At 35.9% G+C, this 1,092,869-nt stretch overlaps 3 protein-coding genes and 2 pseudogenes across 16 annotated transcripts; 3 read left to right on the top strand and 2 right to left on the bottom strand.

The window, feature by feature from the left end:
- Nucleotides 1-206,557: 206,557 nt before the first annotated feature.
- On the bottom strand, nucleotides 206,558-207,679 carry LOC101053878 (eukaryotic translation initiation factor 3 subunit F pseudogene; annotated as a pseudogene).
- A 42,035-nt stretch (nucleotides 207,680-249,714) lies between these two features.
- LOC101035917 (heat shock protein HSP 90-alpha-like) lies at nucleotides 249,715-258,299 on the top strand (annotated as a pseudogene).
- A 179,260-nt stretch (nucleotides 258,300-437,559) lies between these two features.
- Nucleotides 437,560-551,611, top strand: TMPRSS15 (transmembrane serine protease 15). Its single transcript, XM_003934328.2, has 25 exons — nucleotides 437,560-437,704; nucleotides 441,047-441,177; nucleotides 441,543-441,610; nucleotides 448,585-448,736; nucleotides 453,565-453,600; nucleotides 459,658-459,789; nucleotides 466,099-466,207; nucleotides 469,558-469,664; nucleotides 476,476-476,616; nucleotides 477,278-477,427; nucleotides 485,740-485,845; nucleotides 486,139-486,289; nucleotides 488,234-488,369; nucleotides 496,670-496,759; nucleotides 497,432-497,557; nucleotides 499,867-500,007; nucleotides 510,369-510,479; nucleotides 512,506-512,638; nucleotides 527,964-528,059; nucleotides 530,857-530,906; nucleotides 531,046-531,220; nucleotides 543,445-543,626; nucleotides 545,100-545,195; nucleotides 548,486-548,625; nucleotides 551,456-551,611. Exons 1-25 carry the CDS (start codon nucleotides 437,560-437,562, stop codon nucleotides 551,609-551,611), a joined length of 3,060 nt encoding a protein of 1,019 aa, XP_003934377.1.
- A 2,016-nt stretch (nucleotides 551,612-553,627) lies between these two features.
- On the bottom strand, nucleotides 553,628-924,776 carry CHODL (chondrolectin). Of its 14 annotated transcripts, none has more exons than XM_074389471.1 (14): nucleotides 924,700-924,776; nucleotides 919,207-919,264; nucleotides 798,570-798,618; nucleotides 753,964-754,153; nucleotides 711,166-711,217; nucleotides 658,154-658,230; nucleotides 591,221-593,013; nucleotides 582,022-582,093; nucleotides 579,357-579,476; nucleotides 566,780-567,089; nucleotides 566,471-566,628; nucleotides 562,985-563,071; nucleotides 560,466-560,568; nucleotides 553,628-555,813 (listed from the first exon to the last, which is right to left on the bottom strand). In XM_074389471.1, exons 10-14 carry the CDS (start codon nucleotides 567,043-567,045, stop codon nucleotides 555,729-555,731), a joined length of 699 nt encoding a protein of 232 aa, XP_074245572.1. In that variant the 5' UTR covers nucleotides 567,046-567,089; nucleotides 579,357-579,476; nucleotides 582,022-582,093; nucleotides 591,221-593,013; nucleotides 658,154-658,230; nucleotides 711,166-711,217; nucleotides 753,964-754,153; nucleotides 798,570-798,618; nucleotides 919,207-919,264; nucleotides 924,700-924,776; the 3' UTR covers nucleotides 553,628-555,728. The 14 variants fall into 14 exon arrangements, with proteins under 14 accessions (XP_074245572.1, XP_074245568.1, XP_074245564.1 ...); XM_074389467.1 differs by lacking the exons at nucleotides 798,570-798,618; nucleotides 924,700-924,776 and adding an exon at nucleotides 924,501-924,635 and having other exon boundaries at nucleotides 591,221-591,341; nucleotides 592,966-593,013; XM_074389463.1 differs by lacking the exons at nucleotides 798,570-798,618; nucleotides 924,700-924,776 and adding an exon at nucleotides 924,501-924,635 and having other exon boundaries at nucleotides 591,221-592,634; nucleotides 592,966-593,013.
- A 156-nt stretch (nucleotides 924,777-924,932) lies between these two features.
- Nucleotides 924,933-955,385, top strand: C18H21orf91 (chromosome 18 C21orf91 homolog). The gene is made up of 5 exons (XM_003934326.3): nucleotides 924,933-925,027; nucleotides 925,958-926,091; nucleotides 948,402-948,938; nucleotides 950,252-950,314; nucleotides 950,727-955,385. The coding sequence occupies exons 2-5, from the start codon at nucleotides 925,965-925,967 to the stop codon at nucleotides 950,891-950,893; spliced, it is 894 nt and encodes a 297-aa protein (XP_003934375.1). The 5' UTR covers nucleotides 924,933-925,027; nucleotides 925,958-925,964; the 3' UTR covers nucleotides 950,894-955,385.
- The last annotated feature ends 137,484 nt before the right edge of the window (nucleotides 955,386-1,092,869 follow it).

Here is a 1,092,869-nt window from a genome sequence, read left to right on the forward strand (position 1 = left end):
AAATGTAAGTGCTGATATGTTCTCATTGTAAAATGCAAACTCTTTCCTCTTCCTTCAAAGGCAAATGGATGCATGACTGATCAAAGTTGTTGAGAAGACAGAGAAGTTATGTAAGGATAACTGTGGGCAATAAACCCTTCCTTAATTTCTTTCTGACCCAGAAATTACAAATATTCCTTCGAGTGTGCAGTGCTACTTTCCATAACTCTACAGAGCATTCAAAAGAACTTACTTATTTTTTAAAGTTGCCAGTAGAAATATTACTAAAACTTGTCCTTCAATGTTAAATAAGTGAATAAGTGATATCAAGAAGAAAAAAAAAAATATTCGAGTCATATAAAACTGTGGCATGAGCATTTCAGACATTAATAGTTATATAAATATTATACTTACAACCAACATAATTTAGTGTTCTCATAAACACTTTTGGAGATTTGTATCATTTATTTATCATAAGAATTTTAAATGGGAGGTGCTATTGTTATCTTAATATTGCAAATGAGGAAACTGAGTCAGAGAGACTAGTAAACTGTGGAATTCATATTAAAATCTAGATGTCTGACTATGGATACTGCAACGTTCACCATAATCCTTTCGCAGTATATATTTTCATTTTTTAATAATAAAAAGAGTTAATTTACTGACAACCTAAATCCTTCTGTGAAGTCATTTTAAGAAAAACATATTCTTCCCATTCATACGACGCTTTTAGGTGTACAGTTTTTAAAGTTATTTTCGTCCAGTGATGTAAAGGTGAGTCCATGAAAAAGGATCAGACAGCCACATGGCCTTAACAGCTACAAGTGAGAAATGACTTAACTCTGTTGATGGAGTATTAAGAATGAACACAGCATAGGCATCCCCAAGATAAGCAGAGTGTACATTTCAACCGGGTGTTAACTCTGGTCAAACACGTACACATCTCACATATCATCAATTTACTTTACGTAGTAAAAATAATTTGTCTGGTATGTTTCAACACAAGCTTTTGTAAGACTTTCTTTGTAATAGTCTTAGCAAATATCAGGCAGAGGAAATAAGAGACAGAAAGTTCATGAGAAAAAAACTAAGAGATCAGGTAGTTTTAATTGAGTACAACTTCAGTATGAAATGGCAGCGTAATGTAGCTGCTAAGCGTGGTGTGGAACTGCAGCAGGAAATGGAGACGAGATCAAGCGCAAGCAATGACCATGTCAGCAGCTTCTGAAATATTGTATTCAAGCCTCAATATTGTATATTACAACAGCATACAGACATGTAAACTATGTAGTGAAGAATTCAGAAATGTTATGCCAAAGGAGAGCATGTATTCAACTGCATGAGAATCAAAGTTTAACCTCCCAAGTGCTTTTCACACTTAATCTTTACTACGATTTTTTCAAGGTGGGCTTTATTCTCTCATTTACCAAAAATAAGCATTCTTTCCTCATTTTGCTGATTATAAAACTGGGTTTTAAAAAGACGAGATAATTTTATGAGAGACTTATTAATAACAATAGTAGTAAATTAGTGACAACAGTAGTAATAATACCCACTATTATTTATCACTGAATGCTATGTGAGTCGCTAAGTGTTGCACATATTTTAGTTTATTGCATTCTCACCATAATCCCCAGAGAATGTTACTAATTAATAGAGAAGCCTGAGCATCAAATCTCCTGCTTTAACAGTGAAGCTTATAGCCACTTTGCTTAAATTAAAAATGGATGCTTTGCCAGGTAAGAAGAAGAGTTCTGCGATTTACTTGCTGTTCAATTCTTTTCTTGTTTGCGCCTTGGTTTCTTCCTCTGGAAAGTGGAGGCAATGGCTATGTTGAAATTCGGTTATAAAAATTATTCATCGTCTTCATGTTACTTATCACTTTTCTCTCCTGATGATTCTGCCTGTCCTTGTTTAGTATGGCATTTTCTTTCCTAAATGTATTTTAGTGGTATTTATGAGGTATTTTTCCCATCTTACTCTATTGTTCTACTAACCTGCTATTGATATCTTGTTTCATAAACCTCGATGTTTTCCAATTTTCTTCAAAATGTAAAATTGTTATCAGGGTTTCATTCCATTTTCTATTTTACTTCCCTGAAAATGCTCTTTTCAAATATCTTATGTATTTTGTTTTTCGTATCACACTCTGAGATTTTAAATAAGGCCTACTTTCCTCCCTATTGATTTAATGTATTGAGTCTTTTTTGCCTATACCAGGCATTTCCTTAAAAATAGTGTAAGTTACTTGAATGCTGAAGATTCAGCTTACAGTCATCTCCCATTTCCTTGACTTCCCACTGACATTTCCCTCCTACGAATTCCTTCCCTCCACTTGAACGACCTCCCCCATTTCAGAGCCAAACCATGGATAATGCCATTACTTGAAATTAGAAGCTACTGAAATCATTAGTTTATACATTTGATTCTCTGACAAGTACCTCTACTTCTGGCTTGTTTTCACACTCCCTTGACAGCTGTAGTTGGACACTGTAAATGATCCAGTCCACTGTTGAATTGAACTCTTCTTTACCACTCTGCATACTTATCCATTTTCTACAGTTCTCTCCTCATTAAGTAAATCCTATTTATTAATTCAGTTGTTTTCATGCCAAAAGTCCAAACATTATCCTTCCCCCATTGGCATTTAATGTTACTCAAAAGCTCTGAATCTTGTGAAAACCTAGAAATGTCTCCATCATTTGAACTTCCCAATACCTCATACTTCAACTCATATTGCTTTTCTATTTTCTTTCTATATTGCAGCCATTCTAAGATTAATTATATGTCCTTGTAAAATATGCTTAACTCATTGTCTTTACATACATATATCTCAATCTAGATTGACTACTTTCTCTTCCTCTTAAAAACTATTAATTGAAGCTTATGTCTTATATCCCGTGATAGGCATGTGAAGCACATCAATGAACAAAAAATATAAAACTCTTACCTCACAGAACTTATATCTCAGTAGCGTAAGTACAATAATTATGACATTAATCAATTATATCATGTTTTAGAAGGTAATAAGTACAATAAGAAAAGAGAAAAGTAGGATAAGTTAAAGGAAACAAGAGTACTAGGTGGTCTTAGGTTATAATTTAAAAATAGGTGGAGTTAGCAATGAGAATATTTGGAAGGAAAACATTCCAGCAGATAAAACAGGCAGAGCAAACATCATAAGGCTAATATTGATTCTTCTTTCCTTAGCTAAAATAATTTCCTTGGCTAAGAGATCAATCAGCTCCTAGACTAGGTAAAATATGATTTGCTATTTTTTTTTAATTTTATCAAGCACTTTGCCTACAGTAAGACACTTCACACACTTAATTACTCTGTGGCTCTCAGCCTCCTAATCTGTGTTGACAGCTCTTATATATGTTCTTCTGGAAGCAAGAAAGAGGAGGAGATGAAAAGGACTGTGAAGAGTATGTCTCAACTCACTCATTAGAGCATCTCTCAAGTGCTGCCAGATGGCCTGATGCCAGATGACCATTTACATATCATTGCCTTGAGCTAGTAATATGGTTATGCCTGGATGCAAGGAAGGTTGAGAAAAATAATATTTATTATGGATGACCATATACCTAACTAAAACTGTTATAACAATGGAAGAAGATGAGTACAGCTATCAGAGAGCAAATAAGACTTTCAAACAGAATTTCAGAGAAAAAATGATAGATTGAGAATTATAATAATCTAAAGGTGATTTTTAAAATTTCCATTACACAAAAAAGTCTCTCAATCAGTAGAAGAGAACATAAAAGTGGGGGGAGAAAAAGCAAGTAGCAGTTATATGGTACACCATCTTATATATAAACATATATAGAATCTGTTTTGTAAAACATAATCAAAATTTCCAAAATTCCTTCTTTTGATGATGATTGACTTTGGACACAAATTCTACTTAAAACAACCCAGTTTATTAAACAACTTAAGATGGAACTTTGGATTGTACCTTGGGATATTTTTTCTCAATATCATAAAGACTTGAGAATTTCAGACCTAAGAAAAGCATTCCTTCTCAATCTCCCTATCAATCACCACTGGGTGGGAACACATTTCCTGCCATAGTTAAATACACAAAATATAATTGACAATATTTCTAATGCTCACTGAGTACCAGACATTGTTCTAATTACCTTAATATATCTATCCGTTTAATTGTTACAACAACTCTGCCAGGTAAGAATTAGTATTATTTTTATTTTAAAGACAAATGAGACCAAAGATTGTCAGTAACTTGGGTAAAGACACACAGTAAACAAGCCAGGATTTGAATCTAAGACATCTGGATCTATAATAGTAGATCTATTATTATATTCTGAATATAAACACATATATATATTCACAAAAACACACTTGCATACACATATACATGTAAACACACATGCATATATATGCACTATGAATATACTCATGCCAAAACTTATTTTATTTGATTTGCCTGATTATTTATTTATGAATGAATATAAGGTGTATCCTATATTTGTAGGCACAAATATATTATATGAAGATACATTTCTTGTTTTTAATGATTTAGAAATGTGATAGTAATAATTTCATCAAGTAAAATTCATATCAGAGTTTCACTTAGAGGTTGAGGCAATTAAGGATTTTAAAAATTATATCTAAAACAATTCCAAATAATTTATGTTTCTTATGGCTAAGTATGTTTAAGTAATTTATTCCTGCAGTGTGGTCATGTTACTAATTGTTTAAAAATGTGAGAACAATTTTAATACATACTTATTTTTTAAAAATGACAACATTTAAATTTATATTGTGTACAGAAGTCTGGATCGATCCTGCCATGGTTCACAGTTGACACTCAATGTATAAATGAATGAATGAATGAATGAATGAATGAGCTATGACTACTATAAAATTGTAAAGAATTGGTCATGTGAATACTGAGAAAACAGCTGACAGATATCTTCTACTTCATGTCAATAAACTTTATTAACATATAACCTTATAAAATGTATTTTTAATCACATTAGTTTTAAAATGTTAGATTTTAAATTAAATTTGTTAATATTAATATGTATCTCATCTTCGTACTTAATTCCTGTTCTTTGGAAGAAGCTGTAAGAGTCACCTTGAAAGTTTTATGTGAAGCAAAAAGCTCTTTACTTGGCGATGTAAGGTTATTACCTTTTTCACCAAGATTTATCCTAATTATATCTTTTAACTGGGTATTTCAATAGGGTGTTGCAGGAATGTACAGTTGTATAAACTTAACTCATTAAGGACTTCATTAATTAATTTGTCATTCAAGACTTTTCAGATATCTTTCTCTTTTCTTTAAACATTCTAAAACATCTGAAATGGAAAAAAAAAAAAAGAACATAAAAAAGAGAGCAAAACCTAAAAGTGAAGACGTAAGATTGCATATTTTGTCACTGAGTGGACAGCTACATCATCATAAGAACTTTGGAAGCAAGATATGTAGTTATACAAGAACAAGTCTTCATTGCTCCCTATAATTTCTGTGTATCTGTTTTCTTTTTATCTTTCTTTAAATTTTTCTGGTTGGGAAACAATATACTGTTATGGAAAGAACATTGTTCATGTAGGCACATTAACATTAGTATGAATCTCAGCTCCATGGTTTCCTCAAGAGATTAGAGTAATATATTCAATGGATATAGTTTTGTGCTTTCTCTGGAGTTTAAAACATCAAGTCTATGAAGATGCTGACATTCTAATATGACAACTTGACAATAATACCAAAAAAGACAAAATAGTTTAAATATACAAAAAATGAACAATACATTTGATAAAAGTGTTAAGTCAAAAATTTCTGATGGGATTTATGAAAGGAAATATACAGCACCTTGTGGGAAAATAAAATACTATCATCAAGTTAGTCCAGCATCCAGGGAAGAGTTCTGTGAGGAAGCTTAGGTATTTTAAGGTTTACAGGGAGCATATCATTTAAAAAAAGTTCCATGCACGGGATATAGTATATGAGCAAATTGCAAGGTAAAGTGAGAGTATGACATATTGAAGAAACTGGAAGGTTCACAGTCTAATGAAGAATGTAGGGAGGGCAATGGTTGGAAGACTGTGATGATACAGGTTAATATGGAGGACCTTGTAAATCCACATGGAAGAGTGTGTGCTTTTATATTAAAGGAAAGGGTAAATAAAATTTTAAAGAGTGTAATGATATATTACTACCTCATTTTTGGATGAAGACCTTTCCTGCATATGGAATAAGTTAATGAAGAGGGCAAGATTACAAGCAGTTAAGCCAGATAGAAAGGTGCTTATCTCAGTGAGAGATGATGTTAGTTTGCTCTGGAATTGAGAAAGGTGAACAGATTCTGGGAATGTTTACAAATCAAATTCTGGAATACATGTCAAATGAGTGCATGGAAGTAGAAATTTCTGCCTTGGCTAACTAACCGGATGGAAGAGAGTGTTGTAATATAACAATTTCAGTTTCTTACCAACCTATCTCACATTATGTATATTTACCAATTTCACATAAATGCTGCTTTCACATAGCTTTTACAAATAACTTAAAATTCACCACCTGCAATCAAGACACACATACACACACATAGTTAAAAAAGTAAAAGAAAACACCAACTGCAATTTTTTTCAGCTAGTGAAGTGAAGCAATTACTTTGTTTGGTGGATAGGTGTGCCCATATAGTGATCATTCTTAGCCCTTAAAGATCAATATCCCATTATTTTCCAGCAGTCATGTATCTTTCCATTTTTTTCTTTCTGCTATTTTCACTATGACTGCTTTATAATCTCCATGGAATTTCCAAGTCTTCTATCTCTTCCTTCACTTTTGGTCTATTTACAAATTATTGATACCAATTTATTTCTTATCTAGCCTAATATGTGGCCCGTCATTTCACACATTGCTCCTGTCTTTAAGGTGCTGGAATGACAGTTACTTTGTTATCTCAGAAGTTTTTGCTTTTTGTTTGTTTGTTTTTAGTTGTGCTGTAGTTAGGGTACCTCACATGTTCATCACCCCAGCATCTACAAAGACTCACCTGGAACTTAACAAAACAGGCAGGGTTAAGTTCTTCAACCATGTACACAGAGAAAGATTGTCCTCTCCTTGTGTGAATGAACCAGACAGAGCTTCAATTATAGGAAATTATTCAGATAATGAGAATGAGCAATTCAAACAACTTTGCACTGTAAAAATCTGTTTTCCAATCTCTAGCTTAGAACTTAATATGTAGTTTCTCTTTTTAAACTGATATTAACCCCGTTTTTAAAATGCACCCCCTTTCTAACATACATTTATTCCTTAATTATATCATAGACATCTGTGAAAAAGTAGTAGAAAATGAATGCAAATATTTTGTAAATAATCTACAAAATTGATAATTATAGTTTCATCAATATAGGAATTCGTTGTAATACTATATCATAATTCTGATATTTAATTTAATCTTTGTTACTTTATTTCCTCCTCTGTCAGTTTCTAGGGTGCTTGGTGGTCATTGTCCTCCCGCTGGCATTTTTTTAATGCATTGTCCCTGCCCCTGCTTTCCTACTTCGATATATGAAGAAATTGAGAAATGAAAGCAAAATGACTTTTCCTAGGTATACAGGCAGTTAGTTCTTGAAGCTAAGCCAGAAAATAAAAAACAGTCTTTATATCTGCAGCCCAGTACAATTTTCATGAAAGTGATACAGATATTAGAAATTATATTTAAACTGCTTATAATTTATATACTCAGTACTTACCATATAGGTAGAAGACTGTAATATGAAGCCCAGTGGAATAAACATGGTTCACATTTATGGACAAGTTAATACTGCAGCTTGTTTAAATACTTACTATAAAACATAGAATTATTTCACCTTTGTATGGATTATGTGTTTTCTCAAATATTCAAACTTAAAGTAAAAAAAAAACTAAATTAAATATTAAACACGGGAGAGGTAACAGCATCTGCACTAATTTCAATCAGAACACACTGGGAAGAAAATAAAGTCATAGCCTTTCTGCTTTTGATGTATTAAGATTTGGAAGGTGACAAATTATTTTATCATCACTTAATATGCTATACAGCAAGATGTAGACATTCTCTCCCAAAGCATCCAATGGTCTGTTAGCTCTTAAGGAGACATATCCCTTCACAATCTACTTGAATATAAACAAAATACATCATCTTCAACACTTGGAAATTTTTCCTCAACTTTTTAAACTCACATGTGCATTTATGTATTCAACATATACTGTCATAACTTAGGGCAGTAAAATAAATAATTATAAGTAATTTCATTAAGTAATAAGGAAATACATTTTAAATTAACAAAAAGAACTCAAATTATCAGCATTCCTTTTATTTGATATAACTGAATCATCTATTAGAAAGTAAGATCTGAAAGTATGTAATATGTAGAGTGTAAGCATTCCAGTGGCAGTTTCCATAACTGAAATATACGTTACTCTAGGGCTCATGCCAACATTTGCTTTAATTTGATCAGTTTAATCAAATCAAATAGTGTTATAATCCTCAAGAGGGGAACTGCTATTCTTAAGATAAACTCCATTAGAAATACTTGAAATATGAGTATTTTTATAGTGTATATTAAGAGCTGCTTGAAAATGTAGTGTAAAAAAACGGAAGTGATCATCCAGTGATCACCAGAAATGCTCTATTTTAAGGTTTAAATGTATTTAAATGTATTTTAATCAGAAAAATAACAAGAAAGTAAGCCATGTAAATAACCAGACAAGGTAATAAATGTATTAGAGAATCACATAAACTGAGGTAGAGCACTTTATGAAGATCAAAATAAGAATGTGTCTATGTGGGACACATTTGCTTTTGATGATATTACATGTGTCTTTAAACACACTGACATCCCTATTATTTAGAATAATAATTTCTCAATTTCCATTTAGTGCTTCAGATTCAGCCTTTCATTTATTCTGTGAGCATTTGCTGAACACCTGCTATTTGCACATCACTGTGTTAAACACATGCCATTTGCTACCTGGCATCCTTATTCATCTTGCACATCTATGTGAGGTTCAATTTTTTCAAGTAGACGTCTATTCTAATTTGATGGTAGACTCTGTGAGGGTGACCTGAAGTGAAGATTGAGTTGAGCATGAAGGAGGTCATGGGAGCTGTGTTCCAGAAATAATTTAAGAATGCTCCACTGGTTAGTCTGTCAAATATCAGGCTATGGAGAGTAGTTAAGATATTTTAATTCAAATATCAGGAGTTTAGGACAAATCACCAGGATTGAAAACTCAGATGTATAGATAGTTAGATTTTAACTTACAGGGATAAAGCATTGAATTCAATCAACTTCTAATCTGGCAATCAGCACTAAACAAATAAACAAACAAATAAATAAATCATAACAAAACTAACACTGATAATAATCTTTGACTCTCTAAAATGAGTTCCCATATTATTTATCATCCAAATCAGAGGTGTCATAATGAATTTATTTTTATGTTTATCATCTGCTTAATTGCAAGGTAAGTACTTAAATAGAAATTCCATTTGACCCAGCAATCCCATTACTGGATATATATCCAAAGGATTATAAATCGTTCTACTATAAGAACACATGCAGACGAATGTTCATTGCAGCACAGTTTACAATAGCAAAGACCTGGAACTAACCCAAATGCCCATCGATGATGGTCAGGGAAAATGTGGCTCATATACACCATGGAATATTATGCAGCCATCAAAAATGATGAGTTCGTGTCCTTTGTAGGGACATGGATGAACCTGAAAGCCATCATTCTCAGCAAACCGACACAAGAGCAGAAAATCAAACACCCCATTTTCTCACTCATAGGCGGATGTTGAACAATGAGAACACATGGACACAGGGAAAGGGAAGCATCACACACTGGGGTCTGTGAGGGGAAATAGGGGAGGGACAGAGGGGGTGGGGAGTTGGGAAGAGATAGCATGGGGAGAAATGCCAGATACAGGTGAAGGGGAGGAAGGCAGCAAATCACACTGCCACATGTGTACCTATGCAACAATCTTGCATGTTCTTCACATGTACCCCCAAATCTAAAATGCAATAAAATATATATATATATATGTAAACATATATATACACAAATATTTTTAAATTATATGTCTTTTAAATTTATAAAAGTATACATATTTTTAATATATATATATACATAAGATATAAAGTCTTTACATAGAAAAATGTATGTTAGCTTTGAAGCTTTTCTTTCCATGGTCCCTATTTTAATTAGCAGATTATTGCAGCTTCTTTAGATGCAATAATGAATTACAGTGTTTCATACTGTCTTCTTAAAGGTATTAACAAGGCTGCTTTTTACCACAGGTCGTTTTCCATCAAAACTTGTATTAGTATTACCAAAAGAAAAGCAATATTACCTTCTAACAATGAACTTCTTAACTATATTTAGAATAGCATTCAAAATAATATTAGATATTTTCTCACAGAAACATACACTAATACGTTGACCAATTTTACTAATGTCACAAATTGTACTTAAAATCAAATGACTTTTGGCACTGACTTAACTTATATTATCCTTGAAGTCTTCAAAAGCACTGATGTAAACTGCATATTCTTTGCAAATTTCTTTTGTTATTTGAGCTAACATATTTAAAAATATTAATAATGTACCTTCAACATGTACACAAGAAACCTTGGAATTTAAAATAAGCCAAATTAATTTTTTAAATATTAAGTTTTCTCTTCAAAAAAAACTTCATCTTCACTGTGTTAGGTAACCATAAAGCTAGCAGTGGCAGGTAAATTACACTATCAACTTTGCCTGTAGTTTGTTCAATATAACTAAAAACTCTAAAAAAAACTCCTGATTCTTCCTCACTAGATCTGTATCTTATGACTGTTGTGTCTCATTATGACCCTTATGGGGGAATATAAATGGCAATACACATTTTTTGCAAGTTATATTTTTCCTATCAACTTTCGTGGAAAATGTAAATTCAGTTAATTTTTTATTATGAATTTTTGGGAGGAAGACCACAGAAATGAAGTGCTGTTCTCATTGTATCATAGTAAGTATAAATACAGTCAGTGTTAATTATTACTGTTGATATCATCTTTGCTCACCTGGCAAAGACAGTGCTTATCGGATTTCTTCAACATAAACTTACTCTACCTCAGCCCTGCCCCTGCCTTTCTAAGTGGTAATCCTTGAAAAGAAATCACTTTATACAACCCACACTTAAGGAATGAGGAGTTATGCTCCATTTCTTTAAGGACTGAGTAATGCCATGAATTGTTTTTCATGCTTTTACAAGACAGATTCGTGTATTTTCTCTACTTTATTTATTCAGTAGTTTACATTATCATGAACTCGTAAGTACTTATTTTATCCTTTGTTACAATCCAGTACTGATTTATTTCATTCCTTATATCATTCCAGCTTTGGTAATTGACAACTCTTTCAGTTTGCCCTGTTTTCTTTTGTCTTTCCCTTCTTATTGTGCACTTTCTTCTTCTTCTTCTTCTTCTTCTTCTTCTTCTTCTTCTTCTTCTTCTTCTTCTTCTTCTTCTTCTTCTTCTTCTTCTTCTTCTTTGGCCAAGACTTCTACTTTTTTTTCTGGCACTAAAATATTTTTCAGTCTTATCTTGTATATCCTTCGCCCTGTCCTAGAATCAGTCATTTCTCCAAAAATGTCTGTGTCCTTTAATTGGAGAGTGACATTAGAAACTAAGATCCAAGCACTAGATGCACTGTTCTGGTGTGGCATTGCTCCAAGGTCCTCTCAGCCGACAGAGCCAGACATTGTGTTGATTCCAACCCTTACATTTACACATTTTTGTGAATGTAATTATTAGTATCTATATTGAGCTAAACATGAGTTCCCAGTAATGATCTCAACTCTAATCTATCACCACATAAATCATTCTGTCATATTCCCTTGCTTGCTTGTAACTTCACACTGAAAAATATTTTAGTGCCAGAAAAAAAAGTGGAAGTCTTGGCCAAAAAAGAGGAAGAAGAAGAAGAAGGAGGAGGCGGAGGAGGAGGAGGAGGAGGAGGAGGAGGAGGAGGAGGAGGAGGATGAGGAGAAGGAGAAGGAGAAGGAGAAGGAGAAGGAGAAGGAGAAGAAGTGTGGAGACATGATTCCCTTGATTGCCTGCATTTACCTAATTGTTCAGTTTTGGAGTATATGTGTAGCAGTTTCATAATCGTTAGCCTGTACCCACGTGGGGAACAATGTTTCCTAATAGAGTTTAGTGCTTATGTGCAGTTCTTTTGCATTTAGTTTTACAGACTCCATTCATTTCCAAGTTACCTAAGTCAGTATCTTTTTCCTAATCTTTAATGAGATTATACTTTATACTTTCTTAATAGAGTAAGAATATTTTGTCACAATGATACATTTTAGAAGACAATTTCGTGGAGTTTTTTTGTACAAATATAAACAGTCTTAGCATACTATCCAGGAACTATGCTCCTAAGTATTTGCACAGCTGATTTGAATGCTTATGTGTACACACACAAAATCTCAACACAAATATTTATAGCAGTTTTATTTAAAACCAACAAAGAATGAAAAACTATCAACTTTTGTCCAGAGCACTGACACTTGACAATGTGTACTTAAAAAGGCCAAACTTGAAAATATTTACTTTCTTCTCCATAATTGAAATTTTCTTCTGCATTTTGTCTGTATGTTGATTTTATGTTCTGAATGTCAAGAAACAGTATTTAATGTGAAACACTGCCACAGAACAGTGAAATATATTAAATACAGATCTACACCACAGAGTGACAGTCCTACAGGAAACATATTCCCACAGCTTTCAGACTGAACAGTAGGCTGCTCAGACTGTTTTCTAGGAGAGTTTTTTGTATTTTATTGTTTTCATTTTGCATATTTCATCTATAATATTCTATTTTTTCCTGCTGATCGTCCTTGGACTGCTGGCCTGGTGGTTCCCTTCTTCTCTGTATCATGCTGTCAACAGCATGGACTGTGGACCTGTGGATGGTAGATCAGGTGACTGGCAGAGGCAGCAGGTGATGGTAGAAATATTTGTTTCTACCATCATCTGAGATAGTAAGAAGTCAACAGTCCCTGACGATTGGATTCTGAGTGCAATTCTTTATATCAGTAGGCACCTCTATGCTATCCTTGAAAACGAGGTGTAGTTACTCAGTAATAATAAAGTTGTCAAGAGTGATTGTCTTCCAGAGTTAACCAAGTTAAAATAAGAACTCTATTCACTGCACATGTGACTCACGTGCAATTAAATGATATCATGGCAGAAGCTCGAAGCACTAAGTAAATGTTACCAAACCCAATGCAGAAACTGAAAGCACTAAGTAAAGGATATCAGTCCCAGACTGATATGTTTTTATACAATTACTAACAATAATTTGTTAGAAATTTAAAACATACACACACACACAACATAGGAATATCAAGTGATGGACTCTCTGGACAATGAGTGTACATGCAATTGTTGCATTAAAAAATTTACACATCTGGGCATTTTATATAAATACAGTGGCTTTCTAAGAAAAATAGATCATGATGTAGTGAAGTCACTTTTACCTCCTGATCACCTTGGTGGGTTAGGCTGCTCACTTTTTAGAAGTGTTTTGTTCTTAGCACAAACATACGAAGTTGAATATCTCGAGACAGTCAGGGTAAAGAGCAGATAAAGGAGGGAAATGAAGGAGGACCAGCACTCTTGGTGTGTCTGGAAAGAGGTGTGGTCAAATCCATGATGTCTTGGTGGCCAGAGATCAGTATTAAAGAACAAAAACTTCTTAAATATATTTCTAAGATGTTTGTGTTACCATACCATACAATTTCAGTTTTAGTTGTCCCCTCCACACAAAACCAGTAATTTCCTACTTTCAAGATAGTTTTATGAAGGCATTTCTTTCGTGTTATGTGTGCTTATCTTTTGTGAAACCAGAATGATCTTGAGTTTCATGTAGGATATTGCCACTGAGAGAGCAATATTGCCACTGTTGTTACAGAGGTCTGGAATGTAGAAGAGGCCACAAGAATAAAGAATGTTAGATCACTTAAGGGACAGCTCTTGTGAGTTGGGTTCCACAATGGTTAATGTACGTAAGTACCAGCTGTGAGGCTTTAGAAAAGCAAGGTGGGGGACAGGGATAGGAAGAACATGAACAGGCTTACTGGTTAAAAGGTAATCTGAGCATATTGGTGAGAGTCCACTTTTCAGCTTCCCAATGTAATAGTGGGACATAACTAATTCCAAAAGAACTTCTTGCTTTGGCAAAAGAATACAGTTCTCTTAGTCCATTTTGAATTGCTATTAAGGAATACTTGAGGGTGGGTGGTTTATAAAGAAAATAGAGGCTGGGAATTGCTCCAGAGCTGCACATGAGCCTGCTGTCTAGTTACAGATCTCAGAAGGAAGCTCCCAAACAGAAATCCAAGGTGCAGTGGTATGCTGGTAAACTGACTTTGACCAAAAAAAAGAAAAAAAGAAAAAGAAAAGAAAAGAAAAAAAAGGGGAAAGGAAGGCTATTTTGTTTGCCATATTTGCCAATTTCCATGTGTAAATACTACCACAATGGTGGACCTCAGATATTAACATCACTGAACCACAAGTTAGGAAGAGATCCACCCAACCCTGAGTTGGCATAAGGTGGATCTACCACATTCCCTAGAAGATGCTAAATGTACATGAATTTACCTTCATTCTAGAATGAGTAAAGACTGAGAAACATGCCTCAAGAACAGGGGGGGGAAATGACATTTTTACTACTTCCATGAGTAAAGCAAAGATATTTATGAAACTTCTGAAATTATATGCAAGCCTGGCTTTGTTTCTTGGTTCAGTTTACTACTCCCTTTGGGAGCTAATGGGATGATCCTGGCTCACTGCAATTTCTGCCTCGTGGGTTCAAGCGATTCTCCTGCCTCAGCCTCCCAAATAGCTGGGATTACAGATGCACACCACCATGCTCAGCTAATTTTGTGTTTTTAGTACAGACCGGGTTTCACCATGTTAGCCAAGCCAGTCTCGAACTCCTGACCTCAGGTGATCCACGAGCATCGGCCTCCCAAGGTGCTGAGATTGCAGGTGTGAGCCACTGCGCCTGGCAGGGAGTCACATTCTTAAACAAAATTAGTGTTGTTAATTGCTTTTGGAGAAAATGTGAACAAATCATCTTTTTGTTCAACAAATATTTATAATCCATTATATGCCAGCCACTGCTCTAAGTGTTGGCCATAGGGTTTACCTTCTGGTTGGGAGAGATAGGTTCCAATGAACATAATGTAATACGTTAAAATCAGTTAACTGTTATGAAAAAAATAAAGCATGAGACATAAAAAAAAGAAAGAAAGAAAGAAAGAAAGAAAGCGGGTTTCTTTGGTTCAGGGTTCTGCAGAGAAGATGCTGAAGTAGGGTCCCAGCTTCTTGGCTTCTTGTGAGGACCTTTGGTCTGCATCAAAACTTGAAGGAAAAGATCAAAGGGAAGCAGGCATTTGAGAAGAGGGATAAAATAAGCTCATTTTATAATAACCCACTCTTAGTTGAGCTAATCCATTCCCCCTGAGAATTCAGTCCCACAAGAGCAAGAACTCACTCACTACCACATGAACAGCCATTCGTGAGAGATCTGTCTCCACGACCCACCCACTTCCTACTAGGCTCCACTTCCCAACACCACCACACTGGGGATTAAATTTCAATGAGACTTGGTAGAGACCAGCAAACCACACCTGAACCACAGTAACAGCTAATGTCATTTCTTTATTAGTTGCACTGTAACTTACACTACTAACATGACATACACATCTGTCCTGTCCCCATTGCCCTGATCATTAAAGGAGTCCTTACTGCTATAAAATGGTTCGATCTTCACAGCAGATGGAGTTATTATGAAGATGAGTGATTCTCAATCTTGACAGTGAATGACTATCACTTTGGAAGGTTATAAAACACATTATGACTAGCACCTTTCCACGCTCATACCCACATTCACATTTTCTTCATTGGAACACAAGACCTAGACATTAATGTTAAAATAAAACAAAATCTTCCAAATGACTTAATGTAAACCCACCGTTAAATAGTGATCCTCAAATTTTAGCTTGGATCATTATCATATGGAATAACTTTATAAACACGGATCATTAGGTCCCACTTCTAGAATTTCTGACTTAGTATGTCTAGGGTAGGGCCTAAGAATCTGCATTTCTGGCAAATTTCTAGGAAATGTTAATGCTGTTAGTCTAGATATCATATTTTGAGAAGTACTGATCTAAATTAGTGCTTCAAATTGTAATATGATTACAAATCACCTGGGATCTTGTTAATATGCAAATTTTAAGCCATAAATTTGGGCTGAGAACTAATATTTTTCATTTTCAACGAATTCAATGTAGTTAAATAGGTTATATGAATGTTAATGGTCTATTTTAATAAACATTGAGGTAGATACAACATCACTAAAAGCCAACAGTAAAAGAATACTAGAAACCATTTTTAAAGCTGAATGCTTCTGTTAGTCTAGAGAATAACAATACCAGCACTATATTAGTGTAAGACTTCAAAAAAGAAAGTGATTTTGTGTTTGAGAAAGTTTAAGAATAATAAAGTCAAACTACATTATTTACTGCAATATTTCTCAGAAGTTTTAATGCATATTGCAAAAACCGTATTAGAAATGTAATATGAAAAGTTGTAAAACTTTTTTCATCTGGAAAATGTTTTGACTAAAACTCTTGTTAATACTGAACCAGACTCTGAATTACATGGAATCCAATTTGAGAAACATTACTGTAGTGTTTTTACCCGACTGATTCATGCAGAGCAGGTTTCTATGACTAAGCAGAAAGGTGTGTTTTTATTTTCTTTTCTGCACATTTAAAGAAGATGATTAGTTTTGATAGCACTGAGAAAGAAAGAATAATATAACTTTCAAGGGAGAATAACCTTTACCAATATACTTCTTAGAGCTTGGGCTTTTTATCTTTATTTTTATATTCCTGACATTTATTACAATTTCATAAAGTAACTAAAATAATGTAGAGTGAATGATTAAATCACTATGTATATGAATTGCAGTGTTTGAAGGCCAGTTAACTAGGTAATTAATTTGGCAGCAACTTATAACTTCAAAATCTCTAAAACGCTCATTGTTAATCTGTGAGTGATACTACCAGTGTAAGTGAAGCTTATACTGAGGGGAAGAAGGAAAGTAGAATTAACACATGGCTATGGAATTACACAAGCAAAGCTTTAGACTTAACACAAACACAGTTCAATACATTAGTATTTAAAAGAATGTCTAGGAGTTGTCAAGCTCTTTCTATCACTAGAACTACTTTTTATTAATTAACATGCATAAAACAAAAAGAGCATAAAATGGAATTCAAATTTCAAACATTTTATCTACAATTATTTAGAAATAATATATTAAATATAATATAGTTTCATGAAGTTATATAACATTACTAGTATTTCATCCTTTCCTCTGATGAATTAGTTACATAGTATCATATAGAGCACAGAGTATGGAATTTTTGGTGTAGCGTATTATATATTCATTCTTTGCTAATAAAAGTCAACTGTCCTTTTACTTACAATTTGCATTAACACCTCATCAATATAAATGAAAATAATTTATTAAAATATTTCTGAGTAGAAACTTGATAAAAACTGTCACTTTTATTTATAGCAATAAAAATTTGGAATTCAGCATATATAGAAGACACAATTGTAAAAACAACAGAGATTGGATAACAGAAATAATGAATAAAATAAATTACCCTTTCAAATTTGTGAATTAAAAAATTAATATCTCTTTGTATTTCCTAAAATTATGAGTTTTGTTGTCTTGTACAAAATATATTTAAATTGTCATGCTATAGCTTGTATTAGAATGGATAGACAAAAATCTATATAATTACAGATAGAATGGCATTAATATGCAACAGTGATTATCCCTTTGAAGATGACATATTATCCAAGTCTTTTCCATTAGATAATTAATGCAAAATACAGAAAAATATATATTTATCAGTGTACATAAAACACATTTGCATATATTTTAATGAGGATATATTTAAAAGCTTTTTCTCAATGTAAATATTATCTTCAAAGGTTACAACTTGTTTTAACAGAATTTGAATGCTTCAAAATATGTCTAAAAAATAGTTTAGCCATGAAGTGGGGAATGGAGAATGCCCTGAATATAGGCTATTAGCATCTCAGTATGTTGCCTATTATACTAATATGTACACCCTTCAGAAACCTAAAGAAAGAAGAAAATTGCTTTCTGCAAATTGGACACTGTAAGCACACACAAAGCATATAATTAATACAAAGATTGAAGGGTGTATTCATTAGGCATTTTTGTACTATAATAAAAAGGATTAGTCTTGCTTATAGAGATATTAAAAGAAAAGTAAGTTTAATGTAACCTTTTGTAGAAAAAAATGAAACACTAACATTTAGAATAAATGAAATCACAGTTTTTGGTTTTTACATTTAAAATATATGTAGTAACTGACTTTAAAGAAATTCTTTATCAAATTATTAACAAATTCCTTAGAATAATAGAGTAATAATATAAAAGTCTCTTTCACAACTTTTATTGTATTTTAAGTCTTTTCTTTTCTCATCATAAAGATTTATGTTTTCTTCCTAAAGATTATTTTGTGTCTGTGTTGAACTGGCATTTGCCCTAATCTACCTGCTAACCTGGTATGTGTCAATGAGTGTCTTAAAACATTTGCTCTGCTAAGAGAATAGAAAAATCATATATTATTGTGTACATCTAAACAGATGATAATGATATGAATATGCTTTCATTCCTCTCCCAGCCATCCAAACTAAATCCTACAATAGTTTGTGGCAGACATTGCTACTCTTTAATTGCTACTTTTCAAGGCAAACAGAGAATATACTTCTGCTCACATTTTATTAGTTTAAGCAAATTTCCAAATCGGGACTCACTTTAAAGTAGATTGTTTAAAAACTCAGTATTTGATTTTTTTTGTGCTTCCTGAACTTGGCTTAATTGCCATAAAATATTAAAATGAATGTTGTTTCTTTCCTCCTCCTCTAAATACACTGTGGTTTGATTGAAATTGCACTGAATGAAAAAACATTCATTTGAGGATAAATATCAACTGTATGATACTTAAACTTTCAATCCAGGTGCATGACATCATTTATCTAGGTATCTTATAATGTACCTTATATAATGATTTATGCATTTTCTGTATGATCTTGTGTATACTTTGGTAGATTTATTACTGAGTAAATTTGTTGCTATTGAATCTTTTTTTTTTTTTTTTTTTTTTTTTTTTGAGACGGAGTTTCGCTCTTGTTACCCAGGCTGGAGTGCAATGACGCGATCTCGGCTCACCGCAACCTCCGCCTCTTGGGTTCAAGCAATTCTCCTGCCTCAGCCTCCCGAGCTGGGATTACAGGCAGGCGCCACCATGCCCAGCTAATTTTTGTATTTTTAGTAGAGACGGGGTTTCACCATGTTGACCAGGATGGTCTCGATCTCTTGACCTTGTGATCCACCTGCCTCGGCCTCTCAAAGTGCTGGGATTACAGGCATGAGCCACCGCGCCCGGCCCTTAATCTTTGTTTTTAAAAGCATTTTCTCAATTTCTGTTGCTCATATATAAAAACAAAATTGTTATTGAGCTTGTACTTAAGGACCTTGGTAAATTCACTTATTAATTCTAACAAACAGTATAAGTATGAATTTTAGATTTTAGATTTATTCCATGTTATAATCATGAGATCTTCAAGTTTTTCTTGTAAATCTTTTTTACTTGTTTTCTCGTGCTTCATTTTGGCCTGAGAAGAATGGAAAAATAGTGTTATCCCTTTAAATTAGGAGTCCATCTTTGAAAAGGGATAGTAGAAGTAGTGAGAAGAGCTCTGACCTGGAAATTATGGTTCAGCTATAGCCCAAAACAGCTGTATTACATCACAGGGCAGCTGTACCATATTGGGGAAGTGATTTCAGCTTCATACTTATCACCTTTCTTTTACATGTAAAACAAAATTTAAAAAGATTCCTCAGTTTTTCTTAGCAATAGTATTCTATTCTTTTAAACTATAACTGGTCCTTATAGGATTTTAAATTTTACTTCTATAAAATATCTTAATGTTGCATTAGAAGAAGTATAAACTGAAAATCTAACTTCAAGGGGCTGTGTATCTCCCGAAGACATGAGGAATAAAATAATCTGAAAAGGGCATATTAAACTAAATTATCCTGAAATATTTATTTGTATGCAAGTTAAAGCTACTCACATAGGTCAGGCAAAATATTTTTATATTAAAAATGTTTCAGTAGATAATATTTTTTCTATTCTTAGTAATATTAACTTCTCTTTTAATTTTTTTTACACATGTACATATAATGATGTTTTGAATCCATGGATACAGGCTTTAGAGTCAAGTTCAGTTTCCTTGAAATAGTGAAACCTAAATGGACAGCACTTAATGAAAATGAGACTGACTGTACCACCCCATTCCACACACCATATGTCCTAGCCTCTGCCAAGATGTAATTCAAATCAGTGACCTAGAAATAAAAGACTACATATCCCATTACCAATCAATCCCCTGAGCCATTCAGTCTCTACTCAGTAATATTTTAATAAATCATTTTCATTTATATTGATGAGCTGTTAATGCAAATTGTAAGTAAAAGGACAGTTGACTTTTATTAGCAAAGACATGAATATATAATATGCTACACCAAAAATTCCATGCTCTGTGCTCTATATGATACTATATAAATCATTCACCAGAGGAAAACATGAAATACTAGTAATTAACATTGATTATACACAATCAAGAAAAGTCAAAGGTAACAGAGGTAATTAATGAAAAATACAATTTTCTCAACTAAACCACCAGAATGTAACAATAAATATTCCCAATTTCCTGACAGCAAGCACTCATCAAAAAGATTTTGGAATCTTCCTTCTTTGGAATTTAGGAAAAAACTAATGTGTTTCCTAAACATTTATGATTTTTAAAAAATGAGTTTCATTTATAAGTCAGTAACAGAATTTTTGTCAAGAGTTTGTTAATATTAGTTGTTATATACTGGGAAGGTTTTTCAAAGGGAGAGTAAAATTCTGACAAAACATCTTTATGTATATCAACAGTTTTATATCACTGATGCCAACATTTAGACAATCTTTTAAAGTTTAGAACAAGTAATTGGCAGTTGGAGTGTGAGAAATAATTGGAGATGTTCAGAAAAGTTTTTACTCTATGTATAGTATTTTTTTTTTTTTTTTTTTTTTTTTGAGACGGAGTTTCACTCTTGTTACCCAGGCTGGAGTGCAATGGCGCGATCTTGGCTCACCGCAACCTCCGCCTCCTGGGTTCAGGCAATTCTCCTGCCTCAGCCTCCTGAGTAGCTGGGATTACAGGCACGCGCCACCATGCCCGGCTAATTTTTTGTATTTTTAGTAGAGACGGGGTTTCACCATGTTGACCGGGATGGTCTCGATCTCTTGACCTCGTGATCCACCCACCTCGGCCTCCCAAAGTGCTGGGATTACAGGCTTGAGCCACTGCGCCCGGCCTATGTATAGTATTTTAAAACCTAACATTCTTTGAAAAAACATTCTACATAAATATATTTTCTGGGTTGTTTTCTGTCTCCTCTTCCATACTAAGACTAACAGGAGCCTCTGATATTTTTCACATGGTAGGCTATTAAATTGGAAGAGACATGAACTAAAGATTACTTGATGTTAACTGGATATAATTAAAGGAATAATTAAACTGCTCACAATTTCTATCTTTAAATGCCCATCAATGTGCACATACAAATAGAAAAATATGCACAAACACACAAGTGGCACTAGAAAGCAAGTATTAGAATTGAAAGAATCACTAAATTTGGAAGGAGTTTGTAAAAACCAGAATATCAGTAAGACTGGCAAAAGAAACATATTTCTGTCTAATGAAAGCTGATCCACATAAAGTACCATATTTCTTTAGGTTTAAGATTTTATTAACTGCAAAATGTCCTATTGTTTATCATTTGATTTCTTGATTTTTATGATCATCAAGAAAGAAAATATATTTGCTGTTTAAATAAATAAAATTAGTGCTTTGATTGTAAGACCCAATCCAAATTCAAACACGGTAAAATATGAGAATACATGTGGCTTCAAACTAATGAAGTATGGTAATATGTAAACATATGAAGAACGGAAATCAATAGGTTATTACCACCGCACAACTAGAAGAGAGGAAAGCTACTTTGGTATGATAAAGGGCACTGGAAAAGAAACTCAAATAAAAATACTTTTTAAAATTTGTAATACCTACATATGATTACCTAACATTAGATCCCAGCTGATGCTTTAAATTGAACTCAGCCTTAATACAGTAGTCAGTGAGCCAAACATAGAAAATATAAAATAAGACTATTTGTCAACAGATGGGTCCCATCAGCCTGGGCCATTACAGGAAAAGAGCAAGGAACTTATCAAGAAGTCCTTGTCCTGAACTAGTCTGGCCCATTAAATTTCCATTTGCCTCTGTGCACTAATGTAATTAGAATTCTTCCAGTATGTATTGTATTCATAAGGACATTGTAAAAAGGTTTCTGCTAGCTTCTTTGCAAAGCCTCACTTTAACAGATGTGTCCTGGAACCATTGGTGTAGGCATCAAGCAGGACAATATTTGGAAGACCGGAGGCAGTTTCGCATCCTGCAGAGAAATGTTTGTTGAGTTCTGCGAATATAAAAGCATCAAGAATTATATATGTCAACTTGACCTCTGATTATTCATCTGACATATAATTCTGCTAGCACCCTCACCTCTGAAGGGAATTTTCAAAGCTGCCAGCCATTCTACTGTTATTCACAACTGCCACTGGCAAGGGTAATGGGGAGGCTACCTGCTCAGCCTGCTGTGGAGTGCGAAGTTAGCTGCGTGGATGCAGCTGTCTTCAGTACAACAGAGAGGAAACTGGAAAACTTCATTTGACCTTAGGCCTATCCAACGTCTGATTCAGTTTAACAAAAAACACTTCATAGGAAATAAATGCACATAGGTAATTTATAAACCTAATACTTGTATCCCAGTGGACTCATTCTCAACTGGTTAGAACCTAAGGAAAGGGAGAGTAATTAGCACCATTATAACACTCATAGAAACCAATTAGCACTCAGTTAAGTCACCTTAATATGGTTTTGTAATTGTTGTAATAGTTCTAGAGTCAAATTGAATCTCTAAATCAAGCAATTCAATATTTGTTAGTGGACAAATATATTTTTTAGAAACAATTTTACTAGCAGATGATTAATGAAGGGATTTCACTCTTTTCTCCAAAAGATGAAGTAAATGTTAAGAATTAAATGGCACGAATGTTAAAAACTAAATAACATTCATGTTAGTCTTCTTTATTCCAAACAGGTTTTTTTCAGCTAAACATTGCAAAATTATTTTAATTGTTCTTTTACTCATTCATTTCCAGTAAAAAAGATAAAATCACTTTAATGCATTATTACTTGAATCTTGGGGGAAGAAAACAGTCTGAATATTTTCTAGTAAATCCTTAAGCACAGAGAATGATATGTTTATTTCCACTCATGGCCAGTGGCTTCATTTGAAAGTGCTATTAAATATAGTTCCTGTCTGCTATTTTTCTCCAGGCTCTATATTCATTCTTTATCTTGAGTATTAACTGAAAAGCAAAAATGTGATTTTTTTTTTCCAGTAGACGAATACGGGAGAGAATAAATAAAGTGTGTTTGCAGGAATGGATACAAAGATGACAGAAAAGATAGGATTGCCAGATAAAACATAGGATAACCAGTTAAGTTTGAATTTCAGATAAATGACAAAACATACATTGGTATAATTATGTTCCAAATTTTGCATAGGATGTATTATGCTAACAATATTTTTTCATTAGAAATTCAAAAATTCAAAAATTTAAATTTAACTGAGTATTCTGTATTTCTATTTGCCTTTTTTTTTTTTTTTTTTTAGGTGGAGTTTCACTCTTGTTGCCCAGGCTGGAGAGCAGTGTTGCAATCTCAGCCCACTGCAACCTCCACCTTCTGGATTTAAGCTATTCTCTTGCCTCATCCTCCTGAATAGCTGCGATTACAGGTGCCCACCACCACACCCGGCTTCTTTTTTATTTTTAGTAGAGACAGGATTTCAACATATTGGCCAGGCTGATCTTGAACTCCTGACCTCAGGGGATCTGCCTGCCTCAGCCTTCCAAAGCTATTACAGGAGCAAGCCACAGCACCTAGCCTTATTTGGTAATTTTTTTGGCTGTACAGAACAGTAAACTGAAAGATTATTTATGATGGAATTCCTAAGGTTGGGTTTCCTTCAAGGTGCTTATATGTTCTCTTCATTTGCAAGCCTCTTATTCTTGGATTTGTAATATTAGAAATAATTCATTGTACCAGAGTAATTTTTGTTCACATCTGCAACATGATAAGATTGAGAAATAAAACAAATAAGATATTAATTTTATTTTGAATAGTTAAATCCACGTCTCCTGTATATCATGGGCTTTCTCTCTATAAATCAATGTTATCCCAATGTAAACTGGGATGATAAAAGACTCTCCAAAACTCCTCTGGATATTCCCAAACTTTTGTGTTTGTACTTCAGGCCTTTTAAACAACTTACCTATTTTAGTTCTATCACACCTTGTTTTTACAAGAAAAATTATTTGAGCAATGGATATCATAAATTTTATTAATTTAATTGAAAATGCATAGTGTCACAATGGATCCAATGCACTACACAATGCATAATGTTTGACCAGCCAGCCGGCTCACTTCTGGCCTAGTATTGAATTTCTTTTCAACAGATGCCAACCCAGTATCACTGTGGTGTTTTTTCATTTTTTGTTGTTGTTGTTTGTTTCTTTCTTTGTTTTAACTAGACTGGTTTATTCTTCTTTCCTATGTTTCCTTCAGTAATTATTGGATTATTTTAATAAAACTTTATCTCTAATTATTCTCCAGGAGGAAAAGCAATCCATAGTTTTCTAAATTCGATACACAAAGTTTTTACTCAAGTGATGTGTGAGAAAATAATGCAAAACATTTATTCGTGATACCCGAGACTCAACTAACTCGTGGTTAAAAAAAAAAAAAAACACCTTTTGCTACTTTTCCCTCTTATGGAACTGAGAGGAAGAGGAATATGAGAAATGGGAGGAAGAAAAAGAGGTGCTCTCTTTGTGATTTTAAAATAGTTAGAAAAGAAACATGTAATCTTCAGGAAACTTTCACATGATTGTATTTTCAATGGAGTGGTAATGGAAAGTCCATAGCAAAATCTAAAAATACAAGACTGTATATAGTTTATAAAGCCCAATCCTGAAAATGTTTTCATTTGTATTTTTTTCACTTCCGATGTTTTATTTTGCAGGATTTCAGTGGCAAGTCTAAACACAACACAAAATCTGCTCACCAATTCCTGGCACTGCACTGTCTGTGATTATCTCTAGCATGTAAGTCTGTTACCCTGAAGGCCCAAGTGCCTCAGTGTTAACATTTGGAAGTGGGCTGCCATACCAAACAAGAACAAATATGCACGGGGAAGCAGCCAGTTAGGCATACAGAACATTCTGCAGTGATGATCTATGCAGACATATTAACCAAACCTGACAAGCCTAAAAACTTGGTTAGTAGCTGGGTTACTTTGAAGTTGAACCTCTGCATATGCTTGATTAACCAGGCAATATGATTTTTCATGAATTTCATATAGATTTCAATTCTAATGCATTACATACAATTTGGCATTTATAGTGATGTGTTCACATGACATCTCAAGTGAAAGTATTATACCACAGATAATTAGCAGAATTGTAATTAGAGATTCCAAGGTTTTAAAGGTTATCAAACAAATGTTCGCTTACTTAGGGATATGCACTGGTCAAGAGAAATCTATTTCACATGCTCTAAGGCAATGTTTCTCATTCTGGCACTGTTGACATTTGGGGCAGGTTAACACTTGTTATAGCTTGTCCTGTACATCACAGGATGTTAAGCAATATCTCTGGTTTCTACCCAATAATGCCAGCAGAAACACTCCCATGGTCTCATGCAAGTGTGACAACCAAAAATATCCCCAGTCATTGCTAAACGTTCCCAACAGTGGGGAACAAAATTGCCCCAGGTTAATAATCTCTGGTCTAGAAAATGAGCAAAATAAAATTATTTATTTTATTTGAAACTTTCTAATATACTTTATTTTTTCGGTAAGTTTTAGGTTCCCAACAAAGTTGAGCTGAAGTTATAAAGATTTCTTGCTATCACTGGAGAGGTATCTCATACATTGTTATAGTTGATGAGCCTACATTGACATTATCACATGAGCAGTTTAAATTAGGGTTCACACTTAGTGTTGTATAATTCTATGGATTTTAACAAATGCATAAGGACAGTGTCCATCAATATGGCATAATACATAGTTTCACTTCCCTAACAATACTTTTGTGTTCCGCCTATTTATCTCTTCCTTCCCCTAAACCCTTGGAAACTACTGATCCTTTTACTGTCTCCATAATTTTTTCTTTTCTAGAATGTAAAATAGTTGGAATCATACAGTATGTTCCCTTTGCAAATTGACTCCTTTTACTTAGTAATATGTGTTTGAGTTTCCTCCATGTCTTCCTATAATTTGACAACTCAATTCTTTTTAGCACTGAATAAAGTTTCATTGAATAGCTGAACTCCAATGTATCCACTCACTGATGAAGGACACCTTAGTTGCTTCCAAGTTTTACAATTATGAATGAAGATGCTATAAACATTTGTGAAGTTTTTGTATGAACATGCTTTCAACTCATCTGGGTAAATAACAAGCTGTGTAATTGCTGGAACATATGGGAAGAGTATGTTTAATTCTATAATAAATTACACATCTGCCTTTCAAAGTGTCTGTACCATTTTGTGTTTGTACCAGGAATGAAGAGCTTCTGTAGCTCCACATTCTTACCAACAATTGGTATTGTTAATGTTTTGCATTTTCAACATTTTAACAGCTTTACAGGGTTATCTTATCATTTTTTTCAGTGTGAAATTCCTTAATGACATATGATGTGTAGTATCTTTTCATGTGCTTATTTGCATTTTGTATATCTTCTTTGGCAAGGTGTCTGCTCAAATCTTTTGTCCTCTTTTTAGTTGTGTTGTTCATTTTCTTATGAGTTTATGAGTTCCTTGTATATTTTGGATACCAATAGTTTACCAAATGCTTTTTTTGCAAGTATTTTCCCTTCGTTTGTGGCTTGTCTTCTTATTTTCTTGACAACATCTTTAGTAGAGGAGGTTTTTAATTTTAATGAAGTCCAGCTTCTCAATTCTTTCTTTCATGACTTATGTCTTTCTTGTTGTATTGAAAAGTCTTCAGTATACTCAAGTATATGTTGGCTTCCTCTTATATGATGTTTTAGGAGTTTTGTATTGTTGTATCTTACTTTGAGACCTGTGATTCATTTGACTTAATTTTTGTGGAGGATGTAAGGCCTGTGTCTAGATATATATATATATTTTTTTTTGGTCTGGTTGTTTCAGCACTATTTGTTGAAAAGACTATCTTAGCTGCATTGTGTTGTCTTTGGTTTTCGGTCAAACATAAATAGACTATATATACATGGGTCTATTTGCAGATTTTCCATCCTTTTTGACTAAACTATTTCTTTCACTAATACCATATTGTCTTGATTACTACAGCTTTACAGTAAGTTGTAAGCGGGTGGTATTTATTCTCTTTCATGTTGTGCTGGCTATTTGGAGTTTCCTGTCTCTCAGTATAAACTTTAGAATAGTTTGTTGATATTCACAAAACAATACTTACTAGGATTTTGATTGAGATTACATAGAATCTGTAGATTAGGTTTGGAAAAACTGATATCTTGACACTATGGAAGCCTCCTATTCTTAAACAGGGAATAGCTTTTCATTGAGCTACTTCCTTGATTTTTTCTCATCAGTTTTGCAATTACATAAATTTATTAGAATTATACCTAAGTATATATTTACAACTAATCTAAGTCTATTTTGACCTAACACCATACCTCTTCATAAGTAATACGAGTAGCTTTTAGTAAAAAAAAAATCGTAATTGCACCATTCCTTGTGTCAGAACTTAGCGATGCTTAACGATTTCTAAGATCACTCATTTTTCACTGGCATTTATTTTATTTATACATAAGCATACGTAATTGATCATGTTGTTATTATTATTTTGAACAAACTGTTATCTGTTGGATCAATTAAGAATAAGAAAATAAAGGTACTAATTTTACCTTCACTTACTCCTTCTCTGAGGAACTTCTTTTCTTTACATAGATCTACTTTACTGCTTTATATTATATCCTTCTATTTGAAGAACTTCTTTCAAGATTTCTTGCAAGGCCATGTCTATTGGTCACAGATTCCCTCAATTGTGTTTGTCTGAGAAAGTTTTTATTTTCAAACAATAATTTTGCAGGGTACAAATCTTGAGATTGGTGGTTCTCTACTCTCAATACTTTCAATATTTCAATCAACTATCCTTTTGTTTGCCTAGATTCTGAGGAAATGTCAGACACATAATTTATGATTTTGCTACTCTTTTGGTGTAACTCCGCATACCCTCCCCAGACTTCTTTAAATATTTTTTTTATCTTTGATTTTCTACAATTTGAATAAAATACACAGTCATATTTTCCTTTTTAATTTTTTGCATTGTTCTACTTGGTGTTCTCTGAGTTTCTAGGATCTGTGGTTTGATGTCTGTAATTTAGGAAAATTCTTAGTCATTATTGCCCAGTATTGCTTCTGTTTCTCTCTTTTCCTTCTGGTTTTCACTTTACACCTATGTTACATCACTTGTCCATTGACATCTCAAGCTCAGAGATTGCAGTCTACTAATAAGCCTATTAAAGCCATTCTTTGTTTGTGTTACAATGTTTTGGTTTCTGGCATTTATTTCGGATTCTTTTTTAGAATTCCCATCTCTCAGCCAACATTGCACACCTACTTTTGTATGTGGTTTATTGTGTCCATTAAAGTCCTTAGTATATTAGAAATAATTGCTTTAAATTCCTAAGCTGATAATTTTAGCATTCTTCCCAAATCTGAATCTAGTTCTGATGTTTACTCTATCTCTTTATGGTTCTTGTCTTTTAATATACCTTGTAATGTTTCTATTGATAGCTGATATGATGCACTGGGGAAAAGGAACTGCAATAAATAGGCCTTTAGCAATGTTGTGGTAACGTTAAGGGGGGAATGGGAAGCATCCTATAGTCCTATAATTTGGTTTCAACTTTTTAATAAGCCTGTGTCTTTGGACTATGAACTTTACATGTGATTCTCAGCATCCTCCTCCACCCACTGTTACTGAAGCAGGATGACTGCAGAGAGCTGGAATTGGATATTTCTCTTCCCTCAGGTCAGTTAGGCTTTTTTTTAAAAAAATGCAATAATTTAGGCCGAGGTAAAAGACTGTCTTGAGGGTGGATCTTGTTAGAAAGAAAATAGTTCTCTGGCATATTTTAGTGTTTTCATTACCATTCTTCCTACAGGAAGGGAGTTTTCTCTGGTATTTACTGCAACAACATGAGCACCTTGAGGTAAAATTCACACAAATTTGCAAGTCCCCTATGAATGGGTGCCCCTGGAGCATTTAAGTCTCAAACCTGTTCATACTGAGCCTCCAGCAACTTCTCAATTACAGTTTAGGATTTTCTACCCTGGTACTGTTTTGCATCGAAGTTTCTGCTCCAGTGAGTCACAATTATGCTCCAGTAAGTCGTGATTCTCTGCATTCACCTGTTTGTCTCTGCAATTTTGGTGGCAGTGGTTTGCTATATTACCTCACTTCCTTGACAGATGCAAGAAGAGTTGTTGATTTTTTAGTGAGTTCCGCTTTTTACTTATTAGGGCAGATTGGAAACTTTCAAGCTCTTTACATGCCAGACTGGAAACTAGAAGTTAAGTTTACAATTATTTTTGTATTCATTTATATGTTTTATAATATAAATTTCTCCTTCCTTCTTTTGCATGATACCATCTATATGAAGCACTAATTAAACTCATTATAATGTCTGTCACTTTATCTACTCATAGGCCAGAAATATAGTTTTCTGCACTATTTCAAGGAAAATCACTTTTTTCTTGTAATAGAATTAAGATTTGTTTACTGACATTCCAAATATTTCAAATTACTATACTTTACAAACATTAGTTAACATATACACATACTGTGAAGAAAATATATGTTATTAAAGTATTTTGTAGCAACGTGAAATGCTATAAGAGTAGGTGCATTACTCAGCATGGAATCTATGTATGCCATTTTGTTTAAAAAATAAATAGTTATAGAATTATGCAATGCTTTCCAGAGTTGAATTCTAATTGTGTTACTGAATTGTAGTAACAGCCAGAAAATATGATAGGACATATTTCAGTAAGTATGAATGAATATACAAGTTAGTTTAAATGATATTTAACAAACAAAATGCAGACTAAAGCAACCTAAATATTTTAATGTATAAAAGGGTATAATTAGAATTTGACTAAATGCTTATTTGCTTACCCTTTTTTCCCAATTATATTCATGATTTTAGGGTCTGAAGTCCATTTATAGGTATTCACAGCAAAAAATATATAGGTTATCTATGATGAGAAAATTACAGTTGTTTTCAAGTAAATTTTGTGTTGCCTTTCTTTTTCACAAACTTATGAAAAAAGGAACATTTTTCCTGTAAAGGCATGTCAGTCAATAAATTATTTTTGTCTAGATTAAAACTTTATAAAGTTGGAATTTCTGTTTTTTAAAGTTTTTCTCCAAAAAGTTTTAAAAAGTAATTTAATTAATAATTATTCAAAAGCCTCTGTTTAAAATAATTTTTCTATATTTTCTTATAAAAAATCTCAGAGAATCCTTTACCCATAGATGTTTAAAAGAAAATTAAAAGAATAAATGAAGAAAACACTGATTAGAACTCACTTCAGAAATTCCTGACAGACCAAACATTAAAATAAAATGAGAGTTTAAAATGACTAATCTTTTTATTTTTACAAGGGTATTTAGAGTGTCATCTAAATCTGCTCTAGGCTAAATGATGAGAACATATGAACACACAGAGGGGAAAAACACACTGGGGCCTGTGGGAAGGTGAAGGGTAGGAAGAGTAAGAGGCTCAGGAAAACAAACTAATGGGTACTAGGCTGGGTAATGGCATCAGCTGTACAAACAACCCACATGACACAAGTTCACCTATATAATAAACTTGGAACAAGTACCCATGAACCTAAAATAAAAGTTAAAATAAAAAGTAAAAATAAGTACAAATAAAACAAATGTGCAATGCTAAAAGTATAAACATTTAAAAAAAAATCTGCTCCAGAATAAAATGGTTGATGCTTATAAATGGTTAATACAGTTATGTATTCAGCCAAATATATACTGCTCTAATAGCTTTAAATAACTGGAAACCATCATTTTCAGCAAACTGACACAAGAAGAGAAAACGAAACACTGAATGTTCTCACTCATTAGTGGGTGCTGAACAATGAGAACACATGGACACAGTGGGGGAACATCACACAACCGAGTTTGGGAGTGAGGGGCTAGGGGAGGAATATTAGAGGGTAGGGGGATTGGGGAGGGATAGCATTAGGAGAAATACCTAATGTAGATGATGGGTGATGATTGCAGTAAACCACCACTATGGCACATGTATACCTATGTAACAAACCTGTATGATCCACACATGTACCCCAGAACTTAAAGTACAATAAATAATTTTTTTAAAAAAGTAAGTAAATGTATTTTTATAAAGTAAAATTCTGAAAATGTCTGTGATTCCGTATGTTAGACTAATAACCACATATCCATTGCCAAGATGTCTTTAGTGTAGCTTATAAATATATATGCAGCAGTTTTCACAGTCCTTACTTTATGAACCCTTTCTTATAAAATGTCAGAACCATATTTAAGTCACCTAAAAATGGTGACATATGTTCTCTGTGGAGCTTTAAAATACAAGATGTTAATTTTTTATGTAAGGCACTAATATATAGGCACAAAAGCAAAATAACAGTTGTTCACTTTTGCCCAATGCAGCTATATGAGGGAGTATTGGCTCGATGGGCTGAATAGCAGGCTAAAGAATTGAAGAGTGTGCCGGGCGTGGTGGCTCAAGCCTGTAATCCCAGCACTTTGGGAGGCCGAGGCGGGTGGATCACGAGGTCAAGAGAACGAGACCATCCTGGTCAACATGGTGAAACCCCACCTCTACTAAAAATACAAAAAATCAGCTGAGCATGATGGCACGTGCCTGTAATCCCAGCTACTCAGGAGGCTGAGGCAGGAGAATTGCCTGAACCCAGGAGGCAGAGGTTGCGGTGAGCTGAGATCGCGCCATTGCACTCCAGCCTGGGTAACAAGAGCGAAACTCCATCTGAAAAAAAAAAAAGAAAAAAAAAAAAAAAAAAGTGGTGGTCAATGGCTTAGCAATACAGCTAGATGGGAAGGCAATGGAACCTGGACCTATTAAAGATATGGGGCATGGCTTTATTGAACTTGGAGTGGCACATTAGAGCAGGACATTTTCATGCCATCAGAACAGCCTCCTTCCAGGTTTGGAAGGTAATTCAAATTGATAAGCAGATATCTTCATGTGCTTCTTTGAAGTGACTACCTAGATCCATGAAACGAGTGCATATGGGGGTATTGCAGCAATGCTGAGATGGTCTGAATCTATATGTGCTCTTCTTGCACCCTCTAAGCACCAAATGTCAATAAGAACTGTTACATTCATCAGCCAGAGAGTCAGACACTGCAGATAACTGTGGAATAGATTTCCTAGTGGGGATGCCCTGAACATAGCTGGCAAGTAAAACTGATGATGGCAAGTAACATAGCTGGCAAGTAAGCCGACTGCTGGTGTCCCTGGGAGGTTACATATGGGTCTTGACAGGAATAAACATTGATTCCACACTGGACTTTGCTTACCTATTGGATGATGAAAATGCTCGGAGTGCAATTTAAAAAAATAAAAGAGAGAGAGAACTGAGAACATTACAGGAATTTGGGTAGCCAGTGGCCAATAATCATTTCTTCAGACTAAGCAACATATAGGTCAGCCAATAATGTAAGTAATAGACAAAGTAATATTTTTCTCAGAGTAATAGTTTGATAGAGAAATAATATGAGCAATTAGAACATTAGTTGTCTAAAACAAGGGGGTGTCAAAGCAAAAAGGGCTGGCTTACACACCTTCACAAGTGCAAGTCCAGACTCAACATGAGTTGATGAGGAGAAGAGGAAGTAGGGAAGAGTACAGAAGAATGCTGGTATAGCTGTGCAATTCCTGTCAAGGGAAAAGTATGATGATATAATGATTGTACTTTGTTTCTTTCTTTTGCATATTACCTCGCCATGGCATTGCAGTAGAGAAAGAGTTTAATTCATTTCAGTTCTGGTCTATGTCCATGAACTGGAGTTATCACTTAAATCATTCTCTCAGAATGATTGGAAGTTAGGTTTAATAATTTGGTGGGCATGGGGCTCAGGATTGGGTGCTGCTGATTGATTGGGGATGAAATCATAGGGATGTGGAAAATGGTCCTCGTGTGCTAGGTCCACTTCTGAGTGGGACCACAGGATCAGCTGAGTCATGAGTCATAAGTCATGCTGAGGTTAGCCTCAAAAAATTTATGTTAGGTTCCATAATAGTGATGTTATCTACAGGAGCAATTGGGAAAGTCATACATCTTGTGACCTCTGGCCACATACCCCACGAGCAGTAAGAAATTACAAAAACTATGCCCATCTCTGACCTCTGGCCACATAATTCCTGAGCAGAAAAAGATTGCAGAAACAATGCCTACCTCTTGGTACAGTTTAGACTACTCCCATAATCCTATTCTGTGGCCTTTCATTAATCTTACAAAGGCAGTTTTAGTCCCCAATCAAGGAAAGGATCAGCTATAGTGATGGATTACTGTCATCCTTGCTTACAAATTAAACTACAAAAAAAAATTTCTCTCAAAGGTAGATTTGCCTATGCCCAAGAATGGCCAACAATAGCTTGGAGGTTGGAAGCAAGATGGACTTAACTACGTAAAAGGAAAACAAATATTGGGGCCCCAAATCACTAAACTAAAGGAAAGTCAAACTGGCAACTGTTTAGGGCAAACCTGCCTCCCATTCTATTCAAACTTTCCGTTCTGCTCGCTGAGATGAATGCGTATCTTATTGCCCTCTTTGGAGAGGCTCCTCTGAAACTCAAAAGAATGCAAGCATTTGTCTCTGATATACCTATGACCTAGGAGCCCCTCCTCACTTTGAGTTGCTCGACTTTGTTTCAGTTGTCCCACCTTTCTGGACCTAACCAGTGTTCATCTTACATATATTGATTGATGTCTCAAGTCTCCCTAAAATGTATAAAACCAAATCTTCCTCTGACTACCTTGGGCACATGTCATCAGGATCCCCCGAGGCTGTGTCTCAGGTGTGCGTCCTCAACCTTGGCAACCTTGTTTCTAAATTAACAGAAAACCGTCTCAGATATTCGGGGTTCACAACTATGTCAGATTTTGTGCTGTAATGAATTTGCAAAGGCAGTTGCAATTGCTGAGTAAGTGTAATAGTTTAAGAAAGTATAAGACTAATTTCCAGAGCGGTTGAACCATTTTACAATCTGGCCATCCACGTATGAAGCATGAAGTTCTACATCCTCAACAACATTTGCTAATATCTATCTATCTATATGTCTGTCTATCTATCTATCTATCATCTATCTATTTGTCTTTGTTTCTTTATTTTAATCATCTTAATTGGTAGGTAGTGTTATTACTTCATTTAATTTGAATTTCCTACTAGGTAGTGATGTCGAATAACCCTTCACGTGTTGTTGATTTGTCCTATGTCTTAGTCCATTTGTGCTTCTACAAGAAAAATGTTTAAAATGGGTAATTTATACATATCAGACGTTGTTTCTTATAGTTCTGGAGGCTGGAAGTCCAAGATAGAGACACTGACATTGGTGTTTGATGAGGGCTGCTCTCTGCTTCCAAGATGGTACTTTGTAGCTGTGTTCTCACATGGTAGAAAGAATGGGAGGACAAGAGGGTGTTCCCTTTAATCTTGAGCCCTTTTATAAGGGTGCTAATCCCATTTATGAGGGCAATGTTTTAATGACTTAATCACCTCCCAAAGATAACATCTTTTTCTGCTGTTGTACTAGGTATTGAGTTTCAACATCAGTTTCAAAAAGGGCAGCGTTACTCAAATCATAGGATTTGTCCTCTGCGTTCTAAAAATGTATGCCCTTCTCACATACAAAATACATTCATTTCAACCCAACAGCCTCAAGAAGTCTTAACTTGTTCTAGCATAAACTTTAAAGTCTAAGCTGACTTTAAAGTCAAAGTCAACTTTAAAGTCATGGCAGAAAGGAAGGAAGGGTAACTGAGCCCTTTTATATGAATGTGAATCTCATTCATGAGGGCAGAATCATTATGCCTTAATCACTTCCCAAAGGCCACATTTTTAATAATGTTATATCAGTCTTAAAGTTTCAACAGGAATTTTGGGGGGAACACTATTATTTGAATAATAGAACTATTCCTGTATCTATTTTGATGAAGTGTTTAAATCCTTTGTCTGATTTCTAAGTGGATTGCTTTCTGATCATAGACAAAGGGGACATAAGTTTGTTTGCCATCAGGGATTTTGTCTCTGCCTCAAAGAATAGATATTCTGGATTATTATAATAAGGCAAAATTTGTTAATATTAAACATTACCATAAGAGAAAAAAAGTCAATCTCATTGGCTTTACATAGTAGAATTTGTTTTTTATTTATATAAAATGAGTGTCTCTGATTGATGTGTAACCTTAAAAAGAAACTTTCTTAAAAAAAAAACAAGAAACGTTGAACTTATGATTTTGCTATTTCTATAGATACCCTCAAAATTTGCATGTTTTTCTGCATGAATTGTATAGAAAAGAGAAAACATGGAGAATGATTCACAGAAATTTTAATGGTCTAGGCCTGGAGCTGACATACACCCTCTGCCCATATCCCCCACTGGCAAAAATTCAGTGACACAGCCAACTACAAAGGAACTTAAAGATGTAGTTCAGATATGTGCACAAGACAAAGATTTTGTGTGAACTCAAAGAAACCTCTGCCACGTTCCCTCTTTTCCAATTATTTATGCTAACCTTCTCATACCTAGAGGACTTCAGCAATTATCACTAACACAGAGGACCCAACATCTTATCAAACAGTCTATTATTCTAGGTAATCCTCAGTTCTCTCCATTAACATACAATATTAATGAACCATGGTCCTTTGAGCTCTATGTCAAGTTTTATCTTCTCTCAATAAATATACAAAACTAATTTGAGAACAGGATACCTGTCCCCAAAGAATGGGAAGAGAAGAAAGCATATAGTAATCAGCGATTCAGAGAAATCTTAACATCCTGGGAAGCCAATATGGAAAAGTTTCTCAGCCCTGCAAAGTCCTGTAACTAACCCAGTTTTTACTCTCTGGGAAACACTACCTGGTCCCTTGTTTTCAGACACCCTCGTACAGTTTCCTCTTTGGCTACTCATCTCATATTTGCACATGTGTTTAGAGTTGCAGAGATGCCCCTTTGGATGGTATAACAGTCACATCCTCTTTTACATTTTGACAAATTTAGAAAGAAAAAGATATTTTAAGCCTAAAGAGTGAAATGTTTATTATCTAGCATACATTGTTTTGATGGGAGCGTTATTCTCTATACATTTATTCTTCTGATCTGTATTATTTTGTTTAATTTAATGTGCTAATAACTATACCTAAAGGTCTTCCTAGTATTTATTCCATCCTTGGAGTAAAAAATATCATCTGCTTTAAGACACTATTATTTTATGTACTACTAAGGGAAAAACCCCTGCCTTATGCTTTCTTATAACTTATTTTATATTTCTTGAAAAAAATATGTTTGACTTATTTAGATACAAATTTACATGAAACATAATACCTGTCCATAATTTTAAAAATGTGAGAAAAGTAGATTGGTTAAATTATTCCTGAGACTCATTCAAAATTACAACCTGACTCTTCTGAATTTCAACTCAGAGTTTATCATCTCCGTGTTCCTTCATACAATATTGGTCTCTGTGTCATCAAAAGTGTGGGTGACATAGCATGTTTTAAGAATGCTCAAATCATGTCTTCTGCAGATTCAAGCCACAGAACATAACCTGAAAGTTTGTATGTTTATAAATAGGTAGCAATAGCCATTTCACTGTTGCCATAAGGCCAGTTTAAATTAATGGATGCATCCTAATTCTAGAAATAATAAAACAGTGAATCTGCATTTTGGCCTTGGTCAACATTGAAGTCCTTCATTTTATTACTTTTGTGTTCCCATGTATCTTTTTTTCTGAAGAGAAGATTTTCTGTGTTTTTCTGAAACCAGAGGATAAGGCAGATCTCCACAGATCTGAGATTCTCTTTTTCTTGAAATAGCTTTCTGATCTTAAAAAATAAACACCAAGGCCGGGTGCAGTGGCTCAAGCCTGTAATCCCAGCACTTTGGGAGGCTGAGGCTGGTGGATCACAAGGTCAAGAGATCGAGACCAACCTGGCCAACATGGTGAAACCCTGTCTCTACTGAAAATACAAAAATTAGCCAGGCATTTGGCACGTATCTGTAGTCCCAGCTACTCAGTAGGCTGAAGTGGAAGAATTGGTTGAACCCGGGAGGTGGAGGTTGCAGTGAGCCGAGACTGCACCACTGCACTCCAGCCTGACAACAGAGCAAGACTCCGTCTCAAAAATAAATAAATAAATAAATAAACAGCAACAATACACACATTGTATATCAATCTCTTTCATTATTCACTCGCTCCAGAGCTAAAGGCTCAGTAATTATGTAGCATTTTGCTGCGGCCTAAGAGGTTTTTCACATTTTTGGTATCTAATATTAGTTTGCAGTCACTCGCCAGTTGGATGAGATTCTCACATTCTTATCATTTAGGTATGTATCTGCACATTTTTAATGGCAGGATCTTACTTCAAGGAACATAGTTCTAACTCAGTTAAGGATTCACATACACTAGCTGCCACTTAGTGGTTTTATGCTGATTTAGACAAGTCTTCTGCAAGTGATGATTCAAGGCCATTTGGGATCTTCATCTTTACCATTCATCTTTCAAATTAATTATTATTAATTCATTAACATGGTAAAATAAAAAAGATACTAGCAATCAAATGAGAAGTATTTCAAAGATATAGGCCTAGTAAAAATGTTCTTTTTATTCACTGAACTAGAACTCAAACATAAAGTCAGCCACACTTAATTGCATGGAAGACTGGAAAATACAGTTTAAATACATGTTGAGGATAAAGAAGAAATATATTTGACAAATAATACTATCCAACCTAAAAATCATCTGACATTAGGATACACAGAAAAAGAAACTGCCAAAAGAATAAAAAGAAAGTTATTTAGCCACACATGGCTCTACTATTTTGTTTGTTTCTACTGGAAATAAATGGAAAATTTTAACTAAAAATTATTTGTATTTAAAATTATACATTATAATTAATAAACAATTTAACTCTCAGGTCAAATTTTGGATTTTTCTAATTTTATAGAATTATTTTATATTCATAAAATAGAATAGCATGATATATTTATCATCTGACATCCTTAGATGCAAAATAATTAGACAATGAGTATAAAAAAAATAGCCGTACCATCTAGTAGCATATGTCCTGCAATTTTTATGATACTAAAACCTGAACTTTAGCTTTCAGAACTACTTTTTCCTTGGCAGTAAATCCCTTTAGCAAGTATCATCTTCTACAATATTTTGGAGCAGACTTCAGTTCCAGTCCAGCTGAGTACATAACTATAAGAACGGGAAAGTTGGAACCCCACTTATTTGAAAAGCCTCTTTTTTCCCAAGCGGCTTTCTCTGAAGCTCCTAAAAACTTTCAAACATCTGCAAACCAGTAACATATACTATGATTCCAGAGAATTTGGGGCCCTACCTGAGTGTAGAAAAAGAGAGAAAGCTTGGAACATTGCAAGCCTACAGGACCACTATATATTTTTTTTTATAGATGCTATTTTTATTAATAACAATGACAGTATTGTAACAATAATGAGAATAATGTTTTCATTATTTTTTCCCTATCTTTGAATCTATACTCAGTTTGAAGGATTTTGGGGGGAATATTTTTAATGTTACATTGAATAACACATACATAACAAAAATATGCATATATAATTTTCACTGAGAAAATTTACACTATACATATAAATATGTGGATTTAAATGTATATGTTTCTTCTATAAAAGAGTAATATTTCTTTGCCCCTTTATTATTTGTTATTGTAAATTGCTTCTATGAATGATGACTAATGTTTAGGAGGAAATGTATAGTACAACTTATTATAACAATTAGTACTAAAAAGTCTTTAGCAAATGGATATTTTCTGTTTAAGCATTTAGTTTTGTTCAATGAATAGCCTTTTGCTGGCCACCCTGGAAATAAACATGTCATTATAAGGTAACCAATATATTTTCAGGATTATGGAATATAACGCTGGCTTAAATTTATAATTGTTATACCTTAAACTTACACTTTATTTTATCTAAAATGACATGAATGTCTCTTCTTCATGACTATTGGAATTCCAAAAATTGGTGATGTTAAGATATCTAAGTCTTTCATTTTGCATATATTTTTATTTTTTTTTAAAGTTAAATGAGAATGTGGTTCAACTTATAATAATATTTTGGCATCAGTGTGTTCTTGGCAAGAAAAAGATAAAAGTAGGTTATGGAATAAAGTGATATCAAAATATAGCTAAAAATAATTTACTGGCATGCAAACATATTTCTTATACTGTCAGAAATATTTTTTTCCTCCCACCCTCATTCCCTAATCACTTCTTCAGAAATGCCTAACAGTTTCTTTGACAAGAACGTAGGAACTGACTTAATACATTTTGTTTTGGGAATAGAAGTAACTAGTCAAAAGAGGGTTAGGATTTAAGATTAATTTTGCAGAGGAGGAAGAAAAATATTAAGTAATTGTACTATTCAACCACAGGAGTTTAACAAAAATAAGTAAAACTTAACAAATTTCTTAAAAGAAATAATGAGTTGATTTTTCTAATCTTTTTTCATTCTGCTCATCATTGAGTCATGGGATTCATGTAAATGGTTACAGAGTGCATGACTTTTTCATTTCTGCATCAGTTAAGGCAAAACTATTCAGAGGGGTAATAAAAAATAAGAAGCAAGAGTACAGGCCCTACATTAACAGTGAACTCATTGAAATCTTAGAATAACCTCAACACTGAACTCATTGAAGTTTGAGAATAACCTCAACATTCTAAGTTTTCTAATGTAAAAAAAAATGTGTTTTAATAGGTTTGTCATGAAAATAAAATAAAATAATACATGGAGCTTAGATCTGTGCCTGCCAAATGACAGTTAACACATGGTCACTACAGTAAACAAACACAATCCAAAACAAATCACATCCTAATGCCTTGAGAAACAGACCTTCACAATTCATTCATGTGAAATACATTGTGAACCATTTAGAATTCTGTGAATCTACAATGATAGCTTTGATTATAGAACAATAAAATCACACGGGTTCAGTAAAATAGCTCCTAAAACTATTTTAATGTTGAATAAACAATAAAAAAATAGATTTAGACAAAACTGCTTCACGAAAATGTTTACATCTGTCCTATATAATGTAATGGTAGAAATCTCCAATATTACTGAAATATAGGATTGACCCTCTGGTTTTTAGGATCTATTATTGCGCAGATGGTAAAATACTGAGTAAATAGCAGCTTAGTAACGTATTTGTAGTCTCACCGAAAATTCTTACTTAGAACACTTTTAAACATGCATATGTCATTCTCACGATGATTATGTTGTTTATAACCATGACTGTGGTTATAAACATAACTTTAGAAATTATCAAAGACCAAGTACTTTGTTAATTGATCATGTATTGCCAGTTATAGGTATTATTCTTCAAGTGTGAATAACTGAATAAATTATTTAATTTTGTTATTAATTTCTGAGCTTATTACCATGATATGATTTCACTATTGTTATTGGCACTTTACGCATGTTGACATGGAAGTGTTTTTACCAGCATCATAGAATTATTAAGTGACAGAGGATTAAATGGATTAAATGCCACATCTATTGGAGTTTAAAGCTAAGCTGTTTTGCTGTTGTTGTTGTTGTTGTTGTTGTTGTTGTTGTTTGACAGGGTTTCCCTCTGTCACTCAGGCTGGAGTGCAGTGGTGTGATCACAGTTCACAGCAGCTTTGAGTTCCTGGGCTGAAGCATCCTCCTACTTTGGTCTTCCAAGTAGCTGAGACTACAGGCATATGCCACCACACCCAGCTGATTTTTATACTTTTTGTAGGAACTATGTTGCCCAGGCTGGTTTAGAACTCTTGGGCTCAAGTGATCCATCTGCCTTTCAGCCCCCCACAGTACTGAGAAATCCTTCTCCCAATATTTACAGAATATTTCTTGCTTGATTTAGGATAGGCTAAGCTTCTTTAATGTAAAAACAAAATAATTATAATAATAATAATAGGCTTATAAAAGATAAACATTTCTCTGTCTCATGTAAGTTCAGAGGTAGTCCATGTTCCAGAGTGAGCTTTGTGAAGTTGTACATAAATCTAGATTTCTCCTTATGTGTTATCCTACCATTTCCTTGCTGTTGTCTTCATTCAGATGGTCAAGTCTGAATCACATGTCTGTGCTTTTTTGTTCCAGCCTGTGAGAAAGTGAAGAAATTGCTTCTAACATATTCTATCTCTCTACTGTTGATCAAAGTATAGCCACATGGTCACATTGTCCTTTTATAGCTATGAGTCAATAGTTTTGAGAAACATGTAGTCATTTTTGGGTAATGGCAAAGACAATTTTCTGGAAAGGACACATTTGTAGAATCCCCAGATTTCCAGTGAAAAATACAATTGGTATTATACAATGTTGGTATGGAAATATATCTCTGAAACTCAGGGAATTCATTAGGAACTTTCTAGTACAGTATAAGTATGTCCAGGTATAAAATATAGTAGCTGATTATATGAACCTCATGCAGGCAAGACCTAAAAGTATTCTAGTTGTTTGAAAATTTTTCAGGTTATATCATCAGTAAAAGCACAGTGGAAAGCTAAGGGATTGGTAAAGGACAAAAAAACATAAAACGAGCAATAAACACACTACAAATACCAAGTATAGTTAGTTTCATGACAAGGTCAATAAATGAAAGCTGGGCTGAGTGCAGTGGCTCATGCCTGTAATCTCAGCACTTTGGGAGGCCGAGGCAGGTGGATCACGAAGTCAAGAGATCTAGACCATCCTGGTCAACATAGTGAAACCCCTTCTCTACCAAAAATACAAAAATTAGCTGGGCATGGTGGTGCGTGCCTGTAATCCCAGCTACGCAGGAGGCTGAGGCAGGAGAATTGCCTGAACCCAGGAGGCAGAGATTGCGGTGAGCTGAGATCACGCCATTGCACTCCAGCCTGGGTAACAAGAGCGAAACTCCATCTCAATAAATAAATAAATAAATAAATAAATAAATAAATAAATAAATAAAAATGAAAGCTATAGAATTAACCCATACTCTTTCAATTACATGTTCTCTCTCTCTCTCTCTCTCTCTCTCTCTCTGTGTGTGTGTGTGTGTGTGTGTGTGTGTGTGTGTGCCTGTATATGTATAAATTTCTCTGGAATTTCATATGTGGCATGTTAGTAGTACAATATGTAACTTAATATTCCATTCTTTAGTTACAAGATAGACTGAGATAGTAGAGAAATAAACACTTCTCAAACTGGTTTTAATGACAAATTATTCCTTTATTTAGAGAAGGAGGTAAACACTCATCATTTTAAATATGGTCATATTATCTTAGATTGGAGACTACAGCTATTGTTTGTTTATAGTTGACAGTTTAGAAAAAAAAAAACTTGTGTTTGTGGAGGGACTCCAATTGGCCTATAGATGCAAAGTATTGTGGAAATAAGGACTATGTTACCTCACTGTTTCCAAAGTTCCGGCAGCATGCTCTCATGCAAATTTATTTAGAAGGCCAATATATTTTCCAGTGTCTCTCAAAACTTTTCTGTGACATAACTTTTGCTAAGCATGTATTTATGCCTGAGAATTGAAAAGTGGAAATGAGCATAGGGGATGCAGAATGCTTCTGCTTTTTCTGTTGAAATCATTGGTGCTGCTGACATTTGTGTTTGTCAGTGTGAGCTTTAACTTAGGTCTCATTAAATTTTACCTTCAAAGACTAGATTTTATCTTCAAAGGTGTTAAGTGCTAGAGTTTCTGCATCTATTTTGCTGATATGAATACTAAGGATGGTCTGTGAGGCCATAGTTGATGATTGCCGCTTCTTGGTCATGGCAGATGTAGAAGACTCACAGCAGACTGGGTCTGTGAGTTTTGGGTTTTGGGAATTCTCAAAGCTTATTTTGGATGCTGTTTCTTCTGACATAACAATTGCGTGTATCACAACATCTAATTGGCTTAAATTAATTTCTGTTTTAACTATCTAGCTCTGTTGTGCTACCATCTTTAGTTTTTCATTATTAATTCTTAAAGTTATAACCTGCAGTATATTCTAGTCTCCTTTTCAGCATTCTAGGGAACATTCATTTTGTATTTCAAACCATATATCAGGTAAACTTCATGTAGGTATCTTCAACTTGTCAATGTTTTCTGATATTAACTAGAGTATAATCGACAGTAGTGCACATGAAGGTCAATTATTTTAAAATAAAACAAAAATCTTGTGGCTTAAGTTAAATATTCTTACATGAAACGTCTTTGTAAATGGTGTTAAATGTTTTGAGAGAGAGAGAGAGTTAACAATTTTCCAGATACCAGGCATAGAATTTAAAAAATAAATACCTGGCTGGGTGCAGTGTCTCACACATGTAATTCCAGCACTTTGGGAGACCAAGGCAGGTGGATCATGAGGTCAGGTGTTTGAGACCAACCTGGCCAAAATGGTGAAACCCTGTCTCTACTGAAAATACAGAAATTAACTGGGCATGGTGGTCATGCCTGTAATTCCAGCTATCCAGGATGCTGAGGCAGAAGAATTGCTTGAACCCAGGAGACAGAGGTGGCAGTGAGCTGAGATTGCACTACTGTATGTCAGACTGGGTGACAGAGAAGGACTTTGTCTCAATCAATCAATACCTGTATAATATAGAAAAAGTATACACAAAAATATAGTTTATAAAAATAATTTTTTTAAATAGAAAAATAATAAATCATAGATGACAAGGTGTTTTAGTTATAGAGTTATTTAATAAATGACTCAGGTCTGAATAATGAGTTATTGCAACTAACTTCCCAAAGTAATGAATGCTTGATGATCCAATCCTGATATAAAAGCTTCTCTTTGATAGACATATTTTTGGATTTATTTTCACCAGATTCTGTTATTTTAGCCCTGACTGCTAAGTAACAGATAGAACATGTGCTGAGATATGTTGTCAGAAAACAGATTTTATCACATTTGTAAGGTGGTTTTCATGTTAATTTCCATTCTGAAACTGAGGAATTAATTTATTTGATATATTTTGATTACTTTTTGACAACTGAGCATTTTTTTTAGCTCTTTTGGGATATTCATCTGGATGTTTGGTTATATAGCAAAATAATTAAAACTTTTTTCTAAATAACTGTCAAACATACTAACTTTTAAATATTGATTTAATGTCAGCAGTTTCAAAATAATGCAGTAGAAGGTATGCTAAAGTTGCCTTATTCATGAAATGATATTCCTTCAATTTCACCTAAACATCTACACAATTTTTACAATCTAAATCCATTTTTATTACACTTCCAAGGTCTTGTTCATACATTCACAGATAGCCATTAAACTGCTGATTGTTTCTGGTTATGTGCTAGAGACAAAATATCAATTAAATGTAAATATATGTAATGCTACATTTTAAAACATATGACATTTTCATAAAAATTTGAATGAAATATAATATTAATAAACTAAACATAACTTCAAATTTAGAGCCCCAAAATTTGCAGAAGAAAAATAGAAAAAAATAAATGATAAAATAAAGACCAGAAATAATTGAAGTAGAAAATGGAGATTTAAAACAAGATATAAATAAAACACTGGTTTACCTATTGCTTTCCTCTTTCCAAAAAAACAAAACAATACAAAATAAAAACAATAAAGATACCTGAAAAACAAAACAAAAACTATTGCAAGATTAGTAAACAGATAAGATAGAAGTCAGCAGTAATATTAAGAATAAAAACAGGGTCATAATTAGAGGAAAGCATAATTTATAAAGTAAGTAAATGTTCTTTTAAAATATATGTCAGTAAAAACCATGAAATTATTTCTTTGAAAAAATTAAATTTATGCTGATTCATTATTGTAAATGACATTATAGGATAACTTAGGTAAGAAAAATTGTAGGCTGACTTCACTCATAGACAGAGACACAAAAGTTCAAACTGAACAGCATACAGTTATTGCTTTTGAAAATACAATTAAAATCAACTTTATGCCGGGCACGGTGGCTCACGCCTGTAATCCCAGCACTTTGGGAGGCCGAGGCAGGTGGATCACGAGGTCAGGAGATCGAGACCATCCTGGTTAACACGGTGAAACCCCGTCTCTACTAAAAACACAAAAAATTAGCTGGGCATAGTGGTGCGTGCCTGTAATCCCAGCTACTCAGGAGGCTGAGGCAGAAGAATTGCCTGAACCCAGGAGGCGGAGGTTGCGGTGAGCCGAGATCGCGCCATTGCACTCCAGCCTGGGTGACAAGAGCGAAACTCCGTCTCAAAAAAAAAAAAAAAAAAAAAAAATCAACTTTATTCACTTCCACAAAAAAACCCTGTTAATATTTTAATTTCATGTTAGGACTCTCTATTTGTTTATTTGTTATTTCTTTAAATAAGATTTTATGATTATCTTCATTGAAAAAAATACACATTTTATTTATTCTACAAATTGTAGGTTTTCCCTTTTTGTTGTCAAGGGATAAGTTGTATCACTTAGAAAATCTTATTGTTAAATACGGTAAAGCTATAGATCTGTGTACAATGTGAATATAATTATAAATCAGTCACTTTGTACTGGTTTTTATTATCATATGTCTTATTGATATATCTACAATTTTATAGTTTCTTAGATTTTCCAGATATATAATTGTATTATTAGAAATAAAAGTTTATTTTTTATCTATCAATACTGATTATGACTTTATTCCAATTCCAACTTTATATTTTTAGAAACACGTCAATATTGCATAATAATGCTGACTATAGGAGAGAGATCCAAGATGGCTGATCACTAACAGCTCGGGATTGTAGCTCCCACTGAAAGCGCAAAGAATGAGAGGACGCCACACCTTCACATGAATTCTTGTTGCTCACGCACCAGGAGATTCCCAGCGGAGGAGCCCCAAGGGTCGCCAGCGCGACTCTTGTGACCGGCGAGGCGGTTTTGCCGGCGCCTTGGAGCGACGGTTCTTGGTGCAGAGTCGGAAAAGCACCACCAATCTTAACGCCGCTGATTTGGTCGGTGCAGTGGGTTGCTCAGATTTCGGCGCTGAGAATCAGTAAGTTGGACGTCCACTCAGAAACCTAATTACAAAGACAGTGAATTCAAAGACCACAGATGGATAAATTTATAACGAAGGGAGGAAAGCGACCAAAAAAGGCTGAGAATGCCCAAGATCAGAACGCCTCTCCCTCAGCAGGGGATCACAGTTCCTCATCAGCAACGGAACAAGGCTTGATGGAGAACGAGTGTGTTCCAATTACAGAAGCAGGCTTCAAAATGTGGATAATGAGAAACTTCTGTGAATTAAAAGAACTTGTTTTAACCCAATCTAAAGCAACTAAGAACTTTGAAAAAAGATTTGACGAAATGTTAACAAGAATACACAATTTAGAGAGGAATATAAGTGAATTGATGGAGCTGAAAAACACAATAGGAGAACTTCGTGAAGTATGCACAAGTTTTAACAGCCGAATTGATCAAGCAGAAGAAAGGATATCAGAGGTCGAAGACCAACTCAATGAAATAAAACAAGAAGACAAGATTAGAGAAAAAAGGATACAAAGGAACGAGCAAAGTCTCCAAGAAATATGGGACTATGTGAAAAGACCTAATCTACGCTTGATAGGTGTACCTGAATGTGACGAAGAGAATGAATCCAAGCTGGAAAATACGCTTCAGGACATTATTCAGGAAAATTTTCCCAGCCTAGTAAGGCAGGATAATATTCAACTCCAGGTAATACAGAGAACACCACAGAGATATTCCTCAAGAAGAGCAACTCCAAGGCACATAATCGTCAGATTCACCAGGGTTGAAATGAAGGAGAAAATACTAAGGGCAGCCAGAGAGAAAGGTCAGGTTACCCACAAAGGGAAGCCTATCAGACTTACAGCAGATCTCTCAGCAGAAACCCTACAAGCCAGAAGAGAGTGGGGGCCAATATTCAACATCCTTAAAGAAAAGAACTTTCAACCCAGAATTTCACATCCAGCCAAACTAAGCTTCACATGTGAAGGAAAAATAAAGTTTTTTGTGAATAAGCAAGCACTCAGAGATTTCATCACCACCAGGCCTGCTTTACAAGAGCTTCTGAAAGAACCACTACACATATGAAAGGAACAAACAGTATCAGCCTTTCTAAAAAAATTATCAAAAAGAGCATCAATATAATGAAGAATTTACATCAACTAATGGACAAAATAGCCAGCTAATGGCAGTATTAAACTCACATATATTATTATTAATTCTAAATTTAAATTGACTAAATCCCCCAATCCAAAGACAGGCAATTTGAATAAAAAACTAAAACCCATCAGTATGCTGCATCCAGATCCATCTCACATTCGAGGATACACAAAGACTCCAAACAAGGGATGGAGAAGGATTTACCAACCAAACAGAGAGCTAAAATAAATAAATAAAAAGCAGAAGTTACAATTAAGCAACAAAGATCAAAAGAAGCAAAGAAGGACATTATATAATGATAAAAGGATCAATGCAACAACAAGAAGAGCTAAAGATCCTAAATATATACGCACCCAATACAGGAATACGCAGACATACAAAACTTATAAAGAGACTTAGACTCCCACATAATAATAGTGGGAGACTTCAACACTAATATTAGACAGATCAATGAGACAGAAAATTAACAACGATATTCAGGACTTGAACTCAGATCTGGAACAAGTAAATGTAATTAACATTTATAGAACTCTGCACTTTAAATATAGAAAATATACACTCTTATCAGTACCACATCATATCAACTTAGAAGTTTAAAAGAAATCTTGGTTGGCTCCTTGCTTGCTATTCTCTTCCCTCATTTTCTTTCATGTCTCCATTATTAAGGACAATTATAGGCATACCCATATTTAGACTGCATTCTAGCCCGGGCAATAAAGCAATACCCCCATCCTCTCTCCTTCTTCCTCTTTCTCTTTCTTCCTCTTCTTTATTCTTTAAAAAAAAAAAAAAAAAGATTTACAACTCAGATATTCGAACAATCTAAGGCAGGGTCAGCAAACGTCTCCTGTGAAGGACAAGAGAGTAAATACTTTAGGCTTTGCAGGCCACACAAACTCTGTTGTAACTACGTAACTCTGCCCCAGTGTGGCAAAAAGGCTGTTCCTGCAAAAATAAAAAATAAATAAATAAAAAAAAAAAATGCTGACTATAAATCTCTTATTCCTTAAATATTTTTAAAATTTAAGATATTTACTCCATCTTTTGGAAAATTATGTTCATTATATTTAAGTAGATTTTGTCTCTGTGATATTTAGTGTTTTAGTTGAAATGGCTGCTATATTACATAAACTTGCTTTGCATCTGTTGGCAATATTTTAAGATTTTTTTCTGTAATTCAATTATATTATCAGTTACACTAAATATTTTCTCTTTTTAAGCCACATTGGCAGTACTGGAATAAACAGTCCGAGTGTTTCTGGGTATTGTTCTTTTGAAAGCCTATTGATTTCTATTTTTGACAAATTATAAATAATTTTTTCTCTAATTTTATAAATGAGATTATTTTACGGTATTTAAAGTTATGTTTAAAATGTTATGGTGTTGAATGAAAAGATGAATTTAGATGATTATCATATTTTCTCACTGGAGTATAGATATAGACAAATACAGAGATCCACGGATATAGATATGAAATTACAATATAGATAATAAAATTGGGCTCTGAATCCATCTATTCCAAGTACCCCTTTAAAAGTTAGATCTTTATTTATAAGTAGAGATTATGCTGGAATTCTCAAAGTTACTTTTGGAAAACTTGAGAGGGAAAGGCATTAAGCACCTCTTTGGAATCTTCACATTTCTGCTTTGTTCCTGTTCCAGGTGTCCTGTCTGTGGCCGCAGTCATTGCCTCCATCTCCCACTGCTGTTCTCTAAAGCCAGGTGGTAACAGTGGGACTGCATATCTCCCAGCGGTGTCTTCAGTAAGCTAATGTACAAGTGTATTTGCTGTATTCTCTGTTGATATAAAGGTCAACACTTTTTCTCCACATCGTGTGCTACAAAGTCCACAACTAACCCCTAGGAAATAGAAAATACCTTGTATTGGCAATGTCTTAAATCAGTTTTGTTCAAAGAACTCTCTAAGAATAGATATTAGGAGAAATCCACAGATTCTTGATTTCTGCATTATTATTGAACTAAGAGAAACTTAGCTAGCTCTACCTTTCTTTATAACATTCCCAGAAGGCTTCACTTACACATCCGAAGACTCTACCATTTTTCCACCAATGTCAAAATCCTAGGACATTGATTTAGTTTCAAGGTAAATTTTTTTCCTACACATGTATCTAGAAAGGCCTGCAATATTGAAAAACAAACAAACAAACAAACAAACAAACAAACAAAAAAACTTAGGCCTGAAATATAAGTGAAAATATAAGTGAGAAAAGTTTTAGTTACAGTGGCAAAATAAACAGCTATCCAATCCCTTATTCCACATGGGGAATACAGTCCATAATCAATTTTATTCTCTTACTGCCTTTGGCTTGGTTGTTCTGATCTAGTAATGAAGAAATGGCAATAGGAGCGTTTATTTCTTTACTGCATCTGTCTTGTAACCCACAATGGCTTTTTCCTGATTAGAAGTGGTTCTATAAACAGATAATTTCATTCAAGGGAGAAACTTGTGTGCTTGACAGAAATTGCCAATTATTTCTTTCATTTCAGAATTCTGAATGATATTTACTAAATTTAAAACAATTCCAGTGCTGTTTTGTAGATGTTAACTTTTGGCATTTATCTAAGCTTTCTTTTAGATAATTGAAGGATGCAAAGTATTGTTCCTGGGTATGTCTGTGAATGTGTTGCCAAAGAAGATTAACATGTGAGTCAGAGGGCTGGGCAAGGCAGACCCACCCTCTAATCTGGGTGGGTACCATCTAATCATCTGCCACACTGGTTAGAATAAAGCAGGAAGAAGAATGTGGAAGACTGGCTGAGTCTTCCAGACTTAATCTTTCTCTGGTGCCAAATGCTTTCTGCCCTTGAACATCAGACTCCAAGTTCTTTGGGTTTTGGACTCTTACACTTACACCAATGATTTGCCAGAAGTTGTGGGCCTTTCAGCCATAGACTAAAGGCTGCACTTTCAGTTTTTCTAGTTTTGAGGTACTGGGACTTGGACTGGCTTCCTTGCTCCTCAGCTTGCAGACAGCCTATTGTGGGACTTCACCTTCTGTTTGTGGGAGTCAACACTCCTTAATAAACTTCCTTTCACATATAAACTTACCCTATTAATCCTGTCCCTCTAGAGTACTCTGATGAATACAATTATCAAACTAGTTAATATTTCCAGTACCTCATGGAGTTAACATTTGTGAATGTGTGTGTGTGTGTGTGTGTGTGTATGTACGTACCACTTTAAAAACTTGTTGTAGGGAACCAGCCCGCGCACCACCCATGGTTACCTCGAGTTTGGTGGTGACAAAGGATTGAGAAAAAGACAGATTAAGAGTGAAAGTGGGACCAGGGGCCCATCACTTATTACCGGTGGCAGTGAAGGCCCTGAACTCTAATTTCTCACACTGTGTATTGGTTACAATCACTTTGATCTACAGGGTAGGGGTGGAGTGATGGTGGGGAGTTGGTGGCGTGATGGTGGAGTGAATCAGTGAGCTGGAACTAGTGAATCATTCTAAAGATTGATAACAGTGTCAGTTTGGGAGTTTCACAAAGTAAGAACACGTGGTTCCCTTTAGCCTATTGCCTATGTGCAGCTGGTGGAACATAGGCTTTACAAGGAGCCTACCAGTCTGGTTATGTCTCAGTGCTACAAAGGGGTTTTAAGTCCTTAAGCACAATGTTTATGAGCCTAGGTCACCCTGCACCAGAACATGGGGTATGGAGTGGCCTTCCTCCCCAGAAGACTCCTACAGCCTTCCACAGTTGTTTCTGATTTCTTTTATACATACAACGAGTTTATGTAGGCACACGTAAACCCTTTCTCCATTGCTGCTTTCCCATACTTGTAAGTATACAGTACAGTATTACTAACTATAGTCAAGCTTAGCCATGCCCATATGCAACATTGGAATACTAACTCTAGATGTTTCATAAATAGTACATAAAATAATGTGTTTTAAAGCATTTAATATAATAACAACAAGGGAACAATTAAAATCCATGGGCCTTCTTTGCTATCTAATATTTTGGTGTCTCTGGGAATTAGTGTTCTTTAAACATTTGCTCAATAGTTACTTAGAGAGTAGGGTAAAGGCTGCGTAGAAAGAGAGAAAAAGCAAGGCTACTGATGACATACCTTAACTTTCATACTTATCAAGTGCTCATAACATTTTCCATCTGTGCACTGTATACCTTTTGAAAACTTTTCTGAGAAAATAGTTTTCTCCACTGAGTTAGTTTCTTAGATATGTTAGCACCCACTGATATTCCAGAAGCATCAAGATTATGATTTTTTCCTTTCAGAGAAAACTATGTGAGCAAAGCAATTATAATGAAAAACTCATCACATTCAAGAAAGCATGCATAGAAATGGTTTAGCAGAATTGAATGTTTTTAGTGAAGTTATAAGGAGAAGTAACAAAAATTATAAATACATAGCCAAGGTCAGTTAATGAAAACATTTTGGAGGCCAAATTTATGAGATTAAATTTTATCTTTAAGAAACAAGAAACCATTGCAAGTGTCTGTGGGTGAATGTTGAAGGGAAGTTGGAATGGAATCATAAGGTATTTCAGAAAGATTACTTCAAAAGAAAGGATGACAGATGGAAACCAGTGTAAACAATTAACAAGACACAACCATGGCATGACTTTCTTGTTATTGGCATTTAAAAAATACAATCACATGATATCAGTACAATGTAGAGTTACAAATTTATACTAGAAGAAAAATGAGAAGTTAAGGGTCCTTGATAGTGACAAAGCAAAAGGAGAAAAAAGATGTGTGGGCCAGGTGCAGTGGCTCAGACCTGTGATCCCAGCAGTTTTGGGAGGCCAAGCTGGGAGGCTCATTTAGTCCCAAGAGTTCTAGATCAGCCTGGACAGCATAGTGAGACCTCATCTTTACTTTTAAAAAAAGGGATGAGGGAAGAAAAGATGGATGTAGGAGTCTTTATGAGGAATAATACATGTTAACGGCCCCCTTTTTGGAGAGAAGTGAAGGGAATCAAGGAAACAAATGTAAGAATTTTACCAGTATTGTGGTAGAATTAATGTGTAATTTCTTACCAGGAAGAAATCTAAACACAAGCTTGGTTTAAGGCATAACATGATGAGTACAGTTTGCAGTGTTAGAAAATTAATGTCAAAAATAAAAAGGCTTAAAATGATATAATTAGTCTAAATCATAAGAGAACAGAAGAGTAAAATAAAAAGCAACTAAACAAAGACATGTAGTTGACAAAGAGAAGGAATAGAGTTTCAGAAAGAATATTTGTGTAAGTGGAAGTCAAGGTAGGGTATTATTATTGAATATTAAAACAAGTAAATTTGAGATATAAAGGCATTAAAACCACACATAATACATGAAAAGAAAAAATAATTGTATCTATATAAACATTTATTTCAAAAACAGTAATATTACTTTTTCATGCCTTATGTTGATTGTTACTGGGTAGATGATGCATAACTAGAAGTTATATGAACTATTTATGCTGTTTATTACCTCATTGTGTAGCAGCAGTGAGCTTTTATTTCCCTATTGGATGTAAATGAAGAGATGCATCCATCCAAATATAGCAGAACTAGAATGGAATGTATCCCTGGTGAACGAAGTTCTGTAATACATACTCAGCCTGAGAGTACACATATATTTTGTTCTATGCTACACAAATGTGTGCATTTTTTAGCTTATAAGACTTTTCCGAAGCACAGTAATATTAAACAGCTTAAAAGTTGAACACTTTTATTAATTTCATATCACATAAAAATACTACCGAACATGGGAGGTGTTTGATTTCTAATAAGTTATATGATAAAATTTATTTTCTTTATTTAACTACAACAAAAAAATTATTAAAAGGTACATTTTGAAGACCACAGTACAATGTGCATTTGTCAAAAAGAAATTTCTGTAAACAGTGCTATTTTAAAATGTAACTTACCCTTTATTTCTACAGTAGAAAGTATATCAGTTGAAAAGGAGCTGCAGAGTGTTATCAGTTATTCAATATGTACCATCATTTTTTTTGTATCATAATCTTATGATCTATATTTCTACATCATTTTGATTAAGCAATATATACAAACCAGCTTTCTACTCTGGTGACCAAAATTGCCTCAGTTAATATTCATTTAATAAATGACAAATACGTTATTTTGGGTAGTATTAAGCACAAACAGAATGTCTGTGTCTAACAAGAAGGAAATGTCATGCAAGACATTAGTTAAACATAAAGATGGCTGAGCTGACAAATAAAGGAAGGTAATGCAACCCAGAAATTAGCAACTGTTGGAAGTCTCCACTTCCATAAACTGCAAGGACATACCAGGGCCTGGAGCCTAGAATCACCAGGTAGAGGCTAGAGTCAGAGACTTTGCCAGAAATGCCTCCTAGGACAGAACAGAAGGGAGAGAAGTAGCCGGGCTTCTTGGAATCACCTGCTCACCAATCCCCAGCCAGTGTTTGCCATAGGCATAACCCAGAGAAAAGCGATGTGGCATGGGAGACAGATAAAGAAAACTTTAAGCATTCAGGCCCCTGAGACACCTAGCAGAGAACAGGATGGTAGAGGAATAAACATGGAGGACATATAAAAAATATGAACACTTGAAAATTTGACCAGCAACTCAAAGTCCTAACCTTGATTAGGGAGTGGGAATCCAGAAGAATGACAAAACACATGCACGTTATGATAATATGAAATGGCTTCAACTCTTTAGCTGCTACGTATACATTGTAGTATGTGGTTAATACAAAAAATGAGTTATCTTAAAAATAATAAAATATAATTTATCCTTCTTTTTATATAATACAGTATATTAATTTATTATCTTTTATTCCATTTTAACTTGAACTTTTCAAGAAGGATTCTGAAATGGGGGAAGGACTATTTGTCCTCATTTAAAGCCTTTGGAGCAGATTTAGTGGCTACTTTTTGTCATTTGCTAGTTTTGTGACTTTTAGCCAATCAATTATGCCTCTGAGCTTTATTTTCCCTACAACAACAGTTACTGCATGTAATATCTCACAAAAGTATTGAGAACTCAAAAATGAGCTGGAGTTCACTTTAGAAACTACAAATTCTCTTTCCTTATAAAACATAGCTTTTATTATTTTAATTCTCATCAAATTATAGGTGTAAAATTTATACTTCTTTTAGATCTTTATTACAATTTTAACAGACCTATTTTTTCTAGTTGTTATTGTAAGACATTTTGCTTTAATGTGAAACTAAAAATTGAATTCAAGTTATAACTGCCTAAAGCAAAATAATTATTTATGAAAGTGGGTGTGAATTTGTCTTCAAGGAAAAATCATCAGGTTTAGTTTTATGAGTATACATATGTATATCAAGGTGTGTGTGTATGTGTCTGTGTGAGAGAGTAAGTGTGCACTTTTGTGTGTGACAGAAATTTGGTTTAGCCTTGATCCAAGATATAAGACATTTTAAATTCATCCAGTGCTATTAAAGAATTGTACTTTAAATCAGTTTGATTTTATCAAGGCAATTTATTTTGTCCTCATACAAATGTAGGGATGATTTACAATGAGTGTCTTTATCTCGTAAAATAACTAAATGAGTTTTCTGCTTCAAAAGTACTTAAATCATACCAAGTCCTGCCACTTATGCAACAATTTATGCTTTCAGTAATACAAACACAAGCATAATATCAAAATCTGTTATTTTTGGTATCTTTTTCACATGCTCATTGTTTATAACTCAGTTTAATCTAATTACTCTTTGTTGTATTTTCTAAACTCAGTGTTGTATTTATTACCGAAGGTCTTTTCTGCATTACTATTATCATTAATCACTTGTGAATTACTTGGCTTCTTATGCATTTTTATAGCCTCCATTACAATTGCTGTCTGGCCTATCCTCAGAGGTAGCTAAGCCAAGTGATTTCAATTTAGTGTAGCTTTCTCAGCAAAAGATTTCAAAACTCTATCAGCTCTTTTTTCATGAGAAAAATAATCTTGTGTATTTTTCACTGGATAACAATCATAGAACATTTTTTTGACTAATAGTAAAAGATGAAATTCAATAAAAATCACCAAAAAAAAATAAGGAAGCTGTAGAAGTTTGAAATTTTTTCAACATTAAGAAATACACCTTTTGATCACAATTATTTGTGGCTTTAGGCGTGGCAGGGCTGTCACATTTGCCTTTTTATTTTTAGCTTCTGACAGTGACATGTCTTACAAAATGTGAGTAGACCTCAGGTGTCAGAATGCAAAAACAGTTACGTCAATGAGGCATGAGCAGTTGCTGACAAGTGTTAGAAAGAAACAGTGGTGATTCTCTCAAGTTCAAATAGAATATTTTGGAAAATATAACTGCAGCAATGTAACAGCCATACTGAGGCATCTTTGTAACTCATGCTATTTCCATACATTTTGATCTTTAATCACAAAGTAATAAAATCTTTGGGTTATAGGTCAGGTTTTTTTTTGTTGTTGTTTTTTGTTTTTGTTTTTTTTTTGAGACGGAGTTTCGCTCTTGTTACCCAGGCTGGAGTGCAATACTATCTCCGCTCACCGCAACCTCCGCCTCCTGGGTTCAGACAATTCTCCTGCCTCAGCCTCCTGAGTAGCTGGGGTTAGAGGCATGCACCACCATGCCCAGCTAATTTTTGTATTTTTAGTAGAGACGGGGTTTCACCATGTTGACCAGGATGGTCTCGATCTCTTGACCTCGTGATCCACCCTCCCAAAGTGTTGGGATTACAGGCGTGAGCCACCGCGCCCGGCCATAGGTCAGGTTTTTAAGGAAAATCTTCTCCAGGTTTCTTAATATTGTGATAAAAATTTAGAGACACTGGTTCTGAAGCTAATGAGCCCTAGGTATGAAGTTTACTTGCCCAAACGCTGAGCAAGCACCAGTAGAGAGTCATGGGCATTTTCCAGAAGCTTCTGCTTGTCCTCCTGAGAATCAATCACTTTGTCTGCACATAGTTGGTTATCAGAGAAGTTTTCTTCCAGCTTTCCTGAAGGCCAACAGATATTTCTTCAACCATTTCTTCTCCAGTTCGTTTGCTGGTTGTATAATGTTAAGTCCCAACTATAATAACTTCATTTTTCTTGAAGTAACTAGAGCTATTTGTTTTTCTGAAATAAACATGAGACAAAATGTCTTCTTTATGTCTGAATCTGTAGCCCAAAAATTCCTGAGAGCAGAATATTGATTTAGATGTACTAAATTTGTAATTAGAATATTTTAAATGGAAAATATATGTTGAGTCACTTTGGGGTCAAAATGTTGGATTTACATTTTTATTTATGAAGTCTGAAATGACATATTCATACAACAAACAAAATACAAATATCCGATAGTGTATGCTGATAGTGAATTCAATTTTCTGATTGAATTAAGTGTTTATAATATGCTATTGAACTTACATACATACCTATGTACACACATAGGAACACTAAATTTTATTTAATAATGAACACAAACTAACATAGTTACAACTTTTTTCATTTATTTACTTATTTAGATATCAAAATGGTTCTTTTTGTAAAGTATTTGTTTCTTTTTCATCTAAAGAAAGAGATATAGACAGGTTAAGTGACTTATCTAAGTTAACACATCCTGTGAAGGATCAGAGGCAGAAATTAAGCCTACTTAAATGTTGGGAAAAGCAACAAAGGAGAAAGGACTTACAGAGTGCCTGCATAAGTTGGTTATGGGTGACACATGAACAAGGAACAACAAAGTGCAGAAGCCCGCAGGAAGCCTCTGAGGAGGAAGGCCTCTCCATGCCTCATGTTCTGGTGCAGGGTGATCTAGGCTCTGTTACCATAAACATTGTGTTCAAGCACGTAAAACCTCTTCATAGCACTATAATATAGCCAGACTTGTAGGCTCCTTGTAAGTCCTGGGTTCCATCAGCTGCACATAGATAATAAACTGAAGATAACCACATGTTCTTGTTTTGTAAAACTCCCAAACCACCTCTGTTATCAACCCATGGGATGACACCAGTTCCAGCTCACTTATTCACCTCAGGCTCCTGATTCATTCCATCACTCCACCCCTACCCTATAGATCAAAGTAATTGTAATCAATAAATAGTGTGGATGATCAGAGCTTGACACCTTCACTGCCTCCTCCAGATTAATAAGTGATGGTTCCCTGGTCCCGCTGTCTCTCTTAATCTGTCTTTTTCTCATTCGTTTGTCACCCCTGAACTCAGGGTACTCTTGGGTGATGTAGGACTGGCTCCCTGCATTCTGGCACCCAATATGTGGGGCTCATGGATTACCTACACTTAAACTTATATAAAATGCTCTGACCTAGTATGTTATGACTCCGTATAATCAGTTTAATGATGAAGAGTTTTTTCCAAAATCTAGTGATTTAGATATAGAGTCTGTGTCTGATATTTACATTATCACATTTTATACTAATAACAATCTTAAGATTAAAAAATTGGCATTTACTTCATGTTTGTCATATATTTGACCATTTGTATGACTTCTTTTGAGAAATGGCTATTTTGATTCTTCACCCATTTTTAAATCAGATTATTACTTTTTGGCCATTGAGTTGAGCTCCTTGTATGTTCTGGATATTAATCTCTTGTTGAATAAATAGTTGCAACCTCATTTTGCAGGTTGTGTCTTCACTCTATTGATTGCTTTTTCTCTATATAGGAGATTTTTAGGTTGAAATAATCCCATTTTTAAATTTCTGCTAGTGTTGCTTGTCCTCTGAGATCTTCCTTATAAAATATTTCCCCCAAAACAATGTCTGGAACCTTTCCCCTGTTTTCTTCTAGTAGTTTCATGGTTTCCAATTTTACATTGAGGTCTTTAATCTATTTTTAGTTGACTTTTTGTATATGGTGAGAGGTAGGGGTGTCTAGTTTCATCCTTCTGCACATGGATGTCCAGTTTCCCAGCAGTATTTATTGAAGAGGGTGCCCCTTCTCCAATGTATGATCTTGGAGATTTTGATGAAAATCAATTGATTGTAAACACATGGATTTATTTCTGGTTTCTCTATTCTGTTTCATTGGTCTATGTGTCTGTTTTTATGCCAATCTCATGCTGTCTTGGTTATTACAGGTTTGTAGTATATTTTGAAGTCAGATAGTGTGATGCCTCCAGCTTTGCTCTTTTTGGTCAGGATTGTTTTGGCTCTTTAGTTTCTGAGTGTGGGTGTGTGTGGGTGTGTGGCTCTATACAAATTTTAGAATTCTTTTTTTATATTTTTGTAAAGAATGTCACTGGAAATGCAAGCCAAAACCAACTGAGATATCATCCAATCCCATTTAGTATGGCAAATATAAAAAGACAAAAATTATTGTGCAATTGCTGTCAAGGGTGTAGAGAAAGGGCCACTTTTATATACTGTTGGTGGAAATGTAAATTAGTAAGCTGTTATAAAAAAGTGTGGATATTCATCAGAAAACTAAAAATAGAACTACTATATGATGTAGCAAATCCCAGTACTGAGTATATATCCAAAGGAAAGGACATAAGTATGTTGAGGAGATACCTGCATTTTCGTGTTTATTGCAGCACTATTCATAATAGGCAAGACATGTAATAAACCTGTGTCCATCAGAGGATACTTGAGTAAAGAAAATGTGCTATACACACTTTGGAATACTATTCAGCCTCAAAAGGATAAAATCTTGTCATTAATAGCAACATGGATGGAACTGGAGGACATTAAGTAAAATAACCGGACTCAGAAAGATAAAAATATGTTCTCATTCACATGGGGAAGCTAAAATAGTTGATTTCACACAAGTAGTAGGTAGAATAGTGGTTACTAGAGACTGAGAAGGGTAGAGGGGTAGGGGAGATAAAGAAAAGTTATTTAACAGATACAAAATTTAACTGGAGAGGAAGAATAAGTTCTAGTGTTCTATATCACTGTAGGGTGGCTATAGTTAACAATCATTTGTTGTGTAGTTCTTTATTGCTAGAAGAAAGGATTTTGAATGTTCCCAGCACAGATAAATAATCACTTTGAGGTGGATATGCTAATTACTATGATTTTATTATTACACATTGTATACACTATATATTATATGTATTGGAATATCATACTATGTCCTATAAATGCACACAATTATTATGCATCATTTAATGATAATTTTTAATTTTAAAAAATAATAATAATATTTAAAAATAATAATTTTAGGCCAAAAAATGAAATAGAAATGTGTTTTTATCAATTGGTGAAGAAAAGGAGCATCAGCAAAGAAAATAATCAAGAAAACCCCTTAACCTCAAAAAAGAGCAAGAATAGAATTCTGACTGAAGTTGTTATACATGAGAAGCTGAATTAAAATTTTGTTTTGGAAAATAGACAAATATTATGCATACTCTTCTTTGGAAATGTGCATTTTAACATTTTCTGTTACATATTTTGAAAAGAGGAAGATTGACCTTAAAATATGTAGGGGGTTAGGATGCATAGATTCGTGGGTAAATTGCAAGTCCATAGCAAATTTCGCTGCTTGTATTCCTTTTTTTCATGGCATTCATAGACATAAAACAATGTGAGGAAGGAAGGGATAAGAATAAGTGGAAGCATTTTGAAAGGAAAGGCATTATCACAGTATCACAGGTGGGGCTTTTAAAAAGGATCCCGGGTTGTCTTTGATGAGGTCATGGCTTGATGAATAGTTTCAGCTACTATTGGACTAATCATGGTAGAAATGGGGGATAGAAGCATCATCTATTAGATATTTATGAGCTTTCTTTAAAGATTACTTAGTGATGTCTCCCTAACCTTCTTTGATGCTTTGAATAACAAGATAATTACAGACACCTGATCCTTGCAACAGGAAATCTATGTCCCATAATATATACAGGGCAATACACATGGAGATAGTCATAGACAAACTCAACTGCTGTCATTTTTTATTGTGAATAATGCAACGACACATTCTTCAGTGCTACATTTCCTTAAGATTTAAATTTATATAACATTAATTAGTTTTATGTTTTGAGAACTGAAATTTAATAGAGGAAAGAAAATGGTGCTATTAGTAAAAATAAAGCACAATTATTTTAAACAATTTAATCAACATTATTTTAAGCAACTTAACATATATTTTTTCTGGTGTAATAAATGCTGTGCCAAAAATAAAATCTAAAGACTTCTAGATTTTTACTTTATCTGGAAAAAATAAAATAAGCCAGGGGATAACGTTTTATAATATTTCAAAGGTTTGATTTTTTTACAGTCACATTTTTATAATCAACTTAAACTTTTGTTATATTTTTAGGATAATTCAAGCACACAGTAACAATAACCTTGCCCCATACATGTATATATACTATAAATGCATGATGTATTACATTTATATATGACTGCATGTTACAAATGCATGTAAACTATACACGTACTTACAGAGAGAAAAAAAATTTCAAAATTTTTTTTTAAAAAAAACAAGAAATTTATCCAAGGTGCACTTTGTACTATTCTGAAGTTCAATTTGTCAGTTTTCAAGGTTCAAGGTCTTAATTTCAGAACAGTGGAGAAAACAACTGCCACAGCTAGAGAAACTAATATTTGCAGAAATAAATTTAGTTTTAAAATGACCACTTAGTACAACACAATTAGGATGCCATCCTCCTGGTTAAGCAATAAGCTAAGAACTCAATTGCTGTGTAGTTTAAATGAAACGTAATCAACAGATCCAAAGATTAGTAGATTGTAAATACAGCCACAAAGTTTCCCTGCTCCACTAGTTTTCCTTGCATTGTGACTGGCAGCTTCTGTCATCAAGGGTGCAGTCCATTTCCCCACTGACTTTCAGTGTCACCATGTGATTTATCCTGGACAACTGAAAAGTTGCAAATGGAGCACAGCTAGAGACTTGAGAAGTGCTTTCACTCTGAAGTTCACTCTCTTACTGTGTTTGTAACCCTGTGATCATGTGAATGTTGCGTACCAGCCTGCCAGATGATAAGCCATTACGTAGAGAGGGGCCTAGTCAATGGCATTCTCAGACAAGGCCTTCATAAACCAGATTGCCTCAGCCACCAACCATGTAGCTTACCACAGACACAGGAGCCAAAAGAGCCAACAACTGAGCCCAACTCAGACTGCCAGTCTGCAGAATCGTGGGCTGAATCAAGGGCTGCTGTTAAAAGACACAAAATTCTGGAGTTGTTATGTAGGAAATTTAACTGACAGAAAGGCTAAAGATAAACAATGGCTTGAAGTAAATCACATTTAAGCTACTTGGGTAATACATTACAGGGCATCTTCCTAAGACATTTTGTAAAGGCTGAAGCTGCTGTGGTATTATATACAGGCAAATTTTGCAGATAACAATACACACATATCACTGGAAACTACCAGGATAGTAACTTGTAGTGGGTCTTCACAAGAACTTTTATAGAAACTGAATTCACTACAGAATTATACACTAGCAAAATTTGAAGAAATAGATTTAGATATAGATACACATGAGTACAGATGTGTGCATACACAAATAAAACAAATAAATAAAACTGAAAGCTACCAGAACAATACCTTTTAGTGGGTCATAACAAGAACTTCCATAAAAGCTGAAGTCACTGCAGTAGTTCCTACAGGCAAGTTTATATTTTGTCGACCTGTGTTTCAAAACCTAGATTTTGATTTATATGAAAAATAAGTGTGACACAATGAATTTCAATAGAGTTAACATTAATTGACATTAATTATATGTCAATTTACATTACTCAGGGAAACTCCTTCAGTGTATAGTTCATATGTACATATATGTTTATACATGTGTATATAATTATGTCTCTATCTGTATCTGCAAAATTTCATGTGATAACAAACTTGTATCAATGCTTCTAATATGAAGATAAAAGATAAAAAAGCTTCTAATCAAAATCTAAGAAATGTGTTCTCAAACTTTTTTTACAATTCCTGCTTTTTATATTTCCTTCTAGGCTTGCCTATACTCATTTCACTTTTGTCTCACCTGAGCTTTTCAGATAATAATTTTATTTCAGAGAGAGATTGAAGTCTATTCTCTACAAACTTTGAAACAAAATTATATTGTTAAATTTAGGAAATATGATATACAATAAAGAGGAAGATGATAGAATTGTTTTGGAGGATTTTGCCTAGGCTACTCTCTTATTAATGTGACTCATATATTAAATTGATAAGAACTGATAACAAGAGTAATTTTCACCAAATAAACCCGAGGAAGCACAAGAAATGTTAAAAAAAAAATTCTGTAAAAGACATAATACTTGGTGGACAATACAGTTTAAATAGCAAGAAATGAATATTGCTATATAAGTACTACTATCAAATAAATTGTGCAACATTTCTTTTAAATTAACATTAGCAATCTATAAATAGTAAAGCAATCTCTTGACTTGGGACCAAACTTTTATCTTGCATCCACACAAAAATTTGTTTCTGGAGTCCTAGGAAATTGCCCTAATTAAGTGTATTTGTGAGTAAAATTAGGCTGTGTAAATGAACTAAACATTTAACTATAAGCAAATACAGCATATAACTTATATAAGAAAATACTAGATCCTTTAATATTAAGATCTAACCTTTTATTAATATTTGTAGGCTTATATTTGATTTCTAAGAGTGCTACATTTTTGAATCAATATGTATAACATTGAAGACAAAGTTTTGCTATATTTTGTAATAATTAATATTTCAAAAATATTAAAAGTATAGTGTAGGCAGGACTTACAGAATGGTTGAATAACAACAGCGGCCCTTTTTTTTTTTTTTTTAGAGCCTTTTAAATGGTGAACATTTTAAAACACAATAATTTAAAGTCTGGAAATTGTCCAAAGGGCATATAGCAAATGGCAAAACATTCCATCAAGGAAATCTACTAAATCTCAGTAAGCGCAGCAGCCAGGTAGGGCATTTGTGTCATAACCCGCTGAGTTACTGCACTGCCCTCTCCCCGCAGCTTCATGTTTTATTCCTGGCGGAGCAGGTTGCCTGCTTTTCTCGTGCTCTATTACCAAGCACACGTTGCAGAAGCTCTATTCTAGGCAGGTGTGGTATAGACGACCAGCTATCCCTTTTTCCATTCAGCTCCCACTCTTGGAGACGAAGCCGGCCCCAGGTGTGGCAAGCTGAGAATACTGGGGGCCCGATCATCCCACCCCATCTTTTTCAAAGACACCGATTTCATATCATGAGGGGCAAGCCAAGAAGACCAGGGGCTGCTACTTCTCACAAACACAGCCACAATTTCTATCTAGTTTGTTTCCGCTGCCTATAACAAAGTACCTGAGACTGAGTAATTCATAAACAAAAGAAATTTATTTTTCACTGGTCTTGAGGCCGGGAAGTCCCACATCAGGGTGCCAGCAGGTTGGGTGTCTGGTGAGGGCCGCTCTCTGCTTCCAAGCTGATGCTTTGAACATTGCAATCTCCCAAGAGACACACACTGTGCCCTCAAGTGTCAGAAGGGAAGGAAGAGGGAAACTTGTCCCCTCAGCCCCTTTTATAAAGCTCTAATCCATTCGTGACGGTGGAGCCACCATGGCCTCATCGCCTCCTAAAGATTCTACCTCTTAACACTGTTGCACTGGGGAGTAAGTTTCAACATGAATTTTGGAGAGGAACATTTCTCATTCAAACATTCAGTCACTATGCAAACACTGCCCTCTAATGGAGTAGGGATGCGACTGGAAAAGGCAGGTGTTTACCCTGGGCCCCGCTGAGTGCCATGTAAGTTCTGACCAGAGAGAGGTCAGGACTTCAAGATAATGAGCTCTTCAGCTTTGTTTGAGGGGACTGGCTTTATTTAGAACAAAGAATGAAGGAGCTCATCTAAGGGCATTGTCAAAAGTAATAAATATCTTGGTGGAAAGCAATTAAGAATAAAGTCGCATTTCAGTGATACTAGTAAAACAGCAGAACATCCAGAAGTTTAGAAGAGAAAATCAGGCAAAAGGACAGCTAAGAACTGTCCTGAGATGAGAGACAACCCTGAGAATTGAGAAGGCTGTGCACATGAGCTGGTTTGCACCAACACAGAAGTGATCAGAGTGGGATAGGGGAAAGATTTAAAGCATTCTTCAGGTTGCACACTGACCCATCAATACAGGGGGAGGCTCACTGACACAAGGACTTTAAACACAACTTCTGATCAAAGGATGATTGAAAAATAAGCTATTCAGAACCAGAGGTAACTCCAAAAAATCAAAAATAAAACTACCCACATCCATGGCTGTGGATGCTATGTACCTGCTCAAGGCTGCAACACTTATGAAGCAATTGGTGAGGAGATCTCAAAGGTAGTAGTCCTTGGCTAAGACCGAAAAAAAGTAAATTCCCCAAATAATGATAGCAGCATCCAATCCACATTTATAGTTGGCAAGAAGGGGTTCAAATCTAATTAGGTAAGGAGAATACAGGACAATCTTTAAATAGTAAGCACATTTTACTGATAAAGGTGTAAACAGGCTAAAGATAAAAACAAGCAAAACTTAACTCAAAATTATACAACTAAATGTAAGAATGATACTTATAAAACTCTTAGAATAAAGCATAGTAGTTTCATATGTTTAAACTCCAAAAAACTCAAGTGACAAAAAAGTAGATCAATGGGGATACATCAGAATGTAAATTTTTTGTGCTGCCAACAAAATCATCAAGAAAGTGAAAAGCCAACCTCCAGAATAGAAGGAAATATTTGCAAATCATATATCAGATAAGGGACTGTATTTAGAATTATAAGTATCTCTTATAATTTAATAATATGAAGACAAATAACCCAACATAAAAATGAACAAAGGGTTTCAAATAAACATTTCTCTAAAGAAGATATGTGGATTGCCAATAAGCACATGGACAGTCTCAACATAATTTGTCAGTAAAGAAATGCAAATCAAAACCACGAGGAGATACTACTTCAAAACCACTAAGAGGGTGTATTAGTCAGGGTTCTCCAGAGGGACAGAACTAATGGGATAGATGTATACATGAAAGGGAGTTTATTAAGGAGAATTGACTCACATCATCACAAGGTGAAGTCCCGCAATAGGCCATCTGCAAGCTGAGGAGGTAGGAAGCCATCGGTGGCTCAGTCCAAGTCTGAAAGTCAACAGGGCAGGCTTCAGTCTGTGGCCAAAGACCCGAGAGCCCCAACAAACCACTGGTATAACTCCAAGAGTCCGAAAGCCAAATAACCTGCAGTCTGATGTCCGAGGACAAGAAACATCCAATACAAGAGAAACATGAAAGCCCAAACACTTAGCAAGCCAGCTTACCATGTAAGTTCTGGCCAGAGAACTTCTTCCCACCTTCTTCCACTTTCCTTGTTCTAGCTGTGCTGGCAGCTGATCGGATGGTGCCCACTGATGCTGAGGGTGGGTCTTCTTCTTCCAGTTCACCTACTCAATGATAATCTCTGCAACACACTCCCAGACACAGCCAGAAACAATACTTTACCAGCCATCTATGCATCCTTCAATCCAGTCAAGCTGACACCTAATTTTAACCGTCAGAGATGGCTGTAATAAAGTGTCAGAAAGCAGGTATGGCCAAGATTGTGGAGAAATTAGTGAACTCTCCCACATTGCTAGTGGGAGTGTAAAATAGTCCCGCCACTTTGGAAAACAGCTTGTCAATTCTATTTCTAGGTATACATATCAGAGAAATGAAAATTCACATTCATACAAAAACTTCTACATGGATGTTTATAGTATCCTGCTTCATAATAAATAAGAAGTAGAAACAATTCAAGTTTCCATCAGCCAGTGAATGGTAGTTTAAATGTGGTATATCTATACAATGGAAGAGTATTTCACAACAAAAAGGAATGAAGTACTGATACATTTCACAGCATGGATGAATTGTGAAAACAATATACTAAGTGAGAAAAGCAACTCGGAGAAGACAGCATACTTCTCTTTATATGGTATTTCCAAATAGGCAAATCTATAGAGAGAGAAGGTAATGAGTAAAAGGTTTCTTTTGAAGAAATGAATATCTACTAAAATTAGGCTGTGGTATGGTTGTACAACTCTGGGAATATGCCAAAAAAAATCGAATTGTATGTTTTGTGTGTCAGTTGTAGAGTATGTAACTTATATCTCAATAATGCCCTGAAAAAACTATAGCTATTATTATTAATATTTTAATGAGAAAGTGAATACTGCTTTAATTATTTTAAGGAAATTAAGTGTATTGTCTTCCCATTTTGGTAAATTAAATTTCTTCCATCAAGACAATTTCCAAAATAAACTATACCTAATCGAGCAGCTCTCAAGTCAGTTTCTTAATACTAAAATGTTCATGAAAATACTGACTAAATAAAAGCTCAATGTTTAAGAAAACACAAAAAGACAAAGAGAAAAAGACTGAGAAACAAGTGACTGTCATGAACTTTAAGGAAACTACATTTTTCTTAAGACATAAGGGTTTGCAATGAAATAAAATATAACATAGAATTGACCTTATAAAATATAGTCTAAATAAATAAAAACAAGAAGGTACACTGTATGTTTTCCACCAGTGATGACAACTTCCACAAAAGAGATCATCAGGAGGTCTGTGTACTGTTTGGTGTAGGGATCAGGATGAAAGCAGCCCAGGCTGAACAGATTGGCAATAGCACTGTTTTCTAGGACAGCACCTTCATAAAAGGAACACACTCTATGAAGGAGAAGGGATAAGAAATGTTACTGCCAAGACAATGTAGGAAATATTGTTTTTAAATTATTCAGATAATGTAGAGCATTAAAGAAACTGGACACACTCTGTGGCTCAAACCTGTACCCACATCTCAGTACTTTGGGATGCTGAGGCAGGAGGATTGCTTGAGGCCAGGAGTTCAAGACCAGCCTGTGCAAGATCCTGTCTCTACCAAAAAAAAAAAAAAAATATTTAATTATCCAGGCATGGTGGTGCATACCTGCAGTCTAAGTTACTTGGGAGGCTGAGGTGAGAAGTTCAAGGTTATAGAGGGCTATGATCATGCAACTACCCTCCAAAGAAAGACTGTCTTAAAAATAAAAATAACTAGTTTGAGAGGTGGTAGAGAAGGCCAAGAAGACAAACAGACTCACGAAATAATGGAAGCCTAATAGAAACTGAACATCGAATGAGAGGTTTTCATTACTTCTTTCTCATAAACTGTGTAGCGGAACTGCAGATGCAGTACTGCACGGATAGGCAAGGTGACAACCTACATATGTTCAGAAAGAATCGCTTTTTTATGTTACACTCAAGGTAGGGCAGAAAAGAGGGGAGAATGACACAACAAAAGTAAAATATTTCAGACAAAGGGAGAAGAAAATAACAGTAGCAGAGGATCCAATGAAAGATCAAAATATATGGGGCCATAAAATATTTAAAATTTTCAATAAATGTAAATACACAACTGGATTGTTGGCCAGAAACATGAGCTTTATTGTGTCTCTGGTGTCTTTCTTCTCTTCAGTGTTGAATCATCACAGAGCACTGTTGCAACCAACAGAGGATACTTTTAAAACTAGTCCTCAAATCTACATATTTTTTCATCTCTCATTCACTGGCTCAAACTGTTATTGGTGGAATGCATCTATACGTGTCTCCAGCAACCTCAGTGCTTGCCTCCTCAGTAGAAAGAATTAGACCCAGGGGCATCAGGCAGAAAAAGAAGAGGGAGGTAAGTTTTAGATCCAGAGTGAAAGTTTGGCTGGAGGAGTGATAGCAGAGGGTGGGGAGTTTGGGGAGGGGTAACATGAGGAAAAATACCTAACGTAGGTGAAGCGGGGATGGAGGCAGCAAACCACCATGGCATGTGTGTACCTATATAACAAGCCTGCAAGATCTGCACATGTACCCCAGAACTTAAAGTATAATTTAAAAAAAGAAAGAAAAAAAAAAACTTTGAGAGTGGGAATAAAAAGAAAGGTACACTTGGAAGAAGGCCAGCCTGACCTCTTCTTGGAGGACAAGCACCACATTTGACTTTGGACATAGGGTTTTTTATGTTGGCCTACTTCCGGCATCTTCTGTCCCTTTTCCCATGATTCTTCCCTTGGGGTGACCTTCCCAAATGTGCAATGGCCCACTGGCATTTTGGAGGTGAGTCTGCTCAGTGTGCTTACTGGAGTTCATGCATGCTCACCTGAAGCTTTACGTGGAAACTTCTTCCCTTTACTTGCAGCATGTCCCTGGAGGGCTGTATACCAGTTAAATGCTGCCATTTTCCCTTTTAATGAACATGTTTGAGCCCATTCAGCCAACTTATGAGATCCTTATCAGGAAGCTGCTGATACCAGCTTCAGGTGTTTCTTATTTGTAGAATAGAGACTGCCTTTCCTTGGTGCTGGCTGTGACCAATTACTATTTTAGAGAGACAGTTAGCAACTACCTGACCATCACCTGATGGTCACCTGACTTTCCTGGCGGGGTTTGGTTGGAGCCCTCTCCTGCCCTGATCATTTACAACTAGCTACCTCCTGTAACGAACTGAAATTCTGCCATTTTCCAGAATTGCAAATGTGCACATTTCTTAGTCTCTCTAAGTCTTAGTTCACTTAGATGTAAATGATGATTACAAGTATCTCTTCATAGAAATAACTTGTTCCCATGGAGTTTGGGGGAGGATTAGGTGGAACAGGTGGAACGCTAATGATAAATCAATTAACACAGTACATGGCATATAAATAAGAATTTTATTAAGATTCAAATATCATCCATAAAATACATATAAAAATGTCCTTGCCTTTTTACATAGTTCAGAAAAAGATTCCAGAAATACCATTTGACCCAGCAATCCCAGTACTGGGATATTTCCAAAGGAATATACATCATTCTACTAACAATACGTATACACATGCATGTTTATTGCAGCACTATTTACAGTAGCAAATACATGGAACCGACTCAAATGCCCATCAATGATAAAGAAAATGTGGTACATATACACCATGGAAATCTGTGCAGCCATAAAAAGGAATGAGATCACGTCCTTCTCAGGAACATGGATGAAGCTGGAAGCCATCATTTTCAGCAACTAACACAAGAGCAGACAACCAAACACCACATGGTCTCACTCAAAAGTGGGAGTTGAACAAGGAGAACACATGAACACACACACCAGGGTTTGCTGGGGGCTGGGAGGTGAGGGGAGGGAACTTACAGGACAAGTCAATAGGTGCAGCAAATGACCATGGCACATGTTTGTCTATGTAACAAACCTGCACATTCTGCACATGAAATACATATATTTCTAGTTTAAATTAATGTAACTTCTAGTTTAAATCAATGAATGTGTTGTTTGGATCTTTTTTACATATAGTTCTAAAGGAAAAAATGACAAATTGATAAAATATTTGGCTAAAGCAACTCATTCATTGATCTCAATGAAATACAGAAAAGAAGCATGAGAAACTGGCCTTGTACCACCATATAGCTGAAAACAGGACTTTTAAATTTTGTTTTAGCTCTTCTGGCCTCCTCCACTGTGAGACATGACTGTAAGCCTGCGTTTAATTCCATCGGATCAATAGGTAAATGTGAGATGAACATTTGACTGTAAGCCTGTGTTTAATTCCATCGGATCAATAGGTAAATGTGAGATGAACATTCATATGTATATCTCCATAATAAGATATATTGGCCTGAGATTCCTCTTGTTTTCAGCAATATTAAAACCAAGTATAATGCAAAACAAGAAAGTATACATGGTAAAAATACTAAAATTATTTATGATTCAGCACTTCAATTTTATTGAAAGTTACCAATGCTTTGAATGATGCATGCAAATTTGTGGGCAAAAATACATTGAACTACTTAAACATACTATGAAAATGCAAAAGACATAACATCGTTCAGTCTTTTAACAATTAATAATATGTTGCTTAAAGAATTCAATGTAAGTAATTGTATTTACATTTTGAAAAGAAGATGTATTGCTTTTATAGTACTGGAAAAAGAAATGTCTTATTAAAATTAAAAAAAAAAACTGTTAACGAAAAGAGAAGGTAGAAAACACAAAGCTACAAAGGTAACAAGAACAAAATAAACACATTAAAATTATAACCATCAGCATTTTTACCTCCCGAATAAAGTCCTAAACTTCAATTGGGGTTAAAAAAGGAAATATTAATCTCTGAATTTTATGACAGGTGTGCCTAAATCAAATTACTAATAGACAAACACAAGGAAATAAATATTAAATTGGTCATTCTAATTGAGAAGAAACAGCAAATAAACATTTCCTTTAAACAGCAAAATCTGTAAACTATAAACATGCAAATGAAATAAAATATGAATCTTTGAATTCTTGAGGCATACTTGAGTAATAGCTACAAAGTCCATTTTCATTTTTGAAATAAAAGCAAACATATATTAAATTCTCATTTTTGTGTAATTAGAAATTGGAGCTGGAAGTACGTCTGCAGCTATATTTCCATATTGTTATATAAAGATGCAATACAGCAAATAATAAAAATAGACCAAAAATTTATATTAGAATTGAATTGATAGACTTACTAACCTCTACCTATGAAGAACGTTTTGGTAACTACTACTTGGTGTTCTCTCTCTCTCTCTCTCTCTCTCTCTCTCTCTCTCTCTCTCTCACACACACACACACACACACACATACACACTTATAATTTATGATGCAATCAGATAGAGCAGGATACGACAAAAGTCGGAATAGGGTGTTTGTAGGCACAGACTTCTTTATTATCGAGAATCAAAGAAAATAGAAAGAAATAGAAAAAGGGAGGAAAGCAGAGGACGATGTGGCCAGTTCCTCTGAGTGACACTGCATGAGGGGAAGTGTGTTAGAGGCAGAAAGAGATTCAAGGCCAATTGATGGATGAGAGCCATGGAGAATGAGAGGAAGAGGGTCACAGCATTTGTGAAGTACTGTACTTTGAGTTTCAAGAGATATAAGAACATTAGAATTATTTTAAATTATTTTTGATTAATGGATAATTCTTTTTGAATGTTGAAATAGGGCCACGTGTGGCTGGGAATTTCTTCTGGCTATATTTTCTGAGGTTATTCAGATTTTTGTGCTCACCTGCACTGGTTGAAATCCTATGTTTCTGCCTGGACTTTAGCAGAGAGCACACTTTTAACAGAACTGTCAGCCCATTGGAATTAACTGAGAAAGTGGAAGAGGCATCCTGACCCAGGCTGACAGGTTTGAGAAGAAGTCACATGCTGGAGGGGCATGGCAGTCACATTGCTGAGTGGGATTGCAATTTTTGAGAAAATGAACATTTCAGGATTGGGTGATACATGTGTTAGAAAAAAGATAAAGTTAAGGAGTAAAGGTAGTTTCAGTAAAGATTTTGAGGAGCCAAAAAAAAATCTCCCCTATGGATGAATTTACTAACTGAAAAAAATTACCTCTCATTTTGCCTCAAAGAAATTGCAATTACTTATAAAATTAGAATCATTTCTAAAAGTTTAGTAGAAGCTGGTGAGAGATATTATGGGATTTGTTAAAAAATAAATTTTAAGATATATTTTATTGGGAGCAGCAGCTCTTCATTTGCTGTCTAGGCATTCTTAAAAATTAAATATAAAGTATTTATAACATATAAATAGAAGTCAATATATTTAATTGTGTATACAAACATAGGATAAGAAAGAAGCTCATAAATATGACAAGAATGCCAGAAGCTAAGAGGAAAAATATGTGGATTTGGTAAGTTAATGGAAAATTAACAGGGAATTTTAATGAAAAATTAATTAAAAAATAAACATGTAAGATGATGAAATGTAAAAATAAATTAGACTGCATGTAAATATAGCTATAGGTATAGATACTAATAATTTTCTATCAAATTGTCAAATATAAATAAAAATATATATTTAATTTATATGTACCTGTCTGCATATTTGTTCATCTATTATTGATTTGTATATTGCTGATCTTTTCTGAAGTAAAATTTAGTAATTTGGAATGTGGCTGGGAGATTACATGTTTTTTCTGTTTTCATGCCTTCTGCAAGAAATTTTAGAAATTTCTGTTCATATTTAGCCTTTGCAGCTGTGTGTGTGTGTGTGTGTGTGTGTGTGTGTGTGTGTGTGTGTGTAATAAAATGGAAATCTTCTGAAGAACCTGTATAAAATTTTAGTATAATCCCAGAAACCTTGTAATATTCTCAGCTGAATTTGTTCATAAAACATTTTCCTAACTCTTTAAATTCTGAAATAAAATGAAGAAAAATGTGAAGCGTATTAACTGTAGGATTAGCTGCATGAGCACTGGTGTGGGAGCATGGCACATTGAGGACCACACAAGGCTGATTCTGTGGAATGTGCTACAGATTACATAAGGAGAAAATTACAAGTGGGTAATGTAGGTTCAAAATATGAATAATTTGAATAATTCTTGTAATAAAATGCCCACTGCTATGCCTGAGTAGATGATTAAAAAAATATAGCACTCAAAAGTAAAGATGTATATTTAATATTCTTTAATTTTGAGGGGCCCCAAAATGTAACATCTAGGTTTGCATAGTAGAAATATATGTATAGTCTACTACTTAAAACTAAAAGCAATGCATATTAATCTATGAATTCTATGCCACAGGCAATAAAACTCTACTCTTAGCACCATTTACACAGCTCTAGTTGCTAATGAGGTACTCCTTTGTCCTGTGTGTCATAGCTTCTTCATCTACAGTGACATTGACACTTTCTTGCCAACTGGGACATGGGCATCTCATGTGAAGTACCCCAGGGAATTAGGAGGTACATCATCATCTCACTGTGATCTCTTAATCTATAGCTAATACCTAGATGCCATAATGAAAGCAGACTTTAGGACTTACTTTTATGTTGTTCTTGGGTTCCTACAGACTAGCCAACAGATACTAAAAGTATGAGAAAAATATATAGCTATTGCAATATAAATTCATTTATCACAAAATTATCTCTTTGTAGGGAGAAACCCATTTATTCATATTTGCCCTCTTAACTGTACTGCAACCACTCGTTAAATAAGTCTTTAGGTTTGAATGTTTACTTGGTGTGGAAATATTACTTTGCTGGGCTGTTTTTCACGGATAGATAATAGATTTTTGATCTGTTATGAGACCTAATTTAGTTAGATTTAATTTCAATTATATACAACATATAAATTCAAATTAACAGTGGGAAAAAAATGGACAAAAGTTTATCTTTTTCTTATAAATATAAATGAAAAGGTAGACATTGTGGAGGTAAACTACCTCAGGACCCTTTGTCTTATTGTTCTACATTCTTAGATAATGCCTCATAACACAAAACTATAGCAAATTCCAGGAGAAAATAACAGAGAAAGACAATCTTTTATTTCTTTTTCTTAAAGCGCACTCTATAGACATCTGACAGACCTTGCGATCTTCCTGCCTCAGTCTGCCAAAGTGCTGGGATTCCAAGCGTGAGCCACCATGCCCGGCCCTATTTAGTTTTAAAAACAGTAACTCTTTCTTACAGAGAAGCCAGTGGTTTCATACATTAAAAACACCGATTATAAAGAAGAGAAAATAGGGATAGGGAGTCAGAAAAATTGTCACATAAAGTCAAAACTCAGAAAAGAACAGAGGATGAGAACCTCCACACTTATATTCAAATTGGAATAGGTAATATGCTATAACTCAAAGAACACTGTAACAATGGATGGGAAGCCTAAGGTACAGTTAGAAATCTATCAACTCTTTACACAACACTGTGTAATGAAATTTGACTTAGTTTCCATACTTGTAAAAGGAGGAAGATGCCAGAGTCACAGGCTATGTACTTAGCAGAAATGTATTTAGTGAAAACACGTGTTGATTTGCAGACTAAAGAAGATTCATGTAAATGAATTTCACAAAATAAATATCCTTATGCATTCACTCTCCATAACCTGATTTTCTGTGTACTGTATTACAGATTTTCTGTCTCTTTTCAAGTTTTAAGCTCATAACTAAATATGAGATCAACTACTGAGTGATATGTCCTGCTTGAAAAGCATTACTCAATAGCAATGCTGGAGATTCAGTTAAATAACATAATTTTTTCAGTGCAAACAGAGCCAAAGAAACAAACAAAACGAACCAAGCCATAAAACAGCTTCAGGGATCTGATGCCAGATTTTGAGATAATTTATTAGACTAGTCATAGAATTGGATAGTAAAGTATGTGAGCTATTTAAGTAACAGTGTATTATATTATTTACCTTACTTCTTAAAAATTAAAACATATTGAATAAAATTAATAGTATTTCAATAGGAAGAGGTTTTGTTATGCTTGTGGTTCAGAGCATTTTCAAGTGATCAATTTCAATGAACAACAAGGGTTAAGAGTAAATTATTTCCCGGGCTAAAGTGTCCATTTATTTACAAATAAATTTTTCTATTAGTTCAGCTAGAAACTCAACTTTTCTATCAATAGCAGGAAGAAAATCAGATTGCTTCCAAGAACAGCTTCCCCTTCTAAAGAAACATTAATCTTCAAAACCTGATTATAAAGTTTCCTTTGTTTAGGGCTTGATTCTATTCTCAGATATGGAGATGATTCCCAGTTCTGTGCCTTGGAAGTCAGTTACGGTAACTGCATTTCAAATGCAGCCGAGTGATTTTCCACAGGATTAAGATGTGTGTGTTTGTGAGAAAAATAAATTTTGAGTTTCCATGGCTATAAAAGATGTGAAACAGTTAAGCTTTGAGTACTATCATAGCAAAGTTTTTCAAAAACACTTGATGTTTTGTCAATATTGATTCAAGCTTCTCAATGTCACTGAAGTAAAAATAATAAAGTTCTGCTGCTGCAGAGACATGTAGGAAAAAAAAGTTTGATTGATTCTTTCATTATCCAATGACAGCTATTATAAAGCAGAGAATAAAAATGGCAATTATATGGTTGGTCTAAAGAGAAAATATGTGAGACTGTATGTGAATTTTTTGAATGACGACAACAATCTAAATATGAAAAAATGAAAGAAAATCTTCAAAACCTGAGCTATATAACTCCAAGGATTAGAATATTACACCTATTTTTAAAAGCATAAAAAACAATATATAACTCCTTTTTCTGTATATTTAAGTGCTACATCTGAGTTTAGTATGCAATAAAGATGTGGAATCATTTTACAAGTTTAATTTAAAAATAATTAATGGTAGAATGAATTTGACTAAAGTTTTAAAATTTATAAAGAAATTTTACATTTTTAAATTCATTAGAAATATGTAAGAATTATGCTGTGATTGCTCCATGTTTCTATTTCCCATTTTTCATACATAGAAATCAAAAAGTGGAAATTGCTTCTCTGAGTGGGGTCTGGTTTTTATATGGGTCCACAATGAGATAATCACTTTAAAATTGTCAGTCAATAAAGAGGTAAGATAAAAGGCTATTCTCAATTCCTATACTTATTTCTGTGAGCACCACTAACAAAGTGTGTTCACGTCAGCAAAGTCTACAAATGTGGTTTTGAATTGCACTGCTCTAGAATTTGCCTCTGTGACAACTATTCTTTGCAATCTCCTTGAAACTGAGTTGGATATCACTTTCTGTTTTGCATAGTGTTCATGGTCATATTTTCTTGTTGGTAAAATAAGAGGTAAAAATATTGCCTTACCTACCGCCACTAACAAATACAGACAAATTAAAGATACATTAAAATGTCCACTAATATTAAGAAAGATGAAGGAAGAATATAACCTTAAGAAATAAAAACATACTGATAAATGATTAATAAACAAAACTAAGCTTGTATAAAAATTATCTAAGTTAAATAGAAAATTGGGATCCATCACAGTTGACATAATAAGTTGCCTGTTACAGTCATTTGAACTTTTAATGTTGATATTCACTTTCAAGTAAGTCTGGCTATATAAAGGAAGAGAAAGATGAGGTGATAAGAGAGAGTAAATGAATTGTATGATTTGTTGTTGATGCATTTTTCCTTTTCTCTTTACTAGATGGAAAAAACTAGAACGTTAAGTGATTATAGAATAAAAACAGATAAGGGAGTGAGATTGAACACTTAGTAGAAATAAAACATATTTACAGATTCTGGAGAAAGAAAAAGACTGGGATCCAGAAAAAAAAAAAATGAATGAGTTGATTTTTGGTAAAAGGAAGGATGTTGAGGAATATTAAGTTTACCCACCCCCATGGCTCCTTTGTGGACGTTACTTTTAGTTTGTAATTAGTGGTAGGCGGGTAACAGCTGTCTACTTGGTATATTTATGAGTTATGTGCATATGTAAATCATCTGTGTATTAATAAGAATCACCTGTCAAAGAACAAATAAATGTGTGAATGAATCTCTGCCTGGTGCCTTCAGTCCTGGAAAGCTGTAAACCCTGCAGGCTCTCAGGCTGTTGGTCCCCAGGATGGATCCACTCTGCTGGCTATATGGGCATCTGCCTCTCAATACCTTCAGCCTGCTTGGGTGGGAGTCTCCTGACAGAACTGGTTCTCGGTAGAAGGAAATGCCATCTATTGTGAAGAAAAAGAGAATTGGGAATTCATGACCTTAATAATAAATAAATTGAATAATTAACAGTTTAGATTTGTTACCATTGAAGTTTAATTATCTTGAGTTTATATTTTTTCACTTTTATTTATTTTTTTCCTCTCAGAAATGCCTTGAGAATTTACCCATGTACTTTGTATCAAGCATGTTTGTATAAATTATGTTACCTACTCTGGAAAAACTGATTTAACTGCTGAATAATCTCATAAAGCTCAAGTCAAGATTTTTCATTTAAGTTCATTGTCAATAATGCAAATCTTAACAACTATCTAATATATTAAGAGTAATTTATTTTTGCTATCTTTTATGGTACTCTCTATAAAATTAGTGATTTGAACCAGCAGTAATGGCATTTTATGCCTCAAATAGTAGCAATGTCAAATTTACGTACTTTAGGGTAAATATTGCAAGATAAGTTAAATTATTATAAGATATTAGTAATATGAGTTATTCTTAGCTAACTAGAGCTGGAGTGATTAATTTCTTGACTCTAGCAGCCCTGAAAAAATTTTAGATAAATACTCAAGGAAGAAAAAATTGAGTACTCATCTGAATAAACTAGATAATGGTGCATTATTTCAGAAAATGTCTCCCTTGTTCTGTTTTATTTTCTATAAACAACTTAAGAGTAACATATTATATATATATATGTATATATATATATACACACACACATAGACACACATATATAATAAGCATAAAGTTTCTAACTAATAAGAAGCACTGAGATAGTGTCATCTAGCACAACCCTTGAATTGGTTTGGTTTCTAATGGCAGTACCTCTGGTCTCCATTCCCTTATTCTGGGAAAGATTTCCATTCTGAACAGCAGCTTTGCCATGCTTATTGACATGGCTTTGCCCTCATTTTGTCTTTTCTCATTATCACAAGGTGGCTGCAGGAGTTCTAGGCATCGCCTTCAGACAAGGCAGAAGCTGGCCATCTCCACAATACCTGTTATGTGGATGGGCAATTTAAAAAAGTTTCTAATCATTCACAACAAATTCCCTCTTTCTGCACGTTAATCAGAACTGAGTCACATGCTGACTGTGTAAAGCAGTGGTAGTGATTGGAGAATAGGCATCTTTACAAAGAAAACTATCCACCTTATATTACATGAAGTTCCATATTGATAATTCAAGTAACATCTTCTATTTTAATAAGCAAGCCAAATATATACAATAAAAACGAGATAAATTGTTTCTCTTACACACACAATAATATTCAGGATTTTTTTTAGGAGAGAGGATGTAGTCTGCTATATGCTAATGGTTCTCAAACTGGTTCCTAGACCAACAGCATCATTATTATCTGGGAACTTGTTATGAACACACATTCTCAGATCTTACATAGACCTAATATACAAGAAGCTCTGGAGCAGAGCCTAATAATCTGTGATTTACTAATTTTGTGGATGATTCTGATGCACACCAATGATTTCGAAATATTATTCCATGTCATCACTTACTAACAGAAGCAGATGGATACTTCGCCTATTTCAAAACATGGTGGTCAAAGTCATTATTGTCATCTCAACTAGTTGGCGGAAAGGCAACCAGTCTGGAGAAGCATAAGAGGAAAGTTCTCTAGACCTCACCTGGAAATCGGTACATGTAAATTCTATTTATTTTTCATTGGCTAAAGTTCAGTCACATGGCCACACACCGTCGTAAAGTAAGATGGGAAATTGCTGTGTGTGAAACATGACAGAATGAGTGTGAAGAAGAATGTCATGTTTTGGTTAGAAATTAACAGTTGCTTTTACAACCTGCTTCTCTCCATACTGAATTTTTTTCACATTCTACTGTGTCTTACACCATCCTGTTAAAAGATTTTCACATGCACTAATTTTGCTTATAATATTTGTAGAGATTCTTCAATTTTGTCATTTGATTTGGGCTGTTTAATTACTATGCAAACTCTGGATTCCATCTCAAATCTTGTTTCCTCAGGAAATCAACTAGATTATATTCTCTTATTGCATATGCCTATGGTACCATGTTGCTTTCTGCATAATTAATAGGTATCATGATTTCTTCTCTACTTGAAGGCAAGGTCCAGGTCTGATTTTATTCATCTGATATTAATACATCTAATATTAATACATCTAATATGATGCTTGAACATAATAGAAGCTCTATAAATTGCTTCTGAATAATAAAATATTTTTAATATATATAATTGTATATGTGTTTGAATAAATACATATGTATTTGAATTAGAATTGGCTACACAAGACATATGTGAAAATGTTTAGATGGGGAGTTCTTTTCATAAAAATTAAAAATATTGACAATTTTTGCTCATATCCAAAGAAAAATATAAAATATAAATGCAGGCAATGCTAATTTTCATTTTGAATCCTTTTTTATTTTAAAACATATTATCATTACTTTAAATTTTCTCTTTATTAGCAATTCTCTCTTTTTCTTTCATGACCAAAAATGCAACTGTGCTTCAAAACCCAGCACCTCTCTTTCAATTTGCAGCCCCTGTTGAGACTAAGGATAACTGAAAACAAGTTTGCCTTAGAAAAGAATATTGAATCCTGATGTGCAGCCTAGAAAAGTGAAGGCATTTATTGCTAAGGCATGGAAGCTGATTTAGAGTTTGAGATAATAATTTATACCATCTCTTTAGAATTTTTTACACCCCATTTCTGAGCTTCCTTTTCTTTGACTCTTAATATTTATAAAAATAAAATGAATGATGTCTAACAATCTCATGTCCTTTTGTATCTGATTGAAAATTTGAGTTCTTTTTGATGTACAACAATGTATCTGAATGTTCAACTGCAATTCTTGAATACAAAGAAGTTGGAACACAGTAACACTTGTTATAATCATCACATATAATGAAAGTATACACTTTAAAAAAGGTCAGCAGTGTAGAGGACTCTGCTGTTTGTCAAGCATCAATGGCACTTTGACTTTTTGCCTCATTTCATAACAAAAATTGTACATGGATTCCAAATTATTGGGTATGAGTTTCCTATCAAGATGATGTGCCAACTAATTAACCCGTCCTCACTGTAATTTTAAACCTATCATCTTTGGGTTTTTTGCTAACCTTCACAGGTTTATGTAGAAATGTCAACTCATATTTATGTTCTAACAAAAGGTGCTAGAAAAAAGTTATGACACTATCAGTAGTTTCATTAGTTTCTTTTTCTGTTAGCAAAACTTTCCAAAGAAGTGTGAATTAATGTTTACAGAAACCAAAAATATTAACCACATGAAATAGACAGTTTTATGATATTGCCTACCTGCTCATGCATCAAACCAATGAAAAGCAATTTATAATTTTCTAGCTATGTTATATCTTAGTCACAGAAACCAAATGTTTGTGCTACACTGAAAATGGCTACTGGATTCATAATTTTGGTCACAGCTTATGCCACAATGATCGATAGGTAAAATTGGATTTTTACTGTGAAAGTTTCAATCTGTTTAGATCAAGTGAGTGAAATAAATATATCAATCAATTAAGGTTTGAGTAACTGTAACTTTACACTGTAGCTCTGTGTTGATACTCTGCAGTGATAGTCTGAACTTAAAGGGGGTATATTTGTTTCCATATAATTCTATTTTCTATGCTTGTATGAATATAGAATATTCTGATAGAATCTCTAGGGGAAAGAAGTATTCCAGGAAATACCAAGGGGTACATTTTGCCAGATGACATTATGCTAGGCTAGCAAAAGGTAAATTTCCTTGAACAGAAAGCAACTTATTGTCTCAAGTGTTTTGTCAAACTATTTAAATTACATTTGATGTTTCCCAAGTGAATCATACCTTCACACATTTGATTGTTGTATTTTAAAACATTAGCACTGTTTCTACATTTTTTGTTTTGCTGTTCAATTTATTTTTAAGACATTTCAGTTACTCATATGAATATAATACACTTTGTTACTTTCATTGTCACACTTTTTTTTTGTTCTCTTGGGATTGTGTGTTGGTGGAGTGGGTGCGGAATGATGAATACATTTATGTGTAAAGATGGCATTTATTTTTGGATGCTGCCAAAAATTACGGAAATAAAAAGCAGACTGTGCATGTCAAAAAATGTATAACATATGTAGAATCTGGATAAAACTATGTAAATTTGTTGTGTGAATAACATTTTAAAAGCCTGAATAATTTCCAAAGTCATGTAGGATAAAGAACAGTGTGTGTGTACATATATGAGTGTGTGGGGGGGTAGGTGTGGCTGCATGTCCATGTGAGTCTACAAAATAACATCATCTAATAATTTATTTGTCACTTTCAGTCTGCACATATACGTTAAGCAGACCTGGAACATCTTAATTATATTTGATATGATAAATATAAAAGTAAACTATATTAATATAAACATTGGTTGTTAATGCCAAATTAGCTTTATCTTGTTCCTGTTACAGATGTTTTTATACTTTATCACTTAATTTACAATAGATCTTCAATTCCAAATAGGAGACTACATAATAAAGTTATGTAGTCGCTTGGGAACACCACAAAATGATCTTCCTTTACAGACCTAAGAGGAACAATCATCTTCAGCTTTCCCCTGGACCTCATGCATGTGATTTGAAGATAATATATTGCATATTTACTTAGGAGGTTGAAACATCTCTGGGCTTGGAAATATATATTGTTTTTACATTGAAAACAATAGACAATATATCGGATTAGTTAAGTGTCAGTGATCACAATGGGACAGCCTATTCAGAGATTTCAATACAAATATTAGAAAAAGTGTCACATAATTTTCGTTAATATATTTTATTTAGTATATCTCTTTTTAAATAATACTTCTTCCCTGATACTTAAAAAAAGAGGTGCTGTTATCTACTGTCAAGATAAAGAGGCATATCTCATATGTCAGAATTTGCCACTCTTTTTTTTTTTTTTTTTTCACCATTAGAAGCCATCTACTGTTACATGTAGCAAAACCTTCAAGCTTGCTAACATGCCTCTGGGCTTCTTCCAAAAAACAATTTATATTGGCTGGCAAGGTCATTAAGGAAACTGGTCAAAATGCAGGTGGGAAATGCAACCCTGTTGGGTAGAGTCTTAATGCATCCATTTATCAGGAAATCAAGGTCATATCATGATGTGGAGTATTAAACTTAGATTTTCCAAGCATTTCATGGTGATTGCCAACTTGGGAGATGACATAAAATGTGTTAGAAATGTAAGTCTGCAGGCATATTTATTAAAAGTATGTCTATATGAGTAAATATACTAATGATATATGAGTTTACTTCAAAAAATATGTGAAGCAAAATATTTTTTCTGCAAAATAATACTGCAGCATGTTGTATTCTCATGGCACATTAAATAAGGTTTTTATTCACTCTTGATTTCTAATGTTCTAATCTTCCCTTGGCAAATTGAGAAAACATCATGATCTAGCTAACCTATCCCTAAAGTGATAAAGTTATACAATATGCCTTTTATAATGACTTTCTAGTAGAAAAGAAACCACACACACACACACACACACACACACACACACACAAATACAAATTACACACACTGTGTCTTCAAGAAGTCTGGATATTATGATGGCAACCTTGTCTTTCCTTTCACTTTACTCAGAAACGCCTTTCCAGAATGCCTGCAGGAATGCTTCAGGCCTTTTGAAAGCATATGCTCAGGAAGGTTGTATTATGTAGAAACAATATCCCTTTTGTTGAATGGGCAGCCATGACCAAATCAAGTTTCTAAGGTTAGTGTTAGATCTCTAGAAAATAAGAAAGCATAATGAATATCTCTTATAATTATTCTTCCTTCTGTCTTTTTATATTTTTTCATCAATACCCTGCTCATGTGCATATTACTGTTATACCTTGTTTACTTGCAGGTCTCTCTAATAATAACCCACTCAGGCCAGTCTCTCCCTTAGGCATCAGGGCTCTGACTTTTCTGGTCTTTCTGCTCTCTATTCTTTCTCCCATACCACTGTGAAAGGAAGAAAAGAAGGGAGGGAAGGAGGGAGGAAAAAAGGAAGAGAGGGAAGGAAGGAGGGAGGGAGGGAGAGAGGAAGGAAATGAGGGAGAGGGAAAGGAGAGAGGGAGGGAGGAAGGACTTAGGTAAGTATATTTTAAGTCCATGCCCTTAACATGCCAGTTATTGCTAATAACAGTCTTCATCCCCCGAAAGTGATGTATACTGATTCAGATAAAAATTTTCAAGTCCAAAGTAATATGAAGTTTTCACTTCTAAATTTGTATCATTAAGAGATACAGATTTTTAGATAACAGATTTATGGTATAACAGATTTATAGTATAACAGATTTATAGTATAACAGATACAGATTTATAGATAACTTTCTGAGGTTTAGGTATTTTAGTAAAAAGGTGAGGGAATGTCTTTGAATTGTGATATCACAAAAATCACAATCAAGATGAATATTCTTTGACTAAAACTAATAAAATGTAAAAATGGAATCTCAGGCAGAAGAAATAGTGCTTAACAAGACATAGAGGCATTCAGTTGCCTGAGATGATTGGGAGAAGGTCAGCGTTAGGGAAGTTGGAAAGGAAGACTAGTGGTGTGCTATGTCGGCTTGGTCACTTTTCGAAGCCATCATCAAGATTGAATTAGACATGTGCCAGGTTTATTACAGCAAATACATGTGAATGATGAAAGAGTTAAGAAACAGGAACAGGTGTGGGGAGACTTCAGCCATCTTCAAAAGGAGAGAAGGAGAGGAGGAAGATTGAACAGGAAGAGCCTCAGATCGCAGCTTGGTTCTGAAAAAGAGAGCCAGACTGAAGGAGTGTTCTCAATCAAAGATTTTATGTTTTGAGCAGTTTTGCATGAGGATTCCTACAAACTGAGGTTACAAAAACTCTACAAACTAATCTCAACATGCATATATTTAATCTGAAATCAGGTTACCCATACAATGGAAGGCTCTGGTCTTGCTATTGACTGTAATCATCATTCTCCAAGTATTTTTGCCCATATGATTTTGCTCATCTTACTTCTTACAGTTGGAATGCTGCTTATATTGAAGGGATAATATGATTCTATATCTTTTATAAAGTATTTTTGGATTTCTCCAAAATTATTAGAATTTAACACATCTACCTCTACATATAAGTAGCATTTTTCTTATGCTTTTGTGTGGCATACATACAAATTTGCACATACATAATTTTTACTAAATTTTAGCCTTCTTTCTTGAAATTATTTCTGACACTGAAAAATAGTAAATGCGTAAGAAATATGTTAGGTTACTTGTCATAAGCTATATATAATATAAAATACCCACCTTTTAATGAAAAATTACAGACCAAGTAGTATTGATTAATGGTCCAAAATGACTCAAAAAATACTATTTTAAATATTCTAGCAGTTGCTCTTTTTGAAATTTCTGCTGCAACAATTGCTAGGTTGGAGTAATTGATCGGTAAAAGTGTAATTCATGAAAGATGATTTCGTTAACTCAGATTTCAGTGAAATTATGTCTGTGAAAAGGAAATTTAGAGTGAACAAAGGGTTGGGAAATACTTGGATGATCTCTGACTTTTCCAAGTATTTTTGCAGAACTGAAGACTGAAGTGTATGAAGCTCAAAGCTGTGACTGATGACAATGATCCTAAACTAGAAAGTATTAAAAGATAGAGAAACTAATATTGACTGAAATAGAAACATATATAAAACAAAATAAAACAAATAAAAGAAATCATAAATAATGAAGAAAAAATAAGATATTTCATGAAAAAGATTAACCATCAGATAATGAGATCTGATATGTTTTAGATGTAATTGGATACTTGGATCAAGAGACTAAGAGAATAAACATACCTGAATTTTGATAAAGATTACATAAAGGACTTCTTGCAAAGATTTAACATCATCTCACATGGGACGCCACAAACTGAGTATAGGTGATGTGTGTTTTATTGGACAGTTTGATGTGGACTACTCAGCTGATGAGCTAGGTATTTGACAAAAACAGCACTGCTGTACCCTTTAGAAACTAATTTTTGAAGATCCAAAACTTAAAAATTAAGCAGAAAATTCATTATTTTACCTTTGCTTTAATATCATGGACTTGTGACTGGTTTTTCTTTCCTATTCAAGGCAGTTTGATATGAATTATTTTGCTTTTAAAGGAACAAGAAAACTGATGTTTACATGGAGTGTATTATGAAAATATGGAAAAATTATGTTTGTAAAATGTTCTGTGATTCAATTTATTTAACAAAGCAAGAAGTATAACATTTGATCTCCTAAAATTAGCAACCTGTGTTAACATCCTAATAGAATATGCTTAGCGTTTTCATCAGATATCCAATCTGGTCCTAATGCCCTCTCAGTATTATAATCAGGAGCACAGGAAACCAGGTGTATCCCAATATGTCGTGCTCTATCCCCTTCTCACCTCTGGTAAAAAAAGGGAGGCATTTAATAATTGAGCCTCTCATATTATGGGACACATATTTGGTTACTTTGCTTTCATTTTTAACAGTCTTATTGGGATTTAATTTACATATATAAAATCCCTCCATTTAAAGCATAAAATGCAATAGTTTTTACTATATTTACAAAGTCATATAATCATTAACATGAACTAATGTTTAAATATTTTCATCACCCACCAAAATAAACATTGCATTCACTAGAAATTACTCCCTTTTATGCTCCCCACTTCTCGCACCACTCCGACTAGCCCCAATCCTAGGCAACCACTAGTCTACTTTCTGCCTTTGTAGTTTTGCCTGTTGTGTACGTTTTATCTGAATAGGAATTACATAATATCTTTAGACAGTTGTTTCAATTTAATGGGAATCAATGCTTTGTGCTTAGGTTGCTCATATTTGATATTTGTGCAACAGGACTTTCCAATTCTATTCTCATGTACTTTTTCTTAAAATAGAGTTAATATTATTTGTATAATACATATTACATAAATTGATGTATTTTACCCTAGTAGTTTTCTAGTATGAGGCTTTGGGTTTAAACTATTTTAGTAAATATCTCTTTAATAGTCAATGGGGAAAAATAGATGTTTTGAAGTCATTATCTGCATTAAAAAAATTCAAAAAATAAAATTACTCATTGTTCTCTACTAACTAAAGATCATAAATTCATGTGAATCTTCCTAGACCCAACCTATCAGTTCCTAGTTGTTTTTCTCAGTTAAGGACGGGTACTGGCCATGACATGGCTGAATAGATAGGCACCTGAGAGAAGCAAGTTTGAAAACAATACTGTCTGGAAAAGAGGAATGAGAATGGACTAGGGGAATGCACCAAAAGCAGGCAGATCTTGGTGTATGCTCTCATCGCCCACCAAAGAGTATCTACTGCATGGAGACATCAAAAACCAAATAGAAATAATGGCACATTAAAAGTACACCACTCAGCATTTGTCCTCGGCCACCCTATTTTCCTATAATAAGCCCTTGGTGGCTGGTAGGGAGGTGATGAGAGACCTTATTAGCATGTGCTTCCTCTTATGTGCATCTTCTTACATCAAGATTGATAAAATTATTCTCACTGCTGAATATCCGACCTATTCAGTATTAGAGACTGCCCCAGCTCTCAACATGGTTTCATTCTTTGGAGAGACCATCCCTTGAAGTCTAGTTGATTACATAAGACCCCTTTCATCCTAAAAGGCAATAATTCATCTTTTTGAGACTCATACACGCATTGCACATGGCTTTGCCTCTTCTGCCCATGATGCCTCTGCTAGGGCTTTCTAGGTGGCTGGGATTCTGTAAAACTTCTTTTTGGACCAAAGGATCCTTTTGTAGCTAATAATTTTGACATTGGATGCATTAAAAAAATGAAACAATCATAACCAATGTATCTGTATCTCTACATATCACCCAGAAGTTTGTGGCCTGATCCTTAGAATGTGGAATCACTTTTTAACCAGGATGTCAGCCTGGAGATGGCACTCTGTAGAGCTGCCAATCTGTCCTCTGGAATGTATAAATGATGTTGTGTCCCTAATAGAGAAAATGCAAAACAAAAGAAGGAGTGAAAGTAGGATCAACAGCACTCATTGTCATTCTTGCCCCTTTAAAGAAGTACAGGCCTCCTAATCTTGCAATTTTAGTTTCTGAAGGGTTAAAAGTCATGGTCGCTGTGTGGGGTGGATTGTATGTGAGAGGCGCTATGACTGACCATCCATAAAATCAGAATATTTCTTGTTCTAAAACTGTAACTGCAATCTAGCAATTTTGGGCCTCATGTATACCAAAAATATCAAACCAAAAAAAGGAGTGACTAGGTTCTCAGTAGTAATTATTACATGGAGCCAAAGTAGTTGCAACATACTGAGGGGCTAGAAGCAGCAGACCTGAACATGAGATCCTCACTGCAGTGCTTCATAGTGTGTCCACACCTGGTGACAGCAGCAAAGAGCAAATGCAGTCCCAGGTATTATAAGCAGGGCTTAGGTACACGCAAGGTGTTCAGAACTGCTGGTCAAGGATCTGGGAAACACAGAATGGATGGTAGAGAAATAGAATGATATATATTCATTATGGCATCAGAATCAGCCAGAACAACACAGATTGTAGCAGGTTTCACTAAAGCTTTCGTTTTATGGCTTTTGTAGAAATTGTGGCAGTCACTCTGAAGTAACAGTGTGCTTGGTGTAGGACATATATAGCTTAAAATGAACAAGGAGTGAGTTGTAAAGTTGCTCACCCATATCTGCTGAGAACACTTCTGGATTTACTTGTAACTTTTGTATGCAGTTCCCTGCATGCCAACAGCTTCCTACATTAATTACCTGTGTATCTCTACTCCTCTGCCTGAGGACTTTCTCAAGCATGACAAAACCACACTTTGCCATACTCAAGTGCAAGCTGAAATTGTGATTTTGTTCAATCTCCTGGGGTTAATAGTTAAACAATGAAATACAAGAGTCAGAAGGAAACATCCAGCCTCCCCAGTTTCTTAAGAAAACATTCCAATGTGGGTCACATAGTTTGCAAAAGGCTCGCAGCATGAGTGAGCCCAAGTTGCTCTTAACATTGCTATTAGTTGATGAATCTCTTATTACTTCCCCTTTTTCAGTTATCACAATCTTACTGTGCCTCACTTGTACTTCCTAACAATATCTACCACATAAACTACCTGATCAAGTGTTACTTCGGTGCCTGCTTTGTGATCAGAATTCAAATGCGGGCTCTATATCAGTTTGAAATTATTTATACAATTTGATTTATCATTTTGATGGAGTAACTTTTAAGATAATCATCTTTTAAGAGTAGATTTTAATGAAGCTTTTGTCATTAATATTCTTATTTCAAGCCCCAAAGCTAAAATATTTGTCAGAGACTGGGAACTTGAATGGCTCTAGATCTCAATGCAGAAGACTGATTTTTATTATTTCAGTTAGTAAGTGTGATAAAATAATAATTTTTCTTCTCCTAAAGATGTCTATGTTCTATTCCCAGACACCTGTGACTAAGTTATATTACATAATAAAGGGAATTAAGGTAGCAGCCACAAGGCAAGAAATGCAAGCCACCACTAGAAGCTGGAAAAGGCAATTGTGTACTCTAGATACTACACATTCCCTCATAAGGCATAACTTCTTCTTGAGTCTGTTATGGGCTGAATAGCGTTCCTCTGAAGTTTCATATATTGAAGTTCTAACGGCCAGCACCTCAGAATATGTATTTGGGAATACAGCTTTTAAATAGATAATTAACTTAAAATGAGGTCATTAGTGTGGACCCTATTTTATTATGAGGAATTTGGGAAGAGACACATATGTGTGCAGCGTGAACATGAAGGCAGCCATCTGTAAGTCAAGGAGAGAGGCTTTAGAATAAACCAACCCTGCTCACACCTTGATCTCAGACTGTTAGCCTCCAGAACTATGAAAAAATTAATAATTTCTGTTTTGTAATCCATCTAATTATTTTGTTATGGCAGTCCTGGCAAACTAATCACATTTTAAATATAATGATATATTGGTGCTTTTCCATTGCAATATTATGTTTTTGTAACTTATCACAACAGAATTATTTTTTACATTTTTATCAGACCTCTGAGAAGTAGAAACAAGAAGGTTGAATTTTTAGTAGAATGTATAGAATTAAAAATAGTTATACTTTTATAATAAACCCTTCTTTGAATACTTGTATAAAATCGAATACTGCTTAGAAATCTGTTAATGTACTGGAAGTTTGGAAGCTATTGATTTACTAAAAATATTTGCTCTTTCTTTGTCTCTATTTGGAGAGCAGTGATGATACAAAGCACCTTTCTCATAAAAAAAAGTAGCACAACTGTTCACAATTTTTCTAAGAAGCAAGATATCATTCCGGCAGCTATTTTCCTTCTGAATTTTATATTTTATTTTCAACCACATCTACAGCCTCAAGAAAATGGTATTGAATGTTAAATCTCAAAGTATGAACAATTGGCACATCCATATATCAGTAATTTCATAATGTCTTCTGGAAAGTAATCTGGCTGATTTGTATGTTTTAACTATTTGAATCTTCTAAAACTCAATAAACTGTTTAGAATAACTTGTGATTAAGCAACTATATCTGTGATGAATCTGGAATATACTTGTAATTTAACCCTGAAAGTAACTGATTGCTTTAACGTTTCAACTTACGTAGACAAAATTAAGATATACACATAGTTTTTATGTTATACACATACACACACACAGAGGCATGCATATGCATATATATTCAGGTTCATATAAATAATTTCTAGGTTAGTTGACTAACAAGACTTTTTGTTTCTAAAAACTATATCTCATTATTCTCAGTTATGTGCTCTTAAAGATGGAGATTCAGATTTTGAAGACAGTGATATGTATCTAACATGCCCAATTACCAAGACTAATCAGGTAATCCACACACAATTTTATCTTGGCCTTTTATCATTCCTTTAAAACTTATTCTGGCTGGAAGGGATGGCAGTGGCCATCTTCACCTGCCCCTGGGTGAAAATTTGGGGCGAACTGCATGGCTAATAGAGAGCAGAGAAATTATGAGAAATTTTAACAGGATTGTTAAGTGGCCACATAAGCTTAAAGCCCTGATTTATTCATAATTTTAATCAATAATAATACTCCTAATGAAAGAATAACAGCCATTTGTTAAACTAATTTTATGTGCCTGGCTCTATGTTAGATGATTTAATGATTATCTTATTAAATCTTCCTGTAACTCATTGAGGTATGGGCGATTATTCTCTGACTGACAGGAGATAATACAGGCATATAGATTTTAAGTTACTTGCCCAAATTTACAGAGAAAAAGTAGCAGATCTGGATTCAAATCCAGGAGTATGATCTGAGCCAGCACAAGCACCTGCTACCAACCTCCTACTAATCCTCAATCTTACCATTTATCCACTTTGTCTTTTCTTCAGAAAAGTGCGGAAAGATTGGAATGAATTAATTTAAAAAGACTGATACACAATGCACTAATACATCAAAAAGACTAAAATATAGATGGCATTAATAGTTGTCTTCTGTTTAATCTGTAATTATGTAACTGCTGTAAATATGAGATTAGAATAGTGAAGTAGTTTAAATTCTGAATTCAGTTTGAGTGGCCTCACTGATATAAGTGCTCAAGCCATTGATAATTATAGTACTCACCATTGTGTTAAAAAAAAAAATTCACACAATTTATAAGTTTGAAAAGAAGACTTTATTTGACGTAAACTTTTACCACCCACAAGGTGGCCCTCCTGACAGGTTGGGAGGTGTGGTCTTCAGCTGTCAGCAGACAATTTGAAGGAGGAGGTACTGGGGAGGTAGCGTTATGCTAAATGGATTGGCTAAACATATATATTCAACAGGTTATAGGAGGAGATATGAATATTCATGAAGGTGGTCCTAATACATGTGTACTGAATCAACATAGAGGTTACATAAGACCCACGTTCACCCTGGGGTGGAGACTTAACATTTAAAGGTATATACAATTAGCCCCTATGCATGCAAAAGGTCTTCTCAGGACACAAGGATGCTCAAGTGCACAGCCTCTGGAAACTGGCCAGAATCAGTCCATAGTTAGTGGTCTTATCACGAGAAAGTGAGTGCTATCAGTCTCTTGTCCAATGAAAGCTGTAGTTACAGCTTGCAGAACAAGGGCTGGAGGTCTATGTCTGGTGGTGGCTGGGCTGCAAATTATTTTAATACTACTTGTCTTAGGCCAGTGCTTACTGAGCTGCTAGAGAAAAACAAAACAAAACACAATCTTTATGGCAGTTAGTACCTAGTTCATTCTTTAAGTGTCAGGGTGTGTGATTTTACCCACGCCTGGCATGGTCTTAGGTCTTATTTATAATGTGGCATCTTATTGCCACAAAGAGTCCGTTCTGTCAGTGTCACGATCTCAGTTTTAGCATGAACGCCGGTCAGTGTCTGGAAAAGGGAGTGGAGTGGTTATAATGAAAATGAGGCCTGTCTGACCCTCCATCTCATCATGGCTAGGAATTTAGTTTTCAAGGTTTCCCAGGGATCCTCTTGACCAAGAGGGGGTCTATTTATTCATTTGCAAGGCTTGGGGTTTTATTTTGTTTATAATTGCAACCATAATAATGAAAAAAATAGGGTGGAGGAAGAAAAAGAATATATAAATTTATCATAGGGCAGGCCTGTTTGTATTTTTATACTATTTATATGTTTTGTTTTGTTTTCCATTTTTGCAAGAGCCCCTTGAAACTTGTATTATTATTATCCTATCCCTTTTACAGATGAAGAAACTAAGTGATTAAGTATTAAGTCAGCTGCACAAAATGTTATAATAATATGTTCACCTTAACTTGAAACCATTGTGTTTCAAGTTAAGGTGAACATATTATTATAACATTTAAACCAATTGAGGTTGGTTTCATATTCAAACCAACCTCAGTCAACTTTCTTTACTATAGTTGAGAATGAATGATTAGTGGCTATGTAGCTAATATCAGAAAAGGGTTTATTCCAATATGGAAGACTACCTGCAAGCAACGTGAACACGTGTGTCTAGTTTCTTCGCAGGGTCGCAGGGTCTTCCAGTTCCCCTCCCTTTCTTCCTTCTCCTGATGGAATGCCTTGACAGCTCTGTGACCCAGCCAGCTTTAGATTTTTCCTGGTAGGCTTCAGATAAAACCAAGATCTCAAACATTCCCAGGCACTGCTAAGTTATCTAGGTTTTTTCCCAAAGGACTGAAAGAAACTGGCCTTGGCCCTGAGCCAAATTCCTTAAAGTTTCCTAAAAATACCATAACTGAACTTCCCCCATTATAGATATATTTAGTTAGGTAGAAGGTGCTTTTCTCTTGCTACCTTTTAGGAGGATTGTTGCAGCACTCTGTGGTAAATGCTTTGGGCTGGTCAACCAGCTGTTTTCTGTTTCTTTGGAATCTCAGACACCCTCATCTTGATATGGTTTGGAGCACTTCTTTGTAGGCTCTTTTCTGCTGCCACTCATGAGATTATTCCAGACAAAATACTCCCCCATCCTTGCTCTGACATCTGGTTCACACTGAAATCTCTAGACCATACTCATTTATAGAGGACATCAGCAAACAAGTCCAACAAAAAATCATGGATAGTACCTTCCACACACCATGGTTAGGAAGTTCAGCTAAAATACAAAGCAGATGGACAAAACTGATATAGGACAATATTTTTCCTTCGGAAAATTCTTACCTTCCAAGATGATTTAAGTCAAAAAGAAACAAGCAGAAGAAGATCCTCATCACTCCAAAGCCTTCAATTTGTAGTGGAGCCTGGGCCCTATAGACACTGAAAAGCTTTTTATTTCAAATGCAATTTATGACTGCATACCAGTGGAATTCCAACATAGCACCTCTCTGATTGTCCTTGCAATTATAAGCAGTAGAGGCTCCTCCTTGATGCAGTAGCTGGAAACCCAGCCAGTGGCAATGCATAGCCACAGTGTGCCCACAAGAGAAGTCAGGCTAGACAGCAGAAACAAGACAGAATTCTGCTCCCATCTCCACAACCACCACCTCTTTCCCTCAGAGACACGTGTAACATGTGTCACCAAAGTGAAAGGGAAGACAGACAGATATATGGATACGATGGCCATGCAGGTACAGGTTATGATATGACATTTCACTTTTTTTTTTTTTTTAGCAGAATTTTCCTTTAAAAGTTGTTAGTCATTCGGATATTCAACTTCAACAGTTTGCCTTCATGACAGATTCCCTTATTTTGGAAATACTTTCAAAATGGAATCTTTTATAACAGAAAAATCATAAAATAACTTCATATATTTCCTGGGGGAATAAAACAAAAAACAAAACTGGCATCATTGTACATGTAAATGCAGATGCTGAAAACTAAAATATTATCTTTTTATTATTAATTGTTTATAAGTTTAGCAAGCCTTTGCCTTTGAGAAATATTATTTTTACTCACATAAGGGAAAAGTCAGGACTGGTTTCTTGTTCAACTACCACGGGCAGCAGCAGTTGGGTGAATTAATGTTGCTTGTGTAAGCTGTGTAGAAAAATATGTAGCACAGTAAACATGCTACAAGGCTTGTTAATGTGTGTGTGGAAAATGTTTAAAGAAACCTCCAGACCATCACCAAATGTGCTGTGACTGAGGAAGGATGAGGTTCTGGAGCAAAACAACCAATTCATCCAGAAACAGTCTGAAGTTAGGGTGAGTATAAGCTAAAGAAGTACAAAACCTTTTATCTACAGTAAAATTTCCTTTACATTAAATTGTGCACCCCAAACTCTGTGCTGAGTTGCTTGCATACCTCAGAGTACACCCAGACACAACATATGTACATGTCTGAGGTAGCGTTTCCCCTAAGTGAGGGCAGAGAGCTTGTAGTGGCAGGAATCAGAGCTCAACAACTGTTATTATGCTATTAAATTAATGATTATATAGATTTATAAAGATAAGATAAAGTTTTATAAATTACGTGTCTCTTTCAAGCAAGAGCACTAAGCTGAACATTGAACTAATATATACACACACCATATAAATAATATGTTGCATAATATATGTAACATATACAAATAATGTACATATATAAGGAGAGAGAGAAAAAGAGAAATAATGAAGCCCACAGAAAATACCAGCATGGAGATTAACCTCCCTATCCCCCTTGTGGAAAGCTCCAGATTTTATTTTGCCTCATTTCTCTCAGAGAGAATTTATAAAATGACCATTTAAGTTTACAACACAGAGTCAGGAAGCCCAGCAAACAAGGAGCACAGGAATGGGGTTAGGGATTCCAGAACAGTCCACAAACACAGCTTACATCTTTCATCCAGGGGAACAAAACCAAACAAATTCAAACTCTCCAAAAAAAAAAAAAAAAAAAAAAAAAAGTCAAACACAATGAAAGACAATTTGAAAAAAAAAAGATTTAAAGAATTATCTATTTTTCCCTTAGTTTAATTAAAAAAAAAAAAACAAACCTAGGCCTTCTGAGAAAAACAAGATAATTTCTCCAGATACAAAAATAGAGGTGGATGGAACTCAGAAAGACAACATAATTAAGATTTACCACATTCACATTTGTAGGGAAAGTAAAATATGTGGTGCAGAAAATAAGTTTAAAATTGTTCTCAGTTTATAGGGGGAAAAATGGAGGAATATAGTTGATTTAGAAAAAAAAAAAAAACATGAGAGAGAGGAAGAATAGAGACCTAAATTGGAACAGCTCACAACTTTTATTATGCCTCTTTGAAATGTAAGAAAGACATAAATTTGAAATTCTAATTTTTTCTTGCAAATAGCTTCCAAATGCCAATATTTGTTTTTTAGAATGTTTTAATATGCAAATCATAGTGAGAAAAATGCCTTTAATTTGTTTGAGAACAGGTTCTAAGCAAATCATGAAACAGATGAGGCAATATTAAGTATTGTTTTCGATTATTATTGTTACTTGCTACTAACTATTGTTTGGCCCAAAGCTGCCTCCATACATAGTAAATTATTACCTAACTTAATGTGTAAACAAACTGCAACCTAATCTGAGAGTGTATACTCCTGTAACAAGTAGCCTTGTCTCAGCCACTCTTGATAGTCAAACCTTCAGCCAATCATAGGCTGACAGCTACAACTTGTCCAAGCAAAGCAAAAGCTAAACTGAACACAATCAGGCTATTTCTGTAGGTCATTTCCATTTCTCTTTCTATAAATACGCGTGAACTCCTTGAGGAACAGAGCTCTCTGAACTGCTTTTCATCCTGAGTGCTACACTGTTCCTGAATCACTTTTTTTCTGCTCAAATAAACTCTGTTAAATTTAACTTGTCTTGAGTTTTTCCGTTAAGACTATTAATTAATTTTGGAGGTTAAAATGTTTTTATGCTGGGAGAAAGCAGAGAAGGGCGGACGAATAGATGCCTCCAGCAACTGTTTGCATTGTAGACACACCAAATTGAACAATTATCCACCCAAAAAACACCTTCATAAACTCCAAAAATCAGGTTAGTGATCACAGTAGCTGGTTTTAACACCATATTAAGAAAAGAGGCAGCGAAGAAGATAGGAAAGACAATCTCAAACTGCTTACAACACCCCTCACCAGGTCCCCAGCGATAGGTGCATGGCACAGAAAGAGAATCTGGGCACTTAGGGGAGAGAAAGAGCAGTGATTGTGGGACTTGGCATTGGAACTCAGGGCTGCCCTGCCACAGTGGAAAGCAGCGTGAAGCAGAACTCATCAAGTGCCATCGGTGGGAGCATGTAGCCCAGCCTTTGCCAGAGGCAAATCACCCATCCCAGTCCTTGAAAACTGATTTCCAGCAAGTCCTGCCAATACTGGTTAATGAGCTCTGGGATCCTAAATGAACTTGAAAGGCTGACTGTGCCACAGGGACCACACTTCCTGGGTGAGTCTTGGTGCTGTGCTACACTCAGAGCTAGTGGACTTGTGGTATATGTGACATTATGAGATGCCAGCCAGGGTGGCTAAGGGAGAAATTGTACCACCCCTCCCAGCCCCAAACAGCACAGCTGACAGCTCTGGGAGACTCCTTCCCTCTGTACGAGGAGAGGGGAGAGAACAATAAAGAAGAGATTTTCTTACAATTTAGATACCAGCTCAGCCACAGAAGAATAGGGCACCAGGCAGAGTCATGAGTCCCCCATTACATGCCCTAAATCCCAGATGGCATTTCTAAACACTCCTTGGGCCAGAAGGATAGCCACTCCCTTAAAGGGAAAGATCCTATCCCGGCAGGATTCATCACCTGCCAATTAAGTAGCCCTTGGGTCCTGAACAATCAGCAGTGACAGTCAGGCAGTGTGCACCGCAGGCCCTTGGGTGAGACTCAGGCTGTGCTGGTTTCAGGTGTGATGCCGTGCATTTTCAGCTGTGGTGGCTCCTTCTGCTTTCAGAAAGGGGAAAGAAGAGTAAAGAGGATCTTGTCTTGCAGCTTGGGTACCAACTTGACCACAGTGTCGTAGAAAACAAGCAGGCTCCTGCAGTCCCCGATTCTAAGCCTTGGCTCCTGGATGACATTTCTGGATCTTCCCTGGGCCACAGAGAAGTCCACTTTCCTGAAGGGACAGACTCAGGATTAGCAGCATCTACTGCAAGCTGACTTAAGAGTCTTTGGGCCTTAAGGGAACATTGGCAGCAGCCAGGCAGTACTCACTGTAGGCCCAGGGCAGTGCTGGCCACAGCGTGAGGCTCCACTGCCTAAGGAAACATGAGGAAAGAGTGGAAAGGACTTTGTCTTGTGTCTTGAGTACCAGCTCGCTGACAGTAGACTAGAGCACCGGGATTCCAAAGGTTTCTAACTTGAAGCCTTGACTCTCAGTTGGCATCTATAGGTTCATCTTTAACCAGGGGGAATTCACTGCCCCGACAGTAAGGAAACAAGCCTGGGTGGATTCACCACCTGCTGATTGTAGAGACCTTGGTCTTTGAGTAAACATTAGCAGTAGCCAGGCAGTGGTCACTGTGGGCCTTAGGCAAGACCCAGCGTTGTGCTGGCTTTGGGTCTGACCTAGCACAGTCCCAGAGGTAGCAGCCACGGGTGTGTTTGTGTTACCCGACTCACAGCTCTAGGCAGCTCATCACAGAAAAAGAGACTCTGTTTGGAGAAAAGTTAGGGAAGAGAACAAAAGTTTCTGCCTGATAATCAAGGAAGTCTCCTGGGTCTTACACAAGACCATCAAGGCAAGACCTCTTTGCGTCTGTGAGAGCCACAATGCTACCAGGTTTGGGGTGCCTCCTAATGCAGATATGGCTGCAGTGACCAAAGATGTATATCATAATCATCAAGTCCCTTTGGATATGTGAAAAGTCTTCCCAAAAAGAACAGCTAAAACAAGCCCAGACTGAAAAAAAATAAAATTAAATTAAATAAATACCTAACTCTTCAAGACCTACAAATATTTAACTCTTCAACACCAAAAAACATTCAGAACCATCAAGATCATCCATGGCAACTCTTACCGGAGCCTATGGCAATGCTGAGGATTTCCCTCCCCCGCCCCTTCCAAATGAACTTACCAAATGAACTAAATAAGGCACCAGTAACCAATCCCGAAGATAAAGAAATATATACCCTTTCATATAGATAATTCAACATAGATGTTTTAAGGAAGCTCAAAGAAATTCAGGATAACACTGGGAAGAAATTCACAATTCCATCAGATACATTTTACAAAGAGATTGAAATTTTTTAAAAATCAAACAAATTTCAGGAGCTGAAAAATGCAATTGGCATACTAACCGATGCATCAGAGTCTCTTAACAGGAGAATTTATCAAGCAGAAGAAATACTGAGCTCGAAGACAGGCTATTTGAAATTACACAGAGGAAGCAAAAGACAAAAGGATGCACACCTGCAAGATCTCGATAATAACCTCAAAAGGGCAAACCTGAGAGTTATCACCTTTAAAGACAGAGTGATCAGGGAAGAAAGTAGAAATGAGACAAGAACAGAGAACTTCCTGAACCTAGAGAAAGATATCAACATTTCACTAAAAGATGTTTATAGAATGCCAAGCATATTTAATCCAAATAAGATTACTTCAAGACGTTTAATAATCAAACTCCCAAAGGTCAAGGATAAAGAAAGGATCCTAAGCAGCAGGAGAAAAGAAACAAGTAACATACAAAAAACTCCAATATGTCTGGCAGCAGACTTCTCAGTGGAAAGCTGACAGCCCAGGAGAGAGTGGTAGACATATTGAAGTGCTGACAAAAAAATTCTTTAATCCTAGAATGTTGTATCCCATAAAAATATCCTTCAAACATCAAGGAGAAATAAAGAATTTTCAGGACAAACAAAAGCTGAGGGATTTCATCCATGCTAGACTTTGATTATAAGAAATACTAAAAGGAGTCCTTTAATATGAAAGAATAAAGGTATTAACAAGCAATGAGAAATTGTTTGAAGGTAGAAAACTCATGAGTAATTGTAAGAACATAGAATATTATTAAATAGTAATTGTAGTATGTAAACTACTCATATCTTGAGTAGAAAGACTAAAAGATATACTGATGAAAAGCAATAATTACAACTTTCAAAACATAATTATTGAGATTCAAACCATAATAAATATCTCCCAGCAAAAAAAAAAAGCCTAGAACATGATGCAATCAATGCTGAATTTAGCCCAAAATTTAAAGAACTAATACCAATCCTACTCAGACTACTCTGAAAAGTAGAGAAAGAGGGAGTACCTCCAAATTCATTCTGCAAGACCGGTGTTAACTTGATACCAAAAACAGAAAAAGACACATCACCAAAAGAAAACTACAGGCCAGTATTCTTGATAAACACTAATGCAAAATTTTTCAACAAAATACTAACAGACCAAATTCAATGACAGATTAACATGATCATTCATCATAACCAAGTGGGATTTATCCCAGGGATGCAAGGATAGTTCAACATATGCAAATAAATTAACATGATACATCATATCAACAGAATGAAGGAAAAAACCGTATGATCATTGAAATTGATGCTGAAAAAGCATTTGACAAAATTCAACATCCAGTTATGATAAAAAAAAAAAAACTCCTGAAATCTTGCTATAGAAAGAGTATACCTTTCCACAAGCTATGTATGACAGACCCACAGCTAGTTTTATACTAAATGGGGAAAAACTGAAAGCCTTTCCTCTAAGATCTGGGACAACATGAGAATGCCATTTTCACCACTGTTATTCAACATAGACCTGGAAATACTAGCTAGAGCAACAACACAACATAAATAAAGGTTATCCAAATTAGAAAGGAAGAAGTCAAATTATCTTTGTTTGCAAATGATATGAGCTTTTATTTGAAAACATCTGACTCCACAAGAAAAATATTAGAGCTAAAAATAAATTCAGTAAAGTTGCAGGATACAAAACCAACAGGCAAAAATCAGTAGCATTTATATGCCTGCCAGAAATTATCTGAAAAAGAAATCAAGAAAGTAATCCCATTTACAATAGTTACAAATAAAATAAAATACCCAGGAATTAACCAAAGAAGTGAAAGGTCTCTATAAGGAGAAGTATAAAACTTTGATGAAAGAAATCGAAGAGAATACAAAATAAATGGAGATAGTCCATGTATGTGAATTAGAAGAATTATTCTGTTAAAATGTGCATACTACCCAAAGCAATCTACATATTCAAAGCAATGCCTATCAAAACACCAATGGTATTTTTCACAGTAATAGAGAAAAACAGTCCTAAATTTTATATGAAACCAGAAAAGACCCAGAATGGTCAAAGCTATCTTAAATGAAAAGAACAAAACTGAAGGAATCACATTACATGACTTCCAATTATACTACAAATCTCTAGTAACCAAAACAATATGTCACTAGCATACAAAGAGATACATAGACCAATGAAACAGAATGCAGAACTGAGAAATGAATCCATGCATCTACAGTGCACTCATTTTTGACAAAGGTGCAGTTGGGGTGCTCTACAGTCTTGATATGTGGATGCATTCACCAACAAGGAAGCTCTTCAAACCCTATAGTTTATAGATCTTTATGGAGGCTTCCATAAAAATCTCAGGTAGCAAGATCGTTTATTATAAGCATAGGCAAGATCATTTATTAACTCAATCTCTTGCCTCTCTTCCCTCCCTGATCGATGGGGGTTAGACTGAAAGTTCTAAGCTTCTCTAATCATAATTTAGTTATTCTTTTGACCAGCTCTCTTCTGAAGCTATCTAAGACTCCACCAGAAATCAGTAGTTTAGGATAAGTGATGCTCTTTTCACCCAGGAAATTCCAGGGGTGTATTAGTCCGTTCTCCCACTGCCATAAAAAAAAATACCTGAGATCGGATAGTTTATTAAGAAAAGAGGTTTAATTGGTTTATGGCTTTGCAGGCTATGAAGGAAGCATGATGTTGGCATTGCTTAGCTTCTGGGAGGCCTCAGGAAGTTTCCAATTGTGGTGGAAGTTGAAGAGGACCAGGAACATTACATGGAGAAAGTGGGAGCAAGAGAAAGGAGAGAGGTGCCACACCCTTTTAAATGATCAGATCTTGTGAGAACTCACTCTCTATTTTAAGGACACTACCAAGGAAAAGTTTTTCATGAATGGTAGCAAGCCATTCATGAGAAATTTGCTCCTATGATCCAATCACCTTTCCCAGATCCCACCTCCTATATTGGAGATTACAATTCAACATGAGATTTGGGTGGGGACACAGATCCTGACCACATCAAGGGGATTTAGGAGCTCTGTGTAAGGTATTCCTCTCACCCTCATTACTCAGGAAACTATAAGAGTTTTAGCAGCTCTGTGTCAGGAACCTGAACAAAAACTACATATGATTTTTTTTCTTATTGTGTTGCACCTCCACATCAGATGAAAGGCAATAAAAGCATTCAACTGAAGTAATTTACATATTCCAACATATTTTCATCTAGAAGATGATCTTTCAGAGATTATTTTTAAACAATAGAGCTGATATATTTTCTTTAGAATATTTCTGTATAAAAACATAATTCTCAGAGACCTGCACAGAGACTGGGATGTGTCCACTGCATGGAAATTATGAACATGATACTCCATCCATATTTCTTGGGCTGTTTATTTTTCCTACTGATTTGTGAAAACTGCAATGCAATAACATTAGCATTAACGATTGAAAATGCCCAAGTTATTTCACTGGAACCTGTATTAGTCTGTTTTTACACTGCTACAGACACTACCTGAGGCTTGGTTATTTATAAAGAAAGGAGATTTAGTTGACTCACAGTGATACAATCATGGTGGAAGATGGATGCGAAGCAATGCAGGTCTCACATGGCAGCAAGTGAGAGAAGGCGAGCACGGGGAAGTTTCAGACACTTATCAAACAATCAGATTTTGTGAGAAATCACTATCATGAGAACAGCAAGAGAGAAATCTGGCCCCATGATTCAATAACCTCCCACCAGGTCACTCCCTTGACTTGTGGGGATTACAATTCAAGATGAGATTTGAGTAGGGACACAGAGCCAAACCATATCAGAGTTTGATACACATTTTTAAAAAGAAAAATATATTTTCTTTACAAATTAATAGTTTAATCCTGGATTAAAAGAAAAAAATTTAATTAATTTGTAAATTTTCTTTACAAATTAATCTTTTAATCCTGGATTAAAAGAAAACTATTTAAAAACATTTGGGAAAATAGACTATCAACCTCTTTAAATATCCATTGCCTGAAAGCCTAAAAATTCATAGATTACAGAGAATGCTTCTCATTGCTTTGGTTTACACAGGCCTAGCCCATGGTAAGTATTAAATAATTGTTGAATGAAATATAATGTTGATTGAATTAATTAATGGATATCTCACTAGCCACATTCTCTTTCTTCTCATTACCTCTCTCTCTCCAGAGGAACAAAACATTGTTGGAAAAATAGGAAGACACATAAAAACTTTATAAATTACAAATTCATGATCTCTAATTTAAATTTGATTTTTGTTGTGGGTCATTGATATTTTGATTAATCTCTCATTGTCCCACTTAAATTCTCATTTCTTCTCATGCCATAATCTTCACCCTCATTACGCTGAGGTCATTTCCTAGTTTATTGAGAAAAGATTGAGATAATCTCTCATTAAATAGCTCATTAACTCTCATAATATTTTCCTTGATATATAAGTAACCTTTACTATCTCTTTTATTCCTACCTACTATGAGTGAGAGAGAGAAAACACTCTCCAAATAAATACATAATTTTCTCTATTTCAGTAAGAAACTGATTTTTTTCCTCTCTTTCCAAACACATTTTACTTCCCCATTACTGTGTTTACAACTCTAGTACTTTTTTCCCTTTTATTTTACAAAGACAAATAAGTTAACAGTAATTATTTACTGTTCCAGTGTTTTAAACTGGAATAGTAATCAATGTTTCTGTACTTTCTGTTACTTTTTTCTTTGAAATGTCACTCTTTTCTCATAATCTTGCATTAGAATGATAGCAATGATATAAAAAGAAATAGATCTACCACAATGTTAATTTCTAGAAAAGGAGTCATTAGCAAACCAGAGATTTTCTGGAGTTTCTTAGAAAATACAGGAAGAAGTAGCAATGGAATAAATGAGAAATTGCAATCTACACCATGGGTTAGAGGGGAAATTGCAATCTACACCATGCATAGGAGAAGCTACTGTGCATATTATAGGTGTTTCCTGGCTGATGTTTTTAGAGAACTATTTTGAAGAACATGAGTGTTTAGTTTCTTCTAATGGAGGCACTAAAAAGACAAAACAGTTTGTACTGGTCTGTGCCCAAGCTTGCTATTTCAAGGGAAAGATAACTAGTATCTTTAAATGTTTTATAACCTATGTTTGAACTTGACGTTTCGAGGTAGGTCCTATGCAGCGGGCTTGCACTCAAGGTATGAAGTCTTTAAGACTGGAATTGTCTCATGAAAGGCTTGGGAACATTAAGAAAAAAGGTTCACTCATCTTGCCCCCCTTTTATTGCAATAAAATACACACAACATAAAATTTATCATCTTCACCATTTTAAGTGTACAGTTGATGATATTTAAATAAATTTATAAAGTTGTACAACCATCGTATATCTCCAGAACTCTTTTTATGTTGTAAAACTGAAATTCTACACTGACTAAATAATAATCATCCATTCCCAATGACCCCAATTCAGCCACTGGCAACCACTATTCTGCTTTCTGGCTCTATAATTTTGAATACTTTACATATCTCCTAAATAATACACTCTATCTTTTGTGTGTGTGTGTGTGTGATTAACTTACTTCACTTAGTACAATGTCCCTAAGGATAATCCATGTTGTAGCATAGGTAAAGTTTCCTTCTCTTTTAACACTGAATAACATCACATTGTATTCATATACCCATTTTGCTTGTCCAGTCATTTATCAATGATCACTTGGGTTGCATCCATGTTTTAGCCATTGTGAATAATGTGGCTATCAACGTAGATGTCCATTCCTGAACTTCAAAATTTACAGCAGACTCTTAACAGGTTGACAGCATTATTCTTTCTTCCTCTCTCAGTGTTAGAAAATCAGACTGGAATTTCTAGGCACCAATGGCACATTAGACTCCAGAGGATGGTAAAAGTGAAACATAAAGAAACAAAAAAATAATCATGGGCACAATTTGTAACATTAAACAATAATTTCTAGGAATTGTGTTCAACTGTCAGTACTTTTTACATTATCCCAAGTGATTCTAATGTTCACTTGGGGTTCAGACCCACTGATTTAGGTGATTCAGTGGTTTCACCTGTAGTTTCAGTGGGAGAACTTGACACATGCATTTCTCTGCAGGAGCACTGTGCAAGACTGCCCATCTTTTTGGAGTTAGATTTCAGTAAAGTGGCCAAATGTTTTCTACAGAGTGGTACAATACAAGGTGCAGGAAAGTAGTAGTTCAGCATTTGCACTGAAACAAATTATCTGTTACATTCATTTTCAAAGAATGTAACAGTTTTCAACTGGACAATGAAAAAAGTAAGAACCACTGAGACCTAAGTAAAACTTTCTCATTATGAAGAAGGTATCCTGCACTCACAGGAAATTGTGTGAATAATTTAAGTGAGATTACATAGCTACTCATCATTGTTCTGGACACACTTTGACATGTCCTAACCACCCAAATCCATCTTTTATAAATGTAAGACCTGTTCATTATTCTCTATAAGGCATATTTCTTGTTTCTTTCTCAAACCTGTAATTTTTTTGCTTAAATTATCACAAAATCTTTGGAGATATTTTTTGTTTTTTTTGTTTGTTTGTTTTTTTGTTTTTTTTAAATTAACATGACAAACTGCCATTTCAGAGATGTATTCTCTAAGATTTTCTCAGGAGAGGCTTGTTATGGAACAGATACTGAGGGAGACTATGGAACATCTATATTTTGGGTGATTCTGTAGAAAACTGTGCAATAGAGAAAATGTGAGTGACAATGAAAAAGTTCAGCAAACTACAGGGGATGTTGACTCTGAAACTTTTAGTCGCCACTAGGTTTAAGTCACAAGTTGAAATGTGTGTTGTGGCTGGGCATTAGCCCTGAGTACAAAGCCCCTTTTAGAATCTAGAAATTTTTCTTACAGAATGCTTTTGTCAAGTAAGAATACATTTGGCAGAACATAACAGAAGTTTCAAATAACACTGGCTTTAAAACAGGAGAATTCTCTTTCTCATAGCTTACCAAGAAATCTCGAGATAAGCATATGATGACAGTCACTCAGGAGCTCACTGATGTTAGGGTCACACTCTCTTCAGCTATGTTGGTGGTTTCAAGAAGGCTTCTGGACCTCCAGGCAGTAAAATGGAGAAAGAAAAATGATGTGGTAGGAATTTCCTTGAAAAATGTTGTACCTCATTATATGTATAGGAATTTCCTTGAAAAATGTTGTACCTTATTATTAAATAAGACAGCGGAGTTTGAGAACAGAATTAGAACACTAGTTTGTTGTATGGAATATAGAATAAAGAAACATAATCTTAATTTGATTTCTATCAGAGTGGACATTAATAATCAGTGGTTATAATACAGACTTCATAATAAAGGATGCAAGGCTTCTAGCTCCACCTTAAGGCACAGGAAAAAAACAAATCCAGGTGAACTAAATACTTAAATGTGAAAGGTAAATTACAAAACTTAGAGGACAATAAAAAATGTCTTCACAATTTTGAAACAGCAGATGATTTCCCAAAAGAAACAAGCACACAAAATATAAAGAAATACATCGATAAATCTATCAACATTAAAATTGCAAATTTCTGTTGCAAATTAAAATTGCATGTATCATAAAAAGAGTAAAAATACAGTCGTTCCCCCTTGATATCCATGGGAAATTTTTTGCAGGACGTGCTTTCCCATTCCCCCTGCAGATATTACAATTTGTGGATGCTCAACTCAATTATATGAAATGTACATATAGCCTATTATGCATTCTCCTGTAAACTTTAAATTATCCCTAGGTTAACTTGCAATACCTAATACAATGCCTACATATAATTTCACTTACAAGAGCCCAACACAGTATTTAGTGTGTGACAAATTCAAGTTTTGCTCTCTGAAATTTTGCAAAATTGTATTTGAGTATTTTGTATCTGCAATTGATTGAATTCATGAATGCAGAACCCAGGGATATGAAAGGCTAAATGTACCATTAGTAAATCAGGATAAACTATATTAATCAAATAACTGATGAAACATTAATATCTACATTATATAAATATTTTAAAAACTCATACACATTTTTAAAAGATAATAAAAAGACAACCAGAGAGGAAAAGAGGCATGCATCATGAACTGAGACCCCATGGAAGAGACAGGAATAGTCTATAAACTTTTGACACTAGTAATACCCAGAAAAAATACAATCTAAAATTAAAATTAAGTGTCATTTTTAAGTCGTCGATGTTGGCAAAAAACTAGAAGTTAGATCATGGAAACTGTGAAGGAGGTAATGAAGGAATCGATCTGTTGCTCACTGCTGGTTCATGTGAAAGTGGAGCATTTCACTTTAGAGGAACTTTGATGTACCTAAAGACTTAGCTCAATAAAGAGTGAAGGAAATAGGGAAGTGACGAAGGAAAAGAGGAAAGCAATGTATAGCAGCACTGAAACCTCCCAGGAAATATTACTGTTTGCTTGGTGAAGTAAATTTTCCCTGGAGAAGTTTTATGAACCCGCTACACTGAAGAAAAGACTATTAAGAGAGACAAAGTGTGAGAAATGTGTTCTTTTAAGGCTTGTCACCTGTCTTTTCTTGGTCAAAAGGCATCTCAGTCTGTAATAAATCTGGAACACTTCAGAGCAGCAGAAAGGCCCCTCAGACACTGGACGATCAAGTTGGATTACTCCCAAAACCTCTAGCTGAAGTAACTACCAAATAGAGCACAATGGAAGTTTTTGGAGATGAGATGATGACTGAGGTACATAATCTAGGAGTTATGTGCAAAGAAACTCTACTTAGAAACAGCTGGGGTTAAAAACAAAACCAAACAAAAACCCCTTCACACCCCTTAAATGAGTGTCAAAAGTAGACAGAACATAAAATGCAGACAAAAAGAGAAAACTGTAGTTACAGACATCAACCTGAAGAAATTTGTCACAAAACCAATGTTGGACCAAACAACCAAATCACAAAACATTGCATACAACATTACTATATTTAAGTATAAAGTTCAAAATTGCTAAAGTATAAATATATCTAAATAAAAATTTCTAATATAAATAGGTTTTCATTCATGGAATGAGAAAAGTAGCTACAAATGAAAAATGTCCTACAAGGAGTTTCTGAGATACTAGGAATCTACCACTTAAGATATATAGTGAATATTTGAGTGTGTATTATATTATTAGTTATACTAATTATACAGTTTATAAATAATTCATTTATATAAAAACCTCACAAAACCAAACACATTACATAGTTATCTAGAATAGTCAGTGAAGTGATTCAGGTTGCTTATATTTAAATAATGCTTTATTAGTTTGACATGCAATCATGTTAGAAAAATAATTATTTAACCAAAAACTAGACAATTACAATGTTTTTCTTCATTTTTTTTTTTTTGTATTACCTTGAACTCTAAATAAACATAATTCTAATTCTTTGGAGAACATCAAAAAGCAATAATAAGAGTACTCTGGTTACTTTTTGATTGTTTAGACTTTTGGAAATAGCTTGACCCTCCAAATACACTTAGGAACTAATATTTTGTTTTACCAATAAACTCTTCAGATATCATATTTGAGATGAGTTACATTGCTATCATCTCTTTGCCAGTAAAACAAATATAATTGCATAATCCAAATTGAATAGTTGGAAAATATACAAAAAGAGTAATTTGGATTAGCTTATTTGAGAATAAAATAGAATTCTATTTCTATTTTTTTCATTTAAGTTTCTCGGTTATACATTTCACCTACTACTGGACACGTTGATAATAATTGGGATAAGACAAGCAGAATGCTTTTAGACAGATAGTAATTGATTTGACAAACCATTTAAAGTATGACAGCTCTATTAAAGTTGCTATTTTAAATAAAATAATTGACAAATATATTTAAGACACTCTTCCTGTCATGTGAAAATCTCATAAAATTAAATAAGACATTAAATGATAGAACAATAAAAGAAATGGTAACATCATTTACACTATAGGTCACTATGTTCCATAGATACTAAGTATAAAGTGTGAACAAGTCTTGATTCACAGAGTAGAGGCAAATCATGCAATACTTTGCAATTTCCCCTATTAATTCTATGTGGGTGAATTTATATTTATCTTTAAAGATCAAATAAATAATATACAGGTTAATTCTGATACATAGTTCATGTTTAATAAGCATATTCCTTACATTAAATAAAATATTATAAAATGAAACGGTAAACAACAGTGCATAATTACAAACCAAATTAATCCTTTTCTATTTCTTCAAAGCATTAGACTTATGTTTATTTAGATTTCAAGTTAATTTTTGAAACCTAAGAAAATCGTGGCAATCTACAAGTTTGATAAGTTAATACATAAATAAATTAATTAAATATGCTACACTACTAAAACTTTTTAAATTAAGGGAATGCATAAGAAATTTAAATCTATCAAAACAAATGACAAGTCAAATCTAATTTGTTTCACTTTTATACCTTCGTCTTCTGTTAGTCACAGCATAGCATTTTTGTTGATGTAGCTCACATATCCATATATTTAAAAAGAAATAAAGTATTAAAAACAGAAAAACAAAATTTATTTTTCATACTACTTACTTTCAGCTATATGTGGTAAAGGAAATTGATATTATACAGTTATACATGAAGGTCACTACCTCAAATGGACATTTGATAGTTGTCAAATTTCATGTTACTCTTATTTACAATGATATTTTCATCTTTACTTATGCATTCAAAGACTTTTATTCAGTTACCATCATACTTTGTAAGCAGCATAAATTTTATCTGCCTCTTTCTAGCCATCTCAAAAGAACAATCTAGGAAAAAGTAGTTTTTTCCAAGTAACTACCGATTCAAAATCATCTCTTACACAGTCATCCCTTTGCTGACCTAATTGCTCCTCCAAACTTCCATAATGCAGAAATTTTAGTGCTGACTCTCATTATAAAAAATAATGACCAAAGGTAGTGTGTGTACTACAATTTTTTCAGCTATAAATCCAAGTAGTATTTCTACCGGAATATGATACAGTGTATGAAGAAGTCATCATAAGTAATTAGCTAAAACTAAAATAAAAACTCTTTATTAAAAATGATTCTATGTTTGCTGAAAGCAAGCAAAAAAAAAAAAAAAAAGCTTAACGTGTAGAATGGGTGTTTTTTGTTGTTGTTGTTGTTGAAATAATAGCAAGAGAGAAAAGACATTTTAAGGCAGATTCCTCAAACTTCATCCTACTGAGAAAGCTTGGATTTCTTTCTTTTTCTATCCTAGTGATGTTTTCTTAAAGAACACAAATAGACAGCCCTTACATGATTTATCCTTCCAAGCAGAAAATATCTTGCCATTTTATTTCACTGTTTACGTGCAGCTGTTTTTGGCATTGTAATGAAGTGACAAGGATGAAGGTATGCAACACTGCACAGTATGAATTCAGCAATGGAGATGAGTATTTGTTCAACTTTTTATTCGCAATCTGCATTCATGTGCTAATGGATTTTTCCTCTTATTAATAGCTATATGGAAATTCTTCTGTGAAAAGGTCTAGGAAACACTTTATAATCAGACGTTTCAAGATATAAATTATATGCAGAGATCTTAATTATATTTTACCTCAATTTTAATTTAATTTCACCATTAATACATCCAACTGGTTAAATATCTAAAATAAAAAGGCATGCACTGAAAAGTCAGCCACTCATTTCTGTGCACAACAGCACGTTTTCCCAACATTGACAACGCTCCCACCATAGCACATCCAATAGAACACTGTGTCTTAGGATTTTTTTTTGTTTTGTATTATCTTTATGTTATTTTTCTAACTTTTTCAGTTCAGTAGGCTATTTGTTTGCTATTGTTATTTGATTACCAATAAGACTATTAAATTTTGTTAATTTGAGCTGTATCCTCTATGTATTGTGTTTATTTCTGATGTTTCTAAAAGTCTGAAACCTTAATTAATATTGCCTTTCAGACCACAGAATTGCTTAGAAAACATTTTGAAATTTCTGTAAACAAGAAGTGTTTTAATTGTGTATTTTGTTATAAATTTCTAACTGTATGCACTGTAATGAGAAAATATTTTCCATGCTACTTCTACCTTTTAATGTTATTTAGGACTTCTTTATAATCTACTACATAAGAACACACCACACAAAATCTATCAATACATAGATAGATGTTAAATAAATAGATACAGATGTCTAATACATTTATTATTAAGATTGCATCATTGCAAGTGTATTTCCTCAGTTTGACATTTATTTTTATTATGTGTATCAGTCACTATATCCAATAAAAACAGTAACATATTCTCTCTTCTATAACCCCTCTTCCACTCTTTTGCTGACAATTTTAGTTACTAATATTAGGCTTTGCATGTTCACCTACATAATGTGAAATATCCTAAATTTTTATTACTCTGTTTAACTCTGTTTTCAGGGATTGAACATTTCTATATTTATAAAATTTAGTAACAATAGAATTAAGTAAACAATGTAAACGGAGAAAATCTAAATATATATGCTAGGGACTTTTAAATTTTAAAGTTTTAAAAATAGCAACGAAACTTCAGTTTGCATTTTAAAACTACTTTTCTCTTTGACTATATGTAGATTGTATCTTTATATATTTTTTAAATATCTATACCATTATATAATGACAGTTTATGTACCTGATCCTGCAGTTGAGATGTTCTCATATACTGATTTCTTAGTGGTTCGATGAATATTGGAACCCTCACGTGGATCTTGATGTATCGTCTCCAGAATAGGGTACTTCCAACTGTTTCACTTCCATTTATCCCAAGAACTGATGCAATTTCTTATTTTATTTTATTTTTTCCCAAGAAATAACAGTAGACTTTCATTCTGGGCACTGAAGCACCTTCTATTTTGTGACTGTAAAACACTCTCACCTGCCTTTGTCAAAATACAATTATTTCTACTGGATTTTGTCGTTGATGAGCAGCAGTGTAGCTTCAGGTGCAGTGACTGTCAGGACTAAAATCAGTGGGCTCTGTCTCTTTGCAGTCTTTCTTCCTTCTCTTTCTTCCTAATGACTTCATTGAGGTATATCCTACAAGCATTTAATTTTACAAGTAAGAGTTTAAACTGTCCACATTGCATGAGAAAATAGTTTTTGAGCTTTTAATAATGGCATAAATATTTCTTTTTCACTTAGTGTGCTAAGATTTTTCTGAAAATATACTAAGGATCAAAATAACTCCTAATTTTGAGTCAGTAACCTAAATATGACATTTTATTTAGTTTGCTTAACTCACAGAACAAATAAACCTTATTTTACAGACTGTATGTGTCTTGGAGGTACATTTTGAAACACATTCATAATATTCCAAATATATACTGCTTGTTCACATTTATAGCTGTCCCTTTGTAGAAGAGAGATCGATAATCATCACATTGAGATTTTAAAAGAGAAAGATAAAGAGCAAAACCCAGGAAACCTCACACTAACAAGTAATTGGAAATAGAATTTGAATGTTTTCCAAACAGACTATTGTAGCTTTTCTTATATACAGCAAAGACTTTCGTTAAGTGGGTTCCTTGGTAATAAATTGTATATTTACTAGGGCTTTGTTTGCAGTGTCCCTATGAGATGATACATCAAGTTCAAAGACATCAATAACAGTGACTTTAATATCCAGGAAAATACTGACGCAGCTGTTTGTTTTCTAGCAGTGCCAGTGACTCATAAATAAAAAAGTAAGGCAAGCATACCTTGGGCAAAGTGGCTATATTACCCTCTCTATGGCTCTAATACCAGTAAATCAGTTCCTGACTTCAGATTTCTTAAAAATTTTCTCTGCTAGTTCCAGACAATGTTCAAGCCTGAAACAATAACACCAGCAACAACTTTATTTACCATATAGGTGATATTTCCAAGTTGAAAGCAGTTACTAAGAATTCTTATAGTATTGAATAATGTAAGAGTTTTTAAATGTTATTATTTTTAAAAATGTTTTCTCCAATTCTCAATTGAAAGAGCCAGCCAGTTAGAAATTCAATCAAGGAAAATAAGCCTTAAAATCACAGAGATGAATGATATTTTGAATTTAATCAGTCACTTATCAAAAAAGTCAGCATTTTTGTGTATTTGTCTTTACAAAATTTCCATTATATTTATAGAGGTGGAATTTATTGCCCCATGGGAAAAAAAAGACAATTTTTTAAGTGGTCATGGAGTTGTAAATTAAGTCTGAACAATAAAAGTCTCAACTCTCAACCTAGAGCTATATTAAGGATATACTATTATATTTTTAAGTAAGTGAAACATATTCCTCATGTCCAACTTAACTCAAGGTCACCTAACTATGCCAAAGTTCTAGAAGAAACGTATCCCTTTGTTAGTTTTACAGAAATTTCTCCCCACCCCATCAAGTACTCATACTATGTCCTCCATCCAAGAGTATATTTCTCAGCTATCTTCTTAAGTTTGCATGGCTTTTGAAAATTTCTCCCTTTTAATTTCAACTCACTTTTACTCTTTGCTTCTAAAAAAATAATATAAAAACACTTTGTATTAGTCATTATTTTATTATTAATTTTTCAGGAAAAACAAATAAATTGCCTCCATAAATTTGTCCTTAATTTTAAAAAACAGTAACTTTCCATGACTGCTTTTGTTAATAAAACAGCATATAAAAAGAGAAATTTGTTTTCCAGACTAACTTAGCTTTCTGCACCATTTTGTCTCTTTATGCTGTCCATAGTGAGATGTACTCTGTTTTTTTGTTTTTCTAGTCAGTATTTCTTTCTCTATAGATTAAATGATTGAATATGGATTTATAGCTTAATGTGCAAATTATTTCCACATTTCCAATCTTCCAAAGATATTTTTAATGAGATGCTTTAGTGCTTGCTTGTGAAGTGCAGCTATCTTATAGCACTTGGGTGTGGAGATGCTTTTACAGTAATCATGAAATCAAAACCCATAGAAGCTACATCATCTGCCTGCATAGCAGTACCTTTTTCTTATCACTGTTCTTGTAGTCATGCATTACACCCTACAAAGATCTTGAAAATCATCACGAATAAAATCATTGTGATTGTGAAGATCAGTCTTAGTGTAACATACATTATGTTGGCATCGAATACCTAATTTTAAATTTCTCTAAACATTTATTGTGAGACAGTGCCTTGTGTTTAATGGTATCTTTCATTTCATTTGTAACAATATGTGATACGATACAAGGAAGCATATCTGTGTATATTTTCTAAGGAGAGTCAGAATTGATGAGATTATTGTGTTAGAGAGGAGAAGCTATTTAATGTATTATAAATTCCATAATTTCATCTGTCTGATTCTCTTTCTCTTTCTTAATATTCCTCAATGAAGGAATATTAAAAATTTCCTTTCACCCCCTGGATCTGAGTGTTCCGTATCAGTCACATTACTGGCAGATTTTTTACTGTTTTAAAACACTGAAGCTCTAGGAGCACTGTATCTAAACAGAAAAATCAAGAAACACTGAATCTTCATCTATTTCTGTTCAAAAAAAATTCTGTTATCAAATGTCCTTTTTCTTGGAAGCTTAATATAAAGACATCAATATGCACAGCTGTCACTTCATAACTTTCATATTTTTTATGTACAAAATCAAAGCGATTCATCTACAGGCACATTTCAGAAAGTAGCCATAGAAGATAAATCTACCCACATAGATATTAAAAAAAAAGATAAGCCTTTCATTGTTAGATTTTCAACAAAAAGACAGATTATAAATCTACCATTATATTTAAGCTTTTTCAATATTCAGACATCAAATTTGACATTATACTATATTTTACAATGATGAGTGTCTAGGGCATTTCTTACATAATAGATAACTTCAAACCTCTGTCTTTTAATATTTAATTGAATTGACTATTCTGAGAATTCATTTCCATCCATATTTATCTATCAATGTCAGTTTCTAACGTAGAATTGTCTTAAAATAGTAATACCAAAAATTTAATTTGTTGTTAATATGTGTCCCATGCATTTCTCATTGAATCTTCAATTCCATATAATCTGAATGTGGATATTATTATACCCATTTCATGCATAGAGAAACACACTCAGAAAAGCAATGTAAATTGCCAATGTCTTGTAATTTAAAAATAGAAACATCACGTTTTGGCTCAGGTCTATTTGACATTATAAGTTCTAATATTTCCTGATTAATTAAAAAATGGACGATTAATCCAGTAAAAATACAAATATTAGTTAGTTAATGTGCACATATTTTAATAATGCATATGAAATCAGTTACTCATATTGTTGCCCACCTAATATTTTAAATAAAATCCAAAAATGTTTCCGTGTTCTACAAGATCCCGCCAGTCTTCTTTCTTAGTTTAATCTACTCTCGCTCTTCTTGCCCTCTGCATTTAAAACACACATTTATCTTGGAGTTCCTTAATATTCTGTGTTCTTTGCTCTTTCACAGACTCTTTCCTAGAAGTAGAACAGCTTTTCCTTTCTCACTCACTCTTTGCCTAGTTATTTCTTACTCATTATTCAGTTTTTACTCAAACATCTCCCTGCCTAAAATATCTCTGTGTCTCAGATTACATCATCTGATGTATATATGATCACAATGGAAAGTTTTCTCCACAATTTTCACAGGTGATAATTACATGCTTATTAGTGTAATTATTCTTCTGAATTTTGTTTGTTACTTAACTGTCGTTTTCTTGTGGGCATAATGTGAGTCGATGCTGTTTCATTATTGTATTCTAAATGCATAGCATTGTTTCTAAAACATAGTAGATAATCAATTATTGATGAGTGAATGCATGAATAAATAACTCAAATTCCAACTGTTTTTGGAGACACCCCCTTTCACATGGACTAGTAGTAATATTAGTCTTTTCAGGGAGTTTATTTTCAAAATATTATTTAAAATCCCTAGAGGACTTAGGTATGAACAGATATTGAGATAAATTGTGAGGCTGGACTCTTAAATGTCTAGTTTCAACAATACTTGAAAGAAAAAATATATCAATGTTATTTGTTTGAACTTTCGCTAGACATCCACCCCCATATTCTCAGTTCTACCCGTGGAAATGATAGTGTGCCATTAATACTTCCATATCTGGTAGAATAAGGAAATAGGTACCTATCTATCTATGATAATGATTACTTTTCTTTGAAAATACAGCAAATCACTTCAAAGGAAAAAAAAAAAGAATTCCTCTCTCTCTCTCTGTTATTGTCTATAAGTAGAGCAGCCAACATAATGAAACCTCATACATTATGTTTCATGATAAATAAACTTTGAAGAATGTAAAGCTGTTGCATCATGATGTGAGCCGAGGGAACATTCAGAAGACAAGTACATAGCCTTGGGAATTTAAATATGATAACAAAGGATTGGAAGATAAAAATAGAGAGAATAGCCCAGGAAATAGAATGAAAAAACAGAAAGGTGGAAAATTGGCTAGAAAACATTTTGGGCTTAATAATTACGAACAAATAAAGGTACCAAAACAAATTAAAACATAGGGCTAATGATACTGGTACAAAGAGTAGAAAAAACAGAGGGCTAATGTTATACATTAGCAAGAAAGTTTTTCTGAAGTGAAAGATACTAGTATCTACCTTTAAAGAACCCACATGGTGCTTATAATGATAAAACATAAAAGTATATTTTTGTAAACATTATTAACATCCAAGATAAAAAGCTAACCAAAGTTATGAAAACTTTCAAACAAAAACAAAGAAACAAAAAATTTTGTGAAAAACAAAGATTTAAAAATGAAAATATGATGAGATTTAATACAAGATCAAAAGGTGGATGCAAGAAAGCAGAACCTTCAAAATTCTGAATGACATGGTTACCAGAGCATCAATTGAAATCTAGCCAAACTCTAATAAATACAAAGTTGCAAAAACATATTCAGATATTTAAATTATGAAAAGGGAAAAAAGGGTTCTAAAGAAGCTACTGGAAAAGAGGGTAGGCTTTAATCAAAATGAGAAAGGAAAAACAAAAAACAGAAAGAACACATGGAATCCAGGAAATAAGGTGTCTAACCAGAAAGAAGGCAGAGACAGTCTTTAGAATAATGGCAACGACAAAAAAGAAATCCCAGATGACCATTGTATGTCCTGACCACAAAGCAAACAACCTAGACTGGATGGAGGACTGTAGAAAGTATACCACCAGAATGGAAATGACATGGTTCATTTGTGCTGTTTTTTAAAAACACAACAACACAAATTGAGAGGTGATTCAGATTTCTGGTGGAGCATTGAGACAAATTTGTGATAAAAACATAAAATAATATTTTTTTAAAAAAGTTATTAACTACAACATAAAATAAAGGAAAATTGTTCATATTGCAATAGAGACTTTAGCCTTGGAAATTATTGACATTGTCACATAATAGAAGCTCCAAATATTGATAGAATCAAAAAGTGACATAATTCTACTAGGAGGATGGGCAAGAAAGAGCAAACATTTTTAAGGTAGGTTATTGTATGTTAGAGCTAAATCTTCAACTGAGAAACCTCAATACAGAAATCTAATACAGATAATTCAACACTGATTATTAAAAACACTGGACAACTGAACTCCTCATCCAAATGAAACTGATATTGTTTCTGTTATTGTTAGGAATTTGGCCTTGGTTGTCTAGAAGCCAAAGGTGAAAATAAGTTTAGTAAAAACAACAGCTCAAGAGATCTAGAGAAGAACAGATTAGGCAATTTTTAATTTATATGGCATTAATTTTCTTCACATTACAAAATTATTTCTGAAGCCTGCACTAAATTATATAAATAAAAAACTTTAATTATGTTTACATTAACACGGCTTTGTAGCTGCCAGAGTATAAAGAAAGGCTTGCTTATCGAGAAGAAAATAAATCATATAAATAAATCTGATATAAAATATTATTACAAGGTGAATAATCATCATCTGCTCCTTAACTTATTTCATGTTTATTTCGACAGAGAATTCCTTTCATTTCTATTTTACCATAAAAATACTTAGAGAAAATCATGATCTATATAGCCTACTGTATTTGTAGATGGGTATTCATAACATTGAAGAGACTATGCAAATGTTCATACGACTTCCAAGAAACTCACTTTGATATTCTAATTTTTAAATAAATATGTAAGATAAGTAAACCCTATTTATGTAAGATAAGTAAATCCTTAAATAGAAAAGAAAATTCCTAACCTCTTATAAGTGGCTGATACTTATTAGAGCAATTATGAATAATATTTATTTTAAAATAAGTTAGTTTAAACTTCATGTCATTATGAAATCCTCTATATAACTGTTTAGTATAACTAATATCACAAAAATGTGTTTTTAAAAGACTTGTGACAAAAATAAATTTGTATACTTCTATCTTCACAGAACCAAACCCAGAGGATATATATCTATTCTAAAATAATTCTATAATAAAAGTCATGATTAGATAATAAAAGTATTGATTTAAAGTTGTTATTAATTGGTCTACCAATGGACATAATGAGATACTCATCTACTGCAATGCAAGCTATATTTTATTTTTCGTTGCAATAATTTTCTGGGTGTCACAAAATGAGTTAATTCTAAATATTAATGGACATTAAAATAAAAAGACATGGCAGTATCATAGGAAAGAAAATTAATAAAATTCTTTTCCAATAAAATCCTAAAATATACATTTTGTTTAGAAAAAAATATAGAAAATTATTATTAATTTTTAATATCAGGCTGAATGTAAACATATTCCTGTACAAGTCATTTAAGTCTAAAAATGTATGATGTAAAGTAATATTTAGGCTCACGCCTGTAATCCCAGCAATTTGGGAGGCCGAGGCGGGTGGATCACGAGGTCAAGAGATCGAGACCATCCTGGTCAACATGATAAAACCCCGTCTCTACTAAAAATACAAAAAATTAGCTGGGCCTGGTGGCACGTGCCTGTAATCCCAGCTACTCAGGAGGCTGAGGCAGGAGAATTGCCTGAACCCAGGAGGCAGAGGTTGTGGTGAGCCGAGATCACACCATTGCACTCCAGCCTGGGCAACAAGAGCGAAACTCCATCTCAAAAAAAAAAAAAAAGTAATATTTAAAGAAATAGCTCTAAATATTCTTTTTAAAATCCCATTTATTAATATTATAACTTTTTGTTATTCATCTATCTTTGTTTCAATATAAAATATATATATGATAAACATATTATACACACACACACACACACACACACGCACACACATACACTTGGCCTGTATTTTAGGCAATTTTTGAATGTTATGACTGCTTTTAAAAGTCAAGTGACTTTGGCTTTTGGATTTTAAAGGCATTCTACATCTGATTTCCACTGAATATTTGCTTTTTAAAAGTGCCCATTATTTGGTTGTTTTTAATGAGATAGAAGTTGATAGTCTTTTTCCCCCTCTCTTTTACTGTTAGACAGCATATCTAATTAGATATTGATAATCCACACTCAACCCAGTCATTCTCTGTCAGCATTCAGTATTTTAAATATTTTCTGAAGTATTTCCAGAAAACTTTTTGTCCTTGAAAATTCCTGTGCTGTGTACTGTGAATTAGCTATGCAAAAACCCTTCATGACCATGTCTTTCTTCCTAAATTCAAAAGCAAGAATGGCCATAATTAACAAACCAAAAGACTAATAGATGTTGGTGTGGATGCGGTAAAAAGGGAACACTATTATGCTTCTAGTGGGGATATAAACTAGCACAACTACTATGGAAAACAGTATTCAGACTTCTTAAAGAACTAAAAGTAGATCTACTATTTGATCCAGCAATCCCACTACTGAGTATCTACCCAGAGGAAAAGAAGTCATTGTATGAAAAAGACACTTGCACACGCCTTTTCATAGCAGCACAATTTGCAATTGCAACTATATGGAATCAGCCAAAATGCCCATCAGCCAATGAGAGGAGAAAGAAAATGTGATATATATATATATATATATATATATATATATATATATATATATATATATATATCAATACTCAGGTCGAAGAGGTCACTTTTGAATTTGAGCACACACACTGTCTGTCAGTCATAGAGAAATGGTGGCTACACAAAAAAGTTCCCCTGGACTTAACAATGCTTTTCAGAATGTGATTGCAATTGTCAACCACATTAAAGTACATGTTCTTGTCTGTTTGCACAGCTCTGTGAGATGGACATAGAGCACACACATCTTCTCTCGCACGTAGAAGTGAAATGGCTTTCTAAAGGTAGATCAGTGGCCACAGTTTCTGAGTTATGAGAGGTGCTCTACAGATTTCTTTTAGAAAAAACAGTTACAACTGGCAGCATATTTCAGTGACACAGAATCGGTGGCAAAGCTTGCTTATCTGTGTGGCTTGCTCAGTGAACTCAGTCACTTCAGAAGAGAATGACAACTGTGTTCAAGTCAGCAGATAAAATGGTTGCATTCAAAACCAAATTGGAATTATGCGGGCTATGAGAGAACCTTGGGATTTTTGACATTTTCAAACAGCAGAGATTTTGAGAGACTGAGCCACAGGCTCTTTCTCTCAGCTGGTGCATGATCACCTCTCTCAGCTTGCAAAAGAGTTTGAGCTTCCCAGAATCAAAGACCCAGGAACTGGGAAGGAATTAATCTGCTACTCATTTGTAAATTAGTCAGGTGAATTATCTTTATTGGTTGTAGGAGAGGAGTAAGTTGTATTATTCTTTCATTACATATTACAATGTAACAATAATAAACACAAGGTGCACGATAAATGTTATGTGCTTGAATCATCCTGAAACCATCTGACCTCACTCCACTGCAGCCTGCTGAAAAATTGCATTCTACAAAATCAGTTCCTGTTTTTGCAGTTCCTGGTGCCAAAAAGGTTGGAGACCGCTGCTTTACAGAATGCCAAATGAGAGAACTAGAGAAAATAGTACAGGCCTGGACGTGTTACGTAAAATGAGTAAATCTTAATCTGTTTAAGCTGGTTTTTTGTTGGGCTTTCTAGAATTTGCAGTAGACAGTAGTAACTTACATAGATGGTTCTTCATCCCAGTCAGTGCTTTTTTTTTTTTTAATTTCTTTTTGATTGTTTTTTGTTTGTTTTGGTCATGTCTTTAGTATCAAGACTGATGAGGAACAATATGACATTGACGGGTTGATCAGCCCTACAGTTAGAAAGTACTAAGCTTTACCTGTTTCCTTCTTAGGCCAATCTCTAACTCACCACTGATAAAAGACGTCTTTCTTCTTATCCTTCCAGAAGTAACACTTAAGACTATTCAAAATACGTTGCTTCTGTTGGTCTTACAAGTTTGGCTAGGCACAACGTAACTGTGAACTTTAGAGAGGAAAAGAGTGGCAGCTAGTATTTGCAAATGATCAACTATGTGTTAAACACAACTTGAAAATTTAGACTATAAGGCTTCACATTTTTTTAATACTTAGGAATTTATCTTATACTGTGGCTCCCAAATAGGGGGTATATAAATGTATAACAACACTCCAGTCCAGATATTAGTCTAATGGGTTATGGATTTCAAATTAGGCCAATGTCAATTCAGAAAATTTGAAGACTTGTTTAAATACAATTCTATGATTTCAAGAGTTTACGGCAAGAATCTTGATGTGAGCCAAAGGACCAAGCTAAAAGAATTATGCTACTGGAACTAATTTACCATCAAGATGAAGCATTAAAAGCCAGCAGGGATTATTGAGGAGCTTGTTTTATTTAAGAGATTCTACATTAAACCTACTGAGAAAATACTAATCTTTAGCTTAAAGCTTGGTTACATGCTGGAAAGAAACAGCATAGTTGGACTTTTAAATCCAAGAACAGGTAATAATTTAAGATTGTCAAACAAAGTGCCATTCAGGTTATATCACTCACTTACATTTGTGAACAGGAAGACTGAGTCTGTTCAGTGGATGAGTGATTTTAATTCTAGTCTTTTAGGAAAGTAGAGCCTTAGGTTCAGAAATATAAGAATACATAATTTTTTCTCCAAGAATAATTTAATAACTTTTTATTTACTTCCCTGATTTTAAGATTTTGTTCTAGATTCTCTTCAAATAATCCCCAGGTTAAACCTTTATATGTGTCTCCTACGATTGCCATATATAATTTATTTAGGCCAAATTATTCTCTACATCATATATAAAGTTGTCTGACACAAAAAATATGTTTGCATTTATTTAATTATTTATTTATTTGTTTGTTTTGTGACGTAGTCTCACCCTGTTGCCCAGGCTGGAGTGCAGTGACATGACTTTGGCTCACTACAACCTCCATCCTCTGAATTTAGGCAATTGTCCTGCCTCAGCCTCCCTAGTAGCTGGGATTTCAGGTGTGTACTACCACTCCTGGCTAATTTTTATACTTTTAGTAGAGATGGGGTTTTGTCATGTTGGCCAGGCTGGTCTCAAACTCCTGACCTCAAGTGATCTGCCCGCCTCAGCTTCCTAAAGTGCTGGAGTTACAGGTATGAGCCACTGCAACCAGCCCTTTGTTTATTATCATTATTTTTTACATCCTTCTCTCCTCTTGACTAATGTAACATCTTGGTGTAAAACTAGCTAGCACCATGTTTAGTCATTACTTCCACTGAATTTTAAAAACACCTACAATTTGGTAATTATTATGAATGTTAACACATTGTATTTTTAAATTTATTTTTTATTTATGTATTTCTTTATTGCTGATTTGGAGTCTCATCCTGTCACCCAGATGAAGTGCAGCAGCACAATCTCAGCTCATTGCAACCTCCGCCTCCGGGGTTCAAGCAATTTTCCTGCCTCAGCCTCCTGGTAACTGGGATTACAGTTGCATGTCACCACACCCAGCTAATGGGGTTTCACCATGTTGGTCAGGCTGGTCTTGAACTCCTGACTTTGTGATATTCCTGCCTCAGCCTCCCAAAGTGCTGGGATTACAGACATGAGCCACCGTGTCCAGCCAACACATTGCATTTTTATACTTCTCCATAAAATTCAACAACTCATAAGTTTTAAGTTTTCTATGTATAATAAATTATAATCTTTTATTGATTAAATCATTAATTAAATTATTAATTAAAATTATAACCTTTAAATAATTTCCAAATATAGTCTTTGTGTGATATTTGAGGCACTCTGCCATTGTTCCCTAGATTCAGCATTATTATCTTTGTAGCCTATATGATTTGCTTTCTTCTTAAAATGAAAAACAATCAGTGTGACTATTTATGTATTTAAATCTCACGTTTTCTCTTAGAATATTCTCTTTAATGAGAAGTGATAGAGTATTATGTTTGGCTATGTCCATTCATGTTTATTAAAATTAGTTTACCCATTGATTCACTTTATTTCTATGTATGTATCGGGGATTAAATGTACATACATCATAAATCAGAAGCAAAAGACCAAGAAAATTTCTTGAAGTGATTGTTAGTATTATTTTACCATGCTTTTTATCAAGGCCAGTTTTTTGAAATTATTTTTAAGGAGGAAAACTATCATTACACATATAATGGCATATGTCAGAAAATACTTAGAAATATTTTATATGTTTTGATATATTTCTTCCTTCTTTCTCTTTCCCATTCTATTTTTTCTACTTTATTCTGCAACAATCAAAGAAAGCTGCATTTTAGATATGAGTCCTTTTTTAAAAGTAAATAAAGACCATATGTACTTTAAAAATGCTTAGAGAGGAGACTGCCCAAGATAGCCAGCTAGCAGCAGCTAGTATGCCTTGCTGTCATGGAGAAAAATAGAAAGGGGAAGGGAATATAGCAGCCTCAACTGAAGCATCCTTATAAACACATGAGATTCATCAAGAAAGTAACTTAGCTTACAGAGAATGGAGAGAGGCGAGGCAGGACAACTGCCCACCTGGGCGTGACATGGAACCAGGGGAGCTCTCCTGCCCAGGAAGTGGTGCGTGAGTAAGCAACCCTGGGGCTCACACTCCTCCCACGGATCTTTTCAACCCTCCGGTCAGGCAATCCTCTTATGAACACACTCTACCAGGGCCTGTGGTCTGACACACAGTGTTATGTGGAGTCTATTTGTTTGTTAAAGTTTAGTCAGCACTATAATAATGATATAATATTTTCTTAAAATAGGTTCATTTCTTAACACAATACAGATGTCTTAAGATAGGTCACATCCTATATGTCAAATATTTAAGTTCACATGCTGATGTTTGGCACAACAATTGACACATTTTTTAATGACTGAATCAGAAAGCAGAATTTCTATTATTTTCTTTGAATTCTCACTTTGTCAAGAAAAAGGAAGATCAGAATGTCTTGCATACTTGAACTTAATGACTCACTGGCCAAAGACATGCTTTTAGTTCCATCAGGTCAATTTTTTTAAGTGACCAATTAAAATAAAAATAATAAACTTATACTGAAGAAAGTATAAGTTATACTTAATTTGTATCGTTTACCTTTGCATCTAATGTAAATCAATGCTCTAAGCTTTATGTTTCTGATTAAAATATCATGTGGCAGATGGCAGGAAGAGAAGACTGAGCTTTTGCCTTAAGCAATGACATCACTAAGTGGAAAAGCAGATTTAGGGGAAGGGAAGAAGATCACGGTTTTAATTAAATTTTCTCATGGGTTTAGTTGGTTCACTTTGAGATGCCTACTAATCATCAAAGCTTGGATGTTGAACTGGCACACAAGGGGCTGGAATTCAGAAGGGAGAAATACTGGATGGATATATTTGGGAATGGTTGACAGAGATTGTATATAAAGCTGTAAGACTGGTTGGGTCATTGAGTGTATGAGACTACCTAGAAGAGAGAAAGGACAAAGGCTCAATCCTAACCATAACCTTAATGCTAGACCCAACTTCTAACTACTGAAAGTTTAGAGGTTGGAGGAAGTGGGTGAATCAGGATTACCAGCAAGGCAGCAGGGAAGCTGAGAAAGCGCGTTGGAGTCTTGCAAGCCAAGTGAAGGGAGTTCATTCAAGTTGAACGTATTTTATGAGTGCTGCCGAATGTATATTAATGTGGAACTGAGAAGGAAAAGGAAGAGCTAATTTAGCAAAATGAAGGTGTAGACGTTGCCATGTACTGGTGGAAGTGAGAGTTAAGTTGAGCAAATTCAAGAGAGAATGAAATAATGGTAGAGAATGCATAATTTACAGGAAGTCGTGTTGCCAAGGGGACCAAACAAGGAATGCATGGTGAGAAAAGCAGGGTAAGAGAAAAGAGTTTTTTAAGACAGAAAAATAACCACCCTTACATTGCATGTTGTTGGAATTGATCATTGTAAAGTAAAATAAGTTATGATAAAGTAGAAAGTGGAAAAAATTCTAAAATGTCAAAAATAATATTACTGACAATTTTCAACTATTTTGCAGATCAACTTATTTTGTTTTATTTTTTAAGACTCTTAATCTGGATTTAAAAAATATTTTTAAAGAACTATTCTTTTCTCTTAAATAAATAATGTACTTCAAATTGTTCCAACCACGTTCTTCACAAGCTATTGTCTCCTTTTTATTTAGTTTGGTCCTTTGTAAACAAAGCTATTTAGAGCATTTTCAGTCCTTTCACAGCCTCATCAAAGTGTCTCTTTTGACTCTCCTATACAAAGACTCTGTAGCAGTGCTATTACTGTGATATAAACTTTAATTATCTCTATTGACATATTCGAACCTACTAACAACAGAAAAAGAATAGGTAAAATAAACTGTGGAAACATACTTTTCATTGGGATGAAGACCACATTAATATAGTTTTCCCAAACTCCTCATCGGTTTTAAATGCTGGTTTTAAATTATGGTTTGAATTAGAAAACACCCACTAACTTTGAAGTAAATAAAAGCTTAGAAAAAGTCCTGCTAACTTTATTTATTTCAAAGAAAATAATACAAATGTTTTGTAGATAAAAGCACTTAATATTTCTCTTAAATGGATTTCAATCTTTTACATTTTTACTCTCTAATATAATAACTAATATCTTTAATGCACTTGGTATACTATTGACTACTTCTGTGAAACAGCTAAGCTGTTTGCACATATTTTCTATAAAATTCTATGAACTTAGCTTATACAAAAAGTATTCATTTGGTTCTTATTAAATAGTAGTGATTGAGGTACATGCAAGGGATATCAGTTGGCCATCGTTGTTTCAATGGTGTCATTGTATACCATTGCATTCAAAACAATTGTGTTTTGTAAGGTGTCATGTGGCAATAGAAATAAATAGTTTTGCCCACATATGGCATATTTCTTTTGATTATTAATTTAAAATTTTACTTTGTTAATAGCTGAGGGAACAGTAATGCTAATGTCCTCATGAAGAGGGCAGAAGTAGAAGAGAAATAAAGTAAACCAGATTAGAGAAATGTTATCAAATTGGAAAAAATATTTTCAAGGTAGAGGTTCAAGTACTCTTGGAAAGTTAGTGGATGCCACTATTGGTATCTCAATGGTGCTAACCTATTATTATCTTCTTCTTGAGAAAAACTGGGGAAAATGAACCCCACATGCATTTACAAAGAATGTTTTATGATTTAAACAATGAAGCTGTATTTTTAAATTAAGGTAATAGTAGCTTACCCTTTAAGTTGTTATAAGGCTATAACAACTATGAATAAAGACAAATTTTTAATCGTTAGAAACCAGGACAAAAGATAAGTGGAACAATATTTCTGCCTTCTACTTCACGAGTCATAAATTAAGGAACAGATTCTAAGTAAAAATAAGAAACTTACTAAATAATGAATAATGGGAAAAATAAGAGGCCATTTAAAAATGGCTGTAAGTTTTTGGAAAGTGTCTAGTGGAAAAAAGTGGAATGTTTAAAAAAAATAGCTTGCAAATGATTTTACACAAAAGACAAAGTAGTATTTAAAGTGCTATATAATTTAGAATAGTTAGCAGATTATTTGGTCTAAAAAATGTTATGCCATATTTTTAAAAGTCAAAGCATGAATTAAACTTGCAATGCTGTTTATCAGGTTTAATACTGATGAAAATTAATTCAATTCAGACACATTTGTTTTTTAAATTAATTTTGAGAAATTTTATGACGAATAAATTAATTTTTCTGCTAAAATTTTTATGCTTCTGTAAGATTGAGAATTTTCAAAACAATGCTAAGTAGACAAAATAGGAAATACAGTCTCATAAATTATTTTGCTTATCAATGATTCATTGGTCTCTGCACCATAACTTATTATTAGTTGTTACTGGAGAAATTATTACTTTCATAAAGTTATTGAAACAGAAAATGTATGAAAATGTGTTTATGCTTATAAATGCTCAGTGAATGGTCAAGTTTTATAACATTGGTTTCCATTGCTGAACACTTGTTTTTATACAGTGTCTTTGCCAGATGCCTTTGGCATATGCTAAATATCCTAGTAATTTAGTCAAAGAATACTGTAAAATCAAAACTGTTGAACTATTTGGTCTTTAAAAGTAGGAGCAAAATATTGTCAACTATAATTTGAAATAAATTGGCCAGGCGCGATGGCTCACGCCTGTAAGCCCAGCATTTTGGGAGGCCGAGGCAGGTGGATCGTGAGGTCAAGTGGTCGAGACCATCTGGCCAACACGGTGAAACCCTTTCTCTACTAAAAATAACAAAAATTAGCCGGGTATTTGGCACAAGCCTGTAGTCCCAGCTACTCGGGAGGCTGAGGCGGAAGAATCCCTTGAACCAGGGAGGCAGAGGTTGCGGTGAGCAGACAGTGCACCACTGTGCTCCAGTCTGGCTACAGAGCAAGACTCTGTCTCAAAAAAAAAAAAAAAAAAAAAAAAAAATTGGTGTAGGTCTTCTGCTTAAGGAGAATAAGAACAAGAATAGTAGAAAATTAACATTTCAATAATTAGTAAAATGTGTCAAAATGGAAATTCACTTTTGTTTAAAAGGCTGTGGCTCTCTTTCCCAGGCTGGAAAATTTTGTTAAAGAGGCTGTGGCTCTCTTTCCCAGGCTGGAGTGCAGTAGCATAATTATAGCTCACTATAATCTCAAACTCCTGGGCTCAAACGATTCTTCCACCTCACACTCCCAAGGAAATTTATATTCTTTCACAAAAAGATTAGCAGAATGAAACATTTCTCATTTACTATTTAAGTGAAATAAATCCAGTAATTAAGAAACAGATGTGTAAGCAAATTTTTTAAATGTTGTATTATCTGGAGTTCTCCTGAGAAACAGAATCAATGAGATGTGCATATATGTAGAAACATATCTTAAGGAAATGGCTCATGCAGTTGTGGAGGCTGGCAAGTCTAAAATCTGCAGGATAGGCTGACACCTGGAGACTCTGGGAAGAGCCCATGTTACCATTCACACCTGCAGGTTGTCTCCTGGCAGAACTAATTCTTGCTCAATGCAGGTCAGCCTTGTTTTCTATTCAGACCTTCAATTGGTTGGATGGGGCCCCACAGGCATTATGGAGGGCAATCTTCTTTACTCAAAGTCCACCAACATAAATGCTAATCTCATCAAAAACATCCCCACAAAATAACCAGATCACCTATCTATATACCGCCATCCAGCCAAATTGACATGTAAAATTAACCATCACATACGTGATATGAAAGCAATCCTAGAAATTAGATTTTACCAGAATAATGTTAAGGTCAGCTTGGTATGTGAAAATTAACTGTTACTTTAAAACAGAATTCACAAGAGTACTTCATGAGGGGGGGAGGAAATCAGAAAGAATTCTGAGGTTAAATCAAAACCTTATTGGTGAATTATACTCCTTTAAAAAAATCTATATATGGGCCACAGCTTTCTGATGAAGAAAATCTGAAAAAAATTTGTTGGAGACTCAAATGTCATTAATTATGGGTCCTTAAAATTGCCCAAGTCCTTCTCTTAGTCTACTTGATACGCTCTCTTTTCAGCAACATTTTCAAAGTAATTCCTTCTTAAGATGCCATCCTACCCTTCAGTCTTACTTCTAGTCACAGAGAAAATTAGTGCTATCTAATAAAAATCCCTTGATTTTTTTATGCAGATCAAAATTGGATCTAATATACACCCTCCTGATACTGCTTTTATATTTCTTGTAATAATGAGATTACTCTCCTTCTATCAGAAACCAGGTTCCACAGGTGCCTCCTGGGCAGCATTGCCTTTTACCTTTGCAAAGATCTCATGTAAAATTCGGTTGCTTTTCCTGAATTGCCCCTTTCAGACTGTTTTCTTTCCATCTATACTGAAATATGTTTATGATTCTCATATGCTTATGAATATAACCTACCTTGAATGTACATCTTATAGCCATGGACATATCATTTTTTGCCCAATTGTATCTTCAAACTACTTGAAAAAATTTTACGGTTATTTTCTTCACTTTCTCCCATCCATCTTATTTCACTATAGTCGGCTTTCCATCTCCCTGTGGACATATTCACTGATCTGTTCCGAAGACACCTAAAAATCAGCTGTATTGGACTGAATAAATGAAGTAACTTTCCTACAAAATCCATTGAATCATTCATCCTTATCTCATGTTCTCTAACTCCAATCAAGGCATCACTAGTTACCAGAGTTAATACCCCAGTTTCAACCTGAAGTCCTTCTTTTTTCTTATCCTTAAGTCTATTTGGTTGGTACATCTGATTGATTCTGCCTGTTAATTATGTCTGTCTAAATCCCCACTGTCACTACTCTCATGTATTGTTCTTGCCTGGGCTATTGAATAACTTCCTGGCTGACCTCACAATCTAATGGAGATTAATCTGTTATTGAGAAAAAAAAATGAACAGTATTCCCTTCAAATTCTTTCCTCCCAATACTTTTCTAAGAGATTCTTTAGGTGCAGAAGAAAGTTTATGCAATGAAATTATCTATTCTGAGACCTTCAGACCACCCTTTACCTTCATTCTTATTTATAAGGTAAACTATTTAAAATCAATATAGGGTCTTATGTAGTGTTTCTTAAAATAGCAGAAGATATTTACAAGTTTTTCTGGGCATGATAACTTTATGCTTTCAATTATCTGCTTCTCAACTTTAGAAATGGAGTCAGTTAAAGAAAGCTTAAATATTTGCCAAGGTCAATTCTGGACTAAGCAGTTCCAGAACTGACAAGTAGTTGCAGACTAAGCAAATGGTTAAACTTCTGGTTTCTAATTTTGAATTCATTCTTCATGTTCGTGTTTGCTTATAAAATCATTTTGTTCTTAATATTTTTAAATGGGCACCCTGAGTGCCTCTTTGATGATTTATTATAAAACATTCAGAAAATCTGGAACTTTGGATTGTGAATGTTTATGCCCTATTTTATACATAGTTGGCACAAGGGGTCCAATTTTACAATATTTCAGTTTTCATCCATCTTTTAGTAAGAGTGATTATCATTAATGGGGAAAATACTAAATACATCAAATGTAGCGCTAAAGTAAATACACACACACACACACACACACACACACACACACACTACCATTACATATGGTTCAAATAGCCTTTTATCATTTTATCCACCTGCAGATTATTTCTGTTTCATCTTCTCATCCTTACCCTGGGGATTTCCATATCATGCAAGTCTACTTTCAGTTCCAGAAGTATCCACAGCTCTATTTTACCTTTAGGCTTTTGTTTATGCTGTTTTTTCAGCCTTGAACTTTCTGCCTTTTCTTCATGTGATTAAGCTTCCATCAAGTCTCTGCCTCTTACAATTTCTCTTCAGCAGCAGAAGTTAAACGTTTTTCCTTTGTTCCCATAGTTCCTATATATTGGCTATCACTATGCTGGTTGCACCGATTTTAATTTCTTATTTGCTGGCAGTTCCATCTGATGGCAAGTGCCATTAGAACAGCACCTTTGTCTTTTTTCTTCATCTTACAATTTTCAGTACCTAGCACAAGGCCTGACACTGAACAACACCTCTTGAATAACTGCAACACAATTTTATGATGGGAAATATGAGAGAGAAGAGGTCAGTGGTGAACTAACCAGTGGAATATGATTTACTTTATATGATAATATATTTTTCTTTATCTAATAGACAGTATATTTTATTTTATTTGATACTCATGAAAAATCCAGTGCGTTGATACATTTCCATGCTTCTTGGTACTTTCTTTTTCTCCCCTGTCAAGGATCCAATAAGGTCAATTCATTTAAAATTCAATTTATGAGGTTCCTAATCTCCATATGCTCAGTTATGCAGTGAAATATGCTTTGTTTGCTTTGCATAGACACCCTCACAGATTTATGTTTCTAAAAAATACCCAAACAACAAATTTTAGCATTTTAATATTAATGTAGAAGGGTAGATAATACAATTTTAAATATTAAGATATTTACTATGTATTCGGTGCCTCTAAATATAATGTTCTTGTACCTCGTAAGTTTGTAGAAAAAAGGAAAATAAATATAAATGTTTTCCAGAAAATACATATCTTTGTGTCTGAATACCTTATTCAGGAAATGGCCTAGATTTTCTGATGTTTAAATTCATTATAAAACAAAAATAGTATAAAGGACTTGTTATGAATATTAACATGCAAGTTAAACTGCTGACTCAGAGCAGTAGTCAGATAATATCTTGTAGAGTACATCAAAAGGAATCCAATGATCTTTTAGTGAACTATGAAATGGGAATGAAAATTTGCCACTAAATTTGAATCTAATTAGAATATTATTTAATTCTGCAAATACCCATTGAGCATCTTCCTTGTATGATTTCTTAAGCTTGAAAAACACAGGTTTGGGCAAAAGTCTAATCCATATCCTTACCTTTACCTCTATATGAAATATTGATTATTTGCTACCTAAGCAATTGCACAGATTATTTCTCCTATTGCACAAATGTAACATTGAGAATAAAACATAAGTAAATGTACAGATTTAAAACTTACATGTGTACCCATGCTTTTGCCCCAGTATCATTCCCCCGTATTGTTATTATACCAAACTTTAAACAATGCCATTTTAATGCTCAGCTGAACAGTCTTACTAACTCAATCTTGAATATTTTCAATTAATACCAACTCTATTAAACAGTTCTACACTTAAAATGTTGCATCACCTGACAAACTGCATTCCATCTGGTTTTTAAAATAGGAGTAATGGAAAATGCCAGTCCACACTGCTTCTATCCAAGCAATTCATTGATTTCTTTCATCTTCAGCTAATTTTCCTAACCTGACGTGGGCCCATGTCAAAAGATTGTCCTTTCATTTTCCCAAGTAATTCCTGTTGAAAGTAAAGCTGTTTTCCGCATATAGCATCCCTAGTAAATCAATTAAGGCAAGAAGTGACATGCCATCTGCACCTTATGTGTGAAGGACATTAATCAGGACAGACCTCCCAGTTGGGCACATCTTTAGTGTGTAGCTACCTAGAACAAAAGCAGTGCCATGGATCAGTAGAGGTCATCAGCATCATCACGGGAAGATGTAAGTATGCCAGACATCCTGCATTAGGCTGGTCTGTAGGGATTTCTGTTCACCACTGGTGTCTGTTTTTACTATCCTAAATATCCATCCACAAAAAAAAGTTTATGTTTGAACTTGTACATGATAAGTTTCTTGAAGTTTCAGCTAACCAAAAAATAAATTTGAAAAATAATGAGAATGGAAATATAGAAAGGAAAGTAATTTCACACTGCAAAAAAGAAAAAGTATAGCAACAAAGTGAACTTATAAAAAGCTGATAATGAAGACTTTGTTTCCAGGAAGCTGGGTAGGTATTCTGAAAAAAAAAAAAAAAAAAAAAAAAAAAAAAAAAAAAAAAACTCCTGGCATGGGCTGATGACATTTCTAAAATAATATTTAGTGCTATGCATGTCCATCTTAGCACTGCTTTGGCTGCATTATGTAAATTTCCTATGTTGTACTTTAATTTTTTAATTCAGTTCAGTTTTTTAATTTCCCTCAAGGTATTTCTCTCTGACCCGTAGATTATTTCAAAGTATATATTTTTTATTTCCAAGGGTTTAGATTTTTCTGTTTTCTTTCTGTGATTTGTTTCTATTTTGATCTCCCAGTGGTCATATGACACTCTATAATTTTAATTCTTTTAAAAATTAAATTCTTTTAATTTTCTTTTAAACTTAACAATTTCTGTCAGATCTTTTTGTTTGAGCATAGAATGGTGTAGTTGCTCAGAATATGTTGGTATATGCTTACAGGCATTTAGAAAAAATATGCATTCTCTCGTTTTGTGTTGAAGATTTTGATAAATATCAGATCCTGTTGCTTAAAGATACTACTGAAGTTTTTTATAGCCTTCCTAATTTTTGTCTCAATTACTCAAATGTTGAGAAAGGGATATTGACCTCTCCAATTGTAGTTGTAGATTTGTCTATTTTACTTTTTAGTTGTATCAGTTTTAGCTTCATATATATTGTTTCTTCTATTGTATCTCCTATTTATGTTTTATTTTTATTAATTCATTTTTTTGAGATAGAGTCTTGCTCTGTCACCCAGGCTGAAGTGCAACAGCGTAATCTCAGTCCACTGCAACCTCCACCTCCCTGGTTCAGGTGATTCTCCTGCCTCAGCCTCCCAAGTAGCTTGGATTACAGGCACCCACCACCATAACTAGCTATTTTTTGTATTTTTAGTAGAGACAGGTTTTACCATGTTGGCCAGGCTAACCTCAAACTCCTGACCTTAGGTGATCCTCCTGCCTCAGCCTCCCTAAGTACTGGCATCACAGTTAGGTGCCATCGAGTGCCTATTATATCTTCTGTTTCTTTGCTGAGACTTTGTATGTTTTCACTTGTTTCAATTATATATATATATATATATATATATATATATATATATATGTATATATATAAAATTACTCTTTAATATGGTTTGGCTATGTCCCCACCTAAATCTTATCTTTAATTATAGCTCTCATAATACTGCTTTAAAATCTTTGTCAGATGATTGTAACATCTGAGCACTAAGCTCTTAGAACTGAATGCTTGTAAGAATGCTCTGGTCATTTCTTGAATGCTTTGTCACTTAGAAATTTCTTCTGTCAGATACCCTAAATCATCTCTCTCAAGCTCAAAGTTCCATAGATCTCGAAGTCAGAGGCAAAATGTCATAAGTCTCTTTGCTAAAGAATAGCAAGAGTGATCTTTGCTCCAGTTTCCAATAAGTTCCTCATCTCCATCTGAGACAACTTCAGCTTGGGCTTCATTGTTCATAACACTATCATCATTTTGTCCAAAACAATTCAACAAATATGTAGGAAGTTCCAAACTTTCCTACATATTCCTGTCTTCTTCTGAGCCCTCCAAACTGTTTCAACACCTGCCTGTTACCTAGTTCCAAAGTCACTTCTACATTTTTGCATGTCTTTATAGTGGCACCCCATTCTCCATTGTGCCAATTTACTGTGTTAGTCTGTTTTCACACTGCTATGAAGAAATACCCAAGACTAGGTAATTTATGAAGGAAAGATATTTAGTTGATTCACAGTTCCACATTGCTGGGGAAGCCTCAGGAAATTTACAATCAAGGCAGAAGACAAAAAAGCAGCAGGCACCTTCTTCATAGGGCATCAGGACAGAATGAGTGCATGCAGGGGAAATGCAAGACACTTACTAAACCATTATATCTCATAAGCCTCACTCATTATCACAAATACAGAACCAAGGGAAACCACCCCTATGATCCAATTACCTCCACCTCGTCCCACCCTTGACACCTGGGTATTATGGGGATTATAATGCAAGATAAAATTTTGGCATTGAGTGAATGTTAATAATGTCTGTTTTCCCTATTATCTCAGTGATTTGACAAACCATATCACTGCCTTTTGCTGCCAGGAAGGACTAGAAATCCAGGCTTGCCGCATGGTCTCTCTTGACACTGCTAAGCTGTGACTTCCTATTCAGTCTGTTATGTCACCATCCCAGAAGGACAGGCCAGGGTGCCTTATTTCTGCCTGGTGAGAGTGTAAGGTTTGGTTCCCGACTAGGTATTCACTGGTGCATTGGGAACAGGGGCTATTTCTTTCCTCAAACACTGTGGTGAGTAGGTAAGTAGAGTGATTTTTGTATGAAAACGTTCTGACTTGCTTGGATTTCCCTTTCTGGCCATTTGGCTAAACAGATCAATTTTTCTTGAAGCTCTCTGTTTTTGTTCTGAATCCCTTTGCCTTGCTGGGTGAGTTACCAGTCCAGTTTACCCACGCCAATTATGAGCTATACATGGCAAAATAAAATCCCCCAGAGATCTCACTTCTGGGTCATTACTTGGTTTTTGTTTTTGTTTATTTGTTTTAATCTTTTAGAGTATTCTGTTCATTTGACATGTAGTAGCCAGGATTTTTAGTTGGACTTAATAGTAGAAATAGGGAAAAATATTTCGTCTCCATTTTTGTAAGGCACAATCACAGTGATTTTTTTTATTTTAGTGTCATGATGTAGTAAAATTCGGCTTTGAAATGGACAGTGCAACCACTTTTAATGTTTGTTAATAATAATCGTAAGAAAGACAATGAAGCAGATTTGTCTTTCCTGATAACGTATCAAAAACAGCTCCTGGAAAGTTGAACAGTTTAATATAGCATACTATTGAAATGGCACTGACTTCAATTCATTATCAAATACAATGTATGCATTAATGTCATGTAAAATGAATTATAAAGTATAATGTAATGATATAAAATAATTGTCACTCAGATAATATTGTGAAACAAATGGAAAGAGACCTGAGATCAATTCCATTTCTGGATTGAATAAAAACCTCTAAAAGAAAAAGAAGGAGTAATTTAAAATGATAATCTATATCCAGACATTGTATGTTCATAACCAGATCCCAGTGATTTTGGATGGCTAGAAAGAAGTGGCTACATCCGTATATCTTAAGGGAAAACAAACCTTGAACATTAACATTTCAAGTCCATAAGCAGGATATGACAATATATCATTTTTAATAAAAAGAAACGTTTGGATTATCAGTCATGTTATTATTGAGGCATTTTTAAGTCCATCAGGATATAGAATTAGGGCAAAAGCTACCTTTTCAGGAAAATGTCAAAGTTCTTGTAGTAAGTGCATTTTTTACTTACTTACTTCTTAGAATATTTTTAACATGATAAAAGAAAAATTATAGTTTACTAACAGTGCATTTCACATACTTTTATTTAAGAATATTTGAGTCCAAGACATATTTTTACTTTTGTTCTAGTAGTAATTATTCTGAATCACATATTGAATATATAACACTGATGTACTTTTAAACTTATTTCTTTACAGAAATAAAAGTAATAACCAATAAATCAGAGCATAGTTATAAATTAATTTTATATCAGCTTAAGCCATTGGGTATTTTTTTCTCAGATAAATGCTAGAGAATTTTTAAAAATAAATGACAAGCAGCTTTTAAACTGAAACATATAAAGAAAATAGTTTTTAATACAAATAGGGTTGATAAACTGGAATAATTCAATTACAGTTGTGCCACACTCATCATTTATATTAACAATAATGAATGCTGAAATAGCAAGAAAGAAAAAATGTCATCGTTATTTTAACAGTACATTGAAGGTAAACAGAACTTACAGAAAGTTTGAATTTTGGTTTCTGAATACTGATGCAGTACTGATTTGTTTTTAGGAGTAGTAAGGACAAAAGAAAACAAATTTTTTTTCTTTGAAGCACCTAACTACAAAGTCTTTTATAAGATATAAATATTTGTGAAAAAAATGATATAAGAAAGGACAGTTTTTCAGACACTATTTATGGAAAAATATTTCATTTTATATAATTTTATGTTATAATTAATATAAATATAAGGACTTTTTAAAAACAAAATTATTTTTTATATTTTTTTCAATCTCAATTTTTCTTCATTATCATAAAACTCTGACTCTTTGGTGTTTTTCTTCAAAATTCATAATTCCACTGAAATAAATTTGAGTTAGTGAGAGGATAGATATTTCATTTGAATTTTAGGTACACCATGTAATTAATCATTCTAACATTTTTATTTATTCAAAAATATTGATGTCTCTAAAAGTTAACAAACCGTGAAATTGAAGGCATTTAGAGATTCAGTAACACTTCAGAAAATTCTTCTGAAATATGGGTTTATCGGAATCACTGATTGAAATAAGCATGACTGTGTATAGATTTATTTCTATTAATCAAAAAATCATTTGATGCTTCAAGATACAAGGCATAGATTTTTGGTAACTTGCATCTGACAATCTTATGTGTATATAAAATAAGAATACAAATCTTAGATATTGATGTTACTACTAAAATCTGTGGATATTTTCACTTGTTTTTGTCACATGATTTTTGGCAGAGAGAATGTTTAAGTGCAGGCACCCTACCCAGATTCTATTCTTTTTATTTTACCTTTAATAAATTTAATTAATTAATGTTTTAGACATGGGATCTTCTTATGTTGCCGAGGTTGGGCTTGAACATCTGCTTCCAAGTGGTCCTTCTTCCTTAGCCTCCCTACTAGCTGGCACTACAGGCATTTCCTTTTCCTTCTACACAGTCTCCATGAATCATCATATTACTAGCTATGGCTCCAGCTATCATTAATTTCCTGATGACTCACAGTTCTTTAGCACTTTCATAGATTTCTCATAGACTCAGAGCTGCACTTTCAGCTAGCTACAAGAGACTTCCTCTTGGATTCCCTAGGTACATCAAACTTTTGTCCAAATACAATAATCACATTAAAAACACCTATTCACTTCTTCTCATTAATATATTAATATTATTCTTCTCATATAACTGTCTTGCTGTTCCTCCTGTCTTAGCAATCACCAGATACACAGTTGGCTCTTGAACAACACAGTTTTGAGCTGTGTGGGTCTGGCTATACATGGATTTTCTTCTGCCTTTGCCACCCCAAGATGGCAAGACCCGCCCTCCTATTTGTCCTCCTCATCAGCTTACATAATGTGAAGATGACAAGGATGAAGACCTTCATGAAGAGTCACTTTTACTTAATGAAGAGTAAATAAATTTCTCTTCTGTCTGATTTTCTCAATAACTTTTTTCTCTAGCTTACTTTATTGTAAAAATACAGCATATAGCACATATAACATACAACCCACACCACTGGCTCAAGTCCTGGCTCCACCACTTACCGGTCACATGACCTTAGGCAATGTACTAAGCCTTTCTGTAATTCATTTTTGTCATATAATATGAGGTAATAGGGATACATGTATTACCTACATCTTAGCATTTAATGAATATTAATAACATTATATCATTTTATTTAGAACAGTGTCATATGTATGTTAGCTATCAGCTATTAGCACTATTCTTTCTTGCCCTGGTAAGTACAATAGCCTCATACTCCTGTCTGTTGATATATTCTTATCTTTTGATACTCCACCATTTAAAATCAATCTTTATCAGATGATCACTTCACTTTTCCATTTAAAGTACTTCTATGGCATTCATCTAGGATAAAGTTACCTGAGAAGTCTACAATTTTGTGGATGAGCTAGCTAATGAATGTTTATTAGAAGACTCCAGTTAGTCCTTGGATCTTCCGAGAAATTGACTTTGAGGTGAAGATTAATGTGTAATGGGTTCATTAGGAATTGCTCTTGGGATCAGCACCATTAAGGGAAGGAACAGAAATTGAAAACAAAGAAGTTTAGCCATGCCAGTCAAAAAGAGGCCTCAGCTGATCTTACTCTGAAGCTAAAAAAAGCTTTGGTTTCTCATGCCAACTGAGGAGAGGAAGAGAATTTATATTCTCATGTCAGTGAATTGAAGGATGCCGGACATGACCTCTGTTATTGTCACGAAATATTGTAGACATTAGTTCTTCACATGAAGCATTATGTTTTTGTCCCCTGATGCAAAGATAAATTGCTTCTAGACAAACAGCTCTTCCTGGTATATTTCAAAAGATAGGGAATTATTTCATCGTCTCCTCCCACCTCACTTTTAAGGACGAACAAGAAGATATTCATCTGTCGGCAAGTTCCTGGTACATAATGTGATTCTCATTTTGGGTGTCCTACATGTATTGTTTACATACAAGATACTTGAAAAATGTTCATTAAATATTTTACTTTATAAATGAGAAAATTGATGGTTAAAATTAATCTTTGTCAGAAATATTATGAAACTTGCACATATTCTCATAACAGTGCAACATATAAAGGATGTAGGAAAAATCATGTGTTTTTCCTTTATTTTTGTAACATACATAAATGATCATTTATGAAAAGAAACATTTAAGCTTTCCAACTGAAACTTTCTAAAGTTTGTCATAGATTTAAAAAGTAATACTGCATTACTAGCCAGAAAAGCCCCCTCTCTTTCAGGATAAGAATCACCCAGTATTTTTTTTTACCCCAGGAAAAACAAAGGAAACATATCAATTTCAAATGTCATAGTTAAATGGTATCCTGCCCTACAAATATTGGTTTCTTTTTTACTCAGTATATCCACTTAGATATATAGAAGTAGCTACAAAACTTGCATGTTTTCAGTAGCAGTTCTTTTCCCTGCAGCCTTGCCTACATCAGTAATTTTTTTGACTTTTTAATAATAACCATTCTGACTGGTGCTACATGGCATCACACTGTTGTTTTGATTTGCATTTCTCTGATAATTAGTGACGATGACCACTTTTTAACATGTTTGTTGGCCATGTGTAAGTCTTATTTGAAGAAATTTCTGTTCAAAAGTCCTTTGCCCAATTTCAATGGGGTTACCTTTTGCTTGCTGTTTTTTTAAAGTTCCTTATAGATTCTAAATATTAGACTTTTGTCTAATATTCCCGCTCTTGGTGGGAATGTAAATTAGTTCACACTGGGAAGTCGTTTGGAGATTTCTCAAAGAATTTAAAGCAGAGCTACCATTTAACCCAGCAATCCCATTACTCAGTATATAGCCAGAGGAAAACTATTCATTATACCAAAAAGACACATGCATTCAAATATTCATTATTATGCTAGTCACAATAGTAAAGACATGGAATCAACCTAGGTGCCCATCAGTGATATTGGAGGAAGAAAATATGATACATGTTCACAATAGAATACTATAATGTGCAGCCATAAAAAAGAATAAAATCATGTCTTTTGTAGCAACATGGATGGAGCTAGAGGCAATAATCTTAAGTGAATTCACACAGAAACAGAAAACCATATACTTTATGTTCTGACTTGTAAGTGGGAGCTAAATTTTGAACACACATGGACATAGAGATGGGAATCACAGAAAACGAAGACTACTAGAGAGGAAAGGGAGAGGGACATGGGTTGAAAACTACTGATGAGTACTGTGCTCACTAGCTGGGTGATGTGATTTGTACCCCAAACCTCAGCATCTCATAATATGCTGTTGTAAGAAAGCTGTCAGTTGGGTAGACCGCAAAATTTTTCTCCCATTCTGTAGATTGCCTGTTCACTCTGATGATAGTTTCTCTTGCCATGCAGAAGCTCTTTAGTTTAATTAGATCCCATTTGTCCATTTTGGCTTTTGTTGCAATTCCTTTTGGCATTTTCATCAGGAAGTCTTTGCCCATGCCTAGGTCCTGAATGGTATTTCTTCTAGAGTTTTCTTCTAGGATTTTTTTTTATGGTTTTGGGTTTTACATTTAAATCTTTAATTCATCTTAAGTTAGTTTTTGTATAAGGTGTAAGCAAGGGGTCCAGTTTCTGTTTTTTGTATATAACTAGCCAGTTTTTCCAGCACCATTTGTTGGATAGGAAATCCTTTCCCCATTGCTTGTTTTTGTCAAGTTTGTTGAAGATAAGATGGTTGTACATGTGTGGTGTTACTTCTGATGTCTCTATTCTGTTCCATTGATTTATATGTCTGTTTTGGTATCAGTACTATGCTCTTTTGGAAACTGTGGCCTTTAGTATAGTTTGAAGTTAGGTAGTGTGATGCCTCCAGCTTTGCTGTAATATCCAGAATCTATAAGGAACTTCAACAAATTTGCAAGAAAAAAACAAACAACCCCATCAAAAAGTGGGCAAAGTATATGAACAGACACTTCTCAAAATAAGATATTTTTGCGGCCAATAGACATATGAAAAAAAGTTCAACATCACTAATCGTTAGAAAAATAAACAACCAATGGGAAAGTGTTCATAAACTCCTGTGTTAGCTAGCAGGCTTCTGAATGTATCGCTGTGGTCCACAGCGAAGGTTGGGGAAGGTAGCAAGGAGATGCTGTATCAGCTACTACAGCCTGAAAACAAAGTTGGTGTCTCTTTGGACTTTAAAATTGTTCCTATGCAGCTTATTTTATTTTTGTTTAATCAAAATAAACAAGAGGGTTTTTCCATGGCAAAAAAAAAAAAAAAGAAAAGAAAAATAAACATCAAAACCACAGTGAAATACAACATCATGTCAGTCAGAATGGTGATTGTTAAAAAGTCAAGAAACAACAGATGCTGGTGAGGCTGTGGAGAAATAGGAATGCTTTACACTGTTGGTGGGAATTTAAATTAGTTCAACCATGTGGAAGACAGTGTGTCCACTCCCCAAGGATCTAGAACCAGAAATAGCATTTGATCCAGCATTACCATTACTGAGTATATACCCAAAGGAATATAAATCATTCTACTATAAAGACACATGCACACGTATGTTTATTGCAGCACTGTTCACAATAAAAAAGACATGGAACTAACCTAAATGCCCATCAATGATAGACTGGATAAAGAAAATGTAATACATATACATCATAGAATACTATGCAGCCATAAAAAGAAATGATATCAAGTCCTTTGCAGGGACATAGATGAAGCTGGAAGCCATCATCCTCAGCAAATTAACAAGGAACAGAAAGCCAAAGACTGCATGTTCTCACTCATAAGTGGGAGCTGAACAATGAGAACACCTGGCGGGGGGGACAACATACAACAAGGCCTGTTGGGGGATTGGGGGTAAGGAGGAAACTTAGAAGATGGGTCAGTAGGTATAACAAACCATAATGGCACACGTAAACCTGTGTAACAAACCTCCACATTCTGCATATGTATCCTGCAACTTAAAGTAAAATAAAAAATATAATATAATAAAAATTTAAAAAGAAACCAGCACATGTGCCACTGTATCTGAAATAAAAGTATAAATTTTTTTTAAAAGAAGGTTTTCAGTGCAGACACATTATCCAAATACAGTATATGCTCTATAAACATTTGGCATATAAATGGAACTCCTGCTCAGTGAGGGAACTTGTTGACAATTAAGAATTAGAAATCACCATTGAATCTAAGTAATTTGCATAAATTCATTTTTTTCTCCTTAAGAGTATTTCAACTTAGCTTCTACTTCCTTTTGCTTTTTTTCTTAGTGTATTATATTGTAACTTCTATTGGTTTCAAAAGAAAAACCAATGGAAATCTCTATCTTAAAAGTAACAACTAAAATGCTTTTGAGAGGAACATTTTTTGATGTTTAATTATTGAATCAAATAATGACTAAAAGTTCCAAACAGCAAACATATGAAGAGGCTGTGTCTTCAAGAAGATGCTTGTTTTTTATGTATGAAACTTCAATGTCATGTGGTTGGAAGGAATGTTTTACATGGAGTCAAGGTTGGAGGTTGGGAAGGCTACAAGTGTAATGTATCACTTGTAATAATATCACAGTTGTATTACTTCGGATTGACCAGAGAAGCAGTGCCAATAGAAAACATACGTATAGATAAGAGATTTATTTTAAGGAAATGGCTCATTTGATTATGAAGTGTGGAAAATCCAAAACAGGCAGGGTGGCCAGCAGACTAGAGACCCAGAGAAGAGCCAATGTTGCAGTTCAAGGAAAAAGGTAGTTCTGCTGCAGAATACCCTCTTGCTCGGGAGAAGTCAGTCTTATGCTCTATTCATTATAGATTGGATGAGGCCTCACCACATCATGAAGGGTATCTGCTTTACTCAAAGCCCACAAGTTTAAATGATTATCACATCAAAAAATCTTAGGAACACTAAGACAAATATTTGTTTACATATGGGAGAACCATGGCCTGAACAAGTTGATACATCAAATTAACCACCACACTGGTAAAGTATGTTAACATAAGCATTCCTACTTTATTTTGAGAATAATTGGCTGGCTTTTGCAAGCAAGAAGGTATTAAGATTTGCTTTTCAGAAACGTCTTGTTGGTAGTAGCAATGAAGGCCAGAGGCTAAAAAGAAGTCAGATGCCAATTAAAGTATTGCTTTAATTCAAGGAAAAAGCAACAAGAAACTGAATTAGGGTTGATGGAGGAGCAAAGGAGAGAGATACTCACCTGACTACATAGAAAAACAGGGTGAATTTTTATATTAGGGAGATAAGAAATTGGGAAGAATTTGATGCTCTGTATTGAGTAACTAAAGAGAAAGTCGTTCTCATAAAGATAACTAAGAGAAAAAGGTTTTGTGACACATTATGAGCTCAGTGTGATTAATATTTAAATCACAGTAATTCATTTTTCATATGGTCTAATTCAAGAGAAAGATGAAAAGGGAAAATTTGACCAGGGCAAGCCAGGTGGTTGGGTATAATGCCTAGAAATAAAAACTAATCACTAAAAATTAGCCATTTATAATGTGTAGACAACTTATATTCCTCTCTACAGATTAAAATAAACTAATTAGAGCAATTTTTCATCCATTCTTCATGAACTGAAAGGATCTTTGTTCTGATCTTTCAAAAGATAATACAGTCTAGCCTTTAAAGCTGTCTAAAATACAGTTGAGAGTTATTTTTAGTCAACACATTAGACACATTGCTGTAGTCTGCATTTCTCGTCAAAGAATATGAATAGGCAGTAAATTCAAAGCACAAAAACTGCCATGAAAGAGAAGACTAACAAGGAAGAATTGTCACTTACTTTAAAATCCACATGTTTTGTTTTAAATGGAGTTAAAAGTATTTGAATTGGGCAATAAAATCCATCTCTTTAATGCTACCTTTTTCAAAAACACTTTTCTGTTTGGCCATACATTTCTTCTTATTCCAGTGTGTATACTTAACACAAATAAATAAATACAAGATGCAGTAAGCATTTGAAATGAACTCATTCTGAAATTTCTATTTTGTAAGGCACCTAAAATTATTTTTAACAATACCTGCTAGTGAAATGTAAGATGATATTACATCAAGATTATATAATTCTTTAAAATTCAATTTTTGAACATTTTGGAAACTTTAATTTTTACCAGCACAATTCAAGCAACAATGACAGGGAACTGAGAAGTTTGGGTTGGTTATCTGACTTGCTTAGATTAAAATAAATAATTATGTTCAGTAATTAATGATAGTACCATTTATCAGTGTATCACATGTGGTCACGTAAAATGCAATGGTCAAGGAGGAAAATACTTTGAGAGACTAAGTGTCTAAGGCCATTAAAACCCATGTAAAGTATATCAACCCCAGTTTTCTCACTATACAGCTGTGCTCTTGCTTTGCTTTCTCTACAAAGAAATCTTACCAAAGATCGCCTTGTACCTGAGACAATAGAACAAGGTTATGAATTTCTACTATCATCTTAGCTACATATCACAGATCCCTGCAGGTGGCACTGACTGGTGACGAGCCTCATTGCCTCTGGCCCAGCCCTACTGGATTGCAGTTACTCTGGAGAAGCTAAATAAGGTGATCCGGACTTGTGGTGAACCCCACTCTGTGTGGAGCTGGAGGGAATCCAAGAATGAATTCTCAGTTTGATTGTTCTGAGATACAGTCATTGAGATACAACATGGCACTATTAAGACTCATCCCACCGAGAGCAAGCAGTTATGCTTGCTGTCAATCTTCGGTGGGCACAGTAACACTTCCAGCCATGTTTTCCCTCCTTACTTTGCTGCATTGTTTTCTTCCTAGGATTATGCTTCCCAATAAAGTTTTAACACATAAGCTTTGCTGCAGGATCTTTTTTAAACGGATCTTGAGAAAGACAAAGAGGCTAAGTAATTCAAGTCCCCTGATCGTGAGATATTTGCTCATAATATTACAGGTAGCTTGGAGCTGCACTCCAATGTTGAAAACAGGGCAGCCCATAAATGCGCTGCTCATATAATTTTGATGCTCCTTAGCCTTAGATGGAATGGAAACCAAACCCATCTCTTAGAATGTCAGATTTTAACATAAGTTGAATTCACAATTTCCTCAAGTCTCATGTAAAATTTAGGCTATTGATTCAGGAAACAGAGAAAAATGGAATATTTGTGTCTAAAAATAATAAAAAGAGGTACAGATCATAGAACCCACCACCTGCAGTGAGAGTCTCTTGCCAGATGAAGTAGCCTATTCTCTTAGTTTAGGAAGGCTGTCCCTCATTTTCTTTAACGATCCATAGTAATTTCACAAGTCCAGATTGAGGGGCTTTTTTTTCTTCGAAGAGGAGCCAGAATGTAAAAAATTTTGTGACCCATGTGAATACTTTTCAAAATCATCTCGCAACTTAGCTCCCATAGGATTATTGTTTGCTCCACCACTGGAATAAAACCACCCTACAAATAAGGAGTTCGGTGCAGGTGATGGAAACATGAACTGAGTCATGGAAAGGGAAATGAGAAACACTTTCAAGAGGTTGGAAGACACCCCAAATAATTCAAATTATTTCGTTTCTGAATACCTATTTGTTAATTCAAATTTTATGTTAGTTGATCTAGATTAGAGAACAATGTTCAAAATAATCCTAAGTATAAAATTCTATCTATAAACAATATATGTAGGCATACCCACACATAAGCACCGTCAGTAAAATAGTAGACACTTATTTCTATCTAGTATGCAAGCATTAAAAATGCTGTGTTGATACCTGTTTATGGTTTCTATGATGTGCTTTATTTCTTAATATATGTAATAATATATGTATACTTTTTCATAATATGCTAATGTTTTATTTCTAGATGTTCTTTTCAATGCTTTTACTTTAATGTTTTTATAGAATAACCAATGAGTGATTCTGGAAAGTTGCATTCTATGGTTGACAAATTATTTATATATCCTATTGTTTTTAGCAAAGAAATACTCACTCTACAGGTACTGAGATATGGTGAATGCAGGGCAAATTTTATTAAATGGAAAATATTTTTAATTATTTCTTTTTGTGTTGAAATGGATAGATAGTTGCTGTCTTTTGCCTTTATGCAGATAAACTTTCTTCAGTAAATATGAATGTATTGCCTAATTTAGATACTGCAAACTTATAGGGCTTTTGCAATTTCATTTCAATCTGTTACAGAATATAAATTTGTCCTATTAAAAATAAGAGCTCTTTCAAAATAAGCCCTCTTACAAGAAAATATATTACAAAGCCATTTATAGGACTTCAGAATAAATCCTTTATACACTTTGAGCTCCCTTTGCATAATTTGTCCAGATTCTCCCATGCTTTTATAAAGGGGAAATTTTTCAATGCCTTTTTGTTTGCAATTTTTGTTTTCAATAATTGGTATTTATTTGCTAAAAGTTTCAAAAGCTCAATGTTTGAAGTGTTCTATTTAATTTTCTAATTTGTTTACAGACTTCCAAATAATGTTTAAAAAAAATGATAAATATGAATGAATTTATCTAGAAGTTCAATAATGTTGTAGTATTATTCGCAGAGTACCATTCACTTTCTCAAACATAATCTAAGAGTATATATTGCCATGCTAAAGGCTTCTTTTTTGTATTAATTATCAACTTTGTCACAAAAATACTGTAATTTATTTAGCTTCATCATGTATGTAAGCATGTATATACATACACATGAATGAATGATGTTTGTACAAAATCAATTTAAAATTATTAAGAATATTATTTGAATTATTTGATTCTTAATCCAGTATAGATTATCTCACCTTTACAAACACTAAATTTTGTTTTTGCACTATAAATCGAGGAACAATTCAATTTAATTTTTAGCACTGTGGTAGACTTACAGTATAATTTACAAAATATTAAAGGTTGTACTGTTGACTTTACAGACTTTCTAAATTTACTGTGATTCTATGAATTGGCTATTTTATTGTAATTAACACAACTGATTTCCTCTTTTATTCATCCGATGACACTGCATGAAAACATTATATCATTTAACTATTTGTGAATGCTTCTTTTGAGCTTAATGAAGCCACCACATTAACCAATATTTATTAATGTTTATATATGCTTCAGAAAAACTTTGCATAAAAATAGTTGAAAATTAGTAAATTGTCTATATAGGTAAACCTGATTCTTCTAATACAATGTATAAAAGTATTTTTAGCAACTACATGTTTCAAATAATCTCTTTGGGTGTAAATTTTATTTCCTTTTTTTTTTCTTCCTTTTCTATTTTCTTCTTCTTCTTCTTGTGTTGTTGTTTCTTGGCCTATTCAGGTTTTTAATAGAATCTTGAACTAAATTTGTCAGATAATCAAGTGTGTTGTCCAAGGAGACCCTAGATAAACCTTAAAAAATGAGTTCTCGGTCATGATGAAAAGGCTTATCAGGCATGACTTGTTACACCAGCTCCTTTTTGGAGTTTAAGCACAACTGATAAACATTAAGTTAAAAATAGAGGTCATGAGACTGACAAAACATTCTTTGTGTCAATAAGATAGCTTATTGTAAACAAAGCCTAAGCCATGTTTTTGTAAGCCTAAGCTATGTAATTGTAAGGCCGTGCAAGGTAGGGGCTCAAACCATAAAATAAAAGCCTTACAAACCATAAAGGCTTACAAACCATAAAATCTTATTGAACAGTTTTTTTTTTTAATTATACACCTGGTGTAATGCGGCTTACATTCCAACGTGAGTCTGGTATAGCATCACATGACAGAGGACAGACCCTCCTTTCCTTAACTAAAGCATTCCTTTTTACTGACTTCAAGTCTTTAGAAAAAGCTTAACATTTTTAACCAACTGCAAACCTAAAAATTTTTAAAACACCTTATGACTTACAAATCCCTGCTTTGAGATATCCCACCTTTTCAGGCCAAACCAATGTCCAACTTCCATGTATTGACTTAAGATTTCAAATGCAATTTCTGTCTCCCTAAAATGTATAAAACCAAACTACAACCCAAATGCCTTGGGTGCACTTTCTCAGGACCTATTGAGACTGGGTTCCTGAGCTATGATCACTCATATTGGTTCATAATAAAGTGCTTTAAAATATTAAAATATATATATATATATGAGCAAATAAACATATGTATGTTCACATTTGATGAAGCATCTTCCCTTATAAATAACTCATTTTTCCTAGACTTGCAGGTATTCTCAAATACATATTTTAAAATACATTGAAATATAGTTTTTTAAACTTTGAGTCTGTAGATAATTCCCCTTTCTCATTAATAACACTGTCATTGTATCATTGTTCTTCCATCCTTCCTCTCTCCATTTCTTCTTGTGCTCTTTTTCCCTTTCTCCCTTTTTCATTTTTCTTTCTCTCTTCAACAAGTTTACCAAATTATAATCTATATTTATCATCTCATTCAGAAAAATGCTGGATAACATTTATTATTTTATTTTACAATTTGTACATTTTTAGATTTAATTGTGAAAATGGTTTTACTTTTTAATTTAGAATTTATTTGCTTATTGTCTAGCTCCTTGTACTGAATATTTATTATATTTTTAGAAGTTTTAGCACATATGTGCTGAATGACAAACAGCATGCTAGGTGCTGCAGAGGTCACAGATTTTTAATGCTTAACTACAGATTTTCAAGTAGATGCTGCTGCTTTTTCTGCAGATTCATGTCTTCTTACTGTCATTTACTTAAATGACATGACTATAGCTGACTATTGGTGAATATTGTATGCAAGGTCTATGTTTACTCTTGTCCTGAGAATTAGAAAAATCAGTACTTAATGTTTTCTTAGATATGCACTATTCAGCATCTTACTATCAAGTTATTTCATTGCAAAATAAAAATGTATCTATAACAATAAAATAAATACCTGCAGATTTCCACTCTGCAATAAATCATAAATCCATTGTAGCAAAATTGCTCACATTACTTTCTATGAGGTGCTCCACAAGACTGTTCAGACACTCTTCTCTGCTGATACATACATTGGAGATTTCCCGTATTTCCGGCTGATCCTGCTTATGGGCAGACTGGTCACTTGTAACTATGCCATGTTACAGCAGGCTGGACCATCAAGTGGCTGACAGAGGTAGCAATATCCAATAAGCCTCCCAGACCACCCAAGTATCAAAAAAGGTCTCATTTTCTGTTCTGTTTTTTTGGTTGTTGTTGTTGGTGGTGGTGGTGGTGGTGGTGGTGGTTTGTTTTTAAACTGTGAGCATAATTTATCAGTTATGCCCTTCATGCTATTCTTGACAGGAAGGTGTTAGTTTCTTGGCATCTGGGAAGTTATTACTGTAGTTATTTCAAATCTATCAACCTGTTAGTAAAGTGTTTCACACAGCACTGGTCAAAATCATAATAGACGTTGGACACAATGGAACCTCAATAACCTACTAATGTTCTGAATGTTTCATTAAATAAGCACATTTAAGTTATTGCTGTCAAGTTATTTTGTCAGGTTATTTAACGTTTATTCACAATACTATTTTTAAAATCGGAAATAGGCATGTCAGAAGGAGACCAGGATGAGGGGTGTAAACAATAATTGTTTTGAGATATCCAGACTGTGTAGTCATCCTAGTAGTAAAAGAGGAAAATAAAAACTGTGGTTAAAGCCTGCCTTTCAGCCAGGTGCAGAATGATACCTTTACCTTCTTCATGTATTTCTGTATATTGCCTTATGAACTACTTTATGGTGCATAGCTTTTTATAATTCAGTTTCCTCTTTTGCCATGTTTTTTGTCCACTATTTCATCTAGGTAGATATGTTTTGGTAGAGGTTAATTTTATTTTATCCAACCCATTGTTTAGAGAAGACTGAAATGAGAATTGATGTCATTCAGATATTCTGCAACCTGGGATAATCCCTAAACAGATGGATGAGAATTTTAGTTGTTCTGTGTTTGAGTTAAAAACATTTCTTGCTATTCAAATGAGAGTTCCATATACGTATATGTAGAAGTAATTTATATGGTATTGGATAGTCAAACAGATGGACTTTAGCATATTTGTTATATTTATCACTGAAGCTTCTGATATCTTCTATTTGGGTAATTTCCAACTTATGAGACTTGGGGAGTGGGAAGTAAGCAAATTGCCACTTAAGAAATAAAAAATATTAGAAGTTTGCCTTGCCAGGCTTCCTTATAGCTAAGGAGCCTGTACAGATTATAGGCTTCATCAATCAGATGCACTGATAGATTTTATAACAGTACTCAGTAATTGAAAGAAACTGGAAAAATAAAGATTTCTCATTCACATGAATGGTCACTGCAGCAAACTGTATTTCCTGATGAGTAGTGGCCAGTGCCAATTCTGTGGTGGAGGATGCTGGAGTGTCTAACATTCAACGTTAGCAGCAGATGTATCCTGTATCCTCCAGTTCTGTACTATACTTTTGTCATAATCCTCCCCTGGAATTTCTTCATGTCTGAGTCTCTGGCCCATCAAGCTATAAGTGATATATTCAGGTTATTTCAGCACACTTCTTTCCTTTTTACAATTGATTCCTGTTGCATCTAACTAAGAATCCAGACACGATATACTCCAGTAGTTATTCTTAGAAATATGACACATGAATGTATGAAGACTTTGTCTATAATTCACCAACAGTATTACAAAGTCTTTTTTTCCTTAGATAACTGTTTTATAATGTTTTTGTCTCATTATAGGCTCAAATTAAAAAGAAGTATCTCACTAGAGTAAGTTATCTCTTCAAACACAATCTTTTAAATTCTGGGTAGAGCCGTCACCAGCCTTTCCATCGGCAAGGAATCATAAAAATAAAAGAAGCAATGGTGATTTTTATGGTAAGTTGTCCTTAAGAATCTATGATCAGGAATTTTACTTTGCACATCACAAAAAATTTTTCTTAAAATATAACCTAGAAATTATTTATTCTCCCAAAAGTTTCACACTTGAGCCACTATTACAAATTCCACAACTCCCTCAGACTGATTTTGCCTTTTCATGGAGCATCTATGTTCTATCTCTTCTATGTTCTAGAATATACCAGGTGTTATAGAACAGTTTTAGAGCAGGTGCTTCTGATGACATGGCACATGGATTTCCTTGGGAACTGTCGTTTTCATTTCCATGTAAAAATATATGGTGAACAAAACCTTTGTACCTTTATGTAGCTCATTCTGAGTACTGCTGACACCTGTGTTTTCTTGGTACAGCTAACAAAATATGTCTAGCTTGAGAAAACAGTGACTAACAAAAAAGAGGGATTGGTTTGTGGACCGTAATCGCTGGAATCAGTTTGATCTGCAAGTTACCATGAACCCAATTACATTTTCCCTTTATGTCTAAGGCAATTACAGAAGGTTTTCTTTTTTCTTTCTTTCTTTCTTTTTTTTTTTTTTTTTTTTTTTTTTTTCGAGATGGAGTCTTGCTCTGTAATCAGGCTGGAGTGCAGTGGTGCGATCTCGGCTCACTGCAACCTCTGCCTCCTGCGTTCAAGCGATTCTCTTGCTTCAGCCTTCCAAGTAGCTGGGACTACAGGCATGCACCACCACAACTGGCTAATATTTTTGTATTTTCAGTAGAGATGGGGTTTCACCATGTTGGCCAGGATGGTCTCGATCTCTTGACCTCGTGATCCACCCGTCTCAGCCTCCCAAAGTGCTGGGATTACAGGAATGAGCCACTGTACCCAGCCCAGTTTTCTTAATTCCTTGCAGAGACAGAGAAACCTACTAAAAACAAATTTTGAATATTGGTGAAGTTATAAGATGTATTGTTGATGGATTTTCCTCAGCTTCCCCAACTGCTCAGATTCGTTCATAAAATTATCGGATAATCCATCCGTTATAGAAAATGTAAACATCTCACAAATAACCAGCATCTGTTAGAAGAGATAGCCCTATACCCAAGATGAGAAATTAATGATAAAATGTGTTATTTTTTGTTCCATTCATGAGGTTGATTTAAAATAAGTGGCAAATCACATTCAGATATGCATATATGTATCCTTTTATTTGACTATTCTGACTCCAGTGATTAGTGTTTGCTAAACAGATTCTCTGTGCATTCCATGCTGGTTTTTCTACTCTGCATAATGTTCACAAGATTTCAGGACAAATGTCATTTTCAGATATTTTTGGATTAGAATTGATTAGAGCATTAGTACCTTTATAAATGAATTACCTTTCGACTATGGCCAGTTTGATGGCATCAATTTGTGTGACATTTGCAAAGCAAATCTGTCATTAACCTTCCGGTCCAGTCTACTGTATTAGGCAACCTGTAATAACCCTTTGCAAACATAAAATGTAGTAATGGATTTATTAAAAGCTAGAAGCCATATTTAGAGAGGCGAGTTGCATATGAATATGAAAATCAATTTAAATCAGGTGACACTAAATTTGATGTTTTGATGCCTGTATATACAGCAACTATTTAGTATTCACTGTTCCTATCGCACTAGGAATGTTGCGTCATGTGTCTCTGTGGGTACAGGCCTAAAAGGGGAAAGTAAAGTAGATAAGAAAATTTGAGAGCTTTAACTTGCAAAATTAATGCTGCTGGTGTATAAAAACCCAGTGGGTCAAAATGAGAAATGAGAAGGAGCAAAATAATTTAAATTTGGTTATGTGACTGTAGATACATGTGCATATTTTCAAATATTTATCTCTTAGTGTATTAGAAAGGATTCCTATAAGTTAATTTGACAGGATCCTGTTGTTTTGCAACTATTGCACATTAACTTTTAATATTTCCATAGTCTCCATATATTTAACTTTCTTCATAAATCTACTTTAGAATATTTTAATTTTTCATTAAATCTTCAATATAAATACTTCAAGTACCCATCAATGAGGGACTGGATAAATAATATGTGGCACATATACACCATGGAATACTATGTAGCCATAAAATAGAATGAGTTCATGTCCTTTGCAGGAACATGGATGAAGCTGGAAACTATCATTCTCAGCAAACTAACACAGGAACAGAAAACAAACACCACGTGTTCTTACTCATAAGTGGGAGTTGAATAATGAAAATACATGAACATAGGGAGGGGAACATCACACACTGGGGCCTGTTGGGGGTTGGGGGCCAAGCAGAAGGAGAGCATTAGGACAAATACCTGATGCATGCAGGGCTTAAAACCCAAGTCCTGTGTTGATGGGTGCAGTAAACCACCATGGCATGTGTTTATCTATGTAACAAACCTGCACTTTCTGCACATGTATCCCAGAACTTAAAATATAATTTAAAAAATAATAATTTTTTAAAAAAGAATGAAAGAGATGTAGGGGAACATATTTAAAGAAAATACAAAATTTAGAAACAAGTATAGTATAGTTGATGCTCTGATGCACTGCCCAGGTCTGCCTCAGGACTGAAAGATTTGCCTTCGGCTGCCAGGGATGCTAGCAGCTGACAGCCTCCACTGCCAGACAGCTCTGGAAAGTGCTGCCTGGCTGAAGGCCAGATTCCCTTTTTGGGGGCAGCCCATATCTAATGATGAGTGGATATAGTGGGATTGTGAAAGCCCAGCCGCCTTGGCCACAAAGTGCAAGTTTCATTGTACTCAACAGGCTGGCTGAAGGCTTTGCTGAGTTTTCGTCACAGCCCACCTTTCCTCTTTCCCAATCCTGCTTCCTTTTCTTTTATGAAACAAATTGATTTATTTAACTCAAAAAAATGGCTTACATTTAGAAGTGTTTCTTGGTGTAAGATTCACTAACAATCTGCATTAAGTTCTAATTCCGAGACCCTACCAAATCTTTGTGTGTCTGTGTCAGGGGCTGGGGGGGAGCAGGGTAGAAAATAATGTGACCTTGACTCTGCATATTTAAGAAGATCCCTGGAAAATTGTATGTACCCTGATGAAACACAAATCATTTGTAGCACGTGAAGCAGAAGAGAGGACTATACTTAAAGTACATCAGATATTCTGGGAAGCTTCTTACTTTAACATTCATCTACATATTCATTCATTTATTGATATTTATTATTCAGGTATTTATGTACTACCTATTTCATCTATCATTACTGTTTTGAATGAGGTCGTGCTTTACTTTTGGGTTTAGTGTAAATAACAAACCAAACAAAGCCATGTTCTGTACTCACCAAAGGGATGAATACCTTGACACAGATATGATAACTGATGAGATTTTGTATCTCCTATTTTTGAAGAGATGAGAGGATCTTCACCTATATGATTTATGGTAGCCCCAAGTGTGGAGAGGAACATAAAATTATTATATGAAAACTATAAACAAGGAAGTCAGAGTGAGAATATATAACCAAAGAAGAGAGAAAAATATTTGAGCTAGTCCAAAGACAGCTAAGTAGAGTTGATAATTAATATTCCAAAAAAAAGACAAAACCAAAACAAAAAAAACTAAATAGCAAAAATAAAAACAGTTGAAAATTATTTGGTTCTCCTCTGATTCTGAAACTTGAAGAAGGTGAGCAGGATGCAATATTAATTGCTAAGCTGGCTTGAAGCAGGTCCACACATGAGCAGCCTGGTTTATTTAATCTCAAACATTTTCCAATTTTTCTACCATTAATTTTGTATTATTTAATAATACAAAAAATAAAGCAATACATCTGTTTGTAATATCTGTAATATTTGACTCTACAAGGGTATTTTTAAAGTGTGGAGGAAAGGACTCAGTGAATGCCCATATACCACCAAAACAGAATTAGTTCTATAGCTGAGATGAATATTCCACATATTTTTGTTTCTTTAATTATCTTGAAAAAGTGTTAAGAACAACATCTTTTTCTGCGCCTCTGAAAAGAACATAAACTAATGAGCATATAAACAAGAAAAATACTTTTTTAAAATATTCAATTTGGATGCATTTGTCAGTCATCTAAATACATTTTTTAAACTGAGGATCAAAAACAGCAAAAATATCAATGGTCATAAAAATTATTTTCCTAAGTCAATTGAATGTTATCTTACATATATGTGAATATTCTTAAAAATTAAAGAGAAACCTACGTATATGGATGATACGATTTCACCTCAACAACAACAAAAATTGACTTCCTTTGTAAATTTAAGTGGTTTAAAGACTCTTGAGATAGAGATATTCCAAGATGGAGATATATAACAACAAAAAGCCATACTACTTACTGCCAGTGAGTGGTAAAATCAGTGAGAACGTATGACAAAGCACTCCAGAATTATATTATACATAAACGGTTTAAGAGAATTTATTTCCTGTGCCTGTACTTATGCAACAATCTTGCATGTTCTTCACATGTACCCCCAAACCTAAAATGCAATTTTAAAAAGAGAGAATTTATTTCATGTGAATTGTTTATAATTTCTAAATACCTATTTTTTTTTAAATGGAAGGTTTTAGTTTGTCCTCTGACTTGCCAAACTGATCGGCATTTGTTTCTTTTCCAAGAAATCCACCACTGTCATTTCATTTTGGCTTACAAAAATAACCATTCTGAATGTATACCTTATTCATAGCTTTGAATTCTTTCTTACCTTTTAAGAAATAGTTTTGTGAAAATTCCTCACTTGACAATTTTATTGTTTGAATATAACTGTTTTCTTATGACGTTGACAGGCTGGTAAAGAAATCTCTATGAGGTGAAAATCATTAAGTACCCTGACTTAAAAAAAATTAATCATGTAATAGAGATATTTGAATTTTTCTAACTGATCCAATCTTGCTAGTAGTACATTATAATATTTTTATCAAATAAGAAGGTAGGGGAAATATTAGCTTCAAGGATAAAATTTTGATGAAACAGGTAACAAAAAATATTTTGGTAAGTATTTGAAAGCTGGCTTTGATTTATAAGCAAATGACTAGGGTGCAGTTGAATATTACTATCAGTTCAGTATATCACTGCTAAACTGAACAAACAAAACAGAAAAAAGACAAAGACTTTATTCATTACTAACAATTACCATCTTCAAGTATTATGTTTCGTGAAAATGTGCAACTGCTATATTTTAAATTATCAATTTTTCTTAAAAGATATACTTCTATTTGAGAGGGAAAGAAGGGAAATAAAACATCTGCAAGTATTAAAGTTAATGAAGTATGCTGTTACTGGTTTTATTCATAAAATGCTTTAAAAATCTTTTTTCTTGGAATTCGGTTCTGGCAAGGTGCTCCAAGAAATATAGTTCCTATAGTCAAATAAGTTTGGGCTACACCACATGTTTCTTACTGAATACTTAAGGAGTATTTCTGTGTTTTAAAGAAAGTAAGTCCTGTACTAAAGAAAATTATTTGTGTGTAACCCAGTGAGACACAATTTTATTTGAAACAAAACTTTGTTTTTAAATATTCCTGACATCACTAAACTAGTTTATGAAATATTCATTTATAAAGCCAGATGTACAATATTTTGCACATGATTGACATTTTCTAAATAGCAACTCATACTTATCCTACAACAATGAAAGCAAATGTTAGTTTGTGGCATCTATAATTAAATAAAGAAAAAGCAACATTATTTTTCCTGACTGGTTTAAAATATTAATATGTGAAATTATTTTCATAACACATCTTCCTGGGATACTTGAAGTATAACGTATAAAGAGGCCTAAAAGCTTGAAAAATCAAGATATAGAAGCAGCCTCTTGCAAAGATGAAGTATTTCGTGAAGACGAAGCCTCCCGATTTGGCTCAGCTGGAATGCTGCCTTCCACAGGAAATACTGAAATGATGTGATTAAGTGGAACAAAATTCATTGGCTACTGTGAATTTCATAAGAGTTAAATAAGAAATCCCATCCTGCTTTTCAGATTGCTCATTGGTATTTCACGTTATACTCTTAGAAGAAAACTTTAACTTAAAAAACTGGTGGGTTTTCACCACTTCCATGAAAACTGAGTGTATGTAACATATAATCAATGGATTATTGGGGATAAAATCTGGAGTTGAAAAAAAAAATTTATCAGATTTCAGTGAAAGAGAATTTATCTAAAAGTCATTTAAATGACTGCCTGAGTTTGCCTGTCAGTGATAGAAGAGCAAAGGTAGAGTGAAAATTGAGATATTTAGTTTCGTTATAAGAGAACTTTATAACTTCTTGGATTACGAGGGCTAAAATAACTTTAAGAGTTTACCCTTACTATCATTTCTCCTTTGCTTTTATTTTTGTTTTCCCTTTTGTTTCTGGTATTGTACCCTGCAAAGAGTTGAGACTCTGTCAGCGGAGTTGAATTAGGGATCTCAGAAGCAGGAGCATGATTCTATGAAAACAGTCCTTTAGAAATGTCAGTTTTATTAGGGCAAGCCTATTTCCAAGTAATAGACCTAGCACCTAAAATTCAGGAGTGCCACATAGCAAATAGATGAGAGAAAATAAAATCGCAGTAGATTAAGATTTATAGGCAAATAATTTTCTACCTGATTTGTGTTGTATTTTCTCGAGCTGGAGTATTTTCTGTATATTTGCAGGTAATTTCAGCTACAGATTTATGTCTTCATCTAATTTAAACGTATGCCTTCATAAAATGTCCACTTACTTTATCTTCCTATAAATACTCCCAACTTCTTTATGAAGGAGTGGGTAAAAAAAATAACATTTTTTTTCCATAAAATCTATGTCTATTTAAGAGTACTACCATCCAGAGAAAGCAAAATAGTTCATAATAAGATCATGGAGATAAAGTTCAATCAATAACTGACCATGAGGATAAACAACACATGGAGATTACAATTTGAGATGAGATTCAGGTGAGGACACAAAGCCAAACCATTCAATCTATTTTTGCATCTCGTTTCCAATTCGTCTCTTTGTAACCTATCTTTATGCCAATCCATTTCATAGATATTTTACCAGGCATGTTAAGATCAGGTAACACATTTCATTGTTCTTTTCTCTTTTTTACATTTTTTCTCTTTGGATTATTTGAAGCTGTATGGGGCAATTAAAATAGTTCTGAACCATGCATGGGTCCAGAGATTAGGATCTGAGTAGGTTCTGCCCCTCCTCCAGACTTTTTACTTGTCTGAGTAAAATAGAGAATACAGGTCTGAAGCTGAAGGTACTATAGACTTCCACCACCTCTGATACCTCAGGGCCCTTATACAACTGTGCACTGGCCAAGTATTCATGCTGGGGATGTTTTATTTAGAGGAATATTTTCTGATGTATGTTAACAATCCATGAAAAAGCATGGATATTCAGAAAATTTGAAAGGTAGGAATTCTTACATAAATCTGTCTGTCTTTGACTCCAACTGCACATAAACACACATATATACACACACATGCACAACATACACATATATACACACACATGCACACACATGTGCACACTCACAAATGCAGGTTGAAAAAATTCATAGAAATAAAACAAAGAATTAAACCCTTAGTTTTTAATCATTTCTTAGCATTTTCAGCTCACCATATTAAAAGTTAACATTTCAAATTCAGTTTAGAGATAATTTTAATATGCAGTTTTCATTTTCAGTGGAATCCAAAGATTTTCCATTGGTTTTATATGATGAACTTAAGAAACACTCTTGATTAAACTCAAATATGCCTGCCGAATACATGGTGTTCTTGCATCCACTTTCATCATTGTCTTACTGATTACATATCTGAAGAGAAGGCAAGCCCATCTAGCCATTTGGAGACAGTTTAAAATAGTATTTATAATAATAATAATAATAATGACTATGATGTGTTTAGCATTTATTGTGTACTCTATACTGGGTAATATTTGAAACATTGTACATATTTAATTTATTTCATCCACAGAGGCCTAAAGTATAAGTATTCTCATTTTAACAATGAAGAAAGAAACTAAGGGAAAAAGATGTAAGATAATTTGCATGCAACCACACAGCTATACTTCATATAATTTAGGACAGCATCTTGGTATTCAGACAATCTGCCGTCACATCTCTTGTCCGTGGAAGAATGAATTGGGAGTTAGTCATAATCAAAAGTGCAGCAAATGCATTAAGCATAAATTTTTGAAATGAAATAAAATAGATATTGTTGTGTGCCTATTTGCAACCTGCTAGTGAAGGTGATTCCAATATGGAAAAAGAGAGCAAAGTTGAAAGGAATCTACCATCGATTCTGTTGAACTATGGGGCTTTCAAGCTTCAGTTTGTTCAGATGGTTGCTTCTGTGGTGGCAGCAAAAAGCTTAGATTGTACAGCTTTAGTTGGCAGAAATGGCTGTAAAATGCATCATTGTATTCAAACTGGCCTTTTACAATAATAAGCATTTAGTGTTTATAAATGTCATAAACTCAAAGTTTGAAAAAATGAAACAGTGTTAAAAGGCTATAACCAAAAATAAGTACATGTCTTTCTCAGGCCAACACTTCTCCAAAGGCAAATATTTTTGATACTTTATCTGTTCCTACTGTAATGTAACTTCAATTGTTTAAAAACCACCTCTTAAGTAAGTGACTCAATACTACCTATTATGCACTTTCCATTACAGTACCTAGAAATTTAACTCTGCTACACACCCCACTTTTCTCTGTTCTTTTTCCCTAGTAACCATCTATTCATTCATTGATTCATTTATTCAAAGGGATTCATTATTGACCACCTACTCTCTACCCGACATTTTCTAGGACCTAAGATTAGTGTCATGGAAATACATTTATAACAGGAACAGGCATGCAATGATAATCAAATTAATAAGTCAAGTAATGATATATGCTAAAGGAAAAATAAAGTAGGGTAAGATAACAGAGAGTAACAGGGTGGTTGTTTAGGCACGGCCTCACATTTGAACAGAGCGTTTGTGAAATGAGAGTGTATGTGGAGATCGGGAGAAAGTATACTACCAGAAGGAGCAAAAGTTTGACATTTTTAAGGCAGGAGTGCACTTGGCATTTTCTAGAAATGGCGAAGGAACCAGGATATTCAGGTCTACACAAGAGGACAAGTCATAGCGCACAGTGTTAGAGAGATACTAGAGACAAGATTGCTTCAGGCTTTGGAGGGCTCTCAGTACTGCAAGGCAAGCACACAGTCTGTTTATCCTGTGATGACTCCCAGCCCTTCCTAACAGTCATACTACATGATCTTGTTTCCTGCTTTACTAGAAAATTGAAATCAATCAGCAGTTTCTTTCACATACTTTCTTCCCACTTGCTGCTATAGCAGATGAAATTTCCTCGGTTGTACATAAAGTAAATCCTTCATTGAGTACTAATTCTTTCTTTCTCTTTCAGGGCACTTCCCTAGCAACTCTTCTCTTTCTGTCATAAATCAGAAATTTTTGCTCTATATTGGATTATTCCCATAAACATCCAAATAAGCTGTTACTTCTTCTACTTTAAAAGTGGAAACAATACCAACTACAGTAATACCTGCTGATTCTATTTCTTCTTCTAGCTACTGACCCAGCCCTTGCTTTCTTTGTAGTAACACTCTTTGGAATATTATGCATTAGTACATTTTCACACTGCTATAAAGAAATATCCAAAGCCCAGTGCAGTGGCTCACATCTGTAATTCCAGCACTTTGAGAAGCCAACTGGGCAAATCATTTGAGATCAGGAGTTTGAGAAAACCTGGCCAACATGGTGAAACCATGTCTCTACAAAAATACAAAAATTAGGGCTGGGCACAGTGGCTCACGCCTGTAATCCCAGTACTTTGGGAGGCCGAGGCAGGTGGATCACAAGGTCAAGAGATCGAGATCATCCTGGTCAACATGGTGAAACCCCGTCTCTATTAAAAATACAAAAAATCAGCTGGGCATGGTGACGCATGTCTATAATGCCAGCTACTCAGGAGGCTGAGGCAGGAGAGTTGCCTGAACCCAGGAGGCGGAGGTTGTAGTGAGCCTAGATCGTGCCGTTGCACTCCAGCCTGGGTAACAAGAGCGAAACTCCATCTAAAAAAAAAAAAAATGCAAAAATTAGTCAGGCCTGGTGGTGGGCACCTGTAATCCTAGCTACTCAGGAGGCTGAGGCAGGAAAATTACTTGAACTAGGGAGACAGGGAAACAGACTGCAATCTAGCCTGGGTGACAAAGAGAGACTCTGTCTCAAAAAAAAGGTGGGGGGCGAGAGCAGGGGAGGGGAGAGAAGGGGAAGAGGAGAGGGGAGAAGAATACCCAAGACTGGGTAATTTACAATAGAAAGAGTTTAATTGACTCAGTTCCACATGGCTGGGAGACCTCAGGAAACTTACAATCTGAGCACAGACCAAGGTGGTTCTGTGACACTGAGTGAGTTCTCATGACATATGATAACCACCATATTATAGTGTTTTATGGTGTTTGACAGTTCCTTTTTCACATGCTCTCTCTCCTTCTGCCTTATGAAAAAGGTGCCTGTTTCCCTTTCCACCATGATTGTAAGTAGTATTATATTATAGGTTATTAAGTACTATATATCTTATTATATTATAGGTTATTAAGTAGTCTTAACTCACTTATATATTATATATAGGAATATATCCCCCTAGAAAGGACACGAACTCATCGTTTATTATGGCTGCATAGTATTCCATGGTGTATATGTGCCACATTTTCCCTGTCCAGTCTACTATTGATAGGCATTTGGGTTGGTTCCAAGTCTTTTCTATTGTAAACAGCATTGCAATGAACATTCGTGTGCATGTGTCCTTTAAAAGGTTGTTCACTACCTGACAAATTATCTTAACACATTTGAGGAAAATATCTATGTATGTGTGTGTGCATGTATGTGTGTGAATTTCTGTGTGTTGGTGTGTGTGTCTATTTCTGCATTCTGTTCCCTTCGTTTTATCAATCTGTCTGTATGTCTGCCAATAACACACTGTCTTGATGAGTACATCTTCAAAGTAAATCTTGGAATCACGTAATGTATGTCTACCAAACGTGTTTTTTATTTTTTCAAGATAGTTTTGGCCAATTTAGATGCTTTACATTTTGTTTGAACTTCAAAATTCCCTTTACAAGTTTTTTTAAATGTTACTGAGATTTTGACTGAATCCTGTTGAAATTAGAGAGCAAATTATTAAAAATTGATGTCTTAATACTTAGTGACCCAATCAGTGGACAAAGTCAATAAAATGATTCATATCTGTAATATCTCTCAGCAATATTTTCAGTTTTTAGTAAACACATTCTAAACATATTTTGAAAGAAAAACAAAATGCTTCATATTTTTAAAGCTGTTGTAAATGGTAATTTCTTAAAAATTATCTTTTCTCACTGTCTCTACTATATACAAATAAAATTAAGTAATTAGATTTTGCATTCTATTTTTTTATCCCATGAATTGGCTAAATTTACTATTTGTTCTAGTAGTATTTTTGAGTATGAATGAAGCCAGTTATATTTCTTTCTTTCCAGTCTGTATGCTATTTCTCTTTACTTATTTTATTGTATTTACTAAAAACTTCAAAACAATGTCGAATTAAAGTGGTGAAAATAACCAAGTTATTTTCTTTTCCTCAACCATGTAGAGATATCAATTAATGTTTCAAATTAAAGATACAACTAACAATAGGTTTCTGTAGATGTTTTTATCAATTTGAGGTATTTCCTTTCTGTTTGTAGTTTATATTTTCTTATGATATGGTGTTGAATTTTTTATTTTTCTGCATATATTTATATAAATTATATGTTTTTGTTTTGTTTTGCCTATATTCTCTTTAATATGAATCAAATTGTAAAATGTGGACTATACCTACCAGCCAAAGATCAAGATAAGGTTAATTAAGAATCAGATGAGTACAAAATTTTCTATTTGGGATATTAAAGATATTTCCAAATAACTCATGAGTTGTGGGTATAAAAAAGAACATTAGAATATAATTTAATATGTAATCGTTAGGAAAATACTAAAATTTAATATATAATTATTAAGAAAATACTAAATATCAAAACTTGTAAAGGGTTGGAGGCAGAGCCAAACTGTATCAATTTACAATATTAATTATTAGGTTGGTGCTAAAGTAATGCATTTTTTTGCCATTGAAGTTAACAGCAAATACCACAATTACTTTTGCACCAACCTAATATTTACAAATAAGCACAGCAAGAAAAGTTTTTGTACAGAGCTATGTAAAGAATTGGCTAGGAAATATTCTTGGAATAATACTTTAGCAATTCTTAGTAAAGTGGAGCAATTCCACTTATTCATATTTGGTTGAGATAAATTTATGCATATGTATTCTGTTAAAAGCACAATATAATTCGTAGTGTCATTATATACACTAGTAAGATACTGGGACATCCCAATATTCATCAAGACTAGAATGAAGACATTTTTGCTGTATTGAAACAGTAGAGTAATATTCAGAACCGAAAATGAATTAAATACAGCTATACAAAGTAATGAGGTGAAAATAACAGAATATATATAATATAATTCAACTTACATACAATTTAAAGTCACGCCATACCTAACAATGAGTGCCTCAGAAAAGGTGCATGAGTGAAAAACAGAAAAAAATCAGAATGATTAAAGGAAAAATAGGGACAGTGTTTAAACTTGGTAAAGAGGAAGAATATATTATCAGAGAAAGGGACTGACATCAAGGTAAGGTGTCTCTCAATTTGGAAGAGGAATCCCTTGGTGATCATTTTATTCTTATTAACAACACTTAAGGTTTTATATAGATCTGCGTGTGTGTGTGTGTGTGTGTGTGTGTGTGTGTGTGTGTGGTGTTTACTATCATTATAGACTTGGCCAAGTTAAAGTAATCACTTTTCAAAAGAGTTAGGATCAGATAATGCTTAATTTTCGTAGCACTTTTGGTTTTCCATTGTTCAAATATATGCTGCAGAATTAAATTATACTCTGTGTTCTCTTAATGAAGATAGGGCAAAGAAACTCAATCATATATTGATTTTTTTTTTTCTTTGTATTTCTTTGATCTTCCTATTGGCAGGACTTGGAACTAACAGCTTTAGGGATGAAAGAACACAATTTGGCAAATGTAGCACTTATTCAAATATCATAGATTTGGAGTTCAAAACTGAACTCACACATATCAAGGTTCAAGTTCCATTTGTTTTGTTGTTGTTGTTGTTGTTTGTTTTTTGTTTTTTTAATATATATTTTATTGCATTTTAGGTTTTGGGGTACATGTGAAGAACATGCAAGATTGTTGTATAGGTACATACATGGCAATGTGGTTTGTTGCCTTCCTCCCCATCACCTATATCTGTCATTTGTCCCCACATTATCCCTCCCCAACTCCCCACCCCTAGCCGAATTTCTGCTTCAAGAGACGAGGCTTATTTTTGCTAAGATTTCAAAAGCATTTAACACATTCTGTGTGAAAAATATTTTTGTGCTTGAGTTAGTAAATACTCAAATATTGAGAAAATTACTCAATAATTAATAAGTACTCAAATAATGAGAAAATAAAAGTATTCTCCACTTTTAAAGTATCCAATGCATCTCTCATATTGCTAAGGGCGTGTGATCTAATTAAAGCCCATAGTCCGTTGCCTATAGGTTAATTAAGACCACTGGCATTGGAGGAAGATAAAAATGGACATCTTAGATTGCAGTTTTCATTTCTAAGCTCTAACTTCCAAATCATCAAATAGTAAAAGAATATAATATATATCTCAAACGTATTGAGATACGTTTGAGCTATATTGTCTTCCAAACACAAAAGAAAAGCATCTTGTAATTTAATATTCAACATAAATATTCAATTGTTGAGGCAATTGAACAAAAAAGTAACTTCTCAATTTGAAATTAAAATTAATAAGCAATTCAATATAAAAATAATAATTTTAAGTCATTCTGAATGCTGTATAACAAAAAAGAAATTCAAAATTTCCACTCTTTTCCCATGGAAAACCATGTAGTTCTTTCTAATAGTTACGTTTATTTCTCCAGTATGCTCACCCATGCTTTACAGTGTTTTCAATACACACATTTTAATATACTTCTAAAAGGCTTTGAACAATGACTTTTATGCTCATAAACCTAAGATATTGAGTTCTTATTAATACCACTTAGATGTATCTGTAAGGTACTTACTAAAAGAAATCATTCAGTCGGGTGCCGTGGCTCGTGCCTGTAACCCCAACACTTTGGAGGCTAAGGCGGACGAATCATGAGGTCAGGAAAGACCACCCTGGCTTAACTGTGAAGCTCCATCTCTACTGAAAATACAAAAAATTAGCCGGGCGTGGTGTCACGCGCTTGTAGTCCAGCTACTCGGGAGGCTGAGGCAGGAGAATCGTGTGAACCCGGAAGGAGGTGGTTGTGCCACTGCACTCCAGCCTAGGTGACAGAGCAAGACTCCGTCTTAAAAAAAAAAAAAAAGAAAAAAAAAAAAAAAAAAAAAAAGGGAAACTGAACAGCAGCTCAAAACTAAAAATTCAATTTCTAAAACCTTAAGATGGAAAACTGATTCAGGGTAAATGCTTTAAAGCATAAAATCTCAGCAAGTTAAGATGTAGAAAAATTAATATTCTTGAAACCTGGGGACCTGACCCAGGAAAAAGCCAGATAGCTACAAGACATGGAGTCAAATTTGATATCAAATGTTAATAATGTAAAGTTGAATGAGTCTGTTAATCAACAAACATTTAGTGGTTGTCTCCTAGTGCAATGGATTATGTTAAATTTTAGGAATTCTAAGAACAAAACAAACCTTGCCCTCAAAAGAATGATGGATTTTGTTTTGGTAAATAATGTCCCTTATTCACAATATAAAAACTAATAGAACTAATAACAACTAATATGCAGAGTGATTTAAAAATATAAATTAAAGTTCTAACTCATTCTGAGCTAGAGGGTTAACAACAAAACTATTGGCCTCAAAGTAGAAGTATAATGGTGTCCACAGAAAAGACATGAAAATTATTAACCACTGCTGCTAAGAGTATCTACAAAGGACAAGAAGGTAGAAGAAAAAGTAACCAGGAATGGGTCATGAAGAGAGAAGGGGAAACATTTGGGAACATGACAGATGATAAGCCTGAAAATACAGGTCCAAAACACAAAGGCTTTGTTTGAAATATTACAGGCTTTTATGTTTATTTGGAAACCAATATGGAATTCCTGGGTACATTAATGTAAGGAGAGAAAATGATTCAATTATGATATTAAAGAGACCACTCTGTCAGCAATAAGGGTAACAGGTTTCTATTTAGGAAGACTCTAAGATGAACAAAACATTTACATGTGTTCCCAGCAAGAAATAATGCAGTCTTCAAATACGATGGAAATATACACATTTTAAAATAAATTTTGAAGGCAAAACCATTAAGATCTAATAAAAAATTTTATGTGGGGAAAGAGAGAATATAAAGTGAAGGATGATTTCAGGTTTCTAGCTTACTTGTTAAGAAAGTTAATCAAATATTCCCCAACACTGCCCCCTTCTCATTTTAAAATGTGGTCCCATATAGGAATTCACTCAGTGAAGTATATAATTTGATAGAATAGGAAAATTACAACTTACAGCCAAATAGATGCAGCATATTCTGTGATTCACAGAGAAACATTGTTAAAGTTATTAGCATTTTACTGGCCTTGCTGGTATTCAGAATAATGTGCTGTCAATGAGAAGAGACCCAAATATTCTAGAGTTGCATTATTTGTGATATAAATTAAAATAGTAGCACATATTATGACCTTATTGTGTGCCATAAACTATTCTGATCTCTTTACATCTGTTAACATATCTAATTCTCTACACACATCACTACTAGATAAGTACTGTTATCTTCTCCAGTTGACACATGAAGCAACTAAGACATAATAAAATTACAAAGTCTTCCAAGAGCACGTGACCATTACCAGATTTCAAGTCTAGCCAACCAGGGCTCCAGTGTTTTTTCCTTGTTCTTCATATGCAGTTCCTTTGTTTGATTTGCATATATATATAATACAGACACACACACACACACACACACACACACACACACACACACACACACATATATTTGTCTAAGAGAATTTTAATGAGCAAAAGTGATAAATCCACAACAATAAAGATAGTAAGGAATTTCATGACTCCTGAACTATCAGCAATAGCTTTAAATTTCTTTTTCATTTCAGTTTATTGATTAATTTTTTGTTCAGTAGATAAATGTAGCTTAAATATCATCAGACAAATACTGCATTAATCTCACTTATATATGAAAGTAGAACTCATAGAAGCAGAGAGTAGAAAAGTGGTTACCAGAGACTGGGGATGTGGAGAGTGGAGAATTCAGAAGATTTTGATCAAAGGTTACAAAAGTTATTTATCTATTTATTTATTTGTTTATTTATGAGACAAAGTCTCACTCTGTCACACAGGCTGGGGTGCTGTGATGTGATATTGGCTCACTGCAGCCTTGGCCTTTCTGTTTCAAGCAATTCTTGTGCCACAGCCTCCCAAGTAGCAGGGATTATAGGTGTGCACCACCATGCACAGTGAATTTTTATATTTTTAGTAGAGATACGGTTTTGTCACATTGTCCAGGCTGCTCTTGAATTCCTGGCCTCCTGTGATCCTGCCTTGACCTTCCAAAGGGCTGAGATTATAGGCTTGAGCCACCGTGCCTGGCCAAAGGACACAAAATTTAAATTAGAGAGGAAGTTCACAAGATCTATTGTGCAACGTGATAACTATAGTTAATAGTAATGTATTATATATTTAAATATTGCTCATAATAGATCGCAAATGTTCTCATTACAAAAATAAAATGATAGTTATGTCAGATACTAAATATGCTAGCTAGCTAGATTTGAGCATCTATAATATAAACATGTATCAATACACACATATTTATGTATATACATACACCATAACTATATAAAAAATTTTATTTTTCAACTAAAAAATATTTTAAAAGTATAATAGGACAATTTATAGCTAAACATCTTTTCCCACTGTAAGTGGCAAGGAAAGGTAGAAAAGACCACTTGTGTTTAAGGAAGTACATTTGAAAAAATTGGAAAAGTCAATAATTGCTAGATGTTACAAAAGTATCCAAATATAAGTGAATTTCACACCATGGAAAGCTGTTTTCCACTAGGTGACAAAGTGGTTCTGCAATGGTTATATTTGTAGAATATATCAAAATTCAGCAGCAATTGACAACACTAGGGAGTCTAGAATATTTCTTTTTGCTTTTGCAACAGAGGAATCACAAATTGCATGTATTTTATCTAATTTGAGGTGAATTCTTGCAGACTTGAGACAGCAGTCTTAGAATGTTTGCAGATTTATTCCAATTATATTTCTTCCCTGCAGTAGGAAGATGTCTTGAAAAATAGACAGTAGCATCATGTTGGAAAATGTGATAATTGTTTAAAGAAGCTTAGAAATTTGATTTTTTTTTACCTTGTATTGTTGAGAATAGCCCTGAAAAAGCCATGTGCCTGAATTTTCAATCTTCAGAAATCATTATTCAGTTTTCAGTAGTACTTTTAAAGTAAGAAAGTGTTACTAAACCCCTCTCCTTCACTTCTCAGAAAATATAATGCAAACTTCTTATGTGACCTAATTTTATTACTGAAAAGAGATAAGTTTTAATCCACCTCTTAGAGGGATGGAAATATTGATATGATGCAAAAGATAGAAACGTAGTGGAGAAATATGACAGCCACAGGGAAAAGCTGTCACTGGGCCATTTGTGTGTCCAATGAACCCAATGCTCTTGAATTGAAGTCAGTGTCTTAATTCAGCAGCATGTGGCAATTCAGCCTCTAAGAAGGTAGATTCTGAATTCTATCTGATAAAAATAAACCCAGATGTTGGCTACACTGTTCTTGAAAAAAAAAAATATGGTTTTAGGAATCATTGCCATATTAAGTAGATTTGTGAAATTCCAGCTTGGAAGTATCAAAGTTATATCAATTTCACTTAGCAGAGTGAAAGCCTGGAGAAGCCTAGCCTAATAAACAGACAATATAATTTCATGTTTATAACTTCTAGAAAGATATTTGAGATCTGTGACAACACATGTTTAGCAAAAATCACAATTACTTTTGCACCAACCTAATATATAGATTGTCTTAATAAATATCAAGTGTTTTTTAAAAGTCCATTTTGCCATTTTTGAGGTCTTCATAGAGTGTGAGAACTACTAGCTGCAAAATATTATTAATTTCTTGCTCTCCTTAATATATAAAAGAGATGTGGTTTTTTCATATCATCAGTGGCAACTGGATAAAACATTAAACACTGTTTAGGTATTCTTTTTCTAGGATATATATAATTCTACATGCTAAATCACAATAAACTTTGTTTATAATTCATTGAGTCAAGAAACATTGTGATAGGTTTGCCTGTGTCCCCACACAAATTCTCATCTTCAATTGTGGCTCCCATAATCCCCACGTGTCATGGGTGGGTTCCCATGAACTCTAATTGAATCATGAGGGCAGTTACCCCCATGTGGTTCTCACGATAGTGAGTTCTCACAAGATCTGATGGTTTAATAAGGGACTTCCCACCCTTTGCTCGGCACTTCCGTCTCCTGCTGTCTTCTGACATAGGATATGTTTACTTCCCCTTCCATGATTGTAAGTATCCTGAGGCCTCCAACACCATGCAGAACTGTGAGTCAATTAAACCTCTTTTCTTAATTGCCCAGTCTCGGGTCTGTTTTTTTGTTTTTGTTTTTGTTTTTGTTTTTTAGCAGTGTGAGAATGGACTAATACACATTCCTTGAAAACTCTGTCTTCCTCCACCTCCACATTCACATGTTTTGTTTCTCAAAATCTGTGTTTATCAAAGAATGATACCATTTTGGAGCAAGAGATAATAAAGAGAACAACATTAGAGGATGCCTTTAGAGTGACTGTTGGCAAAACTGTCGTGAAATTTTTGGTAAAATAATATCTCAAAGAAATAGAAATCAGTAGCCTTCTTTAGACATTCTTTTTGTAAGAAGGTTCTGTTTTCTTACAAAATAAAGCAATATAATCTGCCTTTAACTAAAAAGAATGACTTCATTGTTCAATGGAATTTTAACAAATAAATCTTATTTATTATAGAAGACTGTGCACAATAATGTAAAATTATAATAAAATAAAAACTTCTACAATGGTAATCAAGTAAAAAAGATGATTTTAATCCACCAAATAATAAATAAATTACAAAATGGAATACAGATGTCATTAAAGTATCACTAAAAGTTCTATGAATGTCTCAAGAAGGAACAATAGCTCTTGGGGTCTTTTTCAAGGTAATATTTGTATTGAATTTGCTCTTGAAAATTCAGGGAAAAGCATTCCAGGACAAGGCGATAAATTAAAACAGAGGTTTGTATATCAGAAAAAGAAAGACAAGAGGTCTTTAAACTTTGCTCATTTATCACAGTGGATATGTGTTTATCACATAAGGAATGTGAAGGGAATGTTGATATCAGAGAGTTAGTAACAGTATGAAGAATTTTAAATTCACAAGAAATGAAAAGTCATTGTATGTATGTTTATATGTGCACATATGTGTGTATGCTGAGTGGTGAAGATGTTTAATAGAGGTGATAACATTAAGAAGTACCAAGCATTAATTTGGTAAATATATAGATCAAATTAGATGAGAGGTAACAGACTAGAACATATCAAGGAAGCTATTGCATAATAATAGTTATAAAAATAACAATAAAGTTGGCAAAGAAAAAAATGGAAAAAGAGTCATAATGGACATGGAGAGACAGAGGACAAGGCACATGTTTGGTGAAAAGAGAATAGTCAAGTACAGCTCAAATATTATTTTTAAATTTGACATTAAGTCATTTATCACTTTTCTACAAATACAAAGCTTTTAAACATATGACTGTAGGCACATGAAGAGAAATCCATATGTACAATGAAGCTTAGAATAATACTGTCTATAAGATTTCTTTATTAGTTATATTTATTCTCCATTACTGACATTAAGTTTTCACTAAAGCATTAGAATTAACTATCATACATATACATGACTACTAGAGACAATTAGACAAAAAAATTCCCCAATGATTTTAGTCATACTCACTGTTTCCAATTTAAAAATCATCACAGGTCAAACTATATGGAAATAGTCAACCTTCCCCACCAAGTCAGCACTAGCATTAGAATCAGAAAATTGGCATCACCTAATGGATAGGGTCAATGGCTGCTGTAGCAGCAAATTTAACACTTATATTCAAACTCTAGATGTCAATGGTGCAAAAATATCATTGACCAAGCTTTCCTCTTTTACAAATTAGATAACTGATAGTTTTTTTTTTTTTTAATCACTATTCTTTGACTGCCTTACATAACAAGTTCAATGACCTAAGTTCTGACCTTCCAATTCAGACACACTGGGAAGGAAGATACAAACACACACAACAGTTTCCAGACATAAAATTCACTTTCACCTTAAATTAACAGGATATGGAGGACATTAACAAGTATGTGACCCTGAGATAATGATTTGATATCACTTATCCTGTGCTTGATGAAAATATATTAGGGGACAGCTAGAATGTCTTAACAACCTTCGAGGAAATAAAGAGAAGGTTCTCAGGGAAGAGTATTTCAACCTAGTGTTGAAAAGCAATTTGAGGTTAATTGCCTGATCTTGAGACATGAATACTAGTTCTTCAGTCTCCAGGGCAGAAGTTGAATCTTAATGGAGAAGGAATATTACTCCAGAAGGAAGTATAATGACTGTCCTTTGTGAGTCTGTGATTGCAGAAGCAATGATCTGTTAAATGATGCATAATCCTCCAGAGAACTCTCTGATCCAGAACTTAGTAATGAAATTTAGATCAGGGACAGAACCATCTAAGTTCCCTCCTATGCTAACATTTCTAATGCTCAGGGAAGATACAGAAACAGGTGGTCTTCAAACTGAAGAAATTCTCATAATGAATGACTACAATCGCCACAAGGACATGATAAAATGGGCTTAGTAGAAGCAAGTATCCACAAAGTGCTTTCAGGTTTATAGTTGACCCTTGAACAACATGGGTGAACATGCTGACCTCCACACCATCAAAAATATGCATATAATTTTTAAGTCCTCCCAAACTTAACTAATAGCCTATCATTGGCCAGAAGCCTTACCTACATATAAACAGCATATTAACACATATCTTACATGTTATATATATTGTACACTGTATTCTTATAATAATCTAGAGAAAAGAAAATGTTATTAAGACAATCATAAGGGAGAGAAAATGTACTTACTGTTCACTATATGAAAGTGAATCATCTTAAAGATATCCTCATTTACGATTACCCTAAAAAGGAGGGGAAAAGACGAATTTGTCTTTGTGCTTCAGGGGTGGCAGAGGAAATGAAATGGGACCCGTGCAATTCAAACCTGTGTTCTTCAAGCATCTACTGTATATTTATATGTATTGAAATTATTCATATTTTCTATATATGTTAAATATATTTAATTGATCCAATGGGAGCAGAAGCCAGTGACATTTGGGATACCTAGGAGATATTGTATAATTGCACACTACGTAACACTTAATAAACTTTAAGAAAATTTCATTTTAATGCACTCCTCCTAATGTGCATTTAAGTTTTGCTTAAATTTATTTTTATATACCTAATTAAAGATATTCTCAGATTCTATGGGCCAAAGAAGTGTAACACTTCAATATTTCTTGAGCACAGGATCATCTTTATTGCCAAATTGTGAGATAAATGAAGTTGAATTCCCCACACAGCTACAGTTTACTATTCATAAGTATCTCAACAATCATTTGAAACAATGATGTGTGACATTGGTTATATATGTGACAGCATCCTTCATTCTTTAATTCTCTTATAGCTAAATAATCAAAATTCATCATTTGATTAAAAAATGACAGGAGGTATCCATCTTTATACATTATGTGTTTTCATATGCAGAAAATTATTTAATTTTCTCTCTTAAGTGAAAATTTTTTTATTATGATCCATGAAAGGTTCTATATGTGCTGTATTATAAACTATATGTATTATAACATTAAAAAATTTTGAGTTAAATATATTCAATTTTTTAATATAATTTAGATTTTGAACAAAATAATTTTAATATAAATATATTAACTAATTCTTTCTTACTTTTATGTTTATGAGAAACTAGCATTCCACTGATATTTATGACTTCTCAGCTAACTGTATTTATTATTAGTTTTGATTTATTTTTGATCCAGTGACTTCCTTCTTCTACACATACCTCTAAATGCTTCACATACAACTCACTTTTGATTCTAAGGAAATAACTCTGTACCATGTTAGGCAATATTGGTATTTCAGCATTTCTCAAATTTGAGTCATAAATATTTGAAAGGGTATTAAAGGTTTGATATTTAGAAGGAAATTATGCTGTATTTGAGTTAAACCTAGTTAATATTTATTTACAAATATTTCAAGAAGGTTTAATTTGCTGATATGTATTTTGATTCTTAAAGACAGAATAAATTATGAATAATTGTGCAAAATATTTGAGGAATTCTGTCTTTACAGAGCCTCTTGCAGAATGGTTAGCCACTAAACATACTATATGAAATGATACATGATTGCAGTACTCATTTTATTTATTTATTTATTTATTTATTTATTTATTCCTGCAAATAACATTACTATCATAGAAGCTAAGATAGGCCTTTTGGAATATCTTCTCAGGGTTTTTTGTGTAACTGAAACTCATGGCTCCATCTGGACCTGCCAACCCTGCTTCTGTGGCCACACTAAGAAGCGATTCTGCCAAGAGGACAGCATACACCTCCTCTGATTTCATCTCTGCCCCAACCAATCAGCAGCAAGCACCTGTTACCTGGCCACTCCTGCCTCTTTTGCCAAATTGACCTTGAGAAACCCCTAACCTGTGAGCCTTGAATGCTATCCTTTGTGTCTGAACTCCATTTCTCACATGGTGTGGCTGACCCTGTGTCTATTTTACTCTTTCTCTACTATTCTTTTTTTAATTCAGCAGACAAAAAGTACTCCTTGGGCAGTTACATTTCTGCAAGCCCTTTTGTAATAGCATTAGTGCATAAGGATGGAGCCCTCATGACCTAAACACTTTCCGTTAGGTACCACCTTCCAACACTGTTGCACTGGAGATTAAGTATCCACATTCAAACCATAGCAGTATGTGTCTAGATTCATTTTCCTTTTTTTGCATGAGGATGCCTGGTTGTTCCAACACTATTCTTTTCTTCTTTCTATTGTTTTGTACAGGAAAGTGGTCTTGACCCAGATCCCAAGAGAGGGTTCTTGTATCTCATCTCGTGCAAGAAAGAAATCAGTTGAGTCAACAGTGCAATGCAAAAGCAAGTTTATTAAGAAGTAAAGTGGTGAAAGTATAGCTACTTCATAGACAGAGTAGGGCATTCCCAAAATAAGAGAAGGAACGCAGCCACTTTAAGTACAATACCTGTTTATGTATCAGATAAAAAATGATCATGGGGAGATGTACTCAGCTACAAGGGTTTGTGATAAAGTATTAACTTTCTTAATTACTATATTTTACAAGAATTGATATTATTATCTTTAAATCAAAATTAGGAATACTTCTATTCTCAAGATATTGAGATATGTGGACACTCTGTGTAGTAAACATTATCAATCTGCTCCCTTAACTGTAAACATCTAGAGGCTAGGAATATCTAGCTTTCTGGGAATGCAGCCCAGCAAGTCTCAGCCTCATTTCCTAGCCCTCACTCAAGATGAAGTCACCAGAGCGACTTCAAACATTTCTGACAATTTTACCTTTTCTCTTTTTCTAAGATCAGTTAACTCAATTTATGTGAGTTTATTCCAGGATTCTCCATTTTGTTGCATTAATCTTTTGTCTATTTTCCACCAATACCACATTGTCTTATTTACTGTATCTTTATTATTACTTATAAGTTTGAATAATATTTTTCAGTACTTATCGTGAGACAGACAGTATAACAGGAGTTTGTGTTAATACTGGAGGCAAAATAAGACAAGCACTTTGAACTCATGGATATAAACATTCAGTAGGGAAAATAGATATTAATTAATAAATCTTAGAAGTGAAGTAAAAAACAAACTCACTTTGAAGAAGTGCTACCAAAAGGTTGTGGGAGCAGGAGAAGGGGAAAATCACATAATTAAAATTTTTGAGTTAGTTATTATCAACCAGAGAGCAAAATGAAGAATATTTTAATAATGTATATGAGAATGATGTGGATAAGATTAGAAATAATTTATAGACAGCGCACATTCAGGCTTTGTGTAGGAGGAAGCAGGACATAATTGAGGAACATCTGGAAAACTTGTGCAATCAAACAGGCTGCAGAGGGCAAGGTGAGCTTGAACACAAAATTTAGTTGTTGAAGTAGACAGTGACCAGAGCATGGGAACTCTGTATTCAATTTAAGAACTGTTATATTTATATTAAAAACTTTTTATACTTATACTAAGAATCAGTGGTAAGCTACTTTTAAGTTTTAAGCAAGGTATGCGCAGGGGGAAGAGGTGAACTTGAACATATTGTTCCCTTTTAAAATATCTCTATGATAATCTTTCAAAGGAGTGCTTGAATGTGAGGGCAAGGAGAGATGCTGCGAAAGAGCTAAGAGGTTACTGTAGTAGTTCAGATGGGAGATGATGACAGTGTATAGAACAGAATGGTGGTGAAAAAAGGAAAGTGGGTAGATCAAAAACATGGTAAGAAGGCCAACCAGATTTGCAAAGAATTGGGTATGGTCTTGAGGGAGAATGTAGGGTAAAGTGGATTCCAGATATTTGATTCAGACTGTTTAAATTGTGGTGGCATTATATACGAACTTTGGGACCACCAGGAGGAGGGTAAAGCTTACAAAGTACGTATAATGGTTGTGATTTCTGTCATCATAAATTTGAGAAAAATCTTAAGAAATTTAAGGATTCCAAACTCTCTTAAATTTGGCACTTTGTAAATAGAGGAACAAAGAAATGAAAACAAAATACTGGGAGGCTGAGGTGAGCGGATCACCTGAAGCCAGGAGTTTGAGACCAGACTTGTCACGGTGAAACCCCATCTCTACTGAAAGTATAAAAATTAGCCAGGCATCATGACAGGCATCTGTAATCCCGGCTACTTTCACTTTAAAACCCTTTTCTCTAAATAGCAGGAGATATAAGCAGTCAGCATGTCATTGTTCTTATGACTTACAACTTTCGTCACCATAAAGAAATTGTTTTATTTCTAAGGTAGTATTTGAAAAATCTCAGGCAAGAACTCTGACTCAGGTAATTTGCCCAGTCCACACTTTTAAATTAATCAAGTGTGATATGATATTCTCTCATTAGCCTTGGTTAGATCATGGACTAAGGGATACATTTACTTACATTTCAAGGAGCTTTTTCCAGAGGCAGTAGCATTGGGGGTCCATTAATTTGAATTAGAGGCCATTGCAGAGAAGAGGGGTGAAAATGTTTCCCTCAAAGTCATTAGAATAGATATTTACAGTGTCTATCTTTTTCTAATGTTCCAGAGAATTGGGTAAAATTATGTTGACCCAGGTTGTCACACACCAAATATTTGTCTGGGTTTATTGTGACCTTCTCTTTCAAAGTACATATCATCTTAAAATAATACCTTAATAGTTCTTTCAAATTCTAAGATACAACTTATGTGCACTCCATGAACTAGTTTGCTCAGTGTTCAAATAAAACCCACAATATCTTCCTTTACCTTTTAAGTTCCCTTTGATGATATGTCCCCTTTCTGACAATATCCAAAGCAGTAGTTATGGCATCATTTCCTGCCAAAGCCTCCTGTCTGCCAGAATTGTAGCTGCTGAAGTCTTTTAACAGTATTGCCAGAACTTCCCACGGTCTGTGTAGAGTTTGCAGTATCTGTCACATCAAGTCACGTCTACCACCTCGGGCAAAGCTGCTTCACACCAAAGCTGATAATGCTCATTAGTCTCAATATCTAATGATGGAGAAGTGAGAATTATTCTTATTAGTGGAGCACTAGAAGAACTTTATGTTTGACCTTAGCAGATAGAGAAAGAGGGCATGGGAAATTAAGCAAGTACCAGGAAAGGCAAACTGCAAACCAGTGGAGTCAGTGGCCTAATTAGTTAGTCTTTATGAGACAAGAACAGACCACTTTAACCTTTATCCTAGAATACAAAAGAAAAAAAAAAGCCCTTCTCATTAAAGAAAATGTAACATTGCAATTGGAACGGACTAAGGTTACAAAATGGAACTTGATATCCCAGAGTAAAGTCCCTATTATTGTGGCACTTGTCTGGGTGAACAGGGGCATCACCTTGGGCTAACACTGTCATTTACTCATTAAAATCAGGTGACATAGAGTGCCTAAATACACAAAGTTCTTAATGAATGGTCTCCACTCAGTGATAAATTAGAAGAAGCAAGAAAGAAAAAGAGAAAGAGGAAGAAGGAGAAGGAGAAAGAATAAGAATCGTCAAAGGTCACACAAACGCAACTGGCAGAACACACAGATCACTAACACGTAAGAAAAAGCAACAGCCCAAAAGAGTAGGACCAGGATAATTAAACAAAGAACTAACTCAGGAGATATCAGGAAAGTAATGCATTTAGAGAACAGAAGAAAGCTTAAATAATCAAAGTATAATTGCTGGTCGGTAGCTCATGCCTGTAATCCTAATACTTTGGGTGCCCGAGGCGGGTGGATTGCCTGAGTTCAGTAGTTACAGCTCAGCCTGGGTATCATGGTGAAACCCTATCTCTACTAATTATAAAAAATTACTGGGCGTGGTGGTGCCAGCCTGTCCAGGAGGCTGAGGCAGAAGAATTGCTTGAACTTGGGAGGCAGAGGTTGCAGTGAGCCAACATCATGCCACTGAACTTCAGCCTGGGTGACACAGTGAGACCCTGTCTCAAACAAACAAACAAAAACATAATTGCTGAGGGCAAAAGCTCAATGCAGTAGTGGGACATAGGAAATCTATAATGTAGAACAATCACTGAAAGCTGATAAAAGAGTGAAATTTTAACAGAAAGGCAGATCAATACAAGGAATTTAACATAAATTTCTCTTTAAAAAGAAAAATTGAGAAAAAAATGCAAGACAATAAATAAAGATGAGTTACTAAATTGTTCCTGACCTCAAGAAGAGATTAGTTTTCAAATTAGAAGCTCTAACAAAGTACCAGCAGGTGAAAAATGACTTCATACCTAGAAATATCACTGTGAAAGTTTGAAATAAAGATAAATATAATATTATTATATTTATGGATATAATAACTTCTATTATGATACAGATCATAAAGAATAATCTGATTAACATCATAATCCTTATCTGAAAATGAGATATTAGAAGAAAATTGTTACTGACTTATAAGTTACATGGTAAAGTAATTTTCATCCTGCAATTTTATATGCACTGAAAGAAAGAGTAAATTTAATTTAGCACATTTTCTGAAATGAAAAATTTAAGAAATCCATAGATTCAACAAAATTCCAATCAAAATATAAGCAGATTGTTAATAAACATTTGCAAGCTAAGTCTAAACTTCGTATGAAAATGCAAAGTTGAAGAACACACAGTGCATGATGTCAAGGCTTACGACAAATCTACAGTAATCAAAGAAACCTGATATTGGCTTAAAGATAGAAAATAGCTCAATTGCACAGAATAGTGGCCAGAAATAAATTTAACACATATAGGGTTAATTAATTTTTTTAAATGATACTGATTGAATTGTAAAATGATACAACCACTTGGAAGGTAGGAAAGTTTTGTTTTAAGAAATTAAATATATCACTATTGTATGCCCCAGAAACTTCACCCCTACGTATTCTCCAAAAAGTAACGAAGGTTTGTATCCACAGAAGAATTTTAACGTGAACGCTTATTGCAGTTTCACTTATAATAATCAAAAACTGGAAATATGTAAAATGTAAAACCACAAGAGAATGGATAAATAAAGGAGCTGTATCTATGTAACAGAGTAATACTTAGCAAGAAAAAAAGAAGAAAACAGAGTAATTAGGTTATTTGAAATAAGGCAGATTTTAAAAGTACATAATGTATGATTTTATTTATACAGAATTCTTGAAAATACACACTAATTCATAATGACAGAAAGCAGAGCAATTGCTAGGGAGAGCAATTAACCAATCCCTGGATGCAGGGAGTGGAGGGGGCTTGAAGGGCTGGGGGATATTACAAACGGAAGGGACACAAGGAAACTTTGGGGGATGAGGGATACGATCATTCTCATGACTGTACTGATTATTTCATAGCTTTATACATATGCTAAAGCTTAGCAAATTTTACACTTTAAATATGTGAGATTTTAAATAGCTTGTCTTTTAAAAAGCATAAAACCTTTTTTAAAAGCTTTTTAAAAACCTGACAATTCAAAGTACAGCTAGAATATGGAAGAAGCAGAGCTCTCTGATGACTGGTAGGAAGGTAAAATAATATGGAAAACCATTATGCTCTCTATAAATTTAAGCATACATCTACGCTATGCAAAAAAATAAAATATTTATCTCCCATGCACTTTGTCAGAAAAAAATTAATTGGATATATATTCCATGAAAACAAAAAGTAATGACAAAGCATAGAAGAAATAGAGTCCAAATGACTATTTGACTTTGTTTAAGAAATGACAAATATAGCTGGCCACGGCCTGTAATCCCAGCACTTTGGGAAGCTGAGGTGGGCAGATCACAAGGTCAAGAGATCAAGACCATCCTGGCCAACATGGTGAAATGCTGTCTCTATTAAAAATACAAAAGTTAACTGGGCGTGGTGGTGCACGCTTGTAGTCCCAGCTACTCTGGAGGCTGAGACAGAGGAATTGCTTGAACTAGGGAGGTGGAGGTTGCAGTGAGCCAAGATCGTGCCACTGCACTCCAGCCTGGCAATGGAGCCAGACTCTGTCTCAAAAAAAAAAAAAAAAAAAAAAAAAAAAGAAAGAAAAAGAAAAAAGAAAAGAAAAGAAAGAAATGACAAACATAAAGCAAACTAACTGAGATATTTTGTAACTGCTAATACATAGACTGAGAAAGTAGAAAGTATATTCAGGACTCTATGACTTCAGAAAGGAATTGCATTTCCATAACCCTAATAAGTTAAATGTTGATTTTTATTTTATTCTCAAATACTATCTCACAAAGCACAAATACTTAAAATTAACACAGAAAATAGGTATTAATTACTTTTCAGTGTAGAATAATGTCATAAATGATGGAAAATGGATGGCAGTTGTAGAAAGAATGTGAGAATCGTAGCCAAGTTTGCTCATCTAACAAAATGAAAAATTGTAATGTTGTGCAGAAAATAAAAAATATGTATATTTATATATAGTCTGAAGAAAAGAAATGGAGAAAAGATATAGTTTAATTGGATTTAGTTTCTGATACTTCCCAACAGGCATATAGAATATATTATTCAAAGAAAATATACAAAAAAAACTAAATCTGAAGCAATTATATTAAAGATATTGTGACAACAAAAAGCTGAATCGCTGAATTTGTTAGTAGCTAGGAGCAGGAGCAGAGAATCACTTTAGTATGAGTGTGTCTCTCAGTGTGTAGATTTTTTTTTTACAGAGAGTGTTTTATTTATGCACATTTCTATATTGTAAAATATAATTTAAAATGTTAGGATATAATTTACCATCAATGGATTTCAGCATTAAATAAACATGGCAGCAAGATAATGCAATTGCCACATTAACTTAGCAGATGTGCATGAATTTGCTTGAACTCCGGATAAGCAAAATCCAGGTTTATCCAAGAGCCTTTATTACACACACCTGGGAAAAGAGAGATGGACTTTCTTCCTAAGCCTTCTAATTTCTTTGCATGCCTTGAACGTTGGTACTGCTGATAAAACTGTGACTTTGTTCAACTATTTGGTACCATTTATTAGCTCTTTATTTTATGCCAACATATTCCCATTTATATTCTTTATATTTCATTTCATCCCCAAAGCAAAGCTCTACATACTTCCAGTGCAGAAATCAAGGCCAATATTTGCTTATTTTTCTAACAAGTAGTATATATCCTTGCAAATAAAAGACAATAGCCACCTATGGAATGTGATAGTGAAATCCAGAGAACTAGGGAAAAAATGCACTTACAGAATCATTTACATTTTCTGGCTTGTTATTCAAAGAATGAAGCATAATTTTCATAGGAAAGAACTAGGAAGCTTTCAGCATTCCTGCAATCCATTCTTGCTTCATTTAATTCTTCACTAAGAAAAAAATAAAAATAGACAGAATACAATGAAGAGAGGAAAGGAAGAGGAGAGAATTTTAAGAGAGGAGGTGAAGTGGGAAGAGAGTAGCTAAGGCACAAGAAAGCAGAAGTGAACGGTGTCAAGAGATTTGGAGAAATGGGTTATATCAGCACCCATTCAACACTGATCTCTCCCTCTGGAAACATCGTTATGACGTACTTAACCACACGGAAGAGTTCTATCATCCCCCAGACTTGATTTTTGCTTTATTCCTACATGCCTTATTTAACCACATTATAACTTTTGTTTAATGGCAATTTTTAGAATTGTAAGACAGAAATACCGTGCAAAATTCTGTGAGATAGTAGTACCACAACAAGGCCAACATAAACCTTCATTTTAGAGACAGGAGTGGTTTGAAATACCACAAGGAAACCAAGGATCACAGGAAAGTCAACAGTGGCCTTCAGAGTCAGTGAGGGAGAGGTGCAGTCATGAATAAAAGCAACTTTGGAGACTTTTTTTTTTTCTTTCATCTCCTCCCCTCCAATTTCTGACAATGGAAACATATATATATTATATCTGGCCATTTATGCTGCCTGTGGAGCTCTAATGACTGCTCTGCTTAGGTGTCCCAGTGAGCTGGAGGTAGAAAATAATGACTGTCGGGCAGAAGATGTCATTCAGAAGGTCAAAGAGTGCAGCTTGCAAGGATTCTGCATAGGAGTAAAATGCCATCCAGTCTAGCTGCTGAGGTGCATTTAATCTGGCACCAAAGTAATTTGTCTCTAAGCAGCTTCTGCTGAAGTAAAGAAGTGCACATTACAGTACTCATGACTGAGACAGGTTCAAAGTGTCACTGATCAAATTGCAGCAACAAACTTCCCATGAATTCCCAGCTCTTGAAATCGGAACTACAGACTATGAATGGCAGGTTCATTCTATTTGTTTTGCTTTAACAAAATCACAAACAACCGTAAAATATATTAATGTATTATCTTCCAGGTTCATACATCATGTTATTAAAATGGCAAGGTTTACAACAGTTAAAATTCTTCAAAGTGAATTAGATGAATTCTTCATCTAAGTGAAGACATGAACAATGAACAAATCAGAATGAGTGGGTTATACACACTGATTGCCTTACGGATATTGGTATCCTTTTCTATTAACTATATCTAATAGAAATCTACTATGTCTTAATTTGTTTTCTGTTTCTAGAACTGAATACTCAAGATGGAGTAACTTAAAATGAAAAAAAAAATACGTTTTATACAGTTCTAGATGCTAGGAAGTCCGAGATCGAGGGACTGTATCTGAGGAGAACCTTCTTACTAATGGTGACTCTGCAGAGTCCCTTGGTGGTGTAGGGCATTACATGGCAAGAACAGCTCATAAGAGATGGCCAAGGTTGCTTACCTGTTTTCATGATAACTAACCCACCTCCTCAATACCCAGTAATCCATGAATAAATTAACCCATTTATGAGAGCAGAGCCCTCAAGACTCATTGCCACCTAAACGTTCCATCTCTCAACACTGCCACACTGCGGTCCAATTTATAACACATGAACTTTGGGGAACAAATTCAAGACAGCATAATATAAAACAGGTTTCTTTGTTTAGTTGACTTAGATGAGAATTCACAAATCTACTGTCATGAAATATTGATCGTTAGCTTATGCACATCTAATATGAGGTATTGATTTCCTTTTAAGATATGAGAACATTACTCTCTCAAGGGCAAAAATAAAAAGCCTCATCCACATATTATTTGCTGCCTTTAGTTACATAAAAAAAATGGTTCTCTTATCTACTTCTTAGCCTCTAGCTGCCATTTGCACACACAAATAATTGTTGTTTACATCTGTTACAGTTAGGGCAGTCAGTGGGCAAGCTTAAAAATGAAGAGTAAATAGATAAAAGAATTGGCTGCACTTCTGTCTATTTGAGTAGGAGTAATGCCCTTAATAGCATCCTTTCTAAATAATGTTAGTAAAGTTGAAGAGAGAAAAATTGTGATTAACTAGTGGGTTTTTTCTGAAAATGTTTGTATATATACTAGTTTTATTGATTTCAGTGATTGAAAGGCACTACATCTCTCTTGTAAAATCAGAACTAAAATTATTTGGAAATGTATATTATAATAATACTAGAAATAAAAATAAAAGGATACAATTTGTGACATTTATTAAGTGCACACATTACTAAGTGTTTTACTTTTATTAACATTTAATTCTATCAACGATCTTCCAAGATACATACAATTATTAGACACATTTATAGATGAAAAACATCAGGCTTATAAAAACCTAAGAATAAATAACTTGCCAAAGACACCTCTGCTGTGACTACTGAGCCAGACTATTTAATTCTGCAGTTAACTTCCCTTAGCAGTAATCTTAAGTCTATTACAATATTGCTACAGAGATGACACCTCTAACCCTTTGTTAAGCCTGTTATATATTATTTCATCTTTTATAATTTATATGTTGTCATAAATTAACATATCAATAAAGAAAATAGACATGTGATTTGTCAATCTAGATAAAATATTGTGGCAATATAGCAGATTGATATATCTCTATTTCAATACATCAAGTCAAAGCCTACCATTTCAATGAGCATATAAAAATTCCAATAATGTATGAATGCCTAATAATTCATTTAAATTAAGTCCCATAGATGAGTATATAGGCTGTTTTTGATTTTTTGCCTTTTATATGTGATGATTTATTTATTTAAAAAGACTACATGCATATATATATATATATATATATTTGTGCACTTGTGGTTTAATTATTAATTGATAAGCCACACAAGTTTTCCCAGGTTGCAATACTAGCATCCATTTTCATTTGAATATTTCAAAATGTGGTACATTCTATGTTCTATAACTAATATTTCCCATGAATAACTACTATGTGATGATTTCTTCAGTTTCTTTAGCTCAAATTATATCCTTTTATGATGGTTATGAACTAAATTGTGTCCCTCTCAAAATTCATAAGTTGAAGTCCTAACCCACAACATGACTGTTTTTGGAAATTGGGACTTTAAAGATTTAATTAAGTTTAAATGAGTTGATAAGGGGTTGGCCCTCATCCAATAGGACGAGTGTCCTTACCAGAAAAAGAAAAAAAACAAACAAACAAACAGACATCAGGGTATGTACACAGAGAAAGGCCAAGTGAGGACACAGTGAGAAGGTGGCCACCTGCAAGTCAGGGAGGAAGCCCTTACTCAGAAGCCAACCCTGCCACCACCTTGACCTTGGACTTCCAACCTCCAGAACTGTAAGGCAATACATTTACGTTGTCTAAGCTACACAGTCTAGGTTATTCCGTGACGGCAACCTTAAACAAAGAATATAAGTGGCTTAGGTGCTTTCTGATAAATGCTCATATATTTAATATGTCTCATATTTCCCTGTTTCTTTTCCAGAAGGTGATCTCATATACTGGCAAATGAGAAATAAGAGCTTACATGATTTGTTTCCTGCAAGAAAATGATGGGGCCTCATGATCTGCTGTCTTTCTGGCTTTGACTATGAGTGGTCGATTGAATCCGTTTCTTGCCCTGGTGACTGCTGAGGTTCAGTAGCTGCCTGTCCTCATTTGGGGATATTGCTAATTGCCTAAAATTTCACAGTCTAGAGTGGACAAAGAACCTTCCCTTTCAGTGTTGTCTGTATCTCCAAGTCTCCTGATAATGATATGTGGGAACTTCTATTTCCTACATTTGGTTGAATTATACCTGCTACTGCAGGCTACTGTTTCAAATCACCTGTTCTCTGATGCTCTTTTATTTCTTCTGGGCTATATTTTCTGAGTAGTGTGATCTATTCCTAAGGAATCTGGTTACCAATTCTGATTGCCTTGTTTCTCCTTGCAAATATAGCAGTTTCTAGCACACCTGTACCTTTCAGTTTTTACTTACTGCTGGGCTAGAGTAAGACACAGTTGTGTATCTCCCCTTTTTTCTTCTTCTCTCATGTTCTTGTCACTTATTCTGAGCAGAAAGGAGAAGATTTTGCAATTCTTTCTATGTGCCTGAAGCAGCCCTATACCATTTTCTATATTCTTTTTATGTTATGGCTTACAGTAAAATTTTACAATTCTGTCTTGCAGAACTTTTTCTTGATGAGAGCTAAAAGATTTTATTAGAACATACTACTTTTCTGCCTTAAAAAACGGCCTGACTTTAAGGATTATTGTTGTCGATGATGACACAGGCCCAAGGGAAAAAAAAAAAAAATTAAAAACCCTTAATGTGTGTGTTAAAGATTGGTTAAACCCTCATTTCTTTTTGCATTCTTACTGCATTCTTACTACCCTGAAGCAAGTAAATTAGTCTAGAGGAATAGAGAAAGGAAAGAGTATGAAAATATACACTAATACAGAGCAAAGCACATTTTAGATTGTCTAAACACGCTGTCTTTACACACACATGAATTTCTCAACATTGACTTTATAACTGTGAATGAATAAGCATGTTCAACATTCTTAGGGAGATTTTAATCTATTAGAAAGCACTGAGAAGATTTTTTTAATCCACTCAAAAACACATAATTGAAATTTTTATAAGTGCCAAAAGGAGAAGTGAGGCACACCATAAGAATGAACAAAAGGGTTATCTTCCTTAAAGAAATGAAACCTAGACTGAATATCAAAGAGGCAGTAACAATTGCAAAGGCTTCAGGGAGAGTGAGAAATTGGGGGGGCTAAATAATAGCATGCTTCAGGAAGGAGCATGACCGTTGGAAGAGATGAGGGGACGAGAGCAGCGATAATGCATAAAAGAGGAAATAGCATCCCAGTTAACTCTGAAGCAAGAGGTAGGACTTTTCTAGAAGAGTTAATGTGGGGCCAGTTAATACAATCATGTGAGCATCTTCACAGTGCTGAGATTATAGGCTTGAGCCACTAAGACTGCTGATGACATTTTTAATTTGAGAGTGGATATACAAGAAGAGTCGCAGGTTTTAAGAGAGAGATGATGTTCGGGAGTTTACTTTTGGTAATTAACTTTTTCTGATAATTAAGTTTTCAACTGAATTATTATTTCCAATATTTAGATTGTCATTTCACAATTAATATAACCAGGGCAACTTTGTTATCTTAACAAAAGAACCTCACTTCTAAAGTACTGACATTTTGAAAGAGTACACTTCTAGAATTTTCTTTCAAAAATATCAGTGAATGAATTTGTATATTACTTCCCTCCTACTGTTATAATAGACTTCAACTTTGATATGCAAGATCTTTAGCATTTTTTATTTCCTCTACAAGAAAACCTACGTGAGGCTAATTAACATTTTTTAAAAATATGTTCATTTGGGTTCTAAATTTGTATCAGTTTCAACATAATGATGTCCATAATAAGATATGGTTTTCTGGGAGTTTCTATAAAATTGTACAAAGCTGAAATTTAGCAGTCTCAGAAAAAGAAAGAGCCTACATATAATTACATTTAAGTTTGCATATTATATTTAATTATTTTAATAAGTTGTCTTGACTTTTATTTCTAAGAACTACAGTCTTACACATTCTGTGGTCAAATACACACACACACACACACACACACACACACACGGATAATAAAATAAGAAAACTAGAGCTATATATTTTAAATGATATGGAATGTTTCATTTATTGAGCAGTGAGGAAAGAATGTAATGATACTTTGTTAGCCTGAAAATTATAAATGATATTGATGCTGGGATGTAAGCTAGGATGTGATGCTAAAAATATCATCTATTTTATTCTGAGTAATAGTTTGCATTTCACTCTCTTCATTTTCAAGTCCTTTCCTCTTCTTGCACTCCTATCATATGGGTTGAATATTATTTGAAATGTTTGGAGCCAGAAGTGTTTTGAATTTGGGAAGATTTACATATATATAATGAGATATCTTAAGAAAGAAACCCAAGTCTAACACAAAATTCATTTATATTTCATACACACTGATACATATAGCCTAAAGGCAATTTTATATAGTAGCTTAAATAACTTTGTACAAATGAAGTTTCCACTGCCTGTTTACTGTGCCTGGTCATATGAGGTTAGGGATAGAATTTTCCACCTGTGGTATCACGTTGATGCTCAGAAAATTTTGTAATTTGGAGCATTTCAAATTATAAATTTCCAGATTAGTGATGCTCAACCTGTAGCTAGTATCAATTCAGTTTTCTCTGTTCTTATTCACTGTTTACCCTACTTTATCTTTCTTTGAGTAATTAATGGAAAAAGTTAAACACAAACAAGGTAATATGTCAAAATAGATACTAAAAATGGATTATCAAATCATCTTTTAAAAAAATGGAACGTGGAAAGTGTAAAGAAAATGTTGAGAAGAAATTATATTTAAAAACAGAAAACATAGCAAACAACAGACTCTAAAATAGTTCCAATACAGAAAAAAAAAAATGCAGAATAAAATACTTTTAAAATAATTTTTAAAGGTATGGATGACCTAGTAAGACAGAAAAATCATCAGCCTGGCATAAGACAGACTCCAGAGAGATAGGCAGTTACTGGTGCCAGAGGCTGCCCTGAGGGTGTGAGCATTACCCAGTGATTGGATGCTTTGTTTCAGTGGCCTTGTGGGGACAGGAAACAGAGCCTCAGGCCCTTGCATCAAGCCAAGGCCCTCGAGTGCTAAAACTTCAGGGTAAATAAGTCCTTCATACAAAGAGAAATGGCAGAGAAACTTGTCTCTTCTAGCTATTGTTCTCCTATGGAAAGAGGAGAAAAAAAAATGTCTCCTTAGAACTCTCCAAAGAAGACACTTTTAGAAACACCCTGGTCCATACAGAACTTAATTACATTCCCACTTGTTCTGATAGCCCAAAAGCTAATTAATTTTCAGCAGTCAGCAATTTCAAGCATCATTATCCAAGTAAAGAATATTTTCAAAAAGCTGTCTGTGAAAGGAAAATAAATCTTGGGACCCCAAAACCACTAAGCTGAAGGGAAAACTTAGAACCGCTGAGGACTGCTTAGGGCAGACCTGCCTCCTATTCTATCCAAAGTCATCCCTCCGCTCGCTGAGATAAATATATATCTGATTACTTCTTTTGGAAAGACTAATCAAAAACTCAAAAGAATGCAATTATTTGTCCCTTTTCTACCTATGACCTGGAAGACCCCTCCCCACTTCAAGTTGTCTGACATTTTCGGACTGAACCAATGTACATCTTACATATATTGATTGATGTCTTATGTCTCCCTAAAATGTATAATCCAGGTGTGTCCCAACCACCTTGAGCACCTGTTATCAGAAGTCCTGAGGCCATGTCACTGGCACACACCCTTAACTTTGGCAAAGTAAACTTCCCAAATTGACTTAGACCTGTTTCAGATATTTGGGGTTCACATTTCAATTAATTAGTGAATTGTGATATGTTGGTAGCATGCCATTAAGATAGTAAATATTTTCAGGCAAGATGCCCAACATCACATTGATTTAATATGTCTAATACCATATAGCTACTAATATGATGTAATAGGAAGTGTTACAGAATCTTTGGGGTGTCACTTTGACAGTCAGAAACCTCTGTGGCCAGTGGCACCTTTGTACAAGTTTTGCTTGGGCCTACTGGGCTCACTTGGCCTGGCCGGCTGCACTCAGCTCACATTACTGGCCTGGATCCTATGCCTCCAAGGACGAGCACAGTGGTGAGGGTGTGGGAGCAAGTGAGCATGAGGTCTGGACACTGCATACAGCCAAGCATGCTGGCTGCAGTAGCATGGGCATCGGCTCCCTGCAAGGCTTTGGCTGGACTAGGCATAGGGCAAGGAGCTTCCACGGTTGGCACTGGGGAATGCAGTGACATCCGGAAATTTGGAGATACCTGGAAGTTTGGAGATGCCTTGGAGCCCCAAGGAGTGTATCACAGCCCTGGCTCAGGGAGCTCCTAAGTCTGCGCTCCTCAAAGGGCCACAGCTCTTCTCTCCTTCTTGTCACCTGCAACATGGTGACTGAGGGGCATATTTCAGCCCTATTTGCGTTACAGCTCTTTTAGCCCTGCCATTCAGCAGGTCCTGCATTCTTGTCCTGTGCCCAGGAAGAATGAGGCACATGGACAAGAGGAGGGTAAGCAAGGTGAAAAGGAAATTTACTGAGTGATAGAACAGCTCAGGGGAGACTCACAGTAGGTGGCTTTTCTCTGTAGCTGGGGTGTCCTGATGAGTGTTCAACTCTCATCAGAAAGGAGACATGAGTGGGCAGCTTCTCTCAGCAGTTGGTCGTCCTCTCTCTTTTTGAGTCTGGCTGAGTCTGGGGGTCTTTATAGGCTTCAAAGGAGAGGAAATATGTGCTGATGGGTTCATGAGTGGTTCATATGTGGGCTCAGAAAAAGTACTATAAGTTCTCACTCTGGTCCATAGGGCTGGCAGCCCAATCCCTAGGCTTCACGCCTTCTCAGCTTGAAGATGGGGCTTCACCCGGGACCTACCCATTTCCACGCAGGAGCTTGTGTGCCTCCTACTGCAGCTCATGGCACCCAGGCTGGTCATGCTTAGAGGTGCCTGCAGGAGATCACTGGGCTGCCCTCAGTCCCTATCCAGCCTCCCTCCTGTGCTTGTTGGCCCCCAAAGATGGGACATTAGCATAATTCCCAAGGATGGGTGTGCAAAGTGGGAAGAACACAGCATGAAGTCAGACCCCTGAGAAACCCAGCACTTAAAGGGAAGTAAGAGAAACGTGGACTGAGAAATGAGAAAGGCTTAGCTAAACAGTTCTATTAGTAATTAAGAATATCAAATAGATCCAAGGGGAGGAATTTTCAGATGTTTCCAGCAATTAAACAAGACTCAGAGAGTGCCACAGAATTTTTTAACAAGAAATTAATTCATGATCATAAAAGAAGGAATCTCCATGGAATCCTGGCATGTGAGTAGGTAAAATAAACTGAAAGTAAGTGAAAGATAAGCAAATAGCAAATAGTGATAGGGTATGTAAAAATTTTGTACAAAATAATTGTGTTCTAAAGAAGAGATGTTTTTGACCTACCTTGCATTCTATGTAAGTAAAGATAGAGGACTCTTATTTAGAGGACAGAATTCTAGCAAATCAATTTTTTCACTCCTGAGATATGTGTGAAACTTTGGGTGACAGCAAGGAAAACAAATTCTAATGAATATTAAATGGACTTTGATATTTTTATTCCAATCATTTATTTTGTGTCTCATTTTAGCCTTAACAACTGGTTTGGAACAAGCAAATATATTTCAGTAGTTCTATTTATAATCACAGTAAAATATGCAAGAGTAGTAAAATGTGAGTGTATATAATAGTTATAAAAATGTTTGTGTATTTGAATATCATATTTGTTGAGTATTTTGCAATTGTCATATATTTAATAGGACTATACAGTAATAATTTTAATTATATTTCAATCTCTATGTATGCCTGTTTGTCCCTTGGTAATATATTTTTTCATAATACAATTTTTAATAAATCTGTTTTATAACACCTATTCAAATGGAGTTTTATGTTCTTGCTTTGCTATGTGGTAGTTCATCAGAGAAAAGTGGCTCCATTTAAAGTTGCACAGTATGTCACAGATTTAGAAAGCGTCCTATTAGACATGCTATGTGATTTTCAATGGATAAACATGGAAAATATTTGAGTAGTGATGATGAAGTTCAGGTTATTTTCCATGTTTTGTGCCCTAAGAACTTGTTTGAACAATGGGGATTTCTATGTTAGAAAAGATTAATTTTTCAGCACAGAGGCTTGAGGGCAGTGTTTTCTTACACAAATCCACTTTTTTTTACAAAGCTGAGAAATTCATCCCCTGGAATATTTTAGGTTAGCCTGGGTGCATATGCCAATAAATAGCTGAAAACATCAAGAACTACAGAAAGGGACTCAGGGGAAAATGTTAAATATATTCACTTGAACATACAAATAACAATTCCAAACAAAGTACAATTGACCTATTCTTCACTCAAGAAGTGACTTATATATAGCTTATTAAGGAACAAATTATTGCTTTCCCTGCTATTTAATCATCCAGCTGGTTTCACATTCTGGGTTTCCTAAGCACAGACAGCTCAATAGGATCTATATGTATTTGGGCCTCTGGCAAATGATAGAGTAATAAAAGGTAAAATATTTTTCAAGGTATGACTATTTTAAGAAATATGTTTCTTATTACTGGATAAAAATATATTTATTACAGATTATCTAGAAAATGTTGTGCAGCAAGGAAGAAAATTAAAATCATCTGGAGCCTTATGCCCCCAGCTAAAGGTAAACGTCCTTACAATGAATGATATTTTATTAGGTTGACATCAAATTATTTAAACTTTTTCCTCCATTAAAACGTTTTTCTTATGTTATCCATATGTAGTAAATATCTGTCTATGAGACATATGCAAGTTTTTTAAATCTATCATAAAATAATTTACAATGTTGTAATCTGATTTGTCACTACTTTTAGCTTTAAAGAAAATATTTCGAATGTTCACTATAGTAAAATATGTTGAAGTGAATATTAGTTTGTATTTTATTTGAACTCAATAATACTGATAGTGAACTAGATGCTGTTATATTAGTAAATGGCAGACACCAAGGTTAGTTTTTTTTAATGTTTTAGCATGCCCTGTGACTGTCAGTTACAGATGTCAATTTGAGTGAATAAAATTTTCCCTCAAACACTGTGAGGGTTTCAGCAACCTCTCATTGGATATTACCTTACTCTTTGACTACATGATTTTCTACTCATTCTGAACACATAGCAAGAGTGAAATTTTGCTCTAAATATTTAACAGTAACAGTAGAATGCTCTGTTTTTAGTTATTAGTAAACCTATAAGAATCCAGTCTTCTGTACTAGAAAATGGTATGACTCGGTCAGATCATTCACAAATATGATTCAAAGCAGACTTCACACAATGGAAGGGACATAGGTACATTTTTTCTCAAAATTATGGCTTAAGTACCCATTCTTTCAAGATCAGAAAATATCAAATCACCTTGTAGATAGAAGTTTCAGCTGGAAATACCATAATTCACATTGAATGAATTTAATACTTCTTAGGGTCTATCCTACTCACAAGTTTATATTCATTGTGGGGATTTTGCCTATCTCCACTCCTTCCTCCCAAATATCCAAAAAGAACATACCCATGCACTATATGTGATGTACTAAAAATTTATTGTTTATCTGAAATTCAAATTTTACTGTGTCTTGAGTTTTATCTGGCAATCTTCTACCTAACCCAAAATGAGAGAGTTTAAAAGATGGTTTCTCAAAGAAGTTAATATTTAAAGAAAAAAAATGAAAGGAATAGGGGTGGCTGAAGTGAAAAAAACAGTTTATGTAAGAAATCATTGCATTTTTCTGTAACTGAAATACACTCTTTCTAAATGTAACATCTATTGGGAGGCAAGAATGAAGTAGAAAATGGCAAGAGATGAATCAAAATCTAGCATGTAAGAAGGAATTTTAAGGAAGAATGAGTACAAGAGTAAGCAAGTTTGAAGAGATAGAGAGAAGAGAGAGAAATAGAGATAGATACCTAGAGATAGAGCCACTGTTTCTTAATGGTCATCTGGAAAGCATATGGTTTGCAAGAAGCAAGAGTCAGCTGTTTTGTACTGGGCCTCCTAAGAATTTTGGATTCATATTTTTATCTCCTTAGGGGATAAATAAAGAATAATGGAGACTTACATCACCTCAAAATGATGTTTCAGCTACCTAATTATTTATATCAATGAAATAGACTCAGTTGACTGAAATGTATATTCAGGTAAAAAAAAAAGTATTTGTATATTGTATAGGAACTAGGCTAAGAAGATGGGCTAGCCTTCTGACAGCCCATTTCAGAATATCAAATAGATCAAAGACTGAAAAGTGGAATTCTGTTAAAAAAAAATGTGGGGGTAGTATTAGTACATTGTGCAAGGAATATATAAGGTATGGGTATGGTTTGAAATAGAATGCAAATATTTTATTGATTTGTGATTTAGAACAAGTGGGTATGTTTTTGAAGATATGAAGGTGTGGGAACACAATGCTACTGTTTTTTATTAAAATGATTTTGGCAATCCTAGATTCTTTCATTGAATCTACATTGAATAGCACGTGCCATTTTTCAAAGAGCCTTGTAACAAAGAGTTGTTTACATACAGAAAGGCATTCCTTGCAGCATGATCAGATTTTCTCCTGTAACTGTCTATATATCATTCTTCCCATAATCTATTCTTAGCTAGTTCCTGTGTAAGCTAGATTTTAACTTACATAAAAAAGCAGAAGTACAAGTGACAATAAGGCATATGCTTACTTGGTTTATGTATTTTTTTACATTGCATTTTTGGTACTTTTTCCCGATTAAGGAAAGACAAAGTCATTTATAGCCTAGTGGTTTGCGTTTTGTAAACTCTCAAGCATATTAACACTGGAAATGCTCAGACCGTAAGTGTTGGTGTCATTCTTGTGTCAATATTATTTCTAGTAAGCCAGCTTTGCATGGCAAAAGAAAACAAATCTTATACTTGTTAAAACAAATCAGCAGAACTTATTAAGCTTCTGTTTGTGGCAGAACACTCTACATGGTTAAGAAAGTACTATGAAACATGAGAAAAGTAAACTAAATAACTCCGCGAAACATCCCAATTTCTAGCACTTTTATGAACTTGGTTCTATCCTTGCAATTATTCATTAAATTAGACAAACAACATAAATTTTTAATGGAAATTATAGGAAAAGACACAGCTGATACTAAATGGGAAGTGTTTGAACTTTTAGGAGTGAATATTGTTCTGACCGTCAAATCTATTGCAAATTCAAAATCTACCGACTGATATAATTTGAGAATCAGACAGATGGAGATTAAATACCAGCTTCTTTATTAATGAAATAATATAGACCATGACTTAAAGATGAGGCATATTGAGCTTCCAAATGAACTTCCCTGACCCTCAACCTAAATTTTGTTCATTCTCTGGGCAACAAGATAATCTGGACTCCTTAAGTATCCCCACATTGCAATAAAAGAAAACAGTGTTTAAAGCACAATCCATAATTGTGCAATTTTCCAAAAGTTTTCAAGGAAAGACTGGCTGACCCAGTGAGTAGCTTGTGAACAGAGGATAGAAATATTCTTCTAGTACCGTTCCCTCCTGGAGAGTAGATGACAATGGCATGCTCAACTCCTCCAAGAGAAGAAAAAAGTTTGCTGTTCACATCTGTAACTTTATAGGCAAGTAGAAGGCTCTATGATTCTCTAAAATTGTGAGGGTTTACCAGAGTTTCACTATTATCCCATTATATATTTAATCGCTGCTTACATACTACTTTCTGCCTCAAAGCCAGTAACAGTACTTGTTAATCAGGGGAGAAATTTTTCACTTTGGCACATTGAAATTGTTCCTTTCAAACTATTTTACTAATTTGAAGAAACAAAAATAGAATAACCCATTTTATTAAAAAAGAAAACATGTTCCCATGCTTCCCATGGATTTTTAGGCGACAGATCTTGTTCTCTCTCTATTCTTTTTCTCTTTATTCATTGATCATTTACTAATTCAAAGCCAGAGGACTGAATGGTATAGAGATCTCTTCCAAAGTATACTAGAAGATGGCATGACATCTATTCATAGTCCTTGATTCTGCTCATTTTCTAAGCAGAATATACTCTGCCCAGCAGATATTTTAGCAAGAGTATCATTCCCAATTCTGGAGACCTGTACGAAAATACAAAGAACCTGAAGTTTGGTTGAGTTATAAAACTCCAGGTGGCCCAGCCTATGAAATAGAAAACAGAATAGTGCACAATGTTGGATAAGTTTATCCTTCTTTAAACTGTTTCCTGTTTTCCCAATAGCTTCATATGGTTTGTCCCTTAAAGACATAGGTTTTCATAGATTTAAAGAAAAATACAACTAAAATTTCCATGCACTTTTATACCACACAAATTGCATTCCTCTAAGCAGCTTTCCGCCAAAAGGAATGCATTTCGTTCCTTAGTGATAAATTTCTACTCCACTGCCTTCAGCTAACATTAGGGATGCTCTTTCTAAATTGGATACGGGGCTTAGCTATCAGAATCCCCAGATGTACCAAATCCTTAAAAAATGATGAGAACTTGGGAAGAGGTGGCAGGACCTCTTTCTTTGACTGGCTAATTACTCTGGCTTCTAAATTCCGGAAAATGCCAAGCTTCTTACATTCTGCTAACTTAACTTTTCTCCCCAATCATCATCCTCCAGCAGTTTGCCATGTTTTTAGATGTTTGGGAATGTCTTTGCTTTCTAGGAGTTATTAGTATTGTTTCTAATAATCATATAAGGTCTATTTTATTTTGTACAATCATATTTTCAGCTTATAAGAGTCAGTGAGCACATCAAGAACAGGATTAAAACATAACTAAGCAACTTACTACCTTCCATTTCTGCTGATGGTCTATTTATGCCAAACTATTTCTATAACTTTGATGAAAGTAAGTCTTTATAAGCTCTGAAAAAGTATGTTTGTTCAGAATAATATGTCCACAAAAATTCTCTGTATGCTTGTATTTTTCCAAACACGATTAAGTATAAATAAATTCAAACTAAAATAAATTATGTTATCAATATATAGTGACTTCCCTAGTTTCTCCTATTTATAATTTATTCCCTACATGTACTTCAGACAATGGCCCCTAAAATCAGAATAGGAGGTCGTTAATAATTGTTGAGCTAAACAAATAACAGCTCTCTGTTTTTTGCCTATATTCCTCTTTAATATTTAATCCCTAATACATGCTTATCTGTTGTCTCTACCTGAAACAAAATTCATGATTCCCATATTTTTTATGACCGTTCATAATTTTGACTATCTTTTTCTTGTCTTACTGGGCTGGCACTTTGCTGCCCCATCCAAATGAGGTTGCTCTAAGGAAGAGGAGAATGATGACTCTAGGTGGGCAGCATTCAAGGTCTGCCTTATGCATCATCTTCTATTGTAAATAAGGGATAGAAATTTCTGACTCATTAAAAGAATATGAAAATTATTTAAGCAAAAAGTCTTAATTCCCTATGTATATAAAAACATTTTAAATTTGTAAGTATTTACTCATTATATGATTTATCTCAGATATTTGCAAGGGGCAAATGCTGGTTGCAATAAAAGCCTAAAAACTTATATCACTAAATTGAATTGGTTTGGAATTTTAGGATTTACTTATTGATCCAACGATTATTTATTGTCTATATATGCTAGGCCCCGAAGACATAGCATTGGCCAAAATAGAAAATAATCTTTCCACTTGTTGATATGATTGTCTAGAAAGTTATTCTCACACTATCTGTCAAATGATCTTTGTTTCTCTGAAAATGTTTTACAATTCAACATAAATTCTTAAGTGTGCCTAGTTCAGTATCTGGATGCTATTAAATCATATGAATCTTAAACAACTTTTCTCAGATCCACAGACATATTTTATGTTTTAAATAGTTAGCAAGAAAAATTAGCATATTCCAAAATTACCCTGTTATTGTAGATAACAATTATAGATAATTAGTCCTCTGTGCTATTGATTCTTATGTTTATACCGATTAATCAACCTTGCTTATCCCACCTCCCCACCCTTCTACAATCTTGTGAATATCATTCTACTCTCTACCTCTATGAGATGGACTTCTTTAGCTCCCACGTCTGAGTCAGAACGTGTGATGTCTCTCTGTGCTTGGCTTATTTTACTTTATACATAATGACCTCTAGTTCTATCCATGTTACTGCAAATGACAGGATTCAATTCTTTTTTTATGGCTAAATACTATTCAACAGTATACACACACACACACACACACACACACACACACAGAGAGAGAGAGAGAGAGAGAGAGAGAAAGAAAGAGAGAGAATTATATAAATGTTATATAAAACTATTTATACTATAAAAGTTATAGTATGACTTTTTTATTTACCAGTTAGTTGACAGATACTTAGGTTGATTCCTATCTTGGTTATTGTGAATAGAGCTTCATAAAATATGGGTATTACTTTGATACACTGATTTATTTTCCTTTGGGTAAATACATAGTAATGTAATTGCTGGATTATATGGTAATTCTATTTTCAGTTTTTTGAAAACCTCACACACTGTATTTCATAAAGGCGGCACTAATTTACACTCCACCAATAGCCTATAAGAGTTCCTTGTTCTCTGCATCCTTGCCAGCATTTGCTATTTTTTGTTTTTGATAGTAGCCATTCTAACTGGGATGAGATGTTGGCTTATTGTAGTTTTGATCTGCATTTCCTTGATCATTAGTAATACTGAACATGACAGTTTAGACTTGGCCATCCTAAATGTTGGAACTTGGTTTACAGTACATCTCTGAGTATAAATCCAGTGAACTTCCTATGACATCCTATACTTCCAAGTTTATCTTTATGATTACATTTTATATCTCCTCCCAACATGTATTGCCTGGAACCATTTTTGTGGTATCAGTTTAATATCTCCTTTTTCATTTATAATTCTACCTTTTTAGGTCTTCTCTCTCTTTTTCTTGGTTAGTCAAGCTAGTATTTTATTTATCTTGTTTATCTTTTAAAAAAACAATTTTTGTTTCATGGATGGTTTACAGTTTTTTTAGTCTCATTTTATTCAGTTTCACTCCAATTTTTATTATTTCTTTTCTTCTACTAATTTGTAGTTTGGGTTGAGAGCAGTGGTTGTCACCTATATTCACAGTGCTTTGGGAGGCCAAGGGCAATGGATCACTTGAGGGCCAGCCTGGACCACAGAGGGAGACCCAGTCAATAAAAAATAACTAAGCTAAATCAAAATTTAAATTTAAAAAATTAATAATTTTGAATTCAATTATTTACTTTTGGTTTGCTTTAATAGCTTCTTGAGGTGGCTCATAATCAGGTTATTTGAAATATTTCTCCTCTTTTTGATGTATGTCTTTATTGCTACAAACTTCATTCTTAGCACTGCCTTCACTCTACTCCCTAGGTTTGGGTATTTGTGCTTCTATTTATATTTGTTCAAAAGAATTTTAAATTTCTTTTAAATTTTTTTAGTGAACCAATGGTTACTCAGGAGCATGTTGCTTAATTTCCATGTGTTTGTACAGTTTCCTAAGTTCTAATTGGTATTGATTTCTAATTTCATTCTATTATGATCTGAGAAGTTGTTTGATATGATGATAATTTATTTAAATTTGTGGAGATTTGCTATTTGGCCCATAGACCGCATGCTTGCATGCTAATGGAGATGGCAATGGGCAGAGCAGAACTGTTTTCAAGCCCCCAGGTGGTATTCCTGTGCACTGCCGCAGGAGGGTGAAGGTGGGACTGGCCAGTCTTCAGGCCTCCTGATTGTGCGAGCCGGTTCTGGCAGCAACAGGCCAGGGTAGTTGAATTTTGAGGCCCCAGACAACATGCAAGAGTGCCCATGGTAGTAGGTTGAGTGTTGTCTGCAGGACCCCAAATGGTACGCACCGTGCCAGTGCTGTCAGGCAGGACTGGAGTATCCTTAAACCCCAAAATGGTTTCTGGACAGGTTGACCCCTGGGCCCCCTGAAGACACATGCAGATGAGCTGTGGCCCTGTCTCTTGGAGTAGGAGGTTAGTGTTAACTATGACAGTGGCCCTGGGCGGGGTCTCTCAGACTCTGTGGATCACATGCTTTGGCTCCCTTTGTCTTGTACCAGGGGCAGAAGCCTTAATATGATGCATGCACTTTCCCCAGGCTGTAGGACACTGCACAGGCTAGAGTGCTAGGGACCTGGCAATACTGACTGCTTCAGTCTGTGTCCTGATGCTGCAGACCTCTTGGGTGGATCTAGGGAGATGTCAGCAGGGGTCTTAAGGGAAGTGAAAAAACAGCAGCTATTGGGTGCCAGGGGAGGGAAGGGTATAGTCTGGTAGCTGATAGGCTCTCAAAATGATACCCTGCTGCAGTTGCTTGGATCTTGCATGGGGTTGCGAGGGGATTGTTTGGAATCCAGTATGAACTCCCACTTTGGAACAATGCCATCATGTGGACTCCATGCAGCTCCCTATACTGGTCTCAGGGCCTGAAAGGGCCAAGGGGCTTCTCTCCTTGCAGATAGCAGTTGTTTGTGGTGGAAATGAGGACCGCAGGTGATCTCTCATTTACCTTTTTCTTACACTGGGAAGTTTCCCCTGGCTGCCAGCCCATCTTGATCAGTGAACTTCTTGGCTTCTCTCTGCTTCTGTGTGTATTTCAGAGGTTTCCTGTGATTTCTCTCCTGAATTCCACTGTTTTCTCTCAGACGCTCTGTTCAACATGTGATATTTATTTGCTCTTTTGGTCCCTCTTAATGGAGAAGGCAAGTGTCAGATTCCTCTAGCAAGCCATGGTCAAGCCCCAAAGTCATCTCTTTGATATTAATATAAACTTTATGTCAAATCACATGCATCTGAAACAGAGATTCTGAACCTCAGTGCAACTGACATTTTTGGGCCACTTCTATGTTGTAAAAGCTGCCACTTGAATTTTAGGATGTTCAGCAGCACTATGGTCTCTGCTCACTAGATGCCCGTAGCAGTGCCTTTCTGTTTTATCATGACCCAGATTCTCTCCAGACATTGCCAAATGTCTCCTAAGAAATTTTCCTGGGAGAAAATCATTGTTTTTGAGAACCACTGATCTAGAAAGTAGAGCTTTGTCATATGAATCAAGGAACTTAGAGTAAAAAATATGATACAACTCTGCCAAAAGGAGGTTACTTACGTAATTTATGCTATTAATTTCAGGTTACTGAAAGTGAGAGCCAGTATGTCTTATTTCCTGGCACTGCTTTAAAAAGTATTGTAAAGGCTTAAAGGGATTATTGATTTTAATTCTTGCTGCCCTTAATTTACATCTTTGAGGGTTGTGGCTATTTATGAAGTGATACACTAAATAAAAACTAACGTTCTAAAAATTTGAAGCAGGATTGTGTTTCAGGGTAAAAACTAATAATTGGCAGTGTTAATTATTTTATACTATAAATTGAACTACCTATTGAAAAAAGGAATAAATTATGTATAATTTCACAAAACGTAAATCAAGAGACCTAAACAAAAATAGTACCTATTTTAATAAGCATTTGATTGTTCAGTGGATTTGTTTTTCTATTTGGATGTGTAAATTTTCTCTGCCTCAAGTTTTCTGCCCAGAACCCTCCAAACAGCCATATCCTTACGCTTTTTCAGTTACTTGTCATTCTTCCCTGTGGGAGAAGGTATGACTTCCATGATTACTAGGAAGAAATTCAGTCTGAGTATATCAGCCCCTTCTCTCTTCACTCTTCTGGTGATCTTCCTACTGTCAAGTATAGACTTTCTTCCCCGCACTGCAAAATCTATACAGTACTCCAGTAGAGTTGTGATTATCTAGCTTTGCTAGTGATTAGCTGAATATGTACCTAGTTTAGAGATGACATATTTATAGTTCCACATTTGTATCCAGAAAAAAAGCCAGAATTTTCACTTCCACCTGGCCGGAACCTGTGGTTGTGTTTTAACATGAGTTACTGAAAACATAGTGCTCTTACGTTGAGTTTTAAGTTTTCATCCAAAAAGAAGCTACTTGATGAGAAATATTCTATGCATTTTTCTTAATTTAAGGAGAGGAAACAAGATTACATATGGCAAATAAATTAAAATAACATTTTCTGTCACTATATCTTTGAAGGAATTGAAATAGCATTTTTCAAATAAGAATATGGTAATGTATGCTGCCATTTTAAGTGAAATTTTGCTTTAAGTGAAGGAATTTGTATATCAGCAATTATGAACCACACTGCTTTTTTTAACTGTATATTTTTCATATAAATAAATTATTATTTGCTAGAAAAATGGAAAATACGATTTTTAATTCCATTGTTTTGGCTACTATACTCAAATACAAGTTTGTATTTCTTAATATTATAAAGTCACTTTATGCAGTTTGCATTTAACCTTGTCTTTCAACATTTCCTTTCTGATAATAATAACAATAATAATAAAAATAATCTGAACAATTTTCATGTATAAATTAATAATATTGATAATAATAAAAGAAACTATAGAACATTTACAATGTGCCTGTCAGAATTCCATTTACTAGTCATCTAATTGTTCATTTAATATTTGCACTAGCCTTATGAAGTATTATTGTTTTACCCACAAGAAAACAGAAGTACTAAGAAAACTTCATAATGTAAACCCAGAATTATAAGGAAATGTGTCTCTAATACCAAATTGAAATACGCATTGTCAAAACAAGATGGCAATGTGTTTAACTGTCTGCTGCCCACACAGGTAAAATATAAACATTTCCATATGCATTTTAACAAAAGCATTACTACAGTGAGCAGGAGACACTGGAGTCCTTCCATCCAGAGGAGCAAGCTACTTGATGCAGGACATCTAACTCAATACAGATTCAGCGTCGATTTCGACTCTTAATGAGGTAAAAATGTAACCACCTAATGGGTTCTTTTTGCCCACTGCCCAGACAGAGCCAATTTATCAAGATGGGGAATTGCAACAAAGAGTTTGATATAAGTAGAGCCCGCTAAATTAGAGACCAGAGTTTTATTACTACTTAAATCCACCTCTTAAAAAATTTGGAGGCTAGGGCTTTCCAAGGATAGTTTAGTCAGCAGTAGCCTAGGGAATGGGTGCTGATCGGTTGGGGATGCAATATTAGGGATGTGGAAAATAGTCCTAGTGTGCTGAATCCACTTCTGAGTGGGGGCTACAAAGGAGTCATTGTTCTCTGTGGGGCCATCGGTCTTCAGAAAAGCAAAAGTCAGAGAAGACATCTCAAAAGGCCAATTTTAGGTTATACCATAGAAATGTTAGTTACGGGAGTAATTGGGGAATTTGCAAATTTTGTGATCTCTGGAATAACGGCTGGTAATTACTTTTTTTTTTCTTTTTTCTTTTTTTTTTGAGACAGAGTCTCACTCTATCACCAGGCTGGAGTGCTGTGGTGCTATCCCAGCTCACTGCAACTTCTGTTTTCCGGTTTCAAGCAATTCTCCTTCCTCAGCCTCCCAAGTAGCTGGGACAACAGGTACGCACCACCACGCCCGGCTAATTTGTTGTACTTTTAGTAGAGATGGGGTTTCACCATGTTGGCCAGGATGGTCTCGATCTCTTGACCTTGTGATCTGCCCACCTCGGCCTCCCAAAGTGTAATCCCAAAGTGCTGGGATTACAGGTGTGAGCCACCGCGACCAGCCAGGAGGTAATCACTTAACTATGTCTACATCTTAGAGGAATTTAGGCCCCTCTCATTCTCCCAACCTAGTGTCTTTTCATTGGTTTTACAAAGGTGGGTTACTTTTTGAATGAGATTTTATCACTTAAACAATAAACTAAATTTTCCCAAAATTAACTTGGCCTATGCTCAGGAACAACTAAGGGTAGTTTGAAGATTAAAGAAAAGATGGAGTTGGTTAGGCCAGATCTCTTTAACTGTCAGTTTAAAAGTTACCTTTCTTACTTATGTATTAAGTGAAAGCATTAAACAAGGACTTTGCTTTGGAACATACCTGGCTCAAATTTACATTTCACCCACATTGCTCTACCTTTACTAATTTAAAGAAAATTGCTGGCATAAAGATCCCAGTCTAGTGATAATAAAGATTTCAATTTTTGCATGCATTCACAAGCAGTAACTAACTGAAAATAGTACATTTTAAAATCTATTTATGTTGGTAAATACATGATTTCATTGAAAACCAAAAAATAATTTACAACTGAAACAAGCTGGAATTTTATGTAAAACATAGATGCTAGCTCTCTTTCTCTCTACAATGTGAATATTTCCAATATAACTTAACCTTTTCTTTCTAAATGAAAAGTTATGAAAATGCCCATTTTAATACCTACTAGCATAGCATTAGGTTAAAATTAAATTGAGAAATGGATTGCACTATGATCCAGAAATTACATATTACAGTATTTATTTATATGCACTGTCAAACTAATTCAAATGTGTATTTATACCATAGTGATGTTGAGATAAAATTAAACAGTCTTTCAAATTATTTCTAGCAATATTAATTTATTCTGTTTTCCCCTGTTTATCTTTTTTGGCAACATAAAGAAACAGAAGATATCCCAAATACAAAAGAGAGTGTTTGAGTAATCATTTAAGAAAAAAATTTTCCTATTAAATGAAGAATAAGTTTGATTTAATCAAGTTCATAATTACTTTATCACAAACCATCAGAAGAATTGTTGAGAACATTTATTGGTAACTAAATTTTTCCTATAAATATATTTCTTAAAATCATATTTAGCAAAGAGACACTTTGGTTTGATAATAGATCGTATAAACTCCCTTCATATTTATTAGGTCAGAAATGTGCTGTTGTCATGTAAGATATCATTAGCAGGTGTCATGCAGCGTTCAAAGTATTTTCATGTAGTGTGTGTGTGTATGTCTGTGTAAGAGAGATTAATGGAAAGCAATCGTGTAAGACAGGCATTATTCTATTATTATCTAAATACCAGGCAAATTAAATAATTCCCCGAAGTAAAATGATTGCTAAATGACTGACATCTAAAGCTTAATGTATCAAGTTTCACAGGGTATCTGTGTTTAAAGCAACTCACAGGACTTCATGGATATTTAACAAGTAAATTATGTAATTAGACAACTGTAAGCACAACCAAATTCAGACTGGCCTTCTCAATGCTGATTTTGATATAACACTTCTTAGGTGAACATAACCGATATTGAATCTCTCCCTTATTTTGTCCCTTTTTTAGTGTGTCACTCCCCTCTTAAATCACTAATGCTGATGCACAAAGCAGTGCTACATAATATATGAGAATGGTCAGGCATGGGCAGAGTCCTACTGACATTCCGAAAATTCAAGAGTAAATATCTGGAAATGTGGGTATTACACATTTGATTTGTGTTACACACGCCATGTATTTTGTTTTGTTTAGTGGTTTTGGACATAAGTATTAAATAATTCAGAAAGGTTTGTGTCCCTTTTCAGAACCTAGACCTGCCCTGCACTTTAGTTTATGTAGAGATTTAATAGGCCTTTCATGCCATGCTAGAATTCATTGACCTCCACAGAGCAGCAAAGGAAAGACTCAGCACTCAGAAAAAAAATGTTGGTACCCCAACTGGGTGTCCGACAATTCAATTTAACTCTGACATTACCTACCCAGAATGAAAGCAGGCTCCATGGGGTTAGGGCTCAACTTCACAGACCGGTTAGTCAAAGTTAGAAGTGCGGGCTACCTGGAGGCCTATCAAGAGTCAATGTCAAGACTCCAATTGCAAACACTGGTCTCCAGGTTACACACACTTCCCTCTAACTTTACTACAAATCAGGGGTTCCCACAACCTCCCCCCTGCCCTTTGTGTTTGATAATTTGCTAGAATGACTTACAGAACTCAGGAAATGATTTTACTTGCTAATAATGGTTTATTATAAGGGATACAACTCAGGAAGAGCCAAATGGAATCAATGCCTAGGGTGAGGTGGTGGGGAGGGGAAGAGGTGCCAGCTTCCATACCCTCTTTGAGCACACTGCCTTCCAAGGATCTCAATGTGTTCACCCACCTGGAAACTCTCCAGTCCTCATCATTTAGGAATTTTTATGAGCTTCCACAATGTAAACGTGATTGATTAAATCATTGATCACTGGTGGTTGAACTCAATCCAGCCTTGCTCATTTCTCTCAGGTTGAGTGAGTGCAGCTGAAAGTTCCAAACTTCTAACAGAGGCTTGGTCTTTCTGGAAACTTAGCTGCTAGATGAGTGCTGTAACAGAAACCAGAAATAAAGACCAAATCTATTTTTATGATACCACAATTATAAAAATTAATTTGCCTGCTTTTTAAAATTTTTAATGTGACTGCTAGATAACATAAAATTCCAGATGTGTATAACATTTTATGTGTATTTGATGGCACTGCCCTAGATCTTCTAAAGATTTGTTTTCAGGCACATGTCCTGTTAATTTCTATGGTTTTATTCCTTCCAAGTGATAGCTATACACATACTATCTTAGAAGAAAGGAAAAACATTCATTTCCATTTTGAAAATATAATTTCATGTAATATTACACTAGTCATATTATATTGCCTAAAATGTTAATAGATGGATTCAAGGCACAAAGTTAAAATACACATTCACTATGTGAGTTCTGAAACCTCCTGATGGACTAAAAATATTACATAAATTAGTACTGATAATTACTCTCCAAAGGGCAATGTCAGAATGATAGATGGATAATTCTGAGTATTGAGTGTTCTCTGTCAAGCATAGAAGAATGAATTAGATCAATACACCCAGAGTGCTTTTTGATGTACCTAATGTTTTCATCAATATTTTTCTCTGAGCTTTTCCTTCTCTCTTGGTTTCCTTTTTGTGACAATCATTCAAATATATAACTCTCCATATTTGCTGATTGTTAAAGTAATTTTAGAATAATCTTCATCAAAAAGGAATTAAAAAGTAATAACATCATAAATTAGCATCATATTTAAGCTACAATCGTTATCCACAATCTTTTTTTTCTTTCTATTCAACTGATCTTTGCCTTTTAAACAAAGTACAAATAAAATATTGACCATATCAAGTATGTCTTAATCCTTGCTTTTCATATACTTATCAGTGAGTACTTTCAATCAATATTTCCTGAGTATCACTCAACTTTTTATGGAAGACAAATGATCTTTTACTTCTGAACAAAATTATGATACCAATTAATTTATAACAACTAAAATATGGATTACAGGTCTCCTTCTGGCTGGGAGAGGATAGGTCAGAGAAAGTGAAAATTGACTCCTCTTCCTAATGGCTGCAGGATAATGCCTGGTCTCTTAAACTAAGAAATATAGTCCAGAAGTTAAGCCCAACATACAACATATTAAAGAGGCAATAATTTAGTCCAAGAGTTACAATGACAAATATGAATTATTTATCTAGATGAAAAACCAATTCCAGATAAATAATCCACCAGAAAATCAACAAGAAGAAAGATTGGCATCATTCCATAGCATATCTTTGAGTTGGTAATGGGTTTCAGAATTCTCTGTATTACATAGTTTTATGGGGGGAGTTGATATAATGTGACATACTGAATAGACGGTTAAGAAAACTTAAGTGGTATAGACAGTCTTTTATTAACAGCAGATCAGAGATACAAGGATGAAGAAAGCAAAGGAGAAAGAAGTTCACAGAGTACTAGGAGGGCTGGATGCAGAGTACAATAGACTGAATGTTTATGTTCCTCCAAAATGCCTGTGTTAAAGTCTTAACTCTGAAGGTGATGCTATTAGGAGGTGGTCCTTTGGCGAGTAATTAGTTCATAAGGGCAGAGCTTTTCTGAATGGGATTTTAGTGCCCTTATGAAAGATACGCCCTAGAGTTGCCTTGCCTCAGTCACCATGAGAGGATTCAGCAAGAAACTGCCCTCTGCAACTCAGAAGAGAGCCTTTCTTAGAATTAAACCATAATGGGACTCTCATCTGAGACTTCTGGCTTCCAGAACTATGAGAAATAAATTCTCAGTGTTTATATGCCACCCAGTCTATGATAATTTTTTATAGCAGCCTGACTGGACTAAGACGTGAGAGAAATTATTAGCAAGTGCATAAGGGGAAGAAAAAATAATTTAAAATATTTAAGGGAGTATGAGAAAATTGTCTCTATTAATACTATAGTTTTTACATAGTTCTTTAACAAATACCAATTTATTCATTCAAATCATGTTTATTGAGCATGTATTATTGTCTCTTAACACCCTACTCTTCTCACTGTTAGGAAAAAAAAAATAATTGGGAGGTAATTCTTCTCTGGGAACATATAGTCTTATTGACTTACATTCAAAGAAATCTCTATGTGTGCTCAGTTGTTAATTGCTCACTTCCCTTGAGTAATTACTTATTTCAGTTTCCTTATGTGGTTGATTTAATGTCATGAAGTATTTGCTTGCCTACAGCTGCTTTAAAAAATACACACAGTTGCACCAAATGAGGCCACGTCTCAGGGCACTAATATGACAGTCCTTGTACACTTCTGACTTTGGTACTTGATTGTTTTCACCCAACTAATTGATTTTAAGTTGACAACAACAATATTTAAGTTTACTTTTTGCAAATTGTGAAAATTTGTTTAGCTTGGCAATGAGTTAAACATGTGAGGGTATGTTGCCTATTTTTCAGGATAGGTTATTTCTTCCTTCCTTCCTTCCTTCCTTTCTTCTTTTCTTCTGTTCTCTTTTTTATTTTTAAAGTCTTATTCCATTCAGTCGGTTAGTAAAATCAATGTAGCTCTGTAATGATAAAAGGAGTCACAGAAATGGCTTAAGTTAATAAGCAAATGTAGTTCATTGATTGGAAGATGTAGTTCCTTTAGAAAATGACAAATATGTTTCCAATTTGGAGTGGTTTTTTACATAAAGTGCTAGATTTCAAAGATCAGCATCAGATTTTTAAAAATTTTTTCTTGGCCGGGCACGGTGGCTCAAGCCTGTAATCCCAGCACTTTGGGAGGCCAAGGCGGGTGGATCACGAGGTCAAGAGATCGAGACCATCCTGGTCAACAAGGTGAAACCCCATCTCTACTAAAAATACAAAAAATTAGCCAGGCAGGGTGGTGCATGCCTGTGATCCCAGCTACTCAGGAGGCTGAGGCAGGAGAACTGCCTGAACCCAGGAGGCGGAGGTTGCGGTGAGCCGAGATCGTGCCATTGCACTCCAGCCTGGGTAACAAGAGCGAAACTCCACCTCAAGAAAAAAAAATTTTTTCTTCTGAAATTAGATTATCATTAATGTTATCCAAAACTTCAGCTATATAGTACTCTGCTAAATTTTTCTCTCTCTCTCTTTTTTTTTTTTTAACTTACAAAGGGTAGGCTATGTTTATTAGAATCACAGGCAGTTGACTGTCTCAGTGTGACTCAAGATCACAAAAAACCCATTTCTCCTTCACTTCTGAGTCCTGGGGTTGAGACCGAGACCAGCAAGTATACTGCCCGGGGCCCATTCACAGGTTTACAAGTTTCTCATTGAGGGCAATCTGTGACTGTGTGAGGTTGGCCAGGTAGGTCACCATCAGCAGGTCAATGATGTTGCTGTTGAGCATGGTCTCAAAGTCATCAGGAACTATTTTGGGTACTTGGTTAACCAGGCTCATCAGGAATCGGCCCACAGTATTGTCAACTGACACCTTTCCAGACAGTACAACCTCTGCATATGGCAACACCGTGCTCAAGGCATCCTGGATGTGAGCTGATGCCCCTCCAACTTGCTGCAAGTCACTTGAGAGTCCAATCACTCGGTTGGGGCTAAAGTAGGTCTTCATGATTAGGTCAACTACAATTCGTTCAGTGTCATAGTATGCATATTTCACTGTCAGAGGTGTGAACATCACTCCCATGGTCCTCCCGGGGACGCCCATTAAAGTGCTGACATAGGCTTTGATGCTCATGCGGCCGCTCTGGAGAATTGTGTCCACAGTGAGGTGGATGGGTTTGGGGGCCTCCCGGCTGTGGTACTCATGGATCAGCACAGAGTGCTCTGTGATGTCATGGCCTGTAGCGTACCAGCCCAGGATGAGCTCATTTGGAGAAACTTTTTTATGTAGTTCATACATGTTCTTAGCAAATTCCATGTCAACAGCCACTTCATCTTCTGACTCATTGTGCGGCACTGAAAAGCAATTGGTGACCTCCACCGAGTGTTTGTCGACCGTTCCCAGCAGGATCCCGATAACTCGGGCAGCACCCTCGTTGCGTCGCTCGTAGCTGTCCACAATGGAGGCCAAATGACTGGGTGCAGCCTGAGCACGCGGCCGCCGGGGAAGGGCCCTGAGAGAGCGGGACCAGGCAGAGCGAGCGCTGGGGTCTGCGCTGAGGCCGAGGTCTGGCCAGGAGCGGCAGTGTCTGAGGATGAAGCTGGAGTTCCAGCGGAAGGCGGAGCTGGTGCTGGCGTTGGCACTGGGGCTGGGACTGAGGTTGGGGCCGAGACTGGGGCCACCGCCGGGGTCGCAGCTGGCGTGGCAGCAGGAGCACCTGCTGATACGGCCGGCGTGGCCACCTTGTCTAGAAAGAAACTAAATTTCTCTCTCTCTTTCTCTCTCTCTCTCTCTCTCTCTCTCTCTCTCTGTGTGTGTGTGTGTGTGTGTGTGTGTCTCAGAAACACGTGCATGCACACCCAGACACACACAACAATACATACCCATACATACAGAGAAACCCTTTAGGAAATTCTATTTCATTCTTTAAGTACTGAAAAACTAAATGATTTATGAACTCACTTTTTGAAAACTGTATTTTTCCTTTGGGCATCTATGATGATGGAAAACATTTTCAAGATGATTTTTTTTTAGATTAAAGTCTAAGATTGTTGACAAAATGTGGGAGATTTTAAAGTCATTTTCAGACGTGTCAGGCTCAACTCTTTTTATATAAAATTGCTGTATGTATAAATTCATTTGACTATTTGAAAGAGCATTTTCTTTAAATATTGTATGCTACTCTAGATAAATAGAAACACTCTTTTGCCCGATTTGATCTTTTGGAGAATATTCTCTATGGCCCAATTGATTTCTCAAGGTCTTTTCTTTTTCAGAAGAATATGTCAGCTCTCAAGTGTCCAGTAGTTCTTTTTATCTGATGTGGCCTCTTTAAAAGCCACAAGCATGTCTGGGTTATCAGATCTCTTTTAAAATGCTGCCATTCATCTGTTCAATTTAATGCTTGCTCAGAAGGGAGTTGCTGCATCGACTAAGGGCTATGCCACACTGCAGCTTGGAAAATGAGAAATGAAAGAAAGGCAAGCCCAAACTAAGTATACTATTAACTCTGCCTAAGACTGTGATACATCAATAGAGCATTAGATCTAATCATGTTTTATACAGTTAGTCAACCACAGAAAAGAATAATCAGAGATATTTATTCAGAAAGAAACATTGTTCAGTCTTTTAAGCATCTGCTATTCCTTTCTCCCTTGAAAATGATGTGTAGTGATTAGTTTTTATCTGAACAGGCATTTTCTCCTTCTTAAAAATTAAAACATGCTCTATTTTGAAGAGCAGAAATCAAGAAGAAAGATACAGCTTTTGTCTGTACAATGCTGACAGGGTGCTTATAAACAATATAAATAGACTAAGGCCATTATTACTGGAAGATAATATTTTTTGTGATATATATATATATATAGACTGAGGATGAATTAAAATGTGGTCCCTTTTCAATGTTCTATTGAACGAACGTACTTTGTACTCATTAGTACATAGTTGGTTCTCAGGGAAGTAAAGCTTGATTTTAATTTACAGTCACTTAGTAATCTTCTATTGGTGCTCTGTTTGTATTAGAAAGTTATTCAACTTTCTTAAAAGAGGAGTTACCCAAATTAAGAATTTTTTGAAAATAAAGGAAAGAAAAGGTAAACAAAGGAAGAAAAGAAAAAAGGAAGGAAGGAAGAAAAAGAAAGAAAGAAGCCTAAAGTCTAATTTGTGCTGAGAAATAGCAAATAATAGTAGATTGATCATAGGAGCATTCTCCCAAGTCTAAGTGATTGCTTTGCTGTTGGGGGGAAGACAATCTGTGTTAAGTCATTTCTTTTGGACCACATTGTATTATAGTAGGAACCTGAAGAAATAATACTGATGTCCACAGATTGTCATAAAGATTGTGTATGTGTGTGTGTGTGTGTGTGTGTGTGTGTGTGTAGTTTATGCAGCAATTTCAACTATTGTTTCCAGATAATATAAGAGTAGCATGAGCTGAGGAGAGTGAGTTTTTTTCTCACAAAAATAGCCTAATCTAAGGATAATATTTTTATAGTTCTCAGAAATAATCAATAGATATAATGTTATCCACTTTAAGCTTTTAAGTCATTTTTTAACACGCGTTACTACCTCTATGCAAATAAATTTTTAAAAACTCATATAATACTTTGAAACTGACAGTCTTAGAACACAATTGCAACCCCTCCTTTCCTGTTTGAAATGATAGAAATTATAAAAACACTATAGAAAACTGTTTAATATATAGTTAATTTTTTATCACCATCTTTAATACATAATTGATTTCTCATCTCAGTCTTTAAATTCGTTGTTTCCCATGGTCTTCATAATCTTGACAGATGCTAAAATTCATATGATAAAATAGAACACCAATTTTCTTTAAAAACAAATGCAGAAACTAAACTCTTCCAATGCTGGACACTATATAATAGTTTCTGAAAACCACAGGCGAATTTTTCGTAAAAACAAATGTTGACATATTTAACAACACATTTTCATGATTTCAATTCATTTCAATATGGTGGATGTGTGTTTGTAACAAAGCTATAACACGTTAAATGAATATATAAAAAAGAGTCAGGAAAAGATTAATAATTTTGTTTAACTTACTATGATTTTTCAGGGTTATGTTTAACCTCTATTTCCTCCTTAATATTATCATAAACACCTTTTCCCAAATTCTTTGTGTGTTTGAAACATTGTATATACCATTTTTATTATTATATTAAAGAGAAATTATTGAGATAAAATGTCTTGAGATTAAAATTTACAAATTTTGATTTAAGAAAACCACCATGTAACCAAAACTCCTATCAAGATATAGAAAAAACTTCAATCACCCCAAAGAGTTTCCTTTTGCCCTCTTTCAATCAGTCCCTATCATCTATAATCAGTGTTCATATTTGTAGCATCATAAAATTATTTTGTCTTTCCTTAAACTTTATTTAAATTGGAAATGAACATATAGATTTTTTTAGGGGATGAGAAGGAAGATTGAAACTGACTTCCTTTCCTGGGACAGTTTTACTGACCATGACTGGCATCAGTAATACTTTTACAAGTTGGCTGATGTAAGTTGGCTTTGCTATAGTGACTTAATTGGGGTGACTCTTATACAAATATATATTATCCTTATTCTGGAGCCACTGGGGCAGAAGCTTATGTGCTTCTGACATCAAGGGCATAAAAAACCAAAAGGGAAAACATAAAAGTCATCTTAATAACATAAATTGAAACTGGCACATTGTCTTTTTGGACTTCCTTTGTTGGCTCAAATAGGTCAAACCTGATATTATGGTTTGAATATTTATTCCTTCCAGAACCTATGTTTAAATTAAATTGCCACTGTAATAGTATTAGCAGATGGGCCTATTTAGAGATGATTAAGCAACAAAGATTCTGTCCTCATGGATGTGTTTAATATCTTTCAAAAAGGGCTTTTGGGAGAGGATTCCCTCTTGCCTTTCCACCTTGACTCATGAGATGATGAAGAGGCCATCAGTAGATGACTACCCTTCAGTCTTAAATGTGACAGCCTCCAGCACTGCAAGAAATAAATTTCTGTTCATTATGTATTATCATGTCTCAGGTATTCTGCTATAGCAGCACAAAATGCACTACGACAATTGAGGACTCAAATTTTAAGAGTGGGAAATATATATCACATCCATACTAGGAAAAACTACAGTCACACAGAAAAAGATACAAGCAGCAAACAAAATATAAAACCAAGTTAGTTACTTCTAAGATACAATGAGAGTACAAGTATTGGCTAAATACTCCCATTCTAAGAGGGAGAAATCAGCCAAACAAACCTCATGCAAGTCCAAACCCAGCAGGGCAGTCATTAAATCTTAAAGCTCCAAAATAATCTCCTTTGACTACGTGTCTCACATCCAAGCAACACTGATGCAATGGGTGGGCTCCCAGAGCCTTGGGCAACTCCACCCCTGTGGCTCCACAGGGTGCAGCCCCCTAGGCCACTTTCACCAGGGGACATTGAATGCCTGTGTCTTTTCCAGGTGCATGGTGCAAGCTGTTGGTGGATCTACTCTTCTATGTAATCCATTATAAACTGAAATTATCATAAATAAAAAAATGCACTTAATATATGTAACCTACTGAACATCATAGTTTAGTGTGGCCTACCTTAAACATTCTCAGAAAACTTACATTAATATAAGTAAGTTGGGCACATTCAACTCTCCCAAAGCCTATTTTATAATAAAATGTTCAATATCTCATGCAACTTACTGTATACTGCATTGAAAGTGAAACACAAAATCATTATATGGGAAATTAAAATACAGTTTCTACTGAATGCTTATTGGTTTTGCACCATGATAAAGTTAAAAAATTATAAGTTGAGTCATCAAAATTTGGAGACTAGCTTGCTCTATCTCTGTGTAGAGAGGATGCTCTGGTACCTTCAAATAAAGGAATTGGTATATTAAAAAGATCAAAAAGAACCCCCCCATATTTTAAAAACTTGAAAATTTGAGATTACGAAATAATTATATCATGCAGATATCTGTTTGTGTTAAAAGGGACTGGAAAAAGTTCAATGTGCATGTTATTATCTCCTAATAGGAATGGAGTCAATGCTAGTCCATGGCTTGACTGTATCTCACCTGATGGAAAAGATAGTAGAGGATATTGATTAGAAGTAGAGCTTGAGGGAGTGACATGTACAGTGTAATGGATTAAGTTTAATGACAAAACTTACTACTAGTCAATAGAAGGTTTAACCTTATAGCCACATCAGTTAGACATTATTGTCCAAAACAATTTAAAGTAGATTAAATGATTTATTGAATAAACATAAATGTCTGGAAGAAGATAAACATTAGCTTCCTTCTGATGCAGAATTATTTTCAGAATCCTGAACACATTTCTGCATTTTTAGCTTTCATACAGCATAAAGTAAAATCAATTAATTAACTCATATGCTAAATTGTACCTAAATTTTAATTTTAGGATAATATATATTGCAAACGACGCATTCATTTGAAAAGTATTATTTTAAAATTTGTCCCACAAGTAGTTTGTGGCATATTTTCTTGAAAAGCCAGACATTTGATTAAAATATTTCAAAAAAGTATTTTGAATATTGAGGCACAAAAAGAAAATGATATCAAGTAAGGTTATTGTTCCTCTATAAACATATTAGGTGCAAATAATTCAAGCGAAGATTTTTTATATTTAGAATGTCTCAAGTTTTTTTTAATTGATAAAGTTTATGCTTTTCTCCAAACACTACCAAAATGTAGATACAAGCAGGAAGATGTGTAGATAAAAGCAGGAAACACAACAAATGCATTTAAATTTTAAATGAATTATTATAGAACTGTCATGAACTTAATCTTATTTGTACTAATATGTTATACCTTTGTAGCAAACAAAATTTACATTAATTCAAAGTTCAGCTTTACATCAGCCTCAAGTTGGGCAAAATCATCTAACAAAAAGCCTATTTATAATGAAATGTTGAATATCTAATTTAACCTTTGAATACTATATTGAAAGAGAAACACAAAATGGTTATATGAGTATTCAAAATGCAGTTCCTACCAAATGAATATTGCTTCAGTACAGTTCAGCTTTCAGAGTTCAGTTTTCAAGATCAACTTCTTATTTCCATTTACTTAAAAATTTTTGACCCTTCCCTAAGCTTTAGACCGAGTAAGAACATTATTAGCATTATTTCTCAATTTTTCAAATTAAGGAATATTGCCAATGAAAAGGAAGCCAATGAAAAATTTTAGAAATACTAAAACATCTTTATAATTCTTTATCACTAGCTTATTCGCCTAACTCTCTTCTTACGAGGGCCTGGAAGCCTCTCCCAGCAGATCCTAAAAACTAAGCTAAAAATTAAAATTTGCTTCACTGCCTTCAATTTCCATTTGCTTTTTCTGTAGAATATATAAATGTATTAATGTGTACTATAGATCAGATATAGTGCTAAGTATCAACTAACTACCCACTATATTAGGTCAGGGTTGGGTAGGAGGAAACATAGAGAGAGATTATTTTAAAAACATTCTTGTACTTAGGACTTCATTAGACATTTTTTAAAAGTCTTCTTTCATCTTAGTCTTCACTTGCAAGTGATTTTACCTGATATAGAATCCTTGAACATTTTCTATTTCTAGTTTAAGAGAAACCTCTAGTTTATTTTAACATCTAACTTATTGACGTATCTGGAGACTAGTGGATATAAATTATTTTATCTCTGCTAAAAAATGAATGATTGAGATGAAATGAGAAATGTGTATTCTGTTTCACCATGGAACTGGTTATGTGCAAGTTATGGCTTTATTTTGTCAAATCTAGCCGGTAGAAGAAATAAAGGGTATTACCTGTAATAAAGTAAACATTCTTCATGAATAACTAAAGATTTCTATCAAAATAGACAAATTTGTAACCATATAACAAAACTTTAATTTTGTAGCTACTGTAATACTTATTTTCAATAGTTAAATTGGTTTTACCATTTTTGTCAGTGCAATAAAAATCAGGAAATGTTCTTATTAAAAGATTATGAATATTTTATGAAACATTTTTATCTAAAATATGTTAAGATGTAGACTATATCTTGATTATGAAAAACTGTAGATCATATAATGATTAAAGCCATAAAACCTTTAACAGTTTCTACAAAGTAAATTATGAAGTAGAAAAAATGCATTCTTAAAAACAGAATGGAAATAGCTGTTTAAAATGTTGTTTACTGATATTCTATTTCTTGAAAAGGTAGATAATTTGGAAGCATAGAAGAGATACCATAGCAGAAGAGTCACTAGTTTATAATTTACCAGAAGATGAGCAGAAACAGAGATGAGCATGGGTTTGGGTTAATCTTTCTCCAGGCAGCAAAGACCTGTTGCAGAACTTTGCTGTTTCTGGGACCTATTCAAGACTAATTGCTCTTTGAGCCACTTGGTACATGGATTAGAATAGCACACCTGCACCAATATTTGCCTCTCAAACTTAAAGAGGCCCTGTAGGCACTGTGCCTCTCTCTTGGTTTGTGAGGCAACTAAATGCAACAACTCACCTTACACCTCAGAAAGAGTATCTTAGCTGAATCCCTTGAAATTTCACTGAAATAGAAGGCCTCCGAATTTTGGTCAGATTTATTTTCCACCCTTGGGATCACATATTTCTTACTGATAAGTCTAGAGAAGTTGTTTCTTGTTCACTAGGTTCAGTCAATCAACATACTGATCATCAACGTAATAGACCAGTGTGACATCTTGTGAAAGGGAAAGACAAGTTCACTGTGGACTAAAATATAGCACAGGGCTGAAGAGTCAATATTCTCCTGAGGTATGAAAATAAAGGTGTATTGTGATTTTTCAAACTGAATGTAAACAGCTTCTAGTAGACTGTACTAACAGGTATAGAGGAAAAACCATGTATTATATCAATAACTGCATACCATATACCAGGGTACATGTTAATTACTCAAGCAATGAAACCATATCTGTTTTAATAGCTGTAATTGGCCTCACCACATGATTAAAGCTTATGATAATTCACTGTCATTCTCGAAGATCTATATGTTTTCTGCACAAGTCAAATAGTCAGTCAAATGCGCACATGGTGGGTATCAGAAACCCTGCATTCTTCAGGTATTTCATGGTGACTATAATCTCTGTACTCCTCCCGTGCACACAATATTGATTTTGGTTTACTATTTCCCTAAGTGTACGCAGTTTTAGTGGTTTCCATTTGGCCTTTCCCAACATAATAATTCTTGCTTTACAGGTCAGAGAACCAATGTAGGAATTATGCTAGTTGCTGAGTGTGTATAATCCAATTATTTATTCCTGAACTGGGAAAATAACCATAGGATGGGTTTAGGATCCACTGGACCAATTATAAAATGTACCTTGGCTATACCTCCATTATTCAACTGATGTATAAGCCCCTATTCTGATGTATCACATAAATATTTCAGGTCTCCTGGAATTAGTTCAGTTCCAATGGTAGGTACTCATTACTTGTTTTTCTCCCAATGCAAAATCACAAGACTATATGTCCCTTTTGGAAAGGATGGGGAAAGATTAAAGATATAAATTTTTGGTAGTATAGTGAAGTCCTTCCACAAGGGGTCCTGGCCTCCCTTTCATTCAAGGAGTTCCGCATCAGTAAATTGATTCCATTCTTGGAATTGATAGAGGTGCACTCTGTTTTTATGATTCAATTTAGACTTCTATTTCTTGACCTAGAACTCTTTCTTTAACTTACACACATCAGGTAAGAATTTAGCATACTGTCTATCTATTCTAGCTATAGGGACACCAAGATCAATTAGTCAGTGCCATCGGCATCTGTGAGTTAGACTGTTTGTAAGTACTGCTTTTACTCAGCTGTTCATTATGGTATCACTTTTCACCTTGACTTTGACCCTTACCTGTCTGGAATACAATTATCCCCATTGCATTTAGGTTTTCCAATTAAGTAACAACAGTCCTCACTCTATTTTCTGACCTACAAAAATGGAGTGACCACAGAGCTCTTCCAGGATAATGGGACTCCCCTAACAAATTTTTTTTTTATACTCATGGAGAAATGTGTGTCTTCTGGAATCTCTGGCATAGGTGAGCAGATTTCGCATGATACATCTACTCTGATATTCCAGACTTCCTAAGCCTTTGGATCCCCTTACAGTACACCAAAGTGGTTTAAATTTTCCATTTCAATTGCAGTGCAGACCACCTTTTGTTTCAATCAATAAACTAAACTGTTAGATCTTTTTCTAATTCCTCATACTGCAATATTAAATGAAGGATCTCTGCTTAGCAGGCCTGTATCAGTAAATTTAGCCAGATCCAACTTTATGTTCCCTTTGCCACTATCCCACACCCTTAATATTGATTTCTCACATATTCCCAGGGCTTCTGTGTATAAATTGAAAAAAATCATGTAGTTCTTTTGAAGTGTAGCATATCTACTTACAGAGTACACTTTAACCGCAGCTTTCTGCTGGAAATTCCAGCTTTCTGCTGGAAACATTAAAGCTTCTTCAGTCAATAGAGGTTCAATCCCAAATGATGGTGAAAGGGACACTTCTAAAATTCAGTAAAATTTAATACTACAATTCTCTTTTCTTCATTATAATATTTTCAGATGACCCATTCAAATTTTGAGGATCCCATTTCTTCCTTAATCTTTTCTCTTAAGATCTTCACCATATTGGGTGAGACTCACCCACCTTAGGGAGGATATACACTTCACTTAAAGTCTACAGATCATCAATGTTAATCTCACCAGAGAGCAACATTCAGACTGGTGTATCTAGACTGGTGTTTAACAGAAGTGGATGCCACAGCCTAGGCAAGTTGACATACTAATATTAACCATCATCACGTATGAAATACTCAGAATGGGTGTCTGTTTTTATTTTTTGTTTTGCTGTATTTTTAATATTTAAGAAAGTTTATAATTTTGCCTAGAAATTGCATGAATGATTTTATGATTGTAAAATATCCTTTTTCTTCTATTCTTATTTAAAACACCATGAATATGAAATTGTGTAGTTTTCCTTTCCCCTTTCCAAGATACTATCATCCATATTTAATAGATATCAATAACTTTCAAGTGTTTTTCATTGTTTCCCTAAATAGACTTGATATTTACTATTTGATTTGTTAGCTTTAAATAATACCCTTTGACATCTAGCAATTACAATGAGGTAATCAGAAAACTAATTTTATTTTTTATCTTCTTATCAAAGCCATCTGTTCCCATTTTGTGTTAGATGAATTATTTCCATATTGTCAGAGCATATACAATTTATAATCTATTCTGTCAACTTTACCCTTTCCTTTATTTATTTGTTAGATAGCAATTACTCCTTTCTACCTGGGGTTCATACTCTTACAATATTATCAAGGAGGCTTCCACAAACAATATTCATGAAGTTTCTTGTATGTTCATAATGTGTTTTGTTTTTAAACTTCAAGAGTACCTCCCTTGTCTGACTCTTTCTTTCCTAAATTATCATAGGAAATGATAATTTTTTTTTCTACACTCTATTTTCTGGGTAGAATTTGGTTGTGGCTGTGACTATTTTACATTATAAAGTGATAACTATGTAAGTTATTATACAAACTAGAAGTGGTTTGGGAGTGAAATGGGTCAATATCATGGTATAAAAATTTACCAGGATTATGGGCATAAAATCTGACTGTCTTGCACCAACTGTGATAAATGGAGTTTTGTCCTGAGACCAGCGTGAAATGCATTATTTTACATTGTCCCTAGAAAAGTTGATAACTACCTGGGGAAATGAGAGAGGACATGAGAGAAGTCCAAAAGTGAATAAAATAATTAAAAAGTTCTGCAGATAATAGCTTTTACTAAATGCTTCAAATATAGTCTATAACAGAAAGTGCAGTCAAAACCTCAGAATTTTCCTGAGTAGAGAAAAGGAGCTTGGAGTATTTAAGCCTCTACATACATCTTTCAATGTTTAAGAGCTGTTAACAGGAGAATAAAAGTTCTAAGACAATTCTCCAATTGTGTAGACAATTCTGATTCTGGCTACTTGTGCATAATATATAGTACATAATGCTAGAGATGCAGGTGCTTACTATGGGGAATAGAATCACATGGGGACTTTATGAAAACAAATGTTTAAGGAATCTGATAGGATAGGAGTGACACACTAACAGCATACTACAATGTAGGGTAGACTTACGAATATGATTTGACCATGTCCCCACCCAAATCTCATCTTGAATTTTAGCTCCCATAATTCTCATGCATTGTCGGAGGGACTCAGTGGTAGATAATTGAATCCTGGGAACAGTTTCCCCTATCTGGTTCTCCTGGTAGTGAATAAGTCTCACGAAATCTGATTTATAAGGGATTTTCCCTTTCGCTTGCCTCTCATTCTCTCTTGTCTGCCACCATGTAAGACATGCCTTTAGCCTTCCCCATGATTATGAGGCCTCCCCAGCCACCTGTAAGTGTGCATCCCTTAAACCTCTTCTTTTTTATATAGTACCCAGTTTTAGCATGAAAACCGACTAATACACTTACTGTCAATCTCTAATATTCAAATTGTGGCTAGTTACAATTTCTAAGGGGAAAAATTATAAGAAAAGTGTTAGTATCAGGAAAAAATACCCCATCACTGGTTAGTCCAAAGGCCTTAGTTGATATTTTTAATATTACACCTCTTTAATCTATTCTTGTATACCTCTTGTATACAAGCACGTGCAGGCATGTTTTAAGTTAAGGGTTCCATTTTGTCTTTAAATATATTTACATTTGCTCCAGGACAAAATTGCTTAAAAGACTATAATTTTTTCTCGTTGAATAGCCATGGAAATACTGGAAAAAATACTTTCACACCAACCTTAATATTTAGATCTCCTTTTATTTTTCTCAGAAAGGTTTTTACGATTTCAGTAAACAAAATGACCTGTTTCTGGATTTTTTATTCTGTTCCATTATCTATGCATCCAGTTGTAAACCTCAGCCATACTGCCTCAATGACTGTGCCTAAAAGGACTATAAAGTGAGTCTTGAAAAAAAAGGTGCTGCTCATCTGATTTTGTTCTTCTTCCTAATAATCATTTTGTATATAATACGTCCTTTGGATTTCTATATAACATTTAGAATTAGCTTAACAATTTCTACAAAGAAATCTGCTATATTGCATTGAATGTATAGGTCAATTTGGAGAGAGTTAATATTATAACAAAATTAAATCTTCCAATCTATAATCACATTATATGTAGCAATATATTAGGTTGGTGCAAAAGTAGTTGCAGTTTTTGCATTACTTTTAATGGGAAAAACTGTAATTACTTTCACACCCACCTTAATATTTAGATCTCCTTTTATTTTTCTCAGAAAAAAATTTTGAAGATTTCAGTAAACAAGTATGGCATACATTATGCTAAGTTTATTCTTGTGTTCATGTTTTTAATATCATTACTAATTGTATGTGTTGTAACATAAATTTTTATCCTTCTCATATTGCATTGGCAAGAATGTTGATGCAATATTGAATTTCAGTGGTTAGACTGGACATCTCTGCTTTGTTCTAGAACTTAAAAGGAAACAACTCTTTTTCTCATCCAGGGACAGCTTCATGCACTGTGTCTTGTACAACCACACAAGATTTCATGCTCATTTCATGCCTTGATTTAATGCTCTCTTTAAAATTTTTTAAATAATTTTACCTCTGTGTTTTATAAGTGCTGTATGATGGGACACTTGAGTACTTGTGTGAACAGAGATGTCTATGATATACATGTTCAGTTTCTTAGTGTTCTATTCACATGCAGCATTTGTGATGCCTCATGAGCACAGAATTCTGGTGGACCCACAATGCATGAGACTTCAGCAAGACTCTTGATTACAAGGAAAGCATTTTACATATATAAATGAGTGAGCAGGGTTGACAACTCCAAGAGGCCAAACTTTCCATTCAAAGCCAAAACTTAATTCAATTGCAAACAAGCTGTGACTTTTCAGTAAACACAACCAAGGAACCCTATTATATAACTTATTTTCTCTGTCACTTTACTGTATTAATAACTACCTATTCTGAAAGTGACACAGAAGGGAAGGAAAAGGAAGAAGGACCAATAGTTCATTTTCCTTTTGGTCTTCTTTATTACTTATTCTATTTTTGTTGTTGTTTTTTACTTTGTCAATCTTTTGATTTATTATTCTTGTGTTTTATTTTATTTATACTGGTAATCAACTGTAACTATTTCTATGGTTGTTTTAGCTTTCATAATATGTATTCTTGTGTTATTAGTTTATTTTAACATAATACTGTAACATATAAATAAACAATATAAGTAGTGTTTTATGTCCTAAAAACTGTTTCAGAAAAGAAAAGATAACTTCTACATTGGTAATCATTATTTGATTGTGTGTATCTAGTTTCCATCTGATATCAGCTTCCTTGCTTAAAAACTGTAATATTTCATCAAGTTAACTTTAGTTAGTGATAAATTCCTCTAACTTTTCTTGTTTGGAAAAGTGTCAGTTTTACTATGATTTGTTGTAGATATTTTACTTTATATAAAATTCTAGATTGACAGTTATTTTTCCTTCCTGCTTTAAAGATACTCTGTTGTCTACTGCCTAGCATAGTTTCCTTCTTATATTCTTTGTCTTTTCTTTTTTGTCTTTCGTTTGTTTGTTACTTTGTTTTAGAGAAAGGGTCTCAATCAGGCTGAAGCACAGTGTCATGAACACAGCTCACTTCTTGAGCTGTCAGACACAAACCACCCTCCCACCTCAGCCTCAACTTCCTGAGCAACCAGGACTACAAGCACACACCATGATGCCTGGCTAACATTTTTTTTTTTTTTTGTAAGGACGGGGAATCACTATATTCCCCAGAATGGTCTCAAACACCTGGGGTCAAGCGATTCTCCTGTCTGGGCCTCCCAAAGTGGTACAATTACAGGCATGAGCCACCACACCCAGTCCTTGCATACTTTCTAATGAGAAATCTGTAAACATAGTGATATTTGATTTTCTGTACATCATTACTATATGTTCATCCATGGCATGTGTGGTTTACATTGTGCAACAGATTGAAGCAGATAAAAGCCATTGTCTGTGCATTATACTTCTTTCTGATACAGGCTCTGCAATTTTCCAGCCAAACTCACCTTTCTGAACTTCTGTCTCTATCTCCTCATATCAAGGAGATTGTCATGCTGTGCTTTGGATACCTCTCTCTGCATCAAGTTCAAGAAAATCCCTTCAGACAGAAAGTCAGAGAACTCACAACAATTCTCTCTCTTCTCTTAGAGATCATAGTTCTGTGCTGCTTATAGTAAAATATTGGACAATGTATTAAATCTACATTTTATCATGTTTCCTAGTATTTTAAGGCAGGCAGACAAGTTCACATCTAGTTATTTTACCATAGTTAGAGACTAGATTTTTACTTTAATACACTTACTATTGTGGCATTTTAGAGTTCTAGGTTTATTTATTTATTTTAATTTTTAGCTTCTCCTCCTTCCTCTTCTGCACCCTGAACTGCTGTTTGTCTACTCTTCCACCAATGCATTGTTCCAGCTCAGCTTTGAACATGTCTGTTCCTACTCTGTATGATGCCATCTTTCTCGGGGAGCACATTTTATTAGGTGATTTCTAAGTTCCCTTCCCTCCTTGTCTCTTTGTATCATAACAATGCAACACTTTGCCTGTTATGGATTCAATTGTGTGCCATCAGCAAAATTCATATGTTGGGAGTCATAATCACCAGTACCTCAGAATGTAACCTTATTTGGATATAGGGTCTTACAGAGCTAATCAAGTTAAAATGAGATCATAAGGTGTGTCCTGATTTAATCTGACTGGTGTCTTTATAAAAATGGGAAACTTGGAGAAACACACACACAGACACATACACCAACACACACATATCTCCATGTGAAGAAGTACAGGGTGAAGATGGCCATCAAAAAGCCAAGAAATCAGCCTGAAACAGGTGCTCCCTCAGAGCCCTCAGAAGAAATCAACACTGCTGAGACCTGATCTTAGACATCTAGCATCCAGAACAGTGAGGCAATGAATTTCCATTGCTTAAACTATTCAGGTTGTGATACTGTGTTATGACAGTCTTAGCACACTAATACATCCCCCTATATATTTTAGAAGAGAAGCTGGAAAATTCAAAACTTAACTACCATCATTTTTTTTCCTAAACATATTACTGCAAAATATATGAAAATTTTCACAACATAAAGCTTTACAGTGGATGTAGGTCAACCCACACACATTCATGAATGTGTACATGTGCACACACAATGAAAACTTTGGGCATTACCTTATAAATTTCAGAAGTTTCCCACTTTAATATTCAACTCTTTGACTAGTTTTCTCATGTGAATATGCAACTAAATGTTATTGTATAAAAACACCCCACGCTGATTGCTCTCAATTTAAATGTGTGATTGCTAATCTCAGAGCAGTTGATCTTTATCATTACTTAGAAGTTAAACTACATGTTTCAATAAATTTTTCATTCCATTCGCCTACAAAGCTATTTTAAACTTCCTTCTTTGTCCACAAATATTCAGAAATACCACAGTTATCTTTACATGTAATGATATCAATTCCTATGTTGCTGAGAAAATTGGTTCATTCAAAAAAGAACTTCAGGATCCACTACCACATCTACCCAGCTGCCTGAAACCATGCCCAGCTCCTTGCTTGCTTGTTCATACAAGCTAACAATTCATTTCCATTTAATGTGCACTACATCCCTTCGCTTTACCTCTGCAAAATTTGGCTTTGATATTTTGATCCTCTAACACATATTCAAATTTTTCCTCTCTCCTGGATCTCACCATCAGTACATAAATATGTCATTAGATCTGCATCCTATGAGAAAAGCTCTCTTAATTCCAATTCTGCTTTCATCTACTGCCTCATTTTTTTTTCACTTGTTTGATTGATTGGTTTTTGTTAACTTCTCTCTACAAGAGCATGCCTTAGAATACTAAAAGTAGTTTATACTAATTTTTTTACTTTTTTTTTTTTGCATCTTCAGCCCACCTCATCAATCTTTCATTAGAATACTAAAAGTAGTTTATACTAATTTTTTTACTTTTTTTTTTTTTTTTTTTTTTTTTTTTTTTTGCATCTTCAGCCCACCTCATCAATCTTTCATTGTAACACTTTGGTATTCCTTTTTTCAATTTACCAATTAGTTTCCCATTGCTAAATCTAACAATTAATACCTAAACTTTAAGCTGATCAACCAATAGCATATAACATATTTAAATATCCCCTTGCTTTTTGGAAGAATGGCTTTGTTTGGATTCCAGTCATCTATTTTTGCCTAGTTTTTCCCTACCCCTCTGACATCTTTCCAGTCTTATATACTTGTTTATCCTAATTACCTGACTTTTTGGTGTAGGATACTACAGAATTCCTTCTTTGATATTCTTCTTTCCTTTATCTATCTTTTTGATCTCACATCACTACATGGCTTTAATTACTATCTATATGCCAATCCTTGGCAGACTGATGCACAGAGTGTGTAGTACAGATCTCCCTGCTGAGCTTCTAGCATGTGTATCCAAATTGTATTAATATATAATGTCATAAGATGAAGGAATATAAATAGCAGCTTTTTCTAAATATCATACTGTACTAGTTTATAATATTATTTGTATATAGATTTACACAAATTTATAACTCATTTATCCATGTTTTATATGCAACCCAGCATGAATTTTATAGATGTCACTGAGTTTGTGAGTTGGGGTTGTGCTATCAAAATTTTAGGACTCCTATTTTTATTTCTAATTTATCTTTTTTATTATCTACTAGATTTCATAAGAATAAGAAGATTTAAATTTTCTAGTTTATAATATTATTTGTATATGCATTTAAATAAACTTATAACTCATTTAACTATATTTTATATGTAACCCAGCATGAATTTTTTAGATGTCATTGAATTTGTGAATAGGGGTTGGGCTATCCAAATTTTAGGACTCCTATTTTTATTTTGTGTTTCTCCTTCTTTGCTACCTAGTAGACTTCATAAGAATAAGAAGATATACATGTTCTTAACATAGAGATACACTTTTTCCATCTTCTCTAAGACTGAATTATTGTTCAAGACTAACTAGAAGAAATCATGAATAAGCACCCTCCTTAAATATGGCTATATCTAGAATGGATCTTAGAGAGAAACAGACTTATCTTTCTTGAAGTCATTCTGACTGAGTAGAAAACTGAGCTTGGCCATAATTGTGCATTAACATGGAAAAAATACCAAGTCAAGTCTCAAGAAAATAGGTTCCCTGTTCTATTACTAATAGTGTTAGTAAATCAAACACATATTTATGTAATGGGAATTCTGTCTAAATTATTTTGTTTATATGTAGTAGACTCACACACGTATTTTTTTATGGATGCTACATATACACATGTGTTAAATAAGTAAATCCTGTAGAGAGAGAGAATGACTGCATGATTTTTCTTGCCAAAATAGGAAAGATGGATTAGGATATGAAAAGTCAAAAATGACCACGATGTTGAGACAAAATATATATGAAAAAAATTATGAAATTAACTCTCGTAACACTATCATGATAATTTAAAAATAATGCATATTAATACATGTTGATATGAAAACTGTCTCATCGTCAAACAATTGTCTAATTTGTGTAATTATATCAACCAGAGTTGAAAATTCTGACTGTTAAAATGCCTATATCACATAGAAACAATAAAGCAATTTTAATTTTATAAATTAAACTGAATCACCCATGAAATAGGCTGTAAAATTCTCCTATAATGCTCAAAAGTGCTGTGTGGGCCAAAAATAATAATTTCTGTTTCATGAGAAAAGCTTAGTGACTGTACTGTAACACAAAGCTGTTTCTGTCATGTTAAAGAATTGTAAGCATTTTAGGACTGAAAAGATGTTGCCAGCCTATACCTGTTTTATAAATAGTGAGAAATAGTGGTCTTTTGATAATATTTACAGCATTATACTGAGAGATTGAAAACAGGTTCATTACCTACAACTTGCATTAAGAAAGAACCTGTCTACATTTGATTTTATTCAAGTTCCTAGCAACATACCCAAAATATAACAGTAAATTAATGCATAAAATACATTTATACTCTGCCTAAAACAAAATTAATTTTCCAGAGCATTCATGGCATTCTGAAAAGATTTGACTTACCAGTGTTACATTTTCGGAAGATGACAGGTTATGTCACAGAAAAAAGGACAAAATTAGAAAAAAAATCACTTCTATTTTAAGAGATAAAATTACAATAAAATTGCGATTTTCTTTTTGTTGTAAATCCACTGGGTGTTGCATAAATAGCTCACTAATTAGTTTTAAACTGTGTATTCAAATGAATAGCTGTTACTCCTATATGTTAACAGTTGTCTCTTGAAATAATTACTATTTAGATTTGTAAAGTATTCATTAAATGTCTGCCAAATTACTTAAAAATCATAATAGACATTTAATGGGTACTTTAAAACCAAAATAGAAATTACATTTGATTATAAGTAACTGTAGGTTTATAAAGCTATCATTATATGTCTATTAAGACCATTTAACTTAAGTGTTACATAATTAGAAAAGAGTCAGGATTTTAATTGCACATTTGCAAACTGCTAACTTCCTTTGCTAAATATTCATTTAATCCACTGCAGAAAAGTCTGAGTGAGGTATAAATATTTCATCTTTTTTTCTTAATCAATTGTCACACTATATTCTGTGGGACTAAATGATCTAACAAATGTACATCACGTTGATAATGATGCCATATGTAAAAAAATAAGAGATTTGTTTTTGATTATGTATTTTCAAACATAGGAGACATTTAACTTCTTCTTCTCTCCCCTCAAATAAGTCCTCTTGGTGGGCTAAGAGATATTCTCTTCCCCGTCTTTCAGATTACTGACTCATATTGTTGCTATGACCAAATAGCTGAGATAGAAAATAATTAGTGCCACATTATGATTCAGTGCTTCCTGTCTTGCTTTTTGAAAGTACATCCCAAGTTGCCAATAAAAAAGCATAATTTCCCATTAATTACCTTGCTAAGCAGTTGCTTGTTATCACAGAAGTTAAGTGGGGATTAAAAGGAAGGCTAAATTGCACTTTTATTTCTTGAAGTGTCAACTAGTCTTGAAGTCAAGATCAGTGTACAAAATTTAAACAGAAGAAAGATTGCAATTTGGTTGCACGTTTAGTTCCATAGCTAAATAAAGTATCTCAGACAGCAGGCTCTTAGAGGTACTAAAGCTCCTTTCACAAAGGTATCCACTTTGAGTTCTTCGGTATATCTCCATTAGACACCTGAGGTTGCCTCTTGTAAACCTGAGCAAGAAAACATTCTGCTGAGAGGAACTTTATTTATACATCATTTCTTCTCTAAATGTTTCTTCTTCCTGGAAACATTTGCATTTAAACAAGCTTTTGATTTCTTTGGAATCCATCTGCCTACACTTACCCTATTTTTTACCCCAGAATAAACATCACCTGTGAAATATGTTGTAAACACTGCTGCTGCTTTTTCTTTCTTAATTATATATATATATATATATCTCCATTTAAAATGATGGTACAGATACAGCTTGGCCCATTTAATGTGAGGCATGGCACTAGGATCTTTGGATGGTCTCTCCATGGATTCCTAGTCATTGAAGAAACGACTAAGACAGTGGCATTTATAACCCACTTAGTATCTTTGAATCCATTTCTGGGAGAACTAACAAAGATGACGTGAGCTTAGGCCAAACATACTACAGACATAAATTATTTTTAATCCACTGAATTTTTTCCATCCCCTCAGAATTTTCTAAATCTAAGATATACCAAGTCTCAACAAGTCCCCAGTTTTGGTGGGGAGGGGAATATCTTCTAATTTAAATCATGACAAACAAGGTAAAACTTTCAGGACCAGCTCACTACTTACCTTTAGCCTCAACCTATGGCTGGGGTTAGTTTTAGGGCCATGTTTCACTAGTTCTATTTACCTTTGTGTGTATAAGACTTGGTGAAAAATACCATGTTTTGTGTTCAAAGGGAGATACTTTCCACAGGGCAACGAATTCATTGTAAATTTTTTTTAACTGGGAAATTTTATAATAAAAATACAGATTTCTTTTGATTTGTTCAATAAAGGAAGATTAAGCAACCGTCAACTGTGGGAAAGAAGTTGAGTGGATTTGAAATTTGTCTGTTTTCCATCACGCAAGGCGGAGTAGCATAGTTGCATCATCCCCTATTATTTCTTCTGTGAGAATGAGGCTCCAAGTTGCCATTTGTAATAACCCTTGCACTATAATTTTCTTAAACACAGCCCATTTCACTTATTTATATTGCTTGTTCCTCCTCTAGAGGTTTCTCTTATTTTTGACAAATGCTTTAGGTGATTATCTCCTGGTTCTATGTACAGAAGCAAAGATACCCTTATGGACTGGACTTACCATGAAGAAAAAGAAACATAATTTTCCTTTCACTTTCCAAAGAAGGGGCCCTAACAATCATCCTCAGTTTCAGTAAAATTTTCAACCATAAGATGTTTTTGCATTCTCCCTTTTTTCTTGAAGACATCCTGGAAATTATGTAAGCTTCAGTCTTCACAGAATCTGGACCCACCACTGGCTGTGTGATAATTACATTCCAAAAACAGTCATTGGCAGAATGGAGTCAAATTTCTCAGACAGCTTGTTTTTTGCTTGCTTTTTAATTCCCAAGGAGGCAGTCTTTGCTAAGTCTTATATATAAAAGACAAGATGTTTCCATGGAAAAAAAATTGAAGAAAAGCAAAATAGAGGTATCGTTTGCCTACAGGACAAATTGCTTTTTGCTGCAGGCAAAAAAAAAGGTTAGTGCTAAAATCTTTGTCAATAGCAAGTCACAAATACGGTCTTATGGAAATCAAGCATTAGATGTGTAAATAAATGTGTAATTCTGATGAATCCTAAACGGATACCCTCTGCTTCCACTTTTACTTAACTCATTAAGATTAATTTTTGTGGATATGGTTTGATGGGCAAGGGTATTTAAAGTATAGGTTAGCATTTTTTTAAGGTACAGGAGGGAATGAGCAAGTTAAGATATCTATATGAAACCAGATAGCATTTTTCTGACCAATAAGTTTTAGAAATGATTTCTTAACAGTTACTAATATTCCCTCTTACAATAAGTCAAATATATTTATTCCTTTTCAGTAGTACATTGATGTTCTTGGGAAAAAAAAAACAAGAAAGGAGGAACTGAAGATGAGATTTGTTTTTTATTAAGTACTTTTTAACTTTTAAAATTATAGTCTACAGAGAGAAGTACTGAAAAGTATATAGCCTGTTAACTTATCATGAGGGTAACACATCCATGTAACTACTATGCTGTCTGCAAATGAAACATTACCATCTGCTAGATGCCCCCTTCCTTCTCCATTTGATTTACCCCTACGGTTGCCCACAGCAGCCACTATCCTGACTTGTGTTGATTTGTCAACTCTATCCTACTATGGTTGATTTGCCTGTTTATCAAAATTCAATATAAAATTATGTATTTGTTTGGGTATGAGTGCAACATGTGTGTACTTTCTTGTAATTTTGGTACACATATGAACATTATTGTAAACAATATGTATGCTATATATTAAGTTGTATGCACACCAAGAACTTTATTTAACAATTTATAGTGTGCAAATTTGTTCAAATTTGGTGGATAATTTGGATAATTACAGGCAAGCTTTCCAAAAACATGTGCCAGTTTATACTCCAAATAATAGTGTTACAAGAATTCTAGCTGTTCTACATTCTAGCCTCCACCTGGTATTGTCGATTTCCTTTGTTTGTATTTCCATTACTATTATTTATTTTTATTTTAGCTATTCCACTGAAGATATAGCAGTACTATATTGCATTTCCATAATTACTAATAAAACTAAGTACATGAGCATGTTTATTGGCCATTTGAATATTGTATATAGTAATATGACTATTAAGCTTTTTCAAGTTATTTTGAAATAATTTTAATTTTAACAAAATTCAAAGACTGTACAGAACAGAGACTCTCCAAGTACCTTTCCCTCAACTTTCACTAATACTAACATCTTATATAATCATGATATATTTATTAACATTTTTTAAATTACCATTGATACAATGATGTTAACAAAACCAGACTTTACTCAAATGTCACCAGCTTTTCCACTAATGAATACTGAATGGTCTATTCAATGAACCATTAATTATACATTCTGTGTGGTTGATGGAAACATACTATTCCTTGTTGTGCATGAGTTCTGAATACTATTCCCTGCAACCTGTCAGGTATTTTCCTTTCCTCCTTGATCCCAGCCTTGAGTTGAGTAGTTTTCTCGTGATCGGTACTTTCCTGAGTAATACAGGGTGACTCTGCAGATCTCCAGTATTCATTCTCCATCTCCCTTTCTCTCTCTTCTCTACTGTACTCAGCACTATGAACTATAGGGGTTATAGTCTCTCTGGTATCTTAGCTCTGAGACCCAAACTCAAGACATCCTCTAAGTTTTATCTTAGATTTTTACTCTTTGCAATGGTCTGGAAACTCTATCAAGGCAGGAATGTAGAATAATCATAAGCTTCCATTCATTTGTTTCCCATCTCTCAAGATCACGGTGCTAAGTTTGCTACTGCCCAGTCTCTTGAAAACTCTTTTATGATATATTTTGTATATTGATTTAGGGCTGGAGAATAAATCCATTTCCTGTTACTCTATCTTGGATAGAAGCAGAATGCCATTATCTCTTTACAGAGATTAGCTTTATTACTGTAATATTTAATTTTGTGACTATTTTCAAATATCACAATTCACTTTTCCCTGAAAAATGACAATTTAAATATCATAGTTTTTTCTGAATAAATTAAAGATTAGTGAAGAAAAATCACAAGTAGACTACTGATTATCACTAGTTAGCTGTGTTATATGTTAAGAATAGGTTACCATCAGAATATGGAGGAGCGTGTTTTTGGTCATGCTAATCTTCTGGAAAGGCTTTAGTAAGATTTTGAAGACTATTTAGAAAGAAATCAGACAAAGAAAAGAGAGCAATAAATTAAGTTGCAAAAATAGCCTGTAGGATTCATACCCACTTTCAATCAGAGGCCATTGCGAGTGATTTAATAGACCTGCAATGATAAATATCCAAAAAGTACTAATAGAAAAGCAACAGATATGTAAATCAGCTTATTAAGATAGTCACTAGAGGAGATAAATTTAATGTTGGCAAGAGGGGATATGTACATTAAAATTCCCATTCAATTCCCTACCTCTCCATGTAGAATTTATCTGATTAATCGACTATGTCTGACAAGTACCTTTGAACTATTGTCACTGAAATAACTTTCTATACAACTTATATATATATATATATATATATATATATATATATATATATATATATATATATAACATTTCCCAGAAAAGTGTCATTTAGATGTAGAAAAAGTCTCTTTAGACATCCTTAATAATATACAACAGTCTGCATTTTTGGTGCATATTGGAGGAAAAGATTGGCATAAATAGACACTTTTTCCATTTTAATGCCTCTGGGTTTGCACCTCATTGAATCTCTGTGAATTAACCGCTTTGAGTCTTTAAAAACAAAATGAGCAGGAGATTGTGATGTATTAGTGGTTTTACTAAAAACTAAAATTTAAATAGACAAACAAAATCTTAGAATTTCCCCTAAAAATCTTTCTGCTGTCTTCCAGTAATGAAATTACTGTATTTTAAATTGCTTACAGTACATTTTGAACCCTATGGGCTACAATTTTGTAGTCTATAAGTGGACATTGATTGCACTACTTAGAAATCATTTTTCAGTAGAGTGGTCTAGTGTTATTCATCATAATCTCAGATTTTATAGCTTCCTAAGAGATAGTCCCGGGTTAAGAACATGACTTCTGATAGTTATATCTGAATTGACACAGAAAGACTAGAAATTTACTACTCCTATGAATTGTGCAATACATTTTTTTTCACATATCAACCCCATTCTTTAATACTACAACTTATCCATCAAAACCAGTTCATCAGAAGAAAAATAAATTTTGCAAAAAATAAAGTAGATTTATTATTCATTTGCTGAATGTATTTATATTTCTTTAAAGGAAAGCAACAGAATGTTTATTTTGAAAATAAGCCTAAATCCCACTCCTTAATAGTGATAATTGATGTTAAAGCTGTACTGTGTGTGTTTTGGGAGTACTGATGTTTTCCTATTCTTTACACCTTTGTAACATTTAAAAATCTATATTATAGCCATGGGAAATATTATGACTAACTGAAACATAATGGTGAAAGAAAGAACAATAAACTATGTAGAAAAGATTAGATAGTTTTCTGAACCACAGAATTAATAGTTATCAAGAAGTTATTAAATTGTCACATTGCATGACAATCTCAAAACATCTCATATACCCCATGAATATATGGAAGTACTGTGTACCCACAAACATTTAAAAAATTTAAATGTAAATTTAAAAACTATTAAATAATTCAGGAAAAATTTTATGAAAGGAATGACAACCATGCCAGCCCTTAAAATAAATTTTTGTTACATACTCTTTGTGATTTTCTATATTCTGTCATTATGGTTCTCAGGGTCTACTTTTTCAGACAAAATTATGGTTTTGAGCTTTTAAACTACAAATACAAACCTCCATATAAATTGCTTAAAAAGAGACCCCTAGTCAAACATATCCTACTGTGCTAGTCACCTTCATTGGCACAAAATCCTAAATCTCAGTCTCTGGTGATAAATATTTATTTATTATGTTACCTAAGAAATTCTGTCTTGTTTTTCTCTATCCTTCAGGCTGTCAACTGTGGGTCTCTTTCATTTAACTTCTTATTCTGGGACAAAAGCTATAGAAGCAACTCCTAGGAACTAGAACAAAAGGAGTCATTGTCAAATCAGACTCATAAAAAATGGAGTGATCTTTGTAAGCACCAAGTTTTCCCAACAGTCTTAAGGTTTATAGACAATCATCTTACTCAAATGAACAAGAGAGAGTCATGAACTAGAACAGGACTTGGACAGTGGCTTTAATACTAGGGTTTTAAAAAAGAGAGAGTGAAAAAAAAAACTAGGGATTTTTAAAAAGACAATCATGGGTACATCGTAGGTATATATATTTATGGGGTACATGAGATATTCTGATACATGCAAGAAATGTGTAATAATCATATTAGGATGAATGGGGCATCCATCACCACAAGCATGTATCATTTTGTTACAAACATTCTAATTACATTATTTTAATTATTCAAAAAATGTACAATAAATTGTTGTTGACTGTAGTCATCCTGTTCTGCTATGAAATACGAGATCTTACTCATTTCATCTAACTGTATTTTTGTATGTAACCATTCCCACTGTCCTCTCTCCAACAATGATTCCCAGCCTTTGATAACCATAATTTTACTCTCTATCTCTATGGATCCAAAAGCTTTAATTTTTAGCTCTAACAAGTGAATGTGAATATGTGAAGTTTGTCTTTCTGTGCCTAGCTTATTTCACTTAACATAATGACCTCCAGTTCTATCCATGTTGTTGCAAATGACAGGATCTCATTCATTTTCATGGCTAAATGATATACCATTCTGTACACATACCACATTTTCTTTGCCATTCGTCTGCATATGGGCACTTAGGCTGCTTTTAATTCTTGCCTGTTGTGAAAAGTCTTGCAACAAACATGGGAGTTCAGGTTTGCAGGGAGTGCTTGGCACCTTGTCGAGATATATTTTCTTTATTTGTGGTGTTTACCTAGCAGTGGGATTGCTGGATCACATGATAGTTCTATTTTTAGTTTTTTAAAGAACCTCCATACTGTTCTTCATGGTCACTGTACTGATTTACTTCCCACCAGCTGTGTAAGAGTTTCCTTTTCTCCACATCCTCGCCAGTATTTGTTATTGTCTGTCTTCTGGATAAAGACCATTTTAGCTTGGTGAGATGGTATCTCATTGTAGTTTTGATTAGCATTTTCTCTCATGATCAATTATGTCGAGCACCTTTTCATATGCCTGTTTGCCATTTGCATATTTTCTTTTCAGAAATGTCTATTCAGATCTTTTGCTCATTTGAAAATCAGATTATTAGCTTTTTCCTATTGAGTTGTTTGAGCTTCTTATAGATTCTGGTTATTAATACCTTGTCAGATTGGTAGTATACAAATGTTTTCTCCCATTCTGTTGTTGCCTCTTCACTTTGTTGATTGTTTCTTTTCACTGTGCTGAAGGTTTTTCACTTGGTGTGACCTCATTTGTTGAAGTTTACTTTGGTTGCCTATACTTGAGGGGTATTACTCAACAAATCTTTGCCCAGAACAACACTCTGGAGAGTTTATCCAATATTTCCTTTCAGCTGTTTATAGTTTGAAGTCTTACATTTAAGACTTTAATGCATTTAGATTTGATTTTTGGTGTATGCTGAGAGATAGGTAACTAGTTTTATTCTTTTTAATATGGGTGCATGGTTTTCCCAGCACTATTTTTTGAAGAGACTGTCCTTTCTCCAGTGCATGTTCTTGGCACCTTTGTTAAAAAGGAGTCCACTGTAGATGCATAAATTTATTTCTGGGTTCTCTGTTCTGTTCCACTGGTCTCTCTGTCTGTTTCTTGTTGGTATCACGCTGTTTTCATTACGATAGCCCTGTAGTAGAATTCGAAGTCAGGTATGTGATTCTCCCAGTTTTTTTTTTCTTTTTGCTTGGGATGGCTTTGGTTATTCAGGGTCTTTTGTGGTTCCATACTACTTTTGGAATTTTTAAAATTTCTGTGAAGAATGCCATGCACATTTTGATAGGGATTGTATTGAATCTGCAGATTGCTTTGAATAGTGTGGACATTTTAACAATATTGATTCTTCCAATTCGTAACATGGAATATATTTTTGTTTTTGGTGTCCTCTTCAATCTCTGGAATTAATGTTATATAGTTTTTATTGTTGAGCTCTTTCACTTCTTTAGTTAAGTTCTAGGCATTTAATTTTATTTGTAGCTATTGTAAGTGGGATTACTTTCTTGATTTGTTGTTCAGATTGTTCAGTTTATAAAGAAATGCTACAATTTCTATATGTTAACTATGTATCCTTCAAATTTAGCTAATGTGTTTGTCAGTTCTAATAGTGTTTTGGTGGAATGCTCAGGTTTTTCTAAATGTAAGATTATATCATCTGCAAATGAGGATAATTTGACTTCTTCCTTTCCATTTGGATGCTGCTTATTTCTTACCTTTGTGTGATTGTTCTAGCTAGGACTTTCAATGCTATATTTGATAGTAGTGGTGAATGTGGGCGTTCTTGTCATGTTTTAGAACTTAGAGAAAGGGCTTTCAGTTGTTTCCTGTTCAGTCTGATACTAACTGTGGCTCTGCCATATATGGCTTTTATTATTTTGAAGTATTCTTTTTCTATACCTATATTTTGAGGGGTTTTATCATGAAGAATGTTGAATTTTATGAAATGCCTTTTCAGCATCAATTGAAATAATCACGTGGTTTTTGTTTTCCATTCTGTTAAATTATGTATTATACTGATTGATTTGCATATGATGAACCATAATTGCATCCCTGGGATAAATCTCACTTGGTCATAATAAATGATTTATAACTTCTTTTGAATTCAGTTTAGTAGTATTTTCTTGAGAATTTTTGCATCAATGTTCTTTTTTTTTTTTTAATGTGTCTTTGTCTGGTTTGAATATTGGGGTAATATTGGCCCTTGTGGAATTTGTTTGGAAGTGTTCCCTCCTCCTTCATTTTTTGGAGCAGTTTGAGTAGAATTGATATTAGCTCTTTAAATGTTTGATAAAACTCACCAGTGATGAAATCAAGTCTTGAACTTCTCTTTGCTGAAAAACTTTTTCTGATAGCTTTGATATTGTTAATGTTGATTTTTTTTTCTTTTACTTCTTCATGGTTCAATCATGGTAGGCTTTATGCATTTAGAAATTTATCCATTTCTTCTACATTTTCTTATTTTTTTGACATATAGTTGCTTACAGTATTCTCTATGATCATTTAAATTTCTGCAAGAAACTGATCAGGTTTGTTTTTCATGTACACACTAAACCAGTCATTATGATGACAGGTTTTGCAAAAGAGAAAAAGGTTTATTCACACTGCATCTCAATGAGCAGATGGAGAACAGCTTTCAAATCCACATTTTTGAAGATAGGGCTTAGGGATATTTGTGGGTTAGAGAAGTGGGGTGGCCTAATGCATGGGGAAAGGTGATTGGCAGTGGGAAAAAATGAAGTAATTGGTTATCTACATAAGTACAATAAGGGCTCCTGACTCTCATTGGGACACATATTCAGAAAATGGCAGCATTAGCATAAGATGAGGTGGCGTTTTTGGCCCTCTGAAATCAAAAGACCATCTCCTGTGCATTTGTGCAGGCCCGGCTGAATTGTCTCAAATGGTTTAAACTGAACAGGAGCTGCCCCAAGCTTCTGAAAAAGCATCTTAAGCTACTGTTACCATGGTGACACATATGTCAGAAATATTATCTATAAGGAAGCCATGAAGCTTAAATTATAACATTTAGTGGTGTGGCTTTTAGCTATATAGGAAATAATAATAACAATAACAAAAGACTAGTGACCAAAGCAAGCAAGCCAGGTTAAGTTTGGTGGACCTAATCAGATTAACCTCTAGTTTCAGTTTTATCAGTTCTTTCTTCCTGCAGTGACATAGACTTCCTAGAACTGAGTATTATTTGGAGTCTCTGAGTAAGGTTTATGTGTCTCCACACAAAGGAATCAATTGTGTTTAAGTAATGAACCAGCTCTATTTTATACCATAAGAGTTGTAGAGCTTACAAATCATTCTCTAAAAAGGGATATCTCATAGGTCCACAGATTCAGAGTTTACTTACCATTAATACTCTTTTGGACAGAAATAACATTCTAAAGACAGTGTAGATACATTGTCCTTGCAAATATTAGTCTAGTTACCCAGATATCACATTAATAGAGATTGTATGGGTCACCTGATATTTTCCTCTTTTCTTGTGGTGTCAACTACTTCTTCCTCTCTACAAAAAGAGAAGAAAATGGATTAATGGCCAGATTATTTATTTATTTATTTATTCATTCATTCATTTATTCAGAGTTTTGCCCTTGTTGCCCAGGCTTGAGTGCAATGGAGTGATCTTGGCTCACTGCAACCTCCGTTTCCTGAGTTCAAGTGATTCTCCTGCCACAACTTCCCAAATAGCTGAGATTACTGATACCCACCATTTTTAGTAGACACAGGGTTTCATCATGTTGGCCAGGCTGGCCTTGAACTCCTCATCTCAGGTGATCTGCCTGCCTCGGCCTCCCAAAGTGCTGGGATTACAGGCATGAACCACTGAACCTGACCAAAAGGTCAGATTTTCTTAGCTCCTCTCTACCAGGCATTTTGACATTCCATTCTTATGATGTAAAAGAGAAGAAGATAAAATATAACTCTGTACTATTTCATTAATTTGTCTCTCTTTTTGCCCATACTACTATATCTTGATTACTCTTACTGTGTTTCAAGCCTGATTTTCTACTATAGTTTCTTTACATCTCTGTACAATTTTAAAACTAAGTTTTTTAATTTTTAACTTTCCACCACACCTTCCCCCCCCACAGCCCCCCCAAAAATCCTCCAGTGTTTGAATTTGGGATTTCATTGATTCTAAAGATCAATTAGGAAATATTGACATTTTCATAATATCTAGTCTTCTGAGACTATGACACATATCTCTATTTATTTTTACTGTCCAGTTTTCTCAAGAGTATTTTAGTTTTTAATGTAGAAGTTCATCCTTAGTTCCTAGATTCCACTTTGTGGTTTCAGGTGACTGTTCTAATGCTAACCATTACAATAGCATTCCAGCTTTCAGGAAGGAAGAAATTAGAAAAAGAAAAAAGCTTACGCCTTCATAGAATTTGCTTGTGCAATATTTGTTTGAGACCTATTGGCCAGAAATTACAGGCCAACAGCCATATATAAAGGAAATGAAGAAGTGCAGTCTATTCAGATAAGCACTTTCATGGGCATTACAGATGTTTATTAAAATAGAATGGATGTGTGAAATGACTGGTTGTCTCAGTAAAAAATTAAATGAATACATTGATTAAAATTTCTGTAACCTACTCAAATAAGAAACTTTATGTTGGGTATAATTTTCAAAATGTTGTGAAATATGAAAATATTTGTAATTTAAAATGTTATATAGTAGCCATTTCTTTTGCATAGAATAACAAAAATTTGTCACTTACTGATAGTGTCTTAATCATCACCCTTCTTCAAATTTAAAATTCTGCTAAAGAGGTTTATTCATTTAAATTAGAAATCAGTAAGATCATTTAAAAGAAATATTATCTCCATTATTCTAGAAATTAACACAATCCCAAGGCAGAAAAACAATTATTACAAACAAATATTTGATGGTTGGATGTTTCCAAATTGCACTGTGCTAAACTCATTTATTAGGAGATCTTATTTGCAGAGCATGGTATGTATATTCTGTTTTTTCAATCCTATCATTTCCTAGATAACTTCACATTACATGCCACAGAAATACAAGCCATTATAGACTTTAATTGCATGTATTTTATAACCGCTTCCAACATAAGGGTAAAAAGATTAATCACTTTTGCACTTATTGAACATACGAGGACCTTTTAAAGATTTCAATCTTGTTCATGATCCTAAAAGGTTCATTTGAATGCACAGAAGTACATTTTGATTGACTGCCTTCCCCACTGTTTCAGTGGTCAAACTAAAAGCCAGGACATTTATCAATAAGAAGAAAAACTCCCTAGGAATACTATACACCTGGGAGTAACATCATGAATAAAACTAGTTGCAGTTGAAAGACCTTTGTATTAGTTAAAATGAGAAATATCCTATATTAAATTAGGCAAATATCAATCTTTCCCAAAAGATACAGCTACATATATATTTAGAAACCAAAATTAGGAGAGCATTAAAGGATGCACTGTGCCCTTAAGATGCCCATGTGTCAAAGTACAAAAGGTTTGCTCTATCAAAAGTTGAACTGAGTAGTAAGCAGAACTATTGGTAGATTTTTAAAATCTTCTCTGTGCTCAATTCTCTGCTTGTATCTGTGACCCCTGGTTACCTTCTGTTTTTGCAATTTGGCTTTATTCTGGAACATTATTTTCTGTACTGCTTAAAGTATTTTCAGTTGCTCTGGAGGAAAATCGTATTACTAAATGCATTGTCTGCTCATGATGCACTTTCCAGAATTTTAGTCAAAGCTCGACACCTGATCTTAGACTCTTTTCATTTAAAATAGACTCCAGGATTTCATTTCTGTTTTGTTCAGTTATGTCAAACCATACTTATTTTCAGGCTGCTAAATGGAAGAGCTGGAATTAGTTTACAGTACTGAGTGATCTATGGATGGGAAATGTCATCCTGTGACTAGAGTAAGCAATCCAATATGAAGGGTGCCACATTTGAAGATGAGATTAGTGCACCATAGCCCGAAGTCCTAGCTCTCTGGGTCATACAGCCACTCTAGTCCTGCTTTTAAATACTTGTCCTTTTTACATGAAAATCTCAATGTGTCTAGCATTGTTGTTCCAGATTGTTGCCTTGCCTGAAACAAAAGAACAACAAAAAAACCACAAGTAGCACCATGAATTATCCGGTTTCATCCCCAATAAAGGTATGATTTAACCCATGGATCAAATATCAAAATCTCTTATTATAAAAGTAGACAATGGAACAGTTCCCTTAAAGGAGGAAGGTAAATTTTAAGTGATGAGAGAAAGAAGAGATATTAATCATTAATAATATGATTTGATAAACATTATTAATCTATCAAATTAATATTAAGAGATATTGATTATTAAAAATATGATTTTATAGTTCTTTGACATGTCAGCAAATTATCATTTGATAATGATTAAGCAAATGATTTTGTAGTCACTGATGGTGCTAGTCCAAATTGTGAACATAATCTCCTTATTTCCGGCTTCATTTTCTCATGCTCATGCTCTTACAAATTTTGATGAAGAAATCTCTGAGACTATATACCCTGATATCAACTTCATAAACAAGCAAACTCTCCCCATACTCTGAAGTGACCCTCTTTTCTACAGATACAGACTTTGATATCATGATGGACAGCATTATTTGACAGTCTTCATGGCCATTTATTCAATTTGTATTGTTGGAAGCTGTAACACACAGTTTCTGATTTCAACTTACCTTCATTGAAAAAGTAATTAATGAATGTCCCTACAGTTGTCCATATATGACGGCAGACCCTCTGTATGAAGAAAACATTCACAACAGAATCTTATCTAATAATGCTAGAAAATGTTTTGGTTAGGATTTTTAATAATTGGAGGGTCCACCCATCCAACTACAAAATTATTTCCACAGGCCAATCAGTAACTAGTGCAGCACTTGAATTTTCTTTTTCAATTCCTATGTAACTTAACTTCTGAAATGTCTGTTCCTTGAGTCATGGACTCGGGTTTCATAAACTGTCTCAAAGTCATGGACCCGACCATATGTCTGCCATTGCAGAATTTTTTTTAAATATATGAGCCATTTTGAAAAAAAAAAATCTGTATCACACAGGCTCAATCTTGCCATTTTCCTATAGACGCACAACTGATGCATTTTTGCAACAGCACATTACCACCTGCCACAACTATTCAGGGTTTAAATGGTGACAACTGTCTTAATGATTTATTACATTTCTGTCTAGCCCACATGTGTGTTCTCTAAATGCAACTTTCACTGCATCCTTGAGGGGAAAAAAATGGTTATTCAAAATATATACAGTTGTTTTGCATTGCATAGAAACCCTGTATAGGTCACCAGCCAACCCAGAGTTATGCCTCCTTCACAGCTGGACTGCTATAAGGACATCCTTATACCAGCCATAAACACTAAAAGTGAATGAGAACATAAAGACAAGTGCTCCCATTAAAGGATTACACTGAGTACATATTGCTCTGGAAAGCATGTTAAGATCGCTTTAAGAGGTATGCAAGTGGAAGATTATTTAGAATTTATTGTGATCCAGGAATTCTATTGTGTACAATATGAATAAATAGACATCATACATTTATACAAATAGGTGCCCTGTCAGTTTGGATATGCTGCCTCTTGGAAAAATAAATTATTCATTACTGCATTCTCAGAATAATTTTAAAAATCAGCAATATTCAAAATAATTTTTTCTACAGTTTATAGGAACCAGAGATAGAAAATTGCCAGACTAACAGGCAAAATGGTTTTTATTTAAGTTGCTTTTATGAACAAGTATCACTGTATTTTTCTGTCCTTATTTTGAACATAACAACTTCAATTTTATGCCAGCTTATAAACAAATATACTCAATTGTAAATTTGTGTACTTGTCAGAATTTTTCTAAATGAATAGTGACAACTATATTTCAACATCTATTGCTATTATGGATTTTCCTTTTCTAGTGTTATATAATCTCTGACCTTTAATGAAAACTGCGTGTTGCTATCCTCACAAATATCTGCCACATGTTATTCATTATGCATTTTTCTACTTCCACGTCAAACCTAGCAACGAATAGGCTTATATCCTATCACTTTGTTCATAGTCATAAAGTATTGCTGAACAATATATGGAGTTTTAGATAGCAATAATAAAATATTTAGCAAGGCAAAGTTCGCATCTTTAGCTTTTCTCGTTCAACAGTCTGAGGAGGCACTGTTTAAGTCACTTGGCTTTGTTTTAGGCAGAAATTCAATCAAAGAAATATGATGATGAAGAAAGCAGGAGTGATTCAAATCATGAGAGCAGCCTGATCTGCCATTGCTGACTTTGACGGTGGGAAAAGGTGGCTGCTATGGTTGGAATGTGTTCCCCCAAAAGATGTGTATTCAAAACTTCATACCCAATGCAAGTGTTGAAAGGGGAGATCTTTAAGAGAAGTCTAGGTTGAGGAGTCCCACCTTTATAGAAAGATTAATGCTTTCACTGCAGCAGTGTTCCTTATCATGGTAGTGGGTTTCTTACAGAAGCAGGAGTGTGGCCCTGCTTTCTCTCCCTTTGTTCCCCTTGGCTTGCCCTCCTGCCCTCAGACAATGCAACAAGGAGGCCCTCACCGGATGCTGGTCCCTTGATCGTGGACTTCCCAGGCTCCAGAACTGTGAGCCAATGAATTTCCGTTAAAATGGATCTCTGTTCAGTTATCCAGTCTGTAGTATTCTATTAGAGCAACACAAAATGGACTGAGACAGAAAATTGGGACTGGAGAGTGAGTGTTACTGTAACAAATCCCTGAAAATGTGGAAGCAGCTTTGGATCAGGGTGATGGGTTGAGACTGAAAGAATTTGAAGGGCACACAAAAAAAAAGCCCAGATCGTCATAGAAGAAGCACTAAGGGCAATTCTGGTGGCGGCTCAGAAGAGAACTGTAGGGAAAGTCTGGCCCTTCTAAGACACGATTTAAATGGTCATGACCAAAATATTGGTAGAAAAATAGACAGTAAAGGCCATTTTGATAAGGGCTCAGAAGAAAATAAGGGAGAAGGTATTAGAAACCGGAGAAAGCGCCATTCTTGTTATATGTTTGCAAAGAGCTTAGCTGAATTGTATCAGTGTACTACGGCTTTATGAAAGACAGCATTTTAGAGTGATAAACTAAGATATTTGGCAGAAGAAATAGCTAAGCAGCAAAGCATTCAGGATGCTGTGTGGTTTTTAATTGCATATAGTAATGTGTGAAAAAAATGATTTAAAGACAGAATTTATAACTAGAAGGAAAACAGAATTCAGGCTTCTGAAACATTCTCAGCCTGGCTATATGGTAGAGATTGAAGAAGCATTTTCAGGAGGAAAAATCAAGGGTGTGGCCAAGTGATCATTTGATAAGGAGATTGGGATGAAACAAATGAAGCCGGAGGGCATTCATCAGTATAATAAAAGAATGATCCCAAAGTCACTTAGAAGAGTACATATACTGTTCCTCCAATCACAGGCCCACAGTACCAAGGCCTGGGGGAAGAAAACATGTCACAATAGAGGCATAGGGTGACTCAGGGAAGCTCAGCATTTGCTGTCTTGCATTTCCTCAAGTGTCTGCTTCATGCATTTCTATGCAGTGCTCCTCAGCTGCCTTAGCAGGGGCCCAAGCAGGACCAGGAGCAGCTCAACCTGCTGCTCTGGATGGTACAAAGTGGAAACTTTGTTGGAGTCTTTGTGGAGCTACTTTTGCAGGTGCATAGAATGCAAAAGTTCTGAGTGCCTGACTTCCTCCACCTGGACTTCAAAGAATGTTGAGAACCATCTGAGACTGAGGCAGGAACTTGTCTCAGAGGCAGAACCACCAAAGAGTGCCCGGCAATGCGGAGCAGAACCATGAGGCTGGAGCCACGTTATAAAGTTCTCACCAGGGCAACGCCTAGTGGAGCCACAGGAGCAAGGCCACCATAGAATCCCTAGCACTGTAGAGCCACCAGCATGCAACATCAGCCTGAGGGAGATACAGGGAGGTGACTCTAAGTCATGAAAACTACTGCATGGTCTAAGCCCAGCAATACTGTAGGTACTGGGCTGTCCACAGCCTTAGGTTCCCCAGCTCTGCCTCAGTGTGTTCAGGAGGCAGCACACAGAATGGAAGATTATTCTGGAGTCTTAAGATTTAATGTTGTCTGTTCTGTTGGGTTCTGGACATAATTGAAACCTGTTATTCTTTTCTTCAGACATCGTCCTCCCTTTGGAATAAATACATCTATCCTATGCATGTCCCACCACTGTATTTTGGAAGTAGATAACTTGCTTTGATTTCACAGGCTCACAGCTGGAGGGTACTGGGTTCCCTCATGATGAATCTGTATCTGATTTAGATGAGAATCTGGAGTTTGGACTTTGGAATAAATATATTTACCATGTGAGATAAATATGAATTTGGAGGTCCAGAAGCAAAATGCAGTGGTTTGAATGTGTCCCCCAAAAAGCATGTGTCAGACATTTAATTCCAATGCAAAAATGTTGGAAGGTGGACTTTTTAGCAGTGATAAAACCTTGAGGGCTATGCCCTCATGAATAGATTAATACTGTTATCGTGAAACTGTGTTTATTATCGTGGAAGTGAGTTCCTTATAAAAGAATGAGATTTACTTTCTCTCCTCTTTCTTATGCCCTCTCTGTGCCTTTTTGACATGAGGTGATACAACATGAAAGTTCTCACCAGATGCCAGCCCCTTGATCCTGAACTTCCTAGCCTCCAGAACTGTCAATTATAAATGACCCAGTCTGTAAGTCTGTTAGAGCAGCACAAAGTGAACAAAGTAGCCAAGAGGCTTATAATGAGGATGATCTCTAGAAGCTGAGATGAACAAGCAAAAAAGAAACTGACACCTGAGCATAGCCCTGCAGTCATCTTGACTTTAGCTTTGTGAGACTCTAAGCAGAGACCCATGGAGCCATTGTTATTCTCGACCCCCTGCCCATGGAGATTATACATTAAAAATACATTTTGTTTTAATTCATTAAATTTGTGGTAATTTGTTATAGTGGCACTACAAAGTACGACATACCAACTTTTACTCTTTAAAGTTAGTGATGAGCTAGGACTTACTTGTGCAGATGTCTAGCTTTAGTTATCTCTAATGTTTATTAAGTTGTTACATTTGAAAATGCATCTCTGAAATAGCTGATTTGAAATAGCTGGTCACGGTGACTCACGTCTGTAATCCCAGCACTTTAGATCATGAGATCAGGAGTTCAAAACCAGCCTGGCCAATATGGTGAAACCCGGTCTCTACTAAAAATACCAAACAAAAAACAAACAAACAAAAAAACAATTAACTGGCACCTATAATCCCACCTACTCGGAAGGGTGAGGCAGAGACTGGCTTGAACCTGGCAGGCAGAGGTTGCAGTGAGCTGAGATTGCCCCACTGCACTCCAGCCTAAGTGACAAAAAAGAAAAAAAAAAGCATCATTAATTTTAGTTGAAGAAGTCTGAATCTATATGTAATAAGAGTTTAATATAGTTTATTATATAATTAGATTAAATTAAGTTTATGGATAAGTTTTATTAATATAATATAATTTATTGCTACCATAGCAAGTTACCACAAAGTTAGTGGCTTAAAACAGTGCAAAGTTATCATTGCACATTTATATGGGTCAGAGATCTGACATAGTCTCAATGGGTTAAAATTAAGGTGTTAGCAGACTCATGTTCTTTTCTAGGGGTTCTAGAGGATAACCCACCTCCTTGCCTTTTTCAGCTTCTAAAGGTTACCAAATTTGCTTTGTTCATGACTTCTACCATCTTCAAAGCCAGAAACATAATATCCCTCTGATCATTATTTTATAGTCACATTTCCCTCTGATCAGAGTTGGGACTCATGTAATTACATAGAGATCACCCAGATAATTCAGAATCATCTTCCCATCTCAAAGTCTGCATCTTTTATACAATAAAATATAAAATTATTATGCATTAAAGATAAGCTAATAATTTTCCTTGTTTTTTCCCCAAAGAAAAAGAGTCCTTTGCAATATATGCCTAAAAGTCTGTTCTGATTCACATTCTTATATCACCATAGCCTTATTGTAAGCCCCACCCTGACTGCATCATTTCAGTCCATGCCAATATACTGCTTTCATGTATTTAGTATTCTTATTTCACCATCAGTTTATTAATTAAACAAAGGTCCTTTTATATGTTGACAAAAATAGTCAAACTCTGTAGAATATTTGAAGAGGTTTATTCTAAGCCAAATATGAGTGACCATGGCCCATGACACAGCCCTCAGGAGATCCCAAGAACATGTGCTCAAGTTGGTCTGGGTGCAGCTTGGTTTGATAAATTTTAAGGAGACATGAGACTTCAATCATATACATTTAAGAAGTACGATAACTTGATCCAGAAAGGCAGGACTTCTCAAAGCGGGGGGCTTCCAGCTTATAGGTAGACTTAAAAATGTTCTGGTTGAAAATTGATTGAGTTTCTCTAAAGACCTGGGATCAACAGCAAGGAATGTCTGGGTGAAGATAAGAGGTTGTGGAGAAAAAATTTCTTATTTGCAGTGGAAGCCATCAGATAACAGGCTTCAGAGAGAACAGGTTGTAAAATGTTTCTTATTAGACTTAAAGTCTATGTTGATGTTAAGTCTGTAGACACATAATGAAGTATGTCCAACACCCACTTCCCATCATGGCCTGAAACAGTCTCTCCAGTTGACCTGACTGAGGAGGAAGTCTATTCATATGATTGCGGGGGGTGTAGAATTTTATTTTCGGTTTACATATATATAATCTTAATTGATAATGTTCATTCAGAGACTTTGTAGTCCTGACAACCATTGAAAAAGGTTACTGAAATAATTGCCTTGTATGTAATACCTTTGCCAATATTTCAGGAATTGTTTTCTATGTACAAAGGCCCACAGACCTGTTTATTTCAGAAACCAAAATTCCTACTGTTTATGGCTCTGTGTGTTCTGCTCAGTTTTCTCTGTTGCACTTAGGAATCTAAGTAAAAACAGATTCCCCGTTAAGACATAAATTTTTATTCCCTAAGGTTAAACAACATTTTAGGCTGCAAGAAACTGAAACTGATTGATATTTTTTCCTGTTTTTGGTTGTCTGCACTATTGTGTGGGTATGTGTGAGTGCACACACACAAACATACACATTCTCTCTCTCTCTCTCTCTCTCTCTCTCTCACACACACACACACACACACACACACACACAGAAATATCTTTCCATTGACTTTTGCATATCTCTTTTTACTTTATGCCTTCAGGAAACCTGGTGAGTACCTATACTATCCTGTATTGCTCCATTGCTCCTGGCCTCCATTCTATTCTATGCATTGATTGGTATTGTTGAGAGTACACAGTAAAGAATTCAGGAAAAAAAAATTTGGTTTTCTTTATCTCTACAGAAAACAAAAAACAATTCCAGTATGTGTGTACGAAATAAAGATTCCACTGTGATAATCTTGAGCTCAATAATGTTTAATATTTTTTGGTTTCTAGAATATTTTCTGAAAATTACTGCTGATCATAATTAATCATGAGGTCTAGTACATTTTTCTTCATTGACGTGCTATGTTTAAAATAATTTTTAGAGGCAAAAAAATGTTTAAGTGAAAAATATACAATGTTTTGATGGAGTTTCTAACAACCTCATGCTCCATTTATAAATTACACTAAGTATTTTTAAAAAATTAATTAAAAGAAAAGCAGAAACTATCCCACTCCTCGTGGCTGAAAATCACCAGTTTATATTTGAAAATAATTGTAGATCAGAGTGGTGCTCCGTTTTCTTTTTTAGAGAATGATTGGGTATGGTTAATTTGATATAACTACTACTTCCAATGGAATAGGCATTGCCTTGCATGTATTCCAACTCTATATTAAAATGATAACACAAAATACTTTCCGTATTTAAAATGTAGTGGGGTGCTTAAAATTGGATTAAGGCTATTTAACTCCCAAAGTTTTACTAATAATTTTATTTATGAAAGAAGTAAAAAACAAAAAAAAAAAGAGTGTTAAATGATGAGTCATCAATGCAAGCTCTGTGCTCCCAAAGTCTGTTATTAGAGTGGACTGTACAATTATTTAAAAAGAAAGTTGGAGTCATTGTGACTACACAAAGCATTGTATATCATAATATTAGTGTATTATTATAACAATCAAATCCTTTATGTGATAAAACATCTTTAATAATGCAGACATTCCTCATTGAACATAGCTAGTGCATATGTTCAATATAATAATATGCCTTATAATTTTTAATGCTACTAATTATAACATACATTAATTATAATTAAATTTATAAATACTATTAGAACATCTATGTAATGTATTTTCCCTATATTTTAATCATTAATGTAGTGTTTGTGGTTACTCTCACAGAAAATGTCCTGAGTAAGAAATACGATAATGAGCAGAACAGTGTCTGCTTTCTTGGACTTTAAGGATTAATTTTCATTGCTTCCAAGCACAAAGTCTGATTGCATGGTTTTTGTAATGATTCAAAGAAGGATATCAGTGAGATGGTAGAGAAGAAAATATAGTCAAGGTTGAATATTTCTGACCAAGATGGAGGGAACTAGACAAGATTTATCTTCCTGACTGAAACAACCACACATGTGGACAAATAGATCATACACCATTTTTTAAGGGAGATTCCAATTTATACTACAATGAGATACAAAGGCACACACAAATTAGAATGGTTAAAATTAAAATAGCTGACCCTACCAAGCATTGAGGATGTAGAGAAACTGTAACTTTATTACACTGCTGATGGAATGCAAAATGGCAAAACAATTTTGGAAAACATTTTGGCATGTTCTTTAAAAGTTAAATATGTATCTACTATGTGATCCAGCTCTTCAGCATTTACCCAACATAGATAAAAACACATACTCTACAAAGACATGTACATAGACATTTATAGCAATATCGTCTGTAAGAACCCAAAGTAGAAGCAATGATGTGCCTATAAACAGAAAATAATGAACTATTGTAATACATCACTGTATTACTCTATATGGATCTCAAATAATTACTATGAGTGAAGGAAGATAGACAAAGAGTACACGCCGTTTTACTTCAATTATGTAAATTTCTAGAAAATGTAAACTAATTTATAGTGATAGAAAACTGATCAAATTTCTTGGGATTAAGGGTTGAGTGGAATGGGGATAGGAAAATGGGATTACTTAGTGGCACAAAGAAACTTTTGCAGATGACATATAAGATTTATTATCACAGTGCTGATATCTGTCAAATATCTTCTTGTTAACACTTTACATATATGCAGTTTGTTGTATGTCAATTGCACCCCAACCAAGCCGATAAAAGATATAATAGTGAAAGATGGCTAGATGTCTCACCTAGTAAGCAAGATGCTTCCATATAATTTTGAACGAAATGCCAGCTGTAAAAGTATTTGTTGTCTATAGTAAAAGCACATTTTTTTTGCTGTAGGAAAATAAGCTTTGTGTATATGATGTTGTGATTTTCCATTGACTGTTTTATGGTATTACACAAATTTTTTAAATTGTCAGTGAGCTATGAGTAAGAAGCACTTAAAACAGGCCCTCATTTCTATGGCTGTAATTCTCTAGTGAATGGTGATAGCAGCAAAGTATATTAAAGTGCTTTATTTTAAAGTCAGTTATATTTTAGTGGTGAGTAAGGGGCACCTTTACAGAGTCTATAGGGCCCTTTAGAATTATTTTAGTTTAGAGTTTCCATCTAATGAATTTAATTTATTATGCCAAGGAGACGTTGGGAATTGGCTATTTCTATACAACTGGACGTAACTTGAAAATTCATGGGGTTTTTTTGAGTTCACAGAGAGAATTAACTAACTATATCATTTTGGAAAGTATTTCTGACATTCTAATAAAAATATTTGAATAGATTCCTTTAATTTCCAATTTTAAAAAACACACAAGTGCATAGTTTATTTCATATAATGAAATATAAGTACCTATGTATAATGTAAAATAGCTTACAGCTCAATAACATTGCTTTCAGATCAAAGAGATTTCTCTGAAGTATTGTATTTCCAAGGCCTGATTTTTACAAAGTTGTGTTGATAATTATTATCACAAAAAAATGTCATCTTCTCAGTTATAAATTAGCAGAAACATTAGGGTAGAACGTAGACTGCATATATTTAGATGTTCACTGCTCTGAGGAAGAGAACAAAAAAAAAACTAACCACAAAGTAGCATATTTGAGTCCCCTTAAAGTTTCTAGCATTGAGACATAATTACATTTTTACTTTAATTTATAACATAAAAGTATTTTAGTAGATTATATATATATGTAAAGTTCACTCTAATTCTTAATAAATTTTATTACACTCAAAACTATTTTTGAAGGAAGAAATAAATATCATTTGTTTTACAACTATTTCTGAAGTAGATCTAGCTCTAGTTATGAAAATTGTTTCTCTAATTGAGTATTTTATTTACATTAAATAAATATCCACTATTCTGAGGGCTTTTTGTTGCCTAATGTATGTCTTCTTCTAAATCTAAAATGTTCTTATATGTCTATTATGATGATGTTAATATTATGTGGGGACTCTCCATAGTGCTCTGTTACTCCACTCATGGAGTTATGAGTGAGCTCTTCATTGTGTTCATAAAAATTATTTTCTCTTTTTTATCAATTATTTGGTAACTGTAACCTTCCACTTCCTTTACTCCACACTCATGAAAACACTAAATAAATGTTAACAATTACAATTGCATGACATTACTACTTAGGAAGTTTTTTTATTTATACTTTTATTTTAGAGACAGGGGATACATGTGCAGGTTTGTTACATGAGTATATTGCACCCAGATAGTGAACATAGCGCCTGACAGGTATTTTCAACCCAATCCCCCCTCTATCCTTCCCCGCCTAGTAGTGCATAGTATTGATTGTTTCCATCTTTGTGTTCTTGTGCGCTCAATGTTTAGCACCTACTGTGAGAACATGTAGTATTCAGTTTTTTGTTTCTGTGTGAATTCATTTAGGATTACAGCCTCCAGCTCCATCCATGTTGCTGCAAAAGATATGATTTCATCTCTTTTTAATGGCTGCATAGTATTCCACAGTGTATCCTACCACATTTTCTTTATCCAATCTATTGATGGGTACCTAGGTTGATTCCATGTCTTTGCTATTGCGAATAGTGCAGCACCGCAGAAAGCAGTTTGGAGATTTCTCAAAGAACATACAATAGTTACCATTCAACCCAGCAATTTCATTACAGGGTATATACCTAAAAGAATATAGATCATGATGCCAAAAAGACACATTCAGTCCTATGTTCATCACTACATTTTTTATGAGCAGCAAATTGCCTTCACTGAAAAGTAAGAGAATTTCTGATTTCTCCTTCCCAATGTTTGTTCCTTAACTGAAGTCTACTGTAATTGACAAAAAAAAAGGCTAATCAATATTAAAGCAATATAAAAGTTTAACGATAGTACTTTCTATTTCCTAAGAATTCTTAATGTATTTCCAAGTTGTGTTGTCTATTCTTTTTAGCCTACACTAAACCCTCAAGTTCTAGAGCTGGAATAGGTAATAGATGAGTAGAGATTACCAGTACAGCATCTTGAGACAGATACTGTAGCCACAGTGACTTTTATGTCTGTGAAGAGCAAGTGATTGTTTATGTGATACTAAATTCTCTATATAAGAGCTACTGACAAGCCTACACTTGGTTTATACTCTGTATGCAAGGGATGAACATGCACTGGTTAATGGTCTTTCAATTCCTTTATTGTTATAACCTATGAATTGTATACCGCAATTCTATCATCTGGAAATGTATCCTAGTCTCTGAAATATTATGAGTTTAGTATTCAGTGTGAAACAATGGAAGGTACTGTGTGAGTACAGATGACTAGAAAGTCAAAGACCTCATGGGGATTCAGTCACTAAAAAAGAATAACTAATTCTCGAGGGTAGCCACAACTCTTTCCAAGATAGTAGAGAACATTTATCAACCCACATTCACATTTTTGAAAATGAAGTAAAATTTTCAGGACACAGAGGAGGCAATGATGTCTGCTTGGAAGTTGCACTTTAGCAAATTTGAATGAATCAAATGCTTTAAAATTTTTTAACTTTAGTATTGGGTATAAATTAAATATTTTACTTGGTTAATATAAAAATATTCTCTAGTACCCACATAGTAGCATTTTAAAGCATGAAATCCTCTCCTGTTATAAACAATATAATTTGTATTTGAAATTCTGTTACACTGAGTCAGGTTAGAATTTGAAGTATAGAATTCCACACAGTCTTACTGGTAGTAATTAACCCATCCAAGTGTTCAAAGGAATTTTAATCAGCTTCAATTTTAATAAAATTAGTTCTGATTGAAATTTTTATCTGAGGAGATCTTTGAAAAGTAAACTATTTTCTCTGGCAACTTTCATATTATATAACCATATGTATTTCATTTTATGGCTTTCTTTTATTTATCAAATTATCTTCTGATATTAAAAATTATTTTGCCATTTTCTTTTCATTTTAAAATGTTTCACCTGAAAATAATTTATTAATATGAAAATATTGCCAAAAAGTATTTTTTATGTTTAAACTCAGCACAAAATTGATAGTGCTATAAAAGCATGTCCATTTCATGTTATACTATGAAGGATTCTTCTGATAGATTCAATATAATTTTTAGATCATTTTATGATGTTTACTTTCCATCATTCTAAATGTTTAAAGTCTGGTGTAAACCGTAATCTGGCAACAGATTTATGGGAACACTTTTAGATACATTTTCCATTTCTCTGAATAACAATTCACTTGGCTTTGCAATAGATCAAGTTTTGACATTAAAATGTGGAAGCGATCTTGCATGTCATGGCAATGCATTGCACTTATCAAAGTCTGTACATTGGAAGATGCACTTCACTTTTTTTAAAGCGGTAAACTCCCTTGATTCCTGTTTTAAAGTATGTAATTACAAATGAAGTATACACATAATGCTTAATAAATTTGAAAATTTAGTAAGTCAATAGCAATATTATTTCAACATCACAGAAAAACAGGATTGGGTAGATCTTAAATTTGTAGTCCAAATATCCTTCTAATAACTAAACTCTGTACCATCCCCACTAAACCTCCATCTGAGATGTGCCTAGTCACTTCCAGCTCTGGTGATGTCCATGAGTCTTCATGCTATCATTTCATCCCAGGACATTCTTTCTTCAACCACTAAGTCTAGTTCTAATTTATAGGGACATAAAAAAAAAAATCAAATCAAAATACAGTTTCTCTTCCACAGAAATGTTCTTCAAATACTTGGAAAGCAACTCTTTGTCCATTCTAGTAAAATGCTCCAGTACCTTTTGTTTTTATTGTAAATTTGCTGTATTTGAAATTCTCTTCCATTAAGCTTCCTTTTCCTTTTAACCCATTTACTTTAGATGTCTTTGAACCTATTACATCCATTACTGAGAGTAGTTCTCTATGGGGAGTCTAACCCACAGCAATTCGAGGTAGATGATCACCTCTCATAATATGAATGTCATGCTTCCTCTGTTATCACAGAATAAGATCACATTCAGCCTATGTAATGTGCTGAATGGCAATTACAATTGCACATTTTAATTTGTTAGTTCATCGTAGTTTAATGAGACCAACTATGCTGCCTAATAAAATCCTTATGTCTTTCACATATGATGACAGAAGCCCATATTCTTACATCATGAAACTGTGTGATTGGCATTAAAAATTCAAGTAAAGCAACAAATAGTTTTGTTATTCATGGAGATTAGTCAGTAACAAAACTGGAGAAGTTATGCACTTAAAATTAATTTGTGAATTAATCCTTGGATTCAGAAAATATATTTTAATGTTAAGAATATAGACTCTGGAGGCAACCTGAAGAATCTCTTGATTCAGCTTTATCATCTATAAAAAGGGAATATGGTACTATCTAACTTGAAAAATGGTTCAAGTGTTAAAGAGATAATTTTATGAATGTTTTTCACATAATGACTGGCATAGTAAGCACTGAAATAGATGTCACTCCTGATAAAGATAATGGCAATGATGAAGTTTGGTGGATCTAAGGATCTCATGCTCATCATCTAAAGTTATTTTTCCTATATTAAAAGCTGAATTGCAGCACTACAATGTATATTGTCAAAAGGGAGGGAAGAATATGCCTTTCGAACAAGTTTCAAGAGCTTACATCTGGTGAAAAATAGACTAAATAAGCAGATTAGAAATTAACATGAAAGCTCTATACAATGCATATTTTTAAAAAGCATGAAACATTATTGCCGTTTTATTTGGGATTATCTGGAGAAATCAGAGTGGGCTCAAGAGAAAATACAGGATTTGAAGTCAAGCCAGAAGATGAATTTTCTTTCAGGCAAATCAGAAAATCAAAGGACCTGGGATCTTGATTGTCCTGGGAAAACAACTATAATTGCACAGGACTATGAGAAAGTGTGGTATTGCCAGAGTGAGGAAGAGTGAAGCATAAACTGTGAGGGAAGGAGGGGAGGAGAAGAGACTCAGTGGAGATTCCACGAAGGGCTTCAAGCCATGTACATGTTTTAAATGTTTATCCTACACCCAAAAGGAAATTATTGGAATAAACGGGGCAATTCCAAAACCATGTTAATGGCATGATCATGTTCTTCGGTTTGAGAGGCTAGTACGACAGGCATAGAACAGGGGTGATTGATTGGGCAAGCATGTGCCTGAGGGGAGGGAAAACAATAAGAAATAAGAGGAACAATTCAATTGGGAAAAAATAAGAATATCATGCAGAAAAGAAATTAGCATGTAAAGGACAGGCAGGGGAATACTAAGCAACATAATATTTTTTGAATGTTTCATGGAATCTTAGAACCAGGGATTTAGTGCAAAAATGGAGGTTCTTGTTCTTGGCTTTTGAAAGACAGTAGATTTTGGTTCAATTTTCTGGAATAGGCAATGTAAAAGGTTGTCTTAGTCTGTTTTGTGCTATTATAGCAGAATACTACAGATTGGGTGGTATATAAAGAAATAAAGTACACCTTTCTTTCTCATGATTCTGGAGGCTGGGAAGTTCAAGATCAGGGTATTAGCATCTTATAAGGGCCTTCTTGCTGTGTCTTCATAAGGTGGAAGACAGTTGGAGAACTCAGTCTTGTGAGCCTTTTTAATGGCAAGGTTGATTCATTCGTGAAAGCAGAGCCCTCAAGACCTTAAATGCCTCCCATTAGGCCCCACCTCCCAACACTACTGCACTGCTAATGAATCCAACACATGAATGGAGGCATGCTGGAGGCATGGAAGGAGGCATGCTAAGGTGTTAGTACAGATAAATCTATCAATGGAGGGAAAAAATAACTAAATTTTTGCCTTACATATTCGATTTTTCTGTAAAAATAGAAGCGAAATAACCTGGAAAATGTAAGGAAAAAAAGTGAATTTTGGGAAGCATATTCAGACCACAGCAGAAGGTACATAAAAATCAAAAGAAGTTGGCAATTGTTAGATTCAGATTAATAGATTTTAAATTGTTTAAAATTTAAACAGATTAAAAAGATTAATATATTTTAAATTAATAAAGGATAAGACAGATTTTTAGAAAACTTCTAATAAACGGGAATCTTGGACACAAGTATTAATAAAATTGCCCAGATAGGATATGAAGAATGAGGAAAGACCTAAGTCTGAGCCTTGTGAGATGTCAGTAATCATGGGATGCTTTGATGCATGTGTTTGCATGTAGAGGGGAAAATGCCAATAGTTAGATTGAAGGACATGAAATTGAGCCAAATTTCCAGAGAGAGGGCAAGGGCAAAATTCCAAGTTAAGTAAGTAGATTGAATTTGGAAAACAGGATTTTTTTTTCTTTTTTTCTTTTTTTTTAACATTTGCAGAAGGGAGGCATGCTAAGGTGTTGGTACAGTTAAATGCATTAATGGAGGAAAAGGAATTCAACTAATTTTTTGCCTTATAGTTTTGATTTTCCCATAAGTAGAAAAGCAGAGTAATCTAGTAAATACGAAGGAAAAAATGAAATTATAAGCTTTAGGAACACAGAAGTTGTGAAATAGTTGGCAAAGCTAAAGGGACAGGAAGTAGTTGTGAATTAGTTGGTGAGGCTAAACTGATAGGAAACTTTCCAGAAACATGTAACAGGATGACCCAGAAATGTTGAAGACTTAGGGAAGGTCAAAATCCTTATGTATCACATATCCAAGATAACAGAGCTGTCTCAAATAACATTTAGCTATTTGGTTGTGAGGTTAAAGAAAACAGACCATGTTGCTGGGTGGTGGTGGGGAGGTGGGTGAAGTGTGCATTTAAGAAAATGTTTCTTGAACCATAAAAATGAAACCAAATTGGTAAGCTCTTGAGGCACATGGGGACCTAGTCTTAAAGTTTAAAAGAATTTTATTTTTGAGACAGAGGGACCAGAACTACATACTACATTGGCAAGTCAGTATTTGGGCATGTAAATCATGGTCTTCTCTTCACCAGAGTCTGCGTCTACATTTATGTCTTCTCATACACGAATCATCACCACTACTATGCCCCTTTTTCTCTTTTTCTTCCTTCTTTTTCTTTTCTTTTCTTTTTCTTTTTTTTTTTTTTTTTTTTTTTTTTTTTTTTTTTTTTTGAGACAAGGTCTTGCTCTGCCACATGCACTGGAGTGCAGTGGTGTAATCATAGCTCATTGTTACCTCTGGCCTCAAACACTCCTCCAGCCTCAGCCTCCAAAAAGGCTGGGACTACAGGCATGACCGACTGCACCCAGCCTCTTTGCCTTTCCTCTAGTTTCCTGCTATAAAATGAAGTCACACCTCTCCGTTCCTACATCTAACCAAAAGATCCCAGCCTTAAAAGCACAACTATTTCCTCTGCATGAAACTTTTCTCATGTATTTCAACATTGATCTGATCCTTTATTTGAAATGCTATTGCATATAAAATCAACACTCATATTTTAGTTGTTAGCTGTTCTCATTTTTTAATGATTGCTACTCTTGAAGCATAATTCAAGGCCTAAATTTTGTCCTATTTTTTATCCCTCAGGGTTCTTTGACAATAATTGTTATATATGGGCAAAATAATAATGTATTTATTTTATATGCCCAACTAAACATAATCAATGTTTTCCTGAGTGTTGTAGGCAAGGGATCCGTGAACTTTTTCTTACATGACAAGATAGTAAATATTTTCAACTTTTCAGGCAAATTTCTCCATTGCAACTGCTGGAATCAATGTTGTAGTGTAGAAGGAACCATAGAAAATAGAGAAATAAAGAGGCATGGCCGGGTGCAGTGACTCACGCCTGTCATCCCAGAATATTGGGAGGCTGAGGTGGAGCTCGAGATCAGCCTGGCTAACAGGGTGAAACCCCGTGTCTACTAAAAATACAAATAATTAGCCTGGCATGGTTGTGGGTGCCTGTAATCCCAGCTACTCTGGAAGCTGAGGCAGAATTGCTTGAACCTGGGAAGCACAGGTTGCAGTGGGCTGAGATTGTGCCATTGTACTCCAGCTTGGGCAACAAGAGCAAAACTCTCTCTCAAAAAAAAAAAAAAAACTAAAAAAAAAATTAAAAAAAATGAAGAAGGATGACTGTGTTTCAATAAAACATTATTTATGGACACAGAAACTTGCATATCAGGTAATTTTTATATGTCAAGAAATATTATTATTCAGAGCTCTTGTTTTTGTCCCAAAACATGCTCCTTTAGACTTATTTAAAATCAAAAAGAAAAATGACATTAATTTCTATGTACAGAGAGTTTTCATCATGGAAAAACATGAGGAGCTAATATCTGAATATTTAACTTCATTAAAGAAGTGGTGTACTCAGAGGATCCTCCTCTAAGGATTTTCCATAAGATGTTGCAGCAAAACAACATTTTGAAAGTTAGTAGGAAAAAAGTAGTCAAACAAGGCTTAGAACTCTTCACTGAACTGACAGAAGATAAAAAGAACTACAAAAAGTTATATGAACAGTTCTCTAGAAACACAAAACTGGAAATACCCAAAGACTCTCAAAATCAGAAGCAGCTTTCAGAGACGTTAAGATACTGAAATGGGCAAAGTTTCCTTACCCCCCTGGCAGGGCATGTGATAAGGGTGTGGCTTGCTTCTTCGGTGCCCCACTGCTGAAAACCACTAGCGGGGGCAGGCAGATGGGCAGGTAGGGGCGTGTGGGATCCGACCCCAGGGCAGCATCTAGGGGTGAATGTTCACAGCTCCTGAAGCCCCGCTGGGCGTGTGTTTTAGTTTGGGGGTGTGTTTTAGTTTTGTCGTCTGTAGGTAGCTTGTGTGGATCAGCTCAGTCTGACCCTCTGCCTTATTGCAAGGGCAGCGGGCTTTCTGTATCCCAGGATTCTTGCCTTGGTGTATCAGAAAAATTAGATTACACGTCTGCTTGGAGCATAAGTGCAAGGTTTTATTGAATGGTGGAAGTAGCTCTCAGCAGATGGATGGGGAGCCAGGAGTATGGAGTGGGAAAATGGTTTTCCCCTGGAGTCCGATCGCTTGGTGGCCAGATTCCCCTGGGCATCCGCGTTGTTCTGCCAGTGGATGGCCTGCTGCCATCTGCTGTTGCCTGCCGGTGTATTCTTCCACTCCTCTCCACGTCCAGCCACTTGTGTGCTCTTCTGACAGTTTTTTCTCTCAGCCTCCAGCCGCTTGTGTCTGTGGCTTCCAAAGTCTTGGGGATTTTATAGGCACAGGATGGGGACATAGCCAGCCAAGGTGGTCTTGGAAACTACAATATTTGGGCATGAAAACAGAAATGGCTGTCCTTACCTAGGTTCGTGGGCACAGGCCTGGGGGTGGAGCCCTAGCCAGGGATTACACACAACGCGCTCTACCCAGCACTTCCAGGCTCACCACCAATATCTGCTTCTGGTGATGAAATGGTTTCTCTCAAGGACTATTGCACCAAAATGAGGGAAAGCTAGAAACACATTATATCACAGGGGAGACCAAGGACTGGTAGCTCACTCATGCAGCCTTTGTGGAACGTCTTTGGAAGTTTGGCTTAGAACCAATCTATGTGATTGAGCCAGCTGATGAGTACCGTGTCCAACAGCTGAAGGAATCTGAAGGGAGGGCTTTAGCGTCAGTCACCAAAAAAGGCTTGAAACTTCCAAATTATGAAGAAGAGAAAAACCAACAGAGAAGAAAACGAAGTTTGGGAATATCTGCAAAATCATGAAAGATATATATTGGAGAAAAAAATCAAAAAGGTAGTTGTGCAAAGCAATTGTTGACGTCCCCATGCTGTATTGCCACAAGCATGTATGGCTGGACAGCAAACATGGAAGGAATCACCAAAGTTCAAGCCCTAGGAGATAATTCAATGATGGGTTACATGGCAGCAAAGAAACACCTGGAGCTCAATACTGGCCACTCTGCTACAGAGACCTTGAGGGAAACGGCAGAGGCTGACAAGAACTAGTCTGTGAAGGATCTGATCATCTTGGTTTTTTTTGTTTGTTTGTTTTTTGAGATGGATTCTTGGTCTGTCGCCCAGGTTGGAGTGCAATGGCGCAGTCTCGGCTCACTGCAACCTCCACCTCGATGGTTTCGAACTCCTGACCTCGTGACTCACCTGCCTTGGCTTCCCAAAGTGCTGGGATTACAGGCATGAGCCACTGCATCCAGCCCATCTTGCTTTTATGAAGCTGCACGCCTATGATCTGGATCCAGTCTGGAAGATCTCCCAGACACATATTAACAAGATCTACAGGATAATCACACTGAACCTGAGTATTGATTAATATGATCCTACTGCTGATGATACCATTGCTGCTGTAACTGAAGAAATGTTACCTCTCAAAGGAGATGATTGACACATCCTGCATGGAAGAAGTAGACTAAGCACTAGCTGAGGAATGACTTGTACATGTATTCAATGCCCTATCTTTATTCCTTCTGATCATATATTTTCAAGGAATTTTTTCTTGGTTTTTATTAACATCTAAAGAGTCTGAATGACATGACAATAACTATTACAAGGGGAAGATAAAATTTACTTCTAAGTGATGTTGTGATCCTTTAGGCACTCAAGCAGAGCTGGTATGCTTTCCTAGTTTCTCATTGGCTTATTTTAACAGATTTAGGTAATGTGTGTTGCAAGATGTATGTAACCCAACATTAACTTTGTGGTCTAAAGTGTTTAGCTATCAAGTGGGATTCCTTAGCAGACCAGATCTTTTGCCACTGAAGTGTTCGGAGACACACCTTGGTGTTTAGAAGAAAATTATTTTTATGTCTTCTAAGATCTACTTTTTCAACTTTGCATCTGCTGTAGTTGCCAACTCTGCACATGCTAGTACTCTAGAGATACGTTAAACTGGAGCATTAAACTCTCCACAGGGCTTGGTTTCCAAAGAAAAGTATTATTGGAAGAACAAAATTATAAGCTTACCTAGGCATATAGTAAAGCTCTTCAAAAATAACTCAGAGAGAGCTTGTAAATTGAAATATAGTGCCTGAATCATGTTCGGCTTTAGAAGGTTTAACAAATACAGATAAGTTAAAAGGAAATTTATTCTTATTTTGATTTTTTCCAACCATAGAAAAATGTGTAAAATATTCTTGGTATATACAAATAAAGTGGCAGGTAATACAAAAAGTGTGGCAGGTGAGATTTCACCTGTGGGCCATAGTTCAATGATTCTTGCTATAGACCAAAATTATTAACATACGAAGGTTTAAAGTCAGCTAAGCAATGCATTCTTACATGTGTTAGAGCTCTTCTTTTTATCTGAAATTTTAAAGCTAGAAAGTGGCTTCAAGAATTTTCAGTCTTTGTTTTATGAGGCAGTGTAGCATGTATGTTCACATGCATGAGCCTTGAAGGATTCATTATAAGTTTTGCTATTCATGATGACCTGGGGCTTGCCATGTAATACCTCAAGTCTCAATATCCTTAACAACAACTAACTATCTCTTAGGGTTTTTTGAGCGTTCAGTATATCAGTAATACATTGTTTTGGTTAGAAGAGTGCCTGGCACAAAATAAAATTAAAAAAAAAAAACAATATTAGATTTTTGAACACTTGCTACTACTAAATTTTTTCCAGAAGATTTCACCAAAGTTGTTTAGAATTAAGTGTCTTTCATCACCTATTTAGGTGACAGGACTAATTTAAAAAAAAAAAAAAAAAAAATAACATATGTATTTCTCTTCATTCCTCAATGAGAATGAATTTTTGAGTTTAGTTCTTCATGAAATATTTAGTTTTGATAAGATATAAGATATCTTTGACTTAAATGTACTCTAGAAAAATACAGTTTGTCTTGCCTTGGTTTATCTTGAGATATGCTCCTCATTGTACACAAAAGTCCTATATTTAGTAAATTCATTTCAGGCAGGAAAGAGTAGAAATATATTTGCTCTGGTTGGAAAAATAAAAAATGGAAGAACTTGAATGTTTAATGTTCAATAAATAAGACCATAACAATACTTCCAAACAATGCATTATTAAATATTTATTTCTCCTTGATGCTTATTGTAGAGACCAAAGTAATTAAATGTTTTAAAACCTCTTTTAAGTCATTCTTATTAATTAAGCTAAGAAAGGAGCTGCCTCAAGTTCTTTGTATTACAAAGTGATAGATGATAGATAGGTAGCTAGATAGATAGATAGATAGATAGATAGATAGATAGATAGATAGATAGAAGATGGATAGATAGACAGTTTTTTTTTTAAAGATACCATACTTGTGATCTTAGATTTAAGTAGTTGACAAAGTTAACCTTGTGACTGACAATGTTAATGTGCATTCTATATTTCTTGAAATCTTATATCTGGAAAAAGATAACTCTTTTTAAAATATTTAAATCTGTTATAAGTAAAAGGAAAACAAAACAGTTACAGGAATTATGTTATGTTTAATGTGATACTGAGTTACGTCACTGACTATGTATCTACCATTGAATAATGAAATGTTAAGAATACTGTCAAGAAACTTGGCATATAAAAATTTTGATATAAACTACTCAAGAAATAAGCACAAATGATGTTTATTCAGTGATTCCAAAATATACAAACAAGAAGTGTCGGATACAGTAATCTTAAATTCAAGAAGTGGGAAAAAATATGCTCAAGTCTGTAGTTGATTCTGTATAAATAAATCAAATTTCTATGAATAATTGTATAGGCAGATCAATTCGTGTAGCATAAAATATAAAGGCACAGTTTGATAGGTTTGTATCTATTTTATAAAACACTCTTCTGGCTAGATATGTGCAGTTATTCACTTTTAAAATCATCTATAATAATAGATATATATCTCTTTCTGAAGAAAGGTATATGACCTAGGACTGACTTCAACATAGATGAACAAAGATAAAAGAAACCTGATGGCTATTAAACAGTCAAAACCATTATTTTACCAATAAAGAAAAAGAGATATTCAATAATAAATCAACATGTCTTGCCTTTGGTAGCTGGTGAATGTCAGAGTTAGGACTGCAGCCCAGATCTCATGACTTCACACATGTAAACTTATTTTAAAGAACATTTTGCTTTCAGCTGATAAATGTGTTACATGATCTAAGCACTTTGGGAGGCCATGGTGGATGGATCATGAGGTCAGGAGTTCAAAACCAGCTGGGCCAAGAGGGTGAAATCCTGTCTCTGCTAAAAAATACGAAAATTAGCTGGGCATGGTGGCATGTGCCTGTAATCCCAGCTACTCAGGAGGCTGACGCAGGAGAATCACTTGAACCTGGGGGGCAGGGACTTCAGTGAACCAAGATCATGACACTGCACTACAGCATGGGCAACACAGCAAGACTCCATCTCAAAAAATAAAAAGAAAGAAAGAAAGAAAGAAAAGAAAAAAGAAAAGAAAAGAAAAGAAAAGAAATTATTAAAATGTCTACATCACACTGTGAAATATTTTAGAGAGGCCAGAGCATGGCAGAATTGGAAGAAGAAATGATATCCACAGTTGGGCCCCTGGTTACTATAAACCAGTAGTAAGAAAGAAGAGAGATTTTTATGGTAACAAATTTTAAAATGCAAGAAAATTTATCATACAGTAATTAACAATGAACTTGTTTCAAAGATTGTGTCCACACTTTAAAAAAGTTATCATATTAAAATGTGAATAAATGGATAATCTGGAAATGGTTCACAGAAAGGCATCTTATTTGCATAGGTTTCAAAAATACTACCATCAAAATCACTGAGATAATCATTTCCAGTTCCACCACAATCATTACGAATGTTAATACAGAAAGAGATCTAATGATCTCTGCATTTAATATGGATGACAGGATTTGATAAGATCAATAGCTACTGAAAAATCACTTGTCTCCACCTTTAATTGTCTGTGCTTACTTGATTTCAGTATTAGGATTAGCCCTAAACAATTTTCAGAGGGTCATATTTTTAACCAAATTAATGTTAAAGAACAAGTTAGAAATGCTTTCAACTAAAGCAGAGATTCAAGCAAAACTTTCATAGGGAATTAGTTAAAACAGAAACTTATATTTGGTGTGAGTTCACATGAGTTACCCACAAAGAGGCAACAGGATGTGGTTGTCGTGTGCCAAGGGACCTAGAAATGTTACATAATCTGGCTAAAAAACATTTTTCTGTCAGCTGCTGAGTGATAATGAGCTTCTGTAGCTTCATGTTAAACACTAGTTTCAAGTCTTATTCTGTAACCTTTGAAAAAAAGAACTTAAGAGCAGCTTTTATTTGTCATAGGTTTGGGAAGCGGAGAATATTTTTGTTACTCTATTCTGAAAATTGTTTCGTGTTCCTGGTAGTAGAGAGGGCAGATACAGATGTAAAAACTCCTGTATGGAAGAGCATAGGCAAAAATCAAAAAGGTTCTGATATTCAAATGATCGAAAATGATAGTCAGGCTGAGGTCAGTGCTGTTATGAGATCAGATTAGGAAATGCAGCTACTGTTTTAGAGTAACAAAGGTGATAAAATAGAGCCAAGTCACACATGGCATTTCAGTAAATGCATGTGCTCATGTGAACACCAGATCTCAAGTACAAATTATAGAGGTTGCATGAGTCCATCCGTAAGAGTGACTGATAAAATACCCTGAAAGATATGTTCATTTCCTGATCCCCAGAACCTGTGAATGTGACCTAATTCGGGAATAATGGGGGTTTTGTAAATGCAATTAAATTAAGGATCTCTGGATGATCAGCCTGATCATCCACTAAATCCAAGTATCCGTATAAAATACACAGAAAGAGAGACACAGAGACACACTGAGAGATAAGAAAAAGACTATGTGAAGACAGAGGTAGAGAGTGGAGTTTTGCAGCTAGAAGCCAAAGACCATCTTGTGAAAGGAAAATAAATCTCTGGACCCCAAAATCATTAAGCCAAAGGGAAAAGTCAAGCTGGGAACTGTTAGGCAAACCTGCCTCCCATTTTATTCCTAAATAAGATAGGTACAAAGATGAAAAATGGGGAGAAATAAATAGCTACCAAGATGAAAAGTTCTTCACAATTTGTTCACAAGGAAATTCCCTGTGGGCCTCAAGATCTTTACCCAAAACAGTTCTGTTGAGTTTCACCCAGCAATATAAATTGATAGCTTATTTTCATAGGTGCAGGACAAAGGACAGAACTCAAAGTCATCCCTCTGTTCACCTGAGAAAAGTGCATTTTTGACTAATTCTTCTGCCCTATTGTTTATGTAAAAATGCAGATTCACTGAGCCAGACTAAAGCATAAATTATTATTTCTCTACCCCTCTCTCACATGTAAATTGTGTATCCAGTGAAAGATTGATCAAAGATCCCCAAAAATGTAATATTTCGTGCCTTATGTTCCTATGACATGAAAGCTCCCTGCTTTGACTGGTCCCACATTTCCAGACCAAACCAATGTACATCTGACACTTATTGACTGGTTTCTCATATCTCCCTGGAATGTACAAAGCTAAGCTGTACCCCGGCCACCCTGGGCACATGTCATCAGTACCTCCTGAGGCTGTGTCACAGGTGTGCCCTTAACTTGGGCAAAATGACTTTTCTAAATTGATGGAGACCAGCCCCAGATACTTTTGGGTTCTGCCAAAGTGGATTATTGTGAAGTGGCACATTCTGGACTTCCTCAGTCCGAAATGATCATCTTGCCTAGATTATGTGGACCACGAATAAAATAAGCAAGTATATAAACATGCACACATTTGCTACCACAGTTTATAAGATTGTTATTATTATTAACTAGTTATGATGGAAAACCTAAGGTTAGTTACAATGATTTCTTGATTATCCAAGGTTACAATGGTATTTAAAGGTATAGGCGATATTCAGACTAGCACTTGTATGAACAAAGCTTGCCTTCTGAATCATTCCACTGTTGCCATGTAACCTAGTCTCACATTTACATAGCTCATTATGATACCAGAAGTAATGAATCTGGTGGAAAAAGTCATTTACATTTTCATTGTGCTCTTATCATATTTAGCTTTCATTTATTGCCTTATGCACTCAACTATAATTTCTGTTGTTAGAAGGTTTAAATGCCAGCAACCAGATAAGTGATAAACAAGTTGGCATAAGATTATCATTTCCTCCATAAAGATATTCCTTAAAAATATTCCCTAGATGTTTAGGCAGCAGATGGTATCTAATAAGTTATACTCCAGTCTCAGTCATGAGTGAGCGATGATTAAATTTTAAATCAAATCATGTTCTCAGAAGTATCTTTATATCTCGTTTTATTTGTTAATTGCACTCTGAATGGTTCAAGTCTTAGAAGTAATCAATGCAATTCCATGTGTCTTTCCATTTAGTAAGAAATGTTCATTTACAAGCTTTTACAGATAATCAATAAGACAGAGAATTATAAAATTATGTTTACTATTTCATTTAACAACACGAAATATATTGAGCTCTTAATATGTGTCAACCTCTGAAGCAAGTTAAAGGATAAATAATACGTGATTCTTCCTGCAATAAACCCTTAATCAAGTAAGATTGCCTGAACTATAAGACTGTTTCTACGGCCTTCAGAACTTGAAGGACAAAGATGTACAAGGTAGAGAATACAATACATTTTGGGGGTAGATTAGAGATTGATCTTGAGAGGTAAGTAGGAATTACTAGACAGACAAAGCAAAGGTAGATATTTAATGCACAGACAATTCCAAAGCCAGATAAGAAATAGAATAGATACATTTGAACACAAGCAAATTTTTCTTCTAAGCAAGCACAATCTAACATTATTTGCACATTTACCATAAGGTGAGGATGTGGACATACTAGAACTCTTATACACTATTGATGGGGATTGTAAAATACTACAACCACTTTGTCAAACACTCAACAATTGCTTGAAAAATTAAACCTACACCTACAATATGATCTATCCATTCATCTCCATAGTATTTATCTAAGAGAATTAACAGCATATGAGAAGACTAAAACTTCAGCACAAAGATTTACAGTGGATCTATTTGTAATGACCTAAAACTGGAAACATTCAGATGTCCATCAGCAGGTAAATGGATAAATGAATTGTGGAATATTCATTCAATGGGATACTACTCAACAATAAAAGGAATTATCTATCAATTCACATGTCAACATGGATACATTTAAATAAATATACTAAGTCAAGGAAATCAGAAAAAGCTACATAGTGTATGTTTCCATTTATATAAAATTACAGACCATCCCCAACTTACAGTATGATTTTGACTTCCAATTTTTTGACTTCACAATGGTGTGAAAGTAATACGCATCAGTAGAGACTCTACTTCAATTTTTCAATTTGAATTTTCTCTTGGGCTAGCAATTGGCTCTATGACACTTCTCTGATGGTTAGCAGTGACAGCAAGCTGCAGCTCCCAGTAAGCCTCATGCTCATAAAGGTAAACAACTGATGCTCTACAGTGTACTGTGTTGCCAGATAATTTTTCCCAGCTGTAGGCTAATGTAAGTGTTCAGAATATGTTTACTGTAGGTTAGACTAAGCTGTGATGTTCAGTAAGTTAGAGGTCTTAAATGCATTTTTGACTTAGGATATTTTCAACTTACCACGGTTGATTGCGATGTAACCTTATTATAAGTGTGGAGTCATCTATATAGGAAATTGAAATTGATTTACTTTGACAGAAAATATATCACCATGTGCCTGAGAATGATATAAGGGCTGGTAAAATGGATTACAAAGAATCTTTAGAGGTGATAGATATGTTCTTTATCTTGATTGTGGGGATGAATTCATGGGCATGTACCTTTTTCAGAGGTAACCCAATTTTACATTTTAAATATGGGTGGTTAATTGTATGTGAATAGTACCTCAATAAAGCTATCAAAATAGATAATCAAAAGTTGACAGAATTAAAATAAGAAATAGACAAATCTAGGATCCTAAGGACTGAAAAAAGTACCTCCGTAACTGAAAGAAAAATCAGACAATTGGTAATGTTACAGAATACTTTGAACAGTATGCCTCACAAAATGCTACTAATTGACATGCATATAACAATGCAAACAACTGTGGCAAAATGCACGCTTATTTAATTCCAAAGGAATTGTTACATCAAAAAAAATGAATGAGGTTAATAAGGTAAGTAAACATATTTTATATGACTCAAGTAATACAATGTGTGGTGCCTATGATAGAATTAAGACAAAATGAATAACAAAATAACTAGAAAATTAAAATTATTTTGAAGTTAAATAGCACACTTCTAAATTTCTCTAAGGTCAAAGAAAATATCTTAATGGAAACTATAAGATGTTTTTACTTAAATGATGAGAAAATAATACAAGGAACAACTTGTACCATGCAGTTTAATTAAAATTTGCTAGGAACATCGCAGCTCTAAATTTATGTATTAGAAAAGAAGAAGAGCTGAAGATCATTGACCTCAGCATTTATCTACAAAATAAAGTAAAAATAGCTAAGTCGATAGGAAAAAAAATTAGGACGCTAAATGTGCCTTTTAGTGGGGGCATTTAGCCCATTTACATGCAAGGTTAATATTGATTGTGTTGATTTGATCCTGTCATTGTGTTGTTAGCTAGTAATTATGCTGGCTTGTTTGTGTGGTTGCTTTATAGTGTCACTGGTCTGTGTGTTGAAGTCTGTTTTTTTATTAGCCACTAGCAGTCTTTCCTTTCTGCATTTAGTTCTCCCGCCAAGAACTCTTATAAAACAGTTCTGGTGGTACAAACTCCCTGAGCACTTGCTTATCTGAAAAGGATCTTATTTCTCCTGGCTTAAAAAGCTTAATTTGGCTGGATATGAAATTCTTGGTTGAAGATATTTTTCCTTAAGAATATTCAATATAAGCCTTCAATCTCTTCTGATATGCAAGGTTTCAGCTGACAGGTCCACTAGTGGGGTTCCCATTGCAGGTGACCTGCTGTTTCTCTCTAGCTGTCTTTAACATTCTTTTGTTTTTTTAATCTTGAAAAATCTGATTATTACAGGTCTTCAAGAAAGTCTTCTTGTATAGACCCTTGCAGGAGTTGTATGCATTTCTTCAATATGACTGTTGGCCTTCATGACAAGGTTGGGGAAATTTTCATGGATAATATTCTGAAATAACTTATATATTTTACTTTTTTTTTAATTTTTGAGTAGTATGTATTTAAATAGTGCTATGAATATATAATTATTAAATGAAATCAATTTTGCTGTGCTAAAGTCCATTTCAGGATTATTTGTCTAAATATGCAGCAGAATAAAAATATGAAAGTTATGAGAAAGAATTATAGTTATATAGACAAAAATATGAATATTAAGTCTAACATGGACAGATATTTTGGAGGCAGAAAGTAAAATAGCTGAGAAAGCAATTATAAATTAAATGGTATTAGAAACCTTGCAAAGGATAAAAAAGTAAAGATCTAACTTCACAGAGCAAATATAATGCTTATTTTTTTTCACATTTCTGTACCATCCCCTAGCATAATATTGAGCATATAGCAAAACTATGCTCTACTTTTTTATTATTTCCAAGGGTTATGTTAATGATTATTCTAAAAATGAAAAGCAAATTTTAATCAAAGTATACATTCTTGCCTATTATCTAATTTTGAATCCTTAAATTGTTCTCATTTATCACAATTAAGACTTAAACCCAATGTAGTCTTTGATATAAAACTAAATAAATATTTGATAGCAGATACTAGCAATTATTAAATATATTTCAATGATTAATAATATATAGCATCTTCTTCATAAAGTCTTTGAAATCATTGACCTAGCTTTTAAGTATTTATTTTAAACATAGGTTTACATTGTGAAATATATGTTCAGAGGAATAAAGTGTACATTTCTATTACTTTTGATAAGAAATATCAATTGCCACTTTAATCCTCATATTTCTAAGTCTCAACACTTTAGTTCAAGTTCTTTTGTGTTTGAAATAGCAGTGTATTCACAGATCAATTACTCTCATTCAGAAATCCTGCCGCTAAATACCCTTAGAGAAATAAGCACTATAGGATTTTAGGACCAAAGGCAACAGGATTATATAGAAAACATGAAAGATATGAAATAGCTAAAATGCAAAGAATTTTCAAACATTAAAATCTCCGTGTAACAAAGATGACAAGGGATTACACACACACACACACATACACACACACACACACACACACGTTTGAGAAGAGTCTAATTCAGTTTCACTTTAAGTAGTCGTTGGCAGATCATATTTTCTAAAGATCCTTGCAATACTTCCCATTCAGTAAGATGACTTAAAACATTTTCAAAGATTGCCACAACTCTATTAACAGATACAGCTACTTCCATTGCCCTTAAATTGTGTTTGTGGCTTGCTCTTGATCAAAAGAATGAAGGGCAGAAGTAGCAATAAGTGACTTTCAAACCTGGATCATAAAGGTGATCAGTTTCCACCTGGTTCACTAGAACACTAACACTGGAGTCCAGAATTGCCACATAGAAATCTAATGGCCCTAGGGTCACAGTAATGAGAGGAAGTTCAGGTCACAGGGAGAGATCATATGTCAGGGTTCATACCTCAAGTGTGGCTGAGATTGAGGCTAAGGGAAAGCAATACCCACAACACATCTGAGCAAATATTCCTTCAGATAATTCTAGCTCCAAGCAGCCAAGCTTACTCAGGTTTTAAGTCTCCAAAACTAAATCTCCAGCCATTTTGGAACAGAGACAAGCTATTTTCATTGTACTGATTACAGACCTCAGAACTGATGATTAAATGAAGGTTGTTTTAAACCACTTAGTGTTGGAATATTCTGATATGTGACAACAGTTACTAAAACAAATAAACAAAAAGTGAATGAATTAATATAATTATATTTGAAAATCAGCCATGAGATTCTGTCACTCAACTCCAGCTATTTTCAGATGAGTCAATACAATTTTAATAGCATCATAGCATGATAATTACTCTTTGCCATGACTATTTATATGACTTCATGATACCAATCAGCTCTCAGTGAAAAGTTCACAAATTTAAATTGTTTGTAAAGGGCAATTTGGAAATAATATTGAAAATTTAAAAACTGAATATGAGGGAGAATGAAATTATCCTTTAGATGGAAAACATTTTTTTTCTTAGTGTTAGCTTCATACAAGGAATGACTTCTTTAATCCCAGAGATATACAATTCAAATATCCGATCTTTTAAGCTAGATAAATATATGTTAATATAATTTGTTTTCTAAAAAAGAGAAAATGTCATTGGCTAGAGTCACAGAGTGAAAAAAAATAAAAATAAAATATGTCTGAAATAGTGAGGGAAGGATTTGCAAGTTCAGTTTGTATGGAATGATCTAGACATTTTACCTACGCAATAATTTATTCACCAAACTAAAGTCATTTATTTTTGTGATGAGCACTAAAAAATTACTTTAATATATACCAAAATTATGTATTTTGGATCATTTATAATGTTTTCCAAATGTGACTTACATATTTGAAAAAATAGCATGCAATCAAATGTGTCGTATTTAATGAAGGAGCCTACTGCTTTTGTTTTCAATAAGCTAGATATATACATATATGTACACACACACTCAACATCCGCAATAAAGGAAATGGTAAAAATGGGAATAAACCTCCAAGGATAATTACATATATCCCAATCTAGTTTTTTTTTTTTCCATGTAGAGATACATACATAAGGTTGCCAATTTTCCAAGTTTAAAAGAATTCTTAAATCAACACTTCAGTATGAAATAGCCTGATCATTTGTTTTAATTGTGGCTCAGTTCATTAAAATCATTATTTTGGTTTACAGCGTGATTCATTGGGTATGAGATCAAACATGGCCACTAAATGACACAATAGCACAACAGCAAAAAGACAGAAAAATCAGCATGGTTTAAAGAAGCTTGGTTTGGTACCTTCATATTAGTACCTTGAAGTGGTTTTTCATATGTGAAAAAGGAAAAATTTCTCCATTTCATCTAAGTATAGAAAACTACTAGAGAATTAGTCATCAATATCAAAATGCAAATGTGGTTAATCCATGAAAACTGACTCAATGAAAATTATTAATGATAGTGGAAAGAAGGCAGAGCCCAGATGAACTGTTGTTATGTGTCAGTTAAGGTGAGGATACCAGGTGATAAGAAGAAAGGCTATCATTGCCTAGCCATTTAAGGTTATTTTCAGCAAAAGAAAGTTGCAGACCCCAGGGCAGTAATGAAATCCTTGTGCATACTGAATGCCTGTAATGCTTCATATATCTGTTAGATATTTATAGAATGTTGGTTCTATACCCAAGGTCATTTCATTGTTATGCTTCTTCTAACTGTATATGTGTTTGGAGTGAATTTACAAGATTTATGAGAAAATCTATTAAAAGAAATATGAAGTTCTGTACAGAAAGTGAAGAAAATTAGATTTCATAACCTCTGCATCTTAGGAGGTTGTAAATATCTATTAAGGAGGTTCCTATGTGCATTCTATATCAACTTCCATGAAGTTTTGATTTGCTGTTGTTTGTTTTTTGCTCCAAGACCAATAATCTGAATGTGTGAAAAACCAGGGTATATTGTTTCACCTCTAACAAGAAAGGGACTTGGAAGTCATCATTCATATATATATATATATATATGTATATATATATACATATATATATGTATATATATATATGGAGAGAGAGAGAGAGAAAGAGAGAGAGAGAGCAATTAAAAAAAATCAGTGAGTTTTCTTGCATGCATCAGACAATTGGGATGCTTTGGATCTGCAAAAACAGATGAATACAAAGAAACAAACCTCAGTTCAGGTTACCCAGAAGGGGCCCTGACAGAATTATAAACGGGGACATTTCAATAGTAGTTAATAAATTGTTGGAGGCTCACTGTGGACTAGCTTGAGAATAATAAACTGCTGGGGACTGCAATCTTAGAAGAACCCCCACAACTTCACGGGTTTGATCTCCAGGAAAGGTACCAGGTTCTCATGGTGGAGAACTAAGAAAACTCAACTTGTGTCTTTGGCAGGGGAGTGGAAAGAAGTGACCACTTTGAATTAGACCTAGGCATACTCCAGAAAAATGGATTATTTTCTACTGAAAATGAACTTGCCAGTGACTTACCTCACATAGGCAGAAAAGCAATTATCCAGTTCCAGCACTCTCCGCTTTCTTATCTCACCTAAGTTTGGAGGAGGGGAGAGAGGTAAGAGATGCCTGTAAGGGACATGGCTCTGGGATGCAGAACCACGAAAGACTAAGATTTTATGTTAAGATTATAAAACACCCCTCCTACCCTGCTCCTTATTCTCGCAATAACAGAGCTTCAAGTGCCATTAAAAAAAAGGAAATCTCGGCCGGGCGCGGTGGCTCAAGCTTGTAATCCCAGCACTTTGGGAGGCCGAGGCGGGTGGATCACGAGGTCGAGAGATCGAGACCATCCCGGTCAACATGGTGAAACCCCGTCTCTACTAAAAATACAAAAAATTAGCTGGGCATGGTGGCATGTGCCTGTAATCCCAGCTACTCAGGAGGCTGAGGCAGGAGAATTGCCTGAACCCGGGAGGCGGAGGTTGCGGTGAGCCGAGATCGCGCCATTGCACTCCAGCCTGGGTAACGAGAGCGAAACTCCGTCTCAAAAAAAAAAAAAAAAAAAAAAAAAAAGGAAATCTTAAAGAAACAAAAAACAAAGAAGAGAGACAAGTAAGGTAAGAATACTAGAGGAATTTGAAGGCCTTGTCACCCATGGCTAGAGCAAATATTAAATACAATTCAAGTCCTAGAAAGATGAACATAAAACCTCACACTTGATAAAAGAAAAACTTCAGCCAAATTAAATTTAAAGGAATTTAACTGAGTTATGAAACATTTGTGAATCAGGCAAACTTCTGAGCGAGAATAGGTTCTGAGACTCCAGCACAGCCACGTGATTTATCGACAGAAAAAGGCAAGTGAGGTACAGAAAAAGTAAGTGAGGTACAGAAACAGCTGGATTGGTTACAGCTCAGCGTTGGACTTACTTGAACTGTTGGCTACATTTGATTGGCAAAAACTTGGTGATCAGCACAAGTATAGGCTATGGTCTGTTTACACCTCCACCTGTTAAAAACACAATATATAAAGAAAACTTTAGGCAGAACATAAAATATGTAAGGAGGTAGTTTTAGGTTAAACTTGATTAAACACACTAACGGCCTATCCACCTCATTTTCTATAATTTAATATATCGTGCTATGCTTTCAACAACAACAAAAATGATAAGTCATGTGAAAAGGCAGGAAAACAGTCTGAAAAGAAAAAGCAAGTTTCAAAAGCAGATATCAGAATTTTTACAGTGACTTTAAAATAACTATGATTGATATGCTAAGAGCTCTAATGAAAAAGGTAGACAACATACAATTACATATGTATAATATAAGCAGAAAGATAAAACTATAAAAGTGTCGATAGAAATTCTTAAAATTTAAAACACTGTAACAGAAATTAAGAATGATTTGGATATGCACATCAATAAACTGGCTGAGGAAAGAATTGGTGATCTTAAATATACATCAGTAGAAACTTTTCAAGTTTTCTCTTTTATTTCTATTTTTAAAAATGACGAAAACGCAATTTCCAAGAACTTCTGGACAAATCCAAAAGTTGTAACATATGCACAATTGGAATGCCAAGAAGAGAAAAATAAAAGAAGAGAAAAATTATTTGAAGAAAGAGTGGCAGAGAACACTACAAAACTGGTGGCAATTAAGAAACCATAGATCCAGGAAGCGCGTAAGCCACTTCCTTTTTATATTTACAAAAAAAAAAAAAAAATTTAAAACAAGACATAAGATAAATAACAAAAAATGACACCCATGCATAGCAAAGTCAAGCTTCAGAAAGAAAAAGACAAAAAAGGAAATTTAAAAAAAAAAAAAAAAAAAAGGAATACCTTACCTAGGAAGGAAAAAAGAAGGAGAAACGTTACAGCAGAGTTCTTGACGGAAGTTATGTCAGCAAGAAGAGTGTGGAGTGGATTATATCAAGAGTAGAAAGAGACAAAGAAAATACCAGAATTCTGTATCCCACAAAACTATCCTTGAAAAGTTATCAACAAATAAGTACTTGCTCAAACAAAAGCTAAGGGAATTTATTACTAGAGACCACCCTTGCAGAAAACGTTAAAATATTTCTTCAGGAAGAAGAAATATGGTACGTCAGAAAATCATATCTACATAAAAATAGGAAAGTCAGTGGAAAAGAAATAAGTGAAAGTAAAATAAAAATTTTCATATTCCAAATGAACCTAATAGGCATGGATTTTTGAACAAATATTAACAATTTATTATTTATTACATATGGATAAGAGAAATAAAGGACAACAATTTTTTAAGGGATAGGAGAAGGAAAGTGGAAATACTCTGTAAGTTACCTGAACAACCAGTAAGGAGATATAGGGTTATTTTTAAATGCACTTGAATTAGTTGTATGTTGCAAACTTTAAAATAATCATTTTTTAAAGTATAATTAATAGACTAAGAGAGCAAGTAAAATAAAACAATTCAAATTTCAATAAAAACCAGAGAAGATATAAAAAGAGAAGAAGAGATAAAAAAAGAAACAAATAATGTTCAAGAAATTTTAAAAAGCTACAAACATAATAGATATTGATTAAAATATATTAATAAATCACGTTAAATGTGAACGATTTAAATATATCAGTTAACATACGGAAATTTTGAGTGCAGGGGAAAAAATTCATCTATGTGTTCCCTACAGGAAACCAATTTTAAATGTAAAGACATAGATAGGCTAAAAATAAAGGAGATGAAGAAAAGATATGGATGCTATCACTAATCAAGAGTGTGGGAGCAGCTTTATTCATTTCAGACAAAGCAGAGCAGAACAAGGAAAATCATCACAGATAGAGGGACATTACATAATGATAATGATAAAAGGTTTAATTCTCCAAAAAGACATTAACAAATCTTGAAGTATTCACTTACAAATTGAGTGTCAAAATATAAAAACTGATAACTACAAGGAGAAATATACATATCTGTTATTACAGATAGAGATTTCAACCCCTATTTCCGTAGCTGATAGACCAAGAAGACAATGAGCAAAAATATAGTTAACCCCTAAACAGCATTATCAATCAACTTGATCCAACTGACATTAATAGAATACTCATTCCAATAGCAAAATGTACATTCTTCTCAACTTCACAGGGAATAGTCTGCAAGATAGAGAACATTCTTGGCCATTGAACATACATGCATAAAATTAAAATAACAGTAATCATTAAAAAATATGTTCTCAAACACAAGGACTTTAAAAATAGCAAACTTATAGTAGGAAAATTTCAAAATACTTGGAGATTGAGGAATATACATCTAACTAACTCAAGAATCATAAAAAATAAGAATGTTATGAACCATTCTAAAATATTTTTGAAAAGTGGGGTGAGGGCAACTTATATTTAAATCCCATCACATCACAGGCTCTCCAGGTGCACTTTGCATGGGTTCTCTCATTTAATTCACTACCGACCACAACAGGCCCTCAGTGAATATTTCTGGATCTAGGTATTAATGAATAATATATCTCACAGCAATTTAGGGAGAAAGTGTTGAGAAATCCAAGATGTTTGCTTCTGAATCTAAAAAATTTTCTTTGCAATCTGCTGTTAAATTATGAATTCTGCAAGTTAGGCCATTAAATAACTTAGTATGAAAGTATTGTCTATTAGCAATATATTGGTTTTATATTAGTTATAAACTATTGGCTATAAAACCCTACAGTTAGAGGAGTTTCTGCACATTTCTCAAAATAGTTGCTAATGTTATTATAAATGAGCTTTATGTAACTTTGAATTCATTAGTCTACTATTTAAAATATGTTTGTGCTCTTATCAATCTTTTTTATCAAAGTGATTTTATATGAAATGTTCTTGACTTACATTGTATTTTGGTATGTTGATAAAAAAATACATAATATAAAACTTTAAAAATCTGAACAGTTGAAGAACAGTAAACATGTTAATTTTCTCTATTTTCTTATGCTGCAAATTTCATCTGAAATTTTATTTCCATTGTCTAAATCTTAAAACAAAAACAAGTATATTGTAAAATTTCAGAATATAAGGAATAGAAAAACATCTTTTATACTTCTAGAAAGGGTTACAATTGTGTCAAGCAAACAGGAACAAAATTCAGTAGAATTATATTTTCCAATATCTAAACCACTTTCTAGAAAACATAGATTAATAACTTTAATACTCTAAAGAAACAGGTTTTTAAAATAAATCTAGATATTTAATCCAGGCAACGGTTCATTAAATTTATTTCCCATGAATTATTTCTTGGGAGGAGGGTTAAAGCTATCTACTAGGGCTTAAGATAGGAAAGAAAAACCTAAGACCGATGAAAGAATGAACATCAGACATCAGTATCAGTCCCAGGATGACAGTAATGCAGCAAGTTTGGAACCAAGCACTGGTGAGCCCTTCCCACCTTACACAATACACAAAATCAATCCCAGACACATAATGTAAAGATAAAACATCAAAGTTTCTACATAATTTTGTAGGACATTGACTTTCTGTTATTGGTTGGCAATTATTTCTTAAATAGGATAAAGATGTACCAATCAAAGAGTAAATGATAAAAACAAACAGTATTAAAATAAAGAAATAAAGATTCATAATTTAAGAATGGCATAATTGAGAGAAACTATAATCTAAGAAATAGAAGTAATCACTTCGAATGCATTGAAATAAATTTGTATAAATAAATTATTATCAATCAATAATAATTGTGGCAGAAGCCCAATTAAAAATATGAATAAGAAATTTAGATAGGCACCTTATTAAAAGATTAATACAAACACCCAGACATAGAAAATGTGTTCAAACTCCTTATTAAGCTAAGAAATATAAATTAAACCAAAGTAAGATGCCGCAACTTATCTACAGAATATCTAAAACTTAAGGCTTAAAATGCTATATACTGCTAGCGAAGTAGAGCCCTAAAAATTTGCATGCAATATTGGGAATAGTGCACCCTGTACCTCCACAGTGGTAACCTGTTTGACAGTACTGTTAAAACTGGACTTACGATGTTTACAGCAATATTTATTTTGGACAAATTCATTCTTGGCCAACAAGTGGCCTCGCATTGTATTTGAAAATTAGGGCTGATTACAGTCATCTAAATTTCTCTTGGTTAAAGCCATTGAGGGAGTTTTTATGGCAGATGAAATAGATTCCAGAAATGGCAAACATAGTGATGTAAGCTAGCATACTTTAATACAGTTAAATATAACCAAGGGTATTAAAATTTCTATCAGCAAATCAACTTGGCCATCTCCTGTCTGTCTCATACACAGAATGTTTTTGACCTGCACATCTTCCTCCTTTTTGGCGGTGGCACAGTGAGTGTCAGGTTTTATTCAGTTGTAAAATACATTCTCTATCCTCATGTGCCAGTTTGGTTCTAAGAAAACAAACATATATTAACATCGTAAATCTTACGCAAGGCCATTTTACATACACACTTTAAATCTTAGATTCCCAAGAGGTGATTTAGAAGATGCTGTTGTGCCAACCTGATATTCCTCAGTTCTTACCATTTCAGATCATCTCAGCCCTACTTTAAATTCTCACTGAGTTATTACTTCAGGCACCAGAGCCTGCCATGCCTGTGTATGGGGCAAGCTGAAAATGTTACAGAATTAACACCCCCTCAACAGCGGCCCTTGAGGAAGGCCCACAGAAGGTGGTAAATAAATAGAAAATGTGTCCCCAAGGAAAAAAAAAATCTCTGACTCCTGTGTTGTATAATATCTCTCAAGTTTTACCAGTAGAATTAATTTTCAGTTGCCCACAGTGGGTAAATTCCTTGATAATATATTATTTAGTGTCTTCGTTTCTTTCTTTTCTCAATTGGTCTTTCTGTAGCAATGTTTCCTGAGATTGCCTGCCAAATAATTTAATTGCTCTTAAATTCTTGTCTTAGAGACTGTGTAGAACAAAAACTAAGACAGAGGTAGTTTTTATATAAAGATGCTAATTTTTTTTATGAATCCTCAACTTGTGGTATTATATAAAGGTGTTGCATGCACTCTTTGGTGGCTGAGATATTACATCTTTTTGATGATTAAAGGGAAGTGTTTTATTTTCTTGATTGTTGCTGGTGAAGGAATTTGCTGCTCTGTGTAATAGGTGCTGCTTTCCGGAATCCAGACATGTGGTAGAGTTGGGGATTGCCTTATAAGAACGAAGAAGGCCAACTTGATTTTTCAATAACAGAGAGAACATAACTCAAGAAGACAATAGTGGTTAGATTATTTTCATTTCCTGTAACTTTATGTTGCTTAAGGCCATGATGCAGAAGCAAGTAATTTGTTTCATTAAATATGTAAACATGCTCCATGTCTTCCGTTTTATTTCCCTGTGGTTCTTGTAGCCATTAAGGTGAAAAATAAGAATTCAGAGAAATTTATATGTTGTGATTTTCTTACTTGTTTTAAATTCCTTTAAATATTGCCTTCATATCTTGAGAGTTATATGAGTTGTATAAGTTGTTTTTTAAAATTACTGCTTTATTTTGCTGTTTTCTCTGAGACATAAGAGATGGTTATGTCTCTTACTGGTAATGGGAATAGATAACTTCCAATGAAAAATTAAAACACTTTAAAAAAAATTGTACCTATAAATACCAGCTCCTGTAGGCAATTCTACAAGAGGAAATGACATATAAGCATTTGAAAATATTCATGTCAATTTGCCCTGGAAGATGGAATGAATCTCATTAGAAGAGGCCAAAAGCTGTTCTCATTGACATAACCATCTTATCAGGTTCCCCATTGTGAAATTGGTAGAGCATCTGAAATCAGAATCTTGAACAATTTGTATGAACACTAGGAAGCCATTGCTTCCTAGTATGACTTATCATTCCTCTTTTTCTTATGTGAGATATAGAACATAAAAACAAGATAGTGAAGAAGAATCTAAGAGGCAAACAAGTGAATACCTGATGTTCATCACAGATTTATCTGCATTTAGCATAGTTTGACTGAATAAAGTTGAGACACTTCAAAGGACGGATTATAACTTTTTTTATTTATACCATTTTTTTGTAAATAAAATGGACTCAGAGGGCAAGTAAAAATATATATTTATATAGATTGCTCCCTAGACTGCAAAACCAGCCAGTATGTTTCTTTCAAGATTTCATTAGTAATTCTCTTTGTACTTACATTTAGTCCACATATCTTGGAATTATTACCATATTGGTACAGAAAATTCTTGCTCGTAGTATGGGAAAACAGTATCACTTCAGAAAACATTTTAAACTTATCTCAGCAAAGACCTTATGTGGAGGCAAAAGTGACTCCATCTTAGATGCTAATCCACCATGTTGACTTCTGAATAACATCACTTCTGGGAATGCCCTCTGCTTCCAACTTTGTTTACTGTCCTTAGTCTAAACATGTACTAATTAAATCCTGCCCTCAGATCTGAACAATCTTGAAGTTCTTGCACAAATTATAGACCATTATGTACATAGCATTCTTGCATGTTTAGGAAGTTGCCTTCAATTGTCTCTACAGAGCATATATGCCCTTTTCCTATGGAAAACAAGCTCTGGGTCTGAGAAGTAATGGTGCAGATATCTACTGGCCTTGCTATCTAAGACCACACTTCTGTCCATAGTTTCCCAAATAAATTGCTTTTTACCAGCAAAGCAGATTTTTCTCCGCTGCTTTTGGTTTCTTGGTTCCTTCTGTGTTTGGAGCTCTGTTTGCATTCATGACTTTTCCACAAAACCCCTTGGAAGGATGGTCCTGGTTTAGAATACATGTAATAAATTGAACCAAGGATTTATGATCTGTGGCACCCTGGAAAATATCTCCTAAATGATACAATTCTCTTGGCTGACACATAGAAAGGTTTTATAGTTTAAACATACCTTGCTGTGCATGGAATTCTGCAGACTTCATTAGAGACCTTAATTATGCTGCACCAGAGGGATATGTCCAACATGAGAAGCAAGATGTAGAATTTTTTTGCCAATATCCAGACATCTCATTGCTTTCCCTCAACTTCTTAATTGCCTACTTCTTTGATATTATTTAATGATGCTTAATTCACACTGGAACAAATCTCTGATTTGCATAAGTCTGATAGGATATTATAATTCTATGTATTAGCCCAGACTGGCGATGGAATTGGGATTTTTTATTAGATATAAATACCACAATGGCTGAAGTGATTTGGGACAAAATTAAAAGGACATGAAATATATTAAGATTTCATGCTTCCTACTGAAGAGGCAAATTATTTTGTCATTTTTTTCTTTTTAATAATTTCCAACAAGTTTATCATTTCTAATCTAGCAGAAGGTCAGGATGCAGAGATGTAGAATGATCCATGAACTAATTTTCTAAATCATTTTGAAGACAAACTGAAATCTAAAACTTCAGAAGGTCTTGTAACTTGTTGGAGAGATGGCTCTCTGTCTTTGGGATTATATTGCTGCATAAAGCAGAACTCTGACAACTGCCTAAGATATCTCTAAATGTGTCTGGATCACTAAAAATAATATATCAGGACAAACGAGACTACTGGTCTCCTCTTCAGGACTCAACAAAGCAAGTGTGCTTAACAGAAACTACCATACCTATCAGGAACTACTAAACGTTTAAAACAAAGCAAAACAGGCAGGCCTAGAAAAGTATCTGGTAGCCTAGATGTACAAGTGGTGAGTGAATAGACAGAACTGAAGAGATAAGTTGTCACAGTTCATACTTCACTTCAGGTCACTGGCTTGGATGTGGCTCATGATTCTGCTCTTTGACCACAGAGCAAAATAACAGCGAACTGAGCGCAGGACCAGCTGAGCCAAAAATGAGCCTCATTCACTTTCTCACCTTCAGAAAGGTTGAAAGAAAGCCCTTTTGACAGGATGACTCCAATGCATTGCTGCACACATAAATATTTTGCATTAAATGTGGCTGTTAACATTGTGAGAGTTTTCTGGAGTATTTTTTTAAGTAAAAAATTCATGTTAACATTCCAAGACAACCATGCTAGATGTTATAATTCTAACATTTAGATAGTTGTGTGGCTAACATTTCAACTCATTTTTATGAATTTTTAGATGCTATTTATGTTATATGCTAATGCCTATCTAATCGAAATTTAATAGGCAACAACAGACAAAAATCCATGCTGCTTCAAGACAACAGAAGTTTGAAAAGTGCCTTCAATTTTTTACTTTATGTGCCTGGAGAGATGGTTTCAGGTCACTATTGGTGTATCTCAGCAGTAGCATACTGTCCTTCTGTGTAATGAGAAAGTTAAAAAAAAATAGCATACAGACCTAAAAACTGTGTGCTAATAATAAGTAAAATTTTATGCTAACAACAAAAAATCAGTAAAAAGTAAAAATAAATTAAGGCTCTTTTTAATATGATAATACATGTGTTCTGAAATTTTAATATAGCATTTCTTTGATAATCTCTTCTGTCTGTTGTTTCTCTGTATCTGCTTCTACTGGATGCAGAGGTATAGAAAGTACATACAAGAAGGTTTTATACTTTTTGTATTAATCCTCTAATTTTATTTGGTATTTCTTATTTTTATATTTTTCTGTTTTCTTAGTGATTTTACCAATTTTATCCTCCAATTTTTTTATTTTAAGCTATGTTTCAAATTACTATTAAAATGGTTTTCTCATTTTCTAAGCCTTTTATTCCTTCATAAGAGCTCAGCTGACACAACGAATCAGATCACTAAATCAAACTCACGCAAAACAGATACCTTTACCGGTAATTTCAAGGATGCTAAGTATCAAGAGGCATAGATAGCACAAAAAGTCTTGCTTCTTAGGTTTTTCTGTTTGGCATCAGACACGCTTTTTTTGGCTCTGAATAATAGGTAACATTTATAAGTGAGATTGAATTTATAAGTGAGGGACATTCTGCTAGTAGTGTTCTATGGGCAATAATTCTCCTCCCAAGAAATATCACTAGTCTTTCCACCACAAGGTGTAGTCACCTACGTGCTTGTAAGGAAATTAGACTGGATCCCTTAACTTCTTTCTTTCTGTCAGAGTGATCCCCAATCCCAAGAGTCAGGAAAGAAATAGATTCTAGGCCAACTGCTTTCTCCCCTTAGTATAATAATTAGCTATCTCAGTAGACATAGGTGTTTATTTCTCTTACTCTCTTCACTAACTATGCTTTCTTTAGATATGTTTTTACAGGTTAATTTATTATTACAGGCAATCATTGGTTTTCTAATGCTAATGATTAATTCAAATTTAAGACTCTTAACATCTTTATACTTTGACTGGTTGTTGGTAGAGAGGCTAGTATACTGGGAAGCTAGATTCTATCTGGGGATAGTTCCACTTCTTTGGAGAAATATCTAACTTTCAGAATCTGTAGAATTTTGTGTGTGTCCTCTTATGCCCAATCTACCATATTTTATTGGACTCTGCAAAACATATTATGATGGTTTTGGACATTAGCATTCTACAAATATCAGAAGCAATTACCCAATAAGTAAAAATTATTGTGCCATAGTAAAAATCATTGTGCCATTATATTATAGTAAAACTTATTATTGAGGTGAATCTAGTGGTGATCAACTCTTTTTGTTTGTGAAACTTAATAAAATTAAATAGTAATTCCATGTAAGAAGTAAAAGTCTGAAATGTCAGTAAGCTTCATGATGATGCCTGTACTCTTTCAGAGAGTATACTATTATCTCATCATGTGCCCCAAATGCAAATAAACTGAAATGCTTTTGAAGAAATATTCATGCTCTCATACAGTCACTGAAATGTGAATCGATTATTTTTTTAGAGGAAACAGCATCTAAACTGAGGAAAATCAAGTGACCCTGGAGCAAATAAAATGTTGTTTTAACAGAGTTTCAGGAAGGAAAAAATAACATGTGAGAAAGCCATAGCAAATGGAACTATGAAAAATTTTCATGGAAAAAAAGACATTCTGGCATGGCTGTTATTCTGGGAGGAAAGGAAAGTGGTGTGCAAAGATAGTTTTCTTCAGGATATGGTATACCACTTACAGATTTTGGATATTTTAAAAAATCAATAGAAGATAATAACAAAAATGTGACATTATCAAAATCACCTTTATTAAAATGTCATTCTAGCTCTTCTGGAGGAAAGAATTGGAAGTAACCAATTGTAGCACAACAGGACAGAGGCAAAAGTAGATTCCACTTACATGATAACTAAACATTTGGTATGGGTTTAAAATACAGTTTTGGCTTAAAATTCCAAGAACTTCACCCAACATTGAGACACATACTTCACCATGAGATTTGGAGGGGATAGATGTCATTCAGTGAAAGTTACTGGTATTTGGAGATAATAAAAGACACTAAAACAGAAGAGAAGATAGATATTCCCACACATTTACTGTAAGTGAAAAAAGAATTTACAATAATCCCTTTACAAAATAATGCACAGTTATTAAAATGAATTTAGAGTTTTCATGTTCTGATATGGGAAGACTATATTCAAATATTTCCAAAGAAATGTAATTTGAGACTATACAGCAAATATATCCAATGATCATGTAGAACAGCTTAAAAAATCTATTTTGTACCACCAAATCTTTAAAAATAATAAAATACATTTCTTCTTTAAGTTAGAACATTGAACATTGTCACTGAACTCATAATTCTGTATGAAATAAAACCATGGACCAAACTGTTTTGTTCACTGATATCACTGAGTTTTCATATTTGGAGATACAATGTGTAGTCACATTTTCCTATCTTTGTTATTGCAAACAAGTCTTTATATTCTTAAATTGATAATTAGAGGAGAAAGATTGTCTTAAAAATCTATGGCTAACCCAAAGATTGGTAAGTATTTTTCCTAATAGAAGAAGTAGTAATTTATTTTAAGTTTTATGTAATTGTCCAAAGTTCTTCAACATATTGAAATATTATGATTTACTTCTAAAGTCTATAATGAGTCCTAAGAGTTGCTTGGCATATAGAAACACATCTCTCTAAACCCAGCTATTTACTTGAAATAAAGAAAATGAATCATATAACTTTCTTATCTAGTACTTACAAGAATTCATTCTCTTTTAAAGGTCAAACTCCTGTAAGCATGTTGGTTTCTGGTCAATATGTTTCTCTCTTTAAAGTAGAAAGGACAGGAAGACTACCAGAAATGAGCAGACCAGTACGAATCCCAGCTGTGATGTGAATGTGTTCTGACTGAAAAACAAAGACCACAGAAGCTGAGCTAATTTTTCTCATTCAAGACCTGCTGTTTAGATAGCATCTGGCCCTTAACACTCCAATACTGTATATCTGCAATCTGGTAATAAACACATTAGCTATTCAATTATAACTCTTAAGGTGAAACAAAATTTAGTAAGCTACCATCCAAAGTTTGGATACCTTGAAACACAGTTTTTAAGTCTCTTTCTTTTATTTTAAAGGTAATTTTTTTAAAATGTCAGAGAGTTTGGGCCATATCTAAATACCACTAATAATATGAATGGGAATTATTTTCCATTTCATTCAAAGGGGAAGACTTACTTAATGTAAATATAGAATAGTGCATGTTTGAACTCCAAAAAACAAGTCAAAGTATAACTAGGAATGAACAAGTCTTAAACAGAAACGTTCAGGTCACTTTCAGAAAATATGTATTTCTTAAGCATTGGATACTCAACTGTGAGAAAGAAGTATGGAAAGATGTCATATATCCTTCAATACATATTGTGCTTTAATTATTTGTTTGTACTCAGTAATCATAAATTCATGATTGTTTGAATTGCTCTATTTCAGGATGCTTGAGTCTGCTATAAATGTAATCTCAACAAAGTCTTATTTATTGCTTTTCTGATATGTTCTATTTATTTGGGGTACTCATTAAATTCTCAAAACAAAATTGCCAGATATAGGTGACAGGGGGATGGAGGCAGCAAACCACATTGCCATGTATGTACCTATGCAACAATCCTGCATGTTTTGCACATATATCGCAGAACCTAAAGTGCAATAAAATATATATTAAAATAAATAAATAAAAATATAAAAAGCTGTATCAAGAGAAATGGGCTTTTCTGGTTCTTCAATACTTTATTTTGCAGTATGGTTGAAAGGCAAAAAAAGTAGGCAATCAATATCTAGCAATGTACTTTTTCAGAAATCAGAAGAGAAGAATTAATTTGTTATAATTGGTAAGCAATAAAATATAAGCACCATCTCTATAGCAAACCCTAAATCAATGTTCATGTCACTGCTGTCATTGTATATCTTGAATTCAGGCTCAAAATTAAATATTTGTAGATTTTTTTGTTAGATTTTGTTATGTTGTCCCTTAGGGAAGTTTAAAAATAATTGTCATTGGTATTTAATTTTAGTAAAAGGCTCTGTATTTCCACCACTTGTGGGATTATATATCTCAAACATAATATGTCTTTGATTTTTTTGAGAAAATCTGTCAAATAACTATGCTTAAATGGGAGAACCATTTAGGTTATTTAACTAAATTGTGTATAGATTAGATAAGAAAACAAAGTGCAGTTCAAGGACGAAACTTTTAAAGAAACAAAATGCATTTCTTAACATGAGAATGTTAAATAAACAGTTCAAATAATTCTTTACTTATTTGACTTATTACTCAAGTAAGCTTTGTACCTAGTGATGAATCCATTGACACCAAGTATATTTAATTGTTTTGATATAAAACGTCATTATATGGTCAACAATATAATCTACTTCCAAATGTAAATTATAGCAATTAAACAAATTAGGCAAGTTTATTTAAAGCAGACACTCTCAGAACTTTTATTGAAGTTTGTTATAAACCTGTGAGATAGGCAAATAAGAATATTTTTCTTCCCATCAAGACACCTTAACATTATGTGATTTCAATGTTAGTGAAGAAGAATTTTAGATTCTGACATGTACTGTATATAAGAAACTATCTCTTCATTGTCTCTTGAACATATCATATACATTTCAGACTCTAAGATCCTATTTATATTCTTCTTCTGTCTTTTCTTGTTCTGCCTATATTTGAACTACATTCCAAGTTGGCCAAAATTGGCATAAAGCCTTAATATTAAAATATGCATTAAAATGTTTTTAAAGACCTGTGGAATAGAAATAACAATTTAGCCAGCTGAATATAAAAGAACACCTTGGAATCCTTTAATACTTGAACTTCAAACATTGTATTTCTATGATAATGATTGCATTTTAATACAACTTCATCTGCAATAAGCTTTCTTAGAATTTATGCTAATCTGTTCCGATATAGCATTTGTGAAATCTTAGAATGAAAATAAAATGATACTTTCTCTATTATTAATGTAGCATAAAACCTTTTAGGGGCTAAATAATTATACAAGGACTAAGAGAAAGCCTGAAAAAATAAGGTCATAAAATGTAAATCTTGGAATGTAGGTCTGAAATTATCCAGACCTAGATAATCTAGTTAATCTCACTTCCTAGTGAGGTCTGGAAGGGTCAAGTATCTTAATCTGACTTGGTAACAATTTCACTACAGATAAAACATGCATCAGGTACTTTTGAAATGATTATTTGAGCAGTTTTGAGTTAGTGTTGTTATCACAACATGAGGTCAAATTTAGGATGAATGTTAACATAATAATGTTATTTATGTGGCATGGCTAGATCAGAAGAGCAGTGCAGATGAAGATGCAATTTTAACATGGTTTAATATCCTTTCTCTCTTACAAAATGATATTTTTGCAGTACTATAATAATCTGCCTTTCATGAAACTTCACCACTATATGAGAAACTTAAAAGTCTTGTACATATCTCTGACAAGGTAGCAATTTAGTATCATAGTAAATCCGCAAAGGCAGAAGATTGAATAGGGGAAGAAATGAGAAGGTCTAAAAGAGTCACAATGTTGGAGAATCTGACTCACCATGAAGCCGACTTACTGTACTAAAAGGAAGGGGGTCTAAGCAAATCCTTCCTAGCATATGCTGACATGATGACATGCCTTATTTCATGCTCCATTGAGAGAGAATTCAAGAGTTCAGCTTTAATGTTCATTGTCACTTTCGTCTCTCCTGCTGATATTAAAGCCTTCATTTCCGTGTGTAAATGCACTGCAGGATGCAAAGTCATATTCTGTGGGTCATATTCTCTCCTGTCATTATTTGGCCTCTAAAATGGGTGCACAGTTTTGCTCTGCAAGCTCATTTCTACATTCCATACTTCAAAAAATGGTTTTAAGTTGGCAGTTAAAATGTGCAAAATGACTTCTCCCAAATGGAAATACTGTACATCAGCAAAGTATCACAGATATAATGAATAAAGTTTCTGTAATGAGAACTGTGACACAGGTAAAAGAACATTATCAAAACATGGGATCAGATACAAGGTCAACAGTTCCATAGCTCTTTACCTTTGGAAAGCAATGCTTCTTTTTCCAGATTTATTATCTCCAAATTACAAATAGTAATGCCTCTCCTGAAGAATTATTGTAAGGATTATAAATAATGAATGCAAAGCCTTTTATAAATAACACATGGTAGTTTCAACTAAAGAGATTCTAACAGGTTTATAAATTAGGGTTCAATCAGAAAGACAAAATAAGTCTGTATAGAATAGTATAGAATAATGGATTTATAATGGTGATTAGACTCAACAATTGTGATAACTACTGAAAAATTCTATGAAATTCCACTGATGAACCTAAGGTTGGGAACACTAGGTGTCTAGTGAGAGACAGAAAAGAAAAACTGAAACACATGAGCACAAACTAGAATTCACAAGGTCAAGTTAGACTTTTAACTACTCTATCTTTACACTGAAGCTCTCTAATGCAGGTAGCAACAGCGCCTAGTGCCTCACTCTTGCCATTAGATAATATCAGCTGCTGTTTTCCTTCTGTCTCTGCAACTCATGCAAGTGTTTCTCTTGTGTCCAAATCTAACCCAGAACCATGTATGGAAAAGCGTACCAATAAATATAGTTCAGCAGGGTGCAGTGGGGCACCCCTGCAATCCCAGCACTGTGGGAGGCCTAGATGAGCAGTTCACTTGAGTTTGAGATTTCAAGACCAGACTGGACAACATGGTGAAAAACTCATCTCTATGAAAAATTCAAATACTAGCCACGTATGGTGCCACATGCCTGTAGTTCCAGCTACTCAGGAGGTTGAAGTGGGAGGACCGCTTGAGCCCAGCGGATGAGGACTGCATTGAGCTGAGCTCACACCACTGCACTCCAGCCTGGGGAACAGAGTGAGACTCTCTCTCTTTCTCTCTCTACGTGTGTGTGTGTGTGTGTGTGTGTGTGTGTGTGTGTGTGTGTGTGTTTCCAGCATAGCTAAGTTGACACAGTATAAAGTTACTGCAATAGCATAGGCTGTGCTATTCTGTGATAACCTCTCCCAAACCTCAGAGGCTTAAATAAACCAGTGTTTATTTCTTATGAAAATCATATGTTCATAGTGACTCTAGGGTAGCTTCATCCCATATAGTGATTTATCCTAAACTCAGCTGGATGGAGCAGCCTTTAATTGGACCTTGCAGTGGCAAGAAGAAGAAAAAAATAATTAATGTCAAACAATCTACTTGCATATAAAGCTTTTGTGCAGAGGTGATATGTAATATTCTTGATCTCTATTTACTGGCCAAAGCAAGCTACAGGCCAAGTCCCATGTAAGCAGAGTAATGAAAAAAATAACATGTAAGATGAAGAGCATAAAAATAATTAAGGAAATTTAGTTTTTCTACTTAAACTGCATAGAATCATTAAGAGAATAATAGCCTTGTGCCACCAGTTCAAATTTAACAAGCCCCTAATGGGTTATTTGAATTATTGAGTTATTTATAAGTCACACATATATTGTAAACTTTATATTTCTCATTCACTTGACTTTGATTTTTTTTGACAGAATGTATGTTTTAAGAAAGCAATTACCAGATCTATTTATTTAGTCCTGAACTTTCTTCTCAAAATCAATTCAACACTTTTATTTGAAACGATGTTTGTTTTCCACAGTAAGGGAAATAACTTTTAGATGACTTTGAAATTAATCAATATCAATATGCATGGTATCAATATATGTAATTTATAATAGTTTTATTGTTACCATCTCTTTAAGAAATATTATTGTGTATATTATATAGCAGATTGTGTGCTAGGTGCTGGGAATATGAAGAAGAAATAAAATATGTTCTGATTTCAGAGAACCAATAACATAATAAGCAAGAGAAATCAGAAATGTAAAATGTGAATAAATGTAAATCAACTTGGTTACTATTATAATAAAATTCTATACAAGAATATTGAAGGAATAACTTCATATGGAGTAATCAAAAAAAGCTGATGCTCAAAATTTGAGACTTATAATTTTCTAAAATGTTATTTTATATATATTTCATAATTTTAAAAGAATGTTAATGACTCCCTTTATCAGCATCATACTAGCCCCCTAAGTGAACAGATCATTGCATTCAGAAAGAACATCTCAGTCTTGGGTAACTAAAAGTGGTAACCTCCTAAGCTCTTACCATCTGAACTAATCGTTTTACAAAAGCAGAAAACACAAATTTTGTTTTGATTTTTTTATTGCATGTCTCTAAATATATACAAGCCTTCATCATGTTTCCAATGACCTTCAAATCTCTAGTTCTGACCTACTTTTTTTCGTCTTTTCGTTCAGTTCATGGCATGGAATAAAAGCCCATCAATATCCTTCTTGGGACATAGAATTTCTATGTACATCATCACTTAACAGGTGCTGATTTTCTGTCATCATTAAGCCAAATATCCTAAGCAAGCACTTGAACTTCCTAAAGTTACTCTTATTAGATCCAGGCAGGTAGATATAAAATGATTTTAAATAGTTTTTGTAATTTGTGTATTAAAATGAAATTCTAGTAGATCACAGTATCAGGAGATTCTGTATAATTTCTATGCTTATCTGTCCCACAGTTACTGAATTTGATCTATATAATTTATTAATTTACAAGGAAATTTCATTGATATTGTATTATACTGTTTTAAAAATATAAAAGAAAAATTCAATCGATAGATTCAAATTGCTCAAAACACTTTCCGTACTTTCAAATATATTCAAAAGTAATTGTCAAAGATTTCAATGCCGGATATAAGTTTGGATTTCATCAAAATAGATTGAACATTGTTATCACTTATTTCCTAAATACAACAGCAAGCATATGTTTGAGGAACAGTGGGTTTTTTTTCAGGAATATATAATGGTTATGGCAAGAGTGAGTAACATAAAAAATTATGCACATATATATATATATATATATATATATATATATATACAACACAAACACACAAATATTTAAGGTTTTTAATGGTGTGCTTACTGAAGATATATTTTTTTCGAATATTATTTTATGTTTATTATTTTTCCAGGAGTTTCTTGAATTAGTCCTAGAGGGGCCATCACTGTGTTCTAGTGATAAAATAATGGACTCTAATTAAAGATAATTCTATGATTATCATTTGAATAGCAAGAGTGAGAAACATCAAAAAAATCTTGATTTCACTTAACTATTTGTTCGATTTCCCTTATGCTTTATTTTCTGTGAAAATAGTCGATGAATAACATTTGTTTACTGTATTTGGAAAGAAATTCTTTACTTAGTTTTCTTACATGGAATACAAAGTAAAAATACAACATAAATATTCTGGAAAAAATTACACTTTAAAATGGGATATAAAGTCCAAGAAATATAAGCACAACAGACTGCATATATTTCAGTGATGCACGTTTTTTAACTATAATTAATTTGCTCAGATCTCCTTTTTAAGCTCATAAATTACATGCAAAAACCCAAACAGTATTTGATTTACATATCTGGAATCCACAAAGCAATAAAAAAGACAGTATTTAAGTGCCTGCATTTCTAATATAACTTAGTTCTTAAAATAATCTGCTTCGTTTTTACAAGAGACAAAAGCTTTTTGGAAAATCCATGATTATGGCACCCACATGCATTGCTTTTGTGCTGCTGTGGGTGTAGGTCTGAAAAGCACTCAGCAAACAGATGGCTAACCCTATGAATGGCATTATTCATGTTAAACAGAATGGCTTTCTGATGATCATAATGTAGCACCTGCTCTGGCGTTGCTCTTCTAAGGAAAAAGGAAGAGTGGGATTTACTGAGTTTGTCAATTGTAGTATCAGGTTTATGCTCGCTGACAGCTTTAAAAGAAAGGAAATTGCTAACCAGTTAACAACTCATTTTATAATGCCCATCATAAAGCAGGAATTAAATTTAATTTGACAGGTTATGAGGTTATGCATACATATTTGTTTATATCAATGAAAAGAAGAATTTTATGCATATGTTGCCAGACCTTAGGAAATAATTTTTTTCTCTAATGCACTAAATAACAAAACTGAATCAATCGCTACTGAAATTTTAGATGCAGAAAGGTCACATATTATAATTTTCAATTTTATCCCTATACACTTGTTACCAGTTTTCAAATTTTATTCCAAATATCTATTATACTATTTCACCACTTATACTGAATAATTATTTTATGAGTCAAAATTTCTCATAAAAATACTCATCAGAGTAAATGATTTTTCCCTCTGCTTGTTATATAACTGCATTTCTGCTGCATCTTTTCAATTTACAATAAACTTCCCCAATGAAATGTAAACCTATTTACTCAGAATCCATTATCAGTGTTCATAAAATATAATCCATCTCCCCCAAGGTTTTACTTTTCTACACTAATTGATGCTTATTCTGTTAGCATATTTTCACAGTTAACTTTATCCAGTTCTTTATTTGTTATAAGTTTCCTGGCTACTCTATCAATCCTTACTATTTCTCAGATACACAGCTGCACCGTCACGACCAATAATACAATAGAAGGAAGAACTGCCCTCAAGGACTTTGAAACTGCCACTGTCACCAAAGGCTAAGTATATGGATATTGTATTTGATGCATATGCTTATTTAAGTAAACCGAAGGCCACCCATAATGAGAATAAATGGATTTCATTTTTGCTATACTTTGTTATTAATGCAACATTTCATGATGTCTTATCCAGATAATATGGTATTCACTGAGTTTATAAGGGTATTTAATTAGGTGTCTATTTACAGTTTTATGCTTGGACTTCAGGACTTCATAGGGATATTTTAAACTAAATTTCAATGTATTATATACATAGATAAACTATTAGAATGAGAAATACACTTTCAGTAAAAGTAGAATTTACTTTCTTTTTTTTTTTTTTTTTTTTTTTGAGACGGAGTTTCGCCCTTGTTACCCAGGCTGGAGTGCAATGGCGCGATCTCAGCTCACCGCAACCTCCGCCTCCTGGGCTCAGGCAATTCTCCTGCCTCAGCCTCCTGAGTAGCTGGGATTACAGGCACGCGCCACCATGCCCAGCTAATTTTTTGCACTTTTAGTAGAGACGGGGTTTCACCATGTTGACCAGGATGGTCTCGATCTCTCGACCTCGTGATCCACCCGCCTCGGCCTCCCAAAGTGCTGGGATTACAGGCTTGAGCCACCGCGCCCGGCAGAATTTACTTTCTTTAATATCAATTATAAACTTTTTTTTTTTTTTTTTTTTTTTTTTTTTTTTTTTTTTTTTGAGACTGAGTTTCGCTCTTGTTACCCAGGCTGGAGTGCAATGGCGCGATCTCGGCTCACCGCACCCTCCGCCTCCTGGGCTCAGGCAATTCTCCTGCCTCAGCCTCCTGAGTAGCTGGGATTACAGGCACGCGCCACCACGCCCAGCTAGTTTTTTGTATTTTTAGTAGAGACGGGGTTTCACCATGTTGACCAGGATGGTATCGATCTCTTGACCTCCTGATCCACCCGCCTCGGCCTCCCAAAGTGCTGGGATTACAGGCTTGAGCCACCGCGCCCGGCCAATTATAAACTTTTAAACATTATGCCTAAAATAAACAAAACAAACCATTAAATATATATACTTGTCTACCATGGAAGAAACAAATACCATAATACTTTCACATTTTAAGAACCTGAGAAAGTAGAAGGTGAGTCATTCACAGTCCAAGCAAGTGATTAACCTACTTGTGATTAAATATGAATGTAGAAAATGCTGGAAGTAGTTTAAATGTATTTGAAGTTCTTTATCTCTCTCCCTTCAAAAAACTGAACTTTCAGTGTCATTTATATGTAGTACATAAAATAATTTTCAACCTAGCTTAAGTGCAATTTTCTTAAAAAATTAGTTTCATTTTAAATATAATAAATTTAGAGGAGTTAGAAATAACATAAAGTATTAATATACGTTAATTTAGGATGGTGAGATGGATAGCCTCTATTACGGGCAAAGGGATACGTTTACCTTAACATTAAAAAAATAAAAATAAAAGATTGGCTGGGCGCAGTGGCTCACACCTGTAATCCCAGCACTTTGGGAGGCTGAGGCAGGTGGATTACAAGGTCAGGAGATCAAGACTATCCTGGCCAACATGGTGAAATCCTGTCTCTACTAAAAATACAAAAATTAGCCTGCCATGGTGGCAGGTGCCTGTAATCCCAGCTACTGGGGAGGTTGAGACAGGAGAATCGCTTGAATCAGGGAGATGGAGGTTGCAGTGAGGCAAGATCTCACCACTGCACTCCAGCCTGGTGACAGAGTGATAGTCCATCTCAAAAATAAATAAATAAAAGATTGATGGTTATAAAATACAAGAACTAAGAAAGTAATGAGTACTGTGTTGACAGAATCTATAAAAGTCTTAAGTCAGACAAATCAATAATTTATTTTGCCGTCTTTAATATGTGTGACTTGATATGTTTCTAGATAACTGAGGTTCCGTAGTTCTCACTCTAGCTCCCTGTATAGATAAAAGATACTGTGTAAATACACATCTCTATTCAGTTAAGAAAGTTTTACTCTTAACAGGATTGAAATGACCTCAAAATAAAATCACTATGGTTTGTAATTGATTGCAGCCTCCTTATAACCAATTTGACTAATATAACAAGCTCTGCTCTAAGGAATAACATAGCATTTTAAAGTTTTCATACTACATTTCTGTGCAATGGAACATTGTTTCCCAAGAAAAATTTTGACCTACCCTGTGGATCATTTTAAGACACATTTCTGTGTTACCACATTTTATTTGGTTCTATCCTAATTGAAGATTTAAAATTTCATTAGAAATTGCCAGTCCTAACCTCTCTTAAATTAATTACCAAAGCACATGGATCTGCCTTTAATTGCCAATACTGGGAAATAATATAATTTAAAATTTCCTCAAGAATGTCAAGCATTGCCAAGATGCTAAAAAATTTGCATCTTCCAAGTACAGGATGACACTCCTTAAAATGCCATGCTTCAAATGAGTAAACTGTTGTTAAGAATGGATATCTTGCTAATTTCAGTCTAATACCTTGGAAACCAGACATCTGTATGTATACGGTGTGTATAGTGACTACTACTTCTAATTGTTTTACTGTTTAGAAAGATTTTCGATCCATTCTCATACTCAGCAGAGTTGTTTCCCATGCTTATGCTCTTCATTAATATTTACGTTGAATGTTTCTGTTCTCTGGAAATGAGCAGCTTTCTCAAATTAATTCCAATCTTTACTTTCCCTTAGAGACATCTAGCCTATTCATACAAGTAAAATGTTTCACACCTCAAATACATTGGTATGGGTCACTCTTGAAGTGCCTAGAGTATTCCAAGTTCAGTTGACTTATTTTTTTAAATTATTAGTTTAATTTAGATTCAAATAATTTTACATCTAAAACTACCAGAAATAATCTTCATTGGATTGGTTCTTGGCCATTTGTCTCTAACTAAAGTTATTGAGTGTATTTTTATCTTTTTAAAAAATTGATTGTTTCAATCAGCTTGGGCTGTTACAACAAAATACTGTAGACTGGGTGGTTTAAACAACAGAGATTTATTTTCTCACAGTTCTGAAGGCTGGAAGTCTGATATCAGGTAGCCATCACGGTTGGGTTCTGGTTAGGGCTCTCTTTCTGGCTTGGAGATGACATCCTTCTCACTGTGTCCTCAAATGGCAGAGGGAGAGCCAGGCATACTGGTTTTTTCTCTTATTTTTTTCTCTTACTGTGAGGGCCCCATTTTCATGACCTCATCTAAATCTAATATTCTCCCAAAGGCCCCATCTCCAAATACCATCAGACTGGGAGATTGGGCTCAACATACGAATATGGAGGGGTCAGAGGGACACAATTCAATCTATTGCATTAATTGTGCAAGTAAAACTTTAAAGGTATTATAAAATGCTTTCTCAATGTTCAAGTATGTGACAGCTGCTCCATTTCTTTCCTCCACTAATTCTGTGATTATATTTAAATCTGTCAAGTGAATATGGAATGATTAATTATTTAAACCTCATGCTATTAATTATGCCTGTAAGTTCTTAATATTGGTAACATTCATTTTATAATATAAGTATGCAGTATGCAGGGAAATTTACAAAAATATATTTTATGCTATTGTTTTCCTTAATCCCTGTGTTTATAATTCTTTACTCTTCTGTTATTTTATTGATTACTTCTTTCTCAGCAGGTTCAGAAGTTTCCTCTATTAATAATTATGTTAGTTAGCTATTACACTTACCCAGTTAGCAGAAGTATTGACCCATTTGCTTAAAATACAGAATATTTAATGTTCCTAAAGGATTTATATTTTAGTTTTAATGTATCTGTACCTATTAGAATAAGAGCCACCCACATAGTCCCACATACTTATTGTTCTTTCAAATGTAATTCTATTTTGTCTAACCTTCTGCATTTCTGCTGCTACAACCCTAGTAGAGAGATCATCGCTGTCTTTTCCTTAAACTACAGCAATTGTTCTTGACCTGACATCGTTTCTCATTGCTTCATTCCAATTAATTCTCTGCAAAACGTTTGGAATGATTAAGCAAAGCTAAATACAGCAAAGCAAATCAAACAAGAAAATATAAACTGGATCAAGTAAATGGCCTACAAATAGTACTTTCTTGACTTCACTCTGCTTTTCGAGTCCTGCAAGACCTACCTGTGAACATGTCTTAGTCCTCACTTTGAGCTACTCTGTCCACACCCATAGTCACTACATTCCAGATATAATCCATGTGATTGTCATTACATGTGCTTTTCCTTCTACTTACAGTACACTGGCAGAAGTCTTATTTTGCAAATTTTAACTCTTGAGGCTTGGGTCTCAGCCTCTTGACAGGCGTATAGCATTGTGGTAAAAGTACGGGCACTGGCACTGGACAATCTTCACTCTAATCTCTCTCAAACTTTCACTAGCAGTGTGGTCCTAGGCAGGTGACCTCATCTTTGTATTGCATTTTCTTCACCTGTAAATATTGAGGTAATATCACCTTTCTCATAGATTTGTGTGCTGAACTAAATGACTTAATGTATATACAACATTTAGAAGAGTATGTGGCATATTTTAAGCTCCAAATAAACGTTACTTATTAGAGTTTTATCTCAATTTAATGTCCACAACTATTATAATAACAATGATAAAATAATAATGATTGTTACTAATTTTATTAGTAGTTTATAATAATAGCTAATTCTTCAAAAAGTCTAAATTACAGATAATGTCCTCTCAAATTAGGTTATTTCTCATAGTGTTTATTATGACATCCTAGTTGCTATCTTTTTATGACATTAAAATCTTAATTACATATGTATTTTTCTGTTATGTGTATATATGCCAAAAGGTCACCAAAATAGAAGGTTTAGGCAAACAGATACTATGTCTTTTTGTTCATCATTATATAATTAGCACCTCTACCTGCTTAGAAAGGAGATCAATAACTATTTTTGAATCAATTAATAATATCGATACAATTGAATTCTATTAAGCAACTGAGTGGGGTATGCTTTTATGCTTTCCTTGGGAGTAGGAAATTCCCAAGATGACAGAGAAGGCAATTTATAAGCCTAACAGCAGTAGCTACAAGGAACAGTTTGGCAGGCAGCTTTTAGCTGTAGTGGACCTTTCAGACAAGACAACAACAAGCAGATTAAGTGGAAAAAAATCTAATGGCAACACTGGTGAGTGAATGAGTTGGTATTGTAGGCATCTGTCAATAGATAGTAGGTAAAATTCAGGCAACTTGTAAGTAGATGGCACCTATTAATAATTAGTGTAGATATCTGATCATTCGAGCTGTGGTTGCTGGGTTAGGTATAGCACTCACAACAAGGAATTGGAGGTTTTTGTAATAAAAGATAAAATACTCTGGACATGGTGGCTCATGTTTGGAATCCCGGCATTTTGAGAGGATGAAGTGGGACAATCACTTGAGGCCAGATGATTGAGACTTGTCTGGGCCACATGGCAAGACTCAGTCTTTAAAAAAAATATAGCCAAGTGTGATGGCACGCTCCTGATGCACCTGTAGTCCTATCTACTCAGAAAGAAGGCGGAGGTGAGAGCATGACTGGAGCCTGGAAGTTTCAGGCTGCAGTAAGCTATAATCACACCACTGCACTCTGGCCTGGGTGACAGAGTGAAACTCTGTCTCTAAAAAAAAGGCAAAATAGCACATAGCCTAAAATATATTGTGCTGATGGTATAATGCTGACCAACACAATGACGGGACTAAGATTCCTTAAATAAGAAATTAAACAAAAATTGTTTTTACCTTTAATATTCTTATGTTCACATTGAAGCATAGCTAAGAAAACTTTTTAATACATCAAACCTATGCTAGACACATTGAAAAGAAAAGTAGACAAACATTTTTTTTCTAAAATGAATGAAGTTACATTTAATGTGTATTTTACATGATGATTTCATTGTGCTTTACTTTGTCTTTGATTTTCTCACTTCACTTAAATCGTTGCAGCAATTTTTCTTTCCTCTGCCTCCTCTGCCAAACAGCTGATCTTATTTGAACTAAAAATGCAGCTGTCTTAATCAATCTTTCATGTTACATATGGTTTTTAAAAATAAATTTACAAGTACAAAAACTCATAACATTATTCAGCTCATGAGCTAATTCAAGATCTATTTGTCATGATGTAATTGTTTCCATTCCTATGCAAATTTTGCTTTGTTCTTTGTATTGACATTTTCTTCCATTTCACAGTTGGCAGAATTAAAACATAGACTAAAACATTATAAGTAAACTTTCATTATAAAGCTCATATTATCCTAATTATAACCATTAATATAATTCATTCACAAACAACTACTAATGCCATCACTGGTTATGTCACATGTTGATCTTTTCAATTTATATATCTTCCTTGGGATTTTTTGTTTTCACATCTCAGAATAGTAAAAGTCATGCAGAAATATCTCAAAGCCTCTGTGAATTAAGCCACATTACCTATAAGCCACTAAACACTAAAGTTAAAAATTATTAAGCTATTACTTGACATGATTTTTTTCTTGTGCTTGAAAATTATTTTGGAAGCTAGAATACTTTGTGCTTTTGATTAAAAGAAAATGTTTATCATTGTTTTTATATTATAGCCACATGTGTGGGTAGGGAGAAATGAAATTACTTTCTAGAGTCAGTTAATTATATTTGATATTTCTGAGAAATTGCTATCAAAACAATACGTCTAAATGGAAAATAATTACAATTGCACGTTTTCAACCTACCAACACTATTGGATTTGTGAAGAAAAACATTCTTTGAGTATGTTCTTATTTTCAAACTTTTAAACAAATCAAATGATGTCCTTTTACTAGTATCATGGTTCTCTTATCTCTGAATGCATCAAATATATCCTTAATGCATATGAAATTAGTATTAACCTTGTCTCCACCACATATAATTTTATAAAGACTGATATTCCTATCTGTCGACTAATTGCACCAATAAACTTCACTACAAGGACATAATTAATAGGCCATAATATTTAAGAAGGTGACATTTCTCACGTGTTTTGAACTCTTGACTTAGAATTTGAAAAGAAGAAGTTACTGATACCAGGATTTTAATCTAGAATAGTATTCATTTGGCAGTTAACGGAAACAGCTTTTTTTCCCTTAACAGCAATAAAACAGAAAGGACTAATTACCCCTTTTTATAGGTGCAATTGGAACTTAAAACTCTAGAGACAGTGTGAGCAATAAACCACTGCTGGAGTCTATTTCACCATCTGCACCTTAAAGTTACAGCTACCAAATCAACAAACAAACAAAAGACTCAATTATGCTAAATATATTATTCTAAGGTTGTAAATGGCTTATTGGCATTCTCTGGTGGCTCTAAGTAATTAAAACAAATTTTTCCTTAATAAATACAATTTTCAGTTTGTGTATACTTTGAGAAAATTAGAAATTTTAAACTAATGTAAACACATCATAAATTTATTTTAGAATTTTTTAAGAATAATTTTTTAAATATCCACATTTCACTTCCTTTTTAAAGAACATTTACTTTAATTGAGTAACTAAAATTGTCTCTTATAAAATCTGAACATTTGGAGTGTTTTCTTAGTAAATACAATGAAGCGCTGTCTTTAAAATAGAGACCAAATATGATTAAAAGTGTATTTATGCCTTGAGACACTCCCACTATTTTCAAGCAAGATAGTTTTAAATACATCTGTGAACATTAGCATGAATCTTTAAAAATGCATTTTCACATGAAGCAAATATAGAAAACATAGACTTGAGAGAAAAAGCAGGTGTAATTAGGTTCTTTGTTTACCAATATAAATCTATGCACACATAGTATAGATTTTTTAAAATAAGTCAAATACTAAAATGTAATATGCTGTTTAATAATGATAGATATTATATATAATCACATTCAATCTAAAGACCCACAAGTCTTCAAAACCTAACCTTTGAACAGAGTCCAAAATACAGCTTTTTTCTAATTAAGTCGGGAAATTCTAAAATAAAATTATGCAAGAGGATAGGGTGTGTGAGTCTGAACAAATACTTTAAATAATTCATTTTAAATTTTAAATCAATATGATATGCTTCTCAGAGTTTTAATAGAGCATCTTTTTATATTTCAAATCTCCTTTTTTCCAGACTTCTCCGCAATTTTGAAAATTATCGTAAATTTATCATTTTAAAAAGTAACCATGTTACAAAATGCTCAGAAAATCCCTTCTCCACACTCTTTCAAATATAAAAAGTCAATCATGTATCATTCAGAAAAAGTAGTCTTACCTATATTTCACTCATGTGAAATTAGATGTCATGCATTTATTGGGAATCAAGATATTCCTTTTCCATGCATGAAAAAATAATCACCACCGTATATATGTGCAGCATTCACCCTTGCTGAAGGAATGAGTAGGCCACCATTTTTCAAACTGCGTGGTCCCGCCAATGAAAGGAAAGTCGATTATTAGTTAAGTTCTCTCTGATTTGTTAAAGACTTGATTTATTATATGGCCTCTTTGACTAAGTTTTCAGTTAGGAATCGTTTTTCTCTCCTCACTGAAAAGAATATAAATAAAAGCCCTACTGTTTCTGCTATGCCATTAAATATTAGAGATGAGCAGTGAAGGAATCAATGTTCAGAAAGATCAGGAAGTAGAATAGAAAGAGGAAGGAAGGAAGGGTAGGATGAGTACAAAGAAAAGAAAATACAAACCTTGCTAATAACCAGGCAATGTTGACTAAGTCACAAAACACATTGCACTGAACAACATGTGGCCACTGTGAGAGCAGAGTGTCCTGAGATAGGAATAAAATTATAAATAAAAAAGACACATGTATATACTTGAGTGTCTGGTTGGTTGGTTGGTTAGTTGTCTAGTTTATTAGTTTGCTAATGAAAATGCCTTTGGGCACACACTACCTTTTATTCTTTTGTTGTTGTTGTTGTTGTTGTTGTTGTTGTTGTTGTTGTTGTTTTTGAGATGAAGTCTCCTTCTGTTGCCCAGGCTAGAGCTCGGTGGTGCGATCTCGGCTCACTGCAACCGCCACCTCCCACCTCCCGAGTAGCTGTGATTACAGGGGCATGCCACCACGCCCGGATAATTTTTGTATTTTTAGTTAACACAGAGTTTCAGCATGTTGGCCAGGCTGACCTTGAACTCTTGGCTTCAAGTGATATACCTGCCTCGACCTCCTAAAGTGCTGGGATTACAGGTGTTAGCCACAGTGCCTGGCCAGAACACACTATCTTATAAGCAGGTAAGGCTTCTTGTACCCTCCAATATATTCGAATGTCTTTAGACATTCAGTAATCTGAGGTATTTCATACCAACTGAGCTTTCAAAAGTAGAATCAATCATTTAACATTTTTACAAGCCATGTTTTAATATTTGGGAAAAATACAAAAGCCTGTCAAAACGTATTGAACCTACAGTGAATTGTTAATTTTCAAATGCAGAAACCTAAGTCTAGTTAGTTACGTCATTATTTGGAACACTCAAATTAGACTGAGCATTCAATATCAATATCTCTTTAAACACTTCAAGGAAGGCTTGATTTGAGCTCCTGTTATCTATGGTTTCTGGGTGTAACTTCACAATAATAAAAACACTTGATTCTATTAAATTTTTCTTTGTTGCATTCTATTTATAATTTTGATGAAAAGAATGGAAAAGCTTAAATCTCTGCTTCTGTTAGAACCACCTTGCAACTGCTTCATTTTTTACCTAGTTACTCAAAATTGATGTTCAGAGAGTGATTTTTATTTAACCAGTAAATTGTTTTTAAAAAGGTCTTTTTTGGTCCAGCCATGTCTGAAAATTGCAATGAAAAGATAACAAGCAAAGTTCAGAAATAAAATTTGTACCTGTTTTTTAAATTAAATCATGTATTTTTCTATCAAAATCTTATGCTTATATTATTTGAAAATATATGTCACATTTTACTAAAAGACTTCTATAAAATCAAGAATAATATTATAACCACAGTCTCTATCTATAGAAACAGCTACTTTGAAACATTTTAGCTGTTTTTTCTTAAACCTTATTTTCATATTATATGCTTAGACTGCCAATTTAAAAAATCTCAAAAAGACGGGCCAGGCGCGGTGGCTCAAGCCTGTAATCCCAGCACTTTGGGAGGCTGAGGCGGGTGGATCACAAGGTCAAGAGATCGAGACCATCCTGGTCAACATGGTGAAACCCCGTCTCTACTAAAAATACAAAAAATTAGTTGGGCATGGTGGCGCGTGCCTGTAATCCCAGCTACTCAGGAGGCTGAGGCAGGAGAATTGCCTGAACCCAGGAGGCGGAGGTTGTGGTGAGCCAAGATCGTGCCATTGCACTCCAGCCTGGGTAACAAGAGCGAAACTCCGTCTCAACAACAACAACAACAAAAAAAATCTCAAAAAGAACACAATTTCATTTTAACTGACCCCCCAATAGCTCCAGTAAGCCATTAAAGAAGTTTGAGCAAATTGGAAATAGGATGATAATAATAAAGAAACAGCGACATCAACAATAATTTGAAGCTAGAAACTGGGTAGATGAGAAAATACTGACTTACCAAAGCAGGCAAATGTGAAAAGCCAAGTGACTCACCTCTGCACCCAGAAGAAACTCAGGCACTAAAAGAACCAGTATTTCTGCAGATATGGGTGCTGATAAGGCTGAAAAAAATATTATTGATTGAAAGCCTGAAAAAGCACAAATAGAAATTTAAAATGTAATAATGGGAATTGTTAATCAAGAAAATTTAGAAATATATTTAAGAGATCATGTTACTTTAAAAAGGCTCTTGACATTTTATTATATAACAGGCGTAGTACAAATGAGACAAAGCCCCTGATTTCATGAAATTAGAAAAGAAGCAACAAAAAGCAATGTAGTTGGGGCATGGAGAGAAAGGAAAGGTTTACAATTACAGGGAGATATTTTCATCTGGGGCAGAGCTCAAGAAAATAAAACAGTATCTCTCACCAAAAATAGTAATTGAAAATTGAAGAGAAAACTAAAAAATAAGCAGAAGAGAAATCTATAGGTATATCTATATATATACTGAAGGAAAGAAAAGATAGACAGCAAGGGAAATTTTTAATGGGAAAAAATATCAACTTAACAACAGAATCAATAGAAAAAAATAAAACTGAGACTTCTATAAAGGAAAAAGCAAGAATATGTAACCAGAATGATTATTTTTAACAATACTAGAAGCTGGCAATGAAATAATGTTTTACATGATTTTCAATCTGGAACAGCTTACACATCCCAAAAAGTCTATTAAGGGAAAGGGCAAAGTGCAGACATTTTTAGGCATTATAAGTCAGGAGAATCTTTGCTTCTTAAGCACCCTTTCTCAGAAAAATTCTGAAAGTTATGCTTCACCAAAATAAGAGAGAAAACGAAGACAGACAAATACATAATAGCCAAGAAATGGTCATCCAACAGAGAAGAAACGCAAAAGAACTTCAAAATAAATGGGAAAGAGAAGTCCCAGAATAAGAGCAGTATGGCCAGCCTAGAGAACAGCCAGCTCAGTCTGCAACATAATGATCAGATACTTCAAGGAAAAAAAAAAAAAAAAAAAAAAAAAAAAAAAAAAACATGAAGGAAAGAAGACAAAATGGAGCCAATGGTACCTTATAGATTTATTTACTATATAAATTTTGTACACTAAATTATGTACAGTATCAAAAGGGCTAGCCATTTCAGAGTTCCATGAGAAAGTCTGAAAGTGATTTAGTGATAAGAAAATAGAAATTAACCAAACAAATAAGCAAAATTGGGAAAACAAAAGCAATAAATAAGAATGGAAGTACTAGCTTTTATTGAGACACAGTTTTTACGCCACTATTTATATCTATCAGCTTACTGCATCTTATGCTTTATTGGCACATGATAAATTGTCCTATGATTAGGACTATTTTTGGTTCAAGTAACAGAAACTTCACTAAAACCTAAGCAGAAAAAGAAATATATTAAAAGGGCAGTGTCGTGTTTTAGAAAACGTCATTCAGGACCTCAGGAACACAACTGGAAACCTAGGTCTTTGGGGAAATAAGGAGGTCATCCTAGTCTTCCTTCGGCATGTCTCTGTGGGTTGTTCCATCCCTCTCAATCTACTTCTTTACACATTAGAACAAGGCAGGCAAAAACACATAAGATGTAGATATTTCAGTGCAACTCTACCCTCCAAATAATTGTATCTCACTAATTCTAAGTTTTAAATTCCTTTGAAAGGATCTTCATCTTCAGCTGGGAGCCAATAGGATGACCAGAGGGATGTACTGCCCAAAAGGAAAAAATAATTGGCTCAGGTTTATCTCCCTAAACCAATAATCAATAACCTCTACAATTATCAGTTCATGCAATAGCAATTTAAGTAAGGTGGGTTCTCTGAAAATTACGGAGTGCAACATTATGTAAAAGGGTCAGGAAAAGAAGTTAATGAGTGACATGGTTATACGGTTTAATAAGTTCTAAAGAAGTTAATGAGTGACATGGTTATATGGTTTAATAAGATCTACTATTTGGTGTTTAAATATATACTTTCTTTTTTCAAATTGCAAAAGAGAACAATTTTTCCAAATGTCAAACTTCAACCATCTGGCATATAATCACAAATAATATAAAACCATAACAATTGTTGGTGGTTAGCTGTGACTTACAGAAACAATGCCATGACGCCACTATTCCATCACTTTAGCCTGTTTGAGTGCTATTCATTTCTCTTCTATTTTATCTTTATATCTGTATTAATCAAAGCTCTTTCTTAATTAAATGATGGAAACGTAACTCAAATTTGAACTCACATCACAACTAACCGAAAATTCAGGGAAGAATGGCTTAGAAAGCAAATAATATCCTCAGCAATGTCTTTCATTATGTTTTAGATCTACTGATTTCATAAACAGAATTCTCATCACATATCATAGTAAAAATAGTCACTGGAAACACCATATATGTACTCCACTGTCTTGCCATCTCCAGTGAAAAAATTGTTCCTCTCTTCTGATTACACCAGATAAAATCATGAGACCGAATTTGTTTGGTCTGTCCTAAGTTGTATGCCTTCCTATGATCACCTATGTGGTCAGTGCAACCTCAACACATGGACTGGCCATAAAGGACTTGGAAATCCCCAAAAGGAATAGCTGCATTTTGTAACAGCAGAAAGGATTGCTATTTGGAGATGGTAGAGAGACATCCACCTACAATCACAAAAGCTGGCACTCTTTTGTGGAGGAGACAAAATACAGTCTTATCTCTTTGATGCAGCTAGTGCTGACATATGGGCCTCTGCTTCAGTCTCTTGGCTTAATATTCAAATCTATTCTAATTTTGCTTTAATTCTGCATGTCATGCACTATATGAGCAATTTAAAATGTCCAAAGCCCCTAAAAGGGAGATGTCAAAATACTGTAAATTGCTCGCTAGTGTAATGTTAAGCTTAACTGTTCAACTAGTACAGTCGGAGAGCTGATTAGATCAATGGAAATAATGGGCATCAAGTGGTTACTTTCTTCCTGTGAGTGAAGGTATTTCCATTATGGCTGATTTGACTGATCCAGGTTGTAGATATTGAAAGTATTTTGTGTGTCTCACTGGGTATACTTCCTGATCACGAAAATGAGAGAGATGTATAGAGTTTCAGGATGATGTCATTGAGAAGATGAGAATGGAATCAGTTCAGTAAGTGTTGACTTTATAAGAGCTACGATATTTTATCTAGAGAGGCAAGACAGTAAAACAATATAATGCACAATATAATCCAGTCGACTGGGTACACGTAGTAGTGAAAGCTTTGTATTTTTGAATCTTTGTATTTTTTCCCTCAGTATAAAGGGAAGCAAAATCATCACGTGTGAGAATTTCAAGTAGGGTTGGAGGTTTGAAGAGAATGGGCAAGGAAATGAAGTGACTGTCTGGTAGACTGGGAGAATGACTGGACCAGGGAAATGCTGGACTGTGGCTGGGAGCCACTGTAATCCACTTTAGGTAAATGGCATGAAAGTAATAGGATGCCAGACTGCCTTGTTTAGGGTTTTTCTCCAGCCATATACAACTATATAGAAATGAAGTGTCAGATTTTGTGCATGAAGCAAAATAAAAGAAGGGATTCAAAGAAAGGTATAAATGATTCAGCTGTGGTATTTAAGGATGAACCATGGGGTTTGACTTTTGTGAGAAGGGCATAGGAAACAAACTCAATGAAAATGTGCCAGGATAATTGAACATTAGATTCTGTGGAGAATCTGGGTATTTTAGGAAATGTTCTGGAAAGATAGAGGGTGCTGCTTAGAGAGTTAAAGTAAAGGTGATCTTGGGGTAGGGAAAGAGTTGCCATTATTGCTGACAGCAAGACTTAAGTCCGTATAAGAAATGGGAACAGGGCCAGGCACAGTGGCTCAAGCCTGTAATCCCAGCACTTTGGAAGGCTGAGGCAGGTGGATCATGAGGTCAAGAGACTGAGACCATCCTGGCCAACATGGTGAAATCCCATCTCTACTAAAAATACAAAAATTAGCTGGATATGGTGGCACGTGCCTGTAATTCCAGCTACTCCGGAGGCTGAGGCAGGAGAATTGCTTGGGAGTTGGAGGTTGCAGTGAGTCCAGATCGTGTCACTGTACTCCAGCCTCATGACAGAGCAAGACTCTGTCTCAAAAAATAAATAAATAAATAAAAGAAAGAAAGAAAGAAAAAGAAAATAAATGGGAATAGACTGAAAGACTGATCCAAAATTTAGATCAAGATCACTGGAGAAAAAAATATCAAGATAGTGAGAGTCCATCTGAGCTGAAGGATCGTTGTTAATGGACATATAAGACAGAAATGGTAACAGCAGTGTTACTGAGTAGCTGGTAGTGACTAGGTACAAAAATTTTCAAGGCTTAGAACATGTTTTTGAGTTGGGAAAGGGGGATTACTAGGTATTGGGAAGATGACTGCAAGAGGGAAGACTTTGGCTGGAATAGTCAGGTGACCTGAGATTCAAAACATGAGGAAAAGAGAAAGGTCTGAACTTACAATAAAGACCAGTAACTTTTTTCTTCCTCTCTGAGTCCTACAGTATTAAGAACGTAAGATAAAAAAAATTAGCATTTGAGGGCATTGATACAGAAGCATTTTCAGCAGAGCCAAGACTCACTTTGAACAAAAGGGTAAGCTTTGGGAGGCCAAGGCGGGTGGATCACAGGGTCAAGAGATCGAGACCATCCTGGTCAACATGGTGAAACCCCAACTCTACCAAAAATACAAAAACTAGCTGGGCTTGGTGGCACACGCCTATGGTCCCAGCTACTCGGGAGGCTGAGGTAGGAGAATTGCTTGAACCCAGGAGGCGGAGGTTGTAGTGAGCCTAGATCGTGCTGTTGCACTCCAGCCTGGGCCACAGGAGTGAAACTCTGTCAGAAAAAAAAAATAATAATAAAATAAAGGTTAAGTAGGTACTTAATGTAATGTGCATGTGATTATTATTTTGAAACACTGAGCCTTTGGAATGATGTCTTCATTTAAGATAGTTTTTGCATTTCATAAGGAAAGAGAAATTATTTTAATGGAGTAGATGCCAAATCTATCAGAATGAAAAAGAAATGTAGGTGTCCATATCTAAGCTTATAAAAACATCTCTTTGTAACAATGCGCTTTGACATTTTTGATATATGAATTGCTCATGAGTCATTCATCAACTGTCTTTAACTAAGAAATTCAAAAAGGAATTGAACAAACAGCAGAGAATAGAAATAAAACCTCACATTCTTTCCTCAGTCATTTGCAGTGGGTGGTAAGTGTAGGAATAAAATTCAAATGTTTATTTATGACATGTTAGCTCTGGATGTCAACTTATGATTATCATGCTTTCATGTTAGGAGATTCAAAATATATCTTAATCATGTAATTGCTCACTTTTGATCCTACTGCTGAATACAGTTTCCTGAAAATCAATAGTAATCACCATTACTCTTTCTCTAGTTTTCAGTGCATACATTACTTCCTTGAAACAAACATCTCTACGACCTCTTTGTCACATTGATGAATGGTGTTAAAAGGAAGAATAATGTATTTAATAAATCCCAATATTCAGTGAGATAGAGTTCTTTATAAATTAGTGTTAGTAGAATTACTTGGCTATCTTATATTTGTCTAGTAAAACTTAAACAATAGTTGTTTAGCAATACATTTAACAATTTAATTCTTTATTTTCATGTACAGATTACTGAACCAAACTACGATTTGCTTCTCCTAAAAACAGGCATGTTTTTCTTTAAATAAAATGATACCATAGGACATTGACACATAACTCTCTTTCCTTTAGACTAAGTGCTAAGTGACCCATATAACCATCTCAAAATTTCTTAAACAACTTGCTGTAAAAAGTAGATAAATAATAGTCTTGTGCATTAGCCTTGCAGAGGTTATGTTAGAGTTGAAGCAAGTTAGAATTGAAAAAATAAAGACTATAATAGCTGCTGCATGATTATAAATGGAGGGCAGTGCCTGTCTGTCTTGGAAGCTGAACCAATCAATCTGAGAGTCTTTGAAATTATGAATGTTGTTTCTTTCAGTGCGATCCTCAGCACTTTTTCAGGTTTTAGCACTGACATTTCTGCCTCACAATTATTTAGCTATAATTCTTATTTCAATAAATCTAGATAATTTATTTTATAAATAAACCCACAGATAAAATGACATTGAAGTTTATTTGTAGTTATTCTCAGTCATAGTGAGAGGGAGCCTCTTTTTATTTTATTTTATTTTTTTTTTTAGCAAACCTACATGAGATAAATTTGACAATTACATACCGAGTGTCAGTTTTTGTCAGGTCACTGGATGTAGCACATATTCATGCCTTAAGAGAGCTTTCTATCTTGGAGATGGGAAACATATAAAGGAGATTTCTGCCTCAGAGGCTCCAATGTCATTCATCTGTATATGTGTAAATCACTTGGTGCCTTTTATGTACATATTTAACTAATCTCTCATCCTAGGTCCCTGTGAGCAAGATGATTTTTGTTTCTTCTGTTTATTCAACCACACTTGGAACTACGTCTTGTGCACAAAACAGTAATGATTTGCCTTACAAATAGTTCCCTTTATATTTGAATAAAGGCATGGCAGTACAGTTTGGATTCCCCAAGAAGCGCACTGTGACGTAAAGGTAACACAGAGAGCCCCTATTGGAGAAATGTTTAGGATTAACACCTGCAGAAGAAAATGGTAGGCACGATTACGTGGTGGGGAAGCGTTGAGCTGTGATACTGTTCCAATGAAGTACTCAGATTTCTCTACAAGGAGCTCTTGTGCTCAGATGACACTTCAAAGTTGTCTGCATTTGGAATAAGGAGGTTGGATGTACATATCCCCATTCTGATCAGCCACTGACGCAGGTAACAGGGAATGGGCATGCCTTAGGCAAGGCTTTGCTTTCAGATAAAGCTGGGCTAAAATTTGAAGGACATATGAGGACTAGTTTATTCTTTCCTGGGACTCCAGGTGGTGCCTCACAGGATCTTGCATGAGTGAATCAAGTGAACGATGTATATCACGGGTTCATCATGCCTTTAGCATGTTGACAGATATGCAAAGTGTTATGGAGAATCAATGAAAAGAAAAATAATGTATGAATGAAAATATTAAGAAAGGTTTCATGGAGTCATTTTTACTTTTTACTTGAGCCTTTCTTAAAAAAACATTTAAGAGACAGGGTCTTCTTCTGTCTCCCAGGCTGTAGTGCAGTGGTGTGATCATAGCTCACCACAGTCTGAAACTCTTGGGCTCAAGTGATACTTCTGTTTCAGCCTTCTGAGTAGCTGGCATTACAGGTACTGGCCACTGAGTCCAGTTTACTTGAGATACACATTGAATAACAGGCATGAATACAGTGGATGCATATTACAGAGAGAATTTCTGCTTAAGTTAGGAGAGGTTGACTTCCCCATGCCTGGCAAAGGCCCTGTATTCTAATTTTGTTCTGGGACCCACAATTTATTAGCCTTTCCTGGTCTCATCTAGTATGCTAGACAGTCCCTCTTAGTTGTGACAGAGATCCCTGGAAAAGTGTTGTATAGTACAGCCTGACTTTCACCAGGGACTTACCACCCAGAGGGCTGGGCTGTGGAGCATTTCTCCTTGCGGTAATCCTTCCTGGAGAGGATGTCACCACCATGATTCCACCAGCATCCATAGGCAACCAGTGGCCTCGACATCATTTGGAGACTCCTTGTGACCCAATGGCTGCAGGTCATAAGTGATATCTTTGTCCAGATACTTTCCTGGCCCTAATCCCTAAGTGGTTTGTACCTCTGAGTCCTTATGGTATCCTCCAGCATCACAGCCTCATTCTGCTGCTTAGAGATAACAGTGATATCAATTTATGTGGATGCACATGCTGTTATTTTACCAATAATAAACTATTGCCCTTCAATTTTTACTGAATAGCAAATATACCTTCCATTCTTGGTCAAGTTTATTATAGCTGGTTTATTTGCCCAAGCTCTGCATATTCTTCTCCACCAGCTGCATTTCCAGTACATCTCTGTAGAGAAATGAGGTAAACAAAGCTCATTCATCTCTGACCCTTTTGTTTTGAATAGGATTTCCTCATGTTCAGTTTTTGGTGGTTGAGCTGCCTTCCTTATCTGGCTGGAGGACCTGCTGCTGGTCCTTGAGTGTGACAAGGCTGGTTCTGCAGTTTCCCTGGAATCCGTGTTGGGTGGATCCATAAAGGCGGGTTACCACATTAAACATTAAATTCCCTGAAAGCAGAAACGGTTTGTTTACCATTGAATCACCGGGGCCCAGAATAATGCAATGATGACCACTGGTGTTAAACAGGTGGTAAATAAATGGTAGAATTATAAGTTAATTATGGAATGAATTAAGCTTGAAATGAGTCAAGTTCTCAATTTGAACATGTTTCATGGGCAATAAGGAAATGCAGATCTGAGCTTGGTGGGAGATTAGTCACAGAGATTCACATTTGCAGAATATCCTGTGATCCATCTGATAATGGTTTGATGAGACAAAAGGGTTAGTTAAAATTATAGCATAAAATAAAGTCTAGGAGCAGCTGTATGCTCAGGTCTATATATGAGCTTGATTGTAATAAGCATCAGTATCTGATATTTTTTTACACTGTGCTCCTACCTCTTCATACATGTTTCTTTCCTTTTATCAGTAATGTTACTGATTACTGTTATACATATATGTATTGATTCTGCTCATTATCTCCTATCATTCTGGGATAAAGTAGGATAATAAATAAAACAAATGTAGAGAAAACTGAAATAATCATTGACTGATATGGTAGAAGAACTAGGATTAGATCAAAACAGGGAAAGGCAAGTTTCCAAAAGCAGAGTAGACAGATACTGCAGGGACATCCATGAATGGGAACTCAGAGGAGAGCATGGGGTTTTATCTTAGGAGTCATTAGTCACTAGGAGAGCAGCCTTAGTGCACTGGTTCAGGTCAGTCATGGCAATGAGGTAGAATTAAGCTATTCTGGGACAAAAAGCTTGCAGCAAGTGTATGTTTGAACTGACCATCCTGTGTAAGTGTATTAAAGTTTTCTAAATTTGTCCAGATGAGAAGCATGTTTGATCCTGTACTGCAGGTGGAGCTGAGCATATGAGCAAGGGTAAAGTGATAAAAGCAGACATACCAGGAGCAAAAGCCAAAGAATTTAATTTGTGACTCTGGTCTCCCTGTGAAAAAGTTTCCCTTTCTACTCATAGCAAATGGACTTTTACATTCACTGCAGAGAACTATCTTCATACACAATGTAAATGTTACAAATTCATTGAAAATATAATCCAAAGAACATGTCCTCTTCATGTAAAGTTGACAATGTGACCTCAAAGTCCTTTCAGTGCCTTTAAAAGGAGACATTTTCTGGCAAGTTTCCATTTCTGGTTTCATTTAAAATGCTTGTTTTCTTTATCAAGATTCTTGTTCATGTCAGTACATGATTTTGATGATTTGGTCTCTCTTAATTTGTGGCCATGATGATCAGTCTGTTGTCATTCATGGATGTTTTTCCTTTATTCATTAAGTACTTACGTCTTTAAATTGTAGACATATTATTTTCATTATAGAAAATATAATTTATTCATAAGTTAAACTTTTAGTAGAAAAATAGTCCAATAATAAGTTATATGATGATGGTGTCTAAAATTGTGCTCCCAAAAATGTAGTTCCTACAGCAAATGGTCTTTTGCTAAGAGTTTGTTTTGTAAGTAATATGGAAGCATGTGAGAGAATAGGAGACAGGTAAAGCAGGATCAGCAAAAAAAGGTACATTAGTGAGCCAGGAACCACTGCATAGCAGTTAGTGAAGCTACCCTAATGGTTTTTTTAATTGCCTAGTACAGTTAATTAACTTCCAAAGTATATTATGGGATGTAAAAAATTTTATTTTTTAATATTTTTTCTTAAAAATTTGGTATATATATGTAAAAATAAAAATGAAATATTTATTCCTCCCCAATTACACAAATTTATATTGGAAATTTTACAACTTTTTAGTTTATTAGACTTATTGAATTTTGTTTATGGAAAATTTTTTGCCTTATCCCAAATTTGCTTATAAATTTTAGTTCATAATGCATCATGTACATTCTCAATGTATCAAAGTTTTTATATTCTTTTGAGGCCTACCTAGTTCAAATTACACTGACGACTGTGTTACTCATCTCTGCTTATCCAAGTTATATGGAATCTGTGAGATAGGAAAAAAATTTAAACATAATAATTGGAATCTGAAAATGTTGGGTTCAAATCTTAGGACTACCATTATCCCTGTCATTGAAGGAATTTAAAATTTTGAATTAAAATCATGTAAAATGTCTGGCACCATAGATTTTTTAAAAATTATTATATAGATTCCATAAACTGATAAATAATGTTCAACATCTGTATGTTACATGGAAGATAATAGCTTACTTTTAAAAACATGTCATTTCAGGTCCATAGAATTGATGTCCCCAAAAAGGGAAGGAAGGAAGGAAGGATGGAAGTTCAGCCAGGAGGAAAAAAAGATTAAAGAAAGGCAAAAAGAAAGAAAGAAATGATGGAATGAAAGTAATAAAGAAAAAGAAGAGGTAAAAATGAATGGAATTTGAGAAGCAGTGAAGAAGCAGGATATTTTTTAAACTATTCTCTGTCTATGCTAACTTCACCTTTGCTTTGTGATGCTAGGACTAAAATCTGGCAGCCCACATTTCTACACTGCCAGGAGAAAGTGGTACTGAGAGACTAAGGCTGGAGGAGGAAGTGACTTGCTCCTTCCTCTTTAATTCCTGTAGGCTTGCTTACATTCTCTGGCTCCTGCAGGTTTCACCATAGCAGTGTTCTTTGCCTGGGCAGCATTTCCTCCCTGTGGTTGCAACTAAATCCAGGTTACAGTTTTTCCAACATTTGCTAAACAGCCTCATCATACATAACCACTCACACCAGCACCCACTCCTCCAAGGTCTGTGTTTCTTTTTCTCGGGCCCCTGCTCCAAGATTCTAAATTTCAGTAATTCCAACATCTTCCTTCTGTTCTTCTAGCCATAGGAAATAATGGTCGATTCCTTCATTTGGTGCTTTTAGTTTTACTCTGCATTTTTTAATAAGCCAATTAACAAATTTATACATGGTTAATAATTGTTTACATTAAATTCTATTGGTAAAGTAACTGATGAGATTTTTGTTTTCTGAGTTGACTCAGACTGATAAAGGGAAATAGATGAGAAAAAAGATAATACTTATTTACAGCATAATATATGCCAAGCACTTTGCTAAGTACTTCAGATAAATATTTTATTTTAAATTGCATATGTATTATGTAAAAAGAAATACATCTGGGAAGCATAGCAGCTGAATTATTTGCCCAAGTCATGTAGCCTGTATGTGAAAAAGCACAACTTTTCACCGTGGACTTTTTATAAAATAAAATGTTCAATTTTTAAAATGTAAATATTAACTTATTATAACATTATCTTGCAACTATGCATGTTTAATAAATTTTTTAATAATAACATACTATAAAATGGCTGTTATTTATTGCCAGGAATTTATTTTTAGTGTTTTACATATGTATTTATTTAATCCTTAGACTTTAATGAATCTTCGTTTATGTTACATTCTTTAGATTTTATTTATATTTACAGTTATTTCTGGCACTGTGGAAGATGTGATACAATGATGAATCAATTGTGGCACCAGTAGTAGGAGGCATTCAGATGAGAAATTATGAATAAGTTTTTTTTTTTTAATTTTTATTTTGTTGAGACAAAGTCTCACTGTGTAACCCAGGCTGGAGTGCAGTGGTGTGAACACGGCTCACTGCATCCTCCGCTTCCTGGGCTCAGATAATCCTCCCACCTCAGCCTCCCAAGTAGCTGGGACCACAGGCATGCACCAAATGTGGCTATTTTTTTAATATATTTTGTAGTGAGAAGGTCTTGCCATTTGTTCAGGCTGGTTCTGAACTCCTAGGCTCAAGCGATCCTTCTGCTTTGGCCTCCCAAAGTGTTGCAATTACAGGTGGGAGCCACCAGGCCCAGATCATGAATAAATTCTTAATATTAAAGAACTTATTAAAGTAGTAGAAAACTGGTATATATTAAACTTCAGTGATCATTTTTAAGAAAGAATGTGAAGCTAAATATAGGAGATAATTTTTAAAAGGTGGCAAAAATCCTGAACAAGCTATTGCTTTAAAATGTATTTTCTTACTCATTATATGATCTATTCAATGAGGTCAACTGTGTCAGGCCCCAAATTCAGGAGATTTCAGTATGACTTTGTATGGGAAGATTTTTACTTTGGTAGTTTTAATTGCCAGCCCATTCTTCATTCTTTCCTGTATCACTGTCCTCTTCCATGTAGTTGGAATCTACAAAGGAATCTACTTCCCTGACTCTTGACTTTGGACTCGGTGATTTGGTTTGTCCAATTGACACAACCAAGGGCTTACAGCATTAGGCCTGTTCTCTTTATTCACTGTGAGGCACTTGAAGAAGAATCAACTTGCTGAGCTCAGTAAGTGGATAATTGAGTCTGTCCAACTGAGGTCAGAAGAACTGCCCTCACTGATTGACAGGTGCTTGAGAGGAAAACAATGTTTATTCTTAAATGTCACTGAGATTCTGTAATTATTTACAACATAGCAACAGTTGACTGATACAGATGCATAAGGTACAGTTTGTGCCCTCCTGTGAATAATGTTGAAGTGGTACAATTATATAAATTTATGTGATACTATTTGATTATGACACTAAGGCAAGTATTTTAAAAGTACTTTCTGAACACACATGTGAAAATGCAAACACAGGTTGTCTCCAGCATTGTAATTGCATACTTGTCATGTGTATATGCATTTAAGAATGATTGTTGTAACTGCATGCTTGTCATGTGTACATCTATACATTTAAGAATGATTGTTCGTAACTGATAATATTGGGGCTCCCAAAAATGGAGAAAAAAATATGAAAATGTAGTGTGACCTAATAACAACAGAGACCTGTACAGAGCTTGCTAGTTACCTACCCAGCATTCATCCTCATATTCTTCCCATATAAAGTCAAAGCAAATTTTAAGGTAAACCAAGCGGCAAGATGACAGAACACGTGAGCCTTGTTGTTGTCAGGTAACCTAGATTCTAATTAATGAAAGATAAAGAGAAGGGCTATATTCAACTTTCAGGAAGCTTCCTTTAAGAAAGCCGTTTCCAGTAATGTACCCTTTTAATTAAAGATTTTCCCTACCTGTTGAATTGAAAGAGCAGATTTGATCCAGGCTTCAGTAGCCATTTTGGAATATGATATGACTTGATAATAGATATAAGAATCAATAATGATGCAATAGAAAACAGAAGAATGTTGGACCCTTTGATAGGGAGGAAGGCCTAAAACTTCTACCTCTGGATTTCTTATGTGTGTTTCAATCACTCTTATTTTGAGATTGTAAATATTTTCTGAATAGTCCTAGAGGCTATTCCTAAAAGACTGTAACACAGATGAAATTATTTCTGAAAATAAATGTAGGGATATAAAACAATATTTATTTCTTATTTTAACTCCCAAGGTCATCTATAAAAGTTCTTTTCTATTGTTGGTAGTCAGAACCATGAAATTCCCTAACTTCCCTCTTTGTACCTTTTGTAGCACTTCTGAACCTGCTAATGCAAATAATCTTTCATCTCCTTTTTTCCCGCTGATGTTGTCCATCAGAGAGGCTCTCAAATACTCATTTATTGAAATAAGGCATATTTATTACTGATAACATTTTATTATGTCACATAATACATGTCTCCATCCTTTGAGCAAAGTTGAATACTTAAAGAATGAATATCAAATGACAACATTTTTCAAATGATCAACTTGATGTTTAAACTATTATACAATCTAAAACTTTGACATCCTTTGCAAAGATATTTTATCATTATTATCACCATTATCTATTTCTTTAAGAGATTCTCATTTATTAAAAATTAAAATTTGTATCACTGAGTTGAGAGCTAACATTTGTTTTGATAAATGTCAGGGCTGGACCAAATTTCCAACTCTATAACTCTTAGAGACAACTCTACCTATACATGTGAAAAATTAAAAAAGAAGAAATATTACTGAGATTTGATTGGAAATGCATTCCTTTCAGGAAGAAGTAGGACAATGACCACTATTGACTAAGAATTCACTTGTTTACCTCATTATTATTTCTGTTTATCCCTTACATCCTCTCTTATTGATTAGGAATATTTATGGGCCTCAACTAAGAAGTAAAACATAGTTATTTGTGATTACTGCCTTAAATATTATTGAAGAGATAATCACCTCTCATTACTTCATTACCTGTAGAGAACTTCTCTTTGTGTCTTAAAAATAACTTATAAAATTATTTTTTATTGTTTAAGTTTTAGCATTTGTGCTTATCCATTCTTTTTAGTTTACTTTGTATATGATGTGAGGTACAGGCCAAAGTTCATTAAATTGCTATACCACCGTTGTTGTCATGAGTCTCCTATTTCCACTGAATTAATTTTATTCCTTTTTTTATATTTGTTTTTCTTTATTTCTTCTAAAAAAAAAAAAAAAAAAAAACAGACAGGACGTGCAGGTTTGTTACGTAGGTATACATGTACCATGGTGGTTTGTTGCACCTATTGACCTAGTCTCCTCCCCTAATCCCCTAGTCCCCAACAGGCCCTGGTGTGTGTTGTTCCCCATTCTGTGTCCCTGTGTTCTCATTGTTCAACTCCCACTCATGAATAAGAACATGCAGTGTTTGGTTTTCTGTTCTTGTGTTAGTCTGCTGAGAATGATGGCCTCCAGCTTCACCCATGTCCCAGCAAAGGACATAAATTCATTCCTTTTTTTGGCTGCATAGTATTCCATGGTATACATGTATCACATTTTCTTGATTCAGTCTGTCATTGATGGGCATTTGGGTTGATTCCATTTCTTTGCTATTGTGAATAGTGCTGCAAAAAACATACAGGTTCATGTGTCTTTATAGACGAATGATCTATATTCCTTTGGGTATGTACCCAGTAATGAGATTGCTGGATCAAATAGTATTTCTGGTTCTAGATCCTTGACTTTGAAAATCAGTTGTTCATCTCTCTCTCTCTCTCTCTCTCTCTCTCTCTCTCTCCCCCTCTCTCTCTCTCTCTCTCTCTCTCTCTCTCTATATATATATATATATATATATATATATATATATATATGTATACACACACATATACACACACACACATATATATGTATACACACACACATATACACACACACACATATATATAGATACACACACACACATACACACACACACACCCACACACATATATATATATATATATATATATATATATATATATATATATATATAAAATCTGGTTGTTAAAATTAAATTTAAGAGAAAAATGCCGGTTTGGCCGGACTTGATGATAGCTAAAATAAGAGACTGCAGCAGACAGAATCTGTTTCCTCAAAATTCATATGTTAAAACTCTAATCCCAATGTGGAGGTATTTGGAGGTGGGGCCCTTGGGAGGTGATTCAGTCATGAGAGGGGAGTCCTCATCAATGGGATTAAAACTTTTTATAAGAGGCTGGAGAGCTAGTTAGCTCTCATTCTGCCATATGATGATAGAACAAGAAGTCAGTTTTCTACAAACCAAGAAGTAAGCCCTCATCAGACACTAGATCTTCCAGCATCCTGATTTCAGACTTCCCAGACACTAGAATGAGAGAAATAAATTTTTGCTTAAGCCACTGCCATAGCAGTCCAAACTAGCTAAGACAGAAATAAACTGAATAAATCACAATCCTATTAAAAAGTTATTTATGTGCTTATCCTGTACATTTCTACATTTTAACATTGAGTTTATAATGGCTTCTCTCTTAAATAAGAGAGACATTATGGTTTTATACAATGAATATAATAATTCTTTAGTATCTCCTCCAGGCAATAGTGTTGTTTTATATATATTTTTAATTACTAAAGATGATAATATTTATAACTGTATATTGGTTTATTGCAATCCAGACTGGCAAATTCGTATCAGTTATTTGCTGGTGAGTGGAAGTAGCATGATAACATTTTCACTTCCTGTAATTTATTGTTCATCTAGAAATATTCATTGTCCACGATTAAGTTATTGTCACCCATCCACCAATAAAGCACATTCCTTTCCAGACACATAGAAGAAATTTGTTGGATTTAGCATTTTACTCTTAATTAATTTATGAAATACTGTATAGAAAACTAGACAAAACCATATCAAAATAGAAATTTAGTTGATAACCTGCTTCTATTAGAAGATGTTCCACAAATATCTCACAAAAATATATATGTGGGTGTATAATTTAGATGATGCTACTAAGTTTCTCATTGTTCATTTGGGAAGGTAAGTGAGTGAATCATCTTTAAGTCCTTTATAAAAACAATGGAGAACTGTTGGTGGACCTCTAGGGAAAAAAAATATTGGAAATAATTCTTTTGGCTGTCAACTATTTAAAATACAGATAAATGCCCTCTCACGACCTTTATTAACTCTTATCTCAAAAACAACTACAGTTTGAGTGAATAAAATATTTAAATTATAGGAAAATGTATTTGCAGAATGTGATGATTACTTTTTCTGTCAACATGACTGGGATCCAGAGTGCCCAAATATTTGTTCAAGCATGATTCTAGTTGTGGGGTGAGGGTGATTCTAGACGAGATTAACATTTGAATTGGACAAATAGGACAGATTGTCTTTTCTGAGGTGAGTGAGCATTATTCAAACAGTTGAATGTCTGAATAGAGCAAAAAAGCTGTAGAATAATCCTGAGAGATTAACTATTGGTTCTGTCCAATAGTTAATGTTTAGAAATTTTTTTAACCATTCCAGTTTGTTCATCAATGTTTATAAACCAGTCAAGAATTGCTAAGATATTAAGTCAAATAAGCGCAATATGCTGGGATAAGTATATGGATTCAGTGGCCATCCCCTTATAAGTTAAAGGATTCAACTAAATTATATGAATGTATCAAAATGTAATCATTTATGTAACTACAGTAGGCTCAGATAATTATTTGTGAATAGCCCTAGTTACTGTTGCAAATGCAAGCAATTATACCCTCTAACTATAAATGTGAATTATGGAAAGTGACTAGTGGAATAAATCCCTCAAAGTTTCTTTGATCTTAGAAATCTTTAAGTCTTAGAGATTTATTGAGCAGGAATTGAGACCATGCTGAAGCCTGTAAGTACAAATATTGTGTCAAAGTAGCCTAGTACCAAGGCTTCTCACAGGCACCGACCCTTTGCCCAACACCCACTGCACTCTGTCCTTTCCTCGGAATGATGTAAAGCAATACTCAGTCTCTTTATTGTCCTGATCTATGGATTAAGTAACTCCCAGAAAGAACTCATTTGATCTTTTGTTAAAGTCTAAGTGCTGCTGTGATTGGTATTATATAACTACTTATGGGAATGGAGCATTATCTCTCGTATTGTGAAGCTGTGCCATCTCTTACCCTATTAACTGTTGTAAAAGTCTGATGAAATCCTGAGTGTATTATCACTAAAAAGTCCCTTAGCTTTTAGATTCCTTTCTATACATTTCCTAGGTGATATACAGGTTTAAATGACTCTATTTCCTATTCATCACATTTTTAAGGACTGCAAATGTAACCTGGGTTGACTGGGGGTGGAAACAAGAGGGAGCAATTTTAAGAGGACTTTTTTTCGCTTCTACTTCAAGTTGTGTGATTATTCCACAGCGATTTGTAAAGAAGGTAAGGGCTGAAAGTAGAAAAGTTTGGGCAGAAAAATAAACTGTCACTAAAGTAGCTCTTAAAAAACAAAGATTTTTAAAACTGTTGCTCTTCTTTCTAGATTCTGCCATGATCAGTTTCATCAAGAATTTCAAAAAATTAAAATTTCATGTGAACTTGACTTTATGTTTATACACGTTGTTCAAAACTTTAGTAAAGACATTAATAAAGACATATGTTTTGATTATACTTTCATAAATTCACCTGCCTTTGGAGTGCTATGATAAACATTATTTTTAAAAGTAATCTTAGGAAAAATACTTGACAATTAGTTATCTTCCACAGTTTACTTGTTGAATATATTCTAGTTGACTTAATGTTTTTAATTGAAATGATAAAATTTGTCATTACCCTCGCCATGATGTTAGGATTTGTCATATTTGTTTTCTTCAGATATTCCTCATTCACTCCTAATGTACTTAGAGGGCAGGAACCACGTCGTCCTGTTTGAGATGTAATACTGCATGTGACACTATATAGTACTGGACTCTCAGCAGTGCTATTTTATGGTGGAAATTCAAATTATGACAGCAATGAAAATTGTCACATAAAAATGGTAGGCATTCCAAGAGCAGCTGACAAAGTACTGTCTGTCAGCATTTGCCAAATCATATACTGTTGGCTTTATTAATAGAATTTTAAAAAATCTTTTCAGTGTTGACCTCTGGCAGTGGCTGTCACTGTTTTATTTTCCATCTTTTTATTAGAGAGTATACTCTGCACTTCAACAAACAATGGTACAAATAGTTGTGGATCAAAGTAGCTGAAGGGGAATAAACTAGTATTTTAAATTAGTTTAACCTTTTACAAATATTTTTAAATGCCCAGCTCATAGAGGAGTTGACCTTTGTCATTATCCAAGGACTTCCAGTTGTTTGAAGATTTAGCTCCTTAATAAAATTAATGATGGGTTATGCAGTGAGAGAAAAAAATATTATGTGGGTTTGCATTGGGTGAATTAGGGCTAACTGTAATTCTTTGTATATCACACATACACCGATGTTTTATAAAATGAAGCTGCATACATAATTTCCAGACAATAAACCTGTATATCTTTGTTTTAAAACAACATTAATGGACCAACTTCTTACGCCAAGGACAAAGAGCAACAACAACAAAAAAGAAAAGATAAGCAAAAAGAAAATTATTCTGTATTTACTCAGTTTTTATCTAAAACAAAATGGGTTCAAGACCTATTAGTTGCTGGAGCCGTTCCATATGACTCCTGTTTTTTTTCTCAAGTAGCAAAGCTTTCAGAAAATAGCTGTGCGGTTTTCAGAGCAGCCACACACACATAAAACTTGAATGCTGAAACTGACTCAGCTAAGGAATCTGATCACTGTTCTCAAGAGCATATTAGGGATAATAGAACTCTAGTTTTGATTTGTCTCATATTCCAATTCTCTTTAAAAAGACTCACACATGCTGTTTTTAATACTGCAAAGAGACAAGGAGAAAAAAAAAAGTCAGAATTTAATGAACACATCAACCAAGGATTTTGTTTTTGAATCAGAGAGAAAAGCTGTGCTACTAATGAAAATTACAAAAGTGTTGACTGATTTGTTTTTGTTGTAAACAAATTGTGGAGTTAACAGAAAGGTTAATAGGAAAGAAACCACTTTCAGGTGGTGATTACTCACCATCATATCATAAGATTACAAATGATTGTTCTTTGAAAGCAGACAGCAATCAGTCAGTAGAAAATTATGTGCCTGTAGTGAATGATTCTCAATTGTACTTTTAAGCTTTAAAGGCTAAAAATAATGAACATTATTCCTTGGATTAACAAGGCTTGTAATGAAGTTTACAAAGTGGAAAGTAAAAGGAAGGCAGATTAATTTTCTCCCTACAGAAACTCCCTCACAAAAGGTTAAAGTTTTTATAATATTAAAATACATGATGATGATGTAAAATATTTTGTTTTAGTTTCCCATTAAATATATGTATTTTCCTAAATGTAGTAGTTTTTCTAAAATTTAAAAAATTGTACATCCAAATATATCAAATATATATGTGAGTTGAAACAAGAACTTACAAATGAACATTTTTAAACTTAATTGTTTCCAATGAGACCTGTGCCATCTCATAGCGAAAAAAATAATTAGCCTACGACAGAGTACTTTTTGTACCCTTTCCTGTGATCCTAGTTGAGTTAAATAGCACTGATAGTTCTACAAGAAGTCTTAATTCAATGTCTCAATTAGTGAGCTTTCTTGATTACCTTTCTTGATTACCGAGATTGTATACTCATGTATTCAAGTGAAACTGGTTTATTGCTTGTTTTTTCCTGTTTTTGCCTATTGATTTTCATATTCCTATGATATTATATTGAGTAGGTTTAATTTTGGTGAATTTAAAATTTAATACATTAAAAACTAATTTTAATAGATTTTAATTTAAATTGAATTTAGTAAATTTGAAATTGAATTAATTAGACAAAACAAGCAAAGCATAATCATTCCCACTGAAATTATTTATTCAAAAGGACCCTTATCTTTTAATAAGAAAAGAACCAGTTTAGACAACATGTAAATATTCAAGAGTTTCAGATAAAAAGAAAGAAAAATATATGGCATAAAAACTATTATATTATCTCCCCCATAGCTGGAAATTAATATCCTGTTGTATAAAATGTACTAATTTAAATATATTTAAAGTACACACTTTCAGCTTGATATAATGAAGAACATAATATTCTATTTAGATTCATAGAGTATGAGTAAGAATTTGAGCCCCTTTCATTTTTAATGACTCCTTTGATCAAACTGTTCCGTTTATGTTAACAAAATAAAGAAAAATTTACTTCTTTATTATGGTTCTGTTAGCAAATATTAAGCCAATTTTAATAACATGAATCTTCATTTAACTGAAGATTTAAACACAATTTAAATACATTTATCCAAATTCTAAACTACTGCTTTGCTCAACTTGAAAAAAAGCAAAAAAGCAAAAAAAACTTGAAATTATTTTGACAGTTTTTTTTCAGTATTTTTAGGGTGTATACTATGAAACAAAAATAGTCAATTAGAAAGCTATATCAAAGATAACTGGGATTTTTGCAAGACTATTTTTCTTAAAATAGTTTCCATTAAATTAAAATCATCTAAGTGCTCATTGAATGATTTTCTATGCTTTGCAGAAAGATTGAACATGCTTCCTTCTGAATGCTTGACAACCCTATTGAGATTCGTTCATCTGTGCCACAGATATATTAACAATGATAATTTCCGTGACTAGTTGTAGGTAATAATCAATGATAAACTGTTCATTAAACCAGTTGGAATATTCTATGTGATAGAAAATGATTAATGAGTCCTACAGAAAAATTATAGTAGATATTGGATACCCCAGGTTTCCGCTGTGGATAGTAATTCAAATATCAGGTATTATGTGTGATATCAAATTTTTTGAAATATATATATGTCCTTTAAAAGGAGCCATGACAGACACAACTGTGTAAAATACAAAAGAAGATGAAGAACAGGTGAGTCAGTCTTCCAGGTTGCAGATGAATAAAATTTCTATTATAACAATTATAGTAACATGATTAATACTGTTTGTCCTTACATGCATTCAAGATTCAACAGAAACCTTCATTGCTGGGGTAACATGATAGTATCCTCTAGTGATAACCATTATGTTCTGATACATCTGCATGCTTCTTTCAGGAACAAGGGCACATAATTAAAAATAAGATTACCATAAAATGCAGGAAACTTTCCTGTGTGTTTACAACTTCTGTCTGCTCAACCCACTGCAGACATGAATAGGGCAGGCTTAGAAAAAAGCCAATTTTTCCACATAGAGATCAAATTCTGAACTTGGTTTTAGAAAGCTCTTTAAACAAATATGACAGCATTCAATAGGCTATCAGAAGCTTGAATGTAATAAAGTAACAGACAAGATCACAGAGTAGCATATATATAAATGAGTGCAGTTGTTTTTAATTCTTACATTTTTTTTTTCTTTTTAAAAATCTACATCCCAGAGTGGCATATCTACCGTGAATCAATGAGGCATAGCTAAATTTCAGGATTTCCCGGGGAGAGAGATGGTTTGGGTAATGAACTATAAAAGTATATATAATTGAGCTATTGTCAGTATGCAGTGTTTTAGCATAATGCATAATGCAGAAATTATCATTGTGCCACAGGTAAAAGGAAATATTCTTTTCAGTACATAGGCAGTAAAAATTTGACTGTCCAAATTTGCAGACAATAAAAGTTAGCTATTTTTTTCTTTTGCTTTTTTTTCTTCAGTCCAAAATGTCAGGAGATGAAAGAATTTTTTTTTAATGTGAAGAGCAAAAGAACAAGAGCAGTAGAAATTGTAAATGGCCAATCCAGCTAACATTCTGATAATAGAAGTCAGTAGTCAACAATCAACATAGAAAAAAATCTTACAGTCTACTTAATTCAGAAAATCTCAGTTCATTCTAGAACTTGTGTTTGATTGAGGATGAGAAGTGGTTCAGCCAATTTTTCAGAGGTTTAGGAGGTCTAGAAGTACTTCTGAGCAAAATTCTAGATACCCTAACTAAGGGACCCTAACTAGGTACCTACACTAGAGTGTGAATCAGATATTTCATTTTCATTTATAGCGTATAACTTATCTGCTATTGACATTGATATCTGAAGCAGCTCATGCACTGCATTCAAATGTAGTGTTTTCAGGTAGATTGGTATAGCTTTTAGTAGTAATAATGTATGATTGCATTAATCAACAGAGTTCAGTGCTATGTGGAAATTATTCTCCTCTAAAGATAATCTACTCTTTCTAGGAAACAAAAAGAATAAGTATACTTCTATGGATTGAAAACATTAGAAAACACATGGAAAAAAAAATTCTACTCTAAATGGAAGTATAAGTTTTCCCAGATCTTCACTATGTGTTGTGATATATTGTGACAGGGTAACAAAACGATTTTCGCATGGACTCATAATGCTCTCGGAATCACTGCCCCTTGGTTTCTGACTATGGATGACTCAATCAGTTTCCTGCATCTTTCTGAATAATTTATATTTCAGTATCCCTGCTTTTCTTTCTGCAGAGTTGATTCTATCAGAACTTTTCTAGTCTATCAGACACATTTGTGGATGTGTGAAACTCCATGTGAAAAAAGTTCAAATCTTCCTGATGAAGTGCCTGAGTCCCATTTGTATAGGAACATTGTCAAAATAAATATGTGGTTTCCATGGTGTATATGTGCCACATTTTCTTTATCCAGTCTATCCTTGATGGGCATTTGGGTTAGTTCTAAGTATTTGCTATTGTAAACAGTGCCACAATGAACATACATGTGCATGTCTCTTTATAATCCCATAAAAAAAGGATGAGTTCATGTCCTTTGCAGCACATGGATGAATCTGGAAACCATCATTCTCAGCCAAGTAACACAAGAACAGAAAAGCAAACACCACATGTTCTCACTCATAAGTGGGTGTTGAACAATGAGAACACATAGACACAGGGAGGGGAACATCACACACTGGGGTCTGTTGAGGGGTGGGGGGCTAGGGGAGTGATTGTATGGGGTGAGGACGTTCGGGAGAGATAACACTAGGAGAAACACCTAATGTAGGTAAAGTGGGGATGGAGGCAGCAAACCACCATGGCATGTGTATACCCATGTAACAATCCTGCAAGATCTGCACAGATACCCCAGAACTTAAAGTATAATTTTAAAAAACAAATAAATAAATGTTTGAGTTACTTCAAATATTCATTGGTAATTAATGAGGACTATGGCTTCCAAAAAGGCACAGAGAATCTTTAAGAAGGTAGGAGAATATGAGTTCAGAATAAGCAAGAGTTATAATGTTACCTCTGATTTCATCAAAATACATTTCTTTGAGTGTTTATATTAATATTTTCCCTTGTTGTACCTTTACTAAGTTTTAACTGAGAAGAATAAAGTTAGTCTATAACTAAACATTTTTAGAAATTTCCTTAAAAAAGTAAAATTATATCTGGAAATATTTTGTAACTTCACCAATTTAATTCCAAATGATGATAATCAGATGAGACACTATTAATAATTTGTGATATTATAGATTATTCTTCTTCTAATTCAAGAGAGATGAGGTTGGATAAAAATTCTGAAAGATTTTTAGCACTAAGAGAAAGATGTTTTTCTTTGGCTGAGGGAGTAGAGAAGGCAGAAATCAGTAATACTGAATTTTATAGCCCACATTAAAAACCTTCCTTAACCTTTCTGTGGCACTAGCATTATCAGCTATCTCCAATTATTTGGAACACTCTTCTTGATTTCCATGTCATAGCAGATTTTGGTTTTCCTCCTACATTTTAAACTCTCTTATAACTGCTTAAAAAATGTTTATGTTTTTCAAGTTTCTATGTTTACCCTCTTTATTATTCTTTACACACAATTAATCTCAGCACAAGTCTCAAACACACAACATTCTACCTGACCTTTATGTAGAATTTAAGGACAAATGTCTATGTTGGATCATTTTAAAGAGCTTCAGAAAATAGCCTCTTTACCTCACATGGATTTATAAAATTCTTAAAATCAAAATGTTCAAAAGTCAATTCATTATTTTTTCCACCACATTTTACAATATATGCTCCTACATCAGAAAGACATTTCTAAAGTTTGAATTCTGACTGTTAGGGAAGTGGAAGCTTAGGCAAACCAGAGTGACACCATTTTAAAATCAACTCTATCTTAAAACTAGCAAGGCAAATTGCTTCCACATTCCTTTGACAACTCATGCTCATAAGACTTTTATAGTTGAGGAAACAGTCCAAAGATACCTACAAGGATGGAACCCTACAACAAAAGAAAGTCCAGATGTCCCAACATCCATAACAATATATGCTTTCAAAATAATTACAGTTATGTTTGATATACTTACACACTAAACTGTCAAGGATAATCTTTAAATCAATAGAATAATAAATTTTGTCATGCTGTCTACTCATCCTTGTACAATTACAGTTTAGTTTAGTCTTTATGTAGACAAGACCCAACATTAGAAAAACAAACAAACAAAAACCAAAGACAATGTGTTCCTCCACTTGCTTTCTGAGGATGCCATACTCTGTAACAGAGTAGCTTTCAATGAACTATCTTTTCTGACTGCTCTCTGTGATTGAACTTGAATTCCTTCCTGCATGAGATCCGAGAACTGTCTCTTGAAGTCTGGGCTAAGACCATTTTTCCAGTAACAATTCTGTTATACATGTTCTTAAATTTCTTTTACTACAGATTCCTCTGTGCTACAAATTTTTATCTATACTACTGGGAAGATAATGCCTATTTTATATCACTGTTTAAATCGGAGACCACATTTTGAATAAATAAAAATTCAGATTCAATAAATAGTCATTAATATTAACAGTATTAATACTGTTATTATTAGGAGCAGGTTCCCAAATCCACTCATATATATTAACAGAAATTCTATGTTGTTATAGACTCTTCCAAAATCTTATCATAACCAGTCTCTCATGAAACAGTATATGGACTCTCTCTGTTGACATATTCCTTATTAAAGATTAATAAAAATCAAGGTTTCAGGTCTTTATTTGGTTTTTATAAACATATAAATAATATTTAAAGCCATTTATTAGGGAAGAGGGTATAAATGTAGAAGAAAATACTGTGTTTGTGCCATTTAAGACTCTAGTATCTGATCTCAGCAGACTTAGCCTTCCAGCATCATTTCTTCTACAAATGCCAAGAGTTTTTTGTTTTTTGTTTTTTTTTTCTTTTTATCAGTGAACTCAAAATGCTTAGAATTCACTATTCAATGTAAAGGTGCCATAGGACATATAATACTTTCTTAATTATTGTTCATCGATGGGCAGATTTTTGCAAACCTACCCCCAAAGTCTGAGGAAGCTGAAAAATACAAGTAAAAGGCTGACATAGCCAGTTTCTCAGGAAAAAAAAAATTAACAGGGACTTATGAACAGAAGTCATGTCTATATCTGGCAGCAGATAAGACAAGATGGGGATCTCCATGCCATTATCCCACCCAAGACCCAGGGCTTATGTTCCATATGTAAAGGTACACATGATTCAGAAGGAGTATGTGTGACCACTAAATTACAGTAATATCAAGACTGTCTGACTTACAAGAATTATCGTAAACACCTGCTCTGACACAAGAAACAACTGATAAACTGGACATCTTAGAAGGCTTCCCAGAACTGGGGTTAATAAAAAGTCAAAAAGGCTGATTAACGCCCAAGATGGAGTTACTTTAGTTTCCACACTACAATGTTAAATATTTGTTTACATGTATTTACATCTGTCAGACAGTGAGTTCCTTGCTTACAAGAATCATGTATTTTCACCAGGGCAACTTCAAAACCTTAGTACAATTCCTGGCACAACGACTATTCTAAACTAAGGTCTGTGAAGCATCTTTTTTCTCTACATCAACAATTTATAGTCAAAAATTTCTTTTGTGGCGTTCAATAGATTTTGTTCAATTTGTTAAATCTGTAATAATTTAGATGATGTGCTAAGGAGAGCAGCAATATGAATTTTAAAAAAACAAATCTCCTTTTTATACTTTGACATGTTTTGAGGTGAAAAAGAATATATCCTTCAGGACTAATTCAAAAAGTGTCAAAAGACATGGAAGAAACAATTGTATAATCATCTAGTAACTTTCATGACAAAGTAGATGAATTAATCAGAGCCAGACTTCTTTTGTAAATTATTATTGTATGAGATTTTAATGCTCAAAAAATATAATTAAGATTAAAAACTACTATGAAAATAGTGCATAAATAACATGAAATAAAGTATAAAAAATGTAATATTCTTTTGTATCAGCAGATTGCCTACTGAATGCTTTACCTTAAAAACTATTTATGCAAAATCAATACTTAACACATTAATGAAATAAAATTTATGTGAGTAGTACTAAAAATCAATAATAAGTTATTACGCTAAGATCAGTGACCAAAAAAGAGATAGATACATTAAGTAAGGTTCTCCCTAATGCTGTATATAATTTCGGTAATTGTTTGGAATATCTAATTCAAAATTGTTAATAGACAGTATAAATAAAACACATCCTAATCAGAATCAATCTATTATAATATATTACCACTCTTTTCATTTGTTATCTCTATTTCTAAAAATGGTGCTATCTTTTATTTTATTTACAGATGTTTAATGTGTATAGGAAATTGTACAAAGTGATAGTGTAGATGTTATGTTTCAAAAACCACATTATGTTTTTGGGAGTTACAAAAGCTATACAAAAAGAAATATATATATGCATATATATATATACACACACATATAATATATATTTATATATATCATATATATGTTTAATATATATGATATATATGTATCATATATTTTTTTAATATATATATGATTTTTAACATGTATGTCATATCTATTCACATATATATGTAAAATCGGTTTCAACGCATTGGAGAGTTGCAAAAGCTACATGGCCCTGAAGGGGAAGGGAAGCATATTCCCAGAAACAAGAGAATTCCATGGATGTAAGACCAATGTACTTCTAGATTCTCCACATTAGGGTATTTGTCAATCCCAAAGCTATGGAGTAAAGAATAGGAAGCTGAACAGATATATTTAAAAATTTATAGTGTTTGACAAACAAAAACTGAAGCTAAGGATATACCAAGAATGATGGTCTCTGGTAATTAACATACACTTTCAATTGTGCATGAAGATGTGATCCCTTGGGGCAAGTTGAACTGGGTATAAATCAACAAACACAAGTAAAGGCAAGATTAAAACCTGGTGATATACCCTCCAACTAAATGGTAGACTCAAACAAAACAACTCATTGTGGAGAAAAATATTATTTTTTAGGGTATAAAACTACATTTATAGTTTTTCATACAAAATATCTGTCATTCAGTTTTAAAAAATAAGTAAATAAAAGAAGGTAAGAATTAATCAAAAACACTGCAAAAATATTGGCAATATAAACATATCTATAGAAAATCCATATACTGAAGTTATTTTTACAGACTTTAAAATAACTATATGTATGTGCAAGAAAGTAATATGAACATGGTGAGTTTTGAAAGAGAAATGCAAACTTTAAAGATAACATAATGGAAATTCTCCAATGAAAAATAAAACAAGTGAGCTTTAATAACTCATAGCTGGGTTTCAACATATTTGATAGAATTTAAAAGAATTATAAACTTGCCAATAAAGTAAGTGAAAATCTCCAGATAAAGAATAGAAATAGAAGGAAAAGTATATAAAATACACATAAAACAGTGAAGGGGTTTAACATATGAGTAACTGAAGTTGCAAAAAGAAAAAAGAATAAATGGAACAGAAGTAATATAAGGAGAAAATGGTAAAGACTCTCAAAACTAGTAAAAGATGTGAAGTCACAGTTTTCACAAGCAATTACAATTCAAAGCAAGTAACTATGAAAAAAGTCTCAAATGAACATAACAATTCCTAGCATGTTATAACATTATTGCTGAAAATGAAAGAGAAACATATTGAAAGTTTTCAAAGCAAAAATGTGTATTATATCTAAAAATTAAAATTATAGGTTAAAGTTAAATTGACCACTATGTTGTCAAAAAAATACTTAACTAAAGACAGAAAATAAAAATTTTAAAGAAGAAAAAAAACAAATGACCATTGAAAAATATCTTCAAAGGGCTTAGATAAAAAAAAATGTTGACAACCTAGAGTTATATGTTTAATGAAAATAATAAAGATCAAAGACAGTTGTATTTGGCAGGTAATAACTGAAATAAGTAGTCAGCAGAATCCCCACAATAAACGAAATGCTAAAGCAAATTCTTCAAGTAGAAGAAACCATTTCAGTGATTAGTATGGTCAACCTCGGACTGTCTGAGATCTTTGTCTGAACACATGAAAAGGTGTGCAATCTCATTGAAGATCGCGTGTGAATTAAAAATACAATTAGATACCAATGTACACACAAAAGAAGAACTAAAATGTAAGCCCTCAAAGTTGCACCCAATATAAATGCTTGCATATGTTTACAAAACACATATAAAATGTATTTATTGCATTTTATTCATAATGGCTTCAAACTGAAAACAAGTTAAACATTCATGAACAGTTAATGTGGCAATCACAATGAACCAGTTACCGTTCTATGCAAATACAGGCAAATTGCACAAACAAAATGTAATGCTAAACAAACCAGAGATGAATAATCTGTATTATTTCATTCCATTTACATAAAGTAATAAAAAAAAAACTGGTATGTGGTGATAGTTCAGGAGCGTGGTTATTATTAAGGAAGGGAGCAGGTAGTAACCCACCCTTGGAGTCGGGGTGTTGATCAAAATCTTCAGACCTGAGCAGTGATCCAAAAGGCAACTTCATTTTTGAAATTTTATCAAAACGTAACTATGATTTGTTAGCTTTTTTTGTGTCTATTTGATTCCTCAGCAAAAAAAAATTTGATATGATTCCACCTTCTACAGTAGGAACTTCTTGTCTCTAACTTCCCTACTAAGTATAGGAATTAGGTAAAGTGAATTTTGTGAATTAATGACCAGAAACAAGAAAAGAATACAGTACAGTTTGTCTGAAGCACTTTGTTGGCAACGTATGACAGGAGTCCAGTCCTTTTCATTTAAATAATACCAATGTTTTCTTTAATAAAATGTGTGGAAAAGGTCAACTTTAATCAAAATTTCAGGATTTACTGAGAAAATTTAGATAATTATTCCATTACACAAAAAATAACTCAGTTTCTCTCTTTGAGATTACTGCATAGCACTTAAAACATGAAGGACTGTAAGGATTCTGTGTATAGGCACATTGATAAATCCTACATTCACTAGTAATTTCAAACATTGTTTTTCAATCCACATAAATTATGTCAGTTACTAAGACTGCCTAGTAAATTTTCCTGATCATTCTTTTTGTTTGCAATGCTTAAAACATAAAAAGGAGATAATCTATAAAAGAGGTGAAAATAAAATATATCTTTGATTTGGAGAATTTTAGGAGTCATTCATTTTGGGAAATATGATCCAATATTTTTTACTAGAACAAAAATTATTAATTTTCTTAAATTTGCATTATTAGCACATTTTATACTATTTATAAAGGCATTTATACAATGAAATGATGCCACTATTTTTGTTTATTAAATGCAAATCATTTTAGATATGGGTTGTACACATACTAAATGTTAATTAATTTTGGTGAATGGAGAAATGCAATAGTGAGATGAAATTTACATATTCGGGCTTGGAAGTGTCACCTTTTACCCAAATGCCTTCATACTCAGTGGTAAAATATAAATAATTTTATAAGTACTGGTAGCTATTATTCAGGACACAATCAATACTCTATGAATACAGTGACTCTGATATCAAAGAAGACTTTAATGCAGAGATAGGACATGTTCTTTGGTTACATGATTGTATGTTATAATTTTTAAAGTTTTTCCAAAAATAATTCCAAAACATTTTAATCAAAATTTCACTGGAGCTTTCAAATACTTTGACTTTTCATTTTAAAATTATATGAAATAATACCTGTAAAATTAATTAAATGCTATAAAAGAAAAGTAATATGGGAATGGTTAGCAGAAGATAAAGCCGCGATTATACACATTACTACACTAACAGAAACCAGAGAAGAGAGTTAAGGTCCTAAAGCAGGCACATAAGGGAATCAGGAGTGCCATGAGGATCTTATTTAAAATCCACTATAAAGAGATTCTTTACTAAGGAAAATTGCCGTCAGAGACCAGGCACCGTGGCTCATGCCTGTAATCCTAGCACTTTGGGAGGCTTATGTGGGAGAATTGTTGAGACTAAGAGTTTGAGACAAGCCTGGAAAATATGTCAAGAACTCATCTCTACAAAAAATAAAAATTAGCTGGACTTGGTGGTACATGCCTGTAAGTCCCAGGTACTCAAGAAGCTGAGGTAGGAGGATCACTTGAACCTGGAAGGTTGAGGACACAGTGAGCTGAGATCAATTGCACTGCTGCACTCCAGTGTAGGCAACAGAACAAGACATTGATTCAAAAGAAAAATAAAGAAAAAAATTGTCATTAGAACAATGATTATCCATTTAAAAAAATATCCTAACTCACATTATGTGTAAAACATTTCAGATACTAAAATGTTAAATATAAAAAAGTAGTAAAAAGTATATCACATATTATTCACATTGTTAGGGAAGATATAACACGTAACATGGTAACCAAAAAAATAATTACCATATAGAAATTAAACATTTTATCAGGGAAAGAGGAAAGGAAAATTAACTAAAACATCAGATTGTGTTTGATTACAGCTCTCTTAAGAACTGAACTTAATATTCTTTGTGTAGCTAAAGAAAATGAAAGACAAAACTTTTCTTAAACATCAAGTTAAAAATATATATATGCATGGTATCAAAGTAGAAGTTCAGGTTACTCACCAAAGAAGAAATGGGAGGTTCACTATGTTTAAAAAAAAAAGCATTTAATTTTTTTAAGGTTTATAAATCCTCTAAAAATCTGCTACACATATTTAGATGAAAAGAATCAACAGAAGAAGGAAGTTGTGAGGAAGGAAGAGACATGAAAATTAGAAAAAGAAGAGAAGAAAGAAAAGAAAAGATCAAAGATATGAAAACTGTTATTCTTACCTGTGAATGAAGATACAAAATATTTTTGAGTTTTTATAAACATAAATGAACTTTTTAAAACATTCTCCATGCTCAATAGCATAGGAATAAGCTCTTCTCTGGATATTTGGGATAACTGACTGGCAAACTATCTGTTCTTGTGTCTTGTTTCCTGCCAAGTTTTAAAGGTCTTTTTCCTACGGCTATAATTATATCAAGTTTCTATCTCTTTTCCAGCTAATTTTTTCAATCTAAATATCAAATATGTTATTTTTATCTATCTTTCTAATTTAAAGAACAATACTTGGTAGTTTTGTCCCAAATTTTAAAGTTACATCTATAGCTGAGAAAATTTCTCTCTCATTAATAAGGATGCATTCTTGAGATTTCTGCATTTTCTTATTTAATGAAAACAGATATTTTTCTGTTATAATACTTTTTAAAATTACTGGTTACAAGTCTTATTAAGTCTATATTTAACTTATTAGTTCATAGTTTGTTTAGTACTGTTTATGGCATCATTATTATCGCCAGGCTAAGGGTCTGCATATGTATTAACCCATCATGTCATGAACAGCTTCATGAGAATGAAATATTATTATTACGAATTTACAAATCAGAACACTAATCTACATAGGTAAAATAACTTGCCCAAAGTTACACAGGGTCAACTAAAGAATGATGAGGTTCATAAATTTGAAAAGGAAAGCTTGGGTTTGCAGCCTGAACGGTGGCAAACATGCTGGGGAGCACAGGACCATCCAGAATCTGAAAACAGACACTTCGAGTGTGAAAAGAATAAGACAAGAATTTATGCTGAATGGGGTGACCAAATATACATACTCTATAAGCTATAGGAGGAGTCATGAATATTTAAGACAAGGAGAAATGCGCATGTGCAGTTGAGTTTCATGGCGCTCTACTGCTGCCAAGTTCAAAGAACAGCACTGTTAGCATTATCCAAGGGTCGAGTTTTTGGTCCGCTGATGTCAAAAGGTGAAGAGAACACGAACACTCTCGCCGTGCATCTTTCATGGTCAGTGGTATCTTACAAGGAAGAAGGTTGGTTGGTTGGTTGGTTATAACCACAAAAGGAAGAGACAGCATCAGATGTTTGGTTGATATCAGAAATGGAGCCAGTCTCTCAAAAGCGCTGGTTCCTTTTTCGCCGTTAGGGAAGAAAGCCAATAGTGGGTAGTGAGGGAGGAGCTGCAAGGAGCTAAGTCGATCATTCCCATCCTGTCATGGTCAACAACTCAGTTTTGGAATTTTCTCTGGGGTTTCCTTGGCAAAGAGAGGGACTGTTCTGTTACAGCATTTAGGATTTAATTTTTATTTCTCAAAGCTAATAGAAAATAATTACTTGATCTAGGGAAAATTAGGTCCAAAGCCCAAGCTTATAATTATTTTGTATTACTTTATCTTTAATATCATCTGCTTTTCTAATTATTTTTATATGTCAGTCATCATGAATAATTACATGAATATCATGTTATTTTTGTGTTGCAATGATTTTTTGTTTTATTTTAAATTTAAAGACAATTATGCATGCCTATGGATGAAGGAATTGAGAAGTTCAAAATAGCTTATGATGAAAAGTGTCTGTGGTTGACCGCATCCGCTAACCATTAGGCCTATTCTTAGGGGGTAATTATTATAAGAGTTTCTTTTCTGTTTCTTCTAGTGGTTACATACATTGCTACTTCTTTTTGTTTTTGTTGTTCAGCAGTTTGTTTTTAATGTTTTTTATTTTTAACTATGGTAACATAATAATTTTATAGATTTATGAATGATATGTAATGTTTTAAGGACCTACAATGTGTAATGATCAGATCAGGGTATCTGGGGTATTCATCACTTTAAGGCTTTAGTGTTTTTTTATGTTAGAAGCATTCCAATTTAACTCTTCTAGTTATTTTAAAATACACAATACATTGTTGTTAACTATAGACACTCGATTACGCTACTGAATACTAGCTCTTGTTCACCTATCTGATTATTTTTGTACCTATTAACTAACTCCAGTTTATCACTCCACTCCCTATTTCCTTCCCAACCCTGTCAGTCATTATTCCACTATCTAGCTCCATGAATTCATTTTTTTGTTTGTTTTAGTTCTCACATATGAGGAAGAATCTGCAATATTTGTGTCTCTGTACCTGATTTATTTCACCTAATGTCATATCCTCCAATTCCATTCATGCTGTGGCAAACGATAGAATTTCATTCTTTTTTGTGGTGGAAAAATATTTCATTGTATAAAATTCATCTATATACACCACATTTTCTTTAGCCATTAATTTGTTGATAGACACTGATGTTGATTCTGCATCTTGGCTATTGTGAAGAGTGTTACAATAAACATAGCATGAGAGTGCATGTATCTCTTCAATATACTGGGTTTTCGTTTTGTTGTTGTTGTTGTTTGTTTTTTGAGACAAAATTTTGCTCTTGTTGCCCAGGCTGAAGTACAATGGCAGGATCTCAGCTCATTGCAACCTGTGCCTCCCAGGTTCAAGCAGTCCTCCCACCTCAGCCTCCTGAGCAGCTGGGATTACAGGCACCCACAATCATGCCCGTCTAAGTTTTTGTATTTTTAGTAGAGGCGAGTTTTGAGCATGTTGGCCAGGCTGGTCTGTATGGAACTCCCAGCCTCAGGTGATCCATCCACCTCGGCCTCCAAAAGTGCTGGGATTACGGGCCTGAGCCACCATGCCCAGGGGATAGACTGTTTGTTGTTGTTGTTGTTTGTTTGTTTTTCTAAATGTATACCCAACAGTGGGATTGGATCTATAGTAGCTCTAGTTTTTTGTTTTTTGTTTTTTGTTTTTTTGTTTTTTTGTAGGAACCTCTATATTATTCTCCACTTCAAATATGCTCTGTGACCTCCTAGCAAAATTGGAACTGGCTCACTTTTAAAATTCTTACTTTCCATTTAATATTAATTGTTACATTGTTATTTTTATTGAGATAGCATAGATATGATATATATGCATCCTCTATTTTTGCTCTATTAACTATCAAAACATTCTGAATTTTTTTCATTTTTCAAGCCATATATGATTGTGTATGTGTGCATGTGTGAGTGTGTGTGCATACAAAAGAGCAGGACACAGTTCACCTTTTAAAATATTATCCAGTACATTAGGCAGTAATTCCTAAGAAATTAGTGCCATTATTTTGTTCTAGGCATTAACATTTACACAATAATTTGAGCTCATTATTGACTACCTTGTCAATTTTATACCCAATGAACTAAACTATTAAATGTCCTTTGGTGAATAATTTGTATTGTGAAATTATTCATTCCCATTAGTATTAAAAATTATTTTAAACTACTGCAGGGATCATTTAAATGTTATACATCTTTTGAATGATGTAACATTTGAAATGCGGTACTTAATATATCTATTGTGCTCAGTATATATATATATATGGTTATATATTTTATAAATTATAAAATTATTAATTTTAAAATAATACCTACCATTGTGTATCAGATTTATTATTTACATGAAAGCTTTATTATTGTTCATGTTTTCAAAATTAAAATGTGTAATCTAATAATGGAATCTATGTATTTTGAATCACAAATATACACCAAAGAAGATGCAAATACAAGTGCACCATGATGAGAATTTCACTTCGGCAATAATTTTAGATACTGAGGAAAATATCATAAAAACATTATTAAAGAATAACATTTATCCTCTGGTTGTAGTTTTTTAAAAAGCTGCCGAATATTCATTGTAAAGCAGTGAGAAAAGTTGACAATATTCTTATGGTTAAATTAAAATAAGGATGCATTAATGCTTAAAGCTTTCCAGAGAAATGCAATTGTTAGCAATATGTATATTCTTGCCAAGATGCGGATGGTGTGAATCATCTTGTGTAATGACTAATATATTGCTTTGGCAGACAGACATTATCCAGTCTAAAAGTGGAAGCACTGAAGTCCTTGGCAGTGACAGCTGTGTTTTCTTATAGAATACTTTGGGGTTGGGAGGTATGATTCAGACAATAAGAAACAGACCTAATAAACGCTAGGATCCTTTTCTTGATGACAAAAGGCTTACCGATTTTGTAGAATAAAGCTCAACTCAAAAATGTATTTTTGAAGTATGCACTACTCCACTTGTTTAAACATGTTTACATAAAATACTAATAAAAGCACATGTTGGTAACAGTAAAGACTTAACCTAATGCCACCGATTTTGTCCTTTGTCGAAACTTCAATCCGTCATGAAGCCATTACATTGCATTTACAACTAGCATATGAAGTATGAAAAAGGTAACATACAAATGACAGGCTAAAGGACAAGTTCAATGTTTTGGAAAATTGCAGTTTTGTAGGGGGGGAGGTGGGGGGTATACATATATAATGTGTAAATTGTATCTCAGTTCTATGGTAAGTTAGTGATGGCCTTTGCAGATGGGGCAGGTGACACAGATTTGAAGCTTTTTTAGAGATGGGAAAAAATATTTTCAGTTTAAAGTAAATGACATTGTAAATTATTTCTGCCATATCTATATATTAATATTTTAAAAGCTGAGAAATTTTATGAAGACACCAGTAAAAATATAAACTGAAAATATATATTGATTTCAAATCAAATATTATAAGCATTATAATATTAAAATATTTTAAAGAATATTTATAATATTTAATTTAATATATTTAATATTTTAAAAAATCTTAGAATATATAAGACCATGAGTTTCATGTGACTCAGAATGGAAAGCTTTTCCTATATGTTGATATTCTTTTTCAACACTATTCCAAAACTGAATGCAACTCAGCATTTTTCTTGTGATATTAATTTGCTTTGGTGAGAGACCAACAACAACAACAACAACACACACACACACACACACACACACACAATAAGTTTAAGGTTAACAAAGATAGTTTAATATTATTCACTCTTAGAGAATCTGTCTGGGCATTTGGTTTATTCAATGGGGTTTCAGATACATTTTGCTGACTTCACTCTTACAAATAATTATATGAAATTGAAATGCAACCCAGGATTTTAAAAGGTTTAAATTTTGAATAACCAAGGCAGAGATAATTTTTACTGGTTCTCATTTTGCTAGGAGGTCAGAGAGCAAATAGCAAGGACAACTTTATAACCGATTTGGTAGTGTGCCTAAGATGATTTATTAAATAATTTAAATTTTTCTATCATGAGAAAATATTCTTGTGGCAGGTATCATTAACTGGGAATATTTCCAGGTGGCCTTATATGACTTGAGGACCTTGGAGAAAAGAGTACTGGTGCATATTAGACCTTGAGGACAATGGATTTAATTAAGCTTCAAGTAAAAATGGCCTCAATTGAAGTGCAAGCCGCACTAAGTGAAATCAGACTTAAAAGTTCCAGAGACAAACACTCAAGCTCATGAAGGGTAATGCAAAATATACTTCTCCAAGAAACTTTTGAAAATATAAAATGATAAATTCCTAGGATCGTTTGCAGATGTAAGCTTTGCACGTACCTTCCCTTGGAGATAGCAGCAAATTACAACAGTGTTAGATGCACCTCCCTCTCCTGGCAAGGTTTAGTATTAGAAGAAGTGGCTTTCCTGTCTGATTTTTCATCTTGGTGCTTTCAGGAAGTCTATCTGTTACTTTCATTGGGAGAGTTAGGAACAGTTTATCAGTGGCTGGCACAGACATATACGTCATGATTTATAGGGTTCTGGTGCTTTAGAGTCTCCTATATTGAGCTCATGTTTGGAACTGCCAAGAATCAAATATAGTCATTTGTTTTTCAATGATAAACTGATATAGCCATTTGTTTTTCATTCCATTTTGCTGCTTCGATTCAGATTTCAGCACTCCAATAAGTAGAGTCTGACAACTATGACAAGTGTTTCAGGTATTTTTTAACGTACACTAGAGTGCATCACTGTGTCCCGTAAGGAGAACAATGGCTTTTAGTGTCATCTTTTTGCATTTACTTTGACTGTCACATTAATGATGGAACATAAAAGCTTAATACATTATCCCACTTTACAGTCTCACCTTATTTTAAAAAATGCATAATGAAACCTTATTTTGCCTATTTTGTGGTAACTAAACTTAAACAGCCAAGAAAATTTAGTGCACTTCAGTTTAATCCTCTCATCAAAAATATTATAACAAGCAGTGCTTGATCAATTACTTACCACTTGACCTTGAAGTACTAATTATCAAACTCTTTAGTGTCACTTGTGAGAGTGATGAGGCTTTGCCACTCATTCTTTAACAATTCGCATTACCATAATATTTTTATGAACTAAATAACAATAGAGGCTATTATTTCACTGATTTATGTGATTTTTAGATAGATAGATAGATAGATAGATAGATAGATAGATAGATAGATAATTTGGTATATTAAAATCTATGACTCAGATATAAAAATAACTGTAAGATTCTGACCTTTTCTTTCACTGTAAGCAACTCCGTTTGTCACAACTTAGTTTTAAATACTGTTAGTTTTATAAAAAATATCTTTAAAAGGTTTTCTTCAGCAATTTTTAAAATATCATAATTTTTGGTTAATTTTTAGAACTAGAAGAATGTGGAAATAAAATTTTCAAGAATATTCCTCTTAATATTTTCATAAGGTACAGCACCCAGCCAGTTACAAGAGTACTTAGGAGTATTGCTGAAAAAAACATATTGGATTCTTAAGTTTTCAAACATTTGTAAATAACAATCTAGGCATCAGATGGTTTTCAATTTGCTCTTTCCTTATTTCATCAATTCGGTGAGTGATCATGAAATTTCCACTAATTTTCCATATGTTAAAAATAACTTTATAATTGCTACTTTCCTTCCTCCATGACACTCTCTCCACCCAGAAGCACCAACTCTCTCTTAATCCTTACAGATGAAATTCTCCTTAAATTTGTACATCTATGTGTATATGTGCCTCAGTGCTGTATCTCAGTGGTGTGTTTTTGTTTGTCTTTACAGTAGTCTAAAAGGATAAGAGCCTTGGTCTGCCTATTTTTCTTTTTCTTTTCTTTTCTGAAGAAAATGGATTTCTTCGCTTTAATCGTATTATGCCTATGTGTGGTGGTTGCTTAGAGGAAGGATTTAAATGTGGACAGTTTGCTTGAAAATGGGGTGAAGCTAAAGGGCACTCAATTTGTTGAGTGTCTTAAAGTTATTGTTACTAGAATGCACTTTAATTTTTATTTAGATTGTGCATTCATTTAAATAGCTTAAAAAAACATTTGGAGGCAAACTGAGTGTTTATTATTCCTTTGAGGCTAGCTTTAAAACTTCCTCCAAAGCTGCCCCTCAGCATCTTTACTGCTTCGTCATAAAAGAGATTCGGACTGTGGGCTAACAGTGATTGTACTGACCTGTGAGTCTCACTTACTCCCCTTTCAGGGGCTAGAGAAAATCTTTCTGCCCTGGCCTTAGAGGGAAAGACCTGGCAGTTTCCCGACATTGATTACTCCAGGGACAGCCCGACCCTCACTGTTCTGAAAGACACTGCATTGCCCTAAGCCGTTTTTATCTTTGTCATATGCAACATGACCCCTGTTAAAATGTGGCAGCTTTAATATCGATCTTCTCCTTATGGATTTAGTTCTGTTCATGTCAGATGTAGATTTAAAAATTTATATATACCGAACATACCGAATAACTAACACCACGACTAGATTCTAAGTATATAAAAATGCTTACAAGACCTTAATAAAGAGTAGCTGCCTTCAGTTTAGTCTTAGCTCTGCCATTCAAGTCTTGCTTCCTGAATACATTGTAGATATAGAGCGAACAAATCTGAGTTTGCCTTGAAAAAGGTACTGAAAGATTTGACCAAGAAATTCTCCACTGTGTGTCTGATGGTCCGTGAGTGCCCTCCACAGGGTACTATGCAGACTTTTTCCTCTACATTGTTGTCTCTGTTTAATTTTCCTGAGTGTTCTGTCTTGGATCATTTCTGTATTAGAGAAAATTCATAAAGGCTTGAAAAGAAATTAAATTCCTTGATCTAATTTGGTGAATTTAGTGAATCATTTAAGTTAGGAAGCAAAATGTCAATACTAGCCTAACCCTCACTCCCCCTGTACATCATCCTGCTGCATTCAATTGCTTGATAAGAAGCTTCTGAAAAAAAAAATACTATTTGGTTCTTAAACAACAGATAATGGATTTTTAATAGTTTTTTTTTTTTTGGCCGTTCTTTCTGTAGGAAATTGAATTAAGGGCACACATGTTGGCAATTACTCTTGTTACTTCGTGGTGTTTGTTTGAAACTAGTACTTAAGGAATCTACAGCAATATTTATACTTCTCTAGATGATTTGTTCTGAGCACCTTGCTTAAATTCCTCATGAAACAAAGGGGCTTCCTCCTTACTCTTTCAAGGGATATCACAGGATAGAATTTAACCAAGGGATAGCAAAGATTCCACTATGTCCATATTCACTTATTTTGAAACTGATAAATTGAAGTAGACAAGAAATCATTACTAGAATAAGTCAAATAAATAAATAACACCCACAACAGAGAAAAATTTCTCTGTAACAAATAGTTATTTCTCTGTCCGTTCTTTAGAGTCAGTCCTGGAGAAAGTGAGCTGAGAGATACATCAGGGAAACCGAAACAAAGAGAACCCAATATTTTGATCAAAATGGCTTTCTCAAAATAATCACAGAGAGTGTATTGTCATTTTAAGAATGGATGCTGAAAAGTTAAAACCTTATTCCTTTAAATGTGAAAGAAAATGAAAGCTTCCTAGCAACACAAGCACTGGGCTGACATGCCATGTAAAACACAAGGCAGGCCAGGAGAGCTCTGCTGTCAATGGCTGAGCCTGAACACACCTGCGGACCAGCAATGCGGAGGATTCTGACGCCCAGCGTTGCTCCCTGAGTCCTTGATGAAGTCTGCGTTTTTATGACTGCAGCCACAAATGACACACTAGGGCCCGGAAGAAGAGGAACACTTGTTTCACTCTATTCCCATTGGCTAAAACACCCTCCACACACACACACGGTCTACTTGATTTTGAAGCATATTTAGTTATCCATAAATTCAGTTTCCTAACTATAAAAAGGACCAGGTCAAAAACAGTAAGAAGGCTGATCAATGGAAGACAAAACTGAACTCTGCCATGAATAGTATGTATGCCATTAGAAGTATCTTCCAAAAGATAACTTAAGAATTGTGTGTTTTAGCTGATTTCACAATGGCTGCTGGAATCAGTCTATAAATTGATTTTAAGAAATTTGAGGAGGATAACTGTGTCCCATAAGTATTTGTAGTATAAGACAGCACATTTCTGAGCTATAGGGGCCAAGACTTTTTCTGTTTTCAACTACCCCACCTGAAACAGATGTCTTTCAAGGATACTGTAGTGGGGAAGAGAAGTCTGGAGGATATTACAGGATAACCTGTAAGAATTAAAACTGGTAAACCTGGAGATTGCTTAACACCACCTCTGCCCACCAGCTATTGACTAAAACTCAGCCAGATGTACCCACCCCATCATGGCTGCAGGGGGTTAGGGAGTGAGCTGGTAAATTTCTTATTTATTTTTGTGTGCCCCGGAGGAGGGAACAGTATGGTGACTATGTAACATGTTCCCTGTCATATTTCTTCTACAGGATAAATGTCTAAGCAAAATCTAAGCACATTGCTTTTACTTTGGGCCACTTTTCCTAATATTACATAAATCATCATTGCTTCCTTTTTAAAATACTCATTTACATTTTTCTCTCAACATTTTATAACATTGGCACTTAACATTTTACAATGACCATCTTTTCTTCTTCTTTTTATTTTAAAACCCTTTATAAAATAGGTCTTATTTTCTGAAGTCATTTCCAAAGAAACAAAGCTTTGAGGAAACATACTAAAGTTCAATGTGGGATACTTTGCTTTTTTAGACAGGAGAGTTAAAAAGAAGCCCTTTAAGGTACTTAACTGAAAATTGAATACTTAGACATTTATCCCAATTTTATAATAATGAGATAAAGCAAAAGAAATCCTTGTTAGTTTAATAGAAAAATCATCACCAGAGAGAATTCTGTTGGCTTTGAGCTTTGCAGCAAGGCATGTTTATTGCTTGATTAAATATTAATATGATTAGAAGTCATGCTCTTTGGTAAAATCCCATTAGTAATACACAGTGAAGTAAAAAACACTCAACTTCAGCATTTTTTTTTGTAATACGTTTAAAAATATATGACTAAGAGCTGAGAAACAAAAACTTGAGCTTACTTGCATGGAGAATCCACAGACTAGATTCTGCCATGATCCAGTAACACCAGAGTCAAGGGTACATTTAATACACCAGAGATAAAAAGAGTTTCATTCTCCTGACAATCTAGACTGTACAAAACCATTTTCAAACCTAAGTACATCAAATTGCAGTTAAGTAAGTACATGTCTCTGCATTAACTCATCAACAATTACGACTGTACAGACTAATTAGGTAAAGTTGAATTTCACTCTATCATAAACTGGTGACTAAATGGTAAGAAGGAAAAGCTAAAGACCTGGCTCTATTAATAACTCATCACGTGAACACAGATAAGTGACTGAGGTTCTTGATACCTCCAATTTCTCTATGCTTAAGTTCAGTATGATACTTACCCTGAACCTGAGAATTTTAGTACAATTTTAATAAAGACTATGCCACTCGAAATGGGTGAAGGTTCAGGTAGGAAATACGGAAAAAATCAGTACTCACTGCACAAATGGTGTGAAGGCTGTTTGTCTGTGATGTCATTGATATTTTCCATGAATACCAAAATACAAACTTAGCAACACTAAATTATTATTAAGGCTGTGGTAAGCAATTAAGAGCTAAGTGGGAATGGTAGGTTACTTTCTGTCTCAGTATTCATACAGTGCAGGCATTGTATGAATGGAGAATTTCTCAAATCGATATTTAAGTTGCTGTTGTAAAAAATGTCACTAATCTATATTACATTTAGGTAACTTTTATTTTATGACATTTTCTACTTGAATATTCACCCTTTGCATTTGAATTTCTTTCTGAGGAATTTCTCCTAATGTCATTTGGTTTCTTATTGTTGCTGTTTGGTTGGGGTTTTTTTCTTGTTTTTTCTTTCTTTCTTTTTTCTTTTTTTTTTTTTTTTTTTGAGAGATGGTCTCACTCTGCTGCTTAGGCTGAAGTGCAGTGGTGCAATTGTGACTGACTGCAGCCCCAAACGCTTTAGCCCCAGTGATTCCTTGGCCTCAGCCTTCCAAGTAGCTAAGACTGCAGGCACGTGCCACCATGATGGCTAATTTTTTAAGTTTTATTTTTAGTAGAGACAAAGTCTCACTTAGTTGCCCAGGATGATCTCGAACTCTTGAGCTCAAGAAACCTTTGCACCTTGGTCTCCCAAAGTGCTGGGATTATGCAACCATGCCAGTCCTCTTAAAAAAAAAAAAAATTGTCCTGATGTCTTAATTTGATTGGAAATATCACTTGTGTTTTTGAATCAAATGAGTATAGATGAAATTCGGATGGTGGTGTTACTTAGGCTGTTAATAAGATAAAATTCCATTACTAGTGCTCCCACAAGTAAGAATCTGGGGATTGAAATTAACAAGATAGGTCTTTATGTTAAAACAAGATCTAATTCAATTAAAATTGATACTTTTTTCTAAATTGCATAAGGGAATACTGCATTTTATACGGAAACTCTGCATCACACATACATCCCATTGGAATGATTCATATCACATCTTTTAACATGCTGCTTATGACTCAAAGGGGGCTTATGACTCCGTAAAGGAGCTGATTGGCAGTACTTAAGACCTCTTGCTTACATGTATCATAACACAGGCATCTACTGTGCAAATTTCTCCACAAACCCAGCATTTATGTGTGAACTACACGCATCCTGAACTGATGAAAACAGGGTATTTGTTGCACTTGGTTTCCAGGGAAACGACACTTTGCAGGATCCCCACTTATGCTGTTCCATGCGAAGCTGCCTCAGAATCGCCTTCAAAGAGCCCTTGTCTCCATCTGTGAGCTGAAGGGAAAGTGCCGTAATGGCAGCTGCTAATGAGCTGACTTGCCTCCATCAGGGCAGGTCTAAATTTACTTCCACTGTCCCCCTAGGGAACTGTCAACCAGGAATATGAGTGAGAGCAGAAGAAATGATTGCCCCTTCCCAGGAGCATGGCACTCTCTCTAACATACTTGCTAATTTGATAGTTACAATAAAGGATGGATAGTTACGGAGGGAGGGGGAAATCTGTGTAAATTTGCTGGTACTGCAATGTCGGCTAAGCGTTTGCTTCGTAACTTTTTCAGTGGCAGCTTCTCCCTGACATACTCTCTGCAGGTGGCCATGACTCTTTGTTTTGTCCACTGTGCTTGCTCCTAATTGCAGTTCCATGCAATGTACCTCTTCTGAGACTTGGTGCTCCCTTGCTCCCAATCTGCAATTGACAATGAAGAATTTTCACAGAGGCTACTGGAAATGTGAAAACATATTTTGAGATCCATGATTAAAGATGATTCTTTCTCTGGCAGTATTTATGAGTCATCCACCGCCATGAGTGTTAATGGCAGGTGCCCTCTGTTCACTGGGTCACACATTGAGTTCTCACTGCAAAACAGAGCCGCAAGTAAGTTAGGCTGAGAAGGCCAGATTCTGAGGACAATTAGATAAATTCTGCTGAGACTGAAGCAAATTAGTGAATGAGCATATGTTTCTGGATTCGTATTTTGGGGATTGTTATAATCCACTCGCCGGTATTTTTCAAAATAATGTAAGGAAAGAGCAATAGAATTTTAACTAATAAGACTCTAAAACAGGAAGCATTGTGCACTCACTGACTGAGCTTCCAGAAGGTGGAACAATTGGCGTCCCTTGAATTGTCCCCTCATTTATATCTATGCTAGGATTTCCTAACTGAACTTGCTGTCTTACCGAAGAAGGCATCATGTAGTTGGCTATGGCTGATACTATTCAATTAAGAGAAAATCATGGTGACGTATCATTCAGGCTTCCAGAATTAATTCGCTTCTTAAGGAAACCTTGAAGGTGGAAGAAGAGTATATTACATGACAGAAAATCATAAAGGGTAGGTGGGAGATAACACGGGGTTCTGTGTGTGTCTATGTGTGTGTGTGCACCTGCACAATTGCATACGGAATGTTTAGGTGCAGTAAGCTGCCATAGTAAAATCATAACAACAAATACATTTTTTACAATATAACTGATAATAATCCTGGCAGCATAGCCAGACTGCAGTTTACAGACATGGAAGCAGATAGGAATATATCTGACAGACTAGAAAGCGAATGAAATGACAATCCCTAAATTATAATTAAAAACGAAAAAAAAGATCTTGTGAAGGCAAAAACAGAAATCATTTGTGGAGACAGGAAAAAGTATTCCAATGAGCGGTATTCTTGCTTCTCCTCTTCCAAACTTTATGTTCCTTTTATGTTCCTTCCATTGCCAGTGTCACAGTTAAGAAGATATTACAAGTTCTCCTTAAAAGAGGGATAAAAGAAGCCCAATGAGGCACATGATTGAGGGCCTTTTGATGATAGGTGAATCACTGATGGCTTTTAGAAGAATGAAAGCTCATGCCATGAAGCGAAGTTCCTTCTGTGGAAAACCATATAAGAACTTACTACTCTTTCTCCAAGTGTATAAGATACAGGATACACATGAACGGAATTTTGAAGAAGCAGGGAATTTGACCTCCATGAGAATTGTTGTATAGATATTCGTCACACATTTTTCAGCAGACGATGAGCAACAGAGATCATCTTTTCTCAGCACATCACTCTTCTCTCTACTATGTTTTTTGTCAAACGTGCTTAGTTTTCTAGACAGAAAATTTGCTTGCCCCTCCTCTGACCCCTTAGGGGATCTTTTCCTTGCTTCTTATTTGAATCTTTCCTTTCTATATAGTTTTATTTCCACCCAAGAGTGTACAATATTGGGAGAAATCGATCATGTGCTTATTGATCCAACTGCCCAAAAGGAAGATAAGTAAACAAACAAATAATGTATCTCTACTGAGTGCTCCAAAGGAACCAGAAATGTTATTCTTAGTCAAATCCTCACCAAAAGGAGAATGTGGACAAACAGATGCACAGATGTGTGTCTGAGTGCCACGGAAAATTGTAGCTTCCTTAAGAATTACTGATTAAATATTTGCCGTTAAACAAATTTGCACTCAGAAAATTCTACCATAAGAATACCTACCTATCCTATGTATCTATTATTCTCCAAAATGCTATCAGAGTTAAATTGGGCAATTACAGTATACTCCAAGGAAGAATACCTAGGGAATTTGTTTAAGAGCAAACTACCCCTGCATGTATATACATGTTTATATACACCCTTGTTTGTTTCTACCCAAAAATTGAAATTTTGGGGTAGGAAAATTTTATTCACTGTTAATATCTGGAGAGATAGGTGCCAAAGGAAAAATTGAGAATGAGAATGTAAGAGGAAAGAAAATGGAGAGTATTATGGCATTAAAAATAATAACATCCAGTAAATAGCTCCATCTATACAAATGACTATTTTCTGTAAGTGCCTACATTCATTTACATTTGTGTCTTTGAATAATAAAGTTTGGTTTTATTGTAGAAATGACTACATTTCAGTGGTAAGCAAAAATACCTCAGCAAGGAATACAACCATTTGTATTCATTTAGACATTAATTTGGGAATATTGGTAGAGAAAAATACATAGTTTTTTAAAAAACATTTTGCTGCTTGTTTTTCTGACATCTAGACTAGATTATACTTATGGGTTTTTTATTTATTGAGAATATACTGTCAAGTTAATTATTAAAATTCAATTTATTCAGATTTCTATAGCTGCTTATAATTTTAAAGTTAGTATATAAGTCACTGTTGCTTTTGTTGAGGTTGATTTTACTCATTGTTCATTGTTCATGGTTTTTGAAAGTACAGATCTTATGATGAAGCCTTTTACAATCTTAGTCATTTAGTCATTGTTTATATGATACAAAAAACAATATTCTATTTCCAGCCAATTTCCTTTTTGTTAAAATTTCATAGGTACTTAAAGGTTTTGGGGTTGCCTTATCACTCTATGTCTGATTTTTGCTTATTCTCCTGTTGAATTAATTTATTTTTTATTTTTTTATTTTTCTTTAGGTGCATACTGTATCTGGCATTTCTCCCCATGTTATCCCTCCCCACCATCCCCTCCCTTCCCACCCCCTGTTGTCTCTCCCCCACCCCCCTAGCTGTCCCCTGTGTGTGACGCTCCCCTCCCTGAGTCCACGTGGTCTCCTTGTTCAACACTCACCTATGGGTGAGAACACATGATGCTTGGCTTTCTGTTCTTGGGTTAGTTTGCTGAGAATGATGGTTTCCAGATCCATCCAAGTCCCTACAAAGGACATGAACTCATCGTTTTTTATGGCTTCGTAGCATACCATGGTGTATATGTACCACATTTTCTTTGTCCAGTCTATCATTGATGGGCATTTGGATATTTTATTATTGTTGAAATTATATTTAATCTAAGATTAGAAAATGTATTTCCTAACTGAAGCATGGGTTCGCCTAAATTTTTTTTCACCATATCATTTACTTAGGGGGTTAAAATGTGAGAGGTATAACTTAGAGGAATATTAAAAATGAATGGAACATTAACCTAATTTTAAAATCTCTAAAGATCAGTAAATGAGTGTCAAGATACAGTTACTCTTTAATGGCAATAATAAGACTAAACACCAAGCTTTTTCAGTTCTAGTTTAGCACTATTTCAAATACATGACTCCATAGCACATAAATGATATCATAACAGAATAAAATTGTATTAGCATCATGATAACAAAGTCCATATCAGGGGTGGGCCTAAAGAATCTGGTTCCAAAATGATCTCCTTTGATTCCATGTCTCATATACAGGGCACACTAATGCAAGAGGTGGCCCCCAACTCCTTGGGCAGCTCTGCCAGTGTGGCTTTCCAGGGTACAGCTCCCCTCCAGGCTGCTTTCACAGGCTGATGTTGAATGTCAGTGGCTTTTCTAGGCATACGGTGCAAACTGTTGGTGAATATAACATTCTGGGGTCTGGAAGACAGTGGCCTTCTTCTCACAACTCCACTAGTTAGTGCCCAGTGGGGACTCTGTGTGGGGGCTCCTACCCCACTTTTCCCTTCCACACTGCCCTAGCAGAGGTACTTCATGAGGGCTCCACTCCCACAACAAATTTCTGCCTGGATGTCCGGGCATTTCCATACATCCTTTGAAATCTAGGCAGAGGCTCTCAAACCTCAATTTTTTACTTCTGTGCAGCCATGGGCCTAATACCACGTGGAAGCTGCCAGGACTTGGGCTCTGAAGCAATGACTTGAGCTTTACATTGGCCCTTTTTAGCAATGGCTGGAACAGCTGGGACACAGGGCACTAAGTCTCAAGTCTGCACAGCAGAGAGCCCTAGACCTATGCTACAAAACCATTTTTCTTTCTAGGCCTCCGGGCCTATAATGGAAGGGGCTGCTGTAAAGACCTCTGACAAGCACTAGAGACAATTTTCCCATTGCCTTGGAAATCAACATTTGGTTCCTCATTATTTATGCAAATTTCTGTAACTGCCTCAAGTTTCTCTTCAGAAAATGGGCTTTTCTTTTCTATTGCATCATCAGGCTGCAAATTTTCTGAACTTTTATGCTGTGGTTCCCTTTCAAACATAAGTTCCAATTCCAAGCCATATCTTTGTGAATGAATAAAACTGAATGCTTTTAAGATCACCCAAGTCCCCCTTTGAACACTTTGCTGCTTAGAAATTTCTTGTGCTACATACTCTAAATCATCTCTTAAGTTCAAAGTTCCACAAATCTCTAGTTCAGGGCAAAACGTTGCCAGTCTCTTTGCTAAAACATAACAAGAATCACCTTTGCTCCAGTTCCCAGTAAGTTCCTTATCTCCATCTGAGGCCACTTCAGCCTAGACTTCATTGTCCATATCACTATCAACATTTTGGTCAAAAACATTCAAAAATCCCCAGGAATTTTCAAAATTTTCCACATCTTCTTGAAGGCCTCAGAAAATGTACAATCATGGCAGAATGCACTTCTCCACAGAGTGGCAGGAGAGAGAATGAGTGTGAGCAGGTGAAATGCCAGATGCTTATAAAACCATCAGATCTTGTGAGACTCATTATCATAAGAGCAGCATAGAGGAAACTGCCCCCATGATCCAGTTACCCCACCCGGTTCTCCCCTTGACCTGTTGGGCTTATTACAATTTAAGGTGAGTTTTGGGTGGGCACACAGACCCAAACCACTTCACACCTTTGCTCAATCTAATACTTTTCATTGGCTATGCTTTCAGAGCACAATTCCAGAGTTACATTTGTCCTTCTCGGGACATATAATGGCAATTAATAAGTGTCTGCAACTACAAGTCTATTCCTGAGATCATTGGATTGTCTTTTTCTCAGCTAGATCATAAGTTTTATAAACAAATAGAAATTTTTTTTTTTTGCCAGCCACTGTTGATTTGCATTGAGCTCAGAGTCAAAACACATGTAAAGCTTTCTTATTCCTTTGATTTTTGCACTTGAGTGCATGGAGTTTTTCATTTATCACTATTAAATTCTACCTTACTAAATTCATCTTATGATAGATACGTCAAAATACTTTTTAGAACCGGATGATGAATGCTAGATCTAGATTCCAAAGGACCATGGTCTCCTGAAAAAAGCTCATTTGGCATTAACTTTAGGGTTTTGTCTGTCAGTGTGAACAGGCATTCAAATTAAGCTGCAAGGATGGCCAGGATCCCTCTCATACTACTTATGTATTTTTTTTTCCCTAGCAATTATCAAGTTGTGTGTGTGTGTGTGTGTGTGTGTGTGTGTGTGTGTGTAACACACATCCTACCCATTCTTTTTTCATGTCTTCCACTGTCAGAGAGAGTAAAAACATGTGTCTTACTCATACTTGCATGTCTGGAACTATTTATTTTAAAAGTGACTTATAAATTATTGATCCAAAAAAAGTATTCGTTTAATGACTTAAAAAATGTATTTTGAGCTTTGACTCTGAATTGGAAACTATGTCATGTGCTTAATATATAAATGAGAGTAAGTTACTGAATTGGAGATCAGGAATTCATAGTTCTAGTGAAATGGAAAGCACATGAAGCATTTTAAACCATACAATAGTGCAATTATAGTAATGAGCAAAGCATATGAGTCAAATGTTAAATTGAATGGAAATAATCCCATCTTCCCATCTTTGCAATTATATTTAGTCCTGAATTCCTAGAATAGCAAAGGATGGCACAAGATACAGAAGCAATCTATCAATCACTTTTCTACTTTTTACCTTGTTCCTGATAAATAACTCTCCGTTCAAAGAGGGATTTCCAATGTATCATATTACATTGCATTAATATTTATTATATAATTATATTTATTATATTAATCACTTTCTATTATACTAATTGTATTGTAGTGTAGTAATTGTATTACAGTATATTAATTATATTATATATCATTAATATTTGGAGATAAAATGAACCTAGATAAGAGTATGGAAGGAAAGAGATTCAAAATAGGTCTAGGTGCTTTGGTAAGAATGACAGTAAGAAAGAAGGAGGAATAAAGAATAATCCCCATGTGTCTAGTTTCATTGACTAATGGTAATTCCAAGCACAGTTTTGAATCTAGTGTGGCAATTAGTTAAAATGAAGCATACATTAAAATACGCTAAACTCTCAATATGGTAATTGGGATGAATGAACCCCTCAGTAGGTCACCACTGGTCTTGAAATGCCTGCTACATTTCTTCTGATCTGCCTTGCATTTTCACTTTCTATGAATGAAGTGGCATGGAAAAAGTTTAAGAAAAAACTTCATAGAAGATTTAGACACAATAAATAAAAATAATTACCACTCTCCCAAATATCACAAAATAAATCTTTCTGAAAAGAAAAATCAATAGCCTCTCCATATACCAATGGTGAATTATCTAAAAAAAATTCAAGAAAACAATCCCACTTATAATACCTACCAAAAAAGCCCCACAAAACAAAAGCAAAAACTAGGAATACATTTAACTAAGGAGGTGACATGTGTCTACCATGGAAACTATAAAATATAGAGGAAAGAAACTGAGGAATACACAATAATGGAACGACATCTCATGTTCATGAACTGAAAGAAGTAATATTGTTAAAATGTTCATATGATCCAAAATGATCTACAGATTTAATACAATTCCTATCAAAAATGCCAGCGACATACATTCTTTATATGAATTATTTTTAATTCCTATATTTGTATGAAACCACAGAAGACCCAAATAGTCAAAGTAATATCGAGCAAAAAGAAAAAAAAGAAAGGAAAAAAAAAGAAAGCTGGAGGCATCACACTACCTGACTTCAGTAAAAGATACTCCAAAACTATAATAACCAAAACAAAATGGTACTGGCATAAAAAAAGGCACATGGACCAATGAAACACAATAGACATCCCCAAAATAAATCCACAAACGTACAGCCAACTGATTTTCACCAAAGGTGCCAAGTATATACAATGGGGACAGGAGAGCTTACTCAATAAACAGTGCTGTAAAAACTGGGTATCCACAGGCAAAAGAACGAAATTCAACACTCATCTCTCACTTATACAAAAATTAACTCAAAATACATTAAAGACCTAACTACAACACCTAAAACCAAAAAAGAAAAATAAAACGGGGGAAATTTTTAATGACATTAGTCTAGGCCAGGACTTTTTGGAGAAAACCTCAAAAGCATGAGCAACTAAAGGAAATACAGACAAATGAGATTACATCAATTTATAAATTGCACAGCAAAGGAAACAATCAACAGATCAAAGAGACAACCTATGGAGTGGAAGAAAACATTTCCAAAACATAGATCTTGTAAGGGGTTAATATCTAAAATATATAAGGAATTCAAACAACAACAAATAACTCAATTAAGAAACAATCAAAAGATCTGAACACGCATTTCTTGAAAGAAGACATACAAATGGCCAACACATATGTGAAAAAAAATGCTAACATCACTAATCATCTGAACATTGTAAGTGAAAACTATGAGACATCACCTCACTCAAGTTAGAATGGCTACCATTAAAGCGTCAAATGTTAAGTGTGCACAAAGATGCTAAGAAAATAGAACTTTCACACACTGCTGGTGGGGGTGGAAATTAGTACAGCCATTGTGGAAAACAGCTTAAATTTCCCTTAAAAAATTAAAAGTAAAACTACTGTATAATTCAGCAATCTCACTACTGGGTATATATTCAAATTAGATGAAATTAGTATGTCAAAGAGATATCTGCACTCCAAAGTTTATTTCAGCACTGTTCGTAAACAGGAGATCAGAGCAGGGTAGTCGGTAGCTAGACAGGCAGCTGTCGGGGCCGAAAGCACACAGATAAGGAGTGTCTAGAAAAAATGCTAGATGAATGAAAGGCTAGGCCCTTCATCCTCAGTCCTTCTATCTTCTCTGACACTTTGTCTTTCAATTATTCTCTTTATTTTAGACCTTTCATTTCTCTTCCTTCTTTTTCTTCTTTGGCTAAGAGCATTCCATTCTGTATCCTAAATACTATCATACGGTATTTTCTAAATATTACGACACAAGATTTAATCCTAATAGTGAACACTTTAATCCTAATTTCCTATTTGATTTCGTTTTACTGCCTCTACTCTCAAACAGTTATTTACCTGTTTCTCCACTTCAAACCCACCAGCATCTGACTTGTTTCCCCCAGCACTTTGATAAAATGATAATTTCCAATACGGCCTTCGCCTGCTCCTACTTAACTCCATGATATTTTTCCTACCCCCTTGTCCCATTTTTGGAATTTTATTTCAGGGAATCCCTTATTATTTGTCTCTGGTGAATTCATATTTCTTTCCCATACACATCTAAGATAATTATTTTGAAAATTTCAGTGGTGACCATTTTTTCTCTAACATAAAATGTGGATCAACTCATGTTTTGGGCTCTTAATTCCTTTTTTCCCATTTTCTCTTTCACTCAGAAATTTACCTCCTCTTTCTGGTTAAATTAACATTTTAAAATATAACTATTTAAATCTATACTGACAATCTAACTTTTTTCTACTTTGCATGTCTAAAGAGAATCATTATATTTAAACAAATGAAAGACATCTTAAAATATCTAAAAGTGAACGGAATTTTCTGTGTCTTTTCTCTTTGGTACAAATCTACTTCCTCTTCATGCTCTCTAGGCTGAAATTCTCACGACCACTTCTTATCTCCCTGGCCTTTTCCTGCAATCAAAATCCATCCTGTTTCCAGTTTCTAACTGACTTCTATTTTAGTCCTTCCCTTTCCATATCTATCACCACTATCCTAATTAAGGTTCATACCTCTCAAGTTTGTTCTATGAAATAGATTCTTCACAGACCTTCTCTCACTAAAGTTTCTGCTGGTACAAATCTGTCCAGCAAATAGGTTAATCACTTTAAACACTGCTCTTTGATCATGTCACACAGCTGATTTAAATACTTTTGATGAAATCCAGGCAACTCAGACTGGAGTTCAAAATCACACACAATCTGTTTTTGACATATTTTTCTGGATTTCTCCAATTATTTCTCCTTACCTCTTCTCCAGCCAGATTTAAATATGGACTGCCACCATATGTGTCTGGAACATCAGGATCTCCGAGGCTTTTCTTATACTACGATGCCCTCACCACCTATCTGAATTCTGCTCAAATGTAAAGACCACATTAAAATTTCATCTTTTGCATAGACCACTTTCAGTTTATTGCAACTCACAGTGATCTCCTAAATTCTGTACAAATAATGCTCAGTGTATTTTTCACATAAAACTGTGCTATGTGCATTATTTTGGCATATGCATCACATTCACTTAATTCTATTTTTTTGTTTGTTTTACATCAAAGAATGTGGATTACTTTTCTGTTTTAACCATTTGATTTTTAGTTCATAGTAATGACAGCAAGGGTTTTTTAAATGATTATTATTGACAAAATGCAATTACTATTAACAAACATAATAATTACTATCAACAAAACATAATAATTAACTTATATTTTCTCCTCCAAAATGTGTATGTTATATGTATACATAATACATTATTTAATGGTGAATAATTCCACTGTATAGAAAAAAAATTTGTCCCCATTTTTGCACCTGTGTGTGCACATACACAAATGCATATTACACCCTAGCTCCTCTGTGATTTAGATAAGCCATGACATTCTGCACTTCGATTTCTTCCCTTTTAAACTGGTGATTATACTACCTGTCTCCCTTCTCACTGTGGATGTGTAAGCATGAATTTATACTGTATTATGAATATAAATTGCACACGTGTAAATACATCATAGCCCTTCAAAAAGATGTTTATGTGCCCAGCTTATTATTAACATTACTATTTTATATTGAGATGTGCAGAATCCTTCCTTACAATGAGTATATAAGATAATTTATCTGAGCAAAGATATGGAATGCCATAAATATGTTTTCCTTTATGTGTATTTTTTTCCCTGCATGTACATCTCAAAGACTAGTCAAATTGGTTTGATGGAAATGGCAGTTTCAGTGCTCAGAGTTTGTAAACTATATGATAAATAATATTAACTTTAATGAATTTATTATTTTTTAGATCATTTCATATGCAGTCCAAATTTGCCACGTCGACCCCCTAGGTATTAAGTCTTCAGTATTTATCAGTGCTATAAGTTGGTTTGTAAAGAGCAGTAGTGCCCTCTAGTGGCAACTTTTTCAGCTGCTGTTTACATTTTAATTAGTTTCACAGTTTTGACTCTTACTGTTCTGAAATATTTTCTAGTGAAATTCATCACAAATTATAAGGAGTTTCAATTCCTTTTTCTACATTGTCTATTCTTAGGAAAATATATCAACGCATAGAGATGCATTAATTTAATTATTTTTAGGGATTTAACAATCAGGTATTTTCATGCAAGAATTAAGTCTCAAAAATATTTCATAAGCAGGTGTTGAACAATGAGAACACATGGACAAAGGGAGGGGAGCATCACACACTGGGGTATGTTGGGGGTTGGGGGGCTAGGGGACGGATAGCAGGGGGTGGGGAGATTGGGAAGGGATAACATTAAGAAAAATACCTAATACAGGTGATGGGGGGATGGATGCAGCAAACCACCATGGCGTGTGTATACCTATGTAACAATCCTGCACGATCTGCACATGTACCCCAGAACTTACAGTATAATTTTTTAAAATATATATATATTTCTGACAGCTTTCCACCCAAAGCAATTCCATGGCATTGCCAAATATGATTAGAAATACAATATACATATTAATATATGAGACAATTTGTTTAAAGAAATCCATTTTTTTATGAAATTGTTTAATATAAAATGTCTAAGGAGTTCATAAGTAATAAGAACAGCCTGGTAATAAACCCAAATATTTACCACCTATTACTTAGTTTCTAATACATAAAGATGTTCAAATAATAATTATCTACTAGGGGCTTATTTATATACATAGGAAAATGAGCCAAGGTCTACTTGCAGTTTAATTCAGTTAAATAAATGTTTATCAAATATCAATTAGTGCTGGATAGTAAAGATACAGTAAAAAATATGCTATACTCACAAAAATCATTTCTCTAGAAATTGTTTTATCAAAAAAATCCCATACATTTATAATATCTTTGGACATTAATCATCTTTCCACTTAATGAGGAAGGCAGCTAGAGTATAGAAAAGTTAAAACGTGAGTAATTACATTTTGAATATCAGGACCAAAACCCTGCTAAGCACTCAGCACTTCAATCATAGCATACCTGTCAACATCTGTGATGTTCTAAACTTCATGGTGTTTATGAAGACATAAATACATATACGTTAATTGAAAATACAACAAATAATTTTATAAGAATTAAGATTTTTAGAATTTCCAGGGCATACCTATAATTATAAGATCATATGATACAAATGTATGTTTTCATTAACTCCTCGGTTATAAGAGTTGTCAACATGTACTTTATTATTCTAGATCATTTTCATTCACTCCTCAGTTATAATAAGAGTTGTTAAGATGTACTTATGCTAGACACATTTTGCTAACACATTCAGGCTGCAGAGTTAGTTAAAGTAGTCTCCATGAAATGAGTTTTAATGTTCAGTTTAGCTAAGTGTCTTCCATTGGCCACTTCAGATCCTCTCTCCACCTTTCCCAGCCTTGCTCTGACGTGTATATCCTATCAAGGTGGTTTTTCTTGCCCTGAGTTGAATTAGGGAAGAGAAGAATTGAATCTCTAGTCTGTTTTCCTCTGGGGCTTTGCTGTTCCCTCTCCATCAAAACTGGCCGCTTCTAGAAGGCAACCCTCTCCACAAAGCCTTCTCTGTCTCTGGGTTCACATGACTGCTTTCTGTCCTCACCGTCTGGGGTCTAGCCTTGCTAAGAGCACTGTTAGGAACTAAATTGTAACTCCTCTAAGTTCCTATTTTAAAAGCTCTATTGCCCCAGTGTATTCAAATATGGCTGTATTTGGAGATAGGGTCTTTAAAGTGGTAATTACGTGAAAAGGGGGCTGTTATTATGGGCCTAATCCAATCTGACGTGTCTTTGTACAACAGCAAAAACTGCAATTACTTTCACACCAACCTCACAAAAAGAGAAGACAAGGGCATATATGTGCAAAGAGAAAAGGTTATGTGAGGTCACAGTGAACAGGTGGCCATCTACAACCCGGGAGGAGGCCTCAGGAGAAACAAAACTCTGTCAGCACCTTGGTCTTAGACTTCAAGCTTCCAGAACTGTGGGAAAATTAATTCCTGTTGTTGAAGCTACATAGTCTGTGAGGTTTGGTTTTGACAGCCCTAGCAAGCAGCCTCATCACACACCACTTTAGCTCTCCTGACCTCACCTTTCTCTTGAATTTCCCAGTTTGAATGTGCCTTATAGTTCCTAACGGATTCACCCTTTCATGTATGCGTTAGTCCTGGTTTTATAAAGTTTATGGCAATGATAGTGTATTAGTTTCCTGGGCTGCCATAACAAATTACCACAAGCTAGATAGCCTAAAACAACCTAAATTTCTCTTCTCACAGATTTGGTAACCAGAGCTCCTAAAACCAGATGTCAGGAGGGTCCCTACTCCCCCTGAGGGCTGTAGGAAAGAATGCTTTTTTGCCTCGTCCAGATTCTGATGGCTCCAGGTGTTCCTGAGGCTGCATTGCCCACGCTTCTGCTTCCATCGTCAAGCAGCCTTCCTCTTACATCTTCTCCCTTGCTCTTATTTTCTTACGATATTTGCCACTGGATTGAGGGCCCACTCTAGTTAATCAGGATTTTTTCCTTCAAGATGTTTACTTAATCACATCTGCAAAGATCCTTTTTCTAAAAAGAAAAAGTCACATTTGAGTGTTTCATGTAAAAGTATCTCTTGAAGGACCACCACTCAGCCTACTAATGATAGAAAAATAATCCTCAAAGGGATTTAATACCTTCTTGCCTGATGTCTTCTATTCAATGTAGCATTTCTCTCTCTCTCTCTCTCTCTCTCTCTCTCTCTCTCTCTCTCTCCTCTCAATCAACAGTAAAATGATCATAATTAGAATGTATAGAATGTATAGGGTCCTATTTAATACAGAAGTAGAGATTGGTGGTATAACTTGCCTTCCTAACTAAACATAAGGCACATGAGTACTTGGGGCATATAAAAATGTTAACTACATAAATTAGAACACATAAAATATGTATTTATATATGTGGACAGCCACATATGTGGACAACCATGGAAGTCAATAATTTATTGACAAGACATAAAAAGCAGTGATTTTTTTCTTTTTTATTTTATTTAATAAGTGAAATTGGTAATAGTATGAACATGGACCATCTTAACATGTATGTAGGGAACAGTTATTTAAAAAGAACATTTTGTTGACTTATTCAGAGTATTTTTTATACTTACATGCAAGACATTTCTTTATCCAAAGAAAGACAAAGAGAAATGGTTAAGAATCAATATTATGAATCACATAGTAACAACAATTAAAATTAGAAGGTTATTTAATGCAATTCTTCATTTTACACATAAGAAATCCAAGTCTATATTTACCAAATCAAGGCATAGGTTTTCTATTCCAATTCCACACCACATATGAACTCTTTCATGTTAACTGTATTCTTTCTTTCTTTATTCTTCTTTTTCTTTGTCAGTTGGGAAAGAGAACATTTGTAACTACTCTTTTTGTATAAAAATTTACAGTGTCTAAAGGGACAGATAAAAACACACAAGGAACAAATTGATCTCTAAAACTGTAGCTGGTCAATTATGGCCAGAGAAATATAACCCTAGGTAGTTTTCTTCTGGTATTCCTTTAAAAATTTCATTTCCCTCTGAGGACTTACAGTCTAAAACTTCTCCAAAGTTTTTGAGTAACATAATGTTGTGACGACACTCTTTTACCACCTGATGATAGCCCTTAATGAAACCACTGTGTACCAATGAACAGTTAGTAAAAGTTAGGGAGCCACAATGTCCACAACAGAATAACTGTATAACATTCCTGTTTTATTTTTATTACTGCTTTGTCTATATTATTATGCCCAACTTAAACTTCCTTTATTCTTTAAATAGGGAATAAAGAGAAGGTTTGTCATTCTCTAACCTTTGAAACATTTAATTTATATGAGATGTGAGAACACATTATCTTTTGGTCAGACATAATCTTTTACATTAAAATTATTTTGAAGACAGTACACTTGACAGCATGTGAGGAATGCTAATGTTCACTATTGCTTCCTGACTTTCTGGCAATGCCTAATTAAAGTAGTCCTGCAATTAAACTCTCCGTTATGAATTTTAAGACCCCTTTGAAAGATAGTAAACTTTATAGTTGTCCTTACAAAAAGTAAGATTTAAGATACTTTTTTAAAAAAATTTATGCGTCCCCTGAACTTGTCCTTCCTCCCCAGAAGAATGAGACTCCAACACTAAACCAGTTTGATGTCTGATGCTTCAAGAAATGATCAGGCAGAAAGAAAAACAGGTTTAAAAAAAATCAAAGCATTTCCTCTTAGGAGGTGGTTAATATTTGGCTTATATATGATTCATACACAGATTCAGACATATCTGTTACATTCATATTCATCAAAATGCCTGCTGAAAGCTGACACAAATATTGAACACTTCTTGAGTATTTCAGCAGGAGGCTGCAATCCATGTCAGACACTGCAGTGCAGTGATTTTTTATGCTGTGACTTGTGGCTCTCTAGGAAGATGCCAGACACCATATGGTGGTAGAGTCATTAAATTCTTCCCAACTGGACATGTAAGTTAACTTCATGTCCAATTCGTTATTTACAAAGAAATATGTCTGCTTAAGGAATTATGAATCACACTTGACAATACAAGGACCTTTATATACAATTATTTGTTTAGTAACAGTAATCAATGCCATGTTTAGTATCAAAACCAAATATATGTGGACAGTCATGGAAGTCACCCATATAATGTCAAGCCAAGGGTGTAAAAACCAATATACCTTTATTTTTGTTGCTTAATAAGCAAAATTGGCCATGACAGGAGCATAGAACATTTATTTCTGTTTGGTGAAATGAAAATAAGTTGATTTTAGTATCTAAAGATTCCACACAAAATCTAAATATATTCTACCTTCTCCTCATTGTGCTGTGAAGCCAATACAAATTACTGGTTTAAAAAAAATGTAGCTTTAGATATTTGTAAAGCTCAGATTAAATACATTCACAAAATGCCACTATAGCCTGCAAGGACTCCACAACAGGCCTTCTGCCTTTTCACCAATACTGCCTGACACTGACTGTATGTGTTTCATTGCATTCCAACTCTCCAATCAAAATTAATATTTTTTATCCCACGCAGCACTTTGTATAAGTCACTGATAAAGAACATATACCTGGAAATAATTTGTGTTTGTATATTTCCAAGTGTCAGTTAAATCCGTCTTTGCACCGCTGTCCTATGCCTAGCTCACTAAGCCTTCAGTATATTTCACTGAATTGCTGGTAAATCTAACCATGATGAACCCTATGATTTGCTTTTATCTGAACACTGCCCATAAGCAATGCTGAGATCTTGGGCAACTAACTCATTCTTTTTAGACCAAACTCCTGATCAGCAAAATTATGATGATGATGACTGATTGGTTAATTGATTGGTTTTGGAGACATAGTCTTACTATGTTGCCCAGGTGGGTCTCAAACTCCTGTTCTCAAGTGATCCTCTTGTGCTGGCCTTCCAAAATCCTGGGATTAACCACACCCAGCCAGCAAAATTAAATGTTTTAACCAAAACTATAATTCTATGGCTCCAAGTTTAGAACACCAAATGAATATGTAAAGGAATAATCTTAATTTCATGTTAAATAGAATCATGGTCTTTGGAAAAGTATTCAAGACTAAGAAAGACATATTTTGTCTTCAAAGCAACAGAGAAAATCTGTATCTTTAACATGGATACTTAAAATCAGAGGCCCAGGGATTATTCTAACTAGCAGCTATATATGCACTAGTTAGCACCACACTGATGGGCTAATTGGTTTGGGAAAGAAAGATTTGATCATTACTGCCAAATGCATATGATATATAATGACTGGTGAAACAAACCTAGTGTGTGCTTTCTTCCCACTGTTTAGCTGTAGTTATTAGTGGCTGCCTACCTCTCCGCCTCCAGCAACATTGATGTCTCTAGAGCTCCTGAACCCATTTACTTTCCATTCACTGCTTGCCTTACTGCCTGAAGCTGTATTAATAGATCCCAGAAGAATTTGTTCCCATCAATTACAGCAGAAGTTGTAGTCACTATTCTGTGACACATCAGCACGACTGTGAGCAAACAAACAAACAAAAAAAAAGTCAGCTCATGAGTCATTGCAATTAAGATACTGAGATATAAAAAGAGAAGAAAAATAAAAGGTGCTTCTACTTTGCAAGATGAATTACTTGATATCTAAGATGTTGCTAGACCCAGAGTATAATAACACTCCTGGAATGATAAATGCACTTAGGGTTAGTTAAACTTTCTTAATGAGACCAAATGGTTAGAATAAAAGGAGGTACCACATTGGAGAACAAGACTAATTATTTCAAATCCTTAATTGTGACTCCCTTGAGCTTTAGTCTTAGAAGGTTAGTTTTCCTCCTAGGAATCTCTTGTTAAATGTTTATTCATGCTACTAGAAATTAGGAAAAATGAAAAATACCAGGAACAGATAAGCATTGTGGTGTTCCTAATATTTGAATAATAGTTCTAGAAGTGAAAAATAATATTCTTCTAAATTTTTTATTATGATAATTACTTCTAACTTACATGGACCCACAACATTTTAAAGGCAAATGAAACCCTAAAGATCACACAACTACTTCATTGCATTCATGAGAACACTCAAATGCCTTACTGTGAGACTCAAAGTAACTGAGCATAAAAGTGACAATAGAAAACTATGCAAATGTTTATTGTTCTTTCTTTCAAATTTTTGTATGTTTGATAATTTTTTAATAAACATTACAAAAGAAAAAAGATTGCTGAGGTTGCGCTCTCTGTGTGTTGTGCCCACATTTTATTTTAATAACCTGATTTTGCAAGAAATCACGTGAGATACTTAGTTGATAATGGAACAAAGTATTTTATACTTGGAACATATTGAAAATCTAGGGCATGCAGCTAACTACAGGAGGACATTTTGATAGGAAGATGATATGAGCTATATTGATTTTATAGGCAGCTTAGAGGAAGAGGCCCACAGCTGGTGAATGTCTCAAATAGATGGACCTTCAATCCCACATCTTGATCTTCAGACTTTTACAGCTCACTAAAATCCAACATTTTTTTAAATCTATGAATCAAGTAATAACCTATATTTCTTTGGATACCATTTTTGCTGTCCAGATCGGTGCCCAAATTATATCCCATAGAACACTAACTCCAAAGGCTGAGGAGAGTGAAAAGAAGGGTTCTTAGTTAAACACTGAAAAATAAATCCTTTTGGAATGCATAATGCCTATTGCATACTAAAGATTTTGGGAGATCCTGGGACTCCAATTTAACTTTATTTAACTCAAGATTCTGAAGCTTGTTTCAGCACACATGTCAACCTCCTACAGCAGGCTCTTCCATGGAATATCAGTTGAGGATAGATTACTTCATTTTAGCATTTCTAATGTACATACTTTTTTAAACTTTCAATGTAAGATCTGTAAAATTAGAGTACATCCTACAGTCTGGGTATGGTGCCTGTCAATCACAGTCATTCAGGGAGTAAGCACACTATTGCCGTGGATCTGTGAACCCATTCAAAGCTGTTTATATTATCATTTTAATTGAGTTACATGTATTATTGGTATGACACAAGTTACATTTAACTGCTATTGAATATAGCCTCAGAAGGACCTAAGTACATTTCAGAAATGAAGTAAAAAGTTTATGTGCATACAAGAAGTCATAGAAAGACAGCAGCAATGTGTAGGTGATATTAATGGGAAAAAAACACTGCTGGAGGAATTCAGAATCTTCCTATGCAGATGGTAAATATGAAGAGTTTTAGAAATGTTAATCTATTTTTAATTAATCTTAAAATTTCTATTAATATATATAAAATTAAAATTCTGAGTATAAAGAAAAGGAAAGATAACATTTTAACTCCCGTTTCAGAGGCTGCTTCCATTGCATGTTGGTATAGATGGTGATATTCTCACTCTCAGAGAATTTATGCTCTAAGTTTATGGTTGATACACCCAAGAGAATTATGATAAAAATACCAAGTTGCATATTTTCAATGGCTACATGATATAATGTTCTAAATAAGTGTGAGGGCAGAAAGATACATGGGACAGAATGAGATACAAGAGGCATGGAAGAGTCGGTAACAGTGTCAGGGAACATCATTTAGTTAGATCAGTTCTCATGTCACTTTCTCAGGGAGCCTCCTATCACTCAACTTAAAGTAGACTCCAGGTCACTTTCTATCCCATACTCAGTTTTAAGTTCTTAAATAGCATAGAAGCATTATTTTATACTTTCTTGCTAAGGTATTTAGAATGCAAGATCTATGAAAGAATAGACTTTGCATGGTTTGTTCAAAACTCTCTCCAGCTCCTAGCACTTAATAGGTATCTGGCTCATAGTAGGTGCTTAAAAAGAATGTATAGAATGAACAAATGACTCTGAATCTAAGAAAAAGAGTGACTGGAATAGAAATAAAAAGAAATTAGTGAATGAGACATTTTTAAATATTTGTTTATAGGGCTTGATAAAGGGGATCTGAAAACTGCAAAAGCCAGATGAAAGAAACATAAATTACTTGCAAGGTTTGGTAAAGGAATCTGAAAAATGCAGAAGTGAGATGAAAGAAATACCCAGAGTCCTAAACATAGATGGTTTAGAAAATAATGTGAGAACATCCACACCGTGAGCCTCTCTGGATAGGTAAGTAATGAATTAGCTCAATGTTATATTTCCCAAATGTGTGGTAAGTGGGAAATAGTCATAATAGATCAAGTATGCAATGGTAGATATGGCGCTGAATTTCAGATGGGAACAGATCTTTTGATTAATTAAAACACATTATTTTATGCTAGCTATTGGCTAGGTCTTGTACACAGATACAGTGACTAAGAGATGCTCTGATTCTGAGAAATTCATCAGGGAAGAGACAGACAAGCATGTACATGAGATGAGTAAGACTGATTCATACGAACTCAACAAAACACTGATGGCGAATTTTCGGATAGATATAAGAGGCCTCCTGGAAGACAACATGCTCTGTGTATAGAAAAACAGAAAGATGGCCTTTGGTAGACAGCCATCATTCAGACGTGTCTTTCCTGGATTTATTACAGTAGAAGAAGATGGGAAGGTAGCAAGTAAAAACTGAAAGAAGTCACTAGAGTGCTGTAAGACACTGAAGCCCATGTACCACACAGAGGACAGGAGGATATTTGTATCAACTTCTTTTCTTACACAGTTAAGCATCAGTGGAAGCTTGTGAAGGAAATGGCAATGATCAGGAAACACTTCACTGTGGGACAGAAGTCAGAACAGACAGCAGGCTTTGTAATAGCTCCTTCTTTTAATTCCATCCTAGCCATCCCTTGAGTCCACTAGGGTAGGGATCCCCAGGAACCCCAGGATCCCTACTCCAGTGATAGGGCCACAGATCAGTATCTGTGCATGGCCTGACAGGAACTGGACTGCATGGCAGGAACTGAGCAGCAGGCAAGGGAGCATTCCCACCTAAGCTCTGCCTCCTGTCAGATCAGCGGCAGCATTAGATTTTCATAGGAGAATGAGCTCTACTGTGAACTGTGCATGCGAGAGATCTAGGTTGTACACCCTTTAAGAATTTAACTAATGCCTGATGATCTGAGGTGTAACTATTTCATCCCCAATCATTCCCCACCCCTACCCACTTTGTCCTTGGAAAACAATGTCCTCCACGAAACCTGTCCCTGGTGCCAAAAATGTTGACCACCACACTAGAGTCTCTAGTTCAGTGATCCTTCCTTTTAATGGTCTTTTGTTCCCAAAATGTCCCTTCTCAAGTTAAATTACATACTCAACATCATAACCCTTGAAGTACCCCGGATTCCTTTCTGTTCTTGCTTTATTGCCCTTAATATGGTTTGGCTGTGTCTCCACCCAAATCTCAGCTTGAATTGTAATAATCACCAGGTGTCAAGGGCAGGTGGAATTAATTGAACCATGGAGGCAGTTTCCTCCATACTGTTCTCATAGTACTGAATAAATTTTATGAGATCTGATGGTTTTATAAATGGGAGTTCCCCTACACAAGCTCTCTTGCCTACCTCCATGTAAAATGTGACTTTGCTCCTTATTTGCCCTTATTTGCCCTCACCATGACCATGAGGCCTCTCTAGCCATGTGGAACTGTGAGTCAGTTAACCCTTTTTTCTCTATAGATTACCCATGCTCAGGTATGCTTTATTAGCAACATGAGAACAGAACTCTTTGGGACAACCGTAATGATGGTTAAGTTCAGCACTACAGCAACTTCTGTGTCTACTTCATATCTGCATCTATGTAGCAAAGTAAAGGTGAATAAAAGCAAAAATTTCACTAACTGCTTTCACTATAAATTAACAGCAATAGATTTCAAGCAAATCTTTAATGCTAGCAGACATCACATCACATATTGTTGATATGTTCACTCCTCCACATTCTTAATATTATTTCATACTTTCTCTCTTCTGGCCTCCAGTATCACCCTCCTACCTTTGTTCCGTTCGCTGATTGTGCTTGCAATTTCACTGAGAAAACTGAAGCAATCTGGAAAGAGCTTCCATATAACCAATCATAATACCTATCCACTCATAAATCTGCATTCACTTCCCTGCCTTCCCACTTCTTAGAGACAGATCTCATCTTCGCTTGCCAACTTAGGGATATAACACCAGAATTTTTTCTTTCTGCTTTCTCCTACATAGTCAATATTTCACACTCTAGTTATTCTGATTCAGATACAAACATGCTGATCATGTCTCTGATTTTAAACATTCCCCACTGTTAGCTGACTTATTTGCTACCCCTTACAGTAGAACTCTGCAAAAACATTGTCTCTATTTATTGTTTTTAAGTCCTCTTCTCACAATCTCTCTTAAATAAACAAGACTGAGCCCATGATTTTACTGAAACTGTCCTTGATACTATTCCTAACAACTTTCACATTGCCAAAAGCAATAACACATTTGTGCTTCCTATTCTACTTGAATAATCATCAGGATTTCACTCCGCTGAGCCTTCATCAGCACAGTTTTCTCTCTGGATTTGTAAGATACAACATTCTCTTGGTTTTCCTCCTACTTCACTGATTGCTACTCCTTAGTATCTTTTTGTTTTCTCCTCTTTGTCTCAATCTATCAATTTTGAATGCCCCAGGTTCTTATGATGAACCTCAGGGTCTTATATAATCTGTCAAGCTAATGCTCTCTGTCATCATCTCCTATTATTCTCCCCTTAACTGGCCCACACCAGCAACTCCCAGTCCCCTTGCTATGACTTAAACTCATCAGGCAGGCTTTCAACTTAGTGTCTTTTCTGCAGATGTTACCTCTGCCAGAAATGCATCCCTGTATCATTTCATAAATTCTTTATCAAATCATCTTTTTTGCTTAAGTTTTACATTTTCAATGTAGTCAATTATAATACCCTATTAAATACTTGTAACCTTCTCAGCACTCTTCAAATGCCCCTGATTTTCTTTACTATGATTTATTCTTCCTTTATTTCCTAAACTGGCAGCTCCAATATTTTATGATCTGTACTTACTTATTGTTTAGTATTTATCTTCTCCTTCCCATTATAATTTACCTATCAACGTAAAACATTGTTTTACTATTTTGTTGACCAGTATTTCCAATACATCTAGTGATGTGTTAATACACAATAAGAATTGACTAAATATATTCTGGAAAAATAATAAAGGAAGAAGAAAACTGATAGAAAAAGTCCCGTAGTCAAGTAAGGAGGGAATAGCTTCAGGCACATAAGTGGAAAGACATTTTTATTGATAACAATGGAAGAACAAATATAAGTGTAATTGTGGCTACAGATGGTAGTCTTCACATTTTAATATAAATTGATAGCTCTTTTTAACCTAATCTTGTTTTATTCCAGGTGAAGCAGTTGAGCAAGAACATCAGCTAAAAATGAAAGTTGAAGCATCATGGAAAACAACTCTGAAGACATTGTGAATAATTAAAATTGCCACTGGGGAAATAGGAAAAAAAAAAAAGAAGTTCACCAGTTAGCAAATTCTTTCTCAGAACCTCTGAGGAAACTGCAGAAGATATATGTCAACTATACCAGTTCAAAGGACTCTTCTATATCTTCCCTTCTGAAAGCAGCCACCCTGTTGTAGCAGAGAGAAGGGAGACAGTTTTTATTAATCAATACTCAGAGCTCTGATGTTTTCATGTTGTGAAAATCAAAGGGTGTGGATGCTCTAATGAAAATGGTGGAAATGACGCAGAGGATCACACTGTTGTCAAAGGAAATCTGCGCTAGATTAAGGGGCAAATGACAGCTAGAAAGGCAAAGAGATTGTATTTAGAAAGCAAGATATTGAAATTTGAGATAATGAGTATAAGAGCCCTAGATAAAGGAGATTGGCCCAGCCTAGGAATATTTTAGAAGCAGAGTGAAACTGAAGTGAAAGTTTATGATTTCAAGAGTTAGGCTGATAGAGTATTCGGTGGGTCCTATTTATGTATATTGAAATAATCCAATACAAATTTAGAAAAGAAGAAATAGAAGAATCAATGACTGGTATCCAAGTGTGACAGTCCTCAATCTGTCTGGAGAAATGATCACTATATTATGACAACAAATACCCACAGGAAGTGATATTATTATTATTATTGAGCGTGAGCTTCAAGAGATTGTGCAAAATGTTGCATGGAAGTGTTTGAAAATAGAAATAGGAGACTAGCAAAAAAAATGCAGAAATTGATTTGGTCCCTTCATTGAAGATGGGATAGGAAAATGAGTAGCCACAATAAAAAGATTTAAGGGAAATGCCATTTTCAGGATACATTTGGAGTTCAAGTAATACACAACAGTTCAGAAAACCCTCTATGGAAATGTGGAAGAAATGAAAGTATCTTGTTTTTATATTGACTTTTGTTTTTATATTTATCAGAAAATTGTTTCCAGGAAATATTATAGGAATGATTGGGAAGGATGTTATCAATGGAAGGCTAAGTGTGGGAAAGAATGCAGTGCATTATAAAGTAACATTCAGTCAAGGCCATTGGTGACTTGCTTGCATTTTGTTTGTTACCAGAGAGCAAGAAGATAGAAACATGTTCTTCTATGAATCATGGAACAAAGAGGGATCTCAGAAGACATGTAATAACTCAACTTCTTTTAATAACTACCCAGTGTCACTTTGGGCAAGTTACTTATCCTCCTTAAACTTCAATTTTCAAGCTTTTAAAATAATGATAATACCCCACAGAGTTTCTGTGCAGAAAAAATAAGAAAATCTAAGTTAGTATTTTTCCTGGAACAAAATAAGAGTTCATTATATGTTAGCCTGTAACATTTAACACTATAATACTACTAGCAATAGTTTAAAAACTTGAGTCCAAATCTAGAATTAAGTAGCTTCCCCAGGAATTTCTTTAAAATATTTAAGGAGGAAATAACACAGATATACACAATTTCCAAATGTTTTGAATGACTCAGAGTCACAAAAGTTCCTGAAACTATCATGATCTTGAGATCAATGTCTGAAAAGTTATGAGACAAAAGGAAAGTTATGGATCTGTCTTATATACAAAATATTACTAAATTAGGCACAAGAATATTTATAAATGATATAGTTTGGCTGTGTTCCCACCCAAATCTCACCCAGAATTGTAATAATCTCCACATGTAAAAGACAGGGCCAGTTGGAAATAATTGAATCATGGTGGTAGTCTCCACACATACTGTTATTGTGGAAGTGAATAAGTCTCACAAAATCTCATAATTTTATGAATGGGAGTTTCCCTGCACAAGCTTCTTGCCTGCCACCATATAGGACGTGACTTTGCTCCTCATTCACCTTCCACCGTGATTGGGAGGCCTCGCCAGCTATGTGGAACTGTGAGTTAATTAAACCTCTTTCCTTTATAACTTACCCAGTCTTTATAACTTACTCTCACTCTTTATTATCAGAGTGAGAACAGACTAACACAATGAAGAATTACAGTAAATTATGACAAAATATGGTTTATTCCAGGAATTCAAGAGATGATTCATAAGTCAATGTTATTCGCCATGTCAACAGAATAAAGAAGATAAACTATATCATTATTTTGACAGATGCTGAAAAGTCATTTCAAAAAATTTATAACCATTAATGATTAGAAACAACCAAAACAAACAAAAAGATTGCTTAGCAAAAAATGAATAGTGTGAAATTTCTCTAACCTGATAAAAGCTATCTACCAAATGCTGATGATTAATATTACAGTAGATATTAAGAGTATTTCCTGATGATATCAAGAATAAAAAAATAATATTTACTATCACCTCCTCTATTCTACATTGCACTGTCTTAGCTAGTATAATAAGGACAAAAAATACAAAATGATTGAAATAAAGAGGAAACAAAACTATCATTATTCACAGATTAAATTATTTGCATACATAGGATATCTATTAATTTAACAATTTATTGGATACAAGTAAATATGTAAAAATAAATTGTATTGATTTTGTTCACCAATTGTAAAGACATTAAAGTAAAATTTTAAAAGATACTCTTTATAATAGCAACAGACATCAAAAAGATCATAAATAGTTTTAACAAAATACATATAAGAACTATATTAAAACACTGTAACACAAATAACACATATGAAGGACTTAAGTTACTCAATGGATTGAAACAACCAATATCAGAAAGGTGACAGTTTTCCCCAATCTGATTTTCTAGATCTCTTATTCATGAGGAAAATGATATTTTGATTATAAAATTTGTGATTTAATGCAAGAAGTTGAGGACAGTTAAAGTAACCTTAAAGAAAAAAAAGATAAAAATAGAAAGAAAGTACAGTGGCAGATATTTGATAAGCCTGTAGTAATTAGGACAATTTACCAATGGTGCTAAATAATTATGGTAGAAATAGAGAGTGAGAACAGAATATAGAGCACAGAAACAGATTCGCCCATATATAATCACCTTATATAAGATAATGAATTATTTATTAAAAGCTAATTCTTTTTAATAAATGGTACTGTGTCAAATGGAAATCCAATTAGAAAAACATTATGTCCTGATATATACATATATGTGTGTGTGTGTGTGTGTGTGTGTGTGTGTATGTAAATATATGAGTCTGCATATAAAAAATAGAAGGTATAAAAAAGAATGGTTGAATTAATTAATAAATAAACAAATACTTTTTTTAGTGAGAAGGAAAAGATCAAGGTTAGAAGGAGACTTGTAGCCTATTTCTCCCTTTAATGGGGACACTTGAAAAAAAAATAAATTAAATCATTTTACAATTATGCCACTAAACAAATACACTGGCAAAAATATTGCTTAAACATTTTATGTTAAAATTAAGCCAGAACGTGTCCTAATACAAGAGATAAAAGACATTGAGGAAGTAGCATTGACAATCATGGACCTCTTTATGCTTTTATTTTGCTATGACTGTATCCTCTGAATTATGAGTAAATTCAATACTAGAATTAAAAATATACACACATCGTCTGACTTGACATTTATCGTAGGAAAAGAATTCTTAGTTCACCAGAAAGCAAACGCCTCCTGGGAATAAGTGAATACATTGTGGTATGGTTATAATGGGATACTCTAAAGAATGAAAATGAATAAGCTACAGCTATGTAACAACATGGATAAATATCACAAAGATAACTTTTTTGGGGGAAAAAGGGGGCACCTAGTAAGGTATTCTGTATGATTCCCATCATATAAAATCAAAAATAAGGATTACTAGACAAGATTAGTTAATCTATTGTGTAGGTGTTGGCATATTGGTTATCCATAAGTCTCAGTTACTGGAAGTAGACACGAGAAGTTTCTGTGATGCTGGTAGTATTTTCTCTATTTGATTCTGGTTACACTGGCGTAGTAGCCTTGTGAAAATTCATGAAGGTATGCATGATGATTTGTGCTTTTTTTGTAGGAGTCCCATACTTTAAAAATATATTTAAAAGTCTAGAAAAGTGAGATGAGTTGTCAACTATCACACAATTATTTCAAGGAAAAATGTTGAAATAATATCCAAGTATTTTTCTAGCATTTTTTATTACCTGTACAGATATGAATAACACACACAGGCATATTAAACAAATACACAAATTTCTAAACAAGACTTGTATTTGTAACTTTCTAAAAAATTTTGATAGGTTTGCCAACAAAAATATTGTGCTTTATAAATTAAAAGGGAAGAAATTAAAGAGGACACCTTTACAGATTCACCCTGGGTCTCAAAAACATCATGGAGTAGCAAATGTTAAAACCAAAACTCATGTTGTAACCAAAGGACTAAATCACAAGCAGTTGCTGAACTTCAGAGTACAATTTATTTCAGCTAAGAAATAGCTCAGGGTGTAGAGACCCTAACTGCTGCTTGGAAAAATAATAAATGGCCATAGCAAGAAAAGGGTACCTATGTCTTTTCCCTGCTTGAAAATCACATTTTATCTGAACTCCAGTGTGCTTTGATCAAAATTAAAAGAGACAAAGGAAAATATACATTAGAAATTCTTTTTAAGAATTGAAAAGGATATTTTACAAGTAAAATGGTAGGGAATGTGGAAATTCCAAGTAAGAATTCTAATGAGGTAAAATTGGAATTTCCATGAATTTCCATAAAAGAAAATTTCCATAAATTTATGGAATTTACATAAATCGAATTGAATAACATAGATACTAATAGTATTCTACTAATCACAGCTGTTTGGAAAGAATGAGCCTTGTATCTGGAGCCCAAGACTTTAAAAATACTCTAAAAGTATGGAAAAAAGAGACAAAGTTATTAAAATAATCTTGTTTAACTGACTCTCAGTAAGGAAATGGTTATATATTAATAGATTCAAGAGCACTAGGATAAAGTAAGTTAGGAAGAGAAAATAACCTAGATAAGTTAGATAAGATAAAATAAGTTAGAAAGAAGGTATTTAAGTTGAATTGAGATTATTCTATACTAACATGAGGAAAAAAGCACATCAAGAAATATATAATTTAAACAAGCTTCATTTGAAACTTAAAAAAAATCACACAAAATATTTTCCTTAATATGTGAAATTATGTCATTTCTCCTATGTATACATCCTAGCCAAAATAGCAATTGCAAAAAATATTGAAGGAATATAAAATTAAATAAAATTAGGAGAAAACTAATTTTTATTGGTACATATTGTTTTACATATTTACGAGGTACATGTGATATTTTGTTACATGCATAGAATATGCAATGAGCAGTTGAGGCATTTGAGGTAACCATCACTTAGAGTATTTATCATTTGTATATTTGTTAAAAAATTCAAGACTTCCAGCAACTTTAAAATACATAATGTTTTGTTGTTAACTATAGTCACCCTACTCGACTTACTAGAGAAAACTAATAATTTTAAGATTATATGCTGGACCTAAAAATAGAAATCCCATTTGACCCAGCAATCCCATTACTGGGTATATATCCAAAGGATTATAAATCATTCTACTACAAGGACACGTGCACACGAATGTTCATTGCAGCACTGTTTACAATAGCAAAGACCTGGAACCAACCCAAATGCCCAACGATGATAGACTGGATAGGGAAAATGTGGTACATATACACCATGGAATATTACGCAGCCATCAAAAACGATGAGTTCATGTCCTTTGTAGGGACATGGATGAACCTGTAAACCATCATTCTCAGCAAACTGACACAAGAGCAGAAAATCAAACACCGTATATTCTCACTCATAGGCGGGTGTTGAACAATGAGAACACATGGACACAGGGAGGGGAGCACTACACACTGGGGTCTGTTGGGGGAAAATGGGGGAGGGGCGGGGGGTGGGGAGGTGGGAAGAGATAGCATGGGGAGAAATGACAGATACAGGTGAGGGGACGGAAGGCAGCAAACCACACTGCTATGTGTGTACCTATGCAACAATCTTGCATGTCCATCACATGTACCCCAAAACCTAAAATGCAATAAAAAAAAGTTAAAAAAAAGATTATATGCTTATTTGAATGTATTTTAAGACATACTATTTATAGAAGTAAAAAAAATACTGATTTAAAGATATAAAGTTTTTGCAAGATTTAATTCATAGGAGTTTCATCAAAATTGGGGTTCACTGTAGCCTTGTAGTATAGTTTGAAGTCCGGTAGTGTGATGCCTCCCAGCAATCCCATTACTGGGTATATATCCAAAGGATTATAAATCATTCTACTACAAGGACACGTGCACACGAATGTTCATTGCAGCACTGTTTACAATAGCAAAGACCTGGAACCAACCCAAATGCCCAACGATGATAGACTGGATAGGGAAAATGTGGTACATATACACCATGGAATATTATGCAGCCATCAAAAACAATGAGTTCACGTCCTTTATAGGGACATGGATGAACCTGGAAACCATCATTCTCAGCAAACTGACACAAGAGCAGAAAATCAAACACCGTATATTCTCGCTCATAGGCGGGTGTTGAACAATGAGAACACATGGACACAGGGAGGGGAGCACTACACACTGGGGTCTGTTGGGGGGAAATGGGGGAGGGGCGGGGGGGTGGGAAGAGATAGCATGGGGAGAAATGACAGATACAGGTGAGGGGACGGAAGGCAGCAAAGCACACTGCCATGTGTGTACCTATGCAACAATCTTGCATGTTCATCACATGTACCCCAAAACCTAAAATGCAATAAAAAAAAAAGAAAAAAAAAATTGGGGTTCAAATTGGATAATGTTCCTATGTTTTCTTTATCAAACTTATTTATATTATGATTTAAGTTGGTTAATATCATGAGCAAAAAATGAGAAAAGTGAAGCAATACAATAAATATGTCTCGAAAAATCAGAAGTGAAGATATATATAAATAATTGAAACAATGACTACCATAGATAAAATTACATCAGTGCAATGTAATTGTTGAAATAAAGCAAACGAAAAAAAATCGTAAGGCAAAAATTATTACTACTCAATCATATCTGAAGAAAGATGCTTTCCTGAATCAATGAAACAAATATTTCCTCAGAATTTGTGTTTATATTTTCCTTCTATTTTCATTGTTTTTGTTTATATAAATTAGTATTAATTCCCTCAGAATGTAAATTTGCCTTGTGGTTGTAAAACTTTGAAATAGACTTTTAAACCAATAATGTTTTTAATGTTTTATCTACCTATTATTGTTATACAAAGATTAGGAGAGATTGTTTTCGGTTAAAATAGGAGAAAGGAGTAAAATTTAATTGAGATAAGAGAGAGTTTTACTAATAGAGCTGCACATGTGGCTGAAAATATGTAGATGATTAGGACTTGGAATTTTTGTTTATCTCGAGATAAAAAATATTTATTTTCTAATCCATCTTCTGTAGTTTTTATTTTTGTCATTGATAATTTGCGTACAAAGTTTAACAGGCAATGCCCTGTGCCCCTGATATCAAGTATGCATCAGCAAGAGATACATCACATAGCAGCATAAATTGTTTTACAACTGAAAATTATTTGTAACGTAATAAATCACATGTTTACATTTTTATTTATTGGGAAAAACAAATTATACGTAGCACCTCTATAACCTACTGAATAATAATAATAATAATGTGGGTTGGGGTCTTTTCATACATTGTTCTATTTTATCCTGACAACGATCAACTGAAACAGTCAAAAGCAGTAATTTGCAAATGAGCAAACAGAAGCTCAGAAGAGTCAGGAAAATAGATGAAATCAGCTGACTAGTGATGAAATGAGGGAAGAACTCTTAGGTATGGTACTTTATAAAATGGAAAACAAAGTTTCAGAGAAGTTAAATAACTTTTCAGATGCCACAGTTGCCAAATGGCAGAACCAGGATAGAAATCCTTATAATCTGAGCCTGGATCTCATTGTATCGGGCATTACTCTGTGCTTTCTCCCACTGTAAACCTCTGGTTTCAAGTTAGATTCCAAGGCCACAGTATTTCAGACTTGTTTGAGTTCTATTAATGGGGTTATCAATGACTCAGAATGTTAATCAGAACAAGTTGTTCCCTCTTGCTCTTTCATTATGCTATCTTCTTAATTAATGTCGGTCTCCTTTTAAGAACAGTGACTAGTTAGGCAGCCTCAAACGACCCTTAGTAATACAACAAGAACCACACGAAGATGGGACAAGAGTTAATATCTTTTATCTTGTTCACTTGCTTTGAGATTAGTATTAATGAAGCAGAGTCATGAATTTAAATTCCCTTTGAGTTACACAGACTTTTTTTAGATTTGATAACTACCTACTGCTTTCTTAGATTTAAGGTAGTCATTTTCTCTGACAAATAAGTAATGCAGGTCACCAGGGAGGCCAGGTGAAAGCATATACGTGAGTCTGCATCATCATAAGTACCCTGGCAAAAGGACTCAAAGTCCATCCACTTAGAACATCCAGTCGTTTCATCTTAACTTACAAACTAAACTTGCTGGTTCTGGTAGAATTTGATGCTGGTTTAAATAAAGAACACCTTCGTAGATACCTTCAAATACTGGTGCACGTACAGTCCACATGACATCATCTCATGGGCTGTGTAGATTATAGAAAGGCTACTAAAATCTCCTGGAGTCTATATTGTAAGAGAGTCTTTACTAACCTAGAGCACCACCTAAGAGAAGTGACCAAGATGTTTAAAAACCCATACATGAATGAGACTAAGAGGTTTCCCAGGATGAGAGAATTCAGACACTAAAACCAGCATAATACTATGCAAACTGGGATAGTTGGCCATTGTATTATTAGAACAGATTATTTGAAAGAATTGGAGAAATTTAATGTGGTGTTATTTTGGGAAAGTTAACTGTGGCTGTATACATTTGCTAATGCTGCCATGACAAAATGCCACAGACTGGTTGGCTTAAGCTTATTTTCTCATGGTTGGGAGGCTAGAATTCTGAGATCAAGGTGTCAAAACAGGGGTCTCCAATCTTTTGGCTTTCCTGGGCCACACTGGAAGAATTGTCATAGGCTGTACATAAGATACACTAACACTAGCAATAACTGATGAGCTAAAAAAAATGTGTAAAAATCTTATAATGTTTTAAGAAAGTTTATAAATTTGTGTTGGGCATCATTCAAAGTCATCTTGGGCTGCATGTGGAACAAGCTTGGTGTCAAAAGGTTTGGCTCCTTCTAAGGGCTCTCTCCTCTGCTTTCAGATGCATAGCTTCTCACTGTGTTGTCACATGGTCATCTTTCATGTGTTCACTCTATTCCCGTGTGTCCAAGTTTCCTTTTACAAGGGCATCAGAATACTTTGACTCAATCACTACTTTAAACACCTCATCTCTAAATACAGTCACATTCTGAGGTACTGGGGTTGAGGACTTCAACATATAAAATTTGGAGGACATAATTCAGGCTGTAATTGAAATTTTCAATAGATTCCCATTGAAACTAGATTCCCATTTTTGATAGGTTTAAAATATTTTTCTTTAGTCCTCAAAAACCAGAACTGACTATGAGAGAAAATTGCCATGATGCATTTGTATCTCAGAACTGTCCTATTGACTATGATGCTCGGTTAGATAGTAAACAAATTTTAATCACCAGTGAGCTGACAATCTTTCACAGAGAAAAGTTTGGCTTGATTATTAATGCTATCATTTTCTAAGCTTTGGTGAATCCTGAATATACCACATTTGATATTGAAATTAGTATATATGCATTTGTTTATGAATGTATGTATTTGTATACATATCTGTGTAGGTTCCAATTATATAAGAACTTGCAACTTTAAGGACCATGGACATATGAAAGCATTATACACAAAGAAATCTTAGCATATGATTAAATCTTCACATATGATATATACAATTTGAGCATTCCAAATCCAATAATCCAAAATCTGAAACTTTCTGACTGGGAATATAACCATCAAACCACTGGAGCATTTCCAGTTTCAGATTTTCAGATTTGGGATGCTCAATCAATAAGTATAATACAAATATTTTAAAATCCAAAATAAATCTGAAATATGAAAGAGTTCTGTTTTCAAGCATTTTGGATAAGGAATATTCCACCTGTATATCTATGAGAGTCTGGAGGGTATTGAAAGGGGAAAATGGAAAGTTTATAGTAGAGAAGTGGAGAAACATGGTCAAAACTATCTTAATCAAATAGTTAAGTTAATCTCACCATTAATTTTATGTTGATGAATCAAATTAATCTCACCATTAATTTTATGTTGACATTGTGTGTTCCCTGATACAATGTGAGAAGATTGCTTCACCTCTGACATGTTCTTTCTGAGAAGATAAAACCTCAATCTAACCATGAGGAAAACGTCAGACAAATCCAGGTCAGATGACAAGGAAACAGGGAAGACTGAGAAACTCTCACAGACCAGAGGAGACTGGAAAGACATGACAGCTAAATGCCATGTGGTTCTCTGTATCAGGTTCTGAAAAAGATGATGTTTGTGGAAAAACTGGTGAAATCCAGTCAAAGTCTGGAGTTCACATAAAGTAATCCACCATTGTTGAAATCTGAGTTTTGATGAATACAACAGGGTACTTCAAGGTGATAACAAAGGGTGAAATTGGAAGAGGGATACAACAGAACTTTCTGTATTACTCTATTTCTGTAAGTATAAATTAATTCCAAAATAAAAAGTTGTCTTAAACAATCTGTTACCCTAGAGGCTAGAATAGAGAAGGATTAAAATTAAAGCAAGGAACAAACAGCATAACCAAGATGGAAGATAACCAAATTAGGTAGGGATGGTGTAGTTGGAGAGAGGAAAACAACTCATTGGAGATTTAAGTACTAAAATGGAAACATGCTTTAAAGAATAATTTCCAAAGCCTGTATTAATGTTTCTAGCTACCGCTTCATGTAGTCAAGGTAGACTGACTTTACTCTGAGATAAAATATCATTAGCCTTTCCATAATAAAGATTAAGAGATTTCAACATCTTGTACACACACAGCTTCATTTACGGACCCAAGGTAGGATTCATTTATTCTTTTATGAGTTCTGTTCTTCATAGATAACTTTACAGATTTAAATGATCATTATTTACTTTTGCCACTCCAAACCCCTTTCCTATTGGAATTAAGGAATCCTTCCTAATTGTGGGTGATAACCACATTTTCAAACATGAGACTGGAATCTAAATCTATTTCTACATCTGAAAATGGGCATGTAACTTGGATCTCAGCTAAATGGCCTAAAACATTACTAGAGAAAGAGCAATTAATTCAGGAAGGAATTAACGAGCAACATATAGTATATAATCTTTAATCAGACTTGTCAGTAAGTGAAAATAAACTTTACATTTACTCTACATTTGCACTTTGATAAATGCCATCCTGGAGCTCCTAGAAACCAAGTGCCATGAGTAAAGCCAGCCTGGAAGAGAAAAGATCTAAGCCCAGCTGTGAATGCATCACTTGAGTTTCTTAATAAGACCCTATATGACCTGACATGACTTACTTTTCTACTCCTTTCCTGTTCAAGCCAGTTTCAGTTAAATGTCCATGTTTGTTACTTGCAACCAAAAGCCCTAAAGGAGAAATGATATCTTATAATAATGAACTCTATCATTTTTATGAACTTTCTATCTATAAATTTGATGCCCTTTGATGCCTTCTAATTGTTATTTCAGGTCACAGGAAAAATGCAGAACAGCCTAGAGTTTAGGGAAAATTCTGAAAGGTATGATTGGAGACCTCACTCTAATTCATATTCAGCCGCTGGGAGTGAATCAAAATTGGGATAACACAGCAATTCTCAAACATTAAAGTACTTCATAATGTTCTGAGGAGCTTGTTAATCATCTGCAGGCTCCACTGCCAGTTTCAAATTCAGTAAATTTGGTTTGGATTTATCCTGAAAATTTGGATTTCTAACAAGTTCTCATAGATGACACTTCAAGAGCCACTGGCCAAGGTATATCATACTAAACTTTTCCTCTCATTATTCTGCAAGTCAGACACGGGCTTTTCAGAAACACTTTTTGCTGTTTTAGGGAAGACATAGGGTAATAGAGTTTCCCTTTTCTGCTCTTTTTTCTTCCAGTGTTAAACATTGTAATGGGAGAGTGTGGTAGTGAGAGTTAGCACAGCCTTACTGGAATTTTTTAAAAGAGAGAGAGAGAGAGAGAGAGAGAGAGAGAGAGAGAATTGCAAAGTACCCACTCACTGCACTGACCAGCCCTGAGATTGACTTCTTTCTTAATATAACAAGCAAATCAAAGCTTTATTATCATGTAACCATTAGTCAAGTACTTTGCTTTTACTGTCCCTAGAAATGCTTATAAATGGTTTAACTGACATAGAAAGCATTTTTCTTGTAAGTTATTTTAATGCAGCAATTTTGTTTTGTTTTGTTTTGTTTTTTTGAGACTGAGTCTAGCTCTGTCATCCAGGCTGGAGTGCAGTGGCATGATCTTAGCTCACTGCAACCTCCGCCTCCCAGGTTCAAGCAATTCTCCTGCCTCGGCCTCCCAAGCAGCTGGGGTTACAGGCACTGCCACCACGCTCAGCTCATTTTTATATTTTTAGTAGAGATGGGTTTTCACCGCGTTGGCCAGGCTGATCTCGAATTCCTGACCTCGTGAACCACCTGCCTCGGCCTCCCAAAGTGCTGTGATTACAAGCGTGAGCCACCGCGCCTGGGCAGCAATGTTTTGTCAGCCACCGCGCCTGGGCAACAAGAGTTGTGGTGACATAAATATACGGAAATCCACCTATCTACATGGATATATAAGACATATATAGATATATGAAGAGTTTCTTAAACACAGAGATGCTCAATAAATGTTTGCTGATTTTCACAGTGGTTTCACTTTAGCATAAAATAGTTTGTTTCAAACACCAAAAAGTTTTCATGTATTTTTTTATTTCTCTTGCTAAACAGATTGCAAAAAATACCCACAAAGCTTGTCTCTTTTTAATATTACAGTTCATTTTCCATTTAGAGAAATAGTTCTCTTGCACAATAATTGAAATACATTTTTCTACTACAAATCTAAAAACAGTTCAATAAGGGAAAAAATCTGGGGTTGCAATTTGAAGTCATAAAATAATGCATGCTGAAAATATAGAGTAAATGTGTCTTTTCTTGTCAAGAAATATTTATGAATCCCACTTAGAAGGACATCATTTCTCAGGATATTCTAAAGCCCTAAGTCAGCTATTTAACAGAGAAGAATACTAAGAAATATGATTCAGATAAAATAGTTTTATGGCATATAATTTTTTTCATACATAATTTCTTAATGCTGTTAGAATGTTCCTATAATTCAGACTCACAAATATTATGTCAAATACTTCTTTGGCTCTTGGAATGCAGTAAAATACAATTCTCATTAATACTTAACTTACCATATTCAGCATCACCCAGCAATTAATGTAGCATTTCTTTATTTCTGTCAATAAAATTAAATCTTACATTTAATAAATGTAGATAAGGACATAATTTTATGTGAGAAAATAAATTCTGTACAAAGTCCAAAAGTGATCTCGTTAAAGAAAAAGTAAAGTTCAAAGCACTACATACAAGCTTTAAGCCAAAGTAATTGCTCCCTTGTTTGTACTACGTGGGCTTTGTCTTGAAATTATAGCACATGCTAGTCAGAACTAATGAAGCAAGCTGAAAGGGCAGTTTTCAGCCAAACAACCTATTATCATTTATTCAAAATTAACAGAAAATAGTCAGCATTCTTTCTGAAATCTCCTTTTATTTCTCTCTTTTTTTCAAATGACTGGGAGGAAAATAATATTTTAAATCAAAGAAAAAAATGTGTTTTTTTAATTGCATTTTAGGTTTTGGGGTACATGTGAAGAACATGCAAGATTGTTGCATAGGTACACACATGGCAGTGTGGTTTGCTGCCTTCTGTCCCCTCACCTGTATCTGTCATTTCTCCCCATGCTATCTCTTCCCGCCTCCCCACCCCCCCGTCCCTCCCCCATTTCCCCCCAACGGACCCCAGTGTGTAGTGCTCCCCTCCCTGTGTCCATGTGTTCTCATTGTTCAACACCCGCCTATGAGTGAGAATATACGGTGTTTGATTTTCCACGAATGTTCATTGCAGCACTGTTTACAATAGCAAAGACCTGGAACTAAACCAAATGCCCAACGATGATAGACTGGATAGGGAAAATGTGGTACATATACACCATGGAATATTATGCAGCCATCAAAAACGATGACTTCACATCCTTTGTAGGGACATGGATTAACCTGGAAACCATCATTCTCAGAAAAAAAAAAATGTTTTTGAGACAAAGTCTTGCTCTGTCATCCAGGCTGGAGTGCAGTGGCACTGTCTTGGCTCACTGCAGCCTCAGCTACCTGGGTTCAAGTGATTCAAACCCAAATTTATGAAAGTCCCAGCTGACTCCCAGGGAGGTGGGACTACAGGACCATGCTGCCACACCTGATTAATTTTTGTATTTTTAATAGAGATGGGATTTCACCATGTTGCCCAAGCTGGTCTCAAATGTGTGGATTCAAGTGATCCTCCCACCTCGGTCTCCCAAAGTGTGAGCCACCATTGCCTGCCTTCTTTTTTACTTCTTTATGTTTCATAACATCTAACATTGTAAAGATAGACTTTTGTTAACTCAATCTTTATATCAATTTTTAAAGCTGATAGAATAGGAATCCATTCTGAAAAGGAGTAATTTGGGATTGACATTAATACATGACTGAAGTCAAATAAAAAACCTAATCTCTCTATTGGATCGATACATTATTTCATAATAATTTATGGCCTCTATTGGAAAAAGAAAAACAATGTGTTTAGGTCCCCCCTCTCCTAGAAATAATGTTACAATTGTAAGTGTCAGTATGATGGAAAATACTGAAATGGAAGCAGTCTATATTATTGCCTCACATCTTCCTAGACCACATACCTGTATAGTCTCATCTAACTCAAATGAAGTAAATTTCTTTGGGGAAGCTGCTAAATTCATCATGAGACTAATTATCTGAGACTGAGCTCTTTTACCTCTGCTTGAGCTCCATGGCCATTGCCCTCTACACAGAAAATAAAGACAGTTTTGTATAGCCTGAGTCAGAGTAGTATAATCTGACTCCCTCTTCCATGGAGTAAATAATTGGAAGGGAGAAAAATAATTGGAAGGGAGATCTTAAGAGTACCAGAACCCAATAAAATCTTTTGTTTGTTCTGATCTTCTCAACTTTTGGCTTTTAGCTCTTACTAGCTTTTTTGAAGAACTCCCTCTGTTGATCTTAACAGCCAGCTTGTACTTCATATACTGTATTCATATACAAAAATAGAAAAATTTAGACTGGGCATGGTGGCTCACACCTGTAATCCCAGCATATTGGGAGACCAACGTGGGTGGATCACCTGAGGTCAGGAGTTTGAGACCAGCCTGACCAAGATAATGAACCCCATCTCTATTAAAAATACAAAATTAGCTGGTTGTGGTAGCGCATGCCTGTAATCCCCCTACTTGGGAAGCTGAGACAGGAAAATTGCTTGAACCCAGGAGGCAGAGGTTGCAATGAGCGAATACTGCACCATTCCACTTCAGCCTGAGCAATAAAAGCGAAACTTCATCTCAGAAAAAAAAAAGTAAAGAAAAATGTATATATATATTTTTAATATCTCTGCCTACTTACCTACCTCTGTATCTATGTATCTCTCTGACTATTGAGTGTGTGGAAATACACATACACATATAGATGGATATGTGACATATGGGATATATGAATATACACATACAGAGATATATAGATATATAAAAAACATATATGGATATGTATGCAACTTTATATTATGAAAAGGATGACAATATAGTGAAGAACTGACCCTTTGAAAGTAAGAAGTCCATGACCACATCAAATAACTTGATGATCAGCAGCTTCTGGTCTTTGTTTAATACCATCTCTCTATTTAATACCATCTGCAATCAATCACATACCAATGAAACGGACCAAGACAGGACAAATCCTTGGTGGCAAAGTAGTTGAAAAAGTTAAGATCAAGTAGATAGTAAATTATATCAATAAAGTGAATTTTCCTGTTCATTTAATGAGAAAAACTGCATTAACAAGGAGACTATAACAATTTATTTTTTTAAAATCCTCTTACTTAATGATTCATTACAGTATGCAGGCAAAAATGTAAAAGAGAAAAATTAGAAATTGATAGTTCTAGGATGTGAATGAGTGGTATAATCAGTTGCACAACCAATTTTATTTTCTCTTTTAGAAAAAATAACTTATAGGTCCGATTCCCTAAAGCTGTTATAAGAATTCTTAAACACAGATTTTATTCAAAATATTTATGTGAAGAATAACAGATAACCTTGTGAATGATTAAAACAATACACATCTACTTATAATGGGTAAAACAAAAAGAAAGGTAGTAAGTAAAACATTATAGGATTGTTCCAAGAAAGGGCAAAGCTGGAGCTGTTGCTTGCTCATTCATACATTATGAGGTTCTGTTTTGATCTATCTAGCATGCTTTTCCCGATTGTAATCAATACAGCTGACTGGGCTTGGTCATGGTTATGAATATAACCTACAGATTTCATGAATATAACCTGCAGATTTCATTAATAAATGTAAGGAAACATTTCAGGTTTCTAATAACCAAATGCACATTTTATAAAATAATGTTCTGCTAACTAAATTTTAAAATAAACCATATGGTTTGGCCAATGACCTCCCTTGTTTTTTATACAGATACTTATTAAAAGGCAAGGAGAAACTTGTACTTTGATAAATCCACCCCAGCATAAAGAGCTTCTGATTTTTATGTTCCTCAGAAACTCAGCTTTAGATAAGGGTGCTTTGTTATTGCATTTAACTCATTTATTACCTTTCTCTCCCCTGAGATTTCCAACATTGAACTAGGATCGTAGCTTGAACAGATTTCTTATCCTAGTCCTTTAAAGTGATTCTAATAGAATTTATTTGGATGCAAACAATAACATCCGTCTTGTAGTAGTTATCACTGTAATCACATGTCTTGTTAAATGAATCTTATCAATCTTACATGCTATTATTGTGTCTTCTTATTGGAATGACTACCTACGGTTCACATTTTCAACAAGATCATTGATACATTAAATAATTATACTGCAGATTTTCTTATAGCCCTAACTCCAAATATTTCCATTCACTGATCTTAGTATCTATGAAATTCTTTTTTTCTTTCCCCACTGATTTGCTGTACTTAAAATTTTAATGTATTATTTCTATTGCATCTCTGGACATATATTTCCTTTCTAATTCTGCTCTCTTTCATGCCTTCATTTTTTTTGCTTTCTTTGGACGTGTGCCATTCATTTAGATTTATCAAGCACTTTATTTATTGTAGTGATTTCTGAAATTATTTTGAGCTAGTTATTTGAATATCATAAAGCTAATACAAACTTAGTCAACTAAATGAAATATATACTTTTAGCTTTAAATTCTTGGTCAACTAAATGAAATATATATATTTATATATATATATATATATATATATATAAATTCTTTTAGCTTTAAATTCTTACCCTTACTGTGTATTCTGTACTTTCAGAAATATCACTCAAATAATTGGCTACCCGAGTTAAGCCCCACATGCTAAAAGGGATAAATTCATTTTTAGAACACATGTTTATTTAATTTCACACTAGTTTTGCTAAGGTATGAAATACGCACTATGAGACTTATTTATTACTTCTACCTCCAGCCTCTTTTATCATAGAAAAAAACATTTTTTGGTAATATGAAAATAAAATCACAGGTAGTCATTCATAAAGGGGTATGTTTTTCTGATGCAACAATTATCTCTTAATGTTTACATAATATAAATTTTCCATCTTGATTTTCTTATTTCTTCGTGTAGTGAGATCTTCTTCTAAAGCAACTTCTGACTGAAGCAATTTCATCTTGAGAAAAAAAATTGATTATTCTGTCTCTCCCTCAGATTTTTATTTTAATTTCCATTTAGTCAGTTTACTTGAGCCAACTGTTACACAAAAAGGCGATGTCCACACTGTCTTGCTCCTCACCCTCACCTCATCAGGCCAACCAGTTAATGTTGATTCGTTGATTCTCTTCATGTTACTAGCTGTGGTGAATTCTCCTGCATTTTCTTCCCCAACCTGTGCCCAAGTCTCAAAACCCTTTTTTAGTTTCTACCTGGCAGAGAAAGGCAGCAAAGATCTACTGGAGCAAACAACTATTTGCATTGATTTTGTATATGGGCATGCAGAATTTTCACACTCCAAGTGATTTTTCCATTTCAGTGGCTGGCTGAAAATGTCTTGATAAAGAGTATTAAGTTTTCAAAGGATTATTTGTGTGACTGTATAAGATAGTTGCCTATCCCACTTACTCATTCATTAAGGTATCCTTATTTCTGTACTGTAGGTTTGCCAGATTGAGCAAACATTACTTAGCCCTGAGGAACCAGAAAAAAAAAAACACACACACATTACGCAGTTTTGTTTTGTTTTGTTTTTTCAAAATCTAAAGACTGAGAAGACAACAATCCCTGCAGGAATTAAAATGATAAACAGTTACAGATTTAGATCATTAACTTTTATTTGGTTGTAAAATCTATATACTAAACACAACAGCTAAGATAAGCAAGAGATGGCTGGCTGAGTATGGGAACAATAATGCATCTAACACAATAGCAACATATATACATGCTATTGATAAAAAAAATTCGTAGCTATGAAATTATGAATCTGCAAATAGGACATTCCTTTTGTTGTTGTTGTTACCAAAACCAGCCTACTTTCTTTTTGGAGACATCTTACAACCTTAATACAGTTCTATTGAAACCCCAAATTTCTGCCTTTGGCAAGAAAAAATGAGTCCTGTCTCTGCCAGTTCACTTTAGAGTTTGTTTCACTGTAAAAAATGGTGTTTCAGTGACGTCTTTCATTCATCAACTATCATGAGTAATAGAGATGTAAGAAGTATTGAAAAAATTTTCCTAATTTTTACATGTCTTGTGATTTTTCTATTTCTAGATAAATCTTTTTAGAGATACAAAAATCAGTTCCTTAGAAAATCATCCTGTGGGTACTTTTTCCACTAAGTGAAAAATATCTTAATGGAAAAATTTCATCATATATAAATTTAAAGTTTTTTAATACTACATTTTGAGGCTCTCTGACATTCTTTTCTGAAACGTTCAATTTTCAGAATAAGATTATACTCCCTCTCTATCTCCTGTTCTTTCATATTTCCTTTCCTCTCTAATGGCAAAATAAAATGAAGTTTATCTATTGCTAACTGCAACAAAGGAAAGAAAACAACAAAGGAAAATAAAGAGTCTTGTGCAACTCTATTGATATATATACATGAAATCCATGGGTTGACCTTGGCAACATAATTTTGAAAAATACATTGTAAAACTTTCAGATATTCTTATACTGCTTGTTTTATACACACTGACCATTATCCAGAGTATCAGAGGGGGAAATAAATCAGCATTTGCTTAGAATTCATTTATTTTCAGTTGGGGTAGGAGTTCTTTGTGTCATTTAGACCTAGGTATACAGTATAATAGCATAGAAATTTGTAGTTCATAGATACTTTGTGCAATATTCTTGAAAGTTTGCAAGGATGGGGAGGCTCCTAAAAAGTATACTAATTTGTTTTTTACATTAATAGGCAATAAGAGGAGGCCAAGTATGTGGAATGTAATAGTATGCAAGAAAAAAAAACAGATTCGAAGCCCGAAAGAAAAGTTGGAAAGAGTTGAGGGAAGTAGAGATTTCTTACTGTGAACGTCTTAGTAACACCTTCATTAAAAGAGAACAAAGTCTACTCACCAAGTAATCCTAACTTGCTCCAATATTCATTCCTCTACAGTATTCAAGGCTCTAGTAGATTTGTTCACCTGAAAATGTACTAAAACACTAGGCTACCTTTCCTTTGTTTTAGACCAAAGTAAATAAGAATGTAAAAAAACACATGGGACAATTTACCAAATTTAACAAAAGTTAACATATCTATTACTATTTCTGCTTTTAAGGTAATTGAGAAAATTCAGACTCATTTTACTTATTGGAAACATGAAAAAGATAGAGCTATTTTTAACTTTAATAAAGGTACAAGACTGCTTGCAGAGATCGGCTACAATAATAAGACAGTTATTTTTATGGCCAACAGAAACAGAGTGAATTACTTACTGCATATTTGTATTGTCTTCCCTGCAAGATTACAAAACAGTTGACAGGGGGATCCCCAAAATAACTTTGCTTCTTAATTATATTAACTCCCCACTAAAATCTATCATAATATGTGACTCTTGCACTGTATACTTTCTTCCTGATTTAAATCAAAATTTGAACAATTGTAATGAATATTATAATAATAGTTTATAAGAGGAGCAAGGCAATATAAACCAGTAGGAAACTATGTGACGATTTACTACAAAGGTTCTAAAATTGTGCCAATCATTTCAAAACCTAAATATAAAATTTAATATTTTTATATCTTAAACAGGATATATCAATAATTTATTCAGGTAATTTTTTATGGCAAAAACAAATGTTGCCTGAAGGCCAAGGGCAGTAAACTGAACCTCAGGAATATTCTAAAATTTAAGGTATTAGATTGTATAATTAAATTTAGATAAGGAACTATAAACCATAACTTTCTAAAGCCCAAAGCTTAAATTTAGGCATTCAAACACTTAAGAAGGAAGTGATCTCCTTCCTTTATGACAAACATTTATTTACATCCAAAAGAATTCTATAGTACACATGCCCTCTTCCTGCCTCCAAACTGTAATTGAAAAATAAAGAGAAACTGCTGGCGGTGCAGCTGTAGCTAGGGTTGCATACATTAGCCAGGTGGACATAAGAGCCAAGGCTTTCAACAGCCAGCTGCAACTCCTTTTTCCTCTGGCATTTATGTTAAAGCATGTGATTTTCTACTTTATATACATGCAAATTTTATTAGCACCAGAATGATTTCTCTTCCATTCAGAGGAAGTCATAACTTACAACTATGCCCGAGTCCTCCACATTTCATTTCACTTTTCTAAACTGAAAGTTATTACCAGAACATATTTTTGAAACCTAACAGGGTGCAACTTGCCCTGTGAAAGTAGAATTACATATGGTACCATCTGGAGGTTTGATAGAGGGTAAATTAAAAGGCAGGGGACAAAGTATATACCCAAAGTACAATTACTCATTTATTGCTAAATGAAATAAATGAAACACTGGGTGTGGGTAAATAAAACAATTTTTCTCCTTTGAAGTTGTTCTTCTATTGTGTTTTTGAAGTTGTGGCTTATTTCTCAATTTGTAAATCAAACATAAGACTTATAAATGTATATAATAAAAAAGTTGTTAGAAATAATTGATGAAGCAGATAAAAAATAGGCAAACTTTTTGTTGATTTTGTTTGTTTGTTTGTTTGTTTGTTTGAAAACTGGATGCTTTCCTGGATTGCTCTCTTCTGTTTATGCACCAAAAATTAGTCTCCATAGAGGCTTAAGGAGGCTAAGCCAGTAAAACATTACAGATAATGAATAAACAGGAGAAGTATCTTCTTCAGTAACCAGCAATTGCACGTCAATTATATACCAACCTGAACTGGCTGATGTGTCACCATAATTGAAATAAAGAGTTGTCTATTTCGCCAGTGTGATACTATAGCGGGAGAATAGAGGAAAAGCTGTAGGACTGAGGCTAAATCATCCACTGATGTCATGACGGGACCCTGTTTCTTGTCCAAAAAAGAGTGGGTTGAAATAGGGAAGGTTCATTGTGCTTGTAAGCCTTCTAAATTTCTAAGGATCTAAAAACAAAAATAAGATGTCAAAAATTGTAATCCCTTTGAATATAGAAACCTAAGGTTTTTAATGACAAGCACCCATCAGCACCCATTTGAAATTAAGTGAGTTACCCATTACAACGTAAGAAGTTCCTTTTCCATTATAAAGAGGTTTAGCACAACTTCATTTCTCCCAAGGAAGTTGGGGTAGTGGTACCTGTCTCCAAAACACTTTATGGCCTAATTAAATATGAAAGCCTCAAATATTTTAGGGCTGACACCATTCACATATTCTCTTTAATTTTTTGTGTCTAACTCTGTATGAAAATTACTACTGTGGTAATAACAGACCACATATGTTAAGACATTCAGTAAACACTATGCTCAGCAAGTTACATATAATTATTTCAACTCTTTCAACAATCTACCAAATAGTTACAGTTACTGTGCATTTCACAATGAGGAAATTGAGGCTTAGATGGATCAAGTGATTTACTTAAGGTCAAATAGTAAGGGGCAAAGAACAAATTCAAATGTCTGTCTGTCTGATAACAGAGCCCACTTTCTTAAACCTAATGCTATATTGCCTAAATATTATGGAATTCACTAGAGAAAATTTTAATTTGGGAATTAACTGCTGAATTCAGGCTCTCTCTGCATCTTATTTTCTAGAACAGTGTATCTTACCTAAAAAGGGAGTTACCCATCATTTGAAATAATTACTCATAACTTTGTAAAGAGGAGCATATAAATTTCTGAAAATCTTTATTGAGTTTGAACATATATATCAAAAATAATACATTTACTCCAAGTGTATGCTTTACTTTTATAGTTAGTAGTAGCACTACTTATGTATTATCTGTGATTTACATTAATGAATAATATACAGCTTTAATTAACAATTCTAACTGGTTCCATAGTAAGAGTCTTGCTAAGTATTTGTACTCTTTCCCCATGCTATTTTTATATTATCTTAATTTAGTAGTTTGAGGATCATACTGATATTTAGGAAAGTAGATAGCCCTCTTCAGATTTAGTCTCAAATTCCCTCTAAAACTTGTAGTTCAATTGAAATGTCCTGAATATTGAGAAATGTAACTGGCAAAATAAGTGGGCTTTGTATATATGTGTTTAATTAAAGTGAATTTTAAATAACATCATTTAATAGCTAAGTTATGAACCTATGTGAGTAATTATTTCATTTCTTAGATAAAAACAAATTTGCCTAAGTAGTTGTTCAGTGAAACTCTGACATTAGATAATCATTCTATTTTAGGATTTGTAAATGAAGGCTGATGTTCTAAGGAATCTCCTAGAGGAGAAAGTTAATCCCTGAATCCCCTGTAAATATTTTACTCACTACTTAAATTCCTTCCTTGTGGGCACCTTAAAATTATCTATTAAATAATTCTGTATTATCTGTTCAAAAAGTAATTGCAGTAATTTCATTTCTTTGAAGAAAAATAATTATTTGACTTTTCTAATTAAAGGATTTACTTCCCATGTTAATTATATTCATATAATTTTACTCAAGAAATTTATTTTACTTTATATAATTTGCAAGAGCATTGGTTTAGTCATCTTAGTAATCTACAAGTTGCCAGAATTTAATTATTCTAAAGAAATCAAATCAAATGTTATCTAGATTGCTATACAATACTATCCAAGGAGATACATTTTCACTCCCATTTCCTTTAGGATTTGGTTTCATCCTCTCAATTGTTAAAATTAGTTATAATTGCTTGTTATCCGTTCTCTTCAAAAAGTTTTATGGAGTTAAATAATTACACATATTTCCCCCAAACTTGCTGTTGTCACTGTTCATATCTAACCTAAGGTATCTATTAGATTTCCTTCCTGAGGAACTCAAGGAGGTCTCCTCCCTGAGAAGAGGACTGAAGGGTAAATAGACATTTTCCTTGCAAAGAACAAATGTTCAAAATCTCTGCAAAAAGATAACATTCAAAAGTAAAATTTGCTCAATGAGGCCAGGCACAGTGGCTCACACTTATAATCCCAGCACTTTGGGAGGCTGAGGCGGGCAGATCACAAGTCAAGAGATTGAGACCATCTGGCCAACATAGTGAAACCTCATCTCTACTAAAAATACAAAAATTAGCTGGACCTGGTGTCACATGCCTGTAGTCTCAGCTACTCAGAAGGCTGATGCAGGAGAATCACTTGAACCTAAGAGACCGAGGTTGCAGTAAGCCAAGATCATGCCACTGTACTCCAGCCTGGTGACACAGCGAGACTGTGTCTCAAAACAAAACAAACAAAAAAAAAAGATAAATGCACAGTTCCAATATCTAGGGAGCTTATTAACAGGGATTTAGAAACTGAAACCCTGAAATTTCTGGCAAGTAGAGGTCACGACTTCACCAGCTTAAATATTTTCTAACTGCAGATATAGATTTCATGTAACTGTAATATTGATGAAGAAATACATAGAACCTATCTAATGCCTTTCCATAAAGGACTATGATTATGTGATTCCATTGATCAGAACATTAAAGTTAATCCATCTCCTATGCCCCTAAGGAAAGCTATGTATTTCCATACTATATTAGTCCATTCTCATGCTGCTAATAAAAACATTCCCAAGACTGGATAGTTTTTAAAGGAAAGAGGTTTAATTGACTCACAGTTCCACATGGCTTGAGAGGCATCATGAAACTTACAATCATGGCTGAAGGGGAAGCAAACACATCCTTCTTCACACGGTGGCAGGAGTGAAGGAAGGAAAAAAACCCTTATAAAACTATTAAATTTCATGAGAACTCACTATCATAAGAACAGCATGAGGGTAACTGCCCCCATGATTCAGTTACTTCCCACCAGGTCCCTCCCATGACACACGGGGATTATGGGAACCACAATTCAAGATGAGATTTGGATGGGGACACAGCCAAACTATACTACATACAGTGCTAATTAAATTTGTGTGGCAACTTGTCTTGATTAAGGGATACCAGCTATTTAATAAAACATTATTTGGGGGTGTGTCTGTGGGGATGTTTCTGGAATAGATTAGCTTTTGAATCAGTAGACTGAGTAAAGAAGATCTGCCCTTGCCAATGAGAACAGGCATTATCCAATCTGCGAAGTCCCAGATAGCACAAAAAGGCAGAGGAAGGGGAAATTCATTTTCTCCTTCTTCTGCTCTTGGACACTGGAGCTTGTGATCCTCCAGCCTGCAGATTCTGGGGACTTATACTAGTAGCCCCTCCCCACTCAGACTCTTGGATTTGTGCTGGGACTAAGAGTTACACCATTAGCTCCTCTGGTTCTGAGGCCTTTGTATTCAAACTGAATTATTCCACTGGCTTTCCTGCTTTTCCAGTTTGCTCACTGGCTTATCACGGGACTTCTTGGCCTTTGTATTTGCTTGATCCAATCTCATCATGAATTTCCTTTCATATATCTGTGTATGTATCCTATTGGCTCTGTTTCTCTGAAGAACCCTGACTAATACACATATTAAAATGGCTTCAGGGGCAAAAGAAAATATCTCTTTCTATTTGAGGAACGTAGTTGAAATCCTTACGGAAGGGAAGAATTCAACAGTGTGCAAAAGTATATCACATTAGCAAGGGAAAATGATGAACTCAACCTCTAGGCATTTTTCCTAGAAAATCATTTTCAAAATGTCTACACTTCAAATTAGAGATTACATTACAAGTATGCATATCCTCTGTGGAGCTTTATAAATTGAGTTTCTTATATGATATTGTCTACATCGTTGTAAACTTAAAGTTTAAATTTTCTAGTATTTAATTTCCAATATTCACATATCTGTCCTTCGACAACTAGAGCTCAAGAAACCTAAGTAAAGATAACTATGAATTTGCTTTTTACCCTTAGCCCCTGGCAACTATCTTATCCTCTGTTTCCATGAGTTTGACTCTTACAGATACTTCATATAGGTGGAATATTGCAGAATTTGTCCTTCTGGGCAAATAGGTCCTTCAAGTTCATCCATGTTATCTCAAATGGCAGGATTTCCTTCTCTTTTGAATTGTACTCATATTATACACATATATATCAGATTTTCTTTATCAAATCACCTGTGATGGACACGTGTTGTTTTATACCTTAGCCATTGTGAATAATGCTGCAATGAAAATGGGAGTGCCAATATCTCTTAGAGATCTTCATTTCAATAATTTTAGATATTTATCCAAAAGTGGGATTGCTGAATCATACAGTAGTTCTATTTTTAATATTTGAGGAAGCTGCATAAAGTGCAAAATAAGCTTATCTCTAAATTTTTAGCCTTGATGGCCTTTAGATGTGAACTGCATCATTGGCTCTCCCCTGGGTCTCCAGGCTGCCAGCCTACCCTGCAGATTTTGTATTTGCCAGCTTTTATAACCATGCAAGCCAATTCCTTAAAATAAATATCTTTCCGTATGTGTGTGTGTATACACATGTGCATGCATGTGCACACACACATACCATTTGTTCTGTTTCTCTGGTGAACACTAACACATTAGAAAAGCAGAGATATGGGGTGGAGATCAATATCTGGAGACACTTAATGGAAATATAACCAGATTTATTTTGTGTGATTTTTGAGAGATCCAGATGCCTGGATTTAAATTAGAGGCTGGTAGTTTTCAACTTAGAGAGAAGACAACAAAATTGACACACCAATACAAAAAATATATATATATTTGAAAGGGATTGACAGGTGAGATTGCAAAATTTTAAAATGTGGGTTGTTTATAAAGTTAGTGAGGCAGTTGTTCAAAGGTATAGTTTCAGTTGTACTAGATGAGTAAGCTCTAGAAATATGCTGTATAACATAGTCCCTATAGTTAAAATACAGTATTGTGCACTTCAAAGTTTGTTAAGTTGGTAGATATTAAGTTACATGTTCATACTACAGAAACAATGAAAGGGACACAAGGAAGCTTTGGGGGATGTTGGATATGTCTATTACTTTGATTTTGGTGATGGTATGACAGACATTTGCCTTCATTCAAACTCATTAAACTGTACATTAAATATGTGCAGTTTTCTATATCAATTATAAATTGAAGCTGTTAATAAATACGCAAAATGATTTATATTGGCTCATATTGAAATTGTCATCAGTTTATCTTTATCCATATTCTTAATCAATAATGTGACATTCAAGGTCAAAATATTATATTGAATGCTTTTTTTCCTAGAGACAGGTTCTCTCTCTATCACCCAGGCTGGAGTGTACTGATGCTGTCACAGCTCACATTATCCTCGGCATCCCATCCAGGGCTCAGGTGATTTTCCCACCTCAGCCTCGCAAGCAGTTGGGACAAGAGGTGCCACCACCATGCCCAGCTATTATTTTTTATGTTTTGCAGAGTCATGGTTTCACCATGTTGTGTAGGCTGGTCTGGAGCTCTTGGGCTAAAGACATCAGCCCACCTTGGCTTCTCAAAATACTGGAATTATAGGTGTGAGCTGCCACACCCAGCCTAATCTTACTATTACATTATGTTTGTTTTGTGTATTTGCTATGTGTGTATATACTTTGAGTTGTAAGTAAAAAGTAACTTGAGAATGTTATTTTTATTCCTTAAACCTGTGTGCTAATTTCAACAAACCATGCTTACGAAATTGTAGACTCAGGGAATCCCTAGGTCCTGAACATGCCTTAAATATGTTACTAACATATTCAACCTCTATGTACTTACAGGTGCCATCACAATAAAATAAGCTCGCCTGCCACTAGTATCTCCCCAAGAACGCAAGGTGGCAGACACTTTCTCAGCCCTGCATTGATTTCCAAAAAATTCAGGGGTAGCTATTGATCTCAAATAAAATCTTAATGAATCTTTTTTTGAATTGAACCACGTCAACTGGAAGCAAGAATCACAATGAGAAAATAAAATTGCAACTAGGAGAATCGTTCTCTTATACATGCCATGACTTTGTACCTTGACATTGATTGACAGTCATCATTGGCTCTAAACTCACTGAGTTGAAGATGTGTAATATCATCTGTTTTCATCTTGGATGCCATAAGAAAACTGAACCTTTTCCACCAGGAGAGTATAGAAAATGGAGCAGAAAAGGAGAGAAAAAGTAAATTTAATAACAAGTGAAACACGTTAGCTGTCCAAAGAAGCATAAGCTCTGCTCCAGATACATTTCATAATTGCAGAAAATTGTAGAAAGACAATCCAGGGCTCATGTAAGCACACGGGGCTTTTCTACTCTTCTATAATGCTGTCCCCAAAGCAGCTTAAGCACCTCAATCTTTCATGTTGCTGAAACCAAGATTTATCCCTCCTGAGAAGTAAATTGGCTTTCATTTTCAGGGTCTGTAAATTTTTAAATGCCTTTATTTGTAGTTTTGCACAAAATTGTGACTGGTTTTTATACTTAATTAACAACTCTTAAAAAATTAAGTGGCAGACAAATCTATGATGAACTCACTAAAATAAAAACAGACATTTAATTCAGTAGCTTTTTGACAGTTTTTTATTTTTTGCTGAACTGTTTACAGTAAAAATAATTCCATAACCATAAAATAATAGCGACATTTGGCACATGATGCCATTGTACCCTTTTCATGTTTTTGATGGGATTTTTATTAAGAAATGAGTTTTTACATATGTCCAAACTTTCAGGGAACTGAAAAACTGTGTTATCATAAAATCCTTAATAAAATGTCACATCTGAAATAAAAACGGAAAATTCAGTGTTTTCTTTAAAAAAAAAAAAAGATAGGACAGTTGGGCCAGGTGCGGTTCCTCACGCCTATAATTCCAGCACTTTTGGAGGCCAAGGAAGGTGGACCACAGGTCAAGAGAACGAGACCATCCTGGTCAACATGGTGAAACCCTGTCTCTACTGAAAAAAAAAAAAAAAAATACAAAAATTAGCTGGGCATGGTGGCACAAACCTGTAGTCCCAGATACTCTGGAGGCTGAGGCAGGATAATTGCTTGAACCCAGCAGGTGGAGGTTGTGGTGAGCCGAGATCGCGCCATTGCACTCCAGCTTGGGTAACAAGAGAGAAACTCCGTCTCAAAAAATAAAAAATAGGCCGGGCGCGGTGGCTCAAGCCTGTAATCCCAGCACTTTGGGAGGCCGAGGAGGGTGGATCACGAGGTCAAGAGATCGAGACCATCGTGGTCAACATGGTGAAACCCCGTCTCTACTAAAAATACAAAAAATTAGCTGGGCATGGTGGCACATGCCTGTAATCCCAGCTACTCAGGAGGCTGAGGCAGGAGAATTGCCTGAACCCAGGAGGCGGAGGTTGCAGTGAGCCGAGATCGCGCCATTGCACTCCAGCCTGGGTAACAACAGCCTCCGTCTCAAAAAATAAAATAAAATAAAATAAAATAAAATAAAATAAAAAATAAAAAGGACAATCTCTTGCAGAAATTTGGTAGAACATTGCATTGTAATGTTGGACCAGTGATTGTGAATTATCTTGAAATGAGTAGAATAAGAATAATCAGCCAGTTTTTAATGAGTATCACACACAACTGAAGAATATATTATGTATGTCCAAATATTAGAAGGCCTCTCTGGCTTTGTTATTGTTGACGGTGAATATATAAATCAAATCTTTATATTCAAAGCTTGTATTTACCTCTGCTTCACCTGACAGATGTAATAACTTTAGTATTTTATTTGAAAAGGCTAGAATTTATATATACACATGGCAATTGAACCCCTGAGGCTGACACCAGGGCATTCCAGGAGAATACTGACATTTAAGACTGTCTTGGATTTTTTCCCCAAAGAAGGAGCCTTTAAGTGGGTCATGGCCCACAGGTATTGAACTGCTTCCCTTGCTGACAGCTATTTACCAGAGCACAGTCCAGTAAAAGAAGAGGATTAAGAAGCTCCAATTGATGAGAAAATAGCATTCAAAGTTGAAACTTCCCTCTACTCACAGAACTCAGCTTTCAAAAATCTTTTAGCAAAACCATTGTCAAGGGATGGCATAATCACAGAATAGAGTAAGAAGATTTACAATTCTTAAGCAGAAAAAAATGCATTGAGTTTTCACCTTATAAGGGCTCATAGGAAATAGCCATGTGAAACTGAATCACAGGAAGTAGTCATTGATCCTTTCAAACTATGGCAAAAGGTTTTAGAAGAAAATACATCTTTCAATTAGGCAACCCCAGAAGAAATATATACTAGAAAAAAATGTGAAATAATGAAATGCATATTCTATTTCATTTGGAATAATTCCTACAAGCAATAAAAATATAAAGTTAAGATTATTTTTACTAACCTGAAAACTAATGTGCCTTGTATATAAGAGAATGCAAAAAAAAAAAAGTGTATATTGAATGAGCTATATGCTGCGGCCATTTATTTCCCTCGACTTTGCATTCAATTAATTGCTTCTATTAAGTTGAATATAAAATACGTAAGTGACAGCTGAGGGATGGAAACTTGAAGAGCAGATGTTTTAATGAAAAACTAGGTTTAATCTCATAAATGTTATATATGTTTTCTTTGTATCTTCTTTTTCCCATGTTTTCTTCCATTTTATATGGATTTATGGGTGTCTGTGAGTGTGTGTGTGTGTGCGTGTGTGTGTGTGTGTGTGTGTGTGTGTCTGAGGGAAAGATCCATGCGTTTACTGAGTTGCCTCAAAAAAAGAACATTTCCTATTAGGGCCTAATGAAATGATCTGAGAGTGATTCAAGGATTACTGTGAAGAGCTGAAAATTTTTCCTTGCCAAGATACTCACAATTTTGACACTTTGGTTTCAAAAATGAAATGTTGACAAAGGGCTAATATCCAGAATCTAAGGAATGTTAATTCTTAAGTTACACAATTTAAAAAAGAGAATAGGAAGACATTCTCTTTTCCTAGTTGTTAGGAGAACACATACTAGTGGTTCAGAAGTCAGAAGTCACATGTACCACCTTGACATGCAACCTCAACTCTGGGATCCTCCCTATCTATGAAATCAATTTAAGATCACCATCTCACAGCTTACTATATGCATTAAATAGGATTGAATATGTGCAACGTGCATTTTTGTAAATTGTCAAATTCTGTATTTTATATAGCAATTCTATATTTTATATAACACTACACTTTTAAAAGCTCTGGGAATAAGATCATGACTCATTTAAGAAATATTAAACTTCTCCTTTTCTATTCCCAAGTGAAGGAACAGAGTGAGCAACAGCTTTTCTTGGGTGTGGACTTTAGGTCAGAAAAGCAAATTGTGTCCATATATTTTGATTAGTAGAACATCTATCTCTTATTTACTAATTGGATTCATGTAACTCTCCAATATAAACAGCATAATTGTCTGATTTATTTTAAGACCTAGTTTGTCTGTTTCAAAAACAAGATATACCAGACTTTATCTCAAAATATCAGGCAACTTTCAAATCATTGAAAGAAATAATTTATCATTATTTTTACTGTATTGTTATATTTGCTTACTAAGCCTAACAGAAAAGCAGTATATAACAGCTCATCAAAGCAATAGTCCTTGATGTTTCTAAGTTAAAACTGTGAAACAAATACACAAATTATAGTTTCTGAGATTTGAATATTAGAGTAGGACCACAGTAAAATTTGATACTTAAAATTATATAAAGGTATCACATAATAATACTGTTTCCATGATAGGCCATAGACTAATAAACTCAAGTTTCATACACTCTACACTTAAAATATTTCTATTTTTAAAACTCCAACTAAATAAAAGGAAAGAACTAAAATGTACTGCTTTTTCAAAACATGATATGCATCTTTATAGTGTGTTTCATCTATTGTTTGATTTAATTATTATAAAAGCCCCATAAGGAATATCTTATAATTATTTCCACTTTAATAAAGGTAGAAGAAATGTGACAGAAAGTTTCCTTAGCTAGCCAAACTTCCCAAAGCTTATGAGTATTAAATACATTTGGCTATAAACTAAAGAAATCTCACTCCAGAGTCTGCATTCTTAGTGACTCTTCTTTAGCAAATTGTATTGATTTGTAACATCAATTAGACATAATGTCATAATCCATTTTTTGATTCATAGCCAGTATTCTCAACACATTCTCAGGGAATCAAATGCATGTAGATCACTTTGGTGACTTTATTTAAAAAAAAAAATTAAAAAGGCAGTTTCAACAAACATAGAAGTGTAGCTATCTCTTCAACATACTGATTTAATTTCCTGTGGATATATGTTCAGTGGTATTATTGGATCATATGGTAGCTATATTTTTAATTTTTTTAAGAACCTTTATATTATTGTTTATAATTTGCATCCTCACCAAGAGTATATAAGAATTCTCATTCTCCACATCCTCAACAGCATTTACTTTTTATCTTTTTGATAATAAACTTTCTAACAAGGGTGAAGTGATATCTCATTGTGGTTTTGATTTACATTTCTCTAATGATATTAGTCTGTTCTTATGCTGCTACTAAAAACATACCTGATATTAGGTAATTTATGGAAAAAAAAAAGGTTTAATGGACTCACAGTTTACATGACTGGGGAGGCCTCATGATCATGGCAGAAACCAAAGAAAGAGCAAAATCACATCTTACATGGCAACAGGCAAGAGAGAAGTACAGAAGAGCCCCTATAAAATCATCAGATCTCATGAGAACTCACTTACTGTCAAGGGAAGACCATGGAGGTAACTGACCTCATTATTCAACTACTTCCCAAACACATGGGGATTATGGGAATTATAGTTCAAGATGAGATTTAGGTGAGGACACAGCCAAACCATATCATTTAGTGATGTTGACCATTTTTTAAATATACTTTTGCTGTTCATTTGTATTTTTTATTTTTTGAGTCAGAGTCTCATTGTGTTACCTAGGCTGGAGTGCAATGGTGCAGTCTCAGCTCACTGCAGCCTCTGCCTCCTGGTTCAAGCAATTATCCTGCCTCATCCTCCCAAGTAGTGGGGATTACAGGTGCCTGCCACCACACCCAGCTAATTTTTGTATATTTAGTAGAGATGGGGTTTCACCATATTGGCCATGCTGGTCTCAAATTCCTGGCTTCATGATCCCCCCCACACTTGACCTCCCAAAGTGCTGAGATAACAGGCATGATCCACTGTACCCAGCCCATTTTTTTTTTTTTTTTTTTTTTCTGGGGATGATGCAGAACCTTTTCTGGAATGGGAGTCTTATGACCTACTATCGATCAAGGTAGGCAGAGGACTTCTGTGAGGCCAGCTCTTACACCAAAAGTCAGGGAAAGGTACAGTAATATTTTCATGTTTTTTGTTTTGCTTTGTTTTGTTTTTTTTAAGAAGAGGAAGAAAGAGAAAGAGGAAGGAGGAGAGAGGATGGGGGTATTGCTTTATTGCCCGAGCTAGAATGCAGTCTAAATATGGGTATGCCTATAATTGTCCTTAATAATGGAGACATGAAAGAAAATGAGGGAAGAGAATAGCAAACAAGGAGCCAACCAAGATTTCTTTTAAACTTCTAAGTTGATATGATGTGGTACTGATAAGAGTGTATATTTTCTATATTTAAAGTGCAGAGTTCTATAAATGTTAATTACATTTACTTGTTCCAGATCTGAGTTCAAGTCCTGAATATCGTTGTTAATTTTCTGTCTCATTGATCTGTCTAATATTAATGTTGAAGTCTCCCACTATTATTATGTGGGAGTCTAAGTCTCTTTATAAGTCTTGTATGTCTGCGTATTCCTGTATTGGGTGCGTATATATTTAGGATCTTTAGCTCTTCTTGTTGTTGCATTGATCCTTTTATCATTATATAATGTCCTTCTTTGCTTCTTTTGATCTTTGTTGCTTAATTGTAACTTCTGCTTTTTATTTATTTATTTTAGCTCTCTATTTGGTTGGTAAATCTTTCTCCATCCCTTGTTTGGAGTCTTTGTGTATCCTCGAATGTGAGATGGATCTGGATGCAGCATACTGATGGGTTTTAGTTTTTTATTCAAATTGCCTGTCTTTGGATTAGGGGATTTAGTCAATTTAAATTTAGAATTAATAATAATATATGTGAGTTTAATACTGCCATTAGCTGGCTATTTTGTCCATTAGTTGATGTAAATTCTTCATTATATTGATGCTCTTTTTGATAATTTTTTTAGAAAGGCTGATACTGTTTGTTCCTTTCATATGTGTAGTGGTTCTTTCAGAAGCTCTTGTAAAGCAGGCCTGGTGGTGATGAAATCTCTGAGTGCTTGCTTATTCACAAAAAACTTTATTTTTCCTTCACATGTGAAGCTTAGTTTGGCTGGATGTGAAATTCTGGGTTGAAAGTTCTTTTCTTTAAGGATGTTGAATATTGGCCCCCACTCTCTTCTGGCTTGTAGGGTTTCTGCTGAGAGATCGCTGTAAGTCTGATAGGCTTCCCTTTGTGGGTAACCTGACCTTTCTCTCTGGCTGCCCTTAGTATTTTCTCCTTCATTTCAACCCTGGTGAATCTGACGATTATGTGCCTTGGAGTTGCTCTTCTTGAGAAATATCTCTGTGGTGTTCTCTGTATTACCTGGAGTTGAATATTATCCTGCCTTACTAGGCTGGGAAAATTTTCCTGAATAATGTCCTGAAGCGTATTTTCCAGCTTGGATTCATTCTCTTCGTCACATTCAGGTACACCTATCAAGCGTAGATTAGGTCTTTTCACATAGTCCCATATTTCTTGGAGACTTTGCTCGTTCCTTTGTATCCTTTTTTCTCTAATCTTGTCTTCTTGTTTTATTTCATTGAGTTGGTCTTCGACCTCTGATATCCTTTCTTCTGCTTGATCAATTCGGCTGTTAAAACTTGTGCATACTTCACGAAGTTCTCCTATTGTGTTTTTCAGCTCCATCAATTCACTTATATTCCTCTCTAAATTGTGTATTCTTGTTAACATTTCGTCAAATCTTTTTTCAAAGTTCTTAGTTGCTTTAGATTGGGTTAAAACAAGTTCTTTTAATTCACAGAAGTTTCTCATTATCCACATTTTGAAGCCTGCTTCTGTAATTGGAACACACTCGTTCTCCATCAAGCCTTGTTCCGTTGCTGATGAGGAACTGTGATCCCCCGCTGAGGGAGAGGCGTTCTGATCTTGGGCATTCTCAGCCTTTTTTGGCTGTTTTCCTCCCTTCGTTATAAATTTATCCATCTGTGATCTTTGAATTCACCGTCTTTGTAATTAGGTTTCTGAGTGGACGTCCAATTTACTGATTCTCAGCGCCGAAATCTGAGCAACCCACTGCACCGACCAAATCAGCGGCGTTAAGATTAATGGTGCTTTTCCGACTCTGCACCAAGAACCCTCGCTCCAAGGCGCCGACAAAACCGCCTCGCCGGTCACGAGAGTCGCGCTGGCGACCCGTGGGGCTCCTCCGCTGGGAATCTCCTGGTACGTGAGCAACAAGAATTCATGTGAAGGTATGGCGTCCTCTCATTCTTTGCGCTTTCAGTGGGAGCTACAATCCCGAGCTGTTAGTGATCAGCCATCTTGGATCTCTCTCCCATTTTCATGTCTTCTTTTGAGAAATGTCTATTCAGATATTCTTCCCATGTTTTAATTATTATTTGTTGTTTTACTATGTTTTGAATTTTTTATATATTCTGTATATTAACCCCCAGACAGTTGCACAGATTGCAAATATTTTATCCTATTCTGTAAGTTTTGTCTTCACTCTACTGATTATTTCCTTTACTGTCCAGAAGCTTTGTAGTTTAAAGAAATCTCATTTGTCTATATTTGGTTTTGTTGCCCATGTTTTTGGGATTTTTATCCAAAAAAAAAAATTGTGTAAACCAATGTCATGGAACTTCCCCCAATGTTTTCCTCTAGTAGTTTTTTTAGTTTTTTGTCTTACTTTGAGGTCTTCAATTCATTTTCAGCTGATTTTGTAAGTGTTGAGAGATAGAAGTCTAATTTCATTCTTTGGCATGTGGATTCAGCTTTTCCAGAGCAATTTTTTGAAGAGACTGTCTTTTTCCTTAATGTGTGTTCTCTGTGCCTGTTGAAAATCAGTGGGTTGTAAATGCATTTCTGGGTTCTGTATTCTGTTCTGTTGATCTATGTATGTGTTTTTATGCCAGTACCATGTTTATTTGGTTATTATAGCTTTGTAGCATATTTTAAAGTCAGGTGGTATGTGGCTTCCAGATTTGATCTTTTTTCTTGGAATTGCTTTGATTATTTGAAGTCTTTTGTATTTCCATGTAAATTTAACAGTTGTTGTTGTTGCTGCTGCTGTTTTGTTTTTTAATTTCTGTGAAGAACTTCCTTGGTATTTTGATTGGGATTCCATTGAATCATATTGCTTTGGATAGTATTTTTATTTTTACAGTATTAATTATTCCAATTTATGAACATGGACTATCTTTTGATTTCTGTCTTCTTCAATTTCTTTCATTAGCATTTTTGTATACAGCTCTTTTGGGTAAATTCATTTCTTGGTATTTTATATTATTTGTAGCTATTATAAATGGGATTGCCTTCTTAATTTTTTTCAGATTATTTGCTGCTAGCATATATAAATGGTACTAATTTTTGAATGTTGATTTTGTATCCTACAACTTTATTGAATTTGCTTATCACTTCTAACAGTCTTTTGGTTGAGTATTAAGGTTTTTCTAAGTGGTTAAGAAGATGACGTGGTTTGAAAGCGGGGCTAATTTGACTTCTTCCTTTCCAATTTGGATGTCCTTTATTTCTTTCTCTTGCCTGATGGCTCTGGCCAGGAATTCCAGTATTATTATGAATACAAGTGAAGAGAGTTGGCATCCTTGTCTTGCTGCAGATTTTAGAGGAAAGAGTTTCAGTATGTCCTTGTGCAGCATTATGCTAGCTGTGGTTTTGATATATATGCCCTTTATGACTTTGAGGCATATTCTTCTTTACTCAGTTTATTGATGGACTTTATCATAATGTTGGATTTTACCAAATACTTTTTAGCATCTAATAAAATGATCCCATTTATTTTCTTCATTTTGTTAACGTAATGTATCTGGTTTATTGATTTGTGTCTGTTGAAACATTGTGGCATCCCTTAGATGAATCCCACTTGATCATAGCGAATGATCTTTTTGATGTGCTATGGCTTTCAGTTAGCTAGTATTTAGCAGCAGTATTCATGATAGTGAATATATGGGATCAATCTAAGCACCCATCAATTCAATAATAAATTTTTTTAAATATAGGATAGACTGGGCATGGCAGCTCATACCTACAATCCCAGTACTTTGGGAGGCTGAAGTTGGTGGATCACTTGAGTTCAGGAGTTTGAGACCAACCCGACCAACATGCTGAAACCTCATCTCTACTAAAAATACAAAAATTAGCCAAGCATGGTGGTACATGCCTGTAATCCCAGCTACTGGGGAGGCTGAGGCAGGAGAAGCACTTGAACCCAAGAGGCAGAAGTTGTAGTGAGCGGAGATCAGGCCACTGCACTCCAGTCTGGGCAACAGAACTAACTCCCTCTGGAAAAAAAAAATGTGGTATATATCAATGCATGAATGTATTTTTTTAATTGGTATATATATGCAATAAAATACTAATCAGCCAAATAAAATGAAATTCTGTCATTTCTGACAACATAGGTGAACCTAAAAGACATATGTTAAGTGAAATAAGCCTAGCATAGAAAGACAAACATTTGATGCAAAAGTAATTAGTTTTTGCCATTAAAATTCTAGCCACTCTTAATGGCAAAAATTGCAACTACTTTTGAACCAAGCTAATTTTATTATCCAACTCGTGGAATTTCAAAAGTTTATCTTAGGGAGGTAGAAAGTAGAATAGTGATTATCATAGTTAATAATAATAATGTATTGTATAGTATTTCAAAATAACTAAAAAAGAAAGTTTTAAACATTCTCACCAAAAAGAAATAACAAGTGTTTGAGGTGGATATGCTTACTCTACTCATTTGCTCACAATCTGCACATGCATCAAAACATCACACTAGAACCCATAAATATGTACAGCTATTATGTGTTAAAACAAAATAAAACTACAAAAATGTAGTTTCTTGGATCACCCAGAGCCAACTAAATCCCTGGTGGTGGAGTGTGGAAATATACATTTTTAAAAAAACATATAATTTTAACAAAATTCCCAGATGATTAACAAATACCTAAAATTTTAAAAACACTGTATGCTTTTCAAATAGAACCATGTCTGCATTCTCAGTTCCTGAAACTTATTGTAGGCATACTCAGTAACATTTTAAGTGAAATAAAACAATAGAATAAATCAGTGTGTAAATGAATCATTTATTCAATAATCAATAATAAAAGCAAACATATTTAGCACAGTAGACACTCCAAGCATGTATTTTAAATTAAACCAACCTGACTTACTTCTTCCCTGTCTTGTTTTACTTTGACACGTCCATCACAATGACACTCTGGTACCCAGTCTCAGCATTTATAAAATAGACATGCGAAAGAGTTTGGTTAAAAAGCACATTCAATTGCTTTGAAAAACAAAATAAAAATACTCTGTGGACCTATATGAGAAGCACCACATTATATGTTTTAAGAGTGAAACACAGAGGAAAAAATATACATTTTCTATTTTAAAGATAAAAATACTGTAATTTTAACTGCTTTCTCAAGCAGTTGGTTTCCCATCTTCTTTTAATTTCTCTAATAAACTTAAAACTGAATTTACATATACAACTAAGAATCTGAATACAAAAAATTAAACAAACTCAAATAACTCTACATAGTATGTCCCCTGTAAAAAATGAATAGTGCATTTTTCCACAACATCAGATTTTTGTGTCTTTTGAATATAAATGTTGAATTTATATTGTTACGTTGCAATGATCACTACAGAAGTCCACATATCTAAGGTTATCTGTAGTTCACCCTAAAAATGATTTGGTCAATTGCATGTTAGAGATTGTGTGAGGCTGAGGAAGGTCTCCAGCAGGAAATCCAAACTTGGAAGATCAACCATGGAGAAACTTTCTCTAGATAAAGCATTTGAATATCAAAAATGATTATGGTTGTGTCCAGGTGGTGACAATTGTCAGTTTTATCCTATTTAAGCAGACCAGAGCCTGGGCATGAAAGCATTCTTTTACTAAACTATAAACTTAATTTTTGAAACCCTTTTGAAGTTTTACGTTAAGTTGCCCTATTCTAGTGGCTATTCTTTATTAACTGTTACTTAAATGTTGTGGCCTTACATTGTGGAATATAGTGCGAAAGAAGGAACAGCTCCTCTTGCTGAGGCCAGGGTTGATGGTAAGAGTGGCTATTAACATTAAGGTAAAATCCGCCAGTAGAGAGGGAAACTCAGGGGACAAGTTGAGATTCTCCCTCCATTTCCAAAGAAAACCCCTGATTTTTATTTTAGAAAGGACAGTCGTTGCCTTATATATTCCAGTCATGCTTTATTTTTATTTTATTTATTTTTATTTTTGTTTTAAACGTTTATTTTAGGTTCAGGAGTACATGTGCAAGTTTGTCATGTAGGTAAATTGCATGCCACGGGAGTTTGGTGAAAAGATTATCCTGTCACCCAGGTAATGAGCATACTACACAATAGGTGATTTTTCAATCCCCTTCTTCCTTCTACCTTCCACCCTCAAGTAGGCCTTGGTGTCTGTTGTTCTCTCCTTTGTGTCCATGTGTATAACGTTTAGCTCCCACTTATAAGTGGGAACATGAGGTATTTGATTTTCTGTTCCTGCATTAGTTTGTTTAAGATAAGGATCTCCAGCTCCATCCATGTTGCTGCAAAGGACACGATCTCATTATTTCATGCGGCTATGTAGTATGCCATGGTTTACATGTCACCACATTTTCTTTATCCAGTCTTCCATTGATGATCATTTGGTTTGATTCCATATCTTTGCTATTGTGAATGGTGCTGCTGGGTGTTTCTGGGGTAATAGGATGCTGCAACCCTTGGCAAATTCAGGCAGAAGTATGACTACTAGACTGTAAGCTCCAGCAGGTGTGGCTTTTCTGGTTATAAGGGGCAGGGAGTGTGGTGTGAGTGCATTCAACCATTCTACCATCCAGATGTTTCTAGGGATAACAGGAGGCTGTGCCTGCCAGCCAAGTTCAAACAGAAGCAGGACCACTTGGCCACCAGCCCTAGCAGGAATTGCCTGCCTTACTACCAGTGTCAGGAGTGGGTTGAGTTGCCTGCTTTGTTGTCCAGGTGCTTCCCAGCACAAGAAGCGGCATCCTCTGGCTGAGTTCACACAAAAGTGGTATTGCTGGCTGGAAGTTCTAGAAAGCATTGCCTGCTTGCCTGTGGGTGTCAGAGGGTGGGGTTGCCAGCTCTGCCATTCAGGTGTTTCCTGGAACAAGAGGAGGCTGCAGCCACCAGCTGAGTTCCTACAGAAGTGGGACTATTGGACCAGTAGCTGGCACTGAGCCTTGTCTGGCAAGGTGTGGTGGAATGGAGCAATCGTTTTGTTCTCAGACACCACCACTGGGGCTATGGCACAAGTGCTGGTCCGCTCCAGGGCACAAGGCTTGTAGAGGTCCCCTTGGAATCAAGAGTTGCCCTGGCAAAACGTCCAGGTGCTTTCTGCCTCAGGCTAGGAGTGCAGTGGGGAGCCATGGGGGTTCCAAGAGGGTTCTCTCATTCCCAGTTTTACACAGGTCCCTTTGGAGAGTATGAGTGTACCAAGGGGCTCTCACTCATTCAGTTTCCTGTGTTGGGGAAGTTCTCCTGGCTCCACGATGACCCCAGACAGGCTGGTGCCAGCTTCAGTCCTCTCTGCTCTCTGTGTCGCCTGCTGCCTTGATTGATCCCAGAGTGGTTTCTCAGACGATCTGCCTGCAGAGTCAGTGTTCAGCAGCCCTTCTTCTCCTTGTGAGAGAAGCACAAATGAGCTGCTTCTGTTCTGCCATCTTTTATTTATTTTATTTTTTCTTTTTGTAGCTTCCCCTGCCATTTCCTCATTTCCTGTTTCTCTACACTATTTAATTGGGGCCAGTTTGCCAATTTCTTTGTAATTTGTAAATATACACAAGCAAAGTGACCATGTATTCATGGTCACTTTGGGGGGTTAGGGAGGAAAAGGGGGATCTATGAGGTCAGTATGTTTGAACTTAATTCTTATTAACATATATGCAATCACCTGTTCTCCTTAATCTATTCAATAACCACTTCCTAATACCTTGTGGTAATTAACTATGTATGGTACCCAGAGCTGATTTTTTCAGGCTAAACAGAATGGATACATCAGAAGCATGTTTAAATATACTTCATTTCGAAACTTATTTTATTCTTTCAGAACACTATGTTAACCCTATAATAAAATCATCATAATAAAAGTTTAGTAAACAATTTTATTTAAGCTTGGAAGAAATTTCCGCAGAATATCTGTATAACAAAATAAACAGAGTAATATCTGAACTCTGATCAACTAGCTGGATATCCTTGAGAGAGCCAGATAGCTGTCCCAAATTCACGGGAATAAGAAATGTGATATTCATGGTAGCGATGTTTTGGCCTTGTGTGATGCAAGGGAGTTTTCTCTCCTAAGAACATCTAGGGAGTTGTGTGTCATTAAGGAAAACCTATCATTGAATACTTTGAATAGTTTATTTTAAAATATAAATAATTACGTTATACATTTGAAGTAAAAGTTTGCAAGAGTGAATGAAAAATATATGTAAGGAGAAAAAAGTACAGAAAACGTTTGTTTGGTTTACATAAATAGTAATGTGGTGCCAGAATGTTTTATTACTTATGGTAGATAATCTGCTAGCAAATACATCAAGCGCAACCATGCCAAAAGCTTATAATGAGAAAAGTGGGATAAACATCATTCTTAAAAAACAACCGTAGAGTGAGCAGATAAAATACAGGAGTAATTCTTTTAATAAAATCAGTCAAAATGAGACCCAGGGTAACTAAGAAAAGATGATTCATTGATGTTAAAATAAAACAGTATTATTGGAAAGATAGGAATTTTAACAACACAAAGGACAGTTACAGTAAAGTAAATATGAAAGAAGAGGAGGAATGAGTAGGAGACTATGTTAAGCTAAGAAACAACTATGAGGATCAGAGATTTTTAAAAAATAATGTGTCCTTCCCTGGGCAAGGTGGCTCCTGCCTGTAATCTCAGCACTTTGAGAGGCCTAGATAGGTGAATCACTTGAGGTCAGGAGTTCAAGGCCAGCATGGCAAACATGGTGAAACCCCGTCTCTACTAAAAATGCAAAAATGAGCCGAGCATGGTGGAGCATGCCTGTAGTCTCAAGGACTCAGGAGGCTGAGGCGGGAGGATTGCTTGAACCTGGGGGGGCAGAGGTTGCAGCGAGCCGAGATCCCACCACTGCATTCCGGTCTGGGCATCAGAGTGACACTCCTACTCAATAAGTAAATAAATAAATAAATAAATAACAATATAATAATGTGTCCTAAAGTTGACAATTTTATTTTCTTTGAGACGGAGTCTCACTCTGTCACCCAGGCCAGAATGCAGTGGTGTGCTCTTGGCTCACTGCAACCTCTGTCTCCCAGGTTCAAGCAATTCCTATGCCTTAGCCTCCCAAATAGCTGGGACTACAGGTGCACATTACTCAGCATGGTTGATTTTTGGATTTTTTTTTAGTAGAGACAAGATTTCACCATGTTGGCCAGGTTGGTATTGAACTCCTGACCTCAGGTGATCCTCCTGCTTTGGCCTCCCAAAGTGCCAGGATTACAGGCATGAGCCACCATGCCCAGCACAACTTTCATAAACCTACTTTTTTTACAGGAATTTCTTGATAATTCAATTGTTCAAATAGCTCATCTAAACCATTGCTGGTAGTCAGTAGGTAGATCATTCTGTAACATCGAAGTAATTACTATACTTTAAGCAGAAAAAGTCCAACAATTATATTATTAAATATCACTATATTACACTAATTTTCTTTCAAATCAGACCATCAAAGAATGTGATAAAAGATATTACAACGAATGTTAATTATATAAATAGGCATGATAAGAATTTATTTATATGAATAGGTCACAACAATAATTTAGCAAACCATTTGTTAAATATACAGTTATTTAAAAATACATAAAAATCCATGAATATTTTCTAATTATTTTTAAAATTGAGTGGCTTATAATACTTAATTTTCAAACTTTGAAAATGGGAGCTATGTATAGCATGGGATAATATATATGAAAGATAAGTGATATGATCCTACAGTTCATCCTGATCATCACATATGACCAGGACTCTGCTACACATTTCATAAATCATGCACACCGATTTATGAAATGGTCAGGGAAGGAGGTTCTAGGATTTATGATCTCAAAGCTTTCTTCTTTCAGGTTACATAGTCTCTTTGTATTGATGCTAATGAAAATACACATCACTACAGTTTTATTTTGTGTAAGTTCCACATAGGTGAAATGTGTCTACATCTTTCCCTGAGAATTTTGCCTAGTAATCTATGGTACTGTGCAATTATAAAACTTATCCGCAACAACCCCACAACCTTTACAACTTTCCGTTGTGGAAACATTTTGTGCCTTTGAAGTCATTATCTAAGATCTCTGCTTTCTGTTCTCAAGTGATTTCTAGCTTCGGATAAATCTCTCTGAACTGGGTTACATTGCTATCTACTAAAAATATTTTACATTTCAATAAGAGCTTTAAAGATGATATCTAGTCTCTCTTTGTGCTATAATTTTCTGCCTCTAAATCTAACTCGTCCTTTTTTTCATTCATAAATCCAATTTAATTTATACCTCTCCTTCCCATTATTGATTCTCGTCACTTTCATCGCAATGCTTTTGTAAGTTCTACTGTCTAGTGTCTAGAGATAACACCCCCACATTCAAAACCCTATTTCTCTTAAGCATGATGACGAACGCTATTGGAATTATAAAAATATTGCAGTAAGTGCAAAAGTTCTGTGCAACATATTTTATATTCTGATGAATAGAATAGTTAAATGTTTTATATTTTCAAAAACTCATTCATTACTTTTATAATTCGTTCAAAACTTCATTATATATACTTAGAAAAGATCACTTCAAGTAAAGAATAAAAACTGCTTAAAAATAAGTTATTCTGCTTTGTTATCATCAACTAAACTGTATTCTTGCTGAATATCTCTGGATAAATTTTTTAAACTCTGTGCTACACTTTTTCCATCAATTATACAATCATAGAAATTCTTACTTTTAACATGGAGGTATTGGCAGAATTAATTGAAATTTTTTAATAAAATGAACTACTTCAATGCAAAGTGTTATAACAAAAAAGATCATTTTCCATGGGTAAGATTGTTAAAGCAAATGCAGAGATGAATATGTGGAAACCTCAAATGGCCAGCAGTAATTTCTGAGGATCATTTGGGAGATTTTATCTGGAACTGACTACAAAGAGAGAACTGACTTTTAGAGTCGATTGTTTTCTACATTGTTTAACCATAAGAAAGAAGATTTATAAGAAATAATTCAGCACCCAGATTAATTAAAACATTGCAAAAAAATTTTGTAGACTACCGGGCTTCGTGATTTTAAGAAAAACAAGTGAATGTTCTACAACATTAAGCATTAAAGCATTATTCTGTAATTATTTGAAATCATTAAATCTAGTTCTGTGTTCAAAGGGAAATTTCAACTTTCATTAAATGATGGCCTCAAAAAGACACATATATTGATGTACAGCCATGTCTAACACAAATGTTTTCTGATTCATAATTTTCACAATAAATAAGTCCATACATGCATATATACTTTGCACATAATTAAATCAGATTGTGATTTGTTATCAGATATTTGTTGCTGCAGATTTTCCTACTGTGATGAGGACGAGGTGTAGCTTATGGTGCTGGCAGTTACTCTTAATTGTGAAATGTTGAAGAGGTATTTGTGATAGAAAGTGTAAAGTACCATACAAATATGAAAAACTATTAATTATTGTTACTTAGCCATTTTTAAAAAGATGTCTTTTAGTTTTACCATTCTCTGGTATAAGAGATGATATAGAAAGAAATTAGTAATGTTTAGCTTTTTTAAAAAAAACTGTATTTTTAAATATTTTTATCTGAAGAAAGTGAAACAAAATGTTGTATTTAAATACAAGGTAGAGGTTATTGCTTCCTCCAAGGACTTCTTTCCTCAAGGAACATTGAGGATGACAAAAATTTAGAAAAGATAATATCTATTTTTAAAGTACTTACAAATAAATCATAAGTACATATTAATGACTCAATTTGTCAAATCAAATTATAATCATATAAGGCTAGATAACATGTATAATGTTTAATTTATGAGCAATAGATCTAAGTTTTTAGATATATTTATTTAAAAGTAACTAATAGTGCCTTTTAATAATCTTTCACCCAAATATGTAATTTTTATTCAAATATTTCTAAAACATTGGATGGATTAAGATGTTCATCCAATGATATAGCTAATATATATCTCCTGTTCAGAAAAAGTAAGAGATTAATAGAAAAGAATAATTTAGAAAGTTTACAAAGCAGTGAAGTTCCTGTATGGTAGTAATTCAATATATAAATATTGCTCTCTAAATAGTTGTGCAAATACACCAGATTTATGACTGTTTATGTAGATAATTTTTAAAATCACTACTCTGGATATGGGTCTTCTTCTGTTAAGTTCTCAAAGATAAATGAGTAATAAATTGCCTAGAAAAAGAGCATCTTAAAACCAAAGATAGATAAAGACACAAAAATGGAATACCTAGCTCTCTGACTCTAAGATATGTAATACGTATACACGTATTTAAATAGTAATAATAACATAAAATATTTATGTAGGTTTATGCTTATGTGTGTACATATATGTTTGTGTATATATGTGCATGTACCTCTGTTTGTAGAGTTAGAGATTAGCTGTAGATATGAGTATACATGCAATGTAGATGTAGATGTAGACAGAGATTATGGTTAATCCTCCCTTTATTGAAGTAGCTGGATGTGCAAACACTTATGTGCTATCTTCTTAGAAGGTTGATACTAGCCAAAATAAAATATTTGAAGCCATTTCACATGAAAGAAAAAACGAAGGATAGGTAAATTTCATCTTGTTCTATAGAGGAATAGTATAGTAAATGAATCCATGTGGAAGAACTCCTTACCCCTTTATTGGACCTGCCAAATTGGCAATGATGGCTTTGCAGAGTAAATAGTGAGTATCCAATTGTCAGATCACTTATTTAAAAAAAAAAAAAACAAAACTGGACCAGTTTCAGAAACTGAAGCACAGATATTTTTCAGCTTTCCAAAATAAGAAAAATGTTGATTACAATGTATCTGCAAAACTCCAAAAGAAATTTCTCATTATATAACATTTTATGAAAATGTCTAAAGTTAATAGTAACTAGAAGGTACCTTTGAACATAAATGGTCCTTATCAAAATCTGAAATGACTATATTTTATATCCTCAAACTATGTTATTTTCATTTTATTTCTTTCTTTTTTTTTTTTTTTTTTTTTTTTTTGTGCCTGAGCTAGAATTCTGAATCTTACACTTACTTGCTAAGTGACAGTACATAAGTTAATTAACTATTCTACTCCTTGGTATTTTGCATAAAAAGTAGATAACAGCCAGGCGCAGTGACTCACGCCTGTAATCCCAGCACTTTGGGAGGCCGAAGCGCGTGGATCACGAAGTCAAGAGATCTAGACCATCCTGGTCAACATGGTGAAACCCCGTCTCTACTACAAATACAAAAAAATCAGCTGGGCATCCTGGTGCATGCCTGTAATCCCAGCTACATAAAAAAAAAAAAGTAGATAATAAAAATTTCTACCTTATAAAATACGTGAGGACTAAGTGAGTTATTATCTGCACAGTACAACTACTTACGGTGTCTGTCACTGTGAGTGTATGTTGCATGTAGTTGTTGAATAAGGGTTTGTAAAATTAAGTAACTGTGGGCCCTTGAAGCTGGAAAAGGAAGACATCAATACAGAGAGAGGCATGCAGACTGTGAAACACTTTTTACAAATACTTGCGAAGGAAATTAATAAGTGAATAAAAAGATATTTTATTAAAATATTGTTACTAATTATAGCCCAGAGCCTGGCACAGAGCCTAAAATCAATGGTAATATTTTTCTCTTTGTCTTTTGCCACCAAATAATGTATTTTTCTTGTTGTATTGCATTTAGGTTATTAAGAGTTTTTTACACCAAGACTGCATGAAGCCCAGAATACTGATACATCTGAATTACCAAAATATCCAAGAAAAATGTGTAGAGTATATTTAGGAATTTTTTTAAAACAGTTTTTTTTTCCCAAATGTGGATAAGGCAAAAGAATTTTCAACTAAGTTATTATTCACAACATCTGAAGCTTTGATGAGTTCTTGTTTCTACACAGGTAGTTAAATTATTTATCTACACAGCTACATAAACAGTTGTTAGAGTTTGAGGAAAAATTTATGATTCATTCATATATCATATCATATAAGGCGATCACAGAAATGGACACAACCCATAAGAAACTGAAAGAACCATTATTTCTCCAGCAATAGAAATATTTTTAATTGACTTACAGAAACCTTTTCCTCAATGAAGAATTACAATAGGAAACTTCTTTTCACTAATCTCTTAGGTGATTATTAATTATTGTTATTACTTAACTATTTAAAATTCTGTGAAATCTTTTTTTAGAATTGTTTAAAGGTAAGACAGCAAATAACATTTGACAACCTACTATTCATAATTTTAAGTTCAAATTTGACTGTGAAGTCCCTATAATAGTCAGGTTTGCTGATTGTAACAAAACATTGATAGCTAATCAATGTAAATGAAAATTTCCATAAGAATAGTTTTCTGTTGGCATACAACTACTCTACCACAATTTCCACAATTTCCTTGAAGACATTTTGATGTTGACCCTCTTTACTATCAGATACTATTCTGCATCATATTATTCATCCATTGATAAAGATTCTTCTTTTCTTTAAGTCTCTGGCATCTTGAATTAATATGCATATATTAATTCATATGTATTCATATATATTCATATAATTATTATATACATTCATACATATGAATTCACAAATATGTGAATAGTCATATTCATATATAATACAAGTATATGAATTAATGTATATATGAATACATATACTCTTAATTCTTGTTTAATTTCTTCATTCTTTCTACTGCTGTATTCACATCAAATGACATATACCTTAGTAGTTGTCGTACTTTCTTCTAGTCTCTTTGCCTTGTTGCAGATCCCTAGCTCTTTTTTAACCACCAGTTTATAGCTCATAACTTTTTACCCAGAATAATGAATAATGCATCATTTCCACAGTCCCTTTTCCCTCTGCTCCTTTTGTCAGTTCTTTATATGAATCTGCAGAATTGGCATTACTTTGCTCTGATCTGAATTAAACCTATCAAGGACTTGCTTATTTTTTGCTTCTTATTTTAAGCAAAACAACGTGATGGCTTTTATGAATCAAAAGACTAATGAGCCCATCTGTCATATTTTTGCAAGAATGCCACAGTGAATCACTTTTTCTGACTTTAACTGGCACTGGGAAATTACTACATGTAAATAGACTCACTGAGATGTCAAAACAAGAATGTTGCAAAAAGGAATGGCCGTACACTTTCTCCACAATGCTTGGCTGGGCTGAGAGCTTTACTAGACAACTGGGAGCAGTCAGGGCACTAGAGTTTAAGCAAGATGTTCAGATTTGAACACAGTGAAAAAGGAGCACTGAGAATCTGGAAAATAGAATCTTCTCTCAAGTTATCAGAGGAAACGATGTCAGGAGATTATTATTGAGGTAAATGTAAGCCAAAAGAATAAATGTAAGACCTCAGGTAACACTATAAACCTACTGATAAAAAACACTTATAACATTTGTTTTCAAGGGAAAAGAAAATGCCTTTTCTTTCGAGACCTTGTGAAAGCATTCTCTTTCAGTTAAGGAAATTTAGGAAAATTATTGATGCCAGGCTGAAACTTCTCTTTCTTTAAATAAAGCATACTTGAATGTCTCCTTTACGTTTTGCTTTGTGATCATACTTCAGTTAATTTTTCAAAGAGGAAAAAAATGAAAATAAAGATAAGGATGACACTGAACATTACTAAGTGATTATAATGTCCTTGGCATTGTGCTAATCACTTTGAGCTACAATATGCTAATATCAGGGAATATTTTATCTTATAAAGAATCAATATTTTCTCAATTTTCTAGAGATGCATATCAATTGAGTGTATTATTAGGGAAGCAGAACAACTGAACAACACGAAATAACATTTATTTTAGAGATTGAACTCTCCACAATTATGAGAGAATACACAAAAGCGAAGAACAAAAAGGATATGGTTATAAGATCAGAGAAGGGTCACTAACAAGGAATCAAGGACAATAGACAGCAAAATCTATAGCAGGCTGCTGCCTCTGCATTTGGGAGTAGGCAGGCAGTTGGTGGAGCAGGCAATTGTCAATGAAATCTGAACTTAGAGAAATCAAAAACAAAACGTGTGAGAAGCCATGAGAGTAAACTATCAGTCATATTTGCCAGTCTCTGCTTTTCTCGTTGTTTATAAATCCACATCTAGCTTTCAGTAACCGGCCTTTGGTGAACTGCAGAGGAAGCTAAGGCCCTTCACGTTGGTATTGCATATAAGCTCGACCTAAGACTTAAAGAACCTGAAAGAAACCTATGCTGGCTGAGCCCCATGCGAATGAGATGAGCCAGTAGATGAGCAAGAACATTTGAGACCTACAGTAATTCTGCAGCCCTGGCACCATCTTCCTGGTTTCTTGACTACTATTTCCCAACCACCTGCAGAACCTCACAAATTTCTCATATGGCCAAACTAGCCCAGAACTATACAGAAAAAAGTATATGAAAAACAAAATCAGAATTCAGCTAAATTGACACATGCAAAACTATTGAATTTAGTGTTACGATCCAGACTATCTGAATTTATTTTCTGAAAATGGCACTTACTGACTTTGATACCTTAGGTATTTATTTAAATGCTTTGTGCCTCAGTTTCCACATCTCATAAATGGGAATAGTTGTAGCATCTGCCACTCTGCTACTGTTTAACATCACTGGGTTATTTTAAGAATAAGTAAATGCATGTAAAGTTCCTAGACTTACACAAAGCACATAGTAAATGATCATTAATAGCAAGTAACTATCATTATGTTTCAACTGATTTTATCCTATTTTTTTAAATTATACTTTAAGTTCTGGACTACATGAGCACAAAATGCAAGTTTGTTAGATAAATATACAAATACCATGGTGGTTTGCTACCCCCATCAACCTGTCATCTACATTAGGTATTTCTCCTAATAATATCCCTCCCTGGGTCCCCACCCCTCAACAGGCCCCAGTGTGTGATGTTCCCCTCCCTGTGTCCATGTGTTCTCATTGTTCATCTCCCACTTATGAGTGAGAATATGCAGTGTTTAGTTTTCTGTTCCTGTGTTAGTTTGCTGAGAATAATGGTTTCTAGCTTCATCCATGTCCCTGAAAGGGAGATGAACTCATCCTTTTTTATGGCTACCTAGAATTCCATGGTGTATATGTGCCACATTTTCTTTATCCAGTCTATCATTGATGGGCATTTGGGTTGGTTCCAAGTCTTTCCTACTGTGAACAGTGCTGCAATACAAATACATGTGCATGTGTCTTTATAGTAAAATGATTTATAATCCATTGGGTATATACACAGTAATGGGATTGCTGGGTCAAATGGTATTTCTGAATTTAGATCCTTGAAGAATCACCACACTGTCTTCCACAATGGCTGAGCTAATTTACACTCCCGCCAACAGTGTAAAAGTGTTACTATTTCTCCACATCCTCTCCAGCATCTATTGTTTCTTGAATTTTTAATGACTGCCATTCTGAATGACATGAGATGTCATCTCATTGTGGTTTTGATTCTCTAATGACCAGTGATGACGAGCTTTTTTTTCATATGTTTGTTGGCCACATAAATGTCTTCTTTATGGGAACCTGGGACAGAGGTTGCAGTGAACCAAGATCACGCCACTGCACTCCAGCCTGGGTGACAGAGCCAGACACAGTCTGAAAACCAACCTTTGGTTTTTTCTTGTAAATTTGTTTAAGTTCCTTGTAGATTCTGGATATTAGCCCTTAGTCAGATGACTAGATTGTAAAGATATTCTCCCATTCTGTAGGTTACCTGTCCACTCTGCTAATAGTTTATTTTGCTGTGCAGGATCTGTTTAGTTTAATTAGATCCCATTTGACAATTTTGGCTTTTGTTGCCATTGCTTTTGGTGTTTTAGTCATGAAGTCTTTGTCCATGGTTATGTCCTGAGTGGTATTGCCTGGGTTTTCTTCCATAGTTTTGATGGTTTTAGGTCTTAATCTTATGTCTTTCATTTATCTTGAGTTAATTTTTGAATAACATGTAAGGAAGGAGTCCAATTTCAATGTTATGCATGTAGCTAGCAAGTTTTCCCAACACCATCTATTAAATAGGAAATCCTTTCCCTATTGCTTGTTTTTGTCAGGTTTGTCAGTGATCAGATGGTTGTAGATAAGTGGTGTTATTTCAGAGGACTATTCCATTCCATTGGTCTAGATATCTGTTTTGGTACCAGTACCATGCTGTTTTGGTTACCATAGCCTTATAGTATAGTTTGAAGTCAGGTAGTGTGATGCCTCCAGCTTTGTTCTTTTTGCTTAGGATTGTCTTGGCTATATGGGCTCTTTATGGTTCCATATGAAATTTGATCAAGTGGAAGAAATGATATCAGAGATTGAAGTTCATTTTATCCTAATTTCAAAATAAAATCATGGAGTGACGTTTGGGAATCTGTTACTCAATGTACGTGCATCTTCAGCCAGAGGTAAAGCACATTGTGATTTTTAAAAAAAATCATAATAAGGCAAAGTATCAAGACACTAAAGGCTTCACCTTCCCTTTATTTTTCATTAAGAGTAATACTTGCTTTCAGGGCTGGTTGTAGTGGCTTATGCCTGTAATCCCAACACTTTGGGAGGCCATGGTAGGTGGATCACCTCAGGACAGGAATTCCAGACCAACCTGGCCAACATGCTAAAACCCTGTCTTTACTAAAAATAAAAAAAAAAAATTAACCAGACATCATGGCACATACCTGTAATCCAAGGTACTCAGGAGGCTGAGGCAGGAGAATCACTTGAACCTGGGACAGAGGTTGCAGTGAACCAAGATCACACCACTGCACTCCAGCCTGGGTGACAGAGCCAGACACAGTCTGAAAAAGAACAATGAAGAAAGAGTAATACTTGCTTTCTGTCCTTTGCCTGAAGACAGAAACTCTAGTAGTTTTAGCTGTCTCATGCCCAAAGCTGTCATTGTAATTTACAGTGGACATAACCAAAGGGGTGTATCAATAATCATTTTCTCTCAGAGCAGTGAAGGTTGAAGTTATATAAGATAATAAAATCTACTTAAAGTCTCCATGAGGCTTAATCCATTATCTTTCTGAGAGAACTTTTATATCAGAAAAATCCTATTCATGTCTTACACAAAGGAGCAAAACATTCCATAAATAGATTAAGGAGGAGAGCATTCAAAAGACAAAGTACAGTCCTCAAACAAAGAAATAGATATTAAATGTCAAAAATTTTCTTTAATGAAACCATATAGTTGTCTTACAAAAATATATACTGATCTTTGGTATTCCTAAATTAAAACACTGGTTACAACTTTATTAATGAACCCTAAGAAAGAAAAAAGTGTTAACTGACCAGGGATAGAAACATCTCGTCTCAAAGGACTTTTCTTTCTTAAGATTTTCCTTAAGTATTAGGTAACTATTATTCCTATAATATTGATGAGAAAATGAAGTTCAGGGAAATAAGTAAAAACTATCCACAGTGTTATACCTAGTAATAAGATCCCAAGGTTTTAGCTCAAAAAATCAGACCCAGAACCAGTACTTTTATCCTCTCTACAAACTGCCTTCCCTTTACAATCAGAATAGAGTACTGAAAATTGTGACCAAGATCTGGAAACACTAAATCTAAAATTCTTACATAATATTGGAAGATTGAGAGTCCATTTGAAATGTCTAATATGCTGCATATATTTACATCATTGCAAGTCACTTAGTGCTTCTTGATATTAGTGGTGTAGTGTTTAGTAATATAGTCCTCCGAAGTCATGTATGTAAAATAACAGCTGCAAAGGAGAATATCTTAGTTTCCTCAAGCTCACCTTTTGAAACTCTGTGCTTTTAGAAATTAAATGTCCATATAAGATACCCAGAGTTCTTAAAATGGAGATCTTTATCTAATAATTCTAGAGTGATTCTGAATTTTTAACAAGCTTCAGGATAATATTTAGGAATGATGTTTTAAGTGTTAAAGCCATACGCTTTTGAAATCCTCTTAAGATACTTCTTAGGGATGAGATAGAGAAAGCCTCCACACCAGAAAACCATCTGACTCTATGTAGCTGTGATATATAGAGTGCAGTGACACTGCTTTTCTGACTAGACCCAAAGTGACATCTACATTGTGAATTTCACAGGCAGTATTATCCTCAGTGCCAAAGCCAGGCCATGCTATTTGAAAAACTCTCTTAAAGGAAGTTAACAGGAAGTCCAAGATAAAAAGCTGCTTTGATCCAGCAGCAAAATCAAGTGCTTTTGTTATCTTTTGCATCTATTAACCCAGTATGACAACAATAAAAATGATAATTATCATTTTTATTTATCAAGTCAAAGGCAAATTACTAATTGTTTTAGGTAATATGCAGGTTTTACTAAATCAAAGGTATGGCTAGTGATTAATTTGACCTTCAGTACAATTCGAGAGTTTTTATTATACGTTCCAAATGTTGAAGATCTTTCCCTAGTCACATAGAAATAGAAAATTCAATAGACTTCATGTTCTATTCAACCAAAGTACCACCTAGCTGCCTAATAAGGAAATAATAAAAAGAAGGGGATTTCAGCAAATATAAATAATGGTGACTTTAGCTATGCCGCTGAGATTTACTCGAATCATAGATTCAAAGGATGTTAAAGCTAGCTAACATTGTTTATCCAAAGCATTCATTGTATAGATGTAGAAGCTAGCATTGGAGGAATTCAAAAATCATTCAAGGTAACATTATTAGAAAAATATGAAGAAAAGTTAAAATATTTGATGTCTAGTCTAGTGCTGAGGAAATTACAGCCCTCCTTTTCCTATACGTATTTTTAATATTACCATATCACTCAAGGTAGGCTACATTATGCTATGTTTAAGAAACGATTTTCAGGTCCCAGTAGCAAACAAAAACAAATGTCATTTTCTTGTCCACATTTTGTGTCCATTTTTGATTAGCTGTTACTCTCCTTCACATATCTTCACTTTGCAAGCCACAATGACAGAACAATTGTCTCTGGGAAATTACTTTTCTCATGGCAGAAGAGGGAAAAAGACATAACCAATCACATGCTGATTTGCTTGCATTGACATTTCGTTATCCAAAAACAGTCACATACCAGGGCAGGATGTATTTCCCTACAGGAAGGAGGACTACAAGTGGCATGGCTAAGGTTGATGCCAGTGGAGCAGAGAAGGATGCTTTTCTACCAGGATGGCATCAGAGTAAAATAAAATATAGAGGTGGATCTCTATAGTTAAAATTTGAGGGAGGAAAGCAAGAATTGCAATTTGGGGCATACACACAGACCAGGTGGTCTTTGGTATGCCCAAAGGAAAAACAGAAAGTTAGAGTTTTTATAAAAAGAGACAATGTCACATATTGCTTATCAAGAAAGTTCATTGTCACTAGTAAAGTTTTGAGGAGCTGGCAAGTTTTGATTGGTCAGTAACAGCGATGAGTAAGACTGTCTTTGGAGTTGCATAGGTTGTTTCCGCAGCTGTTAGATAAAACTGGATTCAGGTTACAGTGGGCTGTTTCTGCCAGGCTTGCGGAGAATTACATTCTCAGAACAATTTCACATGCACTGAGTGCTTTTTCCCCCTGGCTCCTCAACTCTGATTTAGTTAGGTATGACAAGAGTGATCTAATTTGTATGGTCAACTTTTACAGCAGTATGGATAACATTTTTTTAAATTAGGCAATCCCATAATTGCAAATAGCATGAACTCTGTGGTTTTTGCATAGATCAAGCATGTATAGCATGCTCTGAATCAACAGGCATTGTAACAAACAGGTGCCCATTTTTCTTCTCCGGTGATTCCAATTTTAACAGTGTTTTGTAGCAGACATTTGTCAATATGACTTTTAAATATTTAAACCACAGTATTCTCTCCTGTGAACTAAAAACACAACTATAAATAGCAGCTATCCTGTTTAATACATTGTAAAGCAAAATAATACATAGATCAAATCAAAGAGATGAATGGGCAGGATTACAGGGTAAAAGATGATTGGAGGTGTAACATTTTCCCTGTATAAGGAAGAGACCACATATAAAGATCAATCCCTAAGTACAGAAAGGTTGACCCAAGTTTAAGGTTGTGGCCTATCCGGCTGATGTATAGAGGTAGATAACACCATTCCCACAAAGATATGGCCACTGTCACTTCTACATATGTAACTATAAAATTGTTAGTATTCCACATTACTGGCTGCAGAATGACATTTTCTTTCCACTTAACCACCACTACAACAGACAAAAATGTTAAGAGATACAGAAAGACCATAGACACTTTTTTAAATAAGATACTTAACTCTCTCACCTCTAATCCACAGAAGTCAAGGTATCACTTAGACACTGTACTTTGGGTATTGTCTTCAAGCTAGTAGCAAGCATTAAAGCAACTAATGGGTGAAATGAAACCAGAGGAGAGAGCCGTTTGGAAGAGACAGAGAGCTTTCATTTCTTTTGTTCTAATTTGTCATGGCTGAAAGAACAAATGAGCAATACATTTAGCTACCTTTTAGCTGAAGAAAGAGACCAGGATTAAAGTGATTGCTTTTCTTAAATTGTTAGGCAAGCTCAACTTCTCCCAATAGGAAAGACTTCTACATTTTTTCTTGAACAAATTCCTTGTGAAATGGATATAGCATTTCTGGCAATGATATTCCAAGTATGTGTGTGCGTGTGTGAATATATATGTGCTTGTTTGTGTATGAATGTGTACGTGTGGGTGTGTGATTTTGCGTGTGTTTATATGTGTGCAGGCCACCCTTTTGACTGACACATTGCTGCCTCTGATAACAGCATTCTCCTAATTATTTTTCTAATATGGATCAATTCACACTGAGCAAGATTAGTTCTGGGCAATCTATCTGGATCATTTCACTGAAGAGTTAATTTTATTTTCTAGATCAAAAACATCTTGCAGATACAGACTTCTGAGGGGCTTAGGCTCTATTTTTATCACAGGGTTATTGAGAGTCTGAATTTAATTAAATTGTGAACACACCAAATCTTGTTGCGCATAGATACTAACTTATGTAGTAGGAGTCTTAAAATGTTTCAAAACATATCTTCTTAATTTTCTTTGTAGTATCTTGACATAGAAAAGAATGCATTAAGTATTTTAATTGCATATTTTAAAAAGATTGCTGAGTTTTAGGACCTGTTGCTGTCATCTTTGTTTATTCTTTATCTCCAGAAATCTCCGTCTGGCTATAACTGCACCTGCTTGTTTGGCAGAATGTTTCATATGAGAGGGAGAGACAATCATAGGATTATGTAAAGTTCTGGAATGGTTAATTGTTGCTTTCTTACTCTCACAAAGTACAGACTTCTGGTTCAACTTGTAAAAGCATGGTTTTTTTGTGTCTGAGAAAAGGTAATAGATAATTTAAAATAGAAGTGCCAAATAAACAAAAATTAGGTTACACATACTCCAAAATCTTGAAGTTACCTTTCTAAGGCCTTCTATGTAAAAATTGGCTGAAATGTTACAATCAACATTATTTTTTTTTCTTGTCAAAGCTGGATCGACACTTGAGCAGAGTTAAAATTACTATCTTATACATAAAAATTAATTGTATTATTACTCAAAATGTAAGTTGACATGCTTAACTTACCATTATCTTTAAGAAGAGAGTTGATTGACATGGTTTATTTCAAAATCTGATATGTGTAAACTTTACTTTAGAATCAATGAAGTAAAGAGCATAGAAAATGTGTCATCAATAGATAAGTACATCTAAAGTGTGAGTAGGGAATAAAATGTATGTAGTCTTGAATGAATGAGTTTATCATGCTCAATAGCAAAAGATAAGAAACTCAAAAGTCATTTGAATAATTTAAACTCATAAACATGACAACTAATTTTTAAACTTCTTTACCATATGTTGTAAATAGTTTGTGAATTTATCAAAGAGTTTCACATTTTAGCTAATTATTAGAATTTCAAAAATTAACCAATATCATCCTCACTCTGTAATGGTATGGATAAGGCACAAGGAGGCAATGTCTTCAAAAGAAATTACAAACCAGGGAGACAGAACACTGGGCTCTAAAAACAATGCCTTATGACAGTAGTAAGTCTGCAAATGTCAACTGTTCAAAAGATACATAAGGATAATATTAACTTTAATCTAGGATAGTCTGAAAAATTGAAGGTTCAATGTGATATCTCCAGCTTTGCTCTTTTTTCTCAAGATCTCTTTGACTACTCTGGGTTTTTGGTGGTTCCAAATGAAATTTAGGATTTTTTTCTCTATTTCTGTTAAAACACCATTAGGATTTTGTTGAACATGGCGTTTTACCTGTAGATCAATTTGTCTAATGTTTATATTTCAACAATATTGAGTCTTCCAATCCATAGAAAGGCATGTATTTTTTCATTTATTTGTATATCCTTTCATTTCCTTCATCAATGTGTTATAGTTTTCATTGTGTAGTTTTCCCCATGCTTAAGTTTATTTCTAAGTATTGAATGAGTCTTATGCTATTGTAAATGGAACTGTTTTTTAATTTATTTTTAGAATGGTTCCTTGTTAATGTTTTGAAACACAACTAGTTTTTGTACATTAATTTTATATCCTGCATATTTACTCAGTTTGTTTATTAGTTCTAACATTTTGTGTAGGTGGAGTTTTAGGATACTCTAGGCATAAAATGATGCCATCTACAAACAGAGAACATGTCATTCTTTTCCTTTACAACTTAGTTTCTTTTTCTTTCTCTTACCTAATTGCTCTGGCTAAGACTTCCAGGACTTTCCAGAATGAAAGTGGTAGAAACTACAGTAATTAAAACAGTGCAGTACTAGCATAAAGACAGATATATAAAATGGAACAAAATAAAGAGACCAGAAATAAATCCATACAAATATGGTCAATTCATCTTTAGCAACAGTACCAAGGATACACATGGGAAAAGAAGGGTAATCTCTTCAAAAAAATAGAACTGAGAAAACTAGATACTACCCACAAGAGAACAAAAATAAATCTCTACCTTACACCATTCACAAAAATCGAACCAGAATTGACCGAAGTCTTAAACATAAGATCTGAACTGTAAAACTTCTAGAAGAAAACACAGGGGAATACCTTCTTGGCACTGGTATTGCCAAAGATTTCTTGAATTTGACACTAAAAGCATAGAACATAAAAGCAAAAAATAGAGAAATGGGACTATGTCAAACCAAAAAACTCTTGTGCAACAAAGAAAACAACAGATTGAAAGGCAATGTATAGAAAAGGAGGAAATCTTTGCAAAACATACATCTGATAAAGGGTACATTTCAAAAATAGGTAAGGAACTCATCCAAATCAACAGCAAAAAGACAAGAAACCTGAATTTAAAAATGGGCAGGTACCCTGATAAACACTTCTCCAAAGAAGACGCAGAAATGGCCAGCAAGTATATACAAAAAGTTCAAAATGTCTAATCAATAGGGAAATACAAATTGAAACTACAATGAATGACATCACCTCATAACTTTTGGGTGTCTACTATCAAAAAAAGAAACAAAAGATAAGTGCTGGCAACAAGGTAGAAAAATTGGAACCATTATATGGTGTTAGTAGGATTGTAAAATGGTGCAACAGCTATGGAAAATAATATGGAAGTTCCTGAAAAAATTAAAAATAAAACTACCATATGATCCCAGAAATCCCACTTCTGGTTATATATCCCAAGAAATTGAAATCAGGGTCACAAAGAGATATCTGTATCTGCCCCACGTTTACTGCAACATTATTCACAATAGCCAAGATATAAAAACAACCTAAGTGTTCTTTGACACATAAATGGATAAAGAGCATTTGATATATACATTCAGTGGATTATCATTCAGCCTTAGAAGGAAAGGAAATTCTGCTATTTGCAACAACATGGATGAACCTGGAAGACATTATGCTAAGTGAAATAATCCACTCACACGAGAAAAAAATAATGCATGATTCTAATTATGTGAGGTATCTACAACACTTGAACTCATACAAGCAGACAATACAATAATAATTGCCAAGGTCTAGAGAGTTTGGAAAATGAAGAATTCAATAGGTATAAAATTGTAATTGTGCAAGATAAATAAGTTATAGAGATTTGCTGTATAGCAGAGTGCCTAGAGTTAACAATATGACATTGTATATGTCAAAATTTGGTAAGAAAGAGTTGAAAGCTCATGTTATGTTCCTACCAGACACTCACTCCCACACACACCCAAGCAAAGGGACACAAAGAAACATTGGGAGGTGTTGGGCATGTGTATTCCTTGATTACGGTGATAATTTTACATTGTTGGCATTTGTCTGAACTCACCAAATTGTATACATTAAATATGTCCAGTGACTTGTTTCTTAATAAAGCTGTTAACAATGGACTATAAATATTTTAAGTTGTAAGAATTTTTAAAAATTAAAAGAAACAAAAAACAGAAATAATATCTTAACATTCTAATGGCAGCCTATTCAGTTTCTATGCATTTCTTAACTCTATATGTATTTCTGTGCTGAAATAATTACTAGAAGGTAAAATGTCATTAAAATATTATAAAGAATTACTACTATCATGTAAACAACTAATCACTTTCTAAACAAATACTTTTAAATATTTTTTAACTGCATTATATACCTGTCTCTACAAAAACTAAAAAAGATGGCTGGGATTCGTGGCATGTGCTTGTGGTCCCAGCTACTCAGGAGGCTGAAGTGGGAAGATAACTTGAGACCAGGAAGTTGTGGCTGCAGTGAGCTGTGATCATACCACTGCACTGCAGTCTGGGGGACAGACTAAGACCCTGTCTTAAAAAAAAAAAAAAAAAAAGAAAGAAAGAAAGAGGGCCGGGTACGGTGGCTCACGCCTGTAATCCCAGCACTTTGGGAGGTCAAGACGGGTAGATCACAAGGTCAGGAGTCAAAGATCAGCCTGATAAAGATGGTGAAATCTTGTCTCTACTAAAAATACAAAAAAAAAAAAAAGAAAGAAAGAAAGAAAAGAAAAGAAAAGAAAAGAAAAGAAAAGAAAGAAAAGAAAGAAAGAAAGAAAGAAAGAAAGAAAGAAAGAAAGAAAGAAAGAAAGAAAGAAAGAAAAAGAAAGAAAGAAAGAAAGACAGAAAGAAAGAAAGAAAGAAAGAAAGAAAGAAAGAAAGAAAGAAAGAAAGAAAGAAAGAAAGAAAGAAAGAAAAAAGTTTGTTGGGTGTGGTGGCAGGCACCTGTAATCCCAGTTACTTGGGAGGCTGAGGCAGAGAATTGCTTGAACCCGGGAGGTGGAGGTTGCAGTAAGCCGAGATCGCTCCACTGCACTCCAGCTTGGGCAATAGAACAAGACTCTGTCTCTGAAAAAGAAAAAGAAAAGAAAATATGCATTATAAATTACACTTAAATTTCTAATTCAAACTCATAGTTATAATTTTATTGTGAAAGCAACCTACACATGATCACATCTAAACTGAAGGAAGATTGAAAACTTAGGGCAGGTAGCTTGTGGCCCACAGGTAAGACTCAGGAAGTTTCACCACTAAAAAGAGAAAGGGATGAATTAATATATAGAGAGAATGATCTCCACCACAATTATATTAATTTAAAATGTATCTTAATTTTGCACAACATATCCAAGGCTCTAATGTAAGGAATTTAACTGAGCATGTTACTATGCTGCTAAATCCCTACACCTAACCAACTTTACAAAACTCATGCTTCTGTCATTGACTTCAACTGTCCTAAAAAAAAAATGACTTAATAATAAAACCTTCCTGGTTATTGTGCGTTATTTTATTTTTAATTTTATTTTATTTTTATTTCAATGGTCCCAACTCAGCAGGAGCAGGAGCAGCAATAGGATTACCAGACACATTAATCAAACACATAATTCTGGGTACAGTACAACATTATTTAAGCAGAATCACACTACGTACCTGGTCGCCTTTTTCTCAAAACTGACATTGTTAAAAATAAAGAAGCAGCAAAGACGCTGTGTATTTACCCAGTGCAAAATATTACCCAGTGAATTTATTTGGATGGTGGCTAAAAAGACATAATCAGAAACATGAAATGCAGATTTTTACTTGGGAATTTAGAGGTCCAGACCAGGTCAGGAACTTTTAGTTTCTTAATTCGCTGATCTCTTAGTTGGATTTTATCTTTGTTTGTTCAGTTGGAAAAGAAAACAGGACAAGCTTCATGGGATTGTGTTAAGACAGTGAGAACACAGAAAGCTGATGTCGAAAATTTATTCTGTGGAAAAAGTAAAGATTGGTATAACACTTTGGTGATGATAGCAGGACAGTTAGATACAAGAGTACTGAGAAAATCTGACAAGTAGGCTCACTCTCTTTCAATATCAATAATCTTTTGACCTCTGGGCACTAAAGTTATTAAAGTTAAAAAATAACACAGTGAGAAGATAAATCTTGCTGGGGCTACAGTTGTGGCTGGCACAACAATAGAAAATCATGGTGTTGTGAATTGGTTAGGATTCTGGGTACATAGGAGGTTTCTTCGAAAATGACCTAAACCAGCAGCTGATAGGGAAGAACATGCTATTATTTTTTTCAAAGCTTCCTATTAACCAACTAGGATGTTATAAAAACTGTGGTAATCCCTGTGAGGAAAAACCTATCTTTCCCAGCCTTGTCCATTTTTCTTTCCTGAAATTCAGGTCTATTTTTGAATACTGCCATGAATAGAGTTCTTTCCTTCGGAAGAGTTCAATGCTATGCAGTTCAGCATGTTCTGGTATAATGCCTTTTATGCAAAAGTTTCATAATCCACTTTACAGACAAAAGTAGATTAGGGAAATATGCTCGGTGAGAGTGACTTTCATATGGCAAGGTAAAAAAGCCACATGCGGAGCGGGAACAGAGGATGAAGAGAGAGGAAGCAGAATTTGCATTAGCAAAGGGGAAGTAAATATGGTTTCACTGTAGTCAGAGAAGAGGAGGATGAAAAGGAATTGCAAAGAGAATGAAAGGTCATTGGACGAGATGAAGGAAAAGATCTTAAGAAAATGTTTTAAAAGAAAGTCTCACATAGGTGATTTTTAGGTGAATATCTGAAATAAATCTCAGGAGAAAAAGACTTTCTAATGTAAAGAGACATAAATCATACTTTCCTTTGGAAGGAACCATAAAAATCATGAAGTCATAAAATTTTAGAAATGAAAGTGATTTTAAGATCAGTAACTTTGTTCTCTAAAGTAGAAAACTGAAGCTCAAAGAAAGTTTTAGCGAAATGTCCAAGAATACCTGTAAGTGTCAATGGTTATATACACAGCTGGGTTTTCTGTCAACATGTGTAGTGATACTTTTACATCATACCATCCTTTTAAATGGCAAATACACTTTTTAGCAATTAAAATATTTCAAACAGAATATTCTATGTATCAAACTTACGGGCTTCCTTTACTATTAACCTAGAAGTAGCAGAGGAATACAATTTCTGTTTAATGGGATTGTAAACAATGCAAGAGATTATTATTAATTTAAGGCATTTTTAGTTTGTGCATTCTGTTTCCTTGTATCCTTCTGTAAAGTAATAATCAGCTAAATACGAGATTTGGTAGTTTTTTTAATAGTGTAGATAAAATAACTAATGATATTGTCCATGCACACATTTTTAGAGCCAGTGAGCTTATTATAACATCTAAATTAATATTTAGGTATTATTCTGGCTAGATAAAGTTGATATAGTTCTTAGGTTGAATAAAATTGGTATAGTCATTAGCTCTTAGGTAAAAAATTACATTGGTTGGACTTTTGAATAAAATTTAAGTGGAGCTTAATCTTAAAACCTCCTTCTCTAGAAAATAATTCAATTGTACAAACTGGTTACTAACCAGTCAAAAATATCACAAAAACCCATCAACAGGAAAACAGACAAACAAAAAAACAAACAGAAAAACAAAGTTGAGGCATAAACTCCGTCCAATAGCAAAAATAGTAAGGGATTCAACATGGCTCTTTTTATTATTCATGTACAAACTCTCTTTTCCTCATCAATATTGCTGAAAAGAAACTCAAACAATTTTTAATTTTATTAATATTTTGCAGTCTGTAGAAAAACAGATCAAACTATTAAGTAGGCAACTTGAAATTTAAAAAGAGAAAATATCTCAAGATTAGCAACCCCTAGAGTCAGTGACTTACAAGATCCCAGTGGAGATGGGAGGAGCACTTAGGAGCTTGTCATTTCTTAATGCTACTCAGTAATTGGTAGAGAATAGTATGTAGCACAGTAGCATCCCACACACATTCGCAAGTACAATAAACCTCACATGAGTACAAAGGAAACTTTGTACAGGATATTTAACAAAATTGCAGAAAAGAGACAGAAACATGGGCCAACAAAAGAAGGCTGTATTTAGCCTCGTATGAATTTATACTCCTGCCTCAAAGCCTTTCTCTAACCACTTAAATAACCGAAAAAAATACATTTCCAGTTTAATTTCTTCAAAACTGTAGTTCATAGAAATGTAAGGACATTAACCCATTCTATGAGAAAACAATGAAAAATAACCCAGGCAAGATTATGAGAAGCATGAACCAAATGGAAAGAAATAGTGTGGAAGACATGTGAATATACCTAAGAAGGAAAGACAAAGGAAGGAAGGGAAGAGGGTGTGAGGAAGGAAGGGAGGGAGGGAGGGAGGGAGGGGCGGATGGGAGGGAGGGAGAGAGGGAAGCAGGATAGGAAATATTTCCAAAAACTGATTTTGGAAGCAAATTCAAAGAAAAATTTTCAGCAGTACTATTTATGACTTTTAAAACTTAATAAACGAATCAAATGCAATAACCCAGTGATAAAATCCAGAATTGGATTAAAAAAGAAAGATTATAATTATGAAAATCACTCACAACTTAAATCAACAGCATTACATAAATAATCTGTAAATTAGAGATGGCAGAGAACAGAAATACACGGTTGAACATTGCATATAATTGAAATATATGAGTGATACACAGATATTGAAATAATTAGAAAAATATGTATACAGATAAATGACTAAGAGAATTCATCCTAAGGAAAATTGGACCCTAACTCCATTAAGACGTCTAGTAAATTGAACAACAAAAACAAAACAAAAAAGATTTCAAGGAAACAAAAACTGAAAAAGGCACGTCACATTCTAGGAAAGCTTAATTCAGAATAACAGTGCCATTTTACTCTCTTTTGAACTTCACATATGAAAACAGTTCTGTAAGCATTCAGGCAGATGTAAAACATGTCACATACAAAAGTAGGAAAAACAGTTAGCATCAAATATTGGAACAATTATGCTCAGTGCCAGAAAAAAAATAACGCTATTTAAAAAACCTTCAGAATTTCAAGAAAGAAAAAAACTTGTCACTTTGCTTACCCTTGCATTTAATCTTCAACAGATTAGCAGTCAAATATAAAAGAAAAGAGGAAGATTTCTCACATATAAATGAACTAAGCAAATATAGAATCCATCAGCTCTTTTAAACACAGGTTAAGAAAAAAAGAACTTATTGATGATGACACACCCTCACTCAAAATTGAATTGATTTTTATAACTCTTTTATTTTATAAGCATGAAAGAGGACTAGTTCAATAGTCAATGCCAGAGAATAGCACCACATTTTTATATCCAGCCAAATTTTTCTTCAAGGGTCAAAACAACAAACAACAATATCCAGTAAGCAAATCTCTTAGATTATAGCACTTAAGATTTCTCAGAGACCCAGACATTTCATAATATTTAAAGGTACAACTTCTCTTTTGTGCCTAGTAAGATGTTTATTAAAAAGAACTCAGAATGTGTATGAATAAAGATTACCACTCCTTTAAAAATAAAAAATATAAAGAATTTGCTAACTAGATCTCAGAATAATGTGCTAAAATTATATAGAAAGTCAAAGAAATAATTACCAGTTTTGGAGAAAAGCAAATGTGTATTTCTTAAGCTCCTATCAACTTTGAACCATCAATCCTGTGAGTGTTCACTAATATTTTGGGGGGAAAAAATAAGGTTTCTGAAATCTCCAGAAGTACTTTTGACAAAGAATACATATTTTCTTATTTTATATTCGTTTTTAAAATGTAACTGTATTAATGATATTTATCTGATTACAACCCAGCCACACAACGTGGAAGCTGTTTGAGTTTTCTCATCTTGTGTTGAACAGTGAATGAAATTTCACAAAAATGTTCATGGCCTTAATCTTTAGGGATTCTGCAATTACTACTGCTACTTCATACAGTCAGAGTATAAAACCACATATTTGTTGAAAAAATGAACACTATATATTGTGTGCCATGGTCGTTAACTCTCTGGTCTAGTCAAAAACTAAGGCACTGGCTATGCTTACTCCACACTCAGCTATCTTCAAGCCTTTTTAACTTCATTATTTACCCTACCAGAATATGTCATTTTCATTACCAAAATGATACCCAAACATTTTCTCACTGAAATTTTCACTAAGAGTTTGAAATCTGGAGACAACAGATGCTGGAGAGGATGTGGAGAAAAAGGAACACTTTTACACTGTTGGTGGGAGTGTAAATTAGTACAACTATTGTGGAAGACAGTGTGGCCATTCCTCAAGGGTTTAGAAATAGAAATTCCATTTGACCCAGCAATCCCATTACTGGGTATATATCCAAAGGATTATAAATCGTTCTATTACAAAGATACATGCACACATATGCTCATTGCGGCACTGTTTACAATAACAAAGAGAGAAGGAAGGAAGGAAGGAAGGAAGGAAGGAAGGAAGGAAGGAAGGAAGGAAGGAAGGAAGGAAGGGAGAGAGAGAGAGAAAGAGAGGGCAAAAGAAAAGAAAGAACGAAAGAAAGAAAGAGAGGGAGGGAGGGAGGAAGGGAAGAAAAAAGAAAGAGAAAGGAAGAAAGAAAGAAAGAAAAGAAAGAAAAAGAAAAAAGAGGGAGGGAAGAAAGAAAGGAAGGAAGGAAGGAAGAAAGATAGAGAAAGAAAAGAAAGAAAGAAAGAAAAGAAAGAAAGAAAGAAAGAGGAGAAAGAAAGAAAAGTTATCTGGACATGATGGCACACACCTTTAGCCCAAGCCCCATCTACTCAGGAGGCTGAGGAAGGAGGATTGTTTGAGCCACAGAAGCAGAGGTGGCAATAAACCAGGATCATGCCACTGCACGCCACCCTGAGTAACAGAATGAGATCTTGTCTGAAAAAAAAAAAAAGAAAGAAAGAAAGAAAAAGAAAAAGTTTAGTGCATAAAGTTTATTTGAATTTTAATGATTACTTGATAAGATGAAAATTATTAATAATATCACAGGGACTTCAATCTTATGTCTCCCCTTTAAATTTTGACTTAGAAAAAATGCAGAAGATTAACTCACATGTCCTAGTCATCTAACTGTAAACGTTTATGGGTTCATTAATGTATTGCAAATACTTTAACAGAAGTAATGCAATATAAATACTCCTTGTTGTTCTATTTCTATATTAATCAACACCATTTCTGCTCAGAAATAACCACCATACTGGATTTTCTATTTATCACTTCCAGGTACACTTTTATTATACGCAATTGCATTACTAAGCAAATTATTTTCTTTTTGATTTTAAGTTGTGAAACATCACATATATCCCTTTCAACATGTTTGTTTTCATAGTTTTGTTTTATTATTTCCAATTTAGTACATACAGCTCTAGTTCATGCAATTTAAACTTGTGTGTAACATTTTATTCTACAAAAATATGACACTTCACTTTTTCATTTTCCTATTAATGAACATTTAAGTTTTCCCTATATTTTGTGGGTCCTAAAATTGTATTAAAATGAATATTGTCTCATTGTCTACTTGAATATTGTCTCATTGTCTACTTGTCCCAGATTTAACTGGAAAGGGAATTTGGGAGTCCAGTTATATGTGTGTATTTAGTTTTTCTAGATATTAACCAAATTGCTATTCAACATGATTATTTGAATCTTCACTCAGACAAGCAATAAATGGCACTACTAAGTATTGCTAAGGCTTTTTTTTTTTTTTTTTTTTTTTTTTTGAGACGGAGTTTCGCTCTCGTTACCCAGGCTGGAGTGCAATGGCGCGATCTCGGCTCACCGCAACCTCCGCCTCCTGGGTTCAGGCAATTCTCCTGCCTCAGCCTCCTGAGTAGCTGGGATTACAGGCACGCACCACCATGCCCAGCTATTTTTTTTGTATTTTTAGTAGAGACGGGGTTTCACCACGTTGACCAGGATGGTCTCGATCTCTTGACCTTGTGATCCACCCGCCTCGGCCTCCCAAAGTGCTGGAATTACAGGCTTGAGCCACCGCGCCCGGTCTGCTAAGGCTTTTAATGTTGGCTAATATGTCTGAGGTCACTAATATTTTGTTTATATTTTAATTAGAATTCCACAATAACTACTAACATTGACCACCTGTAGACATATGTGTGCTCCTGTTTTCTTTCTTTTTTGTTTGGTTTTGCACTTTCTGTCAATTGCCTGCTACTTGTCTTTTATGCATTAGTCAATTGAAATTCTCCTTAACTTCTGAATAGTGCTTTTTATTTGTAAGCCATAGCAACCATTGTAAGGATTCTACACTCACAGACCCTCTCATGCATCTCGCACACTCAAGTCAACTTCCCTGGATGTTCTACTCACACAGAGTAACTCAAAGTGCCAGATGAAGTCCCGGAAGCATTCAACCAGTGAGCATGAATTTTTGGCAAATAAATATTCCACTCTATTTCCCCTTAAATGGGATAGCTCTGACACCTGTTCCCACCGTCTCACGCAGGTTCCAAGCAGAATTACGTTCCAGATGCCTATGGTGGTAACTGGCTGGATCACACTTGATCTTCATTGGCTTTATCCCCCTCCACTTTTCACTTCCTAGTTCCTCTCATGAAGCTTCCCTGGACTGCCTCCAAAATAAATGTAAGTAACTCATACCAAAATTTTTGCCTCAATTCAGTTCTGTAGTAGCCAAACTAAAACATACACAGTTTGAAAAATAGTTTAAAGAAAAAAAAACACCAAGTCTGTGGCTCAGGGTTTTGCTTTTTAGATAAGTTCTGTTATTTAAAAAGAAAAGTCAATGTTATTACTGGCTAAATTTATTAATGTTCATGATTTTTCCTTTTATTTCTGAATCATTTTCTAAAAACTCCTTCGAAACATTATCATTACAAAGACATTCTTCTATACTTTCTACTAAAAATTTCCTGTGCATTTTATATGAGCTTAATCCACCTGGAATTTGTTTCTTCATGGTGTGAGATGAAGATTGATTGTTCTTCATCGGAAGATGGAGAACAAATCAATGCAGCACTATGTATTGAATTGCCATTCTTTTCTAACCTATTATTAGTGTTCTATGTTTTTGAAATATGAAGTTTCCATATGCGAATCACACTTATGAGCACTTAATTCCACTGAGGCCGTTTTCTTTTCTGGGACAGATACAACACTCTCTTTATATTACAGCTTTGTAATGAGCATTGTTACCTGATAGGGCAAGTCTGTTTTATTTTAAGAACTTTTTAAAAAATTTCAAGTCATATTCATTGATTTTTCACATTTACCTGTTTGTTTAATTTTAGTCCATCCTTCATAAATTATTGCTTTATTTTAAAAAACTATTCTTTCACTATTTATTTGATACTAAATATAATCATTTAAAACATTATTTGAGGAGAATTTATGATCTGAAAGTAAAAGTTTTGTTTTTGAAACTAAACGCCTTATTTTGGGCTTTCAATCTAATATTTTATCCATTAATCCATGCTATGCTTGAAGCAGACATGTGAACTCACTTGCTACCTTCTGCTTTCCTTCTTTAAAGTTAAAAGAAACATAAAGTTCTATATGATATTCTAAAAGAGGTTTGCTTCTGCATTAGCTATATATAATAGTCCCCTAGAATATAATTGAATATATTCCCCTAGCTATTGTAATTGTCCCCTAGAATATAAATGAAATAAACTTCTCCTAATTCCGTAAGTGGTATCTCTGATTTCATGTATATTTTACAGCATTTAATAATAAGTACTAAGTCAATTAGCTAAAAATATAAATATTTGCAATCAATAATTTCATTGATTTAATAATTCATTCAATTAAAAATTTCATTTATTTACTCATAATTCTATTTTTTATCAGCAAGAATTTGCATGCAACTGCAATTTTCTTCTTTCATTGGTCAAGAAGAAGAAAAGCAGCTACTGCTCATCTTAGCCCATTGTAATATGCCACAATTTCAGTGTGTTAGGGATTTCTAATCTAAAACTTTCTTACCTCCTGCCAGTTTTATTTACCAGAAAAAAGGCACATTGGTTTACTTCAGAATAGGTTTGGTTTTATTCGGTTTTAATTTTTGCATTTTAAAATTCCTGGATTCATTACTCATGGTGTGAATAATTCCAGTGATGCACTGTAATTTAATTATCAGAGAACAACTTTGGTTCTCCCATAAAGCGTAAGTCTACAACTGTAATTATGATTACCTTAACCTGTTCTCTGGTTCTAATTGGCATATTTAAAGAGATAAAGTCCAGGGCAAGTGAGCAATGTCTGCCCTACCCAGAATGTTTTCTTAGAATAGAAACACTTATTTTATTCCTCTTATGACAGGTACTCCCATTCATTAACTTCACATAGGTGTCATAACAAAGTGTGCAACACTGTTGATTGTTTCCATAAGGAATATATGTATATGTATATATACACAGAGAGAGGAGATATATGTTAGACTTTATATACACCTGTACCTAAAAGTTATTTTTAGAATATCTATAACCACATACAAGAAAAATATCTTAAAAGTAATCTGAGTCAGAAGGTAAAAGGTTGATCTGTTAGGAACTCCATGAATATCAAATGCATGTGCCCAGTGACTAATTTGTCTGTCATGAATTTCACATTTTTCTTAATAGTTCTCAAAATGATAAAGTGTATTTTTTGTTTACAACATGAATTTAATTTTGTTCACCTTGGCAAATGTCCTGTTCAGGTAGTTAACATTTACAACTCTAGACATCTTTACTCATTTATACCTTCTTAAAGATTAACCACCCTTTTAATGATACTTAATGTATAGAGACATAACTTTGCCAAAGGGACATACACAACTCACTTACACTGACTGTAGTGAGTATAGGCAGGTGGTTTTTGCTTTACACATCTTTAAAAATTTGAGAGATTTTGCTCTTCAGGTGGTAGAGTTATTCATATTCTTTTTAAGTTCTTAAATTAGCAAGCCTTCAAAACCAAAAATGGAGTTGAAAAGAAGTGCATCTTCTACGCACCATTCTCTTAGCTCCTATGAAATCATGTTTGCAGCTCTCTTTGCCATATTGATAGTGCTCTGTGCTGGATTAATTGCAGTGTCCTGGCTGACAATCAAGGAATCACAACAAGGTAAGTCACATGGAGTTGGCTCATAAAGGTGCTCTCAATTGAATATACACACCTAAATTTCAGTTATCCTATAAGTCTATTTTATTCATTGCTGTGGCTGCATGACAAGATATTTCTGTTGCATTCACATACTTCTCTGTAGTTCCCTTCAGAGAATATTAGAAGAATTAATTGGTACATAATTTGAAAAAAACTTAACCCAAAATTCAAGCATGAGACTAAGTATTTTTTAAAAATAAATAGTTAAAGAAATCCCTTTGTTTCAACATATAATCAAGTAGATTTCATGATCTCTGATTTTGTTCTGATATAATTTAAATCACAAATATATTAATTTTGACTATATAAGTACGTAAACATGCAAAGTTAACAAAAATATTGTTTATTTCTATAGAATAAGACCTTAATTCTCTTATCAGTCTAACCATTTTAATTCTACTAATGTAAAAGAACCTGTATATAAATGTAGACTTAAATAAGATCACAAACTGTCTTAGTAGCAACTTTGATAAACAGAAAAAAACATAAGACATGATAACTCTTATTTAGAGCTCACTTTGTACCAACAGCTTTTAAAAGACCTTGAAATGTATTGTATAGCTACAGTGTATCAGTGGTTATTGCTATGCTCGTTTCACAGTTGGGGAATCTGAGAAAGAGACTAGAAGTAACTTGCTTAAGTTGGGCAGCAGAAGTAAGATTCGAAATTAGACAACCCAGATCTAGAACTTATAGTCTATCTTACCAATTACTCATTTATAGGGCAAATTTAAAAAATTGAAAGCATAGCAATAACCTAAATACTAAGAGTTTTTCTCAGACAATTTTTTACATTTTTAAATTGATGAACTACATATGGACATGTAAATTCTTTCTAAAAATTCACAGGATAAGGTCTTTCACATGTGAGTGATTTTAGTTTCACCAATTAAATTCTCAACTGTTGGGTTAGCTATTTTATTCTAGTATGTTGATAAGTTTAAATTAGAATGTAATGCATATGCTGTAGTTTTATAAAATACTATTAGTATAATTCTCAGTCTATTTAAAACCTATAGCCATACACAAGGGTTATATTTTTTAATAACTGTGTGTATATTTTATATAATTATACAAACTACTAAATGATAACACAGATTGACTTAAACTATTAAAAAATCGCTGTTTTGGTGTTATTGAATTGCTGTGAATAACTTGAAGGATCTATAAGTATTTGAAAGTCCATTGGAATCCCTGATATTCAATAAACATACAAAGGTTAGTTATTTTACAAGTGTAATAGAAAATAAACATTTATAAGTGGTAATAAATTTAACAGCTAACAACTAAATATAAAAAGAGATTCGAGTTAATGCCTTACCAATACATCAAAGATCATAATGTATACCACCTTTTTTTGTTTTAAACTGTTATTTTAGATTCAGGGGATGCATATGTAGGTTTGTTATGTGGGTATATTGCATGTGTTGAGGTTTGGGGTGTGAATGATCCCATTATCCAGGTACTGAGCATAGTACCCAGAAGTTAGTTTGTCAACACTTGCCCCTCTCACCTTCCCCTTCTGGTAGTCCCGTGTCTATTGTTACCATCTTAATGTCTATGAGTACCTGCTATTTAGCTCCCACTTATACTTGAGAACATGTAGTATATGTTTTTTCTGTTCCTGCATTAATTTCCTTAGGATAATGGCCTCTAGCTACATCCATGTTGCTGCAAGAGACACGATTTCATTCTTTTTTATGGCTGCATCTTATTCCACGATGTATATGTACCACATTTAATTTATCCAATAAACCATTGATGGATACCTAGGCTGATTTCATTACTTTGCTATTATAAACAGTGCTGTAATAAATGTCTGAGTGCATGTGTCTTTTTGGTAGAATGACTTATTTTCTTTTGGATGTATACCCAGTAATGGGATTGCTGGGTCAAATAGTATTTCTGTTTGAAGTTCTTTGAGAAATCTCCAAACTGCTTTGCACAGTGGCTGAACTAATTTACATTTCTATCAACAGTGTATAAGTGTCTTGTTTCTCTGCAGCCTTGCCAACATCTGTTGTTTTTTCACTTTTTGGTAATAGCCATTCTGACCAGTATGAGACAGTATCTCATTGTGGTTTTGATTTACATTTCTCTGGTGATTAGTGGTGATGAGTATTTTTTTCAAATAGTTTTTGGGCACTTGTATGTCTTTTTTTAAGAAGTGTTCGTTCATGTCTTTTGCCCATTTTTTAACGGGTTTATTTTTTGCCTGTTCAATTGTTTAAGTTCCTTGTAGATTCTGGATATTAGACGTTTGTCAGATGCATAGTTTGCAAGTATTTCCTCCCATTTCATAGGTTGTATGTTTACTTTCTTGATAGCTTTTTGCTGTACAGACAATCTTTAGTTTAACTAGATACCACTTGTCAATTTTCGGTTTTGTTGAACCTGCTTTTGAGAATTTAATCCTAAATTATCAGCCAAGAATAATTTCCAGAGTAATGTTTCCTATGTTTTCCCCTTGGATTGTTAGAGTAAGGTCTTAATTTAAACCTTTAATTTATCTTCAGTTAATTTTTGTATGTGGTGAAAGGTAGGGGTCCAGTTTCATTCTTCTGCATATGGCTAACCAGATATACTAGCACTGTTTACTGAGTAGAGTCTTTTCCCCAGTGTTCATTTTTGTCAACGTTGTCAAAGACTAGATGGCTGTAGGTGTGTTCCCTAGTGAGATAATCTATTTTCCACAGCATTCTAAATAACGTCTTCAACAAGGACAGTCACCAGCTAATGGCACAAGGTCATGCATGCCAGTTTTATAATTATTAGAATCAAAGAAGTAGCTTCAAAGTCATGTTTCAAAGTAACAAAAACACTGGAACTTCACAGCAATTCATATGTCAAAACCCAGTGGTGTCCCTGGATGCTAGGTGTTCCAGAAGTATCTGAAATCAACTACAAAACTTTTAATGGTTCGCTTCTCACCATATTTCCCTGAGTCACTTCCCATAATTAGTGAGAGTTGATCAGTCCATGTATCTTCCAACAGGAATCTCAATAACAATAATAATGAAAACTTGGAAGCTTGGAGTGAGGGTTAGACTTCAAAGAAAAGAAAAGAAAAAAATATATATTGAAAGAATGGAAAAAAGTTTAGTTTCCCATCTTTTAAAACAATCAGACAGGTGGGGAAAGAAAGCAGCTGGTTTTGAAACATGAAACTACAAAGAAAAAGTAAGAACTACAGAGCTAACACATCAAGCAATAGCTTTACTTCTAAGTTTTGACAGAATGTGCACATTTTTCTTCTACTCATAATCCGAAATCTTAGTGTTTTTTTCTTATTAATTTATCCAGGTGCAGCACTTGGACAAAGTCATGAAGCCAGAGGGACATTTAAAATAACATCCGGAGTTACATATAATCCTAATTTGCAAGACAAACTCTCAGTGGATTTCAAAGTTCTTGCTTTTGACCTTCAGCAAATGGTAGGAGACTGTCTCTCTTCCTGTTTTAAAATTTTATTACCTAGTTTAACTAACTACTTGCCATAAGATACCATTTTCTCACTCTGAAACAACTAGAAAACCACACTGCCATGTGTGTACCTATGCAACAATCTTGCATGTTCTTCACATGTACCCCAAAACCTAAAATGCAATTTAAAAAAAGACCAAAAATAAATAAATAAATAAATATAATATGCCCAAGATACTTAAATGTATATGCCCCATTACTATGGAGAAAATTGCTCCAATTCTAAGCAGAACTAAAGATTACTTTATATAAATTTTGAAGAAAAGTTAAAATCTTAAATTTAGCATATTTATTCAATCTTTTATTTTTTTTCTAGATAGATGAGATCTTTCTATCAAGCAGTCTGAAGAATGAATATAAGTACTCAAGAGTTTTACAATTTGAGTGAGTACAGCTCAAGAATTTTCTACTGACAGAAAATTATTGATCTTTTTCCTAATATTTGTAAAATAGCATCATTAGATATAGGAATAGAGGAATATTTAAATTTTTCAACTTTTTTGAGCATTAAGCAAAGTGGCACAGCATAAACTTTTATCTTATTAGCAAATAATAATAACTTCTGATATTTCATCTTATGTTAATATGTTTCTCTCTCCTGACAATAAAATCCAGCAGAGACCCAAGGAGAGGGCTGAGGTTAAATGTATGCAGATGCAGATATAGCATGTGATTTGTGAGAAACATTTGGTAAAAGCTTGATCATGAATTAAAAGTAATATTGTATCACCCTGCTTCATTATGCTATAAATACCAAGAGAGAAGACATTCATTCAGTGTTACATGCCCAGACAGCATAAGACTGCTTAAAGCAAAGTAGGTGCTCAATAAACTAATGAATCTTAGATTAAGAATGTAATGATGTAATTCCAGTATGAATATTTAAATCCATAATACATGGAAATTATCATAAGAACACAATACAAAATCAATTTTCTAAACAATTAGCTTTTGTATTTCTCCAAGAAAAATTGATCTGTGTGTTGTTGTTGTTGTGTACATGAAGGAGAGTTTGACAATCTTGCTGACATTTCTCTGAACCTAAAGTTTTCTAAACTACAAACTCCCAAAGGACTTTTAGAGTAGAGATACACATCAGCAGGAAAGTTAGGAAAATATATATATATAATAGAAAGAAAAATATAAATTTATAAAATTAAGTTAAAAATGAAAAAGACAAAGGGAGAGGGTTCCAAGGGAAAAAAAAGTAAAAGACTGATCAAGACCTAGGGTATCTGAAAAAAGGAAGAGAGCAAAGCCTTCATAATAATTCACATTTAAAAAGCACAGAAGACAATATTCCAGCTGCTTTGGGAAAACACAGATCCTATGACAAGCTGGCAAAAAGGAAACTCACCAGTTGAGTATTTCAGGCCAAGACTTTTGTGACTTAAATAAGATGTATTTTCTGATTAGTTCCTCACAAAATGACTGTGAGGGAGACACAATTATTTTGACTTTTATAAATATGACACCAAGGCTTGAAATGTCTCAAGTCACACAGCTAGCAGGTGTTGGGGAATGTATTTGAATGGAGTTTGGTTGTTCTGATTCAGCATATGTTCTTCCTCCATACGACAATGTTAAAGTAGCAGAGCCCAAAGAATATAACAACCTTTCCATTGCATCTTGGGTCCACTCATCTATGGCGAAAAGCAAACCCAACCTGTAGGGAGGTTTTAGACTTCTATCCAGAAGTCTATAAAGGGCTTTTCTATCACTTAGATTGTAATACTGTTAGAATTTAGTAGAAAGAGATTAATACTGCTTAAATTTGATTTTCTCATATAATGTAGCTAACAAAAAATAGGAATCTTTTTTCGATATTGCTGTGGATATCCTACAAACAGCCTAATGAATAATCATGATTATTACCATATTTTGTTTACTACTATATAACTTTAGGTACTAGAAAATGCTTTATTATCACCAAGTTATTTCTTTGTTTTGACTCTCACCTATGGATCCAGGTTATAGTTACTAGTTTTTTAGAGAATAAGACTCTCCATCTTCAGATCCGTCTTTCAAATACCTAAAGACTTTTTCTAGTGCTATATCCTAAATGCAGGTGTGCTTCATGGCTCTGTCACCAAAGCACATTCTGGCCTTATTTTTCTTTTCCCCTACTCACCACAAGCTTCTGCTTTAGTCCTACCATGTCATCTGTACATCCTCAAAACCATCCTGCTTTCTCTTTTTTATCCTGGTGGGAGGTGATTGGATCATGCAGGCAGTTTCCCACATGTTGTTCTCATGATAGTGGATGAGTTCTCATGCAGTTTCCCCCACTCTTTCTTTCTTTCCCTCTTTCTTTCTTTCTTTCCTTATTTATATATATCATTCTTTATTCCATTGCATATTTCTGACATCTTAATCCAAGTAGCTGCCCCTACACCCATCTGCTGTCCTCATTCCTACCTATAGTACATAGTCCCATCCCTCTGTTTCCAGAGTATATAACCTCTTATAGCCTCTTTCATCAGTCTGATATCAGAACTAAAAGGAGAAACATGAACATGCAGGAAAGGTAAATCATTTTATCTTTTTCAAAATAATAATAATAATGTGTACTTAGTCTTTATTGTGTGAGTATAAAGCTACACAGGCAAGTTTTATTTTTTGTTGGTTCACTTGAAGCTCTTTTTCTGCTTTGAGGTGAATTAAACAAATTTCTCTTTTCCAGTTTTGCAGCGGGTTAAGTCTGGAGATCTGCAGTAAAGCATCAAGTCAGATTTATTTCAAAAAGGCTTTAGCATCCTTCAAGGAGAGGTATGCTAGGTGCCTGCCTCTCTTGAATTGGGCTCTGCCTAGTGAAATCCATACAGAAAGCACAAAGTCCATTGCAGAGTTTATCAAAATAGTTTTGCTAATGGAATCCTTTGTTTCTACGTGTCTACAACATGCTGGATAACTTCACTTACGTTAGGCTGGGAACATTTGATGAATATGAACTTTTATATATAGGGCTGGTGGGCTATCAAAATCCCAAAGTTTTCTTTGATATTCAGTAAGTAATCTCTTATTTCTCTAGATGGCAAAATCACCACCTTTGAAACCGTAAAATTTTTGAGCTTAGGCATTGTTTGTTTCTCCTTCTTTATAGCTACCTAGGAGGCTAGTATAGTGTCCAAACCTTGACAAACATTTTTAAATGACTGTCAAATAATGTATTTCATCAGTGTAGAGATACTTCCCTCTGGTGGTAGCTGAGCTACTATTAAATCAGAAGTGAGTTTTTAAAAAATGCAATGCAAAAGAATTTCATGAAGATGTCTGTTGATAAACTGAACATTGTTATTTTGGGAGACCTAGAAGAGGAGGATAGAAAAAGGAATTCAGGAGCAGGAGAGAGAGTAACAGTGGAACATTTAGGATTACTTTACCTTAAATAATCACCTACAAACAGACGCATTCCACTCATAGGAAAAAGTAGCAGGCTAATTATTAATGTTATAAATTATTTTAATTTAAAAATCTGATAAAATCAGAAAACAGAAATAACTGAGTTCTCGCCTAACAATACCCACATCAACTGTATATATATATATATATATATATATATATATATATATATATACACACATATATATACATATATATGTATATATAGACTTTAAAATACCTATTTACATTTTTGTTAAAGATTCTAATTAAACATTAAACTCACACAACATGTGTGTATATAATCAAATTCTAGCACTCAGAATTCTAGAGTTAGTCATTAAACAATTTTATCTTACTTTCACAATATTTAATGCCGACCTCTGCCACTTACTAACTTTTATGATTGTGGGGTGTGTGTCTGTGTGTGTGTGTGTGTGTGTGTGTGTGTCTACTCTTTAGGGTAGGCAAATTGTTTGGTCTATTTGGGGAAAATTTCAGTCATCAGACTTTGTGGAAAGTACTTGCACTCAGAACATTTAGCATTTGATTTTAATAAAGAACTATTTACCCTCTGTGGCAACATGTAGTTTCTTCTGCCCTTTGAGCACAGATAAGCCACAAGTTAGGAAAGGAAAGACTTTTGTTTACTCAGCAAGCCTAGGGGTTACCAATATCATTAAGGAAAATATGAAATAAATATTTTGCTCTGTTACACTCAGGCTTCCCGTACAATAGTAATATTTATCTGCTTTAGAAAAAGGCTGTTATTTTACTAGGACTAGTACTTGAAATGAAAATGGTCATTTTTTTTTAACCTAAATGAAGAATTCTCATTTCATTACTAAACAACTAAAATAACAGCTTCTGCTTTCTTATGAGGTGAATCACAAATGATTATTGTGACTTTTTAAAATTTCTACTGTATCTCTCTCATCTCAACATTTCCACTAAAAAGAAAATAGATTTTAAAGGCTACAACATTATGTGGATATAGGATATGCAACTCCTATCCTTGCTAAGTATAAATTATTAAATGTGATGCATAATTCACAACTAAGAGAACACACCTTTCAAAGAAAAATGTTTTATGCCTGAGTATGAACTAATCCAGTTACTTTCAACTCAGTGAAGCAAAATTCCAGATTTGTCTTTTATTTGCCTAAAATACCATACTTCTTTTACTCCATAACTCAAACAAAATGAATGCAAGTGTTCAGTCAAATTAAACCTGTTAAATTACATAAAATAAAACACAGATTTAATCAGAATTTAAATTTTCTAGTCTGCAACCAAAGATAAAATGAAGGTGTGGGACAGAAAAAATAATGGATATTGTTCACTTTGACTTCATTTTAACCATATTCAAACCTGTTTATTTAGCTATGTTGGAAAGTGAGGTTGATTAGGAAGACATAGTGTAAAAAAGAGCAAAGGAGTAAGAGGAAAAGAAGAAAGAAGAAGAGGAGAAGGAAAAAAAAGACAATAATCAATCTTTTGAAAGTATTGAAGGAATAAAATACCTTTTCCTTCCCAAAAACATCCAACCAGCTATTTTGTATACAAAGTTCTGCTAACTATGCAACAGAATAAAATGCCTGGACATGCCTTTAGGGTAAATGTGCTGTAGTCTCTTACCTGCTGACAAATAGTTCATAAAAGAGTTGATAAAAGTGTTGTTGAGTGTGAGGGGGATGGGAATTATATGAAAACATATTATGGAAGCAGATTCCCTAGGTTTCTTTTCTATCTCTTACGCTAATAAGCTGTATAACCCTAGGCAAAGTTACCTACATTACTCTAAGCTCAGGGTCCTCATGGCTAAAATGAAAATATTGGCCGATATCAGGTTCAAAAACAGACTCATTACCTTTCTCTGGAGCTTCTGTTCGTATAGATATGGGGTAGAGCCTGACAGTTGTATGCTTGTTAGAATTTTCAAAATTCCCATTAGCAGAATGCATGACTAAAAGTGCCTTAAAAATGTTTGTTACCTGGCATCACAAGAAATCTAGAGGCTTTAAAGGAGATTAATTTCAGTAGTATAATGACAATGATATAGTCAAGACTTTGGATACTTTCCTTCTCCCACTATGCTCTTTGCCTTGTCAACAATGGCCTGCCTCATGGACTCAAGGTACACGAGGCAGTTTCAGTAAGCTATGTAAACCTAATGCTGTTCAACAATGAAGAGTAGTAATCAACTGTGAGCTGTTCTTTTATAAGATATAAAAAAGTTTCCAGAAGTTTCTATTAGTCTTTTGTTTAGATTCTGTTGATCAGGTCTAAGTCATATACCCATGAATAAAATCATGTTTGGTTGTTTGGTATAAACAATGGTTAAAGAAGATGTCAACTTTCCTAAGAAAATGAGGCTTATTCTGCAGTAAAATTGAGGTTAATCAGCCAGCACAAGTGTAGCAGAGTAGATGAAAGTAGTGTCTGTGGCAAAATTTATCATTACCAAGAACAACAGTGATTTCATGTATATTTCTCCAAACAGTAAAATTAGAATAAGTTTGGAAAACCCTAAACTAAATAGTTACTAGGAAACCTTCTTGTTTACAAGATTTAGTTACTATAATTCAAGAAAATGATTAGAAAGTTAAACCTTCTAACATTTTAAATAATTTATTTAATACATGTGAATTACAAAAATATTATATCAAAAAATATATCTTGTTATTTTGAAAATGAGAGACCAGCTACCTAGAAAGGAATCACTGTGAAACCAAATAGTGCCATGAACACTAAGAAGAAATATACTCCACCTAGTGGAGCTGCTGATCTATTGTTATCTGTTGGAACTATTCCGATTCTATATCCAGTCATAAATGAAAACAAGAAGATTTACTGTAGGTTCTAGCAGGATAGATAGATGCACAGATAAATAAAGAACTCTACTGTACTTGATAAAACCCTTCAAGAAGCTCATAAACTTACATCCATCACAAGAATGTATAACTCTCATAATTCGAAAGCAATAAACATATCATGCAGAATTTAGTTTTCCCTAGTCTGTCTATAGAGGAACCAAGTATACCCTGAGTTCCCAGAGCTTATTGAGGAATACAGAATAAATATAAGAGCTAGAGTTTGTTTCCCGGTTGGTCACACTCTAAAATGATAGCATTTGCCAAATAGAAATGTAAGCAGGAGTGCCAAAAAATCTCCCAAGTATCCCTATTCACCAAAAATTTATTCATTTTTCTCTTTCTTTACACAGAAAAAAAGTTCCCTTTTAAAGTGCCTGGTACAGAGAAAGGGATAAAATGAAGGGGGAATATGATTAAGGCTATATGGTTGAACTTTAATGCAATGTTTGCAGATCATGTAGGCAAAACAATCCCAACTCATGGACCTGAGAGTGAATATCTTGTGAGTCCCTAATAGACCCATATATCCCTGTTTTCTTTCTATTCCTTGAAATCAGGGCATATTTTAATATTTTATATTAAGCAAAATAGATAAGTAAAGGTAGATATAGATTACTTGCTACAAGCTTGCTATCAGGTCTTTTAAAACTATGTAGAAAAACTTTTCCTTGAAACCAGTAAAACTACCTTAGATTTCCCCTAACTTAGAAATCACCCATGAAAAATTACAAATCCATACCCTTCATTCCTCCAAACAGTAAAATCAGAGTAAGTGCCAAGATATCACATGATTTTAACACAAGGGTCTCAGGAACATACTAGCCTGGGGATGAGTGCGCTAACGTGGAACTCAGAAAACTCAGATTTCAATTTTGCATCTACTTTGGAGTTTGTCTTCTCAAAAAAAGCATCTAGTCTTTCAATTCATTTTTTCTTTCACTCATGAAATAAAGATAATATTTGAAATAACCTACCTTACACAGGTATAATGAGAATTAGCAAGATAACTCAAGAGAATTTCAAAGACATTTAACATGAATTGAGCACAAATCAGTTGAAGATGGCTGACGTTTTCCCCTTATGTCATCTTTTGCTTTGCAGAAATGGCAGCGTTATAGTCATATTTGACCTTTTCTTTGCCCAGTCGGTGTCAGATGAAAATGTAAAAGAAGAACTGATTCAAGGCATTGAAGCAAACAAATCCAGCCAACTGGTCACTTTCCATATTGATTTGAACAGCATTGATATCCTAGGTATCTGTGAACATTATTTTATTTCTTTGAATCATTAAGCTATGAAATTAAAATTCTATCAATATACCAGGGAAGAAGTGGAATCATGCTTGACCTTAGGAACATGTCTTATTGCCTGAGGTGACACATTTGAATGAGAAAAGTAAAATATGAAGAAACCACATTTGAAGAAACTTATCAATGAGAAAAAGTTTACAAAATATCAAGGAGATTCTGAAAGTGTTGGCATGCATAAAAGTTTGGGGGTCTTATGCATTCTTTGCACTGGTTCAGCACACCCTGACTTTTCAGGAACTCTCTTTAGATAGTATTAGATTGCAAAATCGTGTGGCAAGGTCCAATCTCTAATTGAGAAGCTAAAAAAAGAAGGAAAAAGTATGGTCAATGAGTTTGATCCCTTCTTGTTATCTATTTATAAAAGTTAAATCTTTATTTTTAAAATGATAGATAATTTTAACATAAGTATAAACCATAAAAAAAGAAATATGGGACGTCAAAAACAACAACAGAAAAATATGTTTATAAATTCTTAGATTGTTCCAAATTTTCCATTTTAATTATCCACCATTCAACTCAATTCAACAAACACTTACCGTGCGCTTATTTCAGTTGAGGAAAGTAGTAATTTGCTAAGGTCATCCAGATTCAATCCCTTATCCATAAACCTTGGGACCAAATGCATTCTGGAATTCAGAAATGGATTTTAGAAGGTTAGCCAATACATAATTATCTACACTGAGAGGAATAAAGAGAAACTCTAAATAGCCTAACTATTCAACTAGTTGAACTAGTTGTGCTACAAAATGAGATCGGTTTCTGTTTGCCTCTAAATTAAATACATAAAACATGCAGTTTTGTTTATTTTGTTTTTATTTTCTGATAGTAAATATGAGATCTCCAGTTGCATCTCTTCAGAGCATTGTTTCATCAAGCATAGTTTCCTCTTTCATTCAGTCTCTTGCAACATCTTACAGCTCCTGTTCTTGAGCAGAAAATCAAACACTGCATGTTCTCACTCATAGGTGGGTGTTGAACAATGAGAACACATGGACACAGGGAGGGGAGCACTACACACTGGGGTCCGTTGGGGGGAAATGGGGGAGGGACGGGGGGTGGGGAGGTGGGAAGAGATAGCATGGGGAGAAATGACAGATACAGGTGAGGGGACGGAAGGCAGCAAAGCACACTGCCATGTGTGTACCTATGCAACAATCTTGCATGTTCTTCACATGTACCCCCAAACCTAAAATGCAATAAAAAAAAGATGGTTAATTCTTAGTCCTTCTCTACTGATGGTTTGGACTCATGTCATACCTGCTGGAGCAGAGACTGTCTATTTTGAATTTTTGATTCAGATGAGCTGAAAACTACTGGCTATTACTAGCTAAAACAGGTGGTTTACCTATCAACATTTTTACTCTCTACATTAATCCTCTTATGTTATGTCATTACTAATTCCAAATTAGGGAGAAGACCAAAATATAGACACTTTGGTAAATTGCCTAAAATCACACAGCCATTTAGATTTAGGCATTTTGATCCATGTGGTCTGATCTTAATGTCTGTGCTCTTAACCTTTATACTAACTTGTTTGTAAATTTTTATCTTTGAACAATGTTGACTGATTTTCTTCATAGTCATTTTTTATTTCTTGGCATGAAAAAATTAATATTTTCATTTTTTATTTTTTTAACTTTTATTTTAAGTTCAGGGTACAAGTGCATGATTGTTACATAGGTAAACTTGTGTCATGGGTGTTTATTGTACAGATTATTTTATCACCCAGTTGATAAGCCTAGTACCCATTAGTTATTTCTCCTGATCCTCTGCTTCCTCCCACACACCTCCCCCATCTTCCAATAGACCACAAAGTTGTCATCTTATTATCTTTATTTGCATGTGCATTTGTTTCTGGTGGTCTGTCTAGATAAGCGAATTGAAAGATATGCTGAAATCTCTTTTCATGATTTCCTATATTTGGATTCTCTAGGGGAATAGAGTTTGTGATTTTTTAAAAGTATGTTTATCCAATTAAATCATATTCTTTGAGTTAATTTAGAATTAGTATCACAAGTATAATAAAATGTATTACAACATCAGCCCAAGAATATTCTCAACATGCAGAAGTTATATTTAATTTGTTGAATTGTGTAAAAAAAAATTTTAAACACAGTACCAAGCTTAATTGTAGGTATTTCAGTTTAATATCCATTTGTATCATGTCAATTTTTGAATTTATAAAATTTTAAAATTAGTTAAGAATTTCATAGAGATCTTGAATTTTTGTATAATATGCTGTCAAATATAATAAAATTAAACCATATTCTCTAAGAAAAGCTACAAAAATTTTATTTTACATTATTCATCAATACTCTACTGTGTATTTTACAAAACTTCAACAGGTTTTGTAGAACCAACACAATTCAAAAATGATGAAATGCTGAAATAAAACACCTAGTTAGTAGAAGAGAATATACTTCTTAGCCCACCTATCATCCATATAGTTTTGAATAAAAACATTCACCGCATGATGGTTTTTCATGAGATATGTTTGATTTCCTTTATATCTTGCATAGATAGGCGAGCCTATACTTTTAAAACTGTTAAACATGTTAAAGTTTGAAGAAAATTGCCAGCTTTTGTCTTTTTTAAAATTATATTTTAAGTTCTGGGGTACGTATGAGGAACCTGCAGGATTGTTGCATATGTACACACATGCCATGGTGGTTTCCTACCTCCATACCCCTGTCACCTACATCAGGCATTTCTCCCAATGCTAACCCCTCCCAACACTCCCCATCCCTCACTATCCCTCACCTAGCCCCCTACCCCCAACACACCCCAGTGTGTGATGCTCCCCTCCCTGTGTCCGTGTGTTCTCCTTGTTCAACATCCACCTATGAGTGAGACTATGCGGTGTTTGATTTTCTGTTCCTGTGTCAGTTTGCTGAAAACAATGGTTTCCAGATTCATCCATGTCCCTGCAAAGGACAGGAACTCATCCTTTTTTATAGCTGCATAGTATTCCATGGCATATATGTGCCACATTTTCTTTATCCAGTCAATCATTGGTGGGCATTTGGGTTGCTTCCAGGTCTTTGCTATTGTAAACAGTGCTGCAATGAACATATATGTGCATGTATCTTTATAATCAACACAGTCTGGTACTGGTACCAAAACAGAGATCTAGACCAATGGAACAGCTTTTGTCTTTTATGTGAAAAGCACTTTTTACTTATAGACTACTTAGTTCCAAGGAAATATTAACTATGTGAAAGATTGTTTTGCAATTGTTCTTTTCATATGTTTTAGTATAAAACAAGTGGTTTTAGATATGACAAGACGTGGTGCATAATGTCATGCATAATGTCATATTAGTTGGCTAAAATGTAAATTATAATATATAACTATGATTAATAAATAGATATATTTCTTAAATATATACAAAGTAAGCAAATTTTTGCATAAACAAATTGTATACAGAGAATATGCAGACTCTGGAAATTTATCAAATGCATTATAACCAAATAATGAATAGGAAGATTTAGCGTGGGAGGGAAGATCAGATGCCCTTTGAATGAATATTCGAGTTGTACTCAATGTTTTGCAATGCATTTATGGAATAAGCCCATGTGTCAAATCAACTTTACTTTATTCTAGCATCTTTGGATAATTTTTCTACAGTAAGCCCTGCAACAACTTCAGGTCAGTGTTTATGGCACTTTTAAAAATATAACTTTAGTCTTCATATCAAATTGTAAGAAGCTTATATTTGGTTAAAAAGAACAGTTCATCATACTACAATGTTCCTAATGCCTCACCACTTATGCCAGTGATACACATTTCCAATTTCAATGGTACTTCATATTTTAAACTTTATATACATATATATGAGAGATGTATTGTGTGTGTGTGTGTGTGTGTGTGTAACATCTCCATATTGTGTGTGAGTGTGTGTGTGTGTGTGTGTGTGTGTGTGTGTGTGTAACATCTCCATAAACAGCTCTCCAATCATGGTGCTCTGGTGATAAAGCCATGGCAACTGTGAGGTCACTAAGGGTCAGACGAAGAAAGATGGCTTCCAGTAGACATTGCACTTTGGAAGGGAAAATCAGGCTTAATGTTAACTACTCTATTCTAACACTTTCTTCACCCCTATGTTTTTGTAAAACTACAATTACATAATTTCATGGTTATAAAACTATGAAGATGTTACTTTTGATATAATAATTATGACCATTTTTATAATATTTGAAGTCTTATTTTTTAAGACATCCTCTTTAGCCAGGTACTACATTTTACAAACATTACCTATTTCAATTATCAGAATGATTTTGCAGAGAGGTGGTGATATTTTTCCATTTGAAAGAATAAATTAAGTAATAAGTAACATTCCCAGGGTCACACAGCTATTAAGTGTCAAACTCAGAAATCAAAAATATTTCCTTCTGATTCCAAAGCCCATAGTCTAAGCATATCCCATGTTTCTCTTTCAAATAGCATCAAATTCTCCTGCAACATATGAAATTAATGAATCCTCATATTTAGTTATTGATCATTGAATCACCTTTTCTTCTTTAGCTAGAAAATAAAAGATGAGTTAAAAATCTAAACACCTCTACTCTACAACTCTAAAGATAATCAAAAACATAAAAGATTTATTCTTAAATCCAAATATAAATGACATATTTCTAAATGAATAGACACTAATAATTCATAATAACTTTAAAATTATTAGGTTAAATATTATATAGAATGAATATACAATAAATTTCTGGTAATTAGTTTTAAATATATAATTATTATTTTAATATAATTTATCTTTTAGACAAGCTAATAACCAGCAGTCATCTGGCAACTCCAGGTAAGTTTTAATAATATTATTACTGTCTTTGAAAGAAAGTTTTCACTTACATTTTATTTTAGGCCCCTGAGAAGTCTCTGATGTCTTAGCAATTAATATTGCATGTATTTTATAGATAAGAAACCAGGAGCATAAAAGTGCAGTTTTAGTTCAAGATTTCACCAAAGTAAACAACATATTGAGGCCTAATGCCTGAGTTGTCAGAGTTCACTCCTATCCTCTGTTAATAACTAACAGAACTGTCATTATCTACTGAAAAGAATGTCACTAATAGGATCAAAAGGTTTTCCACCAAGGAAGCAGATTTTATCAGATATTAGGGACTTTCTGTCCTTTTATTATTCTCTCTGCATACATATTGGGCATGCTTTCTTTCTGTTGTTAACATGGTACTGGTGGCCAAAGAATTACCAAAGTGGCCTTAGATTCATTCATTCAATAATTTTTTTAAGTATCTACTTTATGCAAACTCTCAGTAGGTATCTTTGGTGTGCCAATTTCTCTGTATTTCTAGGAATTGTCCGCTGTGCTTCTGTCTTTCAATCAACTAAAATACCTTCTCTGGTCCTGACTTAATCTTCATATAGAATGTCCTGGGTGTGTCCCTAATCCCTTGAAGTAAATTCAATAAAGGCAATAATGTAGATCTTCAATCAGCTCCCAACAACACCACTACTGTGCTACATTATTAAAATTTACATCAAATATTATATACATAGAAAACACTTGTAAAATTATAAATGCCATTTTTAGTAGGGATAAATAATTCTTGAATAAAAATTGTTGGTGTAATATTTGAAAAGCAAAGCAATACATGAATCAATCAAAATGCTTTAGGAAACAAGCCATCACAACTCTAAAACCCATAGAGATCTATTATGATAGCATAAGTCTGTCTGCAGCTGTATTTAGGTTACCTCTAAACAGCACAACATGTTGAAAATTTTAAAAAACCTGCCAGTGAGTCCACATTCTCGTCTCCAATGTGGAAAAATATTTACAGCCTCTCAAATCCCCTTTCAACGCACTTTGAACAAACGCTTTTGGGATTGATAACGGCTAATTCCTTTGGTCTGAAAGTAAGCTGAAAAAGTAAGCTAAATATATTTTGAAAAATGCGTTCCTAAAACCTTGAAAGCCAGTAACAAGTACCCAAATTAATGCCTATTTTCTATTTGTTTATTGGTTCATTGAGTGATTCATCTAACACAAAGCCATTAAGGTCTTCTTAGTTGTATAAAATGTCCTAATAGTAATATGTAGAATGAATTAGGTGAAAAGAATGTTTTAAATAAAGCAAGAAAGCACTGGACTTAAAAGAAGGTTTTCTCCCTTACTATTCTGAAGACATATCTGTTAAAAATATAAAGAATTGGCTGAAACATCTGCCCAATTTCCTCTGGATAAAAAAGGAAATGATGAATGAGGGGTCAGAGAGCATGGGAAAGTATGCCACCCATATTTTTCTCTCCTGGTAAGTGAAGCAGAAACTTTTCTACATTTAAACTACAGAAATGGGGGTCAGTGTACACTTAGCCCTGTCTTTCACATTTTGTATAAGTAATCGATAGTCAAAATAAAGATCAAAAAGCAACATAAATTCTCAATCACTAAAAAGACATGGTTGAATTCATGCATTACCTAATTTCATCAATCAATCTACATGTATTTGGCAAGCTATCTAGCCTATTTGAACTTTATTATTTGAAAAATAGATTAAAATATATTTCTTAGAGGATGATCATGAAAATTGAAAGAGAGATAATACAGATATCACTGTACCATGGTCAACATGGTGACTCCCACAAAGAAAGAGTAGAAGGAACACCACCAATATTAGATCCCTACTCTTTCCCCCTTCTGAGTTTGATGAAACAGAATCAAATAAAAAAACCATTTGGATTCTTTATTTAAAAAACTCATAAAAACCCTGAATTTAAAACAAGATTATTATACTTGGTAATGTTCATTTTTATCTAAACTTTCATTTCACCAAAAAACAACTTTGTTTCTAAATGTTTCCTGTTATCAGAGACTGTATTGGATTACCTTAATCCTCAAAGCATTATTATGAGGTAAGTGAGTGGTGAAATATCATATTCTTTTTCTTTTTAGTGAATCCATGTACTACATGATTGCCCAATCATTCATCCCATTTATTCCTCTCATACAGCAAGATACTATATATTTATAGAGGAGAACGAGGCAATTAAATGTGAAAACTGCATTTTCCAAGCAGTAATTTATTATGAATATGCCTTCCAGGGATGTTAAGTTTATTCTCATTTTTATATGCCTGAAAGACAGAGTTTGAGAAAAATCAACAAATGCATGCATCATATACCTGGTATTAGTACTGTTATAAATTCTGTCAAAGAGAATTTTTGTGTGATAATGGTACAAATTCCATTAGGATTATGCGCTATACCATTCAACAGCTTTTGCTGACAATTACCTCAAAGTTTTACTAACCCGTTTAGAACATTAGAGAAGAAGGACTGGAACGGAGGTGACATGACACAGATTAATTTTTGGATCACGACAGAGTGCCTAGAGAGGGTGTTTTGGGCAACTGCTCCCATGTTTGAGGGATTTCTAGACTACAGCTTGTTCTAGTCCTTTTTTACTTACTGTGTAGGCAATAGCTGTAGAAAATAAAAAGTTTCACTATCATGGCCTTTCTCAATCTCATAAAAATGTATCCTTGCTACAATTCCACTGTGTGGAAGGGTTTGGGGATTGAAGAAAAAGAATAATTGGTTGATTTAGTGAAAAACATGAAAATCGGCCAAAACAACCTAAGGTAGAATTAAGTTCCTCAATTTAATTGCTTCAAGACTGAGATGCAGAGATTTTATCTGACACCAAATGTATTGTGACTTTAGGAATTATTCTTTTTCTGCACTTGAGAAAACAACATTTATATTGCTAAACACTCTCCTCTAATTTAAGGCATTCCTACTGACATGGTATCAAGACTACTAAAGAATCTTTCTACCATAATTTCAATTGGATTGAAAATCCATAGTCTTGCTTAAAATACATTTAAAAAATAACCCTAAATTTGTTCTATCACAGTAAATGAGAATTTCTGTAAGATGATACCTATTTTCCAATATAGTGTGGTGAAATAAAACTTTTCTCTAAAGGCAAACATTCATGGATGAAGATTCTGCTTCTACTGAGTAAGCTATCAGGATCTTGGGCTTAATTTGTCTTAAACAGTTTTGGGCACCAAGTACTATTATCCCTTTTCAAATAGTAGGGAAAATAAAATATATGATTTCCAAACCATGGTTTCGATTTATCATATTGTATATAACATCTCTTTCAAATTATTTGGAAGGCAAAAAATAATGGATTTTATTATTTTTACCCTCCACAATGCCTAACACAGAGCCCGTATTCAATAGGCACAGGAGAGTCCTAGTGCCAAATCACTGGAAATTGTTTTGACATTGGATCACTCTGAAGTAATCACCTTTGAGTGTATACTGAATTTTTCATGCTACAACTACAAATGTATAATTAAAGCCTTCTATCTGCTGAATTCCAAGTAATGCTAATTTACTGGTGTGTTTTCATCATATGTCAAAAGTTAGTGCCCTGAAGGTAAAATGCCACATAGATTACAGAAAACAAGTGCATTTTCCCCACTGAAGTTAATAATGCCTGATATTAATGAAATTTGAATAGTTTTGCAATTTGGCATAGACTTCTTAGAATAAAAGAAATACTAGTACAAAAATTAGGGAATAAAATGCAAAGCAAGTAATACTCAAGTCAAAAAACTCTAGTTTGAGAGGGCAAACCCATTTAAATTAAACTGGCATCTGGCTGGGTTTAACAGCTGATGTTTTAATTGATGGTTTTGTTAGAAAGTTTAATCATGTATATTCATTTAGAAAATGAAAGAGAGTGAGAGAGAAGACTCAGTAAAAAAAATTGACTAAAATTTTTAAATGGACTACCACTGTTAAAAATTACATTCATATTTTCTGTATTTGTTTTAATATGGGAAACTTCTGTTCCTCATGGACCAAGTCAGGTGAAGAGTGTTTATGAAACAGCCTGGAGAGATACAGAGTGCAACTTAAGATTCCAACTTTAATATTCCAACTTAAAGTCAAAATACTTCAAACTAGACTCAGTTTCTAATCTCACAATTTGTTCATCTCATAAACAGTATTGAGACTAATGGCCATAGTAACAGAATTGGTCTCTCCAGTCATTCAACTGCCAGTTCCTTAGCATTCCATTCTCCACCTCCACTAATCTTGTTCAGAAGCACATGTAGTTACTGAAGATCATCAATTTTACCTGTAAGTAGCAGTTGAGCCCATGTTCCATCTCCTCTGCCGTTGTGAGAGTTCTAGCCCTCATCAACTTTCACATGGACCATTGAAACAGCTTCTCGAATGGTGTTATTCACGTGAGGTTTTACATGGTCCAACAATTGCCTTTATGAAACATGGACTAGTCATATCACACATATATGTAAAAATCTTTCAATGCCATTGCCTATTGAAAAATATTCCTAACACTTAACAAAGATAAAAAGGTCCCCTAGAATCTAGTACCAGACTCCATTCTTACTGTGCCTTCCATAAACATTTGTCTAGTTTAGTGAGACTCATCTGTTTCCCATAAATTCATTTGCTCCTGACATATCACTAAATACATTCCATACAGCTTTCCTCTCTCCTCCTGGTGCATTTCTAGGCATTCTTCAAAAATAATTTAAATATGACCACTTCTATAACGATGTTTATAATTCTTGCCTTAGAAGGAAACTAACTGCTTAAACTTTGGTGCTCCTATAGCACTTTTTAAATATCTCTCTTAAAAAAAAAATTGTAAATAAACCAGTTTCTCCACTAAACTTCAAGCTTCATGAGAAGTATATGCAATTGGGTTTAGTAAATAATACTTTTAGTAAATAATACTTTTATTATTATTTATTGTTTTCCTGCATAGGAGTACTCTGTCATTTGAGAATGGCTCTGATCTTTACTCTGTCCTATAATTTTAGATGGGTATTCCATGAATTTCCCATTGGTTTATATTCATTTTAATTACAGCCAGTTAAAAATATCTAATTTAGTTCTATGTATACTCAGCAAAAATCTATAAATGTTTTTAATTAAGAATTAATTTAGTAGATTCACTGACATGAGCATATTTATTTTGCTAATTAATTTTATAGAGCAGAAAGAGAATTACAGATTTTTATATTTTTAAAACCCAGCAGATGGCAGTACAGTTCCGGCTTTAAGATTAAGAATGATAACCAAAAAGGAAAAATAATGCTGTTGAGTTAAAGATTTCCAAAACTTTGCACCATCACTATTACTGTATTCAGAGGCAAAAATATTCAGATTTCCACATTGGCCTGAAAAATAAAATAAAAAGTCTTTATCTTGTGGGCATGGATATGTCTTATTTTCAGAATTGCTCTTACATTTTCCAAGTTAATTTCTAGAAGTAAAATGTGTTTCTTGGTGCATCTAGACTTCAGTTTATGAAAGTGGGCAAGTAAAAGTCAAGACAGGCTGAGAGGGGAAAATTGTTCAGATTCCCTCCAGAAGATCGCATGAAACCCTGAAGGGGTATGTTTAAAGTGTACCCCCTAAGAATCTCTGACCCAAAGGAAAAAGAGATAGAATAACCATTAGATTTCTCATTGTTTAATGTCACAATGTACTGGAAATTTTTAAGTATTTTATTTTACTTTAAAATGACTTTGGTTGGTAAATTTACTCTACAAAATAGAAACGCTGACTTAAGCCACTATATTTTCAAATAATAAGCTTATAAGTAAATTAAGTGGCTGCTAGATGCTGCAGATGATGTCATAAACTTTCCAAAATTGCCCCACATGAAATTTCAAAATTTAAAACAGTCTAATTTTACAAATGATTGATCTTAAAATGAAATAAATATTTCTATGGCAATTAAAGAATATAAGTAAGAACCCCAATGGCAAAAAGCGTATTAAATGTTTTAACACTGTGTATATCTCATCAACTGGAAATTAATTTCAGTCATTTTTTAAAGGAAATGTCTCAATAGAGTGTCCGTCTGGTTCAAGACCTTGTGCTGATGCTCTAACATGTATAGCAGCTGATTTATTTTGTGATGGAGAATTAAACTGTCCAGATGGTTCTGATGAAGACACTAAAACATGTGGTAAGTTTACACCCCATTCTCTCCCCTTCTGTTTTATCCTCCCTCACTGTAGACACACAAACACACGCATGCACACACACACACACACACACACTCACACACTAATCTCGGAGACCTGAAACTACTGAAGAACAGTATAATATAATACAAAATCTAAAAATAATTGTATTAATATTTTCCTAAACTTAATAAATAATACTAAACATATTGATTAATTAAACAGAAAATTTTGTTGAATTTCTTTTGATCACTACAGAAAGGAAGATGTGATGTCTGTCATAAATGTGGGGATGGGTGTTGCTAAATTTTTGTCTCCTCTGATATACATTCTCATTTCTTTTCATGTTTTTTCACTATCATATCAGTCTTTTCCTTTCAACATTTTAACAGTACCTAACTCAATGAGAACCAGCTTGAAAATCTGATTGTTGCTCTTATTTGCCTCTTGTAGTTCTATAAATAATGGAAACAAGATATGAATAAGAAATTAATGCCCCATAAGTAAAACATCTGTGTTTCACTTGTATATTTTGGCATCTTTTTTTAGTGTCAATGACAATAATGTTATTTTACTATTATTATTATTATTATTATTATTATTATTATTATTTGACACTTAAGTAGCACTTACTGTATACCAAGCATAGCTCTAGTTGATTTAAACATATTTACTCTTTGCCTTATTTCTTCCTTTTAAAGCTGGATTCCACTTAGAAAAGTTTACTAGAAAGCAATATCTAAATAGGCAGTTTATTTTTGTATGTAACACATTGAAGAAGATTTCCACATAGAACTACTATAGTTCTCCTTTATTTGAGGTTTCCAGTTTCAGCTACCCATTGTCAACCACAGGCGACAATAGTAAATGGAAAATTCCAGAAATAAACAATGTACAAGTATAAAATTGAACGTCATTCTGAGTATCAGTATAATTGTTCTATTTTATTAGTCATTATTGTTGTTAATCTCCTATGCTGCCTAATTTCTAAGTCAAACCTTATCATAAGTGTGTATGTATAGGAAAAAACATGGTAGATACAGGGTTCACTATTACCCATGGTTCAGACATCCACTGGAGTTCTTAGACTATATCCCCTGTGGATAAGGGGAGACTGCTGTATTTGGATAAGTCTAACCTATATTTTTTTATTTAACAGAAAGCATTAATTGCACATTTTTTGGTATGGCTTATAATCAGTTTTAAAACTGACCCTAAGTACAATTAGTGCCCAAAGTGTGTTGAAGACTGTAGTTACTATTTGCTAAACGTTTCCATTATTTGGTACACTTTTCTAATCTTGCTTGATATTAATGGAAGATGAGCATTCCAATAATGACCAAAGTTTTAAAACGACCTCTCTACTTAGTACGTACTTTAAAAGCCAGGCAGTTGGTCTGTTTCCCAGTAACTACTCACAAAAGGCAACTCTACTATAGAGACTTCCACTAAGCAATCTCTTTCAAATGTTCTTGGATAAAATTCAGACCTTTAAAGTTTAACTACATGCTTTGAAGTTCACTCAGAACATATTGGAAGAAAGTGCAGTCTACAGAATATTTTTTAATCTATTTTGTATAACCAAGTTACTCAAAGATGAAGAAAGCAGTGTTCTTGTTTTGCTATGCTTTTCAGGCATTTTCTAAAATCTTTTCAGGGACAATATGATACAAGTGTGCCATCATGAGGCAACAAAGGTGATGTTGATTTCTGTTTCAAAAATAATAGTGTACGTCAACTTAGACACATGGCTTTAAGCCAATAAAACGACGATCTAGATCCTTAAATAGAGGAAAAGGCATAACTAACAAAATATATGATCAAATATTTGAAAAATATACTGCACCTATTATTTTGTTATTACTGTCTGGAGTTCATAATGTTCATGATAAACTAGTATCAGTACATATAAAAAAGACCCATAGGAGTGTCATGTATGATAGTTTATCCTAAAATATGTTTTAATGCTATGAATTAATGAATTATTTTTTCTGAGCCATTCTAAATTCAAGAGATGAGCCTCAATATTAGAATGGAAGTAATCATCTCAATTTGCTTTAAAAAAATATAGTCAAACTGCATTTTTACACGAGTATGTGAAGATTTTGTTTGTTTGTTTATTGAACCTTAGTAGTTACCAGCCTTTCCTGTCACAAACACTCTCAACCCTGCACACTGTCATTTTCCATTTTCTTGATTCCCTTTTTTGTTGTTTAAAGAAAGTATTGTGTCTATTTTGATAAATAAATTCAAATTATGTGTAGGATAAAATTGTTTAAATCAGTCTTTTTTATCAAGAGAGATTTCAAGATTACCAGTTGTTTTATTCATTTTAAGTTGCTTCATTCATCGATGATGGTGAGCCCACAAGCCTAGAGAATTTCAGCACCAACTCCAACTTCCAGCAGCATTATTTCCACCTGAAAGCCCCCATCCATCAATCTGTATTCACAGAAAAATTTACAAAATTAATTTAAGATAATTTTTTTAATATGTAGTTGACCTTTCTCTCTCATTGATTCACACACATTTTGCTCCAACTGTAAGCTCTGATTCCGGTTTGTGTTATTAATGTTGTCTTCCTCATGCAGCTTCCCTTTTAGTCTTTAATTATTTAGGTTTGCACACTTGCAGCTGACTATAGCTGAACCAAGATTTCTTTAAATTGTTTTTCTCTTCTGATTAGAATTATATCAGCAGGAAAGTTCACTTTTTAGCTGAACTGTAAGAAGGAAAGATGCTGATTCACAGCATTTAAGCCAATGCTTAACTCTTTGGAAGTTGGCAAGGGTTCTCATAGTTTGTATGTCTCACGTGTATATGCATAATAGAGCTTGGTGGGTGAGCGTAGATCATGTTTGATTTATATATCCTGGAGATTTCAACGACGTAAGCAAAGACATAATTAGTGAATACTGAGCCAGCAGAGGGAGCTCTTAGTGGGTCCTAAGTGCATACCCTTATTAATTCCATCCCATTTCAGGCAACGTTTCTGATAGTGCAATAGAACGGCTGATATTATTTGACAGGCTCATTTATCTTCTACTTAGAATTTTTTTTCTGATGCTGCACTAGAAAGCACTGCACAGTCTAAAAAGTCATAATCCTAACACCCAGCAGTTCTACTCATCCACAACTGTGTTATTTTTTCCTACAAACCTATCCTGCTTCATGGTCATTTGTACTATTAGGTTCTCCAGAAACATGGTGAAATTAAATTTTAAAAATGTATGAGAAAGCGCCTTACACAAGCCTCTATCTTGAAATGATAATATTTTGGCATTCTGAACTTTACTATTAGAAATAATTCAATACTATCACAATTTTATTCTAAATACCTTTTGAAATAGTCTCTATATTTACTTGTATGCAGAAATTGACTAGAGCCTAACTAGAGCAGAATTTGACCTGTAGAGTATCCATTCCCACTAAAACTTAGTACCACGATAGAAAACAGGACAGGAAAATTGATCATATTTTTTAGGACATGCTAAATAATATAATAAACAATCTTAACAATTTAAGTCAGTAACAGTTTGTTTATCACCCATATCATGGTGAAAGAAAGATGGCAAAGGGCTGTGCTCTATGTAGGCGTTCAGGATGCCTGCTCCTTACTTGCCACTGTGTCCCCAGAGTCCTCCACTGGATCCTTTACAACCAGTTGACTGACAAAGGAAGAATGTCACAGATAAATTTGGAAACCATATTTGGAAACAGACACAGTGACTTTTACAATCGTTCATTGGCCAACTCAGTCACATGACCTCATCTGACTGCAAGGGATTTGGGGAAGTGTAGTTCAGTCATGTGCTCAGGAAAGAACTGAAACAGGATTTTTCAAACATAGAACCGTCTTTGAAACTGGTGACATAACTCAGCTTTTTGGAAAATTATGACTCATGTTGTGCAGCACAAAGCTGTTGATACCTTTCCCAAAAAAATGTGTAGTGAATAGATGGGAATCATGACTAAACTTTTATCATCTTTACGAACAGGTTTTACAAATTCTTAACAGGATCTTGTTTTTTTTTTCTCTCTCTCTCTCTCTCTCTCTCTCTCTCTCTCTCTCTCTCTCTCGTCCTCTTGTTTATTCTGGAATATTATTGCAAATGTGATCTATATTTTAAATTTAAGAACATTGAAAAAGATGGAAGTCTCTTAAAATTTTTCTATTTCTTCTTTATTCATGCTTTTCCCTCCTGCTTTTTAGTTCAAAGTGTGAGTGATGTCATCATGATAGTGATAGATATATAAATATATTGTAATATTAGGCAATATACCACAGTATGCGGTTGAATGAGACTGCCTGGCTTTAAATTGTTGCTGGTAAGCTAGGAGGCCTTATGGTAGTTATTTAACCCAAATATGCCTCAGTTTTCCTTATAACGTCACAGAGTTGTTATGCAAATTACACTTACACATATAAAATAGCTTTAGAAAATGACTGGCACATAGTAAACACTCCGTAAATATTAGCAGTTGTATTTTAGCACTGATAGGATTGAGCACTCTACCTCACTGGTCCTTAAGTAGAACTTAAATATGAACTTTACAGTAGCAGCAGACTTTACCACACGTCCTACAACTTGGAGTTCATGTTGTTTCTTGGCCAACTGTGATTTAAAAGCTTTATAGATCACATCAAATACAAGCAAATACCATTTTGGTTTTTATGGTCTTTGAATCTAAGGCATTAATTGCCCTACTTTTTTGGCAACTAGAAAAGTTTTGCAACTAGAAAAGTATTTAGCAAGTCATTAAAAAGTCACATATTTTACTACTTATCTTCAAATCATTAAAAATTAGCCTTAATTTTCTTTGTTTGTTGCAGTCATTATTATACATAAGGCAATTAAATTAACTCAACAAACCACAATTTTTCTTTTTTTTTTTTTAGTGATCTATGCTGCATTGTTCAGAATTTAATCTTTGCTTCTTGAATTATTATCTTCTGTTATCTTTGTTCTTTTTCCTGTTCTTTATTTCTTCATTCTTTTCTTCTTCTAGGAATCAGGTTGTCAAATCATAAGCTAGCAATGAATTCCTAGGCCGTTGTTTTTAAGCAGACTTTCGATAATAAACTTAACTTATCAAAGTAAATGTTTGCCCATTTTTAAAAAATATGCCAAAAATAGCAAAAATCCAATAAAAACATGAAATTTTTATTAAGGTTTCTATCTGCTGTCTAGTTTGTAATATTTTTATTTTTATATGCATAAAATATTTTGTCATAAAATAGCTTGTATTACGTAATTTGATAGAATCACTTTATAATTTTACAATGAGCTTTTTCATAGCTCAATCTTTAGAAGTAGCTTACTCTAAACACTCAGATTCCTAAAATGACATTTTGACATATTTCTTTGATTTTTCTATCCTCCATTAATGCTTCTCCATATGAAGAGTTTATAATATGCAGAGATAAAGAACACATTGTAGGGATCATAATTTTAGAATATTATGTCAACATAGCCAAGTAACTAACCAGGAGGAAAATGATGTAAGAAAGACTAAAAATTGTGAAAATCAAGGTGGTTTTTTGCATATAAAAAAAAAACAATAATCTTTAAGTAATAGTTCTTGGTTCATGCCTTCAAGAAGATTTTAATCTAATTTGAATGAATTCATATATAAATTAAAGGCAACTAATAATGCATGATATTAAGGAGAGGTTCATGAAATAAATCTACTATAAAACTTAAAGAGGAAAATGAGTAATTATGGAAAGCAAAAGGCAGAATCAGGAATATTGTATGAAAATATTGAAAATATTGAGCTAGCTATTCCCAAAGGAGTAACTCCTTTAAAACCTCTTTAAAAACTTTAAAATATGGGCTAACAGATTTGTTGGATGGAATTCTGCACAGGCCACTAGTACTATCATTTTTCTGGCCTTATTCTAATCATTTTCAAAAAACAAAGTACTTTGTACATATATTTGAAATTCACCTAGCTCCAATTTAATTATAAAAATAAGACAAAAAATGACTAGTTATCTGTCTAAACTGGCAGTTTTCAAGTCAGATATATTTATTTCCTTGCAAATATGGAAGAATACACTTAAAGTGCAGCTTAGAGAAGGGTTTTAGAAAGACAATGCTTTTCTAAGGTACTCTATGATAGGATGTGTATGAGTATTTGAAAAAGGCTAATAAGTTTTAAATGTGAAATCTTATGATCATCTGGTCAATTCAGTTTTATAAAATAGCGTTGTAAAGATTCTGCCATGAGTGTTCTGTGAAATGTCTTGCTGCCAGTTTGAATCCCAAGATTGTTTTTGTGTAACATTAATTGGCATTGTTTTGCAGCCACAGCTTGTGATGGAAGATTTTTGTTAACTGAATCATCTGGGTCTTTCCAGGCTACTCATTATCCAAAACCTTCTGAAGCAAGTGTTATTTGCCAGTGGATCATACGGTAATAAACGATCTTATATTTTCTGTTCTTAAGTCATAAAGTATTTCTCTGATGCAACGTGTTACTGCTTTTTCAGTAGTTTTTTTAAAGAATCATTGTTTTCATTAACTATGAAGCAAAGACCTCCAAACTGACAGACTATACAAAAATTATCATTTTTTAACCTTTTAGAAAGGTATTCCATGTTATGAACAATACCATCTAATAAATTGGGTCATCTCATTGGGTTCTGAAGGAAGTTTCTCTTTCTGTAGCTGACATTCATCATGTGCTGGCAGGCAAACAACACACACTGTAAATCATGACAAGTGGAATTTCACATCACCTGCATTTGTCTGTAAAATATTTTCTTTCTCATTTTGCCACTTACTGTGTGGAAATCTCTAAAACATGATTCAGTTACAGCAGATAAGAGCAGGGAACAGCCTCTATATATGTCTTTTTTCCTATATCTTGAAGGACATTTGGATCAGTCAATATATATTTCACCTCCATATTCTTAACTCAATTAATCAATCCAATCATGAAGATAATCAAAATAATCAGGCTGCTGACAGCTGACCTACCCTAATGTTTACCTAAGCATTTTCACAGACAACGCCTTACGTTCCTTCCAGATGTTCCAAGGAGAAAAAGAATTTGTGCTCACATAAATATGAGATCCTGAAATAAATTTATTAAAACTATTAAAAATGTTACTTCTTATAGCCTTAAATATGTTAACATGCAATGTAAGTCTCCAATAAAAACTTGCTTGTTAAACTGCTGAATATTTCCCCAACAGAATATGCAGAATAAGTACTCCATAGAATTCACTATGAAAAATTACATTCTAGTTAGTTCATTTCATTTCTCTTAATAGCTAAATGGGATTATGTTTTACCAGTCTGATTGATAATATGTAATTTTAATCATTCTAATGACTCACTAGAAAACTAGGGCAATAAATATAATAGCTGATTAAATAAAGTTCAAAAGTAGAGCCTCGGTTTCTTGCCAAACAGTATGAAATGACCCCAAAAATAATCATCACTGTAGACATATTTCAGAAAAGAGATGTGAGAAAGAGACTGTTCTATACACACTTACTTGGCATTGTTCAAGGAAAGAATCTCTCTCTTTTTTTCATTTCTATTTGGAGTGCAGCCCCATGTGAGATATGTGATATAACTAAAAACACAATTTGCATTGTTTCATGCTCTAGGCTACATGTTATTGGTATATCAAAAATAAGACTATGAATTAAAAATGACAGTTCTAAGTAATTCTTGCCAGTTGAAAAATTAACCAAGGTGGAGAACATTGTTTCCACCCTACATTTGTATGTTTAGAGAACAGCCTCTATATGTCTTTTTTGCTTTATCTTGAATGACTTCTGAATCAGTCCATATATATTTCACTTCCACATTTCATGTCCACATATATATAAACATATAAATGTAAGGTGAAAACAATATTCTCAACAATATATATAAAACCTATATACAAATATTTTATTCTCCTAATTGTGTGTGTGCGTGCGCACACATGCACAAACACACACCCCATCACATCGAACTTACAAGAAGCATTTATAAATGTCTATTAGCGTTGCTCATTAAGAAAATAAAATGTTAACTTTATCACTTATTTGAAATGTCAATAGAAAGCTGTAGAAAATCTTAATGTCTTTCACTGAAAATGGAAATAACTTATAAATGTAACTAATCTGCATAATAGTTCTGTACTTGGGTACAGAACCATTTTTTATGCAATCTTGGCCTTAGAAACTAAATCTCTAAGTATTACCAGCCCTTGTAATCCTTTCCTGGGTCCATTTGCAGATGATCAAGCCAACCTCATGCCTAAGGAGGTTTAAACATTTTCACCTATACGCACTTTTATTTCTTTCAGCCATCTCCCTTTCTGAGGAGCTCAGAGGAACTTTGTACTTACAAAGCACTTGAAGGAGTTATTTACACTTCTTTTTATAACACTTTAGTAAGACAGTGGAGTTGTAAATAGAGGTTTCAGTAAGTCTCCCCTCTCTGACACTATTATCTGAAAATAAAAATAAGTTTAAATATCAAATTTAAATTTTCTGGTGAACCTGTCACACTTTTCCTTCCATGCTTTTTTAATGGCAGCTGTATAATTATTTTTTATATCAATAAGAATGCACTAGTTTCTACAAAGTATTAGATAATACAGGGATAATATAGGGATGAATGAATTGATCCCTGTCCTTGAGTCATATAAATTCTGTTAGAAAAGACATTTACGTATGTAAAGAACAATTATAGAATATAATAGCTGTCACCTTGATGGTATGAAAAATGTACATGAATTGTAAAACTTAATATAGTTAAAATATTTATATTACCCAAAGTGATGTATAGATCAGATGCAAGCCCCGTAAAATACCAATGGCATTTTTTATAGAAATAGAAAAAAAATCCAAAAATTCACCTGGAGCCACAACAAAACCCAAGTAGCCAAAACAAACTTGAAAAAAGAAAAATACCTGGGGGCTCACACTGATTTCAAAACATATTACAGAGCTATGGTAATCAAAACTGTAACATACTGACAGACATAGAATAGAAAGCCACAATAAAGCCTCACATATATGATCAAATGATCTTCCATGAGGGTACTAAGAGAACATAAAGGGGAAAGGATAATCCTTTCCACAAATGATTTTGGGAAGACCTGAAGTGGTACAGCTGCTATGGAGAACAGTATGCAGTTTCCTTAAAAAATTAAAAATAGAATTCCCATATGATGCAACATTCCCAATTTTGAATATTTAACTCAATGAAATATCTGTACTCTCATGTTCATTTCAGCATTATTTACAGTAACCAAAAGGTAAAAAGAACCTGAATGTCAATCTTCAGATGATTGAAGAAAATGTGATATATATGTGAATATTATTCAGCCATAAAAACGGAAATCTTGTATATGATACAACATAAAAGAACCTTGAGAATATTATGCTAAGTGAAATAAGCCAGTCACAGAGAGATATATACTACATGTCTTCATTTACAGGAAGCATAGAAAGTACTTAAACTCATGGAAATGAAAGTAGAATGGTGGTTGCCAGGGACTGGGAGGACTAAGCAATGGAGAGTTGTCATTCACTAATACAGATTTCAGTCTTGCAAGTTAAAAAGTTCTAGAGATCTGCTGTACATCATTGTGTTCATAATTGGCAATAATGCACTGTACACTTAAAAATTTAAGAGGGTAGATATCATATTATGTGGTGGTACTCACCACAAGAAACCACATACAAATTCTAGGATGCATTAAGAAATATGACAACTGCTAAAAACGTGATGATCTATTTTTTGCTTTTCATTTAGTGTAAATCAAGGACTTTCTATTGAACTGAGCATTGATCATTTTAACACATATTATACAGATATATTAAATATTTATGAAGGCGTAGGATCAAGCAAGATTTTGAGAGGTAAGTTGAAACAAATATATAATTACTTATGAAAATGAAATTATGTGGGTAACTTTCTGGAGTAATGTGTTTTCCCTTTGATTTTGAAGTGAATATTGACTTGAAACTTACAAAACTAAAAAAAAAAAGAAAACAGAATTGTTTCTCATTATAAAAATTAGAAAATTAGTACTCTGTCATCTTCATAATAAAACAGTTACATTTTAACAATGTGGTCTTCTAATTAGTATCTTAAAAATTATGTGAAAATTGTCAAAGAATTATAATTATATATCTGGTTACCATACATTGTTTAAATGTTAGTCCCAATTAACCAAATTTGGGCAATCCCTGAAAATTACTATTCTGTTTGTCTCTGACATTGCATAGGTTATAAATTCACAGAGGTGCTGTCATTTTTTATGTGCACCCTGCTTCTCAGTCTCCTGCAGGCTAATACTGATAAAGCGTCTGAAACATTGTCTAGCCCAAGAGGTAGGCTCAGTAAATGGTAGCTGTGGATGGATGGTATTGTAACTACATAACCATTTATCATTATACACGGACAGAGCTAGAAGCTGAAAAGAGGGCAGGGGATGTCCTAGTAATATACATCTGCCCATGCCGCTTTGTTCCACCTGGCCCCAAAGTGCACAGACGTATTCACAGTAGCCAGTGGAATTAGGGGCAAAATTCCAGGAGGAAATAAAATGAGGATGAATTACAGAATATGGAAATAAAGTAAAGGGAATAACTATTTTTCTCGTATGTTGGAGAAATAGTTAAGTGTTGAGCTAAGATAAGGTTGGTGACACCTGTGATTAAATTTTATGTATTAACTATTTATTTTAAGAACTTTGCCTTTCAAATTGTATTTGTGGGTAATGAAAAGTGAATCCTATTTAATGATTTGAGAAATATTTAAGCATATACTAACAATATCTCATTTTTATTAGGTATTGATGTGTGGTACTCTGCTGAATAATCAATGTGCATTTTCTTATTTAATATTTTCAACAAATCTGCAAAATATGTTTTACAGAAGAGTAAAATGAGGTCTAATATGTTAAATTACCATAAGTTCACAATTATGTAAGTGTTGGAGGCAGAAATTAAACTCAAATTCTCCTACTTGAAACACAATACAATTATTCTTTGTGCTTTAAAAGCCCAAGTACAAATATCATAATGAGTAGATATAAAACATGTGAACTCATGGTAAGTCACATTTGATCTTAAAAAATGGGCCAACTATTTCACAATCTATTTCTGTAGCTGATAAATGCGGTTTCCTAAAATTATGATCAACATAAATATTTACATAAGTGGACAAATAGGCTACTTCATATAAATATTTCCGAGGACTAATGTGGCATTAATAAACTTTAGCATATATTTTTTACTTGCACTGTGTAAAGGAGTGTTGTCAGCACTTTGAGTTCATTCAATAAACGATCTCTCAAACCCATTATGTAGGTGTTATTAATAATGTCTACAGAAGATAAAATCTAAATTTTTAGAGGTTGGGGGTAAATAAGTGGTAGGCACAAGATAGTCTCATTTTTCAAATACTATAATTTATCTAAATACTATTTTCAGATGTTTAGAGTGTCAGCAATTTGTGAATAAATTTTAAAATAATTAGGCATAGTGATGTGACTAATGCACAATTAATTTAAAAAAATGTAATAAGAAACTGAATATCCAAGCAGAAAACATCTATGAATGTGTAGTTACAGCATAATAGGTAGTTGCAGGCTGGGCGCGGTGGCTCAAACCTGTAATCCCACCACTTTGGGAGGCTGAGGCGGGTGGATCACGAGGTCAAGAAATCGAGACCATCATGGTCAACATGGTGAAACCCTGTCTCTATTAAAAATACAAAAAAATTAGGTGGGCATGGTTGCACGTGCCTGTAATCCCAGCTACTCAGGAGGCTGAGGCAGGAGAATTGCCTGAACCCAGGAGGCGGGGGTTGCAGTGAGCCGAGATCGTGCCATTGCACTGCAGCCTGGGTAACAAGAGCGAAACTCCATCTCAAAATAATAATAATAATAGGTAGTTGTTTAATTTTAAGGTATTTGAAATAAAAATTTATTTTGAAGTTTTAAAAATTAAATATTTTAATTATAATCTAAAATATCAGAAAATGCATTGGGTGTTAAATTTTAAAATTAAAAATTCTAACTTTTTCTAAGAAAACTAATAATATCTTACCTTTGGCATCTAGCACGAAATCTGATGTATTGTAAAAATTCAAAGTTTGTTTATCTGAATTAACATCAATTGGTATATATTTTTATCACATGGTATTGTAATATATAATCAATGGAGACAAGCAGTATTTACTATAACTGTAAAGTTAATTTGTATGAAAATAATGCTGATACTTTTATTCTCAAGTCACAAGATCATCTTTCTCCAGATGTTTTAGCAATTTCTTTATGTGAAACAGGGTTACAAGATTTGCTTTCATTAAGTTCCAATTCAAAATTTATAATCTCAAATACTGTTATTATTTGTACAACATTGGAAAAATATAAATATTTTACTTAGGGCAAGTTGATTGTATAGAGACAATATAAGGAAATACAAGCATCTATTATCATAAAATACTTGTTACATATCTGATTGGATAAATCAGCATAAAAAAAATCTAGAGGTATGTTTCCAGTCATTTTAATCTATAGTTGTGATGTGAGAGTTCTCTAACTGCTAAAAAGTATCAGAGAAATATAGACATTACATAAAGTGATAGTGCAGTAGTCTTCAAATAATTATGAAAATTGAAGTAAATCAAAATAGAGTGCAGGGAAAGTTATTTCAAAAGTGTTTTCTTTAAGTTGCAGTGATGAAAGTGTAATATTAAATTCAATAGTCATAATAATTATTAATACTTCATATGAAAGGGGTAGAAGATGGTGAGTGAGCTTACTTAATTTAGTGTTCAGAAAAATCTATAAAAGTTTGTATGCATCTTCAAGGAAAGACAGCAAAACTGCCTGGGTTAGCACACTGAAAACGGTTTCAAAATGCTTAGCCTAGGAATTGTGTTTCTGAGTGCATAGCTGTTATGCCATTCTTTATATCTCAAGTGCTTAGCTGGTACTCCATTGCCACAGGTCTGCTGACAATATATTTCCAATACTGTAGCGTTACACTGTGTATGGCCATGCTTATACTGAGGCACACACTAGTGTGCATAGCTATAGTCAAAGTTACATAATAAACAGTGTGTATTCCTGAATTCTCAACTTATCCTACAACAAAAATAATCACATTGCATATATGGAATTAATATATGCAAATATTATTCAAGGTAAAGCATTTTCAAAAAATTTTGTGACTTTATTAGGATACTTTCATGTATACTCAGAAGCACCCTTACACTCACTTCTGTGGAAAAGTTTATTTTAGCAAGCACTAGCTTTGCATAAGTCATCCCTTCCAGAAGTTCTCAAAGATTCCCCAATCATACTGGCTGGCAAAATTAAAGATTCCTTCCTGAGTACTCCCATAGCATTTTCCCTCATATAATTATTTTATTGCTATTCTTATTTATTTATTTATTTATTTTATTTTTTGAGAAATAGTTTTGCTCTTATTGCCTAGGCTGGTATGAAATGGCATGACCTCGGCTCACTGCAACCTCCGCCTCCTGGGTTCAAGCGACTCTCCTGCTTCAGCCTCCAGAAGTAGCTGAGATTACAGGCACCTGCCACCATGCCCAGCTAATTTTTTTTTTGTATTTTTAGTAGAGATGGGGTTTCACCATGTTGGCCAGGCTGGTCTTGAACTCCTGACCTCAGATGATCCACTCGCCTCAGCCTCCCCAAGTGCTGGAATTGCAGGTGTGAGCCACTGCACCTGGCCTATGGTTATTTTTGTTAACTCACTAATATGAATTCTTCTAACAGAGGAAACTGGTTATTTCTTTTCTATGTCATCAGCACTTGGCCCCATACTAAATTTATAGTGAGCACTCACTAAGATGTGTTGACTATATTAGAAATTCTTTTTATAATAAAGATGGTACTCTAGTTGCAGCATTTTCACTCTTATAAATTGGGTAATATAAGTAGTTTGAACTAGATCTGTTCAATCATACTGTGTAGAAAGTTGGTCTTCCCTGTCCATTGCCCTTTTTCCAGATTCTCCACATCTTTATCATACTTTTTCTTTTCTTCTTTCACAAACCTATTCACCAGAACCTTTGCTGTTAGTAGAGAAATGGTGAGTTAATTCACATTTAAGTGACTGCTTGATAAGTCGGTATAAATTGCCATCCATAAAAGTTTTAGATTTTAGTAGAAAATGTTAGACTTTCTTAAGGAATTAATGTCAAGAAGTTATTATATCTGTTATGATATATTAGGGGAAAAGTCATCCTTTAAAAGATATTAGGTAATTGGTTTTTTTCTCTCAACAGAAACCCTGTCGCTTTTATGTAGCCAAATTCTATTACTCTGTTTACACATATCTTGACATCTGCCCTCAAATATGGATTAAAAATCTCCTATGCTTTGGCACAATGACAGAGGTACAGAAAACACTAAATTATAATCTCATCCTTTTCAAGGTTTACAGCCTAGTTGGTGAGATAGAGAAGCAAAAGATAGAATTCATTGAACATTTAGTATTACCAGTCACTGTCTTACATGGGAATTACTTTTACTCCTTATCACAAATCTTTATGGAAAAAACATTGTAACACTACAGAAGAAACTGAGGCACAGAGAAGTCTGTGGAACCAGAACTCAATCAAATACGGATGCTGGGGCCCCTGCTCTTAACCACTACCCTCTGTTACTCCCTGGATCTGTAAGATATGTGGCTTTCACTGGATCTATGGTCCTGGGACTCTTACTAAGCAAGGAGACTTTAAGAATACCTGATGAAAGTTTTATTAAATCTCTACGGAAACATATTCTACACTGTTTTAGGGGATTTGTCTGAAGCAAGTTAATGGAACTCAAGGTAAGCTCCTGGACTCTTTTTTCTTTTGAGAAACAGTCTTGCTCTGTTGCCAGGCTGGAGTTCAGTGATGCGATCTCAGCTCACTACAACTTCCACCTCCTGGGTTCAAGCATTTCTCCTGTCTCAGCCTCCCAAGTAGCTGAAACTATAGGCACCCAACACCACGCCCAGCTAATTTTTGTATTTTTTTATTGCATTTTAGGTTTTGGGGTACATGTGATGAACATGCAAGATTGTTGCATAGGTACACAGATGGCAGTGTGGTTTGCTGCCTTCCGTAGAGACAAGGTTTCACCAAGTCAGCCAGATTGGTCTCGATCTCTTGACCTTGTGATCTGCCCACCTCAGCCTCCCAAGCTCCTGGATGTTTAGACTAGTGTAGTTCTATTAGATAACGTAAGAATTCAACACACTATGAAATCCAACACACTAATGGGGTATTGAACCACCAGCCATATTCAAAGCCAGCCAGAAGTCATTGTCCAGGAGAATTCCATTGCCATGGCGTAAAAAGCAAAATAGAGGCAGATAGGTTTAAAGCTAAGTTTCAGGACTGTTCACATCCCTTACGTGACTAACACTTATGAACTCCAAATGTTTTCAGTATGAAAAGTATTTAAATTACACAATTATGCATGCTGGCATGGCAACAGTTTAAATAATTTATATAGATCTTCATGAAAAAACATTGAATGCATGACGCATGTTTGGCGTGAAAACATTAAGATGTGAATTAATGCTTGTTCATGATGTCCTTTCTATTAGATTATACCGAAATTACATTGCATGTATCACAATGTTTCCTGATTACTACATAATCACAGGATATCCAATAGTTCATAAAAGTGTCTCTTTTCAGAACTCAATAAATTACTGTGGTTCATTTTCTCCTATCTGCAAGTAGGATGTTTTTTATAGACCTGAATCTGATGCCCTGTTCAGATTGTCAAACTAAAATGCTAAAGCATTATTTCTTAACACTTTTATTTTATTATCACCTCCACTAAGAAACCTTTTAAGGCCTTGTTATTTTCCAACTGCTTCTTGTGAAAGTCTAATATTTCATATACACTATATTCTGTGTATCTGTTCATGGACTCTGGGTGTATCTGAGCTTTACACATTTAAAAATTAAAACTGTTTTTCTCCCGTAAAAAACAGTTTTTACCCCCCCTAGAGGCAAGATCACCCTATTTGAAAATGTATGTACTATACATTTTTATAAAACAAATGTTATATAACAATGATTTAGTAAAGCATCTTTTGAAAGCTTTTTATAACCTAGGTACTATACTAACGCTTGACAATCAAGAATGAAAAAAAAAAAAATCCCCTAAGTAGCATATACTCAAGACAGAAAAATGTTGCAATCAATATAAAATGCTGTAGAAGCAATCTTAAGTCACCTAGTATTATTTTGAGGTCTTATAATTACAAGCATAAAGAACCAAAGAACACTCTTTTTTTTTTCTATTACTTTTATCCAGATTAAGCCCCTCTGAGTGTGACACAATATATACCTGACAAAGCTAAGCTGACTTTAAGTTTTAAAACTGCGTCACTGGTGTTTCGTAGACAAACTTTCTCAGTAAATGAATGCATCTTTTCTATGTATATATAGTGTATAAAGCTGATAATTAAAAATACCTTTTTTATCAAACCATAAATATGTATAATAAGTTGAGATTTTCTAATGTTTGAGAGAACAGATATTTCAATAAAAATAAACATAAGACTAATGCTTTTAGCTAAGTGGTATCAGATAGATATTTGGATAGATCAATAGATGGATGGATGGACAGCTAGATGAATAGATTGAAATATAGATATAACAGTTATTTATTTTATTTTGTAGCTTCTCTTTGGGACACTAATCCTGGCACAATAAGAATTTTTTCCAACCAAGTTACTGCCACCTTTCTTATAGAATCTGATGAAAGTTATTATATTGGCTTTAATGCAACATATACAGCATTTAATAGCACTGAGCTTAATAGTAAGTATTATTTATTTTTTAGCTTTTTAATTTTTAGATGCTTTAATGTTATAATGAAATTTTAAACATACCAGAATCTAAAATTTTCATGGTGTAAGTTTTTAAGTGAGTATTTTTATATGCATCTTTCTCTTCTTAGAACTTAAAGAGAAATGAGAAATTAGAAAATGGTTTACATTTTTCAAAGGAATCAAGTAACCAATTTGAGAAAACTTAAGAAACCAATATAAAATCAAATTAAAAATTTATTTGCTGCAAGCATTGCAAGTTATAAAATACTAACATTAAACTAACTCAGAGAAAATTCTACATAAACTTAATTTGAATCAAGGTATTAAAGTTAGTAACAGGAGGGAGAAAAATATGGGACAAAATTTATGTGGGTGAACCAGTGGAGACAAGATGTAAAACTTAAAGGACAAGAAACTTACATTTGCTAATACGATGATGGAATATAAGAATCATGTTAATTTAACACAGCAACAAAAAGCTGTTTTTATAAAATGAAGTAGAATGCAAGAATTAAGATTAATTTTAAAAAGTAATGATTTTGTGTATGTCACTCAAGTATAAACTGTATAAGATTAGATTATTTTCAATACAGTCTAATACAACTGCTCATATTGCAGACTAAATTTGTTTTCTTGTTTTTCATTCACAGATTATGAGAAAATTAATTGTAACTTTGAGGATGGCTTTTGTTTCTGGATCCAGGATCTAAATGATGATAATGAATGGGAAAGGATTCGGGGAAGCACCTTTCCTCCTTTTACTGGACCCAATTTTGACCACACTTTTGGCAATGTGTCAGGTATAATTCACATTTAATTTATAAATCAAAAGGATTTAAATTCATAAATCAAAAGGAAAAAGATATGTGTTGTTCTGCAATTTAAAGTGAGCAGTATTAAATGCAAAAGTCTTTTTAGATTTTTTTTAAATTATGAATTAAGTAAATAAAAAATGGTAACCAAGCAGTCAAGTAAAAGCGTGTTTCAAGAAATATGTTGGTTTACCGTGTATATTCACAAAATGTTGAAAAGTACATAGAGGCCATTAGAGACAAGACTAGGTTGTTATCCTAGACTAGGCACTTATTAACTAAGTAGACTTGTGTGAGGCAATTAACTTTTCTGAAATTTGGTCTATTTTGTCTTAATTTCATTTTCTGACTGTATGTACATTGCTAGTGCACAGAAATAAAATGGATTTTTGTATATTGATCTTATACCCAGCAGCAGCCTTGCTGAATTTGTTTGTTAGCTCTGATGTTCCTTTAAAGAATTACTTAGCATTTCCAACATACGAGATTGCATAATCGTGAAACAAAGATAGATTTGCTTCTTCTTGGAAGCCCTGTGGAAGGCATGGTAATAGGATAGAGTTGTGATTTGTAAGTACATTTTTTTATCTGAATGAGATATTAGAAATAGATGCCACATGGAAATACTAGAGACATATTGCTGAGAAACCAGAAATCATGGTGAAATATTAGAAGGTAAAGAACTTGTAGTAGGAAGATCAGTCATGAAATTATTGGAAAACATATTCATAATACCAAATATAATCACTGAAATGAGAGTTACAAACCTTAGAAGGAAAGTGTAAAGACAATTACAAAAGAAAACAGAGTGACAATTTGTGCATTTATGCAATTTTCTTAGGCAAAATTCATCCTATAATATGACTTGCTGATAGATTACTGATGAGAATACTATTCTATTCAAACAAATAAATTAAAAGCCAACTCTAACCACCTGTGGTTCTAGGCATTAAAGATACAGGTCACATACAATCACTTCTATAAAGTCTGTCCAAAAACCTCCAAATTCAAATCTTTTTTTCCCTTAAATATTCTAAGTACCTCTTCTGTTTTTCCTATCACATAGAATTATATTTACTCACTTGTTTCTTTTTACGACAGTATTCTTTTCAGAAACAAAAACCTAGTCTCTTTTATCTTTGAATTTCTAGGACATGTATTTTCACACTGCAATAAAGAAATACCCAAGACTGGATAATTTATAAAGAAAAGAGGTTTAATTGACTGACAGTTATGCATGGCTGGGGAGGTCTCAGGAAACTTGCAATCATGATGGGAGGCAATACAGACATGTCTTACATGGCAGCAGGCAAGAGACAGTGAGTGTGTGTAGGAAGAAACACCAAACATATATAAAACCATCAGATCTTATGGGAACTCATCATCACAAGAACAGCATTGGAGAAATTGCTCCCATAATCCCATGACTCCCACCAGGTCCCACCCTCAACACATGGGGATTATGGAGATTACAATTGGAGATGAGACTTGGGTAGGGACACAGAGCCAAACCATATCAGACATTCTCAGTGCATGAATCTAATTAACATGCAAAACTATTTTTGAACAAGCAAATAAATATCTACAACTTGGAAGCAAGTTATTTCTGAAAGAGTTACTGACTGAATAAAATAGTTTCTAATGTAAATAAAAACTCTAAGCACATTAGCATTGTAATTTGTTATTAATGGCCACTTCTATTACAGAGATGAATATTCTTGTTTTCAGGACCTGAAAAGTAAGTGGTTAATTTAATATCAATTGTCAGTGACATTTAGTTAAAGGATGACTATTCCTACTTCTTTAGACAATGGCATCCCTAGAATATCAAAATATGGTTCATCACACTATTTTAACTTAATAAAAATAGTTTTAACTTAATATTTTAACTTAATAAAAATAGTAAAGTGACTACTTTTAATCTATTTTAGAGTCATCAGTAAAAACTCCTTCAAATTTATTATTTTGTTCTTTTATTTAAGGAGTGTTTATTGAGCTCCAGGCCTTATTCAAGTCATTCAGAATATATCTGTGAACAAAATAAACCAGATTTTCTGCTGTCACGAAACACAAATTCTAACAAGAAAAAAAAACAGAAAAAAGTAATTAATTGTTGCTTGGTGTGTTAAATGTGAATAAGTACTTTGGGAAAATGTGAAGGTGTGTAAGAGGGTGGGGAGGGCAGGGGCTAAGACATTATTGCAAGTTAAAAGAGGATGATCAGTAAGTCTCATGGAAAAAGTGATTCTCAAATCAAAACTTGAAGAAATTGAAAGAATTAGCCACACAGATTATTCCATGCAGAAGGAACATGAATGTTGGAAGACAGTTTGTGGGATGGCAAGAGTATTGAAAAGAGACTGGTGGATGGCCATTGCCTAACCAGAGAAGAGGTCATGAGACTCGGATCAGTGGGAGTGAGGTCATAAGAAAAGGTCAGATTCTGGATATATTTTTTAACTGAAACCGACAGGATCCAGCTAAATGAGACACCAGTGTGAGCCTTCGCATAAAAAATGTGCTCTATGTAAATGACCAATCCCATAAGACAAAAATGTTTAGTATTGAAGATGATATGAATACTCTTATACATAATTCATCTTCTTTGAAGAAGTTATTTCCCAGAGCCTGATTCTCCATGGAAAAATGACTAATTGCACAGCTGAAAACGAACCCCTATGTGATAATCACCCCAAGCCTCTGAAGGGGTCTGGCCTAAAATAGTCAAATAATCTAATCTTTGTTTTTCTCTTTACCATAATAAAATAGTTTCTACTAGGAAAAGAGTGGTTAGAGGAAAGTGCAAAAAGCATTTATATCTGTTGACTGTGACAGATACCTTTTATGTAGTTGAAATCTTTGATGTTCAAATTATCATTTTTCTACTTTTATGTCATCCTAATAAGAGATAAAATAACTCCACTGATATTTGAAGAGTATAAGTACATTACAGAAGAAAATGGTTTTAGATTGCCAACAGATTAAATAACTAGGGAAATAAGATGAAACTGACCAAAGTGAAACAGGTTGAATGTCACGTGGAGGTTTTAAATAGTTGGGTCTAAAATGAGGTCTCAGGAGAAAGTGGAGTAGCAGGAGTTATTTAAAATTAGACAAGTCATATAATAAGGACAGATAATTAATAGGTCCTCTTCAACTCTCATACCTGTGATTTCATAATCTACCAGTCATTCCTCTCCAAAGGGCATTTTTATTCTAGCCTGCTTTTTTATGTGTCAGAACATCCTATCTCTGAAATACAAGAGAATTAAATTTCTCTTGATGTTCCCCTTACCCAGGCAAGTTTGCTGTTTGTGTTTTGTTCTTTGCCTTTACTTTAAGTGACAAGAAAGACTAAATGAAACAGATAAACTTTGAATTAATACTGCCTTAGATAAGACCACCTAAGTCTTACCTTTCTAGTCCCCCCGAAGAACTCTCCCTGGTGGAGCAATGGCTTCTAAATCTCTGCAGCGTCGGCAGTCAGGGTTTCTCTGTACCTCATAGAAGCAAAGGGAATTGGTGGAGAAGGTGGTGTGGAAGCAGGGCAGCATCTTGAGGTGCTCAGAAGTGGCCCATTTGTTCCAAAGTCTCAGGAAAAATGAGGTTGGTAATATGGACACAGCTCAAAGAAATTGCAGTTGTTTGCATTCCTGTAGGAAGTAGTATAGTTTAGTACGTAGTAAAAACCATTAAAATATAGACCCTGGAGTCTCAGCCAGTTTTAAATCTCAGCCCTGCCATTTAGGCAAGTTTTCTAACTTCTCTTTCTGCCTCAGTTCCCTTGTCTGGAAAGTGGGGTTGATGACAACAGGACCTACCATTAGAGGCATGTAATAAACATTAAATTGATTGCTATGTTTAGAAAAAACTCAGAGAAATGCCTGGCACATAGGAAGTGCTACATAAACGTTAGTTATTAAAACTACTTTCTTTTCATGCCACAAAAGTATTCAAGAGACATAAATTGGCTATGGTACTGTTCTAAGTCAGATGCTGGGGAGGAAAATAGTTGCTCTGCTCAACTTTCAAAATTATATTAGTTCTTTTAGATATCCTTATTTAATTTAGCATATAACCTTTTCCTGAAATAAGTGTAACTCTAATGTTTTAAAAGTAATATTTTCTTGTCTTTCCTGTGATGTGAGTTTTACAAACAAATATTACTATCTAAAATTGATAGAATCTAGCTGAATTTGGACCATGTATCAATCTCATCTTTCAATAATATTTACTATGTTCAGTTAATTTTACATATGTACTAACAAATCATGAAACAATTTATGTCAGCCTTTTTCCTTCTTGAGAGGGATCTCCAGGTTCTCAGGAAATTCTACCATCTCTCCAGTTTCTGCCATCTTTATATCAGCATCAGTACCAGCTCAGAAGTTTTGCTTTTTATTTGGGATGTTGGGTGGAGAGAGGTTAGGTTCAATTCATGAAGAAATAAGCAGGAAAAAGTGATAGAAAGAAGTTTTAAGAAAAAACTAATAGTTGAAAAAAGAGATTCATTGTATGCTTAAGATAACAAAATGTGGTCAATTTCCTGGGATTTATTTGTTTATTTATTTAGAGACAGAATCACTCTGTCTCGCAGGCTGGAGTACAGTGGCACAATAATAGTTCACTATAGCTTCAAACTCCTGAATTCAAGAAATACTGCCACCTCAGCCTGGGATCACAGTTGCATACTACCACACCCAGCAATTTTTTTTTTTTTTCTGTAGAGATGGTCCCGCGCTATGTTGTCAAACTCCTGGCTTCAAGTGATCTTTCTGCCCTGGACTCCCAAATTGCTGAAATTACAGAAGTGAGACACTATGGCTGGCCAATATCCTGGGTTTTAAGCTGACCGGGATTCATTCTAAGAGCTCTAGAAGACATTTCAAGAATGTTGAAAGATTTTAAAAGAAATTTTTTTCACCATATAAATTCCCATGTGGTTATGAGAAATATCTCTTTAATTATTTCTTTTTTTGTAGAAATTTAATAAATTTAAAAGCAGAGCAAGTCTGTAACAAAAATGTATTCAACAACAGACATCTAATTCATACCGAGACAAAAAACATGAATGAGGTATCTTTTCTTTTTCCCAAAAGTTCTAGCAAGTTTAAAAAGTCACATACAAACATAAATGAAACATACAACAGGCTGGGTGCTGTGGCTCATGCCTGTAATTCCAAGATTCTGAGAGGCCAAGGCAGGCAGATCACCTGAGATCAGGAGTTTGAGACCAGCCTGGCTAACATGGCGAAACCATCTCTAATAAAAATACAAAACTTAGCCAGCCATGATAGGTTGAGCCTGTAGTCCTAGCTACTCAGGAGGCTGAGGCAGAAGATCACTTGAACCCACAGGAGGCAGAGGTTGCAGTGAACCAAGACTGTGCCACTGCACTCCAGCCTGAATGACAGTAAAACTCCATCTCAAAAGAAGAAAAAGAATTATATATTACACAACAATATACCGAATGACACCAAAGAAGTACAACGTGCAACTGCAAATAATCGCTTTTAATTGGGAGGCTTTCTGAAGGAGATGACAATTTGATTTAAATGACCTCAAAAATTTGGTAGGATTTCAACAAGGTACACTTGAAAGAGGCAGTGGAAAGACATAAAAGTAAGTGAAAAAGAAGACCCAAAGTGTCAAAAAATTTCTAGATGTTTGGAAATATTAAAATTATCTAATTTTCCAGAAGTGCTATATGTAAATACATAAATTACAAGTGCAATGGCTGGAAAATGTCATTAAGGTCATAAGAGGGGGGTCTCAAATATCAGACTCTATTTGTATTTGGTTTAATAAGAAATAAAGAAATAATAAAAGATCTTGAATAATGGGCCAATTTGGTTGTGCATAAGAAAGCATTATTGATCAATGGTGTAAGAGATGATTCCCATGAAGAGTCAGAGACCTAGAAGTGAGCTGCCCTTGGAAGTAGTGACAATGATGGTCAGTCTTCAGTAAAAGTTCCATATGTTGGAAACTATTCCATGTTACTACTCTGCCCCCGGTGAGATAATCCAACAGACATGCTGTGTGAATGGGAGTTTCCGTACTTTAAATGGAAGCAAACTGAATGTACAACTTATTGACAGCTTCTCAAATTAAAAGGCAAACTGAAACTGTACCTTATTAAAATTATTTAGGGAAAAAAATGATAGATCATCTTGAGAAAATTTAAGAGAGATATAATAGTGGCCTTTAAACTTTTGTAGAGCTAACAAATATTTCATATTGTAAATAGTCCTACAAAGCAAAATTAGATATAATAGGTGCATATAAGCTTTTTTAAAAAAAGGAAAATAATTTTCTAATCATGTTGAAATGGAATGGGCTACCTTGGAATCCAATAATTTCTTCTGCATCTGACAAGTGATCTCTTTAGGCAAAATGTCATAGATGAAATTTAAGGACAATTAGTGGTTAGACTAAGTACATTTTTATGTAACTACAAATCTCTACTCTTAAACTTTAGCATTTAATAAAGGATTTTATTTATCTTCGAATTTGTTAACTAAAGAATTTAGCTGATATCACAAAATAGTAATTTAATGTTATATATATTTTACTATATTAAATAATATTGTGTATGATATTTACTCTAGGAAAAATTTATAAGGTACTATATTCTACATAATTAATCATGTTTTACCTGATCACTGACCAAAAAAAACTCATAGTGTCATATTTTGATCATGCTGAAAACTCCAAATATATCATTGCTTAATAAGTGAAAAACAGATTCAAAATCTTTCAAATTATTTGTAACTATTGACTGTGAACATAGCCAAACATAAATAGGAGATAACGTGTGTTTTTATAATTGTAGCTAATTAGGAGTATTTCTGAATAGACTAACCATTTGAGTATTTATTCATGATATTCAGTAGTATTTTAATTATTTCTTCCCCAACTATGTTCTAAGTAATCAAAAGTAAGGTAAATTCAAAAGGGATTTGGAGTTACACATTTAGAGAGTAGATTCTGGGACCTCTTTTCTATATCTAAGCCACTCTTCTCCATTCAGTTATATAATTAGAACGCTAACAAAATAGCTAAGATATGTAATCATGAAATATTACAGCATTATATAAAATAGGAGTAATGTGTTGATAATATAAAATGTTAAACACATTATTATTTTACAGTTTGTCATCTAAAGCAAAGAATGTGTACATATTACATTTATTAAGCCCCTTGTCCATAATTCCACCTTGATAGAACACTCAATGATTTTTCCTTCATTGGTCTAAATATGCATTGATACATCTACAGGCAGTTCCACTAGCTTCTTTCCTTTATGCCTTGTTCTTACTTTGCATCTCATAAATGAATGAGTTTAAAGCTTATATGCCACATTGCCTACATTTTTCTGTTGGAAAGTACAAGGGAGAAGGTGCTTGATTTAAAGTAAACACTAAATTTCAGCATTTCATAAAAAATTGCATTCCAATCAAATTAGATTAACTCAATAACGTATTTGCTTTATGTAATATTTTGTTGCATGATTCTTGCTTCCTGTCATAATATGTGAGCAGCAAACTAAGAATAAAATAAATTCCCCTTAGACAATGTTCAAGATGTCCTTATCCCAACAGCTCTTAACAAACTTCAAATGACTAAAATCACTGGTTGGAATAATGAATTTTAGACCAGAAAGCACTTTATGCAGTGGCTTGTGCTATTTTTAAAGCTTTTGTATGGATTAGCATGCTTCCTGCTCCTCGGTGATGTGATTAGTTATCATTCAAAGGAATAAAGGAAGATAAGACTTTTAAAATAAGGCAAGTTTTTATTTGGAGATATGAAGTGTTCAGTGAAACATAAAACTGAAAGTCTTAGAAACTTTTAAATTCGCCTTCAAATTTATATTTAAATATGTGTGTATGTTCTGAGTTAGCCCACCAGCATGTCTAAATATCCTCATTTACTGATTGTCTCTAAAGATGTGAATTAATCAAAATGTCTAGTAAATAAGAATGAAGTCAGGAATTGAACTAGATAATTTAGTGACTCATAATAAGTCAGAATTTTATATATCCTTGGTGACTCCACTTCAAGGCTCTTGTTTAATAAAGTGGGAGGCCCAGTGTTAAGCTATTTTTGTCAATAACAATCTGTTATGGCAAAACGCTGCTTTTTGAGCTCCAGTCTAGTGTCCTGACCCCTATATCAAAATATGTTTCCTTATCCTTTCATCTTAAAGTTTTCCTTTCCTGCTTACAAAGTCTACATGTCACACAATGAAAATTCAAAACTTAAGTGAAATAAAACTTCTTCGGTTATTTTTATAGGATTTTACATTTCTACCCCAACTGGACCAGGAGGGAGACAAGAACAAGTGGGACTTTTAAGCCTCCCTTTGGACCCCACTTTAGGACCAGCTTGCCTTAGTTTCTGGTATGTTGTAGACACCTGTTTAAATCCTGTCTTATTTAATGGGTAACATTGCCTTGCTAAGGCCACCAGGCTCATATTTCACTAAAATGTTGGCTAAAGTTTTAATGCAATACTATTACTTTCCCAATTGACAAGCAATAAAACATTGATAGACTCCCCTCCGCATCCCCAGCAACTTCAAAACCCAGAAGGAAAAGGGTGTTTCAAAGAAAGAAAAGAATTTATAAAAGCTCTGAAATTGACTTATTCCAGTGTAGTAGGAATTCAAACATTTTTGCTTGTTTCCAAACTAGGTATTACATGTATGGTGAAAACGTCTATAAATTAAGCATTAATATCAGCAATGACCAAAATATGGAGAAGACAATCTTCCAAAAGGAAGGAAATTATGGAGAAAATTGGAATTATGGACAAGTAACACTTAATGAAACAGTTAAATTTAAGGTTTGCAAAGCACTTTGTCATTTAAATTTGTATACTTTTTGTGATAATACAATTATATTTAGAATGCAGTGAAAAAAAAAATTTGTTTTCTGAAGATAATCAACTCACTTTCTCTACTTGCCCAATCTACTTCGTATCTTATCTTTGAGCATTTTTTCATTTATTTATTAGCTTATTAAAAACCATTATTGAGGAACAATGTACTAATGAAAATACAGCTTATAGTGGTCCATAAAATATATTGAAGCCTTTTAGAGTATTTCAGCTTCCTTCAGCAACTTTCCAGCATAGACCAACCATCTATATCTACGTCCTCTGCCTACCTACAATTTCCAGCTCTTCACAAATACCACCTAGGCCAGCCCTGCCCTTTTCTATGTCTATGCTTATCAGCATCCACCCACTCTGCCCAAGTCTGATTTAATCTCCACATATTTCCTTTAGAAACAAAGTCTATGAGCTGTATCATTGGGAAGTCTCTGATCATTTATTTCACATTAAGGTGAACTAATTTTTCCAATAACACTTTAATGTGTTCTCTTCCTGAGGGTCTTTGCAATTAAAATATAGCATAATAGAGGCTACTAGTTTGACCAAATTAATAATGTTTTAAATGGGTAATTTCAAACAAGAGAGTATCACTTTCGGACGATGTATATTTGGAGAGACACTGCCATCATCAAAGGCTTCAGATTTTCCCCATGACTTGGTATAAGGTAGGCAATAATTAATGATTCTCAACTGTGTGCCTCCCATCTTTCTTTCTTTTCTTCTCTTCCTTTTCCCTTCTTCCTTCTGATTTGATCCTTTTATAGGACATTTCCTCTCCAATTTTGTTTTCTGGTAATTTTAAAAAGGGCAATGGAAAATGGAATGGCCAGGGAACAAAGAAAAAGCAAAAGTGAGGAAGTCAGTATTGCAGTGACCAAACTTGGCTACACTCACTGAGCACCTTTTCTAAAGTAATATAATTGGATCCATTTTCTCACAGCTCATCAGGTGCTGCAAGAGTGTCAGCTTCTACAAATATGTGCACTTCGGCTTTGCCATTTTGTTGTGAAATCATGAGCAGGTCACCATAGTCTCCTTGAAATGTAATTAGGTCATATGTGTAAGGAAGAAAATAATACTTGGAATACTGTCTGGCATGAAGGAGGTGGAATGAATAAACAAAGGAGTGAATAAATGAGTGTTTAAAATTAAATAAGATAAATGTATATATACCATGTGCCTAGCATAGCAATTAGCATATAGCAGACATTCAATATATATCTTTCTTCTCCTACATAGCACAGGGCCAGGAAAGTACAGCTAAAATACCCACTGTCCCTGAGAACCTAATATGTTACCTCTGACCTCTGGACCTTTCTTCAAAGAGTCTGGTTCTGTGTCCTCTGGGTGTCATCTTTACAAAATATTCCATATCAATACCCTGGGTGAACTGTGACCAGTAACAGCTGGCCCTCAATTATCGTTTTACACTCATGCTTTTCTCTTGTCCCCTCCATCTTCATGTAAATTATCTAATCTGTGTGTTTTCTCTTCAGCCTTGTATGCTCTTAGAAGGCAGAAAGCCACCTGAATGTTTAATATTGCACAAAGAAGAAATTTGGGAGAAAATTGCTTTCTCCTGCCAGATAATATGTATGCACGACAGATTACAATGGAGTATGACAATATCATAAGAAAGGCAGAGACAGACAGAGAGGCAGAAACTGTGACAAGATTGCCTAAATCAGAAGGAAGACACTATTGGAAATTTAGCCAGCATGAATACATAACAAAAGTGTTGCGTTCAGCAGAAGGATTTAAAAAGCATGATCTGTCAATGTAGTTAGAGGTGACAATATTGATTCTCTAGAGGACATTGGGCCCACAAGAAGAATCAAGTCAGAGAAGATTAGAATGGAATCAAATCATTTCATATGCATCTCTGAATTGCAGGTTGCTTTCAATGCTTTTAAAAACAAGATCCTGAGTGATATAGCATTGGATGACATTAGCCTAACATACGGGATTTGCAATGAGAGTCTTTATCCAGAACCAACTTTGGTCCCAACTCCTCCACCAGAACTTCCCAGTGAGTAATCTTCATGTGTAATTTGTCTTATTAAACAATTAATGTCAAGTGTGGAGGCTTACAGCTATAATTCCAGCACTTTGGGAGGTGGAAGCAGGAGGATTGCCTGAAGCCGTAAGTTTGAGACCAGCCTGAGGAATATAGCAAGACTCTGACTCTACAAAACAAAACAAACAAACAAAAATTAGCTGGACATAGTGGCAAATGCCTACAGTCCCAGCTATTAGAGAGGCTGAGGCAGGAGGGAGGGCCTGTTGAACCTGACAGATTCTGTTGTGAGCTGTGATCATACCACTGCACTCCAGCCTGGGCAACAGTAAGACTCTGTCTCTAGAAAACACACACACACACACACACACACACACACACACACACACACACACACAATAATAATAATTATTTTCAGGTAAATCTTTCTTTGGCTTATTTTCATTATCTCAACGTACTGTTATTCTTTTTCCTGAAAATCAAGGACTTTAAAACATAAGCCAAATGGAGGCTAGCAGAATATTACATATTACACATAAATCCACAATGAAAATCACTCAATACTTTGTTTTGGAGCATATTACGATCATTTTAGTATCTTTTTATTTCTGAATGTAATAAAAGTGCTGATTTACATTTTGTTTTCACTGGAACACAAACAAATGTTGCCTTGGCCATGTGGCATGGTCTGTAGTCTCTGGGGAGGGAGCCTTGAGGTTTCTGTGGCCTTTTTATTGAGTAATTTGAAGAGTTTATTTAAGTCTGAAACCCACTGTTTCAGTCTTAACTAAGTCTATTTTTAAATAATCTAATAGCAATGACCAATCAAGCCTGGACTTTGAACATACATATCCATATCACTCAAAATATTTTTGTCCTAAATAGTACCTGTATTAGTCAGAGTTCTCTAGAGGGACAGAACTAATAGGATAGATGTATATATGAAAGGGAATTTTTAAGGAATATTGACTAATATGATCACAGGTGAAGTCCCACAACAGGCCATCTGCAAACTGAGGAGCAAAAAAGCCAGTCCAAGTCCCAAAACCTCTAAAGTAGGGAAGGTGATCATGCAGCCTTCAGTCTGTGGCCTGAGAGCCTCTGACAACCACTGGTATAAGTCCAAGAGCCCAAAAGCTGAAGAACATGGAGTCCAATGTTTGAGAGCAGGAAGCACCCAGCATGGGGAAAAGATGAAGCCTGGAAAACTCAGCAAGTATAGTCCTTCCACATTCTTCTGCCTGCTTTTATTCTAGCTATGTTAGCAGCTCATTAAATGGTGCCTATCTAGACTGAGAAAAGGATCTGCCTTTCTCAGTCCACAGATTCAAATGTTAATCTCCTTTGGCAACACCCTCACATACACACCCAGGAATAATACTTTCCATCCTTCAATCCAGTCAAGTTGGCACTCAATATTAACTATCACAGTACCTTTGTAAAGCTTTGGAATATGTTCCCTTCATAGAGCCACTCATGCTATTGCTGAGAAGTGATCACAATTTGCAATGTCGTATAAGATCTTTTTACTCAAAAGAACCAAATAGAATCTATGTCTACTTATGCTCTTAAATCAAATTGGAAGCATGACATTTCTTAACAAAACCCATTACCATTCAAATTATCCATGTCAAAGAAGATACTCACTTCATACTATTTTCAGGTTAGGAGTTTGACAGAAAAATGAAGAAAAAGAAAAATACCTATGATAAATAATAAACACCTGTTTACTTTCTATAGGGATTTTTTTCACTGCACTGTTGTATTTATGCAAAAAGCAATGCCTTTGTCTTTGGATTGTGGTTGTTGGAAGCTGATTTAGCTCTACAGCTTGGCTTGGGTTAAAACCCATGTATGTCTTGTTTTGTCATGGATCTGATCCCACAAACACAGTACTTTTTCCATTTCTCATTTTCTTCCAAGCACACTTAATACTTCTACCAAATTTACATCAGCAAATCAGTTTGGAGAGCCTATCCAAATTTGGTTTACTTCTAAACTATGTATTTTTCTGCTTCTAATCTTCAAGTAAACAAAAAAAAGGCAGACTTGTCAGATGAGTGGCTTTAACAACGAAAAGACTCTAACAATCATGGGAATTTGAGAACATGAAACAAATGAGTTCCCATTAGGTTGAAGATAGTTATATTGTCATATTGGTCCCAGGTCAGCATATTGAATGAGTACTTATGTTCCACCAAAAGACTGGTTAACTTTTACCATCTTGTGTGTTAACATGTTTAGATGTTTAGCTGAGTGATGTATAAATTATTCAATACTTAAACATTCACTGAAATTTTATAAATATCTGCCATCTGTAAAACACTGCAGATGAAATGTAAGATGCAGTAATAACTATTAATACATGAAAACATCATATGAATAAATATTTATAGCAATGTATAATTATGTGCCCCTAAAAGTAATATACAAGAGAAGTGAGTGATAGAGGACTTTGGAGAAAAAAAATGTGAGCAGAGGGCTTTAAGGAAGTGTGCAGATAAAAAAATGAAATGATACTTATAAAATTGAAGCAAAAGCAGGAAAATACCATACATTCTTATGTAATAATATTGGTCATAAAATTGCGGCAAGATGTGAGTTCCTTCACAGCAAACTCTAGGTCTAATTTACCTTTGCTTTCCCAGTGTATGATTGATACCTAACATCACATAAATTGGTGATAAGTAAGTACTATTAGAAATAGACTAAACTTCTCTTTCCTTCTTTCTCTCTCTATTTATCTCTCTCTCTCTGTCTCTCTTTCTCTCTCTCTGTCTCTCTCTATTTTGGATGTACTCTCATTTTGGTGACATGAAATTTGTGCTAAACAAAATTTTGGCACCAAAACTAAAGCTTGGAAATGATGGTAGGGATGGATTTAGATCGTATCTATCTATATGATCCTTATAGTCTTCATATTTATATTCCAGTCTGAAAAAGGTAACACCTTGATGTCAAGAGAGTTTGGTGTTCCTGTCTTTTAACAATAGGGTATAATGAAAAAATAACTCCTCTGATTTGAAAATATAAACTTCCGAATCTACCCAGAGTTTATTTGTTCCAGTTTCCAAATGGTTCACTTCAAGATATTTTTCGCAGCAGAAAATGTTAATTACCATCAAATGTATTCTGAACAATTTCATTCTAATATCATTTGCAATTGGTTCAGTGAAATTCTTATTTGAGCAGAGCTTTTTTGGTTCCAGATCACTGACTTGTTTAAGCAGAAATAAAAGGAAACTATGGCTGACTGGCTAACAGCCTTTCTTTGGGTTTATGTAGAGCATTTAAAGAAGAAAACAATCCCAGACCAGTGACTGAATAATAAAGCTCAGTTTCCTCCCTCTTTCCTAGGGACCCACATTGTGCCTAGTTTGAGGAAATGTATGTTCATTTTTCATAACCACAGAGATTCTTCCATTTAATGACTTTAATAACTTCCTGCTGCATCAATTCTACAATTGTTACTCTGTGACGTTGATATAAATGAATTTAAATGTGGGGATTGCACTGGGTACACTTTAAGAGAGTAAACATTCCATTACACGACTATTATGCCAATTTGCAAACCAATTTTGATGATTCATGAAAAGATACCTACTGAATAGAAATGGGCATATACAAAATGAAATCCACATTTTAGGCCCCTGGCTTATTTCTGGGGATGTTAAAACTAATTAAAAACAAGCAACAACAATAAAAAAACTAACTATATATTAGATATTTCAATATTCACTCTTTATTTTCATAGTTTTTCTTTATTTTGTCATTTCTAAAGCTATTTTCTACTTCCAAATGTAAATTAAAGGTAATTTTGCATGGCCACGTCCAGTACCTCATGCCTGTAGTCCCAGCAGTTTGGGAGGCCGAGTGGGCAAGATCAGTTCAAGCCAAAAATTTAAGATTAGCCTTGAAAACATGGCAAAACCCCACCTCTCTTTAAAAAAAAAAAAAGTTAATTTGGAAAGTTCTGTAGATGTGACCTTATACTTAGAGCTAAATAATCTAAGTTCAGTTCTTCATGTAGATTTGACTCAATCAGTACCTGCCTACCTCTCTTGAAATTGATGGTCATATTCAGCAGATGAAAAACAATAGCCACTTTAATTAATTTTCAATAATTTTGAAAATTAGCCACATTTTACATATTCAAACATCAATCAATAGGAGGTATTATTTCTCAAGCTACGTCTATTAATTCTATCACATAAAGTATCAATCAAGAATTATTTTTCCCATGCTCTCATTTCTTGTTTTGCCATGAATATATTTAATTGGAATCCTCTTATTGTAAGTGAAAGCTAGGCTCTTCTCCTTTCCACTCCACAGTAAGCACCTCTGCATTAACACATGTTTCATGGACATCTGAAGCTTAAGCATGAACTAAAAATGACATGCATCAAGAAAAACATCTATTCCTGACAACCACTTTGCCAAGTACTGCATGCAATTTACACAGTATGTGCAGTGAAAATCCCTATTGGTATAGTAAAAAATTTATCAAAACACAAGTGTTTGAGAGAATAGCTCCCATAAAAAGAAACATGAAGGAATTCAGCACTATAAATGAATAGAATTCCCTGTATCAGACAGGCTATTTTATTTTCTTCTCATTGTCTGGGTAAGGATGTTTTACCTAAGGACACAGCATGACTGTGATATCTGGAATTACATTTCATGAATCTTTGGTTTCTCTATTAGAAGTACATGCCACATCCCCACTAGAGCAACACCATTAAAGTAAATTGTGTTATCACATTTAGAATGACTTAAAGTGTGTTTACCAATTCTTTACAATCATGTATATTCAGAGAGTAACTGATCTATTTTATCAGGCCAAGGATCAGAGATGTCTTACTGCTCAGTTTATTAGATAAGAAATCATAATTTAAATGTATTTCAAAAAGTGCTTAAGTATTTTAAAGGGATACATTTTCCAAGACTTGTATTTAGTAGAAAAATCCTAAGAAAACTGCCTGCCCTGACAGGCTTAACAATTACACTCGACAACATTTGAGTTCTTGTTATGTGCTCATTAACATTCTACCTACTCATCTTTAAGTATAGCACAGTAAGCGTTCAATTATGTGAAAATCCAATGCATCCTCCAAATGTCAGCTATTTACTATATCAAGAATATAAGGTTTTACATTTTTTCATGTTTCTTGAGGATAAAATAAGACTAATGGTGAAAAACAAAAATATGAAAACATTTTTTAAAAAACTCAACATTGGCCACTGCTAAATCTGTGAAATAGGAAGTTAATTTTTCCCAGTCTTACATCTGCAGTGTAATATTTGTCTCTGCAGTTAGTTACACATTCCCTCCTTCATTGGTCTCATTAAGGATTAAAAGAAGCATTTCATAGCAATGTAGGATTATTAAAATTAAATGTGCCGTGTGTGTGTAGAGGTTATAGGACTGTGGTGGATCCTTCTGCAGAAATCTTTGTAAATTAGTCATGATTTCCTGTGGAGAACTTGCCCTTATTCTCCATTGTTGTTCTTTCTTTGGTACACATGCCTTCCTCACCACCCCGTGCGCACTCTCTTCTTCCTTCTAGGTTTACCCATCCTTGACCTTACCTGTCAGTGTATTCATCCTCTGCCCTCCTTTTTAAATGTACATATCAGGTGCCACTTATTGACACTCAATTTAAACCCTGTCTATGGCAGCGTGAACCAGTTGGTAGAAATTATTCAAAGTTTAATCGACCCAATGGGAGACAGTAATGGGATAAGCTTGAGATTAACCATGATGAGGTTTTGACTTTGACACTAGGTGGATGTATATGGCATTAACAAGCAAGCGAATTTCTGTAATCATTAGATTTTCCATTTAAAACTGAAAATATAAAAGTAATTACCTCATCCACAAGGTTGCCTTGAAAACCAGTACTAAGTATGCCAGGCAATGCATAGGAACATTTCTTAAATTAGCTCTAATTTTACAACAATCCAAAATACCCTTAATATATATCTAGTAGTCTCCAAAAGACAGCCAACTCAGAGCCACAATTTTAATCCAGCAACTCCAACAAATCCTCCCCTTATACACTGTGTTCTCTCCCCATATGCAATAACGTGCATGGAAACGCTTTTCAAACAGCAAGGTTTGTTAAAATATTTTATTACTTTGAAGAGTTTATCTAAGTCTAGACAAACCTAACCCTGTAAGGCATGTAAAACAAGACCATGCCCTATCTATTTACAGAACAGGGCAGGTTGGCAAGGATACTGTATGGAGTCAGAGTAATTGCCTTCTCTGGCCCGTCATATACATCATGAAACTCAAATTTAAGGAATGTGTTACATACAAATTTTGAACATGCACATAAATTTCAGGTGATTTATATAAATAAGGCAGATGATATATAAAAAAGAGATTAAGGAAGAAGATATGGCTATAGGCAATGTTGTAAATGTAGAGACACTTGATTATCCCTCCCATAATCTGATTTCTAGTTTGTTGGGAGTAAATAATCCCAGTATTATGTGCATTTAATATAGAAAAGAATATATTTATTCCAGTTGTCTGCATTCTTCAAATCAGGTTACTTTTTTTCTTCTGGTCTTATTTTAAAACATAATAATGGTAACAAGAATTAGATACAATTAGAACATTTAAAATAGTTTATTTTTTACATTACTTTAGAATTTGTTTCGAATAAATCAGAAGATAAATATTAAGTATGTTAAGAATTTTATGAAGTTAATCTACCTACTTAAAGTGTTATACTCTGAGCTGGAAGATCCATGCTCTATTGTTTTAATAAATTTGCCTTAATAAGTTACCTGCCTCAACTTGGGCTTCTGCACAATGTTGGTTACCAGACTGGTCCAGGGCATTTGTGATGCAAATAAGGTTTCATGTTATCTCCCTTTCCTTACTATCAATATGCAGAATGATGAAGCTTCCCCTTAAGACTACCAAAAAAATAAATAAATAAAAGGGAAAATCAAGAATTACAGAATTAAATGATTTACTAGCCTTTCTCATTAGAGAGTGATAAATGTTGAATTTGTTTTGTTATAAGTAAACTTTTTTTCTACAGTAGGAATTTGACACTTTATTTTATAAAACCTATTTATAAAAGATATTTGACCAAAAAAATGTTCCTTTGTACAAATAATTTTGGAGAAGTGCTGCACACTATCATGCTTTCTCGAAGATTCACAAGGGCCATAAGAATATTAAAAATATTTTGAGAAATTCTTATCTTTTTTTAAAAAAATTTTATTTTAATTTTTAAATTCAGAAGTACAAGTGCAGGTTTGTTACATAGGTAAACTTGTGTCATGGAGGCTGGTTGTACAGAATATTTTATCACCCAGGTATTAAGCCTAGTACCCATTTGTTATTTTTCCTGATCCCCTCCTTCCTACCACTCTCCACCCTCTGAAAAGCCCCAGTGTGTATTGTTCCCCTGTATGTGTCCATGTGTTCACATCATTTAGCTTTCACTTATAAGTAAGAATTTGCCAAATTTGATTTTCTGTTCCTGTATTAGTTTGCTAAGGATAATGGTCTCCAATTTCATCCATGTTCCTGCAAATGTCTTTATTTTTATGACTGCATAGCTTTCCATGATATATATGTACCACCTTTTCTTTATCCAGTCTATCATTGATGGGCATTTATGTTGATTCAATGTCTTTGCTATTTTGAACAGTGAACAAACATGTGCATGTGTCTTTATAATAGAACGATTTCTATTCCTTTGGGTACATAGCCAGTAGTGGAATTGTTGGGTCAAATGGTATTTCTGTATTTAGTTCTTTTAGAAATTGCCACACTGTCTTCCACATAGTTTAACCAATTTACATCCCCACCAACAGTGTATAAATGTTCTTTTTTCCCCACAAACTCACCAAAATTTGTTATTTTTGACTTTTTAATAATAGCCATTCTGACTGGTGTCAGATGATACCTTTTGCAAATTATGCATCTGACAAAGGTCCAACATCCAGCTTCTATAAAAAAATTTCCAACTTAAATTTCCAACAAAAAGAAAAAATAACCCCATAAAAAGTGGGCAAAGGACGTGAACACTTTTCAAAAGATAACATAGATGCAGCTAACAATTAGATTTAAAAAAATCTCAGCATCACTGATCATTAGAGTTATTATCTATTTAACTGTATTTTTCTTTTATTCAAACTGCAACATTTACCCTTACATGACTCTAAAATTTACTTGTCAAAATTTGTATTCTAAGAAATGTAATTGAAAATTCGCTGGCATATAGTATTATGTCTCTGAAATAAACATTGTGTTGCTAATGATTTCCCATTGCTTTCCCTTTCAGCGGATTGTGGAGGACCTTTTGAACTGTGGGAGCCAAATACAACATTCAGTTCTATGAACTTCCCAAACAACTACCCTAATCAGGCATTCTGTGAGTCATTTCTTTTCCAAGTCATTAGAAACAAATGTACATATCAAATTTAGATCTCTTCTTGACACAGCAGAGATTAAAAATTTGTCAAACATAGGTATACCTATCATGTCTACCTAAAAGCTTGCTTAATATAACAACAAAATAACAATAATTGCTAAATATATATAGCATTTATTTCATGCCAGGCACTTTGTTAATGCTCAATATACATTATTTCATTCATTTCCCACAATAATTTCTTGAAGCAGGTATCATTATTATAATTCCAAATTTAGAATTTGAATAACAACAGTGAGAGAACCAGTGTTACTCCAGACACCACTTTGTTTTAAGAATTGTTATTATTATTATCATCCTTTAAGTTCTGGGGTACATGTGCAGAACGTGCAGGTTTGTTACATAGGTACACACATGCCATAGTGGTTGGCTGCATCCATCACAGGATTTTATTATTTCTTACGACTGCATAATATTTCATTGTGCAAAGATACCATATTCTCCCTCCCTCTTCATCTATTTATGGACACTTATGTTGATTCCATTATTTTCAAGAAATGGAAAAAAGTTGTTTTCTTTTCTTGGAAAATTATTTAAAATCCTCAAGAGAGTGAAGCTGTTAAAAGAAATCAGAAGTGTGTTCCAAATTAAATGTTACTTCTTCCTTTTAAGGTGTTTGGATATTAAATGCACAAAAAGAAAAAAATATACAACTTCATTTTCAAGAATTTGACTTAGAAAATATTAATGATGTAGTTGAAATAAGAGATGGTGAAGAAACCGATTCCTTGTTCTTAGGTAAGTTTGAAATATGAATAACGTAAATGTTGTATAGCTCAAGATAGTTGTACTTAGGGAAAATTAATATTTTTTTGAGACAGAGTCCTCTCTGTCACAAGCTGGAGTGCAATAGCTCAATATCTGCTCACTGCAACTTCCACCTCCCAGGTTCAATTAATTCTCCTCCCTCAGCCTCTTGAGTAGCTGAAATTACAGGCATGCGCCATCACACCTGGCTAATTTTTGTATTTCTAGTAAAGATAGGGTTTCACCATGTTGGCCAGGCTGGTCTCAAACTCCTGACCTTAGGTGATCCACCCGCCTTGGCCTCCCAAAGTGTTGGGATTATAGGCATGAGCCACCGCACCCAGCCAGAAGGAGCATTTCTTAATAAATGTAATCCTTCTTTTACAACTTGCAAAATGAAAATACAATAAGAGAGTGACATGAGTTTACGTAGAGCTTCCAATATAGGGCATATTTAAAACAGTGACAACATAATCATTTTTGAGCATTCTTCACAAAGCAGGACTAATTATTTTTACTTTTTAAATTCATTTTTAATTTTCATGGGTAAATACATGTATATATTTATGGGATATGTGAGATATTTTGATATAGGCCTACAATGCATAATAATCACATCAGTGTAAATAGGGTATCAACACCACAAGCATTTTTCCTGTCTTTGTATTACAATCCAATTATACTCATTTAGTTATTTTTAAATGTGCACTAAGTTATTATTGACTGTAATCACCCTGTTGTGCTATCAAATACTAGATCTTATGCATTCTGTCTAACTATATTTTGTATCCAGTGATCATCCTCACTCCCACACCCTTCCCAGTACCCTTTCCAGCCTCTTATAACCATCATTCTACTCTCTAGCTCCATGAGTTCAGCTATTTTGGACTAATATTTTTGAGCCATAAGTTCTACTAGACAATAATAATTGACTCCCACAAGCACTACACATTGGAGACTAGAAGCTAAGGATGTCCATTTTGTAGTTCTCTATACATTACGTGTACATCACATGTATTCTGTAGATCCCGGAATACATGCTGACACACTAAAAAGCTATCAGTCAAACATAGTGGCTAATACATTACTTAACTGCCACTAATTTTTAAGAAAAAAGATGTCTTTTGATAAGTCACACATTGAATTAAAATGCTCAAATGATCAATTTTGATAAATGAAATGATACAAATAAAAAATGTTTTATTTAACGGTACTTTGAACTTATATCCATCATTCATTGTAAAATCTGATCCGATAGATATGCAATCAGGATACAATCACATGAATGCTGCAACTAATCAATGAAGACTCCAGAGAAAATTTTCTAGAACAAATGAAGGGGCAGTGTGGTGGGGAGGCTTTCCCAACCTTTTCATCAGTCAGCCCTTATATGGAATTCTGCAGCAAAATCTCACAAAGTTCTAGAGTGTGAGCTTGCTGGTGGAGAATTTTGGGAGCCACCCATAAAGTAAGCAATGAAAAATGTGGCTGGCAAGAGCTGGCAAGAGCCGAAGAATCTGAAATTTGTTTTTGTCTATACACATAAAAAAATTTTAAACAGTTTTCTTATTTTAAGTCAAATTATTTTTCTAATAAAAATTTCAGACTTCTTGTCATCTAGAAAATGTATAAATTCACATGTTAATATTTAAACAATCATTGAAAAGTAAATAAGAATTCCAGAAAGATCTCTGAGTTAATAGTTTAAAATTTGTAGGCAGGAAGGTCTTTTGAAACAGAATCATTTGTAAGGCTTTCAATATGTAAAACTTTCTTTAATGAATTTTTTTTTAATTAACTGAAGTATAGTAAAGAATGTTTTATTGTTTATGAAATCCCCAAAGCCAAGGAATTCAGCAGAAAACGTTTAAAAGTCACCATGTAGTTTATGTAGTTTATAATTCCATACACAAAAAAATACTGATTACATTTGGTCAAAAAGTTAGTAAAGGTGACTATAAACTCCATTGCTTTATAGAGTTCTTTATAAGTAGTCAATCATTTATTTGGGATAACATGAACTTTGAACAGCAGTGTTACTAAGCCAGGTATAAGTAATTCATCATTAAATTATAGAGCTATAGAAACCTCAATATCAAAAAAAGTAAGGAGAGGTTGACTTTGTTGAAGCAGTGTTCAAAATGTAAAAGAACGTGTGCATTCATTTACTGTGGCTGCTATATGAACAAGCCATGTGGCATGTAGCCTTACATCCAGCAGGTGGAACTGAGAACAGGGGTGCATTTCCTTCTAGACCCACAGGATCATCTCACTTATTCTCTCATTTTCTTTTGGAACAGCTGTGTACACGGGGCCTGGTCCAGTAAAGGATGTGTTCTCTACCACTAATAGAATGACTGTGTTTCTCATCACTAACAATGTGTTGGCAAGAGGAGGGTTTAAAGCAAACTTCACTACTGGTTATCACTTGGGGATTCCAGGTAAGAGCCCATAAGTCACACATTGCATAGTAACTTTTGGAGCAAAACAGCAAAGGTATACAGAATTTCAAGGCCAAAATCATATTTTAATGCCTTCTTCTGTGACACTCAGTCTTCCTCATCTTAATGAAGATCATCTTTCTTCTTTTATATCTATATTACCACTACCCGAGTTTGTTCAAAGTAGGAAGCCACTTTGTTATTAGCAGAAGTTTTTTAGCAGACCTACTTGCACTTCTCTGATGTGTAAAGAGTGTTGAATTTTGTGCACTGAAGAGGGACATGTTCAATGTTAAAAGTAGAATACTTGACCCTCTAAGGAAGAAAGGCTGTCATGTTTCCCATGTCAAGAACATTTTAAGAGAACAAAGAAGGAAACAGGCAAGAGAGCTGTTGGCATGTCAGCAACATTCAATTAAGTAATTAACATCATTAACTTTGAAGACAACCAGAGTAAAGCACTGCAGTGTAGAAATTTAATGCTATTTGCTGGCGTGCCCAACCCTCTGACCCTGGCGGTTTTTTTTATTATATCCATAACATAATCAACAGGAGCAAACAAAATAGTGCTATATTCGTCATGGATATATACATATATTCATATATCCAGTATATAAAGGTTTGCATTCAACAATCTACAGAGCATTTTTTTATAACTTGCTACTTCACCTGGACTATGACTTAGCTGGTAGAACTGCCCCACAACTCAGTGGTTCTTTCCAGGTGCAAACATGTCAGAAAAACAGAATATATGCTACTTCCTACATCTCTCCTTCCCTTCCATATAAATATTTGTAATATTGATGTCTTTCACTTGAATATCTAGAGAAGAGGTAGAGTTGGATAGTTGATCTTCATCTGGCCTGTTATCTAATACCAAATCTAGCTACTATTAGGTTGTGTTTATCTTTATTCCTCCACATACAGTTGACCAGGACTTTTGATTCTCTCCCAGAAAACTGTCCGCTTTAATCTTTATGACAAATAATTAAGTGGTCTGCCCTCTAGCCCTGAAAATGAATCACGATTGTTATTATCCATGCTACTTAGGTAGAAGTAAGTAGTAGCTCAATCAATTAATCTGGATTTTGTGACTGATTTTAGAAGCCAGTCTTTTTACTTACAAGCAACAGTGACATGGATCAATAAAAAATAATTAATTAGGAAATACCTTGATATCTACATAAAATTATAATTTATCTTATAATAGAGTACCTTAAAAAGAAGAAATACAGAAAATGGCATGATTTTGTTAGGTAAAGAAGAAAATACATTAAGATGAAAATAGCAGTAGATACGTATGTACGTACGTGTGTGTGTGTGTGTATGTGTGTGTGTGGTGAGAATTTAACTTAGGAGAAAATTTGATCATTGCCTTGGAAAATATTAATCAAGATAATTTTGAAAATGTCGTTTTGAATTGAATCACTGATTTTGTTTCTTGAGAATTTTGTTGCTGCTGATTATACTATAACCATGTTTGTTTGCCAATTATTTTATCTGCTATTTCAGTTTCCTTCTCTTCGTAATGTACCTGTTATTTTAATTTAATTTAACATTTGAGTTATAAAGTATAGATGGGTGATGGACATAGATGAGGACATTTTGGTAGCTAATGTTAGCACTTTTAAGATAAAACAGGCTTTGGTTGTGTAACGTTTGAAAAAAGCTAAATCTCTCCTATTGTTACATAGAAAGTAAATTACTTTAATATCTAAAATTATGACCCTAATTTTTTTAATTATTATATAATTTTTGGCTCCCGTTAGAATAGTCTTTGCTCAGTACTGGCTCCCACAAGTGACATTACAATAAAGTCTCCTCTCAAGAAATTTGGAAAAAAATGGCCACCTTTGACCAGAGCAATTTTCTTGAAACTCTACCATAATCAAAGCTTTCCGATTTGATTAGAGGCCTTTGTTAGTAGTGTGAACTACCTAGTTTTTTGGTCTGTTGCATAACTATTCAAAACCTCTTGTGCAGAACACCACAAAATTTGTGTTGCACAACATTTCCACAAAAATTGATGATGGAAACCATGATAAAGAATGAAAAAACAATAAGTAAAGAGGATGGAAACATATGAGAACCTGTAATGGGTAGGAAAAAAAACCAACCCCAATTTGGAAACAATAAACATTCCTGAAATTGAAAAAATAAAAGCAGATCAGAACTAATAGTGAAAGATACAATGAAATAAAAAATTGTATGCTTTCCAAATCTGACTAAAATTACCTGAAAAATCATGAAGTCTCAGTGCATTCAACAAAAAAATTCATAAGCAGGAATCAGTGTTATAACATTTTCTGTGTGAAGTTTTAAATCTAAAGAGGGAAATTTTTCTGAAAATTCCTAGTAGAATAAATATAATTATTTTTGTAGATGTTGTAAATAAGATCAGCTTTATATTTCTCTCAGTTATGAACATTAAAACAATGAAGTGATGTTACTCATGTTTTAAGGAGAAAATGGCACAACTGAAAAATATACAAGGGTCAATAACTTGTGTATTTAAATGCAGCAAAATTTAGGCTGGGCAAGGTGGCTCATGCCTGTAATCTTCACTTTGGGAGGCTGGGGAGGATGGATCATGAGGTCAGGAGTTCGAGACCAGCCTGGCCAATATGGTAAAACCCTCTCTCTACTAAAAATGCAAAAATTAGCTGGTCGTGGTGACACTCGCCTGTAGTCCCAGCTACTCAGGAGGCTAAAGCAGGAGATTTGCTTGAACCTGGGAGGTGGAGGTTGCAGTTAGCCAAGATCATACCACTGCACTCCAGCCTGAGCAACAGAGTGAGATGCTATCTGCAAATAAATTTAAAAAAAAATACACAAATAAATGCAGTAAAATTATGTGCTCCCTTTTGCAAAATATCATAAAATAGAGCAAGTAAGTCCCCAATACCTAGTACCTATTCTACTGGAAGCCATCCTAAATTTTTTTCAAAAAATATGTCATGGAAATTTTTGAAAGAAATATTATACTTTTAAAGAAATTAAGATACATACTAAAATCTCAAGTAATTGAGATTTTATAAAATACTATGCTCTAACAGATAAGGGATTAGATTTATTGATGTATCCAAACAATTGAAATAATTATAGGTGATTTGGTTTGGCTCTGTGTCCCCACCCGGATCTCACCTTGAATTGTAATAATCCCCATGTGTTGTGGAAGGGACCCAGTGGGAGGTCATTGAATCATGGGGGTGGATTTTTCTTGCACTGTTCTCATAATAGTGAATAAGTCTCACGAGATCTGACGGTTTTGTAAAAAGGAGTTCCCTTGCACATGCTCTCTCTTGCCTGCTGCCATGTAAGATGTGCCTTTCTCCTCTTTCACCTTCTGACATGATTATGAGGCTTCCTCAGCCATGTGGAACAGTGAGTCCATTAAATCTCTTTTTTTCATATAAATTATGTAGTCTTGGGCATGTCTTTATTAGCAGCATGAGAACAGACTAACACAATAGGGCATTCCACCATCGGCAAAAGTGAATGCATCTTGAAATAAAATTTCAAAGAAAAAGTAGGTCTTTAAACTCTTATTTTAAATTGAAAATGAGAAGGGAGTAAATACTTGAAAAGAGGCAAACTAGTTCTCAAAAGGAAGACAGGGACAAATCTTTTTCATCAAAAAGTTATAGTTACAGTTTGTTTTTTAAAGTTGTGTTTTATGGATTCATAATAATTGAGCATATTTATGGATATATGTAATATTTTAATACAAGCATACAGTTTGCAATCATCCAATTTGGGAAACTGAAATATTCCTCACCTCAGACATTTATCATTTCTAAGTGTTAGGAACATTCCAAATTGTCTTCCCTAGTTATTTTGAAATGTACCATAAATTATTAACTAGTCATTTCATTGTGTTACCAAACACTAGATTTTATTACTTCTATGTAACTCTGTTTTGGTATCCATCAAAACCCTACTTTATCTTCCCTTTCCACTACCCTGCTCAGCCTCTGGTGACCACCATTGTATTTACTATCTTCATGAGATCAATTAATTTATCTCCCACATCTGAATAAAAACATGCTACGTTTGTCTTTCTGTGCCTGGCTATTTCACTAATCTAATGTCCTCCAATTTCATCCATGTTGTTGCAAATGACAGGATTTCATTACTTATTATGACCACATAATATTCCAATGCACAAAGATACCATTTTCTGTCTCTCTCTTCACCTGTTGATGGACTCTTAGGTTGATTCCATAAGCTGGCTATCAAGAATAGTATTATAATAAACATAGGTGAGCAGATAGCTCTTCGATATGCTGATTTTCTCTCTTTTGGATAAATAACCAGCAGTGGGATTCCTGAATTATATGGTAGTTATATTTTTAGCTTTTATATCTTTTAGTTCAAGAAACTTCATACTGGTTTTCATAATGCCTGTACTAGTTTACATTTCTACCAATGGTGTACAAATGTTCCCCTTTCTCTGCAACCTTGCCAACATTTATTATTTGTCTCAACATTTGAGGTAAATTATTTGTCTCAGATTCTTACAATGAAACAAACACAACATCAACGATTTTGAAAAATATTACAAGCAGTTTTGATTCAAGATCAAACTCAAAAACAGAGCACAGTCTATTTCTCTCAACACAGAAGAGACACCAAGTTTATGGTGAATAGACTATATTTCTTTGGCCTGTAGCTAGATTTCATTTACTACTTTTACATTAGCATGTAAGTTCTAAAGTTATTTTTAAGGAAAAAGTCCCTTGTTTGAAGCTAGCATGGAGTCTTCCATGCCCATCACTGCGTGATGAATACATGGAGAGTGTGGTTTCACATTTCTCCTAGACATAGGACAGATGTTGCTGGGAAGTGAGTAGTGGAATGACTGAGCTGTCATCAGTACTATCTGCTTCTGTTGAGGTTTTTTATACCCAAATACTGAAAAGAAATTACAGAAATGGGGACTTGGCTGTGGAGGATAATCAAGGTGGTAATGGAAAGCAAGGCTAGACACACATACTGGCACTCTACTTTGATGGTCATTTTAGAAAAAGGTATAAATGAGCATCAAAAATTGTTTTGGCTTAATTTATCTTCTGAAGATATTTTAGGGACACCTTCCAAGGCATTCAGTTGAAATTTAACATAATTGTATAGTGTATTTTTGTATCCTCTTTTCTTTGGACTATGTTCCTAACATTTCTATTTCTGTTGTAATAAAGTATATGTAATATAGATTAATCAAGTTCTGTCTCCTAAAAATGTCCCCTTATTGCTCTTTTCTGATACTCAGAGTCTTAGCATGGAATTCAATAGTGCTTGTCAGGCAACTGTGGAAGTGGCAGCTGATTACATTTAGGGGTTTTGAGCCCTCCTCAAATTTTTTGGCATGTGCCTTAGAGATCAATTTAGTTCCATTTTAAACCAAGCATATGTTGACTAAATGAGGCAGGGCTACTGGAGACTTCATAAAAAGGAGATGGGGAAATTCAGTTCTCAGCAATATTTCCTTTTCTCTCTCTCGCTGTGAGCATAAAACTATCAGAAATAAGATTTCAGAGTCCAGAGAGAGTTAAACGGTTACATTAAAGACTGCTTAATGAAGCTGAACTATTGTATATTGCAAAGAATCAAAATCTAGTTTATGCTTGTAAAGAAAATTTTGAAAAAGCTTATTTACTTTTCTCACTGTTTAAAATTTCTATTCAGGTCAGTGGCAATAGATCAATTTTCCCCATTTAGCATTTTTTCACCCAGTTCATTCAGCTTATAGAAACAAGCTATTTTTTTTCCTCAATTCATAGAATATAACCCTAACAGCTTCAGCTAGAGCACAAAAAATGAATTACATTTTTCATATATTTATGTTATTATTTAAATTTAATTCAGATGTTTGTTTCCATTCAACTCGTATGTGATTTTCCAACTAAATTTTGCCTATGTAAGTTAGTAAAAGGGTAACATCAGAAAATTTATCTATGATTAAGCTATTATCACTGAGAACTCTAGTGTATGTCTATAAACCCAGCTACTCTGGAGGCTGAGACAGGAGAATTGCCTGACCTTGGGGTGTGGAGTTTGCAGCGAGCTGAGATCGCACCATTTTTATACATAGTGATTTCAATAAGCTATGAAAAAAGTAATAATTAGAAATAAAGAGTGGTGACTAACATCTGTAAGTATGTTAAATGTTTGATCATGGACAATTAGTAATTAGTGTTGTCAAATTCTTAAATAAAGTATAGTAAAATATATATTTAAGACAGAATATATGAACACAAACACTTCTGTCCACATTTAAGACTTCCTCTTTTCTAAAGGAAAATTAATGCCAGAAAGATGAAATATATAGTCAGTCAAAGTATTAATGCTGTCTTTAGAATCTGTAATTATCTCTGTCCATTTGTTATCTCACTAATCTGATTTAAAATTATGTTTGTGAAACAAATTGATAATTATATTTATAAGAATCTCCCTAATAGCATTATATTTTGAGATATGTAAACAACTTTTCTCATGGTATGAATGTTTGTAGAAACAACCAGCCATGGCTTTCTAAAAATATTTTCATAATGGGGTAACTTTGATTTGGGTTGAAAAAATACAGAATTCCTCAAAGTTTAGAGTACACAAATAGCTGCAATTATTGTTGTAAGATCCTAATAGGAAAGGATTAGGTAGTTTTCTTGTTTATTTGGTTATTTGTAGGAAGAAGCAGCACAAGTAGCACATAGATTAAGAACATTAACTTTAAAACTATCAATGAAAGGCTGGACACAGTGGCTCAAGCCTTTAATCCCAGCACTTTGGGAGGCCAAGGCAGGCAGATCACCTGAGGTCAAGACCAGGTTAACCAACATGGAGAAACTCCATCTCTACTAAAAATAAAAAATTAGCCAGGTGTGGTGGTACATGCCTGTAATCCCAGCTACTCTGGAGGCTGAGGCAAGAGAATTGCTTGAACCTGGGAGGCAGAGGTTGCAGTGAGCCAGGGTTGCATCATTGCACTCCAGCCTAGGTAACAAGAGTGAAACTCCATCTCAAAAAAAAAAAAAAATCAGTGAAAAAGATTACTTTTTTACTGTTACTGTTTTTGCTGTTAAAAATATTATCTATTGAGTAGTCTCTGTACATATATAAATATTTGTACACTTCACTATTTTTTAAAATTTGTTGTCCTGACACAGCTAAGACAAAAGTGGTATTTAGTCCTATTGACAGTCAAAGAAACTGAGCTTCAGAAACACTAATTTCCTTGCCCAAGGTCAAAGAAATATTAAAAGAAATGAATAAATTGCACCTCCAACCAAGGCCATATGACTTCAGGGCCTATATCTTAACCACTATTCAGATTTAACTTAGTAAATTGTATCTTCATAATTCATAAAATTGATTCTTTTTTCAAATCACTAGGATTGCCATCAGCCAGTTATCTTAAATTTTAAACTTAATTTGAAATCATAGTTTTAAAAAGTGCTTTGTATTACATCAACTCTATTATTAAGCTTCATACTTCTTTTGAAGCATATTGATCCTTTGACATACATTAATTTACTTTATGTTTTAAAAATATCTACTTATTCCCTGCTTTGTGCCAGACATTTTGCTAAGCCCTGGTGGCAAAACATGGCTTTCTGGGTATTACAGCTAGCATATCGTATATTCAGTTTATAGAATGTCTGAGCTCAATGACAATATAAATAAAACAAAAGGTTCATTTGTCTATATTAATTCAAATTTCCTTTTTTGGCCCTGGATATTTCAGGCAGATCTCTACACTTTTTCAGTGACTTCCAGTGTTCATTTTACCTGGTAATTTAAACTCACTTTTAAGTATTAGAATGAGCAGTCAAGTAAAATATCAGATTTTATATTACGTAATTCAAAGCTTCTTTTATCCCTCAACTCAGGCTCAGATCTTGGCCTAATAACATAAGGCAGGAGAGAGTGGAAATAATTGTTTTTGTTTTATATTCTACTTTCCTTTTTTCCTCATCTTCCCATAGTTCCAATTTTGGAAATTAGGAAGATTTTTTTTTTTTTAACCATTGTAGTTTTCATTTGGCAAACACCAGCTTCTGGCCAAATGCTAGCTCTGTTGTGAAACAGACTTGTGAGCTCTTTGGAGCATTTTTCCACCAGCTCTGGACTATTGTACTGTAGACACGAGTAGTATAACTGCTAGATAATCTCTTATAACCCCACTCAGCTCCAAATCCCCAATCCACAGGTTCCATTCCCCGACTTTTTTGTGCTGGAACCAGCCTTCCCTGCCAAGCAGTTGTCATCTGATCACCTTTCTAGTGATCACTTTGCCAACTTTCTAACTTCTGACTTTTCATTTCATAGAAATTGATCACTAATCTTTATTTACACAGCTGTCTGCCCACAGACTTCAGAAAAATAACGTCACTGTCTCTCATCAATTTTTTCACTATACTTCAGTTTATCCTAGTGTTTATCAAAAACTAGGTAGTGAAATCAATGTATTGGGTTTCACTACTTAATAAATTTTATACCTTATTATGGGTTAGAATGGGATGGGATGGGATGGGATAGGATGGGATGGGATGGGATGAGATGGGTTAAGATAGGATAGGAATAGAATTAATAGAACAAAGCAAAGATAAATTTTAATTCAGTTACACACACACACACACACACACACACACACACACACACACACACACACACATTGGTGTTTATCCTAGAGTCATTACTTAAAATCTGTTTCATATTAAAGTCAGAGTTTAAAAAAATCTGAAAGCCCTAGCACTGGTCCCATGAAAGCCCTGGTCCTTGTGGTTATGCAGCGTAATCAGCTTCCAGCCAGGGAGTGAGATGCTGACCTTGCCTCTTTCAAGCAACTCAACTAGGAATTGATTATCTTAGGGCACTCCACACTGGGTTTGCTGGATGGTACCGTCTTCCCCTTTGCCCCATAACAACACTCCCCCTCAAAAACTCTATTCAATATTTTTTAAGAAAAATACTCTAATGTGCTTTTATGAAAAATCTGAAAATAGGTGATGGATATTGATAGTTACTGGACCAGTTTTGGTGTTTTTTTCAATAAGCGTAGTATGGCTATAGTACTCTCAGATTTGAGTCTACAACCTAGATTCTAAAACAACAAGAATAATTTCTTTCAAGTGGCATTATGTTTGGTCAACATAAATTCAGAAAGTCTCCATGGATATTTTTATACTTTGTTTCTGAAATCATTTTAACCTGAAATTGAGTCTCCTTGAAAGCAATGTAATAGTTATGTTATTATATTGACTAATAATCAGTAATAATTTTCAAAATACAAGCTTCCCTGTTTCTTATTTTAATCAAGTGCTTTTGCTTCCCCATATGATTGTTCACGTGCCATGCAGGGGATAAGACATTGAACCTCTCCACACCTGATAGCCATTGCCATTGTCAGGGAACCAAATTCCATGTGGCCCTCATGGAGTTCCTATCTCCTTCCAGCATATAGCTATACCTCCTAAGCCATAATCAGAAAGCACTGGGAAAGGGAGGCAAATCCCTCTCTCCCAGTGATATGAGGGCTCTCCCAAACACTTTGAAAGACCAAACAATCTCAGGAAACAGCAGGAGCTACTTCCTCTAAATAAAGAATGTTTCCAGTAGGCCTCTTTTTGCACAACCCAAAACTCTGAAAACAACCACCAATGGCCTCCAGATACACCCAGTTCTTTCTCTGCCCAGTCTTTGCATTTTCCTTTGTGTCTCCATGTGCCAAGCACATTCCCATGCCTCCAGCACTGCTTTACTTGTTTGTAGCTCTATCCCCAACTTCGTTTTTATGTTACAGATATTGCAAAGTTTCCATTTCTTTGTGACAACTCTTTCCTGCCTGACGCAAGCTTTCATTGAGCCCTCTGTTTCCAACCCAATTCAACTTTGGTCCCACCAACAGACAACTTTGACATTTCTTTCTCACAAAGGTTTGGAGGTATCATTTGGATGGTGAGGCCAGGAGACCACTCTGTGCCTGAGTAACAGCTCAGTGGTTGTTGCCTGTATGTCGGTTTAGGGTGGAGAAGTTTGTTTATTGAAGAGATACTAACAAAATTATGAGGAAGAGGTGAGTTGACAATCTCTCGGCCACCTCTTAGAAATTCCCTGAGTTTTGCTGCAAAACAGATGTCTGAGGTTTCATCTACACTTTTCTAAAGCTACATACACATCAGCTTGGAAACTATTTCTTAGGCATTCTGAACAAGCAAGTAGATGGCGTTGCTCAGTATCAAAGCCGGCTCCACCTTGTGCTGTGGCAAAGGACTGATATTTAAAGGGGAGCAAATGGGATTTGTACTCCAGAATCATCCGTTTGTAATTTCTTTACCTATGCAATAAACATTCCTCCCCCATAGAGCCATGCAAGGAAGACAGTTTTCAATGTGACAATGGAGAGTGTGTTCCACTGGTGAATCTCTGTGACGGTCGTCTGCACTGTGAGGATGGCTCAGATGAAGCAGATTGTGGTATGTCTTATTTTTAGGAAAATACTCATCACGTTAGCCTCTGCATTTAGATTCTACAGTGTAAAAGAAATATTACGAGTGTGTTTATTAGGACCTGTTTTGATGCTTTGAAATGAGAACATCTCATCTCTGAGATGATTTTAGCACCTCCGCCCCCATCTGGTTAGGATAAAAGTTAATATGCAGACCTCAGTTTATTGTTTGTTTCCATTTTGCCACACTTAATAACTGGAATTATAGAGACACCAAGATTCATATAGGAAGCCTGGACTACCACAAGGACACTATTCCAGACCAAGCAGGCCAGCACCACTCATATTGGCTACTGTGGTCTCTTCATTGCCTACATTTGGAGGCACCTGCATGCTCACTTATAACTCGCTTTCTCTCCCTTCCTTGCTGAGTTGTCAGTCCAGCTCCCCTTCCAGACCACAATAACATTATGAATGATGGATATTTTTATTATGTCTTTTTATTTGCACCGTAACTACGTTTTAAAAAATCTACAATAAGAATTAGCTATAGTTGGCCAGACAAGGTGGCTCACACCTGTAATTCCATCACTTTGGGAAATCGAGGCAGGCAGATTTCCTGAGGTCAGCAGTTCGTGACCGGCCTGGCCAACATGGTGAAACCTTGTCTCTACCAAAAATATATAATTAGCCAGGTGTGGTGGCAGGTGCCTGTAATCCCAACTACTCAGGAGGCTGAGGCAGGAGAATTGAGAATCACTTGAACCTGGCAAGCGGAGGTTGCAGTGAGCTGAGATTATGCCATTGCACTCCAGCCTAGGCAACAAGAGCAAAACTCCGTCTCAAAAAAGAAAAAAAAAAAAAAAGAATTAGCTATACTTTAGCCATGAGGAAACTATGGTTTGGAAATGGTAAGTTGCTGCCAAAGGTCACACATCTAGCACCTAAGTTTGTATAATTCTATCGTCACTGCTCTTAACTCTTGTCATAATAGAAGAAAAGTGTAAACAATGTAGCATTATTTTATAGAATTACAACATACTGTTTGCAGGTAAGACTGCAGTTGCTGATATTTTCCTCCTCTGATGAAGTCCCTTAGCTCGGTCCAGTCCCTACCTGGCCACTAATGGCCTTAACATTCCATTCAAATTGGTTGTAAAGTGATGAGTAAGGTGATAGAAAACAAAGTACAAAGAAAATAGTTTTGGAGGGGTGGGAAGGGAATTCCTAAAGTTAATTCCTAAACTTGAGTTTCCTACTTTCAGAAATTACGTTTATAAGATATACTCTTCACATATAACTTTATTTTCTGTTTATTTGCTGTATAGATGTGTAATAAACTTGCATATCTCTGCTTTTTCCATTTTTATAGTTATATAAAAGAGCAAAATTGTCTACTAAATTTCTATTTTTCAAATTAGACCTTCCATCATGCTCTTAGGAAAAACAACAATCAATCTCTAAACTCAAAATGTTAAGAACATTACACAATTAGTTTAGAGGACATAATTTACTCTTATCAATTTAGGTCAAAATGGCCACCTGTATAATCTAATCTCTTTAATGCATCTCTTTTTGTTAGTTTTTCTAAAAAATTTGCTGTAAATTTGAAATTTTTAATTCTATATATTTATGAGGTATGTGATATTATTATGTATAATGTATGTATATAGATTGCATATAGAGAGAATGTATATATATAAAAGGTATGTATATGTGGGTGTGTGTGTGTGTATATATATATATATATATAGAAAGAGAGAGAGAGAGAGAGAGAAATAAGGAATTATTCAATCATGCAAATTAATTTATCCATCACCTTAAATACTTATCATTTTTCATGATGGGAAAATTTGAAATTTCACAATTTTACGTAATTTTGAAATATACGACACACTACCTATAATCACAGTGCTGAGTGAGAGATCTCAAAAAATTACTCCTCCTGTCTAACTGAAGCTCTGTACTCTTTGAACATTTGTCCAACGTCTTCCCATTCATTCTCCCCGCCCTTCAGTCTCTGGTAACCACCATTATACTCTCCGTTTCTTTAGTGCGTTTTCTCAATGGCACAATGAACAACAATGGTTTAGTGCAGTTCCAAATCCAGAGCATATGGCATACAGCTTGTACTGAGAACTGGACCACCCAGATTTCAAATGATGTTTGTCAGCTGCTGGGCCTAGGGTAAGTAATTTTACTGAGTTCCCTTTTAAGAGATTCTCAAGCTTTTTTATTACTATCAAATTAGGTTTAGTAAGAACTTTAAAATTTATAAAAGTTATGAATTTAGAAAATACACATTGGCAAATGGGAGAAAACAAAAATCTTGATTAACCTCATCCTCAGATAATAACCAATGCTAATAACCTTTGTATTAATAGTACATACATATAAGTAAAAATTACATAAAACATGCTCTGTCATGCAAAATGCTTATATGTAAGCATTTCTCATGTTTTTATAATTTTTAGGTGATTATGCTTAAGAAAATGAATTATTTCATTTATGCTATATCATAATATACATAAACAATCACAAGGTACTACAGAGAATATGCTTCTGCTATATCTTTGCCACACATTTACAATAGTTTTTTTGAAAAATCTATAGAGGTACTATTGTAATGCGAGAGGTTATGCAAAAGTTGTAAAATATTTTAAAAATTAAAAGTTTTCCATAACCTCTCCTCCTGCAATAGCACTTCTATAAATTTTATATTATAGGATAAAGAAGGATATTCTCACGAAGGATGATCCAAGTAAAAATACCAATTAATAGCTCATCAAAAATGCATTATACTTCCCAGTCTAATGCCATAATATATTTCATCAAATATGTGATTTTACCATATTTGTTTTTTACCTTCCCACCAAGTCTTAAAACTACTTAGGTAGAAAATGAAAGTAATGAGAAGTAATAATATACTTATTTTGCATTTCACAACCTGTCAACTTTAACTCACCATTCTGATTCTTAAGCATATATGATTTTGAAGATTAGTGATTACCAACCATGTTGGCTCACATGTGGTTATCTTTATAACTTATAATACCATCTCATTTAAAGTTTGTTTAAATGAGACCTCATATTAAACCATGAGGTCTATAAAGGAAAGAATCGTGTCTATTATATATATTATTGCAATGGTAAAATCTAGATTATTATTTGTCTTTAAAATTCAGTGCCAAATAAACAGTCAATTATAAATGTATTCTATGTACATGTAAATATAGACACACCTATCTATAAAAACATATGCCAAAAGTATCTAATTATAAAACATATGCTTTTCTCTTAGGTTGATTCCAAATATTGGCTATTGTGAATAGTGCTGCAGTAAACAGGGGAGGGCAAATATTCTCTTTGATACAGTGATTTCCTTTCTTTTGAATATATGCCCAGCAGTGGAACTGCTGGATTATATGGTAGTTCTATTTTTAGTTTTCTAAGGAGCCTCCATAATGTTCTGAATAGTGTACCTAATTTATATTTTCCCCAAGAGTCTAACGGGGGTTATTCTTCCACATCCTCACCAGCGTCTCTTACAGCCGCTCTCTTTATAAAAGCTATTTTAACAGGGGTGAGAGATATCTCATTGTGGTTTTGATTTGCATTTCTCTAGTAACTAGTGATGGGGAAAATTTTTTCATATTCTGTTGGCTATTTTTATGTCTGGTTTTGAGAAATGTCTGTTTAAATAAGTTACCCATTTCTAAAATCAGAATATGTGCTTTTATTTCTTGTCAATATGTTTGAGCTCTTTATACATTTCGGTTGTTAAGTGCTTGTCGGATGGATAGTTTGGATGTATTTTCTCCCATTCTGTGGATTGTCTCTTCACTTGTTGGTTGTTCCCTTTGCTGTGTAGAAGCTTTCTAGCTTGATGTGATCCCATTTGTCCATTTTGACTTTGGTTTCCTGTACTTTTATGGGCTTACTCAAGCAATCTTTGTCCAGACCAATGTCCTGGAGTGTTTCCCCAGGGTTTTATTCTAGTGGTTTCTATGCTTTAGGTCTTAGGTTTAACTGTTTAGTTCATTTTGATATAGTTTTTCTATGTGGTGAGAGATAGGGGTTTACTTTCATACTTCATATAGTTATCCAGTTTTCCCAGCATATTTACTGAAGAGACTGTTCTTTCCCCAGTAGGTGTTTTTGGTGCCTTTGTATAAACAGAATCAGTTGGCTGTAAACACATAGATTTATTTCAGGTTTCTCTATTCTGCTCTCTATTTTGTTCCCTTGGTCTAACGTCCATTTTTATGCCAGTTATCTGGGTTACTATAGTTTTGTAGTATATTTTGAAATCTGGTAGTGTGAAGCTTCCAGTTTTGTTCTTTTTGCTCAGGATTGCTTTGGCTATTTGGTGTGTTTTGTGATTCCATGCAAATTTTAGGATTTTTTTTTCTATTTTTGTGAAGAATATCTTTGGTGTTTTGATAGGGACTGCATTAAGTCTGATAAGGATTGAGTAGTATTGTCATTTTAACAATATTAATTCTTCCAATCCATGAGTATAGGATTTTTTTTCATTTGTTTGTGTCCTCATCAATTTCTTTCATCAGTGTTTTATAGTTTTCATTGAAGAGGTCTTTCACCGCCCTAGTTAAATTTATTTCTAGGTGTTTAGTTTTTTTGTGGCTGTTGTAAATGGGATTACTTTCTTGATTTCTTTTTCAGTGAGTTGGTTGTTGAGGTATAGAAACCGTATTGATTTGGTTTTACTCATTTTGTATCCTGAGACTTTACTAAATTTAATTATCAATTCCCTTTTGTGGTGGAGTCTTTAGGTTTTTCTATAGATAAGGTCATGTCATCTATAAACAGGGACAATTTGACTTCCTTCTTTCCCATTAGGATGCCCTTTATTTATCTTTATTCAAATTGCTTTTTCTAGGACGTTCAGTATTATGTTGAGTAAGAGTGGTAAGAGTAAGTATCCTTGTCTTGTTCCAGTTCTTAGAAGAAAAACTTTCAGCTCTTCCTGTTAAATATAATGTTAACTATGGCTTTGTCATATATAATCTTTATTGTGTTGATATGCATTCCTTCTATACCTAACTTAGCTTCTTTCAGTTGGACTGAGAGCTTCCAGTTCCTTTTATATTTCCAAATGCTGTCCATTTCGAATGAAAATGTCCCAGCTCCAAGCCTCATCCAAGTGATGTCAACCTCATCAGGAAGGCAATTCCTATCAAGGGCAAGAGAGGAAATAAATTTTATTATTCATTATGTAAATAATCAATTTGGTTTATGTGTATTAATCAGAATCTTCCTGTACTTTAAATGTGTTTGCGTGTATAAGTAATTCTTTTTATTCTACACTTTAAACTTTAACAAAAACTCTTTCAACATAGGGAGCTTTCAGACATAAAGTCTTGGAAGAGGGTGAGTTGTAGGAGAAATAACTTTTTTTGGTAGAGTCAACAAAACCCAGAAACTAACAGTTGTTTATTTTCATTTCAAGCACAGAACTGGGTAAGTGGCATTCATTCCAAGTTTCTACTTTAAACACTAATTTTAGTTCAATAGTGAATTCAAAGAGGTGAGGTCTCAGGAAACTGTTAACTTCAGTTGCTGGGGAGCTACTATATAGACTCAGGAACTTAGTTTCTAAAGATTAAGCTAAGGAGATTGGGAACTTGACCTTGCTTCCACAATTGATGCACCAGTGTGCCCCGGATGACCGGGCTTTCCTTGCCCAGGAGATCTGTGTCTCAGTTCACCACCTTTTGAAGATCACCATGTGATTATAAAAAGATCACCACGTGATTATAAAAAGTGGAGTTCTTTTCATTGTGGTTTGTGAATTTTAACTACATTGTTTCCTAGAGGATATATTGGGTTAAGATAAGTTATTCACGCCGGGCGCGGTGGCTCAAGCCTGTAATTCCAGCACTTTGGGAGGCCGAGGCGGGTGGATCACGAGGTCAAGAGATCGAGACCATCCTGGTCAACATGGTGAAACCCCGTCTCTACTAAAAATACAAAAAATTAGCTGGGCGTGGTGGTGCGTGCCTGTAATCCCAGCTACTCAGGAGGCTGAGGCAGGAGAATTGCCTGAACCCAGGAGGCGGAGGTTGCGGTGAGCCGAGATCGCGCCATTGCACTCCAACCTGGGTAACAAGAGCGAAACTCCGTCTCAAAAAAAAAAAAAAAAAAATAAGTTATTCACAAAGGTCAACACAATCAACATTTTATTTTGACAGAAGTTGTTTTTTTTTTTTTTTCAATGAATTTGAATGAAATATGTTAGTTGGGTGATAGCAAATGCTGATTCCTACATTTACAGTCCTTCCAATGCATTGGAAGGGAACATATGTCTTTATTACATTTTAACAGTATATAATGTAAAATGTATTATTATTAATCCTGGATCAGAAATCTAAGCACTAGGGATGATATTGTATCTGTTCCATGAATAAATAAGACACAGATTTACATGCTTATGTGGTGATGATAGACATATAAACAGATAATTACAATATAATGTGATAAATTCAATATGCTGTAGCAGAACTTAATTCAATAAGGGGATGTCGAGGAAAGCTTTCTAGACAATGGCCCGAGCTGAGTGGATAACAGCCAATTTCACACAGCTCTGTTCTATTTACTTACCTGGTTTTCCCCAGCCAGATTTCACTCTCTAGTTCACTGATCCCATTTCCCATGAATCATAGTCCTTCTAACCAGATACAGGGACAAATAACTCGATTTTTTAATGTGTGTAACACAAGTAGTACATCCCACTGCCTTAGATACAATATTTTTGATGAAGATAAGGTGCTTGCTTGCTTCAGAAATGAGTCAGGTAATCACTGCAAAGACTTTAATCTTTGAGCCTGTGCTTATTAAATAGTCTCCCTAGTGCTCTAGTAATTGAAAGAAAGTTATATCCTTAATGAGAATTTGTCTAGACTGGTGCATGGTAACTGAAGGAAAACTTAGTGAGTTTAAAATGATGTGTGTTTGCTGCAGTAGAAAGTAATTTAGGAGTCAATTTATTAAAAAACCACTGTAGTCTCTCAAGATTATTTATGCAGATAGGGCACAAAATGCAATTCCCTTCAGATTCTAGTAAATTATATGAGGCCTATTTCATTAGCCTTTCCTTTTTTATATTAAACATTTTCATTTCCTACCATTTATTACATGCATAATGAATGTAAATAAAAAGTACCTTGAATAACATTTTCATGTCTTGATCAAAGTATGAAAGAAAACATTTTATACTGATGCAACAATAAAGGTTAAAAAAACCTACTGTAGTGGGGTTTTTTAATGATATTTCCTAGCAAAAAGCATTTCCCTATTACTAACCTAATATATAAATGATATAGCTGATTTACCCTGTTGCATCATTAAACTCTAGAAAAAAAAAAAAACATCATTTCCGTAAAGCTTTACAGAATTTAGGAAATACTAATACATCAAAAGTGGAGTTAGTTGTCTGTGTTCTACTAAGGTGGCCTATGAGGAATTGGCATTAATTTTTAAATCTCATATTCGTCCTGTGCAAGATAACTTCTACATATCAGAAACATCAAGTTGAGCCTTACATTCTCATCTGCTAATAAGAAATGGAATTATACCTGGGTTCTTCCATTGCAGAGGTGTTTTAAAAATATTGAGGGGAGAGATTAAAATATTTTTCAGTAAGCCTTTCAAAAACATAGAACATAATGATTTAAATTCTTATGTAACCACTGCAATGAGTTTGTTTGCACAACTTAGCACTGAGTTCCAGAACACTGGAAATAGAAGCTATGTTTTATCCAATTTAAGAAGTTGGTAGACACATAGTACTTCTGCCCTTGTTCATATTTTCTGTCAGTGTCACAAAATTTTCAAGTATGTAGGGAAATCCTTGACTTATTACAACTCAGGTCACAAACAACAACACAGATATGGGAACAGTAACAAAAAATAATATAACCTTTGGCTTTAGTTTTTTTTTTTAATTTGCTAACTTTACACAACAAATAAATAATATTTTACATTTTAAAAAATTTTTATTTGCAACTTCAGCACTGAAGGCACTTTTATTTTAGTCTTAGCTACGTTATCATGAGGTGAAAGAAACTTTAGGCAAGATGGTGGAAAAAATTGTATTTTAATTTGTTTTAATCGATTTAACTACAAAGTTCATCATTTACTTGAAGCACAAATTGTAATTCTGATGTTTTCTCCATTTTAAAATTAGAAACACACTAATTAAAAATAATTAAAGAGCATATCATTAATAGCAAACTGCTTAACATTAATACTTAATAGATTTACTATCTAACAGGGTGGAGGAAAGCACAGTGATAAAATTATGTCTTCTCTGGGCAAAGGAGTAACAGTAGGTGTACCACTCACTTGCAATACAACAGCTACATCAGCTCTTGAAGGTACAGCCTGGTCACACATAAGAATCACCTGGTCTCAGCCTCCGACCCTTAGATTTAGAATGGCCTAGGTCAGTAGACCTCAATGTGTTGTTGTAGGACCAAATCCCATCCCAGCAGGGAGTCACCTGGGGTACATTTATAGAAATTCAAATCCTGGACTCCTACCTCAGGCCTACGGAACCCAAAAGTCTAGAGTAAGGTGAGGCAATCTGTGATTTAGTAAGTCTGTCAAGTGATTCAGATGCATTCCAGAGTTGAGAACCACCACCAAGGGTAAGTGCTCTCAAGCTTTCTTTGTATGTCAAAGGGACTTTTGTCAGTCTGGAGAAAATTAGTTTGGAGAATCTTCTTTGTTTCTCACTCCTACTTTGCTTATACCTTTTTTTTTTTAACTTTTTAAATTTATTTATTATGCTTTAAGTTCTGGGGTATATATGCAGAAGGTGCAGGTTTGTTACATAGGTACACACATGTCATGGTGGTTTCCTGCATCCATCACCCCATCATCTACATTAGGTGTTCCACCTAATGCTATCCCTCCCCAATCCCCCACCCCCTGCTATCCCTCCCCTAGCCCCCCACCCCTAAACAGACCCTGCTGTGTTATGTTTCCCTCCCTGTGTTCTCATTGTTCAACACCCACTTATGAGTGAGAACATGCGGTGTTTGGTTTTCTGTTCTTGTGTCAGTTTGCTGAGAATGATGATTTCCAGCTTCATCCATATCCCTACAAAGGACATGAACTCATCCTTTTTTATGGCTACATGGTATCCCAAGGTGTATATGTGCCACATTTTCTTTATCTGGTCTATCATTGATGGGCATTTGGGTTGGTTCCAAGTCTTTGCTATTGTGAACAGTGCCACAATAAACATACATGTATATGTATCTTTATATTAGAATGATTTATGATCTTTTGGGCATATACCCAGTAATGGGATTGCTGGATCAAATGGTATTTCTATTTCTAGATCCTTGAGGAATTGCCACACTATCTTCCACAATGGTTGCACTAATTTACACTCCAACAGTGTAAAAGCATTCCTACACAACAGTGCAAAAGTCTCCACATCCTCTCTGTCATCTGCTGTCTCCTGATTTTTTAATGATTGCCATTCCAACTGGTGTGAGATGGTATCTCAATGTGGTTTTGATTTGCATTTCTTTAATGACCAGTGATGATGAGCTTTTTTTCATATGTTTGTTGGCTGCATAAATGTCTTCTTTTGAAGTGTCTGTTCATTTCCTTTGCCCACTTTTTTATGGGTTTGTTTGTTTTTTTCTTGTAAATCTGTTTAAGTTCTTTGCAGATTCTGGATATTAGCCCTTTATCAGATGGGTTGATTGCAAAAATGTTTTCCAATTCTGTTGGTTGCAGGTTCACACTAATGATAGTTTCTTTTGCTGTGCAGACGCTCTTAAGTTTAATTAGATCCCTTTTATCTATTTTGGCTTTTGTTGCCATTGTTTTGGTATTTTAGTTATGAAGTCCTTGCCCATGTCTATATCCTGAATGAAATTGCCTAGGTTTTCTTCTAGGGTTTTTATGGTGTTAATTCTTATGTTTAAATCTTTAATCCATCTGGGGTTAACTTTTGTATAAGACATAAGGAAGGGATCAGTTTCAGCTTTCTGCATATAGCCAGCCAGTTTTTCCAACACCATTTATTAAATAAGGAATCCTTTTCTGATTGCTTGTTTTTGTCAGGTTTGTCAAAGATCAGATGATTGTAGATGTGTGGCATTATTTCTGAGACCTCTGTTCTGTTCCATTGGTCTATATCTCTGTTTTGGTATCAGTACCATGCTGTTTTCATTACTGTAGCCTTGTAGTATAGTTTGAAGTCAGGTAGCATGATGCCTCCAGCTTTGTTTTTGGGGGTTTTGTTTGTTTGTTTGTTTGTTTGTTTGTTTTTGCTTAGAGTTGTCTTGGTTATGCAGGCTCTTTTTTGGTTCCATATAAAGTTAAGGTAGTTTTTTCCAATTCTGTGAAGAAAGTCAATGGTAGCTTGATGGGGGTAGCATTGAATCTATAAATTACTTTGGGCAGTATGGCTTATACTTTTTAATATGTATTTTGTCACCCAAGTGATACTTCATTGCCAGGAAATTTATAAGAATGTAATTACAAACACAAAAGAATAAAACATCTCTTTTATGTTTTGTCACATTTATAAATCATCTACCAAATATCTTCTGCAATGTATAGATCTTTAGTTTGTTACATAAAACACTAAAAACTTATCAGCTTTATGTTTTTAAGTATATAAATAAAACACACAACTACAAAAGAAATTTATTACATGAAAAATAATTATCAAAAAATTTTTAATACATGGAAATATGTATTTATTAACATAATAAGATATGCTAGTGGCTGTGATGACTACTGTAATATCAAAGGTGAACACAAATGATATTTTATATAGATCTAGCAACAGCAATACAATATGTATATATCTGTAGTTTGTTTTGGTGACCATATTATAGATGTTGCTAGTAATTTTGTAGTTACTCACCTTCATTTGTATCAGAAGAAGAGATTAAAGTTAGTAAAAATAAAGACGTAATTATTTATTTTCCAACTACAAACCTTCTACATGTTATCATGAACTTCAAGGCATTCCAAAGAGGTGAAGGATGCCGGCTGGAGTGAGACCCAGAGGTCTTATTCTCTAAAAGCCCAAGGTCATTCTGCCAGAGTAGTCTTCCCATTTCAAAGACACACATGATCTTTCATATACTGGTTTCAGTAGAAAACAATATAGAACTTATACAACGGGTCCCCAAACTTTGACAGTTAGATTTCACCTGGTAATAAAAACAAAACAAAGACACACACACACACACACACACACACACACACACACACACACACACATTAAACAACTTTTTTACTATACCAGGTTTAAACACCCTATTGAGAATTGTCTCTAACTTAATTCAGGACATTTCTTAGCTTGTCATCCGGTCTCTAGCATACTGTAACTTTGTTAGAACCACCCTCTATTCCCATGACTCCTGCATAGATGAAATCAAGTGGAGAAATTTAAAAACCTGTATCAGAAATATGAAAAGGACATCATCAACAGAGTGAAAAATATCCATAGTAAGGTTTTCACCACCCATAGACTGGTATTACTTCTTGGCTGAGAAAACATTATTCCTCCTTTCTCCTACTAAGTATTTGAAAACATTTTATTGGGAATCAAGAGAGTTTTATGAAATGTCATTTCTTTGCACAATCACCATTTGGGGAGAATCTTCTTTGTCTTTCGCTCCTATTTGGCTTACAGTTTTTAATATGTATTTGTCAGCCAAAGAGACTTTGCTGTCAGGAAATTGCTAAGAATATAATTACACACACAAAAGAGGGAGAATGTCTCTTTTATGATTTGTCACAACTACAAATATAGGTATTTAGTTTGTTGTATAAAAACAAGAGAGTATTTTTCCCCCAAAGCAATGTCCTTCATCATTTCCTTATATCCTGTTATTTAAAGAAGGGGAAGTTTCTATTTCTAAAACAGAAATAGGAAGGACAGAAATCCTTAGCCCTATGAAATGTATAATGAAACCTTCCTTATTCATTCTAGTTTTATTCTAAAAAGTGCTTCCTACTGCTCAACTTGTAATTAGTGCTGTATATTCTATGAGAAGAAGAACAATTTTTGAATAAAGTTGACAAAATCCAATGAAATAATATTCCTTTCTTCTCCCTCCCTTTAATTTTTCCTTCCTCTTTCCCCTTTCCTTCTTTCTTCTTTCCTCATGGGCTTCTATTCCTTCTTTTCTTCCTCCATGGTTTTCTTCCTTTCTCTCTTCTCCAAAAAGGAACTGAGATCTATGTAACAAAGAACATATGCAGTAAGCTTAATAGAATACTACACGAAAATAAGGTCCAAAGAATAAAGAGGCAAATCTACAAAACATGGAAGATTGGTGAAATTACTAACACTTATGTCTGAGATTTCTGGAGACCCATGCAAAGAGGAAAACATTAAAAACCATGTAATTTTCCTGATGAAATACGGTAAAATGTCAACAGATCCACAGGGAGGAAAAGTTTTGCCCTACACTAAATTATAAATGACATTTCACACATATGTCCTTAGAAAGTGAAAATGCTCTGAGAATGCTTAATAGCAAATGTGGATGTGGGTGTCATATGCCTCCTACTCCAAACCAAAAAAAAAAAAAAAAAAAAAAAACCCAGAACTACAACAGCAATAGCAGCTAAGGAAGTAATGTTAAAATGGTAAAGTGGTTCATGTTGCCCAAGGTTTCCAAGATGTTGCTGAGGATAAGAGCCTGTCTCTTTGACAATCCTAGAAGTATCACTTCTCTCAGACATATTTTGTCTCTTGTTCTTAATACAATAGCTTGCACAAAAGTAGAAATTGATTAGGTTAAGATCGTTGTTTTTATTGACATTTCTTCACTTCTGAGTAAATGCCACCAACTGAAGGGTTGAAGTCAGAAAATCTAAAATTAATTAAACTTACCTGTTTGCTAAGAGCTATCATGGGGCTAGGTGTGTGCTAGGTGTATTGCTGTAAATTCAATACACGGTTGAGCAATTTTAGTTGAAATGTGTCCAGTTTGGAAATGGTATTTACCTACCTGCCCACATGCCTTCACTCTCCTAGTGGGATGATTTGCCATCAAATCTCTTCTATCTACCAAGCCCCTGCCTATACAAATGGTCTCCCCACCTTCTGTCCTGCTAAATCAATCCCCTTCTTTCCCTCCAATCTGAAAAGAAAAGACTATCCTTCTCCAAAAGCCTTTTTAGCCTAATCCCACTGGGCTCTATTCATTACTTAAGCCTTTTGGGATGTGAAATGAGCTACAGTGCCTAGCTGCAAGATTTGCAGCATGCATTATTACTCCTTTTAGCTTTAGTGTGTCCAAAGGCTTTAAAACATCCCTGCCTAAGCTCCTGCTCCAGGGAAGAATTCTTATCACAGCAAATACAGCCTGAGAAGCAAGACAAAAGGGAAGAAACCTAGGCAGGGCCTAAGAAGAGAGGCAGAAGCTTTAATACCATGCAAATATCCTTGAGATATCCTTTTTTCTCTCGCTAGAATTCATCTATGAGTATATTTTTATACTCCATCTATGACTTCAAAAATAATAACGGTTGTATCTATATGCTTCTTTTCTCACATGGAACAAAGTTCTCCTAAAGTAAGAATAGCCTTTGAGATTAAATAACCCATAAAAATGGCAATAAAAGCTTGGAAATAGCTTTCCAGGAGGCATCAGTATGTCGACAAGGTAGTGCTATATAGTGTTTCTATGTGATTCTACACTTCTGATTTCAAACAGCCATGTGAATGTGTAATGAAGTTATCTAAATCTGGAGTATTTTTAAGATTTAGAAAATGTACACTCTAGTTTTAATCTTCATAGAGTACCTCTCTAAAAATTAACAATGAATTTCCTTGCAAGAAAAGGAAACTGAGGCAGTAAGAGCCTCAGGTACATGCTTTAGTTATAGAACTTAATATAATGATTCTCTCCGAATTCAATTTTTTAGTAGTTCTGAGATTTTTGTCTTTTAAAAGTAAGTGGTGACTTAACATAGGGTAGTTAATCTTTCATTTTGTCCAGAAGATTTTTATTGTATGTTTGTTGCCTCATCATTTCTTAAAATAAGGAATAGTTTGTTGTAAACCTCTCCTGCTTTTTAATCTGTTTACTGTAAATACAAACAAATAAATTGTGTTTTGTCAGAGAAAGAATGAGTTTGACTTGGCAGAACTTGAAATGCAGGTAGTCCCTTACAAATCCCAAATTTAACATGTAAGATTGGCAATTGGGTAACTATTTGTATGAATTAATAGTCCTATACCATGCTCTTACATTACTGTTAACAATATTAGGTACAAAAATATAATTATGTGAGAATTTTGTAACTATTTTTGAAGGAGTATTTTCTTCAGCTACTCTAAATAACCCAAGACAATATATTTATATTTGCTTTCTTGTGTTAAATTTGAGACAAAAAATGTTGAAAAGATCATCTCAGAATATAAGTTTACATGTCTTTTATCCCTGTGTGTATATATACCTCCATTTTTCTCTGCTGGATAGTGAAAGTGCCACCATGGAGCAGCATTTGAGAATCTCAGAGTAGAACAGTTGGCATTTACTGAATACCTATTATTCTTAAAGATTTGTTTCTATCCTTTTTTCTTCTAGAATAGGGATATGTTTTTAAAAAAATCACTGTCAGTCCTATCTGAGTGCATGCGAGAAGTAGATGTGTAATAAATAGGCTCACTTAAAAATTATTTATAAATGATGTTTAAATGTTTGTTCAATTTACATTTTCTCCAGACTTTAGTATGAATTTCCAGAGAAATTAATGTATCTGGCCTGGTGCAGTGGCTCACGCCTGTTATTCCAGCACTTTGGGAGGTTGAGGAGGGTGGATTACTTCAGGTCAGGAGTTCGCGACTAGCCTGGCCAGCATAGTGAAACCCCATCTCTAATAAAAATACAAAAAATTCACTGGGCATGGTGGCACATGCCTGAGGTCCCAGCTACTTGGGAGGCTGAGTCAGGAGAATCACTTGAACCCGGGAGGCAGAGGTTGCAGTGAGCCAAGATTGTGCCACTGCACTGCAGCCTGGGTGACAGAGGGAGACTCAGTCTCGAAAAAAAGAAAAAGAAAGAGAGTGAGAAAGAAAAAAGAAAGGAAGGAAGGAGGGGAGGAAGGAAGGAAGGAAGGAGAGAAGGGAAGAAAGAAAAGAAGGTATTTCTTCAGGCTCTGTCTTAAAAGAGACATTCAAGAGAGGGACAGGGGAAAAGAATAGCTATAGATAAATGAAGAGTCTAAAATCGACTTCTCCAACATCTGTTTTTAATGAGATACCTTTCAAACAGTTTCCTCATTTAGACATGAGTGCCTTAAAACAGATTATCAGGTAACTAAAAGTCACTTCGGATATCAAAAAGCAGAGCATCATGCCAGTAGCAGAAAAAGATGCCTTATTTGGCTAAGACATGATTTCCTTACTATAGCAGGCACCAGGACCACCTGGAGGGCTTGGTAAAATAAAGATAGCTGGACCCTACCCTGGCGCAGGCCTGACTGCTAAGATGGCTTGCAATGAAGCTGGAGAATTTGCCTTTTGACTCATGTTCTCTCCTGAGGCTGTTGCTGCTTGTCTGGAGAGCAACACTTTGAGAATGTGTCATGGGGAGTCAGGAACATGGAAAACTACCTAGAATATTGTTCAACACATGGCAGGCATTCGGCAGAATGAAGAGACTTGAAATATGATCAAGCACAAGAAAAGAAGAGAGATGTATAGAAGATAGGTTGGTGAATAATGACTCTCTCAACCAACTTTACCCTGGCAGCAGTGATGTTCATTAATCAACCCATTCCCATGATATTTCTGGAGCCTGCAGACAGTGAAACACAGCTAAAGCCTCTTTAATTTGGAATGGCATTAATATTTTTGAAAGCTGAGATTACTGTGATGGTTTCTATCAAAACCTGTGATAATGGTAAAGTTAAAGGTCCTTTAAGATCTGTTTTCATCTACATTTGGTCTGCTCTAAATGTGGGAGTCCTTAAATACAACTATTCTGCATCTGGGAAGTAGTTCATGACCTGAAGCATTCCAGGCTTTCCACATTCTCAGCTACCCTTTGAGTTCTTCATCCCTGTTTTGTTTTCTAAGCCATAGCAAATACGTTTTATATACATATTTAAATAAGATGATCCTTCTGCCCATGTGGAGGAATAATGTAAGATCTAACAATAGCAATTCCAAGGCTCATCTTTCCTTTGGTAAATCACATTTCAGCCTTCGTTAAAGAATGGTGGTAGTTTTGTATGTTTGAGTTACTTTTAACTGTTTGTACAACAGAAGTGCAAGATTTAAATTCTGGAACACTAAATAGACATCTATTGTCCCAGCTCTGTGTTCAGTAGATTGAAGATACTAAACAAACACTCTTTCAGCTTGATAAAAGCACTAAAAGAGAGAAGAACCACCTTCTAAATAGTTCTTAAATTCTTATTAATCAGAAAGCTTTGACCGGTAATTGGAAATTCTCTGGAAACAGACAGAAAGGGATCAGTGTTGGCAATAGCCTGGGGAAGCCATTGGACCTTCTTTTAAAGAGGCAATGAATGGGTAGGTCCATCACAGTACTCCAAAAGGTAGAACCACATCACCTCCCTGCTCTGCAATGGAAGAGAACAGAAATCAAGATGTTTCCAGCCTAAAGGCATATTTTTATGTGAAGATTAAAATCTGAAATAAATAAAAGGCAAGAAACAAGTTAAAGAATTAAAAGCTAAAAGTCTCCAGCTAAGTCTGAAAAAGAGCATCAGGATAATTCAGAGAAATCTTCGATTAAAGCTCACAGTTGAGAGCATGGGAATTGTAGATTTTCAGGGAAAAGAGAGCCTGTGGCCTAAATGTCTCTGATCATACAGAGGTATCTCTGTCTCCACCCAGTGGTTCCTCGCCAATTGACACTTACATGCCAAGGCTACATAGTGTCTCTTTTAAAGCAATCACGACTTCCTTTAAATTAGAGATTGTTAGCTTTTGAATCGAATGAAATATCAAGAACAAAGCAACGTTTTGCAAGGTAAACACTGAAAACAGCCTTTGTCTATGTTGTTGTCTACAAGCACTTTTTAAAAGATGTTCTAAAAAAAGAAGCTGTACAACAGGAGAAACGCTTAATAAATCACAGTGCACCAATGTTGTGAAACTGTCACTCAAAGTGGTTTCTATGGAAACTTTTCACAACATAGAAAAATAGGATTTATAAAACCAGATAACTAAGTGACATACGTTATGATTTTAACTTTGTAAAATAATATATAAGAATGCAAATAATGACTAAAGATATTATATCAAAGTTAAAATTACATTTCATATGATTATAAGTAATTCTACTGATTTGCATCATACTTTAGATTGGAAAATACTTGAAGTTTTATATTAAAATATTAATCTTTTTGGCCGGAATCTCATAGTTTGTTTTAATGTCCACAGCAGTAAGGAACTAAAAGTCCAGCTTATGGTTTTTTCTTTATGTTTTTATTTTTTCTGTATGCTTTTTTCTTTTTTCTCTAGGAGTGGAAACTCATCAATGCCAATTTTCTCTACCGATGGTGGACCTTTTGTCAAATTAAACACAGCACCTGATGGCAGCTTAATACTAACACCCAGGTGAGTCCCAAAACCTGTTCTTAGACTAGTTGTACAGAGATACAGAAGAAGATAGATTGTTGGAGCCAATGAATGCTATTACATACTGGTCATAAAACCTTGAAAGTTATTTGACTTACATTATTTTTTAAGTAATCTCAAACTGTATCTATTTAATATTATCTGTTAACATTTTCTAATCTTAAAATATATAAGATGTTCAAAAGAAATATTCTATATGTAAATTTCTGGCACACTCATAGGGATTTGACGTGTTTTAATTTTATACGCTTTTTTATCCTTAGCCTCACATTAATAAACGATTAAATCACATGGAAAGAAATTGTGAGAACTGGGATAAAACGGGTCCAGTGTTGATCAAACTAAAGAAGGCAGCACAGATTAGCTACCACTAAAAGAGAAGAAAGAGGGAAGAATTCTGATATTCTTTCCTCTTTGTTGGCAAATAGAACATGCATATTAAATGAAGAAGTCTAGACTTCTCGCCATGTCTACGTATTCTCTTTTACTTTTTAATATAAGGTTTACGTTTATAGCCTTTGCTAAGGTTTTAAAAAGCAGCATCTTTTCTGTATCCAAAGAGCTGTTTTAGCTTAGATTAAGTCCTTTCTCCTATTTGGGTGTTAATAGTAATTCTTGTTGAAATTGGCTTCCTAATTTTACAGTACGATTAAAGAACAGCTGTGGGTGGGAAGAACATAACCGCAAGAAGCCGCAGCTACTAACAAGGATTTAAGATACTTTGCTGGTATATTTTGTTTAATGGTAAAAATGAAATTAGATAATTATTCAGTTTTTCGTGAAAAGTTACCATTTCTGTGAGCTTAACCAGTAAAAGAATAAAACTGGTGAAGAAGTATTTTTAGTACCAATGAAAGAACTTTGCAGTTGAATGTTTTATATCAATGTTTGCTGGGCCTTGACTGATATGATGAGTCTCATCAGATATGAAGCAAAGCCTCTGCAAGTGAGAAAGCAGGCTTCTAGATTTCCTTTCCTGTAAGGCGTATCCAAACTTATATTACCGTATTGATCCTGAAGCAGTTTGTATGCTGAGAATTTCTTCTATCTTTCATGTCTTAGACACATTTAAAAATTTGTAAGAAAAAAAATCTTTAAAATCTTTTATGTTCATTATATGCATGCTTCAGAACAGAACTAGTTTATTCTATGCTTATCAGCAAAATGCCAGTATCATTTTCCATTGATGTCACTATTATAATGTATGTTTGTGTTGTTTGAAAGAGGTATCATTTATAGACGTATTTTAACCTTTCATCATGTCAACAAGTCAGTTAATTAAATTTCCTTAATCCCTTCCTTAATCAGCCACATTATATTGGGTTGGCAGAAAATCAGACATATGTTCATTTATTTATTCATTTGGTTAATTGATTTATGCATTTATTATTTATTGCATAGATGATTATGTTTGTAGCTTTATGAAAACTGGTGCTTTTGAAAATGTCCTTAAAATAAATAAATAAATAAAAAATGTCCTTGCACTAGTGATTGTAATAAAAAATAAGTAAAAGAAGGGGATGTCAGGGAAAATTATTCAGCCAGCTATAAAAGTCTACTTACCTATATTCTGATTATTTAACCTATTGTCAGATACATGTAAGACTCAGACCACCATCTCCCATCACTGGGTTAAAAAAGAAAGGAGTTAATTGAGATTTCCTTTGGGGTTTTATAAATGCATGTCGATATGTCTAGATTGATATACATGCATACAACCTCGTTACTAAAATGATAGACTTCCTTATATTTCAATTAAAATTATTCTGTATTCTAAAGAATATGCCAGTCATACGATATGGAGACACACGATTTCAAATAAACTTTATCATATATTTTCCTGAAACACTAAATTGCTTTGATTGGATATATGGATCTTAGGTCTTATTTATGTTGTATTTTCAAAGACCTAAACCACAGTCAGCTGCAGCTAAGTATATAAATGTAAGTCATTGCACTTATATGTGTATTCGCATGTGTAATGCGCTTGTTTTAATGTAGCTGATATTCGCCGTGGTTGCCTTTGGAAATAGTGGGAACAAGTACTTTAATTTCTTGTGTTATGCTGGTCTCTAGTGGCTGGTAAGTATAATGCATTGTAAAGGAAATTTGCTTAGTTTTTGTTTAAAATGGAATTCGTGACATTAAAAAAGTTGGTATTTAAATTTCTAAGCAGGTGATGAGTTTTCAGTAATTTATGCCTAAGCTTTCTTTTATATGTGCTTGTTACGTGTCTGCCTTCCTTGAAAGCAGCACCTGTGACTCATTCATCATTCAATTTCCTGAATGAAGCACACAGCCTTGTACATAGTGTTGGGCACATGATATTGTGGGATTGGCAATACTGAGGCATACTCTGTGTTACTGAATGACGAAAACCAAGATTGGTTCAAGTAAAATAAAAATACCTATCATTTGCAGAATTTCATTGTGTATAAGGCCCTGTAATAGTTTTATTGCAAATATTGCTTTTTATTCTCACAACACTCCAACAAAGTACTATTGCCCCCTTTTTATGGAAGAAGAAACTGGGTCTCAGGGATATTGAGCAACTTCCCCCGAAGTCACAGAGCAATGGTAGAATAAGGGTGCAAACTCACCTCTATTTGACATTAAACTGGGGCTTCTTCAGCTTGTTAATCATTCTCCCTACATTTCGTATACGAGACATTAAGAGGTCCATTTTACTAAAGCAAAAGCAGGATAACCTACACAATGTTTGACTTTAAAGTATTAAGTGAGTAATTTTAAAAATAGGATTGTTCTTCTATTACAGTCAACGGTGTTTACAGGATTCCTTGATTCTGTTACAATGTAACCGTAAATGTAAGTAAATATGTTCTCATACCCCCATTCAAGCATTCTGTTTAAAATTCTGAATGGACTTTGTGTGTCTGAAGTTATTTTACTACCACTCAATTTTCACCATCAGAAATAAATGCTCTTTCTCCAATTATTTGAATAGCTTGTGGAAAAAAACTGGTGGCTCAAGACATCACCCCAAAGATTGTTGGAGGAAGTAATGCAGAAGAAGGAGCCTGGCCCTGGGTTGTGGCTCTGTATTACGACGGCCGTCTGCTCTGTGGAGCCTCTCTCGTCAGTAGTGACTGGCTGGTGTCTGCTGCGCACTGCGTGTATGGGTGAGTGTGACGCCAGGTGTCTCTTCCCAAACGAGGTCGCCACGGCAGGCACTGCCAAGCATCCGATTTTATGCAGACTCACAAAACCATCCCACCGGGGAAGTCCTGCTTTTTAGGACATTATAAACATTCCAATTATTTTCCCATTAATGTCATGTATGAAAAGAGATAAATTTTTAAAAATTATTCTGCATTCGATACATATATTAATGATCCTACATTAGATATAACATAATTAGATCCTTTTACATACATAAAAATAGAAATTTTTGCCAATTCACAAGGTAAGCATTTTTGAGTGTGAAATTAGTATTTATTGTATAGATGTACTGGTTACCATTCCATTTGTCCAATATTTATTGTTAGTAAATTGTCAATATCAGAAAGTATGCTTAGGTAGCCCTCAAATTACAACTATATCGTGCTCTAGAAGTTCATGGATATGCACTTTGTTGTGAATTAGGATAAAAGTACTTAGTTCTTAAGTCAGATCTATTTTGATTGCTACCTATTAACTGAAATTTAGAACTAATATCAAGCATATTTAACGCTGTTTTATACAATAATAAAACAAGATTCACGTTGAATTCTGGCATTTGTTTTGTAGTATTACAGGAGAGACCAGAGTGGTTGGAAGTGGGCGGGAGTAAAGGAGAAAAAAATAAATAATCCTGAGCCCAAGAAAATGTTCATTCTCCTCTTCCACATGAAAGATGCCACCTCTTTAGGTAGTCACATAGTTATGAATTAGGTCAGGAAAAAAGAAGCTTCCTCATAGAAGATGTATGAGCCTAACTTAGGACTCATCTCCTGTCCCTATGCCAGTGAGACATCCAATGAATGGCCTTACCCATGAGGATTAGATTAAGCCTCTCTGTAGCCAGCATCCAGAACCTCTGAGGAAAGAACCATGCGTGCTCAGGCGTGGAAGAGGTAGCCTTAGTTAACCAGGTTACAAGACTTAACTTTCCTTACACCCACACAGACATTTAAGATCCTTGAGTAAATAACTAAAAATTGTCAAACACAGAGATTGTGAAAATTTTAAAGGAGATAGGGAAAGCCAGGTAGAATGAGCATTAACAGATTGTACCTATTCCTAAATACCCATTATATCACAGTAAAAGTAGGCTCAAATGCATAATCCCAGGACTTTGCAAAAAAAGTACCCTCAACTAGATCTCAGGTTTGCCAAATAGCTGGTCTCCAAAGGAGCTATCCACAGCACCATCCCATCTACATCTAAAGCTCTCTCTGATTCTGTGGAGATTATATTACAGCCTCTCCCATAACTAAAGTGCACCCTCTTGACTTCGCTTCCTTCTAATAATCATATTGTAATTTATTTTCATACTATAAAAGTGTCTGTAGAGGCCGTTTTTCCATTCCCTCCTAAGCCTGGCTTTAACCTTTATCTACATATATTGTTTGCTTTGGGCAAGTCACAGATAGTTAACATCTATATCCTAACTGTGTTGCAAATTAAAGCTAGTTTTAGCTAAAGAGTCAGTATTTTCTGTTGCACATATGTAGATCTTAATAAGATAGCAACCTTGCTATATTAACCTTGAATTTGGAAAATTCCTGTTTAATGTTCTTGCTGAACATAGGCTTTCTAAATGTCAATCAGGCTCACGGTAATATTAGTGATGTCTTAATAAAAATTATGAGTTTTACAGATGTACTTCTAATAGATCAATGATAATATCATAGCTTTCCAAACCAAAAATATATGAAGAAAATAGAAAGGCAGTTTTGCCTAATATAAAAACACATGTCCAGTTGCTACCAGAGAGGAGTCCAGATCCAGATGCCAAGAGGGGATTCTTGAATCTCACACAGGAAGGAATTCAGGACGAATTGCAGAGTGCAGTGCAAAAAGATTGTTTATTGAAAGCTCCTAAGTCACAGGGTAGTACATCCTTAGAAAGCAAGAGAAGGAACACCCTTTAAGTTTTTCTTATATGTGGGTCTTGTCTATGTAAAGACTAAACAAAACTGTCTACATGAAAGTAACCTTGATAAAATTTATTATTCTATTGATTTAGAGAAAACAGTCCTTGACATTGCAGTGTGTCAAAGCATAGTTATCTTGAAAGCATATATTGTTATGGATGTTGAGACATCTAGACTTTCCATTGTTATAAGAATATGTCCTTGTAGGTATCTATAGGCTGCTTTCTCGACTGTAAACATTTTATGACTATGGGTCATGACCAGCAAGGAATTTGTCCTGTTAGTCTCAAGAGGTGGCTGAAGTCAAAGTGGTGTTATGTTGGCTCTCCTATGCTCCTGCTTCTCTAACACAATCACATAGGACATTAAAATATCTTTTCACAGTTTCAACTTAAGCACAAGCAAAGGCAAGTTGTGTTAGAATTGTGATGAATTCAAAATTATCCTTACCTACCATGCATTTTGCTCTCCTTAGGCATTCAAAGGAATTATTTTTTTTTCTCTAGTGCCTAAGAGTTTTTCTTGCTTTTTCTACTCATGTCTCTACCAAAGAAAGTTTCTGATATTCTTTTAGATTGTTTAATCAAAAACTGTTTTTATCAGTATGTTAATACTGACTCTTATCTATTTAAAACCCTAATTGTGCTATGAAAAGCTTAATTTCCTAATAAAAAAGAGCAATCCAGATCAAGCAATTTATTGAACTCATGCTACACAAGTGGCTTGCCCTCAGTGTAAACCTTTTCCAGGTGTTTTAACCTGCAGGTGGTTAAATGGTTTAATTGAACTACTCTTCTGTTTAATGTTATCATCAACCCTTCATTTGCATTCCTCAGGCTAAGTTCTCCTGAATGACTCTAAATAAACTTCCTTCTGTTCTTTTTCTCTATTATGGTGTTGTCCTTTTACGACCTTAAAAGAAGGATTTGGTAAAGGGTGGGCCAACCTTGTTGTGGTTTAAAGGGCAAATATGACTTTGAACCAAAGGACAGGACTTCAATCCTATATATGCAGCCAACCACATGTGTGGTTATGGACAAGCAACTTAGTATCTCCAAGTTTCAGTTCCTCATCTGTAAAAAGTTCATAAGGATCTCTATCTTGCTTGTCAGGACAACAATCAGATGCTGCAATGCTTTTGCCTACCACAATTCACTGCAAGAATGTGCAATAAAATGTTTATTGTGTTGCAGTTCCTGGATAGGAAAGCTCTATGAAAGAAGAGGTCAAGTATTGCACAACAGATATTAAGCATATTTATATTCTGAAATTTTTATATTTATATAATTTCAAACATGCATAAAAAATGCAAAAATAGTACATAGAGCTCTTCATACCTTTATTCAGACTCACCAATTGCTTACATTTTCCTCTGTATATTTTATTATCATCCCTTTCTAAGTCAGGAGACTTCTTTTTCTGAACAATTTAGTAGTAGGTTAGATGTGTTTTTATATTCTCAAGTACTCAGTGTATTTTTACTAAAAACAGGGGTATTTCCTACAGAATCACAGCAAATCATGGATATTTAACATCAATGAAATACAATTCTAATTAATTGTCAAAAACATGCTCTTTATTTAATTCATATTTGCCATGTTAGAACCAATTTAGGGTAATGTATTGCATTTGGATGCTACATTTTGTTTCATCTCCTTTAGTCTAAAGTAGCTCCTTTCTGTATTTCTTGTTTTTAATATTTTTGTATACAGGCCAGTTATTAGGTAGGAAAATTCTTCTATTTCGAAAAAATAAAATCAAAGAAAACCCCTTCAAGCTTACTCCTTCATCAGACTTAATATCGTCCCACTCTTTGAGAACTTCTTTTATTTTCTGTCAAAATAAAATGTTCCAAGTTAATCTTGTGCTTTTTCTAACCTAGCCCTCAAGTCAACCTCTTTATATAAAAAAAAAAAAAACAACCCTATTTCTATTTAACTAATTTCAGTTATTTCTGTATTTTGGTAAACATGTTCTTGTGTGCTTATGGCTACTCTGTCCTTTTCCTAAAACTACTCAATGAACAAAGCTATGTTATATACCTATAAATATAAACTCAAAACAATGACTCCAATTCAAATAGAATACTACAGGGTAAATTCACATCTTGTCTTCTGTTTTTTTAACCTCTTGATTTCAATACTAAAAACCATTGTTCCTGTTATCCACAAATTACTGACGTATTTGCTGAAGCCTGGAAAGTCTGGAACACAAAAAGGAGTTTGGTAACTGCTAATTCACAGTGCTGCATAAAGCAGAATCATCAACCAGGATTTAATATTTGTTTTCTGTTCTTTTTTCCTGCTGACATATAGCAAAATGCATAAACTTAAGTATACAATTTGATGCATTTTTTAAAATGCGTGCACCTGTTAAACTGACATTTCCCTCAAGATATAAAACATTCCAATCATCCAAAAAGTTTCTTCATTACCACTTTCTAGTCACTCCCATCCCAGCTTCCAGAAACAAATATTGAGTCATTTGGATGGGCAGTCATACATAGATTTGTAGTCTGGATCACATTCATTGAATAGACATCTACTAAAGATGAAATTAATAATAAGGAGCCTCTTGCTAATAACTCATTCTTTAATTTAGCTTTTCAGAGCAGACCAGAAACATCACATGGATTACCTAGTTTCTTATTGAAACAATTCCTTAAAACATATGTTAACATTCCTTAAATAAATAATTTTGTATATCAGGTATTTGGGGCATACTATTTATACTTTATTTAGTCCTCAATTTATAGTTTTTATACTTTATATATACTTTTATAAATACTATTTATACTTTATTTGGTACTCAATTCATTAAACTGATAAAAGTAATAAAACTTTGAAAATCAACTTTTTAAACAGTTAAGCATTTATAATAAAATAACATTACTTGATACTATAATTGCAATTTAAAATTTTAATTTTTTTGAATGCCTCAAATGCTTTAAGCAGAACACAGAACACATAAATATAGATATAATATATATAAATATATATATTTATATATAATTTAACTCATAAAATATAAGTATAAATATAACTCATAAATATAATTTAACTCACAAAATATAAATATAAATAAAATATTACTATATATTTTTATATATTTATATATTTTTTATATATTTATATATAAATATTTTTATATATATTTATAAATATACATTTATATATATTTATATATAAATATATATTTTATATATATATTTATGTGTTCTGTGTTCTGCTTAAAGCATTTGAAATATATATATAATATGTATATAATCTATATGATATATATATTATATTTTATATAATTAGTACTAATTAAAAAGTACATTCTATTAGTACTATTTTTAATAACATATTTCTAATATATATATTTTATACATAATATATATAAATATATATTTATATATATTTAAATATATATATTTTATATATAAATATATATATTTATGTGTTCTGTGTTCTGCTTAAAGCATTTGAGGCATTCAAAAAAATTAAAATTTTAAGTTGTAATTATAGTATCAAGTAATGTTATTTTATTATAAATACTTAACTGTTTAAAAATTTGATTTTCAAAGTTTTATTACTTATATCAATTTAATAAATTGAGTACCAAATAAAGTATAAATAGTATTTATAAAAGTATATTTATATATATATTTTTATATATAATATATTTTTATATATTTATAAATTTATAAATTTATTTATATTTATAAATATATTTTATATATTTATAATATATTAAATATATATTTATATATATTTTATATATATTTATGTGTTCTGTGTTCTGTGTTCTGCTTAAAGCGTTTGAGGCATTCAAAATGAATTTTAAAAAATTTAAAAATTTTTCAATGCCTAATTTCTACTTAAGCCTACCCTAAAATATACATTTAATGAGTTTAATTTTATTTTTCCCTTTATCTACTTACAGTCTTATCATTCTAGTGAGTTCCGCTTGTAATATACAGTGTTCTTCAGAATGCAGAAATACTATAATATCATTTTAAGATTATAGTAATATTTGCAGATAAGAAAAGAAGAGCATTTTCTTAGGACAATAGAGACTTCTTTTTAAAATTTTATTTGTATAAATTTATAAGGTGCAAGGGTAATTTTGTTAAATGGGTAGATTGCATAGTGATGAAGTCAGGGCTTTCAGGGTATCCATCACCTGAATAACATACACTGTACCCATTAATTTCTTAATATCCACACCATCACCCCCACAGCATCAATCTTCTAAGTCTCTATTATCTATCTTTCCACACTTTATGATCACTATACATTATTTGGCTCCCACTTATAAGTGAGAATATTTGAAATTTGTCTTTCTATGTCTGAGTTGTTTCACTTAAGTTAATAGCCTCCAGTTTCATCCATGTTGCTGCAAAAGACATGATTTTATTCTTTCTACTGGCTGAATAGTATGTCACTGTGTATACATACCACATTTCTTTATCCACTCATCTGTTGATGGACACTTACGTTGATTCAGTGTCTTTTCTACTGTGAATAGTGCTGTCATAAACACATAAATGTAGATATCCTTTTGATATACTGATTTCTTTTCCTTTGGATAGATTCCTTGCAATGGGATTACTAGATCAGATGGTAGTTCTATTTTTAGTTGAGAAATAGTCGTAGACACTAGAAATTCCAAGGGTAAGTTAGTAATATTGACTTTTGGTTAGAGCTTAGATCTTGGATCCTTTTCCAAAATACTTCAAGTTTTAGCTGCTGGTCACCTTTTTAAAAGTTAATATTATCTTACTGTATCACTAAGACTTTTTAGATGTATGTCTTTATTAGAGGTTTTATCAACTTCCAATCTTGTGTTTCCTTGTGAAATTATGTATTCTGTAAGTTTCTCTTGACCCTTATTGTGCAATTCATTTCCATGACACCATTCTATTAGTACTACTTTTAATAACATATTTCTGTTTAGCAGGTATCTCATTATAATTATTAGTGTACTCAGAAATTTTATTTCCTAAAAGTTTCTATCATATCTCTGAAATTACCTCTACGTTGATAATTAATTCATCATCTTGGATTACATTGTTGAGCCTCCTTTTTTCTTAGTTATTTTGCATAAGCACTTATTATACAGAAAAGGAATATTTTAATATTTAGAGTATAAGACTGTAAATATTCAAAAGAAAAAGACCTGGGCAGGGTGAGGAAGACTGAGGAAGAAGAGAGAGAAATGATGTGAATTGGTATCAACCTGACTGTTACGAGGAACCAGTGGTAATGTTCATTTCTTCCTGCTCTTGGATTGCTTACTGTTTTTTATATATACATTCAATCAGATGACATTTGCTGTGCTAAGCATTTTTCTAAGTTTGGGGGATGATAGTGCTATACAGACCAACAAAATCCTTGCACTGATAAGGTTTAGATGACAGGTTAAGGCTGAAAAACATTCAAATAAGTACTTTAGCACTGATGCATACAATAAAGAAAAACAAAAGTAGTATGAACAGAAAGTATGATAAGAGCAAAAAGGTTGTTTTCAATACAGTGTTTGGAGAAAGCTTCGCAATTGAAAATGGAAGGAAAAATCTAAAGAAATGAAGGAGAATGTTACACAAACCTCGTGGAAGATGACAGCAAACTGTGATGCTCTGGGGTAGAAGTGAGGTAGACTTATTCCAGACATCTCAAGAAGCCCTGGTGCTGTTGCCCAGAAAGGGATTGGCAGAGAGGCACTGACGAGTCTGGAACTATGGATTGAGCCCTGGAGAGAACTCAATAGGCTATGGTAAATAGGATGAGGGACCATACAGAGGGGTGAAGAGTGACATTATCAAATGAGGCGTGTGAAGATGGGACAAAAGTTGGGAGGAGCAAATGTGAAATCAGGGAGACCGGTTAAAACCATAGATGAAGAAGCTGGGGAAGTGGCTGGATCTCATCAGTAAGTTCTGATGGGAGAGTCGTCCACATTCATTAATAATTAGGGATATGGAGTAAGGAAAAGAGAATGGAGTGAGTGTGGATATCATTTACTGAGACAAAGAAAACAAGAAGAAACAGGATTGGAAAGAGAGTAAGAGTTTTATATATTAAGTCTGGGACTTCCTATTAGACATCCAAGTTGGTATCAGCCAACGATATCAGCATATGGACATACAAATCTAGTTGTAGAGAAGAAGTCAATAATTAAAATACAAATTTAGGAGTCTAAATTAGTTCGACCATTGTGGAAGACATTGTGGCAATTCCTCAAGGATCTAGAACTAGAAATACCATTTGACCCAGCAATCCCATTACTGGGTATATACCCAAAGGATCATAAATCATTCTGCTATAAAGACACATGCACATGTATGTTTATTGTGCCACTGTTCACAATAGCAAAGACTTGGAACCACCCAAATGCCCATCAATGATAGATTGGATAAAGAAAATGTGGCACATGTACACCATGGAATACTATGCAGCCATAAAAAAGAATGAGCTCATGTCCTTTGCATGGATGAAGCTGGACATCCATGTCCAAAACATGGATGAAGCTAGAAACCATCATTCTCAAAAAACTAACACAAAAACAGAAAACTAAACACCACATGTTTTCACTCATAAGTGGGAGTTAAACAATGGGAACACATGAACACAGGGAGGGGAGCATCACACACTGGGGCCTGTCAGAAATAGCTGGGAGAGGGATAGCATTAGGAGAAATACCTAATGGGTTGATGGGTGCAGCAAACCATCATGGCATGTGTGTACCTATGTAACAAACCTGCACATTCTGCACATGTACCCCAGAACTTAAAGTATAATAATAAAAAAAAAGTTTTCAATATATTGTCGGTATTTAAAATAATGACTTAAATAAGATTAAGGCAGACCTAGGAATATTTTAAAATTTAGAGTTTAAGATAAATAAAAAAGAGCCGGGGGAAAGAAAAAGACTGAGGAAGAACAGAGAGTGAAATGAAAGGGAAATCACAAGTTCATGGTAAATTCTGAAAGTCAAGTGAAGAAAAGAGTTCAAAGATGATTCCTTAAGTTCCAGGAATAATCTACCAGGTCAATTATGCTCAGGAGTGTTGGCTTATTTCTGGTTTCTTGTACTTACTTCTGTTTCTTACACATGCACAAATAAGCATATACCCATATTTTAAAAACAGATTTCTACTTAAAATTAAATAAAAATATTCACATATATGAAACTCTTTTCCTTACTCATGAAAAGGAAAATGAATTAAACATATTCTTGTTGTCTACCCTCCTTTTATGATAAAACTACCTTTTGTGCCTGTTAATTTTTCTCTTTTGAGTTTTATTGTGGACACATGGCCTTTCATAAACAACTCATTTCTTTTAACAGGGGTAATTATGATGATCATTATCTGATAGACACCTTGCTAAAACCTGGCCATTGTTATTTCATTTAATCTGGCTTCTTTGTACTTTCAGAATTGCCCTGATATTCTTGAAAACTTTCTTACTCTCTGGCAATAACACTATGTTTCAGAAGCATTCTGATTTTCAGTTGCCTTAAATATTAGAATTGGCTAGTCATCTGGAAATCCTAGTTATATTCAGAGGAGAATAAAAATAGAGAAGAATAATGCAGTCCTGGATGTAAATGTCAGTGTTGGCATTCTGCAAATTTGTTGAGGTTGCTGTCGTGCCACTTGTAGTAATAGTAAAACAGGAAAATATTTTAATTTACAGTTGTGGATTCCCATTGATTTTCTTTTCCTTTCAGCCTGTTGTGATGCTCTATCATAGCTGTCTTACCAAATTTGCTTTCTACTACATTGGAATTCCTACTGACAAATGGACATCCTGATGCTAGAGTGCTGAAGTTATTTTCACATCAGCACATAGCCACATACCTTGGGGATACCACTAATTTATCCTACCTGTGCTGCTTCTACGACCCAGGAAATGTGCTAATCTTTGAGGTTACAGAGATCGGGAGTGTATGCTTTTCTGCCCTCTCCAACCAGTGCTTCTCTTTCTCTTGCTACTGGGATGAATATCTTGCTCGCGCAGGACAGACAGTGAAAAGCAGCAAAAATTCAGCCAACTTCTACCTAAAGATGCCCTATCTTTGCTATCTTTAGCCTCTACTGGATTGGGGATTTCCTATTCAAGGTGGTTCTCACCTTCTCCTATGTGCATATATCTTCTGTGCTACAGCTCTTCCTTCCTTTGCTAGAAAGGAGATGCTTTGAGACAATATTTTAAAAACATAAAACGTCCCATCACTTCATCTAAAATGATTTTTCTGGAGGCTGTCTTCCCCTACCCCTCAGATTTGGGTATCTAAAACAGCTAGGAAGGTTTCTGCATTGCTCAATATCTCAACAGCGATTAAAAAGTACAAATTGTTGAGTGTCACTCCAAATTTCCAAATAAGAATTTCTGGAAATGAAAACTAGAAATCTAAAGTTTTAGAAACTTTCTCAAGTGATTCAGAAAACTTAAGAACCATTGTCTGTAAGCTCTGTATTCACTGGTCATTTTCCACCAAGGAAAAGCTCTAAAACTACTGCCAGATGTGATAGAGAAAGCAGTGCAGAAATAGAACACCAAAGAAGAGATTTTTCTCTGTTCACTCTCCCTGCATAGGCTAAAGTAGGCACGGGAATCTCAGGGTACAATAGAAGTGGGGTGCGGTCAGTATGTCTGAAATTATCAAAATGCCAAGTATGGCCGAAGTACAGATTCCCCTGAAGTGGAGAAGGGAAAGCCAAGAACACCTCTTGGCAAGCCTCTATGGCACCGTAATGACCTCCTGGCTCAGTCTCTGGGCCACTTAAGGAGCAGCCACCAACCATGGAGTAGGACAACTTCCCCTACCTGGGCCCAGGGAACATAACAGCAGAGCACATCTCTCCTTCTTTCCCACCACGTCTCCAGTCCTTCCTTTCAGTTCTCAATCCCTCCGACAGCACCCCACTCACAGCTGTATGAGGCACCCCAGTCACTGGTTTAAGTGCAGTCTCTAAAGTCAGACAGCTCCGAGTCTCCCCCTACCATCTAAATAATCAGCGCCTCATTTGTTCTGATTGTAAAAGTCTGATAAGGATTAAATGAAGAGACACAAAGCTCTTGGTACTGCACTTGGCACCAAGTAGTATTCTGTTGCTACAGATCACTTAGGTATATTTCTTCAAGTTTTAATTCAGTGTGATTGTCATTGGATGCTTACTGAATGCTTGGACGCTCTGAATGTTTGGCTTACTGCTTGGCTTACTGCTGACTGCTACTTGACCAAACATGATAATTTGGTAAATAAAACAAAGTGATGGATAGATAGACGTAAGTAACTTCATGCCCTTTATACATCTGTAAGTGACTTGGACTTTAATATTTAAATACCACATTAAACTATGCATTTGCAACTGTTAAGAATTGAATTAATAGCTCTGCCTAGGATTGCAATCATTGAATTTTACCTTCATCGTGAATATGGTTTAACTGGCTTAATTCCAGCTGATAATTCCTTGGTGTGTATAAATTGCAGGCCAATAACACATTTAAAAGTCCTTGCACACTTTCAAATTATAATGTAGTATCCAATTTAATCTGTTCTACAACACAAGTGTCCTCTTTACTAATTATTATAGGTGGCTAACATTATGTATGGAGATTATTCAAGTTTATATGTTGGATTATAAAAATCATAATAATGCATACTGCTTACCTTAACTATATGTGAATTCAATGACTCTCTAAATGGAGAATACATCTGAACTTCCTTCCACTACACTACAGCAGTTACTGCAGTTGTCTGAAAACGCCCTGGACAGAGACACAATTTCCACAGTGAAATGTGACCTAAGACAGAGGCTCTCCAACCTAGCCATATATTATATATATTAGCACAAATTTTGAGATTTAATTTTAAAAGTATTTTTTACATTGTCTGGTAATCTATTCCAGACCCATTATATTAGAACTGGGCCGGGGGAACGGCGGGGAGGAGGAGAAGTAGGTATCAGCATTATTTAAAAGCATGTCAGGAGACTGTAACATACAACCAGAGTTGAGAACCAAAATCAAAAACCAGACATCAGCAGATGACTTAAGAGAAGTGAAAGAGAGAGACTGGCACCAATTAAGGCTTTCTTTATGTTGTGATCAGAAAAATAAAGATTTAAGAAATATTTTTAGAGGACAATTCTTCAGAGAAATTGAAGAACATTTCAGGATAGAAACATAATCTGAAATTTCTATGATGAAGATCTTCTGGAAAGTAACCGCTGTAATGGAGGGTGTCTTATATTTCTTCATTCCAATTTTCAGGAGAAATTTAGAGCCATCCAAGTGGACAGCAGTCCTAGGCCTGCATATGGCATCCAATCTGACCTCTCCTCACACAGTCTCTCGGTTGATAGATCAAATTGTCATAAATCCTCATTACAATAAACAAAGAAAGAACAATGACATTGCCATGATGCATCTGGAATTTAAAGTGAATTATACAGGTAAAAAAATCACTTTTGGTCATCTTATCTGCCAAAATTAATTCAAAATTAGATTTGAAATATTATCAATATCAATGCATTAATGTATTAAAGTGAGATAATTTGTTACATAAGTCATTAGAACTTAAATGGGATTAGGGAGTAGAGAGAAATATATGGAATTTCTTTCATCAGGATGTTTAAATTCAACTTTCTGGAAAAAAACAGTAGAATAAAATTCTTTGAACAACCTATAACAGTAAACTCAAAGGAGCAGCTCAGAGAAATAGGTGATGTTATTATGCATGCCTTCTCTATTTCTCCTGTAAAAAGAAAGGCAGGTTCATCTACCAAAAAGGCCAGAGTAAGACATCAACTGAGAGAAGAGCTTATGGTCTGTGGAGAAAGTGAGTAAGAATTAAGTTATTCATAGGATGAAGTTTTTAATGGAGATTCAATAATAATATCAGAGTGGCAAATGAAGGACTTCCTCCAAATGCCTGGAAAATATGCAAGAAATCCCCTGATAAAGTGAACTTTATCATGAAGGGCTCTGCTCAATTCCAACCTTTATTCCCAAGTCTTTTTCAGTGCCCATTTAGGATAAAATGTTGCCATCTCTTGTTTTCATGGAGTTTGATCTATACATGCATCATAGCACTTACAAAAAGCGGACTATTTCTCCGGTTAGTTGTATATCCCTGTCTCTGAGGGTAAGCACGGTGTCTTACTCATTTTTGTGTCTGCCCTTGGTCTTACATGTAGTGGGTGCTTAATAGTGCCAGTAGGCTTGTAAATTGATGAAAGAAGGGCTTTAAAAGTGACCAATGTCAATGCTTCCATAATTGCCCCATAAAATAATCTCCTAAAAGCTTTTTCAACATGGAGATAATTGGGGAAAATAAAAAAGCCTCAGAACATTTGCCCAAGTTTCTATTAATTGATGCTAAAAATCATCTTTACCAAAATTTTTACAGAACAGGTACCACTTTCTATTGAGCACCACAATTTTATTAAAAAATAAAATATAGATGATTACTTCTAGAACTATACAGGTAAAAAAAATCACTTTTGGTCATCTTATCTGCTTACTTTAACTAAATGTGAATTCAATGACTCTCTAAATGGGAGAATGCATCTGAACTTCCTTCCTTTACACTACAGTACAGATCTAAGACATTTTTCACACTGTTCTACTGTTTTACATTGTTTTTAATCTCTTCTACAACACAAGTGTCATCCAGTTAATGAGACTTGTAAAATACCCTAAAAGGCCACTAGTGGTAGCTGATCTACTGTCAAAATAAATGCTGCTCTGAAATGCCTATTTCCCCCAAGACCAATGTTCAAAATTTGTACAAGTAGGATAAAACAAAAAGACAAGGTTTTTAGATTGTTGAAAATGATTGATTTTTAAAATTTGTCAGAAATGCTTGTAAATATGTTCTTTCTTTTTCTTTGTTTGTTCGTTTTGCTGTTCATTTTTTTTTCCAGATTACATACAACCTATATGTTTACCAGAAGAAAATCAAGTTTTTCTTCCAGGAAGAAATTGTTCTATTGCTGGTTGGGGGAGAGTTGTACATCAAGGTAAATTATGAGACTCAAAAAAAAAAAAAAACATGCTATCACAATATCCTGTGAATACTTTAAACATTTTTGCAATTCTTTTTTTTTTTTTTTTTTTTTTTTTTTTTTTTTTTTTTTTTTTGAGACGGAGTTTCACTCTTGTTACCCAGGCTGGAGTGCAATGGCACGATCTCGGCTCACCGCAACCTCTGCCTCCTGAGTTCAGGCAATTCTCCTGCCTCAGCCTCCTGAGTAGCTGGGATTACAGGCATGCACCACGATGCCCAGCTAATTTTTTGTATTTTTAGTAGAGACGGGGTTTCACCATGTTGACCAGGATGGTCTCCATCTCTTGACCTCGTGATCCACCCACCTCGGCCTCCCAAAGTGCTGGGATTACAGGCTTGAGCCACCATGCCCGGCTCATTTTTGCAATTCTTATATAACAATTTTGCAATATCTTCTAAAAGTACTGTCAAGTATGTATGTATATGTTTAGGGCTGTACATCTAGAGTTTTCAAACATATACTTCTAGACTTCGTATATTTGTATAGTTTTTAAATTTTTCTTCAGCTTGCATAGGTAATATTATAACACTATAATCTTTTGAGGGGGAATTCAAGTGTCCCCTAACTCAATATCTAGTTTTAGTATTATGAACACTCTGATAAAGATAAAAAATACTTCATTAAAATGAATATAAACTAAGGTTACAAAAATTTATTTTGGTAAAGCACATGATAAACTCTCATCAAAAGCCAAAGTATTACCTGTTATATTTTCCAAACTAATAAAACTATCTTTATTTATAATGTAAAGGCCTTACACTCACATTTCCTTAAAATGAGAAAGGAATCTCTTCTAACTTGGACATGCTAATTCTGCTTATTGACAAGAAGACTCAGATTTGACATGAATCATACACTGTATCCATAAGTTGATATATCATTCACCCCAGCATCAACTGTATGTTTTCCAAACGCAAAAATGATACATATTAAAAATAATCATACATATTTTTTAAAAAGTATTCTCATACTTCATACCCTCTAAGTATAACCACAAGGCTCATTGGTTGTGTAATTTCTAATAGGAATGCCCTATCTGGGACAGAGTTTTGACGATTAATAAATAATAAAGCAACAGGAAAGGCACTATAGTCTGATAAGAGGACCTGATCTCTGCAGTCACAACAATTATAGCCATGATGTTTAAATGCCCTAAATGTATTTAAGGTGAAAATGCAGAAAATCTTGTGGAAAGGTAGAGGATCTCAGAATCAAAGTACTCACATTTAATATATTCTTACCTATTATAGGAGAAAGCACACAGTTCTAAGTTAAATGCTTTTCTGGTAATTCCTACAAAAGTTTTTACAGCAGTGACACTGTATTACTGAAAATGTCTCATATCTGCTGTCCATAAAGTATATTGAAGTCTAAGACTGTATATTCATATATTTCTCCCACTTGACAAATATTATTATTCATTAAACTTGAAATTTAAACAGTAAAAACGATTCCTAGATAGATATTTTCTCTTTTCTGACTTCAAGCTAAAAGTCATTTATGACCACAATTTAGGCTCTCCAAAAATAAACTAACAAAATTCAAAACTTTTTATTCTATAGGAAATGTTTTTGTTTGTTTGTTTTTTGTGTTTTTTTTTAAGCTGAGTAAATGTGGCTCACATTTACTTATTGTTGCTAAAGATATATGTCTAATTGACTTAAGAAGTTCTCCAAGAGTGGTATGGAGCCAGAAAATAAACTGTATTTGAGACCAATTTCATTTAGGAATAAACAAAAAGATCATGTTTAAGTATTTTTTGGGTGATGGCAATTTTCATATATTTTACGAACTTTGCTTTATGATTTCCATCTACTTAATTCATAAAATCCCAGTTTTTCATCTTTTGATTATCTTATGCTAATTAATTAGAAGAAAAACCATGAACATATTGTTCAATAGGAAGAAATAGGTGATATTAGTTGGTTAAATTAAGGCAATCAGTAAACAGACACTGATCAAATTTTCCTTTTCCAGTTTTATCATCTACAAAACAAATTTTAATTGACAAGCAGCAAAAGTGGCCTTGGTTTTTATTATAAAATTAAAGTCTGTCAGCCCATCCTGGATCCTCATAGAATGGATAAGTTAGATACCAAATTTTCTCCTCCACTGTAATCTCTCCAATTCATTTTCTTAACCTATAATCCATTGTCAGACTTGAAATGTTATCTGATAATGTTTACTCCATGTTCACTGCCATGCTGATACCTTTAAATTGATCATTGTGGAAGTGTTCACACCAGTAAAATGAGAAGAAGACCCATGGCCTTCCATTTTTCTGAGACAGCTGATATACAATTATCAATGCACTACTAAGTCATATATACGCTGTCTTGCCTCTGAATTACACACACACACATACTCACATATGTATGCACAAACACTTTTTGCTTTCTTCATCTTTTTAGTGCATGGATTAAATTTAGCTAGAAATGAGGTCTCACAAATTTTTGCAGCATCAATGGCTGTCAAATTCGCTAACTTTTTTTCAACATTCTACCTCTCTTGAGGAAGCAAATAGAAATGCTAATTATTAGAAGTGCTTATCATGTACCTTTTCTGGGGCACTAGACACCTGCCTGTTTTACATCTCTCTTGGGATGAGTATTTCAGCACGCAGAGATTCGTACTTCTAGTGGATGAATCATTCTGTAAAAAGCAAGCAAGTACACTCTGTTTTATTTACACAAAATACCTCCTTTCTCTTCACCTGGGTATGGATAATAAGCTGATTGCCCCTAGACCAGGGCAAAGTGTGTCTGAGCTTTCTCCCCTGCTCAATGTGCACCTGCTCACTCACACAGCACCACAAAGAAGCTGAATGCTATTATACAGAAGCGAGCACCTTCTCAGGTGCCAAATGAAAAGCACTTCTGGATTTCTGAGCCGTTGCTAATTTCCATGAATGAAACACTTTGTGTTGGTAAGCTGTTTCCCCCATGAGCAATCCTGTAACTGTTTAAAATCACTGAAGATGCCCGAAGACCTTCTAGTCTAATCCACTCTTCCTCCTAGCCCTTCGGTAAGAAAGAAGAGCTTTCCTGTTATCCATTTGGCAAATAAGATGAGCTTTATTATGTACTTTGGTGTGCAAGGTTTAGTTTTTAGTTCCATTATATATGCACACGGTACTCAATAGTGAGAGTGAAATGTTGGAATAAATAAGACTGATGGTAGTTCATTCAAGGATGCATGTTGCTCACTTCTGACTGGCTGGTTGCATTATCCATTTTGAGCAGGCCTTACTGCAAACATATTGCAAGAAGCCAATGTTCCTCTTCTATCAAATGAGAAATGCCAAAAGCAGATGCCAGAATATAACATTACTGAAAATATGATATGTGCAGGCTATGAAGAAGGAGGAATAGACTCTTGTCAGGTAAAGATGTAAAGCTGCTCACTGTACATTTTCAAAAAGCATCGGTGTTATAATTATTTCATTGCTTAACAATAATTTGGGAGTAAGAAAATCATCAAGATTCTTTAATTTCTCTTCTCTTACAAAACTGTTACTTTTTTGCCTATTTGCATAATCCTCTTGAGTAGACCCGAGCACTAGAAACAAATTATTTTTTAAGAAAAGAGGTTACAAGTCAGATGTCTTTGGACATTGTCTAGATGAATATCTGCATAGCCTAGTTAGAGTCAGTTTACAGCTAACCGACAGGGAAGTAAATACTGTAACTTAATAGACTGGCATAACCCTGGCTCTGGTTTTTATGTTATTGTTTACACTTTATATGAGAGATGTAATAACTTGATCTTGCTGTAGTGGTAATGTCGATACTGCAATAAATTTGAAGTGTCAATAGCTCTTGACCTGTGTGACCATTAGAAAAAAAACTCATACCCATATACTACCTTCATTGAAACATCTTGCCACCTAAAAATAGTGTGCCTGTCTATTACCTCCATGAAATCCAAAATCACACAATAAATTAAAAGGGAAGTTCTGCTAGATTGTCAAATTATAATTAATTTTTAGGTACAGCATGGGGTAGTCATGAAGAGCATGGATTCTATGTTCATACTACTCTTGCTTGATCCCGGCTTTAACACTTGTTGGTGAGACTTTGGGCAAGTCACTTAGGGTTTATGGAGAGGTTTAAATCAGGTGAGCCATGCAAGGCATCAAGTAGTTACTAAAAAATATTAACTGTTTCTATTATGAAACTTACTAAATGAGTTTTCTGGCATATTTTCTGTATTTGACAATTAATAGCATACCAATGCTTTAATGACTGTCGGGTTAGATTAAACCTGCTAGCATTACTGACCAATGAATAATTTCTAAATGAGGAAATAGCAGTTTATATCATGGGAAAGTGGTTTCACCTTGTCAAAGTATAGCAACTTATGTATTAACACATGTATGTCATTCTACCAATACATGACAAGCCATATAAATTGATGTTTATTCAGATAATATGTTTATAAGTCCCCTAGTTAAGTCAATGGCTTAAGTTGTGTTAAATTTCCAGCTTAGTTTTAGATTTATTCTGCTTTGATAAATGCTTGCAAATTCAAGACAAATAGGATGGCTTTCTTCTTGTTTAAAATTTATCTCTGAGTCTTACACTTCTTTTGTAAAATGAAAAGTGTGCTAAAGATAAAATATATTGCCACTTAGGAGGAGATCTATAGAATTATTGCACAGGAGAGAAATCAGCTGGACAACTTCAAGTGCAGTTTATGGGGACTGTGTGGCAGACACCTCACGCAGTAGGCAGAAAATATGATGGCTGATGCTACTGATTTTAGGATTACATTAAGCTATTAACTCATGCCAGGTCTCTGAAATCTTATAGTTAGCTCTAATTCTACACAGTCTAAGTATGTTATTCATTGGCAAGTAAGAAAGCTCCCACATAAAGTAATATCTTGTACAATAAAATGTTACCATAATTGAGTAATCAATAAACTAGATTGTCACATGATTTTCTTTGTTCAACTTTAATACTATGTTTTATAAGAGGATTAACTGATTAAGTAAGAATGCATTCTTTAAAACTGTGAACATATTATTACTGATACATTATTTGAATAAGTTCTCTGAAGCAGTAATTTTTAGCCTTATAATGGCAAAGAATGTGTTTTGTTAGTCATCCACAACTTGCATGTCTTCTGACTTACCGAAGACTTGCCTTTTAGTGGTAGTAGTTTGGATTTAAAGGCAACATCAGTGGCTGGAGAATATCTTCTTTACATAAAACTCAGCAAATGACACTCTACCTACCATTCCAAGCCATATTCTATGCTAATGGCTTTCAATGCATGGCCTCCAGTCCAGCAGCATCAGCTAAGAACCTGCCAGAAATGCAAATTATCAGGTACCATTACATATCTGGTGAATCAGAAACTATGAGGATGGGGTCTAGCAATGTGTGTTTGTCACATCTTCCAGGGGATTCCGATGCACACTAAACTATAGGAAGTAATATTCTAAACAAAAATGGTCACCAGCCCTTGCACTCAGACACTCAAAGAAGGTACTGATTTTTTTTACTTATAAATATGACATCTCACTAGAAACATAAATTTAAAATTTTAATACTTTATGTTCTGGAAATTCATGCTTTTTAAATTTTTATTTATTTATTTTTAATTTTTTTTGAGACAGAGTTTCATTCTTATTGCCCAGGTTGGAGTGCAGTAGCACAATCTTGGCTCACTGTAACCTCCACCTCTCAGGTTCAAATGATTCTCCTGCCTCAGTCTCCCGAGTAGCTGCAATTGCAGCCATCCACCACCACACCTGACTAACTTTTTGTATTTTTAATAGAATGAGGTTTCACCATGTTGGCCAGGCTGAACTCGAACTTCTGACTTTAGGTGATCCACCTGTCTCAGCCTCCCAAAGTGCTGGGATCACAGGCATGAGCCATTGCTTTTAATATTTTAGTTGGGATGCTGTTTATAGCTGTGCTTTAAAGAACTTCTTAGTCTCCACCAAAGTGCCTAATTAACGTGGTGAAACTCTTATTATAAAAGTGCACCACAAAAATGATAAATTATGTCTTAGTTATCGTTTCTCTGTCTCCTTATTGAGGTCTCATTCCTGGCTTAGAGTGAAAGTGAAAATATACACAGATGATTTGCAATTAAATCATATTTTTAAATTTTTTAAAATTTATTTGATACAAATAATCTTATATGTTTAGATCAGTTGACCACATATCTATGATTTTGCTTTGCAATTCACTCTTTAGGGGGATTCAGGAGGACCGTTGATGTGCCAAGAAAACAACAGGTGGTTCCTTGCTGGTGTGACATCATTTGGATACCAGTGTGCCCTGCCTAATCGCCCTGGAGTGTACGCCAGAGTCTCAAGGTTTACAGAATGGATCCAACGTTTTCTACATTAGAGCATTTCTTAAACCAAATATGAAATTCAGGTTATTTTCACATTCTACTCTAGAAGTCATGGAAATTAAGTATTTTGTACAAAATTTTTTAAAAGTTACCAAAAGTCTTTATTCTTACCTATGCCAATTAAATGCTAGGGGTCCAGGGAAGCAAAATTTTAAAAACAATAAAATTCATCTTGGCAATAGAGAGTAACTTTAAAATACCATTAAATATATTTTTATTTCATTGTGAACAGCTATTTCTTCACAGATCTCATTTTTAAAATTCTTAATCATTATTTTTTATTATTTACAGTTATTTAAAGGGGTGTTATTTTAAAACATATACCATATGCTTAAGAAATTTTAAGCATAATTTTAAAAAGAAAGAAAATAAAATGTTTTGCCCACAGTATGTCACTGTTGGAAATAAACTGCCATAAATTTTCTAGCTCCAGTTTAGCTTGCTATTAGCAGAATCTCAATAGTTTTCATCTCAATCATTGTTCTGTTTTTTCCCCATCAAAATGCATTCTTATTTTGACATATGCATAACCTTAGTATTTTCCCCACTAATTGAAAATATTTATTGTAAGCTTATATCACAGGCCTGGACTAAATTGACTTTACATTCCTCTTAAATAAGCAAATTAAATAAAAGATAAATTAATTAATGTGGTCATTATATGTTAGATAAATTTTTACCTGGATTATGTACACTGTCTATTTATTTCAAGCTAGTATTTTTAAGTCTCCAAAAAATAATCAGACATACCAAAGAAATGCACCTATTACAAATGCTGGTCTTGGTTTATGTTTGTTACAGTGAATATTTCTAAAATGTGAAAACCTTATTTAGACACAGCTGAATTGCCCATGAGGAGGTCAAATGTGTGTAATAAATGAATTTGCTTCACTTGTTTAATCTCTTGGATCATCTCCAGAATAAGTGCAGACTTCAATTTAGCTCACCACACAGAATCTGTTGATGTATTTGCAGAGAAAAAATTCATACTTAGTTAATACAAAACAACATACACACATGCACACACACACACACATTCTTGCATGGACAATATAATAGAAGAGTAAGGTTAAAAGAAGTTGAAAGAAGGGACCTATCTGTATGGATTGGCCTTATGGAAGAAAGGAGACTTGAACATCACCAGGAAAGAATAATTATTACAGAGGCATTGAAGAGGATATTGGGGATCCAGTGTGCAGGTGAGAGTCAGTTAAGGGAAAGGGGTCAATACAGAACCATGTGTTGTCATACCAAAAGACTCTCTCTCTCTCTGGCAAACAGTCAGATAAAGGGGAAAAAATATTATATGAAGATGTGGCCAGATGATGGAAGACTGCAAATTCCTGTTAAGGAATTGTAAAATTCATTCTTTGGACAAAAATCAGAAGCCACTTGTTTAGGTCCATTTTCATGCTGCTAATAAAGACATACCCAAGACTGGGTAATTTATAAAGGAAGGAAGTTTAATAGAGTCACAGTTCCACATAGCTGAAGAGGGCTCACAGTCATAGTGGAAGGCAAAGGAGGAACAGAGTCACATCTTACATGGAGGCAGGCAAGAGAGTATTTGCAGGGGAACTCCCATTTATAAAACTATGAGATCTCTTGAGACTTACTACCATGAGAACAGTATGGGGGAACCATCCCCATGATTGAATTATCTTCACCTGGCCCTGCCCTTGACACATGGGGATTATTACAACTCAAGGTGAGATTTGGGTGGGGACACAAACCATATCACCACTGAACACATTATTCTTTTTCACCTTTCCAATGGTCTGATTCTAACAGTTGGGAAAGACAGACTTACCAGCAGGGTATTTGTTTTTAGTACCTGAAGATTGTTCCACATTTCTTCTCCATTTCCAACATATAACAAAAATATATTCCAAAAATGCTAACACTTAAAACAGATACAGCATGTATTTCTTTTCATTTTTCAAAGGTTAGCTAAAATGTTAAGAAACTGTTAAGACAGCATTACTACCATTTTCTAACAAAAGAGAAGGTTTTGTTGTTTTTTTTTTTTTTTTGCCTCAAAAAGTGACATTTATTCAAAGAAAAAAATGACAAGATGTCCATCCCTTGGTTCCCTTCCCTCCCTCTTCCTGCTGCTCCTCAGCTTCCACCAAGACTGAGCGCTGGCTGGGGCTAAGTGGCAGGACAGCCCCTCAGATGAGATCAGCAATATTTTTTCACCTCTAATCACTTATAGGTTTAGTTGTTGATACCCGAAGAGTTACCCAGACCTAGATAAAGATCAAGGGCAAAGGCAAGGCGTATCTGCATTGATTTGCTGTTTTTGTCTTGCAACTGTTATAGTTATGGTGGCAAAGACAAGGGGGACCGCCAAGTTTTCCTCCACAGTGTCCACATAAGAGGGAGAAATCCATGATAGTAGTTTGGAGGAAAAAGATTAGGTCCCAGCAGCTGGTCTCCAGTTCTACCCAGAAAGATAGGTAGCCAAGAAAAGAAGGAGGAGTGCTACATGTTGGCAGATCTCAGCTTCAAATGCAGCTGCTCATTCTTTCAGTCTATGAGCAGCTGAAAACAGGCACTGCTCATTGATTTCTCTTTTGCCTCCTAGCTTTGCCAACCAATGTTAGTTGTGAATTGTGTTACAGAAAGTACCTTATTACGTAACTGAAAAGAATTCACAGGGAAAATATTAGACATAACCATGCCTTCCATTCTTAGCACACTTAAAGAATAATTTGTTTTCAACTTTATATATTGATGCAAACATATCTGTACTTTTTTCACATAAGAGCTTTAGACAGGACTAGTGATCATTCTTCAGAAACAAGAACTCTTTATTTGTTTAAAAGGAGCACAGGGACATACGAAGAACAGACAGTTACAACTCTCTCTTGAGAAGATCAAGGTATAAGCATTGAAGAAACTAGGAGAGGAGACAGAAAGGACCCACCGTTTTCTATCTCAAGCAAACTCTCATCAATGAATATGTGATCATTGATGGGTTCCAATCCATTTTCACACAATTTTGTGGTTCCTTTCCTTCCTGAAATGCCTGTGTGCTGTGCTTATCTCCACACTGATGGTGACTATTCACGTGATCTCAACCACAAGACCTCTTTGTATACTAATATAGTTAGAGGCTAAATGCAGCTAGGGAAACTTAGACAAACTCTGCAACTATCTGTCTCAAGTGTCAATCCAAAACCCCAAACAACCATCTTTGTTTAGTGGGCAAGAGAGGGACCACACTGATTCCAGAACCCTCAGAAAGCTGCTTGTCATTATATAGGCAACATGTGAAGACATATGATTTATATTGTGTATGCCACTTTTGTTCAAATTGACTGCATTACTGTTTATGCACCTATTAACAAAGTTACATTATTACAAAATCTGTTGAATTTTAAACTAAAAATAATTATAAGGCACGTGTCTTGCACAATTGTAATCAGACAATCCTTGCCTCTAATTAAAATATTTGAGGAGGTTTATATCAAACTTAATGAAATAGCTTCTTATTTCTGAAGAGATTTCCTAGACTTTTGACCAAAAGCAGAGAAACCGAAAGATGAATCATTTCTAGAAAACAAACTTTTTCCATGGTACTACATTTGTGTGTGTGTGAATTCCATTGATAACAGTAATAAATTTCTTTAATCAAAACAGCATGTATTGAAAAATGAGATGCCATAAAAATAAATATTAGAACAGTTAAATTTTATCAAACACTTATGCAAAAGTAAAATATTTTTGCACACTGTAAATTTCAATACAATATACATTACATTAACTAGATTACAACTTATGCAAGGTGAAAGAAATAAAAATAATTGCTTCTAACACATGTAATCCCAATGTGTTGATAATAACTTGATCTGCATTGTCCATTTCATTTGCTTGATGTTTGGGTGCCTCCAGCAAAATAAGCATGTCTCACTCCATCACTAGCACAGTATATTTTGTAAGTGAAATAATAAACATATAAAAAATTACTTTAATATTTGCCTCAAGGGGGGAGCTTACAGTTCATCTTGCAGATCCTTTGTGATTTCAAGCCATTCCAAGCTAATGTTCTGATGCCATTCCTTATACAGATCCCGAATTATAAAACTCTGGAACCAAGTCAATGAGTTATACTTCCATGCCACTTTCTTTTCTGCTACTCTTTGAAATCCACAGTGTGGACTGGTTTGGACTAGTTTTTGTTCTTCCTTTACTGAAAAACATAAGAAAAAATATGTTTCGTGCTTAAAACTTCTTATTAAACTAAGCATGTCTTGGTCCAAAGCGAAATATCTCAGACAATTATTTGTGAAGGTGCGCTTCTCCTCTCAGTAGTATATTTTCCCATTCTTACAAAAAATTCTAGATTATTCAAATATGTGAAGATGGCAAACAGTTCTTGTGAATTATGGAGAAAACAAAACATAACTTTTCCTGTTGGATCTTTCCTAACTTAGACTTCATTATTTTTGTTTTGGTTGTTGTTGTTCTTTTAATTTTTTTTATTGCCATAGGTTATGGGGGAACAGGTGGTGTTTAGTAATATGAGTAAGCTTTTTAGCGGTGATTTGTGAAATTTTGTTGCAGCCATCACTTGATTAGTAGACGCTGTGCCCAGTTTGTAGTCTTTCATCCCTCACCCCCTTCTCACCCTTTTCCCCGAGTCCCCAAAGTCCACTGTGTCATTCTTATGCCTTTGCATCTGCATAGCTTAGCTCCCACTTATGAGTGAGAATATATGATGTTTGGTTTTCCATTCCTGTATACTTCACTTAGAATAATAGTCTCCAATCTCATCCAGGTCGCTGTGAATGCCATTAATTCACTCCTTTGTATGGCTGAGTAGTATTCTACCTTATAAATATACCACAAATTCTTTATCCACTCAACATTTAGATTGGTTCCACACATACAAACATGTGCCTGACACAACATTAAAAATTTGTTTTATTCACTAATTAAAAACCTTTATTTTCTTTGATCAATTATTTTGGAAGTCTGTCAATAATGTATGTTTAATTTAATGCCAAATCATCAAAACAATGTTATTATACTACGTGTAAGGATGCATCTATTCCCCTCGTCCCATCAGTTCTCCAGTCTTGCACCTAAGCCACTTGATTTCTGGAAGCTTACTGGTGCCTCAGTCCCTGAAACCAATGTGGTTCAATAGCAGATTCGTGCTTTGGTAACTTAACAGTATCTGAGTTCCTCCAGATCTGAGATCTAACTTCACCCTTGTCAGATTTGGAATTCTGGCCCACATTTCCAGCCTGTATCTAGGGTTCTGCTATCTTCTGTCTTTCCATAAAATGCTAACTTTTCAGGCACTTGCAGAAGTTATGTGTTCCTGAGTTTACCCAAGTCATTCTCTTTATTTTATTTTATTTTATTATTTTTTGAGATGGAATCTCGCTCTGTCACTCGGTTGGAGTGCTATGGTGCGATCTCAGCTCACTGCAACCTCCACCTCCCAGGTTCAAGCGATTCCTCTGCCTCAACCTCCCAAGTAGCTGGGATTACAGGCACCAGCACCACACCAGGCTAATTTTTGTATTTTTAGTAGAGATGGGGTTTCGCCATGTTATCCAGGCTGGTCTCAGACTGCCAACCTCAGGTGATCCACCCAAGTTGTTCTCTACTGGATGCCCTGTCAAAATCTAGATTTCTTTGGGCTGGTTTCCTCAGGATAATCTTTTGCCTGGAACTAAAGTGTTTGTGTGTCCCAGTTCACCGTGTTGTGCACTTACTTGCTCCCTGACCACCCCATCCCCAGTTCCCAGCATCTGCCTCAGTCCTCACAGGCTTCTCCTCATCTTCTCCTCTCCATCTACCAGACATTGCAGAACTCCCTCAAAGACAGAAAATAACTATTTCTAAACACACCTGATCCCGAAGTATAAAACTATTGCTTAATTCACTTAGATTTAATCATTTTTGTTACAAATAAAATATTATGTCCAAATTTTACAGTTTGTGAATTCTCATCCAAATAAGTAAGATCAACACAACTTTATTCTACTAAGTCATCTAACATGGATGGAAAATAAGCCAAGAAAGTTTATTAAAAGCACAAAATGTTCTGAATGGTAAAAAAAAAAAAAAAAATTATTAATGTGGCTTTTGGGTAGAATTAGTATTTCGTTTAAGGATTACTACCCCATAAGGAGGCTGGGGGTGGTGGTTAATGCCTGTAATCCTAGCACCGTGGGAGGCTGAGGCGGCGGATCACTTGGGGTCAGGAGTTCGAGACCAGCATGACCAATATGGTGAAACGATCTCTACTAAAAAATACAACAATTAGCCTGACATGGTGGTGCATGCCTGTAGTTCCAGCTACTTGGGAGGCTAAGACAGGAAAACTGCTTGAATCTGGGAGGCAGAGGTTGCAGTGAGCCAAGATTGAGCCATTGCACTCCAGCCTGGGCAACAGAGCAAGACTCCATCTTAAAAAAAAAAAAAAAAAAAAAAAAAAAAAAAACAAGAGCAGAAAATCAAACACCGTATATTCTCACTCATAGGCGGCTGTTGAACAATGAGAACACATGGACACAGGGAGGGGAGCACTACACACTGGGGTCCGTTGGGGGGAAATGGGGGAGGGATGGGGGGGTGGGGAGGTGGGAAGAGATAGCATGGGGAGAAATGACAGATACAGGTGAGGGGACAGAAGGCAGCAAACCACACTGCCATGTGTGTACCTATGCAACAATCTTGCATATTCTTCACATGTACCCCAAAACCTAAAATGCAATTAAAAAAAAAGAGAGAGAGAGAAAAGAATTACTACCCTGTAAGAAAACAAGAGTTATTTTGAACATGATGTGGAATGATAGAAGCCATTGTGTGTACCAGACTGGAATTTAAGCTTTCTGCAATGTACCCAGATAATAATGGAGTAGAGTCTTTGATGAAGTTTCTCCTTGCTTTCCTGGAAGAAAGAAAAAGTCGAGGATCTAAGAACAAATGAATTCAGTGCTACAATTAATCACAGCATCTGGAGGTGCTGTGTTTTGGTTTATGTTCTCACTCTGAGAATTTCAAACAAGTGAAAACTCTACAGATCTTTAAGCTGTAAAAACCTGGGAGAGATTTTGAATGAATAGAATCGCCACTATAATATACTACTGGGAAGAAAGGAAGCAAATAAGGAAGCAGTTACTTGGCACTTTAATGACTTTTACTTTATAAAGAGGAATATATAAATAAAAAGTTCAAATCATCTTTTCAAGTACATTTGCTACTTTCAGATCTTCATTAACAGTTTGGCTGGAAGGAAGGATTTATGTCAAATTCTTCCTCTATTTCACTCCCTTCCACAGCATTAAATCATCTTTCCATCTATGGTCTTAGAAACCAGAGCAAGAAATTACATATTTACTGTTCTTTTATTCTGTACAAAATTTAAATTTTTTTTTTTTTTTTTTTTTTTTTTTTGAGAGAGAGAGTCTCACTCTACTGCCCAGGCTGGAGTACAGCAGCATGATCTTTGACTCACTGCAACCTCCACCTCCCAGGCTCAAGTGATTCTCCTGCCTTGGCCTACCAAGTAGCTGTGATTACAGTCACACACCATCAAGGCTGGCTAATGTTTGTATCTTTTTAGCAGAGGTAAGGTTTCACCATGTTGGCCAGGCTGGTCTCAAACTCCCGACCTCAGGCGATCTGCCCACCTTGGCCTCCTTAAGTGCTGAAATTACAGGCATGAGCCACCTCATCTAGCCCAAAAAATATTTTAACTGTGTTCCACATATATACTAGAACTCCAAAAGGACACAAAGTATAGTATTAATTTGCCAGGCTTTATTTATCATTACTCAAAATGTTTTATTTTAACATCCAGCTAGTTACAGTTTGGATTCTTTTGAAAATTTATGTGAATCATTTAAAACTGAAATCTATTTAATTTTTTTCTGGGTCTTTTGTTACTTAATGGGTTCTTTGGGGTTTATTTCAGAAAAAGAAGGAGATGCAGTAAGGTCAAAAGAGAAAAATGAATTTGTTTGCAGGTCTTTCCTGATGGGGGCAGTCTCTTGACCAGTTCTTAATTAAACCACTCAGACAAAGATGTCTACTTTATTCTGGCAAACATGCTCTTATATAAACAGAATAGCTTTTCCTTTTTTTCTTTTGACACATTTACATGTCATTTTTTGTTTGAAAATGAAAAAATTTTTATTTTAATTTTTTTCATTTTTATTTAAAAATTGACACACATGGAAAAACTTCTCTAACTCATGGTTATGGGTAAGCAGATACAAAAGTCATAATATTCCCCCAGAAATCTTGCTGGTAAAATACAGGATTTTATTTCAAGATACCTGCCAAAAAGTAGCCTATTTTAACCACTGTATTTTATTTCCTATTCTTAAAAGATCTTTATGAAATAAAACAGAAACCTGTAGCTTGAATTTTGAAAAGTAATACAAAGTGAACTTACAAATATCAAGTCTTACATATAGCTTGATGTCTAGATTGAAAAGTTCAGCATTAATTCTTTCATTTCATAAACAAGAAACAGTATAGTATAGTGCATATGTTGGAAGTTTACAAATATCCAAATTTCAGATTCACCTTAAACACTAGCTATGGGACCCAAGGCAGAACAGGTAACCCATCTAAGACATCATCTGCTCAGCTGAGAAATACAAACAGAAGGGTAACTGCTATTAATAAGTCTATTGAAGATTAAATGATACATTAATTCTATAATCAATATATATCTTATTAGATGTATGTATAGGGTTGTACGTGCAGGATTTCTTAAGGCATATTAAAATATAATTAACTTTATACGAATAGTTTTAAAACATTTCGGAAAACCTAAAGTTTTTCGAATTGTCTCTACATATATGAGTTATTTACCTTTTATGTAGCATCTGGAAACAACAGGTTCCAAAAGCAACCAGTATCAGTAAGAGCAGTGGTATTGTCGGTATAACAACATAAATTAGATTGGGAATTATACCTACAAAATAAAACAGTCTTCATGTGAAAAGACAGTTAAGGAAGAATTCTAACACAAAAATTTGTAAGAATTAAAAAAAAAAAGGTGAAATTGAGTTATCACTAAATTGATCCCAAAGTTCTTCTCAAAATGTTGAAAAATCTAATGAAATAATATACAGTCATGTACCACATAGTGACATTTCAGGCAATGATGCACCACATATAAGACAGTGGACCTATAAGATTATAATGGAGCTCCCCTATATAGGTGTACCATCTTTTGTATTTCATATCCCATTTTATGCATTTCTATGTTTAGATGGATTTTGATAACTACCATTGTGTTACAGTTGTCTACAGCATCAGTACAGTAACATGCTGCAGGGGTTTGTAGTCTAGAAGAAATAGGCCATGTCAAGTAGCCTAGATGTATAGTCAGCTATATGATCTAGGTTTAAGTACACTCTATGATGTTCGCACAATGACAAAATCACCTAGTGGTGCATTTCTCAGAACATATCCACATTGTTAAATGGTACGTAACTATTCATGTTTTGGTAAAAATTAAAAACAAAACTTTACTGAACTGAAAATTGAATTGTACTGAATTGTAGTGATATCAGACTGTTCCAATTTGATATCCATACTTCCAAAACTATTATTAAATCAGCAATGCAGACATGGACTAGCTTTCACAGTATATTAATAATCTTAGCTAACTCGTTTCATTATTCCTTCTCAATCATTACAAAAACAAGTGCTTATTAAAAATAATTATTATTAAAATTATTGTGGATATATTGGATATATCATTACCTAGTCAATAAGCTTAGTGCTATGATTACATACTAGTCACTGGGATTAAAATGAAATATGTAAATATTAACTGATGATACAGTAATGACTCAGAGACACAAGACTCCAGTGGCACAAAAACTTGATCTTAATTAAATTCTAAAATGAATTATTTTTTAATCCTGTTCCATAACATTTCATAATGCTAGATGTTCTTGGTAAAATTAAAAAACTGTGACATCAAAATCCCATACAACTTAAAATTACTTTAATAAACATTTGTTCAATTTCATATGAGAAAAAATTTTTCCAATGTGATTATTTACCGATTTTTTCCTTTTTTGAGACCAAGTCTTGCTCTGTCTCCCAGGCTGAAGCGCAATGGCGCAATCTCAGCTCACTGCAACCTCCACTTCGTGGGTTCAAGCGATTCTCTTGCCTCAGCCTCCCAAGAAGCCATGATTGCAGGCACCTGCCACCATGCCCAGCTAATTTTTATATTTTTTAGTAGAGACAGGGCTCTGCCATGTTGACCAGGTTGGTCTCAAACTCCTGACCTCAGGTGACCCACCTGCCTCGGCCTCCCAAAGTGCTGGGATTACAGGTGTGAGCCACCATGCCTGGCCTACTGATCTTTTTAATTAGGATTAGATGTTCTGAATGGTTTCAAAACCAGGCACCTGAAAAGTGAAAAGCACTAAGCCTTCATATCATGTCTATGCATAAAAGCAAATTGAAGAACTGTGCATTTAGCTTGCAAATTAAAAGTCATCATCATGACTAATCTAAATAATTCTGGTCAAAGTAGACCAGATGTGTAGATAAAGCTTTCCACTGAACTGCGCATCACTTCATTTGTTAACAGAAGACAAACTCATGAGGTCCAACAATAGGGTACCTGAGCAATAATTTGCTATTTCCACCCATTCTTGTTTGACTTCAAGCAATTTAAGGATTCAAGCAATCTCTAGACACATATCAGCACACCTTTGTTCGCTCTTCACTGAATGTGCCAATTTTGCATCATGACACCTACGTCTTGTTAGAAAAGTTTCTTGTAGACCCAAAGTTGTTTTTGTTGTTGTTGGTGGTGTTTTTATTGTTGTTGTTTGTTTGAGCCAGGGTCTCACTCTGTTGCCCACTCTCGACCGTAGTCATGATCACTGCTCATTGCAGCCTCAGCTTCCCAAGGTCAGGTGATTCTCCCACCTTAGCCTCCCAGTAGCTAGGACTACAGGCATGCACCACCATGCCAGGCTAGTTTTTTATATTTTTGTAGAGATGGGGTCTTGACAGATTGCTCAGGATGGTCTTGAATTCCTGGGCTCAAGTGATCCCCCTGCCTCAGCCTCCCAAATGGCTGGGATTACAGTGGCGTGTGCCACTGTGCCCAGCCAGATCCAAATTTTCATGTAAGTCACATAGTTTAGCAACACTTTAAAGAAAACCAAACAGGTTTTTCTATTTAAATAGTAGCTTAACATAATTTTTTCTAATCTAGTTCAAAATTAAATTTCCATAGGACCAAACTTAGTGCACCACTTCCCCAGGCAGGAAAAGTGTCACTGGAGTCAACATGAAGCAGCGTTTGAAAGTACAGTTCAGTTCTTGATGAAGTTAAAGACACATGAAGTAATTACCTGCTTCAGTAACAACCACATTTTGCTGGGTGTCTCCTGGTTGATTTGTAAGATAAGGCTTTTCTACAGGTGCTGTTGGATTAATCTCTGTAAATAATAAGTATCAGCATCATATATGATGATTAAATAAGAGAATTGAAAACATATATAAATATGAATGTTTATTATAAAACAATAAAAATATAATTTTGATTTCAGAACATCTTACAGCTAATAAAATCTATTCTGAATTTAAACTTACATAAAATTATCTATCTTTGATAACATTTAACTATATTTGAATAAACATTTAATTATCTTTGAATAAAAGATGCACTTGATACATTCTTCCTTGAAACTCCAGACTCCATTCAGCAATCAACAGTGGGTCTGTGCTGATGACAGCCTGCTGCAGGCAATAATGGCAGACCAGGGACAAAGTTAAGCAAGGATAACCAAGAATTGGTAACCTTAAGAGTGTGATACACTCAATGCAATTCAGAGACAAGCAAAATAACTTCTTTACTAATATCAGTGTATTATTTAGGTTTTCCCTTGTGACAATAATCAGATGACTGTATGTGAATTGCATTTGGAATTGATGATTCAAGCAACAATGTTCTAAGGCACAATTCTGTTCTGCATATACAATGCCATCCTTAGATTTGCTCTTCAAGAGTATCTACTGTTAAAAATAATAATAATATTGAATTAAAGCTTGCAAGTTTCTTTTTCTAGTTTTATAGATGTCTCTTCTATTGCCACATGCCTTATTTTTTATTGTTTTTCTAACTTTTACTTTAAGTTGAGGGGTACATGTGCAGAATGTGCAGGTTTGCTGCATGGGTGAACATGTGCCATGGTGGTTTGCTGCACAGGCCACCCCATCACCTAGGTATTAAGCCCAGCATCCATTACCTATTCAGCATCCATTAACTATTCTTCCTGATCCTTTTCCTCCTGCCACACACTTTAAAATTGTTGACATTTCTTGTCACAATTTGGTATTGCTCTATTTTCTATTTTTCTTTCCCTTAAGGAACTATTTGTTAAATTAATAATTCAATGAAAGTAAACTGAATTATTTTTTTAAAAACCTGTACATTTGTTACAATTTGTTCCAAAAGTGTAATTTTCTACTTACTTTTGTCAATTGAAATAAGAACACATGTAACATCTTATATAGTTTTTTGGATACAAAAGAATTTTAATTTAATGTTTACCATTATTACATTGTCTTATAATGTCATAGAGTCTCCCTTTGATGGAAGTTTAATCATAGTAATATTGTTACTCCACAGTAATATTGTTACATAGTAATATCCTGTAGTAATATTTGTTACTGTTGTATACAAATTTTACTCTGACATCTTAATAGCCTCCTCTGATTCAGTCCTAAACTATACCTGTTCTTCTATAGTATTTAGTCACCCTATGCCTACTCAATTGGCATTTTTTAACAAATAATGTAAGTATTATGCAAAATATCACTAAAACTCAAGCAGTGATTACATAACCAAGGAATTTAATCTAACCAACATCCTTTACAAAGCAGACACTGAGCTCAAAGAAGGTCAACTAAGTAGAAAAAAAAGATTAAATAATGAAATAAAAAATTATAATCCTGAGCACATTAATAAGACCAACAGTAAACCTGTGAATGTGGTTCAAAACAATAACTACATAAAAATATTTTAATCAATATAGATTATTGAACATTTGGGTAGAGGGTAGAAGATAAAAAAGAATCATTTTATATCTTAAATGCTCTTGCATGAGTAATGTAAACCTAATAATGTAAACAAGAAAAGAAGATTGTAAGATTTATAGTGTCCTAATCACGCCTGTAATCCCAGCACTTTGGGAGGCCGAGGCGGGTGGATCACGAGGTCAAGAGATCGAGACCATCCTGGTCAACATGGTGAAACCGCGTCTCTACTAAAAATACAAAAAATTAGCTGGGCATGGTGGTGCGTGCCTGTAGTCCCAGCTAGTCAGGAGGCTGAGGCAGGAGAATAGCCTGAACCCAGGAGGTGGAGGTTGTGGTGAGCCGAGATCACGCCATTGCACTCCAGCCTGGGTAACAAGAGCGAAACTCTGTCTCAAAAAAAAAAGAAAAAAGAAAAAAGAAAAACTTAAATTATATATAATACAATGAAGGGTCAAATAATTGATCTATGAACTCAAAAGAAAGGAGAAGGCAACAATAATGTGATATTAAGAATAATGCATAATATCGCATTTGTTTTATTCAATAGTTTTAAGTACACAGAATGTCACAAATTTAAAATATCAGAGAATTTCAACTTTATACTTCTCCAAGAGAAAAATAAAGGACATAAGCATGTAACAGACTCAGCTTTGCAAAGGCTTCCAGGAGGGTAATGATGGGTTTAGCAAGCAAGGTCTTTAAAAAATAAACTCACCAGGGATGTATAAATTTGCCTCAATACACTCAAGAGCAGGCTAAATCTAAGAGAAGGGTAAGTCTAATCCAAATAATCCTTTGTGCTTTATGTTATTACGAGAAAAAGAATAATGTAATTTCAAGAGAATAATGGAAGCAGCAGTACTCAACCATAATTACCTTCTGTGAACACATATTATGAGTTCAAGAAGACACTCCTTCAGAAGAGTTAAATTGACACAAACACTGAGGAGAAAAACAGCTAAGAGATCTCAAAGACTAAGGATCTAACTTGACTTTCTCAGATGATTTAAAAAAATGAGTCCACAGAGTTTTTATTAATCCCTCTTTCAGTCAAATATCTATATTCAGATGATCTGTTCCATTCAAAGTAATTCAAATTTACTATATTTTTAATCTAGAACCCACGCTATTAGAGCTCAAGTCAATGTAATCTTCCCATTTGCTGCATATGACAAGTAGTGGGAGATTTCAAAAGAAAGGTAAATGAGAAAGCATATTTCAAGAATGGGAATCATAGGGAGAACAAGCCACATCTTCCTACTTTTTTTCACTATGGGGCAATGAGCTATGATAGTCTTATTTTTACTGAGTACCTCATGTCAACTATTATACCATAAAATGATAAGCAAATTAACCAGGAGCAAGTGTGTTGTTCTCTTAAATTCATGAAATAAAGAACTGCTGTTCACATGTGCAAAGCACCTGTAGGTGCTTTGGTAACTTACACCTACTTCCCACATGTTACAGTCACTGTTTAAAATAATTTAAAATAGATATTTACTGTTTATAAAATCTATTTACAAAAAATCAAATTGTTTTTAATGTTAGAAATGATTATTTTCCCTTAAAGATACCTCTTCAGATGTTTCTATTTACTCTCTTCTTTGAGCTCATTGGACAGTTTGCTCTACAGGATATGATATGCTTCAGTACACAAGTGATATGACAAGCTTAAGGTAATTTTCTATTTCACAGCAGAAAAACAAAAAGAGCCAAAGGTAGTGAAAATTAAAGACAAAACTTAATAAAATGAAATATGCGCAAAATCTTCTCTACCTTCTTTTGCTACTGCTTACCTGGTTCATACTTGCAAATATAATTGTGCTTCATGTTGCACCTGTCATCATTCCACTGGTAAAGGTAGGGACCCCCAAGGCCAGGATTGGCAGTTGGTTGGTGGTACATCACAACACACTTCTCACTTCCACAGGAAGGTTCATCTGTGTACCAGTTTCTGCAAACACAGAGTAACATGAACGCTCAGATATCTGCCTCCTAAGCGATTCTTCTTGTTCTGCTCTTGACATCCTCTACAGGCAAGAGTCCTCTCCCTACCTTGTGGATTTCCCCAGAGCACCTGTCAACTGCTCAGGATCCATACTCACCGGTACTGGGAACTGCTTCCATCAGACCACTGGTAGAGATCTGGGCAGGCACCAGAAGTTTGCACATTTCCATTCCTCCAAAGCCCTATCCAGAAATCGCCATCAGAAATCCCTGTTCCAGGTTTTGTCAAATTTTGCAACATGCTCTCTATTAACTTCTGTTCTGCTTCATTCTCAAGGCTGAGGAGGACTCCTCCCTCACTCTCACAAGCCAGGCGTGCCTCCTGAAAGCTCACTCGGCTGGACAGTTCATGGAAGTACGCCATTTTGTAGCAGGGATGCTTGAAGTCAGCAAAACACACCTTTTGGCCTGAAAAAAAAAAAAAAGATGTATTGATAATCTGAACTCTATTTGTAACACCACTAAGAACCAAAATTTAAGAACCAATGCTTCTCCCACTGAATTATTTTATAAAGTTTATTTTCTAGCCTATTGCTTGCAATTTGTAAAAGCAAATTGATTTCCTAGTAAATTTGGAACATAAACTTTTAAATCCAGTACTTCAAGAAATGTTTGTGAAGGGAAGTTATAACTCTTCTGGCGTAGATTTTATAAATCAATTAACATAGGAAATAAAAATAGCTAAAAGAATTTCAGGAATGTATATTGAAGTGAGCTAAAACTTTATGAAAGAAAAAGAACAACTCATAAACCAAATTAATTATCAAAAAAAAAGTAAAGTAAAATGAAACTATTTTATATAAGGTGTTCTGAAAGAGATACACGGTGGCAAATTTAAGGTATAAATATTTGCTTTTATTTTGTATACCCAAAAGCAAATCTATTAACATTGAAAGTTTAAAGAGGACAGAATGAAGGTAATATGTAGTATTAATTAATTAGTATAATATTACATTGGAAGTGACAGAGTTGACTTCTAAAGTACTCATTATCTCTGAAAAAAATCTCATTACCAGTTTTTTTGAGTATTTTCTCTTGGGAGATATTGTGCGTAAACTCCAATTCCTAAGACAATGTCTTCTCTCATTTTACAAAGATAACTCTGATAAGTGATCAATTGCAAATAAAAACTCCCAGCTATCAACATAGAGAAATAAGTACCTTTTTAAAAAAGAAATATATTTTAAATGTGAAAAAATGATGGCTTAGAAAACAGTGGAACAAGTGTATCACGAAATAAAGGAGCTAGTAATATCTTATCAATGGCTAACTAGTGTTGATTTCTCTCAATTTGGATGGAGACCTAAGTAGGCCGAAATGTGGCCAAACTAGTCTTTCAAAGACAGTTAAATAATTAGCTGGAAACAAGGTAATAAACATTTTGCAAACTTGAGAATAAATTATTTGTCAGCTTTAGAGGCTCTACTTACATATTAACACATATGAAATAACAATGGCTTTCTCTCATTTAACCTTAAAAAAATTCCATTAGTTCCTTTACAAGTTTGAAAGTAATATTACATTTTTAAACCTTCGCTAACTCAGAATTTTATTAAACTGAAATACAAATTTATTTAAATTTACCTTTCTCTGTAGTTAATCTTACTACTGGTGGTTTTAGTGCATATTTCTTCATTAAAGATTAGGATGAATTAAATATCCAAAATCTATGAATAAATACAAACATACTCTAAATTTGAAAGTAACGTTTAAAATCTATTTTTTATTTTAAACCTGTATTTTAAAGGTTTTTATATTACAGCATTCAGTTTAACCACCTATCCTGATATCTATTGACTATGTACAGTATATACTATACATAATAAAGTCATTATTTGTAGAATACTGAAAATCAATTTGTTTTAAAATATTAGACAGAACCACAAAAAAAGCTTAAAAGAATTTTTGAGACCTCATAATGGAATTCTGCTCGAATATTTGTGAAGTCTTAAACACATGGGCAAAAAGAGTTTGAAAAAAAATCTCAAAATTAAATTTTACATACCTCTACATTAAGTGGTGTTAATTTTCCTAATAACCTAGTGAAATAACTGTAAATATTCATGATCATATCAAGTCATAATAAAGTCATGTATATTTATGTTTACATATATATGTCAGAGAAAGAAAAGAGGGAAGGAAGGAATAAAGGAAGGAGGGAGGGAGGGAAGAAGAAAGAAAATAAAGAGAAAGGGAGAGAAAAAAGAGAAGGAAGGAAGGAAAGAAAGAGAAAGAAAGAAAGAGAGAAAAGAAAGAAAGTAGGAAAAGAAAAAAGAAAAAGAAGGAAAGAGAGAGAAAGAAGGAAAGAAAGAAAGAAAAGAAAGAGGTCAAGGATATTATGATATATAGGATTTAGCTAGCTCTACCAGCAATGGATTTTCTATTGTTCTATTGTCCACATTCATCCTTGTCTGCCACTAAGAATGTATGCCGATATTATAGACAATCTCCAAAATGATTATTCTGTCTTGTTTTGGTTTTCACTGCTTCTACTTTTATTCACCTCTGGTCTCTGCTGTCAACTTTTTAGACTGCCAAGAATGCCTCTCTGTTACTATTTCTTATGCCCAAACTGCTTTCGATAGCCTTTTCTACTTTCTTAGTCTCTCCCTCTATTTGAGCTTAGATTTGGACTTGGAAAATAGACTATCTATTAAAATTAGACAAATTACTTTAGACTATGTAAAATTAAGACAAATTACTTTATGCTAAGAAATTATGACATCGTTTCACTGCTTTCTTACAATTCATCTCCATCAATATTATTCTTGTTGATATTTGTGGCCTTTTCTACTATGTATTTAGTTTTGTAGCCTATCAATAGAAGTTGTCAGTAGTCACAGATTTGTGGGGGTGGGGGAGATTCTTGTATTTAAATACTGGCAAGAAAAAAAGCATTCAAATTTTGTACTTTAGTTACAGTACATCACACTGAGCCAGTGTATCATATCCATTCCCTTCTGGAGTCAACAATTCATGACCTATGATGACACTCAGAGGCAGAAAGGCTCAGAAATCAGTTGAAGGTCACTAACTTCTCAACAGGGTTTGAGTGATAGGCATTTAATATCTTGACACAAACTGAGAACGCCTATCATAAAATAGTAGTTCCGGCAATGCAAGCAGGCCAAGGGTTGTTCCCTTGTCTCATTAACCATGATCTGGACCCAGGAATGGTACACAGAAAATGTGAACAAATTAAAAGGCTGCCGAAATAGTTAATTAAAAATAACGTGAGTATGAATGACAATGGGAAATGAGTTAGAGGGAATTCAGGACACATCAGCCTGAAAATGCATATTCTTTGAGAGATGATCATGAAAGTCTCAATGGTTGACTCTGAAAATTAATGTATTATTTTTTAAATATCCGAAGATTTTATTAGGTTTTGTGATGATTTTGTCATTTAAAATGGTTATTCTAGGTCAGAGTTTAACAATGCCATTAAGCCTATTTTTTCGTGCCTGTATTTTAGAAGCAAGCTGTTTCCATTTTCATCTACTACATCTTTTACATAGTTCTTAGTGTCCAAATATATCTTAATTACATTCCCTTAAGTTTCCAACTTGTTCAATTTTTCACTCCAAGAGTTTCTGCCTTGGATTATATCCCAGCACTTTTTAAATATTAAATTTGTCCAACAAGATTGTTTTGCAAGATGTCAAAAATGTCATATTAAAAACAACAACAACAAGAGAGTAGCCAGACCTTTTAGTGAGTAAAAAGTGTTATATGTAACAAAGCCCCACACATTCAGGGGATTCCTGGGTATGATGCATATGTTAAAAGTCACTGTTCATTATCTCTGATTCATTAAAAAATAAACGCAACACAGATTTATTCATGATCATACAAAAATGGAGAAGTGAATTAACTCACTTATAACATTAAGATAGCATTTCTAATTAAATGCATGATAGCCTTAGGTTTCATGTGGAAATTTCTAACACCATTATGTTAGTTTATACAGATATAATAATAATCACTATCATCATCATCTATGGGCAGGGATTACATTTAAAAGAATTAACAATTCGACCCTGGATAATAGCCAGCTTGACATGCTCTGTGCCAGGCCATGTCTCTGGTTGTGGATAATAGAGCAGTCCTCAGGTCCTGCTTCAGGGAGTGGAGATTGTGATGCCTGCACAGCAGGGAGACTCTCAGGGCATCCAGACAGCAGCCCATTGATAACTGGAACAGATACCTTAACTCTAAAGTTTGATCATCAGCTGTATCTACAGTTTGAACTGAAAAGTCACTAACAGTTCAGATCTAGCAAGGCATTTTTCAGGAAATTATAAATATATTGCACAATTTGTGTGGTTTATATACAATCAGTTAAAGCTGACACTGTGAATTTCTTTACATTCAATTCTATTTTATTACTGATTTCCACCTTAGCGTGCAAATTCGGTCCAAGTTGCAGCAAAATCAGCAGAAGCAGCAGCTATTGAACCTCTCACCGCTATTTCAGCTGATTACATTTGGCTACTAATGCAGTGAAACTACAACAGCTGGGAAACAAACGTTGCCCTAATTCCCAGAAAAGTTGCGTTAATGCAGATCTTCTGGAGGCAACTTTCCCACTTCCGTAAAAGCCAATCTTCGTAGAGAACAATTACAATTACCTCTTTTCTAATTATGTGAGATAACATGGAGAATTTCTCTGTCTCTTTTTTTTTTTTTTTAATTAATTAATTTATTTTTTTTGTGAGACCGAGTTTCGCTCTTGTTACCCAGGCTGAAGTGCAATGGCGCGATCTCGGCTCACCGCAACCTCCGCCTCCTGGGTTCAGGCAATTCTCCTGCCTCAGCCTCCTGAGTAGCTGGGATTACAGGCATGCGCCACTATGCCCAGCTAATTTTTTTATTTTTAGTAGAGACACGGTTTCACCATGTTGACCAGGATGGTCTCGATCCCTTGACCTTGTAATCCGCCCGCCTCGGCCTCCCAAAGTGCTGGGATTACAGGCTTGAGCCACAGCACCCGGCTCTCTGTCTCTTATTTTCTAATGTTACATTCAGATAAAATCTTCCACCAACATTTTATGGGATAGGTATTCAGAGAACCATAGAATGGGTTCTATTACACTAAGGTTACATTTATGCTAACTGTAAATTACTATTTGTCAACTAGCACCTGTAGCTGAAAACATCATTTAATGGTGGGTTTATCTATCAGAGAGAGAAAAGATCTGCCCTGGATTCTACAAACACACTGAGAAATAAAATTCAAAATAAATTCTCTAAAACATATTTTAAAAATAAAATACAAGATAATTTATTTCCTAGACATGCACTAGGAGCTAATTTTTAAATCTAAAAAGTATTTAAATATGTAAGTTTTTCTGCACTGAATTTTTTACCATTTATTTTAAGTTCATGGGTATATACACAGGATGTGCAGGTTTGTTACATAGGTAAACGTGTGTTGTGGAGGTTTGTTGTACAGATTGCACGGAATTTTTATAGAAATATTATATAGAATATTTTCTTTTATATAAAAGAGACTTCTTTTTAATAAAATACATAAATTATTTTATGTATTAAAATGTTTATTTTATATAAAATAAATATTCATCTTTATTAGTTTCACACACACAGCTACATAAATAAGCAGGCCCTTTTATTTAGAGAAAGTTATGATTATTAACATTCCTATCACCATCACAACAAAAATTTCATCACTATTTCCATGAATAAGTAGATTATTTTTGTCTTTTATCTTATACATTAAAATTTCAATAGCGCTAACTATTGGCAAAGGTTTAAATCCTTTTGGCAATGATGTAAAAGTTGGGCCAAACTCATGAAGTCATGGTAGTTTGCTTTTTCTTTTGAATAGAAAGGATCTATAATTTGGTTATCTTATTGCTTATATTTATTTACTTTCTGATAGTTGAGTGCTCAGTTATGAAAATAATAAATATTTTCTAATGTCTCACACTGTACTTACATATTACCAATATTAGATGAGTGTTGAATTTATACCACATTTTTCAATAAAATTATAAAAGATGTATCACAAATTCCTACTGTTCAATTATGATCTACCATGAGTTGCAAAAAACAAAGTAAAAAAGAACATCCACATGGTAAATCTTCCCCAAACCAGAATGACCTTAGAATGTTTTGTTAGAATCACGTAAGATATTTTTTCATAATTTCTTCTTTTCCCCCTCACAATCACACTGAGAAATATGTTGATAGTACTATGCAAGGCCAGTGATACCAATGACCAATGCCAGCACTTTTGAACTAAAAAGACAAGGACTGGTATTCATTTTAAGTGTTCTGCTTTCCGCATTCAGTATTATACCAACTTCCTCAAATTTTTTCTTATAGAGAGTTTTATTATAATAAACTTTGATTTTTACAACACAGATTTTATAATGCACTTAATCGCATAGGGCGCTATAACTGGCATGCATTCTCCCACTTTAATAAACAAAACTAAATCTGTAGGTTGTGGTCATTTTATGATGGTGGCAGCGGCAGCAAGCCCTGCTTCTCCAGTTGGAAAACGCCATAAGCTTTCAGAGAAGAGGATGAGACTATTTTTTTTAAAAATCACAATATTTACAATGGAGATTAGAGTAAGTGGTAAGTCAAGTATCAGTGTGACTTAAGAGTTCACGTAGCCGATCAAAATGAATTAGCTTTGAAACCAAACTCTACATTTAAATTGTGGGTACGTGGGATTATTTAATCTCCCCAAGCCTGTTTTCTTACTTAAATAATGAGACCAGTTATGAATTTTGTAGAAATAATGATTCTAATAATACAGGCCTGAAATTTAGCAATAATTTAGAGTGCAACGCCTCCCTTCTACCACAATCCATGCTTTGGTATAAATTAGGAGAAGATGACCTCTCCTGGTGAGAGACGGCAGAAAGGTCCCCCTTATAGACTGTTCAACCCGAAAAAGTTGATTTGGCCTCCAGGTGGCCTGAGCTCCAGGGACTGGGCTTGCCAAACTGAACTCCTTCTTCTATCTTTTTGGCATGTACCTCGGCACAGGGCACAACCTGCACAACTGTATTTGAACCTTTTTAATATTCCTAGCAATCCCATGACAAAGGTCTTATCTGTTTTCAAAATGAGGCAAAATGGGCAGAGAATAGATGAATAACTTGCCCAAGTTTACACAGTTCACAACTGCTGAAGCTGAGGTTTGTCACCAGGCCATCTGACTCTATAGTCCATGCTTTTACCAGATTTCTCTGCTGTCTCCATGTATCTCAGACCTAATATAAAGGTGAAATATTTCATGAACAAAAGGGATTTATGAATACATACAGTGCATGTTGTCTATGTCAGAATCATTGGCATTAATCTGTTATTCATTATTGAGTGGCTAATATATGCAAGAGTTTGTGCCCTGAGAGCTTGTTTCTAAACAGGTTCGGATTTTCTGTTACAAATATTTAAATAAGAATTAATGTCGCCTCTGTCTCAGATTTTCGAACCATATATGTCTTTAAGAATTTTTTCCCTAGTCTTTTCATTTTCCAAAATAAAACAAACTATGTCCAAATGGAATGCATTCCCCATTACAAAGAGTATAACTTTAGCCAAGCTGTCATCCTGTGTTATATCATCAGGAATATGTTAAAAACAATGAAAGAAACACTCTCACCTCATAGTTGCACACATCCATCTACTTGTATATGCATGCCTGACACAGAAGATTGTTGTAAATAGTAAAAACTGTTTGTGAGTGCATCTTCTGAATTTTAATCTTGGACTCCTTTATATAATGCTGCTTGTTTTCTAAAGGAATGTAATTGATATTTCCCTCTTCAGGAAAAAAATTATAAAAATAAAACCATAAAATGATAACAAACACAGTTAAAGAATAATGGCCATGATAAATGGTTAGTTTATTAAATGACTGGTAATAAGATTAAATTGTTCCTTTCATGCCCAAGAGATACTTAAAGTAATTGCATCTTCGAAAACTGCACTGTCATCATTTTATGCTTTTGATGATGTCATGGAATAGTTCCATAGGCTGAGATATGCTCATCAGTTTTTCTTGTATCTCCCTTGCTATTATATTATATTATATTATATATTAATCTATGTGCTACTGTTCACCACCCATGAATTTGTAATATTCTGTGGTATCCGCATGACAAGAAGAAAGGTCTCTAAATCACCCAGTCTCCTAAATAAAACGTGTGCCAGTTTAATAAGGGTAAATTAACATATGTTAAAGTGTTCTGGAGAAATCTGGAAGTGCCATGGAATACTCCTAATGTCATTTTGCAGCAAAAACAGGTTGGGGATCACTACTATGCACACTACAAAGAAAAAGGAAAAAAAAAAAGAAACACATTACTTCAAAACACTTCAATTGTTTAAAATTATCACTTGTGCTTCCAACATACCCTCCCAACTTAGAGACCTGAATTTTGAATCCTTCATCTTCATCCTTATGCCTACAAGTAAAATCTTTTTAACTTTGTCCTAAAGAAGACAGCATTACTCACCAGTCACTTCACAAAATTAAATGATTGCAGCTTCCACAGATATTCGCTACACATCTGTGTGTAGTAAGAAATTAGTACAGGTCTAAGCTCCTAAAAGTAGTTTCAAAGTTAATATCATAAATTCAATAAATAGGCTTTGATTACTATAATCATGTCACATATTACTTTACATATTCATACATCAAAATAAGCATGACCATTGACCTAGAAAAAATACTTCCGTATTACTACTAGATGCTACTAAATCTTATCGGTCAGATTATGATGACCAAGTTGTTTGAAATGTCATTTCTTGCTAAAATACATCCACTTTGTTTTTAAGTAATATTCTACACTTTAGAAAAGGTGATGTATTTAAAAGTATTGGAAAGTATCTTATTGAATATTTTTAAGTATTAAAGATAATTTCTGTGGAGAATTATTTTGTGTCTATCTTTTTCTCTGGAGTAAGTGATTATTTGAGTATCCTACATAGGAGTTATAAATTGTACTGAAATTTAACAAATAGAAATATATTCCATATGTGGTCAGTATGTTCCTACTGACAGCCCCAAAGAGGCTCTCAAACTTCAGTAAAGATCTGGTGAATGGACCCAAGTGGCATGAAAAAATTGATGCACCAATTCAAAACTTACATTGACCAGGTAGACAACAAATCCATCAGAAACTATTGCTACAAAAATGTCAGGCTTTAGGCTGCTGTGTTCTCTGGCCATTGTGGTTAAAATATATCTTTTTTAAAAATTAGTCTTCAAAGAATAAATGTTACAAATCCATTTACAGATGGTTAAATTTCAATGTGAATTTTATGACCAAAGACAATTGAATTATTCATAAGAAAAACATAACTAATTATTTTAATATCAAATAAACATCATCATTTATGCTAAATCAAATAGATCATGTTCAGTTAATTAGAAATTTTCCAGATGTCATCTACAAGATGCCTATAAATACATAATGAGAAAATATAACAAAAGGTTTGGAAAAAATTATGTACTCAAAGAACACAAAATACACCTCTTGAACAATTTTTTAAGCTCTGTTTTTACTTTAGATATTATTTTGTCTCCCTTGCCAATGTTGAGGCCTAGGAACAAGGTATATCTAAAGGGTATTATTTAGGTCAATGAGTGTTTGTTTAAAAACAAAAACACTTATGTTCAAAGCATGGTCTCTGCTGTTCATTCAGTTGCATGAATAATTCTGATAAACGCAAAGTCAGATAGGTAATTTACACAATCAGATGAATCTATATAATGAACTTTTTCTTTGCAGCTAAATTAGTGAGGAAAAGGATCTAATGTCACAGATTCTGAAAATTCTGAAAAAAAATGTAGAGTGATTGATAACTACACATTGAAGAATTATATTCTGAAACGCAGAACACCACAAATTGCTCAGGGGAAGATCAGTAACAATTAAGCTTAATATGTCAATGTCTAAAGGTCTGGCTTCACAACTGAATTAGGTGCCGTCATCTGTCATCTATTTCTACATCTAGTGACACCTGTTGTATAGATGTACAAAAGTGAAAAGGACTATTTGTGCTTTTTATGTTTGGAAAAAAAAAAAACAAAACTTTTACCCTCAAAACACATACATCAAACAAATACTGCAGTATTTCAAAGAGCATAGCAAGAGATTTCTGTAAAGTGTAGTTAGGTTCAGCCTTCTTGTGAGGCCCTGATCACATTCATCTTAGGCCACTGAGAACATGTATCCTTTCGAAGAGACCTTCCCAAAAAGTAAGGGAGAGTAGACGCAATATAAATTGTTCAACGATAGGACAGTGAGAGAAAAAAAAAAAAAAAATCAAAGAAAACCTGGGAAACTTGCCAATTTTGATCCATTTCCCATGCACTGATTTAACAGACCTAATTGTGCACCTACTGTGTGCCAAACCTGCAGTCATTACCAAGTATACCTCGGCCCAACTCCAGCTGACTTCATTTTCTGGGAAGTCCCCAACTTGGAACGAAGTGTGTAAAGGAAAAGCATCTACACACAATGAGCATACCCCAGGTCCTTGCCAGTAGTCCTGCTGAGAACAAAGACTGGATGCCCAGGCATCCGGAGGCGACCCATAGCGAACTGATCTGGTCTCAGAAATCATCCGAGTGAACACGGTGCAGGGACCAAAGTCCAGCCAGAGCCACAGAGGGTGGCATTTCTGCGGCAGCTCTTCTGTCTCTGGGTTCCCTCTGCCTCCGCCCTACCCCACCCCCTTTGCAGGTGCTGAGCCCTACCCTGTGGTCAACTCTCTCACAAAGAAAGTGGAAATCATCCAGAAAAAGGCTGTGCTGCTCCTGATGAAGCAGAAGCTCGCTCCGCGGCGACTTAAGCAAGCGCTTCACAAAAATTTAAACTTTTCTGCGAGTGTGTTACGAGAGGGAGGAGAATAGCACAATCAATTTCTTCCCGCCTCCTCCCGGGCCCTTACACCGCCCAGGTTTCAAACGCCCTGGAGACCCTCCGCCCGAGGACAGACTGCCCCGCCGCGCCCCGTGGTCCCCTCTCCCAGCCCGCCCTCCGGGCGGACGGCCCCTGACTCACCGCTGACCACGCGGCGGCAAAAGGCTCCGTGGCCGCAGAGCAGCGCGGCGCCCAGCAACAGCGAGACCACGCGGCTCATCGCGGCGCGGTGGCAGCAGCAGGTGTTGCGTGGAGCGAGGGCGCCTCTGCCTAGGGCGCAGCCCGCGGCTCTGACTCCACAGCCTCCCTGCCTCCCGGCTGGGCCCTACTTCCGCCGCCCGAGCCCAGCTGCCCGAACTCCTGAGCGCATCGCCTTTGGCCGGGACCCGCCGCCAGCCGCGCCTGTGCCGATGTGCCGGCTGGAGCCCAGGACTCCGCGGGTGCGCGTCTGGGGATTGAAGTTAGGGAGTCCCTTGTGTGTCCCAGAGGCGAAGCAGGAGCCCCGGCTTGGACCGCACCGCTGCGCTTTGCTTCTCTCCCCCGCCTCTGACAACTGAGAGTCTGAGCCCGTGGGCCCTGGTCCTGGATCACAGCAGCAGCAGCCGCTCTGCGCTCAGGCACCGTCTTATATACCCAGGTTCCGAGGTTCCAGCCCCCTACTAGTAATAATTTTTAACTACTTCGTCTCTCCAGCCATGTGGAGCATCCCAGCCCCTCCCCTAAAAACGGGAGTCACTTTGAAAACAGTCCAGTCAGTTGCCCCACCTCCTCTGGTCCCCTCCTCCCTGTCCCCTTTCCATTAGCTGGCGGATTGGATACTCATTTGTGTAAAATGTGGCAGCTTTGCTATTAAACTCTGGCAAAAAGTTGGATCCATTTGATTTTCTCAAAGATAAATGTCCACGGGGATGCCAAGTTGTGGGGCCTTTCTCTTTCTGTGCTAAATTGCTTGATCATATGTATTGCTAGATGCAGGGCACTAGCCACTATTTAAGACGGATTGGTGAAGTGGGAGCCAAAACCTGCTCAGTGAATTATGTAATGTGGCAGGTTTTTCCCCACCTAGGTTCAGCAAATAGATTATCTCCAAGCAGGTTGTTTGACGAAAACTGCCACAAGAGCAAATTGAAATGAATATTTGAAGCATGGTTTTCGAAACTGATTTCAGTCTCAGTGTTTGCAACTCCAGAGAAAACCATCAATACAAAGTAGACATTCTGAATTCTTGGGAATTTTCTGGATGTAAAATGGATATATTTTTTGCAATCATTTATTGGTGATCTATGATTTACATGAGAAGTAAAGCTCATTGGAAAATCTACATTTTTCATAACCTGACCTACTCTTTATTAAAGCAGTCTAGGCGAAGACTGTTATACCTAGGAGTACTGGAGAGAAGCTCATAAGAATTTTAATCTATATCAAGTCCATAGTATGAACTCTGAAAATGTTTTCATAATGAGCTTCAGTGGAATTGGTATTTTCTCATTATGTTGTTTTAAATGCATGAGAATGTTACGCTTATAAAATTAAATGCTTTAAATAACTGTTAAATAACATTATGTGTCTTATAGGAATTACACTGTCCTCTAACTTCTTGCTGTCTTTGGTTTTCATAAGCCACAGGTACACTCTAAACAACTGTTTGACTGTTTTATTGGAAAAAGGAAGTCAATACTGACACAACAAGGACAAGTCTTGCAGAATCAGAAATTTTAGCACTTGGAAAGACGTTAAAGATTATTAAACGCAGACTACTCACGACAGTAGAATTCTAGCACTGTCTGTGGTCCCAGCTACTCCGGCGGCTGATGTAGAAGTCTGACGCTGCAGTGAGCTATGATCCAGCCACCGCATTCCAGTTTTGGCGATATGCAAGATCCTGTCTCAAAAAAAAAAAAAAAAAAAAGTAGAATTCTAAAATAACTACAATAATATCTATTCTATCACTTCCTTTTTCTTATATTAGCTTTAAAAACACTAATTTATTGCAGAACCATGGACAGTTAATAAATTTGGAGCTTGTAGAGGCTATGGATTCTGTGACTTTCACACTAGCTAATTACTCACAACAAACAGGCACTGCTGGGATTCTGAATGAAAAATGGAAAACTGATATGCCTCCAGGCAGTGGAGGTATAGCTCAGCCCTGGAAACCATGTCAAAGAGTATTACTGGCATAGCCATCATAGGAGAGCTGCACCCAGGGGTTCACAGTCCAGTGTAGAAAAAGAAATATAATAAAATAATTGCTCTGTGAATAAATGCTGTCACCGAAGGGCAAGTCAAGTGTCATGGACAGCACAGAAGATGAGAAATTCATTTGGAGCTATGTTTGTAGGAATTCTCTAGCAGCAGTCAAGGTTGAGGGTGGTGATCCCCATGGCTTCTCCAAATATCTATAGAACTAGGATTCTGAAGGGGACCTCCTTTCCCCTTGCATGCCACCCTGCTCTGTTACTCACACAGTCCAGAGCTACTGTAAAAAGGTCCCTGTTTGGGAAAGAATAGCAGCAATTTACAACATAAGCACTAGATATATATTCCTACATCATCAGTAGGCTCAAATGTCTCTTATGCCTAAAAAGCTAGCAAGAATGAAGCCTTTTGTCAGGCAGGATCTTCATGGTCTTAGTACTTCAGGAAATCAAAACTACAGTAATAACTATATCCTCAGTGTGGTTGCACAGACTTCCTAACATACAGTTTCTTATCTTTAGGCCAGAATTCTATCAGGTGAAGTTGGCCACACTCACTAACTAAGGCTGTTCAGCAGTTATTCTGGATGTTCAACCTAGCAGGAAAATAAATTATTGCAGGTTCTTTTTAGATATGATGATTTTAAGGGGACTGGCTGACAAGAACAGCTTTTTTCATTTGTTTGTGTCTCCCTCACTTCAAAACATCTGGCTGGGTCATCACTAAGCTCCGAGATCACAGTTTGAATTGTCTTAAATACAAAATGTGAGTGGTACTAGGAATGCTCTTTGGAAAGCACTGGTGGAAATCTCTCTTGGCTTCTTTTTGTTGTTGTTGTTGTTGTTTGTTTTTCCATACAGTGTAGTAGCGGCTACAAATAAAAAAATTTCAACAAAATTGTATTTTGGAAAAATGTTACAAGGTTATTGGGAGTTGGGGGGAAACAACACATAATCATTAATTTTATTAACAAAGAATTTTAATTTTCCCTCTTGTGGATATGCATAAGGTGCCATAGGAGACACGTTTTTCTGATGACATATTCTAGTTCCAAATTAACTGAACAAAATTGGAAGTTTAAGAACTGTTTGCAAAGCAATCAGGAAATTAAGGACTCCCTCTATGGCAAGCAAGAGACTTTAGGGTTATGTGAGGAATTGTGTATGTCTGGAGCTGGACCCCAAGTCAGCTCATACCAAATGAGGCCCTATGACTGGCAGTCAGAAGAGAGGTACCCCACAAGTCAAGGGTCTTTGCCCACTTAAAAAAAAAAAAAGATTCAAATGAGAACTTCAAACTGATTAAGCTAAGGTGCTCAGCATACATTCAACACCTAAAATGTATCTCTGTCTTCAAGCTCCCAAAGAGAAAGATGATTATCAGTAAAAAGTGGCCACAAAGGAATCTCAGGAATAAGTTGATTGCTGAATCTCTGGAAGCTCTGAAACATCAATAGAAACAATATTTGGAATCCAACGTTTTCTAAAGTGATATCAGCACTCTTAAGAGTACACTATGGAATCTGTATTTCTCCAATATACTACAAACTCTTCCACTTTCCCCATTCACTTTCAAATGTCTGTCATTCCCAGTGAGCATCTGCTTCATGTGCCCATTACTACGTCTAAAGGAAAGACAGCCTAAATTCCAACCATTGATCACCTCTCAGTGGCTCCTCACTTGGGCAACTCAATACAGTGGCTTCAACCTAAGTCACAACAGGCTTCATTCATTTCTGCTCCAGGTCAAAAAATGACAAATACAATCTTCAAAGGAGATTTGTTACAATCTTTAAAATTATTACAGCTTTACATTAATACATTTGAGATGTTATCTGAATCCAATATTAACCAATTTATTTATTCTATTATACTTTATTTAATTGCAGTTAATGATTCTCCTGAGCACTATCAATAGCATTGCCAGGACATAGAAAAATAAACATTTGAAAGTTTTAAAGGTAAATCATTACTATATAACCACTTCAGCAATAGGCAAAAAGTTTTTTGTTGTTGTTGTTGTTGTTGTTGTTTTTTTGAGTAATGCTTCGTTTTCAGTAAGAGAGCACCGATTCCAAGGTTTTTCCTCCCAATGTTTTAGAGATGATACCTTGGCATCTGTGTGGGCGTGCAACAGGCTCAAATGTAAGAATAAGCAGTTGGCCAAACTCCCCGGAGATTTACTTGTTCTTTTCAAAACATGTCTATGCTGCAGAATACATGACCTACCTCATTCAGGAGGAGGTAGAAGCCAGTTCCACTCTTCACCATAATCCCAGAAGTCAGTTTTTGCAGGGCTATCTAGGGAAATTTCATTGTTCATAATGATATCAGAAATATAATGAAGAATTATACACCCTAAAAAACATGCTTTTCTATAACTTGAAGTTTAAATTTAGTAACTATTCAGTCTGTTGCATGTTCTGATCATTCAGGTGATAGGTTAAAAATATTTATAGAACATGACTAGGAATATATCCTATCAGATTTAAAGAATCATATAAATATATGTGCATGTTTAACTATCAACTCAGTAAATTAAAACTTCTTTTTAATGCTTCTTTATTAATTTAAAGCAATGCAATTTGTTTCTATTGCTGGCAATCTAGTATAACTCAATAATTTTTATTCTAATTACAGCTTAATTACTAAATCTGGTCTTAACATATGTTAATACAACCAAACAAAATTGACATGATCAAACAAAAAAGGTGTAAGCTAAAGTCATCTTTGCTTCAAGTGTCTGGTCTGATTTATTAGAAACATAATTGACTAACTCCTTATTGGGGATGATATTTGGCATTATGAAAAGATTATTTGGCCAGCAGAAACATTAATCTAAATTTTTCATTAATCTGACCTTGGGAAACTTTCCTCATCTGTTTTGTTTTCATTTTATAAATATAAAAAGAATGAATTGGAGAAATTCTGTATTTCCCAACTGAATGAGATTCTGTTGCAGAAATGCTGTTACTTCATAAACTTTTCAAATCTTCATCTTTATTATCCCTAGCCAGAATGTCATGTTATTTGCACATATGCACCAATTTTCCAAATATATATAGATGCTATTGTTCTAACAAAGTGTAAATTTAATCATAAAATGTCACTTAATTTATAAATCTTTTCCAATATATTCTGATCAATACTTACCAAAAGAACAATTGCTATTTTGCAAGGTCCTAAAAACAATATGTTTGTTAAAAATAGGGCTTCATACTGAAAGAAGTTGGAAATCACTATGCTAGATGATTTCTAGAGCCCTTTTCAGCATTACAACTTATTTCACTAAAGTAAAAAAGCCTAACATCTTTCTTCCCTTTTTTCTTTTCTTTCCTTCCTCCTCCCTCCCTCTCTCTTTCTCTCTCTTCTCTTTTTTTCTATAAAAATGACAATGGTTTGATTGATAATAAATGGCTATATATTCATTTGATTTCCAAATTATTCAGAAAATAGGAGTTCCAAAAATTTTCTGTGGTCCTTTGAGTAATACATCAACATACCACAGATGCCACAAAAATTAAAAAAACAAATAAAGAGTGTGATAACCACATATCTTGTGTGGCCTGACAAAGTCCTAATTTGCCCAGAAGAGTGCAGCTCATAGCCTGATATTTAACATGTGGTTGACTTTTACATCCTACATGATGCTTATTTTTTAATTTCCAGAAAAATAATTATTTTCTTGCTCTGATTTTTTAAAATCACAATACTTTTCTTCTCCAATAGTTATCTGCATAAATTATGCCTTTTTATGTGGACATAGTCTCCTATAGGAAAAATACTGTACTATAAAATATTCTGTATCCTCAATGCCTAACAGTGTCTTGCATACTAGGAAGTCAATAAATGACTTTTTGATTTTTAAAAAGACTACAAATTACATCATGAAATAAAATTGTATCTATCTGAATGTTAATATAAGCACATTTTCATTGAGGATATCTTACAAATACAAGTAGAAAATCTGTCATTTATTGTTCAAATGGTTATCTGAAATTCATGTAAAAATTATTGGGATTTAAAATATTTTATAATTTTTTTTTTTTTGAGACTGAGTTTCACTCGTTACCCAGGCTGGAGTGCAATGGCGTGATCTTGGCTCACCACAACCTCCGTCTCCTGGGTTCAGGCAATTCTCCTGCCTCAACCTCCTGAGTATCTGGGATTACAGGCATGCGCCACCATGCCCAGCTAATGTTTTTTATTTTTAGTAGAGACAGGGTTTCACCATGTTGACCATGATGGTCTCGATCTCTTGACCTTGTGATCCACTGGCCTTGGCCTCCCAAAGTGCTGGGATTACAGGCTTGAGCCACCACGCCCGGCCGTATATTTTATAAATTTTTAATCAAATTGCTTGATGTTTTTGATTTATGAAACTGGATGCTCATTTTTCTGAGCTGCACTATTATAATTTCTGTGTGGTATTGGGGTAAAACCTAAAAGACACAGAAAACACCAGAATCAATTGGCCATATGACCATACTTTTTTCCAAAGAAACCTTAGAGATATATTGTGGAACTCTTAGGATTCATAAAACACCCTTCGAAAGTCAGAGTTTCAATCAATAAATAGCTATAATATCCTGAGCGAAGGGTCTAAAGCTCAAAATCTACAAAAAGTAATCAAAGCTTGATATGGTTTGTCTGTGTTCCCACCCAAGTCTCATCTTGAATTGCAGTTTCCATAATCCCCACGTGTGGTAGAAAAGACCCCATGGGAGGTAACTGAATCATAAAGGTGGTTTTCCCCCATGCTAGTCTCATGATAGTGAATAAGTTCTCACAAGCACTAATGGTTTTATGAGGGGCTTCCCCATTCACTCGGCTTTCATTCTTCTTCTCCTGCCTTGTGGGAAAGGACGTGTTTGCTTCTGGTTTTGCTATGATTGTGAGTTTCCTGAGGCCTTCCCAGCTATATGGAACTGTGAATCAATTAAACCTCTTTCCTTTATAAATTATCCAGTCTTGGGCAGTTGTTTATGGCAGCTTGAGAATGTACTAAAACAAAGCTCATAGATGAAAAGAGTTTTGAGATTCAGAAAAAAAATCAGAGGAGAGTTGATTCATCTTATTTACTAACCAACAGATAATGTAAATACACTGGACATTCTAAACCTATATGATGTTAAGAAAACTGTTACTAGGAAACTATTCATTTTTGAACATAAGAATTTTCATTCCTCCCTGAATTTATAAGAATTAAAAAGGAATACAATTTAGCTAAATATGAACTATTTGTCTGTCTCTCCTGTCTCACCTTTAATATGCTAGTTTCCAGTTGCTGTTCTAGGTTGTCATAGCAACAAAATGCTATTTTCAATAAGTTTTAGTAGAAAACCTGTTTGGAACACGTAATTTATTATAAGTGGAATGCGTTCAGCTGGCTGCATGTGTGACAGATTCTTCTATTCAAAAAGAAATTATTTGATCATATTATTCTTGGTGACTACTACTTCTTAACTCTTTTATAACAGAAATAACTGTTAAATTTTATAGGCAATAACAGGAATAACTTCATTGCACACATGCCTTAGTCAATCCAAAGAGTTAACTGGGGTTTAGATTTGGTCTCCTCCAGCCCAGTACAGCCAGTCTTCATAATCAACACATTGTTTTGTCTACAATATAGATTTATCATATATTCAGTATTTTAATTTTTTAAATGTTCTTCCAATGTTAATATGAATATACTAGCAGAAAATAGAGTACAAAATTTGGAAAAGAATATGCATAATGCTAACATTAGAAGATCCTATTAAAAAAGCATGGACAGGCTTTTACGTGTTCTTCTGCTCCAAAGCTTTCAATTACACTCTGGACTAGAGAACACATTTGGGGTTTCTTTGTCCCTTATTCGAGGCCCTTCAAAATCTGATCCTCTTTATCTTTTGTACTTCATGTCCACATCCTGCTCTCATAAATCAGCCAGCACAACCAAGTGACTGTCTTATGTTTTCTTACTGCACTGGGCACCTCTATAATTTTCTTTGTCTTTGTAATGCCTGGTTCTTATTTTATTACTCTCCTAAAATTGTCTCTTCTTTCCTCAAATAAGCCATATCAAGCCACTTTCTCTCTTTCCTTTTCCAGATAGATAAAACCTATCCATTTAGTACTTGAATATCTACCTTCTGGAACTTTTCATACTATTTAATTTTTCAAATTACTTAGCTGGTTACATGTACTTCTTTTACCTTCTCAACAAGAAGGTAAGTTCATCCATAACCAGAACCATGTCTGGTACATGATTTTCCAATTCAACACCAAAGTTGTCTATTTTATTTAATAGAGTTTCTTCACAGAGCCTTCAGATCAGAAGTTTTGTTCCACCCCATCTTTGTCTTCCAGTGACATATGTAGATGGCCCACTTTGTGCCCATACAGCAACAGCCATATGGGACCACTTCTGGTAATTAAAGGTAAAGAGGTGGATTATTTCCTGCCTCTCCTTTTAGTTGAATTATCCTCTTTTATCCAAAATATTGCATAAAAGAACCACTTCCTTCATGAGTTACCCATAAGAAACCTTAGCATACACTCAAAATATGCATAATGAAAGCTCTGAGGAGGACTGAAAAGGCTGGGCAGAAACACATACCAGACAGAAACAAGTGTCTCTTTCTGGCTTAACCACCAGCTGTGTCATCTTGAGGCTTCCTGACCAGATGAGGACAAGAAAATAGTCCGCGTTCTGCTTCCGTTTCCTGCACACCTAAGGAAGTCACCTGGTAACCTTCCAAGAGAGTGCTTACCTCAGCAAGTAATGCTCTATGGGGAATAGGCTACATTCATCTGGCAAACATCACTTTCCACTCACAGAGGGCAGTCACAGAGTAAAAGTAGAGCATTCGAATGAGAGAACATATTTGTTTTCACACTGAGTAGTATTTATCTTTGAAGTTAAAATAATAAGGTATGATTTGTTCTACTGTACTCATATTAATGTGCACAATTAACCAAAAAGCCTTGGATATGGTAAATTTCTTTCTTTATTCCAGTATTTTAAAAAGTTAATTGCTCTATTGATTCATTGTGTGAATAATATAATCTGGAATATCATTCTTCAATATGTCACCCAAAAATTAAAATATTATGCATTCTGCATTATATGTTTTATAAAGTTATGTTTGGAATATAGGCAGTATTTTATTGACTTAAACTTTTAAACCTTGATTTTATTTATTATTGTAAGTCACACTGTAAAGTAATAAATGAAAAATTTTCAAATATGAAATATTTGCACTGGCTCTTTAGAGGAGAAGAAAAGTGAATGCATAAAGTCTTACCAGCAGCTGCCTAACCATTATGAAATAAGGCCAAATTATTTTTTTTTTTTTTAAAAAAAAGGCCCCAAATATTGGCTTTGGTATTTTAGTAAAATGAAAGCTGAACTGTTAAAGCTAAACTTAGGTCTTCACACTGGATAATGTTATTGAAAACTCTGGGACTTAATTTGGCCTTCTTGTTCTTATGAGATTAATTGTAACAATAACAACAACAATTAATAGTCACTATGCATCCGGCACTGTTCTGAAAGATTTGCATATTTTAACTCATTTCATCCTCATGAATGTCTTATGACACTATAGTTGTCCCCAGTTTCAAAGATAAGAAAACTGTACCACAAGGATGTTAAGTACCTTGCCTAAGGTCATTCACATGGCAAAAAAGTGGACAGCTGGTATTTCTTTTTTCTTTTTTTTTTTTTTTTGGTGGGGGGCGGGATATGGAATCTTGCTCTGTCACTCAGGCTGGAGTGCAGTGGTGCAATCGTGACTCACTGCATCTTCCACCTCCTGGGTTCAAGTAATTCTTCTGCCTCAGGCTTCTGAGTAGCTGGGATTACAGGTGCACACCTCCATGCCTGGCTAATTTTTTTATTTTAGTAGAGATGGGGTTTCACCATGTTACCCAGGCTGGTCTCAAACTCCTGAGTTCAGGCAATCTTCCCATGTTGACCTCCCAAAGTGCTAGGATTACAGGTGTGAGCCACTGGGCCCAGCCCGGTATTTCAACACAGACAATCCAGCTCTAGCAACTGTGTTCTTCTTCTTCTTCTTTTTTTTTTTTTTTTTTTTTTTGAGACCGAGTTTCGCTCTTGTTACCCAGGCTGGAGTGCAATGGCGCGATTTCGGCTCACCGCAACCTCCGCCTCCTGGGTTCAGACAATTCTCCTGCCTCAGCCTCCTGAGTAGCTGGGATTACAGGCACGCACCACCATGCCCAGCTAACTTTTTGTATTTTTAGTAGAGACGGGGTTTCACCTTTTTGACCAGGATGGTCTCAATCTCTTGACCTCGTGATCCACCCGCCTCGGCCTCCCAAAGTGCTGGGATTACAGGCTTGAGCCACCGCACCCGGCCGCAACTGTGTTCTTAAACACAGTGTCAAACCACCTCTCAAGAACGTGCCTTTCTTTATGATAAGTGAAATAAGTCAGGCACAAAAAACCAAAAATCATATGTTTGCACTTCCATGTGGAATCTAAAGCAATCCATCTCATAGAAGCAGAGAGTAGAACAATGGTTACCAGAGGCTGGAGAGTAGGAGCAATAGGAAGACATTGGTCAAAAGGTACAAAGTTACACTTAGGAGGAATAAATGATAAGTATTTAAGGTGACTGACATGTTAATTAGCTTGATTCAATCATTCCACACTCTATGTGTATATATATGGATAGGTCATATATATATGATTTATGATATATATATATCATAACATCATGTGGACCCTACAATTATATGGACCATTATAATTATATGGGCCCCATACTTATTTTGACTATTATAATTTTTCTGAAACATTTAAAAAATTATATAAAGCATAAAAAAGTAATATACTCTGCTGTGCTACAGAATTGGTAAGACTGGAAGCTCCACTAACCATTATTATTTCTTCCTTCAGATACCTAATTCTTCAGCCATCACATAGTCAAATATCACTAAAACCAAACCAATGTTTCCCAAAGGTGACTGGGATGGTTTAAGGTTAGATATAGACTTTTAAAATTTTACTACTGCTATGGTCTGAGTGTTTGTTCCCCCCAAAACTTACATGTTCAAACTAAATCTATAATATTGTGGGTATTAAGAAGTGGAGACTTCAGAAGATGATTATGTGAGGGGGACTCCCACTCATGAATGGGATTAGCAGATCAATACCCTTATTAAAGAGGTAGTTGTTCATTCCTTCCACCATGTGGAGACACAGTCAGAAGGTGCCATCAATGAGGAAGAGGCCCTCACCAGATGCTAAATCTATCAGACCCTTGATCTTGGACTTCCCAGTCTCTAGAACTGTGAGAAATAAATTTCTGTTTTTCAGTGACCCAAGTTTTGGTATTTTTGTTATAACAGCCAAATAGACTAAGGCAAATAGCTATATATTTATTTTTATGCATATTAAGAAATCAGTATAATTAGCATATCAAACACAACGATTTCATAAATATTACTGCTTGACTAAGACAATAAACTAGTAAATAATTTATTTCATTTTAAAGAAAAACTATTAAGTAGATAATAGAACAAATGGAACAAATGCTAAGTAATAGAATTAATGGTAGAAATGTTGAAGACAGCACATATCTGATGGAAGTTTGCCAAACATCAACTTCAACAGTGCTCTTCTCTCTGAGCTAAATTTCCATACTGCCGGGCTGGAGTGTTTCAGCAAAACTGTGGCAGGATCACTAGAGCTGTGTTATAGTGTGGCTAGCCCTCCCCATCATTTTATTATATAAAACCGTACACAAGTTTCTCTAGTGGTAACTACCCAGGACCACCAAGACAGTCATCCCCATTACTCTGCTGTCGCTTGAGAAGCCATTATCCAGAACTTCACAGAAAGTACAGTAGGACTAATCTCTGCCACTCTCAGAACACGTAACTAAGCCCTTTTGTAAAGGGCTGAGGAGCAAACAGAGGGAAAAGCAAGGACAGATGAAAAAAACGGAACTGTGACATGTGGGAAGCAACAAAGAAAACCTGCACCATGTTAAGTATACTGTACCAACTTGAGCTAGTTTACTCTTCCAGAAAACTCCGAGATGAAGGCTTTGTTGTCCCTCGTCTACAGGTAATAAAACCAAAATCCACCACTGCGAAGGGAGTGAAACCAGCTTCTTTGACTCTGAACCTGGATGACTTTTGCACTTTACAGTAGAGACTGAAGAAGCGAAGTGATACAGAGTGGATGAAAAAGGGTGGAAGTACCTTGAAAAGATATGTATCAGATACCTTGTCTTTTTCAGATGGAGTCTCACTCTGCTGCCCAGCTTGCAGTGCAGTGGCGTGATCTCAGCTCACTGCAACCTTCACCTCCCACATTCAAGCGAATCTTCTGCCTCAGCCTTCTGAGTAGCTGGGATTACAGGCACCTGCCACCACACCGAGCTAATTTTTGCATATTTAGTAGAGACGGTGTTTTACCATGTTGGCAAAGCTGGTCTCGAAATCCTGACCTCAGGTGATCTGCCTACCTCAGCCTCCCAAAGTGCTGGGATTACAGACAGAGCCACCATGTCCAGCCTCAGATACTCTTTTCCGTAAGTTAAAAAAACAATGTAAGGCAAGCCACATAGTCATGAACCCTGAACTACAACCTGGATATTTGAATGGCCAGTTTGATGCTCTATCTAGCCCCATTTTTGGAAAGTCTTGAGCCTTCAGTGGAAGTTATAGTTGAAAAAGAGGCAAGTTTAAATTAAGTCAAATGGAAGCACTGCTATGCCAAGAAATAGAGTTAGTATACGCACAGTGGCTGGCAGCCATGGAAACAATTTCTGCTGAATAGGTTATAAAACAAATAGGCTACTGCAGGACACTCTCTGAGCAGTGTCATTTTATGATGTTGGGTCCAAAATCCTGAGCATTTTAGTGGACTGGCAGGGAAAGAAGCTGAAATTTACCTTGTCAAAATCTTTATTGGAATACTGCTGCTTTATTACAACACTGATTAGTTCTTTCTTCAACTTAGAAGCTAAGTAAGATGGTTTCTTCAAAAGCAAGCACATTGCCCATATTCTCCCCAATGGACTATAATATCACTACATTAAAAGGCTACTTTTGTTCTTATGGTGTTCCGCCCATGATCGGGACTATATAAATATTGGTTGAATTCAATCAAATTTATCTGAAAGGTTGTAACACCTGTGTAGGGATAAATGAAAATCATCTAAGCATGAACAAAAGAAAAAATTATAAAAGAGAAAAGCATTTGTATTTCTAGCAGTTTGTACTTACTTCTTTTATAATCATCTTTGGAAAAAGTCATTAGCATAAAAATAATTTTAGTCTATAGTGACAAAAAAGTACCAAAATTATTATAACTGTGATTGTTTAGCAATTCTTAGTCACATATTTAAACTTTTGATTGGTACCTTAACACATAATGCTGCTATTAAGAGGCATATTAACCCACCTTTTGACTCCAGACAATCCTCTTTAAACAAGCTTTATATTTATGAAATGCCAGTAGACATAAATTTTCTGTTAAGTTCTTTGCATGTATATTTCCTTCACTTTGTTTCTCTTTTAACATTCTGTAAAAAATTATAAAACCATATTGTATGGTGTCAATAAGCATCACAAATAATAAAATTCAAGTAATCATAACTCTCAATACTTGACATTCCATTTAGTTTTTATTCCTCTATCCCCTTCCTAATAATCACAGAAACATAAGAATATTTAATTTAAAAATCACAATTTCACCACAAGTAACTAATAATGACAATTTTGTGATTTTGAATGTAATCCTGAATCCTGCATGATTGCTTCATTGAAAATAATCTCTTCTATGTCTTCTATATAATAAAAGAATAACAATCTGTAGCCTACAATTTGAATGATTTATACCGTTTGGTTCCAGATCTTCCCAGCTCTTTTCAGGAAGGAATTTTTTAGTGAAGCAAACTTTATGTGGAGCCAGAAATAAGAAGACCCTGAATGGCACTGAGAAAATTATCAAAGGAAATGAGACCATTTTAAAGGTAATCATTTTGAGGAATCGCCACACTGTCTTCCACAATGGTTGAATTAATTTACATTCCCACCAACAGTGTAAAAGTGTTCCTATTTCTCCACATCCTCTCCAGCATCTGTTGTTTCCCGATTTTTTAATGATCGCCATTCTAACTGGTGTGAGATGGTATCTCAATGTGGTTTTGATTTGCATTTCTCTGATGACCAGTGATGATGAGCATTTTTTCATATGTTTGTTGGCCTCCTGTATGTCTTCTTTTGTAAAGTATCTGTTCATATCCTTTGCCCATTTTTGAATGGGCTTGTTTGTTTTTTTCTTGTAGATCTGCTTTAGTTCTTTGTAAATTCTGGATATCAGCCCCTTATCAGATGGGTAGACTGCAAAAATTTTTTCCCATTCTGTTGGTTGCCGATTCACTCTACTGACTGTTTCTTTTGCCGTGCAGAAGCTGTGTCATTTTCTCAGGGTAAGTATAGAAACTTTTTTCCCTTGAGTTCCACAACTACAACCTACTTAATCATTTGACATACGTTGTATTACTGCTCAAAAAGTTTTACTTTTTCCTCACATCTTCTTTGGGAAGAGTATGATTCCCCACTTAATTGATTTGACAGTCAAGTCGCTGCTTGAAAGGAAATCTAAAATTCATGGTATTGGCTTTAGGGCCAAATGCAGGTGACCAGGAAACCTCTTTATGAAGATTATCCTTTTGTATTCCATGACTGAATGCTGGAACTGAAGAGAAAACATGATGTAGATATTATCACAAGATTTAAGACTTATGTCTGATGCTGTAAGTGTCCAACCCTGAGGGGAGGAAAGTCTTCATTGGAGTAGGGCTGAATACATTCTGCGGGCAGAAGAAAAAGAATACTTGTCGCCCAGTAAACAAATTGTGGGTAGATTGTATTATTATTCCACAAATACCCAGTTCTCCCCACCCTAACACTGAAGAATCATGAATGTCCATCCCATTGATACTGTCTTGATTATGTGATTTGTTTTGACCAAGGGAATGAGATAGGATTTGGCATATACTATTTTCACACAGCGGCTTTAAACATGCTTACACATTTTGGTTTGGTCTCTTATTTATTCCCTTCTGCCATGGGAAAAATATGCCCTTGTTAGCCAGTATTTCTTCAGCCTGGATCTCAGAATAGCAGATATGTTGAACACACCTAATGCAGTCAGGTCCTGGAGAAGAGATGCTCCGCCATTCTGCAGACCTGTGAACAAGAAATAAAAGCCATTGAAGTATTGCGGGTTGTTTTCTATTCAAGTTATCACAGAAAATCTTACTAATACACAATTTCATGAGCATCAAATCAGCAATCTGCACATATAAGAAGGCAAAAGTCCTATTTTACCTGATTTTATCTGATACTGCCCTCTTTTTCTTTCTTCCTTTTTTAATGTTTTATATGCCCCATCATATTGCAAAGGCATATTTTGGCTGTCATCTGTTGTTTTTACTATATGTCCCTATAACATTCAAGAAGCTATGGAAGATTCATAAATAAATTACTGGGCTCATGAGTTCAACCTAGGCATTCTCCCAGACATACTTTGTGGACATTAAATCTGAGAGGATTTGTCTTTCTATGGTAAATTAGGAAGGCATTGCTAAAATCTGCACACTAGCTACTATGTTAATATGGTGAGCTAAAATACAAAACAGCAATACTTGTGATAGCATTTAGTAGTAGTCTTGTTATTTAATTATTATTCCACGATATATTTTATCTCATATGCCAACATGTTTAGTTAAGATGAAGCATCTTCTATTTACAACATTCTGAATATCATTAATTAAATATCATTAATCAAAACTAAAAGGAGAAAATCACTGATAAATCAACCAATCTAAATGAAAGAAGGGAGTCAGGGCAGATAATAGAATTTGAGGATGTACAACTTCTCTTCTAGCTGCTCACAGGATTGCCTAAAGAAACAGGCTGGCCCAAGAGCACCTTTCCATGCCAAATTATACAGCAGGGAACTGAAAACACAGCTGGGATGCTTGGATTACGTGTGTGACAAACCCCCGAGGAACTGCCAGCCAGATGCCCACAGTAAAGCCAGTGTTCCTTGCTTAGCACAGACATGAAACTAACGATGCATCCCGTGATGCAGCCATTAAGATAAAACCATCTGTGGGTTTATTTATCCACCATTTTGTCACTTATAGATGTACATTAAGAAAAGGAAAACATGACAGAGAAAGTAATTTATATGAGAAGTTTATTAGTACATAGACATGGCCTAATGACTAGTAGTCCAGAAATTTGAAACTCTTTCTCACTCTACTGTCTCATGTTGCAGCGTCCACACTCTTTTGTGTGTGCCCCAGTAGCTTAAAAAGTTAAACTATTGGCAGCAATGAGTAAGTTATCAAATTAATTAATTTTTAGTGTGGAATATTGATGCAGGATATAAGAGGACTTGAGGAAAGTCAATCTTAGATTAATGTCAATAGTTTTGAAAAATAGTGAACAAATGGCTGTACCTCACAAATGGCCAAGTTGGTTCCTATCCATTTAAAAGATTAAACACTGAAAAATTAGTGTGGTCCAACCATAGCTAACTTCTTATTGTCAGTGGTCAGTTACATAATAGAGATACTCATAGTAGTGACTTCAACATAAAGTCTTGTTCTTCTAGAAAGTTAGAATTTTATTTGTATTTATTGCAAAGCAATATTTTCATTTAGATATTGTTACTGTAATTTTCTCTGCAGAAAAATTTCCCCAGCAAAGTATTGCAGAGATTTATTTTATCTATACCATAAGCAAGTGAATATTTTATAAATTACTGTAATTTATAAAATGTTTCATACAAGTTTATTATTTGATTACATTAACTATCCTGTATATATTAAAAAATATCATCTGCATTTAACCATGAGGGACTTAAGACCTGGACACATCAATTTCTCTGTCCTCCTATGCCATTGCACAGATGGTATTTGGAAGAGGTTAAATGAGTATATATTTTCTAAATCCAAATCAAATCAACCTTCTACTATGTAATGACAAGATTTTATCTACTAGTTTAATTATCATGCTTGTCTTCTTCATATGAGTTTTACATAGACAAAGCAAAATTACCAACCACACACAACATTTATGATGTAAAGTTTTAAACAAGATGTTTAAACAATATTTTAAAATGTAAATATTAGACACAAGGAATCTTGACAGTTTTTACATTAAGAATCTTGACTTCTTTTATCTGCTATGATTTATTTCAAAGCACAGCTATTTATGTTAAAACTTACCACAATTAGAAAATTCTATAATATTTAAGTCAATTATTGCTACAGTCTGAATGTCTGTGTTCCCCTAAAATTCATATGTTAAAATCCTAACCCTCAAGATGGTGGTATTAGGAGGTGAGGTCTTTTGAGAGGTGATTAGGTCATGAGGACGAAGCCCTCATGAATGGAACTAATACCCTTATAAAAGAAGCCCCAGAAAGTTGCCTTGCCCCTTTCACTGTGTGAGGACACAGAAAGAAGGTTCTGTCTATGAGAAAACGGGCCCTAACCAGACACCAAATCTGCAGACACCTTGGTTGTGGACTTTCTAGCCGCTAAAACTGTGAGAAATTTCTGTTTCTACCCAGTTTATGGTATTTTGTGATAGCAGCTGGAATGGACTAAGCTATTTTCCTCAAAATTTGTTTGGCAGAAAGATGCAGATAAATAAGAGAGAATGGCTTAGAAATGTTTCAGAAAATTTAAGCTTTTTCTGGATTGATAATCATTATTTTCTCTTTTCTGGAGAAAAAAAATACTACTACTTTAATCAACTAGTTTAAATATATGAATCCATAGATTTACTTTATTTAAAATGATAGAAAACATGATGTTCTAGAGGGCTATGATTGTAATAGATCAATTTATATGAAAATAAAAGATAACAGTACTTCAATGAGTATTGTTAAGAGACAGGAAGAGTATTTTCTATTTAGTATATAAAATGTAAAATGCCAACAAGTGTGGTGGCTCATACCTGTAATCCCAGCACTTTGGAAAGCTGAGGCAGGCAGATCACTTGAGGTCATGAGTGCAAGACCAGCCTGGCCAACATGGAGAAACCCCTGTCTCTACTAAACACACAAAAATTAGCCAGGCATGGTGGTATATGCCTACAATCCCAGCTACTTAGGAGGCTGAGGTAGGAGAATCCCTTAAACCTAGGAGGTGGAGGTTGCAGTGAGCTGAGATCACACCCCTGTACTCCAGCCTGAGAAACAGAGCAAGACTCCGTCTCAAAAAAAAAAAAAAAAAAAAAAAAAAGTAAAATATTTCCTTTCCAATCATGACTCATTTTATCTATCACTTAAAATCTTAAATCTATTCCTTGGAACTCTGGGAGAAATAAGTAATGTATCCTCCCAAGTGTGAAGGAAAAGTCCGTGAAAATCACACACTTTAGTTTTTTCTCCAAGTTGGCAGCACTCACAGCTATTGTAACAAGACCTACCTTACGAAATTCTGTTTTGGCTCCTGTCTTGTATCTTTTTTAGATTCCTCCTTCCTCCCGTCAATCTTTTTCCTGATGGACTAGCTTCCTTTGCTGGCAGTGTCATCCCCCCGGGAGGTATATATTGTCTCTGTATGTCTACGATTTGATATGGGTCTTGAGGATAAAGACCTTCCAGACCCAAAGAATTCCTACTTTAAGAGGCTTATTGTATACTTGTATGTTTTTTATTCAATTTAGAGTAGGCAGTTTATACATGTTTTTCAATAACTAGGAATCTCAAAGGTATTTACTGCTATGTGTCTGGTTTCTGCCTTGTCCCCAGTGTCTCCTGTTCCCATCCATCCCACCAAAAAAAGTCATTTTTACTACTCTTTTTTGTTTTCTTTCAGATATATCATAAGCATACGTAAGAAAAAATAAATATGTATTCTCACTTCCTTCCCATTATTTTTTACTCAAGTTTTAGAGGACCATATATAATGGTTTTTATGTTATCTTTCTTAAAACTTCACAATGTACTCTGGGTATTTTGCAATGAACTACAGAATCGATTTTTCTTTTAAATTTCTACATATTTATTTATATTAACAATATACAAGTTATGTATGTCTCCAAGTTAGTTTAAATGTCAAATAGAATAATAATACATAATTAAGTTACACAATTTGTTTTATCAGATTTTTTTTAATGGTGGGCAAATTTGAGTCTATAAGGTGACAACTGTAAGCGATAAGAAATTGTCCTTAAATGCAAGACCAAACACTTTTGTTACACACTCAGAAGTAAACAAAAGATAATGGCTATTTTTTTCAAGAATGGTTACATTTTCAGCTAAGATACTCTTTTACTCAAATGAAATATATCACCTCTTAATAATTGCATCCTTATTATTACATTCATGATAACAGCTATTTTATGTAATAACATAAGTTATAAAAGAACGTGTAGATGTGTTTAAACGTTCCAATCTAGCAGAAAAGTCAGCACTGCAACGTGAGAAACACCAGCCCGCACTTCCATTCAAACCTTCTTAGGAAGTATAAAACACTATACACACAGGAAACACACTTATTGCAAATCACCTTGTCTATAAATGTCTAGTCTATAAATTTATCATCACGAAGTGAACACACTTGTATAACCATAAGCTGCATTCTAGTAAAGAAATGAATGAGTAATACCAGCCTCCTTGAAGCTGCCCTGATGAAAAGAACAAGCAGCGGTATTATATTGACTGAAAACAGAACAAATATTTGCCTGGGTGACAGACCAAGACTCCGTCTCAAAAAGAAAAAAGAAAACTGAAGGAAAAAATTGCTCTAATCCTGAAAATACTAACTCCAATACTTCATTCTCTGGCTATACTCTACTACCTTCTCAGCTTTCATACTAAATGTTATAAAAAACAATTCATGTTTGAAACTAAGGAAATTGCAATTTTCGACAATAGAGCATATATGGGAAGAGCACATAAATCCATATTCCCAGTTCCAAGAGGATCAAGCTGTATACTAATTTGTGCTCAGAATCTAAATCCCAGAGACTATACCCTAAATAGAGGTCCAGGAATAGTGTCAAGGCTTCTAGTGGGTACCACCTCTCAACACCTTTTGGACACCTGAGCAAAAATAACAATAATAATGAGAAAACTTACCGATACTGAATGTTGCAATTTTGTTAAAACTGTTTTAAGCACTTTACATGATAATCTTATTTAACTGTTGTGTTAACTCTTTGAGGTAAGAATAATTATTATCCCAATTTTAAAGATAAGAAAGTAAGGCGGAGAGAAGCTAGTTTTATCAGACAATTAAAAATGGGTCATCCAGCTTGGAACAGGTAGGATTCAAAACCAAAAAGTCTTATTCTAGCAGATCAGTAGCTCAGAAAGTGTCTGCCAAGGAGGGCTAAAATTTCCAAAAATCAGCCTTATAAATAGTAGAATATATGGGCAACCTCAGTCAATTTGGAGCTTATTACAGAGCTCCAGACAGAAGGGTTCAGGGAACTTGAGTATAAATCAGTATTCAGAGTCCCAGGGAGATTCAGCAAGGGCTGTGCTGGGCTCCTCCTCATTCACTCCACTGTGATTTCCCTCTAAGGTAGCTTTAGATACAGAGAGTCTCCCAGATTGAAGCTATTTCCCTCCAGCAATTTGTATTCGCCAACTCTATCGCTAACATTGGCCTCTTGGTAATAATCGGCTCCATTTATTTTCATGATTCTTGCTACTGAAGTATTATTCTAAATTGACTAATGAATATACACTTTCCTATTGGAGGCAAGCATTCCCTGACTTCTTGTATTAGTCAACATTGTTTCAAGTAACAAATAAACCCTTATGTTTCAATGGCTTTAGAAAACAGAAGGTTATTTTATTATCATAGAATCAGATGTGGGTAAAGTAACTTTTTGCCTTCTTTTTAGTTACACCATCTGGTGCTGGTGGGTTTTTGAGGTCACCATAAAAGAATAAGAGAAGGATGGAAGAAACACCTCCTGCAAATCACCTTGTGCTCTAAGTCCTAACAGCAGATTAAGCTGAGAAATACAGAGGCACATATTTAGTAAATCCTATCTGCCTACCACATGCAGCATGGTCCTTCAAAAGGTAAGGAAATTCCTGTTACCCTTACTTATTCTGGAGTATTGATCTTAGCATTCTGGTTGGTAAACTGTGAGTCTCAAATTTCACTGACCATTTCTCCCAGGAGGCCTCTGAGCTCTTATACAAGTTGTATTTCTGGTAGGGAATGCTATGGACATGACCCTCTGTGAAAAAGCTACATTTCAATATAATTTAAATTAATTTAATTTTATAATTCAGAGAGTGAGGGAATGTCTTTTCTATCATTTTCTCCTGGTGCCAGTAATAAAATTTTATAGCTGTTGGAGAAACAGTAGCCTGGAATATACACTCATTGAATTCCTCCAATAAAATGCTTTGGTTCTAAATTTCCATGACTTTCGCTAATTACTACTCTATAATTTCTGATCAGTTTTTCCCACTTATGTGATTATATACCTTTCAGTCATTGGCTTTTACTTTTAATATTTTTTTCTATTTAATTCCTCAAGTGAAATTTATAATAGTTTCATATCTCTAACATGGGACTGTACTGGCAGTGAATCTCCTTGCATCCTTATGTTTATGGTGGTCTTGGAAATTTTATCTTGCCTTACTGCATTCAAAATTCATTATTTGGGAAGAGATATCATCAAGATGACTGACTTGCAGCACACAGGAAACTTGCCTCCTCCACAGAGAAAGACCTAAACAGCAAGTACATAACTACATGTCAAACAGAGCCTCTATGGGAAAATTCTAGGATCCACCAGGGTAGCAATGAGACCCTCTGAGGTGCAGAAGTTTACGTTTGCAGCATAGTGAGGGAAGTAAGTCATCTAACTGCATCAACTCAAAGCCAGGAGAGACTCCTCCTTGCAGGAATTAGGTAAGTAAGGGATCTTCAGCAGTCCACATTCCCACCACAAACAACTGCAGTCCAAGCCACACACAAGAAAAGTCCCTCAGCTCTCCCAGGCCCTGAGGCTAGTATAAGGAGCTGCCAGGACATCACAAAACTGCATTGTTCCAGAGAAGAAATTAGTGCAGATTCCCACCTTCAGAATCCAAGTTGCTGTAGTGCAGCACCATTTTCAGAGTAAAGTCCACACTAGACTACATCCTGCCCTGAAGCCAATTAGCTCTTGCATTTACAAATCCTCAGGGACCCACCAAGATCTCCCCACGTTAGTGCAGAAAGCTGCAGAGTTGCAATCACACCACCAGCACCTGAGCCCATGCAGTGCCCTATAACCTAGGATAGAGGCAGTCCAGCACTTCAGGGAGGCTGTTCTGAGGACATAGATAAGTGACTGAAGCATGAGCTCTTGAAAGCCTGAAAGCCACCTCCCTGAGGCCACTACCACCAAAAGCAAACCTCCCTCCCTCCAACACTGGAGTCACTGCAGGCTTATGCATCCCACTTGGGGTCTTGAGGAGCAGCCTTTCCACTTTGTCACTTACCCCGCTGAGGTCAATGCATCCCACTCAGAGTCTGAGGGAGCAACCCCACTTCCCTACTGCTAACACTACCAGGGCTTATGGGTACTATTCATGAGCCCAAAGATAGACCCACCATTGGCACTACCAGTGCCTATGCACACCACTTTGGATCCTGAGGCCTGGCACAACTGTCCTGCTGCTCCTACTGGTGTCTATGCACCCTGCCCAAAGGCTCAAATACGAGACCACCAAAGGCCTGCCCCCACTAATCCTGATACCTGCAAGTGCCATCTATGGGCCTGAAGACCAGCTCATTTGGCACACCCACTGACAGCAAAACCTTACCAGAATATCCAAACAACCACAGCCTAAGACAGTAAAGAAGTCACAGACATCACCTATGTTGCTTATAGCCAAAGAAATCATACTGAGACTATACTATGGTACCCAACTAGGAACAAAATGAAAGTACCCTGTCTAACTGAGATGATTATGATACGCTGAGAGAGAGAAGTCCCTACAGAACCTACTCCATAAAACTAAAAAAGTAACAACTACACAAGATATGCACATATCAACATAAGGACATAAAAAACATTAAAAATTAAGGAAACATGATACCTCCAAGACAACACAATAGTTTTTCAGTGACAAATCCTAAAGAAAAGGAAATTCATAAAATGCTTGAGCCAAGCATTGTGAGCCAAGAACACTATATCCATCAAAGCTATTATTCAAAAATGAAAGAGAAATAAAGTATTCCATGAACAAACAAAAATTGTGAGAATTCATGACTAGATTAGGCCTACAAGAAATGCTTAAGGGAGTCCTATATCTGAAAGTGAAAGAACAGTATTTACCATTATAAAATACATGCAAGTATAAAAATCACTGGAAGATTGGATAAATATATGAGTAAGAAATCAAACATTGTTACTACAGAAAGCCATCAAATCACTAAGATAAGAAATTAGAAAGAGAAAGAAAGAAAGAAAGAAAGAAAGAAAGAAAGAAAGAAAGAAAGAAAGAAATGTAAAACAACAAGAAAACAATTTTAAGTGACAAGAATAAGTCCTCACCTATCAATAATAACTTTGAATGTAAACAGTTTAAATTCCTCAATTAAAAGATATACTCTGGCTGAATGGATTAAAAAGTGACTGAACTGTATGCTGCCTACAACAATCTCAGTACACCTGTAAAGATACATATAGACTGAATGTGAAAGGATGGAAAAAAGATATCCCATGAAAGTGGGAACCAAAAGCATACAAGAGTAGCAATGTTTACATCAGATGAAATGGCCTATCTTATACAAAAATCAAAAACTGATTAATAACTTAAATATAAGACCTGAAACTTTGTAACTACTAAATGAAAATATTGGGACAGCACTTCAGGACATTAGTCTGGACACATATTTTGGGGGCTAAGATCTCAAAAGCACAGAATACACAAGTAAAAATAGGCAAATGTGATTATATAAAGCTAAAATGCTTCAGCAGAGTAAAGGAAACAATCAACAGAGTGAAGAGATAACTTACAGAATGGGAGAAAATATTTGCAAACCAGCTATCAGACAAATGACTAATTTATATATAAGGAACTCAAACAATGCAACAGCAAAAAAAAAATACAAATAATGAATTAAAAATGGGCAAATAAACTGAATAAAAATATCCCAAAAGACATATAAATGACAAACAGGTATATTAAAAATGCTGGATATCCCTAATAATCATGGAAATACAAATCCAAAGCACAATAATACATAAACTTACTCCAATTAAAATGTCTGTTATCAAAAAGATAAAAAAATAACAGATGTTGGGAGGATGTGGAGAAAAAGGAACTCTTATAGTCTGTTGGTTAAAATGTAAATTAATATAGCCACTATATAAAACAGTACGAAGGTTGATACAGTTTGGCTTTTTCCTCACCCAAATCTCATCTTGAATTGTAGTTTCCATGATCCCCATCTATCTTGAGAGGGACCCAGTGAAAGGTAATTAAATCATGGGGGCAGTTACTCTGATGCTTCTGTTCTCATGATAATGAATGAGATCTTATGATTTTATAAGGGGCATTTTCCCTTTTGCTCAGCACTCCTTCTTTCTGCCATATGTAAAGAAAGACAAGTTTGCTTCCAGTTCTGCCACGATTGTAAGTTTCCTGAGGACTCCCCAGCCCTGTGAAACTGTGAGTCAATAAAACTCTTTCTCTTATAAATTACTCAGTCTCAGGTACTTCTTTATAGTACCATGAGATTAGACTAATACAGTAAATTGATATCACAGAGAGTGGGGTGCTGCTATAAAGATACCCAAAAATGTAAAAGTGACTTTGGAACTGGGTAACAGGCCAAGGTTGGAACAGTTTAGAGGGCTCAGAAGAAGACAACAATGTGGGACAGCTTGGAACTTCCAAGAGACTTTTAGAGCTAGGAAGACAGAAATATGTGAGAAAGTTTGAAACCTCCTAGAGGCTTGTTAAATGGCTTTGACCAAAATGCTGATAGTGATATGGACAATGAAGGCCAGGCTGAGGTGGTCAAAGATGGAGATGAGGAACTTGCTGGGAACTGGAGTAAAGGTTACTCTTGCTATGCAAAGAGACTGGTGGCATTTTTGCCCCTGCCCTAGACATCTGTGGAATTTTGAACTTAAGAGAGATGATTTAGGGTATGTGGTAGAAGAAATTTCTAAGCAGTGAAGTGTTCAAGAGAAAACAGAGCATTAAAGTTTGGAAATTTTGCATACTGGCAATGAAATAGAAATGAAAAACCCATTCTCTGGGGAGAAATTCAAGCCAGCTGCAGAAATTTGCATAAGTAATGAGGAGCCCAATTTTAATCATCAAGAAAATGGAAAAAGGTCTTCAGGGCATGTCAGAGACCTTCTGGTAGCCCCCTATCACCACAGGCCCAGAGGTCTAGGATAAAAAAAATGGTTTCATGGGCCAGGCCCAAATCCCCATTGCTGTGTGCAATCTAGGAACTTAATGCCCTGCACTGCAGCCATGGCAGCTGTGACTGAAAGTGGACATGATACAATTTGGGCTATGGCTTCAGAGGGTGCAAGCAGCTTCCACATGGTGTTGAGCCTGCAGGTACACAGAAGTCAAGAACTGAGGTTTGGGAACCTTCACCTAGATTTCAGATGATGTCCAGGCAGAAGTCTGCTGTAGGGTGGAACCCTCATGGAGAACCTCTGCTAGAGCAGTGTGGAAGGGAAATGTGGGATCACAGCCCCCACACAGGGTTCCCACTGGGGCACTGCCTGGTAGAGCTGTGACAGGAGGGCCACCATCCTTCAGACTCAAAATGGTAGATCCACTGCCAGTTTGCACCATGCACCTCGAAAAGCCCAGAGGGGGGCTGTACCCTGCAAAGTTACAGGTGTGAGCTCCCAAGGCCATGGGAGCCCCACCTCTTACATCAGTCTGACTTGGATGTGTGACACGGAGTCAAAGGAGATCATTTTGGAGGTTTATGATTTGACTGCCCTGCTGAATTTTGGACTTATATGGGGCCTGTAACCCCTTTGTTCTGACTAATTTCTCCCATTTTTATTGTGTCTATTTACCCAATGTCTGTACCTTCAGTGTATCTAGGAAGTAACTAACTTGCTTTTGATTTTACAGGCTCATTACCTTGTCGCAGATGAGACTGTGGATTTTACGGGAATGAGTTAAGACTTTGAGGGACTGTTGGGAGATTTGAGAGGGGCCAGGGTGACATGATATGGTTTGGCAGTGTTCCCACCTAAATTTCATCTTGAATTGTGGTTTCCATAATTCCCACCTCTCTTGGAAGGCACCCAATGGGAGGTTATTGAATCATGAGGGCAATACCCTCACGGTGCTGTTCTCATAATAAGCGAGTTCTCATGAGATCTGATGGTTTTGTAACATGGCTTTTCCCACTTTTGGTCAGCACTTCTTCCTGCCATCATGTGAATAAGGACATTTTTGCTTCCCCTTCTGCTATGGTTGTAAGTTTCCTGAGGCCTCCCCAGCCCTGCAAAACTGTGAGCCAATTAAACCTCTTTCCCATATAAATTACCTAGTCTCAGACAGTTCTTTATAGCAGCATGCAAATGGACTAACACAGACATTCCTTAGAAAACTAAAAATAAAACTACCATGTGATCCAGCACCCCCACTGCTGGGCATATACACAAAAGAAATAAAATCAATATATATAAAAAATGCATTTCACATTTATGGCAACACTGTTAACAATAGCCAAGATATGGAACCAAACTATATGTCTATAAACAAACTAATGGATAAAGAAAATGTGATCTATATTGGAACATTATTCAGCCATAAAAAAGAATAAAATCCTGTTGATACGGATTAGATCCGTGTTCCCAAGCTAAGTCTCATCTTCAATTGTAATCCCCAATGTCACAGGAGAAACCTGTTGGGAGGTTATTGGATCATGGGGGCAGTCTCCCCTATGCTGTTCTTATGATAGTAAAGGAATTCTTACAAGATCTGATTGTGTGATAAGTGTCTGGCATTTTTCTTTCGCTCTCCTGCCACCTAACAAAGAAGGCACTTACTTCCTTTTCACCTTTTGCCATAATTGTGAGTTTCCTGAGTCCTCCCCAGCCATGTGGAACTGTGAGCCTATTAAACTTCTTTCCTTTATAAATTACCCAGTCTCAGCTATTCTTTATAGCAGTGTGAAAACTGATTAATATGTCTGTCATCTGCAACAACATGAATGAGCTTGGAGGACATTATGTTGAATGAAATAAGCTAGGTACAAAAAGACAAATACCGTATGTTCTCACTCATACTTGGAAGCTAAAAAAAGTGTATGTCCTCAAAGTAGAGTGTAGAATGGTGGTTACCTGTGAGTGGGAAGGGAAATGGAGAGGAACAGATGAAGAGAGGCTTGTTAATGGGTACAAAAATACAGTTAGAAGAAGAAGAAATGTGTTATAGCATAATAGGATAACTACAGTTATCAAAAATTATTGTCTATTTTAAAATAGAAGAAAAGATTTGATATGTTCTCAACAGAAACAAATGATAAATATTTGAAGTGATGGATATTCCAATTACCCTTTAATTATTACACATTGTATGCATGTATCAAAATATCACACGACCCCATAAATATGTGCAATTGTTATGTATCAATAAATCCAATAAAGCATAAAAAAGCAAGAAAGAAAGGAAGGAAAGAATAAAAGAATTAGCACTGAGAGAAAGGAAAAAGATACATAATACCAAAGGGAAAAATTATTTAACTCTGAAGCTAAATAATACTAAAAATCTCTTTGTTAATTGCTTAATTGGAGCTTAATGGTAATTTCACCCAGATAAAAATATCACTGCATCCTTTCCATGCAGAGAGACCAATTTAGTTAAGATTTCAAGAGAAGTTTGAGAGTAAACTCATAAATAGAAGTATGGAGTCCTCCAGATACATGCCTCTTCAGGATTAACCAGTGTTGATAATAGTTAGGGCTCCAAAATTCAGAACCAACCAAAACCTGGGATTAACCTTTAGGAAGAAACCTAAATCAAATGGCAAGTTCAAGAATTAACTTGGTCTCTGAATCATCAATGACTTAAGGACAAACTAAATATGCTAAATATTAGACTGAAAAACCGCATTAATCTGGATTGCTGTTCAGATGTAGGTATATGTTTCAACTGAAACTAACTTAAGGCCAAAGACAATACAGTAGCCCAACATAACTGGGAGTCAAGGAATTGAATTAAATTTGAAAAAGGCTGAATGAAACAATTCAAAATATATTGTTAAGACTCTGCCTCTTTTTCTATCTCTGTGCTATGTTTGATCTTACTATTAGATATATTCTTTCCACATAAAATAAATTCCTGCAAGCCCGATTGCTCCTGCTTTTATGCTGTGGAGGATCAATTGCCCCATCTCCCAAGGTAGAAGTTTGTAGGTAGGAGGACTAGCCCTACTGTACTGCACAAGATTATTATGGAATGAAAGAAGAGGATTTCCCAAAGCAGGTGATTCTGATAAAACCTTTTTTTCATGTTTGGGAAAAGGAAAAAAGCCTGAGTTCTCTCTTCCCTTCACGGATTATCTAAAGTGAGTTCAGTGTGGGAGACAGTTATGAGGCAAGATGGCTGCTGATCATGAACAGTCAGCTCAGAACAAAGTACCTTCTTCGTGAAAATTATTTATGTTTAATTTTTCTTTGATTTATTACAGTTGCTTTATCATGAACATCTTTGCTTATATTTTACTGTTAAATATCATTTTAGTTTACCATTTTTATCCTTTTGGATGCTATGTTTTCCTCTAACTGTATGTATGTTGTTAATTTTACATTCTTATTATCTCTATGTTTCAAGTCTTTGCTATTGTAAACAGGGCTGCAATGAACATATGTCTGCATGTGTCTTTATAGTAGAATGATTTATAATCTTTTGGGCATATACTCAGTAACGAGAATTGCCAGATCAAATGGTATTTCTATTTCTAAATCCTTGAGGAATCACCGCACTGTCTTCCACAATGGTTGAACTAATTTATACTCCCACCACCAGTGTATAAGTGTTCCTATTTCTCTACATCCTCTCCAGCATCTGTTGTCCCAAGATTTTTTAATGATTGCCATTCTAACTGGCATGAGATGTGGCTTTGATTTGCATTTCTCTAATGACCAGTGATGAGTTTTTTTTTCATATGTTTTTTTGTTGGCTGCACAAATGTCTTCTTTTGAAAAGTGTCTGTTCATATCCTTCACCCGCTTTTTAATGGGGTTGTTTTTTTCTTGTAAATTTGTTTAAGTTCTTTGTAGATTCTGTATTTCTATACTATTTCTTAAAGGATCTTTCAAACAATGCAGCTGTGTGTGAGATTGATCTATGCTGTAAGTTAGGGACACAAAGTGACTATCTCTTAAGTGATTCTAGCCAAGTTCAAATGTTCTCTGTCCTAAGTTGGCTCTGGTAAGACTCTTCTAGTAATTAATAATGCCTAGAAGAGTGCCTGGCAAATTTTAGATGTTCGAGATTTACATGATGAGTCTATGACTGTTTTTCCTGGTTCCTCCTTATATGCATTTGTAAGTCTAAAATTAGTTTACACATTCAGTGAAAGTAGATTGTTGCCTCATTTTGCAAATGAAGAGCTAATGGCAAGATAGGTAAAAAAATCTCTCTGAAGACCATAAGTGATTGAGTCAGGTTTATAATATGGGTAGATAGGTTATAATTTGATTGAATAGACATTTATTGGTGTGTACTGTGAAGAATTCTGCTAGGTGCTAGAGAGACTGAAAGATAATTAAGACATTAGTCTTACCCATTCTAAACTCCATTCTAAACATGCAATCTAGTAGGAAAAATATGGAACAAACTAAACCATATTATAAAATAAGTACTACTTAAAACAACAAGAAAGGTCAGAGGAAGGTGTGATCCATTATAATGAACAGACATGATAAAGCTGTAAAACTGAGATGAGTTTCAACATTTCTTAATGGATAAAACTTTTGAAGGTTAGGAGGGGAGAGTGTCAGGCTAATGTAATAATACAAGTCAAAATTCAAACCAGTAATAAGGAAATTGAATAAAAGGAAGAAATAGATGGATGACAAAGTTGGCATTTTAAATTTATTAGAGTATATGGATAGAAAATGACTTCAGGTTCATTGAACTTCTTGGGAAAAGACTTGGCATTGCTCCCATGTATTTTAGAATTTTTGGCTTGCACCTTTCCAGTATAGAAGAAGTAGTTATTAAGGTGAAAAAGTTATTAAGGGTCTTTTCCTCCTTCCCACTTATCTGTCCAGGTCACTGGAAAAAAACTGGTGGGGATAGTGACTGCCTGAACTCTAACAACTGGCAAATAAACTTATTTTGGCTGGACCCATTTTCCATTTGCTAGTCTCAACTCTTGTTCCTGCTGCCCCGATTTTGTAGATGAAAATTCCTATACTGGTGTACAGTCCTAATTGAAATCTCCATTGCCTATGCTAGGTTGCTTTGAAAATACACACCCATAATTCAATCATATGACCCCAAGTTCTTAGTATCTATTCTCATTTTCTTTATTCCTGTTCAGATTTATATTCCAGTCTCAGATGGGCATCCTTTACACCCAAGCCTGCCTCAGAGTATTTTCTTCTATCTTTCTATTAATTTCTTCCACCCCTAATTTCATCCTACTGAATAACTAGTAGCATGCTACTATACCCAAACCCATGACCCAACACAGGCAAAAAGGGAACTAAGCAATAATAACATTCAGTTGTTTAGTTGGTGTATACTAAATAAGAAAAAATACTCAGTACCTCTGGAATATTTTGTTTGGATTCTAGATCAGGAAAGATTATTTTCTTCCTCCTTAGAAATTGTAGGCATTTTGATCATGCTAATAACTATTTCATAAGCAATACGTAATCTGCACTGGTACATGTCTTACAGTTATTAAAGGCTGAAAATGTCCAAAGAGCAACCTAAACCAGTAAGGCTGACTAAATTATAAGAGTGTCTCAAAAGATGTATCTTCAATCAGAACATTACTTGCAATTCCAGTAACGTAGGCTGAAAGAGGAATTGTTCATGTGTCAGAGATTGGACCCAGATCATTTGTTTGACATTACCTAACTACTTAGAAAACAAACAAACCATCACATCTCTATTAGTGTTTCCTAAATGCTGAATGTAATCAATATAAATGAATGCTCTTTAAATGATGATAACGCCATCACTTCCTCCAAATAATATGATGGAGATAGGCTTTTTGCTTTCATCTTTGTTTGTATTTCCCAAAGCATGGTATTTACACATCTCATGGGATTATTTCCCTTGGAGAGAAATTTTTCAAACATGATATTGTCATAGAAGAATATAACACACAATTCTTATAAAAATAAGAAAGAATCAAAGAAAGAGATGAATAAAAGAATTCTCAATTCAAATGAATATTTACAGAAAGTTTTCTATAAATTTTTTCCTGATTAAATTTCTTCTCCAAGTTTTAAATATTGTCCCAGTTAATTTTTATGCTTTACTTTTTCAGCTATAATGTAGATAAATTTTAAGTGTCATAAGAAAACTGTTTAGCTGTGGCTTTATTTATTATTTTGGTTTAATAAATTTGTATAGTATATTCAATGAAAACACCAAAGCCTCATGAAATTTAAATAACATTTTTAAAAATTGTAAATGTATTTGCACTGCTTTAAGTCCAAAGGTATAGGCTTTAAAAATAAGAATTCTCTTGTTTCTATTTTGTTTTCAAACTAATTCTAAATTTGTCTGGGTTGTCATGATCAAAAGTAACCTTTTCAAACTATGATGTGTGGTTCAATACTTGTATCTAAAACCAAAAAGGGTCTCTTATTGATCTATTGATTTCTGAGAGCAGTTATGGTGGCTTCAGACATTAAAATTGCTATTAACTATGATATTGTTTGGACAGTGGCAAAGTCATACTATTAGTTAACATTCAGACTGACATCGATTGGATTTTTTCAACAATAAATATAAACATATTAGACATCAGTGTTCAGCTATTTCTTTCTGACAGTTATAACCCTAGCAAAAAGAAAAACTCAACACATGTATTGAATGACCATTCCATTCCTGAGGCGAAATTAATTACTGCTTTATTTTTGTCCATATAGTACTCTGCATGTGCCTCTAATGGAACATTTATTGTGTAACAATTATGATTTATTTTTGTGCGTGGATTCTAAGTTCTTTAAATTTCACTACTACTCTTAATAGATAGGCTCTCATGTTCATCATAGAATAACTATTTTCAAATAAAGAAATTTATGATGAACAAATAAATATAAAAATAAATTTCAACTTGCAAAAACAAGCCTAGAGAGGCATGATCAATAAAACTGTGCAATGATTGAAATGTTCTAGATCAGTTCTGTCTAATACAGGAACCACTAACCATATGTGACTATGGCACACTTGATATATGGCTACTGAGAGTAAATTTTTTATTTCATTTTAGTTTCAAGTAACTTAAGTTGCATACAGAATACATGGCCATCTAGTTAGTGTTTACTGTATGGGACAGCACTTTTTTTAGAGGTTCCCTCAGTAATAAACTTTGGCAATCTTTCAAAAGTGCAGGTAATTTTCTTTCTTAAAGGTTATAGGTAAATCAGAAGCCTGAAATGGAAATGCAACCAAAGATCCCCTAAAACTATGAGACATGTGTCATAGTCAAGTATTCATTAATACCAACCAAAAAAATCAAATTCCTAAATAAGTCATTAATAGTTATATAACATTAAAATACCACGTCTGAATTCTTCAAAATTGCTGACTTTTGCCATCATAGTTAGTTAATCAGTGAGCGCCAGAGGTGGGGGTAAAAATAAAGTAACTGTGAATTACAGTAATGGCCAACATGGTTGGCAACTAAGAAGCAGTGAAGTATCAATCCATCTTGAAGCCTGTGTATCTCAGGCATAGAATTTCTAGAATGTCCTAGTCTAACTCACAATGCACCAAGACCAGCAGACATCTTCCTGACCTATTTAGATTCTGGTGCTAACTTTTTCCCTTTGGACGCGTTGCTGGGCCATTGATTGTTTTTAATTTGACATGCTTTCCTCTAGCTTAGGTAACTCCTTCATTCAATAGTTATTGAGTATCACTTACAATCTGTTCAGTGTCCTATATACAGGTACAGAGCTGAACAAAACAGAACAAAATCCCTGGTTTCTAGAGCTCAAAATCAGAAAGGGGGAATATACAGTAAATGAACAGACTATGTAATTAAAACACATTGTGTGCTACTGAATGACAGGTGCTATGGAACAAAATACAGCAGGAATGTAGCCAGGGCGTGAGTGTATGAGTGTGTGTGTGTGTGAGAGTGCACACACGTGCATGCGTGCATGTGCACATGCTTTTAGAATGCAAGGGAACAAAATATTTAAAGGAAAAAGGGCAGACATATGAACAGGGGTAGTGAGGCTGGAGTGGGAGTCTTTGAGGCAGAAGCATGCCTGGTTATTTTGAGGCAAATCAAAAGTAATGTATAGCCGGAATAAAGTTCAATCAGGGATGATAGTAGGAGGTGGGTCAGAGAGGTAACAAGAGCTAAACAGTATAAACTTTGAAGGCCATTTTAAGGACTTTAACTTTTATTCTGAATGTTATGGAATAACTCTGAAGGAGTAATGTGAGTTTTGATAGAGTTACTCTGACATTCTGACTACTGTGTTGAAATAAGACTGTGAGGGGTCAAGAGCAAAAGTTGCTTTTGCTTCTATTTAGGCATTCAGGATTAGGAGACTTTATAGTAGACCACGTAAGAAATGACAGCAGCTTAACCAAGGCAGTAGCTGTGGAAGTGGTAAGAAGGAATACGTTTCTAGATGTTCTTAAGGTACAATAAATGGATTGGACAGACTGGATGGATCTACTGGAGATGTGAAACAGAGGACTCAAAGTTTTTAACCTGAGCAGGCAGAGCAAGAAGACTGAATAGAAGACCTCACCAATTGTCCTCCCCACGAGAACATCAAATTGAACAACCATCCACACATAAAGCATCTTCATAAGAACCAAAATTAGGTGACATCACATACCTGGTTTTGACCTCATATCACTGAAGCAGACACTGAAGAAGGTAGGAAAGACAGCCTTAAATTGCCAGCAGCACCTGAATCCCATCCCCCAGGCAGTGGCTATGTGGCACACAGAATCTGTGCATGTCGGGGAGGGAAGGTGCAGTGATTACAGTACATTGCATTGGCACCCAGTGCTGCTCTGTCACAGCAGAAAACAACAGGGAGCACAACTCAGCTGGAGACAACAAAGGGAGTATCTAGACCAGCCCTAGCCAGAGGGGAATCACCTATTCCAGCAAATTGGAACCTGAGTTCTGGCAAGCATCACCATCCTGGGATGCTAAGTAAACCTGAAAGGCAGTATAGGTCACAAGGACTGGAATGCTTGGCAAGTCCTAGTGTTATGCTGGGCTCACAGCCAGTGTACTTAGGAGTCCTTGCACCACTTCTACCCCAACCCAAGGCAGTTCAGCTAGCGGCTTGCAGCTCCAGGAGAAAATCCTATCTTCCACTTGAGAAAAGGAGAGAGAAGAAAAGAGAGGATTTGCAACTTGGATACCATCTCAGCCACAGTAGAATAGGGCACCAGGCAGAATCCTGAGTCCCCCTGTTCTAGATCCTAGCTCCCGAACAACATTTGTAGACACACTGGACCAGAAGGGAACCCACTGCCTTGAAGGGAAGAACCCAGTCCTGGCAAAATTTATCATCTGCTCACTAGATCAAGAGCCCTTGGTTCCTACATAATGAGCAGCAATACACAGATTGTACTTGTCAGCTTTGGGTGAGACCCAGAGCTGTGCTGGCTTCACATGTGACCTGGCACATTCCCAGTTGTCATGGCTATTGGGGAGAGTGTCCTTTGGCTTGAGAAAAGGAGTGAAAAGAGTAAAAGAAACTTTATCTTACAACTTTAGTATCACCTCGGCCACATGGGGTAGAGCACCAACTAGCCTCTTGAGGTCCCCAATTCCAGGCTTTGGCTCTTGGAAGCATTTCTGGACCTGTCCTGGGCCAGAGGGGAGCCCGCTGCTCCAAAGGGAGAGTCAGAGACCAAAGCCCTTGAGTCTTGAGTGAACATCAGCTGTAGCCAGGCAGTAGTCACTGTGGGCCTGGAGCAGTGGTGGCCATGGGTAGAGACTTCCCTGCTTGTGGAAAAGGGAAGAATGAACAGAAAGAACTTCATCTGTGGCTTGAGTGACAACTGAGCCACAGTAGAACAGAGCATCACAAATTTCTAAGGTTTCCAACTCTTGGCCCTGGCTCCCGGACAACATCTCTGGATCTGCCCAGGGCTAGGGGGACCTTGGCACCCTGAAGAAAAGAACACAAGTCTGGCTGACTTTAACACCTGCCGATCATAGAGCCCTAGGGACTTTAGCAAATATAGGCAGTAGGCAGGCAGTGGTTACCATGGGCCTCGGGTGACAGCCAGTACTGTACTGGCTGCAGTTATGATCCAGCACAGTTCCAGTGCTGGAGGCCACAAGGTTGCTAGTGTGACCACTTCCCAGCTCCAGGCAGCTCAGCAGAAAGAGAGACGGAGAGAGAGAAAAAGAGAGAGGGCAGAGAGAGAGAGAATGACTCTGTTTATAAGAAAGTAAGAGAAGAGAACAAGAGTCTCAGAGAATTCTTCTGTATCTTATCAAAGACAACCAAATTTGTATTTCTGAGTCTGCAAGAGCCACAGCATTACCGGGCTTGGGGTGTCCCTTAAAGCAGATATGGCTGCAGTGACCAAAAGCATAGATTCCAATACTCAAGTCTCTTTGGATACTCGGAAAGCCTTCACAAGATGAATGGGTACACACAAGCCCAGACTGTGAAGACTGCAATAAGTGCTTAGCTAGTCAATGCCCAGACAGACACCGACAAGCATCAAGATCATTCATGAAAACATGACCTCATCAAATAAACCAAGTAAGACATAAAGGACCAGTCCTGGAAAGACAGATATATGTGACCTTTCAGACACAGAATTTAAAGTAGCTTTTTGAGAAAACTCAAAGAAATTCGAGATAACACAGAGAAGGAATTCAGAATCCTATCAGATCACTTTAACAAAGAGATGAAAATAATTTAAAAGATTCCAGCCTAAATTCTGGAGTTGAAAAATGCAATTGACATACTGAAGAATGCTTCAGAGTCAAATAGAATTGATCATACAGAAGAAAGGATTGGTAAGATTGGTACATTTAATGTAGCTGCAATACATTTGTGGAAGTATTAGTATCATTACCAACATTTGTTTACCTATTCCCTGGATAACTGCAGTACTCATTTCAAAACAATCTTATAGGTCTATGGTATGACCTAGAGATAAACATCCATCATGGCATCTTGAATAGTTGCCAGTAAGATGCCAAGGCCAATGAGTTTCTCTTCCATTTCAATAGTTACACCAGTTTCTTAAAATATACAGTATCTTAATTGATAAGCTGCAGAGATGCCTCAAGATATTATCCTAAAGTTTTAAAAATTAATTTGTCAATGAAACACAAAAAAGAAGATGCAGGTTTTTTAAAAGGGATTTTCAATAAGCTTATGTATTTAAGATTTTTTAGTCACAGACTTGTTATGTAATTATGCCTTGCTCAAAGTATTGCTATGAGTTCTTTCATTTCAAAATGGTATCTTAGCTATCACTTTAAGTAGTATTAAAAATGTGTAACAGTAGACTTTAATTAATTTGTTACTTTTAATATAAATATATTTTACTCCATTTCTAAGATAGCAAATGTTATAACAGCTTTTGAGCAAAAATGAGATGTGAGGTAATAAAGAACAGTACAGTTGGTTATTTTAGCATATAAAGAACAGAACTAGAATTTGAAGATTTGTATCAGTCGTTTTCAAGGTGGCATTTTTCCTTGAGGGAACCAATTAAGATAAGAATGGAGTCCACAGATTAATATTTCATAATGATCAATCACAGTCATGTATTTGCTTACCTTGCTTTGGATCAAACTACCCAGGTTACCTAAAATACCAGACAGCTTTTCTTTTAACTGAAATTATATCAGCCCAGTGGCCAGACTGAATATCTTATGTTGAACAGAAAAAAAGTAATATGTTTTTTTAAATTAATGTCAAATTAGTAAAGCTTTATTTTCTAAATGTTACATATTTGGTGAACAAAATCTTACCAAGTATGAGGTAAATGAGAGAAAGTAGTAAAAAAACTCTTGTGGTGAAAAACTTTGGAAGGACAAAGTTGTAATTATAGACCCAAATTAATATAAGTGAAAGCTTCTTTATACTTTTAATTTTAACAAGAAAATGGAATGTGTAGCTAGAAACAAAACTTAAAATTATCAATTAATAATGCTTCGATGAAGATTTAAATGCAACTTAGAAGAAGGTGTTTAAAATTTTAGAACAAACTGCATGCCTATTTATGTACACATTTTTACAGGTAAGCTTTTTATTAATCACTTAAGAATAGTGCAGAAATTCTTTCAAGACTTGTTTTAAAAAGATATATATTAGCCCTCCAAGCTGATATCTTCCTCATATGTCAAAAGCTAGTAAATACTCAAATGGTTCCTGCAGAACTTTGCTTGTCTCTTAGCTATTTTTCTCATTATGAAAACTTTATCTGAGCCAGGATCCTCTCAGATTTAAGCAAAACAAAGTTTTTGTAAACCCAGAAACACTAAACAATGTAAATGAATAATTTTGACAGCTTTAAAATTAATTTGATTCACAAATACAAAAAAAAAACACTGAATTTTAAAGAGTTTCTTCATTTAATAATCAGATCATTCTTTACCATCTAAACTATTATTTTTTATTTATGTCAGACAGCATTCTCTAACAAAGATTTCAAGATGGATCTTCCTTTTAAATTATTCAACAACTGACACTGAATGCTAAGCTGGTCTGGGAGATGTAGACATAGGCAGTATGTTTACCACCCATGTTAAATTGTGCAGAATATTATACTGTTAAGGTCAAAGATGCACCAAGATGAAAATTTGATGTCACTGTATTAAAAACCAAATGGTTTTTCCATTACCTTCAGTTCGTTTGGTTAAAAGTGAGATTTATATAAAATTTCTAAGAAACATGAAGCATTCGATTAAGGACTAATTTTGTGGTTACATGCTGTATTACTCTGGGCTGCTGTAACAAGACTCCACAGACTGAATGGCTTAAACAACAGAAATTTATTTTCTCACAGTTCTAGAGGCTAGAAGCCCATGACAAAAGGGCAGACAAATCTGATTTTTGGTGAGGGCTCTCTTCCTTGCTTGTAAACAGCCACCTTCTTTCTATGTTGGAAGACATGTATGAAGAAAGACATGACCTTTCCTTGATGTATGTGCCAAGGGTGGAGAAGGGGTGAAGGCTTCCTGGTGTCTCTTTTCATAAGGAGACGAATTCTATTGAGTTAGGGTTCTACTCTGTGAACTTATTTAATGCTCATTATTTCCTTCCTTGAAATACAGCACATTAGAAGTCAATTTTGAGGGAATACATGCATTTAGTCCATAATATATGCTCTCCTTTTTTCATCCACATTATCAATAAGATATTCTAACTTAAAAGGTATTAAATGATTAATTTCAGAATCTAACCATTTCATTTTCTCAGAAATGATTGGAATGCAATTTAAAAAATTTTTCTTAACCAATTGAAAGAAGCTTTTATTGTAGCCTTGTGGACTTCAATAAAAAATGTTTTTAAAAATATAAACTTTATTAAAACAGGCTTCTGTCTTTTTCTGGTCTATAAGTCACAATGCAGACTCAAATTCTTTCAGGACACAACCTCTAAAATCCAGAAGATTTTCTGCATTTAAAGAAGTCTGCTTTTAGATTATGGATTTAGTCAAACATTTCTTTATGTCAGTTGTTCACTGTTGAATTAGAAATGTTTCCTGTCCTAGTTTCATACATCAAGGAAAGAAAAAAGCCTTCCAAATAAGTCTCTATGAAATGTGTTGTTGTACTTTTCCCTAGCCAAGGAAATTCACTTATCTTCAGGCCTTCAAACTGGAAGCTTTTTTTGTTATTAAATTAGCACCAAATTAATAAGCAAAGTACCCTGTGGGAACTTAGTTTAAATATAATAAGGCTACATTTTCATTACCTATTCTGAAGCAAGTAAATGACTTTGTGCCATATAAGAGTTTATTAAAATAAAAATTTATATGAACATTTTAACAATCCTCCATTTATGAAATCTAAGCCTTAAAACTTTTAGGCAATAGCATGCTTACAGTAGCAAAATAAAAAATAATTGCAATAACAAAAAAAGTAGCATTTATAGTTAAGGAATAAACTCCGCTTCATTAAACTAATAGCCTGATTCATATCTTTGTGTTCCTGAGAATAAGACATTCACCATATATTATTCAGATATAAATATTCCCTGTTTTTGTTTAGTGGGACCACATAACACATTGCCACAAGCTGGGTGGCTTAAGACAATAGAAATTTATTTATTCAAACTTCTGAAGGCAGAAGTGTGCAATCAAGGTGTTGGCAGGGCTCTGTTTCCTCTGAGGGTTCTAGGGAATAATTCTTCCCTGCCTCTTCCTAGCAACAATCCTTCCAGTTCCCTAACTTGTAGATGCATTACTCAGTCTCTCCCTCTGTTTTCACATGACCTTCTCTCTGTCTCTGTCTTTGTCCTGTCCTTCTCTTATAAGAATACAAGTTATCAGATTTAAGACCATCTCAAGATGCATAACTAATTACATTTCAAAGTCGCTATTTCCAACTAAGATCACATTCATAGTTTTCAGGGGTTAGAACTTGAATACACAATTCCACCCACTTAAGGCTCCAATTAAGTAATTAGAATAAAAAGGGGGGTGGGGAGGTGGGAAGAGATAGCATGGAGAGAAATGACAGATACAGGTGAGGGGAAGGAAGGCAGCAAACCACACTGCCATGTGTGTACCTATGCAACAATCTTGCATGTTCTTCACATGTACCCCAAAACCTAAAATGCAATAATAAAAAAATAAATAAATAAATAAAAATTAAAAATTAAAAAAAAATTGAGCTGCTTCAATCATTTTTCTATTCTAAGAATTGTTAAGACTTTGTGAAATGTATCAAATGTCTGCAACATGTGAGAAATAAGATGGGAGATATTATGAGGAAAACCTGTTATCTTTGTTTATAATTACTTCTCATGTTCACATTACTTTCTCTGAAATAAATTATATTTCTAACAGGATAAAATGAGAAAAAAAGTATTTGAGTTCCACAGATAAAAGTACTTTCCTCATGAAAGAAGCAAAAAGAACAGGTGGAAATACTCAGTTTTAAGGTTATTGAGGTAAACAACGTACTTGAAAGTCCAACTTAATAGATTATTGAACTTATGTATATTGCAAATTTTATACATTTTGTCAGTATAATTCTTTAGATTAACTATGTCTACAATTTTTACTTTTTGTATTTGAACCAATAGATTTTACTGCCTTCATGATATTATAACTATGCAAATTAAAATAGATTTTTAAAAATACCCAAATCAACACTAAGCCCAAATCTCTAATGGCTAAAATCAAAAAACAAACAAAAAAGACAATATCAAATGCTGTAAGAATGCAGAACAAACAGAACTATCATTCATTTGCTGATGGGGATGAAAAATGTCACAGCCATTTTTCAAGAGTTAGAAGTTTCTTACAAAACTAACCACAGTCTTTCCAGAAGATCAAGAGATCTCCTTCCTATATACTTACCTAAATGAGGTGAAGGCTTACATCTGCACAGAAATCTGTGCATGAATGACTGATTACAGCACCTTTATTCCTGAGTGGTCCAAGCTTGAAACACCAAGATCTCCTTAAAACAGTGAACGGACAAACAAATGTGGTACATCCAGACGATGGAATAATATTCAGCAACAAAAAGAAACAAGCTATTAAGCCATAAAAAGATGTAGAAGAAACTTAAATGGACAAAGAAGCCAGCCTGAGAAGACTACATACTGTAGGATTCCAACTGCATGACGTTGTGAAAAAGACAAAACTATAGTTAAAAGTTCAGTGATTGGCGAGATTTAGGATAGAAGAGAATGGATAAACAAGTGGAACAAAGATTTTTAAGATAATAATGAATATATGACAGTATACATTCATCAAAAACTACAAACTACACAATACAGAGTGAATCCTAATAACAACTATGAATTTTAGTTCATAGTAATGTATCCGTATTGATATATCAATTGTAAAAAATTACCACACTAATCAAGATGTTAATAATAGAGGAAACTGGGCAGAGGAAGTATATGGGAAGGAAACTTTCTGTGCTATCTGCTCAATTTTCCATAAATCTAAAATTGTTCTAAAAAAATCAGTCTATTAAAAACTAATAAGTTGTGTTTCTTTCATCTTAAATCAAGTTTGACTGAAACAATGCCACCCTTGAAAGTTATCGTGGATTATCCTCTTGAGACCATGCTCCCTGGTTTATAAGCAATCATTCTATTTTCCTCTTTTACATATTTTCTAGAATTCTGTTGCAATGATATCTAAAAGCTGACAAATAACTCAAATCTGTTATTTGAGAACTAAATCTCTGCATGTAAACTTATGAGCATTTTAAGTTTTCTATCCAGCAGGAAATTACTTAATCAACTTACTTTAATTCCTTGGCCTGTAGAATCTCTTTCAATATATTTAAAATGATATTAGATAAGGACTGAAAAGTTTACTTTTAAACCAAAATGCTGTTTCCTATTAATTTTATAACATTGTATATTTAACAACAATTGTTTTTTGTTAAATGACAGTATCAACATTCTAATATATGCTGAATTTTTTATTTCCACTCTCTCACTTTGGGTGGTCATGCAACATGGCTGTGCAGAGCCACAAAATCTTTTTGATAATGTAGTTACTTCCATTATTCAAAGGTTTCCATGTTTATGCAATAAAAATGTGACATATTATTATAATGGACACATCCTGGAGTCACAGAGAAAAATTAATTTTATCTCAGGAATGTCTTTTACCCTTCTACCACAAAACACCACCAAAAATCTAAACTTGCAAAACATTGAAAAATTCTGCTCTTTGGGAGTTTGGAGATTATATTTTGTTTTGTATGGAGACAAATTATCCCAAAATCATATGTGTTAAATTTGTTATGGTATTATAGGCTGTTATATTATTATTTATTTTAAATAACTATAGTCCAGGTGATGTGGCTCACACTGTAATCCCAGAACTTTGGGAGGCCAAGGCAGGTGAATCACTAAGTCAGGAGTTTAACACTAGCCTGGCCAAGATGGTGAAACTCTGTCTCTAATAAAAATGCAAAAATTAGCCAGGTGAGGTGGCAGGGGCCTGTAATCCCAGCTACTCAGGAGGCTGAGGCGGGAGAATCACTCAAACCCCAGGGGGACAGAGGTTGCAGTGAGCCGAGATCGTGCCACTGCACTCCAGCCTGGGCAACAGAGTGAGACTTCATCTCAAAATAAATTAATAAATAATAATAAAATAAATACAAAACAACTAACTATAATACTGCCTTCTATTTTTAGTAAAAAAAATTATTGTTTTATCATAAAACTTTATATATTATATGTTACCATTTGAGACACAAAGGAGAAAATAGCACAAATAGTTGATAGAAATATAGTCTGTTTCAATATGGCTGCAAATATTTACATCATGATCTTTAGGGATGAATGGTATAATCTTGCTGTTGCTTTCCCATTATACCAAGACTAATAGAATGTAAGGCATCCATAAACTATGGTATCTACCTAGGGAGTATGGAACTTCTTTGTATAATGCACTGTATAGCATCTAATTGAAAAATCTAATCAGGTAAAACTGTAGATGCTAAAGGAGTCTACGTGCTTTCAATTGTCTATGCTATTTGCTGACCTGTAGATAACTTTCTGCTTGCTGTTTTCAAATAAATAATAAAGTCCACTAATAACAATGGCTTTTCATTAACTAAATGCCTTATGATGGCCAACTCAACTGTATGTCTCTCTCTTTAATGATGACTTGAAATGCTTAGGTAAGTTTAAACCACCATGAAATATTTATTTGTTTGCATTTGCAAATTATATGCTCATGTGAGTAACTGTAAAGTTGATAAAGCTTCCCTTTTGGCTTTTGCAGTTTCTTCTTCCTCCCATTTGATGATTCTCTGCCCAGGTGACTTTTGCCTCCACAGTATTTCCTGGGCTTTCTTGGGACCCCAATTTTGGCATTCAAAATGGCATCCAGTGTCCTATCAAGTTGGCTATTTTCTCCCACTGGTTTACTCTTCAAACCTCATCTGTCTCATCTCTTTGCAGTTTCTTGAAAGGTTACAATAAATTTTTGTTTTGTTTGTTTGTTTTGAGATGGAGGGTAGCTCTGTCACCCAGGCTGGAGTGCAGTGGTTGCAATCCCGGCTCACTGTAACCTCCACCTCCCAGGTTCAAGCGATTCTCCCACCGCAGCCTCCAGATTAGTTGGCATTACAGGCATGCACCACCACCACACCTAGCTAATTTTCTGTATTTTTTGGTAAAGATGGGGTTTCACCAAGTTGGCCAGGCTTGTCTCAAACTCCTGACCTCAAGTGATTTGCCCACCTGGGCCTCACAAAATGCTGGGATTACAGGTGTAAGCCACCACCCCCAGCCATAATAAATTTTTTAAGCTAATTTATACTATGTTAAATTGAGAATAAAGGTTTTATGCATTATCCTTCATATTACAGCTATTTAACAAATCATTCTCAAATTTTAGTAAAGTATACACTTAAATTTATATTTACTTCAGTATGTTAGTTACATTTATAGCACACAAGTTTATATTTTCAGCTTTATTGAAGTGCAATTGACAAATAAAACTGTACATAATTCAGGGGCCAAATGTAATATTTTGACATACATACACACTGTAAAATTATTACTATGATTAAGCTACTTAACATATTAATTACCTCACAGTTACTATTTGTGTGCTTGTATATAGGATCTATTTTCTTAGCAAATGTCAGTTATACATTACTATTAACTGTAGTCACTATGCTGTATATTAGATCTCCAGAACAATTCACCTGGCATAGCTGAAACTCTATAACCTTTCACTAATATCACCCAACTGCTCCCACCCCCAGCAACCACCATTCTAGTGTCTGCTTGTATAACTTTTGACTTTTTTAGATTCTCCATATGAATGGGAAGAAAATATTTTCATAATAACCATAAAATCCTATTTTTATATGATGTAATATGTAATGGAATGATGTTCAGAAGAACACTGCTTTTTCGATTTTAGTTTCACACGGTATATTCAGTAAGTGGACAAAAAGTGAGTGAAAGTATTTATACTTCTCTAAACAACTCTACTTTCCCAAATGGGTTCATATTGATTTTGCAAATGCTTTTCCTCCATCTCCCCCCAAAATAATGTGTTTCTGTCAGTTTAACTGCCAGTCACCACTTACTGTTAATTTCCTACAAAAATGCTGTAGCAATGCTGTAGGGAAATGGAAATAAATATTTCCAGTGAAAGACAGAAATACATTTTGAAAAGTCTCCCACATCAGTAACAGAGGAAAAAAATGTCCTAAGATTTAGAAACATTATTATCTCTTCACTTTACCTTAATCGAAGTTTTACTGCTATAAAATTGAAAATTTTATAGCAATAGCTAGAGTTGTTTGAGATACAGTGTATAATAAGCCATGTTATCAGAGAATGTAATTTGAGCTGATTAGAATATCTCAGGCACATCAAGGATCTCTGTGTTAATACGCATGATATTCTTGCTGTTACAGTTCAAAGCAGAGTTTGATACCAATACTTAGTAATTAGAGATACTGGAATCTTAAGGTACAGTTCATATCTATTTATGAAATGTCTATATGCAGAGCTAAAAAGAACTTGGACATAATTCTGATCCAACACTCTCATATTACACACGAGGAAACTAAGGTGATGAGGATATCCACATAACTTGTATATGTCACATGGTGTTTACCATGGCCAGAAGGGTTGTCACATGCTTCTGACCTTCTCCTCAGAACCTAGCTGGAAGGAAGATAATACACCAGTCACTAACAATCTGTATTTTCATTAGTGTGGCCATAAAACAAAAGGATTTATTTATTTTTTAAATACTTTGCTGTGCCAGGCAGTATTATTGGCTGGGGATACAGTGGTAAACAATACGGACAATAGATAATAGATAACATCCCTGCTTCCATTAAGTTTGCTTTCTATTGGGAAGAAACCAAAAGCAAGCAAATAAATTGTACGTAAATCAGAAACCTGCAAAAATGCCAAGTTCCCCTCAGATAATTGAAATAGATATAATACAGAAATTCTGTCATATGAGACATAGGTAAACATGGAGGACATTATGCTAAGTGGAATAAGACAGCCACAGAAAGACATACCACATGATCCCAATTACATGTGGAATCAAGAAAAATTGAACTCGTGGAAACAGATAGTAGAATGGTGGTTGTTGATGACTGGAGATGAAGGTAAGGAAATGAGGAGATGTTGGTCAAAGGGTGCAAAATTTCAGTTAGAATGGGGAAATAAGCTCAGGGTATCTACTGTACAGCATGGTAACTCTAGTTAATGTATTAATAACAACATATTGTATTCTTGAAAATCACTAAACAAGTAGATTTTAGGTTTTCTCACCACAAAAAAATGATAAGCATGTGAAGTAATGCATACGTTAATTTAAGCTCAGTCATCCCACAATATATGCATATTTCAAAACAACATGTTGTACACACAACAAAATGCGATTTTTTGTCATTTTAGAAAAAGAAAGAAAAAATAATGTATTGGATACTTGAAAATTCCTAAGGAATAGACCTTAAATGTTCCCATAACAGAAAAATGATAAGCATGCAAGGTGATAGATATGTCAAATAGTTTGACTTAAGTATTTCAATGTATACGTATATCAAAATGTCAGCTTGTATACTGTAAATACATACATACAGTTTTTATTTGTCAAATACACATTAGTTTTTGTTTTTTCTTTAAAGGATAACTCAGTGATTACTGTAAATTGAGGCTCAGGGAAAGCCTCTCTGATAAATGACTTTAAGAGATGATATGAAACATAAGGAGGCAGCTGAGAGAAAATCAGGAGCGAGACATCTCCAGGAAAGTGAACCAGCTATTGCAAGGGACAAAGCTGGGGATCAGCTAGGCTCTTCAGAGAACAGAAAGGACAAGGTGGCTGAAGTATGGAGACAGAGAGTCAGGGGAATTAACAGGATGAAGTCACAGATGTGGGCAGGGGCTAATCATACAGGCCTGGGAGATAGGACATCTATTTTATTTTAAACATGACTGGAAACTATTGGAGAATCTTAATTTTGGGAGAAGGGTGGGGAAACTGAAAGGATACGATGATTTGAGATTTTGACAATTTTTCACAATTTCTATACAGAGAAGATTGGACAGGCAGAAGGAAACAGTGAATGAAGGGAGGCTAGTTAGGTAGCTATTTGGATAATCAGGGAAAAAATAGTTGTGTTTTGCACAAGAGGGTAGCAGTGGCAATAGAAAGAGGTGTGTGAGGGTTCAGGATATTCAACAAAGATAGATTGGATTGGTCTTGCTCTACTAAATGGCAGGGAAATGGCAGGGGAGAGTAAGAAAAAGAGACATTTCAAACTGAATATTGAATGATGGTGGATAATGGTGTCATTTACCAAACGGGCTATCTAAAAAGCAGGTTTCTAGAGTGAGGAAGAAAATCATTATCAGTAGGTCTGAATACTAAAGTCCCTTCTCAGAAAACTGAGGAAGTTTGGAACCACTGTAAATCTTGAATGATTAATTTACTAGCTGGAAGATAAACAAATCACATTTTTAAATTTAATTTTTATTTTTATTCATTTTATTTTTATTTTTGTTTTGTTTTCTGAGGCAGTCTTGCTCTGTTGCCCAGGCTGGAGTGCAGTGGTGCAATCTTGGCTCACTGCAACCTCTGCCTCCTGGGTTCAAACAATTCTCCAGCTCTTCAGCCTCCCAAGTAGCTGGGATTACAGGCATGCACCACCGCACATGGCTAATTTTTGTATTTTATTAGTAGAGACAGTGTTTCACCACATTGGCCAGGCCGGTCTTGAACTCTTGACCTCGTGATCCACCTGCCTAAGCCTCCCAATGTGCTAGGATTACAGGTGTGAGCCACCATGCCCAGCCAAATGACTTGTTAAGGTTGCTATCTAGTGATTTCTATGAAATGCTTTAAATGGGATAATCCTGATATTCCTAGATCAGCCTTTCTCAAATTTGTACACCGGAGGAATCCTTAAAAAAATATTTTAGGTCTCTGCAAGGTCCCGAGGAAAATGTTTTGACTTCAAGTGGCAAGATTCTTGTACTTAAAACTGATAATAGCCATCTCGTAGATGTGAGGTCATATCTCATTGTGAATTTTTTTTTGAGATGGAGTCTATATAAACATAGTCATTTCATAAATGACTATAAATGTCATTAATATAGTCATTTCAATATCTTGTATACTTACATAATCAGTATAATTCAATAATAATTTCATGTATTGAGTTTAGCCAACTTGTCCTTCTCTTTTTCTGTGTTTATCCTTTCTCACAGATAATATTAATTCTAGTGCTAGTCAGTATTTAGCCTAAGAAAACTTCATACTTTCCTTTATTTAGTTCACATTTGACTATATTTTTAGTGTATCTAAGTAGACCTAAACGTCTTATCACAATTTGCTACTCTACAAGATACTAATGAGCAATGGTATGTGATATAAAAGTAATTTTTTTTTCCAACTTAAGTAGCTTTAAAGTTAATGTTTACTATTTTTTAAAAAGTAGTAGAGGTTATTTTATGATTGTTGAAATTAATTGCTTTCTTTTCATAAATTTTAAAGGTTCATGAGAACAACATAATAACTAGCTTAAGCCAAAATGGGATTAATTTGTTCTAAAGATGAAGTGAGTAGATTTAATTTTAATAAAGATAGAAAATGGGGTTTTAAATAATTTTATTTACATACATAAAATTTTATTGACCATGTTGAATAATAAAGCTACTAAAACCTTTAGCCAAAGCAATACAAACAAAAATATAGCCTAATGTCTCTTTTTGTACAAGACTTTGAAAACACATTTTCAAGTGATATGTCCAAGTTTAATATAGTGCTAGTAAAACTATGTAAATGTGTTGATTTTGTGACTTTTTGAATTAAGCTATATAGCCATAAAAATATTGTGTTTTAAACTAAAAATAAAAATGGAAATTTTTGTCTTTCATGTGAAACTTATGTTTGTTTTGCTGCAAAAATATTCATTTGAAACCCAGCTTGAGATGCATATACACATTTTCTTTTCAACTGAAACAAAGTGATTTTCTTCCTTGTTCATGATGCTTATAAAAGAAAAAAAGCTTGCTCATGCGTAGTGAAGAATTAAGCTCAAGGGTTTACAATATTTTGGGGGATGAAATGAGGGCAAGGAACAATCAAGTAGACTTACATGGCGTGGCCAATGAGAAAGACAGTTCAGGGTGTCGTGATGAAATCCAAGAGAAAAGTATGCTTCCAAAGAGGAAAAAAAATTATCGATTTTAATAAATGCTGCTAAAATATCAAGAAAAGGAAAGGGAGAAGTATGTTGGATTTAGAACTATAGACAACCCAGACAAGCATAATCTTGGTGTAGTGTGGGGTCATTCCAAAATCACTAATCTAAGTTTCGTAATAAGGAAGTACAGAAAATGATTATGGTAAACCCTTTCAAGAAGTTTTGCCTGAAGGTAAACAAAGAAAGAAGATGATAGCTGAAATGAGACTTCAAGTCAGAGTCACCTTTTATTCAAGATAAGAATAACAAAAATGTTTATATGCTAATGGAAATTAAAAATACAGAAGTAGGAACCAATGGTAAAAGGGCAGCAGATACGATTTTTATCATCAGAGTGCTTAAATCATAGAAGAATGAGATTTGCAACAGAATAGAGATAATATCATCTTAGGTAACAGTAAGAAAGGTGAAGTATAGATGGCTATTTTCTGGTGGGAATATAAGAAACCCCATCAGCTTCATTTTCTCAATGAAAAGAGGCAACTTTGAGAGCTATTATAAAAGAAAGAATCATGTAGGAGGTCTAAGTGGGTCAAAGAAGAAGCAGGGAAACAGTAAACTATAATATCACAACAACTATAACACAAAAATGACAGGATAAATACTATGGGAAATAGCAGACAATGCTACAGTGTCATCAGAGAGAAATCAAACTCAAAATGTAAAGTGGAAACCTTAAAGGAGAAGAAAGTGCTTGAGCTGAATATTAAAGCAAAATATCAGAGTAGACATGATGTGGGAAGGACAGTCCAGGATGAAGCAACAGAATGAAGAGAAGAATGAACTAGGAGGAGTACAACTTAGGGTGACAGTTCAATGCCAGCTAACTTATCTGGCTGGAATACTGGGCACATACAAAGGCATGGCAAGCTCAAAATGAAGATTTCAGTGAAGCCTAGAAATGTCATTTTACAATTTCGGATATTTTTTACCTGAAAATGAGATCCCTCAGATAATCCCCACTCTACTCTGCCCAAACTTTGCATTTTTCCCTTGATTACAGTACTTGCTAACTTTTGCTGTCATTACAGTACAATAATTTTTCTGTTAGTTATATGATCATAAATCTATTGTTTTCAACAGATTGAAAACTTTCCAAACGTATTGTACCATCTACCAATGCCCTAGAGTGTTGCATGTTTTTGGAATGTAATAAGTGCAAGATACATTTTATTTTATTCACAAATCAAGCTGAACATTACGGGGACTAATCTATAATAGCAGCAACCATTCAAATACATTTGAAAAATGAATTACTAAAAAAAATCCACCAGGTAGAAGGTGATTTCATAAGTCCTGGGGAGATTAAGATTCTAACCAAACCTGGAAATATTATTGTGTGTATTTAATATGACTATAAGCAACATGATAACAAACAGAATGCTTTTAATGTTTGGTATCATTGAGACTCCTAAAGTATGCACTTCGCTTTAAAACAGCAAGGTAACCAAGTGAAATAAAAATATGTATTTTGATTTTACTACTAAAAGAGATAAAGAAGGAGCGGTATTTTGCCCCTCCACTTGTGTTCTAAATTTAAGGCCTTTGGTCTAAGCAAAGGGACATGAGTAGATTATTTACATTTCTGGAGCCCTGATAAAGAAAGCCCTGCAGCAGTGAACATGACTTCTTTTTTTTCTTTTTTTAACTTTTCTTCTCTAAGGAGCAACTTCTTTCCTTATTCTGATCATTCCGATGGAATTTGTTCTATACTGTGTCTTCTGCCTGGCCAATCCAAATGTTTTTCTCCCTGTTCATAGTGGTCACTTCAAGAATGAGCTTATATTCTAGACCAATCAGACCATTCTCTGAGACTTTCATAAAAACGAAGAGTAAAGTGAGTCAAGTGCTGACAGAGCCACTTCTGCAGTTGGTAGGGACATTCTGCTTGAGAAAAAAGGCCCACATAGGGAAAATGAGGTCAAAGAGCAGAGAGGAATGGATGTTGTGTCAAGCTTTAGTTACAAAGCCAGGGGTACCTAGGGAGCTCCTGTTTTCTTAAGGCAATTGTTATGGTCTGAATGTGTTTGTCCCTCTTAGCCTCCAAATTCATATTTTAAAACCTAATCACCAAGGTGATGATATTAGAAGGTGGGACCTTTGGGAGGTGATTAAGTCATTAGGGTTACACCCACATGAATGGGATTCATGATTTTACAGAAACCCTAGAGAGCTAGGTAGTCTTTGTCTACCATGTAAGGTTAGTGAAAAGACAGACATCTACAAACCAGGAAGCAAGCCCTCAGCAGACACCAAATCTGTTGGTGCCTTGATGTTGGACTTCCCAGCCTTCAAAACTGTGAGAAATAAATTGCTGTTTACAAGTTATCCGATCTGTGATATTTTGTTATAGGAGCCCAAACAGATGAAACACCTAAACTCTCTTGATGTGCCTAAATGAGTTTGAGTTTTGATCTTGTACTGTGCAACTGAAGGAGTCTGACTCATACAAACTGCCACCAGGATTATTTGTAAGGTGGAGGTCTACTGACAAAAGAGAAATCCCAAAGGATTATAAATCATTCTACTATAAATACACATGCACACATATGTTTATTGCAGCACTGTTCACAATAACAAAGACTTGAAATCAACCCAAATGCCCATCAGTAATAGACTGGATAAAGAAAATGTGCCACATAAATACCGTGAAATACTATGCAGCCATAAAAAGGATGAGTTCATGTCCTTTGCAGGGACATGGATGAAGCTGGAAACCATCATTCTCAGCAAACTAACACAGGAACAGAAAACGAAGCACCACATGTTCTCACTCATAAATGGGAGTTGAACAACAAGAATGCATGGGCCTGTCGGGGGGTGGGAGTTAGGGGAGGGACAGCATTAGTAGAAATATCTAATGTAGATGACCAATTGATGGGTGCAGCAAACCACCATACCATGGCACATGTATACCTATGTAACAAACCTGCATGTTCTGCACATGTATCCCAGAACTTAAAGTGTAAGAAAAGAAAGAGAGAGAGAAGCTGTTGTTGGCAGTTCCCTGAAGAAGGGAAAAGTGGCTCAACCAAAAGAGACTGTAAGTAGTATTTGCAACTTGGGGTGATAACAAAGGTTTAAAAGTTTCCATGAGTAACAAAAAACTAGGTCCCATTTGTTTGCAGTTCTCCAGATAGGAATGGTTTTCAAGATGTGCCTACAGAATCTGTACACCAGTTACTGGGCTTTAGAAATCTTGGAGAAAATCCCTGTCTCCAGTTGACAAAGAAGAAGATTGGTCCATCTCTACCCATGATACACTAAAAACCAAAAATTCCTTCAAATTTGGGTACTTGCATACTTTACAGGAGTGTCTATCTCCATGATATTCGATACTGGGCATTGTACAGCTCTGATGGCTTAGTCAGACTTCTTTTAACTTAGAATACCACATTATTTTATTGTTGTATATACTTGAGCATTATGGAGCAATTTTATATCAAACATACTTTTAAACTAATGCCTATTTCAGACTCGGTAAAACTGAAACCAAACATGTTTATTGCTATTATCATTTAATTCTTCAAAAATACGATATTAATAACATAAGCATTTTAACTTGATTTTTCTCAAATTCCTCATCAGTCTAAATTTCACTGAGTATTATACTGAAAGTATTTACATAATATTCTGTGTTTCAAAAACAAAGGGAAAACACTTTTCAAACATTTTCAAAATTACAGACAGATATTTATGTAAATGAAACTTTCAAACACTGAAATTAGTCATCTCTGCAGAAAAATCATTTCCAGTTACCTACTTTACTCAAAAGCCCTTTTCTTCCCCAAATCATCAAATTACTGATTTTCTTAGAGGCTTTGTGTGGTCTCTTTAGCAATACAAAATTAGAAAACTATGTGAAACTCTGAGAGTCTCTTATTACAAAGAGTAAACTAATTCCAAGTAATAATTCACATAATTAAATGTCATTTTGAGTTCAAAGTAAAAATAAGAGCTTTCAAAAAGTAAACCTTTAATATTACACTTTTAATGAGTTTTATCTTTTCTAAAGTCATGAGGAATATGTTTTCAGGGTAAAAAAATAATCAGGCTTTCAAAAACCTAGAACTTTGCTGTTGCTGCAAAATTCAAATGATGCAAATCACAACATTCAAATAAAAGCTTCTTTTTTTTCAGATTTCTAGTGCTGAACACAGGGTTCCTGGCCTACTCTGTGACCACTTCTCCAGTTAGTTAAGGGAACCATGAAAAACACTCGATCTCTATAGGATTTCTCTTTGCTACATTAGTGTGTATAAAATTATGACATTTTGTGTGCACACATCTATCTGCAAATTCATGAAGAAGAGGGAAAAAGCATTTCTTCCTTCTTTTTCTCGATCTAGGCAGCTTGAATCAATGTTTTTTGCTTGTAAGTAACAGAAACTTAAGGTAGATCCTAGGGGAAATCTCATAAACATCAAAGGCAGCTTTGAGATTTGGCTTCTCAAGGAGGACTGGAATCTCTTCAAATCCTCTACTTTGTACATCTTCATGTACAAGGTGCAGAAGCACTTAGATGACATGGCAGAAGACAATTTACCACAATTCCTAATTGCACAATTTATCCCAAACGGCAGCTAGAATCCCTTAAACCTGATTTTAAATTTCCAGAAAACAGGACAATTTGCTGTAGGTTGAGCCAAGCCCTGGTCCAATCTCCTATCAGAAGACAACAGCATATTATAAACACAGGTATATAATATAAACACGTTTTTTAGGCGCTACCCTGAAAAAATCTGATGACAGATGTGGGGAAGAGTGAAGTGGGTTCTTAGAGAAAGGAATCCCAAAATGTACCTATTCCAAATACAATTTTTAAATGTATTTTAAAAGGAATGAGGTTTTTAGTGGTTGTCTTCTTTTCAAAGTGGCTTTTGTATTTAATCAGTAAGACAGAATTTCCTTCTTTTCTGCATTATAAGCCTTGTATAACGTAGGCTTTTTGACCTCACAATTACAGTGGCAGGAAGCTGCCCTCTTGGCCTGCCTCCATATACTTTGGCTTGTGCTGGCTCTTGGAGCAGGAATGTAGAAAGAGTGAGTGGCAGGCAGCAGCACCCATAATACTTTATTGTGGCTAAGTTCTACAGAATGACAGAATAAACAGAGATTTTTTTTTGCATTATTTTTTTAAAAAGAATAGAGTAGTCTAGGAATGACTAATATACTTACTTTTACTTTTGAGTCTATTTACATAAAATTGATTGAGCATAAATTATTTTCCCACTGAGACACAGGATTTATTAAAAATAGAATTTTTGTATCTTTCCGTAAGTGTATTTTTTATTAGGCTTTACTAAACTATAGGACATAAAATCATAAAAAGCAAAGTGTGTTTTAAATAGAAAATTAAGCCAGGCACGGTGGCTCAAGCCTGTAATCCCAGCACTTTGGGAGGCCGAGGCGGGTGGATCACAAAGTCAAGAGATCAAGACCATCCTGGCCAACGTGGTGAAACCCCGCCTCTACTAAAAATACAAAAAATTAGCTGGGCATGGTGGCGTGTGCCTGTAATCCCAGCTACTCAGGAGGCTGAGGCAGGAGAATTGCCTGAACCCAGGAGGTGGAGGTTGCGGTGAGCTGAGATCGCACCATTGCACTCCAGCCTGGGTAACAAGAGCGAAACTCCGTCTCTAAATAAATAAATAAATAAATAAATAGAAAATTAAGGACCAACAGGTTCCTTTTTTTCCAGCTTTATTGAGATAGAATTGACAAATAAAATTGTACATATTCAAGATGTATAGTGTGATGATTTTACACATGTATGCATTTTGAAATGATTACTACAATCAAGCTAGTCAACACATTATAATCTCACATAGTTACCAACTAATGTTTTTGAAGACTTTTTATGCCAGTGGAGAGAGGACAGGCCTAGGAACCAGGTAGACCCAGGCTCGAACCCTGACTTCTGCCTTCACTTTATTCTTTTGATATAGCCATGGATGATCTCCTTAAATTATCTGAACCTACAGTTTTTTATTCATATTAAATTTCAAGAGTAGCATTCAAAGTAATGCTTGTATCAATTCAAATTGATATCCTATGTTGGGAGGGTACTACTTTACCCTTCCATCAGCACTTCTTCAAAAGGTTAAGCATAGCATGAACACATGACCCTGCAATTCTATTCCTAGGGTATATGCCCAAAAGAATTGAACACATATTTCCACACAAAAAATGTACATACAAATGTTCATAGTAGCATTATCAATACCATTCAAAAAGTGAAAATAACTCATATACCCATCAGCTGAAGAATGGATAAACAAAATGTGACACAATCACATGATAGAATATTATTCAGCAATAAAAACAAATGCAGTGTTGAAATAAAAGTATTGATACATGCTGCAACATGCAGGAGCCTTGGAATGAATTAGCCTAAGTGAAAAAAGTCAGTCCCAAAAGGCCACCTGCCATATGATTCCATTTCTATAAAATGTCCAGGATAGGTAAATGTTTAGAGACAGAAGGAAGATTAGTGATTGCCTAGGAGGGGGGGGATGATAAGAAGTGATTGTTAATAGGAGCAGGGCTTCTTTTATATGCACTGTAGTGTTCTAAAATTGCACTGTGGTGATGGTTGCACAATTCTGCAACTATACTCAGACCAAACCATGAAGTTATATACTTCAAATGGGTGATTTTATGATATGTGAGTTATATTCCAGCACAACTCTTTCAAAATGTGATAATATATGAACATATACATAACAGTTCATAATTCATTTGTGCCAGGCTAAATTACATATAAACCTTCCCTTCTTATTGGTATCACTTCATCCTACCTTAGAATAAACAGGAATATAAATAAAAGAAATAATAACAAATACTCTAAGTACTATTTAAATGCCTAAATAATATTAGTAACATTGACTAGTAATAACACTGCTAATAAAAATATATTGCTATTGATCATAAATTTTTAGCATTTACTAGGTTCTAGGCTTAGCGTTTCATATTCAAATTAATTTAATACTCCTAACGATCGTCTGAAAAGAAGTGTTATTAACCTGTTTACATATGGAGAAACTGAAGCTTTAAAAGCTTTGATTAATTGCCCTAATTTATAAGTCTGTAAAGAGCAGAAAATATGAAGCCAACTCTAGGTGATTCCACATGTCAAACTCCTAAACAATATTTGACCTCCCCTACAGTAGCCTGATCAATGTGTAACTAGTTTTAAAACACCCTGTTTGATCACACATTTAGAATTTGCTCCATTATTTGCACCAACTGGGTGAACACTGGGATCTTGAGCAAAGCACAATGCCTCAGCCACAGTGCCAGGAGTCCTTCTGAGACAATATTGTGTAGGCAAATTAATAATTAGGTATCATTGTATCATAAGAAGAGACGAGGTTACTTCTATCATGAACCGTGGGTTTTTAAAAATTTCTGTAACAGGAAAGATGTAGTTTCTCAAAGTATAGCTTTGTCTTAAGATGTAAGCAATAATTGACCAGGGGCAGTGGCTCATGCCTGTAATCCCGGCACTTTGAGAGGCCCAGCAGGAGGACTGCTTGAGCCCAGGTGTTTGAGACCATTCTGGTCAACATAGTGGACCTCAACTCTACAAAAATTTAAAAATTAGTTGAATGTGGTGGCACGTGCCTGTGGTCCCAGCTACTTGAGAGGCTGAGGTGAGAGGGTCACTTGAGCTTTGGGAGGTCAAGTCTGCACTTGGCTGTAATTATGCCACTGTACTCCAGCCTCAGTGACACAGCAAGACCCCATCTCAAAAACAAACAAAAAAAAAGATGTTATCAATAATAATAATAGAAATTGGTACTTTATACAAGTCAGCTCATTTAATCCCCACAATGATACCATAAACTAGGTAATATTATTATTATCTTCCTACAAATGTGAAATATGAAACAGAAGAAAGTAGAACAGCCATGGTATCGGGCTGTCTAACTTAGAGCCCATACTCCTAATATCTACTCTATAGTCACTCCAAATGCTTCAAATTTGTTTCAGCTAATAAAATTATTAAACAATGTCACAATTACAATACATAAATAAGAAGGTCATATGTTGTCTAAAAATATTAAAAATTTCAGTGTCAAGACAGGTATATTGACAAAAAATGGAAATATGTTAGACATTTTATTCATAAATATGTATCTAAGCATTTCTGAGGTTGCTGTGTAAACAGCATACATTTAGAAATTTCATGAGTCCTCTGTGAAGTAGAAGGAAAAGGAGAATGGAGGAAAAAGAAACATGATTATCAGACATAATTCATCCCTACATACCAACAAGAACCAGAGAATCAAGATAAAGTGAAGTCCTCTTGATTTACTAATCCCCAAAATCTGTTTTTTGACTAAAGGGTAAAACTGCCACCACTCTAGAGTGGTAGATATAAGAGGACTTGAAAAAGTTTCTACCAATTGAGAGTAGGCTGATGAGAAATACTAAAGGCAAGAGCCATATCTGGCTTAGGTTGGTCCTTGCAAATCTGAAACCAGAAATCACATAGAATCAATTCAAAATGGTAAGTATAAAGACAAATGATTTCAAGTGGTACTCTGAAAAACAATGTAATTAAGACAGGAATCTATGAAGAGTCTGACTCCCAAGTGTTAGGACTAAAGACAGAAATGGGTCAGAAGTGAGTGAAAGGGCAAGTAGAACAAATAGAGGCCAAAGCAGAAACCTGACCGACATTTTTTCGAAAGCAAATCGGATAAGTCCTGCACAACCTTAAAACTCCACGAACGGTGGTTTTCAACTTGAGGCCTCAAGTTTGTGGAGGTTTCAAATGTTTAAAAACAGTATAAAGATAAATTAACATGCTGGGGAGGGTTAGCTTTCTTTTTAACAATATTCAATTCTTATCAACAGAAGACAGGGTTTTGGAAAACCAGCAAAAAAAAAAAAAACAAGATAAGCTTCCAGAAGACATTACTCTATTGGCCCTATACTCTGATATGATTTCATAGTAAACAAATAAGGTATGTATGTTAAAGCTGAAACTCAACAGTAACAAAAATAATTGATAATCACAATACTGTCTAATATATGTTATTAAACTCTATGGTTGATGCTTAAGCAACACAGATTTGAACTGCACAGGTCATGTATACACTGATTTTCTTCTACCTCTGCCGCCCTTGAAAGATCAAGACCAATCCCTTCTCCTCTTCTTCATTCTCAGCCTACTCAGCATGAAGAGGACGGGGACGAAGACCTGTATGATGACCCACTTCCACTTAATGAATAATAAATATATTTCCTCTTCCTTATGATATTCTTAACATTTTCTTTTCTCTAGCATACTTTATTGCAAGAATACAGTATATAATACATATAACAGATCAAATATGTATTGATTAATAGTTTATGTTATCAGTAAGGTTTCCAGTCAACAATAGACTATCATTAGTTAAGTTTTGGAGGAGTCAAAAGTTATCCATAAATTTTTAACTGGAAAGGGGGCCAGCACTCCTGAGTCCCACATTGTTCAGCAGTCAATTACAGTTATGAGTTATGAATTGGTGAAAATTTGAAATAAAAACTTACAAAATGTATTTTTGGACATGGAAAGGAAAAAGATAAAGCAAACTACTACAGAGCAGAAAACAGTAACAGTACCTGTCGTTATCACTGTCACCTCACGTCACTAAAATTCATATAATCTAAGGAAATACTGTAGAACACAGATTTTTCAAACAACCTCATGAAAATAATTAAGTTGTGTCTAGTATATAGTTATGGAATTTATATCGCAGAGTATAATTTGAATTATATTAGAAAATTATAATGTAAAAATGGTGGCCTTACACTTAGTCAACTAGGAAACCTCTGAGTTAAGTATTAGCAACCATAAGACTGATGCTTAATACTTACCCCAAGTGAATTTCTCAAGGTTATATTTATTCTGGAAATTGGAGAGGAAATGAAAATACTTAGAAACATCATTGCAGTACTCTCAATGAAAACAGAACTTTTTATTTGGACTAAGTAAATACCTTTCTCAAAGATTAATAAATTTGTTTATTTTAAACCAGTTGAATAAACTCAATTAACCTTTCCTGAAAATGTACTATAATTAATTTACCAGTGATGTGCCACTCTAAACCAATGAAATAAACTCAGTTAATTTTTCTTCAAAGTGTATCTTAAATAATTTATTAATGTTGTCAAGTAGATAATTAATATAACATTAAGTAAATCTTAAAATGGACAAAATTTTGATAATTAGTTTAACCTAGAGAAACCTAACACATCGATTATGGCACTGGTTTGTTCACAAATGTTGGCATGTTTTCTGGCATTTTCCCTCTGCCTATGAAGTATGGTTGCATTTCAATTTTGGGTCAGAAAGATAATTTGTTTGTGAAGTAGATTAATACTAAATTGACCAACGTGGCACATCATCATGGATTTCATTGAGACAAAGTCAAAATATAATTTTGTAAATTTTGTGTGCCAAGAATTATGCTGAAGCTACATACACAGAAAAAAATATAAAAGAAGCAAATGATAAATGTCTCCATAAAGGAAAGAGCTAGACTGTAAAGTAAGAAGAAACTGGATTATTTAAATCTCAGTTATCCCATTTATTTGCTGTTTGAAAATGTTAAACAACTTACATAAACTTTTTCAACCTCAGTTAGGTTTAATAATACCTGCCTTGCAGAGCTATTTGCAGGATTTACCATGATATATCTAGTTCCCTTAGTGTGGCATTTAGCATACACTGAATGCTATAGGAATTTCTGCCCTTGTTAGTGTTAATATTTGTATCATTATTATCACACTTTAGATTATTCTGATGAAGAAATCAGAAATTGGGGTGTCTTCTTTATTTAAATCTTTATCTCAATATAATTTTAGTAACATTTTGTAATTAGCATCATAGCTCAAGACTCTCCGGAAATAATGGATTGTTTCTAATCCCTTACCCCAACAACCTATAACAAAGTTTTATTTTCTTTCTGCAATGAATGTTGTGTTTATTCTCTTTTTGTCTTCCTTATGTTGCCCGTCTTGTGGGTCACATCTTCATCCCCTCCTGATCATCCTTGTACTCTTGCCTCCAATCTTTCTTCTCCTATCCCTCCTTCATGCTACTTATAAATTCATGTTCCTAAATTACATCTTTGAACACAACATTCCTCCCTTTCAATAAACCTTTTTTGGTATCACATTGCCACTGAAGTTGAATCTATTTAGCCTTGCCTTAAAAATACATTTATTTCCTAACAATGGTTAGGAAGAATCAATATCATGAAAATGGCCATACTGCCCAAAGTAATTTACAGATTCAACGCTATCCCCATCAAACTACCAATGACCTTCTTCACAGAACTGGAAAAAAACACCTTAAACTTCATATGGAACCAAAAGAGAGCCCGCATAGCCAAGTCAATTCTAAGCAAAAGGAAGAGAGCTGGAGGCATCACACTACTGGACTTCAAACTATACTACAAAGCTACAGTAATCAAAACAGCATGGTACTGGTACCAAAACAGAGATATAGAATGGAACAGAACAGAGGCCTCGGAGGTAACATGACACATCTACAACCATCCAATCTTTGACAAACCTGACAAAAACAAGCAATGGGGAAAGGATTCCCTGTTTAATAAATAGTGTTGGAAAACTGGCTAGCCATGTGCAGAAAGCAGAAACTGGACCCCTTCCTGACACCTTACACTAAAATTAACTCCAGATGGATTAAGACCTAACACCATAAAAACCCTAGAAGAAAATCTAGGCAAAACCATTCAGGACATAGGTGTAGGCAAGGACTTCATGACCAAAACACCAAACACACTGGTAACAAAAAACAAAATAGACAAATGGGACCTAATCAAACCCCACAGCTTCTGCACGGCAAAAGAAGCAGTCATTAGAGTGAATGAGCAACCAACAGAATGGGAAAAAAATTTTGCAGTCTACCCATTTGACAAAGGGCTGATATCCAGAATTTATGAAGAACTAAAACAGATTTACAAGAAGAAAACAAGCCCATTCAAAAGTGGGTGAAGGATATGAACAGAAACTTTACAAAAGAAGACATACATGAGGCCAACAAATATATGAAAAAATGCTCATCATCACTGGTCATTAGATAAATGCAAATCAAAACTACATTGAGATAACATCTCATGCCAGTTAGAATGGCGATCATTAAAGAATCTGGAGACAACAGATGCTGGAGAGGATGTGGAGAAATAGGAACACTTTTACACTGTTGGTGGGAGTGTAAATTAGTTCAACCATTGTGGAAGACAGTGTGGCAATTCCTCAAGGACCTAAAAATAGAAATTCCATTTGACCCCGCAATCCCATTACTGGGTATATAGCCAAAGGATTATAAATCGTTCTACTATAAGGACACATGCGCACGAATGTTCATTGCAGCACTGTTTACAATAGCAAAGACCTGGAAGCAACCCAAATGCCTATCGATGACAGACTGGACAGGGAAAATGTGGCAAATATACACCATGGAATATTATGCAGCCATCAAAAACAATGAGTTCGTGTCCTTTGTAGGGACATGGATGAACCTGAAAACCATCATTCTCAGCAAAGTGACACAAAAACAGAAAATCAAACACTGCATGTTTTCACTCATAGGTGAGTGCTGAACAATGAGAACACATGGACACAGGAAGGGTAGTATCACACACTGGGGTCTGTTGGGAGGAAATAAGGGAGGGACAGTATGGGATGAGGAGTTGGAGAGAGACAGCATGGGGAAAAATGCCAGATACAGGTAAGGGGGAGGAAGGCAGCAAATCATGCTGCCATGTGTGTACCTATGCAACAATCTTGCATGTTCTTCACATGTACCCCAAAACCTAAAATGCAATTAAAAAAATACATTTATTTCAAGCATATTTTTCTGCAATAGTTTTTAATCTTTGGAAAAAATATTAATTTTGCTTGAACTCAAAGACAACAGATAGCATTAGATAAAGAGGCTTCAAATAACTCAAACAAAACTTATCTACTCTGAAGGAATTAATTGTATTTGCCAACACAAGGGAAGCAATGGTGCATTTTATTATGCATATCTCTGAACAAGGGTAAATTATGAAGTTTATTTATAGGTGTTCACTTTTTACCTGTTACTGACAGTAACTATGTCTTTGGCTCTAGTATAAAAATTATGCACAATGAACATGTAATCTCATCACACTGTTTTAACAGGTTCTAGCCTGTGATGTTATGAAACAGATATAACTAACAGACTACATGATAGTCTTAACTGTATATCTAATACTGGACCTAGAGAAAATCCTCCATATTTTCTTCATCTCATTAAGCTTCTTCTTCACATACTTATTTGCTAACTCTTCTAACTTATCTCTAAATGTTTTTGTTCCTGCTTTTTCAGTCCTTGATCTTTTTTTTTAATAAACTTGTTCCTTAGGTGACTTTATTCAGTCAAATGGATTTAAATATAACCTACATGCCTTTATATTCCAATTATTTCTCCATGCTCAGGCTCTTTTGAGTTTTAGATCTATATATTTAACTACTACTATACATCTGTTTGGATGTCTAAAACACTTAACAAAATTAATATATGTAAAACTGAACTTTTGATCCCTTCACCAAAAGACAAGGTTTTTTTTTCTCCACTATCATGATGAGGTCGTCTTTAGTTCTTTTAACAAGCCAAGGTCTTTCATGCCTCTCTTTCACATGTCTAGAATCTTGTGCCAGCAACTCTCTGGCTCAAAATTCCCAGTTAGTTTGAATGTCATCTCCTCACAGACGCCTTCCCAGATGATCCAGTAACGGCTCCTCTTTTGATATTCTCTATCTCAATACTGTTTGTTTGTTCCGTAGAATTTCTTACAAGCTGTATTCCATTTACTGGCTGCTTTTTCATCTGTCTCCTTTATCTGATTATAAATTTCATGAGAGAAAAAACAATGCCTTTCTTTTCTTTTTTCTTCTTTCCCTTCTTTTTGAGACAGTCTTGCACTGTTGCCTGGGCTGGAGTACAATGGCATGATCTCGGCTCATTGCATCCTCCACCTCCTGGGTTCATGCGATTCTCCTGCCTCAACCTCTCAAGTAGCTGGGATTACAGGCACACACCACTGCACCCGGCTAATTTTTTGTATTTTTAGTAGAAGCACTGTTTCGCTATGTTGGCCAGGCTGTTCTCAAACTCCTAACCTCATAATCTGCCTGCATCAGCCTCCCAAAGTGCTGGAATTATAGGCGTGAGCCACCACTACCTGGTACACAGTGGCATCTCTGAAATTATTTGCCAGATGAATAAATAGATGAAAAAGAAAAAAAGACACTGGAAGGGTATATAAGATACCATTGTAAATGAGGATTCCTTTACCAGCTATCATTAATGCATCTATACTGCAATTTAGACAACCTCAATTTATAAAAGCAGAACAATCACACTATAAATGTTTTAACAGAAGGTAATAACTACTTCATACAATATTCACATTAGTCTAAGTGCTTTACAGAATTAACTAAATCCTGTATACAAATGTATGGGGTATCAACTAGTATTATATGCATTTCACACATAAAGAAACAAAGGGGAAGTGTCTCTTGCTAAAAGAAATATATTTAAAAGTAGAAAATCAAGGATATGAGCACAGATACTCTTTCAGAGTCTGCATGCTAAACCACAGTGATTTACTCTAAGAATTTGCTAAGATGCCTTTATATATAGGCATCTATCTTACATTATAAATATGGTTTGATCCGCAAAACCACAAAACACAAGCAAACCCTCAGGACTACTTCTGCAGCACAAAATAAGGTACAATTTTATCCTTGTCTAGGCCTGACAAACAAGCTCTGCCAGGTTAGAACGTGATAGTATCTTTCCCTCATTGATTTAAGTGGAACTTTCCAGTCCAGTTCTTTCCGATTAAAAAAATCCATTTAATCATTTTAACATATTTTTTGCACACTCATACATTCATCCATTAGTTATCTCCAAAAGCCTTGTCAGCAATAACTGGATCTTCAAAAAAATGACAAATTAAGAAAAGCTTATAAACTTGGCCTTAAGTATGAAAGTTAATGGCTAACAGTGGCTGTGTTTTATAATTCAATGTGGTCCTTAAAGAATTTCAGAATTATCAATGTCATAAAAATTTCATTTAATTAGACCTTTAGCATTAAATTTCAAAGAAAACTAGTAGATATTGAATCAAATTCTTGGAATAGCACTTTACCTAGTATAAAAATAATTGCAAGAAAAAGTCATTTTGTATGCTATGTATATGTGATTTTCAAATACAATATTCATATCTAGTGTTGCATTATTTTTTATTGTTTTTGAACACAGGATTTTCTTTCATAATGCGAATGAAAACAAGTGAAACACCACTACTCTGAGAGGCTTGGCATATATTTCCTACATTTATTTCCCTTCTACTTCCCCTAAAAAAACTATTAAGGAACAGTACGGATGGTTATTTAGATTTTTTTTTCTCTATGAAGGTATTTTGGCATTTCATTTTATAAACTAGTTTTTAAAAATTTTAACATTATCAGGGATACATAGTAGTATTATGTATTATAACTATCTTATAAACAAGTCTAGAATGAGTCAAACATGTCCATTATAATTTTCATTCAGTTGCATAAATTTAAATTCAGCTTTTACTTACATCTAAGAGGGATAACTTCATCCCGTGAAGCGCAACATTACTCCTCATATAAAACACTCTGAGAAAATAACCCATTCATGGGAAGCTTGGTATTAACTCTATAAATATTTTCTCATTCTTAACAAGAAAAAATATTTATATTGGAAGAAGACCAATATAGATAGCATAGACTTTTGATTACGGACTAAGCCATTGAATGAAAGCAGCAAAATATATTTGTGGAGTCAGTAGTAAATCTCCAGCATAAGCAAGCCTTGAAAAGACCATACTTGACAAGAACTTGCTCTTGTCACACTGAGCATTAGATTATGACTAGCATTGGACTTTGTCATTTGGAATATAGTCAGTATGCTATTACTCTACAATAATGCTTGATGTGATTATTACGTTATGAAGATTTAAAAAATATACATTAAAAATGACTGAACCAATTAACAAAATAAAAAATTATTGTGATTTACTATATGAGGTAGGCAGGATTCTATGACAATCCCAATGACCCATGACCTTGAATAGTGCCTTCTTCATGAGTATGAGTGGGACCTACAACTTGCTCCTGAAAAATGAATATGACAAAGGTGATGAAATATCTCTCCTGTGATTATATCGTGTTATATGACAAAGATGAAGAGATTTAGAAGGTGTAATTAAAGTATCTAATCAATTGAATTTAGGTTAACTAATGGAGATATTATCCTGGATGAAGCTGCGTAAGCAGATAAGCATTTTAACACAGGGCATATAGGTCAGAGACATAAGAAGTTGAAGGGATATTACATGTCTGGTTTCAAAGAAGCAGAAAACCATGTTCTTAACTGCCTATTGGGTGGAGAGACCTCGAGGAGCTGAGAGCATCTCAGATCTAAAGCTGAAAGTAATTTAATTTCGCCAGTAAGCCGAATGGCAGAATTCACTGGTTTGGAAGAGGACCACAGTTCCAGATGGGAACCTACCCCAAGATGACACACTGATTTCAGCCTTTCAGAAACTCTGAGTAAAGAACCCTTCTGAGCAGTGCTCCCATTTCTGACCTCTATAACTGACAGACAATAAATGGGTGTTGTTTTCGGTCAAAATTTGTGGTTGTTACCCAGCATAGAAAACCACATAGAAGATGGGGCTTCTGAACTGAGGAAACAAGGACTTCTGAAGATCCACTCTTCTGTAAAAATTATAAGAACACTAGTAAAAATGGTAAGAATCAACTTTTTCAAAACTCTGTAAATAATTAATTTGAAGTATTTATTCCATCTTTTAAAAATGGCTGAATCTTGGTAAGAAAAGCTGGCTTCATTGTATTTTAATGTGAATTAATCCCATCACTTTCTCTCTGGCTCTGAAGTGATCTCGAAAAAATAAATAGCTGTACAATAAAGATAGATATAAGAACTCTAGCCTAGCAGCCACTGGTTGAGGCAAAATGGATTTTAGAACTTTTCTAAACCCAAAAACCTTATTCCCAGAGAAATATCATTATTGGACCTGTCTGGCTGCTCCCTGGAAACCTCCACTTACAGGACTTGTCTTTATTTAATCTGGTTCTGAGCTCACTCAGTGTGAATAACCTTTTCCCAAGATTTGTCAGAAAAATAAAAAACAGTGGTAACTGTCTAACACAATACCTGCTTAAAGCAGGGATAATGGAGCAAATAAGAGGCTTACTTAAAAGAAAAAGCTGTGGGATGAGATGCTCATAGGGGAATTTGAAAAATCTGACATATTCCTGGGAACTTAGATGGTCATGAAAATATGTAAAGCTGTGTCTCTGCCTGGGAAAGACATGAAAGGTCCCTAATTTCTCACATTTGGCTAATCTTGAGGATCTATATAGGTAGAAGGTGAAGATTAAGATACAGTTGTAAATTGCCGGAAAATTGAAGGTATGTGCCAACATTCTTAAAGAGTCCCTTGAAATAGGAAAGGAGACATAGTTCAAGGCGTTTAAGAAAAATTCTGTCCAATCTAATCATTAGCTGGCCAGTAAGCTAACTGAGAAGAGATCTAGTGGACACATATGACAAAGAATACAGACCAGCAACAGCAGCAGCAACTACAAGAGCAAAAAGAACAAACTGACTAGATTATAAGGGGGAGATGTGCAAATAGCCGAAATGCCATATTATTTAATATGTCCAATTATCCACCAAAGAATCGTAAGACACACCAAGAAACAGGATGAATGGCCTAACAGGAAAAATAATTAATCGGTAAAATTGCCCCTAAAGATATCCAAGCACTAAAGTTGCTAAACAAATATTTTAAACTGGCTGTTGTAAACATATTGAAACAACTGAAGACAACAATGTCTGAAGAGCAAAGGAAAGAAGAGAACAATGTCTCATAAAATAGAGACTATCAATTTAAAAATAACGCAGAAATTATGGTGTTAAAAATTACCAAAAATTTGAAATAAAAATCCTAAAGTAAGACTACCAAAGAAAAGTATCATACTCAGCAAAACTATCCTTCAAAAACAGAGACAAAATTTACACATCTCCAGGTAAACATAAACTAACAGAATTAACATTAGTACAACTGCTCTACGACAAACACTAAAGAAAGAGTGTCAGGCTAAAATAAAAAAATACTAAACATTAACTCAAATCCCAGGAAGAAAATAAAGTGTAATAGTAAAATTAACTGTCTCAGTTAAAGACAATATAATTGTATTTTTCATTTGTAATTGTTTTCTTCTAATTTTTTAAAAATTGCATAAAACATCATGGAGAACTATTTTGATAGAGTTATAATGTATAAAGTTTCACATGAATGACAATAGTCCAAAGGATAGAGAGAAAATGAAGTTATATAACAGCAAAATTTTGATATATGGTTGAAATTAAGTTGCTATTAACTGAAATAGAGTGTTATAGACTAAGATGTTAATTGTAATCCCCAGGGCAACCATTAAAAAGATAAAAATAAGGAAATTACAAGGAATTATGTCAGTACACAAAAAATACCTATTTAACCCCGAATAAGCCAGTAATAGAGTCATACAAAACAATAAAGACCTAAAACTTATAGAAAATAAAAATCAAAGTGGCAGACTGTTTAATCAGCAATTATATTAAATGTAAATGCTTGAAATATGCCAATCAACACACAGATTGGCAGAAGGAAAAAAGTGACATCTAACTATTTTCTGTCCACAAGTTTAGATTCAAAGACACAAACTAATTTGAAAATAAAAGATGAAAAATTATATACTATACAAAGAGCAACCAAAGGAGAACTGCAGGGGTATACTAATATCAAAATAGGCTTTAAAATAAAAACTTATTACTAAAAACAAAAATATTTGATAACACTAAAGGAGTCACTCCATCTGAAAGACATTAAAAAAAAAAAAATACATGCACCAGAAAAGCCCCAAAATGCAAGAAATAAAAACTGATAGGATTGAAGAGAGACATAGACAATTAAAGAAAATCTGGAATCCAGTATCTCATTTTCAGTAGTGGATAACACAACCAGTACAAAATTCAAAATAGAAATGTAAGACTCGAACAATACTATAAAAATAACTGGATTTAATAGCTAGAGAGCAATAACAGAAGGAAATTTGAAAAATTTACAAATATGTGAAAGTTAAATAATAGACTCCTAAAAAACAAATCAGCCAAAGAATCAATCACAAAGATATTCAGAAAAACTTTGAGATGGGTGAAAATAAAAACTAACCTAGCAAAATTTATGGAATACATCTAACGTGGTGCTTAGAGAGAAACTGATAGCTGAAAAATGATCATATTTTAATCCTACATTAAAAGAAAACCTAAAATAAAAAATTATCCATTTAAAAAATTAGAAAAATCAGTAGAACCTAAATAAAAATAAGCAAAAAATAAATATTGCAGCAGAAATTAATGAATAATAGAAAAACAATAGAAACAGTTTTTAAAAAGAAGTTGTATTCTGAATCCTGTGGTTCCAAAAACTCACATTTCCTGACTTCAAAACTTATTACAAAGCTACAGTGATCAACATAATGTGGTCTTGGTATAAGGACACATAAATAGATCAAGTTAATTTTAAAAATCAAGAAAATGGCAAAACTTTAGGTAGATTAATCAAGAAAGAGAAGACTCGAATTACTAAACCAGTAATGAAAGAGGGAACATTACTAGTTACCTTACAAAAATAAGAGTTAAAGAATATAATTCACAATTACATATTAAAAAGTTAAACAAAACGGACAATTTTCTAGAAAGACACAAAAAAATGCCAAAACTTAATCAAGAAAAAATAAAACATCTGAATCAACCTATAACAATAAGGATTAAATTAGTAATCAAAAGTTTTTTTACAAAGAAAAGCATAGCCTTTGATGGTTTCACTGGTGAATTCTGTCAAACATTTAAAGAAATAAGACCAATTCTTCACAAACTTTTGCAAAATAAAACGTGAAGAGGAAACCCTTCCCAACTTACTCTCGAAAGCCTGTATTACCAGCATTCAAACACCAAAGACTAGAACAACTAGATATCCACAAGCAAAAGAAAGAAATTGAATCCCAATCATACATCATATAAAAGAGGTAATTAGGCCAGTCACGGTGGCTCACTCCTGTAATGCAAGCACTTTGGGAGGCCAAGGCAGGTGGATCACAAGATCAGGAAAACAAGACCATCCTGGCCAACATGGTGAAATTCCATCTCTACTAAAATACAAAAAAATTAGCTGGGCGTGGTGGCACATGCCTGAGTCCCACCTACTCAGGAGGCTGAGGCAGGGGAATCACCTGAACCCGGGAGGTGGAGGTTGCAGTGAGCCGAGATCACACCACTGCACTCCAGCCTGGCAACAGAGTAAGACACCTCAAAAAATAAATAAATAAAGGTAATTCAAAGTAAGCCATAAATTTATATGCAAGAGCTAAACCTATAGAACTCATATATATATATATATATATATATATATATATATATATATATATATTTGTGATCTTGCATTAGTCAATGTTTCCTAGACATTACATAAAAGCACAAGTGACAAAAGACAAAAAAACATAACACTTAGTTCATCAATATTAAAGCATGGATTCAAAAGACATCAAGAAAGTCCGAAGACAATGCATGTAATAGAATAAAATATTTGCAATTCATACATTCAATAAGAAACTAGTATCCAGAATAAAGAACTCCTACAATTCAACAATAAAAAGATAACCAAATTTTAAAATAGGCAAATTATTTGAATATAGATATTTCTCCATGGAAGACATATTAATGGCCAATAGGCACATGATAAGATGCCTAATATTAATCATTAAATGAGATACCACTTCATACATACTAGAATGGCTAAAATAAAAAAGATAGACAATTACTAGTGTTGACAATTCAAGTCCTGAAGCAAGAATGCTTGGTTTTAAACTTAAATGCTGCCACCCACTGACTATGACCATAGAAATTTTAGCCTCGCCAAATATATTAGTCAGGGTTTTCTAGAGGGCCAGACCTTATACGACTGATGTACATATAAAAAAATACTTTAATAAGGAGTACTGACTGACACGATCACAAGGTGAAGTCCCACAATAGACCATCTGCAAGCTGAGGAGCAAGGAAGCCAGTTCAAGTCTCAAAACCTCAAAAGTAGGGAAGCCATTAATGCAGCCTTCAGATTGTGGTTGGAAGGTATGAGAGCTCCAGGTGTAGTTCCAGGAGTTCAAAAGCTGAGGAACTTGGAGTCCGATATTTGAGAGCAGGAAGCATTCAGCACAGGAGAAAGATGGAGGCCAGAAGATTCAGCCAGTCTAGTCTTTTTATATTCCTCTGCCTGCTTTTATCCTAGCCATGCTGGCGCTGATTAGATGGTACCTGCCCAGATTGAGGGTGGGTCTGCCTCTCCCAGTCCACGGACTCAAATGTTAATCTTTTTTGGCAACACCCTCACAGATACACCCAGGAACAATGAATAGTTTGTATTTTTCAATTCAATCAGGTTGACAAATATTAACCATCACACCAGGTCTCAGTTTTCTCATTTGCGAAAGAGTACAGATAGCCTACTTACATCATAGGCTTGTTTCAATGTTAATTTAAATAACAAAAATAAAAGGAAAAAATAAGCAGAGATAAAAAGATGAAGTGGTGAATTTTAAAATGGTAGAAATAAATCAAAGAGCTGATCCTTTTATAAATCTTAATTTTAAAACACCTCAGTAAAAACTCTTTCCTGCCCCTTCATCCAAAACATACACACACAGGTACACACATACACACACACACACACACACACACACACACACACTTAGAAATGGGAATGGTGAAATAATTTTTTATTTTAAAAGACTAAATAATTCCAAGATTGAATTTTTTCTCACCTGTATACAACTATATTTGAAAACCTGATTAAATAAATATATTTTTAAAACATAAATTACCAAACTGACTCTGAAGTAGAAAAACAAGTTGCCTTACCAGGAAAGAAACTAAAAAAAAGTAAGAAGTCTACTTCCATTTCTATAAAAAATTCCTCAGAAATTTCTAGGCTTAACATTTTCATAGGTACATACTAGCAAACATTCATGGAACAGGAAACTCCATTGCTGTTTAAAACACTCAAAGTATAAGATGGGAAATTCTTCACATTTCCACATGACATTGGTCCCAAAACTAAGACAGGGCAATAAGAGGAATCTATGGGATCAAGGTTATCCACAAATAATGATTTAAATTAATAAATAATATAGCACAAAGGAATTCAGTAATATCAAGTAAGGTCACTTCAAGAATATCAAGTTGATAAAATCTGAAAATCTGTTAATATAATTTAACAAAATAATTCACAAGACAAAAGATGTGTTGTGAAATAGAAATAGATACCCTTTATATCATACAGACACACTTACATATATCTCAAAACCAGAGTTAGCATTGTTTAATGGAGAAATGTTATAAACATTCTCTGGTAGGCAGAATTCTACGATGGACCCCAAGATTTCTACTTCCTAATGTTCATGCCTCATACAACTCCCTTTCTTTGAGTGTAGCTAGAACCTGTAATGATAAGAGGTATCGCTCCCTTGATTGTACCACGTTACATGGCAAAAGGGATTCTGTATGTATAATTAAGGTTACTAGCCAGCTGATTTTTAGTTAATCAAAAGGAAAATCCTCCAAAGGAGGCTGTCCTAATCATAAGAGCACCTAGAACTTCCCTGGAAGACACATGTGAAGTATACGAGGTGGAGAGCTTGCAGGGCACATGTGGCAAGGAAGAAACTGTGGTCAGATCCTAGGAACTAAGAGCATCACCAGCTAACAAACAGCAAGAGAACAGGGTCCTCAGCCCTAGAGCCACACAGAACTGACTTCTACCATCATTCATAAGAACTAAAAAAAGACCAAAATGGAGAAACCCCATCTACTAAAAATACAAAATTAGCTGGGCATGGTGGCACATACCTCTAATCCCAGCTACTCAGGAAGCTGAGGCAGGAGAATGTCTTAAAACCAGGAGGCGGAGGTTGTGGTGAGCTGAGATCGCACCACTGCACTCCAGCCTGGGCAACAAGAGCAAAAGTCCATCTCAAAAAATAAAAATTAAATTAAATTAAATTAAATTAAATTAAATTTTAAAAACAACTCCTATCACCAGAAAGAGTGCGGCCTGGCTCAGAGCTTGATTCCAGCCTTACAAAACCCTGAGTAGAGAATTTAGCAAAGGTGAGCCCAGGTTTCTGATCTATCGAAACCACAGAATAAATTTGTATTGTTTTAAGCCCCAAGTCTGTAATAACTTGTAATATAGAACCAAAAGCCAATATACTTTCTAAGTTAAAAACAAAACAATAAGTTCCGGCTTAACATTCATCTTAAAATAATAGTATAGCAGGTAGTATTTTCTCAAAATGGCCACAGGAGTCATTTAATTCAATACACTCTTCTAGGACTTTGTCATTCTCTCATTAACAGGTGGAGATTTATTTCTCCTGCCACTGAAAGATGGAAGGTGGTTATAACCCTCTTCATAAATAAAAAACAATAGAAGTGACACTGTTTGAATTCTGAAGCTAGGTTCTGAGAGGCAGTTTGGCTTCATGTGGCTCCCTCCTTCTTGAGAGACTGTGTCTTTGAAGCTGACTACCATGTTGCAAAGCAGCCCACTGTCCAGACTTTTAGTCATCCCTGCTGCCTTGAGTGGAGCACAGGTGATCATCTTTACCAAGTGCTGCTCAAATTGCAGATTTTTGAGCCAAATAAATACTATTGCTGTTTCAAACCATTATGTTTGAGTTTTTATATGCAACAACAGATACCAGAATATGTACTAAAAGTCAAAGGAAAAGCACTTTAAAGACTAAAAGGAGGCAAAATTATCTTTATTTAAAATGATGAATCATATGATTATAAAACAGAAAAACTTAAGTCGATCAACAAAATAAAAACAAATACAAAATACAAGTGAGTTTTGTGATGTTGATTTTTTGTGTCAAGAGGAAATGATGACTTGTATGAGTACAGTTGTTCTCAACCAGAGTTGACTTTTTTCTCCCAAATGATGACTGTAAATGTGTCAAGACATGCTTGTTTCACAACTTGGGGAAAGCTACTGACATCTAGTGAATAGAGGTCAGAGATGCTGCTAAGCACCTTATAATACACAAGACAATCCCCATGCTGAAGAATTGTCCATTCCAAAATATCAGTACCACTAAGCTTGGAAAAACTGTACTAGTGTGATGGCAATAGAGATAGAAAATAGTGGACATATTCCAGATATTCAAGATATATATCAGAGGTGGAGTCAACAGAATCACCTGGGGGAGAACACAGAAAGAGAACAATAACTCCTGGCTTTTTGGCTTGAGCAGCTGCCTGGATGCCGACACCATTCTACGTGAGAAGAACTGTGGGACACACAGGGTTCTGGGTTTGGAGTAATCAACAGTTTTGTTTTAGCTAATTTAAGTCTGAGATGTCAATCACAAATCTAAGTAGAAATGTCAAATAAGCAGTTAGATAGACAGGTTTGGAGCTGAGGAAAGGCCAGGGTTAATGATACAAACTTGAGAATCATTAGGATATTTATCATTCAATCCTCACAAAAATCTTATGATGTAGATGTCATACTCATCCAACAACTGAAGAAACAGAAGCTACAGGAAAAGTTAAGTCATGGAATTAGTGATTGGCAAGGCTAACCTTTGAAACTAAATTTGTCTAATTCGAAAGCCTTTGCTTTTAACCACCAATAAAAAAAATTAAGTTGACTACACTAGCCAAAAGCACCAGACTCCTCAGTTGTGTAGAAGAGAATGAAGAGTTATATTGGAAACCTGATCCTTGACTTTTGAGTGGTCTAGATCCTACTTATATTGTAGTTATTTTAAAGTGCCACTGCAATTTTTTAAGCGTTCTTGAGATTGAATTCCTGGCTTCATGCTTGCAATGAATATATCTTAATTAAATCCCTCCTGAAGATTTGCATTTACTTGCTATCTGGATTGAAAGAGCAGCTCAGAGACTTTCAATTTAATTGAGGTGCAAGCCCTTTTGTTTGGCCCTGTGCTGCTTGGCAGCCTGGGTCCTGTTGCTGCTGTCTGGGGCAGACTTTCCTTCAGCCTGCAGTCAGCAAAATGAGACATCAGGAATAGTGCTGATGCCTGGACTACTGCAACCCAAAACCAGTTAATTAATATACAGATTTAATGTATTTTGTAATTACAATTTAATTCTTTTAAGATAGACAATGGAAACAACTCCTTTTGCAAGCGTTTAATCCATTGTGCTACAACAAATGAAGTTGAAACGGGAATTTAGATGGGGTTGTTCTTTTTTAAGCATTAATCACACTGGGGATCAGTAAAACGACAACATGTTTTACTGATTTAGCTGTGGTTGATTAATCAATATTCCTGCTAAGTTTTGAGGCTTCTCTTTATAGTGAAAGCCTTTTTTGTAAATCACAGAAACCTGTACATAAGAAATTCCCCTCTAAAAACTGGGATTATCATTAAAATATAAACAACACCTCAAGAAACTTAAACTAGCCCCCACACAAGCAAAAATGTGAAAATTTAAGTTAGCAAATGAACTATAATCCAAACCATATTTTATCTCCCTGACACTCTTAGGTTTAAGTAATTTTCCAAAGATTCCATAATACACCATTTGAAAAGATAAAACCTAATACACATTTAGTAACAAAGTATAGAGCCTAGCTGAATTTTGGTTCTAGCTACATCTTCCCCAAAACAAACAAAAAGAGCTTCCCTGTCAAATTTGAGAACTATCTTTCATATTTATTCTTTAGGAGAAAAAAAGGCAATTTAAAAATTCTACAGTTATAACTAAGAAGAACAAACAAAATGCTTTAATTTGTTCAGTCCAATATTTCCAAATGTTTTTAGTCATGTAACTTTTTTAGAAAGTGATATCTACTCAGATCCTCCAAAATTAATATTCTAAGAAGCAAATTTAAGAGAAATACTTGATTCCTCCACCAAAACTTTGATATTTATTCATTTAGAAATGCTATTAAAGTGTAAATAAGTTGTTTTCCTGACTTACCATAATTCAAAATATTCACTTACATATATGTACCAAAACCCATGTACAAAAATTTTTATTACTATATGTAATAGCCTCAAACTGTAAACACTCTAGTATCCTTTCAGTAGGATGGATATATAGATACAGATGATATATAGATAGATAGCTATAGATACGAATGTAAATATGGATATATAGATATATATGGCATAAGCGTTCAATGGAACACAGCATAGCAATCAAAATGAATGTATGAACCTCAGCATGTTGGTGCATACCTTCAGTCCCAGCTACTCAGGAGGCTGAGGCAGAGGATTTCTTGGGCCCAAGAGTTTGAGTCCAGCCTAAGAAACATAGTGAGGAGACTCTATCTCAAAAAGAAAAACCAAAAGAAAGAAAGAAATGGATGACTAATAACACAATATGGACAAGTTGCATAAACATAATAGCAAATCAAAAAAGATGACATAGAAGAATATATAGTATATAATTCTATTTAATTGAAGTTCAAAAATAGTTATTATGGGTTGAATTATTTCCTCTGTGTCACATTCATATGTTGAAGATTTCACTTCCAACACCTCAAAATGTGACCTTTTTTGGAAATAGGATAATTGCAGATGTAATTAATATGAAGTTACACTGAAATAGTGTGTGACTCTAATTCAACATGACCACTGTCCTTATTAAAGGGGTAAATTTGGACACAGACACACACATACATACATGCACACACACACACACAAAGAGAAAAAAAGCACCAGGTGAATATGAAGGCAGAGATCAGGTTGATACTTCCACAAGCCAACAAATACCAAAAATTGTCAGCAAACCACCGAAAAATAGGACCAGGAATGAAACAAAGACTTTCTCATGGCCCTCAGAATGAACTAACTCTGCGAACATCTTGATTTTGGACTTTTAGCCTCCATAACCATGAGCCAATATTTTTCTGCTGTTTACGCCACCCATTTTGTGGTACTTTGTTATGACAGCCTTCGTGAACTAATGCAATGGACAAAATCATTTCATGGCATTAGAGGTCAGGACAGTGATTATCTCTGAGTATGTAAGGAAGGAGAGAGAGGGGCCGGTGACTTGTAGAGAATAAAAATTACGGGTGGAGGGTGGTAGCACGCTTCTGGGGAACTGACAATATCTTGTGAATGGTAATGACATGTGTATGTTATTTTGTGAAAGCTCAACCAGCTGTCCACTTAGGATTGACATACTTTTCAGTTCATAGATTATATTTGAATACATGCATTTTTTAAAAAAGAAAATATTTACGAATAAACGAACACAGTACTACCCTTAAGAGCGTTCAGTCCAGAAAGAGATTCAGACAAGGCAAGAGTGAAATAAGTTCTGATGAAAGGTTCAGTACAAATGCAATAGAAACACAGACAGCCTCATGGTGGGGTATAGGGAGGATTCAAAGAATAAAATTCCATGAAATATTTAATGACAAAAATCTAAGACTTGAAGAATGAGTACAAACAGAGAAGTGAACAATATGTTCTATCAGAGTAAACAGCATGTACAAGGCAAAGGAAAAAAATAAGTAACAGAAAAGATGACCCATTTAAGGACGAAAAGTTCCATTTGGCTGACTCTCAGAGTGGAAGATGTGAAGTGTGAAAAGAGAAAGCAGGAGAATGAACAACTAGAGAATGAACACTAGAGAATGGAGGGCTTTGAAAGAAGCTAGAAAGCATTGTAGGCATGACTATAACTTAATTGAAAACCAAACATTATATTCAGGCGTTTATGAAATAGCATGTATAAATGTATGAAAATACGTCTTTCCCTTTGCAAGATGGAATTAAACTCTGCAAATATCAGGAAAAGTCTCTTTGATCAAGTTAATCATAGTGTTCATGTTTTACAACGAACCAGTACCAAAGACAGGGTATGAGTTTTATGCCTTTACATCTATAAGGAACTTAAACAAATTTAAGAAAAAACCCACAAACTACCCCATTAAAAAGTGGACAAAGGACATGAACAGAAACTTTTCAAAAACAGATATACATGCACCAAGAAGCATGTGAATAAAAGCTCAAAATCACTGTTCACTAGAGGAATACAAATCAAAACCACAATGAGATACTATCTTATACCAATCAGAATGGCTACTACTAAAAGGTAAAAAAAATAATAGCTGCTGGTGAGGTTGTGGAGAAAAAGGAATACTTATACACTGTTGGTGGGAGTGTAAATTAGTTCAGCCATTGTGGAAGACAGTTTGGTAATTCCTCAAAGACCTAAAGACAGAAATAACATTTGACTCAGCAATCCTATTACTGGGTATCTATCCAAATGAACATAAATCTTTCTGTTATAAAGATGCATGTATGTCTACGTTCACTGCAGCACCATCCACAATAGGAAAGACATTGAATCAGCCTAAATGCCTATCTATGATAAACTAAATAAAGAAAATGTAGCATATATACACCATGGAATACTATAAATCCATAAAAGCAGAACAAGATTATGTCCTTGCAGGGACATGGAGGAGCTGGAAGCCATTATCCTCAGCAAACTAACACAGGAACAGAAAACCAAAAACCTAATGTTCTTACTTATAAGTGGAAGCTAAACGTTGAGAACACTTGGACATATAGAGGGTTGCACACTGGGGCCTTTTGGAAGGTGGAGGGTGGGAGGAGGGAGAGGATAAGGAAAAATAACTAATGGGTATGAGGCTTAATACCTAGGCGATGAAACAATCTGTACAACAAACCCCCGTGACATAAGTTTACCTGTGTAACAAACCTGCACTTGGATCACTGCACTTGTACCCTTGAACTTAAAAGTTAGAAGAGAAAAAAGAAACGGAATAATACTCTTTTACCCCCCAAATAATTTAGAGACCAGTTCTAAGACTATTGATTTTAAAATTAAATGCTCCTTTAAGACCTTTTCCCTTAACTTACCAGCTACGTGACCTTGTGTAGATTACTTTATCTGTCCAGGTGTTAATTTCCCATCTGTTATTTAAAGAAAATTATAGCACCTTTCTTCTAAGATTGTTGAAATGATTAAATGAGATATGCAATAAATTATTGTATGAGTTTACTGTTGCTACTATATCAGACTATCGCAAATTTAACAGTTTAAAAGAACAAAAAATTTTATCTTACAGCTATCTAGATCTAAATTCTGATATTTCAGGTTAAAAGCAGAGTGTTGGCAAAAATGTGTTCCTTTCTGAAAACTTTAAAAATATATTTCCTAGCCTTTTCTATGTTCTAGAGGCTGCCCATATACCTTGGCTCATTGTCTTCTTCTTCTGTCTTCAAAGCCAGTAGCACCAGCAGGTTGAGACCTTCTCATGCTGCCATCTATCTGATTCTCTGACCACAGCTGGGAAAAGAGCTCCATTTTTAAGGACTCACATAATTAGACTGGGCCCACTTACAGATCATTTGTATCCCAAGGTCCTTAAACCCAATCACGCATGTGAAGCCCCATTGGCCATTCAAAGTAATATTCACAGGTTCTGAGGATTAGGGATGGGCAAAACGGGGGGATGATTCTGCTTACGAAAATACTAAACACAGTTCTCAAATGTAGAAAGTTCTCAAAAATTATCAGCTTATTTTTAAATTCTTTCTTTTTTTTTGACAATTAAGTCATGAGTTGGTATAAAAAATTCATGCCAAAAATATTTGAAATTCTCCTATAAAACTAAGGATTTCAATATTTAACACTGCATCTTTAGAAAACAGTTATCTCAAAACAGGAGAAAAGTTTTCAATAAATGGTAGTGGAGGGGAACAAAATAGTTCCCATATTAAATCATCACTATTTGCACTTTATTTATCAGTTAAATCTCTGCCAAACATTTGTGTTTAAACATACTCTGAAAGTTTTCTTGCCCTATGCCAGGGTTTGTCAACCTTGCTGATGTTGACATTTTGTGCGGGGTAATTCTTTGTTGGCAGGAGGCCTTTCTTATCCTGTGCACTGCAGTGTGTGTGGCAGCCTCCTTGGCCTCTTCCCACAAGCTGGTGACAAAAATGTCTCCAGATATTGCCAAATGTCCCCGAGGGTAAAAACTGCCTGCACTTAAGAACCACTGCTCCCAACTAAAATGTATTAACTGTCTGGTTAATGGAGTCACATTTAAGGAATTCCACTGAAAACAAAGCCAGAAAATGCTGTCAAATGTTAGTAAAACCCAAATCTACTTGCAATATGCACCACATTTTATTTACCTACATGCATAATACACTAAGAAAACGGAAGAGTAAATATACATTCTGATGCATGCTTTTCTTTTTTTTTTTTTTTTTTTTTTTTTTTTTGAGACGGAGTTTCGCTCTTGTTACCCAGGCTGGAGTGCAATGGCGCGATCTCGGCTCACCGCAACCTCCGCCTCCTGGGTTCAGGCAATTCTCCTGCCTCAGCCTCCCGAGTAGCTGGGATTACAGGCACGCACCACCGTGCCCAGCTAATTTTTTGTATTTTTAGTAGAGACGGGGTTTCACCATGTTGACCAGGATGGTCTCGATCTCTCGACCTTGTGATCCACCCGCCTCGGCCTCCCAAAGTGCTGGGATTACAGGCTTGAGCCACCGCGCCCGGCCCGCATGCTTTTCTTAAAATGTCATTTTTCTCAGCAATAGTATTGCCTAAGAATGTAAGTAAAATGAATAGAAAATGTAAATGGAAGATGCAGGTGCAAATTAACATGAAGGTCTGTCTTCTAATTAAGTCTTTTGAATAATCTGTGCTTCTGTCTTACTATACCTCGCAAAGGAACATCAATAATGACTTTTTATGTGAAGCACCTTCTGTTGCCACTGTTAAAGTTTCAGGCAGATGCTAAAAGAGGCCATCTTCATAATACTGAAGTTTGAGTAAAGAAAGGATGAATGATTTAATAGTACTCAAGATTGAAGGAGAGAAAAAGATCTGCACAAAACCTATTTTACACCAGGCTCTGAATATTTTTCTCATTCATGAAATGCAGTAATTGTCTTCCATTTCACTACAACTACTCAAAACAGCTTGCTTCTAGTGTCCTGGAAGTTCCACTAATGGCAAGCACCTGAAAACAATAACAACAACAACAACAACAACAACAACAACAACAACAACAAACCACCCTTTTGGAATCTTCTAAGATTGAGACGAATCCTCAAATAAAGCACACTATAAAATCATTTTAATGTTTCTTATTGCACAATTTGTTATTGACTTTCCTTTTCTCTCTCTTTTTTTTTACTTCTTTTCTGGAATAGTTTTATTTTCAGTTTTCTAATCTATTTTGCCAACATTGTCTTTAAAAATGGTAAACTCAGAAAGTTAGAATTAATAATAATCATATTAACCCTATGCCTAGATTCTATGTACAAAATATTATATAGATTATGACCATTTGATAAATATCAAATTGAATAGAGTTATATAATCTATTTCAAAATTTAGCAAAATAGTGTTACTATAAACCAAGCCTGTGGTACTTAGGTCTAGCCAATATAATACACAGCTATAAAAGACTTGTGTAAACATTGGATGTTATCCAGTAATTACTAGAGATGATGAGATAGTTTAGAATATGACATTTTTTACTCACATGTTATGACCCAAATGAGAACATCCGCCTAAAGGCATTATGGTTAGGCCATCTGCTGTTTGTCTGACACAACCTGCCTTAATGAAGAGAAATAAAGTCTTCATGGAGATATGTACAAATAGAATACATCTATAATGTTACAAGTGAACTAAATAACAAAAACATTATTGTAATTTTCAATTTAACATTTGTTCTTCTCATCGCTCTTATCAGAATATGCAATCTCATTCCTTTTTGACCACAAATAAAATTTTTTTCTGCATAATTCCCAAATGCATAATGACCAGTAAGCAATATTGACTGCAGCTAGGAAGATACTCTCAATTGGGTAATAAATAAATACACCGTAAACATGTGTTTTCAGAGATAGCCACGACATATCTTCCATCTTACACATCCTTGCTTCTACAACCTAAACTTTGCACTCCTCCAACTGAGAGGTGTGTATGTCCAGTCCTTGTGCATGTAAGCAGGTGTGTGACTCGTCTGTAATCAACAGAATAGGGGACAATGACAGGAGTGGCCCCACATGGTTCCTAAGGTAACTTCTGCCTTCTTCTCTGCAACACTTAAACTTGGAACTTTGAACTTGCAGGTAAGCTGCCATGCTGTGAGGAACTTAAGAGGTCACTCAGAAAGGCCAAAGATAGGCATACTTGCTGGTACTCCTAGACTTTGGGTCTTGCCAGCCAAGGGTTAACATGAGAACAAGAACAATATGAGTGAACAAGTATCAAATGACACTAAGACCCAGACATCCATCCTAGCTATTGAATCTTCTAACTGAAGCCCCAGATATTGCATAGCAGAGAAGGGCCATGCCCAATGTGCCTTTCAGAAACTCCTGACCCATGGAAGCAACGAGCACAGTAAAAGCTCTTTTTATGCCACCAAGTTTGAGTTGGCTTGTTTCATGCCAATCATCCTAGAACAAACAGGCTAACATAAGCAAACATATTTTAATTTGACGTTCATATTAAATTTAACAAGAATAACAGCAACAAATCCATGAGCAATATTGAACTTCAGTGATACTTTGTTGACCCAAAAAGTAGACTTTAAAATCTAGTTCCTCCAAAGTTTGCATTACCACTTATATGAATGAACATGGATGAAACTGGAAACCATCATTCTCAGCAAATTGACACAAGAACAAAAAACCAAACACCGCATATTCTCACTCATAAATGAGTATTGAACAATGAGAATACATGGACACAGGGAGGGGAACATCACATACCAGGGCCTGTTGGGGGATGGGGGGCTAGGGAAGGGATAGTAGGGTGGGGGGATTGGGAAGGGATAACATTAGAAGAAATACCTAATGTAGGTGATGTAGGTTGGGGGATGGATGTAGCAAACCACCATGGCATGTGTATACCTATGTAACAATCCTGCATGATCTGCACAGGTACCCCAGAACTTAAAGCATAATAAATAAATAAATACATATATACATATTTTTTAAAACGTTAATATTTAAATTTCATTTTAAATTGACAAATAACTATATATATATTCATATTTATTTATAGTATACTCTACAACATTAGGCTGGGCAAAGATACCTTGGATATGACTCCTAAAGTCAAAAGGCAACAAAAATAAAAATTAACAAGTGGGATTGAATCACAATGAAAACATAAAATAAAATTTCTATATACTGAATTTGTAGGTCAATGCTAATTTTTAACTGTAGCTACTTTTTTTTCCTTTACAAGATAAATTAATTGAATATAAGTTGCCTTTAAGAGTGTCTTTTTACCTGTGCAAAATTTTCTTCAGAAAAATTTTCATCAAAAAATTATCTCAGGTAGGGTAAGTCACTTTGGTTTTCCTTTCTACCCACGTCCAAGGTTAAAAGAAGTATGTCAGGTCATTCTTCAGCAGAGAATTTCCCATTGCTGTTGAGTATCTCACACTACACAGTTAAACAGCAGCAGCACTTGGCTTCTGACCCGAGTATAAAAGTACTCCATGTCCACAGGGCCTTTAAATTACTTGGTTCCAGGATTTCCTTTTAGCAAAAAGATGACCCTGAAACTTTAAAGCTATTTACTGTAAATGGCCTTCATCTAGCATTTCTTAACAATTTATGCTACACTGCAAAAGACTAGAATTAAATCAGTAGCCTCCTCACAAAACTGAAAGACAGATACCTAAAGGCTCTCTTTGAAAACAACTTTCCAGTCAGGATTATTGTTTCCATGGCTGCCTTTCTAATGCTGATAACCTCAGTGAGAGAAACAACTTCCTGACTGAAGTGTTATATAAATAATATGATATAGCTGAGATCAATGGCCTTGTATTTCTACCGCGAGCTTTCTCTAACAACCTCAAAATCCTTCCCTCTGTTTTGTTGTAGTTGAATTAAAATTTTTCTTGAAGGATGACTTTAAAATCTGGTTCCTCCAAAGTCTGCATTACCATTTATATGAATGAACATGGATGAAACTGGAAACCATCATTCTCAGCAAACTGACACAAGAACAAAAAACCAAACACTACATGTTCTCACTCATAAATGGGTTTTGAACAATGAGAGCACATGCACACAGGGAGGGGAACTGTTCTCTCTACTTGAAGACACAATTTTGCAGAATTAAGAGGGAGGAGGAGCCTCTTCTTTCACTGTAGGCCTGTCGCACCATCTATTCACTTCTTTCTCTCCAGAGGGTTTTTTGTAAGAAACTTTTGAGGGAACAAATGAATCCACAAAGCACATGAATTTTGGGTTCCTCCATGCCATTGAGCTTACAAGGACAGGTCGCTCAAGGGAAAACTGAGGGCTTGAACAAATGTTTATGGTGTGTTCTGTATAGTGTATTTAATGTTATGTAAGGAGCTGGAATTAGGTAAAGCTGACCTGTTAGCCTGTTTTCTTATACCAGATTTATCAGGAATATCAGTGATACTTTGCTCTCTTCAACATGACTTTTACATCTCCCCTCTGTTTTCCAATTATAATGGAAAATATTATAATTGGAAGGTATAAAGAATAGTCACCTCTAGTGCCAACAGGATGAATAAATATGTCTGTCTAACCCTATATTATAAGCTAATTTACAGTACATTTTTGCTAGAAGCCTCTCTCAATTCCTTAACTCCCTAGCATTAATTCAAGTTTGTCCTTCAGGTCACAGCCAAGCTATCCCCTACATGACCCTGTGCCTGTTCACTATTATTATTCCGGTCTGCTTCTCAAAGCCTTCCCAGATACAATCTCTACATAGCTCCATCATCTTATACAGACTTGACATTTTCTCCAACCGACTTTATGCTGTTGAGAGCAGTGAACACATCATTCTCATGTTTGTCACCCATATTTAATACATAATATTAAATACACTATACAGAACATACCATAAACATTTGTTCAGTAATTTTAGGAAGAAGTGGTAGGCAGAATTCTACAGATGCTGCTCCCTCAAGATTTCCTTCCTTTAGTTATTCAATCAAACATTAATCTAAGTATTTCTATGAAGGGAAATTCTGGAATTTAGGACAGCAGATGGAATTAAGGTGATTAAACAGGTAACCTTTTCTTGAGAAAGAAAAATTTTTCTTCTGTTCTCTGAATTCTGTATCTGGGGGCTTTTGAATTAAACTAAAATTAGATAGATGAACAGAAGAAAAGGCATACAATTTTATTAATATTTACATGAATAATAAATTGTGGAGAAGCAACTACTAGGAAATATATGGGGAAACTCATGAAAGATAAGGACTAAATTTGAACTAAAGGAAGATAAGATCTGTTCATGCAAACTAATCCTGGAGTCAACTCCCATCTTTGATGATAAGAGTTCTTGTCTCCCTGGTACAGGTGTAAGGGGTGAAGACCTTGTCCTAAAAAAAATGTAGTCCTGCTTTTAGGCAGATAAGAGGAAGCCAAAGAACTTTTTCTGTTTCTGTTTATTTTCAGTTGCCTTCAGCTCAAAATAATCCTTGTGCTAAAGTGGCATATTTTGGGGATGGCATAGTCTGATCCCCTTCACCTTAAAATAGAGAAATTATTTCGGATTTACCCAGATGAACTCAATATAATCAAAGTCCTTAAAAGCAGGGAAAAAGGCAGAAAAGCCATTGAAAGAGATGCAGCAGGAGAGGGAGAGAAAGAAGTTACAAGGCAAAAAGGGAGGTCAAAGAGATTTGAAGCGTGAGAATGACTCATCTTGTCATTTCAGGTTTTGAAGACAGAGAAAGGTGGCCATAAGCCAGAAAATTTGATGGCTTCTGAAATCTAAAAATAACCCCCCAGCCTATACCCAACAGTCCTACAGTCACATCCAACGGAATCCTGCCAACATTCTAAATGAGCACTGAAGTGGATTTACCCCAGAGCCTCCAGACAGGAAATCAGCTCTGCTGACACCTTGATTTTGGCCTCATGAAACTCAGAGAAGAAAATCAGCTGAGCTAAGCTGTGCCTGGATTTCTGGCCTACTAAACTATTAGATAATAAAAAGGTAGAGGTTTTCAAGCTGCTGAGTTTGTTATAATTTATTATGGCAGCAATAGAAACTAATACAGAGTGTGTTAATCATAATGACAATTAATCGGTTATGTGTAGGCTGCTGCATTCAAGGGGACACTTAACAAGACAAATAATAGAAATCTCTAAGAAATATCAAGACCAGGAGATAACCCCCAATCAGGGCTTTACATCTTTGCTGATGATAATAGCTATTTCCTCTCTTAACATCTCGTCAGAAGATTTACTAGGAGTCTAATAGTTACAGGCTGGCAACACAAATATAACTATGTTCATATAGTAGGCAGAATTCTAAGATGGTCCACACACAGGATCTCCACTCCCTGGATATACCATGAATAATCCTTCCTCTTGAAGGATATGAACATGGTGGGATAGCTGCTCTCTTGGTTATATTATATTATGTAAGATCCATGATAGCAAATTGGAGTGGGATTTTCCTGTTGGCTTTGAAGAGGCAACTGCCATGTTTTGACAGAGCCACATGGTCAGTACCTGAAAAAGTCCTTTAAGTGCTAAGAGCAATCCCTGGTCAGTAGCCCAGAAAACTAAAGACTTCTGTTTTACAAATGAAAAAAAAAAAATTATTCCAACAACTTTTATGAGCTTGAAAGAGGACCCTGAGCTTCATATGAGAACCCAGCCCTGGCTGATACCTTGAGTTCAGCATAGTGAGATTCTGAGGAGAGGACCCAACGAAGCAGTGTTCAGACTTCTTAACTCAGAATGATGTGGAAATGAATAAATGTGTTTTAAACCATGAAGTTTGTGATGGTTAATTTGATATGCAACAATATAAAACAAATACAGATTTAATCAATTCTACCAAGCCTATTATTTTATAGATGGCACTAGAAAGTAATCACCTTGCAGATGCATAGCCACCAGTCAATTGTAGTGTTGGGACTAAAACCCTGGTTTGGCTTACCAAACTCAACTGAAATAATTCCTACACCCTAATACAGATAAGTTATACACAAATCCACACACACAAATAAACACAGAGTTACATACATATTGCCTACCGTGGACTGAATGTATCCCCACAAAATCAGATGTTAAAATTCTAACCCTCAATATAATGGTATTAAAAGGTAAGGCCTTCAGAGGTGTGAGCTGGGAAAAAAAAAAAAAAAAAAAAAACTCTGTTTTTCCTCTGCTCTCACACCGAAACAGTCAACACAGAAGACTTCAGTGACCAAATGTATGGAGTATTTTCTCCGCATACCAAGCAAGTAATCACTTCTGTAGTGGACCGCAGTTCCGTGTCCTCCAATTCAGTTTTGACACTGTCTACCTAGAAATAGCATCAAATCCCACAGATTAAGGGCTCAGTCCCACATGACTATCCCCCATCTGCAGATATGAGTTGTAAGTTGGGACCTCCAGAACTTCAGACTGATGATTTTTAATTGGAATTCTCATGACCCGTTTTTAGGGTTTGTATTAAATTGCTAAAGTGGCTCACATAACTCAGGGAAACACATTTATCAGTTTACTATAAAGAATAATACAAAGGATACAGGTGAAGAGTTGCATGGGGTGAGGTACAGAGGAAAGGGTGGAGAACTTCCATGCCTTCTCCGGGTATGACACGTTCTAGAAACCTCTATGTGTCCAGCTATACAGAAGCCCTTTGAACACTATCATCTGGGCCTTTTATGGAAACTTCATTGGATAAGCATGATTGAAGCCGTGTACAAATGTGATTAGATAAAGAGTATGATCAGTAGGTTGACGGAGAAACTCAGCAAGGCCTGTCTGTTCAGATTTTTCTTGGCTTCTCTGTGCAGCATTTCTTCCTCCTGGATATGGGGAAGAACTTCTGAAATGGGAAATCTCATGACCTACGGTAAGACAGGTAGGTCAAAGAATTTCTTTATGGCCAGCCCCAAGACAGAAAGGTGAAAATGATTTGAATATATTTTTTGTTTCTATGCCTGTCTTGGGGAAAAATAGCAAGGGTGTAGCAGTTATGAGCCAGGAACTGTGTATATGTATCATAGGAGGTAATTAGGTCACGCAGGTGGAATTCACCCGAATGGAAGCAGTGCTCTTACACAAGGGACATCAGAGAGCTTTCATGTCCTCTTTTTCCCACATGAAAGTGCGATGAGTTGGCATCAATCAATCTGCAACCCAGAAAAGGCCCATCCCCTGAACCCAATCATGATGGCATTTTGATCTTGAGACACCAGCCTCCAGAACTGTACTGCAAACCAAAAATAAAATTCTAAGGTTTTCCAACCAACTGAATGAACTTCCTCCTTGACCAGGGCACTCTTAAAATGTAACCTGGGAGATTGGTTTAGGCCATGATGGGAAGTGGGGTCAGATATGCCTCAGTATACCTCTCCAGCACTAACATCAACCAGACCATAAGCCTGCTAAGAAGCATTTACCATCTATCCTCTCTGAGGCCTGATACCTGAAGGCTTCCTATGTACAATAAGAACTTAAGTCTCCACAATCTTTTATCTTAATCCAGACATTTCCTTTCTATTGATCCCAGGTCTTTAGATAAAATTGACCAATTGTCAACCAGAAAATTTTCAAATCTATCTATAACCTGGAAGCCCCTGCTTCAAGTTGTCACACCTTTCTGGACCAAACCAGTATTTCTTTAATGTATTTGATTGAAGTCTCATGTCTCCCTAAAATGTGTAAAATCAAGCTGCATCTCAACCACCTTCGGCACATGTTCTCAAGATCTCCTGAGAGCTGTGTCATAAGACATGGTCACTCATATTTGGCTCAGAATAAATCTCTTCAAATATTTTACAGAGTTTGACTCTTTTTGTTGACAGTACAAAATACCTTTCTATTGTTTGTGTGCCATCCAGTCTATGGTAGTTTGTTACAGTCGGCTGAACTGACTAAGGCATTGACTCATCCCAGTTAGCCAACTTCCTATAAAAGGACAACTTAACTTACTGGACAGCCACTTAGGCCACTTCATCAAATTAACTTTTACAAAACAGATGCAATTCTCCTCAAGGAACTTGAAATTTTTTGATATGTGGAACTAATTTGATATTATCATTGAGATGTAACTTAGCACATAGAAGTTTGAGACTCCTCTTGCCTATTTATACTGCAGAGAATTAAAACAGCTCTGGCAGCTCTGGAAAGTTGAAAGACTAGACCTTGTGTATTCTCCATATGCAAAAGAAGGATCTTCACATAGACCGACCCATGAGACTCCTTCCCTTATAAAAGAAACTCCCCAGGCTTCGTGCAGTGGCTCATGCCTATAATCTCAGCAATTTGGGAGGCCGAGGCGGGCCAATCACCTGAGGTCAGGAGCTCAAGACCAGGCTAACCAACATGGAGAAACCCTGTCTCTACTAAAAATACAAAATTAACCGGGTGTGGTGGCACATGCCTACAATCCCAGCTACTTGGGAGGCTGAGGGAAGAGAATCATTTGAACCCAGGAGGCAGAGGTTGCAATGAGCCAAGATTGCGCCACTGCACTCTCGCCTGGGCAACAAGAGCAAAACTCTGTCTCACACACAAAAAAAATTATTGTAAATATTTGAGAGATGCAGTTATGAGGACCCTATGACATCTACTCCTCTGATTATCACAGCTAAAAGAGCAATTGTGTGTATTTCTCAAGGACAGTGGCTTTCATCTCTTGGACAAACAGCGATTAGGCATCAGGAGTGTGAGTGTGAGGATGGTCCATTCAGTGTGAGGCCCCTTTTCCTGAGACTGCTCATGACTGCCAATTACTGCCAGATGGAACCGTATGGAAAGAAGGCAAAAGAGCAATTCATCTTAAGAGCAGTTTTCCTCTTCAAATGTCATTAAAGCTGAATCCAAAACCTAACTCTGATGGTTATGTTTTACTTTTACAAATCAGGAAGAATTTAAACAGGACAGGAAAACAAATTCAAACAGAATGCTTAGCAAGGGAAAAAAGAGGTTCTCTTATTAGAAAGAAGAAAGGTCAGTTTTTAAGGGCAAAGCTACTCCAGGAAAAATAGCCTGCTTTTAGGACAAACTGGTGTCCTTATCCCAGGGTTAGCAAAAGTTTAAAAAGGTCCATCTGACCTTTTTTTATTTCAACAGCCAATATTTTGAATTAATATTTCAATGTGGAGTATATTTGAAATAAATTTCCATTTGAATGTTGATAATAAGTGGAAAGGCAAAGATACTTCTGGGTTAATAGTGAGATTTCTTATGTCAACAACTAAACTGCCTAATTGTATAGAGTTTTAAGACATGATGAAATGTGTACAGTGTAAATATATAGTAGTAGTATTCATATAAGAAAGGAATCATGAAGAAGGAAATAATTTTCATAAATACGAATATTTGAAGGCTGGCTTATGTGACCTCACACCTCATAAATGACTCAATATGGGTTGCACTGTATCCATTTCTAAATAAAGAATATTGTATGCCTGTGCATAACTACATTAACTTCTATAAAACTGACAAATTCTCCCCCAAGTCCCCAACTTTTTAATTAAATTTTATTATATCATTTCTCTCTAACCTTAAAAAATCATACACATAAATATAAACTACATTTAAAGTGCTATACTCCCAAGAGATTTTGAAAGAAGTGTTTAGTTATTTTGCAAGGATATCTTTTCAAAAGATAGCATTTAAAAATATTTATCATATTCATGGCATTTTTAATTAGGTTTCCAAAGACATAAGGTTTTTCTTTGCTGTGAGCTGTGGTTGCTCATAAAATGAAAAATATTCATTCTTTGATATAAAAATTTCTACCAAAAATAATGGTGGTACCAATGTGTGCTGCAGTTTGGGAGATGTCACGATGAGTTACTTGAAGTTCACACAAATCACTGTTATTATCTTTATGGGATAATAGATGTGATATAACACATCCTCAGAATGTACCTGCTTAAATACCTGCTTTTCTTATGTGGATTTCTCCCGCATAATATAAACCAGAAGGATCCAATGGATTTCCTTTTATGTTTTAATATCCCAAAATGAAATGTACAATTACCCCTAAACCAGTCACTGGCAACAGGTGACCCTTGGCATGACTGGTTTAAATCAATCATGATTCATCACCTTAAGCTTAGGGAGGAACCTACTTCCCTAACCATGGGGTTCATCAACTTACTAACTGAGCAAAACTGGATTTCAAAAGAATGAAGGGAGAAACTATTAGATAAGCTGTGTATTAGCACACTCCAGCCACAATCATTTGTTTATATACTGTCTATGGCTCTTTCCATACTGTAACAGCAGAGTTGAGTAGAAGTGACAGACCAAATGGCCTACAAAGCCTAAAATATCTGCTACCTGGATCTTTGCAGAAAAAGTTTGCCAATCCCTGATATAAAACAATCAACATTATCTTCCACAATTTATATTACAAAGTCCAAAAAGGCTGACAACTCCCTATGATCATGATATAAAAAAATAATGCAGATTATGTCTGTAAGCCACACAGAGAAATTACATGCTCTAAGATCTTATCTTTTTATTTAGCAGATTTAATCACTTTTTAGGCAGTTGTTTGATAGAGACAAGGCTTGGGAATGCAACTGGAATAGGGAAGAATCAGAGAACAGGAAGCAGGAGGGGGAAAACCAGCAGTTGGAGAGGGGAAGGATGTTACTTCGAATGTGGTAGATTCTAGTTACTTACACAGTGACCAAGAATCTTCCAGAGAACAGCTTGCTGAGTCTGCAGAGTACATTCCTCTTCTCTGTACATACATAACCAAACCAGAACATTACTAACCAACTGTACTCTTCCATGTGATTTTTAAGCCCAAACACAGAGTAAGAGAAGGAACACAAATAACGGTTAAAATCTTTCTAGCAAAATAGCCATAGATAATAGTAGCATATTTTAAAAATATTAAAACTCTTTTCCAATGGTCAGAACATGAAGCTCCTTTCTCTTTGCCAAGCAGAGTACATAAGGCCAAGAAGGTAAAGCTAAAAGGATTAAAAGAAGATTGGAAAAAATAATGAGTCACTTTTCACCCTCTTCCAAGATCTCAACACAATAGCAAATGGGAAAAGAAGGTAGACATTTCAGGTTTGATCAAAATAACATTAGTCAGAATTGCCAGAAAAGCCAACAAGCTGGAAATAGTTTTCATGTGGTCAAATAAAAAAGAGTAGATGCCAAAATAGTCTTCTTTACAATACTGGTTACAAGGGGACACTAAGGACTCATACTAGCCACTTCTCTTGAAATAAAAGAGATGAGAGATATCAGTAAAAAATGTGTAAGTACTGTTTTAGTTTGTTTTCACACTGCTATAAAGAATACCTGAGACTGAGTAATTTATAAAGGGAAGTTTACTTGACTCACAGTTCCACATGGCTGGGGAGGCCACAGGAAACTTACAATCATGATGGAAGGAGAAACAAACATGTCCTTCTTCACAAGGCAGCAGGAGAAAGAAGTGCTGAGCAAAGGATTCAGAGGCCCTTATAAAACCACTAGGTCTCATGAGAACTCACTTGTCATCATGAGAACAGCGTGAGGGAACCACCTCCAAGATCCAATCACCTTCCAAAAGGTCATTCCCCCAATACATGGGGATTACAATTCAGATTACAATTCAAGATGAGATTTGGGTGGAAACCTAAACTATATCAGGTACAGTGCAGTAATAAAATTTCACTCTCATTTTTAAAATTTTTCCTGATGTACAGAGGATTCTTTCTTGATGTGCACAATCTGACTCAGTATTGAGTTACAGGCATGAGAGAGTTATTGCATATTTGTGAGTATACACATGCATCTACATAAAAGATTTGAATCTTTCCCAGTCATCAGTGAAATCATTACAAAGTAAAAGGAAAAATAACCACAATCAGATTTCTTTTATCCATAAACAAATGCAAGGCACATTCTCAGGCTTCAAACTGGAAGCTTCTGAGATTCTTCATGAAGTCTTAGAAACATGGTGACGTATTTCATGAACACTTGACAGGATATTAAAGTTTCTTTCTTGAACACATTGACACTAAATGAAATAGTTTATTATAATCATAATAACAGCCCTCCTTCCATTATATGCTATATAACTAAGCATTAGGAAAAAACAACTTTTCTTTTTTAATTGCACTTTAGGTTCTGGGGTACATGTGTAGATCATTCAGGATTGTTGCATAGGTACATACATGGCAATGTGGTTTGCTGCTTCCATCCCCCTGTCACTTATATCTGGCATTTCTCCCCAACCCCCCCACTCCCTGATGTCCCTTCCCTAACCCCCCTAACAGACCCTAGTGTGTGATGCTCCCTTCTCTGTGTCCATGTGTTCTCACTGTTCAACACCCACCTATGAGTGAGAACATGCAGTGTTTTATTTTCTGTTCTCGTGTCAAGAAAAAACAACTTTTAAATGACTAACACTCCATTGTTTCACATATAGGTTAAAGATGAATTCAACATAATATTGAATGCTGATTTATATATTTCAGAAATATTTCAACAGCAGACTTGTTGAAGTGTTCTACTTTTGAGTTAAAACATTTTATTTACTACAAAATGTATTTGTAGTAAATAAAAGTAGGTTTTTAACAAGGTAAAGATTAATATTCTAGATTTTTGTGACTACAAAGAAGACTGAACTTAAATTTGAAATCAGTCATTTATAGTTGACATACAAATTAAGCATCAAAGTTGTAATTTTTATACAAAAATAATGTGTTTTGAATCTTTATTTTGTTAATGTGATTCTGAATATGACCTGCTTTCTTTAAGGCTTTTTATATTTCCCTTATAGAATTTATTAGTATTTACTTCTTCCTAAATTCACTTGCCCTGCCCTCCTGAATTCAATAATACTATAGAAAGAAAAATTTTAAAATCTTCATACAATGGAACAAAAGAAGTTATTTTCTATAACCTCCAGTGAAGAGGTGAGAAACAGATTCAACATTTTAAACAATGTAACCTTATGCAACTATCTAAAATATTATTTCTAGAGAAACAGAGAGTTATGAGAGCTTGTCATATGACGGAATCTGTAAGTGGGATCACTGTGGTCTTTGTGTGAACATAAATCACTTCAAGATAAGCACTTACTGAAATTGCTTTGCATGAAGTAGACTAGAAATCATCGCAGGTGACACACACACAGGTTGAAAGTGAACCAACTTTCATGTAAATGAGGCCTTAAGGTTAGTTGCATATGTAAAATGAAGAGTGATAACTAGAACAAGCTACACAAATTCTCCTAATGACAAAACTATTCCCTTATTGTTATACCTTAATAGAATGTTCCATATAGTATTTCAGGGCTTTAGGCTAAGAGGCTAACAGAAAAAAAGTTCTGTAAGTGCCACAATAAAATATAATAATTTTCAAATATAATGAATTGTCCTCATAGATATCAAATAACTCTGATGTGATTCCCTTTACAATAAATGATCGTAGAAATTTAAAGTAAAACAAGCTTTTTCATCTTTCTTTCCATATTTGTTTTCTCTTTCAGTGAATGGAACTGTTTTCCAGTAAATCCCAGAAGGAAAAACTACATAAATGAATTGACGGTTACATAAATATAATATTTGTCAAGACACAAAGTGCTAGGAGTACATTCTCCAGGTTAAGCACCATAAATTAATCCATACATACAGAGAAATTAAGGAGTAGGAATACTGTAGCCATACATATATTCTGCTGAAACGTTTGTGTCAGTTGGTTGATTTGATTTTTCTTTAAATCTAATATTTCTCCAATATCTATTTCTCTAACATTTTAATGCCATCAATAATAAAAATGTTGCATGATTTTAATTATTATGACAAGTATACTTTTTATACAGAGAGATGAATTCCCTTGTCTATTTCTGTCAATGGGTAGTATTGAAAATAAATTGTGTTTAAACTAAATTAACTGGTCTATAAGAATTACCGAATGCGGGCCGGGCACGGTGGCTCACGCCTGTAATCCCAGCACTTTGGGAGGCCGAGGCAGGTGGATCACGAGGTCAAGAGATCGAGACCATCCTGGTCAACATGGTGAAACCCCATCTCTACTAAAAATACAAAAAATTAGCTGGGCATGGTGGCACGTGCCTGTAATCCCAGCTACTCAGGAGGCTGAGGCAGGAGAATTGGCTGAACCCAGGAGGCAGAGGTTGTGGTGAGCCGAGATCGTGCCATTGCACTCCAGCCTGGGTAACAAGAGCGAAACTCCGTCTCAAAAAAAAAAAAAAAAAAAGAATTACTGAATGCTCTGGTTTTAGTGGAATCTAAACTACAGCTCATTATACCTTCTCATTTTGAAATATAATTATCCTGGGTTTCTAAAATCTTAGGGTTTTCTACCTCTGAGCAACCCAAAGATAGAAATGCACAAAGCACTTAAGTATTCTGCAACCATCAAATGCAAAGTAGATCCCAGTCAATCAACCATGTTTAGCACACACTGATCTAGACATGCAGCCAGCTATTGTTTGCATATATTTCTCAGAAAATAGTATAACACCTGATGGTTCTCCTGGAAGATCTGAGATCACCAGGGAACTCCAGATTTGAAAATTCTTGGAATAGAAAATGAATGGTAAAAAGTTGAGAAGAAAGGTAGGTCCAGTGGAAATGGATCTGAAGTGGTCTCTCAAGGTAATATGACCCAAGCTGGTGTACTATAATCTTCAGTCTTTTCTTCAATTTCTTAAAACCAGAAACTGGGACTTAGCACTACACCCAGAAATAAGTGATAAAATGGCTGTAAATTCTCATAAAATAGATGTATTAAGAATACCAACATTGTAGAAAACCAATATTAGAGAAAAGTCATTGTAGAAAATACCACTTCTAATTCCCAGGTTTTCTTTAATATTGATAGTCAATAACTGGATCAGTAGATTGATCGATAGCACAGAATTAAAACAAAACTCAAGGCTTTAAATGGGGGGTATTTTGCTCTGATGAAGCTTAAAGAAACATTTCTGCCCACAGAAGAGAATACTTTGCTCATGAATGAGTTGAGTCCCTCAAATGTTGTGCCTCTCTCCCTGGAATGTGCTAGAACTGAATTCCAAAGCTTACTTCTCTAAAAGAAACCTCTCTGTACAAACCAATTCATTTACTCTTTAACTATATTTTTCTAGGTAGGCCAAATAATATGATCTCTATTTTCAATAGGTTTGATTTTTGTTTAGTTTTGTTTTAGTGACAAAATGCAAACATATTTCTGTAATTTCCAAATTCTTTGGAGGCACCTTCTTATAACACTCCTTATACATTCTCCATTGCAAGATGTTCAACATTAAAATTTGAACAAGAATTCCAGTTTTAAGTGAAGCACAGGTCAGTTCACAGTAATCAATAATACCTGGGCAACTCCATCAAAACCTTCACATTGCCTAGTCAGAATCTGTAGTTTCTTGAAATGCTTCCTATTTCTTACCTTCAGCTTCTTAGTTTCTCTGGCTTATTTCTCCTGCTGATCTACGAATGTAGGAGTTTCTCCCAACATCACATTATCATTTCTGTTTTTTTCCTATTCTTTCTCAAGAGGATTTCCTCCATTTGTACATCCACCACACCTGTGACGGTCACCCACCAATCTCTATTTCAAGATTTAACTTCTCTAAGCATTTCCAAATGCTTGGAGCAAAGTGTCACATGTAGAGCACGCTGTCAACTCCTATTCTCAGTTACTAGCAAAATTTCATCATCCTCCTTTAAAAACCTAATCAAATCCAATTATCTTCTGTGTTGCCCAGTTTTAATGATAATACTACTTCTCAGACACTAAGACTTGGACACTCAGAATGTTTTTTCTCTACTACTGATAATTCCATTCATTTTGCTCCAGTGTGTGGCACATTTTTTTCTTTTTTCATATGGTTTAGAGGCCTATGAAAATGGTCTTCCTAATTTTACTCCCCACTTTTAGTATTTATATATTTTATGTACTTCTACTAAATTCTTTCTTTCTTTTTTTTTTTTTTTTGAGACGGAGTTTCACTCTTGTTACCCAGGCTGGAGTGCAATGGCGCGACCTCAGCTCACCGCAACCTCCGCCTCCTGGGTTCAAGCAATTCTCCTGCCTCAGCCTCCTGAGAAGCTGGGATTACAGGCACGTGCCACCATGCCCAGTTAATTTTTTGTATTTTTAGTAGGGATGGGGTTTCACCATGTTGACCAGGATGGTCTCGATCTCTCGACCTTGTCATCCACCCGCCTTGGTCTGCCAAAGTGCTGGGATTACAGGCTTGAGCCACCGCGCCCGGCCTTCTACTAAATTATTTCTAAAGCTCAACAATGATCATGCAAAATTCCTGAATATAAACCTTCAGTAGGTTTAGCCTTTACTTATCAAACAAAACTCAAGGGTACCCATGATCACCCCAAATCCACCTTTCTGGTTTATCTCCATTACTTTTCCTTTTTTTTTAACCTTGATCTTGTCCATTTTATGCTTGATGTATTTATCTTCTTTATGCTTTTGTCTTTGCCTAAAATATCCTCAACTTCAAGTTGGACTCACCCAATAACTCCTAGGTAAAAAGAATTCTATTTGTTGATAGTATCTAAACAGTCCATGTCATACTGAACGTAGATATCTAACATGAATGAGAAATATCTGTGCCAGAGCATTCTGAATCTTAGTGTGGAAAAAAACAAATACATGTCTTCATATGAAAATTCATATTTGCAAATGTGAGGAAAATGTCACAACATAAAATGTTGCCAAATAGATGGGTATTTTTTAAGATGCAAGAGCTCTACAAGTAATTATATACATACAATTATATACACATACACACACACATACACACAAACCCACCAGCAATACCACCACCATTATCAACTTTCCACATTATTAAAAACAGCAAGAATGTGGAGTATTTGGACTATGAAAGCAGAGTCCTTCCTAGTCCCATTTGCTGACTCTATTTTTTTTTTTCCAGCTTCCTGGTACCTGGGACTTTTCAGATTCTGGAACAGACAGTGAACCATTATAGACAAGGTTTAATTAAATTAATATTCATTTTTCATGCTTCCTAGTTTTCCTTCCCCTTATGGGGAAAAGGTCTATAAGGGTTTTTCGTATGATTTTATGAGATGTAGTTAAAGGAAATATTTGTAAGCCATTGGAGAGTCAAACTGTAAACAGTGGTCCATTAGACAGGTTATAGGTTTGTCATATATAAAATTACATCATATAGAAGGGGCAGCAGTCCTAAATTTACCACTGTCCTCTCTGTATAATGTTATAGGTTTTTAAATTATAGATTATCAAGTTTACCTCCCATTTGGTAAGAAAGTAGTTGACATTTAAAGAGGTTAAGTAAATTGTCCAAAGGTCAAGGAGCAAATTATCTATGCTTTCAAATTCTTCAACTCCTGTGCAAGCTTTCAATTTATTCTCAGCTCAAGAAGTAGACTCCAAAAAGATGTTCTCTTCCTAGAAATCTAGCCATTTTTATTAAATCAGTCCGGGAAGGTAGGAAAAAGAGAGATGTTTACTTGCATTTTGTTTCTGTGAATTTAAGTGGCAGAAGATGGAACAGTACAATAAGATAAGGATCAGGAAATCGGTCAGGACAAATAACTCAATTAGACAACAGAGCCCTTTTTAGCACCATAATCCATGTGCTATTTCCTCAGTTCTCCCAAGTATTTCAAGTCATTAAATATTTGTACAGTTTTCCAGTCCCATTCCCACCTTTTCCCCTATCAGTTATGAACATTCAAATAGAGTACTCTTTATAAAAATTAGTTCAGAAATATAATTAACAGAAAAGACTACATAGTACATACAGCAAACATTAAACTAACAGCCTGGAATACATGTTGAAAAGTCTTAGGTGATTTTAGCTACAAAACTTGCGACCATTATCTGCAACCATGTTGTTTTATTTAGTTCTCTGAATGGGTCTGCCAAGTCTCAGTGTACCAGAGAGTAGCTCTTAAATTTCCCAGGATTCCTCTGTACACAGTGAAGGTCATGGTCAGCTAGGAGGTCATGGTCAGCTAAAAGGTCATGGTCAGCCATGCTTGGGATAAGCCATTAATGGTTACATAGCCTTTCCATTAACCCAGTCTCTGCCCCCAGTTTACTTGTGCCACGAACTTTTGTACCTCAAATTTCTTTATTTTTTTCATGCTTCAAATTTCAGTGATGAATTTTATAACATATAACTCCCTAACAACACTCCAAAGGAGGGAATTGTTTTATTTTTGTTGATGGTTGTCATTTGTTTGCTTATTTTTATCACTTTTTTTAAACATAAGGTCAATTTTACCTCCAATGGGTTCTCCACTGGCCCTTCTCTCTACCTTGTCCTTCACTGTTGAACCTCTTAATATCCCAACCCTAAATCATAGTCTTACGCTTACAATTTCCAGAGAGTGTAAAAATTTCTACCTATGCTACTGAACAAGAGATTCAACTGTGCTTATATATAAGTCTATTCACGACTCAAATAGACATGGTTTTCATTGGAGTATAAACATACATATACACAAATTCACATATATACTCATAGGCTTTTACATACACACACAACCCACATTCACGCACCAACCTGATTGTAGCATTATCTTTTATAAAATAACATCAAAGAAAATAAAATATAATATTACCAAATTATTGTTATTGTTAATAATTATTGTTATTACTGCAACTGCATTCAAGTTCATCCATGCCTGTATCTGCAACTGAGTGCCCAGCTCAGAGAAATGAAGCATCAGCTCCTATTTGATATATTCCTAAGTCTTGGCTGAGAGCATTTCATCAGAGATGAACTGCACCTAATGCAATCACCAGAATTAAAACAGATAAGAAAATGCAACTCCTTGCCAAGAAACTTTGCTGTATTGTGCTTTTATTCACTTGCTATTCCAGAAAGTATGCAACCAGTACTAATAAGTCGCTGGCTGCAGTTCCAGAAAGAGCAGCAGTAACAAAAATGCTGACCTCGGTAAATTTGTTCTCACTTTACAATCCATGAAATTCTCTTTGATTGATCTGCAAGGCAATACATCCATCTATTCCATTACTATTCTTTCCAAGTACCTTTTAGGAACTTGCAAAATCAATATAATTTTGTAAATAAAATGAATCTCCCTCAATGTGACTATAAATATGATAACAGAAAAGGCTGTCATATTTTAATTGATAGTTATTTAAACCAGAAAACAGGCAATAAGTGGGAATTCTATCATGGTCATCCACTTTTACTTTAGGAAAATGTTGTAAATACTATAAAAATAATAAACTGGGGTGTGACATAACTAAAGTGCATTTAAATATTTTTAAGATTCTAAATTTTAAGTTAAAGATTCATCAAATCCTTTTCCCAATTTTGGCCTAAATATGATTAAATTCCAAAATATATAATGATATGGAATAAATGGAATAAACAAAGATTTTACAGTGGAAAACAGAGTAAGGGGCTTATAATGCTGGATCTAAATCTTTTCCAGATATAAAAAGAAAAGATGATTCAGGATATAAATTTTTGGACACGTTAAAAAAAAATAATGTTTAAATAATGGAGTTGTGTAACAAAATGCTGTTTCATAGGAAGGGCAAAATGAACCTGACAGTACATATTTTAATTCCTGGATAATTTTCAGACAAAAGTGCTGATTTGGAGGATTTTTGTCCTTAAATTTCAAGAAACAAATTGAGTTTTAAAAATTTTATTCAGCAAAAAAGTGTTCTTTCTGTGGATAAATATTAAAACATATACTCTATGCATGTGTTATATATGTGTATATAATAGAGTTAGATGTAAATTCATACAAGCCATCATAATGGTAAAGACATGGCTAACTGAATGAACAGTTTCTCACAGTAAGGCCAGCACCTCTGGTAAGTGAAGTGTAAACCAACCATACCTTGATTATTTGTTCATTATAATTAAACTATATAATAAACAGGATTCACCAAGTAGTATGCCATGATAAAAGAACTAACTTTAAAAGAGCTTGTTGGTCTAGGTAAATAATTAGAAATTATGCTTTGCAAATTTATATATACCACTTACATATGTTGATGAATAAGAATTATTTTGATATTCTTATGACTTAAAATATTTTTCTTAATTAAAAAGTATATATATGTATGTATGTATATATATATGTATGTATATATATGTATGTATGTATATGTGTGTGTGTATATATATGTGTGTGTGTGTGTGTGTGTGTGTGTGTGTGTATGTGTATATATATATTAAGTACCATGGATATTGAGAGTTGATATTTTGGCCAAAATATATTTTTATTAAGCAAATATATTTGGAAAACTTTGATATAAGTTGGACTTTTAGTATGGTAAGTAGTTAATCTTAACTGGAAGACTATTAGTAAAGTACAGCTAAATTAGAAGCTATAGTTAATAAAGGAAATGATTATATTTACTTTTTAAAAAGTGACATTGTTAAATTAGTGAGGATTTATTTAGTGTTTACTGTGGCCCAATACAGATTGAAAATAAATATGTACCATAAAAGAGAGATACCTGCTAAATATAATGTGGTTCAAATAACTCAATTTTAGGCATTTTACAGACCTTAATTCTAATTCTGGCCCTTTCACTGATGAGCTGCATGACCCTTGGCAAATGTTTTAATCTATTTGAGCTTCAGAATTTTAATAATAAGAATTTTTTTCAAAGACTCGATAACTATGAGTTAGGGCAACAGTATACGAAGCAGTCTGACATACAGTACACGCTCATTGTACAAAATTGAAAAATATTAAAGCATTGAGATGAAAAAAATTGCAATATTACCCAGACATAATCAACGTTAATATTTTAGAATGTATTATTCTAGTCTACTTTCAATGCACGTGTGTTTGGTTTTTTTTGAGACAGTTTCGCTTTGTCAACCAGGCGGGAGTAGCAGTGGCGGGATCCTGACTCACTGCAACCTCCACCTCCTGGGTTCAAGCAATTCTCGTACTCAGCCTCCTAAGTAGCTGGGATTACAGGTGTGGGCCACCATGCCTGGCTAATTTTTGTATTTTTAGTAGAGACAGGGTTTTACCATGTTCATTAAGCTGGTCTTGAACTCCTGACCTCAGGTGATCTGCACAGCTCCCAACTTGCTGGGATTAAAGGCGTGAGCCACCATACCTGGCCACATATGTCTATTTTTAAGAATATAATAAAGGGTTTTATGAAATTGAGGAAAAAAAGCATATACACACATACACATGCATCCATATGCCATCATTGTTATTTTCTAAGAAATAAAATGTATTTTCATTTTCCAGGCAAAGGCAGCATTTACTTCAGAGGTAAGTGACAATTTTAAGAAAGTCATTAATGAACATTTTAGTTTCTCAAAGTTAGTTCCATGGCCTGGTATGGCAAAAAGATTGAGAGTGATATTGCCCTGCAGACTAAAGAATCTGGGGTTTGGAAGATGTAACTTAGAAATTAGGAAGATCTTGGCAATTGGGAGGGATCCTTCAAGAAAGGTACCTGTGAAAAATGCGGTAGGTAAATGAGTAAATATCCAATGTTTAACATATTCAAGTTGAAGTTGTTGACTATGTTGTAATTCTCATCCATTATCCTGAATATTTCCATTAAAAATGCTAATCACGATAGCTATGTTTAGTATTTCTTGACATATTCCCAATTCAGTGACAAAAGCACTTATTAGCCACACAATAGGAAGTATGATCCTGAGCTTCATGTTTATAAAGATTCTTATTATCCACATACCCTACAGTGTGATGCCTACATGTTGTATATGTATATAGTTGTTATGTATATAGTTGCCTTATGTTTGACTTGAGGAGCCCTGAGCTTAAGAAATCCTAACCTTATAAATGGGGCTATAAGCAAATCTGCCCAACCTTTCTCCTGTAAGCAGATACTATCTTATTATCCTGGACAGCAAATTTACCTGCCTTCTGCCACAAGGGAACACTGTTTACTACACAAACCTCCTGTAGAGATTATCCATAATAAAAGTGGATACAAGACATGCAGAAATGCATAAGACCCATGCAAATAATATGTGTGTGTGCATGTGCATGTGTATGTGCATTTTCTTCTAATTATTTCAGTGTTTCATGTTAGTTTTTTAATCCATAAGGATTTTACTTATATGAAAGGTCTCAGAAGAAATTTTCTATTACGTATAGCAAAAGCATCCTAAACAAAACAGAGAAGTGGACCACTTAAGTTATATAATTATGTATCTAGGTGTACATGCAGGCATAAAAAAGAGAAAAGAAATAATGAACATCCAATAATTGGCAGTGGTTACCAATAGAGAGGAATCCAGAAGTGAGTGCATGCAAAGGGCTTTTATATTTTGTTTTGACAATCAGAAAACTGCCAGATAGCCTTTAAATTTCTGCATAGACATACACCTCTTTTTCTTACATTTTGATAGCCAAAGCAAGTCTTATGATCACAAGTAAAGTTGGCTATATATCCTATTTTCAGAGTAGAAATGCAAATAATTAGGAAAAATAATAAAGTTGTACCCCATGTAACTCTTTTAAAAAGTTCATTCTTTTAAAAATAATGGAAGAATGATAAAGGAGGAAAAAAGGTAAGAAAAAAAGGAGAAAGAAAAAGGGAAGGAGAATTTAACTGTTGTGTTTGTAGTAAGTTTAAGATGGATCAGAGTGAAAACAGAAAGGCCAGCTACACAGCTCTTTCTGTCATCTATAAAACAAGCAATGAGTGAATGCAAGGAAGCATATTTAGGAATGATGTAGGGACTGTGGTGCTATGACTTTCATCATTATTTAAAAAAAAACAGTAGCCAAAATAAGATTCAAAGCAAAGATAATGGGAAGACCAAATATTGTGTACTTAAATTATAGGATGAAAATAACTGGAGAAAATGGAGCCAGGAGTAAATTTTTCTTGTGTGAAAAATTAAATATTTACCCAAAGTCAACTTTCAACATTCTAATTCATTGTTATATTAAACAAAAGGCTTATAAATTGCAATGCATACCAAAGTTATGAAAATAGATTTATACTAAAATGTCTCAAATAATTTGTGATACTGTTTATTTGCGAAAACCTTTTCTACCTCATTCAGATATTGAATGGACTGAATACTTGTGCCTCCCCCCAAATTTATATGTTGAGATTCTAACCCCCAGTATATAGGAAGTTGGAGCCATTGAGAGGAATTAGGTCATAAAGTCAGGACCCTTTAATAGTTCTTATAAAGGAGACACCAGAGAGATTCTCATTCTCTCTCTTTCTCTCTCTCTGCTCTGTCTCGCTCTTCTTCTCTTTCCCCCTGCCATTTGCAAGCCAGGTGACAATTTACAAGCCAAGAAAAGGGTCCTCACCGGAAACTAACCAGTCCAACACCTTGATCTCAGTCTCCAGTCTCCAGAATTGTAAGACAATAAATAAATTTCTGTTGTTTAAGCCACCTAGTCTACAGTATTTTTTATGGTTGCCCAAGCTGACTCAGTCGGATTCCTTAACAAAATAAGTAAGAGTACATATGTGGTGTACCAAATAGATCACTTCAACATGTTTCAATATTTGAAAGGATTCAATATGCATGTAAGTAATTGAAATAAATAATATTCTTTAGTGGGAACCATGATGTATCTATCTAATCTGAATAATGGAAAAAAGCCTTTGCCAAACTAAAATTTGGGGGTAATATCATACATCTTTTTACACATTGACTTTGTACTTCCTTCAGCTGATTTGAAGAAAAAAATTTTTCAAACAGATTGGTTAATGCATAACGATGGCCAATCTATGACAACTACTCATGCTCTTTCCACTGAATGCTGAATGGTTGACTTTGTTGTCATTTAAGGGTGTATTGTTAGTTCCCAGGAATCAACCCTGTCATTCCTCTGACTTTCTAAAACTATTTTTATAAACACAGACCCTATGTAAAGTACTAAAACACCTCAAACTATTTTAATATCCATTCCACTGGCCAATAACTGTTTTAACTATGCACAAAGGCAGAGAGAAGATAGAGTCAGTTCTGCCAGCCACCTATGTGGATGACAATGAGCACTAGGAATAATAATACCTAACATTCATTGAGTACTTCTTATTTGCCAATTGGCATTGAGCATTTTGTAATAATTATCTAATTTTGTCTTCAAAATAACCTTCTAACAAATATACTATTATTATTACCACTTTACAAATTAGAAAACTGTAATATACAGAGATTAAGTAAATATCTGCACTACTTACTAATCATCATAGCCATAATCACATGAACCAAAAACCAAAACGGGGGAAAAAAACAGATTAAGACATAGATAACAACTTGCTCTCTATTCCTTCTCCTTGCTCCAATGAAAATCTGTGGATAGAAACAAGCTTCTTGGTCTTCTAAAATATGTTTTGCTTAAAAAATTATCTGTCATACAGATAGTCACTTTTAGAATTTCTCATAAACACACACACACAGAGAGAGGAGAGAGAGAGAGAGAGAGAGAGTGAGAGAGAGAGAGACAGAGAGATAGAGACAGAGAGAGAGAGAGAGAGAGAGAGAGAGAGAGAGAGAGAATAATAAAGATGTATTTATTACCCAACACCATGCATATATTTTTTGCACTGCAACTGCCAGGCAACTTAGCCACATTCCAGGAACATCACACCATTTCTGTATTATCAGAACTTATCCAAATATGATTTCCCCAGGATAAGTGGTCCACAGGGAGAATTTGATAAATATCCTTCTGCAAAGCATTTTTAATGGATTTCTACTACTGTCTAAACTGCTTTAGTTGAGGATCTGTTGAAAGTAAGCCAATGTCAGATGATGTCAGGATCACTCAACCCTAATTCTCAAAGCCTTACTACAAAGATACTAATCTTTTGAAGAAATCAAAAACCTTCTCTGTCTACTATTCAAATTGATAGAATTCTCTCTGGTGCTGTTGCATCACATTTTTCTCTTTAATGCATGAAATTATTCACTTCCACTCTTCCCCACTAACCCTCTACCTGCTTCTACAATGCATTCTGAATAGATACTGCCAGAAGGAATAATTCTACAAATTAATGAGGGCTGTTATGGCAAATATCAATTCAGTATTAGAATAACAGGAAAATAAACCAAAAGCAATCGCACCAAGTAATGGTACATTGTTTTTTTAAAAAAATATATCTTATTTGTGAAGTTTGTGGTGAATGTTAATAAGAGATCTAGTTTTATCCAAATAAAAATTATTCTGAGTATGTTGTGTATGATAGAACTTTATTAAAATAAGCCCATCATCATTTTTATCATTAAACTTTTTTAATAGAAATTATTGCTACAGAATATACCACAGTGACAAAAAATCCGATAAAATATAAAATAGGTTTTTAAAAAATTAAATATATTTCAGAAATCTTAGTATATGTATCTTATATGGCTAAATTTTGGCTCCACATAGAAAAAGTAAACAGCATAAACCTACACAGTAGGGTCTACTTATTTAGATAAAGAAAATGTTTCAGTTTGATTTTAGGGAGCTAAATGAACTATACAGTCTCATGAGTCTACAACAAATTCTATAGCATTGCCATTACTAAACATGAAAATATTAAAGTAATTTTACAAATAAATGTTTTATAAATATGTAATATATGCATATAAGTAGATACATGTATAAGAGATGATGATATATGAGGAGTGTATTCTGATATGTAAATTATACATTTTATTGATGGTTTCTCTGAATACTGCACACCTTCCACATACACCATCCCCTTTTACAATAACATTTAATCCCTTTTAAAATTGTAAGTATACAGTTGTACTTTCTTTGGATTTTTATAACAAGTATACCATTGACTGTTAATTTTATTGAAGATTCCTTATATGAGATGAGTCATTTTCTTTCATGCTTTTGAGGTTACCTTTGCTTTGTCTTTCAACAGCTTCATCATATAGTGTTGAACTGTGGAAATATTTAAGTTTATTCTACTTGTAATTTGTTTAGATTCTTAAATGTGTAGATTTATGTCTCTCAAAAAATCTGGAAAGTTTTTAGCCATTATTTCTTCAATTACCCTTTCCCCCACTTTCTCTCTCTCCTCTCCTTCAGGAACTCCCAAGAGGTATAGGTTGGTGTGTTGGATGGTATCCCACAGGTCTCAAATGAGAGTAGCACTGATCAAGACACATAAGAGCCAGACCTGACTGGTACCTCAACTGAAGCTTTGTGAGACTCTGAGCAGAAAATCAAGATAAGCTGTACCCAAACTTCTAACTCATGGAGACTGTGGAGTAGTAAGCAATGTTGTTTTAAGCCAAAAAATATGGCAACTGGTGACAATGATTAATGAGAAATTTTTTACTTGCATTGTCAATTCTTGGATATGATTTAAGTGTTTTACTTGATTTCAATTATTTTCTTATTGATGTGTAAGTTGCCCCATCTTTAATCAGTGTAAGCACATTCAAACTGGTTCCTAAATATTGATGATACAACATAGAGATTTTTAACAATTCTCACTTTCTGATAAGACCAATGGATCCAGGTTAATCATGCACATTTTCTGCCCCAGACAGAAAATCAACCATTTACCTATACATCCCTGCTTTACTTTTTTGATAACATTTATTTATATGTATATAGACCCCACAAATATGATAAAAATCATCATAGCGGCATTGTGAGAGTTCATTTGGCCATCAATTTCTTTAACTGCACAGGGTATTCATGTGTAAGAGATTTCTGTAGAGTCTGGTGAGAGTTCCTGAATCTACTGTCATTTTGGTTAGGATTCATTCTTCTTTCTTACCTGATATTTTCCCACAAGAGCATCATGGATTTTTACTAGCATTCAGTTGAAAAATGATTTGCATTAATACCTGTAAATTTAATAATCCTCTTAAAAAAGATTTTTTACATGCCATTTTCTACTCTTTCACAGATAACAGATTGGAGTTTTCTGCTTTCATATGAGGATATTAAGCCCTAGCAACATATTACTGTGTGTGATATAACAAAGTACCCCTGAAAAAGACACAAAAAAATGAAAAGATATCCCATTTTCACGGATTAGAAGAATAAATATTGTCAAAATGACCATACTACTCAAAGCAATCTACAGAGGCAATGCAATCCCTATCAGAATACAAGCATGTCTCAAAAATATTGTGGGTTTGGTGTACACAGCCACAATAAAGTGAATATTGCAATAAAGCAAGTTGCACAAATTTTTGGTTTTCCCAGTGTATATAAAAATTATATTTACACTACTCTATAGTCTATTAAGTGTGCAACAGCACTGTTTCTTAAAAAAATGGCATGCCATAATTTAAAATAATGTATTACTAAAACCTGTTAATAATCATCTAAGCCTTCAGTGAGTTACAATCCTTTTGCTAGTGAAGGGTCTTTCCTCAATGTAGATGTCTGTTGACTAATCAGAGTGGTGGTCGCTGAAGATTGGAACAGCTGTGGCAATTTTTTAAAGAGATGTCTGTCTTGTGCAGTGGCATAATTTAGCTTACTGCAGTTTCAAGCTTTTGGGCTCAAGGGATCCTTCTGCCTTAGCCACCTGCATAGGTGGGACTACAGACTGGCATTTTTTAAACATAAGACAACAATGAAGTTTGCTGCATCAATTTACTCTTCATTTCATGAAAGATTTCTCTGTAGCATGTGATACTGTTTGATAGCATTTTACCTGCATTGGAAATTCTTTCGAAATTGGAGTGAATCCTCTGTAACCCTGCTGCTGCTTTATCAACGTTAATATCTCCTCACCAATATTTTTGTGAGCTGTTTTTCTTTTTATGTTGTTTTTGGTGCCTTTTTTCATATAAAACTTTTCAGGTTTTTTTAATCTTTAAATTGCCTGGGTGTGGTGGCGTGCACCTGTAATTGCAGCTACTCGGGAGGCTGAGGCAAGAGAATCATTTGAACCCAGGAGTCAGAGATTGCAGTGAGCCGAGATCACGCCACTGCATTCCATCCTGGACAACAGAGCGCAACTCCATCTCAAAAATAAATAAATGAATAAATAAAGCAAAAATGTAATTAATAAAATTAATTTAGTTTAAAAATAGTTTAATCAATTTTCTATATCACTTCCGAACATTAAGTCACAGTGAGAAACATTTTCCTCACTTTTAGGTTTTAGAAATATTTACCTATATTTTTTTCTAGTTATTATATAATTCTGTATTTGACTCTGATTCATTTGGAATTTATCTGATGAATGCAATAAGATGTGGATGAAAGGAGGATTATTTGATTTTTTTCATTGACATATTCCAAGTATCTATTACAGTAGCTAGCACATGTTAGCAGATCAGAAAATATTTATTGAATGTGTGATTAAATGAATAAAACAGTAATTACAAATAAGCACAACAAACCCTCCATGTGTTTTAAGTGACATTATCTCAGTAAATCCTTACAGTAGTGTTCCAAAGTGCTTTTTGTTTGCTAGCTTTTTGCTTGTCATAAAAAAGAAAACAATTTTAGAGAGATCAGGCACCTGGCTTAAGACTAAACAGCCAGTGAGTGTTGGAGCTAAAAATTAGTGTGCCACTCTTGATTTATGTGACTCACTACTGATGCATGTATACCCATATTTACTGAAAGGTAGGAAGTGTTTTTGAGATCCTAGACCTAGATTTAGACAGATTGCTGTCTTTCCCACTATATAGCCCTAGCTAACTCATTTAACTTTCTACATCTTGGGGTTTTATTTTTCTTTGTTTGTTATCTATTAGAATAGTACCTACTTCATAAGTTTATTGTGAGAACTAAATGAGAAAAATGCATGGAAAAGCATCAGCATCACAGTATATAGTAAGTGCTTAGTAAATATTAACTATCACTATTTATTCAGAACATTATTCACTTTCTCTTTTCTACCTTTCTTCTACTAGTTCAAATGTCCTAAACTTCTTCAGAGGTTTATTTATGTGCAAAGCAGGCCATTAATTTCTATGTGTGTTTTCAGGTGATCCAAATTTCCATCAAAGACTTGTTTGATAGTATAGCATTCTCACCATGAAAATTTTTTAAATCTTAAAATTTTAACCTACTAATGTATTAGAACTAAGGTAGTTATCTTTTCTATCGTTAGTCAAATAGAGGTCATAGTTAAAATATATTCGAGCATATAGAACCAAATGATTTGTGCTATTTTCTGGATGCCATGTCTTACCTTCAGAGCACAGATACAATAAGACATAGTTCCAAGTACGAGGTCAGCAGTGACATATCCGAATGTCCAAAGACATTGACTAGCAATATATTAGTGTAGGGCCAAGCACATGGTAGGTGGGAGGAGCAGGGGAGGGTCTATTTTAATCATCTCCTATTCACCCACTGATGAGAGAGAGATTCCCACTTTAGGGTTATGGGGATGGCCAGACATACAATAACTGAAACTGGACTTATTACATTGACAATATTTATTAGTCACAAGTACTCACAGTCCAGAGGAACAGAATGCCACATGCCATCCCAGGTCACTCATGAACACAGTGAACAACCTAGGGCTGTAAGAAGGCTTTGTAGTATCAAAAGGGTGAGGTACCTTGCAGTTCCTCTCAGGGAGACAGAAATGGCTTGTTTGAATTATAATTCCATGGGCTGGTGCTATGGTTCGAATGCTACCCCCACCCCAAAAAGAAAACAACTGATGCCAAAATCTAATTGCCCATGTACCAGTGCTGGGAGGTGACGCCTTGAAAAGATATTAGGTCATAGGGCTCCTCCATTATAAATAAATTAATGCCATTATTTGGGGAACAGGTTAGTTATTGTAGGAATGAGTTCCTGATAAAAGAATAAAGTTCAGCCCCCATTTCCTCTCTCTGCCATGCCTGCTCATTTCTGCTGCCTGCCCTTCTGCCATGGAATGACCCTCACCAACCAGATGCTAGGGCCATGCTCTTGGACTTCCAGCTTCCAACCAATGAGGAATAAGTTTATTTTCTTTATAAATTCGTCTATCAATACTAACCTGTTTAATTTTCTGTATAAATTAGCCTCTCTATGCTATTCCCTTGTAGCAGCAAATGACCTAAGATGGTTGGTATAGAATTGAAACCTACTACTTAGGAATAAGCAGGAGCTGTACCCAGTCTCCTCAATAAGAAGGTTGGTTTGGCTGGAGAACCATACATACAGGAGCAAAGTGGGAAGTGGAACTTGGGGTTAGGTCAAATGATCCCTCCTGATTTCACCAAATGTCAAAGCAACACATAATATTGGGCTTTAATTTTAGGCCTTATACCATGGCGTCCAGTGAGGGTATGTGCCTGAGGATAGGAATATCTGAAAAAGCTCCTTTCATTCACTGTTTTGGATTAGTCCATGGTGCCTCTGATACACTCCCATCAGAGGGAGTTTTGGCTACTTATTGTGTTGCTCAGTCAGATGTTTAGATGTTAAGCCCTAAATCTTTAACATCAAAAGCTGCTCAATAATCTCATATAGAAAGTAAAATAACCATCTGAACAGAATTGTGTAAACTTGCACAAACATCAACTGATAATTAAAGTAACATATAATTATGGGAAAGAATATGTTGCTTTACATCAAACAATAAACATAAAATGATAAATGAAATCACTTTAAACTGACAGATGCCTGAAACTAGGTAAATGGATCAGTGTCTAATGGAAATATCACTATTTAAGATGACAGGAAATGTACAGTTATTTGATGAATGCATTTTCTAAGTATCCAGCTATTAGCTTTAGTAGTGCTTTATTTCTAATCTAAATATATTACCTTTTTTTGTAAACCCCTTCATTCCGAGGCAAGTCTATTTTCAACTGTGTTCTATTCTTTGGTGATGTTATTTCTATATCCACATTGATGGGTAGTGGCACTGGCAGAGCCCATTAAAATAGTAAAAACTGAGTAGAAATGTGTTGGTAGGGATTTTTCCTTGGTTTTTTTTTTTGTTTGTTTGTTTTTTGTTGTTTGTTTTGTTTTTTTTTTTTTTTTGGTGCTAGACATTGTCATAGCTTTTAATTAGCCATTTGAGTGCACAGATAATTTCTTCCAGAAAATGGTGCAACAATATGCTAACTTTCCCCTTAAACTGCTCAGATCAATTATCCTCCTTCAGTAGAAAAGCCATATTTTATAAGAATTTAATGCAGTCTATGGACCTCATCCAGTGACTGTAAGAAAGTATATGATATAAAACATATTAAAAGGCTTTGAAAAGAATATATGTTTTGCATTGGTAGTTTTGAATCTATCCCATCTGACATATATTATTTTGGTCAGAGTTGTTTAACAAAACAAATCAATTAAAAAATGGAAAAGCAGAATCATTTCAACTGGAATCATTTAGACCTTTAGAACCCTGTAGTTATTTTATCATCATAAAACTAAATTCTTCATGAATAGAGATTAAAGCAAGGTAATCATTTTTTGAAAATTTAAGATTATAGTTGCTCTTTAGGGGCTGTAATTCACTCAGCTTAACACACCATTCATTTCTTTAATACAGATAGACAGATAGATAAATAGAGCATTTACTAAGTGCCTGGTACGGATGATAAAATCTGCATTCATGGAATTTACACTTTCGAAAATGGGAAAAAGGGGCAATAAATAAGAAAAATATTAACTAATGATCAGCACTATGAGATTCGTTGAAGAAGTAAAGATAGGCTGGATCTAAAGGAGCTTGATAAACCAGGGCAAGGAGTGAATTTTATTCTAATTGTGATCAGCAGCGGTTAGAGAGTTAAAAACAGGTGTGATATGATCAAACTGGCTCTACAAGAAAAAAGGATTATAGAATTGCAAGCATCAAAGAAAGAACACTAGTGAGAAGGTTGTGTCCAAAGGACTGGATAAGTGATTATGGCTAAGGTAGACACATAAAAAAAAAATGTCTTTTGCATCAGTCCATGCTCCCTGTGATATATTCCCATAAGCAGTTTTGTGCATGAGTTTCAACTGCTTACTGCAGGCGTCCCCAAACTACAGCCCGCGGGCTGGGCCGCATGTGGCCCCCTGAGGCCATTTATCCGGCCCCCCACCGCACTTTAGGAAGGGGCACCTCTTTCATTGGTGGTCAGTGAGAGGAGCACAGTATGTGGCGGCCCTCCAACAGTCTGAGGGACAGTGAACTGGCCCCCTGTGTAAAAAGTTTGGGGATGCCTGGCTTACTGTATTGCTCAGTCAGACATTTAGATGTTAAGCCCTAAACCTTTAGCATCAAAATTTGGATTTTTAGTTTAAGTTATTTGAGGAAATGATGCACTATAGTATTTACTGAAATACTATAGATAAGTAAGGAAAAGATTTGAAGAACAAGAAAGTAACTGTTTGGGCCATGTTAAGTTTGAATGCCTCTTTGATATCTGAATAGAAATATCAAGTGACCAGTTGGGTGTATCAGTCTGGAATTATAGGCATAGTCACCACTGGAGTTAATCTCTAAAACATGCTTATCCAACCTGCTGCCCAGAATGGCTTTGAATGCAGCCCAACATAAATTTGTAAACTTTCTTAAAACATTATGAGATTGTTTTGTGATTTTTTGTATTTTAACTCATCAGCTATCGTTAGTGTTAGCACATTTTATGTGTGGCTCAAGACAGTTCTTCTTCCACTGTGGCCCATGGAAGTAAAAAGATTGGATATCCCTGCTGAGTCTAAAAGATTGTATTTAAAACCACAGAAATAGATGAAACCACAAGAGAATGTGTAGAAAGAAAAGAAGCCTCGAGGAACTTGAAAAGTATGAGCTGGAGAGGGGAAGTAACCAAGAACACTGAAAAAAAAAAAAAACCCCAAGATTAAAAAATGAGAAAATGTGGAAAACCTGGAAACATTTTAACGCCTTACAAATTTATTCCTAGTCTTATAACTAGAGGTAAATGAAAGGAAAGTATCTATTTTTCATGCCATCTTTCCTAAGCTTGGAAAAAAATGTAAAACTTGTACTTCCTTATTCTTGGTGGTGATTATACCGGAGTGGAAATGCACATGCAATTTGAACACAGGATATTCGGTTTTCTACATATAATAGGATTAAAATGAATGGTTAAAAGAGAAGCCCATTACATTATCAGGATATTCACAGAGGTATTTTGCAAATATGCATCATGCCAAAGTAAACAACAATGGAATTAGCTATGGACAGCATAGAAAAATATATAAATACGTGTATATGATACACATAGAGACACATGTATGTTGTATATATGTACACACACATTTTTAAAACAAAAAGATATAAGCCATAAACAGGTTCCTCTGGGTTTCCAATAAATGTTTTGTATCAATCAGTGTAACCTACTGTCAGGAAAGGAGAAAAATTTAAGCTGAAAAGGGAAAGGTAAAAGAAGATAAAATGTGAATTTCAGCTCACAGACTTACGAGGTCAGATTAGAAATGACAGGGATGTGGAGGACAGAAAAATGGCCAAAGGAAACAGATTAACATAGACAATAATTATTTCTCCATTTTCTACCCCAGACACAGGGTATGTACATTAATTTCCCATTTCAACTTGAGGTCTACTTGATCACAGGTTTGCTCAGGAGTTTTTCCTGTTGTCTTCTAGATATACACCATTATAACATACATGGTTTTTTATTTAACTCTGTTTCTGCACAAGTCAGAAAATAACCTCATGTTGGACATAGTTCAATAATTTATAATTCTAATAATATAATCAGCACAATGTAAAACAATTCTTATACTCAAAGATCTACATACACACACACACACACACACACACACACACACACACACATATCTTTAACCCCTTGCTCCAGTGATATAGGGACTAATCGAGAGCTACTGGGTGCTGGGCATGGTGGCTCACGCATGTAGTCCCAGCAGTTTGGGAGGCCAAGACAGGCAGATCACCTGAGATTAGGAGTTTGAGACCAGCCTGGCCAACATGGTGAAACCCCGTCTCTACTAAAAATACAAAAAATTAGCCAGGCGTGGTGGCAGGTACCTGTAATCCCAGCTACTAGGGAGGCTGAGGCAGGAGAATCACTTGAAGCCGGGAGACAGAGGTTGCAGTGAGCTGAGATCACGCCACTGCACCCCAGGCTGGGCTACAAGAGGAAGACTCCATCTCAAAAACAAAACAAAAGAGCTACTGGGGAATATTTTTCACATAGTCACTAAAGAAAAAGGACTTGCAACCACCATTCCAAGACTCTAATTTCTGAATCTCACTGCTGAACAAAGCAGCTAGTTTTAGCAGAGCCTAATATTCTTAGGTATTATCTATAGCAATATTAATTTTACAAGGAAAAAAATCCTACAAAATCAAAATCAGGAGGCTTGGATCCTAACTTCAGATCTGCCACAAGTGAACTGGATGACCCTGCATACTTTGTTTTAATGCACTAAAATAAGTGCATTGGCTAGATGATTTTGAGAGTGATGATGCTGTCATCAGCATATACCCGAGTTGAAGCTTATCAAATTGTACTTATTAAACACACCCAGTTTATCATATACCAATTACACCTCACTAGAGCTTCTTTTTAAAGAGCTGTGAATTTTAAAAAATAAAAGCACATATTTTATAAAAGGAAAGAGGGGAAAGAGAGATTTCTGAGTGAAAATTGACTGCTGGGAGTGGAGCAAGCCCGGCTGACTCTTCATCTGGCTTGGAGAACTAGCGATGAAAGGAAGACAGAAGTTTGAAGTGAAAAATGTATGTGAAAGCATTTTGAAAACTTAAAAAAAAAAAAGACATCTATAGTAGTCATGATTTTTTAAAGTATGGTCACTGTCCTTTCAAGACAGAAGGGCTATGAAAGGAAGCACATAATTAAGGACAGTGAAGTGTCATTAGAGACAAGAGCTAGAGAAATTCAGAGTGAGTTGCTTCGCTGTTGAGCGGTCTTAGAAGCTGGCCCATTCCTTCATTAGTTAATTATTTAGAGTAGAATTGTCAATGCCATACAGACACAGTGTCAAGATAATTATAGGAAATATAAGACTCATTTAAGGTGCATTTGTTAACATCTTAAAACATTACAGTATTGGATAATGCTTTGTACTTTTATTGGAAGAGTGATTTATGATTAGATGATAATGATGGATAAGGCTAATTCAGATAATATACAGATTTTTAGAATGGCATCTTGAAAGTAAGGCTTTTGAGAAGTGTTTGAGGATGTTAATTAGTATTTTTAAGGAAAGACTAATGGTTGGAAGGCAATGTCTGTCACATTACCTACTACCTTTGAGTTTTTTGCATTCACCTCATTCAAACTATTAGCTCATCAAGACTGAGATCCTTGTCTCATTTTTGCATCTCTCAGAGTACCCTCAACAGAGTTTTGATGGCAAGATTGATGCTCAATAAACATCTATTAAGTGAATTAAGACAGAAGCCCTCCTCTTCAAAGCAATCTGCATAGTTTGTTAATTTTTAAAAATCAGTTAAATCTGAAAATTATTAAAATGTACTTTAAATATTGTGTTTTAATTGAAAACATGTCAATGTGTGTTAATCTCCCAATTAAACTTGAGGTCTACTGGATCACAGGTCTGCTCAGGATTTTTCCCTTTCTCTTTTATGTATACACCACTATAACATACATGGTTTATGATTTGAGGTTTCTGCTTCTTCAAAGTTACATAAAAACTTAAAGACCCGTGTGCGGCAAGCCAAATGTGGAAATAGAATGAGAATTTTCATTTAACTTTTTAAGGATGCTCTCTTAAAGTTAATTTAATGGCAGTGTTTAAACAACTCATCTTTATCAAGCTTTCCAAATTCAATATTAAAATTACAACTCTCTCCCTTTTAAAATATCTACTTCATTGTTTACAGAATATTTAAAGTCATAATGACAATAATTAATATGTTTATTGTGTTTTCTCCCCCACTAAAATATAAGCTAAATGAAGGCACAAAATTAATCAGTTTTCTTCGTTAACCTATTTCCTAGGGGCGAAAGGAATAATTTTTTTATGAATGAGTAAAATACTAGCACAGGCCAGACTGGAAGCAGACACAGCTGTATATTGTACACATTAAGCTAACAACCGAGGAGGCAGGAGAAGCCTCTGAACTGTGAACTTTCAGTCCGTTTGTAACACAGAGGGAATAGAACTGTCACTTCATCTAGCAGATGGTTAGCGGATTCTTAAATGACAGTACTTCCCAATATTTATCTCATCATGCCACTGTGGAAAATTATACTGTTTAGCCTGTTAGGATAAATGATCCAATACAACAGGCCTGGGGGCTCCAGCTGTCCAAGTTTCTGCCCAGTCATCCCAAGGGTCGAGGGGATTAATAGCCCATCAGTAAACACTTGCCACAGGCTGGGAAGCTCAAACCCAAAGCTTCTACTATTATGACAACTCATGAGGTAACCCAGATAGCATTGGCTACTGTACTTACTTTGCTGTTTTACATCCTGCTTTGCTATTGATAGTGGAACACCGCTATAACCTGACAAGGTTTCCGTTCTCAACAACAACTAACGCCTTGCCGGCTGACCTCTTCTGGAAAGTTATATCACTGTCACTATTTGCTGAAGGTCTGGCTATTTACAAAAATGTGGGCACACTGGAGTAACCTGGTCTGGCTTCCCTTGGTGCTCCACCTTCTGTTAGCATCCTTGCTCATTCATCTAAGCCACAGTGATTCCCTAGCATGTAGAGAAGGATGATCTTTCAATGTGACTCATTCAGAGATGTCCCACAGCAAATCAGTCTGAGTCCTAAATGCTTCAACTCCTTAGTAGGTGATACCTTCTTATTCAGCCACACCCTTCTCTCTAAGAAGCACTCATGTCAATTGGGTGGTGGCATCTAGATGGTTCCTGAGTTCATCACTTTCTCCACTGACCCAGGGCCTGGGGTGCAATCTTGGACTCCTCTCTGTGAGTCCCCTTTACTGAAAATCTGGCCTTGATTAGGGATCCTTTAGTCTACCAGATGCATTTCTCTACCTTTCAATCTGAAACAAAAAAGAAAAAAAAAGGAAAGGACCCAATCTTCAATTAATATAAAAATGAGATGGCATTGATTTGAACTAGAATAATGGCAATGCAAACAGAGACAAGCGAACAGATCACACAGACATTTAGAAGACAGTAAGACTGGGTGTAGGTTAGAGGTATGGAAGCCAAGTCTTGATTTATGTTACTGCTAGGTATTGGAACCTCTAAATGAGATAAAAGGGAAAAAACGAGAGAGAAATAGGTTTAAAGGACACATTGACTTGACTTAAATTTGGGATCTCCAACAGAAGGGGCAATATGGGTCAGATCCCAGGAGAAAACTTTTCTTCACTTAAGGTATTGACATAGAGTTGGTCACTGAAACCATGAGAAGTTTAGATCATTCAAGGAAGTTCTGTTATGTAAAAAGAAAAAACTTTGCACGTACCCCTAAATAGCACAGAATTTAAGAAACAGATTGAAGAAAAGGAATAAACAACATATTCTCAAAAAGAAAAATAAGAAAAGTAAGAACTATGTTAAGAAATCCAAAGTAAAAAAGCAGTTCAACAACAACAACAACAACAAAGACAGTAATTTTTTAAAAAAATCCAATGCCACTGAACATGGCCACTGGATTTGATCATTTAGCAAGTCGTTGATCCTTTCAAGAGCAGTTGTAGTGGAGTGAAAACAAAGACACAGGTATCATCTCCCAATTCTAGGATTTATGAAGTGTAGAAAATGAAGCAGGCTACATTTGCAAACTCTGAGAGATAAGGAGTGTCTGCACAACAATAAAATCAGCCTTAAGTTTGGGACAAGAGAAGGAACACTCAATAAAGAGCCAGAGGATTTACCTTTACCATGGATCAGGGATAACAAAGTGCACAGTGAAAATGTTTGGGCAGAGGTAAGTCATTAGAGATGAAGGCAGAAGGAGACAGCACTATGGGAGAAGGTCAATCAGGGATTAAAATTTGGACCAATAGAAAACAATGATATACAAGAAAGTCAGGTCTTTGTGTGTTTGCTATCTACAAGTTTTCCAAAGGAGTAAATCAGAGGGAAATTCAAATGGATGGGGGTGTGGAAAAAAGAAGGGAGGGCAGAGAGATTCCCTGGAGTTGCAGAATAAATCTGCTATAGCCTGGTTGAGAGTTCTAAAAGAATGCTAGTCCTGGTAAGCAAACTAGCAGTAGGATTATTCTGCACATTCAGTTACATTACAAAAAATAAGCAGCCTTTGATGTAGACGAGATGCTGTACTTTAGAATCAGTCAGACAGGATCCTGATTATTTTCACAAGTTCTCAAGAAGAAGCTGAGTTCCAGGATTCTGGTACATAGACTCCTGATTTACAGCAATTGGTGTTTCCTGCAATCTTGCAATTGTTTCCTAAATTCACTGAGTCACTCTCATCTCCTGTAACTGTCCTCTACAACTTTCTATTAATCTTTCTAAAATGCAAATATGATTACATCTGTTATTTGTAGCCATGTAACATACAACCCTAAAACTTAGCGCCTGAAGTAACAGCCTTTATTTAGCTCATGAAAACATAGGAGGCAGTTTGGGCTGGATTAAGTCTAGCAATTCTTCTGCTAGTGTCAGCTGAACTCACTCAAATATAAGCTGTCTGCTGAACGCTGGTGGCCTTATTCACACTTCTGCAATTGTCTGGCTATTGCCTGCTACTGGCTGCTTTGTATTGGTCTTGCCTGTATGACTGAACTGGGGTTCCTCTTCTTCCATGTTTACTTAATGAAATCCTGCTGAACCTTCAATACCAAGGTGATACATCACTTTTTAAAAAAGTTTCTTTGGCAGGAGAGGTGGCTCCACCTGTAATCCCAGCACAATGGGAGGCTGAGGCAGGTGGATCACCTGAGGTCAGATGGTCAAGACTAGCCTGGCCAACATGGTGAAACCTCGTCTCTACTAAACATACAAAAAACTTAGCCAGTCAGCTTCTTGGGAGGCTGAGGCAGGAGAATCACTTGAACCCAGGAGGCAGAGATTGTAGTGAGCCGAGATTGCGCCATTGCACTACAGCCTGGGTAACAGGAGCAAAACTCTGTCTCAAAACAAAACAAAACAAAAAGTGTTTTCGACTGTTTTTTTAAACTCATGGGGGCACATTGTAAGTATATATATTTATGGGGTACATGAGATATTTTGATACAGATATGCAATATGAAACAAGCACATTACGGAGAGAGGTATCCATCCCCTCACACATTTATTCTTTGAGTTACAAACAATCCAATTACACTCTTCAAGTTATTTTAAAATATGCAATTAAGTTATCATTGAGTAAGGCTGGGCGCAGTGGCTCACACCTGTAATCCCAGCACTTTGGGAGGCCAAGGCGTGTGGCTCACGAGGTCAAGAGATTGAGACCATCCTGGCCAACATGGTGAAACCCTGTCTCTATTTAAAAAATACAAAAATTAGCTGGGCGTGGTGGTGCACACCTGTAGTCCCAGCTACTCAGGAGGCTGAGGCAGGAGAATTGCTTGGACCCGGGAGGCGGAAGTTGCAGTGAGCCGAGATTGTGCCACTGCACTCCAGCCTGGTGCCTGCTGACAGAGCAAGATTCTGTCTCCAAAAAAAAAAAAAAAAAAAAAGTTATCATTGACTATAGTCACCCTACTGTGCTATCAAATAGTAGGTCATATTCATTCTTTCTTTATATTTGTATCCATTAACCATCACCACCTCCTCCCCAACTCCCCACTATTCTTCCCAGCATCTGGTAACCATCCTTCTACCTTCTATGTCTATGAATTCAATTGCTTTGATTTTTAGATCCCACAAATAAATAAAAACACATGATATTTGTATTTCTGTGCCTGGCTTATTTCATTTAACATAATGATCTCCACTTTCACCCATGTTTCGCAAATAACTACATCTCATTCTTTTTATGGCTGAATAGTATTGCATTGTGTATATATAAACCACATTTTCTTTATCCAGTCATCTTTTGATGGACACTTAAGTTGCTTCCAAGTTTTAGCTATTGTAAACAGTGCTGCAACAAACACAGGAGTGCAGATATCTCTTCAATACGCTGTTTTCCTTTCTTTTTCTTTTTTTTTTTTTTTTTTTTTGAGATGGAGTTTCACTCTTGTTACCCAGGCTGGAGTGCAATGGTGCGATCTCGGCTCACCGCAACCTCCGCCTCCTGGGTTCAGGCAATTCTCCTGCCTCAGCCTCCTGAGTAGCTGGAATTACAGGCACACGCCACCATGCCCAGCTAATGTTTTGTATTTTTAGTAGAGACGGGGTTTCACCATGTTGACCACGATGGTCTCGAGCTCTTGACCATGTGATCCACCCGCCTCGGCCTCCCAAAGTGCTGGGATTACAGGCTTGAGCCACAGTGCCCGGCCCTCCTTTCTTATGAGTATATGCTCTGCAGTGGAATTGTTGGGTCATGTTGATATGGTTTGGTTTTTTGTCTCCACCCAAATCTCATGTTTAATTGTAATTCCCAATGTTAGAGGAGAGGCGTGGTGAAAAGTGATTGGATCGTGGGTGGATTTCTCCGTTGCTAGTCTAGTGATAGTAAGTTCTCACAAGATCTAGTTGTTTAAAAGTGTGTAACAATAATGCCGGGCGCGGTGGCTCACGCCTGTAATCCCAGCACTTTGGGAGGCCAAGGCAGTTCAATCACGAGGTCAAGAGATCAAGACCATCCTGGTCAACATGGTGAAACCCCGTTTCTGCTAAAAATACAAAAATTAGCTGTGTGTGGTGGCATGTGCCTGTAATCCCAGCTACTCAGGAGGCTGAGGCAGGAGAATTGCCTGAACCCAGGAAGCGGAGGTTGCGGTGAGCCGAGATCACGCCATTGCACTCCAGCCTGGGTAACAAGAGCAAACCTCCGTCTCAAAAAAAAAAAAAAAAAAAAGTGTGTAACAACAGCACTTCCCCCTCTCTCTCTTCCTCCTGCTCTAGCCGTGAGGAATGTGTCTGCTTCCCCTTCACCTTCTGCCATGATTGTAAGTTTCTTGAGACCTCTTCAGCCATGCTTCCTGTATAGCTTGCAGAACTGTGAACTAATCAAACTTACTTTATCAATTACCCAATCTCAGGTAGCTCTTTTTAGCAATGTGAGAACAAACTAATACATATATGGTAGCTCCATTTTTAGCTTTTTGAGGTATCCTGAGACTGTTCTCCATAGTGGTTGTACTAATTTACATTCCCACTAACAGTGTACAAGAATTCACTTTTCTCCACATCCTTGCCAGTATTTGTCACTGCATGTCTTTTATAACTGGGGTGAGATGGTATCTCATTGTAGTTTTGATTTGCATTTCTCTGATGGTGAATGTTATTGAGCATCCTACTTGCCATTTGTATGTCTTATTTTGAGGAATGTCTATTTCAAATCATTTTCCCATTGGTTGATCAAATTATTAGATTTTTTCCTATAGAGTTGTTTGAGCTCCTTATATATACTGGTTACTTATGCCTTGTCATACATGGGAGTTTGCAAACATCTTCTCCCATTTTGCAGGTTGTCTCTTCACTTTGTTGATTGCTTCCTTTGCTGTGCAGAGGCTCTTTGACTTGATGTGATCCCATTTGTTTATAGTTTATAGTTCCTTTGGTTGCCTGTGCTTGTGCGGTATTGTTCAAGAAATCTTTTCCCAGACCAATGTCCTAGAAAGTTTCTGCAATGTTTTCTTGTAGCCATTTCAGTTTGAGGTCTTAGACTTAAGTCTTTAATCTATTTTGATTTGGTTTTTGTATGTGGTGAGATATAGAGATCTAGTTTCATTCTTTTGCATATGGATATCCAATTTTCCTAGCACCACTTATCAAATGTATGTTCTTGGCATTTTTTTTGCAAATCAGTTCACTGTAGACATGAGAATTTGTTTCTGGGCTCTCTATTCTGTTCCATTGGTCTATGTGTCTGTTTTTATGCCAATACCATGCTGTTTTGGTTAGTATAGTTCTGTAATATAATTTGAAGTCAGGTAATGTGATTCCTCCAATTTTGTTTTTCTTGCTCAGAACAGTTTTGGCTTTTCTAGGTCTTTTGTGGTTTCATATAAATTTTTGGATTTTTTTCTATTTTTATCAAGAATGTCAGTGGTATATTGACAGGCATTGCATAGAAAATATATATTGCTTTGAGTAGTATAGATATTTTAACAATATTGATTCTTCCAATCCATGAATATGAAATATTTTTTAATTATTTGGCTTCCTCTTAAATTTCCTTCATCAGTGTTAGGCATCACTTTTTTATAAAGCCTTAAGTGACTCTGCACAACTGTTTTTTATGCCAGTTCACAATCCATTACACATACCTCTGCTAGCAAGTGTTTCAATGTATTATTATCACTTTTTTTTTTATTGTGCTTTAGGTTCTTGGGTACATGTGCAGATCATGCAGGATTGTTGCATAGGTACATATATGGCAATGTGGTTTGCTGCCTCCATCCCCCTGTCACCTATATCTGACATTTCTCCCCATGTTGTCCCTCCCCAACCTCCCCAACTCCCATTGCCCCTCTCCCAGCCCCACAACTGACTTCAGTGTGTGATGCTCCCCTCCCTGTGTCCATGTGTTCTCATTGTTCAACACCTGCCTAAGAGTGAGAACATGTGGTGTTTGATTTTCTGTTCTTGTGTCAGTTTGCTTAGAATGATGGTTTCCAGTTTTATTTACATCCCTATAAAGGACTTGAACTCATTCTTTTTTATGGATGCATAGTATTCCATGGTGTATATGTACCACATTTTCTTCTTCATCCAGTCTATCATTGATGGGCATTTGGATTGGTTCCAGGTCTTTGCTATTGTAAACAGTGCCACAATGACCATGCGTGTGCATGTGTCTTTAAAATAGAATGATTTATAATCCTTTGGATATATACCCAGTAATGGGATTGCTGGGTCAAATGGAATTTCTATTTCTAGGTCCTTGAGGAATCGCCATACTGTCTTCCACAATGGTTGAACTAATTTACACTCCCACCAACAGTGTAAAAGTGTTCCTATTTCTCCACATCCTCTCCAGCATCTGTTGTCTCCAGATTTTTTAATGATCGCCATTCTAACTGGTGTGAGATGGCATCTCAATGTGGTTTTGATTTGCATTTCTCTAATGATCAGTGATGATGAGCATTTTTTCATGTTTCTTGGTCTCATATATGTCTTCTTTTGAAAAATGTCTGTTCATATCTTTTGCCCACTTTTGAATGGGTTTGTTTTTTTCTTGTAAATCTGTTTTAGTTCTTTGTAGATTCTGGATATTAGCCCTTTGTCAAATGGGTAGATTGCAAAAACATTTTCCCATTCTGTTGGTTGCCAGTTCACTCCAATGATTGTTTCTTTTCCTGCTCAGAAGCTCTGGAGTTTAACTAGATACCATTTGTCTTTTTTGGCTTTTGTTGCCAATGCTTTTGGTGTTTTAGTCATGATGTCCTTGCCTATGCCTATGTCCTGAAAGGTTTTGCCTAGGTTTTCTTCTAGGGTTTTTATGGTGTTTGGTCTTATGTTTAAGTCTTTAATCCATCTGGAGTTAACTTTAGTGTAAGGTGTCAGGAAGGGGTACAGTTTCTGTTTTCTGCACACTGCTAGCCAGTTTCCCCAACAACATTTATTAAACAGAGAATCCTTTCCCCATTGCTTGTTTTTGTAAGGTTTGTCAAAGATTAGATGGTTGTAGATGTGTGGTGTTGCCTCCAAGGCCTCTGTTCTGTTTCATTGGCCTGTATCTCTGTTTTGGTACCAGTATGCTGTTTTGATTACTGTAGCCTTGTAGTATAGTTTGAAGTCAGGTAGCATGATGCCTCCAGCTTTGTTCTTTTTGCTTAGGATTTTCTTGGCTATGCAGGCTCTCTTTTGCATCCATATGAAGTTTAAGATTTTTTTTTCAGTTCTGTGAAGAGGGTCACATGTAGCTTGATAGGGATAGCATTGAATCTATAAATTACTTTGGACAGTATGGCCATTTTTACAATATTGATTCTTCCCCACCACGAGCATGAAATGTTTTTCCATCTGGTTGTGTCCTCTCTTATTTCGTGGAGCAGTAATTTGTAGTTCTCCTTGAGGAGGTCCTTTACATCCTTTGTTATTTTTATTCCTAGGTATTTTATTTATCTTTGTAGCAATTGTGGATGGGAGTTCACTCTTGATTTGGCTCTCTGTTAGTGTGTTATTGGTGTATAGGAATGCTTGTGATTTCTGCACATTGATTTTGAATACTGAGACTTTGCTGAAGTTGCTTTTCATTACTATTATAGTGCACATGTCCTCGCCAATCTGTTGAGGACATGACATATTTTTCCCATTGCGTTTGTCTAGCACAGTGTTTGCTTGCATCATAGTGATGTTCAATAAATGTTTTTCATAAAGGAACATATGATTATGTAGTTGGCTTTCACATTTTCCAGATTTCATAAGCACTCATAGGAGAGACCTTTGCTGAGTGAGTTTTACTCCTAGAGTGAACATGAATTTCCACCTGAGTTCCCCTATTGTGTTGAACAAATCACACCTCTTGGTTGCAGCCAAGAAATCTGAAAAACACTTAATAGGCTAAGATATATTGGCAGCAATGGTAAAATTTCTTTGTAAATGTGAATATAAATTGAGTTGTTTGAAATTGATTAAAGTTGTAGTATAAGTAAGTAATTGATAAAGAAACATTTGTCAGTGGACAGAAAGTGTATTATCAACTAGCAAATACTACCTAAAAGCAAAAGTGGGAGAAAGTGGCATGCCCACTTTGTTATTAAAGTGTCTGAGCCAGACTATATGGCTTAAGGAAATGACTGCCAACCTGTCATTGTGTAAAGATTAAGAAAACTGATGCAATAATTGGACTGAGCCCAGATGGCATAAAATAAGAGAAGTAAGCTCTTCACTAAGGAAAATCTGTACCATTAAATACTGATAGGGTCCTATCCCCATGCTGGCCTAGCCTACAATCTCATCATTGAGATTTGGCATATAAGTAACAAATGGTAACCCCCGAATAATACACGTAACTTCTCCATGATGATATGAGGTTAGTTGACATCACTAAATTGAAAAAAAGAAATGTGACTTGAATGTATATCAGTTCGTGTGCCTCCATCTTCAGGTGTTTTGATTTTATCATGAAAAGATCTACTGTCTGAACTGAAATGGTCTCCTTACACAAATGGGAATATATTATTAGCTACTCTGAAGAATCTCCAGGAGCTCATTTATGCCCTGTTGCACAAATTCACTTTCTGGTACCTCTCTCATACATGGAGAGTGTGAATGAAAACTCAACATAGGTCTGTCATTCTAATTCTAGACTATTACACTTGAATATTCCCCTAGTGTGGCAGCTGTTCCAGTTTGAATCTACATAAGATACAGCCCTTTCTTTAGTATGCCTGGAGAATATATGGAGCAGGACAAGAGAACTCTATTTATAGAGTAACTGAGGAGGCTTCTTTGGAAGCATAAATCCTAAAAAAGAAAAAAAATTCAAGCACAGTGAGCTTACCATAATAAAGAAAAATATGAAAATGAAAATCCTTGGTGGGTTGGAGGAGTGGGAAAATCTTGAGCATACTGCAGGTCTATTACTTGGAACTTTCCCATGTTCCAGTGCACTGTGACTTGTGATTTATACCTACAAAGTGGGAAATTTTAAGTTTTTCCAAATGCTGTTGAGCAAATGCAGTGCTTTCCCCCTCTCATTCTAAAGTATGTTATGAAATAACAACCTAATTTGCTTTTTTTGTCATGAAGACCCCAGACTTCTGTGATGATGTCTGGCAGATATCAGCTCTAGGTGTTGGCTAGGATGGGTGGATTGGCTGGGTCCTTCTCTCTCCGAATGGCTTCCTTTAAGCATGGCTGCTGTGTTCCAAAAAGAAGCATTCCAAGAGGCAAAGCCAGAAATTGCAGTTTCTTAAGGCCCAGCCTAATATGCTAGACAACACCACTTCTGCTGCATTCTATGGGTGACTTAGTCCGAGGGCCAACTCAGAATCAAGAGGAAGGAAAAGTGAATCACCTCTCAATGAAAACTGTGGCAAAAAATTCACATATTCCTCTTTACTTCACCATGATGTGAACAAGCTCAAGGGACTCCTGGAAATTCCTAAAAGCACATATGAGGTCAATGACATACATTAGAAAGATGAAGCAAAAGTTAGTGAAACTGTAATAATCTAGTGGTTGTAATTTTATTTGTAGCTAATAAAGTTTGGAAAAATTCAAATAATAGCAAAGCTATTTCCAACATGCCTTTACAGTTACTTCCTTTACCTACACTGTTTCCATAAAGTTGCACACCATCCCCAGTGCCCATGTGCACATAGCTCAGTGCCATCCTCAGTACCATACTCCCAGCCCAGAACTTGTCAGCAAAGCACGTTATTTGTTTTGTCTTGTTGGCTTTGTAGGTATAACTATAGTCTTTTCCTTTCTCCTTTTGTATTACATCCTTAAGAGAGCACATGTCTTCTTGACTACTAGAAAACACTACCTTGATTTACTGACTGTGTTTTATTCCTCTAGCCTTTTTATGCTTAGATTTTGAGCTCTTTCCAGGTACTCTGCCTTGGGTTTACCTAGGAAAAGAAAACTCATTTCATCTTCCTTCTTTTTCCTTTCATCCCTTCTCTATCAGTTTTTGTTGCATGCAAGAGAAATAATCTCTTGCTGACTTAAAAAAATTTATTTAAAGCACACAATGCAGCCCTGAGCATATACAAAGATTTGCCGAATCTTCAGAAAGGTGAGGGAGGAAAAAAGGTATGTAAAAAAGACAAGAATGAATGAGGTAAAACAGCAGACAGGACTGTAGCTGAAGTCTTGATAAAAATTAAGTACCCCCAAAACATAATGCCAAACTTGGACATCTGATGCCACTCCTCATCCACTGCCATGGCTGCCCTCTGGAAACTTGCTATTCCTAGTGTTCCTATGACTCATCACCTTCAAAATAGAGTCTTTATTCTCTCTCCTTAAGTCATTTATTATTCATGCAACCCTTGGTGACTAGATCCCATATTCCAAACCTACATCTTCTGTTCCCATTCTCACTGGAAAAAAGTTTAAGCTACTAAGCATCTGATTTTCAGATTCTGTAGAGAAAAAGGGATGCTCTGACCTCTACCAGAACTTGTGAGGTGGGCAATCTCAAAATATAAAAAGATTGAGATGATTTGCAGGAATAAAAAAATAAATATATAATTAATCCCTACAACTGCACAATATTCACATATAACTTTATTTAAATTCTGAAGGCTTAAAAAACTGCTGTTACATAATTAATGCAAAAGCTATCACCTGTATGCTGAAAATACGTTTCGTTCTTCCTTACAAAAAGATGATCCAAATGTTAGTCAACATTCTGCTGTGAGTTCTGGATCTCTTTCAGTTGCCAATCTGTCATAATCCTATTTCAATATTCTACAATATGTGAATTCAATTATAAATTTAACCACCACCACACAACCTGATGCAAAATAGTGAGAGAAATAAATAGAAAGTTAGAGGAAACACACACACACACACACACACACACACACACACACACACACGACATAGCAAATAAGAAAATCTGAGAAAGAACTATAATCTTGTCTCTGTAGCTATTCATAAAGGTGTTTTGTGTGACTCCCTATTCTTATTCCATTCTCATAATTCTTTTTCGATTATCTACCTGGCTAGGGCTTTTCCAGTGGAGTGACCAAATTTTATTTCATAAAGGATCCTATCTATGTAGGATTTATGTATACCACTTGACAAGGCAGTACTTGGGGCCAGCCAAGGTATCATTTGTGTTCTCTTCATATACTTTTATTTTGTAATGTGTGTATCTGTACTGAGATCTGTATCTGATCTCAGTAACATTACAGCCAACACAATAACTCTCATTTGGGGCTGATCATTCAGTGGTTTGTGAAGCCCAAAATGGCTAAGCATAAATCTTACCTTCTAATTCAACACAGAACTTGCTGTATCCCTGATGGAAACATTTCTCCCTCATAGAGCATAGTGTTTTAGGGATAAGAAAGATAATATTTCTAGCATATAATAAGATGTCAGTGAGGGCATGCCACTCCCAATTTCATCTACTAGTTCCTCAATTTATGGGAGGTACAGCATCCTAAATTGGTTGCTGGTTCAGAGTACATTTTACATTTAAAGGACCACATCCTAAACATGCAACTGTGATCTTCCAGTAGACATAATTGTTTAACCATTCTAGTATTCCCAAAGGTCAAAGCTACTAGATCACACAGTAAATGATATAGTGAATCTGATGAGCAACTGCCTTGTAAAGTGAGTTCCTTGTTCAAAAACAACATTGTGTACAGTACACAATGGTGTAAATGGAAATCAGGAAGTTCACAGACTGGCAAATGCATGAAACGCAGGGCAAGTCAATCCCAGCCTGGAATAGTTATCTATTCTACACTGTAGATGGTGTGGACATAACCTGTGATCATCTTTCATAACCTGTGATCATCTTTCTGTGCAAAGGTCATCTTTTCCACACGCTTATTGAAAGTTTTCTCCATAGGAGCCTTCCAATGAGATAGCATGTGGGAATCAGATAGTCTTATATCCAAACACATATTCATTGTACTTTTTACTTTTTAAAAAATTGTGTCTTCAACTTCACCATCAAACTATTAGCCATGCTCAGGAAGCAATGTAGCTACTGAGCTCAGGCCATTTCTCTGTCCAGGTCTTACAGACATATAGCATCATGCTCAAAGTTCTACCCAATGGGAGGAAACTTCATTTCCTGCAGAGCAAACCCTGAGGTTAGTTACTATGTTGCAGCAGATATATTCCTGATCACACTAGGCCCACTTCTTCTAGGAAACTCTTCACAAGGCTAAAGATGTAAGTCATAGGGAGGACGACATGGTAGCAACCAAAATAGACAGATGCAACCAAGCTCCTTGCACAACTAGTGCTTTCAAGGCCTGCAATGGCCTGGTATTATTGCCACTGAGTTGATAGGCCCCTGTATTTTTGTGAGATTTGCCCTTGCTCCACGTCGTGCATTTGTCTTTCCAAGGGAAAGGCAGAATGCCTCTGATGTTCTCTGCTGCTTGGGTAGAGACAAAAAGTTCAACCAGACTGCTATCTGTGTACAGGGAGCTAGGTGCTCTGTTTATTTGCTCCCATTAAGAGACCACAACTGGAAACTACAGCTGCTATTGGAGCAACCACATGATTAAGCTTCCAGAAATTCATTATCATTCTCAAACTTCATATCTAACGTCTGTAAACAATAGGCAAACTGGCAGATCAAAAGGAAATATAAAGAACTCATTACCCCTATTTCTTCCAAGTCTGAAAATGGCATTGCTATTCATACTTCCCTTAGATGGACTACTTATTATGGAGAGGGTTCCCCAGAGGTCTCCACTTAGTCCTTCTTATCATAATAGCTATGATCTCTAGGGCAGGAAATAAAAGCGGATTCTGTCAGTTTTCAAGCATACTCTCCTTCTGTACATGAGGGTACCGAGACAACCACCCACAAGGTGGTGCCAGGGTCCCACAAGGCCTGGTATATGGCAGATAAACCAAGATTTCTTTGGTGTTCTGATTCCTAGTGCTGTTCTGAGTTCCCAGAAATTAGAATTAAGAAAGAGCTAGCAACAAAAAATATTTTAAGAGTCTTTATATTGCTCTTTATGCCGTGTCAATGAAGGAAGCACCACTGAGCTATCTGGTAAATGACCAAGGACCATCAAAGAAGGCTAGGACTCACAGCCTTTGTCAGTACTTTTTATGTTTTCACAGGTTCCATCCTCAAGGGTACTGTCTGTGTTTTATTCAAGGGCTCTGAGTTGTCTGAAATGACTTAGGTCTAATATTTTATATGGATTTATGGCTCTTAAAAGTTAAATCAAGTCAGACTTCCACTTGCCAGACTTCGAAATGTTCCAGTTATACAAATCAAGGAAGAACTTTGTGGATTTCTCATCCATTTTAGTCCTAGCAACCCATTGTTAATTGCAGAATGCCCAAGACCCCAACTGGACTCATCATCATGATTATCAGGTAAGCCCTGCAGACTATTACAATAATCCTGCTGTCTTCATTGGCATCAGAGAAGCCACTTTTAAGGGAAATGTTTCACTGTCTCTGGCTTAAAGAGAACAGCCACAGAAGTGATTTTCCAGGATTATTGGAGTCATCCAAACCTTGGTGAAAGAAGTACATTCTGGACCCTCTCAGAGGATATAACTTGGGGATGGGTTAGCAGATACATATAATTAATCCACATCAACATCCCCATCTTCAGAAAGCAATGTATTTCTTTTTCTGTATTAATTGTCACATTAGAATGACCTAAAGAACGTTTTAGGTATCTACAACTGGTTTCCTACCTATGGACATTAAATGTGATTGACATGAGTTGGCCTGAGGCATTGGCATTTTTCAAACCTTCTACGGTGCTCCAACGTGCAGCCAATATCAAGGATCACTGCTATCACTTCCCTGTGGATCTGTGGCCTGTAAGCACTCTTGATAGTAAGTTCCATAATGATTAGGATTCTTAATTGTAAGCAACAAAATCCAACTTTGGCTGACTTAAGCAGACAAAGATATCAAGTAAAATGAGTCACAGAGTTGCAGGAAAGACTGACGGACCTGGCTTTGAAAACACACATAAGTAAGGCGTCAGACAGAACTGGGGTAAAATCCTGCAACAGACCAAGTCTAGCATGAACACCAGAGCTTGCTCTGCTACAGCTGGTTCTGAATGCTACAGACTACTGCTGTCCCAGTCTCCACCTCACCCTCCACTCTTGCACAGTGGCATGCAGCTGTGACCTCTCATCTCTAAACTGTATTTTTTGAAGCTCTGAATCTTTAAATCACTACATCATGATTCATCATATGAAATAGCCATGACTATTTAAGCCTATTTCATGGGTCTACTCTAGTTGCCAAAAAGCGGAAAAAAATATCTACCCTTTTCAGCTTCCTATTCAAAGATGTTATCTGAGTCTTACCAGGATTCAAGACAATTCCACAAACATAAAACAAAAGGTCAGCTGCCGGGCAGCCAAAAAAATGACATATTTTCCAAATCATGTCATAGCATTCTACTGAAACATCAATTATATAGCAGCATTAGGGAAGGAGAAAATCTTGAAACTTACTGAGACCACATTTAATGGTAACCATTATGGTTAGATATCTTTTAAAATAGATTTTACATCCTCTCTACTTACAGGAGACACTAAACAGAATTTAAACATGTGTTGCTGGAATCATTAGGAATAGCGATTGGTAACACAGACTATAAAACAATAGTTGCCCATATCCTCTTACTATCAAATTTAAAAGTTCAGAGTGGTAGAGTACTAGAGTGTCCTGTGTCTAGGTTCTTCAAGTACATCACTTTTTAGCAGTCCAGTCCTGTATTGGCCTACAATAAGTTAAAGATCCCACTTGGTTTGAGCCTTGAGTATTTTCTATGATTATGGTACATTTTATTAGTTTGTTTCCATACTGCTATAAATAACTGCCTGAGACTGGGTAATTTATAAAGGAAAGTGAGGTTTAATTGACTCACAGTTCAACATGGCAGGGAAGGTCTCAGGAAACTTTCAGTCAGGGCTGAAGACAAAGGGGAAGCAAGGCATCTTGTTCACAAGGTGGTAGGGTGCCAAGAGAAGAGGGGAAGGGCCCCTTATAAAACTATCAGATCTCATGAGAACTCACTCACTGTCATGAGAACAGCTTGGGGGAAACTGCCCCCCTGATTAAATTACCTTGACACGTGTATAGGGATTACAATTCAAGATGAGATTTGGGTGGGGACACAAAGCCTAACCATATCATACATAAACCTGCTTGACTGCTATTTTGAATGCTCAGAGAGTGAGAAGTTCTACTTACTTCAGTATTTCCCACCTGTCTAATGTCTTAGTGACACTGGGAAATATGATCTCTTGATACATGAAAAATAAAAGAGGAGAGAAATCTTTTTTGCAAGGCTCTATGTGAGGAACCTAACAGACATCATCTCATTGTATCTTCACAACAACTCTACTGTAGTGGGTTTTATAAAAGGGAAAAACTGAGGCTCGGAGGTATTGTGATAGATTAAGAGGTGAGGTCTAATCCTCTTCCTCTAGAATATTGGCTAGACCATATATCTCTCTTGATAAAAAGAATGTGACCGAAAGGATGTTTGGCACTTCTGAAGCTAAGTCACGCAAAGCCTTGCTACTCCTGCCTGGGTCCCCTGGGAGGTTCACTCTGAAAAAAGCCAACTTCTATAAAAGAGGAGACAGTCACGCTGGAGATGTCAGGCACTGACATGTCATTCCACAGCTCCAGCTGAGCCCAGCCTTGCAGCCATCTTCACCATGGCTCCAGACACATGAGAGAAGTCAGTGATCCTAGCCAGCCCATAGCAGCCCATCCACCACCTGAATACACTGAGAGATAGACAATGCCACATACAGCTGAGGAAACACCAGCTGTGCCATTTGAATTCCTGACCCACAAAATCATGATATGTAATAAAATGGTGGTTGTCTTAAGACACTGAGTTTTGGGGCAATTCTTTATACAGCAATGTGTAATCAGAAAATATGTGAAATACATTGATTGGCTGCTTTGGCTAATGTGTGTTCAAATCAGGAGTCAAACTCAGACTGTTTTAATATCAAGGTCTATAATCTTCTCCTTATTTCTTAGTACCTCTAGTGAGAGACTAGGATATTTATATTTAAAACCATTTTTTTCTTGAAATAGTGTCAGTTTCCTTATTATCTTAATATCTGATTTTTGTAGAAAAACACAGTTTGAAAAGAATTCACATTTTCTCATTATTTTTCATTCTTACAACCATCCATTGAATTAAATCTTATTATTTCTATTTTATAAGAGAAGAGGCTACAAACAAATAAAACTGGATATCAAGTTTAGGTTTTCTGACTCTAAAATAGATATTCTTAACATTGTATTAAAATATTTTTTCATCTATTCTATACTTAGTCCTTCATAATGAAATTTTTAGAGACAAAATAATCTATCTTCAGTTTGGATTCCAGAGGAGAGATTAGTGTTATTGCTAACTTCGTGCCAAAATAAGACTTCAGGATGATAAAGCAGGAATTTGTGCCAAGGAAATTAAATGTTGTTACTTTCAGTTCCAATTCTTACTTTAAGTTTTATAGCATCTCATTTTTCTAAAGTTTCCCTCCCTGTACTAAAGAGTGCTTTCTTACTGCTCAGCAGAGAAATTCAGAAATTATTTCTAGCAACAAAATATTCATGAGGCTCCTCAAGTATTCATTTTTATGATGGGTCCTACTTGTCTATAAACTTTGATTTATGAAATCAATTAATGGATTAGACAATTATGAAGGGCAATAGGTATTTCTTTAGAGCTATGCATCAGTGATTTTTGTTAAACAATCCTTTTATAGGTAACATTAATTGTTTTAAAACTTCCTCAAAAATAAGTGAAATAATAAATTATAAATTAACCAGAATAAAAATAGGTTTTCATTGACATATTTTATACAGATAATTAAATTGACCTTCCCCACTACCCTCATAAGTCCTGCCTCATGATATTCATGTAGCTAACAAATTTGCTCAGTCTCCTTGTAGTTAAAATCCAGCCAAAAATGACTAGCATTCAGTCAGTAGTGTACTGTAGTAACTTACTGGGAACAGCAGATCTGGAAAGTCTTCAGGTGAAAGGACATAAGGAGGAATCCTGAAATGACAAAAGGAAGTATTAGGCATTCCCTGGATGATTGACAAAATGCCAATGAAGAAGTTACAAGGAATAATCTCCTGAGATTTCCCATGAATGGTAAAGTCAGTTTGACTGAAGTTTTACCCTAAGGATACAGACTAAGATGATGAGGGCAGCTATTAAATGCAAGTTACAAAGCAGCTGTTTTTTATTATTCTGAGCTTACACTCAAATATTTTCATCCTGGCAATATCTGCTGCATTACATAACATTAATCAGTATTAATTCTTGGACCTGAGTAATCCACAATTACTCATCTTTAATTGGAAATTTTCTTCTTAAATTTTTCTTCTTTTTTATCCGTATTAAGTTTTGGACACTTCATCTGCCTCAATTAAATATATACTTTTCAAAACCAATTTGGGCCATGACCAAGCAAATATGAATTTCATTATGGAAACTAAATATAGATTTCTCTCATTTTTCAAGAAGTGTCACACAGTAATTTCATTAGTGCTCTTTACCCTGGATAAGAAACTTTCTTACACACTCACAAGTACAGACATCAGCAAAAAAAAAAAAAAGTGGTAAATAGAAATAGATTATAATATTGAAAATATAGCTACTGGCTTCAACTCCTTTCATTTTTTTTGGTATTGTCATATTTTCAATTATGTTATAATGTCATATTTCAAATGCAGGTCAGACATCTTTTTTGACTATCTCAAAAAAATTAAGAATTTATCTTACAGCTTTTTGAGTATTAAATGAAAATCTTGACATATTTAGTACTAAAAAATTTCTAAAACTGACCTAAGGATAGGAAAAGGAAAATAGAAAAAAAAGAAAAACAGAAATTAAGACACCACATGGACTCTAATTTTTAAAAAAAAAACCTTTAAAATTGCAATAAAGATTTACTATTTGTATTAGTCTGTTTGCATGCTGCTGATAAAGACAAACTCAAGACCAGGAAATTTACAAAAGAAAGAGGTTGATTTGATTATACAGCTCCATATTTGTGGGGTGGTCTCACAATCATGGCAGAAGACAATCAGGAGCAAGTCACGTCTTACATGGATGACAGCAGGCAAAAAGAGAGGTTGTGCAGAGAAACTCCCATTTTTAAAACTATCAGATCTCATGAGACCTATTCACTATCATGAGAACAGCACAGGAAAGTCCCAGCCCCATGATTCAGTCATCTCCCACTGTGTCCCTCTAACAATATGTGGGAATTACGGGAGCTACAAGATGAGATTTGGATGGGGACACAGCGAAATCATAACACTATTTCAAACATACACAAAAACTACAGAACCATCTCTGGTATGATACTCTCAATTTACTGCTGAGTAGACTGAGGTTTTGAAACACTCATTGATTTGCCTGAAGTTACAAAATTGGAGGAAAAAAATCTTAAGAACAGTATCTGTATATGAGATGAAATTCACAAAAGTATTTTTTTACATACAGTATATAAATACTCTCACAGATCATTTGAATGAACACACACTCAACAATGACTCTTTCCAGTTGTTTCCACTTTACATTTCTGTGCTTGTCAAATCAATACATGCATAAAATTTAAATCTTAAATAATTTCTACCCTATTTTTATCCATTCAACTCTATTACTCTAAAGGCAACAAGTTCAAACTGTTTCTTTTTGTAGTTCTTCAGGTATCCTTGAGCATCTAAATAATATCCTTAAACCAATACTCATCTATCAACATTAGGAACTGTATATGAAATTCTTACTACACAGAAAATGTTTCCATTCTTTGACAAACCTGTCACCATCCCCTTACTTCCTTTCCTCATGCTAACTGCCTGGTTTAGTTATATTCCTACTTTTAGTTCCTCTGTTATATTTATGTTTCTCTGTTATTTACTCCCCAAACCACATATAGTCGATGTTTGCTCTATCCTTTTATCACTCCTGTCCACCTGCTCATTTCTGTTTGCCTTCCACCTTCAACATCTATAGATTGACAATGTGTTCTTCCACAGTTTGTCAGTAGATTGATTTGACATGTTGGATATTTTTAATATTATTTGCACTATATAAATTTATTTACACTATATAAATATTTTTCACTTGTCTACTTAGGGTGTTATTGTCTTCTCTTATATAACTTATTTATTTTTATTATTTTTACCTTTCTTATAATGTCTAATTGTCTTTATTGTTTTCTTTTCTTCTTTGCTTTTGTCATATCCTTAGATTTATCCAGTCTACTATACTACTACAACTGTGCAGGTCACCTCTATAAGTGGATAGCATTTGAATTCCTCCATCCACCTGTGTCAGTAAGTAAAAACACTTTCTAGTCCTGCTTCAATGAAATCATCTGGGGGATTCATGTCATTGTTCTTCAGAGTTGGATCTCAATTAACGTACTGGATTACATGTGTTATTAGTTTACCACTCACTTTATTTAAGCACATCCTAAGTAACTGTTTTTAAAAAATGCTGTGAAGAAGTAATTTTCTGAGTTGCATAAAAATATCTGTTTGTTTATTGAATGATTTGATGAGTATTGAGGTTTTAGCTTGAAACTATTTTCCCGTTAGAACTTAAAACTGTTGCTTGGCTTCCAGCATTCAGCATTATGGGTAAAGTTCTGATTCCAACTGATTTTGATATCTTTATTAGATGGCTTTTTGAAAGATTTAGGATTATTTTTTATCCTCATTTTCTGAAATTTCACAAGAATAAGTCATAGGTAGTTCTCTTTATTTTTCCATCATATCAGGTATTTGCTGAAATTTTAAAAATATAAACTACATTGCTTTTTAGCTACAAGAATTATATTGTAATATAATATACATTATTATTTTTAATTTTTTTTATTTTTGTGGGTACATAGTAGATATATATATATTTACAGGGTACATGAAATATTTTGGTAAAGGCATGCAATGCATAGTAAGAACATCACGAAAAATTAGGTATCAATTTTGTCAAGCATTTATCCTTTGTGTTACGAACAATCTAATTATACTCTTAGTTATTTTTAAATGTACAATGAAATTATTATTGACTGTAGTTTCCCTATTGTGCTATCACACACTACTTCTTATTCATTATTTCTAACCATTTTTTTATCCATTAATCATCCCCATTTCCTACAGTTCTTCCCCCCCCCCACCCTTCTCAGCAGCTGGTAACCATCCTTGTGCTATCTTCATGGGTTCAATTATTTTAGTTTTTAGAACCTACAAATATGTGAGAATATGTGATGTTTATCTTTCCATGCCAAGCTTATTTTACTTAACATAATAACCTCAAGTTCCATCCATGTTGTTACAAATAACAGAATCTCATTCATTTTTATGGCTGAATAATACTCCATTGGGTATATGTACCATGTGTTCCTTTTCTATTCATCTCTTGATGGACAATAAGGTTGGTTCTAAGTCTTGGCTACTGTGAACAATGCTGCAACAAACATAGGAATACAAATACATCTTTTGTATACTGATTTCCTTTCTCTTTTTTTTTTTTTTTTTTTTTTTTTTGGTACATACCCAACAGAGGTATTGCTGGATTATATGATATTTCTAGTTTTAGTTTGTTGAGGGACCTCCAAACTGTTTCCCAAAATGGTGGTAATAATTTGCATTGCCACCAACAGTGTATGAGGCTTCTCTTCTTCCCCATTCTCACCAGCATTTGTTATTGCCTGACTTTTGAATAAAAGCCATTTAAGACGAGTAAGAGATTTCATTGTAGTTTTGATTTACATTTCTCTGATGAGAAGTGAGCACTTTTATCTAAAAAGAAATCAAGCACCTTTTTATATGCCTACTTGCCATTTGCATGTTTTTTGTTGAGAAATGTCTATTCAAATCCCTTGCACATTTTTAAATTGGATTATTAAATGATTTTTCCCACAGAGTTGCTTGAGGTCCCTATATATTCTGGTTTTTAATTCCTTGTCATATGGGTAGTCTGCAAATATTTCTCCCATTCTGTGAGTTGTCTCTTCACATTCTTAAGTGTTTCATTAGCTCTGATAAGCTTTTTAGCTTGATATTATTTCATTTGTTCAATTTTGCTTTGGTTGCCTGTATTTGTGGGGTATTACTCAGTAATTTTTTGCCTGAACCGAAGTCCTAGAGCATTTCTTCAATTTTCGTAGTATTTTTGTAGTCTGAGGTCTTAGATTTAAGTCTTTAATCCATTTAGATTTTATTTTTGTATGTGGTGAGAGTTAGGGGTCTAGTTTTCATTTTTGGCATAGCCAGTTATGCAACCACTATTTATTGAAGAGATTGTCTTTTCCCCAGTCTTGGCATGTTTGTCAAAAATTGGTTTATTGCAGGTGTGTGATTTGTATCTGCATTTTCTATTCTGGTGCATTGATATATATGTTTGTTTTTATGTCTGCCATGCTGCTTTAGTCATTACAGTTCTGTAGCATAATTTGAAGTCAGGTAATGTGATTCCACTATTTTTGTTATTTTTGCTCAAAGTATCTTTGGCTGTTATGGTCTTTTGCAGTTCCATATAAATTTTAGGATTGTTTTTCTTATTTCTATGAAGAATGTCATTGATATTTTGATAGAGCTTGCTTTGACTCTGTAGATTGCTTTGGGTAGCATGGACATTTTAATAATATTGATTCCTCCAATCCATGAACATGAAATATCTTTTGATTTTTGGTATCCTCTTCAATTTCTTTCATCAGTGTTTTATACGTTTCATTTGTAAGATCTTTCACTTCCATGGTTAAGTTAATTCCTAGGTATTTAATTTCACAAGTGGGTATTGTAAATGGGATTACTTTATTTTTTTCAAATTGTTCACTGTTGGCATGTAGAAATGCTACTAATTTTATGTGCTGATTTTGTATCCTGCAACTTTACTGAATTTGTTTACCAGATTTAATGTGGATTATTTAGATTTTTCCAAAGAAAAGATCATGTAATCTGCAAACATGGATGATTTGACTTCTTCCTTTTCAGTTAGAGTGCTCTTTATTTCTTTCTCTTGTCTGATTGTTCCAGCTAAGACTCTCAGTACTATGTTTTTTAACAGTTATAAAAGAAGGCATCCTTGTCATGTCCAAGATTGAAAGGAAAGGCTTTTAATTTTTCACCTTGCAATATGATACTAGCTGTGGGTCTGTCCTATACAGCTTTGATTATGTTGAGGTGTATTTCTTCTGTACCCAATTTTTAAGTGTTTTTATCATGAAAGGATATCAAACTGTATCAGATTCTTTTTTAATATCAGTTGAAATTGAAATGATCATATGGTATTTTGTTCCTCATTCTGTTGAGATGACATATTACATTCATTGTTTTGCATATGTTGAACCATCCTTACATCCCTGGGATAAATCCCACTGGGTCAAAATGAATAATCTTTACAATGTATTGTTGAATTCAGTTTGCTAGTATTTTCTTGAGAATTGTTGCATTAGTATTCATCAGAGATACTGGCCTGCAGTTTTCTTTTTTGGATATGTCATTGTCTGCTTTAGGTATCAGGATAATACTGGCCTTGTAGAATGAGTTTGGAAATATTCCCTTTTTCTCTGTTTTTCAGAATGTTTGAGTACAATTGGTATTAGTTTTTCTTTAAATGTTTGGTAGAATTCACAGTGAAGCCATTGGGTCCTGGGCTTCACCTTAATAAAAGACATTTTAACACGGGTTCAATCTCATTATTTGTTATTGGTATGTTCAGGTTTTGGATTTCTTAATGGTTCAATCTTGATAGGCTGCAGCTGTCTAGGAATTTACCCATTTCTTGTAGTTTTTAAAAATATATTGCTCAAAGTAGCCACTAATGATTCTTTGAATTTCTGTGGTATCAGATATAATGTCTCCTTTTTCATCTCTGATTTTATATATTTGGATCTTCTTTCCTTTTCTCTGTCTGTCTAAAGTTTGTCAATTTTGTTTAACTTTTCAAAAAGCCAAATATTTTGTTCATTTATCTTTTGTATTCTTTTCTTCATCTCAAATTTATTTATTTCTACTCTGACCTTTATTATTTCTTTTCCTTTTTAAAAAGCAATTATTTATTATGCTTTAAGTTCTGGAGTACATCTGCAGATTGTGCAGGTTTGTTACATAGGTATACACGTGCCATGGTGGGGGTTTGCTGCATCCCTTGCCCCGTCATCTACATTAGGTGTTTCTCCTAATGCCATCCCTCTCCAATCCCCCAATTCCCCAGGCCCCGGTGTGTGATGTTCCCTTCCCTGTGTCCGTGTCCATCCGTGTGTGTGTGTGTGTGTGTGTGTGTGTGCTTGAGATGGAGTCTCACTGTCATTCAGTCTGGAGTGCAGTGGTGTTATCTCAGTTCACTGCAACCTCTGCCTCCCACGTTCAAATGATTCTCCTTCCTTAGCCTCCTGAGTAGCTGGGATTACAGGCATGTACCACCATACCCAGCTAATTTTTGTATTTTGAGTAGAGATGGGGTTTCACCACGTTGGCCAGGGTGGTCTTGAACTCCTGACCTCAGGTGACCTACCCACCTCAGGCTCTCAAAGAGCTGGGATTATAGGCATGAGCCACCATGCCTGGCTATTATTTGTTTTCTCTTACTAATTTTGTGTTTGGTTCCTTCTTGCTTTTCTAGTTTATTAAAATGAGTTAAGTTTTTTTTTTTAATATAGGCACTTATAGCTGTAAATTTCTCTTACTACTGCTTTTGCTGTATCGTATCCCACAGGTTTTGGTATGTTGTGTTTCCATTATAATTTGTTTCATGAAAGTTTTCAATTTTCTTCTTAATTTCTTCATTGACCCACTGGTTATTCAGAAGCATATTGTTTAATTTTCCAGTGTTTTTATCATTTCCAAAATTCCTCTTGCTATTGATGTCTAGTTTTATTCCATATGGTTAGAAAAGATGCTTATTACTTCAATTTTTGAATGTTTTGACACTTGTTTTGTGACCTAATATATGATTTATCCTTGAGAATGATCCATGTGCTGAGGAGAAGAATGTGTATTCTGCAGCCATTGAATAAAATGTTCTGTAAATTTCTTTTAGGTCAATTTGTTCTACAGTGCACATTAAGTCCAATGCTTCTTTGTTGATTTTCTGTCCAGATCTGTCCAATGCTGAAAGTAGGGTGATGAAGTCTCCAGCTATTATTGTATTGAGGACTATCTCTCTCTTTAGCTGTAATATTTGCTTTATATATCTGGATACTCCAGTGTTTGATGCATATATATTTAAAGTTGTTATATGCTATTGCTGAATTGACCCTTTTATTATTATACAGTGACCTTTTTTGTCTCTTCTTACAGTTTTTGTCTTAAAATCTATTTTGTCTGAGTAAGTATAACACTATTGCTTTTTTTGTTGTTGTTTTCACTGGAATGGAATATCTTTTTTCCATCTCTTTATTTTCAGTCTATGTGTATCATTATAGGTGAAGTGTCTTTTCTGTAAGCAAATATCATTGGATCTTCCATTCAACCAGTGTATGTCTTTTTATTGGAGAGTTTAGTTCATTTATATACAATGCTATTGTTGATAAGCAGGGACTTACTCCTGCCATTTGCTATGTAATTTCTTTCGTTTTCCAGTCTTCTCTTTTTTCTTTCCTTCCTTCCTGTCTTTCTTTTAGAGAAGGAGATTTTCTCTGGTGGTATGCTTTAATTCTTTGCTTTTCTATTTTTTTTATATCCATTGTATGTTTTTCAATTTGATGTTACCATAAGACTTGCAAATACTGTCTTATAATCTATTATTTTAAACTGATGACAACTTAACATTGATTGCATAAACATGCAAAAAGAAAACTAATAAAAACTTTAAATTTATTTTCTTGCATTTTAAGTTTTTGTTATTTATCTTTATATCACATTGTATTGTCTATGTACTGAAAATGTGTTGTAGTTATTCTTTTTGATTGGTTCATCATTTATTTTTTGTACTTGAGAAATTTACATGCCACAATTACAGCATTATACTATTCTGTGGTTTTCTGAGTGTTTACTATTACCGGTGGCTTTTGTAACTTTAAATGATTTCTTCTTGCTCATTATCATTCTTTTCTTTCAGATTAAAGAACTCCCTTTAGATTTCTTATAGGACAGATCTGTCGTTGATAAAATCCTTCAACTTTTGTTTGTCTGGGAAGGTCTTTATTTCTCATTCATGCTTAAAGGACATTTCACTTAATATATTATTCTAGCATAAGAGTGTTTTTTCTAGAATGGGAAAAAATTTTTGCAGCCTACCCATCTGACAAGGGGCTGATATCCAGAATTTACAAAGAACTAAAGCAGATCTACAAGAAAAAAACAAACAAGCCTATTCAAAAATGGGAGAAGGATATGAACAGATACTTTACAAAAGAAAACATACAGGAGGCCAACAAACATATGAAAAAATGCTCATCATCACTGGTCATCAGAGAAATGCAAATCAAAACCACATTGAGATACCATCTCACACCAATTAGAATGGCGATCATTAAAAAATCGGGAAACAACAGATGCTGGAGAGGATGTGGAGAAATAGGAACACTTTTACACTGTTGGTGGGAATGTAAATTAATTCAACCATTGTGGAAGACAGTGTGGCGACTCCTCAAGGACCTAAAAATAGAAATCCCATTTGACCCAGCAATCCCATTACTGGGTATATATCCAAAGGATTATAAATCATTCTATTTTAAAGACACATGCACACGCATGGTCATTGTGGCACTGTTTACAATAGCAAAGACCTGGAACAAACCCAACTGCCCAACGATGATAGACTGGATAGGGAAAATGTGGTACATATACACCATGGAATATTACGCAGCCATCAAAAACGATGAGTTCACGTCCTTTGTAGGGACATGGATGAACCAGGAAACCATCATTCTCAGCAAACTGACACAAGAGCAGAAAATCAAACACCGTATATTCTCACTCATAGGTGGGTGTTGAACAATGAGAACACATGGACACAGGGAGGGGAGCACTACACACTGGGGTCCGTTGGGGGGAAATGGGGGAGGGGCGGGGGGGTGGGGAGGTGGGAAGAGATAGCATGGGGAGAAATAACAGATACAGGTGAGGGGATGGAAGGCAGCAAACCACACTGCCAAGTGTGTACCTATGCAACAATCTTGCATGTTCATCACATGTAACCCAAAACCTAAAATGCAATAAAAAAAAAAAAGAGTGTTTTTTCTTTCAGTACTTTAAGTATGTCATGCGACTCTCCTCTGGCCTGTAAGGTTTCTATTGAAAAGTCTGCTACCAGATGTATTGAAGCACCATTGTATGTTATTATTTTTTTTTCTGCTGCTTTTAAGATCAGGTTTTTTCAATCCTTGACCTTTGGGGGTTTGATTAAATTCCTATAGGTAGCCTTCTTTGGGATAAATCTGCTTGGTGTTCTATAACCTTCTTGCACTGGAATGTTAATATCTTTCTCTTGGTTTGGGGAGTTTTCTATCATTATCCGCTTAAATAAATTTCCCACCCTTATCTCTGTCTTTACCTCCTCTTTAAGGCCAAGAACTCTAAGGTTTGACCTTTTGAGGCTATTGTCTAGATCTCACAGGTATACTTTATCATTTTGTACTCTTTTTTATTTGTTATTCTTGAGCATTTTTTTAATCTCTAGAATTTCTTCTTGAATCTTTTTAATTATTTCACTCTCTTTGTTAAATATATCTGATAGGATTTTGAATTCCTATTCTGTGTTATCTTTGAGTTTCCTCAACACAGCCATTTTGAATTCTCTGTCTGAAAATCCGAATACCTCTGTTTGGCCAGAATTAGTCCCTGGTGCCTTATTTAGTTCATTTGGTGAGGTCATGTTTTCCTGGATGGTTTTGATGGTTGTAGAAATTCTTCATTGTCTGGGTATTGAAGACTCAGGTATTTATGGTAGTCTTCACAGTCTAGGCTTGTTGGTGCTAGGGAAGGCCTTCCAGGTATTGAAAGGGACATAGGCCCCAAGCCTGATAATGGTGTGGTTTTTGCCGACTCACAGAGGTACCACCTTGGTGGTCTTGCATAAGATTCAAAAGAATTCTCTGGATTACCAGGTAGAGACCCTTGGGGGTTTTCCCCTTACTTTCTCACAAACATATAGATTCTCCATCTACTGAGCCACTTGGAACTGGCAGTGTGATGATGTAAGCATCTCTGTGGAAACCAACACTGGAACTGCTCTGGGTTAGACCTGAAGCCAGCACAGCATCGGACCTTGCACAAGGTGCTTCTCTTCAGAATGGCTATTTCCCCTAGGGCCTCAATGTGTCCAGAGATGCTGCCAGGGAGCCAGACATTGAAGTTAAAACCCTTCAGCAATTTACCAGTTGTTCTATTTTACTGCAGCTAAGTTGGCACTCAAACCACAATACAAAGTCTTTCCCACTATTCCTTCCCATTTCCACAGGCAGAGAAGCCTCTCCCATTACTGGTTCATGGGGGAGGTTCTGCCAAGCTACTGACAATGTTTGCTTAAAGCCCAAGGGTTCTTTCATCAGCTTGTAGTGAATGCTGCCTGGGACCCACTCTTCATGGTAGTGGGCCCCTTTCTTGCCCAGGGCAGAATCAGAAGTGTTGTCTATGAATCGAGGCCTGGAATCAAGGACCCCAATGGCCCACTTGTTTCTCTACTTCACTGTGGTTGAGCTGGTACCTAAGATGCATGTTTTCTGGGATGTACAGTTTGGAGACAGGGCCTCATGAGTCTGCCCAGTGCCCTATCCTACTGTGGCCACACTGGTACAAGATACCACTTTTATTGATATGAGCTGCACTTCCTGGGATTGAGAGAAAGAGGGTGCAAGCCCTTCTTTAACCAGGCCAACTGGAGTCTCCCTGGGTCAGGTGCCATCTTAGTTCACTGGCTCTAAGCCCAGGCTAGCACTAGGAGTTGCCTAGATATTGCAGTCCTTATCTCTTACACTGCTTTTAAAGTTTACCTGGGACCCCATTGCACTTCAGCTCATGGTGCCAAGGCTGGTTGAGAAACTGAAGTTACAATTACTGGGATGGGCAATTTCCTCTAGCTAGGGCTGATCCAAATGCTCCCTCTGTATGTGGGGACTGGCTAAGCCAAGCATGGCTTTATTCTCTGCTGTGACAGGGAAACATTGAGATCAATGCAAAGTCACCCAGTTGCTGTGCTTTCCCTCCTCAAAGTGCAGAATCTCTCTCCAGGCCAAATGGACATTTGGACCACAGCCTTCTGTCCCTGGGCTCCCAAAATTTATGTCCTTCAATCATGCAAAATATATTCATTCCATCCCAATAGCTCAAAAATCTTAACTTGTTTCAGCATTAACTCAAAAGTCTAAAGTCCATAGTCTCATATAAATATCATATAAATCAGATATGGGTGAGACTTAAGGTATGATTTGCCTCAGGAAGCAAATTCCCCTTCACCTGCAAACCTATGATATCAAAGAAGTTATATATTTCCAGAAAACAATGGTGGGACAGGCACAGGACAGACATTCCCATTCCAAAAGGGAAAATGGGAAAGAAGCAAGAGTGACAGGTCCCAAGGAGCTCCAAAGCCTTAGGGTTTTAAAGTAATCTTTGACTTAATGCTCTACCATCCATGCACACTAAGGTGGGAATCCTGCCTTCCAGACTCACTGAGCCAGGAGTCTCACCTGCTGGCCCCACTGGAGTGGCACCCCAACAGCTTTTCAAATCAGTAAACAGGACCCCAAGGTTCCAAGCAACCTGCTCCCACAACTTTAAGTGGTGCCATTCTTGTAACAATTCTCTGCAGTGGCCCAAACTATGTGGCAGCTCTGTTCCTTGGTCTGGAGACCACAGCTCCCTGGGGATGCAATCTCACTCTGGTGGCTTTATCTGTCTTAGGTCACAAAAGTGGCCCTGGCCCTATGACTTCACTAGGTATTGCCCTAATGGGGGCTCCCTCCAGTGGCTTCACACTGGCTCTTGCTCTTGCACCCTAGACCTGTCATGCAAATTGACTTGGTCATTATTCTATTGTCTTGGACAATAGTTCCTGGCTTCTGTTTAAATAACTAACTAATCTCCCTATGAGTTAATCTTGACCACATCCTTTGTGTTCTCTCCCAGGAAGGCTCTCTCATTCTTTTCAGAATGAATAGGCTGAGAATCTTCCAAATCTTCAAGTTCTGCCTCTTTTTAAATGAACAATTTCATCTTTAAATCATTTTCTCTTCTTGCCTTTTACTATAAGCCAGCAAGAGAAGCCAAGCCATACCTTCAATACTTTGCTTAGGTATTTTCTCAGTCAAATATCCAATTTCATCATACAAAAGTTCTATCTTCTACAAAAACACTTGGACATAAGCACAATTTGAACCGTTTGTCTTACATTTCACAGAAAGATGGCCTTTCCTCCAATAACTTGCTCCTCATTTTCATGTGAGATCTAATCAGCATGGCCTTTACCTTCCATATTCCTACCAACATCTGTTCAGATATTCTTTAAGAAGTTTGAAGCTTTCTCTGTAGTTCTTCTCTTCTGAGTTGCCACCAGAATTACCTTTGAAGGTCTATTCATAGCAACATAGACTTTTTCTAGCACGCACTTCACAGCTCTTCCAGCCTCTATCCATTATCCTATTCCAAAGCCACGTCCGCATTTTTAGGTATTTGTTATGACAGTGCCCCCACTTATTGGTACCAGTTCTCTTAGTCCCCACAGGCTACTATAACAAAATGCCATAAACCAGGATGCATATAAACAACAGAAATTTATCTTTCACAGGTCTGGAAGCTGAGAAGTCCAAGATGAAGATGCTTGCCGATTGAGTGTCTGGGAAGGGCCCACTTACTAGCTTGTAAACAGCTATCTTTTTGCTGTGTCCTCAGGTGGTAGAAGGGAGGAGAGATCTCTAGAGGCTCTTTTTTTTTTCCTTTTTTTTTTTTTTTTTTTTGAGAAGGAGTTTCACTCTTGTTACCCAGGCCGGAGTGCAATGGCCCATAGAGGCTCTTTTATAAAGACACTAATCCCACTCACAAGGGTCCTGCCCCCATGACCTAATCACCTTTCAAAAATTCACCTCCTAACACCATCATCTTATGCGTCAGATTTTGTTGCGTGCGTTTTGGGGGTATAATAACATTTAGACCCTAGCAAAAGCAGACATAGATATCGTGAACAGATGGACACAAAATAGAACAGTGCCTGTCAGCAGACAGAGGATGGAAATGAGCGATGTGAAAGTTATCATTATAAAAGTAGCTACCACTGATTAAATACCATGTACCAACTTTCCCCATATTCTTACTATACCTGTGAGATACAAATAATAATCCTAATTTTAAAAATAATAAAACTGAGGACAAAAGAAGTATCTTGCCCAAGTTCCCCTCGGTAGTGATGAGTGGGGATGAGAGGTCAATCCAAGTGTGTCTGACTTTATAGTTGCAGTTAAGGTAACAAGGAATTGAATGGTAAACATGAGAAAAAAGATTTCTTGGAATTTGTTTAGATATTTGCAGAGCAATCTTTCTAATTTGTTCTCTTTCTATAATTATACTAGAATATTTTTGCCTGGAACCACACACGTGTGGGTTTCAGAGGTTGTCAAAGCATGACACTCTGTAACTCATAGCCTATTTTCTCAGAAGTTCCATCAATCCAAAGAAGGTGGGCATGAGGCTGAGAGCATTCTTTTAGTCCTGTGGCTTGAACTATGTGGTTACAAATAAAGAATGAATTTCCCGCATTTTCTGTGCAGATAATAGAAGCTATCATGCTGAAATAGAAGTGATTCTGAATATACATTCAAAAATTCAAATATCAAAAAAGACATCTTAATTTTTCAAACTCAATCAATTTATTGCCCCCTTTTCTTTGGGATTACATTTAAGTTTGAGATGCTGGTTTGGAAATAGGCCATTAGTAATGATTTCTTTATCAAACTACTGTGGCCACTGCACAGACATCCTTCTTTACATCTGGTCCTTAGTCATTGTCCCTGCAAACATATCAACTCCCCATTCTTTCTATGGGCTCCTCAAATCTCCTTTTCTTCTCAGTCCCCACAATCAGCAACATTTTTAATCTAGACTTTAAAAAGACATTTTCTCTGACTCAGCATGAAGACTTCCATAACTTTCCCAGGAGTTGATTAATTTTTCTCTTAATTCTTCTTTTTCCTTAGACAATAAACTTAGAAAACCTAATAAAAGAATGTGAAAGAAAAGAGTAAGAAAAAAATTTTAGGGGAAATTTTAAATATATCAAAAAGGATAGTCCACAAGTTCCTCTTCAAGTACCTGAATCAATTAGTCAAGTAAAAACTTCTAAAACCACAGGGGAAAATATAATGCATTCGTCTCTCTCTATATCATCTATTCTTTATAGCAATGTCTCAAGAAGTATGTTATTACCTCACATACATTCCTACTTTGTCTTCAAAAGAAACTTACATAAAGACTGTGTAATGTTCTTCAGAACAGTAAACACCAGTAAGTAATAACAGTCTAATTTAGGAATTCTTAAAGAGCGCTCTCTATCCAAGATTATTGCTGAAACTCTGTTATTAAATTTTGTTCATGTGACAAGTGATTTGTGTCTATTCTCGAAGTTATTTAGCAATTCTCATTGTTCTAACAGACATGCACATAGCCTGTTAAGATTTCTTTCCAGGGATAATTTCATAAAGGCTGACTGGTAAAATGAGATCTTTTCCATCACTCAATCACTAGAAAAAGAGTGGCTATTTTCTATATAATCAATTCCATCAGCCATTATGATGGTCAATAGCTCAGCAATTTATTCAGCTGTAATCCATTAGATTCATTTGTCTCAGACACTAAAATAATCAAAGTATTCTTTCGACATTTCAGCTCACACATCTGTTTAATTCCATATCTAAGTGATGCAAAATCAAAATTATAGGAAAAAAATGACCTACTATTCCAAGCTAAATATTATGAAATTTATTTTTAACTTCTTGCTTTATAAAAATAAAGTTTATTATTTTACAAGATAAATTATAATCTACATATAATCTGAAAATAACATACTGTGTAATATTTTACATAAAGGATTTGAATAGCCAAATAAAAATAATTAATCACTAATAAACACATTATATATTTTGAGGTATCTGAGATTGGGAGGTAAGCCAGGTAAAATATAAAGATAATTTTGTTCTTAGCTATTTTTTCCTTCCTAAAAGACAGATTTAGAAAGAAATGAACTGAAATCTCAATGTATAAATATTGCACTTTTTAACTGAATTAAATAATGCCAGTTGAATAATCATTACAATTCATGCAGTAAAAAGATAAGGTGGGAATTTTTTTCTAGTTCAAGGTTAATAACTTAAAACAGAAAAACTCATAGAATCTTCCTGAAAGTTTAAGTCAATTTAATGTAATCCTTAGAAGTATAAAAAGGATTCATGCCATGCCATACATTACTGATGCAAAAGATGGATGATGATTAAAGCTAATCACTCAGGAAGACTGCAGTTGATGTATTTATTAAGGTGAAACTACAATCTGAAATCTACTCAAAATGCAGCCAATTTCACTTGCTGCTGAATTTTTAATTTACCTTATGGATGTCATTTTTAAAACTGGTTGTCTGGCATTACTTTCAGACTTTCACCTTAATTTTAACTTAAAAACTTTTAAGTTAGTACTAACTTGTATTCAGATTAAAGTCACTAATGTTTTGTCTATTTCAAAAAGTTTTCCTATGTAGCAGTATTAATAATAGACACTTCATTATCAACACATACTAAAGTCACTATAAATGAGATAAATGTCACAAGGATTCACTGAGGTGGTTTGTAATAGTCCCCATATCCAAAGTATTCTTTTTCTAAATGTTATTATTACTGAAGAGGTTACACATTGATAAGAAGTCTTCCAAAGGCTTAGCCTTTATATATCAAAATATAAACTTTAATAATGAACAAGACATCAAAATACATGGAGATATTAACATTTTTCAAATGTCATTGTAATGAACTCTAATATAACACAGTTTGAAATTAAAAGGCCATTGAATGTAGAAAAAATAAAACTTTTTATAGGTATATTTGATATACGAGGTCCTCCACTCTCAGACGAGGTGGCAGACTGACTTTTTGACATGCAACAATTGGAAATCCATCTGCCAAGTTTATGTTCATGTAATAGGGTTGTGTCCAGATGGTCAGTAAAGATTATATTACCACATCTATGGTTTTTTTTTTATTCTTAAGTAACAATTTATTTCTCTTAATACTTGCAGAATTGTTACTAGGCATACAAAAAATTAGGACTGTACTTTACAGTTTAATTTTACTCTCATTGCAATAACTTATCGAAATTTCTCTTTATAGAAATTCCCACATTCCATATAACTTCAAAGACTTAATTTATTTTTACTAGAGTCTTCTAAATTCCTGTCTCAAATCTGAAGTTCTTGTACTCTATAATGTCAACCTTTTATAACAAGGGGGAGGGATGAGAGAGGGCTTCATCAATGTGACTAGCAGTGTGTCCTAAAAAATATTTCTCACTATAATTTTATTGACAAATTATAAGTGGGCCTTTTAATCCTCCTCACTAAGTGCACTGTGACAGAAACCATACTGAAGCCATAAGGAGGGAGAGCTTTCAACTAAAGACAGATCTTTAAGATTGTTTTTCAGTCACGATTATATATTTTTTTACAAGTTTACTATTAATATTTTTAGAATTAAGAACATTAAGATCTGCTAGCACCTCAGCCATATACTTCTATAATGCAAACTATTTTAAAAATAGATTTATTTAAATAGGTTATTGCACTACTCTATAAAATAACTAAAAGAACTTTATTTATAAAGCCCATAACAAAATTTTTACAATGTGCAGATCAGTAGAGTGGAAATATTCAGACAAAAGTAAGCCTGATATTTGAAGAGGGTTGTGGTATTTGTAATATGTATTAGTAAATGTAAAACTTAATTTAGATATTAAATACTACATAAAATATAGGCATGTATGATTTACTAAATGAAACAGAAATGTATAATCACTTCCTACTTGGCTAGGAATCCATCCACACCTCAGAGTTCAGGGGGAATTCCAAGTACTATAGATAAGAGAATTAATAAAAGTGTTTTGAGCCTGAAAAGAAATAATTGTCTCTTAGAAAAATCACATAGGGAACCATGTAGAGGGCAGAACTGAAGGGGTGATCATAGAAACAGAACGACCAATTAAAGAGCTGTAGTTGTAACTCAGAGTAGGATTTTGAGGGTCTAGACTAAAACAGAAATGGGCAAGAGGAGTAACGATTTAAAAAATATGTATATATATATATATATATATATATATATATATATTCAAAAACACCCATTAGGGCTTTAATGACTTAGTATGAAGAAGAAAAGGATATGTAAATAATATCTGTGATTTACTAGTTTAGAATAATAACTAAATACTGATGACACTTATTAAACTGAGAAATGCAGGAAAACATAATTGGAGTAAACAAAAAAAAAGATACTATTTTGGCTATATCATCCAAGTTTCCACACAATTACTTAGAGTTGAGAGAGATTCAGAAGTCACTGGGGTACAAGCAGGAGTTGAGGTCATCTAGGAAGGGCCTGTGGAGGACGGAGGAGGTAACATACTTCTTTGGTTGGGAGACAGTTCTACATGGGTGTCTTGGGTTTCTGCATATCTGCAGAAGCACACAGCTTTTATTCTGATCTTTTCAATGATGTCTGCATAGGGAACAAGCTTGGAGAATAGAGAAGATAAAAATATTTGTTTACTTCCCAGTGTCATAAAAATAATGTCTTCCTGCTGGGCAAGACAGGCAGGCTTAATGCCCATTACAAAATATTTGCTTACTCTTGGGCTTAGTACAGTTTTATCTCATCTCCAATTTTACTTTTTTTTTCTTAGCTTTACTTCAGTACCAATATAATCCTAAGGAGTGCTGGGTGAATTTTGCAAAATTCCTCTTTTTAAAACATGGATCTAGAGAATATAGAAGGAATTAGTTTTAAACATTTTGATCTTTTGAAAGTTGCAGCTCAAACTAGACTCAATATATTAATGTTATTTTTCTACTTAAAATTAACACAAGGAGAACTTTTTGAGAAAATATTATATTTCCGTAAGTTTCTGGGGAACAGGTGGCATTTGGTTACATGAGTAAGTTCTTTTGTGGTGATGTGTGAGATTTTCGTGCACCCATCACCTAAGCAGTTTACACTGAACCCAATTTGTAGCCCAGAAGTTCCAGACTATCTAGAGAAAGAAAGAAAAGAAAGGGGGGAGGAAGAGGAAGAGGAAGAGAGAGAGAGAGAGAGAGAGAGAGAGAGAGAGGAAGGAAGGAAGGAAGGAAGGAAGGAAGGGAGGGAGGGAGGGAGGGAGGGAGGGAGGGAGGGAGGGAGGGAGGGAGGAAAGGAGAGAGAGGAAAGGGAAGGGAAGGAAGGGAGGAAGGAAGGAAGGAAGATGGAGAGAGAGAAAGAAAGAAAGGAAGAAAAGCAGGAAAGGAAGACAGGAAGGAAGGAAAGAAGGAAGGAAGGGAGGGAGGGAGGAAGGGAGGGAGGGAGGGAGGAAGGAAGGAGAGTTTGGGCTGGGTGCAGAGGTTCATGTCTGTAATCTCAGCAGTTTGGGAGGCTGAGGTGGGAGGATCACTGAGTACAGGAGTTTGAGACCAGCTGGGCAACACAGCAAGACTGTATCTTTACAAAAAAATTAAAAATAACAAAGTATTTTCTAAGCCACAGAACATATTTTGCCGTTGTAAATTTTAGTAGCCACTGTTTTAAGAAAAAGTAATTTTACCACCATCTTCATCATTACACAGTGTACTAAGTCAACTTTATGTATCAAACACTAAAAGATATAGAACAGTAGTTCCCAAACCCACTCTTGGAAGTATATGTTACAGGGCAGGTATAGTGTCCAGGGACCAATTAATCCATGCAAATATATATATATATATATATATATATATATATATATATATATACATGCAGACACATAAATATGCATGTATATTCTCAATCAATGGACTATAAGAGTATAACAATTATCAATGACATTATTGGACTTCTTTTTTAATTTGATATCCACTAGTATATTTGGTGGTATTTATAGGCAAAAACATCAACTAAATGATAGCAGAATAGAAACTGGGATTTCAGAGTAAAGGAATGACCAAGTTTAATGCAAAAGTCCTCTTTTAGGCAGCATACTCCTGTGGTTTGTCCAATTCCTTTCTGGTAGAGTGTTGTATTCAACGTTGCTCAAAGGGAATTGTCATTGTAGATCTTAGAAATCTTTTATTATTATTCTGAAATTTCATTATGCTTCTCCCTAAAGATATTAATGTTAACATTTTCTTTTAATTCTTCTAGAAATTCTTCTCTGAATATGTTTTTACTAATAAAATTGAGACTAAAAAACAAAAACAAAAACAAAAACATTTGCTTACTCTTACAAGGGTCCAATAACACAGCGTACTGAATGTGTTGGCATCACCTGGCCCTCTTCAGGTCACCCTCTGGGAACTGTAGCTCAGAAAAATGGTGCAAATGCTAATTCTCTGGTTGACACTGTTGTGAGTACAATAATTCTTTGTCTCTGACCCAGGATCATAAGAAACTGTGGCAGATTAACTTGCAAATAAAGTCAAACTTCAGACCCGTCAGTTATTGATTGACACCTAGAAAACCTCAGGGCTTAGGGTTAAAAAGAATAAATTTCCTTATGATATTGAAAAGAGCTGGCCAATTAAGCAGAGTAAAATGTTGCTTCATACATAACCAAGAGAGGAGAGAATATGCAAGAAGGAAATTTTCAACAATGCAGAGATATAAGTAAGATGAGCACTTCAAAAGGTCAATTCAACTTAGTAACATCTACAAGAGCACTTTCCAGGTGAGAATAGGGTGCAAGAATGAAGCCCAGTTGAATTAAGAGGTAAAGTTTAGGAAAGGACTTGGTGAGAAGAATTTTAGACATTTAAAGAAGTTTCAGCTCTTGGAGAGGTGCAGTGGCTGACCTCTATAATCCCAGCACTTTTAGAGGCCAAGGTGAGTGGATCACCTGAGGTCAGGAGTTTGAGACCTGCCTGGCCAACATAGTGAAACCCCATCTCTACTAAAAATACAAAAATTAGCTGGGCATAGTGGCAAGCGCCTGTTTTCCCAGCTACTTGGGAGGCTGAGGTAGGAGAATCACCTAAACCAGGGAGGCGAAGGTTGCAGTGAGCTGAGACTGCGCCATTGCACTCCTGCCTGGGCACAAGAGCAAGACTCCATCTCAACAACAAACAACAACAAAAAAAAAAAAAAAAAAAAAAAAAGGAAGGAAGAAAAAAAGAAAAAAGAAATAAAGAAGTTTGCTCCTGAATAGAAGTTTATGTTTGAAGAGAAGTAAATTATTTGGGGCTATAATTTGAAGGAAGAACAAAATTAATAAAAATTGTGCATTTATTTTATTTATAAAAATAAGTGAGAGAAATAATAAAAACCAGTAAGAGAAAAAAGTATATAGATGAAAAGAGAAAGATGGAAGATTAGGAGGAAGAAAAAATAAAATAGAGCAAAAATTAAGATTAAGTAAATGCTGAAATGAGCAATATGTTTTTTAATCTGCCCGGCGACTCTTTGGGCATGCAGAAATAAAAGCTGGGGAATCCATCACAAATGACCTTTCTGGTAGACTGTTGGCTGATAATATGGCAAGCAGAACAAAAGAGAAGAGGAAAGTTATTTAGAATAGCAATGGTAAGTAATGCTCAGAGAACCTTATAAAGACTATATGATTGCCAGTTAAGATTCAGACATCCTTATTTCTCGAATATGAAGGAAAAAGGAACTAAGGCATGTAATGATTCCCTAGAGCTGCTGTAGTTATGTACCAGAAACTGAGTGGCTTAAACAAAAGAAACTTATTGCTTCACAGTCTAACAACTAGAAGTCAAAAATCAAGGTGTTCTTTCAAAGGGCTGTTTCAGGGTTGGTTCTTCCAAAGGGCTGTGAGGAAGAATCTGTTCCATACCTCTCTCCAAACTTCTGGTTCTTTGCTGCCAATCTCTGGCATCCCTAGTCTGGTGGAAACATCACCCCCATTTCTCCCTTTATCTTCACATGGCATTCTTTTATACATGTCCACATCCACATTTCTAAGGAAACCAGTCACACTGGATTGAAACTCACAGTAATGACTTCATCTTAACTTGACTACATCTGCAATGATCCTCTTTTCAAATAAGATCACATTCTGAGGCATAGGGCATCAGGATTTCAACATATCTTTTTAGAGGAACATAATTCAACTTGTAAGTTTATACTCATCTCCCAGAGATTAAGTTCTTTCCCACTAGCTCAGATCTTTCTATATTGCTTGAAAATCATGCCAAAATGTGCTGAGGTGAATGCCTGCAAGGAGCCCCTCATACCATCTGGCATAAAACATAGTCCATGAAGATTCTCCTAACTCCCTGTATTAGTTTGCTAGAGCTGCCAGAACAAAATAGTGCAGACTGGGTAGCTTAAGTAACAGAAGTTTATTTTCTCATAAGTTGGAGGCTTAGGAGGGCCCAGATGAAGGTGTCATCAGGTTTGGTTTCCTCTGAGGCCTCTCTCCTTGGCTTGCAGATGGCCAACCTCTTGTGTCACTCCCCATAATCATTTCTCTGTGCACACTCTTTCCTGGTACTGATTTGTGTGTCCAAATTTAGGCTTCTTATAAGAACGCTAGTTAGATTGGACTAGATCCCACCATAAAAGCCTCATTTCAACCTAATTGCCCCTTTAAAGATCCTATATCTAAATAAAATCACATTCTGAGGTACTAAGGATTAGGCTTTCTAATATGTGAAATCAGAGGGAAGGGAAGAGAATTGAGGCCATAACAGCCCCCTAAGTTATACTTTCCAGAAAATGTGGTAGCAGGAAGCCAGCATTTATCTGTTTGGGTAATGGCAGTGATTTGTCTCCTCTTCTCCCTACACGATTTTCTCTATCCCTGTCCCAAGGTTTGTTCCACAGAGCCGTGGTAAGATCTCTTATTCATGCAGAGAATGAAGTGGGATCTCTCACCAGCCATTTATCCATACAGATGGTCATTCAAAACTGCAGCATCATATGAGGAGAAGCAATACTGAGAGAAAATATTCAAATATGAATTGGACAATCATGAGGCATTTGCATATTCAGGTTTAAAAATCAGATACAAAACTATGTAATTAAGAAAAAATAGATTGCTAGAGTATCTATTAAAACTGAGCAATTTCTGGCCTGAAAATCTCAGTTTACAGGAAAAGAAATGTTGCATATTTATGAAATAAGATTGGAAATCAGGTTCACAATTTCCTAGCTTTTAATAACCCATAATAAAATATATATCCTTATATTTGACAGAAAACATAACTTAGTAGGATAAATTATGATTTGGGGGCATGAAAAAGAAATTCCAATAAATTTAACTCTAACTCGATCTTAGATCAGCAACCAGTACCAAAATCCTCCATAATCTCTCTGGAAGAATTTGTTATAGATTTATATTGAGAGGTCATTGAATTAACAAATACTTGCCTTTCAAATTATCTGATGAAGCAGCTAAATTGGATTAGGTTGTTTATGGTAAATAGCCATGCCCCACTATCAGTTGTGGGCTTCCTCCTTCTCAAGTGTGCCATCACAGCATTCCTGTTACAAGTATTTTTTAAGATGCATTTCTTAGTACCCTCAAACAATTAACCCAAACTTCATTTGAGCTTTTCCTGCTGAGGAAACAAAATGCCATAATTTTTCATATTCTATCAAATTTGTTTCCAATACTGCACTTAATAAGTGCCTCCGAATGATAAATGATCATTTGCTTTGCTAAAATACTGATGCTCTCCTCCAAAGCTTCTTCAAAATTTTAATATGATGATGGTCTGTCTGGTTCTTTTCTAAGGCTTCATGCAACTTTATTGCAGTCTCCAGGATAGTAATGTTTTGGGCAAAATCCTTACCTTCTAATTAAATACTACTCTATTTATCAGGAAAGAAATATCACTAATGGCACAAATTTCAAGTATTCAAACACATATAGTATTCTCAATGCTCAAAAACTCCTTGAGTGAACTATGTGCATTCTACCCATTTATTTATTTATTAAGTCCATTCATCATACAGTATTTTTTGGTGCATGTTATGGGCCAAGCAGTCTATTAGAGTTTAGAGATACAAAGATGAAAAAGATGGTTTATATTCACAGAAGGCATATAGTACCTTATAATGCCTATTTCAATACAGGAGTGCTAATTGTTGTTTGAATTAGAAAGCAAGCATTACTGGCTACAAAAAGAGAATCTCTGTGTGTGAGTACATTTGTATATGTACATGCCATTTGTATTTGAAGAGAAAGTGCTAGTGAAATAACTATTTTATTAGTGTGTACAAGCACCAGTCCTTTCCACAGAGCCTACTCATGAATGTTATCCTTCAGATGGTAATGCAACCACCATTATTAGAAAAGCATGACTGCAGTTTGATTCACAAATGGCCTGCCTTCATTTAGACAACACACAAAGAGAACAATTATTAGTCCCACCAACACAAATCATTTGAGACCATGATTCCATTTGTGCTAACAGCAATATTCTTGTTTATTCTGTTTTCACTTAATTTAAATAATTATTTTATTAGAGTGAACCAATAGGAGATACAAATATATAACTGAGGTGTATATATACATGTATAAATAAACATGTATCTACATATGTATGTGTGTGTGTGGAGAGAGAAGGGGAGGGAGAGAGAGAGAGAGAAAGATTATAAGGAATTGGCTGATGCAATTATAGAAAATGAGAACCCATGAAATCTGTAGTTGGCAAGCCAGAAACTCAAGAGCATGGATGGTGTAGTTCCAGGCCAAGTCCAAGGGCCTGAGAAACAGGAGAACCAATGGTGCAGGTTCCAGTCTTAAAGCTGTCAGGCTCAGAAGCCAATATTTCAGTTCAAGTCCAAAGGAAGGAAAAAACCAATGCCCCAGTTCAAAGCAATCAAGCAGCAGGAATTCCTTTTACACGGCCTTTAACCGACACAACAATAAACAACTACTGAAATATTAATGAGGCAGAAACTCATTATACATGTTTAATTTGGATTCATTTTTACTAATTTTATCAAAGAAGATTAAGTATATAGTTTGTGTAGGGACAGTATAAGGCACTGAAAATAAATTGCTCATTAAAAACACTGACAAAGTCCCAGTCTTCTTGGAGCTGACATGAAAGAGATGAGTATGACTTAAGAGTATGACTCATGGGTATGACATAATAGAAATGGCTAAGACACAGTTTAAATGGCTATGACATGGGAGAGATGGGCATGACTTACAGGTATGACACATTTTAAAATATATTGTAATTGTGATAAGTGCTAACAAAGAAAGGCTCTTAGAAGAACCTCTGACCCAAGTCAGGAGGCCAATAAAGGATTCTTAGAAGAAGTGAAGTTTGATCTACAATCTCAATGAAGAATAGATGTATGAGGTGAAAACAAGTTTGGCTGTAAGGAAGGGACATCATCTAGGAAGACAGAATGAACTTTAGTGACAAGGAGATAGTCACACTGAGGAACAGAATAGAAAGCAGACAGAAAGTAGGAGTGCGAAATGTGAGAAAAAGAGTGAGTGAGTGAGAGAGAGGATGCAGAGAAAGAAAGTAGATACCAGCTAAGTTTGCCATTAGAGGCCATGTTAAACATTTTTGGTTTTATCTTAAGAGAAATGAAAATTCCTTAAAGTATTTTTAAATAGTATTCTTTACATAATTATTCAATCATACAAAAAGAATTCTTTGAATGTTTACAGATTATAAATCTCCTGAATATTCATTATTTCATCATTCTTTAACCAATGAAGAACTAAAATCTTCATAAAATTTTAATCTATTTGAAAATGGTTGCAGCTATTTTTCTTTTTTCTCAAACAGTATGAGCCTGTTGCTTGCAAACACACCTATTTTTACCCCAAGGGCACATGACTGATTTTCTCTTAAATCAATTTTTTTCCCAGAGAAAAATCTGTATACAAATAAGAACATTTCATTTTAAATTAATTAATGTCATGCTGTTCGTCTTCAACATGTCTTCAGTAACAAATGAAAGGAAGTCACTAAAGTGTGGCCGTATGCTTACTGACTTAATTACAAAGTACATTCTCCCATTGAAGCATCTTTCCAGCATTTTCAGCCATTTTCTCTGTATTCTTCTCTCCGAACTTAAAGCCAACCAGTAGTTCTTCTACATTGGTTCTGTTCCTTTGCTCATCAGGCACTCATGAATGAAAAACACAGCTAGATTATCAACAAAAGTATAATATGTAAAACAATCTCTATCACTTTTATTATAAACGTTTCTAGATATCTGCTAATTCTGATCTTCAATCCTTTGAAATTACATTTAGCTCAGCCATCATTTTTGGAACACTCATCAAACCAGCCATATTCTGCTTTTTCCTCACCTTTTTCTTGAGTTTTTCAGAAGTTGTAATTATAATTTCATATATCATAGGATAGTTTTGTTTTTCAGAATCAGAAGAATTAATGGTTTTTTAATAGAGTCTCGTGTTTGTCCTTCCCCCCTCCCTTCTTTCTCTTTTTCTCTTTCTCTGACCTAGAAACATTTTTTTTCTTTTAGAGTATAGTTTTCTGGCATTAGAATTAATATTCTAAGGCCAGATGTGATGGGTCATGCCTGCAATCTCCACACTTGGTTTTGTTTTGGTTTTTTGAGACAAAGTCTTACTCTATTGCCCAGGCTGGAGTGCAGTGGTGCTATCTCAGCTCACTGCATCCTCCACCTTCCGGGTTCAAGTGATTCTCCTACCTCAGCCTCCTGAGTAGCTAGGATTACAGGCGGGCACCACCACATCTGGCTTATTTTTGTATTTTTAGTAGAAATGGGGTTTTTCCATGTTGGCCAGGCTGGTTATAAACTCCTGACCTCAAGTAATCTGCCCACCTCCATCTCCCAAAGTGCTGGAATTACAGGGGTGAGCCACTGTACCCAACAATCTACACACTTTGAGAGGCCAAAGTGGAAGAATCACTTGAGCCCAGGAGTTTGAGATCATCCTAGCCAACATTGTGAAACTCCAGCTCTATAAAAAATACAAAAATTAGCTGGGTGTGGTGGTGCACACCTGTATTCCCAGGTAGTTGGGAAGCTGAGGCATGGAGAATTGCTTGAACCTGGGAGAAAGAGGTTGCAGCGAGCTGAGATGGCACATGTGTAAAAAAAATTAAAATTCCAACTTCTGAGCTCAGCAATGGTCAGATTAAGGTCTGGGCTGTTGCTTGCCATTCTCAAAAGTTTAAACTTTGTACTTCTTGGTAAGTCTCATCACTTAACTCACATACTTTATCCCTTTTTACTGTCTGGTGGTTCTTTATTTTCTTATATTCTTCTTCCTTTTCTCCTATCTCTGTTGCTCAATGCTGACTTCACTTGCCTTGTCCTCTATGTCTGCCATCCAGATTTAATCCAGGCATTACATCAAACTGCAAATAATACAATGTCACATGGCATCTTGTCCGATGATTCTATATTCAAAGATTTTTTGATGACTATTTTCTGCAAAACATTGTATCTTTATTTTATGGTTTTTATTTTATTGTTTCAGATAACTGACTTACATAGCTGCTGAGAACCAATAAAACATCATTCCTTTATCCCAAGTTGTGTCAGATTTTAACTTGCATAGTTGGGTATCACATTCAAAATCTCCATCTCTTGAACGGCAATATCTTTGCTAATGCCTACTTTTGCATTTAACTTCAACATCATCATTGCCATCACCACCACTAAATTGTGGAGAGTCTCTTTTTGGTGCTCCCTCTGTTTTCCTCCCATCCACATTGACAAGTGCAATTGTTTGGGCTAAAGATATCATTATAGTCTCTAGATCCATATTTAAGGGCTCTACCATAATTTCACTATGTTAAATTTGTCTTCGAGACATCATTTGTAAAGGATACTGTACTGAAATTGAGAATGACTATCCCTTGAGAATGACTATACCTTCCAAAATATCTTCATTCATTTCTTCTCTGTCTACTATCAGTTATTCAGCCTCTTCATCTAAACTCAACTGCTTTGTTATTTCCCTATGAGACATAATATTTAGATTTTTTCCCTTACATTACTGCTTATATGTATTTGTACAGCTAGTATTTCCTGTCAATTTCCATTGAAGGAATTATCATCAAAGTTATTCTGAACTTCTGAAGTTCAGAAATTTGCTGTGTCTGAACCCTGGATTTCCACAAATACACATTTTGAGATGGTTGCTGCTGAAAAGGAATTTGCTTTTCTCTTTCCAGCATAGTGTTAGTATCTGCTTTCTCAGTCCATTCCTGTAGCTTCCTCTGCTAATTTAACTGTTCTCCCACTTATGGTTCCCAAAATGAAGAAATGGCAGACCTAGCTACAGAAATGTTATCTGCATCTTATTTTGCATCTAAAATGACTTCGGCCTCACTTCTCCTGGTCATTATAATTCTTACTATGGAAAATACAATGCTGGAACACCTGAAACGTGAGACTCAGCTTCAGAGGTTTTTCTTCCATATGACACTCATTTATGCTAGTTGTTTACTATCTTTTGTAGTTGCTTGACCCTGGAGTGAATAAGCTATTATCTCTTTTCACAGACTTACCCCTTAGGTGAGTCTCTGAACCACAGACACAGGAACAAATTGACTTCGTTTCAGAGGGTTTCTTCCTCAACAAATAGTTTAATCAACCTCAGTAACAACAAACTCCCTGTTCTGCTTTCTTCTTTTTGGTCCAAGGGGTAAGATTTACTACTGTATGGCCTGCACTCCAGAAGTAGCTAGGTCTTCAAATTGCCAGTCTTCCTGCTTTGGATTAATGCATATTCCTATTTATAATGATTCAGCATGAATTCAGCTGCCATGCCTTGGTCTGTGGACTGCCCTGGTGACCGATGACTATGATATCCAGGCTCCTGGTTTCCTGGAGTGTCACTGCCTCTGAATTAAAGTATTTGATGAGTTTGATTTATTTATGTATTTACTTACTTACTTGAAACAGAGTCTCACTCTGTGGCACAGGCTGGAGGGCAGTGGTGCAATCAAGGCTCACTGTAACCTTGACCTTTTCAGGTGATCCTCCCACCTCAGCCTCCCAAGTAGCTGGGATCACAGGCATGCACCACCATGCTAGGCTAATTTTTGTATTTTGTGTAGAGACAAGATTGTTCCATGTTGTCCAGGCTGGTTTCAAACTCCTGAACTCAAACGATCTGCCTGCTTCAGCCTCCAAGTGTTCTGGGATTACAGGCATGAGCCACCATGCCTGGTTAGTTTGACATTTTAAAACTGTCCCCATGGCTCCAAGAGAGAACTGGTTGTAAGGAAGCAAGCATGGATACAAAGAGATCAGTTAGGAGACGTCCACATCAAATAAATGATGGGACCGTGTTTGAAATGGAGAAGGACAAATGTGGACAGATTTTTTTTTATATCTTAAGAAGGTAAAAGATAATGGGTCAGTGGAATAATGGATGCAATGTGGTGTGAAGAAAAGAGGGAGGTATCAAAAATGACTGCTAGGGCTATGACTCAGATTACAGACATCCCCCGGTAACCACCATTCTACTCTCTACTTCTATAAATTTGACATTTGTAGATACCACATATAGGTGAAATCATACAGCATTTTTTCTTCTGTGCCTGGTTTACTTCACTTAGCAAATATCTTCCTGGTTCATCCATGTTGTCACAAGTGTCAAAATTCCCTTCATTTTCAAGGCTGTATAGTACTTTGGTGTATCTAACTTACTGTAGCATCCAGCTTTAAACATGGATAATGTACTAAGGCCAAATTGGTATGAAAGTCATAAACCATATAAAAAGCTGGGGAAAAAAATGTTTGTAGAATTTGCATGTGCTCTTGAATTTGATATTTTATTAGAACAACTTCTCTATCACACATCAGTTAGGTAAGTTTTGTACCTCCCTGATCTCTTCCTCCCTCTTTCTCTGTATATATAAATATAGATATAAAGATATATGGATGTATAGACATAGCAGAATTACTGCAATTCTGAAAAACTGAACATCACAAAGATGAAAACAGCTTAATATTAGCCTGTACCAGGATAACTATACTTAGAGCTACACATTTTCATCACAGATATATATACATGTCATATATCTCATATAAGGTGATGTGACATATGTGTGATTTTATATGTGACATATATCACAAATTATACACATTTATGTCATATATTGTATGTCATAACATATCACATATACTATATATGTTATATAAATGCAGATATAATCAGTGCTAAAAATGTGTATCGGTTAGTACTGTTATCCTGGTATGGTCTGATATAGGGCTGCCTTCTTTTCAGTCTTCAGAACTGCAATAACTGAAAAGCAACCTACTACTTTCTGCACAATTTCTTACCAACTCTTTATATTTCTCACTAATTCTGCTTAGTTCAAATGAAGCAGAAAAAAACTTTTCAAAATAAATATTAGGAAATAAATATAGACAACTAGATTTTCCATCTTTCTCCCAAAATAGGCTCCTGTTGATTTACCTTTGTAAGACTACCGGAAAGTTTGATAGAATCAATGACCAAATGGAGGTTCCATTTCTAAACTATTAATGTCATTTGCAATGAAGTCACTGTAAAATTTTAGTTCTGTCAGCCATGACAAATTAATCAGTGCTAGACCAAATCTGTATTTTAATGGAAACCAAAAACTGTTTTGGCTACCTCTAGTATTAGCAATTCTACAGGCAACAAAACGTCTTCTGAGGTCAATGCAGAATGCTACATCAGCATTTCAATAAATAGTGCTCTAAGCTAGCAATGCCAGTAACAATGATGTAAAGATCCTATGATTCTTTGGCGAGACAAAAAATATTTATTTGTCAAATTTTACTTTACAGTATTACATCTTTCCGCTTATATTTTTAGCTGTCCATAATAGTCTTTATTCTCTTTCTTGTTTGGACATGATTGCTCTAACTCCTTCAGAAATGGTCTCTTCCTGCATTCACAGCTGATAATACTGTGTCATTTCTGTATCACATAGACAATCCATAAAGAGCTTGGGCCTGAAAACTGCCATATCAAACATGAAAATAAATATTAAACTTATTGAAATGCATACAGCATACCTAATGAAAAGTTTAATACATTCTGCAGTATTTTTCTATTTCCTCGATGTTTGAAAATCTATTTAGACACAGGTTAGAGAAAAATAAATACATTTGTGCAGATCTAAAATATGTATTCCTTTAGCTTAAACATGTCAGCTAGAGCAGTTAGTTTGAAGTTCATGTTAACAAAATCAAAAGTGACAAACTCAATTCACATATTTCAGGAAGCATCTTTCCAAATATTGGCCAGAGATGTTTCCCTCATTCTGGACAGTGGTAGTAAAAATGTGTGATATAAGGGACAACTAAGCCTGTGATAAACGGGAAAGATGTGTCAGTACTACTCAAAAGATGCCAATATGTTTGAGAAGAAGCACATGGAAACCCAATCTGTGTTAAACCCAGTATATTCTTTCTAGCAAACCTTTTTCTAGCTATGGTAGAAATACCTAACAAAAAGTAACTGATTTCTTACCCAATTAATATTTCTCTTCTAACAAGTATACTCTGATACTTTTAACAAAGGAACTGTGAAAATATTTCGTTATTTAACAAAAGAAAACACCAGGCTATAAAATGCAGCTTTATGGAGTTGAAAGGTACTAGCCTAGAAGTCAGAATCTCTGGGTTTGAACCAGGCTTTCCAATAACCAGCTGTGGCCAGGTCACATTTCACCTGAAGACGTCTTAGTTTTCTCATCAGTAAAATAAATAAATTGGGGAAAAAAAATGCCTAAGATTTCTTCCTAGCAGCCTATTAAATTAATCACTACTTAAAAAAAATTCAAATTTATGCCCTGCTGTTTATCACTATCCTAATGTGAATAAATGAAGATTAGCCTTTAGTATACATAAATACCAAGATTTCTCCTGATCTATTTAGGAATAAACTTCTCCTGGTAAACCTTCCTTTATTCTTGGGAGTAATTTAAACACTGAAAATAGAATTCTTTCTGAAAAACAAACTTTAAAGAGGCTAATCATGACACAACAGCTAATCTGTTTTTCCCTACCTTTAAAATCACATTCAATTCTTTATCACATTTACATAAGGTGCTCTGAAGTATGGTTTTGCCTTTCATGTGCACAATTTATTTTCCTGACCACTCTTTTCCATTAACAATTACTTCCATTAAAAATAAGGAAAACTTACATGAACACAAGATTCTTTTTCAGGTTCCAATAGTTTGGGGCAAACCAAATGATTTATTTTCTTCAACAACAGCAAAGTTTTTATCATACTATTATTCTTCCTAGAGCGTTAAATATTTAAGAAGTAGTTAACAGGAAGTCTTTACTAAATCACTAAACTCACTAAATTACTAAAGCCAGAGGAGCCAAACATTTCTTAAAATTCCTGCCCAATTTACAACTTGCAAAGCTACACTAAAAGCATTTTGTTTGGCACTTTCATTTAAGTTCTAAACTACTCTTCTGTTACACCCTAAAAATCTAGCATGACAGTCTTCAGTTTCAAATAACTTGACATTGCCCCTCAACACGTATTTACTAATAGCATCAGCAATTGAGATAGGCACACAAATATAAAACCCTGTGTCACATATAAATGTCCAACATCTATGGGTGGAAAAAAAAGACAAAGCTGTACCTAATCCTTTAATCAAATCTTAATTTAAAAGCAAGTTACTTAAGCTCACAGATACCGTTTTAACTGGGGACCACTAGCAATCACTAGTAAATGAATATATTTTTACTCCAACTTCAGTTTTTTTTTTTCTTACCTTCGTAATATGCTCCTATTCCAACAAGTCTACAATTCTTCTAGAATAAACTAATAGACACCACAAAGTCAAAATGACCCAACCTACACTCTTGGATCTGAACAGCCAGTCTCAATCATGATCCCTGTGTAAGTCTATCCCCTTCCAGTTTTGTCCTTCACACTCACTGACACTGACATCTCAGGTGTTCAAACCTGGGAGTCATTGGTTCTACTCTCTCCTTACTCCACACATCTAACTTATCTTCAAGTCTTGTCATTCCTACCCTTAAGATATATCTTACATTTATCATGTCACTCATCTATACTGCTACTACCTTCATCCAATCCATTATTGCTACTGCCCTGCCACAGCCCCTTAAATGCAACCTCTGTGTCCACTCTATCTCTTGCAAGCTATAGCACAGCAGTCAGTAAGATTGTGAAATTGAAATGTCTTTCTTACTTAAACGTGTTCAATGACTATATAATGCAATTCAAATAATACCCAACTCTTCCCTAAGCCTAAAATGCCATATAAATCCAAACACCTGATGCCCTTGCAAGGATTTCATTTGACTTCTTATCCATTGTGCCTCACCCTTCCTGACCTTCTTCCAGTTTTTCCCACCTTGAGGAAAATGTCCCTCTGTGGAGTGTTTCCTAAGGACCCATGAAGCAGGTTTCGCATCCCTCTTTCTCCCACCCTCACTTCTTTGATCTCCACCACATACTCTTTTCATTGTCTTCACAGCAATTATCACCACCTGCAATTATGTCATTGTTTGTTTGTTTAACTCTTAACTGACTTTCTACTCCATTAGGCTGTTAGCTCCAGGAGAGCAGAGACCCTGCCTCCACTTAGCTCAGTGCTGATGACAAGGAGAAGCTCAACAAACACAAGCAGATGTACAAATTACATTGATGTTATGTGATAAATTACATTTCCCAAAAATTCCTAACCCTCAGGACCTCATAATGTAGACATATTTGAAGAAAAGGTCTTTAATGAGGTGATTAAGTTAAAATGAGGCTGTGAGTGTTGGTCCTAATCCACTCTGACTGGTGTTCTCATAAGAAGGGGAAATTTAGACACCGGGGATGAGACCACACAGAGCAAAGGCTATGTGAGGACACAGTGAGGGGGCAGCCATCTGCCAGCCAAGGAGAGAGGCCTCAAAAGAAACCAAACCTCACTTGACCTCAGACTTACCAGCCTCCAGAACTGTTAGAAGGTAAATTTCTGTTGTTTAAACCACACAGTCTCTGGTATTTTGTTGGGGTAGCCCTAGCAGACTAATATAATTGAAATTAAAATGTAATAGAAAAACAGATTCCATTACTTTCCTAAGTAGTATTTATACATCTGAGTCATGTTTGATCTTGAATTCATAATTATAACACCGTGTAGATCAAATTCCAGAGCTGTTCATTATACAGTTAATCTGGTAAACAACAGATACATTCAAAAATTTTCCCATGAATTTAGCAAACTTATAAAAAAATTTACAAATTGACTTGTCAAACACCTATTTTGATCTCCATAAGTCACAATTTTGGCTAATATCCTACTTCAGTAGCACATTCATAGCAGCCTCCCTCATTCAACTGGTGATGGAATTACTCAAATGTTTCACCATCATTAAAGCTATTATTAAAGCTGAAGCTTACACACTGTGTCTGTTTGTATTGAATACACTGTACAAGAACAATGTAAAAGACAAAAATTCTTTCCCAACCAGGTGCGGTGGCTCATGCCTGTAATCCCAGACTTTGGGAAGCTGAAACAGGTGGATCACAAGGTTAAAAGATTGAGACCATCCTAGCCAACATGGTGAAAACCCATCTCTACTAAAAATATAAAAATTAGCTAGGCATGGTGGCACAAGCCTGTAGTCCTAGCTACTGGGGAGGCTGAGGCAGGAGAATCACGTGAACCCAGAAGGCAGAGGTTGCAGTGAGCCAAGATCATGCCACTGCACTCTGGCCTGGTGACAGAGAGAGATGCCATCTCAAAAAAAAAAAAAAAAAAAAATTTCCCAAACAGAAAATAGTAATTTTCTGTTGTTCTGTAATTGTGTTCATCTCAATTTACAAATTTAAAATGATTAAATGATTAAACAATACTAAAGTGTTCTTTAGTATCATGTGAAAATCATTATAAACCAAAATTCTATTTTTTTTTCAAAATTTTGAAGTTCTGAACATTAAAACAAATCTGTAACCAATAGTATTCAATAGGTCTAAAGTTGGCTGGAGAGTAGGTTGCATTTATGCCCCCCAGAAGGATGCATGTCAAACAGAGGCTTGCATATGGTTTTTGTTGTACTAACAACTGTAAATGCAAAATAGATCCAAAAAGAGATTTTCAGCACATAGTATTATCAATATGTTTGGGCAGTTCCAGAGCTTATAATTACTCCTCAGTTGAAAGCATTATTCAGTTACTTGGCATGCCATTCACTTTGAAGTTCAAAAATCATAAACAAATTTTAGAAATCTTGCCAATTTTTTTGCCAATAGGGTTTAATGGGTTTCAGAATTTTTGTTTCTCTCTCTTTCCTTTGCTGCTACATATATTCAGCTTTATATTTCCCAGTGTTAAGTGCAATGATTTTCCAAATTCATGGATATGAAAACTATGCACCAAATGAGATGCAAATATAAAAATTCTTATATGTGCAGACCTACTTCCTCCAACTACGTCTCCTTGTTTTTTAATCCACTCCAATTGCTTAGTGAGGAATTCGCTCATTTTGCAAAGAAATAAATATTTTAAAACTTCTGGAACTCCGTCTTATTTTCACAAAAATCTTAGAATTGAAGAGAAACCAGGAAACGTTCAAATTCCTTCATAACTTCTACTTTAAGTTTTGGGGGGAAATGAGAAAACCATCATTTCGGAGAAAAGCAAATCAATTCCTCCTCTTTTCTCAGAAAGAAAAAGATTTTTAGTTCGGCCTCTTTCACTATTTGTCAGTTACCAATGTTACCTCCTTCCTTCATTAACAGTTTCCATATCATCAAATAAACCAACATACTTCTCACAAGGACATAGTAGGTGCTTGACAAATCCCGAATGAATGGGGGAAAATGTATAATGTTCTGCAGACTGTGGAGATGCAGCACAAGCAATACAAAGAAAAGTTGGTGACCATTTTCCCAAGGCATTTTTAACTTAAAGTTTCAGCTATGGAACATCAAAAAATAAATGGCCCCTTGTCCTCATCATCCACACTGTGAAGCATCACAAGTTTTTCTCATAGCCAACATCTGCCAAAGTGCTTTAGGTCAGAGCAGGTGACATGGCATCTAAGATGATAGCTTTTTCCCAAGTCATTCTCTATAACATACTTGTCTGTTTACCCCGGAAGGAGGACCTCTATCTAGGCTCTTTCTACATTGAGGCTGAATCCAATAAAAACGAGACCAGAAGGACCACTATGTGGCACTCTGGCTTTTCCCAGTATTGCTGTTTTTATATTTATTGCAATGGTAAATATGGGGAGTGCCAATGGTGTGTTCCTCCCTTCTTTAATCATAAAGGAACTAAACTGCTATGCTCTGCTCAGCCAGAACTAATGCAGGCAATCTAAACTAATTAAATCAGCATATACAGTTACAAGCCATAAAGAGGAATTGAACATGTTTTAATAATTGAAAAGATTCCATTTTTTAATGTAAAAATACATACACAAAGTTTGAGAGGGGAAGGGGACACCCTAGTCAAAGCTGTGGCCTCTGCACTCCGTAGTCTTCATTTTGCATTAAATAATTTCTCTCTCACGATTATCAATGCCAGGCCTCCTATATATCATCTATCACTGTGGCTTCAAAGTAGTGCAGTTAATCTAATTAGGCAATATTCAATTACCTTTGTTAGGGAAAAAAAGATACACTTTCTCTTTCTTCCAGAGTCATAATAATTAAATGGGGAAAGGTTAGAAAGAGCATCCATAAGCCCAGATTTTCAGGCTTTTTGAGCCAAGATTAAGGTAGAGTTTGGACAAAGAGTTGATTCTTGATTTTCTTCTAACTGGTGGATTTAACATTTGCAAATCACCAGTGTCAGGGAACTTCTTACTTTGGAGGAATCACTTGCTAATTGGTGATCCAAGTTTTAGCCCTAACTTACATTACACTCTATGACCTGTGTATTACTGTAGAAGTATCAAATATGGAAATATGAAAATTAGCTTGGCTCATAGAACCTTGCCCACAAAGACAATTAGTCTGCTCTAATAATGAATGAAGGCAAGAACTAATGACAATGATAGAGTGATGGAGTGATATCTCCAAACAGTAAAATAGCTATTTTGTGAGAACTAAAGATCAGGTCACCATTAAATGTGAAAGGATATATTCATTTTTTGAGCAATTATATATGGGTCATTAATGATGCTTTTAGCATACATTATCTCAAGTAATTCTATATAAAATTTCCATTTGGATTTCTAAACCTTAATTATGCACTGCAGAAACTTCAGATTTCCACTATCAACAGTGGGTACCTGTTCCTCTACTAGTCATTTTCCATTACCCACTTGTTTGCTCTAAAAATCTAAGAAGTCATCTTTGATTCCTCATATCCAATCTCTTGCCAAGTCCTGCCATTCTAATCTCAAAAAGATATCTCAGTCTGGTCCCCACAATCTATTTCTGAGACAATGAGACAGGTCTGTGCCACCACCATCTCTCAGTTGGTCAACTACTATAGTATTTTTACCACTTTTCACTACAGCATTGCTGCACTCTTTGACTCTATGACAGCCCATTCTCTGCACTGCAGTTTAAACGTACACCAAATGATTCTCTAGATTATTATCCATTAACAGCTTCCCACTATTGATAATACAAACCCCAGCTCTTTCCCATGTATACCTGACCCTTTGGAATCTGGCTTCGGCCTGCTTTTCTGATATCCTCTCAGTCTCCTCCACCTTCTGACTTTATCTTACTCACACTGACCCTTTCATTTCTTAAAAAAAAAAAATCAAGTGAATTAGTGTTTGGAGGTTGCAACAACAAATTACCACAAACTGGGTGGTGGCTTAGTTCATATGTGCTGCTGTAACAAAATACCTAAGATGGCGTAATTTATAAAAAGCAGAAATTTCTTTTTCATAGTTCTGGAGATTGGGAAGTTTAAGAGCAAGGAACTGGCAAGTTCCGTGTCTAGTGATGGCCTTGTCTCTTCTTCTCAGATGGCACCTTGTTACTGCATTTTCTGGAGGAGACAAATGCTGTGTCCTCATATGGCAGAAGAAAGGAAAGGGCAAAAAATGGGGCCTAGCTAGTTCCTTCTAGCCAGTTATAAGATTACTAATCCATGCATAAGTGCTCGTGACCTAATTACCTCCCAAAGGTCACATCTCTTAATACTGATGCACTGGGGATTCAGTTTCAACATGAATTTTGGAGTGTACACAAACATTAAAACGATAGCAGGTGAATTAAAACATCAAAAATGTATTCCCTCACAGTTTTAGAGAACATAAACTTGAAATAAGGTGTCACAGGGCTGTGCTTTCTCCAAAGACTCTAAGGAAAATTCCTCCTTGCCTCTTCCTAGCTTCTGGGAGTTCCAGGTTTTCTTTGGCTTATGGCAACTGAACTCCAATCTGTGCCACTGCCTTCCTATGGCCTCCTCCTCTGTGTCTGTCTTGTCTTCTATCTGTGATAAAGGCAGTTTTCACTGGATTTAGGGCTCACCTGGTTAATTAAGGTTGACCTCATTTTGAGATCCTTAATTACATCTGCAAATATAATTTTTTTCAAATAAGGTCACATTCACAAGGTCTGGGGCATGGTTATATCCTTTTGGAAGCCATTATTCGACTTACTATACCAAAGATATTTTATCTTTACGCTTTGATAATTCTAGCTCCCTCTGTTTGAAACATTCTCTTTCTAGAACTTTGACTCATTATTTAGGTCTCAGATCAGAATATTATACACTGTTCTTACTCAGTCCTTCCTTGATTACACTATTTAAAATAGCCTCTCCTTGTTACTGTTTTTTCCATCACACTGCTTTTCCTTATCACAGATTCATCTAAATCTGGGAAGCTTGCCCTTTTTATGTACTTGTTATTGTCTGTCCCTCATCCAAATGGCATCTCCATAAAGGTATAGAGCCTGTCTGTCTTACTGCTGAATACCAGCACCTAGCACAGTGCCCTGCTGGAAATAGCTGCTCAGTACATATTTATTAAATACATAAATTAAGCCCTCACAACTCTGTGAAGCAGAATGAAATTAGCCATCTGAAAAGTAAACTTGAAGTAAATTTAGGCTAACTTGCAAATCAAATCAAAATTTAATCAAGAGGGCCAGGGTACAATCTCAAGAAGGCATGACTGAATTATTATTGATATCATAAAAGACTATATAATCAACTATATTGTAATCTATTTAAAGGGAAAAAAAGTATTTCTTTTTCCTTCTACCAACACAGAGAAGATAATCTGTTTGAAATTCAGAAAATAGCAGTGTGTCTGGAGAATGATACAGAATGCTTTCTTTTGGACCACAATGAGTCAGTACTGACTCCATAATTTGTAGAATACAGTGCAAAGTGAAAATTCAAATGTTGCTAGTTAAAAGAGCAGAAAAAAATGTACTAATAAAAGTGTTAAAAACTAAAGATATTTCTTTTTTCTGCAGTCTCTCTCAACAATGTGGTGTTTTCTATTCACTAGTTAATGTCTTCCTAAGTAAAGAAAAAATAATATATTAAATTATTAGCATGAACTTCATTATTTGTCTTTATATTGTTTAATGTTAGTTTTAAATGTAAATACAAGAGCATTTAATTTGGATGTTAAATTATTGAAATTATACAATTCACATTCATAGCTCATATATGCATATATATTTCATTCTTACCAGCAAAGTAGAAACACAAGAAAACTAAATCAACTTTTTATTTCACTTCGTGATTACATTTTACCAATACTTTCTACCTTCAGTTAAGGACTGAAAGGAAAAGAAACTATATTTCTGATATGATTTGGCTGTGTCCCTATCCAAATGTCATTTGAATTATAGCTCCCATAATCCTCATGTGTTGTGGTGGGGAGATAACTGAATCATGGGGGTGGTTTCCTGCATATTGTCTGGTGGTAGTGAGTAAGTCTCATGAGATCTGATGGTTTTATAAAAGGTTTCCCCTTCTGCTTGGCCCTCATGCTCTTTTCTGCTGCCATCCATGGAAGACATGCCTTTTACCTTCTACCAAGACGGTGAGGCCTCTCCAGCCACATGGAAATGTGAGTCCATTAAACCTCTTTTTCTTTATAAATTACCCAGTCTCTAGTATGTCTTTATCAGCAGTGTGAAAACGAACTAATATAAGGTTGCTCTCTTTTTCCTCCCATATCATCATTTTCAGCATAGGTGGGTAACTAGTATAGGAAAGTAGCATGAATATGAAAGAATAGAAGTGTTTGTTCCTCCTAGCACCGTTGCCATCCTTTGGAAACCTAAGCCAGTTCTGGTGAGAATGGAAAGCATGGTCTCTTGGGCTGTCAGCTCCATGTTTACTAAGTACAAGTAACACACTTTGAGTCTCTCTGAACTCCCACACATCCTGGGTCTACTGGGATTCTGTGTTCATAGAGCATCTTATTGTATTCAAGATGCTCAAGGAAAATAATGTAACAAAAAACAGCAGATTCACATACTGCATATATGTCTTCTATTCATTCACAGGCATGCTCCATTGTCCCAACAGACTTCACTTAAAAAAACACAAATCCTTAAAGACTTAAACATAAGACCTAACACCATAAAAACCCTAGAAGAAAATCGAGGCAAAACCATTCAGGACATAGGCATAGGCAAGGACTTCATGACCAAAACACCAAAAGCATTGGCAACAAAAACCAAAACAGACAAACGGGACCTAATCAAACTCCACAGCTTCTGCACAGCAAAAGAAACAGTCATCAGAGTGAATCGGCAACCAACAGAATGGGAAAAAAATTTTGCAGTCTACCCATCTGACAAAGGGCTGATATCCAGAACTTACGAAAAACTAAAACAGATTTACAAGGAAAAAAACCAAACAAGCCCATTCAAAAGTGGGTGAAGGATATGAACACACACTTTACAAAAGAAGACATACATGACGCCAACAAACATATGAAAAAAATGATCATCATCACTGGTCATTAGAGAAATGCAAATCAAAACTACATTGAGATACCATCTCACACCAGTTCGAATGGTGTTCATTAAAAAATCTAGAGACAACAGATGCTGGAGAGGATGTGGAGAAATAGGAACACTTTTACACTGTTGGTGGGAATGTAAATTAGTTCAACCAAGACAGTGTGTCGATTCCTCAAGGACCTAGAAATAGAAATTCCACTTGACCCCGCAATCCCATTACTGGGTATATATCCAAAGGATTATAAATCATTCTACTATAAGGACACATGTACACAAATGTTCATTGCAGCACTGCTTACAATAGCAAAGACCTGGAACCAACCCAAATACCCATCGATGATAGACTGGACAAAGAAAATGTGGCACATATACACCACGGAATATTACGCAGCCATCAAAAACGATGAGTTCGTGTCCTTTGTAGGGACATGGATGAACGTGGAAACCATCATTCTCAGCAAACTGACACGAGAGCAGAAAATCAAACACCACATGTTCTCACTCATAGGCGAGTGTTGAACAATGTGAACACATGGACACAGAGAGGGGAGCACTACACACTGGGGTCTGTTGGAGGGAAATAGGGGAGGACAGTGGGGTGTGGGGAGTTGGGGAGAGAGAGCATGGGGAGAAATGTCAGATATAGGTGAAGGGGAGGAAGGCAGCAAATCACACTGCCATGTGTATATCTATGCAACTATCTTTCATGTTCTTCAAAGGTACCCCAAAACCTAAAATGCAATTAAAAAAAGAAAAAAACACACACAAATCCAAAGATAAAATTATTAAACATGTCAAGACAACAATAGCAGAGCATTAAACCAAGAGCAGAGTGGTTTCCTTCTGTGTGCTGGTCTTGTGTGATTGTACAGGTTACACACGCTGGAGACTAACCCTGCAATGAGTTTTATGGGATTCTAAGTCAATACATTCCCATAGTAGAGATAGATTCATCTGGCAATCATCTTGCTGACCTGAATCATTAAGAGCACACAACCAATTTCCCTTCTGTCTATGATTCATTAGAAATCTTGCAGTTATAATTTGTCTTCCTAATGCAGACTTCTCTCCAGAACAGCAAAGAATAATTCACTCACTCAGAAGTTAAATTTCTCACTATAGTTCAATATTGTCATTTTGCAAAAAGGTATTTTGAATAAGTTAACCAAAAAAATGGCCAGAAATTGACCATGCCTAAATACAAGCCCCCAAATCAAGTTTTCTAGATGTTCAAAGGTGAAGACTAAGTAATGACCAAAGTTGATATATTAAAAATTAAACAATTCTGCATATTCATATCCTAGCAACTATCCAAGATATGTATCTCTATTATTTTACCTTCTTCCCAAAAGAATTTCACTCTTAAAATAATTTACCTGAAAGTTTATGGACAACAAGTGATGTGAGAAACATAAAATGAAACACATTTTGAACAAAATGGTTAGCTTCTTTCTAAACTATTGGATATACAGAATAAAGGAAAGATCACTAAGCTATGACTTAGAGCACCTGAATTTTAATTCCCAGATGTGCTTCACAATGGCTGGGTGACAAGGGCAAGCTTTATAACTCCTCTGTGTTTTAAGTTCTTTATCTACAAAATGAGAATTTTAGAATAAATATTCCCTAAGGCTTCTTTCTGATTTGTAATTCTGTAATTCTATTTTATCTGGAAAATGAAAATTAAGCATGTCTCTTATTACCAAAGCTCTAAGCTATGAAGATACATTTTACACATTTTGTGGGCCCCAAGATGGGGTCTGTAAGGCTGTAAGGTTTGCAAAAGAAGGTGGGTAGAAGGGGGTCCATTCATCTAAGACCTGATTAGCAAATGTGTATTTAAATCTGTGCTGTGCTCCTAGAAAACAAAGTGTCTCCCCTTCTAAAATATTAAAATTAAAAATTTTTAAACAGAAAATATTCCCAGAGGCTTTTCAGTGGAATATTTATAATTTTTTTTCAAATTTTAAGTGGAATTCTGAAGTATATACTTTCTAAAAGCCTATAAGACACTGTCCATCAGTTCATGTGATAAGCTGTTCAGTGTTTTAGGCAACAATGAGACTTTTCACCTCTCCAAATTCTATCTAAAAACTTTAAAAAATATATTCCGTTTTCCATGTTACATCATCCTAAATCTGGACTACAAAAGCTTTCTCATATAGTTACTGTTTATCTCTATGGGATCAATTTGATGTCAGCTCCCTTTAACACACAGAAACACATGTATATAAGTCATAAAATTTGCCACTAAAGTAGAATTGACTAAGCCCTTCCTCTAAGACTCACCTGTAAGTTATTAATCAAGTCATTTAACTTTTAATATGCACCTCTAAGTACTCATTTTAAAATAAAAAGAACTGAATTAGACATCACAGTTATTTTAAATTGAGACTATTCCATTGAGTCTACTGTAAAACTCTGGCTGTATAGTTCTTAGTTTATATTTGCTATCACTTTGGTTTTATTAATTTATGATTTAATCATACATTATGCTTAGACTTTTATGAACACAAAATGCATTTGCATGACTTGGATCCTAAATATTATAAACTTTTGTAACCCAATTTTATATATATTTCAGTAGGTAATAAGATGATGCTTTAACAACCCAGCTTTCATTTCAAAAATAAAAATGGCTATTGTTGAATGTTTTGCTTTAAGTCATTTTTATTTTTAATGTTCAAAATATATTTTGACAAGGGCATGTTTTTTCTTCACACAGTTAAGAAAACAGAAGCTTAGAAAGGTTAAGTAACTTACCCAAGTCCCCAGAGCCAATCACAGTGCAGTCAAGAGTCCAACGCTATCTCTCTTTCTCCATAGGCCATCCTTTCCAGTGTAGATAATGCCACCTTGTGTCTGTCTATGGCAGCCAATAACGCCAATAACAAATGAACAAAATGACTTTCACAGGTCCAAAAAAATCAATGCCAGGATACACGTTTTCAGCCTGCAGAAAACATCATATAATTTTTAAAGTCTCCAGTAAGGACTATTTTGCTTTTCTAAAAAAAGGAGGAAATAACAATAAAAGCAAGCTAAAGAGTATTTAAAACTCAAATCCCAAGACAAGAGTAAATTGTAAAACTTAATTCTGTTTTATTTCCTGCCTCAAAATGGATCTAAAGCATGTAAGTAGGTTCAGAAGCCAATGTATTACCAATATAACCAAAGGAAGATAAAAAGTAAAGAAATAAAGAGAAATCAATCATTAAATGTTCTCTAAAGTATATCATCTAATCTATTTACCACTTGCAAGTAGACAATAGAAAGCTATATTTGAAATAAAGAGTTCTTTGGATAACACTCAAGATACATTAACATAAAATGGTCCCAATTAATAAGATGGTATGAAATTTGATTGCCTGTAACAGTCTTTTTTGGAAAAAATAATAATGCACTGGAGCTTAGAGAAATAGTGTGAAATATACCTGTAAACCATTAAGAAGCCTTTTGTTACAAAACTGAACTGCTGATGCAGCCCTGGTATCAGCAAATATACCATTTTATTGCAGATACTAAGGCCCACAGCAATTCAACAGAAAATTAATTAGCATCAGCTAACCATAAATCTCAACAGTATTAGCTAAAATGCCAATTTTGTAATCACTTTTCATTAAAGCCAAAAATACTAATTAAAATTGATTTTTGCCTGTGCTTTGGTGAATGGCTGCCAGTTAATGGCTTTCAGTTGTAATGCAGACCTTTACTTAAATTAATTTTGTATGTCGTGTCCTTCTCTTTTTAAAGATAATACAGTGTGAAGGGATAAGAGCTGTGGGTGCAGGAAAGGGCAATTCACATGCAGAAAAGAATTGTCCATATGTAGTGGACATAAAGTGTTCTGAGTGTTTTACTAAAGCCTGCATGACCATGCTCCTTTGTAATATGTTTTTGAATATTTTATTTCATGAAGAAAGATAAATAAGGCCCTTAACAAATAAATTATAAGACTCAATTCTTATAAAAGGTTTGAATGGTTAAATAACATGTTTCTTTCCAAAGAATTTTCTGAGTGTAGTTACATTCTTATTTATGTGATGTGATCCACCTGTAAAAAACTATCCCATGAACTTAGTCCATGTGTGGAGGCTCAGCAAGAACCAATAGGGATTAATTAAAGTCTCAATATGCGTCAAATGAAAGCTAATAGCTATATAAATGTCAAATTCCCTTTACTGGAGTTAAACAGAAAAATAGCAATCCATAAATTTCTTAAAGGGTAATCCACAAAGGCTTTAATTGTTATTTCAAATTGTATTTAGTTTTCAAAAAAAAAAAAAAAAGGCATGGTGCCAGAGTTGAGGTTTTGATAGCATAGAGATGAGTTACATAAGGATTAAGGGTTGGGTTTGTCCAGTAAGTAATAGTAAGTAATAGGTGATAGGGAGTAACTTATATTCAGGATTTCTAAGGAGCCCCAAAGTAGAACCATAAGCCATACTGGCAAAGTAAGTTCAGAGTTCTAGAGTTCCTTAGATTTAGAATGAAAAGTTGGCCAGTATTTCTAGATTTAGATTAACAATATAGAAAAAATATGAAAGCATTCCCAAATAAGAAATTCAGATAAAATATTCTAAGATCCATTGAAGAGAGGTAGGAATAGGCAAGGAACAGATTTCACACATGATGTCTAAGGTTTTTATCCATTATGTCCAAGATCTCATGCAAGATTTAGAGAAATGCATAGAAGCTCCATCGTTTTCTATATGATTCTTCGACCTAAGGCCTTCACTGCCTACCATGACCTCTACCCCAACTACTAAAACTACAAACTTAACACTTTCTATTAAATTATCATGAAAAATCAAAATAGATTTCTTCTTAAAATATTAGAATAGCAAGCTTAATGAACAAATCTTCAAGAGTTGATAAATAACAACTCAGATTGTTATTTATCTTCAAGAGTTGATCAAATCTTCAAGAGTTGATAAATAATCTCTCAGATTTATTTGCAATGTGCTAACACAAAGAAGTTAGTACAAACTTGACATTGAGGCAGCATAAATCCTGACCATTAAGAAGCCCTGAATTCAGAATTATCATGAGACTAAATAGCTTCCATCCCAAAATGTGATAAACTGTAAATAAAAATTCCAGTTTGGACCATTGGTTCTTAAGAAAAAAGTCATCTTGGGATCCCCATTGACTTATCTAGGTATGTCCTTATGGTCTTTTCATTGAAGCATATTTCGTTTACATATCTAGCATCATGTTTTGGATTCTCATTTTTAAGTACCATGAATGAAATATTCAAAAATTCTACATGTAAGATGACACTGAAAAGGGACTTACAATTGACGTTTGCCACTAGATGGCAATTTACAATTGACATTTACCACTAGATGACAATTTACAATTGACGTTTGTCAGTCATTCCCAGCATCTAAAATACCTCAAATCTTACATCAAGTCATTTTAAATGAGTTGTAATGATACAGAAACTATCCACTCATATCTAGTGGTCATTAAGTTTTCCATGCACCTCCACTCTGAAGTATGTGTTTAGTAATTTTCCAAGTGCAAGTAATTTAGTGATTGTTGGCAAGTATTTTTCCCACTTATTTTAAATGGTCATCAAATATGGGAATAGCTTCTATCTAAACTGAGTTTCAATAATAAAGCATAAGAAACACTTGTCATTATCAATGGAAATAGGGTGAAAGCAGAAAAACAAAAATTCAGCAAAATATCTCAGAAACAACTCTAACCTCCATGGTATGGAATCCTACTAAAACTATATTTAACTGGATTTCTTAATTTGTGTCAAATTGTGTAAAAAAATTTTACAATCACTATCTGTCATAATTACCACTTCTCCTGAATTTGTAATTTTTGATGATCATTCAAATGCTTGAGGTTAGTTTGTTGTTTACCTTTGTTTCATTTACATTGGAATATATCTTCTGAGCCCTTATATATTGGAAAGGTCTTTCTATTGCTCAGAAACATAGAAGACAACTTGGTGAAGTGTACACTTTAGCATTTCAAATTTCTTCTCTCAAAATTCTCCATTTTAATGTCATTTTATTATGACATCTAGTACAAAAGAGAAGTCTGAAGCTAGTCTTTTTTTGTTTGTTTAATGGTTCTTTTGGAAGCAACTTAGTAACTTTGCACAGAGAGAAAGAACAGATGTTTTTCTGATTAAAAAAAAATTGTAAGCCTATATCAAGGTGTTGATTTGTAGAATTGATTTTGCATAAAGAAAAAAAATTTAATCTGTATGCTATTTTTTTTAAGTTTGTATATTTCCCTCTCTTAACACTGGTTATTGCTGCTAAGTGTTCTAATGTTTATGTCAGATACCCTACAATTTTCAAATATTCTACAAGCTCTTTTCCTCTATATGTATTAGCTACTCATTCTTATTTATTTATTTATTTATTTATTTATGTCTGTCTGTTGGTCTGTCTTTGTTCTCTCTGATTTTGGAGAGCTTCTACAAATGATCCTCCATCACTGATTTAATTTTTTCATGGTATCAACTCTACCCTTCCCTATACACTCAACACTTACCATTATTTCTATCATTATGTTACCTTTCCAGATCAACTTCTGTCTTCCTAATGATTTTCTGCTTCTATTTCATAGAAGCCAGAACTTCATAATGCTATTAAAAATGGTAGTATTCTAATAATTTTTTTTTGTCTCCCACTATGGATAATTTTAAAATATTGTTTTTACTCTACCATTTTAGAATATATCCCATCTTCATTTTAGAATATATCCCATCTTCATTTTAGAAGACTTCTGAGCATCTACTCCTCTTATTTTATCTACTCTTGCTGACAAAATAAGAATTTTCAATACCTGAACTTTTTTAAAAGTCAGAGTATATACATTTCACTTGGCTCAACTTTCTGTTTATTTGGGTGCCAATTAAATCTCCTTCCAAGACATAGGATAGTTTGATGCATAAGTTTTCTAATTATTAATATCAGCTCTAGCAGGATTTAATTCAGTGTTGGTCTGTTAAGAGTTAAAATGTAATTCTTACCTACCCCCATTGTCTGATATTGTGAAAATATGTTATATATGGAAATCTAAACTCTCCAGAAGGTAATGCTACCAAAATCCTTGATACCTTTATTGGGAGTACTAACCTTCTAGGTATCAGTCTCCTCAAAATTATTTTGGTTTTAGATGTGGTTTTAGATATTAAAATATGTTCAAAATATGCATAGATAAGATATTATTGGTAATGATTAAATATTGCAGTGCAATGCTATTCAAGCTGTCACAAATAGTAAAATCATTACAGCAGAAAATACTCCAGCTTTCTGGCTAATACTAAAGTTCTAATTATTTTATGGAAATTTTACTGAAGTCACTGATAGCTGCCAAATCAAAAAATAGTTTATTTTTACAAGGAAAAGAAACAATTATAACATCCAATAACAGATAAAAAAATAGAAAAGCTTTCCAATATTGCCTTACATTTTTCTTCATGATAATATATGATGAAACTGTTTTCAATCAAGATGGAAAGAAGACTGTGATTCCTGATAAAGAGAAAATAAACAAGGGAAGACCTATCACTGTCCCATTCTAGTGCTTAGGCAGAGCTTCCAGGTGACAGTTCAGGGAAAGGAAACTCAGGCAGAACCCAGTGGTCTTCCTGAGTTAAACTGAGTTAGGACTCCAAGGAGGCCAAGATGGCTAGAGTTCATAGGGCAGAGTACCAGAGAATAGAGAACTGCACACAGAGTGAGCTCCTGAAATATGTAGAGGATCCTGCTTGAGTCTTCAGCAGTGTTAATCTTTGCATGTGTATGAGGAAACGACACAAAATCAAGGAGAAAATGCCAAGAGGATTAGAAATAATATTCCCCAGAGCTGACCCATAGCCAGGAATAGTTTGTGTTTGCACTAGCCAGACTGAAAAAAAATCTCAGGATTCAGAGGTCATTAGGTAGAGTATTCAGAAAGGTATTGCCTTAGTAATAAAGAATAATTAACCCTAAACGACAGTCTTCTATGATCCCACCTAACAAAGCTCAAAAGCAAGGCTCTAATAGATAAAACAGTTTCCAAGTAATTTAACTGCATCCCAGAATAAAATTCCAGAATATTTATAGGAATATAAAAATAATCAAGATAAAATGTATAATGTCTGTCAGCCAAGTAATAATTACCAAATATGCAAAGGAGGAAAATATCATCTGAGAGGAGGAGAAAGAAATCAATCAACAGAAACAGATAAAAAATGTCACAGATGTTACAAGTTGTCCGTAAGGACATTAAAACACAGCATAATTCCATATAGTCAAGAAAAGAAAGAAAACTTTGAGCATTTTAGGTAGAGACATATAAGAAAAAGAAGATCCAAATTGAATTTTCAAGATAAAATTTTAACATCTGAGATTTAAAATGCACTAAATAAAGTTAATAGCAGAGTAGGTTTTAAAGAATACAGATTAGTAAATATGAAAACTTAGCACTAGAAACTATCTAAAATGGAAACATAAACTGAAAAAGACTGAAACAAAGAAGCAATACAACATTAACAAACTGTGGGACAACTTTGAGCGGACTAGTATATTTGAAATTGAAGTACCCAAAAGAGAAGTAAGGGGAAAAGGAAAAAACTGAAGAAATAGTGGCCTAAACTTTTCCAAATTTGAGGCAAACTACAAACCTATTGATCCAAAAAGCTCAACAAACTTTAAGCACAAGAAATATGAAGAACAATACACCAAGGCAGGTGATAATCAAATCGCTTAAAACCAGTTTTAAAGAGGAAGTCTTAAAAGCAGAGAAAAAAACATTATGTGCAAGGAAGCAAAGGTAAGAATGAAAATAGATTTCTTATCAAAACAACGCAAGCAGAAAAATGTATTTAAAATACTGATAGAAAAAAATTGACAACCTAGTGTTGTATACCCAACCAAAGTATCTTTCAAAACTAAGAAAGTCCTTCAGGAAGAATGAAAGTGATACTAAATGGAAACATGGGTCTACACAAGGAAATGAAGAACACAAAAAAATGGTAAACATACAGACATATATGAAGGTTCATCTAAAAACAAAACTGATTTTTCAATCATCTGCTAGTAAGACCTCCCTCCTTGAAATGTTGCAAAGGTCTGAACAGAACTTAAGGTTCTCTGCAATCCATCTTAATAGGAGTGGGCAAAAAGAGGTCTCTTTGGAGTCAAGCACTGGGAGTCTGATAACTGTGTCTCTCACCTGAGAAGACCTATTGTGGTACAGCAACCAGGTCTCTCTGAATTGCCTAAACAAGCAGCCAGCTGAGGCTTTTTCTCCTCTAGTCAAAGAGGATATGCCTAAACTCAAATTTTCATGTTACTGGTGGCTTTTTCATCCCTGAAGAAAGAACTTCAGTCTCTTACAGACCTCACATAGTATCAAAGTACTGGGCTTCAAGGTTTCCCAGACAATTTATATAAAAGGCTCTCTTCTAAATTCAGCTTGCCTGGTGACCCAGTAGCCTGTTGTATGCTAGCCTCTTGTATGCCCATTGCCAATAGCTGTTCTTACATTTACCCAACAGAAGAAAGTCACAGGAGAATGGAGACCCTCCATGCTAATGGAAATATATTCCATTTCTATTAGACCACACAGGCCATGGCATTAACTCCATGACATAAAGAAAATGCAGATACTATATGCTTCTTTCCTTCTTAATGGCTCTTAATTTTTAGGCTTTCCCCAGTAAATCCTATTTCTTAGTCCATACTCTGTGGCACTGTGGAAGACTTTCCAAGCTCTGCTGCCTGACAAGTGGTAGTCACCTCAAAGGGCTCAACTCATACCACACTTTCTTTGTCTTTTATATTCAAGATGATGACATCAATTACTATGTATTTCAGGTCACCTGGTGCACAGAGAAGAGAAACTCTTCTTATGTTTTCTAACAAATTTCAAAGTGCCAAGCACACAAAGTTTGCATGAAATAATTACATTTCCATTATTACATATTATAGAAATCATCTTGTAAGAATAGAACATCTTCAGCCTGACTGTGCTGTGCTTTCCTACACATGGCTGAGAAGCATAGGCATTCCCAGAATAAAACACAGTCATAATATAAATGATGAGAGAAACAGTGGGCAAGCTTGCCAAGTTATTATTTGGATGGGCCACTTATATGGTTCTCAATTCAATACCATATACCTTAGATGCAGTAGAAATTCCTTTAAGATTCTGAAATTATGTTGATACTCAAACTTATCTTAAGATGTTATAAGTTTTTTTCTTTTTCCTATTTTTTAAAGTATTTTTGTGAGAATATAGTACAGACTATACTAGCTGAACTTAAGCTACGTTATTTTAAATAAGAGGTCTTTGAAGTAACATTGCGTGTGTGCATCTTCTTTTCCTTTATCTTGAGTTCTTTCCCAGATATTTTAGTGATCCTTCATGTAAATATGTTCTCAATGGTTCTGTCTCACCAGTTCTTCACAAACAGAGAGTTATACAGATCCAAGGCTATACCTGCTATACCCATAAAAGAACTTTGACAACTGAAAAATGCAAATGGACTGTCACTCCCACATTTCCACTGCTGGGTGTAAACTACTATGCTTTACTCATTCTCTAAGTGATAATGATTTGGTCCCTGCAGTCAAAGGTCACAGGACTGTCACCTAGCGGTATTTTACCACAAATAAATCCAAACATTGATATTAATTAAAGTTGCAATATTATTTTGTGACAGGATGCTATGGGAGGAATCAGTTTTTGATACCACCTGAAGAAAACAAGAAATAAATGGTTCTTTTAAAATATATGCCACATAATGTCATACTTCTGCACAAAACCATCCATTTCCCAATTCACTCAGAGGTAGACTACAATGACCCATATGATCTCCTGTCTCTTTCCTTATCCCCACCTCATGCTCAGTGTATCAGCTTCTCTGTTCACATTGAAATGCAGGTCACTGCTTTTATTGTCTTTGCATTACCTATTCCTTACATTTTGAACTTTCTTGTCCAAAATATTTTGTGTTGTGTTTTCTCTGTTCCATCAGGTCTCCATTGGCACATCGCCCTATCAATTCAGCCTTCCCTAACCCCCAATTAAATATCAATGCCCTATCCTCTGACCTCCTTTACTCCCCTAACTATATATATATTTTTTGCATAGCATTCATCAGAACTTAAAATGTGATGCATACGCATGCTTGTTTATAATTATTTTCTCCCTCCCATGACATTAGCTTATAAGAAGAGGAATTTGTTCCATTTTGTTTACTGCTACATTTTAAACACTGAAAAGGTAACCAACAAAAAATAACCAGTCAATAGCTATTTTCAAGTGAATGAATGTCATGTAAATGTCATGCCATCACCTCTAAGATAACTGCTTTCCAGGTTCTATCAGCACAACGTGAACAACAGAGTGAAACTACATGTCGATGGAATTCTGGGTCAAAGATTGGAGAGACAGTGTTAGCTTTTAAAAGTTCTGGTATCTTCTGCTCAGTGGAAAAAAAGAAACAAGAGAAAAATATTTTCAAATAATTGCACACCAGATGTCAGGGTACGTTGATTTGCTCCAGTAAGGGGATCACATTTGAAACAGCAGTTTCATTTGAGGTAACCATCTGTCATTTTCCTGAAGTCATCTATCTTCAGCACTAGCCATACTGGAGAGATAAATGAGGATGGGGTAGGAATCATTTCCCCAGAATCTTTCAAATATTTTATTGTGGCACTAATCTCTAGTGACTCCCTAGTGACCCAGCATTGTTTGGGTCAAAATTCTATTTTCTCCCCTTCAGAACTTTATTGTATGCATTCTGTATTTTTCCTAACTTCTTAATGTTAATTTTAAAAATGTTTTTAAAAGATAAACAAAAATTATATACATTTATAATATATACTTACATACATTTATTATTTATGATATACATGACATTTTGAAACATGTATATATGGAATAATGGATAAATATAGCTAATTAAAATATGCATTATTTCATATATTTATCATTTTTGTGGTGAGAACACCTAAGATTTAGTCTCTTAGCAATTTTCAAGCATTCAATTCATTGTTATTATCCACAGTTGCCATGTTGTACAATATCTATCTTTACCTTATTCCTTCTTTCTAACTAAATTTTTTTTTTACTAACATCTTCCCAATTTCCCCCTACTGGGTTTGAATTCTGTTTCTCGGCTGACTCTCCATAACCCCATACTATGAATAGTAATCTGCAGTAGCATCATAAATTAGTGTCTGCTCACTGGCAGTGCCAAATAATTATATAAATGGCACAACTGTGATGGAAAGTAGAAACAGAATAATTTGGAGAGTCCTAGAATAAAGCTTCACAACATATGCTTGTTTTTTCTCAAAGGTACTTTGAACTCTCTTCTTTCATAGATGCTGAGTCATTGGATCAATCCATTCGATAATTAGGAAAAAGGCTATAGATTCTCTAATAGTGTAATTTATTGGGCCTCAAGTAGAATCTTAGTGGACTGACCAGCTATTTTATAACCTTTTACCTAATACAAGATGCAAGTAAGCTTGGCCTCTGCCTCTCTAGGATTCAACCATCCCTACTGCAACCAAGGAACCAGTTAGGCCTGCAGCGTTTAATAATATACCAATTCCCTACTGCAACCAAGGAACCTAACTAGGCCTGCAGCGTTTAATAATATACCAATCTATAGAGAACAATCTCCAAAGCCCCTTTCCAAGGGCAATATCATGGCAGTTTTCTCCCCCAAAAAATCTATTTTACATAATTTTGGCAAATAAAGTATATCCTGCCTAACTGGGTCATATTAGATAGAATCACCCCAATTTCTTAAGCCTTCAGAAATTCTTCAACTTCTTCTCTATTACTACCAAGGAATTTCTGATATCGGGCCACTGTTAAATTTAGGTTCCAATCAGCTAACCAAGTAAACAATTAAAAGTATTTTCAGAGTGAAAATGAGGTAAGTTGCCTTAGTAAGGAATCTCCCACAGGTTGAAGACTTACAGCATCTTTAGGCAAGGAGAGAACTGTTCCTGAAAGGGGAAGTGGGTCTGCCCTGGTTGCCAGGAGAAGTTCAGTGGAGTTGGCAGTTTCAGCTTCACCAGGGGCTTCACATCCTCCTAAATATTGCCAGCCCAATTCTGAGTTTCCATTATAAAAATGGAAGACATTATAAGAGACATTATGAACCAAAATTCCAACTGAATTCTAATTTAGTAACTAATTAGATCAAACTATTCATTTGGTTCCTGACTGACTTAGCCCTATGGTTTCAAACAGTTGTTGAATCTTTGGCAAAGTCATAGAACATCTATAGCTTGCTGAAAATCTAGAAACTTACCTTCGGTTATTCTCCTCTGATCTGCCCAATACTATTAGAAAAGCCACCCCACTACATGCCGTTAAATTCTATATACCTCACTATTTTTCTAAGGTACCAAATATTGGATTTTCCAAAATTTTGCCTTCACAAAGGGTATTTCATTGTAACTGACCACAAATTAAAATTTTAAATAAATGTTTTGTTATTGAGTGCAATACATTTTAGGCTTTTTTCTCAATCTTATTGGAAATCCCAATAAGATTTCCACTGTCTTCAGTCCTAGTATAATAGGTCTCATCTATTTCTATTTCTAGTAACAATTTCCCAGAAACCTAGTTTACTTAAACAGAAGAGGGATTTTCTGGAAGGACATTTAATTAGTAATGTATTTCTGTGTAACGGATTATCCAATGCTTAACAACTGAAAACGACAAGCAGTTATAGTATGTCACACTTTTCTGTGGTTAATGACATCAGTTTCTGTGGGTAATGGCTCTGCTGGGTGTTTCTGGCTAAAGGTCTCTCACAAGGTTCCAAGCAGGTCTAGCCAGCCTAGGGCTGTAGTCATTTCAAAGCCCAACTGAAGGAGGATCTGTTTCCAAACTCACTCACATGAGTTGACAAACCTCAGGTCTATGCTGGTTGTTGTCCAGAGACATGAGTTCCTTGCCATGCAGGTCTCTTTGTAAGGTCACTTACAAAATGACATCTGGCTTTCTTCAGAGCAAGTAAGAGAATGAGTATACCACTGACAGAAGCCACAGTCTCTTTGTAGCCTAATCTCAAGAGTTACATGCCATCACTTTTGTCATACTCTATTTGTTATAAGTAAGCCATTAGGTCCACCCCACCCTCAAAGAAAGAAGATTACTCAAGGGCACAGGAATCATTGGGGAGGGATCACTGGGTGCTACGTTAGAGCCTGCCTGCCACAGATCTCCAGTACCTTACATAATTGACAAAGATGCTAGAGAAGCCTCTCAGAAAGCCGCAGGATCTAAGACTAAAAGCTAAGAACACAACCAGGTCATGTCCCAGAGATGATGTGACTGCAATGCTACCACAGGACACTTCCTGTTCTTCTCACTAGCACTACTGCACACCTGGACTTTACTCCACAGTTCCCACTAACTTGAAAATTTTTTAACTCATTATAAGGTTCAACGTCCTAGGCTTGAACACTCATTTGCTTGAGACTAAGTCACTTACCCAAGTCCCAGCTGCTAGGGCATTGAGAGAGGAATATCTGCCTCTTAGGTCTCGTTGTGCGAAGTGGAGCCTACCTGAGATTCCCCCCAAAACAGGAAGGTTTCATATTCTAGATAACTAGAAATAAATAATCAGAGACTTAGCTAAATTTATAGATAGATAAAATAGCCCTTATACATGTTACATAGATACAAAGTTTCCTAAATTGTTACCTTTTTGCACATGAAAACAAGTAAAGGTTACTATTTTGATTAAAGTTTCAAAATGTTTATGTTTTCATTCACATCTCTCTATCTACAATGAAACTAATTTCATTCTTCTGTTGCTAAAAAAAATTAAAATAGACACAAGACTGTTTAATCTGGCTTCAAAACATATTCAAACAAAGTCAGACTTGTGGCTAAAATGTTGGGCTGCTAGTCTGGTGTGATTCTAACGCCATAATTTAAAGTAGGAATTCATACAACCCCCTCCTCAATAACTGTGTTCCACACATTGCCTAGAGTCTAATTTATGAATTATTATCACTCATATTATTTTAAGCTGAGATCCCTATAAATAGATCTGTAACTTTAGGAGAGATGATATTGGTTCATCCATATCCAAGTGAAAGTGACTTCTGACCTCATTTTCTATGATTAGAAAAAAATGAAAGAGGCCATAAGAACTCTAAGAAATTAAAGAAAGTGAGAAAGATAAAGCATAATGGATAATATAAGATGCTAAGCTCACTTCCTAATTTTTCATGTCAAATTCTATACCAGACCACAGTCAGGGAATAAAAAGAGACAATGAATTTCTAAAATCTACTTTCATTTTTATCATCAAAAACACATATGTCAGCTATTTACCTTAGCTGACAAAACATATATCTGCCTATAAACCAGTCTAGGCTAATGTAAATGACTTTGAAATCACTTATTCAATAATATTCAACAAATATTTGCTGGATGTATATTATGTAGTAGTAACCGTCCAGTCATTGGAAATAAAGTAGTTAACAAGACAAGCCTAGTTTTGGGGAGTTGTTGTTGTCGTTGTTGTTGTTGAGATGGAGTTTTGCTCTTACTGCCCAGGCAGACTGCAGTGGTGCCATCTTGGCTCACTGCAACCGCTGTCTCCCAGGTTCAAATGATTCTCCTGCCTTAGTCTCTCAAGCGGCTGGGATTACAGATGCCTGCCACCATGCCCAGCTAAGTCTTTGTATTTTTAGTTGAGACAGGATTTTACCATGTTGGTCAGGCTGCTCTCAAACTCCTGACCTCAGCTGATCTACCCACCTCAGCCTCCCAAAGTCTGAGATTACAGGCGTGAGTCACTGCACCCAACCATGATAAGCCTAGTTTTTGGTCTTATGAAGCTTACATGTAAAAATAGATAAAGGTTACATAGACGGAAGAAAGAAAGAGAAAAGGAAGGAAGGGAGGGAGGGATAAAGGGACGGAGGGAGGGAGGGAGGGAGGGAGGGAATTGAGAGGCAAGGTAAAAATAACAGAGAAGTGGTTAATATTAAAAGGCATCCCACTTTACCTAAATTCTTGCTTCCTAGCACTCATTTCAAGGTGAAGGTAATGTACATTAAATCCAACATACATGAATCATGCCAAAGTTTAAGTCATTCACATGTGATTCATCTATGTAACTAAAGAATATTATCAACATTAATAATTCGTATTTTGCTTTCCTTCAATGACTCCAAAATCTATAATTAGAAAAGAATTATTTAGATCCATGCCTATTTAGTTTAATAATTGCTATTTTAAAAACTAAGGAAAAGACATGTTACTTCTGGTTATTTAAAACTTTAACAATTTTTTTTTTATTGTTATTATTGCTTTTCAGAGACAGGGTCTTACTTTGTCACACAGGCTGGAGTACAGTGGCACTATCATGGCTCACTGCAGCCTCAAATTCCTGGCTCAAATGATCCTCCCACCTCAGCCTCCCAAGTAGCTAGAAAAGAAGCATGTGCCACCACACCCAGCTAATTTTTTCTCATAGAGATAGCCTTACTATGTTGTCCCAGCTGGTTTCAAACTCCTGGCCTTCAGCAATCCTCCCACTTCTACCTCCCAAACCACTGGGATCACAGACATGAGTCACTGTGCCCAGCCTGGACAGATAATTTTAAAGACATTACTTGTTTTTTCTTGAGTTACCTTGCAAGAACAGAAGAAAAGAGACAAGTTTTATAAAATTTTAGCTATAACACACTTCAAAAATGAATTTTGAAATATGTCCAAAAAGGCAAAGATTGTGTTTAACCTTTGTCTACAGACTTTCATGTGGAGCTGAAGTTAAGAATGTGTGTCCTCCATATCACAGTGCACATAGTCAGCATTCCATAAATGACTTAGGGGAATCAAATGGATTCCATTTCTATTAAACATCCTTTGATTCCTTTTAATCAGTTTTGCACAAAAGAACCAATTTTGACATGTAAAGAAAGCAAAGGAGCGCATTTTCTGAATGTTAATGTACATAATAGAGGGAAAGTCACATTTGTTATAACCCTGCCATAAAGTGGAGCTGTAATCTCACCATACATCTGTTCCATATGCCATCAATTAGTTTGATGAAAACAGGCTAACAGTGCAGGAGTGATTAGCAGCACAGATTAAATCACTTCATTTTTAATTACAAATCTTTGTCCTTAAAGTTCTATTGGCTTAAAAGAACCCCTACTGTTCTGTATCTCCTCCACAGTTGATGTGCTTTTTAGTCTTCATTTTGAAATTATTAACGCATTTTATTTGGTACTTATTTCTAATTACAGACTTTACCCACAAATGTTACTGATATGCCCATATGCCAGAATAAGCATAACTAAGATTGTTCAAATCTTACTAATTCAAGTTCAAATGATCTTTAGTAGCAAATGTGGCATCTTTTATATGTAGAAAGCTCTGAGGTTTACATATTTGTCACTCAACCTTCTGGTTTTATCCATTGACTGATTCATTCATCTATTAATTCAGCAAATATTAATTTCATGTCTATTATGTTCCAGGAACTGATATAGGTGCTTAGCATACAAAAATGAACAAAATGGACAAAAATCCCTTACCTCACCAAACCTATATTACAGTGGTTGGAAATAAACCAATTGTTAGGGGCTGAATATTGTCACCAAAAACGTATGTTGAAGTCCCAATCCCCAGAATGTAACAGCATTTAGAGATAAGGTATTTAAAGACAGAATTAAGTTAAAATGAGGTCTGTAGGGTAGATCCTATTCCAATATGACTTGTGTCCCTATAGGAACAGAAAATCTGGACACAGACATGCATACTCTGAGACTGAGGAAAGACTGTGGAAGATGAGGGGAGAAAGCAGCCATATGCAAATCAAAGAGTGGAAGCCGCAGAATAAAATCAACCCTGCCTACATTTTGGTTGCAGTCTTCTAGCACCCAGATCTGTGAGAAAATAAATTTCTATTGTTAAAACCATCCGATCTGGTGGTATTTTGTAATGGCAAATTAGCAAACTAATATGACAATTAACAGCAACAAAAATAACTAAAACTAAAATAACAAATTATATCACATTTTGAAAATTAAAAGTGCTATAAAAATGTATATTGAAAGAGAACTAGGAAGTAGAGAGACATTAATTTACTTTCATCTCTGAGAAAATTATTGTAAAATATGGATACCTGCCATTTCTATAAAAATAAGGTAACAGCCAGAGAGACTTTCGAAGAAAAAGGAACATTTTCATAAAGACTCTACCACATCAACTATTTTCCTCTATCATTCTATTTTTCTTAATAATCATAGAGCAAAATATGACAATGTATGCATATGTTTTATACCATTTAAATTTCTTAATGTGTTCAATATATAAGATTAAGCTAGCCACATGATCAGCAGTGACACAGACTGTCTGATATTTTAGCATTTTATTCGATAAATTTTTAGAAGAAACATAAATGTCTACTTTTAAATCTTTGTTTTCCTAAATTTTATGATGAGGTTTTTGAATATAAAACTCAATACTTCTGAACCTGATTAGCAGAATCAAGAACAACAAAGCTTTAAAACTGAGAGTCATTTTTTTCTTTTACTATTGAAACACAAATTATTTTGTTCTTTTGGTTCTGGGAGATATCACTTTGGTGTGCAGGCTAGGTCAAGCAGGTATAAGTCCCAAGATATAGTCACTGTTCTTGTGATTGCCCAACGTTAATTAAGCAATGTAAATACACATAGTTCTGGCTTGTAAAGTACTCTACTCAATAATGTAAAATTCTCTGGGTTGATGAGTGATGGCAGTGCAGAAGGCATGTCTCTGATAAAAGAATGCAACTCCACCATCCTCTATTGAGTAGCCAAATAAACTCTCATGGCATTACAGCTCTGCATAGACTTTTCTAGGAAGATGATACTCAATAAAATAGGACTTCTAAAGACTGGCAAAATGCTTCATTATATCATCAAAGAACGAGGTAAGGAGCGACTCAGTCGATTTGGCCACTACTCATTACTCTCCTTCCCACCATGTCAGGTACACCCTGCCAGTTCCAGAAAAGTGTCATCCATAGACTCATCACCTTCAGAACTTCCTCTTTTTAGTCAGGCAGGGAAGCAAAGAAGCAACATGTTCCCACTTGAGAATATTCTTGGATTCGCTCACGAATCAGGCAGAAATTTCATGGTACTCAATTTTTTTGTTTTCTTACGCATGTGATCCTAAATAAACCACTTTAGATTTTTTTTTTTTTTTTTTTTTTTGAGATGAAGTTTTGCTCTTGTTGCCCAGGCTGGAGTGCAATGGCGCGATCTCGGCTCACCACAACCTCTGCCTCCTGGGTTCAAGCAATTCTCCTGCCTCAGCCTCCCGAGTAACTGGGACTACAGGCACGCGCCACCATGCCAAGCTAATTTTTTGTATTTTTAGTAGAGTAGGGGGGATTCACCATGTTGACCAGGATGGTCTTGATCTCTTGACCTTGTGATCCACCTGCCTCAGCCTCCCAAAGTGCTAGGATCACAGGTATGAGCCACCTTGCCTGCCTCAGTTTAGAATTTTTATTGCATCTGAATTTCTAGGTCTTCTAGATCAAAGTTCATGATTGTGCCTTGCCTTACCTTTTCTCCACCACTGCTATGCCCACAGGTCTATCTATACCGGGGCATAACATTCAGAATCAAAGAAAGAATAGGATACCAGTAGTGTGTAGTGAAACAAGTGACATCATTTCTTTATTATCATGGTGAGAAGGATTTCCAAAATATATTCAAAGCATTTTGGTGTTCAATTTCCACATTAGCAACTAAGTTAATTGAAAAAGAAATGGGTAGAATTTTTTTCCTTGCGGCAAAAAAAATAAAATAAAATAAACAAAGAAAAGGAAATGAGGAGCTTTAGTTTGAAATGTAGGGGGAAAAAACACTCATGTCAGAATCTCTGGCTAATAATTTCAACGTAGTGAACAAATACATAATAAACTGCGTTAAGACAGTCAAAGTTATTTTCATAGGAGGACTGTCTCTTGCCTTCTCTTTCACCGTAACTAATCACTAGTTTTGCATGCTTTGAAAATCAGATATTCTGTGCTGTTTCATCTCCTTTCCAAGATGTGTTTATATTCCATAGCAATCCTTTCCAGGAAAGCCATGTGTATACTGTTTTATAGATCCTCACAAATTTCTGTATGAGAAAGAGGTGGAATGTAAACATAATTATATTTTGTAGATCAAAAATACTAAGGTCATATACAGCGTAAAGGGTAAATACTGCTTTAAAACATCCCTATGACTCCCCTACCAATGTGATTGATTAAGGGGAAACAACAAGTTAAAGCATTTTTGCCAAAGATAATCCAGAGGACAAAGTCAGAACAATGTGAGGCACCATACCTGCCCCAGCCAGGCTCCCCTTTACTGACAAGAGTGGACCCAGATGCACAGCCAAGAACTCCACACATTTGACATTTAGTTGCTCTTCATTCCTGATTGGGTTCACTCCATCCTTTTTGTTACCCAAGCTCAGCACTGGTCCCTGGCCCACGCTTTTCCCACCCCTGCCTGCTACCACCTCTGCAGGGTGGCCTCCATCCTGTATAACTACCAGCTGGAACTGGCTCCATAAATAACATCCCTCTCAATCTGGCTCATACCACAACCAACTGGCCACCCAGTTGTTCACAGCAGCTTAAGACCCCACACTGCCTCCCCTTGAGAGCAGCTCCAGCTGGACAATCTCTTTGTAGTGAGCCAGTCCCCGCCCCCTTATCCCCAGCTGGTCTCAGCCAGTTGCTACAGCTAAGCAATCAGACTTATCCTGACACAGGCCAAATTCAAGGACACGAGTCAAGTAGGTGGGTCATCTCTCCTTTAAGTGTTCTTAGACTCTCCAGTGCTAGCGATAACCCATTCTCAGTCTCATATAACTATGAGATCATTCCTACTAAATCTTTCATTAGGCATTTAGGCAGCAGCCGTTACAGCTTCACATGTGCCTGCCTTCTTCCTTCCCAAACCTTGCCCTTTCACGCTTATCTTTTAAGAGAATTGGAGAAAGCATTAAACTTGGAATCATGAGATTGGGTTCCAAAGAAACTTGAGCAACTACGCTCTAAGAGTCTCTGTTTATTGTGGAAACTAAACAAGATAATGCTCATTGGAGTTTAGAACAATACACAACACCTAGGAGTTTCTCTGCATGAGTTAACTGAATGTTGAATTGAGTTTAGAAAAGCATTCCCATGACAAAAGAATGACTGAAATAATGGGCATGGAGGATTTCTTGGAAAAGCCAACTAATCTAACTACTCAAAATAACTAGAAATTTGTGGCTGGAGGAATGGAAAAAAAATAGACTCCCTAATGCCCATTCTTCTCCTTAAAACCTTCCTGTTGATTAATTTCAAGATGCCCAAATCTCAAAGAAGAAAAGTAGCAGGCCAAAAAATAGCCCCTCAAATATATTCACTTCAAATGCCTGGAGTCTGTGAATGTTATCTTATTTGGAAACTTGTCGCATTTGCAGATGTAATTAAACCAAGAATCTAAAGATAAAATCATTCTGAATTATCCAAGTGTGTCCTAAATCCAAAGAAAAATACTGTTAATGAGACAGACAAGAAAATGTGAGACAGAAGAGGAGGCAACGTGGCCATGGAGAGACTGAAGTGATACAGCCATAAGCCAAGGAAAGCCTGGAGCTACCAGAAGCTGAAAAATTCAAGGGACAAAACTCTCCTGGACCCTGTGAAGATAGTACAACCCAGTCGACACCATATCAGATTCTAGACTGTAAAAATATAAGTGTGTAAGTTTCTGCTGCTTAATACCACCCAGTTTGTGATAATTTGTTACAGCAGTCCCAGGAAAATAATACACTGATATTGAGAGAAGCAAGCTCTCTAGTATTGCTTCTTATAATGGCACTAATTTCATGAGGTGGGTGGGGGACTTCACCCTCATGACCTCATCTAAACCTAATTGCCTCCCAAAGGCCTCACCTCAAAGTAACATCATGTGATGAGTCACCTTTTCAACATATAATATTGGGATGGAGATGACACAAACATTCAGATAATAACACTCTGGTAGTGATGTTTTAGGAAAACAAATCCCTTTGCGGGGAATAACCTCGTTCTCTTTCCTCCAATATCATACATTCTCCTACCCTTTTCTACTCATGAAGGGATGTTTTTATATTCTCCACTATGAGGTAGCAGGAAAAACACAGACTTATCATACAACTTCTAAGCATTTCTAATTATCACTGTGATTAATAGTCACTATGAAATCTACATATTCACTCACTCAACTAAGCTATATAAAATATATATTAAGAAACTTTTAGTTGATATCACTGTGGATCAAAGTGGAGAAATATATAGATGATTTATTAACATACAATCAAGAATCTGAAGTCCTGTGAGCTAAGGTGACCTCGTCCACTCCAGTGGGGAAAGAAGAACAAGCTTCATGTTAACTTTTCTCAGTCTGGAAGGAAATTGGACAAGGCAGACTAGAGCTGGAATCAGAAAATATATAATCAGGAGTATGAGGACAGTAAAGCTCAAATTATGATGCATATGTCTAGGGTACTGAAACAAGGATGAGAGCTCTCTTGATTGTCACTTAGCGTCAAGAATTATACAGTCTTGTTTTCCCTTTACTACCCTGGCTGCTGCTTCTTGGTCTCCCTCACTGGAACTTCCTCCCATGGCTGACTTCTACATTTCAGAGTATTTCTGGGTTCAGAACTCTTCCCTAAGTACAGTCAGACATAACCAATGTCATCCAAAGCCATGGTATTAACAGCCTCTTTTATGCTGACAACTTCCAAATATATATATCTCTAGCCCATCACTTAATATTCAACTAGGAGTCTATCATGGAGATGACAGTATTTTAAAATGGGCAGATCCAAATAGTTCTCTATAATTCTCCATCTTAATGCAAAGAGAAAGACAAAGTAAGCTCTCTGGTGTCTCTTCATAAACACATAAACACACACACACACACACACACACACACACACATACACACATATACACAAACACAAATATATATACAAATATACATATTTGAAAAGGGGTCTCACTATCTTGCCCAGGCTGGTCTTGAACTCTTGGGCTAAAGCAATCCTCCCATCTCAGCCTCCCAAAATGCTGGGAATATAGGTGGGAGCCACCATACCCAGCCATCTTATCTTATAAAGACATGATTCCTATCAGATCAGGGCCCAACCCTTATGACCTTATTTAACATTAAGTATTTCCTTAGAGGCCCCATCTCCAAATATAGCTAGGGGTTAGGACCTCGACATATATATATATTTACAGGGACACAAATATTCCATGTATAACAAATGTAGTAAAATGAGGCAATTGAAACTGAAGAGAAAACTAGTGTTTTCTACCATGCTAAGAAGAACTGAAGGGTTTAAAGAAGAAAAAGTATAAATTCATTTTCAGAGATTAAATTGTTTTAATCTCTCAAAATAAAAAAGGCCAAAAGAAAAAGGAGTAATGCATGCCTTATGACATATTACTTGGTATAAATGATGGATAGCAACTAAAGATAGTGGTTCAACTAGGCTATGGTTAATATAGGAAGGTATCACTGCAATTTGAAATGACCTCAAAACAAATCATTGGGCATGTGCTTGTAGCTTTCAGTCACTTTATAGGTATCTTTTTACCGCCTCAATTTTCTTGAATTAGACTACAATTTTTCATATTAATTTAATTAAACTGATACAGATTGATGCCCTAGGTGGCCAGCAACTCACAGTTTTCTCTTAAATTCTCTGTGAAAATTCAAATGAGTTATTGTTTGAGCCAAGTAACAATTTCAAAACTGGTTCTTGAGGGAAAATAGAAAATTTGAGCAAAACCAAAAAGTATCTTTGAAGTCCATTTGTTTCATTATTGTGTAATTGTTTATAACTATTCACTATCATCCTTCCCTGAAAAAGGATAATTCAGTGCCATCTACTTCCATATGACCTGCCAGTCCTTCCAGTAGAGAGAGAGAGGAGACTCTAGCCTCACGCAGTTTCAGCTCAGCCATGTGATGTGTTTTGGTCAATAGAATGTGGGTAAATGTGACATACACCATATCCAAGCAGAAGCTTTTAGAGTGTTATGAGCTTCTCCCTGCTCTATTGCCTCCTCTGATCAAAAATGGGCAGGTCCCCATAGGCGCTGATTCCTCAGTATGATCTGGTAGGAGACCAGTCTCCTTGCTAAAGCATAGCAACAGTGACCTTTGCTCCAATTCCCAATAACTTCCCTATCTCCGAGTCCTTTTTAGCTGGAACTTTACTATCCATATCACTATCATCATTTTGGTCACAACCATTCAATGAGTCTCTAAATGGTTCCAAACTTTCCCTCATCTTCCTGTCTTCTTCTAAGACCTTAAGTTGTTCCAACCTCTGCCCATTACCCAATTCCAAGGCTACTTTTCCATTTTCAGGTATCTTTATAGCAATGCCCCACTTCTCTGGTACCAATTTTCGGTATTAGTCCATTCTTGCACTGCTATAAAGAACTACCTGAGACTGGATAATTTTTTAAGAAAAGAGGTTTAATTGACTCACAATCTCACAAGCTGTATAGGAAGCATGGCTGGGGAGGCCTCAGGAGACCTACAATCATAGTGGAAGGCAAAGAAGAAGCAAGCACATCTTCGAACAGTGATGAGAGAGAGAGAGCAAAGGGGAAAGTCCTCTACACTTATACACAACAATATCTCATGTGAACTCAGCCACTATCGTGAGAACAGCAAGGGAAAAATCCACCTTCATTATCCAATCACTTCCTATCAGACACCTCCTCCAACACTAAAGATCATAATTCAATGGGAGATTTGGGTGGGGACACAGAGACAAACCATATCACCATCTGAGATTTCATCAGACTGGACTTTATTGTCCATATCACTATCAGCATTTTGGTTACAACCATTTAACCAGTATCTAAGAAGTTTTAAACTTTTCCTCATAGTCCTGTCTCCTAAGCCTGAAAGATACCTGTCTTCAGGTATCTTTATAGCAGCATTCCACTCTCAGTACCAATTTTCTGTATTAGGCCATTTTTGCACTGCTATAAAGAAATACCTCAGACCTGGCAATTTATAAAGAAAAGTGGTTTACTTGGCTCATAGTTCTAAAGGATGAACAGGAGGCATGATACTAGCCTCTGCTTGCCTTCCGAAAAGACCTCAGGAAGCTTTTACTCATGGTGGAAGACAAAGCAGGAGTAAACATGTCACATGGCAAAAGCAGGAACAAGAAAGAGCAGAGGTGAAGATGCCACACACTTTAAAATTACCAGATCTTGTGAGAGCTTACTCACTATTCCAAGGACAGCACTAAGCCATGAGGAATTGAAAGCCTGTGTTAAGGAAAACTGCCTGTTTCAAAGGCAGGAATTTCCCAGCTCAATATCTCCATCCACGCCCCTATCTGGGGACCAGAGGGGTTTCAAATGTGAAGTTCTTTGACTTTCCTGCACGTGGGCTAGATATAAATTCCAGGAGAGCTCCTTTGCTTAAAAAGCCGTGAAAAGCTCTGGGAGGAGGAGGCTCTAGTTGCAGACCTAGCAGCCAATCCAGCATCAGAGTCAAAGATCAATCACTCCAGAGGAAGTTTGAAAGAACTCCTCTCATTGGACAAGACCATGAATGGGGCAGGAATAACTCCAGGGTTAAAATCCCCATGCCACTTACCTGTGTGGACTTCTCTGGATCTCCTTCCATTGCAACGTTTCTCCCTCTCTTCCTGTAGGAATATCCACTTCGGATTCCCCTCTCGTGACAGCATGGGAGTGTGTTCTCTCTCACTCGCGCTCTCTCTCTCTCTCTCTCTCTCTCTCTCTCTCTCTCTCTGCCTAATAAATCACTTTCTGCTAAACTCTTTGGGAACAACATTTACTTGAACAGTAAGTTCACTGTGCTGCCAGGGCCCTTTCCCCACTCCTGGGGCAAGTGAGCCCAAGAACCTGGACACACCTGGTTACATCTTTGGTGAGCACAGGAAGGGAGCTGAGGCCCTGCGTGCCACCCAGTTACATCTTTGGCAAACACAGGGAGGGAGCTGAGCCCCTGTCGTCTCACCACCTAGTTACAGAATTGTCCCTCATGACCCAAACACTTCCACCACGCCCCACTTCCAGCACAGGGGATTACAATTCAACATGCGATTTGGGCAGGGACAAATATCCAAACTATATCTCCTCCCTTCTGTCTAGTAGTCCATAGTGCCTATTATTCCCATGTTTATGTCCATGTGAGCTCAATATTTTTCTATCACTTTGTAAGTGAGAATATGTGATATTTAGTTTTCTGTTCCTGCCTTAATTCACTTAGGATTATGGCCTCCAGCTTTATCCATGTTACTATGAAGGACATGATTTCATTCTTTTTAATGGCTGTGTAGTAGTCCATGGTATATATGCACTACATTTTCTTTATTCATTCCACCATTGATGGATACCTAAGTTGATTCCATGTCTTTGCTACACAATCTCCTATTGAACCAAACATAAGCATTCCCTATATGTGGTTTCCTTTGCTTTGTTCCACACGACCCTGCCACCCTCAACACTGATACTTCCATCTTTGAAATAGTAACCAACTAGCTTGTGCCCACAAAGCCTGAATGTATATATTCTACAAATCCCTTCATATCCATCCCCAAAAGCCAATTAAATAAAGAACTAATGCTAGTACGTGGTCTTAAGAGTCTTACCAGAAGAAGCAGAAAATCAGTGATCTGTAATATTTGTCTATCACTTACCCTTGCCTTGAGTACACAGTAAAGAAAACAAAATAATACTCTTTCAACCTCTAAAACTTATTGTCTTAAAAATTTCATCAAAGTAGGCAGAAACTACACCTAATTTTGGCAAGAACCTAAGATGGAAAGACAAAGTCCAGAGACAGAAGAGAAGTTGAATCAGTTACAGGGAAATCTGACCAAAACAGCAGCACTGTACAGTTGGGAAATTCCTAGAGATGAGCATTAGAGCTCCTTTTGAATGACCATTGCAGACAACTAGAGATAAAGTTGTATCCTAGAAAAAAAAAAAAATAGTCTTAGTTTGGGTTCTCCCAGAGAAGATACTAAAACACAAACTTGAGTGAAAACAGTATATTTGAGAGGTGACCCCAATAAACACTAGTAAGACAGTGAGAACATGAGATAGAAAATGAAAATAAGCCAAAAAGGTGCATTATTAATTAGGTTACCTATGTGGGAAAGTAATTAGAAAAATAAAACAAATAATGCATAAAATTTTAAAAAAATTCAAGCCAATCAGATTCCCACAGTCATAGTTACTAGTATGTTTATGATCCAGATAGTTTCTAATCCTGAGATAAGCATTACTAGAACGTCCAACACACTTTTACAATAAAATTCTATGCTAAATATCATGTTCAACATACTATTTTTTTACTCATTAATTTAACCATGTACTCAACAACAACAATCCCACTCCAGCCACATTTTATATGTAATTAAGTTTGAACAACAGATACACCAGCATAATTCAACTATTTTCATTTACATTTATATTTTCACCATGTATTTCAGCATGGTGACCATGTCCACTAATTCTCTTCTATTTCTTCTGGATGTCTTTTCATAATCTCTGATCTCAGGAGTTCTTACATGGTGGAAGAAAACACTAAACTTAACACAAAATATTTTGTAAGAACTCTGTTTTAGTTCCAATTATTTCTTCCCAATAAGTAATAAACTTGAACTTATCACTTAAGCTTCCTGGGCCTCCATTTCTTCACATGTCCAACTACCTGCTCAATTAGAAGATCCCAGTTATCTAATAATTCTGTATGCATTAATAATAGCAATATGGAGTGCTTTAAGATTATTTGAAGAGCTATTCTTTACCGTTTTTCAGCTGGCCAGGGGTAGACTCATAGGAATGAATTGGAAATATTAATCTAGATTACCATTTAGACAGAAAGTCAGAGGCTCTTGGAATAATCTAAGGACAAAAGAAAGGCCTGACATGGAGATTGTCAGTAGAACTTAAAAGTAAAAGACCGAGGAAAATTATGTATTAAAGGAAGAATGACTGTGATGACAAATGAGAACAAGGGAGCAGAAAACACCATGTCATTTAGTTTCGTTGTCTGGGAAGATCATAATGCCACTGGCTGAATGCCCAAACACTCACACCATCAGACTTCAAATGCCCATCCACCAATCCTTATTCATGTCAGTGTCCTTTAAGTCATTACATGTCAAAACAAAGGAGACACAACATGCATAAACTTCAAATATAGAGTTAAATGTGCTTGTCAGATTAAAAGACATCGCTTTCACTTAAAAATAGAATATTAAAGACACACGTAGAACAATGTCCTACACATAGTAGGCACTCAATATTTGTTGAGGGAACTGAGTTGATTTTCAGTGTTCTCTGGAAAAGAAATAGGAAATCCCTAAGAAACTCTGTAAAATGATTTTGCAGAGCAGAATACTCTGCAGTACACATCTCTGGAGTCTGCAAATTCTCCCTTTAAATCTGCTTCACCAAAATGTCAGTGTCTTTGGCTACTACCAACAGTTCAAAAGAAAGAAGAAAAATAACCTCTTACTATTACCTGAGCTTTAAAACTTTCTGACACACATTAAGAAAGTAGATGATTTATTCATAGCAAAACTGTAGTGCTAAGGACTAAACTTCAGGTTGAGAGAATAAAAACAGGGGGACCCTTAAAAATAAAAATATTGACCTTCAGCAAGAGTTGTAGCAAACTTACAACTATTTGAGACAAACTTTTTCTCTCTTTTCATTATAGAGAGGATGACATTTTCAATAACAGAAAATAATATTTGTGCCAAGTTATATTTTTGTATTATTTCCCCTAAAAGCCAAAGGAATAAAATATCCCATTTTATCACCGCATCTTCAAAACCCAAGCTTCAGATTTTGCCTTAAAAATACTCATTTATCTCTCATGCACTGATCATTTTTCTTGCCTTGCTATCTACTAAAACTACAGCATTGATTACAACGAACTATATATATGTACTTATTTAAGAAAAAATGGGGCCAAGTGAAAGCAATATTTGACTTTCTTTCTCAGCTATCAGCCAAAAATTCTGATATTTAACACTTCATTAATATTTAATACAAACATTAAATATTTGGAGAAAGACATATAATATTGTGTTTCTTCCCATCTATGTACCCTTACTACCATACACTTGCCTTAGTAGAGAGTAAATATGGAAAATGGTAGTATTATATACAGCATACATAGGGAATCTGGACCATTTAAATATCTGCCATACTAAAAATTCTACCAACTTCCAAAAATCCCATTGCTGAAACATTTGAGTAATATTGAGAAGTCAGTATGTCTTCTTAGAGTATTAGAAAGTGGTCATTGTTAATACTTTTTCCTGTACTGTCAAGGGAGAATCTTGCTTCCTGAAAGATTAACAAAATTGGTATGTTTTACATTTTACCTTGCTTAAACAAACAGAACTGTCAAAACTTGATGGATCTTTCATAATGCAATGCTAAAAAGCTTAAATGGAATCATTAGAAATTTGCAAACTTTTCAGGCTTTCCTAAAAACTCAAGTTTGTTTTTAAGTGTTTTGTTTTTATCTTTCTCAAGAGCTGGGGGTTGAATGCTACATTTTTTTCTAGTTATAACCCATAAATAAGTTGCATTATTTTATAAAACCTTACATGAGGAGACAAAGACAGCACAAGCAAACCACATTTGTGGAAAAGTAGGTCCCTGGTTAAATGAAACAAATTTCTAAAGAGGATGTAGAATGCTGGGATTTTGTGAAAAGATCAATGAGACCATTATGAAATATTTAAATATGGGACACAGATAAAGCAGCAAATCAGTTGCCATGATAATTTGCCAAGAGTTCCAGCTATAGATTTTCACAGGTGGATGAAACTTCTCCAGTTACTTGCTGACATACTTGACCCACCAGGAGACTTCCCTGAGCTGAATCGGTTTTCCTTTTAATAATTCTCACTATGAGCAGTAAAAGTTGGCCATATGAAAATTTGAACATGGCAGTGATTTCAAAGCAGTGTAAATCATATTCCTCTATCTGGCTGGCTTTATTTGCCCTGTGTCCATTTACCTGATTGATACCCAAATGTTATTCTTTTGAAAAGCAAGTCAGCCAACAATTTCAATATATTGTTAATTTCAATTAGGTTGTGTAGCATTAAGAGAAAATGGGGATCCTTTAACTTAATAGATTCTTTTTAACATTCTCCTCATTTTATGCTTTATAACAGATTATATGTAACATTATCTAAATAAAATGTGCTTTGGATTATTTCTATTTTATAGCCCAATTAATTGTGCTTACTAGGCATATATTAACCAATCGTCAACTCCTAGGTTTGGACTTTCAGAAAGAAAAGTGTATTTCTTTGTTTTATTTTAATTTTAGTCTCTTTAAAAAATGGAAACAATAGTTGTTGAGTACTACTTCAAAATGAAGGAGATTAGATTAACAATCACCACACGTATAATACAACTTCCACATTTTTAACTATATAGGCTAAAGTATATGAATGAATAAAAATGACTACTGAATCTAAGCTATTCAACTGAACTGAATTGTATTCATGAAGAAAATCATAAGTAGAGTTTGGACTCAATTGTCTATGATGGAAGAATGATGAGAAGACAATGCTTCAGTATACCAAAAATTAGGAAATCAATGTACTATATAATTTGCCAATATTTTTCTCCTTTACTTATCACAGAATTGTTTGTGGTGAATACGTCTGAAACCCAATATTGTCTTAAAATAAATATGCCTGAAACTCAATATTGTTTTAAAGTGGGTTTGTTTATTTCAAACATCAGTAATCAGAGTGTATTTCTGGGACATTTTATCTATTTGAATGAAGTTTTTCAAAGAATTAAACAGACGAAGCTAATTCTGAGCCATTTATCTGGAACCAATATGCCAATGGAGTAACATAAAATTAAATATGATTTGGCTGTCCCTGTCATTATAAAAATTGGAACAGTGTACACAAGAAAAAATACAATACTTAAATAGTAAATTTTTCCTTTATTATTCAGCCTTGAAAAAGAAGGAAATTCTGCCATTTGCAATGACATGGATAAAACTAAAGGATATGATACGAAGTAAAATAAGCCACAAACGACAAATACTGCATGATTTCACTTACATGAGATATCTAAAACAATCAAACTCAGAGACGCAGAGAATAAAATGGTGGTTGCCAGAAGCTGAGGGGAGGGGAAAATGGAGAATTGTTCTTCAGCTGTAAGATTTGTTACGTAAAATGAATGTGTTCTGGAGATCTGTACAGTTTAGTACCTATAATTAATAATACAATATTGTGCACTTTATGATATGTTAAGAGCGTAGATTTACTTTTAAGTATTGTTACAACACACACACACACAAGAACACAAAGTTCTGGAGATTATAAATATGTTTAGTATCTTGGTTGTGATGACAATCATGGGTATATGCATAAATACAAATATATCACGATGTATACACTCAATGTGTGCACTTTTCTGTATATCAAGTATATACTTCAATAAGGCTTTTTTTAAAAAAGGAAGAAAAATAAATATTTAAATAAATTCATCACCCTAAAAAAAACTTTCCAAAAAAAAAAGTAACACATTTTACCTCTAGCAAAGCATCTTTTACTAAAACAATAACTCTCCATGACTGTTTTCTGCTTTGTTTTCTTTAAAATAAGTGAACTTATTCAAAGCTACATACTATAATGATAGATTCATGCTTGGATTTTGACCTTTAAAATTTAAGAAAATATACCTCTTGTTTTCTCATTCAGTTTTCAACTATTCCAAATTCCACATTAAGATTCTACCTAAACCAATATTGACCCAAAATGTGTTTAATGACAATTTCTATATGGAAAATATAAAAACTTTACAGACTTAAAAATTCTAGTTCAGAACTATGTTTGCTACTGTAACGTCTTCTGCATATAGTGAAAAACCTTCCAGGAAGTTTCTTTTTCAGTATAAACTCTGTGACATAGCTCATTTATTTACTGTATTTTTGTCTGAAGAAAACAAATAGCAGTTCAATTTAGGGAGTTCCCGAGGCTCTTTGAGGAGATTACAGAATGCCTTATGTGACTTCAGACTGTGTGTCCAATCAATAAGTGCCTATATTTCTTCACATCAATATTTACACAACATTAATCATAATGCATGCACCTAATCAAAACCACAAGACATAATAGCTGCAGATTTTAACCGAAAGCACTTAGAAAAAGCAGTGCAAATACCAGACTATCAGTTTGATGAGAGTTTTATATTCCAAGTACTTATTCCTGTGTGCTCATAAGACATAGTAAATATATATTGGATTAATACATAAAGCAGTTCACTGGGAAATGTGCCAAGTTTTCATAACAGATGCACATATTTGCATTGTCAGCTCTAGAAAATAGTTATTCAAAAGAGTACAACATATCCTGTGCCTACCTCTAGATTAGGACACTTGCGGGTTTTGCAATGCCTGGCCATGTTGCCTTGATTTGGCCCTTCAGACAACTGCATCATAACTTATTTCTTATGATGAATTCCACAAGTATTAAAGGTTTAAAGGTTTAAAGAATTCCACAAGTATTCTTTAAACCTCTCCTAAGTACATATTTGCTATAGAAATCTGAATTTTTTCAACCCCATTTTATCAACACAATATCCTTATGTTTAATGATGCAATTGAACCCCAAATTAGAAAAAAAAGAGTCCTTTGTTATTCATTTATAGGCTCACAGTTACATCTGCAACATCAAGCCAAGAATTATTAGCTGATGGCAACATCTGAAGTGTCAGACTGAAGGCACCAAGTTGCTTAAGTGCTTCATGAAGCTGCCAAATTGCAAAAGGGTAGCCGAGTGGACCGGAGGCAACATTATAATTCTGCCACCAGTTTCCTGGTAGTGAAGTTTTAAGTACTGGGAAGAGTTACAAAGGATGTGCATGAAATCTCTTTTAAAGATATTTCTCCATAGAAAGATAACCCTTAGTGAGATAGTCTAGGGGTAATCTCATCACTTTAAAATACCACTTACTCTGACTCTAAGATCAGAATGAAAGGAATGTTTTGCACTAGAATAATACTTGTATCACTTACAAACACTGAGTCCCTGTAAGGTATATAAATAACAGTGTAACTATAATTGTGTTTTCTCCCTTTGTTTTTTTTTTGGTTTTTTTTTCCCCCTCAGTGCTCCTATGAGGGAGGAAAGGTATCATGCACAAGCAGCAGAAGTGAGAGTAATACAGGTAAGTGAGAAGGGCTTTGTTAGTTTCCATCTGGGGGTGGAAGACAGGGTCAGGAAAAGAGCCACATATTTTTCTTTTTTTTCCTTTAACTTTTAAGTTCTAGGCATGTGCAGAATGTGCACATTTGTTACATAGGTAAACGTGCACAATGGTGGTTTACTGTACCTACTGACCCATCATTTTTGTATTAAGGCTAGAATATTAATCCATTTTCATGCTGCTGATAAAGACATACCCTAGACTGGGCAATTTACAAAAGCAAGAGGTTTAATGGAGAACTCAGAGTTCCACGTGGCTGGGGAAGTCTCACAATCATAGTGGAAGACAAGGAGGAGCAAGTCACATCTTGCGTGGATGGCGGTGGGCAAAGAGAGAATGAGAGCCAAGCAAAACAGGTTTCCCCTTATCAAACCATCAGATCCTGTAATTCATTCACTATCTCAAGAACAGTGCAGGAAAGACCCACTCCATAATTCAGTCACTTCCCAGCAGGTTTTTCCCATAACACGTGGGAACTGTGGGAGTTACATTTCAAGATGTGATTTGGGTGGGGACACAGCCAAAGCATAACACCCAGCATCCATTAACTATTCTTCCTGATGCTCTCCCTCCCTCCACCTCACAGGCCCCAGTGTGTATTGTTTCCCCTACATGTCCATGTGTTCTCATTGTTCAGGAGCTACATGTTTTCTAGGTGGATATGGATTCTGGTTAACTACAAAAGGGTCCTAGCTCCTCAAACTGGAACCACTGATAGTCGACCTCTTGGAGGTGCCTCAGTGAGATGGAACATAACTTGAAAGTTAATTATGTGGCCATGACTTATATAAAAGATGTTTACGATCTGAGAATGTCAAGTCATTTGTCCTCTTCTGAATCTAATAATGCTTCCAAATAACTTTAACAAAAACCTTTTTAGATGTGTGGGTTATAAAAAACTCACAGAAATTCCTTCCAAGTGCTTGGGAGTTTATTTTAAAGAGAAGAAAAAAAAATCCTAAACAAAACCATTAAAAATTGCTTTTGAAATTTTCCTAACAGTCAAATGTAATTTAAAGTCTCTTTATTTTATTAAGTAAACACTTTTATAGCACTTACTATGTGCCAGGCACAATTCTAAAGTGCCTCATAAACATTCCCCCTTTAATAGTTGTAACAGCCTTATGAATTATAGATAATAATATTATTACTAGATCACAAATACAGAAACTGAGACAACAGAGTGAAAAGGCAACTGGTCCAAGTCGTGCTGCAAAGAAGTGGCAGAGCCCAGGGTTAGGACCTGAGGATCTGGCCACAGCGTTGAGGTTCTTAACTATTCTGTTATGAGCTCTCAGAAGTGAATCTTTTTTTTAACAAATGGCATACACATCCGTATTTAAGTCCATATTCTCTATCTGTAACATGGGGATAATATTGTCTACTCAAATGAAATGGGCTAAGGTATGTAAAGCTATATTCAGCATAGTATTTGGCACCTAATAAGCATACCACACTAGCTGTTGCTAGTTTTATCACATCATTGCCAATAGTGATAACAGGATATCATCACCCACATAAAAATAACAATAGCTACTATGTTTAAGACCTTTAACTTTTTTTTACAATTTATTTCCTCATTTAATCTTTGCAACAATGTTGCAAGGAAGATATAATTTCTGTTTTACGTATTTAAAATACATAAGACATCAAAATCAAGTAATATGTGTGAGACCTCATATCTATAAAGCAGTGTATGGGTAAGTGAGAGTTTGCATGAGTTTAGTGAGAACAAAATATAAGGCAGAGGCATAGCTGCGTGTGTGCGTTTGTGCGTGTGTGTGTGTGTGTGTGTGTGTGTGTGTGTGAGCTCTGAAGCAAACAAATAAAAAGATAAGCTGTAAAAATTAAATTCTCCATGTTTGACCTCTTTCCGTTTAATTCAGATGATTGTATGCTTGATTTCCTAAAAGCCACAGATATGTATTTCGGGCACATCAACAAGCATAATACTCACATCACTTTATTTTCCCAAGAGTATTTCTGTTGTAACTCATGTGTACGTGATTTCTTTATTAATCCTTGAGAAAGATTTAATGTAGTATAAGTACAGTATGCTAACACCTATTGATTTCGACCTTTGACACCACTTATAGAGGCTAAAATCTTCTTTCTTTTAAAAACCAATTTACATGTTATTCTTGATTGCAAAAGATTGTTGTCTATTACATTATCCATTAAATACAATAAGTAATTAAAAACACATATAATCACAGTGAAACTAGTGAAAACAAAATTTTTACCCACTTGACTCTTCTAAAGCCAGTAATGTTTTGCTTAGGTTTAGCTACTAAAAATTTTTATTTACTTTATTAATTATAGTTTCTAAGAAAAAGGCAAACACTTTGAACACAAAATAGGCCACAGCACATGGCCCTTCATATCTTTTTCCTGAGTCACTATAATTCCTTGAAAGCTGACTAAACCTTGTTTTTGCCTTTACCTACAAATAAAATCATGTCTGATGGAGTTAGTGATTATGCCTCTGTAATCTATAATGAGAATTATTCTTACATTCAAATCAGATGTGATTCTGCCTTAATAAAACTTCTGAGCAAGTGCGATGTGATTTTGTACATACTGAACCCCTAAAACATGTCTATAAGTAGTGAGCCAAAGCCCAGTGTTTGAAAAATCTGACAGAACTGCTTTCAGGTTATAGGTCTCAATCCTTAGTAGGACTTTTGAATAAAAATAATTTAAATTCTTAAAAAAAAAAGAAAAGAAAAAAAATGCACACAAAACATTTCTCTTAGCTGCTAATGTGTATGTACTTCCACGAGGCAGAATTAAAGAAATTTTGCATCTGCATTTTGAGTTATATATAGAATAATTAAACATTCCTTCAATATACTATTAAGTGAACATGCATTATTCAGTGAAACAATACAGGTGAAGTGCTTCATAGTCTGTCTATTGTTTGAAAGCAATCAATAGGTATTGGCTTTCATTTTTAATATTGTATTTTAGATTGCTAATATATTATTTTTCTGAAGTCTTATAATCTGCCAGTGTGGAAGGTATCAAAAATGCTTAAGTGAAACGGTTGTTTACTAAGAGATGTGTCGCTGTATATGATCCATCACTTGGGGAAAGTTCGACATGTAATAAGCAGCAATTCTCCTGACAACATTAAGGAAGAAAAGAGAAATGCAAGAGAAACTAGATAAAGCTAGTGAAGGTGAATGACTCCAGGGCTCTTTGTTTTAAAAGCACTCTGTCCTCAGGTGGAGAGTATATCCATCCTAAAAGGACTGGTGTCATTATTTCCAGAAGGCCTCTCTGTCCATCAAACCATATTTCCATGATCCCTGTAAGAGCTCAGAGTGGAAGTTGGGAGGCATCTTCTACTCCACAAGGATATAGGGATCAGTAGGGTCTGCTAGGGCTAGGGTCAAGATAGAGATCTATACTCTTGAGGGCTAACCTACTCATGATATAATCATGGGGAACTAACTCAACACCACTTGGAGATATCCTGCTTCAAAATCGGGACTTCATATACTTCATATGGCTCAGAGCAGCTATTTCACTGGAATCTATTCAAAGCCAACACATGACAAAAGGGTTTAAAATTCAAAGTAAATCTTTTTAAAACTTAAAGAGATAAATATGTTTGAAATATAAAAAATATAATGAGGTTAAAACAAAGAGAAAATGGAAGGAAATTAGAACCAAGTTCTTCATGACATCTTTTAAGACTGGGATTCTATCTATTAGAAATCATTTCTATACTGGCTTCAGTTGCAGCTTGCAAATATAATTTTTAAAGAAGAATAAATAGCTAGGATCAGTACCAAGTTTTAATCACTTAATTCATATAACTTGACATGTCCAGAAAACAAGTGGACAGACTCATAAACTAATGCATTATGTTTATGATGATTGTTTTCCAGCCTTTTTCTTATGCCCCAAGGAAGTTTTAAAGTTCACAAGAGAGAAGAAGTAATGTTCTTATTTTCCCTTATTTAAATGGCACCATGGCAAAAGTACAGGTGAAAAAAAAAGGTGAATTACTGGAAGAGACACAAACAGGAGCAGCAATAAATAGCTAATTCGATTTCTGGCCCAGTTTAGAAAAGCTAAACTTTAATTATTCAGATAGCTTTACTGTGAAAATTAGTCCCCACTGATGTATTATTCTACTCATGGAAAATGGACTCGATTCAGATATTTTCTTCAAAGGTAAATTATATTTACTAACTTTGCCCAGGCTTTTATTTTGTGAAGAAATGGACTATAGTGATAGGATTGTGGGAAATTAAAGCAAAAAAAAAAAAAAAAAGAGGATGAGGCCAATATATGGCATGAATTCTCTCTTTTCCTTACCTAGGCCTTTTTAATAACTAGTGAAGAAGCAACATATGACAATGCAATATGCATGAATTCCCTCTCTTCTGTACCTAGGCCTTTAACAATTCATGAAGAAGCAACATATAGCGATATAATACAGTGTAACAGGGGGAACTAAATGTACTTGCTGGCAGCAGAAACATGTGTCTATTCAATAGTCCCTTAGTAATCTTTAGCATGATGGATCTGAAGAAGCCATTATGACTTTAACTGGCAAATGAGGCATACCATTACACTGTATTTATAACAAAAAGAAAGGCATCCATATGGACCATTTGTCTAGAGCCCTGTGGGCTCTTTAAACACACTCACAGGAAACATCCCCATGGAGGCAGCAAGACCAATAAAACTGAAGGCTGGCATGTTATCAACTTGTTTTCAAAATTCCCCGAAATGGGTGACCCTTGTCCTCATACACTCAACCTTCATTAACTGAAAATGTCTTCTGGTCTGCAATTCAGCTATAGTCTAAAAGTCATTTGGCTCTTTTTCTTGCTTTCTTTTTTCACCCTGCCCTATCTTACCCTGCATTTGTTTTGTGGTCTCTGGCCTCGAGTCCTGTGGTTCTACACCCACATCCCATGTTACATAGGATGGCCCGTGCCAGTGTTTGAAATAGTCCCTGGTTTTCTACCTGGCCTATTCCTGGACTCTGAGTATATCTCACACTGGATGATGATGATGATCATGATGAGCTTGTTTCATTTTTCTTCTCCTTAAAAACAAAAGCAAAAAGTAGAGTGTGCTAAACTAATCTTTAGGATCAAGTTGTAGTCTGTTTTTTGGAAAGTTCAGTGTTGAAATTTGAAACCTATCTCAGGAAAAAAAGAGAAAGAAAAAGAAAAAGAAAAAGCTATCCTGAAAGTCATGTTGAACTTTGAATTTTTGACCACTGTTAGTTTTTATAATTAATATGAGTATTTATCACAGTGCTGTCAGCAGATCCACATTTCCCGTCCCTTGCCCATGAGACCCCTTTAATGATTTATTTTCAGTGTGGGGATGCTAAGGAAGCCCTTCCTGCATGGAGCAAAGAGAAACGCTTTTTGGAAAATCAAGTGAGCCTTTTTTCTTATGCCCCAAGGAAGTTTTTTAAGTTCACAAGAGAGGAATAACTAATGTATTTTCATTATTTAAACGACATCATGGTAAAAGGACAGGTGGGAAAAAAAAAAAAAGAAAGCAAGCAACTTACTGGAACAAGGGACACAAACAGGAGTGGCAATTAATAGCTAATTAGATATCTGGACCAGTTAACCAATTTACAGTCATCAAAGCTTATACAGGACCTCAGGAAACCAGGAAAGACAAGCAGAAGAGCACTCCCCACTCCAAAACATCTTACAAGTATAACACTACTAAAGTGTTATCATAGTTACATATTTTATGCAAGCCAAAGAACAAGCCTATGACATTATTTTTTGCATTTAGCAAGCATCTAGGGAATCCCACCTTTGTAGAAAGGATTTTTTGCATTTAGTAAGCGTCTAGGGAATCTCAATTTAAATTGTATCTTCCAGAATTCCCATGTGTCGTGAAAGGGACCTGGGGAGGGCTGGTCTTTCCTGTGCTATTGTCTTGAGAGTGAGTAAGTCTCATGAGATCTGATGGGTTTATCAGGGGTTTCTGTTTTTGCTTCTTCCTCATTTTTCTCTTGCTGCCACCATGTAAGAAGTACCTTTTGTCTCCCACCATGATTCTGAGGCATCCCCAGCCATGTGGAACTATAAGTTCAATTAAACCTTTTTTTCTTCTCAGTTTCTCATGTCTTTCTCAGTAGTGTAAAAGCAAACTAATACAGTAAATTGGTAACAGTAGAGTGGGGCATTACTGAAAAGATACCTGAAAATGTGGAAGTGACTTTGGAACTAGGTAACAGGCAGGGGTTGACACAGTTTGGAGAGCTGAGAAGAAGACAAAAAAATGTGGGAAAGCTTGGAACCTCCTAGAGACCTATTGAATGGCTTTGACAAAAATGCTGATAGTAATATGAATAGTAAGGTCCAGGCTGAGGTGGTCTCAGATGGAGATGAGGAACTTGCTGGAAACTGCAGCAAAGGTAACTCTTGTTATGTTTTAGCAAAGAGATTGATGGCATTTTGCCCCTGCCCTGGAGACTTGTGGAACTTTGAACTTGAGAGAAATGATTTAGGGTGTCTGGCAGAATAAATTTCTAAGCAGCAAAACATTCAAAAGGTGACTTGGCACTGTCAAGAGCATTCTGTTTTCAAAGAGAAATAGAGCATAAAAGTTCAGAAAATTTGCAGCTTGATGATGCAGTAGAAAAGAAAAACCTATTTTTTTGAGGAGAAATTCAAGTTGGCTGCAGAAATTTGCATAAGTAGCAAGGAATGTAATGTTAATCCCCAAGACCATTGGGAAAACATCTCCAGGTCATGTGAGAGACCTTCGCTGCAGCCCCTCCCACTACTGGCCTGGAGGCCCAGGAGAAAAAAAGTGGTCTGTGGGCTGGGCCCAGGGTACCCATGCTGTGTGTAGCCTAGGGACTTGGTGCCCTGTGTCCCAGCCACTCCAGCCATAACTGAAGGGGCCAATGTAGAGCTCAGGCTATGGTTTCAGAGGGTGGAAGCCCCAAGCAAGCCTTGGCAGCTTCCATGTGGTGTTGAGCCTGTGGGTGCACAGAAATAAAAAATTCAGGTTTAGGAACCTAAGCCTAGATTTTAGATGTATGGAAATGCCTAGATGCCCAGGCAAAAATTTGCTGTAGGGGTAAAGTCCTCATGTAGAACATCTGCTAGGCCAGTAGGGAAGGGAAATGTAGGGTTGGAGCCCCCACACAAGTTCCCTACTGGGGCACTGCCTAGTGGAGCTGTGAGAGGAGGGCCACTGTCCTCCAGACCCTAGAATGATAAATCCATCAACAGCTTGCATCTTGCACCTGAAAAAATCGCAGATGGTCAATGCCAGTCCATGAAAGCAGCCAGGAGAGAGGCTGTACCCTGCAAAACCACAAGGGCAGAGCTTTCCAAGACCATGGGAACCCACCTCTTGCATCAGATGACCTGGATGTGAGACCTGAAGTCAAAGGAGATCATTTTAGAGCTTTAAACTTTGACTACCCGCTGTATTTTAGACTTGCATGGCCCTGTAATTCCTTTGTTTTGGCCAATTTCTCCCATTTGGAACAGCTGTATTTACCCAATACCTGTATCCTATTGTATCTAGGAAGTAACTACCTTGCTTTTGATTTTACAGGCTCATAGGCAGAAGGACTTGCCTTGTCTCAGATGAGACTTTGGACTGTGGTCTTTTGGGTTAATGCTGGAATGAGTTAAGACTTTAGGGGTAGGGGGACCGTTGAGAAAGCATGATTGGCTTTGAAATATGAGGACATGAGATTGGGAGGACCTGGGGTAGAACATAGTTTGGCTGTGTCCCCACCCAAGTCTCAACTTGAATTGTATTTCCCAGAATTCCCATGTGTTATGGGAGGGGCCAGGGGTGATATAATTGAATCATGGGGGCTGGTCTTTCCTATGCTATTCTCATGATAGTGAATAAGTCCCATGAGATCTGATGGACATATCAGGGGTTTCTGATACTACTTCTTCCTCAATTTTCTTTTGCCACCACCATGTAAGAAGTGCCTGTCATCTGAGGCATCCCCAGCCATGTAGAACTGTAAGTTTAAACCTTATTTCTTCTCAGTTTCAGGTATCTTTATCAGTAGCATGAAAACGGACTAATACACAAAGTCTACATGGAACCTACTACCCACCTCCACATAAGACAACAAAAGAGCCATTTTCCAACATCTGCCAAGCTCAGAGAATGCTGATGTCAACTTACAGCAGTGCTAGCCCAGTATGGCCTTTCTTGCTCCCATCTTCAGCATGTCCCTAGAGAAGCCAGAAACACAGATGGCAAGAAGAGAGAGGAGAGGCAGAAGCCAAGGTGAGGAGGAAGGAAAGCTGGCCCTGCCCTGTCTCCCTCCATATAGGTTTTGCATTGCAGCAGACCTGACCTAGAAAGAAGAGAGGCTTTGACTTTACATTAAGACTAAAGTTTTGATTGTTACACATACCTAAACACACCAGTTATTCAAAAGAGATTGTTTGGAAAACAAATGCAACCTGAGAATTTCTCCCAAAGCAGAGTAAATTACGGACTTAAAAGAAAGGTGGGAAATAAAATTAAAGTTTCTTTATAATTATCATTGCTGGTCTCATTTGTTCAATATTCTAGTGACAAAAGTGATTTTTCATGTTTTTTCAAATCATAAAAAAGTATGTTTTTTCACTAGTTAAATAAAGTTTTAAGTTAATTTTTAAAGTAATATGTATTTAGCTAATAAAAATTCTCTAATCATTTTCAATCTTTATACTCCCAGAATTTCATTATAGGAATCACATAAATTCGAATTTTTCAGGGTTCTCAGAGGTTTCTTCCACAAAGTATATTAATTTCTGCCATAAATTCTGCAAAAGTAGTCAACCAGCCTCTGATTAAACACTTTCGGGTCTATAAATTCATGAGGTACTTCAGTCTTTGTTGAAGTGTTTATTATTTAAAAGTCACTATTCATATTCAAGATAAAATCTAAACACTTAGCTCCTCTACTACCTTGGCAGCTTGGCAAAAATATACTCACCCTTTAATTTTCAGGTCAAATCCCTCTGAGATGATTTTCCTGGTCCCAGAGAGTCTATTTGATTCCCTTTTGGCATCCCCACTGAGTTTCTTACTTCTGTGATGCCACTTAGCAGACTTTTTTCCATCTTTGTATATTTGTCTGCCTTCTTCACCAGACTGAGCAGTTGCTAACCAACTATACTGAAACTTGCAGAGGACTCCAAGATAATCAGACACAGTTCGTGCTCTCAAGTTGTATAAGTTCAGAAACAAGGATACAGCATGTTCACAAGTGCCTAAGAAAGGTGTAGATTTCTGAAGGAGAAACATTATTATTTAGTTTTATTTTCTCTCTTGGTTGAGTACCTTCACTGTAGCCTAAATTTTTTCCCTCTTCTTTAGACTATAATTTACATTTAAACTGCAATTTACCAACATCAAGTATTGGATCTTATCAAAAAGAATCATGTTCTGAGTTGGGGAACATAACCAACTGCATTTGAGTCAGACATTCAAGGATGGGAAGTATGTGGCTATAGGTAAAATGAGCTTTTGCAAAGAAAATAAAATGAGTCAAAAGTCACTAAATCAGATGCTACATAATATATACAAGAAATAGCAAGTCATTATGTTCAACAGAAGCCTGGAATACATGGGTGAGATAATTGAGTGATCATATTGAAGAAGTAGGCTTGGCCACAATACAAAGGGATCAAACACAGATATACATCTGGAGGTCTGCAAAAGTAAATAAGATTTGGGGCTACACTTTTCACTTCAGAAGTTGAAAGATTTGATTCCTTCTCCCAATACTCCAGCAGTTAGACCACAGGCATTAAACCTAAAAATGGTCATGGATTGGAAGAATTAATACTGTTAAAAGGGCCATCACTGCCCAAGGCAATCTACAGATTCAATGCAATCACTATCAAAATACCAGTGATAGTCTTCATAGAAACTGAAAATTTGTATGCAATCACAAAAGATCCCAAACAGCCAAAGCAATACTAAACAAAAACAATGAAGATAGGAACCTAAGCTGGAGGCATCACATTACCTGACCTTAAAATATACTACAAAGCTACAGTAAACAAAACAGCATGGTACTGGTGTGAAAAACAGACATACAAGCCAATGGAACATAACAGAGAACTCAGAAGTAAATCCATGTATTCACAGCCAGCTTATTCTCAACAAAGGCACCAAGAACATACAGTGAAGAAAAGACAGTCTCTTCAGTATCTGGTTCTGGAAAAACTGGATATTGATAGGCAGAGGAATGAAACTAGACCCCTATCTATCACCATATACAAAAATCAACTTAAAATGGATTAAATGCTTAAATGTAAGAACTGAAAATATACAACTACTAAAAGAAAACAGGAGAAATGCATCACGACATTGGTTAAGGCAAAGCTTTTATGGCTAGACTTCAAAAACAAATGGAACTATATTAAACTATAAAGCTTCTGTATACCAAAGATACAACAGCATAAAAAGACAACCTGTTGAATGGGAGAAAATATTCACAAACTGTTTATTGGACAAAAGATTGATATTCAGAATATACAAGGAAAGCAAACAACTCAACACCCTTCCCACCAAAAAAAAATCAAATAATCCCATTACAAAGTGAGCAAAAGACATGAATAGGCATTCCTCAAAAGGATACATACAAATGGACAGCAGGTATATTAAAAATGCTCAAAATCACTAATCATTAGGGGAATTCAAATGAAAACCATAGTGAAATACCATCTCACCATAGTTAGAATGGCCACTACCAAAAATACAAAAAATAACAGATGCCGGTGAGAATATGAAGAAAAGGGAACTCTTACACATTGTTGGTGGGAATGTAAATTAGTACATCCATTATTTTAAAAATGGTATGAAAGTTTCTCAAAAAACTAAAAATAAGACTACTGGATAATATAGAAATCCCACTACTGGGTATTTACTGAAAGGGAAGAAAATCAGTATATCAAAGAAATACCTGCACCCCAGCATTTATTGCAGCATTGCTCACAAAGGCCAATATATGAAATCAATCCCAGTGTCCATAAATGATGAATGAATAGATTAAATGTGATACATATGTGTGTGTGTGTGTGTATATATATATATATATATATATATATATACACACACACACACACAATATATATATATACACTATTCAGTCATGTAAAAGAAAGAAATTCTGTCATCTGGAGCAACATGGATAGAACTGGAGTTCACTATAATCAATGAAATAAACTACACACAGACAAATATCAAATGTTCTCACTCACATATGGGAGATAAAACAGCTGATCTCATGAAGGGAGAGAGTATAACAATGGCTACTTGAGCGTAGGAGGAAAGGCGGAAGGTGGAGAGAGGTTAATTACTAGGTACAAATATACCATTAGATAGAAGGAATAAGTTCTAGTATTCAATAGCACAGTCAGGTGACTTTAATTAAAAAGAATTTGTTGTATAGTTCAAAATAGCTGGAAGAGTGGTTTTGAATTGTTACCAATACAAATAATAAATGTTTTACATGACAGATATCCTAATTATCAATTTGATTATTATACATTGTATGCATATATCAAAATATTACATGTATCCTATAAATTATTATGTATTAATAAAACAAAAATATTTTACAAACGGGAAAAAAAGAATATTATTCCTTCAAGAACACCAAAACTTAACATTTTTAGTTTTAATGCTCAATTTTGTTTAATTGACATTTCTAACATGCTTAAATTCGGCACTGCACATTGCCTAAACTACTTGAAACTGTAGTGGAAGTATTAGTATATAAAGTATACACAGTATAACAATATAGAGTATAACAAATATTCTAATGTCCCAGTATTTTGGCTATAGACAACTCTCTCATTTTCTATACAGGAAAAACAGGATATAAAAAAGATTTATATGCCAGAATTGATAGGGAAATATCTTCGGCTTTTAAGACATGAAACTTACTGATTCTCACTAAGCCTTTTCCCAAACATTGTAGTTAATGTGTGTACAGTGTGAAAACAGAGTCAGAGAGACAAAGACAGAAACAGAAACTCAGAGGAGAGAAAAGAAAAAGAGAGGAGATATAAATACATATATAACATTATGTTATAATGTGTTTGTATTTTAATATATACACACACACACACACATTTTGGTTTGGCTAGATTTAAAATTAAAATCAACTATAGGTAACAATGACATCCCATGACCAGTATTAGGAAACCTGAATCCTTGTGACAAAGGACTTTTCAAAGTCCTATATACGGATTATTATTATTCTCAGCAAGGACCACAGGAGAGCCTCAAAGAGCTTTGTAGGAGACAAAGGTCTTGTTAAATTTAAATCTGCACTCTGTCTCTTGTTATATTTAGCAAAGAAGCTCTGTCTCTTGCTACATTTACCAATAAGAATCAAGAAGCTTCCAAAAATGTTTAACTGTTTACAACGAAGTTCTTGTTTAACTCCTTAGGAATGGAACATTCAATGAAAAAGTTTGACAAATACTGACTGTTTAGTCCATAGTACCAATTTGTTTTTGAAAACTGGAATGTGTTTACTTGGATTGTAAATAACCTCACAAGCTATGCATTAAATGAAACATGGTTGGCTCATCATTAACTGAAATGGTCCCAGAATCTCTGAGGTTGGATTCTAGTTGCAGGTTGCTATAAAATAAAACTGTCTTGAGTAGATTTAAATCCAAACACATGATGTTGCTTTGTTTTTGTTTTGTTACATTTTGGTTATTTTGGTATTAAGAAAAGGCTATAGATAGCAGTCAAATCATGTTTTTGAACTCTAATATAAATCTTGCTCAGTATTAAATATCTAATTTTGTGTTACTTGGAGTTTGGGGGCATTTTAAATGAATATAGTCTATATGTGAGTATAAGAAGAATCTCCCAAAATGCTCATACCCTATTAGATAAAGCTATCAAATTCTGGATTTAATAGAAACTCAATGTCCTTTTGGTCAATGCTTTTTATTTTACAAATGAGGCCCAAACTGAAATCATTGATTTCTTCAGGTTCCCACTGAAGAACTCAAAGAGAGCCAGGATGATTTGCAGGTAAGTAATCTTCCCCTATCCAGTATTGTGTGTCCAGTCTTTGCCTATGTCTCGTTCATGGATCCAGAACAAGGACATAGTTTTCAAGTCCTTCAAAATATTCAAGGAAAAGAATATTTATAACACAGAATGTCACAGATAACTAAGAATCCCATTTACAATACTTTATTTCCAAATTATTCCTTATCCCAATTCTAGTAAGCATTTGACAAACATTACTCTTCTCCAATGTACAGCAATATTTAGTGTTGAATTAAAAACTTCCTACAGGAAACAATAACCAATAAACCAGTCAGCTGTGTCCAAATAGATGAGGTGGGTCCAGCTAAACTTGAAGCCTGTGTAATCAGTGGGATTTGAATGCCACACTGTATCAACAAGGCAAGCAAGATCTATGACTTCCTCGATGTGAGTCATTTCCACAAACACCAAATGTTTCATTTTTCTCATGACTTCACACACCAAGAAGATTCAGGTAAGGAAAACTTAATGCATTTTACAACTGCTGGAATTTTTCATCCTCTACATTTTGCCAATAACACTGTTTTATGATTATATTTTACATAATGTCTTTTTACAGGATTTTTTTTTTTTGAAGCAGATAAGTGACTTTCTTTGAGGCCAAATGCCTTGTACTCACATCAGAAACTCTGCCCCAATACACCTACCCTCAATTTGTGTCTTTCTCAGAGCCATGAAGCAGAAGATGGGTTTTAAGTATAATGTCAGACGGTTTATGATTTGTTTTAATAACCAGCAGTGGGATGTTTGCTATTCACATTAAATACATAATAGACATAGCAGGTGGTGCAGTTTTCATTCCTGATACATCATAAGAGACTGAAATATAATGATGTTTTATTTTATGTTTCTCTCTTACTTTCTCACCAGAATCAAATAAAATTTGTGTTACTGTTATTTAAAATATTGCATGGGTAGCTCTTTGCTTTTCTATTAAGTCAATGTTCGAAGAAAACAGATTATAAATACATATTACTTTTTAAATGTTCCTCCTCAGCAAGGGTCTGCATGGATGCTCTGGTTACCTAGGAGATGAAGACAAAATGAAAATTGATTGACTTATCAAATTGATTGCAAACTGAGCTTCAAGTGGCAGCTGTAAGTGCTGCACATAAAAGGTAGCTGTTTGAAAGGGATTCTTTTTATTTGCTACATCACTAACGATGCCAAACACACTCCTAGGTAGAGTAAGTGCTATATTTTTTTAGAAAATGCAGTGCTGAATAAGTCTTCAATATCCTGATGATTACAGTTGAGAAAAAAAGATATTCTGAAGAAGTAATTCTGGCCTGGATATTTGTTTCTATATGTCACTAAAAATGATTATACTGATGGCAGTAGAATTCTATCTGTGATAGAAACCCTGCCCCTGGCTTAGCTTTTAGGAATAATAACCCTGTCTCCTGTTGGCTGAGATTGGGCTAGTGGGAAGAAAATTTAATGGATCTTATTCTAAAAGCAGCTATAACCTCCTCCCCATCTATTCCTCTATTCCTTGTGCAATTTTTCTACACAATCACACAAAATAAACCACAGGAAAAAAAAATCTCTTTTCTGAGCTCTCCTAACTTTCTGTTAATTTCTTCTCTGTTCTCAAAATACACACATTTTCCTCCAATTTTGTCATATTGTGATGTCCTCTTGCCACCCAAGGCCATCTACCATGGTCTACTCTTTTAGGCACCTATTTTTGGTACCACCCCACTATTAATATATATATGTATATATATGTATCCTAAGGCTAAGGTCTTGCCCTTACACAGAAATCTAGATGGAAACAATCTTACTAAAGTACTACTGGGTTACAATACTCATTATGATCTAAATATTTGTGCCCTCCCAAAATTCCTATGTTAAAAGCCTGACCCCCAATATGATAGTATTAGAAGATGAGGCTTTTGGAGAGAATTAGATCATGAAGGCAGAATCCTCATGATTGAAACTAGTGCTCTCATAGAGATCTGAGAGCTCATGCTGCCTCATGTGAAAACACAGCAAGAAGGCACCATCTTCAAACCAGAAAGTAGACTCTCATCAGACACTGAATTTGCTGGTACCTTGATCTTGGACGTTCCAGCCTCCCGAGCCATGAGAAATAAATATTTGCAATTTAAGCCAGCCAGTCTAAGGTCATTTGTTATAGCAGACAATAGTTTAAGTGGTTATTCCCACAAGAGCTGTTTTCATTTTGTTGAAGACAGCACCTGAACCCCAAAATGTTGACTTGTAATGGTGGAATGTAGCCTCTCCTGGGAGACAAGTGAAAAGTATATTTTAGGTGATAAGAGCCTTCCTTTTTGCTCCTCAATTCACACTCTGTAGTTACCATAAAATTGCAAATATACAAAGCAGAACAATTTATCTCAGGAACTAATTATGAAACAATAATTTGCATTTAATATACAAAATAAATTCAATCTGTAATAAACACAAATTAATCAATAATTAAGATATTAAGTTTTGGCTACCTGATTAACAATGATGAAAAACTAATGACAAGATTTAGTTTGGGTGAATATATGGGGAAATTAGCTACCTCAAGCACTGAGGAAGTGATGAAAACTGCTATAAGAATTCCTAAGGAAAGGGTACAATTTTTACCTAACACTTAAAATAAATACATAGCCCTAATTAGAAAAATGCCATTTTTAGAACTATGTCCCAAAGAAATCACCAAGGTCACAAGATGTATGTATAAGGATATTTTTCAAAACATCTACAAATAATATATTTTAAATGATATAACTGCCCTAAAAATAGGCATTTTTGTTAAGTACCATATACTATGTCCACACAACGAATTATTGCAAAGCCATTACTAAAGTTAATATTGATTTTATGGCTACAGGTATGGAAAGACATTTATGACATGTTTGAGGTTTAAAATAAAGCAGATTAGAAAGAATATGCATATTGTGGCAAATGTTACAAATTTATATAAGTATATACCTAGGAATGCATATGTTAAAGAATATTATGATTATATTTAAGTCAAAAATTACGTAAGACTATATGTGAGGGAGGGTATGTGGCTCACACCTATAATCCTAGAACTTTAGAAGGCCAAGACGAGTAGATCACTTAAGGTCAGGAGTTCAAGGCCAGCCTGGCCAACACAGTGAAACTCCATCTGTACTAAAAGTACAAAATTTAGCTGGAGGTTGAGGGAATTGGGTGGTGCACGCCTGTAATCCCAGCTACTCAGAAAGCTGAGGAGGCAAAAGAATCACAAGAACCCAGGAGGGAGAGTTCACAGTGAGCTGAGATCTCGCCACTGCACTCCAGCCTGAATGACAGAATAAGGGAGACTCAGTCTCAAAAAAAAAAGAATATATGTGAGGAGATTTTATAGAGCATGCTTTATCTGTAAATACTATCTAGAAAGAGAAATTGTGGGTGGCTTATTTTTCATTTGCTTGGCTTATAAAAACTTTTTAGAAAGAGTACACAATATTTTCATAATCAGGCAAATAATAAAATATTTCTATAATAAAATAATTTTTCATGGGATAAAAATTTGGTTACTTTTTAAACTGGGAATCATTTTTCCATACTATGCTTAAATGCTGCAAAACTGTATTTTGTTCATGCCCAAAGCAAACTCAGTCCTCAACTAAACCTTTTTGTTTTCCTTATAAAAATCTCCATTTATGAAAAACCCTTCAGATATTTGTAAAGAAAATTCTATAAACACCTACAGGACCCAAGTAAAACTTTTAGTCAAAGATCTGGTGGTCAGAGTGACCTTGACTGGATGATTTCACCAATCACAAAACAATTGAGAGGTATAGCTCTTCTCCTAAAGATGTAGCTCCCATGCACATACTCACAATATACTTAAGTTAGGGGAAAAAAGGTTTGTTGTTTTAGAATACATGTTAGAAACACAAGTGAAATTCTGGGTTTTTCTCCCTCTGATGTGATGTAGAATTACCAGAAAGTCTTTCTAAAAACAACTAAAACTACCTTTATACCAACAATTCTAGGAGGTATATAACATTATTGTTAAATATCAGAAATTAGAAAAGTATCTACAAAGACCAAAAGTGGGAGCCCACAAAGAAATATCTGAGCCTCTGCCATTTGAATACATCTATCTTTATAAGTGGCTTTTATACATTTTTTTTTTTTTTTTTTTTTTTTTTGAGACGGAGTTTCACTCTTGTTACCCAGGCTGGAGTGCAGTGGCGCGATCTCGGCTCACCGCAACCTCCGCCTCCTGGGTTCAGGCAATTCTCCTGCCTCAGCCTCCTGAGTAGCTGGGATTACAGGCACGCGCCACCATGCCCGGCTAATTTTTTTTTTTTTGTATTTTTAGTAGAGACGGGGTTTCACCATGTTGACCAGGATGGTCTCGATCTCTCGACCTCGTGATCCACCCGCCTCGGCCTCCCAAAGTGCTGGGATTACAGGCTTGAGCCACCGCGCCCGGCCGGCTTTTATACATTTTTACTTGTCTTCTTTCACATTTAGTTCTCATGCTAATAAATAATAGGCCTGTTATGTGATATTTTATTAATCCTCTAAGCTTTCAGCCTTTCCCTATATTCTTGCACTAAGTGTAACAAAACTATATAGGAACTAGGTCAGTTAGCCACACAGAAAAAGGTGTTTAATTGAGGCCAGGTCACATAACCCCTAAATGAAAATTACATCCATGAGTCTCTCTCTCCCTGTCCATTACACATGCTTTTTCGCAAACCCACAACATTGTGTATTTTGTAAATGTTTGATTTATTATTCCTTCTTTTTCCCTGAAGATCGTCTGACTCTTATTTCTGTTGGCTCTTTTAGGTGCCTTGGGACAACTGACATTTGCAAGACTTAACCTGAGCCCCACCAGTTACTAGAGTTTGGAGGCCTCAGCTGTCACTTCTGTTTCCGTGGAAACCCAAATCAGATTGCCAAAAATGAGGTCAGTCACCTAGAAATTATATTTTTTTAAAAAAATAAAGAAAGAAACACTGCCCACCAATACATTGTTTGAAACAGTGCTTTGTTTACGGCTGTTTTCTTCTTTTTAAAGGATTAAACAACTGTTTCCATGGTAGCAGATTAATAAACTACAAAGATAGAGCTGAGCTCTGAAAGTTCCTTTTGGCAGCACCTACACGTCAAAGTCTACTGTGCTCAGGAAGCTGAGGCTCTCAAGAGGTTTTTTTAAAACAATACTGAAAAATAACTACTTTGTTTATATTCATATGTTTTCCATAGATGGAATACACTAAATATAGTGACATCAAAGTTTTTATAGTGACAATAATAACTACTATTTATTAACTGCTCACAATGAGACCCAAAATGTGCAGGGTGCTTTACATAAATTATCTCCAGTCCTTGGCCTTACTGTCTCCATTATATGGAAACAGATTCATTGAAGGTCACACAGATATTAACAAGGGATGGAGCTGTGATTCAAACCCAGTTCTGGCCCATATTGGAGGCCAGACTCTTTCCCCATCTTTCTCAAAGTAAAGTGTGGAACAGAGAAGGAACAATTTTATCCTACCCTCATCCCAACACAGGCATGTACACACATGATCACATGCACACACGGTGCGTTTTGGGGACTCAGTCCACATAGACTGGATGAGGTGCGAGGGAGGCAGACTCCTCAGAAGTATTTAATAACTGTTAGTTCTTTCTCTGACCCATCAAATAAAGAATGTCCAGGTACCCATGAAGCCCAAGAACAGAAGCTGGTCTCCCAGAGTGGCAGTCCTTCAGTGGAATTTAGTGCAACATCATTTTCCTCGTCATACCTCACTCTCTTTCCTCCAACCACAACCTGGTACATAAACTACAACAATATTTTCAAGTACAGGCCTGATAAATGACACAGGTTGCTGATTCAATAAGTTGAATAACTTATTTTTAATTCTTAATCAGTGATCAAAATATTAGTCAAATCAAATGACCACAGCAGGAATTGAGTAAATGCATTATTTTATCCAGTGATCCTATTTTTCTCATTTACTAGAGTGTGTACATTTTTACTGCTTAATCAAAGGCATAGGTAACCACACATTGTTTTTTCCAGAAAAATAAATAGGTAAATAGTAGTCATTTATGTCTTATTCCAAATTAATTCTGCCAGAGTTAAAAATAAATGCCCAAAAGCTCTGAGGACGTGCTTAGGAGAAACTGGATCCATTTCAACATTAAAACAGCTGTCTTCCACATTTTTTCTCAGGCAAAATGTAGATGGAAAACTGATATAACAGATTCTGTCTCCAGGAAAAAAAAAAAAAAAAGTCCATGAATTTAATGTCAATACAGGAAGAAAAAAAGGGAGCAATTCCCAAAAGAACAACTCAGTGCTCACTTTTAATTTATGTCAATATTTTTCTATTGAAATAGGAAAAGAAACCTCATGGAATAGAACATTTTTGGAGAAATGAAGTTGAGGCACCCTGACATCACAATGACACGCTGTTTAACCCTGAACTACTTAGATTCTTTGGAATAGTGGTAAAGTTATTCCAGATGTAAAGACCTTAGAAAACATGGCATAAAGGTCTAAGTGACATTTAATTTGAAGATAAAATTGCTGTGTCTCCTAAAATCGCAAGCACCTCTCCAAAGACCAAACACTCTGAAACCAATACAAAACATAATTCCTCACAGAAGGAAATGATTTTCCAAACAGAATATAAGTTTCCATTTGTAACTCATTACTGCTAACTGTCTTCTCCTTCAATTTTGAGATCGTTAGAAATCATACTTAGAATTTCCAACACTCTTTACTCAGCCGCAATGTTAATCACCAGAGTAATCCAAATAAAGCCACAATAAACCAAAAATTCATGGTAATCAAGAAAATGCATTCCAAATAAACAAGCAAAAAAAATTCAAAACTTATATTTAATTATACTTGAAAAGTTATAAATTAGAACCAAAAAATCAAAATAAAATCAGCCTATACCACAAATGGAAGCTTTTAAAAGCCCTAAACTAAGCGTCTGTATATTTATTTACCCACAAATTTCAACAAAACAGAAAAACACAATTATTAAAGAGGAAATCTTTTACTTAGAGCAAATTTGATCTAACAAAAAGTATCATGAACTCTTTCAAATATACTTCTAAACTGAGAAAAATTTTTCCTTCTTCCACTTCTTTTCTGTCCATGGTAGGCAAAATGGTCCCCCAAAGATGTCCATGGCTAATCTCTGAAATTTAAGAATATGCTACATTACATGGTGAAAGGGACTTGGCAGATGTAATTAAGGTTATGGACCTTAAGTTAAAAAGAGCATTCTGAATTATCCAGATGGGCTCAATCCAATTCATGACTCCTTAAATGCAGAGAATGTTCTCCAGCTGGAAGAAGAAGAAGGCAAAGGCAAGTTCGAGCATGAGAAGGATTCAGTGCGCTCTTGCTGCCTCGGAGTTGGACAGCTCATGTGCATGGACCAAAGGGGGCCTATTGCAGCTAAGGGCAGCCCTCAGCTGACAGCCAACAAGAAAAAAAGAACCTCAGCATTTTGACCGCAAGGAACTTAATTCTGTCAACAATATGAAGGGGTCTGGAAGTGGATTCTTCCCAGAGCCCCCCTTTAAGAGTCCAGAGGTTGACATCTCTTTTTTTGTTTTTGCTTTGTTCCTGTTGTTTTGGTTTGAGATGGTGTCTGGCTCTGCTGCCAGGCTGGAGCACAGTGGCGCATCTCGGTTCACTGCAACCTCCACCCTGCAGTTCAAGTGATTCTCCTGCTTCAGCCTCCCGAGTAGCTGGGACTACAGGCAGACGCCTGGCTAATTTTTGTATTTTTAGTAGAGACAGGGTTTCATCATGTTGGCCAGGATGGTCTCCATCTCTTGATCTCATGATCCACCCGCCTCAGCTTCCCAAAGTGCTGGGATTACAGGCGTGAGCCACTGCACCCAGTCAGCATCTTTTTTTGATTTTGTAAGACCCAGTGAAGAGAACAAAAACCAACTTTCTGACCTACAGAACGGTGAGATAGCAAATGGGGTTGATTTAAGCCACTGTACTAATTTACTATGCCAACAAAAGAAAACAGATAGGTCACCCCACCAAAACCTGTTTTCCTTCCACCTCTTACCTTCCATTTATCTTTTTAAGAAATCTGGCAGGGAGCTGTGGCTCAGGCCTGCAATCCCAGCAGTTTGGGAGGCCGAGGCAGGCAGATCAGGAGATCAAGAGATGGTGACCATCCTGGCCAACATGGTGAAACCCTATCTCTACTAAAAATATAAAAATTAGCCTGGCGTGGTGGCACACATCTGTAGGCCCAGCTACTTGGGAGCCTAAGGCAGGAGAATCCCTTGAACCGGGAGCCAGAGGTTGCAGTGAGCCGAGAGCCAGCAACTGCACTCCAGCCTGGCGACAAGAGAAAGAATCCATCTCAAAAAAAAAAAAAGAAATAAATAAATAAAGAAATTAAAAACAGCCAACAACATCTTAACATATAATCCCAAAGCATGTTATTTCTGCAATGACCAGAGTACCAGTTGTTTAATATTGAAAAACATGTCCTGCTGTTTCTGACAGAGGCAAGATTGCAGAGCATAAAGAACTAAAGGAGCAAATAACATGAGAGATTCCTTAATCTCTTCAGGCAATTAGTTTCCTCATCTATAAATGGGAAGAATATTATCTTTCTGACAAGATTGTTATGAGTAATGAATGATTTCATAAATATAAAAAGCACATAGAACACGCCGATTCCATCTTAATCCTCTCTGCCATGGGCTCCTTCAAAGTTTTATGGAGCCTGTAACCCAGGTTCAAAGAAACACTGTTTCTACTACAGTGTGGATAGTTGGCTGCAGAAAGCAATAAAGGTTTACATGATGAAACTGATAACAATAATTTAAAGCTATCTGGAAAGCATTTCTAAGAACCATCCCATAGAAATCAGGACTAATGTCATACCACCACTCTGCCTACCAATGACTCACATGAAAGAAGAAGGTATCTATTTCAGGTTATACTGAGCTGCTTGCAGCCTGAATAACAAAAATAAAATTTGAAATGGTCTTAATAAATTAGAAAAAAAGAATATATTGAAAAAAAGATAGAAAGCAAAAGAATAATTAAGGACAAAGGGCATAGTAGTAAGAGCTGAACAAATATAAATAATCTGCCCAATTCTAATTTAGAAGATTACAGTGTAAGGTATACACTGACAATTTTATAGTTAAAGGGCTGTTAGAAAATAATTATCAATAATGATTTTGAATTTGGTGAATTGACTATTAGATGAATTGATTAATGAGAAAATTGATTCTCAGAGACTTAGCCAGTTTCTCATTGTCACATGAAAGTTGCTGAACAGATATTTCTTGAAGGAATGGTGAATATAGGTATTACGTTTGACCTTAAATTTAGCTCTGAGATTCCTAGAATGATACATTATGATTAAAATGAAAAGAATCCATTATCTACTCACTCCTTTTCTGGACATTCAACTAAAAGTATAGAAACTTGAAAAACAATAAGAAATTGTATCGTTGTTTTGTTTTGTTTTGTTTTGTTTTGTTTTGTTTTGTTTTGTTTTGTTTTGAGACGGTCTCTGTCACCCAGGTTGTACTGCAACGGTGCAATCTTGGCTTACTGCAATATCTGCCTCCTGGCCTCAAGCAATCCTCCCACTTTAGCCCCCTCAAGTAGCTAGGACTACACACATGAGCCACCATGCCTGGCTAATTTTAATATTTGGGGTAGAGAAGGGGTTTCACAGAAATGGTGTCTTTTAATCCATTAATGTTACAGTTTTGTCACATTAACAAAGTCTATCTCTTACCGAAACTTCAGGTGATAAAATACAGCATATAGTCTGTGTGAAAATATAACTCATTATATTAAGTTTGATTATTCAAAATTATTTTAAAATCTATACTGAACTTTCATAGTCAAAATACTTGTTGGTTTGTTGCTTTGGGTTCTAATAGGGACCATACATTTTGAGGGCCCTTATGGCCCTTGTATTTATTCATGACTGACAATAATGTTATATAGTGTCATAAATTCTTGGATGTTGCAGAGTGGGCAGGGGTGGGGACACATGAATGTGGACATAGAATGTGTTATTGAGGAAAGCACATTTAAGATGATAGCAGTCCTTGAAGGATAAAGAGTGTTCTAGTAAATAGTACAGAAGGAATACTGCTGGCAGAATACTGGTAAGAAACATTGAACTCAAAGCCTTGAGGTCAAGAAAGAGGTGGTTTGAGGAACTGAGAAATGACTAGTGTACCAAGGAAAGAAAATAACATGCAATTATGTAGAAAATAAGCAGGAATCAGCCATTGCAAGGCCTTATAAAACATTTTAAAGTGGTTAGAATTTTTCTTTTTTTAAAATTTAGTTTTAGGTTCAGGGATACATGTGCAGCTTTGTTATACAAGAAATTTGTGTCACAGGGATTTTATGTATAGATTATTTTGTCACCCAAGTAATAAATATAGTTTAAATAAATATACTCAATAAGTAGTTTTTCAATCCTTTCCTTTCTCCCACCCTTCACTCTCAAGTACATGTGTCCATATGTACTCAATGTTAAGCTCCCACTTGTAAGTGAGAACAATGCATTATTAGGTTTTCTGTTCCTATATTAGTTTGTTTAAGACAACCGCCTCCAACTTCCTCCATATTGCTGAAAAGGATGTAATCTCATTCTCTTTTATGGTTGTGTAGTAGTATTCCATGGTGTGTATGTAAAACATTTGCTTTATCCAGTCTATCACTGATGAGCATTTAGGTTGATTCCATGTCTTTGATATTCTGAATAGTGCTGCTGTGAACATACATGTGCATGTGTCTTTATAGTAGAACAATTTCTATTCCTTTGTGTACATACCCAATAATGGGATTGCTGGGTAGAATGGTAATACTGTTTTAAGTTCTTTGAGAAATCTCCAGACTGCTTTCCACAATGGCTGAACTATAATAGTTTACATTCCCACCAGCAATGTTCCCTGTTCTCCACAACCCTGGAGTTGTTATTTTGTTAAAATTGGTTATTTTTTGACTTTTTAATAATAACAATTCTGACTGGTGTGAGATGGTATCTCATTGTGGTTTTGATTTGTGTGTTTTTTAGTGATTAGTGATGTTGAGCATTTTTTTAAAAACTTTTTGGCCATGTGTATGTTTTCTTTTAAAAGGTCTGTTTATGTCATTGCTCACTTTTTAATGGGGTTGTTTTTTATTTGCTAATTTAAGTTCTTTATAAATTCTGGATATTAGACCTTTCTTTCTTTCCTTCTTTCTTTCTTTACTTACATGAGACAGAGTCTTGCTTTGTTGCCCAGGCTGAGTACACTGGCATAATCTTGGCTCACTGAAACCTCTGCCTCCTGGGTACAAGCAATTCTCATGCCTCAGTCACTCAAGTAGCTGGGATTACAGGCATGCAGCACCACACCTGGCTAATTTTTGTATTTTTAGTAGAGATGGGGTTTTGCCATATTAGCCAGGCTGCTCTTGAATTCCTGGCCTCAAGTGATCTGCCCTCCTCAGCCTCCCAAAGTGCTGGGATTACAAGCATGAGCTGCACATCTAGCCTAGACCTTTACTGGAGGCATGGTTTGCAAATATTTTCTGCCATTCTGTAGGTTGTCAATTCTATGCAAACAAATTGGAAAACCCAGAAGAAATTGATAAATTCCTGAAAACATACAACCCTTCAAGATTGAACCAGAAAAAAAATCAAATCTCTGAATTGGTCAGTAACAAATTCAAAAATTCAATCAGTAATAAAAAGCCTACCTTCAGAAAATGCCTGGAACCAGACAGATTCACAGCTGAATTCTACCAGATTATATAAAGATGAGCTAGTTCAATTCCTAGTGAAAAGATTCCAAACAATTGAGAAGATGGGACTCCTCCCTAACTCGTTCTATGAGGCCAGCATTATCCTGATATCCAAACCTGGCAGAGACACAACAAAAAACTGAAATTTCAGGCCAATGTCTTTGACGAAGGTACATGCAAAAATCTTCAATAAAATACTAGCAAGCCAAATCCAGCAGCACACCAAAAAGCTAATCCAACATTATCGAGTAGATTTTAACCCTAAGATGCAAGGTTGGTTTAATATACACAAATCAATAAATGTGATCCATCACATAAACAGAACTAAAAATAAAACACACGATCATGTCAATAGATGTAAAAAAGGCTTTTCATAAAATTTAAAGTCCTTTCACATTAAAAACCTTCAACAACGTAGATATTAAAGGAACATACCACAAAATAACAAGAGCCATCTATGACAAACCGACAGCCAACATCATACTGAAGAGACAAAAGAGGGAATCATTTTTCTTGAGAACTGGAACAAGACAAGGATGCTGATTCTCAGTATTCCTATTCAACATAGTATTGGAAGTTCTACCCAGATCAATTAAGCAAGAAAAGGGAATAAAAGACATCCAAACAGGAAGAGAGAAAGTCAAATCACCTCTGTTTTCAGACTGTAAGATTTTATGCCATGAAAACCCCACCGTCTCGGCCCAAAAGCTCCTAAATCTGATAAACAACTTGAGCAAAGTTTCAGGATACAAAATCCATGTATGAAAATCAATAGCATTCCTATACACCAACAATGTCCAAACTGAAAGACAAATCAATAACACTGTCCCATTCACAATAGCCACAAAAAGAAAAAATACCTAGGAATACAGCTAACTGGAGAGGTGAAAGAGCTCTACAAGGAGAACTACAAAATACTGCTCAAAGAAATCACAGATGACACAAGTAGAAAAACATTTTATGTTCTTGAAGACGAGGAATCATTATTGTTACAATGGCCACACTGCTCACAGCAATTTACAGATTCAATGCTATTCCTATCAACCAACCAATGACAATCTTTACTGAATTAGAAAAAAACTATTTTAAAATTTGTATGAAACTAAAAGAGAGCCCAAATAGCAAAAGCAATCCTAAGTAGAAAGACTAAAGTTAGAAGCACCATATTGCCTGACTTCAAACTATACTACAATGCTACAGTAACCAAAACATCATGGTACTGGTACAAAACCAGACACATAGACAAATGGAACACAATTGATACCAGAAATAAAGCCACACATCTACAACCATCTGATCTTTGACAAAGTTAAACAAAAAAAGAGCACATTTTCCCATCACCTATTTAATAAAGAAAGAATTCTTTCCCTATTCAATAAATGATGCCAGGATAACTGACTAGCCATATGCTGAAGATTGAAACTGGACCACTTTCTTACACCATATACAAAAGTCAACTCAAGATAAATCTAAGACTTAAATATGAAACCTGAAACTATAAAAACCCTGGAAGACAACCTAGGAAATACCATTCTGCACAAAGGACCTGGCAAAGATATCATGATGAAGATGCCAAAAGCAATTAAAACAAAAAACAAAAATTGACAAATGGGACCTGATTAAAGAGCTTCTGCACAGCAAAAGTAGCTATCAACAGATTATTTTCCAATGCTCAATGCAAAGCCTAGGTTTGGGGTGTATGTATCTCTTAGAAATTTTTTCTTTAGTACCTTTATCTGAATGACCTTATTGTTGTTCCTAAGAGCTGCATATAGATTTTTCAGAATAATAACTTCAGTAACTTATTAACATATATTACACCTTAACTAACAACATAAAGTAAATGTCACTGGTCTTTCTAAATGCAACTTCAAAAACCTATACTGAACAATTAATACAACAGATTATATAAATTATTTTATATATATTATATAGATAAATATTTATATATATTACATCATATATAAATATATATAAAGAAAAGTTTGACTGCCTCAGAATTAATGTCTCTTTTTTATAAAATTGTTTGATATTTAGCAATCCCTATTCTCCTGACATAGTTCATTTTCTACATCTATTGATTCATTAATGAGTCTTTTATTAGTGATTAAAGATGTTTTGTTTTGGAAGGAATTACCCTTTTGATGTATCTTTTATTAAAATAATTTTCAAATTATACTATATAAAATAAGCCAAATTTCAATACTTTAAAAGCAATTTTAAAGACAACTTTATCAAAAAGTATTTTTTGTTTATTTTCTTTTTCAATAGTCTAAAAACATTGGTTATTTGAATAAAACTGTATTTAAGCTAAAAATTCTAAAAATCGGAGAGGCGTTTAATATCCAACACACTTGATTCCCCACTAACCAGGTTATTTATTATCAATGCTATTTTGGTTCATCATATCTGTGGTATTGTTCTGCAAAACATTACTTGGTTTCCAAAGACTTCATGTTGAATTCAAAATTCCCATTGTAAGGCAAAGAGAATGAGAAATGAAAATAGAAACAAGAAGCATCCCTTGCTGGAGGAATCTTGCTCTGGAACAGAGGAGCGGATAAGCCATTGTCATTTTTCACTACATTAATTTAACCTGGATTTTCTCTTAATCTACCCTACATATATTTCTCCAATGCATACATTACCTTGATCTCTCCATGCCTAGAGGTGAACAAGAAGGGAAGAGGAAGAGTGAGAAGGAGAAGATAGTAAAAATAAAAAGAATAGTGCTACAAATTTCTAAGTATTGCCTTGTCCATGTTCGGGGTTTTTGGGTTTTTGTTGTTATCGTTGTTGTTGTTGGGGTTTTGTTGTTGTTGTTTTTCTGAAAGATACTAACCAAATAAGGCAACTTAGTAAGACGTCTATGGATTTCTTAGAACAGAATTTTTAGAAAATGCATAGTAATGATGTCTCAACCTTATAGATAAGTGTCAATAATGCCATTGGGCAGATATGTCTCAGTCTAGGTGGAGTAATATCCTAGAAAAAACCTTCTCTTTAGTTAATGCATTACTCCATACATCATTCATGAAATGAATGGTTGCACACCAAACACCTTCTTTATTATAGTAAGCGTTGAGGTTTGGCAGAATTAAAGATATAATACTACTTTCTTCGCCTGTCAATTCTGGAACAAATTGGGAAATAAGATGGCGAAGACAGACAGATAAAAATTGAAATAATGGCTTAAGCTGATTAAGAAACGTAAATAGAGTTCTGTAGTCAAAAGAGTTTACTACATTCCCTGCCCCCAAACTACCACCACCCACCTCTCCAGCACACACACTATATCCTTCAGGAAGTCCATCAGAGAAAATTTTGATACCAATCAATGCACTTATCCAACACTGGTCACTAATGCTGGCCCAGGACAATGTGAAAAAGAAAAGAGATTGAATACCCAGGATCCAATAGAGAAGCTGCATCCAGATGTCACATGTCAATCAGGAAACACTTCTTCTCACAGTTTGGAATGAGTAATGGGTGGGAAAGAGGCCAGAAGTGTTACTCTACCAGATGTCCTTGTACATTAAAACATTAAACAAATAGAAAGATGGTTCACTCATTTGGTAAGATTACTATCTGTGGCCCAAAGAGTAGAGCCTAATGATTATCCATGTGTTAAAATATAAAGAAGCCTTAAAGTCATATCTGCCTTTAGGTCATTGAAGCTCATAATCTAGATTTAATATACCTCAAAGTGCTTTTTCAGGTATTATACTATATGCTGTTGTTTAAACTACCACACTGTATCTCAGGATTCAGAAAGAAGAGAGGACAAGCCACTTTTGTACTTATTCCAAACTGCTCACAAAACAATTGCTTTCTTTAAATAGCTAACTTTTACCTCCTCATAAAAATAGTATACACTGTCACTAACACACACACAAAAATATGACTTTCTCAAAATATATAACCCAATATTCATTTCCTAATGAAAACTTGATTCAGCATTTAGGCTGAAAGCCACTAGTTCTGTTAGCTGCTTACAAATTTGTTTCATGTAACATTTTTACAAATTTGTTTCATATAACATTTTTATATGGATACTGGTTATTTCAAATGGCATTCATAATACAGTGTTAGCATTTATTCTCCTCTATACCTTACATCTTTCTTTCTCTTTCTTTTCTTCTACATATTTATTCTCTCCTTGTGTCAAAACATAAATTATAAAATTTTAGATATCAATATAAGTAATTTCTATATGAACATTAAATGCTCTATGGCTATAATTTGTACAACAGAATGAACTATTTTGGCTTTTGATCATTAAGAAACTCACCGGTGAATATTTGGGATAAAGTGAATATGAAAAGAAAATTACCCAAGACTTTGCCATTTGAAGCTTATTTATGCTCTCAATTCATAAGTCGGAAGAATTTGGGTGAGCAACAGCTTCATTTAGTCATGTTGAGTAAAATAATAAATTGATATTCTTAAAAGGAATAACTTAAGCAGTTACCCCAGGTGTCCACATTCCATATATCATTTTCTTAAAAGTTACAAGAAAATCATATATGGCTCCTAGCAAGCCCCTAACTCTGTTGCATAAAGAAATTCTTATTCCCAAGGGCCCTCTGATTTATACAGTTAAAAGACATTCAGTAATACAACCACTGAGTTCTGAAATGGCAGATGTTCCAAGTACAGGGGAATCAACAGTAAGAGTAAAATAAAGATTCTTCCACCCAACTAAGAGAAATACCCTGCATAGTGAGAAATTCCAAATGAACTCTACATTGATCCCATTGGTTACCATTTGGTAAATGTTTGTCAGGTATCCACCATGTGTTTGTCACTGCACCAGACACTAGGTAGAGGGAAGGGGAATTCAAAGACTAACAAGATATGAATTTTCCTTCATCAGGTTTGTACTTTCTTTGGTGAAAGAAAAGTACAACTGTTTCTGAAACAAAAAGAAACAATTAGAGTAGAATCTAATTAAAAGATGGAAATAAGGTAAAATAATTTTTATTTATTAGAGACTGAGAAATCTATTTGAACAGAGACCAACTACAAACAAGCACATCAGTTACAGCCACTTTCTTTTTTTTTTTTTTCTTTGAGACGGAGTTTAGCTCTTGTTACCCAGGCTGGAGTGCAATGGCGCGATCTCAGCTCACCGCAACCTCCGCCTCCTGGGTTCAGGCAATTCTCCTACCTCAGCCTCCTGAGTGGCTGGGATTACAGGCACGTGCCACCATGTCCAGCTACTTTTTTGTATTTTTAGTAGAGACGGGGTTTCACCATTGTTGACCAGGATGGTCTCGATCTCTTGATCTCGTGATCCACCCGCCTCGGCCTCCCAAAGTGCTGGGATTACAGGCTTGAGTCACTGCGCCTGGCCAGTTACAGCCACTTTCATGCAAAAGATGAAGAAACCAGGTGCCAAGAAAATACAATGTGCTGTATATCTGTGTTTTATACAAAGCCATTCAAGGTACAGAGGGAAAATAGTAAATAATTGGAAAAAGACATACTAATAACACCAAACAAAGCATGACCTGAAACATGGATAAGCCCCTGGCTTTTATTAATAGGAACTGACAGGACAAAACTATGGAAAGGTTCCCGATAGTTGGCATGACCATGGAGAAGGAGGCTCTAACATTCATTCTCTCCCACCCAAGACACACAATTGCCAAAGCTTGAAAGAAAATGTGCAGGTTCTCAACAGACCTAAACCTAAGGATGAAGGAATTTAGCAATGAATGCTGCTTAACATTACCACTGTAGCATTTGGAGACTTTCAGCAAAACTTCTGCAATGATGCAGGATAAACATTGTTTTAATAGAGACCATTGTTCCACTCATGGGTTCTGAAGAGACCGAGATTGAACTACACCGTTAAGTGATCATCTAATGTATCAAACAACAAAGCAGGCATTGGTCCTGACATGATTCTGCCCTTTAAGGAAAGGAATATTGTTGGGCACATAGTAGATATGCAACAAACATTTCATGAATCTGTTGATTGATTGGTTGATTGACCCTAAACAAACAGAAATATGTCAGAGGCTGCTTGGAAAAAGACTCTAGTTACGGAAAGTATGTACTCTCCTTGAACCTTTTTGCACCCCTTTCCTCAAATCCCAATCACATATCTCCTGTTGAAAGAAGATGTACATTGCCAAGTAGCAACCAGTAAAGACATTTTGAGGTAACATGTTACTACATAGGAGGCATTTTGAAGACCACAGTGGAACCTACTGGACTCATTCAGTTCAGGAAATCTTAGAGCTTGAAGTAAATCTAGAGTCCCTATTTGCATAAGAAAAAACAAGCTCTTAGGAAGGAACTGAAAATAAAAACACTCTGAAGCTATAATTAAGATTTGACACAAAAAAAGAGGATATCATAGGGATGCCAGGAAAAAAAAGAATGTATTTTTATGCACAAAAAAGTAAAACGCCATGATTCTCCTTTAGATGATTTGTAGTGACAGAAAAAAGGCTCGTTTGTAACACTAACAAGTGCACCATACTAGTAGTGTTCAAGTCCAATCTTTTGGCATAAATACATCAATAATTAAAGAAATAAAAGTATGATTAAAATACAAAACAATTATCTGATGGCCATAAAGAAGCTCAGTGGGGCCAGGTGCAGTGGCTCATGCCTGAAATCCCAGCACTTTGGGAGGCCAATGTGGGCAGATCACTAGAGGTCAGGAGTTCAAGACCAGAGTTGCCAACACAGTGAAAATCCATCTCTACTGAAAATACAAAAGTTAGCCAGACATGGTGGCAGGTGCCTGTAATCCCAGCTACTCAGGAGACTGAGGCATGAGAATCACTCAAACTTGGGAAGCAGAGTTTGCAGACAGCCAAGATTGCGCCACTGCACTCCAACCTGAGCAACAGAGCAAGAATCTGTCGAAAGAAGAAGAAAAGAAGAAGAAGAAGAAAGAAGAAAGAAGAAGAAGAGAAGAAGGAGGAGGAGGAGGAGGAGGAGGAGGAGGGGGAGGAGGAGGAGGCGGCGGCGGAGGCGGAGGCGGCAGCAGCTCAGAGGAAAATAAATCATATTACTCTTGAAAGCAAAGATTTCATTGGGACTTTCTGTATCACCAGACACTGGAGCAAATGGAAATCAGTAGTAACTAGAGGCCCAGGCAAGTCATTTAAAGGAATTACTAAAAAGGAGACTGGTATCTAAGGAATCACCCTACTTTAAGCCATTTTCTCCTCCCAAAGAAGTTAATGACCCCAACTCTATAAAATGTGATGGGAAAATCATGGAAGACAAGTCTGTAGTTGTAGATACATGAAAACAACTGAGCAAAGCAACAAGTGCAGAGCCTTACACTCTGCCTTGTACTTCTTGATTATATTCCATGCTTTTAGTACATTTTCCTGTACTTAAGGTGACGTGAGAAATAACAACTAGACAAGTGAGGACTCAATCCATTTCCACCTAGGTGAGTCAACTGAAAAACCTATTTAAAGTCTAAAAAAGACTGCAAGGCAAATAATTTTTCTTTCTTCCTATCTTTCACAACCCATTTCTTCTTTGCCCCTTCAATTTCTGTTTTCTTAGTAATACCTACTACAGCCCAAATTTAGAACTGTGTTTTAACTGATCGTTAAACCAGGAATTATTTGTCTGGGAAATAATCCACAACCTGTTAGAAACAAAAAAACTGTATTTGTCTAAACTGGGTTTACAACTGCCAGAACTAAGCAAAACCTTCACTGGGATTCCCTGGATTTAATTCAGGATTAGGTTCTTGAGTTCAAATCCTAAGTATATTGCCTGATAACATGAAAGCCATCTCTCCATGATTTCTTTACAAATCTGAGCCTGACAGATGTCTCTGCATATGCAGAGGTAGATTCCATTAGACATACAATATTAAAATATTTAAGAAATTATATTTCAATAGTGATGTATATAAGAAAATGGGAATTTGAATTTCCATGTTGTATCATAACCACAATACATCCAGCTGTTTTATATTGCCAAAACAAGGCTCCAGTTTAAAAGAAAACAATTAACTTCACTAAAAAATTAGGCATGTATAGCTCTGTCATTCAATACAATAATAAAGTAATTATAAATTTGAGATATCTTGATCATGTAACTCAATTTATTTTTTCTTTTTGTAGCAAAGTGACATTGGGTCATCCATGCATTCATTCTTTTTCTCCTTTACTAACTTCTATTGTGTTAGTAAACAGACAACTATTATACATGCTGTGAGATACCACTGTGAATGAAATGTGGAGCCTGTGCTCAAGAAACTCACAGTCTAGCAGAAGAAGGTGACAGGAAATAATCTATAAGCCAAGAATTAAAACAAATGCTTTATAAAAATATAATCAGGTGCTACAGAAGCCCAAGGGAAGTAGCAATTTATTGTAATGGAGCAAGGAGTGACAGAGGTGGCATTTCAAAGTTGAATACTCCATCAATAAAAAATAAAAGAAGAAGAAGGAGGAGGAGGTGGAGGATGGAAGGAAGCAAAAAAAAAAATGCACTAACAGTGAAATAGAAAAATGTGACTGGACTATCTATTGTGAAAAGATGAGATATAGGTAAGACCAAACAGATTCCAGCATATGGTGAATTCTGAATATATAACTAATGAGCTTGATTTTTTTCAACACACCATTGGAAGATTTTAGAAGCTTATAATGTAGAGAATGATAAGATTCCCCATTCTAAGTTTTAGGAAGAAACCTATTATGACTGGAGACCAGATGTGTACATTTGAGGAAGTAGGGAGGGTTAAGTGTAGTTATTGCTAAATTAGGATGATGACAATGAAAATGAAAAATAAATGGTTTAAGAGATTATCAAGTAGATGAACTTTCCAGATGAAATTAAAATGTAAATTTAACTATTTTATGAATAGTCTTATCTGAAGTATGTCAAGTCCAAATGAAGCAGAAATTTCCAAACTGTTATTTACTGATTGTTTCCAGATGTTCTTGGTTTCTATTTTATTTGTCTACATGTAACATGAAAGTGCTAAACAGGACGTAGGGAAACCAGCAGTTGCTGCCCTAACGTATCTGTGGCACCGTGGCACATATTAAAAATGGCTATTGGCAGCTATCTGGTTAACTTGATCAAAATAGATCAAGAAAACCAGAAATAAATCAACCAAATCAAAAGTAATCTAAGACAACCAGATGGACAGTCAACACTGATCATGTTAGATCACAGAGTAAAGTGAGAATTTGGCAACGTTTATGGACACTCAGGAAACCAGGAATCATTAAACCAGGAATTATTTGTCCGGAAAATAATCCTTAACCTGTTAGAAACAAAAGAATTCAAAACAAACCTTCCTAAAACCAATACTAAAATAAATATACTGGAACCAATTCTTAAGTAAAAGGCAACACTACCCACAAATATACATATCCTCTTACTCTGAAAAAGAAAAGTATTTTACAGCATAGCCACAGTAACCTCCACTGAAGTCTCTGCCAAATTAAATTGTTGGCTTCTCTATGTTTTAAATTTAAACAAATAAATTCTCCTTGGTTTGGCATTTTCATGTTTGGCACACACACACAAATGTGTGTGTGTGTGTGTGTGTGTGTGTGTGTGCTTGTTTCTATGTACTGAATTCATTCTATGAATCTTTTCTGTACTTTTAATTTCCTTTAATTCTGCTTACATAAGTTTTATGGCTTTTTGTGGGTCATTCACATGTAAAATACGAAACACATGTACTGATCATTAAATAAGATGGATTTGACACATAGACAATTTTTTAATTTCATTTCAGCTTCAAAGGTGGCTTTTCTTTCTTGAAGAAATTTCAAAGAATGAATGTTATGTTAATTTGTATAATCTCTGATATAACAAGTCTCTTGATTAAATACTTTCACAGTCAAAGACAAATAATAGGGTATGATTATGTACTCTGAATACATTTTCCCATAACTGTGTATATTTGTGATTTTTTGGCAAGTTGTTTCTATTGAAGAAAGAATAAAAGCCATTAACAGATTAAATACAAAGTGATTTCATTTTAGCCAAATCCCTTTATTTTTCTTGTGCTTTTCTGTAAGCATTGATGCAAGGGTCATAAATGGGAAAAATGATACCAAGGATATAAGAGAGACAGAGGAGAATGATAGCATGCCTTCAGCTGGATAATAGAGAGAAGCTTTAAAAAGATACAGAAACCAATGGCACAGAGAAAAAGAGGTCATTTTCTTGTCAGAAATATGATGATTATTGACATGGTTTGGCTATGTCCCCATCCAAATCTCATCTTGAATTGCAGTACTCATAATCCCTACATGTCATGGAAGGGACCTAGTGGGAGGTAATTTAATCATGGGCATAGTTACCCTCATGCATTTTCCAAATCTAATATTTTATTCATGATAGTGAATAAGTCTCATGAGAACTGACGATTTAATGAGGGGCAGTTCCCCTGCATACACTATCTTGCCTGGCACCATGTAAGACATGCCTTTGCCCCTTCTTCAACTTCAGCCATGATTGTGAGGCCTCCCCAGACCTGCGGAACTATGAGTCTGTTAAATCTTCTTTTCTTTATAAATTAACCCAGTCTCGGGTATTTCTTCATAGCAGTATGAAAATGGACTAATACAACTATGATAGTGCCATTTTCTGGCATCATTTTCCCAATATAACATTTTTCTATGTAATTACCAGGAAATCAGAAGGGATTTAACTAATTCAATTTTGGGACATGATCTATGAAGTGAACACCCATGGATGCCTAGAATGGAATCTCTGGTGTATCCAACTGGAATAAAAGACTGAACAAAGAAAACTCTTTTCACAGTCGACCTTTTGGGAATTATTTGACTACCTTTCCATGAAGGAAGCATTACCTGTTAACAACAATTCTCACTAGATATATTAACCACTCACTATATTGGTGACAACGTAATTTTTGAGCAGACTTCTCTCTGCTCAAAGCTTTTTATATTTTAGGAAAAAGAGTATCACTTAATCAGCTAGCTGGCTTCCCACCAGTTTTTCTAACAGTATCTTTTTAATGGTCACATCTGGTAATAAAATAACTCCTTGTTCCCAGGTATAGATATTATGTGTAATTACTCACAGATGGCCAGGGAGCCACCCCACCCCAGACAGCACAGACACATCCTCGGGGTCAGCTTGTCCATCTGTATCAGACTCCTGGAAGAGAACTCAAGAGAATCCATGTTTCAGAATCACTGCCCAAATCTACCTTCAGCTCATGATAAAACTGCCTTTCAGTCCAATAATGTGTATACATTAAAACCTGACCTCTCATCAAGCACAATGAAATAGCATTGATTACACACCCTAGCTTCATGTTGGAAAATGGTTCAATTTATCAGGGAAAAATAATAAGCTATTTAGCTATTTATATGCTTCAAAATGCAACAACCAGAGCTTTTAGGATAAGTTTGTTACATCTTTAGAAGGATAAATGGTCTTAATTCCATTGGTTTGAGAAAAGTATAAAGAAATGCAAGTATTCGTCCTTTCCCACAGTCCTGAAAATAGGTCTCTAAACATTTAGCCATCGATCTCTGGTGTAATCCAGCAACATATTTGGAAGAGCCTGAATTTTACTGGTGTAGTTTGATCTACCCAGGACCAGGAAAATTCTTAGAAACTTCTGTTCATGGAATAGAATTTGTCTTGCTTCCAATTCTTCCTAATATCTCAAGCCCTTTTGATGTGGTCACGTTAAAGACTGAAGAAGAAACAATGAAAACCTTAGGGGAGCAAATACTAGACCCTTTCTTCTCCAAATAAGTCCATTCACTATTGTACATTCTTTTTGTGAGCTCGCTTGTACTGAGCATTTATCACCCAAAGCTTTTTCATATTTGAGAGCCACTTTGTTACCATATATTAGTCTTTAACAAAAATCATATTAGCAATTTAATCTCATCTCAAAGACATCTTTTAAAGGTTTTGTTAAAGGATTTGTTTGCAGCCTGCTCACTGGAGGTGGCTCTTAAGGATTAACAATCACTGTGCAGGAACTGTGAGTCAGTAAATCAGACTTCTCTCAGCTCAGAAGCAAGTGTAAGCATCAGCTGGGGACAGGTAAGTTAAATGATATCCTTCCCCTAGCCACTGCTTCACTTACTGATCTTGTTTGAATATTTGCCCACAACATTTTCCCTGGATGCCTCTGAAAAGATTTTAAATAATGAAGCTTTTCTGTGAGCCATCTGGCAGCTTCTTGGAAAGCAGCAGTGCAAGATGTCCCTACTCACAGAGATTAATTAGATTCCCAGAGGAACCTTTCAAAACTGATCATTTACAACAAGATGCTCACTGCGGGCCAAACGTGCTTTTAGGTAGCACTAGCTGAACTGTTACGCTTATGGGAAATTGACACTTCAGTGGTCATGAGCCTAATTCTCAGGCATAAAGAAGGGGTAAAGGAACCGGCTACAATAACACTGAAGTCTTATGTATAGGGAGAGAGGCAAACCAGTGTCCCCCAAGGAAGGTGAACATCCAGATACAATGAACTATTCAGTCAATAAGCATTTATAGAACACCTACTATGTAGCAGATACTATTAGGCACTAGGAATACGGGGGACGAAAAAGGCACAGTCTTTGTTTGTCTTAGAACGTAGAGAGACCAAGAAGCAAATATAATGTAGTTGAGTTTGAATGTTATTGAAATAATAAAGAAACTAAAACATTAAAAAAGATGAAGACCTGAACTAACCCCAGTGAGAAGTAAACACAGCAGAGAGTACAAACTTGAGAAATAAAAACAATTATTATTTTCTGAAGACTAATTGAATATGGGAGAAAAGCTTTCAGGTTTGGGGAAATGAATAGAGAATTGAGTAGAAGTGTTGATCAAGAGACTCCTAGAGAAGAGAGAATGACAGGGGAACCATCAATGTGTAGTGATGGGTTAAAATCATGGAAATGGATAATAGTCCATTATGCAGTAAGAAAAGGAAAAGACCAAGAACAGATTATGAAAAACACCAAATCTGAGGAGATAACAGAATAAGAGAATCTGGTGGAGACAAGAATGACAGTTGGTGAGCAAAGAGACCAAAATACAGTAGCTTCTGGGATGTCAAAACAAGGAGCAGTCAATTGTGTCAAATGTCTCCGGAAAGTTAAGACTAGAACTGAAAATATCTTCCTCGGACTTGAAAATTAGGGACAGGTATTGAACTTAGCAGGGTGCTCAAGAGAGCCTTGGAAGCAGCATTGCATGCTAGGCATATTGGTGTTTGAGGAGCCATTTAATCTATCTTCCAAAATACCCTTAACTGAAGGACTTAATAAATCATATTGGCTGAGACTAGAATATTTATTTAATGATTATTTTCAACTTTTACAAAAGAAAATTCAGGCCAGCTATAAGAGATGGAGTTTCTGTCAACTTGCCCCAAATATTTTGAATCCAATAAGCTTGGATACCAGTACTGCTCCTGGTGTTCAGGGTCTTCAAAAGACCCTGTTTCTAGGCATTAACCCCTCATTTGCTCTATCATAGAGAAGCCTAGGGAATCCCTGAGCTGACTTTAAGAGCAAATACATACATTATACCCAGCTACATCATCCAACACAGGACGGGCTTCTCTGTCAACTCTTCATCTCATAATCATCTGCTCTTCTATCACTCCCTCACTGTTCACCAATGCCCATATCAGTACTGATACCACTGAAGTTTTAGATAATATTTCACAGCACAGCAACTAATATCTTCTAAAGGGCAATAATTACATTTTAATTTCCTGAAAACTATAAATATGATTATACTGAGTATATTTGTTACAACACTGAATCACTTTTTAAATTTAAACTAACATGTTAAAGTAGCATCCAAACTGTCCTAAGTATGGAAATGTAGGAAAATCATTTTCTCTTCTTCATGATAAGACCTACTTTCTAGAAATTACAAATATAAATGCCAACTGACTCAGTCTGTGAACTTTTGGAAAGTAAAAAAGAAAAATAAGATTAATTTCCCAGGGATAAGCCAAATATATTCTTTATAACAATAGTTGTTTTTCTTACTTGTAATAAATGTTACAGCCTATGAGCACTCTCTGCCCATTTCTTTTTTTATTATTTACTTCATATTTATTTGGAAAATGAGAATTTTCTCAAGTTAATATCGATGATCAGAATCCATGATTTTCATCAAAATTCAGAGTATAGAATTTCCGGATCTTTTCTGAATCCTAAGTGGCTTATTAATTTAGAAAAGACAGTTCCTTAAACTATGTCCTCACAATATCAAACTACATACTCAAAACAGGCATTGAGAAATACTAAGGAAATTAAAACAAAAACTTAGGGAACAGAGTAAACTTGATTGGGAAGCATCAGAGACATTAGGGATGGGTTCATTACTGTGCTATTTTTATTTCATGACCTGGCCTTGATTACTTCAGATTCAATAAGTTTAGAATACCTGACACCCATGAAGCTGGGGGAAAAAATATTTTGTAGCATATAGTTCATCTCAGTGGCCACTTTGTGTGAACTATGTACCTTCCTCCTGCTTTTGAAAAAATCTCCCTTTTTCCTTACTTCCTTTTAGTAGGGGTGATTATATCCTTAACATAGAAAGGCCTTGTGTAGTTTTGTCTTTAGAGGCAAAAAAGAAAGACCAAGCTGAAGAGTCCTGAGGGGAGAAAAAATATCCATGGGACAGTGTAGTGTCAGCCAGAGCAGACAAAGAAACTAGGGTCAGTCCCCCAATCTTGCAACAAAACAGAAGGAATACACTGAGCCACTCTGGACCAAGAGAGGGCCATCAAGTTTGCATTGAAACATCATGTGCATTTCCCTCTATACATAGAATGAATTGAATTCTATTATCAAAGGCTTGTTGTAAAGTAAACCTGCCTTGGTTGTACTGCTCTCTCCTTGTATTTATTTCCAGCAATTTTAGACAAAAGTAGCATCTTAGACTCCTGCTTTCTCACTAATGTCCACTGAGAAAATCTTAACTTTGGTTTTACAATCTTCCTTCTTTGTATCCCTCTGGCTTCCAACACTGGATGTCTATTCCTACCAAGTGTCTGATGGAAACAGATGAGTATGTTAATTTTTTCTGATACTTCTAAAAGCTGGCTCTACACACAGACATGGAACAAATGCTTTTGAAGATAATGTTATTGGAAGGGGGTTGGGAGAATAACTATGATACCAGAATATATTATGATACCAGTGACACTATAACAGTAGTGTCACTTGTCAAGAGCTAGGAAGCAACCTTCCACTTCTTTTTTGGCAATGGCCTGACCCTAATAGAATAGTGTGTCCAGTGTTTATCTTTGCAGTTTACATGAATATGAAGAAATTTGAGATGGGATACAGAAAGGCAAAAAACATAAAATATAATGAGAAAAATAGAAAGCTATCATTTGGAGAAAGAATAAAGGCACTGAGATCATTTACTCTGGAAAAGAAAAGCCCATGAGGAAATTTAATGAAAAGTGTTATAGCGAGTAAAAAAATAAACCAAATTATTCTTCATCTTAACCAAGGAAACAATAAGAGGAAATGTGCTAAAATTAGAAAAAGGGAGGCAGGGCTTGGTTAGGCAGAAGAAAAAATTATTGGCCTTGATGTTGAAACTTTGGAGTATACTGCCAAAAAAAAAGTTGTAAAATTTCTTGGAAATATCAATAACAATCTGTACTAATTGACGAAGACATTTCCCTCTGAAGAAAAAGTTTAAATCAGTATTTTTTGAAGTTCCAGTCCTGAGGCATATTTAGTTTTTTTGTTTTTTTTTTTTTAACTTACCTAAAAAGTAAGGTCAAACAGAAATTCCCAAGTCCAAAACACTTTCTTCATAAACAATATTTAGGTCTCCAACACCTCTTAAGTTTTATCTGATTGGATTTGAGAACACATTTGCACTAAGAGATTATTTTTATTATTTTTACAATGTGGCTTTGTTTCCATTTCTTGCACCGTCATCTCTTTTAATATCTTGGACCCTTTAGCGCTTTGTGGTTATTGAACAGAAGATAAAGACATTCTGGTTTACAGAATATGAGCAATATAAATGGACTCTCTCAACAAGATGTATATAAAAGAGGTTAAAAAAAAAAAGACCTCCAATTTCTATTACTCATGGTCCCATCACAATGGATTTTTTTCATAACATTGTAACAACCTACCCTGTGTGGTTTCCTAATGCCTGGTGAACAAAACAAGGAGGAGAATAAAGGTAAAGATACAAAGGAAGCAAGAGCAAGATCAGGAAACATGTAAGTAGAGTAAGAAGTTTAAATTCTGTCTTGATGGAGGGAGGAGCATTAAAAAATTTTAAATAGAAGAGTTACCTAATCCAATGTTTATTAAAATCATTCGGAAACTGCGAAGAACAGACTGATGTGAAACTAGATATAAGACGTGGTTACAGCTTAAACATGGTGGTGGAAGTCGAGGTGAAGCATTTCAAGTAGACTCTGGAGATATCTAAGAGGTACAGTTGATAAAGCATAATGATAGATTAGAGAGAGCTGGTGATATAAGAGAGAAAAATCCAAGACAATTATCAACTATCTGACTTAACTCATAAATTGAAACCTAATCCCCAGTGTTTTATATTTGGGGTGAGGCCTTTAAGGAGTTAAGGTCATAAGGACACAGCCCTTATGAATGGGATTAGTGCACTCATAAAAAAAACTCCAGATAATTTCCTGGCCCCTTCAGCCATATGAAAACACAGTGAGAAAATAGCTCTCTAAGGTACAGGAAGTGGGCCCTCACCAGACAGGTTTCTTGATCTTTGAGTTCTCAGCCTCTAGAACTATGATAAAGAAATTTGTGTTGTTTATAAATCATCTAGTATTTGATATTTTTGTTATGCCAGTCCAAACAGACTAAGAAATTAATATAAAAAAAGATTGAAAGGATGGTATATTAGGTTGTTCTTGCACTGCTATAAAGAAATATCAGAGACTAGGTAATTTACAATAAAAGAGGTTTAATTAGCTCACAGTTCTGCAGGCTATAGAGGAAGCATAATGCCAGCATCTGCTTCTCGGGCAACCTCAGGAAGCTTTCGATCATAGCATAAGGTAAAGGTGGAGCAGGCGTGTCATTGCAGGAGCAGAAGCATGAGACAGAGAGTGAGAAGAGAAGGGGTGTCAACACATTTTTAAAAGGCCAGACCTCATATGAATTCAGAGCAAGAATTCACTTATCACCAAGGAGATGACCCAAATCATTCGGGAAGGACCCACCCCCATGATCCAAACACCTCCCACCAGGCCCCATCTCCAACACTGGGTATTACATCTCAACATGAGAATTGGATGGGGACAAACATTCAAACTATATCAGATGGAGATGCTTCTCTTTTGACTCAGTTACTCCTAACCCGCAAGCCCGAAAGAACATATGAAAAAACTCCCTGAAAGTTATATGAACTCCTCAAAATCTTTTTCTTCCAAGATCAAAGGCATTGAATCACACAAATAGACAGATGGCCTTTAATATATTTCTGAAGTTATTTCCTTATACATCCTTATTTACTCCTCAAAACACCCTCATAAATTATTTACAAATAAAGGATTGAAGATGTCTAACCACAGAATTAGTAAGTGAGCGTGCAAGCCCTGGAATCCAAATCCCCTGACTTGCTTCACAGCACTTCTGGTTTTTATAAAAGTTTATTCCAAAAACACAAGCAATTTTTCCCTAAGGCACATCATTTCTGAGGGAAAATCAAAATTTCCACTATTCTCTTATATTCAGTATCAATCCACTCATTCTATGATTTTCAGGTTTATTTGGCAACTTTAAAATAAGCTGTTCTCATGGTTTCTACATTCGTACCCCCCGGTGACTGTCTAAAGAGTCATTATGCAGGGTTTTAATTGAATATTCCTAGGACTCTCCTGAAGATTAAAGGTAAGTATTTCCAAGAAGGGGGAAAAAAATGTAATAAAACAGAAGAGTTTAAAGTCAGGTTGTAAGATTTCAAGAGAACCCAGTAGAATAATAACATAATCCCTGCTAAAGAACTAAGTCAGAGTTTTTCTCAGAAAAACTTTTTCAGAAATGAACAATGAGAAATCAAGAGTAGCCATTTAATCATTCACTTAATGCCACCTGCAATATTGAGATGAATCTCCAGGATAATATTTAATTCCATTACTTCAGTCAGGTAAGATTTAACTGAAAAAAGAAATTATAATCATTTTTAAGGTGGCTGAATTTTTATTCAGTTGGTCAACATTGTAAGCTAAAAATTTCTTAGAAAAGAACTGCTCTTTTGCTTTAAACACCTTAATGGACAGGCTCTCACCAGACACTGAATCTGCCTGTGCCTTGATCTTGGACTTTCCAGCCTCCAGAACTGCAAGCAATAAATTCCTATTGTCTATAAGTATCCAGTTTATGATAGTAAAAGTTTATGACAGTAGGCTAAAAAGACCCAGATTATAAATACAAAATTTTTTATACAAAAAGTATATATTATATAAAATGTATATAAATTTAAAATATAAATATATAATATAAAATTATATATTATATATATTTTTAGATTGTATATATATAATTATATATATAGAGAGAGAGAGTGAATTATGAGTAATTGGAGGAATTGGCTTATGAATTATGGAGGCTAAGCTGTAATATGTGTCTTGTAATATGTGTCTGCAAGCTGAAGCCTCAAGAAAGCTGACAGTGTAGTTCCAGCCTGAGTCTGAAGCCTGAGAAACAACAGAACCAATAGTTCAAGTTCCAGTCCAAGTCCAAAGGCCTGAGGACTAGATGCACTGATGGTATAAATACAGTCCAAGGCACTAGAAGACTAATGTCCAAGCTCAGTCAGGCAGAGAACAAATTCTCCCTTCCTCTGTCTCTTTGTTCTAGTTAGGCCATCAACATATTGGTTGCCTACCCACATTGGAGAGGGCAACCTTCTTTACTCAGTTCACTGATTCAAATGCTAATCTATTGTAGAAACACTCACAACACACCCAAAAATGATGTTCAACTTTTTTTTTTTTGAGACAGAGTCTCACCTTGTCACCCAGGCTGAAGTGCAGTGGTGCGATCTCAGCTCAATGTAACCTCTGCCTTCCAGGTTCAAGTGATTCTCCTATCTCGGCCTCCTAAGTAGCTGGGATTACAGGTGTGTGCCACCATAATTGGCTAATTTTTGTATTTTTAGTAGAGACGGGGTTTCACCATGTTGGTGAGCCTCAAACTCCTAGCCTCGTGATCCGCCTGCCTCAGCCTCCCAAAGTCCTGGGATTACAGGCATGAGCCACCACACTCAGCCTAGTCTTTATTTAAATAGTATGTAGTGTGATCTTACTTTCTTAATTTGTCTATCTCTATATTATAATTTCAGGTTTGAATCTATTACTTTAATATAATTATTTATATAGTCAGGTTTTAGCTTACAATTTGCAATTTGATTTTCTTGCTCATCGTATTTCTTAATTTTGTACTCATTTCCTGTCTTGTTTTAGTCAGAGTATTCAGTTTTTATAGTATTTTATTTTCTCAAATGAATATTTATTTTATTATTTTTTTTTTTAAAGACAGGATCTCATTCTGTCATCCAGGTAGTCTCTAACTCCTGGACTTGGGCAGTCCTCTTTCTTGGCCTCCTGAGTAGCTAGGACTACAGGCATGCAACATTACACCAGCCTTCAACTGAATTTTTTAGCTATGCTAATTTATATGGTCTAATTTTTGCTCTGGGGATTATAATATGTATCCTTATTATAGTCTTCTTTGAGTTAATATTATACACTTGGTTAACATTATTTACAATTCCATTATTTACTTTTTATTATCTGGGGTATTGTGGTCAAATATTTTACTTCAGTATGTAAATCTTATTTTTTTTAATTATTGCTTGATATGTTTTGGCTCTGTGTCCCCACTCAAATCTCATCTCGAATTGTAATCCCCATGTGTCAAGGGAGGGACCTAGTAGGAGGTGACTGGGTCATGGGGGCAGTTTTCCCCATGCTGTTCTCATGATAGTGAGGGAGTTCTCACAAGATCTGATGGTTTAAAAGTGACAGTTTCCTCTGTTCACATGCTCTCGCTTTCGCTTTTGCTCCTCTCTCTCTCTCTCTCTCTCTCTCTCTCTCTCTCTCTCTCTCTCTCTCTCTCTTTCTCCTGCTGCCATGTAGGATGTTCCTTGCTTCCCCTTCACCTTCCACCTTGATTGTAAGTCTCCTGAGGGCTCCACAGCCACGTAGAACTGTGCGTTAACTAAACATCTTTTCTTCATAAATTATCAAGTCTCAGGTAGTATCATTACAGCAATGTGAAAACAGACTAATACAGAAAATTGGTACTGGCAAAGTAGGGTACTGCTATAAAGGTAACCTAAAAATGTGGAAATGACTTTGGAACTGGGTAAAAAGCAGAGGCTGGAACAGCTTGGAGGGCTCAGAAGAAAACAGGAAGATGTGGGAATGTTTGGAACTTCCTAGAGATCTGTTGATTGGTTTTGACCAAAATGCTGATAGTGATATGGATAATGAAGTCCAGACTGAGGTGGTCTCAGATGGAGATGAGAAACTTATTGGGAACTGAAATAAAGGTCATTCTTGCTACTGGTATTTTGCTTCTGTCCTAGAGATCTGTGGAACTTTGAACTTGAGAGTTGATTTAGGGTAACTAGCAGAAGAAACTTCTAAGCAGCAAAGCATTCAAGATGTGACCTGGCTGATTTGGAAAGCATTAGATCATATGAATTTACAGAGATTCTCTGAAACTGTAACGTTTTTTCAAAAAAGCAGCAGAGCATAGAAGTTTGTAAAATGTGCAGCCTGATCATGGGGTAGAAAAGAAAAACCATTTTCTGGGGAGAAATTCAAGCTGGCTGTAAAAATTTGCCTAACTATCAAGGAGTCAAATCCTACTAGCCAAGACAATGGGGAAAATGTCTTCAGAGCATGTCAGAAATCTTCATGGCAGCCCCTCCCATAAAGCCCAGAGGCCTAAGAGAAAAAAAAAAAAAATGATCTCATGGCCTGGGCCTACAGCCCTGCTGCTCTGTACAGCCTTTGGACTTGGTGCCCTGCATCCCTGCTGCTCCAGCTCCAGCTATGGCTAAAAAGGGCCAAGGTATAGCTTGGGCCATTGCTTCAGAGGTTACAAGCCCCAGGCCTTGGCAGCTTCCACATGTGTGTTGGGCCTCCAGGTGTGCAGAAGACAAGAGCTGAGCTTTGTGGAGAACCTCTGTCTAAATCTCAGAGAATGTATGAAAATGCCTGGAATCTAGGCAGAAATCTGCTGCAGGGGCAGAGCCCTCATGGAGAATCTCTGCTAGGCAGTGTAGAAAGAAAATGTGGAGTTGGAGTCCCCACATAGAGTCCCCACTGAGGCACTGCTTAGTGGTGCTGTGAGAAAAGGGCCATCATTCTTCTGAATCCAGAATGGTAGATCCATTAACAGCTTGCACTGTGTGCTTGGAAAAGCTGCAGGCACTCAACACCAGCCTGTGAAAGCAGCCATGGGGGCTGGACCCTGAAGAGCCACAGGGGTGGAACTGCCCAAGGTCATGGAAGCTCACCCCTTGCATCAGTGTGACCTAGATGTAAGACATGGAGTCAAAGGAGATTTTGGAGCTTTAAGAGTGCCCTGTTGGGGGCCGGGCGTGGTGGCTCACGCCTGTAATCCAAGCACTTTGGAGGCCAAGGTGGGTGGATCACCTGAAGTCAGAAGTTCAAGACCAGCCTGACCAACATGGTGAAACCCCGTCTTAAAAAAAAAAAAAGAAAAGAACAAAGAGTGCCCTGTTGGGTTTCAGATTTGCATAGGGCCTATGGCCTCTTTGTTTTGGCCAATTTCTCCCATTTGAAATGGGAACATTTACCCAGTGCCTGCACCCTCATTGTTTCTTGGAAGTAACTAACTTGCTTTTGATTTTGCAGGCTCATAGGTGAAAGGAACTTGCCTTGTTTTCAGATGAGATTTTAGACTTAAACTTCTGAGTAAAAGCTGGAAGGAGTTAAGACTTCAGGGAACTGTTGGAAAGGCATGATTGGTTTTGAAATGTAAAAAGAACATGAGATTTGGGAGAGGCCAGGGGCAGCATGATTTGGTTGGCTCTGTGTCCCCACCTAAATGTCATCTCAAATTGTAATCTTCATGTGTCGAGGGAGGGACCTGGTGGGAGGTGATTGGATCATGGGGCAGTTTCTCCCAAGCTGTTCTCACGATAGTGAGGGAGTTCTCACAAGATTTGATGATTTAAAAGTGGCAGTTTCCCCTACTTACTTTCTCTCCTGCTGCTGTGTAAGATGTCCCTTGGTTCCCTTTCACCTTCTGTAAATTTTCTAGGCCTCCCTAACCATGTGGAACTGTGAGTCAATTAAACCTCTTTTCATCATAAATTACCCAGTCTTGGGTAGAATCTTTATAGCAGTGAGAGAATGGACAAATACTTTGCTTTAAATAATCAATTTTCTTAAATAGAACACTTTAAAAACATAATTATTTATGTCCCTCACATGTTGACTATTTTCAGATGCCTATAATCTCCCCTTCTTTAGGTTCAAGTTTTTATCTGGTAGTACTTCTCCTCAACCTGAAAAAAAATTCCTTTAGAAACCTTTTGTAAGGCAGTTCTATTGGCAATATATTAGCATGGGTTTCATGTGTCCTAAACTCTTTATTTTTCTTCCTTTTTAAGGATTTTGTCAAAAGTAAGTTATTTTTCATTCAGTACTTAAAAGATATTCTCCCATTATCTTCTGGCATTCATTATTTCAGATGAAAAGACAGCTATCATCCTTATCATGGTAACCTATATGTAAAGTATCTTATTTTTCTGAATACCTTGAAAATTTTCTGTAAACCTGTGGTTGTCAGCATTTTAACCATGAAGTATGTACAAATATTTTTCCTTGTAATTATCTTGCTATGTTGGTCATCCTTCTTGGCTTTGTGGGTTTACACCTTTCATATATATATATATATATATATATATATATATATAGAGAGAGAGAGAGAGAGAGAGAGAGAGAGAGAGAGAGAAAGAGAGAGAGAGACATAGTATTGCTCTGTCACACAGGCTGGAATGCAGTAACACAATCATGACTCACTGAAGCATTGACCTCCCAGATGCAAAAACCCTCCCTTCTGTGTAGCTGGAGCCACAGGTGTGCATCACCATGTGCCTGGCTAGAGATGGGTTCTCCCTATGTTCCCCAGCTGGTCTCAAACTCCTAGGCTCTAGCAGTCGTCTTGCCTGGGCCTCCCAGGGTGCTGAGATTACAGACACAAGCCACTGTACCTGGCCTGTCTTAAAATTTTTAAAGATATATAATCATTATCTCTTTAAATATTGTTCTCTCATTTTCCATCCAATATTCCTATCATATAAATGTGAGACTACTTGAAACTTCCCTCAGCTCACTGAGACTTTGTTCAATTTCTTCAATTTATTTCTCTTTGTGCTTTATGTTGAATAGTTTACTTTGACATGTTATTAAACTTACTTGTAATGTCTTCTGCAATATCCAAGCTAATGCAAATCTATCAATTTTTTAAATTTTAAACATACCTTATTTTTCAGTTCTAAATTCAATTTCAATTTTGGTCTATTTTATATGTTCAAATATCTCTTAAAATTATCTGTTGGTTAACCTATAAATTTTTAAATATAGCTATAAGTTAAAGTCTGCTAAATCCAGCTATGGAGTGTGTGTGTGTGTGTGTGTGTGTGTGTGCACGCACGCACGTGCGTGCATGCACGCGCGTGTATGGTCTTTTGTTATTAAAATCATAACACAATGCTGCCTTACAGTCTCAGTCTTGTAATATTGAGATCTCATGGTCTTAGTCTTAAAGACACTCAGTATTGAAGTTTGATGGTGCTCTGCCCGTAAGTCCTCCTATAGAGAAAGCCTTGCCTTATATTCAAAGTGATTAAAGACATATTTGAACAGAATCCAACCATAGCTGCCACCTACCTATACCAATGCAGATTTTAATAGATCAAAGATATCAGTCCTGTGGCAACACAGGAAATTGGATTCTAGGCTGAAAGAAAATAGAAACGTTATTAGACTTTCGGTGCTTAAATTCTAAGGCCCCATCCAGAGTAATCATGCCACTAAACAACTTAACTATTGATTTATATACACACATGTATATATTAAAGTTATATATACATCCTTATATAAGAATATATATACTTACTAAAGTACATGTATATATTTATGTAAGTATGTTTCAAAATGAGATTGGTTTCTCTCCAACCAATGATATATTTTAAGACCTCAGACCACAGCAATTTGTGACTGTAAGGCTGTAAGACCATAAGAAGCAAGATAGTGAGACTTAAAAATTGTGATATTTCAAGAGTGTAATGTTTCTCTTTTTCAGACTTTTTTCCAGTATGTACTTGGCAAAATTTACATGTGAAAAAATTACTGTCCAGAGAGGACTGACTTTGCATTTGGGGCTCTTCCAGTTTTAGATCTGGCATGCTATCCTTATACTTCATCAAAAGTTGACTGGTTTCTCTCCAACCAATGAAAGACTTGCTCCTGTGCCTACCCAGCCCACAATCTCTGCAATTGCCCCAAAGTATGGAAGTATTCTCCAGTTCTACCTAACATAGGAAAATAGAAAGTGGTAATTCTTCTGAAATCTTTAGACTTCTATAGACTCCTTTATTCTTCTTGATATTCACAGCTCTTAGATGGCTTTAAAGAAGTGTTTGTGTATATGTATGTGTAGTGTGTGTGCATGTATGTGTGTGTGTGTGTGTGTGTGTGTGTGTGTGTGTGTCTTGTAGCTAGGATTTCTTGTTGTTATAATGGGACTACAGGCTTTTTACTTCTTTCTACATTCCAACCAGAGGCAGTACCATCATCTCTGCAATATTTCTAAATTTTTCTTTCTCTCTTTCATTTTATTTTCAAGCACTACCAGTCTGGTCTTAATCTCCATCTATTTTTTACAATTTCTTCCTTGAATTATTATATACCTTCTTTGAGTTCTTACGAGCTCCTTTGATTTGTAATTTTCTTAACATAGAAAACTTTTCCCTTAACTAGTCTGCTTTTCCTTGGTTTTTCTCCTTATAATGTATGTCATTTGTGCCCTTTTTAGAAATGTATCTCAAACTGGTCTATTTACTTCTCATAACTCTGTTTTAATAAGTTCAACATTGTTGTTTAAAATTATTGTGAGAAAAGATAGAATGAAGTTGAAGCACTTGAGAATTCTGAATTTTAATGAGGGTATTGTCTTAATCAGTCTTTAACAAAATCTATTTTTTCGTTTTGATTTGGCTTGTTTGGTATTTTTTTTTTCTATTTTATTCTTCGTCTGAAAAATGTCTCTGTAGTTTTCTCTGCTTAAGAAATTGTAGATGTTCCTCAATCCACAAGTTCTCTTGGTTGTTATCTGGAAATACTCCATCTTTACTCTCCTCCTCCCTCTAGCACTTTTCCTTAACTAAGAGCTAGATCTCAGATATAAGAACAATTTGCTATCATGTTTTCCCCCTTTACTTTAGATCTTTGTTATATTCTCTGGTTGCCCATCCATCTTTCTGGCTCACTTCACTTTAATCAAATAATAGTTGGCTAGCTCTTTCAAGACTATAACATTTACTTTTACAATTTCCTGCTAAAGATCAGAGGAGATAGGTCAGTACTAAGCATGGTCTCTCTCATCCCAGTCCACATTCCATATATTTGGCAGGTTTATGACAAATTCAGGATATGGGAACACAGCCATTTCCTCTTTCATTGAAAGTGAAGAGAAACTTCACCCTTCCCCACTTTTCTACGCTGCCACATAAGCCAGCTTTTGACTAAATTTATTTCTTTAGCAATTTCTGAGTGAATGAAATGGAGACAAAATGTCTTTTCTCCACAGTCTTTAACTAGAAGCTCTTTCTTCAAATACACATTTAACATGTAACTGAAAACTGAAAAGCCAAGAATGTGATACAATTAGGTTGTGGTTCCTGCAGAAATGCTTTTATACTTCTCACTCAGACAATTTAATCTGGAAAATTTCTTGAGGCTGATGTATTATCCAACATTACTCTGCAGTTAAATTACAGTTGAGAACTAGGAATCCATTTCTTTCCAGAAATAATTCACAAAAGTACATGAAGACTGGGTGATTGTGAGCAGCTTCACGTAGCCAGCATGTCAAAATTGCAACCATCACTACCAACACACTCAGGGGCTTATAAAACTGGTGTAATCAAAGGAGGTCAGCTGAAAGTAATCAAAGTGTTGCACAGTTGGGTATTCTAACTCTACATCCAAATTTAGCATTCCACAGAGTTATATGTATCCCATAACTGGCCTGATTTTTATTTTTGTTGCATCCTTGTCTGGGTTTGATAACAGAATAATGCTTGCCTGGTAGAATGAGTTTTGAAGAATTCCTGCCTCTTCAGTTTTTTTGGAGTTGTTTGATTAGAACTGGTATTAGCTCCTCTTTAAATGTTTGTTAGAATTCAGCAGTAAAGCAATCAAGTTTGGGCTTTTCTTTGATTGGATGCTTTTTATTACTGATTCAATTTTACTACTCATTATTGGTCCATTCAGACTTCCTATTTATTCATGATTCAATCTTGATAGGTTGTATGCATCCAGCAATTTATGCATTTCTTCCAGGGTTATTCAATTTCTTGGCATATAATTGTTTGTTATAGACTCCTATAGTCCTTTTTATTTCTGTAGTTGTAATGTCATCTTTTTTATCTCTTATTTAGTTCTTCTTTTTTCATATTTAATCCAGCTAAATGTCAATTTATCTTTTCAAAAAATAAACACTTAATTTGGTCGATTTTTAAAATATTTTTTGTTTCTATTTCATTTATTTCTGCTCTGATCTTTATTATTTCCACCACTCTATTAATTGCAGGTTTCATTAGTTCTTGCTTTTCTATTTCTTGAAGTGTAATTTTAGCTTGTTTATTTAAGATCTTTCTTTTTTAATATAAACTTTTTTTTCTTTTTTCTTCTTTTTATCTTTAGATTCAGGAGAACAATTGCATTTCTGTTACATGGATATATTATGTAGAGGTGAAGTCTGGGATTTTCGAGTACTATTACCTGAAAATGTAAATTGTACACAATAGGTAATTTCTCATTTCCCAGCACATTCTATCTTTTGTAGTTTCCAATGTATGTCTGTGTCTACCCTTGTTTAGCTCCCACTTATAAGTGAGAACATGCACATAAATAATGTTGCATGTAAATAATGGCTTCCGGTTTCATCCATGTTACTGTAAAAGATACATTTTCATTGTTTTTTATGGCTGAGTAGTATTCCATATTATATATATGCCAGTTTCTTTATCCAATCATCTGCTGATGCACACTTAGATTGATTGCAGGATTTTGCTATTATAAATAGTGCTGCAAAAACATATGAATGGAACCATGATTTTTATATAATGATTTATTTTCCTTTGGATAGATATCCAGTAGTGGGATTGCTGAATCAAATGGTAGTTCTATTTTTAACTTTTTGAACAATCTATATCCTGTTTTCCACAGAGCTGGTACATTCCCAGAGTGTATAAACTTTTTCTTTTTTCCAAATCCTTGCCAATATCTGTTTTTTGTTTTTTTTTTACTTTTAAATAATAGCCATTCTAACTGATGTAAGACGGTATCTCATTGTGGTTTTAATTTGCATTTCTCTGATGATCAGTGATGTTGAGTCTTTTGTCATATGCTTTTTGGCCTCTTGTATATCTTCTTTTGAAAAATGTCTGTCTCCTTTGCCTACTTTTTAATGAAGTTAGTTGTGTGATTTTTTTCTTATTAGGTTCTTTGAGTTTCTTGTAGATTCTGGATATTAGTACTTTGTCAAATGCACAGTTTGCAAATATTTTCTCCCATTTTGTAAGTTGTTTACTCTGTTGATTATTTCTTTTGCTGTGTGAGAGCTTTGTAGTGGGTGTTTGCTGCTATAAACTTCATTATTAGAGCTGCATTTACTGTATTCCATAGGTTTTGGTATGCTGTGTTTCCATTTTCATTTGTCTTACAAATTTTTTAAATTTTATTTTTGATATCTTCATTGACCTATTGGTTAAGAAGCATGTTGTTTAATTACAAGGTATTTGTAAAGTTTCTAAATTTCCTCCTGTTCAATAGCAGTTTCTAGCTTTAAACCATTAAGATCAGAAAAAGTACTTGACATGACTTAAAACATTTTAAATTTGTTAAAACTTATTTTGTGGTCTAATAGATGATATATCCTGGAGAATGTTCCATGTGCATTTGAGAAAAATGTTTATGCTGTAGCTGTTGAATGGAGTGTTCTGCAAATGTCTGTGATGTCCACTTAGTATAGAATACAAATTAAATTTAATGTTTTTTTGTTGGTTTTCTGTCTGGATAACGTGTCCATTGTTCTAAGTGAAGTACTGAAGTCTGCTACTATATTACATTGCAGCTAACTTATTCCTTTAAGCTTATTAATATTTGCTTTGTATATTTAGGTTCTTCAGTGTTGAGTGAATGTGTATTTATGATCATTATATTCTCTTAATGGATTGACTGCTTTATCATTATATAATGACCTTCATTTCTTTTAATGGTTTTTAAAGTCTATTTTACTTAGTATAAGTAAAGCTACTCCTGCTCTCTTGATTTCTATGTGTGTGAAATATTTTTCATCCCTTTACTTTCAGTATATGTGTGTTCTTACCAGTGAACTAAGTCTCTTACAGGCAGTATACACTTGGGCCTGATTATTCTATCCATTTAGCCTTTCCATGTCTTTTAATTGGAGGATTTAATACATTTATTTTCATTTGGTTTTTTTTTCTGTTTTATAGATCCTTTCTTCCTCTCTTAATATCTTTCTCTGTGGTTAAATTATTTTCTCTAGTATTATGTTGATTTCTTGCTTTTAATTTTTGTATACATATTCCAGATTTTTGTTATGTTGTAATTATGAAGCTTATAAAAAAACTTGTTATAGATATAACAGGTAATTTTAAGTAGATAACAGCTTAACTTTGATCACAAGAAACAATAACAACCAAAAAATACTACATTTTAACCCAACTTCTTTCCCATTTTGAATTTTTGATATTATTTACATTGTTTTACATTTCATATTCCTTAACAAATTATTATAATTCCAAGAGTTTTGAATTTTAGTTTTCATATTTAAGATACAAGTGATTTACACACTGTTACAATATTATACTATTCTGAATTTGACTGTATACTTACTTTTATGAATAAGTTTCATATCTTCAAATGTTTTTATGTTACTCAGTAACACCCTTTTTCCAGCTTCAAAACTCCTTTTAACATTTCTTATAAGTCAGGTCTAGCAATGAATTCTCCCAGCTTTTCTTTGAGAAAATCTTTGTCTTTTCTTCATTTCTAAAGAACAGCTCTGCTGGATAAAGTATTCTTTGTCGACTACTTTTTTCTTCAGCACTTTGAATATATCATCGTACTCTCTGCAGGTTTAGAGTTTGCTAAGAAATCTGATGATAGTTGTGTCAGCCTTCTTTTGTGTGTGATATGTTTCTCATCTCTTGCTGCTTTTAGAATTTGTTATTTGTCTTTAATTTTTGATAGTTTGATTATTATATGTCTAAATATACTCCTCTTTGAATTAATTTTGACAGAGACTTCCATGCTTTCTGGACCTGGGTGTTGGTATCTTTCCCAGATTAGGGAAATTTTAGCCATTATTTTATTACATATGCTTTCTGACCCTTTCTTTCTTTGTTCTCCTTCTGGAATTCCTGTGTTTGAAAAGTTTAGTTTCTTGATGGAATTCCATAATTCCCATAGGTTTTTGTCATTCTTTTTCATTCTTTTATTTTCTTAACTCCTCTTACTCAAAAATTTCCTTATTCTATCTTTCAACTTATTGATTCTTTCTTCCACTAGATTAATTCTGCTGTTAAAACTTTCTATTGAATTTTTCAGTTTAATCATTGTAGTCTTCGTCTCTAGTATTTCTATCTGGTTCTTTTTTTACTGTTTCTATTTTCTTATCAATCTTCTAACTTTTTGTGTGTTATTTTCCAAATTTTAGTAAATTTTCTATCGTATATTTTGTAATTCACTAAGTTTCTTTAAGAGTATTATTCTAAATCATTTGTTAGTCATTTTATAGATCTCCATTTCTTTATGTTTCATCATTGGAGCTTTATTAGTTTCTTTTTGAAGTGTCATAATTTCCTGATTCTTTGTAATATTTGTGTCCTTATATTGTTGCATGTGCATTTGAAGAGATAGCCCCTTCTCCTGGTCCTTAAAAGTTCTTTCAAAGGGATAATGTTTTACTATTTAGTCTAGCCTGTGATTCTGGAAGTGCCAGCTGATGATGACCTCAGTGAAACAGAGCTTGTTATGAGATCTGTAGATGGCTGGGCCACTGCCCTTGCTCTGATATCGGGTGGAGCTACTGGCCAGTATTGTGATGGCTCTGGTCAGGCTGGACACAAGATATAATCCCTGCTTGGGAATTTCCACTATTTGGAATCTGCAGTTGGGCATGGCTGCAGGTTGGACTCTAAAGTTACATGGAGACACCGCTCTGGGCAGGTGGGACCTGAGGCCATGCTTCTTAGAAATGTGTGATTGAAGATTGTCCCACTGTCTGGGTGGAGCTGTTGGGTGAGGTTTTGGCTTAGAAAAGTGGCTGTTTGACCCTTCAGATCAAGCAGGACTAGCTGCTACATTTCTCCAAAAAACAGGTGAAAATCTTTCTACCTGGGCAAGATTGTTGGGTCAGTTTTTTAACTGCTCAGAGCCACTGCTTGCCTTTCTGGGTTTAGGCTGGTGTAGAGCTACTTCACATTTCTGATATCTGCAGAGGTGAGAATCTCCCTGCCTATCCTGGGTTATAGGGCAGGTTGTTTGGCTATGTGGAACTGCTGTCTGCCTTCCTGGATAAAGGCAATGTAGACCTTTGCTTTGCTGAGATCCATGGAAGTGGGAGTCTCCCTAATTGGGCAGGGGAGTTGGGTTGGGTTCTTAAGCTGGCTAAGAAGAGTAAGTCTAGTGGCTCAAGCTAGATTCCACCATCCTTCTAAAGTCAAACAGCTCAGCTTTGCCAGTGTGCTATAAGTTTAGCTGGTATCTCTGACTGAGTTTTTCAGCTGGCAGGAAGGAACACTGAGGTACCAAGATCTGTGCACTGGTTACTTTTCTTTGTTTCTACTTAATCCATGGACAAGCAAGCCATGCTATTTATCTTAGTGTTCCCATGGAGTAAGATCAGAGTTGGCTTCCTAGAAGTACCTTGGAATGCAAAAAAAAAAAAAAAAAAAAAAAAAAAAAAAAAAAAGCTGAATTACTTACTCTAGTCTTCCTTCCCCCTTGTAGTATCTGAGCCCAGGAAAATCCTCTCTATCTGATGCTATGCTGACTTGGGGAACAGAGAGCATGGTCAGCAGGAGACTAGTCCTCTTACCCTTCTAATTCAGATACTGTTCATTTCTACATATCATGCTGGTATCTCAGACTTGTTTCCGTATGTTCAGGTTTTTGAGAGAATGTTCTAGTCCATGAATAGTTTGTAGTTAAACTTTCTGTAAGGGGAATTGGGGCACAAGACTTCTTACTTCACCATCCTGGTCTGAAATCTACTCCTTTTTGGTAACACACACAAATATTTTATTCTAAGCTATTCCTTGTTGTATCAATTAGTATTGATGAAGAGAAAAATAACCTCCAGGAGATATATATTAAAATAATTATTGCAAGTGATTGGCTTGTGCAGCTGTGGGAACTTGTTAAGCAAGTCTAAAATCTGTAGGACAGGTTTTGAGTAAGGGCAGGCTGGGACTCTTGGCATAAACTAAAGCTGCTATCCATAGAGCAAAATTTCTTCCCCCTAGGAAAACCTAAATTATTCTTTGAAGGCCTTTCTACAGATTGAATCAGGCCCACTTGACTTATATTCTCTAGAATAATCTTCATTACTAAAGTCAACTTACTATGGACTTTAATTAAATCTTCTATATTAGTCTGTTCTCACACTGCTACAAAGAATTACCTGAAACTGGGTAATTTATAAAGAAAAGAGGTTTAATTGACTCACAGTTCTGCAAGCTGTACCAGAGTCCTACCTGGGGAGGCCTCAGGAAACTTAACAATCATGGCAGAAGGTAAAGGGGAAGCAAGCACATCTTCACATGGTGATGAGAGAGAGAGTGAAGGGGGAAGTGCTAAACACTTTAAAATAAACACATCTCATAAGAACTCACTATAAGAAGAACAACAAGGGGCGAGACAAATACTGTATGATTCTTCTTATATTTGGTATCTAAAATAGTCAACTCCATATCGTCAGAGAATGAAATGGTGATTACTAGGGGTGGGAGGAGGAAAATTGAGGAGTTACTAATCAGCGGGCATAAAGCCTCAGTCAAGCAAGACAAATAAGCTCTAAAGATCTGCCGTACAACATTGTACCTATTGTCAAAATAATGTAACACTTAAAAATTTATTAAGCAGCCAGGACACTGGGAGGCCAAGGCGGGCGGATCACCTGAGGTCAGGAGTTTGAGACCAGCCTGGCCAACATGGTGAAACCCTGTCTCTACTAAAAATATAAAAATAATAGCCAGGGGTGGTGGTGCATGCCTGTAATCCCAGCTACTCGGGAGGCTGAGGCAGGACAATTGCTTGAACCCAGGAGACGGAGGTTGCAGTGAGCCGATATAGTGCCACTGCACTCCAGTCTGGGTGACAAAGTGAGACTCCATCTCAAAAAAAAAAAAAATTGTTAAGAGGATAGATCTCATGTTAAGTGTTTTTACCACCAAGAAACAATATAAAATTTTAAATGTTCAATTTTAATATGTTTACATTTTTAAATTATAAACATTTCTCCCTATTTCCCACCAACAGATTTTCAGAATAGTGTAGGGATAATTTATTTGTAGATATTGATAAGGAACAGGGTACCATATTTAAACAATGCCTATGTGGAAACAAGATTAGACAGGATAGAAACAAAAAATCCAGCAGAGGCAGTAAATTGAAATCAGAAGTGCCCACATTTATATGTTCCTGGGAATGTGCAGAAGCGCTTAGACCTTCATAAAGCAAAAAATGTGGGTTTCCACTAATTTTATTTAAAATCAGAGTACATAAGCACTATATAAGCAGTAGCTGTTTTTTCTATTGCATTGCTTGTCCTCTCAATAAGCATAACTTGAAATAGGAAAACAGAACTTTGCCTTTGTGTCCAAATAAGTCAGCAATCGTTATTAACATTTAAGCATTCTAGTACAGCAATAAGAATCGGGACAGTCTATAGACATGACAGCGTTTCTGCACAAACATGGCAAAACCCAGTGGTGGCGACTGTGGTACCTAGTGGAATAAGGTGGTTGTAACAATAAATACCAGTTCCAGCAGTGGGTACCAAAACAGAGAATGGGAAAATAGTTCATCCTATGTATTAATAAACCAAATGTAATGAAAAGTAATAAAAATTTACTTTTCAAATTTACAAATTTACCAAAACCAAATTTAATGAAAAGTAGGTGGAGCGAGGGGAACGAGCTCAAATGAGAACCAAATGAGAACAGAAGCCACTCCAACACAAGTTATACAAAGTTTGGGAACTTGCCCAATAGAGTTTTGAACTCTATAAACACATCAAAGACAGGTACCTTGTTTTATTTATCTTTGTATCCTTGGCCCTTAACATAGCACCTGGTATATATTAGGCACTAAATAATGATTAAGTATCTGACAGATGAATTAAATGAGGTGACAAAATTTTATTTAAAACTATAGATAATTTTTCCACCAATAGAAGTTATTTGAAAAACTCTGTGAAAGTGAAAAAAATGAGAAGGTAGAAAAATTATCCAAAACCTAATATCATAGTTTATAAAGAGCAAAGTGTAAAAAATCCAGTGAGCAAGAGATGAATTTCAAGTTAGTGTGAAGATGATCAGAACCGCAGGAATATAAAATGTATCTGTGAAAAGACATTGTATTTTTATGAAAAAACAATGAGAACAGATTAAAGAGAACTGTAAGTATGACCTTGATACCCTAATCCGTAAGAATCACAAACCTGGATCAACCTCACTGTGAGCTTTCTCTGCCTGTTCCCAGGACACTGAACACTACTGAGAGAAGACAGAGAATTATTCAGACTTGGCACATTATGAATTCATGCAGTCTAACTTCAAATGGGCCCTCTGTGTTTGGCAATCCTGTAATCACAACCAGGTTTTCAAAACTTCTTTTTCTCAGCTCTCACCTTCCCCTCTCCTTCGGTCTCACTTAGCAGATATCTTCACTTACTTTAGTGGAAAACTGAGGCACTGGGATCATCAAGATCCCGAACTTTTAAGTCCCTGTTTTCATCTCTGTGCATATTCATTTCTGTATTTATCCTTCCTTCTAATTTTTTTTTTTTTTTTGAGATGGAGTCTCACCCTGTCACCCAGGCTGGAGTGCAAGGACACAGTCTCACAAACTCGGCTCACTGCAACCCCTGCCTCAGTCCCCTGAATAGCTGGGATTACAGAAGCCACCACCACACCTGACTAATTTTTGTATTCTTAATAGAGACAGGGTTTCAGCACATTAATCAGGCTGGTCTCAAACTCCAAACCTCATAATCTGCCCAGCTCGGCCTCCCAAAGTGCTGGGATTACAGGCGTGAGCCACCACGCCTGGCCCCTTCTTTCTAAAATTTTAACATATCTTTCCTCTCCTTTTTCCAAAGATTACCCCTCCATGTATTTTCCCAGTCACATCCCTTCCTAATTTCTGTGGACCTTAAAACTCATATTTTACCACCCATGTTCTCAACATCTTTCCTGTACTGCTGGATTCCTATGTATTTTTTTAAGTATGCAAATGTATAGCCTAACTTTAAAACAAAACATAATGAAACAAAAACATTCCATTGAATTTCTTTCACATTCTAAGTACTATGAAATTTCTCTGAACTACTACATTTTTCCAACTGGACTCTTTCTGATGATTCTTTTTCTTTTATATACCACTTTATACTATCTTTAATTTCATAAAAAAGGATTTAAGAGTCTCTCTCCTACCTGTTAAAAATATACCTTCCACACTTGTTTCCACCTTTGCTTTCTCATTTTTGATGATTTATTTTCTCAAACCAAAATCATTAAGGTTATCTCATAGTTTCTTCTAAATCTTTGTACCTTATAACCTGTCAGTCACCAAGTTCTGTCAAGTCTTCCTTCCCAATGACTTTTAGATTTCACTCCCATTCTTCATTGCCTAAATCCTTAGCCCTCTATGCCTGGGATACTGAAATTGCCTGCCAGCCAGTTTTTAAGGCAGAAAATGCTATATTAATAAGTGCCACAAAAATCTTCCTGGCTAATAATAAGAAAGTTCTATTTCTACTATACAGTATGAGTTGTCAGAGGACTCTGCTCATGCTTCTTCACCCTGCAATTCAAGCTGATAAAGCAGCCCCATCTAAAAAACTGCCAAGCTCACAGCAAGGGGAAAAGAAAGCATGGCAAACCGCAATTCAGAACTTAACACTTTGCTTAGACATGGCATTCATCACTTTTTATTGCTTTCAAATAGCACATGCATTCCTGTCTTTGTGCTCTTCTCTCTATCCCTTATATCACCGCAACCAGCACCCACTACTTCTTCAAAACCTACACACTCTTCAACATCCTCAGAAGATACAATCTTTCTCTGTATATATTCCAAATCTCTCTCCAATCCCTTCTTTCCTAATTATTCTCCATGTTATACCTTCAGAGATTTAATATATCAGTATACACTGCTAGTATAGATATTTTCAGTTTGGGCACTAATTATCTCATCTACGTATCTAATTTATCCAACTATATTGAATATATTTTGAAAAAATTCTTGACATTTGTCATTTAAATTATTCATTTTTATTTCAAAACAATCCTAAATGTTTCTACCATGGAGAAATGCATAATTTGTCTAAGGGCACACCAGAAGACAGTCATCCCCTTATCAGACTGTGCTTGTGAGCTATGGAAAAGAAATACAGAGTAATGTAAGGTAAATGTGGTTAAGACTGTGGGTTCTCAAGCTAGAATACCTGGACTCAAGTTCATGGCTCTACCACTTAGCAACTGAGTGACCATTAGCAGTTACTTAATCATTTTTTCCTACATTACCTATTATTTATAAAATGACAGTGATTATGATAATCTCTGTCTATCATATAGCTATTTTACTGAACAAATAAGTACGTAAATGTAAAGTCCTTCTAACAGTGACTGCTGTATATGAAACCCTGAAGAAATACCACCTAGGTAGTGGTATGGCTGTTGCCATGTCCAAAATCTTTTTTTTTTTTTTTTTTTTGAGGCAGAGTTTCGCTCGTTACCCAGGCTGGAGTGCAATGGCGCCATCTCGGCTCACCGCAACCTCCGCCTCCTGGGCTCAGGCAATTCTCCTACCTCAGCCTCCTGAGTAGCTGGGATCTAACAATTTGGACAGTCCAATCTCTCAATAGAGCCTTATTGTTTTCAGCTTTCCTGGATGCCAGGAATAAAGTATATGAGGAAACTAATATTCTCTAGTGATATTTGCAAAAAAGGTGTTAGGAAATATTCCTAAAGTATGCCTAGTACTTATTATCTTTTTGTTCCCCTTAGCACTGGTTAGAATCCATTGCTAGCGAGCTAGCACAATCCTTTGGGGATGTCTCAACACTGCTTTCTCATGGTGCCATGTCAGGGTCACCTCACATTTGACACCACTGTCGGGGTCTTCTTCACCTGCTGAGTTTCCTCACACAGGGACACCACTGTCAGGGTCACCCCACATTGGGTGACACTGTTGGGGTCACCATCTGTGGGGGCCTGTCCTGCAGACCTTGACTCAACGATGGATGAATAAAATACACTGACGCACAGATACTATGCTTTGTCCATTTTGGCTGAGTGACTGAGCAGCTTACAGACTCCCTGAAGAGTGCTGTAAACAGAGAGCAGCTGCTGGCCTTCTCCAGCCAGTGAGACTTGCAGTTACTTAGTAAAGTTTAATTGACAAAGGCTTGTGTCAATACCGCTAGAGGTTAAAAGATCAAAGGACAGGTTCCAATGCCTGAAGCAATTTTTCCAATGCCTAAATACACCATTAGTGGGTAGTATCCCAGTTGACCTCTCCACAAGAGGGCCAACTGGCTCAAAGGTTAGTTTTAAGATTATATGAATAAACAAGCTAGCTAGGTAAATTATCCTCCTTCTTTTATATTGTGCCCTAATCTCTCTAGCTCCTGCAAAGAGACTCTGGCTGCCTTCAGCCAAGAACTGTAGAATAAACCCTTAGGCATTCCAAAAGGGTTTGAGACTATATTCTATAACTTTCTCTAATATTTTTTCCTTAATATTTTTGCCACCACCCTGAGTGAATTTCCACATTGCCAGAGTTCTTATACTGGTTTCTTCTCATCTGAAGAAGCTGTCACTTCTTGTTTTTGATTTACTTTCATTTAGATGGGATTATTTTCCCCATGAAGGTTGTGACTATAGCATAAGTTGAGTAGGGTCCTTTGGCTTTGACTCTTTAGCCTTGCATACTTCTTGTTGGCGTGTTTTATATTGGGCTTTGCAGTTCAATCTTGAGGCCAGTAGGTGGTGCTTATGGGGAAAGGCTGGCTGTGGCAGATGGAGATGGGTATGTGCTTGCTCTTGGGTTATTGGGAGGTGCTGAACTACCAAGCTCATCCATGAATACTTCAATGATGAGCACAGGCACCAGTTCTAACTGGAGTGACTGAGGGGGCTCCTGGTGAAATATGTCAAGATTTCTGAAATAGGAGAGGGGGCTCCACCAGCTCCACATCCTGGGCAGACAGGAACACAATCTCTTTCCCTATCATACCTTTGTCCCAGGGCTGATTACTCTCAGTTCAGACAGACACTGTCATCTATCCCCAGGCCACAAGGTCACTGAAAGCCAGAGAATTCTTCACTGGAGTGGCTTCAGGGTGGGATCTCTTCCCTCATCTCAATACAGACAGCTTTGTGGCTCTCCTGTTCGCCAGTGTAGTAACACTGCTGCTTCATGGAGAAAGGGGTAATAGTCCTGCCTTTTAGTACGTGCAGGTGAGTGTCAGCTGTGGTGGTAATAGTCCTGCCTTTTAGTACGTGCAGGTGAGTGTCAGCTGTGGTGGTGTCAGCTGATTGGATCAGCTCTACCTCAGATCCCAGAGGGAATGATCAGGTGCCATCACAGGGCTAGGCAATCCCCTAATCCTCAGGTTCCTAAATGGCTCCCTGGACATTGTGCAGGAATCCTGGAGGGACTACCCCAGGACCAGACCAGCAAATATGTCCTTAAATTCCCAGAGTTCAGGTGCTGGCTATCATAGGAAGGGATAGGCTGGCCCCCAGGCTGCTAACAGAATGCTTTGGCAAAGGCAGGCAGAACGCTCAGGGAGCTGCAGAATATTCCATCAGCATGAGCAGTGGAGGCAGGCAGCTATAAGGTGCAAGGCACACTAATACCTCCCTCTGGCAGAAACAGTGGTTGAATTGGTCATTGCGGCACATGCAGATGCTGGTTTCCCTATTCTCTCCCTACAACTGCTGCTAATGAGATGAAAGCAGGAAACAGAGGGCAGAATGCAGGCCTTTGAGGGCTACAATTTCAAAAGGGTGCTAGGCAATAGCAAAATGCTCAGACAAGGGTAGCCCTGCTCAGTGAGAGCAGTGAAAGCTAACAGCTGTGGGGCCCATGACCTACTTGCACCTTCCACCCAAAGAAGCAGTGGTGGTATCCACCATTGAGGTATGCAAAGATGTCCTGTTTTTCCAATCCCTCCTTGGCCTAGCAGTGGTGGTGGCAGTTGCCACAATAGTAGCAGGATCCCCAGGGCAGACTGCAGGCTTCTGGGAGCTGGGTTCTCAGAAGGGTGCCAGGCCACAGCCAAAATGCTCAGGCAGAAGCAGGTGGCTGTACTGTGAGCCTGGGGAAGGCAGGTTTCCTTTACTGGAAGCAGTGAAAGCAAGGGTGCTCAGTGTGCTTGCTCCTCTACTTTGCAGCAGCAGCAGCAGCAGCAGTGATATTCATCTTTGGGGTGTACAAAAGTACTTGGCCTCTACAATTGCTCCCCACTCCCTCCTGGCACAGCAACAGCAGCTGGAATTCCAGTGTGCTCTCTCTTTTACATGATGTATTCGAAGTGTGAATATTTACTATTTTGATTCATCCCCATGGAAGAAGAACCCAGTAGCTGCTTCTAGCCAGCCATCTTGAACCAGAAGCCCTTATTTTACTTTTATTTGTAGTTCTTCTTTCAGAAAACTGTTTAAATGTGTCATTAAAATAGTAAATTTGCAACTTTACATGAAATCTAGTTTAGAATTGATGAATTATTAGTGATGATATCCACATCATGAAAGTACTCAATAGCAACCAGCCGAAATACATCACTTTGATGCATAAAAATATCCTGTGTCTGTTTCTGCAATATATGTTTATTTCAAGATAAAAAAATTGTTTCTACAGTGGATTTTCACATGGAACAAGTAAAATGTTCCTGACTGGATGTGTTGGCTTTCTATTAAAGGGCATATTTTCTTCCAACAAACCATTAACTTAGCGGTGTTGATGTTAGAAACAGCTTCCTACTAAAAAAAAAAATGTACCATCATTGGATTTCAGCTTTTATTTTAAGAGGATTTCTAGTGACTATGACACTCGCATGAAGTTCAGGTTGGAATCTATCACTAATACTATCCTAGAATAAAAACTGATATATAGATTTATTATTTCCAAGCCTGAATTATTAAAATATGTTATATAGGTTTGAAAACATAATTCAACTCAGTAAGTACAATAGTCACAGTTAAGTAAACTGGTTCCACCACCCTCTAATCACCCCAAACGTTTCTTCCCTTACTATTATACCACAGACTATTGGTTTCAACAGCAGTGGAAGTAAGGAGATTAATTATCTGGAAACATGGCTATCCTTTCATTGTTCTCCTACTCAAGAATGTTATACAATTCACCCTTTTTTAGATTCAATTCTAAAAACCTAATCACATTTCCAACTTAAGCCCCCACTGTTATCCAATTTGCAGTTATTTTCTAATCTGTTTTCTAAAATGTACCATGCTCAGCACTTCTTGTATCTTTGTACAGCTGTTATTCCTAGGACGCCCACCTTTGTCTCTGTATCCAAACTCTACCTGTACTTTAAGAGTCACCTCAAGGTCCTTTTTCTTAGGGTGGCCTTCCCCCAGCGTCTCTACCTCTTATTGACTTTGCCTTTTCAGAACCCTTTTAATCCTGGGGCAAGGCACTCATTCATTTACATTAATGATCAATACTGTACCTTCTTTACTAATGTTTTCATGGATGCTAGTCTTAGGACTCCAGGGAGACTATAAATGCATTGAAGACAGGAGTATAGTCTTTTTATACTGTGGAGTAAATTTCAGAACAAAACTAGCACAGGGATTTGCAAAGAATAAGTGCTTGATAAATATTAATGTTAATTCTTACAAGATCTTTAAATATTTGAAAGATGAGAACAACCCTTGAGTTTAAATTTTTTAATTTGTTTATGATAGCCACCATGGCATTGAACCTGTTTTGATCCCTAGTCAACCTATTTAGTATAGTGGATGAAGAATCATCAAATGCTTCCAGCTGAATATACCTGTACTCTTTCCAGTAACAATAATATAAATTTTCCTCCATCAAAGTCAGTTAACCTCACAAAAAGGAAGAGGATTTTTATTCTGCATACTGAGTAGTTGGAAGAGCAGCTACATCTTTCACTTATCATTTGAGGTCTTTATTCATTTAACAACTATTTATTGGAAGCCCACTATATATAGAAGATAAACCTGCTATAGACCACATGCTCCCACTGTACAGTCCATTCCTTTATGCCTTGAAAATCTTCCAGTCTTCTCATGTCCTCTATTAAATGTAAATATACCAAAGAAAAGAAACGTTTTGGGCCACTATTAGGCAACAACTGTCAGGATCATTTGACCACCTTCTGAATAAAAGAACAGCACCTAGCCAGCCAGAAACAGAGAGTATAATGAAGGTAATGTGATAAGTGCTAAAGACAAATCTCATCTATAATCTGTCTAGGAAATTCCTGAATTCCCTTCTATACATGTAGGCAGTGGTATATTCAGTTCCTTCTCATTTCCCTGTTTTTCTGGAGCCAATCTTCAAGTTTTCTTCAACTCTGGGATATACAGATGTATATAAACATACATATGCATATATATGCATGCATATACATTTATGCATGTACGTGTGTGTGTGTATGTGTGTGTGTGTGTGTGTGTGTGTGTGTGTTTAAAAGGTCTTTCTAGGTAAGATAGATTATAGAAAGGCAATTTCCAAAATGGCCCCAATAAATTCAAGTACAATTACTTTCCAGTTATAAATCATGTAACTTGGTGATATGGTTTGTCCGTGTCCCCACCCAAAATCTCAGCTTGAACTGTAATCCCCTTAATCCCTACATGTCAAGGGCAGGATCAGGTGGAGGTAACTGGATAATAGTGGCAGCTTCCCCCATGTTGTTCTCATAATAGTGAGTGAGTATCACGAGATCTGACAGTTTTCTCACCATCTGGTATTTCCCCTGCTTGTATCTCTCCATCCTGAGGCCCTGTGAAGAAGGTCCCTGCTTCTCCTTTGCCTTCTGCCATGATTCTAAGTTTCCTGAGGCCTCCCCAGCAATGGGGAACTGTGAGTCAATTAAACCTCTTTCCTTTATAAATTACCCAGTCTCAGGCATTTCTTCATAAAAGTATGAGAATGGACAAAAAAGAAAAATCTTTTATTTGTTATCTTCAGTAGCCTACTTAATCAATTGTCTTTGTTTAAACAATGCATTTTGAGACCCTCTGCAGGTATAATTCTGTTCTCTAACCTAAAAAGAAGTAGATTTTTTTTAATCTCATAAAAGAAAAACTAAACTTTTGTAAAATGCCAGTACAAATATCAACACATGTTATGTTTAATTAGTTGGACTAATAAGAATGATCAGGTCATGGGAATGTCTGTGTATGATCTTTTTAAGATTTTTTTATCCTGATCTTTGAGAACTGAGCAATGCGGTTTTGCTGCCCTCTTGAGGAAAGAAAAGAATCATTACACCTACTAATTTAGTAGTTTTCAGTATTCTCATTATGTTAAGTTTATTGGAACTGATTAAATTACTGACTATATTAATTAAGCCGCAAATTAAAATAAGTTTTGCAATACTAATTGTCTTTTAAACATCTCAAATTCCATCCTTATGGGTAAACATAAATAAAAATAATAAACATCTCAAAAAAATCGTATAATCACTACATTATTAAGCTTTGAAAATAACCAATAAAAGGTACTGGGTCAGTGAAGCGGTGGCTCACACCTGTAATCTCAGAACTTTGGGAGGCCGAGCCAGGCGGATCACCTGAGGCTAGGAGTACCAGACCAGCCCGGCCAACATGGCAAAACCCCATCTCTACTAAAACCACACAAATTAGCCAGGCATGATGGTGCCTGCCCGTAGTCCAGCTACTCAGGACCCTGAGGCAGAAGAATTCTTTGAACCTGGGAGGCAGAGGTTGCAGTAAGCCAAGATCAAGCCACTGCATTCCAGCCTGGGTGACAGAGTGAGACTCTGTCTCAAAAAAATATAATGAAAACAAAAGTTTTTTCCTGGACAATCAACAAGGAATAATCATTTACTCAAAGGAATTCAGAAAGTGTGTGGCTCACTTATAGTCCTGTATAAAATGTAATGACTACAATAACAAAAATAGGAGTCATCCAAGTCTATTATAAATAAATGTATTCTACTTGCAGGTGAATTTAAAATTTGTGGATGGTTAATATACTACGTTTCTATAATTTAAATCTTTCTCCCAATTCATGACAATAAAAAAGCAAACTCCATAAGGAGTAACTCCTTGTTTATTCAACAAGCATTTATTCAAAGCCTTCTATATGCTCTTTATGAATAATGCCAAAGGTCAGTTAGAAATCAATGAGTTATTTAATTCTTTCCTGTCTGCCCTCTGACACTTCAAAGGTATGACCAAATTTACACTTAGCAAAGAAGTCAGCTATTGAGAAACTGGTCCAGGTGTATACATCTTCACCCATTCTCCACCTGAACAATCAAACCATTAATATATATTAAGAGCTCTCTGCCTGCACAGTTCTAAAATTTTAAACTGGTGAAAATTGAGTCAACTTCCATATTACCAACCAGTCCCAACTTTGGATTTGTGCATTGTATAATGGTACCAGAATGACCACTAGAGGTCGCAGGGCTCAGGGCTGTCCTTTCCTTTCTTCCACCCCGCATCACCACTAGGGCCCCCTCCCTTCAGCTTGGTTGCCCAGATTGCCCAGCAATACACTGTTTACCCTAAACTTCCCAGTGACTTATGTTCCAGTCTATTCTTTTTATAATATCTGCCTTTAGAATGTCTTAATCCTGATTCCCAGCTGTATTAACTAATTCCGGCTTAATGAGCAATCATTGATTGATGTCTTCATCTTCTCATGTAGCATTTTTTAACAGAGCCAGATAAGAACAGCTTTGTGGTAATATAATAGAATGATTAGCAGTGCACCTATTTGTTTTTACAAGGTGGATATGATGATAATATACAAAAAGGAAAAGCAAACTTATTTCTGTAGATTTAATTAATTTCTACCCTGAATGAAATATCAAGCATGTGTTACTGATTTTTCTGTTATGTTCAGCTAAAAAGTCCTTCAGTCTCAAGATTTCAGATGATAAAAAAAAGTCCAGTTCCGAACAGTCCACTGTGTAACAACTTCATTTCAAGTTAAAACTTCTCTCTCCCAGCTTCAGGCTTAGAAGCCTGCAGTGGGCAAATGGATGAAGCTGGCTTCCTTTCTCTTCCTTGTTCACCCCCTCTCCTGCTAAGTCAGGCGCAGGGAAGTGCACGGCTTCCTTAGTGCACGCTGCCACACTGACACCATTGTGATCTCATATCATTGCTCTCTGGTCTCCAAGGCAGATTCTCCTCTAAAGGGTTTTTGGAGACAGCCCTCGGAGATCCTCACACTGGAGTGCACCTCCTCCCACAGGCCACTTACTGCTCCTCCCTGCTGGCCCCTGGGCATCTGGCTGCCAATTTCCTTCCTCAAGTCCCTTCACCATCAGCTGTACTTCAGGGGAGGATGCAGATCAGCCCTCTTCTGCATTCACACAGCTTTCACAGGAAATGCTACTGTTGTTCTCCCCATCGTGTATACGCCCTGGCTCCCTTTTTAGTGCTTTGTATGGTGCTGCTGGGCAGAGGCACCTCCAGCCACAGCCTCTCACCTTTAGCTTCCTCAGGCCTGAGCCAAATATGAGACCCTCTATCCCTCAGCCTCCAAGAGACCCTCACGTTCCTCAACATCCTTCTCCTCTTCCATAAAAGGAAAAGAAGAACAGCATGTCAACAACACTCTCCAAAGAATTCCTGACTCTCAGCTTCTTCAGCTTCAACCTGTTTCGAAACTCAAGTAAGTGATTGTTTAAACCTGACTTTGTGTCACCATCTTTCTAGTTCCACGTAATAGTTTGGAACCTTTTCTAAAATATAGGGCTACTTAAGAACCAGTATTTTGTTCCTGACCTTTGGGACTTGTACCAAACTGAAGAATTGGGGAAAATGTTATATATAATGTGACCTTATGGGAAAGTTGTTACATCTTTTCACTTTTTTATTGTTTTTAATTTATTTTACAAATCTGTAAAATTGAGCCCCTGGTAGCACCTACTTCATAGGGCTGTTGTCAGAATTTAGCGTGATAATGCAGACTTTGGCAGGGAAAAAAAAAGAGGCAGAATAGGACAATGGCTGCTTTAAATAATGGAAAAGTTTGTGAAAGGAAAATAAATCTTGAGGTCCCAAAATTGTGAAGCTAAAGGGAAAAGTCAAGCTGGGAACTAACTTAGGGCAAACCTGCCTCCCATTCCACTCAGTCACCCTGCTATGCACTGAGATGAATGCATACCTTATTGCCTCCTTTGAATGGGCTAATCAGAAACTCAAAAGGATGCAACCATGTGTCTGTTATCTACCTATGACCTGGAAGCCCACTCCCTGCTTCAAGTTGTCCCACCTTTGCTTCCAATTGTTCCACTCTTCCAGATGGAACCAATGTTCCTCTTTCACATGTTGACTGATGTCTCCTGTCTCCCTAAAATGTAGAAAACCAAGTGTGCTCTGACCACCTTAGGCACATGTTGTCAGGCTGTGTCACAAGTGCACATCCTCAACCTTGGCAAAATAAACTTTCTAAATTAACCGAGACCTGTCTCAGATATTTGGAGTTCACAACCTTTAGGGGCTACACCTCAGTGCATTTAGGAAAAGAATAAACTTAAAGCTAAGACCTCATAAGGAATGTCACCCCACATTCCTGATACCTAACGTAAAACATTGCTGTTGTCATTTTGTTTAATTTCCACATAAATAGCAGTAATACTATCACACTACTTTGGCAACGTGAGCTTTAGAATAGCCCTTTACTTAATTAAAGTACTTCATAGATTAAGTGTGCTAACAACCTTATCAGAGCTACCACTAATGAGCTCCAAACCACTAATGAGCTTATCAACCCATCTTGAGTGTCCCCTCTGGTTCTTCAGCCTCACCTATCTTGCGGGCCATTGGCTGCTTGCTCTGTAGTGACTGCAGCCACAGCAAGTCATACTAGTTTATCTAGCCATCCGGAATCTCTGGGTCCTCCTTCCACCTTTAAAGCAGTGTAACAATGTTGTAAATTTTCTCTGGAATGACCTTTAGCAAACAGGAGACAGGAGACATGAGTAAGCTGCTCGCAGATAAATTTCCCCCACAATTCTCCATCTGATGGGTTGTTCTGAAATACAGTTTGTTTTGTTGTTGTTGCTTTTTTTTTTTTTAGAGCCATGTAGCAGTGGCCCACTGGTATATCATCGTGAATTTGCTGCTGCTGCTTCTCTAACTTCCTCTTTTCTTCACTGTAACTGCAGTGCAATGCATCTCCTAATTAAGCATTATCACTTCAATTTTGCCTGATTCTTTTTGTTAAGTTGAACATTAACTTAACTGTTAATAAGAAACCAGAAATAGCATCATATTTCATAACTTTCCTTTATTGTGAAATAAATCTGGACAATACATCAATTTATTCTTTTTCTTGGAAAAAAATAGAAATTTGGAGTTTGCATTGAGATTGCTAAAGCACTAAATGTTTATTACTACTCACAGTATGACAAATTTAAATATCTACTGTCTACATGCTGTATCAACCTAGTCCAGATGAGCATTATCTCTTGCCTGGACTTGTACCAAAAATTCCTAAATGACCTTCCTGACTCTAGCCTTAACCTGTTTCAACACATTGTCCTCCCTGCTGCCAGAATGATTCATCAGTCAGGATATACTAACTGTTGTAATAAACAACCCCCTAAGTCCCAAAGCTTAACACAGCATCTGCCTATTTCTCACACATGTCCCAATTCAACGGAGACAAAGATGGATTAAGCTCTGTTCCACCTAATCTTTTAAGGACTCACTTCCTTCTACCTAGTGGCTCCTTCATCCCCCTAAAGTTTACGTCAGATTCTAGATCCTGTACCTCCCACCTGCCAAGTATCAAAGAAAGAAAGCATTGAAGATAGTACACAATGTGATTAGACCCCCAGCCTATAAGGTGCACACATCACTTCTGCCCAACACCCCCTGTGATGGTTACTTTTATGTGCTAACTAAAATGATGTTTTTGAATGGTATTAATATTTAAATCAGTGAACTGCGTGTAAAGCAGATTGCCCTCCATAATGTAGATGAGCCTCATCCAACCAGTAGAAGGCCTGAATATAATAAAAAGATAAGCCTCTTCAAGCAAGAGAGAATTCTTCAGCAAACTACCTTCAGATTTCATTGGCATCATAGGCTCTCCTGAGTCTCTCTGCCTGCCAGTTCACACTGCAGATTTTGGACTTTCCAGCCTCTATAATCACATGAAGCAATTTCTTATAATAAATCTGTTTCTGTCAATCTATCCATCCATCCACACTTGGTCCTGTTTCTCTTGAGTCCTGACTAACACACACCCTTGGTCAAAAGTCAGGTATATAACCCCTAACTGCAAGGGAGCTTGGAAATATAGCTTGTAGAAGAAGCAGTAAGACATGAAAAATGGCAAGAAAACTTTCCACAATAGACATATGATCATATAACTTCTGTATTTGATCCATTGTTTTATTGCCCTTGGAACAATATGAAAACTTATTATCAAGGTGTCAATTCTTCAGATCCTTATTTTTGTCTCCAGTGGGGCCTCTTACTCTTTCACTAGCAGTAAATACTCAGATGTATTTACTCTGATAGAGCTCACTCTCTATTGACTCCAGCTATTTCTCATGCACTGCTAATAATAATAGCTACCATTTATTAAGCATGTGCTATCTGCCAAGCACTATCTCAAAAATGTAAATGTATTTTCTTATTTAATCCTTACAACTTGTGAGTTTAGTATATAATATGGTTTTGCTGTGTCCCTCCCCACCCAAATCTCATCTTGAATTGTAACTCCTAAAATTCTCACATGTCATAGGAGGAACCCAGTAGGAGGTGATTAAATTATAGGGGCAGATCTTTTCTGTGCTGTTCTCATAATAGTGTATGAGTGTCATGAGATCTGATGGTTTTAAAAACGGGATTTTCCCTGCACAAGCTCTCTCTCTGCCTGCTACCATCCATGTAAGACATGACTTGTTCCTTCCTTGCCTTCTGCCATGATTGTGAGGCCTCCCCAGCCATGTGAAACTGTAAGTCCATTAAACCTCTTTCTTTTGTAAATTGCCCAGTCTCTGGTATGTCTTTATCACCAGCATGAAAACTGACTTATCCAGTAAATTAATACCAGTAAAGTAGGGTGCTGCTAAAAAATGCCCAAACATGTGAAAGCAACTTCAGAACTGGATAACAGGCAGAGATTAGAACAGTCTGGAGGGATCAGAATAAAACAGGAAAATGTGGAAAAGTTTGGAACTCTCTAGTGACTTGTTCAATGGCTTTGACAAAAAAGCTGATAATAATAGGGACAATGAAGTCCAAGCTAAGGTTATCTCAGATGGAGATGAGGAACTTCGAAAATAGAGCAAATGTGACTCTTGTTATGTTTTAGCAAAGAAACTGGCAGCATTTTGTCCCTGCCCTAGAGATTGTGGGACTTTGAACTTGCAAAAGATAATTTAAGGTATCTGGCAGAATAAATCTATAAGCAGCAAAGCATTGAAGAGGTGACTTGGTGCTGTTTAGGATCTGTTAAGAAGGTTTCATTATATAGGCATGATTGATTAAATCACTGCCCACTGGTGATTGAACTCAAGTTCAGTCCCTCTTCCCTTCCTAGGGATTGGGTGTTGGGGTAAAAATTCCAGTCTTCTAATCATGCCTTGATGTTTTGGTGACTCAAGCATTTGAGAAGTGATTAGATCATGGAAGTGACGGCCTCATGATTAGGTTTAGTGCCCTTATAAAACAGGCCCTAGAGAGACCCATTGCTCCTTCTCTGCCATGTGAGAGAAGGGTGAGGAGACAGCCCTCACCAAATACAGCTGGCACCTTGATCTTGAACTTTCCAGGCTCTAGAACCATGAGAAATAAATATTTGTCTTTTATAAACCCCCTGGTTTATGGTATTCTGTTATAGCAGCCTGAATGGGCTGACCCATTATAGCACAGCTGTCTTGTTTTCTTTCTGTAGTCTCACTGTTGCCCTGCAACCCTAACCTTTAGACATATCCTCACATCCCCACATCATTAGTGCTTCCTTCCACTCCAAATATAGATCCCAATCTGCCCTCACAAAGTCACCAGCCCAGCTCCCAATATCTGGCTTGAGAAGGTCTTCTGTCATTTGCAAATAAAAGAATACTGATCCAAATCACAAATATCAACATGGTCTGTCATTTGTTTTATAAGTTTTCCATTTTGTGTCTAAGAATCATGATTTTTTTCCCTTCATGTTTAGATGTTCTATTCAATTCCATCACTAGCACTGTCTGTTGACATTATTTTTGCAGGTATTTTTCATAAAGAAACATAGTCTTAATACTTCATCAATCATTATGTTCCTAGGAATAAGCAGAGATAATACAGCCCCTGTAAACTAGAGATGCTACACAATATTCTAGCTCTAAGAAAAAGGAAAACACTGTTGCCAGGTGGGGTAAGGGGATAAGTGGACCTCATCTTGAGGTATAGGAACATTGGATTTGGTGATTTGGCACAGTGAGTATATGAAAAAGCTTTGGAACCAGGCAGACGAGGGTTTGAGTCTGCCTTTGCCAGTCCTGTGACCATCTTAAGGTACAGTTTCTTCATCTGTAAATAAACATTTTAATCACCCATCTCTTATGGAGCTCTCATAGTAAATAAGATAATGCATGTACTGCAATTTCCAAAGTTTCTGGTGCATAGTCAGACTGATAAAATGTTAGCTATTTTTGTTTTATTTTTATCAGAAATAGCAGAGGCTTGGAGATGAGATGAAAGCTGACATTACCCAAGACATTAGAAAGTAAGTCAAGGGTGAATTTGTGAAATTGTTGGCCAAAATATTTTTATGTCATTTTTGATAAATTACTGGAAGGATCTTGAGAACTATATGCCAGTGACTAACATTAGCATTAGAAAAGATGGCACACTATAATAAAGTTCAGAATACATAAAGACAGAGATATACACATACATACAGATACCCCTATAAATTTGAAACCTCCTAAGAAGATGGCCACATGATTTCTATAAGTCATCCCTGACTTCAGCTGTTACCAACAAGTAACCAAATATTTAATCCCACATGAAGATATAAAACAATGTTTATAAATTATTTCATTACATGCAAGAATTGCTTACAGCCATAACTCATGTGCAGGAAGTGCCAATCTGAGCCCACCAGTTACACATGCAAGAAATAGAGCTTTATTTTTCTAAAATTCAACACAATATGTCAAATTCCCATTCAGAACTAAATTGCAAGATATTCAAGGCACCCTGCCTCCCATCCCTGATCCAGCCCACTCCCTTCCCTAGGCCAGGATGAGAGGAGTGAAGCAGGATCAAAAACAAGTGAAGCAGGATCAGTAACAATAACACTTGTAGTCAATCACAGCCTGAGGGAAGAGAAGAACTCATTGATACCGATACTGTCTTTACTTAATATATTAACATTTTATTCATAATGTACTTTTGCTTAATTTTGATATCCAAATATGGCATTAAAATATTAAGTTTTCAGGAATGGAGAACCAAATATGATATATACTCTCACTTATAAATGAAAGCTAAGCTATGATAACACAAAGGCATAATGAATGAAGTAACAGATCCTGGGGACTGAGTTGGGGTATGGCTGGGAGGGGGATAAAGGATAAAATACTACATATTCAGTACAGTGTATGCCTCTCAGGTGACAGGTACACTAAAATCTCAGAAATCACCAGTAAAGAACTTATCCACATAACCAAAAACCACCTCTGCTCCAAAAACTACTGAAACAATAATAAAATTTTTAAAAGCTAAATACATAAATTAAATTAAATATTGAGTTCCAGCATTTTATTCAGACAAGAAACGACTCTGCTTTACACAGGGCAGGAACTGGTGCTAGACTTCCACTCAGGCTATGAATAGAAGAAGCCTGCACCAGCAAGAAAAGACAATGATACTGAGAATCAAGGCATACAGCAAGGATAATCTCATAAACAAAAAGGGAAGCAACAGAAAGGAAATCTGTAAAAATTCCCTGAGGTCTTTGATCAGAGAACACAGCGTAGATGTTCCAGGGGCTCATTTAAGACATTGGCTAGTTACTATGTGACCTGAAACAGCTCACGCCACTACTCTGAACCTGCTTTTTTATCTGTCAAAAAAGAAAAAGAGAATATCAACAACTACTTTTGGGCATTCTTACAGGACTATGTGCTTAGTAAAATGTAAGGTTATGTCATTACAGCAATATATTCATTTTAACAAAATTTCACAGTAAAATAATTTAGATGTTTTCTAGATTATTTTATGTTGGCATTTTACTGTGAAAACCAATAAACCCAGATGCTGGCACTGTGTTTATTATCTAAGGACAAAAGTTTTATGCATACCTTTAGGTTATATAATGCCTGGTACTAAAAGAAACAAGCAAATAAAACCAATTTACGGATTTCATCTAGAACAGACATTATACAATATTTTATGTATATATGTCAATTTATGTCAATAACAATATCAAAGTATAAAAAAAATTTTTTTTTTGAGCTAGAGTGTCACTATGTCACATAGGTTGGAGTGCAGTGGTGCAATCTCAGCTCATGCAATCTCTGACTCCCAGGTTCAAGCAATACTCCTGCCTCAGCCTCCCAAGTAGCTGGGATTATAGGCACCCACCACCATGCCCAGGTAATTTTGTGTGTGTGTGTATTTTTAGTAGAGACAGAGTTTCACCATGTTGGCCAGGCTGGTCTGGAACTCCTGATTCAAGCGATCTGCCTGCCTCAGCCTCTCAAAGTGCTGGGATTATAGGCATGAACCACTGCACCCTTCCTAAAAATAGTGTTTAAAAATTGACTTGAGTGTAACTTCTAGAAAGTATAAAAATACTACTTTTAAACTGCCTTGAGTGTAACTTCTAACCCATATTTCTAAAAACCCGCAGAAGTACTCAAACGCCACACCGGTGGAAGATGTAAGAAGGGGACTTTTATAGTCTGCTGTTCTGCCTTTGCTTTCCTGTCTCAGATCTTCAGTGAGGTAGTTAAAGCAACCTCTCATAAGAAAGTGTCATATCTAATAAAGACAGCAGAGAGGTCAAGAAGCCATCAAGAGTCAGGAACTGAGTCTCAAAACCCTTGTTCTCAGTCCTTTAGGTAGTTTCACTTCACTCTAACTCTCAATGGTTAGTGGAATCACACTCTATGGATTTTGCTACCTAATGCTTGGGAGAAAACTTTAAAACTTCAGGCAATCCGTCCCCAGTTCATCAGCTCTCACCTTAGGAACACTGCTCAGGGTGGGTACAAAGACAGTCATTTCATTCCTCTCACCATAGCCACGTTTTCTGCCCTCCGTGCTCGCCCTCCACTGTACTACTACTACTCTTATTCAGCCCCAAGTATTCCTTCCAGGGATTTCCTCAGGTCACAAACCTTTATACAATATTTGGAATTTCATGTGATTCCAATGCAGAAAAAGTGCAGGAAGCTCCTGCCATTTCTATCACACCGTCTAGAGTCCTCTCCTCCCACTTACTTACCTTAATGAAAAGAGGAAACTGGAAGAAACAATCTCTTCCCATTAAAAAAAAAAAAAAAAAAAAAAAAAAAAAAAAAACTCCTTCATTAATCAGCCAAAAAATGCTACTTCATGACTCCACTATGTTCCTTTCCTTTTATTTTTTTTGTAGAGACAGGGTCTCACTTTGTTACCCAGGCTGCACTCTAACTCCTGGGCTCAAGCCATCCTCCCACCTTTGGCCTCCCAAAGTGCTGGGATTACAGGCGTGAGCCTTCGCACCTCGCCAGCCTCCTTTACTATTTGACATACTCCCTCTCTTCACTCTTCAGCTGTAACTTCTTTCTCCTGGTTTAATCACCTGTCAGAGACCTTCCCCAACAACTCATGTAGATTTCCCTCTAGACTGCTCCATTACTCTATCGCACCACTGTTCAACTCTTTCTCAATTCTTATCCCAATATAAATTGTAAATATTCATCAGTTGTTTTTAATGCTTTTTGTTTATAATCCTAAAAGATATATTGAGTTCCACAGGAATGTTTTTGCCATACTCACTTCGGCATTTCAGTGCCTCGCTCACAGCCTGACACATAATACTGTCAAGAACTGGGAAGGGACTGAATTTTGCCCTACTCACAAGCCAGTAAGTTTGCCTGCTACAGTTTCATTGATGCCAGTAGAAGACAGGAGACTCAGGGTCAGAGAAGAAGAACAGCTTATTAATCACAACAATAGCAATAGCCAGAATTTTGGCATTTTGGGGACAGTATCTCGAGCCCCAAGTCTGCAGGGTGACACGAAAGGACCAAAAAATACCTGAATACATAGTGGGCTGTGATACAGGAGAGGAATGCTGAGTTTACGTTGCAAAAATTGTAAACACAGTGGGCATCAAGCATGTATGCCCTTTGCTTCAAAGGGAGACCCAATCCCTAGCTTCCAAGGCCATTCACTGTATGAACATCACTGAAAAGATTTTCTGGGACAAAGGGCAGTCTGTGCCTTTCATATAAGGTATCCAGAAACATAAGAAACCCATGGAAAACTATCTCCTAACAAGTAGAGAATCAAAAGATAATATTTTTGATTTAATGAATAAATGAACTAGAACACCAATCTAGCACAGGTAGTGAAATTATTTTTTAAAAAAGAAAGAAAACCTTCTTTTGTTGCTGACAAGACATCCTTACCCAGTGGAATGCTAGCAACTGTTTAACAATCGGCTCTTGGGGATAGAAGACAGCTGATTTGATTTGTAGCATTTTTCAGTTTTCAGTTTCCTTGGCAAAAGTATTCACACTGTAACCAACAACAAGCTACTGATATCTCAGAATGCAGAGCCGGGAAGAAATGCTGGGCAGCACATCATTGTGGAATATTCCCACCGTATGAGTGCAAAATATGCAGATCATCTCAATAGGTGACTTTACTAAATAATAGTAAAATAATTAGGAAGTGGTGAGTCTTGAGTACATATTACCCTAGTTTTAAAGACAATTTATTTCATTATAAGTTTCTATGACCTATTTTTTTTTTGAGACAGGGCCATGCTCTTTTGCCCAAGCTGGAGTGCAGTGGCACAGTCATAGCTCACTGCAGCCTTGAACTCCTGGTGATCCTCCCACCTCATCCTCCCAAGTACTGAGACTGCAGACATGCACTATCATGCCCAGCTTATTTATTTATTTATTTATTTAGTCTTGCTCTGTCGCCAGGCTAGAGTACAGTGGCGCAATCTCAGCTCACTGCAACCTCTGTCTCCCGGGTTCAAGCAATTCTCCTGCCTCAGCCTCTTGAGTAGCTAGGACTATAGGCATGTGCCACCACACCCAGCTAATTTTTGTATTTTTAGTAGAGACAGGGTTTCACCACGTTGGCCAGGATGGTCTCGATCGCTTGACCTGATGATCCACCTGCCTCAGCCTCCCAAAGTGCTGAAATTACAGGCATGATGTGCCTGGCCATCATGCCTGTATTTAATTTATTTATTTTTATTTTTATTTTTTATAGAGACAGGGATCTTACTATGATGTCCAGACTGGTCTCCAACTCCTGTCCTCAGCCAATCATCCCACTTTTGCCTTCCAAAGCTCTGGGAATATAGGTGTGAGCCACTTTGCCCAGCCTTGACTTGGTTTTTAATAATGTCTATGTTAACAACTGCCTCAAAAAATTCTTGAAAATTTAACAATCAGCTCTTGTGAGTGGGTGCAGGACACCCTTTACCACTGTTCTTCACTCCTCTCTGCCTGTCTTTGGTATCACTCTTTTCCCTCCAGTTCCATATGCATTTTATTTCCAGATCTTTCATTTCATTCAAACTCAGCTTCTTCTGCTTTTCCTGGCTATGCTCTGCTTTAGTCCCTTTCACTACACCCCCAAGCCTCACTCTACTCCTGGAAAGCTTTCAATTATGTCCTTCACCATCCTCCCACCCACTGCCAGATACACACACACACCATGGCAGGCCACAAAAGCACCCCTAGGGATGGGATCCAGGAAATTCCACTTAGCCTTCCTCAGTAACCAAGGCCACAGCAGGGGAGAAGGCCACTGGATTCCCAAGTGATCACTTGCAATGCATTTCCTCATGAAATCGTTGAAACTACTTGTTAGGCTCTATACTATTTTGGTGCCATATTTTAAGTACCATTTATTATAATAGGGATTTATAAGCAAATCTGAGATACTAATCTCTCTTATGTGAAAAATGCATTCCAATTTCCAAACTTAGAAAGGAACTTTGGGAACATACCCAAATAGGAAACTAACTGCTTAATATATGAAATTTGATATGTTTTTATAATTTTTATTTATTGAACTAAATCCACTAGAGGGCAGCAAAAAATTTTATATGGGACACATATTTACTCAATACAGAATTAAGAGCAAACTTCTATCATTACTTGATGATAAACAGGAAACCATTCGAGTCCCAGATAGCAACAATACTTCTAGTTTATGTGGAGAATAAAAAAAAAAAAAAAAACTTGGAGAATGTACTTCTTAAGACTAAAAAACCATGACTGTTCTATTTATTTTTAGAGGATTTCAATATTATGGAGAAATATAATCACAAGGCTAAAATTTTTTTTAAAGCCTCTATACTAACTTTTACATTAGGTTAATCTCCAGTTACTTACTCACTGATCCATTTATTTATATTATTTAAACATTTCTCATATTCAAAACATTATGCTAGTTGTGACCACAGTGAGGAACGGTTAGAGGAATACAAAAACAACTGCCTGCCCGTGCCACTACATATCAGTCAGGATTCTGCAGAGAAATAGAAGCATTTGGATATGTGTGTGTGAGTGTTTACATTAAAAGATGTATTTTAAGGAATTGGCTCATGAAATTATGCAGGCTGGCAAGTCTGAAACTTGCAAAGACAGACAAGCAGGCTGGAAATGCAGGCAGGAGTGGATGCTACAGTCTTCAGGCAGATTTTCTTCTTTTCAGGGAAACCTGCTTTTTGCACTGCAGGCCTTCATCTGATGATCTGATGTGATGAGGCCCACCCACATTATGAAGTTAATATCTTTTACTTATAATCAACTGACCATGGGTATTAACTGCATGTACAAAATACCTTCTCAGTAACACCTAGATTGGTGTTCAATTACATCACTGACTACTATAACCCAGGCAAGTTGACACATAAAATTAACCATTCCACTGCCCCAAAACATTTTCCCTGTCCAGATGCCATATCCTACAAATGCCGCGTTTGGAAAAACAAGCTCTGAGTCATGGATTGGTCTTTCCAGATAACATTTCTAAAATGCATACATTCTTGGTAGGTTAATATACCTACCTAGACACCAATGTGTGAGTGCCAGGTTATCACATACATTTCTCCAGACAAAAGGGAATCTGTGGCAGCCTGAAAGCAAAAAGTAGCAAGAGATTGTAAATGCTGAAAGGAAAGCTGCAAGTCACCACCAAGAGGCAAGCAGGCTGGAAACCACCAATTTCCTCATTTTACATAAAATTTCTGCTGTCCAAAAGTACAATAATCTCCGCTTGTTGTAAGAAACTACAATGTTGTTACTGCTTCAAAACTGCATCTACTAAGAAACTGAGATCATGGGGGATGAGAGGCAGGACTAGACTGCAGCTCTGACTCAGACAGAGCAGCGTGGTGAGGCTTGCATTGTGAATTTTGGCCCCAGATCAACTACAAGAACAAACCAGCAATCCCAAGAGGACCCACCCAGACCCTCTGAAAGAAGCGGACTGCTCCTGCAGGACCTGGGAGATGCCTCAAATACTGTGAGTGCCCCAACTGCAAAAGTGGGAAAAGGAGACCCTCCCCTCCCGAACACATCCCCACTGGAGAAACTGAAGATATGTTTGTGAGGTAAGTTTCCGATCTTAACTGGAGCTGAGCCAATTTAGAGAGCCAAGTGAAATACAGGCGTAGAGGAAGGCCCTGGGGGCTCACTGGGTGTCTAAGCAGGCCATGCCTGCCTGGGGCCACAGGGATTCATCAGGAAGGCAGCCAGAGGAGGGGTGTGGGGGGACACACCCCAGGCAGAAGGAACTTTCCAACTTAACTTTGTAACAAATTGAATGAGTTGAGAAGCCTCCTGGCCAGAACTCAGATAAGGGCTCGAATCCAGCGTGCACACTCCACAAGTGGGAGAAGAACCAAGCGCTTTTCTTTCCCAGCTAGGAGGTAAGTAGCCTGGAGCAAGTTCTCAAGCTCAGCTCACCCACCACCTGGAAACAGACTCAAGCCTGTTTGGTGGGTGATGGTGGGAGTGAGACCGGCCTTTCAGTTTGAATGGGAGCTGGGTGAGTCCTGTGACTGCTGGCTTTCCCCCACTTCCCTGACAACCTGCATGACTCAGCAGAAGCAGCCACAATCCTCCTAGGTACACAACTCCATTGACATGGGAATCTCACGCCCATCCACCACAGGAGCCACAGCAAGACCCACACAAGGCGAATCTGAGTTCAGACACCCCCAGCCCCACCCCCACCTGATGGTCCTTTGCTATCCATCCCGGCAGGAGAAGACAAAGGACGTATAATCTTGTGAGTTCTAGGGCCCCACTCACTGCTAGTTCCTCTTCATACTACCACAGCCAATGCTTTCTGGAAAGTGCCACTTCCCCGCAGGAGGCCAACCAGCACAAAAATAGAGCATGAAGCCACCAAAGCTAAGAACCCTCACAGAGTCCATTTCACCCTCTGCCACCTACACCAAAACAGATGCTGGTTTCCATGGATGAGCGACCCATAGACAGTTCACATCAAAGGACTCTGTGTAGACAACCCCCAGTACCAGCCTGGAGCTAGGAAGACACGCAGGGTGGCTAGACCCAAAAGAATAACAACAATTATTGTAGTTTGGCTCACAAAAAGCCACATGCATAGGAAAAGGAGGAGAGTACTACATAAACCCTGTAGGACAAAAGAATCTGAACAGCCTTCAGCCCTAGATCTTCCCGCTGACAGAACCTACCCAAAAAAGAAGGAACCAGAAAATCAACTCTGGTAACATAACAAAGCAAGGCTCTTTAATACCCCTAAAAAAAATCATAATAGTTTACCAACAATGGATCCAAACCAAGAAGAAATCCTTGATTTACATGAAAAAGAAGGGCCAGAGGCCGTGGCTCACGCCTGTAATCCCAGCACTTTGGGAGGCCGAGGAGGGTAGATCACAAGGTCAAGAGATCGAGACCATCTTGGCCAACATGGTGAAACCCCGTCTCTAATAAAAATGCAAAAAATTAGCTGGACATGGTGGCACATGCCTGTAATCCCAGCTACTTGGGAGGCTGAGACAGGAGAATTGCTTGAACCCAGGAGGCAGAGGTTGCAGTGAGCCGAGAATGCGCCATTGCACTCCAGCCTGGGCAACAAGAGCGAAAACTCTGTCTCAAAAAAATAAATAAATAAAAAGCTTTGCCTGGCGCGGTGGCTCACGCCTGTAATCTCAGCACTTTGGGAGGCCGAGGCAGGTGGATCACGAGGTCAAGAGACCGAGACCATCCTGGTCAACATGGTGAAACCCCATCTCTACTAAAAATACAAAAAATTAGCTGGGCATGGTGGGGCATGCCTGTAATCCCAGCTACTCAGGAGGCTGAAGCAGAAGAATTGCCTGAACCCAGGAGGCGGAGGTTGCGGTGAGCCGAGATCGCGCCATTGCACTCCAGCCTGGGTAACAAGAGCGAAACTCCGTCTCAAAAAAAAAAAGAATTTCAATGATTAGTCATGCAATAAACGTTCTGGTTTTAAAAAACTTTTTTTAAAAAAAGAAGAAACTGCATCTACCTCACAACCTAGCAATGAAACAACTACAGTTGGATAACTCAATCTCTCACCCTTGTTCAATGAGCTATTCAAAGTTTTGGTTCAAAATGTTTGCTTACTGTACTTCAATGAAAAGATTTTCAAAAAGAATCCATATCCCAACTCCAATGATGACAAATGAGACAAAGTCAAAATGAAAAACATTCTATTACAAAGATAGAACTGTATTCTTTGAAAATGCCAATTTTAAAAGACAGAAATTAAAGGTAAAGACAAAGATTAAAGAAGACTAAAAAAATACAACCATTAAAATCAGTGCATGCTCCTACACTGGCTACTCTATAAAGAGAAAGAAAATGTTATGAAGGACAGGTTGGGGTCAATTCACAAACTAGAATACAGACAGTGGATTGAATAGACGTAAGAAATTTTCTTTAGTTTGACAACCGTACTGCGGTTGTGAAGGTGAGTTTCCTTGTTTTTAGACAGTGATCAGATTCAGAAAAACATGAAAAATATGTGTATATGTGAAGAAAGAACAAGATAGGAAGCAAATGGAACAAAATGTAGGTGAATGTGGGTGAGGAGTATACAGGTGTTCTTTGTGCTGTTCTCACAACTGTTATCTTAAAATTCTTCTAAGTAAAAAGTTTTTTAAATGTTTGTCCAAAATACCTGTGCTCTACTATAAGAAATGTATTCATGTGCTGTAAATTCATAGACAGTGCTTTGGATAATCAATAAGATTATGGTATTGAACATGAGAAGTGGTCCAATAATATATGTTAAATGACTCAATGAGCAACCAACTGGAGATTCAGCTAATGTAATCAGAGTTATTTGTAGCTCATATCACATCACAGTCCAATATGAGGCACTGAGAGGAAGGGAAGGTTCTGTCTTATACCCACAGTTTATGTGCCTAGGGTTCTTCCCACCAGAGATCCTTCCTTCATTCTCCTTTGGTGTCCCAGAATTCTCTCTAATAAGCCAACAGCTTAAGAGAATTGCACATGGGAGGTTCTCCATGTGTCAGTCTGAAAATGGTCCCATTATTTCTGCTTACCTGCCATTTCCCAGAACTTTCACATGGCTACACCTATCTACAAGGGAGCCTAGAAAGTGTGGTCTACCTGGGGCCTCATGATAAAGAAAAGAATACAGATGCTGGTGAGCACTAGCATCTTGGCCACAACCAGTATCATATTTCATAAAGATTTGGAGACACTTAGTTGAAAAACAGACAGAAGGAATAACTCCTCCTGAGAAAAGCTAGCTCAGAAAATTGTACGTGTAAATCTTGAAACCAAAGACCATGTCTCTCCCTCTCACTCACAGACTCTTTCTCTCTCAAGGAGGACAAATAGACAAGAGGATGGAGTAAAATTAAATTAGGAAGGAACTAAATATCAGAAACAGTTTTAAGAAAGCAGTCATGAAAATTCTTCTATATAGGGATATCATGGCATTAACAATCAAAATACAGGGTCACTGCTGCTTGCAAAAGCTAGGCTGAAGGTCAAGGATGATGCGCAAGTCCAGGAATGGGTTTGTTAGTGCTGTGAACTTGCTTCTCCTATCTGTCTACCCATTCTCCTGTCCCCCTTTCTCCTCTGTCAAGGAACATCACAAAGTACGTTTCTTCTAAACAACCTCTTTGTTCCAGAACCAGTTAATGTTTTACAATTTGTCTCCTATTGCCTCTCTAGGTAACATGAAATGTTTTAGACTGTGACAATTCTTTCTTTTGTATTTTTATGTAATTAGAATAATTATTTAAGACTCAGAAGGCCGGGTGCGGTGGCTCAAGCCTGTAATCCCAGCACTTTGGGAGGCCGAGGCGGGTGGATCACGAGGTCAAGAGATTGAGACCATCCTGGTCAACATGATGAAACCCCGTCTCTACCAAAAATACGAAAAATTAGCTGGGCATGGTGGCGCGTGCCTGTAATCCCAGCTACTCAGGAGGCTGAGGCAGGAGAATTGCCGGAACCCAGGAGGCGGAGGTTGCGGTGAGCCGAGATCGCGCCATTGCACTCCAGCCTGGGCAACAAGAGCGAAACTCCGTCCCAAAAAAAAAAAAAAAAAAAAGACTCAGAAGTACAGTTAGTCTCTATTTAGTGTACCCTGCAGTTAGCTCAGCGATGGGCCCATAAAAAGGGATGAAAAAAATATTTTGTACTTGATTTGCTTCCATTTCTGAAGTTGGGTAGAAAGCATGCCTCTTTCAAATTCATGATCTTAGCTGAGAATCATAAATGTCTGAATTCTTCTCTGGCATACTCTCACAAAGACTAGTCATGCTTAGTAAGTGATAGAGCATAGTGTTTCAAATAAATATCTAAAGGCATTCTTTGTCATCACGTTCACTTCCCCATCCTACCCCATCGCTGACCCCACAAGCCCTCTTACCCCAAAAAAAAAAAAAAAAAAAAAAAAAGGATATGTCTAGTATCCTAGACTGAAACGAGTATGGCACAGGTAGCATTGCAGACAATGGACTGATTTCCAGATTTTGCTCCTCTGGGCCCAGATGTAGACTGTTTTCAGGTAGTGTCCTCCCAGTCCAGTCACCTAACAACAACATCTGAAATAGTCTTAAACTCAAGAACTTTGTGACAATAAAAGGATTAATTTAGACAGAATGGATCTGCACTGGAAAATGAAAATTACATATAGGTTGATGCAAAAGTAATTGCGGTTTTTGCCATTGAAAGTCATTGGCATCAACCTAATACATTTTACTATACAGTTAATGAATCATAATTATATACAGAATACAAACAATAAATGGCATACATACAGGTAAATTATCACTGTAATTTCCAGTATTCTTCATTAAGTGGTGAAAATCCTTCATCAAGGATGATTCAGAAAATCATCACTATTCCAGTTTAATCCAGATATGATTCCTCTGCCTCTATCTGTATCCAATTTTGGCATCTCTTCTGCTAACGCCACACACTGTTCATGGTTTTACAGGTATGTACCAAAGGTCACTACCTTCTAGCAAAGTTGTCATTCTTACTATCTGCTCATGAGCTTTTGCAATGTTCCATTTAATATCCACTCTTAATAGTCACTCTAGGCTGGGCACAGTAGCTCACACCTATAATCCCAGGCCAAGGTGGGTGGATCACTTGAAGCCAGGAGTTTGAGACCAGCCTGTCCAACATGGCAAAACCCCATCTCTACCAAAAATACAAAATTTAACCGGGCCTTTAATTCCAGCTCCTCAGGTAGCTGTTTCGCTTAAACCCGGAAGACAGAGATTGAAGTGCGCTGAGCCCACGCCGCTGCACTCCATCCTGGGTGACAGGGTGAGACTATCTCAAAAAAAAAAAAAAAAAAAAAAAAAAAGTTATTCTTCTAAAGTGGTTGTCTTCACCGTTCTCCAATATATCTGCAAAATGTCATCCCCATTTGTCTCTATTCTGAGTCCTCTGTGTTCCTTGGGGGGTATCCACTTTGAGTCCACCCTGTGTTGAGGTGATGAAGAGGATTTTATTTTCCTCATATTTGAAGAGGAAGAAAACCTACCTAAGAAGAGCAGAGCTGAAAATACATTTCCTCCTGGCAACAGGGATGCTGTGCTTACTACCCTGAAATAGCATCAACTTTTGACCTAGAAGTTGCAGCTCAGGAGTCTAAGTCTACCATGCTGCTCAGCATCAAGTGGGCAACATTAGCATGTATTGTATTTTTTGATATTTCTATGGGCAATCCAGCAAAGTATTAGAGAAAAATTACTTTCTGAAATGTGTATAAAAATTATATCAATATAAATCTAGATTACAGGTATTTTAGAGGAGAGTTGCATTTTGCAATTCAATGTTTCTACCTTCTCAGATTTCTCAGCTGAAACATCTCAAGAGAAAAGAAACATCTATTTTTATAAACTGTGTTCATAATGTTCATGTAAAGACTGTTTACAAGTGTTTGGTCTTAATAAATGTAAGAGTTTGCAACAGTGGTTCATGTGAGAATACTCATGCCATTAAACTCAGAAGTGACTAGAATGATGTCCCTTTATAACTGCAGTTTTCTGCTTGCTTATCTCTGGCTTATGGTTTGGCACATTTTCTAACTTTAGTCCATTAATCAGTTACTACGCAATCCAATGAGGCCAAGGCTGCAGAGTTAAAATTGAGCATGAATCAGTTATGCTTTCACTCTGTTTTACAGCAATGCATTTAAACTTTTATCTCAATTAGTCTTCCTACATATCCATCTCAAGGGTTGTAGGTGAAAACAGACAAGATATTCATCACCACACTTTGAAAACAACTCTAAATGTGTGCCCTGACTTGGATCAAAAGCACTAATTGCCACAGGAAAGATGACATGCTCTAACTGGTTTACAAATCTTATGGTAGCATTGATAAATAGAACCTTTCTTCTGTCATTCACAGTATCATGAATTTTCAGAAGATATACATGGACTTATGGTAAATGAGTTTTACCTGTCATTTAAATAGTATCTTTTATTGTGAAAGTCATGCTGTATTATGTGCTATAATTCATCATTCAAATACAGTGACTCAGCATACCATCTAATCAAGATCAATACTGCATTTCTCACTGCCTTTATTTCCACCTGTATCAAAACCAACAAGTGCAATAGTACCTGCACTCAAGGATTTAGAAAATGTTTAGTCACTTTTTATGTCAGAGTAAATTAACTTTAATGAATCATTTGATCAAGGAACACTCTGCTTCTAAAAGTGTATTTTAAGTTTCTAACATACTCATGATGTACTGTGTACTATGGATATACAAAATTAATGTAAAAAAGGTGAGTGGATCATGAGGTCAAGAGATAGAGACCATCCTGGCCGACATGGTGAAACCCCATTCTACTAAAAACACAAAAATTAGCTGGGTGTGATGGTGCACGCCTGTAGTCTCAGCTACTTGGAAGGCTAAGGCAGGAGAATCGCTTGAACTCAAGAGGCGGAGGTTGCAGTGAGCCAAGATCACACCACTGCACTCCAGCCTGGTGACAGAGCGAGATTCATCTCAAAAAATAATAATAATAATAATAATAATAATAACCATGATCTACTCTATTAGTAAGAGTTCTACAGAAATACAGCAGAAAAACAGAACCAATGGGATGAAAGTTTCTCTGTGTCTCTCTCTCTCTCTCTCTCTCTCTCTCTCTCTCTCTCTCTCTCAAAAATTGACTCTTTTCATTATGGAGGCTATGTCCCAAGTTCTTCAGTCAGTAATCTGGAGACCCAGGAGAGTCAATAGTTCCTGTTCCAGTCTGAAGATTGGAAGGCTCAAGACCTGGAGACAGCCAATGTTTCAGCTTAAAGCAGTCAAGTAGGAGTTCCCTCTCACTCAGCCTTTTGTTGAGTATTGAGGTCTTCATTTGATTGTCTGAGCAACACCTACATTAGAGAGGACTGTCTGCTTGACTCACTTTACCAATCTGGTTAATCTCACCCAGAAACACCTGCAAAGACACACCTAGAATAATGTTTGGCTGAATGTCAGAGCACTTGTAGCCCAGTCAAAGTGACACATAAAACTAACCATTATACCCATACATACACATTTAAAAAATTATTTAGAGTAGAAATAAGATAAACAAATAATAGTAAAAATGACAAAATCATATAATTTAGTGCTAAATTAAATAGTAAATGCCTTTAATTCCTATATAACTTCAGAAAGGGAGTAATCAGAGAACTACTAACTAAAAATTGTATAATAAATATGTCTAAATAGTCTACAAGTGATTAACTCCAAAGAATATCAAAAATAATAACAATAAATATTTTGTTCAATACCAAAAGATAAAATGACTAAAATAACCTAAAAATGAAACAAACTCAAATACAGAAATGGGAGAGAAAAATAACAGACTGCCTCAGCATTTTTTAATCTGAATCTTGATAGCATTTGATACCTCCATGTGAAAAGAATGCTTCAGCTGAGAGAAAATGGCTTTTGATGCCACATATTCTCTAAACACCTGCTGTTCGTAAGTGTTTCAGCAAATAACTCAACCTGCTAGGAATCCTTAGGTTATAATTTTTATATTCATAGCGTCTCAAAAATTTTTAGAGGTTTTCAGCAGAAGGGGAAAAGCAAATAATGCCAAGCTGAATAATCTCTGAGAGTAATTAATATTATTCACTACTTTAGTTTCTGCACAGTACCCATCAGATTCTATTCTTTCACAGGTAGTGTTTTAATGGAAGAGGTACAAAGAAGAATGTCACATTCATTTACTTCCCCCAAGGATTAGGCAATGATGTGTAAGCAATCCCATCGGCCAACCTTGAAAGCAGTTTTTACTGTGAACTAATAACAGAAATTACTATGAAAAAATTTAACAGTATCTCCCTAGTATTTCTTGAAGGCATCAATTCCAAACAGCCTCGAGGTTATCAAAGTGCCTACAGCTGAAAGCCCATTTTCTTTCTTTAATTTTTGCTTTTTCAGTAATTCTAGATCAAAATTCTGAGCTGATGAGACCACCATTTTCTAGAGGCTTGATAATAGCCCAACAGAGGCTAACCAAATGCCGTCTTTCCACCAAAAAGAATGGCAAAATCAACTCCATTTTTGTTGATTCCCCTAAACTGTCTTAAGACAATAATTTTCTGACTTGTCACTCTTTTGCAGAGATCAGACTTATTGAAGCTGCCCTGTGTCTTAAAATTTTCCTGTCATCCAGAGTAGCCTTTCTCAACCAGGGTTCTGAGAGAGAATTAAACTCAATGCCACGAGACAACTACTATATGTATAATGAATTGACTGTGTCCCTGTGCATCTAAAATGATACCAGCTAAAGACCACCTATGGAAAATACTCACACGATGATTTCATTTTCTCTAGGGTTTAATCCTTTTAATAAAGCCAAATTGAGAAACACTAATAGAGTAAAAGCGTAAAACAGTATAATGTATTTAAAGTATATATTCTGGCCCAGAAACTCTTATATGGCTTTCCTTCTGCATTTAACCAAAAATACCATGGTAATATCCATCACTTAATCAAAAATCATCAGATATGCCTAGAGAGAGGACAAAGGGCCAAAAATCAGGGGAAAAAAAACATGGATAAAATATATAAGATGACAAAAAAAAAGCAAGTATATTTAAATAAAATTTTATATATACTTTTCTTTAAGAGACAAGGTCTTGTTCTGTGGCATAGTAGCACAATAATTACTCACCACAACCTCTAACTCTTGGGTTCAAGTGATCCTCCTGCCTCAGCCTCCTGAGTAGCTAAGACTACAGGTACATTCCACCATGCCCAGCTAGTTTTTAAATTTTTTGTAGAGACTGTGTCTCACTGTGTTACTTAGGCTAGTCTCAAACTCCTGGTCTCAAGCAATCCTCCTCCCTTAGTCTCCCAAAATGCTGAGATTACAGGTGTAAGCCACTGTACTCCACACTAAAAATATCTTTCGAACTTGGAATAAGGTAATTATTGTTTGTTTTTAATACATTAAATAACAAGATTCAGTGGCAGGTCTAATAATAACATATTCAATGTCAAAATAGAAATGAATATAATTAATATTTTGAGATACCTGTAAAGCAGTATAAAAATATCTATTAATTCTATACATGGCAAAGTAAGAGATACTGGAAATACTCTTCAAGTTAAGACTATATTCACAATTAAAAGAGATTCTAAATTTTAATTAAAGGTCAGTGAATAATAAACAGACCCGACAAGTTGATCTAGTAGACCTGTCATCCCCTAGGACGCCAGGGTCCTTCCTTCAATGAATCCTCTCTCTCTGGATAACTGACAAACTATAAAAAAAGCTTGTGGAGGACTACAAAAGAAGTGTTAGAGAGCAGCCTTGGAAGTGGGGTATGTCATTTCCACACATATTCCCTGGCCAGAACTTAGACATATAGTCCCACATATCTGCAAGGAAGCTGAAGTTGTTTAGCTCTGAATAGAAAAGGAAAAAGAAATGCAAAGAATTATCTTTTCTGCAGGTACTGAGCACAAACAGCATGACTGGGGAAACTCGGTCAATATGGCATAACCATATAGAGCCAACTACAGCAGAAGGACAAAGTATATGGAGAGGCAGAAAAGGAATAGGTTTGACAAAGGAGAAAAACCCAAGTCAACATTAGGGTGCTGGTGAGAAAAATATCAATCTTCTTCTTGCCAGTTGTGTGAATTTACACATTAAGGAAGAATGCAAAAAAAAGGATATATCTAATGTTCAACTTTTGACTACCAAAAAAAAAAAAAAACCCCAAAAAGTTCTTAAGTCCACAGTGAGGCATTAGTCTTGCAAGCCAGGCTATTTTCATAAAGAAAGGTGGTCTTTAAACTATAAAAGCTTCATTTTCATGTCAGGAGCTAAATCCAAATGACTTGACTTGAGTCACAGAGTTTTACTAAAAGCTCTAGGATAAAGTTAGAATTCAATGTAAGTGGCATTCATCTAATTCAGCAAAAAAGAAAGAAATATCTGGAAGGAATTTCACTAGGATGAGAAAATAGCCTGAGTCTTTGAGAAGGAACTTGGTTTCCCAAACTCAAATTCTAATTAAAAAAAAAAAAAAATGACAGAACCCTTGATAGAGACTCTAGATTATTTGAGAGTGAGGATCAGAACCAGGGTTGTTCCCCTTTCTCCACTGAATCCATTATGAAGTGGATGTGAAAGATTAGACACAAACAGACGGTAGTGAGCAGCATATTCCTTACGAGCAACATTTGGTATGTAAGAGATCTTGGAGTTTTCGTGACCCAAGATGAGGAACTTGAGAGACTTGATGTTGAGAAATTTGTAGGATCTGGTACTGAAAGAATGAGACCACAGTGCATAGAACCCTAGAAATCCCAAACTGAAACGACTGTCACATCAAGAGGTGGTCCCAGCAAGAAGCCCAAACAGATTGGTGGGATTATCTATGACTTAGTGAACATAAAACCAAGGCAACCAGGCACTGAACAGATTAATCATTCCTCAGCAAAGTGTCGAGAAGGCAGCCCAACACAAGAACACTACTGTATACTGAATTAATCCAATCTTCTCTTGGAAAAAACATGCCATCTTGGGGGAAAGAGGAGAGGGGAGAGCTTGTGAGAAATGGGGAGACAGTCTTGATAGGAAGTTTGAACTTTGAAATAATATTTCATTCTACCACTCATCTAAAGACTAATTAATCACAAGAAAATTTTTGTTAAACCAGAAAAGGCTGTTACCTCTCATAGACAAGCTAAGTGTTTTCTACCACATTCATGCTTCCACCAGCAGCAGAACTGGGATATGTAGAGCTAGATGCAATCAACTATAGCAAATAAGAGGGAGCATATTTTGTGCAGTTCTATATTATAGTGTATACTTTAACCCCAAAAGACAGAGATGAATTAGAAGTAGTTCATGTCTCCCTTGAACTCATACTCTAAGGACACAGTTTTATGTTCTCATGGAATTTTTTCCATAAGATAAGTGGAAAAATAGAAATAGATATAATCAGCAGGTAGCATAAAGGAGAGATGGATAAAGTGGGAGGAAGATAAGAAGTGTTCTTGGAAAAGGAAACCATGTTGGGTTTCTTTTTCTTTTTTGCTCTTTTCTTTTTTTGTTTGTTTGTTTGTTGTTTATTTGTTTTGAGAAGGGTCTTTCTGTCACTCAGGCTAGAGTGCAGTGGTGCGATCTCAGCTCACTAAAGCCTCACCTGCTGGGCTCAAGCAATCCCCCCACCTTAGCCTGTACCAGACCCCTGTTGGGAAATGCTGTTGAAAGTTTTTCTTGATAATGACTTAATGTAGACATTAAAAGATCCCCTGCAGGGATATTGGCACTTTAGTATAGGATTAATGATGGTCAACAAATGTTTGAAATTGAAAGCTACGAATTTTTAGTAAAGCATCCTTTGTGCCCTGGCAAGTAGATTAAATATATTTGGGCAGGTGGACCTTTCTAGAATCCTCATGCCATACTATGTATTTATAAGACCAGCCCTCACAATCTTGATCATGGCCTAAAACTTAGGGAAAAAGAAAATAATTAGACACTTAGGGGACTGCTAGACACTGGCTCTGAAATTACAGTAATTACAGGAGACCTAAAAATGTCACCATGGCCCTTTATCAGAGTAGTGGCTTATAAAGGTCATGTGATCAATGGGGTTTTAGCTCAGGTCTGTCTCTCAGTGGGTCCAGGGGGTTCCTGAACCTAACCTGTGGTATTTTCCCAAATGCATAATTGAAATAGACATACTTAGCAGCTGGCACAACTGCCACATTAGTTCCCTGATCTGTAAAATGGTGGCTATAATGGTGGGAAAAGTTGAGTGGAAGACATTAGGACTGACTCTACCTAAGAAAATAGTAAATCAAAAGCAATACTGCACTCCTGGAGGGATTGCAGAGATTAGTGTCACTATCAAAGACTTAAAGATGCAGAGGTGGCGATGCTCAACACATCCCCCTTCAAAACTCTTATCTGGCCTGTGTACAAGACAGACTGATCTTGGAGAATGACAGTAGATTATCATAAGCCTAGCTATGTAATGACTCCAACTGTAGCTGCTGTAACAGATTTGGCTTCATTTACTGAGCAAATTAACACATTCCCTGATACCTGGTATTCAGCTACTGATCTGGCACAAGTCTCTTTCTCTGTCTATAAGGCCCACCAGAAGTAGTTTCCCTTCAGCTGGCAAGGGCAGCAATATACCCTCTCTGTCCTACCTCACAATTATATCAACTCCCCAGCCCTATGCCACAATATAGCTAACAGGCATCTTGACTGCCTTTCCCTTCTACAAGATATCACACTGGTTCATTATATTGATGACATTATGCTGATTGGATCTAGTGAGCAAAAAGTCACAACTATTCTAGACATATTGTTAACAAAGAGCGTGTCAGAAGGTAAAAACTAAAGCCAACTAAAATTCAGAGGCCTCTATCTTAGTGAAATTTCTAAGGGTCAAGATATCCTTTTTAAGGTGAAGGATAAGTTGTTGAATTTGGCCTCTCCCAACCAAGAAAGAGGTACAATAACTAAAAGGCCTATTTGGATTTTAGAGGCAACGTATCTTCATTTGGGTGTGTTACTCTAGCTCGGTTACCAGGTGACCCAAAAATCTGCTAGTTTAGGGTGGGCACTGGAATAAAAGAAAGCTCCACAACAGGTCCAGGCTGCTATGCCACTAGCAGATCCAGTGGTACCTGAAATTTCAGTGACAGATAGGAGTGCTATTTGGAGACACTTACAAGCTGCCATAGATGAACTACAGCACAGGCTTTTAGGATTTTGGAGCTCAGCTCTGCCATCATCTGCAGATAACTACTCTCCTTTTGAGAGACAGCTCTTGGACTGCTACTGGGAGTCAGAAGAAACCAAACACTTGACTGTGGGCTATCAAGTTACCTCACAACCTGAGACTTCCATCATAAACTGGGTTTTATCTGACCCACTAAGCCATAAAATTGGGCATGTACAACATATGGTTCTGTTACTCTGATAGCCGGTATTTATAGGAATCAAGAGGTGGAAATGGGAGAGGCACTACTCAATATTACCCATAGTCACTCACTAGCAAATGTTTTCTTCCTGTTCCCAAAACCTTATGTTCTGCTGGCCTAAAAGTCTTAGTTCCAGCTATAGTATTAGCTGGAGTGATTGATCTGGACTACTAAGCAGAAGCACCAGTCAACATGCTCAATGAAAGCAAAGGGAAAAAAGAATCAATAGTAAATATGGCCACTATAAACACCCACTATGACCACATAACCAGTTATAGAAACAAAGACTGTCATGAAGATGTTCCCCCCTTATTTTTTTAGAAATACATTGTATGTAGACATAGATACATTAAATATCATTGTTTTATTTCCTCCCTTATTCCTTTATTATGTGACATATATTAGTGTTTTCATATTAATTTTACATTATAATATTTAAGTTATAGAATATGAAAAGAAGAGCAAACATTGCTCAAAGACTTTATTTCTCATTTAGGGAAGAGATGAGAGTTATAAACAAAATATTTGTATCATGTTAGGTACTTATTACCCTGTTTTGTGTTTATTTGGAGGTTAAGTACGGTTTAAGGAGATAGGTATTGGTACCAAGTTGACAAGGGGTGGACTTGTGATGGTTAATTTTATGTGTCAACTTGACAGGCCCGTAAGATACCTAGATTGCTGGTGAACATTATTTCTGGGGGTGTCTGTGAGGGAGTTTCTGGAAGAGATTAACATTTGAATCAGTAAACTAAGGAAAGAAAATCCACCCTCACCAATGTGAATATGAATTATCCAATCTGTTTAGAGCCAGAATAGAACAAAGAAGTGGCGAAGGGCAAAGTCATTCTTTTTGTTTGAGCTGGGACATCCACCTTTTCCTGCCCTTTGACATCAGTGCTCCTGGTTCTCAGGCCTTGGGACTCAGACTGACCTTACACCATTCCCCACAACCCTACTGTTCTCAGGTCTTTAGACTCAGACCAAGACTTCTATCACAGGCTCCCCTGGCTCTCAGGCCTTTGGACTCTGAATTACACTATTGGCTTCCCTGGTTCCCCAGCTTGCAGATGACAGATAGTGGGACTCCTGGGTCTTTATAATCACTTGAACCAATTCCCATTACAATTCTCCATTTATATATATGTGTGTGTGTGTGTGTTTGTGTGTGTGTGTGTGTCCTATTGGTTCTGCTTCTCTGGCAAACCCTGACTAATACACACCTTAATCACAAGATTTACAGTTTTATATCTAATTGCCTACTAAGTATTTCTACAGAGACACTTCAAATTCAACATATTCCAACTGAGCTTGTATTTCTCCCACTCCTCCATCCCCATCCCACCTGCTCCTTCCACTCTTACATTTACAATGGCAACTAATGGTGCCATCATTCACCTAGTTTCCTAAAGCAGAAATCTTGTAGTCATTCTAAATTCCTTCCTCTCCTTCTACCCACATCTTTTCATTCACTAATTATTCCTCCTACATGGTTCTGTAATCCCTTTTTTTTCTCCCCATCCGTACTACTGTTGCCTAATTAGAATTCCATTCTTTCTTACCTTGACTACTGAAATAGCCTCCTGATGACTCTCTGTCTCTCAACTTTTCCCTCCTTTGATGCTTCCTCCACAGAACATCCAGAATGACACATCTAAATTCTGTTTGACAGTGGCATTACCAGGTTGAAACCTCTTCCAAGGCTTTCCGTCGCCTGGTTACTCAACCAACACACTGGGCCCTTTGTAACCTATTTACAACTTCACTTCTACCCTCTATTTTACTTTATTTTTTATTTCTTTAAAAAAACAGATATATGAGCAGAATGTGCAGGTTTTTTACCTAAGTATATGTATTATCATGGTGGTTTGCTGTACCTGCTGACTCTAAGTTCTCTCCCTTCACCTCCCACCCTCAACAGGCCCTGGTATGTATTGCTCCCTCTCTGTGTCCATGTGTTCTCAATGTTCACCTCCCACTTATGAGTGAGAATATGTGGTGTTGGTTTTCTGTTCCTGTGTCAGTTTGCTAAGGATGATGGTTTCCAGCTTCATCCATGTCCCTGCAAAGGACATGATCTCATCTCTTTTTATGGCTGCATAGTATTCCACGGTATATATGTACCACATTTTGTTTATCCAGTCTATCACTGATGGGTGTTTGTTGCTATGTAAATAGTGCTGCAATAAACATGTGTGTGCATATGTCTTTATAGTAGAACAATTTATACTCCTTAGGGTATATACCCAGTAATGGGATTGCTGAGTCAAATGGTATTTCTGGTTCTAGATCCCTGAAAAATTGCCATGCTGTCTTCTACAATGGCTTACTTAATTTACATTCCCACCAAATTGTAAAAGCATTCCTGCTTCTCCACAGCCTTGCCAGCATCTAATATTTCCTGACTTTTTAATAATCGCCATTCTGACTGGCATGAGATGGTATCTCATTGTAGTTTTAATTTGTATTTCTGTACTGATCAGTGATATTGAGTTTTTTTCATATGTTAGTCAGCAACATAAATGTCTTCTTTGACAAGTGTTTGTTCATATCCTTTGCCCACTTTTTGATGGGGTTGTTTTTTTCTTGTAAATACGTTTAAGTTCCTTGTAAATTCTGGATATTAGACCTTTGTCAGGTGGGTAGACTGTAAAAATGTTCTCCCACTCTGTAGGTTGCCTGTTCACGCTGATGATAGTTTCTTTTGCTGTGCAGAAGCTCTTTAGTTTAATTAGGTGTCATTTGTCAATGTTGGCTTTTGCTGCAATTGCTTTGGCATTTTTGTCATGAAGTCTTTGCCCATGTCTATGTCTTGAATGGTATTGCCTAGGTTTTCTTCTAGGGTTTTATGGTTTTGGGTTTTACATTTGTCTTTAAACCATCTTAAATTTTGTATAGTGTCTAAGGAAGGGCTCCAGTTTCAACTTTTCACATATGGCTAGACAGTTTTCTCAGCACCATTTGCTGAATAGAAGATCATTTCCCCATTGCTTGTTTTTGTCAGGTTTGTCAAAGATCAGATTGTTGTAGAGGTATGATGTTATTTCTGAACTCTCTGTTCTGCTCCTTTGGTCTATATGTCTATTTTGGTACCAGTACCATGCTGTTTTGGTTACTGTAGCACTGTAGTATAATTTGAAGTCAGATATCATGATGCCTCCAGCTTTGTTCTTTTGCTTAGGATTGTCTTGGCTACATTGGGGTCTTCTCTATTCCATATGAAGTTTTAAATAGTTTCAATTTAAAATTCAATTGTGAATGGGAGTTCATTCATGATTTGGCTCTCTGTTTGTCTATTAATGGTATATTGTAATGCTTGTGATTTTTGTACACTGATTTTGTATCCTGAGACTTTGCTGAAGTTGTTTATCAGTTCAAGAAGTTTTTGGGCTGAGATAATATTTTTTTTTAAATATAAATTCATGTTATCTGCAACTACCCTCTATTTTACCTTCTAATAATCCCTGGCTGCTTGCAATTCCTGGTAAACAGTGTTTTCCTTATCCTAGCTCTCCTTGTGATATTCCCCAAGCCAGGACTACCTGGCTTTTACTCATCCTTCAAGATTAGATTCTGAGAATATTACTTCTCAGAAGCCAAGACTTCCAGGTTTGATTCAGTTTATCTCTGCTCTCCCACAGCACCCCATCAAACCTCTCATTGAGATAGCCAGGTGGGAAGGCCTCCCTGGCAGAGCCTCCCACCAACCTGCACACTATGAGGAGTGTACACTGGGATGGAGCCACAGGAGTTCATGTTGTTTACAGCAGGGAGTAGTCTCACCCCTCCTCTTCCTGGGTGGTGCCAGCAATTCAAGCTGTGAGGTGGGAAGCACACTAGCAGGAACTCTGGCCTTGCAGAGAGCCCCTGTTCCCCCTTTTTTCCTTTTAGCCCTAAAAATCCCATTGTTCTCATCCTTCAAATTATCTGCAAGTCTAAATTTTTGTGGCTGTGGGAGAAGGACCCCTTCTTTGGTTGAAATAAGGAAAAGTCCTGGGACGTCATTATCAAGACATATCTTGAGATACATTATTTATGATCAGTTACCCCCACTAAACAGTCAGCTCCCTGAGAGCTGGTCCAATCTCATGTTTGTCTTTGTGCCCTGGGTTGTAGTGGACAGCTGGCATGTATTAGGTTTCTAAAAACAGGTTATTGCCCTGAAATTTTTTAGAACATTTAGAATCTTTGTGACAAAACTCAATCTGTTTTGCCTTTTCTTGTTAACAGAATTCAAATTTTTTTTCCAGTGATAATGTGCAGCTCAATGACTGTATTTTCCATCCTGCCTTGCTGGGACTGAAAACCAATGAGGTAAAAGAACTCAGGGATGGCTTTTTGGAAACTGCTTTAAAAGAGGCTGACTAAATTTTGTCATTTATTTTTCCCCTTTCTTCCTGAAACATGTTCACAATGTCTGGAGTTCTAGGAGACATCAAATGTGTGCCTGAAGATGCAAAGCTATGCTCTAAACAAAGATGGGAGTATGGTTCTCTATTAACCATTGAGCTTTCATACCAGCCCAGGATAGCATTATTTCAGTTTTTCCTTACATGAAAGAATATGACCCTACTTTGTTTAGTCTGTGTGGATATTATTACCAACAACTGAATGTAACCATAGCTAGTAGCTCTGAATAAAAGTTTCTTCTTAAGTGACACAATCACAAATTAAAATTGATCATCGGCAAGGCTTGGTGGCTCACGCTTGTAACCCTAACACTTTGGGAGGCTGAGGCAGGAGGATCACTTCAGGACAGGAGTTTGAGACCCCATCCTGGGCAACAAAGCAAGACTCTATCTCTACAAGAAATCTGAAAAATTAGTTGGGCATAGTGTCATGTGCCTGTAGTCCCAGCTACTCTGTAAGCCGAGGTAGGAGGATCACTTTAGCCCAGGAATTCAGAGACTGCAGTGACCTGTGATCACACACCACTGCACTCCAGCCTGGCCAACACAGTGGGATCCAGTCTCTTAAGAAAAAGAAAAGCATGAAAAGATGCTTCTTTGGGATCATCTAAGATGGATATTCTTCTGTTTCTGAATGAATAGCTACTTTTACCATCATCCAGGAACAGAAATGCTGAAGAACTTTTAATATGATATGGGGCTACTTTGTTTTTATAATTTTTATTTAACTCATATGACTTGTCACTTTAAGTAGAGTTGTAGTCTGTGAGACAATTACTTGAGTAACTTTTATAATATTCTTGTTCACAGCTAGCAGCTATTATGGAGGCTGCATAGTGCCTAATTAAGAAATAAAGACAGAGTAATTAATATTCTTTCAAGAATTTACAACCAAGAAAGCATTAATAAAACATTCTATATATAATCTAAATTACATGTATCTATATGTATACACAGATATAAATATTTATGAAGACAGCAAACATAAATTATTAAGTTAATCTATTTATAAAGTATGAAATAAAATGTTAAAAACAACATACACATGCAGAAAGTTCAAGAATACAAAAGATTCCAGGCCTCTGACTTAACAGGTTTCATATTTTGTGTTTCTAACTATTGACTTGTTTATGTTATTCCCTCTTTAGGTCTATCACAGGCCATTTTCCCACTGTATTGACTCAGTTTAAATTCTATTCAGTTGATGCTTAGACACTGACACCATGTAGCCTTTTCTCCAGGCACTTAAGGCTAATTTTTTTTTTTTTTTTTTTTTTTTTTTGGACATAGAGTATCATTCCCATCACCCAAGCTGGAGTGCAGTGATATACAATCATGACCCACTTTTGCAGCCTTGACCTCCCCAGGCTCAAGCATTTCTCCCACCTCAGCCACCCAGGTAGCCAGGACTATAGGTACATGCCAACAAATCTGCTAATTTTTTGTATTTTTAGTAGAGACGAGGTTTTGCCATGTTACCCAGGCTGGTCTTGAACTCCTAAACTCAAAATCCACCCACCTTGGCTTCTCAAAGTGCTGGGATTAAAGGTGTGAACCACCATGTCTGGCCAAGGCTAACTTTTTGACATCATTAGTGCCTATTCTCTGAGTGACTATGAATTTCTTAGGGCCTGTGCCACTAACTATTTCTGTGTTCAATTCCTCCCTCACAGTTAAATCTATATACAATTATTTCTTCAAATATTCATTCCTTTCTGAACCACTTAAAATCTGTATCTGAAAAAGCCTTGATCCAGAGGGCAAAACATTTTATCCTGTTATGTTGTTAAGGTTAAATGGTAGGATAAAAGAGCAAAACTTTTTAGACTCTAAGTGCCATATCTTGACCCTAGTGTTCTGCACTTAGCAGATGCCCGCTGTTGTTAATAATAAGCAACTTTCCCAAGGTTCATTCATTAATTGGCTCGGTAAATATTAAGTATCTACTATGTGCCTAGCACTGTGTTAGGGCATAGATGATCCAGTGAGCAAGAACACGTACAGTCTCTTATTACGTGTTGTGGGAAAGACAGATATTTAGCAAATAATCACAGAAATGAGTTTATAATTGCAAACTGAGACAAGTGCTATGAAGAAAAGAAACTTGCTTTTATGAGTTTGCTAAATGCAGACTAGATTGTTGTAACTAACCATCTTACTGAGAAAAAATATATATATATCTGTTTGAATGTGTCATAAAGCTACCAAGTTTGCAAGCTCTTGATGGGCCAAAATTCAAGAAAGGAGAGAACTGCTGAGATGTTAGCCTGACAGCCAGGGTGACTTTTCCTCTTAGGGCATTTGCTAATTTTAGTTGGAAGTTCAGAAGATGAGCAGAGCTTGCTATAGAGCGATAGGACTGTAGAATAAAAGTTAAAGTTGAAGACCTATGAAGTGGCTAGATACAGTAGCTCACCCCTGTAATACCAGCACTTTGGGAGGTCAAGATGGGAGGATCCCTTGAACCCAAGAGGTGGAGACCAGACTAGACAACATGGCAAAACCTCATATGTATTTACAAAAAGAAAGAAAGAAAGAAAGAAAGAAAAATTAGCCAGGAATGTCTCCTGTAGTCCCAGGGAACTCAGGAGGCTGAAGTGAAGGATCACTTGAGCCTAGGAGGTAGAGATTGCAAGGAAAGGGAGGGAGGGACGGAGGGAAGGACCAAGAAAGGGAGGCTTGGATGCTTTGATAAACTTCAAAGTTTTCAGTTGAGAAAATAAGGTACTTATGACTGCCCTTCTCCATGATTTATTCCATGTGCTTTTGTCTTTAACCAGCACTCCAGACAGTCATGGCCCTTCAACCAATAGGTGACTCAAAATCTTGGTCCTAATGTATAATACCAGAGCCACAGATTATTCTGCTTATAAAGTGATATTTTAGCTTTTGTTAAATTGTACTATTGAACATGGCTGTACTAGGAGGAAATTCAGAATATTATTTTGGCTCTATTCATGCTTCTCTCTGTACTCATGGTATAGTAAAACTCTTGACAATACAATTAGTTAACAACATCACTTCCTGTTGCTCATTTATTGGTTGCATAAAGAACTCTGAATGGCTAAGCTATAGTCTACGCTCCACATTTAAAGGAATCATGTGCCAGATATCCCAGGTGAAACATTCTACTCCTCAATACTAAAATCTTCAAAATCTGAAAGAGTGGAGATGGGAAGTAAAACATTTGCAAATAGATTAAGTGATTTCACTTTCTCCTAGTTAGGGAGACTCTCATTTCCAGCCTATTGTCTCCAAATGCATGTATTCAGTCTGCAGGAGATATCATACTGTATATTGATCATCGGCTAAAAGGGTATTACAAGACAGTCCTCTACTCACAAGACGTATCTAAGCCCTCCTATATGTGAGACTCCAAACAGCCACAGCTGTTTCTGAGCTTTGGGTATCTTAGACTTGTCAATAACCCTTCATCTCACTTTTTTTCACTGTAAAATAGACTTCCTTGATCAGAGAAAGGTTGGATGAAATACCATAATTGTATACAAAACGGTCATTCCACGTATAACGGTATTTAAAGAAGCAAAATTAGGAAGAAAGGAAAATTAAAATCTAAAGTGTCATAGCCTCCTCCTTGATAGAAGAAGTCTGGCTGGCCTCTCTAGGGCATGGTACTGTATTACAAGTTCAGGGTAGACTGCTGTTTCTGGAAAGTATACAAGTTCAGATTGTTTAGAAAAAGTCCACATATTAGTATCTGTCACCATATCCACTTTAATCAAGTACTCAGGAAATAGGAAAGAAGCAGACTGACATAAATAGTGAGTCATCCTGTCTACCTGAAAATTAAAACCCTCATTTACAGCAGCCTTTTCTTGGTCAGTTGCATAGGCTATTCATGGTCACACTAGAAAGCTCAGAGGGGTCCATACATAAGTGTCTTCCCCAAACTCTTTGTGATCAATCTTGTAATTCTGCTTCTTTTAGGACCCTGACAATCTGATTATACCATTAACCATTGCCCATCAATCAGTATAGATACCTACCTCGGGCTTTCTACTAACAGACAAAGTGAACAATAAGATAAATTGTTAAAATTTCTTTTCACTGGGAGAATTTCCATTTTTGATTGTCCTTCAGGACCCCTCCTGAGGGCAAAAGTAATGCCTCAGCAATCTATTTCTGGTTGGTAAACAAATATGCAGAACCATTCTATTAAAAAAATCAAATGTTTTCCTCTTCAGTCAACTGTTCTGAAGAAATTTCCCCACACAGGTACAACGGCAGCAGCAGGAGGCAAAATGAGTGTTCATAAAATTATTTATGTGACTTATTTCTGCCTTCACAATTGGCTTGGACCTAATCCTGGATATTAATGGAATCCACTTCCACTTGGTGATAAAGGACTTCTGGTCATGTCTAGCTTCAGTGTTGCTTTCTAATTTCCCACTGCTTACAATTTGCTATCATTCATCTTTGTGGGAAATCATCCAATCTGGCTCTGCTCTATACCTCTGACGACTTCTACTGTTATCACCCTGGTTCACTCCACCCCATGGGGCCAGTCAAGGTCTCAATCTTTTCCCTGGTCCTTTCTACTTAGAACAGTCTTCCCTTAGAGATGCACAAGACTACTTTAATGCCTCCCTTCAGGCTATTACTCAAATGTGACATTCTCATTGACATCATCCCTGACAATCATTTTTAAAACTTGTATCCTTCTACACTCTGGCAATCCTGATTTATATAGATTTATTTTCTTCTTAGTGCAAACAAAAATAAAATTCTAAGACCTGCCCCCAACCATCTACACAGACTCCTCCTCTTGGCCAAAGGCACTCCAATATTAACCTGAAAAACTAGTTCAGTCCATGATGGGAAGCAGTGATTGGACATGCCTCATTAGTTCTTCCTCCCTTTCGGAATTCAGGAAGAGACAACCAGAATTAACGTCAACACAAACCTTAAGTCTGACAAGTAATATATACCATCGATTTGCTCCAAAACCTGCTATCCAGAGACGTCATGCTGAATTATAAAACCTTGGTCTCCACAATCCCTTATCATAACCCAGACACTCCTTTTTATTGATAATAACTTTTTCAACCAATTGCCAATCAAACAATTTTTAAATCTACCTATGACCTGGAAGCCATAGCTTTGAGTTGTCCAACCTTTCCAGGTCAAACCAATGTAAATCATCCATATATTAATTGATGTAACATTTCTCCCTAAAATATATGAAAGCAAGCTGTACCCACAACCACCTTGGCGACATGTCATCGGGATATCCTGAGGCTATGTCACAAGTATGTCCTTAACCTTGGCTAAATTGAGACCTGTCTCAGATACTTTGGGGTTCATATTACATAGATAATCTTCTAAAATACCGTATATTTTAATATATTTGTTCATTCTCTTTCCCCACTAGAATATGTTACGTGAGAAAATTTTAATTTCCCTAGTTTATCACTATGTCTCCAGTACCTAAAATACTGTGTGTAAACATATTAGACATTTAATTAATATTTGAATGAACAAAATTTTCTCTTCAACATCCTACCAGATTTTAAATTTTACTTAAGAGTATTCCATTGGGTGAACAACAAACAATATTGCTTCATTAATTATATGCCTGATCTTATTCACCTATACTGTTGAACGTTCCCTATTTATTTTCTTCTCCACTTTTCTATATCTTTCCTACCTATATCTACTATAAAAAACTTTTAAGTAAGGAGAAATTGGTTCAGTTTGGTCTTCTTTTCCAGCATCTGTTGGTTTTTAGAATAATAATGCCACTAGTTGTTTCTGATTCAAACACAAAGTGAGGCTTTGTTTCCAAGACAAAGTCAACCAAGCAAACAAACAATTAGAATTACTCTCAGCTTGCCTACATTGAATCCAGAATCTCAGTGAGCTGTCCCCATGATACTGAACTCAGCCTGATCTAAAATCAACAGTTCCCCCTTTGGCCTACTCTTTCAAAACACACACACATACACGCACAAACCCACATGTCTGATATAAATTAGTTTTGCAATTTTTTGGTGGGTATTCTGTCATCTCGCAAATTTGCCTTTAAATTGGTTCGCAGAGCATGTTGGGATCCGACAACATTTAAGGCCTTAGAGACAAAGAAGAGGATAAGGATGAGACAAAAGACAAATTACCTTTCTCTGGTCAGGTAAATCTCTTAGATGTGTCTGTTTAAGGTCTTGTTAAGAGTCTTCAAGCAAAGGGGAAGAAGCATCATCAGAAAGGGAAATCCTGCTTTAGTTGCCAAGAAAACTCATTGAGGAGTTAAAGTTGCTCCTATATAACACTTTCATTCTCAGCATTCTATTTCTTCTTGATCAATGCCCAAACTTTTTTTTTTTTGAGAGGTAATAAAAATATCCTATATCTTGATCATGGTAGTAGTGATCCTTACACAACGACAAGTGTTTGTCAAAACTCATAGGATTACACATTCAAAAGGGCATATTTTATTGTATATAACTTGTAACTCATTTTTTATAACATGAAAAGTAATAGAATATTTTTTTAAATTTAATTTTGAGTTCTGGGATAAATATGCAGTATATGCAGGTTTGTTACATAGGTCAATGTGTGCCACAGTGCTCTGCTGTACCCACATGCATTAGCTGTTAAGCCCCACATGCATTAGCTATTTATGCCAATGCTCTCCCTCCCCATACCCCATTCCCCCCACTGCTACCACAGGCCCCAGTGTGCATTGTTCCCCTCCCTGTATCCATGTGTTCTCATTGTTCAGCTCCCACTTATAAGCAAGAACATGCGGTGTTTGGTTTTCTGTTACTGTGTTAGTTTGCTGAGGATAACATCAATGCCCAAACTTTATTATCAGACACACAGCAAGGCTGTAAATTCAACTGACACTGAATTTTGGCAAACCAAAGACTCAGTGTTTGTGTGTGTATATTCTGGCTCTCTCAGCCCAATGACTGAAAAAAATGTGATGTTTCTTTCATTTAATCAAAGAAAAGTCACTGATTTTCAATCCATACTTTAAACAGGAAATTGTACAATTGCAAATTGTACAATTATAAATCTATTTCTTTAAATTATTTGGAAATTTTAACAATAAATATACTATTTACTACAAGTCTTATATAACTCGTTTTACTATTCTCTAGCAGAAACTAACTGGCTCCTCAAAACCTTGCTTCGTTAGCACTTCAGGGTGAATAATTTAATATACTATGTCTCCTCTGCATACCATAGATTGTTACTCCATGTTTACTAGCTATAAATTTTGCTACCTTTATTTCTGTTTCAATCATTACAACAATAATGCTACATAACATAACTAGATGGCTTAATATAATCACTTATGCTTGTTTTTTCAACTTCAGATTGGCAGAAGTTGGCTATCTAGCTTGGGTTTAACTGTGTCTTCAAATTAGTCCACATCCCTTTCATTCTCCTTGACCCACCAGCTAGCAGGGGCATATTTTTCTCATGGTGACAGCAGAAGTACAAGAGGCCAGGAAACCATTGCACAAACACATCTCAGTGCTTTGCTCACGTTATAACCATTAACATCTTAATAGCAAAAGTAAGTCACATGGTCAACTGCAACATCAATGAAGCAGGATAATATGCTCCACCCACAGGAGGAGGAAAAAGAACATGAATATTTGCTAAACAGTAATCTACACTATCATAATTCCTAACAAGGCCAGATAAACAATCCCAGATTTCCTCATTTCTTTGAATGTCTATGTCTACAAAACTTCTCATTTAAATTTCTATAACAATAGGATTCAGCCGGGCGCGGCGGCTCAAGCCTGTAATCCCAGCACTTTGGGAGGCCGAGGCGGGTGGATCACGAGGTCAAGAGATCGATACCATCCTGGTCAACATGGTGAAACTCCTTCTCTCCTAAAAATACAAAAAATTAGCTGGGCATGGTGGTGCGTGCCTGTAATCCCAGCTACTCAGGAGGCTGAGGCAGGAGAATTGCCTGAACTCAGGAGGCGGAGGTTGCGGTGAGCCAAGGTCGTGCCATTGCACTCCAGCCTGGGTAACAAGAGCGAAACTCCATCTCAAAAAAAAAAAAAAAAAAAAAAAAATAGGATTCTTAGTTGCAAACAACAGAAACTAGGATTGTTTAGGGGGAAGTGAAAATACGTTAAATTGCTAACAAATGCAACGAGGGAATTGAAAAACTAGATTTAGAGACTCTGAAATAAGTAACAGTGCATAAATTACAGCACAGTACAAACCTGATCTTGTGTGAAGACATGGCTGCCCACTGCCTCTCAGTTCCAGGCCTACGCTGCGGGATAAGGGGTCTCCCCAGCCACAATCATCTATTGAGCATTTGAAATATGGCTAATCCAAACTCAGATGTACTCTAAGGGCAAAATACACACAAGATTACTAAAGTGCAAAGGAAATAATTATAAAACAGCTCAGTCATGTATTAAACAGATTACACGCTGAAATATGAAATAATACTTGGGATGGTTGAATTCATTAACATATATCCTTAAAAAATTAATTCTACTTGTTTCTTTTTACTTTTTTAAAAATATTAGACTACTACAAAGTTTTCCAATGGCCTGTGTGGTTTCTATTACATTTCTGTTGTGCAACGGCTACCCTTCACACCGCAGCTCGTGTTGCTCACTCTGCAGGCACTGGATTCTAGTAACTGCCATGGTCACCACCACCACTGTGGTCTCCAGAAACTGGAATTTGCTAGAACAACTAACACCAACAGAGGAAAGTCTTCCCTATCTTGTCTTCTTTGCATTTCTACCTCCCAAACATAATCTGGGAAAGATCCATACACTTAGCCAAACCTGAGTCATATGTTCATACTCTAGTTTCAAGAGGCTAACAGAGTGATCTATGATGTTTCTATCTTTTAAGAAAGAGATAAACTCTTCCCTCCCACCACAGCTCAGAAAGTGGAATTCCCCAGATACAGGCGGTGGTTTTGACACAGAGTATTCAAATGTCGGTTAAAAAAAAAAAAAAAAAAAAAAAACCCTCTTTGAACTAGTATTTCCTTTTTCATGACTGTAAGAAACAGAAATATAGGCAAGATTTCTTTATAAAGATTTTTTTATCTTAGCTGGATTCCTGCAAAAGCAGACACAGAAATAAGTAGTTTATTTGTGAGATGATCCCAGAAGCATCAGTAGGGAGTTGTGGAAAGCAAAGCAGGAAAGAAAATCAATTCAAAGATGCATTAATGAAGAAGGCAACTGGGGGTTCAGTCCCTCTGGGACCTTTGGGACGCGTTTACAAGACACTTCAATGTTGTGCCACCCCGAGGATGAAGATAATAGAGGGAGGGTTCATCCTGGGAATGTTAACTTCCTGGCACTTTCAACCTGCATAAGCATGTGGAAGCCAACAATAATCCCAAAAGACACGATCCCCAATGCCATAGTCTCAAATGGAAAGCAATTAGAGAGTTAGTTAAAGTTCATCCAGAATACTCTGTTGACAATAGAGTGAAAGGTAATCAAGCTGGAGCTGGAAGGCAAGTTAGGAGGTTGTTGGAACAATGTGATAAAGAAGTGACAGTGGGCCAGGTGCAATGGCTCACGCCTGTAATCCTAGCACCTTGGGAGGTTGAGGTGGGCAGACTGCCTGAGCTCAGGGGTTCAAGACCAGCCTAAGCAATGCAGTGAAACCCCATCTCTAATAAAATACAAAAGAAATTAGCTGGGCATGGTGGCATGCACCTGTAGTCCCGGCTACTCGAGAGGCTGAGGCAGGAGAATTGCTTGAACCCAGAAGGCGGAGGTTGCAATGAACTGAGATCACACCACTGCACTCTAGCCTGGCAACAGAGTGAGACTCCTTCTCAAAAAAAAAAAAAAAAAAAAGTGACAGTGATTTGGACCAGGGTGGTAGCAGATGAGATACTGCAGAGAAGGAGTGGGGACAGTATTTTGAAAGTAGAGCCAACAGGATTTGCTGACAGATTAGATATGGGATGGGATTGAAAGAGAAGAGTCAACAGCAACTCTGCAGTTTTTGTCCCGAGAAACTGGAAGAAAAGAATCATCGTTAATTTAGAAGATAAGAGAAAAGGCAGGCTTGAGGTTAGGGGCATAAGGTGACGGGGAAAGTCAGGTATTAAGTAATGGACATGTGTGTGGGCAATGAATGAGTCCTGTGGATCTGGAGTTCAGAGGCAAGTTTGTGAGACTTCAGTATAGAGATGATATTTAAAACCACGGCCCAGATGAAATCACCAATGCAATGAGCACCAATAGAATAAGAGTTCCAAGCCACTTTGCAAAACAGTCTGGCAATTCCTCTATACCTAGAGTTATCCTATGATTTGGCCAATTTTACTCCTAGGTATATATCCAAGAGAAATGAAAACATGTGTCCACACAAAATCTTGTGCATAAATGTTTACAGAAGAAGAATTCGCAGTAGCCAAAAGATGGAAACAATCCAAATTACCATCAACTGGTGAATGCATAAAGTATGGTATAGCTGTACAATAGGGTATTACTTGGTAATTAAAAGGAATGAAGTACTTATATATACTACAATGTGGATGAACCTTCAAAACATGTTAAACCAAAAGAAGCCAGTCACAAAGATTAGAATTGGGCCACAATATCAAAAGACATCATTCTAAACACCACAATACCAGAAAGCACAATCCTAAAATTTGAAAATTCTAAAAATATAATTCTGGAAAAAAAATTAATTCTTTAAAAGACATTTATTTATATTTGTAAAAGATTTATTTGAGCAACATATAAAAACATGACAGAATACTTCATAGTATACAATAAGATATGTGATAAAGTTGTATAAAGTTGCCACTTTATACAATAAAATGGGCAACAACAGCATATTTTTATAAGCATAAGAACTAAGATATACTAACAACAGGCACATGGTTACAACAGTTATGAGCAGATGAACCACATTCATAAATAACGAGGTCCAAAAGAAAATGTATAAATGCCTATCACTATAGTTGGTAATTGTGTGCATCCAGTTTTATAACTGTGGTCATCTGAAATACCATGACAGATGACCTATGTCTTTTGATGAGATCAATAAGAAACCACAGTGTGTCACCACTATATATGTAATCACCCAGAGAGTTGAGATCTCAAGAAGTTTTATCTTTCACAAATGCAGATGTACAAAAAAGGACATCACTTCATCTATTGAGGAAGTGTCAATGTTTTTATGTACATGTGCAATGTGACACACAAGGTCAATATTGTGATAACACACTTTCACGCAGTCAAATTTGCAAAAAAAAAAAATGCATAAGACAAATTAGAACTCTCTAACGTCTTTACACAAAGGACCACATTTTATATGATTACATTTATATGAAATGTCCACGATGGGTTTGAAGGAAATAATGAGAATGTTCTAAAATTTATTATGGTAATGGCTGAATAACTTTGAAATGCACTAAAAGCCTTTAAATTGTACACTTCAAATGGTTGATTTGTATGCTATGTGAATTACATCTCAATATCATTTTGAAAAGGAGCGTTCTAAGATTTGAATCCTAGAGCCATAGAATATTTAGGGATTTGCGATACTTATTGAATATCCAAGATAAAATTCTGAATAGGAGTTTGAGTATATAAATTTGAAGTTCAGGAGAGATCCGGGCATAAGAAATCAATTTGAGGGCCTGGCACGGTGGCTCATGCCTGTAATCCCAGAACTTTGGGAGGCCGAGGTGGGCAGATTATGAGGTCAGGAATTTGAGACTAGCCTGTCCAATATGGTGAACCCCTGTTTCTACATGCAAAAATCAGTCAGCATGGTGGTGCATGCCATTAGTCCCAGCTACTCAGAAGGCTGAGGCAGGAGAATCTCTTGAACCCAGGAGGCAGAGGTTGCAGTGAGCTGATATAATACCACTGCACTCCAGCATGGGTGACCAAGTAAGACTCTGTCTCAAAAAAAAAAAAATCAATTTGAGAGTCCTTAATATATGGATAGTGGTTAAAACCATTATACTAGAAAGGAAATTTTACATAAAGCATGATTATAGCATTCCCATAGAATAAAAAAAAACACACACACACACTAAAGACATGTATCAGTGTCTACAGTTTTATAGGCAGTTTGTATTTTCTTCTATATTCTCCAAATATTTTTGTAAAAATCAAAACTTAACCAATCTTAAGTCAATTAGTATTCAAGACTATCTCATATAACTAAAGAGAAAGTGGTAGAGCCAGGTCCCACAAAAAATTTAAATCTGAAAGCAATAAAACCTGACAGTTCTCTTCATCTTCTCTCTCACTGAGTGTGTTGTCTCTTGTGCATGCTTCCTGCTGGGCATCTGCATTCCCTTGGGTCTCTGTGCTGGACAAACCACGATGGGCCCCCAACATAGCTGCTCTTATCTTAGCCTATATTCCCAGAGACCACTATCACCTGACTGAATCTTTATCCTTCTTATATAAAATCCACAAGAGACAAGCTAATTGGCTCAGCTTGGATCAAGGTTCCCTGTTTTGTTCAATTCGCTAGAACTAGGAGTAGGAGGTCAACTAATCAAAACATGGCAGCCACTGGCCATCCAACCCCACTCCTTCAGCCAAATGCTGGGGAGAGAGGCGATTCCAATAAAACAGGCCAAGCAAGACCCCAAAAAAAGGTCTTGTTATGACTGTCATAACAAGAACAAGTATTTTTAAATAGATACTTACATGAAAAGATCAAGGAAGACAACAAAACATTAAAAACTTAGTTTCCTCTGTTTGGTCAAATATTTATTTTCTGTTTCAGGTAGCTTTTCATAATTGTGATTTCTAGAAAGCTTCTGTTGAGTTATTGTTAGTACAAGGTACCATGTCTTACTGCATAGAAGTCTGACAGTTATAAAATCATATTTAACAGCAAAATTTTCATTTTAGAAAACATGGAGAAGCTGAAATGTATCTCTGACTGCAAAATGAAACTGTTGATGACATCAAAATTTCTGAGGATTCCCTCTTCAGTGAATGTCTAGTGAATACTTACTGTGTTTTATTAGACTTGTAAGTTGTATTGGAGGCAAAATAACAGGATAAAACTGAAAAGTCAGTCTATTAATGGCTGTCTCCCCACCCCCCTGCCCCCGCCACCCTCCAGAGTCTTACTTTGTCATCTAGGCTGGAGTGGAGTGGTGTGATCTTGGCTCACTGCAACATCTGTCTCCCAGGCTCAAGCAATCCTTCTACCTCAGCCTCCCAAGTAGCTGGGACTACAGCATGCACCACCATGCCTGGCTAATTTTTGTATATAGAGACAGGGTTTCACCATGTCGCCCCAGGCTGGTCTTGAAGTCCTGAGCTCAAGTGATCTTCCCACCTTGGCCTCACAAATACTGAGATTACAGGCGTGAGCCACCATGCCTGGCCAGCATTTTCTTTTAAGATTATTTTTAATCACACAAATTGTACACAATACATGTTTCTGTATTTAAAATTTCAAGTAAATACATAAGCAAACACCCATGAGTATCCCCAGTTCTAAATAAAGACTTTACAAAGAAAAATACAGTTAACAGTTTGGGCTGAACTTTTCCAATTGTTTTCTAAGTTAGGTTTATATTCTAAGTTCATTCTAAAGGTTTTTCTTTTTCATCTTTAAATTTGCCTTTCTTTCTTTATGCTGATGGCTTCCTGTCAGGCTTCCTGGTAAGTTATATACTCTGGTGGCCTTGTATCCAGACCCTACAAAGACATTTTTAATAATATCCCAAAGATCTAATCTCTTAAGGCTCTCATATTTCACCTGTTTTTTTAAAGCAGACACTTTATGGACTGGTGAAGCAATCATTTAGAAACATACATCTCTGAAGCCATAATCATTTTATAATTTGTTCTGCCTCACAAACAACTGCAGCCAGTCTTCTAGGAGGACAATTCTTTAAACTAAATCCTTAACATTAAAGCCGCTTATGGCTACTTCAGATAATGGGAGCTGTCCAGTCTGTGATGTGTTCGGTCCCTTTCATTTAGGGAGGATCTGTTGTACTAATATCGACTTGAAAATGAGTTCTGCACTAGAAACTCAGCAGTGAATGATGAAAATAAGTGAGCTTACAAAATTTATTGGAAATTTCTTTCTGAAGGTCAGAAAATAGATCAAGCACAATAGCAAATGTGTATTTTTGAAATAACATATCACATTCTTATGAGACCCTGCCTTATGGCAGTATCCCTTCAAAAAAAACTGGTTAATGATAATTCAAACAAAACCTACTTTGTAGATTTGTCTAAATTTCTGAAATCATAAATACACACACATAAAAATGATCTCTGAACATTTCTTCCAAAAGGAAAAAAAATCCCAAAAAATATGTTCTTTGTGGACCTTGAAATAAGTCACATTTGTGAAGAAGCACACTCTATCACTTAAGAGTATATCATCTTGAATAGTACTGGAATTTTTATTATTCTCAGTTTCCTCTTTAAATTGGAAAACAATAATATCTGTTTTGCAAGTATTGCTGCAAAATATCTTTGGGATCCCCTCAAATTTATAAGTTAATATGTAATTCCAATGTGAAGGCATTAGGAAGTGGGGCCTTTGGAAGGTGATTGGGTCATAAGGTTGGAGCCCTCATAGTGGGATTAGTGCTTTTTTAAGAAGCTAAAGAGACCAGAGTTCTTCCCTTCCACCATGTGAGAAAACAGCGAGAAAGTACCATTCTGTGAACCAGGAAATGGGCCTTTACTGTAATATCAAATCTGCTGGTGCCTTGGTCTTGGACTTCCCAGCCTCTAGAACTGTAAAAAATGAATTTCTGTTGTTTATAAACTGCCCAATTTATGGTATTCTGTTACAGCAGCTCAAATAAACAAAGACAATTTTATAATGTACATATAGCAGAGGCTTTGCCATGTGCCTGGCCCATTACTGATTCCAGTTCCAACTGGTAGCAGACAATTCCCATGCATACTGGAAAATCCTTATGCCACATGTTTGCCTTGTAGCTCAGCTTTTCTGCCTCAGGACTTGTTCTGAAGTTATAAGATGCCTCAGCCTTATATAGGACAGTCCAGAAACACTGGGGCCCTAACACCCAAGGGCACAGCCCTCAGCCAGTGAGAAATGGGGGTCAGTAAATAAATTCCTCAATCTTCTGTTCTTCAGAGGAACAATTCTGAAATTCATTCTATATTGTTCCCTGAGGGGTCCATGGAATTGAGCCAGTTCTGCATAGCAATAACTGGCTCAATAATGTATCTTTAAATTAGCATCCTGGAATCATTCCCCAAATAAATTATTTTGACCCAAATGCTTGTCTCTGGCTCTGCTAGGGGGAGAACCAAACTAAGATACTAATTCGGGGCCAGGCACAGTGGTCAAGCCTGTAATCCCAGCACTTTGGGAGGCCAAGGTGGGCAGATCACAAGGTCAAGAGATCATGACCATCCTGGCCAACATGGTGAAACCGGGTCTCTACTAAAAATACAAAAATTAGCTGGGCTTGGTGGTGTGCACCTGTAGCCCCAGCTACTCGGGAGGCTGAGGCAGGAGAACTGCTTGAACCCGGGAGGCGGAGGTTGCAGTGAGCCGAGATTGTGCCACTGCACTCCAGCCTGGCGACAAAGTGAGACTCTGTCTCAAAAAAAAAAAAAAAAAAAAAAAAAAAAAAAGACATTAATTCAAGTGCTTTTAATAGTGCCCAGTATAAAATTCATGGTTAGTATATAATGGTTTCCTTTCCTATGCCTCTTCAGTAGTGTCATTCTTTACTTGTGAATCAGATAACCACTTCTAAGCAATGATTCACTCTGGGAAAAACCATGTCCTAAATATGATAGCCTCATGAGGCCACTGAGGACTTGAAATGTGGCCAATTCAAGTTGAGAGGTGCTGACAGTGTAAGCTTCACAAGAGAGTTCAAAACCGTAGAATTAAAAAAAGTGAAGTATCTCATGATATAATAATATGTAGATTGGTTAGCTCAAATGGTATCACTGTGGATATATTAGGCAAAATAAAATATAGTATTAACATTAATTCCACTTGTTTCTCCTTGTTTTAAAATACAGCCTGCAGAGCCATGAATCAATTAAACCTCCTTTCTTCATAGATTATCCAGTCTCAGGTAGTTCTTTATAGCAGTGTGAGAACAGATTAATACAAAGTGGACCTATACTTAAGATAAATTCTAGAGCAGTTTTACTCAATGGCGTATGGGGGTAGAGGATCTGCTCTCCACAGGACAGTTAGCAATGTCTGGAGATAGTTTTGGTTGTCACAAATGAGGGTGTCACAACTAGCAACTAGTGGGTAGAAACCAGAGATGCTGCTAAACATCACTCATTGCACAGACAACCCCACAACAAGGAATTAATATGGGTCAAATTGTCATTAATACCATGATTGAGAAATCTACTCTAGAGGTGAGTTAGAAGCCTACTCACCCCCTGAATCCTGGCAGCCTCTTTTTATTTAATTTTATTTTATTTATTTATTTATTTATTTATTTATTTTTGAGACAGAGTCTTGCTCTGTTGCCAGGCTGGAGTGCAATGGTGCAATCTTGGTTCAATGTGGCCTCTGCCTCCCAGGTTCAAGAGATTCTCCTGCCTTGACCTCCTGACTAGCTGGAACTACAGGCATGTGCCTCCATGCCCAGCTAATTTTCATATTTTTAGTAGAGACAGGGGTTTCACCATGTTGGTCAGGATGGTACTGATCTCCTGAATTTGTGATCTGCCCACCTCAGCCTCCCAAAGTGCTGGGATTACAGGCATGAGCAACCACACCCAGCCTCTGGCAGCCTCTTAAAGTTGACCAACTACTTTTAGCTAATATAAGACATTTAGTGTACATAGACTCTTTTTTTCTGGGGAGGCCCTAGACAAAATTTAGATTGTTTATTATTTTAATAAATATTTAACACCTAAATAAAATTATTGGAGTTCTTTAAATACTTTCTTCCTTTAAAACGTAGAATTCAATTACTCAATCAATCAATACAGTCATCTCTGTCTTAATTTCAAGAATCTGTTCTTGGTTAGTTCTATTGAAATAAACACTAACTGGGAGCCTGATTAACATGATTTTACATGGGAAAAATTATAATGCAGAAATGTTAACCATAACCCACAGCCAATTTCCTCAAACATAACTAAAACTCAATAAAACATCTATAAATAAATAAATAATTGTCATGTTAGGGGGTAAAATGCTTAAGAAGAACATTACTTCTTAGCAAGCAATAATTTTTTTTTTTTTTGAGACGCGATCTCGGCTCACCGCAACCTCCGCCTCCTGGGTTCAGGCAATTCTCCTGCCTCAGCCTCCTGAGTAGCTGGGATTACAGGCACGAGCCACCATGCCCAGCTAATTTTTTGTATTTTTAGTAGAGACGGCGTTTCACCATGTTGACCAGGATGGTCTCGATCTCTCGACCTCGTGATCCACCCGCCTCAGCCTCCCAAAGTGCTGTGATTACAGGCTTGAGCCACCGCGCCCGGTGCAACCAATAAATTAACATACCTAATAATCAGTTATGTGATACACAGTAAAATATTAAACATCTTTTTGAAGCCTCAATAATTTTTTTTTTTTTTGAGATGGAGTTTCACTCTTGTTACCCAAGCTGGAGTGCAATGGCGCGATCTCAGCTCACCGCAACCTCCACCTCCTGAGTTCAGGCAATTCTCCTGCCTCAGCCTCCTGAGTAGCTGGGATTACAGGCACGCGCCACCATGCCCAGCTAATTTTTTGTATTTTTAGTAGAGACGGGGTTTCACCATGTTGACCAGGATGGTCACGATCTCTTGACCTCATGATCCACCCGCCTCGGCCTCCCAAAGTGCTGTGATTACAGGCTTGAGCCACCGCGCCTGGCCTCAAGAATTTTTCAAAATATCAACATGCGGGCCGGGCACCAGCCTGGGCAACAAAAGTGAAACTCCATCTCAAAAAAAAAAAAAAAATCAACATGTGACTTGGATGGTGTGGCTGAAATTACTTAAAACCTTTCCCATTATTTCACTGAAATTGTTTTATTAATTGTTCATTTCATTGATAATGTCACACATCTTTTTATGTGCCTGTCAGGTACTTATAAATATCTTTTGTTAAATGTCTATTCAAGTATTTTGAATATTTTTAAAATTCAACTGCATGTATGTTTATTACTGAGAGACTAATTCTTTTAGACACTGAATAAAAGTCCTTTGTCAAGCATACATACTGTGAACATTTTTCTTCAGTTTGTGATTTGCTTTTCATATTTAACAGTGTTTCAAGGAATCGAATTTTGGAATTTTATAATCCAACAATTCAATTGTTTCTTTCATGGTTAGTGATTTCTATGTCCTGTTTAAGAAATATTTTCCCACCTCAAGGTCACCAAGTTATCACTGTGTTTCTTTCTTCTGAAGCTTTACAAACTAGAATGGCTATAAATAAAACTTGACAACACCTAATGCAAGCAAAGATGTGTGCATTAGTGCACAAATTGCTATAGTGCAAAATGGTAAAATTACTTTGGAAAATTGTTTGGAAGGGTCTTACAATGTTAATCATGTACCTACTCTATGACCCAGCAATTCCACTCTAGGTATTTACTCAAAAGAATGGAAAATATGTCCACAAAAAGCTTATACAAAAATATTTATTACAGCCATATTCATAATACTTAAAACTGAAAAATAGCATAATGGTCCAACGACAGGTAGGAGATTAACAAATTGTGACATATTCATACATCAATGAATGAACCACTGATGTATATAACATAGATCAATCACAAAAACACCATACTGAGCAAAAGAAGACAGCGACACAAAGAAGACTATATACTTTATTATTCCCTTTACATGAAGCTCAAAATAGGTAAAACTAACTGATACTGATAGAAATTAGGAGTGGTTGTCTCAGGATGAGGAGAAAAGAGCCCAGGAAGGGGCGTAAGGGAATTTACTATTAGGTGTTAGAAACGCTTTATATCACAATGATGTAGCTTACACTGTTACTGACAGTGGTGTGGCTTATGTTGCTATTATAATGTTACGGTATATTCATTTTGTTACTGAACAGTATACTTAAAATTTATGCATCTTATCACATGAAAATTATAACTTAAAAATACATACCATATCGTATTTTATAGGCACAAATGTAAATGCATCCTAAATATGCATCAACTAAGAAATTTGTACACTTTATGAAATTCAGATATTAAGTCACAAGGCATTATGATAGAAAAATGTTAAACTGGGAGAAATACTGTTGGGCTATGCCCTTATTTTCTGTATGCCTGGAAAGATCTGTCCTCATTTGTGCCTTTTTAGATGTAAATGGAGAGTCAAGATTATACATTGGAGGTTGTTTCACTCTGGATTACATTTTAACTCACTAGGAATTCCTAACAGTGGGACTGTCTTCTCCCCCTACATTTGATCTGTTCTATTAGACAAGTCCCAGGAGCTAATTCTATCTCTACCTACAGTTGTAAATACAAAATATAGTACAACAAGATTTTATTTATAAGACAAAAAATTAATCTATAAAAAAGTTAATTTTTTAATTTAAAAAAATTAAATGTAACTGACTTCATTTCATCAAGGACTAAAGAAAATGTGTCAGTTAATCAGTAACTAATAAGATCTGCTAAACTTGTGACCTAGTCCTAATAGTATAAAAAAGACTGCATACCTGTGGTTAAAGCATTAACACAATCTTTTATCCTATATGAACCAACTTGACCTTGGGTTAACTTTGTAGCACTGTTTCCCTGGAGATTTGAAAAGGGTAGGATGGAAATATTGCTACTAGGCAATATTTCTTATGATAACAAAATGACAAATTGCATCTGACAGGAGAGAAACTAAATATAAACTATAAATACCTAGTAGGAAACGAAAGCTTTGGGCTCCCTGAGTGTGATGACTCTCATAGCCGGACAGCCTCACTGCAGGGACTCTGGAATTGATGCCTCAAACATTGTAAGAAATACAGGCTTTTATTTGAGACATGATGCTTCCAAGCCAAGATGGACCACGTGTACATGTCTCATCTCCTTGCACCTTAAATGTCAATTTAAAAGCCACAGATTTGCTTCTTCACTGGTGTGAGGACTTCAGCAAGAAGTCTTATTAAAGAGGGATCCCTGATACTGTCATTCTGGCAAGCTGCACGTCTTGCCTTATATTTTTCTAATGAACTCTGATGCCAAGTGTGCCCTGTAGAGGTCCTGTGGGTCAGAATTTTCAGACTCCCTTGTGGGTATTGCAGTAATTCAGTACACAGTAGGATCTCTAATACAGAATGGTGGTGAATAAATATGTCTTTCATGATTGATGGGAAAGGCATTGCTCTCAGAGTCATGTTCATCTCTGCCACCAGGGAGATGAACCTTCAATACCACAATATAAAGCAGATATGGCATCTGCTCCTGTACGATAGTAAGAATGTCATGGACATAAGGAGGTAATACATGAAATACTTATGATCTCCTTAGAAGAAAGTGGGAAAGAAAAGTAGCTCTGAGCAGTCTGTGCTATGTGAGGTATATAAAATTTATCAGGCCCAGAGAGACAGGAGTATGAAACTTCAGCACACTCCCTCCCGGTACACCCATTCCCAGGGGCAATTATTTAAAGGTATTTTTTTCTTTCTTTCCTTCTCTGTAGTTTCTAGACTAGCTGATAAATTACTTAAAATGTTATCACAAGTTGCACACTCACTCATTATTTTTATTGTTCTAGAATTTGTGATATAGCCAGTCACTAGCTTGGAATAACAATGTAAGTCTTAACACTGTTATTTTAATGAATCAATGTGAGAACCACTCCTTTTTTCCTTTGAAATCCACTTGCAACTGCTGCTAATGAAAGTATACCATCAGGGCAGCTTGAATCTGTAACTCCTGGGTTACAGTTCCCAAATTTGGCCCAAATAAATTCTCTACTTAATTTTGCCCCAGTTTCTTTCTTTAGGTCAACATATCTGGTGGAGCTGTCAGGATTTAGAGCAATCTCCTTGCAGCCTGGACCACACAGTGATCTCTCTGGACTCAGCACCAGCACAACCCACTGGGTTTCTCTTTCTGCATATCTCTCCCTGGGTACAAAAGGGTGAGTGCTACTGAATCTGAACCTCTTTCTTTACAGTTGAGGTCTAGGCTTTATTTGGGTTGTTTTTCAAAACCTTTTTTTTTTTTTTTTTTTTTTTTTTTTTTTTTTTTAGCACTAAGGGCTTTGGTCTCTGTCTCTGAATGGGAGCTTCAGGTAAAAACCTCTGCAGAGAACTACCTTCTCTGCCTCCGATCCATGGTAGGAGGTTCAGGTCACGGTGCTGCACACCACTCTGCAGAGAATTTCTACCTTCTCTGACTCTGCCTCATGGCCAGAGGTTCAGGTTATGGCACTGGCAGTCTAGCGCTGCTGGTTTCACTTTCTTTTGGCCTGAAATTATACAAATTACATTCTTTTAAAATTGTAGCTGCTTCTTACTGTTTGTGATTCACAACTGTCATTTTATTTGTGACCAATTCCTGCTAGTTTAAAGCCAAACGGTACATGAGGTTGAGCTCTCTCACCCTGAAATTTTAGAGAAACTTGCTACCTCCAAACTCAGTTGGGTGCTGTAGGTTACTAAAGACTTTATGAAGATTCAGAACATTTGTTCAAGATGTATCATAGTATCATAGGTCCTTCCTGCAAGAAGAACACTTGCGATGACGTTCAGCTCACCCAGAAGGTACATGCAAGGGCTGATTGCCTGGCATCTTAAATACTCTGCCACCATAAGATGATCAGAGATTACAAGACACATAAAAAGCAAGTCATGACTCACTGGTGACTCTTTGAGAAGTGACGCTCACGAAACAGCACACTTCAACCTGATATACTGTCCTGGCTTTCATCACATTTGAAAATGAATTTCCAAAATTATGGAAAACTGCTGATCAAAACTGAGCTTTCCCTGAAGGGACAATCCTTCTTGGAAACACTAGCTGAGTTTTCATCTAATTCCTACAAAGCTCCATCTTCAAATATCAATGTAAATAGACCCACATGACTCAAGATGACCCCCAAATGGCCATGACAATGGCCAAAACGAAGGTGATTTAAAATTCCTAAATTAATATATTTGCACACACAATTGAAAAATAAATCACATTTTACAACTAAGCAAACTGAATGAGAGGCCTATTTTCTGTTTGTCCTGGATGAAATCTGATAATAAGGGATTTGAAGGTTTTTGTTTTTAAAATCTCTATGGTCAGAGGACAGTTTAATTAAAAGCTGATATTCAAGCTTTATATATTTATATATATTTACGTATATATATACATAAATATATATAAAACATTTGTAATATATATTATAAAATTATATATATATATAAATTTTTTAAAAGCAAGGCATTTCTGCTCCCATTTAGAACCATTTCCAAGAACTTTTCTAGTCAACCAAAACTCCTTTTTAATTGTATGCTTGCTCCCTCTGTTTGCCTCCTTTTTTATTGACATGATTTTTGCTGAGAAAAATATAAAACTTCATTAGTCTTTTAGAAAGCTTAAAATCTCCCTAAATTGGCTCCTCTAAAACTTGTTCTTCCATTTCCTACTACTCTGCTCCTTCTTCCCTTTACCATCTTTGGTGCCACATGAAGAAATCTAGAAGAGACTTCTAACATCCCTGAAACCCCTTGAGAAACACAGAAAAAGGTGCCATGCACACCCCTCACTTGAAGGGTTTCTGTCTTCATCGTGGAGTTCCAAGAGTCATATGAAAGTTCATCTCAGGTCTAAAGATTTGTTCTCTTTTGCATTGAGTTACCTGACCTTTTTTTTTTTTTTTTTTTTTTGGCTTTTGGGGTAATAGGGATTACCTTGTACTATCAGAGGAAACTATCACCTTTCTGTGACCTCTATGTAGCTGGCAAGTCACTGACAAGAACTGCAGTTTTAGAAGTGGGTGACGCAGTTGCAATGAATATTACTGCAGAGGGCCACTCATTTCTTTGTCATTAGATTAGAAAGATGCAGTTTGAACACTTGGAGGATACAGAAAAACTCATCACCAAGGGATAAAACTCTCTTGAGAAATGGGCTGATCACAGAGGGAGCTGATGGCATTGGGTCACCCACCTGTCCCCCAGCACCAGGGGAATGTCTTTGTAGTGCGTAGCACTGTGGAAACACTGCGTAGCCCATCCTAAGGCATTTCCCTCTTTAAGGGGCCCCAGGATTTGGTGTAAAGATGAGATCCTTGATTTTTAAAGACCTTGATGCTCTGCCCTCCTGAAAACTGGAAATTTTTTGTCAGGTCTGTTTGTTAATGGGCTCCTCCCGGAGCTCAGTGGTCCAGGTAGAAAATGGAGACTAAATTAGAACTACCTATCTAAATAAAATTGGCCTCCTTATAAAGTCTTGTGGTGAATGTTTATGATTTTGTATTACCTTGGTATCCATTTTTAATCTTCCTCTTAGTAATATATCCAAACTCCTTAGATGATAATAATAAAGCTTAAATTATCTCCCTGGGCTTTGAGATATAAACTTGCTACCTTGGGGACAGATAAGCTTTAACTTGCTCCATTTACAGAGGTATAGTTTAATCCAACTGTCCTTTTAAACTAGTGAATTTTACCAGTCTCATGGCTGGAATTTTAAAATTAAAGTTAATAGACTTTCAATTGTGTGTATCTGTATTTTTATGTGTACATGTGCACATGTCTGTGTTTGCATGTTGTCTACATGGTACCAAATTGATTTATAAAGAAATAGCGTTCATAAATTATGCAAATAAGACTAATCACTTTTCAAATTCATAAGACTTTAATAATCTCTGTAAACAAAACTTGTTTTTAAATTGTTGGCAAAACAGACTAGAAATGTCTTCAAGATTGATGAAATTTAATTTTAGATATTTTTTTCCTGAGTCTACAGGTAAGACAGATTTATACTGTCTTCAATATATGTTTTAAACATCCTAAAATGGTTGCTTCCATGATTTTTTTTTATAACTGCTTAATTGTTTGTGAGCCTATGTCTTTGGTTTTGAGCCTTTCAATTCTGAAATCTAGACAGGTGGCTATAGTGACACCTGAAAACACGTGTATGTTGACAGCACTTAGGCCACCAGATGCATGTCAGAGCCAACCAAACCCAATGTGTCCTCCCTGGCCCAGTTATGTCTTATAACCATGCTGGAGCAGGGCAAGATTCTCCAGGCATTGTCTTCACAGCTATATCCTTTGTCCTAGCTTCTGCACATGATACATGATTAAAATTTCTTACTAGATTTTTCAATGAATATTAGAATTACTAATAGTTAAACTTATAGTTAATATGTAATTAAAACTACTAGATACAAAAGAAATACTTTGGTATACAGAGTACTTAAGAAAAGAAGGATGTGTTTTTGGTAAAGAAGGTCATAAGAAAGGCAGGAGAATATGGTTTTTGTTAAAGGAAAAGTAATTTTGCTTAGCTTGGAGTTTATTTAATGGTTACTTTAAAGAAATATAGAAAAGCAAATGGACATAGAAAGTTTGGGAAAGAAAGAATTAAACTATAAGAGGTTTAAAAAGTTTTATAGAAATCTTATCTTGTGTGGTCAAAACTGATTGAGATTGGATGGATCTGTTTATAAGGTTTTATTAAAATTGCTTTCACCATTAAAAACACAAAGGTAGAATTCGGTTTTCTCTTTTGAATGAGATTTTTGTATAGTATTAAGAAGAAGTATTAAAAGAATTTCACCTTTCAAGTAAACTGCAGAAGAAAAAATAGGGGAGAGGAAGTGAGAGATTATATTGGTCTCATCCTGTCTTTATTAAGTCTTGATTGTTTAGAAAACTGAATCTCCTCTAACACAGATAAGGGACTTTTGTTTTGTTTTGTTTGCTATTTGAAATATTTTAATCATCGCTTTGGATAAATAAATGATTCTATTTTGGTCCAGTGTCTTAAAACTTTGATATTTAATAAACTTCTCAAAATCAAATTTCAAATTCTAAATTAAGTCTTTTTATCTAGAACTAACTTTGGGACCCCTGGAAGTTCCAAAGGGAGAGACCAGGCTTATTCAGTAGGTAAAATCATACAGAAATGTCAAATAAGAAATGGTATTTAGCTTTAAGTTACATATGTATAAATGTGCTGAAGTGTCCTAAAATTGTACGAGATTACTAAAAATCTAGTATGTCTTGGTGTATGTTATCAGTCATAATTATGATTAGTATGTTGAATTGTAGGCAACAAAAAAAGAAAATGACCAAATTTTCTTGTCAATTGCATCTTTAACCATAGCCATTAAAATGGTTAACACAGTTGTCTTATTCCTTCTTGAAAAGTTCCTTTCAGTCTTCCCAGTGACCAAGGAACCCATTTCACTAGACAGATTACTCAGTCCATTTGTAACATATGGTTAATTCTTCAGCATTTCCATTGGACATATTACCCTCTTTATTCCAGACTGGTAGAACACACAAATGGGATAATAAGAAAATAAATTGACAAAGCTTACAGAAACTTTTAACCCTCCTGGCCTAAGGCTCTTCCACTGGTATTGCTTAACTTACATTCTACCCCCGCTTGGAAAACATCAGCTTTTTCCCTTTGAAATAATACCAGAAAGGCCCATGTGCCGGGATGAAGGAGTCTGCAAACCAGCAATCCTTAAAGGTGATATTCTTCATTATTACCAAGGCATTAAAAAGCATTTCACTAAAAATTCTAAATTAATTGAGGATTCTTTTAACAGGAAGCTCTTGGGAATTGAAGATACTGAATACCATGGCTTCCAACTTGGAGATTTTTTAGACTCTCTCTATCCATGTTGGAAGAAGCTATATCAAATATTGCTTACCAACACTTGTGCAGCTAAACTCAAAGACTGTGACTCATGGATTTACATTTCTCATTTTAAAAAGGCAGCCCTGCATGAGTAGACATCTTCCATCACCAGAGATCTCCAACCGAAACTGACCTGCAGCCAGTCACCCGGTTCTTCAGAACAGGAGAAGAAATTGAAACTCAGTTTAAGAAGATCATCCAAAAGGCTAAATGACTGCAAGACCACCCATGGTTGTAAAGACAGACTACTTATATCAGGAGTCCCCAAACTGCGGCCCCCTGAGGCCATTTATCCAGCCCCCCCGCCCCCCGCCGCACTTCAGGAAGGGGCACCTCTTTCATTGGTGTTCAGTGAGAGGAGTACAGTATGTGGCGACCCTCCAACGGTCTGAGGGACAGTGAACTGGCCCCCTGTGTAAAAAGTTTGGGGACGCTTGCCTTATATGATATATTTGATTGGTTACATTCAGTTATAGGAATATTTTTCACATTTGGATTTCAAATGGTTTAATTAGTAATTGTCCTTATTTGTGTCGTATTTTTTATTCTTGATTATGCTTTGCATTTCTAGATATCTAAAGTGTTCAACACACTAAATTCATGACAGCTAGATGCATAGAAATGATTCAACATGCCACACTTCCTTTATAAGTGAATGAAATCCTAACTGAGATCCAATTCCTCTGTCCCTTTGCGTTGCCAGTTAATTTAGCCTAAGACCTCACTAAATTCTTAAGCTGTAGTGCCTCTCTTCTTCCCTCCAATGTAGAGAGAAATTACCTGGGAATGAGCCTTCCCAGCAATGTGAGAAAAACCTACATTTAATGTTGATTATCAATGCTTTCAGAAGAGGAAGATCTCAACCAAACAGGGGAAATGAGAAGAAAAGCAGCTCAGAGATGGCTGAGCTATGTGAGGTATGCAAAATGCATCAGACCCATTGAGACTTAAGTATAAAACTTCAGTCATGCCCCCTGCACCCATGCCCAGGGGCAATTGTTTAAAGGCATTTTATTCTTTCTTTTCTTCCTTATAGTTTCCAGACTAGCTGACAAATTACCTAAACTGTTACCACAGTTTGCATAATATGACCATTGCCCATTATTTTAATGTTCCTGGAATTTGTGATACAAAGAACATATTGATCACTTATGTTATTTTAACGATCCAGTGTAAGAACTGCCCTTTTTTTTCCCCTTTAAAAGCCCATTTGTAACTGCTGCTAATCAAAGCATATATTCCTGCCAACTCGAATCTATGTTTCCTTGGTTGCAGTCCCAAAATTTGACCCAAATAAATTCTCAACTTACATTAATTTTGCCCCAGTTTCTTTCTTTAGTTGACAAAAGGCACTACTATGAAAGTCAAAGTATTCTTTAGTATAGGCAGGGTTGCTAGCTTTATTTCCTCTCAATTTTAATAACCTTTTTCTATTTCTAGATATGAGAATCTATTTTTTTATTTCATCACAGATATATATATTATTAGTTCCTCTTTTTAAAAGTATAGGTTTACATGGATTACGTGTGACAATTTCCCTTCTGTATCTGTTAACTATACTTATCCATCATATATCACAAATCAAAACAAACAATGCGAACTGTCAAATACCATGAAAGAACCTGGTAATCATAAAGTACACAAGAATAAAAATTGGAAATTCCAAAATCAATCTAGAACAGAGGAAAAAAATAGGAATACTTAGACTTAAAGATACTTAAGACAAACTTTAAATACATAAAGCAAACTAAGAGTAGTTCCTGAACAGCTTCCACATGCATATAAATTAATCTACCTGTTCTGTCTGTAGGAAAAGAGTGTACTACTTTTTCTTTTTTTTTTTTTTTTGATACGGAGTTTTGCTCTTGTTACCCAGGCTGGAGTGCAATGGCGCGATCTCAGCTCACCGCAACCTCCGCCTCCTGGGTTCAGGCAATTCTCCTGCCTCAGCCTCCTGAGTAGCTGGGATTACAGGCACGTGCCACCATGCCCAGCTAATGTTTTGTATTTTTAGTGGAGATGGGGTTTTACCATGTTGACCAGGATGGTCTCGATCTCTCAACCTCGTGATCCACCCGCCTTGGCCTCCCAAAGTGCTGGGATTACAGGCTTGAGCCACCGCGCCCGGCCCCTACTTTTTCTTTCTACATAAACTTTCTCTCTAGATAAACACTTTTTTTCCCTTTAGATCGAATATATCATTTTCATGATTTGGTTTTTTTTTTAATTTTTTCAAGGTAGTTTTTTTTTTAACTGCATTTTAGGTTTTGGGGTACATGTGAAGAACATGGAAGATTGTTGCATAGGTACACACATGGCAGTGTGGTTTGCTGCCTTCCGTCCCCTCACCTCTATCTGTCATTTCTCCCCATGCTATCTCTTCCCACCTCCCCACCCCCCGTCCCTCCCCCATTTCCCCCCAGCGGACCCCAGCGTGTAGTGCTCCCCTCCCTGTGTCCATGTGTTCTCATTGTTCAACACCCGCCTATGAGTGAGAACATGCGGTGTTTGATTTTCTGCTCTTGTGTCAGTTTGCTGAGAATGATGGTTTCCAGGTTCATCCATGTCCCTACAAAGGACATGAACTCATCATTTTTGATGGCTGCGTAATATTCCATGGTGTATATGTACCACATTTTCCCTTTCCAGTCTATCATCGTTGGGCATTTGGGTTGGTTCCAGGTCTTTGCTATTGTAAACAGTGCTGCAATGAACATTCGTGTGCATGTGTCCTTATAGTAGAATGATTTATAATCCTTTGGATATATACCCAGTAATGGGATTGCTGGGTCAAATGGGATTTCTATTTTTAGGTCATTGAGGAATCGCCACACTGTCTTCCACAATGGTTGAATTAATTTACATTCCCACCGACAGTGTAAAAGTGTTCCACATCCTCTCCAGCATCTGTTGTTTCCAGATTTTTTAATGATCGCCATTCTAACTGGTGTGAGATGGTATCTCAATGTGGTTTTGATTTGCATTTCTCTAATGACCAGTGATGATGAGCATTTTTTCATATGTTTGTCGTAGGCAAGGACTTCACGACCAAAACGCCAAAAGCAATGGCAACAAAAGCCAAAATAGACAAATGGAACCTAATCAAACTCCACAGCTTCTGCACGGCAAAAGAAACAGTCAGTAGAGTGAATCGGCAACCAACAGAATGGGAAAAAAATTTTTGCAGTCTACCCATCTGACAAGGGGCTGATATCCAGAATTTACGAAGAACTAAAACAGATCTACAAGAAAAAAAAAAACAAACAAGCCCATTCAAAAATGGGCAAAGGATATGAACAGACACTTTACAAAAGAAGACATACAGGAGGCCAACAAACATATGAAAAAACGCTCATTTTCATTATTTGTTTATGAAATATACAGAAGTTACTGGGGAAGCAACAATGGAAGAGGCAGAGGCATTATTGGCCTTCAGGAAGCTTACAATGTACGGGGCAATACCAAAGTTGAATGAGCAATTACAAGTACAAACAAAAGGAGCTTATACTTAGGGAGTTAGCCTCTCATAGAGGGATGGGATTTAAAACTATTTTTATTGCCATCCTATACATTATTAAGGAAACGGGGAAAGCTCAGGAAAGAATTACATTAAGACAGCATTTGAGGCTGGGCGCGATGGCTCAAGCCTGTAATCACAGCACTCTGGGAGGCCGAGGCGGGTGGATCACAAGGTCAAGAGATCGAGACCATCCTGGTCAACATGGTGAAACCCCGTCTCTACTAAAAATACAAAAAATTAGCTGGGCATGGTGGTACGTGCCTGTAATCCCAGCTACTCAGGAGGCTGAGGCGGGAGAATTGCCTGAACCCAGGAGGCGGAGGTTGCAGTGAGCCAAGATCGCACCATTGCACTCCAGCCTGGGTAACAAGAGTGAAACTCTGTCTCAAAAAAAAAAAAAAAAAAAAAAAAAAAAAAAAAAAAGACAGCATTTGAAGAAGGGTAAAGCAGAAAGGGAAAACCATAGCTTTGACTTGAAATAGACAACCTATTCCAATCCAAGATTTCAGGTGCTTTCAAAAAGTAACTGAAATTTTATTTTTACTTAATACACACACACACACACACACATATATATATATAAACCTGAAATTAAGCCAAAACGCATGGTATGAGAACCAATAAAATTCACATCCTATTCAACCAACCAAAAGTGTTTAGGACTTAAATGGGACAAAAGATTTCAATAGCACTAACAGCCCAAGGAATGTATGTTAAACCTTTTGTTCTACATCCAGAAAATTAGAAAACTGGGCTAACCACTGTATGTATCAGGTTTTAAAAATAATTTGTATGATTTAATCTTACCAAAGAAAGTTTACTCATTTAAAGACATTTTTATACTAGCCCTTCATCTCATCAGTGAAAACTGTTTATTAAGAGGGAGTAGTATGAAATACAGAAATTGCATAAACCAAAATCTCACACTTAATCCTTTAACGTTAATTGGATTTCAGAGTGTGTAAAGTATTACAAAAAAATCACAGCAATGGGACAGAACAGTGCGTATGTACTTTGTTCTCTGAGAACCTTTTTGTACAGTAAGCCATTTCATTAAATATAGTTAGATTCACAGCCTAAGACCTTAAGTGACACACTAGATGACAACATTCTTATAAATTATAGCCAATTATATGCCCCAATCTCAGCCCACTGCCATCTCCGCCTCCCAGGTTCAAAGAATTCTCCTGCCTCAGTCTCCCAAGTAGCTGGGACTACAGGCATGTCCCACCACGCCCAGCTAGTTTTTTTTTTAAGTAGAGACGGAGTTTCACCATGTTGGCCAGGCTGATTTCACGCCCCTAACCCCAAGTGATCTGCCCAAATAGGACTCCCAAAGTGCTGGGATTACAGGCATGAGCTACCACACCTGGCCTTCTCTAGATAAACTTTCAATGAGCCTAATATGAAAAGTAGTCCAGTGAATCTAGTATTATATAACACACTTTTTCATCCTGAGGATGCATGTGTTTGTCACTTGAATTCAAATTTGCCAAAAAAAAAAAAAAGTGGAGAATATACAACTTCTCTTACTGAGTTTGAGGTATAAAGCCCACATATTCATTTGACCACTAACATTACCATTTGCAGATATTGAACAGCTTTGCAAATAAAATTGTTCAATATATCAATGACTAGATAGCTGGCTTGGATTGATAAAGCTGTAGGGTTATTTTTTTTAAGACACAAACACATGAAGCTATAGCTTTCCAGAGGATAAAACTGAAATATTTAAAAATCTGCAATTCTAATTTGTTTTCCAGGCATATATGCAAAATTGACCAAGAGCCTATAGGAGCACATTTAAATGGCTACAATTTGATGTATGCATTCTTTTTTTCTTTTTTTTTTTTTTTTTTTTTTTTTTGAGATGGAGTCTTGCTCTGTCACCCAGGCTAGAGTGAAGTGGCACCATCTTGGCTCACTGCAACCTCTGTCTCCTGGGTTCAAGAAATTCTCCTGTTTCAGCCTCCCAAGTAGCTGAGACTACAGGCACCTCCATTCCACACCCAGCTAATTTTTGTATTTTTAGTAGAGATGTGGTTTCGCCACATTGGTCAGGCTTGTGTCGAACTCCTGACCTCAGGTGATCTGCCTGCCTTGGCCTCCCAAAGTGCTGGGATTACAGGCATGAGCCACCGTGCCCAGCCATAGGCATTCTAACCACAGTCAGAGTTCTATTCATCTAAGTATTTAAGAGAACCTGTAAGTGGGCATGGACAAGAAAGAAGCAAAGTAGCAAACTATCTTCCATGCTTTCATAACTCTATATAATCTTTTCCACCTATGAATCAATAGATAGGAACTAAATAATATGGTCACAATTGCCTACATTGGTGCCACTTCTTCTGTGGCAATAGAAGAGAACCTCCCTCAAACGGTGAAGGATGGATAGGTGAAATCCATCTTCATATACCTAGAAGACAAATCATCTGTCTAGCACACTGTTATCCCAGAGCAAGTGCTACCATCATTCAAATTCAGTAGAACTGCTGCAACTAGTACAATTACTACCAGTTTATTGACTTTGCAATTGTTCCACTATTGTCAGATCCAGGAGGACATGCACAAACCGTATCTTTATCTTTTTACATCTAGGTTTTGCACAGAACGTAGAATATAGTAAATTTACTCAATAAATGAATGAATGGACATATGGTCAAATGAGCTGCATGCAGTGTAGCAGCAAATTAGTCTCAATAGGTACTGAAGACATTGCTGCTGTATCAGTTAGGGTGTCTGCAGGTGCATCAACAAATGACACAACAGTAGACTAAAACGGATTAAAGTACAAATGTATTACCTCATTTAAAAAGAAAATTATTCCAACATTATAACAGGGATCCAATAATGTCATATGAGTCGAGATTCTTTCTGTCTTTCCCATCATTAAATCTCAGAATGTTAGCAATGTCTGCCTTCATGATAGTAAGACAGCTGCTGAAGCTCCAACATCATAGCATCATGAGAATAAAAAATAGTCACAGAATCCCAGCAACTGAGGAAGCCGAGGTGGGTGAATTGCTTGAGCTCAGGTATTAGAGACAGCAGAGGCAATGTGGTGAAGCCCCATCTCTACACAAAATATAAAAATTAGATGGGTGTGGTTATGCACATGTGTGGTCCCAGCTACTCGAGAGGTTGAGGCAGGAAGATCACTTTAGCCCAGGATTCTGGGGCTATGATGAGCTATGATTGTGCCAATGTACTCCAGCCTGGGTAATGGAGTGAAGCCCTGTCTCTACCTAAAAAAAAAAAAAAAAAGAAAAAAAAAAAGAAAAAAACCACAGCAAAAAGGAAGGAAGTGAAACAACAACAACAACAAAAATGTCTAGAGCTTCTTCATGCTACCCAGTGATGATGTTGATCATCACTGATCAACATACCTATGGATGTTGAGCTGGATGCAGCAGCTGAATATAATTTCGCTTATCCCTCACTGGCCAACATGCCTTACTTATCCATTCTTAGACTGATCACCAACAAGAATAATGGAATTTCCACAATTGGCATAGAATAGGTCTCTATGGATAGAACAGAGAAGAAACAGATGCACTCTTCCTACCCTACACTGCCAAATGAACAAAGTAAAAATTCTATTTGCAATAGAAAAGAGTAACTATAATCTGCAGTATCTGCATAGCTCAGATATAGCATGATAAACAGCAGATCCTGAAAAGGCAACAGACTCTCAAATTATTCATTCACTCACATACCATATATTTGTTGAGCACCTACCATGCAGCAGGCAGGCACTGTCCTCTACACCTGAGAGACATCACAGAATATAATGCAACTTCCAAACCTCATGGAATTTACATGCCAGAGGAGGAAGACAGATAATAAATAACAGTATAATAAATAAGAAATGTGTTATATATCATTTCATACACATATATATACAGCTGAATATATAACTTTGAGTTGTCTCCCTAGGGGAAGGTATTGAATGTGCTTATATATATATATATATATGTACATATATGAAAGTGATAGTAGTGCTTTTAAAAAATCAGGGTAAGGTGAATTCAGGTGGAATTTTTAAGTAGGGTGATCAGCGAAGACCTCCTCAAAAAGTGGCAATGATTTTAAGGAGAAGGGGCCAAAGATTAAGCCACTCCCTCACCCAAAAAGCTCACTGATTCTGGATTCCAAATGGCAAAAGGTCAGATTGCTGCCTTCCCAGTAAAGCCTAATTATTCAGATAGCCTCAAGATAGCTGCTATTAATGTGAAATAACATGTCAGAGAAACAGCAAGAAAGCAAAAGTTGAAGTACTATCTAGAATACATCCAGAAAAATTTTTGGTTGTGCTTACAGGCACCTCAGAAGCAAATAAACTTAGAATTTACTATGATTGAGGAAACGGTGTTGCTAAAGAATCTATGAGCCTAAGAACCAAATAGCCTTGTGACTCTACGGGCCTACAAACTAAGCTGTAAAATATACAAAGCCTTCAAGAGTAACAAATTCCCCAAAGTCCTCTTCGATATGATCAAGAAGAATAGTAGGCAAAGAAGTTACTTCCAGTGAGTAGAGCAGGGGGCCAGAGAGCAGTGGATAAGAATTTACTCCCATAAAGAAGAAACAAGGCCCAATCAAGGAAGTTCCTTCACTATTAAGGCAGAGGTCTTTGACTCCCCAGTCTAGCTGGTTTCCATCAGTGCTATGGATCAGTGACTGCTGTGTTTCTCCTTCTTCCCCTTTCTGAACAAGAGTTTTAATTATGGTTATCCTGTCTCTGGTCTGTCATTTATTCTGGTGGGAGGAAGGGGTGACAGAAAGAGAGGAAAGTATTTTACCTTCAATTTGTAGGTTACCAGATAACTAGCAGCTATCTACAGATGTAAGAGAGAGGACTGATCATCACTCATCAGCGTACCTAAGGATGTTGAGCGGGATGCAGCAGCTGAACATATAACTTTGAGTTGTCTCCCTAAGGGGAGGCGTTGAATGTGCTCTTTGTGGCTTGCCCAGAGAGAGGATGAGTGTGAAAAAAATATACACAGAAACTTGGCAGCCAGAGTTTCAGGCTGTGGGAGAGGCAGAAAAAAATCTAAAAATTATCCACCCATTATTCTTAGGCACAAAAATAGGCTACATTTCCCCGTCTCCCTCACAGACTGATGTAACCATGTGACTAAATTCTCAACAATGAAATGTGAAATATGAGTAGATGTGACATGTGCCTACCTCTTCAGAACTGGGCCTTTTAAGAGAGGGGTGCCTCCTTCACACTATCCCCCTTTTCCAGTGGCTAAAATCTGGATGCAGTCCTGACCTTGCACAGGATGACAAGGTCCTAGAGGACAGAAGAGTTACAAAATGGAAGAAACCTGGGTCCTTAAATCACCATGTGAAGCAGAGCTACTACCAACCTGAGGGTACCTACCTTCAGTTATTACATGAGGAAAAATCATTTTCTTGTATCCTCCTCTAACGCAGACATTTTGCTAATGCATAAATTATCTTCTATATGTTTCAAGATAGTGAAAAAGAACATCATACACTTTGGAAATCTTTCTTTCAAAAAAGCTAAAATGTTTTCAGTTTTGACACCTATATTTTCCAGCTATTTTGAAAAAAAAAAAAAAACTATGGTGGAATCCCTTATTACAGACTATAGATAGTGAATTATTAATATGCTTAACATATAAGATTTAGCAAAATAATGAAGCAGGAAACAAAATGTTATTTGCCAATGTGGTACTTAGACATCTTCATGGTGCTACAGCAATTGAAATGCAAATATATTTCATTGCCATTAAAATCTCCTTTCCAAATGCAATTACTTAATGCCTTGCTCTTATACTAAGTAGTAAATTTCTCAGGAGGAGGGACTTTGTTTTGCTCTCTATTGTGTAACTAATACCTGGCACAGTATCTCACATAGAATGTGCATTAATAAATACTTACTGAATGAATAAATCAATGATTGATTGAATGAAGGAATTTCATTTTTCATTGGTTTTAAATTTTGTGAAAAAATAACGTTTAGTAGAAATTCAAAAAGCAGAAGAGCAAAAAAGTTGTACTTTTTTTTTTACTACCCTTAATGCTGTTAGATCGAACTAAATATGGCCTGAGAAAGCCTCTGTACTTCCATACTTGAGTCCTAGTGGACAAACCATAAGACAACATAGTAGGTAGATGAGACTGAAAACCTACCTTAGGAGAACGCTTCCGTGGCATACTTCAGCTACTTGCACGCTGCTGAATATTTCACCTGTGTTCAAATAAAGCAAATGCCAAGCTGTAACCAATCCAGCTGTTTCTGTGCCTCACTTCCATTTTCTGTACATCACTTTCCTTTTTTTGTCTATAAATTGCTCGGATCATGAGGCATCCGTGAAGTCTCTATGGATCTGCTGTGATTCTGGAGGCTGCCTGATTTGTGAACCATATTTTTTCCTTGCTCAATTAAACTCTGTTAGATTTAATTTGCCTGAAGTTTTCCTTTTAACAATGCTATAATTCTCTCATCATCAAACTTAAAAATTGTATCTAATTCAGTGGGTACACCAATGGTAAATTCAGAAATACGGCTGGATTTTAATTTCTAGCTTGAATATTCTATACCCAAAGCCTAATACTTATACAATGGAATACATATTTTTTTAAAAAAAAAAAACCTCTGGTAAATTATGAAACAGACTTTTCTAACTTCAGACATCAATACTAAACTTTCCTTTTATCACCTTGAATTTAACTGCGGGGACTGTGCACATTACTGAAGACTTGATTTGGCTCACAGTAGAAAAAAAAATCAATAGCTTGGTAGTTAACTCCCAATCTTCTCCCAGAAATGTCAACATGGAATTTATCCACAGACTGGAAATAGGTTTGCTTTGTTCTGCTTGCAAAACAAGACAATGGATCAGCAGACAGCTTACCCATAATGTCAGCATTACTAAAACTATAGGTAATAAATCCCTTTAATGCAAATATCTGTATCTCAAACTTTTGTAGGGAATGCTTGTCTAAGCTTAAGAGGAGCCATAATTTTAAGAGTGATATTTTCTTCAGGGTTACAGATTCCAGAAGAGCAGCACTAGCCACCCTGTGCAGAATCTTATAAGGATTAGACTTTTAGAAAATGGATGAATAAAACTGAAATAAGCCTGCCAAATTGTTCAACATGTGTGGAAATCAAAAATATTTGAAACAATTATTATTATTATTATTATTGAGACAGTGTCTTTCTGTCACCCAGGCTGGAGTTCAGAGGCACGACTCAGCTCACTGCAATCTTCACCTCCCAGGTTTAACTGTTTTTGTGCGTCAGCATCCCAAGTAGCTGGGATTACAGGTACACACCACCACACCCAGCTAATTTTTTGTAGTTTTAGTAGAGACAGGGTTTCACCAGGTTAGTCAGGCTGGTCTCAAACTCCTGACCGCAAATGATCCACCCAGCTGGGCCTCCCAAAGTGCTGGGATTGCAGGCATGAGCCACCATGCCTGGCCTAAACAAATTATTTTAAAACAAAGATATATTGCTTTCTCCATTAGTAAAAATAAGAAATAGTTTAGATAGGTATTTTAACCACAAATATATTCTTTAAGTCGGCATTGCATCTAAGATTAAAAATGTAATTGTCAGTGTTTATTAATCAATTTTAATTAATGTGATTCTTTCACTCAATAAATATTGAGCACTGCAGCAGAGATTGCTTGCTGTAAATTCCAATATCTATGTTCCCTCTTTTAGAAGCCCTGACTTTTAGCTGGTCATATGGACATCTGGAATAAAATGTGGTCCCCAAGTCCCCACCTCAGCTTGAGTCCAGAAGACCAAGATTGCAGTGAATCAAGATTGCACCTCTGCACTCCAGCCTGGGTGACAGAGCAACTCTGTCTCAAGGGGAAAAAAAAAGAAAGCAACAGGCATGCCTAAAAACTTTGAAGATCAGAGCCACGACACTCACCCTACCTGCTCCATTCTAGACTTCAACATAAGAGAAAAAAATTAAGTCCAACTTTTTTTTGAGACTCTGTTGCCCAGGAAACATGACATGATCTCAGCTAACCGCAGCTTTGACCTCCTGTGCTCAAGCAATCCTCCCACCTCAGCTTCTTGAGTAGCTGATACTATAGACCTGTGCCACGACACTCAGCTAATTTTTTTGGGTCTTTTGTAGAGACAGGATTTCACCATGTTCACCATGTCCCCCATGAATTCTTGGGCTCAAGTGATCCTCCTGCCTCAGGCTTCCAAAAGTGCTAGGATTACAAGCATGAGCCAGAGTGTCTGCCCATGTCCAACTTTTTACATAACTGTTACTTGGGGTTTTTATATTACTTGCAGTGAAACTTAATCCTACTTGATTCAAACACAAATTACAAGATATTATAATTTGTAAGTGTTAAAGTAAATATAAGATGAGTAAGGCCAAGTTTCTGCATACAATCAGCTTAAAATTTAGCAGAAAATAATGATGTAGAAAGAGTACCAGATTAGATTACAACAGATTTTTCCTGTTTAATAGGTTTCAAACCAATTCCCTTCCTCTGGTAAAACCAACCACTTTCCTTTAGGGAGACTTGTCTTCCATATCTTGAGATCGAATTTTAATTCCTATACCCCCACTCCTGAGCCAACTTCAATTATTTGAGAATGGAGGAAGAGCTGGAAATCTAACACAGCCTAGCCAATTAAAGTACTAGCAATTGTATCTGATTCAGAGATGAGCATATGAATTACATTTGGCCATTCAGAATCCCACTGTATTAATCAGCTATCACTGCAAAGTGTTGGAAAACTGAACAACCCACAACTCAGTACTTGTATTAGTCTGTTCTCGCATTGCTACTAGAAACTACCTGACACTGTGGGTAGTTTACTTTTTTTTTTTTTTTTTTAAGGTGGGGTTTCACCATGATGGCCAGGCTGGTCTTGAACTCCTGACCTCAGGTGATCCACCCACTTCTGCCTCACAAAGTGCTAGGATTACAGGCATGAGCCACAGTGGCCGGCCTACTGTGGGTAGTTTATAAGGAAAAGATGTTTAATCGACACACAGTACTGCAGGCTATACAGGAGGCTGGAGAGACTACAAGAAACTTACAATCACTGGTGGAAGGTGAAAGGGAAGCAAGCACATCTTCACACAGTGACAGGAGAGAGAGAGCACAAAGGGATACGCTACACACTTTCAAACAACCATATATCATGAGAATTCACTATCAGGAGAACAGCAAGGAGGAAACCCACCCCCATGATTTAATCACCTCCCACAGGGTTCTTCCCTCAACATTGGGAATTAGAATTCAACATGCGACTTGGGTGGACACAGAGCCTCTGGTTATAAGGGCTCATGTGATTAGACTGGGCTCACCCCAATAATCCAGAATAATCTATTTTAAAGTCTATAACCTTAATTATATCTACAAGGTCTCTTTTGCTATGTTACATACATATTCAAAAGACCCAAGAATTAGGATGTGGCCATCTTTTTTTTTTTTTCTGAGACAGAGTCTTACTCTGTTACCCCGGATGGGGTATAGTGGCATGCAACAACATTCCTGCCTAATTTTTCTGGGTTTTTTTTGTTTGGTTTTTTTTTTTTTTTTTTTTTTGGTAGAGATGGGTTTCACGATGTTTCCCAGGCTGGTCTTGAACACCCAGGCTCAAATGATCAGCCCAAATCAGCCTCCCAAAATGCTAAGACTACCGGTGTGAGCCACCATGCCCCACTGATCCCCAGTGTTGGAGGTGAAGCCTGGCTGCGGACTGGGAACAGTGGGGCTGGATCTTAGGTATGGATCCCTGATGAATGGCTTGGTGCCATTCCCTAGGGAGTAAGTCAATTCCCCCTCTTAATTCCCAATGACACTAATTGTTTTGTTTTATTTTGTTTTGTTTGTTTAAAAAAAGAGAGAGAGAGAGCGAGCTTGGAATCTCCTCCTCTTTCTCTTGCTTGCTCTCTGGCCATGTGATGTCTGCACACACTGGCTCTCCTTTACCTCCTATCACGAATGGAAGCAGCCAGAGGCCGTCACCAGAAGCAGATGCTGGCACCAGGCTTCCTGTACCGCCTTCAGAACCATGAGCCAAATATACCTCTTTTCTATATAAATTATCCAGCTTTGGGTGTTCCTTTATAGGAACATAAACTGACTAAGATAAGCAGTAAAAAGAAACCACTGTTTTAACACACCATTGTGAATCTCAAAAAAATATGCTGAATGACAATAGCCAATCACAAATGAACACACGCTGCTTAATTCCATGTCTATGAATTCCTATAACAGACAAAACTAAAACAGTCATATAAATTAGGTCCCATGTTGGAGGAGCTTGACAGGAAACGAACAGAAAGAAATGTTGGGGCTGTGGAAATATTCTATATTTTCACTGGGTAGTGGTTACTCAAGTGTATGTATTTGTCAAAGAGCATTTTTAAAATGGGAAAATTTTATTTCTGTAAATTATTCTTTGATATTTTTTAAAAATCCAACAAGAGTTTTAAGAATAGCAAGTAAACAATGTGAAATGCCATAGAAAGGAAGACAATTCTGAGAATTGAAAAGAACTTGTTTGAATTTTTAAAATTTAGTGATTTTAGAACACTTTAATGAATCGTTTTAAGAGTCCTTTTTTAAAGAATCCTTTTTATTGAAAAGATGGGTAGAATCCAAGATGCAAGATATTTTAGTTGTAGTTACCTAGAATGAGAAATTCGAAGAGGAAAAGCACAGGCTTTTCTATTTCAATCAGTGCATCCCAAACTTCGATGAACATAGGACTCTCCTGGGGGTCTTGTTAAAGCGCAGGTGTTAATTTAGAAAATCTTGGGTGGGACCTCAGAGTCTACATCTCTAATAGGAAAATGGATAACGTCAATGTTGCTGGTTCATCTACTACAATTTAGGTAGCAAGGACACAGATCGCTCCTCTGAGGCACAGATGGCATAGAGAGCTAATTTGGCCCAGAAGTTTCCAAGATTTATGGAGTCCATTCCTGCCATCAGTTCAAGAATGCCTACATGTAGATTGACAGGCCAGCCCTCTTTCTATTTGAGTGCAACCGGAACATGTGCATATGACGCTGTGGAAAACAACTTTGATCTTAGGTCAGTAGCCTTGGGTTCAAATCCCAGCCGGTCCCTAACCAACTGTGGTAACTTGGGTCAATCACTCCTAGGCTGCAAAATGAGAGAATAGTTTCTGTTTCTCCTCTGTAGGTTACTGTGAGGATTACGACAGAAAATGTAAATGAAAATACTGCAGAAACCACACCCTAAAATAAAAAAATACCTTAAATAAAAGTCAAGCAAAGTGTTTTGAAAACCAAGCAGGACCCAAAAATAAGAGGTGGGGCTCCGGGATTTTCCCCGTGGGCGTTGAGGGATGTACCATATTGGGGAAGGGGTACCCCACAACAAATCTATTTAAAAAGCTTCTGTATTTGAAATTACGCCTCTATCACGACACCTGAATATGAACTTTTCCTCATTACCTATTTCAGCTGGCACTTAACCACAAGTTCACTGAGAGTATTCTGCTTCTTTCTCCCGAAGTTGAAGAGCCACCCACGCACCTCCGTTTCTCCCGTCCACCCGCAGCCTTCCTGCCCGCGCCGCCGCGGCCCCCGCCCCGGGGCAGTAGTTTGCACTACGCTGAAGGGAGAGGCGGCACGGACTCGTCTATCTACTCACCTCGAGGAGGGGGATGTGAGGAGCTACGTTCCAGAGAACCGTAAGAAACTCCGGCCAGGACACACGGGGTCACAGGAGGGCTCGAGTCGAAGGTGCGGCGAAGGTGAAAGAGCGAAGGAGCGGGCCCATAGCAGCCCTGCGAGAGCGCGGGTGTGCGCACGGCCGCAACCCCCTCCCCACAGCCTTCACCGGATGGCGCCGGCGGGAGAGGGCGGGGCTAGGCGCGCGGCGGCGGCCTCCGCTACAGCCGTCTCCGCTGCGGCCGGAAACAATAGTTGGAGGAACCCGAGCCGTGCGGAACGGCAGTGGTGGCCCGCGAAGCCGGACGGTAAAGACCCCGCACCCCTTCTCCCGTCCATCCTGAGCCCAGACGCGCTGTTCCATCGTCCCGTTTCCTTCGAGTTCCGAGCCCCGTGGCCCCTCGCGCTGCTGCGCGCCAGGCGCCCCGACGGACGGACCGACGGAGAGACGGATGCGGGTCCTCTACTCCCTGGGGGCAGCAGCGCGCCCCCAACGCTGGAGGCCAAACGAGGACCCGGCTCCCCGAAATGCTGAGGCTGGGCGGACCGGCCGCCGTGGCCTTCGGACGCTTTCCTTCTTTAGGGAGGAATCCCAGAGCGAAGGGACGAGGCGCTCCCGCCCGCCGGGCTCCAGTCCGCGGCTCCTCCAGCTCCGGCTTGGGCCCCTCTGGCGGTGCCCGGACCGTGAAGCCGCCGCTCGGCCTTCGGTGTAGTTGCCCCGGACGGGGACGCCCTCCTCGGGTGTTCGGTACCCACGTGCATTTTTTGCTGCCGACCTCGGTCGGATGCGAAGCTTCGCAACTCCGAGTTCGCGAGACGCATCTAAGGTTCCCCCAGTGAAGTTGGCGGTGTCCCGTGCAGGTCGTTTTTCCTGTTTCTCACAGCGTTAACTAGGTTGACAGAACCTGGTAGCTTGAAAAGGCCTCGCTGCTAAGCTCTCTGATTATTCGATGTTGGGGGACGAAGGAGGAGGACTAGAATGCCCACAAACCGCTTCAACTATCGAACAAAAAAGACACGGGCATAGTGTCACCTGTGGCCTGGCTTTAAGTGTTACTAGCTGTGTGTCTTCCCACAGAGTGCAGTGTTGAAGTGCATAATGGCGATGCTTGTTTGATGGGGCTTTTCTTTAGATGAGCTGAACAGCATCCTTGTTTCCTAGAAGTTCCCAGTAAAGGGAACTACCCTAAAGGCCGGTTCTTGAAATGGTGTAACTATCCCTTTCTGTTTCTTAATAGGGGAACTATGAACGAAGAGGAGCAGTTTGTAAACATTGATTTGAATGATGACAACATTTGCAGTGTTTGTAAACTGGGAACAGACAAAGAAACACTCTCCTTCTGCCACATTTGTTTTGAGCTAAATATTGAGGGTAAGGACTTAGTATAGTTTTGATTTTATGGCATGAATTTAACACAGCTACTTTATGCTGAACTGGTTATAAGGTAAAATAAAAGTATCTTGAATGACTTGAAATTGTGCTAAGTATGAATAGTGTAGAGATTTGTTAAAGGTAAGGTTTCTGGAAATGAAGGCGCAGTTAACAGTTATGAATTTAAGAGAAATCTTCGTTTTTTAAAGACCCCTGAAACAACCCGATTTTCCCTAATACGGAAATAAGTATGAGTGTTGACTGGGAAATGTGTTTTCTGGTTTGGGAGCTTATTGAACTGTCAGATTTTAGCAGACGTGTGTTTTTCATATTAAGAAGTAACAACAATTTGTTTATTCTTTCGAGCCTGTTAGCAAGTATTCGAGCGAGATGAGCCTGAACTCTTTTCTGAGCAGTACCATCTTAGCTGGTAAAATATTTAAAAATTTTTAGATTAACTTCCTTTCAGTGATCACACACACTGTTAGAAAGTTTTAAAAACTGAAAAGATTTTTAGTATTTTTTTAATAGTGTCCCTAAAATATATGAAGAAAAGTTCTCCAAATCCAAAAGGAAAAAAATCAAACCTTTTTGGAAGTATTTACTTGGGTTGGTGCAGTCAGTGCTGTCATATTAAAATTTATTTATTTATTTTTTGTTTAGCTATTTGAGTCATATTAATATATATATATATATATATCCCTGCAAAAAAAAAATGGCCTGTAATTTGAATTTTGAGTTGTATCGGTAGAGAGACTTTATTAAACCTCTAGATTTTGGACAGTTTCAAAACAGTTATTTCCCTTTTTCTGAATTATATATTAAAATTTTTATGAGCTTTGTTTTCTGTTTACTAAGTTTGGGGTATGAAATGTTCTTAGAGTTTAAAAAATATATACTGAGGGGATTATATACCTTGAAATTCCTGTTAGGACTTGTTATTCAGAATTCGTAGTCACCAAACAGTATGTGATGGAAAATTATGGATTTCCTGTGGATTACATAGGATGTCTATAACTTTGGCTTTAATAAATGTAGTGATTATAACTAATTTCAAAAGATGACATAACAGGAACAGTAGTGTATGTATTCCCTACAGTTTCAGCTACTCCAGAGGTTCAGGTGAGAGGATTGCTTGAGCCTAGGAGTTCAAGTCCAGTTTAGGCAACATAGCAAGACCCCGTCTCTAAAAAATAAAAAATAAAAATAAAAGGATAACTTTACAATATTTCTTTTGCAGTACTTATATTAATCAAGAGCCCATCTCTAAAAAATAAAAATAAAAGGATAACTTTAAAATGTTTCTTTTCCAGTACTTATATTAATCATGCTAGAGTGAAAATCTAACTTTATGTTCTTTGGAAATAGTCTTTGGAAATAGTTGGTTTCTATATTGTTGATACATTGTAGAATTTTAATTTTAGATGGGTAAAAACATTAGAAATTATCTAGTCCAAACTCTGTATTTTACATTTAAGGAAGCAGAGCCAGATAGTTGGACTGCCTAGGGTTGCTGTAGTGGTGATAGCAAGCTGTTGTTAATGTGCCCGGCACTGTGCTAAATCCCTTATGTGGATTATCTTATTTAACTCAAGATAGCTTTGGAATGACTACCATCATTATCTATTTTAAATGTGATAGAACCAACATTGGAAACCTAAGAAATAGAGTTTAAAATCACATAGCTCATCATTGACAGTCCTGGGTTTAAAGCCTGGCAGTCTAATTCAAGTATATGTGATCTTAATACCATTGATCTACTGTCAATAGTTATTTTATATCAGTAGGGCTGATGTTCTAATTCTAATTGGTTATCCTTGCCGTTCTCTCAGCTAGCTTTTTCTAACCAGTGTTTCCTGGCAAATCATCATTAATGGAGTTCATGCCATGGTAGAATTTTTCCACTGAACCCTAAAATTTCTTAATTGCTTTTCTAACTTTTTAAAATAAGCCTTTTAACTGGTTCTTAGTCATTATAAAGAGAATATACAAACATTTCCTCAGGTACTATCTCTTAACATTTTAGCTCTGATAATATCTCAGTATATGAACATGGAATAAGTCCTTTGTTTTTGAAATCATAGTTGCCTTCAATGTAAAAAGGCAATTCTCAATTTGAATTAGAACTATTTCATTTAATAACCTATGTATTGTCAAGGTTTTATAGATTAAAATATCAATTTAATCTTTATAAGAAAAAGTAGAGTCATATAATCTCTATCTAGTGTCAGTTCTTAGCTCTCACAAATACACAGTTTCATTTTTACTACAGTGATGAGCTAATGTATCACAAAAGTTTTGTTTATAATAAGATTGTAGAAAAGGGAAATGAACATCTTGAATGGCACAAAATTTTAGTTTTTAATATCAGTATACAGGTCTTTAGAAATCAGTGGGGGAAAACGTGATGATAATTACATACTGGAAAAATTACAAGATATATTTTTGTCCATAAACCTTTTAAAATGTTTTTGGAATGTTCTTTTCTCTACCAAGTTCCCAACACAATGCCTGTCAATAGACTAGAATGTAAAAGGGACTTTTTTTTTTTTTTTTTTGAGACGGAGTTTCGCTCTTGTTGCCCAGGCTGGAGTGCAATGGCGCGATCTCGGCTCACCGCAGCCTCCGCCTCCTGGGTTCAGGCAATTCTCCTGCCTCAGCCTCCTGAGTAGCTGGGATTACAGGCACACGCCACCATGCCCAGCTAATTTTTAGTATTTTTAGTAGAGACGGGGTTTCACCATGTTGACTAGGATGGTCTCGATCTCTTGACCTCGTGATCCACCCGTCTCGGCCTCCCAAAGTGCTGGGATTACAGGCTTGAGCCACCGCGCCCGGCCGTAAAAGGGACTTTTTAATGACATTTAACTTTAGTGGCTTAGTGTAATTTTTTGTAGCTTGGTAGTATAGCTCTTGTCTGATTTCTTAGCTTACTAATTGCTAACTTCACTCTAAGCAGTCTTCTCTGAAAAGAGGCTGAGTAAAAATAAATTTTCTTGGGAAATGATAACAGTTCAGCTGGTTTTGAGTCCATACATTTGTAGTAAACAAAAACAATATTTTCTACTTTTAGGATCGTTGCTTACATCAAATCAACACTGGTTTCCTAATCAATAGCCTCTTGTTTAAAAGCTGTGTGCATGCATATGTTTATAAAATGAAGACAAAGGAAGAAAGAAGTAACAAAAGACAAATCTAATCTTGTTGAACAGATTTTGTATTCTGGGCATGGCTCTAAGTTGGCTTTTTCTATGACTTTACAATAATGAAAAGGAAAGAGGAGCCTAAATTTTATATACTTCCAAGCCACAGGTGTTATGCTTTGAGGACCCAAGAAACACACTTTCAGGACTCAGATATTTTTAAATGTTCACAAGGTTGATTTTTTTTTTAACCTATAATTCACCATTTGATATGGTTTGAATCTGTGTTGCCACCCAGCTCTCATCTCATGTTGAAATGTAATCCCCAGTGTTCTAGGCAGAGACTGGTATTAGGTGAACGGACGATGGAGGTGGAGTTCACATGAATGGGTTAGCACCATCCCCTCAGTTCTGTTCTCATGACGGTGAGTGAGTGAGTTATCATGAGATCTGGTTGTTTACAAGTGTGTAGTACCTCCCCCTCACTCTCTTCCTCCTACTCTAGCCTGTGAAATGTCGGCTCCCCCTTTGCCTTCTACCATGAGTTCCCTGAGGCCTCCCTGGAAGCTGATGCCACCATGCTTCCTGTACAGCCTGTGGAATTGTGAGCCAGTTAAACCTCTTTACTTTATACATTACCCAGTCTCAGGTATTTCTTTATAGCAATGCAAGAATGGACATATATACCATTAAAATAAATTGTATACTTCTCAGATTAGGAGACAGATATATAAACTTCCCAAATACTTACAGCCTGCCCTTGACCCTAAGACACTATAAACTTTTTCATACATATTAATGACCAAATACTCTAATATGCATCTTAGTTCAATGTGCTGAAATCTCTAAAGGTATTTCATTACCAACTCATTACCATTCCCTAAGGAATGCAAAGAGGAAGGTAGGCCAGGCTGGATATGAGCCAGTAATGAAACTCAACTGTAAGGTAACAAAGCCCAAACTGAGACTTGAGCAAGAAAAGATCCAGGGCTCCAATACTGTTGGTTCACACTGTCCGTTTTCATCTTGTGCTAGAATAGTGTGCAAATAATTCTTAGAGCATTTCTCTCTTCTTATAATTGACTTGCTTTCTTTTCCATAAAGAAAACTTTTTTTTAAAAGCTAGCTTAGCTGAGAATAGTTTAGCTTTTTTTTTTCTTTTTTTAAATAAGGGTTTCACTATGTTGCTTAGTCTGGCCTCAAGCAGTTCTCCCACCTCAGTCTCCCAGGAAGCTGAGATTACAGATGTGTATCACCTGATACCTGGCTAAAACGTTTTTATAAAATTGGACCAATTTCTGTTATACAGGTTGAGCATTCAAAACCCAAACTGCTCCAAAATCTAAAACTTTTTGAATATGTACATCATGTGTCCCCAAACTTTTTACACAGGGGGCCAGTTCACTGTCCCTCAGACCATTGGAGGGCCGCCACATAGTGTACTCCTCTCACTGACCACCAATGAAAGAGGTGCCCCTTCCTGAAGTGCGGCGAGGGGCCGGATAAATGGCCTCAGGGGGCCGCATGCGCAGGCCGTAGTTTGGGGATGCCTGATCTACATGATGCTCAAAGGAGAGGTTCGTTGGAGCATTTCGGATTTCAGATTTTTTGGTTTGGAATGCTCAACCAGTAAGTATAATACAAATATTCCAAAATCTGAAATTTGAAGCAGTTCTGGTCTCAAGTATTTCAGGTAAGAGATATTCAGCCTGTGCCAAACAAAGTTTTCAGTGTAAGTTGACCTTGCTAGTTGATGAGTGAGTATGTATCTGGCTGTTTTCTGTGTAGTTCCTCTTGGACTACTTTCTCTCAGTTAGTTCTTTCTAGGAACCTTTCTGCTTTCTAGAAGGAAACCCAAATTCAGCTCCTTAGTAATCTCTCCAGCAAGAAAAAAATCTGTAATCTTGGTTAAGTCGTAGGTGCCTACTTTTAATTTTATTGTTCCTTGATTCTCTGTGTCTTTACCACATGCTGTTTGTGGTCAGTAGTCAGGGACCAATTTGAATCTCAATATGAAATTCTTGATTTGGTTTGGAAGTTAGAACTGGTTATTTATGACTTGAAGAGGACATAAACTGTCCCTCTGTGTCCTGCTTCTGACACAGTAAAATTTTTATGCTTAATTAAAGGGGCCCACCTCTTGGGATCAGGAAGCTATAAAGAACTACTTAAATCTGGCATTAGCCTCTTTCATTTCCCATCCTGTAATGGCAAACATCATATATTAACTAAAAGTTGCGCTTTGAAATACAAAGCCTATATATTACTGGAATTCTGAACTTTAGCTTGGTGATCTTTAATATACTTATCTTAGTCCATTTTGAGCTGCTATAACAGAATATCTGAGACTGGGTAATTTATAAAGAACAGAGATTTATTTCTTAGCCCTGTATTTGGGTGAGGGCCTTCGTGCTGCATCACACCATGGCAGAAGGCAGGAAGTCAAGAGAGAGAGCTAAACTCACTTTTATAACAAAAAAGTGGTTTCTTATAAAAAGTTATCTCAAGATAATTAACTCACTCCTACAATAATGCCATTACTTCATTCATTTGGTCAGAGCCTTCATGACCTAATCACCTATTAGACGCCATCTCCCAATACTGTTGCTTTAAGGATTGTTTCCAAAACATGAGCTTTGAGGGACACCTTCAGACCATAGCAACTTGAAAATAAAGGGTCAGGGTTAATATTTTTCCTTAACTGCCTTTTAATGTCACTTAGTTTGAACACTTTAAAAATGGCTCTGGTAGTAATACTTTATTTGAACAGGAGTAGGGATGGGTAAGAGTAGAAAGTAGGCTTAATTGGTGACGTTTAAATAATAGAATATTTTTAAAGAAAAAGAATTGAAACTAGGCTAACAATATTTGGTAGACTTGTGATTTAACTAACAACCCATATATGAGGAGCAGGTTTCAGACTTTTATCCCTGTCCTAATGATGGTAGCCTCATTTTTTTTCTCCCACCTAACTTTGTTAGGCTTTCTAATTCTAAAATCTAGGATGCATTTAAAGTTTAGGTCATATTTGGTTGTGAAGCTTTATCCTCTGCAGCAGGTGAGCATATGTTCATTATGATGGTCTTGAGTGCTTTTAAAATCAGCAATCAATAAAAATACGTTCTTTAAATCAGTGATTTAAAGTTGAAAACAAGCAGAGTATATAACCCAGAATATCCTATTAATAAGAATATCGGCCGGGCGCGGTGGCTCAAGCTTGTAATCCCAGCACTTTGGGAGGCCGAGGCGGGTGGATCACAAGGTCGAGAGATCGAGACCATCCTGGTCAACATGGTGAAACCCTGTCTCTACTAAAAATACAAAAAATTAGCTGGGCATGGTGGCACGTGCCTGTAATCCCAGCTACTCAGGAGGCTGAGGCAGGAGAATTGCCTGATCCCAGGAGGCGGAGGTTGCGGTGAGCCGAGATCGCGCCATTGCACTCCAGCCTGGGTAACAAGAGTGAAACTCCGTCTCAAAAAAAAAAAAAAAAAAAAAAAATCATAGTTATAAATTTAAATGATACATTGAATACATACAAATGACATTCTGGTTCAAAACCATGGTTCATTTATCCCAGTAATGTGACAAAGATGAAAATAAATGTTTTATGAGGTATATGAAAACAACATAAATCTAGATTGAAAGTCTTCACTACTTGGATCAAAATTATTCTCAAAGATAGAGTTTTCATGTTGAAATAACTTATAACGGTTACTGGAGAACTGATAAAGAGACATCAGCTGTCCAGAAAGGATTATTTGCCTTTATGAAGTATAATAAGACACTAAAAGAGTAATTTTTCTTATTACATGCAAATAGTATGGTCTGTGAAGAAAGAAGACAAAAATAGTTGAAAGAAACTAGTCCACCTGATGCTTAGTAAATATTTAGGGAATTTACACTTTTAGGTAAGTCTCTTATCTAAATATTAGTTGGATATTATTTACCAGATATTGTACACTTTGCATGCAGTTTTTAATTGTATTCTTAATACAGCTGTATGAAGTAGGTGCTGTGTTATCCCAGTTTGATGAATAAGGAAAGTGAGCAGAAAGTCTGGGTAACTGTTCCAAAAATCAAAAAGCTTGGAGACCCAGGGTCTCTGATTCCAAAAAACTAAGTGCCTAAATTTCTGCTTCCAAAGAAAATGATATAGACTGTTAGGAATTTAGGAGCCATTAAGTAACTTAGGCAAGATTGGAAATGAATTACATAAATGTGAATATTCAAGCAAGGACTAAATTTTGGATCCTAAGACATGCTTAATTTTTAAATAATTTCTACTCATGATATTTAATGAATATACATTCTATGGACTGTCCAGAAATACTCCTTTCTGATGACCTAGGAGAGTAGAGTGATGCCATTTCCATATAGATTATAATCTAACTGCCAACATAATCTAGTTTTGAGAAATCTTTATTGGATTGATGTTAATCAGAGAGATGGGAGGAACTAGGAAGAAAAACGACACACGCAAGACAGTCTTGTTGCTGGTTCTTACCCAGAAGAACCATGCAGATGTCAGCTGGCAGTGAAATAGAAAGAAAGAAAAAAGAGTGACCTTTACTCCAGTTCCCAATAAAGTTACCATCTCCATCTGAGACCACCTACATCTGGACTTCATTGTCCATATCACTGTCAGCATTTTGATCACAACAATTTAACAAGCGTCTAGGAAGTTCCAAACATTCCCTTATCTTCCTGTCGTCTTCTGAGCCCTCCAAACTGTTCCAGCTTCTGCCCATTATCCAGTTCCAAAGCCACTTCCACATTTTCAGGTGTCTTTATAGCAATGCCCCACTCCCAGTACTGATTTTCTATATTAGTTTGTTCTTGCATTGCTATAAAGAACTACCTGAGACTGGATCACTGTTCCACAGGCTGGGGAGGCTTCAGAAGACTTAGAATCATGACAGAAGATGAAGGAGAAGCAGACACGTATTACATGTGCGGAGGAGGAGGAATAGAGAAGTGGAAGGTGTTACATACTTTTGAACAACCAGATTTTGTGAGACTCACTATCATGAGAACAGCAAGGGAGAGTTTGCTCCCATGATCCAGTCACCTACCAGGGCCCCCCTCCAACATTGCATATTATAATTTGGCATGATATTTGGGTGGGAACACAAATCCAAACCATATCAATTTTATTTCTACTATACACTAGAATAAATACAGTATAGATAAAATATAATTCCTACATATTAGAAAGTTCTCCAGAAAATTCAGTTTTAGGTTACCAGGTTATTTATTAACAAAATGTATTGGATAAATATCAGTCATAGATATTCTGGGAAGTAAAATCTCAGAATTCTCCATTGAGACTGAATATGGAACAATTTAGTTCCACACTCTTATAGCTTCTGTCTTTTCTATCTCCCCTTCTTCTTTTTTTTCTTTTTACTCTTTTTTTTTTTTTTTTTTTTTTTTTTTTCCCAGATGAAGCCTAGAGCTATCTGGGCAATAAACAGGTTCATCTTATTGTAATTTTCAAATTTTCTGACATTTAACATTTCTCTGTTTGTGGAAATACTCAACTCCCTCAATCCTGGCCTCTTTTTTTATGTGTTGTTTTTATACCATGGCTTCAACTGTACTTCTGTAAGCTGATAAAGTTAAGCTGGAACTCCACAAACTTAAATTGTGAGGCCAAATCTTTATTCTGAGCACCAGACTCATATATCCTACCTGCTAGGCCTCTCCATGTAGATACTTTTCAGGTGTTGAGCTGAAGTTTCTTGAGCTAAATTAATCTTCTTCCATATACACATGCATTTTATATTTCCTTCATCCCTGATTCATGTGGAACACCAGGCCTGACCTCCCAGAGATTTTTATTCATTAGACATCTAGGGTTGAAACTAGGAATTTGAATTTTAATAAGAATTTTGGCTGACTCTTATGCTGGTGATCTAAGGACCAGGTTCTTCAGGAACCATGGAGAGTTCTGTAGGTGTATTGATGAGTTGGGGCTCATATCTATCCTGATGTCTGCTTTTCTTGCTGTGTGCCCTATCAGGGATGGTTTTCCAATTTGCAAAGGCAAATTGAACTCAGGGCTAGCAACAGCTCTGTCAACCCTCAGCAACTCCCTCCTGTCCACCCGCTCCATGTAGTCTGTCTCTGAATCGTATTCTCCAGTTTGTTCCCTACTTATCATTCTCTCTGCTTCACCGTAGTCCAAGCCATTATTTCTTCTTACCGGTATTATCTCAAGAACCACTTAATTGGTTTCATAGGTTCGATCCTCTCCCCCATCCCTACTCCTCACTTCCAACACTTCTCATTCAGTACCACCATAAAGATCTTTAAAGTACAAATTTGATCATGCCATTTCGTTGACATAAAACTCTTAAATCATTGTCTGCGATTTTCTGCAGGTTAATTATTAACTCTCTAACATGGCATGTCATTCTTCTCATGACCAGGAACCTACTTAACTGTCCACCTTCATCTTTCATTACCCTCCAGAGACACTTTACAGCCAGTCATGCTCTCCTGCCTTCAGTCTCTCCTTTTCTGTCTGTGTCACTTCTATGCCTTTGCTTATCTAGTGCCCTCTGTCCTAAACATCATTTACTTTCCTTCCTCCTGTTTGCAGCTGCCTGTCTTTTGGAGTACCTGTAATAATAAATGAGAGGGGATAATAAATAACATCATTGCCTGTGTCACAGGGATGCTGTGAGGATGAGAAAAGATGATGAATATAGGAACCCTGTGTAAATACAGGTAAACAGTGTGTGATTCAAATGTTAGTATTCATTTAAATAGAAATTTAGAAGAGTTTTGTTTTCATCTTAACTGAAAAGATGAAATACTATATTGAGGGTATTGCTATGATTGGTTTGTATGTTGAACAGCTTCATTAATAGAATAATTGAGTGTTCTGTATACATTGAGGACGTTCAAATTTGTCCTGAGTTAACCTTTCAGCGATGAGATTTTCAATAGGTTTTTCTGCTCTAGCTTTCCTCATTTCTTCATTTGGTAGGTGCCCAGCAAATCCATTCAATTCAATGGTAGGGATTTTGTTCAATTATCAACATATTTCCTCCACTCCCTTTGTAGTCTTTGGCTCTCCAACAAGGATTGCCAGATAAAACTATTGTGGTTGTGATTTTGTGGGGAGGTGGGCTGCTTTCATTTTAGTGTTCATTTACTTTTCATTTAGCTTTCATTTACTTTTCTTTGCTAGATACATTCTTAACCTAAGAGGATTCTTACAACCAAAATAAAATTCAGAATTTTAGGATGTTTTAGGAATGCATATCTTTTACCATTTTAGTGTCTTAATCGTTTTGTTTAACTTAGTTCATTGGAATGTAACATACAATACCTGAAGTCTAATTTGTCTTAGACCAAAGAACACCGTGTTCTTTCTTAAACTAAAAAGCATTTCTTCAGACATTTTTTCAGTGTTTTAAGTTTTCACTACTTAAAAGGATAAAATATTTTGTTTTTCTCAAAATAAAGTTTCCTGTTTTATTAAAAAACAAACTATGCTTAATATAAGAAAACCAAATACAGAAAGCAAAAAGACATTCATAATTCTGCCTATTTACTCATACTCTCTTAATATTTGTGGGGTTCTAAGTTTTCTGCAGTACAGCATGGAGGGAGAGGGTAACAATGTTTTGAAAACATTTTTGTGTTTAAACATTTGTGTTTAAAAAGTGAAATGAGAGGCCGGGCGCGGTGGCTCAAGCCTGTAATCCCAGCACTTTGGGAGGCCGAGGCGGGTGGATCACAAGGTCAAGAGATTGAGACCATCCTGGTCAACATGGTGAAACCCCGTCTCTACTAAAAATAATAAAAATTAGCTGGGCATGGTGGCGTGTGCCTGTAATCTCAGCTACTCAGGAGACTGAGGCAGGAGAATTGCCTGAACCCAGGAGGCGGAGGTTGCGGTGAGCCGAGATCGCGCCATTGCACTCCAGCCTGGGCAACAAGAGCGAAACTCCGTCTCAAAAAAAAAAAAAAAAAAAGTGAAATGAGGCTGTATATACCATTTAATAATTAGGCCTTTCATATAATATATTAGGAACATCTTTTTTTCTGTTAAGAGGTAAAGTTTTGCTGGGCGCGGTGGCTCACGCCTGTAATCCTAGCACTTTGGGAGGCCGAGGCGGGTGGATCACGAGGTCAAGAGATCGAGACCATCCTGGTCAACATGGTGAAACCCCGTCTCTACTAAAAATACAAAAAATTAGCTGGGCACGGTGGCTCATGCCTGTAATCCCAGCTACTCAGGAGGCTGAGGCAGGAGAATTGCCTGAACCCAGGAGGCAGAGGTTGCGGTGAGCCGAGATCGCGCCATTGCACTCCAGCCTGGGTAACAAGAGCGAAACTCCGTCTCAAAAAAAAAAAAAAAAAGGTAAAGTTTTATCTACATCATTTTTTTGCATCCCATTGTACCATAATTTGTTTAACCAGTTTTCCATTGATGAATATTTAGCTTGTGTCCAATTTCCAGTACTAAATTCTTTTTATACATTCATCTTTTTTGCTTGTCTGATTAAATTCCCATTGTAGGTAGCTTAAATTCTTAAAGGTAGACTATGGGTCAAATGGATGCCCCAATTTGCAGTCCTGTCATTTGTTTTAATGTCTTTTCTCCACTACTTAATTGATGCCATGTATTCCATTATGTTAAAAACTATTTTACATTATGGAAAAAAATGTATTGTACCTTAGTTCTTCAACCCCTTTATTTAGATCAAAGTATTTTGTTTGTTTGTTTGTTTTTTAACTCTAGAATTGCTATGATATAGTTAAGACAAATAGTCCCAGTGTTTAAGGATATTAACCCCAACTTGAGATGGAATTCAGGCTCCTAGGTATAAGTCAGTATGTTAGCATCCAACAATAGCTTTCTTATTCTTGTCTCTGTGTATAATAGCATCATCAAAAGAAATGCTTGGCTAGGAACAGTGCCTCATGCTTGTAATCCCAGCACTTTGGGACGCCAAGGTAGAAGGGTAGCTAGAGCTCACAAGTTTAAGACCAGCCTGGACAACATAGTAAAACTCTCTCTCTACTATATGTATGAAAAAATTATACAGGCAGGGTGGCACATACCTCTGTAGTTCCAGGGACTCAGGAGGCTGAGATGGGAGGATTGGTTGAGCCTTTGAGCCCAGGAGATTGAGGCTACAATAAGCTGTTACTGTGCCACTGTACTCCAGCTTAGGCAAAAGAGCAAGACTCTGTCTCAAAAAAAAAAAAAAATCAGAAAGATAAATGCTTGTAGGTATGTGATTAAAATACAGATTGACTAAAACATATATTGGCATAATACTACATATTTGTAGTTCACATTGGTTTGAACTGTAATTGCTTTTTTTTTTTTTTAGACATGGTTTCACCATATTGGTCAGGCTGGTCTTGAACTCCTGAACTGAGGTGATAGGCCCACCTCGGCCTCCCAAAGTGCTGGGATTGATTACAGGCATGAGCCATCGCACCCGGCTGAACTGTTAAATTCTTACTTCTGTTTTAGCATTTTGCAATATGATTCATCAATTACTGCATTTTTTTTTTTTTTAGCTGTAGTCTTATCAAATGGTTGGTTGAGTTGCAGTGATCGTTTCTCAAATCAGCCTTAACTTTTACCATTTACTACCTTCTGTAGTAATTGAATTCTGAATGCCTCAAATTCACTAGCTAGTATATTCCGTTAGATGCTGTTATAAAGCATTTATTTAAGAAATAATTAACTATAATTTCAGAAACATTGATTCAAATATATGCAGAGAAGTTGAGTTGCAAAACTTATGTTCCATAGTTACAGATGAGCTTTTCATTTTATTTTTCAAGAAAATAGATCACTTTCTCAGAACTTAAGTTGAGCAGGTGACAATTCAGGAGACGAAGGGTAAAGAGACAGAGTTATCACATTTCTTGCTTTCAGACCCTAAATTTGCTTCGTCATAATGTGCCCTCATTCATCTGGTTATTATGATAAAGGCACTTTTAAGGTTATCTTTCAAGCAACATCTTTTTAACCTTGTCTATCATTAGGAAACTTCTGTTGTGATTTTATTTTGCTGTACATTGGTGTCTCCATATGCCCCATGTAAGTGGATATTTAAAACTAGTAATTCAATTATAATTTACATAGCTTTTTAGGTATCTGATGAGAGTTTCATGCACAAATTTTTTTTAGAATAATACCAGTACCTTCACATAAAGCCTTCAGGGGAATATGGAACAAGTAGAGGTTTACTTGGGTCCATTAGATTATTGGCTTGAAACTTTTTATAACATAATGTTAATTGATTGTACCATTTAAACCTTATAGCAAAAACTTGATTTATTTTACCAGAAAAACAAATTTAGCTTTCTATATTGTGCTGTGGTGAGTGTAATATCCCATGTTGATATATCAGTACACTGGCTGATGTGTACCTGGCCAAAAACGTGAAACCCTGTCTCTACTAAAAATACAAAAATTAGCCAGGCATGGTAGTATTCACCTGTAATCCCAGCTACTTGGGAGACTGAGACAAGATAATCGCTTGAACCTGGGAGGCAGAGGTTGCAGTGAGCCAAGATCAAACCACTGCACTGTGCAACAAGAGTAAAACACATCTTAAAAAACTATATATATATATATATATATATACATACACACACACACACACACACACACACACACACACACACACATCTCAGTATGATTTCAAAACAAACAGTGGTAGTTACTACCCATGTTCTCTTTCCAAGTACCCTTTTACTTAGTTACCTATGGACAAGCCGCCTTGTCCAATTCAGTAGCCTAGCCACATTGTGTTCATTTTAATTAAAATTAAAACTTTAGTTCTTCAGTGACCCTAGCTACTTTTCAAATGCTAAACAGCCATTTGTGGCTAGTGGCTACCTTATTGTATAGCTCTGATATACAACTTGTCCATCATCACAGAAAGTTCTGTTGGGCACTGGTGTTTAAAAAAAAAAAAAAAAAAAAGTACGTAACTACATTAAGGAGTAGAATTGAGTTTGGATTAGTTTTATGCCTGTTTAGTAATAAACAGTTGTTCTGTAGGTATGTTTTCCCAACTTTCCAACTGTTAGAATAAAAAAGCAAAATTCACTGAGAGGTTTTCTTTTTGACAAGTCATTTGCAATGTTTACCTTCTATCAGTAAAAGATCTCAGCTCTGCTGTAGCATCCTTGGTTGAGGGTAAGGTTTATTACTGTCTCTCTGAACTCTTAGCTCATTGAAATTTGCCCTTACAATTCATTTATTAGATTAAGCTGCTTTAAATAACTGCTTTAATCCTTAGCACACACAGGAACTTTTAAGTGGCATGCACATCTCTAAACTGAAATCTTCCATCTAAAGACCACCATTAATAAATCTTTGTTTAGGGCAATAATTCTCAAAATATGGGAAAGCAAATTTCTGAACCCATCTGTATATTAATTGTCTTCATATAGTTGCCAATATTTTGTCTGCTACCAATGCAGAGATAAGCAGTTACCTTTTATTTATTTATTTTTTATTTTTTTTTTTTTTTTGAGACAGAGTGTCGCTCTTGCTACCCAGGCTGGAGTGCAATGGCACAATCTCGGCTCACCGCAACCTCCGCCTCCTGGGTTCAGGCAATTCTCCTGCCTCAGCCTCCTGAGTAGCTGGGACTACAGGCACGCGCCACCATGCCCAGCTAATTTTTTGTATTTTTAGTAGAGACGGGGTTTCACCACATTGACCAGGATGGTCTCGATCTCTCGACCTCGTGATCCACCCACCTCGGCCTCCCAAAGTGCTGGGATTACAGGCTTGAGCCACCGCGCCCGGCCCAACCTTTTATTTTTAAATGATATGTTAGGTACTTGAATATGGCAGACTGTTTAAATCATTTAAGTGGCTCCTGAGTTAGCTAAAGGCATGAGGGCAAGGAAATGAGGTACTCTTTATCACAATACTTTCTAAGTACCTAGGACAGCTGATAAAAAAATTTAAGAAGCAGGTGGCTGTGCGGTTGTGGGTTTAGGAAGGAAGGAGGTACTCCAGCTATTCATCCTTGCCTTTCAACTTTCAGTCTTATCTTCTACCTCGGTCACATGTCAGGATAGACAAACTGAGCATCCTCCCACTAAGTGGCAGTACTTGGCAATAGATATAATGGTAATAACTCTTCTTGAATTATGGCTTGGCTACTGCTTGCTCATCAAATACATAGTTGTGTAGTCAAATTGAGCACCAAACCATCATTGGGGCAAATAGTATTTACACTGCAGCAATCCAGGCTAGTCTCTGTACAGTGAAGGTGACCTGACATGGAATTGGAGCCTGCAGGGTCACAAGTACGGTACATGCGCTTTCATTAAGGAAATAAGAAGAACTATTTGGAATTGAAGAGTATATACCCTGTTCAGCAGTTAGTTCCTGCCAGATCCTCTCATTTTGTTTTTAATTTTTCTCTTTAAAATATTTGCGGGCTAAACAAAATTTACAGTATAGATCCAGCTTTCAGTCTGTGGGAGTGCCACCTCTACCCACAGGGCTTTTCCTTTAATCTTTGCATCAGGAATGATTGTCTGCTCCTCAAAAATAGGTAACATTTTAATCTATTTTTTTTCCTAATAAGATAGAATTTGGCTACCCTCCCATTTTTACAGTGAACCCTTGCTTAAAGAAGTACAAGATTACTGTTACTTAATACAGACAACAAATACATAATCAAGTACCTATACTCCGTTTCTCAGCACCCAAGGTAAGATCATCACAAAAAGAAAATACCTCTAATCTTGGAAAATTATTTAGGCTGGGTAAAATGTGAGCCTCCGTAAAAAGTTTTTCTCTTTTTTTTATGAGACAGGGTCTCACTCTGTTGCCCAGGCTACAGAGAGTATAGTGGCACAATCATGGCTTACTGCAACCTCCGCCTCCCAGGCCCATTCTTCCACATCAGCCTCCCAAGTAGCTGGGACTTAACAGTGCATGCACCATGCTGGACTAATTTTTGTATTTTTTTTGTAGAGATCGGGTTTCACAGTGTTGCCCAGACTGCTCTCAAACTTCTGGAGTCAAGCAGTCCACCTGTCTTGGCCTCTCAAACTGCTGGGATTATGGGCATGAGTCACCACATCTGGCCAAAAAATACTTTGAAGCAAAACTGCATGTAGTATTGCACAAATGAGTTTTACCATGTTTTAAGGAAATCTGCTTAAAATTTTTTCACAGCATGTTAACCAGAAACTTAAATTAATTTTTCTTGCCTTATTTAAACATTAAGAACACATAAACCCACCATTTAGCAAATCCATACTCCCAGTTCCCTAATTCTGCTCAAAGTTTGAGGTAAAAGTTGGAGTGCTTGCTTTCTTAGTGCTTTCCAGTCTCCTACTGACATGATACTGCATATTACAACATCACATCTACTGATAGTTGTGTTGTATTTGCTCTCCCTGTGGAGCACCCAATTATGTGAAGCCGGTTGTTTGAATGGTAAATAGAATATGTAATCAAATTCAAAATATAGGCTGTTAGATTGACCACGAAATGTGTAAGGGAGTCAGATGACATGGTTCAAGAATGTGTGAAGTATAAAGCCATGCAGTATCAGTGTAGACAGCTGAAAGACAGTGCTGTTTGACAGGACCAGCTAGTGAATCATCTAGAAAAGATTGCCTAGCTTACTCATTACTACCAAATCATAAATCAGGTCTTCTTCAAGAGGCTAGGGATAAAAGCAGAGGATGATGGGACATGTGGTAGAACTTTTAAGTATTTTGGTATTTGTGGGGTTTTTTTAGTGCCGTCTGGAATATCATTTTTGTTAGGAAAAAAAATTTCCTACAGTCAGCAAATTAAATACAATCATTTAATCATTCTTTTAAAAGGGTAACAGTGGGCCAGGCATAGTAGCTCACACCGGTAATCCTAGCACTTTGCAAAGCTGAGGCAGGTAGATCACTTGAGTTCAGGAGTTTGAGACCAGCCTAACTAACATAATGAAACTCCATCTCTACTAAAAACACAAAAATTAACTGCGTGTGGTGGTGAGTGCCTATAGTCCCAGCTACTCAGGAGGCTGAGGCAGGATAATTGCGTGAACCCTGGAGGCAGAGGTTTCAGTGAGCTGAAATTGTACCACTGCACTCCAGCCTGGGCAACAAAGCAAGACTCTGTCTTAAAAAAAAAAAAAAAAAAAAGTAATGGTGATACCTAGAGCTAAACATCTAAACCAGGCGTCCCCAAACTTTTTACACAGGGGACCAGTTCACTGTCCCTCAGACCATTGGAGGGCTGCCACATACTGTGCTCCTCTCACTGACCACCAACGAAAGAGGTGCCCCTTCCTGAAGTGCGGCGGGGGCCGAATAAATGGCCTCAGGGGCCCGCGGGCCGGCTGTAGTTTGGGGAAGCCTGATCTAAACATTTGAATAGCCTTTGCATGTTTAGGATGGAGTTAGTTAACCAGATTTTCCTAAGGCAAATTTATTTTAAAGAGTAACTTAAAGGTTAAAGGTGGGGAGAGCAATGCCAGAGGGGTTAGAGGGAGGGTCATGATAGTATGGATAAATAGTATAAAAACTCAGAGATAAAATGAAAAAGATAAAACAAAAATAAAATTATTGAATGGGAACAGCTTAATAGTAGTATTTAAAAATACTGCTATTCCTACAGAAATGCAGCCTGTATAAATTTCTAAATAGCCTCTAACCAGAAGAAACCCATACTTTTTTTTTTTCTTTTAAGTTCTGGGATACATGTGCAGAATGTGCAGGTTTGTTACATAGGTATACACGTGTCATGGTGGTTGGCTGCACCCATCACCCCATCATCTACATTAAATATTTCTCCTAATGTTTTCCCTCCCCTAACCTCCCACTCCCCGACAGGCCCTTATGTATGATGTTCCCCTCCCTGTGTCCCTGTGTCCTTATTGTTCAACTCCCACTTATGAGTGAAAATACGCAGTTTGGTTTTCTGTTCCTGTGTTAGTTTGCTGAGAATGATGGTTTCTAGTTTCATCCATATCCCTGCAAAAGACATGAACTCATCCTTTTTTATGGTGGCATAGTATTCCATGGTGTATATATGTGTCGTTTTCTTTATTTCAGTCTACCATTCATGGACATTTTGTTTGTTCCAAGTCTTTGCTGTTGTGAATAGTGCTGCAATAAACATATGTATGCATGTGTCTTTATAGTAGAATGATTTGTAATCCTTTGGGTATATGCCCAGTAATGGGATTGCAGGGTCAAATGGTATTTCTGGTTCTAGATCCTCAAGGAATTGCCACACTGTCTTCCACAATGGTTGAACATTAGTTCAACCCACCAACAGTGTAAAAGTGTTCCTATTTCTTTACATCCTTTCCAGCATCTGTTGAGAAACCCATGCTTAAAAAATAATAATAAGATTAAGACTTTTGATTGCCAGTTAAGGTCTTGGTTCGTTAATAATGACTTTATGACCAAAAAAAAAGTGACATGGATATCTTTGAAATGTCTTAATGTGTTGGCCTTCAGATTTGCTATTAGCAAGGAAATTATAGTACAGTCTTGGTTGAACTGCTTTGGAAATTCTTATAACTCACTTCCTCGGAAGTATCAAATGATTGTATTGCATTTAGATTCATTCCCTTTCAAAAGCTGCTTAGGAAACAAATTAGTGCTCAGAGTTGTTTACACTTGTAAATGCAATTAAAATTGAAAAGTCAGTTGGGAAACTCACTGGGATCTCTTGATAATAGCAGTGGTTGTTTCTGCTATAATAATTTGAACTGGTGAGGTAAAAAAAAAAAAAATCACTTCAGGAGTTTATAAAATGATATGTGTGTTACCAATGCACATTAGGTGAACTATTCACATTATTTTCTAGATTAAAAAGTAATTTTTTTCAAGTATATGAGGTAATCAGTATATTATATTCTTTGAAGTTTTTGTTTCCTCTGTTACTGCCACACGGGATATTTTTTAATATGCTTATAAAACAGATGTTTCCAATTGAACTTTAAAAACTAGTCAAGTTTTTAAATTTTAGTATAACTGACATAACTAAAGAAATTAGAGGTACGTATCTAAATGATGAGCTACAGTTAACATAAAACAGTCTTCTAGTATATGTTCTGTTTGTAAATTTCTATTTTAAAAATATGTATAATCAAGTAGAAATTCATGATTTTCTTTGGCAGACTGATGCCACAGGAATGCCATTTCTGTATCAGTGCCACTGATAAGTTCTTTATACTAATAGCCCATTTGACTAAATATAGGAGTAACTTCACTGAAAGATGCCTTTAATTACCCAGCCTGGCAGAACTGCACATTCTGGTTCCCTTGCTAGGAGAGAGACCTTGTAAGGGACCTTGAGTGATAATTGGTTTGTTTTTGCTATTTTAAAATATAATTTTAATTTTCTTTTATGCATTTAACTGCTTTTGAGTACCCACTATGTGCCAGGCATTTTGACATTGAAAATATATATGAGTAAGATAGATACGGTCTGTATTTTTCACAAAAAGTACATTTTGCCAGAAATACAGGCCAGGAAAGAGGCAATTATAAAATCTGGTGTAATAAACTCAGATGTTTGGGTTAGGCAAGGCTTCTTAAGGGAAATGAGAACTAGACAGGAGGGGATGATAATGATGACCCACATTTGTAGTGGGAGTGGTACTGGAGTGAAGCAGAAGGATTTAAGATCTTGTAGGTGCTAGATTTTATGGGGGAGAAATCTGTTAAGATGGTCAGCAAAACATCCAGGATTGCAGGGAGTGAAAAACTTTAAAGGAGCACACTCAGGTTTCTTCCTTGAGTAGTTGGTGATGCATACTTGGTAAGAGGATCAGCTTTGAGTTGTGTCGTGAGAGAGGAAGAGGAGTTAATGTTCAGTAAGGTGAGTTTGGGGAGCCAGTAGGTACATCTAAGTGGAAATTATATTACATGAAACATTAAGAAGAAACAGTGGCTAAAAAACTTTACAAGTCCACGTTATTGTTCGGATAGATATCTATTATACTCACCTGTTGTTGAACCTCTAGAGTACATCAGAGAATTAGCTATTTAACGTAATTACTTTTTCATCTTGTTTTAATATAATTTCTGGAGTTTCTGTATAAATGTTAAAAAGGCTACAAAATTTAACAACAAATATTAATTACTTTCTATAGCCTGGTTCACAACCTTTTTTATATGCTGAAGAATTTCATATAAATTGGAGGAGAAACTTATAAACTACTATATTTATATTCAACTAAATCATTGTTAAATAGAGCTGAGGCAGTGGACTGAGAATGAGACCATTTACTGTTTTGAGGTATTAGCTAACCATCTGTTGGCAACAAGACCAAAAAGAATTTGCAGAGAATAGGGGAGCTCTTTAATAAATGTTACAATTAGTAACAGGCAAGTTTCAGATTTTCTCTGCGTACTGGTGTTTCCCAGAAAAGTAAGCATTGGAATCAAATAGCAGATGCAACCATTTTTCCTTTGGTGTATAATTTGCGATAACTACTGTTTTCGTCTTATTACCTAAAATGTGTAATAATAAAACTTTTAATAAAACAGGGCGAGTTTCCTTTTTATGGCAATTTACCCAGTTTTGAAGATGTATACTCTATTAGCAAGTAAAACTTGGAGAATTACCCTGTACATATTCTAATGTTGCTGGAAATTTGACCTAATCAGATAATAACTGGTAGAAATGTATACATGCTCACAATTGCAGTACAAGGAACAAAGTGATAAATAAAACGTGTATTAAATTCTGTTTAAGCTTCTAGCAATTTTGTGCTAATTGGAAGAATCGAGGCTCAGATATTTGAGTTTACCTCGTAAGAGCAGTTGTTTACATGTGTTTATAATATTAATGTGTTTTAGAGGTGTGTTCACATAGCTTACAGTAACTGTTGAGGGAACTGATAACCAATTTAACACTTGGTTTTGACAGTCTCACCAAGTCCCACCATTGGCTGATGTTATTTTTTTTTAATTATATTCACAAGTATGTTAATACTTGATTTCATACCATTAAAGAGCAAATGCTTCATTATCTTTCTTTTAGCAGACTTTGGAGTTCACGTAATAAAATCACTGTGAGTTCAGTTTTCAAAAGCAAAGGATGAATTACAGAATGTATTTTTTTCTGATGAATCAGCTAAAACTTTTTTTTAAACTAGCTCCTGAGTGGCTCTCCACTTACTCCATTTAAAAAGCTAAGCAGATTTAAACTGTTTAGTTTTGGCAGACATAAATTTTCAGGTCCATATTCCTGATTCACCTTCAATATAAAGGTAGCAGCGTTTGACTTTAATAATATGGTTCGAACTTATAAAAATGTGAATATATTCTATATTTTGAAATGTATTTTATATTTGAAAATGTATTCTGTATTTTTAAAAAATAATTGAGGTTGCGTCTGCATACTTACACTCTTCTAAGTTGGTAGATATGAAAGTAATGTTAATATTTGTTATTTATGGTATATAATGAATATTTGTGAGTTAAGGAATTACTGGCTATTGGATCTTGACAGAATTTACTGCTATATGAAAAATGATTGTGTATAATGCATTTTTTCTAGGAGATAAAATTACAAGGTTTTAGTAAGTATAAAATGGAAACATAAAAAATGTTAGATGCTTTTTCTTAAGAAATCTAAATAGTTTATTGAATGTTTGACTTTCGATAATTTGTAATTTTCTGGTTCTGGTTTATTTTTCTCCAGTAAACATAACTCATAATTTAGGAACATGATTTACTGTGTTTTGGAGGGAAAAAAAACCTTGTTGAGCCTTTCTGTTATTGAACCTTATAATATTGTAGACATTTTTACAAGTGTGTACTTCAGAAGGTTTAATGAAGAAAGCACTATAATGTAAAGGCCAAGAATCTGTAAAGGTAAATTGCTGGGTTCAGTAGTATTTTTTTTATATTGTGTAGTAACATCTCTGGACTAAGATTAAAATTGAATAATTAAGTTCTTAGAAAGGTTCTGCTATTCATAAGAATTTAATAGTACTGAATATAATAAATTGAAGCAGAAATTATTAGGCCACATTGTATATTAATGATATTTTTTTAGCATTTTTCTTCTAATTCACAGACTGTCAAGGATGCTGATTTTACTAAGATTTGTATATTCTTAAAGTGATTTCAAGAAGAAAACACAATTCTTCAAGTCTTCTGTTTCTTTTTCTTCCATAGGAGTACCAAAGTCTAATCTCTTGCACACCAAATCATTAAGGGGCCATAAAGACTGCTTTGAAAAATACCATTTAATTGCAAACCAGGGTTGTCCTCAATCTAAGCTTTCAAAAAGTACTTATGAAGAAGTCAAAACCATTTTGAGTAAGAAGATAAACTGGATTGTACAGTATGCACAAAATAAGGATCTGGATTCAGATTCTGAATGTTCTAAAAACCCCCAGCATCATCTGTTTAATTTCAGGCATAAGCCAGAAGAAAAATTACTTCCACAGTTTGACTCCCAAGTACCAAAATATTCTGCAAAATGGATAGATGGAAGTGCAGGTGGCGTCTCTAACTGTACACAAAGAATTTTGGAGCAGAGGGAAAATACAGACTTTGGACTTGCTATGTTACAAGATTCAGATGCCACTTTATGTCATAACAGTGTATTGTGGCCTCATAGTCGCAACCAGGCACAGAACAAAGAAGAGACAATCTCTATTCCAGAGGCTGATGTCCAGACCCAGCATCCACATTACAGCAGAGAGGAATGTAAGTAAAATAGGGAGAAAAGTAAAAGTTGGGAGGTTTGGGGTTTTTTTACATTTGTATAAATGTATAATGGCTCAAGAATTTTGCTGTGGAATTGTAGATTTGGTAAACATTGTATTTAAATAACAGGTTCACCTTAGCAAAAATGAGATATCTTAAAACTTTCATTCACTGGAATTCTCCTATGTTCTAAGCATTGAAGTTAGGCAGTTTCCATATTTGTTGTGCCATTTAAAATGATTACGCTAAACAGAATCAACAAACTGTGAATTGGAACATCTAGGACTCGTATAGTGTAGAAGTACAGCTTTGTCTGTTGGCTAATACACATTGTCACGTTGCTAATCCCTACAATACTAATTGACTGGTGGTGGCATTTCAAAAGCAAAAATCTGACATTTTACTAAAGGCCAAAGGTAATGTGTGCAGTTATTGTAAAGTTAGAAGGGGTGACTCATTCTGTCTACGTCTGTTTCTACAAAAACTTACAGAAGCTGAGGTGATTTTGTCTTGAAATCATGATTTCAGAGCCAAAAGGAACCTCTGGTATCTTTTTAAGATTGTATATCTAGATAGACAAATTGATTTTTCAGACTGCAGGTTATACACTGTGTAATGCTTAATCAAAATAAGCTTAATGGGTAGTGACTAACACTTTTTTAAAAACTAAAACAGAATAGGAGATAGCAGAATTCACTGGACCGACTACTAAGTATTTTTTGGTGGAACTTTTGTTTCAGTGAAGGGTGGTGGTATACTGGGAGTGATAAAAAAAATATATATATATATATATATATATATGTTTCTGGCCAGACACAGTGGCTCACACCTATAATCCCATCACTTTGGGAGGCCAGTATGGAAGGATCACTTGAGCCCAGGAGTTCAAGACCAGCCTAGACAACATAGTGAGACCCTATCTCTACAAAAAATTTAAAAGTTAGCGAGGTGTGGTGGCACATGCCTATGGTTCCAGCTCCTAGGGAGGCTGAAATGGAAGGAATCACTTGAGCCCAGGAGGTTGAGGCAACTGTGAGCCATTGATTGCACCACTGGATTCTCGCCTGAGTGACAGAGCAAGACCCTGTCTCAAAAAAAAATAAAGATAAAATTTTCTTACCATGGGTTGTGGTCAGGATTTGAAAACTTATAGTCTACGCTTAGGAGAGCTAATGGTTGAATACTGGAGTGCTGCTGAATGTTGTGTTGGAAGTTAAGTGCAAATTTTTAAAACTAGGATATTGTGTTGGTAATGTAAGCAGCGTGTTTTCCTAGGTTGTTGTGATAATAGTGAATACATTTTCATGTTTCAGTGGATTTGATGACTCTTGGTGAGGTAGAGCAACTGAATGCAAAGCTCCTACAGCAAATCCAGGGTAAGAATCACTCTGAATGCTTTTTTGTGTGTGAAAATTTTGACATAGAAAATCACCTATGATAGTGCACCATTGGCTTTATCGACATCTGTTTACAGATTCTAACTGAGAAATATGGCTCAACTATAGTAACAACCGCCATTTTTGCGGTGCATCTCTGTAGTCATTGCTATAACTGAAATTTCACTTGAGGGAGAGAGCCAAATTCCAATTGGCTGTGTAAAGTATACAGAATTCCTAGGATGATCAGAACCAGCATGCTTTGTAGAGAACACAACTATTTCTTTGGTGTCAAATCAGTTTCATTGTGACACTTTGCCCAATGCATAGATTTCAGTTAGAGTTCTTGAAATTTAAATCATAGCATTGGCTTTCTGCATATTAAAAATGAAACTTTTTATATCTTTTACAGAAGTTTTTGAAGAGTTAACACATCAAGTACAAGAAAAAGATTCTTTGGCCTCACAGCTCCATGTCCGCCACGTTGCTATTGAACAGCTTCTGAAGAACTATTCTAAGTTACCATGTCTGCAAGTAGGGCGAACAGGAATGAAGTCACACCTACCCATAAACAACTGACCTAAACAGACCTGCTTCGTATGCCCTAACCTTTATTGGTCTCCCAGACATGCAAACTTTGAAGAAGTTTGAAGAAAGTTGTGGTCCATTTTTTTATGGTCATTAAATTTGCCAAACATGAGGCAGTATTTAACATCTTTGTCAAATAAAGCAGATCATTATACTCTAGTCTTCTAGGGCTAATCATTTTGGCTCATTTGGGGACTCTTTTTCCTGTAATTACTAAACAAATTTTATTACATGTGACTACTTAAATAGACTGTTACAGTGTCATTTTATTATATGTAATTCACCTGTCAAAACAACAGATTAACAAATTCCTTAGTCTAAAGATGATTTTTAAGAGGGAAATGGAATTCATATCACCTCTTTATTATGAGCAATATTTTAATATAAAAATTTTATATGTAAAAATGCTATTTTAGGTACTTTGCCATTCTCTTTATAAATGTGTATTCAAGTGGCTCTGTGTATTTATTTACACTATTATGTGTGAATATGTTCACCCATATTTCAGGTCACTGCATTTTATTCTCTTAATACAATGTTTTTACAACTGTACCTTGCTTTCCAAAGATAAATGTATTTTGGATTAGAAATCAATTTAGTTGAGTTGTTTTAACTTCTAATAACTTATAAAAAAAGGTATTAATAACTTTTTAAAGCAAGTATTCAAGTAAATAAAATACATATTTTGTTTTGTAACAAAAGCAATTCTGAGTGAGTTCAGGAAGAAAAGACTAATCTGGCTTTTTTGTCAACTTGTCTCCATAGAAATGAAAGCCTCCTCTACTTCTTTAATTATTAGCTTCACACCAGTGACTGATGCATTAGAATTTGGACAGAGTAAGTCAAGCCTCATTTGCAATTCAAATACAATGTCTATCTTCAAATTGAATATGCTGTGAAATTGTTCTGTCTTTGAAAAGTGAGGCTATTTTGTGTACCATTTTGGGTAAAGTTTCAAGAATACTTAAACTGTCTAAATTGTATTATCACCATCATTGAAATTAGTGTTCAAGGAAAGCATTGTGAGGTACTTTCCTAAAGTTTAGAATCTAAAGAGAAATAGAAGAATTGCTTGACAGAAGAAAAGCAAAACTCCTAATTAAAAAAAAACTTGAGCCTATGTATTAAGAGAATGTTCTCGCAAGTTACCTATGATGTTTCCAAAGAGTTTTTATCTAGCAGATTGTCTCAAATGGCTAGATAAGTTTTAGTAATGTATTAGAGTACAAACGTTACAATGCAGAATTAAAATGGGCTCTAAATTCTATTTTTAACTTGTGTTTAGAATGTATTTATGAGGTAGATCCTTTGCTTGAAAGTATCTACAGAAAAGCCCAGTAACTTGGCAGCTTCATGCATAAAGCTATAAATGACATTTGCCTTAAATTTGGCAGCCTACCATGGCTTGGGTTAGATTTTATTCTTGAACACAAAAAGTATTTAGCTAAGCAAAGAAACACTTCAGTTTAGTTGAAAACAACTTTTTGTAATGCTAAAGTATTAAATTGGCTTGAGAGTATTAATTGATATTCATTGATTTTGTTTTTCTTTTTAAGTATAACATTACTTTTTGGAGGGAATTTTTGGAAAGATGCTTTCAGTTTCTCATTCTTTGAATCATGAAAAATGAATTTAAAATCCAGGGAGTATGGATATACATTGCCTTAGTTTTGATGAGCTTTAAATTAAATGTGTGCAATATCAAAATATTTGAACTTACAAGTTGGGTAAATAACATTTCCTGATTATGCCAGTATCTTAGTGCTTAATTGTTCCCACATTTTCAAATTTTGACTTACTCTTTTTTGGCATAATTCAGTAAGAATGATAAGAAAATGTAATTGCAAGCCAGCCAGTGTGTTTGCACACATTTGGGTTTGTGTTTAGATGAGTTAGGGGCAGTCATAAAAGTTTGGGATATGTTGCCTTTAATATCAGTAGTAGCATATTTCCAGAATATGAGCCATAAGTTGCAATCTTGAATACAACAGTGTTATCCAAAGAAAGGAGTTTTCTGACAAATATGTAGCTTTACTAATGAGGATGGAACAATTGGGTGAGAGTGTGCATGTACTGAGGTCTTAAGTGAGGACTCTGATTTATTCCATTTAGATATTTCTACTTAAGCTCTTCAAAGGAGAGGTGCTCTTAAAATTTTGCGGTGCTGGTACTCACACTACTTTATTTGGATGAGTTTCTAGTAAAACATTCCTGTTGAAGTATTTTGCACAGCAGTTTATCCAAATATTTGGTAAACTTAGAATTTAGTCCTGTGTTTGTTTTCTTAATCAAATATGCAATTATTATGTAAGCAAATATAAGTATCAGGTACAGAGTTGAGTTCCATCAGAACATGCAACATCACAAATACTGGTTTCTGTGCTTGGCTGTTCTCTACAGTTAGTAATTTTTGAGGACGTTTTGAACCAAATCTCATGTACTACTGTTTAAAAAGTGGCAAAACAGACTGCCAGTTGTCCATTACTAAAATTTCAGAGCTTATATGATTAAGGGGAGTGAGGTAAGACTAATCTTTTTCATGTTCAATTTTATAATTAGACAAGTCAAATTGAGTTTAAAAAATAAGAAAAGTGTTTTTGATCACCACACAGGGTTGTTCTCTTTAAAGTTTTAAATCTGTTCAACCGTACAATTAAGCTAAAAATCAATTATGTTTACTTTGGAATTACCATCTTATCCTTTGATCCTCATATTAATATCTAAATTAGTCTTTTTTGAAAGGCATGCACTTGAGACTCCAGTAATAGATGATTCCGGCAGCAGAATAGTGTTTTTTTCTGTTACATTGTTTCCTATGCACAATGTTGGAACAAAGACACACTCTTTGTTTTTCAAAATACATGTTCATTTTACCACAAAGTGCCCGTTTTTATATACATTTAAGGATTATTTTTTCAATATCAGTTCATGTTGGAAAGCGATTTCAGAAATATAGTCAAAATATATAGTCAAATATATCTTGACAGGCATCTAGAGATTTTTTTCGGTTTTTTTATTTTACCATATTCTTTACAACTGAAAATGATTTTTTGTTTTCTTTAGTTGTTTATATGTTTTTTACCTTAGTGTTTGCACTGATAAGGCTTGTTGGTCCATTTTTGTTCATTTTCTTAAAGTAAACTTTTAGATATATTTGTTTTATGTTTCCACTTGGGTTTTGTTTTGTTTTGGAAGAATCTGCTTTCATTATTAAATTATGAAATGTAAAATATAAATGCTGTAAACTTAAGTAGGAATTTTTTAAAGAGTAAATTATTTGTGTAGCTTCTTGGGTGGTTCAGGTTACTGACCAAAAGGTGGGTTACATGTACGTGAAAATTTTAAAAGGTACCATGTAAAATTCTTGTATTGTCACTTTTTCTGACTTATGCCAGTTCATTTACTGACAAATGTTGTTACCAAGTACTTATTAAGAAGTTTAATACTCTGCACAAACATTTTATTACTTTTTGTTCAGATGTAAAGTAAAGATAATTATGTTGTTTCAGTGTATGATTGTATTGTTAACATTAGATTGGTAAGAGTAATTATTTGAGGAAATTTGTGGTGAAAATTAGTAAGAGATAAAACTCTCAACACCGTTTATTCTTACCGGGTAAAATTTTGTGGTCATGGGGTAGGGTAGAGTTTAGTAACCAGAATAATAGAGCCCACACACAAAATAAAAATAACTTGGAGGAGGGCTAATGCTTGCATCTCAGTATTTTTATTTCACTTCATCCTTTCATAATTGACCTTGTTATGATGCAGTCTAGCCTATTAAGTAACTTCCAGCTATGGTACCATTGATATGAACCATATTATAGCAAGTCTCCAAAATACCTAGTTTGTAACATACACTTTCCCTGTTATTTTTAGTTTGAGTCCACATTACTAATACATTTTAATAATATTTAATTATTTCACAATTTTAGGTTTACCAAAGTAAACAAAAAATCATGAAGATAAGTATTGCCCTCCCCAAAAAGGTTTAAAGATTAGTTGAACTTCCCTCCAACTACACCTAAAGCAAAGGGGAATTTTAGTAAGTGTGTGTACCTTGTTTCTTTCAAACACATCTAGAATGTGTTTCTTTCACCCTACTACCTCCAAAAGAGGCAGTTTAGAAAGTATTCAGTAGTGACTTTTGTTAAATGCCATTTCGCGTGTGTGTGTGTGTGTGTGTGTGTGTGTGTAAATCTTGCTTTAAAACAGTAGTATATACTATAGTCATTGAACTTAATCTCTCTGGTGTTAGAAATTTACAAAATTGTATTAACACATTAGAAAAAAATGAAGCTGCTGTGGTAACACCAAGTTTGTTTCAAAAAAAGTATTTAGACAATTATTTGGCTGTTATATTTTCTTTGAAAACTGCAATAATTTATATATTTGTATTGCTCTGCTTTAGAACTGTAACTATATATGCTTGTCTACTATTTTTAATTTTACAACAATAAAATAAGTATTTTGTTATCTGCTAGCTTGAGTGGATGTTTTTAAAAGTAGCATTTTTTTAAAAAAATGGTGGGTCGACATGAAGGGTTTTGCTTTGCAGGTTCAGTAAGTCTATACTTAGAATGATCTTCTCTGACAATTTCTTAATTTCTTGTTATAATCTTACCTTATCTCTGATACTTAATATTCTCTCTTTCCCAATACAGATGCAGGAAATAAGATGCCTGGACTTACTAGATGTGTATGCAATTTTTTTAATTGGATTGTAGTTCATACCCAGTAATAAGCACAGGTGTTTAACTGTATTGAGTTTTAACAAATGTATGCAACTGTAGAGCCATCACTCCCTTTGGTTCCCTTCACAGTCAGTTCATTAACCATTTCCTTTCCACTGATGGTTCTGATTTTGTTGTGTTGTTGCCCATGCTGAAGTGCATTGGCGCAATTTCCACTCACTGCAGCCTCCACCTCCCAGGTTCAAGCGATTCTCCTGCATCAGCCTCCCAAGTAGCTGGGGTAACAGGTGCATACCACCATGCCTGGCTAATTTCTGCATTTTTAGTAGATATGGGGTTTTGCCATGTTGGCCAGGCTGGTATCAAACTCCTGACCTCAGCTCATCTGCCTGCCTTGGCCTCCCAGAATGCTGGGATTACAGGCATGAGCCACTGCACCCAGCGTGATTCATTTTTATGACTGTACTTTGCATTTGCCTGCATTAAAAACTTTATATAAATGTAGTCATACAACATATGCACATTTGTTCCAGGCTTTGTTCTTAAAATTCATCCATGTTAGTTCAAAGATCAGTAACAGTTTATTTGCTTTTTTTTTTTTCTGACTAGTGCTTCTTTGTATAAATATATTATAATTTGATTATTCACCTGTTAATGGACATTTGAGTTGCTTTTAGTTTGGGGCTTATATGAATATTTTTAATTGGCTTTAAAAATTATTAAAATAGGAATACAACAGAGTATTCAAGGTCATTTTTAGTATTATGAATCTGAATATTACCAGCTTTTTTCACAAATGATTTTTAAAGTGATTTATATGATGCTTTAATGCCAACAAGCAGTTTAGGAAACAAAGATGATTATACAAAAGATCAGAGGCAGATTACAAAATAAGAACTGCTTGAGCATTGAAACATTTCATGGAGTACTAGAAAAATCTCAGTTTTATTTGAAATTCTCTTCAAAGTCTAATAGTCATATTGCTTTGATTCTCCAGAGAGGAAATGGAGACCAAGAGTCTTATTTGGAAAGAGTACCAGACCACAAATGAAGTTATCCCGTTTAGCTTAAACTAAGTGACATTAAGAGAAATTCATTGTAACTTTTCTAAGCCTGACTTCATTAGGCTTTGTTCATACTCAGTTTCCCAACCTTCTTGGGAATTTTCAAACTATTTTTAAAACGGTTTGCCCTCCCCTAATTTTTAATGTCATTATAAAGACCAGAAATTCTTTGCAGGTCTTAGAGGCTGACAAGTCTTACATGGGTAATGGATAGAATAGGAAGGGGAGCTGCAGGCAGAGCAAGGCCTGTTTTATATAATTTATATAATAATACTCTAATTCATAAAATGCTGTTTGAAAGGTTTTGCTTTTAGAATCTGACGTAAGTGATGTGTTGGATCCTTGCAAGTTTACGTCTTTGGGTTTTATTTTCCATTTTTTTTTTTTTCGGTTTTGTGGGTTTTTGCTGTTCTTCTACATCTGAATCCCCTTCTAGTGTTTGGATGGCACAAGTCACCTTCACCTCTAGAAGCAAAAACTTCAAACACCTGTGTATATGAGGTACCTCGCCCTGACTGGTGAAGCAAAGATACTAGATAAGGGAAGGTCTGTGTTGAGGGCATCAATGGCTAACTCTCAATAGGGACAACAGTCATCATCCCATATCCAGTAGGAACAACAATCATTATCCTATATCCAGTAAGTACAACAGGTAAGCTCCTGACATCTGGTGTTTGAATAGCCAATGCGTTGTATACATTGGACTGTGACCCTAGTAGTTGCTTACATCACCTTTGTTCCTGCCTGGTTTCCCAGCCTTCTGGGTGATCTCTCCCCATTGTATAAATTCCTTTATAGCCTAAGTCAACCAGTTGCTCTCTCTAGCTTGCAACTCAGAGCTCCTGTTAAACCTAACCTCTTCCACTGGGTCTATGTCCTGTGTTCTACTCTGAGATCTTATGAAATTGGTTTCCAAAAGTGAACTTCTAAGAGTCAATACATATCTAAACTATCCCTCAGCCACATGGACTGCCTGTTGAGTCAACCAAATCTGTTGGGAAGATTCTGAAGAGAAATTAAGCCTCTTGGTAATGCACATGTCTGTTTTTCTGTTAAGAATGTGCTTTGGGGCCGGGCGTGGTGGCTCAAGCCTGTAATCCCAGCACTTTGGGAGGCCGAGGCGGGTGGATCACGAGGTCGAGAGATCGAGACCATCTTGGTCAACATGGTGAAACCCCGTCTCTATTAAAAATACAAAAAACTAGCTGGGCTTGATGGCGCGTGCCTGTAATCCCAGCTATTTAGGAGGCTGAGGCAGGAGAATTGCCTGAGCCCAGGAGGCGGAGGTTGCGGTGAGCCGAGATTGCGCCATTGCACTCCAGCCTGGGTAACAAGAGCAAAACTCTGTCTCAAAAAAAAAAAAAAAAAAAAAAAAAAAAAAAAAAAAAAAAAAAAAAAAGAATGTGCTTTGGGACAGGCACGGTGGCTCATGCCTATATTCCCAGCACTTTGGGAGACCGAGGCTGGTAGATTGCTTAAGCCCAAGAGTTTGAGACCGGCCTGGGCAATGTAGCAAGACTCTGTACAAAAAATTTAAAAATTAGCCTGGCATGGTAGCACAGGCCTGTAGTCCCAGCTACTTGGTGGGCCAGAGACTGAGGTGGGAGGATTGCTTGAGCCCAGGAGGTCAAGGCTGCAGTGAGTTGTGATTGCACCACTGCATTCCAGCCTGAGTGACAGAGCAAGACCTTGTCTCAAAAGAAAAGAAAAAAAAAAAAAAAAACTGCTCCAAACCATAAACTGCCCTAGAATTTACTTCCCAAAAGATACGGTAATGCTACTTTCCTGCTAAGAGACCTTTCAAGATTATCACTGCCTAAAAAATAAAAGCCAGTCCCCACAGTTTAACATTTAAAGCCTTCACCATTTGGCATCTACTTATTTTCCATTTTAAACCTTTCTCAAATTTCAGATGAGTTATGTGCCACAAACTCCACCAAGCCCTGTAAGTCTTTGGGTCCAAGGGATATAAAAGCCAACAAGATTCTGTTGGTCAACTGGAAAGTATTCTGCCAAGAGATTAAAAAAATAAGGATTGAATAATGTTTATTGTATAGCCACCAGAAATTCATGGAGTACAGTTTTAATGGACCTGTGAAAGCAAAAGTAGATCACAGGAGATGGATGCAAGGTAGAACCACGATTTGAATGTATTCCCTAAAGTTCATGTGTTGGAAACTTAATCCCAAAAGCAACAGCATTGAGAGGTGGGTTCTACTAAGAGGTGATTAAGTCCTGAAGGCTCTGCCCTCACGGATGAATTAGTGTTATGGAGGGAGTGCATTAGTTATCATGAGAGTACATTTGTTATAAAAGCATGTTCTGCCCCGTTGCTTGCTTGCTCATGTCCTCTCTTGCGCTTTCCACCATGTTATCACACAACATGAAATCCTGCCAGATGCTAAGCACCATGCCCTTGGACTTCCCAGCCTCCAGGACTGTAAGCCAAATAAATGTTTGTTATTAATTATCCATTCTGTAGTATTCTGTTATAGCAACATAAAATAGATTAAGACAGGTAGGGTTGGCCGGGCGCGGTGGCTCAAGCCTGTAATCCCAGCACTTTGGGAGGCCGAGGCGGGTGGATCACAAGGTCGAGAGATCGAGACCAACCTGGTCAACATGGTGAAACCCCGTCTCTACTAAAAATGCAAAAAATTAGCTGGGCATGGTGGCGCGTGCCTATAATCCCAACTACTCAGGAGGCTGAGGCAGGAGAATTGCCTGAACCCAGGAGGTGGAGGTTGCGGTGAGCCGAGATCACGCCATTGCACTCCAGCCTGGGTAACAAGAGCGAAACTCCGTCTCAAAAAAAAAAAAAAAAAAAAAGACAGGTAGGGTAGTACATTTGCAGTATGATCTCTTTAAAAAGTTTATGAAGTGAAGTTGAGGCAAAGAAGATGTTGAGTCCGAGGTTATTTATTTAAAGTTCAGTAGTACTTAAACATGAACAAATACTAAGAGGACAGATCCAGTGAAAAGGCTAACAATAGAGAGGTAGCAATTATCAAAGGAATCCAGTTTGAAGAGACAGAACAGAGTATCATACCAAGAATGACTTGTCTTTGAAGAGGTTTAGGGTTACCTCAGGTTTTGACACTAGAGAAAAGATAAAACTATAGATGAACGTATCTGAGACAAGAGTTGTTGGAGAGTAAGTTGAGAAAGTACTTAAACAGCTAACTCTATTTTCTTTTTTTTAAATTGCATTTTATGTTTTGGGGTACATGTGAAGAACATGCAAGATTGTTGCATAGGTACACACATGGCAGTGTAATTTGCTGCCTTCCTCCCCTTCACCTGCATCTGACATTTCTCCCCATGCTATCTCTCCCGACCTCCCCACCACCCAGTCCCTCCCCTACTTTCCCCCAACAGACCCCAGTGTGTAGTGCTCCCCTCCCTGTGTCCATGTGTTCTCATTGTTCAACACCCGCCTATGAGTGAGAACATGCGGTGTTTGATTTTCTGCTCTTGTGTCAGTTTGCTGAGAATGATGGTTTCCAGGTTCATCCATGTCCCTACAAAGGACACGAACTTATTGTTTTTGATGACTGCATAATATTGCATGGTGTATATGTACCACATTTTTCCTGTCCAGTCTATCATTGATGGGCATTTGGGTTGGTTCCAGGTCTTTGCTATTGTAAACAGTGCTGCTATGAACATTCGTGTGCATGTGTCCTTATAGTAGAATGATTTATAATCCTTTGGATATATACCCAGTAATGGGATTGCTGGGTCAAATGGAATTTCTATTTCTAGGTCCTTAAGGAATCGCCACACTGTCTTCCACAATGGTTGAACTAATTTACACTCCCACCAACAGTGTAAAAGTGTTCCTATTTCTCCACATCCTCTCCAGCATCTGTTGTCTCCAGAGTTTTTAATGATCGCCATTCTAATGTGTGAGATGGTATCTCAATGTAGTTTTGATTTGCATTTCTCTAATGACCAATGATGAGCATTTTTTCATATGTTTGTTGGCCTCATGTATGTCTTCTTTTGTAAAGTGTCTGTTCATATCCTTTGCCCACTTTTGAATGGGCTTGTTTGTTTTTTCTTGTAGACCTGTTTTAGTTCTTTGTAAATTCTGCATATCAGCCCCTTGTCAGATGGGTAGACTGCAAAAATTTTTTCCCATCTGTCGGTTGCCAATTCACTCTAATGACTGTTTCTTTTGCTGTGCAGAAGCTATGGAGTTTGATTAGGTCCCATTTGTCTATTTTGGCTTTTGTTGCCAATGCTTTTGGTGTTTTGGTCATGAAGTCCTTGCCTACGCCTATGTCCTGAATGGTTTTGCCTAGATTTTCTTCTAGGGTTGTATGGTGTTAGGTCTGATGTTTAAGTCTTTAATCCATCTGGATTAAGTGTAAGGTGTCAGGAAGGGGTCCAGTTTCTGCTTTCTGCACATGGCTAGCCAGTTTTCCCGACACTATTTTCTATGAGGAAAAAGGAAAAGATAATGGGGCAGAGACTTAAGGGAAATGGTGAAGTGCTGAATAGCTACCACTTGAGTGAGAAGAGTCCTAACCATCAGAGGAGGGGTTTAGAAGAGGTGAAAATGAGGAACCATGACTCACCATTGGTTGAGGTTGCCTGAATTTGCATTCAGATTTTGTTGCTGTAAAGAAGAGGTGTTTGGAAGAGTGAAAATGAGGCACCATGACTGTTGAGAAGAGGTGGAAATGTTGGACCATGACTCACCACTGGTTGAGGTTGTCTGAATTTGCATTTGGATTTTGTTGCTGTAAAGAAAAGGGAGTATTTTTGAAATGAGAGTAAACTAAACTGAACGTAAATCTACTGAAAATAGATAAGAATCTGAAACTGAGATAAATTTATGGCTCAGAAAGAAAATTTACAAAAATGCTGATAGATGAAATTTCAAGTGTGGGATAAATGAGAAATTTGAAAAGTTGGGCATGTGGGAAAAATACGAATACTATAGTCTTGACTTGTTTTTTTTTTTTCAAACAATAATTTTATTTGTTCTCTCAGCATTTGTTGCGATGGCAAGGGTAGACTAAGACTCTGTTGTGAAGGTCAATCCCTTATAGGTCAGTTGGTATCAAGCTTCACCAGAAAGAAGTCAAGAAATCTTTCACCTAGATGAGAAGAGGTTTATAAGAGGATGGTCAGTACAGTGTACAGAACGTAGAAGAAAACCATAGCATAGCTAACACAGAGTTTCAGATCTGTAACTTCAAAGCAGAGAAAAGGCAGTGTGAATAGAGAAGGGCCATTCTAGAGGAAAGAAGCAACTGAACTGAAAAGTGATGAAGGCAGAAGAGAGGTTGTAATGAGCAAGGTGATTACTAAACTGACATGCAGGAACTTCTAATCTTCTTTTGCCACAACTAAGCACCTCTTTACCTCTCTTAGCCTATTTTCTCATCTGTAAAAAATGAAATTGAACTTTTTGATCTTTAAAGGACCTTCCAGCTCTAAGTATAATGAATATTAAGAAACCTACAGTGGAAAATCTCCCAAACCCCAGTATGAACAGCAGAGCTGAGCTGAAAGGGCAACAACAAAAAATAAAAAAAAATAAAAAAAAAAATGTGGTTTAAGTGGAAACTGTGAGGTGCTGTTACAGCAAGCTATTTCTGTGATCACCTGTGACAAAAGAGAAAAGAGGGCTGACTCAGCCTGGCTCCTATTATAAGCAGCTACACAATCCTCTGCATACTGTTTAAGAGCATCTATGTTGTAGAAAGAAAAAGAGGTCTATATATTTTGACATCTTTTTACTCTCTCACATTCTCATGTCAGGGGAAACTATTGGGAGAGAATGTTCTCTTAGGAGTAATAGTGGGATGGTTCTCCCACACAATCAGAAGTTTGGTCACCTCCAGCAGCACAGTTCTTAAAGGCTAGCTCCTATGTATGGGAAATAAGACATGGAAAGCCAATATAGTAAGCTAGTTAATAGGATATAATTTATTCATCAGTAGAATTGTTCTCTCTTCTGAGATTACATCTTTCCTATGGGGATAGTAAATTGTTCTTTCGGTTTATTTTGTTTGTTTGTTTGAGACAGAGTTTCACTCTTGTTGCCCCAGCTGGACTGCAGTGGTACAATCTTGGCTCACTGCAACGTCCGCCTCCCGGGTTCAAGCAATTGTCTTGCCTCAGCCTCCCGAGTAGCTGGGGTTACAGGTATGTGCCACCATGCCCAGCTAATTTTGTATTTTTAACAGAGACAGGGTTTCTCCATGTTGATCAGGCTGGTCTCAAAGTCCTGACCTCAGGTAATCTGCCTGCCTTGGCTTCCCAAATTGTTGGGATTAACAGGGGTGAGCCACCATGCCCACCCTAGTAAATTGTTCTTTCTTTCATGAAGTGATGACAATAGATGGTAGATTTTCATTTTTGTTTATTTGTTTAGTTTTAAGTCCTTACTTGATGAAATTAAAACCACGATATTGTATTGATCTGTTAGGGTTCTCCAGAGAAACAAAACTGAAAGTATGTATATAAGTGTAGAGAGAAAGATTGGTTTAGTTCCCTAAACCAGCCCTGGGGGCTGGCAAGTCTGAAACCTGCAGGACAGGCTGGATGGGTGGAAACTCCAAGAGTTATGCTACAGTCTTGGGTCTGAAAGCAGTTCTGAGGTAAAATTCCTTCCTCTTCAGGGGACCTCAGTCTTTTCAGATCTTTAATGGATGGGATGAGCCTACCCACATTATGGAGAGTAATCTGCTTTACTCAAAGTCTACTTATTAAAATGTTAATCATATCTAAAAACTACTTTCAAAGCAACACCTAGACTGGTGTTTGATCAAACAACTGGGAGCCATATTTTCCATTTTATTTCAATTTTAATTTAATACTCCATGAATTTAACAAGTCTGTAAACCATGGATCTGGCATTATTTTATCTGGACAGTTGTCTGAGCAGCACAACGCTAAATCCTCTACTCAGGTCATCACAATCTCCAAAGAAAGAAGTGCACATAAGCGGCTCTTTTGTTGTTGTTGTTTTGTTTTGTGTTTTGCTTTTTTTGCTTTTTTTTTTTTTCCATCTCAAACAGTAACAATGGCTCTTACACTATTCTGAATTTTTCCATGTGTTCTAAGAGAGCTTAGAGGAACAGCTTATTATTTTTTAGAATAATCCTTTGTGTAACAAAAATACAAGTTATTTCATTTGCAGAGTTATTTTTTCCTCTTAATCTAGTGTTCAATCAGAAATTATTTGAAGACTGAGTGTTATACAAAAAGTAGAAGATTCCATGCCTCTAATAGATTCAGTATCCACTAATTTTAGATAAATTATTAAAGAGTTTTAGAATGTTGAACATTTGATTTGTTCCTCTCCTATTCTTGCTTCCTGCCTCTGTACCCCATAGACATCTATCCGGAAAGTCGTCTTAAGAGAAGGAGCCTACTGAATCTCATCTACCACGAACCCACAGCACATGTTTCCTTGAGAAAGTTTACATAGTCCCAGCTATTAGAAGAGTTGTGGAGTTCCCCAAGACTAACTGGGTAAATAACTAGGTTGCTGGCCATCTTGATGTGGAGAAGCTTTTTCCTTTTTGTCCTGATCAGATAGCTCTGAAACTAGAAAAAGCAGCATCTGGGCCTCCTGCTAAGTTTCTCTTCATTGTTGCTGCCTACTGCTTCTCACAAAAGCCCCAGGAAAATGTGGGGACCCAGTGCACTGCCCTTGTCCCACAGAGACAACGGGGCACCTCCCTTGCTTAAAAGAACATGCAGAGGGGAGTTGAGCTAGTGACATGCAAAACCACATTTCCTTTGCTGCCTCCATCTCTTCTCATCTTCATACCTGTGCGAATACTGAGGGACATAGACTCACATCTTGCAGGACTACACTGCTTCCATCAAAGTACAGAATAAATTTCTATCCCAGATGGACACAGATTGGTCTCTTCTCAAATGACAAAATGAACCAGCATGTGGGATATATAAATATCATAAGAAACTACTAAAAATGTAGCACTAGAGGGACCTTCAGGAGACTTGTAGCTTTGATTTGATTTGGTTTCGTTTTGTTTTGTTTTAGCAGAGGTCTTTGTTTAAAAAATGTCCTTCGAGAATTAAAAAATGTGAAATATATAGGAAACAGAGTTGCTCCTGCTGTTCTGCTTTAAAGACAATGGAGATTATTGGACCAAAGTCCCGTTTGTATTCCTCTTAGTGACAATCCCCCAGTTTCCCAAACCTTCCATCATGAATGAGCCTCTGAGGCAGCTATGAGAGACCAGCAGGGCCCTCATGACCTACAAAGCACCTTTTAGAAACTGCTTGTCTACTCTAATACCCTTAGGTGGCCTAAGTCAGTTAAGAAACCTCCAAACATTCATACCTTGTTACCCACATGTAGGCAAAGACAAGCTCCAAACCTCCAATTCTGTTTCCAAAGCTCCCATGCCCTGGTATCACTTCCAACTGGGCTTCTAATTTTTATTTTTATTACATAAGATCTTTCTAATGGAATTGTAAGCTGTTTTTCTACCCTCTGATGGACTACAGCCAGGATAGGACTACACTGTTGGAAAAGAATAGGCAGCACAAGTTTTCTAGGGAATTCAGAGGTATCTTAGATGTCTTTATTCTGAAAGTCAACTAAGATAGACTATGGAAAGAGTAATACCAGTAGAACTTGCATAGCAAATGCTGCTTTACATCAAAAAACCAGTTTCAGCAAAGTTCGTTTATAAGAAATTTCAAAGCTTATACACATCTATTGTGATTACCTAGGGGGGAAAAATCACTTACCCTGCTGCTCCTGACTGGCTCTTCAAAGTAAAGCAGCTGAAGTTATATATTATTGTAGTCATATGTTCAAGGGCCTGTGGGTACTGTGTGGTTTTTCTAGTCAACAGAAGAAAATCAGAGCAATGTGTACAAAAGTCCACATATGTCCCTTATCATACTAGCATCTCTTGTGCAGAAATATATTTTTTGGCACCATACCCTGGAACCAAAGAAAAGGCTAAGGTAGATGGAACAGCAGATAAGCTCATAAGAAGCCAAATTCCAATCTCACACCTGAATGAATTTGAAATGGAAGTCCAGTTAGATACAAAGAACTTTAGAACAAGATCTGAAACTGTTAGTTAAGTAGCCCTCTTAGTCATTACCACTAACCTGATGCTTATTAGAGGGAGGACCCATCCAATTACCCACTGCTTGGTTCCCTGTTGTGCTAATGAACAGGAAAAACAGACTACCACTAAGAATTCATGCCTGTGAGCAGCCTGCAGCTTATCCACATGTCTGGGTGTATGGAATTGTTCTGATCAATCAACTTAGGTAAAATCTTATTACTGGTAGATGCCAGAAATAGCACCAGCAAAATGCCTTAAGAAAACCCAAAAATTGAGTTTGTGCTATTTCTTCCCCTTCTGGAACAATTCCATCTTAGAGTTATCAGGTGCAACAAGCAAGGTTAGGGTTAGTCATTCACAGGGGCATGGTGAGGTGTATTTGAGCTGTAGCAAATCAGGAGGGCCTAGCATGGGGTTAGTGGGGAGGCCTGATGCAGGCTGTCAGATCAAGAGTGGGAGGAAGAGGGCACCCCATGGGGGCAGTGGGGAGAGGGAGATTGGGGGTGTGGTGCCAGAGCCTCAGTGGGCAGAGGAAGCATCAGCAGGGGGAAAGGTTATTAAACAAAAATGAGGCAGATGTCTCACTTGGCCAAATTATTCTCTTGTAAGGGGGGGAGCTGGGATTTGAGGCAGGCCTTCTGGCTAACAGTTCTAGCTCCAACTTCTAGTAACTCTAGTATCTATTAACAAAATGTACTGTTCTTTTTTTTTTTTTTTTTTTTTTTTTTTGAGACGGAGTTTCGCTCTTGTTACCCAGGCTGGAGTGCAATGGCGCGATCTCGGCTCACCGCAACCTCCGCCTCCTGGGTTCAGGCAATTCTCCTGCCTCAGCCTCCTGAGTAGCTGGGATTACAGGCACACGCCACCATGCCCAGCTAATTTTTTTGTATTTTTAGTAGAGACGGGGTTTCACTATGTTGACCAGAATGGTCTCGATCTCTTGACCTCGTGATCCACCCGCCTCGGCCTCCCAAAGTGCTGGGATTACAGGCTTGAGCCACCGCGCCCGGCCAAAATGTACTGTTCTTATCACCTCTTATGACTTATCACATTTGTTTGGGTCTTTAAGCATCAGCAAATTTGCCTTGCAAACTGCCCTTATGCTAAAGAGTATCTGTATGAAAGGAGAAATTATACATTCAAATAGTCATGTGATATTAATTAAATAAACCAGATCGTAGCTCAAATTTGCTATTGAGACATGATCTTCTAGTTTAAAAAGTAGACTATAAAAGTGCTGTTTATTCAACTATCATTCAAAGACCTATTCATAAATCTATACTTGGGTCATAAAAACTCCCATTTTAGAGCAGGCACATAAAGAGATGCCTCCCATAATTCAATGACTTTGCACCCCATTCTATTCATAACAACAAAGTGTAAAATGATTCTCTTAAAAAAACAGACAACAGGAATGGCTGGCAAGATGACCAAATAGGAACAGCTCCAGTCTGCAGCTCCCATCAAGATCAACACAGGAGGCGGGTGATTTCTGCATTTCCAACTGAGATACCTGGCTCATCTCATTGAGACTGGTTAGACAGTAGATGGAGCCCACAGAGAGCGAGTTGAAGCAAGGTGGGGCATTGCCTCAACCAGGAATTGCAAGAGTCAGGGAACTTCCTCCTCTAGCAAAGGGAAGGACTGTGCCATGAGGAACAGAGCACTCTGGCCCAGATACCATGCTTTTCCCATTGTCTTCACAACTCGCAGACCAGGAGATTCCCTTAGATGCCTATGCCACCAAGGTCCAGGGTTCAAGCACAAAAACTGAGCCATTTGAGCAGACACTGAGCTAGCTGAAGTTTTTTTTCCTACCCCAGTGGCACCTGGAATGCCAGTAAGACAGAACCATTCACTCCCCTGGAAAGAGGGCTGAAACCAGGGAGCCAAGTGGTCTAGCTTAGTGGATCACACCCCCACAGAGCCCAGCAAGCTAAGATCCACTGGCTTGAAATTCTCGCTGCCTGCACAGCAGTCTAAAGTCAACCAGGGATGCTCCAGCTTTGTGGGGGGAGGGGTGTCCATCACTACTGAGGCTTGAGTAAGTGGTTTTCCCCTTACAGTGTAAAGAAAACTGCCAGGAAGTTCAAACTGGGCAGAGCCCACCACAGCTCAGCAAAGCCACTGTAGCCAGACTGCCTCTCTAGATTCCTCCTCTCTGGGCAGGGTATCTCTGAAAAAAAGGCAGCAGCCCGAGTCAGGGGCTTACAGATAAAACTCCCATCTCCCTGGGACACAACACCTGGGGGAAGGGGCAGCTGTGGGTGCAGTTTCAGCAGACTTAAATGTTCCTGCCTGCTAGTTTTGAAGAGAGCAGTGGATCTCCAAGCATGAGCTCTGCCAAGGGACAGACTGTCTTCTCAATTAGGTCTCTGACTCCCGTGCCTCCTGACTGGGAGACACCTCCCAGCAGAGGTCAACAGACACTTCATACAGAAGAGCTCAGGCTGGCATCTGGCAGGTGCCCATCTGGGATGAAGCTTACAGAAGAAGAAACAGCCAGCAACCTTTGCTCTTCTGCAGCCTCCACTGGTGATACCCAGGCAAACAGGGTCTAGAGTGGACCTACAGCAAACTTCAGCAGACCTGCAGCAGTAGTGCCTATTAGAAGGAAAACTAACAAACAAAAAGGAACAACATCAACAGAAAGGACACCCACACAGAAACCCCATCCAAAAGTCACCAACATCAAAGACCAAAGGTAGATAAATCTATGAAGATGAAGAAACCCCAGTGCAAAATATCTGAAAATTCAAAAAAACCACAATGCCTCTTCTTCTTCAGAGGATCACAACTCCTTGCCAGCAAGGGAATACAACTGGATAGAGAATGAGTTTGATGAACTGACAGAAGTAGATAAAGAAGGTGAGTAATAACAAACTCCTCCAAGCTAAAGGAGCATGTTCTAACCCAATGCAAGGAAGCTAATAACCTTAAAAAAAATTAGACAAATTGCTAAATAGAATAACCAGTAGAGAAGAACATAAATTACCTGATGGAGCTGAAAAACATAGCATGAGAACTTCGTGAGGCATACACAAGTATCAATAGCCAAATCAATCAAGCGGAAGAAAGGATTTCAGAGACTGAAGATCAACTTAGTGAAATAAAGCATGAAGAAAAGATTACAAAAAGAAGAATGAAAAGAAATGAACAAAGCCTACAAGAAATATGGGACTATGTGAAAAGACCAAATCTATGTTTGATTGGTGTACCTGAAAGTGACAGGGAGAATGGAACCAAGTTGGAAAACACTCTTCAGGATATTATCCAGGAGAACTTCCACAGCCTAGCAAGACAGGCCAACATTCAAATTCAGGAAATACAGAGAATACTGCAATGACAAGAAGAGAGTGGGGGCCAATATTCAACATTCTTAAAGAAAATAATTTTCAACCCAGAATTTCATATCGAGCCAAACTAAGCTTCATAAGTGAAGGAGAAATAAAATCATTTACAGACAAGCAAATGCTGAGATTTTGTCACCACTAGGCCTGCCTTACAAGGGCTCTTGAAAGAAGCACTAAACATGGAAAGGAACAACAAGTGCCAGCCACAGCAAAAACATACCAAAGTGTAAAGACCATCAATGCTAGGAAAAAACTGCATCAACTAATGGGCAAAATAACAAGCTAGCATCACAATGGTAGGATCAAATTCACACATAACAATATTAATCTTAAATGTAAATGGGCTAAATGCCCTGATTAAAAAGCACAGACTGGCAAATTGGATAAAGGGTCAAGACCCATTGGTGTGCTGTATTCAGGGGACCCATCTCATCTGCAAAGACACTCATAGGTTCAAAATAAAGTGATGGAGGAATATTTACCAAGCAAATGGAAAACAAATAACAGCAGGAGTTGCAATCCTAGTCTCTGATAAAACAGACTTTAAACCAACAAAGATCAAAAGAGACAAAGAAGGTCATTACATAATGGTAAAGGGATCAATGCAACAAGAAGAGCTAATTATTCTAAATGTATATGCACCCAATACAGGAGCTCCCACATTAATAAAGTAAGTTCTTAATGATCTACAAAGAGACTTAGACTCCAACACAATAATAGTGGGAGAGTTTAGCACCCCACTGTCAATATTAGATCGATGAGACAGAAAATTAACAAAGATATTCAGGACTTGAACTCAGCTCTGGACCAAGCAGACCTAACAGACATCTACAGAACTCTCCACCCCAAATCAACAAGAGTATACATTCTTCCTAGCACCACATAGCACTTATTCTAAAATTGACAACATAATTGAGAGTAAAACACTCCTTAGCAAATACAGAAGAACGAAATCATAACAGACAATATCTCAGACCACAGTGCAATCAAATTAGAACTCAGAATTAAGAAACTCACTCAAAACTGCACAACTATATGGAAACTGAACAACCTGCTTCTGAATGACTACTGGGTAAATAACGAAAGTAAGGCAGAAATAAAGAAGTTCTTTGAAACCAATGAGAACAAAGACACAACATACCAGAATCTCTGGAACACAGCTAAAACAGTGTTTATAGGGAAATTTATAGCACTAACTGCCCACAAGAGAAAGTGGGAAAGATCTAAAATTGACACCCTAACATCACAATTAGAAGAAGTAGAGAGGCAAGAGCAAATAAATTCAAAAACTAGCAGAAGACAAGAAACTAAGGTCAGAGCAGAACTGAAGGAGATAGAGACACAAAAAAACCCCTCAACAAATCAACAAATCCAGGAGCTGTTTTTTTTAAAGATTAATGAAATAGATAGACTACTAGCCAGACTAACAAAGAAGAAAAGAGACAAGAATAAAATAGACGCATTAAAAAATGAGAAATGTGATATCATCACTGATCTCACAGAAATACAAACTACCATCAGAGAATACTATAAACACCTCTACACAAATAAACTAGAAAATCTAGAAGAAATGGATAAATTACTGGACATATTTACCCTCCCAAGTCTAAAGCAGGAAGAATTTGAATCCCTGACTAGACCAATAACAAGTTCTGAAATTGAGGCAGTAATTAATAGCCTACCAACCAAAAAAGTTCAGGACCACCAGATGGATTCACAGCCGAATTCTACAAGAGGTACAAAGAGGAGCTGGTACCATTTCTTCAGATACTATTCCTAACAATAGAAAAGAGGGAATCCTCCCTAACTCATTTTATGAGGCTAGCATCACTCTGATACCAAAACCTGGCAGAGACACACACAAAAAAAAGAAAATTTCAGGTCAATATCTCTGATGAACATTGATGCAAAAATCCTCAGTAAAATACTGGCAAACCTAATCCAGCAGCACATCAAAAAGCTTATCCACCATGATCAAGTTGGCTTCATCATTCGGATGCAAGACTGGTTCAACATATGCAAATCAATAAACATAATCCATCATATAAACAGAACCAATGAGAAAACCACATGATTACCTCAGTAGATGCAGAAAAGGCCTTGATAATGTTCAACACTCCTTCATCCTAGAAACTCAATAAACTAGATATTGATGGAACGTATCTCAAAATAGTAAGAGCTATTTACGACAAAGCCACAGCCAATATCATACTGAATGGGCAAAAGCTGGAAGCATTTCCTTTGAAAACCGGCACAAGATAAGGATGCCTTCTCTCACCACTCCTATTCAACATAGTACTGGAAGTCCTACCCAGGGCGATCAGGCAAGAGAAAGAAATAAAACCTATTCAAATCGGAAGAGAGCAAGTTAAATTGTCTCTTGTTGCAAATGAGAGGATTGTATATTTAGAAAATCCCAGCATCAGCCCAAGATCTCTTTTAAGCTTTTGATTTTGTGATTTTGCATATTGATTTTGTATCCCGAGACTTTAAGCAACTTCAGAAAAGTCTCGGGATACAAAATCAATATGCAAAAATCACAAGCATTCCTATATACCAGTAACAGGCAAACAGAGAGCCAAATCATGAGTGAACTCCCATTCACAACTGCTAGAAAGAGAATAAAATACCTAGGAATACAACTTACAAAGGATGTGAAGGACATCTTCAAGGAGAACTACAAACCACTGCTCAAGGAAACAAGAGAAGACACAAACAAATGGAAAAACATTGTATGCTTATGGATAGGAAGAATTAATATCATGAAAATGGCCATACTGCCATTTGATAGTGTTATCCCCATCAAACTACCATTGACCTTCTTCACAGAATTGGAAAAAAACTACTTTAAATTTCATATGGAACCAAAAAAGAGGCCATTTAGCCAAGATAGTCCTAAGCAAAAAGAACAAAGCTGTAAGCATCATGCTACCTGACTTCAAACTACACTACAATGTTACAGTAATCAAAGCAGCATGATACTGGTACCAAAACAGATATATACACCAATAGAACAGAACAGAGGCCTCAGAAATAAGACCATACATCTACGACAATCTGATCTTTGACAAATCTTACAAAAACAAGCAATAGGGAAAGGATTCGCTTTTTTTTTTTTTTTTTTTTTTTTTTGAGACGGAGTTTCGCTCTTGTTACCCAGGCTGGAGTGCAATGGCGCAATCTCGGCTCACCGCAACCTCCGCTTCCTGGGTTCAGGTAATTCTCCTGCCTCAGCCTCCTGAGTAGCTGGGATTACAGGCACGCACCACCGTGCGCAGCTAATTTTTTGTATTTTTAGTAGAGACGGGGTTTCACCATGTTGACCAGGATGGTCTTGATCTCTTGACCTCGTGATCCACCCGCCTCGGCCTCCCAAAGTGCTGGGATTACAGGCTTGAGCCACCGCGCCCGGCTCGGATTCGCTTTTTAATAAAGGGTGTTGGGGAAACTGGCTAGCCATAGGCAGAAAACTGAAATTGGACCCCTTCCTTACACCTTATACAAAAAATTAACTCAGGTTGGATTAAGGGCTTAAATGTAAGACCTAAAACCTTAAAAACCCTAGAAGAAAACCTAGGCAATATCAATCAGGACATAGGCATGGGCAAAGACTTCATGACTAAAACACCAAAAGCAATGGCAACAAAAGCCAAAATTGACAAACAGGATCTAATTAAACTAAAGAGCTTCTACACAGCAAAAGAAACTATTATCACAGAATGGGAGAAAAATTTTGCAATCTATCCATCTGACAAAGGGCTAATAGCCTGAGTCTACAAAGAACTTATACAAATTTACAAAAAAAAAAAAACAACCCCTCACACCACTGCACTCCAGCCTGGGTGATACTCCATCTCAAAACACATACACACACACACACACACACACACACACACACACACACAAAGACTCCATCAATGATAAACTGGATACAGAAAATGTGGCACATATACACCATGGAATACTATGCAGCCACAAAAACAGGATGAGTTCATGTCCTTTGCAGGGACATGGATGAAGCTGGAAACCATCATTCTCAACAAACTAACACAGGAACAGAAAATCAAACACCACATGTTCTCACTCGTAAGTGAGAGTTGAACAATGAGAACACATGGACACAGGGAAGGGAACATCACACACCAGGGCCTGTTGTGGGAGTGAGGGGCTAGGGGAAGGATAGCATTAGGAGAAATACCTAATGTAGATGAGGGATTGATGGGTGCAGCCAACCACCATGGCATGTGTATACCTATGTAACAAACCTGTATGTTCTGCACATGTATTCCAGAACTTAAAGTAAAATCATAATAAAAAAAAAGAGACAATGAAAACTGCTGAAATCACTGCAAAATTAACCCCATTGGTATCCAAGAGTGTTTTCTCTCATTTGGGTAAGCTCTAGAAACACTGTTTCACTCAATCATAACTCTTGCAATATTTCATTGCTTGACACTAACAATCAACACAAATAATGTTCAGAAATTAAGCCAAGTGAGAGCAGTGGAGTGTGCTGAATGAGACAGGCCCCAGGAGGTGTGCAGCACATGGGTGTCTAGCACCCTATTCTCAGCATAAATGCCTGTAGTCAATTTGCCTTATAATTTCACAGCTCCACTTCCACCAAGATTCAACGTCAGGATTCCATTTCTTAACCCAGAGCGGGAACATATCCTACTCTAGCTGTCGCTCTGCCTGCAGATTTTATGGGGACAGTGAATGAGAGTATATTGTGCTATTAAAGCATAACCAGGTAGTTATTACTCCCATTACAAGGAGGAAAACAAAAGCAAATTTGCTGAGCAGGAAGATTTTTGTTTATGTTAATGATTGTACCTTATTCTGAGTAAGCAAATAAAATAGTGAAACATTTCTTAAGAATGTATCATTCTAATTCATTTGTATTTTGCCTTAGTTTAGCAATAGAAGGAGTATGTGAAAGAAATAGTTTCCACATGTGTGAAAGTAAGTTGACAGAACAATAGTACCTTAGCAGGTTTAAGAGTTATCAGATGAAACCTATTTCAGTAACTAAGGACATTTTTTAAATCCATGGACAAACATGCAGAGGGGAAAATCAAACTCAAATATTTCAACATTCTCAGTGTTCTTGGGACTACGGAATGTTGGCAGCATTGTCTCTTCAGCAACATGTGCTTCATATTTTTCAGGGAGAGGCAGTGAGGGAGGCAGAGCAATGCCATAAAATAGACAAAAACAGTCTTTGCCCCACTTTGGGGATGACCAATGATGATTCTTGGGGACACTGAGAATGTTTGTCTCTCATCAAACCTATTTCTATGGTTTTCCAACCCACTCTTTCTCCCAAAATGGGAGCAGAACTTGGCAGACGAAGTCCACAGCATCTTTATACCAAATAGGAAAGCACACAACGCAGTAGCTTTCTTGCTTTCTTTGATAATGACACAAGCTATCCACCATTGCATGTGTCATGTTACAGACACAAATAATAAGCCCATGCTTATGGTATTCCCACCCATCCACTCTCGAATATTCAAAATAATATTGAGAGAATAAAACTGAAGCAATGTCATCATGAGATGGGAATTAATGTTTTAATTTGGTAGATAGAGAAGTTGAGGTTCTAAAAACTTGCTGTTTTCAAGTACAAAAAGTTCAAGGCTTTCAGGGGTCTATTGCAGCGATTTTGAGAACACAGAAAAGTGGTTCAAGGTTAGGGACATTCATTTCGGAAATTCTAGATCTTAGGGAGCCTCCTCTTTAACAAGTTCTCAGAGTCTGAAAAATTGGAAAAATTAAGCTTTATACCTAATTCTTTTCTTTAAAAAAGGTGAAATTAAATTTTCCTAAAATCATAACAGTCACAGAAGTCCTCAATGTCATATGGTTTCTTTAGAAACAGATTATCTTCCCCTCTCTAGAGAGATAGTTAGGGAAGCTGTTTGCATTACAAACGACTACCAGCAAATATTTTCATCAGAAGATAAGGGAATCTCACTAGAAATTCAGGAAATCAAAGATATGGAAAGGTCTAAACATTTCCAAGATAACCCACCTTTGATTTTGCTGAGAAAAGACATTTTCTCTTGCTCAAGAGAGTTCTAGAAAACAAAGCTTTTCCAAGGACTTAAAAAAAAAAAAGTGGAAAAAAAGCAGAAATCTGTATATGAGGATGGTGAGGACAGAAATTATGTTCCTTAATAAAAATAAAATATTAATGAGCAGTCTGCTCACCACAGCAAATGTAAACTATGCAGTCAAAATAGATATGTCTTGAAATGGGAGAGAGCCAAGCATCTGAAAGGAAAACAAACAAACAAACAACAACAACAACAACAACAACAACAAAAAAAAAAAAAAAAAAAAAAAAAAAACAGAGAAATAGGAACATGTGCTGCTCCCAAATATTTGTTAGGTCCTAATCCCAGTACTTTCATGTGCATGTCTGGATGGAACATTGGAGATTCTTCCATTCTAACCAGCACACTCAGAAGAAGCAGTGTGAAGCTGTTTCAGGAAGCCCATTCACCACTTCTGGAGACATTAGCTTTTCAGGTGCACCCCCTTTGTGGAATCTGTCTCAACTCCCCAGGCAGAGAGGGGCACTCCTCCTCTAGGTTGCAGAGCTCTCCTTCCCAGCACTCTTTTGGTACGTGTCAGAATTGCATTATTATTCTTTACATGTCCATGAGCACCAGTTGATAAGATGAAAGGAACTATTTGCCAGCGTATTGCAATGGACTGAAAGTTTGTGACCCACCCTCCAAAATTCTTATGTTGAAATCCTAATCCTTGAGACGGTGGAATTAACATGTAGGGCCTTTGGGAGGAGATTAAGTCATGAGGGTGGAGCCATCATGAACAAGAATAGTGCCCTCATGAAAAACAACCCCAGAGCTCTCTCCTTTTTCTGCCGTGTGAGGGAACAGCCAGAAGTTGGCAGTCTGTAACCTGGAAGAGCATCCTCACCAGAAATCCGCCATCATGGCATCCTGGTCTCAACTTCCAACCTCCAGAACTGTGGAACATAAATTTGTTGTTTAGAAGCCACCCCCCACAAGTCTATGGTACTTTGTTAATAGCTGTTCAGGCTGACTAAGAGAGTGAATGTTACGATCCTGACTCAATAAATGGGTGTCAATCCATGGATTGCTCAATTAGATGTTACATTAATGCATGAGGAAAATAAGATCCAGTCATGTTAATTGACTTGCCCAGATCACGCAGCTGTATGTCAAATTAAATCTTCTCAAAAGCCTTAAAAATGTTCTGGATATATAACCCAGCAAAGAATTTTTTTGTAACAAGAAAAACATAATACACTCAATCTTAGCCAAAAGGCCAAAAAGTGTTGAAAAACTCCATAATAAAGCTGGCATAACCATAGTCCAGAACCCAAATGTGTGGCTAAAATTAGTTGTGTTCTTTTTAATATTTAAGCAATAACCCTGTGCTCACTGTGCTCACCAGTGTGGAGAGAACTTGAAGCTTCTGAGCAAATGCCAGAAGCAATTCCATTCAGTTTTTCAACACGCGTGTACCGCACTGTGCCTGTGCTCCTGCTGTGCTGAGAACCAGGGCACAAGACGAAGAAGGGGGGTCCTGGCCCCTGAGGAGCTTGTCGTCTACTGAGCACTTAATGCAGAAGCCAGGGATTCCTTTACTTTTTAAAATAAGTACAATTTTTCAAGAAACAATTTTTCCACAGAAAAATAGTAGATATTATTTTTTTTTTTAAAGTTAACGAGAAGTTAGCCGGGCGCGGTGGCTCAAGCCTGTAATCCCAGCACTTTGGGAGGCTGAGGCGGGTGGATCACGAGGTCAAGAGATCGAGACCATCCTGGTCAACATGGTGAAACCCCGTCTCTACTAAAAAAAATACAAAAAAAAAAAAAAAAAAAAAAAAAAAAGTTAACGAGAAGTTGAGGAGGAAGACGCGCTAAAGGAAGAGAACAACAGGGATTCCAAGCTCTGGTACCCTACCTAGGCAGGGCTTGCTGCTCTCGGGCAGCCTGCAGCTTTTCAGTGCTCTTCATTGCTTTGGGACAAATGGGGGTGTTGTGGGTGTCCTTGTCATTCTTTCTTAATTCATCATATCCCCCATATGCTGAGCGACATGCCAGAAATTCACAGGGAGTTTCCTGCTTTGTGTTCCAGAAAACTCGCAAATTCCCAGCTGATGCTGATGCCACAGGTTCAGACATCAGATGTTGAGGCATCCTCCCACCCCACCGCAAAAAAGCAACACTCTCACAATGTGGAGAGAAAGAAGAGCCAGCAAATCTATCTCTAACACCATCTTCCTACTTCTCCATCTACTCACACACCATCCAACTCCTCCTGCCTTGCCCAGTTCCTTTTCCTGCCATCTATGGTCTCTTCCAGAATAGCTAGAAGCCCTCACAGAACCAAGTTCAAAGCAAATTCATGGATATCCAACCTAGGAAGCCACATAGAGTCCCCTGCTCAGTGGACTCCATGCTTAATGTTCTCCTGTTGCCATCTTGAAATCCTTAATAATGTTTTTATTATCTGAATTATAACATTTATTTTATAAATACATTATTTATATTATTTAATATATATACTTAGACGTTAGATTATTAATTAGATTGTAATTTTAAATTATTTATAATTTAATTATAATTGTTATTTTCTCTTCATTTTTATTTTGCATGATGTTCCACAAATTATGTTCTAATGACCCCAGTCTTTTGAAATCTAGACATCGGGACTACACAGGTTTCATATCAGCACAGCACCTGAGCTGTATGTGGTTTTTGGTATCACAGGCACTATCACAACAGAGTATTGAAGTCCAAATATCAGCTGAGCTGCAGGTGCTACTGTTCTTCCTCTGGGATTTAAGGACCATGATGAAAGAATTTTTTTGGATTCCATCACACGTTCAAGGGAGCAACAATTTCCAGACAGTGTCAGCCATGAAGGTTGGTCTTCCTGTCAATCACAGTCCACTGATACATTGGCAGAATCAGAACTGTTCCTGGGGTCTATCAAACTTCCTTCTGGATATACAAATCAGAGCTAATTAAACAAACATGACTTGGCAACAATCCTGTTACCACACACACAATAGACTGCTACACAATCACAACAGCTCTCTAAATCTGTTGGCAGAACCTACAGCATCAACACCCCCTGGGAATTGGCTTGAAATGTGCAATCTCAGATCTACCAAATCAAATTCTGGGGATGAGGCCCAACAACCTGAGCTTTTTTTTTTTTTTTTTTTTTTTTAGACGGAGTTTCACTCTTGTTACCCAGGCTGGAGTGCAATGGCGCAATCTCGGCTCACTGCAACCTCTGCCTCCTGGGTTCAGGCAATTCTCCTGCCTCAGCCTCCTGAGTAACTGGGATTACAGGCATGCGCCACCAAGCCCAGCTAATTTTTTGTATTTTTAGTAGAGACGGGGTTTCACCATGTTGACCAGGATGGTCTTGATCTCTTGACCTCGTGATCCACCCTCCTCGACCTCCCAAAGTGCTGGGATTACAGGCGTGAGCCACCGCGCCCAGCTGCAACCTGAGTTTTACCGAGCTACCTAGGTGATTCTGATGTCACTAAGAACCACTGGCTTATTATACATGAACGAAACAAGAGTTTCTGACTGCAAAAACGAAATATCAATTATGATTAATGTCCTTCAGCATTTGACCTACTGAGGAAAGGCATATTGATTCATTCAGTCATTTACTTCCATCAGAATTATTTGTATCCATATACCAAATACGTGTGTGTGTGTGTGTGTGTGTGTGTGTGTGTGTGCGCGCAGTGGACCTAAGGTTAATGGTATGTGTCATAAAAGGGCTTATAATTCAATGAAGCAGAATGAAAGAGGAATTCATAAATGTGCATCACTGCCCAGAATTCCGGGTGAGAAGTGCCAGAAAATACATTATGTGTTTGACCCAGAGGAGAGATTACATAGAGCTTGTTGAAGCATAGTTAGGGAAAACTTAATGAAAGTTTTCTTCTACAACTACTAACTTTTCTATAATTCTAGGTATTCTACAACTAGGATTTTGATGAATAGGCATGGGGAAGAGAAACTTCCAGGCACAGGAAAAGCATAAAGGCATGAGGTGGGAAAGAACAGAATGTGTTTCCAGATAAGCATGTAATTCCATTGCCTTGGAGTGTGGATTCTGTGGGATGGATTAATCTAGGAATAAACCAGAGCAACAGTGTGGGGCCAGCTTTTAGAGTAACGGTCTTGAGTGCGAGGCAGAATTTGGACTTCCCAGAATGAGAGAATGAGAGTGAGAGCTGTGTTCTGAGCCCTGTTTGCGGGAGCGGGTCTCAGCTTCCTGTTCAGTCTTGGCCACATTTTGACTGTGTGATTCCAGGGAAAAGCATCTAAGCGATCTGTGATGCCATTCTGACAAAGAGAAGAATGTATTTGTCCATTTATTTCACAGGTAAAGTGAGATAGGAAGAAACAACTTTACAGTCATTTGGTGACAGAGCCATGTTGCTTGCCCACCTCATGAGACTGGAGGTTTCCTCATGGCCCTGTCCAGATGATGCATAGCAGGCTATTTGTAAATCAACTTTTTATTCTTTCACATCAGAATACAGCTTGAGGACAGGTTTTTTGGGTGATATATTTTGTTCTTTTTTTTTTTATTTTTTTGAGACAGAGTTTCTCTCTTGTTACCCAGGCTGGAGTGCAATGGCACGATCTCGGCTCACCGCAACCTCCGCCTCCTGGGTTCAGGCAATTCTCCTGTCTCAGCCTCCTGAGTAGCTGAGATTACAGGCACGCACCACCATGCCCAGCTAATTTTTTGTATTTTTTTAGTAGAGACGGGGTTTCACCATGTTGACCGGGATGGTCTCCATCTCTTGACCTCGTGACCCACCCGCCTTGGCCTCCCAAAGTGCTGGGATTACAGGCTTGAGCCACTGCGCCCGGCCTCATTTGTTTTTTTAAGTCAAGAAGAATTTGTAATTTGGAAAGTTTTCCTGAGCAAGGGTGTGTTTAATCTTCCACTTTTAGTCACCAGACTTCCAGCTCATCTCTCTCCACCCTCATCTCCTGCATGGTGTTACAGATGGGGTAATAGGCAGTTGCCAGCCTCCCCAAATCCAGGGATGAGAGGCATCTATGACAACGCAATGGGCCCTGAAGCTAGGGAGGAATGTCATTTGTTAACTACCTTTCTAACTATTTCTGCCTGTTTCATTACACTCACTCTTTTGCTAAGAAATATGGACAAATAGATTGCAATAAGCAAAACATCCCATTTAAAAATATGTATGTGCTTGGAAAAAATTTGATTTCTTTTGAATGTTAGTTCTTGAGGGCAAAACCATCTATGATGTTGTACAGCATTCAAATGACATACAGTAATTTGATGCTTTGACGGCCTCATTTAAAAAGCAATACAGAAATAGCCAGGAGAATGTAAAATAATGCTACTTCTATGGACAGCAAGTTGGCAATACCCATCAAAACCTAGAATCCAGTAAAATGTGAGCCAAGAGTTATACTTCTAGACTTTATCTTACAGGCAACTTGGCTCTGTAAAAGGTTAGCCAATAAAATACTGTTCGTAATAACAATTTTTAAGAATAATTAGAAGCAACCAGAACGACGTGAATAGGGAACTGGTTAAATGAAGTATAGCCATAGAATATTTGGTAATGAGAGGAAAGAATAAGGAAGCACTTTATTCCCTATGATAGAGAGAAAGCACCATAATATACATTTTTATGTTTGCGAAACATAAAAATGACAGAACAATGTGATCAGAAAAAAAAGTCTGTACTCTCAGCACTTTGGGAGGCCAAAGTGGGAGGATCACTTGAGCCCAGGAGTTCAAAGCTACAGTGAGCTGTGCCTGTACCACTGCACTCCAGCCTGGGTGACAGAGTGCAATCCTGTCTCAAAAAGAAGAAAAATCAGAAAAAAGAATTTATACATAGTTTTATTTACAAAAATAAAAAAAAAGAAAGAAACAAACAAAAACTTGGCAACTTCCAAGGAAGACAACTAAGGGGCTGGGGCATGAGTTGGGAGACACTACATTGCATATCTTTTTAATTCTTTTAAATTTAGAGCTGCATAAATGTATTATCTACTAAAAGGTAAATGTATTAAAATGAGAATTTTAAAATAGATTTTAAAAATAACCTAGGAAACAGAATAAGACCCTGACTCTAAAAACAAATAAATTGCCTTAAAAAAAAAAAAACTAGAAATTCTAATTTATCTTACTCATTCTGAAGAACTTCAGTTTTGAAGTTGTTTTTCCGAAAAGCTCAACATAACTTCTATTTAAAAAAAAAAAAAAAAAAAAAAAAAGGGATGATCCTGCTAAGAAAAATGAGATGATCCAAGTATCCTTCTTTACCTTTACCCCAAAGAGACAAAGCCATAAGCCAGTTCCTTAGTTCATTTGGGATGCTACGACAAAATACAATAAACTCTGTGGTTTTTTTGTTTGTTTGTTTTTGTTTTTGTATTTTTAGTAGAGATGGGGTTTTGCCATGTTGGCTAAGCTGGTCTTGAACTCCTCACCTCAGGTGATCCACCCGCCTCAGCCTCCCAAAGTGTTGGGATTACAGCTATGAGCCACTGTGCCTGGCCACTCTGTGGTTTTTAAACTAGAGAAATGTATTTCTCACAGTTCTAGAGGCTAGGCAGTCCAAGATCAAGATGTTGGCAGATTTGTGTTGATGGGGATCTGCTTCTCCTGGTTTATAAATGGCATCTTTGCACAGCATCCTCATATGGTGGAGGAGGTGAAGAGTCTCTCTCTGACTTCTTTTATATAAGCATCAATTCCATTTGTGAGGTCTCCACCCCCATGACCTAATCACCTCCCAAAGGTCCCGTCTTCAAATACCATCACCTTGGAGGTTAAGATTTGACATATGAATTTCAGGGGGACACAAACTTTTAGACTATGCAGTCAGGGAATAAAATCACTGAAATAGTGATCATGAAAAAGGAGGACAATATGTAAAAGTGTAAAAGTGGAGGCTACATTAAACCCAGTTATTTATTTTTATTACCGTTGTTTCTGAAAAATAGTCATTGGACTTAGTAAATTATATACAACACAAAAATGAAATGTCTATAAAAAATAAACCAGTTGCTCAACAAAAATTAACGATTCACTAAGTGGATACACAATAGTTTTATAATGAAATCAAACAGCAATTCAGCACATATGACATTGTAAAGAAGACACATCATGCCCTGTAATGAATAAACATCTTCACACTAATGATTATAAGTTCCCAGAGAGGTTACTTATAATATATTTAAATGTAGGCAGAGGTCATAATAACAGAACATAACTGAGTAAAAGCCACTGTTCAAGAGACCAAAACGAATTCAAATGAGCAGCCCTGTGATGATCTGTTTAAGGATGGATTTCAGATCATCTGAGAAAAGAAAAGACTGTGTATTCTTTCAAACTGTCCTCCATAAATATTACTCTTCTCAGCAGACTTTTGCATGATACGGAATGGCTGTGAATTAATGTTGTATTTCCCGACAAGTGCCTGAGGTATTTTCAGGTGCTGCTGTGGGACAGAATGATGGGTTTTAATCATCAGCAAAGTTAGCACTGAATTAACATCCTTTAACAAAAGCCTTTCTGTCTGACATGGAAATAGAAGATATAGCTACTTCTGCATAAAAGTGAAATGATGCGAGGGACACATTTTCCCTTAAAAACATTTTAGGTTCATTTCAACATATGCACAAATGGGAAATTCGTCAAAATTTGACCAAAATTTAATATTTTTGCCTGAAATAAATAAAGCCAAGTGTTATCAAAAGTCCATCTTAGTCACTTTTTTAAAGGCAGAACAGCACCAGAGAACATTTGGATTTGAGCAAATTACTTGATGGTGAAGAATCCAAAATACACTGGTTACAAAATGTATGTCTTGATAACTAAATTGGTTGACTTGTAGTACATGGGTGTAAGCAAAAAAACAGTTAAATATTAGTGGATGCTTAAATAAGAAAGCTGATTTGGCTATATTTTAGCTGAAGTTATTCTTTCTGGCAATATATCAGTTTGAATAAGTTTCAGCCTTATTTAACAGAAAAACCAAAATAACAGTGGCTGAAACAAGAGAATTTTCTCTCTTATATAAAAGAAGTCTAAAGATAGACAATTCAGGACTGGTGCAATAGTTCCATAATTATCAGGGACCAAGGTTCCGCCTCCCTTTTTCCTGAACCTGCTGGTTGTTTTCCACCTTCAAGGTCATCTACATGGTCCAAGATGGCAGCCATGGCCTTTGCAAACATGCCTGATTCATAAGGATGAAGAGGGGAGAAGAAAGGGGGCACAACTCTCAACCGAGTGTTGGGGAACTATAATTTAAAAAACAAGTATTTTCTCAATCCAGAAATCTCTCCGTAAAAATGATAGAGGAAGAAAGCTTTTTTTATTTTTGAATGAGCATGAAACCAGAATGTGATACATATCACAAACAATCTGTTAAGAGATTGCAGAGAGAAATCTCACCCTTCATACATCCAAGCACATACAACCTATTGCATACATGTTCTCAAGAAACTAGTCTTCAAGTGAGAGGTCTCGACAGCACCATTTTGTTACACTTAGTTTATCCTAAATTTACCTGGTAATTGTGGTGACCATCTGCATAAGTTAACTGATTTTATACAAAGGAAAAATAAACTTCTCATATTATTTGGACAGGATGTAGTCTCACAACTTGGAGTGAGGCTAAAGTTACTCCCCTACTCTCCTACTGAAACTAGGAGATAGGAAGCTATCTTCCTTGGATGTTTACATTCAAAGAAGATAGTTCCTTCCTGAGTTATTGAGAAAGGCATCCTAGGGTCAAGTTGACAAAGGGCCTATCTACTTTTCAAAAGAATTTACATACATTTCTAAGAGAGCAGAAAGTTCTTGCAGTTATAAGATTCCAAAGTAAACACTCTAAGAAAAAGGAGGAGAGTAATGCATATTCCCTTATTTTTTAGAGGGAGAAGTTAAGACTCTTTAGTCTGTGTTTGTCTAAGATGAGTCAATTCCATTTAAGAAATATTTTAAGAAACCTCACATAAAAATTTGTCTTTGGGCCAGGCATAGTGGCTCACACCTCTAATCCCAGCCCCTTTGGATTATATATTTCAAAACATCATGTCATACATGATAAATATATGCAATTTTATCTGCCAATTTAAAAAAATAATTTTTTTAATTTTTGCTCTTGTTGCCCAGGCTGGAGTGCAGTGGCGTGATCTCAGCTGACTGCAACCTGCGCCTCCTGGGTTCGAGCAATTGACCTGCCTCAGCCTCCCTAGTAGCTGGGATTACAGGCATGCGCCACCATGCCCGATAAAGTTTTTTAATGTCGTGATGGAGAGAATGTTTTCTTAGAAATTAAAACTTGTTTTAATCCACTGTGTGGTGTCAGCTGACCCAGTAAGAGGCCATTCTTACTGCTACACTACATAGGAGTAATTTCTATTAACATTAGTAACCAGTGATTGTCCTATTTACAATAGTGTAGGGGCAGAAAGGTGTGATACAGTTTCTTACCCATCATAAGGGTCACAGCTGACACTCCTCTAACAAAAGGCAGGTTAACAAGAGAAGAGCATAGCAAATGTACTTAATCAAAGTTTTAGGTAACACAGGAACCTTCAGAGATGAAGACTCAAAGACCCAGGGCTTAGGTCTAATGAAGAATGGACAGCTGTGGAGAAATGTGATTAGACAACAGACAGGATCTAATGGTAACAGACTGAGAGGGTGCCTTAATTCATTTGTGTTGCAATAAAGAAATATCTGAGGATGGGTAATTTATATAAAAAAAAAAAAAAAACATGACTCACACTTCTGCTGACTGTGCAAGAAGCATAGCACTGTCATCTGCTCTGGCAAGAGCGTCAGGCTGCTTCCATTCATGGCAGAAAGCAAAGGGGACCCGAAGTGTGCAGAGGTCACACAGCAGGACAGGAGGCAAGAGGCAGAGAGAAAGAGGTACCAGGCTTCTTTCAACAACCAGTTCTTTGGGAACTAAGAACTCACTCACTCCTGTGAGAAAGGCACCAAGTCATTCATGAGGGATCCACCCTCATGGCCCAGACACCTCTTACCACACTCTACTTCCAACAGTGGAATCAAATTACAACATGAGACTCAGTGGGGTCAAACAAGCCATATCTAAACCACAGCAGGGGGGAAACCCGGCAGCCCCCTCCCCCGTTAAGATACTTCTTGATTTCTCTGTGAAGGATGCCTTTTTACCAGATATAGGGGAGGACCTGCATCTAATAAGGGTCTTCAGGGAGAAGGGAGAGAGTGACATTTATAGGTTTTATGATTTGATGTGGGGTAGAGGGTTTCAAGTTTTTATGGCCTCTCTTAGAGAAGAGGAATTCTTGTTTTTAAGACTCGCTTAGGTTTGGGAGAGACAGAAGAATAGGAGAATGGGAGAAGGTCAGAAAGACCTTTCTTCTGAGGCCTTTCCAATTTCCTTCAGTCCAAAGTATTCAGCCTGCCAAGGTGCCATACTATAGGGTATTGTGTCCCAAGCCCCAGCAACAAAAATTATGGACTACACAGAAATTATCTTAATAAGAAATGAACAAGAGCTAAAGGTAGACAATTTAAAAACCCTCTCAAGGACACAAAAGAAGAATTGATCAAAACCAGGTATGGTGGCACATGCCTATTAGCCCAGCTACTCAGGAGGTTGAGGCAAGAGAATCACTTGTACTTGGAAGGCAGAGGCTGCACTGAGCTGAGATCAAGCCACTGCACTCCAGCCTGGGCAACAGAGCAAGACTCCATCTCAAGACAGAAAAAAAAAAAAAAAAGGAAAGTCTTACTTTTTGTTAGAATGTGAAAAAAGTTGACACTATAATATTTTAATTATGCACAGTTTTTTATTCTCTTATACAACTTCAATAAAATAAGGATTTTTTAAACTAGACAAGTTAACACTGACATTCATTTGAAAAGATAAATAAGCAAAAACCACCAGGAAAATTATAACAATGAAGAGCAATGCAGGAGGATTGGCCCTTCTAGAAAGTGGCATATAACAACACCTTAACAGTTACTACAGTGCACATGAATAAACAGCTGACAAACGAATAAACGGAAAAACCAAGTTGCAGAATAGGATGTCTAAAAACAGACCAAAATTCATAAGCAGGCCAGTCTTGGTGGTTCACACATGTAATCCTGGCACTTTTGGAGGCTGAGGTGGGAGGATTGCTTGAGCCCACGAGTTTCAGACCAGCCTGGGCAACATGCTAAAACCCTGTCTCTATTAAAAATACAAAAATTAGCCTGATGTGGTGATGTAGGCCTGTAGCCCAGCTACTTGGGAGGCTGAGATGTGAGAATCACCTGAGCTCAGGAAGCTGAGGCTGCAGTGAGCCAAGATTATGCCACTGCACACTCCAGCCTGGCTGACAGAGCAAAGTCTTGTCTCAAAAAACAAACAAAAACAAAGTAAGGTGTTGGCAGTGACTCATGTCTGTAATCCCAGCACTTTGGGAGGCAGAAGTGGAGGCATACCTTGAGCCCAGAAGTTGGAGACCAGCAGGGACAATATAGAGAAACCCTGCTCCTATAAAAATTTAAAAATTAGCCAGTCATGGTGGCACATGCCTGTGGTCCCAGCTATTCAGGAGGCTGAGTGGGGAGGATCACTTGAGCCCAGAAGGTAGAGGCTGTAGGAGTTGTAATAACACCTCTGCACTTCAGCCTGGGTGACAAAGTGGCATCCTTTCTAAAAGTCATTCAATCAATCAATAATAAGCAAATTTAGTAAATGTTAAGGATGGCAATTCACATCAATAGGAGAGACAGAATATTTAATATATGCTATTGGAACAACCAGGTAGCCATTTGGAAAAATAGTGAAATAGAAATGAAATTTTACAATGTACACCTGGAAAAAGTTTTAAGAATAAAAAATTTGGATTAAAAAAAGGAAGCCACCAGGTACAGTGGCTCACACCCATAATCCCAGCACTTTGGGAGTATGAAATTAGAAGGACATTTAAGCCCAGAAGTTCAAGACCAGCCTGCGGCAACTTCGTAAGACCCCATCTCTAGAAAAATTATAAAAGTTAGCTAGGCATGGTGGTGCACACCTTTAGTCCCAGCTACTTGGGAAGTTGAGGTGGGAAGATTGCTTGAGCCCAAGAGGTTAAGGTTGTAGTGAGCCGTGATTCTGCCTCTACACTCCAGCCTGAGTGACAGAGCAAGCTCTTATATCAAAAAAAAAAAAAAAAAAAGGAGGTCATTGTGTACTTAAAAAAAAAAAAAAAAAAGATGTTCCAATTGTGAATTCATTATTGAGAAGTTATACAAAATGGATAAATTCAATGCTATAATCAAAACTTTTGTGTAAAAAAATAAACCAGAAAATAAAAAACAAACACCTATAAGCAAAATTAAAACTAAATGCCAAATTGGAAAGGATGTTTCAAGTTTACATTGTATACAAAGACTCCATATCTCTAAAATGTAAAGTACATTTCAACAAATAAGAAAAAACTATTTAAAATGATAAATAGCCAGGCGCGGTGGCTCAAGCCTGTAATCCCAGCACTTTGGGAGGCCGAGGCGGGTAGATCACGAGGTCGAGAGATCGAGACCATCCTGGTCAACATGGTGAAACCCTGTCTCTACTAAAAATACAAAAAATTAGCTGGGCATGGTGGCTCGTGCCTGTAATCCCAGCTACTCAGGAGGCTGAGGCAGGAGAATTGCCTGAACCCAGGAGGCGGAGGTTGTGGTGAGCCGAGATCGTGCCATTGCACTCCAGCCTGGGTAACAAGAGCGAAACTCCGTCTCAAAAAAAAAAATAATAAAAATAATAAAAATAAAATAAAATGATAAATAAGAATAATTTCACAAAAAAGGAAATATAAAAGGATAACTATATGAAAAAGATGTATTATTTCACTCATAAGTGATACAGATTAAAACTACATTGAATTGTTCATTTTTTCCTGTTAAATGGATAAAAACTCAAAAGTTTGATAATGCACTGTGTTGATTAACCTACGGAAAAAGTCAACACTCCCACAATACTAGCTAGTGGGGCTATAACTTGGCATATCTAGTAATAAGTAATTAGACATCTACAAGAATAAAAACATTCAAGATATATCTTTGGAATTAGCAATTTCAATTTCAAAATTTTATTTTGAGTACTGGGGCATATGCCAAATAATATATGTCACAGTTATTATGTCACATAAAGCATTATTTGTAATTATAAAAAATTGGAAACAACTCAAAATTCTATACGGCTATAAAAAGAATACAGAGGCTATTTATGTACTATTATATAATTATTTTCAAGATATAATAATAAATATGAAATAAAACAAGATATAGATCAATCATTATAAGATGCTGCCTGCCGTTGGTGTAAAAAGGGCAGAAAAGTAATATTAGTATCTGCTTATTTATTAATTGAGTTTATTTCTATTTCTCTCCCACTCTGTATTTGTATTCCTCTCTCCCTCCCTCACCTCCAATCTCCTCCAGACACACACACACTACATACGTACATACATACATTCAAGGCACATGTATATATGTTCACATATGTGTATGTTATAGGAGCAGAAGGGTATGATACATTTTCTCACCAATTATCAGGACTGACACTCCTATATCAAAAGACAGGTTACAAGGAGAAAGCATAACAAGTTTATTAATGAAAGCTGGGGTTTTTTTTGTTTGTTTGTATTTTTTAGCAGAGATAGGGTTTCACCATGTTGGCTACGCTGGTCTTGAACTCTTGATCTCAAGTGATCCACCTGCCTCAGTCTCCCAAAATGCTGGGATTACAAGCATAAGCCACCACACCTGGCCTATTAATCAGTTTTATATGACATGAGAGCCTTCAGAAATGAAGACCCAGGGAAAACTGTTTCTTTTTATGCTTAGTTCTGATGAAGCGTGGGCAATGGTGTGGAAATGTGATTGCACAAATGGGTATGATTCAATGGTAGTAGATGGAGGCAGGAAACCCGGGACGACCTGTCTGTTAAGATTCTTCTTGACTTGTCCATGTAGCAATCCATTCCGCCGGGTATGGGGCAGGACCTCTCTGGAATGAGACTCTTCAAGAGAGAAGGGATAGGCTGACCTTCCTAGGTTTTATGGCTTGATTGGGAATAGAGGAGTTCTAGTTTCTACGACCTGCCTTGGGCAAGAGAAATTCTGGTTACTTTAACTCAGTTTGGGGGAGGAAAAGGGGCAGAAGACAGGAGAGCAACAGAGAGTCAGAGATCTTTGTTCTGAGGCCTTTCTGATGTCCTTCAGTTCAAAGTATTAAGCATGCCAAAGCATCATACTTTGGGGTATTGTTTGAACCCTGACAGTCTACATATATATGTATGTATACACACACATAAATTTAAAATCTCTAAGTTAATGCAATAAATGTTACCCTATTGGAAAGACGTTGCCAACTGAGGCAGCATAGGATAGGGGTGGAAATGAGCCTACTCACTGTATAGATTTTACAGGTGTTTCAAACCAGGTGGATTCGTTAATATTTTTAAAGTACCAATTAAAAGTTTAAAAAAAAACAGAGAGTGTCTCTAGAGGGCACATGCAACTTAGGCCATAATTAAGTCTGTTATGAGTTAAAATTGAAAAGTAGTCAATTAAAATCATAAATGCCTACATTTCTCCTGAAATATTCCTACACCTGATTGATTAAATGGCCAGTAGAAGAAGCTCTGTGCCTAAAGCCTTTTCATTGAATATTTATCTGGGAAGCTCAGAGTTGGAGTTTAACAGGAAGGGCAGAGGCATATGATTTGGATGCAGCACCATTTAGTTAACATATTTATAATTTAGTAAAAGGCTGCCCTTCTACCAAATGTGATCAATTACTTTTTCAATTCAATCAGATGGAGTCACATTGGTAGAACTGATCTTGAAAACATTTTTTTTTTTAATTGGACAGGATCTGGCCACTCTTATTTAGAATTTTCCCTGGATACATTATTTGAGATTTTTTATGTATGAAATAGAAAGGCGCATAAATAGGACCCTGTCAGAAAGCAGCTCAGAATCTAGATAGTTCTAACAATGCACTTAATTATTACATTGGTTAAAGCCTTCTGAAAACTGAGACTCTATAGACCCTTATCATTTATAATTCAGGTAACCATTTCACAGAATTTGCCCGCTTTACTAGATCTATCATCTCTCTTTGTGAATTATTTAAATACGAGTTTCTGTTGTCTAAGTCAACACAAAGTTCCATATGAAAAATGTGAATGCAGTAGGATGCTTGTGCAGGAGCCAACAGGATGCTTGATGTGGTTTAAAAAAAAATTAGAGAAAGTCACCAGGAAGCAAGCAAGTATTCTCCACTACAGGAAGGATTTGAGTGATTTTTCTTAATTAGTAAATGTAGAGAGAACAGGCCTGATGGTGTTGGTGCAGGGCTCCAGAGCGTGAAAAAGAGTTTTCGTTATTCCAGCAAGGTTTAGCGATTCAAGGAAACACAAGGTAAGCAAAGCTGTCACTTGGGAGGAAATGGATCTATTTACGTAAAGAATCTAGAGCCTTCTGGGAAGGAGGACATTAATAGTTCAAGTCTGTTCCCAGAACCTTGAAGTTAGGAAAATTCTGTCAGGGTCAACAGTCACCTGGAGGAGAGGTCAATCTGACTGCGGACCGGGGTCCGAGAAAGAACTGGAAGTAGTTGTCGAGTGAGGGAGAAATGCTGGCTTGAGCACAGTGGGAAACTGTTGCTGGACACACAGGCCAGGCCCAGAATCTCGCCTCAGCAGTTGTGTTTGGAAAATAAGCCCTAAGCCTGGGAGGTGCACCAAGAAGATTTTGTAAACCAATGATGTCATCAGTGTCTAATGGTGCCTGGAAAATCTGGTGTTTGCAGATAAGACCAACCTGGCTGGAGCCCTTAAAAATCGAGCAGGTCATTAAGAAGGAGGTTCTAGACTGCCTGCTAACAGAGCAACTGGAAACAAGAGAGGCGAACTTGAACAAATAAGAAGATGCCAGCATCTTCCCCTAGTTTAGGAAGCCACTTGATGTAGCAATACAAGTTTGAAAACATCTATTTTGAGTTTTTTACACCAGTATGCCTCATGCTGTCTTTACTTGGTCTTTTTCTGTGTAAGTCTCTTGATAAACACTTGAATCTTTAGACATTAAACTCATTAAAGCCAGACCTCATTTCCTGGATTCCAAATCGTGTCTTTTCTCTAGCTTGGCATGATATTTTGACTTTGATTTCCTTTCTGTAAGCATGGTGCCCCTCCCGCCCTTTTCTCTTCTATAAGCAGATGTTTCTGCACTAAGAAGTAATTTCCTTTCTGTACTCTCAGATCTTCTCATCCCCTCCCTGCCCTGCTTTTTCTCAGTTTGTCCCATCTTCTTGCTACTCATAATTCTCCTGATACTTTTGAAGGTAACTTTCCATAGATCTGTTTTTATTAAGCAAAGAAATTTATAGTATAAAAACAGAATAGTAAAAGACACAAACCATGTACTGAAACTTCATCTTTTAGAGAAAATGTAATTCTCGTAATTCTTTTAAAAGGATAAGACATCAACTGGAGGATTGGACTGTAGAATAAAAGTCCTTCCTAAACATAGCTTATTCTCCTCACTCTGTTCCCCCATTTTTAGTCCCCAAATTGCCAGTTTTTCTTTCATCGAAGAAAAAATATCCATATAATTATGTGATTATATGATAGAATATTTTCAGTCACCTAATCACTTAATTCTTACTAAAGAAGTTTCTCTCTATGTCCTCTAACAATTTGCTTCCTGTGTGATTTCCACTTTGAGTCTTTCATTTTAATTAATGAAATTCATCTTCATTCCTGAAGTCACAGAACCTCCCCCATCACCAGACCTTCTGTTTCACCAGAACCAAACACTGCTTTTCTTCCTCACCCAATTACTTCTCACTAAATTCCCAAAGAGCATAGTGATTCAGGCTCAATAGACATTTTCTTTAAAAATAAATTTTGGGCCGGGCTTGGTGCTCAAGCTGTTTAGGAGGCCAAGGCAGGCAGATCACAAAGTCAGGAGATCGAGACCATCCTGGCCAACATGGTGAAACCCCATCTCTACTAAAAATGCAAAAAATTAGCCAGGCATGGTGATATGTGCCTGTAGTCCCAACTACTTGGAAGGCTGAGGCAGGAGAATTGCTTGAAAATGGAAAAGGGAAGTTGCAGTGAGCTGGGATCACACCACTGCACTCCAGCCTGCCGATAGAGTAAGACTCTGTCTAAAAAATAAATAAACAAAAATAATAAATAAATAAATCTTAAAGCATAGATAACCTGATAAAGCATTGAATATTTCTACATCTGCTTTCCAAATGTATGTGTTTTAGGGATGGGAGTGGTAAAAGGGAAAGGTCAAACTCAAAATTATTCCCAGTTGTCTTGATTCCACATATGTCACATGATTAGCCTTTGACAAAATTTTAAAATTTCAACACTTGTAAATATGGGACAGGGCTATTCAAATGCCAATCCACTGAACCTTGTTTTTTACTTTTGAGTTGATTGCTATACTATTTTGCAAACTCAGAAAATGATGCCCCAAACTATGGCACTTGGTATGCTGAGTACTTTGAATTTAAAAAAATGAAGAGACTCAGAATCTACTGTGGAAGCAAAATCTCTCTGACTTTCTCCTGTCTCTTATCCCTCTTTCTGCTTCAAAGCAAGTAGTAGAAACCAGAATTCCTCCTTCCTTTTTAAAATTTTTTATTTTAAAAAATACATTTAAATAGAGAAAGGATCTTACTATGCTGCTCAGGCTAGTTCTGAACTATTGGTCTCAAATGATCCTCCTGCCTTAGCCTCCCAAGGTGTTGGGATTACAAGCATGAGCCATCACTCCAACCCCAGAATTTCTCTTACTTAAGGTGTGTCATAGAAACTAGAACCTCTCTTCAAAGCAAACCATAAAACCTAGAACGGTTACTGTCTGCCTTTTCCTTTCTTCTGTGAAGACCCTCATTCCAGAGGAGTTCTGCCCCATACAGTGCAGTTCAGGGGAAATGTGACCCAGAGACATCTAGAAGAATCTGAACAGACAGACCCTGCTATGTCTCCCCACTCAGTGTATTACCACTAGATTGTACTCTTTTTGTTCAATCACATTTCTATAAGGCTGTCCATTCTTCATCAGACCTAAGCATAAAAGTAGGCCATTTTCTCTGGCTCATTGAGTCATCATTTCTGAAGTGTCCTGTGTCACATAAAACTTTGATTAAATAAATTTGTTATGCTTTTCTCGTTAACCTGCTTTTCTTATAGGAGTGTTGATTATTACCCTTATAATCGATGAAAAATGTATCACATCTTTCTGCCACTAAACTACTCATACAATAATAGTTTTGCTTACGTTTCTTAAAATCCTAATCCATTTTCTTTACTAAATGAATATAGATACTACATAAATATGAATATTGCTAGAGACCCAGGCAATTCCAATTTTTCACAAATTACTATCCACCCTTCATACATCAGTGTTTAACACAATTTCCACACACCCATTATTGTGTGATGATTTAGTTCCAAGGCAGAGAGAAAAACCCATTCAACCCTCCACACTGATGAATAAGGTGATTTACCATGTGAATTCTTAAAAGAAAACACATTTAGAGTTCCAGTTCATGCTATACCTAGAACATCCATAAGCTCAGAGTTACAAAACTCAACTCTACTCCAGCATCAAGAAGAGAGAGGTGACAAGACCAGTTAGCACCAGCAGCAGCACTAGGAAAGGGAGAAGTGGCAGGCATGTGAAGGACTGGGTATGAACAACCACAGGATGTTGTCAGCTGGACCAACAGAATAAGAAAGTCCCCAACATCAGGGAGGGAGGGGAGTACCATGGCAGCAGCAACAGGAAAGTACACATAAGAAATGTGTTAAATCAAACTAAATTTAAGCTTTAGAAGTCTCCATATGAGCCTTACGTGACAACCTGTAACTTAGTAAGGAAACAAACTGAAAACCTAACTTAGCAATTTGCCTCTGTAACAGATAGCTGAGTCTCGGCCAATCACAGCAGCCAAGCTTTGGTCAATCACAGGTGATCAACTATTCAAACCCAAATACCAAACTTCAACTAGTTGAGCTGTCTGTATACCTCCTTCCATCTTCTATTCTTCATTTACTTTTTTTTGTCCATAAACATTAACCAGCCATGTGGCAGCCCCAGGAGTCTTTCAGAACCTGTTTTGGTTCTGAGGATTGCCTGATGCACCAATAGTTCTTTTCTCAATTAAATGCTGTTACATTTAATTTGTCTAAAGCTTTGCTTTTAGCAGATGTTTATAAGAGAGAGATGTTCATAAGCAAGAGAATGTAATTCAATTTGCCTTTAAATGCTTGTTACGAAGAAGTTATATTTGGAAAGTTCTAAGAAAGCTGCAATCACTTGCTGTTGCCAGAAACTGCCTTGTGGTCTGGCATCCTGGGATTTTGTTTGGCTTTTTGTGGCTGCCACCCAAAACTGGGAACCACAACTCAAAGGTACATATAAGCTAAAATTAAATTACTTCCCTTCCTTGTGTATGCATTTCTGCTGAATGAGGACATTTTAGCAGTAATATTGCATTTATTAGGAGGATAGAATGTCACAGCAAGCCAATCATAGCCGTAATAAAAACACAGAAACGTTCTTACACATTTTTTTTACAATCCACTATGTTCAGTTGGTATAAAACACAGGCTCCCTAGTTACATAACACTTTAAATAGGTGTAATTGCACTTTATCTCTAAATGTGAATAGATGTACATAGAGATGACAGAAATGTGTTAGTTGTATTCAATAGCTTCCAAAGAACATCTAAAGTTCTAGCTCCAAAAGGAAATTTTTCAAGATTAAACTTAAAACCAGTTTTATAACTTAAAATGAAAACTATTCCCCTAGAAATAGTCAAGGGAAAATACATAATGTTTTCAAAGGGAAAAAACTCATAATCAAACATCAACATTCATGAAAACGAAGGCAAAGGAATAGAAATGTTAAGTGCAGACATGCTGGAGGCTTCAACCTGAGAGTCGAGTGATTAGAAGAAACCTTCATCACATCTAAATTAGAGATTTTGAATCTTTTAAAAATTTCTACCGCAATTGGTAATTACACTTTTCTCTTGATGTACAATTCATCATTCTGGAAGTATGCAACCCTTCTCACAGTTGTTACAGTTAACTGCATTTGGATGTCAGTTTAGGAATATAACTACTTATACAGGCATGTAACAAAACCAAGGTTGTTGGTTATAGCCACTCATTTTTCTGTGAGTAATCCTGGCATGCTTTATTCTCTACATAAGTCTCATAACTTGTTAAACTACAACACCCAGTACCTTCTACTGTGGGCCCTCACTTAGGGTAGATAAGAGAAATAGAGAAAACTAAATTCTGAGCATACCATCCAAAAGAAACTGCTACATTTTCCTATAGGTTGCAGCTATTTTAGAGTATAATGTAGAGCAGTCTCGATAAAATGTATATAGTAAAAGCAAACTCGTGCACTAAGAAGAAAAACCAGGGCCAAACACAGTGGCTCACACCTATAATCCCAGCTCTTTGGGAGGCTGAGATGGGAGGATCACTTGAGCCCAGGAGTTCAAGATCAGCTTGGGCAACATAGTGAGACCCAATCTCTGTAAAGCATTAAAAATTAGGTGGGCCTGGTGGTGTACACCTGTGGTACTAGCTATTCAGGAAGCTGAAGTGAGAACATCACTTCAAGAATTGGAGGCTTCAGTGAGCCATGATCACACCACTGCACTCCAGCCTAGGCAACAGAGAGAGACCTTATCTCAAAAACAACAATAACAGGTATTAATCCTTCCACAATATACTTGCCATATTTTGTAAATCAAATCAAATGAATATTCTGTTCCTCTGTAATGTGAGGTTCATGAGAGGTTCTAGGATGTATATCTTTGACATGGTTAAGAAATTTATTTATAAACTATCTGGGAAATACAAACAGGCCCATGAACAATCACAAAAAAAGGATGATTTACTAAAGAGAAAATTAGGCTTCTATGGACACACAGTGGAGAAAATCAACCAAATTAGTAGAAGAGGAGGGTCAGGAAGATTTTCCTGGGGATTGAACAAGATCACATCATCCTAAAAAAGGAAACAGAGAGGGATTTGGAGAGTGTTAAGTGAAGTGTTGACTGGAGTATTGAGTGAAGTGTTGAGAAGACAGAGCAAAACCAGGGAATCCTCCAGGAACTGAAAGGAGTGACTGCAGTGTCAATGATGAAGAGAGATCGTAAGGACAAGCAGTGTAAGCAGGTGGAGAGACGGCAAATAAGGACAGCAGGAGGGAACGGAAGGAGATCTGACTGGGGAAATAAGGGTGAACCAGATCTAGCAGTGCTACATCTATTATCAGCAATTTTCTCCAGAATTTTGACTGTCCTCAAGGAAAGAAAAATGAAGCCAGTGAAAAGTATAAAGCATGTAGAACTGATACAATGAGACTTGTGTCTCAGAAATATCACTACCTTTGTCAGAGATTATGAATTAGTCCAGGAAAAAAGCAGCAGTGGCTTGTACCAGACCCTGCCAATAGAGATAGAAAGAAATGGAATAGAGATGGATTTAAGAAGGTTAAGCAGAGTGTGATGAAGACTGGGCTGTGAAGCTAAAGGAAGAGAAAGTTGGGCAGAGGGATTATTGAGAAGTAGAGAAATAATGGTCAGTAAAAGGAAACATGGTCAGAGGAAAGCCCAGTGAGAGAAAGGAGTGTGTGGTCAAAGATTAAGTTTAGATATACCAAGTGCCCTCTGAGATGTTGTTTTTGGAGGCCTGGACAAGATTTGCAGAGGGGACCTTACAAGAAAGACAGATACTGAGACCTACCCATAGATTGGATTTGAGCATTTAGCTGAAAGAGCTCTTGAAAGAATGGACCCTGACATTTAATCAAAATTAAGCTCTCTTCAGTCATAGGTTTCTCTATTTAGATTTTTTTTTCTTAAGTATAGGAGAGAGTGAGATAGAGAGAGTGTGTTCTGATGGGAATTTTCCATACTCAAAACCTTAGATAGACAGAAAGAAATAACACACTACATTTTTTCATAAGGCTAATGCTATTCTAGATTGATATTTTTGTTTGAAATAGTAAAAACAAAATTTGCTAGCAGGCCCTTTCCCAGATCTTGCTCAACTTGAAAAGTAAATATAGAAAGAAATAGGTTAATTCCTGCCCCAATCAAAATTTTGATTTCTCCTTATTGTATCTGTGGAGTCAAACTATAGGTCAGCATCCAAGAAAAGATTTTAGTCTCCCTGTTCATTGAGACTTTTCCTTAAGATTCTAAATTCACTGACTTTCATTTTTTTTCTCATCTATAATTTGCATTTGCTTTTGTAATAGACCTCTCTTCCTCTTCCCCACTCTCCCTTGTCTTACCTCCCTCCCTCACTCTAAAAAAAAAAAACAATAACAATAAAACCATCCCAGTGTGTTGATGATTTGCTGATTCGTTCACTGTGATAATTAAGCTGTCGATAGACAGTTTTTCTAAAATATATGCTTTTCTGTTCAATTGGACTAGACACTGGTCTATAATCAAATTCCAGATTCACAACGAAGGGCTTTTTAGACATCTTCCCAGAATGAATGTGACAAAGAAGCAGCAGAGAGCAACTCAGTCTTGTCCAGAGGTATCATTACAAAGACAGGAGGCTGGATGCATTATTGTGATTCTCAAAGTTACCTCATAGAGCTTGAATAAGCAATTCTACTCCATGACAGAAGCACACTAACTAGAACAGCAGTTAGAGTGGATAAGGCAATCAAATTGAAAAAGGAGGTTTATTCTCTCTCACATACACTGCATTTTTATTCCAAATTACCCTTTTCATTAAAAATAAAACCTTCCCGGCCGGGCGCGGTGGCTCACGCCTATAATCCTAGCACTTTGGGAGGCCGAGGCGGGTGGATCACAAGGTCAAGAGATCGAGACCATCCTGGTCAACATGGTGAAACCCCGTCTCTACTAAAAATACAAAAAATTAGCTGGGCATGGTGGTGCGTGCCTGTAATCCCAGTTACTCAGGAGGTTGAGGCAGGAGAATTGCTTGAACCCAGGAGGCGGAGGTTGCGGTGAGCCGAAATCGTACCATTGCACTCCAGCCTGGGCAACAACAGTGAAACTCCGTCTCAAAAACAAAATAAATAAATAAATAAATAAATAAATAAATAAATAAATAAAATAAAATCTTCCCCTAATATGGTTTGGATCTGTGTCCCTGCCTAAATCTCATATTGAAATGTAATCCCCAGTGCTGGAGGTGGGGCCTGATGGGAGGTGTTTAGCTCATGGGGGCAGTTTTTCATGGTTTATTGCCATCCCCCTTAGAGCTGTCATTGTGACAGTGAGATCCACTTTTTTAAATGTGTGTGGTACCTCTCTCCTCTCTCTCTTCCTCCCACTCTGGCCATGTGAAGCGTTGGCTCCCCTTTGCCTTCTGCCATGACAGCAATCTTCCTGAGGCCTCCCCAGAAGCAGAAGCCACCATGTCTCCTGCACAGTCTGCAGAATCATGAGCCAATTAAACCTCTTTTCTTTATAAATTACCCAGACTCAGGTATTTCATTACATCAATGTAAGAACAGACTAATACACCTCCTCCCACCTTGATCACCCCAATCTAATCATGAGAACATCACACAGACTCAAACAGAGGACATTCTACAAAATACCTGGCCAGTATTCCCTAAATTTGTCAAGATCATGACAAATAAAGAAAGGTCTGAGAAAGTATTCAGAACAGAACAGACTAAAAGGTTTTTCTGGATCCTAGAAGAGAAAAAGGACATTCATGAAAAAACTAGTGAAACCCAAATAACTGAAGTAGTAAAGCACCAATGCTGGTTTTTAGTTTTGGCAAATCTGTCATGAGAATGTAAATGGTTAACATTAGGGAAACTGATTGAGGTGCATACAGAAACTCGGTACTTATTTTCCTAATTCTCTATTAGTCTAAGCTTATTCCAAAACAAAAAGTTTATTTAAAAAATAAGAAATAAAACTTTCTCCCCTCTGGCAGCTATAATACTAAAATATAAAATAATATTTCATATTACACAATGTATTCATCTCTGATCTATATTATTTTATTTAATACTCAGAGCAGCTAAATGTATAGCCAGGCTTGATATTTTCACCCTTATTTTACACGCAAGGAAATGGAACATTGGAGAGGTGGTGACTTGCCCATATTTCACTGTGTTGGTCAGGGCACAAGAAGGTCTCAAAAATGCAATAGCTAAAAAAAATATATATGCATAAATATTTCTTATTTTTCTCTCCTGAAACAGTCAAAATACCTCATGAAATTGAGGGCTCAGGCTCCTATCTTGCTGTTCCCTCGGGTTTGCCCATGTCATTAGGTAAAAACAGGATCAAGCACACCTGCATGCCAGCCCTGCGGGAAGGGAAAATAAAGTTAGGGAGCAGCGTCTTATTGTTAAGCACATTACACGCAATTGCCCATATCATTTTAATTTGCAACCCATTAACCAAACTTAGCAAATGGCTACTCCTAACCTAAAGAGGGCTGGGAAATGTAGTCTAGCTGGGGGGCTACAACTCAAGAAGAAAGATAATTATGGGGACAATTAACCAAATATACCAGGATTTCCAGGCACTTTAGAAGTGGAAGGGGGCCTTTAATCAAGATCTTCTGATTTCAAGTTTGATGCTATTTTTCTTGCCTGTTGAATATGCATTTCTACTCTGTTCATTTACATATAAAAGTAAAACAAACAATAAATGCAACTAATTTTTAATTTTACTTAATATTTTTATAACTGAATTTGTCACTTAATAAAAATACTGAATTATTCACCGTTTCTTTCTGGGTCGCATCCTTCTGCTGTTCATGTATTTTGTGACATGAATTTAAATATGTGAATGCCTTCTGGAATGCATACCCAATGTAGCACTGTCTAACGTTTCTCTTAAAGCTAGAGAAAGATTAAGACACCGGGCAGAAGAGCAAAGAGAGCGCCGCTGTTCTGTGCTCTGCTGGCTTCTTTCGTCAACTGCCATATAACCTTAGAAAAACCATTTCTCTGAACTTTTCAGGATTCAATCCACGTTTTGTAGGAACAAAAGATTATACATGATTTAGAGACCCTCTTTAAGAAAAATACCCAATTATTAATCAAAAATTAAGTACAAAGGGAAATACTTATATGATAAATAAAATCATAGCAAATTTTTAAAAATTAAATACAAAATATTAGTTGGGCATGCTGGTACTGGGCCTACAGTCCCAGCTACTCAGGGGGCCTAGGTGGGAGAATCACTTCAGCCCAGGAGATCAAGGCTGCAGTGGGCCAAGATCATGCCACTGCACTCCAGCCTGGGTGTCAGAGTGAGACCCTGTTGAGAGAGAGAGAGAGAGAGAGAGATTTTAAAATAAAAAATCTAGAAGTTGATAGAAGTCACACATACCAAAAAAAATTCTGAAAAATAAGATTTTTATGCAGCCTGACATATAATACTTTTCACCCTACAGTTTTTGCTACATACTCATTGTTATCTTTATATGATGACAGTTTTGTAATATTTTCTAAAGGGAGTTTAAAAATTTGTTTTTAACATGACTGACTGAAATTGCTTTTCTAATATTATAGTTGAGATTTACTTTTAAAAAGTAACTCCACATTTAGATGTACTTGTATTCCCACGACTTGTTTTACTTTGTAAACACAAGGATTATAGCAAATTCTGTTTTGTCGGATCCCCATAAAAAAAAATGGGGTATTTATCATTACAATGTGCTGCAAGAGGAAAGCTCCACTTCGATGAGGCTTCAAAAATAAGTGAATTATCTGCTTGCAATTTTGCACATTTGACAACTGGAAAAATTTCCCCCAAACTAGTTTCTAATGCCCTCCATTCCAAGCTTTCTTTCTCTTCTGCTAACAGAACCAGATTCCATGAGATACATCTAGGAATTGCTCCTACTGTGGAACAACCAGCCACAACTTAACCATACATGGAAGTGACCAGAAATCTCAAATATATTCTGCTCTGTCTAAATGCATCCCCAACTCAACTTCCCCCAGCCAGTTGCCCTAATGTCGCCTAGCATAAGGTGAAACATGATGAAGGGGAAGTCAGAAAGGAAAGAGATAGCAGCAATCTGAAGATTGTGTTCCTTTTGTAAAGTTTACAAAAATATATGACGATATAATCACATTCTTAGGGCCCCTCCCAGAGTCTTAGCTGGATCCCATGCTACTGAAAACAGCATGGTACTGACATAAAAATAGACACACTGACCAGTGGAACCAGACAGAGATCACAGAAATAAACTCATGCATTTAGAGTCAACTGGTTTTCAACAAAGGTACCAAAACACACAATGGAAAAAGGAGAGTCTCTTTAACAAATGGCATTGAGAAAACTGGACACTCATATGCAGAAAAATGAAATTGGATCCTTATCTGACACTACATACAAAAATCAACTCAGAATGAATTAAAGACTTAAACATAAGACCTGAATCTATAAAGCTACCAGAGGGAAACATAGAGGAAAAGCTCCACAACATTGGTCTGGGATCATTATTTCTCGGATATGTAGAGGCAACAAAAGCAGAAACAGACAAATGGGACTGCATCAGATTTACACGCTTAGGCTTTTTTTTTTTTTTTTTTTTTTTTTTTGCTTCAAGTAAACCTTTCTCTTTTTTTAATGTGCAAAATACAGAGAATATTGGCCTATCTTATTGAAAGGCTCTGGTTGGGTAGATAAAGGTAAACACTTTGAAAATGAAACAATCTTGGGAAAATACGTACAGGTTGACTTGCCACCTCCCAAACCTATCATCTCAGTGAATATAAATGTAAGTAAATTTCTGGTTTATTACTATCTGTGTTTTATTGTCCTCTTATCCCCACTTTTATGCATAATTCTGTTATCTCCTTCCTCCCACCTGGCTTATATATTTTTCTTTTTATTTTCTGCTTTTCTCTTCCCTCTTTTTTCTACCCTCCAGCCCCTCTCCTCCCACCCGATCTCCAATTCCTATTGTTTGTGTCCACTTATGTGCTAGAAGAACTACTCCCTTGGCCTTTTCTACACTGCTTTTCATACCTTTAAAACCTCCAGATGCTGGGAAATGCCATCAATCCAGAAGAGAAATGTAGCCACGTGATGCCTCACTCACCAGATGGAATTTCAGGGTGACCCTGTCTGATTACCAGCCTCAACTTATGAAATACTGCCAATGATGAAATTCATGGCAGGCAAATTCCCTGTACAAGGTGGGGCAACAGCATGATGGATGGGCAGGCAGTGATGGATAGCTCCTCTGAATTTTGGTTCATGGGTTTCCTCCAGCAAGGACTGAGTTGTCCCAGAGATAACACTCTACCAGGACCTGAGCTCTGGGCTGAATGCTTGCTTAGGGATAATACCCTCATTACTCAGTAAAGCAAATCATTACTGACAATGTAACATTTTAGTTCATTTCAGTAATTTTTAAATTAAACAGAGCCTGGCATGTGGATCGAGATTCCTAGAACTCTAAAAGATTCTCTCTTCCAAAGTATTGATGAAACATATAATTAACATAAAAGAAAAGATTTATATATAGGATTTATATATAGAATCTTCATAATCCTATTTGTCATCTGTTCATTCCTTTTGGGAAATAACTATGACAGCTCACTATAATCTTAATCCTGCATAGTCCTTTGGTTTTTAATACATGACCCTATTTTAGTATTATAAAATGAATTAGAAATCTAAATATGAAAATTTGGGTGACTTTAATATGCTCAGTAACATTATCTCATTAATCCTCATGGTGTTTCTGAAAGATGTATGCTATGTATTTTATATCCATTTTACAGAATGTGAAACCAAGATATCCCAAAGTGTTTAACATACTTAAGGTCACACAGTGGCTCAGTGATACAGTCAGAAATAGAAGCTAGTTTTTCTAACAAGAAAATCACTGAGAATTAATCAGAAACACAGAAAGTCCACTCTTTCTTTGATGGCTAGAAAATTCTTCTGAAGCTGAATACTGATTTGGGAAGGAAGAAAGTCTTCACAGCTGGGGACTTATTATCTTTAGAAGATTTTCAATCCAAAAATCTGTAACATAACTTGTAACTCTCACTTAAATTCAGTGCATTACCACAAAGATAGCTACCAAAAAAAAAAAAAAAAAAAAAAAAAAAAAAAAAAAAAAAAAAAACCTATAAAGAAAATCTTATTCTTCCCCACCTATCTCATTTATAAAATTCAGAAAGTCATTCCTTTTGAAAACAGAATCCATAGATCTCAATCAAAAAATAGGTAGCTGGCTGGGTATGGTGACATGCACCTATAGTTCCAGCTACTTGGGAGGCTGGGGTGAGAGGATCTCTTGAGTCCAGAAGTTCACGGCTGCAATAAGCTATGATCACACCACTGCACTCTAGCCTGGGCAAGAGAGCAAGACCCTGTCAAGGAAAAGAAAAGAAGGAAGGAAGGGAGGGAGGGAGGGAGGGAGGAAGGGAGGGAGGAAGGAAGGGAGGGAGGGAGGGAGGGAGGGAGGGAGGGAGGGGAGTATTTTGGAAATAGGACTTAGTTACATCCAAGAGCTTCTGTTCCTGGTTCTGGAGCTGACATCATTGAGGATGAATAATAATAAAGGCCACATCTACATGAAAAGATTATGGCAAAAATCATTCCTTTATCCTAAGTGCCTGGCTTAGCCAGATGACCAGGTATTTAACACATAATCATTGACTATAAAGGGGAAGGATATGTGAATAATTAATGATACTCATATGTGCCATTCTCACTCTGCCCCAACTTAACTCCACCTGGAGACAGTCCTAATATTCCTGGAGTATTTCAGTTTTTTTCCACTACTTAAATGTTTTGTCAACTGGGAGATTTCTTCCACCTTCCTTTAATGAAACAAATTTTTCTCGCTGGGTGTGGTGGCTCATGCCTACAATCCCAGCTCTTTGGGAGTCCAAGGTAGGTGGATCACTTGAGGTCATGAGTTTGAGACCAGCCTGGCCAACATGATGAAACCTCATCTGTACTAAAAACACAAAAATTAGCTGGATATAGTGGCACACGCCTATAATCTCAGCTACTCGGGAGGCTGAGGCAGAAGAATCGCTTGAACCCAGGAGGTGGAGGTTGCAGTGGACTGAGATTGCACCATTGCATTCCAGGCTGGGAACACAGTGAGACTCCATAAAAAAAATAAAAATAAAAGTAAAATTTTAAAAAAATTCTCATTTTTATAAATACCAAGGTTATACATTTGCAACTGCCACCACATTGCTTTAATTGAACAGACAACCGCCAGTTCAATGCTTTTCCAGTTTTATTGAGCATAACAATCACCAAGGGTCTATGTTAAACACAGATTCTCAGGCCCCCAGTGATTCTGGTTCTGATAGAAGGGCAGGACTCACTATTAAACAAGAACCAGGTTTTCCAAGGACCACTTTTAGGGAAAGGAAGATCTTTATCATGACCTTATTCCACAGATAAAGATAATAAGGCTCCAAAAAGTTTCTCACCCAAGGCAACCAATTCATCCATTTAGTCAGTCACGCAGTCATTCAACAAAAACTTATTATGAGCCGGGCGCGGTGGCTCAAGCCTGTAATCCCAGCACTTTGGGAGGCTGAGGCGGGTGGATCACGAGGTCGAGAGATCGAGACCATCCTGGTCAACATGGTGAAACCCCGTCTCTACTAAAGATACAAAAAATTAGCTGGGCATGGTGGCACGAGCCTGTAATCCCAGCTACTCAGGAGGCTGAGGCAGGAGAAATGCCTGAGCCCAGGAGGCGGAGGTTGCGGTGAGCCGAGATCGCGCCATTGCACTCCAGCCTGAGTAACAAGAGCGAAACTCCGTTCTCAAAAAAAAAAAAAACAAAACTTATTATGAGTATAGATGCTCCAATGCTATTTGTTTGCACAGAATTAGAGCTTGGTGTGGTCCCCAGCCCATTGCTATTTCTACTTTGCCTGCTGCCATGTTATCTAACTTCAAAACAATATGCAAGGCTTGCAGGAGGTGGATTTAAGAAGGATTTTATGGAGCAGGTAGTATTTGCAAGCAACGTTAAAGGGTGGATAAAATTTCAGCCAGTCTGATACATAACAGGGAACTGGGCTAGCAAAGATACTGACAATAGTACAAGAGCTTGTGTTCCGAACTGCAGATTGCACCCAGAGGACCAAATAAATGAATCAGCTATAGCATAGCTGTGATACAGCTCAGGGTCCCCCACTCAGCATATTTCAGAAGGCCACATGTACCTCCTAAGCAGTTCTCACTGCCACATTTAAGTTTGTTGGAATTCCCATTGGGAACAGGAGAATCCTAAGAGTAGTAGCTTGAGCCCTCCTTCCCCAAGTACCCTCATGTCTTCAATGTCAGCTCCAGGATTTCCAGGGGAAAGGACTTCTTCCTCACTAGCCACTTACTGATGTAGAAGGATAGGGAATGAGATGGGGAAAGCTGCATGAAAAACCAAACAAGCCGTATAAATATGACCTGAAAAGTCCTCAGGATGCTGGTGTCTCTTGATCATCTTTCATCAAAATGTGTAAGCATGGAGTTATTTCTCAGAGCTCTTTGGTTTCCAGCCCAGGCTGCATACTAGCATCACCTAAGGAGCTTCTTCAAAAAACACTGATGCTCTGCACCCTCACAGACCAACTGACTCAGAAGCTCTAGGGTGGAGTCTAGGCATCAGTATGTGTTAAAAACTCACCTGGTGGTTCCAATATGTATCTAGGGTTATGAAGCATTGACCTCAAAAGGCTGAGCTTGCAGACAATAAATGCAGTATAAATGTGCTGGATCCAATGAACTGAGATGCAGGTAGCTTTGGATAGAGTTATTTCAACCTACTACAAGGAGGCTTAGGAAGAAAGCCCTAAGTAATCCCAAGAGCAGGGTGACAGTATGAGGCAGCCAATCTGGCACCTAGCATTCTTATCTGCATAGGATCAATATATGCCTGGACAGATGAATTGATTTTAACAGTAAACAAATAAACAAAATCTATTACACCAACTTTTCAAATAAGGAAACTGAGTCATGCAGAGGTAAAATTACTCAAGGCTCTTGCTCAAAAATAAACAAGTGAACATTTACTAAATCAAACTGATTTTGATACATGCAATAGAACATATTTGAATCATAGAACATTACCATTTTTGTAGATCAAAAATTGTTGCATATAGGAAATTCCATGTGGTTTATTCTAATTCATTCCCATCCCATCCCATCTTGTCTTTATATGTGTTTCGTATTCAATTTTTGCTGCTCAGATGTTTATGCAGGAAGTATAACTGAGTCTTATCTGTCTGTTGCTCTGGGATCTTTTTCCAGATACTAATTCCAACAAACCAAAATGTTCTGTATTAAAATAGCAACTTGTCTTTCTTTCTATTTGTTTCACATCAGCAATCAGTTCCGCTTGACAAAGAGTTTAAACCAAAGGAAGCTAGGTAAAAAGTGGCTCTCCATAACAACTAAATTAGACAAATAAGCCTTTATAGGTGTCAACCTTAGCAGGAAGAACTGAGGTTGACTAACCAGCTTCCAAGCTTCTATGAGAACGATGACAGATCTTGAAGCAAAGTAACAGAAAAAAGTCTGTAAACTTAATCTCTAACTTTTTTTTTTTTTTTTTTTTTGAGATGGAGTCTTTCTCTGTCGCCAGGCTGTAATGCAGTGGCTAATCTTGGCTCACTGCAACCTCTACCTCCTGGGTTCAAGTGATTCTCTTACCTCAGCCTCCCCAGTAGCTGGGAATACAGACATGCGGCACCATGCCCAGCTAATTTTTGTATTTTTAGTAGAGATGAGGTTTCACCACGTTGGCCAGGCTGGTTTTGATCTCTTGACCACATGATCTGCCCTCCTCAGTCTCCCAAAGTGCTAGGATTACAAGCATGAGCCACCACACCCAGCTCTAACTTCTTTAATAAAAGCAGGGTCCACAAGTAAATTTTCTCCCCTTAGAATGTTTGGGAATCAGAGTAACCTAAAGGAAACTAGGCTGGCTCTCCCATCAGTTCAATACGTAAGACTATGCCAAGAGATGTTTAATTTAATTTTCATCTTATTAGTGCCATACTGCATGGAATGGTACTATTTTTTTTTTTTTTTTTTTTTTTTTGAGACGGAGTTTCGCCCTTGTTACCCAGGCTGGAGTGCAATGGCGCGATCTCGGCTCACCGCAATCTCCGCCTCCTGGGCTCAGGCAATTCCCCTGCCTCAGCCTCCTGAGTAGCTGGGATTACAGGCACGTGCCACCATGCCCAGCTAATTTTTTGCACTTTTAGTAGAGACGGGGTTTCACCATGTTGACCAGGATGGTCTCGATCTCTCGACCTCGTGATCCACCCGCCTCGACCTCCCAAAGTGCTGGGATTACAGGCTTGAGCCACCGCGCCCGGCCAGGTACTATTTTTTATTGGGCCACCAGATTGCTGTGAGTAAGTTCTGTGAGGCCAAGGCTGTCTCTGTCTTATTTAGTTTTCATAACCAATGACTGGCACAGTACCCTGTATGAGATAGAGGTCAATAAATATTCTGGAAAGGATAAATATTGTTATTAAAGTAGGAATTGATGTAGTCATAGTACAAACAATGGCTGGTTTTCTAATCCCCACTTACCAAAAACTGGCTGTGTGATACTGAACAAGTCATTTAAATTCTCTGTGCCTCCTTTTACCCAATGAGTAAAAGAGGGGATTGAAATAAATCCCTCTTCATCTCTGTAATTCTAATGCACATAAGAAAGTGTGATTGAGTTACTCTTGTGCACAGTGTAGTTAACATTTCTGTTCTATTTCCCTGTGCGTTCATTCATCTCCATACTTACCTAAAAGCACACCAGGGAGGGGGAGGAAATGCAGAATTAGGAATCAAATTACAAAGAATTCTCAGGATTCTGCTTGAAGTATCTTTACTTCTTTGGCTACGTGACATTTTACAATAGCAAGGCTTACAGGAACAAAGCCTCCTTATGCAGAAGTTATGTTCCCTTTGTGCACTGTCTGATTTCATTTAGGAATAAGTTCTCAATCTTATTTCCTTCCACAAGGTCTATATCATGTTCATTGCAATTTAGTAAAAATTATATTTTTCTCTTTGTAAAAACAATTGAAATATTTCATCGAAAAGTCGTTTCTCCCCCGTGGAAGGAGATCAGATAATAGCATCGTCTTAGCAAGGTCAGACACTTAGCAATTCAGAGATTTGCTTCAAACTGATAAACTTATTGTCTCCAAGAATTGAGAATTGAACTCTCTGTCCTTGTGGAGAGACACATTTCCCAAAGGGTAAATGGCCTAAGTTTTAGGATTGCACTCTGTTCTGAAAGGAGGGAAGGAAACCCCAAACGCCACAGCTTTTAACCCTCTATTTCTTTCTATAAAGTTACATATAAGTTGGATCAAAAGAACTGTAATCCAAGGGAAAAAGAAAAGAGGGGAGAAGACACAGAGAAGACCCAGCAAGCTCTGTATCGACTCATCTAACAGAAAAAAAGGCCTCTAACTCCAAACATACGTCTTTACATGTGTTCAGGTAGATAACAGAAAGAGAACTTAGCCTCTTAGTTTCTCAGTGAATTTCGAGCTACATATTTAAATTGGCAATACATTTTGGGACACTTAGTTGTGGCATTTATTAAACATCACATTGGGAGGCCAAGGCAGGTGGATCGCTTGAGTTCAGGAGATCAAGACCAGTCTGGGAAACATAGTGAAACCCTGTCTCTACAAAAAATACAAAAACTAGCCAGGTGTGGTGGTATGTGCCTGTAGTCGCAGCTACTTTGAAGGCTGAGATGGGAGGATTACTTGAATCTGGGAAGTTGAGGCTACAGTGAGCAATGACTTCTTTCATTATATCTTAAGATCTTGTGTATCAGGAATTCAGGCAAGATTCACCTGGGTGATTTTTCCACTCTGTGTGGCATTGACTAAGTTTGGTCAGGTATTTGGCTGGCAGATATGTTGTGCGGAGGATCCAGTGTGGCTTCATGCCCATGTCTGGCACCCTGGCAGAGATGACTGGCAGGCTGGGCTCAGCTGGGGCCATTGACCAGAGTACTTTTGCTGGCCTCTCCAGCATGCAGTCTCAGGTAGTTGCACTTCTTATAAGGCATAGAGCTCTTAAAGTTTTCTAAGAACCAGAAAATAGAACCTGCTAATTTATTAATGACTGGGCTTGATAAGTAGTACAATATTATTTCTGCCACTGTCAAAGCAGTCACTGAGCCACACATTTTTAAGGCAAAGGGCCATAGGCATTCCAACCCCAGCCAACCTCCTGATGGAAAGGAAGTCAAAGAGATTTTAACCATCCTTAACGTGCCATATCTGTCAAAGTTCCTCTTAGGTCACACTTCTTGGAAGGACCAAATCTGCAATTCGGCAAATCAACCTACAAAACAGTGTAAGAGGCCTGCCAGAAAGGGAGGGGTGGGAAACATTAAAACCCGTGCCAGGATGGAGGGGTGTGAAGGTAAAGAGAAAATGTCTGCAGCATAAGCACTATGTAATCCTGAGTCTGTTAATGCTGGAGACAGGAATGCCTCTGAGTGGAGAGAAGACAAGCAGAGCCAAGCACAGATGATTAGGATAGATAAGTGTGATAGTACAAAATGTCAATGATTTTGTCTTCTGATGCTTCTGATGAGAAACTGGGGTCACAATTGTTTTCAGGAGATGAGGGCTCTGAAAAATGGGAAGTCATAAAAGTAGAGTTATAACCTTTAGAGATTTGTTATCAAATTATCAAAGCTTTCCTGCTCAAGAACTTAATGAAAACAACTTTAATATGTTCTAAAGAAACTTTAATAACTCTTACATTCTTTTCCCTTCATATAAGTGAATATGCACAAGCCATACAGATTCCCCTTCAAAATCGAGGCACTCATTGCCCCCAGGCACTGGAGTGTTAGTGGCTAGTGGTTCTCAGCCCAGTTTCTCCCTGAGACTCACTCTATTCTGAAGAGAGCTGATCCGACGGGCAGCCTTCCTCTAATGACTGATCCTCCTGATAGAATTGCCTGATGCCTTTTTTGTTGACTACATCACAGTTTAACTCCTCCCTTTGTATAATCTTACCTCTTCTCTCCTATAAGAGTTGAACCCAAGAGCACTCCCTAATAAGATTCTGCACACAAATTCTCATATCAGACTTTGTTTCCCAGGAAACTCATTCTAAAACATAAGTATAGCAGCAATTGGGTGGCAACAACAATGAAAGGTGTCTGTATCTCCTTTGGAAGTCCTGGGAGTGACCAGGTTAGACTGAACTAGGTGTGTAAGGGACTTGTCGATTATACTGTCCCCTTAGGGAAGCCTTGGAATAGCAACCGCACCACATAACCAAGGGAAATGTCTCTGAATGCTCCTTGGATCCTTGTTCTTTATTCTATTCATGAGTTGGCAAACTGGCTCTATAAAGAAAAGTGGGGCCCCAATATGTATATATACACATATATATCCGGGATATATATGTGTATATATATACAATATACATACATATCAGGGCTATATATGTATATACATGTAGATATATAGATAGATAGATGTATCTCCTTTGCCAATTTCTGTGCTGTAGATTTTCCTACTTCAGCTGATTTCAAGCTACCAGTCTTTTCTTTGGGGTTCATCAATTTCCTAAATATTTAACAATCAGCTCTTGGGGATCTCTAGCACACTGTAGCATGTAAGCACACTGTCCTTCTCAGACCTGCTTGGACCAGGAGAGCATCAAACTCACAGGCAGTAAATATGATGATATGGCCCTGTTAGTGGCCCAGGCTTGTGGTGTGAGAATCAGAAAAAGACAATATTGTGATTAAACAAAGCAATCCAATTTCAGTGCAAGGTTTATGGAGAATACAAGCAGTAGACGCCAGGGAGTAAAAGCTAAGAAGGCAGCCAGCAGATGCACTGATGCCACAGAAACCAGAAAGTGATGGAAACTGTGAGCAAGCAGTTCATACTGGGAGATAACAAACAGCGGCAAAAACAGAAACTGAAAGATATTCCAAGTAATGCAGAGATAGGAAGAACAGCTGAGCTGTCTTAGTAGTGATGCCATACAGCAGACAGCAATCAACTCGCACTATTGACACAGTGACAAGAGCTGCCTCAAGATCTGCATTTAACTCCAGACAACCTTGTAGTACTCTGTTGTCTGAGTGGACGGCCTACCCAGCCTAGATCTTATCTACGTAATTTCTACACGCAACCTTACAATCAAGCCCCACCATGTGAAGTAACCAGAGAGATTCTCTTGCTTGCAAAGACATGATTTTATTAATCTCAGGTCACCAGCTGAGCTCAGCAGCCACAAGGCAGAAACAAACCCAGAGTGTGTGCAAAGGTTGTTAACAACATAAGAAGCAACCCAGAATAGAAGCAGGAGAATCTCTGCAACAGTCAGGGGAAAACAAGGCCATTTTCTTAATAGAAGGTCTAAACATCCACAGGGAAACTTAATTAAGTCATCCTTTTACCCTGCTAGTAAAAGAAAAGGCTCTTAAGAACTCAGTGCCACTGATTCATTCATTCAACAAAGTATTTATGTATTTATTAATTTTCAAGGAAACCACACACAGGGGCTGAATGCCTCCAGCCAAGGAATGCAAGGGATAGAGGTGTCTTACCACTAGGGAACGTATCCAAGTTATGTTGCACCAAAGTATGTTAGCAGCAGCGAATCCAAAGGATCGGCAACAAACTCGATTCTTGTCCCCTGGGAGGAAAGAAATCAGCCAAGGGGCATAAAACAGAGGAAGAGACCAAGGCAAATTTTACAGCAGGAGTGAAAGTTTATTAAAAAGTTTTTGATCAGAAATGGCAGGAAGTAAAGTACAATTGGAAGAGGGCCAAGTGGGCACCTTGAGAGATCCAAGTGCCTCAATAAATATTTATTAAGCATCTGCTCTGAGAACCCCAGTCTGTGTTGGGCTCTTGGGATGCAACGGCAATCAGAAAGTCAGACATTCCATCATGGAGCCAATGGTCTAGGGGGAGACAAATATTTGATCTTAAAAATATGCACAGAAAACACAGAACTCAACTATAGCTAAGTGGTAAAGAGAGATACCAAGTTCCCCGAGACTTCACACTGGGCTTAGGGGGATTTGGCCTAGTCAGGGAGGTCAGAGAAGATTTCCCTAAGAATAGATAATAATTGATATCTGAACAACGGGTTCAAGTGAAGAGAGGAGGAAAGAGTGTTAAGGAAAGCCAGGAACAACATATGCAAAAGCATATGCCAAGGGACATGGAAACTGGCAACCCTTCAGATTCAAACAGCATTTTGGATCATCAACCTTTGTACCATGTGGGAGCTGATTAGAAACGCAGAATCTCAGGCACAATTCCAGATTGACTTAACCAGAATCTGCATTTTAACAAGATTTCCTAGCAAGTTGTACACATTTTAAAATTTGAAAGACTGAAAGAGGACCAGCATGGTTGGAGATAAGGAGGTGAGGGGTGGGTCATGGTGTGAGCCAAGGCTGGGTGAGTGAAGCCCAGCACCCTGAGTTTCATCAGCCATACTGATGAGTTTGGCTTTATTCCTTTTTTTTTTAAAAGAGTTGAGTTAATGTTGCCCACACTGGCCTAAACTCCTGGGCTCAAGCGATTGGGTTCAAGAGATAACTTCTGCCTCAGCCTCACAAGTAGTTGGGACTACAGGCACGTGCCTATGCACCCAACTCAAGTTTGGCTTTATTCTAAAAATATTGGAAAGTCATCGAAGTGTTTTAAGTCTGGGCAGCGGGGGAGATTGTAGGAGGAAATCTAACCTTAGCATAGTAACTCATTAGACAGAATGAGAATTAAATGTGATTTGCATTTAGAAGGCTATTACAGATGTCCAGGCGGGAGAATATGAGAATATGGGCTTCAGAGGTGAAGGCAGAGGTGGAACTGGAAAAAAAGGAATGGATATGAGACATATTCAAAAAATAAAGTCAGCAAGACTTTATAATTGTTTGGATTTAGGAATGGGAGGATGTGGTAACATATAAAATGCTTTCAGATTTGCAGAAATGATTTTCATGGTTTTTATTGATTTTCACTGTCTTATTGCACCAACAGTTAAGCCCAGCGAGTGCTGAATAAATGAATGACTGAACTAAATGGCAAGTTTGAGGTAGAGTTTTATGGGTAAGATCATGATTTGGGCTTTGGAATTGTTGGTGGGGACTATTGCGAGTTGAAGTGGGCCTCCCAAAAACATATGTTGAAGTCCTAACCCCTGGTACCTGTGAATGTGACCTTATTTTGAAATATAACAAACAATAGATGTAATCAAGTTAAGATCATATTGGATTAGGGTAGGCCCTTTTTTGGGGGGGGGTATAAATTTAAGGGGTACAAGTGCAATTTTGTTATGTGAATATATTACAAGGTGTTGAAGTCTGGGCTTTTAATACAACCATCACCTGAATAATGTACGTAAGTGATTTCTCATCTGTCACCACCCAACCCCACCATTCTAAGTCTCTAATGTCTATTGTTCCACACTCCATGTCCATGTGTACCTATTATTTAGCTGCCACTTATAAGTGAGAGCATGCGGTATTTGACTTTCTACCTGTGAATTTCTTCACTTAGGATAATGGCCTCCAGTTCCATCCCTGTTGCTGTAAGAGATGTGATTTCATTCTTTCGATAACTGAATAGCATTATACTGTGTATATATATCACATTTTCTTTATCTAATTATCCACTGATGAACACTTAAGTTGATTCCATATTTATTATTGTGAATAGTGATATGGTGAGTATAAGTGTATGTATATTTTTGATGTAATTATTTCTTTACCTTTGGTTATACACCCAGTAGTGGAATTGTTGGATCAAATGGTAGTTCTGTCTTTAGTTCTTTGAGAACTCTTCATACTATTTTTCATAATGGTTATACTAATTTATATTGTCACCAGCAGAGTATAAGTGTTCCCTTTTCTTCACATTCTCATCAACATCTGCTATTTTTTTTACTTTGTAATAATAGCTATTCCAACTGGTGTGAGATGAAATCTCATTGTGGTTTTAATTCACATTTGTCTGATGATTAGTGATGATAAGCATTCTTTCATATATTTGTAAGCCATTTGTATGTCTTCTTTCAAGAAGGTATGTCTATGTTTTTTGCCTACTTTTGAATGGGATTGCTTGGGTTTTTTGTTGTTGTTGAGTCATTTGAATTCCTTCTAAATTTTGGATATTAGTCCCCTGTTGGATGTATACTTTGTGAATATTTTCTCCCGTTCTGAAGATTGTTCATTCTGTTGATTATTTATTTTGTTGTGCAGAAGATTTTTAGGTTAACTGAGTGTCATTTGTCTATTTTTGTTGTTGCTTGTGCTTTTGAGGTCTTAGTAATGAATTATTTGCCTAATGTCCAGAAGAGTTTTCCCTACATTTTCTTCTAATTATTTTTTTAGTTTAAGTCTTTAATTCATCTTGAATTGCTTTTTGTATATGACAGGGGTCCTGTTTCACTATTCTGCATATGGCTAGCCAGTTTTCCCAGCATCATTTATTGAATAGGGAGTCTTTTTCCCTTAGCTTGTTTTTGTTGACTTTGTTGAAGATCAATTGGTTATAGGCATGCTGCTTTTATTTCTGACTTCTCTATTCTATTCCACTGGTCTATGTGTCCATTTTTGTTTCAGTATCATGCCGGTTTTTGTAGCTTTGTAGTATAGTTTGAAGTCAGTTAATGTGATGCCTCCAGCTTTGTTCTTTTTGCTTAGGATTGCTTTGGCTATTTGGACTTTTTGTTGTTGTTGTTTCATATAAGTTTTAAGATTTTTTCCCAGTTCTGTGAAACTTGATGTTGGCATTTCAATAGAAATTGCATTAAATGTGTAGATTGCTTTAAGCAGGATGGTCATTTTAATAATACTAATTCTTCTGATCCATTAAATAAGATGGTTTCCCATTTGTTTATGTCATCTACAATTTCTTTCATCAGTATTTTGTAGTTTTCCTTGTAGAAATATTTCACCTCCTCATTTAAATATATTCCTAGATAATTTTTTTGTAGCTATTGTAAATTACCTTCTTAATTTGGTTGTCAGCATGATCATTATTGGTATACAGAAATACTAGTGATTTTTACACATGGGTTTTGTATCCTGAAACCTTACTGATATGGTTTGGCTATGTCCTCACTCAAATCTCATCTTGAATTGTAGTTCCCATAATCCCCATGTGTTGTGGGAGGGACTTGGTTAGAGGTACTTGAATCATGGAGGTGATTACCCCCATGTTGCTGTTGTTGTGATAGTGAGTGAGTTCTCATGAGATCTGATGGTTTTATAAGGGGCTTTTCCCCTTTTTCTTGGCACTTCTCCTTCTTGCCATCGTGTGAAGAAGGACATGTTTGCTTCCCCTCTTACCATGAGTGTAAGTTTCCTGAGGCCTCCACAGCCATGCTGAACTGTGAGTCAATTAAACCTCTTCCCTTTATAAATTACCCAGACTTGGGTAGTCCTTTATAGTAGCATGAAAATGGACTAATATATGCAAGAGATATTGGTGGAGTCTTTTGGATGTTCTAGGTATAAGATCATACTGTCAGTGAACAGAAATAATTTGACTTCTTTTTAAATAAATGTCTTTTATTTTTTTTTCTCTTGCCTTATCTGATGTCTCTGTCTAAGGCTTCCAAGACCATGATGTATAGGAGAAATAAAAGGGGGCATACTTGTCTTGTTCCAATTCTTAGAAGGAATGCTTTCAACTTCTCCCCGTTTAGTATAATGCTGATTGTGGGTTTGTCATATACTCCCTTTATTATTTTGAAGTATACTCCCTCTATGTCTAGTGTGTCGAAGGTTTTTTTTATTATGAAGGGATATTAAATTTTATCAAATGCTTTTATTGCATCTATTGAGATGATTATAGTTTCTGCCCTTGATTCTGTTTATGTGATGAATTATATTTATTGATTTATGTATGTTGAACTGCCTTTGTACCCCTGGAGTAAAACTCACTTCATCATGGTGTATTATCTTTTTTATATACTGTTGGGTTGGGTTTGCTAGTATTTTGTTGAGGATTTTTGCAACATGAAAATATTTATGTTTTCTTTCAATAGGGAAACATCACATTACTTCTACAATCACTCCAAACTGCATATGCTGTGAGGATTTTGCAGTTTGCCTATATTTCTTTTATTTTTATTTTTATTTTTATTTTTTTCTTTTGAGATGGAGTTTCGCTCTTGTTACCCAGGCTGGAGTGCAATGGCGCGATCTCGGCTCACTGCAACCTCCGCCTCCTGGACTCAGGCAATTCTCCTGCATCAGCCTCCTAAGTAGCTGAGATTACAGGCATGCGCCACCACACCCAGCTAGTTTTTTGTATTTTTTTTTAGTAGAGACAGGGTTTCACCATGTTGACCAGGATGGTCTCGATCTCTCGACCTCGTGATCCACCCGCCTCGGCCTCCCAAAGTGCTGGGATTACAGGCTTGAGCCACCGAGCCCGGCCCCTATTTTTTATTCTTATCTTCAGCCACGACATACAAATAATGTCATTTTCAGATTGCACTTGTTATTAAAGAGGCAATTTAGGGCCTAAAAAGTAATGGACAGTCTTGTTTATAAATGCCATTCTTTAATATAAAATGAATCACCTAGTTACATGAGTAAGGGCGAGCATCAGGGAGAGTTGTCTGAATCTCTATTCATTTGCCCCAGTTCTCTGCCAAAATTTATCATTGTTAACCTTTCTCCTCTCTGATAAAGTGGACCCCAGTTTTACCTATTTGTAACTTGTTTTGCTATATTGATGTACATTGCTGCTAAAAAAAAAAAAAACTATTTTAATTTTCCACAAACTTTCTTGATAATTGGTGATGGTGCCAAGTATGTATCTAATAAAACATTAACCCAGGAAAATATGTTTTTAGAGACAAATCTTACTTTTTTCAATCAAAGTAAAAAGCGGCGTGCTTATTTACCAACTACTAAAACTTTATTACTTTTCTCAAATGCCACAAAAATTATGAAAGAAAAGCTTTCTGATTTGATATTTAAATGATTGCAGAAAGTAAATGGGCATTTGACATCACCTGTCTTTCACTGCGCACTCTTTGCCAGCCAAGTGATGTTTAACAGTACCAGTGCACCCTCTTGTGGTGTGTTGCAGTTACTGTTCTTTTCTACCACTAAAAAGTTTGGTATAGACCCATTAAATTTTATTTAACTCACTGTACAAGACACCACCCTATCTTACATTTCATCTGTGATTAATTCATATAGAACAATAATCAATAATATATCCTGGAACTTTCACAATGAACTTCTAAAATTAATCTAGACTATAATGAAATATGATTATCACTGTTTGACACCCACCCTGAATTCCCAAGAACAGTAATAAATCTGCCATCCACTTTTGGTCCATAGGACTACTTTGTAGGACAAAAAGTCTAAAATTATCATATTATTACATATCATGTTTTTTGTTTGTTTGTTTTGTTTTGAGACAGACTCTCCCTCCCTCTGTTGCTCAGGCTGGAGTGCAGTGGCACTATCTGGCCTCACTAAAACCTCTGCCTTCCGGGTTCAAGCAATTCTGCCTCAGCCTCCTGAGTAGCTGGGACTACAAGCGCATACCACCACACCCGGCTAATTTTGTATTTTTAGTACAGATGGAATTTCACCATGTTAGTCAGGCTGGTCTCTTGATTTCCTGACCTCGTGATCCGCCCAACCTCCACCTCCCAAAGTGCTGTAATTACAAGAGTGAGACACCGTGCCCAGCTGCATATCAGCTGTTATAAAGAACTTCTACCTAGTCTGCTTTCCAACTTGGAGATGTGAATACACACATAAGTATAAATGTTTTTATCAAAGGACATATGAAAATTCTCCTAAGTAGAGGAATGAAAAGTTGTTCTATTCAAAATAATTATTTCACTTTTGTGAAAGTCAAATCTACACCACAGTATCTGGATGCTTCCATTCAAGGGGAGCTTTGGAAACCCATTCTGACTCCTTGACTTTGTGAATTCATTGGTTTGGGGTAAAGTACAAGACTCAGAGCTCCCGTAGAGCAGTGATCCCCAGTCTTTTTGGCACCAGAGACCAGTTTCATGGAAGACATGGGGTTTGGTTTCAAGAGTATTCAAGCACATTACATTTATTGTGCACTTTATTTCTATTGTTATTACACTGTAATATATAATGAAATAAGTATACAACTCACTATAATGTAGACTCAGTGGAAGCCCTCAGCTTGTTTTCCTGCAGCTAGACAGTCCCATCAGCGGTTGATAGGAGACAGTGACAGATCATTAGGCATTAGATTCTCATAAACAGCATGCAACCTGGATCCCTCAAGTGTGCAGTTCATAGTAGAGTTTGCAATCCTATGAGAATCTGATGCTGCTGCTGAGCTGAGAGAAGGCAGAGCTCAGGTGGTAATGCTCACTTGCCCACCGCTCACCTGCTACTGTGTGGAATGGTTCCTAATAGGCCAGTACCAGTCCCTGACCCAGTGGTTGGGGACACCTGCTATCGAGTATATTTTGGCACTTGTGAGACCAATTACCTGTAATATCTCCACAAGATACAGCAGGAGTTGATTTCTCTTTTGTTACATATTTTTTTCTTTTTTATGTTTATACTCTTCCCTCTCTCCATGATACTAAGAGTTCAGATTCTGGAGTCCAGACAGTTTGGGATCTTACGTGTGTGTGTGTGTGTGTGTGTGTGTGTGTGTGTGTGTGTGTGTATATAAGTTTTACCACGTTCTTTTCTTTTTTCTGTTCTTATTTTTTTCTTGAGACAGAGTCTTGCTCTTGCTCTGTCGCCCATGCTGGAGTGCAGTGGTGCAAACTTGGCTCACTACAGTCTCCACCTCCCAGGTTCAAGTGATTCTCGTGTCTTGGCCTCCCAAGTAGCTGGGATTAGAGGTGCGCACCACTGTGTCCAGCTAAGTTTTGTATTTGTTTTGTTTTGTTTTGTTTTGTGAGACAGAGTCTCCAACTGTCACCCAGGCTGGAGTGCAGTGGAGTAATCTTGGCTCATTGGAACCTCTGCCTCTTACTTCAAGTGAAACTCCTGCCTCAGCCTCCCCAGAAGCTGTGATTATAGGCACCTGCCAGTACGCCTAGCTAATTTTTTTGTATTTTTAGTAGAGACAGGGTTTTACTATGTTGGCCAAGCTGGTCTCAGTCTCCTGACCTTGTAATCCACCTGCCTTGGCTTCCCAAAGTGTTGAGATTATAGGCGTGTGCCACCACACCTGGAAATTTTTGTATTTTTAGTAGAGATGGGATTTCACCATGTTGGCCAAACTGGTCTCGAACTCCTTACCTCAGGTGATCTGCCCACCTCGGCCTCTCGAAATGCTGGGATTACATGTGTAAGCCACCATGCCCGGTATCTACCACTTGCTTTCTTAACAGGGATTTCTTGAGTAAATTACTTTAATGCATTCACCTTGTCTATAATATGGAAATATTAATTGTGACAAGCCCACATAGCTATCATGAGGACTTAATACAATAATGAAAGTAAGGTCTTAGTATGAGCCTGGGGATAAAGGAAGAGTTTAACAAATGTTATAATCAGTATTACTTTCTGATTTCTGAATATAACAGTTTCATCGTATCTATCTCTCCTTTCCTTTTGTCACTGCCTACTTTTCTAGTGTATTTTTGGTCTGCTTTTATTAATTTTTTGTTAGTGTTTGGCTTTGCTTACTTCACGGCAATGAAAAAACTAGATTTTAAAGTGTGGGTTCCTATTTCAGGACCCTGTATTCTAATAGATTTATTGCTATTTCTAATCCAGGAAAACTGCATTGTAGGACTGTTCCCAGACAAAACTGAGTGTCAGGCTGCTATTTCTCATGGCCCAATAACGAGATGCAGATAAACAGGGGAGGAAGAGAGTTTTTATTTCTACAACTGGTTGCAGGGAGAAGGTCTAGAAATTATCACCAGACCAACTCAAAATCACAAAGTTTTCAAGAGCTTATATATCTTGTAAGCTATATGTCTACGTGTAAGTGTGCATTCATGTAATGAAATACGTGATTAACTTCTTTTTTTTTTATTTTTGAGACGGAGTCTCACACTGTTGCCCAGGATATAGTGCAGTGGTGCGACCTCGGCTCACTGCAATCTCCGCCTCCTGGGTTCAAGCAATTCTCCTGCCTCAGCCTCCCTAGTAGCTGGGACTACAGGTGTGCACCACCACGACCAGCTAATTTTTTTGTATTTTTAGTAGAGACAGGGAATCACCATATTGGCCAGGATGGTCTCGATCTCCTGATCTCGTGATCCGCCCGCCTCAGCCTCCCAAAGTGCTGGGATTACAGACACGAAACACTGAGCCGGGCCCAACTTCTTTCAATCTATAACTAAGGTCTGAGTCGTGAAGACCTTCCCCTGGAGCCTCAGTTAATTTACTTAATCTAAATGGGTCCAGGTGCTGATTAGCCTTATCTTGCCTCCTGCTAAATCACAGAGGTTTGGGGAGTTCCTTCAAACCCCCAATAAACTTGTTTGTGGAGGCCTGAGGAGTTTCTTCGGAACCCCAATAAAACTTGTTTAATCCCAAATGGGTCCTATTAAGGATTCTTCGTTATTTTGTTATGTTTTCAGGCCCAGGAAAAGCCTAGGCAAAACTCTTGGTGGGCTTCTGTTACATTCCAGTCTTTGTATAAGGGCGCTGGCTTTTAATACTTAACCACAGATTCAGTACTGAAACAGTTGTTATGGAGGCCTGCATTAGTGAGAGCTGGCCTGCCACAGGACCAATACATAGAAATAGTGGGGTATTTTTGTGCTACTCAGGCATGCATTTTTTGACATCCTTTTATTGGAGAGCTGAAAGAGCAGCCTACTGATATTTTTAAAGCGTGTATATAAGTATACTTACATAATACCTATATATGTATTAGGTTTAGTGCAAAAGTAATTGTGGTTTTGCCATTAAAGTAATGCAAAAACCACAATTACTTTGGCACCAGCCTAGTCATACTTACTCTGTTTTTTTCCACTGGTCAGAAGATTCTTTTCATTTGGAAGTTTCTAATGCAGGCATCCCCAAACTTTTTACACAGGGGGCCAGTTCACTGTCCCTCAGACCGTTTGAGGGCCGCCACATACTGTGCTCCTCTCACTGACCACCAATGAAAGAGGTGCCCCTTCCTGAAGTGCGGAGGGGGGCTGGATAAATGGCCTCAGGGGGCCGCATGTGGCCTACGAGCTGTAGTTTGGGGATGCCTGTTCTAATGCAAGCTAATTTTGTGAGAAAAACTCCCACATCATGTATCTGCCCATTTTAGAGGAAAGATAAGCATTGAATATGGTACAACATCAGTGGATGCAACAGAAGCTACAGCTAATTGAGAGTATTTTCTTGTCTACAGCTCCATCAAGCATTAAGAGAGACTTTCTATAGCCAGCTCCAGCTGAAAAGTGCTTATCAGAACCTTTATTTTGAGGGTGCTGTGCCATTATGTCAAGATTCTAACACTCAAAATTGGAGCCTAAAACTTCTTCTTGATTCTTCTTGTACAATTTATATTTGGAGGGGTTTCAGTCTCCTCATTAGATGTAAACAAGCCCAAAATCTGCTGGGGTTGGGGGAGATGTTTTTTCAAGCAAGTAACTCAAGATAATATTTGATAGATAGATATTTGCCTATTCCTTCCCTGGTCGCCACGACGGTTGTCTGTTACCTAGGAATTAAATGTTGAGTGGCAAGGTAGGATCACTATAGTAACTGGAAGGGCATTGGAGCGATGAGAATGTGGGAAGACGTTAAATTTAGATCAAAGTGAGTATATGTCATATTATCAATCCTATTCTTGTAGGAGCTAATTTGCTTCAACAGATCTTCCTTATACAACACATAAAAGGCCCTTTTCTCTCCTTTGTGGCAATTGTCAAAACTGTTCAAATTAGCAAGTTTGGTGTTTTTGTTGTTTTCAGAAATAATTGTTTTGTTTCTCTTTTTTCAAAATGTAACTTAGAATAACCATGTTCTTATGCAATTTAGCTCTTGCTGGATGATAAACAGTATAAATGTCTACTGTCTTCTGGAAACATACTTTGAAAGCATTCTTTTTATATTTTTTAATATCAGAAATACACCATCTGACCCGCATTCTGACTTTGCTGTGAATCATTTTAAGCTGGAATGTTTTCAAATTTTAGCACTTTTTGTGGCATTAACTTTCCTGCCCACAAACAGCCTTCAAACTACCCAAATGAGATCAAACAGTTGATGGCATTTATATTATTCTAGGAGTCAGAATGAAAAATGTAATCCCACAATGTTCAATGCATTTTGAGGAAAGAATTAAAAAGTGATCATATGGCTGGATGTTTGACGTGAAAGATAGAAAATTCTGTTTCTATTTAGTGTTCCCAAACTTCAGGCAGTCTTTTTTATTTTTTTTACGTTTTTCTCTACCCCCCCCCCCCACCCTCTGAATTATAATTAGGGACGTGGTGAACAGATCTGACCTTCATTTGTGCTCATTTTTAGTAATATGTAAAGTCGAATGGAGAACTGTTCTGCTTCTTCACAAACGACTGATTCTACTTCTTTGATGTTCCCGACACAAATCTGTGGGTGTTGCCAATTGTCTCACAAACAGTAAACCCCCGAAGGCAAACTGCATTGCAAGTAGTGCAAACCACATGTTCCTAGTTACGAACTTGCTTCATCCATCCCTATTGTTGTCTAAAAATAACCAAAGCTCATGACCCAGCTTTTTACTAAGACTTTCAAAGAAGTTGAGCATCCTTGGATTGTGTCTCTAAGAGAGATGGGTGAAGGGCAGAAAGACCATTCTTTCTTTCCAACCAGATCCTGTGAAAAAGCAAGAGATTCACTAAGGAGGGCACAGGTTAGTGTTTCCATGGTTCAGTATGACAAGCTAGATACAGTTCATAACAATCTAAATATATTACTATCTCCCTCTGTTCTGTCCGAAAAGTCCAAGGAGATTGAGAGTCAGTTCATAACCAAAAAAGCAACAATCCTACTAGTAAGTAATCCAGACACACAAAGAGTTCAGAGGAGTCTAGAGGCAAAGCATTTACTTCCCAGCCTACTGCCCGACAGTCCTTACAGAGTCTTGGGTGGGCACCTGGGAGTCTCTTTCTTCTGCAGTCTCCCTCCTCTCCCTGTCTCCTCAACAATGGAACAGAAACTTCAACCACTTGAGGGCAATTCCTCGTCTACAGCTTCATTAAGCATTAAGAGTGACTTTCTAGGCCAGCGCCAGCCAAAAAGTGCCCATTTTAGAACCATCTCCTCTCTCTGGGGCTCTGGCTCCATCTTTCAAGTGGAGGGAGCAGTAAGATGCTTGACGTCCTGAGGACTTTTTCCTTAACAGCTCAACCCTCCTTGTGCTTGGATTTTCCCTACTAGGAAGAAGCTTGGACATTTTAGAATCTTCTGATTGGAACATTTAAGATAAAGATGAAGCCGGGCGCGGTGGCTCAAGCCTGTAATCCCAGCACTTTGGGAGGCCGAGGCGGGTGGATCACAAGGTCAAGAGATCGAGACCATCCTGGTCAACATGGTGAAACCCTGTCTCTACTAAAAATACAAAAATTAGCTGGGCATGGTGGCGTGTGCCTGTAATCCCAGCTACTCAGGAGGCTGAGGCAGGAGAATTGCCTGAACCCAGGAGGCGGAGGTTGCGGTGAGCCAAGGTCGCGCCATTGCACTCCAGCCTGGGTAACAAGAGCAAAACTCCATCTCAAAAAAAAAAAAAAAAAAAAAAAAGATTAAGATGAACGCTTTTTCTTAAGACATTGACCACTGCTGATAGTATAACATTTATTCATTTGTTTGTTTGTTTGTTTGTTTGTTTTTAAGACGGAATCTTGCTTGTCACCCAGACTGTGAAATGAAGTGGTGCAGTCACGACTTACTGCAGTCTCCAACTCCTGAGCTCAAGTGATCCTCCCACCTCAGCCTTCCAAGCTGGTGTGTGCCACCACACTCAGCTCATTTTTTCAATTTTTCATAGAGACGGTCTGCCCAGGCTGGTCTCAAATTTCTAGGGCTCAAGTGATCCTCACACCGTGGCCTCCCAAAGTGCTGAGATTACAGGCGTGAGCCACCATGCATGATCAACATAGTTACTGTATTTAAAATTTCTTTCTCTTACATCTGTACTATAAAACTCCCTTTACAGAGATATAGAAGAAAGGAAGAAATCAGAATAAAAATATATTCACTCAAAAAATCCAAATATAGGCCAGGCACAGTGGCTCATGCCTGTAATCCCAGGCACTTTGGGAAGCTGAGGCAGATGGATCACAAGGTCAAGAGATCAAGACCATCCTGGCCAACATGGTGAAACTCCGTCTCTACTTAAAATGCAAAAATTAGCTGGGCGTGGTAGCGCGTGCCTGTAGTCCCAGCTACTCAGGAGACTAAGGCAGGAGAATTGCTTGAACCTGGGAGGAGGAGGTTGCAGTGAGCCGAGAATGCACCGCTGCACTCCAGCCTGGACAACAGAGTGAGGCTCCATCTCCAAAAAATAAAATCCAAATATAAATTCGTGTCTTCTTTGAACCACTAGAATTGTAGCAGATGCTGGGGTACCGACATGAATAATTCATAGCCATAATCTCAGTGTCTATGAATTCAGAATTTAACTGGGGATGGAGCTGGGGTGGCAAACAGGCATATAAAAATTAATAGTGTTACAGTACTGTGAGAACTTTCATTGAGATATGAACACAGTGTGTGTTAGCTCTGAGGAAGGCGCCATTCCCTGAGAGAGCATGGGCAAGTGGGAGACAGGCACAAGAACACAAAGGAAAGTATACATCTTGATTCATTTTCCTGGGACTTAGCCTCTCCAGAGCCAACTGCAATGTGGACCTGTGCCATTTTACACAATGGGTTCTCATTCCACACCTGGTGCTTAACTGCTGTGAAACCGACACAGCAACAGAATGCCAAGGGTGGAGAGGACTGGAGGAAGAGGTGGCATGGGTTTGAATAGAGCCATGGTGCTCAGGCCATTATGCAGTGCATTCTTTTCTAGGGCTGCCATAACAAAGTGTCACAGACTGGGTGGCTTAAACGTCATGTTATTGCCTTATAGTTCTGGAGGCTGGAAGTCTAACATTAAGAATTCAGCATGTTCAGTTCCTTTGGAGGCCCCTCTCTCCTTGGCTTGTAGATAGTTGCTGTAGGGGCAAAAAGGTATGATACCTTTTCCTCACCCATCACAAGGGTCACAATCAATACTGCTAAACAAGAGATAGGTTAGCAAGAGAAGAGTGTCACAAATGTATTTAAACAGTGTTTTATGTGACATGGAAACTTTCAGAAATGAAGACCCAGGCCAGGTATGGTGGCTCATGCCTGTAACCCTAGCACTTTGGGAGGCTGAGGTGGATGGATCACTTGAGGTCATGAGTTTGAGACCAGCCTGACCAACATGGTGAAGCCCCATCTCTGCTAAAAATGTAAAAATTACCCACGTGTGATAGCGGGCACCTCTAATCCCAGCTACTCGGAAGGCTGAGGAAAGAGAATCTCTTGAATCTGGGAGGAGGAGGTTGCAGTGAGCCAAGATCACGCCACTGCACTCCAGCCTGGGCAACAGAGAGAGACTCCATCTCAAAAAAAAAAAAAAAAAAAAAAAAAGAAAAGAAAGAAAGAAAAGAAAAAGAAAAAGAAATGAAGACCCAGAAACCCTGTGTATAACCCTATGTATTTTTATGCCTAGGTTCAATGAAGAATAGAAATGTGATTGGACAAAAATGGTATGCTCTAATAGTAATTAACTGAGGAGGCAACTTAGTTAGCATGGCCTGTTTGTTCAAATTCTTTTTGGCCTCTCTGTGTAGCATTCCTTTCTGCGGGTACAGGTCAGGACACCTGTCACATGAAAGCCTTCAAGGGAAAAATGAGAGGGTCAGAGAGTGACATTTTTAGGTTTTACAGCTTGCTTTGGGGAGAGGAGTTCTAGTTTCTATGACCTGCCTTAGAGGGAAAAGGAGAGAGAGAGAGAAAGGAAGGTAAAAGAAGGTCAGAGAGACCTTGCTTCTGAGCTCTCCGTATCTCTTTCAGTTCGAAGTACTCAGCATGCCAAGGGGCCATACTTTACAGTATCATGTCCTGAGCCCCAAAGGTGTTGTCTTGTAATGTCTTCACATGGTCTTTCCTTTGTGTATGTCTGTGTCCTAATCTCCTCTTCTAATAAGGACAGCAGTCATATTTGATCAGGGTCCAACCCTATGACCTCATTTTACCTTAATCCTCTCTTTAAAAGTCCTGTCTCCAAATACAGTCATATTCAGAGGTACTAAGGGTTAAAATTTCAACATATAAATTGAGGGAGCGGGAACATAATTCAGCCCAAAACATAGCGTCTTGAAACATTGAGGAAAATATGATAAGGAAGTTTCAGCTATGAATTGCTCCTTTGGGGGGTGGGGAGAGAGAGAGAAAAAAAAAAATTTCCTGGTTTTCTTGGAGTTTTGAAGAAGGACTAAGATTAGGTGGGGATGGCCAACAGGTTTTACCTTAAGTGCTATCTGTCATAGATTGATTGGTTGGAGCAGCCTGGAACTCTGCATTAGGGAGTCAGGAGGAGAGAACAGAACAAATTGGTTGTCCTCCTATAGGATGACATTTTCCTCCATGTCCTTTGGGAAAAATAAACTTGAGAAATAAAATCAACAAATGCTGTGACATTCTGCTATACATATAGTGTGGCAATCAAAACTACCACTATTTCTTATTCTACCACCATTTAATTTTGTAATCATTACCAGTTATTGATTGCCTACTAGTTCAATCCAACAGGGAAGTTATGGGCATGGGCCCTAGAGTCAGATAATCTTGCATTTGGGTTCCAGCTCTACTACTTTCAGTGTGACCTTGAGTAGTTCAACTTCTCTGAGCCTCATTTTCTCATCTAAAAAATGAAAATAATGATTGTATCTTCCTGAGATTACTCTAGTGAGAATTATATGAGATAGTAAATGTAAAAATTATTATTGTTTCTATCAACATTTTTCAAGGACTATACATAGTGGTGTTTTATAATTTTTTTTTTTTTTTTTTAGAGATGGGGTTTCACCATGTTAGGCAGGATGGTCTTGATCTCCTGACCTGGTGATCCGCCCACCTCGGCCTCCCAAAGTGTTGAGATTACAGGTGTGAGCCACCACGCCTGGCCTATAATTGTTATCTGTTTTAATTTATATAAAAATCTTAAGAAGTCTTTTTGTTTTTGTTTTTTTAGAAAGAGGTCTTGCTATTTTCGTTACCCAGGCTGGTCTGAAACTCCTGGCCTCAAGTAATCCTCTTGCCTTGCCCTCCCAAGGTGCTGGGATTATATAAATGAACCACTGCACCCAGCTGAGGCATGTATCATTATGCCTAGCATCCTTCTATTCCACCCACCCTTGCTATCACTGAGGATGATTTCCACAAAGAGATTCATTAAGAGCTTTACACTCTGAAACTAATAGAAAGGGCAGCTTCACAATCATGTCCATCCTCTCTTTTTTGGAGGGTGCATTGTACCCTGTGTTTATCTGCTCTCCTGGCACAGTTCCTATGACAACCTCTCCCTAGGATATCTGTCTGTCCTCCCAAGACATCCACAGTACTCATGGTACCTCTCGTTAATAGAAAAAAAAAAAAAAAAACTGCTACATACAATTATAAGTAAAGGGCTACCTTTTGCTAATGGGGAATCTCTTTTTTTCTCTTTTTTTACCCACCTGTAACTGTCTTGATTGAGTTGTAGCTAATGGGGAATCTCTAAAAGAGCCATGATGCTACAACAATCAAGACAGTAAATTGTTTCAAACTGTTTTATTTAAATGTTACAAAGCCCCATATATGCTCGTGCCTTCCAACATAATAATTGGTGCCTTGCACAATTATATCTCAGTTATTAGGCAGCTATAATTAATGTAATGTAAAGCAGAAGTACAGTCATTTTGATGTTGGGGGCTTCATAACATTTTCTTTTTGATGTTTTTTTTAATTTCATTGTCTGTTGTTACCAGCTTTTCAATACTGTAGTATGTAAACACTGGGAACTCTGTGTGCAGCAATTAACTCTAATTTGTACCCTAGGGATCAATTAGCAAGTAAAGTAACCTAACAGAATTAACACCCTAAGAATTGGCCAAGCAAGGCCAGGTGCAGTGGCTCATACCTATAATGCCAGCACTTTGGGAGGCCAAGGCGGGCAGATCACCTGAGGTCAGGAGTTTGAGAGCAGCCTGCTCAACATGGTAAAACCCTGTCTCTACTAAAAATACAAAAATTTGCCAGGCGTGGTGGTGGGTGCCTATAATCTCAGCTACTCGGGATGCTGAAACTGGAGGATTGCTTGAACCCAGGAGGCAAAGGTTGCAGTGAGCCAAGATCGCATCATTGCACTCCAGCCGAGGTGACAAGAGCAAAACTCCGTCACACACACACACACGCACATACACGAATTGGCCAGGTAGCATTAAAAAGTATTTTTATGAAGTCAATATACAGAAAGTTTATTATTTAGCATGTTAGAATTTTTAATTGATGAAATTCATGGGGTTTAAGTTGTGTGATTGTTAGAAGTTAGACATCTCCATGTTTGCAGGAGTTACATATAAATAAATACCTGTCTGGGCCAGTCATTCATACTAGAGGGCAGCTTCTAGATCGAAGGCCCCAGTGGCCGTGTGTTCCTCCCCTTAGCAGACAATCCTATCATCAGATCTGACCAAAAGTGCTGCTCTTTTATCCATCAGAATCTACCTGCATCCATTTTGCAGAAATCCTTTCATGAAGGTGGTGTTCAAGGGTTGAGAGTGAAAATATTCCAAGTCTATGCTGGCTATAAAATTGTGTTGTGCCTGCTTGCAAGTAAATATTTGTTTGCTTAGAACAATATGGTCTGAAATGGCTTTTGGTTTATTAACATTAACACACCCCCAGCTGAAATATGAGATAAATTCTCTGTGGCTAAGATGAGGTCCTCAAGAGAAAATTAAGCAGCCATAACAGAGAAAAGGGTTTGGTCAGCTACCGCTACATTGTTAACTATGGATAGATGCAGGAGGTGGATAAAGGGAATTTGCCCAGGATCTTGCCTGTGCACTCCTGCAATGGACTGGGGGCCTGCATGCACGCTGGGGGAATCCGGTGGCATCACCAAGAAGTCTGTCTAATCAGAGGAAAGAGCCTGGCCTCTTCAGCTCATACGTGGTGGCCTGTTACTCAGTCTGTGAGGTGGGAGCTTGCTGGCAGGACCCCCTCTTTTTGCTGAGAGCTTTCTTTTAATAAATTCCACTCTGCTCACCTTTCATTGTATCCGTGTGCCTAATTTTTCCTGGTTGTGGGACAAGAACTCAGATTTTAGCTGAGCAAAGGAACAAAAAGTCCTCAAAAAGTCCTGCACCACTACTAAAAGTATTGTAAACTGCTATAAAGTTTTCTTTCTGCTGTTAGGCCAAAACCTGTTCTAGGAAAACATTGCCAGATTCATTTTGGGACCCCCCTACCTTGTGGGTCCTGCCAGTAGCACCCATTGTACAAAATACCTGCCTTACAAACATTGTTTCCTGATAAGCAGCTATAGATCCTAATTCAGCCCCAGCCAGCTTTCAGAGACTGTGCACAAATATCTTTGTGCCCTAAAATTCATTTTTTGAGGTAAAAAGTCAAATTCCATCCCACTTTAATGATAAAACTCCACCATAAAGTGAACATGGAATGTATGTTACAAACATGTTAACTCACTGCACATGAGCTTGACTTTCCCCATAAATGTTAATAGACACTTTGCAAGCCTGATGAATATGTATGTAAAGCAGACCATGGAAGACTTAAATTCCACTGTTTCCTTCCTTTCTGCATAGCATGTGCTTTTGATTTCCCTGAAAGCACATTTCCCTAATCTGCAGATTGTTACTCAGAAAATAAAGGTTTTTGTTTGTTTGTTTTTGTTTTTGAGAAGGAGTCTCACTCTATCACCCAGGTTGGAGGGCAGTGGTGCAATCTCGGCTCCCTGCAACCTCTGCTGTCCAGGTTTAAGCAATTCTCCTGCCTCAGCCTCCTGAGTAGCTGGGATTACAGGCACCTGCCACCATGCCTGGCTAATTTTTTCTATTTCTTTTACGTAGTAGAGACAGTGTTTTACCACGTTGGCTAGGCTGATCTTGAACTTCTGACTTCGTGATCCACCTGTGTCAGGTTCCCAAAGGGCTGGGATTACAGGCGTGAGCCACCACACCCAAGAATAAAGTTTTTTCCTTTTCCTTTCTTCCATAGGTCTCATGGTCGTGTGTTAATAGCTACGACTGCCCAGTAGTAAGCTAGTGCATTGGTAATTCACTGCCTGTAACTACTAGAGAGTTCATACAAAATCATTTGACATTCATAGAATGCTTGGTTCAAATTCTCATACCCTATTCTTCAACACAGACCTCATAACTATCTGTTATATATCAGTTTCCTCCTGCCACACTGGCATTTGTTTTTGTGATCATGTTTATCGATCTTTACACAAGTGCAGTCTATTGGTCAAAATATCATCTACAGGTGATATGGAAATGAGGTTTCCATAACTACCACTCAGATACTGAGATACAAATTCTCATGTCACTTTGAAACTCATATTTTTTTCCTTGTAAATAGACTTTATTTTTAGAGCACTTCTAGGTTCACAGCAAAATTAGGCATAATGTCCAAGGAGGTCCCATAACCACCACACATACCTCCCCACCCACCAACACACACACACACACACACACACACACACACACACACACACAGCCTGCACCACAATCAACATCCTGCCCCACAGTGGTACATATGTTAAAACTGATGAACCTACATTTACAAGTAACTGTCACTGTCGAAAGATAAAATTACCACAAATTTAGCTTAAAAAATTAACTGGCTTCTGGCCGGGTGCGGTGGCTCAAGCCTGTAATCCCAGCACTTTGGGAGGCCGAGGCGGGTGGATCACAAGGTCAAGAGATCAAGACCATCCTGGCCAACATGGTGAAACACCGTCTCTACTAAAAATACAAAAAATAAGCTGGGCATGGTGGCGCATGCCTGTAATCCCAGCTACTCAGGAGGCTGAGGCAGGAGAATTGCCTGAACCCAGGAGGCGGAGGTTGCGGTGAGCCGAGATCGCGCCATTGCACCCCAGCCTGGGTAACAAGGCGAAACTCCGTCTCAAAAAAAGAAAAAAAAAAAATTAACTGGCTTCTAGTTGAGATTCTAGAATCAGGCAATACCCCATTATTATTATTATTATTATTATTATTATTATCATTATTTTGAGATGGAGTCTCGCTCCATTGCCAGGCTGTAGTGCAGTGGCATGATCTCAGCTCACTGCAACCTCCACCTCCTCCAGGACTACAGGTATATGCCACCATGCCCAGCTAATTTTTGTATTTTTAGTAGAGACTGGGTTTCACCATGTTGGCCAGGAGGGTCTCAACCTCCTGACCTTGTGATCCACCCACCTTGGCCTCCCAAAGTGCTAGGATTACAGGCGTGAGCCACCGCATTTGGCTGGAAATACCCCATTCTGTAAAACAGAATGAGTGTTCTGATAAACTGAGCAGAGGAGATTAGCTTATAGACAGGAAAGTGTTGAAGAAAGCAAAAATAGAGAACAAGAAGTGTATTGGTAGTTTCAAAGTTACTTTCTTTATAAGGCTGAAACAGAGGGCACTCCCTTATTACATTGACTCAGATTGCCTGGACTCTCCTGGGTTTTTTTTTTAACTGGCCCATTTTAAGGCTCTGTTTGATACTGTGTAACAAGGGACTCCATTCTAGTTTGGTGTGGTCTGCTGGAGCCTCATGTGGAAAGCTAGTTCAAAACAATAGCCTTCCATAAATTTTATCAGTCAATGTCTATAGTTTAAATTAGGATTCACTCTGGGTATTACGTATTGTATGGGTTTTGACAGGTATATGATGACATGAATCCACCATGATAGTATCATACAGCATAGTTTCACTGCCCTAAAAATCCTATGTACTCTGCCTGTTCTTCCCTCCCTTCTCCCAGCCCCAGAAATATCCAATCTTTTTACCATCCCCATAGTTTTCCCTTTTTCAGAATGTTACAAAGTTGGAATCGCACAGTCTGTGCCTTTTCAGATCAGCTTATTTCACTTCATTTCCGTTTCCTCTATGTCTTTTCTTTTTCTTTTCTTTTTTTTTTTTTTTTTTTTCCTTTTTGAGACGGAGTTTCGCTCTTGTTTCCCAGGCTGGAGGGCAATGGCGCGATCTTGGCTCACTGCAACCTCCGCCTCCTGGGTTCAGGCAATTCTCCTGCCTCAGCCTCCTGAGTAGCTGGGATTACAGGCACACGCCACCATGCCCAGCTAATTTTTTGTATTTTTAGTAGAGATGGGGTTTCACCATGTTGACCAGGATGGTCTCGATCTCTTGACCTCATGATCCACCCTCCTCGGCCTCCCAAAGTGCTGGGATTATAGGCTTGAGCCACTCCTCTATGTCTTTTCATAGCTTATTTATTTATTTATTTATTTTTGAGACAGGGTCTTCCTCTGTTGCCCAAGCTAGAGTGCAGTGGCCCAGTGGCCCAATCACAGCTCACTGTGCCTCCACCTCCCAAGCTCAAGAAATCCTCCCACCTTAGCCTTGAAGTAGCTGGGACCACAGGTGCACACCACCATGCCTGGCTAATTTTTGTATTTTTTGTAGAGATGGGGTTTCGCCACATTGCCTAGACTGGCCTCAACCTCAAGCAATCCTCCTCCTTAGCCTCCCAAAGTGCTGGGATCACAGGCATAAGCCATTGTGCCCAGCCAGCTCATTTCTTTTTAGTGTTGAATAATATTCCATTGTCTGGATGTGCCACAGTTTGTTCATCCATTTACCCAACTGAAAGACATTTTGGTTGCTTCCAAGTTTTGACAATTATAAAGTAGAACTGCTATAAACATCTGTGCAGGTTTTTGTGTGGACAGCAATTTTCAACTCATTTAGGTAAACATCAAGGAATGTGATTGCTGGATCATATAGTAAGAGTATATATAGCCTTGTGAGAAACTGCCAACCTGCCTTCCAAAGTTACTGTACCATTTTGCTTTCCCACCAGCAATGAATGAGAGTTCTTGTTGCTCCTCATTTCCATAAGCATTTGGTGTTGTCATTGTTCTGGATTTTCATCATTCTAGCAGGCATCTAGTGGACAGGCATCATTGTTGCTTTGATTTCACTTCCCTAATGACATATGAACTGGAGCATCTCTTCATATGCTTATTTTCCATCTGTGTAACTTCTTCGAGGAGGTCTCTGTTCAAGTCTTTCCCCCCTTTTTAATTGGGATGTTTGTTAATTGTTAAGTTTTAAAAGGTTTTTGTATATTTTGGATAGCAGACCTTTATCAGATCTGTCTTTTGAAAAGAGTTTTTTTCTTAATCTATGGCTTGTCTTCTCATTCTCTTAACTAGTCTTTTAATGTAATAAAAACATGAATAGTTGTTTGTGCATCTGACTTACTCATTTATTTGCTCTTTCATTCATTCAACATATATTTATTGAGTACCTGCTAAGTGCCAGGCATTGTGCCAGGCAGAAAACAGTGATATAACCAAAATAGTCATGGGGCTTCCATTTGCCTCTGAACCACACCACTCATATTTTAAAACCTCAAACTTGTATTGACATCAACTGTGATTTGTCCTCTGAAACATTCTGGAGCCTATCCTCTCCTCTTTTTTTCTGGATTACCCTTGCTACTCTCCTTATCATCACAGATGATTGCAATGAACTCATCTGGTTCTCCCCTTTCCAATTCCTTCTCTATGTGGCGGCAGAGTTATCCTTCCAAAATTTAGATAAAATCAGATCATAAGTCTGGTTAAACACATGTATGACCAATAGCTGTAGCAGGTATCAGTTTTACCCTAAACAGTAGAATGCAAGGAAGTTCACTTCTCTTAAATTTTCTGCAGTTGTTAAATTATATTCAGCCCTCTTCCACTCAGCCAGTGAGAAATTCAATTTCAGTCTTTTTTTTCAGCTTCTTCCTTTTCTATCAAAGATCTGGAAATTTACAGGGATCTCACCAAGAATATACAGAAATAGGTCCTCTAGTGTTTGCCTACAATGCTGTCTACTGTTCTTCACCCTGACTCTATCCATGAGGTGCTAAGAAGATAGGTAATGCCAACCTTATTTCTTTAAAGTATTTGGTTTCCGCCCAGCAGTACAAAATACCCTGAGACTAGGAAAAACAAAAGTTAGATACCTTCTTTGGTGGGGGGAAAATAAAGATATGTAAAACAAGAAAAGCCAAAGTACAAATTAATATTTTAAATTATCCTGCCTTGTGGAATGAGTCCATACTCCTTAGCATGGCTTTAAGACCTATCTATATGTCCCAATTTCACCTCCATCCCATGGTGTTGTGGAACCAGTTTATATCAGCTCATGAGAGTCAAGTGTTAAATTTTCAGAAATTTGCAGCCAATGGTTAAACATGGCTATTAGCAAAAATTAAATTATATAGCCCCCACTTCCTCCCTCCCTTTCATCTCCCTAGAGAGGTCTCCCATTACTGTCTGAGATCCCAAAGGACAGCACACTTCCTTGCATTACAACAAATCTGACATCGTTTCTAATAGTTGCTTTCACTAAAATATCCCTTAGACTATGAGCTTGTAGATAACACTTGTCATTCATATTTGTTTCCTTGCTAGCAGAGGGCCTGGCACTTGGTAGGAATTCAATCACTGTTCTAAGAGTGAGTGAATCACTTAAAACCTCGTTCCCTCCTTATATCTTGAGATCATCCCTCTACCCAGCAGCACTCAGTTTCCCAGGCATTATGTTCCTAAGAGCCTGAGTCCTTCATTCTTTAATCAATTACCACAGAGGAAAAGCTCTGTGCGCCTCCCAAAGAGATACAACTTACATTCTCCAAGGCCCTTCCTCCAGAAGGGGCTTAAAATGAAGTCAAATACAAGAAGTTAAAAAACAAAGAATCTTTACAAATTCCCTCAGGTACAGAAATCTAATTAGAAGTTTCAACATCCTATGTGTAATATCCTGTGGTACTTGAGCCTGAAATGGAATGTCCATGCAGGCTTGTTGGTAAACAAGTGCCGGATGCTCTTCAGCCCACCTGACATTCTGGAAGCAGAGGATGGATATGAGAATGGTTGATGTGTATCACTGTTAGTAGGCTGACAGATAAAGTGGTAAGGAGCATTGCTCATTGTATAGATATACCTTGTATGTTTATTGTTCATGTATTTATTTGTTTTTGAGACAGTTTCACTCTTGTTGCCCAGGCTGGCATGATCTTGGCTCACTGTAACCTCCGCCTCCCAGGTTCAAGTGATTCTTCTGTCTCAGCCTCCCCGTAGCTGGGATTACAGGCATGCACCACCACCCCTGGCTAATTTTTTTGTAGTTTTTGTAGAGACGGGCCTTTACCATGTTGGTCAGGCTGGTCTCAAACTCCTGACCTCAGGGATTCACCCACCTCAGCCTCCCGTGTGAGCCACTGCACCTGGCTGATATACCTTTTAGAAACCCTTCCTTCCTGCCGGCCTGCCCTCCCTCCCTCCATTCCTCCATCCCTCCCTCTCTCCCTCTCCCCTCTCCCTCCCTCCCTCCTTCCCTTCCTTCCTTCCTTCCTTCCTCATGAGTCTTGCTCTGTCACCAGACTAGAGTGCAATGGCAGGATCTCAGTCTCACTGCAACCTCTGCCAACCAGGTTCAAACAATTCTCCTGCCTCAGCCTCCTGAGTAGCTGGGACTACAGGTGTGTACCACCACACCCAGCTAATTTTTGTATTTTTAGTAGAGACAGGGTTTCACCATGTTGGCCAGGATGGTCTCGATCTCTTGACCTTGTGATCTGCCTGCCTTAGCCTCCCAAAGGGCTGGGATTACAGGCATGAGCCACCAGCCCTGGCTAGAAACATTTTTTTCTAACTTCCCAAACATTCTGTAAGATTCATGACAGAAATGTTCCAAAGACTAAAGAAAAACAAAGATTAAACACCATTGCTTTTGATTTTAGACAATGCAACCCCAAGTACAGAACTGATTGACCTAATTTATAATTCCTCAGGCAGTTTTGGGGAAATAGTCATTGCCTTGCCCTAGTCTTCTCAGAACAAGACCAAACGTCCCTGAGGACACCAAATGACACCACCACCCCACCGCCAAGCTGGCACCGGCAAAGACGTAGGCTATTTGCAGAGAGCATGCCGCCTCTGCTGTGAGTGGGCAGTAAACTACCAGGGAGATGTGTGCTGCCTGCCTGGAGACAGGGTTGCTAGGTGCCTCTGAAGTAGTGAGACCAAGAGGTGTACATTTTTCCCCCACGCTTCTTATTTTACACAGTGACAGTTGTAGCCTGGAAACAAAACTGAAGAATAGTGTCTGTAGTGTTGGGAATAATGGCCAGCCAAGTGCCCTGTGGGGCAGAAGGAGTGGGGTTAAAGCTTGTATCAGGAACAGGAGAAAAAAAAATAATGTGATTTGGTTTCAACATAATTACTTAAGCAGCCTGGGTGAGAACTAATTATGAGTTAATCTGGCTCCAGAGAAACCCCACCTCTTCCCTTTTCTAGAATAGTACTAAAATATCAACATTGCATCACCAGAAATCATTCCCATTGGTGGCCTTTCTTAAGAAAAGCAGCATGCTCTTTCCCTCTGAAAGCCACTGGAATCTGTATAGACCCAGGAATGTACATATTCCCAAGACAAACAAAACACCTCTGACACACACTTATCACTTGAAAACTGAGAGTGTTTGCCCATAATTATATCACAGAGAGAGTATCATTTTTAAATCTGGTGAGTGATGAAATGCAGAGCAGGAAATGAAGAATAAATTATGAGCTTTCCGCCATTGTTAGACTCAGGAGGGGTTCCAAATTTCATAACCAGGGCTGTTCATTGATGATATCTTGACCCTCCCAGGTTCTCACCAGTATCCAATGGCCCTAAGGAGACAAGTATATTTGCTTGGAAAACTAGTCACCTAATTCTCAAAAGGACAGAGCTAACATTGCACATCTCAGCATCCATCCATCTTAAATGGACTTGGGTTCCATCTAGGTTAGTAGTTCACATTATAGCTCTAGATGAAAATTAATTAATGCTGCTAGAATATGCTTGTAGAGTAAGTTTATCTGTAATATGCAGACTTTATGTGAGTTCTAAGAATGAAGGAAGTTGGTATACTACAAGTGTAGAAAAAGCATGAATTCATATGCTGGATTCTACCTGGCTTCAAATCCTGACTGATGCTTACTAGCTGTATGGAATTTACTGGCCTTCTCTGACTCTTAGATTCAACTGGGAAATGAAGTACAAATATCATTCCCCTTGAAGGATCTATGTAAGAATGAGAAATAATACATGAAGTGCTTACACAACACTTGGGGCAGAGGATATACAAGATAAATGGTAACACATGGGATAGTCGTGTCTCTTACTATGACAGTGTTGGGGGTCAGAAAGCGATACTCCAAAGACTGGTGCTTTGAAATGCTCAGAGGACTTAGAAGCTGCCTCAGAATCAAGGTCCTTCTAACCTTGTCTTGCTCCTCCACCCCAGGAACAGGGAGTGATTCTTTCTGGAATGTCCTTATCTGACCAAGAAAGTTTCTTTTTAAAAGAAATGTAATTGTCTCAAACTCTCTTCCTTGAGCTCTCATCAAGTAACTACGAAAGATCAACCACCAGAGAAAAGAGACCGGGAGTCATCACCATGTCCTGAACAGACTTTTCATCTATCTTCGAGGACAGCTCCAAATGATTACCTAGGGGACTTTGCTTCATAATAAGTCAACCTTTATTTCTGTGCAGCCCCACCTCTCACCTTCCCACAATGTCTGCCTCCCATCTTCTGGGTCCATTCATTCTCTCTAATGATTTGCTGCCCCTCAAAAGAATTTTCCACATTCCTCATCTCTCCCCTTCCCAGTGAAAAAGCATATGTAAGTTTCCATACCACACTGGGTTATTGGGTAATCATTCTCCAGCAATTCTCTCATCCTGTGCACATCAAATAAATTCTGTATGCCTTTTCTTTTATTAATGTGCCTTTTGTCTGTTGATTTTCAGTGAGCTTTTAGAGGGCAAAGGGAAAATTTTCTCCCTGCAAGAGTCTTATTATCTGAGTACCTCTGCAAGCAGCATGTGGGGGTTACAAAGACATACAATGCTTAACTTTTGTCGTCTGAACCATCACCGTTTAGCTAGATGGAGGCGGGAGGGAAGGAGGTGGGGAGAGTGGGACTACCTGAAGCAAGTAGCAACAAAACGACACTATATAATTAGATAGAAAACTGTGTGGTACAAATTGTGGGTGGGGTAGAGATTCAGGGAAAGGGAAGAACAATGAAGGTGCAGCAATAGCTTCAACCACTGAACAGAAAAACAAACACAAGTGTGATTTGCCAACTGGTAAGATTTACACAGAAGTCGTACTGTAGACCTAACAACAAAAAAAAGAGGACCAATGCACTGAGACTCATTTTAGCACCCAGAGGGCATGCAAGCAAAAACAGCTAGTTCTGGTTATTTGTTTCCAAGGTAGCATTCTTGAAGACGAGTGGACTTTGAAGGTTCTAAGCCTGGGCCTTGACTGGGTTCACCTGTGGTGTTTAAGAGATGAGCCACCATCTTTATTTTGCAAGAAAATTCAGTTCACAGTTAGAAAACAAGGAGCAGAAATAAATCATACTATTCCATAAAAAGTACAAGCTGAAATATAAGTTTCAAAATGTACTGCCTTATAAGGTTCCGATGACTCTGCTTATCTCCCTTGTCAGATAGTCCCTTAAATATAATGGGCTTATGCCTAATCCCATGAACACGGAAGTGCAATCAATGACACTTTTATAGTTAATCAGAATCTGTATGGCCAGGAAAACATACAACTGTGGTCATTATTGACCACCCCCATAGTAGGAGAAAAGAACAGAAAACATAGTAACAATGATTAGGTATTTAAGTCACACTCATGCTTTATATTTTGTGCAGATTTGCCTAAATACCATAAGTATTTCCATGTAAGAGGACATTTTCCCTGAACATATTTTCATACAAATAAAATGAATTCCTTTATATTGGAGTCTTTATAAAATGTATCCAGTTTCAGGAGTGCTATTCAATTATTTTGAATAGCTAATTATATATGTCTGAATATAAAGTATAGCTTTCCCCACTTTTTTTCTTAGAGATACAAGAATTCACCTTGTATTTGAATATATACAAAATCTTTCCTGTTGTGGGAGGCCTATCCAATTATTTTGAAAAGCTCGCTGTGAGAAGACACGATGTTTGGATTCAGCCTCAATCAGTGCAAGTTTAAAATGCTTATAGGGGTCAACTGATGGCATTAGCAAAAAAAGAAGGCAAAAATATTTTACACAGATTTGTAATGATTCCTGGAGGTATGAATTCTAAATTTTAACAGTTGGGTAACATTGTAAATATTCCATTTAAAGAACAACTTAAAAAGCAGTAGAGTAAGTGATTATATTGGAAAGATTACAAATATAGATTCGCATATGAAATAAACCAACACTGGAGTAAAGATGGCTAAATGAACATACTCATTTGTATTTTGAACCCCCACTAAAACATGATACTTTTTTCCCAGAACATAAAATTATAGGGACCAAGAATAAGGGAAGAGACAGCAGTACCAAAACTTGGAAGTCGGGGCCAGGTGTGGTGGCTCATGCCTGTAATCCAGGCAGTTTGGGAGACTGAGGCAGGATTGCTTGAGCTCAGGAGTTCGAGACCAGCCTGGGCAACATAGCGAGACCCTTGTCTCTACAAAAGATAAAAATAAAAATAAATTAGCCAGGCATAGTGGCTCACGAGTGTTGGTAGTCCCAGACACTCAGGAGGCTGAGGCAGGAGGATTGCTTGAGCTTGAGAGTTCAAGGTTGAAGTGAGTGTGATCCGAGCCACTGTTTTCCAGCCCATGTGACATAGCAAGACCCTGTCTTTAAAAAAAGGAAAAAATAAAAGGAAGTTGGAAAGGACATAAATGAAAGATAACTGATGTAGCATACAGAAAAAGTGCTGGGACCCAAGATGGTGGGAGAAAAGCTGAGAATCCACTGATTACAACACAAGTCTTAGGAGCTGGTAGTGCTGGGTAACTCTGGAAGTAAAACCGAAAGTGGAGTATAACACAGTTAGACTCTCGAGTCCCCTATCTACTTTCAAGAAAAGCCTGGAAATTTATTTTTTGGGGCAAACCTAACACAGAGGGTGCTGGAAGAAGTGAGACGTGCAATACCGAAGAGAAAATTAGGATTAGGTGGGCAATGACATATTAAAAACTAAAATTCCCGGGCGCGGTGGCTCAAGCCTGTAATCCCAGCACTTTGGGAGGCCAAGGCGGGTGGATCACGAGGTCGAGAGATCGAGACCATCCTGGTCAACATGGTGAAACCCCGTCTCTACTAAAAATACAAAAAACTAGCTGGGCGTGGTGGCGCGTGCCTGTAATCCCAGCTACTTAGGAGGCTGAGGCAGGAGAATTGCCTGAGCCCGGGAGGCGGAGGTTGCGGTGAGCCGAGATCGCGCCATTGCACTCCAGCCTGGGAAACAAGAGCGAAACTCCGTCTCAAAAAAAAAAAAAAAAAAACTAAAATTCGTTCATGCCAGCAATCAGGCCTAAACCTTCCAATAAGAAGTTAAAAACTCTTTCTCTGATGAATCCACCAAACTGACTATAGAAAAAATTCAAAGATAGCCTAGATCTGTGTTGTCCAATGAAGTAGGAAGTAGTACTTGTGGCAGTTTTTTCTAAAACTTAAATTAATAAAATTAAGTAAAATTAAAACACCAGTTCCACAGCCACACTAGTCACATTTCAAGTAATCAGTAGGCACATGTGGCTAGTAGCTATAGTACTGGACAGTACAAATATAGAACATGTCCAACATCACATAAAGTTATATTACTAGAGTAGGTAGCCATGCAGACATGAGCAGGGTAGGACAGGGTTTCCCCCTCTACCCCCAGGAATGTCAGACATCCATCAGGTGATGGTCAGGCAGCCATTAAAACTGTAGCTCTAAAATAATAACTGGTTGCAGCTGGTGCCAAGAAAAGGCAGTATCTATTTTAATAGACAGAAAATAGCTGAAGCTGTTTATCGGCAGCTTCCCGATAAGATCTCAGGGGTTGGGTGAATGAGCTCAAGCAGGTGCACCGAGGCAAAATGGCAGGACTTAACTGGTATGTGACTTTCCTTTAAGAACGCTTGATTAGTAAGGGAAAAACACCTCAAGTGAACATGTGTACAACTTTAGTAAACTCCTGTGCGTGCAGCCCAGTCCAAGTGCTGGCCAGCCACTGCATATGCGAAGAGCCCACTCCAAATGAAGAGTTAGAGGAAATGAAATGTGACCCCAGAATTATGGCAATGTATAAAACCCCAAGTTAAGGGTCAGACAGGGCACTTGGAGCTCTCAAGTTGCCCACTTGGCCCTTTTTCAAGTGTATTTTACTTCCTTTCATTTCTGCTCTGAAACTTTTTTTTTTTTTTTTTTTTTGAGACGGAGTTTCGCTCTTGTTACCCAGGCTGGAGTGCAATGGCGCGATCTCGGTTCACCGCAACCTCCGCCTCCTGGGTTCAGGCAATTCTCCTGCCTCAGCCTCCTGAGTAGCTGGGATTATAGGCACGCACCACCATGCCCAGCTAATTTTTTGTATTTTTAGTAGAGACGGTGTTTCACCATGTTGACCAAGTTGGTCTCGATCTCTCGACCTCGTGATCCACCCGTCTCGGCCTCCCAAAGTGCTGGGATTACAGGCTTGAGCCACCGCGCCCAGCCATGCTCTGAAACTTTTTAATAAACTTTCACTCCTGCTCTAAAACTTGCCTCAGCTTCTCACTCTATCTTGTGCCCTTTAGCCAAATTCTTTCACAGGAGGAGGCAAGAATCAAGTTGCTGCAGACCTGTACAGATTTGCTAGTGCTAACAATATTACATGGCACTGATCTACACAAACATCCCCACAACAAAGTTCACAATCCCCACTTATACACTCTAAGTTAGCCATATTCTTAAATATATGCAAACAATAAAGGATAACCAGATACTTAAGACATCTCATACAAAAAATAAAAAACAAAGTTTAAGCAAACCAAAAGAACCAGAGATGACACAGAGGGAAGAAAATGTATTATCATTGCCAGGTGTGGTGGCTCATACCTCTAATCCCAGCACTTTGGGAGGCCAAGGCAGGCAGATCACAAGGTCAGGAGATCAGACCATCCTGGCCAACATGGTGAAACCCCATCTCTACTAAAACATAAAAATTAGCTGGACATGGTGGTGCACTCCTGTAGTCCCAGTTACTTGGGAGGCTGAGGCAGGAGAATTGCTTGAACCCAGGAGACAGAGGTTGCAGTGAGCCGAGATCACGCCATTGCACTCTAGCCTGGCACCTAGTGACAGAGTAAGACTCTGTCTCACAAAAAGAAAGTGTATTGTCATTAATATCCTAAGGGAGGTATGAGAAGATATTGTTTCCATGAAACAAGTATAGCCTACCATAAGAAAAGGAATATCCAATAAATAAAAATGTAAAATACTAGATCATTTAAAAATATAATGGTGAGACTAGGATGTGCTGAGTGAAAACGATGGCATAAATGAAAAACTCAATAGAAGTTTCACAAAATAAAATTGGAGAAATCTTCCAGAAAGCAGAACCAAAAATAAAAAATAAAAAAGAGAAGAAAAAAATCCAAAACTTAGAGGACAAGTTGGTAAGTTCAATATTCAAATAAGAGCTCTCAAGAAATAGAACAGAGAAAATAAGGCTGAGGAAATTATTTAAGAAGTATTGCAAGTGAATTTCTCAGAACAGAATGACCTAAGTATTCAGATTGAAAGAGAATTCACAGTGCCCAGATGATGGCTAAAAGTAAACCATAGCAAAATCACATTATTGCATAGTCTTAAAACACTGGGGACATAGGTAAGCTTCCAAAGATGAGGGGAAATGGTCACCTAAAAAGACCAAGAATCTGAATAGCTTTGGATTTTTCAGCAGCACACTGGAAGTTAGAAAAGCAACATCTTAAAAATTCTGAAGGAAAACATTTCTCAATATAGACATCTATATCTAGCTAAGCTATCAACTAAGTGTGAGAGAAAAATAAGAATGTTTTCAGACATTTAGGGTATCAAGAATTTTACGTCACCTGCACCCTCCTTAAGATAACCACTTGGAGAATGTGCTTCAGTAAAGTCAGCGGGTAAACCAGGAGAAAGAAAGACACGAAACCCTGGAGACAGGGAAGAGAGGTGAATGAAATGGCAGGAGTAGGGCCATAGTCAATTCCACAAATACAACTGTGTGACCAGCTCTGAGATCAGCCTTTCCAGATTAAAACAAATTATCATCTTCAGGAAGGAGTGCATCAGGAGTATGCAACACCAGAAGAGATTTAGGCAGTTGGCAGAAAGTATGATTTAGTATTACATAGAAAACTAATAAAAAAATTTAAAGATAGATGTTTAATCCAGATAGCTATTTAATTCTAGATCCTTGAGGAATTGCCACACTGCCTTTAAATGGGAAGAATAATCATTCTTGTATACATCATTGTATTCTACAAGGCATAGTTGTGAATAGCATTTGCATCATCATCATAATGCAGTAATTTGTTATAACTTAAGTGATGATATAACAACACTAGAAAGATGGGGAACAAAGAATAATTCATGTGATGGGGTGGGGATGGAGTATAGATATGAGACATAAAGAAGAATCATCATTTTTTAAAATAGGAAGCTATACCTTAATGAGGATTTTAAAATTTAAAAAAAAAACAGAATGGGATGTAAGTATTAATAGATGACAGATGATAAAAAAACAAGAATATAATCCCAGCTACTCAGGAGGCTGAGGCAAGATAATTGCTTGAACCCAGGAGGCGGAGGTTGCGGTGAGCCGAGATCGCGCCATTGCACTCCAGCCTGGGTAACAAGAGTGAAACTCCGTCTCAAAAAAAAAAAAAAGAATATAAATATTAGCACATAATTTGGAAACATCAAGGTCATATACCTAAGAGAGAAACAACACCGATAAAAAAACACAGTTGAAAGTAGTTGATCTTGGGTAGAAAGAAATGGATCGCAGGAGCTAAGGGATATTTGGAGTATTCTGTTGAATTATTTTATTCTTTAAACTTTGTGCACCTATAACTTTGACTTTTAAAAAAATGAAGGGATGGGTCTTCATTAAAGAGTATAATTCATGTTCATGCAAAAAATGGCTGGGAACATTTGTTTTCTTTACCTCACATTCAGTCAGCATTGCCTTCAGATCATTCTTTTCCCAAATAGAGTAGGGCCAGTCAATCTATACTGAAGTAGTTATTAAACTAAATGAAATGAAAAGTGCTTTATTTTGCTAAAATGGATATATATTTGATAAAATCGAGCTTGAGAAGTTTAGCCAGTTTTTCTCATTTGTTTTACTTTATTGATGTGTATCTGGGTTTGTTTTGTTTGTTTGTTCCATTTTTTAAATTGTTTTTATTATACTGTAAGTTCTGGGATACATGTGCAGAATGTGCAGATTTGTTATATAGGAATATATGTGCCATGGTAGTTTGCTGCACCCATCAACCTGTCATCTACATTAGGTACGTTTCCTAATGCTATCCCTCCCCTTCCCCCCACCCCTGACAGGACCCAGTATGTGATGTTCCCCTCCCTGTGTCCATGTGTTCTCATTGTTCAACTCCCATTTATGAGTGAGAACATGCAGTGTTTAGTTTTCTGTTCCTGTGTTAGTTTGCTGAGAATAATGGTTTCCAGCTTCATCCATGTCCCTGCAAAGGATATGAACTCATCCTTTTTTATGGCTGCATAGTATTCTATAGTATATATGTGCCACATTTTCTTTATCCACTCTATCATTGATTGGCATTTGGATTGGTTCCAAGTCTTTCCTATTGTGAACTGGGCTGCAATAAACATACGTGTGCAAGTGTCTTTATAGTAGAATGATTTATAATCCTTTTGGGTAAATATCCAGCAATGGTATTTCTGGGTCAAATGGTATTTCTGGTTCTAGATCCTTGAGGAATTGCCACACTGTCTTCCACAATGGTTGAACTAATTGACACTCCCACCAACAGTCCGGTTTTTAAGGGGCTGAACTTACCTTGTACATGGAAGGTTTTGTTTAGCTTTTAAGCAAAGTTTTTTCCGTTTTTAACTTGTTGGCTATTTTTCTCTTAAGAATAACTGGAGAAATACTGGCCATTGGTTTTGATGTATAATACAGGTGTGTTTTTTTCAGTGTGTTGGTTCCTGTGCCCTCTCTGTTAACTGTCTGACTATTGGAACAGTATTTCTTCAATAATTCAATGTTCAGTGTTATTTTAAGATATACATATTAGTATACACTTGGTTATTCTTGAAATAAAATCAGTCTCTTAGCTTATCCTTGCAGCAGAAGAAAAAATTGAAGAGAAAAAAGATGAAGAAAATCTAAACCTGCTGTCCAAATGTTGTGTGTTAGACAAGATTTTCTTTTTCTTTTTTTTTTAGAGACGGGGTTTCACCATGTTGGCCAGGCTAGTCTTGAACTCCTGGCCTCAAGTGATCCACCTGCCTCGGCCTCCCAAAATGCTGGGATTACAGGTGTGAGCTCCATGCCTGGCCCTCTCTTTTTTTATGAGATGATCTTCTAAAGATAGCATTACAGACAAATTCCTTTTACCTTTAGCATTCCTATCTTCTCTCCTAAACTTCTCATAGGTTTTCTGTCCTACATCATGACTTCTGCCTCCAAATTCTTCCATTCAATTTCCCTTGATCCACCTGCCTGTATTTCTTGCTTAGAGATATGAACCTAGAACTTCTGGATAGCTCTATAATTATAATATGAAATTCTTGAAAGCTAGAATTATGTCTTGTGCTTTAAAAACCTAGCACCTGATTCCATTTTTGCAACAGTATGAACACATATAATGTAAATATTTCCTAGTAACAGTTTATTGAACATCTACTATTATGGTGGTGATACAGTCACCCTACACAGGTCATCTGATTTAATGGTAAAAACAACTCTGCAAGGTGAGTACAATAATCACCATTTTGCAAATGAGCAAATGATGAGGGAGAGAGAAAGCAGTGAAAACTTCACCTTAGCTCTGAGTAAAAGAAGTATCGCAAATTTTGTTTAAATCAAATTGAGCTGCTTAGAGCAGCAGTCAGCAAGTAGGAAATACCATTTCCATCATTTCTGGACTTCTTTCCTCCAATCTCACTTCCAGATGACACAGAAGTCAGGAGTGGGGATGTCTTCTTAAGTCCTCAATCTTGAAAGAAAGGGGTATGGCCTCTACTGGTCCTCACTGAAATGTTTATTGTCCCGGCTCTTATGATGTAGTCCCCGAGGGAAGTGGTACTCACTGATAAGCTTGGGCAAAGTTCTCTGACTTCTCTGTCAAGGCAGTTCCTGAGACCAGGGCTCCTAGAGGTCTTCCCTAGTGTCCTGAGGCAATCCACCCAACTAGGAGTTAACAAGCAGGACCTGGGCTACCCTCTTTGCAAACCACCCAAACTCCCTTCCTTCTTGTCTGGAGGAATTGCTAGCTGAAGTCAATTCTACCTTCAGCTCCTAGCACCCCCAAGAAGACTTCATTTTTCTTTTCCTCCACTCTAGGTGATATGGCATAATCCCCACAATAGGTCTAATCACCCAAAGCAATCAAAACAAAAATGGAATGAAGCTGTCCTTGGACAACATCTGCTTTCCATTTGGCATCCAAAGTCCCTGGGGCAAAGGAACACAATGGCTTGGCTAGTTTCTTGGAATGGGAAGGGGGAAAATACCTTAGAGCAGTGAAAACAAAACACAAATCTGTGGAAGAAAACAAAAAGGTTTATAAATTCATATATTTTGTGGGAGCAGGGAATGGGGAGTTGGTAGTCAAAGGGCACAAATGTGTGATTAGGAGGAAGAAGTGCTGAGATCTATCACACAGCAAAGTAACTATAGTCAATATTGTATAGTATTTTCCAAAATAACTTAGAGTAGATTTCAAATGTCTCATCACACACAAAAAAATTATAAGTGAGGTAACAGATGGTTAATTAGCTAGATTTAGTCACTTCACATTGTATACATAAATAAAACATAACATGGTGCCCTATGAATGTATACAATTATGATTTGTCAATTAAAAAATAAATATATACATATATATACCCCAATATAAATACACATATACATATGTCATATAAACATAAAGAAGCCATTATGTATATAATTACATTTATATTATAACATATGCAGGTGAATGAATGCCTGTGAGAAAAGGAGATTTTCACTGTAAAAAAAAGTTAACTTTCAATAAGAGAACTTGTCTCATCCTCTGGTCTTCTCCTATTGCCTTTGAACCACATTCCAAAGCCAGGGAAAAAACATGTTTATAAAACTGCAAAGGTCAAAGCCAGTAATGGAAATTGATTTTACATGCTCAGCAGAGTGTTTTTAGAACCATGCTACAGTATAAGGGAAAAGAAATCTATTTAATTACTCGACAGTCTTTTGTAGTCCATTAAAAAGGCTCCACAATTGTCTACCTCTCCTGAACCAACTTAACATAAATCCCTCCCATTAAAGAAGCACTTCTTAGAAATTGCACAGAATGTGCCCTTCTGAAGAGGTGAAAACTCCAGAGGATGAACTCAAACTGAGAATAATGATTCCTACATGAAGAAAAGCTCCTTTCTTTAAACGTTTTTAATGAGGCAGAAATTTTCACTTGAAGCTCCTGCCTGTTACCTGAGTAGCTGGTGTCTTTGAACTTGTATTTTTCTCCCTTCACTTTCTGTGTGATGAGATAATGGGCAAGAAATCAATAGCCTCTGCTTCAGGAGCAATTATGGTGCATTTTTGACTTTGTTCTTTTAGAATTTCAGTCGACCACGTTCAACACTAAAAACTGTCTCTACACTTCAAAGCAAATTTATGATAATTCAAAATATGATTTTCTTATCATTAACAACTGCTTTTAAAATTCTTACTGTTTTAGATTGGAAGTAAAGAAGAAGAAAACAGTATGAAAAATAGATTTAAGTATAAAACCATCAGATTTCGTGAAAAGAGAAAACATGAAAAAGAAAAAAAATGAGATTTAAGGATCTGCATATGTGAATGACTACTTGATTACACAAGCAAATATGCTTACCCTGTGAAAGGCAGGGCTCAAATGAGCCTCCTGGGACAATTGTTCTACGGCTATGTTATGTCAGACTTCTAAAGATCACTATGTTCATTAGATCATCAATTCAATTAATTCTGTTTAATTAAAAGTTACTGAATAAGAGCACAGTCAAGTACTATTGTTTAGAATTTAAAGAGTCTTTCCATATCAACCATAATTAATTACTATTAACTATACAGTATCTATTCTAGGACAGTAACTTGGAAACCAAGATAAATAGTTTGTGCTACCACTATATACATTTGAAATAAATAATACTTCAAATTGGCCGGGCGCGGTGGCTCAAGCCTGTAATCCCAGGACTTTGGGAGGCCGAGGCGGGTGGATCACGAGGTCAAGAGATCGAGACCATCCCGGTCAACATGGTGAAACCCCGTCTCTACTAAAAATACAAAAAATTAGCTGGGCATGGTGGCGGGTGACTGTGATCCCAGCTACTCAGGAGGCTGAGGCAGGAGAATTGCCTGAACCCGGGAGGCGGAGGTTGCGGTGAGCCGAGATCGCGCCATTGCACTCCAGCCTGGGTAACAAGAGCGAAACTCCGTCTCAAAAAAAAAATAAATAAATAAAAAATAATAATAATAATACTTCAAATTAATTTATGACTCAAATTAACTTATAATTCTCCCTACACTAACAAGATTTCACTATATCAGTAACTGTTATATCAAGGTAGATATTCACTTAATGCTACTTCTCCTTCCTTTTCTTTGTTTTTCAGAGGGTCTCACTTTGTTGCCTGGGCTGGAGTGCAGTGGCTATTCATGAATCATTCCCACTATGGCTTTGAACTCCTGGGCTCAAGTGATCCTTCCACCTCAGACTCTTGAGTAGCTGGGAGTACAGGAGTGCTCCAAACCCCCCACAATACCTTCCTGTCTTAACTGAAATTTAGCTTTCTCCTGATTTCTTCCCTTGAAGCCATTTCAGTGACAGCCACTTGCTTTTACCAGTCTTAAACCTGCAGGAGAGTCCCCATTTTCTTTTTCCAGAGTACAACTTTCAGTATTTTCTTAAAAATAAATAAATAAATAAATACTCTCAATAATTTGTACTAATCTTTTGAAATTCACACTATTTGTCTACACTAGCTAGATTTACCTCAACCAATTATCCACGACATTCAAAATAGTTTTGAATTCCTAGGTCAGTTTTCTTCTTCAATATGACACTGAAAAATGATTCTCTGAAAGATACCCGTGTCCTAATCCCTGAAGTCTGCAAATGTCACCTTATTTTTAAAAAGTCTTTGCAGATGTGATTAAATAAAGGATGTTAAGTTAAATAGATTGTCTTGGATTATCTGTGTGGTCCCTAAATGCTGTCATGTGTGTCTTCATAAGAAAGAGGCAAGAGGAGATTTGACATGCTCGGAGAGAAGGCAATATGAAGACAGAACAGTGAGAGATTTAAGGATGCTGGCTTTGAAGACTGGAGTGATGTAGCCACAAGCCAAGAGATTCTAACAGCTACAAGCAGACAGAAGTGACAAGAAACAGACTGTTTTCTGGAACTTCTGGAGGGAACATGTCCCTGCCAACACCTTGATTGCAGCCCACTGATGCTAACTAACTTTGGACCTCTGGCCTCCAGAAGTGTGAAAGAACAAATTTCTGTTGTTTTAAATCAAGTATGTGGTAATTTGTTCTAGTAACCATGGGAAACTAGTACACTGTCCTATTCTTTACTTTCATTCTTTAAGACCTCACCATCTATGTTGTACCGAGAAGTTATATGGAAAGCTAAGATTCAGAAAAGCCCACAAAATAGTTTCAAGAACAGGGGAGTGAGCAATATCTTTAAATATGATGAAAAGGTTAAGATAAACTTTTTTTTTTCTTCTTCTTCTTTTTTTTTTTTTTTTTTTTTTTGGAGACAGAGTTGTGCTCTGTCATCAGACGCCAGGCTGGAGTGCAGTGGCATGATCTCAGCTCACTGCAACCTTTGCCTCCTGGGTTCAATTAATTCCCCTGCCTCAGCCTCCCGAGTAGCTGGGACTACAGGCGACCGCCAACGTGCCCAGCTAATTTTTGTATTTTTTAGTAGAGATGGGGTTTCACCATGTTGGCCAGGGTGGTCTGGATCTCTTGACCTTGTGATCCGCCTGTCTTGGCCTCCCAAAGTGCTGGGATTACAGGCGTGAGCCACCGTGCCCCGCCAAAGATTTTAAAGTATCTGTTAGATTAGACAATTGAGAAGTCTTTAGTTACCAAGAAAGAATAGTTTCAATATGGTGATAGAGGTCACATAAGAGACCCACAATGAGAACTGCTCCACCATGCCCAGTCAGTAAACAGAATCTTGAGAGAAAAATAAATTTTGTTTTAAGCAACTACATCTTGTGTTATTTTGTTACTTAGCCAGGGCTAATCAGAACATGAAAGGATTGGGAATTAAGATAATTCACACTTTATTTTCTCTTAGTTAGGGAGACTGCTAAATGATTTGGAATGGTTAACATGAGGAACAAAACTGAAAATTCATCAGGGACATCAGAAAAATTGTTAAGCAGTGTTGAGGGCCCAATTTATGTCATAGACCCTAAATCTTTGATAGCATCAGTCCTGTCATAATTTTTCTCTAGTAGAGCTCAACAGATTTATCTAGGATTGGAGGTTGGCAATGCAGATTCACAAGGAAAACAAGAAACCAAGGGAGAAGAGGGTGGTATGGGAAAAGTTGTTAAAGTAGTAAATTGGGCCAGGCACAGTGGCTCACGCCTGTAATCCCACTACTTTGGGAGACCAAGGCGGGCACATAGCTTGAGTCCTGGAGTTCGAGACCAACCTGGGCAATCCTGTCTCTACCAAAAATACAAAAAAAAATTAGCCGGGCGTGGTGGATCACGTCCGTAGTCTCAGCTACTTGGGAGGCTGGCTAACTGGGAGGATTGCTTGAGCCCTGGAGACAGAGATTACAATGAGCCGAGATCGCACTACTGCACTCCAGACAGAGTGAGACCCTCTCTCCAATTTTAAAAAGGTAGTAAATTAGTGCCTAGGAGAAGAGCTGACTGATACTCTACGCTTAATAAGAATAGAGCCTAAGTTTCACTAGGCTTCTGGGGTCCACAAAAATGTTTTATTTTTAGAATCAGAATAAAAAACTTTCAGACAGAAAAAAATGTTTTCATATACAGTAACATGTTTGTCTTTATAAGGGTAATCATGAAATGTAAATTTTAATATGCTTTTATGGAGGAAAGGGCCCCAAAAAGCAAAAGTGCTTAAGTCATTATGTGGTCCTGCCTAGCAAGGGCAGACAATATGAGAGAAAAGGGAGATTTGAAGCATCTGAGGTTTAAATGAAACTATTACAAATGTGTAACAGACCTAAGAGAGCAAGAGACCAAAAAGGATAAAAGATTATGATGAGGGAGTGAGAATAATAGAATGTGAGAGCTTTACATTTTTAGAAATGAAGAACCATCACACAAGAGATAAGACTCTCCAGGATGTTGTCATGAGAGATGAGAAGGGAGGTGGTTGTCTGAGCCGAAGAGATCAAGGAACACAGTGGGTAGGGTTTGTGTAGGTGACATGAGCACTGACGTGATCCACGATCATGGCAAGAGTTAGAAAGAAGACTAGGGTTTCAGGTGGACCAAAGATTTGTGTTTAAAAAAAAAAAAAAAAGTAAAGATGGAAGTATTAAAAGAAATTTAAGGCTGGGTGCAGTGACTCACGCCTATAATCCCAGCACTTTGGGAGGCCGAGGAGGGCATATTTTGAGGTCAGGAGTTTGAGATCAATCTGACCAACATGGTGAAACCCTGTCTCTACTAAAAATACAAAAATTAGCTGGTGTGGTGGCACGCACCTGTAATCCTAGCTACTCAGGAGGCTGAGGCAGGATAATCGCTTGAACCTATGATGGGGAGGTTGCAGTGAGCTGAGTTTGTGCCACTGCACTCCAGCCTGGGTGACAGAGCAAGACCCTGTCTCAAAAAAGAAAATAAAATAAAAAATTATCCAAAATAGGAAAAGTATAAAGTATATAAAATATAGATAGCAAAATGAAGAGATTTATAAACTAAATGACATGCGGCCAGGCGTGGTGCCTCATGCCTGTAATCCCAGCACTTTGGGAGGCCAAGGTGGGTGGATTGCTTGAGGTCAGGAGTTCGAGACCAGCCTGGCCAACATGGTAAAACCCCGTCTCTAAAAAAATAAAAATAAAAAATAAAAAAATAAACTAAATGACATGTAAACAAAATTGTTCTGCAAAACAAACACCAAAATGACAATACAACAAACTAAGAAAAAATATATTGCAACTCATATTTTAGTAGAAGTCTATTTTCCTTACTATGGAAAGACTTGCAAAAAATGAGAGGAAAACAGACAAAGATGTCCAGGAAAGAAAATATAGTGTTAAACATTTGCAAAGATGCTCAACTTCCCTCAAAGTAGGAAAAGTGCAAATTAAAATTTTGATGAAATATTTTTCAAACGTTCTTGGCAAAATAAATGTGTAAAATAGTATGTTGGCAAAAATAATGGGAAACTGGTTCTTTTAAATGTAGTTAATGGGCATATAAATTAGTACACAGCCCATGCAGTACAATTTTTTCAGTATCTTTCAAAACTTTTAAAAAGCAAATAATTGGCCGGGCGCGGTGGCTCAAGCCTGTAATCCCAGCACTTTGGGAGGCCGAGGTGGGTGGATCACGAGCTCAAGAGATGGAGACCATCCTGGTCAACATGGTGAAACCCCATCTCTACTAAAAATACAAAAAATTAGCTGGGCATGGTGGCGCGTGCCTGTAATCCCAGCTACTCAGGAGGCTGAGGCAGGAGAATTGCCTGAACCCAGGAGGCGGAGGTTGCGGTGAGCCGAGATCGCACCATTGCACTCCAGCCTGGGTAACAAGAGCGAAACTCTGTCTCAAAAAAAAAAAAAAAAAAAAAAAAAAAAGCAAATAATTTTCGACCCAAATAACTTGCAAAGGTAAAAGATGACATCGGTAAAACGTTATTTATAGAAGCCTTGTTTGCAATAGCAAAAGACTAGAAAAACTAGAATGAATCTAGTTGTTCATAGTAGAGGACAGTTAAATAAATTATTGAACATCCACATAAAATATTATGCAGTAATATTTTTACAAGAAAAAGTTGTATCCATTGTTAAGAAAATTTCTTTAAAATATTTAGTTTTAAAAAATAAAGGTTTTAGAATAGGATATATAATTTTCCACCATTTGTTTACCTTTAAGAAACCCACAATTTGGGCACAGTGGCTCAACCCTGTAATCCCAGCACTTTGCAAGACCAAAGTGGGCAGATCACTTGAGTTCAGGAGTTCGAGGCCAGCTTGGCCAACATGGTGAAACCTTCTTTCTGCTAAATATACAAAAATTAGCTGGGCATTGTGGCACACATCTGTAGTCCCAGCTACTTGGGAAGCTGAAGCAGGAAAATCGCTTGAACCTGGGAGGCGGAGGTTGCAGTGAGCTGAGATCACACCACTGTACTCCTGCCTCGATCACAGAGCGAGACTCTGTCTCAAAAAAAAAAAAAAAAAAGAAACTAACAATTTATATACACATATGCATTCATATACACATATCCATACATATAATTATGTTTGCACAAAATATCTTTGAAGGACATCCAAAAACTGGTGATAAAATTCGCTTCCAGAGTAAAGTAATTAGAGACTGGAAAATATGGGAGGGAGACAATTTCCATTTCATCTTCTTTTTGATGAGGAACCACTTGTCATAGTTCTTACTGATTGTGGAAGTGACCAGATTAGTTGATGCAGGGTAGTACATGTTAGACTTAGGTATCATACAACCAAAGAAAGAGGGCTTTTTGGATTAAGATTGTGGAGTTAAACTTCAGAAGTGACAATGAAGGTCTAAGTCACTATCATCTCCTGGCCCAGAGATACAGAAAGGAAGAATGGCCAGCTTCTTCAGAAATGACTGCCTGAGAAGTGATGATATCAAGGAAAAGCCAAGTTTCCATTAGGACAAGAACAAAGAAAGTTTGGCAAAGACATTGAGGGTGTCATAGAAAATAGAATGAAATTTCTACAGAGCAGAAGAATTGTGAGAGAGATCAGTAGTCAGAAGTGATAGGAAAATGACCTAAAGATAGGAACCACAGAGCAGGATGGAGAAGAAAATAAGGAGAGACAGATGAGGAGCCTGCATTCTAGACCTGGGGGTGACAGCCATGAGAGATATGAAAGGAATTAACAGCCAGTAAGATTCTGTGGTTTTGTCATTTCACCTTGGGCTGAGGTCCCAGGTGACCAGTTATGGTAGTCTGGCCAGTCCGCAAGTGCTGAGAATGGCTCTGGCTAGATACCATATGCTGTCAACTGTTTTAACTACGGTATTATTCTATAGATTCTTTGTACAATATCCCTGTATTAGGCCATTCTTGCAATACTGTAAAGAAATACCTGAGACTGGGCAATTTACAAGAAAAGAAATTCGGGCCGGACGCGGTGGCTCACGCCTGTAATCCCAGCACTTTGGGAGGCCGAGGCGGGTGGATCATGAGGTCAAGAGATAGAGACCATCTTGGCCAATATGGTGAAACCCCGTCTCTACTAAAAATGCAAAAAATTAGCCAGACGTGGTGACACATGCCTGTAATCCCAGCTACTTGGGAGGCTGAGACAGGAGAATTGCTTGAACCCAGGAGGCAGAGGTTGCAGTGAGCCGAGAATGCGCCACTGCACTCCAGCCTCGGCAACAAGAGCGAAACTCCGTCTCAAAAAAAAAAAAGAAAAGAAAAGAAAAGAAAAGAAATTCAATTGTCTCATGGTTCTATAGGCTGAACAGGAAGCATAGTGGCATCTGCTTCTGGGGAGGCCTCAGGAAGGTTCCTGTCATGGCAGAAGGCAAAGGGGGAACAAGCATCCCACATGGAAGTATCAGGAGCAAGACACAGAGAGAGCGAGAGAGCAAGAGCAATGTGTGGAGGGAAGTGCCACACATTTTTAAAAGACCAGATTTCATGTAAGCTCAGAGTGACAGCTCACTTATCACCAAGGAGATGGCCCAAGCCATTCATGACAAATCCACCCCCATGATCCAAACACCTCTCACCAGGCCCCAATTCCTAGACTGGGGATTACATCCCAGCATGAGATTTAGAAGAGACATTCAAACTATATAAGTCCTTGATGGAAAAAGAATAAAAAACTATTTCTGTGCTGTCACAACATTTAACCCTAGGTAATGTTTGCCACCCATATAGAAGGCCTTTCCCTCCAAACTCATCATTGCCCTGACATTTCACTTTTTGACCTATTTTTTCAACATTTATTATCACTCACTGCACTTGACTGAATGTTTATGTCCCCCAAAATTCATATATTGAAACCAAATCCCCAATGTGGTGATATTTAGAGGTGGTACCTTTGGGAGGTGATTAGGCCCTAGGGCAAAGCTCTCATGAATGGGATTAGTGACCTTATAAAAGGGATCCCAGAGAGCTTCCTGACCTATTCTACCACGTGAGGACACAGCAAAAAGGCAGCATCTATGAAGCAGAAAGTGGACTCTAGACATCAAATCTGCCAGCACCTTCCTCTTGGACTTCTCAGACTCCAGAACTGTGATAAATAAATGTATGTTGTTTATAAGGCAACCAGTTTAAGGTATTCTGCTGTAGCAGCAGCCTTTTTTTTTTTTTTTAAGAGACGGGGTTTCACCATGTTGGCCAGGATGGTCTCGGTCTCTTGACTTCGTGATCCGCCCACCTTGGCCTCCCAAAGTGCTGGGATTACAGGCATAAGCCACCGCGCCCGGCCCTATAGCAGCCTTAATGGACTCAGGATATTCACTATTACTGAGTTTGATTTTGCCTCTGGTCTTTTACCATTGTCTTTCTTTGATATCTAAATCTGAAAAAGACCAGAAAGAAAAATAAACTTTAGAGATCATCTTTCCTAGTGGTTCTCAACCCTGGCTGTTTAATAGAAATGACCTGACATGCTTTAAAAACATAGATATCCGACTGACATCTCCTAATCTGACTTCATTGTTCTAAAATAGGGAGCAAGAATAATATCATGTTAACATCCCCAGGCAATTCCATGCATAGCCCAGGTTGTAGACTGATTTACGTGAACACATTTGTTATGAAGGTAAAGAGACAAAGTCAATCACCTAGAAAGTGGAAGTAGGATTGGGACCCAGGTTTCCTGATTGTCAGTCTGTAAGTATGGTGTTCATTCATCTGTATCATGTTGCTTTGACCCAGTGACTTGCCCTCTCTCCTGGTTTTACTTGGCTCTTTACCCAACTGCAAAGCAACAATCAAAGATATCAAAATGTGAGCCACATGACTCTCATGTTGCCCACCTCCCAACACCTGTATAAGCCTAGCCATCTACTTCTGTTTCATTTGTAAGCTTCTGTGCATTGCTTGAGAAAGTTATGTAATGGTGCCAGCTGGCATCACTATGAATGCATGCTGTCTACCCTCAGTGTGTCCTCATTCTGTAGGGCCATCTTTATTTCACTCTTCTTTGTTTTTCATCATATCACCCAGAAAGACTGTTAGAAACCTTTTCTATGCTCCTTGAATCACCTGTCTTAGCTCTGTATTCCACTCTCAGCAGATAAAATTATTGAAAATTAATGTGTCTATTTCCTAGCCTCTCCTCTGCTTGAATTGCTTCTATATTTTTCACCTATCCTCTTTCCAAGTCTAATTTTTGCCTGTGATTGGATTTACCTCCTCTTTTTGTTTTCTAGGGCATATTCTGTCTGTCCTCCTCTCTTCTGTCTCTTTTCTTCTTCACTAGAGTATTTTTGCTACTTGGGAGGCTGAGGCGAGAGAATCACTTGAACCTGAGAGGTGAAGGTTGTGATGAGCTGAGATTGTGCCATCCATTGCACTCCAGCCTGGGCAACAAGAGCAAAAGCCCGTCTCAAAAAAAAAACAATATTTCTCTTAAAGTGACTACCCTATTAAGCTACCAACCACTACACATCTTTCTCTGCTGAAATTTTCCACTGAATGGTTTACAATCACTGTTCAGTTTTTCTACCTGCTATCTGTTATCAGACCTCCATTATTCATCAGCTTAAACTATTCTCTCATTTATACCTTTGGCTTAATTGTCAAAATTAACAGCCTCAATTATTGTCCTTGCACTAAGTTGTTCTCTCTCTCTCTCTCTCTCTCTCTCTCTCTCTCTCTCTTCCTCTGGAAACTCTCTTCTCCATTTATTATCATATTGCATTCTCAATTTCCATTTACCCCATTCCACCCTGACCCTGAATTTTCTAGTCATGCCTCAGTACACCAGGTTGGAGGGTCTTGCTACTCCATGGCCATGGACAAATGATAAAGTAGTGGTCTGGGAACTTGTCAGAAATATGGCATCTCAGGCCCTTTCGCAGACCTGCTGAATCAGAATCCCAGGATCCGCATTTTAAGTATCTGCTCAGGTGATTCATGTACATGTAAAGCTTGAGACACATAGTTCTAAGGGAGAAAGCATAGTCCTGCTTTCTCTCTATTCTCAACAGTCTGATCCTGATCCAAAACTTCAACTAACCAGGCTGAGCATGGCCACTCACACCTGTAATCCCCACACTTTGAAAGGCCAAGGTGGGAGGATCGCTTGACCCCAGGAGTTTAAGACTAGCCTGGGCAACCTAGGAAGACCTCATCTTTGGAAAAAAAAAAAAAAAAAAAATTAGTTGTATGTGGTCAGGCACTCTGTGTTATAATTTTTGTTAACCTTGATTCTTTCTTCTCTGCAAATGACCTTCATATAATAAAGCATATAATCTTGATTGGTTTCATCCTTAAATGTCTTTTGCATTTCTATTACTTAGTAAACACAAGCAAGTAGATAGATGGATGTGTATATATAAACACTTATTTTGAGTTATCAGCCAGGTTATCTTCTAAGAGCTTTATGAATACAAACCTGATATGGTTTGGGTCTGTATCCCTGACCAAACCTCATGTCAAATTGAAGGCCCTCCATCCAGGTGGGGCCTGGTGGGACATCACTGAATCACGGGGGTGGTTTCTCATGAGTGGTTTTGCACCATCCTACTAGTGCTGTTCTCATAATATTGAGTTCTCACGAGATCTGATTGTTAAGAAATATCTAGCACCTCCCCACTCTCTAACCTCCTTCTGCTGGACTGTGTAAGATGTGCCTGCTTCTCCTTCATCTTCTGCCATGGTTGTAAATTTCCTGAGGCCTCCCCAGGAGCATAAGCCACTAGGCTTCCCAGACAGCCTGCAGAACCGTAGCCAAGTAAACCTCTTTTCCTCATAAATTACCCAGTCTCAGATATTTCTTTATAGCAGCACAAGAACAGACTAATACAGAAAATTGGTACTATGGAGTGGGGCATTGCTATAAAGATATCTGAAAACGTGGAAGCAGCTTTAGAATTGGGTAATGGGCAGAGGTTGGAACAGTTTGCAGAGCTCAGAAGAAGAGAGGAAGATGAGGGAAAGTTTGGAACTTCCTGGAGACTTGTTAGATTGTTGTAATCAAAATGCCAGTAGTGATATGGACATAAAATCCAGGTTAAGGAGGTCTCAGATGGAAATAATGAACTTATTGGGAACTGGAGTAAAGATCCCTCTTGCTATGCTTTAGTAAAGAGCTTGGTTGGATCATGTCCTGCCCTGGGGATCAGTGGAACTTTGAACTTGAGAGTGATGATTTAGTGTATCTGGTGGAAGAAATTTCTAAGCAGCAAAGCATTCAAGATGGGGCCTGGTTGCTCCTAGCAGCCTTTGCTTATATTTGTAAGCAAAAAAATGACCTGAAATTGGAACTTGTATTTAAAAGGGAAGCAGAGCATAAAAATTTGGAAAATTTGTAGCCTGACCATGTGGTAGAAAAGGAAAGCTCATTTTCAGGGAAGGAATTCCAGCAAGCTACAGAAATTTGCATAAGTAAAAAACAGCCAAGTGCTGTTAGCCAAAATACTGGGGAAAAGGCCTCAAAGGCATTTCAGAGACCTTCACAGCAGATCCTCCCATCACAGGCCTACAGGTCTAGAAGGGAAGAATTATTTCCTGGGCCAGGCCCAAGGCCCCGGTCCCCTACATAGCCTCGGGACACTGCTCCCCTTACATCCCTGATGCTCCAGCTCCAGCCGTACCTAAAAGAGGCTAAGGTACAGCTTGAGTCATGCTTCAGAGGGTGGAAACCATAAGTCTTGGTGGCTTCCACATGGTGCTAAGCCTGTGGGAGCACAGAGGGCAGGAGTTGAAGCTTGGGATCCTCTGCCTAGATTTCAGAGGATGTACAAAAATGCCTGAATGTCCAGGCTGAAGCATGCAGCAGGGCTGGAGCCCTCACAAAGATCCTCTACTAGAGCAATGCAGAAGGGAAATGTGGAGTTGTAGCCCCCAGTGTCATCACTGGAGCACTGCCTAGTGGAGCTGTGATAAGGCCATTTTCCTCCAGAGCCCAGAGTGGTAGAGCCATTAACAGCTTTCTCTGTGTGCCTGGAAAAGCTCAGGCACTCAATGCCAGCCCATGAGATCAGCTGCAGGGGCTGAACTCTGTAAGGCCACAGGAGCAAGGATGCTCAAGGCTTTGGGAGCTTACCCCTTGCACCAGTGTAACCTGAATGTGAGACATGGAGTCAAAGAAGATTATTTTGGAGCTTTGAGGTTCATTACTGCTCTGCTGGGTTTTGGAATTTCATGGGGCCTGTAGCCACTTTCTTTTGGCCAATTTCTCCCTTTTGGAACAGGAGCATTTACCCAATGCTGGTACCTTCATTGTATCGTGGAAGTAACTAACTTGTTTTTTTATTTTATAGGCTCATATGTGGAAGGGATTTGCCTGGTCCCAGATGAGATTTTGGATTTGGGACTTTTGAGTTAATGCTGAAATGAGTTAAGATTTTGGGGAGCCTGTAGGGAAGCCATGATTGTATTTTGCAATGTGAGAAGAACATGAGATTTGGGAGGGGACAAGGAAAGAATGATATGGTTTGGATCTGTGTCCCCACCCAAATCTTATGTCAATTGTAATCCCCAATTTTGGAGGAGGGGTATGGTGGCAGGTGATTGAATCATGGGGGTGGTTTCTCATAAATGGTTTAGCACCATCCCCCTAGTACTTGTTCTTATGACAGTGAGTTCTCAGGAGATCTGGTTTTTTAAATGTGGATAGCACCTACCCCTTCTCTCTTCCTCCTACTCAGGGCATGTAAGATGTGCCTGCTTCCCTTTCACCTTCTGCCATGATTGTGAATTTCTTGAGGCCTCTCCAGAAGCAGAAGTTGCTATGCTTCCTGTACAGCCTGCAAAACTGTGTGCCAATTAAAGTTCTTTTATTTATAAATTACCTAGCCTCAGATGTTTCTTCTTCTTCTTCTTCTTTTTTTTTTTTAAGATGGGGTTTCACCATGATGGCCAGGCTGGTCTTGAACTCCTGACCTCAGGTGATCCACCCACCTCAGCCTCCCAAAGTGCTAGGATTACAGGTGTGAGCCACCAGACCCGGTTCCAGATGTTTCTTTATAGCAGTGCAAGAGTAGACTAATACAACCTATTTAAACTTGATTTTGTTGGACAATGATATCTTATTATCTTACCCTCTTTTAGACTTTGTTCACATTTTACCTGGATCTCTGCCATTACTCAGCTACTCTGTTTATGTGCCTACTTGTACACTCTCTCTATCCCAGGACCACCCATAACACTTACGACAGGAATGCTAACTAATATTTGTGTAGTGCTTTATAGTTTGCAAAGTACTTTCACATAATCATCTTATTTAACCCTCACCAAAAACTATGAACGTGATGTTATTTATATTCTCATTTTTTTTTTTTTAAAGAGATGGGGTTTTACCATGTTGGCCAGGCTGGTCTTGAACTCCTGACCTCAGGTGATCCAACCACCTCGGCCTCCCAAAGAGCTGGGATTACAGGCATGAGCCACCTCGCCTGGCCTATTTTCTCATCTTTTAAATTGTATTTATTTTTTACTTTTTGTGAGAAAGGGGCTCACTCTGTTGCCTAGGCTAGTCTTAAAATCCTAGCCTCAATCAATCCTCCCATGTCAGCCTCTCAAAGGGCTGGGATTACAGTGTGAGCCATTGTACTCAGCTTACATTTTATAAATAAGTAAAATGATACTCTAAATATACATATGATTTGTTCAAGACCAACATCTGACTCCTTACACTTTGCCTGTGCAGCTTGAGCTTTCTAAAGCACAGATGGAGTCTCCTCTTAACAAAACAAAAAAATGTTAATGTCTTCTAATTACCTACAGAATGATGCAACCTACCTTTCCAGTTTTAACTCCTCCACACCCTATTCTACAATTACTCACTATTCTTAGACTATATATGTGCTTTTTCAACTCTGTTTCTGTTCACACTGTTCCCACCACCTGTAATACCCCTTTTTCTATCACCATCTGACAAAACTGTACACATCACTCAAGGCCCTGCTCAAGTAGCCTTGCCTTTATGGAGTCTTTTCCCAATGAACTATGATAGATCCAATCAATGCATCCTTTCTCTCTTTTGCTAAATTATTCAGATCAGGGCGAATAAGAGTATTGCTTCTGGAGTCCAAAAACCTGGGTTCCAGTGTGGCTATGCCATTTATGAGCCCTGGGCGTCAGTTCCTATTGACAAAATAGGAATTATAACAGTATCTTGTTCATCAGATTTTGTGGAAATGCCAAACATACTACTTACAGATACGCAATAGTTACCAAACTGGCAAGGTTTCTGTATATGTAAAACTTTATTTCAGAGGGGGAAATAAACAATAAATTAGTAAACACAAATGTCGATACGTAATGTCTTAGCTGGTCATCTATCAAAAGGTCCCCTGAGAATGGAGGAATGAGCAGGGGCTGGCCCATTCAATGTGCTGGAGGAAGTGTCCCAAGAGGAGCAAAGAGCAAGTGCAAAGGACAAGAATAAAAGAAGCAGATATGTTTGCAGAGCTGCCATGTCCAGTAACAGAAGCACAGCAAAGAAAGAGCAGAATAAAATAAGATGAAATTGGAGTGATAAACCAGGCCTTATAAACTGTCGTTTAAAAAAAAAAAAACAAAACATTGTATTTGATTTATTTCTATTTATTTATTTTTAGGATGGAGTCTTGCTCTGTCGTGTAGGCTGGAGTGCAGCCGTGAGATCTCGGCTCACTACAACCTATGTCTCCAAGTTCAAGCGATTCTCCTGCCTCAGCATCCTGAGTTGCTAAGTTGCTGGGACTACAGGCCCACACCACCACGCCCAGCTAATTTTTGTATTTTTTAGTATTTCACCATGTTGCCCAGGCTGTTTTTGAACTCCTGGCCTCAGGAAATCCACCCACCTTGGCCTCCCAAAGCGCTGGGATTACAGCCGTGAGCCATGATGCCCGGCCATATTTGATCTATAATGGGAGGTTTTTTTTTTTTTTTTGAGGCGGAGTTTCGCTCTTGTTACCCAGGCTGGAGTGCAATGGCGCGATCTCGGCTCACCGCAACCTCCGCCTCCTGGGCTCAGGCAATTCTCCTGCCTCAGCCTCCTGAGTAGCTGGGATTACAGGCACGTGCCACCATGCCCAGCTAATTTTTTGCACTTTTAGTAGAGACGGGGTTTCACCATGTTGACCAGGATGGTCTTGATCTCTCGACCTCGTGATCCACCCGCCTCGGCCTCCCAAAGTGCTGGGATTACAGGCTTGAGCCACCGCGCCCGGCATAATGGGAAGTATTTTAACATTTTAAGTGAGCAAACGACATGGGCCAATTTTTTTTTTAATTCTCTGGGAAAAGGGAAGGGAGGAAGGAAGAAAGGAAGGAAGGAAGGAAGGAAGGAAGGAAGGAAGGAAGGAAGGAATGAAAGAAGGAAGGAAGGGAGGGAGAGAGGGAGGGAGGGAGGGAGGGAGGGAGAGAAAAGGAGTGCTATGGCTTATGTTTGTAGAAGTGAAATAAACTTGTTCAGACATGAGCTCATGGGCAAGTATGTGATTTTGGGCAAATTATATCTGGCATTCTACTGTCAAGAAGTGGGGTCTGGGCTGGGCACAGCGGCTCACACCTATAATCCCAGCACTTTGGGAGGCTGAGGTGGGTGGATCACGAGGTCAGGAGTTCAAGACCAGACCGGCCAATATGGTGAAACCACATCTCTACTAAAAATATAAAAATTATCTGGGCGTGGTCCGGGCACCTGTAATCCCAGCTACTCAGGAGGCTGAGGCAAAAGAATTGCTTGAACCCTGGAGGCAGAGTTTGCAGTGAGCCGAGATAGGGCCACTGCACTTCAGCCTGGGTGACAGAGCAAGACTCCGTCTCAAAAAAAAAAAAAAAAGTGGAGTCTGACCAGGGGTGATGGCTCGGGCCTGTAATGCCAGCACTTAGGGAGGCCCAGGCAAGTGGATCACCTGAGGTCAGGAGTTTGAGACCAGCCTGGTCAACATGATGAAACCTTGTCTTTTTTTTTTTTTCCTTTTTGTGGAGAACGGGGTCTTGCTATATTGCCCAGGCAGGTCTCGAACTCCTGGACTCAAGCTATCCTCCCGCCTCTGCCTCCCTAAGAACTGAAATTACAGACGTGAGCCACAGTGCCCGGCCGAAACCTTGTCTTTACTAAAAATACAAGAAAAAAAAAATTAGCAGGGCATGATGGCAGGAGCCTGTAATCCCAGCTTTCCAGGAGGCTGAGGCAGGAGAATCATTTAAACCTCGGAGGCGGAGGTTGCAGTGAGCCAAGATCGCATCGCCTTACTCCAGCCTGGGTGACAGTGTGAGACTCAAAACAAACAAACAAAAAAAGTGAATTTCATTAGGTTTTGGGAGAATTCAAGAAAAAATATGGGGTCACGTCCTCTTCCCTTGAATAGAGGTAAGCCTATGACTACAGCAACAGTAAAACCATGTGACATCCAAAGCTGAGTCATAAAAAACAACACAGTCACCATTCCGTGCAGATGCCAAGCATCAACAGAGAGGAGCCAGTGAAGGTATAGCAGGCACTGCCCCAGTGGAGGGACCAGCTAACAGCCAAAATCAATTCCCAGACATGTGACTAAACAAGATTTCAAATTATTCCAGCCTTAGTCATTGAGCCACTGCAGCTGATCCCTGCCACAATGCAGACCTAAGCAAATTAAATGTCGTCATTATTTTAAGTAACTAGACTTTGCAATGTTTTGTTGCACAGCATTAGATAAATGAAACAGCAAGTGTTAGTATTAATATCATGTCTGCTAATTACCCAATAATCTCTCTCCTACCTTCTAAATCTCAATTTTCTTTGATGCAGCAAAATACCCAGTTAAAAAACTTATTTCCCCAGATACCTCACAACATGACATGTTAGTTGACATATAATTCATTTCTGACTAATGAAATGTAAATGAACATTTACTGGTTAGATCTTCCAGGAAAGCTATTCTTTTGCCTTCAGCTTTTGATCTTCCTTCCCAAAAACAGGATTCAAAGTCTGGAGCCATCTTACAACACTGCATCCTTTGGAAGCCAACTAAGTGCCCATTAACAGATGAACACTTAAAGAAATGTGATACATGTACACAATGCAGTGGTATTCAGCCATGAAAAAGAATGAGATCTTGTCATTTGCAACAACATGGATGGAACTAGAGGACATTATGTTATGTGAAATAAGCCAGGCACAGAAAGACAAACTTTGCATGTTCTCACTCATTTGTGGGAGCTAGAAATTAAAACAATTGAACCATGGCAATAGAGAGTAGAATGTTGTTTACCAGAGGCTTGGGAAGGATGGTGGGGAGGCAGGGTGGGGATGGTTAATGCATACAAAAATATAGTAAGACAGAATAAACTTATTGTACATTTTTAAGTAACCAAAAGAGGAATGGGCACAGTGGCTCACCCCTGTAATCCCAGCACTTTGGGAGGCAGAGGCAGGTGGATTGCTTCAACACAGGAGTTCGAGATCAGCATGGGCAACATGGCAAAATCCTGTCTCTACAAAAAATACAAAAATTAGCCAGGGGTGTTGGTGCACACCTGTAGTCCCAGCTACTCGGGAGGCTGAGATGGGAGCACTGCTTGAGCCTTGCAGGCAAAGGTTGGAGTGAGCTGAGATCGTGTCACTGCACTCCAGCCTGGGTGACAGAGTAAGATCCCATCCCAAGAAAAATAAAATAACTAAAAGAGTATCATTGGATTGTTTGTAACACAAAGGAAGGACAAATGATTGAGATGATGGACACCTCATTTACCCTGATGTGATTACTATACATTGTCATGTCTATATCAAATTACCTCACATATTCCATAATTACATACACAAAATATGTATGTACCCACAAAAATTAAAAATTAAAATTAAAAAACATAAAAATATACTATACATCAAAGTGAAGAACATAACTGAGATATATTTTAATTACTCATAATTATATCAACTTGATGGCTGTTTTTACAGTTTGCATATTACCTCACAAATAGGAATAAAAGGGAACTTCCTCAACCTAATAAGAGGTGTATATGAAAATTCTATCTCGCTCCAGTTAAAATGACTTGTAACTTAGCCATTAGTGTCAACTTAGGTAGTGTCTGTCATATTAATGGTACAAGATTGAATACATTTCTTCTAAAATGGTGAACAAAGCAGGATGTTGTATTAGTCAGGGTTCTGCAGAGAAGCAGAAACAACGGGATATATATACAGATAGATATAGATATAGATATAGATATAGATATAGATTTATTATGAGGAATTGGCTCATGAAATTACAAAGTTGAGAAGTCTTACAGTCTACTGTCTGCAAGCTGGAGAACCAGAAAAGCCAGTGGTATAATTTAGTTCAAGTCTGAAGGTCTGAGAATCAGGGTTGCTGGTGATGTAAAGTACCATTTAAAGCAGGAGAAAATGAGATGAGATGTCCCTGCTCAAGCAATGAGACAGAGGAAAAGAAATGAAGTTCTTCTTCCACATTTTGTTTTGTTTGGGCCTTTAGTGGATTGTATAATGTCCACCCACATTAAGGAGAACAATCTATTTTATTGAGTTCATTGATTCAAATGGTAATCTCACTCAGGGGAAAAAAAAAAAAAAAAAAAAAAAAAAAACCAACCCACAGACACAATTAGAAATATTTAATTTGGAGACCCTATGGCCCTGTCAAGATAATGTAAAATTAACCACCAGCCCAAAGTGTTGGCTCACACCTGTAATCCCAGCACTCTGAAAGGCCAAGGTAGGTGGCTTGCTTAAGCCCAGGAATTCAAGACAGGACAACATGATGAGACCCTGTCTCTACCGAAAACAAACAAAATTAATTAATTACTTAAAAAAATGAGCCATTACAGATGGCCACTCCCACTATTTCTATTCAACATTATCCTGGAGGTTCTAACACTATACCAAGGAAAGAGAAATAAATAAAAGCAAAAAGATTGGAAAGGGAGACATAACTCTGTTAATTCACAGATATTATCGTCTATCAAAAAACCCTAAAGAATCTGCAAATAAGCTATTAGAACTGAAAGTGAGTTTAGTTAGGTGGCGGGGTACAAAGTCAATATCCAAAACCAATTGTATTTCTTTATATTATCAATAAACAATCAGAAATTAAAATTCATGTACAGTAGCATCAAAACTGTAAAATGCTTAAGAATAAATTTGACAGCCGGGCACGGTGGCTCAAGCCTGTAATCCCAGCACTTTGGGAGGCCGAGGCGGGTGGATCACGAGGTCGAGAGATCGAGACCATCCTTGTCAACATGGTGAAACCCCGTCTCTACTAAAAATACAAAAAAAATTAGCTGGGCATGGTGGCGCGTGCCTGTAATCCCAGCTACTCAGGAGGCTGAGGCAGGAGAATTGCTTGAACCCAGGAGGCGGAGGTTGCGGTGAGCCGAGATCGCACCATTGCACTCCAGCCTGGGTAAAAAGAGCGAGACTCCATCTCAAATAAATAAATAAATAAATAAATAATAAAGAAAGAAAGAATAAATTTGACAAAAGATGATCAAGACCTGTACACTGAAAACTATAAAACATTGCTGAGTAAAATTAAAGAAGACCTAAGTCAATGAAGAAATACACCACGTTCCTACATTAAATAACTCTATATTGCTAAGATGTCAGTTCTTTCCAAATTGATCTGTAGATTCAAGGCATCCTAATAGAAATCCCAGAAGTAGCAAGCTGACTCTAAAGTTTAAATTAAAGTGCAAAAGATATAGAACAGACAAAACAACTTAGAAGAAAAAAGAACAAAGTTAGAGGATATTTTGTGTGTGTTTGTGGCTTTTTTAAAAAGCATTTTCTTAGGAAGTAATTTCTAAAAGTAGAATTAGTGGATAAAAGGCTAGAAGAAAGCTCAATTATCTTATTAAAATAAATGTCATAGCTCAAAAAATTTTTGATTTGAAATATTTTAAAAATAAATTTGAAGATCTCATGGGCTTGAGCAATGCCCAAGTGATTCCACTGTTTAGAGACCAGGTGATAATGAAATGGGAGGTGGCAGGAGGATGGAGTAGGATTATCTGCTGGTGACATATATGATGAATAAGAAAGAAAAATACTAATTTACTAACTCAATTAATGTTGTGGTAAATTTGTTAATAAATAAAAGGAAAAACCCTATTACATAGAAGATATTTTATAAATATTTGATGTTTATAATTATGCTTCAAGAGAGTAAAGACTAACAGCATTAATTTTAGAAACTCTAGAAAATGTACTGAACTGGGAACCTGCTGATGTAAACTTTAGTGCTCTGCCTGCCAATAACCAGCCAATTGACTTTGAGCAGGACTTTTCATCTCTAGGTCTTAACCTTGATATTTCAAAAGGAGGTTATGAAACGACTGTTTTGAGAGTTATACCGCAGATTCTATTTAGGCCTCTCTATTAAAATTTCAGTATTATTACATTTTGACATAACTTCCATTTATTTCTTCCTTATAGAATCCAATTCCTGATAATTTATCTTTATTAAAGAGCAGCACCATGATATTATGTCCAAGAAATCAAGGGCTCCAAAATGGTCTTCCCTTTACCATCAAGGATCAGTAAAGAAGGCATTTAAGCCCAGCATGGTGGCATGCACCTGCAGTTCTAACTACCCAGGATGAACCCAGGAGTTCAGGGTTGCAGAGTACTATGACTGCACCTGTGAACAGTCACTGCACTATATATCCTGGGCAATATAGCAATATCCCATCTCTAAAAAATATTAAAAATTAAAATTTGAAAAAGAAAACATTGTCTCTACCACTGGTTATGGAAACTTCTGTTTTTGCTTCTTTCTGAAGTCCTCCAAATGTAGTCCGATATATTACAGGCATGAAATACCACCATTATTTCTCTCTAGTGATTTCTAGAACGGTCTAGATTATTGGAGAATACATAAATAAACTAAAAACAAGTTTAAGTCCACTAACTGATCTTTCTCTAGCTACATCTGCAAAACTCTGTCTTATAGTTTTAAGTTTGGATTGCTTACTTATTGGGAAAACTACTGGGCTCATAATAATTTTACTCCAAAAAGAGCCCTGTTTAGGCTCTCTTATTTTAGTGTATAGAGTCAGACTTTAAAAATATATGCAACATGAACAAAATCTTGCAAAGTCTTAAAGAGTACTTTGTTTTTTAGCTATGATAGAATGAGGTACACCTACATTATTCTGCCCAAGGTAGGCCCCAGATGAAAGATCCCCCCATATTAAGACTTGACTATTTGGCCGGGCACGGTGGCTCAAGCCTGTAATCCCAGCACTTTGGGAGGCCAAGGCGGGTGGATCACAAGGTCAAGAGATCGAGACCATCTTGGTCAACTTGGTGAAACCCCGTCTCTACTAAAAATACAAAAAATTAGCTGGACATGGTGGCGCGTGACTGTAATCCCAGCTACTCAGGAGGCTGAGGCAGGAGAATTGCCTGAACCCAGGAGGCGGAGGTTGCGGTGAGCCGAGATCGCGCCATTGCACTCCAGTCTGGGTAACAAGAGCGAAACTCCGTCTCAAAAAAAAAAAAAAAAAAAAAAAAAAAAAAAAAAAAAAAATTTATTTCCTCCTATGTTATTCCAGAGTATGCCATCAGCCCAAATGACCTGCTAATCTTTACTAGCCTATGTGAGGCCGTTTTGAGATACAAGCTTCATATAGTTAGCAAAAACTTCAGGGGTAGTCTCATGTTGTTGTAAGGGCAAAAGGATCTTTCTTTTCACCTCCTGAAGGTTTGATAATTTGAATCTATAAACAAACTTACAATAGACAGATTAAAAGGAGAACAGGCATACAAATTTATAAATGTATGAGCACATGCACATGGAAGTCAGACAAAGTATAAAACTCAAAGAAGAACCAGATTATTGAAGGTTAAATACCTTCTTCATAGGGCATAGGAAAGAAGAGAATGTAGGTAATTTTAGAGGAAGAGTAGATAATTTTTAGGGGAGATGAACTGGCCCAAAGAACAGACAATAGCCTGGGACAAGCTCGCCTGGGGTCTGAGATAGATGGTGATGATTTATGAGAAGGTGAGTGGCAGAATTGCACTGTGAACAAAAGCTTTATGCAGATAAAGTCTCTCAGGCAACAGTGCTCAGAAGAATAGATGAAAAGTGTGTCTGGGACTATGTGGTGACAATCTTTTAATTTTTTTGAGGGTCTTGCTTTGTTGCCCTGGCTGAAGTGCAGTGGCATAATCACAGCTCACTGCAGCCTCTTCCTAGCTCAAGTGATTCTTCTGTCTCAGCCTCCTGAGTAGTTGGGACAACAGATGTGTACCAACTCACCCAGCTATTTTTTTTTTTTTTTTTTTGAGACGGTGTTTTGCTGTTGTTACCCAGGCTGGAGTGCAATGGCACGATCTCGGCTCACCGCAACCTCCGCCTCCTGGGTTCAAGCAATTCTCCTGCCTCAGCCTCCCGAGTAGCTGGGACTACAGGCGTGCACCACCATGCCCGGCTAATTTTTGTATTTTTAGTAGAGACGGGGTTTCACCTTGCTGACCAAGATGGTCTCAATCTCTTGACCTCGTGATCCACCCGCCTTGGCCTCCCAAAGTGCTAGGATTATAGGCGTGAGCCACTGCGCCTGGCTTTTTTTTTTTTTTTTTTTTTTTTTTTTTTTGAGGCAGAGTCTCACTGGGTCACCAGGCACCAGGCTGGAGTGCAGTGGCGCAATCTTGACTCACTGCAACCTCCGCTTCCCTGGTTCAAGCAATTCTCCTGCCTCAGCCTCCCGAGTAGCTGGGACCACAGGTGCATGCCACCACCCCCAGCTAATTTTTGTATTTTTCTTTTTTAGTAGAGATGGGGTTTCACTATGGTCTTGATCTCTTGACCTTGTGATCTACCCGCCTTGGCCTCCCAAAGTGCTGAGATTACAGGCATGAGCCACCACGCCCAGCCTATTTTTTTTTTTTATTTGTAGAGATGGAGTCTCACTATATTGCCTAGGCTGGTTTCAGACTCGTAGGCTCAAGCCGTCCTCCCGCCTTGGCTTCTCAAAGTGCTGGGCTTATAGGCATGAGCCACCGTGCCCAGCTGATAATCTTTAATTTCTTCTTTGGTGATTAGTCTTTCCTGGTTAGTGAGATTTCAGACAGGAGATTGAAGGCAATTGTGTTTCTTTTGGAAGGAATTCCCTCAGTCAGAACTTCAGGGAGAGCTCTCCCTGTGCGTGGGGGAAGAATACAAAGGAAGATCAGAAAGACCTTGATTCTGAGGCAGCTTCTCGGGCCTTCCAATTTTCTTTAATTCAATGTGTTCAACATGCTGTAGCACCACACTATGAGACATTGTTTTCTGAGCCCCAACATTATATAACCATCTAAGCACAGGTTTAGAGAATTAGATCACCTAAACTTGGAACCACTGTGATTATACCCCTAGCCAAATCTGAGTACCCTCCTTCAAACCCTTCAGACCCTTCTCTTCAGTTTCAAGTACAGATTAATGACCACGTGACTTGTCAACTTTGTTTGTGTCTCCTAAATGTTGCCCTTTGGAAACCTTGACCAGCTTGTTCTAACCCCTTTGAGTTGAGCCTCCACATCAATATGCAACTGTTACTCTGAGTGCTTTCCTTATCTGTTCTTTTTATGGTTCTTCTTGTCCTTGATCTTTCCTAATAGGCTGCTCACTTACATGGTGTTCCTTAAGTTTCCCTTTGAACTCTTAAACTTTCTATTTCACAGGCATTTTCACTCAGGCTTCAGTCTTAACAAACCCTTCAAACTCTTGGCGAGAAGTGTGAATTTTGTCAACTTCAAATGATCCACTCTGAATCTTTCATTATGTGGTACTGAAACTGGAAATAAGTAAATTAAAAAGTTATTTATACCCAAATTCGCAAACATGTTTGCTGCTTTCTGCTAAAATTTTCAAATTCAGGCCAAGTGCAGTGGGGCTCATACCTGTGGTCCCAAGCATTTTGAAGGCCAAGGCTGGTGGATCGCTTGAGCCCAGGAGTTTGAGACCAGACCAGGTAACATGACAAAATCCTGTCTCTAGAAAAATTTGTGGTGCATGCCTGTGGTTCCAGCTGTTCAGGAGGCTGAGGTAGGAAGTGAGGCTGGGAGGTAGAGGTGAGCCATGATCCAAATTCAAACATTTTTTAAGTCTCATCTTCTGGCCAGGCAAGGTGGCTCACACCTGCAATCCCAGCACTTTGGGAGGCCAAGGTGGGTGGATTGCTTGAGGTCAGGAGTTTGAGACCAGCCTGGCCAACATGGTGAAACCCCGTCTCTATAAAAATAAAAATAAAAAGTCTCATCTTCCTTTCATTGTCATCATAATCAAGTGGTATCTAGTCTGCTACACTTAGCGATAGCTGAGCAGAACAAATAATGTCTTTAGCTTAGAGTCTTTCTTACATGGCAGTAATGTGGAGAAATGTATAAAATGACAGCAATATCAAAAGTCAATATAAAGATCTAAAATCATTAATACTGTCATTGTTAAAACACGCGCTTTGAAAGACACCCCCCGTCCCCAAACAGGCATTGTGTGAGCAACATGGCTGTTTATTCACCTGGGTACAGGTGGGCTAAGGCCGAAAAGAGCATCAGCGAAGGCTGGTGGGATAGGAGTTGGTTTTATAGGTTGGGGCAAATCTTTTGGGGAGAGAGAAGGGGTGATATGGAGTAAGATCAGTTACAGTGGTTGGGGTAGGGGCAAGGAGTAGACATTATCATAAGTTCAGTTACAGTGGTGGGTGGGGTAAGGCGTAAGAGTAGTTAAGATGGTAGGGTGGGGTGGAGGGATATTCACAGAGTAAGAGCAGTTAAGATGGCAGGGTAGGGTGAGGAGTAGTCATATTATTATAATGACAGTTAAGGTGGCAGGGTGGGTTGATGTCCAGCGGAAGCTCTGCTGGGCGATCAGGGATAACAGCCAAGGCAAGTAAGGGTAAGGGGGAGGTGGGGGGTGGATGGAGAGGTGGTGGGGGATGATCAGCCAAGACAGGCAGGACTTTAGACTTTCTGGGTCCCGGCTTGCACATGGAGGCCTGACAGTCATGTTGATCTCACCAGGTCTCTATGAAAACGAGTCTTCGATATATTTAAGGTGTTGCTGGAGTTTGCACTGAATTATTAAACCCCGAATTTTCATAGCTGATTCTAACAATGCTTTAGTATATTTGGAATTCATCAAAATTATTTCATTAAAAAGAATACAAGTTGACATTTGTGAGTGCTATCTCACAGTTGAGTAAAAATGAAGTCAGCTGCTGCCTGGCTGCAGCAGTACTTTTATTTGACACTTTGAAATACTTGGCTAAAAACGAACTAGTGTGCTGGCCAACAAAAAGCAAAAGAGCGTGAAAAACAGTGGGATGATAAAACTGGGTAAGAGCAGACATTTTCAGTTCAACTGTTTTATTTTATAGTCTAAGACTATAAAAGCAACGAACTGTAAAACTACACTAACCTATTTACCACTGAATTTTACATGATTCTACCATAAGTGTCATAATCTATCTTTTCCTCAAGAAAAAAATGGTAAGTTCTATATTTACACTAAAGAATCCACAGTGCTAATGTAACAATCTATTTAGTAGGTTTAATACATTTTACTATTCAAATTTCCATCATTCTCTTAATATAATACTGATCTTTTTACAACTATCTTTAGAGTCTCAAATTTGGTTCACTTTTTTTGGTAAGTACAGGGGAGCCAGGGAGTTGCCTTATCGCTCTCTGCGTCATCTCTCTTTCTCCATTGCTGCTCTCTTTGTGTTCTTGTTCTATACCCTGCATTTTGAATTCTGTACTTCCTTTCTCCTTTCTGTAACCCATTTACCTTCCTGGAAAACACTTCCTAAATTTTTTTGCTCCCATAAGTACCTTGTCTCAAAGCTGAGTAGGGAGCAAAATTTCTGAAAGAATATGGTGAAATGTAGATTATAACGTAGAAAAAATAAAAATGAATATTAGAACAAATTCATATGATAATAGATGCATTTTCTTCAACAAATCAATACCATGAGAAACCAAAAAAATAATAATAATAAAAATAAAGGAAGGAAGTCTTCTCTACATTTAAAAGATAGAGAGTCAGGTCTTTAGTCCTGGAGAGCTGCAAGCCCCGCTGGCTCTCAGGCTGTTGGTCCCTTAAAAAAAAAAAAAAAAAAAAAAAAAAGACAAGAGAGCCAAAACATTTAAATGTAATATGTGGACTTTGAGTTACCATTCAACTAACCAAGAGTATAGAGAAGTTTTTGAGACAGTCAGGAATATTTTAATATCCCTGGGCATTCTATAATACCAAAATACCATAAATTACTATTAATTTTGTTAGATGTAAAAATGGCATTATGAATTTTTTAAAGACCATATTTTTTAGAGATGCATCTTGAAGTATGTAGGAGTGAAATGACAAGATTTCTGAGATTTGTTTTCAAATATTTAGCAAAGAAAGAAAAAGCAATTACGCAAGTGTGACACAATCTTGGTAATTTTAAATTTCAATGGATATTGGGCTTCATTGTGCTTTGCTCTCTATTTTTGCATGTGTTTAAAATTTTTCACTTCATACAATTTTCTAATGTAGAAGTAAAAAATAACATATTCCTGTTCTTAGGTCTCTTGATAAATCCTGAATCTTAGAAACTTTCATTCAAGTGTCTTTTTTGTAAATTCAAGAACCAGCTCAATATATTTTTGGGTAGCCTTTATTTCTTAGAATCTCACTCTTAATCTCTGACTACATCCAACCCCCAGATGCCCATTCGTCTCCCACCTACGGCAGTTTGGAGCTATTCTGGTTTATTCTGGCAATACTCAGAGAGCTTGATACTCATAAATAAAATGGCCCATCTTCATGTTTTCCTAAACAGAAACTAATTTCTCTGTAACTTTATTGACTTTGCCTTCCTCCACAGGCAGAGTTTATCATTCTCCACTTTATATTTATTTATTTATTTATTTTTTGAGACGGAGTTTCGCTCTTGTTACCCAGGCTGGAGTGCAATGGCATGATCTCGGCTCACTGCAACCTCCGCCTCCTGGGTTCAGGCAATTCTCCCACCTCAGCCTACTGAGTAGCTGGGATTACAGGCACGCGCCACCACGCTCAGCTAATTTTTTGTATTTTTAGTAGAGACGGGGTTTCACCATGTTGATCGGGATGGTCTCGATCTCTTGACCTCGTGATCCACCCGCCTCGGCCTCCCAAAGTCCTGGGATTACAGGCGTGAGACACCGTGCCCGGCTATATTTATTTATTGATTCATTCATTCATTCATTTATAACACCAGGGTCTCACTCTGTTGCCCAAGCTGGTCTCAGACTCCTGGGCTCAAGTGATCTTCCTGCCTCAGCCTCCAAGTAGCTGATATTACAGGCATCCACCACCATGCCCAGCTCCTCCCTTTGGTGTGTTCATAGAATTAAAACAAAGACCTATATTGGAGTATTATTTACAAGTTGTTATTTTACTTGTCTGTTTTGTTATTTGCTTCTTTTTTCTTTTTTTTGAGACAGTGTCTCACTCTGTTCCCAGGCTAGAGTGCAGTGGCACAATCATAGCTCATCATAGCGTCAACCTCCTGGGCACAGGTAATCCTCCAACCTCAGCTTCCTGAATAGCTGGGACTACAGACACATACCAACATGCCTGGCTAATTTTTTAATTTTTTTTTTTTTTTTTTTTTTTTTTTTTGAGACAGAGTCTCTTTCTGTCACTCAGGCTTGAGTGCAGTGGTGCCATCTTGGCTCACTGCAATCTCTGCCTCCCAGGTTCAAGCAATCCTCCCACCGTAGCCTCCTGAGTAGCTGGGACTACAGGCATGCACCACCATGTCCAGCTAATTTTTGTATTTTTAGTAGAAATCGGGTTTTGCCATGTTGGTCAGACTGGTCTCAAACTCCTGGCTTCAAGTGATCGGCCTGCCTTGGCTTCCCAAAGTTCTGGGATTTGTTGGCCTCCTTACCTCTTACCCCCAGTAAGTTGTAAGCTCCTTGAGGTCAGAGACTGTGATAGTTAATTGTATATGACAACTTGACTGGCCATAGGATGCCGAGGTATTTAGCTCAGCTCTTTAGTCCAGCATCATTTAGTGTGTGTCTGTGAGGGTATTTTTGTATGAGATCAACATTTAAATCAGTAGACCTAGTAAAGCAGATTGCCCTTCAAGGTGTAGATGTGACTACTCGAATCAGTTGAAGGCCTCAGTAGAACAAAAAGGCTGATCCTCTCGAAAGTGAGAGAATTCTTGCTGCCTGATTACTTTCTAAGAACTGGGACATTACACTTGTAATCTCAGCACTTTGGGAGGCTGAGGCGGGCAGATTGCCAGAGGTCAGGAGTTCGAGACCGGTCTGACCAATATGGTGAAACCCTGTCTCTACTAAAAATAAAAATAAATAGTTGGGCATGGTGGCATGTGTCTATAATCTCAGCTACTTGGGAGACTGAGGCAGAGGAAATGCTTGAACCAGGGAGGTGGAGGTGGCAGTGAGCTGAGATGGAGCCACTGCACTACAACCTGGGTGACAGAACAAGGTATCATCTAAAAAAAAAAAAAACTGGGACATTGAGTTCTTTTTGCCTTTGGACTCCAACTGAAATGCCAGCTTTTTCCTGGGTCTCAAGTCTGCTGGCAATGGGATTGGAACTACACCATGGACTCTCCTGGTTCCCAGGCTTTCAGACTCTGGTGAGAACTACACCATTGGCTCTGCTGGGTCTCCAGCTTCCCAACTCATCTTACAGATCTTGGGACTGACCAGCTTTCATAATCATGGGAGCCAATTCCTTAAAATAAATGTCTTTATATATATCTATACACATCTTCTTGGTTCTGTTTCTCTGGAGAACCCTGACTAAAACAGAGACTATATCTTATGCATTTCTTTTTCTTTTCTTTTCTTTTCTTTTTTTTTTTTTTTTTCTTGAGAGAGAGTCTTGCTCTGTGCCGGGCGCCAGGCTGGAGTGCAGAAGCGCAATCTCGGCTCACTGCAACCTCCGCCTTCCAGGTTCAAGCAATTCTCCTGCCTCAGCCTTTCCAAGTAGCTGGGACTACAGGCGTGTGCCATCACGCCCAGCTAATTTTTGTATTTTAGTAGAGACAGTTTCATCATGTTGGCCAGGATGGTCTCGATCTCTTGACCTCGTGATCCGCCCGCCTGGGCCTCCCAAAGTGCTGGGATTACAGGCCTGAGCCATGGCGCCCTGCCCATTGTATGCACTTCTAAGGGCCCAGAACTTGGAACAGTGCCTAACAAAGAGTAGATGTTTCTTTTAGAGGTTTGCTGAATGAAGTGGTGCTTTTATAGTCTCATAAGTGTATAACTTTTATTTGATTATTGATTTGCTTGTGTATGAAAAAAGTTGGGCTTTGAGAAATGGAAAAGTTGAGTTCTACATTAGTGTAAGAAAAAGAGAATGTAAGGTCTTTTAGGCTGACTGATGGTGCCATGGACACCATGTTAACCTCTGTGACCTGCAGGGACACTCCGGATGAGTTCCTGGAAAATCTGAAGTAACTGGAAGACCAGGAGAAGAGGAAGAAATGATCAACCCCTACAAGGTGACTCCTTAACTTTGAGAGATTCTCTATTGCTCTTTATTCCAGCCCTAACTGATAAGGCCATTGGACTTTGTAACCGACCTTGATCAATCTCGTGATCCATACCCTATGACCCCCTCCCAGCTTGCAAAAAACCGCCCTAAACAGTAACTTTCCACTGCCCACCCCAAACCTATAAAACGAACTCCTATCCCACCACCCTTTGCTGATGCCCTATTCAGCCTCAGTCCTCCAGCACCCAGGTGAATAAACAGCCATGTTGCTCACACAAAGCCTGTTTTGGGGGTCTCTTCACTCAGGAGTGTGTTTTAACAGAGAATTCCTTGTTTTTTTAGAAAAAAATCACCTAAAAAGTTAATTAACTAAAAGAATGAAACTACTGAACTAGACCAGAATTGGGCTTGTTTCCATATTGTATTGACCCAAACTTTCAATTTGTTCACACATCTGGCAGGGCATGGTGACTCACGCCTGTAATCCCAGCACTTTGGGAGGCCCATCACCAGAGGTCAGGAGTTCAAGACCAGCCTGACCAACATGGAGAAACCCTGTATCTACCAAAAATGCAAAGTTAGTTGAGTGTGGTGGCGTACCCCGGGGAGCCTGAGGCAGAAGAATGGCTTGAACCCAGGAGGCGGAGGTTTCGGTGAGCCAATATCGCACCATTGCACTCTAGCCTGGGCAACAAGAGCGAAACCCCATCTAAAAAAAAAAGAAAAAGGGAAAAATATTTGTTCACACATCCATACTTTTACCAATCTGGGTGTTAATTTTCTAATCATGGTCCACAAAGCTGGATCCTAATCTAGTGTCTCCCTGGCTCTGGACTTTAGTCACTCATCTTTCTCTTATCTTTTTAGTAGCAACTACAAGTTAATTTTCCTAACATTGCTTTTATCTTGTCTCAAAATGTTTAGCAGCTCTCCAACATCTACTCCTTTTAGTCTGGTATTCAAGTGACTCACAATCTTATCTTTTATTTTCTTTTAAATATTTTGTAGACACAGAGTCTCACCATGTTTCCCAGATGGTCTTGAATGCTTCAGCTCAAGCAATTCTCCTGCCTTAGCCTCCCAAAGTGTTGGGATTACAGGATGGTGAGGCTGAGCACTTGAGGTGCCACACCCAGCCTCACACTCTTAACTTGCCTTTTCCAGCCTGTGTTTCATCAGTATGTCAATCAAGTCCTTTGTCCTATCACTTCTCAGCCTTCTGGCTAAGATCAAGTGAAGTCCTTTGTCCTTCCTTGTTGGTTAATGACACCCCATTGATTACACATCTAATTAAATTTACTCCAGTTCTTAAAATGCCTTCCCCCTTGCTTGTAGCCAGTCCAAATTCTCTCATGGGATAGTGGAAAAAGCACAAGGTTGGAGTTAGGAAACCTTGTTTCTAGTCTTCTTCAAAACCACCATGTTGGTTTTGACATGTGGAACTTGTGTCAATTACTTTTCTGGGACTCAGTTTTTTTTTTTTTTTTTTTTTTTTTTTTTTTTTTTTTTGAGACGGAGTTTCACTCTTGTTACCCAGGCTGGAGTGCAATGGCGCGATCTCGGCTCACCGCAACCTCCGCCTCCCGGGTTCAGGCAATTCTCCTGCCTCAGCCTCCTGAGTAGCTGGGATTACAGGCACGCGCCACCATGCCCAGCTAATTTTTTTTGTATTTTTAGTAGAGGTTTCACCATGTTGACCAGGATGGTCTCGATCTCTTGACCTCGTGATCCACCCGCCTTGGCCTCCCAAAGTGCTGGGATTACAGGTTTGAGCCACTGCACCCAGCTAGTTTCTTTATCTATATGATAATGGGGGAAAACAAAAGGGTTGTAAGTTCTTTCTCAATTAAAAATTATGGTTTCTTTACCTTTCAGCATAGATTTTGTCATTAATTCAACAAATAGTTCTTGAGTGTTTTTTATGAGCAATAAACATCTGCTCTATGAAGCCAGCCTTAGCACCCACTACTTTATTCCTAACAGCTGCAATTGCTGACTCAAGTGCACTGATTGTCTATGCCGGTCATTATTTATATGTATTTTTATACCATATCATCTTAAATATAGTATTAGTTCTTTATCAGCAGGGACTTATGCTTCCTCAGATCCCTGACAGATAAATTTCTCAGGCTTTGAAAATTATAACCCAAGAAACTTGCTGAAAAAAAATGCTGATTCCTTTGGAAACTTTTCATCAAGTAAGAAACAACAAAGAAAAAAATGTTGATTCCCAAGTCTCCCAACTACTACCTTCTAATTCTGATTAATTGGTAATCTACATGGTAACAAATACCATTATCACCACCCCATGATTCAGATTCAGGTGGTCCAGGAACCAAACTTTGAGAAAAAACTGCTCTGCAGTATATAGCACATTTTCTTGCTTACATTTAGCATGTGCTCAAAAATTATTTTTAAAAAAATCTGTGTTAATTCCAAGGGATAGGTATGCTTGCATTGACAAAGATTTAAATAGAAAATGGCTCATGAGAAATGGGTGATTCTAAAATAGTCTGTCCGTATACAAAAAAATAATACCCGTGAAGAAAGAAAAAATGGGAAATGCATAGGAAACCAAAAAGACTGCATAAGGTGCACCAGTTGCAAATGAAAAAGTCATTGGCTAAAACCTGTAACAATGATGAAGGGAAAGCTAAATGTCAAAATGGGCTAATGGTTCTCAAAAAACTGTTTTGCTAAGTTCAGAGAAAGTGTTCAGACTCCTGCTCAGTGCAGATGGAGACAAGAGTAAATCCTTCAGAATCCCATTTTGTTTCATTCTTTATTCAAGAAAAGCAACATTAAATAAAAAAGAACAGAGCTAACATCCTAAGGTGAGGATTAAAGAAAAAGAAGAAACAGTAACTTTGAGGAGATTAATATCTCTGGCTCTAGAATCATTTGTAGATTTAGGGTACACTGTTGATAAGTAATTAAATGAGGAAATGTTTAATATAAGAGAAATATCAAGAATTTGCAAATGGTATATGTCCTGATTTTAAAAGAGGATGAAAAGTGATTCTGAAAACTATAGACTTGATCTAGAGCTCTTTAAGATTTTAGCAAAGATTAATAAAAAGTTTATCAGCAATTGGAGATGAAAGAGATGAAAACTTTGAGCTAGTTTATGTATACCAAGGACAATAATGCCAAACTACTTGTTTTCTTTTTTAAAATTAATATATCAATTATATATCATAGTTGTACATATTTTGGGATATGTGGTTATTTTGATACATATATATAATGTGTAATGATCAAATCAGGGTAATTGGGATATTTATCACCTCGAACACTTTTCTTTGTGCTGGCAACATTACAATTTTCCTTATCTACCTATTTTGAAATATACAATAAATTATTTGTTTTCTCTCAGAGCATCAGGAGATATCTACAGAAGTTGCTATAATTACCTCAGCAAGGCATTTGGCAAACTAATGATATTCTTATGAATAAGTTGCCTGAAAAAAACAAATAGTTCCTTAGGTAAATTCAGAGTTAGTGGACTCATATTTTTTCTCAAACATCATTAACACACTGGGACCTCTGGGGCTTTTTTATGGCTGTTGAACAAATATTTATTGAACATTTTACTATGTATAAGAAACTGGTCTAGGTAGTGCAAATCCAGGAGCAAATAAGTCACAAAATTGCTCCTCCCAAAGGTCTTAGTAGAGGGAGACATATAATAGATAAATACATTCTGTCAGATGGCGGTTAGAAAAAGAAAACAAAAAGCAGGTTAAGGGGTTTTTTAAAAAGTATAATGGGGTATGTTTCTTTTACAGGCTGGGCAGAGAGGCCAGTAGGATCTGGTGATAACTGGGCAAGGATCTGCTGTGTAATTGTCCAGGGGAACAATATTCCAGGCAGCAGGACAGCAAGCTTATGGGACCGGAGTTGGAAGCATGTGTGGCTAAGAGACCATATAGCAGGCAGAGAGCGGCCCCCAAAGATGTCCATGCCCACATGCCTGGAACCTGCAAATCTGTTATATTATGTGGCAAAGAAACTGCAGATGGAAATGGTGTTTCAGACCTTAAGATAAAGAGATTATCCTAGATTATCCGGGTGGGTCCAATCTAGTCATATGAGCCTTTAAAAGCAAATAAATTTTTCTGGCTGCAACAAGAGAGATTCAGCTGAAGGGAAAAATCAGAGAGATTCCAAATATGAGGACAGCAGGCACTGTTGCTGGCTCTGAGATATAAGGACCCATGAGCAAGGATTGTCCTCTGGGAGATAAGGGTGGACGGACCCTCGCTGACACCAGTGAAGAAACAGGGACCTCAGTCCTGCAAAGTGAAGGCACTGGATTCCACCAACAGAGGAAACAGCCAAGACAGCTCAGACTTCAAAACTACAGAACCGTGAGATAATAAATTTATGTTGCTTTAAGCTGCTAAGGGGGTGGCAGTTTGTGGTCATTTGTTATGGAAGCAATAGAAAACTAATACAGACTACGAGACTGGATTGAAATGAGAGGGGAGTATGGCAGGAGATGAAGCAAGAGAGGGAGAAAGCATGGGCTGGGGGAAGAAAGGGAATGAGCGGTCAGCTACTGTGGGGCTTAGTAGAACATTGTGAGACCTTGGTCTTTTACTGTGGGCGAAATGAGGAGCCCATGGAGGTTCGGGGCAGAGGCATGACAAAATCAGCCTTACACAATGAAAGGATCACTGTGAACTACCCTGTGTAGAATGCAGTTAGACAAATGTTACAATCGTTCATACAACAGCTTGAACTGGAAAAGTTGTAATGGAGATAGGAATGGTCAGATTCTGGATACATTGGGTTGAACCATTTAAAACTGCTACTTGAGTGTCTCGAAAAGTTGAAAATCAGGTTGAACCAAGAGGATTCACTCAGGGATAGCTTATGGGGTGTTGGGGGAAGAGGGGTGTCATTGTTGGCTCCAAAATTTTTGGTCCAAGCCATGGGGGAAAAAGATATGAGATAACAAAGAGGGGTAGCAAGTTTATTGGGAGCTGAGGGACAGGGGCAAACAATTGTTTATCTTGGGACATATTATGTATGAAATGCCTATCAGCTATCTGAGTAGAGATGTCCATTATATTGTTAAATACACAGGTTTGAAGTTTAGAGGATTATCTGGAGCTGGGATAGATTAATTAGGGAGTCTTCTCACATAGGCAGTAGTCAAAACCATGGGATAAGTTCAAACATGGAGAAAATGAATGTAAAGAAGAGAAGAGGCCAAGCATGGTGGCTCACGCCTGTAATCCCAACACTTTGGGAGACTGAGGTGGACAGGTCTTGAGGTCAGGAGATCGAGATCATCCTGACTAACGTGGCAAAACACTGTCTCTACTAAAAATACAATAAAATAAAATAAAATAAAATAGCCAGGTGTGGTGGTGTACACCTGTAGTCCTAGCTACTCAGGAGGCTGAGGCAGGAGAATCACTTGAAACCCAGAGGTGGAGGTTGCAGTGAGCGGAGATTGTGCAACTGCACTCCAGCCTGGATGACAGAGCGAGACTCTGTCTCAAAAAGAAGAGAGAGAGAGAGAGACACACAGAGAGAGAGAGAGGCGCTACCTCTGGGCTTAACCATTTTTGAAAGTCTCTCTTATATTACTTTTTTTTTTTTTTTTTTTTTTTTTTTTTAAGACGGAGTTTCGCTCTTGTTACCCAGGTTGGAGTGCAATGGCGCGATCTCGGCTCACTGCAACCTCTGCCTCCTGGGTTCAGGCAATTCTCCTGCCTCAGCCTCCTGAGTAGCTGGGATTACAGGCACGCGCCACCATGCCCAGCTAATTTTTTTTGTATTTTTAGTAGAGATGGGGTTTCACCACGTTGACCAGGATGGTCTCGATCTCTTGACCTCGTGATCCACCCGCCTCGGCCTCCCAAAGTGCTGGGATTACAGGCTTGAGCCACCGAGCCCGGCCCACTTTGTTTTTTTCTGATTGGTGAATATGAATATATCAGTAATCACACAAACTAAAACATTGTTTAAAACATTTAGTTATGTATTTAATGAATTATCTGCCTATAAAACAATAAAACTGAATAAAAAAATACATCACAGAAATAAAGAGTCCAGAATAAATCAATACTGCCAAAATAAAGAGTCATCACTTCAGTTAGGTGTAGTGGCTCACACCTGTAATCTCAGTTCTTTGGGAGGCCAAGGTGGGTGGACGGCTTGAGCCCAGGTGTTCAGGAACAGCCTAGGCAGCATGGTAAAACCCCATCTCTACAAAAAAATAAGTAAATAAAATACAAAAATTAGCTGTGCATGTTGGCACATGCATGCAGTCCCAGCTATTCAAGAAGCTAAGGTGGGAGGATTGCTTGAGCTGGGTGACACAGTAAGACCCTGTCTCCAAAAAAAAAAAAAAAAAAAAAAAAAAGTCATCACTTAATTTTAGATATTCCAAATTAAACAGATTATATAATTGAGTATTCCCAGTGAAATTAGCATAAGCTACACACCCATACTGAAGGACTAGCGAATATATTCTCCCAAGAGTTGTTGCTCTGAAACATTTTAGTGTCTTTCTATATTTTTTCTCCTCCCCCCATATTACGTTTTTATATTGTACCTTTTCATGTTACATTTATGTTGAACATTCTGTGAGAAAAATTATTCTCCCCTTTTTGTTCCTCAGCTCCATGATAGTTCAATATTTACAAGTCTGCAATTACAAACAAAACCAAAACAAAACAAAACAAAATCACCAACCTAACAAGTTCATTCTACTTTCTCTGTCCTTCCATACATAATACCTCCATTGTGTTTTGGTTGTTGCTAATGATACAGGTCATGGTTACTTTATTAGTCTCACCTTTCCTTCTGAAAAAAAAGTTACTTGTGAGCACATTAAACTAGGATAAAAACACTGGCAAAAAAATTTGTCATAAATCTCTTTCCATGTTCCCCTAAAATAAAGCATATACATATATGCATTATATATAGGTACAGATATGTCTTTTTGTGTCACAAAAAGAGTTGTAACTTCCTACAAGGCAAAGAAAAACCTGACCTGCTGCAATTACCTCCTACCACTTTTATAAGCACATAATTACAAACTATTTTGCCAACCACATCACAAACATTATTAATGTACTAACTATAGTCCAAGTTTTAGCTCCTCCTGGGCTGGGGTGGGGTGGGAACATGATCTTTATGGTAACATTTTATTGGGTCATCTGCTGACAAAGCAGAATTTAAAAGCCTACCCATAATCACCCTAATTAAGCCATCAAGTGTCAGGACTTGCTGTGTGAATCTGATTAATTCTAGCCATCTCTGTGGTGCAACTGATGTTGTCCGCATTAAAGGAATGACTCTGCCTCAAAAGCAATTACTTTATGTTTATGCCTTCTCCCTTTCCACCAGCCTGCATCAGAAAATTAGAAAGAAGGTTTGCAATGATGCCCTCATAAGTCTGTGAAACTTCCTTTCAGCTGGGGCCTCAATCATATACAAACCCTTTTATATACCTAAACCATTATTGCCTTTATACTTTCATGTGGTATTTAATTCATAATACAACTTGTAATGTGTAAAGTAGATGGCTCACATATGTCTTAGTCTGTTTGTGCTATGGCAAGAAAATACTTGGAACTGGGTCATTTATAAAGAGCAGAAATTTATTCTCACATTTCTGGAGACTGGGAAGTCCAAGATCAAGGTGCAAGCAGGTTGTATTATCTGGTGAGAGATGCATCCTCCAGAGAGGAGGAATGATGTGTTCTCACATGGCAGAAGGCAAGTGGGATGAACAGCCTCTATCAAGCCCTTTTATAAGGGAACCTAATCCTGTTCACGAGAGGAGCCCTCATGGCCTAATTACCTCCTAAAGGTCCCATCTCTTGGTACTATTGATCTCATCAGCAACACCTGAATTTTGCAGGGGTCACATTAATTTATAGCAGTATCTTTGACTGGATTGTGAGCAGTTTATTGTTCCTCTTTTGAGCCTTTCTAATGTGTGCCCTGTTCCCAGTGCTCTAGCACAAATATTTGACATGGTTATGCAGCAGATGCTCCTGAAAACAGACCTCAAATCCTCCTTCCCCTGTCCCCACCCCATCCTCACTACCATGCAATTGACTGAAAAGAGCAAAGAAAAAATAAAAGTAAGGTAATTTGTTTTCTTAACAAGAACATGCTTCATGTTGTTCACTAGGGGATTTATGTTTTTAAACGTATTTATCATCATGTCTGTAAGAAAATGCTATTAAATGAAGGTTGTTGTGATGGTTGATTTGACGTGTCAGCTTGGCTAAACTACGGTGCCCACATCCAGACTGCTAGATGTAGATGTGCTTAATATTTATGCTCCATTGACTTTAAGTAAAGGAGATTACCCTGAAAAATGTGGGTGGATTTCAATCAGTTTAAGAGCAAAAACTGAGGTTTCTTGGAGAAGAAATTCTGCCTCAAAACCATAACATGAAAATCTTGCCAGTGGATTTTGGGTTTAAGACTGTAACTTCAACTCTTGCCTGAGTTTCCAGCCTGCCAGCTTGCCCTATAGATTTCGAACTTGCTAGCTCCCACAATTGCATGAGCCAATTGTTTAAAATAAATCTCTCCTCTCTCTCTTTTTTAAAAAAATTTATTTATTTTTTCCCTCTGTGCCTCCTATTGGTTCTGACTCTAGAGGACCCTGATTAATGCAGTTGTATTTCAAGCAGTTCTTTCTTTTCCAATATTTCTGAATCTTTTACTAATTGAATACAGGCATACCTCGTTTTATTGCCTGTCACTTAATTGCAACTTGCAAATATTGCTTTTTTTTTTTTTTTTTTTTTTTTACAAATTGGAGATTTTGGCAACCTTGTGTCAAGCAAGTGTATAAGCATGAGTTTTCCAACAGTTTGTGATCACTTTGTGTCTCTGGGTCACATTTTGGTAATTACGATATTTCAAACTTTTTCAAAATTAATATATCTGTTAAGGTGATTTGTGATAGTGATCTTTGATGTTACTATTTTAATTGTTAGGAGGTGCCATGAACCACACCCATGTAAGACAGTGAACTTAATTGATAAATGTTACATGTGTTCTGACTGCTCTACTGACCTTGCCGTTTCACTGTCTCTCTCCCTTTCCTTGGGCTTCTCTATACTGAAACACAACAACATTGAAATTAGGCCAATTAATAACCCTACAATGGCCTCCAAGTGTTCAAGTGAAAAGAGTCACACATATCTCATTTTAAATCAAGAGCTAGAAATGGGCTGGGCATGCAGGGCATGGTGGCTCATGCCTGTAATCCCAGCACTTTGGGAGGCCAAGGCAGGTGGATCACAGGGTCAGGAATTCGAGAACAGCCTGGCCAAGATGGTGAAAACCCCTCTATCCTAAAAATATAAAAATTATCTGGGCTTGGTGGCTGGTGCCTGTAATCCTAGCTACTCAGGAGGCTGAGGCAGGAGAATCGCTTGAACCAGAGAGGCAGAGGTTGCAGTGAGCTGAGATTGCGCCATTGCACTCCTGCCTGGGTGACAGAGCGAGACTCCATCTCAGAAAAAAAAAAAAAAAAAAAGAGCTAGAGATGATTAAGTTTAGTGAGGACGGCAAAAGTCAGTTGATACAGGCTAAAAGGTAGGGTTTTTGTGCCAAACAGTCAGCCAAGTTGTGAATACAAAAGAGAAGTTCCGGAAGGAAATTAAAAGTGCTACTTCAGGGAATATACAAATGATAAGATAGCATGTTATTGCTGATATGGAGAAAGTTTTAGTTTCCGGATGGAAAATCAAACCAGTCACAACATTCCCTTAAGCCAATGCCTAATCCAGAGCAAGGCTCTAACTCTCTTCAATTCTACCAAGGTTGAGAGAGGTGAGGCAGCTGCAGAAGAAAAGTTGGAAGGTATCAGAGGCTGGTCCATGAGGTTTAGGGAAAAAGGCCATCTCCATAACATAAAAGTGCAAGGTGAAGCCACAAATATTGATGGAGAAACTGAAGCAATTTATGCAGAAGATCTAGCTAAGAACATGGATGAAGGTGACTACACTAAACAACATCACAGATTTTCAATGGAAACAAAGCAAACTTATAATGGAAGGAGATGCCATCTAGGCCTTCATAGCTAGAGAGGAGAAGTCAAAGTCAATGCCTAGCTTCAGAAAGTATAGCCTGACTCTCTGACTCTCTCTCCCTCTTTTTTTTTTTTTTTTTTTTTTTTTTTTGGAGACAGAGCCTTGCTCTGTCACCCAGGCTGCCAGACTAGAGTGCAATGGCACCAACTTGGCTCATTGCAACCTCCACCTCCCAGGCTCAAGCAAATCTCCTGCCTCAGCCTCCTGAGTAGCTGGGATTACAGGCATGCACCACCACGTCCAGCTAATTTTTATATTTTCAGTAGAGACGGGGTTTCACCATGTTGGTCAGGCTGGTCTTGAACTCTTGGCTTCAAGTGATCCACCCACTTTGGCCTCCCAAAGTGCTGGGATTACAGGCTTAAGCCATTGCACCCAGCCTGGCTGACTTTCTTAATAGGGGATAATGCAGCTGGTGACTTTAAGTTGAAGTCAGTGGTCATTTATCATTCTGAAAACCCTAGGGCTCTTAAGAATTATGTTAAATATTCTCTGCATTATATTATAGAAATAAAACAACAAAGCCTAGATGACAGCACATCTGTTTACAGCATGGTTTACTGAATATTTTAGGCCTACTGTTGTGACTTATTGTTCAGAAAAAAAGTTTCCTCTTAAAATATTACTACTCACTGACAATTTACCTAGTCACCCAAGAGCTCTGATGGATATGTACAAGGAGATTAATGTTGTTTCATGCCCTCTAACACAACATCCATTGTGCAACCCATGGATTAAGGGATAATTTAGAATTTCAAGTCTTATTATTTAGGAAATACATTCATGGCCAGGTGCCGTAGCTCATGCCCGTAATCCTAGAACTTTGTGAGGCTGAGGTGGGCAGATCATAAGGTCAGGAGTTCGAGACCAGCATGGCCAACATGATGAAACCGGGTGTGGTGGCTCACACCTGTAATCCTAGCAGTTTGGGAGGCTGAGGCAGGTGGATCACCTGAGGTCAGGAGTTTGAGACCAGCCTGGCCAACATGGCGAAATCCTGTCTCTTTAAAAAAAAAAAAAAAAAAAAAAAATTTTTAAAGAAAAAAAAAAAATTAGCCAGGCATGGTGGTGCATGCCTGTAGTCCTGGCTACTCGGTAGGCTGAGGCAGAAGAATCACTTGAACTTGGGAGGCTGAGGTTGCAGTGAGATGAGATTGTACCACTGCACTCCAGTCTGGGTGACAGAGTGAGACTCTATCTAAAAAACAAAAACAAAAACAAAAAACAAAAAACAAACAAACAAAACCCGTAGGCACTTTTTTTTTGGAGAAAAAAAAGGAATACATGTATAAGGCTATAGCTGTCATAGATAGTGATTTCTCTGATCGCTCTGAGCAAAGCAAATAGAAAACCTATGGAAAGGGTTTACTATTCTTGATATTCTTGATGCCATTAACAACATAAGCAATTCATAGGAGAAAGTCAAAATATCAACATTAATCGAAGTTTGGAAGAAGCTGATTCCAACCATCATGAATGACTTTGAGGGATTCAAGAATTCAGTGGAGGAAGAAACTGCAGATGGGGAGATAGAGCAAGAGTATTACAAGTGGACCCTGAAGATGTGGCCAAATTGGTGCGATTGAATGATAAAATCTGAACGAATGAGGGGTGTCTCCTGTTGTCCAGGCTGAAGTGCAGTGGTGTGATCACGGCTTACTACAGCCTTTAACTCCTTGGACTCAAGCCACCCCTCCCAAGTTGCTGGGATCACAGGTGTGAATCACGGTGCCTGGCTACAAAATGGTGTTTTGAGATGGCATCTACTCTTGGTGAAGATGCTGTGAACATTGTTGAAATGACAACATAGAATTTAGAATATTACATAGACTTAGTTGATAAAGCAGCAGCAGGGTTTGAGAAGATGGACTCCCATTTTGAAAGAAGTTATACTGTGAGTAAACTGCTACCAAACAGCATCACAAGCTACCAGAGAAACCTTTCATGAAAAGAAGAATCAATCAATGCAGCAAACTTCATGACTGTCCTATTTTTAAGAATTGCCACTGCCACCTTAACTTTCATCACCCGCCACACTGATCATTTAGCAGTCACCAACATTGAGGCAAGACCCTTCACTAGCAGAGAGATTAGGACTCCCTGAAGGCTCAGATTATTATTAGCATTTTTTAGCAATAAAGCATTTTTTAATTAAATACTTTTTAGACACAATGCTACTGCACACTTAATAGACTACAAGTAGTATAAACATAACTTTAATATGCATAGGAAATAAAAAAGTATGGGATTTGCTTTACTGCAATATTCAGTTAATCGCGGTGGTTCAGAACTAAACCTGCAATATCTCTGAGGTTTGCCAGAATACCTGTATTTTTAATTTTGTCACACTACAGTAAAGATAAGAGTTTATACATTACTCACTGATAAAAGTAAGTTTCTCTGCTGGCATGGAGAGAGTATTGTCAAAGAAACCCAACAACAATGGCACCTCTCCTGCCAAGCAGGGAAATTTTACACCAGGGATCTCCAATATGAAGCTCTACTTAAGCCTAGAGTGTCTGGCCCACTGAGAGTTATAATGTATACATCACCCTAAGCTAGTTCACATAAATCTTAACCAATCAATAATATGAAAAGTTTGATCAAAACATTTTCTTCTGAAAAAGATGAGCCATGTTTGAGGACTCTTCGAGGTAGCGAGGAGAGTTTCCACAGTTAATGCAACTCAAAATAGGAGGTTGGTATGCCCAGCTTCCATTGCCTCATTTATCAAGAGTTTGTGTTTTGACTTTTGGGAGTCAGTTTTATTGCATGATGTAATGGAGAAAATAATGAAGATTGCATTTTCTTTATGCTTATTTTTTTTAACCATAGCTGCTTTATGGATAGTTAAGAAGCTAACGCAACAGAAGTAGATTTAGTTTATTTTAATTTAGTTACGTGGCTAAGTCCTGGAAATTTTTGAAGAAATGTGTTGAAGTGTTCTTAAAATTACAGAGTCTTAGATCCTACTTGCTAGACCTCCAAAGGCCCCAAAAGGCTGCACATACTTTTCTTTGATGTTACATAACATAATGTAACATCCTCTATATCACATACCAGTTTCTCTACATAGCTAATGCAACTAACATAATACAAAATCCTCTATGCCCATTATAAAAGTAATTGTTAGGGCCGGGCGCGGTGGCTCAAGCCTGTAATCCCAGCACTTTGGGAGGCCGAGGCGGGTGGATCACGAGGTCGAGAGATCAAGACCATCCTGGTCAACATGGTGAAACCTCGTCTCTACTAAAAACACACACAAAAAAGTAGCTGGGCATGGTGGCGCTTGCCTGTAATCCCAGCTAGTCAGGAGGCTGAGGCAGGAGAATTGCTTGAACCCAGGAGGCGGAGGTTGCGGTGAGCCGAGATCGCGCCATTGCACTCCAGCCTGGGTAACAAGAGCGAAACTCCGTCTCAAAAAAAAAAAAAAAAAAGTAATTGTTTTGTATTCAGATTCAAACTTGGCAAGTGAATTGAGAAGATGGTACCCAAGACTTGTTTATTTTTTTCTTTTCATTTCTTTTTTAGACAGTGTCTTGCTCTGCTGCTCAGGCTGAAGTGCAGTGGCACGATGATCTCAGCTCACTGCAACCTCCACCTCCCAGGTTCAAGCCATTCTCCTTCCTCAGGCTCCTGAGCAGTTGGGATTACAGGTGTGCACCACCACACCTTGCTAATTGTTGTATTTTTAGTAGAGATAGGGTTTCACCATTTTGGTCAGGCTGGTTTCAAATTCCTGACCTCAGGTGATCCACTTGCCTTGGCCTCCCAAAGAGCTGGAATTACAGGTGTGAGCCACCATGCCCCGCCAACTATTTTGCTTTTAATGCTGAACTCTTGAGCTCAAAGGATTTTAAAGTCACATAGTTATTTAGAGAAAATAAGTCCTGATTTTGAAAGCTATTTCACAGATTTTGTTGACTCCAAGTTGTATTCTCTGCAACTTTGAGATACAACCACAGGATGTGTGTGATGATTCCTGTGATTATAAAGCCCCAGACCTATTGGAATGGCCCATTTTCATAAGAAAATGAAAGGCATGAGCCACCACGCCTGGCCAGAAGTGAATATCTTAAGGTTAGCTGTGAAATGGAAATACATATTAATCTGTATACTAGTTCCCTCTTATCCCTGGTTTCATTTTCCCCAGTTTTAGTTACCAGTGATTCGGTATAATAAGATATTTTGAGAGAGCGAGAGCATACATTCGCATAACTTTTATTACTGTAATAATTGTTCTGTGTTATAATTATTGTTAATCTCTTACTCTTTCTAATTTATAAATTATATATAGAGTTTGGCCAGGTGTGGTGGCTCACACCTGTCATCCCAGCACTTTGGGAGGCTGAGGCCGGCAGTCTCTACTAAAAATACAAACATTAGCTGGGTGTGGTGATGGGCGCCTGTAATCCCAGGTACTCGGGAAGTTGAGGTGGGAGAATTGCTTGAACCCAGGAGGCAGAGGTTGCAGTGAGCTGAGATCACGCCATTACACTCCAGCCTGGGCGACAAGAGCAAAACCCTCTTTCAAAAAAAAAAAAAAAATTATATATAGGGTTTGGTACCACATGCCATTTCAGACATCCACTGGGGGTGGATACTACCGTGGATAAGGTGGAACTACTGTATTTATTTACATCAGTTCTGCTCCCGTCTTATTCCAGAATGCTATCACAGAATACTATAGACTGTGCCTTAAACAACATAAATTTCTTACAGTTTGGAGGTGGGGAAGTTAAAGATCAAGGTGCCAGCAGATCCAGTGTCTGGTGAGGGTATGCTTTGTGGTTTGCTGTCTTCTCCTTGTATCCTCACCTGGCAAGAGAACAGAGAAAATGATCATCTCTTTCTGTGTCTCTACTTATAAGGGTGCTAATCCTATTCATGAAGGTTCCACCCTCATGACCTATCTCCCAAAGGCCCCACCTCCACATACTATCACATTGGGGGTTTAGTCTCCAATGTAGGAATATTTCGAGGGACACAAACATTGAGTTCATAGCAGCTCTTCTCTTTCATTCCCACAAAGAGGAGGGCTCTGCCTTGCCAGACCAATTCATTTGTGATTTTGTGATTCCAACTCAGAAGGAAAGAGAGCTGGGGCAAAGCATCTGAAGCACACAGCCAGGTCTGGAGAAGAGTAGGGCAAGTTTTAAAAGAGGCACAAAAACAACTACTGTGTGTGCAAGAGAAGTGGATGACAGAAAAAGTGTTTAAGATATACTGTTTGCTTTGTGTCTGTTTCACTGTGTTCACCTATGAACACTGTCTTGCTCTGTTGCCCAGGCTGGAGTGCCATGATGTCATCACAGCTCTCTGCAGCCTCAATTTCCTGGGCTCAGGTGATCCTCTCACCACAGCCTCCAGAGTA

This window comes from Saimiri boliviensis, chromosome 18 (genome assembly GCF_048565385.1).
Source record: "Saimiri boliviensis isolate mSaiBol1 chromosome 18, mSaiBol1.pri, whole genome shotgun sequence".
In the NCBI taxonomy this organism is placed as follows: Eukaryota; Metazoa; Chordata; class Mammalia; order Primates; family Cebidae; genus Saimiri; species Saimiri boliviensis.

Excerpts from the sequence above, each read along its gene's own strand:
- TMPRSS15 (XM_003934328.2), top strand. The coding sequence starts at position 437,560 with ATGGAGTTGAAAAGAAGTGCATCTTCTACGCACCATTCTCTTAGCTCC. Across the intron at positions 531,221-543,444 it reads GCTGCGCACTGCGTGTATGG|GAGAAATTTAGAGCCATCCA; the intron begins GTGAGTGTGACG and ends TCCAATTTTCAG. Across the intron at positions 548,626-551,455 it reads GAGGAATAGACTCTTGTCAG|GGGGATTCAGGAGGACCGTT; the intron begins GTAAAGATGTAA and ends TTCACTCTTTAG.
- CHODL (XM_003934327.4), bottom strand. The coding sequence starts at position 577,814 with ATGAGCCGCGTGGTCTCGCTGTTGCTGGGCGCCGCGCTGCTCTGCGGC. Across the intron at positions 567,090-577,735 it reads TTGCCGCCGCGTGGTCAGCG|GCCAAAAGGTGTGTTTTGCT; the intron begins GTGAGTCAGGGG and ends TTTTTTTTTCAG. Across the intron at positions 566,629-566,779 it reads GGAAGCAGTTCCCAGTACCG|AAACTGGTACACAGATGAAC; the intron begins GTGAGTATGGAT and ends CTGTGTTTGCAG.
- C18H21orf91 (XM_003934326.3), top strand. The coding sequence starts at position 925,965 with ATGAACGAAGAGGAGCAGTTTGTAAACATTGATTTGAATGATGACAAC. Across the intron at positions 926,092-948,401 it reads TTTTGAGCTAAATATTGAGG|GAGTACCAAAGTCTAATCTC; the intron begins GTAAGGACTTAG and ends TTTCTTCCATAG. Across the intron at positions 948,939-950,251 it reads ACATTACAGCAGAGAGGAAT|TGGATTTGATGACTCTTGGT; the intron begins GTAAGTAAAATA and ends TTCATGTTTCAG.